Source organism: Callithrix jacchus, chromosome 9 (assembly GCF_049354715.1).
Source record: "Callithrix jacchus isolate 240 chromosome 9, calJac240_pri, whole genome shotgun sequence".
NCBI lineage: Eukaryota > Metazoa > Chordata > Mammalia > Primates > Cebidae > Callithrix > Callithrix jacchus.
The window spans coordinates 13873295-14754467 of record NC_133510.1 but is presented as its reverse complement, the minus strand read 5'-3'; the positions used below and the strand labels follow the sequence as shown (position 1 = coordinate 14754467).

At 39.4% G+C, this 881173-nt stretch overlaps 5 protein-coding genes, 3 long non-coding RNA genes, 1 other non-coding gene and 3 pseudogenes across 107 annotated transcripts; 5 read left to right on the top strand and 7 right to left on the bottom strand.

Moving 5' to 3' along the window:
- Positions 1-2779: 2779 nt before the first annotated feature.
- On the bottom strand, positions 2780-16731 carry LOC144577740 (transcriptional regulator ERG pseudogene; annotated as a pseudogene).
- Positions 16732-35397: 18666 nt separating this feature from the next.
- On the bottom strand, positions 35398-554260 carry ERC1 (ELKS/RAB6-interacting/CAST family member 1). Of its 32 annotated transcripts, none has more exons than XR_013522487.1 (20): positions 553435-554260; positions 493384-493800; positions 479671-479745; positions 474412-474567; positions 472445-472537; positions 468792-468959; positions 437568-437735; positions 388678-388815; positions 386748-386888; positions 385056-385196; positions 378642-378835; positions 362006-362017; positions 328090-328225; positions 303247-303378; positions 279701-279861; positions 164183-164327; positions 131216-131314; positions 128777-128843; positions 87800-87988; positions 35398-41183 (listed from the first exon to the last, which is right to left on the bottom strand). XR_013522487.1 is itself a non-coding variant. In XM_078338382.1 (19 exons), exons 1-19 carry the CDS (start codon positions 554101-554103, stop codon positions 41046-41048), a joined length of 3372 nt encoding a protein of 1123 aa, XP_078194508.1. In that variant the 5' UTR covers positions 554104-554260; the 3' UTR covers positions 35398-41045. The 32 variants fall into 32 exon arrangements, 16 of the variants coding, with proteins under 16 accessions (XP_078194508.1, XP_035111307.1, XP_078194512.1 ...); XR_013522489.1 differs by having other exon boundaries at positions 472454-472537; XR_013522488.1 differs by having other exon boundaries at positions 40202-41183; positions 87748-87988.
- Positions 315363-315468, top strand: LOC118144579 (U6 spliceosomal RNA). The gene has a single exon (XR_004729347.1). It is a non-coding gene; the product is annotated as a U6 spliceosomal RNA (small nuclear RNA).
- Positions 553767-589418, bottom strand: LOC144577844 (uncharacterized). Of its 9 annotated transcripts, none has more exons than XR_013522507.1 (3): positions 588538-589418; positions 566888-567003; positions 553767-554257 (listed from the first exon to the last, which is right to left on the bottom strand). XR_013522507.1 is itself a non-coding variant. In XM_078338397.1 (3 exons), exons 1-3 carry the CDS (start codon positions 589307-589309, stop codon positions 554203-554205), a joined length of 771 nt encoding a protein of 256 aa, XP_078194523.1. In that variant the 5' UTR covers positions 589310-589418; the 3' UTR covers positions 553767-554202. The 9 variants fall into 9 exon arrangements, 4 of the variants coding, with proteins under 4 accessions (XP_078194523.1, XP_078194524.1, XP_078194522.1 ...); XR_013522508.1 differs by having other exon boundaries at positions 566888-566985; XM_078338397.1 differs by having other exon boundaries at positions 588710-589418.
- Positions 589419-590648: 1230 nt separating this feature from the next.
- On the bottom strand, positions 590649-636226 carry LOC144577845 (uncharacterized). Its single transcript, XM_078338400.1, has 3 exons — positions 636013-636226; positions 591350-591475; positions 590649-590812 (listed from the first exon to the last, which is right to left on the bottom strand). The coding sequence occupies exons 1-3, from the start codon at positions 636154-636156 to the stop codon at positions 590771-590773; spliced, it is 312 nt and encodes a 103-aa protein (XP_078194526.1). The 5' UTR covers positions 636157-636226; the 3' UTR covers positions 590649-590770.
- Positions 631990-632764, top strand: LOC100408555 (cytochrome c oxidase subunit 4 isoform 1, mitochondrial-like; annotated as a pseudogene).
- On the top strand, positions 636060-681413 carry RAD52 (RAD52 DNA repair protein). 10 transcript variants are annotated; one of them, XM_078338395.1, is made up of 14 exons: positions 636060-636247; positions 639911-640076; positions 658048-658149; positions 659144-659313; positions 660008-660109; positions 661198-661291; positions 661455-661522; positions 664329-664447; positions 665993-666068; positions 676235-676416; positions 676586-676725; positions 678713-678817; positions 679143-679370; positions 679809-681413. In XM_078338395.1, exons 4-14 carry the CDS (start codon positions 659311-659313, stop codon positions 679868-679870), a joined length of 1179 nt encoding a protein of 392 aa, XP_078194521.1. In that variant the 5' UTR covers positions 636060-636247; positions 639911-640076; positions 658048-658149; positions 659144-659310; the 3' UTR covers positions 679871-681413. The 10 variants fall into 10 exon arrangements, 6 of the variants coding, with proteins under 6 accessions (XP_078194521.1, XP_078194520.1, XP_035111305.3 ...); XM_078338394.1 differs by lacking the exon at positions 659144-659313 and having other exon boundaries at positions 639905-640076; XR_013522504.1 differs by lacking the exons at positions 639911-640076; positions 659144-659313 and having other exon boundaries at positions 636060-636243; positions 660011-660109; positions 678713-678837.
- A 770-nt stretch (positions 681414-682183) lies between these two features.
- On the bottom strand, positions 682184-826512 carry WNK1 (WNK lysine deficient protein kinase 1). Of its 50 annotated transcripts, XM_078338344.1 has the most exons (33): positions 824771-826512; positions 776012-776184; positions 763038-763258; positions 760173-760330; positions 734948-735036; positions 732729-732948; positions 731209-731539; positions 730244-730431; positions 723459-724697; positions 721116-721199; positions 714450-714599; positions 712801-713259; positions 711787-712071; positions 711003-711100; positions 710728-710890; positions 709448-709564; positions 708936-709109; positions 708669-708726; positions 708261-708383; positions 706615-707838; positions 706406-706530; positions 705240-705320; positions 703346-703429; positions 702060-702120; positions 698619-698692; positions 696249-696910; positions 695290-695492; positions 692894-693088; positions 691930-692001; positions 689108-689149; positions 687266-687292; positions 685591-685778; positions 682184-685130 (listed from the first exon to the last, which is right to left on the bottom strand). In XM_078338344.1, exons 1-33 carry the CDS (start codon positions 825527-825529, stop codon positions 684813-684815), a joined length of 8445 nt encoding a protein of 2814 aa, XP_078194470.1. In that variant the 5' UTR covers positions 825530-826512; the 3' UTR covers positions 682184-684812. The 50 variants fall into 50 exon arrangements, with proteins under 50 accessions (XP_078194470.1, XP_035111264.3, XP_078194474.1 ...); XM_035255373.3 differs by having other exon boundaries at positions 706406-707838; XM_078338348.1 differs by lacking the exon at positions 691930-692001.
- LOC118144699 (U4atac minor spliceosomal RNA) lies at positions 809167-809282 on the bottom strand (annotated as a pseudogene).
- Positions 826513-827728: 1216 nt separating the features above from the next.
- On the top strand, positions 827729-838625 carry LOC144577846 (uncharacterized). 2 transcript variants are annotated; one of them, XR_013522512.1, is made up of 4 exons: positions 827729-827754; positions 829031-829114; positions 829231-829329; positions 838263-838625. It is a non-coding gene; the product is annotated as an uncharacterized LOC144577846 (long non-coding RNA). The 2 variants fall into 2 exon arrangements; XR_013522513.1 differs by having other exon boundaries at positions 827729-827905.
- Positions 838626-849490: 10865 nt separating this feature from the next.
- Positions 849491-880024, bottom strand: LOC103795122 (uncharacterized). The gene is made up of 3 exons (XR_622612.5): positions 879897-880024; positions 851698-851898; positions 849491-851267 (listed from the first exon to the last, which is right to left on the bottom strand). It is a non-coding gene; the product is annotated as an uncharacterized LOC103795122 (long non-coding RNA).
- On the top strand, positions 861970-865031 carry LOC118144091 (uncharacterized). Its single transcript, XR_004728572.3, has 2 exons — positions 861970-862105; positions 864906-865031. It is a non-coding gene; the product is annotated as an uncharacterized LOC118144091 (long non-coding RNA).
- Positions 880025-881173: the final 1149 nt, after the last annotated feature.

Genomic DNA, 881173 nt, shown 5'->3' with positions numbered 1-881173 from the left:
CAGGGTGAAAACTTGTCTCTACTAAAAATATTTAAAAAGGGGCCAGGCGCGGTGGCTCAAGCCTGTAATCCCAGCACTTTGGGAGGCCGAGGCGGGTGGATCACGAGGTCAAGAGATCGAGACCATCCTAGTCAACATGGTGAAACCCCGTCTCTACTCAAAATACAAAAAATTATCTGGGCATGGTGGCGCGCGCCTGTAATCCCAGCTACTCGGGAGGCTGAGGCAGGAGAATTGCCTGAACCCAGGAGGCGGAGGTTGCAGTGAGCCGAGATTGCGCCATTGCACTCTAGCCTGGATAACAAGAGCGAAACTCCGTCTCAAAAAAAAAAAAAATTTATAAATTGGCTGGGCATGATGGTGCATGCCTGTAGTCCTAGCTACTCAGGGAAGCTGAGGCAGGAAAACTGCTTGCGCCCAGAAGCCGGAGGTTGCAGTGAGCCAAGATTGCACCATTGCACTCTAGCCTGGGTGACAGAGGGAGACTCCATCTCAGAAAATAAAAGAACTGCTTAACTTGAGGTGCTTCTGTGACTCCCAGTTTGACCACTTCTCTGCCCCAAAGGGCAACTGAGAGAGAAGGAGGAAGGAAGTGGACTCTCTTTGGTCCTTGCTCCCGGTTTGGATAATAGAAAGGGGGTGTTTGCTCCCACTGAGCCAGGCCCCGGCCACCCCCTCTTTCTGCTGTCCGTCAGTAGACACCTGCACTGTGATCCTAGGCATGGTGGCTGCCCTGAGGTGGAGGTGACGGGGTCATGGGAGGTGACAGGGTCAGGGAGGGAGCAACTTCTCCGGCACAATGCACCTGTAGAACCATTGCCTCGGCAACACAGACTCTGGAGTCCAGCTCCCAGAAAAAGCTTCAGATTAGGATATTTCTATTGTTACTACATGTAGGCACCTTATCAGTTGCACTGTAGCTTTTCTGTACTGTACCGGCACGGGGTGTGAGGAAGTTACGTGCAGGGACAGCAGCTCCCACCCAGGACTAACTGCTGCAGCAGAATTATGATAACATTGGGAAAACAGCAGTAATAACCCGTTCTGATTGAGAGTGTATGGTGTACTCGGGAATTTAATCCTTACAGCAACACGATGAGGTTGGGTCTACTATCCCATTTCACAGATGAGAAAACTGAGGCGCAGAGAGGCCAAATTACCTCCCACACTCACACAACTAGCAGGAGTCCAAGTCAGGCTTCACACCCAGTTGTAGAAAAGCCTGTCTGGAGAGCAATCCGGGAGCACTTGCTGCTGTTTAGGCCAAATTCTGCCCTGAACCACCACAAACTGGGAAGTGGTTCTTTATTCCTACCTTCTTACAATTACTCAGGGCAGGAAATCTACCACGCTGGCCTTAATTCTATCAATCGTGGGAGAGGATGGGTGGGCTGGAAAGCTTGAGAGAAATGTATAAGATGAAGTGCTTTTTAAATAATCTGTTCAAGTGCACAGTGAGGCAGGAAACCAATTTTCCCCAAACTAAGAGCTGAGGAAAGGGCCATCCTTTGATTCTTACCCCCATTTCTCACCCTTGTGGCCAGAGAAGTGTTGCTTTTATTTATTTATTTTTAAATTTGGTTTGCCATGCTAGGCCAAGCTTATTTTATTACATACATTCTGCTTCCTAAGAACTAATAACTTCATATTGTAGACATTAAGCATACAGAGTTAAAATTCAAGGCCGCATTATATCATTGATTGTCTCTTTTGTCGTGTGTCTTTGGCTGGCCGAGATCAACTCGTAGTGTATAAATGCATAAGTTATATAATTATTATATAAAAATGGGGGGAAAAACCTTGACTTGTATACTTCATTCTCACAAACACACAGCGTTCGCGACTCAAAGGAAAACTGGTGGCCGCCTACCCAAAATGCCTGCGTGATTTCTGATTGTGGCAGCCGAGAAGGCCATCTCTTAGCTGACCCTGTGGAGAACAAAGCCCCCACGTAACAATGAGGTCCTGAATGTTTCTCTTAAATATCAGACAATTCCAGTTAAAATACTCATTTGACAAAGAAAGAAAGAGATGCGCTTTTTTGTTTCTGAATTCCACCACTTCCCCTTTCTCCATCACGCTGGGTCCCTTCTCCTAAATCTGGCTTTGGTATAATACTGACTGCATGAACCTTCAAGTCTCCGTATCTCATTGTACACAGTCCCCAAATGTCCTGAGTCCAGTCTTCACTGCTTGAGAAGTTTCTTTCCCAGCCCTGGTCTCCTCCTTCTCTGTCTCCTCCTCCTCCTCCTCCGCCCCTCTGTCTACAATCACGCACTCACTCTATACACATCCTCAGTCCCACCATTTAGCTCATAGTCCTGGTAACACTGTAAAGGAGCTGGAAACTTTGGGTCCTCTTCACAGTTTGAGAAAGCTGACAGCTCTCCATCAAACGGAATGCATTTGATTTCAACGGAAGCAGCGCATGCCGGGCAGTTGCATATCAACGTCGGTGGACGGGCCACAGTCTTTTCTCTTGTTTTTGATATGTTTTTATTTTTAAATACAGGTAGTTTTCCTTAAAATGGCATGATAAACGGTATGTTACATCAACACCGTGTTGTTTCTATTGCTTTAGTTTCATCCCAGTTTGCATTAGTGGGATTCCAAACTCTAAAGTTTGTACACTGTCCCTAAGACCTCCTGCTTCTACATACACTGTCTTTTACAAGGTCAGTCCACAGATGATATGTCCATATTCATGACATTTTTAGCATCCTCCTCGTTTCTGTGGTAATACTTCTCCCTCCCAAGAGTCTTTGGATCTCTTCCCTGGCTTCCTTCCCCAGCCCCAGTAAAGCTTTCTTCATTCCTCTTGAGGCACTTTTGATTCATGTTCTCCGATCGAGTTTGTGGCGATGGGCTGGTGAACGCACGCTGATGGGAAAGGCCTCTGTCAGGTCTTCAGTAGTAAGTGCCCAGATGAGAAGGCATATGGCTGGTGGGGAGCCTAGTGTTAGGGTATATACCCCCAGTTGGTGAATTCCAGTATGGGTTTGGGGCAGCAAAAAAACTGGAAGATGTCACAGGGAGGGCTGAAGGGTGGGGCGCCACGAAGTTCATCTTCTGAGGCGGGCGTGATAGGAGCCCATGTACGGGAGGTCTGAGGGGTATCTGTACAGAGATGACTCCGGAGGGTGGGGCTGGAGGGCCTGGGCGATCCCGTGGAAGTCGAACTTGTAGGCGTAGCGCTTCCCATGGACCTTGGTCATGACTTTCTTGTCATAGTAGTAACGGAAGGCGCGACTGAGCTTATTGTAACTCATGTTGGGTTTGCTCTTCCGCTCTCCCCAGCGCCGGGCCACCTCGTCGGGATCCGTCATCTTGAACTCCCCGTTGGTGCCTTCCCAGGTGATGCAGCTGGAGTTGGAGCTGTCCGACAGGCGCTCCAGGAGGAACTGCCAAAGCTGGAACTGGCCACTGCCTGGATTTGCAAGGCTGCTACTTGTTGGTCCAAGAAGCTGATAAGGATCAGGTGTTGCTTTTAATAAAGCAATTTCCAGGTGGTGCTTGGAACTTTATGGAACAAAAACCCACGAGAAACGGCTTGGAGGGTGGGGTGGGGGCTGCCATGTCCTTCATTTTTCTCTTACTATTTTCTTTTACTTCCACCAGGCTGGAGATCACAAAACAAGCCAGAGACCCCACCAAATCCCAGGGTGGGGAGCTCCCCCTAGTGGCCCAGTGGACCCCCTTGTAGATGGCCCCTGGGGTCTTGACAAAAGAAGGGAAAGGAGTGGATGTTTGAACAAGTTTAGAGTTTGGCATAGGAGAGAAAGGTCCACTCCTGAGCATACACCCAAAGAATAGGGCAGGGGCTCAAAGAGATATTTGCACAGCCATCCATGGCAACATTATTCACGGTGGACAAAAGGCGCAAACAACCCAAGTATCCATCAGAGGATGCGCGCGTAAACAAAAATGAGGTGTAACCACACAGTGAAACATCACTCAGTCTTAAAAAGGAATGAAATTCTGCCACAGGCCACAACATGGATATCCTGAAAGACATTATGCTAAGTGAGGTAGCCAGACACCAGAGGACAAAAACTGCATAATTCTACTTATATGAGGTACTTAAAGTAGTCAAACTCAGAGACACAGAAAATAGAATGGTGCTGGCCAAAAACCTGGGGGAGAAGGGAATGGAGAGTTGTGGTTCAATAGATACAGAATTCCAATTGGGGATGATTAAAAGGTTCCGGAGATGGTGGCTGCACAACAATGTTCGTATACTTAATGCCACCGAATTATACACTTAAAAATTGCTAAAATGTCCTGGCACAGAGCAAATGGCAATTTCATGTTATGTATCTTTTACCAAACACAAAAAATAAATAAAAAAGAGAAAATAGTTCCATTCATTTTTTTTGTTGAAAAATCGTATCTTTTTCCAGGTTTTTAGAATTTTTGCTAAATCACTCAATTTAGGTTGAAATTCTTTGTACTTAGTCTCAGCCTAGAATGAAATCTAGGGAAATATTGTATTGAAATATATTTCATTTAGGAGAATAAAATGTGGTCTTAGGCTGGGCATGGTGGATCACACCTGTAATTTCAGCATTTTGGGAGGCCACGGTGGATGAATCACTTGAGATCAAGAGTTTGAGACCAGTCTGGCCAACAGGGTGAAACCCTGTCTCTACTAAAAATACACACACACACACACACACACACACACACACACACACCGGGTGTGGTGGCATGTGCCTATAGTCCCAGCTACTTGGGAAGGTGATACAGGAGAATTGCTTGAACCTGGGAGGCAGAGGCTGCAGTGAGCCAAGGGCACACCACTGCACTTCAGCCTGGGCAACAGAGCAAGACTCTGTCTCAAAAAAATAAAAATAAAAAAGACTTTCAGTTATTGAATTGTATCTTTGTGTGCATGGTATCTTTGCAAAAATCAAGCATAAAACTTGATGTGAATTGTACCATGAATATGTAAAGATACAGTGACATTAAACTTGTACAAGTTTTAAAACTTAAAAAGGTTTAAATGTAAAATATGAAACTATAAACTTTTAGAAAACCAGGAGAAAATCTTTAGGACCCAGGGCTAAATGTAGAGTTCTTAGCCTTAACACCAAAAGTATGATCCATAAAAGGAAAAACCAATAAAGGAAAAAGCCCTGTTAAGAGGATAAAAAGTTTGGTTACGGACTGAGAGAAAATATTTTCAAACTGTATCTGGCAAAAGTTTATATCTAGAAAATATGAAGAACTCTCAAGACTAAACAGTAAAAAAAAATCCAATTAGAAAATGGGCAAAAGATATGAACAGGTATTTCATTAAAGAGGATATAAGGACTGCAAATAGGCACACAAAAGGACATTCATTGTTAACCATTGGGGAGATGGATATTTGAAATCACAGTGAGACATCATTACACATCTATTAGAAAAACTCAAATAAAAATAGTGACAACACCAAATGTTGACAAGGATGTGAGGAAACTATCTTTCATACATTGCTACTGGAAATGTAAATTGGTTCAGCCACTCTGGAAAACAGTTTGGCAGTTTCTTAAAAAACAGTTTCTAAACATAAATTTACTATATGATCCATTAATTGCACACCTGGGCATTTATCCTGGAGAAATGACAACTTATGCTTACACAAAAATCTATACACAAACTATCTATAATAAGAGAAAATTGGAAAAAGCCCAGATGCCCTTCAAGGGGGTGAATGGTTAAACAAACTCTGGTACATCCATATCATGGAATACTACTGAGCAAGAAAAAAGGAAGAAAGGAAGAAAAAAAAGCTATTGATACATGCAATAATTTGGATGGATCTCAAGGGCATTATGCTGAGAAAAGCCAATCTCCAAAAGTTACTGGAAGAATGATACTCTGTATGACTTTTGCAACTTCCTGTGAATCTATAATCATTTCAGAAACAACAAAGCCTGGGATCAAAGCCAGTGCAATGCTGCAAGACAGAAGGAAGAGAAGGAAAGTAAGCTTATGAACCATTTGCCCTGTGCCAGGACATCCAGGACGTGAGCCAGGCACTCTGTATGGGCCATCTTGTTTGATTCCCCTCAGGGTTCTGTGAAGAAGTTGTGCAGTATCCCATATTACAGACAAGGAGACCAAGGCCTGAAGTATAATCACGTTTCAAACCAAGTCTGTCTGACCCTAAACCCTCCTCTCAAAAGGGAGTTAAAGTGTATATGAAGTTTTGAAGTTGAATAGTCACGTCAAAGAAAAGTAAGTCTTTTATTGTCTGCCAAAGTTACCACCATCTCAGAGGTGAGCCTGTGAGCTTTATTTCAATCAGTCTTCATCAATTGAATGGTTCATCTCCAGTTTATTCTGTTTGGTATCATCCATATAAGCTAATGAGAACAAAGCTCTGCCTTCTGATAGTTTATGTCCTTCCTTAAATGCCACTTTTGTTATGTCACTTTCTAGCCCAAATAGTTTCTAGGTAACAATTTTTTCTTTTGTTGATACATAGTATTTTATATGTTTATGGAGTACATGTGAGTGTTTGTTACAAGCACAGAATGTGTAGTGATCAAGCCAGGATGTTTGGGGTATTTATCCTCTTGAGTATCATTTCTTTTTTTTTTTTTTTAGAGGGAAGAAGAGAAAAAGAAGGGGAAAAAAAGAAAAAGAGGGAAAAAGGAATATTACTTCATTCCTAAAATGGGTTTCAATAATGGCCGATCAATATTTTGAGTATTTAAAGTGGTTAATGCATATTTTATGTGTTTAAAATGGAGAACTCTATTGTGTTTATTTGTTCTGGCTCTGAGTTCAAGTCCTGGATTTCGTTATCAATTTGTTGTCTCGTTGAATCTAAATCTCATTATGTGTCTTATGTATCTGGGTGTTAAGATCTCTTATTGTTACATTAATCCTTTTACCCTTGCATCCTTGTAGCTTTGAAATCTATTTTATTAAGTGTGAGAATTGCAACTCCTGCTTTTTATTTATTTATTTTTGCTCTCCATTTGGTTGGTGAGTTTTTTTCCATCCCCTTGTTTTGAGTCTTTGTATATCTTTAGATATATCGTTAGATTTTGTGGATAATGTATATTTTGTGTGTTTAAAATGGAGAGCTCTACTGAGTTTATTTGTTCTGGGTCTTAGTTCCAGTCCCGGATATCGTTATCAATTTTCTCTCTCGTTGAATCTAAATCTCATTATGGGTCTTATGTATCTGGGTGTTAAGATCTCTTATTATTACATTAATCCTTTTACCCTTGTATCCTTGTAGCTTTGAAATCTATTTTGTCAAATGTGAAAATTGCAACTCCTGCTTTTTATTTATTTATTTTTGCTCTCCATTTGGTTGGTACGTTTTTTTTTTCCAACCCTTTATTTTGAGTCTATGTATATCTTTGGATATACCGTTAGATTTTGTCTGTATCTTTTGATTGGGGGATTTGGTCGATTTAAATTTAGGGTTGCTGCCATTTGATATTAACTGGCTATTTTTGTCCTTTTGTTGATAAAAATTCTTCTTTATGTTAATGCTCTTTACTTTTTGGTGTATTTTTAGAAAGGGTCATACTGGTTGTTCCTTTCTGTGTATAATGCTTCTTTTAGAAGTTCTTGTAAAGCAGGCCTGGTGGTAATAAAATCTCTGAGTACTTGCTTGTTCCTAAAAGATTTTATTTTTCCTTCAAATGTAAAGCTTAAATTGGCAGGATATGAAATTCTGGGCTGAAAGTTCTGTTGATTAAGTATATTGAATATTGGCCCCCACTCTCTTCTAGCTTGTAGGGTTTCCGTTGAGAGATCTGCTGTAAGCCTAATAGGCTTACCTTTATGGGTAACTTGATCTTTCTCTCTGGCTGCCCTTAATATTTTCTCCTTCGTTTCGATCTTGGTGAATCTAACGATTATGTGTCTTGGGGTTGGTCTTCTTGAGGAATATCTTTGTGGTGTTCTCTGTATTGCCTGGGGTTGAATAGTGTCCTGCTTTGCTAAATTAGGAAAATTTTCCTGGATAATGTCCTGGAGAGTATTTTCCAGCTTGAATTCATTCTCTCCGTCACATTCAGGTACACCAATCAAGCGTATATTAGGTCTTTTCCCATAGTCCCATATTGCTTGGAGACTTTGCTCATTCCTTTTTATCCTTTTTTCTCTATTCTTGTCTTGTCGTTTTGTTTCATTAAGTTGGTCTTCGACCTCTGATATCCTTTCTTCTGCTTGATCCATTCGGCTGTTTAAGCTTGTACATATTTCACTAAGTTCTCGTGTTGTATTTTTCAACTCCATAAGTTCATTTGTATTCCTCTCTATATTGTCTATTCTTTTCAACATTTCGTCTAACCTTTTTTCCAAGTTCTTAGTTTCTTTACATTGGGTTAGAACAAGTTCCTTTAACTCCCAGAAGTTTCTTATCATCCACCTTTTAAAGCCTACTTCAGATAATGGAACACAGTCCTTTTCCATCAGGGCTTGTTCCGTTACTGATGAGTCCTTTTCCATCAGGGCTTGTTCGGTTGCTGATGAGTCCTTTTCCATCAGGGCTTGTTCGGTTGCTGATGAGTCCTTTTCCATCAGGGCTTGTTCGGTTGCTGATGAGTCCTTTTCCATCAGGGCTTGTTCGGTTGCTGATGAGTCCTTTTCCATCAGGGCTTGTTCCATTGCTGATGGGTTCTGATTTTGAGTATACTCGGCCTTCTTAGGCTGTTTTCCCCTTCATCGTAGATGAACCGCCTTTCTAATTAGGTTTCTGAGTCGACGTCCGACTTATTGATTCCCAGTGCTGGGATCCGAGCAACCCACTGTGGCAGCCTAAATAGCAGCGATAAGACTGATGGTGCTCTTCTGCCCGGGAATCTCTGGTCTGGCTTCCCTCTTGAGTCCGCAACAAGCGGCTCTGACTTCCCGGAGCTCCAAACTCTGGTCAGTAGGGGAAGCAGTCCCGTTGGCTCTGCATGAAGAGCTGCTGCGCCGAGACGCCGGCAAAACCGCTGCGGCGGCCACAAGAGTCACGCTGGCGACCCGTGGGGCTCCTCCACTGGGAATCGGCTAATTGGTGAGTGACGAAAATTCGTCTAAAGATGTGGCGTCGTCTTGTTCTCTGAGCTTTCACTGGGAGCTACAGTCCTGAGCTGTTAGTGGTCGGCCATCTTGGATCGATCCCTCTTGAGTATCATTTCTATGTGTTGGTGTCATTTCAAGTCCTTTCTTCTACTTACTTTGAAATATATAAAATATTGTTGCTAGATATAGTCACCTTGTTCTGCTATCAAATATTAGAATTTATTTCTTCTATCCAACTATCTTAGTGCCCATTAAACAACTTCTCTTCATCTCCCCTTCCACCAAGCAACCCTGCCCAGTCTCTACTGTCAGTTCTACTCTCTGGATCCATGAGATCAAGTTTGTTAGCTCCCGAAATGAGTGAAAACATGCAGTATTTATCGTTCTGTACCTTTCTTATTTCACTTAACATAATGACCTCCAGTTCCATCCATGTGGCTGCAAATGACACGATTTCATTCTTTTTATGGTCAAATAGTATTCCATTGTCTACATGTACGACACTTTAAAATTCATTCATCTGTTAATGAACATATAGCTTGTTTCCTTACCTTTGCTATTGTGACTATAAACATGTGAGTGAAGGTATCCCTTAGGTATACTGATTTCCTTTGGGTAAATACCCAGTAGTGGCATTGCTGAATCGATGGTAAATCCAGTTTTAGTTTTTTGAGAAATCTCCATATTACTTTCCATAGTGGTTGTGCTAATTTACATTCCCACCAACAATGTTTAAGAGTTCCTTTTTTTCCCATATCCTCCCCAACATCTGTTTTTTTTTTTTTTAACTTTTTGACAATAGCATTATAACTGAGGTGAGATCTTATCTCTTTGTCGTTTTGATTTACATTTCCCTATGGCTGGTGATATTGAACCTTTTTTTCATATATCTGTGGGTCATTTGTATGTCTTTTGAGAAATGTCTATTCATATCCTTTGCCCATTTTTAATGAGATTATTCTTTTTTTAATGTTGAATTGTGAGTTCCTTGTATATTCCAGGTATTAGTCTCTTATTGGATGAGTAGTTCGCAAATGTTTTCTCCCATCAAGAAGTGTCTGTTTCTCTTGCTGCGCAGAAACATTTTAGTGTAATGGGCTCCTATTTACTTATTTTTGTTTTTGTTGCCTGTGCTTTTGAGGTCTTAGCCATAAAATATTTGTCTAGTCCAATATTCTGAAAAGTTTCCCCCTAATAGTTTTATAGTGTTTGGTCTAATGTTTAAGTCTATTTTTTTTTTTTAAAGACAGGTCTCTCTCTTGCCCAGGCTGGAGTACAGTGACATGGTCATGGTTCACTGCACCTTCCATCTCCTGGGCTCAAGTGATCCTCCCACCTCAGCCTCCTGAGTAGCCAGGAGTACAGGTGCACGGCACCACACCTGACTAATTTTTAAATTTTTTTGTAAGGATGGGGTCTCATTATGTTGCTTTGGATGCTGAGTTTAAGTCTGTAATCCATTTTGAGTTGACTTTTGTACATAGAGTTAGGAGTCCAGTTTCATTCTTCTGCATATGAATATCTAGTTCTCCTAGCACCATTTATTGAAGGGTGTCCTTTACCCAATGTATGATAGTGTCAGCTTTGTTGAAGATCAGTTGGCTGTAAATATGTGGATGTATATATGGGATCTGTTCTGTTAAACTGATCTATGTGTTTGTTTTTATGTTAGTACCATGCTGTTTTGGTTACTATACCCTTATAATGTGTTTCGAAGTCAGATAGTGTGATGGATCCAGCTTTGTTCTTTTTGCTGAAGATTGCTTTGTCTATTCTGGTTCTTTTTTGGTTCCATATGAAATTTAAGACTGTGTTTTCTATTTTCATGAAAAATGATGTTGATATTTTGATAGGAATTGCATTGAATCTGTAGATTGCTTTGGGCAATATGGTCATGTTAACAATATTAATTCTTCCAATCTGTGAGTATGAGATGTTTTTCCATTTGTTTCTGTCCTCTTTAAATTGTTTTCAGTGTTTTGTAGTCTTCCTTTTAGAGATCTTTCACCTCATTGGTTAAATTTATTCATAGGTTTTTAATTTTTGTTAGCTATTGTAAGTGGGATTGGCTTTTTAATTTTTTTTCTCAGCTAGTTCTATAGGTGCTTAGAAACACTATTGACTTTTGTATGTTGATTTTGAATCCTGCAACTTTATGGAATTTATCAGATCTAAGAGTTTTTTGGTGCAGTCTTTAGTTTTTTTCTAGATATAAGATCATGTTATGTGCAAAGAGGGAAAATTTGACTTCTACTTTTTCAATCTGGATTCCTTTTACGTCATTCTCTTGCTTGATTGCTCTGGCTAGGACTTCTTATAATATGTTGAATAGGAGTGGTGAAAGTGGGCATCCTTGTCTTACTCTAGTTCTTAGAGGAAAGTCTTTCAACTTTTCCCCATTCAGTATGATATTAGCTGTGGGTTTGCCATATATGGCCTTTATTATGTTGAAGTATGTTCTGTCTAAGCCTAGTTTGTTGGAAGTTTTTTTTTTTAAAAATTATAAAGGGATGCTGAAGTTTATCAAATGCATTTTCTGCATCTATTGAGACGATCAGATGGGTTTTGTTGATGTGATGTATCACATTTATTGATTTGCATATGTTGAACCATCCTTGCATTCCTGGTATAAATCCTACTTGATCATGATACATCGTCTTTTTGATGTGCTGTTGGATTTGGTTTGCTAATATTTTGTTGAGAATGTTTGCATCTATATTAATCAAGGATATTGGCCTGTAGTTTTCCTTTTTTTGTTGTGTCCTTGTCTATTTTGGGTATCAGGGTAATGCTAGCCTTGTAGAATGAGACAGGGAGAATTCCCTCTTCAATTTTTTGAGATATTTTAAAGAGGATTGGTATTCATTTATGTAGGTTTGGGAGAATTCAGCAGTGAATCCACTCAGCCCTGGGATTTTCTTTGTTGGGAGACTTTGTATTACTGATTCAATCTTGCTACTCATCATTGGTCTGTTCAGGTTTTCCATTTCCTCCTGATTCAATCTGCTAGGTTGTATGTTTCCAGGAATTTTTCCATTCCTCTAGGTTTTCCAGTTTGTTAGCATATGGTTGTTCATAGTAGTCTCTGAAAGACTGGGCATGATGCCTGTAAATCCCAGCACTCTGGGAGGCTGAGGCAGGTAGATTGCCTTAGGTCAGGAGTTCAAGACCAGTCTGGCCAAGATGGTGAAACCACATCTCTACTTAAAAAAAAAAAATTAGCTGGGCATGGTGGCATGCACCTGTAATCCCAGCTACCCAGGAGGCTGAGGAAGGGGAATTGCTTGAACCAGGGAGGTGGAGGTTGCAGTGAGCCAAGATCGCACCACTGCACTCCAGCCTGGGAGACAGAGTGAGAATTCATCTAAAAAAAAAAAAAAGTCTTGGATGATCTTTTATATTTCTGTGGTATCAGTTGTAATGTCTTCTTTTTCATTTCTGATTTTGTTCACTTGGGTCTTATCTCTTCTTTTCTTGGTTAGTCTAGCTAGTGGTTTATCAATTTTGTTTATCTTTTCAAAGAGCCAACTATTCATTTCATTCATCCTTTGTATTTCTTTTAGTCTCAATTTTATTTCATTCTTCTCTGATCTTTATTATTTAATTGTTCTGCTAATTTGGGAAATTAATTTTTTTTCTTGTGTTTCTAGTTCCTGAGGTACGTTGTTAGATTGATTATTTGAAATCTTTCCATGTTTTTGATGTAGGCATTTATTGCTATAAATTTTCCTGTTAGAACTGCTTTAGGTGTATCCCACAGGTTTGGTAGGCTGTGATTCCACTATCATTTGTTTCAATACATTTTTAAATTTTTATCTTAATTTCTTCATTGACCTAACTATCATTCAGGAGCACGCTGTTTAATTTCCATGTATTTTTATAGTTTCCCAAGTTGCTCTTGGTATTGCTATCTAGTTTTATTCAATTGTGGTCTATGACTTAGATGGAGTCTTGCTCTTTCACCAGCTGGTGTGCAGTGGTATGATCTCAGCTCACTGCAACCTCTGTCTCCCAGATTCAAGCAATTCCCCTGTCTCAGCCTCCTGAGTAGTTGGGACCACAGGCACGTACCACTATGCCTGGCTACTTTCTTGTATTTTAGTAGAGAAGTGGTTTCACCATGGCCAGAATGGTATCAATCTCCTGACCTCATGTCTGCCCACCTCAGCCTCCCAAAGTGCTGGCATTACAGGCATGAGCAACTGCACCCAGCCAACTTAGGTTTTTAAAAACATGTTGAGATTTGCTTTGTGGTTTACCATATGGTCTATCCTGGAAAATATTCCATGTACTGATGAGAAGAATGTGTATTCTGCGGTTATTGCATACAATGTTCTGTAAATAATTTTAGGTCTATTTAGTCAAAAGCTCAGCTTAAATCCAACATTTCTTTTTCAATTTTCTCTCTAGATAATCTATCTAATGCTGAAAGTGGGATGTCAAACTTCCCCACTATTATTGCTTTGGAGTCTATCTCTCTCTTTAGATCTAGTAATACTTGCTTTGTAACACTGGGTGCTCTAGTGTTAGGTGCATATATATTTAGAATTGTTATATACTCTTGCTGGATTGATCCCTTTATCATTGTATAATGACCTTCTTTGCCTTTTTAATTTTTTTACTGTTTTTGACTTAATGTCTGTTTTGCCTACATATAGCTACTTCAGCTTGCTTTTGGTTCCATTTGCATATAATATCTTTTTCCATCTCTTTACTTGCAGTCCTTATGTGTCTTTACAGGTAAAGTGTGTTTTTTGTAGGCAGCATACAGTTGGATTATTTAAGAAATCCATTCAGCCAATCTATACCTTTAAGCAGATTAATTTAATGTATTTACATTCAAAGTTGTTATTGATATATTGATATGTGAGCTTTGTTCCTGCCATGTTGTTAATTGTTTTCTGGTTGTTCTACATGTTCTTTGTTCCTGTTTCTCTTATTGTTTGTCCTTATGGTTTGGTGGTTTTCAGTAGTGATACCACTTGATCATTTGTATGTTTGGTTTCTCATTTGTGTCTTTCGTTTACCAGTGAGTTTTATATTTTTATGTGTTTCCATAATGGTAACTTGTTCTTTGCTCCAAGTATAGTATTCCTTTGAGCATTTCTTGTAAGGTTGACCCAGTGATGATGAATTCCCTTAGCTATTGTTTGTTTGAAAAATACTTATTTTATCCTTATGAAGGATAATTTTGCTAGATATAGTATCCTCTAGTGGCATATGTTTCTTTCAGTATTATCTCCTAGGCTGTAAGGTTGCTGCTGAGAAGGCTGCTGTTAGTCTGAGGAGGGTTCCTTTACAGATTATTAGAGATTGTTCTCTTGCTGTTTTTAGAATTATTCTTCTTCAACTTTAGACAGTTTGGCTACAATGTGCTGTAGAGAAAACCTGTTCACCTTGTATCTGTTTGGGGATTACTGAGCCTGTTTTATCTGGTTGTGTAAATCTCTTGCTAGACTTGGGAAGTTTCATCTATTGTTTCATTAAATAGATTTTAAACCCCTTTGATTTCTCTTTCCCTTCTGGAGTACTGATAATTTGTATGTTTGGTTTCTTTATGGTGTCCCTTATATCATGAATGCTCTGTTCATTATTTTTGTTTGTTTTTTCTGACTGGGTGATGTCAAGTTCTGAGATTCTTTCTTTTGCTGAATCTCATCTATTGTTGAAGATTTTTGATGTACTTTCTTCTCTCTCTCTTTCTCTCTCTCTCTCTCTCTTTTTTTTTCCCCCAAGACAGAATCTCTCTCTGTTGCCCAGGCTGGAGTGCAGTGGTGTGATCTTGGCTCACTGCAACCTCTGCCTCCTGGGTCCAAGCAATTCTCCTGCCTCAGCCTCCTGAGTAGCAGGGATTACAGGGTGTGCCACCACACCCAGCTAATTTTTGTATTTTTAGTAGAGATGAGGTTTCACTATGTCAGGAGCACCCAGATACGTAAGACAAGTTCTTAATGACTTATGAATAGACTTAGACTCCCACACAATAATAGTGGGAGACTTTAACATCACATTGTCAATATTAGACAGATCCACGAGACAGAAAATTAACAAGGATATCCAGGACTTGAACTCAGACCTGGAGCAAGTAAACTTAATAAACATTTATAGAACTCTCCACCCCAAATACACAATACATACATTCTTATCAGTACCACATCACACCTACTCTAAAGTGACTACATAATTGGAAGTAAATCACTCCTCAGTATTTGCATAGCATTTCACAGGTTTAAATGAAATATTGGTTGGCTGCTTGTTTGTTATTTTCCTCCCTTATTCCTTCCTGTCTCCATTGCTAAGCACAATTATTGGCATAAAAGAGGTTTTCAATATTCATTTTTAGACTGCATTACAGCCTGGGCAATAAAGCAAGAATCCTGTTCTCTCTCCCTCTTTTTCTTCCCCTTTCTTTCTCTCTTTCATTCTTTTTCTTTTTTTATCTTCTTAAAAAAAAACAAAAACAAACAAACAAAACAGTATGATGCTGTCATAAAAACAGACACATTAACCAATCAAACGGAGAGAAAGCCCAGAAATAAACCCAAATATTTACAGTCAATTGATTTTCAACAAAGGTACCAAGAACACACAATAGGAGAGGACAGTCTCTTCAAAAATGGTTTTGAGAAAACTGGATATCCACATGCAGAAGAAGTAAATTGGACCCTTATCTCACACCATACACAAAATCACTTCAAAATGGATAAAGGACTTAATTGTAAGACCTGAAGATATGGGTGGGGGAGAGTGTGGAAAAAAAAAAAGACCTGAAGATATAAACCTACTAGAAAAAAAACATAGAAAACTCCATTACATTGGTCTGGGCAATGATGTCTTCACTAGGACTCTAAAAGTGCAGGCAACAAAAGAAAAATAGGCAAATGAAATTACATCAAACTAAAAAGCTTCTCCACAGCAAAGGAAATAATTCAGAGTGAAGATGCAACCCATGAATTGAGAGAAAATATTTTCAAACCTTACATCTAATAAGGGGCTAATATCTAAATAATAATTCAATTACAAAATGAGCAAGGGATCTGAACAGAATTTCTAAGAGACAGAATTGGCCAACACATATATATATGAAATATGAAAATGTGGGGCCCCTTGTTTAAGAAAAAGTATTAAATTTATATATATAATTTATATATATATTTGAAACACATTCTAGCACACAGTAGGTGCTCAGTACAGGCTTGTTGAGTAAGTTCATTATGAACTTATCACATATGACCTTTTATTTGGATTCAGTGTGTATTTATAAATTGCCTTTACCTTTCTAACCAGATGGAAAGTTCCTTGGCTTACATTGTTTTATGTTCTCAGCAGCCCTTAGCCCAGTTGGTTAAACGATTTTAAAACAGCCACCAACAATGAGAGCTCATGCTCACTCAGCACTGAGTATCCACTCTCACTGCAGTCATCTATGTGGATGACCTTGCTTCAGACACAGTCACTGGTGGGGTGCTGGTGGGCTTGGGGTCCAGCTGCCACTTTCTCCTTGTTCTTCCTCTGCTTTCCTGGAGAAGTTTGAGTTGCCAAGATCTGAAGACACACAGTCTCCTAGCCGTAACCCATCCACCCACCCCCCTCCTCATTATTTCCTTCAGCAACTATAGCCTTCCTTGCAGGGCTGACTTGGCTCCTTCCATTTCAAGCCTGCATCTGGAATGAACTCACACACCAGCGCTCACAGCCCTGGTCATCCATCTCTGGGGATGAGCAAATCAGGAAGGAACCATGGAAAGCGTTAACTGAAGAGTGGGTTAGAGGCTGGGGAAGGGACTGGGGCTAGTGCCATGAGTGGGCCTGACCTCACAGCCTTTCATAAATCACATGTGCTGGACTGAGGCTTGAGAGAGACACGCCAAAGGGAGGAAGGTGTTTGGGAAACTCAGGTGACTGGGGAGAATGAGCTTGTGTCAGAGACAGTGAGTGGGAAGAGCTGCCTCTCCTTTCCATCACCCAGGTTCTCTGAGCCAGCATCGCAGGGCTTGGAGACCCTCCTGAGCCTGTTAGACCTTGAGGCTCGAGGGGGCTTTTCAGAGGAGCGTTCTGGTTGTTCTTGAGCCTTGGAGCACAGGAGTCAGGCTGGGATTCTAACATTCAACCTCCTTCCCAAGGAAAGCACTGTGGGATCCATGCAAAAAGGCTCTAGTGAAGGATTCGGCCATGTGTGTCTTGCTGCTGAGTCTGCTCAGGCAGAGGAGGAGAACCAGGATCATAACCTTGGAGACCAGAGCAACTCTGTATAGTGAGAGAGGAAGGGGAAGGGAGTGGGGGCTTCACAAAATGGCCCGACTTCCATCTCTACTGCCCTCATGTGGGTCAGGTCCAGGGTGTCAAAGAAATAGGTGACGCAGGTGCACTTCCCTCCTCTCACAGCGGCGTAGACACACGCAGCTCTTGCTTACTGCGGACACTTCATTCCTGTGCCCCAGTGAGGTGGGCTGCTAGCACACACTGTGTGGAGAAGGCTTAGGTTCCCAGGAGTCTGGGCCACCATGCAGAATTGCAACAAGAGGAAAATTGTGGTATCCCCAAAGGTTTCTCTAAGGCAGGTGTTGGCAAGCTATGCCTCCCAATCCAAATCCAGCTCCATACCTATTTTTGTAGGGCTTGCAAGCCAAAATGACTTATATTTTGAAGTGGTTGAAAACAAAAGTTTTAAGAATAATATTTCATGACATAAAATTTAAATTTCCATGTACACAGTTTTATTGCAACATGTGCAAACTTCTATGTGTCGCTTTAGTGCTCTGATAGTGGTAACAGAGACTGTATGGGGTGCATATGCTAAAATCAAGACTGGCCACATAATTTGACATATGATATGAAAATGTGGGGTCCCTTGTTTAAAAAAATTCTTAAGAATTCCACAATGGCAGCAGTTGAGCATTAAACCAAGTGTAGCTCCTAAACCCAGAGTCCTGTGTGATTGCCTATGAATCCAGCCCTGACTAAAATATTTACTCTCTAGCTTTTTTTTTTTTTTTTTTTGAGACGGAGTTTTGCTCTTGTTACCCAGGCTGGAGTGCAATGGTGCAATCTTGGCTCACTGCAACCTCTGCCTCCTGGGTTTAGGCAATTCTCCTGCCTCAGCCTCCTGAGTAGCTAGGATTACAGGCACACGCCACTATGCCCCACTAATTTTTTGTATTTTTAGTCGAGGCGGGGTTTCACCATGTTGACCAGGATGGTCTCCATCTCTTGACCTTGTGATCCACCCTCCTCAGCCTCCCAAAGTGCTAGGATTACAGGCTTGAGCCACCGCGCCCGGCCTTTTTTTTTTTTTTTTGAGATGAAGTCTTGCTCTTTCACCAGGCTGGAGTGCAGTGGCACAATCTCGGCTCACTGCAACCTCTGCCTCCCAAGTTCAAACAATTCCTCCTGCCTCAGCTTCCTGAGTAGCTGGGACTACTGACGAGCATCACCACACCCAGCTAATTTTTTGTATTTTAGTAGAGGCAGGGTTTCACCATCTTGGCCAGGATGGTCTCGATCTCTTGCCCCTGTGATCCATCCACCTTGGCTTCCCAATACTCTCTAGCTCTTTACAGAAAAAAATTGCCAACCTTTGCTGTAAGGGCTAAAATACCAACAAACTTTTTCTATTTTCTTTCATGCTATTAATGTTAATCTCCAGCAAAAAATCCAGGAGAAATTATTAAAGTGTTTCTGGATACTTTGGAAAAGAATGAGTAGGACCCACTATGGGTTGACTAAAAATAAATAATTCTGGCCAGGTGTGGTGACTCATGTTTGTAATCCCAGCACTTTGGGAGGCCGAGGCAGGTGGATCACTTGAGGTCAGGAGTTCGAAACCAGCCTGGCCAACATGGTGAAAATTATGGTATCCCAAAGTAATACCATAACCTTTAGTAGAGACTAAAAGGGTTTTCACTAAACATTAGCCAGCGCAGTGGTGGGCGCCTGTAATCCCAGCTACTCGGGAGGCTGAGATAGGGGAACTACTGGAACCCAGGAGGTCGAGGTTGCAGTGAGTTGAGATCATGCCGTTGCACTCCAGCCTGGGCAACAGAGCGAGATTCTGTCTCAAAAAAATTAAAGTTTAGAAAACAGCCAGGCGCAGTGGCTCATACCTGTAATCCCAGCACTTTGAGAGGCCGAGGGGGGCAGATTGTGAGGTCAGGAGATGGAGACCATCCTGGCTAACACAGCGAAACCCTATGTCTACTAAAAATACAAAAAATTAGCTGGGCGTGGTGGCACGTGCCTGTAGTCCCAGCTATTCGGGAGGCTGAGGCAGGAGAATTGATTGAACTGGGAGGTGGAGATTGCAGTGAGCCAAGATCGTGCCACTACACTCCAGCCTGGGCAACAGAGCAAGACTCCATCTCAAAAATAATAATAAATTAAATAAATGAATGAATGAATAAATACATACATAATTTCAAATCAGACTCATTTTCTTTTTTGACAAAATGACCTTTGGGATGGGAGGGTGTGTGAGGCTGAGCAGGTGAGTGCCACAGATCTGTGCAGCAGCCCTTCAACTCAGGCAGCCATCCATATTAATACCAAAACTATCAGGAAAATTGTGTGACAATTTCTTCATGCATGAAGTTAAATTAAATGTGTAAATATTTCTTCTTATTTTTCAGTCGCCATAATAGTTCATTCAAAAGTACTTCAGGCCGGGCACGGTGGCTCACGCCTATATTACCAGCATTTTGGGAGGCTGAGGTGGGCAGATCACTTGAGGTCAGGAGTTCGAGACTGGCCAACATGGTGAAACCCCATCTCTATTAAAAATACAAAATTTAGTCAGGCGTGGTGGCACATGCTTGTAATCTCAGCTACTCGGGAGGCTGAGGCAGGAGAATCACTTGAACCCAGGAAGTGGAGGTTGCAGTGAGCTGAGATCACACTATTTCACTCCAGCCTGGGTGATAGAGCTAAATACTGCCTAAAAAACTACTTCAGATGCTTTATAATTGTGTTAAGTTACTTTTGAAAGTTATTTCAAGTCTTGGACTTTTTCTCAACCATTTTCAGAGGTCATGAATCAAGTTGATGCATATGAGCATTTTTTATAAGAGGCATTCATCAGATTTGGTACATACAAGGCAGCCAGTATAGTTTATGGCTCAAAATTAGGGAATGAGTGAATCCCGATCTTCATCCCCAAAGGCTCATGTCTATACTTCGTAGCAGCTGAATTTTAGAATCTGAGTGATGGTAGCAATTGGAAGCATCACATTGCTTTTTGCTGTCGCCACCAGATGACATCAGCTTATTAAATAAAATGTGACATGTAGCTTCTGTAGGAGATCACAATGGGGAATTCTGTTCTGGTTGAAACAAATAGTATTGACCTTTGCTATTATTTTTTTCTTTTATTTTTGAGACGGAATTTTGCTCTTGTTGCCCAGGCTGGAGGGCAATAGCGCAATCTCGGCTCACTGCAACCTCTGCCTCTTGGATTCAAGTGACTCTCCTGCCTCAGCCTCCTGAGTAGCTGGGACTACAGGCATGTGCCACCATGCCCGGCTAATTTTGGTATTTTAGTAGAGATGGGGTTTGTCATGTTGCTCAGTCTGGTCTTGAACTCCCAACCTCAGGTGATCCGCCTGCCTCGATCTCCTAAAGTGCTCGGGTTACAGGTGTGAGCCACCGCACCTGACTGACCTTTGCTATTATTTCTGATAGAACAGATTTATACTTACTGAGGTAGAAACGGACTGTGGGATGGGATTCAGGCTCCATCCATGACCAGTGTTTAGTTGCTCAGCTCTTGAGTCAATCTTAGAAAGACACCCTCTTCACTTCCTGTGGACAGGGAGGCTCCCAGAGCAGGGGAGCACACTGTCAGGGCTAAGGCAGAAGGAAGAGATGGCTGTTGAGGGAGCACATTAGCTGGTGTCCAGGTTAGCCAGAGCCAGCGTGCCCCAGCTCCGAGACCTTCTGCATGCCTGGAGGAAGCCTGCGGCCAAGGGGGCAGGGTCTGGGTGCTGCCACGCATGGCTGTGTGACCTTGAATTTTTGAGACCTGCTCATGGTGGCATTTTTGAGACCTGCTCATGTTTACAATGAAGAGACTGGACAGGATTATTTCTAAATTCCCTTACTGCTCTAATCATCTATGAGGCTTTAAGGAAGAATTTTTTAACATAAAAATCTGTTCAAAAATAGAACTGGGCTGGCATGGTGGCTCACGCCTGTAATCCCAGTACTTTGGGAGGTCAAGGTAGGAAGGTCACGTGAGGCCAGGAGTTTGAGACCAGCCTGGGCAACATGGTGTAACCCCTCTCTACAAAAAATACAAAGCAAATTAGCCAGGTGTGGTGGCACATGCTTGTCATCTCAGCTAATGAGGAGGCTGAGGCAGGAAGATGAGGTCAAGGTATGACTGTGCCACTGCACTCCAGCCTGGGTGACAGAACAAGACTCTGTCTCAAAAGAAAAAAAAGGACTGGCTGCGGTCGTGAGGTAGAGGGGATATGTGCGTGGAGGGGATTCTTTTGACCAGAGGGAAGTTGGGGTGACCCCCCACTGCCCTCCTGTGGTGCCCTTAATAGAAAGCAGCCTTTCCTTTATTTTTATATAAAATGAGTTTCTCAGGAGGTTTCCGCTGTAAATCAAACAAATCAAGTAAAAAGTCGTTTACTCAACCTCCTTGTGCCCTATTCCCCATTCAGAAACAGAAGACATTTCAGAGATGCCTGTTGACTGGGCGGGAGGGAGCCGGCACAGCGGCTAGACCGCCTGGGTCCACAGGGCTGGGGAGGAAGGGCCGGGCATGGGGTCCAGGAGCCTCTCAGCAGCCCAGGGACACCACCCTCCACCCGGCCCAGGGTAGGCACCAGCCCTGGCAGGCCCAGGGGTGCTGGGCCAGGGGTCTGTCCGGGGGAGAGGCCTTGGTGCCAAGCCAGCAAATTGGCTTTTCAAATTCATTAATTTCATTTTTTTTTTAGAGACGCTGTCACCAGGCTGGAGTGCAGTGGTGCGATTTCAGCTCACTGCAACCTCCGCCTCCCCTGTTCATGAGATTCTCCTGCCTCAGCCTCTCAAGTAGCTGGGACTACAGGCATGAGCCACCAGGCTGTATTTTTAGTAGAGACGAGGTTTCGACATATCGGTCAGGTTGGTCTCGAACTCCTGACCTCAAGTGATCCACCTGTCTCATCCTCCCAAAGCGCTGAGCCACCGTACCTGGCCAGAATTCACCTGGCCAAAATTCACTAATTTTTTTCTTTTTTTTTTTTTTGAGACAGACTCTTATACTCTGTCGCCCAGGCCGGAGTGCAGTGACCTGATCTTGGCTCACTGTAACCTCCACCCCTCAGGTTCAAGTGATTCTCCTGCCTCAGTCTCTCAAGTAGCTGGGGTTACAGGTGCCTGTCACTGAGCCTGGCTAATTTTCGTATTTTTTTAGTGGAGATGGGGTTTCACCATCTTGGTCAGGCTGGTCTTGAACTCCTGACCTTGTGATCCAGCCGCCTCAGCCTCCCAAAGTGCTGGGATTACAGGCGTCAGCCAGTGCGCCCAGCCCACTAATTTTCTGTTGTGGTAAAATGTACATAATATTTACCATCTTAGCCATTCATAAGTACACAAGTACACCATAAGCAGTTTAAAATACATTCACCACATTATAGAACCATGACCACAATCTGCACCCAAAACTTTGCCCATCAGCCTTAACAAAAACTCTACCCATTAAATAATAACTCACCCTTCCTCCCTTTCCCTCACTTTCTGTCTCTAGCTACCTTTCATTCATTTTTTATTGTGAAAATTTACACTAAAGTTATCGCTGTGGCCATTTTTAGGCGCACAGGTCAGTAGCATTCAGCACATTTACATTCTTTGCGACCATCACCACCCTTCATCTCAGGACTTTTTCATCTTCCTGGATTGAAACTCTGTATACATTCAACCCTAATTGCCCGTTCTGGCCTCCCCAGACCCTGCAAGCAGGAGTTCTATGAGGCATGTAGAATGGACAGAAAGGCTCTGCTCTGTCTCTGTCACTTTGCCTATCCTAGGTGGCTCCTCTAAGTGGGATCCTACAGTATTTGACCTTTTGTGTCCGGCCGGTTTTGCTCAGCAGGTCTTCAAGTTCATGTATGTTGTGGCATGTGTCAGAACTTCAACCCTTTTTGGAGACAGACTAGCACGTGTATGTCTGCACCATCACTCCCAATCAGGTCATCTGGAGCTGGACTCTTGGGTGGGTTCACCTTCCAGCTATTGTGAATGCAGCTGCTATGAACATGGGTATAAGTATCTCTCCGGGGCCCTGCTTTCAGTTATTCTACGTATATGCCCAGAAGTAGGATTGTTGGACCACAGGGCAATTCTGTGTTTGATTTTTTTTCTTTTTAAGGAACCCCACCGTACCATTTTGGGGTGGTCTTTGAAAGAGCACCACAAGCTACACCCAGAGACGCTGCCGCCAATGCAGGGAGGCGGCCGAGGAGGCACTCTGGCTTGGGGACAGGAGGCCTGGGCTTCAGTTGGCCGGACTACTGTTGGGCTGCCCGACTCTGTAAGTGGCATTGCTGCTCCGAGCCTCAGTTTCCCTCATGCCCATTGAGGGAAAACATTTTTATTGAGCACCCAGAATGCTCGGGACACCCTCCTAAGCACAGGGATGTCTGATGATAACGCAGATGTGGGCATGTTCTCATTCAACTTTGCATGGAAGGTGGTAACAGATGGGAAGGGCAAGCTCAGCCTGACCCATCATAAGCACTTTGTGAACTCGGTAGCTGGGAGTGTGTGTTGATCAAGGATACTGTATATTCTTGTATGAATAACCTCCTGTTGCGGTTTTCATATAAAGAACTCCCTTCTAATTCCCTTGTTTGTTTGTTTGTTTTGAGACAGAGTCTCATGCTGTTGCCCAGGCTGGTGTACAGTGGCGCGATTGGCTCACTACAACCTCCACCTCTTGGGTTCAAGCGATTCTCCCGCTTCAGCCTCCTGAGTAGCTGGGATTACAGGTGCCTGCCACCGCACCAGGCTAATTTTTTGTATTTTTAGTAGAGGTGAGGTTTCACTATGTTGGCCAGGCTGCTCTTGAACTCCTGACCTTGTGATCCGCCCACGTTGGCCTCCCAAAGTGCTAGTATTACAGGTGTGAGCCACCACAACGGGCCTCTAATTCCCATTTGTAAAACTCAGAGAGGCCGGGTGCGGTGGCTCACGCCTGTAATCCCAACATTTTAGGAGGCCGAGGCAGGCAGATCATCTGAGGTAAGGAGTTTGAGACCAGCCCGACCAACGTGCAGAAACCCTATCTCTACTAAAAATACAAAAAATTTGCTGGGCATGATGGCGGTGCCTGTAATCCCAGCTACTCGAGAGGCTGACGCAGGAGAATCACTTGAACCTGGGAGGCGGAGGTTGTGGTGAGCCAGGATCGAGCCATTGCACTCCAGCCTGGGCAACAAGAGCGAAACTCTGTCTCAAAAAAAAGAAATACTCAGAGAGGGCCACTGTGTAAAAACACAAACAAATCTATGGGGTGCTTGGTGTGGAGCAAGGAGCCATATGTGTGAAGGCCAGGATGGGCAAAGAAGGCCAGAGTACCTCAGGCACAGCCCATGGGTGTGGGCCGCCTGCGTCCACACAGGTGCGAGTGGTGGGAGGTAGCAAGGTGGAGGCTGGCTGACCCGGGTTGGTTTGGTAACTAGAGTCCCTGACAGTGCAGTGACTGACGCAAACCTGAGACACATGCCAGCAAACCTCAAAGGGCATTTCAACAAAAGCAAGTGAGGGACATAGAATGTAAATAATGGGGCTTGGGTAAGGAAACTCCTCCACCAACTCGGCCCAGCTGCAGACAGCTGCGATTTTGTGTCCTTGAGACCCAGGAGAAATTCCTTCCAATCTTCCGAAACCAGCCCTGAGCGGCACCCAAATAAGGAGAACTCTGGGCCATAGGCCCCCACGATTTCCACCCTGTGGTTTCCTGATCCTGGTCACTACAGATGGAGGAAGAGAAGAAAACATTTTTGTGGTGGGATCTTTTTAAGCATAGGAAAAAATGGGAGAGAAAGAAAACAAGGGGCAGGGCGCAGTGGCTCACCCCTGTAATCCCAGCACTTTGGGAGGCTGAGGTGGGTGGATCACAAGGTCAGGAGTTCGAAACCAGCTTGGCCAACACAGTGAAACTCCATCTCTACTAAAAAATACAAAAATTAGCTGGGCATAGTGGTGGGTGCTTGTAATCCCAGCTACTTGGGAGGCTGAGGTAGGAGAATCGTTTGAATCTGGGAGGTGGAGGTTGCAGCGAGCCGAGATCGCCCCATTGCACTGTAGCCTGGGAGACAGAGCAAGACTGTCTCAAAAAAAAAAAAAGAAAAAGAAAAAGAAAAAGAAAAAACAAGGGCAACTCTGGGCAAAGGCCTGACAGGTTTGGGGTTAGAGATGCATCCCCACAGAGCCCACCCAGCTGGTAATTAGCAGGCAAGAGTGGGTGCAGGTGAGGTAGGTGCAGGCGAGGCGGGCGCAGGTGAGGCAAGCATAGGTGAAATCACGCAAGGAGGCGGGTACAGGTGAAGCGGGCCAGGGTGTCGAGGGAGGGCGGGCGGAGCACTTCTCCCTTGCTGCTGCCTCAAGACGGGGTTTATGCTGCCAAGGGTCAAATGCAAGTGCAAGCAGCCACTCCAGCCTGTGTGTGCTGCCTCTAGTGTCTTGCTATTAAGGAAGAGGAATTAAGAGTGTAAGGGTTACTGCCGAGTTTAAAATGAAGAAACTGAGGCCAGTATAAGAACAATGCCAATTTATTTAACTCCAGAGCGAGGTTCTATAGTCCTGAGGAAAGAGGCCAGAGAAATCGTGCCTGACTCCGCTCGGGCGTGCGGTGTTATAGGGAGTGAAGGCGTTTGATTGCCTGTGGAGAAACAGGACGTGGATGGAGTGAGCTGCTATTGGTAGGTGGGCGGGATTTCCGGTGAGTGGGCTGTGCTATTGGGCAGGTTTTGGCGGGGTTTTCCAACGGCGGGCTAGGTGCCGAGTGCAGAGTTTCGTGTTGAGTGCAGATTCTGGTGCAGAGTGCAGAAGTGGGCGTGCGTTGGCGCAGATTCTGGTGACGTAGTTTTCAGGCGTGGAGAGGGGATGGGCGTGCCCGAGCTCCCGGAGAGGCAAGCGGCCTTACAGAGAGGAACTCCAGGAAGAGGTAAATTCACTGAATTTACTCTGTTTTGCAGACCTGGTGTCCAGTCTAGAGTGTGTAATCACTGTCTGCAGAGACACCTACATGCACACGTGAGTGGGGAATGAACTGAAGGTCTAGGTGAAGCCTCCCAGGGCCCACCCCATGCCACAGACCTTCCTAGGTTGCAGAGATTCTGGGCAAAGCACCCATGCTCTCATGAGATTATCCTGGGGAGATTCAGAAGAATTTTGTGGCCAGTCTCAAGCTGTGCTGATAATTCTTAACACCTAATGCTACTACCAATACTTTCGTTTAAACAGGAGAGACCAGTGGGTCTCCTGAAGCCATTTGGCCACCGAAGTCTAGGTGGCCAGAGAAAGGCACACGCAGAGCCGTGCCCACCACCAGGACTCCCCCCCCCCCCAACTTCCTCCATCTTCACTGCTTCCCTCAGGCCAGGAAATCAGAGATGCCAGCTCCATGGAGGCCGGCTTTGTCACATGTAGGATGGGGTGGTCCCTGTCCTGGGTGCCACAAGGTCCTGTCCTTGGCAAGCTTATGTCCGATCGTGGGGAGGAGATGCAAGTTCAGCGATGCAGAATCACAAGAGTCTCTCGTGGTGCAGAAACGTCATCAATTCCAAGCCTTCCGGAGTTTAAAGGCTGAGTGGGTGTGGGGAGGTGCCTGAGTGGCAGGGCACTTGTGGGGAGCCATGGAGCCCGCTCTGGGTGGAGGTGGAACCAGCTCTTTGCGCTGTGAAAGCTCTGGCAGGTCTGCCGCGCCGGGTCCTGTCCCGAGCCCCATGCTCACTGCTGAGTCGTATCTTCATTCTGATTCCTGCCCTGGGCGCGGAGCCCTCAAAGCAGGAGTCTCCTATGTGTGTCTTGTGAGAAGCTGACATGGTCCCTGCCCCTGCTGAAGCAGCATCTTGTGTTTGGAGGAGGAAGGGTCGCTCTAGGTGGGGGGTAAGGAACAGGTGTCCTTTGTCGGTGGGGGGACCCACTGGGACTTCGCTCTCTGGCTAGCCTAGCAAGTGGGCAATTCTGGCCAGTTCTCAGTCTCGCTGGAGTTGGCCCTCCCCTGCCTTGCTCTGGGCCCTGTAGGCACGAAGGAGTCTCCATTCGCTAAGGAAACAGTATGAGGCGAGTAGACGCAGGAACAGTTTAGAGGCCTTGGCAGGCTCCTGCGCCATCCTGCTCTGGCCACCGGGTGGGTGGCTGCGTCGGGCTGTGCCTTGCTCTGCCTGTCCTGGTGTGACATGTGGACTCACCCCCACCCTGCCGTCTTCCTCCACTTGATTCCTTCTGGATTAGCTCAGTGTAGCATTACCCCAAAGACTCTGTCCAAGTTGGCAAGAGTCGCATGTTGGCCTGTTTGGCTTTTAATAACGTTTATGATTTAAATCTTGTGCTCTTAACACCTTCTTTGCAAGCCTCAGAGGGAAACAAAAATGTTGAAGTTGTTTACTCATTTCCTACATAATGTGGAGACCCTCACACTTGGCCAGGGCCCATGTGCATGTTGACACAGTCAGGTTGTGTGGCTGCACACACACATACACACACACTCAGAGGAGAGGAGGAATCTCTGGGAAGACTGGCTGAATTTCAGTACCTGGCGAGTTTCCAGAACATCAAATGAGCCCTTAAGCAGAAAGCCTCCTCTGCAGCACTAACACCTGCGGTAGACTTTGAGTATCTGCTTCCTCACCAGTCAGTAATGTTTCCAGGGAAGTAAGGAAGGAGTCTCATCAGGTCTCTTGTGTGCCCCCGGGGAGGAAATACAAGTTTAAAGAGCACCAGAGGACCTGTGTGGAGACGTCAGTGCAGGGGAGTGAGGAGAGGAGAGGAGGCCGTAGTCAGATTTTCACACAGGATCTGGAGGCTCCGGAGTCGAGCCCCAGCTGCTTTTCTCCCGGCCGCTTGCACTGGAGACGCAGTCAGGCCCAGCACCAAGGCAGCTCAGGCTGCAGCAGCCCCTGCTGTCCCGGACCCTGGCCTGGAAATAAGGAATTCCACAGAGGCCGTAGATGGGATTCCCCTTGACATCAGGCAGCCACAGTGCAGGCTTGCTCTGACCTGCCCCGCCCACAGGGGAAGCTGGGGTCATAACAATGTCCATGCTAATATTTCAAGGCCCGACATTTCCAGCGACATGGGCTAGAACTGTGCCAGCTATGGAAAAGAAGGCCCTGGAATAGGAAGCCCTGGGAAGCCTGCAAGTCCTGAAATCAGTGCTGCTCACTTGGCAAGGCCAGTGTGTGTACAAGCATGCTCCACTGGCGGTGCAGAGGACCCGAGAGCAAGAACAGACACCTGCCCTGCCCTCAGGGGGGCTTGCAGTCAGTGAAGGGACAGGAGAGGGAAAGCAGGCTGCTTGTTTTAGGTGGGAGGCAACGGAGATCAAAGTGTTCTCTCGCTGCGGAGGCTGCCTGGGGACGCTTTGAGGGCCTTTTGCAACGTTTAGTCTCTGTAGGAGAGTTTAGAGATATTGGAGCCTAGGATGTCTAGTGTAGGAGGGATGTCTTGCACTCTGCAGCCTGAACCCCATGACACGACGTCCTGACAAAGAATCCAATGTTAGGCTCCAGCTTCCTTGGGTCCCCTTTGTCACAGTGAGCAATAGGCAGAGCAGACAAAGCTCTCATTCAAGAGACCATCCCAGCTGGGTGTGGTAGCTCACACCTGCAATCACAGCACTTTGGAAGGCCAAGGCGGGTGGATCACCTGAGGTCAGGAGTTTGAGACCAGCCTGGCCAACATGGTGAAACCCCGTCTCTACTAAAAATACAAAAAAATTAGGCGTGGTGGCAGGCGCCTGTAATCCCAGCAGCTACTTGGGAGGCTGGGGCAGGAGAATCACTTGAACCTGGGAGGCGGAGGCTGCAGTGAGAGATGATCGCACCACTGCACTCCAGCCTGGGCAACAGGGCGAGACTCCATCTCAAAAACAAAAACAAACAACAAAAAAAGAGCCCCTCCTTGCAGGAGGATGACTCGGCCCCAGGTGATGAGGCTGGTGGATTGGCATCTGGGCTATTTTTCCCTCCTCAAGCAGTGACAATCTGATTGTGGGCATTTGGCTCCCTGACAGTGGGGTGGGATGGGCACCACAGCCCCGCCTGGAGTGGCCTCCCAGGAAGGTGGGCCCAGTAGCCTCTGTGAGGACTGGAGGGGCTTGGGGCAGGGGTAGCAGGAAGAGGCCACTCCGTCCTCACGCATCCAGGAGAGCTCCCATTCCAGGCCTCAGTGTTCCCGTCTCTAGATGGCTTCTATACTCATGGAGGATTTTAGATTCAGGAAATGGCCCTTGGAATAGGATCTAGTCAGAGCGGGATGACCTCCATAAGGGTGATGGTCCTGTTCTCAGGATTCTAGGCTTTAGGACAAATGATTTGAGGGTTTCCTCACAGCCCCTGGGGATGATGCCACTGACTCACCGCAGACACCGCCCAGCCAGTTCCCAAGCAGGAGCCAGCCCGCCAAGGCCAACTGAACACAACCAGGGGTGTTGGGCCCTGCTGTGTGTGCGTCGGGGCTCATGCGGCCCCTAGTCCCTTGCCCACCTGCCTTCATGTTCAAGGCCAAGGTTCCCACAATCCAGGCCCCACTCTGCCCTGAAATGGAGAGCTGGTTCTTTGCCATTTCGCAGCATGTAGGTCCCACAGAGGCTGTGCTCCGGGAGGCCAGTGCAGTCAGAGGCAGCCTCCCCTGAGACAGGTCAGTGGCCCCTGGAGCCAGCCTCCCCCATCCCCTGCAGCTGGCCCCATGAGAGTGCCGAGGCCTGACCGTGGGATGAGCAGGGCTGACTGGCTTCTTGCCTAAAGGGCCAGATGGCTCCTCAAAGCTGCTGGGTCATCCTGACATCTGTACTTAGGATAAAAACCAAGAAGAACTTTGGGATGGAGAGACGTGGCACGCCTCCCTGCACCCATTCACCTGGACCTGCCCTGCTTGGCTAAGGTCGCTGCCTGTGTACACTGGGGTTTACCGCCGACCTCAAGGCCTAACCCTGGCTGCCCTGGGAGACGAGATGGCAGCTGGGGGGCCGTCACACGGAAGTCCTCAATTCTGGGTTGTATTCCTGGCACAGGAGCCTGCACAAAAGCAGAGGGAGGAGTCCGGGCATGCCAACCCATTATAGCCTGCACAAGGCCAGGTCAAGATGCAGATTCCCACAACCCTGAAGAATAAGACCATGGTAACAAAAAAGCGTGAGTCCAAGATGAACCCAGCAGGAATATCTTTCAAGTGTGAATTCTTTCAGATGCCGGAGATAGGTTTTCGTTATGGAAGTTTCTCAGACATCTGATGCTTTTTTTTTTTGCACACATCTGACTCTCCTGTTTCAAAGGAGCGAGGCTCAAGTTCTTCACCCGCGTGAGCAAGGCTGAGGTGACCAAGTGCGGCTGAGACTGAGACCAAGGGGCTGGGAAGGGGCCAGCGCTGCCAAGACGGAACTGAGTGTTAACTTAAAGGGAAAGATGAACGGTGCATGCTGGAAACATCAGAAGAGATGGAAGAATACTGCTTCACGGCTGGAACTGGCCGAAGGCTGCGGGTATATCAAGCCACACTGTAAGCCATTGCCTATGGCAGGGGATGGCTTCTTCCCCAGATGACATGGCAAAGGAATGGTCCCTGTGGACAGGGAGGGCTGGCAGGGCATCACCAAGCCTGCAGACCTCATTCCTGTCCCGTCAAGGGCCTGAAGGAGAGAACATTCATAGGGCTTCATTGCCTCCTTCCTAGGAAATACAGTGCCCAGAGCCAAATGGAGCCTGAAATCCTGGTGTGACTCACATCCACTCTAACGGTGACCAAGCCACTCATGGTATTTCCGTCTCTCCTCTGAAGCCCCCAGCCCCAGGATGGCCCTGATGCCTCCACTGCTCTGAGTCTGTCGGGGAGTCTAAGGCCAGAGAAAGCTTTGGAAGCTGATGGAGCCACTCTGAACCCAGGTCCAGTTAAGTTGTTGTGTAACTCAGGGCAACTGAATCTTTGATTTCTAGTTTCTCTGCCGGAAAAGCAGGTGAAGGGAGGCAAAATACACACCTGCTGTTGAGTAACTGAAGATGAAGTGATGTCCTTTCAAAAGGGCCCACCTGCCTGGATGCAGTGAAGCTCTGCTAAATAATGTCACATATCAGCTGTGCACAACAGCTCCCACCTGTATCCCAGCATTTAGGGAGGCTGAGGTGGGAGGATCGCCTGAGCTCGGGATTCAAACCAGCCTGGGCAACATAGTGAGACCTCATCTCTACAAGAGTTTAAAAAATTGGCTGGGCATGGTGGCACATACCTGTTATCCCAGCTACTCAGGAGGCTGAGGCAGGAGGATTACTTGAGCCCAGGAGTTGGAGGGTATAGTGAGCTATAATTGCACCACTACATACCAGCCTGGGTGACAGAGCCAGAAGTGTCTCTAAATGTATAGATAAGAACATCCTCCTTGCCTTAGGGGAGCAGTGTTCTCTCCCATAGCTTCTCTGCGCACAGCCTGGAAGGCTTCCCTCAGGTCACAGGCTGGTAACTCCAGAGTGGGTGTGTCCAGATGTGTTTTCTTTTCTTTTTTTTTTTTTTTTGAGACGGAGTTTCGCTCTTGTTAGCCAGGCTGGAGTGCAATGGCGCGACCTCGGCTCACCGCAACCTCTGCCTCCTGGGTTCAGGCTATTCTCCTGCCTCAGCCTCCTGAGTAGCTGGGATTACAGGCATGCACCACCGTGCCCAGCTAATTTTTTTTATTTTTAGTAGAGATGGGGTTTCACCATGTTGACCAGGATGGTCTCGATCTCTTGACCTCGTGATCCACCTGCCTTGGCCTCCCAAAGTGCTGGGATTACAGACTTGAGCCACTGCGCCCGGCGGTGTTTTCTTTTTTATATCAGCCCCTGGGGGGCTTTTCTTCATCAGTAGCTGGGGAGGGGTCAGGACAGCTGGGGCTGTGAGATTGTGTCTCTTAAACTGGCCTCCTTCCTGGGGCCCTAGGGACCCACTTTCATGCTGCACCTGTGGCCACCATGTCTGCTCCTCGTCGCTCTGAAGCCAGGCAGTACACATATTCTCTGTCCACACTGGCCCCTTGCTGTCCCAAGTGTCCTCCTTGTACTTCCTTACCTCCCTGGTCTTGCTCATCTGTCTTTTTGGCCTCCCTTAACTCCTTTTCTGGTAAAATCCGCCTGTCGAAGCTCTGTGACGAGCACTGCCTGCTCTTGTGCCCTGCTGCACTTCACTGGGCTGAGCTGTCCCCAGCAGACTGTCCTCCCTGGGAAGTGGCCACAGCAGTGGGCTGAAGAACCCACACTCTGGAGACAGAGCCGGTGTGAATTCTAGTTTCATCACTAACACGCTGTGTGATGCTGGGAAGGCCATGCGTCCATTTTGTGCCTCTCCTGGAAAAGGGGGTAACGGTACCTACCTTGTAGGACCGCTACACAGGTGAACTGACACCAAACCTGCCCAGTGCTCAGAACTGAAGCTGGCAGGTGGTCCACATGTCACTCGCTTTTATTATTTGTAGCCTGGAGTCTAGAACATAGGGGAGTACGAATTCTGAATGGAGCGCTGTGGTGGCCATTTCCGAATGCAGATTGCTTGGATCGGTGGGGAAGAGGCCTGTATATGTTGCTTGGGCAAGTACAGTTGAAGGATGTGAATATTTAACTGATTCAGGAAAAATTCAAACACAAGAATAAGGAGAAAGAACTAACATACCCCACGCACCCAGTTCCCCAGCTTCATAATTACCAACCTCTGGCCCATCTTTTTGTCTCCATATCCTGCTCCTCATCCTTGCTCCTCCCCAACAGACATGCTTTTTAAGCAAATCACAGATGTGAAGAAAGTAATTTATGCTCCTAGTCTTAAAGGAAATTTCAAAAAGGAAAAAGATCAACCTATGGCATCTTCATTATGACCTAGGCTGCGGGCAGGGATGAAGGCATTCTTTCAGAGGTGAAGGAGAGGCTGGGAGGTCAAGGGGCTGCAGTCTGCAAGTCCAGGTCCTTCCAGGACACCCAGGAAAGCTCACAAACTGCAAACCCGCTTCTCCTTAGCCCCAGAGCCTAACTAGTTATTATTTTTAAGACAGTGTTTCTCTCTACACTCCTAGGCTGGGGTGCAGTGGTGTGATCACTGCAGTACACTGCAGCCTCAATCTCCCAGGCTTAAGTCATCCTCTTGCCTCAGCCTCCAGAGCAGCTGGGACTACAGGCACATGCCACCATGCCCAGCTACATTTTTTTGTAGCGAGAGAGGTTGCGCTATGTTGTCCAGGCTGGTTTCGAACTCCTGGCCTCAAGTGATCTTCCCACCTTGGACTCCCAAAGTGTTGGGATTAAAGGTTTCCACTTGGTTGGGCACAGTGGCTCACGCCTGTAATCCCAGCACTTTGGGAGGCTGAGGCGGGTGGATCGCAAGATCAGATGGAGACCATCCTGGCCAACATGGTGAAATCTCGTTTCTACTAAAATACAAAAACTTGGCCGGGCGTAGTGGCACACACCTGTAGTCCCAGCTACTAGGGAGGCTGAGGCAGGGGAATCAGTTGAACCCGGGAGGTAGAGGTTGCAGTGAGCTGAGATAGCACCACTGCACTCCAGCCTGGTGACAGAGCAAGACTCTGTCTCAAAAAAAAAAAAAAAAAGTTTCCACCACAGCACCCAGTCCCTAACTAGTTCTTAATAATTTTCGAGCCAGTCTGAGATACTCCACTCAAACAAACAAACAAACAAACAAGTATTAGTAACCTTTCCTCAATTCAGAAAAAAAAAATTAATGGATGGAATTCTTAACGCTGTCACATTCTCCTTAAATGTATTGTCTTTGCATCCACTTGCTGGCAACTCACTGCTGGTAGAACGCAGGGTGAATAAATAGTAAAAAAAGATGAATGGAAAACCCTGCAAACAGCTTACAGTGTAATCTGACAGTTTTCAGTGGACACATCTGCTTGTGGCTGTGATTTTATATTGTGCAGAATAATACATGGTTTGCTAGTAAAATTGTTCCTGCTTCATATGATGAAAGTACAAGCAACCTCAGCCCTGCGGCCCTGTCTCCTGGGCACTCCTCCCCTGGCAGAGCTTCCCAACAGCTGCTCTGGCTGCAGAGAGGGAGGCCAGGGTGGGACCCTGACACTGGGAAGGCTGACCAGGAATGAATGTGGACTCGCCTGTTAAAATTCCCAAGTGCCAACACCCAGTGCACGACAGAATTTACATGGGACAGGGAAGGAATGCAGGAAGTTGACATGATTCCTTTCTGGGGTAGACAAAGAAGTGAGGCTAAGCAAAAAAGTAATTCTCATAAAAGATATTCCCGGGCCCAGAGCAGTGGCTCATGCCTGTAATCCTGGAACTTTGGGAGGCCAAGGAGGGTGGATCATGAGGTCGGGAGATCGAGACCATCCTGGCCAACATGGTGAAACTCTTTTCTCTACTAAAAATACAAAATATTAGCTGGGCGTGGTGGCACATGCCTGTAATCCCAGCTACTGGGGAGGCTGAGGCAGAAGAATCTCTTGAACTGAGGTGGAGGTTGCAGTGAGCCCAGATCACACCACTGCACTCCACTCTGGTGACAGAGCGAGACTGCCTCAAAAAAAAAAAAAAAAAAAAAATTCCCAGAATAATTTCTTATTGAGCATAAGGCCCAAGACAAACACCAAAGCTGGAAATGACAGCCGTGTCCAAGCACAGGGTTTCTTGGCTCCTTTTACTCTCGGACTCACACTTTCTGTTGACACGGCCTGCACGACCGAGTCAGTGCATCAGAGCACGCCCCACTGAAGCTTGAGTCCCAGTTCTGGGCAAAGCCCTCCCTCAGTGGACCGTCCTCACAGCTCTTCTATCTTGGCATGAGAGCAACCCCATCCCTCCACGCCGGGCACCTACTCTAAGCTCTGGACGAGTGAGATATGACATGGAAAACCTGGCCTGGGGCTGCGGATGTAAAGCAGGAAAAAGGGAACTGGGAATTGAAAGATGCAAACCTGGAGATCAGGCGGGAAGGGAAAGGAGGCTCACTCTTCTGAGGTCACAACAGGCGGGGGGATGCGGCCCCATGCCCATTAGGGTGGTGACTCCCACACCCACCCTAAACCCTGGGACCCCCAGCTCTCCGGTTGCCTACCACTGCAGTTGGCCTCTTGGGAACTACGGCCTCATTCATCTTTTGTAGCATTTGAGGACACATCTTGCCTAGATGATCAGCTGGGTGAGACTCAAAGAAGGACACAGCACACAGTTTTTAAATAACTTTATAATTCCTGGTGGATTTAGTTTGTGAATAAAAAAGAAAAAATGAACAAAGTGTTTACAATAATTATCAAGGCAAAGTTGAATATAACACGATTTTTTTGTAATGTCATTATCCTGTCAGTAACACAACTCCAGCAGGAACACACACATACAGTTGAAGGCAGCGGGTGCATTTGCATCACAGACACCACCATGGAGGCTGCTACTGTTACCAAAAGGAACTCAAGCTACAAGGGGGCGGGCCCGGTGCTCCTCAGCTCCTCCATAAAGTGCAACACTTCTCTTCTGATGCATAGGGGAGCAAACCACAGGCCCCACTGGACATGCTGCAGTGCCCGGGCCAGTCCTGCAATGGGCCAGCAGGCCAGAGTGGGTGGTGCTGCCCTCAGGACGTGTGGCTGCAGTAGATGGATGCAATACTGGCGTGGTGTGGAAAGAGGGGCTGGACCCAGAGGTCCTGCTCTGGTCAGGGAGAATCTCTGGCTTCAGGAGGGTTCACTTCCTTTATCGACAGTGGCATCTCTGGGGCCAAGAGAGCGAGCCTGGGCCTAGGAGATCTGGGGTCTGAAAAAGCTCAAAGGGAGATAATCGAGGGCCTGAAGCCAGAAGGAACTGACATGGAGTACAGTTCATTCCACCTGGAATGCAGGCTCCAGGCTGGTCAGTGCTCACCTATGCTGGGTGGGTCACTGGATGAGATAGCACCAAGTGGGCAGGAGAGGTCCTGTGGCCTGCCAGGCAGGGGCTTCAGGGTCAAGTCCAGGTTACCATGCAGTATTAGGCACACTGAGCTAGGACCCACGTGGGGTGAGGGTGGTTATGGGGTCACAAACTGTGAAACCTCTACCCAGAGATCCTGAGCATGTATAGGAAAAACCTGGCACAGTGCGAGGCTCTGAGCCCCGAATTCTCGTTCCCTTTGCTCAGCAGGTGTCTTCTCCCCCAAGCAGTCACTACCTAAGCTGCCAGCCCGGGGCCACCTATGCCAGCTTGGGAGGAGGAGGGGAATGTGGCTGCCCCATAGCTTGAATTCCTTTATTAACAAAATATTGGTTTGCATTTTAAAAACACAGCTCTTTAATTTTTCATTTCTACAACTACGTTTTAATCTTTTAATAATCTCAATAATAGACACAATGTAACTGTCCCAATTCTCTGAATCACACAGACAATATCGACAAGCAGAGAAAGAAGAGAGGAGGTGGGATGGGACAAAAACCCGCTCCCCCAAATCAAGCCCTAAAACCACTTCTCCCCCAAGAGTCAGGAGAAGAACCTACAACAGGGTCACAGCACTTGCCAAACACATTAGAAAAAATCAGGAGACAGTTGGTTACAGTTTTGACACTAAAAAGTCAGAGATAGTTTTTGCTTAAAAAGAGTAAAGACAGCCATTTTGTTCAGAAGGATTTCCCTGTAATGTATGTCTTTTCTTGCCTAATTATTCCCTAATTTGCATGGGGGAAACTCCAGATTCTTTTTAAGACATTCCTTTGAGTGGTTCATGTCCCTTCCTGAGAAGCCCAGGGCTGGCAGTGATGGATGGGCTGGCCTTGCTCTACAGAGGATGCTTCATGCACTGCAGTCTCCTCATCCTTTTCCCTCAGTTCCGAACCCAGGCAGGCGAGGATGAGGCCAGGAACAGATGTGAAGTTACTGGTATTTGCTGACACAGGGTCCCCTGGGCTTTGGGAAATGCCTTGTGGTGTCGCACTCCATGCAGCGAGGTCTCCCACTTGGCTCTTCCGTCAAAGACTCCGAGGGTAGCCACAGGGCCTACACCGAAGTCACGCGGTCATCAGGAGGGCGGGATGGCTCCGGGAGGAACGGGACTCTGCAGCAAATCCAAATGCCAGTGGATGGGCAGTTTGGAAACATTTGTGTTTTGGGGTGACACATTATGGTTTCCTTCACAACCCTGACCCTCAATAGGGGAGGGATTAGTTCAACAGGTGGCTAAGACTGTGTCTGTGATGACTCTGCCTTCCTCTTCTCTCACTTTGGGGCTGGGTGAGCCTGCAAGTTTCTCATGGAAAATCAGACTTCAACTGACAAAAAATGGCAAATCACAATGCCACTCTCAACACTGGAGGCGGCCTTGGGTGTAGTCTGCTTTACAAGTTACTTCTAAAACCCAAGTATGAGGAGGGCGGAGAGCCATCCGCAGATCTTCTTTAGATTGTAAAGTGCAAGGACAAAGGTTAAAAGGTTAGAGCTGAGATGAATTTGGTGATTCCCATCTACATTTCTTTTTTTTTCCTTTTTGTGGAGAATGGGATCTTTCTATATTGCCCAGGCGGGTCTTGAACTCCTGGGTTCAAGCTATCCTCCTGCCTCTGCCTCCCTAAAAGCTCAGTCTTGCTCTGTCACCCAGGCTGGAGTGCACTGATGTGATCTTGGCTCACTGCAGCCTCTGCCTCCCAGGCTCAAGTGATTCTCCTGCCTACCAAGTAGCTGTGATTACAGGTGTCCACCACCAAGCCTGGCTAATTTAGTAAAGATGGGGTTTTGCCATGTTGACCAGGCTGGTCTTGACTCCTGATCGCAGGTGATGTGCCCACCTCAGCCTCCGAAAGTGCTAGGATTACAGGTGTGAGCCATTGTGCCCGGTCCCATCCATATTTCTTATGCCCAGTCCCATCCATATTTGAATGGGTTAAAGCCCATTCAAAATCTTTCCCATTTCAAATGGTATCAAAGTCCTTGCAAATCTCAATGGAGACCCTTCATCAGTGATTCAATTCTTCAGTTACAAAACCCCTCTGGGATCACACCCACTCTTCTTCTTGCCCTCTTTACAGTGACACTGACTTGGGGTACAGATCTTTAGGTGCAAAGGGCAACTAGACTTGCCAATGGATGAGTCTGGGGAAGAGTAGTAAGGGCAACCCACAGTGAGTTTTCAAGGCTATGTAACGTCAGAAGCACGTGTGTGACCTTATGAAACCATGACTACTAGGAGAGGGCCATGGAATGACAAGTCCTAGTGAGACGGGAGTGGGACATTTGGTAAGTATTGGTTCAGTGAATGTTCTAGACTCAGTGAGATACTCTGAATGCTACAAACTGCATCCACTTGCCCTACAGCGTAAAGGCAGGCCATGTTTATCATTGAACTCTTAGCCAGGCTCCAGATCATTGGAGATGCCAGACCAGTGCCCAAGAGGGACCAAGAAGATTCCTTGCTGTTCATAGAGACCAGACAGATGACATCTGTCCCAGAAATTTTCTTCTCAGAAGCACGGTCACAGAGGGCTTCCTTTTGTAAGTTTTTCTGGAGGGGAAGTGATAGAGAATGTTGAGACGAAGAGAGAGTCACTCACCCAGCAGGTGAGAGTGGAGGTGCTGTACCTGATGAGAAAGGCCACGTGGGTGGGATCTGGGATGTCTGCTTGATGCCCTTGCTGCTAGACCAGAGGGAGAACAGCTGGCCAGGGCCAGGGTCAGGCCACTTTAGGCATTGCCTCACCTGCTTTCTTGGTTCTGCTGTGGCCTGTGATGGCTGTTATCATACCCCATTCCTTTACATTATGGTAGATAAAGTGAGATTCTAATACTCCTGCCTTGAAGTACTGGGAGCTTTCCACGTGATTTAGGGGCCCAGCAATAAACAGAATTGAGGTAATTGACCACAAAGGACCACCACTTACTAACTCCTGCACCCCTCTCTCACCAGCCTTGCTCTCAGGAAGCATCTCAGTTAGAGGTTTATGAGCAGAGTCCATTTAAACCTTCAGTAAGAAATGCTCCACAGTTTCTCACAGGGAGAGGAATTGTTTTACAGCAGGGAATAAGGGGAGCTGGAGAGCTGACCATATAAGTTAATGAGACAGTCAAGGGCTGGTGGTGGGAAGTTCTTGGACTGATGGGGCTGTGCTGACTTTAGAGAGTTTAAATTCTCTCAGTAAGTGGGGAAGGTGACGAGAAAATGCAAAACAAAAACATTTTAGAGTCCAGCAAGCAATTCTTATCAGAAGATGTGTCTGCTGGGTTCTGGTGGTAGAGGTGGTCAAAGGGCTACATTCGGGCTAAGTGGGCTACTTCTTGGTGCCTAATTACTTATGACTGCCACTGTCCATACTTGGGAAGATGCCCTTAACGCCAGTACCTTCCATTGGATTTGCAGTCTTGGGGTCCGCTTTCTGATTTGCAACATGAAGCTGGCTGAGTTCCATGAGGTACATGCAGGTGGTAGGAAATGGCCACCCACAAGTAGATACTCAGAGTCTCTCTAAGGGCAACAACGAACAGCAAAAATCCAGAATTATCAAATAGAATCCTATAGGCAAGTGGGTGACTGAGGCCCCCAAACTTAGGAATTCCATTAGGGAACTTTTCTAGAAAAGATACCTTTTCTTAAGAAAGGGAGAGGAAAGGGCAAGCTACTTAGAGCTCCTGCTCAGGCAGGTATGTCTCACAGACTCCACTACACCTCTCCCTCACTGAAAAGTGGCCTTTTCAAGGATGGGTGACTTGGACACAGTAGGCATTTCATAAATATTCTCTGAATGAAATGATCAAGGAAGGAATGTGTAGAACGAGAAACCTTCATTTATGCCAGAAGAAGGTTCCAGGCAATGCACAAGGCTGAGGTTATGAGAGGATGAGTCAAGGGCAGAGCTAGCAGGATGAGTGACAGATCAAAACATCAGTGGTCACTGGGCCACAGAACTTGGGACATGGGTGTGGGGTAGGCAGGCAGCCTTCTGGAGATGATCAGGGCATCTGCTACTGGGGCACAGCTGCAGGTGGGCACAACAGGGCCTCAGATGTCAACTTTGTATGTTCTGTTTTTAGTTTTTTTGTAGAGACAGGGTCTCGCCATGTTGCCCTGGCTGGTTCTCTTTCAACCTCATATGCTCTCCTGCAATTAGAGATATTTGATCTAACACCTCACTATGATAAGGTCAGCAGTCTCAAACAGGAGAGACTGGTGGAGAACAGTTCACACTATCTTCTTGTTAACTGGCTGAGGAACAGAGTGAGGAAGGCTGGGACAGACAGGCAGGGCTGGGTGAAGACTCAGACTGTGGCAGACAAGCACTCCCAAGCCATCGCGAGGCCTGCTCAGAGCTCCTTTGTATAAAGCATCTCACTGTAAAAAGAAGAGTCGATTTTCTCTTCCCTCCCCCTTTCTCTTTTTCTAATATTCTTTTTGAGATTGTTTTTTACCCTTTTAGGAGAAAGCACCTAATGTGATATTAGAACAATCAGCTCTCTGGTCCACTGGAGGCATCCTCTCAGCCCAGTGAACTCCAAGTAGATTCCTGGTTTGTTCTCATGTTAGAGGACAGGTGGTGAGAGGCTCCTCTGCTCCATGGCCCTCTGTCAGGGCAGAGCCACCAGCTCCCAGAGTTCTCCACTGCGGACGACCAGGTGGCACTTCTTCAGAGAGACTTGACCTTTTATCCATCCTGAACATCAGGAAGATTAGTGTAGAGACCACATCCAAAGCAGAAAGGCAGAGTAAGATGGCAGATGTAGAAACAGTGCTGGAATCACACTTCTTCAAGTGAGCAAGATGGGATGAAGTTTGTAGTGTTTGGTGCCAAGAAGGTTCCGGGTGCCTGTTCCTTGTAGTTCTCCTTTCTTGGCTCCTGGGTTGACCACCTCAGGCTTCCGCACAAAGCAGGGTCAGGAGGACTCTTCCAGTGCGTTGACCACTTGCTCTAGGATGTCGGGGCAATGGTCTGCTATCTGCTGAAGAATGGCGTTGGCAAACTCCTGCAGCTCCGCGTTGTCCCGCTCACCTTTCTCTAACTCATTCTGAAGCTGAAAGGAAAAGGAAGATGGGTTTCAGATACAACAATCCTATTTGCACTGAGCTAAGAATTATTGTTCATCAATACATGACAAAAAAGGCACTTTCTATGTGAAGTGTCTCTGCATCAAAATTAACCATAAGAAAAGTGTAAAAGTCAATATCAAATGTGTCTTCATGAAAGTGAAGCCTGAAAAGTCAGTCACTGGCTCTAGGCCCAAAGCGGATCATTTGCAGAGCTGTGACTTCAGCCCTGGCCTCTCACTTTAAACAGAATGTTCTTTCCACCAGGTCAGACTCATGAATGCGGGTGGGAGTGGGAGAGAGGGGCGCTATGATCTCAGATGGGATCTTAACCTTGTCAAGTGACCCCTGCCCTAGAGGAACTTATAATTAAAGGATGTCTCCATTTGCATGTATCACTTTCATTCGGTACATTAGCCTATCCTACCTGAGGCCTGCTGATTTAGCTAAAGAGATTACTTTGAGAAACACAGATAATCCCTTTGTTTAGAAGAAAGTATAGTTCTAACTTCCTGTTGTTTTTAACAACCTCTTTCACATTCCTTCAAGCATTTTAACCAACATTTATTGAGCTACTCTGTGCTGGGTGCTAAAAGTTGAAGGGATTTGGTCCTTGTCCTGAAGACCCATTGGAGACAAGGACATAAACAGATAAACGACCACCCAGCAGAGTGAGACCACAGCTGAGGCTTAAGCATGTGTGGGGCAGCCCTAAGAGTGACTGTCTCACCCTGGAGGAGTCTGAGGAAAAGCTACTAAAGGGGCATGGGGTCTGGATCTTGAGAGCTAACTAGAGTCTACCTGGGAGATCAAAGACAGAAGAGGCTGAGAGCAGAAGAACAAAGGCTGATGCAGGGAGCGAGGACAGGGCTGGCCCAGGTCTTAGGAAAAGGGAAGCCTCAGGATGGCAGCAGTGTAAGGCATGGGAAGTGGGTGGAGAATGATGGGAAATGGAGCTGAAGACACACTTGAGGACCTGACTGAGCATGTGAAGTGAGAGAGTTCCAGTGTGATCTGCTTAAAAACCAAACCAAAACCAAAACCACAAAAAAAGGAGTCCACGGGTTTTTAAGTGGTACAGTGACACGAGCATCTTCACTTTCTTAGATGACAACTTGGAAGATGTAAGAGATAGACTGAGCAGAAGGAAGAGTCCGTCAAGGGCGGTTCCTGTTCCCCGCCCAGGTGGGGTTTAGGCAGGGCTGAAGCCAAGGGAGGGACAGTGACTTGAAAAGGACACATAGGACTGAAAGGAAGACGACTTATGTGAGGGAGAATTGGAGAATCATTTCTGACAATTCTAGCTGGGGATATTGGACAAATAAGAAAGAAAATGTAGGAGGCAGAGCAGGTTTTAGGAAGGAAAGGAGGAAAATGAAAAATGGAATATAAAGTATAGTTAAGAACATAGGCTCTGGAGTTAGGCTGCCTGGGTTTCAACGTCAGTTCTGCCAATTACTTTATCTGACCTTGACTTCTCTGAGTCTCAGTTTCCTCCTCTGTAAAATAAGGCAATAAGAACGTCAGGCCAATGTTTTAAATTTTAATTTTTTGGAGAGATGGGGGTCTATGTTGCCTACGCTGGTCTTGAACTCCTGGGTTCAAGTGTTCCTCCTGCCTCTGCCTCAGCCTCCCAAAGTGCTGAGATTACAGATATGAGCTACTGTGCCCTATCTTAGAGGGCTGCTTTAAGGATTTAATGAGATAGTCATACAAAGTGCAGTGTAATGCCTAACACATAGAAAATGCTTGACAAATGTTAGGTATTCTGTTATTAAATGGGTAAGATCACCCAGTAACAGCATATAGATTGAAAAGCAAAATGAGAGCTGGGTGCAGTGGTGCATGCCTATAATCCCAGCTACTTGGGAGGCTGAGAGTAAGAGGATCGTTTGAGTCCAGCCTGGGCAACCCAGTGAAACCCCATTTTTCTTTCTTTCTTGTTTCTTTTCTTTCCTCCCTCCTCCCTTCATCCTTTCCCCTCTCTCCCTTTCTCTATTTATTTGAGACAGGGTCTCCCTCTATTGTCCCGGTTGGAGTGCAATGGTTTGATCAGACTCACTGTAGCCTCGACCTCCTGCTGCAGCCTCTTAAGTAGCTGGGATTACAGGTGTGTGCCACCATGCCTGGCTAATTTTTGTATTTTAGAGATGGGGTCTAACTATGTTGCCCAGGCCGGTCTTGAAATCATAGCCTCAAGTGATCCTTCTGCCTCGGCCTCCCAAAATGTTCAAATTACAGGTTCGAGCCAGCTGAGATTCCATCTTAAAACAAATAAACAAAAAAAGGCAAAGCAAACTGAGAGTCAAGTTTTAATGCCACTGCAAGAATCTAGATGCTCAGCACAATACAGGGGGAAAAAAAAAAAAGAATCTAGATGCTCTGAGCCAAGAATTAGCACAGCACATTTTAAACATATCAAAGAGTTAAGAACAGACCTAGCAATCTTCTTTCTCCTAAATGGTGACTAAAAGACCAGGACACTGAGGGGCCACATTTAGACCACAGTGTCTTGGTACATCTCAAGCTCTGGCTGTGCCACATGAAAAAGGATCTCTTCAACAGGGAAAGCCAGGAGGCTGGGTACCTTGTAAATACAGTGCATAGAAAACCCAGAAATGCTGCTAAGTGAAAAGGCTACAAACTCTCAAGTCTCAGTAGAACTGACATCAACCAAGCTACAGAAGAGGCTGTGGGGCAGTGTTGCTTCAGTGTCCCATCTCGATCCTTCCCAGGAATATTCCAGACAATTCTAGTTTCTATTCTGAGCCAGGTATCTCTTCTTCACTCTCTACAAATCGCTTATTTATTTCCCATGAAATACTCTTTATTCTAATTGGACTTCTGTTATGTTAAGTAGATAATCATGAAGTTACTAAAGGATACAATTTAGTTTAAGAACCTTTTTTCAGGATTTTTCTGCAATTTAAAAGTGCTTCACAGCTGGGTACAGTGGCTCACGCCTGTAATCCCAGCACTTTGGGATGCTGAGGTGGGTGAATCACTTGAGGTCAAGGGTTTGAGACCAGCCTGGCCAACATAGTGAAACCCTGTCTCTACAAAAAAAAAAAAAAAAAAAAATCAGCTGGGTGTGGTGGTGGTGAGCACCTGTATTCCTAGCTACTTGGCTGGGGGTGGGGTGGGGGCGGGGTGTGTGGCTGAGGCAGGAGAATCACTTGAGGCAGAGGTTGCAGTGAGCTGAGATGGCGCCACTGTACTCCAGCCTGGGTGACAGAGGGAGACTGTCTCAAAAACAAAAAAACTTGAAAACCTCAGTGGATGGAAGGAGTTTCAATTTTACTGTACATACTTTTGTTCTGTTTATAGCATAAGCAACATCAATTTTGCAATGAGGGATATAAACAAAAATATATAACATAAATTTCCTTAAAAACTGTATATACTAACACATGGTTTCCTAAGGAAGGAAAGAAAGAAAAAAAAAAACTGTATATACTTGTAAAGTTACAATTCTGATATTCTATGATCTTAAGCAGGGAAAAAGTGAAGTGTATAAAATATCCACTGAGAAAGTATTAACTGACTGGCCAAAAATAAGGAATGAAGTTCTGACACATGTTACATTATGTAAAGCTACACTATGTAAAGCATATAAAAACATTATGCTAAATGAAAGAAGCCAGTCTCAAAAGACCACATATTGTATGATTCTATTCTTTTTTTATTTTCAAGACAGGGTCTCATTCTGTTGCTCAGGCTAGAGTGCAGTGACAGGATCTCAGCTCACTGCAGCTTCCGCCTCCCAGACTCAAGTGATCCTCCCACCACAGCCTCCCAAGTAGCTGGGACTATAGGCGCATGCCACCGCACCTGGCTGATTTTTGTAGAAATGGGGTTTCGCCATGTTGCCCTGGCTGGGCTCAAACTCCTGGGCTCAAGTGATCTCTCCACCTTGGCCTCCCAAAGTGTTGGAATTACAGGCGTGAGCCACCATGCCCAGCCTGATTCCATTCTTAATGAAATTCCAGAGTAGCCAAATCCAGAGTTGGGAAGTAAAATTAGCAGCTGCTCGGGGCTAGAGCGGGATGGGGTGATTGGCGTTGACTGCTAATGCGGGGGGCTTCTTTTTGGGATGACAAAAATATTGGAAAATTGATTATGGTGATGGCTGCATAACTCTGAGAACACACTAAATCTACCAAATTATGCACTTGCAATGGGTGAATTATATGTAAGTGAATTACATCTTAATAAAATTATAAGAAATTGGCCGGGCATGGTGGCTCACACCTGTAATCCCAGCACTTTGAGAAGCCCAGGCAGATGAATCACCTGAGGTCAGGAGTTCAAGACCAGCCTGCCCAACATGGTGAAACCTCGTCTCTACTAAAAATACAAAAATTAGCTGGTTGTGGTGGTGGGTGCCTGTAATCCCAGCTACTTGGGAGGCTGAGGCAGAATAATTGCTTTAACTCGGGAGGTGGAGGTTGCAGTGAGCTGAGATCACACCATTGCACTCCAGCCAGGGTGACAAGAGCAAAACTCCGGCTAAATAAATAAATAAACAAACAAACAAACAAACAAACGAAACTATACAAAATTGACTGAGTGCTCTATGCAAAATGTTGTGTAGTGAATGCCCACAAAGATGTTTGTGGCCTTTAGTTTGGACAGAAAGGAAGATGGGGGTTCGTGGGCGGGGGGGGCGGGAGTGTGTATTTTCTTGACAGCAGAGGCCAGAAAAGGGTCATTTCAAATGGAAACATAGTGTGAGCTGAGGCACAAAGGAGGAAAGGCACTGTGCTGCTCACTGCAGTTCTGGGGCACAGGAATCACTGGATCTTGACGGAAGCAATTCTAGCTCTTCAAGAGAGAAAAATGGCCCCTGGGCTGGCCAGACAGGCACCACTCCTCAGCAGACCCCCATTCCATTACACAGTTTCAACAAGGCCACACCTTAAGGGCACTGTGTTCCGTTTCAGACACCTCATTACCGGAAAAATGGAGACAAACTGGAGTAAGTTCAAAGAAAAATGGCAGCACGACTAAGAAGCTGAAAGAATCATTTTATGAGGCAGGATTAGAAAAACTAAACATGTAGACCTGAAGTAAGTAAAAATGAAGGGCAGGGAAATGTGATTATTACCTACAAATGCCAGGAGGGTGTAAACAAGAAGGGGGATGAGTGATTTAGCACTGAAGGAGGAAGTATAACTAGAAGCGGTGGAATAAGATTAAGGAGGAAGAAAAACCAGGGGCACACTATGCTTTTTCCAAGGTATAATGTACGATATACCTCGGAAAAGGTGTTTAAAAATAGGGGGAATCACAGAATCGCAAAGTTTAGAGAAGGAAGTGCTCCTTCATTAGCTGGAGTTGCTTTCCATCTGGTAGGCCTTTCTCTGTTCTCCAGGGATTACACATGGTTCAAATTTTATCTGAAAGCAGTATTAAATGTGGGCACAGCTGAGCAGAGAGAGATTTCATTGGCACTTGATCCATTATATTCTTTCTTGGCTTGAAAGAATCTCAAAGATCAACTTCTCTTGTGTAACTGTGATTACTTTTAAAATGACGATTTTTATTTTGTTGACTTTGGTTGTAAAGCTTTAGTCATTCTGAAGTCAAAGGAGTACAGGCATGTGTTGTTAAAGCTTTCAGATTGCTCAGGAAAGAGAGGCGATGTGAAGAAACCAAACTAAAAACTTATATGGATGTGTTACACAGCACAGGTGTGAAAACAAAATCCGAAATGGATTAGAACCTCATTATAGTAAAATACAGCAGCGCCCCCTTGTCCACTGTTTCCCTTTCCATGGTTTCAATTACCCTCAGTCAACTGTGATCTGAAAATATTAAATGGAAAATTCCAGAAATAATGCATAAGTTTTACAGTGCATGGTGTTCTGAGTTTTGTTACAACTGTCCTAATATTAATCCCTTACTGTACCTAATTTATAAAATAAACTTTATCTGGGGTGTCTGGGTTTAGGAGAAAACAGTATCTGTAGGCTTCAGTACCATTTATGGTTTCAGGCATCTGCTGGGGGCCTTGCAACGTATCCCACAGAGTAAGGGAGGACTTAGCATTTCTTCAGCATGTGCATGAAAAAAGGCAGTTTTTGTATGGCTTTGGAATGCAATGGATTCTGTTGACAAGTTGGGAAAGGTGTATTTTAGTGTCTGAAACTTCCCGTAACAGATCTTACTGGAGATAGTCTTGCTCTCTTCTACCACTTGTCTGTTACCCACACCCCCTCCCACACCTGCTTATCTTCCTCACCTCCTCCTCAAGGAAGGCCCTTTAGGCTTAAAACCAGAAAAGAATTTCCCAAAGAGTACAAATTGAATTGTGATATAATGGAAGTGCTCATTACATTCTAGTCACAATGAATTGATTCCTTCTCTCCCCTTCCTTTTATTGCCTTGTTAAGGCTACAAATCCAAAGGTAGTAGATGTAAGATGGAGTAATCCAATGAGATTTTCCATTATCCATTTTCTAATACTGGCAAGTAATCCCACCACTGCAAGTATGACAGTGAAATATACTGTCTTCTTGTTTACTTTCTTAAAAACACCATAATTATGGGTAGCACAAAAATCTACCCAATCACCTCCCTAGATATGCAGATGCCATTCTGTGCATGTGCTGAAAGCTTTGTATCTAAAACCAAGCAATAACAAAACACCTAAAACACCTCCAGAGTAAAACAATTTTTACTAAACTGCAAAACAAGTTTGTTTCCATGAATTCTGCCAGCCGTGTCTGTAACTTAAGCATGAAGCCTCATATCTCAGCACCTTAGTTTCCTCCACATATAAAATTTCTACTACAAAATGTTCCTCAAGCCTCCTGCGCACTGCAAGATTTTGCAAAAATGCCCCCTTTCCACCAAACCTTACATTAACTAAGATACTCTGGAGGAAAGGACTGTTGGAATGACAGATGCACGAGTATGTTCCTCCAATAGAGAAAATGTGGAATATGCTCTGTCAAAATAACAAATTCAGTATTTCAGGGGCTTGGAGGTGTGGCTGAGGACAGCCATGAGGGAAACAGGTCTTGCTGCTGCACTCAGTGCAAAGGCAGTGCTCAAAATGGCTCCATGTTGTTGACTATGTGAGCACCCGGGGAGTCTGAGGTAATGCTGTATTGGAGCCATCCTGCCTCAAAATGACCCCATCTGGCTTATCCAGGCCAGCAGGGCTCCCTGCCCATACTCTTGAGCTAACTCTCCATGTCTCTGTCCTTTCAATGAACTCTATGTTTCCAAGGCCTCCCGTCCTCTGGTCTTTCTTTATGGCTTCTAAGGGCACTGAATCCTGCCTGCCCTGAAAAGATGTTCAGAATCTGCATCTCTCAAGCTAGTAGCAACTTTTCTCTTCCCATCACCAAATTTCTCAAAAGAATAGTCAACATGTGTTACCTGCATTTCTGAGTTCTCTCCTAATAACTAAAAATTTAGTTTCTGCTATTTCACTGAAATGCTTTCTTGAAAGATTACAAAAGCCTCTACATTGAAACTATAAAATATTTGGAGAAATTAAAAATGTCTTAAATGGAGGAATAAACATGATCAAGGATTAGAAGCCTCAATTCTGTAAAGCTGTGAATTCTCCCTGAATGAATCTATAGAGTCAATGCAAGCCAAATCAAAACTGGCAGGTGTGTATGTTAATAGACAAGCTGATTCCAAAGAGTAAGTGGAAATGCAGAGAGCCAAGAAAAGCCAAGAGAGCCTCCAAGAACAAAGTTGTACAAATGTTCCTCTCTGGAAGAAGACTGTCACTGCAAGGCAGCAGCGATGAACATATGTAACAATGGCATGAGAACACACACACAGACCAATGGGACAAAAAGAGAATACACAAAAACCCTACGTATGTATGGCCGCTTGACTGTGCAGTGGGGAAAGGATAGTCTTATAAATGAAAAACAAATCTAGATTTCTAGCTCACACCATTCACAAAAATCAATTCATGATGAATACATATGTAAATGTGAAGGGTAAAACAATAAAGCATTTACAAGAACATATAAGAGACCATCTTTAGGGAATGTAAAGATTTCTTAAACAGAACACAAAAAGCAATGATTACAAAAATAAAAAATTGATAAACTGTATCTACATTAAAATTAAGAATTTCTGTCTCTTAAAGACACCATTAAGAGAGTGAAAGGGCAGTCCACAGACAGGAGAAAATACATATCTCCTAGAAGATGCATATCCACAATATATAAAGAACTCCTATAAGGCAGTAACAACAACAGTTAATAATAAAAAATAGGTAAGATACTTGAATGACCACTTCACCAGAGTATACTGAAATGGCTAACAGACATATAAAAGGGTAACAGACATATAAAAAGACATAACTCATTAGTCATCAGGAAAATACAAGTTAAAATCACAAGGAGATACTACTAAATATCCACCAGAATGGCTAAAATTTAAAAAGACAGACAATACCAAGTGCTGACAAGGATGTATAACTACTTGACCTCTCTCCACTCCTGGGAGTGTAAATGGGCACGACGACTTTAGAAAAACAGCTGGCAGTATCTACTAAAGTTGAATGTCAAGGCTGAACAAGTGGACTTGCAGGTATATGTAAATTCACTTGAAGACACTGATAACAGTATTAAAACCTGGGAACAACCCAAATGTCCATATTGAATGATAAATAGATGATAAATATTTTGTGGCACATTCATACAATGGAGTATCATATAGCAATGAGAATGAATGAACTATACGTATAACAAAACAGGTAACAGTTCATAAGCATGATGTGAAATGACAGAAGCCACACACAGTTAGAGTCTATATGGTACGATTCCAGGCATAGAAAGTTTAAAAACAGGCACAACTAATCTGTGGTATTTGAGGTCAGGTTACCCTTGGAGGATGAGGAGTGACTGGAAGGAGGATGACAAGGGGCTTCTGAGGCACTGGGAACATTCTACTGCTTGTTCTAAGAATATGCTAAATCAATATGTAATTCAGCTACATACTTACGATTTGTGTACTTTTCTGTATGAAAGTTATATTTTGAAAATTAAAAAATACCCACCTAGAACCACCAAGGATGATCTGACTGTACAATCCAATCTGACTCTGAAAACACCTGCAAGGCTGTCTGTCCTAGAAGCCCCCAACACCCACATGTTTCTGATTCTCCTCTGCCTGCCCCAACATTTCTTTCCTTTCCTGGTGCTGTTCCTCTTCTTTCTGCTCAGTCTCACATGTGCAGAGGTTTCCCGGGGTCTAAGGAGATTGTCCACTCTTCTTCCTCTTAGATCCTCTGCTTAGGGAATCTTATTTACCTTTAGCTTTAAAATGGGTGATGATAATAACAGCAATTAACTTACAGGGCATTTATTATGGGCCAAGTATTATTCTAAGTGCTTTAGTGCATTCACATATTTAATCCACTTTCTTTCAAATTTATTTCTTTTGAGGTAGGCATTTGTTCTTTAAAAAATGTTTTATCACAGAAAATATCTCATGTATACAAAACAAACATAATAACTCTTCTATGTCCACCATCTACATGTGGCCATTATGAAGGCGGGTCAACACAATTGTAACTCTAGTTTCTTTCTCTACTGAGTTTCAGACTCTCATCTTTCCAGTGCCTGATAAACATCTCTTGGTGAATGTTCCCTTACACATCAAATCATACTGTTCATATTATTTAATGAACTGTTCTTTTCACCTAAGAATTAAACAGTTTTTCATGTGATAAAATAGTCTTTTAAAATTATTTATAATGGGCTGCATTGTAATCCATTTTATTAATATATTGTAATTTATTTAACTAACTCCATTAGACATTTAGCTTGTTCTCAAGTTTTCATTACTATAAATATTAATGTATTATATTTTCCCATACATAAATCTTTGCATGTTTATGATTTTTTACTTAAAATTCCTGAGTCAAAGGGCATAAACCTGTGTAAAGCTTTTGATAAGTAACCAGACCATTGTAGAATAGCTGTACTAATATTCAGCCTATAAGCAAGAAATAAGGGTGTGCATTTTCCCACTCTCTCAACATACTGGGGACTCAGACATATCCACCAGTCCCAACCTCCCCAGTATGACAGCACTGTTTTCATTTGAAGTTCTTCCCATCTGTAGTAAAGCCAAAAACTGGGGTAAAACATTAAAATATATATTTATTGGCCACTTCTTGAGTTTCCTATTAATACTCTTTCTAGATTATGCTACTTCTAATTTAGTTTTTTCTTTTTTCTTTTTAAGAGAAAGAGATTTGCTCTGTTGCCCAGGCTAGAGTGCAGGGAAGTGATCATAGGTCACTGTAACCTCCAACTTCTGACCTCAAGCCTCTTGAGTAGCTAGGACTACAGGAGAGTGCCACCACACCTGGCTAAGGTTTTTTTTTTTGTTTGTTTTTTGAGACTGAGTTTTGCTGTTGTTACCCAGACTGGAGTGCAATGGCAGGATCTCGGCTCACCACAACCTCCGCCTCATGGGTTCGAGCAATTCTCCTGCCTCAGCCTCCCGAGTATCTGGGATTACAGGCACGCACCACCATGCCCAGCTAATTTTTGTATTTTTAGTAGAGACGGGGTTTCACCTTGTTGACCAGGATGGTCTCGATCTCTTGACCTCGTGATCCACCCGCCTCAGCCTCCCAAAGTGCTGGGATTATAGGCATGAGCCACCGCGCTCGGCCTGTTTGTTTTTTAAATAAAGAGACAAAGTCTCACTATGTTGCCCAGGCTCTTGAACTTCTGACCTTAAGCAATCCTCGCACTTCAGCCTCCCATGATGTTGGAATTAGAGGTATGAGCCACCACACCTAACCTAGTTTTTTCATTTCTGATCCCCTTGTCACAGTCCTAATTCAAGCTCTCATGTCCCAGCATCTTTTGCTTATTACAATAGCTTCATAACCATTTCAACCCTGGTGTCAGAATAATCTTTCTAAAATAGGCTGGAACAGTTTCTTCCTCCTCTTTGAATATCTTAAGTGATTTTCTTCCTACGAAATAAAAGACTAAGCTTTATGGCTGGGAGCCACTGCTCCAGTTTCATCTCCCGGTGCAGACCTGCCGTTCCTTGTCTTTGCTTTTCCTTTTCGCTCATTCTAGAATGTGGACAATCTTGCTTCCTACACGTTTCTTCTTTCTTATCCTTTACTGTTGAGCTCAGTTGCCCCTTTTCTCTGTAAGGCATCCCTAGTTAGAAGTGTATACTGCTACAGTATTCATTTTGCCCCCTCTTTCAAGAGTTGGTTATATGTTTAATTCTTCAACTGTTCTGAAAGCTCTTTGGCAAATTCTTTTTTGTATACCAAGTCACCTAACAAAAGGCCTGCAAATAGCAGACAATTTGAAAATGACCGGTGAGTAAAATAATGGAATAGATACTAATTCTGGGGAAGGCCTTGATAATGTTCTAAAGAGCTCTTTAAGATCAACTTTGAAGCACATCCAAACCGAAACAGTCTGATGATACCGGCCCTGTGGTAGACGGCAGAGTACAGTGTCCCACTCTGTTTAAAGTTCTTAAGAAATGGAATATGGGACAAGTATAGGATACAAAGGTGGCCTCTGGCAGAAATTTTCTGGCTTTTGTGTGTTAAATGTTATTAAGATGAATTCTGTTCTTAGTAGCTGTTCCAGCCCTCCTTGAACTCAGAGTAGTAATATGATTTCTAGAGGGACTTGAGCCAAGAATCACAAATGCAACAGCAACTCAATCCGAATGCTCAAAGCAATACACGCTGGAAGTGCATGCAGCAGAGGGAAGGGGAGAATGCCGGAGCGTCTACCACTGCAGGGAGGAAACAGACAGAGGAAGCGCTGAGGAACAGGAACACTTCAGAACAAGCACATGCCGGACAAAAGCATGGCTATGGCTGGTTGTAGGGAACCGGCTCAAGCCCCTTTCCCTCTTTCAGTGTTAGGATAACTGCCAGAGAACAAGCTGACAGTCTAAAGAATAAGGAATGCAAGGGGGCTGAATGGAGAAAGAGAAGCAGAGTTCAGGGGTGAGCTGCTTGATTCAGGGAGATTGCCCCAAATATTTACTGCTCAGCACAAGTCATGATTTTAGAACAGGCACAATATTTTCTCTCCAGTAAAGATGTTAGAGAGAGCTACTAGAACTCCGTGAAATAAATTCATAAAAGAGGAAAAAAAAAAACCAAAACGGTTAAGAGCTCTGTAGACTTGGCCTGATTTCAAGGTAAACAACTCTATTCACAGTCACAAAGCATGAGGTGGAAGGGAGGATGTACTGATGGGTATAAAGAAGGGACAGTTACAAGAGGGGTCACCGAATGAATTCCGTTGTGGCTGGCAGTGACTCAGATTAATTCATTTCTGCAGATGGTTTGGTGGAGGGCAGGAAATTATTCAGAAATGCCTAGTTTGGTGTAAGCAGACAAGAATCTAAACCTGAGGTTCTAACAGCTAAGTCCCAGGATGTGTAGGCCGTGAGGTCTGAGCTATAACCTGGCATGATTGTCGGAGCCTTTTGGAGCTGACAGGTCAAGTGGAAATGGTGCCCGACCTGACTAGGTCTGGCCCACAAGCCCCTAATATGAATCCACAGGATTCTTAGGAGATATGAAGAGACAAAATTACTTCCTAGTTTGGAATTTTACACAACTGGAATAAGTGGAAATATATTTTGCCATAAGAGCATCTATTGAATAAGAAATAAAACTTACATGGTTAGAGGGATCTGTAATCTCTCTAACCCTAAGTACTTTTTGCCCAGACATCTATTTTTCTATAGGCATCTGGTCACCTTTTTACTCTACAGAATCCCTTTAGTACCAGGGAAAACTAAAATTGTTCCTGAGGAATTTATCCTATGGTTATTTCCCATAGAGTAAAGTTAACTCCAAAGTCCTCTGTTCCTTACTGTTTCCAGTCTGCACTTGCAGCAGACTGTGCAGGTGGGCTGGAAGTGGTAATGATTGTGAGGTTGTTATGGGGGCTTCTTCTCCCTCCCTGTCCTTTTTGTTTTTTGAGATAGGGCCTCACTCTCCCCCCGCAGACTGCAGTGCAGTGGAAAGACCACTGCCTCCTGCAGCCTGGAACCCCTGGGCTCAAACTCTAAGGCTTCCTGCCTTAGACCCCCGAGTAGTTGGGACTACGGGTACGCACCACCACACCCTGCTCCCCTCTTTACTTTGTGATGGACTCCTTTGCCAGGCAATGTATGAATTTGTTTTTACAGGAAGGAAAGGCTGTTGCTTCAATCAAAAGTAAGTAAGATGTTACTGCTCTCCCATGACTAACCTTGAACAAATGGCATAATAAAAACAAGAGTTTGGCTTCATTCAGGTCTGTCTATCCAAAGTCAAAATTCCACTGCTGAAGAGTTTGATAGTTTATAGTAATCTCCTCCAGATTCAAGTGATGATATAAAGGGACTTCCTCCTTTCCTTCCCTCATGATAGAAGATGGGATTCCCTGGATGGGAGGGAATCTCAAGTATGTAATTACTTTCTAGTATTATCAACAACACGTTATGCCTGGCATGTAGTAAGTGTTCATTAAATATTTATTGAGTGAATGCTAGCCATATGCCTTAGGGTAGCTAGATTTATCATCCTTCCTTCCTCCCTCTTTCCTTTCCTCTCCTTTCTCTCTCCCTTCCTTTGTCTCTTTTCTTTTTTGAGATAGGGTCACACTCTGTTGCCCAGGCTGGAGTGCAGTGCTGTGATCATGGCTCACTGCATCTCTACTTCCAGGGCTCAACTGACTCTCCCACCTCAGCCTCCCAAGTAGCTGGGATTACAGGCACAGGCCACCATACCCCACTAATTTTAAAATTTTTTGTAGAGAGGCGGTCTCAGTATGTTGCCCAGACTCATCTCTAACTCTGGACTCAAGCAATCCTCCCACCTCAGCCTCCCGAAGTGCTGAGATTATAGACATAAGCCATGTCTATAGCTTGGTCTAGATTTTTTAATGTTAGGTCATCATATATTTCTACCACTCATTTTTAAGGGTTAGAAACAAAACATGTAGGGCACAGTGGCTCATGCCTGTAATCCTAGCACTTTGGGAGGCCAAGGTGGGTGGATCACCTGAGGTCAGGAGTTCAAGACCAGCCTGGCCATGAAGGTGAAACCCCGTCTTAAAAAAATAAATCAAAAGAAACCCACAAACAAATCAAGAGCCTGTTTCCCAGGTATGGCACTGAAAACTCTGCAGCTGACACTGATAGTCCCCAGCTCAAAAATAAATAAAACCATTAAGATTTCTAGTGAATTCTATAAAAAACATAGCTCATCATTTACTTTTCCACCCTGTCCCTGTCCTCCATCTGCAGCTCAGGCAAATACCCAACAATGGAACAAGCAGACAAATGCTACACCCAAAACAGGCCAATTTTTAAATTTAGACTCATCAGCCCAGAAGTGAGCTACAAGAAGTACCAGTTCCATTCTCTAACATTACAAGTAAGACAGCTGAGATCTCAAGAGGTACAGGGCTGGTTACACAGGTTGGACTGATAGATCTATCTGTTGTAGGAGAACATAATATGTATCTATCAAACCTGGCATGGTTAGAGGATCAGGCTGTACTGCATCCAGGTGTACAAGCTCTCCATGGAGAAAAAGGAAGTCTTCCTGCCTCAGAGGAAAGCTTTACAAGGAATCTGGTGTTGCTAGCTATCAGATCTCTTTGAGCTGTCACATCACTCACAGTTGCTTATTATTCTTTGGAAGGTTAGAGTCAACCATTATTTTGTGAAAGTCAACAACTGAGAGGCCAAGTAACCCAAGCAAAGGTGGATAAACGAATTGGGGTCAGTGGCAATCTATAGGACAAAGATAAACATATTGCTAACACCTGTCATTCCAAATTAATCTCCTCATACATGAGATTAGCAGGAGCTGGAATCATGCAGTACAATAGATGCAACAATTCAGTTTTAAACCATTATCTGGACATAAACCAGCAAAAATGTTTGCTTTCTGATGATTATATTTTGTACTTGCAGATGTCACCAACATAGTCATGTCTTAATTTCTAACGTACGTATGTCTAGACACTTCTAAAATTCTGGCTGTCAGGCCAATATCCATGATGAACAAAGATGCAAAAATCTTCAATAAAATACTGGCAAGCCAATGGCAACAGCACATCAAAAAGCTTATCCACCATAATCAAGTAGGATTCATCCCAGGGATGCAAGGCTGGTTCAACAAACGCAAGACTATAAATGTAATTCACCACATAAACAGAACCAAAGACAAAAACCACATGATTATCTCAACTGATGCAGAGAAGGCCTTTGACAAAATTCAACAGCCCTTTATGCTAAAAACCCTCAATAAACCAGGTATTGATGGAACGTATCTCAAAATAATAAAAGCTATTTATGACAAACCAACAGCCAATATCATACTGAATGGGCAAAAACTGGAAGCATTCCCTTTGAAATCTGGCACTAGACAAGGATGCCCTCTCTCACCACTCCTATTCAACATAGTACTGGAAGTTCTAGCCAGAGCAATCAGGCAAGAAAAAGAAATAAAGGGCATTCAAATAGGAATGGAGGAAGCCAAATTGTCTCTATTTGCAGACGATATGATTGTATATCTAGAAGATCCCATCATCTCAGCCCAAAATCTCCTGAAACTGATAAGCAACTTCAGCAAAGTCTCAGGATACAAAATCAATGTGCAAAAAGCACAAGCATTCCTATACACCAATAACAGACTTAAAGAGAGCCAAATCAAGAATGAACTACCATTCATAATTGCTACAAAGAGAATAAAATACCTAGGAATGCAACTAACAAGGATTGTAAAGGACCTCTTCAAGGAGAACTACAAACCGCTGCTCAACAAAATAAGAGAGGACACAAACAGATGGAGAAACATTCCATGTTCATGGTTAGGAAGAATCAGTACTATGAAAATGGCCATACTGCCCAAAGTAATTTATAGATTCAATGCTATCCCCATCAAGCTACCAATGACCTTCACAGAACTGGAAAAAAACACCTTAAACTTTATATGGAACAAAAAGAGAGCCCACATAGCCAAGTCAATTCTAAGCAAAAAAGAACACAGCAGGAGGCATCACACTACTGGACTTCAAACTAAACTACAAGGCTACAGTAATCAAAACAGCATGGTACAGGTACCAAAACAGAGATATAGACCAATGGAACAGAACAGAGGCCTCGGAGGCAACACAACATATCTACAACCACCTGATCTTTGACAAACCTGACAAAAACAAGCAATGGGGAAAGGATTCCTTGTTTAATAAATGGAGTTGGGAAAACTGGCTAGCTATGTGCAGAAAGCAGAAACTGGACCCCTTCCTGACACCTTCCACTAAAATTAACTCCAGATGGATTAAAGACTTAAACATAAGACCTGGCACCATAAAAACCCTAAAGAAAATCTAGGTAAAACCATTCAGGACATAGGAGTAGGCAAGGACGTCATGACCAAAACACCAAAAGCATTGGCCACAAAAGCCAAAATAGAAAAATGGGACCTAATCAAACTCCACAGCTTCTGCACAGCAAAAGAAACAGTCATCAGAGTGAATCAGCAACCAACAGAATGGGAAAAAATTTTTGCAGTTTACCCATCTGACAAAGGGCTGATATCCAGAATTTACAAAGAACTAAAACAGATTTACAAGAAAAAAACAAGCCCATTCAAAAGTGGGGAAAGGATATGAACAGACACTTTACAAAAGAAGACATACATGAGGCCAACAACCGTATGAAAAAATGCTCATCATCACTGGTCATCAGAGAAATGCAAATCAAAACTACATTGAGATACCATCTCGCACCAGTTAGAATGGTGATCATTAAAAAATCTGGAGACAACAGATGCTGGAGAGGATGTGGAGAAATAGAAACACTTTTACACTCTTGGTGGGAGTGTAAATTAGTTCAACCATTGTGGAAGACAGTGTGGCCATTCCTGAAGGACCTAGAAACAGAAATTCCATTTGACCCGGCAATTCCATTACTGGGTATATATCCAGAGGATTATAAATCATTCTATAAGGACACATGCACACGAGTGTTCACTGTAGCACTGTTTACAATAGCAAAGACCTGGAACCAACCCAAATGCCCATTGACGATAGACTGGACAGGTGTGGCACATATACACCATGGAATATTATGCAGCAATCAAAAACATATACACCATGGAATATTATGCAGCAATCAAAAACGATGAGTTTGTGTCCTTTGTAGGGACATGGATGAACCTGGAGAACATCATTCTCAGCAAACTGACACAAGAACAGAAAATGAAATACCACATGTTCTCACTCATAGGCGGGTGTTGAACAATGAGAACACATGGACACAGGAAAGAGAGCACTACACACTGGGGTCTGTTGAGGGGAATAGGGGAGGGACAGCGGGTGGTGGGGAGTTGGGGAGAGATAGCATGGGGAGAAATGCCAGATACAGGTGAAGCGGAGGAAGGCAGCAAATCACACTGCCACGTGTGTACCTATGCAACTATCTTGCATGTTCTTCACATGTACCCCAAAACCTGAAATGCAATAAAAAAAAATTTTTTTAAAGAAGCAAATGGAGCTGAAAACATGGGTTGTTTGAATACAATTGCAGAGACTACAGGAAATTGTAAAAATTGAGATTCTGAGCATAAAGTGTAAAAATGCATTTTGGCAGGTTATTCGAAAAAAAAAATAAAACTCTGGCTGTCTTCCTGCCTAAAGCATTCTTCCCTAGCTGAGATAATCTCATTTTTTTCTATCTGATATACAGTACCTACAGCAACTTTCCAGATTATCCTCTCTCCTGAAAAGTTATGTATTTCTAATTTTCAAAAAAATTTTTTTAGAGAAATGGTCTTGCTATGTTGCTCAGGTGAGTCTCGAACTCTTGGTCTTAAGTGATCCTCCTGCCTCAGCTTCCTGAGCAGCTGGGACTACGAGTGTGTGCCACCATGCTCAGCAGGTTTTATCTTGATGTGGGTATTATACCTTCTCTGAGCAAGTTGGGAAGGGAGGGGAATAGAGGGTTTGGCTAGAAAACAGAAAATCTGAGTGTAAAAGACAAAAATGGAAATAAAATAAAACTCAACAGGAAATTTACATTGTTCTGATGGGCCTCTTAACACTAAGAAAACAGGGAACCACGTCTTGTGTAGAAATGTCCCTGGGACACCAAAGAAACTGTGACGTGGTATCCCACTCAAAGAACAAGCCAGTTACCCTTCTGTGTGGAATGCTTGGATGAAATACAGTCCTGAAGCAAGAGATGGATGGATGGGTGGACTCTAGAAGGTTATCAGGCCAAAGATTTGCTGATATAGGCTTGAGAAAGTATGGGGTATTCTAAACAAAGAACCAGATTTCCCAGCTAGGCAGAATTTTAATCCAGTTGTCTAAGGTGATTTGGTAATATCTCACATTATTTCTTACAAATCTATTAACTGAAGTGAACAGAGACATTCATCTTAAGGGCCCGTCATCATAAAAATGGAGAAAACTTTCCTTCCTTGCCGAAGGGACCCATCAGAACAGCAGCAGGGCTCTGGGAATTGCAGACACAGCCAGGTTAGCCAGTCAGCCTAGTGTATTTGGTTTGGCTCTCAGAAATGAAAAGTGTCAAAAGGGAGAAGATGAAGAAAAAAAAAAACCCCAAACCCAAACAACTAATAAGAAATCTAATGCTGAAACTGTCAGGGCGGTAAGAACAAGGCTTTGTTGCAGTTGAGACTTAAGTGCTAAACCAGCACAAAGCCTGATCCACGTCCAGCCAATCTCTCTGGCCAGGCAGGAAAAGAGAAGGAAGTTTCCCCCACAGCCACCGTGGCACGTGCTCAATGCACCCTCTATGTCCAGGACAGCACTCTGCTATTTCCAGTGCATGGTATCTGATTCCAGGGCCAGTGTGTAAGGGAGAGACTGGAAAGGCTCCCACAGAGAGCTATGGATCTTGCCGGATTCTCTTTTTTTAGTATAAACCCGATACATTCCCTGAGTGGTATCTCCTGACTCCCTGGTGAGATGATGAAATGACCCTTTAATGTGATATCAACTCCTGGCCCAGTAACTCACAAGGGCCATGGAAAGGGTTCCATGACTGCCAGAGCTTTGGGGTCCAGTGGGTTGCTCTGAGTGACCCCTGGGCATGCCTGCCCAGTTCATGGCACACCACAATGATATGGCAAGTTGTGTCTGATTTGGCTGACGCTGAGGAGGCAGGGGCGGGGGCGGGGTAGGGTCTGCAGTTGCATGTTACTAATTTTGGATTGCTAAAGGGAAGAAAGTATGTGATGTGATTTGAAAGCTCTTGGGGAAGGTTGGGGTTGAAAGAAAAATATTCCCACAGCCCCCTAAAGCTCAGAGAATTCTGCTGTGAGTGTTTACTTAGGTGAAGAAGGGTGAGAATGAGGGACTCTGGGAAATTTCCAGTCCCGTCTGGTTCAACGAATGCTTAAGGCTCACCACATGCTTAAGGCTCACCACACTTGTGAGTGTAGTTTCCCCAGAAAGTGTGGGTGAAGCCATGGCACTCCAGGCCCCATGTGGCTTCACACAGCTTTATTTTCACACGGAGGGAGGGCAAAGCTCATACCACAGCAAGCGCTCTGGAAGGATCGCTAGGTCTTCCTTCTTTGCTTCTCTTCCCAAGGAAACAGCTGGAGAGGGCGGTGGGCCCACCCCTCAAAGGAGCCAAGAGAGAGAGGGAGCTCCAGAGCCCAGAGGCATTGAATCGCCCCACTGCACATAGCCCGTGGAGGCTGATCCCACTCAACAGGTGTCCCAGCTACTCCCATGTGTGGCACTTTACCACAGCTGCCTGCGGGCTGCATGGTGCCGCACCACAGAGTGCTCAAGAGCTGGGCTCATGGCGTCCACCAGCAGGACAGGGAGCAAGAGAGCTGCACGTAGTCACAGCCTGCAGGAGATTCTTAATAAGATATTCTTAGTTATCTACTCTTCCTTTTTCTCCCCCCAAGAAATCCATAGTGCTTGGTTAGCGCACAACACCTAGCACAGACAGACATGTCTCTCTGCTGTCACGGTTTAATGAAATATTCTGCTTGAGCTAGAAGGCAAATGTCCCTGTGGCATCCTGCAGAGGAGTTAACCTTCATGAAGGAGAACAGTTACAGCCAGAGATGCTTCCAACAGGCTTTGAGGACTTTCTTCCCAAGGCTGCATGGGGAAGTAGTGAGAAAAGGTCTGAAGCGGAAGAAATGTCTAGTCCTAACTCTGGCACTTAGCTTTACTGTCTTGAGCCTCAGCGTACTCTCTAGCCTCAGCTTTGTTATGTGTATTAAGAAAGGCGGAGATTAGATGATCTCTAAATTCTTTCCACATTTAATAATCTGTGACTAAATATAGCTCATCCCTGGTTTGCCTTATAAAATAACAGTAGAACAGTGATTCCTCAACTGAGAGCCTGCAGGCCGTTTTTTTCTTCTTTTTGTTTTTTGAGATGGAGTCTTGCTCTGTTGCCCAGACTGGAGTGCAGTGGCACGATCTCAGCTCACTGCAACCTCCGCCTTCCCGTTCTAGCGATTCTCCTGCCTCAGCCTCCCGAGTAGCTGGGACTACAGTTGTGCACCATAATGTCCAGCTAATTTTTGTATTTTTAGTAGAGACAGGGTTTCCCCATGTTGGCTAGGCTGACCTTGAACTCCTCATCTCAAGTAATCCACCCGCCTTGCCTCCCAAAGTGCTGCGATTACAGGCATGAGCCACCGCACCTGGCCCCTGCAGGTTATTTCTAGTTGGAGTTCTTTGCTTTTGTGAAGGCTTCCCCTGCAGCTTTTCTGCGTTGTATCATACAGTGCTAAGAAAACTCATTACTCCATCTTTTCCATGAGTCCTACCTTCTTACTATTTGTATTCTGACATCTATCTGTGGCCAACTTACTTTAAGAAGTAAGTAGTTTTTGATTCAAATTTAGGCTCAATCCTTGTAAAAGGTTGATGTGATTTCTCATATACTAGATCGTGAGTCCCCAACTCCTGGTACGTGGCCCGTGTACTGGTCCAGGCCCTGTTAGGAAATGGGCCACACAGCAGGAGGTGAGGGCAAGCCAGGGAGTGAAATTTCATCTGTATTTAGAGCCGCTCTTGACTGCGTGCATTTCCGCCTGAGTTCGGCCTCTTGTCAGATCAGCCTCGGCATTAGATTCTCACAGGAGTGCAAACCCTAGTGAACCCCGCATGTGAGGGATCTAGGTTGCACGCTGCTTATGAGAATCTAATGCCTGATATCTATCACCATCTCCCATCATCCCCAAATGGGACTGTCAAGTTGCAGGAAAACAAGCTCAGAGCTCCCACTGATTCTACATTATTGTGAAGGGTGTAATTATTTCATTATAAATTACAATGTAATAATAATAGAAATAAAGTGTACAATAAATGTAATGCACTTATATCATCCTGAAACCATCCCCTCCCCGCCACTCCCCTGTCTGTGGAAAAACTGTCTTCCATGAAACTAGTCCCTGGTACCAAAAATGTTGGGGACCACTGCTCTAGATGTATCAGGTAGCCTAAAGCCAGAGAATCCTAAGAATAAAGATGCTTAATCATCAGGCCTGGGCTACAATGAAGAAATCAAGATGGTTTTTAATCTGGCCGCTGCATCCTTTTTTTGAACCTTCCTTTTCCCAGTCTCTGTTTGTATCATCCTAGATACACTGGGCATGCTAAGGAGAAACTGACAACATGCCGCCCTTCCTAGAAAACTTGCACTCACAAAGGCAGTGCCTCAGAGATGCCTAATCCAAAGGAACGAATCGAACTAATGAAATCACAGGCATGCAGGTAGGAGCGATAAAGTCAGGCAGGAGTCTTATCCAATATCCCATCACACTCTTCTGTTAAGTTGGCAATAAGATGGTGGTGTCTGAAGTTTGGTTTAGAGTTTACATTAGAAAAGAGTAAGATTTTTCCAGTCTGATAACATTAAAAACGACTATTTATCTTTAACAAGAACACCATGAAAAATCCCATCAATCAGAACCTGATCTTTAGGGCTATTAAGCATCACTGCAGTTTTACAGCAAGATCTGTTATCTTTAGTGTTAAAATTAAAGGCCCTCTTTCACCAGTTCAGCATATGAGAGGTAGGGGCACTTCCTTTTGTGCCTAGGTGGTCTTTTGTATAAAAAGAGGTAAACAAAGCAGTAAGATAACATTTATACAGTGTAGAAGAATACCATAATCTTATCTCCAGAAAAATTCTTGATTTCATTCACTTGCTAAACAAGCATCTACTTCATATATTATGGCTTTATGTCTATTACACAGCTCTTTTAGAAAGGGCCAGTCACTAAGTGCCTTTCATACAGCATTTTTTACTGAATTAACCAGCAGACCCTGAATAGCCCCTAAGGGAGTATTCAGTAATTAGTGGACATACAGATTCGCCAGGACCCCCTACCTTTTAACAGGCAGAGCCCAGCAGTTTATTTGAAATGCAGTTTCCAGAGCTTGTTTGGCAGTCAGTTATTTGAAACCCTTAACAATAACCTCAGTAGTAGTTAGGTTTGAAAGTTGTTGCCATCAGCCTATTTTACCCATAATGTTTGTTATGGGCTGAGCTGTGTCCTCCCCTAATTGATAGGCTGAAGCCTAAATCCCCAGAACCTCAGAATGATGTGACCGCATTTGGAGACAGGGCCTTTAAAGAAGTGATTCAATTAAAATGAGGCAGTTAGGGTGGTTCCTAATCCAGTATAACCAGTATCCTCTTAAGAGGAGGAAATCTGGAGATACAGAAAGACACTGGGGTGCACAGGAAGCAAGCTTAGACCATGTGAGGACACAGTCAGCAGGCAGCCATCTGCATAGCAAGGAGAGGGGCCTCAGGAGAAACCAACCCTGCCAACCCCTTGATCTTCAACTTCCAGCCTCCAGAACCATAAGAAAATCAACTTCTGTTGTGTAAGCCACGAAGTCTGTGGCATTTTGTTACGGCAGCCTGAGCAAGCTCCTATAGTATTGTTGGTGTGCAGTGCCATAGGACCTAACCACCATTTCTAACAGTTTATACACTGCAAGGTGCCTTCTGGGTTCTAACTCCAGACATCAGGAATATATCTTCACCTGTCTCAGTGGCAACAGAATGTAGCCTGGTCCCATCTTTCCTACTTGGCACCAGAAGGGGGTCTGGGAGAAAACACCACCTCTGTGGCAGTGGCCCCAGCATCAGGACATTCTCACCAGGCATGTAGGAGACTCTCCAGAAGGCTCAGGGAGTAATAGTAACAATGACTAGTGCTGCTGTGGAGGGCTGGGACTTTTGGTACTGGTGGTATGGTGGGAAGAGTGGCTGTGGCAACACTGCCCTTGACTCTCTGGGGGAAGTGAGGCTTTCAGGCATGGGCACAGGGGAGTCAACTGGAGAACAGCAGCAGTGTCTGTCTGTCAACTGGAGATGGTTCATAGTTCAGGGTTCCCGTCTGATTTTACAACTGGGCAGTCATGCCCCACTGGGAGAAGGGTGTGGCCCCACACCTTTTCCTTTGTTCAAATGTACACTGGTTGTCTAGAGATTACTGTTGTACATAGCTTCTGTTCCTACAGGAGCTTCACATCCTTCAGGTGTTTTGAGTGCCCCTGGCATGCACCATTGTAGACACTCTGTAAGAAATTTAAGTTGCTTATATTCCTAGGCTGTCTCAGTAAGATTGGCACCACCAAACCTTTTGTAAAGAATTTAAAAGTTGGAAGAAAACTGGGCAGTCTATTTCAGATGCTCTGACTGGACCGGAAAAGTTAAATTTCCAGAGTGTCCAAGTTCCCCTGGCTTTGGGTCTGCAGTGCCTGTGCAGGTCTTGTTCATGTTTTCTTGGCATTCACAAGGACTTATTTTCTTCTCTGCTCAGTTGGGGGAGCATTTTCTCTGGAAGATGACATTGCTGACGACAGACTCGTGTTCAGTGTCTTGGATTATAGTAATTGTCAAGACTCATTAAAATTCCAGGATGGCAAATTGTTCCTGCAGGAGCTCAGGGACTCAGGAGGGTAAACTTTATTCTCTCATGGGAATACGTTCAACACAAAGGAAAAAAGCAATTAGGGCAGCTAAAGACACTAAGATCTCCATCAACGCAGAGCTTTGTATTTTATAAAATATTCCATATTTTAGAACTCTAAAGAGTCCAGTGTGAGGCCAAGCTAATAAAAATTAGATTTAAAAAGGCTTTTGTGGCCATGCACGGTGGCTCACACCTGTAACCCCAGCACTTTGGGAGGCCGAGGTGGGTGGATCACGTTGAGACCATCCTGGCTAACACAGTAAAACCCCATCTCTACTAAAAATACAAATAATAAGCTGGGCATGGTAGTGTGTGCCTGTAGTCCAAGCTACTTAGGAGGCTGAGGCAGGAGAACTGCTTGAAGCTGGGAGGCAGAGGTTGCAGTGAGCCAAGATTACACCACTGCACTCCAGCCTGGGCGACACTCTGTCTCAAAAAAAAAAAAAAAAAAAAAAAAAAAGGCTTTGCATTCTTTGCTGCAAAGCTGAAGGCACCTGAGAGCTGAATTGAGAACAGGCATTTTTATGCTCAGTTTCATTTAGGCTTGGTAAGTCTGGGGTAGGTACTGGTAACGAGGACCAAGAGCCGCCCTAGCGTAGAGGTGGACAGAAAGACCTAATAGGCGAACTGCAAACACCAGAACTCCCCTTCTCTAAGAAGAGTGGTAGAAGGAAATGGTTGGAACACTTGTATCGAAACATTTTGGTCCACAGAGGTCTCCTAATATTTTCTCTTTCCCTTTCTGCACAAACAAGATATATTCTACATGTACTACAAGGTCCCACATATATACCAAAACTGCATGAGGCTGTTCTCAACATCCATCAGAAATGAACTGCAAATAATACTCAATATCTGTGTAATTTCAACTATGTAAAAGAGTTCCTTATTTCCTTTATACTCACATCCCCATTTCCTCTTTCTTTCCCCAACTTCATTTGAGAGGATTTTGTCAGAAGGCAGCCATTTTTTATCCTAAGGTCCAACTTAGTACCCTGCCTTCCCATGACCTTTGGTGCATCTGCCCGGCTCTTCTCCATATTCCCCCCCGCCCCCGCCTTTTTTTAAAGGAAGCTTTTCCTTGCCAGAGATTTCAACATCCAATTGGCAAGATACCCTTGTCTTTGCATTAAAAGGTTAATGGCAGCTGTCACAGGAAGAAGAAAGGCTGTGTGAGGGCAGAGAGGAGACAACTACTTTACAGTGTTTCTCATCAGTTTGTTAAGACACACACACACACTCCCTCCCTCTCTGTCTCTCTCTCTCTGTCTCTCTCTCTCTCTCCCTCTCTCTCCATCTCTCTCTCTCACCCCAGTCTCAAGCCCAGTCCCAATACAGACACACATTTATCTTCATGGCTCTGCAATTCTTTTTGCTGGATTGATGGACCTGCCTCCCACAGTCTCTCACACTATGCTGCCCTTAGGCTTTTGGACAAGAGTCTCTCTAGCTGAGGGAACAAGTTCAAACATCACAAAAAGAAGAAAACCAGATCGGAAACATTCAGGCTGGGAACCAGAACAAAGTTTGCTACCCCACAAAGAGCCATTCTTTTTTCTTTCTTTCTTTTCTCTCCCTGCTGCCCCTCAGGCCCTGCCCCCCAACAGCTATGTTCATTTGGCTACTTGTGCGAAACACCCATCTGTGCAGGCGTGTTCAGGAGGGAAGAATGAACTGTCATGTGTGCTACTGATGATGGATGTGGTCCCTGAGTGAGGGAGATGACTTCTAGGTTGTGTGCCTAACACTGCCCCAGCATTAACACCCTTAATCCACACCTTGAAAAAAGAGGGGTGCCAGTCAAAGAGCCAGTGAGCAAAACTGAGAAAACAAATGGAGAAAGGAATCCAAGGAGAGGATAGGTCTGAGCCAAGTTTTGGAACAATGCTTCCTGAAAATTAAAAATGGGACTAAGTGCTGGGAAAGGGACCTGGAATCCAAAGCTCAATGACCCACAGAGAGGGCTGGCTGATGAAAGTTCATTCTACTGTGGTTCAGCCTCTGATGGGAGCCTGGCATTTATGGTGGGGAAAAAAAAAGAATTTGTACTCTAGGGGAAAATTCCATTTTTAGCTTTTTAGCAGAATCTATCAGTTGTACTACTTCAAACAGTTCAAAAGGAGACTGGAGGTGGAGTATGATTTTTTTTGTTTTAAATTAAATATAAGTGTACAATTTAATGAATTCTGATATCTACCCATATGGCCATCTCCCCCGTCAAAATATAAGACATTTCCATAACCCCAGAAGGTTCTGTTTTATCATCTTTCAGCCAATTTCTGTAAGTAACCATTGTTCTAATTTTTATCACCACAGATTAATTTATTCTGTTCCTGAATGTCATATAAATGGAATAATCCCTTTAGTACATATTTTTTTGTTTGGCTTCTTTTGCTTAACATAGTGTGTTTGAAGATTCAGTTATGTGTTATCAGTAGTTCATTCTTTTTTATTGCTGAGTAGTATTCCATCATATGATACGTAATCATTTTAAAATACCTATTCTGTTAATGGACATTTGGGTTGTTTCCACTTTTGGACTTTTTCCAATAAAGCTGCTATGAACACTCTTATACAAGTCTTTTTGTGGACATATGTTTTCATTTCTTTTGAGTAAGAATGGAATTCCTGGAATAGAGGACTGATGTACATCTATAGGAAACTGCTTATCAGTTTTCCAAAATCTTATGTCATTTTACACTCTCATCACAACGTATCAGAGTTCCAGTTGCTCCACTTCCTCACCAACATTTGGTACTGTCAGTTTTGTTAATTTTAGCTATTTTAGTGATACTGTAGTACTATCTCTTTGTGGCTTTCATTTGCATAAACATTTATTAATGTGCTTACTTTGTATATTTGGAGAGTCTGTTCAAGTCTTCTGCCTATTCATTCATTAATTCTCTATCTTGATAAATAGACATGTGTATTCACATCTGTCTATATCTGTATCCTTATCTGTGTCTCTATCTGTATCACTCTGTGAATGTTTCTTAGTGTTAAATTAGGTGATAACTGTTTGGCAAGAATACCACCTGTGTTCTCAGTGCATATGACCAAGAAGCACATGTTGATGTGTCCCATTATTGGAGATGCTAACCTTAATCACTTGGTTTAGATGGTGTGTGTCAGATTTTTCTAATGTAAATTATAAATATTTTGTGCTAATTAACTGAAATATATTTTTGTGTGTTTGAAGAGAAATTTTCAGTCTATGCAAATAGACTGTTCTTAGCAAACCTGTACCCAGTGGTTTTCACAATCATTGATGATACTTGCCCAAATCAGTTACTACTATAATGGTGCCAAATGGAGATTCTTTAATTCCGTCTACATTATGCTGGCATTCAAGTACAGGGTAGAGTTTTCCTTTCTCCTCCATTTATGTGTTCACTGTTCATTTCTTTATACCATCACAGACTCATAGATTTCTATTTTATTCAGTAGAATATTGATTATTTCTAGTCCTGAGATCTGAAAGAAATTTCTCCCCCATGGTCCTCATAAAAAATCTAATTGTAAGCGACATCTTTGGTATCTTTCCATATATACAACCATGAGGTTTAGAGACTTTTTTTTTTTTTGTTTTTTGAGATACAGTTCACTCTTGCTGCCCAGGCTGGAGTACAATGGCACGATCTTGGCTTACCACAACCTCCGCCTCCCGGGTTCAAGCGAATCTCCTGCCTCAGCCTCCCACGTAGCTGGGATTATAGGAATGTGTTGTTATAATCTGTTACTATCATTACTTATTTTGATGCTCAAATTCCTCAAGATTTTCCCTATGTTATTTTGATATATCCCCACCAGTCTTGGAATGCTTCCTTACTTTCTGGGATTATCATCTGCTTTCCCACACATAGCCCTAGACTCAGTCATTTCTCCTTCTGGTGAGAAAAGGCATCTAATAAACCAACATTTGGGTACTAAGTGAGCTCTCTGTTACTGGGTATCACTACTTTCAGGTCACTTCAGCAGAATAAGGTTAGAAAATACATACATGCATATGTATGTGTATATATATATATATATATATATATATATATATATATATATACACACACACACACACACAGAAATCTCAATCTATTTATCTGTTTACAACCATGAATTCATATCAATACCTCTAAAAACAATCCAACCTGATAGGGTTTTCTGTATCTGTTACTCTTACCTCCTATCATGACAAACACATTATCCTCAATATATTAGCCCCAATAATTTACGCATTTGTTTGATATCCTGGTAGGTAACCAATCTCTCAACCATGTTAGCTACCTTCTTGGCCCTGGCCTGCTATTTCCACTCATGCTAGCTAAGTCTTCAGCCATTGTCTGCCAAAAATGTTGGCTATTTGGGTTGGCTTCTTGGTCCCAGTCTGACAAACACACCAGCTATGCTAGCAGAATCCATGGTCCTGCCAAATGCCCACGGCCTGATCCTGAGGACCAGCTCCACTACCAAATATATCAACCACGCTGGTCAAACCCTGTGCCTCTGTCCTGTCAGTCATTTTGGCTGTATCAGTTGAAGACTTGGGACCAGCCTCACTGACCATGAAAGGTGGTTCCTTGGCCACAATAAAGGGGAAGGGGCAGATTGACTTTTTTTTCCCCCTTTTTTTTTTTTGGAGACAGGCCTCACTCTAATGGCTCAGGCTGGAGGGCAGTGGTGTGATCTTGGCTCACTGTAGCCTCAACATGCTGGGCTCAAGTGACCCACCCACCTCAGCCACCCAAGTAGCTGGGACCATAGGCATGCACCACCACACTTGGCTAATTTTTTTCCCTTTTTCAATTAACTTTTAAAGTATATGGCTCTATACTTGAAAGGAACACTGAATAACTACATTCTGGTAACTGTCAAAAGAGTAGATCCTAAACATATTGCTGCTTAATACACAAAAAAATTTGGTTGAGACAACTAATATCTAGAGAGTATTGCCTAAATCTTTCCAAATACTTGAAAATTTATTCCCTATATTAAGTAGTAGGTTAGATATCTGAGTACTTGGGCAGCAATATTTAGAGACACCTAGAAAATAGTTTTAATGAAATGTACTTTGGCATTATGGTATTGCTGAGATGTTTCCTAAAAAAAGAAGTCTTCTGAACCTCATGGCTGTACATATGGAAGGATGCTGAAGATGCTGCTTACAATTACATTTTTTATGAGGACCCATGGGGGGAGATTTTTTTCTGTTTTTGTCTTAATCTTGTGGGAGACTATAAACTGCATACTACAGACGTGTCATTTAATGATGGTGATACATTCTGAGAAGTGCGTCATAAGGCGATCTTGTTGTGGGAACATCATAGAATGACTTACACAGATCCAGGTGGTAGAGCTACTACACACTGAGGGTATATGGTACAGCCTACTGCTTATAGGCTACAAACCTGTACAGCATGTGATTGTACTGAATACTGTAGGTGACCAGGAACACAGTGGTATTTCTAGATCCAGACATATCTAAACATAGAAAAGGTTCGATAAAAATATGGTATTACCATCTTATGGGAGCACTACGGAATATGGAGTCTGTCACTGACTGAAACATTGTCATGTCGCACATGATAATAATTAAATCTCTGACAGTGCCTGTGCGCTCACTCCTGACTTCACCTTACTTTTTCTATCTTCACTTTCTCTAGATTATTAGAATTACAGGGATGGGAATGCAGAAAAGAATAAAGTTCTTCTGGCGATTCTGATGGCCCACCCTCTCCGACAGCTGCCACCCTCTCTGAGAAGCACAGCTCCAGAACTACTCACTGCATCTGGAGGACTGTGAGACTCAGACCCAAGTTTCTGCCTGCTTATTCCATCTTCTGATGTGTGCTCCCCTTAGCCTTATATTACAACTATATGATATTATGAATATAACTTCCAATTTTATATAAAGAAGTAAAAAAATCACATGAACTAAATAAGAAAATTACTTTGAAGAGATAAAATAATGGCTGTTCTTTCACATATGAAAGATATTTAGGAACAGTATCTTCTTGGTCATAAGGTGTCTCCAATCTGACCTGGTCCAAGTTTACTTAGCTGCTGGAACTTGACAGGATTGCAGCTAGAGATAAAGTGGCCCTGAATTAATTATTTCAACAACATAAGCTTAATAGAATCTAGAGACAGGAAATCCAAAGAAATAGAAACCAAATACTTAAGTCTTCAAAAAATACCTGCAAACCAAAATAAAGTATGCAGAATTAACTACAGATAGGTAGCCAAAACCAAATCTACTTAATCAGACTAGACTCTGACCAATGTGTATAAAATGACGATACATAAAATTTCTTCAAACTAGGATACTTTGGAAGAACAATATGCCCCAACTTTGTTGCCATATTCACTTTATAATTACATGAGCCATTGCACTCGTGACAAATTGAAAAGTTGAAGTTTATTGTTGTAGGAAAATTGTGTTACTCAGCACAGTGGTGTATGAATAAGAGAGCCATAGGAGGCTCATAAATGTTTCCTCACCTCATTGTAAAGCTGAACACAATCACTCGCACCTATGAGAAAAGATCACATACTTTAGTGTGGTCTTTCTAGTATCTGCACCTGTGGATATAGAACTTTCCCACTCTGTTGTATCTTTCAAAATGAAGGAATTAATGTGTAGCACATGTTCACTACTGCCTCTTAAAATCATATACAATGTTTATGTAAAACCCATTGTTACCCTTCACAAATGCAGCAGGACTCAAATCTGAGTTCTATGAAAAGGTTTGAAATTTTCAAAATGAAAAACTTTGCATTTATATACAAGAGATGATTTGTCAAAAAAGTTTTTGTTGAAAATTTCTCACAAATTTTTTTTTTTGAGATGGAGTTTGGCTCTTGTTACCCAGGCTGGAGTGCAATGGCGTGATCTCGACTCAACGCAACCTCCGCCTCCTGGGTTCAAGCAGTTCTCCTGCCTCAGCCTCCTGTGTAGCTGGGACTACAGGCGTGCGCCACCATGCCCAGCTAGTTTTTGTATTTTTAGTAGAGACAGGATTTCACGATGTTGACCAAGATGGTCTCGATCTCTTGACCTTGTGATCCATCTGCCTTGGCCTCCCAAAGTGCAAGGATTATAGGCGTGAGCCAGCACGCCCGGCCTTCTTTTTTTTGAGACGGAGTCTTACACTGTTGCCCAGACTGGAGTGTAGTGGCATGATCTTGGCTCACTGCAACCTCTGCCTTCTGTGTTCAAGCGATTCTCCTGCCTCAGTCTCCCAAGTAGCTGGGATTACAGGCATGTGCCACCATGCCCAGCTAATTTTTTTTGAATTTTTAGTAGAGATGGGGTTTCACCATGTTGGCCAGGCTGGTCTCAAATTCCCGACCTCAAATGATCCTCAGTCTCTCAAAGTGCTGGGATTATGGGCATGAGCCACCACGCCCAGCCTTCTCCCAATTTTCATGGAGTTCAACCTAAAAGCCACTAATGGAACTCCCTGAGTAGATGTTAGTTCTATGTTAGCTAATGTCAATGCTGAATTCATGGAGGCACTAACAAGGCTTCCTGTCCAACAGATGGCAATAGGGCTTGGCAGTGCAACCAGGGCATCTTATATATGAGGAGAAGTTCTAAGTGCAGTGCAGAACCCCTGGACCTGGAATTTCAGTGAACTGTGATTCTGAAAGCTAACACAGTGGTCAAATATGGGAGCGTCCTAAAGTAAACAGAGAAGATGTTTAAATCTAAAACTGAACTTGAGAAGCCAGTAAAGGGGTTGTGGCGTGCTGAAGAGAGGTTGATTAGGGGGTAAAAATATAGTTAGATATAAGACCTAGTGTTCCATAGATCAATAGGGTGACTGCAGTTAATATTAATCTGTTGTACATTTTATGAAGATTAGAAGAGAATTTCAAGGTTCCTAGCATTAGAAAGAATAAGGTGATAGATATTCCAATTATTCCCATTTATTGCACAATATATGGATGTATCAAATTATCCATACTCCAAAACTATGTATATCTATGATGTATCAATTGAAAAAACCCTGAATTTAATAAAACCTTTTTCTTAGTGCTAGGTCAAGACACTCTGTACCATAATAGTGTTCCACCTTGACATTACCCCAATCTATTTTTTTTTAAAAAAGCTTCTTTAGGGCCCCAGGACCATAAATAAAATGGTCTAAGAATCACCCTCTCTGAAAAATTTCAATAATATGTTTTCTTCTAATATCAAATGACTAGAGACCGGAGTTCAGTAAGTAATAATGAACTGCCAGCCTAAGCAGTATGAGATGATATATTTCAAATTTATATCACACTAAACAATATTGTACATTGTTTAAGGAAACATGAAAAATGTATTAAAAAGCTAAAAATGTGGACTATAAAAACGTCCACTAATTTAGGACAGTGGCTACCACTGTAGTTGAAAAAAGAAAAATGCAGCTGAAAAGAAGTACAAAGAAGACTTTAATTGTTATTAGAGGCAGGAAAAACCAGTGTTTTTTGTAATCTCACCCAGTCAACACAACTCTTCTGACACTGGAGACGCCAACTGAATGTCCTGTAATTTCATTTGATTCTGATACCAATTACCTGGAGACAGTGTCAGACCCCATAGATTAAGGGCTCAGTCCCACAATATCCACCCTCCAGCTTTAGATGCCAATCACAAGCCCAAGGTTGTGACCTGTGCTTCTGACTGACCAGCTATAAACTGGAGTTCCCATGATCCCTTCCTTGGATTAGGTTAATTTGACAGAATGGCTTATAGGACTTGGGGAAAGAAACACTTTACTTATATTTATCCACTTATTACAAAGGATATTTCAAAGGATATGAATGAACAGGCAGATGAAGAGATGCATAGGGCAATGCATGTGGAGAGGGGTGTGGAGTTTCCACGCTCTCTCTGGGCACTATCCTCCAGCACCTCTGTGTGTTCAGCTGGCTATCTAGGACTAATGTGGATACTATCCTTTGAGTATTTATGGAAGATTCATCAAGTAGGCATAATGAATTACATCACTGGCCATTGGCAATCAACTCAACCTGTAGCTCCCCTCCTCTCCCTAGAGGCTGGGGTGTGGGCTGGAGAGTCCCAACCATTTATCACAGGGTTGGTTCCCTTGACAACCAGTCTCCATCCAGAGCTCCCAGCCACCAATCATCTATTAGCATTAAAAAAACATGCAGCACTCTGGAGATTCCAAGAGTTTTAGGAGCTATGTACAAGGACCCAGGGGCAGAGATCAAATATATATTTCTTATTATATCATAATATCATACTATATTTAGCATTAAAAAAAGATCTGAAGCAGATAGGACAAAGAAATATTTGTTAATTCTGGGTATAAAAGTAATGTTATATTAATCTCTATACTTTTCCAAATGTTTGAAATATGTCATTAAAATTAATTTGATACAATCACACACAATAAAGAAAAAAGCCTGGGGACCAAAATAGAAATAATATATATATTATGTAAAAAATGATAAGTGAAGGTTTTCACAGAAGAAATCTTCTGGAATTCTCTGCAAATAATTTTTGTGACTCCTAAAATAAGCATGTTTAAGACTGCTTCCTTGGATCACAATATGGACACAGAATGACAGGGAGCTTGACATTAAGAAAGCCCAGATGTGAGTAGATGTAAGGTCAAATTTTCCATACTCAACATTCTAGAACAAGGAAAAATCCCAAAGTTGATGTGGGGCTATCAGGCTGCTTCTTAAGAAAATACTAGCTGAAAATGATGATGATGATAAGAGCAATAACCACTACAACCTCTAAGCATTGTAATCCTCACAGCAGCATTGTATCCACTGCAAGATGAAGGAACGGATATAGAGATGTGAAGAAAATTCAGATCAAACAGGAAGTGGAGGGGACACAAAGCAAATTCAAGTCTGTCTGACTCTAAAATGTATGCCCTTACCTTCCAACATGCACTGAAGCGGCCACCATAGCAAGTGGCATTTGTGTACATCTGTCTGCCTATCGTCCACGTACCTGTCTACCGATTCAGTTCAATCGAAATGAATATATCATGCCCAAAGAAAACTCCAAATAGAAAAAAAAAAAAAAAAAGAAGAAAGAAAGAAAACTCCAAATAGTATAAAATTTGGGGGCAGACTTACAAAATGCAAAAATGAAAGTCACTGCTATGAACTGATTCAAGGGAGAACGTACAAAGGAGTTCATCATGTTCTGCCAGCTAGCAATCCTGTAACTGTCATTAACTTACCACAGAAGTCTGATTAAAAAAAAACTTAATAATTTTATGGGTTTAAATAATCTGACTTTCAAATTAGGAATGTTTTACTTGGAGTAAATCCATGCCAGTTCAGCCAACTGTACGGTACCAGGAATAAAATGACAGCAATCATCATATTTCCTAAATAGACAATTATGGAATTCTGACACAACGATAAGACTTTACTTCCTAATTCCTTCTCAGGCTCTGCCTTTAATCTATTCATAGCAGTGACTTTTAATTTTTCAGTTTATATCTGACAAAAAAATTTATATTCTCATCTCTTGATTTCTTTTTTTAAGAGACAGTGTCTTGCTCTGTCACTGAGGCGAGAGTGCAGTGATGCAATCATAGCTCTCACTACAGTCTTGAACTCACGGGCTCAAGTGATCCTCCCATTTCAGCCTCCTGAGGCTAGGACTACAGTGTGTGCTGCCATGTCTAATTTATTTTATTTCATTTTAGAGACAAGGTCTTACTATGTTGCCTGGGCTGGTCTTGAACTCTTGTCCTCAAGCGATCCTCCCATTTCCCAAAGTACTGGGATTATAGGTATGAGCCACTGTGGCCAGCCTGGCTGTTTTTTTTTTTTTTTTAAGATTAGATTTATTCATTGTTCTGAATTTTTTTTTCTTTTTCTTTTTTGAGATGGAGTCTTGCTCTGTAGCCAGGCTGGAGTGCAGTAAGTGCGATCTCGGCTCACTAAAACCTCCACGTTCTGGGTTCAAGCGATTTTCCTGACTCAGCCTCCTGAGTAGCTGGGACTACAGGCATGCACCACTATGCCCAGCTAATTTTTGTATTTTTAGTAGAGATGGGATTTCACCATGTTGGCCTGGCTGGTCTTGAACTCCTGACCTCGTGATCCACCCACTTCAGCCTCCCAAAGTGCTGGGATTACAGGTGTGAGCCACCGTGCCCAGCCTATTTGTATCCTTTATAATACTATGGGTTATACAAGAACAAGTGCCAAATGTATAACTGTTTTAAAAAAAAAAAATCTTAAGGAACTGAGAAAGGTTAACTAGTCTATAGCGAGAACCTCTGATGAAGTGATTCACAATTGAACATACGTCCTGATATTCACCTGAATACACCATTACAGTGTTTCTTTGTAACTATTTAGGTAATAATACCTCATTAAGCCAGCAATCCTGGGGGCCAAGTATAATCCCTATTTTAGACTTGAAAAGACTAGGGCTCAGAAGGATTAGAAGTTGTTCCATGTCCCAAAGCCAGAAAGTGACAGAGCTGGACTTTGAACCCAGATCTGTTTTACCAGGGGTCATTATTTTTCTACTATGCCACTCTGTGTGCACTATGTGTGTGTGTATGAGAGAGGGAGAGGGAGAAAAGGGAGAGAGAGGAAAGGAGAGGGGAGGAGGGGGGGAAGGGGGGAGGAGGAGAGGGGGAGGAGGGGGGAGGGGGAGAGAGTGTAAGGTGTGGGGACCATTCTCTTGAGTATGTTCCTTGAGTTTTATTTCTACTTGGTCAAAAAAGATTTTTCCAAGTGGTAGAGCAGAAGGAACACCTTGTTTCCCCTCTGATTCTTCTCATGCTACCATTCTTTTTTAAGGGGGAGGGGTGAGGAGTAGAGTCTCATTCTGCCCCCCAGGCTGAGTGTAGTGACGTGATCTCAGGTCACTGCAACCACCACCTCCTGAGTTCAAGGGATTCTCCTGCCTCAGCTACCCAACTAGCTGGGATTACAGGAGTGTGCCACCACACCCGGCTAAATTTTGTATTTTTGGTATAGAGGGGTTTTGCCATGTTGGCCAGTCTGGTCTCAAACCCCTGGCCTCAAGTGATCTGGCCACCTTGGCCTCAAAAAGCATTAGGATTATAGGCGTGAGCCATAGCGCCTGGCCTCATATCATCATTCTTTAAGGACATGTGACGTTACCATGTTCTCTCTCTTGCTGTTCAGATAGTCCATCTGGCTTATCCAAGTAAGCACAAATTAAAGTACCAGTAACCTATCAGCATTCAAAAAGCCTAAGAATGCATAGACAACTAGCTACTTTAATCATCTCTCTTTTATATGTATTCTATACAGAAATGTATTTTAAAAATTGGCACATAAGTTTAATAGACTACAGCTGTCCAAGTAGGCAGAACTTGAGCGTGCTGGATAGAAAGAACTTTGTGTAAACATGTGCAAAGGAACAGGAGATGCTGAAAGCCTTAAAATAATGCCCTTTGTGTATTTTCTTTTCTTTCTTTTTTTTTTGAGATGGAGTCTTACACTGTTGCCTGGGCTGGAGTGCAGTGGTACAATCTTGGCTCACTGCGACCTTTGCCTCCTGGATTCAAGCGATTCTCCTGCCTCTCAGCCTCCCAAGTAGCTGAGACTACAGGCACGCACCACAAGGCCCAGCTAATTTTTGTATCTTTAGTAGAGACAGGGTTTCGCCGAGTTGGCCAGGCGGTCTTGATTTCTTGACCTTGTGATCCGCCTGCCTCGGCTTCCCAAAGTGTTGGGATTACAGGCGTGAGTCACCGTGCTGGGTCCCTTTGTGTATTTTCTTCTTTTACGTTGAAAACTGACAATAACCCAAGTTTATAAGGAGTTCCACTACTGCATAGAAAGTAGAAATCTCTAAAAGAACATTGTTTCCACACTAAGAAGAACAGGCTGAACAAGCTACAAAATTAAAAAAAAATTTTTTTTAGCTCATCGGAGTGGCAATCCCAATTTAACTAGGTGAACGGAATTCACAGGTAATGAACCCATTTGAGAAGAGATGGGACACACCTCTGGTAGCACACTGGAGGAAGAGGTGGCAGCCATAAAGCGGGTAGAAAGAAAAGAGCCTGACAGATTCAAATCCCTCAGAGCCCCAAACACAAAGGAGTACACACCCACTGTCCAATTCTTCCACTGGCTCCCACTGGCTTTGTTGGAAACACTGGGCACAGCAGGAAACTGAGAGAGCACTCCTCTATGGTGCAGAGGTGTGGGCCTGCCAACACTGAGGGCAGAGCAGGAGCATGAGAGAAATCTAGCCATGCTCTGGCCTTCGTGAGCACGGATGTGACTGGCTCCAGTGGTGACAAGGCTCATGAGTTCCACCTGTTCCCTGGGCTTTCCTTTGATATGAAGATAAAGAAATGGGCCAGGGAAGAGATTTTCCAAATTGGGCAGAAAGAACATCTTAAATCCCTTCTGATTCTCATGCTATCATTCTTTAAGAACAGGAGACCCAGAGAAGGGCAAGAAACACTTCAGTGCCTGGAACCCAGCCCTACTGTGACAGAAAAAGCTGTGCGCTGCTGGGGGCAGGGAAGAAACCTTCATGGCCACTGTTCCTAGGCTAGAGAAGGAGTACAAAATCTGCCCTACCTCTTGTGCTGATGTTAGGCAAAAGCAAACTGTTGCCAGGAAGGAGACAGGGAGTCCAGTAGGCCCCCTAAATTATGAACTGATTCAAACTAGAAGTCTGCTGCTACTGCCAACAGTCTAGACCTGTGCTGAGTAGGGGGAGATGTTGTCTGTCATTGGAGGTGGGACAGAAGCACCAAGATCGAGACTCGAGCAGGAAAATGAAAAAGCCACTCCTGACCAACCCTGAGTCTTATATTGAGTAGTAACAACAGTCTACTGCTTGGAGAAGGACAAGAGCGTGGAGAGAAAGCCCTCTGCAGTGCAGGCACGAAGGATATGTTGAAAGCTGACAGAGAAGCATGTGAAACAGAAACATCAGCACCACAGAGCTCACATTAAGCATATGAAAGTGGCAATCCACCACTGGAAATCTTAAGGCCTGTGGCGCAATGAAGGTAACTACAGTGGAAAGAAGCCCAAACCCAGCTCAATTAGAGACTTACTTGATTCAGTCCCCAGTGCTAATGGCCTGACAGAAGAAGAGGAATGTATATTTCCGATATAAGTATTATTTACCTTGGTTTCTACTGTTCTTTTTACTTAGACTATTAACATTTAATACACTTGATCTTAGTGTATCAAAAGGCCGAGAAGCAATGATACTATTTAACATTTAATAAAAAATTATGAGATGCACACAAAAAGAAAGTGAATTTAAAGATAGATCAATAGAAATTATCCAAACTAACAACAAAAAACTTCAAGTTTAATAAGAAAATGTGGAAAACAGAACAAAACAAATCCAAGAGATATGGGACAATCTCAAATGATCTAACAAATACGTAATGGTAGTTATAAAGGAGAGGAAAGAAGCAGGCAGAAGATATATCTGAAGAGGTAATGGCCAATACTTTTCCAAAACTAATGAAAGACAACAAAATGCAGATCCAGAGATGGGGCTCAGATAATTCCGAACAGGATAAAAATACAGAAAAACACAACTAAGTACATTATCAAATGGTTGAAAATTAAAGATAAAGAGAATATCTTGGCCGGGCGCGGTGGCTCAAGCCTGTAATCCCAGCACTTTGGGAGGCCGAGGAGGGTGGATCACGAGGTCAAGAGATCGAGACCATCCTGGTCAACATGGTGAAATCCCATCTCTACTAAAAAATCAAAAAATTAGCTGGGCATGGTGGCGCGTGCCTGTAATCCCAGCTACTCAGGAGGCTGAGGCAGGAGAATTGCCTGAACCCAGGAGGCGGAGGTTGCAGTGAGCTGAGATCGCACCATTGCACTCCAGCCTGGGTAACAAGAGCGAAACTCCGTCTCAAAAAAAAAAAAAAAGAGAATATCTTGAAAGCAGCTGGAGAAAAAAGAACATGGTTTATCAACCAACAAACCAGCCAACTCACCCACCCACCCACTCACCCCAAAACAAAGCTATATGAATATAGCAGACTTCCAGCTGGGTGTGGTGGCTCACACCTGTAATTCTAGCACTTTGGGAGGCCAAGGTGGGTGGATGACCTGAGGTCAGGATTTTGAGACTAGCCTGACCAACATGGTGAAACCCCACCTCTACTAAAAATACAACATTAGCTGGGTGTGGTGGCACATGCCTGTAATCCCAGCTGCTTGGGAGGCTGAGGCAGGAGAATCACTTGAACCCAGGAGGTGGAGGTTGTAGTGAGCAGAGATTGTACCATTGCACTCTAGCCTAGGCAACAAGAGCGAAACACTGTCTCAAAAAAAAAAAAAAAAAAGAATATAGCAGACTTCCACAGACACTATACATGCCAAAAGAAAACGGAACCATGTTAAAAGAAAGAGGAAAAAAAAAAATCCCTGTCAACCAAGAAATCTGTGCCCAGAGGAGAACATCTCACAAACAAGGTGCATTCGTTTTCTAGGGTTGCCACAATAAAATACCACAGTCTGGGTGGCTTAAACAATCGAAATTAATTTTTTCACAGTCGTGGAGGCCAGAAGTCCAAGATCAAAGTATTAGCAGGTTTCATTTCTTCTGAGGCCTCACTCTCCTTGGCTTACAGATGGCCACTTTCTTGCTTTGCCCTTATGTGGTCTTTTCCTGTGTGTGTACCCTGGTGTGTCTCTTAAAAGGATACCAGTCACACTGGATTAGGGTTCACCCTAATGGCTTCATTTTAACTTGATTATTTCTTTAAAGATCTTATCTCTAAATATAGTCACACTTAGAGGTACTGAGGGTTAGGAATTCAACACAGGAATTTTAGGAGGGGGGACACAATTCCGGCCATAGCCAAAGGTGATAAAAAAAACATTTTTTCAGACAAATAAAAGAGAATTCATTACCAGGTGACGTGTACTACAAGACATTTAAAAGAAAGTTCCTTTTTAAAATTTATTTTTAATTTACTGAGACAGGGTCTCATTCTGTGGCCCAGGCTGGAGTGCAGTAACATGATCATAACTCACTGCAACCTTGAACACCTGGGCCGAAGTGATCCTCCCACCTGAGCCTCCTGAGTAGGTGGGACTGCAGGCACACACCACTACATCCAGCTAATTTTTAAATTTAAGTTTAAATTTTTGTAGATATAAGGGTTTTGCCATTGTCCAGGCTAGTCTTCAACTCCTGGCTTCAAGCAATCCTCCTGCTTTGGCTTCCCAAAATGCTGGGATTACAGGCATGAGCCACTGTACCCAGTCTCAATAAGTTATGAGACTTCACGAAAATAAAAGAATTTTTACATCAAAAGACACTGTTAACACAGTAACAGTAAGAAGGTAACCACAGAATGGGAGAAAATATTTACAAATCAGATATCTGATTAGGGATAAATATCAAAATATGTAGAGAACTTCTAAAACTCAGTAACAACAACAAAATCTGATTCAAAAATAGGCTGAAGCTTGAATAGATATTTCTCCAAAGAATAAATACAAATGGCCAATAAGCACATGGAGAGATGCTCAACATCATGCATTAGGGAAAGGGAAATCAAAACTGTGAGATGGCACCTTACACCCATCGGGATGGCTACTATTTAAAAAACACACCAAAATAAATAAATAAGAAATAAAAAAACACACCAAAGACCACGAAATAACAAATGTTAGCCTGATGGAGAAATTGGAACCCTTGTATACTGCTGGTGAGAAACTGGTACAGTGGCTGTGGAAAACAGTAGGAAGGTCACGCCAAAACCTGAAAATAGGATTACCACATAGTCCAGCAATTTCACCTCTTTTGATTTTATACCAAAAGAACATAGAGCAAGGTCTCAAAAAGATATTTATACACCCATGTTCATAGCAGCATTATTCATGATAATATAGCTAAAACGTGGAAGCAACCCAAGTGTCCATCAAGGGAAAAATGAATAAGGAAAATGTGGTGTATATATATATGTACACAACAATAGCCTTAAAAAGGAAGGAAGTTCTGACACAAGCTACAACACAGAGAAACCCTGATGAACCTTGCTAAATGAAATAAGCCAGTCACAAAAAGACAAATACTGCATGATTCCATTTACATAAAGCCCTTAGAGTAGTAAAATCAGAGAGAAAGAAGACAGAATAGTGGGGGAAGGGAGGATGGGGAGTTACTGTTTAACAAGTATAGAGTTTCAGTTTCGCAAGATGAAAAGAGCTACAGAGATAGATGGTGGTGACAGTTTACATTATAAATATAACACTGAATTGTACACGTAAAAATTTTTAAGATGGTAAAATTTATGTTTGAAAAAAGTTAACTGATTAAAGCAAAAAGAGTAGCAATGTACTATGGGGTTTATAATATATAAAGGAATAAAATGTATGCCAACAACAGCATGAAGTATGAGACAAAGGAAACAGAAGTGTACTATTGGCAGGTTCCTGTGCTATGTCTGAAGTGGTATGTTTTCAAGATTTGACTATGATAAGCTAAAACTGTATACTCTAAACTACAGAGCAATCACTTAAAAGGGGTGGAGTTCTGCTTTAAGCCACTAGTGGAAATAAAATGAAATAGTAAAAAATAATTAATTTAAAAGAAAACAGAAACAGAGGAAAAACAGTAAATGAAACAAATAAATATAAAGATGATAGATTTAACTTGACTAAGTCAATAATTATAACAGGTACAAATGTTCTAAACATTTCAATCAGAAGACAATTACTGATTTGGTACATGCTTTCTACAAGAAACCTGCTTTAAATATAAAGACATAGTGTATCAGCCCATTCTCATGCTGCTATGAAGAAATACCCGAGACTGGGTAACTTATAAAGGAAAGAGTTTAATTGACTCAATTCTGCATGGCTGGGAAAGCCTCAAGAAACTTACAATCATGGTGGCAGGAGAGAGAAGCGCCAAGCAAAGGGGGAAAAGCCCCTTATAAAGCCATCAAATCTCATAAGAAGTTACTCACTATCATGAGAACAGCATGAGGGGGTAAACACTCCCATGATTCAAACACTCCCATGGGTCCCTCCCACAACATGTGGGAATTATGGGAACTACAACTCAAGATGAGATCTGGGTGGGGACACAGCTGATCCATAGCTTTCTGCCCCGGCCCCTCCCAAATCTCATGTCCTCACATTTCAAAACACAATCATGCCTTCCCAACAGTCCCTCTAAGTCTTGGCTCATTCCAGCATTAACCACAAAGTCCAAGTCCAAAGTCTCATCTGAGGCAAGGCAAGTTCCTTCCACCTATGAGCCTGTAAAATCAAAAGCAGGTTAGTTACTTCCTAGATATAACGAGGGTAGAGGCATTGGGTAAATAGACCTATTCCAAATGGGAGAAACTGGCCAAAACGAGGAGGCTATAGGCCCCAGGCAAGTCCAAAATCCAATAGGGCAGTTACTAAACCTTAAAGTTCCAAAATGATCTTTAACTTCATGTCTCACATCCAGGTCACGCTGTGAAAGAGGTGGGGTCCCAGGCACAGCCCCCCGCCAGCTGCTTTCATGGGCTGGCATTGAGTGCCTATGGCTTTTCCTGGTGCACGGTGGAAACCAGCGGTGGATCTACTGTTCTGGGGTCTTGAGAACAGTGGCCTTCTTCTCACAGCTCTACTAGGCAGTGTCCCAGTGGGGACTCTGTGTGGGAGTTCTGACCCCACATTTCCCTTCTGCACTGCCCTAGCACTGAAAAAGACAGACAAAGTTCTTGTCTTGTCCTCATGGGGGTGGTGCTGCGGGGAGCATGGTGGCATGAAATGCACTGGAGATATGAGGTGAAAAATACAAATGTCAGGAGCAGAAGGCTCTGCATCACAAAACCAAAACCTGCACACAAAAGAAAATAATATGCATATTTGGCAGTGACTCACATCTTATGTTTGTTGGCCTTTAAAGCTGAAGTCAAAACTCTGATCACAATACTTTCACAGGCAAGTCAACTTGTATTGTTAGACAACCTACATTACCCCCTTACATTCTTACTTGGGGTAAGGAAGCAGGAAACGGGTTGGTTTCTCCACCAATCTTTAGAAGCTATGGAGAAACTTACAGTAGAGGTGGTTAGTTGTGTATTCCTCTGTAGATGACCCAGATCTCTCGTTTCTCAGGGACTACTTGAGGAGAATACAATTTCACACACCTCAAACGATAACTTCAGTAACGGAAGTACATTCTCAATTAAGGGGAAACATGACAATATTAACAGAGTTCATGTGTGTGAACACAATTGTTTGGATGAGTGCAGTAACTTGACTATAACACAATGTGCAATTGGAAGTCTATTAATCAGGTTTCATTCACTCAAAACTGGCTGAAAAATCCTTAGTTTGAAATTTTCTATCTTGGTCTCACCCTGAAGATGTTTTTTTTTTCCCCCTTTGGTAAGATTAAGTCCATCCAGGCATATTGAAAATATAAGACTGAGAAGAAATACCTTTTCCATTTCAAAGACATGCTGGCCAGGCATGGTCACTCATTCCTGTAATCCTAGCACTTCAGGAAGCTGAGGCAGGCAGACTGCCTGAGCTCAGGAGTTCAAGACCAGCCTGGGCAACATACTAAAATACAAAAAATTAGCCAGGCATGTTGTTGTGCACCTGTAGTCCCAACTATTCAAGAGGCTGAGGCATGAGAATTGCATGAACCTGAGAGGCGGAGTTTGCAGTGAGCCGAGATCGCACCACTACCTCCAGCCTGGGTGACAGAGTGAGACTCTGTCTCCAAAACAAAAACAAAACAAAGACAAGCTATTTTACAAAGCAATAATTTAATGCCAGTTAAACTTTAATACATTAAGAAGGACTAAGGTTTTTTTTTGAGATGGGGTCTTGCTCTGCCACCCAGGCTGGAGTACAGTGGCATGATCTCAGCTCACTGCAGCCACGATTGTCCAGACTCATGCCATCCTCCCACCTTAGCTACCTGAGCATCTGGGGCTAAAGGGATGTGACATCGTGTCTGGATAATTTTCATTATTTGTAAAGATGAGGTCTCAATATATTGCCCAGGCTGGTTTTGAACTCCTGTGCTCAAGGGATTCTCTTGTCTCAGCCTCCCAAAGTGCTGGGATTACAGGTGTGAGCCACTGTGCCTGGCAGCACTGGTTTTAAGAAGCACTGTTTTTCTGCAAAATTCTGAAGCAAAGGCCTCTAAAATGAATAGCCATGGGCCCTGTTTCCGACGGGCTTTTGATTGCATTGTAATTATGTATATATTTATTTATTTCCAATACATTTTTACTATATGGTTATCAATATAAAAAGGAGCTATTAGGAATTTAATACGGTTTTTTTTTTTTCCCTTTCTTTTCTTTTTGGAAACAGGGTCTCATTTTGTCACCACCCAGGCTAGAGTATAGTGACACAATCATAGCTCACTCTAGCCTTGAACTCCTGGGCTCAAGTAATCCTCTTGCCTCAGCCTCTTGAGTAGCTGGGACTATAGGTGTAAGCCACAGCACCTCACTGAATTTAATACTGTCCTTTACACTTTTTTCCTCTTTCAAGAAAGAAAGAAATAAATTAAAATTCCTGGGCCAGGCGCGGTAGCTCACGCCTGTAATCCCAGCACTTTGGGAGGCTGAGGTGGGCAGATCACCTGAGATCAGGAGATCGAGACCATCCTGGCCAACATGGTGAAACCCTGTCTCTATTTAAAAAAAAAAGAAAAAGAAAATAAACTTCCTATGGAAACATGCTAAATTTGAGAATAGGTCTTATTTTTTCGCAGCAAATAAATGAGGTGCCTTGGATAACTAGTTAGGCTGTGAAATATGTCTATGAACTATTGGCAATATCCACATCATGGGAAAGTAAGTACAGCTCTAAGTCTCACCAGGTTGCATTTCTTGACTGGTGGGTTGTCACTGTTATCTTTAATATCATACCACAGGAAGTTGTGTATTAAATACAATTTACCTTCACACACCGTGAGTAAACAAACAATATTTAACAAATAGAAAGTATTTAGCTAGAAATAGTGCATAGCTTCAAAGTCCTGATGATGGGTGTTAGGAAGTTTACAACATCTGCGCATTTCTTTAGACTTCTGTTGGTATGATTAAGTCTGAAAGGGGTAAGGAATATCACTGACCTCTATCAGTAAACTAGAAGCAAAAGGAGCTTTAAATTAAAAAGCTGACCTGTTTTTCTCTTTTTCTGTTTATTTCTCGTGTTTATCCACTTTTTCTTTGCTTCCCTTTCCATGTCTGTGCGCTATCCCTATCTTCCATCCTGTCTTCTGTTTCTTTTATTCCTGATTTTTGTCTCCAGGCTAGCATTACCCTGTCTTGATTGAACTAAAAATCATTAACATGTAAAAAAAAAGAATCACTGGATTTTTACAGGTGACAGTAAACAGAAAATGTAGTATAGGGAGTACTATGGATGGAATGTTTACGCTCCTCCCCTCAATTCATATGGTGAAATCCCAACCCCCAGTGTGATGGAATTAGGAGGTGGGCCTTTGGGAGGTGATTAGTTCATGAGGTCAGCAGAATGCAATAGGAAAAAAGGAGCCAGAAACCAACAATGCCGGGGCCCCTGATCTGGGACTTCCAGCCTCCAGAACAGAGAGAAATAAATGTCTGCTGTTTATCAGCTGCCCAGTCTGTGCTACTTTGTTTTACCAGCCTGAATGGACTAAGACATGGGATTAACCTAAACTACTCATACTTTCCTTCAGTGGCTACCACTTCTATGTAATAACTTATGACAATCAATGTTAACAGATTGTCCTTAGCCTTCTCTCTTATATGTCAGCCCTTCCTGATACTTGAGTAAGTTACACTGAGGCAAGAATAGAGTAGCATTTCCTTCAAAAGGTAATTCCAAATCTTGAATCTTAGAGGAAAATGGTGGTTACCAGGGGCTGGAAAGATGTTGCTAAAAGGTTTCAAAATTTCAATTAGACAAGGAGGAATAAGTTCAAGAGAGCTAGTGTACACCTGGCCAGGGCTGGTGGCTCACATCTGTAATCCCAGCACTTTGGGAGGCCGAAGTGGGCAGATCACTTGAGTTTGAGACCAGCCTGGCCAGCATGGTGAAACCCCATCTCTACTAAAAATATTAAAAAATTAGCAGGGCATGGTGCTGCATGCCTGTAGTCCCAGCTACCTGGGAGGCAGGCAGGAGAATGGCTTGAACCCGGGAGGTGGAGGTTGCAGTGACTGAGATCGCACCATTGCACTCCAGCCTGGATGACAGAGCAAGATTCTGTCTCCCAAAAAAAAAAAAAAAAAAGAGATCTAGTGTACAACATGCTGACTATACTTTATAACAATGTATTGCTGACAGTAGATTTTAACTGTTTTCACCACACACACTCAAAAATGAAAAGTATATGAGATAACGCAAATGTTAATTTAGCTCTATTCAGCCATTCCACAATGGACAGACATTTCAAAATTACATGTTGTACATAAGAAATACGCATTTTTAATTTGTGAATTAAAAACAATAAAACAATAAAAAAGCAATTAAAAATGATTTTAAAAATGGTATCTGGAAACCCCTCACCACCCCAAAATCTTGAATCTGAACATGCAATTCCCCAAGGTAGCTCCACTGCATCAACGTACATAGCAAACGGATTTTCACAGGCTCTTGTCAAAGTGTGAGTGAGAGGCTCACCTGCCCCTGGGTCATCTTCTGCAGCTCATTCTCCCAAGCCGCCTGGTCATCGTCCAAGTTATAGGAAGCTGGTGGAGTGAGTCCACGGAGGATCAGGGGATCTCGGTCATGGCAGAGGGCTGTCAGGTGTCCAATGTACAACTTTAATTTACTTCTATTTTGGTCAAGTTCTAAGAGGGGCTGGATGATCTAAGGCAAAAGAAATCATAACAATAAGAAAAGTCAAGGTCAGTCTGAAATGAGGAACTCAAATATTCCTTTATGCCTCCCAAGTAAAAGAAAATTGACCAGAGACTAAAGCTCTTATAATCACTACTGAAATCTTCAAGCTTGTAGAAACACTTTCACACACTGTCACACATTTATGCTGTCACACCCAGCTGCCCTTCTGGGAGACACAAAGAGAATGCTGGCTTAATATATCCACACTAGACGGATAGCTCTGTACTGAGGCGGGGATTAGGCACAGGACTGACTCGTTTTTACAGAGATGCTATTCCTGATACAGAAAGACTCCAGTTACCTCACAATTTCTCTTCACTTATGTATGAGTGGATTACAAAAAACTGCTAGTGCAAGCTGCTCATCTGAAATCCTGGACTACATATACTTCAGATATTCCTCCACCTCCTGGAATGGAAGAAAAATTCCGTCTCTGGAGAAAGTGCATGTTTTTCTTGGCCAAGAGATGTGATGAGGGAACTCATTATGAATTCTGCCTCATCCTGGCTTATGCTCCCCTCATTCATTTCACAGACGTTATCCGATACTCTTCTGAAACAGTGACTGATAAATCCTTATATAACACCAAACACCTGACTCACAGCCAAGGACTCTAAAATTCTTAGTTGTAACACTGGTTCTGTGTTTTTCTTAAGGAACAGGCTTGCTCTCCATTTTTTCTTTTCTCTTTCCTTTCCCCTGCATGAACAGCTACTCCCTTGATTCCTTCTGGAAGCGCACTAAATGACTGATGACTCCTGCCTCAGGATTTCATTTGACAGCTCTCGTGACAATAGTCTGGGCAGGTATTTGGGAGGTGGTCAAAGCCTGGAGTGTTCAGGAAGAGAGTGGGGCCAGACCTCACATCACAGAACACTGAAGCATTAGAACAGCACCTGCTTGAAACACAGCAGCTGTGAGCGCTGCGAAGCACTGCCAAAACGCTGGCCGTTCTCAGTATGTTCCCAGGGCTCACACTACAGAGGTCTGCACCTGTTGCATGTCACCAGCCTGGCAATTTTCATCAACAGGACACCTCTGGCCCAACTAATGAATTGGGAGCTCAATAATCTTCAAGTCAACAGAAGCAAGTCCTGGTATTACTTTCCACAGTAACACTGATTCCTCCTTGGACCCCCTCAGAGGACTGCTCCTGTCACCTTCCTTTATTTCGTTTTAAATAAGAGTTTTTTAAGCAAATATAGTTTTATGTTTTTACTATAAAAATAATATATATTTTACTCCAAAAAATTGGGGGAAAAGGAAAAATATAAAGGAAATAAGACAATTGCATACACTTCCATCAAGAAGTAATCATTTGTAACATTTTGGTAATTTTTATGCCAAGTCTTTTAATAAATTTATATAAATCAGCTTCTAACAGTATCATACTTCACATTTCGTTTGACACATTCTTTTACTAACATTGTATTGTGAGTACTGTTCACTGCATTATATGACTGAAAATATTTTTCAATGGCTGCATAATAAATACAGCATATTTCCCTTGTTTCTAATATTATTTCCAGGAAATAATTAAGAGACAATAAAGAGCAAGAGCTTAGTGGCTAAAACAATCTTTAGTTTACTAAAAAGATTAGAGTTCAGTTTAGGTCTATACAGTATAAAATAACACAGAAGCTGGAGTCTGGCTAGACAAACCAGAGAAAATGAATCAATTTAGCATTATAATTTTTTTTTGAAACGGAGTCTCGCTCTGTTGCCAGGCTGCAGTGCAGTGGCGTGATCTTGGCTCACTGCAACGTCTGCCTCCTGGGTTCAAGCAATTCTCCTGCCTCAGCCTCCCGAGTAGCTGGGACTACAGGCATGTGCCACCACACCCAGCTAATTTTTGTATTTTTAGTAGAGATGAGGTTTCACCATGTTGGCCAGGATGGTCTTGATCTCCTGACCTCGTGATCTGCCTGCCTCGGCCTCCCAAAGTGCTGGGATTACAGGTGTGAGCCAGTGTGTGTGGCCAGCATTATTTTTGTTTTTAAAACTCTCTCTCTCTCTAAGGATAAAGGATAAACACTAAAGTACTGCTGTGAAAGGCTCCTGGTCTCTAGAAGAGACTCCTAATCAGCGGTTTCTGGTACCAGTTCTGTGCTGGAATTTCTACCTACGACAGGGATGTCAACACAGCCTGTCACAGAAAAAAGAGAGTTTCAATCAAGCAGAGAATTTAGAGTGGGGAAGTTGGATAGCTTTTGGCAAACAATGCCAACCTTTAAAAAATATTGTATTTTATTTCTGAGCATAAATATATACTTGCTGTGGCTGGGCATGGTGGCTCATGCCTGTAATCCCAGCACTTTGGTAGGCCAAGGCAGGCAGATCACTTGAGGTTAGAAGTTCAAGAGCAGCCTGGCCAACATGGTGAAACCTTGTCTCTACTAAAAATACAAAAATTAGCTGGACATGGTGGCGTGTGCCTGTACTCCCAGGTACTCGGGAGTCTGAGGCTAGAGAACTGCTTGAACCCAGGAGGCAGAGGTTGGAGTGAGCCAAGATGGCGCCACTGCACTCCAGCCTGGGCGACAGAGTTACATACTTACACATTGTGGAAAATTTAAAAAAAGGAATTCCAAGTGCAGTCTTTAAAGGTAATATTATTTTATGTTTTGTAACTTTTATTTTTATTTATTATTTATTTTTTATTGCATTTTAGGTTTTGGGGTACATGTATAGAATATGCAAGATAGTTGCATAGGTATACACGTGGCAGTATGATTTGCTGCCTTCCTCCGCTTCACCTATATCTGGCTTTCTCCCCATGCTATCCCTCCCCAACTCCCCACCACCCGCTGTCCCTCCCCTATTCCCTCCAACAGACCTCAGTGTGTAGTGCTCCCCTTCCTGTGTCCATGTGTTCTCATTGTTCAACATCCGCCTATGAGTGAGAACATGCGGTATTTCATTTTCTGTTCTTGTGTCAGTTTGCTGAGAATGATGTTCTCCAGGTTCATCCATGTCCCTACAAAGGACACGAACTCATCGTTTTTGATTGCTGCATAATATTCCATGGTGTATATGTGCCACATTATCCCTGTCCAGTCTATCATCATTGGATATTTGGGTTGATTCCAGGTCTTTGCTATTGTAAACAGTGCTGCAATGAACATTCGTGTGCATGTGTCCTTATAGTAGAACGATTTATAATCCTTTGGATATATACCCAGTAATGGGATTGCTGGGTCAAATGGAATTTCTATTTCTAGGTCCTTGAGGAATCGCCACACTGTCTTCCACAATGGTTGAACTAATTTACACTCCCACCAGCAGTGTAAAAGTGTTCCTATTTCTCTACATCCTCTCCAGCATCTGTTGTCTCCAGATTTTTTAATGATTGCCATTCTAACTGGCATAAGATGGTAACTCAATGTAGTTTTGATTTGCATTTCTCTGATGACCAGTGATGATGAGCATTTTTTCATATGTTTGTTGGCCTCATGTATGTCTTCTTTTGTAAAGTGTCTGTTCATATCCTTTGCCCACTTTTGAATGGGCTTGTTTGTTTTTTTCTTGTAAATCTGTTTGAGTTCTTTGTAAATTCCGGATATCAGCCCTTTGTCAGATGGGTAAACTGCAACAATTTTTTCCCATTCTGTTGGTTGCCAATTCACTCTAGTGACTGTTTCTTTTGCCGTGCAGAAGCTGTGGAGTTTGATTAGGTCCCATTTGTCTATTTTGGCTTTTGTTGCCAATGCTTTTGGTGTTTTGTTCATGAAGTCCTTGCCTACTTCTATGTCCTGAATGGTTTTGCCTAGTTTTTCTTCTAGGGTTTTTATGGTGTTAGGTCTTATGTTTAAGTCTTCAATCCATCTGGAGTTAATTTTGGTGTAAGGTGTCAGGAAGGGGTCCAGTTTCTGCTTTCTGCACATAGTTAGCCAGTTTTCCCAATACCATTTATTAAACAGGGAATCCTTTCCCCATTGCTTGTTTTTGTCAAGTTTATCAAAGACTGTATGGTTGTAGACATGTTGTGTTGCCTCTGATGCCTCTGTTCTGTTCCATTGATCTACATCTCTGTTTTGGTACCAGTACCATGCTGTTTTGATTACTGTAGCCTTGTAGTACAGTTTGAAGTCTGGTAGTGTGATGCCTCCTGCTGTGTTCTTTTTTACTTATAATTGACTTGGCTATGTGAGCTCTCTTTTGGTTCCATATGAAGTTTAAGGTGGTTTTTTTCCAGTTCTGTGAAGGTCATTGGTAGCTTGATGGGGATAGCATTGAATCTATAAATTACTTTGGGCAGTATGGCCATTTTCATGATACTGATTCTTCCTAACCATGAACATGGAATGTTTCTCCATCTGTTTGTGTCCTCTCTTATTTTGTTGAGCAGCCGTTTGTAGTTCTTGAAGAGGTCCTTTACGTTCCTTGTTAGTTGTATTCCTAAGTATTTTATTTTCTTTGTAGCAATTGTGAATGGCAGTTCGTTCTTGATTTGGCTCTCTTTAAGTCTGTTATTGGTGTATAGGAATGCTTGTGATTTTTGCACATTGATTTTGTATCCTGAGACTTTGCTGAAGTTGCTTATCAGTTTCAGGAGATTTTGGGCTCAGACAATGGGGTCTTCTAGGTATACTATCATGTTGTCTGCAAATAGAGTCAATTTGGCTTCCTCCATTCCTATTTGAATGCCCTTTATTTCTTTTTCTTGCCTGATTGCTCCGGCTAGAACTTCCAGTACTATGTTGAATAGGAGTGGTGAGAGAGGGCATCCTTGTCTAGTGCCAGATTTCAAAGGGAATGCTTCCAGTTTTTGCCTATTCAGTATGATATTGGCTGTTGATTTGTCATAAATAGCTTTTATTATTTTGAGATATGTTCCGTCAATACTAAGTTTATTGAGGGTTTTTAGCATAAAGGGCTGTTGAATTTTGTCAATGGCCTTCTCTGCATCAATTGATATAATCATGTGGTTTTTGTTTTTGGTTCTGTTTATGTGGTGAATTACGTTTATAGACTTGCGTATGTTGAACCAGCCTTCCATTTCTGGGATGAATCCTACTTGATCACGGTGGATAAGCTTTTTGATGTGCTGTTGCAATCGGCTTGCTAGCATTTTACTGAAGATTTTTGCATCTTTGTTCATCATGGATATTGGCCTGAAGTTTTCTTTTCTTGTTGAGTCTCTGCTGGGTTTTGGTATCAGGATGATGTTGGTCTCATAAAATGATTTGGGAAGGATTCCCTCTTTTTGGATTATTTGGAATAGTTTCAGGAGGCATGGTAACAGTTCCTCTTTGTGTGTCTGGTAGAATTTGGCTGTGAACCCATCTGGACCTGGGCTTTTTTTGTGTGGTAGGCTCTTAATTGCTGCCTCACCTTCAGATTTTGTTATTGATCTATTCAGGGCTTCAACTTCTTCCTGGTTTAGGCTTAGGAGGATGCAAGTGTGCAGGAATTTATCCATTTCTTCCAGGTTTACTAGTTTATGTGCATAGAGTTGTTTGAAATATTCTCTGATGATGGTTTGAAATTCTGTGGGATCTGTGGTGATTTCCCCTTTATCATTTTTTATTGCATCTATTTGGTTATTCTTTCTTTTCTTTTTTATTAATCTGGCTAGTGGTCTATTTTGTTGATCTTTTCAAAAAACCAGCTCCTGGATTTATTGATTTTTTGAACGGTTTTTCGTGTCTCTGTCTCCTTCAATTCTGCTCTGATCTTAGTTATTTCTTGTCTTCTGCTAGGTTTTGAGTTTTTTTGACCTTGCTCCTCTAGCTCTTTCAATTTTGATGATAGGGCATCAATTTTGGATCTCTCCACTCTTCTCATGTGGGCACTTATTGCTATTTTCCTCTAGAGACTGCTTTAAATGTGTCCCAGAGATTCTGGTATGTTGTGTCTTTGTTCTCGTTGGTTTCGAAGAACTTCTTTATTTCTGCCTTCATTTCATTGTTTATCCCGTCAACATTCAAGAGCCAGTTGTTCAGCTTCCATGAAGCTGTGTGGTTCTGAGTTAGTTTCTGAGTTCTGAGTTCTAACTTGATTGCACTGTGGTTTGAGAAACTGTTTGTTATGATTTCCGTTCATCTGCATTTGCTGAGGAGTGATTTACTTCCAATTATGTGGTCAATTTTAGAGTAGGTGTGATGTGGTGCTGAGAAGAATGCATATTCTGTGGATTTGGGGTGGAAGAGTTCTGTAAATGTCTACCAAGTTTGCTTGTTCCAGGTCTGAGTTCAAGTCCTGGATATCTTTGTTAATTTTCTGTCTGGTTGATCTGTCTAATATTGACAGTGGAGTGTTAAAGTCTCCCACTATTATTGTGTGGGAGTCTAAGTCTCTTTGTAAGTCATTAAGAACTTGCCTTATGTATCTGGGTGCTCCTGTATTGGGTCCATATATATTTAGGATCGTTAGCTCTTCTTGTTGTATTGATCCTTTTACCATTATGTAATGTCCTTCTTTGTCTCTTTTGATCTTTGTCGCTTTAAAGTCTATTTTATCAGAGACGAGAATTGCAACTCCTGCTTCTTTTTGCTCTCCATTTGCTTGGTAAATCTTCCTCCATCCCTTTATTTTGAGCCTTTGTGTATCCTTGCATGTGAGATGGGTTTCCTGGATACAGCACACTGATGGGTTTTGGCTTTTTATCCAATTTGCCAGTCTGTGTCTTTTGATTGGTGCATTTAGCCCATGTACATTTAGGGTTAATATTGTTATGTGTGAATTTGATACTGCCATTTTATGCTAGCTGGCTGTTTTGCCTGTTAGTTGATGCAGATTCTTCATTTTGTTGATGCTCTTTAGCATTTGGTATGTTTTCGGAGTGGCTGGTACAGTTGTTCCTTTCTATGTATAGTGCCTCTTTCAGGAGCTCTTGTAAAGCAGGCCTGGTGGTGACAAAATCTCTGAGTACTTGCTTGTTCACAAAGGATTTTATTTTTCCTTCACTTATGAAACTCAGTTTGGCTGGATATGAAATTCTGGGTTGAAAGTTCTTTTCTTTAAGGATGTTGAATATTGGCCCCCACTCTCTTCTGGCTTGTAGGGTTTCTGCCAAGAGATCTGCTGTGAGTCTGATGGGCTTCCCTTTGTGGGTGACCCGACCTTTCTCTCTGGCTGCCCTTAGCATCTTCTCCTTCATTTCAAACCTGGTGAATCTGAGGATTATGTGCCTTGGGGTTGCTCTTCTTGAGGAATATCTTTGTGGTGTTCTCTGTATTTCCTGGACTTGAATATTGGCCTGACTTGCTAGGTTGGGGAAATTTTTCTGGATAATATCCTGAAGAGTATTTTCTAGCTTGGATTCATTCTCTTCATCACATTCAGGTACACCTATCAAACGTAGAGTAGGTCTCTTCACATAGTCCCACATTTCTTGGAGACTTTGTTCATTCCTTTTTGTGCTTTTTTCTCTAATCTTGGCTTCTCGTTTTATTTCATTGAGTTGATCTTCGACCTCTGATATCCTTTCTTCTGCTTGGTCAATTTGGCTGTTGAGACTTGTGCATGCTTCGTGAAGCTGTCGTGTTGTGTTTTTCAGCTCCATCAATTCACTCATATTCCTCTCTAAATTGTCCATTCTTGTTATCATTTCCTCAAATCTTTTTTCAAGGTTCTTAGTTTCTTTGCATTGAGTTAGAACGTATTCTTTTAGCTCATGGAAGTTTCTCATTACCCACCTTCTGAAGTTTGATTCTGTCATTTCATCACACTCATTCTCCATCCAGCTTTGTTCCCTTGCTGGTGAGGGGTTGTGGTCCCTTGTAGGAGGCGAGGTGTTCTGGTTTCGGGTGTTTTCCTCCTTTGTGCGCTGGTTTCTTCCCATCTTTGTGGATTTATCCACCTGTCGTCTGAGTAGTTGCTGACTTTCCAATTGGGTCTCTGAGTGGACGTCCAGATTGTTGATGATGAAGTATTTCTGTTTCTTAGTTTTCCTTCTAACAGTCTAGCCCCTCTGATGTAGGACTGCTGAGGTCCACTCCAGGCCCTGCTTGTCTGGGGATCACCTGTAGCAGCTGTGGAACAGTGAGGGTTGCTACCAGTTTCTTTTTCTGCTATCTTTGTCCCAGAAAGATGCCCGCCAAATGTCAGTCTGATCAGTCCTTTGTGAGGTGACTCTTTGGATATACGGGGGTCAGGGAGCTGCATGAGGAGACAGTCTGTACTTTATAGGAGCTCAAGTGCTGAGCTGTGAGCTCTGCTGTTCATTCAGAGCTGCTAGGCAGGTACATTTAAGTCTGCTGCAGCAGAACTCATAAACCCCCTTTTTTTCCCCAGGTGCTCTGTCCCGGGGAGTTAGGGCTTTATTTATGAGTATCAATTGTGCTACTGCCTGTTTTTTTTTTCTTTTTCAGGGCTGCCCTGCCCAGCAAGGAGGCAGCCTAGTCACTGTCTGCAGAGGCGTTGTTGAGCTGCTGTGGGCTCTGCCCTGCTGCTATGTGAACTTCCCTGCAGTCCTGTTTATATGGGTGTGGTTAGAACTTCCTCAGCAATGGTGGCCCGCCTGTGTAATGGCAGACTCTCTCTGTTATGGTGGGCTGCCTCGGCAACCGTGGGTTGCCTTGGCAACAGCAGGCTGCCTCAGCAATGGCAGACTACCTCCGTAGGGGTGGAGTGCCTCAGTAATGGCAGACACCCCTCCCCCACCAAGCTGCATGGTCCTGGGTTCAGCTGTGCTTGCCGTGAAACTCTCAACCCTGAGCATTTCCAATTGCTGTTTTGTTTGTTTGTTGGTTTGTTTGTTGGTTTTTGTGGGGGTGAGACCCGCCGAGCCTGATCACCTGGCTCCCTGCCTCAGAGCCGTTTTTTTTAAGTTGAACCGTTGACTCTCTTACCAGTGTTCCAGTCACCTGCTGAAAGGGCGCCGGGATCTGTGTGATTTCCCGTGCAGTGACCCACTGCGCTGGCTGAAACAACGGCGCTGCCTGGGAGTCTCCTGGCCTGGCTTTCTGTTTCAGACACATTTAATCAGATGAATGGGCGAATCTGCCTTCTTGGAGCTCCAATTGCCAGCTTAAAAGGGCAACCAGACCAGTGTATTTTTTTTTTTTTTTTTTTTTTGAGACAGAGTTTTGCTCGTTACCCAGGCTGGAGTGCAATGGTGCATTCTCAGCTCATCGCAACCTCTCCCTCCTGGGTTCAAACGGTTCTCCTGTCTCAGCCTCCCAAGTAGCTGGGATTACAGGCATGTGCCACCATGCCCAGCTAATTTTTTTTTGTATTTAGTAGAGATGGGGTTTCACCATGTTGGCAAGGATGGTCTTGATCTCTTGACCTCGTGATCCATCCGCCTCGGCCTCCTGAGGCTGGGATTACAGGCGTAAGCCACCACGCCCGGCCCGAAGTCCAGTGCATTTTGTACGGAGAGCCATTGAGCCAGGGCTCCAGCAAAACAGCTGCACTGGCCGAAACAGCCATGCTGGCCAAAACAGCTGCCCTGGCAACCGGTGGGGCTCCTCCGCCTGGGAATCTCCCAGTCTGTGGGCAATAAAGATCCGTCTGGAAATGCGGCATCCACTCACCCTCTGCGCTTTCACTGGGAGCTGCAATCCTGAGCTGCTCCTAAAGGGCCATCTTCGGTAACATTATTTTAACTGGAAATACACTTTGTGCATCAATGATGAAACAGTTTAATCATGGTTCCATTACTATATCCTTCATGATGCCAAGTAATGCATCCCTATTTCATTCCTCATTTTTTAAAAGCTTGGTTTTTCTCTATCTTCTTTCACAGATAAATTGATTTTTAAAATCACTTTTGGGATTTTCATTGGGTTTGTGTAATTTATACCCATTCTCTTAGTGCACACAAGCATGTTTGTGTATATACAGCTGCCATGACAAATGCTACATCTGGGCTGCAAAGGCTGAAAGAGCTGATTATCTTAGGTAATTACTTTTGATTGACAAACCGGAAGAAAAAAGTATGACCATGAATAAAGGGGACAATGTGATAAATGGTCACATTGAGAAGGTCAAGCTCCTTACAGTAAAATGGAATTTTAAAAGATATTAGCTCATTCCCACTACTACTTTGACTGGGGATGCTGACTTTTTAGGTCCTTATTCTTAATAAAAAATAAATTTCGGCCTGGCACAGTGGCTCATGCCTGTAATCCCAGCACTCTGGGAGGCTGAGGTGGGCAGATCACTTAAGATCAGGAGTTTGAGACCAGCCTGGCCAATATGGGGAAACCTCGTTTCCACTAAAAAAATACAAAAACCAGCTGGGCATGGTGGTGCGTGCTGAAGTCCCAGCTACCTGGGAGGCTGGGGCAGGAGAACTGTTTGAACCTGGGAGGCAGAGGTTGCAGTGAGCAAGATCTTGCCATTGCACTCCAGCTTGGGCATTGCATGAGACTCTGTCTCAAAACAAACAAACAAAATACCAAACCAAAAAAATCAAAATGACTTAAATGTATTTTATGCTGAGGGATAATTGATTAAATAAACATGATGGCATTTGATATTCTGAAAAATTTTGGAGTCCAATTGAAAAGTTAAAAAATAAAGCTGAGGTCGGGTGTGGTGGCTCATACCTGCAATCCCAGCACTTTGGGAGGCAAAGGTGAGTGATCACTTGAGGTCAAGAGTTTGAGAGCAGCCTGGTCAACATGGTGAAACCCCATCTCTACTAAAAATACAAAAAGTAGCTGGGCGTGGTGGCATATACCTGTTAGTCTCAGCTACTTAGTAGGCTGAGGCACGAGAATCGCTTGAACCCAGGAAGTAGAGGTTGCAGTGAGCTGAGATTTTACTACTGCACTCCAGCCTGGGCAATGGAGTGAGACTCTGTTACAAAAAGAGAGAAAAGTAAGGGTGAGGCAGGAGGACTGCTTAAGGACAGGAGTTTGAGACCAGCCTGGGCAACAGAGAAAGACTCTGTCTTTACTTAAAAAAAAAAAAAAAAAAGAAGAAGAAGAAGAAAGAAAGAAGGAAGAAAAGAAGAAGAAGAAGAAAAGAAGGAGGAGGAGGAGAAAGAATGGAATTCTGAATAGTTTATCCAGGATAAAAACTCATTTTACAAAGAAAAGATAAATGTTTGAGGTGATAGATATCTGGATTACTCTGATTTGATCATTTCCGCTGTATAGAGGTATAAAAATACCATATTCACTCCCAAAATATATACAACTAGGATATATCAATAAAAAATACAAACCCTTACTCCAAAACAAAACAAACAAACCTCATTCTATGCAATGACTAGAGTATCTATTCTTTTCTTCCCCTGTCAAAGGGAAGTGTCTTAAAAACAAAACTATTGAGCTTATTTTATGAAAGCATATGGAACTGCCCAGCTAGCATCGTCCCCAAATCTATCCATAAAAAAAACGACTTAAGCCTCTCTGGAACACATGAACCATGTCAATCATGTGGGAAATGCCCTTATCTCTTCCTTTTTCTCCCTATCTAATTTGAGCAGGCCACTTAGAAAAGAAACTGTGTTTCCCACAAGGTAAAACTGCCATTGCCTAATCTCAAGAGGGAAGAGGGACATTTGCCAAGTAGAAAGAGAATGTCATATAGGACCCATAAGTTACAACTTTTTTCCACATACAACCTCAATACATTGGCAAGGAGTCCTACTAAAAATCATCAAATATGTGGTCAGGCCAAATTGGTGTACAGCTATGCTGAACTATAGTTAAATATATTTTTCTGCACTAGGAGAAAAGAAGTTAAAAAATGAACTTTTCACAATAACCTTTGCTTGTACCAAATACGATGCCAAAATGTCAATATGGCCTCAATGCTACATTTACAAAATTGTTAAGGAAATTTAAATAAGTACTAAGAGCTTTGTTTCACCTTATAAAGATTTATTTTTTTATGCATTAGATTCTCAAACAGGTTTCAGAGGCCAGCATTTGATGGCATAGTGACAAGACCAGTAATCTTCCAAAGGTGTTTATTTTGACCTAGTTTCCACTTAAGTGAGGTTAGATAACTAATGGTATTTAGAAAGACAGGTAAGTTGTTCCCATGTCATTCAATACCAATAGTAACAGAAGATTCTACAGTATTCCATTTCTGCAACTCATTTATCTATGAGATCTAAACATACTTTCTTGGCCCATGTGACTTCAATACCTGGATGAAATGTGCAGTGTGAAAGTTCTGCCCAATAGGCCTGCTTTTCTCTTCCCACTCGGTTTCTGTGCCAGATCGTCACTCTAAGAACTCATTTTGAGAGGTATAAATTTTATTTTCTTGCATCTTTTACTTTTCAGAGTTTAGCTCTCAGCTGAGACGTCTGGACAAGAATGCCATTCTCAGATGATAATATTTATGGAAAGTTAATCTGTTAGTTATTCTGGGACTTTCTTAATGTACTCTACATGGAGAGACAGCAGTGCAATGAGAGTCCAACAAGAAATCAAAACTACCACTAGCATTTATGCAGTTAATATATGGACAGTTGAACCTGCCTCTGAAGACTTCGGCAGGTAGGTAAAAAGAACAAAAAGATTTTGTAGCCACTTCAGGGCTGTGAGCTAGCCACAGAAGCCTCCTCATAAAGATTAGATGAATAAGTACTGAGTATTATTTGGGGCTTAAGGTATTTGCTCATGGGGTACTAATATTTTGTCCTTTGAAAGACGTCATTTTTTAAATAATTTTTTTTTTTTAATTAAGACAATGTCTTCCTTTGTCACAAGACTGGAGAGCAGTGGTGCAATCACAGCTCACTGAGGCCTCAGCCTCTAGGGCTCAGCGATTAATTCTCCTAGCTACCCAAGTAGGCATGTACCACCATACCTGGCTAATTTTTAAATTTATTATAGAGAAAGGGTCTCACAGTATTGCCTAGGCTGGTCTTTAACTCCTGGGCTCACATGATCCTCCTGTATCAGCTTACCAAAGTGCTAGGATTAGGGGCGTGAGCCATTGCACCCAGCCTGAAAGATGCCATTTTTTTTTAAAGCTAACATTTATTGATCACATTGTCTTCCTGGCTAATTATTTTTAGGTCTTCTATGATTCTTCTGTGGCTAGCTCACAGCCCTGAAGTGGCTACAAAATCTTTTTGTTCTTTTTACCTACCTGCTGAAGTCTTCAGAGGCAGATTCAACTATCCATATATTAACTGCATAAATGCTAGTGGTAGTTTTGATTTCTTGTTGGACTATCATTGCACTGCTGTCTCTCCATGTAGAGTACATTAAGAAAGTCCAAGAATAACTAACAGTTAACTTTGCATAAATATTATCTTAGAATGGCATTCTTGTCCATAGGTCTCAGCTGAGAGCTAAACTCTGAAAAGATGCAAGAAAATAAAATTCATTAATTCTGCCTCAAAGTCTTTACCCTCAATAAGTAAGATATCTTCTTGGTCAATAATGTATGTCAGGGTCAGGAAAATGAAGAACAGTGTATCAAGCCTTGTCATAAAGGTTTGAAGCAATGTGTTACGTTCTCATTTAAGCACAGCTATTTTGTGAAAGAAGAGGTCAGAAAATCTTATAATTCAGTTGCTACTAGGAGTTCAGGTCCAGGGACCACTGGGTCACTGAGATGAATAAATGTCAATCAGAAATCTCACCACGCATAGAAATAATCTGGTTCTAAAAGTAGAAACTTGCTCCAGAGGTTTCAGATTTAAAGGGCTTTATGGTCTGTCAAAGTGTAAGTGTGCCTATAGAAACCACAAAAGATTACAGGTTTTGAAATGTGAAGAAATGTGAGAATCATTTTTGAAAATAACAAATGATCCTATCATCTTAGTTTTACAGCTCACAAATCTGTTGCCAATTTTATTTTAAGGATGCATTACCACTCTAGCAAACAAAACAAAACATCCTCTACTTCTGTACTCTGATACGGAGAGAAAACATTATACCCTCAAAGCTGTAAGGAGATATCAAACAGTGTTCAGAATAAAATAAATCTTGAAAGGTTTATTTCAACTATATAGCTGCCACAGCGCTGCTAACTGCATTCTGCCTATTCAATATTCCTTCAGTTAAAATCTCTTTTACCTTATGCATTATAACAAATGCTACTCAAATGAAATCTAAGGGATGTGCATAGGGAGCAGACTGTTAGGGGCTTGCCCACTAGTGAAGGAAGGACATCTCTGGCTGAGTGTATCTATGTATCTCTTCATATGCTACAAAGGATGTCAAGACTGTAGGCATCTCTATACTTGCTTTAGTACTTGAAAACTTAAGATACATTAAAACCAGGTCATTCACAAGAAGGTGGGCTAACATGTATATACAGATGGGGACAGCACATAGAAATGGGGCAAAGACAATGCTACTAGGAATTATAGAAGCTATTACAAACCAAGCAATCAAAGGTACATACAGTATGCACCCTGAAAGGATGGCTGCTAAAAGTCAATGAGATAACCAGAGTCACGAAGTTCAGAAAGCCACTCAAAATGCCACTTACTGCTGCACTCAGAAATTCCAGGGGCAGAAATGTGCTCCAAAATTCTTTCTTGCTGTTAAGAGTTAACAAAGATGAGAAAACACTTGGCTTGAGGCTTGCCTCTCCACAACAAATCACTCATTGTGTTTTAGTGAAAAATGGGAGTTAAATAGAAGTGCTCTCTCTCTCTCTATATATATATATGCTCTCTATATAAGCACTCGGATACGTATATATATATATATCTCAATGGCTTCCCTACTGTACAGTTCCAGGACTACAGATTTATGAATAAGACATTAGGGGAAAAAAATCTAGGCATGTGGAAGAAACATGAAGCAAAAGAGGGTAAAGAGTCACAGTTTTTGAGCAGGCAAGCCCAACAAGTACTGACGCTGGATTTCAAAGGAAAAGCTAGGTAGGCAGTTGGCCTCAGGGAAAAATGGTGGCTTTTAACTCCCTGCATGCCTGTGTGAACACGTAAGCACTGAAATTGATAACTCTCACTCCATTCTGACCCTCTGAGGCCTGGTGCCTCATGTGCCCTGCTGTAACTGCCACAGTCAAACACAACGGCACCTTTTGGCATTATTACATGTCTGCTAGACAGATGGATCTGAAAAACAGCAATAAGTTTGTTGCCTACTGGGCAACAGTGTAATAACCTCATCATCACATTTTATTTTCTCCCTTCTCTCCTATGGCATTGGGAGTGGAGGGGAAGGGCAAGCGAAGTTACCCAGTTTAAACAAAAGGGACCTCCTGACCTTCACAGCATCTCAATAAACAAGGAACAATATAACAAAGATGTGAACTGAAATTATGAGGAACACATTTACTGGCTCCTTCTCAGTCCGTAGGACTACAAAGAAGAGCCAAGTATGGTTGTCTAGTCACTATGAGATTTGATAGCTTATCTGTACAAAGGCTCCCACAGACAGGCCAGTCTCTGGAGGAGACGTCTGTGAGTGGCAGTTATTTCAAGGTCAGGTTAAGAGGGCGTGTGTGTGTTTGTGTCTGTCCATCTGTCTGTACATGGAAGGGCTGGAGGAGTAGCAGAGACAATTTGCCATTAGTCACCTTATTATTTGAACTCTAGTGTCAAACCAAACAGAACAGACTATGCAGATATAAGTCTACTGCTGAGTGCTCACAGTTAGGCTACAGCCACTGAGCCTCATTCTGCGTCTGGAGCCTGTGGCAGACATGGCTTCTCATTAGAGGGCTTAACAAGAACACAGCCTAAGAGGGCACAGGTGGCAGGGAAGAAGAGATGGCTATCATCCAAAATCCAGGGGAAATTATAAATGTATCTGTAGCTGTGCGTAAATATCAGAAATGGACATCTTTCCATTGGAGACAGGAAAGTTACATACAGGAATCTGATCTTTTTTTTTTTTGAGACAAAGTCTTACTCTGTTGCCAGGCTGGAGTGCAATGGCACTATCTTGGCTCACTATGACCTCTGCCTCCCAGGTTCAAGTGATTCTCCTGCCTCAGCCTCCCAAGTAGCTGTGACTACAAGCAAGTGCTACCACGCCCAGATAATTTTTATATTTTTAGTAGGGACAGGTTTTCACCATGTTGGCCAGGGTGGTCTTGATCTCTTGACCTCATGGTCTGCCTGCCTTGGCCTCCCAAAGTGCTGGGATTATACGTGTGAGCCACTGCACTTGGCCAGGAATCTGAACTCTTAATTGCTAACATTGGAAACAACCAGAAAACTGTAACAGGTGAGAAACTGTTGTAATTTGGTGTTTAAGAATGCATGGGGGCACGAAGTCCAGATGGGAGGAGAAATATGAGCAAAAGGGCCTTCAGCTAATATTTTCAGCTTAGTATAGCTTAGTTTTCTCTGAAAATAGTGGCACAAGAACTTTGTATCACCAAGAGGATGAGGAAATGTTTCTTAATATTATTAAAGAGCACTTCAAGAATGAAAACATACCAGGACAGAAGGCACTAAGGGTGTCTCCCTAGCTTCTTGCTGTCAGTACTATAAACTGAAGTAAAGCTGTTTTTTCAGGGGCACAGCAGCTAATTCCAGGAAAGCTATGAGTATATACACATGCCTCCCCCGACCTTAGCACCTTTGCTTTGTGTCTATGTACTATTATTCTCTTCCTTTCTTCTCCTGCCTCCCTTCTCTCCATCCAACCTGCCCACGGGAAGACTCTTTTCTACCACTCCACACATGCACTAAAAAAAATCTCATACATCTGAGAAGCTAATAAGGATCTTGGCTACTCTGACAGAGTTGTACTTCCTGGATTTATGTCTGCTACAGTCAATCAGGAAATCATATTTAAAAAGCAAATTCTTTCTGAAAATTTTATACACCATGAACAAATCCCATGGATTAACGATTTCCAGACATCACCCCTTTCACCTTGGGAGTAATCCAGGCTTTGGGTGGAAAAAAAGATTTGGGAAAAACAAACATGAGAAAGACTGCTTTCTCTACCAACTTCCTTTATTTGAAAATAAAACCACCCATGCAGTCACTGAATTACTCTCTCTCTCAAAATGCTAAATTGTTTAGCACAACACAAACTCTGATGGTCATCACCACTTCAATATTAACAGTTGTGGATGCTTAAGCAAAGCTTTATTGTTTCAAGATATAAAATTGACAATGACAAAAGAGGCTCAGCATGGTAAATACCAGAGATCCTACAAATGGTGGCTGATGTTTTAAGTTAACAGCCGGGAGAATTCAAGATTAAACAGCATGGACCATGATGAGTCTCAGGATTTCCAGTCAGATGACCCTTTGTGTGTATGTATCACCCATCTCTGCAAGAAGGACCCATGTGCCCTGATTCGCTCTGCTACAAACAAGATTATTAAGCACGAACTGGAGATCAGTTCTGAAGGGTAGTGGCAGAGGGGCAGCCCCACTGGAAAGTGGGAAATGAAACGTGCAGAAAGAACAAACCCTAGCATTTGACAGAATTGACTGATCCTCATGGGGGAACAGCAGAGTACTGGCAAGTGAAAAAATGGGGTGCAGGCAGGCCACAGAAGGAAGTTCCAAGAATACATGGTGTACACATCTAGACTGAAGCACAGGAAACTACATGAGCCAGTAAAGACTAAGCAGGCTCCTAGTTCAGCTGTAAAGTGACCTGATAGTAAAAAAGAAAAAGAAAAAGTTAAGTTTATATAGAATCTTCATATATCTATTTGTTAATCTCCCAGGCTCTCATACCAGTGCCACCTTTTAGTACTCATAAAAAAGCTACTGTGGCTGGGCATGGTGGCTCACGACTGTAATCACAGCACTTTGGGAGGCTGAGGAGGGTAGATCATGAGGTCTGGAGATCAAGACCATTCCGGCTAACACAGTGAAACCCCATCTCTACTAAAAATACAAAAAATTAGTTGGACAGGTGGCGGGAGCCTGTAATCCCAGCTACTTGGGAGGCTGAGACAGGAGAACTGCTTAAACCTGGGAGGTGCAGGTTGCAGTAAGCCGAGATCCTGCCACTGCACTCCAGCCTGGGTGACAGAGCGAGACTCTGTCTCAAAAAAAGGAAAAAAAAAAAGCTGCACAAATGAAGCCACAACCAATTTTAGTGAGGAAGTCCAAAGGATGGAGATCACATTTTTTATATAATCAGAGTACCTAAGGTGTTTAGAAAATAGGAAACAGAATGAAGAGTGAAATGATTAAGTCTTTTTTTTTTTCTTTTTTTTTTTTTTGAGACAGGGTCTCATTCTGTTGCTTAGACTAGAGTGCAGTGCTGCGATCACAGCTCACTGCAGCCTCATCCTCAGGGAGTATACTTTTGATATCAAAGACTTTAACAGTAATTCCTACCTTAACAGAAGAAATAGCTCTCTCTATGCTTTAAGCAGTCTGCCCAATTAGACACAACATACAGTTTTGAGGAATTCTCCATACTCAGTTGCCTTGTGGGCTTCAGCAGTTGTAATCTTCTTGCATGAGATGCTACTGCTGACAGGAAATAGAAAACCTTTGTTGGACCAGCCACAGGGAGCAAAGCCTCTGTCATCTTGTACATTTAAGCAATAAAATCTCATGCCATTGCTCAGATACACTTCTAATTAATAATCCTCTAGCTAGCAAACCATTTACATCATTTCCCAGATGCAGCATTTCAAGGAATACTGCAAAGCCATTCTAAGGTGGGTGTGTGTGCCTGAGACTACCTGTGAGTTCAGTGCTGTATATTCTATGTATATGAAGGTTTTTACCTTCCCCTGATTTCATTAACACATTCTGTCTCAATGATTATATATTTCTGTACACAAGAATAAAGCATCAGGTTAACATGCTATTTAAAACACACGTGCATATAGCTACGAAATGTCTGATTGGCTGGAGCCAGGCTCATCTGAACTAGGACTTCTACATCCTGCCATCTCTTAGAGCAATTACAACTTGTACCTTCTAGGAAAGCACAGCTGTTTGCCTGGATGCTTGCCCTTATCTGCTCTATGTAAGTTACTTCCCTCATCGAATTTCTAAATTGGTCTGGAATTAAATTAATTTAGGTGATCTTCTGCATCTTATAATCTTAACTAATAATTGCATTGGCTGGGCATGGTGGCTTACACCTGTAATCCCAACACTTTGGGAGGCCAAGGCAGGTAGATCACGAGGTCAAGAGATCGAGACCATCCTGGCCAACACGGTGAAACCCCGTCTCTACTAAAAAATACAAAAATTAGCTGGTGTGGTGGCTCATGCCTGTAATCCCAACACTTTGGGAGGCCAAGGCAGGTAGATCACGAAGTCAAGAGATCAAGACCATCCTGGCCAACACAGTGAAACTCCATCTCTACTAAAAAATACAAAATTTGGCTGGGTGTGGTGGTGTGCCTGTAGCTGAGGCAGGAGAATTTCTTGAACCTGGGAGGTGGAGGTTGCAGTGAGCCGAGATTGTGCCACTGTACTCCAGACTGATGCCTGGCGACAGAGTGAGACTCTGTCTAAAAAAAACAAAAAAAAAACTAATAATTGCATTTACCTGAACATTTCTTTGGCAACAGCTACTGTGGCATCACAGCACCTTACAGTACTACAGTGGATGCAGACACAGTAGTCAATCCTTTAGTTACCAGGGAAGGCAATGTGGTTGCTGTGGCTATGGCCAGAAATAGGACCCATCCAAACTCTGTAGAGCCAGGAGCATGCAGGCCCTTTGGCTGATGACATCATGTTAATGACTGGGTATTCAACTTCAGAGACTGTGGTGAAAAAAGTTTTTTTGGTTTTTGTTTTTTTAACTCAGAGGCTACCCTCACTAGAGACAGATTTGTATCACTTATGTGTTATGGTATCTTTGCACAGTATTGATAGTTCTGTGCAACAGAGCAGAACTACAGAGTGATACAGAGGTGAAGAGCATGGGCTCTGGAGACACATTGTATGGCTTGATTTCAAGGTTACATTCTAGGTAGGAGACCTGGAAAAAGTTACTCTGTCTAAAGTTTATTAGTTAATAGCCACACTCATTCATTTACATATTACCTATGGCTGCTTTCACACCACAACAGTAGAGTTAAATTGTTCTGACAGGAAGTACATACTTTGCAAAGCATAACTATAGGCTGAGCCTGGTGGCTCACACCTGTAATCTCAGCACTTTGGGAGGTTGAGGTGGGAGGACCACTTGATCACAGGAGTTCAAGACCAGCCTGGGCAAAATAGGGAGACCCATCTCTATAAAAAGTTCAAAAAATTAGGGCAAGGTGGTGCATACCAACAGTCCCAATTACACAGAAGGCTGAGGTAGGAGACTGCTTGAGACTGGGCAGGAGGTTGAGGCTGCAGTAAACTACGATTGTACCACTGCACTCCCTGTCTCAAAAACAAAAAACAAAAAGTGTAACTATACACTATTTACTATAATTAAAAAATGTTTGCCAATTTCCACAATAGACCGATCTCAGATAATAGGTGAAATATAATATTGAAGAAGAAATTCTTATAATTTTCTAACAGATTATTTTAAAAAATTACTATCTTAAATATCCATTCACAATGAAAATTCCTTGTATCAAGAATAATATTAACACAAAATAAAATCCTGGCTAAATGGAACACTGGATTTGACAATAGGCATAAAACAATAACTGACAGTTGCAGGAAGTTATAATTAGTAAAATCTATAGGCCAGGGGTGGTGGCTCATGCCTGTAATCCCAGCACTTTGAGAAGCCTAGGCGGGTGGATCATGAGGTCAGGAGTTCAAGACCAGCTGGGCCAAGATGGTGAAACCCCATCTCTACTAAAAATACAAAAATTAGCCGGGCATGGTGGCAGGAACTTGTAATCACAGCTACTCGGGAAGCTGAGGCAAGAGAATTGCTTGAACCAGGGGGGCAGAGGTTGCAGTGAGCGGAGATTGTGTCACTGCACTCCAGCCTGGGTGACACAGTGAGACTTCATCTCAAAAAGAAACAAAAAACCAAAAAACTCTGATAAATAAAATAATACAATTTAAATATGAAAAAGAACTGAAACGAATTAAAATGATTCCATAGTATAAGAAAATTTAAAAATCTGAACATTTTCAACTACACGTGTAAATTGATCAAGATATTAACTTTGTTTCAGCTCCAGAAAACAGTAAAAATTCCTTGACATTGGTATAACTTGCATTAAATATCTCTGAACAGGTTAAATGTTTCTACTGGTCAAATGTTCTCAAGGTTAGACAAGTCTAAAACACTAATTGGATCAAATCAGCATCCTGTGGTTATTCTGAGTACAGAATACAAAAGATGGAAGGAATTTCAGAGATCATCTACCCCCTTCTCCTTGCCTAACTTTCTAAATGAGAAGTTCAAAATCCTGAGGTGACTTGATCTGCAAAGATGACCAGGAGCTAAGTTCTCAGTCAGCATCAGCACATCACAGCTCGTGTTTCTCCCCTGGACTGGTTACAGAACTTTCAGGCTTTATTTCATTGGTTTTACCTGAGTAGTTCCTGTGGGCAAGTTAACTTTCTGAATTATAACTGGGCTTTCAGATGGTGATCTCTATTTTCTAAACCAAGAGAGACTGGAAACCATCTGGGACATTCCCTGGAAGAACCAGGGCTTCTTGATAATAAACATATTCTCACTTCTAAACTCTTTTATCACTGCACCCATTTAGGCCCTTGGCACCCCTCTCCAGGATAAAGTAGTGAGCTCTGAACTGGCTGTCTTGTTTCCAGTACACTGCCCCGTGTACCTCCTTCTCCACCTGTTCATCCTCTACAGATTGCATGCTAACATCTTCACGATCCACCTGCTGCTGACTGCACCCACCTAATGGCTTGTTTCTCCCTCTCTGACATCCTGTAGTAATTTAAAAAATAAGCCTGAAAATTATTTAGCATTCCTTCTTTCAAAAAGTGGCGCCTAAGCCTTAATACCCCACTTAGTAAGGGATGGTCTAAGTGACTCACTTCTAAGGAACAGAATGTTGCAGAAGTGATGGTGTGTAACTTATGATTCTAGATCATAAAAGGCATTGTAGCTTCTGGCTCTCAATTCTTGGACCTTTCACTTTGAGTGAGGCTGGCCTCCATGTCACCACATCCAGCAGCTCTAAGGAGAAATTTCATACGGCGAGGAGCTGAATATTCCTCCCAATAGGCAGCACAAACTGTGGGTCAGCAACCCTGGAATTGGCTGTTCTATCCCCAGGGAGGGTTTTACATAATTGCAGTCCCATGAGAGACCCCAAGTGAGAACTACCCAGCTAAGCTGCTGCTGAATTCCTGACACATAGGAACCATTGAGATAAAAATCATTTATTGTTGTTTTATGCTGCCAAGCTTTGGGGTAATGTGTTATGTTGAAACATATAATTGATATACACCCTAAGTACTATCTAGAATGAGCTACCAAGAATATACTAAATTTGTTATGCTGTTTATGCTTCATTATCTTTGCAAATATCTTTGTCTAAAATTATTTCTGCCTAGCAAATGCCTACTATTGCTCCTTCAAAAGTTAGCTCAAGTGTCACCTTCTCTGTGAACCCCTGAATCTCTTTGGAGACCTGGGTTTTTCTATTGCATCTTGTATAATTTTTTTCTGTTGGAGAAATCCATCATTTAGCATTTGTTTCAATGTCTTGAAACATGTATTTTTTACCATGTACCTAATGAAGTGTTAGGCACATGGTAGATGTCCCCATAATATTTTTGAATTAATCTTATTTCTCATTTCAGTCAGTTTAAGCCAAAATAATAAAAGTTTTATATCACAGTTACAGAATTATTCTACATACACTTGAGGACTCAGATGTAAACGATAAAAGAGTGTGGAGAATGTACTTTCAGTTAAAACATAAAAACAGAGATAAACATCCTTGTTCAATTCTTAGAAGATAATAACAATATGACGCTAGATTTTTAAATAGTGACCCAACAACAAAATGATTATGGGACCAAATATAAGATGTTTTCATTTGATTCTAGAATGCCAAAAGCAAAATTGTAATAATTTATTTTCTATTCACATGAAAACCCAGACAGTCTGATACCTTTCTAGGCTTGCCAAATCCCTCCTCCTGCAAAAAATTTGTGATGCTAGTCTTGAAATTCAGGAAGAAACAGTGGTATGTGTTCAGTGGTGACTATCTTTCAATGAAAAGATATGAAGTCTTGCTAACAAGTGTTTTGCCTTAAAACCTGAATTTTCACCAAAAAGAACAAGCCATCTGTTTTGAATATTTTAAAGACCAAGCCTCTATTTGTGCTCTGCTTTGATCTCCTGGCATAATAGGAAGCCAGTGATACAGTCCAGCTACACCTCAATCAAGTGTGCTCATTTAATTTATCCCAGAAATGCCAAGCCAGATCCAGCAGCTGGAAACTTTTGCCTCGTTGTCCTAGGATCAGGAAGAAGAAGAAGGAAGACACATCAGGGAGAATAGCTCTTTTGTTTTGGTTAATAATGCAGTTTTGTGTCTAAGAAAATATTTCTTTAACCCAAAACAGATAGTAATCCTGCAAACAGAGAGTGTGTATAGAAAGTAACTTAGCGGGGAGTTGAGGGCAAGTTAATGAAAGCAGTACCATAGAGTCCTATCGTAATGAGTTTGCTGCTTAACATTTCAGATAAAACGTGAGTTGAATCATATCTTCCACAACACAACTCTATAAAATCAAAATGTGATATGATATGCAAGGGTCAGGCCTGTCTTCCAAAACTGGTATTAGAAAAAGGTCAAATCATAGGCTGAAAGACATGAGTAATGAACTGAATTATATAATATTCTAGAACGCATACTAGGTATTGACTGGAGCTAAGATCAGCATGGGACACTGATACACATGAATGGAATCAGATTACAGGATAACCTATTAGGGTGCAAGGAGAAACCAAAAGATTAATAACAAATATTTACGCCGGGCGCGGTGGCTCAAGCCTGTAATCCCAGCACTTTGGGAGGTGGAGGCGGGTGGATCACGAGGTCAAGAGATCGAGACCATCCTGGTCAACATGGTGAAAACCCGTCTCTACTAAAAATACAAAAAATTAGCTGGGCATGGTGGCACCTGCCTGTAATCCCAGCTATTCAGGAGGCTGAGGCAGGAGAATTGCCTGAACCCAGGAGGCGGAGGTTGTGGTGAGCCAAGATCGCGCCATTGCGCTCCAGCCTGGGTAACAAGAATGAAACTCCGTCTCAAAAAACAAAAACAAAAAAACCCAAGTATTTATTAAGCTCTGTAGCATCCCCATATTTTCAGATGACTGTGTGAGAAACAAGAAATAAGAGTTTTATTTTTAAAGTACAAAGATATTTTGTTGTCTAGGAAGAATATCTAACTCACAAATAATAAAACAAATAGTGGAAGACAGCTCTTCATTAGTAAAATGCTCCTAATCATTAAGATATGAACCCAAAGACCTGAGTGCCTATGTTCCTGAGATACATAAAATGCTATATAATTTTCAGTCTAAGAAGTCAAGTGAGTCACAGGACAATGTTACCTTAAATCATTCAACAGAAACCACAGAAATGCAGGATCTACCTGTGAAACACTATAAATGATGTCTTAAAATATATTAAGTGAAAGGTTCTACCCCAAATTACTTACCATGAACTTGTGGAGCCTAAGAGGCTCTGCCTCAATGGCACCCTCACTGTCATTTATTAAGCATGTCCTATATGTCAGGCAAAGGGCTGAGTGCACTGACTACATTATTACCTTTCATCCTCACCATAACCTTTGGTATAGGTTTTATGATTGCCATTTAACAAATGAGAAACCTGAGGCTTAGAGAAGAGGTTAAGTGACTAGTGGGCAGTTAGCCACCATGCTGAATTCAAATTAGCATACTCATTACCACTAAGTTAAAGGGCCCTCAAAATAATACAGCTGCCCTGTAGGGGAAGCAAAAGAAAATATATTTTGCCAGTTTTATAGGTGGGATGTGATATACTTAAAAAAATAGAAGACAGAAATTTATAGGTGCACTATTGTCATGTATCACAATTATGACAGTGCCACAAAAGAAAAACAGTAATGCTGATCTGTGATACACCAAATATCAACTGAGACTGCATGAGGGTGGTGAGATTATGGTCGATTCTTTTTCTTTTCTATTTTCCAAATTATGTGGTTACTGTTGACTATAAATCTCTTTTTCAATCCAACTTCCTTTATAAAAGTTCTGATATGCCTCAATGAGGCACCTAGATTTCACACAAAGGAGGCCCCCAATAGTAATTTACACAGTATGTGTAGTGTCTGCCAGGCAGAGAGAACATGTTAGGGCTACTCCTTTCTTGTCAGCTTCTGCAATGGGAAAGTGGAATTCAGTATACTTTTGTCTTGATGGTGATTTAGTTCTGGAAGGGTCTGTCTGGGATTTAAGAACACAAAGAGTAGGTAAAAGCAGGTTTGAGACACTTCTAGGCTGGTGTCCAGTTATCAGAGAAAACCTAGTTGAGAATAAAATACATAAACCTGCCTGTAGTGTCCCCAGCATTGCAGCTCTCTGGACATATATATTCTAGTGGGGCACTAGAAGGAGGGCAGACATAGCTGTTTTGAAGGAATCCCAATGGTTCTCATACTTGTATGGAGAAAAAATGCTTTTTATGAAAAAAGTAGAAGACAAAATCTGGCCCAGTCACAAACCACTCTGAATTATGAAGATAAAAAAAGAATGATACACTGAATTTAGAGGTACAAAGACAGAACATGGTAAGAAAAACTGGCGTAGAATTAGGAAATAAAAGCAGCATTCCATTGCTATGATAATGTTGACAGAGCTTTCAAATCTGAAATAGTATTATACATTACCATACCATATTATATGAACACTGTCTAGAGCAAAGATCCTAGAATTCTGGGAATTTCTGCAAGTTATCCAAAAGTAATTGAGTTCTAGAGAATTTTAATGTTTAAGAAGAGAGACTAACCCTAAAAATACAGAAATCTGGTATCTTCCAACATTAGTAAACAACTATAGCCTGCTCCCATTGACATTACTTTACCTTAACTGTAAAGAATGTTCTAAAGGCTGGGTTCAGTGGCTCACACCTGTAATCCCAGCATTTTGGGAGGCCGAGGCAGGTGGATCACCTGAGGTCAGGAGTTTGAGACCAGCCAGACCAACATGGTGAAACCCTGTCTCTACTAAAAATACAAAACTAGACGGGCATGGTGGCATGCACCTATAATCCCCAGCTACTTGGGAGGCTGAGGCAGGAGAATCACTTGAACCCAGGTGATGGAGGTTGCAGTGAGCCAAGATCGCACCATTGCACTTCAGCCTGGGCAACAAGAGTGAAATTCCATCTCATAAAAAAAAAAAGGGCCAGGTGCGATGGCTCACACCTGTAATCCCAGCACTTTAGGAGGCTGAGGCGGGTGGATCATGGGGTCAGGAGATCGAGACCATCCTTGCCAACATGGTAAAACCCCGACTTAAAAAAAACAATGTTCTAAAAACTCCCTGTGTTAGACTTCAGATACTGTGCAAAAGGTATACAGAAGTACATGTTGGTTACCTGCAGGTTAATAAACAACAGCTATTAATTATATGGCAAATTATGGATTTACAAACTACTTTCACATTCATTACACCGATGCCTCAAGAAAAGTAGGATAGTTATTATCACACCCATTTCAGAGATGAATTAACGGAGGTACCAAGAGGTTAATGAATTACTTTGAAGTCTCTGACCCTGATTCAATGCTTTTTCTATTACTTTAAGTAGACGCCTACATTTTTATTGGATAATTCATGTTACACAGAAAAACAGACATATCTGAACCTTGAGGAATTTAATAGCTCAGTGCATTAGGGTCAGAAAAATGATAGCTGATCCTAATACTAAGTCTGTCAGAAAAAAAGTAACTTTGGCTGTTAAAGGTTGTGCTGAAAGCTCTAAGTCATGTAAACAGATCAACATTGTCCCACAGTCATTCTGTAAAGCCAAAATCACATTGAGGAGAAATAACTGCATGAGACCTTTGTTCACAGAGGAATGATGATTACTGTAACCAATTCCTTTTCTGTTCCAGTCCTTGCTATGAGAAAAGGCTGGATAGGTACAGATGACTGGCATGTTTTAGTAGAGTCAAAGATTCAGGAATTTGGGCTGGTGAGAATGCTGGTACAGAAAGTTTGTTTCTTTGCTCTGTCAAGAGTTTCTCTAAATCTATGGGGAAAGGGAAGAAAGCAGAATACAGAAGAGGTCACCAACCACTGAAATGGGAAAATATTCCTATAGCCACAAGAGATGTGGCTATGCCATCACACTAAAAAGCGCTCTCACTGTCAACTACCACGCACAACCCAGCGTTAAGTGCCTACTAAACTTATGCATGTGCTTGATATTCCAGGAAGTAGGTAAGTTTTCTTTACGCAACAGAAACACAAATTTAAAAGAAATAATACTCCTGGCAGAAAGAATAACCCTGTTCTCCTCTAAGCAGTAGCATGCTATTCCAATCCCCACTCCTCATAAAAAATTAACAGGCAAATGAACAACATGAAAGGAAAAAAAAAGTTCTTTGGTTTTAAGAAACTTTTTTTTTTTTAGATGGAGTTTCGCTCTTGTTACCCAGGCTGGAGTGCAATGGCGTGATCTCGGCTCACCGCAACCTCCGCCTCCTGGGTTCAGGCAATTTTCCTGCCTCAGCCTCCTGAGTAGCTGGGATTACAGGCACGTGCCACCAAGGTCAGCTAATTTTTTGTATTTTTAGTAGAGACGGGGTTTCACCATGTTGACCAGGATGGTCTCGATTTCTTGACCTCGTGATCCACCCGCCTCAGCCTCTCAAAGTGCTGGGATTACAGGCATGAGCCACTGCACCTGGCATAGGTTTTAAGAAACTTTTAAGAAAAAGCTTCTTGAGGTCTCAAGCTACTCTGACATCTCCTTGGCTATGTGTTAGTTAGCTATTATTGAGGAGTAGAGATAGATTATGTGTATCTACATACATATCGAGCTCTTCTGAAGATATACTTTTAGCAGACGGCTGGGTAAAGAGAATCACATAGGATTACTTCAGTGTTTACTTCTTTTTCAAATGTCAAAACCAGTTTTAGTTTGTTTAGTTCTAGGGATAAAGAAACAAGAGAGGAAAAGGGGAAGATTATAGTGAGCTTCCTTAAGGCTGCATGAGTCTCTCCTATTTTCCTGCTTAAGACACCACTGGTTTGAGGAGCTTTAGAATTAAGAAAAACTACTCTTTTTTTTTTTCCTGTTTCCAATGGTTCTTTTAGAGACATGAGCAATTACTCTTTTTAAATAGTGATACGGAGTAACCACTTTGTTTTAAACAACTAAAGAACAGAACAGAATTGTACTTGTGTTGGTATATAGACAATGAGCTTTGGTTTAAGTATCAGGAAAGCAGTAAAAATGTAGGCAAAGGTCATAAGATCATGTATTTATGAAGCTGCCCTTCCTGACCTGCTCTAATCCTTCTATTCTGCCTCTATTGAAAACATCTGACATTGTATGTGCAATAGTTTAGTTCTTTTCGCTAAAGATTTCAGCTAGATTGTCTACTCATTCATTATGTCATTATGAGCTGCTTCTTCCTTCAATATTAGATATTAGAAGGCTAGGACCAATGCTCAGTCAACCTTGGAGATAACTAACTTCCTAAAGTGTGTACTGTTTTATTCAAAGCCTCTCATCCATTTCAAAACTTAAAAAATAGGTTATTAAAAAAGAACACACACACACATACACACACACACAAAACCACATTATCTGACAATCTGCCACCCAGAAAATACTAAAATTCAATATTCAACAAGTATCCACTGAATGCCTATTACTTGTTACATAATACTTACACCTATTTTTACTGTCACTTTGTAGAATCCTTTGCTGATTTAAGACAGGCAAAGTGGACAAATAATATTTCTAAAAATGAAAAAGGATGTTTCATAGTGATAAGAAGGTCAGTTTATCAGGAGTATACAACAATATAAATGAGTTTCCAGACAGAGCTTCAAAATACAATGTAAAACCTGAAAGACTTCAAAGGACAAACAGAAATATCTCCAATTTTTGTTGGAGATTTGAATGCTTCTTTCTCTGCAATTAACAGACCTCTCCCTCTACAAAAATTCAGTGAAGACATGGAAGATGTGACAAACTCTATCAACACCCTGACCTAGTTGATACTTATAGAACACCGTATGTGACAATTAAAGATACCATTCCTTTAAGAGCACAAGGTATATTCAGTAAGCTGAATCATATTTTGGGCCATAAAACAAAAGTCTCAAAAATGTAAAATAATTAAAACAATACAATGTATGGTTTGTGATCACAGTGAGATTAAACAGGTGTTCAAAGATAAAGGCAAATTAAAATTTTAGAGAGTTTATTTGTGCAGACAGCAATTCATGAATCAGGCAGCATTAGACCATAAGTGGTTGGGGGTTCTGATGAAGAGACTGGGAGAAGACTTTTCTAAGGTGAAAGCAGAAGCATGGCAAAGAAAATCTCTGATTGGTTAAAGTGGGGCAGTAATGCTTTTTAGATCATTCCAGTGGAAAGTCCCTAGTTAGAGGTTAGCCAGGCAATTCCTGATTGGTTAAACTTAACTATTGGAGAGCCCATAGGTAGGGGGTTAGTTGGTGGTTTCTGATTAGCCTAGAATATGACTGTCTGCAAAGAGTTGGGTTTCAGTTTGTTTATGTAGGAACTCAAGGCGTTGGAGCCGCCTTAGCCTCATGGCCTCCCAACTGAAATTATACTGAGTTTGCAATAGGTATATGAAAAAAATGCTGAACATTGCTAATCATCATGCAAATGCAAACCATGATGAGATACCATCACACACCAATTAAAATGGCTATTACATAAAATCCCCAAACAACAAAAAATAAATGCTGAGAGGATGTCTTACAAGCTGTTGGAGGCAATGTAAATTAGAATAGCCATTATAGAAAACATGTATGGAGGTTTTTCAAAAAACTAAAATAGAACTATCATATGATTCAGCTATTATACCACTGGGTATGTATCCAAAGAAAAGGAAATCAGTATATCAAAGATATAACTGTATTTCCATGTTTAGTGCAGCACTATTTATAATTGCCAAGATATGGAATTAACCTAAGCGTCCATCAACAGATGAATGGATAAATTTGGCATATATATACACACAGTGGAATGCTATTTAGTGATTTTTAAAAAAAAAGAACAAAATTCTGTCATTGCAGCAACATGGATGAGCTTGGAGGGCAATATGTTAAGTGAAACAGCCAGGCACAGAGAGATAAATACCATAGGTTCTCATTAATACATGGAAGCTTAAAAAGTTGATCTTATAGAAACAGAGAGTAGAATAGTGATTACTAGAGGCCAGGAAGGGTAGGGGGAAGGGGAAAGCCAGAGGTGGGTTAATCGATATAAATTTGCTTTTGCAAGAGTTATAAAAGTGACAGAAATCTAAGTAACTGACTCCATCTTCTTCTAAATTCATAAGCTAACTCCCCTTGCTCATTCCTGGGCATAGGCCAAGCTAACTATGGGAGGAATTTAGTTTATAGTTTAACTTTGAAGCAAAGGATGATAACAGTCCCTCCGCAAGCTGACCCCCTCTGGGGACTGAAACCATCTTTGAAAGATGAATTAAAGGCCACAAGGTTAGTATTATGGAAAAAGACTGAATTCTGCTAAGATGTAGGTGTAGTTAAATGATAATCAGCCATTGTTCCCTAGCTTAGTTTTCTATAATTGCTTACTCCTCAAGAGTCATGTAACTGGAGGTTATAAAATTTGTAACTTCCCCAATTGCTCCTATAGATAATATCACTGTTATAAAACCTAAAAGATGGGTCTTTAAGATATGTGTCAGACTTCTGCATTCTGGCAACCAACTGACTCCACTCGAACCTGTTACACATACCAAGGAACTGACTTAACTGGTCCTGTGACCCTCATCTAGAAACTGACTTAGTGTATGAAGATAGTTTTTGACACCTCTATGATCTCAATCCCAACCAAGCAGCAGTACTCATTCCCTAGCCCTCTGCCTGCCAAATTATCCTGGAAAACCCTAGCCTCTGAAATCTTGGGGAGGTGGATTTGAGAAATATGTCTTGTCCTCTGATCAGCTGCCTTGAGATAATTAAACTCTTTCTCTACTGCAATGCTGCTGTCTCCATGTATTGGCTTTTCTGTGCAGGGGGTGAGAAGAACCCACTAAGCAAGCAAAAGTACAGCTAGACAAGAGGAACAAGTTCTAGTGTTCTATAGCACTATAAGGTGACTATAATTAACAACTAGAAGAGTGGATTTTAAATGTTTCCAACACAAAGAAATGATAAATGTCTGAGGTGACAGATATGCTAATTACCCTGATTTGAGCATTACACATTATACACATTTATCAAAATATCACTGTATCACTGTACTCCATAAATACATAAAAGTATTAGATGTCAATAAAAAAATCATAATAAAAGATTTAAATACAACAATAGTATGCTTTACAATTAAAAAAAAAAAACCCACAATCTCCCTCCCACCAAAAAACAAAAACAAAAAAAAAAAAACAACCAAACAAACCAAAACACTAGGCTTGGGAAAGTAAACCAATAATTGCATACCCTTACCCTCCACACACTGTTCTTCTCACAAAGAAATACACTCATTTTGTAAAGAGGTCCAGATAACTCTCCTGCAGGGTTTTGCTTAAAAATTTGACCTTGCAAAACAAAACAAAAAATGTTTAAAAAAAAATCATTTAATTGATGTTGGAAAATTATTTAAAAGTTAGTACCTGGTTCAGCGTATTTTTCTAAAAGTATTTTTTCTAAGAGATTTCAGAGTAATTTCTAAAAGTTGGTCACGAAATTTGTATCTTTGTTGAATGAAAAGTGCTTCAATTTATTAAAAAGTTCAGTTTGTAGCAGTTAAGTTGCCTAAATATTCGGTCTTTGCAAAAGGTATAGGTGTGTGACTTTGTAAAGGGAAATGCTGAATGTGAACATATTTTAAAATGATAAATTTTGCAAATGATTTTTTTAAAGACTTCTAAGCAGTTCAAGTCAAGAACAAACAGTGTAATACTTTATTATGCTAATAAAGCAACCAGTTAAATAAACAAATAGTCCTGTTCCCAAGCAGAGAGCAAAAGCCTAAAATAAAAGTCTCAACGATAGTTCTTTTCCATTTCGAAGCCTTGAAATATTTACCTGGGAAAGAGAAATATGCCCTTTCTCTTCATTAAGAAAAATTTTCCAAATAATATTCAGTGCATATTTCGAATACATTTTTTTTTGCCAGAAAATCACCATTACTTCTTTTTTAATTAGGAAAGTTTTTAAACTGTAGTAAAATACACGTAACATAAAAGTCACCATCTTAACCACTTGAAGCTCACATTTTAGGAGTTTCAAGTACATTCCCATTGTTGTGCAACCATGCTCCAGAACTTTTTCATCTTGCAAAACTAAAACGCTATAGCCATTAAACAACAATTCCTCATTTCCTCCGTTACTTTGGTTTTTCACAAGGTTTTATGTTTTGAATGAAATGATGAAAAACATAGCTTCTATTCTGATATAAAACATTAAGGGAAAAATAAATGTCAATGTAGAAATTTATTTTATTGTCAGCTTGTATTTTTTCTTCTCAAGAATGAGACCTGAGAGATGGTTTACTAGATAGAATAAAGGATGTGAGTTCCAGCTTTAAAAAGAACACATTCCTGGAGGCTTCTTACACTACATTGTATTGACATTTGAAGCAAGAGAGGTATGTCATATCAACAAAGTAATGTATCCAGGATTTATAATTTTGAAGAAAAAGTACATTTGTAGTATACTAATCCTAAAATGCATTATTAGAAAGATTAAGGTAAACACTTAGGAGAATAGTCATAAATTAGTGTAACATACATACATTGCTATCATGGGGTCCCTTTCTACTCAGCTAGATTTTAAAAGGAGTTTATCGATAGTCTTCATTATTTATAATTGGATATTCTTATGGGAATATTCTTATGGGAGAAGAGATTTTCTTTTCTCATCCATTGCTGGGTTAATGGGGGAGAACCCTATAACAGAGATTAGAAAGACATATTTATTTACTGTAAATTTTACGTAACATGGGAGCCTTCAGAAATGAAGACCTCAGTCGGGCACCTGTGGCTCTGGCCTGTAATCACAGAACTTTGAGAGGCTGAAGTGGGAGGATTGCTTGAACCCAGGAGTTTGAGACCAGTCTAGGCAACAAGGTGAGACTATGCTTCTACAAAAAATACAAAAATTAGCAGGGCATGGTGGTGCATGCCTGTAGTCCCTGCAACATAGGAGTCAAAGACAAGAGAGTCCCTTGGCCCATGAGTCTGAAGCTACAGTAAGCTATGATTATGCCACTACATTCCAGTCTAAGCGACAGAGAGAGACGCTGTCTCTAAAAAAAAAGAAAAGAAAGAAAGAAATGACGACTTCAAAAAAGAGAAAATCTGTGTATTTTTATACTAAGATGAAGAGTAGACAGTCATGGAGAAATGGATTTGAGGACAAAAGGGTATAATCTAATGGTAATAAACTGGGGGAAATTCAGCAAGGCCTGTTTGTTGTTCTTTGTGTTCCTCTGTCTTCAGAGATAAGGACATTCTTTTCCTCCAGATATAGGGTGGGTGCCTCTGCAATGAAGGTTTTATGACTTACTTTAAAGGCAGGTCAGAAAATTCTTTTATAGCTTGCTTCAGGAGAGAAGGGTGAGGGGAAGGTCAGAGAGACCTTCCTGCTTCTGTTGTTTTATCCAGTGCCAAGGTCCCATATTCTGGGTTAGTATGTTCTGAATCCCATCATTTACTCTCCTTTCTCTTATAATCAGAATGAACAAAAAAGCATAATAACCTCTCTAAAAAATGCTTCTAGCTATGTTTTCTTATCAGAGGTAGGTCAAACTGTGGTATAATTAGACATATCTGGCTTCAGATCTGGCTTCTACTCTTTACTGGGTATGTGAACTTGGATAGGTTAGCTAACTTCTCCATGGTTCAGTTTCCTCAGCAGTAAAATAATGAAAATGGTATCTATCTCCTAGGATTGTTATATTGGTTTCAATGAAAACATGCTTACAATGTGCTTATAAACTTACAACTCCTTGTTTGGCACTTAGTAGGTGTTTTTAAATGGTAACTGTTAGTATCACCCATCATTTAGTCTTTATTTAGTCTTTATGTCTTTGCCAAAAATAACTCTCTTTTCCAAACTCATTTTCTTTGTTGTTTGTTTTTTTGAAAAGGCGTCTTCCTCTGTTGCCTAGGCTGGAGTACAGTGATATGATCTTGGCTCACTGCAACGTTCGCCTCCTGGGTTCAAGCGATTCTCCTGCCTCAGCCTTCTGAGTAGCTGGGATTACAAGCACGCACCACCACGCCTGGCTAATTTTTGTATTTTTAGTAGAGATGAGGTTTTGCCATGTTGGCCAGGCTGCTCTCAAACTCCTGACTGCCTGCCTGGGCCTCCCAAACTGCTGGGATTACAGGCAAGAGCCACTGTGCCTGGCTTCTAAAATCTTTTTTGATTTGACACAGGTTCAAGCTGCTTGGGATCGGGGAGAGGGGAGCGCGGTTTGTGTGTTTCGGTACATGCTCATGAGAAGATGGGGCTTAGAGAAGATGGGGGCCCACAGAAGGAATGTGCTGAGTATGGTGTGCAAAAAGGGCTGGTGGAAAGCTTGGCCTTTAATAGCAAAAGGCAGAATTCTGAGACAGCTAGTGAGAATCCAGGACAGAAGGATGAGGTGTAAAGGGAGCAAACCCTCTGGAAATAGTGAAAAGCAGAAATGAGGATTTTAAATTTCTTTGTGGAGAGGAGGGTAGAAGAGAAAACTGAAAAGCAGAAAGCAGACAGTGTACCGAGTTCAAACAATAAACTAGTTAAAGACATTTCTGAGCATACAGAGAAAACACTATTAAACTGGAGTTCAGGTGGTACAAGAATAGTTTAAATCCAGAATTGAAAAGTAAGAAACTCTTATTCAATCCTCCCATTAAAAGAGAGCCAAGAGGAAGACAGAGAAAGTGAGGAAGGGAGGGGAAAGAGAAAAGTGGGAAGGGTATTAATGCTGTAAAAGTGGTCAGCTTGTGCCTTCAGGTTAAAGCCAGTTAATAGCTAACATTAACTGAGCAACTATTGATATGCAAAGCACTGTTTTAAGGGCTTTATATTACTTCATTCAATCATCAAATAGCCCTCTGAGACAGGTATGTTATTATTCTGATTTTACAAATAAAGTGAGGTACACAGAAGTTTGAAAGCAAGTAGTCTGGTTCGAAAGCCCACCTTCTGACTAGGACCTGAAAGCAACAGAACTAGATAAAGGGGCAATCAACTTAGAAGACAGTGATTCAGACAATGTCCAAAGGAAGCTGATTAATGTTAATCCTCTGTAAAGCTCAATATGTAACTGTTCTTGTCAACTCCTCACATTTGTAATGATTCTATTTGAATTATGGGTGCCCAGGTACACAAAGTGTGGGTGGGGGATAACCATGGAACCAATGAAAGGACAAACACCCTCTCTTTCAGAGGTTCCAACCTACGAATGAGAATATGATGTGTAGGGGCTGGTGAGGAAACTAACTTCAAGGAGAAAATACGATATATAGGGGCTACTTCCAGCCCCTACACATCATATTCTCATTCTTAGGTTGGAACCTCCTTGAAGTTAGTTCCTACCTAAAATACTTTTCCTGTTTCATCTTCCCAAACTACTCAACCTTCAAGACCCACGTTTTCTTCCTTCTATGGTTCCAAATTCCTCACTAGATTCCTGGTTAGTCACATTTATAAAAAATATCAGTGAAGTCAGAAATTGCTTAGTTTCCTTTCAGTGAGGGGCTGTCTTGGGCTACCTACAGACATTCCTTACCAGCAAAACCCATTTTGTTATTCCCCCAGTTAGAAATGTAATTGAATTCAACATGCTTCTACAGAGTATTACTATGTCCAAGGAACTAGACAGGAAAATGGAAGACTCCTCTTTTTGGTATGGTGTAATGGAAAAAGCAGGGGGTCTGGAGTCTGTCTCGGGTTTAAATATGTGCCACTTGTTAGCTGTGTAATCTTGGAAAATTATTTAACATCTATGAGCTCTGTATGAGATAAGATATATGAAAGTGCTGGGCCCATAGTAAATGCTTAATAAATGTTCACTTTCTCCCTCCTAATTCTCTGCAGCTAGATCCTTGTGCTTCTTGAATTCTACTGGCTTTTCTAAGCATTCCAGGAGAGAAACTTCTTGCTAAAATCTCTGATCCACTTCTGAAAATAGAGGATCAAATTCTTCCTTGTCTGTCATATCAAAAGTCAGTCCTGATATTCGTCCAAATTGATTTTGGAACCATTTTTCTCCATACCAAGAAAATAGTAAAATTCACTGCATCATTTAATTCTGCTAGATAATTTAACACCTCCCTTCTACAGATGTATTCTCTAGAGATTTAAGACTTCCATTGTTGCACTCTTGCAATGGGAGTAATTATAGGATGTTTCAAACTGCTAAGGACATTGACAACTCCACTAAGACAGACGAAAAGGAAATGCTGAAAGAGAAAGAGGCACTTGTTATACAACACTTGTCTTAAAAGACTGTGTTAATATTTACGTCATTCTAATGAGACAAGGAAAGCCTCATAACATATTGGTCCAAATCCTGTTGTGGGATGCTACAGTGCTATAGGCATGCCATTCCAGATTTTAATAAGTGGCATGTTCTTATACCAAGACCAACTTCTAAGCCCCTTGGTAGGTACATCCTTTACCGGTGGGACCTAGCACCAGTTTACACAAATGCTCCATAGGATAAAGTCCAGAAAGGCCACATGCTGCTCTTCTTAATGACTCTGAACCCACAGGTTACTAGAAAGAAAGTTTCTACCCAAAGGATTTTCAGTTGGTAAATGAAAAAGATTTCAGAATTACATTCAACTCCATTTTCTTAGCATAAAATTTTAGGAGGCAGGACTTCATTATGATTTTCCTTTAAATTCTCAACATTTCTCTAAGTTCTTTTGTTTCTATTCATCTTTCTTATCTTCCCTTTCTAGTAATAGCAGTGCTGATATTAAAGCTAACAACCAATTTTTATGCTCCTGGTTTCAATGTAAACTTTACTTTTACTTTTCAGGATTTTTGTCAATTCAGTAGTTAACTAAATACACACAGGTACACACGCACACACATTTACTGAGGACCTACTATATCCTGGGCATTGTTAGTGTAAGGTCTGACCACGCCATGAACGGCATGGTAATCTCTGTGACCCGCAGGTACACCCCAGATGAGTTCCTATAAGAAATGATCAACCCCTGCTGCGCCTAACTAACCTGAGACATTCTTCTATTGTTTCTTATTCTGGCCACAATTGACAAGGCCACCAGACTCTGTAACCGACCTTGGCCAACCTCCTGATTCCATGCCCTACGACCCCTCCCAGTGTGCAAACCTATGACCCCCTGATGAGAATCTAGCTGATGCCTGATGAAGCAAGGTAGAACAGTTTCATCCTGAAGCCATCTCCTCCCAGCCCCTGTTGTGGAAAAATTGTCTTCTACGAAACCAGTTCCTGGTGCCAAAAAAGTTGGGGACTGCTGGTTTAAGCCATTCAGTCTATATTTTCAACAGCAGCCTGAGCTGACTGAGACAGTCATACAAGACTTCATGCTATTAGACCCAATGCCATTTAAACAAATTACAATACAGACATTTATTCAAGTGATTTACTGAATAGTTACATAACCATTATCAAATCATGCTCAAATTCTACTTAGTTACTGAACTTAAAACACCTAACATGAATGTCTGGGCAGAAGAACAAGTGTGAGAGAGAACCAATTTCCCTTTTCTTTCTTTTGAGACAAAGTCTCACTCTGTCACCCAGGCTGGAGTGCAGTGGCATGATCTCAGCTCACTACAACCTCTGTCTTCCAGGTTCAAGTGGTTCTTGTGCCTCAGCCTCCCAAGTAACCGGGACTAGATGTGTCCACCACCATAACCAGCTAATTTTTGTATTTTTAGTAGAGATGGGGTTTTGTCATGCTGGCCAGGCTGGTCTCAAACTCCTGTCTTCAAGTTATCTGCCCGTCTCAGCCTCCCAAAGTGCTGGGATTATAGGAATGAAGGAACTCTCATTTATTCTGAGTGGAGGCAGTCCTTGCTTCAGTCTGTGTGTCTTAGGAGGGCTCCTGACAGTTAATTCTTTCAAAGAAGATTTCGCTGACTAAATGTCATTAAATAGGGAATTTCTTTATAAAACTCAAGGTGTTTCCCCAAGGGAAAAAATTCCTCAACACACAGGAGACAAACCTGTGGTGATGAAAGAGAGCTATCACCATCAATATGTCTTCACTATTTCTTCTACTGTCAGCTACTAGTTATTCCTTCCAGACCACAGAAATGCCTGGGGACCTTAAGTCACAACTTTTAAATCTTTGTCTTGCAGCCTGACCTTACAAAATGAGGGCACTGGATTAGATGATGATATTAATAACAACAGTAACTAACATTTATTGAAAACTTACTATTTCCTGAAGGTGTATCTAAGTTAATGGCAACAGGAGCAATAGAAATAGCAGCATGCAATAACAGCATGTACAGTACTATTCAAAACATTCTACAGATATCAGCTTATTAATCTATCCAACAATCCTATGAGGTAGGCATTATCAAGCCCCCTTTTTAGATAAAGGAACTGGTTCAGATAGTTTCAATTACTTTCCCAAGGACACAGGGCAGGTAGAGAGGTCTAGATTCAAAGCTGTGGAGTCTGGCTCTAGAGTCCATGTGTTTTACAATTCATCTACTCCCCACGACTTCCATCCTAATGATGAAGAACTGAAGTACAGCATGATTACATACCTTGTTCAAATCAGAAGCTAGTACATGGTGGTGTTAAGAATTTGAATATAGGCATCCTGCTCCAAAGCCTACACTCTTAAGCATTATGCTTTACCACCTCTCCTGAAATGGTCTAACTTCAGAATCCTTTCCAGCTCAGAATGTCTATGATTCTCTTCCCATCTCTGAATTATATCAAGTAAGGCTCATACTTGATCAACATGTACTGGTGTCCTAGAAAATGTTTCAGATGCAAAACATATGTTCTTAAGTTTGATAAGGTAAATCATCAATTTCAAAAGTTCAAATTTTTAAAGATAATCTATTTTCTGTAAAATTAGTAAAGGATAGCCAGTCAAAACTTCTGCAGTGTTTTAGGGGTCACTCATACATTTCTTTAGGTAAAATCTCTGTGATATAATGAGGTTTACAGCACATTTTATAAAGTTGGAAACACCATATCATAGAAATCCTAGCTATGGCTGGCTAATTGTAAATGCATGGTATTAAACCAATGAAAGTTAGTATATTAGTGCAGTATGCTCAACAGTGCGATAATTGGAATAAGCTAAGAGTTATTCTCTTTTGGTAGAGAAAGGAAAATGAAGATTTCAGGAACAAGTTTATGTGCTGGTTTGTTTACTTTTTAGTCTCCTGGTGAAGTTACCTGTGAGCCTGTTTCCCAGAATACTAACAGCCTTCCTCTGATTCGCCAGAAAAAGGATTTGCATCAAAAATATAATTGTGTCCACGTATGTAGTGCTTCCAGCTGTGGGAAGCTAAGAAGCTCCTATGTTCTGCCAAAATAGACAAGGTAGAGGCATGCTCATTTCTAAGAGACCAGTAAATTACATCCAGCTACTGCATGGCCTCACATGGTTGATGATGACAAATACCTACCCTTGTAGAGTGCAGATAAATTAGCACACTGATTGCTCTCAGCATTAGCTTTCTCTGACGTGCAGCATTCTAACCTGAAGAGCTTTCTGGTTGATCTTGTGCATTTCACCTTCATTCATGCCCTCAGGATAAAGCCACCTGGAAAGCTTCCCACCTCACAGTCCAGGGCCCCTTTCCACAACTTACCTCTCCATCCTTCTTGGTTGTGTTTGAAAGTTAAGAGGTCTACACATGCCCCCATCATTTTAAGCAGTTTAACACCAAAACAAAGACATTTCAGGGAGAACTGACTCGAAAAGAGTGAGATCACTGATAAGCATGGGCAGTGAATCCAGGGAGAGCAAGGCCACCAATATGTGTGAACTTATTAATCATAATTACTACTTTTTCTAAGAAAAGTATTTCCTTAGTCAAGCCTCAAGGGCATCAGATCAAGGGGAGATACTGCCACAGCTGGACTACACTTTCCAGCCAGTTGGCCTGAAAAGGAGAATCTAGACAGTGTCCTGGCAACTGTTGAACACACCTGCAATCCATGAAAAGGGAGGAAAAAGAATTTTTAGAATGACTTCTAAAAAAAGTCTCCTTGTACTTTGCTCCTCCCTATTTTTAGGGATAGTTTGAGGGTAATGTCAAAGCCCTAGAGGATGTGTCCTAGGTGCTGACTGTGGAACTCATTCTTCTATAGATAGAAACAAAAGGAGGTTTTAGTTCATGGTATAGTTTGTTTTTTTTTTAAACACCATGCATTTATAGTTAATCATCATTAAAACTATACCTCAAACTTGGGCCAATGGCAAGAGTACTGGATCAATTTTCTATTGCCAGTTTCATATAAGTTACTATAGACCTTGCCAGGACACTGTAAAATCACCCTAGAAAGGGTAATTTATTAATAAAATCACAACTGGAGAAATTTAGTTACATGTCCTAGAAGTTCTCCCAAAAATGTATAAAAAGAAATTACAGAAGTGACTATTAACACACAGAGAGAAAAAAAAGCCACAAAATCCAAACCCCACTATGTCAGAAGCACAGCAATACACACAAGAATCACGTGAAAATGAAAAAACAGAAAGCACACCAGGGATTTCATGAATTACAGAGAAATGAGATGTGAGAGTTACCGTGTAGAAAGAAAAATGAAAACAAACAAAAATCATTTCTATAGTTAAGGAAAGCTGTTTCTCACCGTTCTGAACAAAATGGCTGAACTAAGAGCCTCTGATTGGCTATGCCCATATACCCTCCTCCTCATCCTATAGGGAGAGAGATGACAAGGGGGCAATGCCCCAGAGCAGCATGGAATGAAAAAGAGGTGGTTAGTATTTAAAACAAAGACATAAGCATAATGTAGCAGAAGAGAATTTCTTGACTCTCTTATACAGATTATAATTCCCTAAACTATCAAAATTAGTAGTTACTGTTGGTCCTCTGTATCTGCGGGTTCCACATCTGTGGATTCAACCAACCATGGATAAAAAATATGTATGTATATATGTATAAATAAAAAACAATAAAAAATAACAATGCAATGATAAAAATAAACTAATTTAAAAAAATACAGTATTAACAGGCCAGACGCCATAGCTCAAGCCTGTAATCTCAGCACTTTGGGAGGCTGAGGCAGGCGGAGGCCAAGGTCAGAAGTTTGAGACCAGCCTGGCCAACATGGTGAAACCCCATTTCTACGAAAAATACAAATATTAGCTGGGTGTGGTGGTATGTGCCTGTAGTCCCAGCTACTTGGGAGGCTGAGGCAGGAGAATCACTTGAACCCGGGAGGCAGAGGTTACAGTGAGCTGAGATCGCGCCACTGCATCCCAGCCTGGGCGACAGAGCGAGACTCTGTCTCAAAAAAAAAAAAAAAAAAGTCTAGCAACTAATTACATAGTATTTACACTGTATTATAAGTAATCTAGAGATGATTTAAAGTATATGGGAGGGGCCACTGTAATCCCAGCACTTTGGGAGGCCAAGGCAGGCAGATCACCTGAGGTCAGGAGTTCCAGATCAGCCTGGCTAACATGGTGAAACCCCATCTTTACTAAAATACAAAAATTAGCCAGGCGTGGTGGCAGGCGCCTGTAATCCCAGCTACTCAGGAGGCTGAGGCAAAAGAATCACTTGAACCCAGAGGTGGAGGTTGCAGTGAGCTGAGATCACACCACTGCACTCCAGCCTGGGCAACAGAGCAAGAGTCTATCTCAAAAACAAAACAAAACAAAGCAAAATCAACTATATGGGAGGATGTATATAGCTCATTTGCAAATACTATGCCATTTTATATAAGGGGCTTGAGCAACCATAGATTTTGGTATTTGTGAGTGGGTTTGTCCTGAAACCAATCCCCCAAGGATACTGAGGAACAACTGTAGTTTGTCGTTATACTTCTATTCTTCTGACTTTCCAAGATGCCATTTCTATCTCAGGGCTAGATCTGGGCAAAATTATCAAGTTGAAGGTTTTTCTTTATGTTTAGCTTTTCCTTCAACCTTTCTGTTTGCTTCTTCCTACTCCAGGCATCTAGTTCTCTCTATTATCAAAAAACTGTTTTCATGAGGAATCTAACGTGCATCTTATATACATTGGCATAAATTCAATTCCAAATATCAGGAAACAGGCAGAAAAAGTAAAGTGATCTCTTAGCAGGGAAGGACTGCTGACGCCAGGCAGACAGCTCTCCATTTTGCCCACATTAAACATTGATACTGTTTTCCTTCTAAAATACAAAACTTGCCTCAACTGGCTTAGTAAATGTCATCATAATAGGACTATACCTTCTGAATCTTAGAAACAACAGCAATTTGAACACTATTGCTGCTTTCATTGCACTATTTCCGCTGCTTCTGCTAAGACAATGCCATAGCTGTTATTTAGTGGAGATGTTTAGCAGGAGTTTTCCTCAACGCTTTAGTCATATGGAGGTAATTACTTGACTGCTTTTTTCCCTTAGCTATATATTTTAAGGCTGGGTGTGATGGAGATGTTAAAATTTGATTTTTGGCAATGGGATATGAGGTAATCTGTTCACCACTCTCTCCCATCCATCATTTTCAAGATTTTGGGAGAGTTCCCTTCTTCCAAGAAACTAGAATTGAATATAGTTCCCTTCAGATTCATCAATGTTTCTTTTGCATTGATGAGAAGTTGAAGGCAACAATTTTCCTTGAGCATGACATGCTGGAGGGAGCCACAAGGACAGGGAGTGAAGAACTAAGTTTCAATCTTCACTTTTAATAGGTAATGAACACAGAGTTCATACTTTACAATTAAACACCTCTAAATTAAGCTGTGCCTCAACTAAGCTTTCAAGGAAAGAGTCTTGTTTTTCTAATAAGGCATTATTTCCTTAAAAAGGAAATCAAGACAGTTAAAAATTAGTATGTATCTCTGAGGTTAATTTTTTTTCTCAACCCAATTCAAGGATTCTTTATTATTCAAGTCTTACAAGTATCTGCTCTTAAAATATTCAGAATCAACTGAATTTTTTTTAAGAATAGTTTTCAGAACTGAATTAGCTATTTTTCTTCTTCTAACTTATATCTCAGAATTTGCAACATGCTAGTACAAAACACGTCAAAATTTAAGTTTATGGGGTTTACAATAAAACATTCCAGAGCCATCTTACCTGGTCTGGGGAGGGCTTGTGATTTGTTTGATTGGAATGGGAGGATTTGAAGTGATCATCCTCATAGTTGTCGGCCATTAGCTTCATTCGATTTTGTGTCTAGGAAGAAATGATTCATAAGGTTAAATTTAAGTTTCTATGACACACTGTAATGAGTATTTTAAGGATTTCATAAGAAAGGATAAAACTAATCCTGTCTGCAGTAAAATAAACTACATATAGGATTTCTGAGGATACTGGAAAGAGTTTAGGCACTACTGTGGGGTGAACTGTGCCCCCCAATATTCATATGTAGAAGCCCTAAACCCCAATGTCACCATACCCAGAGACAGGGTCTTCAGGAGTTAACTAAGGTTAAATGAGGTCATAAGGGTGGGGTCTTAATCTGATAGGACTGGACTTCGGAAGAAGAGGAAGAGAAAAACAGAGGAATTTCTCTTTATTTCTCCGCCATGAGGATCCAGTAATTAGGCAGCCTCTGCAAGCCAGGAAGAGCCTCTGCTAGGAACTGAATCAAACAGTACCTTGATCTTGGACTTTCCAGCCTCCAAACTATGAGAAAATAAATTCCTGTTTGATTAAGCTACCCAGTTTATGGTATTTTATTATGGCAGCTTGAGCTAAGACTGGCACTTAAAGTGATACAGAATTTTTGGGGAAGAGGCCGGGCGCAGGGTCTCATGCCTGTAATCCCAGCTACTTGGGAGGCTGAGGCAGAAGAATTGCTTGAACCCAGGGGGCAGGGGTTGCAGTGAGCCAAGATCACGCCATTGCACTCCAGCCTGGGCAACAGTTCGAGACTCTGTCTCAAAAAAAAAAAAAAGGAATATTTGGGGGAAGAGGCAATATCTCAAAATCAAGATTTTTCTTTTCAAAAGGTCTTCATGATTTTTCTTTCCAAAGAGACAAGGTCTCATTATGTTGCTCAGGCTTTTCTCAAGCTCCTAGCCTCAAGTGATCCTCTGGCCTCAGCTTCCCAAGCAGCTGGGACTATGGGGACACGCCACCACGCTCGACTGATTTTAAAATTTTCTTTTGTAGAGACAGGGTCTCACTAAAAAAAAATCAATTGAAAAACTATTATAATTTACTACAGAGTTCAGTGAGGTGATCAGACAGAAGCTGCACACACACACACACACACACACACATAATCCAAGAGCTTTTCTATATATCATCAATAAACAATTTGGGTTTTAAAAACAAGTAAAAAGTTCTGAAATCCTTCTCCTGAACCCTAAGCCAGAAGAGGGCTATAATTCCATTGTCTTTTCTCCATCTTTACCAAAAAGGAAGACTGGATTGGTGATTCTGTGTGAGTGGTTAATTTAGGCCTTGAACAAATGAACAATATATTGAACACTGTAGAGAATTAACTCTGCAGAGTAAGCAACTTAGAAAACGAAGGGTACATGATGCTGGAGTGCAGTGACACAGTCACAGTTCACTGCAAACTCAAACTCCTAGGCTCAAGTGATCCTCCCAACTCAGCCTCCTGAGTAGCTGGGACTACAGGTATGCACCACCACATCCAGTTAATTAAAAAACGTTCTTTTGTAGAGACAGGGTCTCTATGTTGTTTAGGCTGGTCTTGAACTCCTGGCACTACAGGTGATTTAAAAAATAAAGTACAAACAAATAAGAGGAAAGAAAGAAAAACCATCTATAATTCCTCTATCAGTGATTATCACTCTTAGTATCTAGGTGTATCCAGTCTTCTTCCTGGGAACATAAAAAGTGCCATGCTCTTCTGATTTAGTCTATTTCTTCTCTATTTCAGCCGCACTGTGATATTTAAAAAATTACTATATTTTATAGCATATTTTCAAACCTGGTGGGATATGTCCACCAATTCTGCTTTGTCAAAGTTTGATTGGTTATTTTTAACATGTTTTCTTTTCTGGATATATGAAAAACAATTTGTCTAGTTCCATTAAAAAATTTACAGAGATATATAATGATGTCTGAGCAAGGGCTTTAAAAGAGCCAAATTGCCTGAGTTTAAATTCTATCTCTGCCTCTCACCAGCTGACTTGAGGCAAGCTACTTAAATGCTGTGAGCCTCAGTTTCCCCACCTTTAAAATGGGGATGACAATGGTATCTCTTACATAAGACTGCTGTGAAGATTAACCTGTTGAATTAATACAAGGAAAGCACTTAGGAAGGTGCTTGGCATAATGACACCCAATACATGTTAGCTATCATCATCATCGTGACCATTTTTTCATGTCATTAAAAATAGTATTCTAAAATCCTATTTTTTAAAAATTACATATATATGTGTATATATGTATATATATTTATTTATTTATTTATTCATTTTTTTTGTTTGTTTTAGAAAGTGTATTTTCTTCTAGAGACTGTAGAAATGGGGGTCTCACTATGTTGCCTAGGCTGGTCTTGAACTATTGACCTCAAGTGATCCTTCTGCCTTGGCCTCTCAAAGCGTTGGGATTATAGGCATGGACAACTGTGACCAGCCTAAAATCTACTTTTAGCTGGCAGCACAGCACTTAGCTGAATGGATATCCATTTTTTTTTTTTGGAGATGGAGTCTAGCTTTGTCATCCAGGACTGTGGTGGTACGATCTCAACTCACTGCTACCTCTACCTCTTGGGTTCAAGCGATTCTTCTGCCTCAGCCTCCTGAGTAGCTGGGATTACAGGTGCCTGCCACCACGCTCAGCTAGTTTTTGTATTTTTAATAGAGACAGGGTTTCACTATGTTGGCCAAGCTGGTTTCAAACTCCTGACCTCAGGTAATCCGTCCGCTCTGGCCTCCCAAAGTGCTGGGATTACAGGTGTGAGCAATTGCGCCCAGCCCTCTGAATGAATACTTAATGAGTACCATATTGTTGGAGATTTAGGTTCTTTACATTTTCACCTAATGATGGAAACACATTTTAAAGTCAATTTCTCTCTCTAGTATATAATAATAGGAAAAAAACACCTATTAATCAACTATCTGTGAATCAAATTTTCTTTTCTGGGATGACCCCAAGTGATCTTTGCTATGTCTGAATGTTTCTGTTCCCCTCGAATTCTTTTCTTTTTTTTTGAGGTGGAGTCCTATTCTCTTGCCCACTCTGGAATACAGTGGCACCATCTCTCATCACTGCAACCTCTGCCTCCCCGGCTAAGCAATTCTCCTGATTCAGCCTCCCAAATAGCTAGGATTAGAGGTGCATATCACCATGCTGGCTAATTTTTTGTATTTTTAGTAGAGACAGGGTTTTGCTACATTTGCCAGGCTGGTCTCGAACTCCTGACCTCAAGTGATTTGCTCACCTCAGCCTCCCAAAGTACTGGGATAACAGGCATGAGCCACTGTGCCTGGCTCTCCCTAAATTTATATGTTGAAACTTAACTCTCGATTTGGTGGTATCATGAAATGGGGCCTCTGGAAGATGATTAGGTCAGAGGGTGGAACCTCATGAATGACATTAGTACTCCTATAAAAAAGGCCTGAGGTATCATGCAATATACCCAGGTAATAAACCTGCGTATGTATCTCCTGAATCAAAAATAAAAGTTGAAAATAAAAAGAAAATAATGAGGAAGAAGGTTCTACTGCTGAAGTTTGTACTTTGATTTGGGAGATATAAATATCTAGTTGTATCACTGGTAGGAGACTGAAATCCTAGAGGATAGTGTCTTACTCAAAAGAGAAAATATGAAAACAATTTGTTTTTTTCCTTCTGTTTTTGCTTTCCCAGCACACTTTGCTTGTGAGACCAACTATAGATTTTTCACAAAGAACTGTTATCTTCATTATCGAATTAATGGCAAATAATACACTTTTTTTTTGTTGTAAACAGTAGTTGCTCAAAGGATAATTGCAAATGAATGAATAAATAAATGAATGAGTAAATAAATGTTTCCATTATACTTGGAAAACAAAATGGCCCGAAGGAGCCTGTTTGCCCTTCTGCAGTGTTAAGACGGAACAAAACAGCATTACCTATGAAGCCAAGAGCAAGCCCTCAGCAGACACCGAATCTGCTGCTGCCTTGATCTTGTACTTCTAGCCTCCAAAATGGTGAGCGATAAACTTCTATTGTTTTTAAATTACTCAGTCTAAGCTATTTTATTATAGCAGTCTGAATGGACTAAGACAATCATGAAAAGATGTAGGCTAATTTTTCTTACGGCATGTGGTATTTCATGATAAAGTCTTCTGCAGAGCAGCTCTCAGGAAAAAAGGAAAATAGAGGAAAAGAAAGAGGCATATGCAGAAAGTGAGCAAAACATCTGTATCATGTCATTCATTCAGTTAGGAAACCTTTCCATGTTGACTTTAATAGCAATGTGGGTGAAAGTATAGTTAGCCAACTATTTATTTTCTTAGAACATGAGACAATCTTTACTATCTGCATTTAGCATAAGTTTAAAAACTTAAAAAGAAATCCTAATAAAGTACACACAAATCCATTTTCAAGGCACAGTGCATTTAAAGTACTTCTTAGGAATGAGTATGTATGCTTGCCTGAAGAAACTGATCTAAGTGGATTTATCTGTCCAAAGATTACTAATATTAGTAGATTATAAGATTATAAGACCAAAGATTACTTATTTGATCCACGTCAGAGAATGAAAAAAAGAACTGTAAGAACTTACTTCTCCATTTCCAAAAGACATGAAGATGATCAAAGTTTAGTGTTCCTAGGTCTAGTACAAGGAAACTTGGTGTGAAGTCTGTTCCTGCGTAGTTATGTTGAGCACTAAGTATCTGACAGCTCACAGAGTGTTAGATGTTACACAGATCGTATAAATGACTCTGTGCTCTTAAGGGGCTCTCATAGTATGCTCTTCTCAAGATAAGACCAAAAAGCAAAAGGAGTAATTCCTTCATGTTTTACTGACATGAAAGATATTTATATCCAAAAGTTTTTCCTCTTGACCATGCCAGGTGCATGTGCCGATAGATGAAATCCTCTGGTCCCAATGACATAAAGAGGGAGGGAGGGAAGAAGGAAGGAAGGGAGGGAGGGAGGGAGGGAAGGAGGAAGGAAGGCAGGGAGGGAGGGAGGGAGGAAGAAACTTGCTGAAATAGACTTCTTTAGCTATCGATGCATATCTGTGTATCCAGGTATACATAGTCTCCCAGAGGAAAAAGGAGTTGTTTATTCTGTTAATCTTTTCTTCTAAGACAAAACTGTCTATGTCCCAAATGTTAAAACAAGTTGTTACAGAAAGTATATTCACCGAAGAATACATAAGATCAGAAACAGGATAGGTTTCTGGTTATCCAAACCCAGCTATTAAAAGATAAAGTTTAAATTTTAATCAGATTTATGTTTTAGTATCATAAAAAATCTGAGAGTTCAGTTGCAGGTTCTGTTTACTAGACTAAAAGCAGACTAATTAATTCTATAGTAGAAATCTGAAGGGACATCAGATAAAGTCACTGTTAAAATTATTATAATATCTGGTCTTTTCTTCTTGAACAATCTGTCCCACTATATATTTCACATCTAATTAAGTCATTAAATCCTGTCTTGTGGTCTTCTCCAAGAATCAGCTTTAGTATCACTAATCTTCTCTATAGATTCCTCCCCTCTCCCCTCTCCCCTCACTCTCGCTCTCTCTCTCTCTCCACACTCTCGCTCTGTTGCCCAGGCTGGGGTGCAGTGGCATGAACTCGGCTCACCACAACATCTGCCTTCCATGTTCAAGTGATGCCCGGCTAACTTCTGTATTTTTACTAGAGATGTGGTTTCACTGTGTTCGCCAGGCTGGTCTCAAACTCCTGACCTCAAGTGATCCACCCACCTCAGTCTCCTAAAGTGCTGGGATTACATGCTCGAATCACTGTGCCCAGCCTCTAGTTTTCTACTTCATTTAATTTCTGTTATTTTCTTTCTTCCGTGTGTGTGTGTGTGGTGGTGGGGGGGGAGGTTACACAGATGTTCTTTTTCTAATTTCTTGATTTGGATGCTTAGCTCATTAATTTCCTTTTTTTATTTTTTAAATAAATAAAGAGACAGAAATAGTGTCTCTTTCTGTCGCCCAGGCTGGAGTGTGGTGGTATAATCTCGGCTCACTACAACCTCTGGGTTCAAGTGATTCTCCTGCGTCAGCCTCCTCAGTAACTAAGATTACAGGTACCCGCCACCACATCCAGCTTTGTATTTTTAGTAGAGAGAGGGTTTTATCATTTTGGACAGGTTGGTCTTGAACTCTTGACCTCAAGTGATCCACCCACCTTGGCCTCCCAAAGTGCTGTGATTACAGCATGAGCCATTGTGCCCAGCCTTTTAATTTTCTATTTAATGTATGTACTTAAGAGTACAAATTTTCCTCTAAAAACTTCTTTAGCAGCATCTCACAAATTTTGATGTATAGTGTTTTCCCTGTTCTAAATATTTTGCAATTTCTTTTTACAATATTTGCAATTTCTTTATATTCTAATTTGCAAAATTTGTAATTTCCAATTTTTAAAATGTATACTTTCCTATTTTGCAATATTGGTCCTTCTCAATTTTCTCTATGGTCTTTATCAAAACTCCTGTCAGATGAGTGTACCTTCTCAGTCTGTTTTCCATGTTTCCTACCCTCTCTTTGATATTTTCAATTTTGTTTTATCTTTCTGCACTGCATTTTGGATAATTTCTGCAGTGTTATCTTCAAGTTTATTAATTCTCCTTTCATATACATTAACTGGCCACTAAGTTTTAAAGTGAATAACTAGATTTATTGATTATTTGGTAAATCTACACGTACATTTAAAAACAGTCTTTTTTTTAAACCCCTCCCAAAAAAATAGTCACTTTCCAAGCCAATGTTTACTGAATACTTAGTATGTGCCAAGCATTATTCTAACAGCCTTAGGTAATTTAATCCTCTTAGCAGCAATATGAAGTTGGTATAATTTTCACGTCAATCATGAAAAACTGAGGTACAGAGAGCCTAAATAACTTTGTGACATTCTCATGATGAATAAGTCACAGGGCTAGAGCTATAATACAAACAGTCTAGCTTTGGAGCCTGTTCCCCTTTTAAAACTAAAACAATTATATTTTAAATTGAGAATTTCCAAACATACACAACAGGAAAGAATAGGAAAAAAAACACATACATCTACGTCCTCCTTCAGAAATGATTCTATTGCTCTACTTGATTCCTTTATCCTCCTTTCCCTTTATTTCCTGCAGTATTTCTTCTACTGCTACCACTACTATTACTATTAGTACTGCTTCTATTACTACTTCTTCGATTTTTTACATAATTGTAAATTCACATGGGGTTTTAAAAAATAATACAAAAACAGCCAAAACAATATTGAATGAGAAGAATCAGTTAGGAAGGCTCCTACTTCCTGATTTTAGAGCCTCCAGTAAAGTAAGCATATTATTGGCATAAAGATGAACAAAGAAATCAATAAAACAAAATTGAGAGTCCAGAGACAAATCATAATTTTTTATGGTCAACTGATTTCCAACAAAGGTACTAAGACAATCTAATGGAGAAACAATACTCTTTTTATCCAGTGGTGTGGGATAAATAGAAATCCACATGCAAAGAAAATGATGTCAAATCCATTATGTTTCAGAACATATAAAAGAATGAACTCAATATGGGTCAAAACCTAAATGTAAGAGCTGAAACTGTAAAACTCTTGGAACAAAACAGAAGAATAAATGTTTGCCCTGTGTTAGGCAATAATTTCTTAGATAAGATACCCAAAGAGCAAAAGTGGCAGAAGAAAAAAAATAAATTGGAACACATCAAAATTTATAAAATTCTATGCTCTAAACAATATTAACAAGAAAGTGAAAAGAGAATGACAGGATAGAACATGTTTATAAATCATATATATGATAAAGGACTTTTGTCTAGAACTCTTACAACTCGATAAAAATACAAACACCTCAATTGAAAATGAGCAGAGGATTTGAATTTTTTCAGTCAACAAAGAAGATTTACAAATAGGCAGTAAGAAAAGATGTGCAACATCATTAGGGAAATACATATCAAAGCCACAGTGATCCACAGGAACAATGGAGAAGCAATAAAATGTAAAACAAAACAAACAAAACCCCACAATGAGATACCACATCACATCCACCAGGATGGCTATTTAAAAAAAAGACAATAACAAGTGTTGGTGAGAATGTGCAGGGATGCTCATATAGTGTTGGTGGGGTTGTAGAGTGGTACAGCTTCTCTGCAAAACATATATAGATATGGGTTTTTTTTTCTTGTTTTTGAGCTGGAGTCTCGCTCTGTAGCCCAGGCTGGAGTGCAGTGGTGTGTTCTCGGCTCACTGCAACCTCCACCTCTTGGGTCCCGGTTCAAGCAATTCTCCTACTTCAGTCTCCCAAGTAGCTGGGATTACAGGCATGAGACACCATGCCCAGCTAGTTTTTGTATTTTTAGTAGAGATGGGTTTCACCATGTTGGCCAGTCTGGTCTTGAACTCCTGACTTTGTGATCTGCCCGCCTTTGCCTCCCAAAGTGTAGGGATTACAGGCGTTGTGGCTCACGCCTGTAAATACATATTTTTAAAATGTATTTTAAAATTTAATGTACTTCAGGGAGAAAATCATTGGTTAACAGTAATGTTTTAAATTCACATTTAAGATTCACAGATCTCAATCTTGAAGACTGAGTTTTTACTAAACTACTTTGACTTTTTTTTTTTTTAAGACGGGTTTCACTGTATGGCCAGGGTGGTCTCGATCTCCTGACCTTGTGATCTGCCCGCCTTGGCCTCCCAAAGTGCTGGGATTACAGGCTTGAGCTACCAAGCCCAGCCAACTACTTTGATTTTATACTTTGTATTTTTTTCTCTTATGCTGAAAAATTTTAGTTCCTAACAATAACATAATTACTTATTTGTTTTATCTGTCAATATAATGCTTTAAAAATACCAAAACCAATACAGTTACTATCAATATGCCTTCAGGATAAACTCCAAAATTTATTTCGGCTAGGTGTGGTGGCTCACGTCTACAATCCCAGCACTTTGCAAGGCCGAGGACGGAAGATTACTTGAGCCCAGGAATTTGAGGCCGGCCTGGGCAACATGGTGAAACCCCATCTCTACAAAAAATACAAAAATAAGCCAGACACAGTGGCACATGCCTGCAGTCCCAGCTACTTGAGAGGCTGAGGTGGGAGGATGGATTGAGCCTGGGAGGCTGAGGCTGCAGTGAGTGGCAATCATGTCACTGCACTACAGCCTGGGTGAGAGTGAGACAATTAAAAACAATTATTTGCATTTTGTCCTTCTACTTGGAGTTTATCCTACTAAGGATGTACAGAGAAAAATCAGTATTATAAAGTTAGCTGAAATAATTATTTGCACAACGTGAATAAGTTAACAGTTAATATATAATTAGATTCATTTGTTTTTAAATTTCAAGGATTGCTTTTTTCCTTCTTTCTGATCTAACTTCATTTTTTATTATGTAACACATTCAATTAATTCTAAAGTCAATATTACCAGGTCCAATCATAGAAGGCTTGCTTCCACCCCTGTCTCGTCTATCCTGTTCCCTCCTTTTTATAGGTAATTTTTTAGGTAAATTTTTGATTTATCTTTCAATTGTTTATTCTTGTAATTATGAGCAATCATATACTCATATAATTGTACATGTTACCCCTGTTTTTACATAAAAAGTATTATGTTAAACACATTATTCTGCATATTGCTTTTTCCTTTAACAGTATACTCTGGGAATCACTCCGTATCAATAGAGATCTTTATCATTCCTTTCTACGGCTGCACAGTATTTCACTCTGTTGGATATACTACAGTTGACAACAAATATTGCACTGTGTGACAACTGGGTTATTTGGAATCTACTGCTATTACAAATATTATAGCAGTGAATTACCTTGTGTATACGTTACTTTGTATATTTGAAGATGTGTCTGTGAGACCAACTCCTAGAAGTAAAGCTTCTGGGTCAGAAAGTCAATGCAGAGATAAACAATTTTGCTACATATTGCCAAATTACTGGTTCTATCAACTCAGTACCTACTAAAATTGCCAGCATAGATAAGATCCTTAATATATATGTTTGTTGAATTCAAGAATCATTTTTCCACAATTGGTACAAAATGATGATAGGCTTGTAGCTCCCACCTTTCCTATCATTAAGGACCATATTATTTTTGTTCAGCAATGAACTTAACATTTTGAATGCTTTTTGTATAAAACTTCCTTTATTAAATAATTTCATTTTCCTCTTTGTATTAATATAAAATAGATATGTCACTACTAATCAGAATTTAAAACCCAGTGTTACCACAATATCTCAGTCAAAAGCAAACAAAATAGACATTTTAATTACACAGTTTTTCCCCAGATAAAAAGACAATTTCTGTTCCTCACACTAGTTTCAAAAAAGAACTGTAGAATCCAGGGACTCCAGTTTACAAGTATTTATAAAGTTTTCTCCTTCATTTCCTTATAGATTTAATATGAAGAGAAAAACTTTTGATTATGTATACTGACTTATTTACTTTAGGACTCAGTGAATTTTTTTTAAAAAGACTACATGTAGTTTTTCTTCTTATCTCAGGGTATTCTTGGACACATCACCATTTATGGCATTAAGCTCACAAGATATCTGTTCTTTCAACATATTCTGTATTTCCTATGAAAACTACTTTTTCACCCTCTTTTGGTAGAAAGCAAAGAAAAAAACAATTTTTTTTTGTCTGTCTGCTCATTCTTAAGAAACTGTTCTCTTCCATCTCATGACCATTTTCGTAATCCTTAGAAACTCTTGTATTCCTGGCTTCTATAATACAGACGCATAATCTAGCTGGGTGGACTTATAGCTTATAGTTTTCCCTGAGCTGAAGATATCCCTTCTTAGCTGCCAGAATGAGTATGTTCATCTTAATGGTTAATTCCAATTACCATATATATTTAGAACTTTCTCATATGCTGTGCAGACTTTAACTTCGAACTCTGGAGAGGAGCAGGCTATGTTTTCTGTCTTCAAACATACACTAACACAAGGATAAAGACATATTCAACATTTTAAAACTAAAACAAAAAAATTACAAATTCTATTCCACTCCTAATTTTTGAGAGCTTTCCTGTTTTCCGGCAAGGCCATGATATATAATTATGGTACATTCTGGTGAAAAAGTAACAGATCTAAAAAGCCATTCCTAAAATTAGGTCATGAACTTAAGTTCCAGGAATGAAATATCTTGTGGGCCAATTTGCCTGTACTGGTCCAGTACAGTATCTAAAAGGAAACTGTTCAAAAAGAGAGTGGCTGAGCCTTTGCTCCTGATCTCTGCCGCATTTTAGAGTACAGATCTCCACATCCTTGCAATAAACCCAGTGCAATCCAATTCTAGTTTTAGTGTCATAGGATCATTTCTCCCAGCTGTCTCTGTTCTCAAAGAACAGAATGTTTAAAGGGAATTATTAGCTGGATCCAGTGAAACTCAACTGTATCTAAAGAAAAGAAGAAAATATAGGGAAGTGTTTTCTGTTAGCCTAAAAATCAGTAAACGATGGCCAAGATCCAACATTTACCACAGTTTGTCTATAATTTAGGTTATCTGAGTGGCTATTAGTCCACTCTCAAACACTGCTGTAAAGAACTAACTGAGACTGGGTAATTCATTTAGAAAAGATGTTCAATTGACTCAGTCCCTCGGCCTTAACGAGAAACATGACTGAAAGGCCACAGGAAACCTACAATCATGGCGGAAGGCGAAGGGGAAGCAAGCACCTTTTCCACATGGTGGCAGGAGGGAGTGAGAGCACATGCGAGCTGGAAGTGCCACACATTTTTAAACTATCAGATCTCATGAGAACTTAGGAGGAACGCTGCCCGCATGATCCAATCACCTCTCACAGGCCCCTTCTTTAACACTGGGAATAACAATCAACATGAGATTTAGTTGGGGACACAAAGCCAAACCATATCACTGAGTATACAGTTGTATTTTACAGATACAGAGGCCACGAAAACCAGAAGTAATACGAAATTTCTTCACTTCTAACAGAAAAACCATTTTTTTGTGTGTGTGATTTTAAATGGTATTAAAATGCAAGTTAAAAAATTATTTTCTCAAGGATGGTGGCACAAACCGCATCCCAACCCAACTATTTTACTACTGCAAAGTAGGTAAGTTTAGTACTTCCTCTTCAAATAAAAGTATAGGACAGGAATAGTGACTTACACCTGTAATACTAACACTTTGGGAGGCTGAGGTGGGAAGATCTCTTGAGGCCAAGAGTTCAAGACCAGCCTGGGCAAGGTAGCAAAACCCTGCCTCTATAAAAAACTTTAAAAAAAGTAGTTGGGCATGGTGGTGGGCACCTGGAGTCCTAGCTCCTTGGGAGGCTATGATTGTGCCACTGCACACCAGCCTAGGTGACAGTGGGAGAACATATTGCTAAAAAAAAAAAAAAAAAAAAAAGTTTTTGAAGTATGATCATTTCCTTACTAAATATACAGAAATTATATTGCTTAATGCTTTTCATAATCACATAAATACAGCACATTTTCTCCTGCCTGAAGAAAAGCTAAGGAGAGAAAGTGATCTTCAAGAATCCAAGCACTTTAAACACATACACACGTGCTCTCTCTAAAGGAAAAAAAAGCACCTTAGATCACAAGAATAAAAGTTCTTTTTAATATTTAAATTGAGACAGGGTCTCCTCTGTTGCCTAGACTGGAGTGCAGTAGCACAATCACAGCTCACTGCAGCCTTCATCTCCTGGGTTTAAGTGATTCTTCTATCTCAAGGAGCTGGGACTACTGATGTGCACCACCTTGTCCAGCTAATTTTTAAAATTTTTGTTGTGTAGAGATGAAGTTTCCCCATGTTGCTCAGGCTGGTCACAAACTCCTGGGCTCAAGTGATCATCCTGTCTTTCAGTTTCCCAAATGTTGGGATTACAGGCGTGAGCCACCACGCCCAGCCAAAGTTCTTAAAGCTAGAAATTCTGAGGAAATTTTGTCTTTTCTTTTTACAAAATCATGGTCCATATGTGGTAAGAAAAGAATACAATTGACTCAAAATATAAGCCAACTATACACTTGTGTGTACATAAAGTGAAGTATCTTTAAATAAACCCAGAGGATATAAAAGCATTTTTAGATTCTTACTGAACCATTTAGATTGAAAGCAAATGATATAAGGCCAAACTCTCCAATACCACTTTTTCCTCCTATTCTGACCATTCATTGTAAAAGGATTTCTCTGTATATATGTACTTGTACAAACGTATATGTGGTTATATTGTTAAAAATTTCACACAACCACTATTGCATTATTGATGTTTTTCTCTATTCTCCAAAGTTTCTTTTTTGTACAACTGAGCTAAATGGCTTTCAGTCTTTTGTATAGAAGAAAAAAACAACAGAAAACCACCATTTATTAAAATCAGGCTTTTCTAAAAAAAAAAGCTATTATCGAAAAATACCTTAAATGATCTACCTCTTCATAGTTGTTGAAATATTTCCACTTACAATTTGATAAATTCAAGTATTTGAAAAACTTTGATTTTTAGAAATATACAAGTATCAGGTATAGATTGATTCTGATAAGAAATGAATATCCATTAAGGACTACTTAAAATGAACCGGAAGCTGAATAAAGTAATGACACTAGACATCAAAACTTAACTGCTGCCGGAGAGAGGTATGGTTTTCCAAACCACATAAACATGTGACTGGGCTAAGGGATGAGGTAGTAATGAAAATTATGACTTAAAAAATTGGTTATCTGCATGTAAGTACTAAAACTCAACCTACTGATTACTTAGATATCTAAGCCCAAAACAGACATTTTCTTTTCCTAATGAGAAAAGAAGTTTGCTTCCTTCAAGAATAAATCCCCACCCTTGATGTCTGATCAATCATGAGATCTGATCTGATCAAATTTCTCAACTCCCACTATTAATATGTCATCTCTCAACTCCTGTTGAGTGGGTGTGGCAAGAATACCCCAGCTATGACATTTCTTCTTAGTAATTTTCCATCACTGATCCCCATGTTGTTCCTTGAATACATATCACTACTGGTCCTTGTGTACTCTGATTGAGCCCGATCTCTGTCCTCTAACACAAATTTCCATCTCAGTGGTCCTCTGAATACAGTATGCCTTCCCATCTTTAAGAAGTATCAGGAATATTTTTTTCCAGCACACTAAGTATAAAAGTACAACGAAAACTACACCCACGGAGAGAAACATTATTAAAAAGGCAGATCGGTCACGAATGCTGTGACCCACAGCTTCCTGGATCTTCTTTTTGCCTTATATATCCAGATGTGGAGGTGAAAAAGTCGACAGCCTGGAAATGTCAACAGGTGTAGACAAAAAAGCCTCAACACAGAAGCCCATTCTCTCTAGCCAAAGAAGCCTCTAAAGGAAAGGGACAGTCTAGCAAGATAGAAATCTATGGGGCAATAATCACTCTATTCTAAAGACCACAGAAAAAAACTGTGTTAATTATAATAATTAAAATTATAAAAAAATTTTATGATTTTTCATAACAACACTGTCACTCATGTCAGTAAAGACCAAGTGGCAGGTCCCGTGCTCAGCAGGTTATGAGGAGATGCTTCAGCCTCTTCTGGCTCCACTGGAAGGTGTCAGGGAAAGCTAGGGGTGGCAGGACTTTAATCTCCATCTGTCAGCAATGAAGTCTCCCCTCCACAGTGTCACTGGAGACTAGGTGAAGATTCTAGAATTCCACCCCCATGGAGCAGTAACAGCTGTGTCTCCTAGTGGAGTCAGGACCTCCACTACTGCACAGCAGTGACAAAGCCCCCTTCCTTCACCCCCACAGTGTTAGTGTAGGTCTTCCTACCCCAACCAGGCAGGGATACATCAGTGAAGCCTAGTGGAGACATGAATGCCCATCTCTACCCAGGGGTTAACAAGGAGCCTCTACCCCTTGTGTGTCAGCAGAGTCCAAGTGGGGAACCTGGACTTCTACCTTCACTGGGCAATACTGAGGCAACACCCCACACTTCCCCTGCTGGAGTGGTATCAAAGAAAACCAGCTAAAACAGAAGTCTAAATAAGACCCAGAATCACGTAGCATAACATTGAAATGTCCAGGTTTCAACTGAGAATCACTCAACATCCCAAGAACCAGGAAGATATCAAACTGAATGAATAAAAGACAATTATGATTAAAGGCACAGCAGGAAGCTAAAACATTCATCTTACAAATAGGGCTAGGTAATTAGGCAGCATCGGATTAGCTATCATAGCTGAGCTACTGCTGGGCACCAGGAGTCACAAACTGCTCTCACAAGACACTCCAACATAGCTGCTCCCTCCCTCATCAAACTTGTCATTAAGGCTTCATTAACTTCCTCTCCACTCCTGCGGTGGGATGGTTGAATCAGGGCGGGGCTGTGTGTGTCTGGAAGTGATCTCAACTTAATCAGACTTCAACTCAATCAACCAGGAAACGTCTAGGGCAGAGCAACCTATTCCAGTCTCACTACTTGCAATAATTTGACCACACTGAATCGACAACTGGCTTCCTTTAATACTACAAAACTCATGGTTGTCCACAGTTTTTATTTTGGTGGTGATTTAAACTACCCTCACCTCTGGGAGATGAACCAACAATACCTCTGGGCATCCTAAGCATGTTCTGGCAAGTCCTTTTGACTTTTTAGTAATTTTTACTTATATCAATTTGAAAAATTAAATTTTATTATTTTTTAAATTTATTGACTTATTAATTAATACTAATGGACAGTTGGTATTTACTATATCCTTGATTTAAAAAAAAATTTTATGTCACTGTGTGTTACACTGTCCTAGAAATATATAGAGACATACTGGCTAGCGATCAGTTTTAATTATATCAAGAGACAGGTTTATCACTAAATAGGCTGACTTATCCTTGTTTAGATGTTTGTTATAAGCTAATTACTAATCATAACATACCAGTGTTTACTACTATAATTAGAAGGAAATAATCTACCAAAGAGAACAAAATTTTAAACAAAACATCTACTGGTATTTTGAAGTATAATTTACCACCCAAATATACAAAGATTAGTTCGTGAAATAAGTGTAGCACTTAAAATGGAGCTATTAACCTACCCAAGAGTTTCTTGGTTGTTATTTCTTTAAAAGCACGACATATTTTTGCTAAGAGACTGAATGCAAAACAGATTTTTAAATTTAAGATGCTTTCAAGGAAAATAGACAAAATACCCTGGAATTAATAGCATTTGGACAGAATTCTTTTCTTGAAGGACTGCTTTTCAAGACTACATTTATGTTAACTCTTTGGAGTATTCATGTAGCATTATCCTCATTTCCAGGAACAGAGCTTTATTAATTTATATATCAAAACAGCAAAATGGCTGTGGACCTGCAATATCTTGTGTCATAAATGCCTAAAGCATTTTCAACACATGTAAGACATAAAAAAAAAGGTCTTAAAAATCCTAGAACTGAATAAAAACTTCTAGCAATGCCCATCCAATGAAGCAATTCTGAAATCCACTGCCAACAGGCTGTACAGAGGGCATATGCTCATTGAGTTATAATCTATAAGGATGAAAAGAATGGCCTGTGTTAATATTTTAGTATATGTCAGAAAACAGTAAAAAGTAAATATAACTTGCCTATATTATCTCTTAAGTAAGCTATTCCATTTTCATGAGTTTAGTATTTCTGTTTTGATGACTCCAAAATTAATATTTCTAGCTCTCATCTTTACCTGGAGTATCTCTAGCCAATGACCTTCTTGACATATCTATTTGCATATAAATCACCTCAAGTTTAACTCTACTAAAAAGAAGCATGTTATATTCTCTTCCATATATGGTCTTTCTTCTTGATTACTCATTTTAATTAGGGAGACCACTTCCACTTACTCGGCCAAACCAGACATCTGACTGGCCAGTGGTCTGTGGGTAGTGACCTTGGGGCCTAAACACAGAAGAAACAGCCCGGAAACCACCAAGTATTTGTTCCTTTGCCACAGTGACCAAGAAGGCCTCATACTGAAAGAGCTAAACTAGAAAATTTTAAGTAGAGTTGGATCACTGAATTGCTGCATGGAGGACAACTTCCTCATAGAGTCAGCAAGTTCTGCAGTGGACTTTGCATAATCAAGAAATTAGTGTTTACTGTGTTAAGCCACTAAGATTAGGTGGTGTTTGATACACAGAATGGCCTAGTGAATACATTACTCCATCTCAACTACCCTGTATTCTTGTACTCATCATTTCATATTTGGGTAACTGGAATAGATTCTTAAACAGTCTCCCTGTTTTTAATCTTACCATCTTCTTACTCCAGGCTCCCCTTAACTTCCTCCATTAGCTGCCAGAGTGATTTACCTATAAAGGAAAACTCTAAAAACATCAGTGAGACTGAAAGCCTCTCTATGGCTTGGCATTACCTCCAGAAGCAAGTCCAAACTATTCTCAGCATTGTCAATACAGAGGTCTCCAAGACCTGTCCCCTCCTAGCTCTGGAGTCTCACATCACTGCCTAGGAGTAGTGCAGACTTGGTAATAAGAAGCTTTGTATGGCTCCCTGATCTCATGATGCTTCATGCTTCAGCATCCCTGGCCATACTGATCCCTCTGCCTAAGAGGCTCCTTTTCTAGCTCATTCATGATGATAGATAGTATTCTCCTTTCTCCGAAAATATTATTTGAATTCTTCTGCCCCCAGGCTGTCTTAATGATGTCTTCTTTGCATATATCTATCAATAAATGCTAATCATTAAGCAGAGATAATTTATTTACCTTTTCCTTCAAATAAAGGGAACCCTAATACACTCAGGGGCAACAAGCTTGTCATATTCATACATGAAGAACTCCAGAAGCTACTCCATGTGTTAGTTTCCTGGAGCTGCCATAAGAAATGATCACAAACAACATAAACACCACATAAATTTACTCTCCCCAGTTCTAGAGGCCCCAAGTCCAAAAGCAAGGTGTTGGCAGGGCCACATTCCCTGTGGAGACGCTAAGGGGGAATCCTTCCTTGCCTCTTTTGGCTTCGGTGACTGTGGACATTTCTTGGTTCATAGCCACACAGTCTAATATCTGCCTCTGCCTTTATATCACCTTATCTTCTGTATCTGTCTTCTGTCTCTTATAAGGACTTGTCATTGGGGCTAGGGCCCCACCTGGATAATCAAGAATAACCTTTTCTTGAAATCCTTAATCTAATTCCATTTGCAAAGACTCTTTATCCAGATATGGTTACATTTACAGGTTATAGGAATTTGGATGTGGACATATGTTTTTTTGGGGCTATATGTTTGGGAGGGTATATGTTTTGGGGAGGCATTCAATCTATTACAGCCTGCCTTCTAGTCTCACCAAATTCATATCTGTCTTACACACAAAATATGTTCGCCCCATTCCAGTATCCCCAATAAAGTCTTAACCCACTATGGCATCAACTCTAAATCCAAAATTCTATCTAAGTAGCATCACTCAAAAGTCCCAAACCTTCTTATCTAATTCATCTGAAGTGGGTATGACAAAGACTGAGAATAATTCATCTTCTCCATCTCTGGATATGTGAAATAGAAAACAAGTCATCAGTTTCCAAAATACAACGGTGGGACCAGTATATGATAGACATTCCCATTCCAAAAGGGAAAAAACAAGAAAAAAAGGGGTGATCAGTCCCAAGCAAGTCTGAAATCCAGCAGAGAAAATTCCATTAGGTTTCAAGGTCTGAGAATAATTGTCTGTGGCTCAAGGCTGTGCCCTCTGCATGTGGTGGCTCCATTGGCTTCTGCCTCTGGGTCCCTGGTTGCTGTGTTAACACAGAATCTTAAATTTAGATTTTTAAAAAATATAACTAACCAATACTGTTAGAATTCAGTAGAGTAGCGCCTCTTGCAGGAATAGGCAGGGGATGGTACCTGAAAAGGAAGTGTAAGAACTAGTTGCAAGGGTGTTGGTAATAATTTGCTTCCTGGATATAGAAGCTAGTTAAATGAATGTGTAAAATTTCACTGACATGTATACTTATGACATGTATACTTTTTAATGCATGTATTTCTTTTTCTTTTCTTTCTTTTTTTTTTAGATAAAGTCTTACTCTGTTGCCCAGGCTGGAGTGCAGTGGCGTGATCTTGGCTCACTGCAACCTCCAACTCCCAGGTTCAAGCGATCCTCCTGCCTCAGCCTCTGGAGTAGCTGGGATTACAGGCACGTGCTACCATGGCTGGCTAATTTTTGTATTTTTAGTAGAGACCGGGTTTCACCATGTTGGCCAGGCTGGTCTCAAACTCTTGATCTCAAGTGATTCGCCTGCCTCACCCTCCCAAAGTACTGGGATTACAGGCATGAGCCATCACACCTGGCTGTATGTATTTCAATTAAATTTTTTTTTAAAGGCTGTATTGCAAGAAGCTTTAAGCAATGGAGGAAATGATCTCTGACAAGTAATTTCTGTCAATCATGGCTCATGTTTTTTCTTCTATAGGTATATCATTATGGTAATAAAAAGAAAGATATTTAAGTTACGGCTCATCTTACCAGATGACATAAAAGTGAGAGACCCACTTAGTCTCAGATTGTTAGAATATGTATTAAGAGAAATAGTTATTTCAGTGTACGGCCATAAGAACAGCTGCAAGTCAGTTGCTGGTAATTTCATCAACCATTCAGGAGGACAATCCAGGCTTAAGGAACATTGCTATGATTGCTGTCTTGATGTCTAAATACAAAGAGAGCTCTAGATGGCAATCAGCTGAACTAGAACGAGTCTTAAAGCCAGGTTTCCTTCAGTTCTTCCTGGCTATTGTTGCTCAATAATAAGACAGATAGGAAGGTAACTGTGAGGAAACTTGTTACAAAAGATAACTTGATTATAAGAATCTTCCTTTTGGCAGAAATTGAAATTAAGAAATGTTAAACACTATAGGGGAATATGATGCAACTGTATCCTTGGTTTCAGGCCAATGACTGAGAACCAACCAGGCTTCTCAAAGTGTGTTTTATAATCTGGGTCTCAGGAGACAGTTTGGTATTTGTTTCAGGTCTGTAATTTGGGTATGCTCGTAACGTGCATATGTAGAGTTAAACATAGTATTATCCATTCAATCTCTTTGTATATTTCTAATAAAATCGTTAAAAGTTAGGTAGGCCCAGACTGTACATGTTCAAAATTATTTTTGGAGAACCCATCATTTTAGATTTAACCATTAGTAGGTTGTGATTTCATGCAAGTCCAGGTAAAACATCATATCCAATTCAAAATGCTCCATTCAGGAACAAGGCTGGCAATACCATACACTTTAAGCATTCTCTACCTTGAAAACCAACTACCACAAATACTCTTTTGGTATTACAGCTCAACAATGTATTGCTTTAAATTCTTATATTTCATATAATTTTTGAAATGTAGGGGGAAAAATATTGAACTTCATGTATGATAGATGTTCCTTCTTCAACAGTCACTATTTTCTTTTCTATAAATTTCAATGACACCTTTCTAATCTCTCATCCCATCTTATGAGCTATGTGACTTAGAGCAAGTTACTTACCCTTTTTCCCTCTCTGTAAAATGAGGACAACTCTCAGGGCTGTAGTGAGGATTAAATGAATTGATTCACATAAAGAACTCAAAATAGGGCCCAACTGTCTAGACTTTAAATATTATCTTCTTTGAGATGACTAATGGCATGAATACTGTTTTCTAGAAAGTCACCTGATAGTACATTTGGTCATGTAAATTACAGCTTCTGAAAACGGCACTCACTGACACCTAATAGTTGAACACCACTCCTCCTGTCCTTGAATGCAAATATCATTTAATTCCACATTTTCTTTTTCTGTCTGTGTTTGTGTGATGGAGTCTTGTTCTGTCACCCAGGCTGGAGTGCAGTGGTGGAATCTTGCCTCACTGCAGCCTCTGCCTCCCAGCTTCAAGTGATTCTCCTGCCTCAGCCTCCCTAGTAGCTGGGATTACAGGTGCATGCCACCACACCTGGCTAATTCACATTCACTTTTAATGAGTATCTAAATTAGTTCAAGAGACCAAAAGAGGTAGCAGGAACAGATTTTTGGAATATATTGGTCTGACTGATTCCCACCAAGAGAAGTTTAATGGAGGAGAGAACGACCCTCAAACTAATCTTTCTAGTTTTACATATGCTTAATGAGATCCTCAGACCAAGGTCAGTGAGCACAGGAAAGGCAGCTATAAATCATACCACCTGACAGACACAGAAGAAACAGGGAGAGGAGGGCATGAGCATACGGGCAGGAAACCTAGGCTGATTTATCTGCATTGAGACAATTCAAGAGGGATCAGGAAATTCAGAAGATTTATAAATTAATTCCCTGTGGCATCATAAGAGGCAGCAGTTTGACGATAGGAAAGGCAAGTTAGATTTGATGCTGGAAGTGAAGGGAAGAGTCTTATCAAATTTTGTGAGGGATTTTCCTACATCTGGAATTGATGACAAAAAAATGCAACAGATGGATGAAAGGAGAATGGGATAAACCCAGGTTTCCCACATTCCCAGCCTCTGGACTTTTTACTTATTAATAACTCCAATCAAGCAGAATTCATCAAAATATGATCCATTTTTTTGAAGGATTAAAACAAACCCAGGATTTTTTCATCTTCAAAATGCAATACTTTTTTAGTAAAAGTAGTAATACTTTCATTAAAAAAGTGAATTTCTATAGACAGATTTAAACTTTACACAAGTTTTCTTATGCTTTATGATTGATTCTTTTAAAACTCTTAACGTCAGTACTTAGCAGATGATACAGCTACAGGTAAATATGTTGATTTATCAAAATATAGAAAATAATGAATTTTAGACTTTAAAATCATTTGATCTATCCACCCAATATTATAGATGAGGAAGATAAAGCCCAGAGAGGCGAGTTAGGCAGCTTGTGGCCTTATTTATGCTTAAAAAAAAAAAAAAATTAAATCAGCTCTGTGGCCTGATTTATAAAAAAATAAAAAACAAATTAGTTGCCAACAGTTAAACATCAAGAGATTTATATAAAAATCTGAATTCTCCAGGGAAAAATGGATGTCTTACATGGTCACAATGAGCTGGAATTAAAAGTGTCTGCCTCTTTAGACAACAGCATGTGGCCCCAAGTTTATCACAGTTCTTTCTCCTGTGGCCTTAAACCACTTCACTCACTCCTTTTATTTATGACATCTGCCTGGTCCATACACCCCTAGGGTTAGGCACGATTAAATATCTGAAGAGTACTTTGTAAAGTGTGAAGTGTTTTATATTCATTGATGGTGTTATTATGTTCAAGATTATATACTTAGTTATCAAGAGAGTTGGATCTAGAGCTCAGGTTTCCTGACACTCAGTTTAATGCTATTTCTATTGTACCACCACTGTACATACAAACAGGAAAACAAGACAGCAATGGTTGCAGAATGGGAATTCTTACATTTGAACAAATAATCACACCAACAAGAATAACCTGGCTTAACATGAAGAATAAATAAAATTAACAACTCTAGTCCAAGTAAAAAGTTTCTTTCTCTTTCTCTCTGCTCCCTCCCTTTCTCCTTCTCAACTTAAGCCCAAGGGAAAATGAACATTGGAATGAAAAAAAGCACAGAATGGCTTTGCTAGTGATAAGGAAAAATATGTACTTCATGGCTAGGAAATTCCAGCCTATGATGATGAGTCTTGAAGAGAAGCTTAAAGTGGAGATTAAGCTGAGGAAGTACAGGGCAATTCCAAAAGTGAGGACAGTGAATGGAAAATGGTTTGCATGTAGTTCCTTTCAAAACCATCTAGATACCATCAGAAGAAACAATCTAGTTGATCTTCGTATTTGTAACGGTTCAAAGGAAGACATTTGAGTACTTAATATGCAAAAATTTAGGGTTAAAAGGAGATAAAATAATTTTTAAAAGATTAACATTTTTATATTAACTAGTCAATAAGGGCCACTGAGGCCAGTTGTGGTGGCTCATGTATGTAGTCTCAGCACTTTGGGAGGGCAAGGTGGGAAGACGGCTTGAAGCCAGGAGCTATGATCGCACACTGCACTCCAGCCTGGGAAGCACAGCGAGTCTCTGTCTCTTTTAAAAATAAATAAAATAATAAGGGTTGTTGAATTATTAAATACAGACTGAACTGTAATCTTCTGAATTTTCTGAATTGTAATCTTCTGTCAAATTCTGAATATTCTAACAAAAGTTTGTATATTCTAGGGTAAAACAACAGTTACCATCAAGGAGATAATATCATACAGGTCAGCTGGGAGGATGATTCTCATGTACACAGCAGATACAATATGAAGCAGGCACTCTCCAGCGCAAGGTAAAGGGGCCCTGGCAGTGCCTAACCTAGATGTGTTTTGAGGAATGTCTGTTCAGTCATACAAAAAGCACCTGACATTATAAATGACAGATTTATATATAAAACAAATGGGTACATAAATGCTCTCAGAGACTGGCCTCATTATCAAGAACTTAAACTAAGAGAGATGAACAGACATTTACAACATTTTACTTTCCACAAACAGCTTCTGTAGCACTCAAGCTGTTGTAACACTTGCTATTTAATTTTCCTTTTCACTAACAACTCAGGAGCTCTCTTTTAGAATGTTATCTTCTTTTAAAATGTAAAACAGTTTTAATAGTATGATGAATAGGCTTTTCCAGTTGTTATAGAATTGGTGACAAAAAAGAGGTAAGCAACCAACATGTATAAAGGCAGCTTAGTGGCCAGTGGCTTAAAAGATACTACTGTCAGCAGTCCAATGCTTCAACAGGTGCCCCTTCATCCGTCTGTCTAAGACTGGTGTGAGCACAGTGCTAAGGCTGGCAGAAGGACTCGTTAAATGGAGAGTATGTGTTCATTGACAAGAGAGTCCCCTTTGTCTTAGCTAAGAGAGAGGGCTCAAGGAGAACCGCTCCTAAAGATTGGGTGTTAGTACAAGACAAGGACACTGGCATCTCATTCCTTCGTTTCACATCTACTTAGGCATCAGACTTGTTCATTTACCTTGTGCTTATCTGAGGAGGAGACAGATGGCAGATGGAAACAGAAGTACCAAGGCGGCCCATATTCTCACCATTTGGGATGGCAAGGATGCCTGAGCTTTCTGTGGGTCAAGTGATGTTACAGAAAGCTTGCAGGTTTGTCTTTTGGCTGCTGCTTCGCCCCAAAGGAAACAATGTTGGCCAGAGAAGCAGCATCAGAGGATGAAGAAAGCAGAGGAGTGAAAGAGAATGGAACTTGTCCCTTTCCCCCTGCAGGTCCCTCAAGTGAGTTGAGGAGGGTAAGAAAAGATGAAGTAAGTCCTGCTTTGCTGTCTGATCTGCTTTCTTACACTATTTAGTATGGTGGAATCATATAGTATGTACTTTCCTGTGTCTCCATTTTTGCTCAGTGTATCTCTGCGGTTCATCCAGCCTGTTGTGTATTTGTAGCTCATTTCTATCTACTGCTAAGCAGCATTTAATTGCATGAACATACCAAATTTGTTTATTCATGCACTTGCTGCAGTAGTCAGCCTTCAGGATGGCTTGCGAGAATACTGTCTCCAAGTATTCATATCACTGTGCTGTCCCTTCCCATAAGGATTGGTCTGTGTGATCAACAGAATAAGGTAGAAGTGATGGTATGTCACTTCTGAGGTTAGGATATTCCATTCTGGAATTCCATTTTGGATGCTCTTTTTCCCTCTTGCGTCACTTTTCTGGAAAGGCTGGCTGTCATGTCCTAAGTAACCTTACAGAGGAGTCCATATGGTGGAGAGCCAAACTATCTCTGAAGAGAGAAAAGGAACCCAGCCCCAGGAGAAAATGGAGGTGTTAAGGTTCCAGATGTCACTCCCTGGCCACGAGGACTGCGGGACCATCCTCATAGTTTAGAACATTCCACACCGCATTCAGGGCCCCGAGCATCCCAACCCTGGAAAGCTGTTCACCACCAGAGGGTTTCCCGCCAGTGCTACCCTCCAGACAAAGCCCAGAGCCGCAAGGTCCTGGAACTCCTGAATGTGGCCCGGAAGGGGCGGCTCAGCTTCACAGTGGGCATGTCTAGCACGATGGGCGAGACCCACACTGTGCTGTGGAATGAGATCTAGTGCAACATGAGAGGCCATGGCCACCATGACCTCAACTACCTGCAGAATGTGCTGGTTGAGCTGGCCTCCCAGGGGGTGACCGTGGACCGCCTGGAGCAGCAGTGACCTCTCACCACAACATGCCACCTCTGATGGCCGCCCCATGGCTGGCTAGGTGGACAGGTGGGAAAGCACCTAGGCTAAGAGGCTGGAATGTTTGTTGGGGCATGGGGTGTGCCCCACATGAAGCCGGGGCTCCACCTGCCTGCCTCTCCCTCCTCCTCCCCTCCAGACAGGGATCTGCATGGGAATTGGGCAACCCTGGGGAGTTGCTGGGGCTTAAGATACAGCTACCTCAGTGTGCCAGGCCTATTTGTCCTCCGGGGACTGCTTTGGGCCCGAGGTGCTTGGGGTCTGATGTGGGGACAAGTAGAGATAGCCCCAGCCTGGGTGGGTGTGGGTTCTGGGTCAGCTTCTTTTACCTCAATTTTGTTTGCAATAAATGCTCTATAGCTGAATGAATGAATGAATTGGAAGTGGGTCCTCCATCCCTAGCCTTCAGATGACTGAATACTTAGCCAAGAGCCTGACTACAAACTCATAAGGGACCCTGAGTCAGAACCACCTGCTAAACTGCTTACAGATAGATTCCTGATCTTCAGTCACTGTGTGAGACAATAGTTATTACTTTAAGCCACTAAGTTAAGGGTAATTTTTATGCAGTAATAGATAACTAATAGATTTTGGTATAACTGGGAATGAGGTAATTCTGTAACAAAAACTTAAAATCCCGGTGTGGCTTTGGAGCTGGACGGTGGGTGGAAGCTGGAAGACATGGAAAGATTCTGAGGAGAGTACCAGCGCAGACCTAAAGTGCCTTGAATTGGCTGTTCGCCGAAATAGGGGCTTTTAGGAAGCTGCCACTGGATCTTAAAGGAAGTGAGGAGCTTGTTACTGGGATCCTTGATATTCAGTACCAGAACTTTAGCAACAATGTCACCTACAGTTGTGTGGAAAGTGGAGAATGTACTCAATGAACTGAAAGATCTAGCTAAGTAGACCCCTTTTTGTATTTATGGGAATTTATGAACAGCGTAAATCTAAAATACATGTATTTAAAAACCTCCCTATGTGTGTTACAGCAACAAACTGAAAGTGAAAAATTAGATCAAAATATCACATAATATATTTCCTAAATTAGTCAATATTTGGCCTGAAAGTAGTGTTCTTTGTGATGTACTTCCCTTTGATAGTGTATTTATCAAAACCACGAAGCCCCTAATGGGAATCATAGGTAGAAAATACTCTATGCAATTTATTTCAGGATGTCATCTGAAGGTTCAGATGCAATAATGTAACCAGTCAAAGGTATACTCTACCCTCATATCCCTTAAATTTTAAGTCTTAACTTCCTGCCTCTGTAAGAAAATTAAGTCCTCTGTTGGTTCAGAAAATAGGACAAAGAAAAGGAAGGGAAGACTGCTGTAGAAAGTAGTTAATAAGACTGACTAGACACACTTGTCTCTCTGGCTCACCATTACAATATAGAATAATGGCAACTTGAGATTCTACATCATGTATGTGGCTTTAAAAGTTGATTCTCCATTATTCTTACTGGCAACAAGCTTCCATCATGGGTTTCATTCATAAGGAAAAGCCTTTAAATCACTAAGTAGACTACAGACAGATGTATTTTCTTGGCTAGTTAGGAGACTTTTTCATATAACAATTGTTTTTTCACAGAACAAAATAAGTCCCAAAAGGTGATTTTCATCAAACTGAGTTCATATTAGATTATTAGTATATCTTCAAAGGATTTTAGCTTTGTTCAAAAACAATTCATATATACTACAGAGAGCCAACAATTAGTTTGACAGATAAGAATCTGATTATTTATTGCCTTCTAACTTGGTGGTTCTAAATATTGCTCCAGTGAGGAGGGGTCAGGACCCTGGGCTAAGAATTTAAAAACCAAATTTGAGCATTTTTTAAAAAAAGTATCTGACCCTTAAATTCTTCAGATCAATGTTAAGCCAGTTCTTCCTAAATTTTGGTAAATAAGAACAAGTCACATTTTTCATATACAAAACATTTTCTATTCTTTACTCAAAACTTCGAGATAGGAAAAGGAAGACACATTTCAAACCAGTAAAATGATTTGAGTTTGGCTAGAGAAGAATGGATACTAAAACTGCATTCTCTCATAAAAGATGTGATCAAAGAACACGTGCACCAAAATTGAAGCTGAAACAGATATTTTATTGTTGTCATAACCCTCTGTTCTAAACAGAGAGTTTACTGAACCTTCAAAAAGGTATTCTCCTTTGTACCATAAAAAATCCTGGGAAATTTTAATCTGAGTAGATTTATTTGGAAAGTTTCAAGTGCCTAGAGTGTCTTCTCAACCATAACTTCATAATTAGTACACCATGCCAACAGACATTGGCCTTCAATGCCACAAGGAGGAAAAGATGGCAATTTAAAGGTAGGCCAATGGCCAGCCCGACATCATGTGAGAAGAGGTTAAAATCAAAATAAGAAAGGCATTAATCTATATACATTTTCTATTTACTAACAACGAGGGAGTAAAATAATCCTAAATAAGTGAATCAAAAGATAGTGAGTCCGCATAATAGGACAAATTGTTTCTGAGTGGGATATGTGGACAGAGCCTTGAATCCTGTTATTGTAGTAACCAGCATAATAATAGGGATGGAGAAGTGTGAAAGCATGTACAAATGTGGGTTCACAGATGAGTGAAGGTGTGTTAGAATGTCTGCTAGATTGCAGAAATGGCCAATTCAAAGCATAGGCTGGTTTTCCCGACCTAATCAGCAAATGTCAAAGTATGCAGCTTTACCTGATGAAACAGTAAGTAAGAGTAAAGGTATGATACAAGGTATCATATGCAGCCCCACAAGAAAGACTAAAAATTGTTAACTAGATAGTGGACAGAAGTTAATAAAAGACAGTTACTCAAAATATTATTCACTGGATTCAGGTATTTTTTCATACTATACCTACTGAAAGTACTTGGGGCAACAGTGAAATACTCTTTCCAACAAGAACTTAGCGATTAGGGAAATAAAGCAGTCTTGGGAGGATTAAACAAGTAAAATACACATAACACAGTAGAAAACTACTCTATGGAAATACTTGACTGAAGAATATGGGGTCATTCCCAACACCAACTGGATCACCTGATGTAATCTCAAGAAAGTAGTGCTGGGAGGTCTAGAGAAAGACTGCGTGTACAGTAATGTGATGCTCAGCCTGGAACAGTGAAAAGGAAAACAAATCACACCATTTCTTTTTTGTTTCTGGTTCTTAGAGTACCCTTTTCTATCTTTCAGGGGAACAAATGAGTATCATAAAAACATAAAATAGCATTGTGTGTATTATTCTAATTCTAATACGATCTAATTGCTAACTGTCTGGAATCTTCACATAAGAGAGGAACAGTAAGAAGAGAATCAATTCTATTCTGGGCCCACTATTTCTATAATTTGTGGAAATTTAGCCACAATTTAACCTTTTTATTGTGGTCTGAAGTGCTTCCTCTACATAATGAAGATACTATCCAGACTTGTAGGGAAGATCCTGTGATAGAAAGCCCTTGTGCCCCACATGCTACAGTCAAATGGTACATGGTGGCCATTACTGTCACTGCTTTATTTTCACAGAATTCTGGAAAGTTATACTACTCAGGGATAAATGGAACAGAGAGGTAACACGGGGAAAATCACAGAACTAGAAGGCAAGTGAGATGGAGTGTATGCTTGGGAGTTATCATTTTCCTAAACTTGAGGACTTCAGGCAGATGGGCATTTAAATGTTCTTCAGTGATAAAAATGTAAGATTTAAGAAAGACATATTAGAATTTAGAATTATTTTTTAAAATTCTATATTAAAGCCATATCATTAAAAAGAACAAGTGGGAAAACAGGAAGGATAAAAAGTACCTCTACTCTTTTTCCTAACTGCCCTGAGAAATATATTTTTCCTGAGAGAAGTGGAACACCATGTGCTAGTTGTGTAATTCTGAACACTATGTTGGTCTGCACATTAAATAAAGTTGTTAGAGACAACCAAGAATGAGGGCCATATTTACAGAGACGACCCCTCTCTCAATGTACAATGTACCATGTGTCACCTATGCCACAGTTCTCACTGTGAACAGGGCTATCAGTGACAGGGAACGGAAATGGGGATTCTAAGCACTTTAGATTTGCTATCTTATTTAATTTCACACCAACTCTGTGGGCTGAATCTGAAGTAAATGGGTAAATAAGTTACATAATGTTTGGATGACCTGCTAAAGCTGTCAGTACAAAAAGATGGGAAGGCCAGGACTACCATCTACAGAATGTGATATGATTCGGCTCTGTGTCCCCACCCACATCTCACCTTGAATTGTAATACCCATGTGTCAAGGGAGTGGCCTGGTGGGAGGTGACTGGACACTGGTGGCAGATATCCACTTTGCTGTTGTCGAGATGGTGAGTTCTCATAAGATCTGATGGTTTAAAAGTGTGTGGCAGTTCCCTGCTTGATCGCACTCTCTCTCCTGCCATCATGTAAGATGTGCTTAGCTTTCCCTTCAACTTGTGCCATGATTGTAAGTTTCCTGAGGCCTCCCCCCGCCATGTGGATCTGTGAGTCAAGTAAACCTCTTTTCTTTATAAATTACCCAGTCTCAGGTAGTTCTTTAGAGAAGTGTGAAAATGGACTAATACAGAATGGTTCTGCCAAATGTCTAGAACAACCAATGTTTTATGCATTAGCCTGAGTGCCATGATTGTAAGTTTCCTGAGGCCTCCCCCCGCCATGTGGATCTGTGAGTCAAGTAAACCTCTTTTCTTTATAAATTACCCAGTCTCAGGTAGTTCTTTAGAGAAGTGTGAAAATGGACTAATACAGAATGGTTCTGCCAAATGTCTAGAACAACCAATGTTTTATGCATTAGCCTGAGTTCCTTTAAGACCAGTACTGTGCCTTTTATCCCTCATGCCTATAAAAGACTGGAATCAAATAATATATTGTATGAAAATTAATTCTGATGTAGAGGATTACAAAATTGCAGTTGTAAATGAGATTAACCAGATTCAAACCAAACCAGTTTAAGTTTGTAGCCTTTACTTTTATACTGTATAGCTGATGCTTAAAAACAGAAAAAAAAATCCTAGCCTGTCTTGCAAAGCCCAGCCTGCCTATGACACAACTGTGTAGAGCGCATAAGGGCAAAGCAAGATTTCACACTAGCAACCAATACAATATGGAGGTTGTAAAATTCTGGAGGTGAAAAGAAGAAAATAATGCTGATAGAAAGGCCATCTTGTGACAGCTGCTGTGACTAAACAGATTGTATTAATGCTTTCCAGGGTTCTATCTGAGTTTACGTTAAATCTCGTGCGGGGGCTTGACAATCACAGCAGGGGTTCTTCTTCATGACTTAAGGTCTAAACACACTGGTTGGCACCCACCACAGAACATCTGGAGTTTGTTAGACAACCTTTAGTTTTTATTTTTTTCATTGTCCCTGGCCCCTTCCTCTGATGCAGCCTTTCCAAGTGCTGCTTTGCCATGAATGAGTCAAGAAGTTACCCTGCAGGGGGCAGGGTGGGGGGTGGTGAGAGGGGATAAGTAAATTGGGACCATATTAGAAGGTGACCCCCAAATCTATATATCCCTCATTGCTTCACCTCTTTCTGACGATAGGAATCACATGTGAATGCCAAGAGCCTATCAGGCAGCTCCATTTGCTGGAAAGCCTGGTCAATGCTGACTGCTTCCCTGTTAGGAAATAGCCTTTAGATTGAGGCACATTCCAGCAATTCAAGTACTAGAAGCTTTAAATTAAAACAACATTGATACCATATCCTCTTTCCAAAAGGCTGCTCCCTTGTCCAAAAGTTAGTACACACTCTTGGAGGAATTAAGGAATCAAATGCCTTTGGCAAGACTCCTTCCTTCCTTCTTGCTCACAGCATCCAGATACATTTTGAAAGGGCAGGAACGTGAAAGGGAGACAGGAGAAGACTAGAGGAAGGACTCCTGAGAACTGTTATTATTTTTCTCTTTATAAAGGGCACATCACTACAGAAAATTCAAGCCATTTAATCTGATATAAAGACACTGAGAATTTTTTTAGGTACTTCCTTCTAAGATTATAAGCTCATAGATTAATTAATTTTTAACATTTTCTTTTCTTTTTTTTGTTGAGATGGAGTCTTGCTCTGTTACCAGGCTAGAGCATCGTGGTGTGATCTCAGCTCACTGCAACCTCCACCTCCTGGGCTCAAGATTCTCCTGCCTCAGCCTCCCAAGTAGATGGCACTACAGGTGTGTGCCACCACACCCAGCTAATTTTTTTAGTTTTGATAGAGATGGGGTTTCACCATGTTGGCCAGGATGATCTCAATCTCCTGACCTCGTGATCTGCTGGCCTCAGCCTCCCAAAGTGCTGGAATTACAGGTGTGAGTCACTATGCCCGGCCAATTTCCTTAATTTTCATATAATGAAAACATACAGTCTTCAGAGACCAGTAATCAAAAACCACTACAAATGAGGTATGGTATTCTGGTCTGCTGGATATTCTATTCTAGCCGGTGTCTTAAGTAAAAGGATCATAAACTGCTTAAATCATATGCCTATGTATTCAAGACTAACTATTTAACTGATATTGCTAAGCCAAATTTCAGTTTCCAACTACTGGACAGATGTCTTTAATAATAAGGACATTCTTCCTATTTTATATAACAGGTAGTCAAAATATTAGATGATGTCCTCTTCTTATTAAAAAGTATTTTAGGACCCTGGAAAAGTTTTCTTTCACCTGTGAATGAGCAATGGGTTACTTTTTGCTAGTCAGCTAGCCATCCTGCAGAAAAGGAAAATCTTTTGGTATTTTCTCGCAAAGTGTGCAACATAAATACATATAAAGTCTATTTCTAAGCAGTTTTAATTTGACCCACAGAGAAAATAACTTCGTTGTTTAAATACTGATTCTTGTTAATATAAACATATGCCAAAATACCATCAATTGGTGACTGACCTCCAAATATAGAAAAAAAAGAATTTATTCACTTGAAAAGCTCTTTCTTGGTCTCATTACTTGAGGGAAAAGAGCACACCTGGGCAGCCAAAATGTAAAGACAACGTGACCAGGAATGCAGGGTATGGTCACAGAGGCTGGGATGCGGACGCTGCGCACAGCCAGGAGCACTCAATGAAGAGCACTGAAGTCCAAGCAGGGCTCTGAAGTAAACAGCCGGCACTCTCCTTATTTTCAAAGGGAAATGTTTTTCCCCATTTTTTTTTATTGTGGTAAAAATATGTCTAACATAAAATGTTATCATTGTAACCATTTTTAAACTGACCGTTTTGTGTATTAGGTACATTCATACTGTTGTGCAACCATCATCAAAGGGGACACTTTAAGCTTTTATTTTGACAAACAAAAGTTATTACATGAATATTAAGCATTAAATTTTGAGAGCGTTTAGGCTGGAAAAGAAAAGGGCCAACCCTTTGTTCTTATCTTCAGAGCTTACCTAATCCTGAATAACTGAAAATCTTTTAATGAAAATATCCTTAGTACCTGCTGTCACAGAAATCATTGGATGTCAAAAAAAAAAAAAAGCCTTTTCATGTCAAATGGGCTAATTTCACTGATTTCTACAATCCACTGTACAAAGTTTAAAAACATCCTCATAGAAGACCTGTGTGACATTGTCCAAAATAGCCCTCTTACCAAAAATAATCTGCATTTCCTAGACACAGCCACAGATTTGTGGAGATAAAGTCTCTGATGATGGAAATTAACTAGATCTAATTATCAGATGTCTAATATGAAACATGAGACCTTAAAGTACAAGTTGGCAAAGACCTGTGTAGAGAATGCTGTGAAAGCTGACCCCACCGACCCTCCTCCTGGCATTTAATAATACCTGCTGCTTAAGTTGCTGTACTAGACGATCCTTCTCCCGCTTCAGTGCAGCCACTTCCTCTTGGGTCTTTTTCTTAGAGGATGAAAGCTCCAAGAGGGCTATATTGGCATCTTTTTCACTAATGGCAGCCAGAAGAGCCTCTTGCCTACAAAAGAAAGAAAATGCCAACAGTGTGATTTACACCTTCTAACAATTCTTTGAAGTTACTATTATCATTACCTCCATTTTCAGGGTGATAAAACCAAGACTTTAAGAGTTTACACAGCTTGCCCAAGTTCACACTTGTAGTAAATGGTGCAACCAAGAATCCTGTTCAGGCTATTCTGACTCTAAATGTCTTTATCATGTTATATTGCTACCTCAAAAAGTTCCCCTATATTATGCTAAGTGAAATAAGCCAGTCACAGAAAGACAAATACTGCATGTTTCCATTTACATGAGGTATCTAAAATAGTCAAACTCATGTGAACAGAGAGTAGAATGGTGGTCATAAGGGAGAGGAGAGAGGGGAAAATGGGGAGTTGCTAATCAATGGGCGTAAAGCCTAAGTTATGTAGGATGAGTAAATTCTAGAGATCTTCTGTATGACATTCTTTCTATAATTAACAATAATGTATTATACACTTAAGTGAATAAGAGGGTTTATCCCATGTTAAGTCTTCCTACTACAATAAAATAAAGTTTAAAAAATATTTAGGCCAGGCACGGTGACCCATGCCTGTAATCCCAGCACTTCAGGAAAGCAAGGTGGGTGGATCACTTGAGGCCAGGAGTTTGAGACCAGCTTGGGCAATATGGCAAAACCCCGTATCTACGAAAGACCGCCCAAAAATTAGCTGGGCGTGGTGGCACATGCCTATGGTCCCAGCTACTCATTATTCGGGAGGCTAAGGTAGGAGAATCTCTTGAGCCTGGGAAGCGGGTTGCAGTGAGTTGAGATGGTGCAACCGCACTCCAGTGGGGTTAACAAAGTCAGACCCTATCTCAAAAAATAAAATTGTTAACCTCAAAAAAAACTATATTAGTAAGAACCTAGTATTTCATATTTTTAAAAAAAAGAGTTCTTAGATATAGTTGTAGGTGAACTTAAAAAGTAAAAAAAGTTACTTTCTTTTTGTTCTTAATCTTGTCACTTACATGCTTTATCCATTTAACTTATTCCTTTGATAATTATTCTGTAGCTTCCAAACAAACGAAGGCATTACTGACGCTGAAAGCATTTTCATGCATACAGTGTACAACAAATTGCAAACTTTAATACAGTGGATATAGAAACAGAGCCATCTATTCCTGGAGCATTATGAACATGAATCATTCTTTTAATCTCATCAATGCAATTAAGTTTGCAGTTGTGGCTTTATTGGCAATGATCTGCACATTTTGAAACAGTAATTTAAACTTTACTGATTCCTTGTGGTTTAGCTAATAATTACTTTATGGTTTATGTCCAAAAGGAAAAAAAGGTGAACTTAGTGGGGAGGCTGATGTAAGAAATTTACAAAATAATCAGAATGAAGTTGTTGAACAATTAGTTTCATAATCTAAAATGTATTTCTCAGTAGCTCATCTTTTATGAAAGAAGACATATTTGATTTATAGGAACTATATAAGTGGCCTGAGCTTTTGACCTGAGGAAATGCTGAATCTGAGAAGCATTGCCCAAGTTTATCCTTGCTTCTGTCTTTTGTTAAGATAATTGAGCTTCAATAGCAGTCATATGGAAGAGTTTTAGTTCAGCCACAAACTGAAAGACTATCTACTGAATATTCTAATGGATATTCTTTATTCTGGATGCGTAGGTATACTCAACTCTGAAAGCAATACTAACAAATGGAAGGTGTATACTCAGTTTACATTAAGGAAATAAAGATTTGTTTCACTAGTTTTGCTGCTGGAAGAGGAGAGAAGATTCTCAATGCACTGTCCCCACACTATGCAATTCTAAGAAATGGCAGGCAACTTATACTACGAGGATCCAGTCAAAGCTAAAGGGATAATGACAGTCTAAATATATCCACTGACCACTTGAAAAAAATATGTTAAGTGGTGAAACAAGCTCAAAGGTGAAAGAGTTCAAGATGGTCTAACTATGCAGTTTCCTGTTGATTGTGGTCATCTGTTCCCTTTCGGGAAGCTCAAAGACTGACAAAGTTGGAATAAGAAGCATGCTTTCCCAATGAGGGTGCTACATTTCTATGCACCAATAGTCAGAATCATACATATAGTAGCAGGCAAGCAGAAGAAGATGAATGACAAATGAATTACTTTATCTAATTAGACTGAACTATCAGCAGCAGAAGATGAATGACAGATAAATGACTATCTAATTAGATTGAAATATCAGCACCTTTGCTGAATGCAAACTACAAAGGTGATCGGTGAGGGCTATTTTGTGCTTAAAACATCATAATATGACATAGTAAAAATGATTCCATATTGTTGAAGCTTCTTGACTGCATTCCAAACTCTCATAAATGGTATGATTGGCCAGCTAGTGTGGTACAGTTAATCTCTGGGGTAAAATGTCAAATTTGCAAATCACCATATAACACATGACAATTTAGATTTCTAATTTCAAAGTTTTAAAGAATGTGGCATTGGAGTCTGAGCCACTGGAATAATGTCTTTTTAATAAGATATATAATAAAAAAAAGATACATAATTTGAAATATCTTTTATGCAATTCAAATAGAGATTTTATTTCATTGATGCTATTTTTTACTAAGCCATAATATGCTATGGAGTGTACAGAATCAAATTTTCTCTATGGCCACGGCTCTCATCCTCTAAAAATTCCCCAACGGATTATCATGTCTTTGTCCTTTCCATTTAAAATGTATACTCCCAATATTGATTTCTACATGTGTAGGTGCCTAAGAAGGGCAATTCACAGTCAAGAGAATAAAATGTTTTGGTTATATATTATAAATATAATCATATAAATTCTGAGTAATGTCTATCTTCGATAGGTATACTAGCTTTTAGGTTTTTCTTTCATTTTCCAAAAAGGACTAAGACAATATTGTTCTCTTGGTTACCATTTTGGCATGTGAAGTGGATACTGTGAGGGAGAATAACTTCTTGGAAAAAATTTGGAAGATAGGCAAGAATGTGAAAGCTAGTAAACAGTAACAACAGCCATGACTTTTAGGGAATAGGAAAAAGTTGTTGTTCCTTTAATACATCTCATAGAAAGGACCATATGGTATAGTTGAACTTACATGATGAAGTTTTACATGGCACACTTGAGAGTGTCTAAACTCAAAAATTTTGTTAAAAATACTCTGCTTTTCAGAGGGAATGGAATTCAGTGGGAAAAAAAAGCAAATTAAAAAAGAATCTTATTTTAGTAGCTGTCTCCTCAATATAATTGCTTCTTTGAAAAAAAAAGTATTATCTGATAAAAGTAGTACACAGTCATTGAAGAAAAACTGAAAGATACAAAGAACTATAAAGAAAATAAAAATTACCAGAAATAAGTCCTTTTTATAACTTCTTTTAATATGAGTCAATGGTTTGAGATCACCTATTCTAATACTGATTTAAATAAATTGAACCTTAAAGGGAATTAATCACTGACTTTAAGAGCTTTACTAACTAAAGACTATCCACAAAGAGGAGACTTGCTAGTGTAGCACATTCTGACCTCATTCCCATGAGTCCCTAGGGAGTAATACAAGCACGTAAAATGTGAACGGTAATAAATGTATGCCACAAGCCCAGGGCAAAATAAGAACTATAATGCTCTTCCTGTCAAATTATTCTCTGTGTTCTGTTCCTTTCTTTTCCACAGTTAAATAAAAATGTGGACGCAAAACCTTTCAAAGTGGTTAGTAATCGCCCCCTGCATGACCAACATGCACATTACTAGCATAATGAGTAGGTAGCAGCAGAAATCTAACTTCAAGTTATTACAGTAGTCTATTCACTCTATCCCTGGTGCTTTCAACTACCAGGCCAGTTGGACCTGCCCTTTGACCTGCAAATTCTAATAGAATCAAGATGTCTCTAAAAGGACTCTGCTGTGGCATCTGAGCTTCAGGAAATAGTAAGACCACACCCCCATCCCCTTCGCCGATCTGGGCAAATTTCAGAAACTGGACGCTAACATCAAAGGCAAATGGAGCTCAAAATGCTTTTGAATAAAATTCCTGAATCCTTAAGAACACTACCACATTAGCCTTCTATTGCCAGTAAGTAAGAGACTATAATTAGCGTTGGAATATAGTGGTTAAAAATCCGAGCGAATCCTAAATATGTATGTTTAACAGAAATGCAAGACAAAAAATAGTATGAACGAAGGGATGTTACCAAAGTTTATTATTCACTCCTCCTCCGAGTATGTTAAATTGAAGGATTGTGGATGGGCGCGGTGGTTCAAGCCTGTAATCCCAGCACTTTGGGAGGCCGAGGCGGATGGATCACGAGGTCAACAGATTGAGACCATCCTGGTCAACATGGTGAAACCCCGTCTCTACTAAAAATACAACAAATTAGCTGGGCATGGTGGCGCGTACCTGTAATCCCAGCTACTCGGGAGGCTGAGGCAGGAGAATTGCCTGAACCCAGGAGGTGGAGGTGGCAGTGAGCTGAGATCACGCCATTGCACTCCAGCCTGGGTAACAGGAGCTAAACTCCGTCTCAAAAAAAAAAAAAAAAAAAAAAATTGAAGGATTGCATAATCATGTTATACACATTCTATAATCCTGAAAACATCAGGAAAAATATCAGGTGAAAATTAGAACAAGATAAGTAGCTTTGGACATTTTAATGTCATGGACATGTAGGAAAAGTTTAAATTACTCTAAGATAAATCTGAAGTCTAGAGTCTCTTACTGATGGACTAAATAAACCATTGATTCTGTTGTCTTCCTTGCTATTTAACCAATTAACTACCCAGAGTGACTAGTAAACCACCAGTATATCTTTTCTACTCTTTTATCTCTTCTCCTGAAGAAATCCTCTGATGACTAGATTCAACTTCCCTTGCAGAAATTTCAGAGAGTATGGTAGATACATTATCTTAAATAAGCTCTGTGAAAACCACAGTCCATGGGAGAGCCTTTGTGGGTGAACCTCACTGAAATACCTGCTCTCTCAAACTCTGGTCCCTGTACATCTTCTTATGTCCTCTCTAGGTCATCTTTATTTAGGTACCCACAAAAATCTCTTTAATGTAAAATGTCAACACTTAATTAACCTTTCCTTCCATCGTAACAAATACCCTTCTAATGTTAATAGAGCCATCGTATTCCTGGATCCACAGGTTGACATTTAAATAATTTGATTTTGTCTTTGCTCTCTCTGGCTACTATCCCAGTTTTGCTCATTCTTCTTTTCTAATAGTTTTTAATGTACCTACTGTTCTGTATGTGCAGGTCACTCCCACCCTTTTATCTTGGGCCTACATTACTCTTAAAGCCTCTTCTCTGACTTCTCTAACATTCTACACTGTTCTACTTTTCCAAGGTCACCGTTATTAGGTTTCTTGCTACAGCAAATATTTTGGCCTAATATTCAGTATTACATACAATTTTTTAACCATTTCTTCCTTATTGTCTTCCAAGGACTCTCTGTCATACAGCTGCTATGTGTTTTCACTTAGGTTTATGTTATGTCCTCTGCCTGAAATGCCTGCAGCTTTCTCTCCTTCAAAGTCTGGCTTCTCACTTGACTGCTAATTTTTCTCGATTCAGCATCTCCTTTCAGCACTTACACAGTTTGGATGATACTAACAGGCATTTGCTGTTAATCAAAATGCTTTTTGATTCTTCTACATGTGCAGGTTCTGTTTCTCTGATTACAGTATGTTTATGGTTTACCTCTTCAAAATTGTTTAATGTCTCTATTATTTGTATTAGCTCATTAATTTTTATCTTTCAGATTTTTTTTAGTTGTAGTAAAACACATGTAAAACTTATAATCATTTATAAACAAACAGTTCAGTAAAGTACATTTACACTGTTGTGTGACCAACCTCCAGAAATCTTTTCATCTTACAAAACTGAAACTATACCCATGAACAATAACTCCTCTTTTCCCCCCTCCCCCAGCCTCTTACAGTCATTTATTTTTTATCTCTAGGAACTTGACTTACCCTAGGTACCTCATATAAGTGAAATCAAACAGTATTTATCTTTTTATGACTGGCTTATTTCACTTAACACAATGTTTTCAAGGTTCATCCATGTTGTAGCATGTAGCCGAATCTCCTTTTTCAAGGTTGAATAATATTCCATTGCATGCACATACCACATTTTGTTTATCCATTCATCCATCAGGGATACTTAGGTTGCATTTACGTTTTTGGTTTTATGATAATGCTGCTATTTTTACATTTAAAAAATGTCTTCCTTCTAGAGTCCTGGTTCATAAATTTTACTAGAAGCTTTCAAATATTGTTAATGCTCTAGATTGCATTAGCCTAATCTGCTTAAACTTTCTTGCTTTACTTTATTTAGGGCTGCAGTTACTGTATACACTCTATACTCAGTACACTCTGTTATTTGCTAGTCTTCACTGTTTCCCCAAAGCCTCTGCTTAGGAATAGTTGGAATACAAACTCCACAAAGACAGGATCTTTGTGTGTTTTGTTCTGCAATGTATCCCAAGTACTAAGAATAGTTCCCAGCACAGTAGGCTCACAGTAAATATATTTTGAACCAATAGCTCCTCTGATTCTCACTTCATTTCTATCTGTTGTGGTGGTTTCCCAGCTGTTCAGTGTTTTCACTTATTTTGAAGCTGTACGTCACTGTACTTTTCAGGCATTTTTTTTTTCAGGCCAGTAGCATCTAGGCAAGTAAGCAGAGTGTCAGGGTAAAGAAGAAAAACGAAAGAAACCATGACTAGAAAGAAACCATGAGCTTTGGGCAATTTACATTTCATTTAGAGTTGTGTTTTTCTCTAACTGAACAGCTATCTGTTCACTTATAACAGTGACTGTTCTAAGTTCACTGGGTTCAATGCTATATGCCATAATTTAAGAGGTAGTACAAAAGTAGAAGGTATCAAAGGAAGATGACACAGTGGGATTACATAAGGGTATGTTAATCTAGAAAGATTTACTAACGTAGCACAATCATTGCTACCAACATTTTTAAGGTAGGTTTTGCAAAAACAAAACACTGAATCTTTGTTTGTCCAGAGGACACAACTGTTACCAAAGCGGGGGAAGTCACAAAAGAGAGAGATTTTGGTTTGTAAAAGGAACATCCCAAAAAGCTAAAAAATTACAGATCTTCCGATGACTAGGTGTTTAAAGAGATTATCGGAGATATTGTGTAAGTGGTTATGTTTTCAGGGGTGAGTCTGTCCTTTTCAACTCTAAGATTTTAATATAACTAATGAGATGAAACAATAAGTGTTAAGTGCCAAATACACTATAGGCAGTAAATGTTGAAGTAGGACAGCAGAGAGAAATTGCCTTAGGCTAAGGATGTGGGAACTGAAATGGGACCTATTTTCACAGACAAATAAGAAAGAGTGGCAAGTGTAAGAGCACCAGTCATATGTGAGAACACATCCTAGAGCTAGATTAGAGAGTGTCTACAGGGACAGGAAATGGCAGAGAAGCTGAAGAGGTAGCTCTAAATCAGAATAGAGATGGTCTGGAACGGCAGCATACAGAATAAACACTGAATGTGAAATCCTTGAGGGTTCTAACCAGAACTCGGCAGGCAGAGGGTACACAAAAATGTTGAATGAGAAATGATTTGCTTTTGTGCATAATATAGAAATACCAAAAGTTTTAAGACAAGAAAGGTCTCAGACTGAGTTGAAGGTAACGAGGAGAGACTAGAAGATTCTGCAAGGAGAAAGGCAAGGATGCTACTGCTAGAGATGTGTTATAAGTAAAAATACTATATTACAAAAACAGTTCCTAAAGAATGAAGAATAAATGCTGCTGTCTGATTCTTGAATTCAAGAATCGCAGGTAAGACTCTAAGTGAAAGATTGCTATGCTAGCCAATGAATATACAACACAAAGTAAATATCACATTTATGCTTAAATGTTGCAAAAAAACTTTCAAAGGTCACCAAATGTAGACTATTTTAGGGCACTGTTCCAACAGTGCATGCTGGGGTCCTTCCTAGCACAGCCTTCCTGCAGCACAATGCCAAGTCTTATGCAAAGCACAATGTCCAAGTCTTCTCATTTGCCACTCACCTCATGTTTCTCTACCTCCTGAAACAAGGTAAAGGAACTGACCTACATTGAGAAATACACGCATGGTTGGGTGGGGTGGCTCACACCTGTAATCGAAGCAATTTGGGAGACTGAGGTGGGTGGATCACTTGAGCCCAGGAGTTCAAGACCAGCCTGGGCAACATAGTGGAACCTCATCTGTGCGAAAAATAAGAAAACCTAGCTGGGCATGTTGGTGCATGCCTATAGTTCCAGCTACTTGGGGGGCTGAGGTGGGAGGATCCTTTGAGCCCAGGAGGTAGAGGCTGCAGTGCACCCTGATCATGCCACATAGCATTCCAGTCTAGGTGGCAGTGCAAAATCCTGTCTCCAGAAAAAAGGAAAGAAATACTCAAGGGGAATGGCTACAGAAGCTAGCTCAATATGAACTGACTTCCATTTTTCACAAGTTCTTGAAAAGGATCAAAATTAACATCATAAAGGCAGAAACTGCTGGTGATTATAGCTCAGTAAATGACGCTGACTGAACAAAATTGTAGGTGGAAAACTTGCGTTCAGTTTTTTCCTTCCCCTTTTCTGAAAAATGAGCATGTTCATATAAGATTGTGGCAAGTTTAGAAGACTTAGTTTTACTGTGCTATTGAGACTTCTGCTATAAAGCCTCTACCTGCTTCTCAGATGGGCAAAAACTCGACATTTGTATCTCTACTTGTTGAAAAATAAAGGTTTATATATTCCGAAATTGTTTAAAAAATATAAAAATGAATTGTAATTTAATCCACAAGGATTGAAGGCAGGGTAGTCATTGCCAGGGCCAGTAGTGGAAATGGAGAGTGACTGGAAAGGGGCAGTGAGAAGCTCCTGGAAATGACTGTAGCCTGACAAACTCACCAAAGTGTATGTCTAAAATGTGTGAACTTTATTGTACTTATATCTCAATCAAGTTACTTTAAAAACCATAAAATCTTCTGAATGAGGAATGTTCTAATATAGCAAACATGATTAAGTATAAGCAGTTTTTAAAAATTTTGGTCAAATATATACAACATAAAATCTACCATTTTAACTGTGTTAAAGCGTACATTTTTGTGGCATTAAGTACACTGACATTGTTGTGCAATTGTTACCACCATCCATATCCAAAGATTTTTCATTTTCCCAAAAAGAAACCCTATACCTGTGAAATACGAACACCCCTCCCCTCCTCCCTCGAGCCCTTGGCAGCCACCATTCTACTTTCTGTGTGTTTGAATCTCACTATTCTAGGTACCTCATATAAGCAGAATCACACAACATTTGGCCTTTTGTATCTGGCTTATTTCACGTGGCAGGATTTAAGCACAATGTATTTTTACAGTTCCAAATTTAAATAATGTTGAAGATAAAAATTACCCTATGAATATTTTTTCTTCTAGTCTTCTTTTCAAACTCTTCTTTACTATATTCCCTAGAGACAGAGAGAGAGAGAGAGAGAGAGAGAGAGGGAGAAGGAGAAGGAGAAGGAGAGGGAGAGGGAGAGGGAGAGAGAGGGGGGGGGGAGGGAGAGGGAGAGGGAGGGGGAGGGAGGGAGAGGGAGAGGGAGAGAGACAGAGAGAGAGAGAGAGAGAGAGAGAGAGAGCGAAGACTTACAGAGATCAACGGTTCTTATGTAGCCACTGCTGGATTAAGAAGGCAGAGTTGTTAAGTGCCAAGATCAGATGGACTAAGCAGATGAGAAAAGGTCTAGGGCAGAAGAACTCATAAGATCTGGTGAATGTTGGCAACTTTGCTGGGGTCCTGATGTCCTTTTTTATTAAGTTTAGTCAAAAATATACAACCACAGCTTTAGTGCTGTCAGACTCAATAAGATGCAGAATCTCTGTGAACGACTTGTGTTTGGTCACTTAATGTTAAATATCATTTATAGTGATACTGAAAAATTGTTCAAGAAATGTGATACTTATTTACAGAATTTCCAGTATTTCATTTAAATTCACAGGCACACAGTAGCATGTCTTATCGTCTACAGGGCTGTCAGATAATGACACCTGAAGAAATACTAGCAACAAAATAAAGCAACTCGGAGATAAAAGGTCTAAAAGCAAATAAGGAACTGCATGGAAAAACAGAATGACTTTAAGAAGTGTTGGAATGCAGATTCTTTTCCATAAATATTTTCAATAAAATTCAGCCCCATGGCTCTAATGAAGGTCCCAGTGAACTCTGGACATTCTTTCCACTCTTTCTTCCATACTTCATACAGAGAGTCAAGCTGCTAGTTTCATCCCAAACTGTGTTGATGAGTTGATAGTAAGTAAAGGCCTTCCAAAAACTACATCCTCAGTTTTTAATGAATAATCATGGTCTTATAAACGCGGTGCCCTGTAGCCCAATGTTTCTGAGTTTTGCTTTCCTGGAGGCACTTTCATAAAAAACAACTTCATGAGAGATTTCCATTCCATATTTGTGACAGTGGAATGTGAATTTAAACTAAGTTTTTAGATATAGGTCTTATTTTTAGTGCTCAAGATTAAGAAGGTAGCTGGGCTCCTGGTATTTAAGCACAGTTCTAGCTTCCCTTATGAAGGTGGCATCTAAAACTCATTTAATCGAATCATACATTTCTATAAACTATTTACTAAATAAAAACAGGCAATTATTTTTTCAGACCAGAAACTGAAATAGCATATCCTCAATTTAGTGGGTCTTTGAGTATCTTCCATTCATCTTTTATTTGTCTGCTTATTTATTTATTTATTTATTTATTTATTTTTTAGAGATCGGGGTTTCTCCATGTTGGTCAGGCTGGTCTTGAACTCCCAACCTCAGGTGATCCCCCTGCCTTGGCCTTCCAAAGTGCTGGAATTACAGGCATGAGCCACCATGCCCAGCCCTTCCATTCATCTTCTATGCCCATTTTTTTTTTTTTTTTTTTGAGACAGAGTCACACTCCTATCACCCAGGCTGAAATGCAGTGGTGAGATCATGGAGAACTGCAGCCTAGATTTCCCAGGCCCTGGTGATTCTCCCACTTCAGCATCCTGAGTAGCTGGAACTACAGGTGTGCACCACCATACCCAGCTAATTTTATTTATTTATTTTTAGTAGAGAGGGGATTTTTACCTGGTGGCCTAGGCTACTCTTCTGGGCTCAAGTGATGCTCTCATTTCTGCCTCCCAAGATGCTGGAGTTACAGGTATAAGCCACTGTACCTGGCCCTATATTTCCTTAAATGTTGCTTCAGCAAAATTTATCTACCTGTTTCCTTTGTAAAATATACCTATACTTATACTTCAAATGAAAGACATGTTCTTCAAGGAATTAATTTTGAGAAGTTACACAAAAATTTATTCTAGTGATGCTGCCAAATTTATCTCTAGGCTGGCTCCAAAGCTTTGTTGCATTATTTATGTATTTGCAATTATCACAAATATTCTTTTTATTAAACTGACTTTTAATTTTAACACTGAGTCTTGTGCACAATGAATCAGAGTGATATGTTCTGGACCATAATGAAGTTTAAGTACATATTTATTTTTAGGGGCATCCTGTAAACTGGTTCTGAAAGCAATTCTCAAGAAAAGGATCACAAATATATTTGAACCATGACGGCCCCAATGAAGTAAGTGTAAAATCACCTATATGACTATTGTGAGACTCTACTGGATCCTACGTTCCAACATTCTTATTTTTGGATAGAAATATTCTTCTACTTCATAACCAAGCTTCATTTTCTTCATGACTAGAGATTCCTTTCTGCTGAATATGACATCCAGATCCTTGTTTTTTATATTCTAAGCTTCTTTACTTTTGAATTATACTTAATAAGGTCTGTCAACAGTAAAATAGCCAATATAACTGAAATCAAAAAATCAGAAGAAAAATTAAGAAATTAAAATAAGTCTCAGAATGCCTTCTTTTTTTTTTTTTTAAAGGCTGGTCAAGTGAAGCAGTGGGAGTGGAGAAGGAACAAAGAAATCTGTAACTGGTTGTGATCAATTAGTTGTAAACACCACTGCACTCGGACCAGCCCAGAATGCCTTCTTAAACAAACAAACAAAGATGCCAGAGGAAAAAGGAATACCTTGTTATAATGCCTGCTCATTTGGTATAGTTTATTGTTTAGAAAATGATCCATTAAAAATTTTTAAGATCTACATTAATTTGCAAAATAATGGCACATAGTATCTTTCTTTAAAAAAAAAGTCTACATCTATAGAATTAGTCAACTATCAAACTGTATATAAAATGTATCTATATATTCTCCATCTTAGAAGACTAATGATGATGTAACTCTTTTGTGATATACAAATATACAGAGCCCAATAGCCCTTTAAATATAATATGTAGGGAACCATAATTTACAGTGAAACATTATAACAGAAAGGAAAACAACATCAATTCAGTTAAGAGTGGGCCAAGGTTTGACTATCTGTTCCCTCCCAAACCATGTTGAAATTTAACTGCCATTGTAACAGTATTAATAGGTTGTACCTTTAGGGTATGTCAGGCCATTACCAATGTGCCCTCATGAATGGATTAATGCCATTATCATAAGAGTAGGTCTGCTAACAAGGAAGCCGGTTCTCCGGTTCTCCGTAAAAGGAGGAGTTTGACCTCCTTTTGCTTGCCTTCTGCCTTTCTCTTACCCTCTCTTTGCCCTTCCACCATGGGATGACACAGCAAAATGGCCCTTGCCAGGTGTCAGTTCCTTGCTCTGGAATTTCCAGCTTCAAGAATGAAACTTTCTGTTCGTTATAAATTACCCAGTCTGTGGTACTCTATTATTGCAGCATAAAATGAACTAAGACCATGTTAGACTGTTCCCTACAGTCATAGTTCTAGTAATTTGTCTCTACTTCTGTTGAGTATATAAGTGATTACTGGATTCTACTTCATGTCTACCTATTTTGACATAACTCATAAAAATAAAGAAAATGTGTTTTATTTGACCTAAAATGATTTATTATTCAAGCCCTCACCATGCTATAATTACTGATGCTCAGGGAGAAAGCCTCTACTGAGCCTACTTTTCCTTAAAGCTGTTATACTTTCTCTTCCCCCACCTTGGTCAAAGTTTTGAGGACTCCAATATAGCACTAATGACAATTTTGGATACCTGACTTCAAGGCAGCAGAGCAAAGACCTCTCAGTGACATTTTCCTCCAGAAAATTATTCCCAAACACAAGAACAACAACAGCAACAACAACAAAAACAAAGCAAACTCTATCTTTGTTGATATAAGATGATTTATGTCATGAAAAACTATAATGGTTAAAGTGAAAAAGGATACGGAAATTCTAAATTATTTAGCTTATGAAAATCAATCCAGAGTGCCTTTACAGGGAAGTATCTATGAGAGGGAAGCAGCTTTTCCCTGCAGAACCCATGAAGGGTTCTGAATAGGTCAACGGCTGTGGAGAGTTGTGTAGCTTATTACATGGTATCAGATTTGCTTTACAATAGTGGTTCTCAAACATAAAAATAAAAAATCAAAATGGAAGTGTGTGCTTTATTCCAGACCTACTGAATTTCTGGAATGGACATCTATACTCGAGATTCACTGTTTTAGAGGAAGATGAGCTAATTTAGACCAATATTAAGCTATTAGATACTTCTGATTCACTACATCCTTGCCAAGACTGGATTTTTAGCATCTGTATCTACTTTCCTAATTCAGTAAAGAATCTTTCAATTCCTTAGTGAAAATGATCAAAGTAATTTTCAACTCTTAAATTCTGATGATATTGCAGGCACTTATAATGTTGATCACTACTAGACTTGGAAATGTTATGCAAAGATGACTTCTATGGGTTAGTTCTATCTAATAGATTATTTGAAAAAAGTTCAGGATAATTTCTTTTTTCTTTCTCTCTTTTTTTAAACAGACAAGCCCTTGCTATGTTGTCCAGGTAGGGGTGCAAGGTTTTGTAACACAGGCATGATCATAGCTCACTGTAGCCTCAAACTGCTGGGCTCAAGCCATCCTTCCAAGAAGCTGGGACTACAGGCATGTACCAAGAGAACATCCTATAATACATTCTTGGGCAAATCTCCTCCTATCTTCCTGGCAAGGGCTATCACAAGACAGATAAGTGAATTTAGGATCTTCTGCTTTCTACATATCTGCCTTTAAAAACAGCTGGCAAGCCAAGGGAGTTTCTGTTAGGGATTTACTAAAATCCTATCAAAATCTCTACTGAATTATGTCTTAAATCCACTGATCTGTGCTGGAGATCTGGGGATGGAGTTGGAGGAGGGGAAGCTGAGCTTCAGGCTCAAGAGATGAAGTTAAGTAGTGGGTTCACAGTAACATCTGGAGATGGCCCGATAAAAAGATTTATATTGGCCTTTCCTCTCATTTTGTCTTTATTATTTTACAGTAATGTCTTTTCTGCTTCATGTCTGATAGTGTGTGTAACACAACAGAAAATTTCAGAATACAATCTTCCCATATGAAGATGCAGTCCCTTCAAACTAAGGTACACCTGTTAGTATATATGCCTACTTTTGGGCTACACCATTTATCTTGTCTTCTTTCTTTAGGAAGTCTCTGTCTCCATAAGAAAATAAAGTCTTATATTGTCTCTCAGAACTCAAACTCCAGAATGCTTCCACTTATTTAGATGTCTGTTTTAAGAATTACTGAATGCTTTCAGCAATTAATCTCTGCACTTTGTCACTGTCCCACTGTTTATTTAACCTTTCCCAGTTTTAGATGGATAACACGTCCATACCAGCTGTCCATACTGTGCTTCCGAGGGTGCTTGCTTGCCTTTCTTTAGGCTGTGCTGCATTCCGAATCTGTTTGCTATGACATTTGCTAGAAGAATGTCAGCAGTGTCAGGGTACTCAGTTCTCTACCTCCAGCACAGTCAAGATCCAACTGTATCTTGATCTCATAAATAGCCAACATTATATAGAATCTCTAATTTTTGGATTTGTGGTACACTTAAAAAAAAGTAGCAACTGCTCCAATCAGTAAATATCCAAGATATACTCCTATAGCTGCACAGCAAGCTTATTAAAGCTGTCAGGGATATATATGAGTGCATGCTGGGATGTGAAGACAGAACTGAAGACACTGGGGCTACTGGGATCTTGGAGGACATCAAAAACATTTGTTGGCCAAATGGATAAAAACAAACCCTGTAATTTATTACCTTCTTGCATTAATGATTCAATAATTTTATTATTCATCAGCTATCAATTTGTTGGCAAAAACTATAAAAATGCCTTTTCTCCTACACTGGTTTGGAGTGAGACACCCAGTATGTAAATTCTGGGGAAATGGCCAAATGACTATGCTTGTATTAGGTAGATAAATTATCAGCTGGGATGATCCCATCTTTTCTGCATCCTCCTATAGGTCTAGCTGCTTGTCAAATGCTAGTTTAAAAACAATGCTTACTATACCAATTTTTCCTTTTAATAAGGGGCATATGGTTAAAGTAGGTATAAAAAGATGGGAAGGGTAGACTTTTAAAATGAAAATGTTTTTGTTTTTAATTTGAAGCTTCTCTCCTTAGCTGTGGCATTATTTTTATTATGGAAAAATATGCTCAAAATAGTAAAGCAATAACCTTTACTCCCTACTGATTCAGTCACACATCCTACTTCTCAAAGATACAAAAAAACAGCAACTGAAAATATTATTTCTTCTTTTTTTGAGATGAAGTTTTGCTATTGTTACCCAGGCTGGAGTGCAATGGCACGATCTCGGCTCACCACAACCTCCACCTTCTGGGTTCAAGCAATTCTCCTGCCTCAGCCTCCCGAGTAGCTGGGACTACACGTGCGCACCACCATGCCCAGCTAATTTTTGTATTTTTAGTAGAGTCGGGGTTTCACCTTGTTGACCAGGATGGTCTCTATCTCTTGACCTCGTGATCCACCCGCCTTGGCCTCCCAAAGTGCTGGGATTATAGGCGTGAGCCGCCATGCCCAGCCAAAAATATTATTTCAAAGCAAGTTTTATAATTTTATTATATGTAAACTCAATTTTTTTAAGTTTTAAACTTTTGTATATTTTTAAACAATAGGAGTAAAGATTTCAAAACTTTAGAAACCGATACCTATTACTGTTTATATTTTGCATACAGCCTCTGGATCACTTCTTCCTCTTGATGGAGTGTGTGTGTATATATACGCACACACACATATATATACATATAATATAATATACATATATACACATATATATGTATATATAATACATATAATATATGTATATATACATACACACACACACATGTATTATATATTATATATTACACATATATATTACACACATATATGTATATTATACATATATGATACATATATGTGTATACATATGTGTGTATAAATACACACACACACCTTTTTTTCTTGAGACAGAGTCTCACTTTGCCATCCAGACTGGAGTGCAGTGGCATGATCTCAGCTCACTGCAGCCTTGACATCCTGGGCTCAAGTGATCCTCCCACCTCAGCCCCACAAGTAGCTGGGACTACAGGTATGCGCCAGCAGGCAAGCCTAATTCGTTTTGTAATTTTTGTAGAGACGGGGTTTGCTCATGTTTCCCAGGCTGGTCTTGAACTTCTGAGCTCAAGCAATCCACCCATCTTGGCCTCCCAAAGTGCTCGGATTACAGGTGTGAGCCACCATACCTGGCCAGGACTGAATATTGTATCTCACTTAGAGCACTTCTATTTTATTTTGTGTTACAGCCATTTTTTCCATTTCTGAAGCTGGTTAATGGAATTAACTTCATCATGTCCACCCTCAATTCAGCCAGTCTTTGACTCAGCTTTAGTGGTTGACTGGTGCCTACCTCATAGAGTGAATTCAATTTCCCAAAATACCATTCTGTCTATGACCAGTTAGTGCTGATGATCAGAGCAAGAGGAATAAAGACAAGATGCTTCTCTTGTTTTTTACAGTCTGCTCCATGGGCCAGACTTGACTTCTGGCGTATATAGCTATTCTCTAGGTCAGTATTTCTCAAAAGTACGTTCCACAGAAGTACAGCAAGAGATAGTAACAAATGAGCGTGACAAAATATTTCCATGATCAAATATGTCTGAGGAACACTGGTCATAACAGCACTGCTACAGAACTTAGAAAAGCTTTTCATGGTGTAGGTTGCATATCTTTAACAGGAAGCTATAAAAGAATGGCTTTTCCATTTTTAAATGGTTGAAAAAAAGAAAATATTTTTATGACCCAAAATATTATAATTATATTTTGTGAAAATTATATAAAATTCAAATTTTAGTGTCCACAAATAAGATTTTAGTGGAACAAAAACATGCTCATTTGCTTACATCATATTTTTTATGGCTGCTTTGGTGCTACAAGAGATTTGAGTAGTGTGATAGGGACCAAATGGCTCACAAAGCCCAGTAAGTTTACATTATGGCACGTGAAAAAGTTACAACCCTACCTCTATTTTCCAAACTTAATTGATCATAGAACCCCATCTTCTCTTTTTCTCTGGGTGGAATATCACTTAACACCTTGGGGGATACTAGTATACAAGAAAACAGTTTGGGAACTGGTGATTTAAAGATAATCAGTGGGCGGGCTGCTGTAATCCCCGCATTTTGGGAGGCAGAGCTGGGCAGATCACCTGAGGCCAGTAGTTCGAGACCAGCCTGGCCAACTTGATGACACCCTGTCTCAAACTCCTAGGCCTCCCAAGGTGCTGAGATTACAGGTGTGAGCCACCATACCTGGCATCAACTAAGTAATTTAATCCTTACATCAATCTTATGAATTTTGGGAGATATCTGGTAGGCAATTGTACTGACAGTTCTGGAAGACTATATGGGAAGGATCAGCATTGAAAGCAATTGAAATCACAGAACATGAGACCACCAAGATAACAGGAGTGGCACAAAGCACGGGTAGAAGAAGTCCATAAATAAGTGAGGGGTAACAGTCTCAGAGGTAAAAGAAAACAAAAAGAAAGTGTTCTCTTGGATGCTAAAGGAAAAGAAAGTTTCCAGAAATAATAAGAGATTAAACATGTTAAAGTGTTCACAGGGAGGTCAAGATAAAGAACACAACATTTCCTCTGGATTTAGTTTTTTGAAGGTTACACTGCTTTTGAGAGTAGTTTCAGGCTGGAGGCAGAAGCTATATTGCAATGGGCTGAGCAGTAAACAGCAGTGAAGAAGTGGAAAGAGATCATACATCAGTCTTTTAAGATCACACACACCAAAATCAGAATCACAAACTCTTAGCATAACAAGAGATATTACAAATCAAATCCATTCATGAAAACCACGGCTTGCTTTTGTTCCACCACATGGCTGCTAAGTGGCCCTCCAGCCTATGTTTAAACACACTGAATGAGCTGGAGTCTATACAAGCTTTGACAGCCTCTTAGAAAATTACTTATAGAACTGATCCTGAAAGTTTTCTCTGTTTTTAATTTTATTTTTTATTTTCTTGCATAATTATTAAGAACGAAAGAGCTGTCTCTTTGTAACCTTACTTCTTTTTTTTTTTTTGAGATGGAGTTTCACTCTTGTTACCCAGGCTGGAGTGCAATGGCGCGATCTCGGCTCACCGCAACCTCCGCCTCCTGGGTTCAGGCAATTCTCCTGCCTCAGCCTCCTGAGTAGCTGGGATTACAGGCACGCGCCACCATGCCCAGCTAATTTATTGTATTTTTAGTAGAGACGGGGTTTCACCATGTTGACCAGGATGGTCTCGATCTCTTGACCTCGTGATCCACCCGCCTCGGCCTCCCAAAGTGCTGGGATCACAGGCGTGAGCCACCGCGCCCAGCCTGTAACCTTACTTCTATTCCTTTAAGCTCTGTAAAGAAATTTAATCACTTTTTCAAATAACTATTCTTAGTGTTCTCCTGTCTCCTTAGTGTTAAAAAATTATTTGTCAAAAATCTGACCAACTCGCTGTGGCTTAATTTAGCTCTTCCCTAAGCTCAAGTATACTGAATCAAAGTCTTAAGGAGCCAGATAACCTGTATGAACTGGTGGTTGATGGGCTGATTTGTTGATGTATTTCTAGGATATGCAAATATGCCTGGAATATTTTATTTAAAGCAATTATAAGCTGTGTCATGTGTAAAATCATTTCTTAAAACCTTAGTTAGACCAGGCATGGTGGCTCTCGCTTGTAGTCCCAGCACTTTTGGGAGGCTGAGGTGGGTGGATCCCTTCAGACCAGCCTGGCCAATCAATAAAGATAGGTAACAAAAACCCTATCTTTATTGAAAATACAAAAATTAGCTAAGCCTGGTGGCGCACACCTGTGATCCCGGCTATTTGGGAGGCTGAGGCATGATAATCACCTGAACTCAAGAGGCAGAAGTTGTAGTGAGCCAAAATTGTGCCACTGCACTCCCAGCTTGGGTGACAGAATAAGACTCTGTTTCAAAAAAAGCAAAAACAAAAACAAAAAAACACCTCAATGAAACAGTCAATACATGTTGGAGGCTCCTGTCTTGATGATTTTATAGAACAAAGTAAGCCTTAAGAAATTAGTACAAAGAGTACAAACAACAAATGTGGATTCTTCATGGCTCATGATTTGACTGATTAAAGGAAATTTTACAGAGATTAAACCATAACATCTTCTCTTAATTTATAAAGATCATTATTTTTCTTGTTCAAACACATCTCTAGAAAAGAAGACTTGATTGCTTCTCATGCCCAAGAATTTTATCCAGGTGAGAGCTCAAAGATCTGACTGAATATACATACTTAAATCATACCCACATCTATATTTTGAAAAGAAAAAAGTCACTTTAAACTTAAAGTAGTCCTTTAAATACACATTCCCTTACATAAGATATAATGAATATGTATTTGTACATATTTTGAAAGAAACAAAAAGAGAAAAGCAATAAAGTAAAAACAAGTGCTACACTCTCCAAGAAAATAATCTCTAATTAAAAACATTATTTTCATCCTCTCAAATTTCTGTGATTACTATGTGCATGTGCAAGTGTACTAGAAAAACTGTACTAAGAGCTTTGACTGAAGTTCAAGAAATTATTTGGGGGCTGGGGCCTACTGACAGATCTCAATACGATGTTTTCTGAATTAAGAAGATAAATTCTAAGAACACTCTAGCTATTATAATATGAAAATTCACCCTCCTACAAGAAAGGTAAGTATATATACTCTTGTGATGATATTTGAGCCATTTGCAGTTTGATGCCAACCTAAATTTTCCAGCCTGATGCTCCAGTGATTTAGAAATTTCTCATATCCCCCCAATAGATGCTGCCTTTCCCAGTGTCTTTTTAATCATTTTCAATAAAAATGGCAGTCTTCTAAATCCCTTTTGCCCTTGCTGATTCAGCTCAGTTCAGCACACATTTATTAAATGCCTTCTATGAGACAAAGGTCACAAGAAGCACTGAGAAAATCAGGATGGGTACTCAATCTTGAAATGCTATCCTGAGAAAGCTCCTAAGCAACAGGAACAGGGTGATATGATAAAGGCTTATGGCAGATGGAACCTGGTGAGCTCTAAGAGTCCTTGATGCAGTGAGATGGGTAAGGCCTGGGGACTTTTAAAGCTCTGGGGAGAGCTGATAATTTCAGAATGTTGTGCTGGGTTAAAGCTGGAGGCCTAATGGATCCTTGGGCCCTTCGAAGCAGTATATACTCAGTAGTGATTTACTTACCAACTCTTTAACCATTATTACATGTGTTTAAATATTCAAATATTAAGAGAATGAGAAGTTAAGTCACAGACTGGGAGAAAATACTTGCAAAAGATACATTTGATAAAGCACTGTTATCTAAAATATACAAAAGACACTTAAAATTCAACACTAAGAAAATGAATGATGTGATTTAAAAATGGGCCTTATAATACATTGCATGTATTAAAACATCACTATGTACCCCATAAATATGTACAATTAAAAATTAAAATTATAAAACAAAATGAAAAAATGCATCAGAGACCTTAACAGACACCTCACCAAAGAATATATATAGATGGCACATAAGTATATGAAAAGATGTTTCACATCATGTGTAATCAGGAAATGCATATTAAAACAATAAGTATGTATACTACTGCATACTTATTACAATGGACACAATCTAGAACACTCACACTACCATATGATGGCAAAAATATGGAGCAACAGGAATTCTCATTCACTGCTGGTGGTAATGCAAAATGGTACAGCTACAGTGGAAGACAGATTGGCAGTTTGTACACAACTAAATATACTCTCAAGATCTGGCCTCTTTCTCTAAATGGGACATAAAGATTAGTTTAAAAAAAAAGAAAAAAAGAAAAAAGATCTGGCTATTGTATTCTTAGTATTTACTCAAAACATAGAAATTATTTGAAAAACATGGGCAACTCTTTATAGAAATAAATCCAAGAGAAAATATCAGTGACAACAGTACTAGACTATATTTCAGAGCTATTCTTTAGATTTGTAAGCAGTAAATCCAAGACTAGGTAAAAAAACACACACCCAAAAAGTCCTAGGTTATTGCTATGGTATGGATATGGTTTGTCTGTCCCCACCAAAACTCATGTTGAATTGAATTCCCAGTCTGATGGTGTTGGGAAGTGGGGCCTAACGGGAGGTGTTCAGCTCATGAAGGTGAATCCTTCAGGAATGGTTTGGTGCTGTTCTTGCGATAGTGAGTTCCCACTCTGACAAGACTGCATTAGGTACTGAAGGAACAAATTAGTTCCCAGGAGAGTGGGTTGTGATAAAGCCAGGATGGACCCTCAGGTTTTCCTGTATGCATGTGGCACTTTCCTCTTTGACCTTCTCTGCTATTTTGTGAGGCAGTATGAAAGCCCTTGCCAGAAGCCAGGGCCATGCCCTTGAACTTCTCAGCCTGCAGAACCATGAGCTAATTAAACCTTGTTACATTATAAATTACCCAGGTGCAGGTATTCTTTTCTAACAACACAAGACAGACTAAGACAGATACATTCTAAGAAGGATGAAGAACTTAATTAGCTCTAGAACTCTAAGTCCCTATAAAATAGGAAGAAATCTTATAGACCACATGAGCTGCTGCTGGCTCTGTCCTATCTGTCTTTATGGATTTGTGGCAGTTTCCCAGTTAAAGGCCCATCCCATAGACCATGTGTGACTTACATACTTGCCATTCCTACTGTGGTATGGCATAAATAAATCATGAGGCTTGGGTCAGTACAGCCAGCCTGTAAAGTGATTCATGGAGCCAGAAGTACCATCCCCTAGGACTGTGTACTTTATTACAGTAAACCTCAGAACAAGATACAATTTCCTGACTTAAGAAGCAGCCTTTAAATCAGGACACCTGGACAGCCTTGGAACCACTTAAAAAATACAATAGGTCTCAACCCACCGCTGTTTCTCAGTGCTGGCCTACGCTTGCCCCCACGCCTGTTCCTTTAAACACTAAACACTAAATTCAGAATGAGTGCCTTCTGAGTGAATTACTGTGGTGAAAGAACAACAGAATAAATTTAATGCATCCCATCCTCTTATCTCCATTGTTTTCTGTTTTTACCTGACTTTACTTACACACTAAATAAAATAACATTCCCCATGACAAATTTTTCCCTGATCCTTTAAAACTCATAAACCAGGAGCCCCTTTTGGTGTCAAAAGAAGAAAGCACAAGACTGAACCTACTTTCCCTCTAGAAACTCAATAAGGAAAAGTAGAGTGGACCTGGAGACCTAGTTGTCAGAGTATTCTCTGCTTGGAGACCTATGCTTCAGTCAGTGCTATTTATGTAAATTATATATACTTTAAACCAAGATTGGCAACAGCACCATATTGTTGTTTAGGAAAGCTCGAAGTTTAAACAGTTATAAAGGTTATGTGTTTGTTGAACTCTTAAAAGCTCTTTAAGGTCTAAGTATAATCACCAAGCTATCTTTTATGTAGTCAACTCTTTGAATAAAATACTGGAAGCAGCTAAAATGGCCAACATATTCCGAGGTATCAAAAAGAACTCATTTTAAGCCAAGATCTCGAACACTTTTTAGCTAGACAAAAAGCTATTAATCCTAATCGATCTCACTTTATGGATGTACTGAAGCCTCTAAGCCAAAGGCCAGTTGCAATACTAACGCTGTTTTATGCTTCTTCTTGTAGAAACCCTGGAGAAAAAGAAGTGTTGGGACTCTATTATAAACATGGAACTGACTCCAATGTCATAGTTTTCTTGGGTACAAATGAGGCAAATTTACTTTTTTTCAATAGACATCTACTTATTGCATATGGCTTGGGGACATGCAGCCAACAACAGACACAAAAAAGACAGTGCATTACTGCATTCCTTTGCAATAAGAACATAGGAGAGAAGAAATACGAAGTCTGGCTCAGCCTCTTCACACCTCCCCAAGTCACTGAAATGAGTAGACTGCATAAGTGCATGAGGTGTGCAGAAATCTGAGCACGGAAATGGGAAGACAAAGTATATTGCAAAAATCAAATCAGAAACATTTCAAGGCTTGAAGCTTTCCAGTGAATCATAAAATTGAGTTATCAAAAAACCTACATTCTAGTGACCCAAGTATTTTAAGAGACACAGGTCTTTGTATGTCCTGAGTAGGAAATCTTATTGCATTATATTGTGAGATATTTTACATTTTTTTTGTTGTTGAGACGGAGTCTTCACTCTGTCACTCAGAGTGGTGCAATCTTGGCTCACTGCAACCTCCATCTCCCAGGTTTAAGCAATTCTCCTGACTCAGCCTCCTGAGTAGCTGAGATTATGGGCACCTGCCACCATACCCAGCTAATTTTTGTATTTTTGGTAGAGATGGGGTTTTACCACATTGACCAAGCTGATCTTGAACTCCTGACCTCAAGTGATCCGCCCACCTTGGCCTCCCAAAGTGCTGGGGTTACAGGTGTGAGCCACTGTGCCTGGCTCAACATTATCGATTTTTTTCCCCCTTAACCTGATCATTGGCTACACGACAATGTATGGTTCAGTAGGTTTCCTAAAAAGAATTCAAGTAACAGAAGTCCTTTAATGAATAAATATAAACACTTTTGGAAACAAGAGTGGCAGACATGCTCCTTCCCAAAGACATCTGGCTCCCGTCTTGTAGCTGTATTTTGCTAGGAAAGAAATCCAAACCAGGAAGAGGCAATGGTAGATCATTTACATCGGTCACACAGTGGTTCCTTATTAGCAAACACCACCAACCTTCTTAGCCTGCCAGACAATGTAAATAAACACTGCAGATAACACATTGTAAAACGTATCACACTCTAGAGAATCAACTAGGTGGAGAGACATACTAGAAACCTGTATTCATTTTTAAGTTTTTTTTTTTTTTTTTTCTTGAGACAGAGTCTCACTCTGTTGACCAGGTTAGAGCGCAGTGGCATGATCTCTGCTCACTGCAACCTCTGCCTCTGGGTTCGAGCGATTCTTGTGCCTCAGCCTCCTGAGTAGCTGGGACTACAGGCATGCGCCACCGTGCCTGGCTAATTTTTGTATTTTTAGTAGAGATGGGGTTTCACCAAGTTGGCCAGTCTGGTCTCAAACTTCTGACCTCAGATTATCTGCCTGTGTCGGCCTCCCAAGTGCTGGGATTACAGGTATGAGCCACTGTGCCCGGCCCTGTGTTCATATTTGTAAGCCTTGAATTCTTAACTGGGAGCAAAAATGACAATTTATGTGGCTAGCGTGAAAACTGGTTATCAGTCTCAAAATTTTGTACGATATATATATATATATTTTTTTTTTTTGAGACGAAGTTTCGCGCTTGTTACCCAGGCTGGAGTGCAATGGCGCGATCTCGGCTCACTGCAACCTCCGCCTCCTGGGTTCAGGCAATTCTCCTGCCTCAGCCTCCTGAGTAGCTGGGATTACAGGCATGCGTCACCACGTCCAGCTAATTTTTTGTATTTTTAGTAGAGACGGGGTTTCACTGTGTTGACCAGGACGGTCTCAATCTCTTGACCTCGTGATCCACCCACCTCGGCCTCCCAAAGTGCTGGGATTACAGGCGTGAGCCACTGCGCCCGACCCATTTTTTAAATACATCTTACGAACCTTCAGAATAGACAAACCCTGAGTTCTACAGATTTTCTCTATATAAAAATTACATCTTGAAAATTGCTGAGTATAGATTTTAAGTGTTCTCACCATGAAAAATGAGAAGCATATGAGGTATGACTATGTTAATTGGCTTGATTTAACAATTGTACAAAATGTACATTTTTCAAAACATCATGCTGTATATGATGGACATACATAATTTTTATTTGTCAATTTAAAAAACTAATTGTTTAAAAAATAAATTGCTGTACTGTATTATCTCTACTTCCCTTTTCAATTGATCTTAGCCAAATGGCCAGATGCTATTGCCTTCCCTTTTCAAAGCAGTTAATTTTGATTTGGGCGCATTTTACACTGACAAATAAGCATACTTTGAAAAGGCAAAAAGGTACCTAAAATGTATGCTAGTATTTCACTGATACATTTCAAAAAAAATACATTTGAAAACTGCCAGGAGTGAGTCTTGACAAAGATAAATAATTGTGTTTGCCTCAATTTTATTACCTTATCTCAACTCTAAATATCTTCTCTGGACTATAAATACCATTCTCAAAGGATCAAAACAAACAAAACCCAAAAAACCTGAAAGCCATCATCTTTTAAATAAACAACTGTCACAACATACCCTGTTTCTCAAACACTATAGTAACTGACTGACAGAATGTATTTATTCTATTAGGGTCAATCAGTGGTTCTCCTAGAAATGAAAGAAAGATTGTCAGGGTTTTTTAGTTGGGCTGCAGGTAAGAAAATGAAACAAAAATTTTTGTAAAAAACAGTGTGGCTATTTACAGTATTCTAAGCCCAGAAACAACACAGAAGTGAGGTGATAAAAATGTGAGAATTCCCAGTAATATCCCCAAATTTGGAGAAAAATGGATTGAAAGGGTGAATTGGTGGTTTAAGAGATGAGTCAGGACAAAACATTTAATATAGCAACCTCATAAAGGCAAGACAAATTACCAAGATATTCTGTTTTCTAGCTATCTCTAAGGAATTTCACAGATGATCTGAACCCTACTCATGCTTACCAGGATGAATACATGACATTTATCAACATTTCAGGGGAAAAAAAACCACCTGAGTCTGGACTTCCACAAAGACTGTGCAGATCCCTAGCTGAGCATGGTCCTAGCTCCTCACATTTCCCAGGCCACAGAAGAGCAGAGTGAATTAAATTCCTAGCCCTTCTGTTCTGACTCAGAGGGGTGACATCAGATACAGTGATGGTAGGAAGAGAACATCAGGGAACATTCATCCACTTTGCATTAGAAGAATACGCCTAAGAATATCACAACCAGCTAAGTAATACTTCAAGTAGAATGACAAATACTATCAAGCGTGCAAAAATAAAACAAGAAGAGCAGAATTCAGTATCAGCCTTTCCTGAAATTGTCAAGTGAAGATAAAATTCAATAAGCAAAAAGATAAAGCAAAAAACTCAGAGGTAGGAAAAATGTGGCAAAAGGTGATTAAGTGCTGAATTTAAATGTAGAACCTAGACTAAGCAGCCTGAGAGTTATAAAATAAGATGTAAATGTTATAAACCTTGGTGAAGCTACTACAAAAATGTATCTTTAAAAACTGGTAGCCAGGCGCAGTGGCTCACATTTGTAATCCCAGCACTTTGAAAGGCCAAGGAAGGCAGATCATGAGGTCAGGAGTTCAGGACCAGCCTGGCCAACATGGTGAAACCCAATCTCTACTAAAAATGCAAAAATTAGCCAGGCGTGGTGGCATGTGCCTATAATTACAGCTACTTGGGAGGCTGAGGCTTGAACTTGGAAGGTGGAAGTTGCAGTGAGCCGAAACTGCACCTTTGCACTCCAGCCTGAGTGACAGAGCAAGACCGTCTCGGAAAACAAAAAACAAAAACAAGCAAACAAACAAAGTGGTGAGGAGAAGTGTGGTGAGGAGAAGTGCTAATTTCATTTTTTAGAGCATGGCATAAATTAATATTGATTCAAATAAAAATAAAAGATGCTGTTGTAAAATAAAACCAACTTCTTTTTTTTTAACCTTGGAAGGATGGCTTAGGAATTCTTCTCCTTTATAGTAAAGAAATATTCTACTGAAAGTCTCTTTGTTTATACTGCTAATATCAAGTAAAATTAAATTAAATTTTTATTTAAAATGGCATGTTATTATGATCATGTTAATTTTTTTCTAATTTGTGTAGGAATAGGACAAGAATCCTGCTTTCCTACTACAAATGATGATTATTTTCTAGGCAGTTGACTTTGGGGCTATTTTTCCTTTATTCTACTTTTTACCACTGCTTAAATTTATAATCCTACAAGCTGACTGAAGAAGCACTAAAATACAGAAGAAAAAGCATGTGGTTTGGAGTTGAATAGTGCTCCATAAACTAGCTGCTTACTAGTTGTATGACCCTAGATAAGCATTTTCCTGATCTTCATTGTTTTTATCTATCAAATGTAAATGTAAATGTGTAAACTTACCAGAGGTGTTACTAAGGTTGAGATAGTATAAAATAATAATCACACCTTTCTTACAGATACAAATCTGACACATGGCAGGCTCTTAACAAATGTTAGTTTTCCTAGAGAGCTCAGGTTCCAGCAACAGAAAGAGGAAGTGGAATTACCACTCTGGGTTTTAGATTTCTTTTTAATTGTATCTTTTAACCTTGAGTCAAGAGTTAAATGGATATTTGTTTTAGTTCCCAAAATTGGTGTGGTTGAGAACTGTCAGCTTTGTTAAAACACAATGACCATAATGTACCATCAGGGTTTCAGGGTTCCACAGCACAAACCTTCATGTGGTTCCAGTCTCTCTTTTCCTCCTTGAGAGAAGAGCTTCTTCACTCAATGCAAAGAGAATATTATATTAAAATTTTATTAAAACCCCTCTTTCCCCCACTGAGATGCTGACTGAATCTACTGCATACTCAAAGTAAAGCTCATGATTAGCAAAGAAAAGCCACTACCATAGAACTGGGCCAGATATCTTTTAAAAATAAGTAAGTAAATAAATGACAGACCCCACCCCAACCCTGACTCCCCTCTTAAAGTATTTTAGTAAAATCAGATGTTTTATTCATAAACAAAGATGAAAACGTTTTTACATATGAAATCTGCGATTTAAATGATAAGCCTCAGAATATATTTTATTTCAGCATATCAGCATGTAGTTTAGAAGCTTTAAAGTAAAGCCCTGCAGTCACTGGTATAAGATGATGTGCTAATCTTTCCTAGTAATATAAAGAATGAAAAAGCATCTAAGACTTGAGTGAGAAATGAGACAGCGTTAAGTGGCACAGATGTTCAGAAAGGGTAGTTAAGTGAATGAGTGATGAAAACACTGAGCCACTAACCACCACAGAACTCTCTAAAAATAACTCAGTATCAGTAGTAAGATAACTAAATTCTTAAGTTGTAAGAGAATCTGCTTCAAGGGAAAAATAGACATAGTTTTGGTACTAGGTATGATATTCCTGGTGCAGCTCATAGGAACCTTTTAATTTAAAGCAGCATGATGACTGCCTGGGATATTTTCATGCCAAAACAATCAGCAGAGCACTGAAACTGAAATATAAAGACTAATACGAAAGCTGCTATAATGTGAATGTCCCATGAACTAATTTAGCATTAGTAATACAGATAAACGGGGGGAAAAAATACCAGTTGGGACAAATGGTACACTCTTTTGAAGAAGTCCAAAATGGAAAAAAAAAAAAGGTCATTTGCTTATGCTTGTTTGCATACAGTTCTGTTGGCCTCATGGTGTCTACAAGAGAGGTCCCCAGAAGAGTTGTAAAGCGTGCTTTAAGTCTGGGTGCTCTAACTCCTGTCTGTTAAAACAGGCCTGTTTTCTTAATAAACATTTCAAAGCTGCCTAGTGCCTGGACTGATTAGTTTAGGGGCTGGAAGGAGTTGTGAGGACTGCATGAGTGACAGGCAAAAAAGATCACATAGATACTGGCATTTATTTCATTAGGTGTGTTTAACAAATTTCGAGAGTGTTACTCTCTGCATTCATGTAATGGATTATACGGTCAGCATATCTTCCTGAAATACGGATTGGATCACATCACTTCCTTGCTATAGAGTAATAATTTAAATTGGTGGCATGGCATATAAGGCCCTTCTAGCCTTTTCCCTCAAACATTCTTTGCTCCAGCAATACTAAATTTCTTATAGTTCCTTGAATACAGGCTAATATTAATATTTCATACCTCTGTGACTTTTCATCTGCTATTTTATCAAGTAAAAATACCTGCAGTGCTCTCTTCTCTGATTTATCCTTCAGGAGCTAGCTACAAGACTAGGAGGTCTGTACAATACCAGGTAGACTTGGGATGATGTACTCTCAGATTTAGTCTAGGTTCTACATTTAAATTCATGACATCACTTTTTGCCACGGTTTCTCTATCCCTCAAATTTTGCTGCTTTTTTTTTTTTTTTTTTTGAGACAGAGGTTTGCTCTTGTCACCCAGGCTGGAGTGCAGTGGCATGACCCTGGCTCACTGCAACCTCTGCCTCCCAGGTTCAAGCAATTCTCCTGCCTCAGCCTCTCAGGTAGCTGGATTACAGGCACCTGCCACCATGCCCAGCTGATTTTTTTTTTATTGTTAGTAGAGACAGGGTTTCACTATGTTGGCCAGGCTGGTCACAACTCCTGACCTCAGGTGATCCACCCGCCTCGGCCTCCCAAAGTGCTGGGATTATAGGCGTGAGCCACTACGCCCAGAATGCTTTATCTTTCTGCTTATTGAATTTTATCTTTACTTGACTTTTTCAGGAAAAACTCTCTAGAAGCTCCCAATGAAACCTGTTCATACTTCCTTTATTTCTATTATTACAGTACACGATTAATATAATTTCCTGTTTTGTGTATTTCTCCGTAGGTCTGGAAAGGTAAAAACCACGCCCTTTCATCTGTGAATTCCAAGAAGACAGTACAAACTGTTTACCATTCAGTGAAATATAAAAAGAAACTATGACTTTTTCTGAAGTTCAAATAAAGTTTTGAATATCCATTCAAACTGTTAACAATTTACCCAAAGTACTACAGGCTGATCTCAATGCTTCAAATTTCTTACCTCCTAAAAAACATAAATCCTGCCACTTGCTAGAACATGGATAAACTTTGGGGACATTATACTAAGTGAAATAAGTGAGTCACAAAAAGATAAAAATTGATGATCTTACATGAAATATCTAAAGTAAATTTCTGTTTCAAATTCCCAGAAATAGAAAGTAGAAGGGCAGTTACCAGGAGCCCTAAAGGGAAAGGGGAAAACAAGAGCTGTTTCATGGGTTTAGAGTTCACATGCTGCAATATAGAAAGTTTCTAGAGATCTGCTTCACAACAATGTAAATATAAACAACACTACTGAACTATACATTTTAAAATGGTTATGATGCTATATTTTATGTTTATTCTATCATAAAAAAATTTAACTAAAAACAGAATTGCCAGTTATAAACTTACAAAAGTCTTATATATGCTTATGAAAGTCTAATCTAGAGCAATGCTTGACAAATAATAGACAACAGTTTCAGTAACAATAGTTTCAATCATGTAAATAACTGAATTTCTCTAGTAGTTAATTTGTATTTCTGGGAATCTTCTTCACATCTTGTCACATATTTCCTATAGGACAGAATGAATGGACATTCAAGGGAAAATAAAAATGTTAATAATCTTTGTTTTAAACCAATCCATATTTATTGCTCTAGAAGAACAACACTTAAACAATGGTAGCATACACTGGCAATGTACCACTTAGAACTGAAGTAACAAGAAATGGAAAACACATCCTTAAAGGAGAGCACTAGGTTGGACATGGTGGCTCATGCCTGTAATCCCAGCATTTTCGGCAAGGCAGGAGGGCTGCTTGAGCCCAGGAGTTCCAGAGGAGCCTAGGCAATATGGAGAGAATCTATCTTCATGTTAGAAAAGAGTGGGAGGGACAGCCGCCAAGATGGCCGAATAGTAACAGCTCTGGTCTGCAGTTCCCAATGAGAATGAGCCAGAAGGCGAATGATCTCCATATTTCCAACGGAGGTACCAGCTTCATCTCACTGGGACTGGTTAGACAGTGGGTATAGCCCAAGGAGGGCGAACTGAAGCCCAGTGGGGTGTCGCCTGACCCAGAAAGTGCAAGGGGCCAGAAAACTCCCTCTCCTAGCCAAGGGAAGGCATTAGGGACTTTTCTGGACACTCTGGTACTCTGGCTCAGATACTGCACTTTTCCCATGGTCTTCATTACCTGCAGACCAGAGATTCCCTCCAGTGCCTACAATATCAGTACCCTGGGTTTCAAGCACAAAACTGGGCAGCTGTTTTAGTCACAGCAGTTTTTTCTTTTTTCTCTCATACCCTAGTGGCACCTGGAATCCCAGCGAGACAGAACCACTCATTGCCCTGAGGAAAAGGGGGCTGAAGCTAGGGAGCCAAGTAATCTGGCTGAGCGGGTCCCACCCCCACAAAGACCAGCAAGCTAAGTAAGATCCATGGGCTTGAAATTCTCACAGCCAGCACAGCAGTCTGAGCTCAACCTGAGACATTCGAGCTCAGTAAAAGGAGGGGTGTACACCATTATTGAGGCTCAGTAGGCGGTTTCAACCTTGCCTATGTAAACAAAGTCCCCAGAAAGTTTACATAGCAACTGGGCAGAGCCCACAGCTCAGCAAGGCCTCTGCAGGCCTAGACTCCCTTCTTGCCAGCCAGGGCATCTCTGAAAAAAGGCAGCAGCCCATCAAGGACTTATATATAAAGCCCCTACCTTCCTGGGACAGAGCACCTGGGAAAAGTGGTGATTGTGGGTTCTGCTTCAGCAGACTTTAACATTCCTACCCAGAAGCTCTGAGGAGAGCAGCAGATCTCCCAGCACATTACTTGAACTCTGATAAGGAACAGACTGCCTCCTCAAGTGGCTCCCTGACCTCCATTTATCCCGACGGGGAGACACCTCATACAGGAGAGCTCTGGCTGACAACTGGCTGGTACCCTTCTGGGATGAAGCTACCAGAGGAAGGAACAGGCAGCAATTTTTGCTGTTTTGCAGCCTCTGCAAGTGATTCCCAGGCAAACAGCGTTTGGAGAGGACATCCAGCAAACTCCAGCAGACCTGCAGCAGAGGGGCTTGACTGTTAGAAGGAACACTAACAAACAGAAAGAAACAGCTTAGCCGGGCATGGTGGCTCATGCCTGTAATCCAAGCACTTTGGAGGCCAAGGCGGGTGGATCACCTGAGGTTGGGAGTTCAAGAAAGAAACAGCTTCAACATCAACAGAAAGGACATCCACTCAAAGACCCCATCCAAAAGTCACCAACTTCAAAGACCAAAGGTAGATAAATCCATGAAGATAAAAAGAAAAGGACGAAAAGCACAAAAAGGCTGAAATTGCCAAAAACCAGAATGCCTCTTCTCCAAGGAATCAAAACCCCTCACCAGCAAGGGAACAAAACTGCATAGAGAATGACTTTGACAAATTGACAAAAGCAAGCTTCAGAAGGTGGGTAATAATCTTTTCCAAGCTAAAGGAACATGTTCTAACCCAATGCAAGGGAAACTAAGAACCTTGAAAAAAAGTTAGATGAAATACTAACTAGAATAACCAGCATAAACGATATGATGGAGCTGAAAAACATAGCACAAGAACTTCACAAAGCATACACAAGTTTTAATAGCTGAATGGACCAAGTGGAAGAAAAAATATCAGAGGTTGAAGATCAACTGAATGAAATAAAGAAGGCAAGATTAGAGAAAAAAGAGTAAAAAACAAATGAACAAAGTCTCCAGTAAATAAGGGATTATGTGAAAAGACCAAATCTACGTTTGATCGGTGTACCTGAATGTGACGGGGAGAATAAAACCAAGTTAGAAAACACTCTTCAGGATATTATCCCAGAGAACTTCCCCAACCTAGCAAGGCAAACCAACATTCAAATCCAGGAAATACAGAGAACATCACAAAGATACTCCTCAACAACAGCAACCCAAAGGCACATAATTGTCAGTTTCACCAGGGTTGAAATGAAGGAAAAAATGCTAAGGGCAACCAGAGAGAAATGTTGGGTTACCCACAAAAGGAAGCCCATAAGACTCATAGTGGATCTCTTGGCAGAAACCCTACAAGCCAGAAAAGAGTGGGAGCTGACATTCAACATCCTTAAAAGAATTTTCAACCCAGAATTTCACATCCAGCCAAACTAAACTTCATAAGCGAAGGAGAAATGAAATCCTTTACAAGCAAATGGTGACAGATTTTGTCACCACCAGACCTGCCTTACAAGAGCTCCTAAAGGAAGCACTAAACATGGAAAAGAACAACCAGTAGCAGCCACTGTAAAAAAATACCAAATTGTAAAGACCATCAACACAATGAAGAAACTGTATCAACTAACTGGCAAAACCACCAGCTAGCATCAAAATGGCAGGATCAAATTCACACATGACAATATTAACCTTAAATGTAAATGAGCTAAATGCCCCAATTAAAAGACACTAACTGGCAAATTGGATAAAAAGTCAAGACCCATTGGTGTCTGTATTCAGGAGACTCATCTCATGTGCAAAGACGTAAACAGGCTCAAAATAAAGGGATGGAGAAAAATTTACCAAGCAAATGGAGAGCAAAAGAAAAAGCAGGGGTTGCAAACCTAGACTCTGATAAAACAGACTTTAAACAAAGATCAAAAGAGACAAAGAAGGGTATTACATAATGGTAAAGGGATGAATGCAACAAGAAGGGCTAACTATCCTAAATATATATGCACCTAATACAGGAGTACCCAGATACACAAAGCAAGTTCTTAATGACTGACAAAGAGACTTAGACTCCCACACAATAATAGTGGGAGACTTTAACACCTTACTGTCAATATTAGAGAGATTAATGAGTTTGAAAATTAACAAGGATATCTAGGATTTGAACTCAGATCTGGATCAAGTGGACCTAATAGACATCTATAGAACTCTCCACCACAAATCCACAGAATATACATTCTTCTTAGCACCACATTGCACTTACTCTAAAATTGACCACATAATTGGAAGTAAATCACTCCTCAGCAAATGCAAAAGAACAGAAATCATAACAAACAGTCTCTCAGACCACAGTGCAATCAAATTAGAACTCAGGATTAAGAAACTCACTCAAAACCACACACCTACATGGAAACTGAACAACCTGCTCCTGAATGACTACTGGATAAAATAATGAAATGAAGGTAGAAATGAAGATGTTCTTCGAAACCAATGAGAATGAAGACACAAGGTACCAGAATCTCTGGGACATATTTAAAGCAGTGTCTAGAGGAAAATTTATTGCACTAAATGCCCTCATGAGAAGCAAGAAAAGATCTAAAATTGACACCCTAATGTCACGATTAAAAGAACTAGAAGAGCAAGGTCAAACAAATTCAAAAGCAAGCAGAAGACAAGAAATAACTAAGATCAGAGCAGAACGGAAGGAAATAGAGACAAAATATCCTTCAAAAAATCAAATTCAGGAACTACTTTTTTTTTTTTTAAAAGAATGACAAAAGACAGACCACTAGTCAGACTAATAAAAAAGAAAAGAGAGAAGAATCGAACAGACGCCATAAAAAATGATAAAGGGGATATCACCACCGATCTCACAGAAATACAAACTACCATCAGAGATTACTACCAACAACTCTATGCACATAAACCAATAAATCTAGAAGAAATGGATAAATTCCTGGACACTTACACCCTCCCAAGACTAAACCAGGAAGAAATTGAATCCTTGAATAGACCAATAACAATGTCTGAAATTGACACAGCAATTAATAGCCTACCAACCAAAAAAAGTCCAGGACAAGATGGGTTCACAGCTGAGGTACAAAGAGGAGCTGGTACCATTCCTTCTGAAACTATTCCAAACAATGCAAAAAGAGGGAATCCTCCTAACTCATTTTACGAGACCAACAACATCCTGATACCAAAACCTGGCAGAGACAAAACTAAAAAAGAAAATTTCAGGCCAATATTCATGATAAACATTAATACTAAATCCCCAATAAAATACTAGCAAACCAAATGCAACAGCACATCGAAAAGCTTATCCATTAAGATCAACTCGGTTTCACCCCTAGGATGCAAGGCTGGTTCAACATATACAAATCTGCAAATGTAATCCATCACATAAACAGAACCAAAGACAAAAACCACATGATTATCTCAATAGATGCAGAGAAGGACTTCGACAAAATTCAAAAGCACTTTATGCTAAAAACTCAATAAACTAGGTATCGATAGAACGTATCCAAAATAGTGAGAGCTATTTATGGTAAACCCACAGCCAATATCATCCTGATTGGGCAAAAACTGGAAGCATTCCCTTTGAAAACTCGCACAAGAAAATGATTCCCTCTCTCACCACTCACATTCAACATAGTACTGAAGTTCTGGCCAGGGCAGTCAGGCAAGGAAAAGAAATAAAGGGTATTCAATTAGGAAAGGAGGAAGTCAAATTGTCCCTATTTGTAGATGACACGATTGTATGTTTAGAAGACCCCATCATCTGAGCCCAAAATCTCCTAAAGATGATAAGCAACTTCAGCAAAGTCTCAGGATACAAAATCACTGTGCAAAAATCACAAGCATTCCTATACACCAATAACAGACAAACAGAGAGCCAAATCATGAGTGAACTCCCATTCACAATTGCTACAAAGAGAATAAAATACCTAGGAATACAACTAACAAGGGATGTGAAGAATCTCTTCAAGGAGAACTATAAACCACTGCTCAAGGAAATAAGAGAAGACACAAACAGATGGAAAAAACATTCCATGCTCATGGTTAGGAAGAATCAATATTATGAAAATGTCCATATTGCCCAAAGTTATAGATTCAATGCTATCCCGGTCAAGCTACCATTGACTTTCTTCACAGAATTGGAAAAAAAAAAAAAATCTTAAACTTCATATGGAACCAAAAAAGAGCCCACATAGCCAAAAGAATCCTAAGCAAAAAGAACAAAGCTGGAGGTATCATGCTATCAGACTTCAAACTATACTACAAAGCTACATAATCAAAACAGCATGGTACCAGTACCAAAACAGAGATATAGAACAATGAAACAGAACAGAGGCCTCAGTAGTAATGCCACTTATCTACAACCATCTGATCTTTGAAAAACCTGACAGAAACAAACAATGGGGAAATAATTCCCTATTTGATAAATGGTGTAGGGAAAACTGGTCAGCCACATGCAGAAAGCTGAAACTGGATCCCTTCCTTACACCTTATATAAAAATTAACTCCAGATGGATTAAAGATTTAAACATAAGACCTAACACCATAAAAACCCTAGAAGAAAACCTAGGCAATACCATTCAGTACATAGGCATTGGCAAGGACATCAACACACCAAAAGCAATGGCAACAAAAGCCAAAATAGACAAATGGGATCTAATTAAACTTAAAAGCTTCTGCTCAGCAAAAGAAACTATCATTAGAGTGAACTGGCAACCAACAGAATGGGAAAAAATTTTTGCAACCTACCCATCTGACCAAAGGCTAATATCCAGAATCTACAAAGAACTAAAACAAATTTACAAGAAAAAAACAAACAACCCCATCAAAAAGTAGGCAAAGGATATGAACAGACACTTTTCAAAAGAAGACAAATTTGCAGCCAACAAACATGAAAAAAAGCTCATCATCAGTGGTCATTAGAGAAATGCCAATCAAAACCACATTGAGATACCATCTCATGCCAGTTAGAATGGTGATCATTAAAAAATAAGAAGACAATGGATGCTGTAGAGGATGTGGAGAAATAGAAACGCTTTTACACTATTGGTGAAAGTGTAAATTAGTGCAACCATTGTGGAAGACAGTGTGGCAATTCCTCAAGGACCTAGAAATAGAAATACTATTTGAACCAGCAATCCCATTATTGGATATATACCCAAAGGATTATAAATCATTCCATTATAAAGACACACGCACACATATGTTTACTGTGGTACTGCTTACAATAGCAAAGACTTGGAACCAATCCAAATGCTCATCAAGGATAGACTGGATAAAGAAAATGTGGTACATATACTCCATGGACTACTATGCAGTCAAAAAAAGGATGAGTTCATGTCATTTGCAGGGACATGGTTGAAGCTGGAAACCATCATTCTCAGCAAATTGACACAAGAATAGAAAACCAAGCATAGCTTGTTCTCACTCATATGTAGGTGTTGAACAATGAGAACACATAAACACAGGGAGGGTAACATGATATGCTGGGGTCTGTTGGGGAGTGGGGGGGCTAGGGGAGGGAAAGCAGGGTTGGGGGGATTGGGAGGGATAACATTAGGAGAAATACCTAATGTAGATGATGAGGGGATGGATGCAGCAAACCACCATGGAACATGTATACCTATGTAACAAACCTGCACGTTCTGCACATGTACTCCAGAACTTAAAGCATAAAAAAAATAAAATAAAAGAGGGGAAGGGCAGTATTTTTAATAAAACTAAATCCAGCCAGGTGCCAGTGAGAAACCAAGATGACTGGCACAATCCTAGTAGACCTTCAGAGAGAAAGCAGTGAGAATGGTTGGGGGGAAGACACAGAAGCTAGGCTGAAAGGGGAGAATGCTAGGAACCTTGCACTAGGCTACTGCACACTGGGACTCGTTCCTAGCCTCCAACAACCCCGAGGGAATAACTGAATTGTACTCGCAAAGAACAACCCATTCTTGCTACAGACCTCTGAAATTCCAGCAGAAGATGACCCCTCAGCCACCACAGACACCAATTTGGCAGGGAGAGCTGCTTAGAGAAGTGAGGGCAGCAAGTCAGCTGAGGTGGAACCCAGAGCGTTTGGTGTGGTAGTGTCTGTAGTAGAGCATGGCTACAGAAGCCCATCTCCCAAGGCTCTACTTGCTCCCATAGGAGACTTTAGCTCTAGGGGAACAGTTGGACCTAACCTCTGCAGAATGTGAATTCTTGTCCATCAAATGGGGCTGGTCCAACCTGGGCATCCCTTGGTCTACTGGACTCACCAGGGACTATAGCCTAGCTGTCCCTGGTTGCAGGACAGCCTTGGGTACCCTTGGAGGCCATCATTATAGCTCCTATGCTGGTGAACTATGCCTGACTGGCAGAGATCTCCAGCAGGCTGGCCCCCATGGTCACACACTGGCCATGCACCAGGCCTGCCTGCTTTCTCTGCACATTGCAGCTTCTCTCAGGCCCAAAGCAACTCTCCACATTTCTTTGCCAGCACCTATGTGCGTGGGCAGATTTTGCTTTCCTTGCCCCGCCAGTGTGCATGTGTGTGTGCAACCTGCCCTTCCACTGCTGTGCACCCTGCCCCCCGTTCCCTGCTGCTGGACCACCAATGCAGTTGGAAACTTGGTGGGCACAGAGCCAGCCAGCCCCACCCTTGTGTCATGGGAGTGAAACTAGGCACAGAGGACAGCAGACCCTCCCCAACCCTGAGCAACCAACCCTGCCTGGGGCACACAGACCTGTGCCCACCAGTACCCTACCCCTGTGTTAACACCACCACCAGTGACTTCACATGCACAGTCACCAGAAAAGCCTCCCCAGCTCCCCAAGCTGAGCTGCATCTGCCACTGTGGTGAAGGCCTGCATGGGGGCAGGCACCCTGGCACCTGCTAGCACACTGTCACAGTTGTCCAGTGTGCATTCTGCTGTGCTGCTGCTGTTACTGACGTGGAAATGAGGACAAATCTTGCTGCCACAACATTATGAAACACATTGGCAGACACCACCCATTGCAGTATAGTGAACAGCAATCCTAGAACAACTCAGTCCCCCCAGCACAGTGAACTCCTAACCTCGAGGAGCCAGAGAACAAAGTCAGGGCCCAATACAAGTCCCCCATAGTTAGAGCACACAATCTAGAAGTTAGGAGCTGAGTGCTGGCCCCCTAAACTCTTCCAGAAACAAAGTCAGTTGGCTGAATCCACCTTGTACCACAATCAAACCCTGAAGGTCATCAAATAGCATAAAACAAGAAGAAGAAAAAAACCTACCCAAAGGTCAGCAATTTCAGACTGAAGAAACATCAGCCCAGAAAGATAAGAAAGAACCAATCCAAGAACTCTGACAACTCAAAGAGCCAGAGTGCCTTCCTTCCTCAAAATGACTACACCACCTCTCCAGCAAGGGTTCTGAACCGTGCTGAGATGGCAGAAATGACAGAAAACAGAATGCAGAATACGGATAGAAATGCAGATCGCTGAGATGCAGGAGTATGTTGAAACCCAATCAAGGAAGCTAAGAATCACAATAAAATAATATAGGAGCTCACAGACAAAACAGCCAGCAATTAAAAGAATGTAAGCAACCTGACAGAGCTGAAAAACACACTATAAGAATTTCATAATGCAATCACAAGTATTAATAGCAGAATAGACCAAGGTGAGGATAGAATCTCAGAGCTTGAAGACTGGAGTTCTGAAATAAGGAAGTCAAAACATAATAGAGAAAAGAGAATATAAAGGAATAAACAAAACCTCTGAGAAATGTGGTATTATGTAAAGAAACCAAATCTATGAATCAAGTATCCCTCAAAGAGATGGGGAGTGTGTAAGTAACGGAAAGCATATTTCAGAATATCATCCATGAGAGCTTCCCAACCCTACCTAGAGAGACTGATGATCAAATTCAAGAAATGCAGAGAACCCCAGTAAGATCCTTCACAAGAAGAACATCCCCGGGACATAATCATAAGATTCTTGCAGGTTAAGATCAGAGAAAAAAATTAAGGCAGCTAAAGGGAACCATCAGATAACTTAAGAAGGGAAGTCCATCGGACTAACAGCAAACCTCTCAGCAGAAATCCTACAAGCCAGAGATAGGGCACCAATAATTAACATTCATAAAGAAATTCCAAGCCAGAATTTCATATCTAGCAAAACTAACCTTCATAAGTGAAGGAAAAATAAGATCCTTTTCAGATCAGCAAATGCTGAGGGAACTCATTACCACCAAACCTGCCTTACAAGAGCACCTTAAGGAAGCACTAAATATGAAAAGGAAAGACTATTACCAGCCACTTCAAAAACACATTTAAGTAAACACACCAGTGACACTACAAAGCAACCACACAAACAAGTCTGCATAATAATGAGCTAACATCATGATGAGAAGCTCAAATCCGCACATGTCAATGCAAACCTTGGATATAAATGCGCTAACTACCCCAATCAAAAGGCACCAATTAGCAAGCTGGATAAACAACCAAGACCCACTGGTATGCTATCTTCAAGAGACCTATTTCATATACAATGATGCCCACAGGCTCAAAATAAATGAAGAAAAATCTACAAAGCAAACATAAAAAAGCAGGGACTACAATCCTAATTTCAGACAAAACAGATTTAAACCGACAAAGATTAAAAAAAGAAAAAGAAGGGCATTGCTAAATAGTAAGGGGATCAATGCAACAAGATGACCTAACTCTCTTAAATATATATGCACCTAACAGAGGAGCACCCAGATTCATAAAACAATTTGTTACAGATCTTCAGAGAGACTTAGACTTCCACACAATAATAGTGAGGGCTTCAATACCCCACTGACAGTATTAGACAGATCAAAGAATAAGGCCAGCAGTGGTGGCTCATGTCTGTAATCCCAGCATTTTGGGAGGCCGAGGCGGGCAGACCACTTAAGGTCAGGAGTTTGACACTTGCCTGGCCAACATGGTGAAACCCTGTCTCTACTAAAAATACAAAAAAATTAGCTGGGCATGGTGGTGCATGCCTGTAGTTCCAGCTACTCAGGAGGCTGAGGCAGGAGAATTGCTTGAACCCAGGAGGTGGAGGTTTCAGTGAGCTGAGAGATTACACCACTGCACACCAGCCTGGACAATGGAGACATACTCTGTCTCAAAACAAAACAAAACAAAACAAAGATATTCAGGACCTGAACTCAGCATAGAATCAAAGGGACTTGATAGGAATCTACAGAACTCTCCAGCCAAAAGCAACAGAATATATATATTCTCCTCACCTTCACATGGCACATACTCCAAAATTGACCACATATTGGACAGAAAATAGCTCTCAGCAAATGCAAAAGAACTGAAATCATAAACTCTCTCTCAGACCATAGCATCTAATAATCAATATTATATTAGAAATCAAGGCTAAGAATTTTGCTCAAAACCATACAATTACATAGAAATTGAATTACCTGCTCCTGAATGACTTTTGTATAAAGAATGAAATTAAGACAGAAATCAAGAAGTTCTTTGAAACTAATGAGAACAAAGATACAAAATACCAGAATCTCTGGGACACAGCTAAGGCAGTATTAACAGTTTATATCATTAAATGTCCACATTGAAAAGTTAGAAAGATCTCAATATGACAACTTTGTATCACAATTAAAAGAACTAGAGAGCCAAGAGTAAACCAACCCCAAAGCTAGTAGAAGGCAAGAAAAAACAAAAATTAGGGCTGAACTGAAGGAGACTAAAACACGAAAAACCATTCAAAAGATCAATGAGTCCAGGAGTTTATTTTTTGAAAAAAAAATTAATAAAATAGACTGCTAAACAGACTACTAAGAGAGAATCCAAATAAACACAATTAGAAATAACAAAAAGGATATTATCCCTGAACTCACAGAAATACAACCACCAGAGAATATAGGAATACCTCTATGCATGTAAACTAAAAATCTAGAAGAAAGGGATAAATTCCTGGACACATACACCCTTCCAAGACTGAACCAGGAAGAATCCCTGAACAGAACAAAAAAAAAAGCCCAAGACCAGATAGATTCACAGCTAAATTCTACCAGATATACAAAGAAGTGCTGGTACCATTCCCACTGAAGCTATTTGAAAAAAATTGAGGAGGAGGGACTCCTCTCCAACTCATTCTATGAGGTTGGCATCATCCTGATACCAAAACCTGGCAGCAATAAAACAAAGCAAGAAAATTTCAACCAAAGCCTTGATGAACGTCAATGCAAAAATCCTCAGTAAAATCCTGACAAATTGAATCCAGAAGCACATAAAAAAGCTTATCCAGCAAGATCAAGTAGGCGTTATCTCTATGATGCAAGGTTGGTTCAACAACAAAAACTAAAAAATATATGATTCATCACATAAGCAAAACTAAACACAAACTCCATGATTATCACAACAGATGCAGAAAAGGCTTTTGATAAAATTCAGCATCCCTTCATGTTAAAAAACTGTCAGTAAACTATGTATTGAAGGAACATATCTCAAAATAATAAGAGCCATCTATGACATCTCCACCGCCAATATCATATAGAATGAACAAAAGGTGAAAGTATTCCCCTTGAAAACTGGCACAAGACAAGGATACCCTCTCTCACCACTCCTATTACAATGTAGTATTGAAGGTCCTGGACAGGGCAATTAGGCAAGAGAAAGAAATAAAGGTCATCCAAATGGGAAGAGAAGAAATAAAACTATCCCTGTTTGCAGATGACACAATCCTATATTTAGAAAACCCCATTGTCTTGGCCCAAAATCTTCTTAAGCTGATGAAAAGCTTCAGCAGTTGGGCATGAGGGCTCACACCTATAATCCCAGCACTTTGGGAGACTGAGGCAGGCTAATCACCTGAGGTCAGGAGTTTGAGACCAGCCTGACCAACATGGAAACACCCTGTCTTTACTAAAAATACAAAATTAGCTGGGTGTGGTGGTGCATACCCGTAATCCCAGCTACTCGGGAGGTTGAGGCAGGAGAATCACTTGAGCCTGGGAGGTGGAGGTTGCAGTGAGCTGAGATCGTGTCATTGCACCCCAGCCTGGGCAACAAGATTGAAACTCCATCTAAAAAAAAAAAAGAAAAAGATAAAAGAAAAACCTTCAGCAAAATCTCAGGATGCAAAATCAATATATAGAAATCACTAGCATTCCCATATACCAACAGTCAAGCCAAGAGCCAAATCAGGAATGTAATTCCATTTACACGTACCTGAAAAAGTATAAAATACCAAGGAAAACAGCTAACCATGCAAGGAGAACTACAAAACACTGCTCAAAGAAATCAGAAATGACAAAAATGGAAAAACATTCCATGTTCATGGATAGGAAGAATCACTATCATTTAATGGCCACACTGCCCAAAGCAATTTATAGATTTAATGTTGTTCCTATCAAACTACCAGTGACATTCTTCACAGAACTAGAAAAGTATTTTAAAATTCATATGAAACCAAAAAGGATCCTGAAGAGCCAAGGCAATCCTAAGCAAAAAGAAAAAAGCTGGAGGCATCACACTACCTGACTTCAAACTATACTATAGGGATACAGTAACCGAAACAGCATGGTAACAGGTACAAAGACACACAGACCAATGGAACAGAATAGAGAGGCTCAAAATAAGGCTGCACACCTAAAACTATCTGATCTTCAACAAACCTGACAAAGCAAGCAATGAAGGAAACAACTCCCTATTCACTAAATGATGCTGTGGTAACTGGCTAGGCATATGCAGAAGATTGAAACTGGACCCCTTCCTTACACCCTATATAAAAATTAACTCAAGATGGATTAAAGACTTAAATGTAAAACCCAAAGCTATAAAAACCCTGAAAGACAACCTAGTCAATATCATTCAGGACATAGGCAGGGGCAAAGATTTTATAAGGAGAACAAAAGCAACTTCAACAAAAGCAAAAATTGATTAACATGATTTATGTAAACTAAGGACTTTCTGTACAGCAAAAGAAACTTTCAACAGTAATCATACAACCTAAAGAATGGAAGAAAATTTTTGCAAGGTATGCATGTGACAAAGGTCTAATATCCAGGGTCTGTAAGAAACTTAAACAAGAAAAAAACAACCCCACTAAAAAGTGTGCAAAAGATAAGAACAGATGCTTTTCAAAAGAAGACATACATGTGACCAACAAGCACATGAGAAAAGCTCAACATCAGTGATCATTAGAGAAATGCAAATTGAAGCCACAATATTATCTCACACCAGTCAGAATGGCTATGATTAAACAGTCAAAAAAAAAAACAGACGCTGGCAAGGTTGTAGAAAAAGAAAGCTGAACCCTTACACATTGTGGTGGGAGTATAAATTAGTTCAACCATTGTGGAAGATAATGTGACGATTCCTCAAAGAACTAAAGACAGAAATACCATTCGACTGAGCAATCCCATTACTGCATACATACTAAAAGGAATATAAATTGTTCCATTACAAAGATACATGCATGTGTATGCTACTGCAGTACTATTCACAATAGCAATGACACAAAAAACCTGAATGCTTTAGTCAATCAATGATAGACTAAAGAAAATGTGGTACACATACACCATGGAAGACTACACAGCCGCAGAAAAGAATAAGATCATGTCCTTTGCAGGCATATGGATGGAGCTGGAGGCCATTATCCTTAACAAACAACACAGGAACAGAAAAGTAAATACCACATTTTCTCACTTATAAGTGGTAGCTAAATGACGAGAATACATGGACACGTACAGGGGAACAATGGACACATAGGGGGTACAACAGACACCGGGGCCTAATGGAGGGTGGAGCGTGGGAGGAGAAAGGATCAGCAAAAATTATGACTAATGGGTACTGGTTTAAATACCTGGGTGAGGAAATAACCTGTATGACAAACCTCCATGACATAAGTTTACCTATGTAACAAACCTGTACATGTATCCCTGTACTTAAAATATTTAAAAAAAGAAAGTCTATTTTAAATAGCTGTAATATTTGCCCCTCCTCACCTCCCTACATCCTTATACAGGACACGCAGTTTATTTCTCTACCTATAACAAATAAGCAAACAAAGAAACCTGAAGGAATCTTCTCTATGATAGTAAATAAACTACTGGAACGATCTAGGACTGCTTATATCACAGTTGGTCCTCCAGAGTAAATTCCTTTTCATTCTCAAATCTGGGGGGGGGTGCTTCCAACCTAACAGCGGATCCACACCATCCATCATAAAGAGATGTCTGCCAAGGGACAGGTTCTGCCAGGTATATAAGGCTGCTAGTTAGCTGTATCGCCCAGAGCAGAGACCTAGCAGAGAAGTAAACCTACAAACACCGCCAAAGGAATTTCAGTTCAGCCATGAACCACAATCAATCCAGTTCTCCTTAAACATGAAGGAACAATGAAGGATCATCAACTAATATGTGAAAAACCTCTGAAATAGAAGATACATGAATCTAGCAACTAAGGCTATAGGAAACACAAATAATTCAGGAAATAGAGAACATTTCCAAGAGGAAGCTAAAGCTACATAACAGATATAGCAGGCTATGAAAAAGGACATTCTAATAATAAGAAAGTTAAAATGCTCTTTAGAAAAAAAAATTCAAAAGTACTGTAAGATAAAGTTAAGGATATTTTATCCCCCAACCAAGAACTAGAAGAAAGAAAAGGAGATAAAAAATACAGAGTTAAAAATTTAAGAGAAATTTAAGTCCAACAACTAGAAGTTTTAGAAGGGGAGAATTAGTGAAAATGAAGGGAAGGAAATGAGCAAGGAAGTAATATAAGAAGTTTTCTGAGCTTAAACAAAGGAAAAAAAAGAAGTCATAAATATATCCCCAAATCCAGGAGTCTTCAGATTCAAAGAAATACTTCTGGTTAAGATGGTTTAGTTAAGTCACTCTCTGAGATAAAATACATACCAACGACAGTAAGGAGAGATCAAGAAAGCTATAGCTAGGCTCAAATACAACTTAAACCTGTGTGTGAGGCATAAATGGAACAGAGCTGCAAAATGACACAACATGGCCTGCCAGGAACATGGTTCCAAAAGCGGCCTGGGGGAGCTAGAAATCTCACTCCTACTGGATAATGGGGACACTTTATAGAAGATATAGGCTTATCAGTTAATACCAGGAACTACAATTGTGTACTCACCTCCTGTCCCAATTACTAATTACTCATTAGAATCAGGGCATAATGAATCAAGCAGATGGATTCAAGAAGAGAAACAGAACCAAGATATCTACAGGCTCTGTGACTGGATCTCTGTGACAGCCTCAGTATCCCCCTGGGTCAAGAACCACTACTATATGGGAAGTGTTCATGATACCACTATTTGTAAGAGCCCCAAACTATATGATCTCTGTCTCCATCAACGGTGAATAAGTACATAGATAACTGCTAAACAAATAAATATTATATAGCCATGCAATATAATATCATATGGCATAAAATTGAAAGAACTATTGGCTACATGTAAAAACATGAATAAAGAGTTCTTAACGTTATAACTCCGTTTATATATAACACAAAAACAGGTAAAATTAAAATATGCATTCAGAAGTCAGAATAGTGATTACTCAAGGGAGGTGTTACTCACTGGAGGGAAGCACAAAGAGGGCTTCTAGTACTGGGGATATTCTGTTTCTTTATCTGGGTGTCAGGTTACATAAAATTTTCAGATTACAAAAATATATTGAACTAAACTGACAGTACACACATTCTTTCAGAGGTATAGCATACACTTTAATAAAAAATTTAACAGGTATGTTAGTAAAATTACAGACAAAAACTAAGTAAGTAGGAGACAGTACATTGAATGTAGCAAAGGACAGAATCAGTGAACTGAAAGATAGTACTAGGAATTTACTCAGAACATGGAACAGAGAGATAGAGAGAGAAAAAAGAGAAAAACATTAAGAGACACGTAAAAAGACAGAGACTTATATTTAATATAAGAGTAGTAGGAGTTGCAGAACAAAACATTAGAGAAAACAGTATTTGGGAGAATAATCGTGCATGATTTTCCAAAATAGAAGGACAAGATGAGTCTTTGACTTTAAGACATTGCTGCATGTCTTGTGTAAATGAATAAAAATAAAAATTCAACTGTCAGAAGTTAGAAAAGGGGAAGAGAGAAGCAGGGAGGGGAAGAAAAGTGGAAGAAGAGTAGAGGTACAGATAACTGTATTTTACATGGTGACTAGGCAGAGAGCCTGTGGGAAGATGATGAAGAGAAATTAGAGTTTTAAGTGTATGATTTAAAGTTACAAAGGTAACAAATAGGAGTACTAAAATAATAATAATAAGAAGAAAAACTGGGAGAAAGAGTGAGGGAAGGCAGGGAGCAATTTAAGTAAGTTAAATATTGACTGTCAGCAGCAAGGAGTCTATAAAAAATAACATTATGAGTCTGAAGTTTTGAGTGATTATTGCTTGTCAGCCTTAGCTAAGATCAAGTGCAAAATTTTGACTGGAGAAACCTCAAAAGAATCATTCACCATAGGATGTGGAAAGGGGGATAAAAAAGGCAAGGGTGTTGTTGCTTCTCCTTACAGGTCTTTCTGTACTGACTTTTCACCATATTATGTATTATGTTGTTTATGTATTTCACAGAAGAAAATAAAATGTTGATACCATAAAAGGTGAACTTACTCTTTCTAGTTAAATAACAGATAACTTGCTCTTTTTAGTTAAATAAAAGAACCAGTAAACTGCTTGAAACTTCAGGGTTGAATCCATTGCTGCTGGGTCTAGGGTTTAAATATCCCCATCTTGGCTTTTATAATTTACTTCCATTGGGAACTGTTAAACTGTTCTCCAGAATCTCTTTAAAGGAGAAACCAAGAACACTAAAAAGTGGGGTCAAAAGTCCTGGGAGCTTTTAGCTTAAATCATCTTTAACTCCTCCCTTTCTTTCAAATTCCACATATCCCTTTGTCATTAAATCTTCTGTTCATTCTACCTCCTCAATATTTCTTGATCCTCCACCTCTGACATAACCCTAATTCATAATTTCTTGCCTGAATTACTTTAACATCCACGTTTTTGGTATTTTATTCACATTTCCCTCTTTCCCAACTAGGTAAGATCTAGAAGAGCAACATTAGATAGCAAAAGGAAACCAAAGTTATAGCTCTGTTCCTTTCCATCTATTAGTATAACTGGGAAAATTACTCACTTTATTACAGTCTCAGTTTCCTCAACTATAAAACAAGTACAATGAAAGCAGCTTTCTCACAGGCTGCTGTGAGACCCTCATAGTCACATGGAAAATGTAAAATATTTTCTCACATGGAAAATGTAAAATAATATATTATCGTTCTATTTATTACATCATTTTGCAACCCCAATAGAGATGGAAGACCATTATTAATATGTGTGTAATTAATTTTATTTAGGCTATTATGAAATTATTTTCAGATTAGAGGAATCTATATTGAAAAGTTTAGTAAAAAATATAATCTTTTTTTTTTTTTTCTCTGGAGACAGAGTCTTGCTCTGTTGGCCAGGCTGAAATGCAGTGGCATGATCTCGGCTTATTGCAACCTCCGTCTCTGTTCAAGCGATTATTCCGCCTCAGTTGGGATTACAGGCATATTCCACCAGGCCCGGCTAATTCTGTATATTTTAGTAGAGATGCAGTTTTGCTATGTTAGCCAGGCTGGTCTCAAGTGATCCCCCCACCTCAGCCTCCCAAAGTGCTGGGATTACAGGCATGAGCCACCACGCCTGACCTCTAAGTCTTTTTTTAAACTCACTTTTAAATAGGCATTTATTCATCTGTCAAATTAGCTCTAAAAGATTCCAAGAATGAAAAAGACCAGGACCCTCCCTCCTCAAGAACAGAGGCTGTCTTATTCCAGGTGATACTGCTAACAGGTAGAACCCTGCCTAACACTGAATTAAATGCTCCAAATTCAACAGAAAAGAAAACATATATAGATAGTTTTAATCCATGGTAAGAAAAAAAAAGCAGCAATAATAGAGGTTCAGAGCAAACTCGGAGAAGGAAATGACTTCTTGCTGCAGCATCATTTGTCATGGAAGAAGCAGCATCTGAATTGAGGGAGAAAATGGGAGAGGGGAGAGAAGGAAGAGGGCAAGAGAGGGAAAGAACCGAAAGAGAGAAAGGACAAAAGTGATGTACTGTAGGCCAGGGAATGGTGCACAACAGGAGAGGCCAGATTATGGGGAACCTTCAACGCCAGGCTTAGGAGTCTGAATTTTATCCTGAAAGGATAAGTAGCCTTTGGAGAATTTTAAGGGGAAATAACATGATCATATATGTGTTTTCAAAAGATTAAGGCTAGGTGCAGTGGCTCATGCCTATAATCCCAGCACTTTGGGAGGCAAAGGTAGGAGAACTGCTTGAGTTCAGAGGTTTGAGACCAGCCTGGGCAACAAAGTGAGGCTTCACTTTTAACAAAAAAAAATTAACCTGGGCATCATGGCATGTACCATGCCAGCTACTTGGGAAGCTGAGGCAGAAGGATCACTTGAGCCTGGGAGGTTGAGGTCAGAGTGAACAGTGATCATGCCACTGCACTCCAGTTACCCAGCCTGGGTAACAGAATAAAATACCGTCTCAAAACAAAAAACAAAAAACAAAAAAAAAAAACAAGTATTAATCTGAAAGAAGCAGAAGAAAGGACTCGTAAAAGGCAAAACTAGTTAGAAATTAGCCAAGATGCTGCTGCAAAAATGAAGTGATAAAATAGAGTAATTCCTGTGAGGAGAGAAACAAAATGATGTGGAGATATGTCTTAAAGGTTGAATCAAGAGGACATATGATTGAAAAAGCTGTGAGAAGCAAGAGAAAAAAAGGTTGCTAGGAACAGTTTAATTAGTTTCTGGCTTGAACAATTGAGTAAACAGATTACATTTATTCATGCTGAAAATACTGAGGAGCATATTTGTTAAAAAAAAAAAAAAAAGAGATCATTTTAGATATGCTGAGATTGTTTACAGAATGTTCAAGAGGTCAGATGCAGTTGGCAGCTTATAGAGGCCCAAAGCTAGAAGAGAGATATGGGCTAGAGTAAAGCACTTGTGTATTTATCTGTACTTGGACATCATGAGCATGTATCAATAGCAGTTGATGCCACTGAACAGATTAACAATAGTTTGGGGAAAATATAGGAGAAGAAAGTATAGAAGGAGAAGAGAAAGGAGCTAAAAGTGCACATGGGGAACATCAATCGTTAGGGAGAGAAAAAGGAGACTTTTAGAAAATGGCTAAAGACACAGAAGGAAAACCAAGGTAAGTATTGAAAGAACCAAAGATCAACCGTCATATATAGGCAATGTGAAGAAGTTCCTACAGAAAAATTTATTTGGGGACTACGTATCACTTAATGTTACATAACCATGGATGTAAAAGACCTCCAAATGCTACTATAGGTAACTCTAAAATACTTGTGTAAATATATACATATCTGCTAAAAGTAGGTTACAAAAACTTTATTGTTAGAACATAAAGATATAAGAAATGGGCCGGGCGTGGTGGCTCACACCTGTAATCCCAGCACTTTGGGAGGCCAAGGCGGGTGGATCACAAGGTCAAGAGATCGAGACCATCCTGGTCAACATGGTGAAACCCCGTCTATACTAAAAATACAAAAATTAGCTGGGCATGGTGGTGCATGCCTGTAGTCCCACCTACTCAGGAGGCTGAGGGAGGAGAATTGCTTGAACCCAGGAGGCGGAGGTTGCGGTAAGCTGAGATCGCGCCATTGCACTCCAGCCTGGGTAACAGAGTGAAACTCCGTCTCAAAAAAACAAACAAACAAAAAGATATAAGAAATGATTCCAGGGAATTGATCCATAAAAATCACTCATGAATATAATAGAAATGTCTAATATTTTTCTTTTTCAGAGTGACTGGGCCTCAAATCATAAGGAGGTTACACATTTGAATTAATATGGTAATTAGTAATTTAGGACACAAGATTTAGAATCAAAACAAGGCCAGTAATGTGGTAGATGAAATTTTAAATTGTGTTAATTTTTAATATTAGATATAAAAAGAGTTAAAGACCCCCACATTTATGAACTAATGACCATTAACGAGGTAACATAGTTAGACATGCATTTGTCACAAACTGACATACCTTAGTTCTAGTAGGATGTATGTCAGCTTACACATTATCCACAGATTTTTGGCATTATTAAAAAGCACACACAAAGTGTCTACAATTGAGTCTGGAGAAATGTGACTATGTCACACACTATTTCAGAGAAAAACATGCAGAGACAGGAAGCTCTACTTTCTGTTAGCAATCTATAACCTTTCCAAGAGGGAGAAATAATGAATTTAAAGTGACTAACAACAGTACCCTGTGAACTACTTATAAACACGGAAACTAAAAAATACCAACTTTTCAACCTAAAACATTTGTCCTTATAAGCAATTTCTTTCAAAACTCAAGGGAGACTTTTTGTCTCTACATCTAAAATATCACCTTTCAAACACAAAGAATTACAGTACCTAGTCTGTTCTAACTTCTTGCATATAGTCTTTCTAGCTTTGATAAAGAATGCTGGGCAAGGTATAACTGGAAAATGGTACTGTCAGGAAGGATCAAAACTTAGTTTGCATCCTTTTTTGATGCAGTTGAATTGCTTTTCTGCTTCAAAGGGTAAACTTTGTCACGAATGTCTTTGGCATTGTAGATTCAGGATTATCCAAGTCTGACCAGAAGTTATCAGCTGATAAACAGACAAAATAGGTGAAATAATGGGACTTAACGCAGTTGATAATTCAATCTAATTTGTGAGGTCAAGGACTTAGGCCAGACGCTGACTTACCTTTTTTATTTAGTGGTATTTGAGTAAAATGTCTTAACGCTGTTTACTTTACCAGAGTCTGCGAATCAGTAAAACAGTGAGGATTTTTCTATCTTTCAGAAAATAAAGATTCAGAGATAAGCTGGTGAAAGTTTCTGGCATTCTTTCATGAAAAGAAATCAAAACATATTTCCAGGATGACCACTAACTTAGGCTAATTTTCTCCAAAGGAACAAGAAGTTTTTGAATCATGAAGATCAAAATAGAAGATTACAAGTTTCACATCACAAGCATATCCCTGAAGCCTGTAAGGTTTATCTGACTTTAGCAAATATCAAACTAAAGAGACTTTATACAATGGTAACAATTAATGACCAAATAAAAAATGAGACACAACCAAAGATGCAAACCGGTTTGGAGAAGCAAAAAGGAATGAATAGACAAATTGGCACATATCTTGTATTATAAAAGAGATAAAAGAGAAATCATACTCATGGAAGAACTGAGTCAAAACTATAATCCTCAGATTACTCTTTAATGTCTACAAAGTTTTGTTCATTATATTTATTTTTCAAGAAAGAAGAATAAATGATTGGTATGGTCAACTCTAAGAATTACAATCTAAAATATCTAATTTGAAAAGTGAATAGAATCAAAGAAAGTTAAAAAATATATAATATCCTCTTTATTTGAACTGCCTTCTCAAACTTCTGTCCTAATATTAAATTTATAGTTTTATGAAATATGCCCTCATTCATATACTTACCAATAAAATCAATAAAACTAAGGAAAATCAGGTCTGAAAAAGGAAGTTAGAGATAATTTGAGATAGCTGAATTAATCCAGCAAAATCACGGATATTTTGGCTGTTCTAAAATGGACAAATTACGGTTGCCAAGCTGGAAAACCAAGTTAAAAGTTCAGAAAATATAAGCATGTTCAAAATGGAAAAATAATTACTGAGACACATTACATCAAATTTCAATCAAGGTAAAGAGCTTAGAATTGGAAAATTTTATCAGTTGAGAAGAGGTCAACCTAAAATAAACAACTCAGAATTGTGGAATAATCATTATTAAAGATGTTTGTACTAGAACTCAACATCCACCTCTCTAGCATGGGTTTATGTAATAAATGCTTACTTCTTAGCAATTTCTGTAAGTACTAGATTATTATCAACTTCTGTAAGTACTACATTGAAGAAAGATGAACTGATAATTTCTGCTCATTCTTTTCTCATATAAAATTGTACAAATGAAAATAAATTAATATGAATGCTGCTTGGTATAATGGAAAGAATCTAGCTGCAATCAAAGTCATGGATCTAGTCTCAGTTCTATTACTAAATTGGTCTTCTGACTATGCACAAATCACTTACCCATTCTGAGTATCACTCTCCTTAAATGTAAACTAAGAGAATAGAAAGGAAGAAAACCAGAAATGAAGTGAGAGCCTACTATCTACTGTACATTCTTAGTTAATAATACTCATTTTATGTTTACAGCATTCTTATGAATTAATTATTATGCTCATTTTAAGTGATAAAACTTGGTTCAAAAAGACTAGTTTGCCCAAGATCACATTTTTTTTCTCAACTGGGTTTCTATTAAATCCACAGAAGTAAAAACCATATTAAGAGGAACTGAGGGATGGGCCACCAAGGAGTGGGAATCAGGCCACCAGGGGAGTGGGGATGGGGTGACAGGACAGAGAATGGAGCCAGGCTGGGCTGGCCACCATAAAGATCACACTTTTATGACAGGCAGCTGAGCAGACTTTGTGTCCATCTCTACTTTATTCTGATTTCCATAATAAAATATTAACTGCCTCTTGACTGCCCCAAAGGTACCAGTAGCCTTAATTTTCTGTGGTTTTGCTAGTTAGAGATTTGCCATCCCTATTGCCAGCCATCAAGATTTTTCTGCTAGCATACTCTGTGTCAGCTCCTGAGAGGGTCTCCTGACCCTAGTCTCTAACCTCCTGGATTTAGTTCTTACATTGTTACCACAGTGATACTCCTAGGAAATATAAACTTTATATTTTCACATCTTTGAACAAAGGCTCCAAAGATAGAAAAAAATGATGCTAAAATCTTTGGGAGCACACATGAATATCTTCATAGTCTGTTTTCAATTCTCCCTCCTAATTTAATTGTGATGGTTAATATTAGGTATCACTTTGATTGGATTGAAGGATGCCTAGATAGGTGGTAAAGTATTATTTCTGGGTGTGTCTGTGAGGGTGTTGCCAGAGGAGATTAACATTTCAGTTAGTGGACTGGGAGAGGAAGACCCACCCTCAGTGTGGGTGGGCAACATCTAATAGGCTGCCAGCATGGCTAGAATAAAGGAGGCAGAAGGTGGGATAAGCTGGTTCACTGAGTCTTCTGGCTTTCATCTTTCTCCTGAGCTGGATGCTTCCTGCCCTTGGACATCAGACTCCAGGTTCTTCTGCCTTTGGACTCTTGTACTTACACCAGTGGTTTGCCAGGGGTACTAGGGCATTTGGCCACAGACTAAAGACTGCACTGTTGGCTCCCCTACTTTTGAGGCTTTTGGACTTGGACTGAGCCACTACTGGCTTCCTTGCTCCTCAGCATGCAGACGGCCTATCATGGGACTTCACCCTGTGATCGTGTGAGTCAACTCTCCTTAATAAACTTCCTTTCATATATACACATATTCTATTAGTTCTGTCTCTCGAGAACCCTAATACATTCACCACTCCAGCCACAATGACCTACTCGCTATTGCCAGAAAACGTCTATGCCTTTGGAAAGGCTAAAGATGTGCCTGGCATGCCATTCCTCATTCATCCATACAAAAAAAATGTCCTTGACCTTTAAATGTAGTCGTTTTTACCAAGTACTGTAACTTCCTCCATGCAATTACCCTGCTCACCAATCCAGACTGTATTTCTTCCTCTTCTCCACTGGCAAAATCTTAAATCTTTAAAATGCCACTCAATTGTCACCTCCTCTATGACTTTCCCTTTCAAATTCCCACTGAGCTGATTTTTCCTTTAAGCTTCCATACAGCATGTCATGCATACCTTTATAAGATATTATCTTACATTACTTTTTGAGCCTGTCTTCTTATTGTCAATTCTCAGGCTTTTATCTTTGCACTATTGTCCTTCTCTTGTCACTCGGCAGTGTCTAATAAATAATTATTACATTTAAGTTTGTTAAATGAATTAACAAATCTGAAAAGGATGTTTTCATTATCAGTAAATATCATTACTTCTTCACTGATACTGCAGTGGTCCCATTTCCAGCAAGACATATCAAGCCACAAGAGGTCAAAAATCATCTTGTTTAGGATGTATGTGTATATGGTGCAAGAGAAAGGGAAGGGAGAAGAGGAAAGAAAAGGAAAAAGAAGGAGTAGAAAGACGGGTTAGGAAGAAATTGTGCAGGGCATAGTGGGGCTAGAGAAAAGATGAAATGCAGGGGCAAGGAGGGGTGGTCAGGAGCAGGAATCCAAGTTTTAAACTTCAGGGAACTCAGTTGAAATTAGTGCCTTTTCTTTTTTGAGATGGAGCCTGGTAACAGCAGAGGATAGTTTTGAGACAGCTAGTGAGAATCCAGGACAGAGGGATTAGGAGTAAAGGGAGTGAGTGGTCTGGAAAATCATGAAAAGCGGAAGTGAAGATTTTACATTTCTTTTTGGGGAAGTGGGAGAAGGAGAAACCTTAAAGGCAGGAAGTCTAGGACAAAAAATACTCTAGTTAATGACATTTCTACAGGAGACATTATTATTATTTTGGGTAACATGGTCTCGCTCTGTTACCCGGGCTGGAGTGCACAACCAGAGCTCACTTCAGCCTTGAAAGCCTGGGCTCAAACAATCCTCCTGCTTCAGCCTCCTACAGAGCAGAAATTACTCGTGTGCGCTACGATGCCTGGCTAATTTTTAATTTTTGAGACAGGATATTGCTCTGTCACCCAGGCTGCAGTGTGATGGCATGATCATTGCTCACTGAAAACTTCCAGGGTTTCAAGAGATCCTCCTATCTCAGCCTCCTGAGTAGCTGGGACCACAGGCACACACTACTATGCATGGCTAATTTATTTTTTTTTATAGAGACAGGGTCTCAGTATGTTGCATAGGCTGGTCCCAAACTCCTGGGCTCAAGATATTCTCCTGCTTTGGCCTCCCAAAGTGCTGAGATTACAGGTGTGAGAAACCATGCTAGGCCTAATTTTATTTTGTGGAGACAGGGACTTGCTATGTTGCTCAGGTTGGTCCTGAACTCCTGGCCTCAAGGTATCCTCCTGCCTGGGCCTCCAAGGCACTGGGATTACAGGCATGAGAGCCACTGTGCCCGGCCAGTACCATTATCTAAGGTAGGAAATATAAAGGCAGGATACATGCACAGGCAGAAATAATGAGTTAAGCATTAGTTTAGAATTCCTGTAGGGCACTTATTTGAAAATGTCCAATGGCCATATGAAAATGTAAGTCCTGAGAGTTTCAGGATAAAAGGTTTGGAAGTTATAGATACATACATGGCAAGTGAGGACGAGGAAGAAAAAAACAAGCACTCTTATCTGACATTGATTAAGGGCTTTCTAAATACCAGGTATGATTCTAAGAGCAAACGGGGATCAATGCATTACATCTTTAGAATACAGGATGGAGTTTTTATTATCTGCATTTTAAAAATAAGGAAATAAAGAAGAAAAGATTTCAAGTATTATGTTGCCAAGCTTATATGGTTAGAAAATGGTAGAGCTTGGATCTGTACTTAGGAAGTCTAGTTTCAGAGCCCTGCTCTCTAACATAACTTCTGAGTAGTTAGTTTAAGAGAGGAAAAAATGTCCAAGGTAAAACTGCATATGGGAAATGAGCAACCTCAGGCTGGAGGGGGACCATCAGCATTTAAGGGGTGGCCATAGCTTACTTCATAAACATTTACAAAGCATCGACTACATACTGATTGGTAAATCAGTATGTTCTAGATATTGAAGGTAAAAAGGTAAATAAGAAATGATACAGTTAAATAGGGGAAAAAATAGGGGAAACAGACTTTTAAACAATGAACTAAAATATGTAATGATGATTCAGTTAAAAAAAAAGGGCCATTATCAAAGGATTAAAAGGAATAGTTGAAGAAAGGTATGAGAGTGAGGTAACACACAATCCAAGGGAGGAAACAGTTTCAAGAAAACATTTTAAAGTTTTAAACAGTATTTAGTAGGGTGGCAAATGCTACCGAGTAGCCACATAGAATGAGAACCAAATAGATGATAATGGCCTGCTTCTTTCAAAAGTTAATTTGAAAGAGAACAAGTTCTGAAATTTCATTTTGAAGAAAGTGGCATCTCTGGTTAGTATTTTCTCCCAGGTATAGATTAGAAAGTCCCATTATTCTAAATCCTACATATGATTAATTCAAGCATCAAAGACTTTAACAGTACAGGATCTAAGTTCTACTGGTTTTCTCACTTGCATCAGTGAGATGTATTATTATTTAAGTATATTATCCTGCATGAGCACAGGGGCACTTATTCAATCTACTATCACAACCTTAGAAGCAGATGACTACTTCTCAAAAGCATCGAAACACAGAGGATGCCTTGATTAGTAGGTCTAAAAAATATTACTACTGCTGAACATGGTAGGGAAAAAAAGACCATTTTTCAAGGAATATGCTATGAACTTGGGAGTAACTGTCTGTCTTTTGCTTAATTTTATTAGCACAAAAAGGGATTAAATGCTTCGCACTGTATAAATGTGTACAGTGAATTCAATAAACTTACAGAAGAGATGTAGTAAATGGTTAAGGAAGGCAAACATTTGTTATGCTGAACACTCAAGTATTATTTATAAAGCCTTCTAAAGCAACTGCATGCTTTCCCAATATATTACCTAAAGCCATGGGTAAGATACTCTATTTGAAGAGCCCAAAGAGAACATTCATCAGGAAGAGAACAAGCTTTAGAGGTCTCAAGTTTCCAGGAGTGAAGCCATTTTGCCTTTAAATTATACTCAGAAGTAAAACATAATTCAAAACAGAAGCTGCATTTTCCATGCTGACAACTCTATGTATAATTGATTAAATAAAAGCATCATTGACAAGCAGGCTCCACACTGTATGAATGCAACAGGCAATTACTACCTTTATAAGAAATATCTATGCCACATATGGCACAATATAGAGCATATATATATATATATATATATATATATATAGAGAGAGAGAGAGAGAGAGAGAGAGAGAGAGAGAGAGCAAAAAAAATTAAGCTGGAGAAAATCTGATGCTGAGAAAATAGGAATAAATCTAGCTATAACCAGAAGTACAAGGCAATCAAATATCGTTGCTATTTCTTATCCACGATAGCTATGTTGTATAAAATAGCCAGGAACACTGAATTAGTGAACACTGAATTAGCGAACACTGAACCAGTGGTCCTAAAAGAAACACAGGTTTCTGGAAGATTAGGTTCCTAGAAGCCTCTCGCCACAACATTTCTATCATTCAGTCAATGTATATAACCTTGTTTTATGTATGTTTCTGTTTAAAAACACCTTATTTAATATATATATGTGTGTATATCAAATATATATATTTGGTATATTAACATTGAAATCACAGCCAACAGCACAATAATGCATGCCTGAAAGCTTATTTAATACAGTATTTTCCCTGTACGGCACATCACAGCCTTCTTGTGCTTAGGGAGAGTAGATTAGCCTTTAGCACTATGCTTGGGGGCCATTTTTTAATAGGGAAATCACCAACAAAACATACAAATATGAAATATGTGAAAATGGGGTGCTAAACAGATCATGAAAAGGACACTGGATTACCGTAGGAGAGCTGAAACAAGAAGGCAGAGTATCACCTTGTTTTTTTGTTTATTTTTTTGAGACAAAGTATTGCTCTGTTGCCCAGGCTGGAATGCAGTACTGCGATCTCTGCTCACTGCATCTCCGCCTCCCAGGTTCAAGCAATTCTCCTGCCTCAGCCTCCCGAGTAGCTGAGACTATAGGCGTGTACCGCCACACCTGGCTAATTTTTGCATTTTTAGTAAAGAGGGAGTTTCACCACATTGGCCAGTCTGTTGTCAAACTCCTGACCTCAAGTGATCTGCCTGCCTCCGCCTCCCAAAGTGCTGGGATTACAGGCTTGAGCCACCATGCCTGGCCCATCACCTTGTTTGACTACAGCCGGGAACATGAACATTGAGGGACTCAAAATTTTCTGCTGCTCTGCCCATGTCTGTGAATGACTGTGAAAACGTCATGAGTATTGATTTGGGCATTACAAATACATTTTAGCAAGCAGGTGAATTCACAAATAGGAAATCCACAAATAATGAAGATTAACTTGTTTCTAAAGTTGTACTTGTTTCTAAATACAATAAAAACGAACTTTAATTGATTTTCCACCCCATCAATCAATACCGCTTCCTATTAGAGTGACCATCAACTGACAGGGGCCACATCCTCTTTTCGCTTCTAGTTTAGAAAAGAAGGAATGAGGCTGGATATCAAGAAATGTGTCCTACAAGTCTAGGACAAAATATCTGAGGGATCTATGAGCCTTCAATCAGAACATCACAAAGTCATGAATAAGGACTTGTAAAAAAAACTGCAGGTAAATAAAGACCAAATTTATAAATGGATCCAAACAAGAAATTAGAATTCACAATTTTTTACTCCCTCAGGTTACACTTCATATAATAAGGATTCTCTTGTGCCAATTCTAAGATAAATTTCACTCCTAGTGAATTCTTGAGATAGAAAGTTTCAGAAAGGTAAAGGTCTGATCATAGCTGTTATCACTATTCTTCCAGCAACTGTAAGAGGTTAATTTTATATGTAAATACTCTATCACTGATTTCATGTAGCCAACTTTGCTTCTAAGTTAGAAGTAAAAATGTGTTCAATGGTCATAATAATGGAAGAATTTGTTTAACATATGAAAAAGTTGCTGTTTAACAAACCCTACTGTTTATAGACAGTTCACTTTTCCATTACAAAGGCCTATGAGTGAATATTAACTAAAGTAAAGAGTCTGAGAAACAGGGCAGAATTTTTTTTAAGTTATTTTAAGAATGGCAGTGGGTATTGTCTAATTTGTGCTACAACACTAGAGTAACCTCCTTCCTCTTTCCCTCTATACATTCTATACTATTTAATACTCTAGAAATCAAAGTTACAAAAATAAAAATAACATGCCTTCAATAAGCTCAGAATCTGCTGGAAAATACTGTAAGAGGCAAATAAAACATAATGTGGTCTACTTGTATTATCTCCAAACTGCAATAACTCAAATTTCTATTTATGGTTGAATAGATAAAGTATAATATAGTCATAGAGCGGAATACTACATGGCAATGAGAATAGATAAATTAGTATTACACACAGGGGTAGCAGAAAGCAGGGACACAGCATGAAGAGCTGTATATGCATATCAAGAAAACACTTTTTTTTCCTGGTGAGATGAGGGGAGAGGATGGGGACACTGAAGAAGTTTAGGCAGAAGATTCAACACACCTGAATTTTATGCCAGTAATTTTGGCAGGCAATGTGAAGAATGTATCGCAATGGGACAAGAAGACGATTAGGAGGCCATTAAGAAAACAAAAGCTAGAATGATCATGATGATACAAATTCAGTAGTGACAGCAAGGACATGTTTAATACTTGAATCATAAAAGTATTTTTGAATGTTATATAAATTGAATAGTTCTTCTATACCATATAAGTAGAATGGGATAGAATAGAAAATTGCATACCTGCCCCATGTTATATATGTTGTAGTTCACATGCAAAAACTGTAATATTTACAGAAAACCAACCTATATGGAGGCTGACCTTATAGGAAAAATATATGAAAACCACTGAAGAGTTATATCTTCAAAGAGTTATTAGGAATAGAAATACTGGTCAGCAGAATTTGTGATGAACAAAGAACATGGTAGTATCCATTACTTGGGTGCTGATCTAACTATATTAAAACAAATGAAACAATAAAATACCTGAATGTTCTGCATGTAGACTGGAAAAGTATTTCTTTATTTGTTTGTTTTTGTTTTGAGACAGTCTTGCTCTGTCACCCAGGCTGGAGTGCAGTAGTGCAATCTCGGCTCACTGCAATATCTGCCTCTCGGGTTCAAGCGATTCTCCTGCCTCAGACTCCTGAGTAGCTGGGACTACAGGGGCACGCCACCAAGCCCAGCTAATTTTTTTATTTTTAGTAGAGACAGGGTTTCACCATATTGGTCAGGCTGGTCTTGAACTCCTAACCTTGTGATCTGCCAGCCTAGGCCTCCCAAAGTGCTGTGATTAGAGGGGTGAGCCACCGCGCCTGGAGTGGAATAGTATTTCGTAAAACAGTTTTCAGAAATACAGAATGTAGTGTGGGTGTATACATTATACATTCAGATATTTTACTGAATTTGAATAAAGGTCATCCAAAAATGTATAAGTAGAGACTATATGTATAAGTAGATACTATATTAACTTTAGAATAAGTTACAGTGCTTACATATGTTTCTGAATATGAATTATTATAACATTTCAGAGGAAGGTCTACAGAACAGTCAGATTAATAGTCTATCAAATCAATCTAATTACAGCACTTAAAATCACTTCACTCTGTTCTTTTCAGCAGTAAATATAAAAAGAGGGGCTTTCAGGTGGCTCATGCCTGTAATCCCAGCACTTTGGGAGGCTGAGGCGGGCAGATCACAAGGTCAGGAGATCGAGACAATCCTGGCCAACATGGTGTAACTTCGTCTCTATTAAAAATACAAAAAAAGTAGCTGGGCATGGTGGCGCGTGCCTGTAGTCCCAGCTATTCAGGAGGCTGAGGCAGGAGAATGGCTTAAACCTGGGAGGCAGAGGTTGCAGTGAGCCAAGATCGTGCCACTGCATTCCAGCCTGGAGACAGAGCGAGACTCCGTCTAAAAAAAAAAAGAGGAGCTTTCAGCACTACACATATATTTGTGTCAGTAAATAACTTATCTGTTATAAATGCTGACTATCTAAAGTGGTAAAAAGTTATCAGGTGAGAGGAGACTGGGTAATCTGAAGCATATCCAAGCAAACTGATACAGAGGAAAAAAAGATAAAAATTAGTACAAAATATGCAAAATTTTAGCAAGAGCAAAAAAGAAAAAAGAAAGAAACAACTACACTAGAAAAAATTGCACTTATAGTTTCTTCAATTATTTTGGGTTTATAACTATGCTCAAGGGCAGCTTGGATGTCAACAAATGGCTAGGAATAAACTCTTTAGCAGTCTTTTTTAACTTGACATCTTTCACAAGATAAGTTTTATGAAATCTTTGTGATTAAAATGATTTGGAAGGGAAAGGTGAAGGAGTAAATCTGGAAGGAACACCACACATTTAAAAACACTGTTGGTGATAACATGTACTTGTTATTTAAGAGCTGACATTCTTGCACTGTTTGTATGTGTGTGTGTCACTAATTCAAAATTTATTTCTGTAGCAATTACTCAGAAGCTAAACTGCACTGGCTTATAAGCAGATCCAGTTCTACACACACACACACACACACACTGCAAGAGTATACACACACCTGGTAACATATGAAACTGGTTTAAGGATTGCTTGCAGTAGCCACAGCTTCTGAGTAGGTGTTTTCCTCACTGAAGTACTACAACAGCTCTATTCTATACTTTTTTTTTTTTTTAGATGGAGTCTCACTGTGTTGCCCAGGCTGGAGTGCAGTGGTGCAATCTCAGCTCACTGAAACCCCCGCCTCCCAGGTTCAAGTGATTCTCCTACCTCAGCTTCCAGAGTGGCTGAGACTACATGTGCCCACCACCATGCCCTACTAATTTTTGTATTTTTAGTAGAGACGGGGTTTCAACATATTGGCCAGGTTGGTCTCAAACTCCTGACCTTGTGATCTGCCCGACTCGGCCTTCCAAAGTGCTGGGAGTCACTGTACCTGGCCTCTATACTCACTTTTAGGCATATTGGTTTCCTGCTCATGTTCATTTTTCCACCGTCTGGTAACATTTTTATGACTTCTTTTAAAGTCCCTATCTTGCTGCTTTAGTTGTGTGTGCTTTTTTTTTTTTTTTTTTTTAAGTCACTGTCAAAATCAAGACAGGGTTAATGGCCTACTTCCTGGTAAAACAAATGGGTCACTTGTGCCTCCATGTTCACATTTAAAAAGAGAAGAATAGACAACAGACATTCCATGACTAAGTTTTCTCTCTCTAAATATAAGCTCTCAGGGATTTCATATTACAGAAATAACTTTGGCAGAACAAAAGAAATCTAAAAGAACTTACTTCATGCATCATATGCTGGCCATGGTGTCATATAATTTCACATACAGTTTTTCATTTAATTATCACAATACTTCCAAATAGGCATTTATTAATTTCATTTACAAACATGTGGGAACTGAGGCTCAGAGTAAATTAAATGTTTATGTCATGTTGTGACCTAAGTCACAGTGTACCCTTAATTTTAATTCTTACTTGAAAGTTCATTTTCCTCCACACTCACCATGTTAATTAACATGTATGCCTGCACATGGATATTCTTATGCCCTTCACCTTGTAAACAAACGTTAGCATACTATTTTCCATCTTCCTTTTTCATTTAATACTACCAACTAGAATTATGAATACACGCACCTTCTGTCACATTTTAGAATTTATCCTGTAGCTATACTTGCATACACATAAAATTAGTTTTGTAATAAGGTTATTCTTAAACTTATGAAAATTTTATATTCCAAATTTGTTAAGATTTTGTAGCGTCCTATGTAATGGCAAAGTGTTAAAAGTAACTTAAGTATTCATTAATAAAGGACTAATTAACTATAATACTGTGGAATACCACTCTGCTGGAGGGAAAAGAGTGAGCAATGGTGTAGAAAAACATGTCAAATATAAAAATAAGTTGGCAAAAATTTAAAAGCTGAATAGTATTCAGGACACCTAACAATGTGAGGAAATGTACACACTCATACACATGTGGGTGAAAGCACATGTGAGGCAGAGCCTTTTTTAAGAGTGCTTGAACAACAGGTATCAAAATAAAATATGCATTATGTTTTGACCCAGCAATTCCATTATCCATCCTAGAAAAATATGCTTCCATATGTGAAAAGATGCAAGTGTAATGAGTTTCTTTACAGTATTGTCTGCAATATTACACAACTGGAAATAACCCAAATAACGTTCAACCAAGAAAGGATTAAATAAATAATTCAGTATCTATACACTGGAACACAAAGCAGTTGTTAAAGAGAATACAGCAGATCTTTATGCTGACATTAAAAAATAACCATGAATATTCTTCCACTGAAATATAAATTGTAGAATATAACTAACATTGTATTTATATAAAATCATAAAAAAAGCAAAAATAAGACCCCCCCCACCTACAAACACACACAAAAGTATTCTATATGCTCTTCCATTTCTATCATAGCTTTAGATACTTTGAAAAGTTATTACAGATGAGTGAAAAAAAATACAAATTTTTTCTTTTTTGGAGATGAAGTCTTGCTCTGTAGCCCAGTCTGGAGTGCAGTGGCACAATTTCAGCTGACTGCAACCTCTACCTCCCAGGTTCAAGCGATTCTCCTGCCTCAGCCACCTGAGTAGCTGGGACTACAGGCACCCACCACTATGCCTGACTAATTTTTAAAAATACAGAATTTAAATATGCCAAGCATATTTTTGTGACGGCCGAAAAAATATGAAAATAATCACCAAAATTCTGAGGCCTTCATTTTCTAATGATGAACTCAGTTCATGAATTTGTTTCAATAACAATACCAAAATGTAATATATATGAACCTAAATGGAAAGACAAAGTCTGCAATATATTATTACAATAAAGTCTTGCTAAGAAAACAATCCAAGTGATATTTTTAGTAATGTAAATATATGGAACTGACCAGCTATGCATGGATATTGCTTATTTACTTGAAAGAAAATAATAAATATCTCATGTAGGACCTAATAGTATCTTGCATATACAAAGAGCTTAGTAGATAAACAGGAAAAAGCAATGTAAGAAATAGAAATTCTGTAAGATAGAAACTCAAACTGAGTCATGTGATAACAGGCACATGCTTTGAGACTTTCAAATTAGTTACCAAATTAGAGATGGGGGGCAGTGAGTGAGAATTTTTCTATTTGGTATATGAAGGAAAGCAGAAAGCTAACAAATAAAGGTAAATACTATCCTTAAAGCACATATAAAAAATATACTAACATATAACATAATATGGGATGAATTAAAATCGAAATTTATTCTTAAAGTTTCAATCTTAGCATAACTGGATCGTATCACTGTTGACTCTTAAAAATAGGCAATAAAACTGACACTGACTTGAGACGAAGGGATGAAAAAGGAAGAAAATGATCACTATAGAACATAAAATAGCAGAAATAACAAGACAGCTATCATAAGCAAGCATCAGTTCAGAAGTCAGGAACATGGAATAAATAGGCCAAAAGTTCTGTGCTTTGTGAACTTTCCTCCTTTATTGGGGAATGGCATTTTCTGACACATAATTACTCCCACAGAGGAAATGCTTTTCTATAACTTCTTCAAAATTACAAAGAGCTGAGAATTACACAGTACATTTTTGGCAGTTAATTTGGAGAGACTGTTGCTTGGAGCTGCTGCACCCAAACACTGAGCTTTCTCAGCAAACAGGGCCTGCTGCAGCCCATAAACTAATCTCTGTGGAGGGCCCCACTGAGAGACCCACATGTTCTGCAGCTCAGTGCCAACACCCTTTTCAATACTCCGAAGGTTCACTTGCAACTCTGCATAAATTGCCAGTTTCTCTTGGCTCCAGAGACAGCTTCACCTGCAGGGTTTCATTTTTCTGTTTGACACCTTAATGTTGATTTTCCTACGCACTACAAAAGAGCCTCTCCAGTGCTTCTCACACAATTACACAATCACTCTATTGTAACTCAGAAGAGGATTAATGATTGAATTTTATTTGATTATAGTCTTGATTAATCCTGACTTTGTTTAATTTGTGACCTTTGCTGGAATCCCAAGGGCTGGGAATTAGAAAATGCACACTGTACCACTGTACTCTGAACAGTTTCAGCTTGCCAATTTATTTCATGCCTCATTAGCCACAAAAGCTATAAAATTTTAGTCCAAAAACAGCTTCACATTTTTTCAGTGTACGGGTACAAAATTTTGTATGAGCTTTTCATTTTGATTTAAATACAGTAAGCCAATAATTAAGTCTACCCTAGTTATACCCATAGGGTTCTAATTCCAACTGGCAGGTATCTCAGCAAAATACCAAACCCAAGGCAAGTCACATCATGATGCAGCTGCCTTGATTTCCCCAGGCTCAGAATTAGTTTTTGTGAAGCGCAGAAAAAATAAAATCTGTTTTTAAAAACTCCCCTCAAATTATAATATTCCTTGATAAATAAATCTTAAAAGATATCACATCATGGAAATTTTAGTTCTGACTTGAAAGCTCATTATACTTATTTACTATTGAGAATAGTATTGGTAATTTTTAGTTATTTACTATTTCAGAATTAGGTCTTTTAAAACATTTTTATACACAATTTACGATATACACATGCTACATAAAATATTTACCTTTTAGAGTTCCCAGAATTAGCAAATTATTTATGAAAAATATAAAATCCTTTTTTCTTTTTTTTAATTGAGATGGAGTCCTGCTCTGTCACCAGGCTGGAGTGCAGTGGTGCCATCTTGGCTCACCGCAACCTCCACACCCCTCCCCCTCCAACCCTTAATTCCCCTGGCTCAGCCTCCCGAGTAGCTGGACTACAGGCATGCGTCACAACGCTTGGCTAGTTTTTTGTATTTTAGTAGAGATGGGGGTTTCACCATGTGGTCCTGGATGGTCTCGATCTCCTGACCTCATGATCTGCCCATCTTGGCCTCTCAAAGAGTTGGGATTACAGACGTGAGCCACTGCACCTAGCCAGAAGAAGCCATTTTATGTGACACTCAAGTCAGCTGGCTGATTAACTAAAACGTTTCTTAAATGAAAGAATGAAAAAAGTATATGTAGAAGTATACGCTGCTTTGCTATTTTTTTATGGAGGCAAGATTCAAAGCTCATCATATAATCTGATGACTTAGGTTCAGTTCTATCTTTTTTACATCCTTTCCAGTTCTGCTTTTGTGAAAGTGGGGCTAGCCAGTACATAGACATTTGAAAGCCAGTGCCAATTTCAAACTTTAAGATTTCCAAAAGTCTCCCAATATTCACTAACTATTTGTTATCTAATTCAAAAACAGCAATTTTTTCTGAATTTGATTTTTAAAAATTATTACTAAAGTTCTAGGCTACATGTGAAGAACGTGCAGGTTTGTTACATAGGTGCCATGTTACATGTGCCATGGTGGTTTGCTGCACCCATCCACCCATCATCTACTTTAGGTATTCTCCTAATGCTAACCCTCCCCTAGCTACCCCATCTCCCAACAGGCCCCAGTGTGTGATGTTCCTCTCCCTGTGTCTATGTGTTCTCATTGTTCAATTACCACTTAGGAGTGAGAACATGCAGTATTTGGTTTTTCTGTTCCTGTGTTAGTTTACTGAAAATGATGGTTTCCGGATTTACCCACGTCCCCGCAAAGAACATGAATTCATCCTTTTTTTATGGCTCTGTAGTATTCCACAGTGTATATATGCCACATTTTCTTTATCCAGTCTATCATTGATGGCCATTTGGGTTAGTTCTAAGTCTGCTATTGTGAACAGTGCTGCAATAAACATACCTATGTTTCTATAGTAGAATGATTTATAATCCTTTGGGTATATACCCAGTAATGAGATTGCTGAGTCAAATGGTATTTCTGGTTTTAGATCCTTGAGGAATCGCCACAGTGTCTTCCACAATGGTTGAACCAATTTACACTCCCACCAATGGTGTAAAAGCGTTCCTATTTCTCCACATCCTCTCTAGCATCAACAACGGCAATTTTAAATGACTTACCTGCATCCTTTTTCCAACACATTTTGCTTTAGTTTCACAGAAATATTTTTTTCATATGAGTATGTCACTGGTTTCTTATAATAAAAATGTATAATTAAAATATCAAGAATAACTGAAATAAGCTTAAGAACAAATATAATTTTTAGCAATACAACTCAAAAGGTTAACAGAGCCATGCCTGGTATATTTGAGAGTAATCTAATAGCTTTTCCAGCATGCTCTGGGCATTAATTGGCATAGTTAACAGAGAAAAGAAAGTCTCAACCTGGCAAGTAGTTATGAGTTAAGTGGAAGTTGGTTTAAAAAGCTTCTCATATTTAATAGTGGTTACTACTCAGCCTGACAGTGCCCATTAGCTATAAAAAGATTTTACCATTTCAAACTGTAAATTCATGTTTCTAGAAATGATATGATTATCAGTTTGTAAAGTGATGAAAGACCCATGATCCACTTCACTGTCTTTCTATGAACTCAATTATATAATCTGTCCCACCTTGTTCTTCTCTCTTCTCTCTCTGGCTCTCTCTCTCTAATGTCCCATTCAGGAAAAAAAAAAAAAAAAAAAAAAAAAGGAGGAAGGAAATAGTCTGAGAATAAATTTGGGAAGGGGCACAACTTCATGTTTTAAAATACTATAGAAAACTTCTGAATATGGACTGGGTGCAGTGGCCCACGTCTATAATCCCAGCACTTTGGAAGACTAAGGCGGGTAGATCACCAGAGGTCAAGAGTTCAAGATCAGCCTGGACAACATGGTAAAACCCCATGTATACTAAAAACACAGTTAGCCAAGTGTGGTGGTGCATGCCTATAGTCCCAGCTACTCGGGAGGCTGAGGCAGGAGAATCGCTTGAACCCAGGGAGGTGGAGGTTACAGTGAGCAGACAGAGACTCCATCTCAATAAATGAAGAAAAAAAAAGAAAGAAAGAAAATTTACAGACTAAAATCCAATGAAGACAGAAGCAGAAGTCTTTATGGCATTAAACCATTATACTAGTTTCATTTGGAAATATTTCATTGAAAAGTTAGAAGAGTACTTCTCAAAGTTGGGAGAAGAGTTAGGAAGACTGGTTGTAGTAAACATAGAGCCCAGACGTAAAACAGACAAGACCAAAATGGACAGATGGATTGAAATAAAAATGAAATAAAAATAGAAAAAAATGAGCAAAGAAATAATAATTTTTATTTTTAAAAGATTGCCATTATCCTCCTAATACCATGTAAAAGAAAAACATATTAAATGTTCATAGCTTAGATTTTTCTAAAAGAAAAAAGGTTTGACAGTAAATTATATGTTTACTTCTTAGAAAGCTTCACACAAATTACTACAGGAAAGAAAAAAACTGGTTGGAGTTAAAAATACCTTATGTCAACTTACCAGGGTCAATCATTGTGTGCTTGTCAAAAATTTTGGTAGGAAAGTTCCTCAAAGTAGAATGGTAGGGTCAAAAATTTTTGCACATTTTTAAAAACCTTTGATAAATATACCTAGTTGCCCTGGTTTACTACTTCAGACTATATTTAAAGTACTCATTTCTTTATATTCTTATTGGCCTGGGTATTATATCCCTGCTACTGTGTTATATTTTTAGAAAGGAATTTTTTATTTAAACTTCATCTTCTTTTATCATAAGTGAGGCTTAATATTTTCCTACAGCTTTACTGGTCATTGCAGGCATGGTTTTGTGAATTGCTTGATTATGTTCTTTGCCTACTTTTCTATTATGATCAATGTTCTCATTTCATGGATGGAGAAACAGAGGCCCAGATAGGGTAAGTATTTTTCTTAAGGCTCTACAGTAAATGAATCACCTCTATGGAGTTAAAATTTAAGCAACCTTCTCACCTTTCAAATAGAAAATATTGCTGAAATAGGAAGTGAGTTAGCAGGTCAGTAACATAGACTCACCATACCTTTCAGCCTATTACAATCAGTACACACAAAAAAGAAAAAAACAATTATATTATATTTTATATATTTTTTGAGACAGAGTCTCGCTCTGTTGCTAGGCTGGAATGCAGTGGTGTGATCTGGGCTCATTGCAAACTCTACCTCCCACATTCAAGCAATTATCCTGCCTCAGCCTCCCAAGTAGCTGGGATTACCATGCCAGGCACCTACCATGCCAGGCTGATTTTTGTATTTTTAGTAGAGACAGAGTTTTACTATGTTGGCCAGGCTGGTCTCGAACTCCTGACCTCAGGGGATCCGCCTGCCTTGGCCTCCCAAAGGGATTACAGGCACAGGCCACTGTACCCAACCAAAAAAAAAATTTTTAGAAAGAATATTTGATAATTCCAGAAAAATACTGAAATGTCATGAGAAAAATAAAAATGTTTTCGGTCTTTACATGTATTTTGTTCAATTTTTTAATACAATTTCACTTACATATGGGAGGTGATTAGCAATCTCTTTTCAGTGGTTAGTGCCTCTAAATGTCTGATTCTAGTCTTGTAAATCTATCTAGGATATACAGAATTAAAGTAATATATGAACTTATGTTTCTGAACGGGAAAGCTGAAGTACACTTAATATCCATCCACTCCATCATCATCCTTTACTAATGGGATATGGATTTTGCACTGGACATCACAGCCCAACTAAAACGTGACATTCCAGGCTTCTTTCCAGCTTGTTGTATACGGTGGGTAGGCATGCTACATCCCTTTTTGCCCTTGTCTTTCTTCATAGTCTGGAATATGTATGAAAGGTTTCTTTATACCACCATTTTGCAAGCATGAAGAAAGCCATATACTAAGGATAGTGGAAAAGATAGAGCCTAGAACCATTTGGTGTCATGGAGCCACTGTAGTAGCCCCTAACTGCCTATTAATAAACTCTTATTCTATTAATTTTTATCATTATAAACTATTACTCTATTAATATTTTCTTATGCTTTTATTGCAATAGTAGCATCTTTTGGATTTTCATTAAAAATGAACTAAGACAATCAATCCTAAGTGATACTGCTGTAACCTGTCAAAAGTAATAACTGAGAGAAATAATTCTAGCATTTATATGTTAGGTAGATCAGAGCTAAGAGAAGAGTTAAGAAGACTGGCTGCCAAAAATAACATGATAAATGTTACAGTGAAGGTGGCTGCAGTAGAAACAGAAGGGCTTTTAAACTGACCAACTCATAAAATAGTGGATGATTCAAGCCTAAAAATAAATGTTAATTTAACAGAGGCAATTATCTTAGAAGTGAGACAAGAATCAACCAAAGTCAACATATTAAATGCTTATATATAAAAAAATTGCTTTGGCTGGGTGTGGTGGCTCACGCCTGTAATCCCAGCACTTTGAGAGGCCAAGATGGGCAGATAACTTGAGGTAAGGAGTTCAAGACCAGCCTGACCAACATGGTGAAACGCCGTCTTTATTAAAAATACAAAAATTAGCTGGGCATGGTGGCAGGTGCCAATCCTAGCTACTCCGGAGCCTGAGGCAAGAGAGTCGCTCAAACCCAGAAGGTGGAGGTTGCAGTGAGCCAAGATCTTGCCATTTCATTCCAGCTTAGGTGACAGAGTGAGACTCTGCCTCAAAAAAAAAAAAAAATTGCTTTACTTCTCTGAGAAACAAATAATATAATGTCAAGGAGTCAGAGGTGCCATAGTGGGTTAGGAGGACACAAGCAATCAGACTGACTCTGGCAACTGCTTTTCTCTGAGACCTTTGCTGCTTAAGGCTAGAGGTCAAGCTCAAGGTACTAAAGAGGCAGTTGGCAGCACTAACTTCAAAAGAAAAAGTCCGTATGGGGTATGCAATCATACTTTCGATAACAGATAGATGTCAAGAACTCCCCTTCTTCCTGTAGCTGTTGGTTAAATAATAGAAATAGTAGCTACAGACAGCAGAAAATGCATTTCTAAGAGAAGAAATTATGCTATCCAATCCCGGCACTGAGATGCAAAAGACAAAATGATGTTCCTGAGGAGAAATGGGGATACGGTATTCAAATAATAAACCATAATAAGAAATAACTAGTTTAATTTTATACAGTGGAAATTCAATCATATAAAGCCAATGGGAAAGTTCTTATATTACTCAAATTTTATCAAATTTCATATTATCCAGCTGGTGAACAGACTTACTTTTGGCCATGTCTCTCCACAGGAAAAAAGACAAAGCATGGCTATTTCAAGTGAAATAACCAGAAAAATAATGGATAATTCTATGAGTAAAGCAATTTCACCTTTTTGAGGAAACAACAGAATAGCACTTGCAAATTTCATGCCAACTGCATAGGTACCATTTCCAAGAATTTCTGGTCTAAAATAAGTCATTAGTCTTAGTTGCCTGATCATGAGAAAAACCATTATCACTTCACCTACACAGAAAAAAAAAAAGACTGTTTCAGATACTCACAGGAAAAATAAAAGGTCCCCATTAATAGAACAATTGTGTATTTAGAAGTGACAATAAAAATTAGATTAATAAATTATTTTCCTATAAATAACAAAGGTCAAAGGCCTTTCTTGCTATCTCAGGCACATAAGGTCTTTCTTACTAATCAACTAAGGCTGATCTCATATCACTAACACTACTGAAATTTGTTAAAAACAAACATTAATAAATTTAGTATCATATCAATAGAACAGGGAAGAGAAGTCAGTGGTCAGTTTCTCTTGCAAAGCAGTTTTGTCTGTTTCACAGCTGTTAGAAATTCTAGGATGCCTGTGCCAGTTCAATTAAGTGACATAGGCAGGATTCAAACCCTGGCATATCTGTTCTTAAAGTTCGAGCCAGAAAGGATACCTAACTACTAAAAGTTACGAAACATGAACTTGACTATGGGCCTCCTGTATCCCTATAAAATGTTCCCTTTGTTAGGGTGATATTCTCATTTTCCACATTTCTGTGCTTATGTTTCCAGTCTTACTCCCTTGTGAGTGACCTCATTGGCAGATTTTGAAGAAAGAGGTGAACACACTCAGTTCAGCCCCTTCTGCTCTCCTCTCTTAAGACCTGGCTGTCTATGCAGAAGGTCCATCCTGTTCTACTCTCTGCCATGAAGTAAGAAGCCTGCAGTTATTCAGCTGTGCTGGGGGGCAGATCTGTCTACTTCAGGAGTAATATACTAGTGAAGCTATTTGGGTGCAAATATAAAGTCATGTTATCTAATCAGCTTTGTCAGTGAAGAAAGAAAGTATTTTCATCTCCCCTATTTCGACTCCCCTCTTTACCACTCAACTGGATCCAAATTCAGGAGGATAAGTATGAACAACCTTTAGCAAGGAATACATAATCTATCTGCCCAGGAGCAGAAATTCAGAAAAGCCTTTTGCCTGTATGTAGTATCCTTTAGAGCACAGAACTATTGCATCTCTCTAATTTCCCAAATGTTTTAGCCTCTGATTATTCATTGAGATTCTAGTAATAAAGCAGTAATTACTGATCAAGAACTGTTTAAATGGCCGGGCACAGTGTCTCCTGCCTGTAATTCCAGCACTTTGGGAGGCTGAGGCAGGTAGATCACCTGAGGACAGGAGTTTGAAACAAGCCTAGACAACATGGTAAAACCCCATCTCTACTAAAAATACAAAAAAAAATAGCTAGGCTTGGTTGCCCCCACCTGTATTCCCAGCTACTTGGGAGGATGAGGGAGGAGAACTGCTTGAACCTGAGAGGCAGAGGCTGCCACAAGCCAAGCATTGTACTCCAGCCTGGGTGACAAGAGCAAAACTCTGTCTCAAAAAAAAAACCAACAACAACAACAAAAAAAACTGTTTAGTGTTTTACATGTATTAACTTCCTTAAAATCCCCTCAGCTCTAGGTACTATTACAAATTCCCATTTTAAAAATCAAGTCAGGCCCTTGAGTCTGTGACCTTAACTAGTTTTCATCAGTTCTGTAGGTCTTAAGGAGAGACAGAGACAGATACATACACAGACACAGACACAGAAACACACACACATACACACACACACACACAGAGAGAGAGAGAGAGAGAGAGAGAGAGAGAGAATATCAGAGTGCACAGAGTAAAAATGTTGTTTTGTTAAATACTTATTTCATTATGTATGTGTCTGTTAGAGTGAGAGGTAAAGAAGAGACAAAAAGGGAGAGAGAAGGGGGAAGGTACAGAATATTTTTTTTATTGGGGTCAGAGTCAAAAACAGGCTATGCTGTCCCTCCACAGGTGGGTGAAGAAATTCATAATCATTCTGTTAACAGACTAGTATATGATTTACTCACTTCCCCTATAGTCTGACATACTAATAATTATTCCTCAACTAAGATGCCATCAATACTTATTATTAGATAATCTTACTATCTGCAATACCACCACAGTTCCCAAATTGCGCACTGCAGCATCCCAGGGGAATTAACAGGGGTACTGTAGGGTATTTTAAATTTTGAAAAACACAGTGACCTGTCAGAAAGTGTGCAAATTACTAGCTTGTGATATTTAACAGTTCAATGTAACATCATGTAACATTATTGTCCATGATATTGTATCTTTTTGAAATTGAGTTTTTGATGGTTCCTGTGTATCTTAGTCTATTTGAGCTGTAGTAACAAAACATCATAAACTAGGTAGCGTATAAACAACAAAAAATTATTTCTCACAGTTCCAGAGCCTGGAAAGTCTGAAATCAAAGTGCTGCAAGATTCAGTATTCTAGTGACAGTCCACTTTCTCATTCACAGATGATGTGTACTCATAGCTTTTCTCATATAGTCAAATGGGCAAATGAGTTCTCTGCATCTCTCTTACAAGGACACTAATTCCATTCATGAGAACTCCACCTTCAAGACCTAATCACTTCCCAAAGGCTCCACACCTCCTAATATCATCACCTTGGGGGTTAGAATTTCAACGTACAAATTCTGAGGGGACATAACCATTCAGACCATAGCACTGTGACTAACAGCACAACACAGTTCTGCACAGAAATTAGTATGGGACAAGAAATGCAGTTGGCAGTGTCCAATCTGATTCCAAGGTTTAAAAAACTGTGCAGTGCCCAACAAGCACACATTTGATTAGTAAGTAATCAGAATGAAATTAAAATATTTTACTTCAATTTATTATTATGAATATGTCTATTATTTTTTGACATAAATACAAAGTGTTAGAACATAAATATTTAAACTGCACAAACCTAAGTACTGTTAGGAACTGTTAAGTATTTATTTTGGCCTAAAGGTCATGAAAAATTTAGTGATTTTGCTAGAACCAAGTAATGTTGGGAACCTCTGTCCTACCACAAAGAAATGGACCTCCTTTAAGAAAGCTGTAAGATAATGACCACCATTCAAGTTGAAGAATTTTCAAGTATTCTATGTATTTGTACATGCAGAACAACATAAACTGCTTTAGATTTTTTATTGAAATGTCCTCATTTTAATATAACTGAATATAAGCATTTTTTTCCCTTTATCTCAGGTCTTTATTTGCTGCTCATCTGTTGCAATACTATGGGATTCAAGGGGAATTTGCCTGTGAAGTAATTGCTACCATTCATGCAATAATAATAATAATAATAATAATAAAAACAGCTAAAGAAGAAACAGAACCTCAGCTACAAAAACATTACTATTTGGCAGCCACTGATTCTCATCTTACCTCTATCCCTGTCAGAGGTTAGGACACGGCTCTATCTTGAAAGTAACACTGCTATCTTAATAAAACAATGTCTTATATGCACAATGACCATTTACACAAATGTGACCTTTGAGGTTTATCTCCTGATATTTTGAACTATGTTGTCAGTATTCGGATGGGATTTACAATGAATCAAAGCCACTACTGTTCACACTACATTACATCTACAATAGAGTGCAATGAGATACCATAATGCTTTCATTTGGTACTTTTTATTAGCCTACAGTTCAGTTCAGTTCAGTTCAATTCTAGGCAATGAAGTACAGAGTACTTTTTAGGCTGAAAGACTCTATTTAAAATACTGCTTTAAGAAGCTGAGATAGAGGAGGAATACCACAGAGGACATCAATCCTAGGACCTAAAAAGCAAGTTAAAAATGCTCAACTTTAAATAAAAAAGTCTTGGGTAGGATAAAGAAATCATCAACTTACCTAAACAGCGATTGGTGACTAACTAAAGGGGTGCTCTGGTATTAGTTTAAAATAAAAATCAAACACAGCTCTGGAGAAGTCTTATGCTTTAAAAGTGAAAACAAGAATAAAATTTTTAGCAAGATACAGAAGGGATGCACCCACAGCTATAAGTAGAAGGGAAGAAGCAGCTACAACAAAGAAACTCCTTCGAACCAATGACATCCAAGTTAACTGTGCAGAAAAGTCATTTCACTCAAATTCAGTGTATAACTTCTACTTCATTCCAACTACTAATAAACAACAAACACCTTATCTAACCTGATTTAGGGCCTGTGGACTCATTATTCTATTCAACACCACAAAGTGGGAGGCAGGGAGTTGAAAAGAAAGAAAATTCATGCCACCTCAACCTGAGGTCAAATCGCAAAGAACTTCTTTTATGCAACACTTATTAAACTCAATATTCTTTTACTTATTGGTCTAAAATTAAATGACCTGATTAGTTAGCTGTCTTCAGGAAAAAAAAAAACAAAAACAAAGTTGATTTATCTTTCTCTTTTAGACAATCAATCCACAGAATCTGACAACACCTAAGCTTTAGGAAAATAGCTATTTTCTTAGTGATCAAAGAGATGAGACACAAATGAGCACTGACATGTCATAAACAGTCTCTAGCGCCTCACTTGCTCCGGAGCCTGTCAGCACTTCCGAGAACGGCAGCTGGGAAGAAGAGGGCATGTGCCCACAGTATCTCCACATGAAACCTCCCAACTACAACCATGCTGAAGTTGACCTACTGTTTGCATGTGATATATCCATAAAAGTTTATGTATATTGTGCAATTATTCAGGTACTTTCTAACAGATAAAATTATAATAAAATGAGTAATTAACCCACTGAAACATGTATACATGTCTGGTCAAAAAGCTTTCTGAGCCGGGCATCCATCTCAAAAAAACAAAACTGTCTGATTCCCTCTTCCACATCTGGAAAATTATTAACAGCTTCACACTATATTATTTCACACAATCCCTAGCAAGCAGAGCTGCAGCATCTATTTAATAATATAACAATTTCATTCATCTCCTCTGCCAATAAAATAACAAAAGAAAAATCAGACCTAGAAATAAAAATAAATGTTTTCCAATACAATTTTACATGGAGAGATGAAAATACCCAAGCACAGTGTGACTCTCTTATCGCCACAGGAAATTAGCAGCTGAAAAAGGTTTACCCCTCCAGTTTTTACTTCAATATTAACGGGTTGAGCAATTGCCACATGGAACAAGCCCCTTTAATACCACCTGGTCTACTTCCCAGCAGCAAGTTCCACTCCAGGTTTGTCATGGCTCATTTAAATAGTACAGTATGCTCCCTCTGTAAGTCTGCTCCTAGAGCTTAGAGAATTTAAGATATAATGAGATACGAAGGTGTTTATCATGAGGCAGAATGGAACTCTGAGCCAAAGCAACAGGAGCTGGATGTCATGAGCAGGCTAAGAACAGAAGGTTTTTTTCTTTAAAGTATACTGGAAAAATAAAGTATTCCAGAAGACACCATAAAGTTTGGGTAAAGGCAGAAGTTTTAAGCAAAGTAACTCTTACAGAAACTCAGGGAAAATAAGATTTCAGAAATAGAGATGAAGAGCAGGAAGTACATCTTTCATCATTGCCTCGAGTGCCTATCCACATAAAACTGTTGTTTAAGAGAGTTGTAATTCATCCCATCCCATAAGCAATGGCAAAAACTTTGCAACAGATACTCTATCCAAAAAGCAACAATCAAATCCATGGGATGGATTTTGAAGACTTCAGCAAGAAAAAGTATGATTACAAAAATAACAGCTGACAAAAATTAGGAGAGAAGGAGAAAAGAAAACCTAACAGACTGAAAATAAGTTAGTTTAAATTGGAACTTACACGTGTTATAAATATTGTGAAGGAACCCAACATAAAAGGACCCTCCCCCTTCTTGCTCAAAACTCATAAAAATAGTGCATAAAAAGAAAATAAAAATTAGGTATTGAACTTTAGCCAAACCAGGAGAAGTCCTAATAAGAAAGAAAGAATTCAGTTATAGCTGACAAATTTAAGTGGAAATAGCTTACGGGGGTGGGGCGAAGGAGCAGTAGGTAAAAAACTGGGTTATAAGCCTTAGAGAGGAGATCCCAGGATTCAGGCTCAGGAGGAGATGGAATTAACCTTTCTGCATAAATTTAAAGTCACAAAGGTTGACTACCTCTGTAAGAACAGAGGCTTTTAGAAAAACTCTACTTACTAGCCCAAAGAAGCAACAAAGACTCTTAGGCTATGGGTAGGAAAAGAATTACTCACAAGAAGTCATTAGTACATGACAGACACACAGAATCCCAAGCACAGAAATTAACATAAAAACTGGTCCAGAAAGAGTAAATATACTAAGTCCCCAGAGAGAGAAATTTGAAGCTGATCTGAAGGAACAGGACTCAGAAAGTAACTCCACAGAAGCAGAGCTCATAATCAAAGATTACCAACCAGATGAGAAAACAAGTCCTCATTAAGGACAGTTAAGAGTTACAACAAACAGAAGACTTCACATTGTAAAATTAAAAATAACAGAACTGTGTGAAAGGCCTTTAAGTAAGTATAACAGATGTTCTCCTAACAGAATGCCAGTTATCAGACTCTCCAGATCAACCAATATTCTTTCTCCTTCCAATAAATTTGCTGATACCCAGGCATATTAAAAGACTGCAACTCAGAGACAACTTAAGATTTGTTTGGCTGATTAACCAATATCCACACTCTTAATTTTGTGCTTCCAATTGTTTTTCATGTATCTAGCCTTCAACAGTATACCTTAAAGACTATCTCTAAACCTCAGAGGTAGATGTGGATTATACTAAGCCAAGAAAGGTCCCACTTTCCCTCCTCAATGACTTGGCATGGGACTCAGTTTGGCCTAACAAATGTGGAGTAAAAGTATACTGTTGAGGGAGGATGGATATCCAGCCTTATGAGAAACAATTTGAATATCTAAGAAAGAGACGTAGGAATATTTAAAAGGATGGCATCACCTGACACTGGCCTGAGGACAAAATCAACAAACAGTCCAATGTCAATACATCTGGTCAGTGGATAGTTTTGAAAATCTTGACTGTAGTTGTATTTATGCCTCCTGTGCTTTCCTTTTATAGACAGACTACGCTTTCTCACCACAATACAATAATACTGTGAAATCAACAATGAATACATCACTCCCAACCCCCAATTTTATGAAATGAAACCACCATACCCTAGATAGGTTAAAAAGAAATGTTAGAAATTCAAAGACTGCAGAGATTCGAGATGGCGCTGTAGGACCAACTCAGGATTGCAGCTCCCAGTGAAACTGCAGATGGTGAGTGCACGCCGCATTTCCAGATGGATCTTTATTACCAACGGACCAGGAGATTCCCAAGTGTAGGAGCCGCACGGGCCGCCAGCGCGACTGTCTGAGCCGGGGCCGCAGCGCAGCAGCACTCCGTACAAAATTCACTGGTTTGGTTGCCCTGTTAAACCGGCAATTGGAGATTTCGGAAGGCAGATTAGCACATTCATCTGATTAAATGGGACTTAAACAGAAAGCCAGGCCAGGAGATTCCCGGGCAGCAACGTGGTTCTAACCAGCGCAGTGGGTCGCTGCACGGGAAATCACACAGATCCCAGCGCCCTTTCAGCAGGCAACTGGAACACCTGGGAGAGAGTCAACCATTCAACTCAAAGAAAAAAAAAAAAAAAAAGGCTCTGAGGCAGGGAGCCAGGTGATCAGGCTCGGTGGGTCCCACCCCCATAAAAACAAACAAAACAGCAATTGGAAACGTTCGGGGTTGAGAGTTTCATGGGAAGCACAGCTGAACTCAGGACAGTGCAGCTCGGAGGGGTAGGGGCGTCTGCCATTACCGAGGCACTCGACCCCTACGGAGGTACACTGCCATTGCTGACGCAGCTGGCAGCTGCCAAGGCAACCCGCTGTTGCCAAGGCAATCCACCATAACAGAGAGAGTCTGCCACTACAGAGGCAGGCCATCATCACCACGGCAGCTCTAACCACAGCCATATAAACAGGAATACAGGGAATTACACAAGGCAGCAGAGCGGAGCCAACAACAGCAGGGCGGAGCCCACGGCAGCTCAGCATAACCACTACAGGCAGGCAGTGATTAGACTGCCTCCTTGCTGGGCAGGACAGTGCAATGGATACTCATAAATAAAGCCCTAACTCCATGGGACAGAGCACCTGAGGCAAAAAAGGGGGCTTTATGAGTTCTGCTGCAGCAGACTTAAACGTACCTGCCTAGCAGCCCTAAATGAACAACGGAGCTCACAGCTCAGCACTTGAGCTCCTATAAAGTACAGACTGTCTCCTCAAGTATAAAGTACAGACAATCTCCTCAAGCAGTTCCCTGACACCTGCATATCCAAAGAGTCACCTCACAAAGGACTGATCAGACTGACATTTGGCGGGCATCATTCAGGGACACAGATAGCAGAAGAAGAAACGGGTAGCAACCCTCGCAGCTGCTACAGGTGTACCCCAGGCAAGCAGGGCCTGGAGTGGACCTCAGTAGTCCTACAGCAGAGGGGCCAGACTGTTAGAAGGAAAACTAAGAAACAGAAATACTTCATCATCAACAATCTGGGCGTCCACTCAGAGACCCAATCGAAAATTCAGCAACTACTCAGACGACAGGTGGATAAATCCACAAAGATGGGAAGAAACCAGCACAAAAAGGAGGACAACACCCGAAACCAGAACACCTCACCTCCTACAAGGGAGTACAACTCCTCACCAGCAAGGGAACAAAGCTGGATGGAAAATGAGTGTGATGAAACGACAGAATCAGACTTCAGAAGGTGGGTAATGAGAAACTTCCGTGAGCTAAAAGAACATGTTCTAACTCAATGCAAAGAAACTAAGAACCTTGAAAAAAGATTTGAGGAAATGAATACAAGAATGGACAACTTAGAGAAAAATATGAGTGAATTGAAGGAGGTGAAAAACACAACACGAGAACTTTGCGAAGCATGCACAAGTCTCAACAGCCAAATTGACCAAGCAGAAGAAAGGATATCAAAAGTCGAAGACCAACTCAATGAAATAAAATGAGAAGCCAAGATTAGAGAAAAAAGCACAAAAAGAAATGAACAAAGTCTCCAAGAAATGTGAGACTATGTGAAGAGACCTAATCTACGTTTTAAAGGTGTACCTAAATGTAACGAAGAGAATGAATCCAAGCTGGAAAATACTCTTCAGGATATTATCCAAAAATACTTCTCCAACCTAGCAAGTCAGGCCAATATTCAAGTCCAGGAAATACAGAGAACAACACAAAGATATTCGGCAAGAAGACCAACCCTAAGGCACATAATCGTCAGATTCACCAGGGTTGAAATGAAGGAGAAAATGCTAAGGGCAGCCAGAGAGAAAGGTCAGGCCACCCAAAAAGGGAAGCCCCTCAGACTCACAGCAGATCTCTCAGCAGAAACCCTACAAGCCAGAAGAGGGGGGGTCAATATTCAACATCCTTAAAGAAAAGAACTTTCAACCCAGAATTTCATATCCAGTCAAACTGAGCTTCATAAGCGAAGGAAAAATAAACTCCTCTGCGAACAAGCAAGTACTCAGAGATTTTGTCACCACAAGGCCTGCATTACAAGAGCTCCTGAAAGAGGCACTACACATAGAAAGGAACAACCAGTACCAGCCATTGCAAAAACATCCCAAATGCTAAAGAGCATCAACAAAATGAAGAATCTGCATCAACTAACAGGCAACACAGTCAGCTAGCATCAAAATGGCAGTATCAAATTCACACATAACAATATTATCCCTAAATGTACATGGGCTAAATACACTGATCAAAAGACAGAGACTGGCAAATTGGATAAAAAGCCAAAACCCATCAGTGTGCTGTATCCAGGAAACCCATCCCACATGCAAGGATACACAAAGGCTCAAAATAAAGGGATGGAGGAAGATTTACCAAGCAAATGGAGAGCAAAAAAAAAGGAGGAGTTGCAATTCTCGTCTCTGATAAAATAGACTTTAAAGCAACAAAGATCAAAAGAGACAAAGAAGGACATTACATAATAATAAAAGGATAGATACAACAAGAAGAGCTAATGATCCTAAATATATATGGACCCAATACAGGAGCACCCAGATATATAAGGCAAGTTCCTAATGACTTACAAAGAGACTTAGACTCCCACACAATAATAGTGGGAGACCTTAACACTCCACTGTCAATATTAGACAGATCAACCAGACAGAAAATTAACAAGGATATCCAGGACTTGAACTCAGACCTGGAACAAGCAAACCTGACATTTACAGAACTCTCCACCCCAAATCCACAGAATATACATTCTTCTCAGCACCACATCACACCTACTCTAAAATTGACCACATAATTGGAAGTAAATCACTCCTCAGCAAATGCAAAAGAACGGAAATAATAACAAACAGTCTCTCAGTGCAATCAACTTAGAACTCAGAATTCAGAAACTTACTCGGAACCGCACAGCTTCATGGAAACTGAACAACTGGCTCTTGAATGTTGACTGGATAAACAATGAAATGTAGGCAGAAATAAAGAAGTTCTTCAAAACCAAAGAAAACGAATAAACAACATACCAGAATCTCTGGGACACATTTAAAGCAGTCTCAAAAGGAAAATATACAGCTGTAAGTGCCCACATGAGAAGAGTGGAGAGATCCAAAATTGACACCCTAAAGTCAAAATTGAAAGAGCTGGAGGAGCAAGATCAAAAAAACTCAAAACCTAGCAGAAGACAAGAAATAACTAAGATCAGAGCAGAACTGAAGGAGACAGAGACACTAAAAACCCTTCAAAAAAATCAATAAATCCAAGACCCGGTTTTTTGAAAAGATCAACAAAACAGACAGACCACTAGCCAGATTGATAAAAAAGAAAAGAGAGAATAACCAAATAGATGCAATAAAAAATGATAAAGGGGAAATCACCACAGATTCCACAGAAATTCAAACCATCATCAGAGAATATTACAAACAACTCTATGCACATAAACTAGTAAACCTGGAAGAAATGGATAAATTCCTGGACACCTGTGTCCTCCCAAGCCTAAACCAGGAGGAAGCCAAAACTATGAATAGAACAATAACAAGGTCGGAAGTTGAGGCAGCAATTAAGAGCCTACCACACACAAAAAAGCCCAGGTCCAGATGGGTTCACAGCCGAATTCTATCAGACACACAAAGAGGAACTGTTACCATTCCTTCTGAAACTATTCCAAATAATCCAAAAAGAGGGAATCCTTCCCAAATCATTTTATGAGACCAACATCATCCTGATACCAAAACCCGGCAGAGACTCAACAAGAAAAGAAAACTTCAGGCCAATATCCATGATGAACATAGATGCAAAAATCTTCAATAAGATACTAGCAAGCCAACTGCAACAGCACATCAAAAAGCTTATCCATCATGATCAAGTAGGATTCATCCCGGGGATGCAAGGCTAGTTCAACATATGCAAGTCTATAAATGTAATTCACCACACAAATAGAACCAAAAACAAAAAACACATGACTATCTCAACTGACACAGAAAAGGCCTTTGACAAAATTCAACAGCCCTTTATGCTAAAAACCCTCAATAAACTCGGTATTGATGGAACGTATCTCAAAATAGTAAGAGCTATTTACGACAAACCAACATCCAATATCATACCAAATGGGGAAAAACTGGAAGCATTCCCTTGAAATCTGGCACTAGACAAGGATGCCCTCTTTCACCACTCCTATTCAATATAGTACTGGAAGTTCTAGCCAGAGCAATCAGGCAAGAAAAAGAAATAAAGGGTATTCAAATAGGAACGAAGGAAGCCAAATTGTCTCTATTTGCAGGTGACATGATAGTACATCTAAAAGACCCCATCGTCTCAGCCCAAAAACTCCTGAAACTGGTAAGCAACTTCAGCAAAGTCTCAGGATACAAAATCAATGTGCAAAAATCACAAGCATTCCTATACACCAGTAACAGACTGAAAGAGAGCCAAATCAAGAACGAACTGCCATTCACAATTGCTACAAAGAGAATAAAATACCTAGGAATACAACTAACAAGGAACATAAGGGACCTCTTCAAGGAGAACTACAAACCACTGCTCAACAAAATAAGAGAGGACACAAACAGATGGAGAAACATTCCATGTTCATGATTAGGAAGAATCAATATCGTGAAAATGGCCATACTGCCCAAAGTAATTTACAGACTCAACTCTATCCCCATCAAGCTACCATTGACTTTCTTCACAGAACTGGAAACAAACACCTGGAACTTCATATGGAACCAAACGAGAGCCCACATAGCTAGGTCAATTCTAAGCAAAAAAAACCAGCAGGAGGCATCACACTACTGGATTTCAAACTATACTACAAGGCTACAGCAATCAAAACAGCATGGTACTGGTACCAAAACAGAGATATAGACCAATGGAACAGAACAGAGGCATCGGAGGCAACACAACATATCTATAATCATACAATATCTTTGATAAACCTGACAAAAACAAGCAATGGGGAAAAGATTCCCTGTTTAATAAATGGTGTTGGGAAAACTGGCTAGCCATGTGCAGAAAGCAGAAACTGGACCCCTTCCTGACACCTTACACCAAAATTAACTCCAGATGGATTAAAGACTTAAACATAAGACCTGGCACCATAAAAACCCTAAAGAAAATCTAGGCGAAACCATTCAGGACATAGGAGTAGGCAAGGACTTCATGACCAAAACACCAAAAGCATTGTCAACAAAAGCCAAAATAGACAAATGGGACCTAATCAAACTCCACAGCTTCTGCACAGCAAAAGAAACAGTCACTGGAATGAATTGGCAACCAACAGAATGGGAAAAAATTTTTGTAGTTTACCCATCTGACAAAGGGCTGATATCCAGAATTTACAAAGAACTAAAACAGATTTACAAGAAAAAAACGAACAAGCCCATTCAAAAGTGGGCAAAGGATTTGAACATACACTTTACAAAAGAAGACATACATGAGGCCAACAAACATATGAAAAAATGCTCATCATCACTGGTCATCAGAGAGATGCAAATCAAAACTACATTGAGATACCATCTCGCGCCAGTTAGAATGGCGATCATTAAAAAATCTGGAGACAACAGATGCTGGAGAGGATGTGGAGAAATAGGGACACTTTTACACTGCTGGTGGGAGTGTAAATTAGTTCAACCATTGTGGAAGACAGTGTGGCGATTCCTCAAAGACCTAGAAATAGAAATTCCATTTGACCCAGTAATCCCATTACTGGGTATATATCCAAAGGACTATAAATCGTTCTACTATAAGGACACATGCACACGAATGTTCATTGCAGCACTGTTTACAATAGCAAAGACCTGGAATCAACCCAAATGCCCAATGATGATAGACTTGACAGGAATAATGCGGCACATATACACCATGGAATATTATGCAGCAATCAAAAACGATGAGTTCGTGTCCTTTGTAGGGACATGGATGAACCTGGAGAATATCATTCTCAGCAAACTGACACAAGAACAGAAAATAAAATACCGCATATTCTCACTCATAGGTGGGTGATGAACAATGAGAACTCATGGACACAGGGAGGGGAGCACTACACACTGGGGTCTATTGGGGAGAATAGGGGAGAGACAGCACGGCGAGGGGAGCTGGGGAGCGATAGCATGGGGAGAAATGCCAGATGTGGGTGAAGGGGAGGAAGACGGCAAATCACACTGCCATATGTGTACCTATGCAACTATCTTGCATGTTCTGCACATGTACCCCAAAACCTAAAATGCGATTTAAAAAAAAGAAATCCAAAGACTTCATCATATATATATATAAAACCTTGATATAGCTAATGAAATTCTTTTTTATTGAGACAGAGTTTCGCTCTTGTTGCCTAGGCTGGAGTGCAATGGTGTGATCTTGGCTCACTGCAACCTCTGCCTCCCAGGTTCAAGTGATTCTCTTGCCTCAGCCTCCCAAGTAGCTGGGATTACAGGCATGCGCCACCAAGCCTGGCTAATTTTGTACTTTTAGTAGAGACTTCAGTTGTCTGGCTAGTCTCGAAGTCCTGACCTCAGGTGATCCGCCCACCTCAGCCTCCCAAAGTGCTGGGATTAAAGGCATGAGCCACTGCATCCAGCCAATGGAATTTTTAAAAGAGAAAAACATAGTCTTTTATTATGACTAAAAATATTCAATACAGTTAAGCAGGGGGGAAAAGCATGATAAGTGTAAGAAAGTAATAATAGAACAGAAACCAACAGAGTAAAAACAACAAATACAAAATACAGAGTCAACAAAATCTAAATCTCACTCCTTAAAAAGAAATATAAACTAGACAAACCTCTCGCAACACTAAGAAAAAAAGATAAAGGTCACAAAGTGTAGGAATGAAAACAAGGCATAAATACAGTACAGATTTAAAAGCACTCCCTGTCAGAAATAATAGCACTGTAATGCTGGGCAAGTAAGAAATAAAATCCTACTGTAGTAAGCCACTGAACGTTTGGGGGTTCGTTTTTTATAGCAGCTTATGTTATTCTAATAAAACAAAAGTATGATAGGGTATACAATAGCAAATTTTAAAAAATAGCCTTTCTACATACCAGGGATAAAAATGTTTTAAAATGTAACAGAAAACTATCATTCATGATAGCAGCAAATGAGTTATCTAGGCATAAATTTAACGTGGGTATGTACGTAGTTTCCTGAAAAAATGTGTAACATATTAGGAAAGTCATATAGGAGAAGTTAGATGAACAGATAAATAGGTCACATTAGTGGATGACAAGACTCACTGTTATAAAAATACCAAATTTTGCCTAACTACAAATTCTTACCAAAGTCCCAAAAGGATTTTACAGGAACTAGCCAGAGTCATTATAAAATTCATATACAAGAGTGAATATTTTAGTCATTTCTGATAAAGAACATTAAAGAGAGATTTGTTCTACTGTGTACCAGAATTAAAACAGTAAGTAAAACAGTAATAAACCAGTACAACAACAACAAATAGGTGAATAAAAAATTGTACAGAGACTAGAAACACACTTAAGCACATATGGGACCATACTACATTATGTGGGTAGTACTATATATAACCGGTTTTCCATAGGGAAAAACAAAAATAAAAAATTTTCCTTGTACAAAACATGTCACTATATTAAAATCCTACATGTGAGAACAAAACTTAAACCTTATACAAACAACTCTATTAAAAATAAGTATATTGTCTCTTCCAGGATGTCTTATCAAAACATGTATCTCATTCACATGGGCTATTTATGTTTATGCTTATATTCACCAAGAGAACTCTATGCATTGCTCTATAATATACTCATTTTTTCAAAAAACATTGTGTTTGTGTGTGTGTGTAAGTCTGTGAGTTCTGTGAAGGAAGGAAACATCATCTCAGTGAGTATTTTACCCACAGTGCCTTGTACAGTTTTAGAGCATGCAGTCAATCCAGAAACAAGGCATTAATAGTTTAGCTCCAAAACCCAAAATGAAACCAAACAAACACAGAGCTAATTTGTGTGGGGGGACAAGTGTTGACTGCGAAGATTTAGGCAGGTTTCCTAACAGGCAGCATCATCTGCTGTAAGCCTCGAAAAAAGGGTGGAACCTTAAAAGGCAAAGTTGTGAGAAAAGTATGTAAGACAGAAGAACAGTTTTAACAAAAGCATGAAAGAGACAATATAAGGTAAATCTGAATAGGCAGATGTTTCTGAAGAATAGTGATAAGAAGTTTAAAGCGAAATAAAGCCAGGTATCTAGAAACAATATTAAGGAAGGCTGAATGAAAAATCGAACTTCCAAAGGTTTCTAAACTTAAATGCCACATAGATTTATGTTTCTAATAAAGTATAAAAATGTATCTCCATTGGGCAACTTAGAGGGGGAAAAAACGTTCTGAACACAAACCCTTGTATTAGAAAGGTAATCACAGTACTTTTATCTAGTTCATATTTAATTTAGTAATGTGGATTATGCGATATACTACCTAAAGATAAAAAGAGAAAAATGAATAAAAATAGTAATATGAGATTTATTACATTTCATATTATAGGAAGGGGAAACCATGGTATGAAAGAAATATTTCTAACATCTGCTTTTTACCAAAAGAAAAGTGACAATGAATTAGATCCTGATTGTTATTTAAATGTTGATATCCATGTACATATATAAATCAATTATGCTTTTCCAAAAAATGAGAACTCCCAACTCCTAACAAAACCCGGAGTTAACCCCTAACTCCAGGTTTTGACCATTAGATAAAAGCATTTTGGCAATCCTGAGGACTACAAACATTTTATAAATAAGCTGAGAAAAGGTAAATATAAAGAAAATATAAACAGGGAAGACAGTAAGGTAAAAATCTAAAACAAAAGGCAGGCCTGCAAGGTAGATGTCACCAAAGACAAAGCAGCACCAAGGGTGCTACAATGTATCTGCGGATGCTTTGAGCTAAAAAGAGAACTCCAAACACAGTGCCAGAGCCCTGCACAGGCAGAGGCATTCTCACAGGTTCTCTCCAGATGTGCACACTGCCACCTGGGAAACTCAAGCTTAATTTCAAGATCAAGAGTATTTGCTATCCTACTACCTAGTAACCACCTTGCTCTTAAAACAGTATTTATAAAGAAACTAACTCAGAACAACACAACTTCATGGAAACTGAACAAATGGCTCTTGAATGTTGACTGGATAAACAATGAAAAGAAGGCAGAAATAAAGATGTTCTTCGAAACCAACAAGAACAAAGACACAAGATACCAGAATCTCTGGGACACATTTAAAGCAGTGTCTAGAGGAAAATTTATAGCAATAAATGCCCACATGAGAAGCAAGGAAAGATCCAAAATCTACACCCAATCATCAAAATTGAAAGAGCTAGAGGAGCAAGATCAAGAAAACTCAAAAGCTAGCAGAATACAAGGAATAACCAAGATCAGAGCAGAAATAAAGAAGATAGAGACACAAAAAAGCCTTCAAAAAATTAATAAATTCAGGAGCTGTTTTTTTTGAAAAGATCAACAAAATAGACCACTAGCCAGATTAATGAAAAAGAAAAGAGAGAAGAATCAAATAGATGCAATAAAAAAGGATAAAGGGGATATCACCACCGATTCCACAGAAATACAAACTACCATCAGAGATTACTACAAACAACTCTATGCACACAAACCAGTAAACCTGGAAAAAATGGATAAATTCCTGGACACTTGCACCCTCCCAAGCCTAAACCAGGAAGAAGTCAAAACACTGAATAGACCAATAACAAGGGCTGAAATTCAGGCAGCAATTAATAGCCTACAAACCAAAAAAAAGCTCAGGTCCAGATGGGTTCACAGCTGAATTCTACCAGTAATATAAAGAAGAGCTGGTACCACTCCTTCTAAAACTATTCCAAACAATCCAAAAAGAGGAAATCTTTCCCAAATCATTTTATGAGACCAACATCATCCTGATACCAAAAACCAGCAGAGACTCAACAAGAAAAGAAAACTTCAGGTCAATATCCATGATGAACATAGATGCAAAAATCGTTAATAAAATACTGGCAAACCAATTGCAACAGCCCATCAAAAAGCTTATCCATCACAATCAAGTAGGCTTCATTCTGGGAATACAAGGCTGGTTCAACATACACAAGTCTATAAATATAATCCACCTCATAAACAGACCGACAGACAAAAACCACATGATTATCTGAATAGATGCAGATAAAGCCTTCGACAAAACTCAACAGTGCTTTATGCTAAAAACTCTCAATAGACTGGGTCTAATCAATGAAACATATCTCAAAATAATAAAAGCTATTTACAATAAACCCACAGCCAATATCATACTGAATGGGCAAAAACTGGAAGCATTCCCTTTGAAATCTGGCAATAAATAAGGAAGCCCTCTCTCACCACTATTCCATATAGTATTAGAAGTTCTAGCCAGAGCAATCAGGCAAGATAAAGAAATAAAGGGTATTCTATCAGGAAAGGAGGAAGTCAAATTGTCTGTATTTGCAGAAAACATGATTGTATATTTGGAAGAACCCAAAATCTCAGCCCCAAATCTCCTGAAACTGATAAGCAACTTGGCCAAAGTCTCAAGATACAAAAGCTATGTGCAGAAATCACAAGCATTCCTATACACCATTAACAGACTTAAAGAGAGCCAAATCAAGAACGAACTGCCATTCACAATTGCCACTAAGAAAATAAAATACTTAGGAATACAACTAACAAAGGATGTGAAGGACCTCTTAAGGAGAACTACAAACCACTGCTCAAGGATATAAGAGAGGACAGAAACAGATGGAAAAACATTCCATGCTCATGGTTAGGCAGAATCAATATTGTGAAAATGGCCATATTGCCCAAAGTAATTTATAGATTCAACACTATCCCCATTAAGCTACCTATGACCCTCTTCACAGAACTGGAAAAAACCACCTTAAACTTCATATGGAACCAAAAGAGAGACTACATGGCCAAGTAAATTCTAAGCAAAAAGAACAAAGCCGGAGGCATCACACTACCTGACTTCAAACTATACTACAAGGCTATAGTAATCAAAACACCATGGTACTGGTACCAAAACAGAGATATAGACCAATGGAACAGAACAGAGGCCTCAGAGGCAATGCCACACATCTACAACCATCTGATTTTTGACAAACCTGACAAAAACAAGCAATGGGGAAAAAATTCCATTTAATAAATGGTATTGGCAAAATTGGCTAGCCATGTGCAGAAAGCAGAAACTGGACCCCTTCCTGACACCTTATACTAATATTAACTCCAGATGGATTAAAGATTTAAACATAAGACCCAACACCATGAAAACCCTAGAAGAAAATCTAGGCAATACCATTCAGGACATAGGAAAAGGCAAAAACTTCATAACTAAAACACGAAAAGCAATGGCAACAAAAGCCAAAATAGACAAATGGGATTTAATTAAACTTAAGAGCTTCTGTACAGCAAAAGAAACAATCATTAGCGTGAACCAGCAACCAAGAGAATGGGGAAAAATTTTTGCAATCTACCCATATGACAAAGGGCTAATATCCAGAATCTACAAAGAACTAAAACGGATTTACAAGAAAAAAAAACAAACAAACTCATTCAAAAGTGGGCAAAAGACATGAACAGACATTTTTCAAAAGAAGACATATATGAGGCCAAGAAACATGAAAAATGCTCATCATCACTGGTCATTAGAGATATGCAAATCAAAGCCAGTTAGAATGCAAATGCAAATCTCACACCAGTTAGAATGGCGATCTCTAGAAATGCATATCTCACACCAGTTAGAATGGTGATCATTAAAAAATCTGGAGGCAACAAAAATTCCATTGGCTGGATGTGGTGGCTCATGCCTGTAATCCCAGCACTTCAGAAGGCTGAGGTGGGTGGATCACCTGAGGTCAGGAGTTCGAGACTAGCCTGACCAACATGGAGAAACCCCATCTCTACTAAAAGTACAAAATTAGCCGGGCTTGGTGGCGCATGCATGTAATCCCAGCTACCTAGGAGGCTGGGGCAAGAGAATCACTTGAACCTGGGAGGCAGAGGTTGCAGTGAGCTGAGATTATGCCACTGTACTCCAGCCTAGGCAACAAGAGTGAAACTCCATCTCAATAAAAAAGAATTCCATGCTGGAGAGGATATGGAGGAATAGGAATGCTTTTACACTGTTGGTGGAAGTGTAAATTAGTTCAACCATTGTGGGAGATGGTGTGGCAATTCCTCAAGGACCTAGAAATAGAAATTCCATGTGACCCAGCAATCCCATTCCTGGGTATATATCCAAAGGATTATAAATTGTTCTATTAAAAAGACACATGCACACATATGTTCATTGTGGCACTGTTTACAATAGCAAAGATGTGGAACCAACCCAAATGCCCATCAATGATAGACTGGACAAGAAAAATGTGGCACATATAGGCCATGGAATACTATGCAGCCATAAAAAACAGTGAGTTCGTGTCCTTTGTAGGGACATGGATGAATCCGGAAACCATCATTTTCAGCAAACTGACACAAGAACAGAAAATCAAACACTGCATGTTCTCACTCATAGGTGGGTGTTGATCAATGAGAACACATGGACACAGGGAGGGGAGCATCACATACTGGGATCTGTTGGCGAGGATTAGGGGAGGGACAGTGAGGGTAGGGAGTTGGGGAGGGATAACGTGGGGAGAAATGCCAGATATTGGTGATGGAGATGGAGGCAGCAAACCACATTGCCATGTATGTACCTATGCAACAATCCTGCATGTTCTGCACATGTAGCTCAGAACCTAAAGGTCATTATATATTATATATTGTATATTATATATAATATATATTTATATATTGCATATTATATATTATAATATATATTTATATATCGTATATTATATATACTGCATATTATATATATTATAATATACAATATATAATATGTATATATATAATAGAGAAAAGGACACAAATAAAGTTAATTTCGGCCAGGCGTGGTGGCTCACACCTGTAATCCCAGCACTTTGGAAGGCTGAGGTGGGTGGATCACGAGGTCAAGAGATCGAGACCATCCTGGTCAACATGGTGAAACCCCATCTCTACTAAAAATACAAAAAATAAGCTGGGCATGGTGGCACGTGCCTGTAATCCCAGCTACTCGGGAGGCTGAGGCAGGAGGACTGCCTGAACCCAGGAGGCGGAGGTTGCGGTGAGCTGAGATGGCACCATTGCACTCCAGCCTGGGTAACAAGAGTGAAACTCCATCTCAAAAAAAAACAAAAGTTAATTTCATATATATATTTGGCAAATATAAATGCCAAAAAATAAATTAAAAAATAAAAACTATTTATAACCCAAAAAATGCATGGTCATAAACACATTGAAAAAAACTTATTCTGTGTTGAACCAATGTTGATAGGATATAATAAGAATGTCATCCTGTGAAAGAAAAGGCCAAGAAGAAGAGAAAGAATGAATTTAGTCACAATTGCTTTCACATGCATGGCAATATTAGCTTCTGCTCAAGTGGGAGGTTCCTCTGTTTTTTGAGAATTACCTATGTGTAAAATTGATACATACATCATAAATACTTTCCATAGCAACTGTTCGTAAACAGAATGTATCTTTTACTTAATTTCCTAGAATCTTAAACCAGAGAGAAAACATAAACTCTGGGTCTAAAGAACGTTTAACCTGTCTTCAAGATCTAACATATAGAAAAGACAGTATAGAAGTTTTTTCTTTTTAATCAGTCAGTTTTTTTGTTATATATCCTCTAAGAGGATATATTATTTGAGAGTAAAATAATTCAATAAAATTAAAAACATTTACTGAGTGCCACTTACATGTTAGGTATTATGCTTGTTTCTGGGGATTCAAGATGAGCAAGAATTCTGAATGTTAAGCATTGGAGGAAGGTAACAAAAGCTTGGAAATCAGTGACTATAAAGCAATGTAATTCTACTAAAAAGATGACACAGAAATTTAACTATCATTGTAAAGTCCTATATAAAATACTTCTCACACACTTTCTGTCTCCATTATTTATTTTCATAATTTATCGATTTTTTTCCTGTAGTTAGTACATATTGTATACTACTGGTTTTGTGGTATTAAGAAATTTAACAGTTTAGTAGAATTGTGTACTAAAAAATTTTTGTTTACCCTAAAGTATCCTGTTATTTTCAAGAACTGTATACTTTTACCATTTACGTTTAGGTCTATGACCCATTTTTGAATTACTTTTTGTATACAGCATGAGGCCTATCAAGATAGTGTTTCTCTCTGTTGCCCAGACTGATGTGCAGTGGCTATTCACAGGTGTGATTATAGGACACTAAAGCTTCAAATTCCTGGGCTCAAGCGATCCTACTGTCTTCCCAACTAGCCGGGGCTACAGCATGTGCCATTGTGTCCAGTGTACTCAGATGTTCTTTAATTTCTTTCAGCAATGTTTTGTGGTTTTCAGTATAGTGATCTTATACAACTTTTGTTAAATTTATTGTTAAATATTTTACGCATTTTCATAGCATTGCAAATAATATTTTCTAAGATTTCAGTTTCCACTGGTTTGTTACTAGTGTATGGAAATACAACTGGTTTTTATATGAAGCTCCACCTCATTTTATTGTGCTCTGCTTTACTGTGCTGCATAGAAATTGTGATTTTTACAAACTGCAGATGTGTAGCAACCCTGCACCGACCAAGTCTATCAGGGCCATTTTCCCAACAGCATGCGCTCGCTTTTGTGCCTGTGTCAGATTGTGGAGATTCTTGCAATATTTCAAACTTTTCATTATTATTATATATGCTATAGTAATCTGAGATTGGTGATCTTTGATATTACTACTGTAATTGTTTGGGGGTACCACAATCCATGCCCATATAAGACAGCGAACTTGATCAATAAATGTTGTTTATATTCTGACTGCTTCACTGATCGGCCATTCTCCCATCTCTCTCCTTCTCTTCAGGCTTCCCTATTCCCTGAGACACAATAATTTTGAAGTTAATCCAATTAATAACTCTACAATGGCCTGTAAGTGTTTAAGTGAAAGGGAACAGTCACACGTATCTCACTTTAAATCAAAGCTAGGATTAAGGTTAGTGAGGAAGGCATATCTAAAGCCTAGAGATAAGTGGAAAGCAAGGCCTCGTGCACAAAACAGTCAAGTTGCAAATGCAAAGGAAAAATTCTTGAAGGGAAACAAAAGTGCTACTCCACGAAACACATGAACAATAAAAAAAGTGAACAGCCTTATTGCTGATAAGGAAAACATTTTAGTAGTCTGCATAGCAGATCAAAACAGCCACAACATCTCCTTAAGCCAAAGCCTAATCCAGAGCAAGGTTCTAACTCTTCATTTCTCTGAAGCATGTGATACTGTTTGATAGCATTTTACCCACAGTACAACTTCTTTCAAAACTGGAGTCAGGCCTCTCAATCTTGATGCTGCTTTATCAACTATGTTTATGTAACATTCTAAATCCTTTGTTGCCATCTCAACAATGCTGAGATGTGAGGAAGAGAGGTGAAGAAGTTGCAGAAGGTTTGAAGCTAGCAGAAGCTTCTTCTTTAGGAAAGAAGCCATCTTCATAATATAAAAGTGCAAGGTGAAGCAGCAAGTGCTAATGGATAAGCTGCAGCAAGTTATCCAGAAGATCTAGCTAAGATAATCAATGAAGGTATCTAAACAATAGATTTTCAATGCACACGCAACATCTTTATATTGGAAGATGCCATCTAGGACTTTGAGAGCTAGAGAAGAGAAGTCAATGCCTGGCTTCACACCTTCAAAAGAGTTTCAAAGGACAGGCTAAAATTCTTATTATGGGCTAATACATCTGGTAACTTAAAAGCTGATGTCAATGTTTATTTATCATTCTGAAACTACTAGAAGCCTTAAGAATTATGGTAAATCTACTCTGCCTGTGCTTTATAATTGGAACAATGAAGCCTGGATCACAGCCCACCTGTTTACAACATGGTGTACTTAGTGTATTAAACCCACGCAGAGACCTACTCCTCAGAAAAAAGATTGCTTTCAAAATATCACAGCTCACTGATAATGCATCTGGTAACCCAAGAGCTCTGACAGAGCCGTACAAGAAAATTCATGTTTTTTTTTCATGCCTGCAAACACAACATCCATTCTGCAGCCCATGGATCAAGGAGTATTCTGACTTTGAAATTCTTATTTAGGAATACAATTTGTAAGGTCACAGAAGCCATAGACAGTTATTCCTCTGATGGAGTTGGGTAAACAGAAAAGCTTCTGGAAAAGATTCACCATTCCTGATGCCAGTAAGAACATTTGTGACTCATGGAAAGAAGTCAAAATATCAACAATAAGAGTCTGGAAGAAGCAGATTCCCACCCTCATGGATAACTTTGATGGGTTCAACACTTCGGTGAAGAAAGTAACTGGATGTGATGGAAATAACAAGAGAACTAGAAGTGGAGCCTGAGGATGAGACTGAATTGCTACAATCTCATAATAAATCTTGCATAGATGAGGATGCTTCTTATAAGTGTTTTATTTTGAGACAGAATCTATTACTAGTGAAGATGCTATGAACGTTGTTGAGATGACAACAAAGGATTCAGAATGTTACATAAACACAGTTGGTAAAGCAGCATCAAGATTGAGAGGATTGACTTCAATTTTGAAAAGTTCTTCTGTGGTAAAGTGCTATCAAACAGTATCACATGCTTCAGAGAAATCTTTTGTGAAAGGAAAAGTCCATTGATATGGCAACTTTATTACTGTCTTAAGAAATTGCCACAGCTATCCAAACCTTCAGCAACCACCACTCTTATCAGTCAGCTGCCATCAAGACATAGACAAGACCCTCCACCAGAAAAAGGTCATGTCTCCCTGAAGATGCAAGATGATCACAAGAATTTTTCTAAAGTATTTTAAAAGTATGAACATTTTTTAGACACAGTGCTACTACACACTTAACAGACTATAGCATAGTGTACATACAACTTTTTCTTTTTGAGACAGGTCTCACTTTATCACCCAGGCTGGAGTGTGGTGGCGTGATCACAACTCACTGCAGCCTCGAGTTCCGGGGCTGAAGCAATTCTTCCACCTCACCCTCCTGAGTAGCTGGGACCACTGGTGTGTGCCACCATGTCCAGCTTTTTATCTTCTTTTTTGTAGAAACAGGGTCTCCCTATGTTGCCCAGGCTGGTCCTGAACTCCTGGGCTCAAGCAATCCACCATCTGTGACTCCAAAGTGCTTGGATTACAGGCGTGACCCACTGCACCCTGCTTATGTGTAACTTTTATAAGCACTGGGAAACTAATAAATTTGTGTGACTCACCTTATTACAATATTCACTTTACTTCAGTAGTCTGGAACAAAACTTGCAGTATCCCCAAAGTATGCCTAAAATGCCCTAAACAACTATGTTTATGAATAAATACAGTTTTAGAATTTTCTTTTGAACTTTTTTCTCCCTCCCTCCTTCCTTTCTCAAATCACTAGTATTGAATAGGGGGGTAAATGTAGACATCCTTATCTCTTTTTCAACTTCAGGGTTCAGCTTACATCATTAGGTATGATGTTAGCTGTAAGTTTTTCGTGATTCTCTTTATTGAGGTGAATTACCTTCTATCTCCAGTCAGCTAAGATATTTTATCACAAATGGGTATTGCCTTTTATTAAAAGCCTCTTCCAAATGTTCTCAAGTGACTAATGATTTTTTTCTTTATTTTGTTCAGGTAGTGAATTAATTCGTGAATACTGAACAAACCCTGCATTCTGGAAATAAGGCCAACCTAGCTGAGATATATTAGCTTTCTTATCTTGAATTCAAATTGCTAAGACTTTGTTAGGGACTTTCATGCCAATGTTCATGAGTGACACTTATGTGTAATTTATTCTTTTGTAACGTCTTTGTCAAGTTTAGGCATGAGGGTCACAATTCTAAGCTGACTTGGGAAGTATTTCTTTAATACCTTTTTTATTTTATGAATGAGTTTCTCTATATCTTGCTCACACATTTGGTAGAATTCAACAGTAAAGCCATCTGGGCCTGGAGTTTTCTTGTAGGAATGTTTTTGATTATGAATTCAATTTCTTTTTCATTTTCTTCTTAATTTTTATTTTAAGTTCAGGGGCATATGTGAAGGTTATATAGGTAAACTTATGTCATGAAGGCTTGTTGTACAAATTATTTCGTTGTCCAGGTATTAAGCCTAGTACCTATGATCATTCTTCCTGATCCTATCCCTTCTCCCAGCCTCTACCCTCCACCCTCTAATATGCCCCAGTGTCTGTTGTTCGTCTTTATGTGTACGTGTGTTGCCATCATTTAGCTCCCACTTGTGAGAACATGAGGTATTTGGTTTTTGGTTCCTGCATTACTTTGCTAAGGATAACGGCCTCTAGCTCAATCCATGTTCCTACAAAAGACAAATCCTTGTTCTTTTTTATGGCTGCATAATATTCCATGGTGTATAGGTACTACGTTTCCTTTATCTAGTCAACCACTGATAAGCATTTAGATTGATTTCACAGCTTTGTTACTGCAAACAGTGCGGCAATGAACATATGTGTATATGTGTCTTATTTCAAATAGCTTTTGGAGTGTGAGTGGCTTTTCGTTACATGAATGAATTATACAGCTGTGAATTCTGAGATTTTAGTGCACCCATCAATGGAGTAGTATACATGGTACCTAATATATAGATTTTATCCATATCTTATCTCTCATCCTCCCCCTCAGAGTCTCTAAAGTCAGTTATATCACTCTGTATGCCTTTACATACTCATAGCTTAGCTCCCACTTACAAGTAAGACATAAGGTTTTTGGTTTTCAACTCCTGTGTTACTTCACTTAGAATAACGGCGTCTTGCTCCATCCAAGTTGCTGCAAAAAAACCATTATTTTGTTACTTTTAATGGCTGAGTAGTATTCCACGATATATATAGGATAGAATGATTGATACTCCTCTGGGTATATACCAGTAATGGGATTGCTGGATCGAATTGTATTTCTGTTTTTAGGTCTTTGAGGAATCACCACATTGTCTTTTAATGGTTCAACTAATTTATACTCTCACCAATAGGATTTAAGTGTTTCTTTTTCTCTGCAACTGCACCAGCATCTGTTACCTTTTGGCTTTGTAATAGCCATTCTGACTGACATGAGATGGTATCTCACTGTAGTTTTGATTTGCATTTATCTAATAATCAGTGATGCTGAGCTTTTTTTCATGTGCTCATTGGTCACATGTATGTCTCCTTCATTTTGTATTACATTTTAAATTCTGGGGTACATGTGCAGATCTTGCAGGATTGTTACATAGGTATGTACATGCCATGGTGGTTTGCTGCCTCCATCCTCCCATCACCTACATTAGGTATTTCTCCCAGTGTTATCCTTCTCAAATCTCCCCACCCCCTGCTATCCCTCCCCTAACCACCAACCCCCAAACAGACCCCAGTCTCCTCCCTGTGTCCATGTGTTCTCATTGTTCAACACCCACCTATGAGTTAGAACATGCGGTGTTTGATTTTCTGTTTTTGTGTCAGTTTGCTGAGAATGAAGGTTTCCAGATTCACCTATGTCCCTGCAAAGGACATGACTTCATCTTTTTTTTATGTCTGCGTAGTATTCCATGCTGTATATGTGCCACATTTTCTTTATCCAGTCTATCATTGATGGGCATTTGGATTGGTTCCAGGTCTTTGCTATTGTAAACAGTACCGCAATGAATATAAGTGTGCATGTGTCTTTATAATGGAATGATTTATAATCATTATAATGATTATAAAGGATTATAGAATGATTTATAATCCTTTGGAAGTACCATTTGAGCCAGTAATGGGATTCCTGGGTCAAATGGCACTTCTATTTCTACATCACTGAGGAATCACCACAGTGTCTTCCACAATGGCTACACTAATTAACACTCCCATCAACAGTGTAAAAGCATTCCTATTTCTCTACATTTTCTCCAGCATCTGTTGTCTCCAGATTTTTTTAATGATTGCTATCCTAACTGGCATGAGATGGTATCTCAATGTGAGTTTGATTTGCATTTCTCTAATGACCAGTGATGATGAGCATTTTTTCATGTGTTTGCTGGCCACATAAATGTCTTCTTTTGAAAAGTGTCTGTTCATATTGTTCACCCACATTTTGATGGGGTTGTTTTTTTCTTGTAAATTTGTTTTAGTTCCTTGTAGATTCTGGGTATTAGTCCTTTGTCAGATGGGTAGCTTGCAAAAAAATTTTTCCCATTCTGTTGGTTGCCAGTTCACTCTAATGACGGTTTCTTTTGCTGTGCAGAAGCTCTTAATTAGATCCCATTTGTCTATTTTGGCTTTTGTTGCCATTGCTTTTGGTGTTTTAGTCATGAAGTTCTTGCCTATGCCTATGTCCTGAATGATATTGCCTAGGTTTCCTTCTAGGGTTTTTATGGTGTTAGATCTTTTGTTTAAATCTTTAGTCCATCTGGAGTTAATTTTTGTATAAGGTGTCAGGAAGCGGTCCAGTTTCAGCTTTCTGCACATGGCTAGCCAGTTTTCTCAGCATGATTTATTAAACAGGAAACCCTTTCCCCATTGCTTTTGTCAGGTTTGTCAAAGATCAGATGGTTGTAGATGTGTGGCATTGCCTCCGAGGCCTCTGTTCTGTTCCATTGGTCTATATCTCTGTTTCAGTACCAGTACCATGCTGTTTTGATTACTGTAGCCTTGTAGTACAATTTGAAGTCAGGTAGCATGATGCCTCCAGCTTTGTTTTTTTTTTGCTCAGGATTTCTCTTGGCTATGTGGGCTCTTTTTTGGTTCCATATGAAGTTTAAAGTGTTTTTTTTCCAGTTCTGTGGAGAAGGTCAATGATAGCTTGATGGGGATAGTGATGAATCGATAAATTACTTTGGGCAGTATGGCCATTTTCACAATATTGATTCTGCCTAACCATGAGCATGGAATGTTTTTCCATCTGTTTGTGTCCTCTCTTATTTCCTTGAGCAGTGGTTTGTAGTTCTCCTTGAAGAGGTCCTTCACATCCTTTGTTAGCTGTATTCCTAGGTATTTTATTCTCTTTGTGGCAATTGTGAATGGGAGTTCGCTCATGATTTGGTTCTGTTTGTCTGTTATTGGTATATAGGAATGCTTGTGATTTCTGCACATAGATTTTGTATCCTGAGACTTTGCTGAAGTTGCATATCATCTTAAGGATATTTTGGGCTGAGACAATGGGGTCTTCTAAATATATAAGCTTGCTGTCCGCAAATAGAGACAGTTTTACTTCCTCCTTTCCTGATTGAATACCCTTTATTTATTTTTCTTGCCTGATTGCTCTAGCTACAACTTCCAATACTATGTTGAATAGGAATGGTGAGAGAGGGTATCCTTGTCTAGTGCCAGATTTCAAAGGAAATGCTTCCAGTTTTTGCCCATTCAGTATGATATTGGCTGTGAGTTTGTCATAAATAGCTTTTATTATTTTGAGATACATTCTATCGATACCTAGTTTATTGAGAGTTTTTAGCATAAAGGGCTGCTGAATTTTATCAAAGGCCTTCGCTGCATCTATTGAGATAATCGTGGTTATTGTCTTTCATTCTTTTTATGTGATGGATTACATTTATAGATTTGTGTATGTTGCATCCCAAGGATGATGCCTACCTGATCATGATGTATAAGCTTTTTGATGTACTGTTGCATTCGGTTTGCCAAAATTTTATTGAACATTTTTGCATCGATGCTGATCATGGATATTGGCCTGAAATTTTCTTTTTTCATTTGTCTCTGCCAGGTTTTGTATCAGGATGATGTTGGTCTCATAAAATGAGTTAGGGAGGATTCCCTCTTTTCGTATTGTCTGGATTAGTTTCAGAAGGAATGGTACCATCTCTTCTTTGTACATCTGGTAGAATTTGGCTGTTAACCTGTCGGGACCTGGACTTTTTTTGGTTGGTAGGCTATTAACTGCTGCCTCAACTTTAGACTTTGTTATTGGTCTATTCAGGGATTGAACTTCTTCCTGTGTTAGTCTTGGGAGGGTGTAAGTGTCCAGGAATTTATCCATTTCTTTTTAGATTTACAGGTTTATGTGCACAGTGTTTCTGATGGTAGTTTGTATTTCTGTGGGATCAGTGGGGATATCCCTTTTATCATTTTTTATTGCAGCTATTTGGTTTTTCTATTTTATTAGTCTGGCTAGCAGTCTATTTTGTTCATCTTTTCAGAAAACCAGCTCCTAGATTTCTTAATTTTTTGAAGGGTTTTTTTGTGTCTCTATCTCCTTCAGTTCTGCTCTGATCTTAGTTATTTCTTGTCTTCTACTAGCTTTTCTATTTGTTTGATCTTGCTCCTCTAGTTCTTTTAATTGTGACAAGGGGGTGTCAATTTTAGATCTTTTCTCACTTCTTATGTGGGCATTTAGTGCTATAAATTTCCCTCTAGACACTGCTTTAAATGTGCCCCAGAGATTCTGGTATATTTTGTCTTCATTCTCATTGGTTTCGAAGAACATCTTTATTTCTGCCTTAATTTCTTTCTTTATCCAGTAGTCATTCAGGAGCAGGTTGTTCCATTTCCATGTAGTTGTGCAGTTTTGAGTGAGTTTCTTCATCCTGAGTTCTAATTTGATTGCACTGTGGTCTGAGAGACTGTTATGATTTCCGTTCTTTTGCATTTGCTGAGGAGTGATTTGCTTCCAATTATGTGGTCAATTTTAGAGTAAGTGCTATCTGGTACTGAGAAGAATATATATTCTGTAAATTTGTTGTGGAGAGTTCTGTATATGTCTCTTAGGTCTGCTTTTTCCAGATTTGAGTTTAAGTCCTAGATATCTTTGCTAATTTTCTGTCTCGTTGATCTGTCTAGTATTGACAGTGGAGTGTCAAAGTCTCCCATTATTATTATGTGGGAGTCTAAGTCTCTTAGTAGGTTGTTAAGAACTTGCTTTATCAATCTGGGTGCTCCTGTATTGGATGCATATATATTTAGGATAGTTAACTTTTCTTGTTGCATTGATCCTTTACCATTATGTAATGCCCTTCTTTGTCTCTTTTGATCATTGTTGGTTTAAAGTCTGTTTTATTAGAGACTAGGATTGCAACTCCTGTTTTCTTTTGCTAACCATTTGCTTGGTAAATTTTCTTCCATCCCTTTATTTTGAGTCTATGTGTGTCTTTGCACTTGAGATGGGTCTCATGAATACATCATACCAACGGGTCTTGACTGTTTATCCAATTTACCAGTCTATGTCTTTTGATTGGGGCATTTAGCCCATTTACATATAGGGTTAATACTGTTATGTGTGAATTCGATCCTGCCATTTTGGTACTAACTGGTGGTTTTGCCTGTTAGTTGATGCAGTTTCTTCATTGTGTTGATGGTCTTTACCATTTGGTGTTTTTGCAGTGACTGATACCAGTTGTTCCTTTCCATGTTTAGTGCTTCCTTCAGGAGCTCTTGTAAGGTAGGCCTGGTGGTGATGAAATCTCTCAGCAATTGTTTGTCTGTAAAGAATTTTATTTGTCCTTCACTTATGAAGCTTAGTTTAGCTGGATATGAAATTCTAGGTTGAAAGTTCTTTTCTTTAAGGATGCTGAATATTGGGCCCCACTCTCTTCTGGTTTGTAGGGTTTCTGCCAAGAGATTCACTGTGAGTCTGATTGGCCTCCCTTTGTGAGTAACCCAGCCTTTCCCTCTGGCTGCCCTTAGCAGTTTTTCCTTCATTTCAACTCTGGTGTATCTGAATGACTATGTGCCTTGGGGTTGCTCTTCTTGAGGAATATTTTTGTGGTGTTCTCTGTATTTCCTGGATTTGAATGTTGGCCTGCCTTGCTAGGTTGGGGAAGTTCTCTTGGATAATATCCTGAAGAGTGTTTTCCAGCTTGGATTCATTCTCCCGCTCACATTCAGGTATACTGATCAAATGTCAATTAGGTCTTTTCATATAATCCCATATTTGCTTTGTTCATTTTTTTTCACTCTTTGTTCTCTAATCTTGCCTTCTCGTTTTATTTCATTAAGTTGATCTTCAATCTCTGATATCCTTTCTTAGGCTTGATCAATTTGGCTAATGAAACTTGTGTATGCTTCGCAAAGTTCTCGTGCTGTGTTTTTAAGTTCAAGTCGTTTATGCTCTTCTCTAAGCTGATTATTCTCATTAGAATTTCATCTAACCTTTTTTTTAAAGTTAATTTCTTTGCATTGGGTTAGAAAATGTTCCTTTAGCTCAGAGGATTTTATTACCCACCTTCTGAAGCCCGCTTCTGTCAATCTGTCAAACTCATTCTCCATCCAGTTTTGTTCCCTTGCTGGTGAAGCGTTGTGATCCCTTGGAGGAGGAGAGGTATTCTGGGTTTTGGCGATTCATCATTTTTGTGCTAGTTTCTTCCCATCTCTGTGGATTTATCTACCGTTGGTCTTTGAAGTTGGTGACTTTCAGATGGCATCTCTGAGTGGACATCCTTTCTGTTCATGCTGAAGCTATTTCTTTCTGTTTTTTAGTTTTCCCTCTAACAGGCCCCTGTGCTGCAGGACTGCTGGAAGTCCACTCCAGACCCTGATTGCCTGGGAATCACCCACAGGGGCTGCAGAACAGCAAGGATTCCTGCCTGTTCTTTCCTTCGGTAGCTTTGTCCCAGAAGGGTACCTGCCAGATGTCATCCAGAGCTCTCCTGTATGAGGTGTCTTTTTGGATATACAGGGGTCAGGAAGCCACTTGAGGAGGCAGTCTGTCCCTTATCAGAGCTCAAGTGTTGTACGGGGAGCCCCGTTGTTCCCTATAGGGCTGCTGGGCAGGGACTTTTAAATCTGCTGCAGCAGAACTCACAACCGCCTTTTTTCCCAGGTGCTCTGTCCTGGTAAGGTGAGGTTTTATTTATAAGTCCCTGACATGCCTTGCCCACAAGGACGGTGTCTAGTCACAGTCTGCCTGTAGAGGCGTTGCTGAGCTGCAAGGGGCTCCAGGTAAACTTCCTTGTACTTTTGTTTAGAAAGGCAAAGAAAGTTAGAATTGCCTCGGCAACGGTGAATGCCCTTCCCTACACGGAGCTCAACTGTCCAGGACTGAGCTCAAGCTGTTGTGCTGGCTGTGAAACTCTCAAGCCAGAGGGCATCAGTTTCCCAGTCTTTGTTGGGTTGGGAGCCATGGAATCAGATCACTTGGCTCCCTACCCTTATTTCAAGGGAGCGGGAGACTCTGTCTCACAGGCGTTCCAGGCCCTAACCACAACGGCCACCCAGATTTGTGCTGAAAACCCGCAGTGCTGGCTGAAATGACAGCTCTGTGCTGGAAACCTGTGGCTCTTATCTACCCGGTGGAAATCTCCTGGTCTGTGGGCTATAAAGATTACAGGAGAAGCACAAAATCTGAACAGGCATGCCGGAGTGGCTGGAAAAGTCCCTGATGTCTTCTGTTGGGGGGGGGTTGGGGGGTTCTCCGGCTAGTTGCACTTCCCAGCTGAGGCAGTGTGTCCCACCCTGCCTCAGTTTGCCCTCCTTGGGCTACACGTACTGTCTAACCAGTCCTGTTGAGATAAACCTGGTACCTTCATTGGCAATGCAAAGCTCACTCACCTTCTGCATTGCTCTTGCTGGGAACTGTGCTCTGGAGCTGTTCCTATTTGGCCATCTTGGCGGACTCCTGTATGTCTTCTTTTGAAAAGTATCTGTTCATGTCCTTTACCTACTTTTTAAGGGTTTTTTTTCTTGTAAATTTGTTTAAATTCCCTATGGATGCTGGATATTAAACCTTTGTCACATAGTTTGGAAAAATTAACCCCCATTCTGTAGGGTGTCTGTTTACTTTGTTGATAGTTTGTTTTGCTGTCCAGAATCTCTTAATTTAATTAGATCTCATTAGTCAATCTTTGCTTTTGTTGCAACAGCTTTTGGCGTCTTTGTCAGGAAATCCTTGCCTGCGCCCATGGTATTACCTAGGTTGTATTTCAGAGTTTTTATAGTTTTGGGTTTTACATTTAAGTCTTTAATCCATCGAGTCGATTTTTGTATATGGTATAAAGAAAGAGTCCAGTTTTAATCTTCTGCATATGGCTAGCCAGTTATCACAGGACCATTTATTAAATAAGGAATCCTTTCCCTGACTGCCTTTGTCAGGTTGGTGGAAGAGCAGATAGTTATAGGTGTGCCGCCTTATTTCTTGGTTCTCTATTCTGTTCCTTTGCTCGTTGCATCTGTTTTACTACCCCTACCATGGTGCTTTGGTTACTGTAGTCCTATAGTATATAGTTTGAAGTCAGGTAGCGTGATGCCTCTAGCTTTGTTCTTTTTGCTCAGGATTGCCGTGGATATTCGGGGGGTCTTCTTTGGTTCCGTATGACAAATTCAATTTCTTTAATAGATAAAGCCCTGCCCAATTATCTATTCCTTCTTAAGCCAGTTTAACAAATTATATTTTTCAAAGAATCTGTCTATTCATTAAATTTATTGGCATATAGTTGCTCAACGTATTCTCTTACTCCTTTTTAAGTGTCTTTAGAAACTGGAATAATAACCTCTCTCTCATTCCACGTATTGACAATTCATGTACCTTCCTTTTTCCCTTGATCCGTTTATTAGGGAGTTAATCAATTTTTTAAATTCTTTGAAGAAAAACGGTTACGAATTTTGTGAATTTTCTGTGTTGATTCTCTGTCTTCTGTGTGTTTGATTTCTGTTATCTTCACTATTTCTGTTATCCTATTTGCTGTGGTTTACTCTGCTTCTTTTTCTGGTATCTTAGTGTAAAAACTAAGATCACTGAAATTCAACTTTTCTTCTTTTCTAATGTAGGTATTTAAGGGTAAAAATTTCATTCTAACCACTTCAACTGCAAAATACAAAATTTCAGATTTGAATTTTCATTCAGTTCAAAATGATTCCTAATACTCCTTATGACTTCTTCTCTGAGCCATAGTATTTAGAATTATGTTATCTAATTTCCAAACATTTGAGAAATTCTCTAAGTATCTTATTAACTTCTAACTGAATTCTACTATGGTTAGAGAACAACTTTGACATATCTCAGTCTTCTGAAATTTACTGAGACTTATTTTTAATTTTAAGGCCCAGCATATGGTCTATATTGGTGAAACTTCCATATGCACTTTAAAACATATATATTCTTCAGTTGTTAGAAGTAGTATTCTATAAATGTTAAATAAGTTAACAGTCTTAAGATCTTCTATATTTCAGATTGCTTTTGTTTACTAATTCTATCAATTTCCAAGAAATGGAGCTCAAAATCCTCACTGATGATGACCACAGATTTGTTTTACCTTAGTCGTCAGTCTGTCCTTCATGAATTTTGAAGCTTTATTATATATTTAATAAGGATTATTATGTCTTTTGGATGTGTTGTCCCCTTTATCTTTATGATACGTTTTTTATCTCTGGGAATACTCTTTGTCTAGAAGTCTCCTTTGTCTAATATTAATATACCTATGCCAGGTTTCTTATCATTATTATTTCTAAGAACTACCTTTTTCCATTCTTTAATTCCAGCCAGTGTTTATGGTAGTATAGGTCTTATATACAGCATAGAGTTGAGCTTTGCTTTTTTCCCTAATAAACCCATTCTAATATCTCCACCCTTTACTTGGTGTGTTAGTGTATTTCATTTTGCCATAAATATTGATATGGCTGAATTTACGTCATCTATTTGTTGATCCTGTTATTGTTTCATTTGTTGTTCCTTTTCTGTCTCTATCAGTTGGGTAAATGAAATAATTTTTAGCATTACATTTTATTTCCTCTATTAGCTCTTCAGGTTTTTCTTTTTGGTGACACAGTCTCGTTCTGTTGCCCAGGCTGGAGTGCAGTGGTACCATCTTGGCTCACTGCAACTTCTGCCTCCCAGCTTTAAGTGATTCTTCTGCCTCAGACTCCTGAGTAGCTGGTATAACAGGTGCCCGCCAACATGCCCAGCTAATGTTTGTATTTTTAGTAGAAATGGCGTTTCAACATGTTGTCCAGGTGGGTCTCAAATTCCTGACCTCAAGTGATCCACCTGCCTAGGCCTCCTGAGGTGCTGAGATTATAGGCATGAGCCATCATGCCTGGCTGCTCTTCAGGGTTTAAAAAAATTTTGTTGTTATTATTTTGGTAGTTGTTCTATAGCTAACAATATGCACATTATCAAAGTCTATTTAGATTAGAAACTGTACTACTTCAAATCTAACACTTCATATATATTTTTTTTATGTCAGAAACAGGGTTTTACTCTGTCACCCAGGCTACTGTGCAGCGGCACAAACATAGCTCACTGAAAACTCAAATTCCTAGGTTCAAGTGATCCTCCAGTCTCAGCTTCCCAAAGCACTAAAATCACAGGCATGAGACACCATGCCAAGCCAACACTTCAAAGTTTCTGCTTCACAAATGTAACAACAACCTTACAATACAATTCTACCTCCTAATATTTTGGGATACCATTGTCCTATATTTCACTTTTACACACATTACAAATGCTCATCATGCTATTTTTGCTTTAAATAGTTAGTCGTCTTTCAAGGAAATTTCGAGAAGAAAAAATACATTTTCTATATGTATCAACTTATTTACCATGTCTGGTGTTTCTTTTCTTTTTCTGGGTGGAGAACATAGTCTCACTCTATCACCCAGGCTGGAGTGCAGTGGTGTGATCTTGGCTCACTACAGCCTCCATCTCCTGGGCCCAAGAATCTTCAATTTCAGCCTCCCAGGTAACTGGAACTACAGGCATAAGCCACCATCCTCAGCTATTTTTTTTTTTTTTTTTTTGGTAGAGACAGGGTTTCGTCAACTCCTGGTCTCAAACTCCTGGACCCAAGTGATCCTCCCATCTTGGCTTCCCAAAGTGTTGAGATTATAGGCATGAGCCACAGTGCTAGCCCATGTCTGGTATTCTTCATTCCTTTCTATATATTCATGCTCCCATCTGGATTCATCTCCCTTCAGCTTGAAGAACACCCAATAGCCTTTCTTGTTGAGTACTTTATAAATTCTTTTCATATTTGTTTATATAAAATTGTCTTTAATCCTAGTTTTTAAAGGATCTTTTTCTTTGGTTACAAAATTTTAGGCTAACAATATTTTTTTCAGCCTAAAACAAAACCCTAAAAGAAGTTCCATTTTCTTCAGGTCCTCACTGTTTCTGACAGGGACTCAGCTATCACAGTTTCCCTTTATGTGCTGTGCTTTTTTTCTTAGGCTGCTTTTATTTTTCTCTGCATATTTTGTTTTCAGCAACTGGATGTTTCTAGTTGTGATTTCTTTTTTTTTAATCCTGTTTGGTTTCACTTAGTTTCTGAGATTTGTAAATCAAAGATTTATGGATTCAAATTAAATTAGAGAAATATTTTGGCCATTAAAAAATCTTTTATCTGCTTCATTCTCACTCTTTTATCCTTCTAGAGTTCCAGTCACATGGATGTTAACCCATTTGAAATTGTCCTACATGTCACTGAGGCTCTGTTAATTTTCTAAAAATCCTTTTACTCCCTGTTCTACAGATTGAGTAATTTCAATTCATCTATTTTGAAGTTCACTGACCCTTTGACAGCTCTAATTTGCCATTAAGACTATCCATTAAATTTCCATTTGTTTCAATTATCAAATTTCCATTTTTAAAATTATTTTTTTGAGACAGGGTCTCGTTTTGTTGCCCAGGCTGGAGTACAGTGGCGCAATCAAACCTCATTGCAGCCTTGATCTCCCAGACTCAAGCAATCCTCCCACTTCACCCTCCCAACTAGCTGGGACTATATAGGTGTGCACCACCACACCTGGCTGATTTTTAAAACAACTTTTGTAGAGACAAGTTCACTATGCCAAATTTTCATTTTTAAAGAGTTTTCCTTTCTCTGTCGAGATTTCCTATCTATTTCATCATCAACATGAGATTTTTCTTTAATTCTTTGATGCATATTTATAAGGGTCAATTTAGGTTTTCTTCTGTTAAACCAAGTAGGACTCCTCCGAGGTGCATGCTCCTTTTCTACACTAGAGATTGTATGTTCCTGATTCTTTGCATGTCTGGCAATTTTAAAAAGTTTAATATGGGATATATTGCAAATATGGTTCTGCTAATTTCTTCTAAGGAGCAGTGATTTATATTCTAGTATATAAGTCAGTTTATAGTTGACTCCTTGAACTTGTATAGGTTTGGATTTAATCTTTGATATGCTATATTTCCCAGGCTTCTCTATCTTGGTAAGACTCATCCTCCAAATTCAGTCTACCCTGTAAGACCTACTTGGGGCCATGTTTTACTTGTCTTAGCCTGGATCTAGAGAAGGCTTTATACTGGATCACGGTCCTTGTTCCTAAAATCTATCTTTTTTGTTATCTCAGCCAGATAAATGGAGTGCTAACAAGGATTTCTCCATGCTGACTGTGCTAGAACTCCAAATTCCTCCACTGTGCTATCTCTAATATTACAATTCCATTCTCCTTCTGTAGTATCTAATCTCTTCTGGCAAGCCTTTGGCAGTCACATTCAGTGAACATGTAGCCTAGTCCTCGGCCAGGAATCATGATATCTGGCCTCCAACTTCTCCTCAGTATACTGTTTATATATGAATTATTTCCCTGTTTTACTCAGGACATTTACAACTACAGAATCATCAGACCTCAGTAGGTCATCTGGCCAAAGAAGTACACAATTTTTAAATCAATGGGGGATCTTAGAGATTTAGGAAACCCTTTTAAATCTGAGTGAGAAAACTGCAAACCTGAAAAGTTAAGTGGTTTCTCCAGGTGAAAGTAAAAAGGTACAAATTGGATTTTCAGTTGCAAACATCATGCTTTGCAAACATTCAGCTTTACTAACCTCAACATATTTTTATTGTCTCATTTGATCCTTACAACGACTTCATGAGGTGGGCCTAAGTATGATTACACCTGTTTTACAGGTAAGTAAACTCGCTCAAAATATAAGCACATTCTTTGCTACACAGAGCATCTTCTAATAATACTCTTTCCTTCGGTAACCTCTGAAAGAAAAGCTCATGATTAAATGGATAGATTACTATCTTTGACATTCATGGCTCGAGGGAGTTTTACCTATTTGCAGAGTGAGTAGCTACCTATAGGATACACACTGAAGGACAACAAAAAAGATGGTCCTAAAAAGAAAATTAAAAAAAAAAAATCCACCAAAAATTCAAACAAAACAAAAAAAACCTGCCATACTGGTAAATTATATATTAGATTTTCTTCAAATGGGTACTGCAATTAGGTTAAGGCATCAGGTTATCTACAGTGATAATTAACCTTTTAAATTATTCACTTATATTTAACAAAAGGAATCAAGGTTGACCCTGTAACTCCAGCAGAGAAAAAAGGAAAAGATAAGGAAAAAGTAGGACAATAATCTCACTTGCTTCCTCTTGCGAAGAGGAGATGACAGACATTCTTCATTTCATCCCTACACAGGTAAGCACATTTTTACATGTGAACCATATATTGACAGAGGGAGAGAAAGAATTTTGAAAGCTGAAAACAAAAGGGACTTTGGGGACCTTTATCTGAAAAGTTTAGTTCTTTATTTGCTATTTAGACCTTATTCTAGCCACTTGAGGTTTTTTACATAAAAATATCATTAGGGACCAGACGTGGTAACACATGCCTGTAATCCCAGCACTTTAAGAGGCTGAGGTGGGCAGATCACAAGGTCAGGAGTTCAAGACCAGCCTGACAACATGGTGAAACCCCATCTCTACTAAAAATATAAGAATTTAGCCAGGCATGGTGGCACACACCTGTAATTCCAACTACTCAGGAGGCTGAGGCAGGAGAATCGCTTGAACTCAGAGGTTACAGTGAGCAGAGATCGTGCCATTGCACTCCAGCCTGGGTGACAGAGTGAGGTTCTGTCCGCACCCCCCCCCCAAAAAAAAAGAACATTAGGAAGCATGTATTTTTTTTTTTAAATGTGGTTTCTTCTATTTGGAAGTTATGTCTGACCTTAAAAAGGTAAAATGTGGATTAAGTTTAAAATTTAAAGAAGAAGAAGAAGAAAGGCAAGGAACCTTTAAGGTTATTTGTAATTTATTCCAGTCCAGGTCACAAGAAAGTAAAAAAATTTCTATAGGGTGGGCCACATAAGAGCACTGAGTATCAGGGCAGAAAAAAGAGGAGCAGAATGAGAGAGTTCAGCAAAACTGAGGAGTCCCAAGGGATAGTTGATTGTAGATATAAACTTTGTTTTATAATTTTAACTAGCCCAGATCTAATCATGCTATTTGTTTAGAGCTATACTTACAATATATTTTGTTTTCTTTTTCAAGTATAAAATAATTTTATATTAATTTATGTGGGTTTCCTACAGAATATTTAACCTTAGTATTCTAGCCTACTGTGAAAAATGCTAGAAAAAATGCTAGCCTACTGTGAAAAATGCTAGAAAAAAGTCCACTAAAAGTTCTTTATCATATGTCTTGGGACTTAAAAAGATGTCTTTTGGTGGAAGTATAAATAAATATGGCTTTGTAATGAGTTTACATGCTCTTATATAACTCAGAATGCATTTTCACTTTTATTTCCCCCATAAATTGTTACTAGGATATAATTTGAATAACTATTTACAATTTTGTGGCTAATCTGGAATACTATGTCATAAATCCCCAATGAGATTTTTTTTGAATGTCAGCAACCCTACAAATTTTTTTTTTTTTTTGAGATAGAGTTTCACTCTTGTTGCATAGGCTGAAGTGCAATGGTGCGATCTTGACTCACTGCAACTTCTGCCTCTTGGTTTCAAGTGATTCTCCTGCCTCAGCCTCCCGAGTAGCTGGGATTACAGGTGCATGCCACCAAGCCTGGTTAATTTTTTGTATTTTTTAGTAGAGACAGGGTTTCACCATTTTGGCCAGGAAGGTCTCAAACTCCTGACCTCAGGTGATCCACCGGCCTCCGCCTCCTGAAGTGGTGGGATTACAGGTATGAGCCACCACACCTGGCCAAAAATTTTTTAAATAAAATACTACAGGATATCAGAAGATAAAAAAACTCAAAATAAGTTTCATTTTAATTATTTGAAGCATAACAGAGTGATCACCCAACTATAACTCTTCCCAAATAGCCTGAACATTTTCCAGTAGCTACGTTTTACAGCTCTGTTTCTTTCTTTCTTTTTTGGAGATGGAGTCTCGCTCTGTCACCTGAGCTGGGGTACAGTGACATGATCTTGGGTCACGGCAACCTCTGCCTCCCAGGTTCAAGAGATCTCCTGCCTCAGCCTCCTGAGTAGCTAGGACTACAAGTGCCTGCCACCATGCCTGGCCAATTTTGTATTTTTAGTAGAGATGGGGTTTCACCATGTTGGCCAGGCTGGTCTCGAACTCCTGACCTCGGGTAATCCGCGGCCTTCCAAAGTACTGGGATTATAGGCATAAGCCACCGCCCCAGCCTGTTAATAGCTCTCTTAATCGTAATTGTACTCTACTTTTCTCTCCTAACAGTCAAAAATATTTTAAATGTCAGAATTCAGATGAGAGTACTGGACTGTTCTTAGGTACATAGGAAAAGTATTCTCTGGATGTGGGAGACCTTTTCTTAGCCAAAAAGCATCTAATGAGTATATAATTTAACACACAGATATTTGGATTTCTGTGCCAGCTTTACTTGTTTCCAGAGAAGACCAGTCTTCTAAACATGTCTGTCTAGTCAGTCCAGGAGATTCTAATATTTTTCCTTTTTCATCTGTGTTGACATTACCTTTTAAATGATATTTATTTATTTTTAAGCTCCCAATCAGTATAATGATTTGTTTAACTCTTACTCATTTGTTTCATTCTTTGAATGAAGTCATATAGGAACTGCCTGCATATAGAAGGTTACCTATTGAATAGCTCTCAACTCTCAGTGAAGCCAAAGAGCTCTATCACCCCTTCCCTGAACAAACCAGTTTTCAGGGCAGTCAAATTCATAGCTTAATAAAAATTTTATTAAAAATACAAAATGGATCTTGTAAACTTTATTCTGAATGCTAATATAGGGTGGGACTGCAGGAGGAGTTTGGATGCAGGGCAGTGTCAAATGAACTAGCTCATCTAGAATTCTTAATGGTGAACCTCATGACCTTAACTGATACTTAAAATTTATTACAGTTATTAGAGTTGTTATTTTATTATTTTTCCCCTGCTCCCTTTTATCCTTCTTTCTTAAGGGAAAAAGGCTAACATAAAAGTGGAATAAAAAAGTAATGGTTAACAAAACCACAGCATAAGGAAAAGAACCACTGTGGATCTGCCAGTAAAAATGTTCCTTCTCTTCAGGGCTGACTAACCAACACAAATGTTTCTAATGCACCACTGGCAGGCTACCAAGTGAACCGTTTTACGTTTCCCCAAACTCATGGTCACCATTTATCTGTAACAGACGTTCAAAAATTACAATAATATATGCTAGAAATGGAAAATAACTATTAATTCATTTCTCTTGGCTTGATGAGGTCAGGATTATTCTAGAAAACAAGGCTATTCTAGTGCTTTGCTGAAGAATTTTCTATACAAAAGGGCCAACTACCTTTTCCTCAGGGAAGACTATTTCTTATTCTAGATCCAGAGTCACACATATGCATATTTCAGTCTCCCTGCACATTTCATTCCCCTCATATTTCTACCTCTTAAGTTCTCTAAGTAGAGAACTCTAGGAAGAGAAGTCTTTTTGCTTGTTCAATTATCAATAAATGAATATTTTAAACCTTTAAAATATGGAGGATCCTGCAATGACTACAGAGTGAGGAATCTAGTGTCACTGCCAATAGTCATAGGGAGGACTTTCTTTTCTCCTCTGAAATTTGCAAGCTTTTTTCTCATGATGCTACGCAGAACTCTAACGTCTCCGAATTCTCCCGTATAACAATCCACTTCTGGCTTCACTTACTCATTACTGCCAAGACATATTACCGGCAATGCTTTTCTAAAAGGAAAGAATCTCTTAGCCTTGCCCTGTAGCCCAGGAACCTGTACGCACAGAGGACACATCAACATTCTTAGGCTGCAGTCACAATATCACAATCATCGTGTCCCATGAGAATTCATGAACAGAGTATCATGGCGAGATCCTCTACTGCTCTATTATTCAGGTATTCAAAGTTTATTGACAGCTCGTAGCAGAAAAGTAAACTGATGTCAGTTTACAGCACTACTGGAGTGAAAAAATTTATTTTAGGCCAAAGACAGACTGTGTATTTATGAAGAGAAGTGAGCAAGGATTATGTGAGAGAGATACTGACAGTGAAAAGCTGCTCAGGTGGGAACTTAAAATCTGTGACAGAAGAATCTGGCCTTATGAAGAAGAAAAAAACCTCTCCTCTGAGACAGAAAAGAAGACAACAAAAATAAAGATAGTGCTGACATAACAAAGCTGAGGGATCCCAGGATAGACCTGGTTTCAGTAAAATAAGAGTAGGGCCTTTAGGTAAGGGGAAGTTTTACGAATGGCAAATAAGAGAGTACAACTGGATATTCAAAAGAGGCATGTTTGTTTTAAACAGAAGGTCACTGAGAAGAAAAAGAAACATCTATTATGTATGATCAAATGTATACATCCTTCACAACAGATTATAGTCTCAGCAACCTATAAAATGTGGGGGAAGTAGGAAAATGTTGTATAGCAAAGTTTTGCTAAAAGTGACAATTTTCTAAAAATTTGCTTCCAGTGTGGCAAAATGTTAACTGCTGAATCTCAGAGATAGGTATATGGGAGTTCATTCTCTCTACTTGTGTGTATCTTTGGAAATAGTTACAATAAAAAATGTGTTTAAAAATTGCCTAGTCTTCTTACGACCTCAGAACAAACAGCCCTCTTCCCCAGTAAGTTCACCATTTTGCCTGAACTTTCCAGAAGATCTTAGGAATTTCAGAGAGGTAATTATACACAGATACGTGTATATCAGAAGACCTGAAATTTATTAAAGAGGAGTCACATATATTTCTTTTTTTTTTTTTGGAGATGGAGTCTCACCCTGTTGCCCAGGCTGGAATGCAATGGTGCAATCTCAGCTCACGGCAACCTCCACTTTCCCAGTTCAAGCAATTCCCCTGTTTCAGCCTCCTGAGTAGCTGGGATTATAGGTGCATGCCACCACGCCTGGCTAATTTCTTTTATTTTCAGTAGAGACAAGGTTTCACCTTTCTATTTGAGCAGGATTTGTTCTACCTTTGACCAAATTTATTGTAGAGAGTGAGAAATACAAGTTAGCATTAAAATTAAGTAAGTGTGTTGTGGTAATAAACAGAGCCAGAAGATGAATGCAGGGAAAAAAGGTATTTCCACTAAGCATGTGCTTGAAGAATAAGACTACAAACACTTACTTCATCTCCAGAACTTCCTCTAAGTGTTTCCTTCTCTCTGCCCGAAGATTAGTCAAGTGCGTTTCCTTTTCTGCCAGAGACTGCTGGGTAGAGGACAGCTTTGCTTTCATGGATTCTAGTTCCTGCTTTACTTTCTCCATGGCCATCAGTAACTCCTCCACCTATCATAAATATGGGAAGGAGAAAAACAAAACATCTTGATCAATTAAAGTCAGAGGACCTGGGTTAACAGAAAATTGAAGAGACACAGGAATACATTAAAAATTCTGTACCTTTTCTGGATTAGATATGTGTATACATATCAAGAATCAATACAGCAGGTAATATCCCTACAGTATAATTCTTTTCAGTTTAGGTCAGAAAGAACCTAATACATGCAAGGGCATCCAAATCATCAGTTTAAGAAGTCGCACTCTGCCACAGACAATACCTTCTAAGGAAGTTCTTTGGAAATGATCCAGAAATTTCCATGGAAATAATACAAATATATATATATATATTTAAGAATCATATACAGAATGATTTTAGGAAATAAAAGACATAAACTTGACTAATAACAGATTCCCCATATACATACATGAATAATTTTTAGTCTTCCAAACTAAAATTTTCCTGTTTACATCATTAAGAAGAATTTCTTTTAAAAGAAACTGCTAAAATTCAATCAGATAATTTCTTGCTCTAAAGCCAGGTAGGTAGGGTTTCTTTTTTAAGGACGGCAGGAAGAAAATATATAGCTAATAGATATATGTATGTATGTGTATGTGAGTGTGTGTGTGTGTGTATGTGTGTATATACATATATATATATATATCCAGATAGAAAAGAGACAGATGCTTTAAAACAAACAAAATAACTAAATAAATAAAGCCTTGACAGAAATAGACTTGAAAAACAACAAACAAAAAACTACCAGAGAAGGAAGACAAAATGCTAAAACAGAAGGAAAAGAAACAGAGAGTAAGGTAAGTACTTTATCAGTTGTTTCCACTTACTCGAGGTGGCTACCAAATCAGAATTATTTAAATGAACATGTTCATTTTCATTCAGAAGCAAATGTAATTGAACACCCAACTGCATCAATTACAAGAATTTATGTTAGATTGTTAATTGCCAAGAAATAATCTTGGTAATAACCAGTCTTTTCAGAAGTAGAGGGTAGGGCAGGTAGAGATGGTGCATTTGCCATTCATTGACTCCTACGTAAAACCCATTTGTGTGGTACTAAAACAGAGAAGCCTAGAGTCAAAAATCAGCATAAGAAATCAAAGTTGTTTCACGGACCCTTGGAAATTAGTGCTTCATACCTTGGTAACAGCTGTTAAACAATGATAATAAGCAGATGCATTTAGTTTTTTTGGCACCTAAATTACTTTATCCTTCCAGAAGTGGGCTAGGTAAATTTTCTGCATTTCTTGAGATGATCATATAACTTTTCCTCTATCATCTTTTACTGTGGTGGATTATAGTAATTATTTTCCTTTTTGTTTTTTTTTTTTTCAGACAAAGTCTTGCTCTGTTGCCCAGGCTGGAATGCAGTGGTATACTCTCGGCTTATTGCAAACTGTGTCTCCCTGGTTCAAGCAATTCTCCCGCCTTAGCTTCCTGAGTAGCTGGGGTTACAGGTGTGCGCCACCACACCTGGTTAATTTTTGTATTTTTAGTAGAGACAGGGTTTTCCTGCATTGGCCAGGCTGGACTCAAACTCCTGACTTCAAGTGATCCACATGTCCTGGCCTCCCGAAGTGTTAGGATTAGTCCCAAAGTGCGGGAATTACAGTCATGAGGTACCACCCTGGCCCCCTATTGGCTATTTTTATGTTGTCTTTTGAGAACTGTTCATTCAGATCTTTTATTCATATTTTAATCAATTTTTGTTTTGTTTTGTTTTGGAAGAGTTTTGAATGAAGGGTAAAATGTGTCTTTAAACATGACAGACTTGATGCTGGGAAGTAACTTTCACAGAAACAATTGAAGATAATAAAACATGCATTTATGTGTTGGCAAAAGGTAAGAAATTCTCAGGTCAGGGATCAACAGGTAGAGAATTCAAAAATAAGTACTTGATAAGCTGTTGAACATTGGGTTTTGTATCTTCATAGGATAAAAGAAAAGATCAAGGCAGCCCAAGATAGTCGAGTGGGAAACCAAATCCCTCTCACCCTTTTATAAAATGAATCCACAAAGCCCAAAATTCATTCTTTGAAAACACTAAGAAAGGCAGCTGGTCTTTCTTGAGACTTTTAAAAGAGAAAAAGAAAAATGGCACAATGAACAATATTTATTTTATGATAGAGGGTTCACAACTACTAGTCTTGCAGGTGTTAAAAAGATAAACCGGTATCTTTGCCAGTACATTTGAAAATTTAGACTAAATCATCAAATGCCAAGGAAAACTGAACTTAGCAAAGCCAGCTAAATATGAAAAAGAAAACTTGAGAAAAATGAGTCAGTAACAAAAATTTTTCACACAAATTTCAAGCCCGGAGATTTATAGTGGTGACTTTTGGCAAATATTAAAGGAACAAATAGTTTCAATCTTGCAGACACAATTCCGAAATATAAAAGAGAGGGAACTATCACTCAACGATGTATTTAATAAGGCTCACATAACTTCATATCAAAACTTTACAAATTAATACGGGAAAAGAAATTAACATGGGAAAAGAGTAGCTTAGGCCTGTCTCAATCCTGAACATGCAGCAAAAGTTCCTAAACATAATCACACCAATCCAAAATTAATGTACACAAAAAAGGAAAAATGTGTATTCCAAGAGTTCAAGGTTGGCTTAACAGTAGAAAAACTACCATAATCCTGGCTGGCCGCAGTGGCTCATGCCTATAATTTGAGCACTTTGGGAGGCGCCAAGGCAGGAAGGAGGAGTTTAAGGCCAGCCTAGGCCACAGAGTAAGACTCCATCTCTACAAAAAATTAGCCAGGCACTGTAGTGCACACCTGTAGTCCTGGCCTTTCTGGAGGATTACCTGAGCCCAGGAGTTTGCAGCTGCAGTGAGCTATGATCATGGCACTGTGCTCCAGACTGGATAACAGACTGTGTCTCACCCCACCAACCACTCCTAAAACACCCCCACAATGAAATACTATCTCATCCCAGTTAAAATAGCTATTATCAAAAAAGTAGACAATAACAAATGCTGACAAGCATGCAGAGAAGGGAGAACACTCATACACTGTTAGTCAAAATGTAAACGAGTACAGCAACTATGGAAAATGCTATAGTGTTTCCTTAAATAACTAAAAATAGAACTATCTCGTGATCTAGCAATCCCACTACTGGGTATATATCCAAAAGAAAGGAAATCAGTATATCAAACAGATATTTGTACTCCCATGTTTATTGTGGCACTATTCACAACAGCCAAAATTAAGTGTCCATCAGTGGATGAATAAAAGAAACATGGTATGTATATACACACGCGTGCGCGGCGCACACACATACACACACACACAAATCTTAGCCATAAAAAGAATGAAATCCTATCATTTGTAGCAACATGAATGGAATTGGAGAACATTATGTTAAGTGAAATAAGCCAGGCACAGAAAGACAAATGTTGCTTGCTCTCACTCATATGTGGGAGCTAGAAGAAATTTGATTTCATGGAGGTAGTGAATAGAATGGTGGTTAACAGAGGCTGGGAAGGGTAGGAAGGAGAAGGGGATGAAGGGAGGTTGGGTAATGGGTACAAAAATACAGTTATATAGAAAAAGTAAGTTCTAGTGTTCAATATCACAGTAGGGAGATTAGAGTTAACAATTATTTATTGTCAATTTCAAAATAGCTAGAAGAGAAGATTTAGAATGTTTCCAACACAAAGAAATAATAGATGTTAGAGGTGATGGATACCTCAGTTACCTGGATTTGATCATTATACATTGTATACATATAGCAAAATATCACATGTACCCCATAAATACCTACAACTATTACATATTGTTAAAAAAATTTAAAAATCTCTAACTTTCAGAATTTTATCTGTTAGTAAAATCGTTTTCTTAAAGATTGCCTAATTTTCCCATCCATTTGAGTGCCAGATCCTCAAAGTATTTCTGCCTCAGATTATACATATATCCAAGTAAGCTCTAAGCATTTTGGTATTCAAGGCAAGAATGGCACCATAAACCAGGATTTCCAGCTAATCATTTGATTTGCTCTCTGGTTCTAAGCCAGGGAAACAGTTTCAAAGTCAAATTTAATTACTTCATTTTCTGTTACCTTTCCACAATCCAGGAGAACACTTTCAGCTAGAACCACTTGGTTCCATTTCATGCCTACCACTGGGCAGCTGTACAGTACTGAGTACAGCCAGAGAAATGAAGGTAAAGACCGCTGAGTAGAAGAGGAGATAAATCCCATACAAAACAATAAAGAATTTCTCCACACTTTTAAGATATACTCCAGGTCACAGCACAATTTTCAAAAGCAGACGTTTTAAAACACAGAAATGCTCAGGCCAGAGCTGGGACTCAAATATGTAACTTAACTGCCTCCAGTAACATATTAAGGAGAAAGCACAGGGCTTTACAGTGTGCAGTGCCAGCAGGACCAGATGGTTTGCTTAAATCACAAGCTAATAAACTTTTGCTCAGAATTAGAAGGGAACAAATTATGACTTTACCAGAGACCTATTTTCCTTAAGAAAGCAGCACAACAGGGGGCTTCAGAGGCTGGCAAAGCCTGCTTCTTCAGGTTTCCCAGCTTCTCTTCCACAACCAGGAGAAAAATACTTTTTGTAGTTTCTAAGACGCATATGGAAAATCTTGTTATACTCTCTTAAGAGAGTAAAAGGCTTAAGTGTCCAAAGGAAGAAAACAATTAGAAGAAAAAGGGAGTGGTACAAAAAGATTATCTAAAGGTTCAGTAGTCATCACATAAGTCAGATTGTCACTTGAGAAGTCCACTAGTTTCCCTGACTAGAACAAAATTCTAGATTAAAACCTACTCTGTTTTATAATTACAAAGAAAACAAGGTATCAAGCTCCTGGGTTGAGGAGCATTTGTGAAGTATTAGTGAGAACATACATACATATATGCCTACCTAGATACATTCTATCATTCTTTCCTAGGAAATTCCTTTAGGGGAATCTCACAATCATTGCTAATGAAAATTTAAATTGACATTTCCCAAGAGAGCTTTAGGCTAGTATTTACACTAGAAATCTCTTTTTCCCAATATGTTCTTTTTGCCAATTCATGGTAATTATTTTACAAGATATATACCAGTAGTACAGTATAATTATGGAACAACGATAGTTGTTGCAATAATAATTACTTACATTATTTGAATACTTTGAAGGACACTGTTAGATGTATTGTCTTATTAAAGTCTCAAAATGATCCTATATAGTGGTATAAAGTATTAATATCCACATTTTTATGCAAGAAGAAACAAGGTTAGTGGGTTTAAGTACCTTGCCCGAGGTCACAGTCAGAGAAAGCAAAGCTAGGATTCCAACCTAGGTAGTCTGACTCCATCCTACTAAACACACTGAATGCTGCTTTGCTATGATGTATGAGTGTTTAGGACAAACATCCACAATAGCATCTAATGAGTCACTCTGGGGAGTGTTCCCATTCCCACTCTTTTAAAAAGAGAATGGAAACATATCAGTGTGAGAGAAATGCTTCTTTTTGAAGTCATCTCAATTTTCCTTTTCTTTAAAAAAAAATCAACTCAGAAGGCTTAGGTAGATAAATCCTGTAATAAGTACTCATCACTCCTAAGTGTGAAAAATCACACACAATAAAATGCGGCTGCAATTTTCAAAGCAAACATCACCCTGCTGCTATGACTATCAGCATCTTGTGTCACTGATGTTGAAAAGAACCTAAGATGGACTAATGTTTCATCACTGCCAATTCTACTTAGGTGACTTTGGCAGCATAGCACCAAAAGTAAAAAATAAAAACCTGAATTAATGCACTGAAAAAGTATGTTTTTCAGAATATTATTTCATTTTTTTCTCTTTTTTTAAGTCAGTCTACATCATGCTTTGACAGCAAAATATTATTTATCTCCCATAATTTGCTTATTTCAGCCAGACATTATAACAAAATTAATTAGCACAAAAAAATTAGTGATTACTGGTACACATAAACTCCATGGTTCTTCTGTCCTCCTGGAAGAAAGGAGGACAGAAATCATCTAAGTAACAGACTGCATTTTCTTTCTCCAGCAGCAGTAACAAAGAGATGCGGCAACCACCATTTTATGCTTTCTTCTGCATCTGGGTCTGAGAGAACTTTGTATTTCATGAGGGTTTCTGACAAATGCCTAATTTAGGAAAAGAAATATGAATAGAGGTAGAATGACAAAGCCCATCCCTAGAACTTTGAGCTCTGGGAAGTTCCCTTCTGAAAAGGCATTTTTTTTCCTGTTTTGCTAGGCAGTTAAGACAACAGGATAAAGCAGGTGTTCAACGCTATATAACTTGTTCAGATTTTGGAAAGAAATTTTGTTCTTAGTTGAAATAATCTGATCATTTCAAATGAAGAATATATTTATTACATTCTACTCAGAAAACAGCAAACAAAACAGATCATGTAGGGCTTGAGCCCTTCTTCTAAGATCAAATGAAATAATAATGTAAGGAAAACAGATTCATACTGTTTCCTTAAGTTTTCAACAAAGACAAAAGTTCACTGGCATTTTAACTGGAAATTTTAATCCTTCTTATTTGCAATGCTGAAAAAAATCAAACTGCCCTCTAGAAATAAATAAATTTGACATTTCATTAATCAGACACACACTTGTGGAGAAAATTTATTTCAACATAAACCTGGACAATTGTTAGAAACACAATGTTGGCAAATAAAATGACACTTACTTGACCTTATCAAAAGTGTACTATTAGCCAAAGGAGAAAAGTAAAAAAATGGGATTTTATATCTGAAAACCCTAGGACATCAAGAGGGAACTCATAAACATCATGTAAGTATACGTATAATACATGTGTGTATGTGCACGTATGATATGTGCGTGTGTGCATGTCTGATATGTTTGTGATTTTGGCCATAAGATTCAACACTTGTATGCTGCCTTTATAAGCTACTAAAACCCTGGCAAATACTTATTTCAATGTGAGGTAATCAGTGGATACTTTCGGGATAATAATTTCTTCAATCTAGATGAGGTTACAGAAACTTGGAGAGATTACAAGATTTATGCCAAATCACTGTTAGTACACAGAACAAGGATTAGAATCCACATCACTTGACTTCTAATCCAATGCACTTTACACTAATTTTATTGCATCTTTATTCATTCATTAAAGAGGGTGAAGATAAGAGGAAGGGACAACTGAATGTCAAAATAGGGATTGGGACATGACACACACAAACTATCTGTTGAATAGAATAAGTCCCACTGTATACATTTTTCCGGAAAAGAATATCTTTCATTAAAACATTCAGGAAGACACAGCCAAGGAGAACATAAACTGCATGTAAAAATCAGCGTGAAGCCATCTGGCTCCCAGGGCTTCACCTTTAGCCATAGCTTGGATGACGGCTTCTATGATCAACAACTCGGTTTATCAAACTTCTTAGTAGGAGAAAAGAAATAAGAGCCAAACACCCTCCAGGAACTCATTACAAGCAAATGATATATCACTTGTTACAGATCTGCCACATAGACTCGAAGAGTGCTTCCTTGTACAGAAGTTGTTCTGCAGTTTAGATAGGGTACATAGTAGGCCAGGCACGGTGGCTCACACCTGTAATCCCAGCACTTTAGGAGGCCAAGGCAGGCAGAGCACAAGGTGAAGAGATCAAGACCATCCTGGTCAACACATGGAAACCCAGTCCTTCCAAAAAATACAAAAATTAGCTGGGTGTGGTGGCAAGTGCCTGCAGTCCCAGCTACTCAGGAGGCTGAGGTGGGAGAATCACTTGAACCTGGGAGGCAGAGGTTGCAGGGAGCCAAGATCACGCTACCCCACTCCAGACAGGCAATAGAGCAAGAATCCGTCTCAAAAACAAACAGCGTATATAGTATAAAAACATGTCTGGCTGGGCACAGAGGCTCACACCTATAATCCCAGCACTTTGGGAGGGCAAGGCAGGTAGATCACGAGGTCAGGAGTTTGAGAACAGCCTGGCCAACATGGTGAAACCCACCTCTACTAAAAATACAAAAATTAGTCGGGCGTGGTGGCGTGTGCCTATAGACCCAGCTACTCGGGAGGCCGAGGCAGAAAAATTGCTTGAACCTGGGAGGTGGAGTTGCAGTGAGCTGAGGCCATGCCACTGTACTCCAGCCTGGGCGACAGAGCAAGATTCCATCTCAAAAGAAAAAAAAAGTCTGCTTTGAAAACCAGTATCTATAGACTTCTGGCAGTCATTTCTGCGGTTTAATTTTGGAAGTGCCAAAGCTTTGTTTCCACTTTAGTTCATTTTTTCATGTGGCTATAACTTTTGAAAACACCTATAGTCCTTTTGCTGAATAAAAGGAAAACTTAAGCCTAAATTTAAAGGCATAGATAATTTCTGAACTTCTAGACAATACTATCATGTGCTACTTTTGCTACTTTGTCAAAAATTTTTCTGGAAGAAGAAACTGAGAACAAAAAAAAAGAGAAATCCAAACACATTATTTGAAGAGCAACTACTTAGGTTTCTAGAGAATGTTTTGATCATACCATGTCATGTGGTTATTTCCTGGGGGCTTCAGTTCTGCTTCAGAATTTCTTTAGCAGTTATCTACTGACCCCATCTGGCAAAATTATAGAGGAAGTTATAGTAGCTAAAGCTTCTGTCAACGCAATTTCTAAAAATTTTATGTAAAGAGAAATTTTAAGAGAAATAAGAAATAGGAGATCAGGACAAAGCAATCTGAAGATCTTTAGTTTTATTTTCCTATAACACATAGAATGAGAGAGAAAATGCATAATTAGGAAAAGGTCATGCCATTCACTTAAAAGGATTTTAAATTCCAACTAATCCACACTCCAGGTTCATATCACATATAAAATCTCTATTTTTTTACTGTCATAATATTTATAAATTTTTCTATTTTCTTTTTCAAGTATACTAAACATTACTTCATGAAAGGAATATCTTCTAGGGCTATCCGTATTCTAAAAGAAAGAGTTCATGTTTCTGCCTTTTCCCTTGTTATTCTTGAAGATGCTTGTTAGTACTCTGACCTTTTATTAAGGATTCTATTAGAACTCTGAGGCTTTCTTTGTTGTTTAATATAAACACAAGGTAAGTATGTCAAAATTTTGTATCTAGCAGAAAGAAATGAATATAATTTTAAATACTGTAGAAGGTAGCTTCAAATTTTAAGTACAAAGTCACTAAAAATGGAGAAATGTAAGTTTTAATCATGCAAATTAGACTTAACAATTAAAGATTTGTGCTGTTTTCCCATCTATCAATATTCAGAATCTGCGTCTACTAAAAGGGCTAGAAACTACATGAAGAAACAAAAAGTTTTAAAAACATACTGAGTTTCATTTTCTTTACCATTTTATTTCCACATTTTTTAAGGCTGCTACAGCAATACTATGGAGTTTCAACTCTTCTTTTGGACATTCATTCTCTGAGACATTGAGTTTTTAAACCTCCTATAATTATAACATATTTGGGTAATTTCCATCAAATAAATGGATCAAAATGCAGAATACTGGGTTGCCATTACTAGAGACTTATCATTGCTCTAACTTAAGACATTTCATACATCTTTCTAAGATCAAAAGAAGCAGAAGTCTAAACATGGAGATTTCTGGTAGGGCAGGGTACAGCTATTTAACAACTTCTTTCAACAAGCCAGAGATGGCAGAATTCTCTTTGAAGTGGCAGCCCTGTTGGCCTTTGAAGTCCCTTGTCAATTGCAGAATGGCTGTGGTAGGGTTTGTTTTGTAGCCAGCTGTCACCATGAAGGCAGACATGACGTATTTCCAGCAGTCTCACTTCAGGGTCTGTCAAGTGACTGATTTCATAACCAGTCACCATAACAAAGGGGATTCAAACTCCTTGACAGTAGAGCAAGAGTCTACAATGAAACTTACTAAGTTCCTCTTGACAGAACTTAATTCAAATAGTGAACTGATTACACAATGGCAAAGAGAAAATGTGAATTTAACTGTTATATCTCTTAGATACCTGAAACATTAAAAATACACTTTCTATATGCTGATCAATATTATGTTTCATAATAGCATCTTACATTTTTAAAATGAACTATCTTTGAGCAACAGTATCTACAATCTGTGCATTGACCAAACATGATGAACTTCTGCAGAAACCCGTAAACTACTTTAGAAGCATAGTTTATGTTGCTAACTTAACACTATATATTTTTGTGAGACAGAACTATTCTACATGGTTCTGAATAACGCTTCTAACTGTAACACTTTTGGACTGCTTAGCTACTCATTTCAAGTATCTCTCACAGACAGATTAAATTTAAGACTTACAAAAGTAAAAGAATTTAGGAAATGTTAAGAAGAGACTTAAACTATTAAATGTAACCCATTACAGCACTATGTAAAATGACCCATTCTTAATAATATTATGAACCTAATTCCAAGTCAGGGAAAGATGACACAAATCTTGAAAAACCTAATGTTAAATTTACCAATGATGATCAGAAGTAACAGTCACACTAAAAGGAAATAAAGTAGGATCAAAAATATTTTCAAACTAATCTAATCAGTTTATATCTGCTCTGTGGAATGTTTAGAATTATTACATGTTTTCATAAACATGGTTGCCTGGTATTTCAGAGTGGAAGGCTCACTCCTACGTAAGACTTTCAGCTAGCTCCCACTGGTTAAAAAGCCAAAAAAATGGGCCTAGAATTTTGCACATTCATTTTTTGAGACATATAAGCTCTCTGTTCTCCCACTGAAGGACAGGTCAGGGATAATAACAATTTCTAAATTTTATTTTTCCACTCTGGCTACCATGTTTTAAAATCAAGCACAAAAAAACGTACATAACTTTCAAATAATTATCTATTCTAATTCTTTAAACTTACAATTCTGACATCTTTTAACTTTTTTTGTTCAGATGAAAAGGTACTTTATCAAATCCAGTGGAAAAGCAGTTGCAACAAAGAATAAAAACATTTCAAAATACTGTTTAAATAAGTATAGAAATATGATAAAATTACCATTAAATCCTAAACTGTTTAGTAAGTACAGTGATGCTGCAAACATTAAGAAAGTCAGAACAAAATTTCATTCATTCATTCATTCATAGGTTAATTTATTTACTCAGTAAATATTCATTGAATGCCATTGTGTACCAGGCACAACGGCAGGCACTGAGGATAGAGCTGTAAATAAGACACAGCTCCTGCCCTCAAGAAGCTTTCATTCTGTGAGACAAAATGAAGACAGTCTCTTAAAGCAATAGGTGGTAAATACGTAATAACAATGCAATGTTATTTATTTATTAGACGGAGTTTCGCTCTTGTTTACCCAGGCTGGAGTGCATTGAACGATCTCGGCTCACTGCAACCTCCTGTGTTCAGGCATCCTGGGTTCAGGCAATTCTTCTGCCTCAGCCTCCCGAGTAGCTAGGATTACAGGCACGTGCCACTATGCCCAGCTAATTTTTTGTATTTTTAGTAGAGACGGGGTTTCACTATGTTGACCAGGATGGTTTCGATCTCTTGACCTCGTGATCCACCCGCCTTGGCCTCCCAAAGTGCTGGGATTACAGGCGTGAGCCACTGCGCCTGGCCCCAATGCAGTGTTATTTTAAAAAACATAGGGCTAAGTACAGGTACAGTTGAAAAACATGAGAGACCAGGTGCAGTGGCTCATGCCTGTAATCCCAGCACTTTGGGAGGCCGAGGCGGACAGATTGCCTGAGGTCAGGTGTTTGAGACCAGCCTGGCCAACACGGCAAAACCCTGTCTCTGCTAAAAATACAAAAAATTAGCCTGGTGTAATGGCAGGTGTGTGTAATCCCAGCTACTTGGGAGGCTGAGGCAGGGAGAACTGCTTGAACCCAGGAGGTCGAGGTTGTAGTGAGCCGAGATCATGCCACTCCACTCCAGCCTGGGCAACAGAGCGAGTCTCCATCTACAAAAAAAAAAAAAAGGAAAAACATGAGAGAGATATGTAACTCAGATTTGGAAGGTCAGAGAAGGTTTTATGGAAGAAGTAGGATTTATCCAGACAAAGGTATAAGGTAAGGTTGAAGAGACTGCTTCACTCAGAAGGAACATGTAGTTTAAGAAATGTAAGCCATTCTTTACTCTTCTGAAAAAGGACCCAACAAGCACCGATACTTGTTTTCTGCTTAGAAAAGATTACATATATATGAGAATCTGTTAACAACTGACTAATATTATTAAGAAAGTATGTATCACAGCAACTGGCAGGCAGTGGGTAATCAGTAAGTATCCATAAATCTACAAAAATTGTAGTTTATATTAAGAATAAGAGGTACTCTGCCTTCTGACACAAGTGGAAGGAAGCCTGGTTTTGAACTCTGGTTTTCTTTTGGTTTCCAGACTCTGTCAAGCTATTTCCATCATTAGGGTGTCCACACATGTGGTTCCTGTTGAAGTAAACTACCCCGCCATTCTTAATTTCACTAATTCCTACTTACTTTTCATGTCTCAATTTAAGTATCAGTGTGTTAAGAGATGCCTCCCAGCCAGGGGCAGTGGCTCACACCTGCAGTCCCAGCACTTTGGGAGGTCCAGGTGGGCGGATCACAAGTTCAGGAGTTTGAGACCAGCCTGACCAACAGGGTGAAATCCCATCTCTACTAAAAATACAAACATTAGCCAGGTGTGGTGGTGTACACACTCATATGCAACTCATGTTATAACTTTAAGCATCTACATGACACTACCACATGAATATAGAAGAAAACACTCATATGGAATTATAATATCCCTTGAAAGTGATCTAGTCTTCCACCATTATTTTTGAAAGGAAAAATTACTTTGACAAACATGGTTTTAGGTCATATGTTTTTCCAAAACCAAAAATTTTTTAAATGACCAACTATATCAGAAAATACTTGTATTTGAATATCCTGGTATCATAATTCTGCCAGGCCTAGGAGGAAAAACTAATTAGTATCTGCGATGGATGGATGGATGGATGGATGGATGGATAGATGGATGGAGAGATGGATATCCATGGATCTGTCTGTCTATCCATCTGACCATTTGACCATCCATCCATCCATCCATCCATCTGTACTATAGAGTTGAACAGTCCAATATAGTAGCCACTAGCCAGATATGGCTACTAATATTTATTTAAAATTAAATAAAAGCAAAATATCAATTTTTCAAGTGCTCTAGCCACATTTTAAGTGTTCAATAGAAATGTGGCTAGAGGCTACCATCTTGGTAGAACAGACATAAAACATTACCTCTGCCTTAGAAAGTTCTAGTCAACAGTGCTGCCATAAAGAATACAGAGGTTTCAGAAGGCAATAAGCACTTGTGAAGAAAAATACATACAGTATTCACTTTACGCAAAAAAAAAGCAAGCCATTTCTCTTTAGATTTCAAGTCCTTCTAATATTGAATAGTATTCAGAAACCATATGTGAGCACTATAAGTGAGCACTGCTTCTGAGAAGATAATTTGTTTTCTAGGTATTTACAATACATAGGAAATGCATGTGTGACTATGTGTTTGAGAGAAGCCATAAATTTAAACAAATACTTCCAATTCCAATTTAAGGTTACAAAGACTAAACCCTTAAAACATTTTTACAGTCTTAAAATTTCCTTATCTTCTTGCTTTTAGGAATTAGATCTAAGGATAATGTTCTAAAACCAATACTTTGTTTAAAATAATGCTAAGAAAGTATTTTTCCCCTCCCTCCCTTCCTTCTGGAAACTATAGAACATCTGGCTTAGTAAAACTGAAAGCACTAGAGCTGGATTTTATAGCATATATTTTAGCAGTTTACTAAAGCTACTCAAGCTATTTATATGAGAAGAGCACGGATGTAAAATGGGAAATAATGTACAGATTAAGAACCTGTATGTATCTAAGAGATACAGAGAATGAATAATTCTCTCAGAGAATGAATAATCTGGTGATAAGAACAATGTCTATCTGATCAGCCTATTAGGCGACTGTGGTATTCTCATTTGATGTAAATATACAACTTCTAAAACATGAGACTGGATGGGAGAGAGGACAAGAATTTCCTTGAGTCACAGTATTAAAACTTTACATAACGTAAATTAGAATTTAACAATAAGTTTGTCACTATTGATGCTGAATCGACCAGATAAGGTCTATAAATACTGTGTTTCTCTGGGGCCTTCAACCAACCAGAGCAATGCCTTCCACTAGAACTACAGAGGACAGTACTGGTGACAACATAAGTAGCAATAGTGGTAGATGTTCACTATTGGACCTACTATGTGGCAGAATCTGTTACAAGTGCTTTATACAGATATCAGCTCTTTAATATGGCAGATAAAATAACTATTTCTTTTCTAGTTCAGGGAACTGACCCACAAGTCACTTACCTAAGATCATAATTTGTAAGTGGTAGAAGCTTAATTCCAGCCAAGGCTTCTAACTCCAGAGTCCACGTTCTCAGCCATTAAGGAACACAGCGTCCCTAAGGTTCTGGAACGACCTTCTGAACTAGAGAGCCACAGTACAAAAATTTCTGCACCTAACCTATCACTTCTCCCTGTCTCAGACTTGACTTCCCTCACATTCAGTATGCCTATTTTCAGCTTTGTAAAGATTACAAAGAAATCCTCTCAGATGAGATGAGCAAACCTAAAGGAAAAAATAGTTTGAAGGTAATAATCAAAAGATGAAACCTGGACAGTTTCTGGTTGAGGTATCAATAAAACGTTGGTGTAAAGATATGAAGTGGGCTGTTGTCTGTTACATACGTTTGGATCTCAGAAGAGAAAACTGGGCTAAAAATATAAACTGTGCATGCATACAGTCCCAGCTATGTGGAAGGGTAGCTTGAGCCCAGGAGTTCGAGGCTGTAGTGTGCTACAATCATGCCTGTAAATAGCTACTGCAGTCTAGCCTGGACAATGCATCAAGACCCCATCTCTAAATAAATAATAAAAATAAATATATCTGATATGATAATAATTCTAAAATTGATGATAATGTAGCTAACATTTCTTTAACACCGTGTCTTGCTTCTTATCCTCAAACAAATTTTTCTCTCAGGCTTTTTCATCTCAAAAAATTGTACCACCAGTCTCCAAGTTGGTTAACCAGAAATCCAAGGGCCTTATTATTTCCTTTTCTATCCTTATCCACACATGTAATTCACCAAATCCTTTTAGCTCTATTTCCAAAGACATTTTAAGTCTACCTATTTCTCTTTATCTCCACTGTCACTGTGGAATCTCTTCAGCTATCGCCTGATATGCTCAACCTCTTGTGTAGACCAAGATTCTCTACACATTTTTACTTGTATACCTCCTAAAAGAGTTTATACAACTATGATTTTAAAATTTATTTTTGTACTTCTATTTTTCTGCTCACAAACATACTGAGACAGAATGATTTTAACTTGATATATAAATTTTTTACATCGTAAGTTTAAAGAGTTGTGAAGGATCTAATTTCTTGGGTATTAAAGACTTTTTTTTAAAAGTATCACTTTTTTTAAAAAAAGAAGTATCCAATAAAATACAAATACCATACTTGATATCCATCATCATCTATTTAAAAACTGTAAGGAGAAATTATTATTTACATTTTCCTTCTTCTCTTTGACCTTATGTTTCCATTCTACTGCTCCTTAATATTTTATACTAATTTACTTTGTGCTAGACTGTTTGCGTGTATCCTTTCTTGTACTTTTCTCAATAAAAATAATTATATAAATTTAAATTTGATATTTTAATATTTTCCTGTGGTCATAACCCTTAAAAATTATTGTGGACTGAGCCATCATTAGAATCACTAGTAATAAAGTATCAATCAAAACCAATACAAATTTTATGAGAAAATTATTAAACATAAAGAATATATTTTAATTAAAATGTATCTTATCATTAAACACATTTATCTTAAAGAAATTAATGGGACTTTTATACTTTTATTAGTTTAGCTATTCCTTGTTAATATTACTTATTAATAGAAAGATAAAAGTTCAGGCCAGGCACAGTGGCTCACACCTGTAATCCCAGAACTCTGGGAGGCAGAGATGGACAGATCACCTGAGGTCATTTTGAGACCAACCTGGCCAACACGATGAAACGCTGTCTGTACTAAAAATGCAAAAAGATTAGTCAGGTGTGGTGGTGGACAGCTTTAGTCCCGGCTACCGAGGAGACTGAGGCACAAGAATCACTTGAACCCAGGAAGCAAAGCATGCAGTGGGTCAAGATGCCGCCACTGCACTCCAGCGTGGGGGACAGAATGAGACACCATCTCAACAACAACAAAAAAGGAAGATAAGGGTTCAGTATCAATTCTATTGGTATTTTTCACTTTCATAGATGTAAGCACTAAGAAAGCATTTTCATATATATAAATGAAGAGGAATGGAAGTAGTTTTGTTATAGCAATGTAACTCAATTTTTTGTATTACTTCAGAATTACATGCCTTAAACCAGATGGTAACCTGTCATTGAAAATTATTTATAATAATCTACCAACTTAACTAGGTTTTATTTCAGTTCTGTTGAGAACAAAGAACTGAAGAAAACCTGACAGACTCATCCATTATTTTAACACCAATATGCTGAACTGTCCCTTTGTTATCATTCCAGAGTTCCTTCACCTCTGAGGAATATAGGACAGTAAAAATCAGGAGAGTTGTGTCTGTTGTAAAGTGGGGGGTGCACAACTGTGAAGTGGAAAATGAAAAAGGAGAATCAGTACACCTTAGGAGCCTTTTGAGGAGATCAATTTCAGAAATACATATGTTTACAGGCCAAGAGGCTGTGTCCATGTGCCTTCTGGGAAAGTGCTCACTGCACTTAGGTATATGCATACCTCAGTTAGTAGATCTCCAGTCTAAGCTTCTTTAATAACCCATCTGATCTTCCCCCTTCCAGTCTTACCCTCCACCAATTCATCCTCCACCCAACACTCAGAGTGATCTTTTAAAAACATAAATTGGATTATGTCATGCCCTCTTTAAAACTCTTCAATGGCTTCCATCCCTCTTATGAAGCACAAACTTCTACGATGGCTTACATAGAAGGCCACTGCATAGCTCGCACTGTTCTTGCCCACCGGTCATATTAGTCTTCCTTAGACACGTTCAGCTCTTCTCCACCTTATTACCAATGTAATTGCCGCTTCTGCCCCAATTGTCACAAGGCAGGCAAGCTTCTTCTCAGCCTTCAAGGCTCAGGAAAAAAGCTACTTTCACAGAGGACCCTCTCGGAACACTTAATCTACTAAAATAGTTGCTAACTTTCAACAAATTATTGTGTATTTCTGAAAATCTATTCTTTTCTTTTGTCACAACTAGTAATCAAGTGTTATTTGCTGGGTTAGTGTCTGTGTCCCCATCTGAACTATAAGGTCTCAGACAAGAAACTACAGCTTCTTTATTCATCACTATGTATTATCCAAGACTACCATAGCATCCACTGAGTAAGTAATAAAGATCTGTTGAATGAATGAATGAGCGAATAAGCTATTAACAAGCATTATTCTCTGCTTCAAATGCTTCAATGGTTCTCTACTACCTTGAATATAGAACATGCTTCATAAGGCATGATCTGACTGTGCACAACTGTGCATATGATCTGTCTTACTCTCTCATCTTTTTCTCTTCTTTACATAGTTCTTGCCATTCCTATTACACTCAACTGTAGCTACTAACAATCATTTGGTTTCCTAGACACTTCCAGCTTTCACCTCTGTTCCCTCTACATGGAATATGCTGAACATCTTTCACTTCTTTGCCTAATACTTTAAGACTCAACTCACACACAGACACCTCCTTCATGAAGCCTTCTGTAGACCTCCCAAATCTGGATTTCAGGCTTGCCCCTCTTCCTTTATTCTTAAAGCTCTGTATTAAGACCTTTATCGTGGTGGTTATCAAACAGAACCATAATTATAAATTCATTCTTCAGTCTTTCCCAATAAACTACAAGCTTCTTGAAGACAGAGGCTGTATCTATTATCTTTGCATTTTCAGTGCCTAATGTGGCACTGGAAAAGTACAAGATATTTTTTAAACTTTTGTAGAAAAAAAACACAAGTGAAAGTTTAATTTTATTTTCAGAGTATCACTGCCATTTAATAAACAATGAGGAAAATATAACTTAATATTCAGACCAGTAAAGAATTATGTTTAAAAAGTAAAGAGTAAATCGTACACTCTGGGAATTGCTAAAAGTTAAAAAGGCAGTAAGAAAGACTAAGGAATCTATCAGTGCACATCATCTCCTACAGACATACCCCTCTACTAGTTTTGCTTCTATAGTGGGCAACTGTTCATTCTGAAAATGAACTTGGATATTCTAGTGATAACTGCTGCATAAATGACAGGGGAGATTTTTCAGCCAATGAAGAACTTTATGTATTAAAAAAATATATGTAAGCCTTAAAAATGCTCAATAATGTATATTTACCTAGCAAACCATTATACAGATATAATCCTATGACCTTGAACCTCAAGAATTTATACTTAACATATAAGTCATATAATGTTAAAATGGCAATCTGAAAAAAAATGACTGTTTATCACTAAGTATCACTCTTAAAAATGGGCTTTTAATAGAAAAATTTAATTCATATATGCAAATGTTGTTGTTGTTATTATTTTTAAAGACAGGGTCTCACTCTGTTGCCCAGGCTGGGATGCGGTGGTACAATCATAGCTCACTGCAGCCTCAAACTCCTGGGCTCAGGTGATCCTCTCACCTCAGACCCTCAAGTGGCTGGGAATACAGGCATACCCCATCAAGCCTGGCTAATTGAAAAAAAATTTTTGGGGGGGACAAGGCTTTGCATTGCTGTTCAGGCTGGTCTTGAACTCTTGGCTTCAAGTGATCCTCCAATTTCTGCTTCCCAAAGTGCTGGAATTATAGGTGTTAGCCAACTCTGCCCAGCCCCAGTGAAGATATCTAAATCATTCTTTTAAAGTGTTAAAAGAAAATTCAAAAATTTAAAGTTCATAATAGCACAGCAGAACTAAGCATGCTGTTCCTTAGCCCCTGGCAATTCTGAGACTTATTTAGGAGATGTTGTTTATGCTCAGTTTAAGAAAACAGACACTCACATTCAATAAAATACAAAACCTACCAAAAGTTAAACAGAGAAGGTTCCAGAAAAAGAATCCCCATGTGGAAAGGGACAAACCAAAAGTAAAGGAGCCATTGGGTTCTCCCCATGGGGATCATTCACTTCCAACTCTCAATTTGTTCACACAATTTAGGGGAACCTTCCTTCATTAGGACATTACATAACTTCTCTAAATTTCTAGCATGGGCTCAGCGTGGGGCAGCATGTATCAAGAATAAATAAACTGTAAGGAGATCCTGTGAGAATAAAGAAAAGGCAGCCGGGCGCGGTGGCTCACGCCTGTAATCCCAGCACTTTGGGAGGCTGAGGTGAGCGGATCAAGAGGTCAAGAGATTGAGACCATCCTGACCAACATGGTGAAACCCTGTCTCTACTAAAAAAATACACAAATTAGCTGGGTGTGGTGGCATGTGCCTGTAGTCCCAGCTACTCAGGTGGCTGAGGCAGAATTGCCTGAACCCACGAGGCAGAGATTGCAGTGAGCCGAGATTGCGCCACTGTCTTAAAAAAAGAAAAGGCATCAGGAGATATTTTCTTATGGGAGTTCTTCCTTCCTCAAACTTTGGAAGGTTCTACATCTTTTTTTTTCTTTTGAGACAGAATCTTACTTTGTCACCAGGGCTGGAACGCAGTGGCACGATCTTGGTCACTGCAACCTCCGCCTCCCAGGTTGAAGCGATTCTCCTGCCTCAGCTTCCGAATAGCTGGGACTACAGTCGTGTGCCACCATGCCTGGCTAATTTTTGCATTTTTTAGTAGAAATGGGGTTTCACCACATTGGGCAGGCTGGTCTCGAACTCCTGACCTTGCGATCTGCCAGCCTCAGCCCTCCAAAGTGCTGGGATTACAAGCGTGAGCCACCACATCCAGTTCTACGTCTTATTTTAATAAGAACTATGGCTCCCATACAATTTTACTTTGTTCTTTGATGAATTCAGAGATACAGATATCCTACCTTTATCAGAGGGAGTCATTCTTTCCCAGAAGCTAAATTTAAGTGAGAAACAGAAAACTTGTTGATCTGAGAAAGATAGTAAGAATAATGTTCCTAAACAAAAAAGCTTCATTTAAGGCATTTCAAAAGAACATCTGTAGAATATCTCAGTACATAAAATTAAAATACATAAGTAAAATTAATAGTGGAGCTAGGCTGGGTGTGGTGGTTTACACCTGTAATCCCAGCACTTTGGGAGGCTGAGGCAGGTGGATCATGAAGTCAGGAGACTGAGACCATCCTGGCCAACATGGTGAAACCCTGTCTCTACTAAAAAACAAAAATTAGCTGGCCGTCGTGGCAGACGCCTGTAATCCCAGCAATTCAGGAGACTGAGGCAGAAGAATTGCTTAAATCTGGGAGGCGGAGGTTGCAGTGAGCCAAGATCGCGTCACTGCACTCCAGCCTGGAGACAAAGCAAGACTGTCTCCAAATAAAAATAAAAATAAAATAGTGGACCTAAAAGACAGGAAAAGATGGGCCGGGCATGGTGGCTCATGCCTGTAATCCCAGCACTTTGGGAGGCTGAGGCAAGCAGATCACTTGAGGTCAGGAGTTCGAGACCAGCCTGGCTAACATGCTGAAACCCTGTCTCTACTAAAAATACGAAAATTAGCTGGGCGTGGTGGCACATGCCTATAGTCCCAGCTACTTGGGAGGCTGAGGCAGGAGAATGGTTTGAACCTTGGAGGCAGAGGTTGCAGTGAGCTGAGATCGTGCCATTGCACTCCAGTGTGGGCGAGAGAGTGAGACTTTGTCTCAAAAAAAAAAAAAGAAGACACAAAAAGATTAAAAATAAGAATAAAAAATGGGAGAGAAGAAGACAGTAGATAAAGGTTGTAAGCCTTCAGAAGAATAAACATAAAAGCACTTTCTTCATACCTCAAACCACTTAAAGTTCAAATAACTGGTCTCATGCAATATTTCATGCAACAGCTTCAGATAGGCCATGAGTAGCAGAATGGTGGAAAATGAGAAAACCGAAAAGGCAAAAAGCACACAATTAAAAGCAAAATATACACAGCCACTTTGGAAGACAGTTTGGCAGTTTCTTCCAAAACACTTACCAAATGATCGTACCACAGAATCCAGCAATCACACAAACAGTTATTTATCCAAATAAGCAGAAAATTTATATCCACACAAAAGTCTGCATGTGAATGTTAACAGCAGCCTTATTCCTAAGTGCCAAAAACTGAATGGTACCAAGATGTCCTTCAATAGCTGAAGGAATGAACAAACTGGCACATCCGTAGACTAGAATACTATTCAGAGATAAAGAGAAATTAGCTATCAAGCCACAAAAATGCAGACGTGAAGTGAAAGAAGCCAATCTGAACATGCTACATACTATTTGCCTCCAAGTATCAATAAAGAAAAAGGCAAAACTACAGACGCAGTAAAAAGATCAGGGATTGGGAAGATGGGAGAGGAATAGTCAGTGGGGCATGAGACTTTTAGGGCAGTGAAACTACTCTGTATGACACTGTAATGGCACATACATGTAATTATACATTTGGCAAAACTCATGATTGTGCATCACAAAAAGTGAACCCTAATGTAAACTATGGACCACACAGTTAATAATAATGCATTAAAACTGATTCATTAACTTTAACAAATACTACACTAATGCAGTATGTTAAAAATAGGGAAAACTGAGGTAGAAAAGGAGTAAATGAAAGCACTTTGTACTTTCTGCTCAATTTTTCTATAAACCTAAAAACTGCAAAGTCTATTAACCATAAATAAAACATACCCCAAAGCATATTATAATCAGTTCACACAATAGCCTCCAAAAGGAAAATACATAACAAGTCTATATCCCATAATGGCATAATGTATTATTAAACTGCCAAACTCTCTGCATGATCTCTGATTTTTAATACTTGTCAATAAATAATGAGGCGAAAGCAGAAGAAATTCTTTATTTGAAAAATAAAGGAGAGAATGTAAAAAGGGTAAAATCAAGATTAAAGAAAATTCTTCCCCACACTTGGGTGACACAATGGCTATCGCCATCCCTCCTCTGAAGCTCTCCACTACCCAAGCTCTATGTGACTGCATTACAAACATATTTGAAGAAAGAGTAGACAAGGCATTTATCTAGGAACAGGGCACTGAAAGGCACTCATTCTGTAAAAAGTTAAATTCTCTCTCAGTTTTGCTAATAAAGTTCATCTTTCTTTCTATACTTGACAGAAAAGAAGCCATATCCTTGTATCTTACACAGTTATGAAGGGACTCCCTGGGACATATGCTATGCCTGCCTCAGAGACATATGCTTCTTTAATATAGCTACCTTAACTCACAATAACACCAAGGGGGTTCCTCGAAAGATTCCTGTTACCTTTTCATTGAGCATTTTTTTCCTGTTTGACATTTATATTTTTCCCACAAAGAAATGGAAAGGAAATATTTACTGCAAAATTAAGTGTTATGAACCTCTGTGTCAGATAGATTCAAAATCTTAAATCACATGCTCATAATGGAAACTGGGATTATAACCTTCACTTGTTAAAACTATTTCTTCCATTCACACTTGCCATCTATAATTATTCTTTCTAATGAAAAGTCAAAAGCAAGAGTATGGGGGATCTTAAAAGATACAGTAAATATATAAACCAAGCACCACAAACTGCCACAGCAGAGCTCTTCAGCAAGTCCCTCCAAGGCTGAGACATGTTTATCTGGGACTCAAGTGCATGGTTTCTGTGTCCTTCATACTCACTATTAACCTTAACTTGTTACAACCTTAAGTGTTCTCTTGAATGAGGCAGGGTATGAAATGAATAAACTATTAGCTATTTAAAATAAACATTTTCAGTCAGAAATGTTTGTGTTTTTTCATTCAGTTTAAAAGCCAGGATTGTGCCCAGTCTTGTAGCAGACAAACTCCATTTCATCTCATCCAATACATTAGCACACACTACATAAATATATATGGGATCAGACCTAAGTTATTAATGCAGAGACCTCTGTGTTACATGAGTCAATTCTCATATGACTTTATTTCAATTCTTATTTAAGAAAGAGTACACAAGGCATTTATCTAGGAACAGGGCATTGAAAGGCACTCATTCCGTGAAATAAATTCTCTCTCAGCTTTGCTAATAAAGTTGGTCTTTCTTTCTTTCTATACTTCACACGAAAGAAACCGCAGACTTGTATCTAACACAGCTATGAATCAACTCTTTGGGACTTATACTCTATGAAGTGATTCTGAAACTCTATAAACATAAAATATGTATAGTTTACCTAAACTATACTGGTTGTGTTTTACCTTTTGGTTAACCAGCAGCATTGCTAGGAACTGTATAAAATAGCAGACCTGTTTTTCAGCATTGGTCCTGGCTGATTCCTCTTGTGCTAGCACCATTTCCCGCTCTGCAGTTATCTGTACACTTTCTCTTAGTGCTTCTTCCAGCTCTTCAATCCTGTCATCCTTCTTACGGAGACTGTCCTAGAAAATGATGGAAGACTAGGTGAAGTAGATTAATTAGTTGACCCAGGGAGAGCCTATTTATTAAGAAAGGGCTATTTGCTTATCAAATGTTCTTCCCATCAGAAGCAAATCCATGTCAGCAAGGTATCGTCACAGAGGAAATAATAAAGCAAGGAAAGTAAAGAAGGCTGAAGAAGTATATTGTTAAGAGCAAAGAGTCAAGTTATTAAGCAAGGTAAATGTGAGGAATTTGCTCTCTGTAATAGAGAGAATAAAACTGTAGTAGAGAGCAGAGGCAGCAAGGGCTTGATTTTTAAAAGCACAAAGTTGTTTTTGAACTACTCTCTAAGCGTAAAGCCAGCTTTGATGAAACAGTAATTAGACTGAATATCAAAACATTCTCTTTCCCTGCAGTTAAGCCTAGATGAAAAAAGTTCTGTAAACAGCATGATCTTTCAGATTATATTCTTCATAGACAATTCTTGGCAATTTCTTAAAAGATGTTAAAAAGCAAGTGATACTTCCTAACATTTCAAGAATGTGTAGTTTTCTCATAATCTCATATGAGAAAACCAAAAATGACAACTGGATATAAGTGACTAAGAAGGAACAATTTTATTAGCCAATCAAGCAATTCCCAGCCCTCATGTTCTACACAAGTTTAAAACACAGCTTCTGAGGAGGTGAAAGTTGACCTATTAGAAAGTCAAACAAAATCCTATGGAACTTTGAGTTCATGTAAGATAGGAGAGATCTTAAGAAGATTAAATGAAGAAGAGTTCAAGAAGGATGGAGAACTGGATTCATCAGATTATTATAATCACTTCCTTCTTTAACTTATGAAACTAAAGGATTAAGAATAAAGTGTTTCCTTTTAAAAATATATAAAACAAAAGAACAAGATTTGCTAAAACATTCTCCAATTTTCAGAATACTCTTATCAGGAAAAGATATCAAAGAATTTTTTCTTTTATCTAAGAAACTCAGTTATACTGCAGTCTACTTTGGTAAGTCCTTTTTGACAACTTTGCCTTCAAAACTCTAGAACTTGCAATCTGTCAAAGATAAGTCAGATTTTTCTCCTCATTCTGGAAGTACAGAATCTATTATTTAACATTCTTTCTAATAAACAGTTGATAAACCGTTTGCTCTCTCATTTTTCTAAATTTTAAAAAATTAGATTTGGAAAAAAATATTCACAGTTTGACGATGTATGTTATGTTCATCTTAAGAGACAAGTTTTCATTCTTATCAGAGATGTTATAAAATACTGTGATCTATTCCCATGAGTAGGTTCTGTTTTATGCAGGGCAATTTAGCTATATAAAAAAAATGTTCTTTGTTGAAATCTTTGTTCCCTCTGTTGACCTGCCATGAACAGCAGAGTATAGTGGAGGTTTTTAAAGGGATGCCACGCAGAGAGACAAGGAATGATGCCAGTCAAAACAAAGGCTACGGTGGTTTCTTCAGAATCAAAGAAAACTAAACATAAAAGAAGGATTATGGAGTATGAAGGATTATGAAGTAAATTATCAACCCACAAAGTTGATAATGTTTCTCATTAGCAACTTGGGGAAAACTCAGTATTACGTCTTTGTGCAGTCTATCATATCCCATTCTTAAACCGTTTTTTGGAAGTCTCCTGACAGGCTTCTATTATCTAATTGAGGCTGAAACAACTAGTTAATTCCAAATAACTTCCCAGGAATCTATTTCAAGTAAACAATTTTACTTGTACATCTGTGTGGAATAAAAAAAAGCTTTGTGGCTGTATCAATAAAAAAAGTTCAGGGAGAAAATGATTAGTAATTTGTCACAATGTAGGAATCAGGTTTTCATAGTATTTCATTACAAAACTTATTTCATAACTTTACTTGAAACCAGCAGTGAAACTAGAGTCTATCACACAAGCTCACTGTTCATGGCCATTTATTTAAAAAAAGATTTCTGGACTTAATAGCAAAGCCTGGTTCAAAATCTTTCTCAATAATAAGGATACAAAACAAAAGGCAAGTGAAACTACAAATAAAAGGAAACGACGGATAAGTAATATTCATGTGATAAGTTGCATAACATTTCAAAGTAAAGCTAAGTATGGAATCATTTGCTCTAAGACAAGTGTATCAAACTTGGATACTATAATACAAGAGAACGAAGATAGCAAATACCCCTTTCACCTTCATTAACGAAGTCCCAAATTACTTAATCTATCTAGTGAGTAAAATCTGGCACCAGTTTTAGTTTTGGAATCTTGAGAGATCTGCTAAAATAAACCAAGGAAGTTTCTCTTGTGTTGAACCACAGCTTGAATCTCCTAATTAATTTAATGAAATATTGAGCCAGTGTAAGAAATAGAGTAAACCCTTTGAGTCCTACAAATACGCGAGTATCAACAGCACTGCTATGTAATATTTCTAATCATTCTTTCTTGTCCTTGCTCTTGCAAAAAGTTATTAAATCCATCATTTGGTGCTTGGATGATAATATGAATGCTTTTTGAAAAAAAGTTTAGAACTCTAGAGGAAAGAAAAATCTTGAAAACTTTTAGAAAGGCCAAAAATGATCACTTGTAGGATCAAAATATCAGAAGACACTGGAGTTTTTAACGGCAACACAGGAAACTAAAAGACAATTTGAATAATGCTTTCAAAACTCTGAGGGAAAAAAATGATTACCAATCTAGAATTCTGTATATATACTACTAATCAAATATGAGAGCCGAATGCAAAATCCCTAATAGAAAAGTACCCCGCTCAAAGACTCTCAGGAGGCCCCTAGGGTATACTCTACTAAAATGAAGAGGTAAACCTGGAAAGCAGGGTGTGGAATCCAGATAAAAAGAGCTCTACCATAGGTGAATGGTGAAGGGAACCACAAGGATGACAGGAAACTTAGAAACTATGTACAGATTACAGTAGAGAAAAGAAATTAATGTTTCCAAGAAAAAAAGCAGATGTATAGATTATCTGAAGGCGATCAGTAAGGGGTGATGTATTTTATAGTTGTAATGATGTTGGGAGGAATTTCACAGGTATAGACAGAAATTTGGTGATACCCAAGAAAGGAAAAACAAAAAGGAAAACTAAGGCACACCAGGAAAAACCAAAATGTAAATCATAATATACTATGTGCCTCAGATTTAATAATGTAGACTTAGATATAATTACATTGGGAGGACAGAAAGGAAGTGTGTGTGTTGGTTTGTGTAAAAACACTAATTCCTCATCATCTATAAGAAGTCAACAGATGATGCCCAAATAAGAAAAATAACAGAACAATATTATAAAAATGTCATTTGGAAAGATAAAAATAAACAGCAGTAGAAACAACCAAAAGAGGTGAAAGCAGTAATCTCAGAAGAAGAGGAATCAGAGTTAGACAAGAGAGAAGCGACTATTATTCTAAGACATGTATTACTTCATTGTGCAAATAATATAAAATGTATGCTGTTCTGATATAAAAGCAAAAGCAAATTGAAAAATATGCTAAAAGAGCATCTTGCACAAGAGGATATAAAGACCGTCTGGAAATAGTTACAACTGTCATCGTTTAGATAACCGATACTCTAAATATGTTAGTTAACTGTTTACTGTGAAAAGAGAAAAGAAGACAGGGCAGATACATCATTAGGCAGTGCTCATGGTAAAAAAAAAAGTTAAAGAGAACAAAACATGTATGGATTATATGTCGTTGTGCTCTTCAGCTTTTTATTCAAAAGTCCTATGAATTTCTTCATAGCAATATTTTATAGAAGTGGGTCAGAATTACGATGAGATATTCCTTTCAACTCCTGATAACCATGGGATATTCTAAATAAGAACATTTTTTTAAAGGGACAATATTATCACAAGTTCTTCCATAGATTCTGAAGATATATCTCAAAAAGAAAAATCTCTAATCTGTCAATGTCACACTTTGAGTTGAAGAAGTGACAGTTACCATTAGCTTCCTTGAAAATGAGTGAGCCAATAAAATGTCATATTAGACTTTAAAAAGTATACTTTAGAAAGTATAAAATGCAACAGACCTCACATATCACATTTAGCACATCTGATGAAGTAAGGGATGTGCTAAAACCCCTGGAAGGTGCTTCTTGGTGGCTCAAATATGAGAGTGATTATACCACATATAGCCTGAGGCTTGGAATATATGCTTCACATACCAAAGTGTTTTTTCTCCTTCAAAAAGTCCACATTTACCAACCTTCATGATAAACTATGAGACAGTAAAAACATTGAGGTCTGTAATGCTGAAGAAATCTATGTATGCCTTCTACTATGTCTAATTTCTCCGATTCCTATATTCCTCAGGTTTGAAGAATCCGAAGCATCTGGAAAGTAGCTGACTTACTGAAACTAAATGTAGCTTGAGATTAAGGTAGGACATGCCACACTTAACTTGAGAAAATAATTGGTGTTGTTTACAGGCATTCTTAATCTGCTGCTAGCTTAAAAGAAAATATTCTTCGTTAGCTAACATACTATTTGTACTGTCCCATGCAGGAGCCAATAGCAACAAGTGGCTACTAAACCTTTAAATGGGGCTAGTCCAAATTGAAATGTGCTATAAATACACACTAAATTTCAAAAACTTAGTCTTAAAAAGACGGAGGTAAAACACTTTAATAATTTTCATATTGTATGTTGAAATAATATTTTGGGTATTAAATAAAACATTATCAAAATTAATATGTTTCCTTTTCTTTTTTTATGAGGCCATTAGAAATTCAAAATTATATATGTGGCTCACATTATATTTCTACTGAAGAATGTGGCACTAGTTAGAGCAGTTTTTACATATGAAATAAATCTGTAAGAGGCCATATGACACATCATGTTTTACATAAGTTTGTAACTGTCTTCCCAGTTTACAGGCTATAGCCCACAAATATGAGTTATATAGGTAATAAACACCAACAAAAGCTCCAACAGTACTCAACCTTGATAATTACCATGGTGATGACATTAATAAAACAATTTAAAATAGCATTTACTATTCTAACAGAGAAAACCAAACTGTGGACCTAGGGGGCGGAAATCAGACTATGGTAGGTCATCTTGATACTTGACATATAAAATACCTGTATTCATTGTTTATTATTGTATTAATGAGTTACTTCAAAATTTAGCAGCTTAAGAAAATAGTGAACACTGATTATCTCTCACAGTTTGTACGGGTCAAGAACTCAAAAGCAGCTTTGCTGAACAGTTCTGGTGCCAGGGTATCTTATGAGGTTGCAGTCAGGATGTCAACGAGCCTTCAGTCCTCTGCTTCTACTGGCTGGCAAGTTGGTGCAGCTATTGGCAAGAGGCCTCTGTTCCTCACCACAGGGCTGCTTGAGTGTCATTGTAACATGAAGGCTGGCTTTCACCAGGGCAAGTGATTCAGGAGTACAAGGCAGATGCATCAATGTCTTTTGTGATCTAGCTTCAGAAGTCAGCGCCATCACTTCTGCCTTCTTGTACTGTTCACACAGACCAATCCTGATAGGGTGTGGGAGAGGACTACATAAGGGGATGAACGCCAGGAGGTAAAAATGATTTGGAGTCAAACTGAAGGATGGGTATCACAGAACCTGAGGATGTAGCTCCAGTATAACAAAATTGGATTATCGATGAAGACAAAATTTCTTCTCAAAGAAAAATGCTTTTGTTAAGCTAATAAGACCTCTACTACAAAAACACAGCCACTGGTATGGGACTATATTAAAATGGTACCCAAACATACATAAAACATAAAGGCAGATATTAAGGAAACTATAGAATTGAAATATGGCTCAGCATTTCACTAAATGTGAAATCAGCAAAATATGCATTATGTCAGGAATTATTCAGAATAAACTCTGCAAATGAATTGAATTCTAATCAGAGATATCTTCCTGTGACTATGATTATAAATTCGAGTAATTCAACATATTCGTGAATAGTTCAACACCAAGAATACTCAGTGATATTTGATAATCATCAAAGTTCAATTGAAAAAAAATTGGGCAAATGTTTTAAGAGATATACACTGGAGGTTTATCAATAAGCTTAGTAATCACACTTGAATGAATCCTCACATTTGACTGTTTGGAGAATCAACTTTTTTTTTTTTTTTTTAAATAAAGATGGGGTTTCACCAGGTTGGTCAGGCTGGTCTTGAACTCCCGACCTCAGGTGATCCACCCACCTTGGCCTCCAAAGTGCTTGGATTACAGGCATGAGCCACCATGCCCAACCTTTTTTTTTTTTTTTTTTTTTTAATTGAGACTTGAGTCTAGCCCTGTTGCCCAGGCTGGAGTGCAGTGGCACAATCTCAGCTCAATGCAACCTCTGCCTCCTGGGTTCAAGCAATTCTGCTGTAGCATCCTGAGTAGCTGGTACTACAGGCACGTGCCACCATGCCTGGCTAATTTCTTTTACTTTTAGTAGAGACGGGGTTTCACCATGTTAGCAAGGATGGTCTTGATCTCCTGACCTCGTGATCCGCCCACCTCAGCGTCCCAAAGTGCTGGGATTACAGGTGTGAGCCACTGTACCTAACCCTCCTTTTTATTTTTAAGAAATATGAGAATGAAATACTCAAGAGTCTGTTGGTCCCCAATGAATAAAGACCTTCTTTAAACTCCTGGTTCTTCATGAATTTTCATTATAACTGATTCTACTCTTAAAGTAGACAGGGGAAAAGGGTTTAAAAAATAAGCCAAAAACAGAGTCTAATTTGAAATTACATACTGTATAATTAAAAATTGTTTCCAAAAAAGCAGATTTGAGATGTTTTCACCACAAAGAAATAAGTATGTGAGATGATGGATATGTTAATTAGCCAGATTTTATCATTCCACAATGCATATATGTATTCAAACATCACAATGTACCCCATACAATTATTACTTGTCAATTAAAAATTAAGCCTGTAATCCCAGCACTTTGGGAGGCTGAGGTGGGCAGATCACCTAAGGTTAGGAATTCAAGACCAGCCTGGTCAACATGGTAAAACCCCATCTCTATTGAGAAAATAGAAAATTAGCCGGGTGGTGACACACACCTGTAATCCCAAACACTCAAGAATTGCTTGAACCTGAGAGGCAGAGGATGCAGTGAGCTGAGATTATGCCACTGCACTCCAGCCTGCGGGGAGGTAGCAAGACTCTGGCTCAAAACAAACAAATAAATAAATAAATAAAATATAAAAATAAAATTTTAAAAATTCCAAGGAGGAATTATTAGGTTGGTGCCAAAGTAACTGTGGTTTTGCCATTAATACACGTACTGTTTGGAGATAAGCCATTTTATAGCACTCATTAATTAGGAAAAAAAAAAGCATTAAATTGGCAGCCTAGGGAAATAAGACTAAGTAGAGGGAGAGTTTAATTTCATTCACCTGTCCTAACTTGGCTTAAACAATTCAGGAAGCCCAAAATTTAGAAATGTACTGTGTGTCACAGACATTTTACTTAAAAGCTACCTAGAGAAAGTAAAGGAACATGCTTTATCATTTTAAATAGTTCATATCACCTAAAATGAAAGCTGTATCTTTAGAGTTTCACTTCAACTGCTATTAATCACATTTGCACTCACCAAAATGAACCCAGACCATTTTTCCTACTACTGGATTATGTAACTGAAACCTACTTTTTCCAACCTCACTATATTTGCTGAAATCAAAAAAGAATACTTCATTGACATAGTATAGGGTTCACAGCAGGAGGTTTGTGTGACTACTTTGAGGGATCTGGTAGCGGGAGAAGGAAGACCTATCAAAGAATTCCTCATTTCCTTAAATAAGAAGACTCCTATATTGAAAGAGATAAGGGCAGAAGTTGGGACAGCCTAACTATAGCTTCACTCAGCCAGATTAACAGGGAGAGACTGGACCCTACAGCAACTCCCATGATACCACTCCTAATACATCTCTCAGAACTTCAATTCTTGATGTCAGTTCTGCCAACACCAAGCTATGCAGCACTGCAGCTGGAAGACTCTAGCCTCCAGTGCCTTTCTTTCCAATCAAACATTTAATCAGGAAAGCAAAGGCAAACAAGAAACAGCAATTAAAAATTAGTTTGTTGTTCCCTCAAACATCTCCCTCAAAAATTGTTAAACGGCTCTATAGTATACTAACATAAAAAAAAAACTACTTGATAATGGCAGATCTTACTATACTTTTGCCCTTTTCAGCAACAGAAAGAAGGTCAATTCAGATTTCCCGAACATTATCCAAGGTAACAATCTCCCACATTCTCTCCTCCCTCTCCCAACTCTCACTCTGACAAGGTAATGGAAGTCATTTATTTGAATTAATATTAAGAGCTGCTTCCTTGGGAGTAAACACCACTTACCAGATAGACTTTAACCTGTTCTGAAAGATATTAATGTTAACTGTTTTCCATTATCCTTAATGTAAAGAGACAGTAATTCTTTATTACCCTCGACCCCACTGCTTATTCTGCCTCCCTCTTCCCCATTCCCTAAGCATATATATATATATATATATACACACACATGCAGAAGATTTCATTAAAATCATTCAACATGTCAGAATTCATTTACCAACTTCTCAGATGTTTTGTGTGGAAAAAAAAATGAAGCCAGATGCATTCATGAAGTCAATTTTAAGAAAAGAAAGCTAGCATAATATAGAAACAGAATTTAGTTACACACCAACTACTTTAAAGCAATACTATGGATTAAAATTTAAAAATATTATTTTCCCTCTTCTCTTTAAAACCCCTCAAATATCTCCCCTCAGTTAGAGTGGTGCTCTGTTATAACCTCAATTGTTAAAAACCAAACTCAAAAGCAGATGTATTTCATCAAAGAAACAAAAAAAAATACACAAACAAAAATGATGCTTTATATCAACAAATATTACAGAGCATATAGTACAAATATCCTATATAGACGGGGGGGCGGGTTCTCATCTTGAAAATCATGGTAGCTGAGTATAAGAAACTTGGGCAAGGACGTGGGGTTTACCTAATCCTAGGGCACTATAAATCTTTGATCTGTAATGCTTATAAAAAGAACAAGCATACGTTTTCAAAATCTTTACCAAAAAAATCCCAAAAATAACTTTTCCTTAAAATAACAGACAACTGATGTGGTCCTTAAGAGGTTGACCTTTGCCTCTGAGATCATAGAAAATGGACTATTTGCATACCTGCTTCTGGTCTCTTAAAAAATAAAAGGACTAGTCCAGGTGCAGTGGCTCACACCTGTAATCCCAGTACTTTGGGAGGCCGAGTTGGGTGGATCATGAGGTCAGGAACTCAAGACCTGCCTGGGCAAGATGTGAAAACCCATTTCTATTAAAATTACAAAATAATTAGCTGGGCGTGGTGGCAGGCGCCTGTAATTTCAGCTACTTGGAAGGCTGAGGCAGAAAACTGCTTGAACTCAGGAGGCAGAGGTTGCTGAGATCGTGCCACTGCACTCCAGCCTAGGAAGCACAGTAAGACTCTGTCTCAAAAATAAATATAAAAGAACTAGTATTCAGTGGCACAAGACAAGTATAATTAACAACACTGTTGTATATGTTAAAATACCTAAAAATGTAGAACATTCCTAACAGAGAAATGATAAATGCTTGAGGTGTGAGTACCTTAATTACCCTGATTTGATCATTACACATTGCATGCTTGTGTCAAAACATCACATGTACCTTGTAAATATGTATAACAACTATTATGTAGCCATTATAATTAAAAATAAATTTAAAAATTAAGAAAAAAAGAATATTGGGCCGGGTGTGGTGGCTCACACCTGTAATCCAAGCACTTTGGAGGCCAAGGTGGGCGGATCACCTGAGGTTGGGAGTTCAAGAGCAGCCTGACCAACATGGTGAAACCCCGTCTTTAAAAAACAAATAAATAAATAAAAATTTAAAAAAGAATCTTATTGGAGGCTTCTTCCAAACTCAAACAAGAAGAGCTCACACAACACAAAGGTAAGGAGTAAACCATTTCACTAAAGTGAGAACTTAGTAGTTCACCTTTTAATAATTTTAGTGCCTAAAATAATTTTATTCATTATTTTATGAAGAGTACATTAGCCCTGTCAATAAACAGTCTTTCAATAAATTGCACTGCTATCAAACTGAACTGACATTTGGTCAGAGGGAAAAGTACTATACAGTCTACTTCAAACACTGCAGAGTTTAAAAAAAAATAATATTAAGCCCTGTTTTGCTATTTTTCTAAATGGTAAAAAGTGACTCACTTTGAGATGGGAGTTTTTAAAAGTTGCACACATAACTAACAATTTGTATAGGTGCTTCACCTGCAGTAAAAGAGAATACTCATGTGTAATTTCAGCAACTATCCACAGGGATGTAAAAACAGATGCTGATTTATATGCACACTTTTCTTCCATTATGATCCGTTATTCTAATATTCATTAAGAATACCATAAAAACTCACCTATGACAATATTCTATAAAGAAAAAGCCCTGTTTTACTAAGAAAATTTTTTATTAAAAAGGAAGAAATGGTACAGGATTAAACATTTAAACAGGTGAAGGAGAAGTTCTAGAAACAGAAAACCAAAATTTATTTTTGCAAAAACATTAACATATTAGATGTATCCAGCCTGTGACAAACCACATACTATTTCTAGAAATAGTATTTCTAAAAAGATGTCAATCTTAATTTTTAAAAAATATTTCCTTAAATAATTATCCCCCTGGCAAATCTAAAAATGAAGAATAAGCAGTGTTCATTTGAGAAAGGAAAAAAATCTCTTAACAAAATGAAGAAACTTTTTTGTACACAGAGTTAAATCAAATCTCAGAGAAAAACACAAAATGTTTCATTGACTATACAGCTAAGAAGAGAATATGCTTAAATATATGTAAGGCAGATTTTCCCCATCTCTATTTCGATTGTTTTCACTTTCTCTGAACTTTATTCTTAATATTCATTGGTCTCCGGAGAGCTGACTCACAACACCACAGCATTCTTTTAGCAATTCCATTAATCTCTCTCACGGCAACCTCTTTCAAGGTTAAATTCAGATACTTCTCCTTGTTATAAAGAAAAACAAAGCCCCAAACCACTACTGAACCTTCCACCATGTGAGGACACAACAAGAAGGTGTCACCTATTAACCAGATAGTGGGATTGTACCAGACACCACATCTGCTGGTTCCTTGATCTTCAACTTTCCAGGCTCAGAAATGTGAGAAATAAATTTCTATTGTTTACAAACTAGCCAGTATATAGTATTTTGCTATAGCAGCCCAAATAGACTAAGAGACCAGGCTAAGATGCATGTGACTGAAAGTTCTTGACATCTATAGATAACAATTAAAATCAATAAACATTTATGAAGTACCAACTATATGTGAAGTACCAAGACATGATTCCCAAACTCAAGTATGTGAAGGAACCAGCACATAATATATCATACCAAGTAATATAAAGTAAGTCCCAAAATCAAAGCAGAAATGAATGAAATTATGACAGAAAGTATGATTAATTCCAACTGTGAGGATTTAGGCAGGCATCACAAGAAAAAGTATTTGACCCTTAGAAGACAGGTAGGCTTTCAAGAGAAAGCTTTTTTTAATCCTCAAATCACCAACAGTCAAATCAGCTAAGACTATGCTTCTATATGTTTTATTTGAAAAGTTCTTGGCCAGGCGTGGTGGCTCATGCCTGTAATCCAAGCACTTTGGAGGCCAAGGCGGGCAGATCATTAGAAGTTGGGAGTTTAAGACCAGCCTGACCAACATGGTGAAACCCCGCCTTAAAAAAAAAAAAAAATTAAAACAAGAAAAAAAGTTCTTGATGTTGCTGGAATTTACCTGATTCAGTTCTGTGTGTAGCAATTACTATAACCGAAATTATTGTAATTGTATAACACATCTTTTGATGTCTATCAAAAAAAAAGTTATAATAAGTAATGTAAAGTATAATCCATGCACTTTAGAGGCCAAGGCAGAAGGACTGCTTGAGGCCAGGAGTTCAAGTCCAGCCTGGGCAACATAGCAAGACTCAGTCTCTACTTAAAAAAAAATTAGTGCTCGCTTCGGCAGCACATATACTAAAATTGGAACAATACAGAAAAGATTAGAATGGCCCCTGCGCAAGATGACACACAAATTTGTGAAGTGTTCCATATTTTTAACTGGGTTGTTCACCTTGTTGGTACTTGGAGCAGAGCCACTGAGCTTAGTGCTTCATAAAATTTGCTTGGAAGAAAGTAGAGAGGGCATTCCAGGTACCTGAAGCATTGCTATGCAAAGTAAGCATTTGCCCTCTAAAATATTTTAACAATTTTTATACAAAGCTTTCTCAATTGCATTAAACTTTATAAATTGTAAAAATTATTCTCTGTTATACCTTTTCATCTTTTTACTCTGCACAGGCAGCCATAAGTGCTGGATATGTTTTGAAAACATCGAACCTCGAGTGTACATATCATTTCGTGCCATTAAATATTCTTATTTCATCATCAGAAAAAAAAATTAGTATAGTGGCAAACACCTGTAGTCCCAGCTACTCCAGAGGCTGAGGCAGGAGAATCACTGGAGTTTGAGGCTGCAGTGAACTATGATCATGCCACTGAACTCTAGTCTGAATGACAGAGACTATCTCTAAAAAAAATTGTTTTAATATAAATAAAAACCTTTCTCCTCAGTTCTCACAGAGCCCTTACCAGAATGTGAGTTCTTGAGAGTAAGGAGCTTGTTTGTCTTGTGCAATATTACTACTTCTAGCACAGAAAAATGCACAGCACAAAAAAGCATGAAATAAATAGTGAGCAAACACTCTCTTTATAATGACCCTTTCCTACTCCAACCATTCTCCAAATATTGCAAACAAACAGTATCCTGAAAATGCAAATCAGATCCTGTCAATTTTGCACGTAGAATGTTTCACTACTTATAAAATCTAAACTTTTTATCATGGCTTACAAGGTCCCTTTTGATTCGATCCTTACCTATTCTCTACCTTGATAATGCCAAGCTTTTCATTGCCTTGTGGATAACCTCCATTTTAAACACTGTTTCCTCCACTTTTTATATGGCTTTTTCAGATCTCAATGTTATATCCTTTGGGAGAACTTCTCTGATGTCACTACCTAAATTTGTTGCCCAACATATTTCCTCCCCCATCATCTATCACAGTTTTTCTTTATTTCTTTGCAGTATTTCCCCTGACTGATATTTACTTACTTGTTTTCTTGTTTCTCCAAGAGGCAATATGCTCCAGAAGGGTGGAGAACATGTCTTTTCAGTACCGTATAACCAAAGATTAGCAACAGTGTCTGACACTTATAAAGTATTCAATAAAATTATATTGAAAAAATGAAAGACATCTCAAGTATGTCTAAAAATGAGTAAAATTAAACCTTCTATGCTTGAAGGAAACAGGCAGGTCAAAGTTCATCTCTAGGTCTAGGTATAACTCTACTAACAGTCATATTACATCATCATGACTTGAGAATTTGAGTCGAATCTTTAGAATGATCAACTTGATCAGCTACATTCTTAATTAAACTATGGGTTTAGGAAGTCAACAAGATGGAGAAAATAATATCTGCATTACAAATTTAGGAATGGTACAGGAAAAAAGCCTGAGCTAACTATCCTGTAGCGCTAATTTTGGTAGTACGACATTTTTAAATTCAAAAGCATACTTATTTCAAAGGGATTGCAAAGTGAAGTGGGTGATTAAAAATGCTGAGATACGGTGGCTCAAGCCTGTAATCCCAACACTTTGGGAGGCCGAGGCGGGTGGATCACGAGGTCAAGAGATCAAGACCATCCCAGTCAACATGGTGAAACCCCGTCTCTACTAAAAAAAAAAAAAAAAAAGAAAAAAGAAAAAAAAAGAAATTTATATATCTCAGCATTTTTTTTTTGAGACAGAATTTTGCTCTTGTTACCCAGGCTGGAGTGCAATGGCACAATCTCGGCTCACCGCAACCTCCGCCTCCTGGATTCAGGCAATTCTCCTGCCTCGGCCTCCTGAGTAGCTGGGATTACAGGCACGCGCCACCATGCCCGGCTAATTTTTTGTATTTTTAGTAGAGACGGGGTTTCACCATGTTGACCAGGATGGTCTCGATCTCTTGACCTTGTGATCCACCCGCCTCGGCCTCCCAAAGTGCTGGGATTACAGGCTTGAGCCACCGCACCCGGCCAAATTTCTTAAATAAAATTTTTATTCTGAACTAATTCAGATGTACAGAAAAGCTGCAAAAACAGAGCGGAGCCCATCTATTCCTTATCCAGGATCCTCTAATGTTAACAGCTTACATAACCATAGTAAAACACACAAAACTAGGACATTAACATTGGTACACTACTATTAACCAAATCGAGAATCATAATTTCGTTATTTTTCCACTAATGTCCTTTCTGGCTTTTTTTTTTTTTTTTTTTTGGAGACAGGGTCTCACTCTGCCCCATAGGCTGAATTACAGTGGCACAACGGGGCTTACCACAACCCTCAAATTCCTGGGCTCAAGTGATCCTCCATCTTCAGCCTCAAGAGTAGCTGGTACTACAGGTATGTACCACTATGCCCAGCTAATTCTGTTCCTTTTTCTGAAATCTGCTTTAATCCAAGATCCCACAATTCATTTAGTTGATATTTCCCCTCAAATCCACCTGAAACTGCTCAGTCTTTCTTGATCTTTCATCATCTTGACATATTTAAAGTGTACTGCAGAGTTATTTTGTAAAATGTCTCAGAATTTGGGTTTGTCTGGCATTTTCTCATTATTGGAATAAGGTTACGCATTTTTGGAAAGAATAACACAGAAATGATACTGTGTTCCTCTCAGTGCATTATATCAAGGGTTCATGATGCCAATGTCTCTTTATTACTGGTAATGTCAACTCTAAACACTTGGTTAAGGTCCCCTGGTAGGCTTTTTTATTGAAAAGTTAGAGTCTTCTGTTATATAAACAGCTTGGGGAAAACATTTTGGGACTATGAAAATCATGTTTAACCTCAAACTTTCACACACAAATTTTCACAACCATCAGTTTGTCTCATGCTGATTTTCCTTTGGTCTATTTCCATCTATACTTATTAACTGAAATTCTTCTGTAAGAAAGAGCTGTCTGCCCATATGCCATTTATTTTTATATTTGATTACTTATTTGTATCAGTATAAACTCATGGATATATATTTCATTCCACCATTAAAATACTATCCTTTTGTTTCTCAAGCTGCCAGTCTCTTTTGTGTAGATTCACCATAGTGAGTTTAAGCACTCTCCTACCTACAGTCAATTAGGTTTTCAAAATTTTGCAATCACCAATGTTATAAGTCACCTTGTACCTATGTATTTTTGTATTTTTGGACATGAATAGTCATATAAATCTAGACATGGGATAGCTGGGTCAAAAGATCTGCACATGTATATGATATGTAACCTATATTTAAAAATCACTTTGAGGCCCAGTGCAGTGGCTCATGCCTATAATCCCAGCAACCAGGGAGACCAAGGTGGGAGGATCACTTGAGGCCAGGAGTTCAACACCAGACTGGGTAACATAGCGAGACTCAGTCTTTCTTTAAAAACAGAAAAAAAAAACCACTTTGGGAACTTTAATAATATTTAAATGTAAAGAGGCTTCTGATTCCAAAAAGTGTGAGATAAGTTACTATAAATCACAGCAATTAACTGTCCAAAACACAAAGGTACAAATAGGATACAACTGAGTGGCAATGTGAGATACAGAAGAGTATTCATATCTAAGTCCATGATAAATGACAAAAAGTGTTTAGAATTTCTGACATCCTTAGATTCTCTCAATTTTTCAGGTATCATTTTCATTTCACATGTAAGACAGCTGTTTAATCTAATCAGAACATTTTTAATATGTTGAACCAAAAACAAAAAGCAAAGTAACCACTTACTTCCCAACTCACTTTCTGCCAAAAGGAATACTTTTGGTACTATCTGAAGTATTCAAAGAATGGATAATTGTAAAGAAATGAAGTTGTCCTTTCAGAACACTTTCAATACAAAATGAAATTCTGAATTAAATAAAAAACACAATACAAGGACAATAAAGGAGTGGATGCTACGTACAACTAATACAAATGTATCTCACCAATAACGGTCAACAAAAGAAGTGAAAAATAATAAAAATAATTCCATTTATTGAAGTACAAAACATACAAAACTAAATTATACTTTTTGTTTGATATATGCGCACGTCATGAGAAAAGCAAAGAAGAAAAGTCACAATAGTAATCTCTGGAGGAACAGAAGAGAAAAATGATTGCAAAGGAATATACATATGATTTCTGGGAGGTAAACAATATTCTAATTTCTTGAGATGATCATTTTATAAGTATTCTTTACATGGTTTATTTGTATGTGCATGTGCGTACTGTTAAAAAATGTATTTTATTGTTTCAAAGTTAAAAAAGAGAAAAAATAGAAAAGTTGTACTACTGCTCTCCAGCAAACTGTAACTTCTACCTGGAAGAGTAAAGCCGATGATGAACTTCACATCACAATTGGCAGTCACTGAATTAACAAAAAAGTGAAAATGAACCTTCCAGGTTAAGTGTTAATCTTCACAAATAAAATAATTTACTATGTGTTTATTAAAGTAAAATTGATCTTTGAATACCAAAATGGGATCTGATAAAGATTAAACATTAACTATTCAATAAAATTCAAAACATTAAGTATAAGCCTAGGCATGCTGGCTTACACCTGTAATCTTAGCACTTTGGGAGGCTGAGGCAGGCAGATCACAAGATGCCAGGACAGGCCTGGCCAACATGGCGAAACCCTGTCTGTACTACAAACTCACATACAAAATTAGCCAGGCATGGTGGCACATGCCTATAGTCCCAGCTACTTGGGTGGCTGAGGCACGAGAATCGTTTGCACCAAGAAGGAGGAGGTTGTAGTGAGCTGAGATCACACCACTGCACTCGGGCCTGGATGAAAGAACAAGACCATGTCTCCAAAAAAAAAAAACCAAAAACCGAAACCATTAACTATAAAACACTTAACACTTAATGAATATTTTAATCCTAGAGTTATTATTATACCTAAAATAGAAATACTAAAATAATTCCTTCAAGAAACAGAAATAAGGTAGTAATGCTTCCCCTTACTTCTCCTATATCATGAAAATATCAACAGATCACCCAAACAGCCAGAAATTTAAAACACAAAACATTGCGATAAAAATGTTTAAAATAAGAAGCCCCAATTAATAGCTATTCTACTATTCTATGACACACCAAAAATATAACCAAAGTCATTCGATTACAATTGTGTGATAAGTATTAAATATTTCTAGAGCACCCAGTCTTCCTTAACAATAATACAGAATACTTCAATCACATGGTATATTTACTTCAATCTGGAATTATATGCCTGAAAATGATGGTTAATGTGTGTTATGTAAATTACTCACTCACCACAACTCTAATTTGATATCACATCAAATTAGAGTACGATACTCAAAAACTATGTGCCTAGGCAATATTATTTGGTCCTGTGCCACTTCCACTACAGAGTTTTAACTTAAAAACACTGGTCTTAGCTGTACACAGAAAACAATATAAATATGACCATATGTACTAGGTTTCCAAAGCTAATCATGAAAAGTTCATCCACAGTAATACTTTGGATAAAGAACTGGTGGTGTTCAAAGGGTGGCTAAATCTGGTTTCAAGTCTCGGCGCTACTTGCAATGTGGGCTGAATAATTCTTTGCTGTGGGGTCTATCCTGTGAATTACAGGATATTTAGCAGCATGCCAGCACTCAACTCACTGATGCCAGTAGCACCTCTCAAGCTGCAAACATCCCTAGATACTAACAAATATTCCTTAGGGCCAAAATTTAGCCCTAATTGAGAACCATTGCTCTAAATGAAGTAACATGAGGCAAATTTCTCACATAATTCTATTGGAATAATTAAAAGTTCTCTTTTAATGAAGTAAGTGCCTCCATTTACAAAAAAATTACAGAATCTCTCATGTTTCGTTACATCCCTAGAGCAGCACCTCAGTATCTTTTGAGATCTGATTCTAAGACTCCCCTGGAATATGAAAATCCACAGATGCTCAAGTCCCTGATATAAAAAGCTGTAGCATTTGCAATCTATGCACATCTTCGCATATATTTTAAATCATCTGTAGATTTCTTCAAATACCCAATACAATGTAAACACTATGTAAATAGCTGCTATACTGTATTAGTTTCTATTTATTTTTTATTGTTGTATTATTTTGTTCAATTGGGTGTTTTTTTCCGTATTTTCAATCCATGGTTGGCTGAATCCAAAAATGCAGAACCTATGGATATGGAGGGCCCACTGTACCTGCTATGTTACTACTACCTAGTCCAATCCTGTTAACATTTGCTCTTATAGAAGCTTTTACATGTATCATCTCATTAATGCTCACAACCTTTAAAGACAGAAGCTCTGTAAGGAATTTGTCTCAGTTTTCATGTGAAGAAACATTATTTTACAGGTGAATACACTGCAGAGCACTTGCTGATTTTTTTTCATCTTTTTTATGGCTCGAAGTTTCATTTACCTTTTTCTTCTCTGTGATCTACCAAAAATCTTTAATAATTTGGTTGTAATCTGGATACAAGATTTATTTAGAAAATATTTTATATTCCTTTAAATATTTTTAACATAATAAATAATAAACATACATAGGAATAAAAGAGGAATGAATTTAGTTCCTGGCTGGAGATGACTGAATAAATTACAAGGGATAATATTCTTTTTTTTTCCCATGCCATTCTCAGTAAAACAATATAAGATATTCTTTATTAGCATAATTTAACAAACTAAAGAGACTCAAATGATATTTCAAAGTTTATTGAAAAAATTGATAAATTCATCTAGAAAAAAGGTTTTAAGATAAAGTTAATGATGTTGAAGACGACCTACTAACTTTGTAAACAAAGTACAAAAGAAATGCAAAAAGGCCAGGCATTGTGGCTCACACCTGTAATCCCAGCGCTTTGGGAGGCCTAGGCAGGTGGATCACCTGAGGTCAGAAGTTTGAGACCAGCCTGGCCAACGTGGTGAAACCCCATCTCTACTAAAAATACAAAAAAATTAGCCAGGCGTAGTGGCTTCTGCCTATAATCCCAGCTTCTTGGGAGGCTGAGGCAGATGAATCACTTGAACCCGAGAGGCGGAGGTTGCAGTGAGCTGAGATCACACCACTGCACTCCAGCCTTGGGGACAGAGCAAGACTCTGTCTCAAAAAAATAAAAAAAATAAAAATTGCATTAAAGCCAAAATAGTAAATCTAGAATAAAATGGAAATTTCTATGTTTAGAAGTTCTATGTGATTATCCAGCATATGAATAGGTAGATTTAAAAAATTTTGTTAAAGAATACCTATTTACTAAATGCTACCAAGAGAACTGGGTATCAGGGTAAAGAAAGAGTACTTTAAATTTACATTTTATAAGATATATCAAATAAATTCCACAGGCATTAAAGCAATGAATATTTACAAGAAACATCCACATAGCTAAAGAATTAAAAGAAACTAATATGTTTCACTCTATTGCAAATGAGAGATTAAATGAAAAAATAGTCTTGAAAGGACAAGATAAGCAAATTAAAAGACTTTTTTTTTAAAAAGAGGTTTAACAACAAAATCTAATAAATTCCAAAAGAAAAAATATATAACAATCATCATTCCTCAATGTAATTCATAACATAATCAATTCAAAGTAGGTGACATACAAAGATCCTCATGGTAAGTAGCATATGTAATTAAAATTCGACATAGAAATTTCAGATAATAAATCATTACATGTGAAAAACAAAACGTGTCACTGAAGAGATAAAATATAACAACTTGAAGACATCATTATATGTGTGTAAAATGAGCAAAAAATTAAATAGAACCAAAGTGACTATCGAGAAAATAGAATGCCTGCAAACTGCTGGGGGTATTATAAATTAGTTTACCTTTGGTAATAGAAATTTGGGAAAAGTTACAACACTTCATATACTTTGACTGAGTAAGTCTGCTCTGAAAAATAGCCAAAGAAAATCACCAAACTGGGTACAATTTATCTGTACAAATTTGTTCTGGGAAAATTGAAAATTAAGAAATGTCCAGAGAAAGAGGAGCGTGTACAAAGCTACTGAACTGTGGATTCAATTGAAAATAATAAGTATAAGCATTATTATGAAACACATAACTCTTGGAAATGTTTAAATGATATAAAGTTTTTAAAAAGCAAGATACAAAAGAGTATATGTATACATATAGCTATTACAAATAAATAAAATTAAAGTTTAAAAAATGTAGAGGAATGTAAACAAATAAATGCTATGGATTAGTTTTTCTAGTATGTTAATTTAAAATTATAATTTTTAAACAAAAGCAAAGGTATATTACCTTCAGTTTAAAAAGTGAAGAAACCAACTCCATGAAATTCAAGCAAAAATATGAAAAAAAAAGTTACTTGAAAAATACAGAAAATATTTCTCAAGTAAAGGGAAAATACAAATAAGGACTTTGGCTAAGAAACTAAGCCAGAGTCAGCTGGGTGCAGTGGCTCACGCCTGTAATTGCAGCACTTTGGGACCCTGAGGCGGGTGGATCACAAAGTCAGGAGATTGAGAACATCCTGGCCAACATACAGAAACCCCGTCTCTACTAAAAATACACAAATTAGCCAGGAGTGGTGGCACATGCCTGTAATCCTAGCTACTCAGAAGACTGAGGCAAGAGAATCATTTGAACGAGGGAGTCGGAGGTTGTAGTGAGCCGACTGATCGTGCCACTGCACTCCAGCCTGGTGACAGAGGGAGACTCCAACTCAAAAAAAAAAAAAAAAAGAAACTAAGCCAGAGTCAAGGGCTCCATTCCAGGGCTACGTAAATATGGTTAAAAAGCTGGTTTAGAACTTAAAGACAAACTAAATTCCAAGGAGTGAAGTCTTAATCTGTCTTAAGACCCATCTTAGAGACATGAAAATTTCAAGTGGTTAAATGATATCTTTCTTTTTCAGCATTTTATTAGGAACAATTTCAAACATGCAAAAGTATGGGGAAAATAATACCATAAACTTCATGTCACCATCACTCAGCTTCAATAAACTATCAAAAACTGGCGAATGTTTCCCTCACTGCAATTCCCTCATTAGGGCATTGGTGTCCCAGCAATCTCCAAATTATATTTATAGTTTCATTATGAAGTTTCTCCTTTTAAAAATACTTTACTTGTTTTAAACAACTGTACCCATTAGTCTTTCTTAGGCTCTAACTGTCTATCCTAGGCCAATGACAGCCCCTTCATTCTTGCTTCTCTGTCCATCCTTATATGACCCTAGTAGTCTTTGAAAGGTTCTTAATTTTTGATATCACATGATGCTATGGTGCAGTGCTTTTCAAAATGTGGTCCCTGGTCCAGCAATGTTATCATCACCTAGGAACTTGTTAGAAACGCAAATTCTTGGGGCTTTCCTCATACTTACTGAATCAAAACCCCTAGGGACAGGAGACAGCAATCTATTTTTCTAATAGCCCTCCATGTAACTCCAATGCACCCAAGTTTGAGAACCACTAATTTAGGTTTACCTTGTACATTTCTTGCTCCAATCCTGGAATGTGTCATTTCTCCAAGAATTTCTAACTTCTTTTATTTCTATTTAATTTATTTTAAAGACAGGATCTTGCCCTGTCACATATGCTGGAGTACAGTGGTATTATCACAGCTCACTGCAACCTTGACTCCTGGGCTAAAGTATTTCTCCAACCTTAGCCTCTAAAGTAGCTGGGACCACATGTGTACACCATCCTGCCAGGCTAATTTCTTAAATTATAGAGACAGGGTTTCACTATGTTGCCTAGGTTGGTCTTGAACTCCTGGTCTCAAGTGATCTTCCACCTCACCTCCCGAGTCACTAGGATTAGTATGAGCCACAATGCCTGGCTATATTTCTTAATTATGTTGTTATAAATGACAACCCAGTGGTAGTGAGTATCCCTAATACCCAGATTGTGATCTCTATGATTCATGGGGCCAGGCACAGTGGCTCACACCTATAATCCTAGCACTGTGGGAGGGTGACGCAGGAGGATTACGTGAGGCCAGGAGCTTAAGACCAGCCTAAGGCAACATAGTGAGACCTCATCTCTACAAAAAAACTAAAGAATTACAAGCCTGCAGTCCCAGTTACTTGTGAGGCTGAGGCAGGAGGATCACACCACTGCACTCCAGCCTAGGTGACAGAGTGAGATTGTCTCTAAAGTAAGTAAGCAAATAAATAAATAAACACATAAATAAAAAGAAATATACTTAAGTAACTGAGTAGTTAGTTAAAAAACTGATATCAGATTCTAAGTATCCTAACTTGTAGTCCAGTGCTCTTTTCACTGTATTTGAATGAATTACATCTCTGTGTAACTTGCACATGGACATCAGCTATCTTTTTCCTAACTTTGGTATCTATCATTTACTCAGACACCTTGGAAAAGTCAGTCATCCACTCTAAATTAGTTTTCCCTATGTGTAAAATTTAAATAAATAAATAATATCTATCTCATTTATCTTTTAGTTTATATAAACAGGAAATAAGAGATTACATATGAAAGCATATGTTATCATTAACATATGTTATCATTAACAACTGACAGGGGATCAGAAGAGTATCTTTGGTTTATAAAGACAGATGGCTAAAACATATTAAATGGCAGCCATGAGAAGAGAAGACAAATGAAACAGTTAAAGTGCTAACATAATGATGGGCTTGCCTTATCACAAAATAAATATTTTCTATAATTAAAAAACAATAATCCCAGCACTTTGGGAGGCCGAGGCAGGTGGATCACGAGGTCAAGAGATCGAGACATCCTGGTCAACAAGGTAAAACCCTGTCTCTACTAAAAACCCAAAAATTAGCTGGGCATGGTGGCGTATGCCTGTACGCCCAGCTACTCGGGAGGCTGAGGCAGGAGAATTGCTGGAACCCAGGAGGTGGAGGTTGCAGTGAGCCGAGATAACGCCATTGCACTCCAGCCTGGGTAACAAGAGCAAAACTCCGCCTCAAAAAAAAAAACAACAACAATGTGGCCATAGTTCAAGAAGGGAAATTAAATTGAAATCTTAGACTAATCAACAATTTCATAAAATCTAAAGACATCAATTAAAGTTTGTGAGCAATGAAATAATTTCCTATAAACATTCTAGTGAAGTTAGCAATAAAGAAAAAATATCCTCACCACACAAATACCATAGAATGAATTAAATTAAAAAGTAAAGCTAAAAATATGAAAGCACAGAAAAACTTAACACTATTTATGTGTAAATTTATACTCTCAAAATGGGGATAAACTAAGCAAAAAATCCATGGGAGGAAAAGCTAACATGGAAGAGAGATTTAAATTATATTTAAAAACAAAAGAAAATTTAAGACATGAAAAAAAGATGTCACTGGTAATCAGAGAAACCTAAATTAACACAAAATGAAATATTTTCCACTCATCAGATTTGAATTTTGTTAAAAAAAAAAAAAAACGGAGGAAGAACAGAAAGATGAGAACATTACCAATATTAACTGCTCTTGGCAAGGATGAGGAAAACTTGGTATGCTGCTTTTTACAAAATTTGATGCATTTGAGAAAATTTATACTTTTTCTATAATCAGTAAAAGTTACATAAAAAAGGAATAAGAAAAATAAGTAAAAAGTAGAGTCTTCTTCATGTCTTAAATGAATTTGCTGTAAAGCCTCAAAATGACTTCTAGATAGTAACTCCTCCAAATCTGCCTAGTAAAGATTGTAATTGTGGCATACACATGGTATCAGACCCAATTAGAAATTGTTAACTAGAGAAAAACAATCTGTTAGTGGCTTAGCAGTCTTACCAAGAGTTTCAGAGACTCCAACATGTTTATGGTATTCTTCCCTATAATCTAAACCTTCACTCTGAAGCATTATCATCAAGACAAAGAGGATAGTCTACAGATTCAGAAAGTCCCAGTTAAAATCATGGCTGAGCTACTTAGAAGTCATTTGTGTTTATGTAAGTAATGCAATGTTTCTGAATTTATTTTCTCAGGTGCAAAATGTACATAATACCACCTGCTCCATTTGAATTACTGTGCAGGTTAGAACAAAATGAATGACCAGAGCCTAGTTTCAAATACTGAGGACCTAACTGGCTCTTATAATATGGTAGCTGCTACTGCTGCTATTGAGCCTCATTTAATTAATGTGTGAATAATCAGGTTTACGCATCAATTATCACTCCACTGAAGTGAAAAAATATAGTTTATAAGTCACATCCTGTATGACTATAAAACATTCTCGCTAAACTGAATATTTAAAAAAAGAAAGGAAGGAAAGAGGGAGGTAAGAGAGGTAGAAGGAAAAGAGAAAGGAAAAATGGAAAAAAGGAAAAAGGCACAAACTAAGATTAGCAATCCATTTTAATGAATGGAACTGGCCGAGAGTTATACTGACAACCCTGAAGCCTGATATCACCCACTCATTAAACTGTCATTGAACTTACCAATTACATGTGATCAACTTGAAGCAAGATGAACTCTCTCCTATGCTGAGGTGTCCTCATAAAGCTGTGGAATAAAACTTGCATTTTCTATTTAAAGCCATTCCTTCACTGCTAAACAGTTGGTCTGAGAGGAAGGCAGCAAGCAGGGTTAGAGAAAAAAGAGGAGGATAAAGATAAAGAGAAAAACAACATGCGATTACGGATAAAATCTCTTCACCCGATCCTTTCAGATTTTCCTCATGTTCTAACCTGTAGCTGCTGAGAGCTGTCGTTGAGATTGTCCTCCCGTCGTCGAGCCTCCTCTAGCATTTGTGCACTCTTCTTTTTTTCCACCTGTTCCTTATGCTTCAGATTTGCTACCTTCTTATTCTGGTCTTTCACTTGCCTAATGATAGAAGGAGAAAAATGAAGCTTTGCATATGTATGCATAGAAATGAATATATTTATTTAGAGACTTACACCAGTGACAATAAAGAATCATTGAAAACCAACAAATAAATACATGCTGCAAATTTTCTCAACAATTCCAAATTCTTTTCCATCAATGGTAGCACATTTGTTCATGAAAATAAGTTTTCCCCTAAAGAATATGTATTTCAGCAGGTACTCTATAAAGAACAATGAAATCATAAAACAAAAGAAAGGCATGGGATAATTTGCAATGACTAAAAAGAAACTGAATCGGAGATTTTGGAAATATGGAAGCAGTCTCCTGACATCACTGCACTGAAATATTAGAATGGCTGATAGAAAAAGAAAGTTTGGTAAAACAACTCTAATTTTACCATTATTAAATATTTCAAACATTCAATATACTGTATATGATTGTAGTTGTATATAAAATAATGACACAAAAATCTAGAAACCTAGCTTAAGAAATGGAACATTGCACTTACTTCTGAAGCTCCCTATTGTGTCTCTCTCTACTATTGGTCTATCCTCCATTAATAAGAACAATCTATATCTCAAAATTTATGTTTAAACCCCTCTTGCTTTTATTATTGTTTTGCTACATATATAATGTGTGTATGTATATATATATATATAAACTGTTCATTTATAGTTCATATGTTTTTGAGCTTTATAAAGTTTACTGATGATTATTCCCTTTTTTTTAGTACAGAATGATATTCAACATTATTTCTTTTCAATATGTTTCTAGATTTAGACCATTCAAAGTGTAATGTATCTTTTAATCCTCTCCACTTTCACCGAAGTATGAAATAATATATGGCAGTTATTTTAATCTACTCCCCAGAAGATGACAATTGGGTTGTTTCCATTTTCTTGCTATTTTAAGTAACTGCTAGGTACACTCTGATATACCTGTGAAAGAACATCTCCAATGTGTAGGCCTAGGGACTAAATTGCTAGGACATACAGCAGGTACACCTTATTTTATTTTCCAAGACGCTATATTAATTTATACTTTTGCTAGCAGTGCATAACAGTGCCCATTATACCTCTTCACATCCACTAATGCATGGTACTGACTTTCTAAATGTTTCCAATCTCGCAGAAAAAAAAAACAGTACCTCATTATAGTTTTAAAATGCATGTTTCTAACCACCTAGGCTGAATATCTTATCTTACAGTATTTGGTCCTTCCTGTTTCCACTTCTGTGAAATAGCTATTCATATCTTTTGTCCATTTTTAGAATTAAGATATCTTTTTCTTAATGATTTATAGGTATTCTTTACACATTAAAGATAATGTTTTATCTGTTATATGTTATGTAAATATTTTATTCTAGTCTATGATTTCTTTACATCTTTTCATTTATAGAATTAAAAAAAATTTTTTTTGAAGATGGAGTCACACTCAGTCATCAAGGCTAGTGTGCAGTGGCACAATCTCAGCTCACTGCAGCTTTGACCTCCCAGGCTCAAGATTTCTCCCACCTCAGCCTCCTGAGCAGCTGAAATTACAGGCAGGTGCTACCACATCCAGCTAACTTTTAGTATTTTTAGTAGAGATGAGGTTTCACTATGTTGCCTATGCTGGTGTTGGACTCCTGGACTCAAGCAATCCACTGGCTTCTGCCTCCCAGTATTGGGATTACAGGCATGTGCCACAGCCTAAAATTTTTAATTATTTCAAATGTATCAGTCTTCTCCTTTATAATGTACAATTCCGTGGCATCTCTAAAAATCTTGTCCATCCCAAGTTTATAAAGATATTCCCCTAAAACTACATTAAACTTTGTCTTTTACACTGCAGTCATTAATCCATCTGAAACTGATGTTATGTATGTTATGAGTGAAGAATATACTTCCATTTTGGGGGATCTGGTGTAAGAAAAGAATAAAATTTCATTTTTTACATGTATTTATAATGAATTTTCTCAGGAATACTTACATGCATTGCCACTTCTGGCATGTGTACAAAGTTTCTATATACATGTGTACCTGGTTTGCGGTTATGTTTGTATATTCCTGTGACAGATCTATATACTACCTTAATTATTATACCTTTACCAGAAGTAACTAGTAAGGTAAGGCTTCCTACCTTTTTCTTCTTGAAAACCATCTTAGCTATTCTTCGCCCTTTACACTTCTCACAGAAATTTCAGAACTAGCCCAACAAGTTCCACCAAACCAACCAACCAACTACAGCAACAAAAAATCCAACAGCAGCCTCTGGGATTTTGATTCCAATTACACTGAAGCAATATAAGTTTGGGAAAAATTTCATGCTTTGGATCTTTCAATTCATTAACATACTATAGACGCTCCTCAACTTACCATTGGGCTATATCCCAATAAACCCACTGTAAGTTGAAAATATCCTAAGTCCAAATGCATTTAATACACCAAATCTGAAAATATCAGTTGTTTACCCTCCTAGTTGTGTGGCTAACTGGAATCTGTGGCACTGCCACTGTCCAGCAACACAAGACAGTATGATACTACATATAGCTAGTATAAGAAAATATCAAAACTCAAAGTATGGTTTTGCTAATGTGTACCACTTTTGTACCATCATTAAGTTAAAAACTTGTAAGTCAGTCTGTATTATCTATTTGTTTAGGTCTCTTTAAAAGGCTTCTAACAAAGTGTTATATTTTCCTCCATAAAAGATGTGTATATATTTTATTCCTAAGCACATTACATGTTTTGCCATCATTTAAAATTCCAGACACCACATCATTACACCCTTACACATGCTTCCTTATGCATCTCCAAAAAAGAGCATTTTTAACAATGTAAATTGTAACAAAATTAATAATTCCTCAATATCAATATATAGTCCATATTTGAAATTTCCACATTCGTCTCAAAGTTTATTCTTATAGCTACTTTATTTGAATCAAAATACAAAAAAATGCCCACATATTTTGCTTATTTGTTAGATCTTTCAAATCCCTACTAATCTAGAGAAAAGTCTCTTACCTCCTCCAAAGTACCCTTTTTGAATGCCAGTGATTTTTTTTTATTAAAAGAAATCAATTGTTATGTACAATGACTCACACTCTAGATCGTATGTTTGTTTCTTCATGGTGAAATTCAACTTGTTTCTCTATATCTCTTGCTTTTTGTTTGTTTTGATACTGAATATTAGCTTTAAAGACTTGAATATATTCCATTTCCATTTTTAGGTAAAAATAATAAATAATGGTGTTGTGTAACTGACACTGCCTCAGATCTGAGAGCACGTAACGTCTGATTTTCCTCACTTTGTTGTTGTTGTTGTTGTTGAGACAGGGTTTTGCTCTGTTGCCCAGGCTGAAGTGCAGTAGTGCAATGTCGGCTCACTGCAACCTCCACCTCCCAGGTTAAAGCCATGCTGATGCCTCAGCCTCCCAAGTACCTGGGATTACAGCCATGCAACACCAAGCCTGGCTATTTTTTGTATTTTTAGCAGAGAAGGGGTTTTGCCATGTGGGCCAGGCTGGTCTCAAACTCCTGGCCTCAAGTGATCTGCCTGCCTCAGCCTCCCAAAGTGCTGGGATTACAGGCGTGAGCCACCATGCCTGGTCCTCAGTTTTCTCACTCTTAACAAAGCTAAAATTAACCAGTGCTTTAAGGCAGTGACAGCATGATCTCAAAGGAATGGAGATCCATGAAATGATTGATAGAATTAAAGATAATCATTCTAAAGACTCAATGAGATTCAAGAGAACCCAAAAACAAAAATCAGGAAACTCAACACAAAACAGGACAACAATACATGAACAAAACAAATAGTTCAATAAAGAAATAGAAACTCTAAAGAACCAAACAGAAATCCTGCAACTGAAGAATACTCTGATAACTGAAAAAAAAAATTAATAGCTTCAATAGGAAACTAGGCTATGCAGAAGAAAGCATCAATGAACTCAAACACATTATTTAAAATTATCTAGAGAAACAAAAAAGAAAAATGAATTAAAAAATGACAAAAGCATACAGAGACTATGATGCAGCATCAAATGAATGAACATGTGCGTTATCAAGGTCCCAAAAGAGAACAGAAGACATATCTAGCTTACTTAAATGAATGTTGCCTGAGAATTTCTCAAATCTTAAAAGAAATATGGACATCTAGCTCAAGTTAAAGATTACACTGAAACACATTATAAGTGAATGCTGAAAAATCAAAGGCGAAGAGGAAATTTTGAAAGCAGCAGAAGAAAAGCAACCTATAAAATACAAGGAAACCCCCAATAAACACACATACCACCATTATCACCATCAATAAAGCAATCAGCGGATTTCTCAGCAGAAATCTTGCAGAACAGGAGGGAACAAGATTATATCATCTAAGTGCTAAAAGGTAAAAAATTGCCAGCCAAGAATATTATACATAAGAAAGCTGTCCTTCAGAAATAAAGAAGAGATAAAGACATTTTTAGACAAACAAAAGCTAAGGGAGTTCATTGCACTAGACCTGCCTCATAAGAAATGTTAAAGGGAATTCTGTGAGTTTAAACTAAAGGACACTAAATAAAAACATGAAAACAAGGCCGGGTGTGGTGGCTGATGCCTGTAATTCCAGCACTTTGGGAAGCCAAGACAGGCAGATCACGAGGTCAGGAGTTCGAGACCAGCCTGACCAACATGGTGAAACTCCATCTCTGTTTAAAAAATAAAAACAAACAAACAAAAACACTAAAACACATTAAAGTATAAAACTCACTAGTAAAAATAAATATACAGTCAAATTGAGAATACTGTAATGCTGTTACATAAATCAATTTTAACCAGTATAAAAGTTAAAAGACAAAAATATAAAAAGAACTATAGCTACAATTGTTAATAAGTACACAAATACAAAAAGATGTAAAGTGTGACATCAGTAGCATAAACTGTGAAGGAGGGAAAAGTAAAATTGTAGAATTTTTGTAATTAAAGTTTAGTTATTACAACCTTAAAACAGCCTGTTGTATTTTATGTAAACTTCATGGTAACCACAAAGAAAACTAACCTCCGGTAATATAAAAAAGACAGAAAGGAATTAAGCATACCACTACAAAAAAAAAAAAAAAACATCAAATTACAGAGGAAGGCAGCAAGAGAGAAAGGAACAAAGGATCTAGAAAACAGCCAGAGAACAAAAAAATGGCCTAACCTGTCAATAATTACTTGGAATGAATTAAATTCTCCAGTTAAAAGATACAGAGTATTTAACAGATTTTTGTGTAAGTATCCAACAATATGATGCCTAAAAGAGACTCACTTTTGTCATAAGGATACACAGAGGCTGAAAATAAAAGGATAAAAAGAGAGATTCAATGGAAATGGTAACCAAAAAAGAATAACAGTGGCCTTTCTTATGTCAGGTACAATAGGCTTTCAGTCACCATCAGTCACAACAGACAAAGAAGGTTATTATATAACAATAAATGGGTCAATTCATCAAGAGAATATTACGGTTGTAAATGTATTAATACATATGCATCCAACCTTAGAGCACCTAAATATATAAAACTAATACAGAACTGAAGAGAGAAACAGATAGCAATACAATAATATCAGAGGACTTTACTACCCTACTTTTAATAATGGATATGCCACTCAGTCTATCAATAAGAAAACATCAGACCTGAATAAGAGTATAGAGCAAATAACAGACTATACAAAACATCCATCCAACAGCAGCAGAAAACATAGCCTTCTCAAGTACACACAGAGCATTCCCCAGAATATATTATATGTTAGGCTGACTATATTAAAATCATATCAAGTATGTTTTCCAACTTCAATGGTATAAAATTAGAAATTAAGAACAGGAGGGAAATTATAAAATTCAAAAATATATGGAAAGTAAACAAGATACTCTTAATGAAACTATTGGGTCAAAGAAGAAATCAAAAGGAAAGTCAAAAAGGTCGGGCGCGGTAGCTCATGCCTATAATCCCAGCACTTTGGGAGACCGAGGTAGGCAGACCACTTGAGGTCAGGAGTTCGAGATCAGCCTAACCAACATGGCGAAACCCCATCTCTACTAAAAATACAAAAATTAGCCAAGTGTGGTGGCACATGCCTGTAGTCCCAGCTACTCTAGAGGCTGAAGCAGGGGAATTGCTTGAACCCAGGAGGCAGAGGTTGTAGTGAGCCAAGATTGTGCCATTGCACTCTAGCCTGGGTGACAGAATGAGACTCCAACTTTAAAAAAAAAAAAAAAAAGAGAGAGAGAGAGAGAGTCAAAAAGTATTTTCAGGCAAATAAAATGGAAACACAACATTCCAAAACCTATAAAATACAGCAAAGCAGTTCAAAGAGACAAGTTTATGGTAATAAACTTCAAGGAAAAAAAAGATCTCAAATAAACAACTTAACTTTATACCTCAAGGCAATAGAAAAAAAGAACAAACTAAGCCCAAAGTTAGCTAAAGTAAGGAAATGATAAGACAAGAAATAAATGAAAGAGACTAGAAAGACATTTTTTTTTAAATCAACGTAATAGCTGTTTGTCAAAAGATAATCAAAATTGAAAAACTTCCAGCTAGAATAACTGAGAAAGAGAATTCAAATAAATAAAATCAGACATGAAAGAGAAGACATTACAACTGATAAACAGGAATACGAGAATATTATGAAAAATAATACACTAACAACTTGGATAACCTACAAGAAATGGGTATATTTCTAGAAACATATATCCTAACAAGACTGAATGATTAAAAAAAAATGAAGACTTTTTTTTTAAAAGAGATTAGTTCTTGCTCTGTTGTCCAGGCTGGAGCACAATGATACCAAAACAGTTCATCAAAATTCTGGGGTCAAGGGATCCTCTCGCCTCAGCCTCCCAAGTTGCTACAACTACAGGCATACACCACTGCAATTAGTTATTTTTTTATTTTTGTAGAGACATGGTCTTGCTGTGTTGCCCAGTCTGGTCTCCAACTCCTGGCCTCAAGTGATCCTCCCGCCTCAGCCTCCCAAAGTGCTGGGATTACAGGTGTAACCCACTGTACCTGGACAAGTGAAGAAATATTAATAACTGAACAGACCAATAACAAGTAAGAAGACTACAGCAGTAGTTAAAAACCTCCCAACAAAGAAAAACAGGCTTCACAGGTGAATTCCACTAAACGTTTAAGGACAAACTAGTATCAGCTCTTCTCAAATTCAACCAAAGAAGTAAAGAGGCAAAAACACTTCCAAACTCATTTTAAAAGGCCAGTATTGATCTTGTTCCAAGACCAGATAAGGATACTATAAGAAAAGAAAATTACAGTCCAATATTCCTAATGAAACTAGATGCAAAAGTTTTAACAAAATACTAGGAAACTGAATTCAACAGCACATTAAAAGGATCATTCACTATAATCAAGTGGAATTTGCAAGAATAGTTCAAAATATACAAATTAATAAATGTCATATACCACACTAACAGCATGAAAGATTAAAAACCAGCTGGGTGCGGTGGCTCAAGCCTGTAATCCCAGCACTTTGGGAGGCCAGGCGGGTGGATCACGAGGTTAAGAGATCGAGACCATCCAGGTCAACATGGTGAAACCCCGTCTCTACTAAAGATACAAAAAATTAGCTGGGCATGGTGGCACGTGCCTGTAATCCCAGCTACTCAGGAGGCTGAGGCAGGGGAATTGCCTGAACCCAGGAGGTGGAGGTTACGGTGAGCCAAGATCGCGCCATTGCACTCTGGCCTGGGTAACAAGGGCGAAACTCCGTCTCAAAAAAAAAAAAGAAAGATAAAAACCACACAATCATCTGAAAAAGTATCTGACAAAATTAAATATCCTTTCATGATAAAGACTCTCAATAGATTAGGTAAAGAAGGAATGTACCTCAACACAATAAAGGCCATATATGATTAGCTCACAGCTGATATACCTAATGGTGAAAAGTTCAAAGCTCTTCCCCTAACATCAGGAACAAGAAAAGGTAGCCCCACTCTCGCCACCTCTCTTCAACAGAATATTGGAAGTCCTAGTCTGTTAGGCAAGAAAAAGAACTAAATGGCACACAAATTGGAAAATAAAAAGATAAATTATCTCTACTTGCAGATGACATGACCTCATACATAGAAAACCCTAAAGCCTACACAAAAAATTATTAAACTATTATAATAAATTCAGTAAAGTTGCAGAATACAAAATATACAGAAATTAGTTGTTTCTATACACTAACAATGAACTATCTAAAAAAGAAATTTAAAAAAATATTATTTACAATAGCATCAAGAAGTTCATAGGAATTAACATTAAGTAGCTGAAAGATTTGTACACTAAAAACTAGAAGACAAAGGAATTGAAAAAGATACATACAAATGGAAAGATAATCTATGTTCATGAATTGAAACAATTAATGTTGTTAAAATGTCTGTAGTACAAGTAATCTACAGATTCAATGCAGTCTCTATCAAAATAAAAATGGCACTGTTTCACAAAAATAGAAAGAATAATTCTAAACTTCGTATGCAATCATAATAGACCCTGAATAGCCAATCATGAGTAAGAAGAACAAAGCTGGAGTCATCACACTTCCTGATTTCAAACTATATTACAAATCTATAGTAATCAAAACAAACACTATGGTATTAGCATAAAAACAGACATCTATACCAATGGAATGGAATAGAAAGCCCAGAAATAAATCCATGCATTTAGGAAGTTAATTGATCTTTGATAGAGATACCAAGAACACACTTTGGGTAAAGTATGATCTCTTCAATAAACAGTGCTGGGGAAACTGGATATCTACATTCAGGAGAATGAAATTGGACTTTTATCCCTAACCATAGACAGAAACAGATTCAAAACTGATGAGACTTAAACATAAGACCTCAAACTATAAAACTAGTAGAAGAAAACATAGGAGAAAGAAAGCTTTCTGATGTTTACAATGATTTTTTGAACATCACCCCAAAAGCACAGGCAACGAAAGCAAGAATAGACAAGTGAGACTGCATCAAACTAAAACGCTTCTGCATAGCAACGCAGACAATCAACAGAGTAAAGAGACAACTGACAGAATGGGAAAAAATGCTTGAAAATCTATCTGACAAGGAGTTAATATTCAAAACATCTACATAACTCAATAGCAAGAAAACAAATAACCTTATTTTTAAATGGGCAAAGAATCTGAATAAACATTTATCAAAAGAAGACTTTCAATGGCCAAAGGGCCACCGAGTATATGGAAAAATGCTCAACAGACCAAAGGAGAGCTAAATATGAAAATATGCTCAACATCACAGGAAGATGCAAATCAAAACCACAATGAGATATCACCTCATACCAGTTAAAATGGATACTATGAAAAAGACAAAAGATAACAAGTATTGGCAAGGATATGGAGAAAAGAGAATCCTGGTACACTGTTGGTAGGAATGTAAATTGGTACAGCCATTATGGAAAACAGGAAGATGTTTCCTCTATCAACATTAAAAACGAAACTACCATATGACTCAGCAATGCCACTTCTGATACATATCAAAAAACAACTGAAATCAGGATCTCAAAAAAGGTATCTGCACTCTCATGATCACTGCAATATTAGTCACGATAGCCAAAATGTGAAAACAAGTGTGCATCAGATGAATGGATAAAGAAAATGTGGCATATATAATCAAATGGAATATTTATCAGCCACAAAACAAACAAACAAAAAAGGCCAGGCACAGTGGCTCATGCCTGTAATCCCAGAACTTTGGGAGGCCAAGGCAGGTGGATTACTCGAGGCCAGGAGTTTGAGACCAGCCTGACCAACATGGCGAAATTCCATCTCTACTAAAAATAAAAAAATTAGCTAGACTTGGTGGTGCACACCTGTAATCCCAGCTACTCAAGAGACTGAGGCAAAAAAATTGCTTGAACCCAGGAGGTGGAGGTTGCAGTGAGCTCAGACTGCTTCGCTGCACTCCAGCCTGGGTGACAGAGTAAGACTCTGTTTCGAAACAAGAACAAAAGGGAAATACTGCCACTGTGACATGAATGAACCCAAAAACGTCAAACTCACAGAACTCATAGAGAAGAATCGTGGTTTCTAGGGGATTGGGCAAGGGGGAGATCATGAAAGATGTTTGTCAAAGGACACAAACCTTCAGTTATATGAGTAAGTTCTGAAGATTCGATGTATAGTGTGGTGACTATAATTAATAATACTGTACGGTACACTTGAAATTTGCTAAGAGCAAATCTTAAGGGTTCTAACCACACACAAAATAACTGGTAAGTATGTGAGGTGAGGGATATGTTAATTAGCTTGATTGTGGTAATCCCTCACAATGACATAATATATCAAATCATGCTGTACACCTTACTTAAATGCACACTATTTTATCAAGTTATACAATGAAGCTGGGAAAAATTATTCAAGATAAAATCGTGAATTAATGACATAGATGGTAAGATAAAAATTCATTCTCCATTGAAAATGCATACTAAGAATTTACATTTCAGATCTTCACTTTTGGCCATCTTCAATACCTACAGAAGAATTCAGCCACAGACAATATAATGAAATCTGTTATCACCAGAGGAAGTAAAAAGAGATATAATGTTTATATTCATTCTCCTTACTCTATAATTTTTTAATTCTCATTTTAACAATCTGATCTCAATCATATTAACTAATGGATAAAGCAGACTGGCTCTTGGCATTAGAAAAGAAGAAGAAATGGAGCGAAATTCTGTTTTTATGAATCAAATTGCTTTTCCTCGAAATTAAGTTCCTCTTAACATTCATGCAAAACTTTTGCTCTAAGAGAGAGAAAAAAATTTAAATGATATAGAAATTCCTTTCATCTTGCATTTCTGAATTATTCCAGATGATGCTGGTAATCATTAATGCCTGTAGCAGTAGCCTGGTTATTTGGGGCATTACGACACATGGAATAAAGAACTAAATTAAAACTACTAGACTATGTTTTGATTAGAAAGCAGATGTTTAATCCAATCAAAGCCAATTTCATTCCTCAGCACTTCTTATCACAATTATATCAGAGTAATTTTAAATATCCTGCTTTACCTACAAATCATAAAACTAGGTGATGGTGTTTTTAGCTGTGTTTCACAAAAAAGAATTCAAGAAATTCATTGCCCTCATCCTACCCAACCACCGTGTGTGTGTGTGTGTGTGTGTGTGTGTGTGTGTGTGTGTGTGTGTTTTGTTTTGTTTTGTAACAGACACAGCCTCACTTTGTTTCCTGGCTATAGTATAGTAGCGTGATCATAGCTCACTACAGTCTTGAACGCCTAGGCTCAAGTGATCCTTCTGCCTCAGCCTTCCAAGTAGCTGGAACTATAGGCACACACCACCAGGCCCAGTTAATTTCTTAATTTTTGTAGAGACAACACCTTGCTATGTTGCCCAGGCTGGTCTTAAACTCCTGGCCCCAAATGATCCTCTCATCTTAGAGTCCCGCGTTGCTGAGATTACAGGTGTGAGCATTCCACCTGGCTCATAGGCATACTAATGACTACCTCCATCAACCCCAAAAAGACACAATAAAATGCTAACTAAAGAATACAGAGCATGATCCCAAATGGATGTATATACACACATATAATGAAGAAAGAATATTAAGATGGAAACATTAAGCAATTTTTTCTTTTTTAATTCATTTTCTCTCTCTTTTTTTTTTGAGACAGTTTCACTCTTATTTCCTAGGCTGGAGTGCAATGTCACGATCTTGGCTTACCGCAACCTCTGCCTCCTGAGTTTAAGCAATTCTCCGGCCTCAGCCTCTCGAGTAGCTGGGATTACAGGCACGTACCACCACGCCTGGCTAATTTTGTACTTTTGGTAGAGATGGGGTTTCTCCGTGTTGGTCAGGCTGGTCTCAAACTCCTGACCTCAGATGATCTGCCCGCCTCGGCTTCCCAAAGAGCTGGGATTACATGTATGAGCCACCATACCCGGCCTTTTCTCTTTTCTTTTAATTCCATTTTTTTTCTTTTTTTTTTTTTAAGACAAGGTCTCACTTACTCACCTAAGCTCGAATGCAGTGGCGCAATCATAGCTCACTTTCCAGGCTCAAGTGATCTTCCTATGTCAGCCTCCCAAGTAGCTGGGACTACAGACATGCCACCAGGCCCAGCTAATTTTGTTATTGTTTATTTTTTGTAGAGACGAGGTCTTACTGTATTGTTCAGGCTGGTGTCAAACTCCTGGGCTCAAGGAATCTTCCAGCTTCAGCCTCCCAAAGTGTTGGGATTACAGGCATGAGCCACAGCATCCAGCCTATTTTCTTTTTTATCTTTTTTTATAGTTTCTACTTTAGACATAATATATTTTAAAATTTTCTTTAAAAGTTGCTTTTAAAAAGAGATACGGTTGTATCTCAAAATAGGTTCTTTGCCTATATCAGACTAGATAGAAAGTAGTACAGTATGGCACATTTTGTTTTGTTGGTCTTTGATTCTTTTTTTTTTGGTCTTTGATTTTTGTAATACATTTTCTATTCATATTTTAAGTCTCCTATCTTTAGTTTTACCACTATTATTTCTACATCTTCACTCTATAGGCTAACGGATGACTAAACATCAAGATTAATAGGTTTTACCTATGATAGGCAACCAAGAAAAGTACAGAAAATTTTGAGAGGTTTAAATCAATCTCCTTCCTACCCCCACCTTTCTTATGTGTGTGTGTCAGTGTGTCTGTATACATGTGTGTATATACACAGGTGTTTACAAATACATGTATAGTTCTGAATTCATGAATTAACTAGAAAAGACAAAGACACATAATTATTTTCTTGCCTCCCTTTTATCCTTTCCAATATTGTTTCTCTGGGAAGAAATGTAAGAGGGAATATCATCTAAATATACATTAAAAGAGTAAAAGAAGGATATTTCTGAAGTATATATTTAGGAGAAAACATTCTGAGACATAACAGTACCTGTGAAATGGGGAATTTCTTCTTTTTCCTTATAAGTAGACATCTATTTAAATCTAAATTCTCAAGAAAATTCAGATGTTAGTAAATTCATATTGTAAGGCACCACAGATTTAATGGTTTAGTAGATTTGTTAAAACTCTCTCAACTGCTGTTTTGCCTGAACTAATTTGAATTTAATTCAAAGTGCACATAGATGTTTTATCATTCTTCAAGCAGGAAGAGGAGAAATTAGAGCAATTCATACATAAATTAATGCTTTGAAATTAGATTCACAATTACTAAGCTTCCAACTATTATAATAAGCAATGTAATGATGAATAAAAGATTTAACTCTCTCCACTAGCACACAGATATAAGCAAACAAAAGGGTAAGAAGAGAGAAAAACAAATACGGGAAAGAAAACAGTAGTTGAATTTTTATTGGTATCTGCCACCAGAAGTTTTACAAAATGTGGTCCACCATCTTGCTATTTAAAGTGCGATCCATGAATTACATCATGTGTATCACCTTAGTGCTTGGTAGAAACACTGAATCTCAGGCTCATGTCCGACCTATTAAATCAGAATCTGCACTTTAACAAGGTTCCCAGGGGATATGAATGCACATTAAATGTACAATGTTAAGAAACAACAGTCAACACAGACTATGCCAAGCAGGCTCTGCCCATATTTACTTTGTTATAGCCACCCTTAGACACTGTCTCTTAAAGTTCAAACTCAAATTTAGGTAAATCTATTAGATCATTACTATTATGGATGCTCCTAACGCCAATACCACTTTAACTGAATATATCTTATATATCTTATAACACGTTAACTTGTTCTCCATATTAGGGGAGATAAACCTGTCTTACTATATTTTATGAACATGCCTTTCTAGAAGTTAAGGTCCTCCTCTGATATATTTTCAAAAGCTACAATTCCTAGTACAGTTCCTTGTGTTTCATAGGTGCTCATTAAACATTTGTTGAACAAATGCATAAAAAGGAAACTAATCATACCCTACTGACAAATCCACCCAAAACAAAACTCTGAAGGAAAATAGTTTATTTGAAGTTCTAAAACAATGGCAGCACTAAAAAATAAATATCTCCCTTATATCTTAAACATCTAGCAAAATTAATCTAGGAATGGAATTATTGTTATCTGTCTTTAACTTACTCCTTCCTATTAAGAAACTAACATTTGTCAGAGACTACACTTCTACTGGATGTTTTGCTTTACTGAAGAGACACATGTGGTTATATGCATTACTATGCCATAAAATCTCCCAAACAAATTTAAGAAAAAATAGGATGCTTCTATTGCCTTTTTTTTTTTTTTGAGATGGAGTTTTACTCTGTCGCCAGGCTGGAGTGCAGTGGCGCAATCTCGGCTCACTGCAACCTCCACCTGGGTTCAAGCGATTCTTCCACCTCAGCCTCTCAAGTAGCTGGGACCACAGGCGCGTGCCACCACGCCTGGCTAATTTTTGTATTTTTAGTAGAGATGGGGTTTCACCATGGCCAGGATGGTCTCGATCTCTTGACCTCGTGATCCGCCCTCCTCAGCCTCCCAAAGTGCTGGGATTACAGGCGTGAGTCACCATGACCGGCCCTATTGCCAAATATTTAAAAAATAGTATCAATCGAGTTTCACTCAGATATCTGTGTTTTCACTCAAGAAGAGAAACTTAAGCTAGGGCTTAAATATACAATAATTAAAAATAAAATGACATTGCTAAAGCATTGTATATAATAAACATCTATAGTATTTATAAAACGTTACATATAGACAATATGGGCCAGATGTGGTGGCTCACACCTTTAATCCCAGCACTGTGGGAGGCCAAGACGGGTGAATCAATTGAAGTCAGGAATTTGATACCAGCCTGGGCAACATGGCAAAATCCCATATCTATTTAAAATACAAAAATTAGCCGTGCATGGTGGCATCTGTAATCCTACCTACTCGGGAGTCTGAGGCACAAGAATTGCTTGAACCCAGGAAACTCAGGTTGCAGCGAGCGAAGATCGCGCCACTCCTCTCCAGCCTGCACGACAGAGTAAGACTCTCTCTCTCAAAAAAGAAAAGAAAAAGAAAAAAAGGAGAATATGTATATTCATAATAGTCATATAGTACATAATGATAATGTTTTGGTCAATAATGAACTGCATGTAAGATTTGATCTCATAAGAGTATAATACTGTTATCATTACTGATGTTACACGTTTAGGTACACAAATGCCACCATGTTACGCTGCCTATGGTATTCAGTACAGTGACATGCTGTACAGGATTATAGCCTAGGACCAACAGTTTATACCTTACAGCCTAGCTGTGCAGTAGGCTAGACTATCTAGGTTTCTGTTAGTATACTCTATGATGCTTGTACAATGACATCACATAGTCATGCATTTCTCAGAACCTATCTCCATTTTACAGTGACTAATGACTATATATATTGCACAAGTGCACACACACACACTCTCTCATTTTACCTTCCCCCAAAGAACTCATAGTTAACATAAAAATTAAAACATATTTTATAATACTACCTAAATACCTAATTGTTGCTTTAAAAAACACCTGCCCAAAAAGTAACCAAACAACTAAAAATAAAATGATAGTTTCACTTGTTGTTTAGCTAATTAAAATGCTTTAGACTATTTCAAAGGCTTTCTAAATATAGGTTTTATTTTCACAGAACCATATCCCTAATTGTCTAAAGAAAATAAGCCATAATGAAAAGGAGAAAAGATATCAATACAGAACATAGAACTGTTAATTACTTGGAGTTTTACATAAACACTTTTAACTTCTGCAGAAAGATTTTAAATGATCAACATTTTTGTAATCAGCAAAGAAACTGCATGATAATTAGTCTCATGTTAATTTAGTTTCTTTTATTTCTGTGCTTATCATCACTACTACACTGATTTCTGTGAAGACAAGGACCCATTTTATACATCTCCATAAATCTGAGATGAGCACTGTCTTATGGCAATTAATCAATGTTTACTGAAGGGTTTTGACTCTTTTTTTAAACACTTGTTCTCAAAATGACTTCTATTACCATTAATTCAACAAATATTTAATAAAAGCTTCTACTGGCCAGACAGTATCTTTGAAAATATGGCCATAAACAAAACAGACAAAAAAATCTCAGCCCTCATTGAGTTTACTGTCTACTGGAGAGAAACAGAACATAAGTAAAATACGTGGTATGTCAGACAGTGATAAGTCCAATGGGAAAAATAAAAGAAGAAAGGAGATTAAGTAAGTGTATAGGAATGGGTGGTGAGATTGGAATTTAAATAAAGCACTCAGGAAAGGCCCCACTGCAAAGGCAACAGCTAAACATGTGAAGGAAGCAAGGGAGTAAGCCTGAGTGTTCCTCACAAAGGAAACAGCAAATGCAAACGCCCACAAGGCCCAGGTGAAGCAGAGGAGAGCAGCAGGTCGCTAATGAGGAAGGCAGGGCCACTGCCTCCAGCAAGGGTCAGCAAACTTTCCTTGTAAAGGGTCAGACAGCAAATATTTTACATTTTGTTAATCATATAAAATCTGTCTCATATATTTTTATATTTCTGTTACCCTTTAAAAATGTAAAACCCATTCTTAGCTTGCAGGTTTTGTAAAAATAGGTGCCAAGTGAGCTGTAGTTTTCCAATCCCTGCTAAAGAGCTTTGCAGGTAAGTAGAAAGTCTTCTGCATTTGGAAGCAATTACTTGGCCTCACAAAGTACAAAACAATTGCTCAAAAACACAAAACTAAGAGTAACCTAATAAGCATTCAAGTTTCTCTCAACTGAGGTAGAGCCACATATTTGTCTATCATTTAAAGCTAGCATACATTCTCAGTTGTCAACTTTTTCAGAAAAGAGCCTGCCCTCGCTCATCTATTCGGCACATATTTACTGAATGCCCGCCAAGAGTTAAATACAGCTAAGGAAGAAAACAGTTCAGGCCAGGTACAGTAGCTCACGCCTGTACTCCCACCACTTTGGGAGGTTGAGGTGGGAAGACTGCTTGAGCTCAGGAGTTCGAGGCCAGCCTGGATAAACTGGCAAAACTCCGTCTCTACAAAAAATGCAAAATACAGGTGGTGTGTGCCTGTAGTCCCTGCTACTTGGGAGGCTGAAGAGGGAGGATGGTTTGACCTTGGGAGGCAGAGGTTGCAGTGAGCCAAGATGATGCCAGAGTACTCCAGCCTGGCAAACAGAGTGAGACCCTGTCTCAAAAAAGAAAAAAAGAGTTCAGTCTGATTGCTATGGAGATGGGAAGTATAATACAGAAGCAGACAGCAGCTAAAAAACTGCTGCAGTAGATTGAGCAAGAGATAATGGTTCATAGAAGGAATAGAGTTGAATCACTGAATTACAGATACACTTTTGAGGTGTGATATGGCTTACTAATAGATTTAATGTAGAGAGTAAGAGAAAAATCAGGGATTGCTTGGTGATTTATTGCCTGCACAATAAGTGAAGGGTAGTACCATTTCTTGAGGGTGGAAAACTGGGGAAGAAGAGGTTTTGAGGGTTGGCCAGATCAAGAGATCTGTTCTGAGTAAAACTAAATTTGATATTTAACTAAAGACATTGCGTAGGTAATTAGTATTCTGGAGCACCTTGTATATTATTAATTTGGTAGCTATTGCTATGTTTTTGATAATGAAAGCATCAGCCTTGACGAAGTCTGAGGCCAGGTGCAGTGGCTCATGCCTGTAATCCCGGCACTTTGGGAGGCTAAGGTGGGTGGATCACCTGAGCTCAGGAGTTCAAGACCAGCCCGGCCAACATAGTAAAATCCCATCTCCACTAGAAATATAAAAACTAGCCAGGTATGGTGGCACACACCTGTAATCCCAGCTACAAGGGAGGCTGAGGCCAGAGAATTGCTTGAACCTGGGAGGCGGAGGTTGCAGTGAGCCATGATGGTACCAAAACCACAGCCTGGGCGACAGAGTGAGACTTCATCTCAAATAAAAAAAAAAAAAAAGAAGAGAAGTCAGAGAATATATATATGTCTATGAACAGGACTGAGAGTACAGCCCTTTAGAGGTCTAGAGGAATGTGGTAGAATCAGAAACAACAGAAAAGGAATGAAAAGTGAAATAGAGAGAAAATAAGGAGAAACTGGTATAAGAGGAATCAGAAGAAAATAGTGTTTCAAGGAAGGAAGTGCATAGAATGATGCTGAAAGGAAAGTAAGATGGGGCTATAGAAGTGATTTTTGTATTTGGTAACATGGATATTAATGATAACTTAACTATAAGTTATCATTAATAACAAGAGCAGATTTGCAGGAGTACTAAAAATAGAAACCTGATTAAACAAACATGAAGAAAGATAAAGCAAGGCAGACAGCAACTACAGTAAATTTTTTAAACAAGAATTGCTGAGAAGTGAAAGAGAGAAACAGGGTGGCAACCAGAATAAGACATCACGTCAAGGGAAGGATTTTTTAAAGATGGTAAGTGGAACTTTAAAGGCAGGTTAGTATACTTGTCAATGAGAAGAAAGCAAAAATTTGAAAATGAAGGAGGGAGAAAGATAATGAGGGAGAAGCATCTTTAGGTTGGGGAACTGGGATAAGATTACGAGAAAAGGCGGCAGAGTTGAACATAGGAATAGTAACACTATTCAGGCAAAGAATACAGGTATAGATGCAAGTAGGCTGGTGATTTAATGATGGGGAGACACAGAGGGTAGCATCCAATTATTTTAATTGTCTCAGTGTAATATGAAGTGAAGCCAGAAACTGTGAGTGGAGGGGAAAGATTTGCAGATTTGATAAAAGAAGAGAATTATACAGTTACCTCTGAGAATGGGAAATCAAATCTAATAGTCCTCCTTATTAGGACTGCCTGCAGAATCAGGAGCAATTTGAGATCTGTGGCCATACATTCTATGTGAGACCAGTCTGCGAAGCTGTGTGACTTTTCTTTCCTGGTAATATGCAGCTGCTCGGGGTAGAGGCAGTATAGGAAGACACTTGCTTTAAATCAGAATTGAGATTTTGCAAGCAAGTGTGACAGAAGAGAGAAGCAAGTAAGTCAAGGGGATTTTGAAGGGAATGATTATAGTGCAGACCATGAAATCTGACCCCGGTAAGGAAGTGTGAGGACATAAGAGATTAGTGACAAACAAAAAAAAAAGTAGTAAGTTGTTGTTTCAAGGTCCTAATTAGATGGAATAATTGGAGTACAGACAAGAGCAAGTGAACTGGGAAGATAGGAAGTGCTGGCCAGAGCTGCACTGTACCTTTCAGCATCATCATTCCAAGGTGGAGAATTGTGATGTGCAGCAATCTGCACATACTTCCACATACTTAGAGGCAGTTTTACTCTACCCAAAACAGCTACACAATGTCCTAAATCAGAGAAATGACACTATCTAGGAATGGCAGTAGACTAGAGGAAAAGCAAAGCAGAGAACCTATTCTAACATACTACAGCACAATTTATAGAGCTGTTTTTCTAAAACAGTCATTGTCCATTTCCCAAACTGTGTAAAGATAAAAATCTAGTCAAAATCAATTTATAAAGTCTGATAAAACAGACCGAGGATATGACACAATGCTATGACTGTACTGTGCCAAGAAATTTGAAGGTGTGGTTGAGAAAACCAAGAAAACCCCTGCCATAAAATGTGGACTTGGCTTTTTGGATCTATGACAGAATAAATATGTTGTCAACTTTTTTCCCTGTTTAAAAAAAAGAGGGGAGGGAACACTTTTACATTGCTCACTTCTAGATTTCTCACTGATTAATTCATAATGACAGAGGAAAGCATCAAGCACTTTTATGGAGGAAAGCATCCATTTATGTTAAGCATTATCATAATTTTTATCACCGTATAAAACAGGACATGCAACCTTAGACTTCTGAGTAAAATGTTCATAGTTAAAGAAGTAAGTGTAAGTGTATATAACCTCTTCCTCTACCTCTATTATTTTCTCTCTTAATTTTATTATTATTCTTCAACACTCCTCCTTCATTTAATTTTCATCTCCCTTTCATGTTTTTTGTTTATATGCCTCAGGCCTCGAAAGATCAACCGGGGATTCAACCTTCTTGGAAGAAGTCAGATTTATAGTGGTTGCTAGCCCCACGACTTAGGAAAAGTAATGTACTAATCTGAACAGACAATATGGCCTCTTATTTTCCTGTTATCTTGTTTCACTCTCCCCATCTGAAAAGTGTTTTTTAGATATCATTCCATTTACTTTCCCCCACAAGGCTATGTCAATGATGAAAGCTGTGAATGCTACAGTTTAATTATACTGCACGAGTAGCGTATGACAATGTATATGCAGGAATAGTGACACCATCCATATTTCTCCAATTGGTGATTTCACAGGGCTCATTAAAAACTGATTTAACTCGGACATTTCACTGTAACATGCATAATAAACAGAGGTAACAACTGGAGGCTAACTGGGAGATCAAGGCATAAATAAAATCATTAATAAAAGAGATCTATTAAGTAAATAATAGTAACTTTTTTTCTGTGCAAATCAGTATTAGTGATCAGAAAATCTCGTAAGTAGTTTTCTCCATAAATGTTGGTTAAAATACAATGAAAATCATTAAATCAGTTGGATAAAGGACTATTAATTGCTAAAGTATCCAAGTGAGATGGGAGAAAAGAATAAAGTTGCAAGTTTCTGATTTCATTATTAAAGGATGAACCTAGAGGAAAAGAAGGAAAAAGGGATGAACAGAAGGAGGAGGAAGAGAGAGGCCAAAAAAATGTAACTAATAAATCTGAAAGTTTGGGGACAATTTATTTTCATACAAAATATTTACATTTCATTTCCAAATAGTCTTTAACCAATAAAATTCTGATTTTATGTAAAACATGATTAAATTTACAAAGATTCCACATGCACACAATTGAATTATAATAGGTGTTTATACTCCCATACTTTTTGCTTTTTTTGGATTTAAACTATGTAATAAAATCCAAATTCCCTTAATTAGCACTAAAGGTCTTTAACAACCACCTATATGTTTAATATTCCCTCATGCAGTAAGCATGAGGAATAGATTCTTTTGTTTTTTTTCCTGTTCAGATGTCTTAGTGTCCTTGACCTTTCCCTTACCCTGTCTTTACCCAGCATATATGCACTCATTCTGCCAGAAGAAGCATAAATAGCAGTATTTTGGCAAAGCTTTCCAGCATTCCCCAAACAGAATAAATTCCTTCATCTTCATAAATTAACGGGTCTGTATCTAGATTGCAGTATAATTTAGTATAACTGTAAAAGAAAATATTTTTAGATCCACTATTGATAAACAGTAATACTGTAAAAAAAATGCAAATATTATAACTAGAGTTCCCAAATTAAATACAATTCAAATGAAAAGACAAAATTAAAAGTCCCAATATTAATTGAATATGCTGTTAAACTGCTGCTCACAGTGCACTTACGGTACTTACTACTATGGTCCAAGTTGTTTTGTTTTGAGCCATAAGATGATCCAACTGTCTCAGAAATTTTCTTGGTCAAATTACTTTTTAAAAATGTTTGCTTGTTATAGTACATTATGACATCATTTGAACTCTGCTTGGTTAAAAAGCAACAGTATGGATTATGCCTACCACTGTTCTTTTCTCATTGGCTCATGACAGCTACAATGGTAATACCTGAAGACAATGAGATGATATCCATAAATATAAATGAAACTACATAGGGTATTTCATTTTGAGATATTCAGCCAGGTGATCCAGAATATGTAAATAAACCTTTTCTTATTGTGATTGAAATGAAAATACAGAATCATAAAATTTACATACATGGTAACTGGTAAATCTCTCCCAAGGGAAGTGAGGACCCCTAACAGGAATACAATGGTAGAGAGGTTAAAAGTAAAAGTTTTAAAGGTTAAAGAGCTCAAGGTTAAATACTGATTCACTATCCATTATCTATATGATCTTTAGTCTCTCTAAGCTTCAGAGTTTTATCTTTTTAATTTATTACATGGGAATAATGCCTATCTCTTATAGAGTTGTGAGAAGTAAATGAAATAATACATGAAAAATGCTTAGTATAAGATTTGGCACACTGCAAGAGGGTACTAACATATCCTTTTTCTCTCCCCACCCCAAACATATGTATGTGTGTATACATATAAGATGTGTGTATATACACACATATACATATTTATGTTTTATATGTTAATATATAAATTTAAATATCTAAAGTTGCCCATACATTTAAGATCTAAATAATCATGGAATATGCTTCTTCTTCCTTCTTTGAGGGGAGGCAGGGAAGGGGGGAGTGGAAGAAAGGAGGATATTATTCAATGTTATATATCTAACTCCAGTCTATGCTAAATACTATAATAACTCTTATAAATATTTATTATATACCAAGCACCTTAATGTTTATCACAGCATATTTATCATCTCATTCAAAATGTTCTCATAAGGTTTTATTAACTCACATTAAAAATGAAAAGAGCAAACCTTCAATAAAATTTAATCATTACCCAAAATCATTTGTAAACATCCTAGAACTAGTACTCAAACTCAGGTCTATCTGAGTGTAGCTATAATACTTTAAACCTCTCTACTATTATAATTATGAGCAAACATTGTTTATCTGGGAAATCTCTGACACCAAATACTAAATGAAGATGGCATACATAGTATATATATCAGAAGGAAGAAACCCACTGCTCTACAGAGTTGTTACCTTTACCAGGATTCTATTACCATGGTTAACTACATACATTCCTCTGTCCTTAAGAAATTTCATCTTTTAGTGTCTTTTTTCTTTCCAAAAGCAAAGCATATCTAATGATGTAATTCCCCTGACATTCTCATATGGATTCATTGCATTTTTTTTTAAACTCAACTTTTTTTATTTTTTTTTGGAGATGAAGTCTTACTCTGTCATGCAGGCTGGCATGCAGTGGTCAGTGGTAGAATCTTGGCTCACTGCAACCTCTGCCTCCTGGGTTCAAATGTTCAAGTGATTCTTTGCCTTAGCCTCCTGAGTAGCTGGGATTACAGGCATGCATCATCATGCCTAGCTACCTTTTTTTTTTTTGAGATAGAGTCTTGCTGTGTCACTGAGGGTAGAGAGCAGTGGCAACAATCTCAGCTCATTGCAACCCACTACCTCCTGGGTTCAAGCGATTCTCCTGCCTCAGCCTCCTGAGTAGCTAGGACCACAGGTGCCCGCCACCACACCCAGGTAGTTTCTCTATTTTTAGTAAAGATGGGGTTTCACCATATTGGCCCTGCTGGTCTCAAACTCCTGAGCTTGAGTGATCTGCCCACCTCAACCTCCCAAAGTGCTGGGATTACAGGCATCAGCGACTGCACCTGGCCTTAAAACACAACTCCTCTGAAAGCGATCTTTGAATCTAAAACAGTATTTCTATGCACTTTTCCTTTTAAAAGCTACCACTTTCTTTCCACTTGAAATGATGAGTAATAACAGGATGAGTCTTTAGTTCTTCCATGGAATTCATCTCTTCACTCACATTAGATGGTGAATGTGAAAATACGCCATAAGCTACTAGGTACTAAATTAATGTAAGATACTATGTTTTTTTTTTTCTCCTTTTTATGTGAACAGTCAAAATGGAAGCCAAATGATTTAGGCAGAAAGAGTCAGGAAATAATTTTACATTTAGAAAAAAACTATCTGTAAGTTAGAAAACTAGACTAAATGCTAGGTTACAGGTAAAGAAGACTAACCGTACCAAAGGGCAGAATCAGGACTACTAGACAACCAAAAAATATGCTTTAGGCATTGCCCAGGAGAATACAGCCTCTGGGATATAAGAGGATCTACACTTATCTAAGCTTTGACAGCTTGCTGAGTTTTTTACATATTAAATAGACAAATATTTCATTAAATACTACTATTATATATCAAACACTGAGGATATAATTTTGAGAGGTCCAGGTAGGAAGGAGTCCCCAGAGAAACTCCAGCCAGCAGCACATTGGAAGGAGTGCACACTGGGGTGAAGCAACAGAAATTTGTACCTTGTGCAGCAGGGAGGAGCTTAGCCCCTCCTTTTCATGGGTGTAACCTGGGATTCAATCTGCAAGACGGGAAGCACTCTAGCAAGGTCTCTGGCCTGTGGAGAGTCCCTGTTTCCCACTTTTCCTTTTCACCCAATAAAACCCTGCCCTACTCACCCTTCCAATCATCTGCAAGCCTAAGTTTTTGTGGCCATGTGACAAGGTCCCCTGTCTTCAGCTGAACTAAGGAAAAGTCCTGCAACAATTTCATGAATAAAAATAATTCTTGTTCTCAAATACCTCCCAGGCAGCTAAGGAAATACAGTATATAATAAGTGCTATTAAAGTGGACAGGAAAGAGACCTAACCCAGTCTGGAGGTGGGGGTGCTGGTGAAGATCAGGAAAGGATTTCTGGAAAAACAATATCTGAACTTTCCTAAGGGATTAGTCCAAGTTACTAGGCAGGTGATCCAGAACTAGGCAGAAAGAACACTATGAACAAAAACCTAAGGAAAGGAGAATATGTTATGTTGGGGAAAACCTCATGGTTCGGAATGACTATAGCTTAATTAAAGTTGGAGGAGAGAGAAAAAGGAAGCTAAAAGTAAGCAAAACCAAATAATTATATGTTAAGCAAGGAACCTGTAGCTTATCAAAGTATTTAAGAAATGATATAATAAGATTTCCCAAATTTGAAACAAGCTGAAGGGAAACATAATGAGAGTGGACAGGAGGAGGCATTAGATAGCTTTTGCAGTAATGCAGAAAAGATCAAATTACTCTACTGTTGCATCAATAAACTAATAATGACAATAAGCAAGCTACTATGGTTTATATTTAGTTGACCTCCTTTAAATAAGGTAAAGATAGCCTGTGGCAAGTTTTCCTCTCACAACACATTCTATAAAAGTTCTGATTATGGCCGGGTATGGTGGCCCACCTGTAATCCCAGCACTTTGGGAGGCTAAATCAGGTGGATCACCTGAGGTCAGGAGTTCAAGACCAGCCTGGCCAATATGATGAAACCCTGTCTCTACTAAAAATGCAAAAAATAAAAATTAGCTGGGCATGGTGGCAGGTGCTTGTAATCCCACCTACTCAGGAGGCTAAGGTAGGAGAATAGCTTGAACGCAGGAGGCAGAGGTTGCAGTCAGCTGAGATCACAACATTGCACTCCAGCCTGGGTGACAAGAGCGAAACACCAACTCAAAACAAACAAACAAAAGTTCTGACTATATCCAAGCTATATCATTAAGAATCACTTCCCCAAGCCAATTATTCCTTGTATGTTTCTTGGAAAGTCATCTGTAAAGAACTTTCAACATCTCAGTTTAGGCCAGGTGCGGTGGCTCACACCTGTAATTCCAGCACTTTGGGAGGCTGAGGCGGGCAGATAACCTGAAGTCGGGAGTTCGAACCCAACCAACATGGAAAAACTCCATTTCTACTATAAAAATACAAAATTAGCTGGGTGTGGTGGCACACGCCTGTAATCCCAGCTACTAAGACAGGAGGATCACTTGAGCCTGGGAGGTAGAGGTTGTGGTAAGCCGAGATCATGCCATTATATGTTGCCTGGGCAACAAGAGCAAAATTCCACCTAAAAAAAAAAAAAAATCTCGATTTAAAAGATATTTGAAGGGGATTATTTTTCACTAAACTTTCATAATAGTTGTGTAACATACTTAAGCGATTTTCGAATTCAGAAACGTATAGTAACATTGAAATTTGTAATATCTAGGCCAAACAGCTAGCTAAAGAATCTTAAAACTGTCTTTTGTAGCCGTTGAGAGCAAATATCCCAAACACACCAGGAAAAAAAGAAAAAAAAAACACATAATAATGAAGAAAAACGGAGTGAAGAAAAATTTAAACATATATTTCCCTCCTGCCTATGACAGAAGTCAAGTTTCTGAATCCCATTACATTATACCTTAAAGATGAGATCTGCTTGCAAAAAGAACTAGTTTTGCGATCTTTGCTATCATGGTCAAACAACCCAGACAAGAGCTGGAAGGTTAAAACAAAAGAATACAACTTCACCAACAAAGAAAATGCCAACAGTGGATATACGCTTCAGCTTAAAAAGACTGTCTTAAACAGAGAGCAATCCCAATGTGTACACAACTAAACCAAATCACTTATAGATCTGCTAGCTGCCTGTCGAGATCACTGATCTCCTCATCTGTTTCTCCCAAAGTACAATCACAAATTCTGGGACCTTAAACCGACATACGTGGATAACAGAAACTGGAGGTTGGAAGGAAGGTTTCTGTGAAAGCATAAGCCATACCCAAGAAGCCAATTCAGTAGTTCTGAAGTTTGTGACTCTCTTCTCCAGTTGCCTCACTCTAAATTTCTTGTCACTTTGTTACACTGTTCAACATGCTTTTATACATTTAAGTAACAAGGCAACAGGTGCTAATGAAAACAGTGCTTTTGCTCTAACATCCTGAAATTTTAACTTGACTCTTGTACCCATGCCAATAGAAAACTTCAGACGTCCTTTAACAGCGGCAAAGGGTCACCTTGATATCCTAAAACCAAGGAAGAATCAATTTTTATAACAAGTTCAAATATAAATTTGTATAAATAAATCAATAGGAATATTGTTAAATATTTGTGAATTTTTTTAAAAAGGAGGAATATCTATTTCAAATACATTAACTCGCTAAAGTCCACACATACTCAACAGACCAACAGTATCAGTACCAACTGGGACATTTTAAAATGCAGAAAAATTCAGGGTCCAACCAAATCCATCAAATAAGAACTGCATTTTAATAAGCTCCTATTCAATTTGTATGACACTTAAATTTGAGAAGCACTGTTCTAAAGGATCTCATATAAAATAATCAAGTTACCCAATATCTAAAATGCAAGTTGTATTACAGAACATTTCTTGAGCAAGGCTGAAAATGCTGATAAATAGGACAACACAAATAAACTAGTCAATACTATAGGAACATCTAATACTACAGCCTATAAATGGTGACAGACTAGCCATTCTCACCTAAGAATTAGAGCAAAAAGACAAACATGTTACAAAGAAATCCAAAACATTCCTACATGAAACCACAGTTTGTTTAACTGTGTGAATTCCAAATGTATTGATAATCATAGCGAACAATACATACCAACAACCCCCCTGAAAATAAGCCCATCATGAGACTGCTTTAAAAAGTTTATTACACCTGTAATCCCAGCACTTTGGGAGGCCGAGGTAGGTGGATCATACGAGGTCGGAGTTCAAGACCAGCCTGGCCAACATGATGAAACCCCACCTCTACTAAAAATACAAAAATTAGACAGGCATGCTGGTGCATGCCTCTAATTCCAGCTAATCAGGAGGCTGAGGCAGGAGAATCACTTGAACCTGGGAGGCCGAGGTTGCAGTGAGCCAAGATGGTGCGACTGCGCTCCAGCCTGGGCAACAGGAGCAAGACTCTGTCTCAAAAAAAACAAAACAAAACGAAACAAAAACCCAGTTTAATTGCTGATTGCAATATCATTATTTTGTTCAGAATTAATCAATTTCCTATACAAGATAGCTTTAGTATACAATAAACAAAAGAAGACACAACTGGAACACCAGTTGCCAACAGTTACCAAGTAAAAGACAGAGCTGCATACAGTTTCCACTCTAAGACAACACATTCTGGTTCTTTGGATACTGTGCAAACCAAATAATACAAGTAATCCAACCCTCCACCCCCATGCCCCAAAGACCTAAAAACCATAAATTTAAGAAGATATTATAACCTACATGTCACCTCTAGACTTCACAAAGACGTAACAGAACAAGATATAGAGCAGGGGTATCTAACATTTTGCCTTCCCTGGACCACATTGGAAAAGTAAGAATTGTTGTGGGCCACACACAAAATACATTACCGCTAATAATAGTTGATGAGCTTAAAAAAAAAATGCAAAAAGAGCTCATAATATTTTAAGAAAGTTTACACATTTGTGTTGGGCCAAATTCAAAGCTGACCTGGGCTGTGGGCCATGGGTTGGACAAGTTTGATCTAGAGGAAAGGAAAGTGTGTGGTTAACTTGAAATCAGACAAACTAGATTTGTACCCTAGATTCTGCCACTTAGTAGCTATGACCCTAAGTAAATCCTCTAATCCCTCTAAACTCAATTTTCTGATTTGTGAAATGGGAAAATGTCATCCAATTCATATAGTTGTTATGAGTTAAAGTGAGATAAAGAATGTGACAGCATTTTTAATAGTGTCAAACTGTAATTAGAAATTAGACATGTTAGGCCAGGGACAGTGGCTCATGCCAATAATCCCAGCACTTTGGGAGGCTGAGGTGGGCAGATCATGAGGTCAGGAGATCGAGACCATCCTGGCCATGGTAAAACACCGTCTCTACTAAAATGCAAAAAATCAGCTGGGCTTGGTGGCACGCACCTGTAGTCCTAGCTACACAAGAGGCTGAGGCAGGGGAATTGCCTGAACCCAGGAGACAGAGGTTGCAGTGAGCCAAGACTGTGCCACTACACTCCAACCTGGTCAAAGAGCAAGACTCTGTCTCAAAAAAAAAAAAGAAAGAAAGAAATTAGATGTGTTATTGTGATTTTATTGAGATGAGGGAGTAGAGTAAGTATGGTCCAATATTTATTATAAGACAAACTAGAAGATTATTTGTGGTTTATACAAAATTTAACTAAGCCATCCATATTTTTATTTGCTAAATATGGCAACTCTATAAAAACTCAAATTTTGGCTAATTTTAAAATTATTCTTTCTTTTGAATTTGCCATCTTCAGCTCATTTACAGAATTTGTGGTGATCTACAACTGTGGTGATTTACAATTGCTATCTAGAAAAACATTTGCATTTATCAATGCATGAGAGTATAAATCTATCATTTTCAGTAGAAGAGTTAGGAAAATCAGCACAAGTCTGTACTCACATATTTTTTTCTACCAATTAATTATTCAAAAGAGTACATGACTACATTAGCAGATGTTATTTAACAGAGAAGACAGCTACATTTGCTTGTGTTGACTATTACAAAAACATTAGGCACTATTTTGAAAGGAAAATAAGAAAATACACTCTTTACACTCTCACGGGCGAGATCCAAGATGGCTGATCACTAACAGCTCAGGATTGTAGCTCCCAGTGAAAGCTCAGAGAACGAGAGGACGCCACACTTTCAGACGAATTTTCGTCACTCACGGACCAGCAGTTTTCTAGTGGAGGAGCCCCACGGGTTGCCAGCGCAACTCTTGTGGCCGGCGCAGCCATTTTGCCGGCTCCTTGGAGCGGCAGCTCTTCATGCAGAGTAAACGGGACTGGTTCCCTTACTGACTGGTGTTTGGAGCTCCGGGAAGGCAGAGCCACTTGTTGCGGACTCAAGAAGGAAGCCAGACCAGAGATTCCCAGGCAGAAGAGCACCATTAGTCTTATTGCTGCTATTTTGGCCGGTGCAGTGGGTTGCTTGAATCCGAGTACTGGGAATCAATAAATTGGACGTCGACTCAGAAACCTAATTAGAAAGGCGGTAATTGTAAAGACGACAGATGGATAAATTTATAATAAAGGGAAAAAAACAGCCTAAGAAGGCCGAGCATACCCAAAATCAGAACCCCTCTCTCTCTACAGGGGATTGCAGTTCCTCATCAGCAACGGAACAAGCCCTGATGGAAAAGGACTGTGTTCCATTATGTGAAGTAGGCTTCAGAAGGTGGATGATAAGAAAATTCTGGGAATTAAAAGAACTTGTTTTAACCCAATGTAAAGAAACTAAGAACTTTGAAAAAAGGTTTGACGAAATGCTGAAAAGAATAGACAATATAGAGAGGAATATAAATGAACTAAAGGAGTTGAAAAATACAACACGAGAACTTAGTGAAATATGCACAAGTTTAAATAGCAGAATGGATCAAGCAGAAGAAAGGATATCAGAGGTCGAAGACCAACTTAATGAAATAAAACGACAAGACAAGAATAGAGAAAAAAGGATGAAAAGGAATGAGCAAAGTCTCCAAGAAATATGGGACTATGTGAAAAGACCCAATCTACGTTTGATTGGTGTACCTGAATGTGATGGAGAGAATGAATCCAAGCTGGAAAATACTTTTCAGGATATTATCCAGGAAAATTTTCCCAATCTAGCAAAGCAGGACACTATTCAACCCCAGGTAATACAGAGAACACCACAAAGATATTCCTCAAGAAGAGCAACCCCAAGGCACATAATTGTTAGATTCACCAGGATCAAAATGAAGGAGAAAATACTAAGGGCAGCTAGAGAGAAAGGTCAGGTTGCCCACAAAGGGAAGCCTATTAGACTTACAGCAGATCTCTCAGCGGAAACCCTACAAGCCAGAAGAGAGTGGGGGCCAATATTCAACATACTTAAAGAACAGAACTTTCAGCCTAGAATCTCATATCCTGCCAAACTAAGCTTCACAATTGAAGGAAAAATAAAATCTTTTATGAACAAGCAAGTACTCAGAGATTTTATTACCACCAGGCCTGCTTTACAAGAACTTCTGAAAGAAGCATGATACATAGAAAGGAACAACCAGTGTAAGCCTTTCTAAAAATATACCAAAAAGTAAAGAGCATCAACATAAAGAAGAATTTACATCAACGAATGGATAAAATAGCCAGTTAACATCAAATGGCCGTAACCCTAAATTTAAATCGACTAAATCCCCCAATCAAAAGATACAGCCAAAACCTAACGGTATATCCAAAGATACACAAAGACTCAAAACAAAGGGTTGGAGAAAAATTTACCAACCAAATGGAGAGCAAAATAAATAAATAAACAAAAAGCAGGAGGTGCAATTCTCACATTTGATAAAATAGATTTCAAAGCAACAAAGATACAGTGGTAAAAGGATCAATGCAACAATAAGAGATCTTAATACCCAGATACATAAGACCCATAACGAGATTTAGACTCAACGAGACAGAAAATTAATAAGGATATCCAGGACTTCAACTCAGATCCGGAACAAGTAAACTCAATAAATATTTATAGAGTTCTCCATTTTAAATACACAAAATATTGATCGGCCATTATTAATACCCATTTTTAGAATGAAGCAATATTCCTGTTCTCTCTCCCTTTTTCTTCCTTTCTTCCTCTTTCTTCCTCTCCTTCTCTCCTTTTTTTACTTTTCAACATCCTAGTTCCTCACCTCTACTCAATACATTCCTCTGAACACCTGATTCCTTGTGATTCTCCCATCCCACTGAAAACTCCAATCCATAAAAAAAAAAAGAAAATACACTCTTGAACAATAAAGCTGCTTAAGAAAGCTAAAGGAATGAAAAGTGGAAGCCAAAAATGCAAATAACAACAAATCATTCTCCTGGGTTAAAAGCTGTTGCCCATATGTCAAACTCCTTGTAAATAGATCTTATGGGATCAGAAACTTTCTAGGATCTATCAAGTTTGGAAAGCTTTGGTTAAAAAAATAAGAAACTAACCCTTTCAAAAATACAATTACATCTATTTTTGTCAGTGACATATCTTATGAGGTTTTAATGACTAGTGCCTTTTCTTAATAAACTCAGGCAATAATGTAAAAAATTTTTCTTAAGTGTGCAGAGAAAGAACTATTTGAGTTAGATTTTAGAAATCAATGTAAAATGTTTTCATCGAACTATATAAAAGAAACTATAACAATGGGATTTTTTTTGAGCAAGGTATTGAAGTATTTTAACTTTAAACAACATAAAGATTCTGGTTTTAACATATTTATGCCTAGTGTTCTATTATTGGAATGCTAAGCTTGTGGGACTTATTTATATCCTGCTGCTCAATGTCATCGCAAAGATCTGATTTTTTACGCACAAAAAAGTGCAATCTCCGGCATAAATGAGTTAATGAAGTTGGTAGGAAGTATCACACATATTCCAAACATTTGTTTTGAAAATAAGTCTACAATGGTAACTGATATGAAACATAGATACTAATAATACTAAACTCAATTTTAGACCTAAATGTTAACAAGAATAAAGAGACGACATTTATAGCCCTCACCTCTGAATGACCCTTAACCAAAAGAAGAATTCTGAATCAAATAATACATTTTCATCTATACATGGAATAATTTCTTTGTATTCATTCTCTGGTGCTGATGTCATTAACAGGAAATAAAAAGATGTATATGTCTGAAGACAGAAAATGTGAGTCTTCAGTCCCTCTAAAAATCTCACTACTCTGTACTGAATGCAAAGGAAGACAGAGAAGAGCAGGGGAAGAAGACAAGGGAGGAAGAGAGGAACAAAAATAAACCAATCCAAAATGGAAATGCTTAGTGGGGACACTAAAATACAAATACTACAGCTAAGCATCACTAACACAAAAGAAGCAGTTAAAATAAACACTGAAAGGCTAAGTATCTTGCCCAAGGTCATATAACAAACTCACTCAAACACCCAATCGGACATCAAAGCAGTAATAAATTATACTCTCTTGATGACCTATTCAACTGGACTTGGCAAAATCATAATTAAAATGGTAAAATGATTCTGTCTAGAAAAAAAATACTGCACTAAATTATAATCTGGAATGAAGAGAGACTTTTTTGCATACTGCAACTAAGATGACCTTTGCCACTGAAAAAACAATAGCTATTTTATTTCGTATTCCTTGGAAAATAAACTTATTTCCCACTAAAATATGAGTCAGCTTGAAACTTAAGTTAGAGATGAACATTCTCTAAACAAAAGGCAAAACACTTCAAGAAATTTTTTTTTACTAAAACTCCACTGCTTTCAGATTTTGCCATAATTGGAATTACTTAAGTGGTACCCATACAATTTTACTACAGTATGTGAAGAAAATGTTTAGAATAGAAATAGGAAAATCATTTTTTAAATGCAGTATTTGTTATTTTTATTACAAACACTAAGAATACAGCTTACTCAAAATGGGGGGGGCACAAATTTTTTTCAATTTATTTTCTTTTTTGGGGGGCTAACTCTTTAACACATCCCAGTGTAACCCATATGCTAGCTATGAGAGTCAAAGAGGTGCTTTTATAAACAGCAAATACATTAAAATATATATATTATCATCATTATTATTATTAGGTAATTGCTAGGTAAAACACATCTGATATTAACAGGTGCATTTCTGAATCCTATCAGAAATCCTCACACTTTGTATTGCCATGACTCACGCAAAATAAAGAACTTTTTAAATGCAGATTTCTGATTGTTTTGTCTCCCTTCTCTTACTATTTACTTAATAATGAAGAAATTACTTAATAATCTGTGCACTTGTGCTTTTTCACCTAAAAAATGCAAATAATAAATCTCCCTGCATAGTTGCTGAGATGAACTGAAACAAAATATGTTCTACTACAGTGCCTCTGGCACATATAAGTAGCAGTAATGGTGGTTGTTTTTGTTATCACTAGTTCTACCACCCAGCAGAATCACAACACGAAACCAAAATTTAAAGGATGTAGGAGTGTATGTGTCTGAAGGTTAGTCTCAGTAAATAAATCAGTTTCTTCTATAAAACTACAGACAGTTGTGACTTTCCCTCCATCATTCTTGCTACGCTTTATCCTGCTTAACAGCCAGAATGTCTCTGTTGAATTTTTAATTAAATTAACACAGTATTTTCCCCACTCCTCATTCCTTTGATTGCTCTTTTCATCTCTACTCTCTCAGTCAAAAAACCTGGCCATCTGGCTCTTGATCTCTGATACTCACTCATACTATCTTTCAAAGATAAAAATCTGAACCTACTCTTCTGGTAAACCCAATACTCCTGACATTTTGTAGCCACACCTAGATTTCTAGACATCTCTCTCCTGGAGTAAGTTCAGTTCCCGATAAGAATTCAAGGTAATGTTCGCAAACAATGCTCAATCACATAATCTTTGTTTTCATACAAGCATACTGACCTTGAGGTGAGACTGAAGGAAACAGCAAATCCAGGAAGAAAATGTGAAAGAGAAAGTTAGAAAGAATTAATAAGGACAACATTCAGAAATAATATTATTCATGGACATAGGCAAACATAAAACGCAGGATTAGGCAAGAGAAGGAGTCACAAATTCTGCACAGTCACTAAAAAAAGTTATTTCAGATTTCCAACTCTCAACAAATTTCTTGTTAGATTACACCAATGTACTTTAATGAAAGTTTCTAAAGAAAAAAAATTGTCTAAAATTTACCATTTCCTGGGAGAGAAAAAAAACAATTTCTTAAACACTAAGAAAAATAGAAAGTTTTAGGCATATCATTCTCATTTGAGTAGTCAGAACTGGCATTAAGTAACTGCACAATTTTAGTATACTTAGTTTTTTTTTTTTTAACTACTGAGGATTTATTTAAAGCACCTATAATAAGGAAATATATTAATAACCAAGGCAAAGGGCTGCTTCAGCTCAGAGGGTTTTATGTGTTTCTGTGGCAGGAAAGACTATTGCCTGATGCAGCTTCCCAGCACTTGTTGGCATGGGTTGTGAGCAGTTTTCTGCTGCAGTATCATAGGCTTTAGCTTGTCAGTCATCATTTTTGCTTTTTTTTTTTTAATTGTACTTTAAGTTCTGGGGTACATGTACAGATCTTGCAGGATTGTTGCATAGGTATATACACGCCATGGTGGTTTGCTGTCTCCATTCCCTCATCACCTGTATCAGGTATTTCTCCCAATGTTATCCCTCCCCAATCTCCCCAGCTCCCACTGTCCCTCCCCTAGTCCCCCAGACCCCCAACAGACCCCAGTGTGTGATGTTCTCCTCCCTGCGGTTGTGTGTTCTCATTGTTCAACACTCACTTAGGAGTGAGAACATGCAGTGTTTGGTTTTCTGTTTTTGTGTCAGTTTGCTGAGAATGATGGTTTCCAGATTCATACATGTCCCTCAAAAGGACATGGATTCACGCTTTTTTCTGGCTGTATATTCCATGGTGTAAATGTGCCACATTTTCTTTATCCAGTCTATCCTTCATGGGCATTTGGGTTGGTTCATTGTTTAGTGCCACAATGAACACATGTGTGCATGTCTTTATAATAGAACAATTTATAATCCTTTGTGTATATACCCAGTAATGGGATTGCTGGGTCAAATGGAATTTCCATTTCTAGATCCTTGAGGAATAGCCACACTTGGTTATATAGACACCCACCTTTTAACTGACTATGCTTTAACCAACCCATTCCATTAAAAGGGTCCAAGCTAATCAACAAAAGCAAAAGCAGAAAACAAAGCTTCTATAGACTATAGAACTCTAATTTACTTGGAATAACTTGAAATAATTTTCTCAAATGTTGAAACATAATTTTATCCTAATAACAACCAGTATTTCTCCCTCCAAATCTTCCAAAATCCTCCTATGGTACAATCTAAAAGCAATAATGAACAAGAATACACAGGTCTGTTTACATCAATTCATTTCCAATGCTGCTAAGCAGTAGGAGATGCAAATTCCTACATAGTATGTATCCCTTAATATTCCTACATAGTATGTATCCCTTACAGTTCATTATTGCCTTTTACAACAAAAAACAGTTTTCTGCTTTTTAAAAAGTAATCAGTTTCACTGAAATTAGTATAATCCTCCAAATAGCTAGGACTTCTAATGACCAGTACCATCTGGATTATCTTCATTGTCTAAATTTTACTTTAAAAAAAATCTGAAACAAAATATTTATTTCTTGAATGCAAGCACCATTTCCATGTACACTTTTCTGTTTTCTACAACTTAGTTATTTCTTGTAAAAGTATAATTCAGTACTTAAAACAAAGGTTCTAAAAAGCTATTGTGAGAATAAAAAAAAGGTAAGAAGGACAAGATTTGTTATAAGATGAAGAGATGAAAAACAGAAACAAAACGACTTGCTCGCAATCACATAGTGAGTGGCAGATCCAGAATCCAATGTAGCAGCCGGGCACTGTGGCTCACACCTGTAATTCCAGCATTTTGGGAGGTCAAGGCGCACAGATCACCTGACATCGGGATTCAAGACCAGCCTAGCCAACATAGTGAAACCCCATCTCTACCAAAAACACAAAAATTAGCCGGGCATGGTGGCGCACGCCTGTAGTCCCAGCTACTCAGGAGGCTAAGGCAGGAGAATCACTTGTACCTGGAAGGTGGAGGTTGCAGTGAGAAGAGATTGTACCACAGAACTCCAGCCTGGGTGACAGAGCAAGACTACGTCTCAAAAAGAATAAGAATGTAGGCCTGCTGACATCTCACCTGGGCACAATTTATATGTTTTATGATGCTTCCTTAGGAATCTATAAAACTCCATGGATCTTTAGCATCTATAACACAATGTAATATGCAGACAATATTCAAAGGCAGATATAACCATCTAAATGATTGCTCCCAACGATTTTTTAAATTTTATTGGTCATGACACAGGAAGTCAAAATAATTTTAGATGAACTTGGACATTAACTGAATCTGCTTTGTAAGGAAGCTTTTATATAACACATGGGTAAATCCATGGCAAAAAACTGAATGTGTTCCTTCCAGAGAGCAACTTTAATTATTAATTTAATTTTTACCTATTTTATTACTCACAAATCATATTTCACTTGAGCATCAAATTATAACTCTTTTTTGGGGGGGAGGACAGGGTTTCAACTGTCACCTAGGCTAGATTGCAGTGGCAAGATCTCAACTCACTGCAAACTCTATTTTCCAGACTCAAGTGATCCTCCCACCTCAGCCTCCCAAAGAACTGGGATGATAAGCATGCAGCAGCACACCTGGCTAATTTTTGAATTTTTTGTAGAGACGAGGTTTCACCATGTGCCCAAGCTAGTCTTGAACTCCTGGGCTCAAGCAGTTCACCCACCTTGGCCTCCCAAAGTGCTAGGATCACAGGCATGAGCAACCACATCTGGCCAAACTATAACTCCTGGGAAATAACTTTAGGAGAAAAATATCTGCACATCAAATTATATGTAATCCTAATGTTTATACTTTTAGGTAAAACATTACAGTAGCCATTAAACACAGATTCCTGTAAGACCATAGTAACAAATTACATGGTGCTGTGTGCCCACAAGAAACTTTGGGAAGATAACCTAACAGAACTGACTACATAAAGCTTTATAACTTACTCTCTTTTTAAAGGAAATCAATGATATTGATCAAAAAGGAAGAAGAAACAAGCAGCTTCCCCAGAAAGCAAGCTGAAGCAAGCAGGATCAGCCAAAGAACCAGTCATCTTCAGTTGTAATATGCTGGCATCTTTCTTTTCCTTTTTAGTTTTTTCATTTTTTAAACATACACCATTCTCCCTCAAGCAAGAACACACATTATATAATTACTCTGAGCCACCAACAGCAGCCCCAGTCATCTCTCTTCTACTCTAATCACATTAAGAGCATATTCTCTGACACTCTACTTCATGGACTGAAGAGGCATATCCCTAAATTTAAAAGTAAGAATTTTTTCTCTAAGGTGACACTTTCCTCATGAATTATACAGCAGTTTATGTCAAACTTGCATATGGCTTAATTTCTGTATTGTAGATATTTGAAGACATAGCAAATGAGTATTAATTCAAGATTTAAGGAAAAATATTTACAACAATAATGACTAAATATCTAGGTTTACATTTTCAGGTTATACTATGCAATAGATGCCTGAATACAATCTGATACTAACATAAATACCATAAAGCCCATTTTTCCAATAAGATGGTCCAAAAGAAACCACTTGGGTCAACCTAAATAAACGAACTCAGGATACAGGTAAATCAGTCAAATATCTAATTTACAATATATAACAGTAAATACAATCATTTGGTTACTACATGTATATTTAAAATGGAATATATGACAAAACAATATTAATTTAGAAATACTATTTTCTTCTACTCCCACGTTCAAGAAAACAATTTTATTCACTCTCTTTGAATGCATCCTTAACATCAATTCACTAACAATAGAAGATGTATCATGGTAAAAAGTATCTTATATTACTGAGAAAGAAAAAAAAGTTATACCAATCAGATTACACCATGCCATTACTTGTATGTGTATCCAAATTTCATAGATGTTAAAATACAAAAACAAGGTCAGAACTGGTATTTCCTTGTGACAAAAAGGGGAAAGGGAAAGTTATCTACACTTCTGTTTAATCTATAAATCTAAAAGTAATTCGATTGAATTATATTAAATGGTATAAAAATATTTTAGGCAGGCTGGGCGCGGTGGCTCACGCCTGTAATCCCAGCACTTTGGGAGGCCGACACGGGTGGATCACGAGGTCAAGAGATCGAGACCATCCTGGTCAACATGGTGAAACCCCGTCTCTACTAAAAATACAAAAAATTAGCTGGGCATGGTGGCGCGTGCCTGTAATCCCAGCTACTCAGGAGGCTGAGGCAGGAGAATTGCCTGAACCCAGGAGGCGGAGGTTGTGGTGAGCCAAGATCGTGCCATTGCACTCCAGTCTGGGTAACAAGAGCGAAACTCCGTCTCAAAAAATATATATATATATATTTAGGCATATACATGTACTTATAATTTTATAAAAAGAAAAGCCTGTGTGAATATATATGTATGCATAAACATGTGTATGTGTAAACATATTATGTACATATAAAAGAAATATAAAAATAATATTTTCAATATAATATCAAGGTATGGGGGAATACTGAATCTATCTTTTTAATTTCTAAAGGGTGTGAATATTGTGGGTGATGGCAAGAAAAGGAAATGAGAGATGATCAGATAGCAGAATGAGAAAAGAGTGCTACTTCTATTTTTTAACATATATATATTGGTCTCTCAATAATGTACAGTCACAGGACAAAATGTGATAGTTACTACTGGAAAAGCACAAGTAAAGGAAAGAGAGATTACTACGGAAAGAAGGTCACTCAAGTTTTCTTGAATCAGGTCAGATTCCCACAAACAGAAAAAGGGAATAAAAATTTTAGTAAAGGAAAAAAAAAAGTAAATAAAGCAGGTGAGAAAAAGCATTCATCTTCTAAATTCAACTTCTATTTTCTAAGAAAACAGTAAATTCTTCTCAGGCTATCAAGGCAAAAATTGGTAATATCATCCTATGAACTAGTTCAAGTTTCCCAACACATTTTAGCAGATTTATGAAAAATAAAAACCTCCATTTTCATTGTAAAAAATTTTAGGAACTACCTATAATATCTTTAAAAGAAAATTTAAAAACTCAATATGCAATGATCTTTTCCACAATGCCACCAAAAAAGTTCTCTTTCTCTTACACATACACACATGTAAATAACACTCCCAGATCAAAAAATCACTACTGTCACAATAGGAAAATGACCCCATTCTTTGTGTTCAAACTCAGTTCACTCAACTAATTGATTTTTGATCCAGAGAAATATAAGATACCTCTCACTTACCAAAATAAAGTTAAAAGTTACTGCTTTGGCCAGGCACAGTGACTCACACCTTTAATCCCAGTACTTTGAGAGGCTGAGGCAGGAGGATCACCTGAGGTCGGGAGTTCAAATGTGGAGAAATCCCGTCTTTACTAAAAATATAAAAGTAGCCAGATGTGGTGGTGTATGCCTTTAATCCCAGCTACTTGGGAGGCTAAGGTAGGAGAATTGCTTGAACCTGGGGGGTAGAGGTTGTGGTGAGCTGAGATTGAGCCACTGCACTCCAACCTGGGCAACAAGAACAAAACTCCATCTCAAAAAAAAAGATACCGCTTTTAACAATTCAGACAGTTAATGCAGGGGCTCTCTTGTGTCTAAATTCTGAGCATACTAAGAACACCCTTTATTAAAAACAGATATCAATTAGATTAACCCAAATCCTATGAACAGATTACATAACTTTTTTTTTTTTTTTTTGAGATGGAGTTTCACTCTTGTTGCCCAGGCTAGACTGCAATGGTGCAGTCTCGGCTCACTGTAACCTCTGCCTCCTGGGTTCAAGGGATTCTCATGCCTCAGTCTCCCAAGGAGCTGGGATTACAGGCGCCTGCCACAACCTCCAGCTAATTTTTTTTTTAATCTATTTTTTAGTAGAGACAGGGATTTTGCCATGTTGGCCAGGCTAGTCTCAAAACTCCTGACCTCAGGTGATCTGCCCACCTCGGCCTCCCAAAGTGCTGGAATTATAGGCCACCATGCCCAGTCATAACATTTTTTAAACAAAGCCAGTTGTTTATAAATTAAAATATAGCTCCCTTAAAAACAATACTACAAATACAGACTAGGCTGTTTTTGTATTTCGCAAAATTAAAGTTTTTGCGATGTAAAAACTAAGAGCTAATAGTTCTAAATGCGTGATATGGCTTGGCTCTGTGTCCCCCGCCAAATTTCATGTTGAATTGTGATGCTCAATGTTGGAGGTAGGGCTTGGTGGGAAGTGACCGGATCATGGGGATGGTTTCTAACGGTTTAGCATCATCCCCCTAGTGCTGTCTTGTGATAGAGTTCTCATGGATCTGGTTGTTTGAAAGCACTCTCCCTTTGCTGGCTCGCTTTCTCCTGCAAGCCATGCAAAATTTGCCTGCTTCCCCTTCACCTTCTGCCATGATTATAAGTTTCCTGAGGCTACTACAGAAGCAGAAGCCTGTACAGCACACAGAAACATGAGCCAATTAAAACTCTTTTCTTTATAAATTATGCAGTCTTAAGTATGTCTTTATAGCAACATGAGAACAAATTAATACAATGATGTACAGAAAAGACGGTTAGCAAAGAAGATAAAATTAACTACCACAAACTAGAAAAACAAAGTTACCTCCGTCATAACTACTCACAAGAGTAGGCCTAGAAATTTTATGTATGTATGACCAACAAAACTGATCTCTAGTTCTGTCTTTCTCAGAATAATTGTAGCAGTACAATATCCTGACTTTTCCTCTGTATTCTGTATCTCTCTACTAGAGTTGGAGGACCTGATATTAGTATTAATGTTTAGGATCCAAAATTACTTATTAACCTTCTACTCAAATAACACCCAAGCTATTATCATTTAATACTGGCTTCAAAAATGGAAAGACCCAAGACTTAACAGTCCAAGGTTCAGGGCTGGGTGCAGTGGCTCACCTCTGTAATCCTGGCACTTTGGGAGGCTGAGGCAGGTAGACTGCTTGAGCCCAGGAGTTTGAGACCAGCCTAGGCTATATGGCAAAAACCCATCTCTACAAAAAAATAAATAAAAAAATTAGCTGGGCATAGGGGCATGCACCTGCAGTCTCAGCTACCCAGGAGGGTGAGGTGAAAGGATCACCTTAGCCCAGGAGGTCAAGGCTGCAGTGAGCCATGATAATGCTACTGCACTCCGGCCTGGATGACATTGAGACCCTATCATTATATAAATAAATAAATAAATCGGAGACCCTGTCACTAAATAAATAAGAGTCCAAAGTTCAACAAATCCTTTCTTTTTGATATTACTACATTCTGGGCACATGTTAACTGCAATGACCAGTTTCTGCGGTATGTTAAATGACACCTTCCAGTAGAACTCAACCAGACCTTAAGGAACTAAAATTTCAACACTGGAATTTCTAGCTATTAGACAAGCTATAGAAAATGCCAATACTTGCATTTACAAAAGAAATGACAATTGCTTCTGTATTGATGAAGTCTTAGTCTCTCGGAGCCAGATGCATCCCTTTAACTGAGTCAAGACTGACAGGAGCACTAAACATTACATGTGTAGAAAAACTGACCCCTAGCATCAAAACAACTCACATGTCAGTTCCACAGTACCTATCCTATAAGAGGGCATTCCAGCATGTAGGAAAAGACTTTGGCCTCACTAAGATCCTCAAGTGAACAGACTCTGAATCATCCAGCTGTCTATATCCTTCTCTTCTAGGAGGTGAGGTCATTAATGAAAACTGAATACCTGAAAAGAATTTCTTTTCAGGAAGAAGAGACATACACTGAAATTGTTAGGCATGATTCCGCTACCTACTTATGTAATACAGGACCAGTCATTTAACCTCAAACATCTGTCTAACAAAAAGCTAGTTACTGGCTAATGCCTGTAACCCTAGCACTTTGGGAGGCCAAGGTGGGCAGAACACTTGAGGCCAGGAGTTTGAGACCAGCCTGGCCAACACGGGTGAAACCTCATTTCTACTAAGTTTGCAGTGAGCCAAGTCACACCACTGCACAACAGCCTGGGTGACAGAGAGAAACCCTGTCTCAAAAATTTTTAAAAACCTCTCTCTGTCTCTGTCTGTCTGTCTCTCTCTCGTGTGCTCTCTCTCTCTCTCAAACCTCTGTCTCTCTCTAAAACCTCTCTCTCTAAAACTTCTCTCTCTTGCTCTCTCTCTCTACCCTCCCTGGCCCCAGGTGTGGTGGCTCATGCCTGTAATTCCAGCACTTTGGGAGGCTGAGGCAGGGAGATCACTTGAGCCCAGGAGTTCAAGACCAGCCTGGGCAGCATAGTGAGCCACTATCCCTACAAAAAATTAAACAATTAGCTGGGCATGGTGGTGTGTGTCTGTGGTCCCACCTACTCAAAACACTGAGGTGGGAGAATCGCTTGAGCCTGGGAGGTCTGGGCTATAGTGAGCTGTGATCACCCCACTACACTCCATCCTGGGCAACGGGGTTAAGATTCTGTCTAAAAGAAAAAACCTATATAAAAAAACCTTTCCAACACCTACCCCCCAATCCAAAAAGTCATGATATAGAAGGGGTAGCTAAAATGAAAAAATATAACAAATTGCATAAAATTTTGGGATATCTTTCTTAAATTCAAAATGTATCCCACTTTAAAGTAGTTGCCTAGTTGGGGGCAAAAATCTGCTATATGTATTCCTCTCAAAAGATGAAGGGGTGAGATTTGTTCCAGGCATTAGGGTGGGGCGTGAGGTAGAAGCAGAGACAAAGCAAAATAAAGAGGACTAAAACAAAGAACAGGTAGGATTGACACCTGCGTGAGCTGATCTGAAAAGAATGGCATAGCAGAACAATCTATGACTGGTTTAACTGTTACCTTCAAACTACCACCTTATTTTAAAAGAACCAAAATGGGGACTTCTGCCAAGATGGCTGAATAGGAATAGCTCCAGAGCACAGTTCCCAGCAAGAGCAAAACAGAAGGCACTGTGATCTCCACATTTCCAACAAAGGTACCAGGTTCATCTCAATGGGACCGGTTGGACAGTGGGTATAGCCCAAGGAGGGCAAACCGAGGCAAGGTGGTGCGCTGCCTCACCCAGGAAGTGCAGCAGGCTAAAGGACCTCCCGTCTACCCAACGGACGCCACTGGGACTTTTCCAGCCACTCCAGCACTGTGGTTCGAATGCTGCGCATCTCCTGCAGTCTTTGCAGCCCACAGACCAGGAGATTCCCTACAGGCTGACAGACAGCACGGGTTTCCAGCGCAAATATGGGTGGCCACTTCAGCCGGCACTGCAAGTTTGCAGCACAAATCTCAGTAGCTGTTTTGGCGGGCACTCAGGGCTGCCCATATCCCTGAGAGAAAGGGGGCTGAAGGCGAGAGCCAGATTATCTGGCTCAGCAGGTCCCACGCTCAGAGACCAGCAAACTGAAACCCACCGGCTTGGGATTTTCACAGCTAGCACAGCAGTTTGAGCTTCAACTGGGACAGTCACCTGGGTGGCGGTTAGGACTTCTGACATTACCGAGGCAGTCCACCATTACTGAGGCAATTCTAACCTTACCTGTGTAAACAAAAACAAAAGGAAATTTAGGCCATAGCCGGGTGGAGCCTATGGCAGGTCCGCAACGCCTCAGCAGGCAGACAGTGACTAAACTCCCTCCTTGCTGGGCAGGGCATCTCTGGAAAAAGGGCCACTGGGAAAAGGAGCCATGTGAGTTCCGCTGCAGGAGGATTAAATGTCCCTGCCCAGCAGCTCTGAAGGGAGCAACAGAGCTATCAGCACACTTGAGCTCTGATAAGGGACAGACTGCCTCCTCAAGTGGCTCCCTGACCCCCATATATCCCTATGAGCCACCTCATACAAGAGAGCTCTGGCTGATGTCTGGCTGACATCTGGCAGGTACCCTTCTGGGACGAAGCTACCAGAGGAAGGAAAAGGCAGCAACCCTTGCTGCTCTGCAGCCCCTGTGGGTGATTCCTAGAGTGGACCTCCAGCAGCCCTGCAGCAGAGAGGCCTGACTGTTAGAAGGAAAACTAAAAAACAGAAATACATAGCTTCAACATGAACAGAAAGGACGTCCACTCAGAGACGCCATCTGAAAGCCACCAACTTTGAAGACCAAAGGTAGATAAATCCACGAAGATGGGAAGAAACCAGCACAAAAAGGATGAAATCACCAAAAACCAGAGTGCCTCTCCTCCTCCAAGGGATCACAACTCCTCACGAGCAAGGGACCAAAACTGGACGGAGAATTAGCTTGATGAACTGACAGAAGCAGGCTTCAGAAACTGAGTAATAACAAACTTCTCTGAGCTAAAGGAACATGTTCTAACGCAATACAAAGAAACTAAGAACCTTGAAAAAAGGTTTGACAAAATGCTAACAAGAATAACCAGTTTAGAGAAAAACATAAATGACTTGATAGAATTTAAAAACAGCACAAGAACTTCATGAACCATACACAAGTTTCAGGAGCCAAATCAATCAAGCAGAAGAAAGGATATCAGAGAAAGAGCAACTTAATGAAATAAAACGAGACAGCAAGATTAGAGAGAAAGAGTGAAAAGAAATGAACAAAGCCTCCAAGAAATGTGGGATTATGTGAAAAGACCTAATCCACTTTGATAGGTGTACCTGAATGTGACGGAGAATGAATCCAAGCTGAAAAACACTCTTCAGGATTTTATCCAGGAGAACTTCCCCAACCTAGCAAGGCAGGCCAACATTCAAATCCAGGAAATACAGAGAACACCACAAAGATGTTCCTCAAAAAGAGCAACCCCAAGACACATAATCGTCAGATTCACTAGGGTTGAAATGATGGAGAAAATGCTAAGGACAGCCAGAGAGAAAGGTGGGGTTATCCACAAAGGGAAGCTCATCAGACTAACAATGGATCTCTTGGCAGAAACCCTACAAGCCAGAAGAGAGTGGGGGCCAATATTCAACATCCTTAAAGAAAAGAACTTTCCATCTAGAATTTCATATCCAGCCAAACTAAGCTTCATAAGCAAAGAAGAAATAAATCCTTTATAAGCAAGCAATTGCATGGAGATTTTGTCACCACCAGGCCTGCCTTACAAGAGCTCCCAAAAGAAGCACTAAACATAGAAAGGAACAACCAGTACTAGCCACTCCAAAAATCTACCAAAAGGTAAAGACCATCAACACAATGAAGAAAATGCGTCAACTAATGGGCAAAACATACCAGCTAGCATCAAAATGGCAGGATCAAATTCACACATAACAATATTAACCTTAAATGTAAATGGGCTAAAAGCCCCAATTAAAAGACACAGACTGGCAAACTGGATAAAAAGTCAAAAGTCATCAGTGTGCTATATTCAGAAATCATCTCATATACAAGAACACACAGGCTCAAAATAAAGGGATGAAGGACGATACTATCTCGCGCCAGTTAGAATGGTGATCATTAAAAAATCTGGAGATAACAGATGCTGGAGAGGATGTGGAGAAATAGGAGCACTTTTACACTGTTGGTGGGAGTGTAAACTAGTTCAACCATTGTGGAAGACGGTGTGGCAATTCCTCAAAGACCTAGAAATAGAAATTCCATTTGACCCAGCAATCCCATTACTGGGTATATACCCAAAGGATTATAAATTGTTCTATTATAAAGACACATGCACACGTATGTTCATTGTGGCACTGTTTACAACAGAAAGACCTGGAACCAACCGAAATGCCCATTGATGATAGACTGGACGAGGAAAATGTGGCACACATACACCATGGAATAGTATGCAGCCTTGAAAAATGATGAGTTTGTGTTCTTTGTAGGGTCATGGATGAATCTGGAAACCATCATTCTCAGCAAACTGACACAAGAACAGAAAATGAAACACCAGATGTTCTCACTCACAGGCAGGTGTTGAACAATGAGAACACATGGACAAAGGGAGGGGAGCATCACACACTGGGGTCTGTTGGGGGGGGTCTAGAGGAGGGACAGCAGGGGGCAGGGAGGTTTGGGAGGGATAACATGGGGAGAAATGCCAGATATAGGTAACGGGGGGATGGATAGGCAGCAAACCACATTGTCATATATGTACCTATGCAACAATCCTGCATGCTCTGCACATGTACCCCAGAACCTAAAGTACAATAAAAAAAAAAAATCTAAAAAAATTATACCAAAGAAAATCCCACTCATTATTAATCTAAATCAAAACTCTAATATGCTCCTTTTAGGAGAGAAATTCTCAGTTACATTCAGGGTTCCTGAGGCTAATCTAAATTTACCTACTTTTCTAATGACTTTTCAAGCTCTGGTTTGTTTTTTCTATAGTATCCAGAACCATCACCATTTGATGATGACTTTTTTGAAATATTAACTTGGCTATACTACAGTGCCCAGTTACTCCATCAAATATTAGTCTACATGGTGCTTGTGAAGGTATTTTGCTAACATAATTAAAGCCTCTAATCAATTTAAGTAAGGAAGACTATCCTAGATAATCCCAATAGGCATAAATGAATCCTTTGGAAAAAATTTAAAAACAGGGATGAGGTTTTCCCAGGAAAGAAAAGAAATTCTGCCTGTGGACCACAGCTTTGGCTGTGCCTGCAAGATTCCATCCTGCTCATGATCATCTCTTCCTGACAGCCTTCCACAGGGATTTCAGTCTTGCCTGGCCAACCCCACGATTTTTTAAGCCTTTATTCTCTGTAATAAATATATTAATATATGTAGATATGTATGCTTCTGTGTGTGTCTGTATATGACTGTGTGTGTGTATATATATGTATTTCTCTGTGTGTGTGTGTGTGTGTGTGTGTGTGTGTGTGTGTATACCCTACTAATTCTGCTTCTCAGTGAATTCCAACTAATATGCACCACAGTATGGAATATAAATTTATAAGTACTACTTCTTAGATTTAATTGGGGAAAATATTTTGTATTTACAGATGTATTAGTGGGCTTGCCCAATCCTCCATTTAAAATTGCAGTGGGTCAACAGTGTAGTATAACACTAAATCATCTTCTGACAAGAACTACTATTTTCCATAACAGCCAACATGGGAAGAAACTATTCATTTATTTCTTTAGATCACAAAGAACAAGCCTGAGAATCCTTCATAATATAATCTGAACATTTAATATTGGAGATATATTTAATATATAAGAAGCACTATAAAATGAAAAAAATACTAAGGAGTTTCTTGAGTTCAATTATTGTAACAGTCTGCTTTTTGCACTTAGTAGATTGCTGAACATCCTTAAGACATTAATTCTACATGCTGAATCTACAGTGTGGCACTACAGTTACATTAGTGAAGGAACTATTTAAAGAGTATTCCAGCATAAGAACAACTAAATAAAAGATGGGCTAGAAACAAAGATGAAAACAATCACAGCTAGCAATATCAGAACTGTACCAGAACGACCACAGACTGATTTTTATCAAAAATCAGGGTACCTAAAGAGGTACAGTTCAACTTGACATAAAATCAGCTGTTATTTAATTCTGATCAAGCTAAATTCCAAGCAAGCCCCAGCAGTAGCAAGAGCAGCAGCAGCAATTCACTCTAGTGTAAGACTGTAGCCTTATATAATACTCACTTTCCCAGGAATTCCACAACAAAACCCCCTGATGGTAGAGGGACAGAAACTTGGTGCGGAGGGTACAATTTGCGAGAGATTGGCTTTCTGAGAAACAGCCTGGCCAAGGGGCAGAAGGAACATACACATATAAACACACAGACACCAAAAACCCCAATGGAACAGGACCATGATAAGACAAAAAGAAAGATGAAAAAAGTCAAATGATAAATTACAGGGAGTCAGACACACACATAGAAAATAGTGGAATGACAACATAAGAAGCAAATGGTTAGTAAGAAACACAGAAGCCGCACACATGCAAATCAGAACTAAATCTGGGAACAAGAGGCATAACACAATTCCAACTGTCTTTGACACAGAATGCCCTGATTATCTCCTCAAATAAGAAGAGCTCAGTTTATAAAAATGGCATTCAAGGGCATAAGTGAAACTAAAATCTACCTTAGTTTGTAAGCAAGCCATAATACTAAATATAGCCACTTCTGCTTAAGACATTGGGTCTAGAAGGGGTAAAAGAATAAATCACCTAAGGGTAAGAAGCCTTCAAATAACAGTTGCCAAGAAGTCCAAAAAGAACATAACTAACCTTGGCAGAACAGAAAGAAAATTGAATTGGAATTTACAAACCCCACTGTGTCACTTCAGGGATAACTTCTTTGGGTCTCGGTTTCCTCTTTCATAAAATGCTATGCTAGATCACTTTCGCAAATTCTATGATTCTACCGTTTATTCAACATCTTAAACTGTGTTACCAAGTCACAAATTCAAAGCTGGTAGCAAAAGATGAGTTATGAAAGCTGTTTCCCCCTTTTTTTTTTTTTTTAACCGGTAGCCAAGAAACTGTGTTAAATCCTAAAACAAAATTATAATGCTATAGAGCCAGAGGACAGAACTGTAAAGTGCTTTTTCCAACTTTTGAAACAGTTACATTCTATGGAAAGAATAGATCATTTACAACTCTTTCTAAAAATGTGAGAAATATAGTGGCTAATAAAAGTTGCTATTTGGTGCGCTTTGGATATCAAATACAGACTTAGTCCTATTTCTTAATCTCCTGTTCACATCCATCTCCCAAAATCAATATTGGCACCCAAAATGAATAAAAAACGTTTTCAAGCAAGCTGCCTGGAATAGCAAACAATAATTACAAATGTAGACTTCTAATACAAGAAATCAAACCATAAATAAAACTTATTCAAGGAATTTCTTTAGTGAAATATATTTAGTGGAAAGTTGCTAATCAATCAAAAGCACTATATTTTTAGTATCTATGCAGTACTGTTGCAGATTTTAGGCCTTTCCAAAAGCCAAGAGAGGCATGTATTCACATAAGTATGTAAGGGGTGAGAGCGTATATACACATGCATGCATGTGTGTGTTGTGGGGGAGAGTGCAGTTCAGATATGAAGATATAAAAAATGCACATAATCAAATCTTGAAGCGATGGTAATTTTAAAATTCCGATTTAAAGAATTTTATCCATGTATCTTATCCAGAACTGAAGAAAATGAGTAGAGTTAATTCCAAAATAAGATCCTTCGTATTTTGGTGAGCAGGTAATCAGCCCATGTAATTTACACTTTCCGTACAGTGAAGGGCTGTGAAGGTTAGACTTTATAGTTTTGGTTTCTTTTTTTTGTTTGTTTCTGAGACGGAGTCTCGCTCTTGTCGCCCAGGCTGGAGTGCAGTGGTGTGAGCTCAGCTCACTGCAACCTCTGCCTCCCGGATTCAAGCAATTCTCCTGTTTCAGCCTCCTGAGTAGCTGAGATTACAGGCGCCTGCCACCATGCGCAGCTAATTTTTGTATTTTTAGTAGAGACGAGGGTTCTCTATGTTGGTCAGACTGGTCTCAAACTCCTGACCTCAGGTGATCCACCCGCCTCAGCCTCCCAAAGTGCTGGGATTGCAGACCTGAGCCACTGCGCCCAGCCTAGTTTTGGTTTCTTGAAAATTAAAACTGTATGACTGCAGAATGGGAAAAAAATAACTTCAGAAGACCATATCAAGTCAACTCAAAACTTCAAACTTAGTAAAAAATTTATGGAAGTACTCTAATACTTCTCAGCCTTCAAGAGCATGGAAAAAAAAAATTCTTAAGGATCAGTCCCCAAACGGCCACATAGATTAGTGACACCCTTCTGTCTGTTCAGAATATATGTAATTAACAAAGTTCTACCAGCAGAGCTATTTCTGCACACTTTTAAATTTACGTTAAATAAATGGTGTCAAAGAAGAGGTGAAGAGGCACATGCTTGACCTTTAGCATAAAATAATAAGAAAAAACACCAAAAAACTTCTAAGAAAGATACCTGTCTGCCTAGATTTGTTCAAACACAGAATATTTTGAAGAATTCCAAGTAAGAGACAGCTTCATAAAAAACACATCCAAGGCTCCAAAATTGTCCCTAAAGTGTCTCTCCTCCTAATTTTGATCTAATGCACTGACGTAACAGCTTGCTTTTCAACAATAAAAATTGTGAAAAGTCTAAAAATCCCAAAGGAGCGTAAGCTCAACAATGAAGGTCTCAATCAGTGATAAAAGATTAACTCCTTATGCTTGCGGATCATTTTTTCATTATATGAAGAAATTAAAAAGTAGACATTTGTCCTCTCTTGATTTGCCAGTAAAAACACTAATTTTAAATTGATGAATACTTTCTCTTTTGCCAATCAATGATGTTGCCGTCCATAGCTTCCCAATTTACTCCCATTCTATGTTCCTTTTAGATACTGCAACAAAGAATGTACACTGACCTAGAAAAAAGGCAGCTAATAGCTAAGCCTCAAGAACCTAAATTCAGAGTCAGATACATTGAAAAAGTATATCCCCAAAAGCATATACTTTTAAAACCATACTTTAACCTCATGAGTCCCAGTCAGCTTCCCTTTCTTACCTTTCCAATTCAGCTATCTTCTTATCTTTGTCATTCTTCTCATTTTCCACCTCCTTCAAGATTTCTAAGAGTCGATCAACTTCTGCCTGGGCCTTGCTAGATTCATCTTTATACCTGGTGATCTCTCTCTCCAAGTGCTGTATTCGGTCACTCATCTCTGGACTGGCCCTGGCTTCCAATGCTGCCTCATGTGCCTAACAAAGAAGAGCATTTCAATCCTATCAGACACACACAGCTGGCAATGGGCAAACCGTGTCCCAAATAACTATTTATATTCCAATTTAAGAACCGTATTATCAAATATCTAACAGCTAGTCTGCAATTTATAAGGTTTTTATCTGCTTAAGTATTATACAGAAAAATATTAGTAATAAATGGAGAATTATCTTATGTTCCAAATAGATTAGTTGTTTTAAATAATACATCTCTGAATATTATTAGATTAAAAATCATCATAAGCCAAAAGATGCTTCAGAATTTAGTGAGACAAACTAACAAGTCATTGGACTGCTACTGATCTCTCCAAGATAATATCAAAAGGCAACACCAGGGACTCACTGCTGATCTTATAGCCGGACCAGTACAGAGACCTAATTCCCACTAGACTAACTTCCATTTCCATCTCCTATATGCTGCTTTACCTAACTTGTGTGAATCACATAGCCTTGGACATCTAGAACCATACAGATACTGTGAGTGTGATGCCATAAAAATGCGAGTTAGATTAAGAAAATAGCTGCTACCACCACCACACAGGTTCCTCCCTCAAGCAAGGATTAGAGAATTTACAAAATAATATGGAAGAAACAAATGAACTCAGAAATCAAGAACCAGACTTAAGGCTGGACTCAGTGGCTTGAGCCTATAATCCCAGCACTAAAGGGAGGCCCACAAGTTGAAGACCAGCCTAGGTAACACAGCAAGGCCCCATCACTATTAGAAAAAATATATATTTAAAAAAATTTTTTTAAAGAACCATACTAAGATCTGAGAAAAAAAGTTTTCTTCAGGATCCTATTATAAAAATCAACTAATATTGTTAATGCATTTTGGAATACAAGTCAGTTTCAATAATTACAAACTAATTTTCAACACCTTACTTTTCTTCTGGAATGCAGAATGCATTTAATGAGAAGACAAAAGCTGTTTTTTCTTATTCAATAGACCACAGAATATATTTAGTCCCTTAAAATGGTTTGAAAAAATATTAAAGGAGAAAATATATATTCTTAGGAAATATTTCAGAAAGCTCTGAAGCAAAGTACCTTGAATAAATGAGAAATGTTTGTGTAAATTGTGCTAAACGCTTGGTGAAAGTAACAGCTATACTTTTAAGATAAGTCCTTTCTCAAGTTCATTTGTTTAAGGCTTCACACATGTAGAAAAAAAAAACCTTTTATCTGTCTTAAATACAGACTTCCCTAACCCTTAACCTTGATAAACATATGAAGTATATTTTAAGAAACAAAAATCATATGTAAGTTTGGAAGGTAAGAAGAGATCACTGGGGTCCAAAGTGGCTCCCGCCAGAGGTCATGGCGCTCGCGAAGGCGAGGTCATCAGTTCAAGGCTAACCTGAGTAACCTCATAAGCTCAAACTCATTGGCAAAAAAAAAGAAGAGATCACTGTTCTGCACTGAATGCTATCCAATGTCTAAAATCACTTGTTTCACATGGTTTGCCAGCTTTTGAGTTGTTAATTGCAGAAGAGAAACTCCTGTAGCAGTCAATCTTCCATGGGCAGAAGGCAGCTATAAATACAATACATCTAATAGAAAAGCAGAGAGGGAAGAGAGTATAAGGAATAGCAAGATCAGGAGCTATTTCAATAGAAAGCTGATCATATTACACATAAAGGGAGGGGACAAAAAAGGGAACAGACTGAAGATGCAAACAAAAGCTGAGAAAATTCTCAGTATCCACAAAGAAAGAAGGTGATGAAATAGGCAATAAAAGGAGACTTGATGTAGGGGCACAAAAGATGACTGTGTAAACAAACGTGAAGGCCAGCTGCCATTTAGTGTCACTGAGATAATGCTGATTCCTATTAATTTATTATAAATGTATTATTAATAACTTCTCAAATATAACTACTACATATCAGCATTCTGGGTCTTCATACATGCTGGTGAGTCCTTACTTTGAGGTCTCAGCTTAGAAAGGGTCACTTCTGTTAGGAGGTATTCCATGACCTTGACCTAGGTTAGTTTTCTTTGATATAAGCTTACCTCACACCATGTGATTTTCTACAATTACCTTCTTAAGTGTCTATCTTCCTGATAGAGGCTATAAATTATATGAGTCAAGGGACAGGTATGTCTTGTTCACCATTATATCATCAGTGCCCAGTGTAGTAACTGACAGAGTAAAAACTCAATTATTTGTAGAAAAAATGAATATGCAAAAAGCAGTGGGCTAGTTTCCATTTGATGTAAAACAGCCCATAGGCCTAAACGGTAGGAAAAGAAAAAATGGGAAGAAGAGATATTAATCAGTAATTAAATATAAATGTAAGACTAAATGTAGCCCGGAAGATGATTGAGAATATGGAATGAGGCCAGGTGTAGTGGTTCACGCCTCTAATCCCAGCACTTTGGGAAGCTAAGGTGGAGAACTGCTTGAGCCCAGGGAGCTCAAGATCTGCCAGGGCAACATAGTGGGACCTTGCCTCTACAAAAAAATGATAAAATAATAACAATAAAGATAATAAAATATTAAATGACAATCTTTAAAGACAAAATAAATCAAACTAGAAAAGAAAATCAAAGATACTATAAACCTTCCCTTCCCTTATGACAACAAATTCTGTATCAGAGTAGTTTACATCTAAACTCTTGCTGAGTTAATTTGTGCTTTTAAATAAAATTCTATGAATTTTAAACCACCTTAAAGATCCTTACAACTTTATAAATTACAATACAAACTCCAAAAAAGGTACATTTTTCAAATCAGTGTTATAAACATCCCTTTAAAATGTATTTCTAGGCCAAGTACAGTGGCTCACGCCTGTAATCCCACCATTTTGGGAGGCCAAGGTGGGTGGATCACCTGAGGCCAGGAGTTTGAGACCAGCCTGGCCAACATGGCAAAACTAAAAAGTACAAAAATTAGCCGGGCGTGGTAGCGCCCACATGTAATCCCAACTACTTGGGAGGGTGAGGCATGAGAATTGCTTAAACCCAGGAGGTGAAGACTTCAGTGAGTCAAGATCATGCCACTGCATTCCAGCCTGAGTAACAGAGCGAGACTCTGTCACAAAAAAGTAAATAAAAATAAAATGGATTTCTAAATTGTGGAATATGACATTTAATTCAAGATGGAAGCATTTCTTCTGTGCATAGAGTCACTTATCACAGCATCAGTATGAAAGGTATTTTCTGGATGAAGTTATTTCATTTCATGGCTTCATTCTCTTCTCCCCTTTCTTACCCATTAAGTTCTAACTGTACATTAACCTATGTTTTAAAAATGCAGATAATCTATACACTTTGCTTTTAGAATGTGAGGTCAAGAACATTCAGAAGCAAAAGCTACAAACTTCAGTGAAATAACAATATTAAATATTTGTGTAAAATATCACCTTTGGACAAAAGAAGCTAACCTAACAGTGAATAACCATCCTTAAAATACTGAGTTAAAGTTAAGTCTTCCATCCACAGGCCTTGTTCTGAAAAATACCTACCTTTTACATTATTAAAACTGTAATACTCACACACTGGAGGCAAAGATTTTGTTTTGTATTTCATACATGTCATAGTAAAACATGTAAGATTACAAAACCATGCAGATAATCGTATTCCCATAGAAATCAACATTTTTACCACATAACCTATTTAATGAGAAAGTAAAGACTAAGACAAGTTTTTTTTTCTTCATTCAATAAAAAACAAAACATATTTAGTCCCTTAAAATGGTTTCAAAAAATATTAAAGGGGTAAATATATATACTTAGGAAATCTCTGATTCAAAGTACCTAAAGTAAAAGAGAAACATTTATGTACATTTTGTTAAATGCTTTGCGGAAGCAACAGAGGTACTTTCCAGATTAAGTTCTCTACCAATTTCTTTTGTTTCAGGTGTCATCATTTGTCAAAATGCAGTTATTAAGCATGGCCTTTATAAAAGACTCTACTGGCAGATATATATTTTAATGTGTTGGCAAAACTGTACCCTAAACTGGTGTAGCTAAAAGCCACAACATGGTGGAAATAAAAGGAAAGAGAAGCAGTCCTGAATGAATTAACTCACTAAGAACAAAACAAAGCAAAGGCAGCAGAAATGCAAACACTTTCCAAAGTATGAGGAAAAATTTTGGTCTAAGAGAAACGTTTCTATTTTGTATTAACCTCAATATACTTCAGAGAGGAATAATTTTTTTAAAAAATCATTTAAAAAATCAATAGAGTTCCTATTTCAGGAAGGGAGAGATGAGAAGGTTAAATATATTCATTTATCTATCAGGTGATAAAAATGTCATTCCCACAAAAGCCAGAAAAAACTGCAACTGGGACTTTATATACCACTTGGCTAGCTCATTGACTGGCTTGGATGAGTGGCCCCACACTACTATAGGATGCTAAAGACAGAAGCATCGGGCAGAAAAGAAGAAAGAAAAGTAGAGAAAATGGTTTAAGAGTAGGATAATCAAGGGAAAGAAAATAAACGGTTAAAAAATATGGTGAAAAAAGGTTCAACAAAAAAAAAATCAGAGTCTAGAAATAAAGATTTCACCCTAGCAAGAAAAAAAAAAGAATTAAGCAGTTTAAAAATTCTGTAACTCAAGGCTGAGCATAGTGGCCTTGCTGCCAGTACTCTGGAAGGCCAAGAGAGAAGGATCTTTTGAGGCAGGGGTTTGAGACCAGCCTAGGCAACAAGGCAAGACCCCTCTGTTAAAAAAAAAAAATTTTTTTTTGTAACTTAGCCAAGTGTTGTGGCATGGGTCTGTAGTCCCAACTCTTCAGGAGGCTAAGGCAGGAAGATCACTTAAACCCATAAGTCTGAAGTTACAGCAAACTATGCTTACACCACTGCACTCCAGACTCAACAACAGACCAAGACCCATCTCTAAAAAAGAAGAAAGACAAAAAGAATTTGATAACTCAAAAGCTGAGTTTCAATCCTTTCCTTAATAAATTCTGAGGATATTATCTCATGTTGAAGACACAGAATGCCAACATTCAGATACAGGATAAAAATTCTTAAGCTATAAAAAAGGTCAAAAATGACTTCAATTATCATTACCTCAAGACCAGTCATTTCCTACTCCAAACAAAACAGAGAATAAATCTTACTTTAAAAATTTCAATGATAAGCACAGGGTTTTGAATAAATATATATTAGAACACTAATAATACACAAGTAATAGTTTCCAAGAAGAAAATAAGCCAAATAGTCCTTCACATAAATCTACAAAGAAACTGTAAAGCAAAAAAAAAAAAAACCCTAATGTAGAAGGCAAAGATAACAAAATTCTAGGCCAAATAAATTGCTATGAAAAATTAAAAGTATAACAAATAAAAAAAACTTTCTGACAATATGCACCCTGTCTTTTAAAAAATGCTAGGAAATTAACATTCTCCAAAATGAGATAAAATCTGAAAGAGGATATTTAATAACTGTTCTGTCTCAGATCTTACTCCATAGGTTAAATTAGCAAATACGCTCTCACTTATTCTTTTTTTCTGTTTTTAAGAGATGGGGTCTCACTCTGTGGCATAGGCTGGTGTCCAACTCCTGGCATGAAGTAATCCTCCCACCTCAATCTCCCAAGAAGCTGGAATTACAGGCATGAGCCTGTAATTGCATAAAATATCACCTTTGGACAAAAGAAGCTGACGTAACAAGTGAATAATCATCCTTAAAATACTGAGTTAAAAAGTTAAGCCTTCCTTTTACAGGCCTTGTTCTTCTGAAAAATACCTGCATTATATAAACACCAACAATAAACAGACACAATGCAATGATTAAGCAAACAAACTAATTATACTCTGGTGAGCTTAACCTCTTTCTCTGAAAGGTCACCTTGCAATAGGCTGACTTTTTCCTTCAAGTCTTTAAGATCTTTTTTGTAGTTATCAAGATCTTTTTTGTAGTTCTGCGCCTGGTAGAAGCCTGATTCTAATGGAAGAAAAATATTAGGTAATTGAGATTTTCACACTGTGGTCTCATATTTTACCCACAAGGGAGCTGCATATTTTTATCTTTCTCTGAACTGTCAATTTTCTATGATTTGGGGGATTATCTTGAATAAAATAAAGTAGAATAAGAATACTAAGAGAATTAATTCAGGCATATATGGTATTTTAAAGTTTGGGCATTATTACTCCATTGGTAAATTATTCCCTATAAACACCCTAAGGTTATCTACTATGCTCTTAAAGCAAAGCAAAAAAAATGTAAAAAATTTTCTTTAACCTTTTTCAATTGTGATTCCATTTTCAGACACTCCTCCTTCTTCTGCTCCAAAGCAATCTCTAGTGTCTTAAGCCGTGAGTCCTTTTTCAGTCCTGAGGATGCCAGAGAAGAAGCATGCTCTTTCAGATCCAAAAGTGAAGCCTAAAAGAGGCAACACACACATCTAGAATAACTAACTATAAAAAAAATAGAAATTTTGAATTTTATATTTATTATCATGGTGGCTGTCATTTCCTTTCCATTACCAAATACTGATGTATTTCCATTTCAAGATAATTCAGAAAATATGAAACAGTATTAGCTCTAGCTTTCAACTCTTAACAAATAAGATGGATTCTCAAGAAATTCCAACTGAACAGTGATTTAAAGAGTTCTGTTAATACATACCGATTCTCACAAAATAAACAAAAGTATATCAAGCTTTGTAAATTTAAGTGGTCACACCTCAGTGGCTACATTAACTTAAACTTGAAACATTTTTCAGCCAGATGCCGTGTTTCCATGCCTATAATCCCAGCATGTTGGGAGGCCAAGGTAGGGGGATCACTTGAGGCCAGGAGTTCAAGACTAGCCTGGGAAACATAGCAAGACCCTGTCTTCACAAAAAAAAAAAAAGAAAGAAAAAGAAAAAAAAATTAACTTAGGCTGTCATGGTAGTGCACACATACAGTCCTAGGTACTTGGAAGACTGAATAGAAGGATCCCTTAATCCCAGGAGTTCATGGCTGCAGTAAGCTGTGATTATGCCACTGCACTCCAGCCTGGGCAACAGAGTAAGACACTGTCTCTTTAAAAAAAAAAAAAAAAATCACATTTTTCCCTATTAGAAGAAAAATTATATTAGGAATTTAAACCTCCATAACATTTCCTAAGGATATTAGAAAGAAAATCCAGAGAAAGATGCTAAAGCTCATGCATTATGATCATCTGATTACATAGCATGAGGCATCTCTGCTATTTATGTCACATTAACAGGATTCTCCAAAACAAGATCAAAGTATATTAAGTCACCTAATTTAATAGCTGTTGTTTTCTTTGATAGCTGCTACACATAAAATTTCTTCCTTTTGCATCTTGCTTTTATCTGTCAGCTTTCTTATCTTTAGCACACCATTTCTCCAAATGTATCTGAGCTTCAGTTATTTTAGGGTCTATAAAAATACTATTAACAAGTAAAAAAACAACTCAAAACATAGTAACACTTAGAAAATGAATGAACCAATCTTTCTGAAATATTCCCTAAGGTACAAAAATCTTGCTAAAAGATTTTTTTTTTTTTTTTTGAGACAAGTCTTGCTCTGTCACCTAGGCTGGGGTGCAGTGTTGTGATCTCAGCTTACTGCAACCTTCACCTCCTGGGTTCAAGTGATTCTCCTGTCTCAGCTTCCCAAGTAGCTGGGACTACGGGCACCCACCAACATGCCCAACTAAATTTTGTATTTTTAGTAGAGATGGGGATTTACTGTGTTAGCCAGGATGGTCTTGATCTCCCGACCTTGTGATCTGCCTGCCTCAGCCTCCCAAAGTGCTAGGATTACAGTCATGGAAACATGGCACTGGGCCTGGCTTGCCTACTAAAAAGAATATTAAGAAAATTTTCCATCAAATACTTTTTTACATGCATTATATAAACACCAACAACAAACAGACACAATGCAATGATTAAGCAAACTATATTTTGGTGAGCTTAACCTCTTTCTCTGAAAGGTCGCCTTGCAATAGGCTGACTTTTTCCTTCAAGTCTTTAAGATCTTTTTTGTAGTTATCAATTTCCTCTTGCTTCTCCCGCTCATCTCTGTCCCTCTGCTCCTTTAAGCGTTCAATTGTCCGCTCCTGATGAGAGAATATATCAACATGTGAGGAAATTCCTTTTTTGTACTTATATGACTTTAATTTTGCTTTTAGCTGATAAAATTTCAAACTTCTATATTGAAAAGACAATCGTAAGTTTTTAAAGAATCCACTTTTTAAAGAATCCTTCTTATTCATCTTGCCATAACAAGGATGTAACTTTATTCAACTGAATCCCAAGGTTTTTTCTTTTTTTTTCTTATGATCTCAACTAGTATTTGATATTGCTCAAGTATTCTTTGGGAATATTTCCGTTTACTTAATTTCCAAGTAACTAAAAGCTTATATATATGCCCTAAGGACAATAACTAACAAAATAATTAACTATTTCTTCTCTATATATTATTCACATGTTGCCTATAAGGCAATGGAAACAACTCACAACTCACACATCAACAAAGGGGCAATGGGAAAGATTTTGATATTTTGAGCTTAAAATATAAAGAAGGGTAAAGAAGAAAAAATAAATCATCAGAACTTTCTGTGAGCAGATACTCATGAAGGTCAGGAATTCAAGACCAGTCTGGCCAACATGGCGAAACCAAGTCTCTACAAAATATTAGTTGGTCATGGTGGCTCATGCTTGTAATCCCAGCTACTTGGGAGGCTGAGGCAAGAGAATCACTTGAACCCAGGAGGTGGAATCTGCAGTGCGACAAGATCACACCACTGCACTCCAACCCGGACAACAAAGTGAGACTCTGTCTCAAGAAAAAAAAAAAAAGAGCAATTTACTTTTGGGTACCATTTCTAAATATATTCAGGAATAAAGCCTCGATCCCGGCAGGCAGCCTGAAGCATTCTGAATCCAAGAGACTTAAAGAACATTGACCCCCTCATCCCATAAAAAATAAAATCCAATTACAATGACCCAAGAAGATGCCCTAAACCTCTTTCCAAGACATTAACACTGATCAGAGGTTTGGGCTACTTCCTTAGTCAACCATTCCTAAAAAACTAAGTTTGTTGGCTGGGGGCAGTAGCTTACACCTGTAATCCCAGCACTTTGGGAGGCTGAAGCAGGCAAATCACAAGGTCAGGCGTTCCAGACCAGCCTGGCCAATTTTAATAGAGACTAAATTTTTTTAGTCTCTACTAAGAAATATGAAAATCAGCCAGGCGTGGTGGCAGGTGCCTGAAGTCCCAGCTACTCGACAGGCTGAGGCAGGAGAATCGCTTGAACCTGGAAGGCAGAGGATGCAGTGAGCTGAGATAGCACCACTACTGCACTTCAGCCTGGGCAATAAAGTGAAACTCTGTCTCAAAAATAAATAAACAAAGAAACTAAGTTTGTTTATAAAGGTAAAAGAAGGTAGCAAGGTCAAGACTAGAAAATTAGAAAGCACATTGTATTAATAACTAAAATCCAGGAATATACAAGGTACCAAAATGGGATAGTAAAAGAGGACTAATTATGTATCGCGTCTGATGATCATATCTGCTATTCCCACATCCTCAAATTCTAGTTGACCATATAAATTTAAAATTTTTTTCTTTTTCTTCAGAAGATAGGAAATGGAGAAAATCTGGCTGATTCTTTAGAAAATGTGGCCACTGCTCTGTAGTGTAGAGTCCATCTTGCCTAGAAGCAGATGCTTAAACTGGCCACAACTCAATGGAGTTTCTTTTCCCTTCACACTACATATGTCAGCAATAGCATACAGTAGCTCTTTTCCCTTTTGCCCACAGAGATGTCTTCTGTATTCTATACCCAGTTTTAGATTAATGAGAAAGCAGAAAACGTGTGTGGAGAGTCGAGCCAGTCACTTACTTTCTCTGCAAGGGCCTCCTCCAAAGTTGTCAAGGCAGTGTCAGTATTGGTGGTGTCAGCTTGCAAGGATTTGACCCGTTCTTTCAAGCTGCTCATCTGCTTTTCCTTATCTCTAAGCTGCTCTTGAAGATTTTCAATCTAAGTGTACATAAATATTTAAGAGAAAAAAGAACGTTTTTAAAAAACAATAGCACAATCAAAATCATTTTAATTTGAAAACAGCTCAGGGTTGTCTGTGTGCCTTCTGTAGAAATTATTTAATCCTAAGTTTCAGAATTACATGCAAAACCTTAAACCCAGGAATCTGCAGGCAAAACAAACAAAAAAAGGTACACAAGTATATGGACACATATACAAGTAGCTAGCAGAAAAGATCCAATATAGAGATGGCCATGTAGAGAGGAAAGCTATGAGGACTAGAATTACTTCTAAAATGGCATTGTAAATGCAAGGGGAATTCCTTCACAAAGAATAAAGGGAAGACAGAGAACAGATAAGCTAAACAGTGAGAAAGATGAATCTGCTGTGTAAAGAAAGGGCTGTTCTTAAATGCTAGTTTTATGTTAGATTTACATCATCTTTTATCTAAGCAGCAAACATTTTTGTAGTCATTCGTTCATACACACTTACATGTATTAATTTACTCAAAAAAAGTGTTGAATTCTATATTACATGCCAGACACTACTGATATGAAGAAAAATGAATATGCTCATTTTTATTCTATTATGAGATGGTAAGAAAATGCATCATTATACAGCTAAAGCCAAGCTATAGAAGAGCTTGTGTGCCGACCTAAGGAGCACAGATTTTATTCAGAGAAATGAAAACCATTTTTAAGCACAGAAATCGTCTGGCCAGTTCTGTACTTTAAATAAATAACAGTGCCAGTGTTGGCAGTGTCAGCATACAAGGATTTGACCCAATCTTTCAATGAAAATTTAAGAGGACTTGCATATAGACATGGAAAACCATCATGGGTTGTATCAATTCAGGTAAGATTATGGGGACTAAACACACTATGAGATAACATCGTGGAAATAGCATGTTATCACTCAAGTACAACAAGCAGCATGTTATCACTCAAGTAGAAGGAGATTGAAGTACAATAAAGAATTATTCAAGTAAAAACTATGAGGAAATTCTAAGGAGATATCCTTATTAAGCTAAAGGAAAATTATAAATAAACCAGCTACTCACAAAGTTCATTCATTCACTATATACATACAATTTTAACTTCCCGCTATAGATCAGGCACCTTTCCAGTTGTTGAGGAAACAAAGTAATGAAAACAGACCAAACCCCTGCCTTCATTGAGCTTACATTCTGGTAAGGTAGACAAATGAATGAAAGAAGGAAGTAGTAAGTGATTGAACAAATGAATGAATCAATATAGCATAGGCAGAGATAAGTTCTATCGAGAAAAATGAAGCAGGAGAATATAATCGCAGTCTCCTCTTGAGCTGATACTGAAACTATCTGATTTTTTTTACATGGTTTTCAAAATGCAAGATAAACATTATCTCTTCTGGGAATAGTCTGTGGCCCTCACCCCATGAGAAAAACTTGATCACTGTCTGTATACCATTAATAATACATATACATGCATATATTATATGTAAATACATACTCCTCCATTCTTCCATGTATCTATGTATTGACCACACATCTCCATTCTTCCAACTATCATTATAGCACTGATTAGTGTATGTAACCATATGTAATTCTTTGTTTTATACATGTCTCCACAAGTAGACATAGATCCTACTCCTCCATCTGTTTTGTACCTTCCTAAATGGTACATCTCAGATCATAAACATTAATCAATAAATGAATAAAGTATAAGTTTGGACTTTCAGAAACTGCATTTAGGATTCACAAAAACTCCTTCCAAGAAGGGAATTACAAAACAATCCTGGATCGAATTGTCAGGTAGTTTCTTACATTAATAAATTTAATACAAGCTCTTTAAGGTACCTCTCTAGAGTCAAGAAGAACTTGACAGGCAGAACAAAAAAACTAAGAAAGAGATTTGATAAGTTTAGAATAGGGTACATGAATATGCTGAAGCTTAAATTTTCACTTAACAAAAACATAATCATACAGCTGAACCATGAATTGCCTGAAATGGGCTCCAGTCTATTTGGTGCCAGTTAAGAGTCCAAAGCCCATTGTAAGCACTGAGTTCATCATAGATAGAAAGTATTAGTCTCCCCTTGATTTTATTAGATACTGCTACTAAAATCTCATATGAATCAATACTTAGGTAAACTCATAACCATTAAAGAGAATTTTGTCACTCGAAACTTCATATACTCCAAAAATTCCTATACTTCATATAGGAGTATACCTCAATTTCTTACATTTTGCTTCATTGCTCTTCACAGATACTGGTTTTTTACTAACTGAAGGTTTGTGGAAACCCTGCATCAAGCAAGTCTATCAGCACTACTTTTCAAGAGCAGGCTAACTTGGTGTCTCTGGCACATTTTCATAATGCTTGCAATATTTATTTTTCATTATTATTATATCTGTTATGGTGATCTCTGATCAGTGATCTTTGATGTTACTGTTATAATTTATTTGGGGTACCATGAACTCTACCCGTATAAGATGGTAAATATAAGAAATTTTTCAGATGATCCAACATGGCCGAATAAGAACAGCTCTGGAGTGCAGTTCCCAGCAACAACAACACAAAGGGTGAGTGATCACCACATTTCCAAACAAGTTTTCACTGCCCACAGACTAGAAGATTCCCTGGTTGAAAAGTGCCAGAGTTTCCAACACAGCTGCTTCAGCCAGAGCCACGGATTGGCACACAGAAACTCATATAAATCTGGGCAGCCATTTCAACTGGCACCTGGAACGCCTATAAGAGACAGAGCCACCCATTCAGCTGAAAGGGAGGGGGCTGAGACAGGGACCCAGGTGATCTGGCTTGGCAGATACCACCCTCACAAAACAAGCAATCTGAAATGCTCTGGATTGAGAGTTTCGCAGCAAGCACAGCTGGACCCAGAACAGTCCAGCTTGGTTGGGGGAAGGGTGTCTGCCACTACCAAGACAGTCAGCCAATACTGAGGCAGTTCTAACTGTACCTCTAAGAACAACACCTCAAGAAAGTTCACAGAGCAGCTGGGCAGAGCCTGCAGCAGCTCAGCAATGCCTCTACTGGCAGACTGTGACTAGACTATCACCATGCAGGGCAGGGCATCTATGAAAAAAGACACTCAGGAACTTATAAATAAACCCCAACCTTCCCAGGACAGAGCACTGGAAAAGAGATGGTTATGAGTTCTACTGCAGCAGACTTAAACGTACCTACCCAGCAGCTCTGCACCAAACAACAGAGCTCCCAGCACAGACTTGAGCTCCTAGAAGGGACAGACTATCTCCCCAAGCAGCTCCCCAACCCCCGTAAACCCAAAGAGACACTTCATAAAGGAGAGCTCAGGCTAACATCTGTTGGATACCCTTCTGGGACAAAGATAACAGAAGAAGAAACCAGGAGCAACCCTTACTTTTCTACAGCCCCTGCAGGTGATCCCCAGGCAAGCAGGGTCTGGAGTGGACCTCCAGCACTAATGCAGCAGAAGGGCCGGACCATTAGAAGGAAAACTAAGAGAAAGAAATAGCTTCACCATCAACAAAAAGGATGTCCACTCAGACACCCCCAACTGAAAGACACCAACTACAAAGACCACAGGTAGATAAAGCCAGAAAGATGGGGGAGAAAAAAACAGCATAAAAAGGATGAAAACACCAAAAACCAAAACGCCTCTCCTCCTCCAAGGGATCACACTCCTCACCAGCTAGTGAACAAAGCTGGATGGAGAATGAATCTGAAAAACTGACAGAAATCAGCTTCAGAAACTGGGTAATAACAAACTTCTCAGAGCTAAAATAACATGTGCTAACCCAATGCAAAGAAACTAAGGATCTTAAAAAAAGGTTAGAAGAAATGCTAACTAGAATAAACAGCTTAGAGAAGAATATTAACGACTTGATGGAGCTGAAAAACACACCACAAGAACTTTGTGAAGCATATACAAGTTTCATAACTGAATCGACAAAGCAGAAGAAAGGATATCAGAGATTAAAGATCAGCTCAACGAAATAAAATGAGAAGGCAAGATTAGAGAAAAAAAGAGTGAAAAGAAATGAATAAAGCCTCCAAGAAATATGGGATTATGTGAAAAGACCTAATCTACATTTGAGAGGTGTACCTGAATGTGATGGAGAGAATGAATCCAAGCTGGAAAACACTCTTCAGGATATTATCCAGAACTTCCCCAACCTAGCAAGGCAGGCCAACATTCAAGTCCAGGAAACACAGAGAACACCACAAAGATGTTCCTCAAGAAGTGCAACCCCAAGGCACATAATCGTCAGAATCACCAGGGTTGAAATGAAGGAAAAAATTCTAAAGGCAGCCAGAGAGAAAGGTCAGGTTACCCACAAAGAGAAGCCCACCAGACTAACAGTGGATCTCTTGGCAGAAACACTACAAGCCAGAAGAGAGTGGGGGTCAATATTCAACAACCTTAAAGAAAAGAACTTTCCATCTAGAATTTCGTATCCAGCCAAACTAAGCTTCATAAGCAAAGGAGAAATAAAATCCTTTATGAAGAAGCAATTGCAGAGACTTTGTCACCGCCAGGCCTGTCTTATAAGAGCTCCCAAAAGAAGCACTAAACATAGAAAGGAACAACCAGTACCAGCCACTCCAAAAATGTACCAAATGGTAAAGACTAACAACACATTGAAGAAAATGTGTCAATTAGTGGGCAAAACATATAGCTAGCATCAAAATGGCAGGATCAAATTCACACATAACAATATTAACCCTAAATGTAAATGGGCTAAATATCCCAATCAAAAGACACAGACTGGCAAACTGGATAAAAAGTCAAAACTCATCAGTGTGCTGTACTCAGGAAACCCATAACACATGCAAGGACACACATAGGCTCAAAATAAAGGGATGGAGGAAGATTTATCAAGCAAATGGAGAGCAGAAAAAAAGCAGGAGTTACAATACTAGTCTCTGATAAAATAGACTTTAAACCAACAAAGATCAAAAGAGACAGAGAACGGCATTATATAATGGTAATAGAATCAATGCAACAAGAAAAGCTAATAATCCTAAATATATATGCAACCAATACAGGAGCACCCAGATATATAAAGTGAGCTCTCAATGACCTAGAGAGAGACTTAGACTCCCACACAATAATAGTGGAAGACTTAAACACTCCACTGTCAATATTAGACAGATCAACAAGACAGAAAATCATCAAGGATATCCAGGACTTGAACTCAGAGCTACACCAAGTGGACCTAATAGACATCTAAAGAAATCTCCACCCCAAATCCACAGAATATACATTCTTCTCAGCACTACATTGCACCTACTCTAAAACTGAGCACATAATTGGATGGAAATCACTCCTTAGCAAATGCAAAAGAATGGAAATCATAATAAACAGTCTCTCAGACCGCAGGGCAATCAAATTAGAACTCAGGATTAAGAAACTAACTCAGAACAGCACAACTTCATGGAAACTGAAGAACTGTCTCCTGAATGTCAACTGCATAAACAATGAAATGAAGGCAGAAATAAAGATGTTCTTTGAAAACAATGAGACCAAAGACACAATGTACCAGAATCTCTGGGACACATTTAAAGCAGTGTCTAGAGGAAAATGTATAGCAATAAATGCCCACATGAGAAGCAAGGAAAGATCTAAAATCGACACCCTATCATTAATATGGAAATAGCTAGAGGAGCAAGATTAAAAAAAAAAAAACCTCAAAAGCTAGCAGAAGATAAGAAATAACTAAGATCAGAGCAGACTTGAAGGAGATAAACACAGAAAAAAACCCTTCAAAAAAAAAATCAATAAATCCAGGAGCTGGTTTTCTGAAAAGATAAACAAAATGACAGACTGCTAGCCAAATTAATAAAAAAGAAAAGAAAGAATAATCAAATAGTTGCAATAAAAATGATAAAGGGGACATCACCACGGACTCCACAGAAATACAAACTACCATCAGAGATTACTACAAACAACTCTATGCACATAAACCAGTAAACATGGAAGAAATGGATAAATTCCTGGACATATGCACCCTCCCAAGCCTAAACCAGGAAGAAGTTGAAACCTTAATAACAATAAGGTTTGTTATTGTTCAGCCCTCAATAACAAGGGCTGAATTTGAGGCAGCCATTAAGAGCCTACCAACAAAAAGAAGCCCAGATCCAGATGGGTTCACAGCCAAATTCTACCAGATATACAAAGAGAAGCCGGTACCATTCCTTCTGAAACTATTCCAAACAATCCAAAAAGAGGGAATCCTTCCCAAATCATTTCGTGAGACCAACATCATCCTGATACCAAAAACCAGCAGAGACTCAACAAGAAAAGAAAACTTCAGGCCAATACCATGATGAACATAGATGCAAAAATATTCAATAAAATACTGGCAAACCGATTGCAACAGCACATCAAAAAGCTTATCTATTACCATCGAGTAGGCTTCATTCTGGGATGCAAGGCTGGTTCAGCACATGCAATTCTATAAATGTAATCCACCACATAAACAGAACCAAAGACAAAAACCACATGATTATCTCAATAGATTCAGAGAAGGCCTTCAACAAAATTCAACAGACCTTTATGCTAAAAACTCTCAATAAACTAGGTATCAATGGAACGTATCTCAAAATAATAAAAGCTATTTACAACAAACCCACAGCCAATACCATACTGAATGGGCAAAAACTGGAAGCACTCCCTTTGAAATCTGGCACTAAACAAGGATGCCCTCTCTCAGCACTCCTATTCAATATAGTATTGGAAGAGCAATTAGGCAAAAAATAAATAAATAAAGGGTATTCAATTAGGAAAGGAGAAAGTCAAATTGTCTCTATTTGCAGACAACATGATTGTATATTCAGAAGACCCTAACATCTCAGCCCAAAATCTCCTGAAACTGATAAGCAAGTTCGGCAAAGTCTCAGGATACAAAATCAATGTGCAGAAATCACAAGCATTCCTATACACCAATAACAGACTAAAAAACAGCCAAATCATGAGCAAACTCCCATTCACAATTGCTACAAAGAGAATGAAATACCTAGGAATATAACTAACAAAGGACATGAAGGACCTCTTCAAGGAGAACTACAAACCACTGCTCAAGGAAATAAGAGAGAACATCAACAGATGGAAAAACATTTCATGCTCATGGTTAGGAAAAATCAATATCATGAAAATGGCCATACTGCCCAAAGTAATTTATAGATTCAATGCTATCCCCATCAAGCTACCAATGACCTTCTTTACAGAACTGGGAAAAGTCACCTTAAACTTCATATGGAACCAAAAGAGAGCCTGCATAGCCAAGGCAATCCTAAGCAAAAAGAGCAAAGCTGGAGGCATCATGCTACCTGACTTCAAACCATACTACAAGGCTACAGTAATCAAAACAGCATGGTACTGGTACCAAAACAGAGATATAGACCAATGGAACAGAACAGAGGCCTCGGAGGCAACGCCACACATCTGCAACCATCTGATTTTTGACAAACTGGACAAAAACAAGCAATGTGGAAAGGATTCCCTATTTAACAAATGGGAATCCTTTTATTAAGGATTATAATAAAAATAATCCTTAATAGCCATGTGCAGAAAACAGAAACTGGACCCCTTCCTGACACCTTACACCTTACACTAAAATTAACTCCAGATGGATTATAGACTTAAACATAAGACCTAACATCATAAAAACCCTAGAAGAAAACCTAGGCAAAAATCATTCAGGATATAAGCATAGGCAAGGACTTCATGACTAAAAAGCAATGGCAACAAAAGCCAATATAGACAAATGGAACCTAATTAAAATCCAGAGCTTCTGTACAGCAAAAGAAACAATCATTAGAGTCAACTGGCAACCAACAGAATGGGAAAACATTTTTGCAATCTACCCATCTGACAAAGGGCTAATATCCAGAATCTACAAAGAACTAAAACAGATTTACAAGAAAAAAACAAACCCATCCAAATGTGGGCAAAGGATATAAACAGACACTTTTCAAAAGAAGACATATGAGGTCAAAAAACACATGAAAAAATGCTCATCATCATTGGTTATTACAGAAATGCAAATCAAAACCACATTGAGATACCACCTCACGCCAGTCAGAATGGTGATCATTAAAAAATCTGGAGACAACAGATGTCAGAGAAGATTTGGAGAAACAGGAACGCTTTTACACTGTTGGTGGGAATGTAAATTAGCTCATCTATTGTGGAAGACGGTGTGGCAATTCCTCAAGGACCTAGAAACAGAAATTCCATTTGACTCAGCAATCCCATTACTGGGTATATACCCAAAGGATTGTAAATCATTCTATTATAAAGACACATGCACACATATGTTCACTGCGGCACTGTTTACAACAGCAAAGACCTGGAACCAACCCAAATGCCCATCAATGATAGACTGGATAAGGAAAATGTGGCACATATACACCATGGAATACTATGCAGCCATAGCAAAGTATGAATCCATGTCCTTTGCAGGGACATGGATGAATCTGGAAACCATCATTCTCAGCAAACTGACACAATAACAGAAAATCAAACACTGCACGTTCTCACTCATAGGCGGGTGTTGAACAATGAGAACACATGGACACACGGAGGGGAGCATCACACACTGGGGTCTGTTGGTTGCCAGGGAGTGGCCAGCAAGTGCTAATGGAGAAGCTGTAGCACATTATCCAGGTCTAGCTAAGATAATCAATAAAGGTGACTATAACAAACAACGGATTTTCAATGTATTCGATTGGTGCAAAAGTAATTGTAGTTTTTGCCACTGATGGCAAAAATTACTTTTGCATCAACCTAATAGATGAAACTGCCTTTTACTGGAAGAAAGAATAAGGCAATGTTTGGCTTCAAAGCTTCAAACATAGCCAGGTATGGTGGTACATGCCTATAATCCCAGCTACTCAGGAGGTTGATGCAGAAGAATTGCTTGAACCAGAAAGGTGGAAGTTGCAGTGAGCCAAGTTCATGCCACACCACTCCAACCTGGGCAATGAAGTGAGACTGTGTCTCAAAAACAACAACAAAACAAAACAAAACAAAAAAAAACAAAAAACAAAGAAAACAAAGCTTCAAAAAAGAGAATGACTATCTTGTTAGGGGATAATGCAGCTGTTAACTGAAAGTTAAGGCCAATGTTCATTTACCATTCTGAAAATCCTAGGGCCCTTAAGAATTATGGTAAATCTACTCTGCCTGTGCTTTATAAATGGAACAATGAAGCCTGGATCACAGCCCATCTGTTTACAACATGGTGTACTTAGTCTATTAAACCCACTGTGGAGAACTACTGCTTAGCAAAGATTCCTTTCAAAATATTAATGCTCATTGACAATATATCTGGTCACCTGCTCTGATAGAGAGGTACAAGAAGATTGATGTTTTTTTCATGACTGCCAACAAAATATCCATTCTGTAACTCATTAATCAAGGAGTCATTTTGATTTGTACTCTTACTATTTAAGAAATATATTGCAGCAAACCACACTGTCATGTATGTGCCTATGCAACAATGTTGCATGTTCTTCACATGTACCCCAAAACTTAAAACGCAATAAAATATATATATTTTTAAAAAAGAAATACATTTTGTAATGCTATAGCTGCCATAGTTGGTGATTCCTCTGATGAATCTGGGCAAAGTAAATTGAAAATTGTTTGGAAAAGATTCACTATTCCTATGCCATTAAGAACATTTGTGAGTCCCAAGAGGAGGTCAAAATAGCAACATTAACAGGAGTTTGGAAGAAGTTGATTCCAATCCTCATAGATAACTTTGACAGGCTCTTCAATAGTCACTAAAGATGTGAAAATACCAAGAGAATCAGTATTAGAACTGGAGCCTGAAACTGTAACTGAACTGCTGCAATCTCATAATAAAATTTGAACAGATGGGCCAGGCATGGTGGCTCACACCTATAATCCCAGCACTTTGGGAGGCCAAGACAGGCAGATCACTTGAGGTCAGGAGTTCGAAACCAGCTTGGCTAACATGGTGAAACCCCGTCTCTCCAAAAATTACAAAAATTTAGCTGGGTGTGGTGTAATCCCAGAGTAGCATCTGTAATCCCAGCTACTCAGGAGATTGAGGCAAGAGAATCACTTGAACCTGGGAGGCAGAGGTTGCAGTGAGCTGAGATTGTGTCATTGCACTCCAGCCTGTGCAATAATAGCAAAACTCCATCTCAAAAAAAGAAAATTAAACAGGTATATAGCTACTTCTTCTGAATGAGTAAAAAGAGTGTTTTTTTTGAGACAGAATCTACTCTCAGTGAAGACTCTGTGAACATTGCTGAAATGACAACAAAATAAGTAGAGTATTACATAAACTTAGAGGATAAAACAATGCCAAAGATTACAAGGACTGACTCCAATTTTGAAAGAAATTCTACTGTGAGTAAAATGCTATCAAACAGCATTGCATGCTTCAGAGAAATCTTTTCTGAAAGGATGCATCAATTGATGCAGCAAATTTCACTGATGTCTTACTTTAAGAAACTGCCACAGCCACCCCAACCTTGAGCAACTACCGCCTGATCAGTCAGTAGCCACCAACACAGAGGCAAGACCCTCCACCAGCAAGAATATTAAGACTTGCTGAAGGCTCAGAAAATTATTAGCATATTTTGCAATAAGATATTTTTAAATTAAGGTATGTATACTTTTAGATATAATGCTATTGCACACTTAATAAACTACAATATAGTATAAATATAACTTTTATATGCTCTGGGAAGCCAAAAAGTTTGTGTGACTTGTTTTATTGCGGTGGTCTGGAACTGAATCTGCAATATCTCCAAGGTATACCTGTATACACAGAACACAATGCCTTCGGGTTTATATGTTTAACCAGCTGCACGAGTCATACCAGTTGCTAACATATAGATCTTATACAAAGAAAAGCTATGGCTATGTGGTTGATTAGACTTTCTTGTCATAAAAGGGCAGTACAAGAAACATTATTTAAAATGAAATTTCATAGAACCAACTAAGTTTTACATACAAGAGAACATATTTGTTTTATGAGCCCACCTAATATATAAACAGCTCTTACATACTTAAGGATAATAGCCTTCTTTCTACTCCATCATCTGCATCTAGGGAGAAATTAAGGAATTAAAATATTAACAATTTCACTTTTATACCCTATATGTAGTTAAACTATTAAAGGAATCCTTTTATTTTCTTTAACAGTTTTCTGGTCCACTTCTGCTGATATTCTCTGCTGGTAAACACTTCTGCTGACATACTCAGGTGCAGAAGCTGCTGAACCAGGATAAAATCCCATTGGCAAGTTCTTGACAAGCCACTTTCTTTTTCAATTACTCACTCTACACAGACAGATTGTTGAGTTGGGAGGGGTGAAAAGAGATGGCTATTCTTAGACTCTTATTTAGTGCTAAAAGAGGAGAAACAAACATTCCATAGTGAAAGGATTTCACAAAAGAAGAACAGTGGACACTAAGATTACCTCCTCTGGGCAAGTTGCCATCAGTGAGGAAGACCCAAAATAGACACAAATGGGTGTAAACTAGCTGTGTTAGCACTGAACAAACCCCAAACATGCAGGGGGTGGGGGGTGGGTGTGCAGGGTGGAATGGGTGTCTATAAAAATCTTTCTCTTACCATTTATCCAGCATCATGATGGATAACAGGTGAGCCCCACTGAAGGCTCCTGTGACATATCCTTACTTTCGTTATGATCAAGGACCTCTGGGTTTATATGTGTCACTAACCAGCTGAAGTATGAATGCTACCCCATTATTATTATCATTATTCTCTTTTTTCCACAAAGCTAATGTTGAGGTTATAAATGATGTTTATACTGATAGTCTCATATCATTTCATTATGTGTTACATAATTTTTATAAATATTCAGCAGAGATCCTATTCTATACTAAGTTCAATTATCCACAGGATCTGAAATATACAATTTATAAAAAGCTTTGAACAGCCAAGAGAAAAAGTGGATCCATTATGCACATACTAGAATATAAAGATAAAAACAATTGTTCAGAATCACATTTGGCGGGAAAATACCCTTTTAAATATCTTCAGAATATCCACTTTTAAAAAACTCTCCATTGTTTAGGACTATAAACCACAGAATCCCTAAAATAACAAGAACAATAATAATAACTGTGGCAGTGAGGAGGTAGATTACAGGAGCAGCCAACACTAAAAACACAACAGGTACTGGTGTAAAGACTTTATATGTAACAATGATTTAAGCATCACTGCAAGACTACGAGAAAATATAACAATGATTTAAGCATCACTACAAGACTATGAGAAAATCACTAGGCAATCTAGCTCCGGAATCTACTCTTAATTACCACTCTATAAATACTATGTTCTATGGTGAAAAACTGAAAAAGTAATCACATAAAGCATCTTTCCATAAGTGATTCCTTATTATTATAGTGTTTATAAATATAGTATATCATTACAACAATGATGTGTTTAAAATGTACCCCCTAGTGAAGCAAAGAATAAAATAAACCCCGAAGAATGAGGTACCAAACCACTGCAAATGGAAGAGTACATCCTTCATGGATGAAACATATATCCAATCACCATACACTAAAGCTGATGGACAAAGCCAAAGGTACTTGACATAATGATTTCGGGGCCATGATGTCATTAAAATAATCTGTTTAGCCTAACTTTCAAGGCTAAAGGAAGCTAGTTTATTTACAGAGAGGTGGACCAAGGAGGACATGACAAAATATTTAAAAGGTTTTTCTTCTGTTACATAAATTAGTTTTAAAATTGAAATTAATAAAGTAACTGTTGTAGAAAATGATACATTTTATAATCCCTTTTTTTGTTTGTTTGTTTTTGTGAGACAAAGTTTCACTCTTGTACCCAAGGCTGGAATGCAATGGCTTGATCTTGGCTCACTGCAACCACCACCTCCCCAGTTCAAGAGATTCTCTTGCCTCGGCCTCCAGAGCAGCTCGGATTACAGGCGCCTGCCACCAAGCCCAGCTAATTTTTGTATTTTTAGTAGAGGACAGGGTTTCACCATGTTGGCCAGGCTAGTCTCAAACTCCTGACCTCAGGCAATCTGCGTACCTCAGCCTCCCAAAGCGCTGGGATTACAGGCGTGAGCCACTGTGTCTGGCCAGGATTTTTTTGTACAAACTCTCCCTGACATAGAAAGAAATCACTACCTATTAGCATGTATTCAATTTTTTTTTTCTTTTTAGAGATGGAGTCTCGTTCTGTTGTACAAGCTGGAGTGCAGTGGCGCAATCTTGGCTCACTGCAACCCCTGCCTCCCAGTTCAAGCAATTCTCCTGCCTCAGCCTCCCAAGTAGCTGGGATTACAGGCACCTACCACCACACCTGGCTAATTTTTCTATTTTTAGTAGAGACGGTATTTCACCATGTTTGTCAGCCTCCTCTCAAACTCCTGACCTCATGATCTACCCACCTCGGCCTCCAAAAGTGCTGGGATTACAGATGTGAGCCACTGTGCCCGGCTGTTCAATTTTGTATTAGCAAAATTTCGTAGAGATCAAAGGAACTGGCTTTATTCTAAACATCTGTGCCCTCAATGATAAACAGAAGGGGGGCTAATATCAAACAGATTTATATATGCAGTTTACTATCATAGATAATTATAATTATTGAGTGGTAAACTCAAGAAATACGTATTTGTTTGCTTTGTTTTTGAGGCAGGGTCTTGCTCTGTCATCCAAGCTGGTATATGACAGTGCAATTGTAGCTCGCTGCATCCTTGAACTCCTGAGCTCAAGTAATCCTCCAGCCTCAGTCTCCAGAGTAGCGGAGACCACACGTGCATGCCATCACGCCAGCCAATTTTTTATTTTTGTAGAAATGAGGTCTTGCAACATTGCCCAGGCTGATCTCAAATTCCTGTCCTCAAGTGATCATCCCACCTCAGCCTCCCAAAGCATTGGGATTATAGATGTGAGTCACTATACCCAGCCCAAGGAAGAAATATTTTTAAATTAACTGTGTGGAGAAAGAACATTATTCCTTAAAATGGCCTCTGGAATCATGTTTACTAGGGTGGAAAGAAATAGAAATAAAATAGTTGTTATTTTATAGAGAGGCTTTCCTGTCCTCATACAATTTTTATTTTAACAAGAGAGAAAAACTGATGAAATCAGAGGAAGTCTAATGCTGACTGCAATGCTACATAGTGAATTAATCAAATCTGCATACTAATTTCACATTGGCACAGATTTATTGATGTCTTTTCTTTTGGCTTTTATCAGCACTGCCCAGTTGTCAGGAGCTATCACGTTTCCGTGTGGGTGACTTATGTCTAGTCAAGTGGAACCGATTAATCTGCCTTTGAGGCCCAAATCACCGGACAAACGCAGAAGATGCTTCCTGTAGTACATATTTCTGATGACAAGACATCTCAAAACACTTCTTGCAATCACCTGGCTCACTTTAAATATCATTTAAAGGAAAGGAACATTTTTGAGGATGCCTCCACAGTTGTTTTAAGTAGCCATCAGCATCAAATTTATTGTGTGAAGCCAGTTATTCAAAAAGGCTCTGACCTTTACTTTGTTGGTTAATAATATTTTTCAGTACTGACAGCAGAAGTACAGTCTGGATAAATTGATCATAACCAGTTGGCAAAGAGGGATCTAAAATAGTGAATTTTTCCTTTTCAGATTCTAAGTCCCCTGATTTCTAGTCAACAGTTTGTCCACCATCAGACACTTGGACAAATGTAGCTAGCAAGGCAAAACTATGTTTTGCCCAAACTATTTTTTTTTTTTTAATTTTTTATTGGATTATAGGTTTTGGGGTACATGAGCAGAGCATGCAAGACAGTTGCGTAGGTACACACATGGCAGTGTGCTTTGCTTTTCTTCTCCCCTTCACCCACATTTGGCATTTCTCCCCAGGCTATCCCTCCCCACCTCCCCCTCCCACTGGCCCTCCCCTTTTCCCCCCAATAGACCCCAGTGTTTAGTACTCCCCTTTCCGTGTCCATGTGTTCTCATTTTTCATCACCCACCTATGAGTGAGAATATGCGGTGTTTCATTTTCTGTTCTTGTGTCAGTTTGCTGAGGATGATGTTTTCCAGATTCATCCATGTCCCTACAAACGACACGAACTCATCATTTCTGATTGCTGCATAATATTCCATGGTGTATATGTGCCACATTTTTCCAATCCAGTCTATTATCAATGGGCATTTGGGTTGATTCCAGGTCTTTGCTATTGTAAACAGTGCTGCAATGAACATTCGTGTACATGTGTCCTTATAGTAGAACGATTTATAGTCTTTTGGATATATACCCAGTAATGGGATTGCTGGGTCAAATGGAATTTCTATTTCTAAGGCCTTGAGGAATCGCCACACTGTCTTCCACAATGGTTGAACTAATTTACACTCCCACCAACAGTGTAAAAGTGTTCCTTTTTCTCCACATCCTCTCCAGCATCTGTTGTCTCCAGATTTTTTAATGATCGCCATTCTAACTGGCGTGAGATGGTATCTCAATGTGGTTTTGATTTGCATCTCTCTGATGACCAGTGACGATGAGCATTTTTTCATATGATTGTTGGCCTCATATATGTCTTCTTTCGTAAAGTATCTGTTCATATCCTTTGCCCACTTTTGAATGGGCTTGTTTGTTTTTTTCCTGTAAATCTGCTTGAGTTGTTTGTAAATTCTGGATATCAGCCCTTTGTCAGATGGGTAGACTGCGAAAATTTTTTCCCATTCTGTTGGTTGCCGATCCACTCTAGTGACTGTTTCTTTTGCCGTGCAGAAGCTGTGGAGTTTGATTAGGTCCCATTTGTCTATTTTGGCTTTTGTTGCCAATGCTCTTGGTGTTTTGTTCATGAAGTCCTTGCCTACTCCTATGTCCTGGATAGTTTTGCCTAGATTTCCTTCTAGGGTTTTTATGGTGCCAGGTCTTATGTTTAAGTCTTTAATCCATCTGGAGTTAATTTTAGTGTTGCCCAAACTATTATGTTAACACCTAAATTTTGCTCCTCCATTTGTTTCCAGTGATTAGAAGCTGCAAGACTGACAAAACCGTAGCAAACTCTAAGCTATGTTTTAAATTCAATTTGGTTTTTTTAAAAAAAGTTTTCCTGTCAGTATTTTCAATTACTGCTTATGGCCTTCAATAAGCCCAGCAAAGACTTCAGACAGCAATTAATATTTCCTTGGCTGGTTTTACCTCTCAGTTGTGCTGTTCTCTCATAGGACAGATTATGAAATGAATTATTGTAATGAATGACTAGTTACATGGCATTGAGCAATTTGCTTAATCTTTCTCATCACTTTAACTGTAAAACAAAAGACAGTATCTCTTTCAATTCTAAAATATAACTATATTCTTATGAGGAAGATAAGAACATTTAAAAAGTAATAAACTTTACCAGAATACTACTATACTTTATCTTTAAAACTGTTCAAATTTAATTATACAGGCATGGTATAGCCCTTAAAAAAATATATTTTCAGAGTCCACTGCTCCAGACAGATTTTATTAATTGCTGGTAAGGAAGAAAGTTCCTTGAAAGATTTGCTCATGGTACAGATCATGAAACTAGGGGCCTCTTGCATTAGAACAAGTGGATAAAATTACACAAAAGTTGGTGAGACCAAAGGCCACTGCCAGTCAAGATCTGCCTGATAAATAATTATGGAAAATAGCTCAAAGCCTTCTTTTTCTATCTAGGCATTTGTAAAGAATTGACAGACCTCCCTGTGCTAAAATTGCTCAAAAGACCAAGAGGCCACATAAATCCACAAAGGCAATCCTTCTGTGGCAGTAGCAATGATGAGATTTCACTGAGGCCCTCAATTCACATCATCTATGTGAATGGCATCCCTTGAAGTTGTTCAGATACAGTGGCTATCTAGGTAGCGTAGTCTCAGATCTAACAGTTCACTACATTTTAGTGCCAAGAGATCCAATATTTTTTTAAAAACTAAAGCAGGGCCGGGCGCGGTGGCTCAAGCCTGTAATCCCAGCACTTTGGGAGGCCGAGGCGGGTGGATCACGAGGTCAACAGATCGAGACCATCCTGGTCAGGTCAACATGGTGAAACCCCGTCTCTACTAAAAATACAAAAAAATTAGCTGGGCATGGTGGCGTGTGCCTGTAATCCCAGCTACTCAGGAGGCTGAGGCAGGAGAATTGCCTGAACCCAGGAGGCGGAGGTTACAGTGAGCCGAGATCACGCCATTGCACTCCAGCCTGGGTCACAAGAGCAAAACTCCGTCTAAAAAAAAAAAAAGAAAAAACACTAAAGCAGGCGTAAGGGTCTTAATTTTTTTAAAGTTCATTGTATTATATTAATTTAAAAATTGGGAACAATTAAACACATAACAATAGAAAGCTAGCCAAATTAAATACAGTCTATCCACTGGGTGGAAAGAATATCATACAACCATTATAACTCATATTCTTGAGAATTAAGAATAAAAAAACTTGATTATTATACGCTATTGACCAAAAAGTATGTGTAATATTATAATGATTTCAAGTGAGGAAAAGTTTATTTTTACATAGATTTTTCCTTTTTATACCTTTTCCATACTTTTCATATATTTAGAATGGACATCTATAATTATAATGATAATGACAAAACCAATTATTTTACAAATACAATCCAAGAAATTTAGGAAAGGGAAATTCTCTTATCATATTCCCTTGTCAACATGAAAATCTCTAGAGGTTTCTTTGGGGCATGTAAGCAACTGTGTTACTTAACCCATACCTTTCACAAGTTCATAATGGGTAACCAAACAAATCAAGCTTTCAGAGATTTGGGGAGTTTTCTTCAACGCCAAAGAAAGACTGAGAGACATAAATAAATTCAAAGAAACTAAGACTTTCAAAATCTACTTGAATATAAGGTCTGAAGGAAATATGATGAAATGTTTCACTTATTTTTAATTTAAATTCAAGTTAATCTCACTGATTTTTATTTTAGCCAGGTCTAGTTTCATGGGTTGAAAGATGCTAATTTATACTAATATCCTACCCTATATTCCACCCAAGGCTGGGTTTCCCAAGAAGTAGACCCTGAGATAGACATTATTATGCAAGAAGTTTATAAGAGGGTGCTCTTTGGGATCATTATCAGTACAAAAAAAGAGAAAAATCAGGACTGTGCAGAAGGAGAATTTCAGCTGCCATGAAGTCCCAAAGAATTGTGACAACCCCATGAGGAGCTCTGAAGCTGCTGTCCCAAGTAGGCGAAAGGAGTTCAAACCCTGGTACCTCATAAGGATCAGTCCTAGGTGACATCAGATGTCCTAGATGTCCATGGAAGGGGGCATGCCCTCAGGCAAGGTGGTATCTTTAGCCAGGACAATCTCTCGGGAAAGTTGAGGGCTCTCTGTCAGTAACACTTCCAGCAATCTGGGGGAGTAAGTCTTTCAACACTCACGAGAGATCCAGGTCACTCATTGGAGCATCCATTATACCCAACAGCTATACTCTTTCTAGTTAAATTATAATTAGCATGAAATTGTAGTTACCCTAAATTTGAATCATATACGTATTTTATGATTTTGTAAAACCTTGAGACCAGCATATATCACCAGCTTGATTGTTCCACAGATGGTGTTTTCATTTATTTACTTTTTCTTCACCATGTCATGATGAAAGGTGGGTGTTTTTAATCAGAAGTTCATGAATAAACTTTAAGGTGTTTAGTACATCCCAGTTCACATGAGTGAACTATGCACACTTTTACACGGAGAAATCCCATAGCTTTCATCAGACTGTAAAAAGCATAAGAGAAATTACTAATCATTAATCAGTGGCATTCTTTTCAAGAATCCAGAATGTTGTTTAAAATAACCAGCCACTTCATTTAAAGTTGTTTGCTTAGCTGCTTTATAAAAGTGCCAAATTTGGCCAGTGCAGTAGTTCACACCAGTAATCCCAGCACATCAAGAGGCTAAAGCGGGTAGATTACTTGATCCCAGGAGTTTGAGACCAGTCTAAGCAACATGGTGAAACCCATCTCTACAAAAAATATTAACAATTAGCTAGGCATGGTGGTGAGTGACGGTAGTCTTAGTTACTTGCAGCGCTGAGGTAGGAGGATCACCTGAGCCCAGGAGGTTGAGGCTGCAGTGAGTCATGATTGTGCCACTGCACTCCAGCCTGGGTGACACAGACCCTGTCTCAAAAAGATAAAAATACCAAATTTGCTGTGTATACAAGCAGAGTTTGGCCTGGGTGGGATGCAAGGAGAACAAATCCAAATGTCAGTTCCTTACATACATGCAATATATACACGAAGCCCAAAGATAAGCCAGGCACAGTGGTTCACAAGGTCAGGAGATCACAACCATCCTGGCCAACATGGTGAACCCCATCTCTACTAAAAATACAAAAATTATCCAGGTGTGGTAGCATGTGCCTGTAGTCCCAGCTACTCAGGAAACTGAGGCAGGAGTATCACTTGAACCCAGGAGACAGAGGTTGTAATGAGCCGAGATCACACCACTGCACTCCAGCCTGGGCGACAGAGTAAGATTCCGCCTCAAAAAAAAAAGCCCAAAGATCTTATAGAATTTTTCAACCTTCTCTCTGTAAAAGTACATGATTTTTCTAATCTGAAAAACTTCTTGAAAAGAAATTGTTAGGAGAAAAAAATGAGGAAGTCTGGCAATTAAAGGAAGATAAAACAGATAAAGAACAAAATACATGTCTGATTCTTGAAGCTATTTTCTGGTTAGGATATACATACTGGTGTAGTAGGAAAAAGGAAGAGCATAAAAGGCCACTTCATCAGAGTCTGATTTAATAACTTCTTCAAGTGGTTGGTTACTTCAGTTTCTCAACTAGACTTGACAGGTATCTGGGCATCTAATCAAACAGCCATTCCCACAGATAAGAATGCAGTGTAACATAATTCATGTCAAGTTATAAGCATTTTTAAACAGAAGAAAATACTGACTCTGCTTTAAAACTGTGGACCAAAGCTGGGCACGGTGGCTCACACCTGTAAACCCAGCACTTTGGGAGACCAAGGTGGTTGATCACCTGAGGTCGGGAGTTCAAGACCAGCCTGGCCAACATGGCAAAATCCTGTATCTACTAAAAATACAAAAATTAGCCAGGTGTGATGGCAGGTGCCTGTAATCCGAGGTACTCAGGAGGCTGAGGCAGGAGAATCACTTGAACCTGGGAGGCAGAGGTTGCAGTGAGCTGAGATGGTGCCACTGCACTCCAGCCTAGGTGACAAAGCAAGACTTCATCTCAAAAATGAATAAATACATAAATTAATTAATTAAAATAAAATAAAACTGCGACCAAGCACTTTTCGCAAAATCCTTTGTCTCTTTCTGTGTGTGTCTATATATTTATTACTATGACAAGTTCCTGTTACAGGGTCTCCTGAGAAACAACTAAGAACAATCTTTGTTAGAAGAGAAATCTGACCCTTCCTTATTGACTTGTCAATTATCATTTTTCAAGTTTAAAATGTGTACTCAGTCTAAACACTCAACTAGAACTTGCAAGACTCCAAGAACATTAATGTGGTGTACTATCAATAGATAAAAAAGGAAGACACAGATAAGCATAAAACCTCAAATTATCACTAAGTTACTTAAAAACCCAAAGAAATAATGTTTAGTAAAAGTCAAAATTATTTCCATGATGTAAAAATATTACAATATAAGTCTTTGAATAAGTCCATTTATATTACACCTTAGCACCTGAAAAGTAAGCATTTAACCAAAGGCTATATTCACTCAGATCCACTTCTATTGCCACCATAATAATGCTGGCAGAACAAGTTTCTACATTCATTCAGCTGAAAAACACAAAGATATTTAAAAACACATCTATCTTTACCCAGGAATGCAAGGTTAGTTTCAAAATACAAACATCAATCAATATAATGTACCACATTAACAGAACACAGGAGAAAAGCCACAAGATCATCTCAGTAGCTATAGAAAAAGAATTTTATAAAATCCAACATCTTTTCATGATAAACATATGCAACAAGCTAGGAATGGTAGGGAATTCTCAACCTGATAAATACTATCTATGAAAAACCCACCACAGTCAACATCATACTTCAAGGTGAAGACTAAAACCCTTCTGTATTTGTCCATTTTCATGCTGCTAATAAAGACATATCTGAGACTGGGAAGAAAAAGAGGTTTAATGGACTTACAGTTGCACATGCCTGGGGAGGCCTCACAATCATAGTGGAAGGCAAGCAAGTCACATCTTACATGGATGGCAGCAGGCAAAGAGAGAGAGAGCTCATGCAGGGGAACTCCTCTGTATAAAACCATCAGATCTTGTGAAACGTTTTCACTATTGCAAGAACAGAACGAGAAAGACCCTCCCCATGATTCAATTGCCTTCCACTGGGTCCCTCCCACAACACATGGGAATTGTGGTTATTACAATTCAAGATGAGATTTGGGTAGGGACACAGCCAAACCATATGATTCCACCCCAGTCCTTCCCAAATCTCATATCCTCACATTTCAAAATCAATCATGCCTTCCCAACAGTCCCTCAAAGTCGCAACTCATTTCAGCATTAGCTCAAAAGTCCACAGTCCAAAGTCTCATCCAGTATAGGCAAATCCATAGAGACAAAAAGGAGGTTAGTGGTTGTCAGAGGATGAGGGGTTATAATTGCCAGCAGGTGTGAGTTTCTTTCTGAAGTGATGAAAATGCTCTGACATTGGACAGTGGTGATGGTTGCACACTGTAAATATTCTAAAAACCAATGAATCATATAGTTTAAATTGGTAAATTTTATGATAGGTAAACTCTATCTTGATTGGAAAAAAATTCCATCCAAATTAACGCCTCAGTGCTAGCTGAAAGCAATATCCATCAATGAAGTGTCAAAACACTCTAAGTTCTGAAATGCATTTTGCTTTATTCCCCTCAAATAATTCAAAACAGTTTATCCAAGCTTATCTCTTCTTAATGTTCTTTTTTTTTTTTTTTTTTTGAGATAAAGTTTCACTCTTGTTGCCCAGGCTGGAGTGCAATGGCATGATCTTGGCTCACTGCAACATCTGCCTTCCAGGTTCAAGCAATTCTCCTGCCTCACCCTCCCGAGTAGCTGGGATTACAGGCATACATTACCATACCTGGCTAATTTTGTATTTTTAGTAGGGACAGGGTTTCCCCATGTTGGTAAGGCTGGTCTTGAACTCCCAACCTGAGGTGATCCAACTGGAGTAGGTATTTTCCAAAAATGGTCACAACAATATGTCCCATCTCACTTGCTCTTTTGCCATGAACTCCACCTCTTCCCAAGAAAGAGGCGGAGTCCCATTCTTGAACTACCACCACAAGGGTGCACTTTAATAAGTGCAGGTTCTGTGACTCTGATGAACAACAGAAGTGACCTGCTACTTCTAAGCCACTTCCAAGAATAACCCTTAACTGACCGAGCAGCTTCTGGTTCTGACATCTATAAATCTGGAAGGCAGCTTCCACATTAGAAGTGTGACTACTCTCCTCATGCCATGAGGAACCCAAGGTATCTCCAAAAGCTGGGACAAAAGACAGCATGTAGGCCAGGTATGGTGGCTCAGGCCTGTAATCCCAGCACTTCAGGAGGCCAAGGCAGGCAGATCACTTGAGGCCAGGAGTTTGAGACCAGCCTGGCCAACATGGCAAAACCCCGTCTCAGCAGTGAGCTGAGATCGTGCCACTGTACTCCAGCCTGGGTGACAGAGCGAGACTCTATCAAAAAAAGAAAATATGTAGACAGCGGCTAAGGAGCAAAGATAGAATATATGCAAGTGAATAAGCCATCTTCATAGGTGATCATCCAATCATAGACACTTCCAGGTAAAAATATACAATTTAAGAACAAACTACCTATGTGAGTCCTTCCAGAATTACTAATTCACAAATAAATAAGTAAAATAAAATGGCTGTTTATGCCACTGCGTTTTAGGGATAGTTATTATGCAGCAATAGAATTTGCTAAATCTATCATAATACATCAATTTTTACTGTTGTTTTAATCACTTATATCTGAAGTTTATTATTTCTAGATTATCATAATGTAGGGATGGGGGTATTCTGTTATTTTTAATATTTTTTGGAGAGGAGTGTTCTGAAAGTGGAAGTAATAAATAAAAGATTTACATTATAACAAGGTAAAAAATAACCTTCCTTTCTAAGAGAATTCTTCAATAATTATAAAATATCACTTGCATAGGATCAGCATCATTTAAAACCAGAAACCTGTTGACATACAGAAGTTAAATCAGACTTTCCAAGTTAAACTCTCTACTTCCTTAGGGTTTACTTTTTTAAAGGGAGGAGAAAAAGTTGTATGAAGCAATGTAAATTTACACAGAGTTATTTCCTTAGTTACCAGTAAAAATATCATCATCAAATCAAACTTCATTTACTGTGCATTTTCTCAATAAAATAATATTTCAAGAGTTTAACTATACATATTCTCCATCAACAAAGAACTGCAAAGTGAGTTCTATTAGACAATTATAACAAAAGAAAAGGTAACAATTCTAATATCTAACTAAATCATGTTTTGGACTTAAAATCCAATTAGTCCTGACACAGTCTTCTCTACACTTAGCTTATTCCACAGCTGGGTTAAAATTTAAAATAATAACATTTAGAAAATACAGGAACCGATTCTTATTAAAAATAAAAAGGCATGATTTTTAATGTAAAATATTTTCTCAGAATATATTAGTAAATATTGTCTTTAAAAAAAAAAACCTTACTACCTTACTCTCTGGTAGATTTTATGATACAGAAAAAATGAAGAAATTAACAACTAACTGCCTTATCCAAGACTTCACAGAAAACAAACAGAACATACAAAGGACCTATTCTTTCTGACCTCCTACCCAAAACAAAACAGAAGAGAGTAAGGAACCAACTAAAATCAAATAAAAAACCTTCTATATATCAATCAGCTTTCTGTTCCTGCTAAATCTAAAACTCTAAATATAAAAACCTAGGAAATTGGAGATGCAAGCAAAACGAAATAAACAGAAGTTACAGAAGCACGGAAGGGAATTTGATAGCATCTGTGTAAGCAAATTAAACTCCAAGCTACATTATCATTTATAATCAATCAAGCAAGAAGCTGTACAATTTTAACACAGATTCTGAATGCAGCTCAGATTCAAATGCTCAATTACATTTTCCAGGTCAGTGATTTATTATAAAGATAAGAAATTTACTGTAACACAAAACTACTTTAAACCATAGGGGAGAACCCTGGGAAGGAGGAGTCCAATACTAATCCCATTGTACAGCACGCTTGGCCATCTGCTATTGTCTCATTTCATTCTCTAAGCACAGGGTTACCCTAGTGCATGCAAATATGCATACCACTAACTAGGAAGCAAGGAAGATGATAGGTGGACAGTGGTGGCCCAGACAGAGAAAGTCCACAGTATGTGACTCTAACTTATAACCCAGCAATTATCATAACTGCCATTGTGCTCAGGAACAAAAATTTTTTAAAGCATATCTAGATAAATGCCAAAACAGCATATTGTCTCTCAGTATTCCTCCCTAAATATTACAATATTTAAATATTAAACATACAACTATAAATAATATTCATAAAAGAAATGATTAGAGAATGTAGACACCAAAGAACAAGAAAAAGATAAATGTAGCATTACCTTATTCTTCTTCTGTATGGAACAAGTGTCTGAATCAAAAAGCAAAGTACAGAATTAAGGCTTGTTGTACATTAAGGCATCTTTCCAGGGATACCTAAAGTTCTACCCCGAAAGTTTTACAATATCCCACTGAAGATAAATTTCTAAAGTTTTTGATTGAAAATCTTCTGGGACAGAAGAAAAAAAATTGAATTGTTTTATAAATAAACAGGACAATAAAGATAACCACATTCACTGAAATGTTTCCCATTATGTAAAAATTGGGTATAATTCTCCCAGGGAGCAAGTGATTTCAGAGTTCGTAATAAGATAGAAACAGCATTCACATGCAGAGTTCTCCCAGAAATTTTTAAGAGCATATATTACAAATGTTTAAAGAACAGAAGTGAAATGCCAGAGCATGACACGCTGCAAAGGAACACCCCTCCTCGTTTTTATTCACACCAGTCCCTTGGCTTAGATACCCTCTTCTCCGTCTACCTAAAACCAAGATATTTTAGATCTGGCCCTGTATGAAAGGAGTCCTTAGACTAAGATCTAAAATATCTTGGTTTTTTGCACCACCGTATACCATTCATATCAGACCTTTCTAAACTCCCATAATTCTGGGACTCCTGAGAGCAGAGATATGGCTTTGCACTTAACACAATGCCTAGCATATGGTGGAAGATACTATGCAGAATGAAGACAGTTTAGAAAACTAGGAAGTTTGGGAAACCCACAAGAAGATAATTTTGACTGTACAACTATAAATGTACTCATTAAGGGAAAAGAAGAAGAAACAGCAAAGACTACTGCAGTACATACACTGCTTAGAATGCTAGGAAAACATGTGTAGGTGGTGGTCCTGAAAAAGCCGAAACAATAAGGTATGCTGGTGGGTCACTATCAAGGCATCATAATTAGAAGGAATTTCAGGCTGGGCACAGGGGCTCATGCCTGTAATCTCAGCACTTTGGGAGGCCAAGGTATATTCAGGTATATTGAAGAATATACCTGAATCTCAGCACTTTGGGAGGCCAAGGCAGGAGGACTGCTTAAGACCAGGAGTTTGATACCACCCCGGGGAACATCGTAAGACCCTTTATCTACAAAAATAAAAATAAAGAAAAATAAAATTTAAAGAAGGAGTTTTACAGGCTGATCTTAGATTTTTGTTTCTCTTCTTTGAGACTGCATCTCGCTCTTGTCACGCAGGCTGGAGTGCGGTGGCACGATCTCAGCTCACTGCTATCTTCATTTCCTGGGTTCAAGTGATTTTCCTGCCTTAGCCTCCTGAGTAGCTAGGATTACAGGTGTGCACCACCACGACCAGCTAATTTTTTGCATTTTTAGTAGAGACAGGGTTTCAACATGTTGCCCTAGCTGGTCTTGAACTCCTGACTTCAGGTGATCCACCTGCCTCAGCCTCCCAAAGTTCTGAGATTAGATTTTTAAGACAGATTTATACAGGTCTTATTGAAGAATATACCTGAAGGACAAATAGAAATATAGATTTATAAAGATCTGGACCTGTAAACAAAGTGAGCTTACAAAAAAAATTCTGCAGGCAACAAAAAAAGCTTTTAGAACTGTTGTGATGAACACATCAATCTGATCAGCAGTTTCTTACAATATATCACCTAAATCTTTTGGGGGCTTGTTCAACATTTTGCTGCCTATGTGAAAGTATAAAGAATATGCTTGTAAATAGATAGAAGGCATGGAACTGAAACTGACAATCCTTCCATCAAATCAAGACTAAACAATTTGTTAGTCAAATCAAGATTTGTTAGACTAAACAATCAAATCAAAAGACTCTCCATGATACTAAATTCAAAGTAATTGGCAGAATTTAACAAAATAAAATTTAATGAGAATAAATTATATAGACACCTCATATCCTGAGTATATACCACTTTACAGGTCTCAAGGTGCTTTCACAGACATTACATCACTCAGCAAGAACCTCCTTAGGTAGTTGTATCTATTCTACAGATGAAGAAACTGAACATTAGTGAGTTTCACTAAGTAGCCCACATTTCAGCTAAGGGCAATGAATGGAACATAAATCCCATTTTAATCATCTCTCTTAGAATTAGATCCAAAATTCTAACTCAACAAGTCAGGATGGAAGAAAAATTATTTTAGACATATAATCAGAAAAAATAACCAAAGCAAGTAAGAATAATGGGGGAATAAAAATATTTTACGTAGGCTTTAAGATTTGGGGGCTGCCAAAGAGCAAGCTCCAAATATCTAAATATCATACAAAGATCTGACTTATTCAGTATGCCCCCAAGTTAATTTCAATCAGCAAATACTCTAAGACAGGGGTCCCCAACCCCTGGGCCATGGACCAGTGCCAGTTTGTGGCCTGTTAGAAACTGGGCTGCATAGCAGGAGGTAAGCAGTGAAACAAGTAAGCATTATAACCTGAGCTCCACCTCCTGTCAGATCAGTGGCAGCATTAGATTCTCGTAAGAACGTAAATCCTACTGCGAACTGTGCGTTTGAGGGATCTAGGTTGCATGCTCCTTATGAGACTCTAATGCCTGATGATCTGACTTGGGACAGTTTCATCCTAAAACCATACCCTTCCCCTTGGCTGTGCAAAAATTGTATTCCACAAAACTGGTTCCTGGAGCCAAAAAGGCTGGGGACTGCTGCTCAAATGAATAAATTCTGGTTAAACAAAAGAGTGTCAAAACTCCAAAACTCATACATGCCACCTAAGAGGAAATCAATTCATCATAATCGGAAATATTTCTTATGTTTATTTGCCATATGTATTTCCTCTATTTTATGAAACATTCATAGGTTGTAGAAGTACAAAAACATGTATCCTGACCTAAGATATAGGAACATGCATAAATACCAAAATCAAGTATTAATCTCTGGGACAGAATAAAAAGGAATACTATCAAGGTGAACTTAAACAACATTTGTAATGTTTACTTAACTTGAGTGATTATACTCAGTATATTATTCTCTGTATGTTTTTGTATCTCTGAGATAATTTTTAAAATATAAAAAGATAACATAAACATATGGTCAACAAACAAGGACTTGGGATAGCACCCATAACCCTTCTTACAAAACAATTCATGTAAATTCTTGGGCAGCCAAAAATTAAAGTTTAAAACTTGGGAACAGTAAGCTGTGATTTTTTTAATGACTAGTGATAAGTATTGAATATACTGAAATTTGGAAATAAAAGCTAAATATTAATCATCATTATAGTAAGCAATGTTTTTCCTTTACAAAAAAAACAACACAATATAAAATTGAAAAGTACTATAAACTTAGCAAAACACAACAAAGTTTACCAACAAAATCAAGAAGGAGAATTGGTAATATAAACAAACTATTTTTAATAAAAAGTAGTCAATAAATGTGGCTTCATTTTTAAATGTGTTAAATCAAGACACAGAAAGTTGAAAAATATTGTTTAAAGTAATAGATAATCACAGGAGAAACTAGGCACAAACTATAAACTTTCCCCGCTCTATTGGTCATATAACGAAATTAGCTAAAGTGAAGGATTATGCTTCAATTTTGCTATATGTACAATTATGATAAATGAATTGATTTCCTCCCAGGTAGTGTGTTACCAGTTTTGGACAGTTTGACCTTCTTTAGAATTGATTCTTTAGGGCCAGGTGCAGTGGTTCACGCCTGTAATCCCAACACTTTGGGAGGCCAAGAGGGGCAGATCACGAGGTCAGGAGTTTGAGACCAGTCTGGCCAATATGATGAAACCCCATCTCTACTAAAAATACAAAAATTAGTGGTCATATGTGGTGGCTCATGCCTGTAATCCCAGCATTTTAGGAGGCTGAGGCAGGCGGATCACGGGGTCAGGAGATCAAGACCATCCTGGGGAACATGGTGAAACCCCATCTCTACTAACATACAAAAAATTAGCCAGATGTGGTGGCATGCCTGTAGTCCCAGCTACTTGGGAGGCTGAGGCAGAAGTATCGCTTGAACCTGGGAGGCGGAGGTTGCAGTGAGCTGAGATTGCGGCACTGCACTCCAGACTGGATGACAGAGTTTTGAGACTCCATCTCGAAAATAAAAAACTGACTCCTTAAAGTAGCTGTGGATTGAGTTAACGTGGGGCCATATTGAGATATTTGGATCTTCACTTTATTAAAGCCAATGGTCAGTTTTCATTTTTTTGTAACTCATCAGCAGTATTTGAAAAAGCTGATCATCCTCTCCTCTTTGAAACCCTTTCTTCACTTGACTTCTGAGATACTAACACATTCAGTAAAAATAGCAACAAGGTCATTTTTTGGAAAAGGAAAATTTGACAAAATTGTACTAACAAGTTCATCTGAAAAAATAAACCAGTGAGAATAGTCAGAAATTCCTGAAAAAATAACATTAATGTAGCAGAAAAATCTACTAATCTGATAATTTGTTTGTGGCATTTCAAATCAGAAGAGAAAGGGTAGATTATTTAATAAATACTACAATGACAAATGGCTAGCCACGTGTAAAAACATAAAACTGAATCATTACAGCAATATATGAATTTTATAAACCAAATTTTAAGCGTTAAAAAAAAAGAAACTTTAAAAGTACCAGAGCACAATGATGCCCGCGCACGGTGACTCACGCCTGTAATCCCAGCACTTTGGGAGGCCGAGGCGGATGGATCATGAGGTCAAGACATCAAGACCATCCTGGTCAACATGGTGAAACCCCGTCTCTACTAAAAATACAAAAATTAGCTGGGCATGGTGGCGCGTACCTGTAATCCCAGCTACTCAGGAGGTTGAGGCAGGAGAATTGCCTGAACCCAGGAGGCGGGGGTTGCAGTGAGCCAAGATCGGGCCATTGCACTCCAGCCTGGGTAACAAAAGCGAAACTCCGTCTCAAAAAAAAAAAAAAGGTACCAGAGAGGCTGGGTGTGGTGGCTCACAACTGTAATCCCAGCACTTGGGGAGGCCAAGGCGGGCAGATCACGTGGTCAGGAGATTAAGACCATCCCGGCTAACATGCTGAAATCCCACCTCTACTAAAAATACAAAAAAAAATTAGCCAGGTGTGCTGGTGGGCGCCTGTGGTCCCAGCTACTTGGGAGGCTGAGGTAGGAGAATCACTTGGATTCAGGAAGAGGAGGCTGCAGTGAGCCAAGATTGTGTCACTGCACTCCAGCCTGGATGATAGAGTGAGACTTCACTCAAAAAAAAAAAAGTAAGTACCAGAGAAAAGCACGTATGAATTATTTAATAACCTTGGCAAGAGCAGATTGCTTGAGCCCAGCAGTTCGAGCCCAGCCTGGGCAACATGGCAAAACCCTGTCTCTTCAGAAGCTAAAAACTTAGCTTGGCATGGTGGTGTGTGTGCCTGCAGCCCAGCTACTGGAAAGTCTGAGATGGGAAGTTGGCTTGAGCCTGGGAGGTAGAGGTTGCAGTGAGCCAAGACTGCGACACTGCACTCCAGCCTGGGTGACAGAGCGAGAACCTATCTCAAAAAAATATAAAAATAAAAATGACTTTGGCATGTATAAGGACTTTCAAAGTGTGACCTAAAGAATTTTAGGTTGAGAGGACATAAAGAAAACTACTGCTAAACTTGGTGACATAAACCCAAAAAAAATACATAAAGTAAAAACAGAAAATAACAAACAGGAAATATATTTGTAAAACATAAAAAGAAATAGACCAAGGTATTTACTAGAGAAAAAAATTCCTATAAATCAACAAGAAAAAATACATCATCTAACAGAAAAATATGGAAAATAAATGAACATATAGCTCCTAAACAAAAAACTATGAAAAAATGCTCAATGAGAACCTAATTTTAAATAAATGCTAAGCAAGAAAAGAGGCACTTCAGAATTACCGACCAAGTCAGTGAAAATTTTAAAAGGTTAGATAACAAATGCTTAATGAAACTGTGCAGAAAGACATTCTTAGTATAAACGAGTGCAAGACTTTTGGTGGACAATTTAACAGTTATCAATATTTTAGATGCATACAATATTAAACCATGAATGAGATGGTTATATCATTATGTGTTACACTGTTATAATATACAAGAGGCTGGGCCTGGTGGCTCACGCCTACAATCCCAGTAGTTTGGGAGGCTGAGGTGTGCGGATCACGAGGACAGGAGTTTGAGACCAGCCTGGCCAACATGGTGAAACCCCATCTCTATTAAAAATACAAAAATTAGCCAGGCATGGTGCACATGCCTACAATCCAATCCAAGCTACTCGGGAGGCGTAGGCAGGAGAGAATTGTTTGAACCCAGAAAGCAGAGGTTGCAGTGAGTTGAGATCGCACCACTGCACTCCAGCCTGGGCAACAGAGCAACTTATGTCTCAAAAAAATAAAATAAAAATAAAACAAGAAAAACCCCTATATTCATCTACCTATAAGGCTTAAGGTATTACCTACATTATGGTAGACGTATGATTCAGAAATCCATGTAGATATGGATTTTTAAGATGAGATAAAGCTGCATATAAAATGTTTATTTTTAAATTAATAAGTATGACTCCAGTTATATTTTAGAAGGTGTGTAACACATAAATGCTTGTATATGCATAGAAACTTTATGAAACGGCACACAAAAAACTGTTAACAACAGTTAATATCCCTAAAGAACTGCACTGGGAGGAGCAAAGGAAGGGAGAAGGAACTTTAATTTCACTCCACATGTTTTGGTAACTCCTTTTTTTTTTTTTTTTTACTTTGAATATTACTTTTACTTCACGAAGTTCTCGTATTCTGTTTTTCAGTTCCTTCAATTCATTTATATTCCTCTCTAAGCTGTTTATTCTCATCAGCATTTCTTCAAACCTTTTTACAAGGTTCTTAGTTACTTTGTATTGGGTTAGAACATGATCTTTTGGCTCAGAGAAGTTTGTTATTACCCATCTTCTGAAGCCTGTTTCTATCAATTCTCCATCCAGCTTTGTTTCCTAGCTGGTGAGGAGTTGTGATCCCTTGGAGGAGGCGAGGCGTTCTGCTTTTGGTATTTTCATCCTTTTTGCGCTAGTTTCTTCCCATCTTTGTGGCTTTATCTACCTGTGGTCTTTGTGGTTGGTGACTTTCAGATGGGGTCTCTGAATGAACATCCTTTTTGTTGCTGATGAAGTTATTTCTGTTTCTTAGTTTTCCTTCTAACAGTCAGGACCCTCTGCTGTAGGACTGCTCAGGTCCACTCCAGACCCTGCTTGCCTGGGGATCACCTGCAGTGGCTGCAGAACAGTAAGGATTGCTGCCAGTTTCTTCTTCTGTTATCTTTGTCCCAGAAGGATACCTGTCAGATGTTAGCCTGAGCTCTCCTTTATGAGGTGTCTCTTTGGTTATATGGGGGTCAGGGAGCTGCTTGAGGAGATAGTCTGTCCATATAGGAGCTCAAGAGCTGAGCTATGAGCTCCGTTGTTCTGTTCAGAGCTGCTGGGCAGGTATGTTTAAGTCTGCTGCAGTGGAACTCATAACCGCCTTTTTACCCCAGGTGCTCTGTCCCGGGAAGGTGGGGCTTTATTTATAAGTTCCTGATGTGTTGTTGCCTTTTTTCAGAGATGCCCTGCCCAGTGAGAAGGTAGCCTAGTCACAGACTGCCAGCAGAGGCATTGCTGAGCTGCCGTGGGCTCTGCCCAGCTGCTTTGTGAACATCCTTGCTGTTTTGTTTATAGGGGTATAGTTAGAATTGCCCTGGTAATGGCAGATTGCCTCTGTAATGGTGGACTGCCTCTGTAATGGCAGACTGCCTCGGTAGTGGCGGATGCCTTTCCCCCCGCAGAGCTGGACCACCCTGGGTCCAGCTGTGCTTGCTATGGAACTCTCAGTCTAGAGCGTTTCAGATTGCTGGTCTTCATGGGGGTGGGACCAGCCGAGCCAGATCACCTGGCTCCCTGTTTCAGCCCACTTTTTTTCAGTTGAACAGGCGACTCTGTCTCGCAGGTGTTCCAGTCGCCAGTTGAAACAGCACCCGGATTTGTGTGAGTTTTTGGGCGGAGAACCACTGCACCGGCTGAAACAGCCATGCTAGAGACTCATGGCGCTTTTCTGCCTGGGACTCTCCTGGTCTGTGGGCAGTAAAAATTTGTTTGGAAATGTGGTGATCACTCATCCCCTGTGTTTTTGCTGGGAACTGCAATTCAGAGCTGTTCCTATTCAGCCATCTTGGATCGTCCTCAGTTATTTTTAAACTCCATGATCAATTCGGTGATGTACATTCTGTCTAATGATCAGTTTCAGCAAGCATTTCAGAAAGTTGTCTTTCTGCAGAAAGCCTCCCAGTCTTATTTTGGTGGCTACTTGGTTATCCTTACCTGCTGTCTCCTGACCCACCAAAAGCTGGACAAATAGAATAAGATTGACTACTTTGTACCCTTCCTTATTCCCCAATAAATTCATACCAGCTTAATGTTCTCAAGGTAAAATCCCTGATCTCCCCCAATGAAGCATATTTATAGGTTTTGAGTCCAGCAAGCTTTGAAAAGAATGCCATTCCAAATTTTTTATTTTTGAGCTCTCTCAAAACCACTATTATTATTTTTCTTAACCCTAATACACTGCCAAATTTGAATGGATTTTTAAAATGCACTTTTTGTTTAGAATAGTTTTAGATTTGCAGAAAGGTAAGGATGATACAGAGAAGGTGATGCAGAGAGTTCCTGTGTATCCAGAGGCCAGATTCCCATACTGTTAACATCTTAAATCAGTATGATACATTGTCATAATTAATCAACACAAACACATTATTCTTAATAAGAGTCCCTGCTTAATTCACATTTCCTTAGTTTTTGTCTACTGTCATTTTTTTACATTTGGATGGCATGTCTTCTTGGGTTCTTCTTGACTGTGACATTTTCTTAAACTTTCCTTGTTTTTGGAGGCTTGGCAGTTTTGGAGGGTACTAGTCAGGTGTTTGGTGGAATGTTTTTTACATAGGTTTGTCTATTGTCTTGTTCATGGTTTGACTGGAATTGTGTGTTTTGGGGAAGAGAACCACAGAGGTGAAATATTATTGATCATATCAAGTGCACATACTGTCAAAATGACATCATTATCAACAATGACCCAATTACTTTTTATATCCCATTCTTATTAGGAATCTTAAGATACTGAGTCATCAAATATGAAGCCTGAAATATCATGATCCAAAAATAAGCAATACAAAGAATAATAAAAATGGTAATAACTGCTCAAATCACATTAGACTGGCTACTTTTATTTCATCAATTTATATGTAATGATTTGAAGATAAAAGATTTATAAATTTCCATTTATCCTTTCCCTACCAATATATTATGCTTCTGGAAAATATTTTAGTTCTACTGTTCTATTTTTACTGCCATGACTATTAACAGAAACCTCTGACAAGGAGAGAGAGGGTAGGACGTTGTTGCTACCAGCTAATTCAGGGTTCAGTAGTAAACTATGAGCTACGTAGTTTCTACATACAAGTATGCCCAAACTGTATCTGAGTTCCTTCAGGAGGAACTGCTTCCAAGACTCTGCTTAAAGATAACACACACAGTTATGAACATTTTATCCCATGCCAAAATGCTTTGTACTGCAAGCTTCAGGAGAATACACTGTAAATTCCCCTAAGATATTCAAAACAACCTTCCCCTAAAGCAAAATCTTGACTCGATTCTTCTCAGTCTTGGTTATGGCCAAGATACTATGGTCCCAGAGATTAGTTTAAATAATATTAGGTAGGTGAAATTTTTCTGTTTTCTCTACTACCACCCACGTCATTCCTAATACCTCACAAAGTAGGCAAATGAATAAAAACTAAATAATAATATTCAATCTGAAGTCTTGTTCAAGTAATACACTTTATCTCCATGACATTTTGCCTGTCAATATCTACGTATTTGTTTCTATACAGCATATTGGCTGAGTTTCAGAAATAAATAATGATATGAAATAAAAAAAAGATGTCAGGCAAGGTAGCTCATGCCTGTAATCCTAGCACTTTGGGAGGCCAAGGCAAGCAGATCTCTTGAGTCAAAGAGTTCGAGACCAGCCTGGTCAACATGGCAAAAGCCTGTCTCTATAAAAAAATTAGCTGGGCATGGTGGCGTGTGCCTGTAGTCCCAGCTACTCAGGAGGCTGAGGACTGCTTGAGCTCCCGACACAGAAGCTGCAGTGAGCCATAACTGCACCACTGCACTCCAGGCTGGGCAACACAGTGAGACCCTGTCTCAAAAGTAAACAAGCAAACCAATATATATGTATGCATTTAAACTACGTTTCAGCTGTAAGCACCACTCTTCTCTTCATACTCGTACACACAATTTCAAAACTTTAAACAGTAAAAACATGACTAGAACAATAAATGCTGTTCTAACCTTTGCTCTCTGGATGGAAGTGTGCAAAAAGTTGTCACCCCTGCCTAAAAATACATAAAACTGCATGCCTTACAAAGAAAAAAAATGATTACTTATTTTAAAGTTATTTTCATATTATGTTTAAAAAAATACATAGATGCTTTGAGAACTTTAAACTGTCTCTAAACCTACTGTATGCATTTTATTTTTCATAGATATAAAATGTAAAGCTATCTCTATTTTATCAGCAAACAATGCTGCTGGAAATACATCACAAATGTTGATTCTGACCACATTAATACAGTAATGTCAACAAAAAAAGTACGCAGAATGTGAAAGACCTAAGCACTGAAAATAAAAGGCATAAAGGTAATTGTCTAAAAAGAAGTACTAGGCCAAGTGTGATGGCTCACACCTGTAATCCCTGCACTTTGGGAGACAGAGGCTCCAAAAGCCTCACCTGAGGTCTGGAGGTGGATCACCTGAGGTCTGGAGTTCGAGACCAGCCTGACCAACATGGTAAAACCCCCTTTATACTAAAAATACAAAAGTTGGCTGGGCATGGTGGCAGGCACCTGTAATCCCAGCTACTCGGGAGGCTGAGGCAAGAGAATCACTTGAACCCAGGAGGCTGAGGTAGCACTGAGCCAAAATCACGCCACTGCACTCCAGCCTGGGTGACTGAGCAAGACTCAAGTCTCAAAAAAAAAAAGAAAAAAATTAAAAATTAATTAAAATATAAAAAGCACTAATAATATAAACCAATTTTGAAAATAGTTATATTAACTATTTGATAAGTTTTAAGACAAATCAAAGTTTGTAACATGATGAATTATTGGGGCAGTGCAGTGTACTAAGAGAGCACAATTACTGATCCTCTGCTGCCTCCTGTGAAGGATGAAGAGGAAGGACAAAGAAAATAGATACCATATTTGCATGATGCTTCACAGTATCAAAAAGCATTATCATGTATTATTATCATGTAATCCTCCCAACAGGGAAGTTGCTATAATGAGAAAAGCTGCATTCCGGAGTAAGACCAAGCCTGTGTCACAATCTGAAGATATCATATTCTGGCTAAATAAACTTGTGCAAATTAACCATGCTTAACATATAATAGGTTTGGGTTTGTTTGCTTTCGGTTTGTTTTTGTTGCAAGAGGAGGAATAAGGAAACATAGGAGAGAGGACACCCAAGGGGAAGAAAGTGTTTTATTTGTGGATACTGAAATAATAAAATAGGTCAGAATGAACTTTTTTTTTTTTTTTTTTTTTTTTTTTTGGATACAGAGTCTTGTTCTGTTGCCCAGGCTGGAGTGCAATGGCGTGATCTTGGCTCATAGCAACCTTGGCTCACTGCAACCTCTGCCTCCTGGGTTCAAGTGATTCTCCTGTCTCAGCTTCTCGAGTAGCTGGGATTACAGGTACCTGCCACCACCCCCAGCTAATTGTTGTATTTTTAGTAGAGACAGAGTTTCACAATGCTGGCCAGGCTGGTCTTGAACTCCCAACCTCAGGTAATCTGCCTGCCTTGGCCTCCCAAAGTGCTGGGATTACAGGCATAAGCCACAGTGCCCGGCCAAACTTTTTAACTTTCCTTTAAGGAACAGAATATAGTTCAGAGCACTTTTCATAAAGTAAGAGTAAGTTCATTTTGTGAAAGTTCTGTTTCAGCTTATCATTCTAACGATCAGTTGTATATGCAGATACGGGTATATGTGTATACTGGGTCACAATGTAAAATATATTTCTTACGTGTTATGGTCTAAAAAAATCCCACTGATTGTGATAGAGTAAGGATTTAAAAGATACTGCCAAGAGTTGTTAAGAATTAAACAAGATTACAAATACAAAGTGGCTAGCACAGTCCCAGAATTCTAATTTAACAAATTATGATTATTTCTGGATAATGAGGTGCTAATTATAACAAATTGTTGGTCACGTTATTAAAAACTGATAATGGTTTGGCTCTGTGTTGCCACCCAAATCTCACCTTGAACTGTAATGCCCCTGTGTCAAGGGAGGGAGCGGGGGTGTGGGGTGGGGGAGGGAAGTGACTGAATCGTGGGAGTGCTGTTCTCGTGATAGTGAGTTATCTTGAGATCTGAGGGTTTAAAAGTATTCGGCAGCTCCTCCCCTCTGTCTGTCTGTCTCTCTCTCCCTCCCCCTTAATACCTTACTCAGTCTCAGGTAGTACCTTTACAGCAGTGTGAAAATGGACTAATACAATAAAAACTTTTCTAAAATTTTTTACCTAGTTAAAAATAAGAAATGCATTACTTCCAAACAGCCTTTGAATTCTAACCAGTATATCTTTTCTTCCAGTAATGTTAATCATCTAAGGCTTTTTTAGTAGCTTGTTCTCATGATCTGAAAGGCAAAGTTTAATGATGACTAAAGACTCATGCAATTTTTCGACATTTTGGTTTTAAACGAAGTAATCCTTATAGAATGAGAGCAAAGAAAAGAAGAGCTGAAAAATAAATGTTTTAAAAGTAAAATGTACGCTCCTAACACTTATCACCTGCTAAAAGTGATAATCCATCATGTCACCAACATTTTGGTATAATCAGCCTACAGCAGACAAAGATGCTATTGGCACAGTAGTGAATCAAGTCTCTGAGCATCAAGATGCCTTCAGAAACTTGCACTGTATGAAACTAAATAATTAAATCACTCCCCTCCTCACAAACTCCACAACTACAATGACATTTTAAAAATTTATATCCTACACTTAAAGAAAAGTTGAATAGTAAACAGAACCCAAAAGGCTTACACATTATTAATCATAGTGAAAATTACAAGTAACTTCTTATCCACTAAGTTATTTGGTCATATTTCTTACCAACATAGTATTGTGCCTAATAAAAAGTAAATGTATGAGAAGCACAAAGAAAGAAAAATATACAATGATCAAGTGCATGAGAAGTGAAAAATGTTTTGAAACTATTAAGTCTATTACTTGAAAATATTACTACTGCAAGATCAAAACTAACAAAAACCCAACCCACTTTAATGATTGTCAAAAAAACGTGTGATAAGTATCTGACATTTGTAAGGCCGGTTGCCTTGCCAGGAGCTCGGACACACCCACCCATCTCTGCGCCCGGAACCTACCTCAGGAGCACATGCTCTCCTGGAGGGATCCAGTTAATGTAACCCTAGCCAGATGTTGCATTAGGGAAATCCTGCCCAACAAACTATCTACCAATAGCAGCTTGCCCCGTCTACATCCCGCTCCCCCATAACCAATCAGAGCACCCTGCTTCTCCTCGCTCACTATAGCTATAAAAACCCTACGCGTCAGGAAGTCAGCCTGACTTCTCTGGCCCCCCTTTCCCGGACAATAGAACCTTGCCCAGGAGCTGAATAAATTGGAATTTAATTGTTCTTATACTGGCCTCAGTTTCCTCATTTTAAACTCGGCAATAACCCTTAAAACAGTCATAAAAGTATCCATCTTTGACTAAAAACTCATTTTACTGAAGAAAAAAAGAAAAAAGCAGATAGGAGGCAGTACTAACTTACAGCTCCTACTCAGACAGTACAGCGTCTGAAGACTCAGATTGTGAACTTTTGCTCCAAGAACCACTGCAGGAACGTATTAGGAAAACTTAAAGAATCCTTCAAAAGAATCAGCTTGCCTCTGTAAAATCTGTGAGACAGCCAAAAAACTGTCCCTGTCCAAAGTGTGAGGAAGGGAATGCCAGCCTCCGAATACACATCCTCACTGGGAAATCTGAAAATCCAGATCACGGGAGAATAATTTAACCTTACCTAGAACTGAAACGAATTTAGAGAGCCAAGTGAAATATAAAAGTGATGCAGCAGCAGCAGCAGCAGCAGCAGCAGCAAGAAGAGCCCTATAGGCATTCCCGGACCCCAGGGAAGTCATTTCTGACTTGATCTCACTAGAGCCCTTAGCGGGGGCAGCCAGTAGAATTGGGGAAGGGCCACACGGAGACTTTCAACTGAACTCTGCCATAATTTTGATTGAGCATAAATTTTTCCAGGTAAAATCTGGGGGTGGGGAGTGGGAGGGAAACTGCAGACAGGAGCACAGAAGCCCCAATAGACTGGGAGGGGGCAAGGCCTAAAAGCCCTGCTTGCTTTCTCAGTGAGGAGGCTTGTAGCTTGGGGAAGTATCTCAACCCTGCACACAGGAGGCATGGATACAAATTCCATTCTGTTGGGTACTAGGGGAGCATGGCAGGACTGAGACTGAACTTGCTGGCTGCATGGGAGCTAGGTGAAGCCTGTCACTGCCAGCTTTCGCTTACTCTCCTGACAATCTGTACAAAGCAGCATAGGCAGCCATAATCCCCCTTGGAACATAATTCCATTGGCCTGAGAACCGTCCCCAACCCCCAACAGTGGCTGGAGCAAGCCCCACCCAAGAGGAGTCTGGGCTATGACACGCCCAACCTTGTGCTCACCCGATGGTCTTTCTCTACCTGCCCTGGTAAACAAAGACAGAAGACATAAAACTTGTGGAAGTTCTATGGCCCTGCCCATCACATAAAAAATCAAATACTCATTGTAAGGTGTTTTAGGCTGACTGATGGCACCATGGATGCCATGTTAACCTCTGTGACCTACACGGACACTCCAGATGAGTTCCTGGAAAATCTTTAGTAACTGGAAGACCATGAAAAGAGGAAGAAATGAGCAACCCCTCAGCGCCTACTTAACTTTGAGACATTCTCTGTTGTTGCTTATTCCCCCGACAATTGATACCGCCATTGGGATTTGTAACTGAACTTGGTCTACCTCGTGACTCCACACCCTATGACCCACTCCCAGCTTGCAAAAAACTGCCCTAAACCATAACTTCTATAACTTTCCACTGCCCACCCCAACCTGTAAAACCAACTCCTAACCCACCACCCTTCACTGATGCCTTCCTTTTTCGGCTTCAGCCCACCAGCGCCCATGTGAATAAATAGCCATGTTGCTCACAGAAAGCCTGTTTGTGCAGGGGTGTCTCTTCATTCAAAGCACGCATTTAACACCCATTCAGGCAACCTCAGGGCAAACTTGTATCCCCCATACTACTGCAGCTTATGCTCTCTTGAAACTGCCACCTCCTGGCTGGAAGCCAACCAACCCAACCCATTAAGCAGCTCATAACAGACAAGCCTGCTCCAAGGAAGGAGAAAACAACAGCTAATTCCATGCCTGCAACATCCTGGCTACCCAGAGATCCTGAGTTTGTCCATGTGACAATTACACTCACTGCTAGCATAACCAGTATTCAAGAAAACCTGAGCACCAAACAAAACTACAACCAAAAACTCTCAGAGTCCACTTCACTCCCCTGTCACCTCTACCAGAGCAGGTGCTGGTATCCACAGCTGAGAGACCTAAACACAGATCACATCACAGTGTTATAGGAGTTATTAAGAAAGTATTTTAGGCAGGTAAAAAGGAAAAGGGGGTCTTTGGAAAGTTTCTGTTTCTTTTAAAGCAGCTCCAGAAACATTTCTTGTCTAGCAGGAAAGCCCAAGCTCCAAGCTTTGATGTGAAAATGCAGGCCATCAGAAACTGGGTCCACCCAAACATGGCGATTCCCACCATCTTCTTGCCCTTGCCCCTACATGTGCCTGGCAACATGGCTGTCCCCACATATGTAGAACATCAAGGTGCCCTGCATTAGCATATCCAAAGGTGAGAGTGGGAGGGCCAGTCTTTCCTGGGGCTATGTGAATGTCCTGGTCAAACCAATCCCCTGAGCTGTATGCAAATCAGATACCATCTCCTCCAGCCGCCTCATATAACCGACTATTTATTTTCTGCAGCACGCCAGATTTTCTTTGAATCCCCCCTCCCTCCGTCTCTGTACCAGAGAGCTGTTTTCTTCTTCCTTCCTTCTTTCTTGCCTATTAAACTTTTCGCTCCTTAAAACCACTCCACATCTGTCCCTGTCATTAATCCTATCAGCGCAAGACCAGGGACCTTGGGGCTGTATTAACAGGACTGCTTCCAGACACTTGCCAGTAGCCTCCTTAAACAAAGTAAGCATCAGCTAAAAATTTTGTATCTAGCAAAACTAAGCTTTCACAAATGAAGGAAAGATACAGGTCTTTTTCAGAAAAACAAATGCTGAGAGAATTTACCACTACCAAACAGGCACTACAAGAAAACTGCTAAAAAGAGTTCTAAGTCTTGAAACAAAACCTCAAAATAAACCAAAAGAGAACCTCCTTAAAGCATAAATCTCACAGGATCTATAAAACAGTAACACAATGAAAAAAAAGACAAAAAAAGAAAAAACACCAAGGTATTCAGGTAATAATTAGCCCAGTAAATAGGATGGTATCTCACATCTCAATACTAGCCTTAAATGTAAATGGCCTTAGGGCTCCACTTAAAAGATACAAAATGACAGAGTGAATAAGAATTTACCAACAAAGTATCACTATCTTCAAGAGACTCACCTAACACATAAGGACTCTATAAACTTAAAGTAAATGGGTGGAAAAAGATATTCCATGCAAATGGCCACCAAAAGTAAGCAGGAGTAGCTACTCTTGTATTGGACAAAAACAGACTTTAACGCAGCAAGAGTTAAAAAAAAAATAAAGAGGAACATTATATAATGATAAAAAGACTAGTCCAATAGGAAAATATCACAATCCTAAATATATATGCACCTAATACTGGAGCTACCAAATTTATAAAACGATACTACTAAACCTAAGAAATGAAACGGACAGCAACGCAGTAACAGTGGGGGCCTTCAGTATTCCATTGACAATAGACAGGTCATCAACACAGAAAGTCAACAAAGAAACAAGAGACTTAATCTATATCCTATAACAAACAGACTTAACAAATATTTACAGAACATTCTATCCAACTACTGCAGAATACACATCCTATTAATCAGCACATGGAACATTCTCCAAGATAGACCATATGATAGGCCATAAAACAAGTCTCAATAAATTTTAAAAAATCAAAATTATATCAAATATTCTCTTAGACCACAGCGGAATAAATCTGGAAATCAACTACAGAAGGAACCCTCAAAACCATGCAATATTTGGAAATTAAATAATCTGCTCCTGAATGATCACTGGGTCAACAATGAAATCAAGATGGAAATTTAAATATTCTTTGAAATGACCGATAATAATGACACAAGGTCCAGCTATTTAATCCTTGCTTTTGACACAACCTTTCAAAACCTGCGGGAAGCAACTAAAGCGGTGCTAAGAAGAAAGTTCATAGCATGACATGCCTACATCAAAAAGTCTGAAAGAATACAACAATCTAAGGTCAGGTAAATGATAATGGAAAACCTATCAGATTAACAGCCTATTTCTCAGCAGAAACCCAACAAGCTATTAATAAAAAGGATTGGGGTCCTATCTTTAGTCTCCTTAAACAAGTAAGACAATCTAAGGTTACAACTCGAGGAACTAGAGAAACAAGAAAAAAATAAACCCAAACCTAGCACAAGAAAAGAAATAGCAAAGATCAGAGCAGAACTAAATGAAATTGAAACACACACACAAAAATACAAAAGATAAATGAAAGAAAAAGCTGCTTCTTTGAAAGATAAACAAAATTGATGGACTATTAGTGAGATTAGCCAAAAAAAAGAACAGAAGATCCAAGTAAGCTCAATTAGAAATGAAATGGAAGATATTTTAACCGATACCATACAAATACAAAAGATTATTCAAGGCTACTATGAACACCTTTACATATACAAACTGGAAAACATAGATATAGATAAATTCCTAAAAATATACAACCCTCCTAGATTAAACCAGAAAGAAATGGAAACTGAACAGACCAGTAACAAGCTGTGAGACAGAAATGGTCATTTTAAAAACTGCCAACAAAAAAAAGGTCCAAATCCAGATGGACTCATAGCTGAATTCTATCAGGCATTCAAAGAATTGGTAACAATCCTATTGAGGGACTGTGCTAGAGGGACTTCCCAGGGTCGGCTGGGGGCATTGTTTCAAGTGCAGGAATTTTCCTATTTTCCCACCTCTGGCCCACTAGGGCCCTTTGTTTCTATTTCCTGCCTCTGGCTCTTGGAGGTGGGGGTTCTGTGATTCAGGGTTGTAAAATGGTAAAGGATCCAAAGATCAATTAATCCAGAAGAAATCTGAAAAAAAAACCCTCTCATTGGATGAGAACATGAATGGGGAGGAAATAACTCAGCTGGGCTGGAATCCTCTCTGGATTGCCTTCCACAGGGTGGAAGCTGTCATTTCACTCTGCCTAATAAACTGCACTATCGCATACTCTTTGGGTCCACAAGTTCTATTTAAGCTGTAACACTCACCATACCGAGTAGGCCTCCTTGCCCCATTCTTGGGTTTAGGAGGTCTAAGAACCTAAGTTCTGGCTGCAGCTATTCCACTTCCATGGTAGCCTAATGGTTAGGATTCCTGGTTTTCGCCCGGGGGCCCGGGTTCAACTCCCAATTTGGGAACCAGGGAATCTGGCTGTAGTTACTCCAGTTACACCACTAAAACTACTCCAAAAGATAGAAAAAGAAAAAATCCTCCCTAGATCAGACTATAAAGCCAGTACCACCGTAACACCAAAACCAGGAAAGGACATAACAATATACTACAGACCAATATTTCTGATGAATATAGATGCAAAGATCCTCCACAAAACACTAGCTAACTGAATCCAACAGTGTATCAAAAAGACAATTTGCCATGATCAAGCGGGTTTCATACCAGGAACGCAGAGATGATTTAACATACGCAAGTCAATAAATGTGATACACCAGATAAACAAAATTTTTAAAAATCATATGATTATCTCAATAGACTCCAAAAAAGCAGTTGACAAAATCCAGCATCCCTTTATGATTAAAACCCTCAGCAAAACTGGCACATAGTTATCATGTTATCTAAATTCAGGATAATAAAAGCCATCTATCACAAAGCCACTGCCAACATGCTGAACGGGGAAAAGTTGAAAGCATTTCCCCTGAGAACTGGAACAAGACAAGGATGCCCACTTTCACCAGTTCTATTTGACACAGTACTGAAGTCCTGTCCAGAGCAACAAACAAGAGGAAAAAAATCAAGGACATCCAAATCAGTAAAGAGGAAGTCAAACTATCATTGTTCGCTGATGATAAGATCATATACCTAGAAAGCCCTAAAGACTCATCCAAAAGCTCCTAGATCTAATAAATGAATTCAGTCAAGTTTCAGGATACAAAATCAATGTACACAAATCAGCAGCACTACTATACACCAATAGTGACCAAGCTGAGAATCAAATCAAGAACTCAACCCCTTTTACAGTAGCTGTAAAATACTGAGGAATATAGCTCAACAAGGACATGAAAGACTTCTACAAGGAAAACTACAAATCACTGCTGAAAGAAATCACATATGACACAAACAAATGGAAACATATCCCATGCTCAAGGATGGGTAGAATCAATATTGTGAAAATGACCACACTGCCAAAAACAATCTACATACTCAATGCAATTGCCATCGAAATACCATCATCATTCTTCACAGAACTAGAAAAAAAATCCTAAAATTCATACGGAACCAAAAAAGAGCCTGCATAGCCAAAGCAACAAGTCTAAGCAATAAGAACAAATCTTGAGTCATCACATTATCCAACATCAAACTATACTACAAGGCTATAGTCACCAAAACCAATCATGGTACTGATATAAAAATAGGCACATAAACCAATGGAACAGAATAGAGAACCCAGAAAAGCAGCCAAATATTTACAGACAACTGATCTTCGACAAAGCAAACAAAAACATAAAGCAGGGAAAATATACCATATTCAACAAACAGCACTGCGATAATTGGCAAGCCACATGTAAAAAGTGAAACTGGATCTTCATCTCTCACCTTATAAAAAATCAACTCAGGTCAGATCAAAGACTTAAATCTAAGACCTGAAACCATAAAAATTCTAGAACATAACACTGGAAAAACTCTTCCAGACATCAGCTTAGGCAAAAACTTCATAACCAAGAACCCAAAAGCAAATGCAATAAAAACATAAATAGTTATGTTTTTATTTTTTTTATATATTTTTTATTTTAGGAGTTAAACTAAAAAGTTTCTGCACACTAAAAGAAATAATCAGAAGAGTAAACAGATAACCTACAGAGTGGGAGAAAATATTCCCACACTGTGCATCCAACAAAGGACTAATGTCCAGAATCTACAAGGAACTCAAATCATCTATAAAAAAACAAATAATCCCATCAAAAAGTGGACTAAGGACATGAATAGGTAATTCTCAAAAGAAGACATACAAATGGCCAACAAACATATAAAAAAGCTCAACATCACTAATTATCAGGAAAATGCAAATCAAAACCACAATGCAATACCACCTTACTCCTTCAAGAATGACCATAATTTTAAAACCAAAAAATAATAGATACTGGCATGGATGTGGTTAAAAAAAAGAAGAAGAACATTTTTACACTGCTGGTGGGAATGTAAGCTAGTACAACCACTATGGAAAACAGTATGAAGATTCCTTTAAGTACTAAAAGTAGACCTACCATTTGATCCAGCAATCCCACTACTGGTACAGAGGAAAAGAAGGCGTTATATGAAAAAGACACTTGCACAGACATGTTTATAATAGCACAATTCGGGCTGGATGCAGTGGCTCACATTTGTAATCCCAGCACTCTGGGAGGCTGTGGCGGGTGGATTATGAGGTCAGGAATTCGAGACCAGCCAGGCCAACATGATGAAACCCAATCTCTACTAAAAATGCAAAAATTAGCTGGGCCTGAATGGTGGACACCTGTAATCCCAGCTACTCGGGAGGCTGAGGCAGGAAAATTACTTGAACCTGGGATGGAGGTTGCAGTGAGCCAAGATAATGCCACTGTACTCCAGCCTGGGTGACAGAGCTAGACTCAGTCTCAAAAAAAAAAAAAACAAAACACAATTTGCAATTGTAAAAAATATGGAACCAGCCCAAATACCTGTCAATCAACAAGTGGATAAAGAAATGTGGTATATATACACCACAAAACTCTACTCAGCCATAAAAAGGAATGAAATAATGGTATCTGCAACAACCTGGATGGAGGTGGAGACTACCATTATTCTAAGTGAAGTAACTAAGGAATGGAAAACCAAACATCATATGTTCTCACTTATAAGTGGGAGCTAAGCTTTCAGGACAAAAGGCATAAGAAAGATACAATGAACTTTGCTGAGTCAAAGGGAAGGGTGGGAGGAGATCAGGGATAAAAACTACAGATTGGGTCAGCGTCCACTGTTCAGGTGATAGGTAGACCAAAATCTCAGAAATCACCACTAAAGAGCTTATTCATGTAACCAAACATCACCTGTTCTCCAAAAATTATTGAACCAAAAAAATAATTATAAAAAATTACTCATTTTATTTCAATGGATACTTTCTTACTGTATTTATCAATTCTAACACAAAAGCAAGCAATGTACTTTAGTGGGAGAGAACTAAAAGCATTCTCATTCAGATCAGGTATAATAGGTATAATGTGAAGATGTCCACTATCATGTAGTGTGGTTTCAGATGCACTGGTACACATAAATAGAAAAGAGAAGAAGATGGAGTATATACATTAAAATCAAACACAGGAAAATAATTACTGTTTAGAAATGATATCACTATATATTTGGAAAAGCCAAAGGAATCAACTAAAAAAAAAAAAATCCAAACCTTTAAGAGAATTCAGTACAACTAAGTACAAACTGATATACAGAAATCACAAGCCTTCATGTGTACAAAGAAGAAAGCAGTTAGAAGATATAATGAAAAATGTTAACACTTTATAACAAACAGAAAACCTAGGAATAAACTTAATAAATGTATAAAATCTATATGAAAGAAACCTTAAAACACTTCTGAAAAACAAAAAATGAATTCGTGGAAAGATATACCCTATTGTCAATTCTTTATAAATTAGTAGCTACAAATTTTATGTAATCACAATAAAAAACACAACAGCAAGAATTAAAAGCAGGAGATGATAAAAGCTAACTCTAAATTTCAAATAAAAAGATAGCCAAGAAAAAAAAAAAAGCTAGGGTATTTCTGAAAAAGAAAAGTACCTTCGAAGGAATTAGCTATTATTAACATGTATCACAAAAACACAAAAATGAAAACAATGTTACTGGATGCATAGATAGATCAGTATCACCAGAAAAAAAACATTCTAAAATAAAACTTTCGTAGTATGTCACAAAATCCAGAAGCCTTAAACATTCACCTTATTTAAAAAGCCTGAAAACACACACACACACACACACACACACACACCCCAAAAGCCAAACAGAGCTAGGAGCAGTGGTGTTGGAAGGCTTAGGTGGGAAGATGGTGTGGGCCCAGGAGTTTGAGACCAGCCTGGACAATATTTAAAAAAAGAGAGAGAGAGCTGAGCATGGTGGCTGAAACCTATAATCCCAGCACTTTGGAAGGCCGAGGCGGGTGGATCACTTGAGGCCACAGGATTCAAGACCAGCCTGGCCAACATGTTGGTGAAACCCCATCTCTACCAAAAATACAGAAAATTAACCAGATGTGGTGGCGGGCAGCTGTAGTCCCAGCTACTTGGGAGGCTGAGACAGAGGAATCACTTGAACCCGGGAGGCAGAGGTGGCACTGAGCCAAGATCGCACCACTGCTCTCCAGTCTGGGCAACAATGCAAGACTCCATCTCAATCAATCAATCAATCAATAAGCGAAACAGGAAGAAATGTTTAGAACTCACATTAGACAAAAAAGCTAATTTTTAAATTGGGAAGGGATTTCTACAAAACAACTTTTTAAAAAGCAGAAAAGAACTTAAAATAAAAACTGATCAAGCATGTGAACAAATAACAGAAAATGCGAAGGATTTTAAATATAGAAATATATTCAACCTTACTAATAATGGAAGAATTGCAACTACACTGACATTGCTTTCTCACCTATAAGACTGCCAAAAAGTACAAGTCTTTTAACACACTCTGTAGACAAGTATGTCGGGAATATAACACTTTCATCACTGATAGTAGAAATGAAACTTGGTACAATCTCTTTAAGGCTACTTGGCAAAATTATAAATGCATATCCTTTCGCTCAGCAGTTCAACTTCAAGGAATTTATCCTAGAAATATACCTGACTTGTATAAACTAAATATAAAGAAAGAAATAGACTTGACATATGTATAAACTAAATATGTACGACATTTTTTACTGTAGAATCATTTTATGTAAAGGAAGAAATTTTTAGCAAAATAAATGTCCATCAGTAGAAATTTTGCTAAATATAGTACACCCATACAATGCTATTACTAACAACAATGAAGAAACCCTTGGAAAGAGTATCAAAATATATTAACTCTTCTGAAAAAAGGGGAAAGAACAAGCTGTAAGGAACAGTAAGATTTGTACTGAAACACACAAACACACACTTTTTATGAATTACGTGTCTGTCTAGATGCCACTGGTCTCGGCTTCAAATTGTCATCTTATTAAACACATAAATGAAGTTGTTCCATCCCAAGTCCATGTACTAAACCAATTCAGTACAGTTTCAATAAAAGACAGAAGAAGGAAAAGAATGCCAGTTCAAATACTTTGGCAATTTACAAGGCGCTTGTGAGAAACAGCATGAGCACTATTGGAAGATATTAACAGTGTTTAAATTTTCAAAAACTGATTAGATAGAGCAATCTACCTACTGCAACAACAGTTCCAAATTACTAATCACAAAAACATAAACGAGGAATGAGCAAGAAACTCTGACAGCATTAAATTTGACTTAGTGGTAGGAGTGAGGATGTATGAGGAGGGGGCCACTGAACTCAAAACACCTACACCTTACCTTCTTCTGAAGAACATTAACCTTCCGCTCCTTCACGTCCAACATGTCCTTGAGGTCATGTATCTCTCCAGCTTGTGTCCCCTTCTCCTCAGCCATATCCTGAATTTGTTTTGTCTTTTTATTCAACATGGTTTCCTTCTCTTCCAAACGCAATCGGAGAGCATCCACCTAAGAATAAGAATGTAAGAGTTTTACAAGTGATGAATTAAAAATAAAAGAATGTAATTCCTTTCAAATAGGTAAGTTATAAAGGTTACAAGAAGGTTACATTTTGTTATGCTATTAAACTGGTATAATCTACACTATGTTTCTCTGGATTCAGAGTCCAGTGTGCTCACCATTATAGAATGGAATCTCTACAACTATGCTTCTCAAACTTCATGCGCATCAGAATCATCTGGAAGGCTAAATCAAGATTGCCAGTTCCAGCCCCTAGTTTCTAATTTAACAGGGTTGGGTTCAAAATTAGTATTTCTAAGAAGTTTCCAAGTGAAGCTTGGAAAGTCTAAAGTTTAAACTTTAGAAAGTCTAAACCTAGGAAAAGGAAACAAAAAAAAAAGCATCACCAAGCATAACACTGGCTCTATCAGATAATACAATCTAGTCATAAGCTATGATGCTTTTATGAAAAACAACCCGATAATGCACTTAGATATCCATACAAAGCAAAAGTAAAGGTCTACTTCTAGACAGCAAGACTAACGAGCTAAAATGTCTGGTATCTAGTTAACTTTATCCCTGAAGTTTAATGCCTTTCATCAGATATAACTTTAAAATAACAGGAAATTTAATGATATTTATGTTAAAATCTATTCACAAGAAATTTTATTAAGCTTTTAGCACCCCATAAATATTCACACATCAAATTTGTTTTTTGCTTTTCCACCAAGGATTAATAACAAATAGTTAAACATTTGATTATAAGAAAAGAAGAAAGTGGATTTATCTAAGACAGTGCTGTTCAACAGGAAAATAATGAGTCATATTTTCAAGTCTAAAATTGTTAATAAGTTGTTACATTATTTTTTCCTTTCAAACATACAATCCATATAAAAACTATTAATGAGCTATATTTTTTCATACTAACTCTTTGACATCTAATGTATATTTCACATTCATATCACATCCCAATTTGGGCTAGCCACATTGCAAGTGCTTAATAGTCACAATGGCTGGTGGCTACCACATTGAACAGTGCAAATCTAAGAAATCAAGTATGTTTCTATGGTCTCTCATCCTTAACTTGTCTTATCTTATTTTTCCTTTCTCACCATGGATTAAGCCACAAAGACTAAATATTTCACATTTAAGGTACATCAAAGCACTCAGGAAGATCTAATAATACAGGTTGACCATCCCAAAATCTAAAAATCCAAAGTGCTCCGAACTCCTGAACTTTTTGAGCACTGACATGACACTCAAAGGAAATGGTCACTGGAACATTTTGGATTTTCAGATTAGGAAGACTCAACCAGTAAGCATCAGTGTAATGCAAATATTCCCAAACTCAAACCCTGAAACCTTTCTAGTCCCATGCATTTTAGGTAAGGGATATCCAATGTGTAGTGTATCTAAACTACGGGGTATCTGAGAACCAATACTGTATGGTAATATGGTGGTACTTCCTGCTCTGTTAAGTAGTATGGAAAATTTCTTTCTTTTTTTTTTTTTTTCCTGAGACGGCGACTTGCTCTGTCACCAGGTTGGAGTGCGGTGGCACTAACTCGGCTCACTGCAATCTCCACCACCTCCATGTTCAAGCAATTCTCCTGCCTCAGCCTCCTGAATAGCTGGGATTACAGGCATGCACCAACATACCCAGCTAATTTTTGTATTTTTGGTACAGATGTTGGTCCACCATGTTGGCTAGGTTGCTCTCAATCGTCTGACCTTGTGATCTGCCTGCCTCAGCCTCCCAAAGTGCTGGGATTACAGGCGTGAGCTGTAATGCCCAGCTAGAAAACTTCTTAAGGGACTAGTCTCATTGGAGACTGCTATACTAAGTACTTGCTACTGCTGTAAGTACTTACGAATTATGTTGGACTGTACTGGAAAGGAAAAACATGTAGATAAACCATATTTCACTCTGCTAAACTACATTTCTACCAACAACTTCTATGCAACCAGTCTCACCAAGCCAGAAAGTAGGGAACAATCATTTGAGCTCCCATTTATAATTCTTCACCACAAGTTTTACCGTGCTCCTTCAAGAGACTTTCATTTGTAATTTAACTCTATTCTACTTTAATAAATATACATTGTTAACCTAATTATAATCTGGAAAGATCTACCTGAGAACTTTCAAACTCTAAAGATCTTTTCTTCTGAATCACAAATACTATTCTTTTCTTTCTTCTACACCTACTAAATTGACCCTTTGTCCATAGCATGACTTCTATCATCCTTTTTTTGTCATGCGTCTCTATTCTGTTTTTGTTTTCCACCCAGCCCAAGCAATGATTTCAAACAGTCTCATATCTCCTTTAAAAAAAAAATCTGATTTTTAAATAAATAAATTTATTTAAATATTTAAATTTAAATAAATTACTACTTTATTTCTGAATTGAACAGTTTTCTGGATCTTCCTGCATGCGTTCATGTATATTCTCATCACAATATACAGTAATCCCCCCCCTTATCATCAAAGAATACAATCCAAGACCCTCAGTGGATGCCTGAAAGCACAGACAGCCTACACATACTATGTTTTTTCCTCTATATACATACCTATTGGATAATAAAATTTCATTTACAAATTAGTCACAGTGAGAGATAAATAATAACTACTAACAAAACAGAATAATTATAACAAAATACTACTATCATTACTATTGTGCTCTGAGGCCATTAGATAAAATAAGGGTTATGTGAACACAAGCACTGAGATAGTGCAACAACAGTCAATCTAATAACCAAGACAGCTACTAAGTGACTAAAGGGCAGGTAGTGTGGATACATGGATATACTGGATAAAAGGATGATTCACATCCAGGATGGAATAGAGCAGAATGACACAAGATTTCATCACACTACTCAGAAAAAAGCATAATTTAAAACCTGTATGCTGTTTTTCTGTAATTTCCCATTCAATATTTTTGGACCACAGTTGACCACAGGTAATAGAAACCAAGGAAAGCAAAAAAGCAGTTAAGGGAGGACTACTGTATACAGTACATTAAAATCCTCACAGTTCTATTCTCAGGTATTGTATTTTTTCCTTTGCATTCTTCCTGTGGAAAATGTCACACTCTTCATGGCAATGTGGGAAACTGGGCCTTAGCGAAGGTAGCAGGCTCAAGATCTCACAGCTACAAATAAGCGCTAGAACAGAGATTTAAGATTAAATGGTTTTGCCTCCAGATCCCACAGTCTTAACCACTAATTTTCAAATCCATCCTACCCCCCAGAATGCCAGCAGGGAATTCAAGGCCCTCCATGGTCAGATGGTCCCAATGTATTACCACTGCGTAACCTTTACCATATGCCTCCTTGCCCCACTTCCAGTGACTCCCTTTTCCAGCACTACTGCCAGTCTCTGAATAAATACCATTTTCTTTCTTTCTTTCTCGTCATTGTTCACATTTTGTCCTATACTTGTAACATCCTTAACCTCTAACACTTAAAAAAAATTCTGCCGGAGAGGACTCAAGATGGCGCTGTGAGAACAACCCAGGATTGGAGCTCTCATTGAATCCGCAAAGAGGTGAGTCCGAGCTGCATTTTTAGACTGATCTTTGTTGCCCACAAAACGGGGAAACTCCCAAGTATAGAAAAGACACGGGACGCCAGGCAGTAAGTCTGCCTGGCGAAGCCGGCAGCCGGGGCGGCGGCGGCCGGCCCTACCCAGCAGTCCCCACAGGGCGCGCTTGTCTGGGTGCCCTGTTGAACCGGCAACCTGAGACTTGAGAGGGCTGGACTTGAGACTGAACGAGACTTGGACAGTAGGCCAGCCCAGGGGATTGCAGGGACAGAGCGTTCGGGATACCCAGTGGGATGAACAAAACCGCGATTTCAAACTATCCCGAGCAGACGGTCCGAGACGCTCTGTGGGGGAGGGGCGTCCACCACTACCGAGGCAACCCACCCCAACTGAGATACACGCCCACTGCTGACGCAGCCAGCCGTTGCCGAGGCAACCCGTCCCTACTGAGATACACGCCCACTGCTGACGCAGCCTGCCGTTGCCGAGGAAACACGCTACAACGAAGAGACTCCGCCACAGGGCGTGGCGGAGACCACAGCAGAGCCTGCAGGAACAGGGCGAATCACACAACAGCAGGGCGGAGTCTCGGCAGGCAAACAGTGGCTAGTCTGCCTCCTAGCTGGGCAGGACACCTCAAAGAACATCGAAAAATAAAGCCCGAACCCCCCAACACAGAGCATTTGAGAAAAAAGGGTTTTTTTAATGAGCTCTGTTGCAGCAGAATCAAACATAGCAGCCTAACAGCCCTGAATGAACAACAGAGCTCAAAGCTCAGAAATTGAGCTCCTAAAAAGAACAGACTGTCTCCTCAAGCAGCTCCCTGACCCCTCTATATCCAAAAGACTGACATTTGGCAGGCATCATCCTGGGACAAAGATAGCAGAAAAAGAAACAGGTAGCATCCCTCGCTGTACCACAGCTGCTAGAGGTGCACCCCAGACAAGCAGGGCCTAGAGTGGACCTCAGCAGTCGTACAGCAAAGGGGCTAGGCTGGTAGAAGGAAAACCAAGTAACAGAAATACTTCATCATCAACAATCTGGGTGTCCACTCAGAGACCCAATCGAAAAGTCAGCAACGACGCAGACAACAAGCGGATAAACCCACAAAGATGGGATAAAACCAGCGAAAAAAGGAGGAAAACACCCAAAACCAGAACACCTCGCCTCCTAGAAAGGACCAAAACTCCTCACCAGCAAGGGAACAAAGCTGGACGGAGAATGACTGTGATGAAATGACAGAATTAGACTTCAGAAGGTGGATAATGAGAAACTTTTGTGAGCTAAAAGAACATGTATTAAATCAATGCAAAGAAACTAAGGAACTTAAAAAAAGATATGAGGAAATGATAACAAGAATGGATAACTTAGAGAGGAATATGAATGAATTAAAGGAGCTGAAAAACACAATATGAGAACTTCGCGAAACATGCACAAGCTTCAATAGTCGAATTGACCAAGCAGAAGAAAGAATATCTGAAGTCGAAGACCAACTCAATGAAATTAAACGAGAAACCAAGATTAGAGAAAAAAGCACAAAAAGGAATGAACAAAGTCTCCAAGAAATGTGGGACTATGTAAAAAGACCTAATCTACGTTTGATAGGTGTACCAGACGGGGACGAAGAGAATGAATCCAAGCTGGAAAATACTCTTCAGGACATCATCCAGGGAAACTTCCCCCACCTAGCAAGACAGGCCAACACTCAAATGCAGGAAATACAGAGAACACCACAAAGATATTCTGCAAGAAGAGCAACCCCAAGGCACATAATCGTCAGATTCAACAAGGTTGAAATAAAGGAGAAAATACTAAGGGCAGCCAGAGAGAAAGGTCGAGTTACGCACAAAGGGAAGCCCATCAGACTCACAGCAGATCTCTCGGCAGAAACACTACAAGCCAGAAGAGAGTGGGGGCCAATATTCAACATTCTTAAAGAAAAGAACTTTCAACCCAGAATTTCATATCCAGACAAACTGAGCTTCAGAAGTGAAGGAAAAATAAAATCCTTTGCAAACAAGCAAGTACTCAGAGATTTTGTCACCACCAGGCCTGCTTTACAAGAGCTCCTAAAAGAGGCACTAAACATAAAAAGGAACAACCAGTACCAGCCATTCCAAAATCACACTAAATGCTAAACAGCATCAACATAATGAAGAATCTACAACAACTAACAGGCAAAACAGCCACTTAGCATCAAAATGGCAGTATCAAATTCACACATAACAATATTAACCCTAAATGTAAATGGACTAAATGCACCAATCAAAAGACACAGACTGGCAAATTGGATAAAAAGCCAAAACCCATCAGTGTGCTGTATCCAGGAAACCCATCTCACATGCAAGGATACACAAAGGCTCAAAATAAAGGGATGGAGGAAGATTTACCAAGCAAATGGAGAGCAAAAAAAAGCAGGAGTTGCAATTCTCATCTCTGATAAAATAGACTTTAAAGCAACAAAGATCAAAAGAGACAAAGAAGGCCATTACATAATGGTAAAAGGATCAATAAAACAAGAAGAGCTAACGATCCTAAACATAGATGGACCCAATGCAGGAGCACCCAGATACATAAGGCAAGTTCTTAATGACTTACAAAGAGACTTAGACTCCCACACAATAATAGTGGGAGACTTTAACACTCCACTGTCAATATTAGACAGATCGACCAGACACAAAATCAACAAGGATATCCAGGGCTTGAACTCAGACCTGGAGCAAGCAAACCTGATAGACATTTACAGAACTCTCCACCCCAAATCCACAGAATACACATTCTTCTCAGCACCACATCACACCTACTCTAAAATTGACCACATAATTGGAAGTAAAGCACTGCTCAAATGCAAAACAACTGAAATCATAACAAAAAGCCTCTCAGACCATAGTGCAATCAAGTTAGAACTCAGAATACAGAAACCAACCCAGAACCGCACAGCTTCATGGAAACTGAACAACTGGCTCTTGAATGTTGACTGGGTAAACAATGAAATGAAGTCAGAAATAAAGAAGTTATTCGAAACCAATGAGAACGAAGACACAACATGCCAGAACCTCTGGGACACATTTAAAGCAGTCTCTAGAGGAAAGTATATAGCAATAAGTGCCCATATGAGGAGAGTGGAGAGATCCAAAATTGACACCCTATCCTCAAAATTGAAAGAGCTAGAGGAGCAAGATCAAAAAAACTCAAAACCCAGCAGAAGACAAGAAATAACTAAGATCAGAGCTGAACTGAAGGAGATTGAGACACGAAAAACCCTTCAAAAAAACAATAAATCCAAGAACTGGCTTTTTGAAAAAATCAACAAAATGGACAGACCACTAGCCAGATTGATTAAAAATAAAAGAGAGAACAACCAAATAGATGCAATAAAAAATGATAAAGGGGAAATCACCACAGATTCCACAGAAATTCAAACCATCATCAGAGAATATTACAAACAACTCTATGCACATAAACTAGTAAACATGGAAGAAATGGATAAATTCCTGGACTCCTGCATCCTCCCAAGCCTGAACCAGGAGGAAGCTGAAACTATGAATAGACCAATAACAAGGTCAGAAGTCGAGGCAGCAATTAAGAGCCTACCACACAAAAAAAGCCCAGGTCCAGACGGGTTCACAGCCGAATTCTACCAGACACACAAAGAGGAGCTGATACCATTCCTTCTAAAACTATTTCAAACAATCCAAAAAGAGGGAATACTTCCCAAATCATTTTATGAGACCAACATCATTCTGATACCAAAACCCGGCAGAGACCCAACGAGAAAAGAAAACTTCAGGCCAATATCCATGATGAACATAGATGCAAAAATCTTCAATAAAATATTGGCAAGCCGAATGCAACAGCAAATCAAAAAACTTATTCACCATGATCAAGTAGGATTCATCCCGGGGATGCAAGGCTGGTTCAACATACGCAAATCTATAAACGTAATTCACCACATAAACAGAATCAAAAACAAAAACCACATGATTATCTCAATTGACGCAGAGAAGGCATTTGACAAAATTCAACAGCCCTTTATGCTAAAAACCCTCAATAACTTGGCATCAATGGAACGTATCTCAAAGTAATAAAAGCTATTTATGACAAACCAACAGCCAATATCATACTGAATGGGCAAAAACTGGAAGCATTCCCTGTGAAATCTGGCACTAGACAAGGATGCCCTCTTTCACCACTCCTATTCAATATAGTTCTGGAAGTTCTAGCCAGAGCAATCAGGCAAGAAAAAGAAATAAAGGGTATTCAAATAGGAAAGGAGGAAGCCAAATTGTCTCTATTTGCAGACGACATGATAGTATACCTAGAAGACCCCATCACCTCAGCCCAAAAACTCCTGAAACTGATAAGCAACTTCAGCAAAGTCTCAGGATATAAAATCAATGTGCAAAAATCACAAGCATTCATCTACACCAATAACAGACTTAAAGAAAGCCAAATCAAGAATGAACTGCCATTCACAATTGCTACAAAAAGAATAAAATACCTTGGAATACAACTCACAAGGAACGTAAGGGACCTCTTCAAGGAGAACTACAAACCACTGCTCAACGAAATCAGAGAGGACACAAACAGATGGAGAAACATTCCATGTTCATGGTTAGGAAGAATTAATCTCCTGAAAATGGCTATACTGCCCAAAGTAATTTACAGAATCAACGCTATCCCCATCAAGCTACCATTGACTTTCTTCACAGAACTGGAAAAAACCACCATGAACTTCATATGGAACCAAAAGAGAGCCCGCATAGCCAATTCAATTCTAAGCAAAAAGAACACAGTGGGGGGCATCACACTACCAAATTTTAAACTATACTACAAGGCTACAGTAATCAAAACAGCATGGTACTGGTACCAAAACAGAGATATAGACCAATGGAACAAAACAGAGGCACCAGAGGCAACACAACATATCTACAACTATACAATCTTTGATAAACCTGACAAAAACAAGCAAGGGGGAAAGGATTCCATGTTTAACAAATGGTGTTGGGAAAACTGGCTAGCCATGTGCAGAAAGCAGAAACTGGACCCCTTCCTGACACCTTACACTAAAATTAACTCCAGATGGATTAAAGACTTAAACATAAGACCTGGCACGATAAAAACCCTAGAAGGAAATCTAGGCAAAACTATCCAGGACATAGGAGTAGGCAAGGACTTCATGAACAAAACACCAAAAGCACTGGCAACAAAAGCCAAAATAGACAAATGGGACCTAATGAAACTCCACAGCTTCTGCATGGCAAAAGAAACAGTCACTAGAGTGGATCGGCAACCAACAGAATGGGAAAAAATCTTTGCAGTTTACCCATCTGACAAAGGGCTGATATCCAGAATTTACAAAGAACTCAAACGGATTTACAGGAAAAAAACAAACAAGCCCATTCAAAAGTGGGCAAAGGATATGAACAGATACTTTACGAAAGAAGACACATATGAGGCCAACAATCATATGAAAAAATGCTCATCGTCACTGGTCATCAGAGAGATGCAAATCAAAACCACATTGAGATACCATCTCACGCCAGTTAGAATGGCGATCATTAAAACATCTGGAGACAACAGATGCTGGAGAGGATGTGGAGAAAAAGGAACACTTTTACACTGTTGGTGGGAGTGTAAATTAGTTCAACCATTGTGGAAGACAGTGTGGCGATTCCTCAAGGCCTTAGAAATAGAAATTCCATTTGACCCAGCAATCCCATTACTGGGTATATATCCAAAAGACTATAAATCGTTCTACTATAAGGACACATGTACACGAATGTTCGTTGCAGCACTGTTTACAATAGCAAAGACCTGGAATCAACCCAAATGCCCATTGATAATAGACTGGATCGGAAAAATGTGGCACATATACACCATGGAATATTATGCAGCAATCAGAAATGATGAGTTTGTGTCGTTTGTAGGGACATGGATGAATCTGGAGAACGTCATCCTCAGCAAACTGACACAAGAACAGAAAATGAAACACCGCATATTCTCACTCATAGGCGGGTGATGAAAAATGAGAACACATGGACACAGAAAGGGGAGTACTAAACACTGGGGTCTATTGGGGGGAAAAGGGGAGGGCCAGTGGGAGGGGGAGGTGGGGAGGAATAGCCAGGGGAGAAATGCCAAATGAGGGTGAAGGGGAGAAGGAAAGAAAAGCACACTGCTATGTGTGTTCCTACGCAACTGTCTTGCATGCTCTGCTCATGTACCCCAAAACCTAAAATCCAATAAAATATTAAAAAAAAAAAAAAAAAAACTAAGCATAAATAAAAAAAAAAAATTCTGCCTATTGAACACATCTTTTAAGGCCCTCTTCCTTTGCTACCATTTTAATGAATATTTTCCAAATCCCCCAAAAGACAAGTACTATGTCCCTCATCCTTTCCCAGGGCATTTTGTTATAGATCTTAACACTTTTTGTTTTTCTTATAGAATGTAATAACATTATCATACAGAACTTACCATATTTCCATGCTTCTTAAGGAACCATATTTTGCCCACCCTTTAATCCTGAGTAATCCTATTTCACTTAAATCATAGAGAACTCTAAAGAAGCTAATATTATCTCCCTGTTTTAAAAGATGATAAAACTGTGACTCAGGGGAGTTAAATAGTTTATCTCATATAATATTATAGAACTGATGAGTTCTATGGCCTGGTGCAGTGGCTCACACCTGTAATCCCAACACTTTGGGAGGCTGACGCAGGCAGATCACAAGGTCAGGAGATCGAGACCATCCTGACCAACATGGTGAAACCCCGTCTCTACTAAAAATATAAAAATTAGTTGGGCATGGTGGCACGTGCCTGTAATCCCAGCTACTTGGGAGGCTGAGGCAGGACAATTGCTTGACCCAGGGAGTCGGAGGTTGTGGTGAGTCGAGATCACGCCACTGCACTCCAGCCTGGCGACAAAGCGAGACTCCGTCTCAAAAAAAAAGAACCAGTGGGTAGCAGGACTGGAACTCAAAGACTAGATATGACTTCAAAGATTATAATCCGTTATCACATACCAAAGAATACCTAAAGGAACATAGGTGAACACAGGCAGGCAGGGAAATCTCTCCTATAAACAGCATGTCTAAAGAATCAGCAAAGTTTTCTAAAAAAAGAGATGTCTGAATTGGTTTTTGAATGATGAACAGAACATCACTAGATACAAAAGGGAAGGCAGAGAGAAATGCACAGACATTCTAGGAAGAGGAAATGTGATATTTAAAAATATAGAAACATGAAACAGCATGATATACTTATAAATTCATTTGGTATTGCTTAGCATAAAGTAACAGAAGAAAGACAAGAGACAAGTCTGAAAAGATAGATCATAAATCTTTGACTGCCAAAATAAGATGCTTAAATTTTATCCTACTTACAAATAGAAGTAAGAGAAGATTTTTAAGCAGGGGAAAGGCACGGTATTTGTGCATCGGAAAGATTATCCTGGGCTGGTTACCGAAGGCACAAAGAGAACTAAGATATTCCCTGTCTTCTGCAGAAGTTACAACCTAATGGAGAAGAATGTTGCAAAAATAGATCACATAAATATATTACAGAAAATGCTGCAACAGAAATACAGAGAATATTTTCTTTAAATACAGAAAAGAAGCACTCAGCTTGCTTGGAGATACCTCAAAGCCGGTAAAGAGGAGCCAAAGATGGCATATGGAAGATAACGGAAGAAGCTTTGAGTAGAGATACAAATAATGAAGATTAGAAAGGATGTTAACTTCCCAGAAAGCTAGGAATAGAGAATTGCTAAAGCGTAGAATAAGTGGTAAGTTATGTGAGAAGACAAGACCCTAGTCATGGAAAGCATTAGAGCCATGTCTAGGAGCTTGAATTTTATTGGTTGTATGTAAGGGATAAAAGAGAGAAAAGTCAAAGATGGGTTCCCAGGTTTCTGATGAGGAAGACTGAATGGCTTTTAGCTTTCAGAGAGACCAAGAACTTTATTTTTGGTGTGTTACTTCTGACATGACATATATCTTAACAGCCTCCCTGACAACACCTGAAATGCTTGATAATGACATGAAAATATCTGATAATGACCTGAATATGAGCTAGATCTCCAGAAAAACCTAACTGTTTTACTTTCTTAGGACTGCCCTAACAAAGTACCACAAACCAGGTGGCTTTAAACAACAAATTTTTTTCTCTCTCAAAGTTCTGGAGTTTAGAAGGCTGACATCAAGGCGTCAGCAGGGCCTTGCTCTCTATGACACTCTAAGAATCCTTTTTTGCCTCTTGCTGTCTTCTGGTGGCTCCCGGCAATCTTTGTCTTGTAGATGATGCATCACTCCAATATCTGCTTCCACCTTCACTTCACCCCCTTCTTCATATATTTATATGTCCTCTCTCTTCTATAAGTACACCAGTCATTGGATTTAGAGCCCACCCAATCCATCATGATCTTATCTCATACCATAAATAATTATATCTTCAAAGACCCTATTTTCAAATATGGTCACATTCTGAGTACCAGGTAGACACAGATTTATGGAGCATACTATTCAACCCACCAGACCTACTGCTACAAAACACCCAGAAATGCTAGATAAAGCACAAAAAACTTCTTTTTAAATTCACAGATCAGCATGCATATGTACACATACAGAAGTGCACACATACGGAAAGAGATAAAATCACTAAAATGTTGAAAACAGAGACTAGAAGCCCAAAGTGGTAAGCTTATAACAGAAATGACGCCTGTCCTCCTGCTTGTTCATTTACTTGTTTCTGTGACCTAGGGAACTGAGTTTGGAAGAAGCCTCCAATAACAGAAAATAAGATACTGAGGCAACACAAAGGTGAAGTTGGAACTGAAAGCAAAATCCCAAGCCCCTGCTTGGGCAACTGCTCTGCTCTAGAGAAGCCTCAGGCACTCAAATGTTCTGAATGTTCCCTTACAGTACCATTCTCAGACCCTTTGGTCTCAGGACTCCTCAGTACTCCTAAAAATTACTGAGGACCCCCAATTATTGAGCTTTAGTTTATGTAAGTTATATCTGTCAATATTTGCTATACTCAAAATTAGGGCCAGGTGCAGTGGTTTAAACCTGTATTCCCAACACTTTGGGAGGCTGAGGCAGAAGGATCACTTGAGGCCAAAAGTTGGAGACCTCCTTGGGCAACATAGCAAGATACTATCTCTACTAAAAAATGTTTTAAAAATTCGCCAAGCATGGTGGCACACACTTATGGTTCTAGCTACTCAGGAGGCTGAAGCAGGAGGATCACTTGAACCCAGGAGTTCAAGGCTGCAGTGAGCTATGATCACACTACTGTACTCCAGCCTCTGTAGCAAAGCAAGACACTGTATCTTAAAAAAAAAAAAATTAGAACAGTTTTTAAATAACAATAAGCCCATTATGTTAATAAAAGTAACATATTTTAATTTCAAAACCTATATTCCCCCTCCAAAATAGTAAGAAGAATATAATTGTTTTAATTTTTACAAATCTCTTTAATTTCTGGCTTATAATTAAACAGGGAACATAAGGAAACTATCTTTAAAATACATGCAATTTTGGTACCATCTAACAAAGCTTAAATGAAAGACCCAAAAGAATGAAACCATTTCCAAGGACTTTATCTGCATCACACATCAAAGTTCAGCATATTTACAAGAATACAAAATGCCTAGCACCCAACAAGATAAAACTCACAATGCCTGGCAACCATTCCAAACTCATCAGACATGCAAAGAAGCAGAAAAACACAACTCATAATAAAGACAAAAAGCATTCAATGAAAACTGAAATCAGAAATAACACAGATAATGGCATGATCTCACTTACATACGGAATCTTTTAAAAAGTTGAACTCAAAGAAACAGAATAGAATGGTAGTTACCAGGGTCTGGGGATAGGATACAGGGAGAGGAATGGGGAGATGTTGATCAAAAAATACAAACCTTCAGTTATAAAATAAGTAAGTTCTGGGATCTAATACATAGTACAGTGTGATTAATAATGCTGTATTATATACTTGAAATTTGCTAAGAGAGTAAAAATCAGAACACTCCACCATGAACAAAAAAGGTCCAAAAGGGAAGTATCAAAACAGACTATTTATTCAGTTGAAAGAAAAGGACTGCAACCACAGAGTAAAGACCTCAGTGGAATATGAAATTCAACAACTAGGTTGCTCAAGATGCCGAAGAACCCACTGACCCTTACCCATTGGCATTCAGGCACAGCTCAAGCCAGCCCGTGTCACTACTAATCCCATTTGACAGTGTCAGATTTGGTTCCTATTAGCCGAACCCATTACAGGGCATCAGTCACGTTGAGGGTGCTTACTGAATCTGGTGACCCTTCTACACAGTTAAGGAAGTGAAAGTCTTAGAAAGTATACATGTCAGAAATTTTAAAAGTATATAAATCAATAATCATTTGCATCTAATTTCTACATGCTAATCTGTATTTTGTATACTATACATTCTTCTACTACTACCTCTAACCAAAAGCAAAAACCAAAGCAATTCATTTAAAAAAAAAAAACTGACTGGGCATGGTGGCTCATGCCTGTAATCCCATCACTTTGGGAGGCTGAGGCAGGTGGATCACCTGAGGTCAGGAGTTCAAGACCAGCCTGGCCAACATGGTAAAACCCCATCTCTACTAAAAAATATTTATGAATTAGCCAGGTGTGGTAGCACATGCCTGTAATCCCAGCTACCTGGGAGGCTCAGGCAGGAAAATCACTTGAACCCAGGAGGCGGAGGTTGCAGTGAGCCAAGATTGTGCCATTGCACGCCACCCAGGAGGACAAGAGCAAAACTCTTAAAAAAAAAAAAAATTAGTTTACCCTATATCCCCTAAATACACAATTAAATAATTAAATTCTTACTATAACAGCAAAAAGTCAAGCATTCAAACCTAATGTCTCAACTCACTAATTTACTTGTCTCTCAGTTCTTCTAAGCATTAATTTCAGAAAAATAAAAGGCTTTCCATCTGTAGGACTTGGATCTGATCTGTATGTAGGAAAACATCCCTCATCACTTCTAAGTGTTTTTCATTCTGATGGCACCAATATCACAAAGGATGACATTTCTGAGACCCCACATTACTGCTTCTTTATGAAAGGTACCCAGATGACCAAGCTGCACTTTATATTGGATTCATGATTCAGTTAAGTGACCAGGAAATGCATCAATGCTGACCAGACATAAATACCTGCATGGCACTGAGAGAATGTCAAGTATGAATTGGTGACCAAAAAAGGTGAAGAATAAGAACTCTTGTTATAACATATAAACCTTTAGTGTAAGTGTGGCTGGAAATATAGGCTTTGATATAAAAAATATTTCATATTATAAATATTAGACACAGAAATTGCCCAAGTTCATACCCCTAATTACTAAATGATCTTTTCCTTACTAAGTATTCAATTCAAATCGCCTGTGTACACTTTTTCTTAGCCTGCTTTTTGGTGCAGTACAGAATTTAAATATGCTAGTCTGGAGATTTGAGATAAAAACCACCACAAAAACCACTTTGCTACAACTAGATTAATTGCTCTGAATTCTACACTGATCTTTTGGTTTGGAATGAACTAAATTTGTAGTGTAATTTTGCGTGAGGTCCGTATTTTGCAAACCACAAAAAAACACATTCAGGAAAACCCCTCAAAGGCCAGCAGGACACACAGTCATTTCCCTACCACTCCTAGCAGGAGGAATAAAACCTTGTTTATTCACATCAATGGAGCTGGAGGAACAGCATTCACCCAGCTTTCCAAGTTTGTCTGAGGCAAACAGGTCATGCCAACTTCAATAAAAACAGAAGGCTTTTGTCTACAAGGTTTTCTCTACCAATGGAAGTGAACAGAAAATGGCTACCCTACTGTTTTAGTCTCTCACTTCTAATCAAAAACAATTAATTCTCTCAACCTACCTTAACTTACATTTGTCTTAAATCAATAAATATACCTATCTAAAGGCACATTAGTAGTAATAATTAGTGGCATGGAATAATGGCTTGTTTCCTATCTTTCCTCTCTTGGCTTTGTCAACATGACACTTTCCCTTTCTAACTCTGTGATCACACCTTTTCAGTGTTCTCCATCCTCTGTCATTTCCCCCTCCTCACATCTCACTGCATGGAGCCTCCTCCGGAGAAATTAATCTAATTCTAAGGCTTTAGCCACCACCTCCACGGCTTCCTTTCCTGGCCCCAACTAGTTCTAGAACCCAAAAAGTCTAATAATTTTTATTTAAACCACATCTTCCATTGATTAGTTTAGAATGAGACATTTTTAAGAACGTTTTAATATGTGTTAAATCTGACTGGTATCCATTATATTTTCTGTATTTTTCCTGTATTCTGCAGTACTTCATAAATTTTTAAGAGTTAAATAATTTTATTTAAACTCCCAACTTTCAAGCTGAGGAAAATCAAGGCCTAAACTAATTAAGTTTAGTGCTCAAGTCCACTATCAATGATATATCCTATGACTACATTTCCCATTGTTCCCACCTAGATGGGAGGCTGAAGGCTAGGTGAAGGGCACTTAGCCATGGGACTGATAGAATTACAGACCACGCATAAGTAAACCTTTTAGAGTACTATTTCAACAAACTGCATTGAGCCCTGCCTGATGCACCATACTTGACAAAAAGATGAAAAGCTCAAATATCAAAATAGTCAAAGTAGAAATGAGCCACTCCGAAGCACTTTTTCCAAAAAAAAAAACATACATTTCACAGATTTATATTTTAAAAAATTAATGGTGATATCTTCACTCACTTTCCCTTGAAAATTCATAGCAGACAAAGAAGACACAGCATTGGCTATACAAAGTATACTGTAATGAGTGGTATTCAGGTATGCAGCCTCAAGAAAAATGTGACTACTCTTGGCCTCTGCAAACCTAACAAACCATGGCAGTCAGTCAACCTACTTTGACCCCTGTAAACCAACATATATGTAACACTTCCTCATTTTGGTGTCAGAACTAACATCAACAAAGCCTTATAACTCTATGTGAAAACTTCACAGAAAAGGAGAATTCCTTGTATCTTTCTCTATGTGAAAACCTTCCTGGGCTCAAGTGATTCTCCTGTCTTGGCCGGCCAAAGCGCTGGAATTACAGGCACGAGTCACCGTGCCGAGCCATTGCAGACGTCTTTATGCTTTCTTACAATTTCTCTCTTCACACACCTTGAGCTTCATTTTCATTTTGCCACTGTTGAAATATATATTCTACTCATTTCATTTCTATGCTCTTCTTGACAGGGAAGACAGAAACAATCTAGATGTAGAATTCCACCTGCTCTGTTATTTAGCAACATTATACCAACAAGGAGAAGCAACAAACAAGCTCTTCCTTTTGTGGTCTTTCTCTAAAATGTTTCACCTTTACTGAATAAGCCTCAATTGATTTTGAAGTTTTGGCTTTAATAGCACTATTACTGTAAGGTCTATGCCATACTATCATATTGATATTAGATTATTTTTTCCTATTTGTTACATTAATGCCTTTTTGTCTCCTGCTTTTTCTTGGATCTCATTCTTTCCTTCTGAATATAATTTCTTTCTTTCTAACATATATCTTTTAACAGTTCTTTCCATAGGGATCCCGAGGAGTAAACTCTCGTTTGTAGTAATCTGAAAGAAAAAGTCTTTCTTCAGTCTTTACTGAAGAATGGTGATAGTTCAGCTTGGTACAGAATTCTGAGTTGCCAATGTTTTTCACTAAACTTTGAAGACTTTACATTACTATATTCTCACTACTGTTGTTGCAAGTGAAAAGTCTGAAGTTGGCCTAATTGTTAATCATTTGTAGGTAATTTTTTTTTCTCCCTAGCAGGTTGTATGGCTTCTTTTTTAGAGACAGAGTCTCACTCTATTGCCCAGGCTGTAGTGCAGTGGCACAATCATAGCTCACTACTGCCCTGAACCTCTTAGGCTTAAGGGATACTCTCACCTCAGAATTCTGAGTAGCCAGGATTACAGGTACACACCACCATGGCTGGTTAGTTTTTTGTTGTTGTTTTGGCTTTTTTCTGTCTTTTTGTTTTTTTGTAGAGACGGGGTCTCATTATGTTGCCCAGACTGGTTTCAAACTCCTGTTCTCAAGTGATCCTCCTACCTCGACCACCCAAAGTACAGGGATTACAGGCATGAGCCATCATGCCCAGTCTACCTGGCAGTTTTTAAGATCAGTTTATCTGTGGTTCCATTATACTCTGTGTAGGTATAGATATTTTCCTGCTGAAGAATAATTTGTTCCTGAATTGAAGGATTCATTCCTACCATCAAACTCAGAAAAATTCTCAGCAATCCTTTTAAGATTGCCTCCCATTTTCTTTATCCTCTCCTTTTGAAACTCGTGCAGATTTAAGTTGGGCCCAATCACCAAAGAGTGCTTTTTAATGATTCCTATCTTCCTCTCTTTCTTATTGTTTTCTGGGTAATATCTCAACAGATCTATGTTCCACTTCACTTACTGTTCCTGTAACACTCTATAATCTGCAGTTAAACTAATAAACTGAGTTTTCCATTTTAGTTACTATATGTTTCATGTCTAAATCCTGTTTTCATCTTTTATAACCCAGTTGGTTTTATTCACAGTGCCTTGTTTTTTTCTCACGCATTCCTTTATGCATTATGCATTTCATTATAATAATAGCAGCTAATATTTACTGAGTGTTACTATATAGATACATTAACATTTAATTCTCACAACATTATGAGGTAAGGCTATTATTATTCTCACAGATTAGAAACTGAGGCAAAAAAGTATACATTCATACAGTAAGTGGCAGATCCAAATTTCAAAGACACTATACTAAACAGCTAGTGCTAGCTGGGCACAGTGCCTCATGCCTATAATCTCAACATTATGGGAAGCTGAATGGGGAGCATCACTTGAGCCCAGGAGGTGAAGAACAGCATGGGCAACATAAGGAGATTCTGTCTCTATAAAAATTAAAAATTAAGAAAATAAAAATTAAACACCTTGTGCTACCTAGCTGTTTACTTACTACACTGCAGCGGCTTTTGCTCTCTATAGTTCTGAAACAATACCCCAACAAGATATATCTGACCATCCATTCTGGAGAGTGCTCTCATGTGTCCTAGTCCATCCTTTAATCATTTAATTTATAGTCCCATTCTATTATCCAATGTTCCTAAGGGTCGAATCACTCTATTTGTTCTTACTCCCATTATTTCATTCTAAGCAATGCTTTAATCTGTGGGAATCTACATGTATTAGGTTGAAAGAACGTCCCTTCAATGTAGTTATGTCTATTCAAACTCAAACTTGCATGCTGAGAGACCTTTTCACTAAATCAAAGCCCAGGAGAATAAGTCAGTCTCTCATATTGCCACCAATACTGGTAGGAGGAATTTTTTTCTCATCCAACCTTTCCCAGGAGAGTACTAGATTTATGCAGAGGGCTTGGCTTCAAATCTCTATTAGGACCAAGGTCTATCTGCTATCCACATGTTATCATTGATCTATGTAAAGTTCTACTCTTGTTTTACTGGTTTTCCATTTATGTCCTTCAATATGCAGCGATTCTAATACATTTTAATATGTTCCTGAATATGTATCTTAGAAACACAGTGTGTGATTTTTACATTCATACATGTTTTCAATTTATATTAATGCTATATACCTCATCCTGTTTTTTTACTTTTAAAAAACGGGATGGATGCTGTTTTTTAAACAATATACTACTTGTAACAAGTACTATAAAGTGAGGCAAAATCGTAACATTGCACTCCAGCCTGGGCAACAAGAGCAAAACTCTGTCTCAAAAAAAGAAAAAAGAAACACGTATAGTACTTTTATCTATCCATGGTCCAATGTATACATGCTTCTGTATCACTGCTTTTGACTTTTGTACAGTATTCCATGGTACATATCCACAATAATGTATTTATACAACCCCTAGTAATAAAAACTTATGCTGCTTTTAATTCCTTGTTCCCACAAATAATACTGTGGTGAACATACTTACACATGTCCTTTTGTGGACCAGTGGGAACGTTTTCTGGGAAGTATACCAAGGAATGGGATTACTGAAAGCACCTACGTCATTTGTGTTACTGTTTGCCCAAATCCTCACAAGCTTATATCATTTCCTAATTTTTATCAATTTGATGAACAAAATACAGTATTCTGTCATCTTTGAAATTTGCATTTCTTTATTTACTAGTGAGATGGAGGGTATCATAGCATAGTTGTTAACCACTTAGGTTTCCTTATCTGTTAATTGTCTATTCACATCCTTCTCTCTCCCTAGAGTCTGTTTCTTATTGATTTTCAAACTTCTCTTTTTTCTTCTACATCCGCATCCTTACGATTTTAAGAGGCCCTGAAAAAACTCTTCTCCCAATCTCATTTGTTATTGCTGCCAATGGTTTTCTTTCTTCAACAGAAATGCTTCAATTTGATAGAGTCATTTAAGTTATCTTATACAATATATTCCTACCCAACATTTTCATTGATTAGCTTTAGTTTAACATTGAGGTTTTAATCAATCTAGAGTTCAGTTTCATCTAGCATGAAGTAGGTGGCCAACTTTATTCTCCCTTCGTTATCTCAATTTTCTCATACTTGCTGAATTTCCACTAGTTTATGATTGACTCTCCCTCAATATAAATGGTTCTGATTTCACACACCCTATTCTTTTCTTTTTTCCATTTGTATTTTATTTATTTATTTAATTTTTTTATATTGCATTTTAGGTTTTGGGGTACATGTGAAGAACATGCAAGATAGTTGCATAGGTACACACATGGCAGTGTGATTTGCTGCCTTCCTCCCCTTCACCTATATCTGGTATTTCTCCCCATGCTATCTCTCCCCAACTCTCCACCCGCCGCTGTCCCTCCCCTATTCCCTCCAACAGACCCCAGTGTGTAGTGCTCCCCTCCCTGTGTCCATGTGTTCTCATTGTTCAACACCTGCCTATGAGTGAGAACATGCGGTATTTCATTTTCTGTTCTTGCATCAGTTTGCTGAGAATGATGGTCTCCAGGTTCATCCACGTCCCTACAAAGGACATGAACTCATCCATTTTTGTGGCTGCATAATATTCCATGGTGTATATGGGCCACATTTTCCCTGTCTAGTCTACCATCAATGGGCATTTGGATTGGTTCTAGGTCTTTGCTGTTGTAAACAGTGCTGCAATGAACATTCGTGTGCATGTGTCCTTATAGTAGAATGATTTATAATCCTTTGGATATATACCTAGTAATGGGATTGCTAGGTCAAATGGAATTTCTATTTCTAGGTCCTTGAGGAATCGCCACACTGTCTTCCACAATGGTTGAACTAATTTACACTCCCACCAGCAGAGTAAAAGTGTTCCTATTTCTCCACATCCTCTCCAGCATCTGTTGTCTCCAGATGTTTTAATGATCGCCATTCTAACTGGCGTGAGATGGTATCTCAATGTAGTTTTGATTTGCATTTCTCTAATGACCAGTGATGATGAGCATTTTCTCACATGTTTGTTGGCCTCATGTATGTCTTCTTTTTTAAACTGTCTGTTCATATCCTTTGCCCACTTTTGAATGGGCTTGTTTTTTTCTTGTAAATCTGTTTTAGTTCTTTGTAAATTCTGGATATCAGCCCTTTGTCAGATGGGTAAACTGCAAAAATTTCTTCCCATTCTGTTGGTTGCCAATTCACTCTAGTGACTGTTTCTTTTGCCGTGCATAAACTGTGGAGTCTGATTAGGTCCCATTTGTCTATTTTGGCTTTTGTTGCCAATGCTTTTGGTGTTTTGGTCATGAAGTCCTTGTCTACTCCTATGTCCTGAATGGTTTTGCCTAGATTTTCTTCTATCACACACCCTATTCTTTTCACTATCTGCTCCTTCCTGTGCTAGTACTGCACTGTTCTGAGGTGTATTGTTTGGTTTCATTTAGCTTATGACTCTATATTTTCATGTCTCATAGGGCAGGGTTCTCCTATCTTCTCTTTTTCTTTACTCTAATGTTAGAATAGCTTTATTCATCCATATAAATTTTTAAAAATTTAACAGTGGTAAAATATACAGGTATAAAATTTGCTGTCATAATCATTTTAAGTGTACAATTCAGTAGTGTTGAGTATATTCACACTGCTGTACAACCAATCTCCAGAACTCATTTCATCTTGCAAAACTAAAATTCTATACCCATTGAACTTCCCATTCTCTCCTTCCCAGTCCCTGGTAACTACCTTTCTACTTTCTGTCTCCATGAATTTGACTCTAGGTATGACAAATGAAGTCACATTAGTATTTATCTTTTTGTAACTCACCCTTACAAAAATTTAAAGTAAAATGAGTTCCTAAAAAATACTGCTTTGTTTTTGTTTTGTTTTGTTTTCTCAGATGGAATATCACTCTTGTCGCCCAGGCTGGAGTACAGCAGCACAAAATCTTGGCTCACTGCAACCTCCACCTCCCAGGTTCAAGTAGCTGGGATTACAGGCATGTGCCACCATGCCCAGCTAATTTTATTTTTAGTGGAGATGGGGTTTCACTATGTTGGACAGGCTGGTCTCAAGCTCCTGACCTCAGATGATCCACCTACCTCAGCCCCTCAAAGTGCTGGGATTACAGATGTGAGCCACTGTGCCTGGCCTACTGCTTGGTTTTTTCATTGGAAATGCAAAAGAATATATGCATTAACTTCGGGAAAACTAATACCCCTGCAGTATTAAATCATACCATCTATTGATATGGAGTAGCTTTTAATTTATTTGTTTTTTCTCATATCCTTTGGGAGAATATTAGGCTTCCTTCTTTTTTCTTGGGGAGGGAAAACAATTTGAGGATGAAATGACTATTTTCAAATATTTGATAGAAAATATCAAATATTTTCCCCTGGAAAGTCACGTGGGCCTTAGGATTTGGTAGGGAAAAAGGGTTGAGGACGATTACCATTTTAATTTCTGTAATGACTGTTGTTCATGTTTTCTCTTACCTCTTGAACTTATTCTGCCATTTTATGTTTTTCCATAAATTTATTTCTGCTTGTTTTTCAAGCTTGTTAGAATATAATTGTTTAGAGTTATGATACATACATATACATACGTGTGTGTGTGTGTGTGTGTGTGTGTGTGTGTGTGTGTGTGTGTGTATTGAGATGGAGTCTTGTTCTGTGACCAGGCTGGAGTGTAGTGGTGTAATCGCAGCTCACTGCAGCCTCCACCTCCCGGGTTCCAGCAATTCTCCTGCCTCAACCTCCCAAGTAGCTGGGATAACAGGCACACCACCACACCTGGCTAATTTTTGTATTTTCGATAGAGATGGGGTTTCACCATGTTGGCCAGGCTGGTCTCAAACTGCTGACCTCAGGTGATCAGTCTGCCTTGGCCTCCCAAAGTGCTAGGTTACAGGGGTGAGCCACCATGACCAGCTGTCTTATATTATTTTTAAACTCTGTAGTACTACTAGTCACTTTTCCTTTATCATCTGTAAAAGCTGCTCCTGTCCTATTAACCTTTTTCAAATAACTACTTCTTGGTGTTGTTTTATTCTCTACTTTGTTAATTTCTCACTTTATATTTATTACTCTTTAATTTATTGTTTTGGATTAACTGTTACTTTTTTCATTTGAACACCTAGATTACCTGCTTTTCTTAATTTCTGATAAATATGTTAAAAACTACACATTTCCCTCTAAATACTGCTTTAGTTATAACCCACAGGTTTTCTACATATGTTCCACAGATTTTTAGAGAGAGAGCTTTCACTGCCACTCATTTCTAAAATGTTTACATTTCTCTAACCCACAGGTCATTTCAGTAGTATGTTTCAGATTGTAGACTTTGGTTTTATGTTGCTATTCTTTACTCCTGTTTTCTAATTTTGCTACATTATAAGTCAGAGAACATAGTCCCTGTGATTTTGACTCTTGGGAATTTTGAAGTTTCCTTTATGACCCAGTACATGGCTGACTTTTATTACTGTTCAGTTAGTTCTTGAAATATTGCTTATTTTCTGTTAGTACAAAATTCTATATACACATCTATGAGGTTGAGCTTGTTAATGTTATTAAAACTTTCTATTGATATTTGTTTACTTCATCAAATTCTGACAGGAGCACATCCAAATGACCAACTACAATTCTTGATTTATCTATTTCACCTCATTGCTGATATATATATATATATGATAAATATATATATGATAAATATATGATACATATTTGACATATATACATATCTGATATATATTTATTTGACATATATACATATATGTATGTATGCATGTATGTACGCACGCATGCATGCATGTGTTTTTCTTTTTTGAGACAGAATCTCACTCTGTCGCCCAGGGGCATGATCTTAGCTCACTGCAACCTCTGCCTCCTGGGTTCAAGCAATTCTCCTGCCTCAGCCTCCTGAGTAGCTGAAACTACGGGTGTATGCCACCACACCCAGCTAGTTTTTCTATTTCCAGTAAAGATGTGGTTTTGCCATATTGGCCAGGCTGATCTCAAACTCCTGACCTCAGGTGATCTACCTATCTTGGCCTCCCAAAGTGCTGGGATTACGAGCATCAGCCACCATACCCGGCCTGCTTTATATATTTAAATGCCATGTTGTTAGACACATCAATGGACATGATTATATTTTCTTGACCTACTGTTTCTTTTATCAGTATATAACATTGCTCGGTGTGCCTTAAAAGATAATTTAATATTAAAGTAAATCATATTTAAGGAGGCACATTTTCCTGACATAATTTTTATTTTTAAATATTTTTCTATCTCTGTATTTTTAACTTTGCTGTTACTTCTTTTTTTTTTTTTTTTTTTTTTCTTTTGAGACCAAGTCTCGCTTTGTTGCCCAGGCTGGAGTGCAGTGGCACAACCTTGGCTCACTGCAACCTCTGCCTCCTGGGTTCTTGCAATTCTCTTGTCTCAGCCTCCTGAGTAGCTGGGACTACAGGTGTACACCGCCACGCCCAGCTAATTTTTTGTAGTTTAGGAGAGATGGAGTTTCGCCATGTTGCCCAGGCTGGTCTTGAACTCCTGAGCTCAGGCAACCTGCCTGCCTTGGCCTCCCAAAGTGCTGGGATTACAGGCGTGAGCCAAAGCTCCCGACCCGCTGTTACTTTTTATCTGTTTAACTCCTGTTGACAGTATATTTCTATATCTTTTTAGCCCCATTAAGATTTGCATTTTTATTTTAATCCAAGTACTTATTTGTATTTATTGACTTTCCCATTATTTGTACTTATTTCAGCCTTCTTTTTTCATGATGTCCACAAACCATCACATTTCTTTCTCTCCCCTCCCTATCCTTTTCTATTTTCCACTGGGTAAACTGAGTTTTACTCTGATGGTTTGAACCTTATACATTCCATTTTGATTCTTCTAGTGTATTAAGAGCCATACTTTTGCTTAAATTTTCTTGTCAATTTCTTAAGCTGATCATTATCTACATCTTCCTGCAAACAGGACATTACTCCATCACCACTGTAAGCAGTGCCAACTCACCATCTGGAGCTGGGGGAGTGGTTGTGGCAGGAAGAAAACCTCCCATATCAGAAAGCCTCTAGTATAATCATCTGTACCACTGCTACAACAAATGCTCTGCCCCAGTATAGAGAGGAAGCTGAAAGAGGAAGGAACGCTCCAAAGCCAGTCTACCTTCACAAGCAGACTTGAATATCATGCCAATGTCACCCTGCAGCACCCCACCCAACCCCTACCTCATAACTCATACAATCCACCTAGAGAGAAACACATTCACTTGAAAAAGATTCTAAGCCCTATCTCTCTTCATAGTACCCAGTCCTCTTTCATTCTGAGCAGCTGTTTCACAGAGATATAGATAGATAGATATAGATATATTAATAGATACAGACGGAGATATAGATCATCAGACTTTCTGTTTTATTTGCCATTGTATCCCCAGTGCTTGGAAGAGTTATCAGCAGGTACTCACAAAACCCTGTTGAATGAATGAAGAAATCAATCAATACATCTTTCTCTTCTTTCACAATCTCTTGCTACAAAAGATGCATATCTCTTTCTGAGGTTATATAATTCCATCAACCTAAATCCTTTTCTCCTCTCTACCAACACAAATTGTTTCTTCTTCTCCCCATCTTTCTTTGTGGTTAGTCCCCAACCTACCAATCAAACAAGAGTCATGGTCATCTCTACATACCATAATTAGCAAAGTCAGAAAAGATGAATTCCAGTGCCAAAACTAATGCCAAGTAGTTGTATAGGACTTTAGTATGTCATTTATACTCTCTCTGCACAGAGAAGAATTGCAGCATTATGATCAAGAACTTAAGTTTGGGGGTTTGAATTGATCGGGCACTAGGTCATGTAAACCTCAATCTCTCTAAGCTTTAGCTGCCCATCTGTTATAGGTATTCTTATTTCTTATAAATGTTATAGGTATTCTTATTTCTTAGAAGGTACTCTAAGAATTAACTGGGGAAATGAAATATACAAACCCTCCACAGGTACAGAGAAAGCACTCAGTTTAGATATTATCATACATATTCTTTAAATTACAGAAATACTAGATGATCTCTAAAAATGCCCTCTAGTTCTACGAATGTATTACTAACTCTAAGTATGCTGAAGAAGTCAGAACCTAGCTTAAAGTGGCACTGCGCTGGGCCTGCAAGCAGAAGGTGCACATCACAGACCAGCATCCTCGCTCTGGTGCCTAAACATCCTAGAGCAAGGGTAGTTCCTCACCTTAGGCTAGATGCTGATCTCCTGAGCACCTCTGAAAAAAGAACCACTTCCTCTTACTAAGATATAGAGTATATTGCTTACCTATAACAAACAGAATTCCAAAACAAAATTTCCTGGAGAAATAAGGAAAAAAAAATTAAACTACTTTGAGGCAGTGAGGTCTACATTATTTTGGTTTATTGATAAAATCAGCTCTGCTCTGCACATTGAGAATTCATCCTGAAAATATATTTAATGGTAGATCCCTGGTATGGCATCACGATTTTGGAACAAGAGGAGAATTCTAATGCCTGAGAATACTGTAACTGATATCAAAAGTACCAGGGTTACCAGCAAGAGCAACCTCAAGTGCCAATCAAAACTGGTATGCTAATAAGCAGTTCATAAAATTCTGAATTATGAAAGCAAAACAATACCTATCTTGTCAAACCCATGCCACTACTATGAAGAGCAAATAAAACAATGAAGATCAAATCAAATCAAAATGTTATAAACTGAAAGGTGTTTTAAAATTTTAACACACTGAATTTAAATTTCCCTCCATGGCTGGGCACAGTGGCTCTTGCCAGTTAATTCCTGTGCTTTGGGGACTGAGGCGGGAAGACTGCTTGAAGCCAGGAGTTCAAGAGTATCCTAAGCAACAAAGTGAATCCCCTCTCTACAAAAAATTAAAATTAAAAAATTAACCAGGAGTGGTGGCCTGGATCTATAGTCCTAGCTACTAAAGATGCTGAGGTGGGAGGATCACTTGAGCCCAAAAGTTCAAGGTTACAATGAGCTATGGTCACGGCACTGCATTACAACCCAGATGACAAAGTGAGATCTTGTGGCAAAAAATTAAAATAATATCATAAAAGTCCCTCCATATAGAGATAAGAACATAATTAAACACCTAGCCATAAAAACCTCAAGAAGTTGTTATTGTCATTATCCTCAATTTATAGATGAGGAAATGGTGAATTAAAAAAGTAAAGTAAATCTTGGGCTGGGCACGGTGGCAGATCACGCCTGTAATCCCAGCACTTTGGGAGGCCAAGGCAGGCGGATCACCATCTGGAGCTGGGGCAGTGGTTGTGGCAGGAAGGAAGCCTCCCAGATCAGAAAGCCTCTGGTATAATCTGTACCACTGCTACAACAAATGCTCTGCCGCAGGTATAGAGAGGAAGCTGAAAGAGGAAGGAGCACTCCAAAGCCAGGAGATCGAGACCATCCTGGCTAACACGGTAAAACCCCATCTCTACTAAAAACACAAAAAAATTAGCCAGGCGTGGTGGCATATACCTGTAATCCCAGCTACTGAGGAGGCTGAGGCAGGAGAATTGCTTGAACCCAGGGGACTGAGGTTGCAGTGAGCCAAAATTGTACCACTGCACTCCAGCCTGGGCAACAGAGCAAGACACCATCTCAGGGGGAAAAAAGGAAGTAAAGTAACACTTGGCCGAGCGCGGTGACTCATGCCTGTAATCCCGGCACTTCAGGAGGCCAAGGTGGGTGGATCACCTGAGGTCGGGAGTTTGAGACCAGCCTGATCAACATGGGGACATCCCATCTCTACTAAAAATACAAAATTAGCCAGGCATGGTAGGGCATCCAGTAATCCCAGCTACTCAGGAAGCTGAGACAGAATTCCTTTAACAAAGAAGGCAGAGGTTGTGGTGAGCCAAGATCATGCCACTACGCTCCAGCCTGGGAAACAAAAGCGAAATTCTGTCTCAACAACAAAAAAAGTGAAGTAACTCCTCTAAGGTCACACAACCAGTAATGGTAGAGGGTTAGGTTTCAAGACTACATCTGACTTCAAAGATCATGCTTTTAATCACTATGTTACTAAATCCAGACTACCACTGTGACAATCATCAGATCAAAAGAGATCATTACAAAACAGGAACAATTCATACACACTGTACCTTGTACAACACCAAAGGACCTCAGTCCATGTAGCCCGAACAGAAAAAAAAAAAAAATTAGATCTTTTCACATATAATTGTTTTACTTAAAAGAATTTTTAAAATTTTTTAAGCTCCAGGTTAGGCACAGTGGCTCACACCTGTAATCCCAGCACTTTGGGAGGCAGAGACAGGAGGACTGCTTGAGCTCAGGAGTTCTAGACCAACCTGGACAACATAGTGAGACCCTGTCTCTGCAAAAAAAATTTAAACATTAACCAAGTATGATGGTGCATGCCTAAAGTTTTGACTACTTAGGAGGCTGAGGCAGGAGGAGTGTTTGATCCCAAGAGTTCAAGGCTGCAATGAGCTATTAATCTAATCATGCCACTGCACTCCAGCTTAAGTGACAGAGTAAGAGTCTACCTCTTAAAAAAAAAAAAAGAAAGAAAGAAAAAGAAAAACTCCATGATCCATGTTCTTTTTTCACATTTACTTTATTTAGTGATCTGAGTATTAGAACCAAGTCTAGGATAGCTGCAGAAAAGAGGATGAAATCAGCTAAGAGCAAATTATAGAAATACAACTTTCAAAGAGCTGGCACAAACTGCCTTTTACTGGACTCTAACATTGGAAAGTTGCTTTGGAAAAGGGGACTCTTGTCAAATGTCATCAGAGTAATTTTTTAAGTAATGCTAATAAACAGACATATTACATTCTTAAAATCATTCCAAATTCAAAAGGAAGTTAGCTTTCATTCTTTTCTCTTTCACGATCATATGGTTCTATTTGAGCAGTGGTCCTAGTAACTTACAGAAATAATCATGACACTCAGCTACTCTTGTAATGGCTAAAAATATTAAAAAAAAACATTCAAGAATGACAACAAATACAATCTATTCTCTATGGTACAAGAAACTAATCACAAGCCCATCTGGGTGAGACCTGGCTAATAAGAACATTATTTGAGAGAGGTACAAAGAGAAGGATAGATTGCCAAGGGGGAAAAGTCATTTATTAGACTGTGACAAGCTTTTAAATGTTTGCATTATCATTAACCAACTGCTTGGTTCTCTGGTTTGCACACCTGCCACCTCCATCCAAAGCTATTACAGTAGCAAATTTGGAAGTAGGGCTGACCTCTAGAACACTGGCACCCTCTTCTGACCCTTTTGCAGTATTACATGCACTCAAGCTTTTACATTTTAAAATAGAGTATAATTGGATTGTTTGTAACTCAAAGGACACACGTTTGAGAGGGGATGGATAACCCCATTCTCCATAATTTATTTATTTCACATTGAATGCCTGTATTAAATATCTCACATGCCCCATAAATATACCTACTATGTACCCACCCAAAATTTTAAAAATTAATAAAACTATAAATGAGTAACTTTGCAGGTAACATTTTCTAGATAATTTTGTAATTTCTGAATAAACCTAAGTTTAGCTTAATAAAAATATGAAAACGCAGATCTTCTAAACAAAACTGTGGCAATGAAAGAGAAAACTGTTCTCTTAACATCTCAACAGCATATCTATTAGTTGATTTTATTACAAGAATTATAAAATAATGGCAAAGATGAATGTCCAAAGACTTACTATATGCCAAACACTAGCAGTGAAGAAATGAGTTTAATTCTAACAACAAACTTATGAGTTAAGCACTACTATTCTCTTCATCTTACAGAAGTGAAAAGTGAGGTGTAATGAAGTTAAATACATTCCCAGGATCATGCAACTGGTATTAAATGGTAAAGATAAAGTCCAAACTCTAACATGACTCTAGAGTCAGAGCCTTAGCCACTACTGCATCTCATGATTTTATATCCAAAATATCTCTGTGAGATAGAATGGAGCGGATATCATAACAAAATGAAACATAACTAAAATAAAGTGTAAGTTATAAGAAAAATTACAAATACATCATCTAAAATCTCCCATTTTTATCAAAGCCCCAAATTGTACAGATGAAAATATTACATGAAACAGTTTAGGTTCCTTCTTCATTCTTCCTTACTTAAAGATTCCTGTCTTCTAAGACTATGATGTTTTTATTCTTTCTTTTCCTCCTCATTCCTTTTTTCCATAAAATTATGCTCTTATCTATTATCTGTTTCTTTAAAGAAAAAAAGCTAATCTACATCATATGCTTTATGTTTCTTCTATAAAGCAAAACTACTTATCTATTCTTAAATAACCTATTTCACTGTGACCTTTAAAAACATTTCATATTAAGACAGTAAATCCACATAGCATCGTCAACTCTTTCTCTCTGATCATTGAAAATAAGATAGATAAGAATCTATCTGGGATTATTTAGCAATATGCTAAATATCTACCTGAAGTTATATGCCTATCCGAAGATGGTCAACACCTATCTGAAGTCATAGCCAACAGTCTAGATAATCTTCTAAGATTTCTACAACCACTAATTTTATTTTCAAACAGGATATAAAGACACGTTGTCTAATAATCTGTGGTTTAAAATTAGACTATCTAGAACTTTAATATAGATTCCAGATTCTATACACAGTTATTCATAGTACCACAACTTAAGAACACTTAAATGTACTCCAAACGCAGCATAACCAAGCTCATTGTCATTCATGAAGCTTCTAAATCAATGATTTCTCTTTTACAATTATCTTTTCATTTTTAATACTGTTAGTTTATAGTTTGAAGTACAGACTAAGTGAAAGTTTAAAGAATTAAAAACAAACAAACTGCACCCATTTTAACTTGTCAGATCTAAGAAAAACTGAAACAAGATGGTTACATTTTAGTACAATAACGTATCGTGCTATTAAAGAATTAATCATAAGATTACTCATATTTCCCAATTCTAAATATTACAAAAATAGAACGGTAATGCTTAGGAAAAGGATCCAAGAAATCAACTACCCACAAATCCCAGAATTCTTTTTACCTCAGTCTGCAGGATGGCAGCCCTCTGCTCCTTAGCAGTCAAGGACTCCTTCAGCACTTCAATGTGCTGTTTACTATCTGAGAACTGGTTTGTGAGTGTTTCTAGCTTTGTCTGCAGGGCAAGTAATTCTGTGTCCTTTCTGGACAGCTCCTGTTTCACCTGGCCAATCTAGAAAAGAAGTAAAATACTTTAAGGAAAAAAGAAGTAAAATAAGCAGCTTTTACGTGAATCTTTGACAGGGGTGAGTCACAAAATATGAAACTAAATGCAGCACAAATGATATGATAGAACATATTCACCTTTTTGCATCTACCTAATCTTGGACCCCTCCCCCCCAAAAAAACTAAGCTTATTCAACAAATAGGGAAATGTCCAATTTTCATTTATTATGTCTTCTAAATATTCTTTGAAACCCCTTAGAGAATGAAGGTAAAGAAAATTCCAATTCAATTAGATGACAATGAGACAGCAGTAAGCAAAAGAACACCACTGTACTGATAATATGGTTTTCATTTTTTAAGTGAGACCTCTTCAGAACACTTCAGATGGATCAAATGCAGGATGAGTGTGGATATAACAGAAAAGGGAAAAAAGAAACCTCCTAGTACTACTATTTAAATTCAAAATCTGCTGCTGTGCTTATTTTTCATTAAGTTATATTTTTCATTCTCAAAAGTCTGCATAAAATTCTTATCTTAAAAAGCTACTTTTAATATTATACATATGTGCTTTTGTAAAATCCTATAATTTGATGTTAGTTATGTGTATTAATTTCTCTCTTAACATTTGAAGTATTTTCTTTCAAACACCTTCCTTTACATTCCTACTATTTGTAAGAATTTTTAAAATAGTTTTTTACCCTAAGTATAAGCCAAGTAAACAGAAATTAAATCTGCTTTTACATTATGTCTACAACCTAGAAAGGAACTAAAAAATATACTAATTATTAGAAGCATAAATTTGACAAGAAGTCAGTAATTTTGGCGTCACTAATCAAACAAAAAGTTATTTTTATTTTTAAAAACTTGAATATATATAAAGTATCATACTGTAATAATCTTATGTATAAGGGATAAAGCTTTTAAGAACAATTTCCCATGAAGAAATGAATTTTACATTAATTTAAATTAGACTTTTGAGGAGCACCAAAAATAAATTTCCAATTTAGCCTTCTCTTTCAAAAAAGATAACTATTTTTCTCATATGCATGAAATCTTTGCTTAGAAATATAGTCATTCATTTATTCAACAAATGTTTCTGTACTTATTGTATACAAAGTATCTGAGGATACTAAAAACGTAAGTGAGAGATAATTGTAAATGGTGGCTATATTCATCCTGCAAAATAGGTATGTACCCAGGAGTTACCACACCCTGTAACAACATGAAGTTTTTTATGATATCCCTTTACCAATAAAAACCACATATTACTATTATTCCATTCCCTAACACACTGATTATAACACAAATGCATTTGTTGGATGAATGAATATTTGGGGGATGTTCAAAGTGTTACAATTTTCTCACAGCTAAGGAATTATGACTTAAAGATTATTCAAATTCCCAGCTACCTCCAATCATGTGGTCAAAAATAAATATAAATATCTGTTTCATCATCATCTGTATTAAGTAAGCTTCAAATAATAAGCTATATTGACCTTATAAACACTAAGAAAGGAAAGAAAATATTTTAAACGAAAAGCAGAGTTTAGGCCAGGCACAATGGCTCACGCCTGTAATCCCAGCACTTTGGGAGGCCAAGGCAGGTGGATCATGAGGTCAGGAGATCGAGGACATCCTGGCCAACATGGTGAAACCCCATCTCTACTAAAAATACAAAAATTAGCGGGGCGTGGTGGCGCATGCGTGTAATCCCAGCTACTCTGGAGGCTGAGGCAGGAGAATCGCTTGAACTAGGGAGTCAGAGGTTGCCGTGAGCCGAGATCACATCACAGAGCAAGACTCCATCTCAAAAAAAAAAAGAAAGGCAGAGTTTAGAAGCACAAATTTTCCTTAAAGACTCAGAAGGGAAGAGATTATAAATAGGAAGCAAATACAATACAAAGCTTAGGAGCACAAGGATTTGCAGACAATCACACATCAGAACTAAGCTAGCTATGTGTCCCTGAATAATTCCCTTCCTATTCAGTTTCCTAATCAGTAATAAGGAGAAATTATACCAATGTCACCGTACTGTTTATGGATTCAATAAAATAAAGTGCTCAGCCTGTTGTCTGACACTAACAGCAGCTATTTAAAAAAGGAAGTTATCAATCAGCCTCCCCTCTAAACAATATATGGTTTCTATAAACCAAATTGGACCCTTTCTATCAAAATATTTAATTCTTTAATATATACTATAAAGTAGACCATAAACAACAAATCTACCAAAGTAGCACAATTTTGGTTTTTCAAATGCCGTATTCCAGTTCTTAGTCCACAATTATTTTCAGAAGCAGTTTTTGCTGACACTTTGATAAATGTGTGCACCACCTAGTACAGGTAAGTATAGTAAAGAACTTATAAGCACAGTTTGTGGAAGAAGACTGCTTGTATAAAACCAAATTCTGCCTCTTACTAGCTGTGTTTTCTAGGCACCATTCTGTTACCTCAGTTTCGTCTATAATTTGGAGTTGAAAATATGTCTAACTCAGCACGTTATAAAATGTTTATAGTAAGTATGCAAGTATTAGCTATTTTATTATTCATCCATCCCTCGGTATCCATGGGTCCATCGGGGACTGGTCTTGGATACCAAAATTAATAAATGGTGAAGTCCCTGAAATAAAATGATGTAGTATTTTCATATAACCTATGCATAGCTTCCAGTATGTTTTAAATCATCCCTAGATTACTTGTAATACCTAATACAATGTAAACGCTATGTAAATAGTTGTCATACTATATTGTTTAGGGAATAATGACAAAGGAAAAAAGCCTGTACACGTTCAGTACAGATACAACATCCGGTTTTTTTACCCTGAAAATAAAAAACAGTTGGTTAAATCCACAGATGCAAAACCCACAGATATAGAGGGCCAACTGTATTTATTTTATTATTATGCTCTGAAATAAAATTTTAAGCTCATTAGAATATTGAACTAGATTTAGATACCTGAAGTTGTCTCTTAGTAATTTTAATTTACTAAATACTTTCTATACATCTGTCCTAAAGAAAGTAACATTTGTGGCAAAACCACTCACTGGAGATTTAAAGGTAACGTCTACATAAGAAGGCAAATCACTTTAATCACTTTACACAAGAGCTTCAAATTCAAATAAACTCTAAGTGATAGGCCTAGAACAACTGAATATATTCTTGTACCTAGGAAAAAAAGAAGACCACCATTCATATAAATCAACAATAAGGGGTTGAGAAAACAAGCTTTGAAATGCCATCCATAGAGTGACAAAAGCAACAATAAAGTACCAGGTATAATAAGGCTTCCAGAACATGTGAAGACTCACTGCACACAAAGTGACATGTGGGTCAAACTGGTGAACAGAAGTCAGTTAAAGAGCAGAGCAGGCTGGTTAGTGCTAGCAATGGGCAAAGCTGCCAACCATAGAGAATGAAAGTGTAAGCCACCCAGAAGCCATAGAGCTAGCAGGGTCCCACTGTGGGATCACTGCATACAGAGAGGTAAATCTTACGGCAAAGACCTCAGCCTGAAGACCAGCCGCTCTCTTTTTCAGCTCCTCCCCTTGAGCCTCTTTCGAACTTAGTTCCTCCTTCAGTTGTTCTACCTGTCACGACATTATTATTTTTTTTCACTTAGGTATCAACTTAGGTCTTCTTATTATCTGCTTTTGAGCCAGAATGGTAACTGGAAATAACAGTAACTTATATAATACAATCAAATCTGTTCCCCTCATTCCCTCCCTCTTTAAAGAGCCATAGGTAGTTTCTCTACGTTCACACGTTTATTTTCCCCCACAGTGGACTGTAATGTGCTCATCAACAAATGAAAAACAGATTATACTGCACTATGTTTTATTCTCAAATTAGGGTGAAAAATCCAAACTAACAGAAAGTTGGGTATGTGAGGCCAGGCGCAGCAGCTAACACCTGTAATCCCAGCACTTTGGGAGGTCAAGGTGGGAGAATCATTTGGAGTTCGAGACCTGCCTTGCCATCATAATGAAAACCATCTCTACTCTACTAAAACTACAAAAATTAGCTGGGCATGGTAGTGGGCACCTGTAATTCCAGCTACTTGGGAGGCTGAAGCAGGAGAATTGCTTGAACCCTGGAGTTGGAAGCTGCAGTGAGCTGAGATTATACCACTGCACTCCAGCCTGGGTAACAAAGCAAAACTCCGCCTCAAAAAAAAAACAGAATAAAAGAAAGTAAGTTGGATATATGAGTTTTTATGTTCTAAAACTGAAATGAAATTAGTAGAAATGATTAATACTAGAGTCTCAAGGTAGTAGAGGAATATTCTGTAGACTTATATGCCAGGTATGGGTATCACGGCAAGAAGCCAGAAACTGGAGGGGAAGTTATGATTATCATTCCTTCACATTACTGTGATGTTTCCATTTTCATTTCTAAGAACTTGGAGAATACAACTGGGAAATAAAGGGGGAAAACGCTTATTTTCTAGCTAAAACTTTATAATTGCATTCGTGATGTTTAATTAAACTACAACAAAACTGGTAAATTGTAACAGTGATAAACTAAATCCTCCAACTTGCCTAAATAGTTTAGAGAATCAAACTAAATGGCTTTGGATACAAGGAAGGAATTTTGTGACTGATTTTACAAACACAGACTGATAGGTCCCAGTGGTATCTTTTTTGTCATATTACGCCTGAAGTGTACATGGGAAGCAATAAAACTGACAGCAAATGGATCTTCCCCACAGAATAGGACAAAGAAAGTGCTTTCCTTTACAGAACTGTATTTGGAGGGGAAACATAACTTCATTTAACCCATTTCATTAAAAAGCCTCTTAGGATCGGGCAAGGTGGCTCATACCTGTCACCTCAGCACTTTGGGAGGCCGAGGTGGGTGGATCACCTGAGGTCAGAAGTTCAACACCAGCCTGGCCAACATGGTGAAACCCTGTCTCTACCAAAAATACAAAAAATTAGCCAGGCACAGTGGTGCACACCTGTAATCCCAGCTACTCAGTATGCTGAGAATCACTTGAACCTGGGAGGCAGAGGTTGCAGTGAGCAGAGATCATGCCACTGAGTGATCCAGCCTGGGTGACAAGAGCAAAATTCCGTTTCAAGGAAAAAAAAAAAAGAGCCTCTTTGGGTTTTAACTTTTTAAATAATTCACAAGAGGTAAAGAACTTGATGTTTCATATAGTGAGAAAAACTCATCTGAGGTTTAAATTAAATCATCTCGGAAGTACTAATAGATATAAAAAGTTAAACTGTGTCAATACATATGTAGTCTCATAGAGAGAATTGTCTTTTTAAGTAAAAACTTACAATAACTATGTCAGTAATTCTGGAGAAGTTTCATTTGAAAGAATTGGGCTAGAAGTATTCTTCCCTGAAATCTGATAAAACAGTATAAAATACAGCTTTATCATCGCTAAAGAAGTAAAAAATATGCATCAAATTTTCAAACCCCTTTTAAGAATCAAAGTCTCACATGCCATTACCTTATTTTTCATAAATTTAGAATGGCTCCGATACACCTCCATTTGCTTCATTTCTTCTTCCCGTTCCTCAGTACTCAAAGCCCCATTCGATTTCAGCATCTGAATTTCCTCTTCCAGGTCTCGAAGCCCACGCTCCATAGAGGAAATTTTTGAATCCTGAAGACAACGGAAGATTTAGTGATTGAACTATTCACAAAAACCCAGAAAAGCTGAATAACATATTTAATATGTTATTATTTAATATGTTAAATAAATATTAAATAAATATTATTTAATATTTAAAGATGCTACATTTAATAAAGACAAACAAATAGACAGAAAAATTGCTGTCTGGCAATTGGTGCCTTGCTGCCTTTTTCTGAGATGGAGTCTTGCTCTGTCACCCAGGCTGAAGTGCAGTGGTGTGATCTTGGCTCACTGCAACCTCTGCTATCCAGGTTGAAGCAATTCTCCTGCCTCAGCCTCCCAAGTAGCTGGGATTACAACAAGTGTGTACCACCACACCCGGCTAATTTTTGCATTTTTTTAGTAGAGACAGGGTTTTGCCATGTTGGCCAGGCTAGTCTCGAACTCCTGACCTCAAGTGATCCATCCACTTCAGTCTCCCAAAGTGCTGGGCTTAATTACGGGCATGAGCCACCATGCCCAGCTTTACGGTCATTGAGTGGAAGGAGAAGCACTCATATCCACATTATAATTTTGCCTCCATGGCTACCTCCAGTTTTGCATTCTTTAAAGTTGAAATAATTAACTAAAGAAGTAAATGCAATGAAAAACTGATTAAAATTTATTTGCATGAAAAAATTTGCAAATTCTAATATTTTATCATTTTACTTGGTGACCCCTAAAAAGCACATATGCCCCAAAGGAAGGGAAAAGAGTAAGAGGGTTTCAAAGATTTAGTAATGTGTACAGCTATATGTGCAATAATAAAAATTACGTAACATCCCATTGCAGAAAAATCAGGGAATAAATAAGTTGTTACTGTTAACATGTTAGAAATCCTTACTGTCTATACTTCTCCATACATTTACAGTAATTCATAATTTTTTAAAATCACTGTCCTTATAAATCATCACTACCACAAATATCACCTTCTAGTAGAACATTATTTCATATTCAATTTCTTGATTTTGTTTGTTGCGGTACCTAGTTTCTCCCCAGACTGCTTTACATGTCATGAATTACAGAAAGACTCTACAAGGAATCAACAGTTTCATATACCTGCAGTTGTATATGCTTACTCATCGAAGAAACAGAGACCTTAAAGAACATAAATTAAGTATAGCTTTATTTTACTTGGGAGTTTTAGAGAAACCATTCCTTTGGAAGCTATTTTGAGATTAACTTCCTTTTCTACTTTACCTCAATGATTTCTTGACTAAGTCCCTCTTTGCTATCATAATTCTCAGAGCAAGAAGATTTATCTTGAGAAAACTACACCTGGCTATTTTCAGGTTCATGGGAGGGGAAAAGAGAGGATTTATTCCTCTGTCTTGCTCATCACATGACCTTTAAAAATATCACAATGAAAATTTCCTTTTATAAATTTATTAAACTTAAAATGCATCTGTTAAAAATCCGTTGTATTAAATTAATACAATCAGAGACATTCTAAACCTAAACTGGGGGAGAGGGGGACCGGGGGGTTAATTTACTCATGTAAAACAACTGACCTATAAAGAGTAGTACTTCATGTGCGCTACCTGAAAATTCACTTAAGATTGCTATAAAATTTCTCTGGAAATATCAGAACACAGTCCCCTTACAAAGACTGAAATACTAGGCATAAGCATATGATCAGCCTACAAAAGAAAGAAAGTAAAAGTTAAATATAAGTTCTCCTCTGTTATTACCCTGGGTGGTAATAAAACTGGACCAGCTGAAAGACAGGTCTATCTTCAGCAGCACTGGGGCTCCACCCAAGACAATTTAGCCCCCAAGTAGGAACTCGAACTCTATACACCACATGGCAGCCTCTATCTGTACAGAGCCTCTAGAAAGTCTCCACAAGGCCCTTAAAAAATATTATCTGCTCCCCTAACCCAAACGGAGACAAAGGCAGCTCTTGACAAATTAGCACCCTCACTACCAAATCATGTGCCATAAAACCTTCTTCCCAAAAAGGGATCATGACTGCTGCTCTGAAAACCAGGAGGCAGGTACTGACTGACCAGAAAAAGAACCTACCACGGAAATCAAAAGGCCTGATACTGTCAACTAGTTCTAGCACCAACCCAATTAGTACTAATGCTAGATTTGAGGAAAGTCATTCCAACCAAGTTTCTTCCTCCTAGAATGTGTAATATTTAAATAAATAAGTTCCTTTTCACTTTACTACACTGTACTTCCCCAGCCCCAGCTCTCCCATCATTGTGCAACCAATCCGACTGGACTTACTGAAATCCTCTGCTCTTTGTCAGATTCCCCCAAATCCTCAAACTTTTCACCATGAACTCTCTCCAGTGAAGGCCAGTAATAACCCCAACACCACAAAGGAGCAGGGGAAAGGGTTGAAGTTCTCCTGGTTCGTTCCTCAAGGCTATTTCCCTTTATGGAAAGCTTATATTCCTTTTCTTCCTACCCTCCTCATTGCTGCCATCCAGGGACTTCTCAATCACTCCTGCCCACTTTTGGTAGTCTTTGGCACCTGACTTACAATACCCCCTTCAATTGCCACTCTTGCCATAATCCTAGGATTGCAATGTCAGAATTCCTTGACGTTCTTAATTGCAATAACCTCATCCTTCAGTCCATTTCAGTGATCCAGTCTATAGGACGGTACTCTGGATCCTATTATCACCCAGAACTCTCTTCCCCAGGCATGTCATATCCTCACTCCAATTATTTCCTGTTCTTTAACCTCACAGAGAACTCCACTTTCCTAACTGTTACATTTTCTCCCAACCTGTCCGTCCATCTGCATTTTCTTTTTTCCACATCCAGGGTACAGTCCAGGACCAACCTCCAAACTATTCTGTCATCATCACCCTCAATTCATTTGCATTTCAATCACTCTGCCTTATCTACCCCAACAAAACTCTAATGCTAGAGCAGTACAGTAATTATTCCCTGTTCCTCCACTGGTAAAGGAAAAACAAACAAACAAAAGTAGAAAAAGGGGAAGAGGAGAAAGAGAAGAGCGGCAAAGAAGGAAAGGCTGGAATGAGGGAAAATGGTGTGAGAAGGTATAAGAAGAAAAAAAAAGAGGAGGAAGAAGAAGAAAAAGAAGAGGAGAAAGAGGAGAGAAAAAAGAAAATTTTGACACCTTTAAGATTACTGGGCTCTTTTACTTCAATCATCTTTCTTCCTTATTTTCCCTAAAGACTAGTCTAGATTTTCCTAATTCTCTCAAGTGCATTCCACATTCTCAGCAACACAGCTATTTCTTTTGTGATTTCAGCATCACATTCTCTTGACCCCAATTGGTCACTAGAATCTTTTTGCTTTTTAGCATAATGGCTGAAGGTTCACCCAAGTTAAAATACATCCACTCTCAAGTAATACTATTATTTCCCTCATTCTGTCAAAAGGTGGTTAAACAAATAATTTTGTGAACATAGTTACATTCATGTGTTTTATTCTGAGGTCTTAACAGGGATCAGGAAATAATACGACAAATAAACTTGTGGTGAATGTGAAAAAGGTAAAACCGTGCAAGTGAACCATCCTAAAGGCCCTTTACAAGATGACACTCAAGACTACTAACTAACTACAAAGAAACCAGAATCCAATAATTTGGAATTTGTTTGGAAAATCCTTTCCCCACCAAGAATTAAAATGTAATCAACATTTTAAAGTTTTAAGAGGAAATCATGCAAATTAAGACAATAGTTCCCATAACTAACTACAGCAGTATCTATTTACAATAAAATTATATGCCATTAACTAAATATTCTTGTCATATCAACAACTATTAAATGGAGGCCCACAATGTAAAACACAGTACTGAGCTTTCTAGGGGATATGAAGTACCTGTAGGGGGATGTCCCTATCTACAAGAGCTTTTATGAGAAAGAACAGATTGTTAACAAAAATAATAATAGCAGCAGCAGCTAGTATGGATTGAATGTTTACTATGCACTAGGTCCTGTTTAAAGTGTTTTTACATATTTTAACTAATTGAAATCCCAAAATGACCCACTTGAACAGTACTATTACTATCACCATTTGTTGATAAAGACACTGAGGCACAGGTAACTTGCTCCATATTTTACAATTGGTTAAGTGAAGAGAGATTTTGAATCCAGGGAGTTTAACTTAGAAAGCAAGCTCTTAATCACTATACTGAACAGCCTAAAGATTTCTAAATGTTCATTAACTTAAAGCAGAGGTTTTCAAAGGATGGCCTATGGAACCCTCAGGGTACCCTCAACCTTTTCACAAAGTATGTATGATCATACTTTGTAAACTATTTTTATACTTTTATGAACTATTTTATACTTTATAATCATACTTTTATGAACTATTTTCATAATAATACCATGATGTCACTTGACTTCTCCACTGTCTAAAATAAAGATATAAAGCAATGATAGGCAAAACTGCTAGTGCCTTAGCACAAATCAAGGCAATCGCATCAAACCATACTTATAGTCATTTTATTAATATTTGTCACTGTCAGGCACTTGAAGGGAAAAAAAATGAAAAATAAGAAATAAAATTTTTAAAAGACCACTTCAGACTGTCCGTGAGGAAGCAGCAAAAAGTATTACTATTAATAAATCTCAACTCTGGAGTACACATACTGTTAATATTGGGTGTGACAAAACGGCAAGAGGCTGCGTACCGAAATACGACAGTTGTCCCTAAGCAAAGTACTTGTATGTTGCTTTGAGTTGTAAGTTAAATTCAACATTTTCTTCACAGAACACTATTTTTACTTGAAAGAATAACTGACAAGCTATGGTTACCCAGATTTGGTATTTGGCAGCCATTTTCTTTAAAAAAAAAAAAAAGGTGCGGGGGGAGTCTGCCACTTTAAGAGAATAAAGAGGGCCTGAGACCAAGAAATTTGCAAATAGCTGATTTAAAGAAATTCTGTTCAACTCATTTTGGTCCAATTTACATTATGGTCTGTAAGTGAAAAGAAATAAAACTGAAATTATTTTAAAATGTCATTTTTATTGATTCTCACTCTCAATCTCCAAATAAGTGAAATACTATTACATGCCATTTCCTAACACTCACACAGGGAAGTTTTTGATTACTTAAAATAATAAGGTGATTCATACTATTCTTTACTAGATTATCACTTACCTTCATCTCAATAACAGTTTGCAGAGCTTTTGTTTTGGCAGAATCAGGAGCATTTTCAAACCTTCGATGCATCTCCTATACAAAAGAGGCAAAAACAGATTCAGCGCTCTCCTGCTCACTCTCATTTTTTTGAAAGGGGAGACGGGGCAGTTGTATGCAAAAGATCACTACAGCCTTACAAGACACTGACCCCTCTGTGTTACCAACCCTTCCCTGTGAATCGGGGAATCCACAGACTGCATTCAGGCCCACTCAACCATCCAGGCATACAAGGATCCCTATCTCTGAACACCTAGTTATTTAAAATCAGTCACAGACGCCAGCTACCATAACAGCTGAAACTACTGTTTCACATCCCCAGGGTTTTTGTCAAATCTTCCACATGACTCCAAGATATGTAATCAGAATTCCAAATGACCCAAAAAGGGGATTAGAAATGCTCCCTTTTCAAAGGAGAAATAAACACCATCACAATCAGTCTTCATTGCACAAAGCTATGGAAAGCAATCTTTCCAACATATGGTTACCTATGATGAAGATCTCTTTCCAGTGGTGCTACAGTTAGGAAGAAAAAGATGACACTGTTGAACAAGCTTCCTAAGTAATTCAGGTTCAGAAAATGTCAGAAAAACATATTTTTTAACTCAAATTTTACTGAGTTCAGGATAGAAAAGGAAGGAAGCAGCACTGTCATCACCAAACCAATATAGGAGTATGATTGATTCGAAGCATTGTTCTTGTCTACATAACTTCTGAACCAAGTTCTCTAGTCTTCCCAGAGGCTCTGGGACCTAAGTTTTGTGTACTCTAGGAACTAAGTTTTGGAGATAGAATGATGAGAAATAACATATTTGGTCCCTTTTATCATGGAACCTTTAATAGGAAAAATAGAGTTTCATCAAATAATCATCTACATAATTCATCAGGGTCACTGACGACCTCCACATGGCTAACACCCATGATTCATCCTTAGTCACTGTACTTGATCTACCACCAGCATTTTACCCAATTGCTCAATCCCTCTTCCTTAATCCACTCTCTTCCCTTTGTATCCAAGATATGGCACTCTAAGCTTTTCCTCCTAGCTTACTGGTTCCTTTTCTTCCCAATTCCTCAGGAGTGCCTCAGGTATCAGTCCTTTGTACGCTTCTCTTCTCTACCTATACTCATTCCCTTGGTATTTACCGTTCAACATCATGCACATAGTGATAACTCCCAAATGTTTACATCCTACTGAAATCCATAGTTGTATGTACTTTGCTTTATTGATTTATTGGCATACTGAATTACCTGCCCCACTATTAACACATCTACAAGTGACCTCCTGGCCTTCCCCTCTAAACTTGCTTCACTCATTCTGCCTTCATTCATGGTATGCATCCAGCCAGTTGTTCAAGCCAAAAATATAGGAGTCTCTTTTTTTCTTACACCTACATCCAACTCATCAGGAAATCCTGCTCTTCCTATTTTCAAAATATATCCTGAAACTTACCACCTCAACTGTCACACTGCTCTAAGTCACCATTATCTTTTGCCTGGATTACACCAACAGTCTCCCAAATCTATCTCACCATTCACAATAGAGTATCTAGAGTGATCTTTTTAAAACAGAAGTCAAAACATGCTTGCAATTTTCAAAACACTCTCTTTTCACTCACAGTAAAAGTCAAAGCCCTTATGCTGACCTAGAAGGCTCTCCATGATTCAGCCCTGTTACCTCTCTGGCCTCATCTCTTATACTTCTCTCTCTCATCCAGTCCACTCCAGCCAGACTCGCCTCTTTGCCTTCCCTCAAAACGTCAGTCACCCTCTTACGGCCTCTGCACTCACTGCTCCCTCTGACAGGCTCTGTCCTTCCTTTAACTGTTGAAGTCTGTTCAGAAGTCAAAAACTGAAGCAGGCTCATCCTGATTTTAAATTACAATTTTTCTTGTAATTTTCTTGTCATTTGATGCATATCAGACACCCAGAACGATACACAGCACAATAACAGTATTCAAATATTTGTCAAATGAAGAAAGTAATTTTTAGGTAACTATATAATTCATATGTAAAAAGTATTATAAAGAAAATATCCATAATACTGTAAGAGAGTAATTAGGAGATCCTGACCTAGTCTTGGGATCTTGTAAAGGTTCCTGAGAAACACCTGAGAGCTGAAGGATGAACAGGAGTTACAGTGGGCAAAATGCAACCACGAAAAAGGGAGGTGAAAGAAGATCTCACAGGTGGCCGGGCGCGGTGGCTCAAGCCTGTAATCCCAGCACTTTGGGAGGCCGAGGTGGGTGGATCACGAGGTCAAGAGATCGAGACCATCCTGGTCAACATGGTGAAACCCCGTCTCTACTAAAAATACAAAAAATCAGCTGGGCATGGTGGCGCGTGCCTGTAATCCCAGCTGCTCAGGAGGCTGAGGCAGGAGAATTGCCTGAGCCCAGGAGGCAGAGGTTGTGGTGAGCCGAGATTGCGCCATTGCACTCCAGCCTGGTTAACAAGAGCGAAACTCCGTCTCAAAAAAAAAAAAAAGATCTCCCAGGTATGTTTTTGGCCAATTAAAATGCAGAAAATGACATGTGGGAGTTGAGAATCTGAAACTGCCCTGCACACTACCCACAAACCACTGGAAAGTCTTTGGGAACTCCAAGGTGTTCAAATATCCACCCTGAAGACTGCCGCTATCTCTCCTTCCTCCTCTCCCATTCATTCTTTTTAATTAATCGCAAAATATTTTAGACATATAAGATCCCTTTACTCATAAAAGCAGCCTCATCTGACTTCTTTCTCTACTCCTCTGTTGAAACAACTCATCAAGACCACCAACAAATTCTAAGTTACCAAAACTAATGAACACATTTCTGTCCTCATCTTCCTGGAATTCTCAGAAGCATTCAAAGCAATGACCCAATCCCTCCTAGATACGTGTTTTGTCTTGACTATTATGACCCCACACTCTCCTGTTTTTACTTCTCTCTTTTCAATTGCACTTTCTCTGTTTCCTTCACAGGTTCTTCCTTCTAAATTAGACCTCCAGGTCTAAATTAGACCAGTGACCAGGTGATAAGTTCTAACCTTTTTCTCTTTTCCATCTAAACTCTCTAATCTTCTATGTGGTTTAAAATACAATGGAAATGCTGACAAATTTCTAGGCCTGCCCTCTGCTCTAATTTCAGAACTCACACATGCAACTGCCCATTTGGCATCTCTATTTAGATATCTAATAGGCAACTCACACATATTTTATCCAAAAAAATTCTTGATTTCTTCTTCTTCAACCTCACCCCTCATCTGATGACTGATGAGAGATGAGTCTTCTCTTTCTCATTAAGTGGTACTTACTGCCATTCCAGTGGCTTAAGCCAAACACCAAGCTCTCCTTTTATTCCTTCTGATTTTCATTTCCCATAACCAAGTCAACAGCAGATCCTAATTGTTCTAGTGCAAAAGTATTTCTCGAGTCTAACCATTTCACCCCATTTCCAGTCTAGTTTGCAACAGCCTCTAGTTAGCCTCCTTCCACCTACTCGGCCTTTTTTTTTTTTTTTTTTTTTTTTAAGATGGAGTCTCACTCTGTCACCAAGCTGGAGTACAGTGGCACAATCTTGGCTCACTGCAACCTACAACTCCTTAATTCAAGGGATTCTCCTGCCTCAGCCTCCCGAGTAGCTGGGATTACAGGCACACACCGCCATGCCCAACTAATTTTTATATTTTTAGTAGAGCCTGGGTTTCACTATGTTGGCCAAAATGGTCTCGATCTCCTGCCCTCCTGAGCTGCCCACCTTGGCCTCCCAAAGTGCTGGATTACAGGCGTGAGCTACCGTGCTTGGAGTCCATTTTTAAGAGAGCACCAAGGTGATCTTCATAAAACAGCCACATATCATGACATTAATCTGCTTTAAATCTGTCAATAAATTTACCATTATACTTCTCACTTTGACCGTAATGTGAGTAACAGACATAAGACTGGCCCTCCTGTCACGAACTATCATAAAATTAAACAAAACGCATGAAATAATGGTTTTCAGACACTGGACAACAAGCAGTATAAAACTATGGTCCTTTCTTTTTTGAGACGGAGTTTCGCTCTTGTTACCCAGGCTGGAGTGCAATGGCGCAATCTCGGCTCACCGCAACCTCCACCTCCTGGGTTCAGGCAATTCTTCTGCCTCAGCCTCCTGAGTAGCTGGGATTACAGGCACACACCACCATGCAGAGCTAATTTTTTTTTTTTTTTTTTTTGTATTTTTAGTAGAGACGGGGTTTCACCATGTTGTCCAGGATGGTCTCGATCTCTTGACCTCGTGATCCACCCGCCTCGGCCTCCCAAAGTGCTGGGATTACAGGCTTGAGCCACCACGCCCAGCCAAGAACTATGGTCCTTGAGAGAAAAAAAAAAAAGGTGACAGTCCAGACATGTCCAGTATGTGATAGAGACGGGGCAAGCCCAAACAAAGAACAGTAGTCTTGCAAAGCTCCAAAGACAGATTAATGGGTAAGGTTCCCATTAATCTGTGAAAAATTGCAGAGCAAAATAACAGAGGGCTGGGCACCGTGGCTCAAATCTGTAATCGCAGCACTTTGGGGGCCAAGGCAGCAGATCACTTGAGGCCAGGAGTTCGAGACCAGCCTAGCCAAAATGGCAAAATCCTGTCTCTATCACAAATACAAAAATTAGCTGAGCATAGCGGGGGGCACCTGTAATCTCGGCTACTCAGAAGGCTGGGGAAGGAGAATTGCTTGAACCTATGGGGCAGAGGCTGCAGTGGGGCAGAGGCTGCAGTGAGCCATGAAAGCACCACTGCATTCCAGCCTGGGCAACAGAGTAACATTTCGTCTCAAAATAAATAAAAACAAAACAACACAGAGAAGGAAGCTCAACAAAACAACACAGAAGGAAGCTCAGCAGAAAAGCAGCAGTGTCTAACCTGACAAGGGTCCCCTTGAGTGTTTGGCCAAATACCAAGCTGTGCACATATAAGGCAAGCCTCTACAAGGTGAGATAAAGAGCCACTGGGGAAAGAGCAACTACCAGGGAGCCATGAGTTGAGCAACTACCTGAACTCCCATAGGGCTGGGAAAAATTCAAGTTCCAAATAGTGGGGAAAACAGAGTAGAGACTTAGGAGTGGAGCTAATGTAGCCCTAGACGAAAGGCTATTCTAAACCAGCCCTAACAGAGTTTAAAAGCAAGTCTTGAAAGGATCACGTTAATCCACAAGTAAATTAACTCTTGCAAGACGAAACAACCCTTCATTAAGGAAGATACCAAAACCCAGATACTCAGTAACTTTGTGTCCATAATGTCTGTTATACAACAAATTCTATACATACAAAGTAGGAAAATATGACCTATAACCAGGAGACAAGTCATTCCACTGAAATAAACATGGATATTATAAAGATGACGGAATTACTATTCTAGCTTATAAGCTAAGAAATGGTCGAACTGCATGAAGAAAAAAAAGGAAGAATTAAGGGCACATCTGTAATTAAGAGATTTAAAGCATATTTTTGAAAAACAGACAAAGCAAAGCCACAATTCTTAGGGATAATATCTAGGAATTACATTAATTTAACATGTAATACAATATAACAATACTATAATGTTAAGGATTAGATGTAATAAATATAATGAAAGCAAAGGCATGAAAACTATAAAGTCCATAATACTGGTTATTTTTAGAGGGAAGAAAGAATTCTGACTGGGATGGTTCACCTACAGGGCTTCTGGGTGGCTCTTAAAGTTCTACTTCTAGACCTAGGTAGTGGTTACGAGGGTGCTTATTTTGTAATTTACTTAACTATACACCTGTTTTATTCTATTTTCTACATGTATTCTATATTGTATCAAAAAACAGGTTTTAAAATCTCCTAAAATTATTTTTCTTCCATCCCACCACCTGACACATTAATTAGTTTAGGCCATAATCTCTCACCTGCCTTAAAACGACAAACTCATCAGTTGCCTTCCCAGCCTACAGTCTGTCCACATTGAATCTGTTCTCCACACTACAAGGTGATCAACTGGGCACACAGTATTTAATAACGCAGTAGATATTTAATACTATTTGTTCATTAAATGAGTGTCAAACTTTAAATTGTCTGAGTAAAAATAAAATGAACTCTGCTAATTGTAAGCAATCATCTATTTGACAAAACTTTATAACCTATACAACATTTTTTATTGGTATTTCTATATCTACTTGAAAACATTAAAAGTGACCCCACCCCCACTTTTTTTTTTGCAGACAGACTCTCGCTCTGTCGCCCAGGCTGGAGTACAATGGCACAGTCTCCACTCACTGCAAACTCCACCTCCCAGGTTCACACAATTCTCCAGCCTCTGCCTCCTGAGTACCTGGGATTACAGGCGCACACCACTACACCGGGCTAATTTATTGTATTTTTAGTTGAGATGGGGTTTCACTCTGCTGGCCAAACTGGTCTCAAGCTCCTGACCTCGTGACCCACCCACCTCGGCCTCCCAAAGTGCTGGGATTACAGGCATAAGCCACCTCGCCTGGCCAAAACTGCATTTTTAAAAAAATACCATACAATTTAGATTTTCAACTTATTTCAACTGACTTCTCCTCTTTAGCACTATCTAATTCCAAATCAGTAATTCGAAAATGATTCACTTTAAAGTGAAACTATTATAATTTCATTTTTAAGCCCTAGCAAGCACATAAGCAAAATATAAAGAAAACAGAAATCCATTTGAATAAAAAGTCCTGACGAGGTGCGGTGGCTCATGTCTGTAATCCAAATATTTGGGGAAGCCGAGGCAGGCAGATTACTTGAGCTCAGTAGTTTGAGACCAGCCTGGGCAACATGATAAAACCCTGTCACTATGAAAAATCCAAAACACACCAGCTGGGTGTGGTGGTGCTCACGTATAGTACCAGCTACTTGGAGGCTGAGGCAGGAGGATTACTTGAGCCTGGGAGGTTGAGGATAGAGCCAGCCAAGATCATGCCACTGCATCCCAACCTAGGTGACAAAGTGAGACCCTGTCTGAGAAGAAAAAAAAAAATCCTTCTCTGCATACAATAAATAATTGGGAGGTATTTTAAGCCATTCATAAGCATAAAGCTTTTCTACAAAGACATTGTAAAACTCATTGCTCAAAACAAAATCCCATTCAGAAACCTGCATCTTAAAGTTCACTATAAACACATCTTCCAGTCAGTGAGCTGGTAAGCTCCCCTTTTCCTACCAAGCACATCAAGCCTATGGTTCCTGCACTGTCAATAAAGAGAGAAGACTGAAAACAGAAGTACTATTCAAAGAAGTATAAGAAATAGAATATGCTATCTGTTCACTTTATTTCACTCCTTTTGGGCTCAAAATTTTCATTCAAAAAAATTAGAGGTAGAATTATCTGTATCTTGTTATACTTTTTTTGCCTTATTCCATTTAATGTTACTATATTATACTTTCAACTGTGGTAGACAATAGAAAATATGTTCATCTTCTCTCATTAATTAAGAATAATGACTAATTTACAGTTAGAAAATAAACAAGTTAGATATACATTTTTTTCGAGATGGAGTTGCTCTGTCACCCAGACTGGAGTGCAGTGGCACAATCTCGGTTCACTGAAACCTCCACCTCCTGGGTTCAAGCGATTCTCCTGAATCAGCCTCCCAAGTAGCTGGGACCACAAGCATGCGCCACCATGCCTAGCTAATTTTTGTATTTTAGTAGAGAAGGGGTTTCAGCATGTTGGCCAGGCTGATACCAAACTCCTGACCTCAAGTGATCTGCCCACTTCAGCTCCCAAAGTCCTGGGATTATAGGCATGAGCCACTACACCCGATAAACAAAATTTAATAATTCTCCTTTTGTTCCTTTGTAAAAGTAAGTCAATTTACCTACACACCTGAAAGAAAGAAGTATTTGTAATTAAAGAGCAAAATTTACATCTTAAAAAATTTTTTTAGGTTTCAAATTTTAGCCCTCAGCACCCTTGGTTCAAGGGTAGAAGCTTCACATTGTTCGTGAAGTCCCTTCACAGATTCAATCCTCCACACAAGTTCTGAATTTACCATACTCAGAACACAGAGGAAACAGAAATAAAGAAGAAGGGAAGGTATATGGAAAGAATCCTCACCACTTTTTTGTATCTTAACTCACCCAGTGTCACACATCATTGTACTTGAACCTGTTACCCTCTCTGGTAATAGTACTGTGCTGAGAAAATGTTATTTTGTCAAAATCGAAATGGAGGACAAATGATGTGATTTTAAAAAAAAGGAGAGGAGGGACCAGGCCCAGTGGCTCACATCTGTAATCCTAGCACTTTGGGAAGCCAAGGCCAGCAGATCACTTGAGGTCGGGAGTTCAAAACCAGCTTGGCCAACAGAGTAAAACCCCATCTCTACTAAAAATACAAAAATTAGCCAGGCGTGGTGACACATGTCTATAATCCCAGCTACTTGGGAGGCTGAGGCAGGAGAATCGCTTGAACCCAGGAGGCGGAGGTTGCAGTGAGCCGAGATCATGCCACTGCACTCCAGCCTGGGCAATACAGTGAAAGTCTGTCTCAAAAAAAAAAGGAGAGGAGGAATAAATAAAGCACGCAATTCTTCTCATTTTCCAAAATCGCTACAAAAGATAAACTAAGAATTTCTTTTTCTTTTTTGGCTGGGTGTAGTGGCTCATGCCTGTAATCCCAGCACTTTGGGAGGCCGAGGCAGGAGGATTACTTGAGGTCAGGAGTTTGAGAACAGCCTGACCAACATGGTGAAACCTCGTCTCTACTAAAAATACAAAAATTAGCCAGGTGTGGTGGCAGGAACCTGTAATCCCAACTACTCAGGATGCTGAGGCAGGAGAATCGCTTGAACCAGGGAGCAGGAGGTTGCAGTGAGCCAAGATTGCACCAACTGCACTCCAGCCTGGGTGACAAAGATTTTATCTCAAAAAAAAAAAAAAAAAACTTTTTCTTTTTAAATTCCGCCTATTTGTTGTTTATATATATGTTTCTTTTTTTTCTCCAATCTCCTCTGTTTATACCTTCCAACTACCAATAATACTGACAAGCAGTCCTCAGATATGCTAGTTTAGATTCAGAATTCCCCAGCCTAGAACATATTCAAATATTTGCACTTTTAATCTCAAAGATTTTTGCAAACCTAACATGATAGCAGTTGTACTAATATGGCTTGTTGATTAAAACAGAGACAAAAAAAACTAGGAGACTGCAATAATGTTTTAAAACAGAGTTGCATTTTATTAATCACAATAGCATCTACTGGTATTTAAATAGGTAGGAGCAAATACTGAAATATATTATTTAGTTGGCCTATAGACAATGTTTGGTATGCATATGAATTGAAAACATAAAAATTCCACAGCTAACTTAGGACAGTATCCTCTGTTAACAGACTGAAAACCAGAGTTGGGGCCTCAAGTGTTGGTGTTTAACAGAATCACCCTGTCAAGCTGCCAGCACTACCCAAGTTTTGTCTGTATTTCAGCATTTGTCCAGTAGATGTCCCCACTCTTCTAGCAAATGAAAGCTACAGCAAAATAATACAAAATCTAATAAGCAGTCACACAACAATGTGATTTGAGTACAAACAAAAAATACAATGCTTAATTGAAATCTTACTTTTTATCTTTCCACTTTTTTGAGGGGAGAATTATTTACCTGCTATCTACAAAATCATGTTGATCAAGAAAATACAGGCAAGAGAGCAAGGCTCTGTCTCAAAAAAAAAAAGGTAAAATTACACATGTCAATAGCTACAAATGCCATTTTAACGCTACCTTATTTCATCAAACCTGATTATAAGATGCCACTGATTATAAGACATACTATTATACATGCTGAAAAGAAATAGGGGAAATGCCTCCAAATAAATCATGGCAGAAAACTTTATCATTTGGGGGTTTGTGTGTTTGTTTGCTTGTTTGTTTTCGAGGCAGAGTGTCACTATGTTGCCCAGGATGGAGTGCATTGGTGCAATCCCCGCTCACCGCAACCTCTGCCTTCCGGGTTCAAGTGAATCTCCTGCCTCAGCCTCCCGAGCAGCTGGGATTACAGACGTGTAACCACACCCAGCTAATGTTTGTATTTTTAGTAGAGAAGGGGTTTTGCCCTATTGCCTAGGCTGGTCTCAAACTCCTGGCCTCAGGTGATACCCCTGCCTTGGCCTCCCAAAATGCTGGTATTACAGGAATAAGTCAATGCACCCGGCCTAGAATTTTTACTTAATACTGATTGCAAGAGTTAGCTTTTTAAAACTTATTTAAACAGAGTTTAATCATATATCATCATAAACTGTCTTCATAACTTTCTCCATACCCAGCAATTTCCTTTCAATGCTGATTCACAGAATATTCACATAGACACATTGAACGACAAAGCTAACATGGGAAATACCAACAATGTTCATACCTCAGCTGAGATGACAACAAAATGAATGGCCATGGTTATTATATCTGTGAATACACAGAGAAACAAATACCAGGACTGCTGCTTTGCTGATAGAAACTGTTAAGATGAAACCAAGTATTAAGACTTAACTCGGCCAGGCGCGGTGGCTCAAGCCTGTAATCCCAGCACTTTGGGAGGCCGAGGCGGGTGGATCACGAGGTCAAGAGATCGAGACCATCCTGGTCAACATGGTGAAACCCCGTCTCTACTAAATATACAAAAAATTAGCTGGGCACGGTGGCGTGTGCCTGTAATCCCAGCTACTCAGGAGGCTGAGGCAGAAGAATTGCCTGAACCCAGGACGCGGAGGTTGCGGTGAGCCGAGATCGCACCATTGCACTCCAGCCTGGGTAACAAAAGCAAAACTCCGTCTCAAAAAAAAAAAAAAGACTTAACTCAATTTCATTGTTAAAATAGGGAAAGCTGTGACCTTTAGAACTGATTAGATGCCAATTTTTTAAAAGATGGACAATAATTCAATAAATAATGAAATTTTTGGATACCCTAACACTACTAGCCCATAATTCTTCTGCTTCTGGATACGCCAGTGATATTCTGTACATCTCCAGCAGTCATTTCAAGTCCCTACTCCCTAACCTAGATTACAGCAGTTAAATTACTCCCTTGTTCATTCTTGTCTCTCCTTCCTCCATTTATTCTCAGCACAACCAGAGTAAATTTTAAAAGCTAAATCAGATTGTGTCACTCCCTTAATTAAACATTCAAATGGTTTTCTCTCCCATTTTGAATAAAATTGTTGCATTATCTGCAAGAACCATAAAGACAGGTACTTTTCCTCAAAGACAGCATGGATTTTGTTTTGTTTGCTGCTATATCCTTAGTGTTGTGCACATGGCTGATTCCAAGAAACATGTGATGTGAATCTGACTCTGGCTACCTCTCCAACTTCACATCTCATTAAGTCTTCCCCTTACAGTATATTCTTGCCCTCCAGCCTCCCTCCTGTTTCCTCAAAACTCCTTCCTACAAGGCCTTTGAAACTGCTAGTACTTCTTCATGACATGATTTTACTCAAATGCTCAGCAAAGCTGGCTTCTCTTCAGATCTCAACTGAAAGGGCACCTCCTAAAGGACACTTACCCTATTACAAAATCCCCTTCCCAACATAACACTCCACCCAGAAAGTCTTATTGAACAGTGCTGATGCCCAGTATTCCACCTTTGCAAGAGAAAAAAAGAAACAGAAATAATGAAGGAATGTATAAATAATAAAAATAGGGGTCGGGTGCAGTGGCTCACGCCTATAATCCCAGCACTTTGGGAGGCCGAGGCGGGTGGATCACAAGGTCAAGAGATCGAGACCATTCTGGTCAACATAGTGAAACCCTGTCTCTACTTAAAATACAAAAAATTAGCTAGGCATGGTGGCGCGGGCCTGTAATCCCAGCTACTCAGGAGGCTGAGGCAGGAGAATTGCCTGAACCCAGGAGGTGGAAGTTGCAGTGAGTCGAGATCGCGCAATTGCACTCCAGCCTGGGTAACAAGAGCAAAACTCTGTCTCAAAAAATAAATAAATAAAATAAAAATGGGGCTGGGCACAGTAGCTCAAGCCTGTAATCCCAGCACTCTGGGAGGCAGAAGCAGGCAGACCACCTGAGGTCAGTAGTTTGAGACCAGCCTGGCCAACATGGTGAAACCCTGTCTTTACTAAAAATACAAAAGTTAGCTGGCACGCACCTATATTCCCAGCTACTTGGGAAGCAGAGACAAGAGAATCGCTTGAACCCGGGAGGCGGAGATTACAGTGATCCAAGATTATACCACTGCACTCCAGCCTGGAACAGAGCAAAACTCTGTCTCAAAAATAATAATAATAATAATAATAATAATAAAGGGCCAGGTATGGGCGTACTGCCTGTAATCCCAGTACTTTGGGAAGCCAAGGTGGGAGGATTGCTTGAGGCCAGGAATTCAATACCAGCCTAGGAAACATAGAGACTGTCTCTACAAAAATTTTTTTTTTATTTTAAAAACTACATGGCATGCACCTGTAGACCTAGCTACAGGGAGGCTAAGGCAGAAGGCTCGCTTAAGTCCAGGAGTTCAAGGCTGCAGTGAGCCATGATTGTGCCACTGTACTCCAGTCTAGGTGACAGAGTGAGACCCTATCTCTAAAAATAAAAATTTAAAATTAAAAAAAAAAATGACTGGAAGCATACATATAACAAAAGTTAACGATTATTACTAGGTAGCAATACCTTGGATTATAAGTTTTTATTAATCTATTTCCTAATTTTACAATAGATTTCCAGTGTAATAAAATCATGTTTTTAAAAAACAATTATGCTCTACTTCAAAAATAAAAATGGCCCTCATTGTAAATAAATATTTCAGACTTTTGACAAAAGGAAAAATTATAGAACAACCTATAAACTTAAAAGTATTTTTTCAATTATTATTTTGCTGCTTTGGGAATATGCCATTTTTTTAACCTCCTTCTTCACATTTCATTTAAAAGAAATTATTCAGACTCATACTAACACAAATTGGGGTTTTATTTTCCCCTGCCCAAATGTGAAAATTATCTGAAGTCTGACCATATATAGAAAAATCATGGCTATTAATTTTTTTAATTCAATATAAGATGATTTCTTCCTTTATGTCTTCTTAAAATGATACATTATTTAGAAAAATAAAAAATTATCACTAGTCACCCAGGTCAGCTAAAAATAAGTAACACCGTGTCTCTAAGTAACACCGTGTCTCTACATCACTCTTTCCAGCTATGCCTCCATGGCAGCCAATGCTTTTTATCACGTATCTTTTACAGCAAGGCAACAGTTTCCATGGAAACCACAGGGCAAATATCCATTATTGCTGCCAAGGACTTTTATAAGCAAACATAAGCTGAGATAACTGCTTACACTCTTTTATTAATATTTTTAAACTGAGCAATAGCTACTCTGATTCTGGTTTTGTTGTGTTTGTTGTCTCTATGGACAAATCTAGAAATGAGTGAAAAATGAAGAAAATTCTGTACCCCTCTAAGCAACAAAAGAACTCTCGAAATCAGGGGAGCAGGAGAGAAAAGACCCAGAAAGTCACTAAGCCAGCATACATACCAGACAATGTCATCCCATACAACAGAGCAAATCAGAATAGAAATCAGTGACGCACTTAAATACAAAAGATGAAATTCTCTTCCACTAGCAGAGCAGAGTATGTACATTAATCGGGGCCAAGATGCTGATTAATCAGGAAAAAAAAAGACAATCAATAAATCATAAAAATAAAAAAGTAGTCACATACCTCTCTCAACATATTGTTCTCTTTTTCCTTCTGTTCTAAAAGGCTTTCTAGGTGGTGAACGTGCATCTCTGCCTCTGCCAGTCGTCTTGTTCTCTCATGGTCTTCCTCAGTAGCCTTGGCAGAAAGTCCTTTGCTCTGCAACATCTCCAGAAGCTTCTTGATGGATTCATCCCTAGCATTTAGGGTCTGCTTTTGAGTCTCAATACGCAGCTCCATTTCCTCCAATGTCTTTCGAAGAAGAAATAGCTCTTTGGCCTGCCGCTCATGCTCAGCATGAAGCCTCTGAAAGTTCTCCTCCGTCAGCTCTGCTACACAAGGTTCGCCAGTCCTACTGCTACTATCTTGCTGAAACAGCTGATTCAGGTCCCTCTGGATCCGCAATTCATCCTGAAGAGCCTGGATCGTCATCTGCATGTGCTAGAACCAAGACAAAAAGAAAACCCCAAATCAGCTTTCCTCCTCAAGTAGCAAATCAGAGCAGACTGCAGGAATCAAAAATAGCTACAAGAAATCTGCATCTAGCAAATTAGAATTCACCTTATTCTGTTTTACAGGTCCTTAAAAAATGATTGAGATAATAGGCAAAATGTCAGTAATTTAACTTGGGTTTATTCCCAACAGAGAGCAAAACAGTATGGCACTCCTCACTTTGCATAAATGATAATAAAAACACTGTTCAAAATTAATAGAAGGTATTACACAGAAACTAAAGTTGAGTGAATGCAGGAAATGGGAAATCTACAGGAATATGAATACATTCATTCAAAAAATTTCATCCAAAAATACAAAGGGTGGCCAGGCATGCGGGCTCACACCAGTAATCCCAGCACTTTCAGGGGCCGAGGCAGGCAGATCACCTGAGGCCAGGAGTTCAAGACCAGACTGGTCAACTTGATAAAACCCCATTTCTACTAAAAGTACAAAAATTGGTTGGGCGCAGTGGCTCATACCTGTAATCCTAGCACTTTGGGAGGCCAAGGCAATCAGATCTCGAGGTCAGGAGTTTGAGATCAGCCTGGCCAACATGGTGAAACCCCATCTCTACTAAAAATATAAAAATTAGTCAGGCATGGTAGCACGCACCTATAATCCCAACTACTCCGGAGGCTGAAGCAGAATAATTGCTTGAACTTGGGAGGTGGAGTTTGCAGTGAGCCAAGATCAGGCCACTGCACTCCAGCCTGGGTGACAAAGCAAGACTCTGTCTCGAAAAGAAAAAATAGCAAAGCATAGAAAAACACAAAATGACTTTTAAGTATTATAAACATTAAATAATAAATATTAACATTTAACAAGTGGTTTGTATATGCCAGATTGTGCCACACATTTTTATGTTATTCAATCTTCATGATGACACATGATGACCTTTATTATTTTACTGTAGTAAAACCCTTAATGTGACATCTACTCTAACAACTTTTAAGTGTACAATACATTATCACTGCCGACAGGTACAATGTTGTACATCAAATCTCTAGAGCTTATTCATCTTAACCAAAAGTTTATGCCCATTGATTAGTAATTCTCTATTTCCCCCCATCCCCGGCAACTACCATTACACTTTTTGATTCTGTGAATTTAACTATTTTAGAAACCCAACACATGTACTATTGCTTAATTTTATAGATAAGGGCACTAGGCTGAGAGAGGTATAAGCACTTGCCCCAGATCACACAGTAAGTTATAGAGCTGGCATTCAAAGCAATCCTTGCAGCCCACTGAAACTAGAACCAAGACAAAAAGAAAACCAAATTTTGCTACTACAGGAGCTACCGTAGTAACAAAAACAGAGCAGACTGAGGACATCAAAACTAGTAATATCCAAAGATGATAATACAGCAAAGTTTTTTTTTTTAGTTAGAATATGCAAAGCTTTTTATACAGGGGACAATACAACAATAAAAGATCATTCCTTGTATTCAAGGCCTAGGAGTGTACCATACTGGGAAGAACACTAAACTGTGATGAAAAAACGTGAGTTTTGGTTCTGGCTCTCACACTGACTAGTTATGACATTTAGACATGTCACCATCTTTCTGGGTTTCAGGTTCCTCATACTTTAAATGAGGGTATAAATACCTGCATTATCCATTCAAAAAATCTTTTTTATTAAACAAGGTGCCTGCTGTATTAATTTGTTTTCACACTGCTGATAAAGACATACCCAAAACTGGAAACAAAAAGAGGTTTAGTTGAACTTACAGTTGCACATGCCTGGGGAAGCCTCAGAATCATGGTGTGGGGCAAAAGGCACTTCTTACATGGCAGCAGCAAGAGAAAATAAGGAAGAAGCAAAAGCAGAAACCCCTGATAAACCCATCAGATCTCATAACACTTATTCAGTATTCCGAGAATAGCATGGAAAAGACCAGCCCCTATGATTCAACCACCTCCCGCTAGGTCCCTCCTACAACATGTGGGAATTCTGGGAGATACACTTCAAGTTGAGATTTGATTAGGGACATAGCCAAACCATTACCACCTGCCAATGTTTTTCAGCCTTAAAAAGAAAGAAATTCTTATACATGCTACAACATGGATGAACCTTAAAGACACTGTGCTAAGGGAAATAAGTTGATCACAAAAAGACAAACACTGTACATATCCATTTACATGAGGTATTAGAGCAGTCAAATTGATAAAGAATGAAATAGAACAGTGGTTGCCAGGACGCAGGAGGAGGAGGAAATGAGGAGTTATTGTTTAATGGATATAGAGTTTCAATCTGTCGAGATGAAAAAGAGTTCTGGAGATAGATGGTGGTGATTTCACAACAACATGAGTATACTACTAGACTGCACACTTGAAAATGGTTAAGACAATAAATTTTATATGTATTTTGCCATAATAAAAACTTGGAGAGAAGATGTCTTTCATATGATTCCACTTATGGAGAGATATTTTCTCATTTTTCACTATTTCACTAGATGCACCTTCACATATGTATCTTTATACATGAACCCATATTTTTTTGGGAAAAAATTCTCAAAGAAGGAAATACTGGATCACAAAGTATGCAGAATTGTCATTTTGATACATATTACAAGTTATTTCTATATGTATCTTTGTATATCTACTTTTGTGACTCCTCTCTTCTTGTTCTTTGCCCATTTTGCCATTGAACATTTTTTTCCTAATCCATTTTAAGAGTTCTTCATATCAGGAAAATAATCTTTCACTTGCTGTGTATGTTACAAATATTTTTCCAAATCTGTTATTTTTAACATTTTTATGATGACTTTTAATAAATATTTTGTTTTTTATTACAAAGACAATGACATTTTCTTTTACTATTTCTGGTTTGGGTACTATGCTTTTAGCAAGCAGTGAAATTTCAATTCTGGTAGTCGTCAAACTCTTGAAAAGCACTGCTATTTCTTCAAAGAATAAACTTTTTTAAAAAAAATCATGGACCGGGTATGGTTCCAGCACTTTGAGAGGCCAAGGTGGGCAGATCACGAGACCATCAAGAGATCAAGACCATCCTGGCCAACATGGTGAAACCTCGTCTCTACTAAAATACAAAAAATTAGCTGTGTGTGGTGGTGCATGCCTGTAGTCCCAGCTACTCAGGAGGCTGAAGCAGGGGAATCACTTGAAACCAGGAGGCATATATTGCTGTGGGCCAAGATATCGCACCACTGCACTTCAGCCTGGTGAAAGAGCAAGACTCCATCACAACGAAAATAAAAATCAGGTATTTAAATTTACAAATATAAATTTAAAAATGCATTTCACTACCAGCATCATCTTTTAAAGATTAACAGCTGCTGGAGTTCAAAAGACCCTCAATAAAAAGATGCATCAAAATCTGAAGCCTAGATTATTTCCCCTGGAAGTCAAAAAAATCCTAACACTCCTAGGTGAATATATCCCAAAGGGAAACACCAGAAGTTAAATACAACAGGGAAGCTGATTTCTCGGTATGACTGTTCCTTCTTTTTTCTTTCTTTTTTTTTTTTTTTTTGAGACGGAGTTTCGCTCTTGTTACCCAGGCTGGAGTGCAATGGCGCGATCTCGGCTCACTGCAACCTCCGCCTCCTGGGTTCAGGCAATTCTCCTGCCTCAGCCTCCCGAGTAGCTGGGATTACAGGCACGCACCACCATGCCCAGCTAATTTTTTGTATTTTTAGTAGAGACGGGGTGTCACCATGTTGACCAGGATGGTCTTGATCTCTTGACCTCGTGATCCACCCGCCTCAGCCTCCCAAAGTGCTGGGATTACAGGCTTGAGCCACCATGCCCGGCCTCCTTCTTTTTTCAACACTCATCATCGATTCATTCAAGTCAGGAGAAATATGGCTAGAGCTAATAGTTTCACATACGCTTTGGCACATATGGCTAAATGTAGCATGGCAATTACTATTTTGGTAAAGAAAGAAAACTACTAATGTGTTTGGTTCTTCACCTCTGCTTGCACCCTTGGTTCTTCACCTCTGCTTGCACCCATTTTACTATAGTATAAAAATAAAACAATGCTCTGACTGGTAGCCTAGAAGTCTACACAGCAATTTTCCCCACTGAAATATAAACCAACATTTCCTCTTTTGGCTACAATCAGGCTAGCTTTATTTTATAAAAATTCCTGCCAACTCCTTCAGAAGAAGAAATAAAAAAGCAGACTATAAGCCAGGCTACTCTTTCTCCAGCATATTCACACAGAGGATAAAATGGGCATATTCACACATCACAGACATCTATAATGATCAAACAAAAACATATACATTGAGTTTAAGGAAACATCTCAGTTGTAAGATATTACTAGAATGTCTATTTGGGAAGTCTGTTTCCAACACACTGCAAATTTTATAGCAACACCCACTAGTCTATTTCTCACTCTAACACTCAGCTTGATTTTAAAGGGCTGGGCAAGTATTTGCCTAAAATTTACTCCAGGGACTGTACTATTATTACACCAAGCAATATCTCAATGAAATGGTGGGATATTGTGAACAACAGCAATGAAAATTCTTAACTATCTGACAGGGACTATGACTTTTATTAAAACAATAATGTATCTGCAAAAACAATGACAGATCACAACTACTATTCATATATTTTAGATGAACATCAGAAGCTCTTCTGAGGCAGAACTTCCAACAAATAAACTATCATTAGTTTCTTAGAACGAGAGTACACTTTGATCCCATTTATTCTCATTCCTAAAATAACTGAATTATGTAGTCTAGAGATATTTTTAGTGAAAATAAAATTATAGATACATAAAATGGTCATGATTACATACAATATATCACAGAAAATTCAATATACTGTTTATCAAGAAGGTCAGAGTCAGAGAAAACTCCAGTATTGTACCCTATTAAAAATGATAAAAACAATTTTTTTCTGAAACATAAATACATGTATTAAATAACTTTATAAATGCAACATGCAAAAGAGTTTTAAATAATTCTCAAGTCAACCAAGTCAAGTTTCCAGTCTCCTTAGGCTATCTGATGTTCTCTGTGCTGCCCAGGGCTGTATATATATCCATAAAATAGCACTTACCAAACTGATCTACAATTTAATTCTTTGTATTTATCATCAATAAACTTTCTAGGACTTAGGACTGTTATCTTTTTACCCTGGGCATAGCACAGTAATTGACTACCATAAGTGCTCAATAAATTTCTGATGAAAAACTGACAAAAATTTAATGTTGAGAAATTATGTTGACAGTAAATGGCTACTAGTTGCAATTCAAGTATCTGGGAAGTTATTATACCTCTTCCTTAAAAAAAAAAAAAAAAAAAAAAAAAGCAGTGAATTACTCTTATTCTAAAAAAAAAAAAATCACGCCTGTAATCCCAGCAATTTGGGAGACTGAGGCAGGCAGATTACAAGGTCAGGAGTTCAAGACGAGCCTGACCGACATGGTGAAACCCTGTCTCTACTAAAAATACAAAAATTAGCCACTCAGGTGGCACACGCCTGTAATCCCAGCCCCAAAGGCTGAGGCAGAAAAATCGATGAACCCTGGGAGACGGAGGCTGCAGCAGGCTGAGATCACACCACTGCACTCAAGCCTGGGGGAGAGTCTCAAAAAAAAAAAAAAAAAAAATCAGTTCCACTCCAACCAATACAAATGATTCTTCTTAAATCCAAACTGACCAAAATACAAAACACAATCCTAATGTTAATTGTATACTCTAGGTTTATTCAGTATTTGACCTGAAGCAAAAAGAAGCATTTTTCAGGTAATTAACAGTCAGCAAGAATCTTTCGTAGTTTTAATACTATAAAAAGCACACCAAAAGTACAGGATGAAGTTCTTATCCAAAAATAAAGCTCACAAATGGGTAAAACCTAAGAGTTATAACCTATTACAAATTTTAAATTAACCACAACATTCAAGAAAGACAAAAGGAACACAGATAAAGCATTACGAGCTTAACTCACAAAACTTTAATATATCTCTATGAAAACAAAGTAGAGTTGACCCTTGCACCACACAGGTTTGAACTTTGAGGGTCTGCTTAAACATGGATTTTCTTCTGCCTCTGACATCCCTGAGACAGCAGTATCAACCCCTTTTGTTCTTCCTCCTCAGCCTACTCAAATGGAAAATAATAAGGATGAAGATCTTCATGATGGTCCACTTCTACTTAATGAATAGTAAATGTATTTTCTCTTCCTTGTGATTTTCTTTTTCTTTTTTTCACTTCCAAGACAGAGTCTTGCTCAGTTGCCCAGAGCTGGAGTGCAGTGGCACCATCAGCTAACTGCAATCTCCTTATAGGCATGAGCCACCCTACCCAGCCAATTTTCTTAATAACATTTTCTTTTCTCTAGCTTACTTTATTGTAAGAATGTAGTATACACATAAAATACGGGCCAGGCATAGTAGCTCACACTTGTAATCCCAGCACTTTAGGAGGCTGAGGCGGGCAGATCACCTGAGGTCAGGAGTTTAAGACCAGCCTGACCAACGTGGAGAAACCCTGTCTCTACTAAAAACACAAAATTAGCCAGGTATGGTGGCACATGCCTGTAATCCCAGCTACTCAGGAGGCTGAGGCAGGAGAATCGCTTAAACCAAAGAGGAGGAGGTTGCGGTGAGCCGAGATTGCACCATTGCACCCCAGCCAGGGCAACAAGACCAAAACTCCATCTCAAAAAAAAAAAATACATGTTAACATACATACAAAATATGTATTAATCAACAATGTTATCATATCAGTAAGGCTTCTGGTCAACAGCAAGCTAATAGTTAAATTTGGGGGGAGTCAAAACTTATACACAGATATAACCCCCACTTAGTGCAAAAGTCAACTGAATTCTAACTTCCATTATTTTAAAAGAGGAAACTAAGGAACTGATTTAATGAGTCTGAACCACAGAGAATGAGACAGGGAAGAGCCTCCAAGGTAATTAATTCCTCCTGATTGTTAGTTCAGTATTCTTTGAGTTAATGACAGATTTATTTTCTGTACAGCAAAGCACACTGAATGCCCTAAAATATTTAACCAAATCAAAGTTTTCAGACTAATCTAAATGCCAGCAGGAGACTCACCAAAATCCAAGAAAGACCCACACTAGAACTCAAATGGATGGATTAAACTGTTTAGCATTCTCAACCATTATCTGGAGCTAACTAACCAAAATTATTCTCCTCTAAAAAAAGATGTCAGAGTCAAAAAAATGAACAAGCAATTACACTAGATTCTAACAACTCCTCTCTGCCTCTGAATCCAGGAAAAATAAGATTATCTTTTTGCTCTATGAATGCTGTACATAAATCTAAGTAGCAAGATATTCTTGGGGAACATAAAAATTTGAACAACAGGTTTATTTCAGCAATAGACATAATCCATCTTTATGCTACCACAACCCAGAACAGAAGTTAAAGAATAAATGAAAATGTGGTCAGGCGCAGTGGCTCATGCCTGCAATCCCAGCACTTTGGGAGGCTGAGGTGGGTGGATCACTTGAGGTCGGGAGTTTGAGGCCAGCTTGACGAACATAATGAAACTCCATCTCTAAAACTACAAAAATTAGCCATACATGGTGGCCGGCGCCAATAATCCCAGCTACTCAGGAAGCTGAGGCAGGAGAAGCATTTGCACCCAGGAGTCAGAGAATGCCGAGATCATGCCACTGCACTCTAGCCTGGGTGACAGAGCAAAACTCTCTCTCAAAAAATAAATAAATAAATAAATAAATACACTATCAAAATGGGGAAGTCCTACTGTCATAAATGCACGTATGATGGTGGCTCTGTTACATTACAATGGAGCTAAAATTCCTATCACATTGTCATAGCCATCATAATGTTGTAACACAATGTATTACCCATGTGTTTGTAATAATGTTAGTATAAATAAATCTACTGCATTGCCAGTCATATAAAAGTGTGGTACATACAATTATATACAGTACATAATACTTGATAATGATAATAAATGACTATGTTGCAGGTTTTTGTTGTTAGTTGTTTTTATTTCCAGATCCTTTCTGTTCTTTCTTTATATTTTTTTTGACACAGTCATGCTGTCGCCCAGGCTGGAATGAAGGGTATGATGTCAGTTCACTGCAACCTCTGCCTTCTAGGTTCAAGTAATTCTCATGCCTCAGCCTCCCAAGTAGCTGGGATTAGAGACCAGAGTAAGCAACCACGCCAAGCTATGGTCTCAAACTCCTGACCTCAGGTGATCCGCTGCCTGGGTGCTGGAGTAATGATGTAAGACACCCCACCTCTTAGACAGTAGCATTTTATTGTTCTTACATCTTATATATATTTTTCACACACTGCTGAAAATTTATTTTTGAAGAATTTATTGGCTAGGTGCAAGTGGCTCACACCTATAATCCCGGCACTTTGGGAGGTGGACGCCTGTGGATCACCTAAGGTCAGGAATTAGAGACGAGCACAGCCGACATGGTAAAATCTCTACTAAAAATACAAAACATAGCCAGGCATGGTGGTGCATGCCTGTAATCCCAGCTATTAGGGAAGCTGAGGCACGAGAACTGCTTGAACCCAGGAGGGGGAGGTTGCAGTGAGCTGAGATTGCACCACTCTCTGCACTCCAGCCTGGGTGACAGAGCGAGACTCTGTCTCAAAAATAAAAGAAATAAAAACAGAAAGGAACTGGAAATAAAAACAACTAACATCCAAAATGGTAAAACTTGCATAGAGAAGACCATAAATTTTTCTTGGAAGCAAAAAATCATGGTATAAACATTTGTACACAAACCCTTAATATTTTCCGTAGCAATCATCAAATTAGATGTGTCTAAGACTCTTTTGCACAGGTGTTTATAAAGACATTAAGTAGATAAAAAGCTCAAGAAAATTAATGAAGGAAATTCTTATAACAGACAAACAGACAGCCAAATCATGAGTGGACTTCCATTCACAATTGCTACAGAGAGAATAAAATATCTACAAATACAACTTACAAGAGATGTGAAAGACCTCTTCAAAGAGAACTACAAACCACTTCTCTGCTCAAGGAAATGAGAGAACACAAACAGATGGAAAAACATTCCATGCTCATTGTTAGGAAGAATCAATATTGTGAAAACAGTCATACTGCCCAAACTAATTTATAGATTCAATGCTGCCCCCATCAAGCTACCATTGACTTTCTTCACAGCACTGGAAAAAAGACACCTTAAACTTCATACAGTACCAAAAGAGAGCCCACCTAGCCAAGACAATCCTAAGCAAAACGAGCAAAGCTGGAGGTATCACAACCTGACTTCAAACTATACTACAAAGCTACAGTAATCAAACCAGCATGGCACTGGTATCAAAACAGAGATATAGACAAATGGATCAGAAGAGATGTGTAATGCCACACATCTACAACCATCTGATCTTTGACAACCCTGACAAAAACAAGCAATGGGGAAAGGATTCCCTATTTAATAAATGGTGTTGGGAAAACTGACTAGCCATATGCAGAAAGCTGAAACTTGATCCATTCCTGACACCTTACACAAAAATTAACTCCAGATGTATTAAAGATTTAAACATAAGACTCAACACCATAAAAACCCTAGAAGAAAACCTAGGCAATACCATTCAGGACATAGGCATAGGCAAGGACTTCATGACTAAACACCAAAAGCAACAGCAACAAAAGCCAAAATAGACAAATGGGATCTAATTAAACTTAACAGCTTCTGCAGAGCAAAAGAAACCATTGGTAAAGTGAATTGGCAACCAACAGAATGAGAAAAAAATTCTCTAATCTACCCATCTGACAAAGGGCTAATAACAACAATCTACAAAAAACTTAAACACATTTGTAAGAAAAAAACAACCTCATCAAAAAGTGGGCAGAGGATATGAACAGACACTTCTCAAAAGAAGACATTTATGCCACCAATAAACATATGAAAAAAAGCTCATCATCACTGGTCATTAGAGAAATGCAAATCAAAACCACATTGAGATACCATCTCACGCCAGTTAGAATGGTGATCATTAAAAAATCAGGAGACAACAGATGCTGGAGAGGATGTGGAGAAATAGGAACACTTTTACACTGCTGGTGGGAGTGTAAATTAGTTCAACCATTGCAGAAAACAGTGTGGCCACTCCTCAAGGATCTAGAAATAGAAATACCATTTTACCTACCAATCCCATTATTGGGTATATACCCAAAGGATTATAAAACATTCAATTATAAAGACACATGTACACGCATGTTTACTGCAGCACCGTTTACAATAGTAAAGACTTGGAACCAACCCAAATGCCCATCAATGATAGACTGGACCAAAAAAATGTGGCACATATACACCATGAAATATTATGCAGCCACAAACACAGATGAGTTCAGGTCCTTTGCAGGGACATGGATGAATCTGGAAACCATCATTCTCAGCAAACTGACACAAGAAAAGAAAACCAAACACTGCATGTTCTCACTTATAAGTGGGTACTGAACAATGAGAATACATGGACACAGGGAGGGAAACATCACACACCAGGGCCTGTCGGCGGCAGGGAGGGTTGGGGAGGTATAGCAGGGGGTGGGGGGATTAAGGAGGGCTAACATTAGAAGAAATACATAATATAGATGACAGGGGGTGGGGGGGATAGATGCAACAAACTACCATGGCATGTGTAGACCTATGTAACAAACCTGCATGTTCTGCACATGTACCCCAGAACTTCAAGTATTAAAAAAAAAAAATTTTTTTTTTTTTTTTGGAAAATTAATGCAGAGCAAGGCAATCAATTTAGGTAGTAAACAGTACAAAATATTACTTCATGTTTCAGCAGCACTGTTAAGAGCGGATTAAGAATACCACATAAAATCTTCATGTCATATTTAAAATGAAAATAAATTTGCTTTCCTGGTTATCTGCCAATTCTGTCACACAAACCCCAATAAATACATTTACTACCATTATTTCCAGACAGACATTTAATTCCTGCATCTATACTGCAGAGGTTTTACACACCAAGTTTTATCTGCAATTCAAATGCTTAGGTCTATGATCACAAAACCTTTCACATCACTTCAGCAGTACTTTTTTCTTTCTTTCTTTCTTTCTCTCTCTCTCTCTCTCTCTCTCTCTCTTTCTTTCTTTCTTTCTTTTGGGAAAGAGTCTCACTCTGTTGGTCAGGCTGGAGAGCAGTGACTCGATCTCAACTCACTGCAATCTCCACCTTCCAGGTTCAAGCAATTCTCCTAACTCAGCCTCCAGAGCAGCTGGGATTACAGGTGCCCACTATCAAACCCAGCTAATTTTTGTATTTTTAGTAGAGACGGAGTTTCACCATGTTGGCCAGGCTGGTCTCAAACTCCTGACTTCAGGTGATCCACTAGCTTCAGCCTCCCAAAGTGCTGAGATTATAGGCGTGAGCCACTGTGCCTGGTCTCAGATTTACTTTTAAGGGAAAGATATTTATAGCTATGTTCAGAAGTACTAATGATAAAATTTTACATTTACAAATAAGACTTCAAAATTTTTAATTTCTGCTTATCAAGAGACCATTATATCATACAGAAAGAGTAATGAGGGAAAATTTTAAAAAGAAAGAGACCACTATAAAAATAAAATTGGCTTGCCACATATAACCAACAAAGGACTTGAATCCAGAATATATACATAACTTCTACAACTCAGTAATAATAGTAATAATAAACCAACTTTTTAAAAGTGGGTAAAAGACTTAGATACTTCAAAAAGGAAAATACATTCCTGGGGAAGATGAACATTCCTCTGAGGGCAATAAGCAACTGAACTAACCAAGAAGCAAATGAAAAAGTGACTAGTGTCTTTAGTAATTGGGGAAATGCAAATCAAAACCACTATAAGTACCACCACACGTCCACCAGAATGGCTAAAATTTACACAACAATACCAAATGTTGGCAAGGATGTGAAACAGCCAGAACCGACAATGAAAACTGATCTGGTAGTTTCTCGTAAAGTTAAGTAAGCACCTACCCCAGGACCCAGGAATTCCACCCTTAGGTATTACCCCAAGAGAAATGAAAACATGTACCCATTAGCAAAACCATTTAAAAATGTTTACAGCAGTTTTATCTGTAAGAGCCAAAAAACTGGAAACAACACAAATGTCCACCAATGGAAAATTAGATAAACTGATGGTACCACATTCATACAATAGAGTATTACTCAGATTTAAAACAGTAACTAAGGATAGGGATACATGCAACAACATGGTTAAATGTAAAAAACAACATGCTGAACAAAAAGAGCAAGACACAACAGGGTACAGAGTGTATGATTCCATTTAAATGAAGTTCTAGAACAGGTAAAATTAAAGTAAAAGGAATCAGAACATTATCTGTGCTGGGGGGCAGGGATGATATTAACTAGGAAGGGATGCAAGGCAACTCTGTAGGATGACGGAAACGCTCTGTATCTTGACAGAATTGTAGATGACATAGGTGCTGGCATTTGTCAAAACTCACAGAACCAAGATACTTAAGGTGTGTGCATTTCACTGTATGGAAACTGTCTCAACCAAAATATGTTTTGAAAAGAAGTAAAATGTATAAGATTTAAAATGGGAAAATAAATATTCAAGAGAATCTCTTAACAAGTAGGAATGACTTCACATAGAAGAAGAGGAGCAGACCAGACACAGTGGTTCACACCTATAATCCTAGCACTTTGAGAAGCCGAGGAGGAAGAACTACTTGAGCCCAGGAGTTCAAGACCAGTCTGGGCAACACAGATACTGCCTCTACAAAAAAAAAATTAAAAATTGACTGGGCATAGTGGCATGTATCTGTAGTCCCAGATACTCCGAAGGTTCCCTTGAGCCCAGTAGTCTGAGGCCATAGTGAATGATGATCATGCCACTATACTCCAGCCTGGGTGACAGAGTGAGACCCTGTCTCAAAAAAAAAGAAAAAGGTAATTTAAATAATTTTAAAGAACTCTTAAAGTTCTAACATGCTTTGTAGCATTCGCTTATTGCCTAATTCAATGTACCCTTACATTTTTAAGGTAAAAGAGAAGGTTTAAAAGCGGAAATTTGGGGTTATAAAGACACATTCAAACACACAATAAAGAAAACCACCACCAATAATTTGCCTTATTTGCTTCAGATCTCCATCTCTCTCTCTCTCTCTCTCTCTCTCACTATTGCTTATTTAAAATTCACATAAATGACTTGCACAAGGTTATCTTTGCAACTTCTTTTTGTTACTCAACATAATATGCTTGAGACTTATCCACACTGATACATGAAGCTCTATTTCATTCATTTTATAAACTGTATAATATGGGGTCACAATTCTTTACCTAAAAATCTAAAATCCAAAAAGCTCTTAAGTTTTCCCATAGCTTAATTTTAAAATGTAATTAACCCAAATGGTATGAAGACATTTATAATCTATTTATCACGCTTAATATGAATATGCATAAATTTTACTACAGAAAAATTAGTATGTTTGATTATGAGGTGTTTCCCAAATCCTAATGGGAGTGTTACACAATAAATGGTATACATACTGAATTACTTTTAATGTTTGAAAATTTCTGAATTCCAAAATACATCTGCCCTAAGTATTCTGGAGAAAAGGATTGTGTACTTAAATTCCACTACACAAATAAATATCAATTTATCCATTCACTTAACAGTTAAGTATTTTTGTACTTAATCACCCTTTTTTTTTTTTTTTTTTTGAGATGGAGTCCTGCTCTGTCACCAGGCTAGAGTGCAGTAGTACGGTATCTTGGCTTACTGCAACCTCCATCCCCAGGGTTCCAGCAATTCCCCTGCCGCAGCCTCCCAAGTACCTGGGACTATAAGCATGCACCCCCACACCCGCTAATTTTTGGCATTTTTTAGTAGAGACCAAGTTTCACCATGTTGGCCAGAATGGTCTCGATCTCCTGACTTTGTGATCTACCCACCTTGGCCTCCCAAAGTGCTGGGATTACAGGCATAGGCCACCGCCCCAGCCACTTATTCACTTTTTATTATAATAAATACACCTCCGTCTATCTAGATCCTTGAGCACATGGGTAAAAGTTTCTCTCAAGAAGACACAAAACAGAACCACTAGGTAACAGAGTGTGCTTCCAACTTTACCAGTCATTTTAACTTGCTACTTTTCCACTTTATATACAGCTAAGTACATCATGCAGATGATAAAAGGAATCAGATATCCAGCCTGTAATGTTTCTATCTAAGGAACTTTTATATCTAATCATGTAGCACTAACTTTTGGCATAAATAATCAAATTGCTATTTCATAAAAACAAAACAACCTACAAATGATCATTCAAGTCCATCAATAAGGAATAAAGGCACAGCATTTTCAAAGCTGTAAATTACAAAGCTGCCTTAGCAGAACCCTCACTTCATTCTAAGGCAGGAGAAATATTTTTTAAATTATACCTATGGAATATTAAATAATTCTCTCTCTCAATATAAGACCTTATGTTTCTCCATTCAAACAAAGAACCACTCGCCAAAAAAGAAATAACCTTTTCGGTCTTAATGTGTTACTTACTGCCATTTTCAAGATAGTTTAGCTTACTTAAGAAGGTATACAGAAAGATGCCATCTTCATCCTCTACATATGCAGAGACTATGCAGTGCTCCAGTGAGAACACAGTTTAAGAAGGTGAAATTTCCCTGTTGAAAAAAAAATTAGTCTACTAATTGGTGATCCAATTAGTAGACTTCTTAAGACAAAAGAACCAAATTGATAAGCAATCAGGCATAAGAGGAGAAATCAATAAGTTTACCATGCTAGTATATTTTGAGGTTTTGTTCACTTAAAAAACAAAATTATCAATAAAATCCAAGCTTAAAGTGTATGAAATGAAACTAATTTTCACTTTTTTCAAGGGCTTTTAACATCATTTTACTGTTAGAGGAATAAAAATTATTCTACAAAAACTTGAACCTCTCTCCATCTATGTTCCTTCCCACCTTGCTGCTTCCTCTTTTCAACTATAATCTTTTCTCTCAAAGAAAGAATTCGAGAGAAGAAACAAAAAAGATTGGGAATAATTCTAATTTCTCTCCTCCTTTCACCTAACATCATAAAATAACATCTTTCCCTGAGAATCCCTAAAACTGCCAAGTATTGTACTTGTACACTAAGGTGCCAAAATTTTGATCTCAAGGATCCCTATAAAATTATTTTGGAGATAAGAAACCTAAAGGTTTAAAAGACACAATAATCAAGTTTCTCTTCTGGTCCTTTCTTACTTATTGCATATGAAAAGAATTACTTTTCACTTTAGGAATTAAAAAAACATATTAGTCACACAGGGATACCTGATTCTTTATTGATGCTTAGCATTTTTTTAATCCAAATATATGAGCTAGGATAGATGTTTATATGTCTTTTTTCTGACAATTTCTGTGTGCTAGTGTGTGTCTGTGTGTGTGTGTGTGTGTGTGTGTGCATGTGTGTTTAATAGAGAGATGGGCGTTTCGATTTATTGCCCAATCTCAAATTCCTGAGCTCAAGCAATCCTCCTACCTCAGCCTCTCCAGACTAGCTGGGACTGCAGGCACACATGCCACCATGTGCAGCTTTTTCTGACAGTTTTTAACAACAAATTTTTTGGTCCCCATATTATAGGGGTAATTGACATTTCAAATAAAGCTACTTGCTTAACTTTAAGGTGTCAATACAAAAACAAGTAAATTTAAATGCGGTGTTCACACAAGAATATTTAATAACCTTAGTGAACCTAAAATTTTCACACCAGAAAGAAAGGAAGTACTCAATAATAGGAACATGTCTAACGGACACAGGAGTGAGCCTGAACGGGCTTCCACTAGCCAACTCTAGGACAGATTGAGCATCAAATTCAATAACGGTGGTTACATACAAACTACTGAAAAAACCAGGGACCTATATATCCATACAGATATGATATAAATAAATTGAACATTTGATGAGAAATGAGATATTTACATAGTCTCAAGGCATCTCCTCACAAAATAAGTATTAATTACAAAGGGAGAGTATCTGTCCAGTGGAGAAGCTGGACAGATACTATCACCTTACTCAAGCAATCAAAGTGATCATCTTCGGTAATGAGATGGCCTGACAATCATGTGCCATCTGCCAGGGTACAATGACAAGAACAGATCATCACTTCTGTGATATTCTTTTCAATGATATACAACCTGAGCATACAATGAAGAAACATAGGACAACCCAAATAGAAGTATATTCTATAAAATTACTAGTCTCTAATCTTTTAACGTATCCAGGTCATGAAGTCAAAACAGACAGAAACTGTCCCAGATTGAAGAAGATGAGAGACATACAACCTGTGGATTGAAGGAGATAAATGTAACCTGTGATTCTGAACTGAATCTTTTTTACTTACGAAGATTATTTTTATTAGAAGAACAAATGAAATTTTAAATTAAAGGTAATTTTCTAAATGTGAGGGTTATAAAAAGGTCCCTTTTGTAGGAAACATACACTACAGGAAGGGATGAGATATGATGACATATAGGTTGGCAATTTATTCTCAAATGGTTAAGGAGGCAAAAAAGCTACTGTATTTGCAATTTTTCTCTAAATTTGTAATTTTCCTCTAAATTTGAGATTGCTTGAATTTAATTACTCAAAAAATATGACAAAATTGGTAAAATCCCGTCTCTACTAAAAATACAAAAATTAGCCAGGTAGGGTGACACACACCTGTAATCCTAGCTACTCAGAAGGCTGAGGCAGGAAAATCACCTGAACCCAGGAGGCAGAAGTTGCAGTGAACCGAGATCAGACCCCTGCACTCCAGACTGGGCGACAGAGCCAGACTCCAACTCAAAAAAAAAATGATTACCTAAGACGTAAAGTGAGGAGGACATTCTCACACTGCTAGTGAGGTGGTCTTTATGGAAAACAATTTGTCAATAGTTGTATCCAGAACAGCCTGTCTAAACCAGTACTGTATTCTGCTAAAGAACTAAGCCCTACATCAAGTAATTTCATGACTGTTTTCTTAATTCTCTCAAAGACAATTCAAGCCAGTATAGTTCAAGATGCTTAGGAAATAAGTTAATTTCACTACACAGAGTAGCTTAATTTTCTCAAGGACCGAATTGAGAAGGGCTGATCAAGAGCTATTTTAAAAAGATGTATTCTTTAAGAATATTATAATAGTCCTCTTTCATTTTACAAGCACAATTGTGTCATTATCAAGAAGCCGAGACTGTATTTTAGCAATGTTGCTTTTCTCTCCAAACACAAGGTAGATAATATAACAATCTGTGGACTCATGTTCGTAACATTTTTCTCATTACAAGGTAATGAATACTATGTTAAGCACTTTAAGAATGTATAATGTATATGGGGTGAAAAAAGGACTCTCCTATACTTCCTTCGATCATCTCTGACAAATAGATTCAATGATTTAGCAATCTACCTTAGGAAAACAATCAGAAAATGTAAAAATGCATTAACAAAGATAGCCATAACAGTATTATAACAAAAAGACGTATTTTAAATATCCAACAATAAAAGAATGGCTAAAAGTATGACATCATTTCATATAGTCATTTAAAATAACCTTCCTGAAGAATATTTAATAACATTGGGCAGATGCTCTAAAGTTTTTAAATTGGTTTTTTAAAGTAATATAAAGAGTGTGTGGGCCAAATGTAGTGGCTAACACCTGTAATCCCAGCACTTTGGGAGACTGAGGAGGGAGGATTGCTTGAGGCTAGGAATTTGAGACCAGCCCAGGCAATACAGCAACACCCTGTCTCTACAAATTTTTTAAAAATTAGCCAGGACTACTGGTTCACACTTGTAGTCCTAGCAACTCAGGCAGCTGAAACAGAAGGATCACTTGAGCCCAGGAGTTTAAGGCTCAGTTAGCTATGATTGTACCACTGTGTCTGGGTAACACAGTGAGACCCTGTGTCTCTAAAAGAACAAAAAAAAGTATGTGTGGTATGTGTACACATACATGCATAATCCCAATTGGGTATGTCTATAACACATAGAAGTATAGAAGGTTTTTTTCTTGTATACCCTTTAGCATTCTTTTTTTTTGAGACAGAGTCTCACTCTGTCGCCAGGCTGGAGTGCAATGGCGTGATTTTGGCTCACTGCAACCTCCCCCTCCCAGGTTGAAGCCATTCTCCTGCCTCAGCTTCCTGAGTAGCTGAGATTACAGGCATGTACCACCATACCCAGCTAATTTTTGTATTTTTAGTAGAGATGCGGTTTCACCATGTTGGCCAGGATGGTCCCAATCTTCTGACTTCGTGATCCACCTACCTTGGCCACCCAAAGTGCTGAGATTACAAGCATGAGCCACTGTGCCCAGCCTTACCCTTTAGTATTCCTAAACATTTTTTATTATATGTTGCGTACTACTTTGTAATGAGAAAAAAAATGTTAAAGAAATAACTCTATAAATTACTATATTACCTACTCTGTGTTTAGAGAGAAGCAACACTGTTAAAAGATAATGAATGCTTTCTGAAGATGGTACAGTTGTGCTTATAAAGTAAAGGAGACTGAATATAATATTCTTAAAGAATACAGAAATCAGGCCAGATGCAGTAGCTCACGCCTGTAATCTCAGCACTTTAGGAGGCTGAGGAGGAAGAACTGCTTGAGCCCTGGAGGTTGAGACCAGCCTAGGCAACAAGGGGGGGCCCTGTCTCGACAAAAAAAAATTTTAAACTTAGCCTGGCATGGTGTCACATGCTTGTGGTCCCAGCTACTCAGGAGACTGAGGTTGCAGGATCCCTTGAGCTGGTGAGGTCAAGGCTATAATGAGCCATTATCATATCACTACGCTCCAGCCTGGACTATAGAGCGATACCCTGTCTCAAAAACAAACAAAAAGTACACAGATCAAGAATCTTAACAGTGCTACTCTCATGATACACTCTTCCACATACTCCAAAGTCAGTTCCAAAGTTAATCTCCAGTCAAGAAACACTGATTACAACTAATGAACTATGAGTAAACTAAATGTGTACTACAGTTAGTATATTAAAATTAAGAAATTTGCTGAACCTTCAAATATACACTAATGAGGGACATTTTAAAGCTAGTAAGCAATAGTTGTCCTTTAGATTTTGGCCTATAAGTAAAATCTGCCTACTTTTTGAAAATCTCTTCCCCACCCCGTATCATCAAGGTTCTAATCAAGTTAAAAGTTCACTTAAGTATTAAAGTTAGGCAGCAAATAACCTGAAATCAATACTTAAAAGCTTTATTAGGCAATATAATCTTTAGAGTCCAGGGAAACTCTCATTTAAGCACTACACACAGAGTTTACAGACAAAACAACAAAGAAACTATAACATCACCTTAACAATACTCTTAACAAACAAAGCACCAGTGAGTTACGCCTATCATTCAGGAACTCTGAAGTCACTGTTTGACATTTGGCAAAAGACTGTAATACAATCTTTGAAATAAAATGTCAAACTGACACAACCAGCTATGGTAATTATTCTAAAAAGCAGTGGCTAAAATGAAATATAGTAAAACTGGCAAACTACAATGGACACACATATAGACTGTTTTGCTCTAAATATATTTTTAATAATATAAATTAGCTCATACACTATCAAGGTAAATAGAGGACTATCATTACAACAAAGCTGTACTGGTTCATATGTATCTTTTCCTAGGCAAAAGAACTACAGAGGCAGAATTCCAAAGGAAAATGCCCTCGGCTTGGCTGCTGCATAAATCGTAATCCTTTCAGCAGCTCTATTTTAAGAAAACTAAAAAAGAGCACCTGCATCCAGGGTTCCCTTCCTACAAGGGCACATCCCTAAGCACTTACGGCTCTCTGCTCAAGACAGACTATACTTTCTCCTGCGTTAAGAGATCCACTTCCATCAGCATTTTCTCAGCACTGGAAGCAAGCATTTCTACTCAATTATTTCTGTGAGTTTTCAATACATGTTGAAGCATTCTCTGGCTACTAAGACCTGGCATCCTAGGGCTACCCAGGTAATCTTCTCAGGTACCATTTATTAATATTACTTCTGTTTGTGTTATGATTACAAAGTTACATATATTTAGAATAGTCTTCCCCAAACCCTAACTTTCCAATAGTGATATTTTATAGAATCTGATGGTCTTCAAAGGATAGCAGAAACACTGGCATTTTAAACTAGCAGCTTTTCAAACTGGCTTGTTATAAAATGAGTTGTAAAAACAATTTAGTGGTTGAGTGCTACATCATAAAACTTATGTTTTGGCCAGGCACAGAGGCTCACGCCTGTAATCCCAGCACTTTGAGAGGGGGAGGCAGGCAGACTGCTTGAGGCCAAGAGTCTGAGATCAGTCTGGGCAATAAGGTAAAACCCCATCTCTACAAAAAATACAAAAATTAGCTGGATGCGGTGGCACATGCCTGTAGTTCCAGCTACTAAAGAGGCTGAAGTGGGAGAATCACTTGAGCCCAGGAGGTTGAGGCTACAATGAGCCATGATAGACCAATGCACTCCAGCCTGAGCAACAGAGTGGGACCCTATCTCAAAACACACATACATACATAAAACTTTTGATTATTAAGACATGTATGTTTCTACAATGGGTTATGGTCTAAAAAGTGATTCGTTTGTGCTAAATTAAAATATGTATCCCAAAAACAATTCAAAATATTAGATGTTATTACACAGCTTAAAAAATATATTAATGTTAACTACTAAATCCTATTAAAAGTTTTCATAAAAATAACCACCAGGTTTTAAAGTCAAAGCGCTAATGAAGGATACAAAGCTTCATTTGTATAATTTTACTAGACCAGCCACGCCTAAAACACCAATATTTGACAAACACAAAAAAAGAGTATTATATTTAACCAGAATTTACAACTAGATGTGAAAAAAAGAAGGGGAGGAATAGACAATCAAAAATGAAACTCTTTTCAAAGTTAAAAAAAAGAGAGAGATTTACTAATTCTTTTAAGTAAGTCTCTTACTTAAATTATCTCATACAACACAGATATATTTTTGTTAACTTTTTTTTTTTTTTTGAGATACAGTCTCACTCTATCACCCAGGCTGGAGTACAGTGGCATGATCATGGCTCAATGTAACCTCGACCTCCTGGGCTCAAGTGATCCTCCCACCTCAGCCTCTCAAGAAGCTGGGACTATAGGTGCATGTCACCATGCCAGGCTAATTAAAAAAATTTTTTTTTTTAGAGACAGGGTCTTGCTATGTTACCCAGGCTGGTCTCAAACTCTGGGCCTCAAGCAATCCTCCCAAGTGTAATTTTCACAGTGTCTTCAAAACATGGTTTCAAATACAAACTTCAAATATACTGTTTCAAATATAAATAATTTTTCTATGGCAAAGAACATATTTTCAACTATAAAACTTTAAATTGAAAAGTAAAATACAGAATTAAAATAAATATAAGTTCATAATCAAATGCTTCTACCTGATAATTTTTTTGAGACAGAGTCTCGCTCTGTCTCCCAGGCTGGAGTGCAATCTCACAATATCGGCTCACTGCAACATCCACCTTAGGCTTCAAGTGAGTCTCCTGCCTCAGCCTCCCAGGTAGCTAGGATTATAGGCATCTACCACCTATAATACACCTGGCTAATTTTTGTACTTTTATTAGAGATGGGGTTTCGCCATGTTCGCCAAGCTGGTCTCAAACTCATGACCTCAGGTGATCTACCTGCCTCAGCCTCCCAACGTACTGGGATTACAGGTGTGAGCCAGTGTGCCCTTCCTCTAGCTGATAATTTTCAAAGTATCAAACTCATTCAACAAATCTGTGTTTATGACTTAAGATGCTCTAAACATAGCCAGAGCAACGTAAATCACATGGGTGACCCCTACTGTCCAGTCCCTGATTAAATTTCAAGGGCTCACTTGATTTGATAAATAAGGTGTAAAGCAGTTTAAAGCCACTATTTTAAACTACTAATACAGATATTTGTTTCTGTTCTTCCTGGTCTATCTTCCAATGCTGACATAAGGCTTAGAATCAATATAGGTGAAGACTCCAGCCCACAGTAAAAACTCAACAAAGGGCAATTATAGTAATCACAATAGTGAATATTTGTTTTTATTTATGACTGTTCATAGAACTATAAAAAAAATATATTGTGGTACAGTTCACATCACATACAATTAACCATTTTTAAGTGAATAATTCAGTAGCATTTAGTACATTCACAATGCTCTGCAATGACTACCTCTACCTAGTTCCAAAATATTTCCATCATTCCAAAGTAAAACTGCTTACCCCTAAAGCAGTTTCTCCCCATTCCTCATTCTTCCCAGCTTTGGCAACCACCAATTAGCATTCTATATCTGTAGATTTACCTACAAAAGATATTACAAGTAGGCTGACTCAGTGGCTCACACCTGTAATCCCAGCACTTTGAGAGCTTGAGGCAGGCGGATCACCCGAGGTCGGAAGTTCAAGACCAACCTGACCAATATGGAGAAACCCCATCTCTACTAAAAATACAAAATTAGCAGGGCATGGTGGTGCATGCCTGTAATCCCAGCTACTCAGGAGGCTGAGGCAGAAGAATCATTTGAACCCAAGAGGTGGAGGTTGCAGTGAGCCGAGATCGTGCCATTGTACTCCAGCAGGCTGGGCAACAAAACCGAAACTCCATCTCAAAACAAAAAAAAGATACTACATGTAAATGGAACCATACAATATGTGACCTTTTGTATCTGGCTCCTTTCAATCAGGATACAGTTTTGGAGGTACATCCACACACTGTAGAATGTATCAGCACTTCATTCCTTTCAATGGCTGAATAATATTCTATTGTACAGCTAAAGCACATTACCCAACCAATATTATAGATATACCTACAGGAAAAAGCATTTCCTCACAAACACTGCTCCATAAAATTAGAAGGAGCAGCTGGTTGCACAGATGCACAGGTGACAATGTACAGACACACAAAACATAAAAAAGCAAGGGAAATACAACACCTCCAAAGAAACTCAATAATTCCCCAGGAACAGATTCCAAAGAAAAAGAAATCTCTGAAATGCCTGAAAAAAACAAAACAATGATCTTAAGGAACTCAGCAATACACATACACACACACACACACACACACACACACACACAGAGAGAGAGAGAGAGAGAGAGAGAGAGAGAGAGAAACAGTACAAAGAAATAAAGAAAACAATCCATCAGTAAGAAATTCAACAAGGAGATAGAAAGACTGGCCCCATGATTCAGTTACCTTCCCTTGGGTCCCTTTCATAGCATGTGGGAATTCTTGAGATACAATTCAAGTTGAGATTTGGGTGTGGAAACAGCCAAACTTCTTTGAATATGCACTACTTCTTCCTGGTCCAATCTTGGTAAGTTCTATATAACCAGGAATTTATCTATTTCTTCTACATTTTCCAATTTGTTGGTGCATAGTTGTGCATAATGGTGCCTAATGATTCTTTGTATTTCTGTAGTTTTCTTTTTCATTTCACATTTTATTTTAGTCTTCTTCTCTCTTCATAGCCTAGCTAATGGTTTATGAATTTTGCTTATCTTCTCAAAAAAAAACAAGTTTTTGGCTGGGTATAGTGGGCCACACCTGCAATCCCAGCACATTGGTAGGCTGAACCTGGCAGATCACTTGAGCCCAGGAGTTCAAGATCAGCCTGGACAACATGATGAAACCCTGTCTCTACTAAAAATAAAATGCAAAAATTTGCTGGACATGGTGGCATATGCCTGTAATCACAGTTACTTGGGAGGCTGAGTCATGAGAATTGCTTCAAACTGGGAGGCAGAGGTCACAGTGAGTTAAGATTGCACCACTGCACTCCAGCCTGGGTGACAGAGCAAGACTCTGTCTCAGAAACAACAGCAACAACAAGAAGAAGAAATCCCAAAACAAGTTTTTGTTTCATTGACCTTTTATATGTATCTCTGATTATCTATTCTAATTGAATCTACCTCCACATTTCCATTTTATTTGTTTATTTTGTTGTGTTTTTTTTTGAGATAGAGTGTTACTCTGTCTGCCCGGCTAGAGTTCAGTGGCACAATCTCAGCTCACTGTAACATCTGCCTCCTGGGTTCAGGCAACTGTCCTGCCTCAGCCTTCTAAGTAGCTGGGTTTACAGATGCCTGCCACCACACCTGGCTAATTTTTTGTATTTTTAGTAGAGATGAGGTTTCACCATATTGGCCAGGCTGGTCTTGGACTCCTGATCTCATGATTCACCTGCCTTGGCCTCCAAAAGCACTGGGATTACAGGCGTGAGCCACCATGCCAGGCCAACATTCTATTTTAAAAGGAAAGCAGAGCACCAAAGTTGGGAACATTTGCCACCTGACCATGCGATCAAAAAGAAAAACCCATTTTCTGGGGAGAAATTCAGGCCAGCTGCAGAAATTTGCATAAGTAGCAAGGAGCCTACTGTTAATCCCCAGGACCAGGGAGAAAATGTCTCCAGGCCATGTCAGAGACCTTCATAGCAGCCCCTCCCATTACAGGCCTGGAGGCCCAGGAGGAAAAAGTGGTTTCCTGGGCCAGGCCCAGAGTCCCTATGCTGTGTGCAGCCTAGGTACTTGGTGCCCTGTGTCCCAGTCACTCCTGCCATGGCTGAAAGGGGCCAAAGTACAGCTCGGGCTGTGGCTTCAGAGAGTGGAAGCCCCAAGCCTTGGCAGCTTCCACACAGTGTTGAGCCTACGTGTGCACAGAAGTCAAGAACTAAGGTTTAAACACCTCTGCCTAGATTTCACAAGATGTATGGAAACACCTGGATGCCCAGGCCAAAGTTTACTGCAGAGGTGGGGCCCTCATGGAGAACCCCTGCTAGGGTAGTGCAAAAGGGAAATGTGGGGTCAGAGGCCAGACAGAGTCCCTATTGGGGCACTACCTAGTGGAGCCATGAGGAGAAGACCATTATGAGGTCTCCAGACCCCAGAATGGTAAATCCACCAACAGCTAGCACCATGTACCTTGAAAAGCTACAGACACTCAATGCCAGGCCATGAAAGCAGCTGGGAGGGAAACTGTACCCTGCAAAGTCACAAGAGTGGAGCTGCCTAAGACCCTGGGAACTTACCTCTTGCATCAGCGTGACCTGGATGTGAGACCTAGAGTCAAAGGAGATCATTTTGGAGCATTAAATTTTGACTGCCATGCTGGATTTTGGACTTGCATGGGCCCTGTAACCCCTTTGTTTTGGCCAATATCTCTCATTTGAAATGGCTGTATTTACCCAAAACCTATGCCTCTATTGTGTCTAGGAAGTAATTAGCTTGCTTTTGATTGTACAGGCTCATAGGCAGAAAAGACTTGACTTGTCTAAGATGAGACTGGGTTAATACTGAAATGACCATGGACTTTTGGGTTAATAAATGAGTCAAGACTTTAGGGGACTGCTGGGAAGGCATGATTGGTTTTGAAATGTGAGGACATGAGATTTGAGGGGTCAGAGGTAGAATGATATGGTTTGGCTGTGGCCCCCACCCAAATCTCATCTTAAATTGTATCTCCCAGAATTCCCATGTACTGTGGGTGGGACCCAGGGGGAGGTAACTGAATCACAGGAGCCAGTCTTTCCCATGCTATTCTTGTGATACTAATAAGTCTCACAAGATCCAATGGGTTTATCAGGGGTTTTCACTTTCGCTTCTTCCTCATACTCTCCTGCTGCTGCCATAAGAAGTGCCTTTTACCTCCTGCCATGATTCTGAGGCGTCCCCAGCCATGTGAAACTGTAAGTCCAATTAAACCTCTTTTTCTCCCCAGTCTTTATCAGCAATGTGAAAACAGACTAATACAAGTAGTAAACCTTAACAGAACAATAACAAGTAACAACACTGAATCAATAATAAAAAGTCTGCCAACAAAGGGAAACCCAGGAACAGATAGCTTTAATCCTAAATTCTACAAAATTTTAAAGAACACCAAATCTTCCCAAACTATTCCAAAAAGCTGAAGAGGGATAATTCTTTATAACTTATTCTATAGGGCCTGCTAGCATTCTCTTGATGCCAAAACCAGACAAGGATGCAAAAACAACAAAAAAAGCTACAGGTCAATATCCCCAATGAACATAGATGCAAAAATCCTCAACAAAATACTAGCAAATGAAATCCAACAGCACATTAAAAAGGTAATACACCAAGACAAAGCGGGATTTATCCCAGGGATGCAAGGACGGTTCAACATACACAAAACAATGAATGTGATATATCACATCACTAGCATGAATAACAAAACCATATGATTATCTCAAAAGATGCAGAGAAAAGCATTTAATAAAATTCAATATACCTTCCTGAGAAAAACTCTCAATAAACTAGGCACTGAATAAATATATCTCAACATAATCAACACCACATATAACAAAGTGACAGCTAACATCACACTTAATAGAGAAAAGTTGAATGCATTTCCTCTAGGAACTAGAACCAGACAAGTATGCCCACTTTCACCATTCTTCTTCAACACAGTACTGGAAGTCCCAGCTAGAGCTGTTAGGCAAGAGAAAAAAATAAAAGGGCATCCAAATTCCAAAAGAGCCAGTCAAATGTCCCTGTTTGCAGACATATTCGTATATCTAGAAAAACTTAAAGACTCCATTAAAGCACTCTTACAACTAATAAACAAATTCACTAAAGTTGAAGTATAAAAGAAAAAAAATCAACATACAAAAATCAGTAGTATTTCTATATACCAATTACAAACTAGCTAAAAAAGAAAGCAAGAATACAATCCCATTTACAACAAGCTACAAAAACAAACTCTAAGAACAAATTTGACGAAGAAGGTAAAAGATCTCTACAACGAAAACTACAAAATACTAATGAAAGAAATCGAAGAGCACACAAAAAAATTGGAAAGACATCCCATGTTCTTTCCAATTTTTAAATACTGTTAAAATGACCACTGTAGTCCCAGCTACATGGGAGGCTGAGGTGAGAGAATCATTTGAGCCCAAGAATTTGAGGTTTCAGTGAGCTATCATATACTCCAACACTTCAGCTGGGGTGACAAAGCAAGACCTCATCTCTAAAAAAAACAAACAAAAAAAAAGACCATACTTTCCAAAGCAAACTACAGATTCAATGCAATCCATATCAAAATATCAGTGGCATTCTTCACAGAGAAAAAAGAATTCTCAAGTTTATATGGAACCACAAAGACCCTGAATAGCCAAAACAATACTGAGCAAAAAGAACAAAGCAGAAGGCATCACACTATGTAACTTCAACATACACTACAAAGCTATAGTAATCAAAAAAGCATGGTGCTGGTATAAAAACAGACACAAAGACCAAAAGGACAGAATAGAGAAACCAGAAACAAATCCACATATTTACAGCCAACTAACTTTCAAAAAAAGAGCCACGACCATACAGTGAGAAAAGGACACCCTCTTCAATGAACAACAGTACTGGGAAAACTGGATATCCACATGCAGAAAAAATTAGACCCCTTCCTTTAACCAAATATAATAATCAACTAAAAACTGATTAAAGACTTCAATGTAAGACCTGAAACTATTCATATAAAACTAATAGAAAAAAATTTACAGGAAACACTTCAGGACATTGGTCTAGGAAACAATTTTCTTGCTAAGAGTTAAAAACAGTTTTCTTGGTGAGAAAAACAAAATAGACAAATGGGACTACAACAAACTTAAAAAGCTTCTGCACAGCAAAGGAAACAATCAACAGAGTGAAGGAATATCTGTAGAATGAGAGAAAACATCTGCAAACTATGCATCTGACAAGGGACTAATATCCAGAATATACAAGGAATTCAAACAACTCAACAGCCAAAAAAAAAACCTACTCTGATTTTAAAATGGGCAATGGATCTAAATAATCTAGATCTAAAGGATCTAAATGATCTAACAATCCTAGGCATCTGAGAAAAATCACTTAAAAAATTTTATGGGCATTCTTCAAAATAGTTTTGCTATGCTGATATTCACCTTTTTGTAAAAAGAGTACAATAAAAGTCATAATTAATGCTTACCAAAGGCCATCCTCTGTTCTATTTTTATTTTCATTTATATTTAAACAGACACTTCTCAAAAGAAGATAGACAGGCTGGGGGCAGTGGCTCACCCCTGTAATCCTAGCACTTTGGGAAGCCCAAGGCAGGTGGATTGCTTTTGGCCAGGAGTTTAAGACCACCCCGGACAACAAGCGATACCCAGTCTCTACTAAAAATACAAAAATTAGCTGGGCATGGTGATAGGCACCTGTAGTCCCAGCTACTCAGGAGGCAGGAGAATCACTTGAACCCCAGGAGGCAGAGGTTGCAATGAGTCAAGACAGCACCACGGCATTCCAGCCTCAGTGACAGAGTGATAGACTATCTTTAAAAAAAACAAAAATAGAACAAATTTAAAAAAAAACCTCGGCCAGGCGCAGTGGCTAACGCCTATAATCCCAGCACTTTGGGAGGTCGAGGCAGGTGGATCACGAGGTCAAGAGATCAAGACCATACTGGTCAACGAGGTGAAACCCCGTCTCTACCAAAAATATAAAAATTAGCTGGCCTTGGTGGCGCGTGCCTGTAATCCCAGCTACTCGGGAGGGTGAGGCAGGAGATGCTTGAACCCAGAAGGTGGAGGTTGCGGTGAGCCGAGATCGTGCCATTGCACTCCAGTCTGGGTAACAACAGTGAAAATCCGTCTAAAAAAAAATAGAACAAGTATATGATCCATGGTAGTTCTGTCACGTTTGCCATGTTTTCTATGCTAAATTATGAAGAGCTTCAAGATAAAATCATCATCATCTATGTAGATCATTCAATGTCATTCAAATATTTACTAACTTCCTAGCAACTAATTCTAGATTTTATTGTGTAATTGAGCTGGGTGCGGTGGCTCACGCCTGTAATCCCAGCACTTTGGGAGGCCGAGGCGGGTGGATCACGAGGTCAAGAGATCGAGACCACCCTGGTCAACGTGGTGAAACCCCGTCTCTATTAAAAATACAAAAAATTAGCTGGGCATGGTGGTGCGTGCCTGTAATCCCAGCTACTCAGGAGGCTGAGGCAGGAGAATTGCCTGAACCCAGGAGGCGGAGGTTGTGGTGAGCCGAGATCCCGCCATTGCACTCCAGCCTGGGTAACAAGAGCGAACCGTCTCAAAAAAATAAATAAATAAATAAAATAAAATATTGTGTGATTGATACAGGAGGTAGAAAAAAATTATTTAGGCAAATAATAAGGGCAACAGAGTCCTTGGCAGAATTTCCCCTTTTAATAAAAAGCAGCCCCAAAAGAATTTTCTTTTCTAACAAAGAGCAGGCTGAAAAATCAAGCTGCAAACATAAATAAGCAAGGTGGAAGCTTGCACAGGTGAATGTCAGCAGCTAAGCTAATACAAAAGGGCTACCTGGGGGCCAGGTATGTTCAACATGAAGGCTCCACCTTCCCTTTTCTTTGTCACCACGTGTACAATAAAGAAATAGACATGGCACTGGCCAGGCAGAGAATCCATCTGTATAATAAAAGATTAGTGTTGGGGATGGCCAGATTTTCGTGCCCTAGGCAAATGGAACACCTAGCCCTAACCAGTTTTCATAAATGGCACACCTGGTCCAACCAATCTTCGTGCCCTATGTAAATCAGGCACCACCTCCTCAAGCTTATCTATAAAACCCCTTGCATTCTACCACAGAACCAGCAACCAACTTCTCCAGGACCCCTCTCTGCGGCAGAGAGTTCTCTTTCTTTCACCTATTAAACTTCCACTCTGAACCTCACTCTTTGTGTGTCCGTGTCCTAGTTTTCCATGGCCATTACGACAACGAATCTTGGGTATTTACCCCAGACAACGGCACTGCTTCATAAGGATTCATACGAACATTCAGACTAAATCTTATTCTTCATTATCTTCTACTTTATTATACCAGAAACACGTGTTCATTATAAGGGGGAAAAGGAATTATAGACAGAAAGAAAAATTAATAGTCTTATAAATCTGAGAAAAATCACTAAAAAATATTGTATGGGTATCCTTCAAAACAGTTTTTCTATGCTGACATTCACTTTTTTTAAAAAAAGGCTACAATAAAATAATTACTGCTTACCACAGGCCAGACCCTGTTCTATTTCTATTTTCATTTTTATCTTTTTTTTTTAGACACGGGGATCTTGTTATGTTGTCCACACTGGTCTCAAACTCCTGGGCTCAAGCAATCCACCCACCTGGGCCTCCCAAAATGCTAGGATTACAGGTATGAGCCACCACGCCTGGCTAGCTCCTTTTCTGAATGCTTTATGCATTCTAACTCATTTAAACTTTACATTTCACCCATAATGTACCATTATTTTCACTTTACAAAAAAGGAAACAAATAATAAAATCGACCTGTCCTGAAGCGGCAGAACCATCCAGCAATCTTACTTCATAGCTTGTGCTTTTTACACTATGCTGCTTCCAAAAATTGATCTATCTCTCTCTCTCTCTCTCTCAGTCTCTCTCTCTCTCTCTCTCTCTCTCTCTCTCTCTATATATATATATATATATATATATACACACACACACACACATATATACACACATACACACACACACACACACACACGCACTATATACATTTCCCCTAAAATATTATGAGCATCTTCCTATTCCAAACATTTTTTAAATGCTGAAATTGTGGGAAATTTATCACATATTTTAAGATATACTAATTGTGTAAGTCTCTATATCAAATACCACATTTAAAGAAATCCTTAACAAGTCAAGTGCAGTGGCTGACGCCTATAATCCCAGCACTTTGAGAGGCTGAGGTGGGCAGATCACTTGAGGTCAGGAGTTTGAGACTAGCCTGAGCAACATGGCAAAACCTTATCTCCACTAAAAATACAAAAATTAGCAGCATAATGGCACATGCCTGCAGTCCCAGCTGCTGGGGAGGCTGAGGCACAAGAACTGCCTGAACCCAGGAGGTGGAGGTTGCAGTGAATGGAGATCATACCACTGCACTCCAGTCTGGGTGATGGAGTGAGACTCTGTCAAAGAAAAGGAAGGAAAAAAAAAAAAAGGAAAAAAGGAAAAGAAGGGGAAGGGAAGGAAAGGAAGGGGAGGGGAAAGGGCAAAGGGGAAAAGAGAGGAAAGGGAAAATCCTCAACATTAAATATCTCTCTTACATGATTATAAATTACACCTCAATGAGAAAACAATTCACTCTTTTTCTTTTTCTTTTTTTTAAGATAGAGGTTTCCTGTCACCAAGGCTGGGGTGCAGAGACACTGCTCATAGCAGCCTGGAACATTAGCTTAAGTGATTTTACTCTAAAGAATAATTCAATTCTGGAAGCTAATGTGGGCCAAAATACTCCAGAATTCTGCTCCTCCAAAAATTCAGGTTCATAAAACTACACAAAATATACATATTTCATGTTAACATTATTTTAAACTCAAATGCATGGTTCTTTTTCTTTCTACCCTGCCCCCTTTTGAAAACAGACTCTCAAAGTACCCAGCATACTACTGGGCATTCATAATAGGCACTCAATAAATATGTATTGATGGACTGATTAGACAACGCTTTGTTAAAGTAGAGAATGTGTAGAAACAAAGGTCATCTTGTGAGAGTGAATGCAGCCAGACCTCCCTTCTCCCACTGGGAAACCACACAGATACCCACAAACCATGCCATCCCAGATAATGCACAGTGACATGCCAGGAGAAAAACAGCTAACACTGCCATCCATTTGGCCTAAATGCTGAACTTTGACTGCAGCACTGTCAAAGGTCAGTTAAATATAACTAGTAGCCAAACAGGCAAGGTACAAAGTAGGTAATTTTTTTTTTTTTTAAAGAGCTGGGGGTATGGTAGGGAAGACTCCTAGTGAAATATAAGTAAGTTAAAACAAAAATCCTAAAGGAATCCCAATATGCAGTTCCTAACCAAGGACACTTGCTCTGTGATATTCATCACACTACATAATATACCCAGGTCCTGGGAAAGTACCGGCCTTAGAACAGCCCTCTACAGAGAAGAAAGTTATTGATTCGGCTTTAATTTGAATGTTTGGCAAATCCTCGTGAATTTAGAATTATGACAGTACAAACTTTGAACACATGCTTTTTATAGCACATATAGTCAAAATAATTTTCTCTTTGTTAGTTTTGGAAGTCTTAACCATAAATATAGGAAATCCAGTTATAAAAATAACCTTTTTTTTTCTGAATCCAGAAGATCAGAACAATAAAAATAACAATAAGAAGAGTGCTTTTTTTTTTGACATGCTGGTTCTAATTACTGCAAACACTTGAAAGATAAGCACAGACTACCCAAAAGGTCAATGCTAGCTTAAAGATCATACCCTCATCTGCAAGACAAAACAGAGGTGGTTTCCAGGGAAAAAAGACCAAACTCCCAGACTATATGAAAACTGAAGTAAACATAACATAATTTGCAAAGTACTTGCTTTCATCTGTCTTCTACTATTTGCATATATATTATGAGCTACAAAAACAAGCTGGCCTCCTTGTTAAAGGAAACATGGGAAGGACTCTTAAAGTTTAGTTAATGAGTGAAGATCAAGAGTTCTAGCAAGAACGAACAATAGTCCAAGAAGGAAGCAAACAGAATTGTCTGGAAAGACAAAATAGAAAATAAACAAGTGTGTCAAGAGAATAATTTCATGAACAATAAATAGGAGGGAGGGCAATTTGAAGCTATACAAGGATTTTCAACAGACAGTAAGTCCATACTTTCCAAAGCCATGTACAAATCCTTACTTCAAAGAATGGTGAGGAGAATTTACAGAAGCTAGCAAAGTTCAGGGAATCCTAGTTTTAGCTCCAAGGTGAAAAGATACATAGCAATGATTAATAATACCCTTCAGGAGACTATGAAAACAGCTTTCTTTCTATCTGATAAAACTAACCTGGCTGGGGTGATCTCTTCCTGAATGAAGTGCATATTTAATGTATAACAAAAAGCTAGGCAAGACTGATGAAAACTACTTGAACTGTTCCACAATCAAGTTGACAGTCCTGAATGTGAACTCAGTGTTTGTTGAGTAAATAATACCCATTACCTTTTTCCCTCTTGACCTATATCAAGCATAGGGGAAAACAAGCCATTTTAGAATTGAACAAGTGTTTTAGAATTGAAAATAATGTTTTCACCACATATTTAAATTTTTTATACGATACATAGCAGTTTACCATTCTTCTCCCAAGTTTCTAGATATAGAAATAAATTCAACTTATTAATCCTGTAAACTATTCAAATAAGCTATTCAAACAGAAAAACACAGGATAAAATAATTGCAGCTGACAATTTATTTCATTTTCAAATACATAATACTTTTTAATTTTTTTTCTCAGATTGAGAAAAAACAATCTAGACTGTATTGTTTTTCTTTCCTTATCTCATTTGGTTGCCTAAAAGACTGAACAAACAAGTTAATGGAGCACTATTTTCTCTTCAATGTCACAACTTTCCCTAACGAGCACTTATCTCAAGACCAGAAAATTCATCATACTTTTTATTACTTGTACTCAAAAGTGTGAAATAAAATACAACAGCATATTATCACCAAAAAGGAAATATTTATTCATAATATTAATCCACACACCCATTAACATCTACTAATTCTAGGTGATGAAAACACAGGTTTGTGTTTACATAATTATTTTTAAAGTTCACTGGATATATATAAAATATATACAGACAATAAATGTCAGGCTAATGTTTTAAGTTTTCAGCTTGGTTGTCTAGATTAGTTTTTCTTCAAGTGTAGTTCCCTGAACAGCAGCATAAGCATCACCTAGGAAATTGTTAGAAATACAAAATCTTGTGCCTCACCCCAGAACTAATCAATCAGAAATTCTGAGGATGAGTCCCAGTAATTTGTGTTTTAACAAATCCTCCAGTTAATTCTGATACACACTTAAGTTTGGGGACTAGCTGACTATTTAAAAGATCTTTGTGTTCATCAAGAATAGAAAACAAGGAAAGCGGGCAGGAGCAGAGGAGAGCGTAAGGACAAGGTGCCTTAGTGCTTTATCAATTCACCTTCTTTTCCCCTTCCCCTGCCCACATCCCCTAGTTGGTCACTGTGGTGTTTTTCATTCTTGTTTTAAGAGACAGGGTCTCGCTCTGTCAGCCAGGCTGGAGTGCAGTGGCAGGATCAGGACTCACTGTAGCCTCAACCTCCTGGGCTCCAGCAAATGCTCCCACCTTAGCCTCCTGAGTAGCTGGGGATTTACAGGCAGGCACCACTGCACCTGGCTAATTTTTTTCTTCCTTTTCTTTTTTTTTTTTCTTCTGGTAGAGACAAGGTCTTGCTATGTAGCCTTTGCTGGTCTCAAACTCCTGGCCTCAAGCAATCCTCAACTTCAGCCTCTCAAAGCACTGGGATTACAGACATGAGCCACCATGCCCAGCCAGTCTTCTTTATTTCTAATTATACCCAAATAAATTTATTTTAGTACATATGCATTTCTGCTTCTTAGTCTAACTGCATTATAAGCTTTTTAACCTCTAAATCCTCAACCCAGAATATACATTACAATTACCGTAGAGAGTGTTTTAAAAATCCTAATGTCCAGGTTGTAGCCATACCAATAAAATCAGGGGGTGTGAACTGACCAAAAGTATTTTAAAAGCACCCCAGGCAATTCCAGTGTTCAATAATAGCTGAAAATCATGCAATCTAAGTGAAACATTTTGTCTCTAGTTCAATAGTTCTCCAAGTATGATAAGAAAACTATCTGTATCAGAATTACTTATCCAAAATGATATTAAAAATAATCTTCAGTGGTATATATATGACCTTTTTCTTAATAGTTCTGTATTTACTTTACATTTTCACTTTTTATTTTTTGGCAAATGTTTTCCATGTGTAGTAGTGAGAGTTTCATTTTAAAATAAGATTCCATTTTTTACAGTGAGCCAATTCTAAAAATTAATAAACAAAGCCGGGCATGCTGGCTCATGCCTGTAATCCCAGCACTTTGGGAGGCCGAGGCGGGCAGATCACCTGAGGTCGAGAGTTCGAGACAACGTGGAGAAACTCCCACCTCAACTATAAATACAGAATTCGCTGGGCATGGTGGTGTATGCCATAATCCCAGCTACTCAGGAGCCTGAGGCTGAAGAATCACTTGAACCTAGGAGGCAGAGGTTGTGGTAAGCCGAGATCCCGCCAAGATCACACCATTGCCCTCCAGCCTGGGCACCAATAGTAAAACTCTGTCTCAAAAAAAAATTACTAAATAAATAATAGAACAAAGAATGGGAAACACATTGAATAGATGGTAAGCAAACAAAAAGGTTCAGGTAACCTTCACAAATACAGATTCCTGAGCCCTCTCTCAGCAGTCCTAAACCAGAAACGTTGGGAGAGGGGTCCAGAAATTTTAAATTTTAACAAGTGCTCACAGGTGATTCTCATAGAGATAGATATACATATATATATCGACATATATGTATAGTAAAGCTCAACAAATGCTCTAATAAAGAAAAATTTGAGCCTTCTGCCACTAAGCAAAGAACAAAGGTGCCCTCTCATTCCATCCTGTTTGTTACCACCACTTCCCAGTCTCACACCTCTTGGGTAAGGAAGAAGTCTAGTTTCTGCTCCAAGTCTTAGATCTTATGCTGACGTCCTGTTCCATCCTTTCTTTTTTGGCCAACTCCCAAAATCCAGGGCTTATCATCATTTTGCTCTCTTCTTCTCTCCTTAACATCGCCACGGAGTGGGTATCCCCACCCCAACATGACAACCTCTTGTCCCAAGGCAATCCTTATACAATGTCATTGGCCATGTGCAGTGGCTAACACCTGTAATCCCAGCACTTTGGGAGGCTGCGGTGGACGAATCACCTGAGGTCAGGAGATTGAGACCACTCTGGCCAACAATGGTGAAACCCCAACTCTTCTAAAAATATAAAATTAGTCCAGCATGGTGGCATGTGCCTGTAATCCCAGCTACTCAAGAGGCTGAGACAGGAGAATCACTTGAACCCGGGAGGTGGAAGATGCAATGAGCCAAGATGGCACCACTGCACTCCGGCCTGAACAACAAGAACAAAACTGCATCTCAACAACAACAAAAAAAAGTCGGAGAAGATCCAAGATGGCCCTTTAGGAGCAGCTCAGGATTGCAGCTCCCACTGAAAGCACAGAGGATGAGCGAACACCGCATTTCGAGTCAGATCTTTATTGCCCACAAACCAGGAGATTCCCAGGCGGATGAGCCCCACAGGTCGCCAGTATAGCTGTTTTGGCCAGTGCGGCTGTTTCAGCCGGCACCCTGGCGTGGCGGCTCTCCATACAAAATACACTGGTCTGGTTGCCCTTTTAAGCTGGCAATTGGAGCTCCAAGAAGGCAGATTCACCCATTCATCTGATTAAACGGGTCTTAAACAGGGAGCCAGGCCAGGAGATTCCCAGGCAGCACGGTTGTTTCAGACAACACAGTGGGTCGCCACACGGGAAATCACACAGATCCCGGTGCCCTTTCAGCAGGCGACTGGAACATCTGGGAGAGAGTCAACCATTCAACTTAAAAAAAAAAGGCTCTGAGACAGGGAGCCAGGTGATCAGGCTCGGCAGGCCCCACCCCCACAAAAACAAAAAAAACAGCAATTGGAAAGGCTTGGGGTTGAGAGTTTCACGGCAAGCGCAGCTGAACCCAAGACAGTGCAGTTCAGTGGCAGGGGGCGTCCGCCATTACCGAGGCACTCCACCCCTACGGAGGTAGTCTGCCATTGCCGACGCAACCCGCCATAACAGACAGAGTCCGCCATTACGGAGGCGGGCCACCACTGCCAAGGCAGTTCTAACTACACCCATATAAACAGGACTGCAGGGAAGTTCACCGGGCAGCAAGGCAGAGCCCACAGCAGCTCAGCAAAGCCTCTGCAGGCAGATGGTGACTAGGCTGCCTCCTTCCTGGGCAGGGCAGCCCTGAAAAAAAAAAAAGGCAGCAGCACAACAGATACTCATAAATAAAGCCCTAACTCCCTGGGACAGAGCACCTGGGGGAAAAAAGGGGGTTTACAAATTCTGCTGCAGCAGACTTAAACGTACCTGCCTAGCAGCTCTGAATGAACAATGGAGCTCACAGCTCAGCACTTGAGCTCCTATGAAGAACAGACTGTCTCCTCAAGCAGCTCCCTGACACCCGTATATCCAAAGAGTCACCTCACAAATGACTGATCAGATTGATATTTGGCGGGCATCATTCTGGGACAAAGATAGCAAAAGAAGAAACTGGTAGCAACCCTTACTGTTCTGCAGCTGCTGCAGGTGATCCCCAGGCAAGCAGGGCCTGGAGTTGGCCTCAGTAGTCCTATAGCAGAGGGGCCAGACTGTTAGAAGGAAAACTAAGAAACAGAAATAACTTCATCATCAACAATCTGGACGTCCACACAGAGACCCAATCTGAAAATCAGCAACTACACAGACGAGAGGTGGATAAATCCACAAAGATGGGAAGAAACCAACGCAAAAAGGAGAAAAACACCCGAAACCAGAACATCTCTCCCCCTACAAGGGATCACAACTTCTCACTAGCAAGGGAACAAAGCTGGATGGAAAATGAGTGTGATGAAATGAAAGAATCAGACTTCAGAAGGTGGGTAATGAGAAACTTCTGTGAGCTAAAAGAACATGTTCTAACTCATTGCAAAGAAACTAAGAACCTTGAAAAAAGATTTGAGGAAATGATAACAAGAATGGACAACTTAGAGAGGAATATGAGTGAATTGATGGAGCTGAAAAACACAACACGAGAACTTTATGAAGCATGCACAAGCTTCAACAGCCAAATGGACCAAGCAGAAAAAAGGATCTCAGAGGTCAAAGATCAACTCAATGAAATAAAACGAGAAGGCAAGATTAGAGTAAAAAGCGCAAAAAGGAATGAACAAAGTCTCCGAGAAATGTGGGACTATGTGAAGAGACCTAATCTACGTTTGATAGGTGTACCTGAATATGATGAAGAGAATCAATCCAAGCTGGAAAATACTCTTCAGGATATTATCCAGGAAAACTTCCCCAACCTGGCAAGTCAGGCCAATATTCAATTCCAGGGAATACAGAGACCACCACAAAGATATTCCTCAAGAAGAGCAACTCCAAGGCACATAATCATCAGATTCACCAGGGTTGAAATGAAGGAGAAAATGCTAAGGGCAGCCAGAAAGAAAGGTCGGGTCACCCACAAAGGGAAGCCCATCAGACTTACAGCAGATCTCTCGGCAGAAACCCTACAAGCCAGAAGAGAATGGGGGCCAATATTCAACATCCTTAAAGAAAAGAACTTTCAACCCAGAATTTCATATCCAGCCAAACTAAGCTTCATACGTGAAGAAAAAATAAAATCCTTTGCAAACAAGCAAGTACTCAAGAGATTTTGTCACCACCAGGCCTGCTTTACAAGAGCTTGTGAAAGAGGCACTACACATAGAAAGGAGGAACAACCAGTACCAGCCACTCCAAAAACATACCAAATGATAAAGAGCATCAACAAAATGAATAACCTGCATCAACTAATGGGCAAAACAGCCAGCAAGCATCAAAATGGCAGTATCAAATTCACACATAACAATATTAACCCTAAATGTACATGGGCTAAATGCACCAATCAAAAGACAAAGACTGGCAAATTGAATAAAAAGCCAACCCATCAGTGTGCTGTATCCAGGAAACCCATCTCACATGCAAGGATACACAAAGGCTCAAAATAAAGGGATGGAGGAAGATTTACCAAGCAAACAGAGAGCAAAAAAAAGCAGGAGTTGCAATTCTCATCTCTGATAAAGTAGACTTTAAAGCAACAAATATCAAGAGACAAAGAAGGACATTACATAATGGTAAAGGATCGATACAACAAGAAGAACTAGCGATCCTAAACATATACGGACCCAATACAGGAGCACCCAGATATATAAGGCAAGTTCCTAATGACTTACAAAGAGACTTAGACTCCCACACAATAATAGTGGGAGACTTTAACACTCCACTGTCAATATTAGACAGATCAACCAGACAGAAAATTAACAAGGATATCCAGGACTTGAACTCAGACCTGGATCCCCAATTCCACAGAATATACATTCTTCTCAGCACCACATCACACCTACTCTAAAATTGACCACATAATTGGAAGTAAATCACTCCTCAGCAAATGCAAAAGAACGGAAATCATAACAAACAGTTTCTCAGACCACAGTGCAATCAAGTTAGAACTCAGAATTCAGAAACTAACTCAGAACCACACAGCTTCATAGAAACTGAACAACTGGCTCTTCAATGTTGACTGGATAAACAATGAAATGAAGGCAGAAATAAAGAAGTTCTTCGAAACCAACGAGAACAAAGACACAACATACCAGAATCTCTGGAACACATTCAAAGCAGTCTCTAGAGGAAAATATATAGCAATAAGTGCCCACATGAGAAGAGTGGAGAGATTCAAAACTGACACCCTATCATCAAAATTGAAAGAGCTAGAGGAGCAAGATCAAAAAAACTCAAAACCTAGCAGAAGACAAGAAATAACTAAGATCAGAGCAGAACTGAAGGAGATAGAGACACGAAAAACCCTTCAAAAAATCAATAAATCCAAGAGCTGGTATTTTGAAAAGATCAACAAAAGAGACAGACCACTAGCCAGATTAATAAAAAAGGAGAGAGAGAATAACCAAATAGATGCAATAAAAAACAATAAAGGGGAAATCACCACAGATCCCACAGAAATTCAAACCATCATCAGAGAATATTACAAACATCTCTATGCATATAAACTAGTAAACCTGGAAGAAATGGATAAATTCCTGGACACTTGCGTCTTCCCAAGCCTAAACCAGGAAGAAGTCAAAACCATGAATAGACCAATAACAAGATCTGAAGTTGAGGCAGCAATTAAGAGCCTACCACACAAAAAAAGCCCAGGTCCAAATGGGTTCACAGCTGAATTCTACCAGACACACAAAGAGGAACTGTTACCATTCCTTCTGAAACTATTCCAAATAATCCAAAAAGAAGGAATCCTTCCCAAATCATTTTATGAGACCAACATCATCCTGATACCAAAACCTGGCAGAGACCCAACAAGAAAAGAAAACTTCAGGCCAATATCCATGATGAACACAGACGCAAAAATCTTCAATAAAATCCTGGCAAGCCGATTGCAACAGCACATCAAAAAGCTTATCCACCATGATCAAGTAGGATTCATCCCGGGGATGCAAGGCTGGTTCAACATACGCAAGTCTATAAACGTAATTCACCACATAAACAGAACCAAAAACAAAAACCACATGATTATCTCAATTGACACAGAGAAGGCCTTTGACAAAATTCAACAGCCCTTTATGCTAAAAACCCTCACTAAACTGGGTATTGACAGAATGTATCTCAAAATAATAAAAGCTATTTATGACAAACCAACAGCCAATATCATACTGAATGGGCAAAAACTGGAAGCATTCCCTTTGAAATCTGGCACTAGACAAGAATGCCCTCTCTCACCACTCCTATTCAGCATAGTACTGGAAGTTGTAGCCAGAGCAATCAGGCAAGAAAAAGAAATAAAGGGTATTCAAATAGAAAAGGTGGAAGCCAAATCGTCTCTATTTGCAGATGACATGATTGTATATCTACAAGACCCCATCGTCTCAGCCCAAAATCTCCTGAAACTGATAAGCAACTTCAGCAAAGTCTCAGGATACAAAATCAATATGCAAAAATCACAAGCATTCCTCTACACCAATAACAGACTTAAAGAGAGCCAAATCAAGCATGAACTGCCATTCACAATTGCTACAAAGAGAATAAAATACCTAGGAATACAACTTACAAGGAACATAAGGGACCTCTTCAGGAGAACTACAAACCACTGCTCAACAAAATAAGAGAGGACACAAACAGATCGAGAAACATTCCATGTTCATGGTTAGGAAGAATCAATATCGTGAAAATGGCCATACTGCCCAAAGTAATTTACAGATTCAACGCTATCCCCATCAAGCTACCAATGACCTTCTTCACAGAACTGGAAAAAAACCACCTTAAACTTCATATGGAACCAAAAGAGAGCCCACATAGCCAAGTCAATTCTAAATAAAAAGAACACAGTGGGAGGCATCACACTACCCGAATTCAAACTAAACTACAAGGCTACAGTAATCAAAACAGCATGATACTGGTACCAAAACAGAGATATAAACCAATGGAACAGAACAGAAGCATTGGAGGCAACACAATAAATATATCTACAACCATACAATCTTTAATAAACCTGAAGAAAACAAGCAATGGGGAAAGGATTCCCTATTTAATAAATGGTGTTGGGAAAACTGGCTAGCTATGTGCAGAAAGCAGAAACTGGATCCCTTCCTGACACCTTACACTAAAATTAACTCCAGATGGATTAAAGACTTAAACATAAGACCTGGCACCATAAAAACCCTAGAAGAAAATCTAGGCAAAACCATTGAGGACATAGGAGTAGGCAAGGACTTCATGACCAAAACACCAAAAGCATTGGCAACAAAGCCAAAATAGACAAATGGGACCTAATCAAACTCTACAGCTTCTGCATGGCAAAAGAAACAGTCGTTAGAGTGAATCGGCAACCAACAGAATGGGGAAAAACTTTTGCTATTTACCCATTGGACAAAGGGCTGATATCCAGAATTTACTAAGAACTAAAACAGATTTACAAGAAAAAAATAAAGAAGCCCATTCAAAAGTGGGCAAAGGATATGAACAGACACTTTACAAAAGAAGACATACACGAGGCCAACAAACATATGAGAAAATGCTCATCATCACTGGTCATTAGAGAAATGCAAATCAAAACTACATTGAGATACCATCTCACGCCAGTTAGAATGGTGATCATTAAAAAATCTGGAGACAACAGATGCTGGAGAGGATGTGGAGAAATAGGAACACTTTTACACTGCTGGTGGGAGTGTAAATTAGTTCAACCATTGTGGAAGACAGCGTGGCGATTCCTCAAAGATCTAGAAATAGAAATTCCATTTGACCCAGCAATCCCATTACTGGGTATATATCCAAAGGATTATAAATCATTCTACTATAAGGACACATGCACACGAATGTTCATTGCAACACTGTTTACAATAGCAAAGACCTGGAATCAACCCAAATGCCCATCGATAATAGACTGGACAGGGAAAATGTGGCACATATACACCATGGAATATTATGCAGCCATCAAAAACGATGAGTACATGTTCTTTGTAGGGATATGGATGAACCTGGAGAACATCATTCTCAGCCAACTGACACTCATAGGCAGGTGTTGAACAATGAGAACACATGGACACAGGGAGGGGAGCACACTGGGGTCTGTTGGGGGGAATAGGGGAGGGACAGTGGGGGGTGGGGAGTTAGGGAGAGATAGCATGGGGAGAAATGCCAGATATAGGTGAAGGGGAGGAAGGCAGCAAATCACACTGCCACGTGTGTACCTATGCAACTATCTTGCACGTTCTTCACATGTACCCCAAAACCTAAAATGCAATAAAATAAAATAAAAAATAAAAATTAAATTTAAAAAAGTCACAAAACACTGGTAAATCACCAAATTCCAATGATAACCATCCTCTATCCATTCAAATTGCAAATTGTTTATATATTGTGGCATGGTTAGAAAAGCCCCTCACCAGATTGAGGATGGCAAATACATTTCAGTTCATACTACCAACTCTTACTCATTAGTAGTAGCCACTGGTTCTCAACCTTGACTTCACATTAGAATGACTTGGGAAGATTTTTTTAATCCCCACAGCAAGACCACCCCCAAACCCAATTAAATCAAATGATCTGAGGGTATGGGTGAGACTCAGCCATCAGTTTTTGGTTTGTTTTTTAAGTTTCTCAGTGATACCAATATGTAGCTAAGGTTAAGAACCACTGATCTGGGTCCAGCTAGAGATGTTGCCAAGAGAGATTTAGAGATGATCTGCTATAAGTGGGCAACAGTTTTGCACTAGATTCACTCAGCCAAGTACAGGAGACTCTGACAGAACAATAACTTCTGAGGACAGAAATGTCAAATTCCAGTATCAATGAGGGTAATATGCAAATATTTGTTTACATTTAATTTGGGGTATTTCTTGACAAAAAACATAAAAAATATTTGTTTACTCTGGCCTGCCAGGTATTTTTAAAAAACCAAACACCAGGTGTGGTGGCTCACACCTGTAATCCCAGCACTTTGGGAGGCTGAGGCGGGCAGATCACGAGGTCAGGAGATCGAGACCATCTTAGCAAACATGGTAAAACCCCGTCTCTACTAAAAACTACAAAAAATTAGCCAGGTGTGGTGGTGTGCAGCTGTAGTCCCAGCTACTCAAGAGGCTGAAGCAAGGGAATCCATTGAACCCAGGAGGTGGAGGTTGCAGTGAGCTGAGATTGCAACACTGCACTCCAGCCTGGAGACGGGTGAGAGTGCATCTCCAAAAAAAAAAAAAAACACCTCTAAATAGGCACAGTAGCTTTATGAAATTAACCTGTCTCAGATACACACTTACAATTTTCAACAAGGCCTAACATGGTAAAATTTATAAAGTATTTAGCTGAATCTATTCAAGAGGAGATCCAAAACAAGAGAGTTAGAAGAGACAGACAACTACTACAGTTTATATGTACCACAAAGCATATGCAATCACAAGTTCAATACCACACATCACAAACACTTCTAATTGTTTCTAAAGTCTCTGTGATACAGCAGATCCCTTTCATAATTATATTACACTAGTGAAATTACAGCTACTCAATGTCTTGTACAGACTATAAATCTTTGAGTATGTGAAATTCAGATTTTAAAATCTATTTTGTAATAAATTTGCCACCAAAAAATATTTATAATACAACATTAAGTGAAAAGCATACTCTAAAAAGTAATAAAATTTAGCTTTACTCTTGATGTGACAGAGAAATAATGTTTAATTTTAGGAAGTACAGTTTTTCTAATAAATGAACACTTGGCACAAAGTATCGCAGTTGTATCCACTTCCTGCCATAAATGCCAGCAGCAAGTACATCCTATTTCAAGTTCCTCTGAAGCCAATGAGTGGGCAGAACACAACCAGAGCCAAAACGGGGAACACATGGTATTCATTCTTTGAAAAAAATTCAGCAGTAGATTACAACCAGGAGGGGAAGCCATCTGTCACAAGAAAAAGAGGTGGCAGGAGCTGTAACATGCCACCTCAACCTGCACAGTCATATTTTAGATTTTAACCCTTGTAATGAACAATAGTTTTCAAAATTATTAGCGTCAAGGTTATGGATGGAATGGGAAGAGGAAGAAAAACCACCAACACTGTAATTCTACCAATACCATAACCGTATCTCATACTGGGAAGAGCAACAACGTAGCAGCAAACAGAAACCAAACAAACGCAAAAAAATCAGAAACAAGTCAACACAGAGAAATTCAATCTCCTCTAGTATGGGAAGTGCTGGCAGGTGTTATCTGCATCATCTGCATCTAGCCTACAAACATTTGCCCAAAACTTCAAAATGAACAAAAGAAGACAACTTCCAAAATGTAAAGATAAAAGTAAACTATGAGTCAAAATCAACCTTTAGCTTTCAATTCCCCCTGCCTTTACCCACCCTAATTCATCCGTCATCACCTTCTTTGGGACTTCATCTTCAATAAGGTAAAGTCATTAAATAGATTTGAAAAAAAGAATCTTACTAAAGTGTTTACTAAAGTGTCAGTCCTATCATATTAGACATATATAATAGGTTTCTAACCTTCAGAGGAGCACAAAACTAACATTAGTTACTGTCATTTTTAAATCTCAGAATATAGTGAGGTTTAACTTAGAAAAAGTATAGCCACTAAACCTCTATTTATTTAAACTAGCATTTTATATTGTCATTACATTTTATACGGTTCTTACATAATGTAAGAACATCGTAATAACAGTATAAAATAGACATAAAATTAAAACATTAAAAATAATAAAATAAAAACATTATTTGTGAAATCAGAAGCAATCACACTAATTCTAGTTTATTCACTTACTTATCAGTATTCTTGCGTTCAATGAGTTCCTGAAACCTTACCTCCTCCACTCAAAGCCATCTCAAAAAAGAAAATAGTGATTTTTCCTTGAATAGATTCAGCTAAATACCCAACTACTGGTCATTTAATTCTTCTTTCAGGCTTTGGCATACAAAGACATATCTATTATACGAAAAAAAAAAAATTTAACAACTCTTTAATTAAAATATTTCTGTATATTGTCAATAAATGTTTTATTTTTAAATTAAATCAATAATGGGTGATATGCCTTATGTTCCTTAACAACACCACAATAAATATTTAAAATAGAGAAAGTTACCCTCCTCCAAGTTAATAGTATAATTTATTATTTTAATTGTACCAAAAATGAAGTCAATAGTTCAGAAATGACAGATTTATTTGTTCAAAAGTTCAATAAGTAGGACGTCAATAAGTAGGACATCTCAATAAACAGACCTCTGGGGAAAATCCACTGGGTCACATAAAAATACACCAAATGTTCATGCATCATGAAGTAATGCTGAATTGCTGAATTCTATTTTTTTTTTTTTTTTTTGAGAAGGAGTTTCACTCGTTACCCAGGCTGGAGTGCAATGGCGCAATCTCGGCTCACCGCAACCTCCGCCTCCTGGGTTCAAGCAATTCTCCTGCCTCAGCCTCCCGAGTAGCTGGGACTACAGGCGTACGCCACCATGCCCAGCTAATTTTGGCATTTTTAGTAGAGACGGGGTTTCACCATGTTGACCAGGACGGTCTCGATCTCTTGACCTTGTGATCCACCTGCCTCGGCCTCCCAAAGTGCTGGGATTATAGGCGTGAGCCACTGTGCCTGGCGGAATAATGCTGAATTCTTAATTCAACTACTCGATAACATTTTGGGCAACTATAGAATAAGGCTACTTTCTTCTTTTCCAAAAACAACTAAGGCAAATGTGAAGGGTGTGTCACATCCTGAAGTCTTTGTTTCCCTTCTCTGACAGCCAAGAGCAATGAGAAAGCATAAACCACGAAGGCTGCCTCTGCCACCTGACAGCCATGTGACCTTGGGCAAGTTACTCTCTCTCAGACTCAGTTTCTACTTCAATAAAATAATAGTACCGGCTGGGTGTCATGGCTCACCCCTGTAATCCCAGCACTTTGGGAGGCTGAGATGGGCAGATCACAAGTTCAGGAAATTGAGACCGACCTGACCAACATGGTAAAACCCTGTCTCTATTAAAAATACAAAAATTAGCTGCAAATGGTGGTGCGCACCCATAGTCCCACTTACTCAGGAGACTGAGACAAGATTGCTTGAACCCAGAAGGCAGAAGCTTCAGTGAGCCAAGATCGCACAACTGCACTCTAGCCTGGGCAACAGAGCAAGCCTCTGCCTCAAAAAAAAAAACCATAAAATTGTTATGATGGTTAATAACATAGAGCACATAAAACAGGGCCTGTTCCTTAGCAAACACTACACAAGTGTTAGCTATTATTATTTATTGTTATCTAAATCAAGTACTGAGAAACTTTGTAAAACGGCCAAGGTAAACATTCTATTTCAGGTCTAACAAGTCATATAGACTCTATCACAACTACTCTATCTACCACTGGTGTGAAAGCAGCCATACATAATACAGAAATAAGCATAGCTGTGTTCCAATAAAACTTTATTTAGGCACATTGAATTTTGAATTTCACATAATTTTCCCACATCACCAAATAATACCTTTTTAATCATTTAAAAATTAAAAGCCATTCTTTTCTTGTAGGATGTACAACTGTAGGAAGGATTTGGCCCATGGGCTAAAATATGGTGATTCCTATTATAAACTAATGCTTCTCAAAGCCAGTCCATGATCAAGTTTCCTTAATAAAATTGTCACTACAAAGTTAAAATCTGTATATACTTGAAAGAACTGTCTCTTACTGTGAAATTATGCACAATTCCTTTGGTGTTAGAATGACTTTCCCCTTATAAAGTAACAGTAATAGTATGTAGTCGTTTATCATCTTTTTTAATTGTTTTTATTTGGCAATCCTATGCCAGTCTCCCCTACCTTTTTTTGGTTATTTTTTATTTTCCAAGTGCGTGAAATCCAAGCCTGGGAATCATTAATCTAATGCTTTCTGCCTAATCAAAACAAGAAAAGTACTGATGCATGTCATTAACACCTACTATTTAAACTAATCAAGTAATATTTATCATCTTATCAACTGATCACCTATTATTTCTTTTCTCTACCCCTTCTCTCAATGTTAACCCCTTCTCAGAAGCCTTTGGAACCTGATACTCCTATTCTTGTATTTCCTCCTCCAACTAAACACAGAGGAATTTTAATGCCATCTTTTGCATTTAATAAATAACTGAATAAATATTAATTTTTCAATAAATATTTTAAACAAGTATGTACACTTCATTCATCTGTCCTTAGTCAAAAACACTACAATGACATTTAATTGGCTTTGTAGCCAGACGGACCAATATCTGTTGCTTGCTAGATGTGAGACCTGAACAAGTTCCTCTCTTAATTTTCAATTTCCTCACCTACAAATGAGGACAACATTACTTACCTACAGAACTGTAAGTAAGGATTAGAAGCAATGTATATGAAAGCATCTAGGATGGTATCTATAAATGTTCTATAATAATTATTACTAGCATCTATAATTGTCTAGATATATTAGTATCTATATCTATAATAGATATTATTAACACCTTCACTAGTTCTCTATCATAGGTACTCAGAGATGCATTTGATAACAGTATCACTGTAAGACATTTTCACTGACAAATCTACTATAGTATTTTTTAAAGGATACAACAGCAGATGATACATAAAAACCAAAGGGAACCTCAGATGTAATGTTACAAATTTAATGTCAGTAAATAATAGGGATATTGTGAGCAAAGTATACCTGTTAGTGACATACACTTATGTAAGAATTTTAAAAGCACAGTACAGAAATTAATAATTTACAATAAGCAGAATAAGAAAATATAAGCATTCTATGTTACCCATTCAAGAGAAATCCCCACTGCCTTGTGAAGGTTAAGTGTTCTTCATACAAAAGCACATATTTTAAATTATTTGTGGAGAGTTTTGGGACCAACTAACCAACCAGGAACCCCTTACCACAGAAAGAAAATAGAGCAATAAAAAATTTATTTCCAGCAATACTACATTTCTTTTGGGAAAGCACTCCATTATTCATGGATGAGTCACTGTGGAAATAAAAATGTTAAATAATGAATACGACTGTAACTGAAAATCCTGAGAGCTAATTACCCTATTGAAAGTTCCTGATAACTCCTTCAGGAATATTCAGTCTGGGCTGGTAGTGATGAGTTATCCAAATGAAACTTACTATTCACTGTGACCCACTTTCTAAAAAAATTTTATAGGTCCCATGCTACTGTTTGCCTCTGGTAGCAGATCATGAAAGGTGTATTTCATACTTCAAAATATTTAATAAAATATATTTGTATTTAAGAGATATTGGACTTAATTTTAACCCAACTAACATTTATTATACTGCATACCTATTATGTCTTGTCCATAATTTACACATATTATCTTCTTTAATCTCACTTAAATATTGCACCAACAATACAAGTATTATTATCCCCATATGTCAACTGATGAAATTCACATGAAGGCTCTTTGCCCTTTATATGTAAACACTGATTTTATGCTATCTACTTTGAAAAGAACTTCATTAGTTACATATTTCTCATTCTCAGAAGCACTCAACTTGGTTATATAAATCGATTCTGAATTTGGCCATTATGATAAAAGTGAACAGACTCTTAGAGAATTCCACTAGGATAACTGACAAAAACAAAATCAGGTCATTTCAGAAGAAAGAAGCTCTAAAGATCACATAGTCCAACTCTCTGGGTTTTAAAGATGAGGAAACGCATTCAAAAAGCTTAAACACTGCCATGACTATACACCTGGCAGAGTCAGGATCAGAACTAGAACGCAGATCTCCTGATTTCAAATTCAGTGTTCAATCTATTACATCAGTGAATTTCAGGCTTATCAGACTTAATACCCTCACATTTTATAACAAACACTTCATAAATATGCCCTTCATTATCCTGAAATGCACAGATAATAAGCCTGCTCCCACATACAATTCCAAAAAATATTATATAATGCTGTATGAAGGAAAAAAGAAAGAATTTATAATAAAATAGTATGTAGGTTAACATCTAAATGCTAGGGCACAGCTACACCAAAAGCCATATGCCAACGAGGCTAAAGAGACAGCATTAGCAAACAGAGGCTAAATAGACAGCATAGGAATGTTGCTGTTGAAGTGGTTTTCCAAAATGGCAAAAACTCAAGGTAAAGTTACAAACAAAGTGAAATATAATCCTCTATCAACTTCCTCCTCAAACAGTGCTAATGTACTTAAACATTTATTTAGTTAGGATCTAGGCTCAAATGACTATAAACAGATTTTTTTTACCTATCAAATTTCTTTTTTTTTTTTTTTTTTTTTGTGAGACAGAGTCTTGCTCTGTCGCCAGGTGCCAGGCTGGAGTGCAGTGGCGCAATCTTCGCTCACTGCAACCTCTGCCTCCTGGGTTCAAGCAATTATCCTGCCTCAGCCTCCTGAGTAGCTGAGACTACAAGCGTGCGCCACCACACCCGGCTAATTTTTTTTTATTTTTTTAGTAGAGACAGGGTTTCATCATGTTAGCCAGGATGGTCTCAATCTCTTGACTTCGTGATCTGCCCACCTCAGCCTCCGAAAGTGCTGGGATCACAGGCATGAGCCACCGTGCCCAGCCCCTATCAAATTTCTAGCAAGACATATGAAAATCATACAGTACAAGGGAAAGCTTTTCAGTATGCAGACCTGTCCTAAGCAGGGTAGGGGATGCGGTAACTTTAAGCCCTTTCTACTCTATATCCTATAAACACTTTCTGCCCCCCAATTATTCTAATAGCCAGTGTTCCCACAACTTCCCAAACAATTTAGATCCAATACACTATCCCTTGAAAATAAGTATCTTTCATCAGAAATACCAAGAGAAATCCAAAAATTTACCTGCTACCATTTAAGTAGGTAACCTTTTACCCGCTTCATCTCTTGAAAATACTCTGTACCATAAGTAACATGTTTTCATAGGAAAGTAAGAAATAGACCCTCATGAAATTACAAAACAGGAAGGGCTAGAAATATTCACTGAAGTTTGCTTCTCTCCTAAGAATGTGACACCTATTTTAAGTTCCTAAACCCGTGAAGAAGAGTCATGTGAAAAGAAGAAATTACTAATTATGCAGGTTATTAAATCCATGAAAGATAATCAAAAGAATATTTTTGGAATGTATTCTCCCAATTTTTGTAGATTTTAAGTCCTATAAAACAAAGTTCCCAAAAATGTTTCTCTGAAATACAACAAATGCTGTAGGTTTATAATGTAAATACAGTGCAACTGTGTTTAAAAAAAATAAATTAAAAATACTAGCCAGGGTGTGGTGGCTCATGCCTGTAATCCCAGCACTCTGGGAGGCCGAGGCAGGCAGATCACTTGAGGTCAGGAGTTTGAGACCAGCCTGGCATGGTGAAACCCCATCTCTATTAAAAATACAAAAATTAGTCGAGCATGGTGGCAGGCACCTGTAATCCCAGCTATTCTAGAAGCTGAAGTGGGAGAACCACTTGAACCCAGGAGTTAGAAGTTGCAGTGAGCCAGGATCATGCTACTGCACTCCAGCCTGGGCGACAGAGCTAGACTCTATCTCAAAAATTAAAAATACTGTGCTAAAAAAAAAAAAACTTATCTGTAAACAGCTAATTATGGCAATTTTGCTTTCATTTTAATATCATTAGACAAACAATGGGAATGACACTGATGTACAAAGAAATAAAACTATAAATACCATCCAAAACTCTTTACCCCACCAGATAAAGTGTAACATACTATTATTTATGTTTGATGATAAAAATACCTGAATTACAGACACATCTCTCCTTAGATTTCACAAGAAATGAAAAAGTAAATATAAACAATGAAAAAAACCTGAAAAACTATTTTCAAAGAAAGAAAAAAATTAAAATCTCCTTCAACATGGCTTTCTCCTTCAACATGGCTGTACATCAAATAGAGTATAATTAAAATGCTTCAAGTTTTCTCTTCTTGAGTTCCTTCAACCATCTTATAAAGCATTTCTCATAAAGTTTCTAGGCACCTCCTATACTCTTCTGGGCATAACAGAGCACTCACAACAGATGTCAAGTTCCAGAAGGTGGTACGATTTTAAATGGTAAAATGAAACTATGACCTCCACTGATTAACATTAATGTAACTAAAAGCTAAACCCATTTTCTGATTTCTTTGGCACAAGAGAATTAAAATGTAGAACTCTCAAATTACATTTAAAATGCTATCTGCAAATTTGTTGTAAATTAGCAAATCTCTAAAAACAATTTCACCGAGATGAAATCACACACTACACTGCACTGTGAAATCCAAAAAGACAGAGGAAAATAAAAAGTGAGTGAGACTCCAATTATCTGGCAAATTCTGCCCTTATTTCCTCATATAAGCCCTATCTCATATTTGTGCAACATTTTCATTAGAGTTGCTGAATTATTTTTCATAAAACTTCACTTAATTCCAGATAAGCAAACTTACCAAGTATTGAAGAAGCAAATTTCCCATACCCATTTAAATACCTTCACATAGGATCACATATATGAACAAATTTTGCTTCTTGAAATGATTGTTACCTCCCCAAAAGGAACATTATCCATTTTACATTTGATTTCGTTTTCTCATGGTACTCTGCATAGTGCCTTTAACACATTCCCTTTCTGAAACAACAAAAAAGATTAAACTTATCTGGACAATAAACAAAGATACCAATTTATCTACATCTCCTTGTTAAAACATAATTATTGAAAAGAAAATTTAAACAATAATCTAAGACATAAATCCCAAATTTTAAGATCAGACTTTAAATCAGCAACCTCATGAAAAAGTTTATTTAAGGCCGGGAGCAGTGGCTCACACCTGTAATTCCAACACTTTGGGAGGCCAAGGTCAGTGGCCTGAGGCCAGAAGTTCAAGACCAGCCTGGCCAATATGGTGAGACCCCATCTCTACTAAAACCACAAAAAATTAGCCAGGCATGGTGGTGGGCACCTGTAATCCCAGCTACTCCAGACGCTGAGGCAGGAGAATTGCTTAAACCCAGGAAACAAAAACTGTAGTGAACCCAGATTGCACCTTTGCACTCCAGCCTGGGCAACAAAAGAGAAACGTTGTCTCAAAAAAAAAAAAAAGTGTATTTAATGGCAAATAATAAAGGCTTTTACCATGTGGCAAATCAAGGTATAACCTAAAATTATATAAATGTTAATAGTTAAAAGTATCCAAATAATAAGAAAAAAATGACAAAGAATTACACAGGGTTAAGTTTATTGTTTTACGTTTCTAAACTAGAAATTCTCTTGATTCCTAAGTAAATGAGAATCGTAAAAATCAGACTCCAAAAAGAAAAGAAACATACAAGGCAAAAAAACATTAAATTCACCTGCCATCCTATAATATTAAACAGTATTCTGTTCATGCAAAATTTCAATAATAGTACTTTAAAATAATTATTTTTAAAATAAGCTTCCAAATAAATTCAACATATATAATTATTTCAAGGCATAATCAAGAAAGAAGTACGATATCTGGTTAAATGCTGTTTAGAATAAAAAAATATAAATCATCCAAAGTCTGATTAGCTCGCAATTCCACCAAGCTCACTAGATTTTCATTCTTCGTGAAGGAAACATACACCAAAAACCTTCCTTATTCCCAATTTTAAAAAAGAAAAAGAAAAAGCCTTCCCTGTTAAACACATGCTATTCTAACTCTCCAACCAGCAGTATTTCAAGTTCAGTAACAAGAGGAGGATAAAATTTTTAAAAAGCTGAGTATTTATATTAGAAATTATCTTCTAAAAGAACTCCGTAATAAAAACCACACATGTCAAGCAATTCTAAGCAAATGTGTTTTTACATTTGATAGAATCCTAGACCAAGACCTCTATGGTCCAATCAGATCAAATATTTAGAATGGACCTAAATCCCCAGTCTCAAATTGAAATTGGGAAACTATTTAATTACTGTAAATCCTATTAAACCAATCTTCTTTATAAAGCAAAAGATGCCTGACCTCTGAGGGCTACAGAGTGTATAATGAATGCAGAGTTTAATTAGGCCCGACTGCTGGCAGACTATAATCTATTAATTAGCATTCTCTGTCTCTGTATCTCACTGCAGTGTTTCACTTTACTTTAAAATTGCACCCTTCATTTTTTGGACCAAAGTTATACAATTTTAGGATTGTGTAGTAATTACAGTGGGTATAGGAAGAATATATCACTGCCAGCACTGATGTTTAATTAGGGCAAGGGGTGGAATCTAGATAAGGCAGTGTTCACTATTCTTCAGCACATATGGGTTTTTTGGCATGAAAATCCTGTGGGTTGTTTCACTGGAACTGAAGTATCCACTATTGTCTTTTCAGAAGATTCAAATGTTTTGCCTTTGAATGCAGACTGATACTTTGAAAGAATATTACATATTTTCCACACAGCCTCTGAAGGATAGGCATAAACAACTCCTTCAATTATTTCAAAATGAACAAGTATGCCAATAACTTTTTTCATTAAAATGGACATTTCTGAGTCACTTGATAATAAAAACCATCTTGAGGAGGGGCATAGTTTCAGCATCAACAAGGTATAATGGTGACTACTAATTCAAGGTATAATGGTGATAAATCCAGTAACTTCAAATCTACTCTAAATTTGATACACACATAATCTTATACACACATATACTGTCAATCTAGTCTTGAAAAGTAGAGCCTTTAAAAAGAAGTGTTTATTCATATGCAATTTTCCACAGTATTTCTTAATTATTTTAAATTTTAATTTTTTTTTAAGAAGCAAGCGCTCACTATGTTGCCCAGGCTGGTCTCAAACTCCTGGACTCAAGAGATCCTCCTGACTCAGCCTCCTGAGTAGCTGGGACTACAGGCATATGCCACCATACCCAGCTCACAATATTTCATTATAATAAAACATTATGTCTCAGCCACTTTTCAATTAAATCTAAGTAAATTGTAATTTTGTAAATTAACAATACATTTGATATTGTGTAATATCCAAATATGATACACTATGATAATTATCTAAATAGATATAAAGAATCTCATATTTGGGCACTAGTATACACCATTACATACTCCAAATTTACCAATTTCATGTTTACCAAGAAGGAAAAAACAAAAACAATACAACCCCTAAAAATACAGATACAGTTTCCAAGACCTAGGTTATACTGACACATAACCACAAAACTAAAAGAAGCAAACTCATTTTTTTCTCCTGATATTTACAATTCAATACCAAACTATAAAAACTGAGAATGCAGGTCAGGCATGCTGGTTCCTGCCTGTAATCCCAGCACTTTGGAAGGGTTAGGCAGGCAGATCACCTGAGGTCAGGAGTTTGAGATCATCCAGGCCAGCATAGCGAAACCCTGTCTCTACTAAAAATACAAAAATTAGCTGGGCATGGTGGCACGTGCCCGTAAGTAATCCTAGCTACTCGGGAAGCTGAGGCAAAAGAATCACTTGAACCTGAGAGGCAAAGGTTGCAGTGAGCTGAGACTGTACCACTGCACTCTAGCCTGGGACATAGAATAAAACTCCATCTCAAAAAAAAACAAAAAACTGAGAATGTACTATTACTTTATATTTAAGAATGATTTTTTTTTTTTGGTGTTGTACTTCAACTGACAAATTCAACTGATTTACTTGATAGTACAATGCAAATTAAAAACTAAATTGTCAGTGTTGTACTGACAACTCAAAAATGTCAACTTAAGAAAACGTACTTCACTGTTCTGCTGTCATATATCATTTAAACATTTATCTTGTGCATCAATGATTCACAAGGTAAGGAGACATCAAATTCACCTAGAGGGCTTTTTTTTTTTTTTTTGAGACGGAGTTTTGCTCTTGTTACCCAGGCTGGAGTGCAATGGCACGATCTTGGCTCACCACAACCTCCGCCTCCTGGATTCAGGCAATTCTCCTGCCTCAGCCTCCTGAGTAGCTGGGATTACAGGCACATGCCACCATGCCCAGCTAATTTTTTTATTTTTTTAGTAGAGACGGGGTTTCACCATGTTGACCAGGATGGTCTCGATCTCTTGACCTCGTGATCCACCTGCGTCGGCCTCCCAAAGTGCTGGGATTATAGGCTTGAACCACCGCGCCCAGCCAGAAGGCTCTTTTTAACTAAACGTACCTAAGATTTTAAACACCCTTTTCTCCTGCAAACACCCCATCCACTGAGGGTCCCTGTCACGGTTAATAATCATTATGAATAGGAGAGGTCACAACCCTGAGATGTAAAGTGGCAGAATAAAGGATGAGACATACTGTGCAAATAGTCCCTTGTTTCTTTTTCCTTCTTCTACAGTTGAACCCAAAAGTGCCAAAACAGAACCATCACAAATTGACAGGCAACAGACAAGTTTAAGAATTAGATTTACGCCAGGTGCAGTGGCTCATACCTGTAATCCCAGCACTTTGGGAGGCTGAAGTGGGCAGATCACAAGGTCAGGAGTTCAAGACCAGCCTGGCCAACATGGTGAAACCCCATCTCTACTAAAAACACAAAAAATTAGCTGGGCATGGTGATGCACACCTGTAATCTCAGCAATTCGGGAGGCTGAGGTAGGAGAATTGCTTGAACCAGGACCCAGGAGGTGGAAGTTGCAGTGAGCCAAGATTGCACCACTGCACTCCAGTCTGGGCTACAGAGCAAGACTCCATCTCAAAAAAAAAAAAAAAAAAAAACCCAATTAGGTTAAACTTTTAGATTTACTAATTCCAAAGATCCCAAGGGTGGTTTCTCATCAGAACCACCAGAGAAGCTTGTTCAAAATGTAAGTTCCTGGGTCCCAACTCGAGAGATTGTACTTTTCCTGGCAATCTATGTTTTAACCAAATATACCTGTTGTTGTTTCTGAGCCAGCATTTAAGAACCCTGTTCTTAATTTTAGACTATATCAGTGGGGTCTACTTTAGCTTTTTTCTTTCTTTACAGATTATTAAAGTCCCGATGGCTCAAACTCAAAGAACTTTCTAAAGAATATTTTTTAAAGGACAATTTCTCTTTAAAGAAGCTAGTTCTCTAAGAAAGAGATTTAAGCGGCTGGGTGAAGTGGCTCACACTTGTAATCCCAGCACTTTGGGAGGCTGAGGCCATCGGATCAGAAGGTCAGGAGTTCAAGACCAACCTGGCCAACACAGTGAAACCCCATCTCTACTAAAAATACAAAAATTAGTTGGGCATTGTGGCGGGCACCTGTAATCCCAGCTACTCAGGAGGCTGAGGCAGAAGAATTGCTTGAACCTGGGAGACGGAGGTTGCAGTGAGCCAAGATCATGCCACTGCACTACAGCCCGGGCAACAGAACTAGACTCTGTATCAAAAAAAAAAAAAAGGAGATTTAAGTATATCGAAACATTTAAATTTTGAGTAGTGACAACTTAAATTTAATAACCAATTAAAAGTAAAAGCAAAGTAGTCTGAAGTTATAATGTATCTGAGAAAGAATAAAATTACCATAATTTCTAATTACTTAGAAATCTCTAATTCCAATGAATTCAAGGTTCAGTTTTTAATTTGCATTGTACCACCATGTAAATTTGAAGAATTTTGGCCCTGTGATATTAACTTAACTAGAACAGATATAATAGAATAGCATGAGACATTAAAAATAATGATTTAGATACATATTAGAGGCCTTTGATATACGGTAGAAATGTTGTTAGCTAACACCAACAGTATTCCAATCAGGTATATCTGTTATGTGTGTCTGCATAGAGACATTTCAGTAAAGAGAAATATCAAAATGTTAACAGTGGAATAGCAAAGTTATCAGTAAATGGGAGGATCTGGAATAAATTTTGCTTTCATATCTATGATTTTGTTTTATATTTATGAACAGAAAAAATGAGCTATTTTTATTGTTGAAAATGTGTCTGGAGCTTTAACATACAAAATGTAATGTAACTAGAATCTTAAAGTAGCCAAAACAATAGATCTGAATATCTGGACTGCATGTTAGTAAGAACGGTAAGACAATCAACAGAAATCTGAAATTAGATTTCAGTCATATCTGGCTTAATAACAGATACGTTCTGAGAAAGGCGATTTCCTCATTGTGCAAAGATCATCAAACAGACTTATACAAACCCATCTGGTACAGCCTACCACACACCTAGGATACAGGATATAGCCTACTGCTTCTAGGCTACAAACCTGTACAGCACGTTACTATATTGAATATTGTAAGCAACTGTAACACAATGGTAAGTATTTGTGTATCTAAATATATCAAAGCATAGAAAACATACAGTGAAAAAACTATATTATAATCTTTGTTTTGTTTTTAAAGACAGGGTCTCACTCTGTCACCCAAGCTGGATTACCGTGGCCCAATCTCAGCTCACTGCAGCCTCGACCTCCCAGGCTCAGGTGACCCTCCTGCTTCAGCCACCCAAGCAGTACAGGCACCTACCACCACACCCAGCTAATTTTTTTCAATTTTTTGTAGAGACAGGGTTTCACCATGTTGCCTAAGCTGGTCTCAAACTTCTGGCCTCAAGCAACCCGCAACCCCTCAGCCTCACAAAGTACTGGGAGTGCAGGCAAGAGTTACCACACCTGCCCAATACTATATGGTAATTTTATGAGACCACACTCATATATGAGGTCCATCACTAACCTAAACTACTTTGTGTGGCAGATGACTTCTTTATCAAAGATAGATCATTTGTAATTCCTTCTTTACTTACCAGTCTCATTTAAAAACACTGCAGAAATTGAGATCAGTTTATAATTTTTATTAACGTAATCCAAAAATAAAGTGTAATACCAACAATGCGGTAGCTAATTTAAAATTCTCCTCCTTTAAGAGTATAAGAGCTTTTTTAAGGAAAAACAAAAAATATCAAGCTCGAAAGTTCAAGTTCTAAAAGTACAGACAACCTGGGCCACAGGGGGAAAAATGTGAAAAGAGAAAAATTCTGTAAGTCTTTTAAACAACAAGTATGGGCTGGGCTCAGTGGCTCACGCTTGTAATCGCAGCACTCTGGGAGGCTGAAGCAAGTGTATCCCTGAGGTCAGGAGTTTAAGATCAGCTTGGCCAACATGGTGAAACCCCATCTCTACTAAAAATACAAAAATTAGCCAGGCGTGGTGGCAGGCACCTGTAATCCCAGCTACTCAGGAGGATGAGACAGGAGAATTGCTTGAACCTGGGAGGAGGAGGTTACAGTGAGCCGAGATTGCACCACTGCACTCCAGCCTGGGAGACAGAGCAAGACTCCACCTCAAAAAAAAAAGATATGTTAACATTTTAAATGGTAGAGCCTGAATACGATTTGTTCACATCTTTGCAGTTGTCAGCTTTCTCACTGAACACGACATGGCTATCACCAAACATTAACTATAACCTGGACGAGCACAGAAAATTAAGTGAATGTTTCCTATAGCTGATGTGACAGCACTTAGCTCTCCAACTACAAAGCCCCCTGATTATAATGCCCAGTCATCTCATTTATTTTTTTTTTTTTTTTTTTTTGGTATCTCATTTATTTTCTAAAAGCAAACAATCACACCAAGTTGCTTTTCCTCCACTTTAAATGTAAAGAATTAAAGAACAAAAAGCTACATAAGCATCTTGAAGTTAAAACTTTCATGAATGGCAACAAAAAGAACAGTTACTTAATGTTCATACAATACATCATTCAACATCAACTTTTTTTTTTTTTTTTGAACCAGAGTCTCATCCAGGCTGGAGTACAGTGGCAGGATCTCAGCTTACTGCAGCTCTGCCTCCCGAGTTCAGGTGCTTCTCCTGCCTCACTCTCCCAAGAAGCTGGGATTACAGGCATGTGCCATCACATCTGGCTAATTTTTGTACTTTCAGTAGAATTGGGGTTTCACCATGTTGCCAGGCTGGTCAGAACTCCTAACCTCAATGATCCGCCCACCTTGGCCTCCCAAAGTGCTGCAATTACAGGCGTGAGCCACCACACCCAGCCAACATTAACTTTTATTTAAAAGTAATTTCTGTTCTGAACTGACAATACTGGCCAACATTACCTTGCGACAGTCATTTGTTTTGCTTTTTTAACAATGACTTTTTGACATTATGACAAATCTTAATGGTATACCTTACACTTAAGTTACCTAGTCTAAATAAATTTGGTAGTAGATATTAAGGTGTGTGGCAAAATCATACTCACAATAATTGAAAAAAAAATAACATATGCTGAAAGGAAAGAAAGGAAGAGAAACAGAAACGAGAGAAAAGAATCAAGCAAGAATGGGAGCAAGAACACACGGGCAACTAGAAAAAAACAGGACACAGGACCAAATTTGGAAAAGGTTGAGATATGGAGAATAGAAAATAGTAAAATAAGTAGGAAAAAGGAAGATGCATATACTACAAAAGGAAAAATCTAAGACAGAGGGAAAAAAGGCTATTTCATTTATATACATGAATTCGACCAATAAAGGTAAACACACATGTAGAACTTACCTGGTTTTCCTCCTGTACAACTCTGTACTGTTCCTTCCAAATGGTGATTTTGGAAGCTTCATCTTTTCTCAGGGCTCGTTCTTTCTTCAGCTCTGGGCTCCAGAAGGTCTTGATGCTATTCATTGAAGAACTCAATTTGCTCTCCTTTACTTCCACATCCTTCCTCAAGAGATCATTTTCCCTTAATACTTCCTTCAGCTGTGTCTGCAGATCCATGATTGTATTATCTCTTGCCTGACGAAGAGAGTGAGGTACAGTGGATGCCATACTCACAGGAGGGAGGTGATGCTCTCCAAATGCTATGGTGTCACTAGCAACCCCACTGCTAGCTATATTGGGACTACTACCCATAGCAGTCATCCGAACACCATAAGGCAGACGTCCCCCAGAACGGCCAAGTGTCATGGTGCTTTTAGGTGTTTCTGAACCCACATTTTCATGGTCACTTAGGTACATAGGGCCAGATGTGGCATAGGCAGCATTCAAAGATTGTATATTTTCCATTGAAAGGGTTTTCCCACTGCCACCTCCAACGCTGCTTCCAGAACTCCCTCCTGTACTATTGGTTCGACGATGACCCAAGCGAGGGGAACGTGGAAGCCTGGGTGAACGCCCAGGACTCTGGTTGCTGGGTTCCACCTTCCCAACAGAGCGAGCACTTCCATACATGGTTGCCAGTTCAACTTAGGAGTCAGAAAAGGTGTAAAGCAGAAAAAAAAAAAATGGGAACTTTGCAAGGTGTCTCTGTAGCTGTAAGTCAGTTCAAGGTTAATCATAAGAAGGTCCCAGCTGTCCAATCTTGAAGAAATATCTTACACCGTATCTGCAATTAAAAGATCACACATTAAATCCTCCAATCATAAATATTTCCCTTCTCAAAAACTTTCCATTACCCTCACTTAAGGAAGATCTACCCCTTCTACCATGTACTTACTCATGCATTCAAAATGTGATTACAGCATTATGTACTTCATAGTAAACAGTATTTTAGAGATATTTTAGATGTCTCAAAACTGAATGCTGAAAAGATACCATGCAACTGAAAAAGAAAAAAAATAGTGTCAGGTGCAATGGCCCATGCCTATAATCCCAGCACTTTGGGAGGCCAAAGTGGGAAGATGGCTTGAGGCCTGGAGTTCAAGACCAACCTGGGGTACATAGCAGGACCCTGTCTCTACAAAAAATAAAAAGAGAAAAACAAGAAGTATAAAGACTGACACAAAAGAGATTAAAATAAATATCTGAATATATAATTTTCTAACTGAAAACCCAAGATAATCAACTGACGAGTTATCAGAATAACAGAACTCAACAAACTGATCAGACTCAAGATCAATATATAAACACCAATACTTTCACATATATTTCAGTAGTAACAACTAGAAAATTCAGTTTTTAATTTAAAAGAAATTTTAAATTCCATTCACAACAGAACAAAACCATAAAAGCACTTTGATTTAAATCAACAAAAATGTGCAAGCATTTTTTGGGGGAAAAAAACTATAAAACTTTACTAAAAGACATGAAAGAAAACTACAAAGAAAAGTTATCTGTGTTCATGGATGAGAAGACAAACACTATTAAGATTCAGTTCTGGCTCACTGTGGTGGCTCACACCTGTAATCCCAGCACTATGGGAGGCCGAGGTGGGCAGATCACGAGGTCAAGAGATCAAGACCATCCTGGCCAACATGGTGACTAAAAATACAAAAATTAGCCCGGTGTGGTGACACACGCCTGTGGTCCCAGCTACTTGGGAGGCTGAGGCGGAAGCATCACTTGAACCCAGGAGGTGGAGGCTGCAGTGAGCCAAGATTTCGCCACTGCACTCCAGCCTGGCGACAGAGCAAGAATCCGTCTCAAAAAAAAAAAAAAGGTTCAGTTCTTCCCCAACTACTTAGTACAATCCCAATGAAAAATCTCTACAGGATTTTGCTAGCCAGCTATAGATCTCTCTTTCACAGGTGTTGAAGCATTTTTCAAATAACTCAACAAGCTGAATCTAAAATTCAAATGAAGAGTAAAGATACAAGAGTAAACAATTTAAAATAGATAAAGAAGGAAGACATCCCTCAACAGCAAGATAAATTACAAATCCATAATTCATTATTTGTACTGCAAAAATCCAAAAGCTCTGAAAATAAGTTTTTCCTTAACTCATCTAGCAGCAAAACCTGACCTGATTTGAGCTTATTGTTTATATGTATCCCACATAGTGTGACTTCACATATTTCATTGAGAAAACAATGTGTGTGATTACTGAATACTATATAATCCCCACTAAGTATTACTGGAAAAAATTCCTGACAACAAAACCACATCTGACCAGCAAGGTTTCTCATAATATATTGTAGCCTTGTAAAGCTATAGTAATGAAAATACACAGTACTAACCCAAGAATAGGGTCTAAATTATATATGGGAATGTAATGTATGTTAAATGTAAACTATATATGGAATTTAATGTATGTTAAATGTAACATTTCAAAACAGTGAGTGATATGGTTTGGCTGTGTCCCCACCCAAATCTCACCTTGAATTGTAATAATCTTCATGTGTCAAGGGTGGGGCCAGGTGTACATAACTGAATAATAGAAGCGGTTTCCCCTCTACTGTTTTAGTGGTAGTGAAAAAGTCTCATGAGATCTGATGGTTTTATAAATGGGAGTTCCCCTTCATAAGCTCTCCTGCCTGTTCCCATGTAAGATGTGACTGTTTCTCATTCACCTTCTGCCATGATTGTGAGGTTTCCCCAGCCATGTGGAACTGAAAGTCCATTAAACCTCTTTCCTTTTTAAATTACCTAGTCTCAGGTATGTCTGTATTAGCAGCATAAGAAGAGCCTAATACAGTTAGGAAATGACAAATCACTCAATAAATGAAGTTTGAATAACTGGTGCTCTTTGAAAAAAATAAAGTACATCCCATCTTCAAATAGTACACCAAAATAAATTCCACATATGTTAAAGTTATAAATTTTTTAAACCATTAAAAGTACTAGAAGAAAATTTTGAAGACTATCCTTGTGAACTTGAGTTAGGATAAGGTTTCTTTAAAAAACCAAAAGCAAAAACCATAAAGAAAAACAACTAATACTGAAACTAGCTCGACCATAGAGACCCCTACCCAGGCAGTGCTGAAGGAATTAAGAAGCAGACACCAAGATAGAACAGCAAAGTGGGACTCTCCAGAGGTCAACAGCCTTCCAAGCTGAGAGCCTCAGGGGGCTGAGGGGCTGAGGGCCTCGAACAGACTCTGACCCACGTATTTATTCTCTCTGAACAGGTAATTATTATTAACAAACAGATGTTCTGTGTTTTCTCACAGAACCAAGACAAACTAGGTAGGCAGCTAGTGCCTGCTTACCACTGATCAAGGACAAACTAGAAACTATTCTCCACAAGGGAGCCACAGGGGCAGGGTCACATATCCCATGCTTAAACAATTGTTTTAACCAGTGTATGATATACATATACTGTTTTGTTATTTCAGAATGCCCCAAGCAGTTTTCCATCGTGGGGAGCCGGCCAGGTTTTCCTTGCCATCATTTTCAGCAAACAATATAATATATCATACACGTTAGGATTTGTCCCAATACAATTATGTCAAAATGACAAAATATTATAACAAAAAATGCTGTAAATAAAGTTAAAAGATAAACCAAAAGCTAGGTGAAAAATACAGTCAACATATATATAATGATCTTTAAACAGAATATGTAAAGAACTCCCACGTGGGAAATGCCAATTTTGAAACAGCAATAATTAGAGGGAAGGAAACTTGTGTTATAAAGGGGAAAAATATTTGTGGAGGCTTTAGCTCAGCTTATAAAGCTTTATACTCAAAATACCATAAAGCGCCTGAATTTTTTTTTTTTTTTAAAAAGAAAACATGTTCATACTCTACAAGTGTAATTAAAACAAATTTTAAAAACACAAGCAGTTATCCCTTGGTATCTGCTGGAGATTGGCTCCAGCAGAGAGTTTACAGATATCCAGGAACCACCCCACCCCATCCCCTCCAGACACCAAAAAATCCCAGGATGCTCAAGTCCTCAAGTCCCTGATATAAAATGGCACAGTACTTGCATAAAACATATGGACATCCTCCAGTATACTTTAAATCATCTCTAAATTATTTCTAATACTTAATACAATGTAGATGCTATGTAAATCGTTGTTACACTTACTGTGTTTTTTTATTTGCATTATTTTTTCTTGTATTATTTTTTTCCCCAAGTATTTTCTTTTCACCCCCCCCCCCCCGCTTTTTCTTTTTCCAAGGTGACTTTAAGATTCATTCCCAAATATTTTTGGTCCACAGTTGGTTAGATTTATGAATGCAGAACTCACTATACTATACCTATCAACTTTATACACTTCTTTCAAAGACAGTACAGATCTAAACTAGATCTCTCTGATTTCCCAGCATTATTTAAAAGAATTAGCTTACGTTAAGAAACAATAGGCTTCACCATATTAAATAATATTTTCCAAAAATCCATTGTTATATAAATTGATTATTATAAGTGTTTCTTCACTGAAAATAGTACCCAAGTAAATTATTTTGTCAAAAATACGATTCTAAAGACAGTACCTATTCTGGTCAAACTCAAACAGGTTAAAAAAAATCCTCAAAAATGTGAACCACACAGGTGGTCTCATCTCTAAATTAATGAACCAGTAAAGAAAGCCCTGGGCTAACAACAAACAAGACAGGAAATACACAGAATCTGAACCTTTCAGGAAAGACTCCAATCTCCCTCCATCTCAGAAATTGCTATGGTACCCTAAGTTCAGAAATTGCAATATTTTGCTAGTAATGTTAAGAAACTCCTTTCCAGGACTAACCTAGCTCATGAAGCAAAAATTCCTTTTCATGAGTAATCTGGACTGTAAAGTGGTGACAGACAGTAATCTACAAATCACTACTTAAGAAGAAATCTATTTCAAGATCAAAGAGGGATACAAAATTGTTTTTTTAAGTAATTTAAATATTGCTTAAAATAAGGGAGCCATTCATTATCTGGAATGTTTTGAATGATAACAAAAGCTAACATTTAGTGACTGTTTCATATGCAAGGCATTATACTATGAGTTTTATAAGATTTAATAGTTATATATTAATATTTATACCTAATATAACTATTAAATATTCATTTATAATTTAATATTTTGTATGAATAAGTAAGATGGGTCCTGTCATTATTTCCATTCTACAAATGAAGAATGTTGAGGTTTATAGGGTTTAAGTGACTTATCTAAAGACACACAGCTATTAAATGGTAGAATCAAGATTCGAGTTAAGGCAGCCTAATTCCCGATCCCTGGAGGCTGTTAACTATCATGCTTGATCACCATCATCTGCTGATGTTAACGTCTCAACTGTCCATAGGGTATTAAAGGCTCTCACAGTTTTAAGGTAGTGTAGCCTACTAGTTTACCACTCTAAACCTTAGGTTACATCTTACATTTCCCAAGTGTAAAATTTAAACAATCACTTATATCTACTAGGTAGGAGAAAGTCCTTTTTAAAAGACGGCAGGCAGAACAAAATAAGTAAAACAATACAGAATAATTTAGAAATTCAAGAGTTTCAGGAATCACACCATGAGAACCTGAAACTGCCATAATCATGAGAAAAAAAAGAAAAATCCCAACCGTGCTGCTATGCAGAACTCTATTTTCATGTAGTGGAGTAACTAAATCACACTAAATAGGGTAAGATCCAATAACAAAAACTCACATTGTTTTCAACATTAGCAGATGTACTCTAATATTCAAGTCACTTTGAGGTCCAAAATGGTATTTGTAAGTGGAGTCTGTTATTTTAAGAACTATATTCATTTACATGACCCGGGAAGGAATTCATCAGCTCCTTCTGAAGGAAGCCCTCATAACAGCTTTTTAACCTCTTGAGCCTCAGGGAAGATAGTGTTTTTTAAAAAGTCTTTTTAAGAATATGGAAGAAAGACACAAAATAATAATCCTTGCACTTTAAACAATTTGACCAAAAATATAACCAAACAAAAGTCATACAGTATGACTCAATTTAGGTAAAATTCTAGATTTATTATGACAGAAAGCTAACAAGTACATGACTAGGGACTGGGTGGAGAGAGGCATGGATCATAAAGGGGCAGGGGGAAATTTTTTGGGGTGATTAAAATGTTTTCTATTGTATTTGGGATGATGGTTTCACAGGCATATATGTATGTCAAAATTCTGATCAAACTGTATACTTTAAATATGTGCAATTACTGTATATAAATTATACCACAAAAAGTTTGGAAAAATAATTGCACACATTTTAAACTCTTTTGCCCTTAATTAATCCTAAAGAAGCACCTTTAGTGATTTATATACCTGGAGTCCTGATTGCTGCTGAAGAAAATCATGCAGCTGTTCAGTTTGATTTCCTACCTCAGCTGTGGCCATGATTCCCCCAGAATTCCACAAGTCCCTCAAGTTAGGTTCCTAAGCAATATTTGTTATGATGGGTTATTTCAAATCTTGGTCTTCTGCCTCTCGCTTTCAGCAAATGACCATATTACAGGCTGAATTGTGTCCCCCAATCCAAAAATTCCTAAATTGAAGTCTTAACCCCCATACCTCAGAATGTGACTATATTTTAGATAGTATCCTTAAAGAAGTAATTAAGGTTAAAAGAGGACATTGGAGTGGGCCCTAATCCAATATGACTAGTGTCCTTATAAAAACAGATTAGGACACAGAGAAGCACAGAGGAAAGACCACATAAAGACACCAGAAAATGGCCATATACAACCCAAAGAGGAGAGGCCTCCAGAAGAAACCAATTATGCCAACACCTTCGTCTCAGAATTCCAGCTTCCAGAATTATGAGAAAATAAGTTGTGCCTGGCACAATGGCTCAGGTCTGTAATCCCAGCACTTTGGGAGGACAAAGCGGGCAGATCACCTGAGGTCAAAAGAAGACCAGCCTGGTCAACATGGTGAAACACCATGTCTCTACTAAAAATACAAAAATTAGCCAGACATGGTGGTGCATATCTGTAGTCACAGCTACTCAGGAGGCTGAGGAGGACAATCACTTGAACCTAGGAGGTGGAGGTTGCAGTGTACAGAGATGGCACCACTGCACTCCAACCTGGGGGACAGAGTGAGACTCAGTAGCTGAAAAAAAAAAAAAAAAACAAGTTTGGTTGCAGTTTACCAAGCTGATTTCACAACCTACTACTGGGTCATAACCCTAAGTTTGAAAAACACTGATCAGAGGACTGATATGGTTTGGCTGTGTCCCAAGAAATTTCATCTTGAATTGTGTAGTTTCCATAATCCCTACATGTCATGGGAGGAACCTGGTGGAAGGTAACCGAATCACGGGGTCAGTTACCCCATACTGTTCTCCTGATAGTAAATTCTCACAAGACTGAATTTTTTTTTTTTTTTTTGAGACAGAGTCTTGCTCTGTCACCTAGGCTTCAGTGCAGTGGCACAATCTCAGCTCACTAAAATCTTTGCCCCCTGAGTTCAAGTAAGCACATCCAGCTAATTTTTGTATTTTTAGTAGACATGAGGTTTTACCATGTTGGCCAAGCTGGTCTTGAACTCCTGACCTCAACTGATCCACCGACTTCAGCCTCCCAAAGTGCTGGGATTACAGGCATGAGCCACCATGCTCAGCCTGGAACTGATGGTTTTATAAGGGGCTCCTTCCCCTTTGCTCAGCACTTCTTCCTGCTGCCATGTGAAGAAGGATGTGTTTGATTCCCCTTCTGCCATGATTGTAAGCTTCCTGAGGCCTCCCCAGACCTGCAGAACTGTTGAGTCAATTAAACCTCTTTTCTTTATAAATTACCCAGTGTTGTGGGCAGTTCTACATAGAGTGTGAGAATAGACTAACACACCTATACTAAAAATACAAAAATTAGCCAGGCCTGGTGGTGTGCACCTGTACTCCCAGCTACTCCAGAGGCTAAGGGAGGAGAATTGCTTGGACAATCGCTTGAACCCAGGAGGTGGAAGTTGCAGTGAGCCAAGACCACACCACCGCACTCCAGTCTGGGTGACAGAGTGAGACTGTATAAAAATAAAAAAATAAAACAAATTCCACAAACTGACAACTTCCTGTTGTCATGTACATAGTACATGTCTTGCTATTCATTTTTGTCATCTATCCCCTGACAATAATAAACTAACTAAATAGGCAAGATTTCAATTGTTTAAAAAAAAACTGTTCTTCCTGCATTAATTAAAAATAGAAATTTCTGTAGCTAAATCTTAATTCCAAGAAGATGGCATAAGCTCAACAACAGTCTAATGTCCCTCATCAAAGGAAGAAATTAAAAATTCACACACACAGAGCAATCTCATGCAGAAAATATTGTGTCTGGGGAGAAAAACTGGTTCTCAATACTAAAAAATCTCTATTAAACTCTATGTCAGAGACCTACCAAGCCAGAGACATACCAACACTTAAGATGAATTCTGTACCCTATACTTTGAGTTTTTAAAAAATACCAGATGCCCAGGCGTGGTGGCTCACTTTGGGAGGCTGAGGTGGGTGGATCACTTGAGGCCAGGACTTCGAGACCAGCCTGGTCAATATGGTGAAACGCCATCTCCACAAAAAATATAAAAATTAGCAGGGCATGGTGGTGCATGCCTATAGTCCCAGCTACTTGGGAAGTTGAGGCATGAGAATTGCTTGAACCCAGGAGGCAGTGGTTGCAGTGAACTGTTATCGTGCCATTGAACTCCAGCTAGGTGACAGAGCAAGACTCTATCTCAAAAAAAAAAAAAAAAAAAAATACCAGAACAGCATTTAAATCTCTGCAGCCTTGCCAGGATTTACATTTGGAGAAATTTCCTAAAATCTAATTCTAAGGTTATTATTAATAGAAATCTGGCTTATCTTAAATTATGTGTTTATTAACAATACAGTTTCAACATCAATTCACTACTATTCACATGACAAAGCCTGTCAGAAAAAAACACAAGAATATTCAGGCCAGGTGCAGTAGTTCATGTCTGTAATCTCAGCACTTTGGGAGGCTAAGGCAGGTGAATCATCTGAGGTCAGGAGTTCAAGACTGGCCTCACCAACATGGCAAAATCCCATCTCTACTAAAAATACAAAAATTAGCTGGTGTGGTGTCACACGCCTGTAGTCCCAGCTATTTGGGAGGCTGACACAGAAGAATTTCTGGAACCCGGGAGGCAGAGGTTGCAGTGAGCCAGGATCACACCACTGCACTTCAGCATGGGTGACACAGCAAGACTCTGTCTCAAAAAAAAAAAGGGAATATTCCAGAATCATTTTTCCCTACAAGAGAAGCATTGAGGCCAGGCACAGTGGCTCACACCTGTAATCCCAGCACTCTGAGAAACCAAGGAAGGCAGATCGCTTGAGGTCAGGAGTTTGACACTACCCTGGCCAACATGGTGAAACCCCGTCTCTACTAATAATAGAAAACTTAGCAGGTGTGGTGGTACATGGCTGTAAACCCAGCTACTCTGGAGGCTGAGGCAGGACAATCACCTGAACCCAGGAGGCAGAGGTTGCAGTGAGCTGAGATCCCAACACTGCAATCCTGCCTAGGTGACAGAATGAAACTGTGTATCAAAAAAAAAAAGACAAAAAAAAGAAAAGCATTGATCCCTATGGTTATATACATACTATAAGAGAAAAACAGCCCCAGTCTGGCCCCACCCCGCAAAAACCCATTATACTCAGAGGTCTAAAAATAAAAATACTTTTACCCACAATGATTGTATGTTAGCCTTTAATTCTCACTCTTCCCACAAATAGCTACATGCATAACATGCAACTGTAGACAGCAATCTCACTCTCTCCTCATAGATTAGAAAAACAATAATAGCTCTTTACAACCTGAGTCTCCAAAGGAACACCAAGTATTCTTAAGACAAATGAAAGCAAAAATCTTTAATAGCAACATAGTAGCTTACTTCAAATTAACTACAATTGACTAGGCTGACATAGATGTGCTATGATATTTATAAGTTGAACCAGAAAATTTAACATACCGCCCATTAGCTATTTAAAGAATTATAGGTGAAATTCTGAAATAAATCTCAAAATTACTAGTCCAACCTCATGTAATGGGGTTATGCTCTTCAACGAGTCAAATACTTTTAATACTGTATTTCAACATTTTTAAAGATCCTGTCCATTTTCTCAAAGCATTACAAATACTGCCAGGGGCGAGAAATATCCTGCTATCCTAGACACTGTATGAAAAGATTAACAAGAGACCAAAATTTTTAATCCCATTGAAGTAGAATTTGGCATAATCTATCAAGATTTAAAAAGTGCACACTGATGAACTCGAAGTTTCACTTTTAAAAATATTCTCCATAAAATATATTTTCACAGGTTCAAGTATATAATGTGCAATAATATTCAATTTCTGCATTGTTTGTACCAGCAAGGAGACAGCTTACATTTCCAACAACAGATTAGCTGAATAAATTTATGTATCTCTAAACTATAAAAGACAATGCTGAGAACGATCCAAGATGGCCGATCGCTAACATCCCGGGATTGCAGCTCTCAGGGAAGGCACGGAGAACTAGAGGATGCCACACTTTCAGACAAATTCTGGCTGCTCACGGAGCAGAAGACCCCCCAGTGGAGGAAACACAGGGGTGGCCAGCGCGACTCTCGTGGCCAGCGCAGCGGTTCCGCGGCACCTCGGCGCAGCAGCTCTCTGAGCAGAGTAAACAAACAGGTTCGGAGGACCCGCACGGGTCCCCAGCAGGACACCAGAGCCTGGCGCAGCAGCTGCGATGGCTCGGCGCGGCAGCGCTCGGCGCAGAGTAAACGGGACCGGTTCTCCTTCTGACCGAGGTTTGGAGCCCCGGGAAGGCAGAGTCGCCTACTACGGACACAAGAAGGAAGCCAGACAGGAGAATCCTGGGCAGAAAAGCACCATCAGTTTTAACGCCGCTGCTCTGGCCCTGGGAACTAACAACCTGGACATCCACTCAAGAGAGCTAATCTGAAAGTTGGTAATTTCAAAGACGACAGGAGGATAAATTTACAATGACGGGAAGAAACCAGCGTAAAAAAGCTGAGAATACTCAGTCAGAATGCCTCTCCCTCTAAAGATGATCACAGTTCCACATCAACAATGGAACAAGGCTTGATGGAGAACGAGCGCCTCCTGATGACAGAATCACACTTCAAGGAATGGATAATAACAAACTTCGGTGAGTTAAAAGAACATGTTGTAGCCCAACATAAAGAAACTAGGAACTTTGACAAAAGGCTTGATGAAATCCTATTGAGAATAGACAACTTAGAGAGGAGTATGAGTGAATTAATGGAACTGAAGAATACAATACAGGAACTCCAAGAAGTATGCACAGGTTTAAACACTCGAATTGTTCAAGCAGAAGAAGGGATATCAGAGGTCAAAGTCCAACTTAATGAAATAAAATGTGAAGAAAAGTTTAGAGAAAAAAGGATAAAAAGGAATGAGCAAAGTCTCCAAGAAATGTGGGACTATGTGAAAAGACCAAATTTACGTTTGATAGGTGTACCTGAATGCGACGGAGAGAATGAATCCAAGCTGGAAAATACCCTTCAGGATATTATTCAGGAAAATTTTCCTAAACTAGCAAAGCAGGTCAACATTCAACCCCAGGTAATACAGAGAATACCACAAAGATATTCCTCAAGAAGAGCAACCCCAAGGCACATCATCGTTAGATTCACCAGGGTTGAAACGAAGGAGAAAATACTAAGGGCAGCCAGAGAGAAAGGTCAGGTTACTCACAAAGGCAAGCCTATCAGACTTACAGCAGATCTCTCAGCAGAAACTCTACAAGCCAGAAGAGAGTGGGGGCCAATATTCAACATCCTCAAAGAATAGAACCTTCAGCCCAGAATTTCATATCCAGCCAAACTAAGCTTCACAACTGAAGGAAAAATAAAATCTTTTATGAACAAGCAAGAACTCAGAGATTTTATTACCACCAGGCCTGCTTTACAAGAGCTTCTGAAAGCAGCATTACACACAGAAAGAAACAACCAGTATTAGCCTTTCTAAAAATACACCGAAAAGTAAAGAGCACCAACATAAAGAAGAATTTACACCAACGAATGGATAAAACAGCCAGTCAACATCAAATGGCAGTAACCCTAAATTTAAATTGACTAAATCCCCCAATCAAAAGACACAGCCAAAACCCAACGGCATGTTACATCCAGACCTGTTTCACATGCAAGGATACACAAAGACTCAAAGGGATGGAGAAAGATTTACCAACCAAATGGAGAGTAAAAATAAATAATAAATAAATAAAAAGCAGGAGTTGCAATTCTCGTATCGGATAAAATAGATTTTAAAGCAATAAAGATATAGTGGTAAAAGGATCAATGCAACAACAAGAGCTAACGATCCTAACACCCAGATACGAAACTTAGATTCAATGAGACAGAAAATTAATAAGGATATCAAGGACTCGAACTCAGATCCGGAACAAGTAAACTTAATAAATATTTATAGAGCTCTCCACTTCAAATACACAAAATATACATTCTTGACAATACCACATCACACCTACCCATAAGCTTAAATGAAACACTGATTGGCCATCATTAATACACAATCTTTTTCAAAATAAAGCAATATTTCCATTTACTCTCCCTCTTTCTCTTCCTCTTTCTTCCTCTCCTTTACTTATTTTTTTTTTTCTTTCCTTCTCTCAAAAAAAAAGAAATCAACTTGTAAACCTCTAGATCCAGGTCGGCAATGTCTCTCTCATTGCTTGATTTCCTTCCTTCCCTTCCCTCCCCCTCCTCCCCGCTTCCCCCCTTCCTTCCTTCTTTCATCCCTTCCTTCCTCCCTACCGTCCTTCTTCCCTCCCTTCCTGCCTTCCTCCCCCACAAAAAAAAAAAAAAAAGACAATGCTGCTATAAAAAAAAAAATTTTCAGACAATCCTAATTTTAAAAAAAAAAGAAAAACAATGACTAGGCATGGAGGCTCATGCCTATAATTCCAGCACTTTAAAAGACTGAGGTGGGCAGATCACTTGAAGTCAGGAGTTCAAGACCACCCTGGCCAACATGGTGAATTCCCATCTCTACCAAAAAATGCAAAACTTACCTGGGCAAGGTGGGACCTGACTGTAAGTACCAGCTACTCAGGAGGCTCCGGGAGGATCACTTGAACTCAGGAGGCAGAGGTTGCAGTGAGCCAAGATCCTGCCACTGCACTCCAGCCCAGGCAACAGAGCAAAGACTATCTCAAAAAAAAAAAAAAAAAAAAAAAGAAAGAAAAGAAAAAGAGGCCAGGCATGGTGGCTCATGTTTGTAATCCCAACAATTTGGGAGGCTGAGGCAGGCAGATCACCTAAGGTCGGGAGTTGGACACCAGCCTGGCCAACATGGTGAAACCCCATCTCTACTAAAAATATAAAAATTAACCGGACATGGTGACACGTACCTGTGATCCCAGTTACTTGGGAGGCTGAGGCAGGAGGATCGCTTGAACCTGGGAGATGGAAGTTGCAGTGAGCCGAGATCCCACCACTGCACTCTAGCCTGGGTGACAGAGCAAGACTTCATTTCAAAAAAAAGGAAAAGAAACAAAAACAAACAAACAAAAATAAGTAAATATCTGCATCTGACATGCAAAAACATATTGTGAAGTAGAAAAGAAAGCAAGTTACAGAAGAATGCCTACAAGACAATCTCATTTGTATACAAAGGATGTATATATGTATGTTTGTATATATACAGAAATGATTTGTATGGTAACACCATATTTCTGAAAAATCAGATGGAATCACCTTTTTCCCTACTTATATACTTTTCTTCTCTGTTCCATTTTCTTTTTATAGTGAGCGTGTATTACTTTTACTTTTTTTTGGCCTGGTGCGGTAGCTCAGCCCTGTAATCCCAACACTCTTAAAGACAGATGGGTGGATTTCCTGAGTCAGGAGTTCGAGAACAACTTGGGCAACATGGTGTAACCCCGTCTCTACCAAAAATACCAAAATTAGCCAGGCATAATGGTACATGCCTATGGTCTCAGCTACTCAGTAGGCTGAGGCACAAGAATTGCTTGAACTTGAAAGGCAAAGGCTACAGTGAGCCAAGAACACACCACTGCACCCCACCATAAGCAACAGAGTAAAACCCTGTCTCAAAAACAATAATAAACTTTCTTTAAGCCTCATTATAAACTATGGGTTTAAATAAAGACCTCCATAACCATTCAGCACTAATTTACACAGTAATTAATGGGCTAGGCACAAACACTAATTGCTAATATCTCTGTAAGTAGCAGGAGGTTTGAAAAAAAAAATCACCAGGCATATGGCTCATGCCTATAATTCCAACACTCTAGGAGGCCAAGGTGGAAGGATCACTTCGGCTCAGCGTGGGCAACGCAGCCAGACCTCATCTCTACAAAAGTTTTTTTAAAATTAGCCAGGTGTGGTGGTGCACATCTGTGGCCCTAGCTACTTGGGAGGCTATAGCAGCAAGACAGTTTGAGCCCAGGAGTTCAAGGCTGCAGTGACCTATGATCACATCACTATACTCTAGACTGGATGACAGAGGAAGACAGTCTCTAAAAAAATAAAGAAGAAAGAAAATCTGCAACTTAATGAAGGCACAGATTTCTCTGCTTCTACTGCAGCATGTAACTAAAATGTATTAAGTTTGCTAATAACACTATGCATCTAGTTGTATAACCTTAATCTGATTCTCCAATACTGACTAGAGACCAAAGCTATAGAAGAGTGTGGCTAAAGCAGCACTGCTGGCATACCTATCAGAAAGGACATCAAGACTGGGAGCATGACATATCAACTGTAAAGGAGCAAACCTAATACCTGTCAGTTACCATTTCACCTTATTTTAAAGCAAGGGTGAGTAACTCCGTTTACAATCAAGTCAACTGCAGTTTTTAATAATTCTTATCAGTTAATCAAGTTAATTATAAGTTCTCTCAAAGTTCTCATCATGACAAACATTTTGTCAAGTTAGATAATTAGAAATAAACACAGGTTGTTAATCATAGGTTAATCACAGGTTTTCTACTTAAATCAGCAATCTTTCCCACTTAGTTGAAACAGGTCAAGTTCTGGGTTGTGTAGCCTTCCCCAGCAACTCTAGTCCTCACTGATACTGACTTCATAAAAACCTAAAAAATTAAATTCTTTGGACATCAAAGTGTTAACCTGCATTTTTTTTTTTTTTTTTTTTTTTTTTTTGAGACAGAGTTTCGCTCTTGTTACCCAGGCTGGAGTGCAATGGCGCGATCTCGGCTCACCGCAACCTCTGCCTCCTGGGCTCAGGCAATTCTCCTGCCTCAGCCTCCTGAGTAGCTGGGATTACAGGCACACGCCACCATGCCCAGCTAATTTTTTATATTTTTAGTGGAGACGGGGTTTCACCATGTTGACCTGGATGGTCTCAATCTCTTGACCTTGTGATCCACCCACCTTGGCCTCCCAAAGTGCTGGGATTACAGGCGTGAGCCACCGCGCCCGGCCCTAACCTGCATTTTTATACATCTCATACTACATTGTGATCAGCTCAACACAAAGTTCAACAAATTCTACCAGTGATTAAGTTGAACAAGTAAAACATATGTACCCGTTCACAAACCTTTATTCACAAAACTTAATAGCAAAAATATCCGAAAATCCAAAAATTTGTAACTAATATGGTAGTAAAACCAGACCCGAACTGAGTCAGTAATCCCAAAGTGTTTGATGAAGAAATTAGGGAGCATTCCCCAAAAATTGCTTGAAAAGTTAGGTTATACATGCAAATCACATGTCTAAAAATCTGAAAAAAATTCTGAATTCTGGCTCAAAAGATCTTGGATGCAGACTTGTATTAATGGTTAAAAGTAAATATCGGCTGAGTGCGATGGCTCATATCTGTAATCCCAGCACTTCGGGAGGCCAAGGTGGGTAGATCATGAGGTCAAGAGATCAAGACCATCCTGCCCAACATGGAAAACCCTCCTACTAAAAATAAACAAAAATTAGCTGGGCATGGTGGCACACACCTGTAGTCCCAGCTACTCAGGAGGCTGAAGCAGCAGAATTGCTTGAACCCAGGAGGCGGAGGTTGCAGTGGGCCAAGATTGTGCCACTGCACTCCAGCCTGGCAACACAGCTAGAATCCATCTCAAAATAAATAAATAAATAAAGATTAAATATCCACATCGCTGTTGGTAAATACAGATATTTATAACTAGGAAGAGCTGCACAGGAGTTTTTATTCTGCAACTGTTTATTTCTTAAGCTACGTGGTAGGTACACGGATATTAATTACATACTTCTCAATATCTTTTTGCACATCTGAAACATTTCATAAGTTTAAAAAGGTTTCAGTGAGGCCAGGCAAGGTGGCTTATCCCTGTAATCCCAGCACTTTCAGAGGCCAAAGTGGGTGGATCACCTGAGGTCGGGAGTTTAGGACCAGCCTGGCCAACATGGTGAAACCCTGTCTTTAAATAAATAAATAAAAATTAATTAATTTAAAAAAAAGAATAACCTGGGCATATAAATCTACTTTTTCAACTGTAAATTTTATGATTTACAGATATAAATGCATATGAAACACTTCTAATAAAACTAGGCTTTTGAAAATAACGAACAAAAAAAACTTAGCAGTTCAATTAAGATATACTATAAAAGTATATAATTGATTTCAAAGATCTAGAACTAAAAAATAATGTGGCTGGGCATGGTGGCTCACACCTATAATCCCAGCACTTAGGGGGGCTGACGCGGGCAGATCACTTGAGTCCAGGAGTTTGAGACCAGTCTGGGCAATATAGCCAGACCCTGTCTCAAAAAAAGAAGAAAAAAATTTTAATGTAAACAGCTCATCAATTTTTTAAATATGTTTTAATGTGTTGTAAATCATATTTTGAATATAATGGGTTAAATAAGTTATAAAATCCAATTATTTCTTTTTACTCTTTAATATGGCTACTAAAATTTTTTTAATTATGTATGTGGCTCATATTTCTAATAAACAGTGCTTTCTAGAGGTTGTTGTCCCCCATCACCCAACCATCAATAGCTCAGTGAATGACATCAGCATCTCTTTAGCTCAGTGCTGACCAAAAGAACCTTCTCTGATTACAGAAACATCCTATATCTGATGATTGGGTGATGGTGGTTGACAGTAGTAAGATGGTATCTAGCAGAATCCCTGGCTAGCAATATCCCACAACAGAATATTGTGAAGCCACAGTTCTTAGGAGAATAGAGAAAAACACCTGTTATTCTGGCTTTCCTCTTGGGAGAAAAGAAAGTAGAAACCAAAAACTGCAGAACAGTGCTGTCCAACTGAACTTTCTGTACCAGAAATATTCTATATCTGCACTCTCTGATACTGAGGCCACTAGTCCCATACTCCTGTTTAAAACATATAGCCAGATATTCTTTTCTGCTTGAATCTCTGTGGACACTCTTGAATTTATAACTTCATAGTACTCTGGACTAAATCTGCAGAATTTAAGAGTTTGTAATATATTTGTGTGGTTCATGCAACTGAAGAACTGAATTTTTTCTCTTTATTTTATTTAGTTTAGACATACCTTAACAGCCATACATGGCTACTGGCTACTGTACCCAACAGAGCTGTTCCTAGCCTATGGGTTCCATCTGAAAATCTGGGAGTCACCTGGGTCTTGTTCCTCCCCTCAACTCTCCTTTCCCCATAAAGTGTATACAGACACATACAAACGCACAGATAAGAATTACCCAGTACTGTTAAAGCTTTCAACTCTCCAGGTGTCTCTATCCTCACTGTCACTACTTCAGTTTTTAGACTTTAGTGGGAACAGGTCCACAGCCTCCTACTTGGCTTCCTCACTTAGCCCCTTCCTATTCATTTGTTGTAAAACACAAATATACACTTGTTATTTCCTTTACTCAAAAGTCTCCAAAGTCAAGTCAGATTTGGCCCAGTGCGGTGACTCACGTCTGTAATCCCAGCACTTTGGGAGGCTGAGGCTGGCAGATCATGAGGTCAAAAGATCAAGACCGGCCCGACCAAAATGGCAAAACCCCATCTCTACTAAAAATACAAAAATTCGGCCGGGCGTGGTGGCTCAAGCCTGTAATCCCAGCACTTTGGGAGGCCGAGGTGGGTGGATCACGAGAGATCGAGACCATCCTGGTCAACATGATGAAATCCCATCTCTACTAAAAATGCAAAAAAAATTAGCTGGGCACAGTGGCGTGTGCCTATAATCCCAGTTACTCAGGAGGCTGAGGCAGGAGAATTGCCTGAACCCAGGAGGCGGAGGTTGTGGTGAGCCAAGGTCGCGCCATTGCACTCCAGCCTGGGTAACAAGAGCGAAACTCCATCTCAAAAAAAAAAAATACAAAAATTAGCTAGGCATTGTGGTACACGCCTGTAGTCCCAGGTACTCCAGGGCGGAGGCAGGAGAATTGCTTGAACCTGGGAGGCAGAGGTTGCAGTGAGCTGAGATCACGCCACTGCACTCCAGCCTGGCAACAAAGCAGGACTCCATCTCAAAAAAGGAAAAAAAAAGTCAGATTTTAACAGGGTTTACAAAGCCCTTCAAGATCCAAACCCAATTTCCAGCTTTCACCACTCCCTTACCCTTACACCTTCCAGTTGTTGCACATATCTTTACCACTTATCACACTCAAATTAATTGCCTGTTTACTGTCTCCCTCCCTGCTCCCTCCCTGGTCACCAGCATCCTGAGGGTGGAGACAGTATCTCAAACATTGTACTGCCAAGATGAAACACAATACAGTCACACACACACATATATATATTCACATATATATATATGTATACACACACACACATACACACACACACTATACTATATATACACATATTTACCATATATACACATATATATACTGTATATTAGATTTTCCATATTTTTGAATGAGAAAAGAGAAAAAGAAAAAAGGAAATACATGTGTACCCTTGAACAACTATAAAAATGAAAAATTTACAAAGCAGATATTTTTGCTATACTATTAAAAAAAATTGTATCCTAGAGATTTTGGAGGCCGAGGCAGAAGATCGCTTGAGGCCAAAGAGTTCAAGACCAGCCTGGACTGCAAGACCCTGTCTCTACTTAAAAAAAAAAAGGCCAGACACAATGATGCACGCCTGTAATCCCAGCGCATTGGGAGGCCAAGGTGGGGGAATAACTTGAGCCCAGGCTTTTGAGACCAACTTGGGCAACATAACCCCATCTCTACAAGAAAAAAATTACAAAAATGAGCTGGGCATGGTGGCATACCCCTGCAGTCCCAGCTACACAGGAAGCGAGGTGGGCAGATGGCTTGAGAGCAGGTCAAGACTACAGTGAGCCAAAATTGCACCTAGGTGACATAGTGTGACATGCTGTCTCAGAAAAAAGAAATTTGCCAGGCATGCTAGTACATGCCTGTAGTTCCAGCTACTTGCAACGTTGAGAGAGAAGAATTACTGAAGCCTAAGAATTCGAGGCTGTAATGAGCTCTAGCATGAGCAAGAAAATCTGTCTCAAAAAATAGTAATAATATTGGCCAGGCACATGACTCACGCCTGTAATCCCAGCACTTTGGAAGGCCAAGGTGGTGAATCACGAGGTCAGGAGTTCAAAGCCAACCTGGCCAAGATGGTGAACCCCCTTTTCTACTAAAAATAAAAAAATTAGCTGGGCGTGGTGTTGGGTACCTGTAATCCCAGCTACTTGGGAGGCTGAGGCAGGAGAATCGCTTCAACCCAAAAGGTACAGGTTGCAGTGAGCTGAGATTGAGCCACTGCACTCCAGCCTGGGCAACAGAACGAGACGAAGTCTATTTTTTAAAAAAAAAAGTAATAAAAATATGAATTTCAAAATAAACTCTTAAGAATCAAAACCTAATTCTAAACTTTTGAAGGAAATCTTGATTGATGATTTAAAATATGTATGTATATACTTGGTATACAGAAATTATTAATAGCATTATATTTTACCTGCATTTCTCAAATTCAAACTTAACAAATAATTTGTGCCAATTTTCAATTAATTTATTTTTAAAATATCAGGAAACTAGATAAGAACTGCTGCTCTACAAAAAGTATCGGGCCCAAAGCATAAGAATAAACAATCACCAGCTGGAAGCAGTGGCTCACACCTGTAATCTCAGCACTTTGGGAGACCGAGACAGGCAAATTACAAAGTCAGGAGTTTGAGACCAGCCTGGCCAACATAGTGAAACCCTGTCTACTAAAAATACAAAAATTAACCAGGTGTGGTGGCACACACCTGTAATCCCAGCTACTCAGGAGGCTGAGGTGGGAGAATCACTTGAACCCGGGAGGCAGAGGTTGCAATGAGCCAAGATCACGCCATTGCACTCCAACCTAGGTGATAGAGTGAGACTCTCTCTCAAAAAGAAAAGAAAAAAAAAAGAGAATAAACAATCACATTACTCGAAATGGATTCAGAAATTTGGCAGTACTATAAAATTGACTATAGCAATCACCAGAAAAATCACATGAAATAGCCAATAACCACCTACCTTCAGTAACTTTTTATGTTTAATAACTTTATATCTAAATGCAGGGGAGAATAACATCAAGAAAAGATTCAGCACTTTGGGAGGCCAAGGCGGGTAGATATTTAAGCTCAGGAGTTTGAGACCAGCCTGGGCAACACAGTGAAACCCCATCTTTACAAAAATTAGCTAGGTGTGGTGGCACACTCCTGTAACCCCAGCTACTTGGGAGGCTGACGCAAGAGGATCGCTTAATCCTGGGAGGTCGAAGCTGTAGTAAGCCATGACAGCATTGCTGCACTCTAGCCTGGGTGACAGAATGAGACACCCCAGGTCAAACAAAGACTGCCTTTAAAATGTTTTAAGTTTAGAAAAGGGATGAAAACTAATTTGAAGTACTCAAAATTACTTGCCTTTAATGAAAGTGAATACTATCATGAGGGTAGAAAAGTCACCTACATGGCATCTGAAGATGTAAAACATAGTTTCTTACTTCAAAAGAAACCCTGAGTCTCTCAGATCATTAATAATAACTTCTTTGTGATAAATCAGAAGTTAAACATGGTCTTTTGTCCTTGAAAAGTTCAGCAACCTGAATCCTTTATGAACAATGAAAAAAATAAAAATTTATACACACACACACACACACACACACACACACACACACAGAAAAAGGCAGGCAACCAGAAAGAAGAAAGTCATCAATAATTTTTTTTTTCAAATAAGCAAAATCCTTCCAAGAAAAAAAAAAATGCTTAGAAATTTGTTAACCAGTATAAATTAATTTTTAAATCCATGTAATTGGTTATATTAATGGGTTGAAAGAGGGGGCATCCAATCTCTTTTAACATTTACTAATGAATAAAAAGCTAGGCATAGGAGGAAACTTTCTTCATCTAATAAAGGATATGTGCAAAAGCTACTATGACAAGTATCTGCAGGGAAACGGTTCCACCATGGTGTTCTGAAGACCTGTAGCTTACCTGAGCCTTGGAGGAATGCCCTGTAATCCTCCCAGAACAGGAGATGGTGGAAGGCCTGTAAGAAGTTGCTCAAGGGCCATCTCCTACCACTTCCCTATCTTCCTTAGAAGCTGTCATGATAGTTTTTCATGGCATCCTGGGTTCTGACAAGACATTGAATCTTCAGCCCTGCCTAACTTAGAACAGAGCTGTAGAATACAAAACCACTTAGCAGCAGCCTAAAATAGGCTCCTCATTAACAGAGTATCCCAGAGCTCACACTGCAGGCATCAGCCCCTTTTGTTGTGGTGTTATCCTTTTTGGTATTTGGGACAAAGATCACAGGGAGCAGGCACCTTTGGCTTATTCTTCTTTCTGCTGACTATGTAACTGATAAACTGTCTGAGTCTAAAGAGGCTCACTGTGTCTTTGCCAGTGAAATCAGACAGGGAAGGTCTTAGCCTTGCCTTGTTTTGTGTAAGTGTGCTTGACAACATCATACCTAACAATGAAAAGCTGAACGACTTCCCTTTGAGGAGGGAAAAGACAATGACATCTCCTATCTCTATTCAACAACATGCCAGAAATCCTGGCCAGAGAAGTAAGGAAAGAAAAAGGTGTAAGAATTGCAAAGAAAAACAGAAAACAGTAATTATTCACAAATGATATGGTTATATAAAGATATGGAAAGCCAAGAGAATCTACAGATAAAATTATTACAAGGCCTGATTAGCAAAACACAGTCAGTACTCAAAAATCAGTTTTATTTCAATATAGCAACAAGAAATGGAAAATAAAGCCAGGTACGGTGGCTCATGCCTGTAATCCCAGCACTTTGGGAGGCCAAGGTGGGCGGATCACGAGATCAAGAGATCGAGACCATCCTGGCCAACATGGTGAAATCCCATCTGTACTAAAAATACAAAAATTAGCTGGGCATGGTGGCTTACACCTGTAGTCCCAGCTACTCGGGAGGCTGAGGCAGGAGAATTGCTTGAACCTGGGAAGGCTGAGGTTGCAGTGAGCCAAGATCACGCCACTGCACTCCAGCCTGGCAACGGAGCAAGACTCTGCCTCAAAAAAAAAAAAAAAAAAAAAGAAATGGAAAATAACATTGATCTTAGAATTCTATTTATAAAACCATTAGATACCTAGGACTAAAGGTAACAAAATATATGTAATACTGCACAGAAAACTATAAAATATTACTGAGAGTGAAATACAACATAAATGAGAGTACCATATTCAATTAGTCAAAGATTCCACATTACAAAAATGTAATTCTACCCAAATTAATCTACAAATCCAATTAAATTCCAATCAGGGTCCCAACATACTTATCTTCTTTTTTGAGTCAGTTTTTTTTTTTTCCTTACATAGAGGTTGCCCAGGCTGGTCTCGAAATCCTGATCTCAAGCAATCCACCCTTCTCAGCCTCCCAAAGTGTTGAGATTACATACATGAGCCACAGTGCCTGGCCTCCTTAGGAAGTCTTAAATGGCAAGCTACAAAGTGAGGTGGAAATACTTGCAACACAAATAATCAAAGAAGGGGTCATTCCAAAATATATAAGGAACTCATATTAGAAAAAAAAAAGGATAAACAAAATTGAGCACGACATTTGAATAAGCATTTCACAAAAGGTTTCCTAAGTAACCAACATAAAATTATTCATCCTCATTAGTAATCAGTGAAATGCAAATTAAAACCAAAAGATACTACTATAAATCCACTAGAGTGGCTCAAGTTAATAACATTGACAATACTAAGTATTGATAAAGATACAGAACAAAACAAATTCTCAAACACTGCTTTGGGGCATTCCAACCACAGAAGAGGAATACTGTTTGGCAATTATCTAAAATTGTACATACATACATATACATCCTATGACCCAGGACTTTCACTTCTGACTAAATACACAAAAGAATTATACACACATATGCACTAAAAGACTTGCATAAGGCCAGGTACAGTACCTCATGCCTGTAATCCCAGCACTTTGGGAGGCCAAGACAGGCAGATCATTTGAGCTCAGAAGTCCAAGACCAGCCTAAGCAAAATGGTGAAACTCCATCTCTACAAAAAAATGCAAAAAAGAAAAAAAATTAGCCAGGCATGGTGGTATGCACCTGCAGCCCCAGTTATTTGGGAGGCTGAGGTGGGAGAATTACTTGAGCCCAGAGGGTCAAAACTGCAGTGAGCCATGATCACAACACTGCGTTCCAGCCTGGGCAAGACAGCAAAACTGTCTCCAAAAAAAAACACAGGCACTGTGGCTCACACCCATAATCCCAGCACTTCGGGAGGCTAAGCAGGCAGATAGATGATTTGAGGCCAGGAGTTCAAGACCAGGATCAACATGGCAAAACCTGTCTCTACTAAAAATACAAAAAACAGCTGGGTGCGATGGTGGGCACCTGTAATCCCAGCTACTTGGGAGGCTAGGGCAGGAAAATCACTTGAACCCAGTGAGCAGAGATCGCACCACTGCACTCCAGCCTAGGCAACAGAACAAGACTCCATCTCAGGGGGAAAAAAAAAGACTTTACAAGAATAGTCATAGTGGCATACTCCATAATAGCCCAAAACTATAAACAACCTAAATATCCATTAGTAATATAATAAACTGTAGTATATGTATACAATTGAATACTGTTTAGTGATGAAAATGAACAGCTTGCAAATGTGAATCTTAAAAACAAAATGTTGAGTCAAAGCCAGACATGAATACATACAATATGATTCCACGTATATAAAGACGCAGAATAGTCAAAACTAAGCCAAAATAAAAAAGGTCTACACACGCACACACACACACACACACACACACACAACACACACAAAGCAAGAAGGTGATACCCTACAATCAGGACAGAGATTACATTTATGAGAGAAGGAATGGGTTGTGATTGGGAAGCTGCAAGGAAACCTTGTGGAATGTCAGCAAGGTCCTAGTGCTTGACCTACATGATGGTCATACAAGTGTCTAATTCATAAATTGTAAACCTTTACTTTTGTTTACATACTTTTCTACATATGTGTTACATTCAAGAAGGGGTTCAAGGCTTGGCACACTGGCTCATGCCTGTAATCCCAGCACTTTGGGAGGCCAAGACAAGAGGATCATTTGAAGCTATGAATTCAATACCAGACTGAGCAACAAAGCAAAACCCACTCTCCACAAAAATAAGTTTTAAAATTAGCTAGGCAAGGTGGCAAGCGCCAGCAGTCCTAGCTACTAGGGAGGCTGAGGCAGGAGGATCACTCGAGCCCACGAGTTTGAAAATGCAGTGAGCTATGATCTCACCACTACACCCAGCATGGGCAACAAACAGAGTGAGGCCTTCCACCTAAAAAATAAATTAAAAATAGGCTGGCACAGTGGCTCAAGCCTGTAATCACAGCACTTTGGGAGGCCAAGGCGAGCAGATCACCTGAGGTCAGGAGCTCAAGACCAGCCTAGCCGACATGGTGAAATCCCATCTCTACTAAAAACAAAAATTAGCTGGGCGTGGTGGCCCATACCTGTAATCCCAGCTACTTGGGAAGCTGAGGTGATAGAACAGCTTCAACCTGGGAGGCGGAGGGTGCTGTGAGCCAAGATCACACCATTGCACTCCAGCCTGAGCAAAACTCCATCTCAAAAAAATAAATGAATTAATTAATTTAAAATAAATACATAAATAATGGCTTTGAGAAGGAATTCTTTCAAATGATAAGCTATATTCCTACAGTAAAATTATGTTTAAGTTCTGAACTTTTATTTCTTGAAAAGTTTTTACAATTTCAGAGAGTTAATTTAAGTTCACACAAATTTTCATCTCATTATTTTTTCGCTTTTTTGTTTTTTTGAGACAGGGTCTCACTCTGTTACCCAGGCTAGAGTACAGTGGTACAACCTCGGTTCACTGCAACCTCTGCCTCCAGGGTTCAAGCGATCCTCCTGCCTCAGCCTCTAGAATAGCAGGGATTATAGGCATGCACCACCACACCCGGCTAATTTTTTTTATTTTTTAGTAGAGATAGGGTTTCGCCATGTTGGTCAGGCCAATCTTGAACTCCTGGCCTCAAGTGATCCATCTACCTCAGTCTGCCAAGGTTCTGGGATTACAGACGTGAGCCACTGCACCTGGCCTGATTATCTTATTTCCGTGCAAAAGGGCTTTCAAACATAAATGCTTAACAATAAAACAGAAAAAAAAATGAAAATGATATATACGAAAGGGCTGTCAGATGAAAATTATTGACTATTCATCACTTAGCACACCATAATAAAGAAAGTTAAAAAGAATACTGTTTAGTTTCATTCTTTGGTGAACGACTGAAAATGACCGTACAAGAGTTGCTACCTTTCCAAAGCACAACCCTGATTATGCATCTCCTATTCAAAAATATTCAGTAGCTACACAAACAGTATCTCGAGATTGGGAACCTTAAAAATCACCTAGTAGGCCAGGTGCAGTGGCTCACACCTGTAATCCCAGCACTGTGGGAGGCCAAGGTGGGCGGATCACCGGATGTCAGGAGTTCAAGACCAGCCTGACCTAACATGGAGAAACTCTGCCTCTACTAAAAATACAAAATTAGCTGGGCATGGTGGTGCACATGCCTGTAATCCCAGCTACTTGGGAGGCTGAAGCAGGAGAATCGCTTGAACTCGGGAGGCGGAGGTTGCAGTGAGCTGAGATCGCGACACTGCACTCCAGCCTGGGCAATAAGAGTGAAACTCCATCTCAAAAAAAAAAAAAAATCACCTAGCACCAGGTTCAACACTTGCAACCTGGCAGAGGATTCACTACCTCATAAAAACATTCATACTATCACTGAACAGCCATGATTTTAATAAAATAAATAAGGAATAGTCAAATGGAAGGTGGAGGAGAGGGAGAAATCAAGAACAGCACACACATTTCTGGCTTAAGCACCCAGTGGTGTCATTTAACAAATTAAGAAACACCAGAGGAAGTGCAGGAATCATACATTTCGTTCTGGATGTGCTCAGTTTGAGGGGCATCCAAATGGAAACATTCAGTAGCAGTTAGATATAGTGGTCCTCAAACTCAGGAGAAAGGTAAAAACTGAAGACATAAAAATGAATACTCAGCATACAGATGAAAAATGAAATAGAAGGTTATGAGAAAGCCCAGAGAAATTCAAACACTTAATAAATGAGAATAGAAACATTCAAAAGGTGACTGAGAGGGCACGGTGGCTCACGCCTGTAATCCCAGCACTGTGGGAGGCTAAAGTGGGCAGATCACCTGAGGCCAGAGTTTGAGACCAGCCTGGCCAGCAGGGCAAAACCCCATTTCTACTAAAAATACAAAAATTAGCCAGGTATGGTGGTGCACACCTGTAATCCCAGCTATTGGAGAGGGTGAGGCAGGAGAATCACTTGAACTTGGGAGGCGGAAGCTGCAGTGAGCCACGATCGTGCTACTACGTCTCAGCCTGGGTGACAGAGCAAGACTCTTGTCTCTCAAAAAAACAAAAAAGGTGACTGAGAAAAAGCCCAGAGAACCAGCAAGAAAAACAGAGAAGTGTTTTGAAGACCTCAAGAGAACAAAGAGCTTTACAAAGGAAGGAGAGGTGTCCACTGTGTCAAATGCTGCTGTGATAGGCAGTCCTGAAATAGCTCTGAATGATCTCCGCCTCCCAATATTCATGCCATTGTGAAATCCCGCCTTGAGGGCACTAGACCTAGTGACTAGCTGATAATGAACAGAATACAACAAATAGCACATCACTTCCAAGATAAGGTTACAAAAAGACTCTGGCTAATATCTGTCCTCTTCCCCAACAGAGCTTTTGATACAGAAGTAGTAAGGAACCATATTTTAAGTAATCCTACACAGAAACCCAAATGGCAAGGGACTGATCTCTCCAGGAAGCAGCCAACAAGGACCTGAGGCCTGCCAATTCCTGCAAGAGTGAGCTTGGAAACAGCCTCCCCAAGTAGAGCTTTGAGATGACTGCAGCCTTGTAAAAGACCCTGAATCAGAGGTACCAACCACACCCACATTCCTGACCCACAAAAACTGTGAAACAATAAACGTTTCTTAAGTTAGGGGGTAATTTGTTACCTAGCCAATCGACAACCAGTACAGCTGCTAAGAGGTTAAATAAGAACAGGATAGAAAAATAGGCATTGGCTATTTTCAGTTTCACTGAAATGGTAGAGATAGAAACAAGACAGAAATAAGTTGAGAAGAAAGTCACAGGTGAAGAAATGGAAATATATAGCAAATGCAGACAACTCTTCAACAGTGTGGCTGTAAAGCAGAGAGCAACTTACAGCAATCAAGTATGAAGCTGGAGTTTTTAATCAAGATGAAGAGAGATTTTAAAGTTTAAATGATGATAACATGAATCCGACAGGGTAGAAAAATACATTCTCATGGAACTTCATTCTGTTATCAAGAAACTCCTCTACAAGTCCTCAACTTCCTCCGGAAATGTTCTTGCTACCTCTGCCATAACTGAAACCTAGCTTTCCAATCAGGACACCTCTTCTCATATAGTCCTTTTAAGTGAAAGCTACTCAGTCTCTGACACTCCACACACAATATTGGGAAATGAGACTGGTACTTTCCTTTCTGCCAGTGCCAGTTCCAGACCACTATTCTTGAACCCTTTGGTAAAATGCTTAGCCTAATTATGCTATTTAGCAGCAGAGTCAACTTCTTTCTACCTCCTCACTATCACCTAATGATGACCTGGACATCCCCCATTCTCAGTAAGGATATGCTGGCAACTAGTTCATAGCTGCCATTATCCTCCATGCCACCAGTCTTGCTACCATCCTGTGTCATTTCAATAAATGTATGGATAAGTTACACCAAGTTCCTCAAATCCATCATCCTCAATAAGCACCTCTTTATTTCCTGGGGATAGCCATTCAACAGGTTGTAAATTCACATTATTATGCTAGCATCCATTCATTAATCAAGTATTTAGTAAGTACCTATTAGATAGTTCCTGTCCTCAAGAAATCTAGGATACATATGTTCATACTTTCCACAAAGATGCCATGAAAAAACCTAGCTGACATCTAGATAAAGTCCAACTACTGCATTTCCTTTATGTATCAGTTAAGTAACCAACTCAATTCTAGGCAACTACTGTCTGATGTGACTTAGTGAAGACATGTTTGATCCTAGCAGTCACTATTTCCCTTGACAGGCTTCTAAAACTATCTTTTAAATAATCTATTCTAAAATAGTACCTGGGCAACATAATAACACCTTGTCTCTCTAAAAAAAATTTTTTTTAATTAACCAGGTATGGTGGCACATGGCTACAGTCCCAGCTACTCTGGAGGCTGAGGTGGAAGATCGCTTGAGCCCAGGACTTCAAGGTTGCAGTAAGTTATAACCACACCATTGCATTCCAGACTGGATAACAGACTAATACACTTCTCAAAAAGCATAAAATATTACCAAGTTTCAATATCAGAGTGGAAGATAAAATATGTCTTATATTTATGCAATTTTAGAATAGCTAAATGCCATATTACACAGAATTTCACTGGTTAAAAAGAAAAAACAAGAAACTGTAAACAGTGACTGCCTTCAGAAAGAACTAAATAGGATAGAAAAGACTTTTAACTGAATATTCTCTTGTACCTTCTAATGTAGTATATATATTACCTATTTCCTAAAATAAGTGTATATAAAATTAATGACAATAAAAAGTAACATACCTTTCCTTAGCACTCCCAGGCTGCCTATTTTGTTCTAAAAAGAATGAATTTTTGTTTTAATTAGAGATGAGGTCTCACTATGAGAGAGCAGTGGCTATACACAGATGCAATCACAGCATACCAAATAGCCTTGATCTCCTGGGCTCAAACAGTACGTCTGCCTCAGCCTCCAGAGTAGCTAGAACTACAGGCATGCACCTGACTGAAATATTTCTTTAAAAAATCAATCCAGAGTATAACTCAATCAAGACAGTTGCAGGTGGGAAAAAAAAAGAAGAAAAAATCAACCCAGAGAAGTAAAACACTAAGAGATTCTTACATTTGCCTCATCTATCTCATACTAAAACGTATTTAGTCATGTCTCTAAGACATTAAAATCAAGCAGAATTCTCTCTTACTCAACATTCTGACACAACTTTAAACAATGACACAGTTGATCGTTCCCTCCTTGTTGAAAGCTGCCTTTCCTTCACTGCTAGAACATCATACTCCCCTGATTTTCTTCCCAACTCAATGATTTATTATTACTCTCCTTTACTGGTTCCTCTTCAATCCCCCCGCCCCTCCCCAACCCCCTGATGTATCTAGAGGGTAAGTTACATGAAGGTGAAGATTTTGTTCACTGTTATACCCCCAATGCCTAAAAAAGTACCTAGAAGAACCATACTCACTAAATAACTTCTGAATAAATAAGTGAATAAATCAGTGCCCAAGCCTCAGACGTCTGGATCTCTTCTCTACCAAAATTCACTCCCCTGATGATCTCACCTACCTCATAATTTTAAATACTGCAAAGAAGCTGAAAACAGCCACATTTCTCACTCTTCCTAGACATCACCCTGAACTTCTGGTTTCTCTAAAAACATGCTCCACCAATTACCATTCTCCATCTCAGTTACTGGCAACTTTACTCTTCTAGTCACGCAGGCCAAAAACCTTGTTCTTTATTCTGTTTTGCTCACATCCCATATCCAATCACTAGCAAATTCTATAGGTCTACCCTCAAAATATATCCAAAATCCAACCCCTTCTCACCATTCACCTTGGTCAGCAACCCCTTCTCACCATTCACCTTGGTCAGATATACTCTCAACTGAAAAAAAGTACAATATAAGCTCCTATTGCCCTTTTATTCATTCATTCATTCATTCAAGATGGAATGTCACTCATACTGTCACCCAGGCTGGAGTGCAATGACGGAATGACAGCTCACTGCAGCCTTGAACCCCTGGGTTCAAGTGATTCTCCTGCATCAGTCTCCTGAGTAGCTGAAACTATAGGCATGTACCACCATGCTAAATTTTTTTAATTTTGCAGAGACGTGGTCTCACTACGCTGCCCAGCCATGCCTCCCAAAGTGCTGGGAGACACATTCACTGCTATGATACGAGCATGTAGACTATGTGGTACATAACACGTATTTAATATGTACTTATTAAGTAAGTATAGTATTCACAGTAAAACTTAAAAAGATGTTAGTGAACCAGCTAATTATATGCTTAAATTGTTCAAAATACGTGAATTAATTCATCTGACCAGTTTAAGAGGTTAGGTACTGGCCAGGCGCGGTAGCTCACACCTGTAAGCCCAGCACTTTGGGAGGCCAAGGCGGGTGGATCATGAGATCAAGAGATCGAGACCATCCTGGCCAACATGGTAAAACCCTGTCTCCACTAAAATTACAAAAAATTAGCTGGGCGTGGTAGCACATGCCTATAATCCCAGCTACTTGGGAGGCTGAGACAGGAGAATCACTTGATCTCAGGAGGCGGAGGTTGCAGTGAGCCGAAAATGCACCACTGCACTCCAACCTGGGAAAGAAGAGCAAAACTCTGTCTCAATTAAATAAAAAAAAAAAAAAAAGAGGTTAGGTACTATTGTTATTTTTATTTTATTTTTTTATTGCATTTTAGGTTTTGGGGTACATGTGAAGAACATGCAAGATAGTTGCATAGGTACATACGTGGCAGTGTGATTTGCTGCCTTCCTCCCCCTCACCTATATCTGGCATTTCTTCCCCTGCTCTCTCTCCTCAACTCCCCACCCCACACTGTCCCTCCCCTATTCCCCCCAACAGACCCTAGTGTGTAGTGCTCCCCTCCCTGTATCCATGTGTTCTCATTGTTCAACACCCGCCTACAAGTGAGAACATGTAGTATTTCAATTTCTGTTCTTGTGTCAGTTTGCTGAGAATGATGGTCTCCAGGTTCGTCCATGTCCCTACAAAGGACACAAACTCATCGTTTTTGATGGCTATGAACAGACACTTTACAAAAGAAGACATATATGAGGCCAACAAACATGAGAAAATGCTCATCATCACTGGTCATTAGAGAAATGCAAATCAAAACTACACTGAGATACCATCTCACGCCAGTTAGAATGGTGATCATTAAAAAATCTGGAGACAGCCAGGCGCGGTGGCTCATGCCTATAATCCCAGCACTTTGGGAGACTGAGGCCGGTGGATCACGAGGTCAAGAGATCAAAACCATCCTGGTCAACAGGGTGAAACCCCGTCTCTACTAAAAAAATACAAAAATTAGCTGGGCATGGTGGCGCGCACCTGTAGTCCCAGCTACTCTGGAGGCTGAGGCAGGAGAATTGCTTGAACCCAGGAGGCGGAGGTTGTGGTGAGCCGAGATCGTGCCATTGCACTCCAGCCTAACAAGAGGGAAACTCCATCTCAAAAAAAAAAAATCTGGAGACAACAGATGCTGGAGAGGATGTGGAGAAATAGGAACACTTTTACACTGCTGGTGGGAGTGTAACTTAGTTCAACCATTGTGGAAGACAGTGTGGCAATTCCCCAAGGACCTAGAAATAGAAATTCCATTTGACCCAGCAATCCCATTACTGGGTATATATCCAAAGGATTATAAATCATTCTACTATAAGGACACATGCACACTAATGTTCACCGCAGCACTGTTTACAATAGCAAAGACCTGGAACCAACCCAAATGCCCATCGATGATAGACTGGACAGGGAAAATGTGGCACATATACACCATTGATATCACTTTTATTTTGCCATGAAGAAATTAAGGCACAGGTTAAGGTTGGGAAATAAACAACACTAAGCATTTTGCCCTACATTATACCATGGCAAAGCCAGGATTTGAACTCAGGCACTCTGACTCTAAAACCCAAACTCTAATACACTGCAAGACTTGGCAACAGATTTAAATTATATTCCATACAAAAATAAAAATAAAATAAATAAGAGGCCAGGCGCAATGGCTCACGCCTGTAATCCCAGTACTTTGGGAGGCCAAGGCAGGCAAGTCACAAGGTCAGGAGTTCAAGACCAACCTGACCAACATGGTGAAACCTTGTCTCTACTCAAAATACAAAAATTAGCCCGGTATGATGGCGTGTGCCTGTAATTCCAGCTACTTGGGAGGCTGAGGCAGGAGAATCACTTGAATCCAGGAGGCGGAGGTTGCAGTGAGCTGAGATCGAGCCATTGCACTCTAGCATGGGCAACAGAGTGAGACTCCATCTCAAAATAAATAAATAAATAAATAAATAAGAAAAAAATTATATTCCACATAATCTGTAAACTAAGTTGTTTTTATTATGTCTCTGAAAACTGATAATCAATGTACTGATTCTTAACCAAAATACTTCATTCCTTGATCTTTCTCCATTAATGTTTCCAAAAGAACATGTGTAAAATGCACATTTAACAACTTTCATACTACTTCTAAATGTAACCATAGTGTAAAACAGAGCAGCTGTTGCTATAAGAACCTTCACTTTCAAGTTTACAGTATTAATGTTGAATTAACAGACTGGCAGACTTATCTATGAAGTAGGTAAAGAATGAAAAAAAAGAACACCTCAGGAGACTCAACATGGATATCACAAGAAATGACTAGCAAGCAACATTTTGTGAAAAATAAAATGTAGGCATATTTTCAGGCAAAAGAAATTGTAAATGAAATAGCTTACTTTTACCTCAGACTTTCCCCCAAATTATGTGATTTCATTCCAAGAACAAGAATCACAGCCATGCAAATGTTGTTTTAGGAGTGCACACAAATTTTACCCAGTATCTTCATTCACATTTGTCCCAATTGTTTAAATCTATGTATAATTTAAAAGCCAAAACTAGACATTTTAAGTCTTCCTTCTAACTAATCCAAAGTCAAAACTATTCACTTTATCAAATGAATTAACTGAATATAGTTAATTAAATCTTTTATTTATAATTGTAAATTGGACCACACACTTTCTCACTTAATACCTATTATATCATGTTTCCCATACCTCTCTACAAGTACAAGTATTTGCTGGAAGACAATAATCTCTCAATAAGTAGGCACTTAGAAAAAGCAATGATCTGCAACTACTGAAATTCACATCTGTATATTTCTCTTTTGAGTTACAGGAAAGCACTTCTCTGGCTATTTTCCCAAATAACCTGGGTAAGTCTTGGGAAAGTCACTGCTTAAATCTCACTTCATGACAGTTTCTCTTCCTGCATAAATGAATTTTGAGAGCTATGTCTACTGCCATCCATTACATAATACATGTCATCGTGGGACCTGTTTTCTGAAGAAGAAATAGCTTAACTGACACTAACCAATAAGAAGGGCTAGTGAATACTGTAATCTAACAGGGAGCGGGAATCCAGAAAAGAAACCTCTGATTCACAGTGCTGAGCTGTGAAAGAGTGATATGGAGAACCTTGGCGCTGCTTACTCATAGCAACATTTCCACACGAAGTGAGACACATGCCCCCCAAATGTTTTCAAAGTACTTGACTCCAAGAACAGTTCTCAGAAATTGACGGGCCTACGAAAAAAAGTTTATTTCATCTTTAAAGTGTTTTAATACAGACTGCAATTAATATAACTGCAAAGGAGAAATAAAAATGCAACGATTTATGTGTTTAGACTATACGAGGTTCCATGGCAAAATTATTTAAAAAGAAAAAAAAATCCAACAATTTAACATTGAATACAAAATGTCTAAAAGTCAAGGTCTACTGAGCAACACGCTGTTAAGACGGTTGTACTTTAAAACATTTAAGCATTTTTCCTGTAATTAGCTCCAACAGAACTGTTCAAATTGTTCACTTTATCCACCCAAAGCAGTCATCCACAACCACCTGCAACTATTACTCAGAAATGTGTCTTCCAAAGCAACCACCTGAGTCTGGGGCCTTCTCGAAAGGGTCAATAAAGCCTAAGTATAAAGAGATATTTTAGGCACAGGGAAAAAAACAAAACAAACAAAAACTGGAAGACACCACCTTGAAGGAGCTAAGTGTAATGCGACCTATACCCAAATGGTGGGTGCCAGAACCAAGTTGTCTAAATCGAAGATCTCCCTCTTGGGTGTAAAACTTTCAGATCCATCCACGCTTACAATTTACCTGAGCCAAAGCAAGAGGATTGTCTTCCCTCTCCCACCTCCTCTCCCACCCCGCCAGAAGAAAAAGAATCGAACCCTAAAGTAGAAACGTGAGATCTAGTGCAATAGGTTCTCCAACTGCCTCAAAGGCAAACATGCAAGGCTCATCTTCCTTTTGAAATACAACACTTCATCTTTTATCTCACCATTTCATCAAAATGAAAAGAATCATCTTCATTTTACATCACTCACCTAACCCACAGATCCACCCTGACCGCACCCTAACCTCAAGGCTCCCTAATTTACCCGTCTCCCCACTACCTCGTCCGCAGTCTCACGACTCCTAAGCCTCCCACCCCTCGCTCCCAGAGTACCCAGAGCCCCTGTTCCCCGCCTCCCACCTCCCGCCCGGGGCTCCCCACATCTACCGCCTCGGCTCCCGCCCAATCCCAGAGCCTGGCTGGGTGGAGCCCGCGGGTGGGCGCCGGTGGTCCACGGGTCTGGGTGGGGCCGGCCCCTCCTCACCCTCGGGGCTGGCGAGGAGGGGGAGAGGGTCCCGAAGCCTCACCTACAGCTCCGCCCCTCCCTGGGGGCGCGCTGCCCTGCCCTGCCCAGCCCAGCCCAGCTCGGGCCGTGAGCAAGAAGCCGGGTAGGAAAGGCGAAAGCCTCAGCGCTAGCGACAGGGTGGAAGCTCTGGGTCCCGCGCGACTTCCGCACTGCCGCCGCTGCGGCCGTCTCACCCTCCTCGGGGCTGCCGCTGCTGCTGCCGCTGCCGCCCCGGCGCCGCCGCCGCCGCCACCACTACCACCACCGCCGCCGCCACAGCCACAGCACTGCCCGGGCGCCCGCGACGTCACTGTGCCCCGCCCCCTGCGCGAGACACCTAGTCCCGCCCTCAGCCCCGCCGCGGGACGCCGCGCGCCTCCCCGGGCTCCTGGCCTCGCTGCCTCGCTTTTTCTCAGCCCCCCGGGAGTGTGACGCGTCGGCCTGGGGACCTCCGGGCGCCTTCCGGGGCACGCCGGTGAGGGGCTGGGAAGCGGGGAAGATTCGGCGCCACGGTGGTGGATCGGTACCGAAACAGAACGATGGGCGCTTAGCGTCCTTGCGTACACACACACACTCTCACACACGACCCCTGAGGCCAAGGAAGGGAAGAGCCGGGGCCGGCTCTGCGAGCGCAGGGTGTTGTTTGTCTCCTCCTGCTTGCCGTAGGAAGTGGACGCTGGAAGCCGAGGAGCAGCGTCTTGTCTTCCCAAACCTAAGCGGCGCCCCACCCCCTTCTCGTGGCCCGTTACCCACGCCCGTGGCCGCAAGCGCAGCGGGAGCAGTGCTGGGATCATTCCGAGCTACCGGGTTAACGCTTTGTGCCAAGGAAGCTTTTTCCCCCTTAGCTTCGCAGAGCGTGGCCACGAAGTTAGTGGTCATCTGACCTGAGATGTGCGGGAGTGCGCACACGGGCATCGTCGAGGACCCCAGTACTGGACGTCGTGTTCTGTGGTGACCCGACCAGGACGTGGGGAGCGTGGGCGGAAATTAGTGTCCACGCTCCGACCGTGCACTGTGCCAAACACTGCTTCGGGAGCTGTTTATTTAGCCTCCGACAGCTAGGCGAGGGGGCGGGCAGCTGAGTCCTAGAGTCTGGCAACCCGATTTTCTCGTGCAGACTCGCAGCGGGTTTTGTTTTTTGTTTTGTGTGTGTGTGTGTGGTTTTTTTTTTTTTTTTGCAGCCATGCAGAGGGTAGCCATTAATGTAAGAATGTAGATAAGCTATCTCTAAACCAAGAAAGAACGGTGTGAATTATATTTATTCCCAGCCTTCCAGTGTTTTATTAAAATAATTTTTGGTGTCCTTGAGAGGAGTTACGACATCATTTTACTCCTGCTTACCCCAACCACCATAATTAGCCACTTTATGTTGCCTCATAATCCCTCCAACAAATTCCAGTCGCTCCTCAGCGTTCACATTCATTCACTCACCAGTTTCTACTGTTTCATCCTGCCCGGACTCTGTAATTGTTCGCTCCCAGGATCGACTCTCACTTGGATCGTTGCAGTTCCTGGGCCTGCTGTCATCTCCCCCTACAGTACTTCCTGCATATGACTACCAACTGTTAGACGATGTGCTGCCAGACCAGCATTTCATTTCTTGGACATCCGGCTAATTACCCAGGAAAAGTCATCCTTTAACTATTTTTCATGACCTTTCTCATCTGACTCGCGGTCCCCCCATCTTGTTACTCCCTAACAGTGTGGTAAGGTAAGAGAAAAGTTAACTAGGAGTCAATAGATCTTTCTGTTCTCAATATCCCACTGTCTACTTGTGTGGCCTCGGGCAAATCATTCTAATTCTGGTCTTACTTAACTGTAAAGTGAGGTTTGAAGTAGGTGTCTGAAATACATGGTGTCCTTAATATGTGGATCTGGAGAGTCACGTTACTAAGCACTAAGGTAAACACAGAAATACTGTCCTAACACCGATTCAGATTTTTATTTTTTGCCACCACACTGGCAAAAAATATAATTTCCCACCCTGCTCCAGATATCTTTTTTAAAACCTACATTTAGGATTTTTGATTAAAGCTAGCTAACTGAGCACATATATTTACTGCCTCTTCTTCCTGAAAACCAATTAAATGATGATAAATGAAAATGATACAAGATAGAAAATCAGGAGGGGGCCATCAGAAGATAGTTTTTTTAATTGACATGAAAAAAAAGTAAGTGTGGTCTGACAAAATAAAATGGAGAAAACCATAATGTAGAATGGGTGTAGATGGTATTGCAGAAATGAAGGAGACATATCAGCCCAGAAGTGCTTTAGGGAAACTGCGATTTGGAGATACCTATAAGACAGAGCAAGAGTGAGAAGCAGGGTTGAGAACAGGTAGAGTAAATAAAGGTCTGTACAAGGAAGAGCAGAACCCTCCCTATAGCTCAGAAACAATGTCTAGGCATTTGTCGCAGGCTAAAATTAAGCATTCTCATAATCTGGGGAGATTTGGGACAACTGAGTATTGAATGGCCTAAGACTAAAGCATTCTTTATCCTAGCACAGTAGCTGGTTTCCTACCCACTCCTACTTCACTTGAAAGTGAAGTTGGGCAGGTCGACAGGAAATTCCTGCTATGGTTTGGATATGTTTTTTTTTTTTTTTTTTTTTTTTTTTTTTGTCTCCACCAAATCTCATGTTGATATTTTATCCCAAGTGTGATAGTCTTGGGAGGTGGGGCCTGGTAGAAGGTGTTTGGGTCATGGGGGCAGATTCTTCATGAATGACTTGGTGTCATTCTTGCAGTAGTGAGTTCTCACACTTGCAAAACTACATTGATTATCAGGAAAATTGATTTGTTCCTTCGGTTTGTTGTAAAACCAGGACTCACCTCGGGTTTGATCTCTCTTTGCATGTGCACAGACACTTTCCCTTGATCTCCTCCACCATGTTTTGATGCAGCACAAAAGCCCTCACCAGAACTGAGCAGATGCCTCTGTCTTGCTTCTTGTACAGCCTGCAGAATCATGAGCTAAATAAACACGTTTTCTTTATAAATTACCCAGCCACGGGCATACCTTTATAGCAACATAAAATAGACTAAGACATCTCCCAAGGTCACAAGACTCCTCATCAGCATTCCAACTGCCTCATCTTATATATGAACAGACAACTAAGAATTATTAGATATTTAAGAGAAGTCTCATCCAAGTCACAGCACCAGAAGAAAAAGAAAAAGAATTCTTCTATGTGGAGTGTCGGGGAGATAAACAGAAACTTCAGAGATTTTAGAAAACCTAACTAGTATGCTGGCATACACGGATGAAGTAACATCCAAGATTTAAAAGTAGATCTTGGCCGGGCACAGTGGCTCATGCCTATAATCCCAGCACTTTAGGAGGCCAAGGTGGGCAGATCACCTGAGGTCAGGAGTTCAAGACCAGCCTGGCCAACATGGCGAAACCCTAACTCTACTAAAAATACCAAAATTTGCCTGGCATGGTGGCAGATGCCTGTAATCCCAGCTACCCAGGGGCTAAGGCAGGAGAATTACTAGAACTCGTGGGGCAGAGGCTGCAGTGAGCCAAGATTGCACCACCGTACTTCAGCCTGGGCCACAGAGCAAGACTCTGTCTCAAAAAAGTAGATCTTGAAATGTAAGAAATTGGCCAAATTATAAATTTAATTAAAGTATTGAAAGATAAAGTCACTGAACTTTAAAAAAAAAAAAAAATAGAAGCCTGGGGAACATAGTGAGACCCCATCTCTATAAAAATTTTTAAAACTTAGCCAGGTATGGTGATGAACACCTGTGGTCCTAGCTACTCAGGAGGCTGAGGCAGGAGAATCGCTTGAACCCAGGAGGCAGAGGTTGCAGTGATCCGAGATTGCATCATTGCACTCCAGCCTGTGTGACAGAGCAAGACTCCATCTCAAAAAAAAAAAAAAAAAAAAAGTCTGGGCACAGTGACTCACGCCTGTAATCCCAGCACTTTGGGAGGCCAAGGCAGGCAGATCACCTGAGGTCTGGAGTTCAAGATCAGCCTGGCCAACACGGCAAAAACCCATCTCTACTAAAAATACAAAAATTAGCCAGGCGTGGTAACAGGCACCTGTAATCGCAGCTACTCAGGTGGCTGAGGCAGGAGAATCACCTGAACCCAGGAGACAGAGGTTACAGTGAGCCGAGATTGCACCATTGCACTCTAGCCTGGGCAACAAGAGCAAAACTCCATCTCAAAAAATAAAAACTTAAGAAAAGTTTTTTAAAAAGAGTCACTTAAACATGTGCTCAAGCAAAATGAGGGAGAAATCAGGGTATCTGACAACATCCAGTAATCACTAGATCCAATTCAGGAAAACAATCTAAGTTAGTTCTTGGAAGTTCCAATCTAACTAAGTTAGATTGGAACAGAAGGATAGAAGTTGTGGGAGAGAAAACTCCTGAAAAAGAGAAAATTTAACAGAATAATTGGTTATTATGATTTTAAAAAAAAAAGAATATGCTGCTTTTAGGGGTTTCAACTTTTACACCCAACCCATTAACTAACTGTAGATAATCTTGCTATCATTAAAACAGTTTAGGCCAGACACAGTAGGTAGCTTACATCTGTAATACCAGCACTTTTGGATGCTGAGACGGGTAAATCATTAGAGGACAGGAATAACAGACTACCCCAGGCAACACAGCAAAATGCTGTCTCTACAAAAAACTTAAAAAATCAGCTGGGCATGGTGGCACACACCTGTAGTCCTTAGTTACTTGGGAGGCTAAGATGGGAAGATCCCTTGAGCCCAGGAGTTCAAGGCTGCATTGTACTATAATGGCACCATTCTCTAGCCAGGGCAACAGAGCAAGACCCTGTCTCAAAAATAAAAACAAAAAACAGGCTGGGTGGGGTGGCTCACTCCTGTAACCTCAGCACTTTGGGAAGCTGAGGCAGGAGGACTGCTTGAGCCCGGGAATTCAAAGCCATCCTGGGCAACAAAGTGAGATACTGTCTCTATTTAAAAAAAAAAAGTGGTGCTTGAACAATTGTATTTCACATGCAAAAGAGTGAACCTAAACCCCTACCTCACATACATAAAAATTAATTCAAAATGAATCAAAGACCTAAATGGAAAGCTAAAACTGAAATACTCATAGAAGAAAATACAGGTATAAATCATGACTTTGGATTAGGCAATAGTTTCTTAGCTGAGACCAAAAGCACAAGTAACAACAGAAAAAAATTAATTGAGGCCAGGTGCAGTGGCTCATGCCTATAATTCCAGCACTTTGGGGGACCCAAGGTAGGAGGATCACTTGAGCCCAGGAGTTTGAGAGACCAGCATGGGCAACATAAAGAAATCCCCATGTTTACAAAAAAATTAAAAGATTAGCTGGGTGTTGAAATGGAAAAAAAGACAAAAAATTAAAAATTGTGAAAACATTGAAGAGGAAAAAATAAAATAAAATTTAAAAAAGATTAGCTGGGCCTATTGGCAGGCACCTATTGTCCCAGCCACTTGGGAGGCTAAGACAGAAGGATCCCTCAAGCCCAGGAGATCAAGGCTGTAGTGAACCATGATTGTGCCACTGTACTCTAGCCTGGGTAGCAGACCAGGACCCTCACTCCAAAAAAATAAAATGAATTGGACTTCATCAAAATATAAAATTTTTGTATTGTTCAGCCTTAAAAAGAAAGGAAATTCTGGCATATACTGCACTGTGGATGAACCTTAAAGACATTCCACCAAGTAAAATAAGCCATTCATAAAAGTATAGATGTTATATAATTACATTTATATGAGGTACCTAGAATAGTCAAATTTATAGAGACGAGGTGAGGCACAGTGGCTGACGAGTGTAATCTTAGCACTTTGGGAGGCTGAGGTGGTTGGATAATCTGAGGTCAGGAGTTGGAGACCAGCCTGGCCAACATGGTGAAACCCTGTCTCTACTAACAATACAAAAAAATTAGCTGGGCATGGTGGTAGGTGCCTATAATTCCAGCTACTGGGGAGACCGAGGCAGGAAAATTGCTTGAACCCAGGAGGCAGAGGTTGCAGTGAGCCGAGATTGTGCCACTTCACTCTAGCCTCTGCAAAAGGGCAAAACTTCATCTAAAATAAAAAAATTCATAGAGACAGAAAAGCATAATGGTGGCTGCCAGAGAACGGGGGAGAGGGAAGAGCGAGTGTTTAATTGGTATAGGGTTTCCGTTTGGGAAAAAGAAACATTTCTGGAGAAGATAAGGGTGCTGGCTGCAGATCATTGTGAATGTACTTAATGCCACAGAACTATACACTAGAAAATGATTAAAATAGTGTATGTTATTTATATTTTACCACATAAATGAATATTTTAAAACTTGTGTGCCATCCATTACACTGTTATAAACTGAATTATGTTCCTTCAAAATTCATATGTTGAAACCCTAATTCCCAATGTGACTATATTTGTAAATGGGGCCCTAGAGAGGTAATGAAGGTTAAATAAGCCATACGAATGGTATCTAATCCAGTAGGACTGGTGTCCTTAGACAAAGGGGAATAGATACCAGCAACACACATCAGAGAAAAGACCATGTGAGGACGCAGGAAGATGTGGCCTCCCGGGTGCAGTGGCTCATACCTGTAATCCCAGCACTTTGGGAGGCCAAGACAAGTGGATCACCTGAGGTCAGGAGTTCAAGACCAGCCTGGCCAACATGATGAAACCCTGCCTCTACTAAAAATACGAAAATTAGCTGGGTGTGTTGACAGGCGCCTATAATCCCAGCAACTCTGGAGGCTGAGGCAGGAATCATCACTTGAACCTGGTAGGCAGAGGTTGTGGTGAGCCAAGATCCTACCATTGCACTCCAACCTGGGCAATGAGTGAAACTTCCATCTCAAAAACAAAAAAGAAGATGTGGCCATCTGCAAGCTGGGGAGAAAGGCTTCCGGATAATCCAACCTGCTGAAACCTTGATCTTGGACTTCCAGCTTCCAGAATTATGGCAAATAAATTTCTGATGTTTAAACTACCCAAACTGTATTATTTTGTTATGGCATCCCTAGCAGAATAATGTAGATTTTTATACCAAGAAGTGGAGTGCTGCTATAATAAATACTTTGTAAATGTGGAAGTAACTCAGGAACTGGATAATGGGTAGAGAATGGAAGAGTTTTGAGGTACATGCTAGAAAAAGCCTAGATTCAGCCATGTGCAGCTGCTCACACCTGTAATCCCAGTGCTTTGGAAGGCTGAGGCAGGCAGATCACTTGAGGTCAGGAGTTCGAGACCAGCCTGGCCAACATAGCAAAACCCATCTCTACTAAAAATACAGAAATCAGCTGGGCATGGTGGCACATGCTTATAACCCCAGGTACTTGGGAGGCTGAGCAGGAGAATCACTTGAAACAGGGAGGTGGAGGTTGCAGTGAGCCAGGACCATGCCACTGCACTCCAGCCTGGGTGATGGAGTGAGACTCTGTCTCAAAACAAAACAAAAATTAGCTGGGCATCGTGGTGCATGGCTGTAGTCCTAGCTATTCAGGGCAGGGGGAAGTTGAGATGGGAGGATCACTTGAGTCTAGGAAGTGGAGGCTGCAATGAGCCATGATCCCACCACTGTACTCCAGCCTGTGTAACAGAACAAGACCTGTCTCAAAAAAAAAAAAGAAAAGAAAAAGTCTAGATTGTCTTGAAGAGATCGTTGGTAGGAATAAGGAATAAAGGTGATTCTGGTGAGGGCTCAGATGGAAATGAGGAACACCTTATTTGAAAGTGCACAAAAGGCCATCCTTTCCTCCACAAAGAATTTGGCCAAATGGTTTTCTAGTGTTTTGTGGAAAGTGCAGGTTCAAAGTGATAAATTTGGATATTTAGCTGAGGAGATTTCTAAGCAAACTGTTGAAGGTATGGCCTAGCTTATTTTAATTAGTAAAATATGAGACGAGAGATAAACTGAAGGAATTATTAAACAAAAAAAAAAAAGGAACTTGAAGATTTGAAAAATTATCAGCATGTTCTAGGGAACATCCTGATGATGTGGCTAGAAAATCTTTCATAGAGATCATAGGTGCAATTTACACATTTATTCAGCTTTCTCAGTGCAAGCCAGGAAGAGAGATGAGATTATACCAGCATAAATACTGTCATCTTGGACTAAAGGGGACGGAGATACAACAGAAGGAAAGAAGGCTGTCAGACATCTGGGATCCCAAAGCATGGGGCAACAGAGTTATCCGGCTGTGAACACACATTACCCTTTAAGAAAAGGGAAGACTGATCCCAAAGAAGATTTAGTTTGCAACAGGGCTACCATTCGAACTGCAGGCCCAGAGGATACAGATCTGGGGAGCTAAAATGTCTCCTCAGTTCCAGAGAGCCAAGCTGCTACCATCCAGTGCCTCATGGCTGCTACCCAGAACCAGTAAGGCCAAGGGGGTGATGCTGCCTCCCCAATGACCCTGGAAGGCAAGCCTGCTAATCCACTGGGCCAAGGGGCAGAGCGTCAAACCAAAGACAATTATTCTTGAGCCTTAAGAAGTTTAACAGAATTTGTCTTGCTAGGTTTTATTTTAATTAATTAATTTATTAATTGAGACAGAGTCTCATTCGCTATGTTGCCCAGGCTGGAATGCAAGTGGCATGTTTTCGGCTCACTGCAACCTCCACCTCTCAGGTTCAAGCAACTCTCCTGCCTGAGCTTCCTGAGGAGCTGGGATTACAGGCGCGCACCACCATCCCCGGCTAAAGTCTTACTAGGTTTTGAATTTGCTTGGGACTCATGTCCCTGTCTCCTTTCCATTTTTTCCCTTTGGAATGGGAATGTCTGTTCTATGATTGTCCCACTATTAGGCTGTGGAAGTACATAACTGGCCTGGTTTCATAGGTTCACAGCCAGAAAGGAACTTTGCCATAAAATGACTCATATCTCAAGTCTCACTCACACCTGATTTAGATAACATTTATTTTGAGTTTTCGTTGTGGTTGTGGTTGTTGTTTTGAGACAGGGTTACACTGTCACCCAAGCTGGAGTGCAGTGGTGCAACCTTGGTTCACTGGAAGCTCTGCCTCCCTGTCTCAAGTGACCCTCCTGCCTCAGCCTCCCAAGTAGCTGAGACTACAGGCACATGCCCCCATACTTGGCTAATTTGTGTGTGTGTGTGAGTGTGTATTTTTGGTACAGAGTTTCACCATGTTGCCCAGGCTGGTCTTGAATTCCTGACCTCAAGCGATCTGCCCACCTCAGCCTCCCAAAGTGCTGAGATTACAGGCATGAGTATTGTACCTGGCCATGATTTAATTTAAATGAGCCTTAGGACTTAGAGTTAATGCTGAAATGAGTTAAGACTTTTGCGGCTGTTGGAATTGGGATAAATGCATTTTTCATGTGAGAAGGACATGAACCTTGGAGGTACAGAGGACAGAATATTATGGATTAAATTGTGTTCCCCCAGCACTCATAAATTGAAGTCTTAGTCCTCAGGGTGGTCATACCCAGTCTGTGGTATTTTGGTATGGCAGCCCTAGCTGACTAAGAGAGGCACTATCAAGAAAGTGAAAAGGCAGCCGGGCATAGTGGCTCACGCCTATAATCCTAGCACTTTGGGAGGCTGAATTAGGCGGGCGAATCAGGAGGTTAGAAGCTCAAGACCAGCCTGGCCAACATGGTGAAACCCCATCTCTACTAACAACACCAAAAAAATTAGCCAGGTGTGGTGGCACATGCCTGTAATCCTAGCTACTCAGGAGGCTGAGGCAGGAGAATTGCTTGAACTTGGGAGGCAGAGGTTGCATGAGCTGAGATTGCGCCACAGTACTCCAGCCTAGGTGACAGAGTAAGACTCTGTTTCCGAAAAATAAAACAAAAACAAAAGAAAGTGAAAAGGCAACGCAGAATGGGAGATACTTTGCAATCGCATATCCAATATTTATCTAGACTACATAAATAACTTTTTTTTCCCCCTGAGACAGAGTCTTGCTCTGTCACCCAGACTGGAGTACCAGTGACACAATCTCAGCTCACTGCAACCTTCACCTTCCGGGTTCAAGCAGTTTTCCTGCCTCAGCCTCCCAAGTAGCTGGGGTTACAGGAACTCACCACCACACCCAGCTAATTTTTTGTATTTTTAGTAGAGACAGGGTTTCATTATGTTGGCCAGGCTGGTCTCAAACTCCTGACCTCGTGATCCACCCGGCTTGGCCTTCCAAAGTGCTAGGATTACAAGTTGCATGAGCCACCATGCCTAGCAGTAGACTATATAAATGACTCTTAAAACTCAACAATAAAAAGGCAGCCCCATTTAAAAATGGGTAAAGGATCTGAGAGGTATTTTTCCAAAGATATACAAATAACCAATAAGCACATTGAAAAGATGCTCAACATCATAACTCATTAAGGAAATGCAAATTAAAACCACAATGACCAGCCTGGGCATCGTGGCAAAGCCCCATCTCTACAGGAAAATACAAAAATTAGCCAGCTGTGGTAGCTCACGCCTATAGTCCTAGCTATTTGGGAGGCAAAGGTGAGAAGATCCCTTGGGCCAGGGACATCGAGACTGCAATGCACTGAAATTGCACCACTGCACTCCAGCCTGGGTGGCAGATTGAGACCAGGTCTAAAAAAAAAAAAGATATCACATCACACTTACTATGATGACTAAAATCAAAACACTGGTAATAACAAGTGTTGGTAAGGGTGTGAAAAATTGGAACTCAGCAGGTGCAGTGGCTCATGCCTGTAATCCCAGCCCTTTCAGAGGCTGAGGCAGGTGGATCACTTGAGGTCAGGAGTTCTAGATCAGCCTGGCCAACATGGTGAAACCTCGTCTCTACTAAAAATACAAAAACTAACTGGGTATGGTGGCTCATGCCTGTAATCCCAGCTACTCAGGAGGCTGAGATAGGAGAATCAGTGGAACCCGGGAGGTGGAGGTTGCAATGAGCCAAGATCGTGCCATTGCACTCTACTATGGGTGACAGAGTGAGACCTCGTCTCTACTAAAAATACAAAAACTAACTGGGTATGGTGGCGCATGCCTGTAATCTCAGCTACTCGGGAGGCTGAGATAGGAGAATCAGTGGAACCCAGGAGGTGGAGGTTGCAGTGAGCCAAGATCGTGCCATTGCACTCTACTATGGGTGACAGAGCGAGACCCCATCTCAAAAAAAGAAAAAAAAATTTGGGACTCATACATTGCTAGGGAGAATGTAAAATTATGTAGCCACTTGTAAAACAACCTGATAGTCCCTTGGAAAGTTAAATGTAGAATTACCAGATGATCCAGCAATCCCATGCCTTGGTGTATAGCCAAGAAAATGGAAAACACATGTTCACACACAAATGTATATGTGGATGTTATGGATGTTATAGCAGCATTATTCATAATAGCTAGGCAATGAAAAATTAAATCATGAATAAATTGTAAAAAAGACTAGTTTTTAATTAATTGCTGACTTACAAGAAAATAAGGGATTTTTTTCCCAAAGGTTTAATGGCCTATAAACACAAATAGTTTTTTCTCACTTAAGTTGGAAATCAATGGTTTGGTGAGAGGGCTGGTGGCTGCTTTGGCTATACTTTAGGTACAAGCCAAATTCAAATCAGTTCTGTGTATCTCACATTCAGTGACCCAGAGTAAAGGAGCAGTAGTCACTGGGTCTATTTCCCTCATAGTGGAAGGCAAGCACACAAGAGACCAAACCACAGAAATTCATTTGAAGTCTCTGCTGAGATGTGTCATGTGTCCTGCGCACTCACATTTCATTAACCAAAACAAGTCACATGACTAGGCTCAACACAATGGTGTACACTCTTCCCATGGAGTAGAGTGAAGGAATGAAAAAGACATGCCTCATGCCTCTACCTTTAAGAAACTTCCTAAAAATTGTGCGTACCATGATAAAACTTTGTACACGATCATTCCCTGCCCAAGAGAAGATTGGAAATATAGTCTTTATTCTGGATGGTCATGTGTCCATTTAGAATTAAGAAATTCTGTTACTGGCTGGGTGCCGTGGCTCACACCTGTAATCCCAGCACTTTGGGAGGCCAAAGCAGGTGGATCACCTGAGGTTGAGAGTTCAAGACCAGCCTGACCAACAAGAAGAAACCCATCTCTACTAAAAATACAAAATTAGCTAGGCATGGTGGCGCACACCTGCGATCCCAGCTACTCAGGAGGCTGAGGCAGAAGAATTGCTTGAACTTGGGAGGCAGAGGTTATGGTGAGCCAAGATCTAGCTATTGCACTCCATCCTGAGCAATAAGAGTGAAACTCCATCTCAAAAAAAAAAAACCAACGAAAAAAGAAATTCTGTTACTGAAAGAAGGAGAAAATAGCTTTTAAGAGACAACTATCAATCTCTGCCACAAAGTTCTAAAAGGTGACTAAAATTTTAAAACGTAATAGACACATTGGACAAATGTGAACAAGTGAAGTGGACAACTGAAGAAAGTATCTAAAATGCAGAGAGACAATAAGGTGAAAACACAAAGACATGGAGGATACAAAAGGCAGCTTCCTACTTTAAATCAATTTAGAATCCCAGATAGAGGCAATATGGTTTTGTTTTATTTCATTCTATTATTATTTATTTATGTATTTTTTTAAGATGGAGTCTCACTCTGTCAACCAGGCTGGAGTGCAGTTGTGCAACATTGGCTCACTGAAACCTCCTGGGTTCAAGCAATTCTCCTGCCTCAGCCTCCGGAGTAGCTGGGACTACAGGCATGTGCCACCATGACTGGCTAATCATTGTATTTTTAATAGAGATGGGGTTTCACCATATTGGCCAGGTTGGTCTCCGACTCCTGACCTCATGATCTGCCCACCTCGGCCTCCCAAAGTGCTGGGATTACAGGCATGAGCCACTGCACCCAGCTTATTTATTATTATTATTATTTTGACTCAGAGTCTTGCTTTGTCACCCAGGCTGCAGTGCAGTGGCAGGAACATGGCTCACTGTAGCCTTGACCTCCTGGGTTCAAGCTATTCTCCCACATTAGCCTCCAGAGTAGCTGAGATTACAGGCTTGCGCTACCACACCCAGGTACTTTTTTTATTTTTTATTTTTATAGAGATGGCATGTGCCATGTTGCCCAGGCTGGTCTTGAACTCCTGAGCTCAAACAGTCCAACTGCCTTAGCCTCCCAAAGTGCTGGGATTATAGGCATGAGTCACCAGGCCTGTCTCTTGCCAAACAGATAAAATACATGAATCTATAGATCAGAAATCACCAAAAGTATGAAAAATAAGTACAAAGAAATTCAGGCCAGGCACAGTGGCTCATGCCTGTAATCCCACCACTTGGGAGGACAAGAAAGGTGGATCATGAGGTCAGGAGTTCAAGACCAACCTGGCCAACATGGTAAAACCCCGTCTCTACTAAAAACACAAAAATTAGCCTTGTGTGGTGGTGGGTGCCTGTAATCCTAGCTACTTGAGAGGTTGAGGCAGGAGAATTGCTTGAACAAAATGCCACAAACTGGATTACAGGCATGTGCCACCACGCCTGGCTAATTTTGTATTTTTAGTAGAGATGGGTTTTTTCCATGTTGGTCAGGCTGGTCTCAAACTCCCGACCTCAGGTGATCCACCTGCCTGGGTCTCCCAGCGTGCTGGGATTACAGGCATGAGCCACAGCACCCAGCCTTAATATCTTTAAATACTCTTGAAGTACTGACAGAAAATTACTGTCATCTTGAATTGTGTACCCAGTGGGACAATCTTATCAGATCAAGGGCAAAATAAAGATGAAGTTTTTTTGTTTGTCTTTTGAGATGGAGTCTTGCTCTTGTCACCCAGGCTGCAGTGCCATGGTGTGATTCCAGCTCATTGAAACCTCTGCCTCTTAGGTTCAAGCGATTCTCCTGCCTTGGCCGCCTGAGTAGCTGGGATCACAGGTATCTGCCACCACACCGGGCTTGTTTTTGTGTTTTTAGTAGAGACAGGATTTCACCATGTTGGCCAGGCTGGTCTCAAACTCTTGACCTCAGGTGATCTGCCCACCTTGGCCTCCCAAAGTGCTGAGATTACAGGTGTGAGCCACTGCACCCAGCCTAAGATATTTTCAGATAAACAAAAGCACTAGGCTTACTAGCAATCAATTTTCATTAAACAAAAAAATCTACATAACACTTCAGAAGAAGAAAAATAATCCTTAAAAAAGGTCTGAAAGATAGGAAATGGTGATCAAATAAATTGGTGAGCATGTTAGTAAATCTAAATATATATTGTCTGTTTTTCCCAAAATTGATTCAGGAAGAAGTCATAAGTCTGAATGTTTCTATAACAAAGAAATTTAATAAGCTGGGCACGATGGCTCACCCCTATAATCCCAGCACTTTGGGAGGCCAAGGTGGGCAGATCAGGAAGTCAGGAGTTCGAGACCAGCCTGGCCTTACATGGTAAAATCCCATCTCTACTAAAAATACAAGAAATTAGCCAGGTGTGATGGTGGGTGCCTATAATCCCAACTACTGAGGATGCTGAGGCAGGAGAATCAACTGAACCCAGGAGGCAGAGGTTGCAGTGAGCTGAGATTGTATGTGCCACTGCACTCCAGCCTTGGCAACGGAGCAAGACTCCATCTCAGAAAGAAATTTAATTGATAGTAAAATCTTCCATTTTAAAATAAGATTGAAGCCTGGGTAACATAGCAAGATCCTATCTTGAAAAAAAAAAAAAGGTAGCCAGGCATGATAGCACATGCCTGTTGTCCCAGTTACTCAGGCGACTGAGGCAGACGGATCACTGAGCCCAGAAGTTCAAGGCTACAGTGAGCTATGATTGTTCCCCTGAATTCCAGCCTAGGTGACAGAGGCAGACCTTGTATCAGAGAAAAGAAAAAGAAGGCTGGGCACAGTGGCTCACGCCTGTAATCCCAGCTCTTTGGGAGACCGGGGTGGGCAGATCACAAGATCACGGGTTCAAGACCAGCCTGGTCATCATAGTGAAACCCCGTCTCTCCTAAAAATACAAAAAAATTAGCTGGGCATGGTGGCAGGTACCTGTAATCTTAGCTACTCAGGAGGCTGGGTCAGGAGAATTGCTTGAACCCAGGAGGAGGAGGTTGCAGTGAGCGGAGACCTTGCCACTGCCCTCCAGCCTGGGCAACAGTGCAAGACTCCATCTCAAAAAAAAAAAAAGAAAAAAGAAAAAGGAAAGGTCTCGCAGGCATGGTTGTGCATTCTACTTGTAGTCTCAGCTATTTGGGAGGCTGAGGTGGCAGGATCACTTGAGCCCAGGTGTTTGAGAACAGCCTGGGCAACATACTGAGACCCCAGCTCTTTAAAAAAAAAAAAAAAAAGAAAGAAAGAAAAAGTATGCCAGAGGCAGTGGCTCACACCTGCAATCAGCATTTTGGGAGGCCAACGTGGACGGATCACTTGAGGCCAGGAATTTGAGACTAGCCTGGGCAACATGGCAAAAACCTGTCTCTACTAAAAATACAAAAATTAGCTGGGTGTAATGGTGGGCACCTGTAATCCCTGCTACTTGGGAGGCTGAGGCACACAAATTTCTTGAACCCCAGAGGCAGAGGTTGCAGTGAGCCAAGATTGCCCCACTGCAGTTCAGCCTGGGTGACAGAGCAAGACTCTGTCTCAAAAAAAAAAAAAAAAAAAAAAAGAGACACACAGAGAAACTGATATCTAAATGACCTATAAAAAGCTGAGCATTGTATTTAAAAAAAAGAAAAAAAACCAAAACAAACAAACAAAAAAAATGCTGAGCATGGTGGTCCTCACCTGTAGTACCTGCTACATAGGAGGCTGAGGTGAAAGGATTGCTTGAACCCCAGAAGTTGAGGCCAGCCTAGGCAACATAGCAAGACCATGTCTCTAAATTTTAGAAAATTAGTTTTAAAAACCCCATATGTTTATAAGAGAAGATGCTCAACTTATAATAAATGAAATGCAAATTGAAAGTACATTGAAATATCATCTCACATTATCAGATTGGCAGAGAAGCACTTTTTTGTTTTCTTTATTTTTCTTTTTTTAAAACAGGGTCTCACTCTATCAGGCTGGAGTGAAGTGGCATAATCTTGGCTCACAGCAATCTCTGTCTCTCCGGTTCAAGTGATTCTCCCACCCCAGCCTCCGAGTAGCTGGAACTACAGGCAGATGCCCACCACACCCAGCTAATTTTTGTATTTTTAGTAGAGATGGAGTTTCACCATGTTGGCCAGGCTGGTCTCAAACTTCTGACCTCAAGTGTTCCGCCCACCTTGGCCTCCCAAAGTGCTGATGGTTCTCACCTGTAGTCTCAGCTACTCCGGAGGCTGAGGTGAGAGGGTCGCTTGAACTCAGCTCTCCCTTCTCTAGGCATTTACCCTAAATAGATACATCCGCCAAACGTTAAATAACATACACATGAGATTATTTTATTAAGACATTATTTATAATAGCAAAATACTGAAAATGTAATTGGATAAACTGTGATATATATATAATAGAGAAATGCAGTTGTAAAAAAAGAATGAAGATGATCTCTAGAGGCTAATAGAGTGACTTACAGGTATATTGTTCCTTTTTTTCTTTTTCTAAAAACTGTTACAGCAACTATAACAGGTATATTGTTGTGTACAAAAAATAGCGTGTTACTTTAGTGTGAAAAATGTAAATATATACTTATTTTTTTCAAAAACATAGGAAGCATAAACCATGGTTAAGCATAAACCATATAATGGTTTTTCAAAAACATAGGAAGCATAAAACATTTAATGGTTAACTAATTAATGGTTACTGTGTTAATCTGTGAGAGCTACCATAACAAAATACTGCAGACTGGGTGGCTTAAATAACAGAAATTTATTTTCTCACAGCTTTAGAGGCTAGAAGTCCAAGATCAAGGTGCTGGAAATTTGGTTTGTTATGAGGCCTCTCTTCCTTCTCACTGTGTCCTCACATGACATATTCTCTGTGTTTGCATGCACACACACACACACACACACACACACAGAGCACATGGGCTCTGCTGTCTCTTCTTATAAGAAACACCAGTCCTATCTAATAACAGCCCCATTCTTATGACGTCATTTAACCTTTCCGTGTGTGTGTGTGTGTGTGTGTGTGTGTGTGTGTGTGTGTGACAGAGTCTCACTCTTTTGCCCAGGCTGGAGTGCAGTTGCACAATCTTGGCTCACTGCAACCTCTACCTCCCGGGTTCAAGCGATTCTTATGCCTTAGCCTCCTAAGTAGCTGGGGTTACAGGCGTGCCCCACCATGCCCGGCTAATTTTTTGTATTTTTAGTAGAGAGGCATTTTGCCATGTTGCCCAGGTTGGTGTCAAACTCCTGAACTCAGGCAATCCACCTACCTCAGCCTCCCAAAGTGCTAGGATTACAGGTATGAGCCCAGCCGGTTTATATATTTTTAAGAACTTAATTCAAAAATGATGAAGCAAATCAACTTAGTTATATAAAATTGATACTATAGCCATACCGAAAAAATGTTAATTCAAGTTACATTTGAACATAGTATTCTGGCTGCACACCCTTAATTGTATGTAGTCTAAGAACTAGAAACAAAGTTTGAAAGTTACTTAGATCTTGTTGTTGGTGACATCAAAGGAATAGTAATTAAAACTATTTTGTCTTTATTATAAGATAGAGCAAATCTGCAAACATATTGATGTTATTATGGAAAATGAGAAATTCAAATATGGGATGCGGGAAGGTGAAGAAGGCCCCTGTACTGTTGGATTTAGTTCAAAGTTATCAGTGTGAACTCATAATTTTTCCTCCTAGTTCTATCCACTGAAAGGTTTAGAAGCAAAGAAATTCCGGTAGCAATGAGCACATCTAGCATTGAGATCTTGTTGGGTTTTTTTGTTTGTTTGTATTGAGATGGAATTTCACTCTTTTTGCCCAGGCTGGAGTGCAATAGCACCATCTCGGCTCACCGAAACCTCCACTCCAGGTTCAAGCGATTCTCCTGCCTCAGCTCCTGAATAGCTGGGATTACAGGTATGTGCCACCAAGCCCAGCTAATTTTGTTTTTTTGAGACAGAGTTTTGCTCTTGTTGCCCAGGCCGGAGTGCAATGGGTTAATCTTGGCTAACCACAACCCCCGCCTCCCTGGTTCAAGCGATTCTCTTGCCTCAGCCTCCTGAGTAGCTAACTTTTTGTATTTTTAGTAGAGATAGGATTTCTCCATGTTGGTCAGGGTGGTCTCAAACCCCCAACCTCAGGTGATCCGCCCGCCTCAGCCTCCCAAACTGCTGGGATTACAGGTGTGAGCCACTGCATCCGGCAGAGATTTTGGTTTCTAAATATTTTCCTCTAAAACAAACACACAGAAAACAGAGCTCCTTGGAGAAATTACTGATGACACACTCCCCCGATCTGGGGAGATCAAAAGTAATCTGTAGGATGATATTTGTCGTCCAGGCTGGATGGAGTACAGTGACGCAATCTCAACTCACTACAGCCTCCACCTCCTGGGTTCAAGTAATTCTCCTGCCTCAGCCTCCCGAGTACGTGGGACTATCGGCCTGCGCCACCATGCCCGGATAATTTTTATATTTTCAGTAGAGATGGGGTTTTACCACGTTAGCCAGGCTGGTCTTAAACTCCTGACCTCAAGTGATCTGCCCACCTCAGCCTACCAAAGTGCTGGGATTACAGGCATGAGCCACCACGCCCAGCCTGCAGGGTGATATTCTGAGATGATGTGAATGAATTAAATAAAAAACCTCAAAAGAGACAAAAATACCTTTACGATAGGGAAATGTTGCAAGTGCCATCTAGCCAATTGATTAAACTTAGCATCACTATTTGTAAAACAAACTGGCATGCCTTCACATAGGATGCAAAGGGCAGTACATACCTAGAATTCTTGACCAGAAAAAATGTTTAACCTGAATCTAATCCCGAGGAAACAATCAGTCAAAGCCATTGTCAAGAACTATGAAGGTTCTAAAATTATACCATACTTGTAAGATAACAGATTAGCCTGTAGTTTCATGGGTACTGACAGTTTCAGTGGATGCTGTTAGAAGAATCCTGGATTAGGCCAGGTGCAGTGGCTCACGCCTGTAATCCCAGCACTTTGAGAGGCTGAGGCAGGTGGACCACGAGGTCAGGAGATTGAGACCAACCTGGCTAACACGGTGAAGCCCCATCTGTACTAAAAATACAAAAATTAGCTGGGTGTAGTGGCACACGCCTGTAGTCCCAGCTACTTGGTAGGCTGAGGCAGGAGAATTGCTTGAACCCAGGAGTCGGAGGTTGCAGTGAGCTGAGATTGTGCCATTGCCCTGCAGCCTGGGAGACGGGGGAGACTCTATCTAAAAAGAAAAAAAAGAAGAATCCTGGATTAGAGACCAAGGATAGTTTATCACTCACAGCAGCAGCAGTAGTCAAGCATCATCATTTTCTTGTGCCAATTTCCTAAGCCCCAGTTCCTACACACTGATACAGTGAACACCAGATACATGCCGTGGTTGAATTATAGGAGAGGAATCCCAAATTTAGGGAGTCCAAATCTTGTGGTATTTTGTTTTGTTTTGTTTTGCTTTGAGACAGAGTCCACTCTGTCGCAGGCTGGAGTGCAGTGGCATGATCACTGCTCACTGCAGCCTCAGCTTTCTGTATTCAGGTGATCCTCCTGCCTAGCCTCCCAAGCAGGGACTACTGGTGTACACTACCACACCTAGCTACTTTTTTGTATTTTTTTGGAGACATAGAGTTTTACCATGTTCCCCAGGCTGGTCTCGAACTTCTGAGCTCAAGCAATCCACCCACCTTGCTCCTGAGAAGTGCTGGGATTACAGGCCCATGTCTTTATAATGTGCAGACAACCCTGCCTGGCCTTTGCCTTAAAGAGAGACATTGCCTTTGTTACACTGGATTGTAAACAAACCTGTCCTCAAGAGAGACATTGTCTCTAGCTTCCGAGCTGTTCACGATCTAACTGTCTTTGGAAAGATAGTCCAGAACAAAAGGACAGTTGGTGCCTCTCCTCACAGGGACTGAAGAAACACAAGACCATGGAGAACTATATCTCAGTAGCCAGTCTGTGGGACATTCTATAAGACAACTAGCCTGGAATCATTAAAAATACCAATCCGTGTCAATGTCACTGTCATCGTAGTGAATGTTGTCAGTGTTCTGCCCATATTCACTCAACTCGATCATTTCAGCGTCCCATTCACAGCTGGTGTCCCACTCATAGGCTTCATATTTCTTTGCTCAAGGACTTTTTCCCTAAACCCATATCTAAGGCAGAGAATTAATACCCTCCCGGAAGCAACCCTCAACTAGTGACTGATGAAAGTCAGTGTATAAATATTCCAGCTCCCTCACCCTCTGAGTGAGATAACTCTGAAATATATGGTTACACTAGTTCCCTGAGGCCCCTAACACTCCCAAAGCAGTGTTCAGTGGTGACTGGCTTGATAACACACCCTACTGTCTGCTTTCTTTCCCCGTCTCACTTCCCCATTACCTACTGGTGTTGTTAGTGTAGTTAGATAGGCAGATATGAGCAGGGAAGGATAGGGGCCCAAAGAATGTCAGACAACTATCAGGTGACTGCCAGGCAAATGTCAGGCAGCTGGTGAAAGAGAAGGGGAAATTTTCCTAATAAACAAGAGACATCTTGAGCTAAAGAGCAACAACTTCTTAGTAAGAACTTAAAATGGTGGAGTTTGACCTTCCTCTGGGGACATGGCCAGGCACGCATAGTAAGGTGTAAAATGGCAGAGTTTGACCCATATGTGACCTTCCTCTGGGGGCACTAGACCAATAAGGGAAAATTTCCCTAAGAGAGTATGCACATAACTTCAGCATGGCACATGTGCCCCTCCCAGATATTGGCAAGACATTACACAGGCAGCAATTAGCCAACAGCCTGCCCAGGGGGAGGGACAAGAGGAAGAGATAGGGGAAAAAATCAGAAAATAGTAAATCCATAAGAGTCCTGAGCCAGCAATTGGGCAGAGTACTCAATCTTTGAGTTGCCTGCTTGGTTCCTTGCAAGTGTTTTTTTCTTTGCTTCAATGAACTCTTGTTTCTGCCTTAAATCTACTTCTGTCTGAGCCAAATTCATTCTCCCAAGAAGACAAGGATCGACGACTGTGGAGCCCACCCGGACTTGCCACTGGTAACAGCGTTTCCTGGAATTGCCTCCCAAATAAACTACTTGTACTTGAACCCTTTTCTCAGATTTGACTGTTGGAAGAACCCTAGATCAGGCAATCTGCGAGTAGAAATGTCAGATAATGCAGTTGGTTATGACTCTGGAATTCAGAGGAGAGGCTCATGCAGTTTGTGAGTCATCATCAAAAAGACGGCATTTGTTCCGGTTAACTACTGCAGGAAGGCAGATCACTCTCAAATTTAGTGACTTAAAACAAGTATATTTTATTGTAGCTTGTAATTTTGTGGATAGGAATTAGAGCCTGTCTCATCTGGGCAACTCTTCTGTTCCACATGGGATCACCTGAGGTCACTCCATGGTATTCAGCTACCAGACAAACTCATCTGGAGTATCCAAGGTGCTTCATGCTCTTATCTGGCACCTTGGCAGGGATGACTGGAAGGCTGGGCTCAGCTGGGTCTACTGACCATAGTATCTACATATGGCATCTTCAGTATGGCTTCTTAAATGGCTGCTCAGAGCTACCAAGAGACGGGAAATAGAAGCTACTAGTTTCTTAAGATCCAAAAACTGGTACAATTTCATTCCTGCCATTGGTCAAAGCAGTCACAGAGCCTTCCAAGAGGAAACACAGACCCTCACTTCTCACTGGGAAGTATGTCACAGAGTTTGGGACTACCTTTAATCCACTACAACATTGCAAAGTTGTGAGCCAGGATGAGAATGCCAGAAGTATAAATGTGGCTTAAAAGTCCAAGCACTGAAACTGTCAATGTTTAGAGACAGAGGAGATAAGAACCAGCAACAGAGTCTCAGAACTATATCATAGTCCGCTGATAAGCCAATGAGATGATAATGATAACTAAGAATTGACAATGGATTTAGTGATGTAGACATAACTGGGGACCTTGACAAGAGCAGTTTACTGCAGGTGGTTGAGTTGAAAGTTTGACTGGTTCAAGAGAGAATGGGATGGATGGAAAGATAGGTTGTTATGCTAGCAATTATTTAGAGAATTTCTGCTATAAATGGGAGCAGGAAGATGTATCAGGAGCTAACAGGAAAAATGAAGTCAACATTATTTCCTGTGTAGCTTTCTCTTATGCCCAAATTCCACTGGATATCATCACTTCTGGTTGCTTCTGGTTTGGGATGTATAGGTGAAGAAGTAGTTTTGGATCCTCCTATATTACCTACTTTGTTTGCATCATTGGACAATAACTAAACTTGCTTTAAATATCTCTTAAAGCATTTTAAATTCAACACTGGAGAGAGGAATATGAGAGTGGTTTTTGGTCATTGTTTAGCCATATACAATATCGCCTTTTACACTCTGCATTTGACGTTTTTTGATACCTGAAGATAAATGTTTGTATCTGTGTAGTTGAAAAAGAATTTGCCACCTGAAAGTTTTTATTGGCAGTATTATGTCAAGTTCTTTACAGCAGTTCCCACCATCTTTATCCCCCCACTTGGAACTATCTAACTTTTGTTCCCCCACTTGGAACATCCAAGACCCCCAGTGGATGCTTGAAACCACGGATAGTACCAAATCCTATGTATATATTATGTTTCTCCTATACATATACACCTATGACGTTTAATTTCTTTCTTTCTTTTTTGAGACAGAGTTTCCCTCTTGTTACCCAGGCTGGAGTGCAATGGCGTGATCTCGGCTCACCGCAACCTCCGCCTCCTGAGTTCAGGCAATTCTCCTGCCTCAGCCTCCTGAGTAGCTGGGATTACAGGCACGCGCCACCATGCCCAGCTAACTTTTTGTATTTTTAGTAGAGACGGGGTTTCACCATGTTGACCAGGATGGTCTCGATCTCTTGACCTCCTGATTCACCCACCTCAGCCTCCCAAAGTGCTGGGATTACAGGCTTGAGCCACCGCGCCCGGCCGCGACGTTTAATTTCTAAATTAGGCAGAGTAAGAGATTAACAACAACTAATAATAAAATAGAACAGTTATAGCAATACACTATAATAAAAGTTACATGAATGTGGTTTCTCCCGCTCAAAATATCTTACTGTACTATACTCACCTATCTTTGGTCGCTGGTTGCCCTTATATGAAACAGCCATTTCTTCATGCACTTCCTGTTCCCATATCTTGTTTTATTTTTCTCCACTTGATATAATATATATGTGTAAATCTATATATATATGTGTACTCTGCTTGCTTGTTTCTTTTTTTTTTTTTAGACCTGAGTCTCACTGTGTCACCCAGGCTGGAGTGCAGTGGCACTATCCCGGCTAACTGCAGTCTCTGCCTCCTGGGTTCAAGCAATTCCCTGCCTCAGCCTCCCAAGTAGCTGGGATTACAGGCACCTGCCACCACGCCCAGCTAATTTTTGTATTTTTAGTAGAGACAGAGTTTCACCATCCTGGCCAGGCTGCTCTTGAACTCCTGACCTCATGATCCACCACCTCAGCCTCCCAAAGTGCTGGGATTACAGGCATGAGCCACCATGCCCAGTTGCTTGTTTATTTTCAGTCTCCCCCATTGAAATATAAGTTCCATGAGAGAAAAGACTTTCTTGTATTATGTGTTTCACCCCTAGGGCTTGGAACGTAATAAGCACTTGAAAAACATTTGCTGAATGAATAAATAAACAAACAAACAATATTGAATATTAGGGTTGTCTCAAGATTTGTGCTTATTCCTTCCATATTTTGTGATTAATTTCCCTCTACCTACTCCCAAAATGAGATTATTGAATCAAAAGGTAAAGGTATTTTGTGGCTTTTAATAAAAATTACTTTCAAAAATAGCTTTCGAAAATAAAGCAATTTTGTAGAGACTATCATATGAGTTATATGATGTTCTTTTTTTTTTTTTTAAAGACGGGGTTTTACCATGTTGGCCAGGCTGGTCTTGAACTCCTGACCTCAGGTGATCCACCCGCCTCAGCCTCCCAAAGTGCTGAGATTAAAGGCGGGAGCCACCTCACCCGGCCCGTTATATGATGTTCTTATTAAGCGTTGTACTTTCAAACTTCTCCACAAATTTTATAGGAAAGACTAGCAAAATTGATTATCTTTCCATACTTATTTACAACCAATAATATGACTTTTGAACAAATAATATAATATTGTTTAAAGTATTTAAAAACTAAAATCTTTTCCAAAGGCTTTCTCAGGTTTATTCACCTTTTTGGCTCTGACCATGGCTGCCTGTAACCAAAGGTGAACTTACTAACCTCCTCTGAACACTGCTGCTTATTTTCCTCTGTTAAGTGTAATACCTGCCTCCCCAGTTCAGGATTCTAAGTCCTATATAACAGCTTAAAGTTATATCTTAGTTATATAATTCTCACACTAGAGGAAAAGGCAGTCTTTTTTGGCTCAATGACGATGTATTTTTTTTTAAATACCATGTCCCTCCCCATAATGTTTTCTGTATCCTCTAATAATGTGAAACAAAAGGTTGATTAAATAAGCATATATACTGGTTGCTTCATAGTCACCCCAAGAGTAACATTAGGCCCCAGTGACAGTAAAGACATATAGGTTCCTTTTCTTCTCCAACCAAAGGAGCCTGCTGCTTAGATTTCAAAATCTATATTTTGCATATAGATTATCCAAAAAAATTCCATGGAATTTTGGTGACATATGCACATAAATCCACTTCTATATACATATACTCTGACTCTTAGCAACAGCTACTATAAAACACAATCAGGTATAGATTTATTGCCTCTCTCTATCTTTACATATATATTTGGTTCAAAGTCTCAGCAAAAGATATGCCTGGCTTTGGTTATTGATGAGAAAAGTACTTAATATAACATTCAGATTGCTATGATACCCTACCCAAAATAGCTCAGTTGTTAGTTCACTTTCTTCAGCTACCTCCTTGTCTCATGAACCACCTACTTACTCCCAAATGTCATTCTGAACAACCATTTGTAACCACCTCCTCCCAAATGCCCGCTCCCAACTGCCTTTCTAAATCAATGTTTCACAGTCCTAATTCCTTACCCTTCTTTCTAGTTGTCATTTTAACCTAAGAGCAAATTATCTTTGCTGAACACCATTCCTAATAGGCTAAATTTTCAAACTGCAAAGAAGAATCTTAGGAAGTCTTTTGAGGCTGGGTGCAGTGGCTCACGCCTGTAATCACGGCACTTTGGGAGGCTGAAGTGGGTGGATCACGAGACGAAGAGATCGAGACCATCCTGGCCAAGATGGTGAAACCCCGTATCTACTAAAAATACAAAATATTAGCTGGACGTGGTGGCACATGCCTGTAATCCCAGCTACTTGGGAGGCTGAGACAAGAGAATCACTTGAACCCGGGAGGTGGAGGTTGCAGTGAGCCGAGAATGCACCATTGCACTCCAGCCTGGGCAACAAAAGCAAAACTCTTTCTCAAAAAAAAAAAAAAGGAAGTCTATTGGTAAAAAGAAATGTTCTCTTATTTTTTGTTATTAGGTATTTTGTTTTTTATTTTGAACTATGAATAGCTTCTTGACTGCCTAAGATTGTGCTACATAAAAATCCAGCAACTACCCTAATCAGCAAAATGATATAATAAAACAACTCCAACAGGAATGTGACTAGGACTAAATTATGGTTTTGTTTTATTTTGTTTTTGAGACGGTCTTACTCTGTCGCCCAGGCTGGAATGCAGTGGCTCAATCTCAGCTCACCGCAACCTCTGCCTCATGGGTTTAAGTGATTCTCCTGCCTCCGCTTCCCAAGTAGCTGGGATTATAGGTGCGCACCACTACGCCTGGCTAATTTTTTGTATTTTTGGTAGAGATGGAGTTTCACCATTTTGGTCAGGCTGATCTCGAACTCTTGACCTCAGGTGATCCGCCCATCTGGGCCTCTGAAAGTGCTGGGATTACAAGCATGAGCCATTGTACCTGGCTGATTTTTTTTTTTTAGATGTTGTCTTATTCTGTTGCCCAGGCTGGAGTGCAGTGGTGCCATCTTGGCTTACTGCAACCTCCACCCCCTGGGTTCAAGTGATTCTCCTGCCTCAGCAACCCCCTGGCCCACCCAAGTAGCTGGGATTACAGGCACCTGCTATCACACCCAGCTAACTTTTGTATTTTTAGTAGAGATGGGGTTTCTCCATGTTGGCCAGGCTCGTCTTGAACTCCTGACCTCAGATGATTTGCCCACCTTGGCCTCCCAAAATGCTGGGATTGCATGTGTGAGCCATAGTGCCTGGCCCTAAATTATGTTTATATCACTAGAAATGGAGTGAGATATATGAATACAGTGTGTCTCCATTCACTGATGCAAAGTCTGTCAACAGAATGGAAGCAAGAATTCCTGAATTAAATTATCACCAGTATATATGGAATGCTGTCTGATAAACCTCTTTACATAGTTTCTTCATTTTACTTTTCCCAGATTTTGTACTTCTTAATATCGTATACACATACTAAAATCTTTTTTTTTTAGGAGTGAGGGTCTTGCTCTGTTACCCAGGCTAGGGTACAGTGGTGTGATCATAGCTCACTGCAGCCTCAACTTCTGGGCTCAAAAGATCCTCCCACCTTAGCCTCCCAAGTAGCAGGGACTACAGAAGCATGACAACATGCCTGGTTAATTTTTAAATTTAACATAGGGAGACAGGGGCTCCCTATGTTGCCCAGGCTGGTCTCAAACTCCTGGGCTCAAGTGATCCTCCTGCCTCAGCCTCCCAAGGCATCGGAATTACAGGCATGAGCCACCATGCCTGGCCTAAAATTCTTGTAATGAGAATAACTATGGTCAAAAGTAATAAATTGTGAATATATATATATATATATATAATAAAAGAAGTGAAATGTCTATTTCATATAATTTATATGACAAATATAATACAATTAGTGCAGCCCCACCAAAGTCTCATCTAAATAAAATTATTGACTATTATACCTTTGGCATGAATCAGTTCTCATTGTGAGAATGTTAATTCTTTGGTGTTCCTGGGATGCAAATACATGTAGTTGTTCTTCAGTATCTGTGGTGGATTGGTTCCAGTACACTTTTCCAAAACCAAAATCTGCAGCTACAGTTGCTGACATGAAATGGCATAGTATTCGCATATAAGCTATCTACATCCTCCTGTAGACTTTAAATTACCTCTAGATTATTGTAATATCTAATACAATGTAAATGCGATGTATATTGTTATACAGTATTGGTTAGGGACTAATGCCAAGAAAAAAAACAGTCTATACATGATTAGTACAGATGCAACCTTCCATTTTCTTGTTCAAATATTTTTTATCTCCAATTGGTTGAATCCATGGATGCACAGAATCCAGAATCCACAGATATGGAGAGCTGACTCTGCGTGTGTGTGTGTGTGTGTGTGTGTGTGTGTGTGTGTGTACTCACCAATTCTTCAATTATTCAACAAATATTTATTGAATTTCTACTATGTGTGAAGCATAGTTCACGATCCTGGAGATATAGTGGACAAGCTCCTTGCCTTATCGAGCTCACATTCCTATAGGGAAGGGCAGGTTCAAGGCCTTCTCAGATCTTTGCTGGGCATGCACACAGCCCTATGCATATGCTGCTTTGTAGATTCCAGAATGAGTTAGAGCTTTTCAAAGCTCCTAGGGACATACCATCCTCTGGCTTTTCCTTTTGAGCTTTAGGTTAACCTCTTTTTTTTTTTCTTTTTCTTTTTTACACCTGACAGCAATAATTTAAGTGAGAGGGTTAGCCTCTTGTTTACCCTAATATCATCCACTACTCAGGCAGGAATGACGTTAAACAATGCCTTTTTTTTTTTAACAATGCCTTTAAATATTTTCAATAAATCCCTCTGGAGAAAAGGGTTTTTATCTTTTTAACCCTGGATAAGATTATAGTTAGGTTAAATAAAGACAGTCTTGCAAGTGGGGTCTTCCAGAGAAGCATCAGACAGACAAACAACTACAGTGTCATGAGAATGAAGCTTTGAAGGTGCTCTAACCCCATTCTTCTTTATCTAGTGGCTGCCAGGTTCATGGGGTCACCAGGATTGTGGACTCTTGGTTTCCAAGGCTGCCAGGGAGCTGGAGAAAGGGAGATGGAAATAGGATAGCTAAAATGCCACAAACCTCCTTGTTCTTACTAAAATTCAATCATTTGTCTTGAATAAATGCTTCCCAAACTGCTGCAAGCCTTTGGTTAATTTCCAGAATTTTGACAAAGTTAATTCTAACAATTTTTGCCAGTTTTCTACTTGCTTTTATGAGGAAAGAATTGTGGGAGTTTCTTACTCCATCATTTTCACTGCCATCACTCATAGGAATTAACCTTACAAACCTAATGTCATTGAATGAAATGGAAAAGGCACAAAATAGTACATAGGGCATAATTCTATGAATATAAAGTTCAAAAATAGGCCAAACACAGTGGCTCACACCAGTAATCCCAGCACTTTGAGAGGTCAAGGTGGGAGGATCGCTTGGGCCCAGACTGGAGAGCAGAGGTGTGATCTTGGCTTACTGCAACCTCCACCTCCTGGGCTCAGATGATCCTCCCACCTCACCCTCCCAAATAGCTGGGACTACAGACATGCGCCACCACACCCAGCCTCAAAAAAATGTTTTTTTAATTAGCAAGTGTGGTGGTTTGCACCTGTAGTCACAGCTACTTAGGAGGTTGAGGCGGGAGGATCACCCAAGCCAGAGAAAAGGAGGCTTCAGTGAACTTTGATTGCACCACACTGTACTTCAGCCTGGGAGACAGAGACCCTGTCACACACACACAAAAGTTCAAAAATAGGCAAAACCAAACAGCATAGGCAGGGATGTGCATATAGGTGATAAAATGCTAAAGAAAATGAAGAACATGATAACCATAAAATCCAGGATGGTGCTTTTGAGGAGGATTGGGAAGGGGTACCCACCAGCCCTCCAGGGCTACAGTCAAGTTCTGTTTCCTGAGCTAGGTGATGGTTACGTGGGCAGGAATATTACAACTATTTGTTAAATTGTACTTATATGCTTTGTGCACTTTTCTTTTTCTTTCTTTCTTTCCTTCTTTCTTTCTTTCTTCTTTTCTTTCTTTTTCTCCCTTCCTTCCTTCCTTCCTTCCTTCCTTCCTTCCTTCCTTCCTTCCTTCCTTCCTTCCTTCCTTCCTTTCTTCCTTTCTTTCCTTCTTCCCTTCTTCCCTTCTTTTGACAAGGCCTTGCTCTGTCACCCAGGCTGGAGTGCAGTGGTGCAATCTCAGGTCACTGCAATCTCTGCCTCCTATGCTCAAGCAATCCTCCCACCTCAGCCCCCCAAGTAGCTGCAACTATAGGCAGGCGCCACCACCCCCGGCTAATTTTTATATTTTAAGTAGAAATGGAGTTTCACCATCTTGGCCAGGCTGGTCTGGAACTCCTGACCTTAAGTGATCTGCTCACCTTGGCTTCCCAAAGTGCTGGGATTACAGGCATGAGCCACCATGCCCAGCCCGCATTTCTTTATGTGTATTATATTTCGCAATAAAACATTTAAAAATTAAATAGATACTTCATTTATAATTTGCACCAAGCAGGAAGTGAACACATTCCACCCACACAGAACTCAGTGGTATGACATCATATGTAACTACAGCACAGGGAAAAGTAAGACGGTATAGCCAAAATTGATTTTTTTTAACCTCATGATGCAACAGTAAAATAGATGTTATAATATCTACTCATTCATAGGAGAGCCTCACTGGCCTTATTTAAAGGCCGTCTATTTTTATTACTCTCTAACAAACTTGGTCTTCTGTTTCCTCAGTAGACAGTAAACTCCTCAATATTATTTGATCTCCTAGGACAGATCCATGTCTGTTTTGCTTACAATAACATCTCTAGTACTTAGCCTACTGTAAGGGCTCCATAATCATTAAATCAAGACTGAACGACAGCAAATTAGGAAAAAAGGGAAAAGATTGATGTAAGCAGGTACATGGATTTTAAGTCAGGAATGCAAAGAAAAAAAAAAACCATGAGAATTAAAATGGAGTATGCATTAAATAAGTTATTTTTTCTCATATAAAAAAAGAATGGAGGTGGGATGGCAGATTTTTATATCATCAGGAGTCCAGGTGCCCATCTTTCTGCTTGACCATCCTCAGTTCATGGTTTCTAGTCTTGAGGTCACCTCCAGGTCCAAGATGGCCGCTAATACTCCATTATTATATCCAGGAATAAGGAAGTCAAAGTAAAGGAGCACACCATATGAAGGCGATTTCCAGAAGTTCCATACAACACCCCAATTTACATATTGGGCCCGTCATGGTGGCTCATGCATGTAATCCCAGCACTTTGGAGGCTGGAGTGGGACGATCTCTTGAGACCAGGAGTTCAAGACCAGTCTGGACAATGTAACAAGAACTTGACGCTACTAAAAAAAATTTAAAAATTAACCAGGCATGGTGGCACACGCCTGCCCAGAGGCTGAGTTGGGAGGATAGCTTGAACCCAGGAGGTTGAGGCTACAGTGAGCTATGATCATACCAGTGCACTCCAGTCTAGGTGACACAGGGAGATCCTAACTCAAAAAACAAACAGCCAGGCACAGTGGCTCACGCCTGTAATCCCAGCACTTTGGGAGGCTGAAGCAGGCAGATCATTTGAGGTCAGCAGTTCGAGATCAGCCTGGCCAACATGGGGAAACCCTGTCTCTACTAAAAAAACAAAAATTGGCTGGGCGTGGTGGCATGTGCCTGTAATCCTAGCTACTCCAGAGGCTGAGGCATGAGAATCCCTTGAACCTGGGAGGCGGAGGTTGCAGTGATCTAAGATTGAGACACTGCACTCTAGCCTGGGCAATAGAGTGTGACTCTGTCTCAGGAAAAAAAAAAAAAAAAAGTGAACAAACAACGAGAAAAAAAATACATCTTACTGGCCAGAACGTAGTCACCTGTTCAAATGTAGATATAAGGAAAGTAGGGAAATACAGTCTCTTATCAGGGCGGCTAATACTTGGGATTCCATTCACTAGGGAGAAGGACAGATTAGATTTGTCTCTGCCACAGGAAGAATTTAACCAGAAAGCAAATAGATGAACCTGTACACATCAAGAAATCCTGAGTACAGCATAACTCTACTACATAACAATACAAAGCAATCATAGTTGTTAATAATGCAGATTCTGAGACATCAAGAAAATACTAAATTACGTGTATCAATCTTCTGTAAAAAAAGCAAAGATGTGGTCTGGCGCGGTGGCTCTCGCCTGTAATCCCAGCACTTTGGGAGGCCGAGGCAAGCAGATCACAAAGTCAGGAGATTGAGACCATCCCGGCCAAAATGGTGATACCCCATCTCTACTAAAGATACAAAAATTAGCTGGGCTTGGTGGTGCACACCTGTAGTCCCAGCTACTCAGAAGGCTGAGGCAGGAGAATCGCTGGAACCCGGGAGGTGGAGGTTGCAGTGAGCCGATATGGTGCCACTGCACTCCAGCCCGGATGACAGGGCAAGACTCTGTCTCAGAAATGGAAGGAAGGGGGGTCCAAAGTGGCTCCCGCCGGAGGTCATGGCGCTCGCGAAGGCGAGGTCATCAGTTCAAGGCTAACCTGAGCAACCTCATAAGCTCAAACTGATTGGCAAAAAAAAGAAAGAAATGGAAGGAAGGAAGGAAGGAAGGAAGGAAGGAAGGAAGGAAGGAAGGAAGGAAGGAAGGAAGGAAGGAAGGAAGGCGAGATGTGTAATACATTTTCTGAAGAAGTCTGTCCAAAACTCGCTTGAGTTTGGAAGGTTGAAACGTCAGTGAGCTGTGACTGTGCCACTGCACTCCAGCCTGGGCAGCAGAGTGAGACCCTGTCTCAAAAATAAATAAATAAATAATAAAAATAAAATTTAGGGCATATAGATAAGCAAAACCTAATATGTAGAAATCAGATCCAATGTAGCTAAGATTTTGCTATAATGTTCTAATATATTTTAAAAGAAACTGATCTGAAATTTTCACTTAGAATTTGCTCAAATTCAAAGTTTAGAAGCAGCCACATTACTTTCAGGAATCATTCTCAAAAAAAGAAAAGAGGAAAAATCTGCTTTTTCCCTTAAAAAAGTCAATTTAACACAATAGCAGCAATGAAAATTAATTTAATAAATGACACAAATAAATTTAGTTTAATAAATTTGCTTTGACTGATTTGGATATTTCTCTTAAATACTGATAATGTGGTTCATGTCATAGAACAAACTGCATTCTTTGGTGAATGTATGTGCTTATTAATGAAAAAAATCGCTTAGCTATACAGACAGTAAATGCAAATACCATTTCAGGGGCCCAGAAGTAGAAAACAAAGTGACTTGGATTGCATTATTATTGTTAATTGCATTAAAATATATACAATAGAGGTGACCAAATTGCTTTAATTTTAATAGCTGACTACTAGAATGATATATATCACATATATAAATATATCATAGATAGTTAATCAAGATCACTGACCTTTGGTGTTAGGTGAACGTTATTTGACTCACTCAATAGTTAAGAATAACATTTATGATTAAAATAAAAATAATCTTGGAAATTTTATAGTTAACTGACTCCTCTCTTTTCCTCTTAGTCCACATCAAATTAATCAGCAGCTCTTTGGGTTATGCCTTCAAAGGATATACAAAACTCAACCTCTTCTCCCCAACTCGCTCATTTCTAGACCAAGCCACTATTGTCTCTCAACCAGATTATTGCAGTAGGAATCTAATTGGTCTTTTTTTTTTTTTTTTTTTTTTAAATGAGTCTTTCTTTGTCACCCAGGTTGGAGTGCAGTAGTGTGATCTTGGATCACTGCAACCTCCGTCTCCTGGGTTCAAGCAATTCTTCTGCTTCAGCCTCCCAAGTAGCTGGGATTTCAGGCATATGCCACCACGCCTGGCTAATTTTTGTATTTTCAGTAGTGTTGGGATTTTGCCATGTTGGCCAGGCTGGTCTCAAACTCCTGACCCCAGGTGATCTGCCCAACTCCACCTCCCAAAGTGCTGGGATTGCACGCGTGAACTGTGGTGCCCAGCATAATTAGTCTTGTTTAATATCTCTGCCTCCTTTCTTTTCAATGTAGCAGCCAGCAAAATCCTCTGAAAACACATAGGTAGGGTGTGGTGGCGCGCACCTGTAACCCCAGCTACTCAGGAGGCTGAGGCAGGAGAATTGCTTGAACTGGGAGATGGATGTTGTGGTGAGCCAAGATCGCACAACTGCACTTCAGCCTGGTTGACAGAGTGAGACTCCACCTCAAAAAAGAAAAAAAAAGAAACTTACATAGGTAAACATCACTCTTCTGCTCAAAAACCCTCAGTGGCCTTCCTTCCTCAGAGTAAAACCAAAGTCCCATAGCCTACAAGCTTTGTCTGAACCCCATACCTTCCTGATCTCATCTGTGCTTGCCTACTGGTGCACTTGACTCCAGCCATTTCCTACTCATGCTGTACCTCCAACACTTGAAACGTGCTCCATACTGTTCCCTCTGTCTGGAACACTCTTGCCCCATTTCACTGCACATGCTCACTCGTTTCTTCAGTTCTTTGCAAACGTCACCTGATCAGAGACGCCTTCCCTAAACAATCACGTCATCTGAAACAGTGCCACTGCTCTCATCACTCTCGACTTCTGCATTTGTCTTCAGAGCAGTTACTTCTACCAGCTACACTCTAAATTTGTTTACATGTTTATCATGTCTCTGTCTCCTAGAATACAAGCTCCATGACAGCCTGGAATTTGTTTTGTTTCCCACTCTATCTTAAATGTCTGGATCAGTGCCTTTCACATGGGAGTGGCTTAATAAATATTAGGATGAATAAACTAATGAATAAGAGATATTAACACTGTTTACTCTGCTACAGGAATCCTTGGCTAAAAACATTTAAACCAATATGATATACAACACTCTATGTAAAATGAAAACCACCCGGCCGGGCGGAGTGGCTCAAGTCTATAATCCCAGCACTCTGGGAGGCCGAGGCAGGTGGATCACAGGTCAAGAGATCAAGACCATCCTGGTCAACATGGTGAAACCCCGTCTCTACTAAAAATACAAAAAAATTAGCTGGGCATGGTGGCGAGTGCCTGTAGTCCCAGTTACTCAGGAGGCTGAGGCAGGAGAATTGCCTGAACCCAGGAGGCGGAGGTTGCGGTGAGCCGAGATCGCACCATTGCACTCCAGCCTGGGTAACGAGCGATAAGGAGCGAAACTCCGACTCAAAAAAAAAAAAAAAAAGAGAACCAGCCATACATTTCACATGGAAGCATAAGACAGTTTTAACTAAATAAGTGAAAGCTTTTCTTTAAAAAAATTACTCTTCTACTTTTGTTTCAGTATTTCATCACACTCCTTGAGTTTAGTAAGAATAAGGTGGCCAGGCACAGTGGCTCATGCCTGTAATCCCAGCTACTCAGGAGGCCAAGGTGGGAGGATGGCTGGAGCCAAGGAGGCAGAGGTTGCAGGAAACTGAGTCACGCCATTATACTCCAGCCTGGGTGACAGAGCCAGACCCTGTCTCAGGAAAATTATAGATAGATAGATACATAGATAGATAAATAAGGCATGCAAACATATTTGAATATCTGTCTTAAAAAATGTCTTCCGGCCAGGCGTGGTGGCTCATGCCTGTAATCCCAGCACTTTGGGAGGCTGAGACAGGCAGATCTCAGCCCGTCAGGAGTTCAAGACCAGACCGGCCAACATGGTGAAACTCCATCTCTACTAAAAAATACAAAAATTAGCTGGGCATGGTGGCTTGTGCCTGTAATCCCAGCTACTTGGAAAGTTGTGGTAGGAGAATTGCTTGAACTGGAACCCAGGAGATGAAGGTTGCAGTGAGCCAAGACCACACCACTGCACTCCAGCCTGGGCTACAGAGCAAGCCTCTGTCTCAAAAAAAAAAAGTCTTCCTTGACCTGTCATTTCCCTCCAACTACCATCTAATCCTCTGGCCACTTTCATGACAATTCTTGAAAGTGTGGCATATAGGGGCCACCTCTACCTCTTACTGCCCATTCTCTTGATTCTACTCATGCTTCCAGGAAACTGCTCTTATTTAGAGTTGGTGAGATAACCTTGTTTCCTTGCTGGTGGTCACTTCTCCATCTTTATTTTGCTCTGCCTCTTGTTTATCCTTCACAGCAGACCATTTCTCTTATTTGAAATATTTTCTTCTCTTTGCTTCTAGAATAAAATACTGTAGTAGTTTGCTAGGGCTGCCATAACTAAATACCACAGACTGGGTGGCTTTAAGAACAGAAATTTGTTCTAGAGGCTAGAGTCTAAGATCAAGGTGTCAGTAGGCTTGGTTTCCCTTGAGGCGTCTCACCGTGGCTTGGAGATGGCCACCTTCTCACTGTTCTCACATGGCCTTTCCACTGAATGGCCTCATCCCTCTAGTGTCTCTCTCTTTTTTTTTTTTTTTTCTCTTTTTTAGAGACAGTGACTCACTCTGTCACTGCAGTGAGGCTGCAGTGCAGGGACTCAATCTTGGCTCATTGCAACCTCTGCCTCCTGGGCTCAGGTAAGCCTACTGCCCCAACCTCCTGAGTAGCTGGGATTACAGGTGCATGCCACTATACCCTTGTAATTTTTTTGTATTTTTAGTAAAGACAGGGTTTCACCATGTTGGCCAGGCTGGTCTTTAACTCCTGGCCTCAAGTAATCTACCGACCTTGGCCTCCCAAAGTGCCGAGAATACAGGCATGAGCCACCACGCCCCACTATAGTGTCTCTCTTTGTGACGAAATGTCCTCTTCCTTTAAGGATGCAGCCCTAACGGCTTCATTTCAACTTAATTATGGCTTTAAAGCCTCCGTTTACAAATACGGTCACATTCTGAGGTATTGGATATTAGGGGTTCAACACATGAATTTTAGGGGAACGTAATTCAGCCCATAACAAGTAGCTTCCTGGCTTTCTTCTTTACCACATTGGTCTTTTTTTTTTTTTTGAGATAGAGTCTCAGTCTGTCCCCTAGGCTGGAGTGCAATGACACTATCTCAGCTCACTGTAACCTCCGCCCCTGGGTTCAAGTAATTCTCCTGCCTCAGCCTTCCAAGTAGCTGAGACTACAGATGCATGCCACCATGCCCAGCTAATTTTTGTACCTTTAGTAGAGACTGGTTTCGCCATGTTGGTGAGGCTGGTCTCGAACTCCTGACCTCAGGTGATCCCCCCCTGCCTTGGCCTCCCAAAATGCTTATAGGCATGAGCCACAATGCCCAGAGTTGTTTTTTTTTTGTTTGTTTTTTGTTTTTTGGGGTTTTTTTTGAGACGGAGTCTAGCTCTGTTGCCCAGGCTAGAGTGCATTACCATGATCTCGGCTCACTGAAACCTCTACCTCCTGGGTGAAAGCGATTCTCTTGCCTCAACCACGTGAGTAGCTGGAATTACAGGCACCTGCCACCACGCCCAGCTAATTTTTTTTTTTTTTTCTGTAGAGACGGGGTTTCACTGTGTTGGCCAGGCTGATCTTGAACTCCTGACCTTGTGATCCACCTGCCTTGGCCTCCCAAAGTGCTAGGAATACAAGTACCAGCCACCATGCCCAGCTTTTTTTTGTTTAATTTTTTAGAGTCGGGATCTAACTCTGTCGCCCAGGCTGGAGTACAGTAGTGTAATCATAGCTCACTGCAGCTTCAAATTCCTGGACTCAAGTGATCCTCCTGCCTCCTGAGTAGCTGGGACTAGAAGTGTATGCCACCACACCTGGCTAACTTTTAAAATTTTTTGTAGACATGAGGTCTCATCATGTTTCCCAGGTTGGTTTTAAACTTCTGGGTTCAAGCAGTCTTCCTGCCTCAGCCTCCCAAAGTGCTGGGATTACAGGTATGAGCCACTGCACCTGGCATGTCCATTCTTTTTCAATTTTCTTTACTTATTTATTCTCTGTCTTCCCTCTACGTGTTAGAGTGCTTAGAACTCAGTGTTGGGGTTCCTTCTCGTTATTTACAGTTTATTCTTATCTCCTCCTATGGCTTAAAAAAATACCTATGTGCCAATTACTTCTTTATGTATATTTCTAGCTCTGCTCTTTGTCCTGACTTCTGCTTCACATATTAAGTTGACATTTTCATCTGGATGCCTAACATGTAACATATTAACATATTTGAAACAGAACTTTGGTTGGGTGAGGTGGCTAACACCTGTAACCCCAACACTTTGGGAGGCTAAGAAGGGAGGATCACTTGAGGTCAAGATTTCAAGACCAGCCTGAGCAATATAGCAAGACCCTGTCTCTACAAACAACAACAACAAAAATAGCAGGGCGTGGTGGCCTGTGCCTATAGTCCCACCTACTCAAGAGGCTGAGGTGGAAGGATTGCTTGAGCCCAGAAGTTCGAGGCTGCAGTGAGCTATGATCCACCACTGCACTCCAGCCTGGGTGTCAGAGCAAGGAAACAAAAGAAAATCAGACCTCTCCATTTTCTCTAACCTGCTCCTGCCTCTATCTTCCCTACTTCAATACCTAACTGACATTTACTTGGTTACTCAAGTCAAAAACCCAGGAATTATCCTCGATTCCTTTCTTTACCACCATTATCCAAACTATGGTCAAGTCCAACAGTTTGGATCCTCTATAGACTAGGAACACATTTTCCGTATCTGTTTATTTTCTCTCCAACTCACTAAGCTCCCATCTCTCAGCTCCTAGCTGGTGGCCCTGTGTCCACACATTTCCCTACAATCCAGTCTCTGTACAACAACCAGAGTGATGTTTCTATTCAGATCAGGTCATTTCCCTTGAAATTTCTAAAATGCCCTTGGTCCTTTATGGATGGTCCACTTTATGGGGGTCCCATAAAACTTAGAATAAAACCCCAAATCTTTACCTTGGCTTAAAGGCCTGTGCCCTCACTCCCTACATCTTGTGCTAATCTCCCTTTGACCCATTACCCAAACTCCTTTCCACCTCTCTGGACCTTTGTATTTGCTGTGCCCAGCATTAAAATTGAATTTGGAGAACATTAGGCTGAAACAGCTCCAGGGCCACAGGTTTCTCAGTAAGCAAACTAAAGCCCACCCCTCAATGTAAGGGTTGAAACTTCAGCTTAACCAACCAAAGCCAGCAACCACCCCTAACTAGGACTTTACTGATGCATTGTCTTTGTCTTGCTTTCGAGAACTCCTCGTGAGGGTTTTCCTCCTGCACACCACCCCAGTGGAGCACCGAACTTCTTGGGGTCTGGTGCCCCCTGCTTCATGAACCACTGTCTGCTGAAATACACTTTTCAAAATTTAAATGTACCTCAGTTTATCTCAACACCAGCCAGAATTGCTCTTTCCCCAGCCTTAACCATGATTGGTTTTTTCTTGTCACTCAGTTATCAACATAAAGTCATTATCAAACATCACTCTCATTGAATGTCATCATAACATATGATCTGCTATTTTATTGTAAGCTTTGTGACAGTATAGACTTTATCTGCTTCATTCAGAAGTGCTAAGAATTCTAAGCATTTCTTAGTGCTTAGAACAATGCTCACTCCCGATAGGGGCTAATAAATATGCAATAAGTGAGTAAAACTATAGACCTCACTATAATAAGGTGGTATAGCTAAGAGGCACTGCAATCAGACTTGGATTTGAGGCCCTACCTCTAATACTCCCTAACCTTGACAATTACTTCACATCTATACACTGCAGTTTCCTAACTGTGAAACAGAGATGATGCTAATGCCTGGTTTTAGAGTCCTTTTGGGAACTAAATAAGAGAATGCAGAGGAAGCCCTCAGCACTCGGTTGAATAAACAGTTAATGTTAGCATTGTTCTTATTTTTTTAGAATTCTCCTGTGAAATATTAAGTCATACGCCTAAATGCACCTTTCTCTGGTGGGCAGGGTGGCAGTGCCTGGTGGGCAGGGTGGCAGTAATATAACCGCTATCACACAATAGCCAAGGACAGGAAATACAAAGAACACTCTATCCCCTGAGGATCGCAAGGGAATTCAACAGCATACAATGTTATGACTAGATTTGGAAGCTGGCCGACTTACTAATACCACCATAGGCTGGTTGAGGAAAATGCCCCCAACCTCCCGAAGCCAGCCTCCATCCTAGCCGCGGGCCCCACCTCCTCCACTTCATGTAGAAGCGCCTATGAATCACCGCATCTATTCTGCAGGACCCAGATCCTTCCCATTTCAGCCTGTGTTCCACGTGAAGCACATCATAGGCTGCCAGCCACTTCATTTCCTGGCCCCGACTGTCAGTATTCTGTGGCCAGCAGCATTTTCCAAAAATGACTAACAACAGCACCGGTTCCACATGTTCTTCTTCCACGTGACTTCGGCAGTCTCCCAGTGAGAGGTGAGGCTATGGTTTCTTCTCAGACCAGGTCATAAAAGACAATACAGGCTGGGTGTGGTGGCTTATGCCTGTAATCCCAGCACTTTGGAAAGCTGAGGCGGGTGGATCACTTGAGGTCAGGAATTCGAGATCAGCCTGGCCAACATGGTGAAACCCCTATCTCTACTAAAAATACAAAAATTAGTAGGGCATGGTGGTGCATGCCTGTAATCCCAGCTGCTCGGGAGGCTGAAGCAGGCGAATGGCCTGAACCCGGGAAGCAGAGGTTGCAGTGAGCCGAGATCATGCCACTGCACTCCAGCCTGGGTAACAAAAGCGAAAGAGCGAAACTCTGTCTCAAAAAATAAAATAAAATAAATAGAAGATGACACAGCTTTCTGATGTTCTCCTGGAATGCTCACTCTTAGAATCCAGTCATGCACCCTGAGAAATCCCAAGCTGTCTGTGGAGAGGCCCATATAAAGAAGAATCCCATGTTCCTCCCAGGCCCTGAGCCCCCTGAACTCTGGGCTAGGAGCCAGCACCTCCTTGCCGGCCATGTGAGTGAGTTATCCTGAAGAGCAGATCCTCCTCAAGCCACCAGCTCTTGCCAGAGGTGCAGGAGTAAGACTGCCCTGGCAAGCTCTCCCCAAAACAAGATTCAGCAAAACAAATGATGATTCCACTTCCAGACAAATATTCCTGATAACAAAGTAGACAATTAATATGCATAAAGCCCATTTTTGCTAATGTCTAGGCCAAAATGGCAATGCTTTTTTTGTTTCTATTATTTATTTATTTATTTTTGAGACAGGGTCTCATTCTATTGCCCAGGCTGGAATGTAGTGGTGCAATCTCCACTCACTGCAACTTCCGCCTCTTGGGGCTCAAGTGATTCTCACGCCTCAGCCTCGGAGTAGCTGGGACCACAGATGTGTGCCACCACACCCAGCTAATTTTTTTCGTATTTTTAGAAGAGATGGCGTCTCACTATGTTGCCCAGGCTGGTCTCGAACTCCTGGACTCAAGTGATGCACCTGCCTTGGCCTCTGAAACTGATGAGATTACAAGCATGAGCCACCTGGTAATTCTTTTTTTTTTGAGATGGAGTTTCACTCTTGTTGCCCAGGCTGGAGTGCAAAGGCATGATCTTCGCTCACTGCAACCTCTTCTGCCTCCCAGCTTCAAGCGTTTCTCCTGTGTCAGCCTCCTGAGTAGCTGGGATTACAAGCGCCCACCACCAAGCCCAGATAATTTTTTAGTAGAGATGGGGTTTTACCATGTTGTCCAGGCTGGTCTCAAACTCCTGACTTCAGGTGATTCACCCGCCTCGGCCTACCAAAGTGCTGGGATTAGAGGGGTGAGCCACCGTGCCCGGCTCCAAAATGGCAATTCTTTTTTTTTTTTTTTTTTTGAGACGGAGTTTCGCTCTTGTTACCCAGGCTGGAGTGCAATGGCGCGATCTCGACTCACCGCAACCTCCGCCTCCTGGGTTCAGGAAATTCTCCTGCCTCAGCCTCCTGAGTAGCTGGGATTACAGGCACACGCCACCATGCCCAGCTAATTTTTTGTATCTTTAGTAGAGACGGGGTTTCACCATTTTGATCAGGATGGTCTCAATCTCTTGACCTCGTGATCCACTCGCCTCGGCCTCCCAAAGTGCTGGGATTACAGGTGTGAGCCACCGTGCCCGGCCTTTTTTTTTTGAGATGGAGTCTCGTTCTGTTGGCAAACTGGAGTACAGTGGCATGGCACAGTCTCATCTCACTGCAACTCCTGCCTCCCAGTTTCAAGCGATTCTCCTGGCTCAGCTGCCCGAGTAGCTGGGATTACGGGTGCACACCACCACACCCAGCTAATTTTTGTATTTTTAGTAGAGACGGTGTTTTGCCATGTTGGTTAGGCTGGTCTCAAACACCTGACTTTGTGATCCACCTGCCTCGGCCTCCCAAAGTGGTGGGATTACAGGTGTGAGCCACCGCACCCGGCCCAAAATGATAATTCTTAATAAGTGAAATTTTTATTTCAGATTCCTTGTTTTTTTAGACGGAGTCTCATTCTTATTGTCCAGGCTGGAGTACAATGGTGCGATCTCCACTCAACACAACCTCCACCTCTTGGGTTCAAGTGATTCTCCTGCCTCAGCCTCCCAAGTAGCTGGGATTAGAGACATGTGCTGCCATGCCCGGTCAACTTTTACTAGAGTCAGGGTTTCTCCATGTTGGTCAGGTTGGTCTCAAACTCTCAACCTCAGCTGATCCTCCTGCCTCGGCCTCCGAAAGTGCTGGGATTACAGGCATGAGCCACCAGGCCCAGTCAGATTATTTTAATTATTCAGTTTGTCTGCTCCTTAAATGTTTGGCATTTTTAAAAAACTGAGATCTGAAGGTAGTTGGCCCAGATAAGGAGTTTTGTCTACATGAAATTTTTATGCTTCTCTCCTTTTATCAGGTGGGTTTATTGTAAGATGTGGCAGTGAAAAAGAATGCAATTAACATTACAGAAACATCTATTAAGCTGTGTGCTTTATATGCTAACTCATCTAATCCTCCCACAACTCTAGTAGGTGTGAGCTGGGTGTGGTGGCTCACACCTGTAATCCCACCACTTTGAAAGGCCAAGGTGGGTGCATGCATATCTGAGGTCAGGAGTTCGAGACCAGCCTGATCAACATGGTAAAACCTTGTCTCTACTAAAAATACCAAAATCATCTGGGCATGGTGGTGTGCACCGTAATCCCAGCTACTCGAGTTCAAGCGATTCATGATTCTCCTGCTTCAGCCTTTCAAGTAGCTGGGACTACAGGAATGCACCACCGTGCCCAGCTAGTTTTTGTATTTTTAGTAGAGACGGGGTTTCACCATGTGGGACAGGATGGTCTTGATCTCTTGACCTTGTGATCTGCCCGCCTCGGCCTCCCAAAGTGCTGAGAATACAGGCGTGAGCCACTGTGCCTGGCCTATTACTGCTTTAATTGCATGGGTTTTGGAGATCTTACCTAAAAAATCTGTCCAGACCAATGTCCAGTAACATTTCTCTATTTTTTTAAAAAAATCTTTTTTGTAGAGATGGGGTCTAGGGTTTCACTATGTTGTCCAGGCTGGTCTTGAGTTCCAGGTTTCAAGTGATCCTCCTACCTCAGCCTCCTAAACTGCTGGGATTACAGGTATGAGCCCCGACAAGATTTTTCTAAATATTAGATAACGTCATCTGCAAACCAGAGTAATCTGACTTCATTCTTTTCAATTTGGATGCCCTTTATTGCTTTCTCTTGCCTAATTGCTCTGCAGGGACTTCTAGCACTATGTCACATAAGAATAGTGAAATTAGGCATGCTTGTCTTAGGCAGCTCAGAAGCAGTGGTTCTGAGTTGGCCAGGCGCAGTGGCTCATGCCTGTAATCCCAACATTTTGGGAGGCCAGGGTGGGTGGATCACCTGCAGTCAGGAATTTGAGACCAGCCTGGCCAACATGGTGAAACCCCATCTCTGCTAAAAATATACATAAAAACTTAGCTGGGCATGGTGGCAGGCACCTATAATCCCAGAAACTTGGGAGGCTGAGGCAGGAGAATCGCTTGAACCTGGGAAGCAGAGGTTGCAGTGAGTCAAGATTGCACCATTGCTCTTCAGCCTGGGTGGCAGGAGCGAGACTCCATCTCGGGAAAAAAAAAAAAAAAAGAAAGAAAGAAAAAGGAAAAAAAGACAAATCTTAGTGGAAAGACTTTCAATATTTCCCTGTTCAGTATGATACTAGCCCTGAGTTTGTCATATATGGCCTTTGTCATGTTGAGGTATGTTCCTTCCATACCCAAGTTGTTTTTATCATAAGGAGATGTTGAATTTTATGCAATGCTTTTTCAGCACCTTTTTTTGACACGGAATCTCACTCTATCGCCCAGGCTGGAGTGCTGGACTGGAGTATAATGGTGCGATCTCGGCTCACTGCAACCTGTGCCTTCTGGGTTCAAGTGATTCTCCTGCCTCAGCCTCCTGAGTAGCTGGGATTACAGACGCCCACCATCTCACCTGGATACATTTTTGTATTTTTAGTAGAGACAGGGGTTTCACCATGTTGGCCAGGCTGGCCTCAAACTCTCCACCTCAGGTGATCCACCCACCTTGGCCTCTCAAAGTGCTGGGATTACAGGTGTGAGCTACCGCGCCCAGCCTTTCAGCACTTTTTCAAATAAAAAAATCTGGTAGAGGGCAGTCATGACAGGCAGTAGCAGCAGAATGTTGGCTACCAGCATATTCAGCCTAGTTGGCAAGCGAGCAATTTCCACCTCAGTGTGTGTATGAGCACACCGAAGTGTTGTGGAGAGCAAAGACTATTTGCTCACAGCTTATGTGGACTGGCGTGACTATCCCTTGCCGGATGTGGCCCATATCAAGCACCTGTCTGCCAGCCAGAAAGCCTTGAAGAAGAAGGAGAAGGCCTCCTGGAGCAGCCTCTCCATGAATGAGAAATTTGAGCTGTAACTCACTCAGTTCAAGGAGAGCATTGCTGAGATGAACAGGGGCATGAACGAGTGGAAGACGGTTGTGGGCACTGCCATGTTCTTTATCGGCTTCATGGCACTCATTATCATCTGGGAGAAGCTCTATGTGTATGGCCCCAACCTGCACACCTTTGACAAAGAGTGGGTGGCCATGCAGATCAAGAGGATGCTAGACATGAAGGTGAAACCATCCAGGGCTTCACTGCCAAGTGGGACTATGACAAGAATGAGTGGAAGAAGGGAGAGATGCTGTCCTGCACCTGAGCCTGGCTCTGTCACCTCCATGTGACTCCATGCCTATGTACTGGAAACCCGTTATGGCAAAGAGGACCACTGCTAATAAATGACGAGTTTACCTGAAAAATAAAAAAAAGAAATTTAAAAATCTAACAATATTCCTCAGGGAACTAGAAAAGCAACAAAAAGCCAAACCCAAAATTAGGAGGAAAGAAATAATAAAGATCAGCATAGTGGCCAGGCGTGGTGGCTCACGCCTGTAATCCCAGCACTTTGGCAGGTCAAGATGGGCGGGTCACCTGAGGTCGGGAGTTCAAGACCAGCCTGACCAATATGGTGAAACCCAGTTTCTACTAAAATTACAAAAATTAGCTAGGATATGGTGGTGACTGCTTGTGATCTCAGCTACTCAGGAGGCTGAGGTGGGAGAATCACTTGAACCCGGGAGGCAGAGGCTGCAGTGAGCTGAGATTGCACCACTGCACTCTAGACTGGGCAATAGACCCTGTCTCAAAAAAAAAAAAAAAAAAATTAAGATCAGTGCAGAAAGCTGGGTATGATGGTTCATGCCCCTAATCTCAGCACTTTGAGAGGCCGAGGCAGGCAGATCACTTGAGGTCAGGAGTTTGAAACCAGTTTGGCCAAAATGGTCAAACCCCATCTCTACTAAAAATACAAAAAATTAGCTGGGCGTGGTGGTGGGCACCTGTAATCCCAGCTACTCGGTAGGCTGAGCAGAATTCCTTGAACCCAGAAGGTAGAGGTTTCAGTGAGCTGAGATCATGCCACTCCACTCCAGCCAGGGTGACAAGAGACTCCATCTCAAAAAACAAAAGTTAAAAAAAAAAATCCTGTGATATTTAATCAGCTTTAGAAAAAAAAGAAAAATAAAAAAAAAACCACTAAACAATACAAAAGGTCAATAAAACAAAAAGTTGTTTTTTTAAAAAAGATAAAATTGACAAATCTCTACAAGAAGAAAAAAAGTTAGGTTACTATTACTAAAAAAAGAAAAAAAAGAAAGAAAAAGAGAGAGAAAACCCAAATAAATAATATCAGAGACAAAAAAAATTACATTGATATCAGAGAATACAAAAGATCATTACAGACTACCAGGAACAACTATGTGCCAAGAAATTGGAAAGCCTGGAAGAAATGGATAAATTCCTGGACATGTACAATCTACCAAAATCAAACCATAAAGAAATAGAAAACCAGAATATCCTGTTGCTTGGTCATCTGAAAAAAGCAAAAGAATACCGGAACAGATCAATAACGAGTAACAAGTTGGAAGCTGTAATAAAAAGTCTCCCATCAAAGAAAAGTCCAGGACTTGATGGATTCACTGCTGAATTCTACTAAACATTTAAAGAAGAATTAATACCAAGTCTATTCAAACTATTTATTTCAAAACATTGAAGAGGAGAGAATACTTCCAAACTCACTCTATGAGGCCAATATTAGCCCAATACCAAAACCAGACATGGATACAATATCCCTCATGAACAGAGATACAAAAATTTTCAAAAAAAATTAGCAAATCAAATTCAAAAACACATTGATATAAATGAAAATTTAGAAATACAGATTCTAACCAAAAAAAAAAAAAAAAGAAAGAAATTATTGCCCACCCTTTCTCAGAAAGTTAGAGAGAATAAGGTCTCCATCAAAATGTAAAAGGAAACCAAGAAAGAGGAATGTGCAGGATTTAGGAAACAGGATCCAACACAGAAGAAAGGTAAATGAAATTCCCACGATGAGAAGGAGTACAAATCTTGGGAAGGTAGAATTCATCAGGCCAGAAGACCATCAGTCCAAAGTAGAGAGGATGAAGAGCTCCAGGTGGAATAGCTACATTGAGAGAAGTTCTAGATCATAAGAGGTAGAGGAAGTATCTTAAATGGAAATATCTAGAATGAAAACTAAAAAAAGTATAATTGTATTCTCTTCCCGTACAAAGTATCAGGTTTCATAAAAAGCATCAGAAATTAGAACGGCATTGGACTTCCCCAGTGCAGCAATCGAAGCTAAAACACATTAAAGCACACACATTCAAAATTGATTAAGAATGTGCTCATGTAATGTTTGTGTAAAATATTTCAATTTCCTAATTTAATGGGTGAAATGATATATTTGTTTATATATATTTTTTACTTTTATTGAAGTTAAACCTTTTTTCATATTTATTGTATTTCTCTTTTTGTGAAATATTCACTCGTTTCATCTATTTTTCTTTGAAGTCAACTTTCAATATATGAACTCTTTTACCATACGTGGTAATAATATTTACCTTTTTTCCTGTTTAAAGTTTTGTTAGTCTGGGTGACAAAGCATGACCCCGTCTTCACAAAAAATTTTTAAAAATTAGCTGGGCACAGTGGCATGTGCCCGTAGTTCCAGCTACTTAGGAGGCTGAGGCAAGAGGATCCCTTGAGCCCAGAAGTTCAAAGTTGCACTGAGCTATGATCATGCCACTGCAGCCCGGACAACACAGTGAGACCCTATCTAAAAAAATTTTTAACAAGTTTAAAAAGTTTTATGTAGGTACTTACATTTATCCATTTACTTTATGATTTACTGCTCAACTTTTATACTTAGAAGGCCCTTTTCCATTCTGAGGTGGGATATATATATTTCCAACCCCCACCCCCACCCCCCGGCCGGCCAGACGGAGTCTTGCTCTGTCACCCAGGCTGGTCTGCAGTGGAGCTATTTTGGCTCACTGCAACCTCTGCCTCTCAGGTTCAAGCAATTCTCGTGCCTCAGCCTCCAGAGGAGCTGGGACTACAGGCGCATACCACCACACCCGGCTAATTTTACTTTTTTGAGACCAAGTCTCGTTCTGTCGCCGGCTGGAGTGCAGTGGCACAATCTCAGCTCACTGCAAACTCCGCCTCCCGGGTTCAAGCGATTCTCTTGCCTCAGCTCCCATGGTGGCGTGCTCCACCATGACCAGCTAATTTTTGTATTTTTAGTAGAGAAGGAGCTTCGCCATATTGGTTAGGATGGTCTCGATCTATTGACCTCGTGATCCGCCCGCCTTGGCCGCCCGAAATGCTGGGATTACAGGCGTGAGCCACCACGCTCGGCACCAAGGGACATTCTAGAGAGGATCTCGTCGCTCAGCACTTCTCCATTTCCCTGAAGTCGTCGCTAACCTAAGGCGCCATCCGGTGACGACTGGATGTGGGCGGCGGTGGTGAGGGGCTTGGAGAACCACCACGTCCACTCTGCCTCGGCCCGGGCGGAATCCGGGAAGGGCTCTGACAACCATTCTTCCTAAGATTTTTTCCAACTGTGCGTGGGTGGACCCTGCATCCTAATGGGCACTGGGCTTGTGAAGTGTGCACCACGCGGGCCAAACGAGCCCCTCAAGCCGCCGCGCCCACCACGGGGCAGCAGATACCCGGCGCCCACGGACAGAGGGACGCTGGAGGGAAGTGGGAGGCTTAGGTTGCGCAGGAAAGGGGCGGGGCGAGAGGCTCAACACGGAGACGTCAGCACCACGCCTTCAACTTACTTTACGGCTGCCGCAGGCAACTTTGCGGCTCGTTTCCCCTCGGACTTGATTTACGTTTCCTCCTTCGTTCTGTTTTATCTTCCCCTCCGGCACTGGTCGTGGGTTCGGACCTTCTTCCCAGGGATCCTCGCACACCCTTCCCATTCTCCTCCGCGCGGCCTCCACCTAAGTTCCTTTCCTATTGTCCATAGCCTATATCGAGCTCCCTGCGTGCACCGCGCGCTGTCCGAGGCGCGTAAGTGGGGAGGAGAGCGGCTTCCCCTCGGGAGGGGTGGTTCCGGCTGTGGTTGTGGAGCGTGGGACGGCTCGCCTTTCGAGTCGAGCACCTGGGGCTGTGGTGGAGCTGATCCCTCAGGTCTCAGCGTAGAGATGCTGAGTCCAGAGGCCTGTTCTAGTGCAGTGTGGGACTCAGTATCGGGGCTTCCCGAGAGAGATGGGTAGGAAGGCAAGGTACAGAAAACTTGCACCAACGTGCCGGGACCCCACCGCGGTGCGGACACGGCTGTCGGTGGTGGCGCCTCCCTGGAGATGCTGATTGTAGACAGGCGTGGGGAGTCTGCAGTTTGTGGTAATAGCTAAACGGAGTTGAGTTCCAGGGAGCGGGGAACGCTGGGAATAAATGATCTAAAAGGAATTTGACGCCGGGCGTGGTGGCGGCATGCTCCCACATTCCCGGGAGGTCAAGCCTACAGTGAGCCGAGATCACACCGGTACCACTGCACACCATCCTCGGCGATGGAGCGAGACGCTGCCTCGGCAAAAAAAAAAAAAAAAAAGAATTTGACGCTCAGTTTAGCTATGTATTGAGCCTTGCTATAAAAGTGAGATACAGTCTGGGCACGGTGGCTCACACCTGTAATCCTAGAACTCTGAGAGGCCGAGGCAGGAGGGTAGCTTCCGGCCAGGAGTTCTAGGTCAGCTTGGCCAACATAGCGAAACCCAGTCTCCACTAAAAATGCAAAAGTTAGGCAGACGTGGTGGTGGGCACCTGTAATCCCTGCTACTTGGGAGGCAGAGGCATGAGAATCGCCTGAACCCGGGAGTCACGGGTTACAGTGAGCCGAGATGGTGCCACTGCACTCTCGCCTGGGCGACAGAGCGAGACTCCATCTCAAAAAAAAAAAAAAAAAAATTGAGATATAATTCATATACAATTAATCTCCCCCCCCGCCCTTTTTTATTTAAATGGAAGCAGAGTCTCCCTCTGTTGCCCAGGCTGGCATACAGTGGCACCATCTCAGCCTACTGCAAGCTTCGGCTCCCGGGTTCAAGTGATTCTTTTGCTTCAGCCTCCCAAGTAGCTGGGATTACAGGCACGTGCCACCACACCCAGCTATCTTTTGTATTTTACACCATGTTGGCTAGACTGGTCTCACTTGTATCCTTCGGCCTCATCCTTACAAAGTGCTGGGATTACACGTGTCAGCCACTACGCCCGGTCTAAATTCATCCTTTTAAAGTGTGCAATTCAGTGGTTTTTTAGTATATTCACAAGGTTGTGCAACCACCACCATTACCTAATTCCAGAACATTTTTATCCCCAAAAGAAACGCTGAAACCCATCAGCAGACACCCATTATTTCCTCCTCCTACTAGCAGCATTAATATACTTCTATGAATTTGCCCATTCTCAATACTGTATCATAACATTTGTTCTTTTGTATTTAGTTTATTTCACTTAATATTTCAAAGCTCATGTGTGTTGTATGTAGCACGTATCAACTTCATTTTTTTTGACAACCGCATTATTTATTGTGTGGATATACCACATTTTGTTTCTCCATTACTTGATGACTACTGATGGCTTTCTAGGCTTTTTAGATCTATTCCTCCACAGAACTCGCAGTCTGAGACAGACAGTTAAAACTTAAGGTTTTGAAAACTAGCATTTAACTCTTGGGTTGGATCAGGTAATTCAGTGGCCTCAGGTCTTGTATCCTTTAGGGGAGTTTTTTTTTTTTTTTGATAAGGAGTTTCACTCTTGTTGCCCAGGCTGGAGTGCAATGGCATGATCTCGGCTCACTGTAACCTCTGCCTCCCAGGTTCAAGTGATTCTCCTATCTCAGCCTCCTGAGTAGCTGGGATTATAGGTGCTCACCACTAGCCCGACTAATTTTTTGTATTTTTAGTAGAGACAGGTTTCACCGTGTTGGCCAGTCTGGTCTTGAACTCCTGACCTCAGGTGATGAACCCACCTTGGCCTCCCAAAGTGCTGGGAATACAGGCGTGAGCCACTGCCCCTAGCCTGGAGTTTGTTTTTTGCAGTCTTCTATTCTCTCTCTCTCTTTTTTTTTTTTTAAGATGGGGTTCACCATGTTGGTCAGGCTGGTCTTGAACTCCCGACCTCAGGTGATCTGCCCACCTTGGTCTCCAAAGTGCTTGAATTACAGGCGTGAGCCTCTACGCCCGGCCACAGTCTTCTATTCTCAGTTCAACACTTATCAGACCACTAATTATAGTGGTAAAAAGCACAGCTGTGTTTGTGTGCAGGTCTTAGGGAGGCAGAAATCATCAGAGGTTGCTGTTGTGTAATGTATACCAAAACATGTTATCTTGTAATATAAACTGGGTGTAGTTGGAGATGAGTGTATGAAAAATGTAACTGAGCTAGCTGTGGGAGATAGTAGTTGTGATAAATTTTGAGTTGCCCACGGTATGCTTTCCCAGCTGCAGTCAAATAAGGTGACACTCTGGCTGGGGGCAGTGGCTCACGCCTGTAATCCCAGCACTTTGGGAGGCCAAGGTGGGCGGATCATGAGATCAGGAGTTCAAGACCGGCCTGGATAATGTGGTGAAACCCTGTCTCTACGAAAAATACAAAAATAGCCAGGCATGCTGGTGGGCTCCTATAGTTCCAGCTACTTGGGAGGCTGAGGCAGGAGAATTGCTTGAACCTGGGAGGCAGAGGTTGCAGTGAGCCGAGATTGTGCCACCGCATTCCAGCCTGAGTGATGAAGCAAGACTGTCTCAAAAAAAAAAAAAAGGTGACACTCTGCCTTCCTGTTTCAGCTCTAAAACTATTCATAAGTGTCCTTTTGGCTGTATACGTATTGCCATTTTTTTTTTTTGCATTTTTGCGCTTTTGGTGATTTTGCTGTTTAAAATGGCCTCCAAGAGTAGAAGTGCTGTCTAGCATTCACAAGGTGAAGGCTGTGATGTATCTTATAGAGAAAAGATAAGCTTTTAGATAAGCTTTGTTCAGGCATCACTTTTGTTGTTGGCCTGAGTTCATTGTTAATGCATCAACAATATATATTAAATAAAATATCTTTAAACAGAAGCACATATAAAACAAGGAAATGTATTGACCTGTTGAGTAACCCTGTATTTCCCTTAGGAGCAGTGGTTCAGTATTTGCTAGTTCAGTGTTGATGGTGGCTTTACTAGGACATAACTACCTTGAATAATGAGAATTGACTGTCTCAGCAATGGTTAAGGGGCAGAAATCATAGTGGATATTTTTCCATCTCTTCAGCTTTTGACATTTTTTCACTCAAGGCACTCGTTTCTAATACTAAACTGGCAGTTGTGATGTGGAGAAAAACTAAAATAAGGCTAAAATGCTCTTCAAACTATGTGCTGGGTGGAGACTGTGCTGAATGTGAGGGATTCAGTGGTTAGTGTACAGCCCCGCTGTTCTCTAATGGCTGAGTGTGGGAATGGGGAGAAATGATCATACTGTGATAGACTTAATCCTATGTTCCCACAAATTTTAAGACATACTTCATGCTGGGCGTGGTGGCTCACGCCTGTAATCCTAGCACTTTGGGAGTCTGAGGCGAGCAGAACACCTGAGGTCAGGAGTTCGAGACCAGCCTGGCCAATATGGCAAAACCCGGTCTCTACTAAAAATACAAAAATATTAGCTGGGTGTGGTCACAACTCCCTGTAGTTCCAGCTACTCGGGAGGCTGAGGCACGAGAATCACTTGAACCTGGGAGGCAGAGGTTGCAATGAGCTGAGATTGTACTACTGCACTCCAGCCTGGGCAACAGAGCAAGACTGTCTACAAAAAGGAAAAAGAACGTACTTCAGAGTGTGGTGAGCTGGATAAGGCTTTAGAGGTAAGAACCTTTTGAGATTTCTTTCTTTTCAATTAACAAATTTTTTTCTACTTTTTTTTTTTTTTTAATGAGATGGAGTCTCCCTCTTGTTCAGGCTGGAGTGCAGTGGTGCGATCTCGTCTCACTGCAACGTTCGCCTCCCTCAGCCTCCCGAGTAGCTGGGATTATAGGCATCCATCAGCATGCCAGGCTAATTTTTATATCTTTAGTAGAGATGAGGTTTCACCATGTTAGTCAGGTTGGTCTTGAACTCCTGACCTCAGGTGATCTGCCTGCCTCAGCCTCCCAAAGTGTTGAGATTACAGGCGTGAGCCACGGTGCCCAAGCCATTTTTTTCTACTTTTGCTAATTCTTTTTAAAGTATCATGAATATTACAGCACTGTATACATAAATGAAAATAAAAGAGGCCGAGCTTGATGGCTCACTCCTGTAATCCCAAGCGATTTGAGGTGGGCGGATCATGGGGTCAGAAGATGGAGACCTTCCTGGCTAACACAATGAAACTCCGTCTCTACTAAAAATACAAAAACAATTAGCTGGGCATGGTGGTGGGTGCCTATAGTCTCAGCCACTTGGGAGGCTGAGGCAGGAGAATTGCTTGAACCCGGGAGGTGGAGGTTGGGCCACTGCACTCCAGCCTGGGTGCTGGAGTGAGACTTTGTCTCAAAAAAAAAAAAAAAAAAAAAAGAAACTTGCTCCAGTCTTGTTCATCAAGCTGTTCTTGACCTTCACAGTCAGAATCTCACCCACCCATCACTGAATTTGTCAAGTCTCCCTCTTGTACTATACATCCAGAGTCCACCTGACCCATTCTTTAGCCCTCCACATATAGTAAGAAATGCTTTTGTGAGCCGAGATTGTGCCATTATACTCCAGCTTGGGAGTGTGAGGCTCTGTCTCAAAAAAAAAAAAAAAAAAAGAAAGAAATTTTTTTTTGTTTGTTTTTGTTTTTTTTTTTTTTGAGACGGAGTTTCACTCTTGTTACCCAGGCTGGAGTGTGATGGCGCGATCTCGGCTCACCGCAATCTCCGCCTCCTGGGTTCAGGCAATTCTCCTGCCTCAGCCTCCCAAGTAGCTGGGATTACAGGCACATGCCACCATGCCCAGCTAAGTTTTTGTATTTTTAGTAGAGATGGGGTTTCACCATGTTGACCAGGATGGTCTCGATCTTTTGACCTCGTGATCCACCCGCGTCGGCCTCCCAAAGTGCTGGGATTACAGGCTTGAGCCACCGCGCCCGGCCTGAAAGAAAGGTTTTTAGGTGATAAGGAAATGGAGAAAAATAAAACATCTTTGCCAGTCTTTACCTTTTTAATATCTAGATTTCAGGATTTCTTGCCATAGCCACTATTCTAGTCCAGGCTTTTTTCCTCCTGCCCCCTGAAGTTTTCTTTAATCATGTTTTTATTTCTTCTGGGAAAACACCTATCAGAATTTTGGGATCCTATGACAGATGTATATTTAATTTCTTTCTTTCTTTTTTGTGGCAGGGTCTTGCTGTGTTGCCCAGGCTGGAGTGCAGTGGGGTGATCATGGTTCACTGCAGCTTTGGCCGCCTCCTCACCCCTGCTCAAGTGATCCTTTCACCTCACCTTCCTGAGTAGCTGGGACTACAGGCATGCTACACCATGCTCGACTAATGTTTTATTTTTTTGTAGAGATGAGGCTTGTAGATACAGCCATGTTCTCTGGGCTTGTCTTGAACTCCTGAGCCTCAAGCGATCCTTCCACTTCAGCATCCTTAAGTGTTGGAATTACAAGCGTGAGCCACTGCTTGTGGCTTTTCCTGTCCTGTCCTGTCCTTCCTTTCCTTTTCTTTTTATGAGACAAAGTTTTGCTCTTGTTAGAGCAAATGCTCTAGAGTGCAATGGCATGATCGTGGCTCACCACAACCTCTGCCTCCTGGGTTCGAGCAATTCTCCCGCCTCAGCCTCCCAAGTAGCTGGGATTATAGGCATGCACTACCACACCTGGCTAATTCTGTATTTTTGATAGAGATGGGGTTTCACCATGTTGGTCAGGCTGGTCTCTTAACTCCCAACCTCAGGTGATCTGCCCATTTCGACCTCCCAGAGTGCTGGGATTATAGGCATGAGCCATCACGCCTGGCATAATTTCTTTCTTTTTTTGAGACAGAGTATCATTCTGCCACTCAGGCTGGAGTGCAGTGGCATGATCTTGGCTCACTGCAGCCTCCATCTCCTGGGCTGAAGCGGGCCCTCCACCTCAGACCCCTGAGTAGCTAGGACTACAGGAACATGCCACCAGGCCCAGCTAATTTTTGTATTTTTTGTAGAGATGGGGTTTCACCTTGTTGGCCAGGGTGGTTTTAAATTCCTCACCTCATGCAGTCTGCCCGCCTCAGCCTCCCAAAGTGCTGGGATTACAGGTATGAGCAACTGTACCCAGCCTGCCCAGCCCAGACATATTTCCAAAATTAGAAAACTATAAGGCTTCTAGAAGAAAATGAGAAGAATATCTTTAAGACCTGAGTGTGCACAAAGCTTTCTTAGGGCTCAGGAAGCCATGGAGTCACTCGAAAAAGCAAAAACAAAGATAAATATTATTACATCAAAATGTAATCACAGCCTACTCTAAGAAAATGACAGTGGAAGCACAGGGACCTATTTGACAAAAGACAAATAGGTCCTTTATATATATTCCAGATATATAAAGAACCAGTAGGCTGTGCACAGTGGCTCATGCCTGTAATCCCAGCACTTCGGGAGGCCGAAGTGGGCAGATCACTTGAGCATAGGAGTTCAAGACTAGCATGAGCAACATGGTAAAATCCTGTCTCTATTAAAAATACAAAAATTACCTGGGCATGTTGGCACCTGCCTGTAGTCCCAGTTACTTGGGAGGCTGAGGCTAGAGAATTGCTTTAACTTGGGAGGCAGAAGTTGCAGTGAGCTGAGATCATCCAAAAACCAATAGGGTTCAAGGCCTGGGATTGGGCCTCTGCTGCTCTACTCCTTGAGCCTGTGGCTCAGTCCTTGGAGTCTGCTTTCCTTTTTCATGAAGAATAGTGTGTGTAAACAGCTGTGTGGGTTTATTAGCCTGTTTCCTGCCAATAGTGTGTGAGAGTTCCTGTTGCTTAACAGTCTTGCCAATGTTTGGTGTTGTCAGTCTTTTTAGTCACTCTGATGGGTGTGGTGTATCATTCTGGTCTTAATTTTAGTCTTCAATCACTAATGGTTTTGAGCACTTTTTCCTTTGCTTATGACAATATATGTCTTATCTGTGAATTGCCTGCTCAAATCTTTTGCCCATTTTAAATTGGATTGTGTTGGATATAAAGCTTGGATTTGCAAAGAAAATAAACAAAAGATTTCTCAGCAAGGCAAGTTTACTTCTCCAGAAGGTGCTTCTCACAGGTCAGATCACCATGAGACCACCCTGAACAAAGGAAAGCAGAGACTTTTATTCCTAATGCAAAGGGGTTTCTACTACTGTGTCCTGTCTCCATAGTCTGGAATTGGACCGCACAATCTAAACTGGTCCCGGTTGGCTACTTTGAAGGATGCAGGAAGGGTAATTTGCAGGCAGGAGTAGAATATGGCTATAGGTAAAGACTGGCAGAGAAGTTGTTTACTGAGACCAGAGCAGGAAGACACAGAGTAAGGAAGTCTGGCCTTGAAAGAAGGGAACAAAGAACAAGGAAGCTTAAACAAGCTAAACCTTTGGAGAAGAACTTCTTACTGTATTTAACAGGTTGTGTGTCTTTTTATTATTGAGTTGTAGGAGTTATTTATATAATCTTTATATCCTGGTCACCTGTCCTCTGTCTGTGGTTCCCTATTCATTTTCTTAGAGTTGATAAACAGAAGTTTTACATTTTGATGTCAGTTTTCTCTTATATTTTATTTTTTTTGAGACAGAGTTTCGCTCTTGTTACCCAGGCTGGAGTGCAATGGCGCAATCTTGGCTCACTGCAACCTCTGCCTCCTGGGTTCAGGCAATTCTCCTGCCTCAGCCTCCTGAGTAGCTGGGATTACAGGCACGCGCCACCATGCCCAGCTAATTTTTTTATTTTTTATTTTTAGTAGAGATGGGGTTTTACCATATTGACCAGGACGGTCTCGATCTCTTGACCTTCTGATCCACCCACCTTGGCCTCCCAAAGTGCTGGGATTATAGGTGTGAGCCACTGTGTCCGGCTATATTTTCTTTTATAGTTATTGCTTTCTGAGTTCTGTCTAAGAAATCTTGGCTATCTTCAGGCTGTGAAGATAATCTTTCATGTTTTCTTCTATAAGTTTTTTCTTTTTTAGTTAGAGTCTCGCTCTGTTACCCAGGCTGGAGTGCAGTAGTGTGATCTAGGCTCACTCTAACCTCTGCCTCCCGGGTTCAAGTGATTTTCCTGCCTCAGCCTCCCAAGTAGCTGGGATTACAGGCGCGGGCCACCATGCCCAGCTAATTTTTGTAATTTTAGTAGAAACAGGGTTTTACCATGTTGGCCAGGCTGCTCTTGAACTCCTGATATGATCCACCCACCTTGGCCTCTCAAAGTGCTGGGATTACAGGAGTGAGCCAGTTGCGCACAACCTGTAAGTTTTATAGTTTAAGTTTTATGTTTAGACCTATCATCTATCTCTAGTTTATGTGAATGGTGTGAGATATAATTAAATAGTATTTTTTTCATATAGATATTCAGTCATTCCAGCACCATTTGTTGAAAATGCTGTTGTATTACATTTTCGAAATTAAGATGACTATACAAATGTTGATCGATTTCTGCACTCCCTTCTGTTCCATTGTTCAATCTTTATGTTAGTACCACACTTTTAATTACTGTAGCTTTTTAGTAAGTCTTGAAGTCATGTGATTGTTGTTTTTCAAGATTGATATGAATATTCTAGATCCTCTACATTTCCATATAAATATTAGAATTATCAGAATTATCTTACCAGTTTCCACAGAAAAGTCTGGTAAAATTATGGTTGGGATTGCATTGAATCTATGGATCAATTTGGAACGAAATGATACCTAAACTGTATTGAGTCTTCAAATAGATGAACTTGGTGCACCTTCCTTCTTATTTTAAAAATATCTTTTTAGGCCAGGTGTGGTGGCTTAAGCCTGTAAATTCCAGCACTTTGGGAGGCCAAGATGGGCAGATCACCTGAGGTCAGGAGTTTGAGACTAGCCTGGCCAACATGGTGAAACCCTGTCTCTGCTAAAAAATAAAAAAATTAGCCAGATTTTCTCGTTTTTTTAGCAGTTTGCCTGTGGTGTTTCTAGGTGTCCTTTTATTTGTATTCATCCTGCTTGAGATTTGCAGAGCTTCTTAAATCTGCAAATTTATGTCTATCAGCCAATTTGGGAAATTTGGAGCTATTGTTATTATTATTTTTGTAGGTCAAGCTGGTCTCTGAACTCCCGACCTCAGGTGATCCGCCTGCCTCAGCCTCCCAAAGTGCTGGGATTACAAATGTGAGCCAATGTGCCCAGGGCTGAAGCTATTATTTTTAAAAATATTTATTCTGTTCAATTCTCTTTCACTTCTTCTGGGATTTCAATTATATGTGCGTTAGACATTTTGATATCAGCCCATAGGATCCTGAGGTTCGTTGATTCTTTTCAATCTTTTTCTAAGTTTGTATTTGTGAGCAGGAGTGATAAATCATTCAGGATGATTTTTGAGATTCCTAGTTCCAGAGTAGTTCCTATTCTTTTGAAGATGTAGTAAAGTATGGTTTCTAATTCTACTAGAAGGCTTTTTTGGGGCAGTAGGGGAGATAGTTATATGTCTTTTGGATTTTACATTTTTTTTTGTCTTTCACAGCACAGTTTTCAGAGGGTACCCTTTTTTTTTCTTTTTATTTTTGAGATGGAATCTCGCTCTGTCACCAGGCTGGAGTGATCTCAGGTTACTGCAACCTCCGCCTCCATGGTTCAAGCGATTCTCTTGCCTTAGCCTCCCAAGTAGCTGGGACTACAGGTGCATACCACCACGCCCAGCTAATTTTTGTATTTTTGGTAGAGACAGGGTATTACCATATTGGCCAGGATGGTCTTGATTTCTTGACCTCGTGATCTGCCTGCTTCAGGCTCCCAAAGTGTTGGGATTACAGGTGTGAGCCACCACGCCTGGCCAACAGAGGGTACCCTTTCATTTGTTTTCTCCTCCCCAGAAAGCTTGCCTTTTCAAGACTGCCTCATCAAGTTCTGCATGTGTTTAAATGTGTCTCTCCCCAGCCCTTTCTTCCTCACCCAGTTTAACAGAATTATTTGTCAGCATTTGCATACCGTGAGTTTTCTTTTTCAGGGAGATATTTTAGTTCTGTCTCAGGCTCTCCATTCTTCTCTTCTCTCTTCTTTGCATCTCTCTTCCTATCTGGATCCCTCTTTGCTGTTCTTAAAGAGCTGGACGAGAGGTTGAGAAACATCTCTACCAGAAATTGATGTTTTTCTACTTCCAGGTAATTCGAAGCTTGTAGTATTTTCAGTCTTCTAAGTATGTTGAAGATAGGCGATGTTGGTGATTTTTTTTGTTCCACCTGTTGGTTGGTCTGTATCGTTTTTGGAGGATATGTTGGGATATTTGGATTTATGTAGCTGCCATAACCTTGGCTATGCAGATAGTCTTTCTTAACACTTTATTCTGAAAGATATGAAGCCTTTGGACAAATTTTACAACGGGCTGGGTGCAGTGACTCACATCTCTAATCCCAGTGCTTTGGGAGGCTGGGGCAGGAAGATTGTTTGAGCCCAGGAGCTTGAGACCAACCTGGTCAACATAGTGAGACCCCTGTCTCTACAGAAGAAAATGAGCCGTGTGTGGTGGTATACAACTGTAATCCAGCTACTCAGGAGGCTGAGGTGGGAAGATCACTTGAGCCAAGGAGTTTGAGGTTACGGTGAGTCATGATTGTCTCACTGCACTCCAGCATGGGCAGCACAATGAGACTGTCTCAAAAAAAAAAAAAATTTACAATCGAAGTCTGCATATCCTTCACCTAGGTTCATAAATTTGTTACTTTTGCTTTATCTCCTTGCCTTTTTCTTACTCCCCCTATACTCACACTACACACAAAAACACACTATTAGTTGAATGAATTGAGATTAAGTTGCAGAACACATGACACTTTACTCCAATACTGCATTATATACTGTCCTACATAACCATGATATAATTATCACACTAACCAGCTGTGGTGGTGTGTGCCTATAGTCCAAGCTACTTGGGGCGCTGAGGCAGGAGGATCACTTGCGGCCAGGAGGTTGCAGCTGCAGTCTCACATTCATTCCATCATCAGATTTCTCCCATTGTCCTAATAATAATCTTTACAGCTTTTCTTTACCCCTGATCCAAAATGTCATCGAAGATCACACAGTGCATTTAGTTGTCGTGTCTCTTAAGTCTCTTTATTTATTTATTTATTGAGATGGAGTCTTGCCCTGTTACCCAGACTGGAGTGCAGTGGCACGATCTTGGCTCACTGCCACCTCTGCCTACTGGGTTCAAGTGATTCCCCTGTCTCAGCCTCCTAAATTGCTGGGAATACAGGTGTGTGCCACCATGCCCAGCTAATTTTTGTTTTTAGTAGAGACAGGATTTTACCATGTTGGCTAGGCTGGTCTTGAACTCCTGAGCTCAGATGATCCACCTGCCTTGGCCTCCCAAAGTGCTGGGATTACAGGCATGTAATCCTGGCCTTAAGCCTCTTTTAATATAGAATAGTTCGCTAGCGCTTCTGTTTTGTTTTGTTTTGTTTTGTTTTGTTTTGTTTTGAGACACTGATACTTTTGAAGAGTCTAGGCCAGTTGCCTTGTAGATTTCAACTTGTTTGATTATCCTCATGATTAGATTGGCAGAAATACTACCTAAGTGGTGTGACCTTCTTAGCCCATCCATCAGGAAGCACATGATATGACTACAATTGGTGACATTAAGTTTATTATTTAATGATTAAGGTGGTAGCTCCCAGGTTTCTACATTGTAAGGGTATCTTTTGCTGCCCTCCTTTTTATTCTCAAGTAGTTTATTTGGAGATTATTCCTTTACACAGGGGTAGAGGAGAGGGGAAGAAAGACAGGAAAGGAAAACTTGACAACAAAGGGCAAGTTATCAAGCCTGTTGCCACTGGTAGCAACCCAACCTAATTCCACTGGGGAAGCTTATGGCTTGGTTGGTGGTATCCCACAGACGGCTAAGAAATCTAGGGTGTTTCAGCACCAGCTCCTGTCAGGTACCAATTGAGGGCTACTGCCAGGGTGGTTCAATTCTCTGGTGCTTACAGCTTGCCATAAACAGGTGTAAAGTAGTCTGGATACCAAAGAAAGCTCTCAGGTGACAAGATGCATATGTTGGCATTTGGAAGTCAGACCAGGGTGCACTACTGTGGTAAGAGCTGAAGGGATAATTAGTAGAGCATTCATAGTGTCTGCTATATCTCAGTACCCTAGAACCTAGAGAACCTAAAACTTGAGGCAAGAACTTATGTGCTATTATTTTTTCAAGAAGGGCACTTTCAAGCAGAGGTAGGGGAAAGGTGAGTGAGGGGAGAAGGAGGATTAAGTCCATTCGAAGGTGCGTGTTGAAGTTGGCCTCCTTGGTGCAAGTACAGTTGATGCTGATCTCCTAAAGCTGTCTCACAGGAGGATGTATAAATAACTGCATTCCAGGGCAATCCATCTAAAAGAAGGAAGGACAGTCCCCTCAGCTTCTGTATCTCATTGGAAAAAGGTTTGCTTCATAGCACATTAATTCCCACAGACTCCTGGGTTACACATGTGTGGGCACCAGGTGGGTCCCACAGGCCTTTACACCTCAAAAGCAAGCGGCAAGCTAAGGATGGGAAGCAGTAGGCATTCAGTATGAGCAGGAGGTAAGGGACCATGGGGTTGTGCCTGTGGGCAGTTGGTTATAACCCAGATGTATTTGGTCAGCCCAGTTGACGGCTGGGGTGGAAAAAGTGCCCAAGGGTCTCAAGGTCATACAAGGCCAAGAAAATTTCAGGTGCTGTAAGATAGGCCTAATGCATTTGGATTCTACCTTTGTTTAACAAATACGTGGACATATAAAACACATAGACAAACCAGTCACATATACAGAAAGACAGCAGCTATCTCTTCTGTCACAGCAGCTGGTGAGATCCAGCTGAATTTTACTTCCATATTCTCTGATATGTGTTTTAAGCTTTCTACAATAAAGATTTTTTTTTTTTTTGAGATGGAGTTTTGCTCTTGTTACCCAGGCTGGAGTGCAATGGCGCGATCTGGGCTCACTGCAACCTCCGCCTCCTGGGTTCCTGGGTTCAGGCAATTCTCCTGCCTCAACCTCCTGAGTAGCTGGGATTACAGGCACGCACCACCATGCCCAGCTAATTTTTTGTATTTTTAGTAGAGACGGGGTTTCACCATGTTGACCAGGATGGTCTCGACCTCTTGACCTCATGATCCACCCGCCTCAGCCTCCCAAAGTGCTGGGATTACAGACGTGAGCCACCGCACCCGGCCCCACAATACAGATACTTTAATTTTATAATGGAGGCTGGGCATAGTGGCTCATGCCTTTAATCTCAGCATTTTGTTAGGTCAAGGCAGGAGGATTGTTTGAGCCCAGGAGCTCAAGACCAACCTGGGCAACATAGTGAGACACTCAGCTCTAAAAAATTTTTTTGTTAATTAGGCAGGCATGATAGCACTCACCTGTAGTCCTATACTCTCAGGAGACTGAAGTGGGAGGATTACCTGAGCCCTGGAGGTCAAAGTTAGAGTGAATTATGATCACACCACTGCATTCCAGTCTTTACAGAGCAAGACCCTATTGCTTAAAAAAAACAGTTTTTTTTTTTTTTTTTTTTTGAGATGGAGTGTTGCTCTGTTGCCAGACTGGAGTGTAGTGGCACGATCTCGGCTCACTGCAACTTCTGCCTCCTGGGTTCAAGCGATTGCCCTGCCTCAGCTTCTTGAGTAGCTGGGACTACAGGTGTGCGTCACCATGCCTGGCTAATTTTTTATGTTTTAATAGAGATGGGCTATCACCATCTTGGCCAGGATGGTCTCATGACCTCTTGATCCGCCCGCCTTGGCCTCTCAAAGTGCTGGGATTACAGGAGTGAGCCAACTGTGCCCAGCCTTTTTCTTTAATTTGTGTAATTGGAAAACCCTTGTAGACAGTGTTAGGAAGGAAGGCAGAACAGTAAGCATCTTTTTCAAAGTAAAAGAGCAAAAACGGAAAATATTTTGTGTTTACTTTATGGACAAAGATAAGATTGTCCTTCATCCCAGCACTTTGGGAGGCCGAAGTGGGTGGATCATGAGGTCAAGAGATCGAGACCATCCTGATCAACATGGTGAAACCCCGTCTCTACTAAAAATACAAAAAATTAGCTGGGCATAGTGGCGCGTGCCTGTAATCCCAGCCACTCAGGAGGCTGAGGCAGGAGAATTGCCTGAACCCAGGAACCCAGGAACCCAGGAGGCGGAGGTTGTGGTGAGCCAAGATCGCGCCATTGCACTCTAGCCTGGGTAACAAGAGCGAAACTCCATCTCAAAAAAAAAAAAAAAAAAGATTGTCCTTCAATAAATGGCTAAATTTTTTTTTTTTTTTTTTTGAGAGGGACTCTCGCTCCATTGCCCAAGCTGGAATGCAGTGGCGTGATCTCAGGTCACTGCAACCTCTGCCTCCCAGGTTCAAGTGATTCACCAGCCTCAGTCTCTCAAGTAGCTGGGACTACAGGCATACACCACCCTCCTCAGCCTCTCAAAGTGCTGGGATTACAGGCATGTGCCATCATGTCCAAACACTTTTTACATTTAAAGAGCAACTTGTGGCAAGGCATGGTGTTTTTTTTTTTGAGACGGAGTTTTGCTCTTTTGCCAGACTGGAGTGCAGTGGAACAATCCAGCTAATTTTTGTATTTTTAGTAGAGATGGGATTTCATCATGTTGGCCGGGCTGGTCTTGAACTCCTGACCTCAGGTGATCCGCCTGCCTCAGCTTCCCAAAGTGCTGGGATTATAGGAGTGAGCCACTGTGCCTGACATGGCTGTTTTTACTTTATTTATAAAACTAGAACAAGTTACTCTTATATTTATTATATTATTATTATATTTGAGACAGAGTCTTATTCTGTTGCCCAGGCTGGCGTGCAGTGGCATGATCTTGGCTTACTGTAACCTCCGCCTCCTGGGTTCAAGTGATTATCCTGCCTTGGCCTCCCAAGTAGCTGGATTATAGATGTGCATCATCACACCCAGCTAATTTTTGTATTTTTAGTAGAGACAGGGTTTCACCATGTTAACCAGGGTGGTCTGGAACTCCTGACCTCAGGTGATCCATCTGCTTTGGCCTCCTAAAGTACTAGGATTACAGGCGTAAGCCACCATGCCTTGTCACAAGTTGCTCTTTAAATGTAAGAAGTGTTTGGACATGGTAGCACATGCCTGTAATCCCAGCACTTGAGAGGCTGAGGAGGGTGGAATACCTGAGGTCAGGAATTTGAGAGCACCTGGCCAACATAGTGAAACTCTATTTCTACTAAAAGTACAAAAATTAGCTGGGGATGGTGGTGGGCATCTGTAATCCCAGCTACTCAGGAGGCCGAGGCAGGAGAATTGCCTGAATCCAGGAGGCGGAGGTTACCGTGAGCTGAAATCACGCCATTGCACTCCAGCCTGGGTCACAAGAGTAAAACTCCATCTCAAAAAAAAAAAGTTTTCAAACATACTTTGTATATGCTGCATTATGTATATCATTCACTTATTTATTTTTTCATGCCACTTATTCATTCATTTAATTAATCAAGAGCTGTTACTCAGCAAATACTTCCCAAGGCCCTATTGATGAGCCAGGGTCTGTGCTAGTCACTGATGATGCGAGGAAGAATCAGAATCTTCCACCTTCTTGGGGCCCATATTGGAGTGGGGAGAATGGGTTTTGGTAGACAGTACTTAGAAAATATTCAGATGCCCCCTTTGCAGCTTTGGGGCTATGTACATGACACATTCTCATCAGTGTGTTGTTATCAGAAGTGGTAGTGTTACGTAGGGTGCAGGCAGCTATGAACTGGTGTGACTCCAATTCTCTCTACCCCTGCAGTGTTGACCTTGGAGCCACATAGGCTACAAAGTGTACCCGTCCACCCTACTGTGTCAAGTGTACTTTTCAGTGGCATTAAGTACATTCACAAAGTATGCCCTTTTATTTCTGACAACCCAATTGGTGCTTATGTGAGACTCTGTAAATGTCCTGTTTCCCACCAACCATTTAATATTCACTAATGATCCTAGCTGGAAGCTATTATCGTATTATTCTGTTACAATAAATGGATGATCTTATTAATATTCCCTTATTTAGATGAAGAAACTGAGGCACAGGCAGGTTAAGTAATTGCCCAATTTAAGTAACTTGCCTGATGGAGCTGGATATTGAACTACATCTGACTAGAGTTCAAAGCATGCTTTATATGGGGGTTGGCACACTATGGTCTGTGGGCAAAATCTGCCTGTTTTGTAAACAAAGTTTGGGACACAACCATGGCCATTAACTTAGGTACTCTGTGGCTGCTTTCACTAAAATGCCAGAGTTGTGATAGTACTTGTGACAATGACCATTGAGCCCAAGAAACTTAAGAATACTTACTATCTGCTGTCTGGTCCTTGACAAAATAAGTTGGCTGACCTCTGCTTTGTAGAATAAGTATTTAAATCTTTGTTTCTATTAAAATAATACATGTGCATATTTGAACAGTGAAATACTATAGTACTAGACATTTTGCTTTGAAAATAGAGGAGCTTCCTGCTGCACCATTGCCCACCCCAGCCTCACACCTCAGTTGGATATATTTCTTCTAACTCCCTTTTCTGGCATTTACATCTACATTCTAAAACCTTTATTCACTATTTCTTGATTTAACAATTTTAGACACTTATTGACTCACTTAGTTTAGGCTGCTATCCTAGTTTTTTTTTTTTTGAGACGGAGTCTTGCTCTGGCACCCAGGCTGGAGTGCAGTGGTGTGATCTTGGCTCACTGCAACATCTGATTCCCTGGTTCAAGTTAGTCTCCTGCCTCAGCCTCCCAAGTAGCTGAGATTACAGGCATACACCACCATGCCCAGCTACTTTTTTTGTGTTTTTAGTAGAGACAGGATTTTCACCATGTTGGCCAGCTGGTCTCCAACTCCTGACCTCGTGATCCACTCACCTCGGCCTCTCAAAGTGCTGGGATTACAGGCATGAGCCACTGCTTGTGGCCTTTCCTACTTTTTAATGATAGATTTAATGCTGAACTTACCATTCTTAGCTAAAGAGTAATGTTTTATGATTATTTAAATAGTTTTCCAGGCCAGGCATGATGGCTCATTCCTGTAATCCCAGCAATTTGGCGTGCGCCCCACCCAGCTAATTTTTTTATTTTTATTTTTAGTAGGGATGGGGTTGCACCATGTTGGCTAGGCTGGTCTCGAACTCCAGACCTCACGATCTCCCTGCCTCAGCCTCCCAAAGTACCGGGATTACAGGCATGAGTCACTGCATCCGGCACTTTATTTTTCAAAGATGGGGTCTCACTCTGTCACCTACTAATGTTTTTTATTTTTTCTAGAGATGACATCTTGCCATGCTGCCCAGACTGGCAGAATTTGATCTCTTAAACATTGCATTATACATAGTCCTTCTTATCCTTGGGGATACATTCTTTTTTTTGAGACAGAGTCTAGTTCTATTACCCAGGCTAGAGTGCAGTGGCACAATCTCACCGAAATCTCTGCCTCTTCTTGGGGATACATTCTAAGATCCGCAGTGGATGCTTGAAATTGCAAATATGCCAAACCATATATACACTGTTTTTTTGAATCTGATAACTGAGAGGGCTACTAAGTGAACACATGGCAGTACTGTCTATAGTTTGGAGACGTTGGACAAAGGGATGATTCGTGTTCTTGGCAGGCCAGAACAGGATAGTATGAGATTTCATCATGCTACTCAGAATGGCATGCAACTTAACACTTAATAACTTGTTTATTCCTGGAATATTCCACTGGGAAATTTTGGACTGTGAACTGTGGGTAACGACAACTGTGGATGAAGGAGGACTATTTTTTTTCCACTTAACATTATGCCCAAAAGAGGGGGGTGTATTGTAATGTCATGAAGAGCACCATGCTACTTGACAATCATGAATTTATAGTTCTGCTATTTGCAATTAATCTGAAGATTTGTAATGTGCAAATTTGCTGAGGCACAACTGAAACTTCCGTTTGCAGATATAGGGGTATTCAGGCAGGGGCTCCGCCAGTTGTCTGTGATTGCTCTGAGGGTAGGTGTGCTTTCTAATTGGACTTTATACATTTGCATAGGCTCAGTCAAATGCATTGGCTCTTAAAGCATGCCTGGCTGTGCTCACTTCCAGAGTTTCTGATTCAGGAAGTCTGGGGTAGGGCCTGAGAATTTGCATTTTGAAAGGTTCACAGGTGGCCGGGTGTGGTGGCTTATGTCTGTAATCCCAGCACTTTGGGAGGTGAAGAGAGCAGATTGCCTGATGTCAGGAGTTTGAGACCAGCATGGCCAACATGGCGAAACCCATCTCTACTAAAATACAAAATTTAGCTATGCATGGCGGCATGCACCTGTAATCTCAGCTACTCGGGAGGCTGAAGCAGAAGAATCTCTTGAACCCAGGAGGTGGAGGTTGCTTTGAGTTGAGATTATGGTACTGCACTGCAGCCTGGGTGACAAGAGCGAAACTCTGTCTCAAAAAATACGAACAAAACACACACACACAAAACACAGGTTAACAGGTGATTGGTGATGCTGCTGGTCCAGGATGTAAAGTAGCTTACTGGCTTATTGCTCTATAGAGCCTTCCTGAATGTTGGGGGTCTCCTGCTTTTCATTTGCTTCATTTTTTTTTTTTTTTTTGAGATAGAGACTTGCTGTGTTTCCCAGGCTGGAGTGTAGTGGTGTGATCTCACCTTACTGCAACCTCTGCCTCCTGGGTTCAAGTGATTGACCTGCCTCAGCCTCCTAAGTAGCTGGGTTTATAGGCGTGCGCCACTACACCAGGCTAATTTTTGTATTTTTAGTAGAGACAGGGTTTCACTGCATTGGTCAGGCTGGTCTTGAACTCCTGACCTTGTGATCTGCCTGCCTCAGCCTCCCAAAGTGCTGGGATTACAGGCATGAGCCACTGCTCCTGGTTCTCATTCATTTCATTTCTGTTATTCTCCTCCTTCTAGCCATCTTGTTAGCTCCTGGAAAGCATTTCAGTGATTGTGGCTTCTGTTTCTTTTTGACTCCATAGTAGTGATCAGGGTCATGCTGCCTATATAGTAGGGAGCAGTAAGTTGAGGTTTGTGTTGTTTTTTTTAGAGACGGAGTCTCGTTCTGTCGTCCAGGCTGGAGTGCAGTGGTGCGATCTCAGCTCACTGCAACCTCTGCCTCCTGGGTTCAAGCGATTCTCCTGCCTCAGCCTCAGCCTCAGCCTCAGCCTTCCGAGTAGCTGGAACTACAGATGCGCACCATCATGCCCAGCGAATTTTTGTATTTTTAGTAGAGGTAGGGTTTCACCATGTTGGCCATGATGGTCTCGATCTCTTGACCTTGGGATCTGCCTGCCTCAGCCTCCCAAAGTGCTGGGATTACAGGCATGAGCCACCGCATCTGGCAAAGTTAAGGTTTTTAAAAACTTTGTTATTATTATTATTATTATTTTTGAGATGGAGTCTCGCGCTGTCACCCAGGTCAGAGTGCAGTGACGTTATCTCAGCTCACTGCAACCTCCTCATCCATGATTCAAGTGATTCTTCCACTTCAGCTTCCCGAGTAGCTGAAACTACAGGCATGTGCCACCACGTCTGGCAAATTTTTTAAAATTTTTAGTAGAGACAGTGTTTTTACCATGTTGGCCAGGCTGGTCCTAAACTGACCTCAGGTGATCCGCCTGCCTCGGCCTTCCAAAGTGCTGGGATTACAAGGTGTGAGCCACCATGCCCGGCTATTTTTAAAAAAAATTTAAAACACATTCACTTGATTTTTTTCCCCTATCCCCCAGCTTTATTGAGGTATGATTGACAAATAAAAATTGTATATATTTAAGATGTACAATGTGATGATTTGACATGTGAACGCGCTGTGAAATGATTACCACAGTCAAGGTAATTCACATATCCACCACCTCCCAGAGTTACCCTCTTAGCTAGCACAGGTTGAGTACTGCTTCTTTGAAATGCTTTGGGAACAGAAGTGTTTTCGACTTCAGATTCTGGAATATTTGCATATACATAATCAGATATCTTGGGAATGGGACCCAAGTCTAAACATGAAATTCATTTGTTTTCTATATATCTTATACTCAGAGCCTAAAGATAATTTTTTTTTTCTTTTTTTTGAGACGGAGTCTGGCTCTGTAACCAGGCTGGAGTGCAGTGGTGCAATCTTGGCACCATGCAACCTCCATCTCGGGTTCAAGTGATTCTCCTGCCTCAGCCTCCCAAGTAGCTTGGACTACAGGCATGTGCCACTACGCCCAGCTAATTTTTGTAGTTTTAGTAGAGACAGGGTTTCACCATGTTGGCCAGGATGGTCTCGGTCTCTTGACTTCGTGATCCGCCTGCTTCGGGCTTCCAGAGTGCTGGGATTACAGGAGTAAGCCACCGTGCCTGGAAGGTTTTCTTTTTTTTGTTTTTGAGATGGAGACTTGCTCTATCACCCAGGCTGGAGTGCAGTGGTACAATCTTGTATCACTGCAAACTCTGCCTCCGGGGTTCAAGCTATTCTCCCACCTCAGCCTCCCTAGTAGCTGGAATTACAGGTGTGCGCCACCACGCCCAGCTAATTTTTGTATTTTTATAGAGATGTGGTTTCACCATGTTGGTCAGGCTGGTCTCAAACTCCTGTCCTCAGGTGATCTGCTTGCCTCAGCCTCCTAAAGTGTTGGGATTACAGGCGTCAGCCACTGCGTCTAGCCGATAATTGTATTTTTTTCTTGGAGAAGCTGAATAAACTATGTGTTGTGTGCCTGCCTTTTTGGGTTATTTTTTATTGAGACAGTTTTGCTCTGTCACCCAGGCTGGAGTGCAGTGGGGTCATCATAGTTCATTGCAGCCTTGAACTCCTGAGCTCAAGCGATCTTCCCACCTTGGCTTCCTAAGTAGCATACCACCATGCCTGGCTAATTGTTAAATTTTTTGTATAGATGTGGTTTTGCTGTTTAGTCTCAAACTCCTGGGCTCAAGCAGTCCTTCTGCACTGGCCTCTCAGGGAGCTGGGATTATAGGTCTGAGCTACCATGCCTGGCCATCACCTATGTTTTGAGATACAGCACATCATGTTGGCACTCAAAATGTTTTGGATTTTGGAGCATTTTAATTTTGTATTTTGGGATTAGCAATGTTCAAGCTATAGTAAATTTAATTTTTTTTGAGAAAGAGTCTCATTCTGTTGCCCAGGCTGGAGTGCAGTGCCACAATCTTGACTCACTGCAGCCTGTGTCTCGTTGGTTCAAGCAGATCTCTGCCTCAGCCTCGCAAATAGCTGGGATTACAGGCGCCTGCCACCATGCCAGGCTAATTTTTGTATTTTTAGTAGAGACAGGGTTTCACCATGTTGGCCAAGCTGGTCTTGAACTCCGGACCTCGTGATCCACCCACCTCGGCCTCTCAAAGTGCTGGGATTACAGGCGTGAGCCACTGTACCCCGCTTATAGTAAATTTTTTGCTTTCCCATAAAGAATAGTTTTGTAATTTTGATTTTATAGTTACAAATGTAATATATTCTTACCGTAAAAGTCACCTTTAATAGCCTCACCACAATGGCAGACATGTTTATTAAAGGATCTTCAGCAGCTTGAGAGACCATAGCTAACCACTGAAGAACTCTTCTAGATTGGAGCAGGTGCTTAGAATTTTGTAAATAACTCATAGGATATTGCATATGGATGCTTTATGTGATTTTTCAGTAGAGACTCTTGCCTTTAAACATTCTTTGAGACTTTTAAAAAATTCTTTTATTTATATAGAGGTCAACCAAAATCAAGATGTCTGGGACTGAGGAAGCAATTCTTGGAGGGCGTGACAGTCATCCTGCTGCTGGCGGCAGCTCGGCATTATGCTTTGGACAGGTAACTGTGCTTCCTTCATCCCTGGAAAGAATGCAGTTAAGTGAGTGAAGTTAGGGCAAGGCAGTTTGTAGAGCATCATAGTACATGTGTGAGCAGTACATAGTACAGCTATATGTAGTACACGTGTGAGCTATTTGTTGTTACTGGTTCTTCCTTTAGATGCATTATTTGGGGGTCTTTTGTGAACTCTGGAGGATTTTGGAACATTAGCCATCAAAAGAGTGATAGTACTGGGGATTAGATTTAGATATAAATTTATTTTTTTAGTAGATAGCATATTTGTATGACATCAAATTCAAAATGAAACTGTGAAAAGTCCCCCTATTTTCAATTGCTCCTGTCTGCATGCCACCCAGTTCTCTTTCTTTTTCTTTTTGTTTTTGAGACTGTGTCTTGCTCTGTCACCCAGGCTGGAGTGCAGTGGCATGATCTTGGCTCACTGCAGTCTCCACCCTCTGGATTCAAGCAATTCTCCTGCCTCAGCCTCCCAAGTAGCTGGGATTGCAGGCATGCACCACCACAGCTAATTTTTGTATTTTAGTAGAGATGGGGTTTAACCAAGTTGGCCAGGCTGGTGTTGAACTCCTGACCTCAGGTGATCTACCCATCTTGGCCTTCCAAAGTGCTGGGATTACAGGCATGAGCCACCGTGCCTGGCCTTAATTTGTTGTATTTTTAGTAGAGACGTGCTTTCACCATATTAGCCAGGCTGGTCTTGAACTCATGATCTGCCCTCTTTGGCCTCCCAAAGTGCTGGGATTACAGGCGCGAGCCATTGCGCCTGGCCCTAGTTGTCTTTCTTGGAGGCATGGAAAGTTACTGCGGGTCATATTACTTGTAGGGACATTGTGTGCATAGAAAAAAGATTCTTGCTTTGTCCACTCCAACTCCATCTTTGTCTTTACCGGAGGGTTGTGAGTGTTCATCTCATCCGATTAGGGAAAGGGGTACACAACCCAAACCAGCAAGCAATAGTGTGTTTCTGTTTGTGCAGGATGGGAAGCTGTTGCATTGGAGAAGGTGTCAGTCTCTGGAAAGGACAAATGGAAGCAAGCCTTCCTGTCCCTGTGCTCTTTCCATACTTGCTTCCTGTGCTGACGTCATTTATAGATCTGGAGGCATGACATTTTAGTTTCCTAAGCTTCAGAAACATTTATAAGGATGGTAAGGCAGCAGTTCTCAAAATGTGGTCCTGGAACCCCTGGGGTTTCTGAAGATCTTTCAGAGTCCAGGAGGTCAAAATTATCTTCATAATAATACTGTTGGCCTCTTTCACACTTATTGTCTCGTGAGTGAACGGTAGAGTTTTCAGAGACTGCATAATATGTGATGTCACTGTTACGATGCCTAGTGGCATGTATGCCTTAAAAGTTTCTCATTTTTTTTTTTTGAGACTGAGTTTCCCTCTTGTTACCCAGGCTGGAGTGCAATGGTGCGATCTCGGCTCACCGCAACCTCCGCCTCCTGGGTTCAGGCAATTCTCCTGCCTCAGCCTCCTGAGTAGCTGGGATTACAGGCACGTTCCTCCATGCCCAGCTAATTTTTAGTATTTTTAGTAGAGACGGGGTTTCACCATGTTGACCAGGATGGTCTCAATCTCTTGGCCTCCTGATCCACCCGCCTTGGCCTCCCAAAGCGCGGGGATTACAGGCATGAGCCATCGCGCCCGGCCAAGTTTCTGAGTTTTAATTCCTAATAGGATAAATAAAACCCACATAAACAAAGGTTGTGGGGCGGGGGTGGTGGGTCTTTGCTAATTTGTAAAAGTATAAAGGGGTCCTGAGGCCAAAAAGCTGGAGAATCAGTGATGTGAGAAATGGTGGAAGTGTGAATTTAATTTTTGTTTTTGGGGTTGCAGCAGCAGTACACAGCAGAAGAGTACCAGGCTATCCAGAAGGCCCTGAGGCAGAGGCTGGGCCCAGAATACATAAGTAGCCGCGTGGCTGGAGGAGGCCAGAAGGTAGGAGAATTCATGTGCCTGGAAAGCAGGTATCCATACAACAGACTCAGATGGTCTTGCCAGCCCCCTCTCTGGGTCCTCAGGGATTTCTAAGGCTCTTGTTAACTGTCCCTGGAGGTTTCCCAGTGCCCCTGGGAGGGGACGGGTTCTAGACTTTGTTTTCATTTGAGGGGTCCAAGCATGGTATTGACACTTGCATAAGTGCCATTTTAGGATTTTTACATCATTTAAAAAAAAATTTTTAAACACAGGGTCTTGCTGTGTCACCCAGGCTGGAGTCCAGTGGTGCCATCTCAGCTCACTGCTGCCTCCTCCTCCCAGGCTCAAGTGATCCTCCTGCCTCAGCTTCCTCACTCGTTGGGACTACAGGCACACACCACCATGCCTGGTTAATTTTTAAATTTTCTTTAGAGATGACATCTTACCATGTTGCTCAAGCTGGTCTCAAACTGCTGGGCTCAAGTCATCTCCCACCTTGGCCTCCCAAAGTGCTGGGATTACAGGCATGGGCCATTGTGCCCAGCCTTTACACCATTAAAGAAAAGTGTTCCTTTTGCCATTTGCTTTTTTTCTTTTTAAATTAAATTATTTTAAAAGAACTTATAATTGGCACATAATTGCATATCATTTGCTTCTAATTTTAACTTCTGTGTATATTTTTGGTCTTCCATAAAATATGTCAAACAGAGATTTTTACTTTTTACAAACTGAATTTTACCAACTGCTGTGTGAGTGGCTGTCTTTCTCCTCTGAGTCTAGTTCCTCCTCCCAACAGACCGTTAGTTCTCTCAGGCTCCAACTAGAATATTTTAAAAATAAATTCATTGAGAATTTTCTTGAAAAAAAATTTTTTTTTTTCCTAAGGGTTTCTCTCCTAGGCTGGAGTGCAGTGGCATAATCATAGCTCACTGCAGCCTTGAGCTCCTGGGCTCAAGTGATCCTCCCAGCTCAGCCTCCCAAGTAGAATGTTTAAGGGCAGTTTATCCAAAAAAGTAGATGAGGAATACATTATATAAATTTTAATTCACATTTAAGTGTGGTAAGGAATTAACACAGCTTTTCTTTAAAAAAATGTTTTTTTTTTTTAGGTGTGTTACATTGAGGGTCATCGGGTAATTAATCTGGCCAATGAGATGTTTGGTTACAATGGCTGGGCACACTCCATCACGCAGCAGAATGTGGGTGAGTTTGCGCTCCAGTGCTGGGGATTTCTGCATTGTCTGACTCTTGGTGAGGGGATGTTGTGGGTGAGGAGGTAAGGTAGGTGGACTTAGTTGCCAGCAGGAGGACTGGTGTGGCACAGGGCTCAGTGTCCTCTTCAACTTGCTTTCTTTCCCACTCCTAGATTTTGTTGACCTGAACAATGGCAAGTTCTACGTGGGAGTTTGTGCATTTGTGAGGGTCCAGCTGAAGGTGAGGGGGATGGAGTAGACCTGCTTCCAGGAAGGATCAGTGGGTGGCAGGAGAAGGTGAGCAGGTAGGGACGTAGGGAGCTGGACTGGGATGCAGGCAAGCTGGAGCCAGGCTCCAGAGTTGTCTCAGTCAGTGTTCCCTGGAATGGTGGGCTTCAAATATTCTTGCTCATATGCTTCCTAAAAGAATGTGGAAAAATTATCCTCTTGCACATTTTCAAGTTGACACTTAAGTTTTCACCATATATAAAAATTGTTGCAAGGAGTGTATTTTTTGGCATATGGTAAAATCTGACATTCTAAAATAAAATGATTTTACCATCACTGATAAGTTTTTGGAAACTGCAACCTTAGACAAAGCAATATACTGTAGGTCCTTGAATAGCGTCCTTTTGTTATAAAATTGATAGAAACAAAATTGGTTTTGTTATAAGTTGTTTCACGTGAAGTCAGTTATTTAAGATGTTAAGCGAGGACTTACTATAAATCTGTTACATCATTGTTAAATATTCCAGTGGACTCTAAATACTACAGAGGATTAGATCTATCATTTATGAAGAAATACAATGAACAAGCTTTTTAATCATTAGAAATTTTACATTGTTCTTTCTTTATCTGAACTCATATTTCTATCCTATTTCCCCACTGGTTTTTTTTTTTTTTTTTTTTTGAGATGGAGTTTTGCTCTTGTTACCCAGGCTGGAGTGCAATGGCGAGATCTCGACTCACCGCAACCTCTGCCTCCTGGGTTCAGGCAATTCTCCTGCCTCAGCCTCCTGAGTAGCTGGGATTACAGGCATGCGCCACCATGTCCAGCTAACTTTTTGTATTTTTAGTAGAGACGGGGTTTCACCATGTTGACCAGGATGGTCTCGATCTCTCGACCTCATGATCCACCCACCTCGGCCTCCTAAAGTGCTGGGATTACAGGCTTGAGCCACCGCGCCCAGCCAATCCCCACTGGTTTTTATCCTAATACATATTTATGGTTGAAAGTTTGGCCAGGCGGGGTGGCTCATTCCTATAATACCAGCACTTTGGGAGGCCCAGGTGGGAGGATTGCTTGAATCCAGGGATTTGAGACCAGTCTGGGCAACATGGTGAAAGAAGTCTCTACTAAAAATACAAAAAATTAACCACGCATGGTGGTGAATGCTTGTAGTCCTAGCTACTCAGGAGGCTGATCACCTGAGCCTGGGAAGTCGAGTCTGCGGTGAGCTATGATTGCACCACTGAACTCCAGCCTGGATGGAAAAAAAGGAAACAAAAAGGAAAAGTTTTGGCTGGGCCTGGTGGCTGATGCTTGTAATCCTGCACTTTGGGAGGCTGAGGCGGGCGGATCATGAGGTCGGATTGAAACCCTGTCTCTACTAAAAATACAAAAATTAGCTGAGTGTGGTGGCAGGTGGCTGTAATCCCAGCTACTTGGGAGGCTGAGGCAGGAGAATCACTTGGACCCGGGAGGCTGAGGTTGCAATGAGCTGAGATCATGACACTGCACTTGGCCTAGACAACAGAGCTAGACTCTGTCTCGCCAAAAAAAAAAAAAAAAAGGATTAAAATAAAAATTTTTGGTAAATTTTCAATGCACTTAAAGCTCTAAATATTAAAAGATTTATTTTGGATTTAGTTATAGCTACTGTTGACACACAATTGATCAGACAATTGTGTTTATGGTGAAGATAAAACATAAATATAGCAAAATTTTGATACTTAGAAAAATTAAAAATATTGAAATGTTGCAACAAAATAAAAAATTTAAAATAAAATATAAAATTTATGGAAAATGAATATCTTAATGAGATGGGTGGTGCTATTTCTTTTCAGTAGGTTTATATATCCATAGTTGAATATTACTTATTTCTTGAATGAACAATTCAGCATTCTCTGCTGACTTACTTTTCTAAACTACTGAAAAACACTCTATCTATGAGTCAGTAGCTGAGAATGGAAAGAATCTTGTTACAGTGTTACTCATTTCTTTGAGTGCTTTCTGAGTTGTTTTTCAAAAAATCACAGAGCACTATGATCAAACATTGCATTTAATTCTTTATCAGCAAATGATTTGCTCAGGTCCACCTTCACTTTTGGTGAAAGGCAGGAACTGGATACCACCTGACTTACAAAAGGAGTTGTTCTCCAGTCCTTAGAGACCATTAGATCCAATATTCAAATTATCCCTTTGTTTGATATCTCAAGAGGCATTTTTTTCAAGATGGAGTCTTGCTCTGTCGGCCAGGCTGGAGTGCAGTGGTACAATCTTGGGTCACTGCAACCTCTGCTTGCCAGGTTCAAGTGATTCTCATGCCTCAGCCTCCTGAGTAGCTGGATTAAAGATGCCCACCACCATACCTGGCTAATTTTTGTCTTTTTAGTAGGGATGGAGTTTCACCATGTTGACCAGGCTGGTCTTGAACTCCTGACCTCAAGTGATCCACCTGCCTTGGCCTCCCAAAGTGCTGGAATTACAGGCGTGAGCCACTGCACTTGGCCATCCCAGAGATTTTTAACCTTAGGGTAATGCACCTTGATAGGATTTGGGGTGGGTTTCTAATGTGCCCTTTGTGTGTCATTAGGGAAGTTGGGAAGGGAGGATCGTCTTGACACCTTGACCATAGGCTCATGTCCATCCAGGCAGACCAGGTCTAGGAAGCAGTACCGGAAATGGATTCTCATCCAGCCTCTGCGTGTGCCTGCTGTAGCAAGGCTGCTGGGTGGCATATTGCTGGTTTGAACTTTTCTGCTTGAGGGAGTTGTGGTGCACCTGCTGCTCTCTTATTGAGTTTGAACTCCTTTTGTGCCCCCAGGATGGTTCATATCATGAAGACGTTGGTTATGGTGTTAGTGAGGGCCTCAAGTCCAAGGCCTTATCTTTGGAGAAGGCAAGGAAGGAGGCAGTGACAGATGGGCTGAAGCGAGCCCTCAGGTGAGTGTGAGGCTGGGAGTCTAACCTGTGTCATCCCAGCTCTTGCTTCAGAGCAAGTTTCGGTTTTGTTTTTTGGAAGAGGTAATACATCCACATGGTTCAAAAATCTAAGCAACATGGAAGATAATGTTACCCCTGTCCTGGTTCCTCTCTGCCCTGTTTTCCCACTTCTGTTAGTATTTTTTCAGTGTTTCAGCTTCAGGCTTCCCTTGTGGGGAATAAGTGGTAGAATCCTGTATTCTCTCTTCTCCCCGTACTCAGAACGTGTGGGAGACCTTTCCACCCCTGCTGCGAGTGCGTAGAGAGCACCCTCATCCTCTCCATGTGCCTCAGTAGTCCTCCGCTGTGCACAGGTAGCACAGTTTGCTTAGTTACATAGTCATGTGGATTTCTGTGTTCGTCCGTTTGCATTGCTATACAGAATACCAGAGGCTGGGTAATCTATAAATAAAGGAGGTAATTGGCTCATGATTCTGTGGACTCTAGTGGAAGCCTGGTGCCAGCATCCGTTTCTGGTGAGGCCTCAGGAAGCTTCTAATCATGACAGAAGGCGAAGAGGGAACATGGAGAGAGAGAGCAAGAGAGAGAAGGAAGAGGTCCCAGACTTTTTAATTTTATTGTTTTCATTTTTTGAGACAGGCTCTTGCTCTGTTAGCACAGGCTAGGGTGCAGCTATCATTGCTCCTGGGCTCAAGTGATCTTCCCACCTCAACCTTCCACGTAGCTGGGATCACAGGCACATGACACCATGCCCAGCTAATTTTTAATTTTTTTTTTGTAGAGATAGGGTCTCCCTATGTTGCCTAGACTGGTCTCAAACTCCTGGGTTCAAGTCATCCTACTCCTGCGTTGGTCTCCCAGTGCCGGGATTAAAGGCATGAGCCGTCATGCCCAGCCCCCAGGCTCAAAACCACCAGATCTCTCATGAACAGAGTGAGAACTCACTTATCACCAAGGGATGGCAGTAAGCTGTTCATTCCAGTGCCTCCCGCCAGGCCTCTGGCATTGGAGGACACATTTCAACATAAAATTTGGAGGGGACAGACGTCCAAACCATATCAATGTCTTTGAGAATTAAAGTGAATTGAACCAGAAAAACCTATGAATTCTGTGGGGGAGTCCATAGATCCCATGTTAGTAACTTTGGTCATGGAAAGTTTTGCCCTCAAGACCCAGGCCCCAGGTGTGTGTTGCCTACTCCAGCTGGGAAATTGGAGCAGTCTTTGGGGAAAAAAAAATCTCTGCAATTTGTTCTCCGTGTCAGGAGGTGGCTAATGGGTTTTGTGAGTGGCGCCTAGTCTTCTCATACTCATCACTTCTGTGTGGGCAGGGATTTGTGTCTTGTTCTCGCTGCAGTATTCTCAGAAACTAACACAGTGCAGGGACACGGTAGGTGCTTCCCAGACATCAGTGGAATGCACGTCGGGGTCCATTTCCTCTGCTGCACCTGAGAAGCAGCCTGCACAAAAGTTGTAACTCTGTTCTCTGATATTCATGTGTAACAATTCTTAACCGTTTCACTTTTTTTTCCTCTCTTACCCTTAGGAGTTTTGGGAATGCACTTGGAAACTGTATTCTGGACAAAGACTACCTGAGGTCACTAAATAAGCTTCCACGCCAGGTATTAGACATGGATGAGTGCAGTGAATATAATGCAGCAGACTCTTCTGTGTCATGGTTTGAGTATTTGGAGAACACAAAGAGAAAAAGTGAGGACTCAGCTGTTTAGAGGGTCTGGAATGTTTATTTCAGATTTTGAATGTTAGGGCTACCAGGAACTAACTAATCACATCATTTTACTTTGACAGGAATGTGAGGTGTAGAGAATTTCTTTTTTTTTTTGAGACGGAGTTTCGCTCTTGTTACCCAGGCTGGAGTGCAATGGAGCGATCTCGGCTCACCACAACCTCCACCTCCTGGGTTCAGGCAATTCTCCTGCCTCAGCCTCCTGAGTAGCTGGGATTACAGGCACGCACCACCATGCCCAGCTAATTTTTTGCATTTTTAGTAGAGATGGGGTTTCACCATGTTGACCAGGATGGTCTCGATCTCTTGACCTCGTGATCCACCCACCTCGGCCTCCCAAAGTGCTGGGATTACAGGCTTGAGCCACCGCTCCCGGCCCTAGAGAATTTCTTTTACTTGTAGGTAGAGAACTGTGGTTGGGGGTAGTCTATGAATCCTCAAAGCTACCACACAGGCCTCTGCAGCACCACTGTCCTTCCCAGACACTCCCAGACTCACTGTTGAGCATTCTTTCTTTTCCTTAGCTCTGGTGTCATTAAGATTTAGATGTCCATTATTTCTGTCAATACCTATCATGTGATCTGAGCATTTGCCTTTGGAAAATGGGGTCTGTGGCTGAGCACCCCTGGAGTCACGCCTGACATTCATTGTGATGAATGGCCTCTGGAGTGTTTCTCCTGCCTCATGCTGCTTCCTGAGGTCCCTGCCGTGTCGCAACCCAGGGCATCATCCCTATCCTGTGCCTGAGGGATTCTTTTCCTCATGGAGTGACACGAAGTTGTGTCACTGAGCATCTGTAAAAACTCCTTTTAAAAAATCATTTTTAAACATTATGGAGGGGCCGGGCGCAGTGGCTCACACCTGTAATCCCAGCACTTTGGGAGGCCGAGGTGGGTGGATTATGAGGTCAAGAGATCGAGACCATCCTGGTCAACATGTTGAAACCCCATCTCTACTAAAAATACAAAAAATTAGCTGGGCACGGTGGCGCATGCCTGTAATCCCAGCTACTCAGGAGGCTGAGGCAGGAGAATTGCCTGAACCCAGGAGGTGGAGGTTGCAGTGAGCCGAGATCGCGCCATTGCACTCCAGCCTGGGTAACAAGAGCGAAACTCCATCTCAAAAAAAAAAAAACCATTATGGGGTTCAGTTTGCTAATATTTTGATAGGCATTTTTACATTTATATTTATGAGAGATATTATTCAGTAGTTTTCTTTTTTTTTTTGAGATGGAGTCTCACTTTGTTGCCCAGGCTGGAGTGCCATGGCATGATCCTGGCTCACTGCAACCTCCGTTTCCTGGGTTCAAGCGATTCTCCTGCCTTAGCCTCCCAAGTAGCTGGTACTACAGGTGCCTGCCACAACGCCTGGCTAATTTTTGTATTTTTAGTAGACAAGGTTTCGCCATGCTGGCCAGGCAGGTCTTGAACTCCTGACCTCAAGTGAGATCCGTCCGCCTCGGCCTTTCAAAGTTCTGGGATTACACATGTGAGCCACCGCGCCCAGTCTTCTCTTTTTTAAAATTGTAATAGCCGGGCGCGGTGGCTCATGCCTGTAATCCCAGCACTTTGGGAGGCCGAGGCAGGCGGATCACGAGGTCAAGAGATTGAGACCATCCTGGCCAACATGGTGAAACCTCGTCTCTACTAAAAATACAAAAATTAGCTGGGCATGGTGGCACGTGCCTGTAGTCCCAGCTACTTGAGAGGCTGAGGCAGGAGAATTGCTTGAACCTGGGAGGCAGAGGTTGCAGTGAGCCAAGATCACGTCAGTGCACTCCAGCCTGGTGCCTGGCGATGGAGCGAGACTCTGTCTCAAAAAAAAAAAAAAATTGTACTAAAACACATATATTGTTACTATTTTTAGTGTATGATTATGTTTAGTGCATTTACATTGTTGTGAAACTAATCTCCAGAACTTTTGCATCTTGCAGAACTAAGACTCTATACCCATAAAACGAGAATGCCACATTTGCCCCTTTCCCCAGACCCTTGTAACTACTCCTACTTTCTTTTTTTCAAAAGTTGATTTATGAAAATAAGATCTTGCTCTATCACCCAGGCTGGAATGCAAGGGCACAATCATCATTCACTGCATCCTTGAACTCCTGGGCCCAAGGGATCCTCCTAGATCCCCCTGCCTCAGCCTCTCAAGTAGCTAGGACTCCAGGTATGTGCCACTACACCTAGCTAATTTATTTTTTTTTAATTATTATTTTTTTTAGAGACAGAATTTCTCAGGGCTGGTCTTGAACTACTCCTGGCCTCAAGTGATCCTCCTGCCTTGGCTTCCCAAAGTGCTGGGATTACAACATGAGCCACTGCACCTGGACCCAGCTAATTAACTTTTTAAAAATTATTATTATTTTAGATATGGGGTCTTGCTGTGTTGCCACGGCCGGCCTTGATTTTTTTTTTCTTTTTTAAAAAATTAGGTTGGGTGCTAAGGCTTATGCCTGTAATCCCAGCATTTTGAGAGGCTGAGGTGGTTAGATCACTCGAGCCCAGGAGTTTGAGACCACCCTGGCCAAGATGGTGAAACCCTGTCTCTATTAAAAAATACAAAAATTAGCTGGGAATGGTGGTGCCTGCCTGTAATCCCAGTTCCTCTGGAGGCTGAGGCATGAGAATCGCTTGAACCTGGGAGGTGGTGGCTGCAATGAGCCGAGATCTGTGACTGCACTCCAGCCTGGAAGACAAACTGAGATTCTGTCTCAAAATAATAATAATAAAATAAAAATAAAATAATTTTTTTTTTGTAGACATGGAGTCTTCCTGTTGCCCAGGCTAGTCTCAAACTCCTGGCTGCAAGTGATCCTTCCACTCAGCCTCCTTAAGTGCTGAGATTATAGGCATGTGTGTCTACTTTGTTTCTATGAATTTGTCTACTCTGGATACCTCATATAAATGCAATCACATAATTTTTGTCTTTTTGTCATTGGCTTATTTCACTTAACATTAATGTCCTTAAGATTTATCCCTGTAGTAGTGTGTATCAGAGTTCCCTTCCTTTTCTGGCTTAGAGTTCCATTGTATTTATAGATCACAGTTTGTTTATCCATTCATTTGTTAATGGATATTTGGCTCTTGTGAATAAGGCTGCTGTAAACATGGGTGTGTAAGTGTCTCTTTGAGATCCTGTTTCCAGTTCTTTTAGATCTATATTCCGAAGGCGATTGCTGGGTCATATGGTAATCCTATTTTTAATTTTTTGAAGAGCTGCCCTACTGGTTTCCATAACAGTCACTCCATTTTACAATTCTACCCAACAGTGCACATGAGTTCATATTTTTCTAAAACCTCACTAACACTTGTTATTTTCTGAGTTTTTGGTTTTTTAATTTTTATGTTTTGAGTAGCCATCCTAATGGGTGATATTTTATTGTAGTTATGATTTGCATACCCCCTGATGATTAGTGATATTGATCATATATATATATATATATATATATATATATATATTTTTTTTTTAGATGCAGTGTCCCTCTCACCTAGGCTGGAGTGCAGTGGTGCAATCTTGGCTCACTGCAACCTCCGCCTCTGGGTTCAAGCAATTCTCCTGTCTCAGCCTCCCAAGTAGTTGGGATTATAGGCATCTGCCACCATGACCAGCTAATTTTTGTATTTTTAGTAGTGATGGGGTTTCACCATATTGGTCAGACTGGTCTCAAACTCCGGACCTCAGCTGATCCACCTGCCTTGGCCTCCCACAGTGCTGGGATTACAGGTGTGAGCCACCACACCTGGCCAGCCATAATTTCACATGCCTCTTGGCCATCTGTTTATCATCTTTGGAGAAATGTCTAATTCAAGTCTTTGTCATTTTATTTTGTTTTATTTTATTATTTTAATTTAATTTAATTTCTTATTTTGTTTTATTTACTTCAGATAGGGTCTTACTCTGTCACCCAGGCTGGAATGCAGTGGTCTGATCATGGCTTGGCTCACTGTAGCCCCAACATCCTGGGCTTGAGTGATCCTCTCCCCCAGGCTGGAGTACAATGGTGTGATCTCAGTTCACTGCAACCTCCACATCCCAGGCTCAAATGATCTTCCTGTCTTAGCCTCCCAAGTCGCTGGGACTACAGACATTTGCCACCATGCCAGGCTAATTTTTGTGTTTTTTGTACAGAATACAAAGAATTTCACCATGTTGCCCAGTCTGGTCTCAAACTCCTGGCCTCAAGTGATCCACCCACTTCAGCCTCCCAAAATCCTGGGGTAGCAGGCATGAGCAACCATGTGTGGCCCCAGTCCTGTTTTTATTGAGCTTTTTCGTATTGTTTTTGTATTCTCTCTTTCATTTATGTTTACTTTCATCTTTTTAAAATTTTCTTTCTTCTGCTAGCTTTGGGTGTAACTTTTGTTTTTCTAGTTCTTTGAGGTATTACGTAGATTTCAGATCTTTTTTTTTTTTTTGAGATGGAGTTTCGCTCTTGTTACCCAGGCTGGAGTGCAATGGCGCGATCTCGGCTCACCGCAATCTCTGCCTCCTGGGTTCAGGCAATTCTCCTGCCTCAGCTTCCCGAGTAGCTGGGATTACAGGCACGTGCCACCATGCCCAGCTAATTTTTTGTATTTTTAGTAGAGACGGGGTTTCACCACGCTGACCAGGATGGTCTCGATCTCTTGACCTCGTGATCCACCCGCCTCGGCCTCCCAAAGTGCTGGGATTACAGGTGCGAGCCACCGCACCCGGCCCTAGATCTTTTTTTTTTTTAATGTGCCTGTGAACCTTCCCTCTTATGACTGCTTTCACTGCATCCCAGAAGTCTGGCGTGTTGTGTTTTAGTGAGGAATTCTAAGTTTCCTTCTTACATTTTCTTTGGCTTTGCTTAAGAGTGTGGTGTTTAATTCCTATTGATTTGTGGATTTTCCAGTTTTTTTTTTTTGTAGTTGTTGTTTCAATATATTTTCAGTCTTCTTGAATTTGTTAGGACTTGTTTGGTGGACTAACGTGGTCTGTCTTGGAGAATGTTTCATGTGACTTGAGTAGAATTTATTTTCTGCTGTTGGTGGCTGAAATGTTATGTATATGTCTGTTAGTTCCAGTTGGCCTATAGTATTGTTCAAATACTCTGTCGCCTTATTCATATTTTGTTTGGTTGTTTTATCTGTTATTGAAAGTTGGGTATTGAAGTCTCCTACTCTCTATTTCACCTTACAATCCTATCAAAGTGTGCTTCATATATTTAGGACCTCTGATGTTTGGCACATAAATATTTATAATTGTTATATCTTCTTGGTGAATTGGCATTCTTGTCATTATATAATACCCTTGTTTTGTATAACAATTTTTTTTTTTTTTTTTTGAGATGGAGTCTCGCTCTGTTGCCAGGCTGGAGTGCAGTGTTGCGATCTTGGCTCTCTGTAACCTCCATCTCCCGGGTTCAAGCGATTCCCCTGCCTCAGCCTCCTGAGTAGCTAGGGCTATAGGTGTGCACTAGTTGTTTTTTTTTTTTTTTTGAGATGGAGTTTTTGCTCTTGTTGCCCAGGATGGAGGACATGATCTCAGCTCACTGGAAGCTCCACTTCCTGGGTTCAAGAGATTCTCCTACCTCAGCTTCCTAAGTAGCTGGGACTATTGGTGCCCACCTCCACACCTAGCCAGTTTTCTGTATTTTGTAGAGACAGGGTTTCACCATGTTGGTCAGGCTGATCTTGAACTCCTGACCTTGTGATCTGCCTACCACGGCCTCCCAAAGTGCTGGGATTACAGGTATGAGCCACTGCGCCCCACCACAATTTTTCACCTGAAGTCTTTGTCTGTTATCAGTATAATCACCTCTGTTCTCTTTGGTTTACTATTTGCATGGAATATCTTTTCTCATTCTTTCAATTCCAGCCTATGTGTGTCCTTAGATCCAAAGTGAGTCTCCTGTAGACAGCATAGTTGTATCCTGTTTCTAAATTCATCCATGCAATCTATTTTTTTTTGATCGGAGGTTTAAGTCTATTTATACTATTATTGATAGAGAGGACTTACTGTGACCATTTTGCCGTTTTCCGGCGTGTCTTGTGGCATTTTTGTCTCTTCTTTCTTACTGCCTCCTCTGTTACACTGATTTTTTTTCCCAGTAACATTTAATTCCCTTCTAATATCCTTTTGTGTATATTCTGTATTTTCTGTGTGGTTACCATTGCAATTGCACGTACATTTTTAATGTTACAGCGTTCTACTTTAAACTGATAACTTCTATTGCATATGAAAAGTCTGCTTTAGAAATCAAAATCCACCCCCTTTGTTATTGTTGTCACAAACTGTCTTTTATATGTGTATACCCCTCAGCATAGACTCGTAGTTTTTATGGCTTTGCCATGTAAATTCTAGGCATTGACATTCAGTAATGTGCTTCACTGTATGTCCACGCGCTTGCCTTCACTGGAGCACTTTGTATTTTTTATGGCTTCATGTGTCTGTCTAGTGTCCTTTCATTTCAACTTGAGGGACTCCCATTAGGACTTCTTGTATAGCAGTCCTAGTGATAATGGACTCTCTCAGCTTTGTTTTTTTTTTTTTTTTTTTGTGAGGCAAAGTCTCGCTCTCGTTACCCAGGCTGGAGTGAAGTGGCGCGATCTTGGCTCACTGCAACCTCCGCCTCTGAGGCTCAAGCGATTCTCCTGCCTCAGCCTCCCAAGTAGCTGGGATTATAGGCACACACCACCACGCCTGGCTATAGTTTGTAATTTTAGTAGAGACAGGGTTTTACCATGTTGACCAGGTTGGTCTTGAACTCCTGACCTCAGGTGATACGACCACCTTGGCCTCCTAAAGTGCTGGGATTACAGGCATGAGCCACCACACCTGGCCCCATTTATCTGGCAGTCTTAAAGTTTCTCCATTTTTTTTTTAATTTTGAGAGAGTCTCACTCTCGCCCAGGCTGGAGTGCAGTGGCGCGTGATCTTGGCTCACTACAACCTCTACGTGCTGGGTTCAGGCACTTCTCGTGCCTTTGCCTCCCAAGTAGCTGGGACTACAGGTTTGTACTCTTACACCTGACTAATGTTTTTTATTTTCAGTAGATCAAGGTTTTGCCGTGTTGGCCAGGCTGGTCTCAAACTCCTGGGCTCTAGTGATCCACTTGCCTCAGCCTCCCATGGTGCTGGGATTACAGGCGTGAGCCACTGAGCCTGGCCCCAAATTTCTCATTTTTGTTGTTGTTGTTGAGACAGAGTTTTGCTCTTGTCATTGAGGCTAGAGTGCAATGATGTGATCTAGGCTCACTGCAACCTCTGCCTCATGGGTTCAAGTGATTCTCTAGCCTCAGCTTCCCAAGTAGCTGGGATTACAGGTGTCAGCCACCATGCCCAGCTGATTTTTGTATTTTGAGTAGAGACAGGGTTTCCGCCATATTAGGGTGATCTCGAACTCCCGACCTCAAGTGATCCACCTGCCTCAGCCTCCCAAAGTGTTGGGATTACAGGTGTGAGCCACCGTTTCATAAGTGAGCACAGCTGTTCACCTCCCAGACAGGGAAACAGAGCTTTATCAGCAGCCCAGAAGCCCTGTTTTGCCCTCTTCCAGTCACTGCCTTGCTTTCCTTTTTTTCAAATGTCTTCTATTCTGACTTCCATAGATTACTTTTTCCTGTTTTTGAACATTTTTTTGTTTTGTTTTGAGACAGCGTTTCCCTCTTTTGCCCAGGCTGGAGTGCAACGCCATGATCTTGGCGTACCACAACCTCCACCTCCCAGTTTCAAGTGATTCTCCTGCTTCAGCCTCCTGAGTAGCTAGGATTACAGGCATGCGCCACCACGCTGGCTAATTTTGTATTTTTAGTAGAGGTGGGGTTTCTCCATGTTGGTCGGGCTGGTCTTGAACTCCTGACCTCAGATGATCTGCCTGCCTCAGCCTCCCAAAGTGCTGGGATTACAGGTGTGAGCCACTGGGCCTGGCCTGAACTTTATATATGTAAAGTTCACAAGTGGAATTGTACAGTTTATACTTTAAGAAAATTGACTGAAGTATTAAAAAGTACATATAGACATGTAGACAAGTGCACATATCATCCATGTTTAGCTTGCTGAATTTTCAAACCAAACACATCCACATAGTCAATATCTGAATCAAGGTAAGACATTACCAGTACCCAGAAGGCCCAGATGTGTTCCTTGCAGTCACTGCCATCCTCTGCCCTCCTTCCCACTACTGAGCAAACCACTTTTAACAACACAGATTGGCCAGGTGCGGTGGCTCACGTCTGTAATTCCACCACTTTGGGAGGCCAAGGAGGAAGGATTGCTTGAACCCAGGAGTTAGAGACCAGCCAGGACAACATAGTGGGACCCTGTCTCTACAAAATAAAAATTAGCTGGGCATGGTGGTGCATGCCTATAGTCCCAGCTCCTTGGGAAGCTGCTCTGAGAGAATTGCTTGTACCCAGGAGGCCCAGGCTGCAGTGAGCTGTGATCACACCACTGTGCTCTAGCCTGGGCTGCAGAGCGAGACCCTGTCTCAAAAACAAAAACCACAGATTTGTTTTTATTGTTATGTGCTTTTTTGGAATCCTATAGTTTGAACTCTGTATCTTACTTGAATTCAGCATGGTTGTGAGATTTCATTGCTGTGTCATTTTATTTTGCATGAGTATGTGGCAGTTTAGTTTTCTAGTCAGAGATGTTTTGTTTTTGGTAGCTTTTGGCTGTTGGGAATAGAGCTGCTGTTAGCATTCTTTTGGTGAACATGTGCGCTCACTTTTGTTGGGAATTCTTGGGTGAGAAGATAGCTGCATGGTTTGTTCCAGTGGGTTCCTCCCGTTTTCCTGCGTGGCTGTATTGATTCACACTCCCACACGGCATTGTGTCAGTTCCAATTGTTCCAAATCTTTGACACCATTTGGTATTGCCAGTCTGTCATATTTTTCAAAGCTCATTTCTTCTTTTGAGACACATCTCGCTTTGTCACCCAGGCTGGAGTGCAGTGGTGCAAGCTTGGCTCACTGCAAACTCTGCCTCCTGGGTTTAAGTGATTCTCCTGCCTCAGTCTCCTGAGTAGCTGGGATGATAGGTGTGTGCTACCATGCCCAGGTTTTTTTTTTTTTTTTTTTTTTTTTACTTTTAGTAGAGATGGGCTGTTACTCAGGAGCTCCTCTGATTTTTTTTTGTATTTTTGCCATGTTGGCCAGGCTGGTCCTGAACTCCTACACTCAACTGATCTGCCTCGGCTTCCCAAGTGCTGGGATTACAGTCATGAGCCACCGCGCCCAGCCAAAGCTCATTTCTTTTTAAACGACTCATTTATCTTTCAAATTAAATGTGAAATCTTCACTATAATTTTCATTTTCAGGTTTTCAAAATGTAATCTTAATCCCTCATATTAATTATTCCATCAACATCACTTTTATGAATTGAGAGATGTTTTCCCAAGTAAAAATGTTCTGGATTTCTGTAGGAATCACAGTGTGGAAATGAAATCATTTGCCCTGTGCCATACAGCACAGGATTGTCCCTTGTCACATTGATGAGATGCAGGAAGAGCCCCCCACTGGAAGATTCCTGGCAGCCTTGGCTGGCAGCTGACGTCTGTGTCTCCCAAGTGTTCTTCCCTCTGTCGTTTGAAGGGTACTTTATTATGCCACAGCATGCCCAAGGCTCCCTCAGTGATGAGTGCGATTTCCAGGGGTAGTCCTTGAAGAAAGCATTGAGAAGGTGCAGACCTCCACAGAGACTGTGTGGACTCATTTCTCTGGAAAAAGGACAAGGAGGCAGCAAAGACAGACCCAGCTGCCAAGGAAAGATTCAAATTAGATTTTACAGAACATTTGCCCTAGGTCAAAACCAAAGAAGGATTCCTTTTTCTCAAAACTTCACTTGTTGAAGGGTGTAAAGTAAGACATGTTGTTTTACTTCTCTTTCTCATAGAATTACAAACATTACTTGGAATTTGTAGATCCTTTGCCTCAGGCTCAGCACGACCTAGAAGGCATGATGGATGGAGGGTATGAAATGAGATTTTCCAGGAATCTAAATCTGTGAGTCAGGGAGAAGAAGCGGAGGGCAAGAGCTAGTTGAAGGAATTTTTTTCTCCTTTTTCCTTATTAGGTGCCTGTTGAAGTGGATTTAACTAAAGCGAAGAGACAAGATTTTGAACCATCTGTGGAAGAGGCAAGATACAACAGTTGCCGACCGAACATGGCCCTGGGACACCCACAGCTACAGGAGGTGACCTCCCCCTCTAGACCAAGCCACGATGTGATACAGGGGAATAAGGACTGCAGCTCCCGGTATGTGTCCTCAGTCCCCTCCTTTTTCTTTCTGGCCATTTCCTCTGCTACTGGGGCTGCCTCCACTTCCTCCTTCAGAGCCAGCCAGCTGCGTGCGTGTGTGCGTGCGCCCAGGAGCCGTGGCTGTTACTTAGGAGCTCCTCCTCATCCTGTTGCTCCCCTGATGCAGACGCCTGACCTCATCCACTGTGGAGAGCGAGGCCTCATACCAGCGGAAGCTCCGGCAAAAGCAGCTGCAGCAGCAGTTCCGGGAGCAGATGGAGAAGCAGCAAGTCCTCGTCTCCACCCCACCAGTTGAGAAGAGTGAGGGTGTGTGTGGATGGGAGCAGAGCCCTGGGAGGTGTCAGCAGGAGGAAGTCTAGCGACAGGGTCACCTGATTCTCTGCCAGTAACCCTGTAGCTGGCTCTAAACCAGGCCTCGCTGGGACTTCTCTCAAGCTATGTGCAGGAGAGATGAGCCCAGGAAATTTGGATATTTAAATCTGCTATACATTTTCCCATTTCTAGAGACAATGATCTTTTTTTTCCCCTATGGAAGTAAATGGGCCTTGATATAATCTTCTAGAATTAGAAATTTCAGAGTAAATAACTTTTTTTTTGCTGCAAATACTTAGTCCATCTGTACATTAGAAAGCCGTGGCCGGGTGCAGTGGCTCACGCCTGTAATCCCAGCACTTTCGGAGGCCAAGGTGGGTGGATCACTTGATGTCATCATGATGAAGCCCTATTTCTACCAAGAATGCATAAAAATTAGCCAGGCGTGGTGGCGCATGCCTGTGGTACTCCCTACTTGGGAGGCTTAGGCAGGAAGGCAGAGGTTGCAGTGAGCTGAGATCGTGCCATTGCACTCCAGCCTGGGCAAGAGTGAGACCCCGTCTCAAAAAAAAAAACTCCTTGTATTTCTGAGATGTCTTTGAATATAAGGCCAAATTGAGATTAAGGATAACGGGAGCTTTTGGCAGGTATTTATCAACTTTCGTTTATTTCAGAGTCCAGATTCAGTGGGAATCCCCACTGCCCCGTCCAGGGGTAGGTAGTCCTTACTCAGAGAGTGCAAACAAAGCCTGTCCCAGATCCGTTGAGCTTTTGCCCAGTTTTTCCATACCAATTGTGAAGAAGATTCATAGAAGACTTGCTTTGTGGTTCATATGCCCCTCAGCACTAACAGGCTGAAAGTAATATAAAAGCCAAAACAGGGGCCGGGCGTGGTGGCTCACGCCTGTAATCCCAGTACTTTGGGAGGCCGAGGCGGGTGGATCATGAGGTCAAGAGATCGAGACCATCCTGGTCAACATGGTGAAACCCCGTCTCTACTAAAAATTAGCTGGGCATGGTGGCGCGTGCCTATAATCCCAGCTACTCAGGAGGCTGAGGCAGGAGAATTGCCTGAACCCAGGAGGCGGAGGTTGCAGTGAGCCAAGATTGCGCCATTGCACTTCAGCCTGGGTAACAAGAGCGAAACTCCGTCTCAAAAAAAAAAAAAAACAGAACCACTTCCTGTCTGTGGCTATCCTTACTGATGAGTTAGTTATGCTAGATTTTTAGCTTCTCACTGCAGAAGCTCCCCTGTGAAGCGTGGAGGAAGTGGCCCTCCAGGCCTTTCCTACCCTTTGGCAGACAACCAGAGCCATTGTTATTTTAGTCCATTTCACACATCCGATTTTGGCTTAAGATTTTGATTGTTGGTTTGCTTTCAGAGAGGGGGTCTTGCTCTGTCACCCAGGCTGGAGAGTAGTGGCATGATTAGGGCTCACTGCAGCTTTGACCTTCCTGGACTCAAGTGATCCTCCTGCCTCAGCCCCCTGAGTAGCTGGGACTACAAGTGCCTGCTACCACTCCTGGCTAATTTTTTACTTTTTGTAGAGATGGGGTCTTGAACTTCTGGGTTAGAGCAATCTTCCCTCCTCGGCCTCCCAAAGTGTGGGGGTTTACAGGTATGAGCCGCTGCGCCTGGCCAGGTTTTAGTTTAAGATTTTGTTTGAGCAAGGGTTACGGCTGTAGCAAGTAAGCCAGACGCTGGACTGGATGGCCTCTAAGAACCCTTCTACTTTTTGCTGTGAAAGGAGAAAGAAACTCGTTTTCCCACTTTGGTGAGAAGAATTCAAAACACAGACAGATCCTTAGGTGGGACTGGGACTCGGGAATCTGAAGTTCTTAGACTGGCTGAAGCAGCGTAGCCTTACACAGTGTGGCCCTTCTGAGTGTTCCCTCTAAGAAGAGGACTGTGGACTTACGCTCTCTAATCCCATGTAGGATGTGATTATGACTTGTCCTTTCTTTCCTTTGTGAACCGTAGCAGTGCCTCCGGCCCCTCCGCTGACACACAGCACTCCTGTAACTGCAGTCTCAGAACCGCTCCCGGAGCAAGACTTCCTCGCAGGAATGACTCAAGAATTAATCAGTAAATACCTTGAAATGCTTGTAAGCTACTGTACTGTATGTTTTTAGTAGCCACAGAATACCTTTCAGGCAGCATAAAAGTCCTCATTTTCGTCTGTTTTTGTTGGGGGTGGGGGGATTCTGGCAGATGGCATATGTCCAGTTCCTCTTCGAATCTGAACTGAAGGGAAGGTTCTTCAGTGTACTTTTAGGGGTAGGGGAGAGAAATTCCAAAAACTTTCAGAAAGCACTCGATGTGGAATTTCTGATGGCCAGTTTTTCCAGTGCTTTCTGTGAGAATACTTCATTATTTGCTGATGATATGCTTACTTTCCTTTTCTCTGTAGAGACTCTTGAAGACAACTCTTTAAAGTGGGCTGTGACTACAGATGCAGGGGATGGTGTGGTCAAGCCCTTGTCTAGAGCAGACCTGCCCCAGACCTCTGACACACTGGCCTTGAACAACCAGATGGTGACCCAGGACAGGACTCCATACAGCCTTTGCCACCAGAAACCACAAGCGAAATCTGGACCTTGGGACCTCCAGACTTATAGTGCTGACCAACACGTAACAGGTAGCAGAGAGGTGTTTAGGAACAAAAATGAAAGGGGAACCTAGCTTTAATTCTGGGAATTTTTGAGGAAGGATGACATTTCATTTCGATAGAATAATTCCCAGGGAATAGCACTGCAAGTGGAAGATAACCGGGGGCCTGGTTTGAGAGCCAGAACTTTTCCTTTGGGCTCCTGAATTCAGGTGCAGCCCTTTTCAGCGCTTGATAATAGCAGGAAGCGGAAGTGCCACTGCATGGACAGCTTGCCCTCCTAGCAGCGGGGCTGTCATGAGCATGATGCCACTTGGTCTAGGAAATGATCTGCCTTCCTCCTAACAGAAATTCTTATTCTTGGGCTTAGTCTAAATTAGCATCATTAACTAATAAAATCCAGAAATCATTAGCTGTCAGTTTATTTTAACCATGACAGTTACATTTAAGCCATTTTATCTTCCATAGGAAACTGGGAATCTCATAGGAAGAGCCAGGACATGAAGAAAAGGAAGTATGATCCATCTTAACTGAGGCTCAGGCCACACGATTGGACCTTGTCACAAAGGGACTTCGGAAAACTACTTTTTTGTCATGAAATCGTTCATCACTCCTGGAGAATGAACTTTACTGCTAAGGATTATCTTGCTTCATTCTGAACCTTCTCAAGAGGATCTGACTGAAAGCCTACTGCAGTTAGGGCTGAGCACTTTTAAAAAGCTTGTCCCCGGCCAGGTGTGGTGGCTCACGCCTGTAATCCCAGCACTTTGGGAGGCCGAAGCAGGTGGATCACCAGGTCAGGAGTTCAAGACCAGCCTGGCGAAGATGGTGAAACCCTGTCTCTACTAAAAATACAAAAAAATAGCTGGGTGTGGTGGTGGGCACCTGTAGTCCCAGCCATTCGGGAGGCTGAGGCAGAGAATTGCTTGAACCTGGGAGGCAGAGGTTGCAGTGAGCTGAGATCGTGCCACTGCACTCCAGCCTGGGTGACAGCGAGATTCTGTCTCAGAAAAAAAGCTTGTCCTCCACTCTAGTAGGGAGAGGCTCTGGATGGGTGGAATATCTTTTCTTTGGCTTGTGAGGCTTCCCACTATTTATTACTAAACTATTGTTAATAAAGAAGATGGACATTTTAGGAATCACCAATGGCTGCTTGCCCTCAAGCAATATAGGCCAGACTTAGTACTAAGCACCTGCCTTAGCAATTGCCTACATTCAATTGTTTTGCATAACCTCTGCCTTCCTTCAAGGCCCCATGCCTTTAATGTTGTCCACTTTAAGCACTGTGGATCAGGACAGGAATGCAGTTAGAGTAGTGCTTTTTACTACTTTGTATCACCAATCTAGGCTACAATCTTCATTTAATCTAAGTAAACTAATTTATGGGTTTATGACATTACAATCCTGCATTCTTTCAAGACTGACATTTAGGCCGGGGGTGGTGGCTCACGCCTGTAGTCCAAGCACTTTGGAGGCCAAGGCGGGTGGATTACCTGAGGTCGAGAGTTCAAGACCAGCCTGACCAACATGGTGAAACCCCGTCATTTAAAAAAAATTAAAAAAAAAAAAAAAAAAGACATTTTTCCCTGAGAAGGAAATGATTATCTAAGGTCAAGGGAAAAAAAAAATTTTTTTTTTGACAGTCTTGCTGTGTCACCCAGGCTGGAGTGCGGTTGGTGCAAAGAGCTCAACCTCTGGGCTCAAGTGATCCTCCCACCTCCGCCTTAGAAAATGCAGTTATTACTGGTGTGAGCCACTGTGTCCAGCCAGAAAAGGCATTTTGAGAAAGCAAATTGTATACTTTATAAGAAAACAGAAAAGATACATATTGCATATCCCTTATCCGAAATGCTTGAAACCAGAGTTGCTTTGCATTTTTTGAATATTTGTATATACTTAATGAGATCTTGTGGAGGGGACCCAAGCCTGAACGTGGAATTCACCTGTTTCATATATACCTTATACACATAATTTTGTGCATGCAACAAAGTTTGTGTATACGATATTACTGCAGCTGCAGGGGGCTGAATAAACTGTTTTGTGCCTGGTGCTTTGACTATGGCTTGTCACACAAGGTCATGTGTGGAATTTTCCACTTCTGGCAACATGTCAGTGCTCAGAAATTTTCAGATCTCAGAGCGTTTCAATTAGGGATGCTCAGGCTGCAGCTGTTTCTACTTCTGCATTTCATACGTGCGATGTGACCACCTTGACCAGAAATTGGCTTTTCATAGTGTTTAGATGTTTTATAATTTTTTCCCCCAAATAAATAATGAATTTGCAATTTTATTTTTGAGAGGGTGTCTCTCTGCATCCCAGGCTGGAGTGCAGTGGTGCGATCTCTGCTCACTGCAACCTTCACCTCTGGGGTTCAAGCGATTCTCCTGCCTCAGGCTCCTGAGTAGCTAGGATTACAGGCGCTGTGACCATATCCGGCTATTTTTTTGTCTTTTTAGTAGACAGGGTTTCTCAGTGTTGGTCAGACTGGTCTAGAATTCCTGACCTCAAGTGATCTGCCTGCCTTGGCCTCCCAAAGTGCTGGGATTACAGGCATGAGCCACTGCGCCCAGCCAATTTAGTTTTTTTAAAGACGTATTTTGGACTGGGCTGTGCCTATCTTGAAGCAGTGACTTCTTTTTTTTGGCTCACAGACATATTTATGGGAAGCCGTGAACCGAGATAAGGAAGTCTGAAATACTAGCCAGCAGCCGACTGTTCTATTCCTTTGGAAGATGAAGAGGTAGCAAAAGAGCCCCCAAAAATTAGGAATCAGGTTATAAATTGCACTTAAAATAGTGCCAATGAAAATGTGAAGGAATTTTCTGTAAATGAAACCCCACAGCTCAACAAAAGCAAGTTTGGTTTATTTGAATGGTTTCATTAAATAAGTCTACAAAGGTAACAAACGGAAGCACAAAGCGCAATCTTACAAGAAGCGCAACACCCAGAGTTAGTGCAAAATGTACAGTTAACGGCTGCTGAGAAACCCCCGAAGTTTGAATTTTTATTTTTTTAAACAGTGTACATTGTTAAATAATGTAAGGAAAACACTTATAATTCAGAAAGTTTTTTTTAATGTGGAAAAAGATATTCAAAGTGTACTATTAACACAAAAATAATTTAAACAGTTCAGTAGCACTAGGTCGTTCCTCTAGGCTTCAGTTATTTCATCCGCAGGAAGATGAATTAACAGTAAATAAAACCAGTTCTTTTTGTGTATGAGTGAAAAAAATCTCAAAATTATTAAATTCAAATAACAAATGCTAACGTGCTGCATTAGGCTCCCCTGCTCCTCCGGTATACAGTATTTTCACTCTTAGGTGGTCCCTTTCTCAGTTACTCGGCTCCTTGTTGGTTCTATCCTTACTCTCCACAAGCTATATAAGCAGAGAATAAATAAGTAAATATTTTTAAAGCAGGGATTGAAACCCCCGCCCTTTTCCTTTCTACCTCTTTAAAACCTTCAGCTCTCATTTGCATACTTAGGGCCGGAGACCAACTTACGAAGGGAAGCAGGGCCCATAAGGAATGAACAGGGTACAGAGAGCCTCAGCTTCTTTCTGTGGTGGTGGTGATTCCCGGAATATGCCATTGACGTGGGTAAAAGGTTGGAAATGTCAGTTTCCCAACTACGCGTCAAGAAGCACCCCAAAATTAAGAGTTTTAGCTTCTTTGTCCGTCTTCAGAGATAACAAAGATCCCAAACATAGCCAATTAGGACAGTATTTCCGGAAAGCTCTGAAAACAACAGAACTACCCATTACAAGTAGGCATAGCACTAAATAACACTGATTGGTTGCAGTTATTACTTAAGGGGAATATCTGACAATGTGAGCATATTAGTTGTATTTCTGGAAATAAAGGTGGCACAATAGATTATGATCCTGCAACCATTTGGACATCATAAAGGAAATGAGTAGGAATAAGTATCCTTTCCTACGATGATTATTAATTCAGATGTGGAAAGATTCTCTCTCCACAAAATATAGTACCCCAAGCTGAGGACTGCATGGTACATGTGCAACAAGATTGGAAAGCAATCCAGTTTTTCTTAGAGCAACTTTCTCCATCTGTGACTTTTCATTATCAGGTTCCCCAACTTGATAACTAGCCCCCACCCCCTTTGCTTTATGTTCAATTTCTTCTGTTCTGTTCACGTCTGTTCAAGCCTAGCTCAAATAAAGGTTTATATGACAGTCATTGGCCAGGTATCATGTATCTTCCAAACAAGTTTGTTTCCTCATTCTTTAGTCTTTGTCTTTCACCCAGCACATACCATTCTTGGTCTTTTAAGTTGCCCAATTTTGTTGTAACACCCCCTCCTCACTCTTCCTGAAACAAAACTTTGTTTTTAACCACTAATGCCAACTTAACTTCCCACCTACTCATCTTACACCTGCTCTAGACAAAGTTGTTGAAGGACTTAAAAAAATACTTTTTCTATTTCCCTTTGGCATATCCACTGCTGGGGTCACATGGACCTAAGATTTCCTTCCACATGCCCTTTATTGATCTGGGGTCTGATAAGTTGATGCTAATGGCAGAAGCAATATAAGTAAGTCCAAGGCACTAAAATGTCCAGCAAGCAACACTGGGAAACAGAAGTATTCAAGTACAGTAATTTATACAATTTTACATTCACATTTATTTATCTAATACAATGGAAATACAAAGGAAAAAGTTAAAGTGTCTCAATAAGTAAAGGACAGAGCTAGCTTTTTTTTTGGAACTTTTTAAACGTTTCATATTTTACTCTTAAAACTACTGTTGTCCAACAACATTTTATATATCACAGTGTTTCCACATCAAAACTGATGGCAAAGTTACATGTCCGCAGGGAACTTATTTTTTTTTTCCTAATTGCTAATGCTGCAGTCAAAGCTGCTAGTATCTTTTGCTTAAAGCACTAATGACCTATCATAAGAAAGGGCTGCACCCCAGTCCCCTGGTATTTTTCACTGGGTTCTAAAGAGCAAAGAAAAAATCAAAAAGAGAAGGGGGGAAAAAGGGAGAAGGGCAGGGTAGGAGAGAGCCCAATAGGTTGTTTTTGTCTTGTGGTTCAGATTCTTGAGGGAGTAAAGGATTTGGGGCATGTACCAAAATCAAGAACTCCACCCACTCAAAATTACAGATGGGGTTTGATTTTACATTGAGTTCTCTAGCTTCCTTATGAACAAGACTTTCCTAGCCCTCATCCTCACTACTGAGTACAAATAAACAGGAAAGCATGGTCTGAAGCTGCCCCTTTACAAGAAAGCTGCTCTTTCCTTCCTCTCCTACTCCAGTTAGTAGAGCAGGGGAGACTCTCCATTCTGAGGACTCAACGTGGAATTAAAAACATTCCCTTCTGGCAAGAAATAACCAGTTAAATGCAGCAGTAGTAGTTAGTATATAGGCTACTCCCACCCCCCACCCCTCCCCACCAGCATTCCATCTCCTGCCCCCAGATCTATTCAGTTAATGTCTCTAGGTCTAAGTGGTCCGCAGGTTGGAACCTGGGGGGTTGCTGATGGATTTCTGCAAATTGCTGATGTTGAAATTCTGCAAGGAGGCAGTTCCCACAGGTTGGAACTGGCCAAGTGGCTGTGGTGCTGGGCCACCTGTCCCACTCCACTGAGCGCCAAATGGGGTAGCTGGAAAGCCATACTGCTGTGGGGGGCACATAGATTTGGTGAAGTGACCTAGAGAGGTAGCTGATGCTGCAGAGATGGGGGCAGAGCCACCCAGGTTCGAGGTCATGGAGGTGCACAGTTGCCCAGGTGCAGAGAACTTCCTTGCCATTCCAGGGCCCTGAAAACAAAACAACCGCATGTCAAGTCTGGTGTGGGTTTAAGAGATAAGGGTGTAAAATGTGTGGTGCTAACATATACTTCTGGTCTAATCCTGTAAGATACAGCAAAAGCGTCTTCTATAGTATTCATTGGCTCTTTATATTTACCAAGTAAGGGTGAAAATAATCCTGATGAGAGGGGAGGGATGTCATGTGCATATGTGTGTCTGTGTGTGTAGTTCAGGATGAAGACGAGAAAAGGAAGAAGAAAAAGTTGAGCTGACCAGTAAGATTAGAGATTCAGGGAAGAAAAAATAAAAGGGTACCTGGGGGATTTTTGCCTTGTTTTTCTAAAATGTTAAAATTAATGAGCTACTAAAGAAGGTCCTGGTATAAGACATTAAGCAGCAATCTAGTAGTTTATATCAACTGGATTCAGATGTGTGTTATGTGATTCTCTATGATAAAAGAGAGACTTACCTCATAATTCATGTGCCCTTTGCTTCCTCTCCTGCCTGACAGATTCATGGCATCTCGGGCCCAATTGTCTACCAACTTGTGCAGGTCATCTGTGAACGTGCCCTTCCTGCTGGACGTCATGGCAGGAGGCTGAGCTTGGGCAGCTTGGCTGTTCACTGTTCCCCCAACAGTGTTTGTGCTGCTGGTCCCTATGACAGGCAACAGAATACAAGCATTAAAGGGAGCCTAGGTTACAATTTCAGGAAAAGGGAAAACTTCACGGGGTGATGAATGGCAAGCCACAGAATGGGGAGAGGATGAACTGGGAAGCCATGCAAGAAGGGTTCCAAGGTTTTGTTTAGCCACTGGTTTTGGTATAATAGGGTGATGAAAACAGTTTCTCTTCAGTAGCTGCTGATAAGGCTGAACAACTCAGGATGATGGTAGGTAACACAAGGCAAGGGCTTCTTTCACAAAGCACCTAAGAGTACTGGAACTGCTTGCCAGTATGCCATTCCCAGCATCATGTTGCTGATGGAAGTGTGATACGATTAGCAAGGCTTGTTGCTCTGAAATTTTGCAGAATGTAGGACAAAAGAGGATTTCTTGTGCCTTGGGCAAAGTTTAAGTAGGAGTAGGAATAGATGCTTGGCTAAGGAGAAGGGGTTTCCAAGCCATGTGGACACTACCACCTTTTTTTTTTTTTTTTTTTAAGACTTACTCTATTGCCCAGGCTGGAGTGCAATGGCACAATCTCAGCTAACTGCAACCTCCACCTCCTGGGTTCAAGAAATTCTCCTGCCTCAGCCTCCAGAATAGCTGGGATTACAGGCGTGCACCACCAAGCCCAGCTAATTTTTGTATTTTAGTAGAGGCGGGGTTTCACCATGTTGGCTGGGCTGGTCTTGAACTCCTGACCTCGGGTGATCTGCCTGCTTTGGCCTCCCAAAGTGCTGGGATTACAGGCGTGAGCTACCACGCGTGGCTTTTTTTTTTTTTTTTTTTTTTTTGAAGAGCCTCTTCTCTGTCACCCAGGCTGGATACAGTGGCACAATCATGGCTCACTTTCAGCCTCAAACTCCTTCTGCCTCAGCCTCCCAAGTAGCTTGGGACTAGAGGTATGCACCACCATACTCAGTTACCCAGTTAAATTTTTAAATATTTTATACAGACATAATCTCCATATGTTGCTCAGAAACGAACTGAACTGCCGGGCTCAGGCAATCCTGCCATCTCAGCCTCACAAAGTGCTGGGATTACAGGCGTGAGCCACCATGCTCAGTCTAGCCATTCTTTAAATAGAGAGAGGTAATAAGAGAAGTAGCATGCTGTGTTCAGAAAACTTTTTCACCCATAAACATGAACGTGCAAACATAAACTTGAGAGGGGTTAACCTCTCCCAATTTCCTATGAGTAAAGGAACAAGATTACTCATGAGGAAAGGACTGTATGGTGTGCCTGAATCTTTCAACTCCAGGAAGACATGGTTTTCCCGAAGATGACCTCAGTTTCAGTTGACTCAAGGATTCCCACCGTTTCTCCCCACCTTCCCAGAACAGCAAGCACTCCCATGTAGAAGCGACAAGAAAATGCAGCTGAGGCAGGGTGCAAAGGGGAGGCGGAAGCTCTGCGGTTACGATGGAGGAATTCTATTTCTATGGTTTGATGAGAAAGGAAGAAGGAGTCTATGTCCTGCCTGATTTCGGCTCTGCTGGAGGGCACACTGAAGATTATTCGAAGAGGCACGTTTTGGGGAAGAGGGAAAGAAGAGTCATGGTCTTGTCTGTTTTCCTCACCCTCCCCCCGACCTGTTTTACCAGATCTCACTGGTAAGTTGTGAATCACTAGTCTTTAAGATATCCAAGTAAAGCTGGGGGTAAATAAGCAGCATCAGACACAGCAGCACACCTAACGCAACCCTGCCACTTAAAAGCCTGTTATTGACCATCACTGGTCTCAAGTCAAGCTTATATCCTACCACCAAGGGAACGGCACACACAAGCATGTCTGTGCTGGAGTACCAGCTAATTCTGAGGTGAAGCTGTAGAGTGAGGAAGGTCACATGCTTCTTACCACCATGGCAAGACATGAACTATTGCAGTGTGAGTGTTAGCTCACTTCTTGGTGCCTGCTGGAGCCACAAGGGGATGGCTATTGCACATACAGTGTAAAAGGAAGAGTAAGTTCCCCTACAGTATAGAAAACCCAAGTGGAAAAATATTAAAGCACAGGAAACAGCCTTCCATGAACAGCAAATGTGAGAGGGTGGTGAAGTGGGAAGCACAGGCAATGAGGATGAGCAGTCATGACAGTGAGGGTCTCAATCTTGAAAGCAAGCATTTCACATGCATGGGGACTGTCATCCTGTTTAAATGATTATTGCTTGGTGAGCTTGATGTGAGAGTCAATCAAAACAAAAACCAGAAATAATCAGAGGGGAGCAGGGCTGTCAAAAGCTAAAAATACAAGCAGCTTAGGAGACATGACCACTGCTTATACACAAAGAGCTCATGCTGGGAGACACACCTCTCTAGTCTGATGCTAGTCTTTTGCCCTGATGCTGCGAGGCCCCTTTAGAACCAAATTTCACTTTTCATTTTAACCTACATTACCTAATACAGGATTCTCTTCCCACGAGGAAAGAGAAACCACGAGGAAGAGTCAACCATACAGTTAAACTTTCGCATTCTGGATTCTGTATACAGGCTTCCCATTAAAGAATGAAACAAACTTATCTTTTTCTGACCAGAAACTAACTCCTAAGAAAAGGAGAGCTAACTATAAAAGCTATAGAGAATATGCTAACTTCTAAACCTTTTTTAGTTCTTCTGGAAAGCCCCAATAAATAGTATAGACTTACCCTCAAGATTCATTTTTAAATTTCCTCCTGCCATTATAATACATTTTCCCTACTCCCGCACCACTAGATCCTAGTAACAATAACCTATTATGAACCGTAACTTACAGCCCAGCATCCCAAGTACAGAATTTCCCTGTTGACCCTACCTAGAACATTGTAAATGGCCTGCTGGGTTGCCGAACTATCTGTACTTTAATGAGAAGCCATAGTCTAAAAAGACAAACACTACAAAGTGGTGTTTCTCTCCTCACCAATCTAGCAGACATCTCCCACTTCAATGTGAACAAAGGGAGGGCATGGACTTTTGTATGATTAATCACTGCTGAGTTTCCTGTTGGGGTAATAACACTGCCCGGCACATACTTGCTGACTAAAGGATCTCTCTCCCATAGGAACTAGGCATTCCTGATCTCCCTATACACATCCATGGCCATTACCAATCCATGTCTGCCACAAGCTAGGCTGACACGGGGTTATCACTGAGGGCACTAACTGTGAGATAATTTCTTAATCAGCCAGTAATTAGCAGTTAAGCATGTTAAATATTTATTAGAATAAGGTACAGAGATAGATGGAAGTTAGCAATCAGGGAGCTATGAGACTGCAGAGTTCAAAGAACTCATGGTTAACAGGCTTTGCAATCAAGGACCAAAAATAACAGAAAGAAAAGATAATTACTACAGAGCTGGTTGCAAGGACAGACTTTTTTCACCATCTTCCCTGAAGCACAAAGAGAGAAGCAATGTGTTAAAGATAAACATCAGTGTAAAATATTTAGAATCTCCAAACAGCACACAAAGACCCAGCAAGAGAAAGCAGGAAGGGAGACAGATAGGTAGGACCTGGTAGCCCTTGCATAGATACAGTTCTAAAGAATGTATCTAACTGGCTGTTAGCCTTAACATGATTATCTGATGTTACCTGGCTGACCGATGTTGAGTTTCTACACCCAATCTTTGTATCTAAATGAGTAATGCCCTGCATTGAGGTTCTAGAATCGGAGAGGAACTCCAGTCTCTCAGGTCTCACTGCTTGAATTTCAAATACCCAAGCAGCACTTCCACTGATCCTGTCCCACTTCCTGTTTCTCCAGCTGGGCTGTTAAAAAGCACGCAATTAAATGCATTAGCAATCCCACCACAGTAGGCTGATAGTATCATTGTTACAGTTTTAAGTTCATTTAAGTTGGCTATTATATTTCCACATCCTAGACCATATTAACCCCTTCCCTTGCAGAATAATTTTTAAAAGTACGTGGAAAACAAGCAATCTCTGAACATAAATATAGCAGTAAGCCAAGCCGTGCTTCCAAATCATTATCTATTTTGAGAGCATAGAATAATATATCCCAAGCTCGTAAGATCCCCACTCTTTCAATTACCTGTTTCCTTTCCATATTTCAAGTCTGTCTTTTGGGATTTGTTCACCAGGCTTACATGATGTATCCTGATGTGACTTCAACAGATGTAGGGCTTCTCATTTTATACCCAAAGGGAAGTGACAAGGTTCAATATTTCTGACCACTTTCATTTGAACAGGGGTAATACCACCTACCTTTAAAAGTGGGATGAGAATTTATGGAATTTAATTTAAGTGGTATTTGTCACATTGTATTTCATAAACAGAAGCTTTGGCTCTCTTTCTTCCCTGTTAGACATTTCAGGCAGTAGACCATAGGCCTGACATGTCACATTCTACTTCAGAAACACCCAGCTCCTACTACTAATGTCCTTGCAACTTTCTAGGTGGACATGCAAATTAAATGCTTATTTAAGTGTCAAAGTGCTAATATGCACAGTCCAGGAAGGTCTGACCAGAAAAATTATTGATCTGCGTCCTCAAAAAAAACCCCACAAATGCCTGGAAAACTATCGAATTGGGTAATGCCTTCCACCCTCTTCTTGGTTAAATAGCCTGGGACTAGTGAATGTGGAGTATGTCAGTAAAAGACTGTCTCTCAAGTAGAGCCAATCCATTACTAATGCAGGTAAAAAGAATAGGGGTGCTAGAAGAATTACAAATGTGTGAGGGAAATGGAAGGTAAATGTGTTATACTTCCCTTTAAATCCAGTCACTACAGAGAACAAAGGGAGGTGTAAATTCTTCCCACCATGAAGAGGTCCAAGGACCTCTGACTCGTACTCAGAAACAGTGATGGCCTGAGCACATGCATTTAAAAAGCACTTCAATAACCACATCAGAAGTTTGAGGCCTTAATAGAGAAGATCTTTATCCAAATCATAACGAAGGTTTTTCTACTTTATGTTTTTGTTTGTGTTTTAAGCTTTTCTTCAATAGTTACTGACTACCTATTATGTGCCAGGCAGACACTGACTAATCAGAGAGAAATCACGAGTGCTTTCCAAGTGCTACCTGTCTCTCTGTACCTGTACAACGGCCATAGGACAATGGCATCATCTTCATTTAACATATGGGGAAGATGAGGTGACTTGCTATTGTGCCTTATTTTTAAGTAAAAAGCTGGGAAATTTCAGAAATCATGGTAAAAGAATAAGTTTTACTTGCAGGTGTTGGGCTTTGGTCTTTATTAGACTAAGTGCGTTACTGGAATAATCAAACTAAAACCCCTTTTGAACTACTGATTTTATGGGGTTGGAGGAGAGTAGTGGTGGAATGATCCAATGAAGAGATTCTAGCATCTTTTCAAGTAGATGCTTAGGCTTAATTGAGCATCAAGTAGATGCTTAGGCTTAATTGAGAAGAAAAAGAGATTTCAATCTACTCTGTCAAAGAATAGAAAAAAAAGGTACATAACTTTTACCTGCTGCCAGGATCTATTGGTCAAAATGCTTTCTGTCATTTCTTTTTTTTTTTTTTTTTGAGATAGAGTCTTGCTGTCACTCAGGCTGGGATGCTGTGGTGCAATCATGGCTCACTGCAGTCTCAACCTCCTGGTCTTAAGATAGTAATCCTCCTGCCTCAGCCTCCTGGGTAGCTGGGACTACAGGCGCACACCACCATGCCAGGCTAACTATTTGTTTTTTTTTGGTAGAGATGGGGTATCACCATGTTGCTCAGGTTGGTTTCAAGCTCCTGGTCTCAAGTAATCTTCCTGTCTGAGCCTCCCAAAGTGCTGGGATTACAGGTGTAAGCCACTGTGTCTGGCTGATTTCTGTCATTTCTAATAATAGGACAGAGAGAACACTGACTATGACTGTGGAGTCCAGTCTTCATTATTCTAAATGACCCAGCAATCTATTGCCTAGATACCATATCTACTCTGTCACATATCTATGAAGAAGCACTGCTACCACAAAGTTATACTGAAATTTGTAGAAACTTGTTGACTTTTTAAATCATAATTAACACGGGGGCCCAAACTTCTGAGGGTAATAGTAATTTAGCAAGCCACTGAGTAGATGATATACAAAAAGAGACAAATGAAAATGGACTGCGTGAAACATCAGATCCAAGCAGCAGAAAAACAAGGACAAGGAAGGAGTAAAGGTGTTACACACAAAGAGCCAAGCAGGGCGTACTCAGAAATCGGGTCCTCCTGCCACCAGGTTTGAATGTCACCTGTTCAGATGCACAGTTAAACTTCGCACAGCCTGTGAGAGGGGAAAAACAGGGAAGAACAGAGAGAGGAGAAGAGACAGAACACAACTACAAGATGTTAGAAACTTGAGGCTGGAGTGGTGAAATGCACTAAGATGGCACATAGAAGAACAAGCTTCTGGGAGAAGGTCAGATATGTAAGAGATGAAATATTAGGTCTTAATTCTATCCATATGCAAAATGCGGAAGCTTTTCTTATTGGAATAAAGCTAGCTAGTTTGCCCTCCTTACCAATCAAGTGCAATCACCTTGTGAAGTGACTAATCTCTAATTTCTGTGAAACTGTGGCAAAGGCATATAAGCCAGTACCTATATATTTTTCATTCTTCTCGCCTGGATGCCCAAGTCTTTTTGATTCTTGTTCTAATACTACTAGAAGCCCTTTCCTCTGCAGGAATGTTTTCAGCAATCATTAATAAACAGAACTATATTTGGGAAGTAGATTATGGATAAAATATTGAATTGTAAGGCTATTCATTTTAGTATGCCACTCCTATACTTAAAAGTAACGAAATTCTACAATGGCTAAGAAAATACATTAGCTTTCAGAAACTGCTAAAAAGCCTTAGAATTTCATCCAGGAAATCTCAGCCAAGTATCAAAGCATAAGTTTTAAATCCCAAATGAGTAATTCATATAGGTCACAGATGTAACTTTTCACTGTAATTTCTTGAAAAAAAGTAATTTCACCTAACGGGAGCAGCAATGAGCCCACTGATTCTCATTATTACTCCACTTCCCTTCACCCAAAGACTTAAGTGTACAACACACAGGCTATGTATGTTCTGGTCAGCTTGCCTCCCAACCCGCCTTAACAGGCTTTTGTCCCAGGTATGGCAACATCTCCATTTTACTGTTTTTGGACGATGATGGTTGCTTTATTACCTTGACCTGGAGCAGAAAGGCTTGGTACTGAAATGGCACCATCACTGGTGAAGGCTGAATAGAGGTTGTCACTGGAGGGAGATGGCTTAAGGGGCTGTAACAGCTGATTCTGCCCGGAGTCTGGGATATTGCCAGGAGGGTGGAGGGTCTGCTGGGGGTGCAAGACTGAAGCTGCACTCTGACCAGACAGGTTACCTGCCAAAAGATAAAGTGGCATGAGGAAACATGTCCAGCTTTCTCCACATACTCATTAGGCACTGTTCTTATACATTTGGTTTGTTTCACCAAGTGGTAAATGATGGATCAAAAGCTATAAACTGATGAAAGAACAAAGTCCTCACTAATGGGAGAAGTGAGGAATGACACTAAGAATCAAAATCAATAGTTAGGCTAGGCACTCACACCTGTAATCTGGTACTTTGGGAGGCTGAGGCAGGCAGGTCACCTGAGGTCTGGAGTTCGAGACCAGCCTGGCCAACATGGTGAAACCCTGTCTCTACCAAAAATATAAAAATTAGCCAGGTGTGGTGCAAGGCACCTGTAATTCCAGCTACTCAGGAGGCTGAGGCAGGAGTTTTGCTTGAACCTGGAGGCGGATGTTGCAGTGAGCCGAGATCATGACATTGCACTCCAGCCTGGGCAAGAGGTATGAAACTCAGTCTCACCAAAAAAGAGAGAGAATCGATAGGTAATAGGGCTATATATACTATTCCAGAAGCTCTTTAGCTTTAGAAAACCTAGAGGAGCCACACATCTGAGCAGAGTAAAAAGACCAGAGTATGAGGTGGATACTCAGATTCCAATTTGCAATTCCATGATTGCCTTTTTTTTTTTACCGTATTAGAAAATGTGTTGAATCATGTTTGTTAGGCAGTCTCCACTTAGACTTTCTTATAAACATGCATCAGAGATCAGATACAAAAGAGATGCCAAAAAATGATGTAGGTGACTACAGAGCAATGGATATTTAAAATTATTTTTGGTTTGGCTGATTTCTCTCTTACAATCACATCTCTACTAATGGGCTGCATGAATTGGTCCTAATGTGCTAGATTTGGATACCTATGAAACCTTCCAGAGAATGGAACTGCTAAGAAGTTTACAACTGCTTTCTTTTTTTTTTTTTTGAGACGGAGTTTCGCTCTTGTTACCCAGGCTGGAGTGCAATGGCGCAATCTTGGCTCACCGCAACCTCCGCCTCCTGGGTTCAGGCAATTCTCCTGCCTCAGCCTCCTGTGCAACTGCTTTCTAACATATTTTAACCTTCTTTTTCTTTTCAGCTAATTGGATTAACACTACCATGATCTCGCCTAAGGATTAGGAATTCTCTGTCCCAATTAAATTATAGTCCAAAGTTAGCAGGGTGTGATGGTATGCACCTGTAGTCCCAGCTACTCAGGAGGCTAAGGTGGGAGGACCACCTGAGCCCAGGAGTTTGAGGCTGTTGTGTGTTTTTTTTTTTTTTTTTTTGAGTCAGAGTTTTGCTCTTGTTACCCAGGCTGGAGTGCAATGGCGCGATCTCAGCTCACCACAACCTGCGCCTCCTGGGTTCAGGCAATTCTCCTGCCTCAGCCTCTCAAGTAGGCACACGCCATCATGCCCAGCTAATTTTTTGTATTTTTAGTAGAGACAGGGTTTCACCATGTTGACCAGGATGGTCTCAATCTCTTGACCTTGTGATCCACCCGCCTCGGCCTCCCAAAGTGCTGGGATTACAGGCGTGAGCCACCGCGCCCAGCCCTGTTGTGTTGTTTTATGATCACACCACTACACTCCAGCCAGGGCAAGAGAGTGAGACCCTCTCTCTTAAAAAAAAATTCACACATGCACACACACACTCCATTACGAGACAGTATAACTTAACTATTTCTCTGATTTTAATGACTAGCAAGTTCTCTAACCTAATATAAATGAAATAAAAACCTTAATCAAGAAGTTACCATTTAGACATACACACAAATATCCATGTGACAATTACATTCATCTCAGTTGCAATTATGACTAACTCATCCACTAAAAGAATCTACCCAAACTTTATTAAACAGAGAATAATGTATTTTATTCCAACTGCCCAAGAGTCTGGTTAAATGTGAGTTATATGAATTAACAGGCAAAGCTAAATGTCTATCCTTAAGAATAACTATAAATAAAGGCTACCAGTAGATAGCAATATGGATTACAATGCAATAAACCATTGTACTCACTAGGTCTACTTCTATAGACTCAAAAAGAGGTACAATAAATATAAGTATAGAAGTCAAGGAAGCAAAAGTATCAGGATAGCCAAATTCTTTTGAAATTTAACAAAAATAACAAATGTTCAGCAGGTTACATACAGTTGGAGACAGAAACAAAAGATAGGAGAGCTGTGGCTGACCTAGTCCGGTGCTTTTTACCTGAAAGCTGGGGGCTTTTATTCCCCAAGGAACTGCTTCGACTAGACTTGCTGCCTTTGCTTTTAGTGGGTCGTCGTCTTCTCCCTGAAAGGGGAGCCGCTGGAGGAATAATAACAGCAGGGGGCACCTTGCCCAGTTTGGTATACAAAGATTCAATTTCATGCTTCTGGCGACTTTGCAGATCCTGAATCTCTTTAAGATGTCTAAGAAAGATAACCAAACATAATTTAAAATACCATAATCATTTTCATTCAAACAAGAATTAACAGCATATTCCTAAATCTGCTTTCAAGTATGTACTAGTTACTAATGAACCTTTTCCCCAAATGTACTACCGTGTGCTTCTAGCTTGTCAAACTCACCTTGCTGGCCTTCATTACCCAAGCCATATTCCAATAAGCTCCTAGCCAACAACAAATGGTTGATAATGTTTTAGGGGAAAAATATTTCCTGACTTTTGAGGCCATGCACACAATAGCTGAATTTGCTACCCTGATTCAATTTGCCAAACAAAATCTGCCAACATAATCATATATCCCAGTGCCATTACCAGATTCATTTCATGGACTAATAAATAAAGAGCAGTTAATAGTGATAAAATCTGCTATTGGTAATAATAATAATAATGATAATGATACAGTGACAATACAAAGGTGCTGAAGAAGTTCTAGAACTAGAAATGCTGTGGGTCTTTATGAGTATAAGAGAAGCTATGCTTGTGCATGTGAGTCAGTAGTTGGGACTCGTGTGTGTGTGTGTGTGTGTGTGTGTGTGTGTGTGTGTGTGGTGAGTGGGGTGGGAAGGGGTCAGGGGGTGGGGTGGGGTGGTGATTCTGTGGCACTCACTTTAAAAGAAATGAGACATTAGCATGTTGTGGCAAAAATAATATTAATCTTGGTTCTAGGACCTAGGTTTTAAAACCTTATCCGACATTCTTTCACAAGAGAAAATATACTTACTTTTCCCGTAGTTGTCGCAGCTCTAACTTTAAGTCTTCATCTTCAATATCTGACTCATTGTCACTACTCATGTAAGAAGAGTTAAACGAATTACTAAGGCTTTGACTTAGATTCTGGACAGGAAGGCTCTTTGAGCTCAGTTGATGAGGGGAGTGTGGACTACCAGAACCATCATCCACATCCCTATTTAAAAAGGCAGCCTCCAGGTCAGAAGATGGCCCATTTAGATGTGAAGGCTCTGATAGTACAGGCTTTTCTTTCTTTGGTATCACAGGAGGAAGAACAGCTTGTTCCAAATCCATAAAAGGAAGAGATGCCACTGGTCCTTCTTTCTTTGCATCAGCAATCTTGTCCTCAGTTTTTGATACAGAGAAACGACCCACTTTGTTTGCTGCTGTTGTCACCTGAAAACGTCCAACCTTGGTAGGCTGCCCAGTGTCTGACTTTGCCTCTGAGGCAGGACTTTTGTGGGCACTATCTGGCACATCTGAAGAGATGCCAGGGATGGTTATCCCACTTGGCTCTGGTTTCACCAAGGTACTCTCTGGACTACTACTTGACAGCACCGAGGACTCTGAAGTGCTGGATTCAAAATGAACAGATTTTGCATCTTCTGACTTATTTTTACCCTCTTTCTGGGCATCATCTGCTGCAACTGAAACCTGATTAAAAAAAGAACAAAGTAAGATTAAAAACTGAAGTTTCTCAGTATCTGATTTCTATCACAGACAATTTAAAAAAGGAAAAAAGGAATCACTTTATTTTCCTCTCAACGAGTAGGCTAATTATCTCTTTACATAGTGCTTCCATCTTTGACTCTGAAGAAAAATTGAATACCATAATAGAGAACACATCTGTACTTAGATATAGAGTCTGTGTGGCTGGCTAAGCTTACAAAGTAAATAATTTAATTTCATATTTCATGTCATACACAGAATTCAGATTCATGTCTTAGTCGACATATAAATAACCAAAGTTCAGGGGCGGGCATAGTGGCTCACACCTGTAATCCCAGCACTTTGGGAGGCTGAAGTGGGCAATAACTTGAGGTCAGGAGTTTGAGACCAGCCTGGCCAACAGGGTGAAACCTGTATCTACTAAAAATACAAAAACTAGCTAGGCATGGTAGTACATGCCTGTAATCCCAGCTACTTGGGAGGCTAAGGCAGGAGAATCAATTGATGTCAGGAGGTGGAGGCTGCCACGAGCCAAGATTGTGCCACTACACTCCAGCCGGGGCAACACAGTGAGACTGCCTCAAAAAACTAAAATAAATTAACAAGATGTTGTAGAATTTTTAGGGTTGCCTGTGAATAAGAAAAACTACAAGAATTAAATCCAATAAATGTTAAATGCCAGCTAAGCCTCAAGAAACAACCCAACTAACTGGTAACTAAAAAAGAGGATCCAGATCATTGTTCTGGTTTGTCCATGTATTTAGAAACACAAACTCAGCCCACCGATAAACTTTCAGGACTTGTTTACAAATGAGAAAATTATCACTTACTCTCCCCAGCCAGAAAATGCTCACATGATGGACCAGCTGGTAAAATAAAGTGATATGGTATCATGTATTTTCATTAAAGAATTAATCCTGGCTGGGCGCAATGGCTCACGCTTGTAATCCCAGCACTTTGGGAAGCTGAGGCGGGCAGATCACGAGGTCAAGAGACCAAAACCATCCAGGCCAACATGGTGAAATCCTGTCTCTACTAAAAAATACAAAAAATAAGCTGGGCATGGTGGTGCGTGTGTGCAGTTCCAGTTATTCAGGAGGCTGAGGCAGGAGAATTGCTTGAACCTGGGAGGCGGAGGTTGCAGTGAGCCCAGATCGTACCACTGCACTCCAGCCTGGCACCTGGTGACAGAGTGAGACTCTGTCTCAAAAAAAAAAAAAAAGAATTAATCCTATGACAATTATTCTAAATGTGGAAAATATTTTTATATTTAAGTAACAAAGAGGTTACTTAAGTTGGAAAAATTAGAAATGACAATGGAAATTGGATAGGTAAACCAACTGCTGGATGGAAAAAATAGCTATAACATTCAGAACAGGAGAAGTGAAAGTCTATTTCAGATACACACTTGTACAGAAAACATAAAGTGAAAGGAAATTACCCCAAAAAGTAATCTTGGGAGGTGGGCAGCTAGATAGTATGACTATCTACTGTGTCTCTACTGTTGTAAGTATTCTGTATTTTCTTTAATTAGTATTTATAACTTTTATTAGGAAAATGCTAAAAAGAGCTATAAAGTACTATGTAACAGATTGCTAGACTGGTAATTATGTCCCAAATAGGTAGGCAGTAATTTTATTATAAAAACAACTCCAAAGGAAGGAATCAAGGCAATGCAAAATGACTGTCTTACCTGAAATCGTCCCATCTTAAAAACACCAGCTCCTGAACTAGCTGCTAGGACAGGGCCTTCTGTGACTCGAGAAACTGAAAGAAATACATGAATGAGGAAAATATAAGTGTCTCTTTCCAGTTAACTTCTTTTCCCTTTGACTAGAAAAACAGCAAAATCAAACTACACATGAGGAAAGCTGTTGGCTGCAAAGATAACTTCCCTATCTCCTCTCTCCATGAGGCTTTGTCCAACAGGGGAAAGTAGTTATTGTTTGCTTTACTACTAGATACTAACTACAACATTAATACATACTATAAAAACAAAGGTTAACAGGGACTAAAAACTGAATTACTTTCTTTAATTCAGAGATGTAAGTAAACGAAATGAAGGATGAGATTTTACTGAGGACATTAAAGACTCATCTTCGTTTTATTTTACTGAGATGGAGTTTTGCTCTGTTTCCCAGGCTGGAGTATAGTGGCACATTCTCAGCTCACTGACACTTGTACCTACCGGGTTCAAGTGATCCTCCTGCCTCAGCCTCTTGAGTAGCTGGGATTATAGGTATGTGCCACTATACCTGGCTAATTTTTGCATTTTTAGTAGAGACAGGGTTTCACCATGTTGCCCAGGCTGGTCTCAAAGTTCTGACCTCAGATGATATGCTTGTCTCAGCCTCCAACAGTGCTGGGATTACAGGTGTGAACCTCCATGCCCAGCTAAGATCCATTTTTAAATGAAAACCAGCTAATTTTATTTTCTCAATTTAACAATTAGGTAAATTCTAGAATTTACCTAGACAGTACAGTTCTCAGAATTATTGATAAGTAGTTTGGGACAATTTTAAAAACCTTCCAGGGAACAACACTTTGAGTTTCTTTCTAGAGATATATTTACTTTATGTAGCTAGTATGATATTGACTGATTTTAATGTTTTCATGTAATTCTATATCTTTGAGATCGTTCCATATCAATACCTCATTCTTTTAAATGACTGCATAGTGTCATACCCTATGCATATAACATACATATATATTTCATATTTTAATCAGGCTTTTACTGATGGGCATTTTTCTTTTCTTTTTTCCCTGACACAGGGTCTCACTCTGTCATCCAGGCTAAAGTGCAGTGGTACAATCACAGCTCATTACAGTCTTGACCTCCCAGGCTCAGGTGATTCTTCCTCCTCAGCTTCCTGGGATGCTAGGACTACAGGTGCATACTACCACATCTGGCTAATTTTTTTTTTTTAAATAGAGTCTTGCTCTGTCATCAGGCTGGAGTGGAGTGGTGCAATTTTGGCTTACTGCAATCACAACCTCTGCCTCCCGGGTTCCAGCAGTTCCCCTGCCTCAGCCTCCCCCGTAGCTGGCATTACAGGCACGTGGCACCACGCCCAGATAATTTTTTTGTATTTTTAGTAGAGACGGGGTTTCACCATATCGGCCAGCATGGTCTCGATCTCTTGACCTTGTGATCTGCTTGCCTTGGCCTCTTAAAGTGCTGGGATTACAGGCATAAGCCACCATGTCCAGCCCACATCTGGCTAATTTTTAAAATTTCTTGTAGACATGGAGGTCTCACTGTGTTGCTCACGCTGGTCTCAAACTTCTGGGCTCAAGCAATCCACCTGCCTTGGTCTCTCAAAGTGCTGGGATTATAGGCATGAGCCATCATTCCTGGCCCAGAATTTCTTGCTATTTTAAATATAAATATTCTCTTATAGATTTATACAATAAATACTCCGTAAAGGAAGTGCTGAATTATTTCTATTTAAGACTGCAGTAGACATCACTATTATAAATTGATCCCCACAGAGGTAGGTGGCTATCAGACCCTTGAATTTACCAATGAGAGGTGAGAATGGCTATCACTTGTAGCCTTACTGTGTATTTCTATCACTACGGACATTGAATACGTCCATGTCTAAGTTTCTTTTTCTGTATCTTTTGATCCTTTTTTGGTTTATGTTGAATTTTAGAAACTCTTTCTTTATATTAGCAAACAAGTTCTTTTTGTGATATGAATATATATATAACCCCCTCCACAAATATATATATTTCCCCAATTTTTCATTTATCTTTGCACTCAATGGCACTTTTCTTCCATGCAGAAAATTTTGTGTCTATTACTACTTGTTTCTGGATTAGACGTTGAACTTAACACCTCTATTAAACTTATCTGAGAACTCCAAACTGATCCATGGACCAAATTCAGCCTACTGCCTGTTTTGTAAATAAATTTTATTGAAACACAAATTCATTTATTTATGAATAAATAAGTCCATTGCTACTTTTGAGATCTGAGTAAGTTGCAAGAGACTATACGGCCTACAAAGCCTAAAATTTGTACTATTTCACCCTCTACAGAAAAGTTTGTCAACCTTGTTCTAGACAGTGGAAAAAAATCCCATTATGATTTTGTATAGTACTATTTATCATATAATATTTCATCTTTGGTCCACTTGGACTTTACTTATGTCTAGGCTAGTAATCCACTTTTGCTTTTTTCCAGATGGCTTTTGAGCTGTTCCAAACCACTTATAGAAATATTCCATCTTTCAGCTGGGTGCAGTAGCTCATGCCTGTAATCCCAGCACTTTGGGAGGCCGAGGTGGGCAGGTCACCTGAGGTCAGAAGTTCGAGACCAGTCTGACCTATACGGAGAAACCTCATCTCCACTAAAAATACAAAATTAGCAAGGTGTGGTGGTGCATGCCTGTAATCCCAGCTACTCGGGAGGCTGAGGCAGAACTGCTTGAGCCCAGGAGGTGGAGGTTACAGTGAGCCAAGATCACGCCAGTGTACTCCAGCCTGGGCAACAAGACTGAAATCCATCTTTGAATGATTTGAAAAGCCACCTTTTTCATATTCTATGTTCTCTTTTTATTGGTAGTCAACTTTTAATTATTTTCATTGTATATATTTGATAATCTACATGATCCTTTAATTTTTCCATTTCTAGACTCTCTAGACTGTTCCAATGATTTGCAAGTAACGTCTTTTAAACTGAGAGCCAAATGAGAATATAATTGCCTTGAAAATAAAAATAATGTTTAAATTGATTAACTGAAATCTTACATTTGTACTTCCAGACAAATACATGTCTAGGCTATTCAAGCTTTTCTCTATCCTTATATATCCAGTGTCACGAAAGCTAAGAGGTTATCAGTAAATTAACTTTTCTAAATACAGTATGCTTTAATTCCCTAATCTGTAATAGCAAGGATCTGGCCTAGCTAATAATGAAGGGTCTTATTACCTCCTGTATAACCTTCCCTCTGCCAGATAATAACAGAATAGATTTACTTATTTGCTAATCTTTCACGTTTTAGATATTACTATCAATGCTCCTCAGTTATCAAATACACGAAACTATGTCTTTGAAACAGTAAACCTCCTGAATTCCTACAGGTAGGAATGGAATTAATAATATAAAAGGAAGAAGGATGTTTCTCACCATCCTTCTGAGGCTGTGCTCCTGCTTCTGTAACTGCTGTTGGAGCCACCACGGACACAGGCTGTAAAACACACAGACAGACACACCACAAAATCTTTAGCTTCACTTAAACGTTTGCCTCATTCCCTTTCCTATGGTCTTTGTAAAAGGGTAGAAAGACAGTATATGTGATAAAACAGTTATGTCTGAGGGAATTTTCTTTTCTTTCTTTTTTCTTCTGAAGTCTAAAAGTCTGACATAAAGAAAGGCACCTTTTAGGGCTGGGTGTGGTGGCTCACATCTGTAATCCCAGCACTTTGGAAGGCCAAGGTGGGCAGATCACTTGAGGTCAGGAGTTTGAGACCAGCCTGGCCAACATGGCGAAACTTAAAGACAAAAACTAGCTGGGTGTGGTGGTGGGCACCTGTAATCCCAACTACTTGGGAGGCTGAAGTAGAAGAATCACTTGAACCTGGGAGGCAGTGGCTGCAGTGAGCCAAGATGATGCCACTGCACTACAGCCTGGGCAACAGAGCAAGACTCTGTCTCAAAAGAAAAGAAAAAAAAAAAAGGCATCTTTTAAAAGAAGGAACTTCGGCCGGGCGCGGTGGCTCAAGCCTGTAATCCCAGCACTTTGGGAGGCCGAGGCGTGTGGATCACGAGGTCAAGAGATCGAGACCATCCTGGTCAACATGGTGAAACCCCGTCTCTATTAAAAATTACAAAAAATTAGCTGGGCATGGTGGCGCATGCCTGTAATCCCAGCTACTCAGGAGGCTGAGGCAGGAGAATTGCCTGAACCCAGGGGGCGGAGGTTGCGGTGAGCCGAGATTGCGCCATTGCACTCCAGCCTGGGTAACAAGAGCGAAACTCCGTCTCGAAAAAAAAAAAAAAAAAAAAAGAAGGAACTTCTACTCTTTCTTGATTGCTTCCTTAATTTTTCTCATAGGATGCTTAGGGGTATAACTTAGTATTCACAGAAAAGTCGTTTCAATCAAAACATTATTTTATCTGACAAAATTTAGCCTTCTCTAAAACAAAAATACAAAATCCATAGAATGATCTGTGGTACAATCTAACCAGACATATAACTAGAAAAGTACCTTTCAAATAAAATCTCTTCTATAGTTACACTCCTGGATCAGCATTAATCTTTCATTAATCTGTCTCATTTCTTTTGGATAGAACAAGCAGGGACTCTGAATACATGTTAAAGGTATTAATAATGGTTTAGGTTACAGTTTGTGTCCCAGGCATATAATATATTAGGGTTATGAGGAGATTTTATCAAGATTGCCAAAACTTACACCAACTGCAGAAGTCACTGTGATAATCTCTGGACTAAGTGTTCTTCTCAGTTGAGCATCAAGATCCTCTAGGGGTTGCTGGGACTGAGTGAAAACAATCAGAGTAAATACAGTTCCTTAGCACCTTCAGAGCCACTATATATAGCCAATTTAGATAGGACACACTGTTTTATGCTTTGTATTGGCACAACATAACATTTGTCTTTACAGAACGTTTAAAACTATACTCAAATTTAACATACTGCTTTTTTTTGCCACTTCTTCCAGATCGTGTATCAGTCTCTCAAGGCTTAGAGTAGAGTAGTTCATGTTTTTGCAGTTTAAGAAAAGTCTTTTTATATTCTATGTTTGATGTTACTCAAAGTGGTAGAAAGAGTTATTTGTGCTCTCCTTAAAATATATTGTGAAAAATGTACAAAGATCTATTGGTAGATTCACTGTATCTCATGTTCCCTATTTTCTTTCTCAATTTTACACATCTTTCTGGGAAGTTGCCCCTATGAATAAAAGATGGCATTAATACATTCTGTCACTATCACAGGATATTATTCTCTTCTTCAGGTCTTCCATGTATACTTCTTCCCTACAGATGGTGGCAGGGAGGTCTGGGTATTCCAATCTGTTAACCATTCTATCCACCCCAAGCACATAGCTTCCATTCTCTAATCCTACATCTGTCTTGGCTTTTATCAGTCTATTCTTGCACAGCCTTCACTTATGCCTTTCCCGCTATATCTAGGGGATAGCTATTTACCCTAACCCCTCCACATGTCTCACTTGCTATTTCTCTTCATACTTTATACTCCCCTAGAAGTCTGAATAAATGTTTTAAAATGAGAAAATAAGTTTAAAACTCAACTCCTGATTTATGGACTTTGACAATACATTTTTCCCAATTTGGTGGCTGATGGAGTACTCTCTCTATTGGAGCTATTATTTTATTGTGGAAAGGTCCTTATATGGTGTTCCTTTCTATACATTGGGGCCAAAGAAATAGGGATAAATTCCAACTCAACTTCTCAAGTAAGCAACTTACCACGTTTTTCTTACTTCTTATATATGGTTCAAAACTAAATTCCTAATTTAGTTTAAAAGTTTACTGGCTTGTCTCATGTCAGAAGCTTTTTCCTTGTCACAACAGATTCACAATTAGTACTTTTCTTATGGAAATTCAACCAAATGTGTTGGTGGTGGGCTAGGGTGGGAAAGGGAAATAAAAAATACTACAGGTAATTCTGACCACCACTGCACTCAATGAGCAGAACTGACTGTGAGATGGGAATTTCAAAAGTTCATGTGGTCAGTCTCAGTTCCTCCATGAGTAATCTCATAATGTTAGCATCTCAGTGAGCTAGGTGCCTTTTATTTTAAAAGACACAGCACACATCGTTTTCATGAAACATCAACCCTTATACCGATTTATATGTAAGCTAATTACTTCATTAGGTGGCTAGTAAAAGAAATGATAAACATTCAAGAAAAAACTGGTTGCTCTGGACTCACAGAGAAAGTTGACCAGATGCTTCTCTTTTCTAAGGCACTTTCAAAGTTAATTTTGATTATATATGCAATTTCACTATTCTACAGAATGTGAATGATAAAAGGAGCTATATGAGTGGCAAAATGTTAGTTTTGCTGTTTTCTTCCTTCATAAGATATAAAAAAAATTAGTAACCAGTGTTTTTGCATAACCTAAAGCAACATTACAAACCAAAGAGCTGTGAAGCTTCTTACTTTAAGTAGGACCTGGGTAAATGCCTATACTGTTTTAAAAGAAAGGTGTTACTGAGTCAAAGCCAAATAGGCAGAAGCCAAGACCATAGAGTGGAGAACTTTAACAAGCTTTGTCAAAAAATGTAGGGCACAGGAAGAAATTTGTCAAGTCTTGAGGCACCTGGGTTAGAGGTCCTGGAAAAGGTGGCAGCTGCTCGCTGGACAGAGTACCTGCGGGAATTTCATTACCCACTGGCAGCACCTACAGACAACAAAGGGAAATTCCAGTCCATGAGCACTAAATAGTATAGACTGAATACTAAAGAGCAAATCAACTAATCTGAATGGACAAATATAAGAATAAAATATATCTCGTTAAGGCATGATAAACATGTTTATCACCAATGTTACACTCTGGTATCTGTCTTAAATAAAGGGTATGACAACTAATGATATTAATATAGGGGTTACTATATAGAACAAAGGCTGTATGTACATAAGTGGCAGTGTCCATAAATTCTTGAGCTACTTATTTGGTACAGTATATATCAGGCTTTGCCATGCAAAACAAGATTTTCTGAGAAAAGAAAACAGTAGTTGGTTAAAAAATAAGCAACGGGCAGGTTGGATAACAAAAGGCATCAGAAATCTTATACTATCAAGAATTTCTATTTTATCTGAATGAAGATTCTGCATTATCATACTATAAAAAGAACCTCACATCCATGAGATGCAGAAAGATGGCTGAAGCATACAATACAGTAGATGTAAGATAGCCTTGTTATTTGGAGAAGGTGGCAGAACAAGAGGAAATCCACCACAGCATTAATTAGATAATACATTCTAGTTACTTCAGTCCTAGGATTAGGATTCCTCTGTATCAATTTCCTCACTAACTTCCAATTTTTTATAAACGCCAAATTATATATCTGTGGAATCTACAACAAAGCCAAAAATTTGCTTCATTCTCACTGAAACAAAGATTATGAACTGCTGTTATTATGTATATTTTGCTAACAGATGCATTTAGATCCCTTTTGGGATAAAGACTTCTTCAGTTTGTACCAATTCAGAAGAAATACCTGTACTTTACCCAATAATTATACATTCTTGGAAAACTGCAGCATAATTAACCCCCAAATCCTGCCACACTTGAAAAAAAGAAAAATCTCATGTTCGTTGTATATACATACCCTCAAATTGCCATCAATTTGTTTAATAAAACTATAAGCCAGGTACCTTCATAATTACGTTTCTAACTTGCAAAGCTGAATTGAAAAATGTACTTATTAGGGAGAAAAAAAAACTGATCATATTTATCTAATTATTTTATAAAAAGAATTTTACCGGAGCCTTAGTTAAAGGTGGCTTTGAGGGAGCAGTTCCAGGTTTCGCTCCTGATGTAGCAGTGCTGACTGGGGCAGAAACTTGCCCAGGTGTGGCCACTGGTGTAACTGGCAAAGCAATTGTTCCTAGTGGTAAATTAGTTGGTGGTAAGCAAGTAATTGTAGTAGAAGTCAGGAGTTTGCTTGGTGCAACAGCAGTAGTTGGGATACCTGGTGTGACAGTACTCTCTATGACTAGTGATGTCTCTAGTGAGACAGAGGCATGCTGAGCTCCAGAAGAGCTGTGTTCACTGAAGAGAGACCGCAGCTTTTCTTCCAGAGTCTTTATGTCATCAATCCCAGGAGCTTTGGGTTGTGTATCAGAATCTATTTCGGGACAATGAGTATGGGGCTGGTTGGGAAGCAAAGCTGGTTGAGGCTGACTATGAATTAGTGTCTGCTGTACAGCAGGCACATTGGCAACAGGCTGTACCAAGGGTGGGATACTAGGTACCTGGGGTAATAAAGGTGTAGAAGTAGGTCCTGTTACTTGGGGAAGAATAGGAGTAGAAGCCATCACTGATGGAATGACCAAAGGATGCACCCCACCGGGCTGATAGACAGAACTAGACACTCCTGTTCCAGGAGAAGAGGAAGATGGTGCAGAAAGGGACAAAGCCAATCCAGTTGTACTGTTATGAGATGTCTTATCTAGCGAATGTGCACTAACTACCACAGTTTCAGCTAAAGTAGGAGTAGAAGTACTACTGCTAAGCTGTATGGATGGCTGTGAAGCTGTGCTTGGCACTGAAGTGGTGGTAGAAACTGATGTTAATGTGGCTCCCACAGTAGTGCTGCCTGCTGCCTGCTGAGAGACTACAGCTGGAGGCTTAGCACCTGCGATAGCAGTACTGCCCCCTACAGAGGCTGAAGTTGCTGAAGCTGTTATAGAAGGATACAGTGCTGTACTAGAAACAATGCTCTCAGATGAGGATGTGGCAACTTGAAGTGATGGGGATGTAGTAGGTATTGAGACTACTGCAGGTATTGTGATACTCGAAACTACACTGGAAAGTACTGGTGTTTCAGACACAGGTGGTATAGGGAGACTACCTGAAGTTACCACACCTGTGCAGGTGGCAACTCCAGCAATTCCCTCTTCAGTGGGCACTGTAACCTCAGACTGAATTACTGATGTGGAAATGTCATTAGGAGTGCTGCTTGTTGCAGGGACTGGTACTGTGGGTGCTGCAGTGGTTGGGACTCCGGCAATGCTATTTAAGAAAGGAGGTACTACTGGAAATGTTGGTCCTGTATGACTAAAGTTTGGAGGTGCCGTGTTGGGTCCTTCTGTCATTTGGGCATGTCTAAGTTCAGAAAAGGCCTGTTGTAGACTAAGGGATGATGCAGAGTGAGACAAGTTCATTCCAGAGCTCTGAGATGTAGAGGCAGCAACTGCAAAGGAAAACAAAAAAATAAGAATCAGCCCATTCTAAAAGAATGGATTCAAAAGATTGTCCCCACTAGCCTAAGTCAGCTCCTATAAATATCTATTTTTGATAAAAAATATGCAGTAACCTTAAAACATAGACAATATACTAAGTATAGAAATAAACACATACTACAATATCTATTATACAGGCTATATCTACATATGGCTGTGCTTTTTGAGAAATGACACTATATCATATATGGTTGTGTAATCCTCTCTATTTTTCACTATTTCCTTCTCCCATGTTTATCTGTTGGTTATAATTTCAGTTTTCTCTTTTTTTTATTATCTGTGTCATCATAAATTACTGCTTTATGATTAAGCTTTCAACATAGCAAAGGCACTGTAGAATTTACATAACAATGTGGTAGAATCAATTCCTTACCTGTATCTGATATTTCACTGGTGAAAAGTTTTGATTCTCGTAATCGACTTTCTGGCACAGGACTCACTATAAACCGTCTTCCAGCAGAATGAACAACTTGAGTTAAAGAACTGGTAGGAATGCCTGGTCAAAAAACAACAAATAACTTAATAACATTATTATTATAAATACTGTTAGACTTCCTTACTGGCACACACAACTGCTTTTTTTTTGCACAGTCTCACTCTGTCACCCAGGCTGGAGTGTAGTTGCGCAATCTCAGCTCACTGCAACCTCTGCCTCCTGGGTTCAAGCAATTCTCATGCCTCAGCCTCCCAAGTAGTTGGGACAACAGGTGCCCACCACCATGCCTGGCTAATTAATGGTTTCTGAAGTCAAAGGTAAAGACAAACAAGAAAATAAACTTACCTATTTGCTGTGGCATGGAAGATGCAGGAATTGGTTGTTTGAACTCTCCTTCCAATTTCTACAACAAACAAAAGTGATTAAATGCATTCTCAAATGCAATCTCAATGACTAGGAGAAGCAAACTGCCTGCCACATATGAAGAGAACATAAATGTTTGTAGTCAGTCATGGGTGTCAGGTGATATCACTGGACATTTTGCATAGCAAATTTAGCACTATTAAAATAATTTAAATCAACAAAGCTTCACTATGGGAGTGGTGAACCTACCTGAGAACCTGAAAAGCCATAATCATCCTTTCCCTGTAGATTCTCCAATCCCTGGTCACCCTCTGGTTCCACGCTGACATCCTCACTGAGCATTTCATCAGCTTTTTCAATAATTTCCCGTACTTGATCCACAAATGACTCTCTCTCTACTGCTAGAATAAAGTCATTATTCACCTGTAAAAGAAATGTGATGTCAATCCAATTAGTGTCATTTCTCAAGCTTTATGTCATTCAACTATCACTTTTATGACTTCTCTCCTATCTGCATACTTACCTATATTTATTTTGTACTCAAGTTAGCTCTTCTCTTTAAGAACTTCAATATCTTGTTAGACATAGCCTAGACAAAAACGTCACTAAATCACAGGTTGAGTGTGCTAGTTTTATTCACATCGAAGTAAATACATAACTTTAAATAAATATGGATTACAAAATACGGCATATTTGCCTAAAGCAATGGATATTAAGATCAAGTACTAAGGAAAAACTTAGAACTCCAAATGCAGACATACCATAATTGTTGCTATCTCCTCGGGATTGTCACCATCTAGGTCAAATTTGAATGTAACCATTTTCCGATTATGAGTCTCTAATTGACATTCTACTACTCGGTCTCCTTTATTTGAAACCTAAAATGAAAACAGGTAGATAATCTCTGAAGACCATATTCAGCTTTACTATCGAATTTCTGAAAAGCAATGCAGATTAGCACTTGACTTTATGTCTAAGGAAGCATAGTGTTATCACTGCTCCTTAGAGCACTAGTACTTTGTCTCTTAAACTGGTAGCAAAAAAAAACTTTGAGATGTCAGCCTTTGAGCTACTTACTAAAACTCGATTCTTTTTCTAAAAGGTAAGTAGTGCTTTATCAAAGAAATATGGAATGTAAGACTATCATTTAGCTAATTTTAAGATCCTATACATTCATCAATTCATCTAAGACTTAAGAAATATTTAAATGATATGAACTACTGGCACTATCATAGCTTTATGAACTACATTTCCATTTTTCTAAAAATGTGATATTCAAGTCAAAGAGACTGTAAGGATTAAATGAGAAGAGTACTATATAAATTATCTGGCCAGGCAAGGTGGCTCACGCCTGTAATCCCACTACTTTGGGAGGCCAAGGCAGGTGGATCACTTGAGGTCAGGAGTTCGAAACTCGCCTGAGCAATATGGTGAAATCCTGTCTCTAATAAAAATACAAAAATTAGCCGGGCGTGGTGGCATCCCAGATATTTGGGAGGCTGAAGCAGGAGAATCGTTTGAACCTGGGAGGTGAAGGTTGCAGTGAGCTGAGATCATGCCACTGTACTCCAGCCTGGAAGATAGAGCGAGTATGAGGTAGGCGAATCACAAGGTCAGGAAATCGAGACCATCCTGGCTAAAACGGTGAAATCCCGTCTCTACTAAAAATACAAAAAATTAGCCAGGCACGGTGGGTGGTACGTGCTTGTAATCCCAGCTACTCATGAGGCTGAAGCAGGAGAATTGCTTGACCCTGGTGGGAGGCGGAGGTTGCAGTGAGCTGAGATCATGCCACTGCACTCCAGCCTGGGCAACAGAGCAAGACTTCGTCTCAAAAAAATAAAATTATCTTGGCCAGGATAGTCTCGATCTCTTGACCTCTTGATCTGCCTGCCTCGGCCTCCTAAAAAAAAAAAATTATCACACAAAGATAGTTATCTTTATTTTATGAAGTGTGTGGTTTGGATTTGATGACTTCTAAAATCTCTTTCAATGTCAAATTCCTTTAACAAGATGAAACCTATAAATCAGGAATACCTACATTCAAAATTCTTAATTTTGGGCGTGAAGTTTTTTCATGTCGAGAGCGACTCCTCACAGATTTTCGGTAATGCCGTTTTGTAGTTCTTCCTTCATGTCTTCCACTGGAAGATGGGACATTCTCATTGCCATCACTCATACCTGAAGCAACATCTGAATGTGCGCTTTGAAATTTAAAAAACGAAGTTCAGTTTATGAGATTTAAAGATGTGATATTTTGGAGTTTCATACCATCCTATTTACCAGTCAAGGAAGGAAAAGTCTAGTTTTACGTACCTGTCTATAGAAGAAGCCAAAGTGGTAGGCTGCGTAGGTTGTGGCTGTGCTACTGGAACTGGCTCTGGAGGAACAACCTGAGAGACTCCCTGAGTACTCTGTAAATCAAAAAGATAATTGAAATCTTCATAGTAATATATTTGTCATTCACTATCCCCAATAATCTACTTATTTTTTTTTTCTTATCCTTCCCCACGAAGTCCTAGAAGCACTAAATTTACTAGAAAATTCTCAATATTCAGCATCTAGAAACAATGGTCTTAACATTTCAAAGGAAGTTTCTAAAGCTAGTCTCTGTTATAGACTGCATGGTATGAGGTCAGCCAACATATTTTCTAGGCAGTGTGAACCTACAACTTGCCATGCAGCCAGCATCTTACCAGAAGTGTGCAATAAGGCAGGCAGAGCAAAGTACAAAGATAAATTCAGATCTTTCTCCTAGCAGGGCAAAAATGAGAGCACAGGAGGATAAGATACTCTTATGACTGCCAATGGAAACAGTTTGTGAAAGGACAAGAATAATGGCTAAAGTACTAGCTAGAGAAGTGAAGTGCTAATAGGGTTAATCTTCTCCAAGGCACACTCACTTCCCAACAGAACAGCCAGTGGAAACAAGGACCCCACATTGGCATTTCATTCTGCTGTAAGAAAAAGTCATTTAGATGTTAGTTTGACATAGTCTCCAAGTAAGTTCTAAACGAGGAGAGCCTATGTTTCCTTCTCCTTTATCATTTTTATCCAGTTATATATGTTTTATAGATAAACATGCAATAATTCCATTTACCTCCAAAACTGCTTGCTGGGAGGATGTAGTGGGGGCTTGTGCTAAACTCACTCCTGGCTGGGACACTTGAACCTGTCCTCCTACACCACCCATAGGAACTAAAAGATTTGATTCCACATAAGGCTGTACCACCGTGGGAAAGTACCCAGGTGTAGCCAGTACTTCTGTCGGCATGGGAGGGGACAGGACTTGGACTGTAGAATGGATGCAAACAGAAGCCACGTTGGAAGGGGGAACAATATTTGAATCTCCTGGGTATTGTGGTGGCAGTCGAGATGGGAAGCCCTGTGACAGAAATGAGGAAGGTGAGTTAGAGCAGTTTGAGGCCATTAAATTAGCAAAACAGCAAGACATGCAAAAAAAAAAAAAAGAAAGAAAGAAAGAAAAAAAAAGTATACAGCAAAGAAGAAGAGTTGCCAAATCTCTTTCTAATAATCTAAAGGGGATATAAAGACCACCCTCTTGAAATGAAGTAGTAGGATGGTTCCAGTAGAAGAGACAGGACTCTACAATAATACTTTAGATTGTTGGTTGTCTCCACCTAGAGACGATTTAAATAGGAACACAATTTCTTCCTAGTCAATCTAATATGGAGGAATGCAAAAATTCTTCCATATAACAGTCACATTGTGAAATGCAAAAATTCTTCCACGTAACATGAAATGCTAATCTTCCCAATCTAATCGCTGAAGCTTTTTGTTGATACCATGTTGGCTATTGTATTTATTCCACCCATATATGTAAAAGTTGCCAGGTGTACTACTAACCACATCTAGCACTCAATCGGCTTACAATGAATACTGAGAGAACCATTTTTCTCTGAAGAAGTGTCTTAAGAAAAATGGATCAGGTATCACTGAACATCATTACTCAATCCTTTCTCAGAATTTTACTATTTTAGCTTTTCTAATTGACATTTGTTATTGCTAGTTATTCTGACACTCAACTATAAGATTTCCATGTTCTTGATGGTCTACTAGGATCAAACCCCTCTTTTGCTAGCTAACACAATACCTGGTACAGAACATCTCCAGAGGGAAGTGGAACCTCAGCAGCTTGTCCATGGTTAGCTGGTATTCCCATGGACTGAACTGCTGGTTGTAGGAGCTGTGGGTGAACCTGACTTGGCAGCTGAGTCACAGGCTGCAGAAGGGTTGGAAGCTGACTAGGAACCACAGTTGATACCCCTGGGATCGCAGCTGTTGTAGCAGATGAAGCCAACGTGAGCATAGGCTGAGTAATGCCAGCTGCCATCGTGATGGGAAGGGATGAGAAACCTGTCTGAGCTGTAGACACATGAGGAGTTGATATGGGAATTTGAGAGACAGGGTACTGAGGGAGTAAGGAAGTAGGGAGTGGCTGTCCCACTGGAAGGAAATGAGCACCAGAGTGGACTGGAACAACTGAGGGTTGTGTCGCAACTGGGATCTGAGGTTCGCCTTGGATAGTTGGTACTGGCTGGGAAACTGGAAGCTGGGAAGGTAAAGAAAAACAAAACAGACAGGCTTTAAAAAAAAAAAAGAAAAAAAGCAAGGCTGCCAAAAGCAAGATTTACATATTAGCCAAAAAGAAGGGGTGGGGGGACCAAAAACCCTGCATACGTTAGTGTTAATATGCCACATAAGAATATGGAAAGGACAGCAGGAGACAAAGAGGCTAAATAGACTGTTACTATCTACACTTTTTGTTGTAGAAGTATTTGCTAATGCTTCAGCACTTGGCAATAAAAACCCCTTCCATAGACAAGGGGTTTGCTTTATTTTTTAAATCGCTTTATTGGGATATATCTTATATACCATAATACTATCACTAAAGTTATGACTGCTATTACAGTAGTTACTGAAATTCAAATGAATTCCTTTCCAGTGGAATTAAGACTTTATTCATATTATTTCTAAAATTCTTAAGTCCAACGTGGGTATATACAAGTTGGTATAATTCACATATTTTACTGATTCTAGGATGCAATCATCCATTTCCATTACCTGATCATTTTAACATTAGATAAATTGGGATCTATCTTATAACTGATGATGTGGTACATAAAATGTGGTACATTTTAAAGTTGATAGCATCCCAGATGTGATGAAACATTAGAGTAACAACACACTGTGCACATACATGCACAACAGTACTCAAAGTTGAAAAAAGGTCATTCAGAAGAGCATACCTTCTACGGGTACTTTTCAAGTGATTCGGACTACTTAAGAAAAATTAAAATTCCATATAGGAGAATTTCCATGACTTACTACTCTCAGTAGACAATGAAGGAGGAAATGGTGCAGAAATATACGTGAAAATAAAGCATAGTTGCAAACCCAGAATAGCTGACACAATTCCAGGGAATGTCATAGATTCAGTTAACAAAGCACCTTTATTTAACCCATTATTTCTAATACCTGTTAAATTGATTTTGGACTGGTAAGACTAAAAGTGAAACTGGATTTTCACTGCTTTCAGTAAAATACCCATCTACATTAAACAATGCACATGCACAAATGAAGTGATTTTCATTTCATTTTTGCAATGAGATTTATCTACTTCAAGGGTTGGCTACCACTGGAAGAAAGGATAGAAGTCTATCCACATGAAAGGACAAGTTACATGGAGATCCCTTTCAAAAATTACGAGTTTACCTGTATTTTTTTTTTAAAAAAGTTTACCTGTTTTCCAGCTGATACTTGAGGCAAGACTTGTGGAGCTTGAGGTTGACTCACTGGCTGTGCAGTAGTGGCCTCACTGGAGGTTGATGTCTGTGAAACTGAATACTGTACTGTCTGTTGAGGAGCGGCTGTCTGCTGTATTCCCTGCTGCTAAGAATAAAATACAATGATTCGGTTTTATTTCAAATCAGTACTGTTTCTAAGGAAGCATGTTTACCTAAAGCCTTCAGTGCCTGTAAATAATGATGATTTTAGTAATCAAGACCTGCACAAACCCAAATTCATCAATTTCCATTACATGTTTGTTTTCTCTCCGATGTTCTTCGTGATGGTGCCACCAGAAACAATTAACCAATGTTTTAAAACTCGAGTTACCATTGGCTCTTCACCCCAGTATCGCCCTCACCCCAACAGATAGCATATCCAGACAGTTCCTTTCCCCATCCCACACCTGCCATTCCTTTTTCCCTATCTCTTGACATCAGCTTTTACTTTGGCACCTATATTAGATAGATCCAGTAGCTTCCTTTAATCTTTTTTCCCTACCCTATTTTATCAACTGTATAATTAATATGCTTGAAGAATAGCTTTGATTATAGCTACAAAGTAGTGAGGAAAGCACTGGACTTAGAATCGAGACATTTTCAAATTTTAGCTTTAACATTTACGAGCTGTTAATAACTTAGATTGCTTATTTTATTACAAAAATGAAGTTTCTCTTTTTGAAACAAGGACATTATTATTTAACTTAAAATGAGACAAAGCAAATGACACCTGGGAATCTACTACGTACTAGGCATGGAACATAATTATACACCTAATTTAATGCATGGCATGTAATTGTACCTGAATACTAAATTTTATAAAAAGCAAACAAAACAGGACTATGACCCCGAGAGTACTGCCCCTTCTGGCTAACAAAAATTTGAAGCCGGGAGCAGTGGCTCACGCCTGTAATCCCAACACTTTGGGAGATGGAGGTGGATGGATCACCTGAGGCTGGGAGTTTGAGACAGCCTGACCAACATGGAGAAACCCCAACTCTACTAAAAATAAAAAAACTTAGCTGGGCGTGGTGGCACATGCCTGTAATCCCAGCTACTCGGGAGGCTGAGGCAGGAGAATCACTTGAACCCAGAAGGCGGTGGTTGTGATAAGCTGAGTTGGCACCACTGCACTCCAGTCTGGGCAAGAAGAGTGAAACTCTGTCTCAAAAAAAAAAAAAAAATTGAACTTTACAGCTGACTCTCAAGATCCTCTAATACCTAATTTAAATTTTTCTTTAATACAACATCTGCTTGTAATAAAAATTTTACCTAGCATATCAGATTATAAAGTTAATGAAAATATTCCTAATCCTGTTCTCCAGAGGAAACCACTATTAGTGGTTTGGTGCATAACCTTCATGGATTTTTTTTTATGCATTAAGTGGCCATTTTCACATAGTTTTCTTGTTTTTGTTAAAATAAACAAAAACATGCCTTTCCTATACATAGTGTTCTACAGCATACTACTTTCATTTCATTTCTCAATGGCATCAATCTCCTAATGATAAACACTTTGGTTATTTCATTTGCTACTTAAAGCTGCAACCAATAGCCTTTTATGTATGTGCTAGTATATCCATACAACTAATTGGTTACTGCTGGTATAAAGATTAGCTATTTATTTGTACATTTATTATATATCTTGCCACCTTGATAAGTGTCTTAGATTTTGTTAGATGATAATCTACAAATAATATTTTTGCTCTTCTTATATTTATATCAATTAAAATCAACAAAAGAATGCTAAAATATCATGGCAACAGCCGTCATGTTTGGTTTATTCCTATTTAATTATTTCTAATAACGTATAATTATTTTAACTTTTAAGAAAACAGAAATGGCTGCTGAATTACGTGAAATTTATTTTCTGCAAACTAAGATATATCACATGTAGCCAACTCTAAAGCCACTCTGAATATAAGCCAATTAATTTCTCACCTGAGAAAAAGGAACTAAAAAACCAGAAAACTTTTTTTTGCCAACTTGAATATATTTAAACTATAAGAAAGGTGAATGAGACCTCTATAATTATCTAACTCATTAATTTATACACCTAAATAAGATTGCATATTAAATATATTAATTCAGAAACTTTGCTGCCTCTGTCCCAAACTGTTCACAGGTAAAGACGTCAGCATCTTTACCTTCATTGAAGCTACATAATATACTCTCCTGCAGTTTTCTGGCATAACATAACATGTTCCCTCTGAGTTGTGTCTTCAGACAAAATGTGCAGTGAAAAACACCTATTTATATAACATTAAAATAGCTGTAATTTTTTTTTTGCATTTCTCTTATAGATTTTTATTAAAGTAACTCTTGTATTAACATCTTAAAGAGATCTTTAAGCCAGTTGTTTAAAATTGCATAGTCTTCAGAATAGTAAAGTCACAATGCTGAGAGTAAGGACTAAATCTATGTTTAATCTATTGCTTTAAAAAACAACAACAATTCTGTCTGATGTTCTCAATAAACGTTTCTAACTACATAGTCTAAAGTCCTTGCAGGCACATTTGTTCTCACCTGTTTTGTTTGATTTCATTAACCTTTTTTGGTTTGTTGTTGTTCAAAGGACAGTGAAAGCCCTGTAATATGAGAGTACGATAAAGGTTTGAATACATGGTGATTCTCCTCTTTTCTAAAGGATAGAGGAAGAATCCCCATGTTATCTTTGGGCATATGGTAATCATATGCTCCTGACTTCCAATACATCCTTCTTAATTCAAAACTATGCTCATATCAAAATTTAGACTCTTATCAACTCTTTCCTGAACTTATACCTTCACATATCAATGTTCCAGTTAAACCAAACTAAAGGCACATTTGCTTCTGTCCCATATTTTTCTATCTTTGGGACTTTTACCTTGCTCACAGTATAATTTTTTTTCTCATCTGGCCTAGAATATTCTTTATTTCTACATCTGAGTCTTACTTATAGTCAAAGTCCATTTCAAATGACTCCTTTTTCCTAAAGTCTTCCTGATACCCTCTTTTCTGCTTGGGAGAAATGTTAATTTCTTCCCTTTTTTGGACATAATCAGGTAGTAGTCAAATGGTGAGCCACTGTGGAATTAGACTGTTTGCATTTAAATTCTGTTTTCACCTCTTATAAACTGTAAGTTTGGGTAAACTACTCACCTTCTCCAGATTTCGGCTTTCCCATCAGTAAAATGGAAATAATTATGGCATCTATACTTACAGGGTTCTTAAAGATTAAATGAGAATGTAGGTACAATGTGCAAAGTTTAATATTAGCGATTATCCTTATTTGTTTTGTAGAAATTTACATATATATTTACTATATTTTTTAAACTCTTTCCAATTAGTCATATCTGGTCCATCTTGGTAGACCTTCAGTATCTGAACTAAATTGGGGAAAAAAGCTGAAAGGACTGTCAAAAATGAGCAGTTTTATGGACAAATTATTTCGTTCTTTGCTTAAGATAACTGAGAAGCATCTATGCCAGTAACCCTTGTATTAACATCTTAAAGATACATTTTAAACCAGTTGTTTACAATGGCTAATGGTTAATGTTATATCTTAGAGCACTTGGGGAGAAGTGGCATGTCTGGGTATGCCAGAAGTACATGGTGATCTGCTGTGCACAACCCCACTGACTAATAAGCAGCACTTCAGCCAAGCAGGTATGATCTAGCTTAACAGTTTAGCACATGCTTTGCCTAAGCTTGCCTCATGAAACCAGTTTAAACAGCCTTTAGTAGGGTAGGTAGTTCACAACTTTGGTGCCCTTTTTTATTTTTTTAAGATGGGTCATGCTCTCTTGCCCAGGCTGGAATGCAGTGGCACTATCATAGTTTCCTGCAGCCTTGAACTCCTGGGCTCAAGTGATCCTCCTGCCTCAGCCTTCCAAGTAGCAGGCACTGTGTCTGATAAAGTTCACAACTCTGTTTGCAGTCACAAAGTTTTTCAGCAGAGGCAATTATTTTTGGTACCTCATTAAGATCTGGCATATCACTATAAGAGATTCTTCATAAAAACACACAAAAAAGCAATTCCTTGTTTACTATGTCCAAGAAACCCATGAAGTAAAGTAAGTCTTATCAAAAGTACATTTCTTTCATCACTATAATAAAATAAGAGATATGGTTCCCTAAGGTGGGGTTGGGACCTTAAAGTACGTAAAACAAAAATCCTGTCTAAAAATAGACTATACATATAGTAAAAAAGTTTTCAACCTTTCTTTTTTAAAATGTGGAACTCCAGTAATTAAAACAAATAAAGACAGCTTCTGGGGTACTTTTGCAGAATTATTAAGTCCCTGTATAACTTTATTTAAAATGGACAAAAGAATACTATTCTAGAAGTCTTGAATTCTGGGTTAAAATTTGCAGCTCCCTTATTATCTAGGTGACCTTGGAGAAGTTAATTATTCTACACTGAATATACTTCCTATATATATTGAGGACTCAATTTTATGATTCTAGAACATATGCTATAAAAGTATCTAAAACAAAAACATCAATGAAACAAAAATTAATTTTTGTTTCTTCTGCAGAAACAGCATTTAGTCATATTTTTTTCCCCAGGAGAGGGAGCTACCTAATTCTTTTAACCTGACATTTATGGTACTGCTCTCTTCTCTTCTCATACTCTTTCTCACCATAAAACTCAATGAATTTTATGTTATTATCTTCATTTGGTAGTAAATATACATATACATATACACACACACACACACACACATATATATATATATATATATATATATCTCCTCAAATACAAGCTATATAACAAATTCCTTTGAAAAGGAAAAACAGAGCACATACAATTAGCTCAGTTCACTGGTGTTGGTCTACATCCAAAGATAAGCAGTTAGGAGATTGGTACTCAGTACTTCCATTCTCAACTAACTTTATGTGACTTGTAATTTGCATTCTAATTAGAAACTGTTAATAGAAGAAAACAGATTTTGTTAAGGTTGGCAAAAATACAACTACTTGAATTTAACCAGTCTTGTTTGGAAGAAGGGACAGGTGCAAAACAAAGCATGTTACTCCCAGTCCTTCAGTTCTACATAGGTACTGATCACCGAGCAATGCATGTATAACCAAACTAATCAATTCTTTCTGTAGAAAGTGCCTTTAAGTGATTTTTTTTATCTTGTACAAGCAACACCTGATCTTAAACCAGTATCGAATGACTACCTGACCATATGTTAAACTGAAAGAGGGCCATTTGTAATTAAGAATTGAAAACTTTGTTTCAAAACTAAAAACGAACAGAAACAGATGCCGATTTATAGTTTGGTGATTAAAAAACACACATGGGGAACTTTCATTAGGAAGTTTGTATTATATACATAGTGGCCATAAATTTAATGTAGAACAGCTAATAAGTATTCAATTAAGACAAAAATGCATTATTCCCTTGCAAATAATTACTATTAACTAATATTAGTGATGCACTATAAATATTTAATTTTAGAATTACCAGTTTTACTGTTGGATATATCAGGATTACACTAATCTCTTGAATTCCTTGAACTTTCTGGAACAATCCCCCCAAAACAGAGGTTAAAAATATTTAAATATTAAAAATATGTATTTTGGCTGGGCAAGGTAGATACCAGCACTTTGGGAGGCTGAGGCAGGCAGATCACTTGAGGTCAAGAGTTCAAGACCAGCCTGGCCAACATGGTGAAACCCCATCTCTACTAAATTAGCCAGGCATTAAGTAGAACACAATACAAAAATTAGCTGGTTCAAGAACTGCTTGAACCCAAGAGGTGGAAGTTACAGTGAGCTGAAATTTGCACCACTGAACTCCAGCCTGGGTGACAGAGCAAGTGTCTCAAAAAATAATAATTTAAAAAAAAAAGTTCCTGAAGTAACTGTTCTTAGGTTTTCATTCAGTCCTTCTTAGCATAAAATCTGACACATCATTCTACAGATTAGAAATAATTAAAAAGAAGTGCAGGATTAGTAAAGGCAAGTACAATGCAGGTTATGATAAATCACTGCTGCAAGCAGTGGGAAAAAAAGTAATGACAAAATGATCATATGTAGACAAGTCATAAGTAGAAACAAACTGATAATCTTTGTACTGTAAATTACATGTAGAATCCAGGCCAGGTGAGGTGGCTCATGCCTGTAATCCCAGCACTTTGGGAGGTCTAGGTGGGTGGATCACCTGTGGTCAGCAGTTTGAGACCAGCCTGGCCAGTATGGTGATACCTCATCTCTACTAAAAATACAAAAATTAGCTGAGTGTAGTGGTAGGCACCTGCAGTCACAGCTACTGGAAAGCTGAGGCAGGAGGACTGCTTAAAGCTGGGAGGTGGTGACTGCAGTGAGCCAAGATCGCACTACTGCATTCCAGTCTGAGTGACAAAGTAAGACTGTCTCCAAAAAAAAAAAAACACCTGTAGAATCGTCTTTTAAAAAGATAATTACATCAGTAATAATGTATGTCTACTAAATTGTTCAAAAGTACATGAATCAAAAAGAGAGTTTTCTCAAATGTTACTCAACACAAGACATGTAATGCCTCTTTTTCCTTTCAAAAACTTAGCAGGCCATTTGCATCACAAATCACAAAAGTTCAAATAGTGTTCTGGCCACTGCTAATCCATAAATTGTTGCAATGCATTGTTCTCACCTGCTGAGGATGTTGTATGGGTTGGGAAGATGAAACCCCTGTTAAGCTACTTGAGGATGGCTGACCCTGGCTCTGCCCCTGTGCCTGAAGGAAAGAAGTGAACACAACAAATTAGAGAAGGCCTAAATTAAGTGTACAGAAGTCAGGCTTTTGCAATGAATATTTAAGCTCCTCAGAGTTTACTTGATCAAAATCAAACATTAACCTGATTATGTATGGGAGAGGCCACTAGGTCATCGTCATCTTTTTTAAGAAAAATTTAGAGAAGGATCATTCCACACAACATGTTCTGATCCCAACCCATGCAAAACCCACTGACAGTGAAAAACCTAACCTGTCAACGCTGCTCAGACTGTATTATCACTGCTGCTCAGGCTGTAATTTTAGCTGGCCAGAGTAGTCAGATTCATAATAAAATTTGTTATTAGAAATATATATTTAATGTGTATATAACATAGGAACAAAGTAGAAAATACTATCAATCTGAAATTTATCTGAAAAATTAAAGAAAAAAGGTATTTAGTAATGCTAATTTGGTAATAGTTCTTGTAGTGCCACGATGACTTTTTTCAAAAGTATCAAAAAATCTGTTATCGTCAACTGCTAAGTACCTAGGGCAATCGCTGCCATCCAGAGCAATTCTGCCACCCCCAGGGGGGCACTTGGCAATATGTGGAGACATTTCTGGTTGTCACAACTGAGAGAGATGGCTGCTACCTAGTGTTTAGGAGGTACAGACCAAGGATATTGCTAAATATCCTACAATACATAGAACAGCCCTCCACAACAAAGAATTATCCAACCTCAAATGTCAACAGTGTTGAGTTTGAGAAACCCCAACTAGAGTGTTCTGATTATTGAGAAGTCCAAATTAAAATAAATAAGAAACTGAGAAATAAATTCAGGACTATATATAGATATGTTAAAGAAATGAAAAGGCTTCCACTTTTGTCAGTCCATTTCAGTTTAGAAGTGGTTCCTTAAAGCTTACATAGATTTATCACATTCCACTATTAAAATAGTTAACTGCAGCTTAACTATTTTAAGGATTGATTCCTGCTGTAGCATGTCTATAAATTAACTACCTGGTATCTGAAATTTTACTTTGGAAAGTATAAAGGATAATTACTGGTGATACATTAATAATCACAGTAAGGGCTACAACTTGAATACTGATGTGAATATACTGAGTGCCCATGTATAGTTTTCAAGCTTCTGGTTCTTTTTGTTCTTAGCACAACTCTAATTGATATTTTGTGCACATTTTGGGATTCGTTTATGCCCCTGAATAGGAGAACATAGCAAGAAAGTAGGAAGAACAACACATAGTACTTTTTAAAGGAGTAGAATATGTAGGATATTCAAACATTTTCACTATATAACTGCATAGTCTTCTATGTAGATTTTATAAGATATACACATTTGATAAAATACACCAAATGAATATATAAAACAGTAAACACTGACTGTACTTTTGAACTCTATTATACATTCATTATATTGTCTTTATTTGCTAAGTGTGTATATGCTCATACACATACATAAATTAAATTTGTTGAGAAAAATACAAGGCCTGAGATGTCTAGTGTTCCTTAGCTTGTAAAATATCACAAATTCTTATAACAAAAAAATAAGCCCAACACCCACTAGACTGTTAGTTGCTAGAAAGTAGAATCAGTCCTTAATTTTATGAATTAGCATTTTATTTGGACATATAATAATACATAGCAATTTGCTTGATGCCAATTTAAAAAGATATTTTCATTTATTAAGGCAAATTCCTAAACTGTTTACTTTTGTTTTTTTGTTCCCATAAGATATATTTTGTCTTTTTATATCCTTCTACACTAATGAAAATTCTGTGTATTAATACCACTCCAAAAAAGCATTCCCTATTTTCTATTCTTTATATTTTATAGAAAAAACAATTATCCTTTTTTTAAAAAAACTTGTTTAGAGGAAGAAAATAATATTTAGGATTTGTATTCCTAAATAATGCTGGGTCAACCATACATGATATACACTTGCATTTTCACTACTGGTTTAAAATAACATGCATAGTGATAAAAGTCATTGATTATGATGAATGACTAAATTTCTGGTTTTTGTGTTTTTTTTTTTTCCCACCAGTTTTCACAGATAGGTATATCAGGGAGCTTCTCTCATATTTTGTTTTTAAATACGTATATGCAGTCACAACCCCACAAAGATGGGGAAACTCTACTGACAAAATTAAACAATATTTCTCATAAATTCATGATTCAGGGAATGAGGAACAAAAAATTTAAATGTCATGGTGCATAGTAGGGTGGTTTAAAATAATTGTGGAAGTTTTCCTATAACCTGTGGATGAAGTGCAGATCCTCCCGAAGAAAATGAGGCAGTTAAGACCTGCTGAGATGTGGTTCCTTGGGGGAAACAGAAGAAAAGTGGGGATTCCTGTAATACTGTCTGAGGCAGACGGATAAAGGGTAATGAGACGTCAGAGCCAAAAGATGCAGCTGCTCCCCCTGTAGGGGGAGGTGACTGAAAATCACTGGGGTCTGAAGAAGTGATTTGTGAGGAATCACTGGAATATTCTGGGCTTCCTATTGGCCAGTTCTGTCCGATAGGCTCTACCACAGAAACGGTCAATTCTGGGGCATGGTAATTATGCTTTTCTTCAGACACAGGCTGCAGGTAGCCATGTAATCCAGCTGATTGAGGAGGCAGTTCTTCTTGATTCAAGTCCACTGCAACCTGCCGATTTCGGTAAACACGCTGAGGTAAAATTCCACCTCCTTCTCCTGAAGAGGAGCTTGGTGTGTGAACATGAAATTCAAATACACAGTTGCTTCTGCTCTCATTGTTATGAGTTAACACAGCGGGCGCAGAATGAGGAACAAAGACAGGGTGAAATTTCAAATGTGTAGCATCTGTACTGATAGGTGCAGAAATACTAGAGAGGGGAGATCCTGGACTCAATCCAGAATCTAATCTTAGATTCTGAAGGTGTCCTACCAGGAAAGCCTGTCCAGATGGAAATTCAAAGACAGAACTTGAAGTAGGGCCCCCTTGTACTGGCTTCTGTTCAGGTATCTGTTTCACAGGACTTGACAGTACTGGTGAGTTGTATGGAATGCCCTCATACTGTTCTGCCACCCGGGCCTGGTAATGTACCCCAGCTAGATACACTGCTTCCTGAGGAATAAAATAGTGAGCTTCTTCTGGAAGTACTAGTCCAGGTCTATAGTCACCGTAAACTTGAGATGGTTCAAACATAGGCTGGACCTGTATCTCACATGACTCTCCAGTTACTCTACCGGCTGTAGTACCCATCATAACTACGGCCTCTGGTGTCCAGTTAGTTGGGCTGCCACCAGGTGGAAGAAGACTTTGACCAACAGTCCTCAGCAGGGGTTGGAAGTGGTGAGTTTGGGCTTCCAGGAAGGAGGTGCTCTTACGCCGCTGGGAAATGGCTACTTTCGGTGGGCAGGTGGGAGGTGGTGAAAAAGAAACTGGACGTTCATGAATAGTTGGGAAAAATATCTGTGATTCTGGGTATGTTGGGGTCCCCCCATACGGATGCGCCATGGACTGAGGCTGTATCAACATGAATAAGACAAGTAATTCATACATTCATATGTGAAATTACATCAGACATGCACAACTGGATAGTTTTGTGTAACCCTATGAAATGGTTACACCAAATTTATAGTTAATAAATAAATAACAATGCTTCTGGAAATTATGTGCACAGTAAAAACCCATTAAATACATCCAGGGCCAATGAAATCAATCTGTGGCCTCTTTGCTTTAGATAAGAGCTGCTTTTCCATAACTTTCCTCTCTCAAAGGAAATGGAAGAATTAACCTTTGTAAGTAATTATTTTGTTTTTACCTACATTTAAAGGTTCATTCTTAAGCATTAATGTAAATTACACCAACAGAAAAAGAGTTAAAGGAAGAATAAGAATTAAAAGAAGGCATAAAAACCTGACTAGTTCTGTATCGTAAAAAGTACGCTTTAAGCTATTGAACTAACGTTCCCTATATTCTTATTACCCTGTGATATGTTAGAGGCCTTCAGTGTTATTTTCTTATCAATTAATAGTATGCCTTCTACGCAGAAATCAGAAGAGATTTTTGCTGTATAGTAAAAGATACACAATTTGACTAGTGACAGTAATGTCTTTCTCCTGTCTATCCCAAACTAGATATGGTTAATAGGTTTTTAAATATATATATATATTTAAAATAATTGTGGAAGTTTTCCTATAACCTGTGGATAAAGTGCAGATCCTCCTGAAGAAAATGAGGCAGTTAAGACCTGCTACGATGTGGTTCCTTGGGGGAAACAGAAGAAAAATGGGGATTCCTGTAACACTGTCTGAGGCAATGTTACAGTGTTTTCCACCGGTTTTCTAAATATATATAAAATATATATATATATATATTTTTTTTAACTATGTGAAACATGTTCCAGAGTTAAATCAAAAATGTCCACTTTTCTGATCCAAAATAAGAGTTGCGTAACCATGAATTTTCATTTTTCTTTTCCTGAGATGGAGTCTCACATTGTCACCCAGGCTGGAGTTCAGTGACGATCTCCAACCTCTGCCTCCTGGGGTTCAAGTGATTCTCCTGCCTTAGCCTCTTGAGTAGCTGGGACTACAGGTGCATGCCACCACGCCCAGCTAATTTTTGTATTTTTAGTAGAGACGGGTTTCGCCATTTTGGCCAAGCTGGTCTTGAATTCCTGACCTCAGGTGATCTGCTCGCCTCTGCCTCCCAAAGTGCTAGGATTACAGGCGTGAGCCACCAAGTCCCACCATAACCATGAATTTTCTGATTCTGACGTCCTGGTGTTCAAATCAGCTAAAAAGCATAATGTAAATGACAGCCAATTTTATTTGATAGAACTTTTCATTCAAGAAGCAGTTGTAGATTTAAGACTCTAAATTTGGAAACACAGCTTGCCAAATGCAAACTATATACACTATAATAATTCCCTATCATGGACTCTCCTTTTAAAAAAATTCAGTTTCATCCTTCCATAGAGAAGATCCTTATCAAGTTGACACAGTAGATCAACGGTCCACAATAGCTAAAATAGGATTTCTGTTTTCAATCAGAATGCTCATTTTATTGTTATTTAGTCATGGTATGTCTCAAAGCCATAACACTGTACACTTCATTCTCCTAAGAAAAATTTTGAGAAGTCTAGGGTTGCTAGTTCAGAAAGTTAAACTATACTCTTTATTTGGAAAAGCAGCAGCAAGGACCCACATGCTTAAAATAACTTTAAAAGATAGATCTTAAGAAAGTCATATCTACTATATATGTATCTAATGTATTCATTAGAGCTACAGTCCCACCCTAGTCAACCTAAGGAAAAAATACTTCCATGGGGGAACATTTTGTACCCTTTGGTTTGCTGACACATCACCTCACATAAATGATTAAATTAAAATAAACATTCACTCCAAGGCTATTCTTTGCTGACTGAGTTATTAAAAAGAAAAAAAGAACTGATCTAGTTTCATTAGTGTGTCCTTAGAATAAAGTGAGGAGAAAAAAACGCTTGGGTAATGTTATTAATAACACTTGCTTTTGATTAAGGCAATGGTAACTTTAAGATTAAGTAATACTTTTAAACCTAGAATATGAAAATAAAAGAATTTAATGTCAGTAGCAGATAAGAAGATATAATAAAAAGGAAGATATAATAAAAGGTAAAGTTTATTGGACACACGCTGGTATGTGCCAAGGACATTGTAAAGTATTCTCTGTCATTACCGCCTTGCTTTTTATCCCCTCCCCCCCCGCTTAAAGCTTATTACAAAAAAGTTTCCTACAGGAATAACTGGTATCCTAGAAGCATAATATAACCAAGTTTACTCCTGTTCTTTATTCAATTTTAATTAAAATTCTTGATGCCTGGATGTATTCATTGGTAATAATTGTTCATTTGTCAGAAGTTTACAGTTACATACAGTACTGACAAAGAGGGAAGGCAGGCTGGAGCGTCGGTGCTTGCGCTGGGAGGCAGAGTGCATAGGCAGGACACTCTCCAATGCTTTAGAAAGCTTTTCGGCAAAAGTTTCCTCAGGGGCAGTCCGAAGGAGGGAAGGAGAAAGAGGTGCAGACAGCACTGGTGGTGGGGTGGAAGGAGCACTGGGAGAGATGCGGGACAGAGAGGGAACAGCAGAAAGATGGGGAACACAAACCGACATGCTACGGCCACGACGAGGCTAAACAGAAAACAAACACACACATGAAAACACAGTACTCTGAAAACAAAATAACCAAAAGTACAATGATAATAGGGCATAGTTGCATAAAGAAATGTTCTATCATCTCCCAATTCCACAGAGTCAACTTTTTTTTTTTTGAGGAGAGCTATAACTCAACATAACACATCTGACAGATCACAACTATTCACAACTATTCTTTCTACATTGTCAGTCAAGTACAGGTTTTTTTTTAAATGAATGATCATGATAACGATCAATTATCATGCTAACTATCTGAAATAACACCAAGTGTTATGAGTGTATGAATTTAAGAATGACCAACTGACTGCAGAGTGCAGACAAGGAAAACGAGGAATATTAGCTTGCAACTTTGGCAAACTGAAGATTCAACAAGAATGAATTCTATTAGTTAAAGTACATTAAAAGATACAGAGAATTTTAAGATTGGATTATTTTGCAAGAGCTCTGGAAACCTCAGAAAAAGATTCTCATTTCTATTTTAGAAGACATGAGATGGAACGTTGTTGGCTCACAGTATTTCTTATACTTGCCACTTTTTATGTGTAAAGTTAAAAAGTCATCATCTACTAGGAAAAAGTTCAGCTTTCTAGAGACATTCACAACTGGATATAGAAAACAGTTTGTATTTTTACAAAGTAGTCAATGGGAGAATATCTTCAATCTGAATCTCTAAAGAATAATTTAGGCAGTGTGGTGGCTCACACCTGTAATCCCAGCACTTTGGGAAGTTGAGGTGGGAGGATCACTTGAGGTCAGGAGTTCAAGACCAGCCTGCCCAACACAGTGAAACCGCAGCTCTACTAAAAAAAAAAAAATACAAAAATTAGCCAGGAGTGGTGGCCGGTGCCTAAAATCCCATCTATTGGGGAGGCTGAGGCAGGAGAATCACTTGAACCCAGGAGGTGGAAGTTGTAGTGAGCCAAGAACATGCCACTGCACTCCCACTGAGGAAACAGAGTGAGAGGCTGTCAAAAAAGAAAAAAAAAAAAAAGAATAACTTAAAAAAAATTCAGGCACAGGGTTTAATACAGCTGCAAAGCAGTATGATGAACACTGTAAAGGATGTCTTGAGTAAGAATGTTATTGTTATTTTCCTTTTAGATGTTGTGAACTATGAAACTCTGTTTTCTTTTCCAAAACTTGTCTTGGTAGAATGCTTTGGGCCAAATCTGTGGCCCACCAGGAACAAGTATTTAAATATCATCATATGATTATTCAGTTTCATTCCTATTTTTATTTTTCTTCAGCCTTATTTCTTTTATTCTAATTTCTAAAATTTCGCTTATAATGTGTTTATATTCTTGTAAGCCACAATAAGTTCCACCTAAAATGAGACAGGAATAGGATTATAAAAATTTTGAAATTCTCAGGAATTCTTTAATAATTCTTCATAATACCTCCATATAATATTGTCATTATAAAGCAAGAAAGTCTGTTTTTAGAGCATCAATAAATATTGCTATATTGGTGGCTCAAATACTTAATATCTTCATGTCATACTATTTGCTCTTCTAAAATAGAGACCTAATGTTCCCCCATGACGAGTATATACAAGAGAAAATGGTAGAAACTGACAAGAAGTGCTGACAAGTAATACTCGTCAGAACACAGAAATATATTTTCTGTGCAGTCTTTATAAAGTTCTTCTACCCTACCCTCACTTAATTATTTTAAAGAGAGAAAGTAGATTGTTAAAAAAAAAATTAGTACATTAGTTGTTTTTTATTTGTGTTACTGTGGCCATTCATCTTCAGACCTAGCCAAAGCAGGATTAAGCAAACTCTGAAACAAATGAACATGTTTTATTCCAAGCTGTAGGATTAAAAAATCAGAACAAGCAGAAGTATTTTCTTAACAGAGAAAGATTTTCATTTAAAGAAGAGCAAGATTTCCACAAAGTTTAGATTAAAAGCTTTCTGAGACGGAGGAGAAAATTGTCTGCTTTAAGATTTCACTAAACAAGTGCTATACAGTGACAAGTTACTTATTTTCTAACACCTTTCAGAGGCAGATGATGTATTTTATTTTCCTCTGAAGTCAACAAAAGAAATGGGGTATTATCTGATGATCCACTTTAACATTCTCTGTATGAGAAGCAAGAGTGACTAATGTAAAACCTAGGATAATGTGTGTGTGTGTGTGTGTGTGTGTGTGTGTGTGTACACAAGTATAAAATGTTTCAGGAAATAATTTCCATAAGTTGATTCTGAAAATAAACCATTAATAAAACAGATACCAACTAAAGGGAAAAAGCAAAAGAACATATACTGGGGAAGGAACTTGTGTCCAACATAGACTTTAAAGGCAGGAACACACACAGCAACTGATGATTAACTAAACAGAAGCGCTAAATTAAACAGTCATTCAAATAAAGGATTCCCTCTATCTGGGGTACTCACATGCAGCATTCTATAATGGTTTGAAGGTCTTACCTGTGTTTTGTACAATAGGGAATCTTACAGAAAATACTTATAATTATTTTAACAAGCTTTTGAAAAACTCTCCTTGCCCCACCCACAAAACATTTATTTGTATATCCAGTTTATGTTGCTGTGAATGGTTTCAACTCTTAAGTGCTAAAGAGAGCATTACCTTTAGTAAAAATGCAGGCTAGTCTAAATCTTGTACATAGTTGCTTCATGTAGGCAGTTTAGCTAATGCCCACACATTGCTGTCTATATCCTACTCTCTACCAGAACTACTCTAATTGTACTCTATAATAGCCTATTTTTTTTTTTAGAGATATAGCATTTTATATTTCCTGCTTCAGACTCATACTGCTACTTGGTGTGCACAAATAAATAATTTTAGTTTAGCAGACTATCCATTGGCTCTTACTGTAGTATTACATTCTCTTAAGCATTTACTTACCACACTTGAGGATGGATACACCCCATGGGGCTGAGATTGTGCTTGGACAGTAGAAGGTATATGCCCTGGGACTGTGCCTGTAGAATGTGCCTGTTCATGTTGGGAACCATATGAAACTGTCTGTTGGCTGCTCACTCGAGATTCTGTGAAGACAGAGGATCCTTGACCACTGTCAACCGTCCCATCAGCTAAAGGAGAAATGAATCACCAAAAAAAAAAAGAGAGAGAGAAAAATCACAAAACAGAGGTTCACATTTTCTCATCATATTTTAGACCCATTATATTAGGGGTAACTAGTTATTCTTTGCAGAGATTTGAACTAAATAAAAAATGAATTATAGCCACATTAAGTTGATTTCTATATTTAAATGAGGAAACCATATGGAAAAGACTGAATGTCTTCTTTTAAAAAAATTCTGGCTATCACAGAATCTTATCACTTGCAGAGTAAGGGAAACAAAATGGAACACTGTAAGCCTTAAATTTGACACAGCTTTCAAAGTCTTAACTATGAAGGCCTGGAGGTTCTTAGTATTAAACAGGTAATTAAATTAATAACCAGTGTTCTTATTACTTTTTAGTCTATACACCATCCAGTTTTGCTAAAAGAGCTCAACCAGACTGATGGGTTCAATTTTGTAGCCGTTTGTTCGTTCTTCATTATTAATTCTATTTCATTCAAATAAAGTGTGAAAAGCAAAAATCTACAAATTCAAACCTCCAAGATGCTGGAGCTTGTAAAATTATTTTATATCCTAATCATATTTCCTTACTACCCCATCCTTCTATTCTCCTAGTCATGAACATTAAGAATAAAAAGAAGCTAGGTGACAACCACTCCAAATTTGGTATAATAGCAGGATTCGTAATTCAAAACCAAAAAGCCAGTGAAAAATGATAACAAGCTAAAAAAAAATCAATTAAGAGAATCATTAGCATATCTGTCCACTTCCCAAGATACGTACATAACACAGATATATTGGGTTGCTGGTACTGTAGTTGTTGATGTTGATCTGCCTCGGGTTCTTCAGGTTCTACTTGTGTAGAAACTGAAGCTGAAGTGGTAGATGCAGTAGGTATGCCGGTGCTAGCAGAAGGGAGCTGCTTGATTCCTGTCTGGGAAGCATTTGATTGTTCTACCTGCTGTTTGAGACTGCTCTCTTCCTGCTTTTTTTTTTCTTGTTCCTCCCGTACCAACTGCCGTTGTTCTCGTTTTCTCTTAATTAATGATACTCTGTCTTTGATAGCTTTAGCCATGGTCTTGTGATCACCTTCACAGACATACCCAGACTCTACCTACAAAATAAAAGGGTATATTAAGCAGTAGTATACTGAAAGAAAAAAACACCAAAAAAAAAAAAAAAGGCATTGTACATTACATTAATCTGTTGATTATACTTTCTTTTACAAAGCAACCCTGTCTGTACTGATAAAAACAACTGTGGTATGAATATGAAGATTTAACACTGCTCCTCCCCTCCGAAAAAGCAAAAAAGCCCAGACAATACAAACAACTAACAATTAAACATAAGTAACTCTTTCATACCTGATCTCTTCTCAGAGGCAACTACCACTTTTGAATGCTTCTTATAAATCCGAGTATAGATACTCGGAGTTACCTTTTCGTAATGATTAGCTATTTTGGGCACTATGGCAAGCAGAAATTTGGGGAAGGGTTTCCTTATGGAAGAGTGATCTTTTAGACATACTTCAAATAATAATACACCAAAGGCTGCCTACTAATATTTGATCAGGAAAACTCTTCAAAGTAAAAACAGTTAATGGTTCTATGTCTGTTTACAGGATTGATCCAGACAACTGATCAAAGGCTAACGTACCAATATGTAGAAACATAACTTGTCATTTTAAATAAATGATGCTTATACAAACTGGGAGTCACTAAATCTTATGGACTTTTCAAAATGACATACTCCCAGCACTTTGTGAGGCTGAGACGGGAGGATCACTTGAGATCAGGAGTTCGAGACAAGCCTGGCCAACATGGTAAACCCCATCTATACTAAAAATACAAAAATTACTAACGTGTGGTGGCACATCCCTATGGTCCCAGCTTCCTGAGAGGCTGAGGCAGAAGGATTGCTTGAGTTCAGGAGTTTGAGGCTGCAGTGAGCTGTGATTATCAGGCCACTGCGCTCCAGCCTGGTGACAAAGCAAGACCCTATCTCTCTCTCTGTCACAAAAAAAAAAATTACTTTTAAAAAGGACTATAAAATCTAACACCCATTATAAAAGCAATACAAAGAAGGGATTTAAAAAAAAAAACCACAGAACACACACTGGAAAATCCCATGACTCAAAGATATCATTTAGGGCCATCACAATTTTATGTCTATGAGATATGCCACACACGCAACTTCATGAACTGCCTTTTTCTTTTTTTTTTTTTTTTGCCTTTTTCCTTAATAATAGTATCAATGTATATAAGAAGTCTAAATCAATTTTTAAATGGCTAATGTCAATTTACCATTTCTTGAGCAACATCTTCTGGGACATCTCTCTCTAAGTCAAAAGAAAACTCAATAGCTTCATTGTCTTTGTATTTTCCCTTTAATTTCTTAATATCTTCAATACGTAGCCATAATTTTATGGCTATTTTTTCCCCATCATCTTCTTCTGCTAACTCTACCCGTACTCCTGTTTCCTCCTGGAAGAAGGCATGGTTCAAAAGGTCTTTGATAGAATATCTTCCAAACAGAGGGAAAAGAAAAGGAACAAAAATATAATACCATTAGTTAGAAAAAGTAATTTTCAAATTATATTTGGCCAATTATTGTTATTTATAGAACAGAGAAAAAAACTGAAAAAAATACCTGGGAACATTTATAACTCATTTTTATATTGCGGCATTTGAATGGTAATTACAGAGGTTTTCTCTCAAGTTACAGATCGTAACAATCTCATTCATGAATAAGAGGTGATATTGATAATTTTTAAATCTAATAATCTCATTAGTAATAATATACTAGTAATGACAAGTAATGCATAGACAAAGCTTCAAAATACCACATCATCATTTACACAGTATTTTATAAGTAACACAAATCTTCATATTTATGATCTTGTCTGACCAACACCCAATTTGGTATCATCTCCTGATTAAGAAATGGAGGCTCAGAAAGGTTGAGAATCTTGCTCACAGTTATAAAAGCTGTAAGTGGTGAAATAAAAACTAGAAAATAAGTATTTTTATTTCTAGTTTGGTAGCTTCTACTACAGCAACCTTTATTTACACCAATAAGTTCTCTTAATTCCTTGTTCAATAAATTGTGTACTGGGTAAGCAGAAGGCTGATTGTGAAATAATCTTCTTTAAATAAAATTGTTTCAATATGCCAGTAATCTAATAAACTGCTCCATCAAGAATTGAAACAGGCTAGGCACAGTGGCTCACACCTGTAATCCCAGTACTTTGGGAGGCTAAGGTAGGTGGTTCACCTGAGGTCAGGAATTTGCAACCTGTCTGACCAACATGGTGAAACTGTGTCTCTACTAAAAATACAAAAAGTAGCCAGGAATGGTGGCGTGCACTTGTAGATAGAGAACAGATTGAACCCGGGAGGCAGAGGTTGCAGTGAGCCGACTGTGCCACCGTACTCCAGCCTGGGTGACAGAACAAGACAGTGTGGAGAGCAGAGGAGGAGAGGGGAGGGGAAGAGAAAAGAGGTGAAATAAACGTTCCTTTGTTTAGAGTATAAAAAAGTTCTTAAAGAGATTTAAGGACCCAGCATATATTAAAAATGAAAACCCAAACTAAAATTTTACTTAACAAAGCCTTAAAAGCCATGAAGTTAAGCTCTTCTAAATAACAATGTTATAAAAAGAATGAGATGGAGAGGTGAAAAGATGGAATTCTTTAATTTAGTTGATACATCTGATTGCTCTCATTCTTCAGGTGGTAGACTATGCTCAACTTGCAATGTATATTTGTACTAGTTGGTCTCCTTTTTCTTTTTTAGAGGATGGAGGCGGGTGGCAAAGATAGACTGTTTTCCAAAAACAGACACTGGACCTTTGCCATGCCTAACGGGTGATGAATCAGCTATATGGAAGATCGGATACTTGCCACTCCTCTAAGAAAGTCTTCTGTTAGTACAAATGACTAAGCCACATCTCTTTCTAACCCCCAGGCAAAGTCTTCTGTTTTTTCTCAAGGAATTTTGATGTTTTGCTCTTCAATTTTGGCATAAGGGTAGAAAATCAGACGTGTATAGCTGAGTGAACTTTAAAGAGCCAAGGTTTTATTTCACCATTTAGAATTCAATGGTAAAGGACTAAGGAACGATTTTCTGTGTTAGATATTAAACTCTTTTGAGTTTTATAAATCATGCTGATGCTGTATGTAGTTCTCATGGAATGTAGCTATGTTTATGGTGGTTGTTGCTTACTTAAACTCTACTGAACCATATTTTTATAGTGTTCCAGTATGTCAAATCTGAATAACCACAATGAACAGAACCCTACTTCTAAAACTGTTACAGGCATAAATAGAGAAACCAATCACAAATGTTAAATATACCATAGAATGAGTGTTGTACTAAAAGCACATTACCTATTTTTTTTTGGAGACCTAAGTCTCCCTCTGACGCCCAGGCTCGAGAGCAGTGGTGCGATCTTGGCTCACTTCAAAGCACATTACTTTTTAGGTTTTGTTCAAGTATCACCCAGGTCAAAAGAGGCAACTTACCTTTCATCTTTGTTTTGTCGTATGCATCCTTCAATAATTTCCTTCACTTCGGGAATTGCTACTTTGTCAAAGCTGGCTGGCTTCACCCCCTGAAAACCATAAACAGAAATACATTATTAAGAGCAGGGCCTTTGAACTTTGTTTTTTGAATTTCCAATTAAGTTTCTTCTAGGTTGCTTTCTTACTATCCTGGCTTTTTTTGTGATTCACCTGCAGGAGTTGGTCCATGCAGTGTCAGAGCTGGGTAGTGGCAATTTAGCTCTTCACAAGAAAACAAGGACAGTGGGGTCACTTCCACATGTGGCAATGAAAAAATTTAGGCAGATGTTAATATCTTCTGCTGTGTTTCAAGTAAAGGAAGTTATTGGCTAAAAAGAAAGCTCAATGTTCTAATTGGTTAGAAGATGTTTTTCTTCAACCTTATTCCCTAAACACATCAATCAATACAGCATTTAACTATTTTGAACAATGAATCCAAGTGTGGGCATGAATTCACATGCTTAGTTTGGCAGGCATTATATTATTATAGTAATCTTTAACAAACTCAAAGGAGTTGAAGATTTATATTATTTTGGCATGATAACTAAAGAGCAAATTGTCTTGCACAAATAAAACACAATGAAAAGTAATATATTAGACCCATACGAAAGATAAGCTCTGCAATTAATCTCAGAAGAAAACTCATCACTATTACAGGTAATACTACATAATAGTCATCACAGTGATAGTTTAGAATCTTTATAAAGTAAAAATAAATTCTTTTTTTTTTTTTTGAGATGGAGTCTTGCTCTGTCGCTTAGGCTGGAGTGCAGGTAGCGTAATCTTGGCTCACTGCCATCTCCGCCTCCTGGGTTCAAGCGATTCTCCTGCCTTAGCCTCCTGAATAGCTGGGATTACAGGTACACACCACCACGCCTGGCTAATTTTTGTATTTTTAGTAGAGACAGGTGGGGGGTTCTCCATGTGGGCCAGGCTGGTCTTGAACACCAGGTGATCCATCAGTCTCGGCGTCCCAAAATGCTGGGATTATAGGCGTGACCCACCGCGCCTGGCCAATACTTTTTTTTTTTTTTTTTTTTGAAACGGAGTTTCGCTCCTTTAACCCAGACTGGAGTGCAATGGTGCGATCTTGGCTTACCACAACCTCCGCCTCCTGGGTTCAGGCAATTCTCCTGCCTCAGCCTCCCGAGTAGCCGGGATTACAGGCGCACGCCACCATTCCCAGCGAATTTTTTTTGTATTTTTAGTAGAGACGGGGTTTCACCATGTTGACCAGGATGGTCTCGATATCCTGATCTTGTGATCCACCCATCTCGGCCTCCCAAAGTGCTGGGATTACAGGCTTGAGCCACCGCACCCCGCCAATAAATTCTTTAAAAATAAATTTTCAGGCCTGGTGCGGTGGCTCATGACTGTAATCCCAGCACTTTGGGAAGCAGAGGTGGGCAGATCACAAGGTCAAGAGATCAAGACCATCCTGGCCAACATGGTGAAACCTGTCTCTACTAAAAATACAAAAATTAGCTGGGTGTGGTGGCGCGTGCCTGTAGTCCTGGCTAGTTGGGAGGCTGAGGCAGGAGAATCGCTTGAACTCAGGAGGCAGAGGTTGCAATGAGCCAATATTGCCCCACTATACTCCAGCCTGGCAACAGAGCAAGACTTCGTCTAAAAAGAAAAAAAAAATCTTTTTTTAGTAATGTATGAAAAATATACAAATAAGATATAAGAACTACTCCAAGAATGTTATGAAGAAAAAATAAAAGATATAAGAACAACAAACGGCTACTGTCTAAGAGGTGGGGTGAAAGAAAAAAAAAATCTCATCTATTCCAACCTCATCTAAGTGACCACATGGATCAAGAGCTGAAACACTGATATGCTGCTCAAGTGGCACTGTAAGTCAATAGACACATAAAACAAAAGGAATGAAGTTGGGATGGGGCATTCCGAAAAGTTATTAAATATATATAAATTCTAATTATCTATAATCTAAGTGACAGATAGCGTAAAACAAAATTAGTGACCAATAAATCACAGAAATACATGTAATCTCTCATAGATCTAAATGAAATACATACAATGATTAGCTTTAGTCTTTAAGTATAAGAGTTATATCCAAAGCTAGATAATTCTCAGTAATTACTCATTATATTATTTCAAAGATCAATCTGGAGAATTCTATTCCCAGGGCTAACTTTTCACAGCAAGGAACTGTGTAGTAGGGCTGACCCTAAAGTTAAATTTGTGTATTTAAAAGCTTCATTTATGAGAATGGCTACAAAGATCACTATTTGTATTTTCCTCAATCTTATTTTTCCAAATCCATCTAAGTTTTCCCCAACTTGTTTTTATCTTCACATAATTTTAATGAAAACAAAATAATGCTGCTGAAGCAAAAGGCTGCTTTAATTGAGCAAGCTGGTATTTCAAACTTACGAAAACAGGTAATGCAAGAAAAAAATGAATGCCACATACTAAAAGTTCTCTGGTAGTAGGAAAACTGAGTACAGTTGGCCCTCCTTACTCATGGTTTCCACGTCTGTGGATTCAACCAACTGCAAACCGAAAATTCAAAAGAGAAAACTGCATCTGTACTATATATGTACAGACTTTTCCTTGCCATTATTATCTAACAATAGAGTATAGCAACTGCTTACATAGCATTCACAGTGTATTAAATATTGTAAATAATTTTTATATGCAAATACTGTGGCTCATTTTATTTTCTGAAACTTTAGCATCTTCAAATTTTGGTGTCCATAGGGATGTAGGGTCCTGGAATCAATTCCCCAGACAGGGAGGAACAACTGTATTTTGGTTTATATTTGGTTTTAGTTTTCTACAATAAACATGTAAAACTGCATAAACTTTTTTTTAAAAGGCAAGTTCTTGCTATGTTGTCCAGGCTGAAGCGCAGTGGAGGAACTGTGGCTCAATGCTGCCTCAAACTCCTCCTGCCTCAAATTCCTCCTGCCTCAGCCTCCTAAGTAGCTCGAACTACAGGCATGTGCTACCATGCCAAGCTAATTTTTTATCTTTTTGGAGAAATGAAGTCTTGCTATGTTGCCAAGGCTGATCTTGAACTTCTGGGCTCAAGCGATCCTCCCACCTTGGGCTCCCAAAGTGCTGAGATTACTGGCGTGAGCTAACCCAACTGGCTCTTCTGATTATTTTTATAGCATTTTAAAAGTCCAGGGCCAGATGTGGTAGCTCACACCTATAGTCCCAGCACTTTGGGAGCCCAAGGTAGGAGGATCACTTGAGCCCAAGGTAGGAGGATCACTTGAGCCCAGCAGCTGGGCACAAAGCAAGACCCCCTCTCTCCAAAGAGACAGAAAATTAGTGGGGCATGGCAGCACACACGCCTGTAGTCTAGCTACTCAGGAGGCTGGGCCAGAGGATCATTTGAGCCCGAGAGGTAAAGGCTGCAGTGAGCCATATCGTACCACTGCACTCTAGCCTGGGTGACAGAGTAAGAACTTGTCACACAAAAAAAGTTCCTTCTTCCATAAGCACATACATTTCAGGGGAATGTATGTGGCCTACTGGCAATAAAACTGTATATTAATTTAACCAAGCAAATATATCTGATTCTTCTGTTTTATTCTAGCATAGGCATACGGAAAGGACAAAAACATTTAACAATAAAAGACTTGAATTCAGTGTGAACTGGACAAGCAGAAGTAGTTCTGAGCTTCAGATTTCCAGTATAGCCAATAATGATAATACCTGTCCAACTTGCCTGTCTAAATTTACAACAGCTGAATTCAAATGTCGTACCTGGGTTCAACGCTCTTTGAAGTATTAAGTTTGCTGACCCAAGGCTACCTTTGAGTTTAAAGGCAATCACCAAAGATAATAAAGCAACGAAAATCTTCTCTTGAACCTACTTTCATCCTTGATTATCCTTAATAATAATCCTCTTGTTAAACCTATCCATGCAAACATATATGAATTTATGACTTTACAAACAGGAATGCTTACTGAGCATAAGAGACATTGAGATATAGCGAAACCAGTAACTGTGCATGATACAACCTTAAATTTACTAGGTTATACTGCTTCTTCAACCTACAGCCAAGAGTTTTGTAGAGAAAATTCCATATTAATACTATACCATATATTTAGACACTACCATTTCCTTAAAAAATATACTGTAGGTGCCAAGGTAGCTAATAAAGCTGAAACACACCTTGCCAGTCCAGTAGCTGGTATTAAAACATTAAGACTGCTTACTGCTACCCATTTAGATACTGAAAAATATAACAAGGAATTTCACCAGTGAGCAACCATCAATAAGCCAGGATTATCAAAATACCTAGCAGAGATATTCTGAATCATTTAAGAAGCAAGCATAGACAGGTATTGTATATTAAAAGTACAAGTGTACATGGGATGATTATGAAACCTCACTGATCCTAAAAGTGACCCACAGAAAAGTCATCTGGGACATGTAATAGAAAGCTGTTTAAAATAAATACAAAATTACAGTTTTTAAAATATGCTATACTTATAGGTTACTTGTTCTTAAGACATAACTCAATGTAATTTTTATAACTAATAATTTTTTAAAGTTGAACTTGATTACTCTAAAACACTATTTTAAGTACGAGAGAACAAAGTAATAATAACAAGATGTTTTAATGATAAAAGAAGAAAAAAGTACTAAATTTGGCTAATATCTTACACAGAACAAAACTGGAGTTTGTTAAGGACATACAACCCTCTCATCATTCCACTCCTTCAAAGCTAACAACTCACTGGCTCTACAGATATTTTTCTCTTACTTTTCTAATTCACAAGAGTTATCTTTAGGTAGTAGTGTCATTATGTTTTTTGTCATGGGACAGTAGCTTATTTTTCTTCACTAAATGTATTCCTTGAATATCTACTGTATGCTCATTACAAAATGCAAAGGGCACTTCTGCACAATTTTAAGTGGTGTACAAAAAACTGTAACTATAATAGCACATTGAGAGTCTGATATAAGATAAATGTTTATCAAATTTTATGTTGCATTATTTGAACTAAAAAAAAAACCCACAAAAACCATATGCACATTTTATAGACTGACTTCTCATTTGAATTCTATATACTATGTTTTGCCAATTAATCTGCTAGAAAAATAAGAGTGAGTCATAATACAGAATTCTGTGATTCAATCTTTCAGCTCCTAAAAATTGCTAGCACTTGCTTCTTAAATGCTTATGCTCTGAATGTGGTACGGTGACATTAACATTAACTGTTAATAAAGGTAAACTTTTCCCTAACCATTCAGAATTAAGAAAAGCCTACCTCCTCCTCACAGAGAATACAGTATAAATTCACTAAATTATAGAACTCTAAATATTTTTAAAAGCATTCTCAAGTTAACAATTTCAATATTTAACTGAAACTTTCTATGAATATCACCAAAAAGGCTACAATATAAACTGTTATATACACTAAAAATTCTTACCTACCTCATTTACACAATCTTTTTGAGGGCAGCAGCAGCAATGAGAATTTATAATGACAAATACTGAGCAAAAATCTTTCTTTGTAATATCCATCAGAAAAGGCAAAACAGATTTCTTATTGGAGGAAAATGAGGGAAAAAATGGGTACACGATGTACATTAGCCCACAGCATAAGGAAGGCAGATATCAAAGTCAGACTGAAGCACAGTTTCCTGTTTAACACTAGCCATGCTTCCCCAACTCTCAGACATGAATTTGCTCTACTTAGCCAACAATAGATTTATTCTAGATTGACAAAACTGCATGGCCAACAGCAGGAAAACTATTCTGTTAATAATATTCCTTCTGCTTCTCCACCAACAGTAATAGATCCCTGGACAGGCAAAATGAGATTTTTACTTGCTCAATGCTCCACCTACTTTGTCCACAGGTTCTGTCTCCTTGACCTATCAAAACCTTTCTTGGATGCCTGTTTCCATTTACCAAAAACATTCCCTTCCTCCAATCATTTTGAAAGTGTACTTTAAAAGAAAAAGGGAATTGAGTTCAATGAACAAGATGTTAACTCCAAATATGTAGCCAAAACAAACACTGGACAGGGAACACAATACTGGGCTGGGTTCTCAGTTCAATTCATCATATACTACGTTTGTATGACCTGGACCATATATCTTAAACTCACTTTTAAAGTGGAGATAATAGTTCCTCTGTTTACCTAATTTAGAAAGCAGCGATATTAAGGTAGATTGCTTTACTACTCTTTCACAGTACATTTTTTAAAATCAACAGTATTTGTGTATATATGTGGTATGAATTTTTGCTGCTTCTCCCTCCTCTAACAGTCTCAATATACATTAAGACATTCCATTTGCTAGGAAGATCTCATAAACCCAATTAAAAATTACTTTACTTTTACTTATTAAGGGAAAGTTCTTCTTTGGAGCATTAACAAGGATTGTAGACAGAGCATTGCTCATTGCTTTGTTATAATGCGTAACAGATTAAAGTCTTCTCTCCCTTATAATTTTGTAAGCTTGAATCCTGATCCACAGTGGATGCTAAGGCTTCAATTACCAAGAGTAGCATAAGATAATGGCTTGTAAGCTGTTTGGAAGGAATATATCTAAAGGTAAGAAATGTTACTAATTCTAACAGGCTGTCTCAAAACAACTACCATTCTCTCTGGCTCAACACAATTTGTTACTACTAAGTCTAGGATGCCAGGTATTGCTGAGAAATGCAGCAAAATGTGCTGCAAAAGTGCAGCCTACCTCTAACTTAAGTATATGAGCAAGCCTGTGCAGGACTATGCTTGGCTAAATGAAAGAGCTAGAAAATAAGTGCATGTGTCCTGCTTCAAAGGTCTATCAGATATAAAGATGTGGGTAGTTTTAAAGCTCTTAACAGGCAACAAATAAACCAAGCTGAGGGACCTTTTAGGGGGTTGAGGAGACAAAAGCATGATGTAGGCACAAATATCTAGATTCTATAAAGAACAACCTTTTCTATAAATCCAAATAAGAGTTTTCAATAAATACAACAAAAATACCATTCACAAATAGATAACAGTTCACATATCTAAACTAATTCCTCTTTCTCTCAAAGTCAGTGCCTTTCTCTGGATTTCCCTCATTTCTTTCAATCCTGTCATTATTTCCAAGCCCAGAAAAGAAACCTTAGTCATTGTTGGATGCTTCTTCTCCCACAATATTTAAGTACTATTATTCTCTATGGGCTCTTGCAACAAAGATAAAGTTAAAACAACTAGGATATGATTTTGTGACTAAGTACTCTTACTCTTCTCCAACAGCCAAAGATCTCTGACCAGCTCTCCCCAGCTCCCCCCAAAAGTTTTTGCTGGCTTGAAATGCTACCTCTCAAGTCGTCGTTTTTGTATTACAAAAGTGACCATCAAAATCCTGATTTCTAATACCTCATCTCTTCAAGCTTAGGCCAATTTAAGATGGGCCTCATATTTCCATTCTCTTCATCTCCAACTTGTGTTTGACATTGTGTCTAGCTCCAACCATCTGACTCCATTTAAGCATCTGACTTTTCCAATCATGTGGTATCATTTAACTCATAATCACACTGCTCAAAAATGGTTAATAGTTCTCCACAGCTACAAAATGATCATAGAATCACAGATCTAGAATGAACCAGATTAAGAGTCCTCCCTTGTTCAAACAACAGAAGTATGGCCCAGAGATTAATGCTATGTCAAAGTTAGAACTGATCCATTAATTCAACTGGTGACTACAGAGTGTCCCCTCTAGTCTAACAGCTATCAAGCAATCTGCTAGATACACTGCATCACCTTCAGCACCTAGAAGACAAATACAAATCTATATTCCAGTTAAGTACAGGCCTAATAAATAGTAAAACAAAAACCAGAATCCAGATTTTCCAGGGTCTAGTTTAATGTTATTTCTAGTCTGTTTCTGTGCTTTTAACTGTGGTATGAAAATCATAACCTAACTTCCACGTATATCTCTATCCAATCTCTCCCAAAGTAAGTTCAGTCAAATTGGTTACTTGCTCACTGAATACTTTAGTGAACACTTCTACCAACAAGAATACTTTTCCTATTCTGCCCTCTTTTTTCAGTCAACATAGTCTTATGCTTCTTTCAAGGTGTAGCTCAAATCATATATACATATAATCCATTAGAGAAAGCAGCAATTACAAAGTATCTATATGAATCTTTTAGTATCTGTTATTTACACTATACCAGAAAACAGTACTGCTGTATTTAAATATGCAAAACAATCTTTCTATATCCTATCAGTTTTTGTTCTGTAGTCTACTGCCTTGTGAATTACAGATTAATATTCAGGGTAGATAAGTAAGGTCACCTTTTTCAAGGAATTCTGAAATAAGGATTCTATAATTATTCTTTAGTACCTAAAACACTGAGAATGCTATCACCTTTAATCTTAATCAAATCACAGAATTATGAAGTGCTTCTGAAAATCATGTAAAACATTCCTAAGATACTTGAAATGTATGTTCCTCAATACCTGAACTTTTCCTTTACATTTATAATCTAAATTTGCTGGATGGACATAGAAACAAAATTTATTAAGGTACCAGTTCAGCTAATTCCAATGGATTTTCACTGAGATAGCACAACAAATTCTACTGCTAAAGAAATACAAAGTTTCCTTTAACTTTTCAAACAACATCTAATCAGGAATCAGTTTCACCTGTTTCAGTAAAAAAGTAGGGTGAATTGCAATCTGTTATATAAAAACTAAAAGGAATTTTACCCTAATGGCTTTAATTCTGTTTTTTTCCAGACAGAATGTTCAAACCTTGCAATGCAAAAGCTAATAGAATTGATGACAAAGTCAAATTACACAAACAAAGTAATTAAAAATCCCCATTATTTCTAAGTTGGCTGGATCCAGCCAGATTCTTACCGGTATGAGCCATTACTTTACAGGAATTTGAACATACCTTATGATCCCATTGGAAAACAAGCCTTTTCAAACTCCCTACCAAATCAAGCTAGCTCTATCAAAGGGAATTAACTTACTTATGATTCCCCAAGGCTTGTTATTCTCTGAATACAGGAAAGCTTGTGTACTGCTCCAACCTCAAATGCACTATCCTTAATATAAAAAGTTGATGCCATTGCTTGCTGCAGTTCTTATTTTAAAAGCAGACCAAAGTTGTGCTAAATATATTACTATTTTTACTCGGATCTTCTCATTACCAGTGGCATAGACTTTCATAATAACTGGGTCAAGATTACAGGTATAGCATTCAATTAAAAAGTTTTTCTCTGTAAAATAGGGGGAATTAACCTTTATTCAGAGCTCAGAACTGCAGTACCAGACTTATGGTACTCACATCTCCTAAACTTTTTACCCTCAGTTTTCCTTGCAGTCTAGAAAACAGGTTAAAAACAAAACCAAAAAAGAGGTAAAGGAAATAATGTTACGGTTTGTATTAGTATCATGTTAAGAGAACCTTGATTTCTGACTACTATTATTTCTCCTGCATGTCCTTGGGCAAAATGCTTAACCTCTGAGTCTCTTTTCTTACCTGTGAAACGAAGACTCTATTTATCATGACATAAAAAATTACAATAGTATATGTAAAGCACCTTGCAAGGTGATTGACAGATTACAAATAAATATTAGCTCATTTTCCCGTTTAAAGCTTGATTTTATGTTACACTTATGAAACACATTTAAATTAATGCAATTTGCTGAATGTCACTGGTTAAAATGAAAAAAGGGATAATTTATTTTACAATAAATGTGTATTAATAATAATGATGTTGATGACAATGGGGATAACTATTAAGTACTGATTAGTAACTGTATGCCAGGCACTTTGCCTTTCTCATTTAATCTTCACAAATGCTTTAGGCTCAGAGAATTAAATAATTTGCTCACAGTCTCACATCTAGGCAATGACATTATGGGATTTGAATGGAAGCAGATCCAACTCCAGAGCTGGTTTCTTCCACCTAAAAAGGCAATCCTGAGCTGTTAAATACAAATTCTTCTTTGTATTCTTTTTGTAAGTTAGTACTAAACCTACAGAAGGGGAAGAGTGGCTTACTGGTTACTAATAGTCAGAGTATACATAATAGACCTGGAATGAAAACCAGAACTTTACAGAGTGGCTGGAGTCTGTGGGTGTGTTTGCATCAGGAAGCCCTAGGATCTCTTCCAATGGATAATCACACCTGTTTCTTAAATAAGTGTGCAACAGTTAGGCAGACTGACACTAACATTATTTTTAAATTAGTTAAATTTACTAATTAAAATTTTAAATCCCAAGGAGACTTAAGAGAAGGTACAGTATTTCAAGGCTTATTTCAACACATAATCATCATGATTGCTTATATAATTATATAAATATATAAATATACCTAATATACCTAATAAATATACCTAATATTATTATTATCATTTTGAGATGAAGTCTATCTCTGTCGCCTCCCGGGTTCAAGCAATTTTCCTGCCTCAGTCTCCTGAGTAGCTGGTACTATAGGCGTATGCCACCACAGCTGGCTAATTTTTTTGTATTTTTAATAGAGACAGGGTTTCATCATGTTAGCCAGGATGGTTTTGATCTCCTGATCTCGTGATCCACCCACCTCAGCCTCCCAAAGTGCTGGGATTACAAACGTGCCACCATGCCCAGCCTCTAAGAACTTGTTTAAACCCTCCACTTTTATCCTGGCACCCAAAACATGAGAGGGCTTTTAGAAAAGTAACAAAGACCACAGCCCTTTTTATTCTTTACTAGAAGCCAGAAGATGGGAATGGAGATTGGTAAAATCCAAACAGTATTTCCTAGACAAGAAGTATGGAAATCGACAGTGCAGAATTAAGGATTGTAGAGCATACACAACTAAATTTTCACAGCTTAGAGGATATAAAGCACAAATGTACACCACCTGCAACATCTTTAGAAACGAGGAATTCTAGCACAGTTCCAATAAACTTACTCTTCAGACTTTTCATTCCCCATTTTCTGCAGGTTGATTTATTGGTTTTCCTCTTTAAAAAAGCAACCAGGCCTGGCATGGTGATTTATACCTGTAATCCCAGCACTTTGGGAGGCCACGGCCAGTGGACTGCTTAAGGTCAGGAGTTTGAGACCAGCATGGCCAACATAGTGAAACTCTGTCTCTACCAAAAAATACAACTTGGCTGGCCGTGGTGGCACATGCCTGTTGTCCCTCCCAGCTACTCGGGAGGCTGAAGCAGGAAAATCACTTGAACCCAGGAGGCGCAAGTTGCATGGAGGCAAGGTTGTGCCACTGCACTCCAGCCTGGGTGACAGAGCAAGACTCTGTCTCAAAAAAAATAAAATAAAGAAAAATAAAAGCAACAACCAAAAAGGCAGAAAAAATACAAAATTACAAATAAATGCTATAATAATACTATAATTTTTAAGTCAAATTGGTTACTTATAATGCTACTTAAAAGTTTACATGAATGACTGAACAACAGTTTACTTAAGTAACATTTTGGTGTTATACTTATATAGCTTACTTTTTATTTAACCAAATAAAGATACATGGAACTGAAAAAGACTGTAAGGGTCTTTTTCATGTATACATGAATCACCCTTGGACTATGTAAAATGCAGATTTTAATTTAACAGGCCTGGGATGGGGCCAAAATTTTACATTACAAGCACCCTGAGATGCTGATCCTGTTGGTCTGAGGGCTACATTTTGCACGGTTTGCTAAAACTGTGGTTCTCAAAGGTGTGGTATAAAGACCCTTCAGGGTTCTCAATATCTTTTCTTGTGGCCTATAAAGTATTTCACCTTGCAACTACATATCTGCATGAAGCCAATTTTCTTCGTATACTTCAACCCAAACCACATATTGTAACAGACTGAATAGAAAAGCAGATATAAGAATTCAGCGGGCCGGGCGCGGTAGCTCAAGCCTATTATCCCAGCACTTTGGGAGGCCAAGGCGGGTGGATCACAAGGTCAAGAGATCGAGACCATCCTGGTCAACAAAGTGAAACCCCGTCTCTACTAAAAATACAAAAATTAGCTGGGCATGGTGGTGTGCCCCTGTAGTCCCAGCTACTCGGGAGGCTGAGGCCGGAGAATTGCTTGAACCCACAAGTTGGAGGTTGCAGTGAGCCGAGATCATGCCATTGCACTCCAGTCTGGGTAACAACAGTGAAACTCCATCTCAAAAAAAAAAAAAAAAAAAAAAGGAATTCAGCAATCTTCTTTTAGACCAGACGTTAGATTTGTAAAAATGTAGAAATGTCCCTCTTCTCAATAAATTTTTTTTAATTTGTTTTGGAAAATAATTATTTGTAATAAAAATGTTATTGATGCCAACATATATAGGGCTTATGTTATTTATCATTTTTAAATCCTTTTTAAGTTTTTTCTATTTTAATTTATAATATGGCAGAGTAGATAGAACACAAGTAAATAAAAGCTCTTTGGGGTTCTCTAAGAGTGTAAAGGATTACTGATACCAAAGAGTTTGAGAGCCACTAAACTAAATCACTCAAATCTGGGCTGTGCACAGTGGCTCAAGCCTGTGATCCCAACACTTTGGGAGGTTGAAGCAGGTGGATCAGGAGCTCAGGAATTCTACAACAGCCTGGTCAACATGGTGAAACACTGTCTCTATACAATAATTAGCTAGGCATGGTGGTGGGCGCCTGTAATACCAGTTACTTGGGAGGCTGAGACAGGAGAACTGCTTGTACCTAGGAGGTAGAGGTTGCAGTGAGCTGAGATTGCACCACTGAATTCCAGCCTGGACGACACAGAGACTTTGTCTCCAAGAAAATAAATAAATCATGATCCCTCTCAAAAATTCTCAGATTATAGAATGTCAAACCTTTACCACCAAGGCCTCTGTAATATTATACAATGTTGCCAAGTTCATTATGTTTAATTACTTATTTTCTTCCTTCTTATTTAACTTCCTCAAGATCAAGAAAACAGTTGCTGAGCATCTCCCTCTTTTAATAATGCATATAAGCCGCTTCCCTCAAGAAATTCAAAGGAACAAGTTTTACAAATTGAATGATGGGTCTTGAGAAAAAAGGACTCCTGACATTAGGAAAACTGTCTTGAAACATTTGAGGGACTACCAAGGGAAATTACAATTTGGTCTGCCCTATGAAGTCTCAGGGAAGAAAACAAAGTGAGAGTAATTATAGGGTAAAAATTATGGGGAAATACCTCAAAATAACAACAACAAAAACACAGACTTAGCCCCAAAATGGAAAGAGTTAAGCTAGTTGTTCAGAAATTACAACTATGAGATTTGAGAACATACAGAAGAGCCTTTCTAGTCCTGGGATAACCTATCTACCTATTATTTGATTTTCTGCTTTATTTGCACCAGTTTTTCCTATTCTATTAGGTTGGTGCAAAAGTAATTGAAATTTTTGCCATTAATATAAAATATATTGTTTTATAGGTACATCAGTTTCTACTTGCCACTATTCAACTTCATTTTAGTAGGATAATTTTGAAGGTCACCTTAAATTTCACTTCTCTTAGAGTAAATACAACTCTCCCAAATTTACATATTTAATTTTGACTATATTTGATATTCCTTTGAATCATTTCTTCCTCAAAATATTAATGAGTGCCTACAGTGTGCTGTGTACAACAAATACAAACAAGGATATAATAAACAAGGCTCTAGGATACCTTTTAAGACACTATATACTTCCTCCTTCATGTATACTATAGTCTGAATGTTTGTGTCCCCCTAAAATTTTTGTGTTGAAACCTAATGTCCAATAAGATAATATTAAGAGTGAAAGTCTTTGGGAGGTGATCAGGTCATAAGGGCAGATCAGGTCATCAGAGGAGAGCTTTGAAAGGAATTACTGCCCTTATAAGAGTCCTGAGGGAGCTTGTTTGACTCTTCCACCATGTGAAAACGACACAAGATAGTCTGGTCTATGAGGAAAAGAACCTCAATAGATACCGAATCTCATGGTACCTGATCTTGGGCTTTCCAGCCTTCAGAACTATGAGAAATAATTGGTTGTTGTTTATAAGCTACCTAGTTTATGGCATTTTTGATACAGCAGCACAAACGGACTAAAACACTGTTGTCAATCTCTCTCCAGATTAAGAGATAGCTATAGATTCAGCAGTTTAACATTTAAGAAAAAGAGGAAGAAACGACAGAACTAAAGGGAAATGAAACCTGCTGAATAGAACAAAATGTAGTATATACACACAATGGAATAGTTTTCAACCATAACAAAGTACTGATACATGCTACTACATGGACATACCTTACAAACATTTTGCTAAGTGAAAGAAGCCAGACACAAAAAGCCACTTATTGTGTAATTCCATTTACATGAAATGCCCAGAATAGGAAAATCAAATCCAGAGACAGAAAGCAGATTAGTGGTTGCTAGGGAATGGGGTTGGAGAGGGAAATGGAAAATGACTGCTAATGAGTATGGGGCTTCATTTTGGGGATGACGGGAAGGTTCTTGAATTAGTAGTGATAATTGTATAACATCATGAATACACTAAAACCCAGTGAACTGTATAGTTTAAAATGGCTAAAATGGTTAATTTTATATGATTTTTTTCTCATTTAATAAAAAACAAAAGCTGCTGAACAACCAAAACAGGTTAAACACTATACTGAGAATACAGAAACAGTGACACTAGTCTTTCTAGGTTCTATTAAACTTACTACCAAAGACATCTTTCATTTAAGAAAATTTTCTTCTCAACTGAGCTTTGAGTTTGTATTTGGCAAATAAAAATGTTAAAGTTTTATTTCTACTCTTAACAGAAAGAAATGACTGACTATACATTTTCTGACCTGTTAAGTAGCTACTTGGTTGCACCAAGATTCTCGTGTCTACTACAAGTATGAAGGCTGATGCATTCTTTTAGAAGAAGATCACCACTACTTTCATGGATCGGTAATTTCTTACAGAACTCTACAGGGGAATATGTTTTACAAAGTTCTAGAGACATGTTTAGCACAGAAGTGAGTAACTTTTCCTGTTAAGAGCGTAATAGTAAATATTTTAGGCTTTATGTATCATACAGTCTGTTGCAATTACTCAACTATGCCATTATAGTGTGAAAACAGCCATAAATAACGTGGAAGTAAATGAGTATGATCGTGTGCCAGAAAAACTTTATTTACAGACACGGAAATTTGAATTTCATGTAGTTTTCGTATCATATAAAAAATAGTCTTCTTTTGACATTTTCCCCAAACATTAAAATGCAAAAACCAGCGAGGCATGGTACTCATAACTGTAATTCCAGCATTTTGGGTGGCTAAAGTAGGAAGATCACTTGAGGCCAGGCATTTGAGACCAGCCTGGGCAACACAGTGAAACCCCACCTCTACAAAAAAATTTCAAAAAATTAGCTGGGCCTGGTGGCACATGCCCATAGTCCTACAAATTCAGAAGGCTTAGGCAACAGGCTCACTTGAGCCCAGAAGTTCAGGGTTACAGGGCACTGTGATTATACCACTGCACTCAAGCCTGAGTGACAGAGAGAGACTTTCTGTCAAAAAATTAAAAACAAAACCAAAAACCATTCTTTTGTCATGGGATGTACAAAAATGGGCACCAGGCTGGATTTCGCCGGGAATCATAGTTTCTTACTCCATTTAGAATATGACAGAATGGGTCAGGTGTGGTGGCTCCACACACCTGTAATCTCAGCACTTTGGGGGCCGCAGTGGGTGGATCACTTGAGGTCAGGAGTTCAAGACCAGCCTGGCCAACATGGTAAAACTCCATCTCTACTAAAAAAAAAAAAAAAAAAAAAATGTGCCAGGCACGGTGGTGGGCACCTATAATCCCAGCTACTCAGGAGGCTGAGGCAGGAGAAACACTTGAACCTGGGAGGTGGAGGTTGCACTCGACACTGCGCCATGCACTCTCCTACCTAATTGACAGAGTAAGACTCTGTCTCAAAAAAAAAAAAAAAAAAGCAATGATTGATAAGTTAGTAAATAAAATATGAAAACCATTTCATATACAAATTATACATTTTATAATCCCCAAATCTAATATTTAACCTCACAATCAGATTTGATATTGTTTGATCTTAAGTATATATGTGTACCCGAGCATTTATTTTCATAAATGCTAAGTGGAAAAAAAACAAATGAGGTTAGCTCAAATCTAATTCATAAAGAAAATCTCTCTAACCCATCCATTTTGACCTTCTCTCTTACAACTCCTTATTTCAGACTATTAGTCACTTCCCTTAGATTACTATAATATCCTTTTAACTGGGTTTAACATTTAGTCTTCCTCAGAAATCCATTCTTCATTCTGTCGTCAGAATAATCTTTCTAAAATTTAAGTCTGTATGTGTTGACATACATGAAACCAATCAAGTTTTAAAACAGTCCCCTCAGTGCTCTACATTAAAGTCTAAGCTTTCCTTTTGTCCCTTATCCCTTGCCTCTTCTTTTTCCTACTTCCAAACTTGGTAGATATACAAAATTATGGATCTTCGCATATAACACTATCTTAGTCTTTTTCTACTTCTTTAATACTATATCTCTAACTTATCCAAACTTGATTAGGTACCACTCTTATGTGCTTTCATTAAGTACCTATCCCTAAAATAAGTGTTTTTTATTGTATGGTAACTGTCTGCTTTACTTGTTTGTTCCCCTTCCCTTAGTAAGTTCTTTAGAGACAGGGACAGTGTTTGACATAACAATAATATCAATATCTAGAATCTAGAAAAAAGTCTGGAACATAGAACAGACTTGAATATTTGTTGAATGAACCCATGAATTGTTACGGGGTTGAATTGTGTACTTCAAAAAGATATGTCATGGTTCTAATCTCCAGTGCCTTACAATGTCAATTTTTTTTGAAAACAAGATCATTGCACAAGTAATTAGTTAAGATGAAGTCATCTAGGAGCAGTGTGGGTCCTTAACCCAATGACTGCTGTCCTTTTAAGAACAGAAGACACAGGCTAGTGCAGTGCTCTCACCTATAATCCTAGCATTTTGGGGAGCCAAGGCAGGTAGATGGTTTGATCTAAGGATCTCGAGACCATCCTGGGCAACATGGCAAAACCTTGTCTCTACAAAAGATACAGAAAATTAGCCAGCATGGTGGTGTGCGTCTGTGGTCCCAAATACCCAAGAGGCTGAGGCGGGAGAATTGCTTGAGCCTGGGAGGCAGAAACTGCAGTGAACCGAGATTGTACCACTGCAATCCAGCATGGGTGACAGTGAGACTCTGTCTCAGAAAAAAAAAAATAATAATAATAACAAGAGTTGGCAAGAATATGGAGAGATCAGAACTCTCTCACACTGATGATGGGAATGTAAAATGGTACAGCTACTTGGAAAATAGGCTGGCAGTTCCTCAAATGGTTAAACATAGGATTCACATGTAACAACAATTTCACTTCCAGGTATATATCTAAAGGAAGTAAAAACAGATATTCAAACAAAAACCTGTACAAGAATACTCTTCAAAGCAACTCTATTCACAACAGTCAAGTGGTAGGACAGTCCAAATGTCTACCAATGGATAAATGGCTAAACAAACTGTGTTTATATATATACAATGGAATAATATTACTACCTAGACTTAAAAAGGAATGAAGCATGAACATTTGCTATGACATGGATGAACCCTGAGAACACTACACTAAGTGAAAGAAGCTAGTCACAAAAGACCACATATTAAATGACTCTATTTAGATGAAATGTCCAGAATAGGAAAACCTATAGTGACAGAAACAGATTAGTGGTTGCACAGGAGCCACAGATTAGTGACAGAAACAGATTAGTGGTTGTATAGAAAAGTGATCGCTGGATGGGTGCAGTGGCTCACACCTGTAATCCCAGCACTTTGGGAGGCCAAGGTGAAACCCCGTCTCTATTAAAAAAATACAAAAATTAGCTGGGCATGGTGGCTCGTGCCTGTAATCCTAGCTACTTGAGAGGCTGAGGTAGGAGAATTGCTTGAACTGGGATCTGGGAGGCTGAGGTTGCAGTGAGCTGAGATCACTCCATCCTGGGCTACATAGCGAGACTCCATCTCAAAAACAACAACAAAGAAAAAAAAAGAAAAGTGATTGCTACATGGTGTAAAATTTCTTTATCACGTGATAAAATTATTCTAAAGTTGACTGTGGTGATGGTTGCACATAACTATTGTTAAAGCAAACTAAATATGGCCTGAGAAGGACTCTACTTCTAATTTGAGTCTATATGGACTAATTGAAACCTAAATTAGTAGGTAGACAAGATTGAAAACCTAACTTATGAGTATGTGCCTGTAACAACTGCTGAGTCTTGGCCAATCCCAACAGCCAAATTTGTCTTTTCTTTTTAAGACAGGGTCTCTATCACCCAGGCAGGAGTGCAGTGGCATGATCTCACCTTACTGCAGTCTCCACCTCCCAGGTTCAAGCAATTCTCCTGCCTCAGGCTCCTGAGTAGCTGGGAACACAGGCACCTGCCACCATGCCCAGCTAATTTTTGTATTTTTAGTAGAAACGGGGTTTCACCGTGTTGGCCAGGCTGGTCTTGAACTCCTGACCTCAGGTGATCCACCTGCCTCGGCCTCCCTAAATGCTGGGATTACAGGTGTGAGTCATGTGTCCGACCCCAGCAGCCATATTTCAACCACTTATACACTGCTGAGTGTTCAAACTGTGTTCAAATAAGGCAAACACGAAGCTGTAACCAATCCAGTTGTTTCTGTACCTCACTTCTGATTTCTGTCTGTCATATCCCTTTTTCTTGTCTATAAATTTGTTCTAACCATGAGGCATCCCTGAGTCTCTCTGTATCTGCTGTGATTTTGGAGGCTGCCCAATTCACAAATCATTTGTTGCTCAATTAATTTCCTTTAATTTGGCTGAAGTTTTTCTTTTAACAACGTGAAGATGCTAAAACCAGTAAATTATACACTTTAAATGGGTTCATTTTACAATATATATCTCAGTAAAGCTGCTAGAAAAAACCCTAAATGTACATTTTAGTATGCACATACAATAAAGAAGAAAATTATTCCTGATTAATACTCTGACTTGGCACATTATGCAATGCAGAGAATCAATGCAATAAGCACAAAATATTCTATTAACAAATTTTGCAAATTCACTGAAGGATAGAAAGCAGACTTTAAGGACTACTGAAAGCCTATGACTTGATTATGCAATCAGAATCATAAAGTTTCAATATCTGGACATTAATCTCTACACAGAATAATTTGTCATCTATTTACTTTTTTATTGAAAAGTTGGGGCATTTTAAAAAATAAAATTCCTTGAATATATCACAAACACAGATTTTGTAACTTCTGTACAAATATGAGCCTCATTACACTTAAACAAGTTAGTTACTGTTACTATCCTCCCAATCTTTTGTGGCAGAAATCCTAAGTCAAAACATTCTGAAACATCAAGAATCTATTGAGACAGAAGATATTTCAGAGTTGATCTAGTTATGTGTAAAATATAACAAATATATTTTCCAACTGTTTGAAATATACTTTCTTATATAATTTCAACAGATTTGTTCTTCACAACCTTAGCAGGCCTGGCAGTTATGACTATCATAATCATACGAGAAAACTAAGGCTCAGAAGTCACATAATAGAAACACTTATTACTATTTAGCAATATCACTCATACAGCATGTTGATCTATCTACAAATCAACTTTGATCCACTACAACTTTAGTTACTTTTCCCCTCAGTTTTGAATCTGCTGGCTTATATTTCTTCCCTAATTACTTCAGTACTTGTTTTAATTTAAAAAAAAAAAATCAGATTGCATTGGTACCTAGTCATACATTTCAGGCAAAAAGAAATGATTGAATCGCTGTGCTGTAACAAAAAACCTAATTCAGCTTTTCACCCTGTATCTCCTATCTTTCTAGACATATAAACCTTATCACTCTAATAGAGTTATAAACTTTTTTTTTTTTTTGAGACCAAATCTTGCTCTGTCACTCAGGCTGGAGTGCAGTGGTGCTATCTCAGCTCATGCAACCTCCACCTCCAGGGTTCAAGTGATTATCCTGCCTCAGACTCCCAAGTAGCTGGGATTACAGGCGCATGCCATCATGCCTAGCTAATTTTTGTGTTTTTAGTAGAGATGGGGATTTCACCGTGTTGGCCAGGCTGGTCTTGAACTCCTTACCTCAAGTGATCCTCCAGCCTTGGCCTCCTAAATTGTTGGGATTACAGGCATAAGCCATCACACCTAGTCAAGTTATCAACTTCAACCAACATTTTTTTTTACACAACTGAATGTAAACTCCAGATGAGGCAGAACTTTTTGACTTGGTGTATCCCTAGTACCTAGTATAGTGCTTGGTCACAATTTATAATTTATAAATATTCACAAATACACAGATGAAGCTTATTAAGTGGAAAAGACACCAAGTAAAATGAACTTTTCTCTTATGAAACCTAACTCATTTATATCAATAACTTATCATATTCTATTCTTCAAACCCTGGTACACCGAATTTAGAATATAGAAAACTCGACGACTAATTTAGCAATCTAAGCTATTGTGGGTTTTTTTTTTTTTTTGGTTTGTTTTGTTTGAGACAGGTTCTCACTTTTGCCTAGGCTGGAGCACAATGGCACAATCTTGGCTCACTTGCAACCTCTGCCTCCCTGGTTCAGGTGATCATCCCACCTCAGCCTCCCAGTGGCTGGGACTACAGGCATGCACTACCATGGCCAGCTAATTTTTTAAATTTTTTGTAGAGATGAGGTTTCACCATGTTGCCCAGGCTAGTCTTGAACTCCTGAACTCAAGCAATCCACCCACCTCGGCTTCCCAAAGTGCTAGGATTACAGGTGTGAGCCTACAGGCCCAGCCTATTATTGGTTATTCACAAGAAAGAAGTATGCAATAGGTAAACATTTGCTCTTTTCTACTTGCATACACATAGACACGAGTGCAAACAATGTATTCATTGTTTACATAATCATGCATATCAATGCTAAAAATGAAGATTGTGGATGCTTGGTGCTGCTTCACAATTATTTCCTAATCAGATTAAAGTTTCATAGACGCTATTTTAAGCCTTTATCATCGTTAAAGGCCATCTTTCACTTTACACATCCCCCCAAGAAGATGACAACTCATATTTTAGAGAAAATAACCAGAGCCTACTATCAATACCAGTACCAGCCACTGTGTTAGGCAATTTGTAAATAGGGTAACGGTAACTCTTTTACAGATACAAATAATTGAAGTATGGAGAAATTAAGTGACTTGCTCAAGGTAATATAGTAATAACTAGGGCAGGGATATGAACCCAAGACTTTACTTCCAAAACCCATCTTGCTTCCCTTATCTCATCTCAGGAGAAAATCTTCCCTATCAAGACTTCGCATTATACCATGTCGTAAGCCCACTGAATCCTGGATATTACTCTGTCTATCCACTACCACCTATCTGAATCCTGTATATTACTCTACTCTATCCACCACCATCCACCATGATTTCTACTTCTCTCTCTCTTCCTCTTGCTCCCTCCAAAAGCCTATAAACAAACAAGGTCTCTTTTACCATTAAAACACAATATAATGGAGCAGCAAAAATACACATATCAGGAGTCAGAAGTCTGCGGCTTAATTACTGACCCCAAACTCTCTGCTCTGAGATGAGACAGAATTTAGGGGCACGAGAAACTAAGTAGCAATTGAATTGTCCCTCCTTTACAACCACAAGACAACAGCTTCACTCTATTTGATCAATTTGCTTTTCCTTCCATTGTACTACTGTTTGGCACCTTAGCATTCATTTAAATCCTATTCCTGCTTCTTAGAATGGCCTCTCACCATTCTTCCATCTTCTCTTTTTGACAGTTCATACAACAGCTTTTTTGGGGAAACCTTCCCTAATCCATAGCAGGGTTAACCATTCCTCCTCCACTGTCCTTAGAGCTTGTCTCCATTAAAATACTCACCATAGTATAATTATAATTCATTTACATATTAATATTCTATATTAGAGGTAGTTTTCTGAAGACAGGGAATATGATTATTCACCTTTACTTACTATCAAGCTCTGGGCAAGGGATATAGCAGGGATTTGGAAAATGTTGCATTTATTAGCATTGAGATTTATTTTGTATTTAGGATAGTGCTACAGATAAGGATGAAATTATACAGATGTACTAGATTAAAATATTGTAAATAATAAAAGCAATACAAATAAGTAATAAATACATTAATTCAATTTATGAATTTATAAGTAGAATAATCAATTATAAACAAAATTTTATAATTCATATCAATTGAGAAGAATCAACTCAGAAAAGGCAAAGATCATTATACAGTGAAAGCAATCAGATAAAATTTCATGAAGGAAGCCTGTTAAGTATATGGATTGACTGGATAGCGTAAGAGGTTATAGAGGAGGTACAGTATTTTTGTTTGTTTCTCTCTCTTGTGGGCAGGACTTTAAACCAGCAGATGTCCAGTATTATATAACATTTACAAATGGTTAAGAATATAGAAAAGGATGTGGCATATGTGTGAGATACTGTAGAGAACTGATTTAACTAAAATAAAGTGCTTGAATGAAGATGAAGAATAGCAAAAGATTAAGAATTTACACTGGCTCTGATATAAGCAAACTGGTATCATAAGTTCCTTATACCAAGAAAAGACAGCAAGAAAGCTTAATCAGTTTAAGTGAAATAAAAATAAAGGAGGAAACAATAACCAGTCTACCTTATGCTCCAAGGTGGGTGGGGGTGGGACAGAGAATGTAAATTACTATACAACAGGGGAAGAAAGGGAAATAGTAAGAGACATGAACTAGGAATGATGACATAGAACTCTGAAAGGCAAAACAGATGAGCTTTGTAAGAGCATAAATATAGGGTACTTTTCAGAATCATCTGAAGGCATTAAAAAAAAATTCTCCTGTCCCCATTCAGCCCAAACTGAGAGTAGTGCTTCAGGGATTAGAATCCTATCATGTATTATAATCTGGGTGAGTATTAAGAAGAGGTTAATAAATGTAACAGCCAGGCCTCAGGACAGAGACTTGGAGACATACACCTAGTAATAACAACTCCAATTACAAAGCCAGAAGTAACTTGAGTTATGCTGCTTTCTCTGTTTAACAACAGCTGTCATTTTTACTGGGTATGAAGACTCCACCAGTTCTTACACTTCATATGAAATTAAATTGTCCAAAGTAGCTCCATATCCATCAAACAGAATAATGTACAAATATACAACAAAGATATTGAAAGAATATTCACAGCAATAAGTAATTATAATTAAACTGATTTCAAAGATTTCCTCTAAACCTTTGTGAAGAGGTAAAATTTGGTCTGACTAAAGCGAAATGTTTCCTCTCAGTTTTTAAAAATAGACATGTCTGTTCAGCTATCAAAATCTGAATAAGCAACTGATAATTACATCTTCTATATCAAAATTCAATTAAATTACATTACTAAAAATGAGAATTAATAAGATACCATGAGCCTCTTGGTGCAATATAACATACACAGCACTACATATTAAGTATCCTTGCAAAAAATGTTTAGCCTAACTTTTATCAAGATTTTGAACAGTGGTTCTCAAACTTTTGTCTCAGGATCCCTTTATACTCTTAAAATTAACATTATTGGGGACCTCAGAGGGGTTTTGTCTATATGTGTTACATCTATTAATATTTACCATAGCAGATGGTAAACCTGAAAAAGTTTAAGAATATTTTTAAGTCCTGAAAAATTATAATAAAACTCATTATGTTAATAATATATAACATTTAAAATTTAAAACTCAGTATTTTCCAAAATAGGAAAAATTTAGTGAGAAGACTGGTATTGTTTTATATTTTTGCAATCTTTTTAAATATATGGTTTAATAGAAGACAAAATTTTTTTTTTTTTGGAGACAGAGTCTTATTCTGTTGCCCAGGCTGGAGTGCGGTGGCATGATCTCACCTCACTGCAACCTCCACCTCCTAGGTTCCAGTGATTCTTGGGCCTCAGCCTCCAGAGTAGCTGGGATTACAGGCGGGTATCACCATAAGTGGCTAATTTTTATACTTTTAGTAGACAGGGTTTCACCATGTTGGCCAGTCTAGTCTCATACTCTGACCTCAAGTGATCCACCTGCCTCACCCTCCAAAATGCTGAGATTACAGCCAAGAGCCACTGTGCCTGGCCCTACAAATGAATTCTTACATCTGCTTCTGTACGCTACTGCAATATCAGGCATGCAGTATCATATAGCCTCGGGAAAACGACACCATACCCTCTTGGGTGAATACGAGTAAAAAAGACAAAATTAGTTTTACATTGTTAACCTACCCCAACTATTTTGAAGTAAACTTCTTTTCACAGAATCATAGAAGAATAACCAGGAAAATGATACCACAAGGAAGCAAACAATGATACCACAAGGAAGCAAACAAATTCATAATGTGAAACATTCCTCAGAATAATCTAATTTTTTCAATAAATGTCCGGCATGCCGAAAAAAGAAAGTAAAAGCAATAGCTCTTGGTTAAGAACTACAACAATAAAATACCTTCTGTGGAACTTGATGGAGCCTATTTTGAACACTGTCAATGGACATTTTTGAAATAATGGAGAGAATATCTGAATAGGTTCAGGGTGTTGGATGATCCAGAAATTGCTGTTAATTTTTTCAGGTATCATATGGTTATGTAAGAAAATGTCTCTATTTTAGAGTAGCATAATGAAGTATGTAGTGATAAAATGAAATTTTATCACAACTACCTTTCAGGTTTCAATTAGACAGCTGTAGAAAATATCTGTCAGCAGACATGAACTACCATGGGTAATTTAAACTATAATAAGATATTTATTATTGTAGGTACTAATTATAAGATTTCATAAATCAACTCAAGTCATTCAGATAAAAGTCAGTGAATAAATTAATTTGACAAAGCGTCTTGAGTTAAAAACATCACTTTTAACTCTAATCTATGTGGTGGAAAACAGTGAGAGTTTAGCTGAATTAATAGGGGGTTAAAAAGTAGGTAATGAGGGTGTGTTTTAAAACATAATAAAGGTTTAAATGAATGCAAGGTGGGTACAGATAAACTAGTGGTTCTTTGATCTTTATTCTCACCATATCATGAGCAGTAGCCTTACGCGTACCTCAACACCACCCTCACCCCCATGGCTCACTCAGTATGCCTTCTACTATTGTCCTCTTTTACATGGTTTGATGTTACCCATCTTGAGATTCTTTGTTAGAAACAACCCACGTTCACCCAGTAGGGGAAGACTTACACTGGTCACTCGACGGTAGATCTGTGCAGCATTTTGGCACTCCGAGTAAGGATATTCAGATGTAGCCATCTCAAGCATGCACATCCCAAAAGCATAAACATCAACGGATTCATCATATTTCTCCTCATACATCTCAGGGGCCATGAACTCTGGGGTACCTTAAATTAAAAGAACGATTCAGACTCAATGTGTGCAGAAGCTTCAGACGTTACTCACCGGGGAGAGAAGCAGAGGGGTGTTGACCTGTGAGAGAGAAGAAATTGGAATGGGGAGAAAAAAGGAAAGGGGGGAAAAAGAGGAAGGAAATCTTCTCAGTCTGTTCCATCAAATATCTCATAAAGGATGTTCCACTGCAAGGCCTTTATATGAAACTGGAATAAAGTCAAGTATCTATTTATTAATCTACTGTGTAAAATAAATTCCTTTATATAATATGTCAAAATACAGCCTTAGCTAAGAGATAAACTCATATTGAAAACAAATGGAAGGAAAAGGTAAGACACTAAGCAAGGAAAGGAACAAAGCAAATATAATGGTACATCTTTAAGATAAGATGATGGGTTTAAAAAGATCAAAATACTTGTCTGCCTACTACTGTATGGTAGTTATAAGGTTAACATTTACAGCCATACTCTTAACACTCAATCTGATTAGTTTCACTTTTTAAGAAGGACTTGCAGTGAAAATATTCAATACATTTTTTAAAAAAATGAAAGAAAATGTAATTGTCTCCAAAGGCCACTCACCAGAGGCCTTTTTCTTCGCATACTTACCAACCCACCTGCAGTACATAAATAAGCCTACTACAGACACAAGAAATATAGTGAGGGACATCCTACAGGCAAAAAAAGACATACACACACAAATATAGAACTTAAATACAGACTGATTTATGAGCACAAAGTGTGTGACCCCACAAGACCAGGCTGTATAATGCTTCCTGCAAATTAAGTCTGCATACCTCAAATTATAAGGCATTTCTAAGAAACAGGCATGCACACTATGATTTAATAAACAAACAAAGAAAATAAAAACTCGACTGAGCCAGAGATTTCAGGATGCCAAAGACAATCAAAAAATGTTTCCTGTGAAGAATGCAAAAAAAGAAATTCAGCTTTAAATGACACTTTTCCCATTCTTCTTGTGAATGTATTATAAGAAAATGTGAAAGCATTCCTAACCCTAGTTACATAATATTCCAAGGAGAACACTGTTTTTGAAAGATGTGCAAATAACTGGTGTTCTATGCTTTTCCTAGCAATACTTAGGATTCAAGTTCCCTCAAAAATTAATGGGTTTCTTTTGTTATTGTCACCTTTTGGAGTAGAATAGTGTTTATGAAGACTTCAAGTTTTTAAATTGTGATACCCTCTTCATAGATTGAAAGCTTATCAAAATAGGCATTAAATTAATTTTTCAGCTTTGAGTTTCTAACATATAAAGTCTCAAAGTGACAGCTTTGTTCTTTAGATAAGTGATTCTCAATGGGGGCAATTTTGCCCTTCAGGGGCCGTATATAGCAATGTCTCAACACAGTTTGTGGTTACAACAACTAGAAGGCAGGTAGACAGGGAGCGTGCTACTGGCATCTAGTGGGTACAGGCTGAGAATGCTGCTCAGGAATCTTAAAATGTACAAGACAGCCCCTTACAACAAAGAATTGTCCAGCTCCAAATCTCAGTAGTACTAAGGCTGAGAAACACTCATTTAGATAGATCATAACTTCTGAAGAGTAAGACTAAGAAAAAAGTTGATAAAACCAACTTTTCAGAATGAATTGTCATATTTATTTTCAGAAAATGTTACAGAGGCTAGATATTCCTTTTTTTTTTTTTTTTAAGACAAAGTCTTGCTCTGTTGCCCAGGCTAGAGAGCAGTGACGCAATCTCAGCTCACTGCAACCTCCACCTCCCAGGTTCAAGTGATTCTCCTGCCTCAGCCTCCCAAGTAGGTGGGACTACAGGTACCTGCCACACACCTAGCTTTTTTTTTTTTTTTTTGTATTTTTAGTAGAGTGGGGTTTCTCCATGTTGGCCAGGTTGGTCTCAAATTCCTGACTTTTAGTGATCTGCCCACCTCAGCCTCCCAAAGTGCTGGGAGTACAGGCACGAGCCACTGTGCTTGGCCGATCAATATACTTGAATATACATATATATTCAACTGACATGTTATGTTCAAACATTTTTTAAATTTTAGAAACTAAAATATAAATTCCATTTCTTTTATGAAGTGACATACTGTATTATATAAATGGTACATAATATGTATTATATAAATAGTGCATAATATTATCAACAGTGTGTAACAAAAAGATTGCTGGCCAGGTGCCGTGGCTTATGCTGTAATCCCAGCACTTTAGGAGGCCGAGGCAGGTGGATCACTTGAGGCCAGGAGTTTGAGACCAGCCTGGCAACATGGTGAAACTGCATTTCTACTAAAAATACAAAAATCAGCCAGGAGTGGTGACATGTGCTTATAATCCCAGCTATTCAGGAGGCTGAGGCATGAGAATTGCTTGAATCCAGGGGCTGGAGGTTGCAGTGAGCTGAGATCATGCCACTGTACTCCAGCTTGGGTGACAGAGTGAGACTCCATCTCAAAAAAAAAAAAAAAAAAAAAAGATTGTTAACATTAGGTTTTATCAACAAAGTTCACTTTACTTCTTGTAATGTTATCAATAGTCTCAAAGATGATTCCAAAAAGCACCAATATAGAGAATTGTACATCTCACAAGTAGAACTGATCACCTTCTGAGTTCAAGCTATGAATTTCTGAGGGTTTATTTTACTTAATAACAGGGCCAGGATTCTAAGTAAAAGGAATGTCAGAAAGCTAGTCAGGCTCCAAGGTACACCAGACACATACCTATCACACTCTTGGCAAAGGAAGCCCGCTTCAGGGTTGCCAGACCAAGGTCTCCAATCTTGACTGAGCCAGTAGGGCCAGTGATAAAGATGTTATCACATTTAAGATCGCGGTGAATAATAGGTGGAGTTCGAGTATGAAGAAACTGAAGTCCTTTAAGGATCTGACGGCACCAGCTTCTCAGAACTTTGATCTTCATCACTTTAAACCTTTTCAGATACCTAGAAAAAGCAAAGTACACCAAACAAGTTATCAATGATATGAGTTTGTTGCTTTGAAGAATTCCATTAAATTCTAACATGACTGGAGATGGGAATATCAAATTTAGAATACTAAGATTCAGTAACTTTAAAGGTTAGTAATGCTTTTATTAAGCAGGGCTACAATAGTTTAAAATAAAAATTATATTAAGAGACACAGAAAAATAAGTCTTCCAAATACTTTTTCATGTAAACAATGATAGTATTAGGTAACCAGTTTTTTCTTAAACAAATGGGAGATCAAGTTCGTTATATCAGCTAAATGTTTCAGAGCTAAAAATATTTAATTGGTGATTGGTAAGAGAATTATGATAACAAAGCACAAAGTATAAATTCCTTAAAATTAGGTCACTATTTAAATGATTAAGAGGTAGAGTTCTGCTTCTGTTAAATAGCGGTGTAGTTCTATCAGACACAGATGTATTTATAAACTCTGGTCAAAAATATACAAAACAATTATTACTTGAAGGTTCTGGAAAGCAATTAAAATCAGTGAAAGGCAAGAAGGGACAAAGGGAAATCACTGCTAGAGTTTCCTTCTTTGTAATACCTTTTTACCTAAAAGTAGGCCCTCTTCTGATTTTGCAGGCCTGCTATACCCCAGACAGAAATTGGGACTGAGTTTTTGGAATGAACACAGCATCAAGAACAGTGCTGTCTAACCAACCTTTCTGGAAGGATGGTTTGTCCAATAAAGTTGCGACTAGCCAAATGTGACTATTCAAATGTAGATTAACTAAAATAAAAAATTCAATTTCTCAGCTGGGCATGGTGGCTCATGCCTGTGTATCCCAACACTTTGGGAGGCGGATCACGAGGTCAAGAGATCAAGACCATCCTAGTCAACATAGTGAAACTCCATCTCTACTAAAAATACAAAAATTAGCTGGGTGTGGTGGCGCCCCTACTCGGGAGGAGGAGGTTGCAGTGTGCCTTGATGGCACCACTGCACTCCAGCCTGGCTATTCCATCTCAAAAAAACAAAAACAAAAAACAAAAAAACCCATCTCTCAATTGCACTAGCCATATTTCAAATGCTCAATGGCCACATGTGGCAAATAGCTACCATTCTGGATGGTGTACATTACATAACATTTCCATCGTGGCAGAATGTTCTACTGAACAGCAGAGATCTAGAAAGGAAAGGAGGAAATCTCAGAAAGCAGACACCGAGCCTTAAATTCTGCATATTCACTCTGCTCAAATCTCTAGTTGACCTCTGAAATACGTATATGTAGAAAAGATTCCAAGCAGCCCAAGTATGCTAAAAGAACTGAATAGAGATCTCTGATGCTATCCACTGTAGAAAAGATACATCTGAGGACTGAACTCCAATGCTTATTTTATCTGGAAATATTCAGGAAACAACAGAGCACTAAAAGTGTTAAATATAAAATATGACAGGCTGGGCGTGGTGGCTCATGCCTGTAATCAATCCCAGCACTGTGGGAGGCTGAGGCGGGTGAATCCTGAGGTCAGGAGTTTGAGACCAGCCTGGCCAAATCGTGAAACCCCATCTCTACTAAAAACAGAAAAAATTAGCCGGGTGTAGTGGTGGGCCCTGTAATCCCAGCTACTTTGGGAGGCTGAGGCAGGAGAATCACTTGAACCCAGGAGGTGGAGGTTGAAGTGAGCTGACACTGCACCACTGCACTCCAGCCTGGGCAATAGAGTTGACGGAAAAAAAAAAAAATTAGCTGGGTATGGTGGCATGCACCTGTAGTCCCAGCTACTCAGGAGGCTGATGTTGGAGAATCGCTTGAACCCGCGAGCCGGAGTTTGCAGTGAGCATAGATCGCACCAGTGCACTCCAGCCTGCGCAACAGAGCAAGAGTGTCTGCCTGCCTACCTGTCTCAATCTCAATCTCAATCTCTCTCTCTCTCTCTCTCACACACACACACACACACACACACACACACAGATGTAGCAAGCATTTCAGGGTCTTCCATTATAACTGATTTTTGCCCAATCACATTGAAGAAAAAGCCCAGTTGCTAAAAAGCTCTACTCTCATACTCTTAATCAGTTCTTCAGTACTAAGATATTTATGAAAACAATCAACTCATGGTTAAATGGGGATAATTACAATACCTATGCCAAAAACTGGCAGACTAAATACTGGGAACTATGGCTGCTAAATGTTAGAGTACAGAGAATACTCCGTTCAAGTAGAGAATATCAACAGAGAGACAGAAATTTTTTTTTTTTTTTGAGACGGAGTTTCGCTCTTGTTACCCAGGCTGGAGTGCAATGGCACGATCTCGGCTCACCGCAACCTCCGCCTCCTGGGTTCAGGCAATTCTCCTGCCTCAGCCTCCTGAGTAGCTGGGATTACAGGCACACGCCACCATGCCCAGCTAATTTTTTGTATTTTTAGTAGAGACGGGGTTTCACCATGTTGACCAGGATGGTCTTGATCTCTTGAACTCATGATCCACCCACCTCGGCCTCCCAAAGTGCTCGGATTACAGGCTTGAGCCACCGCGCCCGGCCGAGACAGAAATTTTAAAGAGGAACCAAGTAGAAATTCAAGTGCTGAAAAATACAGATTCACTAAGGGATCTGAACAGCATATGTGAACATACAGAAGAAAAAGGCAATAAACTTAAAAATAAGAGGTGAAATTGTACAGTCTGAAGAGCAGAAATGAGTACAGCTAAGAGACCTGCAAGACACCATCAAGCTGACCCAAATATACACAATGGGAGTCCTAGAAAAAGAGAAAAGAACAGAAAGAACATTTGAGAAAATAATGACCACAAATTTCCCAAACTTAGTAAATGACATGAATCTATACATCCAAAAAGTTCAACAAACACTAAGGTTAAATGCAAATAGATCCACAATGAGAAACATATTCAAACTGTTAAAAGGTGAAGACAGAGAGAGAATATTGAAAGTAGAAAGGGAGAAGTGACTTATGACCAAGGGATCATCAATAAGATTATGAGCTGATTAAAAAAAAATTATGAGCTGATCTTTCAGCAAAAACCATGGAGGGCAGAAAGCAGTAGGATGACATATTTAAAGGGCTAAAAGAAACAAAAGCAAAAGAAAAACACCCAAAAAACTTAAGACTGCCAACCAAGAATTATATATCCAGCAAAATTATACTACAGAAATTAAAGAGACATTAAGACATTCCTAGGTAAATAAAAGCTGGAGGAGTTTGATAGTAGTACACCTTCCCTATATAAGAAGTGCCAAAGAGAATCATTAGACTGAAATAAAAACACTAGATAATAACTTGAAGCCATAAAAACAAATCAAATCTCTGGTAAAATAAATATACATTAAATCTTAAAACCAATATTAATGTATTTTTGGTTTATAATTCCTTTTATTTCCTACATGATTTAAAAGACAAATCCATGTAAAATAATGATTATGAAACTATGTTAATGGGTACACAATGTATAAAGATAAAATTGGAGACAACAAAAACATAAAATGGGCAGGAGGGGTGAGGCTGAATAGGATCAGAGATTTATATGCTATAATATTAAAGCTAAGCTGGTATCAATTCGGGGTAGACTGTTAGAGATTTATGATGTTAATTGTGATCCTCAAGGTAACCACTGAAAAAATATCTAATATATACTCAAAAGGAAATGAGAAAGCATAAAAATGGTATACTACAAAAGAAAAATAAACACATTTTAAAAGTCAGTAATAGAGGAGATAAGGAGCAAAAACAGGTATAAGACTGTCTTTAGGAATGTGACATATATATGTACCATATACACACACACACACACACACACCATGTACCCTATATATATATATGGTACATACATATATAGTACATACGTGTGTGTGAGTGTGTGTGTGTATATATGGTACAAAACATACAAATAACAAACAGCAAAATGGCAGATCATTCATTTGACTAACCAAATGTAAATAAACTCTCCTACCAAAAACAGAGATAGGCAGAATGGATTTAAGAAAAAGAAAAAAAGAGCTAACCACATATACCATCTACAAGAGACTCAGGATGAAAGAAAAATGATATTCCATGCTAAAATAAAAGAGGGTGAGGTAGCTAAAGTAGCATCAGGCAAAATAAGTAAAAATACTGATGCAAGAGATAAAGAAGAGCATTATGTATTGATAAAAGGGCCAATCCATTTAAAAAATAACTATTTTATACATCAAACAATAAAGCCACCAAATAATGAAGCTAACACTGACAGAATTAAAGGGAGGAAATTAGTAGACACTACAGTAGTTTTAGTTGGAGACTTCAATATTCCACTTTCAATAACGGATAAAACATCTAGATAGAAGATGAGTAAGAAAACAGAGGATTTGAACAATATTATAAACCACTAAAAGGTAACAGACATGTATAGAACACATTGTCCAACAACAAGTGAATACATATTCTTCTCAACTGTACATGGAACTTTCCTTCAAGAAATCTCCAATCAACAAAAAGTTTAGGACTGGATGGCTTCACTGATGATTTCTACCAAACATTTAAAGGAGAATTAACACAAATCCTACTCTTCCAAAAAGTGTAAGTGGGAGAAACACTTTCTAAATCATTCTATGACACCAGTGTTGCCCTGATACTGAAGATACCACAAGAAAACTATAGACTAACACCCTTATGAATGTAGATGCAAAAACTCTCAACAAAATATTAGCAAGCCGAACCCAAATGCATAGCAAAAGGATTATATGCTATCTATCTATGAAATGCAAAGGTGGTTCAACATAAGAAAATTAATAATCAGTATAATATGCCATGTTAATAGAATGAGCGGTTTCATGATTATCTAACTTGATGCAGAAGAGCATCTGACAAAATCTAACCTTTCCTTAAAAAAAAAAAAAAAACTTAACAAACTAGGATAGGAATTGCAGAGAACTTCCTCAACAAGATAAAGAGCATTTATGAAAAACTCACAGCTAACATATACTCAATGGTGAAAGACCAAAAGCTTTCTCCTTAAGATCAGGAATATGAAAAGGATAATCAGTGCTATCCATAATGAAAGTTCTAGCCAAAACAGTTAGACAAGAAAAATAAAGGCATTTAAACCAGAAAGAACTATCTATTCACAGATTATTTGATCCAATATATAAGAATCCCACAGAATGGCCAGGTGTGGTGGCACACACCTGTAATCTCAGCACTTTGGGAGCCAGAGGCAGGGAGATCATTTGAGGCAAGGAATTTGTGACCAGCATAAGCAACATACTGAGACTCTATCTTTATAAAAAAATGTAAAAATCATCCAGGCATGGTGGTACACACCTGGAGTCCCAGCTACTCAGGTGGCTGATGTGGGAGGATCCTTTAAGCCTAGGAGTTCAAGGCTGTAGTGAGCTATGACTGCACCACTGCACTTTAGCCTGGTGACAGAGTGAAACCCCATCTGTTAAAAAACAAACAAGCAAGCAAACAAACAAACAAATCCCAAAGATCAAACACACATACACACAAACATGACCTAATACAAGAATTCAGCAAAGTTACAAAAGTACAAGACTGACAAACAAAAATCAGTTGTATTTATATATACCAGCAATTAACAATCTGAAAAGGAAATTAAGAAAACTATTCCATTTGCAATAGCGTATAAAGGTTCTAGGAATAAATTTAACCAAGAATGTGAAAGACTTGTATAATGAAACTACAAAATATTGCTGAAAGAAATTCAAAAAGACATAAATAAATGGACAGACACCCTGTGTTCATGAATTAGAAAACAATATAGTTAAGATGGTAATTCTGTACAAAGTGATCTGAAAATTCAACAAAATCTCTGTTAAAATTCCAACAGCCTATTCTTGTAGAAATGGAAATCGAATCCTCAAATTCACATGGAATTTCAAGAGGACCCCCAACTATCAAAAACAATAGTGAAAAAGAAGAAAACTGAAGTCACTTCTAATTTTCAAAATTTACTACAAAACTACAGTAATCAGTTTTGTGGTACTGTGTGGCACTGGCATAAGAACAGACATACAGACCAGTGAAATAGAATTGAGAGTCCAGAAATAAACCTATACATATGATTAAATAATTTTTGACAAAGGTACCAAGACCATTCAACGAGTAAAAGTCTCTTCAGATGCTGGGACAAATGGACATCCAACATGCAAAAGAATGAAATCAGATCCTACTTCATGGCATATACAAAAGTTAACTTAAGAATGCAACAGTAACTTAAATAGAAGAGTTAATTGATAGACCTCTTAGAAGGAAACTTAGGGATAAATTTGCATGACCTTGGTTATGACAGTGGAGTCGTACATTTGACACCAAAGCCCGAGCATCAACAGTCAAAACAGATACATTGGATTCCATCAAAATTTAAAGCTTGGCACAGGTTTGAGCATCTCAATTAGAAATCCAAGATCCAGCCGGGCGCGGTGGCTCAAGCCTATAATCCTAGCACTTTGGGAGGCCGAGGCGGGTGGATCACGAGGTCAAGAGATCGAGACCATCCTGGTCAACATGGTGAAACCCCGTCTCTACTAAGAATACAAAAAATTAGCTGGGCATGGTGGCACGTGCCTGTAATCCCAGCTACTCAGGAGGCTGAGGCAGGAGAATTGCCTGAACCCAGGAGGCGGAGGTTGCGGTGAGCCAAGATCGCGCCATTGCACTCCAGCCTGGGTAACAAGAGCGAAACTCTGTCTAAAACAAACAAACAAACAAAACCAGAAATCCAAGACCCAAATGCTCTAATCCAAAATCTGAAACTTTTTGAGCACTGACATTACATACAACAAAAATGCTCATTTGAGCATTGTGATTTCAGATTTAGGATGCTCAACTGGTAAGTATAATTCAAAGCTCCAATATCTGAAAAAATTCAAAGCCCAGAATACTTCTAGTCCCAAGCATTTCAGAAAAGGGATATACTATACTCAATTTGTACATCAAAGAACATTATCAAAGGAGCAAAAAAGGCAACTTACAGGACAAAGTATCGCCAAATCATAGATCTGGACAAAGGTCTAGTTTCTAAAATGTATAAAGAACTCTTATAAATCAACAATAAAGTAATCCAATAAAAAATGATCAAAGAACTTGAATAAACTTCTCCAAAGATATACAAATAGCCAATAAGCATATGAAAAGATGCTCCACATCATTAATCTTAGGGAAATGCAAATCTAATCCATCATGAGATAACGTCATTCCCAGTAGAACGGTTATTAAAGATAGTTTGGTGGTTCCTCAAAAAGTTAAACATAGGATTTCCACATGACTCAGTAATTCCATTGCTAGTATACAGCAAAAAGAAATGAAAACAGGTATTAAAAAAAAAAAAAAACCACAAAAAACAGTGCACAAATATTTATAACAGCAGTACTTATAATAGCCAAAAGGTGAACACAGCCCAGATGTTCATCAATGGGTGAATAAACAAACTGTGGTATTTCCATGTAATGGAATGTTACTTAGTCCTAAAAGGGAATGAAATACTAATGTGTGCAATCATGATGATCCTCAAAAACACTGCTAGGTGACAGATGCCAAACAGAAAGATCCATAACGTACTTTGAGAGTCTATTTATAGGACATATCCTGATTACATAAATCCACAGAGATGGTAAAATGGTAGTTGCCAGGAGCTGAGGGTTGGGGAAATGGGAAATTGTTCCATGGGCATAGAGTTTTAGTTTTATGAAATGAAAAGCATTCTAGAAACTGCACAGAAATGTGTATGAATTAACACTACTGAACTGTACACTTAAAAATGGTTACGATGGTAAAGATTATGTTTTTTACAATAAAAAAATCCCATCTACAAATGGATGGTCCCAGAGATGAGCTAGTCCAACTGCTTGTTTTATATACACATAGGGAACTGAGGCCCAAATAAGTTTAGATATTTGCCCAAAATAACAGTTGGTCAGAGGCAGCGCTGGGAGTAGTCACAACTTCTACTCCAAGTCTAGCACTCATTCTACTAAATAATCTCTCTTGTTGGCATAAGCCTCTGAGGCTCAGAAAGTTAACATTTCTTTTTAAATTTAAAAAGAACTTAGATAATGCACAATTAAAGAAAACCTACGATGCCTGGGCTGGGAAATGTGGAGTAACTGCTTAACAGGCACAGAGCGTTCTTCTGAGGTGATGAAAATAAATGTTTAGAAACTTGATAGGTGTGGTAGTTACAAAACACTGTGAATGTACTAAGTGCCACTGAAGTGTACACTCTAAAAGGATTACTTGTATGATCTTTGAATTTCATGTCTATTTTAAAAAATAAGTCTAAATTTATTTCAATTTTTTAATCCAAATCTTTTTTTTTTTTTTTTTTTTGAGATGCCATCTCACTCTGTAACCCAGGCTGGAGTACAGTAGCACAATCTCAGCTCATTGCAACCTCTGCCTCCTGGAAGGCAATTCTTCTGCCTCAGCCTCCCAAGTAGCTGGGATTACAGGTGCTTGCCATCACACCCAGCTAATTTTTTCTATTTTTAGTAAAGATGGGGTTTCACCATGTTGGTCAGGCTGGTTTCAAACTCCTAACCTTAGGTGATCTACCCGCCTCAGCCTCCCAAAGTACAGAGATTACAGGCATAAGTCATCACGCCCGGCCTTAATCCAAATTTTCTAACTCATAGATTCCCATCTTATTTTTCAGCTATGGGTGTTGTATTTGTTTCAATGCAAATATACATATAGAACAAAGGCAGAAACTCAAAAGGTCAAAAAAGCATGTATTTTGGAATTAATTCCTATTCCTTCCCAATTTGCCTCTCCAAATGCTGCCAATGGTCCTGGTTATTCATTCTTCGCAATGAGTATGAATGATTTAAATCTACTTGCTTAGGAATCTGTATATATTCTCAATGAGAATTCTTGAATTCTGAAATTATTCTTGTTCTCATTCTTTCTTCTCTTTCATTTTTACTTTTATTTTGGGGATGGAGTCTCACCCTGTCACCCCGGCTGGAGTGCAGTGGCACGATCTCGGCTCACTGCAACCTCTGCCTCCTGGGCTCAACCAATTCTTCTGCCTCAGCCTCCAGAGAAGCTGGGACTACAAACACACCCCTTTTAGATAATTAAGTCTAACTGGGTCTTCTCATTACTATGTTATCCTCTTTTAATATTTTCTGTCTTTTTTGTGCCTTCTGTTGCTCATTTCTTCAGTTATTACTCCTGTCAATTTAATTTAGTCTGTTGTTTAACCTAACCATTTGTTTGAAGTTTAATATTCTTATTTCTAGAAGCTCTTGAGAACCTTTTAAATTATGCCTGTCTTTTTTTATGGTGTCTTATTTCTTCAATTCTTCTTTTCTCTTCATATACTTCATATATACTTACATATATCTTTACTGACATCATTATGTAAATAATAGCTTGTAATCACTCTCAGACTTGTCCATAATATCTTTAATTGTTACAGTGCTATTTTCTGGTTGTGTCTATTCACCTTCATTGGTGTGATTTGTAATTTAGTTGTGAGGTTATCTTCTTTGGAAACTGTTTTGTCTCTGGACACTGTGACCAAGGAACTGTGAAAATGTCCCTGGGAATTTTCTTTCAGTTCCTGATCAATTATGATGTACATTTCTTGGCTTGGGATTCCTGTACCAAGCAGATGGCATAAATTTATTTTATAGAGCCATCTACATATAAGCTGGAAGAATACCAAACAGGCTGGGCACCATGGCTCATGCTTATAATACCAGCAGTTTGGGAGGCCAAATTGGGATGAGCTCAGGAGTTTGAGAGCAGTCTGGGGCAACATAATGAGACACTCTCTATACTAAAAAAAAAAAAAAAATTTTTCATTACCCAGGTATGGTGATGAACAACTGTAGTCCCAGGTACTGGGGAGACTGAGGTGAAAGGATTCCCTGAGCCCAGGAGTTTGAGGCTGCAGTGAGCTATGATTGCACCACTGTACTCTGGCCTGGGCGACAGAGTGAGACCCAGTCTCCAGAGAAAGAAAGAAAAAAGAAAGAAAGATAAGATAAGATCACAGAATAATTAAGAACACTGGTAGCATCGGATGGGAATTTCTATTTTTCACAGGGTCTCCCCTTCTTATTCACAGTCTTGTGCACACAGGCAAAATTCCTTGCAGCTTTCACTGGCTGGGGCATTGAGGTCTCTCTTTTGTTGGATAATTCAGTTTTTGACACAGGCTAAGTTCTAGCTTCCCTCTCTACCTAGTTCTAAAGCTTTCTGTCCTTTTATGGATATTAAAACTAGCATCAACTCCTCAACCAACATGTGGTCTAAAATCCCAGAGTATAAGTTCCTGTTTTGCCTTTGAGTTATCTCTGCTTATTATCTGGAGGTTAACCTTTCTTTCCTTAAAGCTTGGATATGTATTGAAAAATCTTTTATTATATTCAACACTTCAGTCTGTTGATGGGGGACAGCTAGTCATGGGGGCTTACCCTACTATATTACCCCCAGTATAGTTTTCAAAACAAGTAAACCATTGTATTTTAGGGTAATCTTAGGCATGCTGGACAAACTGTTGACAACCAACTAAGTATCCAAACCAGTGGAAAGAATCTCAAGATGTATACATAATTACTACCACATAATTTTCCTTAATTCATTCAAATACTTATCATTCAGTACTACGTCCTTCCACTAGAATGTGGTATCTAGCACTAGTTCATAGTGCTAGGTATATACAGCTAGTTAGCACACTCTAGTGGAAGAAAAGAGCATATCAAGAAGCCTAGCTAACTAAGCTAACTAGGATAAAGGTATTGCCATAAACAAGAGTGGAAGCTGGGTAAAGAAATTAGAATTTGCAAGACAGAAATGATCTGCTGAGGTTTCAACATGTTAATTGTAAGCATTTCAGAACACATGCAAATGGCCATATCCAGGTGCTATAACACTGTATTCCAATGATCTGAAATTAGTCAGCTCAGCAGTATTAACTTTAAAAAGTAATAAAGAATATATGCAACAGTGACAATTTAAAAATATCCAATTTCATCAAATAAAAAAATTTATACCAGGTAATTTACAACAGGTTCTTCTCTGAGTAAAAACAGATCCTCTAAGATACCAGGGGTCCCCAGCCACTGGGCCACAGATTGACACCAGTCCATGGCCTGTTAGGAACCTGGCCACACAGCAGGAGGTGAGTGGCACGTGAGTAAGAAAAGCTTCATCTGTATTTATAGCTGCTCCCTCATTGCTGGCATTACCACCTGAGCTTCACCTCGTGTCAGGGGCATTAGATCTCTCATAGGACCATGAACCCTATTGTAAACTGTGCATCCAAGGGATGTAGGCTGAGCACCCTTTAGGAGAATCCAATGCTTGATGATCTCTGTCACTGTCTCCCATTATATTTTAATGTAATAATAATAGAAATAAAGTGCACAATAAACATAATGTGTCTGAACCATTTCAAAACCACTCCCCCGTTCCTAGTCCATGGAAAAACTGTCTTCCACAAAATCAGTCCCTGGTGTCAAAATGGTTTGGGACTGCTGCTCTAAGAAACCTGGGAAAACCTGCTTTTCCAAAAAAAAAAGAAGCCTAGGATTACAAAGGCATACTCCAACTCTTACCAAAATCTCTTTGCAATAACTAACGGGAAATTTCTGCATTTAACCTATTTCCGTGAAAGGAACAATAGAATTGGGAATGAATTTCTGATGCTATGGGAAATAGAACGAAAAGTACGTTTTAAGTGATAACTGTTACAATATAATCTGCATTTGATATAAAAGTTGCAGCAATGTAGCAAAGCACAATATAAGTGGAAAAAAAAAAAATAGGTAGTTTCTCTATAACCTTAATTTCATTTTAACCACTAGAGGGCTACCTTGACATTTGATTTCTGATCCCTTAGCCACTCTTTTTTTTAATGTGAGACGGAGTCTCCCTCTGTTGCCCAGGCTGGAGTGCAGTGGCACGATCTTGGCTTACTGCAACCTCCGCTTCCTGGGTTCAAGCGATTCTCCTGCCTTAGCCTCCTGAGTAACTGGGACTACAGGCAAGTACCATCCACATCCAGCTAATTTTTTGTATTTTTAGTAGAGTTGGGGTTTCACCATGTTAGCAGGATGGTCTTGATCTCCTGACCTCGTGACCTGCCTGCCTTGGCTTCCCAAAGTGCTGGGATTACAAGCTTGACCCACCACAGCCAGCCAAGCCACTTAATTTTACAAACACCAATCAGTATGACTTAAATTAACTAGATTTACTTTGCAATAACTTCTCATTTCTTTCTTTTTTTTTTTCCCCTGAGACAGAGTCTGGCTCAGTTACCCAGGCTGGAGTACAATGGCATGATCTGGGCTCACTGCAGCCTCTGCCTCCTGGGTTCAAGCGATTCTCCTGCCTCAGCCTCCCAAGTAGCTCGGATTACAGATGCAGGCCATCATGTCCTGCTAAGTTTTGTATTTTCAGTACAGACCGGGTTTCACCAAGATGGTCAGGCTGATTTCAAACTCCTGACCTCAAGTGATCCACCCACCTCAGCCTCCCAAAGAGCTGGGATTACAGGCATGAGCCACCACGCCCGACCATGACCTCTCATTTCAATACTTACCAAGAAATAATTAGCAAATCACTTTATATACCAGAGGACTTTTGGGCAAGGAAATATGCTAATACAGTAACAGTTGGAAGGATTGTTCCTTTCTTAGTAGGATGGACAACAAAAGTAAAACTCGTAGGCCTGAAATTTCAAAAATCATATTCTCTCATATTTCTTGGTCAGCTTTTGTAATACTGATGCACTTACGTTTTAAGTGTTCCAGACGTCATAAGTTCAGTCACCAAAACAATACACTTCTTTCCTTTTACTGTAGATTCCCAGGAATCATAAAATCTAACAATATTGGGATGCTGAAGACCCTTTAACATTTCAGCTTCTTCTTTAAATCTCTGCCTCTCAGACTTTGTTAACTTTCGATCCTAAAATCAAAAACCAAAACAGAATGTGGTTTAAAATGATAAAACACCAAATCAAACAGTTAATCTTAGATACTAAACATTACTAAATCATGATCAATGGTGTTTAAAGAATGCAAATGCTAAAAATGCTCATGACAGATTTTGGATTATTTTATGAATTCATGCTTGAGATCATTTTAGTATCTTTACTGTTAATATGTACCTCAGATATAGTCTCATTTTTGTAAGGTGCAGTTAATGGTCCATATCCAAAATAAGTCATCAATTGCTAGACATGCAATTTAATGTCAGGAAATGAACATATAGGCTTTGGAAGCAAAAAGACCTAAATATAAATTCTAGTTCTATCTTTGTATTGATTAAAATAAATGTATCTTTAACCAAAACTTTTTTTTTTTTAAGAGACAGAAGCTCACTCTGTGACCAAGGCTGGAGTGTAGCAGTGCTATCATAGCTCACTGCTGCCTCAATTCCTGAGGTCAAGGGATCCTCACACCTCAGCCTCCAGAGTAACTAGGACTACAGGCATGTGCCACCTTGCCTGGTTAACTTTTTAGTATTTTTGTAGAGATGAGGTCTTGCTATAATGCACAGGCTGGTCTTGAACTTCTGGTGATCCTCCTACTTTGGCATCCCAAAGCCTGGGATTACAGCGGTGAGCCACTGTGTAAAGCCTATTTTTTTGTTTTAAGCAATAATATTCAAGTATTTGTCTTCAAGTCAGGAAAATTCTCAGTTATTATCTCTCTAAACACTGTTTCCTCTCATTCTCTTTTCCCCTCCCAATTCTTCTTTTTAAACAATTTTTAAATGTGTGTGTGTATAACCTTATTTCATCCTTAATATCCTTTAATTTTTCTCTCATTTTCCATTTCTTTTTGTCTGCTACTTTCTGGGCAATGTTTTCAGATCTACCTTCTTGTTCGTTAATTTTTCTCTTCCGTTATTACATCAATTATTAATCGAACTTTGAGTTCTCAGTCTGTCACCAAAAGTACCCAATCAGGAATGTAATAAAAAGAAACTACCAAGTTACTACTCCTGTTTCTACTCTGTCCACTAGCATCAAAACCAATGTATACAGGGAGCAGGAAGGCTAGGCGCATACCAAAAGCTTCAGTGGCGGGGAAATTCTCCAGCCATCTTACCAGGCCTAATGGCTGGGGGAGGCATCTGTCCCTCCCCACTCAGCAGTAACCCTATATTTGAGATTTTCAATGAGGCATGATAATCACAGCTCAATTTGCAATGATCTCCTCCAATCTCCACTCCATTCCTGCTTCATGAACATACAGGTTTTCCCAGCATCTTGGGAACTTCTCCCTCTCTCTCAGGGTTTTGCTCCATCTTCAAATTATTACTGCAAGATTAGCCTCTCCCAAAGTTCCACAAAAGCCCCCTTTTGTACTCCTTTTTCACCTTTATTCTAACCCCACAGTCAGAGACTACATCCTGTATCCACAAAGTCACATACCCTATCTAGTAAGCCTCAGATACAGGCAGCAGAGCTATTTCATCCTGGATTATCCTCCTAAAATGTGCCCTTCCCAGAGAATAGAGAGGCAAAGTCAAGTCAAAGTATCTGGGGACAACGGGTGAAGAAGGTGGCACTTCTCATTTAGTTAATTTCAATGTATTTTTATTTCCTGAAGTTCTATTTGGGTCTTTATCAAAATCAATTATTCATCACTGTACCTCCCTATTACACACATCTTGCTGTTTTAGTTTTTTTGATTTTTAGTCCTTTTTACATTTTTTCACTTTGTCCACATTTTAGTCAGAATATTTCTTAATGCCCATGTAATCAATTCTTAATATGCCAATTTAATTCTTAGAAATACTATTTTTGACATTTTTAATATCTCTGAAATCAGAATATATCAAACAAATGGAGTCTAAGTGTCATAACTCTGTTTAAAACTTTTTAACAGCTTTCTACAGCCTTTAGGATAAAGCTAAAAATCACTGTAATCTAGAGGTTTCCTACAATGATCTTCACCCAAACTTTGAGCCTAATTTCTCACCACATTTATTTTTTCCATTCTCAAACATATCATGCTTTTCATACATGTCGTTCCCTCTATCTAGAATGCCTATCAGCCTTTTCTGCCAAGTTAATGCCCAGTCATCCTTCAAAGAATAATTCATTTCCTCAGGGACATCTTCCCTGACTGTCTCTCATTCTAGGGTAAATCATTCCTCTGACCCATATTTTTAGGAACTATACACATGCCTCTTTCACAGCACTTAATCACAGGTAACACTGACTCTTATCCCCATAGAATAAGCACTCAGAGGCTTTATTTTGTTATGAAAAGGCAGTGACGAAATACCTTTTTGGTGTTCTATCTTTAGTACCTGACAACCTAGCATAGTGATTTGTTCAACAGCCATTTGTTGAATGAATTCCATAAATGTGTTTTCCCCTCAATACCCCTTTGAAAGTGTGTATGTTTGTGTCTTAATAAGCAGTTAGCATTTCCCCAAGGATAAAAAATTCCTATGACTTAAAAGAAAAATGAGAATTGAAATTGGGCCTCTGAGTCTCAGTTAAGTCCAATACAATCCATATACAGAATGACCACTTGCAAAGGTCACAGCTTTTGGTTTTTAAAAGCTTTTGGTTTGTATAAGTGTATTGTAAAAAAGCTGCCAACTACTTATTTATAGCAAAGTACAGAGGGGAAAAAAACAGAGGGGACCTTCTTTGCCATCAAAAATCCATATCTAATTTTCCTTTAGAATACACTGAATGGCAATCTAAAAATTCCATAGAAATATTTAATTATTTTATCTCTAATTTGCCCAGAGGACATCTATACTGTAAATAGAGGCTACTTTACATATCTAAGTGTTTTTTATCCTTTCTGAAAAGTATTATTTATTTTAAGGGATCTGCTTAATGTTTGAAGTTAGAAATATAGTTGCATGAGAACAGATTATCATTAACGAAGCAGGGGATGGGGGAACCTTAAATAATTTGGAGCTTCTTTCAATAATTTGTCCACTTGTTCCATCTATAACTAAATCTTGTTTTTTTAAATCTAGAATCATTTCATAAAATATCTTAGAGAAGTACATTATTTTAGCACCCAAAAGACTTTAAGACAATAATAAAGAAGATCAAAACTAACATAAACAACACAGACCAGAAGGAACAGCTGAGGTTTTAAAAATAATTTTTGCCAAGTATTTGCTATTTACTAGCTGGCTGCTTTACTTCATTCAATTCTCAGAAAAACCTTGTAAAATGAACTGACTCAAAAAATTTTATTATCTCCCTCAAATTCACATGCAAAACAGAACAAAGAGATAAAGATTTGGTTCAAAGCTCATGTTTCATTGACAACGAATACACACTAAATATTTTGCAAAACTTATAATTTTCTTCTCAGAAGATTCATGTTTATATCTGTTATTATATAAGGATTATTAAAAAGAAATAGAAATTTTCTACTAAATTATAGCTGAAGGTAAAATAAGAGGAACAATGTATTGTTTAAATATTACCAACTGTCAGTCAAATTATCATGAATACAACTGATAAAAGTTTAAAATACCATATCAAAGAGTAGCATTAAAACATCAAGTAAGACTCAGAATGGATTAGCCACTGCTGCTTTTTAGAATCTTCTCTTCACCCTTATGGAGCTGGATATTTCTGGGACCTTAATATACTATACTATCCCAATGGCAGCATTCATTAATGACCTTCGATATAAACTAAAGTTAATACAGCGAACCCACTCTATTCATTTCATTCATTTCTTCCCATCTACATTAAGTTTTTTGACAGGATAAATGAGCAAAACCAAGGATCAGTGTCACATGAGCTCTTCATAACATGCACAGTTCCAGGCTACTGGAGGATGGGGAGTCAGGCAACAACTAAAACAATTGTTCATCTCAGTACTACCCAAATTACAGTACTCAGTAGATTATTTGCTGATGTAATTTCTTGAGTGAGAAGCACAATGCTAATGTTTAATACAATGACCTCATAACAATTTGCACATCTTTGGTAACTTGCTTTTAAGAAGTTATTTCATTTTAAATATCCTCTGACATTCTCCTCTCTTTACCCTAATATTTCAGTATTTTTAAAGCGGTAATCCCATCCTTTGCTATTGTTCCCTTTATTTATCCAGAAGCAAACCTTCCAAACCAATAGTGCCAATGAAGCAGTGAAAGACTGGTTTTCATTCATTAAACTTGAAATTTTTACTTTACAGCAAACAACTGATAATCCCCAAAATTATCTGGTCCTCAAGTCTTATTAACATTTAAATTTCTCTAGTATTATGTATGTGCAATATTCAAAGTTTTACTACTAAATTAAGACCACATACGATACGTCTACATATCAAAATATGGGTGGAGAAAAGTATCTGGAATTCTTGATTAAAATATTTTAGGTCAATATTGGAAAACTCCCTCCTTATCATTTTCTGCACCACACTGAGTTAGCAAAGACATGGGCATCTATTTCATCTTTTAAAGTGATACTAATTGTTGTTGGGTGTTAGGGTATAGAAATAAAAACCTGTCTTTAAGCAGAGAGTACAGTAGTTTGAAACACTGCTTTCAAGTGCAGCATGGGTTTCAGTTACAATTTACAGAGAAAAAAAATTTTGAAGAATTATTCTGTATGTTAAAAGAAATTAAACATATAAATAATTATTTAAGTCTGGCAACTCTCTCATAGGCCTATAAGATATAACAGCAACTCAAAGATGACAGAAGTATTAACTGTGGGTAACGAACTCTTCTTAAAAACTTCAGAACAATTAGAGATTGAAGGCCTAGGAAAGGTTTGAAAAATGACTACTAGAAACTAACAATTTTCATGCAAAAATTATTAACTGTTAAAGACAACAAAAAGACTAACATGGCTTTCAAGGTTTTTTGAAATACAATATAAAAATTATACCTGCATTTTACGTGGCTAACTCTACAGATTAAATTCCTACTGAAGATTTCTTTAGGACTTTCTTGTGTGGTACCCTTAGAGATGAAACTCAGGTTCTATACCATAAAGAAGAGAGTCTATGTGAGCCCAACTTTCCTCAACAGGTGAAAAGATAATTATGGGAGAGAGGGATGGCAGGTAAACATAGCATCACATACCCTGGTTCTCCATGGAGACTTTTACCTATCTTTCTGAAACAGTACCAGTTTCAGACAGACCAAAAAAAAAAAAAAAGAAAAAAGTTTTCAAAAGAATAGTTAAAAAAAAAAAAATCTGGTTACCTAGTTGTTCTACTCCTCTATCAGTCTCTTCTTTCCAGTATGGCTCATCTTTATACATTTTATTTATTTACAAAAAGTCTCTGTTTCAAAGAAGAAGAAAAGTCTACTTATAAGAGAGATAGCAGGCCAGGTGCAGTGGTTCATGCCTGTAATCCCAGCAATTTGGGAGGCCGAGGCAGGCAGATCACCTGAGGTCAGGAGTTCCAGCCCAGCCTGGTCAACATAGTGAAATCCCATCTCTAAGAAAAATACAAAAATTAGCCAGGCGTGGTGGCAGGTGCTTGTAATCCCAGCTACTTGGGAGGCTGAGGCAGGAGAATTGCTTGAACCTGGGAGGCAAAGACGGCAGTGAACCGAGATCACACCATTGCACTCCAGCCTGGGCGACAAGATTGGAACTCCATCTCAAAAAATAATGATAATTTTAAAAGACAGAGAGTGAGAGAGATAGGAGAGTTTTCTCAAGCCAGATGTATAAGAATGTATAAGTTCTATTCATTAGGCAGCCTTCACTTAATCCTCAAATCTGGGCCACGAGTATGTAAAAGTTGGGGTCTAAGAGGCTGTTCTCTCCATCCTCTTTGGAAGGCACAAAAGCCATATAGGATTCCAAAATACCTGAGACTTGGCATAGACAGGAAGCTTTAGGTTAATGCTAAAAGTAGGTGATACATATAATAGCTGAACCACAAAAAGAAAAGAAACACAATTAGTTCTATTAGAAAAGGGCTTAGAAGATGTGGGAAAAGGCAATAAAAAAATACATAAATAATAAAACAGAAAATGGCAAACTAGGGCTAGGCGTGGTGGCTCACACCTATAATCCCACCATTTTGGGAGGCTGGGGCAGGAGAATCACTTGAGGCCAGGAGCTTGTGACCGGCCTGCAACATAGCAAAACCCCATCTCTAAATAAAAGAAAAAAGAAAAAAAGGCAAACTATTTTAAGTGACTTACAGTATCTATTGCATAGCAAAACTTAGAACAATACCCAATCATTCATGTAAATTTGAAAAGTTTTTTTTTATTAAAGTAGATTAAATTGATTTGAATGTGAAAACAGCTAACTAACAGGGTTAAACTCAAACTACTACAGGTGAGGTTTTGGAGGAGAGCTTCCTGAAGAAAGCAAGAAGGCTGAGAAGGGGAGGAAAAGGCAAGATGAATGTGAATGAGAATAAAAACAGAAAAATTCTTGCTCACTATTGGAAGGAAATCTTACACTTCAGAGAAAAATGTTACTCTGCATGCAGCAAATGGGGAAGAAATAGTTCCCAAAGGTTTTTAATAGGATAATGTGGGTTTGCCAAAGGGGAAACCAACAAAACAGAACTGAAAAGCTCAAATGGAGTTATTAGCACTGAAACTTGTGGGTCATCCTGTAAGAATCTGCCACCACAGGAAAGCAAAAATGGTTGTGCACATCACAAAGGCAGGCATCTCAAAGAATTGTTTCATTTTGTTCAGGAAAGAAATCAAGAAAAAAATAAACCCAGTATATAAAAACAAAGTGTTAGGTTTTCAGGGTGCCTGATGTGATTTTCACTTAAAGAAATAAAAGCAAAAGAGGGAGGACTCATAAACTTAAGGAAAAAAAAAAAGAGAGAGACAGAGTCTCACTCTTTTAATTCTCTGCCTTGGCCTCCCAAACTGCTGGGATTACAGGCGCAAACCACTTGGAGAATTCATTCAAGTAATTCTCCACCTTGGCCTCCAAACTGCTGGGATTACAAGCATGAACCACCACACCCAGCCTCTTGTTAACTTTAAATACTTCGGTCCTACTTTCCCCCCATACCCACAAGGTCTTCTCCTTATCAGCTCAGTCTTAACCTTTCTCTCCCTCTTCTCCATGCTTAGTGGGGAATAAGGAATAACCATTTCACATTTATAGGGAAATCTAGCCCAGAAACCCAGCGTGAAGATTTGAAGAGTCCGGAAACACAAAAACTGAGAATTTCTACAACAAATGCAACCTGAAACTGAGTTTTACATTGAGAATATACTATATTGAGAATGTATATAAGAATATACATTATCTTTATGCCTGGCAAGGTCTGACTTAGTGTAATGCTTTACTAATTCTGGAATTCAAATTAGATTTCCAAGTATCTACTGGATATTTTATGAGCAAAGACTCAATACATGTTCAAGCCTAGAAAGTCTCTCCACAAATCAGCTTACCTACTCATTCCCTATTTCCCTTTGTCTTCCCAGGCAATCTCTACAATTCCATGATTCCCCATATTTCATTTCCATAGTCTCAAACTAATAAAAGCCACAACCATATCATATCAAAATAAACATTGCCTGATGACTTTCTTCACCCTTCAACCTACCCTTTAGATCCAGATATTCCCCCAGATACTATTTTTATGACACCAAGCTCCTTTCTCAAAAATAGTCAATTTATAATTAACCAATTCTGCTGAAGTATAAGAATCTTCAGGGACACTTGTTAAGAAAAAATTCTAGGACTCTGGTCCCAATCTCCAAGGAAGGGATTTCTTATGACCAGCAAGTTTGGAAAATACTCCATTACATCAAACCCGAATTCCAAAATTAATTAGATCCATCTTATTTCTCAATACTTTCCAAAAACAACCCACTACAGATAAGGATTCTTATTATTGTCACATGCCATGCTTATTCCTTCTTTTGCACTCCTATTTCTAAAGAAACGGCCATGAATTTTAGTTTCCTTGCTTGTAAAATGGAAACACCACCTTTCCTGAACAGCTAAGAATTATTTTGAGAATTCAACGTATTTTAAGTGTACTTTGAAAACTGAAAATAATTACACAAATTAAGAACATTATTTTTATGGCAGCTACTCCATTCACAGTAATTTATTCTCCCATATGTATTCCTGAATATATTTCACAGGCTCAAACAGGCTGTTGAAGAAGTCATAAGGAAAAGTTAGTATTTTCTTAATTTTGGACTATCAATATTATCAGAGATGGCAAAAAGAATTTTGTTTTTCTTCTTTAAATTTCAAAGAAAAAAAAAGATTTTGGGTTCTAACTTAGACAACTAATTAAAAATTAATATATGTATATTGTGGCTCATGTAGGTGACCCAAGACTTTATTAGGCAGTTTGCTTTTTGAATCATATTAGCAACCAAATGATAACCTAAATGACAATTTATAAGTATGATACATTAGTCATTAATTTTGTTAATTAATTTGACTATATGTAGTTTGGCATGTCCTGATGTCAGCAAATTTCCCTAACTATTTACTCTGAATTCCTTTACCAGTTAAACTTTCAGCAGTTATAATTTGTAACTGAAATAGATACTCTCACATAAGATTAAGTTATTTAAAGGAAGACAGTCACAATTTGGTTTAGACTGTCAAAAACATTAATTTTAGCAGGTTTTAATTTGCACTTAAATTGAAAATTGGTTTTGCTTTTATAGCTGTGTAAGATCATAAGTCACAAGAAGCGTATATGTATTTTTCTATTTACACATACAATGTTTTAACAATTTAAGTCACATTAAAGAACTGTCCTTTTTTCCTTTAAAGTATGTTTAGCAATAAGGTAACCCCTTCACACCAATCAGAATGGCTGTTACCCGCCCTGTCTTCAGAAAAAAAAAAAGTGGGGCCAGTAGGGAAACAAAAAAGTGTTGGCAAGGATATGGACAAACTGAAATCCTTATGCACTGCTATTATTGTAAAATGGTATATGGTATAGACAACGTGGAAAAGAGCATGATAGTCCCTCAAAAAGTTGAACACAGATTACCAAATTCAGCAACTTCACTTCTAAGTATATACCCAGAGAAACTGAAAGCAGGCACTCCAACAGGTACATGAACAACAATGTTAACAGCATCATTTTTACAATAGTCAAAGGGTAAAAATGACCCAAGTGTCCATCAACAAATAAACAGAAAACAAAATATATGCATATAAAGGAATATTATTTAATATTTAAAAGGAATCAAATTTTGACACAGGGTACAACTCAGATTAACCTTGAGAACATTATGCTAAGTGAAATAAGCCAGACACAAAAAGATAAAGAATGTGTGAGTCTACTTATATGAGGTACAATAGGCAAATTCATAGGGACAGAAAGTAGAAAAAGGTTACCAGGGACAAGGGAAAGGGGACAATGAGGACTCAGTTTTTAAGAGTTAAGATTTTCGGTTTGGGGCCAGGCACAGTGGCTCATGCCTGTAATCCCAGCACTTTGGGAGGCTAAGGCAGACTGATCACTTGAGGTCAGGAGTTTGAGACCAGCCTGGCCAAACCCCATCTCTACTAAAAATATACAAATTAGCTGGGCATGGTGGCAAGAGCCTGCAATACCAGGTACTTGGGAGGGTGAGGCAGGAGAATTGCTTCAACCTGGGAGGTTGCAGTGAGCTGAGATCGCGCCATTACACTCCAGCCTGGGTGACAGAGTCTTGCTCTGTCACCCAAAAAAAAAAAAAGTTTCAGTTTAGGATGCTGAAAAGATTCTGGATATGGATGACAGTAATTGCCTAACACTGTGAATGTGCTTAATGCCACAAAATTGTATGCTTTTAAGTTACTTTTAAATGGTTAAAATGGTAAATTTATGTTATATATATTTCACTACCAAAAAGGCTGAACATTACTTGATTTTGACGAACCTTGCCCTTGACACTTAAGACAAGAAAATGAAATGTAAAATTCAGTATGGGGAGGCAGAGAGATATTACTAGAGAGAAGTATACTAAAAAGTTCGAAGATACAGATACTGTTCTACTTCTTATACTTGGTAAGGACTTGATATACATGAGAAAAACAGTGTCTATTGGTTATCTTGGCTCCTTAAATAAGAGAAAAGTTTAAAATTTTACATTTTCTTATTTGCAAAGCAAGTAAATAATTCTACTTCAACACTGACCTCTTGATAAGTGTAACTAGAAAATAGAGTTGTCTGCATTAATATTGTTACAATTTAATCCAATTGTCATTTCACTCAATGGATTGGTTTTAGCATATTACTTTTAAAAAATCACTGTTAGATAATGAGTAGGTAATTACACATTAAAAACTTACATAAACTTTTTCAAGCATACAGAAATGTGAAATACACAAGCCCCATATATGTCCCTCTGATATTTGTCACTTCTTGTTCTGCCATATTTCTTTTAGATTATTTTCTATGAAATAATACCGCTATTCCTCTCTCCACATCCCCAGAGCCAATGACTAGAATATGGTATTTATCATGCTATTGTATATTTTTATAGTTTTACAACATATTACTTATTCGTGAGTGGCATACTATATTGCTTTGCACTTTGATTTTTATATAAATGTTACTTTGTACTTACATTGCTCAATCCTGCTATTTTATAATCTTTTAAAATGAACTAATTTTCTACCCCAAAAGGGAAGGCCATGCTTAGCATATAATTAAACACATTTCTTTGTCAAATCAGCAGCATTTACAGTGAATTTTCAAAGTAGCCATTATTTATCTAACTATAGTTTATATTACATAAAATAACCTGTGAATTAGCATACTATTAGAAGCTGCTTATCAATCCAGGGAAAAAAGAATGCACAAATTAATTTTTTCAAATTTATTCTTTTTCTTTTTTGGTGATGTGTCTGAATCATAAGAATGTGGATATATTTTTGACTAAATCTTATTCTTCAAGTTCAAAATATGAATACTATCAAGAAAGGTTCTTATTTATTAAACGTATCCAACTAACTTTATGAAACTAGTTCTGACTACACTTATTTATGGCCCCAGGCTGGCTACAGAATCTGACAAAAAAAAAATCAGTTGCTGCTTCAAAAATATTTCATTTACTGCCCATCTTCACACTGTAGTTTCAGTTTACATAGAATCATAATATTTTCATTTAGAAACAAATATAATTCCCCAGTCTTAACCTTTAAACTCTGTGACAAGAGATCAGCTCCAACCCCCTACACTTCCAAACTGTTTTCAAAGAAGAAACTGAAAATTAAGTAAAGGATGTTTTTTGTTTGTTTGTTTGTGGTTTTTATTTTCAAGATGGAGTTTCACTCTTGTTGACCAGGCCGGAGTGCAATGGTGCAATCACAGCTTACCACAACCTCCGCCTCCTGGGTTCAAGCCATTCTCCTGCCTCAGCCTCCCAAGTAGCCTGGATTACAGGCATGCACCACCATGCTCGGCTAATTTTGTATTTTTAGTAGAAAGGGGGATTTTCTATGTTGGTCAGGCAGGTCTTGAACTCCCAACCTCCGGTGATCTGCCCGCCTCAGCCCCCCAAAATGCTGGGATTATAGATGTGAGCCACCATGCCTGGCCAGGATGTTTTTTTAAAAACTGCCTTTTTTACTTCTAGAGGAAAAAAAAAAAGATTCAACAAAATCAGATTTGTTTAGTATCAGGGCTTCAGCAATAACTCAAAGTCATTTCCATATCAATCATAATACAACTTGATATTGAACAAGGACAGATCATCCAAACCTAGTCTTCATGACCCCACTGTCTGAAACACAAGTGAAAGTCAAACTCCCTCCACATATTACAACTGTGATATGTGTAAAAAGCAGTACTACTGCCAGTTTCTAGCAAGCTTTTTTCTAGAGGAAATGTTTCTCAAGCTTCTGTCATTTGTCTACCACTTTCACAATATTTTGCCAAAACTAATAACCAGCTTTAATATTTACCTGATATTTTTGATATCAAAAAAACAGGTATTTGGGCTGGGCGCTGTGGCTCACGCCTGTAATCCCAGCACTTTGGGAGGCCAAGGCAGTAGGACCACTTGAGGCCAGCAGTTTGAGACCAGCTTGGGCAATAGAGCCAGATTTTGTCTCTTTAAAAACAAAAACAAAAACAAAAGTCAGGCATGGTGGCACATGGCTGTAGTCCCAGCTACCGCAGAGGCTGAGGTGGGAGGATCCCTTGACTCCCCCCAGGAGACTGAGGCTGCAATGAGTGTGATCATGCCACTGCACTTTAAGAAAAAAAAGGTTATATTGGGAGTTGCTAATGATACTATCTTGAACCAAATATATACATAGACCTCTGCCTCCTCAATTTTTCAACTCTGCTAAGCAAACAACCAAAGAGCTATACACGTGACACCAAGGAACAGCCTTGTCCGTCCATATTGAAGGTGATTCAACATCCATTAACATAATTCAAGAAGTCTGCAGGGGCTTACAATTCAGAATGGCAATATAAACATCTTACTTTACTGTTACCTGCTTTCCCTCCAGCCCCCATTAACGTAACTCAAGAAAGTTACAGAAAAAAATATTAAATGCAAATAAAAAAGAGGATGAGAGAGGAGCCATCAGCAAATACAAATGGTGAAATTCTGGACCAAGAAGTAGTAACCTAAAATGTAGTTGGAGTGTACCTGAGAAAGGAACCAATGCCTTTCCTCGAAAAACAATGAAAGATCCTGTAAAGGAGAAATGAGACAGGAGATTTTTAAAAAAGAAGAATCTGTAGGACAGACTAATCAATGCCTCTTCCCCTCTGTGCACACAGCAAAATGATCATCCACTGCTTACCCTTGGGTAGGCAGGAAATTAGGGCTCTACTCTAAAGATATCAAAACAACTAATAGGGCCATTACATCCCACAACAAAACCCCTTACCATCTGTTATTTTGGGGGTCCCCTGACCATTCTTCACCTGAGAATGAAGTCTGACCATTAACAAGCTTAGAAATGAGCTCTAAATAAAGAGACAAACTCTAAATACAGAGTTTGCGTCATAGTAAACCTCATTCTTAAATATCAACAGGTCCACAGATCATCACACTTGGGAACTTGCAAAGATAAAATACTCTTCCCATCAAAAAGGGGAAATTACCCCGGGGAAACAAAAAATTCAGGAAATAGAATACACTTTTTGAAGTGGTATATTTTAAGTTATATATTTTATCAAATTAAAAAATAATTATAGCAGACAATTAAAATAAAAATTATTGACACCCATACAGCAAAAAAACTGAATGCTAGAGGACAGCTGTACAATCTCTTTATTTTCTGTATATAAAGTATTACAAACTCACTGACATATAAAAAGGTGATCAAAGGTGAAGCTAAAAAATGAAGGGAAAGCAAAAGTAGGATGTGTCAGGTACTCGTTTTTTTTTCCTGGATTTTGTGATATTTTTTATATTACTTCTTTTAAGTTTAAAATTTGTTGTCATTTCTTCTTTCAGTCAAAATAAATATTCACTTAAAATTTTTTTTTTTTTGAGACAGGGTCTCAACTCTGTTGCCCAGGCTGGAGTGCAGCAGTCCAATCCTAGATCATTGCAGCCTTAACCTCCCAGGCTCAAGTGATCCTACCACCTCAGCCTCCCAAGTAGCTAGGACTATGGGTGAGCACTACCACGCCTACCGAAATTTCTTTAAAAACTTTTTGTAGGCCAAGCACAGTGGTTCACCACTGTAATCTAGCACTTTGGGAGGCTGTGGCAGGTAGATCACTTGGGGTCAGTTTGAGAACAGCCCAGCCAACGTGGTGAAAACGTGTCTCTACTAAAAATACAAAAATTAGCCGGGTGTGGTGGCATGCACCTGTAATCTCAGCTACTCAGAAGGCTGAGGCAGGAGAATCATTTGAACCCAGGAGGTGGAGGTTGTAGTGAGTTGAGATCGTGCCACTGCACTCCAGCCTGGAAAACAGAGCGAGTCCATCTCAAAAAATCAATAAATAAAAACTTTTTTGGCCAGGCGCGGTGGCTCACACCTGTAATCCCAGCACTTTGGGAGGCTGAGGTGGGCGGATCACGAGGTCAAGAGATCAAGACCATCTTGGCCAACATAGTGAAACCCCGTCTCTACTAAAAACACAATAATTAGGGGGGCATGGTGCTGTGTGCCTGTAGTCCCAGCTACTCAAGAGGCTGAGGCAGGAGAATTGCTTGAATCCGGGAGGCGGAGGTTGCAGTGGGCCAAGATCCTACCACTGCACTCCAGCCAGGTGCCTGGCGACAGAGCAAGACTCTGTCTCAAAAAAAAAAAAAAAAAAACTTTTTTAACAACAGGGCCTGGCTATGTTGCCCAGGTTGGCCCTGAATTCCTGGCCTCAAGTGATCCTCCTGTTTCAGCCTCCTAAAATGCTGGGATTACAAGGCGTGAGCTACTACTCTGCCCAACCTATTTTTATAATTTTATAAGAAATCTTTTACTTTAGAGAAGGCATAAAAATACCGTAGTATTATAAAGTAAAAACAGAAAATGGTAATGGGCGAGAAAATCAGAAGAAAATCTCAGAATGAAAGACATGCAGGCCGGGTGTGGTGGCTCATGCCTGTAATCCCAGCACTCTAGGAGGCCAAGGTGGGTGAGGGAAAGGTGGGTGGATTGCTTGCGCTCAAGAGTTTGTGACCAGCCTGGGAAACAGGGTGAAACCCCATCTCTATCAAAAAAGATACAAAAATTAGACAGACATGGTGGCGCATGCCTGAGGTCTCAGCTACTCAAGAGGCTGAGGTGGGAGGATTGCTTGAGCCCAGGAGGATGAGGCTACAGTAAGCTGAAATCATCATGCCACTGCACTTTAGCCTGGACAACACAGTGAGATTCTGTCTCAAAAAAGACATGCTCACCACGACAAAAATTCAACAGAAGCTCGCAAAAAGAATGTTAAGCTAAAATGTCAGGCAAGCAGTTGGGGACAGGGGAAGGTTATTATAAGAATTCCAATGTACAAATAATATATGCCCTAAAAAAAAGAGAATAAGAAAAATGAAGGAGTGAAGACTATCCAAGAATCGAAACACTTACCAAAACAGAAAAACATTATTACAAGGGTCTACAGATGGTAGAGAAAAAGTAAAAACAGATGGTACAATAGATGGCAGAGAAAAAGTAATAACAAAACTAAAGAGGGGAGACCCATTCCATTAAGGAAGTTTCCAAAACCAAAACATATCTAGGGGATGGGGAGAAAAACCAGGAGTGTCAAGGAGGAAAATAAAATAAACAGAATCCTAAACAAAACCAGATTGTTTTTTTAAAGGAAAAGTATTTTCATATGTGGAGGCAAAGTTTATTATACATGCATATTTTCTTACTAGCAAGACACTTAAATATGTATTCATATATTTTTAAATAATTTACTAAAAAGAGGAACATGATTAAAGGGAAAAAGAAAAAGACAGCTGTGCAGCAAGCTAAGAAAGCAGTAAGTTCAGATTAGCAGGATAGAAAAGTCTGAAGAATTCCCTAGGAATGCAGAGGATTCAATATATTGGATGGGAAAATGAAAACTTTGAAAATGCATTAAGGAAAAAAACCAAGGCAAATTGAAATGATAAGCAGAACAAGGAAGTACAAACAGGAACTCTATCCAAAACTACTAAACTTAGAGCTAAATGTCAGCCAGAAATACTTGATTTTTACTTTTAGACATTTTAAAACACAGAGGCAGATATAAATATTACTCATCTTCACAATGTAAAATACATAGAACAGAGATTAGTGATTTTTTTTTTTTTTTGAGATGGAGTCTTACTCTGTCACCCAGGCTAGAGTGCACCCAGGCTAGAGTGCAGCCTCGTCTCGAACTCCTGACCTCAAATGATCCGCCTGCCTCAGCCTCCCAAAGTGCTGGGATTATAGGTGTGAGCCACCTGGCCCAGCCAGATAGTGGTTTTAAGAGAGTGAGGGTATACGGTTATCTTACAAAGTAGAGTGTCTGAATCTGATGCAATAATAAATAAAAGTATGGCATAGGTAAATTACCTAAAGTTAAAATTGACACTAACGGAATACTGATAATTTGCATACTATCATTAGGATTGCTGCTGTATTGTTATGATCATTCAAAAATCTAATGTTCCCCCAAATCTACCTTTGAATAAAACTTAAATTATTATGAAGAAATTTACATTACAATACTTATTTAAAACCACTAATCTGATGTTTCTCTTATATAGAAAATAATCATAAAAATGGAAGAATGTTACTAAATTCTAATTAAATTCTGCCAATCTTTATTGGACCCAATATCCATCTAACAATAATAGCAACAGCCTGAAAGAATTAATCACAGTAAGAACGACACAATCGGTATAAGAATGTGTAAATACAATAAGGAGACAAAAAAAGAGATTAATTTCTGTCTGAAAGGATTCTTTAAATAAACATTTACTTATTTGAATGACTATGAATCTAACAGGAATGCAAAAAGAATGTGTGTGTGGAAATGAAAATCAGCATGTGTGTAGTATCTTAAAGTCTGGGAATTTTTATATAATTTTAGAAGAGATGGTAGGAAGAAAAGATTGGATAAACACTAAAATCTTGAGAACTTCACACAACAATAGGAGATTAAAATTTATACTGTGGAGAATAGGGCACCACTGAAAATCTTAAAAGATGTGATCAGATTTGCATCTTATAAGACTGAGCATGCTTGCATTGGTGTGGAACACAGAACAGTGTAATTAGTCTTAGGAAGATCATTTTTGATGTATTAGTGCAGAAAAGGGAGAATCAAAATGACAAGGTGGTTGATTAGAAATGGGAAATGAAGCTATAAAGGAGGAAGAAGTCTAAGATGATTCTCAGAACTTTTTGGTTTTGTTTTTTAGAGGCAGGAAAAATGGTTAGGCAGGGAGACTTCTTGAAATAGATCTGTCTATAGCCACAAAGAAATTTAAGTTATCCCAAACTGATCATTCCTCAATGAGATTTCTATCGGCTCAGTGGCTCATGCCTGTAATCCCAGCACTTTGGGAGGCTGAGGTAGGTGGATCACCTGAGGTTTCAAATTTCATTAAGAATTCTGATGATATTCTTTGTGAATTTCTCAGATATTCATGCCCCTTTCCCTTTCCAGTTATCAAGCTTACTGCATAACATAGGAAAGTATGTATTTCCTACTCCTCTGCCTTACAATTATTCTGGTTCCTATACTTCAGAAAAATACATGACAAGTAACACAATGGACTGAATAAAGGAATTGAGAATATACTGTTACAAGGTCCTTATACTAACCTTGAAGGGTAGAATATTATTTGAAGGTAGATTAATTTAAAATGTATATTATAAGCACAAGAGCAACCACTAAAAAAAAATAAATTAAAAATAAGATACATGGTCAGGAGCAGTGGCTCATGCTTGTAATTCCAATACTTCAGGAGGCCAGGAAGGGCAGACCACTTGAGCTTGGGAATTCAAAAGCAGCCTGGACAACATGGTCTCTACAAACCCTGTCTCTACAAACACATACAAAAAAATTAGCTGGGCATGGTGGTGGACACTTGTAGTCCCAGCTACTTTAGAGGCTGAGGTCGGGGGGTCACTTGAATCCGGGAGATGGAGGTTGCAGTCTGCTGAGATTTGCACCAGCGCATTCCAGCCTGGGTGACAAAGTATGACTCTGTCTCAAAAAGAAGATTATTAAGCCAATGGATAAAAAGAGAAATGTTAAATCAACCTTAAGGCATAAAATTTTTTTTCTTTAAAGGAACAAAGAGAAAACAGTAAGCAACAGTATCAGTAAAGGCCATATTTACATGGCCTATTATAATGGGCATACTTCAAGAAACTGAAGAGCAAGAGAGTAGATGATCTAGATAAAATGGGAAGAAATTCCTAGAAAGACACGAACTATAGAAACCATATTAGCTGGTTTCCATGCTGCTGATAAAGACATACTCAAGACTGGATAACTTATGAAAGAAAAAAGTTTACCTGGACTCACAGTTCCATGAGGCCTCAGAATCATGGCAAAAGATGAGGAGGAGCAAGTCATGTCTTACATCAATGGCAACAGGCAGAGAATGAGAGCCAAGTGAAAGTTACCCTTTATCAAACCATCAGATCTTGTGAGACCTATTCACTATCATGAGAACAGCATGGAGGAAACTGCTCCCATGATTTAATTATCTCCAGCTGGCCCTGCCCTTGACATATGGAGATTATTATAATTCAAGGTGAGACTTGCGTGGGGACACAGAGTCAAATCGTAACAGAAACCGACTCAAGAAAAAAAAAAGAAAATCTGAATAGACCTATAATAAGAAAGGAGACTCAATTAGTAATTTAACAAACTTTCCACAATGAAAAGCCCAGGCCCAGATCACTTCACTGATGAGTTCTATAAAACACTTAAATAATTGACATCAATTCTTCAAATTATTCCAAAAAATATAAGAGGAATTCTATGAGGCCAGTATTAACCTAACACCAGCACCAGATAGAGACATCTCAAGAAAACTAAAAAACAGTATCTTGGCCAGGCATGGTGGCTCATGACTGTAATTCTAGCTTTTCAGGAGGCCAAGGCAGGAGGATTGCTTGAGGTTAGAGAAAGACCAGCTTGGGCAACACAGCAGGACCCTATCTCTAGAAAAATTAAAAAAAAAAAAAAAAAATTAGCCAAGCATGATGATACATCCCCATAGTCTTAGCTACTTGGAAGACTGAGGTGGGAGGATTGCTTGAGTTCAGTTGAGCCATAACTATACCACTGCACTCCAGCCTAGATGACAGAGCAAGACTGTCTCTAGTAAGTGAATAAATATTTTAAAAGAACAATATTCCTTATGAATACAAACACAAAAATCCTCACCAAAATACAAGCAAATCCAGCAGCAACTAAAAACAATTATTTCCCATGGCCACATGGGATTTATCCCAGGAATGCAAGGAGTAACACCCAAAAATCAGTGTAGTACACCCCATAAGAGTACAAACCCATACGACTATCTCCATAGACATAGAAAAAGCACCGAACAAAATCCAACACCCTTTCATTAAAAAAAGAAAAATTCAACCATTCAACCAAGTAGAAGAAAGGAACATCTTCAATCAGATAAATGGCATCTAGGAAAACCCCACAGCTAACATTATCCTTAATCTTATTAGCGCAGAAGAGGATGTAGAGAAATTGGAACCCTCATTCACTGCTGGAGAGAATGTAAAATGGAACAGCCACTTTGAAAAACAGGTTGGCAGTTCCTTAAAAGGTTCAACAGAGTTACCATATGACTCAGCAATTTCACTCTTTAGTATCTGGTCAAGAGAAATTAAAGTATATGTTAATATGAAACCTTATAAGTGAATGTTTATAGCAGCATTATTCATAATAACCCAAAACTGGAAACAACACAAATGTCAATCAACTGATGAATAAATACAATGGTATCTCCATACAATCAAATATTACCCAACCATAAAAATTAAGTGCTGATCCATGCTACAACATGGATGGATATTAAAAGACTATACTAAGTGAAAAAATTCAATCACAAGAGACCACATATTATATGGTTCCACTTATATAAAATGTCCAGAACAGGCAGATCTAGAGACAAAGTAGGTTAGTGGTTAGCCACACAGCTGGAGGAGTTGAGGAGAAATTTTTTTTTTTTTTTGGAGGAGGTGATTAAAATGTTCTAAAATTTAGTATTGTGATGTTTGCACAATTCTGAATATATTTTTCAATCATTGAATTGTACATTTTAACCAAGTGAATGATATAGTATGTAAATTATCTCAATAAAGCCGTTTATAAAAATGCAAAATGCAAAAATAATGCAAACTATCATCATACAGATTTAAGAACTGCCATATTTAGTCAAACTATAGTGCTTCTAATCCAGTGTTCTGTCTCAAGGCCAGACAAGAACATATATATATAGTGAGAAGAAATGGCCCACTTCATTTAGGAAAAAGTAGGAGAGAGAGTTCTAAAACCATATTGTCACCTAATATAAACCTCTATTATCCTGATCCTTTTGAAAACTGTTATCAACCTCTCTATTTGGAATAATTATTTCCAATGTTTACTACCCACTGAAAAAAGAAATACTATCATTATTTTTGACCTAAATTTACTATCTAGCTCTTTAGGTGGTCTCCTTGTTTTAATGTACATCAATTAGGAGAACCAACACGTTTTCTCCTTTTTAACTTTATAGACTTTTCTAGTCATCCAACTTTGGTAAGCTCTACTTTACAAAGTTCATCCATAAAACAGCTAAGAATTAGTTATCTCAATGATTTGAAAAACCACAGAGAAAAAGGTCTGATTCATTCATCATAAAAAGCCTATTATTTGGTAACAGTAATTTTTACTAGGCCACATGAAGATGTTACTCTCTAAATTTAAATGGCTGGCTGATTGTGCTCTATTGCTTTAAGTTTATTTCTTAGGTACAGGAGGATCATATAGAAGTATGTTGGACTGTTTAGAAGTATGTTGGAATGTTGATAGAAGCTTATTAATAATACCGGCTACTGTATGTTAGTTTACCCACATTTCGTTGCCACACTGAAGAGTCCATCTGTAGTCTCATTTAAACCTTGTAATAACCCTAAAAGATATATGCTATTACCCTCATTTTACACATGAAGAAAACAGAAGCTTAAAGATATTTAAATCCAACTTGTGTCTCTTGTTCTACATTCACTACACCTAATAAGAACTCCATAAATTAGAGTTAAAGTGGAAAAAAAAAACAAAACATAGAATATGTTTACATAATTTTTTTTTAATGTCAGCATATATTTGTGTAAAAGCATGAAAAATTGGAAACATATTCAAATAATATGGTTGCCTCTGGGCAAGTGAGTAAAGGAGGTTAGGGTCAAGAAGGAACTTTCAGATTCTTCTGTAAATTTTTTATATGGCTTTACTCTTAAACAAAACAATGTAAATATATTCCTCTTTGTAAGTTTTTTCCTTACAAGAACAACAGTATTGGCTGGGTGCAATGGCTCACACCTGTAATCCCATCACTTTGGGAGGCTGAGGCAGGTGGATCACGAGGTAAGGAATTCCAGACCAGCCTGGCCAACATGGTAAAAGACCATTTCTACTAAAAATCCAAAAACTTAGCCAGGTGTGGTGGCATATGCCTGTATTCCCAGCTACTTGGGAGGCTGAGGCAGGGAGAATCACTTGAAGCCAGAGTGCAGTGGTGTAATCTTGGCTCACTGTGAGCCAAGATTACACCACTGCACTCCAGCCTAAGTGACAGAGCAAGACTCCATCTTAAATTTAAAAAAAAACAAACACTATCACAAAAATAGAAACATTTATTAATCAGAACTAATACATACACTACTGTTGTTCTGTGAGAAGCTCTCTCTCACCTTTAGACCTATGCTCTTCCTCAGCTTACAATATACATTTTTTTCCCTCTCCCATTTCATATGGCTAACTTCTTCCTTCAAAAAACTTTGCCTTGACAAGCTCTCTCACTTTTGTGGGGCTAGGGTAGGGGTGTAGCAATGTTTAGGTATAATTAAGATAATTTAAAAGTTCCTGTATTGAGGCCTACCAGCAGTTTGGTGTACCGGGAAATCCTGTAATTCCCCTCCTCTGTTATGTACTCTCTGACAGGACCTGGATAGAATAAAACTGCTATTTCCAATTGGAGCCTGGAAGTGAAGGTAGTGGCATTATGATGTGTTCTAAACCTGAGCTAATACATGACTCTTGGATCACCATATGTATAAAAATAAAAAGGCTAAGAAGAAAAATCCTCTCCCAATTTAAGATTAGAGATAAAAAAAAATTAACAAGAAAGGGCATCAATTATATTAACAACATATATTTTAAACACAATATCCTGTGGTAAGTAAGCCGTAAACGACAATTTTATCTGCCCTCTTCAATATCCTTCACAAAGTGAAATCATTAATAAATACCTGATGAACTAAAATGGCTTTCCATCTTAGGGTGGCAGGCTAGATATGAAATGCAATAAGAAATGTAATTTTTTTTAAAAAAAAAAGCTGTCTCGAAGCAACTTTTGGGTCAAGTATGAGCTAGAAGAGAATGGTATTAAAGAAAAGCACAGTTCTATATTTCAGATAAATTAAGAACCATGCTGTACAAAAAAATTTCACATATATTATATAATTTATAACTGTATTTTATGACCATTATTTATAACAGCACTCTGTTATCACTGAAAGTTTGTGCACATACATGAAAATTTCCAGATAGACCTCTCTATTCATGTAGTAATTATCTCTTTTTCTCTTAGTTAATAAGAAGGTCCTTTATTATATGTTCATAATTTTAAGTGTGTGTGAGAGAGAGAGAGAGTGTGTGTGTGTGTGTGTGTGTGTGTGGTATGAGAAAGAGAAACAGTAAAATTCTGTTACTGACATTTCTAGATTTCTATTCTAATTATGTTACTTAATTACTATATATTTTGGTATTATGACATCCACAATATTTACTACAATTTGCCAACCCTTAAAAAAAAGTTTTATACCCCCTTTTTCAAATATCAAGCTGTCTTGAGTTTAGAAGATCTTAAGGGAATTGTCTCTAGAATCTAAAAATAGCACATTTCCCTTATTTTTTTTCACTATATCTATAATTCATTTCCCTAAAAGACCTGACTACACCTGGCTTTCCTAGTCAAATGATCAAGTAAATCCTTTTTGGACTTCCATATCTTCATCTCTAAAATTAAGAGGAAGAGATCAGGCAGAAAGAACCAAAAGATATACTTAAGTTCCCTTCAAAAAGAAAAAGAAAGGAAAGGAAGGAAAGAAAAAAAAAAGGAAGGTAGGACGGAGTAAACACTAAACAAAATAATAAGCTATAAACTCCTAGTAACACTAAGATATGAGACATCAAAAGATTTTTGTCTTTTTAAAATTAACTGTGATTTGCAGTTTTTCATAAGCCCTTAATCTCACAGAGCATGTTGCATTCAACTAAACTGGTTATTACATGTTCTTTTTCAAAAAGTCCACAATGTAGCTTTTACACAAACATACACAAGTCAAGACAGATTCCTTGGGAATTGTTAAGTATGTTCGCTATTCTTAAAAATCAAAACAAGCAGCCCAGTTGGGTGCAGTGGCTCAGGCCTGTAATCCCAGCACTTTGGGAGGCAGAAGCAGGTGGATCACTTGAGCTCAGGAGTTCGAGACCAACCTGACCAACGTGGAGAAACCCCATCTCTACTAAAAATACAAAATTAGCCAGACATAGTGGCTCATGCCTGTAATCCCAGCTACTTGGAGAACCTGGCAGGCAGAGGTTGCGGTGAGCCGAGATCGCACCACTGCATGACAGCCTGGGCAACAGGAGCAAAACTCCGTCTCAAAAAATCAAGCAAGCAAGCGAGCAAGCAACAATACCCATAGACAACTAAGGGCTCTGAAGGATAAGGAAAAATCTTTCTCCCTAACAATCTCCATTTCTTCAGGCTAGGCGTGGTGACTCATGCCAGTAATCCCACCATTTTGGGAGGCAGAAATGACAGGATGGCTTGAGGTCAGGAGTTTGAGACCAGCTTGGTCAACATAGCAAGACTCCATCTTTAAGTCAAAAAAATATTTTAATTAATAAAAAATAAAAACATGAAAAAATAAAAAGAAATCACTTTCTCCAAAAAGTTGCTTCCTTCTATTCTACTATAGCCCCAACCTGCTAGACTGTGTTAAGTATCTTACCTCCCTATCTCCCTTCTTAACTTACCTCCCTACTTAACTCCAAGACTGAGTTAAGTAGCAGGCACTGTTGGCAGTCTACCACTGGTCATTCCCAAACCCCCTCTTCCTTGCTAACTGTAATCCCTTATTTGGTTTAAGTACCTATCCTGTACTAGAAGAAAGGCAGGCCCCACCTCCAATCGAGAAAGTCATAATTGGCCAAACACAATCATGGAAGTTCCATTTCCAGTACTTGATCTAGACATGGGCATGTGACCCATAACTCTGACCAGTGAGATATGAGGCACTATAAAAGAAACTGCTTCTTCTGCTGCTGAATGCTGTCCAGGATGCATGTGATGGCTGAAAATAGGAACATAAGGGGCATTAGCCTAAAATACATGCCGAGAATGGCAGAGAGACATTTGATGACATAACTGAATCAATCTGTCTGGCACTGCCTTACTGTCTATGAAAAATTATAAAAATATCCTAAAAACTCTGCTGTCAGAAGACACTTAAAACAAGTATCACAGAAAATATTTCTATTACTGAACTTTTCTCACTCCATTTTAACAAAGATTATTTGCAACTCAAAGGCAGAGAATAGCCTCTGGATCCCTGCAGTATCTAAAATCAGAGTATACATCCTAAATACATGTTCCTTGAATAACTGTGCTAATGTATGTGTGTATGGTGGGAAGAGGAGTTGAGGCTAAAAAATGCTGGATGACTGAAAGACTTAACTAAGTTAAGTCAGAAGTTCAAGAGCAGCCTGGGCAACACAGTGAGACCCTATCTCTAGAAATGTTTATTTTGTTTTGTTTTGAAACCGAGTCTTGCTCTGTCACCCAAGTTGGAGTGCAACGGCACAATCTCACCTCACTACAACCTCTGCCTTGCAGGTTAAAGCGATTCTCCTGCCTCAGTCTCCTGAGTAGCTGGGATTACAGGGACAAACCACCACACCCAGCTAATTTTTGTATTTTTAGTAGAGATGAGGTTTCACCATGTTGGCCAGGCTGGTCTTAAACTCCTGACCTTGTGATCCATTTGCCTCAGCCTCCCAAAGTGCTTCGATTACAGGCGTCAGCCACTGCGCCCAGCCTAGAAACGTTTTTTAAAAAAATTAGCCAGGTGTATGGTGGCACACACCTGTAGTCCCAGCTACTCAGTGGGAGGACTGCTTGAGCCTAGGAGTTCAAGGCTGCAGTGTGTATCAGTGCATTCCAGTCTGAGTGACAGAGCGAGACTGTCTCAAAAAAAAAAAGGATAACTACACAGTTTTTACAGGGACACTGAACAGAGAACAAAGGACTAATAATACAGGTATACGGGTAATAGAACTGGGGACAAAATCTAAATTTTATCACTAGTAGGATGTACCATTTATTAGTACAATACCACACTATACTACGTAAAAGTTATTCTTTCATTTTAAGCGCAAAGAATTCTATGTCCTTTACTTTATTCTTTAATCTTATCTACCTATACATACAGTGTTAATGCTTCTCACTGAAGAACTAGAATGGAAAATCAATAGGGTTTTGTACTTGAAACTATAACTTCTACCAAATTTATGATTCTTTATCATAAATCAGAAGCTCTGTTGGTGCCATCAACAAAAAACTACTTTTTCTCAAAATTATGGGCTAAGAATCTCATCTTTCTACTTCCCAATCTACATCAGTTCTAGTTTCTACCCTTTCCTTTACTCCTGATTTCACCAATAAAAATGTAATGTAGCTTCAGTATGTTCTGTCATTATTATGCCTCAACTGAAGGAAGCATGTGGCCTTCATATTTGAGAATCGACTAATAAACCTCCCACAAAAACAGTTATAAGCAAAGGTTAAAGTCTAAACTATTAACGTTACTGGCACCAAATAAATGTACAGTGTTTAACATTGCTCACTTTCATTTTTGAGTATGTCTTCCATATGTAATATATTTCAGATACACTGCCTGGGTATCAGCTTTTGCTGGTGATTCTGTCAACAATCGTTTCTAGTATTGGCATTACGGGCCTTTTTCACTTAAGTCAACAAACAACTCACAAACTTTTAGAAATATGAACCATTAGTGCATAAGTTGACCTCATGTTAGCAGAGTATAACTATAAATTATATTTTATAAAAATCTGGGCAATGTTTAATTTCCATATAGTATTACACATAGTAGCTTTTCTTAATTTCGAGAAGCTGATGTGAAGGACAATGTATCATGAACCAATATACCCATCTATGATGGTTAGTTTTATGTTTTCAATTTTGCTACAGTACTCAGTCTATCAAACACTAATCTAGGTGTTGCTATAAAGGCATTTTTGTAGATGTGGTTAAACCTACAATCAGCTGACTTTTTGTAAAGAAGACTACCTTCAATTATGTGAGTGGGTCTCATCTAATCACTTGCAAGGCAGTAAACTGAGATTTCCTGAGAAATCCTAGCTAAAGACTGAAGTATCAGCTGCTGTCCTAGAGTTCCCAATCTAACGGCCAGCTCAACCAGAAGACAAATTTCAGACTTGCCAGCCCCAACAACCAAGTAAGCCAATTCCTTGAAATGAAATATAGTATCTGTTATATACAAAATCTCCTAATGGTTTTGTTGCCTTGAAGAAACCTGATAACCATTTTTCACACTAAAATTACACACACACGTGTGCACGCATGCAAAATGTAACTAAAGCATCCAGCTATCCATAACAACATCCAGGTTTTTAACTTTTTTTTGTTGTACCTGTTCTGAGATGGAGAAAGAGTGGAAATGCAGAGGTCCTCGACCCAGCAGAAGACAGACGAAGTCTTTACAACAGAGTAGCCTACATACATTAAAGTGTGTAAGAATAATGAAACACAACTTACACAAAAAATAAAGATGCTTTTAAACACACAGAAAGCAGATATGGGTTAAGAACCAGGCAAGCATTAAACACAGCAACCCCGGAAAACTATGGTTTCAAGCTTTTGTTAATAACTGACACTGAATAACAATAGCTAACATTTACTGACTTCCACACCCTATTCTGGTGCTTTACATATACTAACACATTTAAACTCAACAACATCTCTAGTGAAGTAGGTAGTATTAATATCTTCTCTTTAAGGATGGAGAAATGAAGTTGGGCTTGGTGGCTCATGCCTGAAATCCTAGCACTTTGGGAGGCAGGAGGAACACTTGAGCCCAGGAGTTCCAGATCAGCAACAGTGAGACCCTGTCTCTACTTTAACCAAGAAAAAAAAAAAAGAAGAAAAAGAAATACAGGCACAAGAGGATTACAATCAAAAAGTGGCAAAGCCAAGCCAAGATGTAAACACAAGCTGCCTTGTTCTAGAGTCTGTGCTTTGCCATTCCATGATACCAACTATGAAAGTAGAGAAATGATGTTATTTTTAAAAAGCAGAAAACTAGTAACTAGTACTAAAACGTTAGGTTTCATCACAGATTTAAAATCTGTTAGGTGTTTGAAAATTACATAAAATAGAAAGCAAGAAGACGACCAACTCCAAACATATCAATTATTACTATAAATGTAAATATGTTAAAGTTCTCTATTACAAGAAACCTGTGTAACAGGCTTTAAAGAAAAGACTAGCTAAACATTATTTATTTATAAGAAACACATCAAAATTAAAATGACATAAAAAGAAAGATAAGCGGCCAGGTGCAGTGGCTCACACCTGTAATCCCAGCACTTTTGGAGGCTGAGGTGGGTGGATCACCTGAGGTCAGGAGTTTGAGACTAGCCTGACCAACATGGAGAAACTCCATCTCTATTAAAAATACAAAATTAGCCGGATGTGGTGGCCCATGCCTGTAATACCAGCTACTTGAGAGGCTGAGGCAGGAGAATCACTTCAATCCGGGAGACAGAGGTTGCAGTGAGCCGAGATCACACCATTGCACTCCAGCCTGGGTAACAAGAGTGAAATTGTCTCAAAAAATAATAATAATAAAAAGAAAAATTAGACCTAGAGCATGGTGGCGCATGCCTGTAATCCCAGCTACTTGGGAGGCTGAGGCAGGAGAATTGCTTGAACCCAGGAGACAGAGGTTACAGTGAGCTGAGATCATGCCACTGCATTCTAGCTCTAGGCAACAGAGCAAGACTCCGTCTTTGGGGGGAAAAATGATACGGATATTAGATCATTCATCTGAGAAAACTAACATATATGTAACAGGAGTTCTAGAAGGGGCAACATAAAAAAACAGAGGGCAAGAAATGAAATGAGTAGAAGGTAAATTTTCAGAATTGATGGCCAGTGAGTTTCTAGACAAAAAGCCACAATGGGAAAAAGAGACCCATACTAAGGCACATCGCTGAAATTTTAAAACGCTGAGGACAAGACAAAAAAAAAAAAAAAAAAAAAAAAAACCTAAAAACTTCCAGAGGGGAAAAAAATAGGTTACAGGAAACAGAGAATCCTACTGGCCACAAACTTTAACAGCAATACCAGCAGCTAGAAGAAAACAATGCATGCCTTTAAAATTCTGAAATAAATTATTTCCAATGTGATCCAAACTACCTATTAAAGATGAGAGGGAAAGGAAGATAAAGATGAGAGGGAAAGGAAGATGAAGAAAGATATTTTCAGACATGAAAGGTCTCAAAAATATAGTTATCTCCCAAATGATCTTTCTCAAAGAGTTATGAAGCTATACTTTCACAAATGAGGAGACCAAGAAAGAGAAAGAAATGGGATTCTGGAAGCAGGATAAAAAATCTGCTAGATATAAGAAGAATCTCCAAAATGAGAATGAAGGAAGATCCCCGACCTGAGCATCAACCTAGAATGCAACCAGTACAAATTGGTGAAGTTTAGAAGTTTAAGAGAGGTTATCTCCAAAAAAGAAGAACATCTGAGTTTTAACGTAGTGACAGATGTCCACAACTGGGAGTAAAGACTTCAGGAAAATATTAATAAATATCTTGACTGTGGTATTGACTGTGGCAATGGTTTCAAGGATATGTGTGTGTGTGTCAAACTTATTAAATTTGAACTTTTAAAATATGGGCATTTTTAATGCCAATTATACCTAAATGCTATTTTTAAAAATAAAAACAAGAAATGCCAACAAAAATATTCATATTAAATGCTAACATACATTATAAGACACAATCACATGAAAGGTAAAAATTTAAAAACTGTAAGAAAAATCTAGGCAGACAATAAACCAGGTGAAAACTCACTAAAATGTTGCCAGTACTAGGAAACATAGGTACTTTTTCTATTTCCGGATTTTTCAAACTCTGCATAATGAGAGAGTATGAATACTTTCATAATAAAAACTTTTACAATGAATACATTTTCTGCAACTTGTAACTGGGGAAGAGAACTCAGAAACAGATCATCTACGCCAGCAACTACTGATAATTCACTATTGATAATTTTTATCACCAACTTCTTGAGATGGTAGGGAAAGGTTGCTGAAGAATAGTTTAACAAAAGGTACTTGGCATTCAGAAATTGAGCTGTCCAGTAATAGTAGCCAATTAAAAAAAAATTCCTATTGCTTCTCAGCCTTTTGGCTATGATTAAATGCAAAATAATTCCTTCTGCCAGGCGTGGTGGCTTATGCCTGTAATCCCAGATTTTGGGAGGCCAAGGCAGGGCAGATCACCTGAGGTCAGGAATTCAAGTCCAGCCTGGCCAACATGGTGAAACCCTGTCTCTAATAAAAATGCAAAAATTAACTGGCAGTAGTGGCAAGTGCCTGTAATCCTAGTTACCCAGGAGGCTGAGAGGAGAATCACTGGAACTCGGCGGGGCTGAGACTGCACCACTGTACTCCGGCCTGGGCAAAAGAGCAAGACTCCATCTCAAAACAAAACAAAAAAACTTAAAAAAAAAAAATTCCTTCAAGATTCACACATCTGGGCTTTAAATAAATAAATAAAATACAATTTCTTTAGAGATAAGAATCTCTGATGCCCAGTTTGGAGTACAGAGGCACAATCATAGCTCACTGTGGTCTCAAACTCCTCAGCTCAAGTAGCTGAGACTATAGGCACATGCCACTGTGCCTGGATAATTTTGTATATGTTTTTGGTGGAGATGGCATCTCGGTTTGTTGCCTAACCTGGTCTCAAACTCCCGGGTTCAAGCAATCCTCCCACCTTGGTCTCCCAAAGTGCTGGGATTATAGGAACGTGTATGTCACCATGCCCAGCCCCAAGTATGGTTACTGATACTTCACTGAAATGTTGCTAGTGTGAACTGAGATATGTTAAGTGTAAAACACACAGCAGATTTTTTAGATGTAATAGAAAAGAATATAAAGTATTTTTATAATTTTCACACTGATTATATGCTGAAATGATGTTTAGGTCAGGCACAGTGGCTCATGTTAACAATCCCAGCAGGCCGAGGCAGGAGGATCACTTGAGGCCAGGAGTTCAAGAGCAGCATGGGTAACATAGTGAGACCCCCATCTCTACAAAAAAATTTAAATATTAGCATGGTGTGGTGGTACATGCTTGTAGTCCCAGCTACTCAGAAGGCTGAGGCCAGAGGATTGCTTAAGCCCAGTAGTTCAAAGCTGCAGTGAGCCATGATTGTGTACTGCTTACTGCACTCCAGTCTGGGTGACAGAGCAAGACTGTGTCTCAGAAAAAAAAAGAAACAATGTTTAGATATACTGGATTATATGAAATATCTTATCAAATTAATTCCACCTGTTTTTTTTTTGTTGTTGTTGTTGTTGTTGTTTTAGGCAGAGTTTCGCTCTTATTACCCAGGCTGGAGTGCAATGGCGCGATCTCGGCTCACTGCAACCTCCGCCTCCAGGGTTCAGGCAATTCTCCTGCCTCAGCCTCCTGAGTAGCTGGGATTACAGGCACGCGCCACCATGCCCAGCTAATTTTTTGTATTTTTAGTAGAGACGGGGTTTCACCATGTTGACCAGGATGGTCTCTATTTCTTGACCTCGTGATCCACCTGCCTCGGCCTCCCAAAGTGCTGGGATTACAGGCTTGAGCCACGGCGCCCGGCCAAATTCCACCTGTTTTTTAAATGTGGCTACTAAAAATTTTTTTTTTTTTTTCTGAGATGGAGTTTTGCTCTTGTTACCCAGGCCGGAGTGCAATGGCATGATCTCGGCTCACCGCAACCTCCGCCTCCTGGGTTCAGGCAATTCTCCTGCCTCAGCCTCCTGTAGCTGAGATTACAGGCACGTGCCACCATGCCCAGCTAATTTTTTGTATTTTTAGTAGAGACGGGGTTTCACCATGTTGACCAGGATGGTCTCAATCTCTTGACCTCGTGATCCACCCGCCTTGGCCTCCCAAAGTGCTGGGATTACAGGCTTGAGTAAAAAATTTAAACTAGGTTGGGCACAGTGGCTCACGTCTGTAATCCCAGTACTTTGGGAGGCCAAGGCGGGCAGATCACTTGAGGTCAGGAGTTCGAGACCAACTCAGCCAACATGGTAAAACCCTGTCTCTATAAAAATACAAAACTTAGCCAGGCATGGTGGTGCATGCCTGTACCCCTAGCTGCTTGGGAGGCTAAGGCAGAAGAATCACTTAAACCTGGGAGGTGGAGGTTGCAGTGAGCAGAGATTGCACCAGTGTGCTTCAGCCTGGGTGACAGAGCAACACTCTGTCTCAAAAAAAAAAAAAAGAAAAGAAAAGAAAAGAAAATTTAAACTACATATGAGATACACATTATGTTTCTATTGAATAGTGCTGAATTAGGACTTTTTTTAGAAATCTACTTAACCTATCAGAGATACACTTAAGATGGAGTCTCTTATTACAACTTTATCCTTGGATTTCAATTAGATTTCAAATTTCTCATTAATTTCACAGACTTAGGAACACCAGATATATCCAGTGTTATTCAACTAAGCCTTCTAAGACTGGATCTCTGATTTCAGAAACATTATTCTATCAAATAGTTCCCTTGGTTTTCTCAACTATAAAATAGGAATAACAACATACTATGTAGTTACCAAGAGAACTAAATAAGATGTACTACAGGACAACTAAGTGGCATGTTATGGACTTGCTATATCAGTCAGCCAGCAATGTAACTACTTCTACACTATTTTCTCTCAAAATGTAACATTCACATTCAGGTCTACTAAAATTATACTTAGGTCATGAACTTTCAGGGTCACTTTAGACCAAAAATCTCAGCAGTTACTTTCCAAAGTCAGTCTATGACAATGATTTAAATTATATAAAACTTCAGGCCAGGCACAGTGGCTTACGCCTATAATCCCAGCACTTTGTGAAGCTGAGGCCAGTGGATCACCTGAGGTTGGGAATTAAAGACCAGCCTGACCAACATGGAGGAACCCATCTCTACTAAAAATACAAAATTAGCCGGGCATGGTGGCACGCACATGCCTACAACCCCAGCTACTCAGGAGGCTAAGGCAGGAGAATTGCTTGAACCCAGGAGGTAGAGGTTGCAGTGAGCTGAAACACCACCACTGGACTCCAGCCTGGGCAACAAGAGCAAAACTCTGTCTCAAAATAAATAAATAAATAAAAATTTAAAAAATAAAATATATGAAACTTCAAACTGTAATATGAGTCTTCCACATTTTTTGTTGCTATTTAAAATAATCCAGCCAAGTACACAAAACTGTCATTTTCAGATGAAGAAAAAGGCTTAGAAGTTAAGTAAGTAGGATATCCAGATTTACAAAAATATTAATATTGCCAGAAAACTTCACTTTAATCATTAGATTTTAAAAATAAGACACAAATCCTATGAGAACTCAACTACTGGGGAGGGAAAACAAAGAAATCTGACAGAACTAGAGAAGACTGGGAATTTTCATACAAGTTCTCAAAAAAACAAGAGTTATCTCAATTATTAGAACACAAAGCATAAAGCCCATTTTTTTAAAGAGCACATTTATACTTTAAAATTAAATCTGTAGTCTCCACAAACTATCTGTCAAAAACTCAAATCCAAAAAGGTTCTGAAGATTTTCAGTGCCACTGGTTTGTGTTATAGGTACAATATTGTGCCTATCAATAAGAGACTAAATAAAAAGCAAAAATAAAACATCATTTAATTATCTACATTGAAGATCAGCAATTATAAAACTTTACATGCACCTAACTTCAGCTGTTATACAAAATCATAATCATTTGTTCCTAAGAAGGAATACAGTGTTCAGAACTTATGTTATTATTAATGAACAATGGCAAGAGCTAAAATTAATATAGCCACTATCTTTTCATTTTATGGCAAATAGCTCTCAATAACTTACCGTTTGATTTAAGTAAGTGGTTAAAAGGATCTAACTTCAAGTTTCTACTCTAAATACAATGTTTTTCAAAGAGTGGACAGTAAAGTTTCCCCCCTCCGTGGAAAAGCAGTTTTCATTTTTCCAAAAATTGTACTAAAGTTCTAGATGATGGAGGCATGTTGTGTACGTGTTAGCAGTGCTGCCCTCACTATGTACTCACTGGACAGTAGTACAACCCTAAGAAAATGATGGTTAACAGTTTTTGTTGTTGTTGTTAAGGAAATAAAACAAAAAACAGCTCATTGCTAGTAAGGAAACTACTCTGTGAAACTTTCATTTTTTTGGGTGTGCATATACTGGGTCACAATGTAAATGTTCTTAGAATGGGTCTCAAAAAGGTTTGAAAGCCACTGCGAAGTAGTCTATAGCAAACTATTATACATTCAGTAATTGGAGGAGTGTTGCAGCAATCAGACTATACCAAGGTAAAAATCCTTTTTGACTGTGAGAGGATAAGAAGCATATTTAAGGCATGGGCCTAATGCTAACTGGATTATCCAACTCTACCACTCACTTTACTAATCAGACAACAAACTTACCCAAGGTCATTCTTCTATAGTTTGCATTAGAACTAAGTCTCCCACTCTAATTCTCAAATTAAGCTCCAGAAAGCATGTAAGTATTAATTCTGAATTTCCTATTTGGTTTTCAATAACCAAAAGAAACTGCTGCTTAACATATGCAACCATTTCCTCAAATACTATTCTACCAGATTAATGACCATGCCAGCTCTCCCATTAAAAGCTTTTTCTAGCTAGTTACTTGGTACTTAGCTTTTTATAGCACTTTTCTTTTCCCATTATGCTCAGTAGTGCATGCAACACACTACATTTAGGAATGCAACTGACTTCCTTTGGGAATGCATAACTGTGGCCATAAATATGACTGAAATTTTCGTGAATTTCTATAATGTGTCTAAACTTAGAAGCAAAGTACTACAAAATCAAGTTAAATCAGACTGCATTTTGTGATTAGTGTACTTCACTATTAAAACATCATATGTATTCTAAGAGGTATCATTCAAAACTTGAAGTATATCCAAAATACTCCATTCCCATCTCCTGATAGATAAATCTTCACTGACAACTGAGTCGGTAAGGAGAGAAACAAGTTAAGGACAGAAGTTAAAACTGAATTAGACAAAGATGGGGCAGATTATCACAGCTTCATACTATAAGCAAAGGTTTATTTCTACATCCTCTTTCCCAATATCCATAATAAACTCGTAATATTACTTTCAAAGAACCCAAAACAGGTGCCTCAAATTATTTCCGTAAAGAAAACAACATCATTCCCTATTAAGCAATTCTGTTAATTTCTATCCACAAAATTCCAAATTAAAAAAAAATTGCAAAACACTGGGAATGGCAGAGATACTGAGCCTTATTATGACTAACCAAGCTGGTGAAGCACATAAAAAATGCAGGCAAGAGAAAAAGGAAGCTGGGTCAAGTACAGAGTTCTTTGCATCCACAGAGAAAATGCCTTATTTTTATTTCTCAAACATGCAGTATAAAGACCAAAAAAATCCACTATTTAAATTTGACAGTCCAGTCAATTCACATGGCTGTATGTGAATTTTTCTTTCAGAAAATTAAGGGAAAGGAGCCAGGCACAGTGGTTCACACCTGTAATCTCAACACTTTGGGAGACTAAGGCGGGTGGATCACTTGAAGTCAGGAGTTCAAGACCAGCCTGGCCAACATGGCAAATCCTGTCTCTACTAAAAATACAAAGATGATCCAGGTGGGGTGGTGCACACCTGTAATCCCAGCTACTCAGGAGGCTGAGGCAGAAGAATTGCTTGAACCTGGGAGGTAAGAGGTTTGCAGTGAGCCCAGATCGTGCCACTGCATTCCAGCCTGGGTGACAAAGCAAGACTGTATCTCAAAAAAAAAAAAAAAAAAGGAAAAAGAAAAGAAAATTAAGGAAAAGGGAATTTACAGTTTGTCTATGCATTTTAATATTATATTCACAGCAAGATAACCTAAATTACTTTCCCAACAGGGAATTCTAAATCCAAAAGCAAATAGCACTCACATGTCAAATAAAATAATTGCCAAAAATTTACTCACTAGTTTTTATAAAATGTTATGAAAATGAGTACATTCTTCAACTCTTTTAGAGAAGAGTAGACAATATGATTTAGAAAAAAAAACATATAATTAGTGGCAATTTTAACAGAAGAGAATGCTCTCCCACTGAACTTCATAAAAACAAAACAAAATCCAAATATCATCCGTTTTACATTTTAGAGCAGCAAAATTCCTAATTTCTCATTTCCCAAATAATATTCCCCAATATTGTTTACTCCCTCTGAAATCTTTATTCCTCCCTGCGTTCCAAGATTCCCAGGTATGGATTTTGAATTTCCTGAACATTCCTGTGACTCTGTGGAGTTCACCAGAAAGAACATCAGAGAGAGGTCATACCTGTGTTAATAACTATTATTACCAGTATTACTAAGAATTTAAAGTTTTTGCTCTAGAGTTTTTATATTTTAATAAGTCATTCATAATCTCAAGCTCTAATCACAATGAGTGTTAGCATGAGAGATATCTCCTTCCAATTTCTACAAACTTTTCTTTAAAAAGAAAAAAAAAAGACTACTGGCATGGTATGGTGGCTCACACATATAATCCCAGCACTTTGGGAGGCAGAAGCAGGTGGATCACTTGAGGTCAGGAGTTTGATATCAGCCTGGCCAACAAGGTGAAACCCCATCTTTCCTAAAAATACAAAAATTAGCCAGGTGTGGTGGCCTGTGCCTGTAATCCCAGATACTTGGGAGCCTGAGGCAGGAAAATCGCTTGAGCCCAGGAGGCAAAGGGTCCAGCCTGGGTGACAGAGCAAGACTCCATCTTAAAAAGAAACAAATAAAGACTATTTTACATATATTTCGAGGTTTTTCAATGCCTTTGAAACTAAAACATCAAACAACAATCACAGGTATGAAAATTTTAAATATTTGCTGGGTGCAGTGGCTCACGCCTATAATCCCAGCAAAGCTTTGGGAGGCCAAGGTGGGCAGATCACCTGAGGTCAGGAGTTCGAGACCAACCTGAACATAGAGAAACCCCATCTCTACTAAAAATACAAAAATTAGCTGGGCATGGTGACACGTGCCTGTAGTCCCAGCTACTCGGGAAGCTGAGGCAGGAGAATAGCTTGTACCTGGGAGGTGGAGGCTGCAGTGGGCCAAGATGGTGCCACTACACTCCAGCTTGGTGACAAAGTGAGATTCCATCTCAAAAAACAAAAAAACCCCACCACATTGAGCTCTAACTTTAACTTCACATTTTTAAAATGTAACAGCAAATAGCAACTTGAAAACTGAAAAAGGCCAGGCATAGTGGCTCACACCTGTAATTCTAGCACTTTCGGAGGTTGAGGCAGAAGGGTCACTTGTGGCCAAGAGTTTGAGACCAGCCCGGGCAACACAGTAAGAGCCTATCTCTACAAAAAATTTTAAAAATTAGCCAGGCATGGTGGTACATGTCTGTAGCCCCAGCTGCTCGGGATGCTAAAAGAGAAAGATTGCTTGAGCCCAGGAGTTCAAAGCTGCAGTAAGCCAAGATCCTGCCACTGCACTCCAGTTTGGGCCACAGAATGAGATCCTCTCTTTATTGTCTTCAGAGTCACAGACAACCTGAACTATTAGTTTTAATGTATATTACAAGGTAATTATAAAGTTCGAAGAGAAGCATACTCAGCTTTTAAAACAAGAATTAAAAAAAAAAAAAAGAAACAAGAATGATCTATGCTCCACTCCGACTTCTATGTTTATTGGATATAAGCTTGGCAAATTATTTCATATCAGTCTCTTCACCCTGTAAAATGGGACTTATACCTCCTTCAGGTGACAAAGAATATATGACACCACAATAAATAAGAATATATATAAAATACAGTGTCTGGTTCATAAATAGTATCAAACTGCCACCCTTTCTCACTGTTTTGAGAACACCAGTCCTTCAAATATACATAATTCCAGCTATTTTTTTTTTGAGACAGGGTATTGCTCTACTGCTCAGGCTAGTGTACAGTGGCACGACCATAACTCATTGCAGCCTTGAACTGTAGCTAGGACTCCAGGCATGTACCATCTCACTCAGCTAATATGTTAATTTTTTTTTTTTTTTTTTTGTAAAGATGGGGTCTTGCTATGTTCCTTAGGCTGGTCTCAAATTCTTGACCTCACGTGATTCTCTGCCCTTGACCTCCCAAAGTGCTGGGATTACAGGCCAAATTTGATTAAACTTTACATCAGGCCCTAAAAAAAGTTGCCATTGAAAACACAACTTGCCATAACAAGACAAATTTAAAGACAACTGATTTAAGAACTCTTTTGTGTTACAAGAAAGAGTATTACTTGGTATGCCACTTACTATATACAGTAATGTCTTACTCTCTACTAGTAAATACAAAATAAGGGAATAGCCATTATTGTAACCGCAAAAGTAAAATTTTAAACATTGATAAAGAGCTAGTATAAACATTTTTTAAAATCTATTTTTATATTAAATTTTGGATTTTAATACTATAACATAGATATATCCGTGAAGATAAATCAATTTTAAACACCAATATCAAGAAGATAAAAAATCAGAAATTTACCTATCAAGTTCAGAGAGAAGATTCACTATACTCAAATGAAAAAAAGAAAAACAGAATTAAGGTGACTAACCAATTTGATGTTTAAACAGTGCTATACTACTGACATTAAATTCTTGGCATTGAAAAATATTTGCAGAAAATATGAAAAGATTCATTTTGATATAAGGAACTTATGAAAACTAGTTAGGGGAGAAAAGCACCTGAAAGCAAATATATACCAAAGGACCAAAGAGGAAATACAATTAGTTATTATTATCAAAGCAAATGGGAGAAAGTTCTACAGACATAAACTATAGTTTACGAAATATGTAATATAATAGTATTGATAAGTGGGGAGTAAAATAAGAACTCTCGCTTGGGTCACTGAAAATATACATAAGTCTTTGGAAAACAATCTTACAATGAATAGAAAATATTTAAATGCTCATGCTTGTAATTCCATTTCTGAAATTTAATCCTAAGAAAATAGTTTTAAACAGTGAAATCTGAGGTATTGATTGGTGTTCTGTTCACAAGACTAGGTAAATTCTCTTCTCCTACTCCAAGCCTCTGTGGGCCTCCAGCCTCAAGACTGTTATTTTAGAACCAGCAATTAGAAGACAATCTCCTCAGCTGGCTTCTGTCTAAGAAAGTCCAGGCCCAAAGAAAGGAGTTTGGTTGGACTACACTCAAGTGGGAGGCAATGAGAATGGAGTTTGCGAGGTAGATGCTGGAGGAAAGGAGAGGATTAGAGGATTCATCCAGACAAGATCAATACATTCATCCTCCTCTTTTTTTTTTTTTTGAGACGGAGTTTTGCTGTTGTTACCCAGACTGGAGTGTAATGGCACGATCTTGGCTCACCGCAACCTCTGCCTTCTGGGTTCAAGCAATTCTCCTGCCTCAGCCTTCCGAGTAGCTGGGACTACAGGCGTGCACCATCACGCCCAGCTAATTTTTGTAGTTTTAGTAGAGACGGGGTTTCACCTTGTTGACCAGGATGGTCTCGATCTCTTGACCTTGTGATCCACCTGCCTCGGCCTCCCAAAGTGCTGGGATTATAGGTGTGAGCCACCGCACCCGGCCTTCATCCTCCTCTCGAGTTGCAGGGAGAAGGGAGGACGATGGAGAGACAATAATGATAAAAACTTCCTTTTGGAAAATTATGCAAAAAATCCTATCACCCAATATTCTCTGTCACAAGACCTTAAAGAAACCTTCCAGACTTACATAAATGGCCATGTCAATGACAAGGAGTGTAGATCAAAGACTGGAGGAAAGCCCTTTCCTGATAAAGTTCTGGAATGTACGAAGCTTTGCAAGGATTAGGGGAAGGGGATTTGTGCAAGAAAATAATGGTCAACTCAATTTGGTAAGCATACAACACAGATTAAATTTGGATTTCATAAAACAGAAATATATTTCATAGTTACAACCTTGTGAAATAAGACCCTTGCCCACTATATTTATAACAGTAAAAATAACAATACCTAACACTGTGAAGAAAAGAAGGAAATTATGGTATATGCACATAAGGAACTATCAAGCAGCTATTAAAAATATACTATTTCTTATGTTATACTAAATTATAAAATTATCAGGATATAAAATTGGAAACACACATCTATGATCCCACTAGAACATATGTTCCGTGAAGGCAGAATTTTTTCTCTATTTGCTACCTAAGACAGCCTCAAGCACATAGGAGTACAATGAGCATTTGATGAACAAATATTAAAGTCCATCATGAGAGGGAGGAACAGGCAAACATTCTAAATGATATATCGACATTGTCTTTTAGCGATGAAACTTCAGCGGGGTTATTGTGGTTTTTATTTTTCTTTGTTTTCTAAGATGTCTGAATATATATAACTTCTATAGTGGAAAAAAACTGATTATGAAGTAGTTCCCTTTAAATGCATTAAGAATTTTCTATATTTTCAAAATATCTTTGGTATGCTCAAGAGTCCATTTAACAGTTTAAATAAAGGAAGCTGACCTAGGTTATCTTGAATGGGTAGGAAGTGGAAAAGGCACACTAAGGCTTTTCCCCCTATACAGCTTAGTCAATATACGAAACTAAACTTCCTCAAAGACTTTCAATGTACTGTTAGGTGAGCCCCTAACACTTGGCTTTTACAAATCTCTGAACCAAACAGTACCACTGTTCTAAAAACAAACTACTGCATTATAATGTTCTGACAATACCCCAAATTATATGCGAAGCAGTGAATGGACTTTCTTGCAAATCTCTGAACAATGGCTGGAAGTGAAAAAATAATTTAATAATTCAGCTTTTTAATATATTAACCATGACGTCTAAACTTCTATTCAGAGTGATCAAATGTATTAATGATCAGTTTACTAGATTTAGTTCTAACTAAATGTTTGTATCAGTGGGATTAACAGTCTAATTAATTTTCTTTTACTGAGAATTAAAAAAATAATAATAGACACTCAGGAATTCCAGTGTTTTTTACATATAACTTCAAAATTTTAATGTGGGAAATGGCTTTTCTATAAGGTAAATCAGGCAAATTATGCCACCATACAGCAACGTAACTATGTGAGTGCATATATATATATACAGATAATTACGTTGCTGTATGGTGGCATACATATATACATACACACACCCCTATATATACACATACACACACACACCCACACACCCCAATTATGATTACAGTGTACAAATATTTTGCTGTTTTTTTTTAATCTAAAAACTTCGAAATTCTTAAATGGGAAAATGCTTTTGCTATGTGGTAAAACAGGCAAACTGTACCACCATACAGTACATTGACAACTATAAAAACAGAGTTCACACACATAGAAACCGGGGTGTCATACACAGTAACAACGCTTATCTCTGGATGAAGGTACTGACTGCAAGTGATTTTTTAATTTTCTTTTTCTTCCTCTAATTTCCTAATTTTTATAATGAGAGTGCTTTACTAATTTTTAAAGCATCTTTTTTGTGTATGATTTAAGGATGGTTACAAAAACTAAGGTAGAAATAAATGAAGTTTATAATTCAGATAATTTAGTCAAAATCAAATTAGTTTGTAGCCATAAACAACGACTATCAAAGGCCCTCATGCAAAAAGAAAAAGTAAGCTTCTGCAGTCATTAAAGTAAGAGGGTTTCTCAGGCCTGTAATCCCAGTACTTTGGGAGGCTGAGACAGGATTGCTTGAACCCAAGAGTTCAAGACCAGCCTGGGTGACAGTGTATGACCCAGTCTTAAAAATAAAAAATATTGGGAGGCTGAGGCAGGTGGATCACGAGGTCAAGAGATCAAGACCATCCTGGTCAACATGGTAAAACCCCGTCTCTACTTAAAATAAAAAAAATTAGCTGGGCATGGTGGCGCGTGCCTGTAATCCCAGCTACTCAGGAGGCTGAGGGGGAGAATTGCCTGAACCCAGGAGGTGGAGGTTGCGGTGAGCCGAGATCGCGCCATTGCACTCCAGCCTGGGTTAACAAGAGCAAAACTCCGTCTCAAAAAAAAAAAAAAAAAATTTTTTTTAATTACCATTAACAGTTTGAAGAGCATGGTCTTGGCATCTCAACTATTACAACTTTATCAGAATAAAGCAGTTAAGGTCAGACTGCTTATTTGAATTAAGTAGTTAAGGCCAGGCATAGTGGCTCACACCTGTAATCCCAGCACTTTGTGGGGATCACCTGAAGTCAGGAGTTTGAGACCAGCTGGGCCAACACGATAAAACCCTGTCTCTACTAAAAATACAAAAGTTAGCTGGGTGTGGTGGCACACCCATGTAATCCCAGCTACTCAGGAGGATGAGTCAGGAGAATTGCCTGAACCCAGGAGGCAGAGGCTGCAGTGAATGGACATCCTTCCACTGCATCCTGAGTGATAGAGCAAGACTCCATCTGGTGGGGGGGGGGGACACGATACTTAAAAAAACAGTTAACTATATTATCACTAAATATCTTTACACCCCTATTTGTTGTAAAGGCACAAAGAATTTAACTATTTTGGCCAGGCAAGATGGTTCAAGCCTGTATTTCAGCACTTTGGGAACTGAGGCAGGAGGATCACTTGAGCCCCAAAATTCAAGGCTACAGTGAGCTGTAATCACGACACTGTCCTCCACCAGGCTGGGTGACAGAATAAGATCCTGTTTCAAAAACAAACAAAAAAATTTATTCTAGAAAAACTCAATGCTAATAGCTGAACAACAAACAGTTTATCTTTCATAAACAAGAGGCAGATAACCAAAAACCAATTTAACCTATTTCTCAGTATCATTAAGATATGAATTAGGACACCAAATTAATTAACAAGCTTAAGAAGCCACAATGGCCAGAAATTCTAAAGAATATAAAGCAGTAAGTTTATGCATTTAATGTATTCCAAACATATACTGAAGTTTATCTGAAATAAACCAAAATACTTACCAAATATTTCAAGATATTTATAGTAAACATTTTAAATATTCTCTTAGCAACAACTAAAGTACTCAAAGAACAAGGCCAAAAAGAAATATCATTTCTGATTACTGGACGTGCTGGCAAATAACAAAAGATAATAAAGGATGAGGATTCCAATTTTCTTAATAATCTGCTATTAAAAGCATCACAAACCACTAATAGTTTAAAACCCCACATTTCTGTGTTCAGTAACAGCAAAGAATTATGGCTTGTAAAGGATACTAATGCAAGAAACCACAAAAAAGAAGGTGTTAAGGTATTTTTTTAAAAGGAAGTAGTAAACTTATTGTAGCGACAACTTTCACAGGATTTTAATAGTCTAAATTGGCAATGGTCAACAGAAACACAATGTGAGCTAAATGTAATTTAATTTTCACATTAAAAATGTTAAAAGAGGCCAGGCGAGGTGGCTCACACCTGTAATCCCAGGACTTTGTGAGGTCAAGGAGGGCGGATCATGATATCAGGAGTTCAAGACTAGACTGGCCAACATGGTGAAACCCTGTCTCTTTTTTAAAAAAAAAAATTATTTTTTCTACTTTTTGTTTTTTATTTAACCACTATACTAATGAGGAGTGAAAACCCGTCTCTACTAAAAATACAAAAATTAGTGGCAGGTGCCTATAATCCCACCTTCTCGGGAGGCTGAGGCAGGAGAACTGCTTGAACCCGGGAGGCGGAGGTTGCAGTGAGTTGAGATCCCGCCACTGCACTCCAGCCTGGGCAAGACTCCGTCTCCAAATAAAAAAAACTTCAGGTTCTGTATACACAGGTTGTGCATCCATGGATTCAACTAACTGCAGATGAAAATACTGAGGGGGAAAAACAATAAAAAATACAATAATAAAAAACAACACAAGTTTTAAAACACCACAGTATAAAATCTATTTACATAGCACTTACATTATTTAAACTATACATGAGGAGCCAGGCGGTGGTTTACACCTGTAATCCCAGTGTTTTGGGAGGCAGAGGCAGATGGATCACTTGAGGTCAGGCATTTGAGACCAGCTTGGCTAACATGGTGAAACCCCATCTCTACTAAAAACACAAAAATCAGCTGGGCGTCGTGGCGGGTGCCTATAATCCCAGCTACTCCAGAGGCTAAGGCAGGAGAATGGCTTGAACCCAGGAGGCAGAGGTTTCAGTGAGCTGAGATCGTGACACTGCACTCCAGCCTGAGCAACGAGCTAGACCCAATCTACCACATACACATAAACACACACACACACACACACACACACTCTCTCTCTGTGTCTCTATTCATATAAATTTAAGTCTGCTACCTGTCAAAGGCATAATCCTCCTCCAAACAAAAATAAAGAGCTTCTGATAGTTCTCTTCAAACTGAAAAGCTCCCCTTTTAAAATTTGAGAAATTAAGTTGACAAAGCAAAAAGCTTCCAAAATCCAACTAAGTTTACATGTTCCCTTTGTAACAGGTGACAACGTATAGCCTTCTAAATGAATATTTAAAGCGCCTTTTCTTATATTTTACATAACACTTAACATTTTTTGAAGTACATTCACATAGTATTTCAGTTGATCTTCAGCAACCCAAAGCAGTAAGACATGTTGCTAATGAATCAACATTATAGATTAAGTTCCTTACTCAAGATCAGAAAAATGGGTAATCTAGAACTCAAGTTCTGCCTTGGTGCTCTTTTTCATTATATAGTATTCTATTACACCATAGTGAACTTTCCAAAGAGTAATGGATTAGACAAAGCATATAAACAATTTTAATATAATAAATAAATATATTAATAAATTTAATATAATACATAAATATAATAAATATTTTAAGAATAATATGAGACACACCAAGAAAAAATGCTTTCCATATACATGCAAAGAAGATGAGATAAGCATCTTAGCGGAGTCTGAAAATAAGCAGGTCAGAAAGGTAGCATTTGGGTAAGTAACAGGTCACAAAATTAGAATGTTAGGCGAAGGCCAGGTAAAGCTAAGGAATTTAAAAGCACCAGTAACATAAAGATCAATACCTGCATTCCTCCTCCTCCTCCTCCTCCTCCTCTAAGAATAGTAGTTAATAAGAGTTTTGCCATATGATTTTTCAAACATAAACAAACAAAATCTTCACAGATTCCCTCAAAAGTACAACCTAAAAAAGATGCAGCGTCATCATAGTTAATATTTATGTGGCAGGCCCTATCCTACATGTTTTATTTATGTTAATTCATTTAATCATCACAAATCTATTAAGTGGGTACTCTTTTACACCCATTTTACAGACAGGAAATTGGTAGCTCTGAACTTGCTCAAGGTAACACAATCATGTAGCTGAACCATGATCTGAATCCAGGCAATCTAGTTCTTAACTAGATTAAGTTACAAGGCAGAAAAGTGGCCTCTTCAAACATAAACTGAGGTCATGCTAAGTCTCACCTGCAGACCAGGTTAGTTTTATGTTAAAACAAAAGAAAAAACTCAAATAAAATGCAAGTTACTAAAGATGTAATTTAAATTATCAACATAATTTAAAGAACCGGTATAGCAAAGGTGTACTAATTGTAATTGTTATGAATTATTTCATAGTGTGCTAAGTATTTTCAGAAATTGTAATTGAGTATAGCTGCTGTTGCTACTTTTACGGCTCTATCTAAAAAATTTTAAAGCTACCAAAAAACCCAAGTAACAGGTTTAGGATGATTTCTGATAATGAGAGCCCAGTTTTAGCTGAATGTTTCTTTCCACAGGGATGAACTAAGATGAATTTTATTTATATTTATATATCTATATATTTTTTAAATTTTTTTGCAATTATTTGATAAGCTGCTGGTGGAGTAAGATGAATTTTAAATGACTAGGATCTTGCGTCAGAATTTGAATGTCAATAAATGAATTGTCAGCAGGCAACAACAGATTCCTAGTTAGTTTTACATGAAAACAAACTCTTTCCAGGTTTTTAGATTACTTCTCAGACTGTTTTATTATGGGTCAGAAAAAAAGGAAAGTAAGAGAAAAAATTTTGCCAATACTCCTAATCAGTGACTTTAAGGATTTAAGAACAAACTCCAAAAACTATTCCCTGAGATGACAAGTTACATTGATTCTCATTCTAAATAAATAAGAAATGTGGCGCAAATTTAAAAGAGGGGAAAAAATCACCAACATTCAAATGGAGAGATTCAGTTCAATGAGATATTTCAAGAACTATAGCAAAGAAATAAATTATCGTTTCTTAATCACAGAACCACATCCCATTTCTGTAACACTGCTAAATATTAATGTCATATACTGATGACACATAGTCTTGATAAAAGGCAGAGAAAAGTAAGCAGTTAAGTATATTGGAGCTTTAACAAAAATATGATTTGACCTCTCTTTTCAGGAAGACGGGGAAACAATCTCATCAACATATAATGTATCCTATGAACTCTTCAGAGCCAACTTGGGGGGAAGGTACTTAAATCATTCTTAAATCTGTGCATCAATGTTTTCTTAAAGCAAATTATGGTATATTTCCTGAAAAACAAGATCCCTTCCTAGAAAAGCAACATAAACTCTGCAGAGTCTAGCAGTAACATTTTCTGACCAAGACAGCCAAATATTAAAATTAAGGTGCACCATTTGTTTAATAAAACCACGTAAAGAAATCTGCATCTTAAACATCTTGGTAATTACTACAGATCCTGTGGTATCAAAATATTACCTAGTATTATTTACTAAGAATTAATGCTTGTAATTAGCTGGGCGTGGTGGTACATGCCTGTAGTCCTAGCTATTCAGGAGGCTAAGGCAGGAGAATAACTTGAACCTGGGAGGTGGAGGTTTCAGTGAGCCAAGATCATGCCACTGCACTCTAGCCTGGTGATAGATTGAGACTTTGTCTCAAAAAAAAAAAAAAAACTGATGCTTGTTTATGCATGGTATGCAGAGCATACCACGACTCTAAAAAACAAGCTTGACAGAAAGTAGCTTAATTTGTATACCATATTCATCCATCCACAAAAGCCTATTTATATCTGAATTTGAAGTGATAAAAATCAATACCCAAAACAGAAGCCTGAAATTTGCCTTAGTATAGGACAAGGTTTCTCCAGAAATCTAACGGCCACTTCCACACCAAAACAATATTGCTTTATTTGAAATTACTGATTAGCCATTACTGGATTACAAATGCTTTATCATCTCCCAAATTATTAGATCCTAACTAGCTTTTGTTCTTCATCTACCTAATCAAGTTATTTACCTGCTGCATTATTTCACATTCCTTATTTGTCAAATAAACAGCTGGGCAGGATAACCTAAGATTTCTTCTTTCAATTTTAATATACTAAGATGTTTAACTCAACAACATAAGACAGCATTCTCCTGTCTTACTACAGAAATATATGTATATTAAAAGTACACATTTAGCAGAAAAGTTTCTATGTTCCCAATGGTATAGTAATCCCTTGCCTTGTTCTAATTTGGATCCAAAGACAAAAATTCAAACACTGACCTATCGAATACTTTATTAGGCAGGTAGTGCAGGTGTCCTAGTCAAAAAACCAAAATACTGCCTAACTACTACTGCTATAAAGGATTCCTCAGAAAGGATAATTTTTTCAAAATCAAAACAAAAAATTATAGAACCACAGTCAAATGACACGGCAGTTTCTAAACCAGGTACCACTTAATAAGCTAGGATTCATCTAGTTCCACAGCCAAATCCTGAAATGACTCAAAAATAATATGCGATATAAGATTTTCTTTAGTTTGGTCATGCTCATGCCTAGATAGAGAATTAAAAATCCAAAAAGTTACAAGTTCTAAGAAAACCGGAGAAGCTTAGATAAAGTTTTTATCCTGACATTAGACAAATTAAGTTTTTTTTTAACTGTATTATCAGTTCTAAGACAACAAAGTATAAGAAAATTTCAGGGAAAATAAAGGGAAAACATACATCACATTCTGAGACATCTCAGAAGTGAAATCATTAAAACTAACAAAATTAATTCATAAAGTGCTCTACAAATAATTGGGTCCAGTCTTAAGAAAGTAAGGTAACTGATTAAGAAAAAAATTGTTAAAAGCACCTATTCAAATACAAAACTATAATGGAAGAATAAAATTCCAGTATCAGTAGCAAGACATTGATAGTACAACAAAGAAATGTGTCTACCTGTACATTTCTGCCTGTAAACCAAAAGGAATCAGACATAAGTTTGACTGACCAAAATGAATAAAGTTTTTGTTTGACAAGATTTTTTTTTAAAAAAAAGATGTCACCTTTGCAGTTCTAAACTACTATAAAATTAATGAGTTTTAATTTCACAATATCTTAAAAGTTCTACATCATTAACTGTGAGTGAAAGTTAAGAAATGACTATAACTGTAAAGAATTTCTTAGTTTTTTTTTTTTTCTTTGAGAGATGAGAAAGCAAAGAGAGAAAGAGAGAGGAACTTCTTAGTTTTTAAGTTCACTTCCACAGGCTGTATTAATTTCCTTTCACATTTGATATGGCCTTGGTTAGTTGGAAGCTGACAGTCAAAGGGTTAAGTGTTAACATATTAGTTCATGCATAAAATAAGTTCCAAGATCATTCAATTATTTTCATATCCTGTATCAGGCTGGTCTATATTCTTGGCAAGATTAATATCAATAATGACATTTTTTATGTATGTGTAATGTGGCTTTTGTTCCTTCAGTGTAACTCTGCTCCTACTAATAACCTACGTTCACCTATGCCCAGTGAGGACAACATTCAAGGAAGCTGCATCACTAAATCAAGCTACAAGTAGCCCAAATTCAGCTTTTTAAACCTAGAATGTACTAGTCAACCGGAATGACACACCATTATTTACACCATTAGAGGTTTAAAAAAGGAAGTATTGCGACTCCTTCGAACTCTTGGGAAAGTTTAGCTTAAAATTATTTTATAAGATTAAAGCAATGATGACATTACAACTCTCAAAGCACTTACACAATTTTGCATGGGTTCCTATACTATTAGCTGTATAGCGAATGGGCTGAAACACTTTGGTTTAATGAACAATATCAGAACAATGCTGCTGCTGTAAGGCTTAAGCATCATTAGGTAGAACAATATCAAACATTTATTTCTACCTCATTACTGCCAAGGCATTTATCCTTGATAAATGATAAAAGAATCTTTTTTTCATAATTATTTTATACTAAATGCTTGTGCAACCATCAAGTAAGATACATCCAAAGGAACAAGGTCGTTCTCATTTTTAAAAAACAGCCTGATCTCAGAAATGGAAACACGCTTCTACACACAGAGGCAGCTCATCACTGCAGAGCACTTGATGAGACTAAAAAGCAGTTAGAAGCATCTGTACTTTCAACTTCCCCACTCATGCCAAGTTTCCTGCCAAGACACTAAACCAGGAGACAATTCGTTTGTACTAAGACCTTCACCACCCCTGACCGGTAGTAAATCCCTCTGGCTGCCAATAATTCTTATCCTATCCCAACACCTAGGCACATGCTCCACATTCTCCTAATTTCAACCCTTATCAAAAGGTGGCCTCCCTCTCCCACTCAGAGTCCAACAGTTAAAGAATGCTAAGTGAAGGGTGAACTCGACCAACTGGCTTCACCGAGCCCAATTTGGGATCCCAAGGACTGTCAAATAAAGAAGTAGGTGGGGCTTTACCTGCAGTTCACACCAGGCGACTTCCACTGTGGTTTCGGTGTCCAGACCTTTGTAGACAGTCTTAAAGGAGCCTCTGCCGATTTCGATGTCAAACTTGAGAAAGCGGCCGTCGTTAGACATTCCCACGGCCTTAGTCTCCAGCTCTTCGATATCATCCTGCTGTTGGCTCCGTTCCTCCTGCGGCTCCTTGGCACTGCCGCCGCCGCTGCCACTTCTCGCCGGCGGCGGCTCCTCTTTGCTCCCCACAAGGCTAGGCTGGGACACTGGGCGGTCTTTGCTGGTACTGCTGGGGGCAGTCGAGGCGGCAGGGCCTGCGGCGGCCTGTTCCCCAGGGGCGGCAGGGGCTGGAGGCTGCTGGGCTACCTGGGAAGCGGCAGTGGCAGTCAAGGTCTCCTCCCGGTGGGGATCCGCTGGAGCACTCTGCGGGACAACCGCGGGGACGCTGGGCTGGGGGAGGGAAACGGGGAGGCCGGGCAGCTCCAATGCAGTGGCATTGGAGTCGCAGATGACACTCCGGCGGAAGAAGCGGTGCTCAGTGGTGGTAGTGGTCGCGGCCGCCCCACGGCTGTCCTTGTCCATAGTGTGGCGGCGGCGCCGGTACTCCTCGGTCCTGCCGGTCCCAGCGTCTGCCGCCGCGGCTCCCAGTTTCTCCCCCACGGAGGAATCGGAGCTGGAGCCATTCTTAGGGGCAGGAGCCGGCGGCGAGAGGAACAGGGAACTGGGAGTGCTGCTCTGCTTCTCTGAGGCGCCGCCAGACATGGTCGGTCCGTTGGAGAGAGGCGAGCGGGCTCGGATTTATGAATGAAAAGGGAGCGAAGGGCCGAGCCGCCGGCGTAGAGGTCTGCAGGGCACCGCGGCCCGGCGAGTTCGCGCCGAGCCGGACGACGCCTCACTCAGCACTGACAAGCCGCCCCGAGGGAGAGGCGGGCCGCTGGGCCCAGCTGCGGCGGCTGCTGCAGCTCAGAAGGAGGACTCGAAGGCGGGCGATTCGGGAGCAGAGCCACGGGGGTTAGCGCCGCACGGTCCGCATCCATCCTGCGGAGAGCGGCGGCCGGGCGGGCGGTGGCAGCAGAGGCGCCGCAGTCATGAGGGGAGGGCCAGGGGCCGGCACCGAGTCGAGGCGGATGCGGCGGACGCGGCTCCCACCGCCACCGCTCGCCGAGCTGGGCGGGCTAGGCCCAGAGGGCGGCGGCACCGCGAGCACGGGACCAGCTCCGACGCCCGGGCGGTGGCAGCCCCGGGGCAGAGAAGTGGGAGGGGCCGAAGCCGGGGAGAGAAGGCCGCGGCCCGGCTCCCGGTCACTAGGGCGGCCGCCTCCTCCCACACGCGCCCCCAGAGATGGGGTCAGGCCTCACAGGTCTCCCATCGCCCAGAGGCGAAGGGCCGGAGCCACGGAGCCTAGGCGCCTGAGGAGCGGGCCCTCCCTTCCCCGAGGCCTCCCCGCCCGCCCCAGGCCTGGCAAACCCGTCTCCTCCCGGGCCGGTGCCGGGGGCTGACGGAGGAGGGAACGGTGGGGAGGGGAGGGCCGCTCACCGCGGGGCCCGAACTCCGCTGCTTCTCTGAGGAGGACTTGAAGAGGAGAGGAGAGGAGACCGAGAGGACTGGGTGAGGGGGGATAGGGAGAAAAAGCAGCAGTCACCCCCACCAGGAGCCTTCTGTCACCAAAGATGGGGGTGCGGAGTGGCAAAGAGAGAAGCCCCGTCCGCCGGGAAACTCTCCGCGCTAAATGGCGCCGGGAGTCTGAAACCTCCACACCGCCCGCTCGGATCCCGCCCCCCGCCGCCCGGGGCGGCCCCACCCCCACCCCCAACCTCGCTCCGGGGCTCCTGCGCAGGCGTGTCAGCCCCTCGGCACTCTGGGACTTGTAGTTTACGGATTAGGAGGATGAACTGGACCTAGGAGAAAAGTGCCTACGGCTTCCGTGATACCTTGCGGTTGCTGTAACCTCGTGGGAGTTGTAGTTTTCTTTGGAAACCGTCCCTTCTGAAAGGCTGATGGGAGCGTCGTCGCGGGTCCCTCTACCCCATCCCGAAATCCGCGCGAGTTTAGGAAAATCACTATTTAGGGATTAATTGTGGAAGAAGGGAAGGAAGAAAAAAAAAAAGAAGGGAAAGCGGGGGAGAAAGAGAGGAAAGACTCCCATCATGCTCTGCTAAGCGAGAGAGGTCTTAGGGTTGCCATGCAATGAAAAATGATCTGTTGTTCATCTTTAATGGAGAGAGTCGCAGTAGTGTTGAGTGACTGTAGGGCTGTGGGGGTGGAGGGGAAGGGCAAAGCAAAATAACCAGAGCCTGAGCTCAGAGTCGGAGGAGGGGAAAAAAAACTTTGTGAAGATTGTGCGTGAGATTAATATTGATTAAATGGATTGGAGGAGGAGACGGGGAAGATTATCGTCCATCCTCCTCCCCTCAGCAATTAAGGCCACATTCTCAGCTCTTGCCCCAGACGGATATTCTGGCTCGCAAAGATGGACTGCCTTATTGAAATCAGGGACCCTGGTGAACTCTATCTTTGCTTTGCCTGAAAAATTAATAAAGAGAAGGGGTGGATTCAAGAAAAGATAAAAGTCTACGGATCTGTGGGTCTTTGACCACACACTTGATGGGGCTGGGCTGACTTCTGCCTTTGTAATTCGTTGAAACTTATTTTCCACCTTTCTTCTGCTTGGTGCCTTCGTGAAACAACACCTCCTCTTTCTCTAGAGCTACCAAGGCTCTGGGCCCGGGAAATGTGGATCCAGCTGCTTGCCGCCATAGAATGTTTTTCTTGAAAGCATCCTTGTCTCCTATGGGCCCCTGTGCTCCTCTCAACTACTCAAGAAGTGGAGGGGATGAGCACCAGGGGGCACCAGCCGGAGTAGGAAGCCGGACTCTGGAGCAGATGGCAGTTTAAAAGCCTCAGTCCAACCGGTGAAGAGCGGGAAGCGCTGAAAACGTGCGCAACCGCACGAGAGCGTCCGGACACGGCCGCCTCTTCTCAGCGCGGTACGAGCTGAGAAGCGCGCCTCCCAGCCGAGGACCACGCTGCGAGCGAGTAGCTAACAAGGAAGTTGCCAGGAGGTCCCTTAGCACATTTAGCGGATGAGCTCCACCTACAGAAGTCTTGCCTTACAGTTCATGTTAATTCATCTGATATGTAAAATAGTTAACGCTATTTTTCTTTTTTCTTTTTTTTTTTTTAATCACAAGCTACGCTTTCAAGTTTACAAAAATGTTTTCAGCCTATGGTTGTTACGTTTCATGAAGCTGATAAGTTATGAACATTTTAAAATGCCAGTTCAGTAGGGGCAACTAGAGTACTAAAATATAAGTGTTCTATTGCTTTAGAAAATGTGTCTTTCGGCCGGGCATGGTGCCTCATGCCAGCACTTTGGGTGGCTGAGGCGGGCGGATCACTAGAGGTTGGAAGTTCAAGACCAGCCTGACCAACATGGAGAAACCCCTGGCTTCTCCAGGGCTAAATACAAAATTAGCCGGGCGAGGTGGCACTTGCCTGTAATCCCAGCTACTTGGGAGGCTGAGGCAGGAGAACTGCTTGAACCCAGGAGGCGGAGGTTGCGGTGAGCCAAGATCGTGCCATTGCACTCCAGCCTGGGCAACAAAAGTGAAACTCCATCTAAAAATAAAAAAAAGTATTTTTCATTTGTTTGCTATTGGTAATGGTAAATAATCCTATCATGGTAAATGGAATTGAATGTGTTTCTAATGGTAAACTTAATGTAAAACACATTTTTATTGCACTTCTTGAGGACATTTCTTAAAACTTGCCCAATTGTTGCTTCACTAGGAAAAATAGTCTGCTTTTAAACATAAGACAGCTAATTACAAACTGGCAAGTTAAAAGGAGATAAGTAAATCACAATGTTTCCTTTTAGCATCATAAAAAAATTCGTATATTTTTGTATGAGTGATTATTAAAGGGTTTTGTTGTTGCCTGTTCATGTTTACTGAGCCAATACTGCATTGGACACAAGTCCCTTGATAATCACCATGCCCCTATCAACATGTCTTTTCAACCAGGAACCACTAAATTCATTGCAAATAATTTAATTAACTGTTGACTTAAAACCACACTTGCCTAGGAGACAGCTTTTTCGCACTGTGTAATGTTAGCTTTACAATGAAAACAGATACGACTTTAAGTTGAACATAATCTTATTATGTACAATGATTAGATGTAAAGGTTATGTTGTTTCATGTGCGTGTTTTACTAACAAACACTTTTTTTGTTCAGTTCTTTTTTTTTTTTTTTTTGAGACAGTCTCGCTCTGTCGCCCAGACTAGAGTACAGTGGCTTGATCCCAGCTCACTCAATTCTTTTTAATGCTTACCAACCTACCTCCAAGTAAGTGATATTTTCTGCTACTCATTATTATAATTCCTAATAGTACTTTTCCTTTCTCTGTCATTTCTATTTTTGAGTAAAGAATCAACTTCTCTATATTGCATATGAAACATCAGGTGACTGCAAACAGAGATAACAAAGAACCCAGGATACAATAAATGCACTAAGCTCAGAGGTTTGACTTCCTGACATGTGGCTCCACAAGAAGAATACAAGTATGTTATTCTATCTGTTCTCTATTTTCTCTAGTTCTTGTTCATGTTCTCACGTTGATTGATTCATGTTTCCTTCTTTTCTTTTCTTTTTTTTTAAGATGGGGTTTTACCATGTTGGTCAGGCTGTTCTTGAACTCCCGACCTCAGGTGATCCACCTGCCTTGGCCTGGAAAGTGCTTGGATAACAGATCAAATAACTAAACTTTTAAAATATGTCTCTAAAGAATTTTTTAAATATAGGAGAACACAGGGTACTAAAGGGCTTCAAAGAACAATCTAAGAGCCACAAAGAAAAAGTATTTGACAATATCAAAATTGATAATCTATTCAACATAATACAAGTGACAAGCTGCCAGAAAAACTCTGGAAACTGTATAACAATTGACTAATATCCAAAAGATATGGAAAAAAAAAATCTTCAATCACTGAGAAAAAGGCAAACCACTGTATAGAAAAAGGAGAATATGAAAAGATAATTTAGAAAGCATTAAATACCATGGTGGCTCACACCTGTAATTCCAGCACTTTGGGAGGCCTAAGTGGGAGGATCACTTGCAGTCAGGAGCTCAAGACCAACCTGGCCAACATGGTGAAATGCCGTCTCTACAAAAAATACAAAAATTAGGCAGGCATGGTGGCGCACACCTGTAGTCCTAGCTACCTGGGAGGCTGAGGCATGAGTATGGCTTGAACCCAGGAGCCAAGATTGCACCACTGCACTCTAGCCTGGTTGACAGAGCAAGACTCTGACTCAAAAAAGAAAAAATAAAGCATAAAAGCAAATAACAAAAATAAACATTAAAAAAACGCTGAAACTCAGTAACTAGCAAAATGCAGATTAAAATATATATTTCTCTCATAAAATTGAAAGATTCTCTTTTTTTGAGACAGGATCTCACTATTCTGCAGACTGGGTGCAGTGGTGCAATCACAGCTCACTGAAGCCTCATATTTCTGGGCTCAACCCTGCCAGGTAGCAAGACCACAGATGTGCACCACCATGTCTAGCTAATTTTTAAATTTTTTGTAGAGTTGAAGTTTCACTATGTTACCTAGGCTGGTCTGAACTCCCTGGACTCAAAGAATTCTCTCATTTCAGCCTCCCAAAGTGCTAGAATTACAGGGGTAAGCCACCATGCCTGATCTAAATTGAGCCTTTTAGTGTCACCATCATGGCAATTTGCAAAAAATTTTAAGGGTTCATAATATCAAGTGTTAGCAAGGATGTGGGGAAACGTGCTATTAATGATACGGTAAATTAATACAACCTTTTTTGAGGGCAGTTTGTTAGCAATTATTAAAATGTACAATGTGCATCACCTTTTTCTTTCTTTTTGATACCTACCTTGGAGAAATACTTGCACATGTTTCCTAAGAAATAGCTATGAAAATATTCGCTATTGCCAGGTGTGGTGGTACGTGCTTGCAGTCCTTGCTACCTGGAAGGTTGACGTGGCAGGATTACTTAAACCCAGGAGATCAAGGCTGCAGTGAGCTATGATCACACCACTGCATTCTAATCAGAGTGACAGAGCAAGACCCTGTCTCTAAAACTAAAAAGCCAAACAAAAAAGCTATGGCTAAAGCCATTCACTATGGCTTTATCTGTAACAAAAAATCCAAATGATCTGCATGTCCGTCAATAAGAAAATAGTTAAGTAAACTGTGGTATATCCAATTTTGGCAGCACCACGCAACAGTAGGAAAAAGGGAGGTAATTATATATGTGGTACCATAACTATTAAGTGAAAAACTTAAGTTTCAGGATAATATGTACTGGATCATATATTGTTTTTTTTTTTTTTTTTAACTTATATTTCAGCTGGGAGCGGTGGCTCACACCTGTAAATCCCAGCACTTTGGGAGGCTGAGGCAGGCAGATCATGAAGTCAAGAGATTGAGACCATCCTGGCCAACATGGTGAAACCCCGTCTCTACTCAAAATACAAAAAATTAGCTGGGCGTGGCGGTCCTAGCTACTTGGGAAGCTGAGGCAGGAGAATCGCTTGAACCCAGGAGGCAGAGGTTGTAGTGAGCTGAGATTGTGCCACCACACTCTACCCTGGCGACAGAGTGAGATGCCTTCTTGGTGGCAGGGGGCAGGGGACGTTATGTTTCTATGTGTATTTAAAGGCATGCAGAAAAAGTCTAGGTAGTACACACCAAAACGAAATGGGGATTATTTCTGCGGAATAGTCATATCTTTTTTTTTTTTTCTGAGACAGAGTCTAGCTCTGTCGCCCAGGCTGGAGTGTAGTGGTGAAATCTTGGTTCACTGCAACTTCTGCCTCCCAGGTTCAAGTGATTCTCGTGCCTCTGCTTCCCAAGAAGCTGGGACTACTGGCACACACTTTCATGCCTGCCTCAGTTTTTATATTTTTAGTAGAGATTGGGTTTCACCATGTTGGCCAGGCATGAGCCACTGTGCCCGGCCAAATACTCATATCTTTGTTTTGTGAATGTCTTAATACATTCTCACTCATTGCAGATAATTTGAATGTTACAGAATAAAATATAGAAGAAAGTGAAAATTACTAGAAAACCTACCTAGCCATAGGTAGCAACCTTTAATATGTAGGCATATTTCTTTCCAGACAGATAAAAACGTTTATAATTATTTCATAAGCTTTTCCAACGTCATTATATACTCTCTGGAAATATTGTTCTTTAATAGCTGCATAGTATTTCACCATATGACATTAATAAGTGTAAGCTTTTCACATTATCTGGAAAGAACATGGGGAAAATATGTATATATATTTTTTGAGACGGAGTTTCGCTCTTGTTACCCAGGCTGGACTGCAATGGTGCGATCTCGGCTCATCACAACCTCCGCCTCCTGGGTTCAAGCAATTCTCCTGCCTCAGCCTCCCAAGTAGCCGAGACTACAGGCGCGCGCCACCATGCCCAGCTAATTTTTGTATTTTTAGTAGAGACGGGGTTTCAACTTGTTGACCAAGATGGTCTCAATCTCTTGAACTTGTGATCTACACGCCTCGGCCTCCCAAAGTGCTGGGATTATAGGCGTGAACCACCGCGCCCGGCCGGCATAATATTATTTAAAGGTAAACTATAGTAAGTTCAAGTTGCATATTGGAAACACTGAAGCAATTACTAAAATTATCAAATACAGAGGTATGGGTAATAAACCAGTAGTAGGGATACAATTGAATCATTAAAAAATAAATAATTCAGAAGAAGACAGAAAAAGAACAAAAAGAGAACAAATGAAATTACTAGAAAACAGATCAACAAGGGGATTTCAGTTCAACTACACTGACAATTATGTTAAAATTAAATGTAAATGGTTTAAACTCTTTTAAACTCTCCAACTCAAAGGAAGACATTAAGAGATTGTATAAAAAAAAAACACCATACTACATGCTGACTATCAAAAAAAAACCTTTAAAGATTAAGACACAGATTAAAAGTAAAAGGATGAAAAAAATATATATCAAGAAAACACCCACCAAAAGAAAACAAGAGTGGCTATATTAATACGAAACAAGGACTATTAACAGGGATAGAAAGGGCTCTCTCATAATTATGAAGTTGTCAATTCCTCGAGAAGATATTTCAATTCTAAATAAGGGTGAAAACTATAACACTTCTAGAAGAAAACATGGAGAAAATATTTGTGACTCTAGGTTAAGCAAATAAATTATTTATTTATTATTTTTGAAATGGAGTCTCCCTCCATCTCCAGGCTAGAGGTGCAGTGGTGTGATCTCGGTTCACTGCAACCTCTGCCTCCCAGGTTCAAGTGATTCTCCTGCCTCAGCCTCCCAAGTAGCTGGGACTACAGGTGCATGCCACCACGCCAAGCTAATTTTTGTATTTTGAGTAGAGATGGGGTTTCACCATCTTGGCCAGAATGTTCTTGATCTCTTGATCTTGTGATCCGCCTGCCTTGGCCTCCGAAAGTGCCGGGATTCCAGGTGTGAGCCGCCACACCTGGTCTAAGCAAAGAATTTTGAGGGCCAGCTGCAGTGGCTCACATCTGTGATCCCAACACTTTAGGAACATGGGAAGATTACTTCAGACCACGAGTTCAAGACCAGCTTGGGCAATGTAGCAAGACCCTGTCTCTACAGAAAATAAAAATAAGAAGTTTTAGGACACAAAAAGCACAAACCATAAAAGAAAAAATTGTTAAACTGGACTTCGTCAAAATTAGAAATTTTTGTCCTTTTTGTTTGTTTTGTTTGTTTTTTATAGAATAGAGACAAGATCTTCCTGTGCTACCCAGGCTGGTCTCAAACTCCTTGGCTTAAGGGATCCTTCGCCTCAGCCTCCCAAAGTTCTAGGATTACAGGTGTGAACCACCCAGCCAGCCAGAAATTTTTGTTCTTTAAAGGTGATGTTACAAAAATGAAAGGGCCACAGACTGGGAGTCAATATTGCAAAACAAATATCTGAAAAAATATTTGTAAACAGAATATATAGGAAATTCTTGCAATTCAACCTTAAGATAATACAGTAAAAAAAAAAAGCATGCAAAAGATTTGAACACATACTTCGCCAAACAATATAAATGAATGGCCAATAGGCACATGAAAAGATGTACATCAGAGAACGATCCAAGATGGCCGATCGCTAACATCCCGGGATTGCAGCTCTCAGGGAAGGCGTGGAGAACTAGAGGACGCCACACTTTCAGACAAAGTCTGGTCGCTCACGGAGCAGAAGATCCCCCAGTGGTGGAAACACACGGGTCGCCAGCGCGACTCTCGTGGTCGGCGCAGCGGTTCCGCCGGCACCTCAGCGTGGCAGCACTCCGCGCAGAGTAAACGGGACGGTTCCCCTTCTGACCGAGGTTTGGAGCCCTGGGAAGGCAGAGTCGCCTACTACGGAAAGAAGAAGGAAGCCCGACAGGAGAATCCTGGGCAGAAAAGCACCATCAGTTTTAACGCCGCTGCTCTGGCCCTGGGAACTAACAACCTGGACGTCCACTCAAGAGACCTAATCTGAAAGTTGGTAATTTCAAAGACGACAGGAGGATAAAGTTACAATGACGGGAAGAAACCAGCGTAAAAAAGCTGAGAATACTCAAAGTCAGAACACCTCTCCCTCTAAAGATGATCACAGTTCCACATCAACAATGGAACAAGGCTTGATGGAGAACGAGCGCCTCCTGATGACAGAATCACTCTTCAAGGAATGGATAATAACAAACTTCGGTGAGTTAAAAGAACATGTTGTAGCCCAACGTAAAGAAACTAGGAACTTTGAAAAAAGGGTTGATGAAATCCTATTGAGAATAGACAACTTAGAGAGGAGTATGAGTGAATTAATGGAACTGAAGAATACAATACAGGAACTCCGAGAAGTATGCACAGGTTTAAACACTCGAATTGTTCAAGCAGAAGAAGGGATATCAGAGGTCAAAGTCCAACTTAATGAAATAAAACGTGAAGAAAAGATTAGAGAAAAAAGGATAAAAAGGAATGAGCAAAGTCTCCAAGAAATGTGGGACTATGTGAAAAGACCAAATTTACGCTTGATAGGTGTACCTGAATGCAACGGAGAGAATGAATCCAAGCTGGAAAATACCCTTCAGGATATTATTCAGGAAAATTTTCCTAAACTAGCAAAGCAGGTCAACATTCAACCCCAGGTAATACAGAGAACACCACAAAGATATTCCTCAAGAAGACCAACCCCAAGGCACATAATCGTTAGATTCACCAGGGTTGAAACGAAGGAGAGGATACTAAGGGCAGCCAGAGAGAAAGGTTGGATAACCCACAAAGGCAAGCCTATCAGACTTACAGCAGATCTCTCGGCAGAAACTCTACAGGCCAGAAGAGAGTGGGGGCCAATATTCAACATCCTCAAAAAACAGAACCTTAAGCCCAGAATTTCATATCCAGCCAAACTAAGCTTCACAACTGAAGGAAAAATAAAATCTTTTATGAACAAGCAAGAACTCAGAGATTTTATTACCACCAGGCCTGCTTTACAAGAGCTTCTGAAAGAAGCATTACACACAGAAAGAAACAACCAGTATTAGCCTTTCTAAAAATACACCAAAAAGTAAAGAGCACCAACATAAAGAAGAATTTACACCAACACATGAATAAAACAGCCAGTCAACATCAAATGGCAGTAACCCTAAATTTAAATTGACTAAATTTCCAATCAAAAGACACAGCCAAAACCCAACGGCATGTTACATCCGGACCTGTTTCACATGCAAGGATACACAAAGACTCAAAACAAAGGGATGGAGAAAGATTTACCAACCAAATGGAGAGCAAAAATAAATAATAAATAAATAAAAAGCAGGAGTTGCAATTCTTGTATCGGATAAAATAGATTTTAAAGCAACAAAGATATAGTGGTAAAAGGATCAATGCAACAACAAGAGCTAACGATCCTAACACCCAGATAGGAGACTTAGATTCAATGAGACAGAAAATTAATAAGGATATCAAGGACTCGAACTCAGATCCAGAACAAGTAAACTTAATAAATATTCATAGAGCTCCCCACTTCAAATACACAAAATATACATTTTTGTCAATACCACATCACACCTACCCATTAGTTTAAATGAAACATTGATTGGCCATTATTAATACCCAATTTTTTTCAAAATAAAGCAATATTTCCATTTACTCTCCCTCTTTCTCTTCCTCTTTCTTCCTCTCCTTTACTTATTTTTTTTTTTCTTTCCTTCTCTCAAAAAAAAAGAAATCAACTTGTAAACCTCTAGATCCAGGTCGGCAATGTCTCTTTCATTGCTTGATTTCCTTTCTTCCCTTCCCTCCCTCCCTCCCTCCCCGCTTCCTCCCTTCCTTCCTTCCTTCATCCCTTCCTTCCTCCCTACCGTCCTTCTTCCCTTCCTTCCTGCCTTCCTCCCCCCCCAAAAAAAAAAAAAAAGAAAAGAAAAGATGTACATCATTAGTCATTAAGGGAGTGAAAATTAAAACTACCATGAAATATCACCACGTACCCACTAAAATGACTAAAACTAAAAATGGCTGGAGAGGATGTAGAGCAACTAGCTTCTCATACATTGCTACTGGGAGTACAGTGGTTCAGCCAGTTCGAGAAATAGTTTGACTCTATAGTAATTAAAGTTGAATATACCTTAGCATATGATCCACCAATTCCACTGCTAGATATTTACCCAAGAGAAATGGAAACTTATGTCCACACAAAGACTTGCATAGAAAATTTTATAACAATTTTACTCATGATAGCCAAAAACTAGAAACAAACAAAATATTTATCAGCTGGTGAATAGGCACATAAATTGTGATGTGTCCTTAGATGGAATGCTACTCAGCAATAAAAAGAAACAAATGGATGTAAAATCATATGGATAACTCTCAAAAGCATTATGCTAAATGAAAGAAGCCAGACTCAGAAGTCTACTGATTTCACGTACAGGCCATCTAGAAAATGCAAAACTGTGGTGGCAGAAAGATCAGTTCTGGGGTTAGAGGGGAGGAAGTGAACTGCAAAGGAGCACAGAAAACTTTTTGAGTGATGAGAATGTTTTCTTTCTTAATTTTGGTGATGGTTACATGACTGTATTCATTCAAAACTCATTAAGTGAGTGATTATACTTCCAAAGACAGGGTCTTGCTCTGTTGCCCAGTCTAGAGTGCTATGGCACAATCATAGCTCACCACAGCCTCAAACTCCTGGGCTCAAGGGATCCTCAGGCCTCAGCCTCCTGAGTAGCTGGGACTACAGGTACACACACCATGCCCGGCTATTTTTTTTTTTTTTTTTTTAGTAGAGACAGGATCTTGCTATGTTATCTAGGCTAGTCTTGAACTCCTGGCCTCAAGTGATCATCCCACCATGGCTTTCCAAAGTGCTGGGATTACAGGTGTGAGCCACTGCACCTGGCCCTGCCTATACTTTAAATGGGCAATTTTTAATTGCATATCAATTATTATTCAAGAAATCAGATTTGTTTAATGACATTCAGTTCTGCCAAAATTGTTGAAACATAATATACTCTACGAAGCATCCTATTCTGCTTACAAACTATTTGTGTCAATACCCAAGAGATATGAAACATGCCTGAAAAGTCTACATAAACTTTATGGGTAAAAATTTAAAAATGGGCTGGGTGCAGTGGCTCACACCTGGAATCCCAGCACTTTGGGAGGCCAAGGTGGGTGGATCATGAGGTCAAGAGATCAAGACCATCCTGGCAAACATGGTGAAACCACATCTCTACTAAAAATACGAAAATTAGCCAGGCGTGGTGGTATGCCTCTGTAATCCCAGCTACTCAGGAGGCTAAGGCAGGAAAATCACTTGAACCCGGGAGGCAGAGGTTGCAGTGAGCTGAGATCATACCACTGCACTACAGCCTGGCAACAGAACGAGACTGTCTCAAAAAAAAAAAAAAATTACGAATTCAGTTTGAATTAGTGTTTTCCCTCCCCCACTCTTCCTCAAATACTCTCAAATGTCTTTTGCATGCATGTCTAGATGAGGTTCCCACTGAAGAAGCAGCATGTTGAATTTCACATCTTGTATGCTATGCAATTTTCACTCTTCAATAGGGTACTAAACAATAATTATAGTCATGATGATAAAGGGGCCAGGCTATGGATATGCATGTGTACGAGGAAACTAGATATGAATGTGGGGGGTCCCTAGAGAAAAACAAGGTAGTGTGGCCTCATAGCTTAGTACAGGTAGGGAGTAGCTTCTCACATTAGATCCTGTCAGCTGCCAGACTGATTTCAGCTCTCTATCTATGCATCTCTACAGCTCTCACCACAGAGCTTTGACAGAGGTATTACCTTATGACAGAATAGGACTGGGGGATCTTATCACTTGTCTCTGTCTATAACAAGCCAAGACAGGTTGAAGTTGGCTTGGCTTCCAAAAAGAATCAGGACACCAGGGCTAGGCCTTGATTAGAAAAATAAAGTCTGCCAATCTGTCTTTGTCCACAGGTCGTCATTAGAAGGAAATCTAGAAGGCTGAACACTGCCCCAAAGAGAAATGTGAAGCCCTGTAAAGACTTAACTCTTATTTCCAAATCAATTCTGATTCAATTTTTGAAATGGAAAAGAAGTCTCATCTCTGTAGATACCTGTGATACATGGATACCACCTAAAGATAAATGACATTCCAAAACAGATTTCCTAAGAGGCTTTCAAGTATACAAATCCTCTCAAGAAGCATCTTCTGATCATGGAATTCCATGAATGAAAATCTGTGTAGCAGCTTGTTGAAAAACTTATCAGCTAACCAGGAGGATCATTGTTAACATTTCTACATACTTCCACAATCAGTTGTAAGCCGGCTGAGAATAAGGTCAATATCTCACATTTACTTGTGTCCTTTCTGAGAAAGCCTTGGGCACAGCAAATGTCGATTAACTATGTGATTGACTTAAAATGTTAAATTTGATTTCGTATATCCAAGTCCACTCTCACATACATTTATGTACACTTACACACACAACACACTAGATTATTTATTTATTTATTTATTTTTGAGATGCAGTCTCACTCTGTCGCCCAGGCTGGAGTGCAGTGGCACCATCTTGGCCTCACTGCAACCTCTGCCTCCCAGGTTCAAGTGATTCTCCTGCCTTAACTTCCTGAGTAGCTGGGATTACAGATGTGTGCCAACACTCCTGGCTTATTTTTGTATTTTTAATAGAGATGAAGTTTCACCATGTTAGCCAGGCTGGTCTTGAACTCCTGATCTCATGATCTGCCTGCATTGGCCTCCCAAAGTGCTAGGATTACAAGCCTGAGCCACCGCGCCAGGCCCAAACTAGGTTTTTTAATGAAATGTGTTCATCATAACAGTAAAAGACATACTTTAAAAAATATGTTTTATTTTATTTTATTTTTTTTTTTCAAAACAGAGTTTTGCTCTTGTAGGCTAGGCTAGAGATCTCAACGGTGTGATCTCGGCTCACTGCAACCTCCATCTCCCGGGTTAAAGTGTTTCTCCTGCCTCAGCCTCCCAAGTAGCTGGGATTACAGGTATACACCACCATGCCCAGCTAATTTTTGTATTTTTGGTAGAGACAGGTTTCTCTATGTTGGTCAGGCTCATCTTGAACTCCCAACCTCAGGTGATCCTCCTGCCTCGGTCTCCCAAAGTGCTGGGATTACAGGCATGAGCCACTGTGCCCCACCAAAGACATACTTTGAAAAATTACATTATCTCTTCAAAGGCCAGAAAACCATGATATTTCGCTTTTTATGTATTGTACTCTTTTCAGAAGTAACTTTTATTACTTTTTCATTCCAGCAGTAATAGATGTTCTTTTTAGAAAATTTGAAAAATAAGAATAAGGCCGGGTGTGGTAGCTCATGCCTGAAATCTCAGCACTTTGGGAGGCCGAGGTAAGCAGATCACAAGGTCAAGAGATGAAGAACATCCTGGCCAACATGGTGGTAAAACCCTGTCTCTACTAAAAATACAAAAATTAGCTGGGTGTGGGGGCAGGCACCTGTAATCCCATCTACTCGGGAGGCTGAGCAGAATCGCTTGAACCTGGGAGGTGGAGGTTGCAGTGAGCCGAGATCGAGCCACTGCACTCCAGCCTGGGCAACAGAGCAAGACTCTGTCTCAAGAAAACAAAGTACTCAGAATTCCTACCACAGAGCGAAAACCTCGTTAACATTTAATATATTTCATTTCCATATTTTTTTCTATGCTTTTATGTATGGGTATATGTTTCTTCTTTTTTACTGTATGTTATTGTCTTATAATTTTTATCTAACAATATAATTTCATTTTACTAAGTTTTAAATTATAATATTTTAAATTGTAGCATAGTCTTCAATCATATGGCTAAGCAAAAACATATTTCATTTTTATTTTTTTCTGAGACAGAGTCCCATTCTATATCACTCAGGCTGGAGTTCAGTGGCGCAATCATGGCTCACTGCAGCCTTGACCTCCTGGGCTCATGGGGTCCTCCCACCTTAGCCTGCTTTTAGCTGGGACTACAGGAATGCACCAGCACACCTGACTAATTTTTTTCTTCTGTAGAGACAAGGTCTCACATATTGCCCAGGATAGTCTTGAACTCCTGGACTCAAATGACCCTCCTGCCTTGTCCTCCCAAAGTGTTGGGATTACAGGCATGAGCCACTATGCCAAGCCTCAAAACTTACTTAAATACTACCCCACTTGGAGACTTTTAAGTTGTTACTAATATTTCACTATTGTATGATGCATTTTGAAGATCTGTCTTTATCCCCAGGTGTGTAAATGGAAGTTATATACAGTATAGATAGAGATAGGGTAGAAATAGGAACTGACTATGACAGAGACCTCTTTCCCTTGTCCTCAGACCTGACACAGCAACAGACCTCCTTTGAAAAAGACTTTTTTTTTTTGAGACAGAGTGTCGCTCTGTTGCCCAGGCTGGAGTGCAATGGCATGATCTCGGCTCACTGCAACCTCTGCCTCCTGGGTTCCCATGATTCTCCTGCCCCAGCCTCCCAAGTAGCTGGGAATACAGGCACTTGCCACCATGCTTGGCTAATTTTTTATTTTTAGTAGAGATGGGGTTTCACCATATTGGCCGGGCTGGTCTTGAACTCCTGACCTTGTGATCCACCCACCTCAGCCTCCCAAAGTGCTGGGATTTCAGATGTGAGCCACCACATCCAGCCACAGTTTTAAAAAACCTTTCTTGGCCAGGCACTGTGGCTCACATCTGGAATCCCAGCACTTTGGGAGATGAGGTGGGTGGATAATTTGAGGCCAGGAATTCAAGACCAGCCTGGCCAACATGGTGGCACCCCATCTCTACTAAAAATACAAAATAAGCCTACATGGTTGTGTGCACCTGTAGTCACAGTTACTCAGGAGGCTGAGGGAGGAAAGTCACTTGAACCCTGTCCCCGGGAGGTGGAAGTAGCAGTGAATTGAGATCGTGCCACTGTGCTCCAGCCTGGGTGACAGAGCTAGACTCCATCTCAAAACAAAAAACGAAACAAAACAAAAAACGTTTTAAAAATTATTACTATTATTATTTAAATACTAAATATAAGATGTAGAGCTTCATATTCATTACCTCTCCATCCCAGCTTGACTAACCCATTCATCCAATCTCCTCTAGCTCAATCTTACATTTGTTCCTCCTTTTCAAAATTTAGTTTCTCTCTTCACTCTAATCTTAATGATACTTTGTTTTATAAGACCATTTCAAAGCTTATGCAATCTGATCATCTTAGCACATTTTAATTACATGTAGAACATACATAATTGGACTGCATATAATCACTAGAGCATTGTGGTGAGGAGTGAGAGGAAGACCAAAATGAATTTCTTAAGGAATTTTGTGTTAGAGGCTTTTCATTCTTACTGTTTAGAGGCTCTGGAATGAGTCCAGTTAGAAATATTCCAGTAAGAAGGAGAGATGACCTGCCAGTCTGTGTTGTTTTTGATCACATTAAGGCCTTCAAAGTAATATTTTTTTTTTCCGTGACCACTGAGAATAACAAGAGTTGACAATGGGGAAAAGGTGGGGAAGGAAATAAGTAGGAAATTGTGACAAATGGATTCGAGAGCCAAGCTCTATTTTAAAGGTCAGCAGATCCATTTAGATATTACGATAGCTTGTCAGCTTCTAACACACTGTAAGCTTTTACTATTTATATGATATTAACTGGAGTTTTAAAGGGCCTTCCCAGTCAGTTTTATATTTTTTAGGCAAATATAAAGGCACTAGGGACAGTCAATGTTGTGTCAAATAAAGACTGACCGGCCTGATCCTGACAACAGTCCACTTCACAGTTAAAATCATTCATTACCAATAGTCCCTGGAGTTACACCGGCAATTTATGTGACTCTTAATTTAAACGAGGCTAGCTGGCGTAATCCTCACGTTCAATTTAGGATTAGTTTTCTACCTGGGCTTGCATGTCTGTGTTTTTAAAAGGTGATGCAATGGCCCACTCAGGTTGGTTATTTTACTGTAGTTTTAACTCCAAACTGTGTTTATTGGTCTTTTTCCTTTTCTTTCCTTTTCTTTTTTTGGGGGAGAAGGAACAGGGTCTAACTATGTCGTCCAGGCTGGAGTGCAGTGGCGTGATCTCAGTTCACTGCCGCCTCCAACTCCTGGGCTCAAATGATCCTCCCACCTCAGCCTCCCAAATACCTAGGTCTACAGGCACATGACACCGTGCCTGGCCTGTTTGTTGGTCTTCAATGGCTTATTGTTCAGGACAGATAACTTCTAAATGGACTCTTGTATTTTTCTAGTATCTGTTTCTCAAACTCAAAGCTCTCGTTATGTCATACACTTATCCTCCTTCTCCCACAGTCCCTTTGAGGAAGGGATAAAATAGATGGAGAACCTGAGAGACAGAAAGGGGATGAGTTCGGCTATAGAGGCACGTACCCAGTGACTAACTTGACTAGTAGGTTATTGTATGTCCAAATATAACCTCCATCTAGACCCAAGGCATTGAATTTTAGTAAATGTTAGGATTTTCCCCCTCTCATATTTCCTGGTTGGAAAGAAACTTGCCTACCTTAAAACATATTTTCCCGGGCAAATAACAAGTGCTAAGAGTGCTCTATTCTTTCTCTTTGACAGATAAATAGTGTGGAACCAGGATAGACATCCTGAGAGAGGAAACTAAATTTGCAGATAATTATTAAAAGTTCAGTGTTCCTCTAAGTCTGAGATTTTTTAATGACCAGGCTGTATATACACATGAATTCTCTAGACAAACCCTGGGTTCAAACCCTGGCTCTGTCACTTAGTAGCTATTTAACTTGTCCAAGCTCCTTTACCTCCCTCCGCCTCTTCCCTCCTCAATAAAATGGGGATAATAGTAGCACTCACTGCATCAGTTGTTAGATTAAATTAGCAAGTGGGTGTAAATCCTTTATAACAGCCCCTATTAGGAAGTTCTATATATGTTGGTTATTATTCATGTATTATTTTCACAAATCTTAGGAGCATAACTGTCACATAAAATGACAAATATGTTATCAAACCCTAAAACGAACTCCTTGTTATAATGCCCATCTCCTTTTCTGACAAGAACGCTAACCTGCTGAATCAAGGAAATGCTATAAGACATGGTGTCCTTTTACGAAGTCTTTTAGGCTTATTATGAAGTCTATTAGGATATTTTCATGGGCACAATAGAGAAATATGAGCTAGAAGATATCACGAGCACAGCTGGATGGAGGGAGGACCTCAGGCATGTGCCAAATTTTGTCTTTGATCTATACTATTCAACATCTTAATGACTCAGTAAACCCTGAAAGAAACACAAACTAAATTTTCAGATACATGGGCTTGGTTGGTTGGTTGGTGTTGATGTTAATATCATGCCCGGCAAATAACGAATTTTGTGCCTATATTCTTTTATGGGAAGGGTGCATAGTTTTCATTAGATTCCCAAAGGTGTGTTTGATCCCCACCTCCTCAAAAAAAAAAAAAAAAAAAGAGCTTAAGAGGCATTGTCAGGCACGGTGGCTCACACCTGTAATCTCAGCACTTTGAGAGGCCGAGGTGGATGGGTCACGAGGTCAGGAGATCCAGACCATCCTGGCCAACATGGTGAAACCCATCTCTACCAAAAATACAATTAGCTGGGTGTGGTGGTGCATACCTGTAGTCCCAACTTCTCAGGAGGCTAAGGCAGGAGGATCGCTTGAACCTGGAAGGTGGAGGTTGCAGTGAGCCAAGATCGCTCCACTGCACTCCAGCCTGGCAACAGAGTGAGACTCCATCTCAAAAAAAAAAGGAAGCACTTATCTGTAGCTAGTATGATGCTCAGTTCTGGCACCATAAATAAATAAAATTGTTTATTTTTAATTTTAGAGACAGGATCTCACTATGTTGTCCAGGCTGGTCTTGAATGCCTGGGATCAAGTGTTCCTTCTGTCTCAGCCTCCCAAAGTACTAGAACTACAGGTGAACCACTGTGTCCAGCACTGACCACTATTAAAAAAAAATTTTTTTTTCTTTTTTGGAAACAGAGTCTTGCTCTGTCACAGTGGTGGGATCATGGCTCATTGCAGCCTCAAAGTCCCTGGCTCAAGTGATCCTTCCACTTCAGCCTCCCAAGTAGCTAAAACTACAGGCACACACCACCACACTCAGATAATTTTTAAATTTTTTGTAGAGACAATCTCACCATGTTGTTTAGGCTGCCCTAGAATTCCTGGACTCAAGCAATCCTCCTACCTTGGCTTCCAAATGTGCTGGGATTACAGGTATGAGCCACTGCACCCAGCCCAACCACTATTTTTAAAGAAGAAATTAATAAAACAAGGGTCAAATATTGGAGCCTGGGATGGCAAAAGGTTTGGAAATCACATCCTATGAAAGTTGTTGGAGAAACCTGGGAAACATAGCATGGATAAGATAATTTGCATTGGGGACAAGGTGACATTCTCCAAATGTCTGAAGGAGTTGTGTGTGTAAAATGATTAGATTTATTCTGTATGGTTCCAACAAGCAGAAGGGTGGAAGTTACAAGGAGACAGATTTCAGCCTTAATATAAGCAACAATTTGCCGGACACAGTGGCTCAAGCCTGTAATCCCAGCACTTTGGGAGGCCAAGGCAGGCGGATCATGAGGTCAGGAGTTTGAGACCAGCCTGGCCAATATGGTAAAACCTCGTCTCTACTAAAAATACAAAAAGGAGCTGGACTTCGTGGCGTGCGCCTGTAATCTCAGCTACTTGGGAGGCTGAGGCAGAAGAATCGCTTGAACCCAGGAGGTAGAGATTGCAGTGAACCGAGACGGCGCCACTGCATTCTGCCTGGGTGACAGAGTGAGACTCTGTCTCGAAAAAAAGAAAGAAAGAAAAAAAAAATATATATATATATATATATGTGTGTGTGTGTGTGTAACAATTTGCTAATAATTATAGCTTTCCTAAATTGGAATAAACTGTTCTGTGAGTCAGTGAAGTCCTTGTTATAGAAAATGTTCAAGCAGGAGCTGGATCATCAGTCAGTGATACCAAGGGCAATTTCCACTCTGGACCTTAGACCAGAATGAATGACCTCTAAGGACCCTTTCAACTCCAGGAGTCTCTCATTTCCTAATCCTTGACTTTGTTAGACAGATTTCTTAGCACCCCTTCCCATCGTCCCAAAATAAGAATGAAAAGTGTTTTTATCTACCTTGTATTTTTTTGGTTGCATTTAATGGAGCATATAAAATAGTACCTTCTTGAAGAAAAAAAAAAGTGACTTAAATGGAGTCATAAAACAGGGTCTTAGAAGAAGCTTGCAGAGCACTTATTAAATCTTGTCCTATTTGGGAATCCCAGCCACTTTTCAAAAATAGATAAGGAAACTGTGGCCTAAGGAAATACAGTTATTTGCTCAAGATCCTGACATTTATTGTATTGTAATTCCATTTATTAATTTATTTGAGACAGAGTCTCTCTCTCTCTCTCTCTCTCTCTCTCTCTCTCTGGAGTACAGTGGTACAATCTTGGCTCACTGCGACCCCCGCCTTCCAGGTTCAAGAAATTCTCATTCCTCAACCTTCCTAGTAGCTGGGACTACAGGCATGCATCACCACACTCAGCTAATTTTTGTACTTTTAGTAGAGACAGGGTTTCACCATGTTGGCCAAGCTGGTCTCAAACTCCTGGCCTCAAGTGATCCACCCGCCTCTGACTTCCAAAAGTACTGGGATTACAGGCGTGAGCCACTGGGTCTGGCCCCTGTAATTCTATTTATAATAGCATAAAAAAGAATAAAACACTTAGAAATAAGATTAACAAAATAAGTACAAAACTTATACTCTAAACTTATTCTCAAAACGTACACTCTAAAAATTACAAAACTTGACAGATCTTGTCAACTCCCTGGTTTATTCTTTCCCCTTCTCACGACTACACTTGACTATTTAAAAAAAAAAAAAACTATAAACATTGTGAAAGGAAGTTAAATACCTAAATAAATAAAAAAAATCTCATGTGCTTTTTAGAAGACTTAATATTATTAAGATGAAAATACTTCCAATTTAAACTACAGATTCCATGTGATCCGTTAAAATTCCACCTAGCTTCTTTGCAAAAATTGACAAGCTAATACTAAAATCTGTGTAAAATTTCAAGAGAATCATCAACACAATTGTGAAAAAGAACAAAGTTAAAGCATACTTCTTGATTTCAAAACATTCTACAAAGCTACAGTAATCAAGACAGTGTGGTATTAGGATAGAATAAACATAGAGATTGATAAAATAGAATTGAGCATTCAGAAATAATCCCTCACATTTATGACAAATTAATTTCCAACAAGGGTGACAAGAAAGAATCCAATTCAATGGGAGAAAGAATAGTCTTTTCAATAAACGGTGCTGGAACAATTAGATAGCCACTGGCAAAATGCAACTGAACACCTACCTCACACCATACACAAAGGTTAGCTCAGAGTGGATTATAGACCTAATTGTAAGATGTACAACCGTAAAATGCTTAGAAGAAAACAGGAGTAAATCTTTGTTACCATTAGGCTGCTAATTGAGAGGCTGAGGTGGGAGGATTGCTTAAGCCCAGGAGTTTAAGGATGATTGTGCCACTGCACTTCAACCTAGGTGACAGAGTGAGACTCTGTCTCTAAAAAGAACCTACACACACACACACACAGACACACACACACACACACAAAATATACATACACACAAATGTTCAATTAACACATGAAAAAATGCTAATGGATAGATGACAGTCAAAACCACAATGATGTACTGATCACATCCACTAAAATGACTATAATGAAAAGATAGACAGGGCACAGTGGCTCATGCCTGTAATCTCAGCATTTTGGGAGGCTGGGGCAGGTGGATTACCTGAAGTCAGGAGTTTGAGACCAGCTTGGTCAACATGGTGAAACCCCATCTCTACTAAAAAGACAAAAATTAGCCGGGTGTGGTGGGAGCTACTTGGGAGGCTGAGGCAGAAGAATCACTTGAACCAGGGAGGCAGAATTTCCACTGAGCCAAGATTTCGCCATTGCACTCCAGCTTGGGTGACAGAGCGAGACTCCATCTCAAAAAAAAAAAATAAGATAAGTATTGATAAGGATGTGAAGAAATTGAACCCTCATTTACTATCGGTGGACATAAGGTGATATACATTCCACTGACTTGGAAAACAGTCTGGCATTTCCTCAAAAGGTTCAACACAAGTAGGGGGCAGTTACTTATGCCTGTAATCCCAGCACTTTGGGAGGCTGTGGCAGGAAGATCCCTTGAGCCCAGGAGTTCAAGACTATCCTAGTGAGACCCCATATCTACAAAAGAAAAATTAAAAATTAGCCAAATGTGGTGGCATGCACCTGTAGTCCCAGCTACTTGGAGGCTGGGTTGGGAGGATGGCTTGAGCCCATGGGGCCAAGGCTTCAGTGAGCCATCATCACACCACTGCACTCCAGCCTGCACAACAGAGCAAGACTCTGTCTCCGACAACAACAAAAAGGTTCAACACAAACTTGCCATACAATTTTGGCAATTCTAGCTTGTTCCAGCAATTCCACTCCAAGGTACATACAAAAAATAAAGACATATATCTACACAATAACTTGTACATGAATATTCATAGAAGTATTATTCATAACAGCCAACCCAAATGTCCATCAATTAATAGATAAAATGTGGTATATCCATACAATTGAATATTAGACATAGAAAAGAATGATGTACTGATACACACTAAACATGGATAAACTTTTCCTTTTTATTTTTATATTTATTTATTTATTTTTAGATGTAGTTTCACTCTTGTTGCTGGAGTACAAATGGCGCAGTCTCAGCTCACTGCAACCTCTGCCTCCAAGGTTCAAGCAATTCTCCTGCCTCAGCCTCCCGAGTAGCTGGGACTACAGGTGCATGCCGTCACGCCCGGCTAAGTTTTTGTATTTTAGTAGAGACGGGGTTTCACCATGTTGCCTGGCTGTTCTCGAACTCCTGAGCTCAGGCAATCCGGCTGCCTCAGCCTCCCAAAGTGCTGGGATTACAGGCGTGAGCCACCATGTCCAGCCCCAACAAATATTTTGGAGTTAGTTCTGGAACACTGTTATTTGGAAACAGTTTGATCCTTTAAGGCCTTGTTTTTAAGATTTGTTAGGCAGAACCAGAGCAGCCTTAAGGCTAGGGACAATTTTGGTCCAGAACTGAGGCAAGACCCTTCTGAGTACTTCAACCATGCCCTGTGAATAACAGACTTCCAATACTCCTGGTGGGAACAGGCACTACTTCTGGCCCATGTGAGTTCTAGCTACTGGGGCCTTAATACTTTCAGGTAGTTCTGTCCCCAGCCTGGAGCAGTATCCTCACATTCATGTCCTGTTGAGTACTGTGCTATATACTCAAGGGGGGCCCTCTGAAGATACGTGTATTTGCTGTTGCTGTGAGTCGTTTTTCTCACTCTGTGCAGCTCTCTCCTATCTGGTATTCTGCCCTGTTGACTCTAGCTGTCTGGGTCACCCTGGACTCTCAGCTCCATCTCCTCACCTCAGGCTCTGCTAGGCTCTACCTAGGTTCCACCTTTCTGTGCCACCACCCAAAAACTTGCTCTGGACAGTAAGCTGGGCAATCATAGGGCTTCCCTCCTTTGTTTCCCATCTCTTGTGAATTATTGTTCTTCATGGCCTGATGTCTGACGTCTTGAAAACAGTTATTTTTTATTTTATTTTATTTATTTATTTATTTGAGACGGAGTTTCGCTTTTGTTACCCAGGCTGGAGTGCAATGGCACGATCTCGGCTCACCGCAACCTCCGCCTCCTGGGTTCAGGCAATTCTCCTGCCTCAGCCTCCTGAGTAGCCGGGATTACAGGCACGCGCCACCATACCCAGCTAATTTTTTGTATTTTTAGTAGAGATGGGGTTTCACCATGTTGACCAGGATGGTCTCGATCTCTTGACCTCGTGATCCACCCGCCTCGGCCTCCCAAAGTGCTGGGATTGCAGGCGTGAGCCACCGTTCCCGGCCAAATAAAATATATTTTAAAAAATGTTGTCAACTTGCCCATCAAAAAGTTTATACCACTTTAGGTTCCCATCAATGATGTGTATATGGCACATTTCTCCTCACCATTACCAACACTGGGTATTAATTTTTTTTTCATTACTGCCAAGCTGACAGGTGAAAATGAAGCATTACTGTTATATTTTAATTTGTAGTTCTTAGATTAGTCCTGAAGTCAAATGTTCTTTCATAGACATTTATTCATATGGTGGCTATTTACTGTGTGCCAACTATGTTACATACATAACAATATTTTCAAATGTAAGTCATCTACCTTTATTTTTCTCTTAATATCTTATTTTTTTCTTTTTAGAGATGGATTCTGGCTATGTTGCCCAGGCTGGATTTGAACTCCTGGCTGGCCTACTTTTTATAGCTTTGATGTACAGCTTTTTAGTATCTTGTGTTAAACCTATCAATTGCTTTCTTTATGATTTCTGCCTTGGATGTTGATACAGGTTTCATATACTTTTAGCTGGTCCCATTTGGTATGACAGGCGGATTCTGTTAAGACTTGCCAAATCATATGTAAAAATCAGCCTTTGGCATAGATCTCTTCTAGATCTTAATCGGCTCCTGCTCTTAAAAGATTCCCAGGGCCATAGGCAGCAATTCAAAATGTGGTTTTTCCCAAAAGGCTAATTAAGAGAGGTAGTACTTCTGCTGTGTTTACCAAGTTCATCAACAGCTTGAGCTCTAAGCAGATATTCTAGTTGATGATGCTCTCTGATTATTAAGAAAAACTATGAATAATAATACCAGTAAGTGATATACACTTGTTTTTCATTTAGGAGCTTTTAAAATTTGGCTTGCTTTGGACTGGTAGCTAGCTTATTTCGTGGTAGTCCAGAAGGAAAGTAGAACTATTGCCTCTACAAACATAGATCCCCAAAAGCTGCTTCTCTCATATCAACTCATTTTTCTGAAACAAAGATGCCTTCTACCTTTTCATCAAACACCTTGCATATTCAGTAAGCTTAACAGATGAACAGGAAGACTGTGGCTTGGCAATGTCAGGAGGGGCCTTCTAGGGTTTCCTGGCAGTTTCCCAGCCTCAAATATAGTTTTTTTTAACAAACTGTAAAATAGTTGTTTTACAAGCTATCTTTTGCTTGACAAAAGTGATGTCCAATGGAACGTTCTGTGATTATGGAGCTGTTCTATATTGTACTGTTCAAGATGGTAACTATTAGCCACATGTGGCTATTGAGCACTTAAAATGTGGCTAGTAGACCGAAGAACTAAATTTTAAATTAAATTTTAATTAAGTTAAATTTAGATACTAATGAGTAGGGTTATCAGATTTAACACATAAAGTACAGGATGCTCAGTTAATTATCAGTTACAAATAAGCAACAAATAATTCTGTGGCTGAAGTACACTCCAAATATTGCCTGGAACACACATGTGCTATAACATTATTCTTTTTTATCTGAAATTCAAATTTAACTGAGCACATCATATTTTACCTAGCAACCTTATACATGTGGCTAGAGGCTATATATTGGGCACTGCAGGTGCAGAGTATCTTGTTTTTTACAAAGTTCTTTGAAATTACTTGCAGATACCTGTAGAATCTAAATCAAGGAGGAAAAAATCATTATGATCATATTTTGACAAAAAAATGAAAAGCTACCTGTCTTCTGAAAGAAGGCCATTAGATACCAAAGCCAAGTACAAAACCAATAAAATTCAATTCAAAATTGTTTATTGGATGCCTTCTATGCGTAGAACAAATATTCAGCTCTATACAGCAATATTGCCATGCAAATTGCTTAAAACCTGTGTCAGTTTGAATTGGTCGGTGCCTGTGCTGTACTGAGTATCAACTATTATGAATATCAACCTTCACTAGGAGGAAAATGGGATAGGTCTTGAGATCTCCTTTCCAGGAACTCACAGCTGGTGGAGAAGCCAGACACCAACTCCAGAAACAGACCAAGATTAGCAAGCATTGGGTTTCTGAAAAACAACAAAATAAAACAAAAAGTTATTTAGTATAATACATATTCTAAGTAATTTACACAAGAAAAATGCTTTGGAAATATAAGGGGTCAGCCATAGAGGGAACCAGTGGATGGGTGATATTGCGTGTCTGTTTCTTTCTTTCTCATTATTTTTATTTTTGCCAACATCTAATAAGCTCTCATCTTTTCTTCCAAGGGCTTGACAAATAAGGCTATTTTGTTGTTGTTGTTACCCGGGCTAGAGTGCAGTGGCATGATCATAGCTCCCTGTAGCCTTGACCTCCCGGGCTCCAACAATCCTTATTTGTGAGGCTGAGGTAGGAGGCTTGTTTGAGCCTAGGAATTCAAGGTTGAGTGCCGCTGCACTCCAGTCTGTATGACAAAGTGAGACCTTGTTTCTAAAAATAAAAAATAAATCAACATACCAACATGTCTCGTAGATTTTGAGTTTTAAATACGACTCAGCGTTGCACAGCAGGCTATGGTGGATATTCGGATCCTCACAGCTACACTGCTAGCTGTTGGAGCCTCATAGCTGAATCCATCTCCTGGAATGGCTCTCAGCAAGGGCCTTGCATGAGGCTACACCCCTTCCTTAGGGTCAGGCAGCATCAAATGAATGGTCTCTAAGAGATACAAAGGCCCACATCTTGTCTTATTGGGGGTAACTTAGCACTTTTGTCATTCTGTGGCCCCCAAGGACCAGCTGAAGCCTCTATAGCAATGATACTACAGTTCAACTTCTCCCTCTGTCCAATTCTGCTTCCCTCACTCCCAGGAGTTGTCATTCTGTACTCCCCATAAACAACAAAGCAGTGAGCCCTGTGTGCACATATCTGTCTAGGAGTCTGTTTCCGTGGAGCTTTACCTAAGACATAGGTCGTTGAAATATGTTTTAAGTAACCTTCCAGATTCTTAGGACAAACTTCTAGCTTTGTTGAGATTGGCTTTTTCTACTGCTTGGGAAGAATGAGGCCTGAACTGCCTTTTTCCAGACAGATGTGCAAACTTCATAGAGTCAGGAGACTTAGTGGTTTCTGGAATGAGAGAGGAATTTTCTGGAGCTGGTTACATTAAGTGGGATGACTAGACTGGCAGGTGCCTGCAATCAATCTTCCCTTCCTCAATAAAATGCAGACAACTCAGTGAGATCTGTAGATCTTTGAATACCCTTGAACTAATCCAATTCTGGCCAATAAAATAGTCACTCATCATAGTAAAAGAACCCCATGGACCAATTTCACCCTCTGCTTGGAATAAATACTTCCTCTTTCTTCCATTACGTCTCTCACTGATCCCTCTCCTGCCTAACTTTTCCTGCAAGACTAAAAGCTCTTTGGAATCTTGGGAGTGGACCTTGACACCTCTGATTCACAATCACGTAACCCTGTGGAATCTGACTAACATCTCTTGTCTTGCCAGCTGTCATCTTTCATCTCTCCTCTTGGCTTTGTGCCTTCTTTCAGCTTAGCTGCAAAGCAGAGATGAGGCTAGAGGGGAGGGTAGTGTTAACGTGTGAAGTTCTTTCTATGTACCAAGCACTGTTCTGGGCACTTCACATTATCTCATTAAACCTCACAATAACCGTACAAGGCAGAAATGGCTGCCCTCTCCCTCTGACACACACAACAAACACCGCAGTTCAAAGAGTTACATAATTCAGGTCTTTGAGATGTGTAACCTCTCCTTTTTAGGAAGCTATCAGACTCAGCTAGGTCTGCATGGCACTGTGAAGCAGTGTCTTGGGTTAATTCTAATGTCACTAATGTTAGTCTTGGAAGAACTTAGTTTGATAGTGGTTTGGATATGAAAGGATCTAACCCTGATTTTTATTCCTAAGTCCTTTACTTAGAGCCATCCTAAGGTATAGGTCAGAAGAGACATCTGAAACTGGGATGGTCTCCTAACAGCTGCTCAACATTCTTGGATCATGAATGAACTGATTAATGAATTCATTTAACAGGTGTCTATTGCATCTTTACTGCTGACAATGTGCAGAAAGTACTATTCAGAGGTGCTATGGCCCGGTGGTTAAGACTCTCAAGTCAAGCTACTTGAGTTCAAATCCAGGCTCTACCACTTAGTAACTGTTGTCACCTTATACCAGATATTATATTAATCTTTTGGGACATCAGGTTTATCACTTGTAAAATGCAGATAAAAATACTTCATGGGAAGTAGTTGTGAGGCTTAAGCAGGATTGCCCGTGTAAAGGGCTTGGCACACAAGTAACTTCTTGAAACATGGTAGCTGTTATCTTATTATAGAACAAAGCAAGCCGTGGAAGAATGGATTCGATCTCAGGAAACACAGAATCTAGAAGAGGAGATGATGTTTGTGCCTAAATAACTATAACACAAATTTAGAAAGTGATGGATGATATGAAGGTAAAAAGCATATAATAAAACTTGGAGGAAGAAGAGATTACTTCTAGGTAAGGAGATCAGGGGAGGGAGATCAGGGGAGGCTTCTTGGTTGAAATAACATTCAAGCTGATAGATGATAAACACAATCAGTTTTAAACCGTGAGCAGAAACCTTGTTGTAAACCAGCACACACTAACCAAAGTCAAAAATAATACCAAGTGACAGGCTGCCGGTGCAGAGTCTTGGAAAACAGCACTGCGAACCTGGGTGCAAGATCAGCACAGGGCAAAACCAGTCCCACCCACAGATCTGCTTTCCGGTCAGTTCCACAAGGGTCATTCTGACCCAGGCAAGGCTTCTGTCTAGTGACCTTCATCAGGATTAGCTCTGGAGAAGATTCCAAATCAATGACTGTCAGCAAAGGTTCATTAAGTGCATACCAGGAGCCCAACACTGTAGGTATGGGGAAGGATACCCCACGTACACACGAGAGACTCCCTCTCTCATGGAGCTTATTTAGTCTTGTTAGGAATATAAGATTAACATTCAAAATGATTTTTATGGCATTTATCGTTTTTCCTGTTTGTAAGAACAACACAAGTTCACTGTAGAAAATTCAGAAAACACAGATAATTACATATAATAAAAGCAAATTTATCCCAAATCCCACTACCCAAGATTAACCATAGTTAAAAATTCAAATTATGAATTTTTACAACCCGGTCCCTGAGACAGGCATCTCATCCCCTCACCTAACACTTGCTCATAGGAGGAGATTCTTGTACAAGTGGGTCATACATTTTCCTGTTTCTTCTTTCCCTTCTGGATATGTCTGCCTGGGAATGTAATTTGGCTTCAAGTACAGAGAAGGCAGTTATTTGAACGCTATATCAGGTTCTCAGTGTAGCCTTCCATCAACAGGCAGCTCTGGGAAGGCTCCTGGTTCTTCTGCAGGTACCCTCTGGGCCTTGTGCTATCATATACTCTGAAGAGAAAGGAAGTGACTCACACAGCCCTGCACAAAAAACCTAAAGCACTGTTCCCATTTGGGCAGGGAAGGGTCAGCACGTACTATGTTGCATATAGGGAAATGGTCTCCTTCCATAACACAACTCCAAAATATACTGGTGTGAGAGAGAGAATATTAATTGGGCATGCCTCTGTGTGTGTGTGTGTGTGTGTGTGTGTGATTCTGGATGACTATAAAGAAATCCTCATCCTGCATCACTCAGTGGCAGTGAGATCTTAAAAAGGACTCATAGGTCATTTTGGACTGATCTGCTGAAGGGAAGGCCCCCCTGTGGTGATGGTCTAGACCAGAGATCCCAAATCAGGAGCCCCATGCTGTGTTGGCTTGTACAGTGTGTTTAAAAATCAAATTAGTTTTCAACATGAAACCTTCAGGAGATATAATATAAAAATTTGGAATTCCAGTTTGAAAGGAAGACAGTGAGAGAGAAAGAGAAAGAGAGAGAATGAATAAATTTGGCAATCTAAGGAAATTAGCTCTTTGAGTGTCACTAGGTTTTCCCAACTTATTATTTGTTTTTTGAATTTATTGGGAGTGGGTGAGCTTTTTATTATTGCTAAAGTTTGTTTTTGCTTTTATGCAGAAATTTTCCATTTTTATGCAGTTAAATTTATCAACTATTTCTTTTATGGCTTCTAAACCTTGTATCTTGCTTAGAAAGATTTAACCCCTGCTTGCCTGGATCCTGATCTCCTCTCCTTGTAAGGACACTAGTCATAATTACCTTTTTGAAGACCCTATCTGCATATACAGTCACATTCAGAGATACTAGGGGTTAGAGCTTCAAACCTGAATTTTGGGGAACACAATTCAGTTTATAGCTTCACCCAGAATTTTTAAAAAATTCTCCCATGTTTTCTTTCAATGCTTTTATGGTTTAATTTTTAAATGTTAAAATGTGATTCAGAAATGAAGCTGGGCGCGGTGGCTCATGCCTGTAATTCCAGCACTTTGGGAAGCTGAGGCAGGTGGATCACGAGGTCAGGAGATCGAGACCATCCTGGCCAACATGGTGAAGCCCCGTATCTACTAAAATACAAAAAATTACCCAAGCATGGTGGTGTGTGCATGTAGTCCCATGCCACTGTGCCCCAATCTGGCGACAGAGTGAGATTCCATCAAAAATAAAAATGAGATAGGGATCCAATTTTATTTATTTATTTTTGGTAATAAGGTAAATGATTTAACACTATTTATTAGTAATCTTTTCCCTCAGATCGTAAAATTCTACCTTTGTTTTATACTCCAGCTCCATGTATATTTGGGCCTATTTCTGTATACTATTTTATACCCTTAATGTATCTATTCCTGTGGCACTACCAAGCTTTTAATTATGATACACACACACACACACACACACACACACATATATATTTTTTTTTTTTGAGACAGAGTTTCACTCTTGTTATCCAGGCTGGAGTGCAATGGCGTGATCTCGGCTCACGGCAACCTCTGCCTCCTGGGTTCAGGCAATTCTCCTGCCTCAGCCTCCTGAGTAGCTGGGACTACAGGCACACACCACCATGCCCAGCTAATTTTTTGTATTTTTAGTAGAGATGGGGTTTCACCATGTTGACCAGGATGGTCTCGATCTCTTGACCTCGTGATCCACCTGCCTTGGCCTCCCAAAGTGCTGGGATTATAGGCGTGAGCCACTGCGCCCGGCGATACTTACATACTTTAATCTTTCAGGGTAAATGTTCCTCTGTTATTTTTCTTTCTCAGAATTTTCATCACTATTTTTGCACATTTACTTTTCCCAATTTACTTTAGCTTTGCCTTGTGTAATCTTAAAATATTCTGATAGCATTTTTACTGGGATAGGGTTAAAGATAAAGACGAATTTAGGAAGATTCTCCATGTTTATATTGTTGAAATACTTACTTAGCTTTGTATATCCTTTGTACTGATGAAATTTTTAACCATGTACAGGTATTATTTTTATAACAAGGAAAAATTTAATTTCATTCTTAAAAAAATAAACAATAAAAGAACACAGCAGAGGTAAACAATGATTAGCAGAGATAAATTTATCTGGAGGAGCCGTTTTGGAGTTCCTTAAATTCTAAACCCCACAATTATAACTTCTCTGTTTACAGATGTCTTACTTTCTCACGGTTAGAATAAAATAGATTGGGCAACTTATTTTGACAGTGTGCATGGTGTACTAACGAGAAATGTTAGCTCTCCCCTCTGCTCTTTCTCATTTCTGCCAGTTCAGGAGATACACTACTCTCTCAAAGGTTGTCTAGGCTGAGAGGCAGACTGCAAACTTGGCAGGTTTCCCTAACATTCCCCAGCCAAGGCAGTTATTATCTGGCTAAACCGAAGAGGGTCAGGTTTCTGGTGACAATGAAGCTGCTTCAGGTCCTCCTCCCATCTCACTAGCAGCCAGCTGCTTTTCTCTCATGAGCTCTGGTGTCTTCCCTGCCCCTCCTGCAGAGCTGCAAGCCTAAGGAGAGAACTGCAGCAAGCAACGCTGGCACCTTAAATGGTCTTTCTGTCTGTAAGATGGTGAGGAAGCAACCCTGGGTTATACTTCTCTTTAGGAGGTCATTGCTAATGTTTCTTTGTTCCCAGATTAAGTAAGGTCCTATGAGTCCATTTTCTCTTCCTTTCTTTCTTTTTCTTTCTCTCTCTCTTTCTTTCTTGCTCTTTCTCTTTCCCTCTTTCTTTCTCTTTCTCTCTTTTCCTCTTTCTTTCTTTTCTTCCCTTCTTCCCCTCTTTCTCTCTCTCTTTCTTTCTTTTTGAGAAGGATTCTTGCTCTGTAGCCCAGGCTGGAGTGCAGTGGCATGATCTCAGTTCACTACAACCTCCACCTCCCTGGTTCAAGCAAGTCTCCTGCCTCAGCCTCCCAAGTAGCTGGGATTGCAGGCACGTGCCCAGCTTTTTTTCTTTTTCTATCTTTCTTTCTTTCTTTTTTTTGAGATGGAGTTTCCCTCTTGTTGCTGAGGCTGGAGTGCAATGGTGGGATCTTGGCTCACTGCAACCTCTGCCTCTGGGGTTCAAGCAATTCCCCTGCCTCAGCCTACTGAGTAGCTGGGATTACAAGTGCACGTGAACTCCCGACCTCAGGTGATCTACCTACCTTGGCCTCCCAAAGTGCTAGGATTACAGGCATGAGCCACGGAGCCTGGCCCTCTATTTTCTTTCTTGTCTCCATTTTCTGTTTCGTTTTTTTTTTAGACAGAGTCTCGCTGTCACCCAGGCTGGAGTGTAATCGTGTGGTCTTGGCTCGCTGCAACCTCTATCTCCCAGGTTCAAGCAATTCTCCTACCTCAGCCTCCCGAGTAGCTGAGATTACAGGCACCCACCACGATGCCCAGCTAATCTTTTGTATTTTTAGTAGAGATGGGATTTTATCATGTTGGCCAGGCTGGTCTTGAATTCCTGACCTCAGGTGATTCACCCACCTTGGCCTTCCAAAGTGCTGCAATTAAAGATGTGACCCACCATCCCTGGCCTCTTGTCTCCATTTTCTTCCATTCACTCCTTTGCTTGTTCACCCATTCTTTCACGTTTAGCACATGAGAGTGATCCCACTGAGATGTAAGCCAGAACCATGGCCTCTGCTCACAGCCCTGCACTGGCTTCTCACATCGCTCAGAGGAAAAACCAAAGGCATTGCAATGGCCAACTTAGGCTTTACATGATCCGTCCTCCATCCTTACTATCTGTGACCTCATCTCCAGCTTCTCCCCTGTCACTGACTCACTCCAGCCACACTGGCCTCCTGCTGTCTCCTCCATGCCTGATGCTCTTACCTCAGCTGAACTCATATTCTCACCTCCTTAAGTTCTTGATACAAATATCACCATCACAGTGGTTAGGAAGAAAGTATAAATAGATAGGAGAAGGGGCTCTAGGTGATATGGTTTGACTCTGTGTTTCCACTGAAATCTTTAATCTCAAATTGTAATCCCCATGTGTGGAGGAAAGGACCTGGTGGGAGGTGATTGGCTTGTGGGGATACCGCTTTGTGATACTGAGGGAGTTCTCAAGAGATCTGATGCTTTTAGGAATGGCAGTTTTCCCTGTGGGCTCTCTCTTTCCTGCTGCCGTGTGAAGAAGGTTTTTGCCTCCCTTTGCCTTCCACCATGATTGGAAGTTTCCGGAGGCCTCCCCAGCCATGCAGAACTGTGGGTCAATTAAACCTCTTTTGTTTATAGATTACACAGTCTCGGGCTAAAAATGGACTAATACACAAGGACTGAGCTGTGTGTGATGTAGTTACTTGGTCTGTCACACCTAGTGTGGGTAGAAGACAAGGGCCCTCCAAAGGAGAACAAAGGGACTGTCAGAGACCTAAGCGTGAAGCGGGGAGGCTGTGGTGTCATTGAAGCTGAGAAAGGAGCTTGAAGAAAAAGAGAGCTCCCAGCTATGGCAAATGCTGCTGAGAAGTCCACTTGTAGAAATGAGTGCAGATTCATAGGTTCAAGCAACAAGCAAGCCATATATTGTTAAGAAACATGAAAAAATCCATTTTTCGGTGGAGGGATAGGAACAGAAGCGAGGTAGTGTAACTGAGTATTCCCATTTTTTCTAAGAGATATTTTAATTATTTTCTCTCTCTCTTCTTTCTCATTCCCTTGGTTTCTCACCTCCTACTTAGCCCTTTAGAAATGCAAATATAGCCTTTTACTTCCCCTTCACCAGACACTCCCTACGGGGCAAGTTCATCTAACTGTGCTTCCAGACAGACTCTCCTTGTGGGTTAACAGTCCATTTACAGACCAAAGTGTGCCCACGATGGAACTCTCACCCTCCAGGAGGTTGCCTAGAGCGAGAACAGTCAAAAAGCATGCCCATTACTCTCTCCCATTTGGAGAGTTTTCAGCCTAGTAAGATGCCAGCAGTCACCAGCACAGCTGCCCAGTAGATAAAGCATCAAGCTAGCACATGGCCCCCTACCTTGCTTGCTTCCTCCCCTGCCTTTTAAAAGTGCCTGCTTCCTGCTCCAAAAGAGAAGTGTTTGTTTAAAGGTAGGATGCCTGTGCCTCTTCTCCTAAGCTAGCTTTGGAAATAAATCACTTTCTTTGTACCAGACCTCACTCTTGTTAATTGAACTCTGTAAGCAGAGTGACTTGCAGACTGACCCCCCTCAGGAGAAAGGGGGAATGGAAGGCGAAGGAGTAGTATGTGAAGACTTAACTCTAACAAGAAGGTTAGCTCTGAAAACATCAGAGACAAGGAAGGCTCATGGAGTCAAAGAGGACAGCAGCAGGGAAATAGTTGTAGATGGAGTGAAATTAAAGACACGGGCTGGACGCGGTGGCTCACGCCTGAAATTCTAGCACTTTGGGAGGCCGAGGTGGGTGGATCACCTGAGGTCAGGAGTTCAAGACCAGCCTGGCCATCAGGGTGAAACACCATCTTAAAAAAATAGAAAAGAAATTAAAGACAGGAGCCGGGCGCGGTGGCTCACGCCTGTAATCCCAGCACTTTGGGAGGCCGAGACAGGTGGATCACGAGGTCAAGAGATCGAGACCATCCTGGTCAACATGGTGAAACCCTGTCTCTACTAAAAATACAAAAAATTAGCTGGGCATGGTAGTGTGTGCCTGTAATCCCAGCTACTCAGGAGGCTGAGGCAGGAGAATTGCCTGAACCCAGGAGGCGGAGGTTGCGGTGAGCCAAGATCACGCCATTGCACTCCAGCCTGGGTAACAAGAGCGAAACTCCATCTCAAAAAAAAAAAAAAGACACAAGAAAGGGAAGGGATAATCAAGGAAGGCAAGTCCTTGAGGAGGTGAGAGGAGATGATGTCAGGGACATGGGTGGATGCAGAAAGAGAAAGATTCATCTCAAAGTCAATGAAGCCAAAGCCTTGGGGCTCCTCACTTGCATGGGCCTAACTTTCAACCCCCCGAGTTACGTAGGTTTTAGGCTTCCACAAAATACGGTTCTGTCCCTGTGTAGAGGGACTGACCTTGACAGAAAGAGAGATGCCTCAGTGCTTCTCAGAACTTGAGCGCTGACAGTAAAGTAAAGCAACCCCCAAAAGTGTAACTGACAGAGAAATATAACAGAGGAATCCTGGGCATTGGTGTCCCTCGGTTTGAGAACCACTGATCTGCTTGAGACATTCACACACCTGATTGGGAACAATGAGATCTGAGGTCTATGTCTGGCTTTACCTGTACCATGTAAGGGACTGCTTCCTGGGCAAGCAGCCTATACAGGGCCAGAGTTCCCATGCTTGGTTTAGTGCTTTGCCGTCACTGTCTTGAAATTCCTTGTAGTAATTGAACAAAGAGTCCCACAATTTCCTTTCGTGAATGAAAATTCTATAAACGAGCCCTATAAATTCTGTAATTTGCCCTGGTCAAACATTGATTTAGTAGCCTTATTTTGTGACCTTGGGCAAGATATTTGACTTAAAAAAAAAAAATTGAGCTGCCCGGGTACAGAGGCTCACATCTATAATCCCAGCACTCTGGGAGGCCAATGCGAGTGGATTTTCTGAGGTCAGGAGTTCGAGACCAGCCTAGCCAACGTGGTGAAACCCCATCTCTACTAAAAATACAAAAACTTAGCCAAGCATGGTGGTGTGAGCCTATAATCCCAGCTACTTGGTAGGCTGAGGAAAAAGAATCGCTTGAATCCAGGAGGCAGAAGTTGCAGTGATCTGAGATCACACCATTTCACTCTAGCCTGAGCGACAGAGAAAGACTGTCTCAAAAAAAAAAAAAAAGCTATGTCTGGGTGTGGTGGCTCACCCCTGTAATCCCAGGACTTTGGAAGGCCAAGTCAGGAGGATCACTTGAGCCCAGGAGTTTGAGATCAGTTTGAGCAACAGAGGAGACCGCCTTTCTAATTTAGCCGAGCACAGCGACACATGCTTATGGTGCCAGCTACTTAGGAGACTGAGGTGGGAGGATAACTTGAGCCTGGGAGGTCAAGGCTGCAGTGAGCTGTAATTATGCCACTTCACTCTAATCTGGGCAACAGAGCAAGAGACCCTGTCTCAAAAAAAAAAAAAAAAAAAATGGAGTGATAATTAACATACCCTAAATACTTGAGTTATTTGTGCCTCAGTTTCCTCATCTTCAAGAAGCCATAATAAATATCCCCTCTCAGGGAGGTAGTGTGACAATGAATGCAAGTTGTCAATGAAAGACAATGAAAGTTCTGTGAGCTTCTCTAATGACGTGTTTTTTTTTTTCCATGAGGCGAGTGCTCACATGTGTTGCATACCCCTGCTTATCATTCCTGGGCTTCTTGCAGCTGCTGATGAGGCTTTCTATTTTTAACCCACTCTGACATGCTTTTTTTCTTCCTTTTAACACCCAACAACCTTTGCCAAATGAGACCTAAATACATGGATCACATCATATTCTTTCCCAAGCTGTCTCTGCTCGCTGGGGTTTGAGTCTCTCAGTGATTCCCCTATACAGAAGGCAGACCTGACACAAATTCAAGACAGGAAAGGGCAAGGTAAGTGCTTTGGGTTCCTTTCCTTATTTTACGTTTTTGAGATGGAGTCTTGCTCTGTCACCCAGGCTGGAGTGCAGTAGCATAATCTCGGTTCACTGCAACCTTGCAACCTCTACCTCCCAGGTTCAAGCGATTCTCCTGACTCAGCCTCTCAAGTAGCTGGGGCTACAGGCAGGTACCACCATGCATGACTGATTTTTTGTATTTTTAGTAGAGATGGAGTTTCACTGTGTTAGCCAGGACGGTCTCGATCTCCTGACCTCGTGATCCGCCTGCTTTGGTCTCCCAAAGTGCTGGGATTATAGGTATGAGCCACTGCGCCCGGCCCCCTTCTTTTAATGGGAATGCTAAGAACGGACCTCAGCAGAGTTGGCAAGAAGAGGAAAAAAGAGAGGGAGGATTGCTTCTAACATTTGCAAGGCCCAAAGCACAGATGAAGAAAGAAACGCTAGACTTGATATTTAAAATTTATAAATTAAACAAGCAAATTGTTAAAATTTTATATCCTTCTACCTTGACAAATATGTTGTCATAATGTTGACCAGATTTAAATTTGAAGTTTGGAGATCCTTGGAGTTCTTGCAGGGACACAATTGTGTGAGATAAGCCAGACTCTGGTCCTCTCCACTTCTTTTCCCATCCTTGGCTCAAAAAGTGTTAGGGGATGATAGAGAAGTATCCACAGAAGGCCAGAAGACAGAGAAGATAAAGAACTTTCAAATTTTGTCAGGCACAGTGGCTCAATGCCTGTCACCCCAGCACTTTAGGAGGCTGAGGTGGAAGGATTGCTTGAATACAAGAGTTCAAGACCAGCCTGGACAACACAGTGAGATTCCACCCCCGCAACCATCTCTACAAAAGAAGTAAAAAAAAAAAAAAAAAATACTTAGGCATGCTGGCATGTGCCTATAGTCCTAGCTACCCAGGAGGCTGAGGTAGGAGGATCATTGTGTGAGCCCAGGAGGTTGAGGCTGCAGTGAACGATGATTGCACCACCACACTCCTGCCTGGATGGCAGAAAGAGACCTGCCTGGATGACAGAGATAGATCAAAAACAAAGAAAAACATCTAGGCAAGGTGTCTCAGGCCTGTAATCCCAGCACTTTGGGAGGCCAAGGCAGGTGGATCACCTGAGGTCAGGAGTTTGAGACCAGCCTGGCCAACATGGCAAAACCCTGTCTCTACTAAAACACAAAAATTAGCCAAGCATGGTGGTATGTGCCTGTAATCCCAGCTGCTAGGGGGACTGAGACAGGAGGATCATTTGAACCTGGGAAGCAGAGGTGCAGTGAGCCAAGATTTTGCCGCTGCACTCCAACCTAGGCAACTCCATCTCAAAAAAGAAGAAAAGAAAAAAAAGAGGCAAAAGAAGCCAGGTATAGTGGTTCATGGCTGTAATCCCAGAACTTTGGGAGGTCAAGGTGGGAGGTTCACTTGAGCCCAGGAGTTCAAGATGAGCCTGGGCATCATCATGAGATCCCAGTCCTATTAAATCTTAAAAGTAAAGAACTTCCAAGTCTTATCTTTGAGTTGAGCTGAGCTTGTGAGGCATCCTAATTTTTATTACTGGTTTTATTATGGTTCGGCTGTTTGTCCTCTCCAAATCTTATTTGGAGATTCCCAATGTTGGGGGTGAGTCCTGGTGGAAGGTGATTGGATCATGGAGGTGGATCCTTCATTAATGGCTTAGCACCATCCCCTTGGCGGTGAGATTTGCTCAGTTAGTTCATGATAGATCTGGTTTAGTAGTCTAGGACTTCCCTGCTTTCTCTCTTGCTCTCACTCTGGCCATGGGACATGATGCTGGCACTATGCTTTATGTACAACCTGCAGAACTGTGAGCCAGTTAAACCTCTTTTCTTTATAAAGTGCCCAGTCTTGGGTATTTCTTTTTATTATTATTTATTTGTTTTATTTCGAACTTTTAGACAGGGTCTTGCTCTGTTGCTCAGGTGGGAGTGCAGAGGTGCCATAACAGCTCACTGTAGCCTCGACCTCCCAGCTTCAAGTGATTCTCCTACCTCAGCCTCCGAAAGTACTGGGATTACCGGCATGAACCACCATGGTCGGCATCAAGTATTTATTTTCTTTTTTCTTTTTTTTTGTGTGTGACAAGATGTTGCTCTGTTGCCCAGGCTGGAGTGCAGTGGCACAATCTTGGCTCACTGAAACCTCTGTCTCCTGGGTTCAAGCGATTTTCCTGCTTCAGCCTCCCAAGTAGCTGGGATTCCAAGTGCCTGCCACCATGCCCAGCTAATTTTTTGTATTTTTAGTAGAGATGGTGTTTCACTATGTTGGCCAGGCTGGTCTCAAACTCCTGACCCGAGACGATCCACCTGCCTCAGCCTCCCAAAGTCCAGCCCCCCAGCTGGACATATTGTCTTAATGACATATTCACACGCAAATACTAGGTGTAAGCATTAACATAAATAAGATGGCAGATGCCAGGAAGTTGAAGAACTCTTCAAGGAGTTCATCAAGTTAATTGGGAGATAAAAATCTGTGAAAGGAAAATGAAAACTCGACACCCCAATTCACTTTGCAGAAAGAAAAAACTAAAACTGAAAGCGTAGTCATGCAAAAAGCAGCCTTTTTTTTTGTTCCTAAGCAGACAGCTACAGATTAAAGGCTAAAGACCTCCACAGGCAGCTACTCTACGTTCACCTTATCTTATATGTACAGTGCCAATTTACCGAGCATCAGATGAACACATAATTGACTGTTCCCTGCTCCTTTTTTTTTGCAACATATGGATCACCACATCCTCTTCTCTCCTCTTCATCCCATGTTTCCCTTTTAGATATTGAAGCCTTCAAAATCTTCTTTGGAGAAAGACACAGACCACAGACTGTTTCTGCAATTCCATGTTATGTTCTTTTGGGCATGTCCTTAATCTTGGCAAAATAAACTTCTAAATTGATTGAGACCTTTCTCAGACACTTGTTGGTTTACAAACCTAAATAGTATATTCAGAAAGTTAAAAAAATCATATATAAGCACTTTTGAAAATAGTTTGACAGTTTGGCAGTTCCTTAAAAAGTCACATGGAGTAACCATTTGATCCAGCAATTCCATTTCTAGGTATTTACTGAAGAGTAATGAAAACAGGCCAAGCGCAGTGGCTCGAGCCTGTAATCCCAACACTTTGGGAGGCTGAGGTGAGTGGATCACCTGTCAGGAGTTCAAGACCAGCCTGGCCAATGTATCGAAATCCCATCTCTACTAAAAAAATACAAAAATTAGCTGGACGTGGTGGCATGTGCCTCTAATCCCAGCTACTCCAGAGGCTGAGAGAAGAGAATTGCTTGGACCCTGGAGGCAGAGGTTGCAGTTAACCGAGATTGTGCCACTGTATTCCAGCCTGTGTGACAGAGCAAGATTGTCTCAAATAAATAAATAAATAGTAGTGAAAACATATGTCCACATGAAAACTTGCAAACAAGTGTTCACAGCAATCTGTTCACAATAGCCGAAAGGCAGAAATAAGCCAGGGCATGGATAAACAGAATGTGATATATCCAAAAAACAGAGTAGTACTCTGTAGGATATTATTCATGCAAAGGAACAAAATATTTTGGTATAATAAGAAATAGCTCAATAGTACAGTAGGGGGATTCTAGTTAATAATACTTTATGGTATATTTCAAAACAGCTAGGATGGTATTTGTAATGTTCCAACATAAAGAAAAGATTAATGGGCTGGGAGCAGTGGCTCATGCCTGTAATCCTAGCAATTTTGGAGGCTGAGGTGAGAAGATCACTTGAAGCCAGGAGTTTGAGACCAGCCTGGACAACATAGCAAGACCTCGTCTATATAGATAATTTAAAAATTAGCTGGGTGTGGCAATGAATGCCTGTAATCCCAGCTACTCGAGAGGCTGAGGTGGGACGATTGCTTGACTTCAGAAGGTCAAGGCTGCAGTGAGCTGTGATCACGCCACTGCACTCCAGCCTGGGTGACATAGTGATACCCTGTCTCAAAAGAAAAGATGAATGTTTGAAGTAATGGCTAGCCCAATTACCCTGAGTTGATCATTACACATTGTATGCAGGTATGAAAATATCACAGATACCCCCAAAATATGTATAACCCATATATATATAATTTTTTAGGCTGGGCTCGGTGACTCACGCCTGTAATCCCAGCACTTTGGAAGGCCAAGACAGGCAGATCACCTGAGGTCAGAAGTTCGAGACCAGCCTGGCCACCATGGCTAAACTCCATCTCTATTAAAAATACAAAAATTAGCTGGGTGTGGTGGTGTGCCCCGGCAATCCTAGCTACTCGGGAGGCTGAGACAGGAGAATCGCTTGAACCTGGGCGGCAGAGGCTGTGGTGAGCTGAGATCTCACCACTACATTCCAGCCTGGGAAACACAGTGAGACTCCGTCTCAAAAAGAAAAAGAAAAAAAAAAAACAACTATCTTTTTTAAAGGCAGGAGCAAAGAGTAGGACACATATAAGAAAGATTATCCCACTGGCTCTCCTCATAGAGCAATGTCTTATGAGAGGGCACTGTAGTGACAGACAGGAGAAATTATAGCTTCTAGTTCGCCAACAGTGACTTCCAAATAACGGTGGCTATTTTTAGGCTATTGCTTTTGTTTAGTGAAATACAGAAATCAAGTACCTCTATCTTAATCACATACACATACTTTCCAATTCCCAGCAGTCACTTTCCTCTTAGTCTTACATCATTGGTTACAGGATATCATTTATTATTTTATATATATATAAAATAATATATATACACACACACACACACACACACACACACACATACATGAGATGGCTGGGCACAGTGGCTCACACCTGTAATCCTAACACAGTCCCAGATGTTCAAGATGAGTCTGGCCAACATGGTGAAACCTCATCTCTACAAAAATACAAAAACTAGCCAGGTGTGGTGGCATGAGCCTGTAGTCCCAGCTACTTGGGAGGCTGAGGCAGGAGGATTGCCTGAGTGTGGAAGGTCAAGGCTGTAGTGAGCCAAGACGGTGTTGGGGGTGGGGAGGAAGGGCGTGATCCCCTGGAACTGAGAAGAGTGAAACAGGGAAGGAGAAAAACCATCATAAAGGCATCTTCTCAAATTGTTCACTGTGGGCAACTAGCAGGCTATCTCTCTGGGGCCTTCTGGGAAGCCATGTAGAATGACCTAGAATGATCCACTTGAGGTAAGGAAGGATTTGTTCCTGTCCCCTCTGGTCAAGGTTTGCCTCATGGATGTGCTTGCATGGGTAAGTAGTGGCCTTCAAGTTCTGGGACAGAACTAAAGAATTATGCTCAAGAAAAGTAGGTTGCTGGCTGGGCACAATGGCTCATGCCTGTAATTCCAGCACTTTGGGAGGCCAAGGTGGGTAAACCACCTGAGGTCAAGAGTTCGAGACCAGCCTGGCCAACATGGTGAAACACCATCTCTACTTAAAATACAAAAATTAGCTGAGAGTTGTGGTGGGTACCTGTAATCCCAGCTACGCAGGAGAATTGCTTGAACCTGGGAGGCAGAGGTTGCAGTGAGCCAAGATTGTGCCACTGCACTCAAACCTGGACTCTGTCTCAAAAAAAAAGAAAAAAAAAAGGAGAAAAGTCAGTTACCTCAACAGTGGCTGGAGTGAAAGGTTAATCTTTTTTTTTTTTTTCCTTTTGAGATGCAGCCTCGCTCTGTTGCCCAGGCTGGCAGTGGCACTAGCTCGGCTCACCACAACCTCTGCCTCATGGGTTCAAGCAATTCTCCTGCCTCAACCTCCTAAGTAGCTAGGATTACAGGCACCAGTTACCACCCCCAGCTAATTTTCATATATATATAAATAGAAACAGGGTTTCACCATGTTGGTCAGGTTGGTCTCGAACTCCTGACCTCAGGTGATCCACCCACCTTGGCCTCCAAAAGTGCTGGGGAAAGGTAAATTTTAATAATTTTGATGATTTAAAAATGTTTAATAATTTAAGAAATATTATAGACAATGCTAAGAGAAGAATGAAAAGAATTACTCTAGGGTGAGGAGGTGGGGCATCACAAATGAGGTGAAACTTAGATTTGCAGTATTAACATAGCTCTGTGTAACAGTTACCTGGTTTAATTCTCCCATTTACTTAAATATATGTTGCTTATGCATTGCTTACAATTTATGTAATTACCACTTTTCCTTCCATAACAAGGAAACTAAACGCATGTAAACATAAAGTAAATTAAGCCTAAGAAAGGACAGTCTCTTCAGCAAATGGTGCTAGGGAAACTGAATATTTACAAGAAAAGAAGGAAGTTGAACTCTTACCTCACCGAATTTACAAAAATTAACTAAAAATGGTCAAAGGCCTAAAACTGTAAATGTAAGAGCTACAACTCTTAGAAACTCTTAGAAGAGTTAGCATAACATTTTTATGACATTGGGTTTGGTAATGATTTCTTGCCTATGAAACCAAAAGCACAGGAAATAAAACAAAAAAATAGATAAATTGGACTTCATCAAAATTAAAAACTTTGTGCATCAAAGAATACCATCAAGAGAGTGAAAATGCAACCTATAGAATAGGGGAAAATATTTGCAAGCCATATACCTGATAAGAGAATAATGGAAATAATATGCAGAATATATAACTCTTGGCTGAGTGTGGTGGCTCATGCCTGTAATCCCAGCATTTTGGGAGGCTGAGACAGGCGGATCACAAGGTCAGGAGTTTGAGATCAGCCTAACCAACAAGGTGAAACCCTGTCTTTACTAAAAATACAAAAATTAGCCGGGCATGATGGCAGGTGCCTATAATCTCAGCTACTGGGAAGGCTGAGGCAGGAGAATCACTTCAACCCAGGAGTCGGAGATTGCAGTAAGCCGTGATCATGCCACGGCACTCCAGCCTGGGTGACAGAGCAAGATGTCACCTCAAAAAAAAAAAGAAAAAAGAAAAAAAGAAAGAAAAGAAAAAGAACTACAACTTAACAGCAAAAAACAAAAACAAAAAACACATCCTCCCCAAAAAACTTAGAAAATATACAGATGGCCGAAAAGCAAGTGTGAGCCACCACATCCAGCCCATCTTTGCTTTCAGAGCTAAGTCTTGGAGGGCTTTGAGGCGCTTTTCTTCAGAGGAGCTGAATGGGGTTTCAAGGATTGTTTTTTGGGTTCTTCCTGTTTAGCACCTGCTACTGTGATTGTCCTCACAGCAAAGTCTCAACAAATGGTTTTTCCTTCCAGTTTATTCTGGCCGTGGCATGCAACCACCTTCAGTTAGTTTGCAGCCCTGAGTGAACCCAAGTGCTTGCTCCACGCTTTTCTTCATTCTTCCCCATTCAGAATACCTTGCAGGACACAAGAAGTGCCTGCCCCCACAGACACCACACATCAGCGCTGTGGCTTATGGCAGGCACGCCTGCACTTGGCACTATTTCCCCTGAGAACTTCCTGCCTGTTCTTTTTCTACTTTTTCATGGTTCTTCAAGGCTTTGTCTTTCTCTGGTTGCATACTTTGGGGGAAAATTTACATCTCTCTTTCCAAGACTTACAACTGGGCAGGATCTCAGACATACTACCGTTTTCAGAGAATTATATACCCACAAGCAAGGTTGAGAAAGGCTCTCTTAAAAATGTCCCCTTGTCAAAATTTAATTGTGAAATCTGTCCTCATGAAGGATTTTCAAAAATTGTGATTAAAAAACACATAACATTTACCATCTTAACCATTTTTAAGCTGAGCTGAATAGTATTAGGCCGGGCACAGTGGCTCACACCTGTAATCCCAACACTTTGGGAGGTCGAGGCAGGTGGATCACCTGAGGTCAGGTGTTTGAGACCAGCCTGACCAACATGGTGAAACCCCGTCTCTACTAAAAATACAAAATTAGCCAGCATGGTGGTACGTGCCTGCAACCCCAGCTACTCGGGAGGCTGAGGCAGGAGAATCGCTTGAACCCAGGAGGTGGAGATTGCAGAGTTGAGCTTGTGCCATTGCACTCCACCCTGGGCAACAAGAATGAAACTCCATCTCAAAAAAAATAAAGTGTATAGTATTAAGAACCTTTATACCATTATGCAACCAATCTCCACAACTCTTTTCATCTTTGCAAAACTGAAACTCTGTACCCAGCTCCTCCTCCTGCAAAACCCTGGCAATCATTCTACTTTGTCTTTATGAGTTTGACTACTCTAAGTACCTCACGTAAGTGGAATTATACAATAGTTGTCTTTTTTTTTTTGAGACTGAGTTTCGCTCTTGTTACCTAGGCTGGAGTGCAATGGCGCGATCTTGGCTCACTGCAACCTTAGCCTCCTGGGTTCAGGCAATTCCTGTCTCAGCCTCCTGAGTAGCTGGGATTACAGGCACGTGCCACCATGCCCAGCTAATTTTTTGTATTTTTAGTAGAGACGGGGTTTCACATGTTGACCAGGATGGTCTTGATCTCTTGACCTCGTGATCCACCTGTCTTGGCCTCCCAAAGTGCTGGGATTACAGGCTTGAGCCACAGCGCCCGGCCTTACAATAGTTGTCTTTTTGCGACTGGCTCATTTTACTTAGTGTAACGTTCCCAAGTTTCATCAAGTAGTGGCATGTGTCAGAATTTCTTATCTTTTAAGGCTGAATAATATTCTTTTGTGTCTGTGGGCCACATTTTCTTGTTTATTCATCTATCAATGGACATTTGAGTTACTTCCACTTTTTGGCTCCTGTGAATGATGCTGTATAAACATGGGTGTACAAATATCTCTTTGAGATCTTGCTTTCAATTCTTTTGAGTATATACTCAAAAGAAAGGTTAGGGGCGGGAGCAGGATTGAGTTCGGGAGAAGCTAAGCTGCAAGGCAGGCCTGATTACAGCCTCATCCAACCCTACAGGGAGCTGTGGAACTCAAATGGCTTAAGTTATTCCATATTTGGCCAAAACAGAATACCTCATACCTTCGTTGGTCATTGGATATGGGATGCCTTGGGAAGGACATGACCTTGGGCTGGCGAGAATGCCAGAAGCATGCAGCCATCAGCCACTTTCCCAGCAGCTGGGGCCACAGGTCCATCCTTGAAGGGGGTCTTGGAGGCGAATGACCACATCCAAGGGAAGCTTCAGAAGCACAGAAGGCCATGGGCCACAGAGACAGAAAGAACATGGCAGGGCCAGTACAAGATCTGTCCTGCGCTGTGAGTAAGAGGGCCTATGGGCGTGGTTAAGAGCACACACTCTAGAGCCAGAGAGCTGGATTTGAATCCTCAGTTCTGCTACTTCTGCTGTGTGAGGTTGGCAAGTTACTTGACCTTCCTGTGCTTTGGCTTCAACGCATAGAAGTCATCCTAGACTCTATCTCATAGGAGTGGTATGATCATTAAATGAGTTCATATACGTCCTTATGACAGTGCCGTACACATACAAGCACTGTAAGTGCAGTCATTATTATATGGAGTTTTAGGAAGGACTAGAAAGAATGTAACGTTTTATAAGTTGTAGAAGCAATGGGAAAACCAGAAGTTGAAGGGTTCAGAGAGCTAAATGAGCAGGGAAGCACTAGAGGATGAGAAATGAGAGACACAGAAAATAATAGATACGATGGGAGAAAAAGGGTCCAATTGAACATGAAAATCAAAGAGCAACCAGTGAAACAATTTGGGAACATGGCTAGGGAGCTGGTTCTTAGAATATTCTGAATATTTGAAGAGTCTTAGTTGTAGCAAAATTTCTTGGGAGTCCCACTCCCTTTTCCCCTTTCCAGCCATCCCATTCTATTTCACCTTCTTCCCACAAATTTTTCAAGTTCCAACCCTCTACTGACCAGTTGCTAGGAATTGCCAAAGTAGGCACGTTTCAAATGCAAATACAGTGTACCCTCTTAACAACATAACGTGGGCATCAACAAGAGTGGAAACCTGTCAACATCATGGTGAGAAAATAGTCCCTCCCACCTCCTTTCACACGGAGTCATCACGTGTCCCAGAGGAAAGAAACTGTACCTGCAGGAGTGTAATAGAACCATCAAGAGCACACAGAATCGGTCTTGATTCTGTGACAGAGTGAATGAAGACTGTGATGACACATGTAAAAAATCACACATTTTCCAGGATAGAACTTCAAAACAAAAAGGTTAGAACATCTTTGTATACTCACCTAACAATCATTGTTTTTTTTTTCGAGACGGAATCTTGGCTCACTGCAACCTCCACCTCCTGGGTTCAAGCGATTCTTCTGCCTCAGCCTCCCGAGTAGCTGGGACCACAGGCACATGCCACCACTCCTGGCTAATTTTTTTGTATTTTTAGTAGAGACGGGGGTTTCACCATGTTGGCCAGGATGGTCTCAATCTCTTGACTTCGTGATCTGCCCGCCTCAGCCTCCCTAAGTGCTGGGATTACAGGCGTGAGCCACTGCACCCGGCTGACAATCATCTTTAATTGCTCTAAGTGAGAGTCCTGCCACAATTTCATCTGTGAGAGCTCAACTTCTTCCCAGACATGTTAGTCCTGCTATGCTCATGCTGTGGGCTGGAGGATTCTGAAGAGTTTACTCCACCCAAACCTGTAAGGATGGAATTCTCTTTGTCTAATAGGTATGGTCTGATTCCAGGTCATTTATTTGTATTCTTATTATTATTATTATTTTAGAGACAGGGTCTTGTTCTATTGCCCAGGCTGGAGTGCAGTGGTGTGATTATAGCTCACTGCAGCCTTGATTTCCTGGGCTCCAATGATCCTCCTGCCTTACCCTTCCAAGTAGCTGGGACTACAGGCATGCACCACCACACCTGGCTAATTTATTTTATTTTATTTTTTGTAAAGAAGGGGGTTCTCACTATGTCACTCAGGCTGGTCTTGAACTTGGCCTCAAGCAATCCTCCCACCTCTGCCTCTTAAAGCACTGAGATTACAGGATATGCCACCATGCACACACTAACATTCTTATTGTGTGCATGGTTTAAGGTTGTTCGGGATACTGAATTCCTCCCCTGGCTTCCCAGCATAACAGTACATCTTTGAAAAGTGACTGTGCTTCTGAGAATACTCAGAAAGAAAGGAGAGCAGCAGGAACTGATCCCCAAGTTCAGAGCCCCATCTTTAGCTGCTATGTCAACAATGGAAGTATTATTCTCCTCCCTCCCTCAGCAGGACCCATTGTTCTCTGGTTACAACAGGAGTGAGATAAACAGCAGCTGTGAGGATCCTGCCCTTCCTCCCTGCAGGCCTGGGCACTGAATGTGAGAAGCCTGGCGTTATTAGCACAGAGGGTTCTGACAACTCCTGAAGGACAGAATTGACGAAGACGGGGGCATGAGATTCACTTTTTACAGACAAAATGTCATCTGCGAGGATAGCAGGAGAAGGCTGAGATATAGCAACAACTGTTTTCCCTAACCATTTCCTGTATTCTGGCGGATCAAATAACTAGAGAAACAACATGATTATACAGTATATATATATAAAATAAATAAACCACAATAAAAATAAATATAGTACAATAAAGTAAATATACTATAAAATAAATATGTATATATATATATATATATATATATTTGCATTTGCCAAGTCTTTGAGACAATTTTGAAATTTTTCTTATTTTTTTGTTTTGATTTTTGTGGTTCTTTCATGTGCCTTGACCCTTCAGATTCCCTACAAAATGCAGGTGATTCTCATTTTCCATAAGGTTACTGTGGATACTGAAACGTTGCTCCTAGGGGCAACACAGGGTGAGGTTCCTTCGAGCCATCTTTCATCAACCAATCAATGATGTGTGTTTGTGTTTAAAGATATTTATTATACATTGCTGATTCATTTACATTAGATCTATGGCCAACAGTGCTATAACATGCCTGAATGAAGCTCATTTAACACACGTATTTTCTCTGTAAGGCACATTACAGCTTTCTTGCACTTAGGAACAGTCGACAGCACTTCAGCACTCTGCTTGGAGACCATTTTTTAAAGAGTGAAATCACCAACAAAAAGCACAGAAATGTCAAAATAAGGTACTACATATACTGCAAATAGGAAGGACACTGGATTACCATGGAAGAGCTGAAACAAGAAGGCAGGGCCTCGCTTTGTTTGACCGCAGCCCGGAATGTACATCACCGTGGTTTGAGTGACTCAAACTTTTCACTTCTCTACACATGTCTGTGAGTGGCTGAAGGTACTGCAAGGATGGATTTAGGTGTTCCAAATACATTTTGGAGAGTAGGCAAATTCCCATATATGAAATCCAGGAACAATGAGGATTGATTGTAAGCATGCACATTCAAGAATAAAAATATTTTGTGGGTGAAATCCTGCAATGTATTCAGAAGTCAAGAACACATGGTTCTATCAACTCTTAGAACATGAGGAATTCTTTTTTTTTTGAGACGAGTCTTGGTCTGTTGCTAGGCTGGAATGCAGTGGCGAGATCTTGGCTCACTGCAACCTCGGCCTCCCGAGTTCAAGCAATTTCCCTGCCTCAGCCTCCGAAGTATCTAGGATTACAGGAGTGCGCCACCACGCCTGGCTAATTTTTTGTATTTTAGTAGAGATGGGGTTTCACCATGTTGGCCAGGATGTTCTCAATTTCCTGACCTCGTGATCCACCTCCCTCGGCCTCCCAAAGTGCTGTGATTACAGGCGTGAGCCACCGTACCCCTGGCTGGGGAATTCTATTCTTAGGGCACTTTGGGATGTGCTAGCCTTCCCATAGGAAAGTCACATTCCCTAACTCCACTGTCATTAGAACATGAACTGGGAAGTGCTATTTCCATTCCTGGAGACTGTTAGCTCTAAGGCTGTTAATCTCAAGGTGGATTCACATCTTGTTAGAAGCATAGTGTCTGGTTCCAGTCCAGACCTATAGGACCAGAAACTCAGAGGGTGGGGTCCAGTCTTTTGTGTTTTAAAAGGCTCTCCAGAAGAGTCTGCTGTGTGCTCACATTAGAGAACAGTGCTCTAAGCCACCCAACTCACCCAGCCCGTTAGTCTTATGGCTAACGGCCTGTAGGAGGCCTGATTGATTTTCCTTTGGTGTGGAAAGAGCAAGGCCTTGATAATCAGAACTGCACTTCTGCCTTTAATAATGGAGAGATCTTGTTACTGAAATACTCTACCCTCCAGTTTCCTCATCTGTAAAAATGTGGAGATTAAAAGAAACCATGAATGAGAAAGTGCCCAGTTCATAAAAGGACCTCAGTAAATGTTAGCATCTTTATCTTCCTCTCTTTTATTATTCCTTCCTGAACAGGCATTAAGGATGAAGAAAAAATACTAGGAGACAGTTTTCTTTCCTTAGCATAGAGCTCAGTTTTTTATCTCAGAGGAAACAATTATCATCATTTATCATTTTCATCATTGCCTCTCTCTCTCCCCCTTCTCACTCCCTTTCTCTCTTAGCAAGGAAAGCTGGTGCTCTGGTCTCAGTGTATCTATAGGAGGAAAAACACACTAAAGTCATTCAAAGAAGAAAGCAGAATATTTGAGAGTTCCTACCCTTTACTATACAATTAAAAGCAAGTCCTCTGAACTCATTACCTTCTGCCTATTTTCCTTCTACCTCCATCCACATGACAACTTTTTTCCCTAAGGGTTTAGAAAAGCTTTTTTTTTTTTTTTTTTTTTTTTTTTGAGATGGAGTCTCACTGCGTCATCCAGGCTGGAGTGCAGTGGCGCAATCTCTGCTCATTGCAACCTCCGCCTCCTGGATTCAAGTGATTGTTCTGCCTCAGCCTCCTGAACAACTGGGATTACGGGCACCCACCACCATGTCCAGTTAATTTTTATATTTTTAGTAGAAGTGGAGTTTCACCATGTTGGTCAGGCTGGTCTTAAACTCCTGACCTCAGGTGATCCATCCACCTTGACCTCCCAAAGTTCTAGGATTATAGGCGTGAGCCACCGCCCAGCCCACACAGCAACATCTTTGAAAAAAATCATTGTTTAAATTATTGAAATGGGGCCTCACTCTGTCACCCAGCCTGGAGTGTAGCCCCATAATCAGAGCTCACTTCAGCTTCAAATTCCTGGGCTCTAGCAATCTTCCCACCTCAGCCTCCCAAGTAGCTAGGACTAAAGACATATACCACTACACCTGGCTAATTTCATTTATTTATTTATTTATTTATTTATTTGAGACAGGGTCTTGCTCTGTCACTCAGGCTGAAGTGCAGTGATACAATCATGTAGCTCACTGTAGCCTCAAACTCCGAGGCTCAAGCAATCCTGCCTTCTTGGCCTCCCAAGCATCTGGGACTACAGACATGTGCCACCGGATGCCCATCCCACATAGCAACTTCTGTGCTCTTTGAGCCTGAGGAACAATAATTCCTTTCCGTTGGCTTACTAGTGGCCTTAAAGACTTAATTTGAAAATTGGGTGAGGACAGGTTACTACCACTCACTCCACCAGCTCTCCCTGGTTGTCGCTGAAGGAGAACTCAGGTCTCAATTTACCAGCCCTTTATCTTGAACCATGTAGTAACTTAAAGTCAAAACAGAAGCCAAGGAGTTGTTCGCAGAGATTGTAATTCTGCATATTGGAAGGATCTTTTATTTGACATTGCCCGTTTTGGCTCCTCCCTACGTTTGTAGTTCTCTGTGGCATGCAATAACTGTCTTCCTGACTTTCTCTGCCTGAGTCAACCTTGCAGACCTGCTATCACTACCAGTGTGTAAAATTGTTTCTTCTAATCTCAGCAAGTTTCCCCTGAGCATTGGTAATGTCCAGTAGTGGCTAACCAACATTTACAAAGAGGAAGAGAGGGTTGTAACTTTGGAATTTTAATGGTAAAAACCAAAGGGATTTTAATGGTAAAAACCAACTGCCCTGTTCTAAGTCAGGGAAATTCCTTAACACAGGTTTCGAGATATCTCACCAGCTTTCCCCTCACTCCAGCCCACCTTAATTTTTTTTATACTTCAACTTAGACAGCTTCAGCTAGAAAAACCTGACTGCCATTTCCTTTCCCATGCAACTTCCTTCTCTAAAAAATAGAGCTGGAGGAAGTTGAGACCCAGAAAAGAGAAACAAGTTACCCACATCACATTTTGGTCCAGGTTTCTTTCTCCAGCATCACATTTCTATTACTAGTTGAGAAAAGAAAAACAGCTCAGGTCAGGCATGGTGACTCAAACCTGTAATCCCAGCACTTTAGTAGGCCGAGGTGGGTGGATCATGAGGTCAGGAGTTCAAGACCAGCCTGACCACGATGGTGAAACCTGTCTATAGTAAAAATACAAAAATTAGCCGGGCGTGGTGGTGGGCATCTGTCATCCCAGCTACTCGGGAGGCTGAAGCAGAGAACTGCTTGAATCCAGGAGGTGGAGGTTGAGGTGAGCCACCGCACACCAGCCTGGGTGACAGAGCGAGACTCGTCTCAAAAAAAAAAAAAAAAAAGCTCAAAGGGGTCTCTAGTTGCCCATCCCACAACCACGTATATCCCCACCACCTCCATGCCCCTGGGTGCAATTGTTTAAAGGCGTTTTGTTCTTTCTTTTCTTCCCTATAGTTTCTTAACTAGCTGACTCACCCATTATCTTCCTGTTCCTGGAATGTGTGAGACAAGTGACAATGTATAGCCAATCAATAGCTTATGTTATTTTTATGTAAATTCTTACTAAACAGTTTAGGAGTTGCATTTTTCTTTTCCTTTAAAAGAAGGAAAAGGCTGGTCAGCCTGGTGGCTCATGCCTATAATCCCAGCACATTGGGAGGCTGAGGTGGGCAGATAACTTAAGGTCAGGAGTTTGAGACCAGCCTGGCCAACATGGTGAAACCCTGTCTCTATTAACAGTACAAAAATCAGCCGGGTGTGGTGGCACGTGCCTGTAATCCCAGCTACTCAGGAGGCTGAGGCAGGAGAATCGCTTGAACCTGGGGGGCGGAGGTTACAGTGAGCCACAATGATGCCCCTGCACTCCAGCCTGGGCGACAAGAGCAAAACTCTGTTAAAAAAAAAAAAAAAAAGAAAAAGGAAAAGGCTACTACCACTTGTACCTGTTAGAAGACATAAAGTTCCAGGGAAAAAAGAAAAGAAAATCCCACTTGTAGTCAGGGCACCGTGGCTCCCGCCTGTATTCCCAGCACTTTGGGAAGCTGAGGCAGGTAGATCACTTGAGCCCAGGAGTTTGAGACCAGCCTGGGCAAAATGGTGAAACCCTATCACTACCAAAAATACAAAAGTTAGCCAGTCTTACAACCCAGTCTCAAAATAAATAAATAAAGAGATTTTTTTTTAAAAGACACTTATAACTGCTGCTATTGGGAGGATAGATCAAGGGCAACTTGAATCTATGCTTCTGGGTTGCAGTCCTCAAATCTGGCCCAAGTAAACTATCAACTCAGCATGAATTTTCCTTTAGGTCGATATAGCAGGATTCAGAGTGAATCCTCCACAGCAACCACCCATTGTTTTCCTCTGAAGGCAGTGCCTGGTACTAGCAAAAACCCATTGCGTTCTCCATCTTCGGACGTCTCATCGTGGTTGCAGGTGGGTTCTCCTGAATCCAGACCTCCGTTTCTTTGGTGGAAGTGTAGATTTAATTTGGGCGGTTTCTCTCTGACTCTCTCTGAATGAGGATTCTGTCTCTGACATTTCTATTTAAGGATATTTTTCCGCTAACGCGTAAGTCTGCAGTGGGCAGTTTGCTTTCTTTTTCGGCCAAGACGTTGTTGCATCATGACCTTTCATTTTGGAAATCAAACTTTTATGCATGATCACGTCTCTTAGATTCCCTTTTTCTAATATATGAGAGTGGATTCTTCACTCCAAAGATAAAAGGCACTTGTTCCCTCCAGCCCATTAGGGCACTCTAAATAATTAGAGACTTACTGGGTAGGGGTATTGGGACTTTCATGCCTTAAAAGGTTTTCTCTCTCGGGAGAACATCTATAATCTCTCTCACTCTGCCAACAAATGCACATAAAGTTTGGTCACTTAGCACTCGTGAGGACTCTGTGACCCTCTGGGAACTCAACGTTTCTGAGACACATAAAAAAGTGGACATAGTAGTGACACAGTAAGGAGTTACACTCACAAGCAGCACATTTTGACCCAAAATACTGCCCAGAGCTTGGTTGTGAGTGATTCAGGCCTCTAAGTTATGGGTGCAAAGCATTCAAGTCTGAAGACTCCTTAAGGAGGCAGCCTCCCCTGGAAACATCAGCTGGTTTTTTGTTTAACACTTACGGAGATTTGTCTTGTAGATATTTGGACAAATGGGACCACAGGACTTCAGATGACCCTAAATTACAATGGCCAAAATGGAGGTCCTTTGAAATGCCTAAAACAACTCATTTGTGCACTCGATCAGAAAAAAAAAAAAAAAAAGCTGTTTTAGAACCAGACAGAATGGGAGACCTACTTTCTATTTGTCCTGGCTGAAGTCTGATAAAAGATTTGGAAAAAAAAAAAAAAACCTTTTTAAAAGAGATCTATGGTTAGAAATCAGCTTGATCAAAAGCTGATATTCAGGCTATAATTTTTATTGACAAAAAGGGCCTTTCTGCTTTTTCTCCCTGGGATCTTGTTTCTGGGAGTTTTTTTTTCAGTTGACTGAAACTCCTTTTGAAAAAAAACCTTTAATCCCTCTGTTTGCTTCCTTTCTTGTTCGCATGATTTTGCTGAGAAAAATGTAAAACTTCATTGGCCTTTTAGAAAATTTAAAATATTTCCAAATTAGCTCCTCTAGGACTTGTTCTTCCATTTCCTTCCACTTCTGCTCCTCCTTTCTTTGACCATTTTCGATACCACATGGAGAAATCTAGAGGAGACTTCTAGGGGAGACTTCTGAGACCCCTTGAAGAACACAGGAAAAGCCCCCCCCAGCACACAGACACACACACACAAACACACGTACATACCGTTTTACTCTTTTGGGATTTTCTCTTTCTCTTGTTGAGTCTTGAGAATTGTGGGCATGCTTTTCTCAGGTCTACAGCTCTGCTCTCTTTTGCATTGAGTTTCCTGACCTCTTTGGCTTTTGGAGTACAAAAGGATTACTTTGTATTGAGAGAGAACTTGGCCTTTTCGTGTGCAATGGCTGGCAAGTCGCTGCCAAAAGCTGCAGTTTGGGAAGTAACTGACAGCAAATGCAGTGAATGGTTATTACTGCAGGGGGCTACTTGTTTCTTTGTGTGTTTAGATAAGAAAGGTGAAGTTCGAATGGTTGGAGGTTATGAAAATACTCTCCAACAAGGGATAAGACTCCTGTGGGGGATGGGCTGACCACAGAGTGGGCTGATGTCGCAAGGAGCACTATGGAAACACTGTGTGGCCCGGACCCATGACATTTTTTCCTCCTTTGGGGACCTGCGATTCAAAGGAGAAGTGGGATTCTTTCCAGCACTGTAGGAGGCTGAGGCGGGCAGATCACCTGTGGTCGGGCGTTTGAGACCAGACTTACCAACATGGAGAAACTCCGTCTCTACTGAAAATACAAAATTAGCCGGGCGTGATGGTGCGTGACTGTAATCCCAGCTGCTTGGGAAGCCGAGGCAGGAGAATCGCTTGGACCCAGGAGGTGAAGGTTGCGGTGATCCAAGATCGTACTATTGCACTCCAGCCTGGGCAAGAAAAGTGAAACTCCATCTCAAAAAAAAAAAAAAAAAAAAAAAAAAAGTGGGATTCTTGCTATTTAAAGATCTACCTCTCCTTCCCAGCTGTGCCTGCTTTTCACATATTTAATTATTAGGCCCTGAGAACCGCGAATACTTTCTTGGCCCTATTTGCTGATGGGTTCAGTAATCCAGTTAAGAAATGGAAACTAGGCCGGGAGTGGTGGCTCACACCTGTAATCCCAGCACTTTGGGAGGCCGAGGCGGGTGGATCACGAGGTCAAGAGATCGAGACCATCCTGGTCAACATGGTGAAACCTGCTGGTTTCTCGGCTCATCTGTGTATTTCCTTGTAAAACCTTCTAGTGAATTCCTATGATTTTGCGTTACCCTGGCATCCACTTCTAATCTTCCTCTAACACATCTAAACTCCTTGAAAATGCTTACATTGTCTCTGCTTTGAGATGCAAATTTGCTTCCCTGTTTCCTCTAAAACTCCATAAGGGCTTGCAAAAACTTTAATCTGTTCCATTTACAGAGACAGAATTTAATCCTGCTGTCTTTTTAAATTAGTGAGTTTTACC

What these genes read in the sequence shown, in the direction of transcription:
- LOC144577844 (XM_078338396.1), bottom strand. Translation starts at nt 589,309, where the DNA reads ATGATCCCAGCACTGCTCCCGCTGCGCTTGCGGCCACGGGCGTGGGTA.
- WNK1 (XM_035255373.3), bottom strand. Translation starts at nt 825,529, where the DNA reads ATGTCTGGCGGCGCCTCAGAGAAGCAGAGCAGCACTCCCAGTTCCCTG. An exon ending in ATGGCTTTTCAGGTTCTCAG is followed by an intron (nt 708,727 to 708,935) that starts GTAGGTTCACCA and finishes TGTTTGTTGTAG; the next exon opens with AAATTGGAAGGAGAGTTCAA. An exon ending in CTGCGACAACTACGGGAAAA is followed by an intron (nt 695,493 to 696,248) that starts GTAAGTATATTT and finishes TATCTTTCTTAG; the next exon opens with ACATCTTAAAGAGATTCAGG.
- ERC1 (XM_078338382.1), bottom strand. Translation starts at nt 554,103, where the DNA reads ATGTATGGAAGTGCTCGCTCTGTTGGGAAGGTGGAACCCAGCAACCAG. An exon ending in TTGTACAGGAGGAAAACCAG is followed by an intron (nt 493,801 to 553,434) that starts GTAAGTTCTACA and finishes TCTTGGTTCTAG; the next exon opens with CACATGCAGATGACGATCCA. An exon ending in TGGAATCACAATTGAAAAAG is followed by an intron (nt 378,836 to 385,055) that starts GTTAAAGAAAAT and finishes CTTCTTTGTTAG; the next exon opens with GCACATGAGGCAGCATTGGA.
- LOC144577845 (XM_078338400.1), bottom strand. Translation starts at nt 636,156, where the DNA reads ATGGGAAGGGTGTGCGAGGATCCCTGGGAAGAAGGTCCGAACCCACGA. An exon ending in TTGCCTGCGGCAGCCGTAAA is followed by an intron (nt 591,476 to 636,012) that starts GTAAGTTGAAGG and finishes ATGATTCTGCAG; the next exon opens with GCTGTACAAGAAGCAAGACA. An exon ending in AAAGAGAGATCAAACCCGAG is followed by an intron (nt 590,813 to 591,349) that starts GTGAGTCCTGGT and finishes TCTGTCTTATAG; the next exon opens with GTATCTCCAAATCGCAGTTT.
- RAD52 (XM_035255411.3), top strand. Translation starts at nt 658,066, where the DNA reads ATGTCTGGGACTGAGGAAGCAATTCTTGGAGGGCGTGACAGTCATCCT. An exon ending in AATAAGGACTGCAGCTCCCG is followed by an intron (nt 676,417 to 676,585) that starts GTATGTGTCCTC and finishes CCCCTGATGCAG; the next exon opens with ACGCCTGACCTCATCCACTG. An exon ending in ACCAGTTGAGAAGAGTGAGG is followed by an intron (nt 676,726 to 678,712) that starts GTGTGTGTGGAT and finishes TGTGAACCGTAG; the next exon opens with CAGTGCCTCCGGCCCCTCCG.